Here is an 819,494-nt window from a genome sequence, read left to right as displayed (position 1 = left end):
CAGGCATCCGGGGTAAAGCTGTCCACATAGACCATCCTCCGCACTGCCATCGACGGCATCCCTATCATGCTGCGCTCCACCAGCTGTTTAATCGCTCTACTGCAGGGTAGTCTTCCCGGTCATGATTGTAGACTGACAGCGGTGAGAGGCGGCGGTACAGAGGATGGTTTATGTGGTCATAGACCATCGAATTAAATTGGTATAGGTTTCGCGCCACAGAAATTATTAAATGTTACCAAAATAACACAAAATATTAAATTACAATTATGTGAACTTAACAAATCATTGACATAAATTGGAAGCAGCCTCCCTAAAACAGTGTCTGAACAGTGATGTGAAATTGATAGGGTAGGGGGCGCTACGTGCAATAAACAATTACGTTATACCCTAATAACATATAGAAAAAAATGATATTATAAATAGAAATCCATGAAAGTCCATGCATAAACGAATGCAAATGTGCAAATAAATAAAATAAAGTCCTCAGAAAATTGTGTTCAATAATTTCCAAAATAAACACTAAATATGTGCAATAAGCGTTGATTGATGTGAAAGGAATCCGTGCTCATAAACCTTCACCATATATAAAACATTGCACCCGACGTGGTCAAATATAAGATGGCTCCTTACCAGCTCAAGTTGACTCTTTAGTTAAAAAGAAGTCAAATGCGCCTGTTTAGGAAACACTATCCCATATGCCCGGGTTCCAGTATCGCAGTCAGTTTGAAGATACATAGACTGGAAGAGAGACCATAATAGTGTGATACCTTTTATTAAAGGTAGACCCGGAAGTTGCGTTGTACGTGAATGGTATGCGCATACCATTCACGTACAACGCAACTTCCGGGTCTGCTGGTTGTCGGCAGTGACACGCACGCTTCATCGCAAGCTCCATTGCTGCAGTACACCACCACGGAGACCCTCTCCCTACTGATCCACGCTCACAGCCTCAGTGCCGGGATTGAGGCACCCGATCTAGTAAGGAGCCATTTGGCTATTTTTATGTTTTAAAGTTATTTTAATAAAAGGTATCACACTATTATGGTCTCTCTTCCGGTCTATGTATCTTCAAACTGACTGCGATACTGGAACCCGGGCATATGAGATAGTGTTTCCCAAACAGGCGCATTTGACTTATTTTTAACTAAAGAGTCAACTTGAGCTGGTAAGGAGCCATCTTATATTTGACCACGTCGGGTGCAATGTTTTATATATGGTGAAGGTTTATGAGCACTGATAGCGCCCCCTACCCTATCAATTTCATAGACCATCGAATGCCTTTTTTAATCATCAACTATGCAAGTTGCTAAATGTTGTATCATACATTAAATGTAAACATATTGCTACACTTAGAGGCGCCTCTCTTCTCTTTTATACTCAGTAGCTCCTGCTGAATTTTGTTTCTAATCCCCTTGTGGATGGACATTTTATGGTTATAAAACCTTTCACATTGCTATAATTTTTTATATGGACTATAAACTGAAGGACTTAGGAATAAATGGTTGTGGAACAAATCATCTGAGTTTTTATTATTTCTTGGGGAAATTTGCTTTGATATAAGTGTGCTTTGGTATACAAACATGTTTCTGGAACAAATTATGCTCACAATCCAAGGTTTTACTGTACCAATATTTGGGCCTTTGTGCAAAAAGTCAGCCATGATATCAACCATATTGTTACCCCTCAATCTGGACCCTGCAATCTGAGTCCATCCCTACAGAGAGATTTGAAAAAAAAAATGTAAAGTAACTCAGATTTCAGTTTGCTTTTTTTATCTTCCCTAAAACACACTGACACTAACGGACACAGATACCAATTTGTTAAAAATGCTAAATCTACTTAAAATGCAAATACCCTAATCTTTGACACTGACCTTTGACCCTAACCTAGATCAAACCCTGAACTAGCTATTTTATCTGTATTATTATATTTCTTTTTTTTTATTATTATTATTATTATTATTATTATTATTATTATTGTATCTTTCTCTTCATTCAGAGGAGAAAAAAAATACAGGGGTAGGCTGTACAGTGACTGATCACTGTGATAGCCAATGAGAGGTTATTACATTGATCAGGTGATTGAGAACTGGACCTCCCAATTCCTAATCATTAGTACAAGACCCAGGGCTCTTGGTGAGAGCCCAGTCCCTGTGCTGGAAGCTCACTGCACAGCACAAACACATGTATGCATATACAGTACGTGGCCACACAGAAGAAGACCCACTTAAGTGAGGCCGCATATACATTGCATTTGTACAAGATGCGGCAGGGGGTTAATAATAATGAAGATATGGACATATAAATTGGAAAGGGGATGAGACTTTATGGCATTAAAAGAAGCCAAATGTCCCCCAGATGTTCAGATGTGCTGGGGTGTATAATTCTGCAGCCTATGGATACAATGCAGTAGCTGTGTAAAGGTGGGCAGTGGTGTAAATATAGCCTTTGTGGCTTTTATGGGGACTTGGGGTAGGGGAGTAGACTTATTGCCCTCAGAGATTCTGCTGTAGAGCAATTATGAACTCTTTCAACGTTGGACCAATTATTAGAAATTTTTGCTCACATGTTAAAATCTGCATTTGGATCTAAAAATTTAATTGAAAACACCAAAATATTACATGTTTTCTGAAAATAGAGGCCCTGTAAAGAAAAAAGATGGAATTTGCATTTTTTATGTCATACAATATTTGAACAACTAATTATCAAATCTAAATTTTTTGTAAAAAAAAAAAAAAATGCATCAAAATTAATTTTAATGTACACTAGCATAATATAATCCACATATTTTTTATACAAAATAAAAGATGAAGTTGTGTCAAATAAGTAGATATCAAATTTATCTGTCTATAAAATTGCAATTAGGAATGGCTAAAACTGCCACCCAAAATTATCAATAGATAATGAAATGCTTTTTCAGCTCATCATAATCATTGTTTACATACATGTGCATATCCTATGTGCATATTTATTTTATTTGATTGAATATTTTTTCAACATATTGTACATTTTTTTTTACTTAACCAGTTGCTGACCGCCGCACACCGATATACGTCGGCAGAATGGCATGGGCAGGCAAATGAGCGTACAGGTATGTCCACGGAAAGGCAGAATGGGGAGATGGCTATGTAAACAAGGCATTTCCCTGTTCTGCCTAGTGACACGACAGGGATCTACTGATCTACCTATTTTAAAGGATGCTATAACTTTTACGCAAACTCAATATACGCTTATTGCGCTTTTTGTTTACCAAAAATATGTAGAAGAATACATATCGGCCTAAACTGAGGATTTTTTTATATATATTGTGGGGGATATTTATTATAGCAAAAAGTCAAAATTATATATATTTTTTTAAATTGTTGGTCTTTTTTTGTTTATAGTGCAAAAAATAAAAACTGCAGAGGTGATCAAATACCACTAAAAGAAAGCTCTATTTGTGGGAAAAAAAGGAAGTAAATTTTGTTTGGGTGCAATGTTGCACAACCACGTAATTGTCATTTAAAGCGATGCAGTGGCGTATCGCAAAAAGTGCTCTGGTCAGGAAGGGGGTAAATTCTTCTGGGGCTGAAGTGGTTAAAGAGTAGGACTACATTTTTTGAGAAAAAAACATTCCCCTCTGGGTGACCAATGAACATTGCAGCCAAGGGGAGTTTTTGGGACTTTGAATGAGGTATACATGAGAGGACTCAGTGATAAGACAGTGTAATATGTATGTGTTTATTTGTCTAAAACACACAGCAGAGCATGCAATGTAAAGTACATACATATTAGTAAACGTATAAAAAGCATGATGCAAAAAACCATAAACATTGTGTAGCAACTTATTCATGGCATTATTTGAAAATCTTCTCACAAATGGAATCATTGAACCTGAGTTTGGTCCTAAAAATGGAACATGTTGCATCTTGTGTGATCCCGACGTGTTTCATGGCATGGTTGCCAATCTTCAGGGGTGGTTGCGTAATATATTAAATCTGCAAAAGGACATAGGTGTAACATTTAGGTTTTAACATGACAACCAAAAATTGGAGACAGTAAAATAGAGATGAGAATATATCCATCTCTAAACAACTTACAAATTCTCAGCATGTAAGGGTGTGTAGGCTTGAGCGCATTGGCCGCTGGAGTAGTCTGCAACCAGGAGCTGAGGTGGGGCCAGTAGAACATGAATATGTTTCCCAAATAAGTATGTGTCCAGATGGCAGGTGAAAAACAGGGGCTCCAATCTAAATCAAATCATTAATAAAAATAATAAAACCCAAATGGGTTAAATTTAAATAAAAATAAAAGGCCCTGACCCAAATGGACAATGAATAAAAGGGGAAAGGCATTGGTTACCTTGCAGAACAGTGAAGTCCAATGAGTAAGGTATGTAGAAGACAAGAATAGCCTGCAACCGATGACCAAGGTAAATGTTTCCAGTGTTGTCCAGTTTCACTGGCGGTCCGTCAATGGGGGGGGGGGGCATGGGCGCCACCCCCGCCCAAAGCTATTAGCCAAAAAAAAAAGAAAAAAAAGGTCCCTTTAAAAAAAATAAAAGTAAAAAGTTCTTTAAGTTCACTCTGCTCGGGCGCCGGAACCAGTGCACTATGGGAACGTCATGCCGATGTAATCCCATGATTACAGGCGAGACGCTGCATTTGTGGGGTTTTGTGTTGCTTTGAGGCACAGAGGTAATAGCCCAAGCACTCTCATTGGGTCAGACTTCTGCCTGTCTTTGTATCTGACCGTTAGCACCCACCGTAGGACTTGGGAGGTGCTTTCCCCGGGCAGCCGTGTCACTTTCACTTTCTGTTCTAGTGAAGTCGGCTCCATGAAGCAAGGTAATGTAATCTGATGGGGCATCAGTTCACCGGGAGAGCCGTGAAGACTGTAGCTGGAGGGACTATTTTTTTTTTATTTCTGCTCCTATGCGGATTTACACTGGCCGCATTTGCCTGACTCGGCTCACACTGCCCGCCTCCTTCAGCAGGTAAGTGCTGAGGCAATCAGCAGGAGAAGAAGCAGTCCTCCATCCATCTCCATGTGGCAGCCAGCAGTGCACACAGAGCGATCACTGAAAACACACAGAGAAGGTACAGTACACGGTAGGTCAGGACTGGGGGTAGGGAGGGAAGCACCTGCTATGCTAGTGTCACTGTTCTGAATCCTGCTACAGCAACATCTTTCACCTCCAACTTTACTCCCCCTCTCTCCTGTACTGCAAGTTTGTAGATCTTCCCTATAACACGATCCTCCTCCTCTGCCCCTTCTTCATTTTCTGCCATTTTCTCTCCCCTCACATATATCTTCACTGCTCACACATCCTGCATCCTACGGTGTCAGATCTGACCATTCTAATCACTGCCTGACACACCCTTTCCATTCCAGATTACTTTATATCTCTTTTACCTGTTCAGCAGCTCAGTATATTCTATATATAGAATGTACTGAGCTGCTGAACAGGTAAAATAGATATAAAGTAATCTGGAATAGCGGGTGTTGGGCAGACAGTCAATATGTAAACCCTTAGAGAGGAATGCCCAGATCTGAGACCACACTTGTAAAGAAGACCTTAGGGGCTCATTCACACAGCTGGGAGGGGCAGTACAAACAGGCGGTTGAACTGAAATTTTACCACCCCTGACCACCCCACCTGAAAAGAGATGTAGCTGTTCAATGGCAAAACAGAGTGCACCACTACTACCCTGCAAGTCTGTGCAATGAACATAGCTGGGGCACTGTGGGTCTGCATTTGATGGGCACAGTGAGGCTGTAATTGACTTGCAGTGTGGCTCCATTTGATGGGGCACAGTGGCTGCATTTGATGGGCACAGTGGCTACATTTGATGGGGCACAGTGGTGGCAATTGATGGGCACAGTGGCTGTGTTTGATGGGCAGAAATAGCTGCATTTGATGGGCACAGTGGCTGCGTTTGATGGGGACAGTGGCTGCGTTTGATGGCGACAGTGGCTGCGTTTGATGGGCACAGTGGCTGCGTTTGATGGCACAGTGAGGCTGCAATTGATGTGTTTTTTTCCCCCCAAATGTTTCAGTTTGTTTGAAATTGAAATTTGGAGCACCAGCCGCCACTGTCCAGTTGGCTGTACTTTACATTGCATGCTCTGCTGTGTGTTTTAGACAAACAAACACATCAATATTACACTGTCTTATCATTGAGTCCGCTCATGTCTACCAAAAACTCCCTTTTTTCAATTTACCCAAACAGGGATGGAGATATATGTTTACATAACTCATTTAAAGTCCCAAAAATCCCCCCTTTTTTAATGCATATTGCAGGGATTTTAACAAATGTTGTTGCAGATTGCCACCATTTATTATTCTGATTAAATAGCTGTTTGTTTGTCTGTGTCCAAGTGAATCTGTATGGGAGTGGTATAATAATTCACTGCTGCACCTGCAAGGCTCTAATGAGGAATCTGGCATACTCAACTCAAAATCTAATTTGTATATTAGTACATTTTTAGGGGGTGTTCTGTACACCATCTGTGTACAGAATGACTCCAGGTAGCCATATTGCATTGCATTATACAGAAAATTACAGTGCTGAAAACTGAAAAGGAAATGTAATTTTTAATAACATATAATTACAATATGACTTGAATCACAATGACTTGAATCACAATTGTATATGCTATATTTTTTTTAAAAATCAGCTATTTTTTTTTTTAGGAGAGTTACCTTTCAACTTTATTGATACCAACAGGGGGCCTAACAAGCCTTCTGTTTGATAGTATTGGCAAGCGACATGTACTTTTTATAGAGACATCAGGAGTTTTAGACACCTAAAGTTTCCTCTGCCTTTTGCTTCAACCAGTTCATCCATTGTTTACTGCTTCAGATGCCAAACTTCACTGAAATCAAAACGAGCTGAATCTGTCAAATTGAAATTTCCCATGTTCTGGGTTAATAAACAAGGAGTTGTCAAAAAAGTGCACTGGAGGATGCCCTGTTACCTGTCTTTGGCTAAGAAAAAAATCACTCTTAATTGAGATCAATGGCTTATATTGTCTGAGTTTACACTGTCAGGTGCTACAAAAAGAGGTCACTGGGAGGCCCTTTAATACTCTGCTATGGGTCCTTACCTGAAGGTATACAGTGGCTGGTCGGCAAGTGGTTAAATTATAGAACACACATATAGACACAAGGACAAATATGCACATAATATTTCAATCTAATGCTCTTAAAATAAAGTACATTTGAGAACAAGAAGAAATTGAAATAAATTATCTAACATACTATGAGATTAATCAGTATATGTTGGCACAGAATGGCTATCAACTGATTGCAACTTGACAAGGCTGATTAAATATAATTCAGCTTATTTGCAACTGTAGTATGATGTGAAATGAATAGTAAAGACCTTAATATTCAAATTTCTGAAATCACTTAAAACAGGAAGAACAAATCTAGTTTGCCACTGACATGCTGTCTAATACTGCTGCCTACATTAAGTGATGTAGGTGAGCCACAACACCATGAATGCTATTAATAATTATCACAATAAACTACTACAAAATACTAATACTAATACTAACAAAAATTATGAAGAATAATTATGTAGGCTTACCATATTTATAGATAATTTAATAATAATTTAAAGATTCTGTTAGTGCAAATAGAAGAACATAAGATGCATATGTGCCTGCAGCAGAGTCCAATGCTATGATCTTATGGGTGAACTTCAGACTGTTTACGCTCTGATAATTATAAAGCTAGCCCATAGCAATGGGCAAATAGTTATGTGTTTGGAATAAGAGGTACCATAATCTCCAAAAACACCCAGACAGGTCAAAGCTTTTCTGGTCAGATAGTCCTGGGATTTGGAATTAAAGCTAGGTTTTGAAGACAGCTACAGGTATGCACAGACACTTCATATAGTTTTCAGTCTTACTGAAAGAGTTTTTTTTTTAAAACATATACATATGCAATCCTTCAGAAATAAAGTAGATAGAAAACTATACTGTACATTGTCTACCAAGCTACTGATTAGCTAATTGCTAAATTCCTAATCGGCCCGTGTAACCTCCTTATGTTGTTTCTTGAATGAGGATGTTTTCAGTGACCTTCGCATATTTTGTAGGTTACAGGACCATGGTTGGCTTAAGACTGGCCCTAGGCCAGCAACATTCTTACTTAGATTACAAGTACTGAGGCGGCTGTTGATCATTAAGACTTGCTGTGGCGTAAACCTGAAATTTTGCAAAGAAATTTAAAATGTCCATCCCTTTAGCTAACTTCTGATAGATTGATGAGCTTATTTTCACCCCCAGGGAAGCTCTTGCAGACCCAAGCCTGACCTGATTTTTTAATATTGTGGTAGAGATATTATAACCAATCGGCACTGTTGTACCTGCAGCTGCAGATTGCCAAGTTGGCTCAATGGATGAGGAGGGTAAGAATGATGATGAGGTCTCAGAATACACCTGGGTGTCAGAGATAGTGGATGAGGAAACATTAGTATATAAAGCAGGGAGTAAAAAATGGCACATTGCTCAGTGACAACAGCACACAGTAAACATTGTTAGGCACAGCTAAACCTTTGATTGCTCCTAAATTTTAACCTCTTCCCAGCCAGTGTCATTAGTACAGTGACAGTGTATGTTATTGGCACTGATCTCTGTATTGTCAAAAGTGTCCGATGTGTCTGCCGTAATGTCGCAGTCCCAATAAAAATCGCAGATCGCCGCCAGTACTATTTTTTTTTTTACCAAAAACATGTAGAATACGTATCGGCCTAGACTGAGAAAAAATAATGTTTTTTAAAAAAAAAATTAGGATATTTATTATAGCAACAAGTAAAAAATATTGAATTTGTTTTCAAAATTGTCACTATTTTTTTGTTTATAGCGCAAAAAATAAAAACTGCAGAGGTGATCAAATACCACCAAAAGAAAGCTCCATTTGTGGGAAAAAAAGAATGTAAATTTTGTTTGGGAGTCACGTCGCACGACTGCGCAATTGTCAGTTTAAGTGACGCAGTGCCGGAAGCTGAAATTTCACCTGGGCAGGAGGGGGGTATATGTGCCCAGTAAGCAAGTGGTTAAGGATCCACCCAAAGGGTTTTACACACAAGTATAGCTAATGCAACCCCTCTGGTACATATTACCCTCTTCATTATCTTTTTTTTCTTGGACCTGGTATGTAAGGATTTAGACTACCTATGGATGACTTCTTAAGCCTCGTACACACGATCAGTCCATCCGATGAGAACGGTCTGAAGGACCTTTTTCATCGGTTAACCGATGAAGCTGACTGATGGTCCGTCGCGCCTACACACCATCAGTTAAAAAAACGATTGTGTCAGAACGTGGTGACGTAAAACACAACGACATGCTGAAAAAAATGAAGTTCAATGCTTCCAAGCATGCGTCGACTTGATTCTGAGCATGCGTGGATTTTTAACCGATGGTTGTGCCTACTAACGACTGGTTTTGACCTAACGGTTAAGAATCCATCGGTTAAATTTAAAGCAAGTTGTTTTTTTTTAACCGATGGTTAAATAACCTATGGGGCCCACACACAATTGGTTTTGACCGATGAAAACGGTCCATCAGACCGTTGCCCTCTGGTTAACCTATCGTGTGTACGAGGCCTAAATCCAACAATTATATTACGTATTGAATCACTGGGTGAATGTAAAGACCTTGTTATTTGGCAAGCTGATAAAGCAGCGTTATCATTGTACTTAACAAATCGGATTATGTAAGGCAGATGGAAAACTTTTTATCAAACTCCAATACATTCCAGGTCTTGGAGGTTGATCCAACACAAAGTCATAATTGGAGACAATTGGAAAACGTGATTAAAGTTGGATACTCGAGGGTTATTCTTAATATGAAAGAAAATGAATATTTAGTCCCACGCATAACAGTTACTGGTATTTACAGCCTGTTAAAAAAATACATAAATCTTTGGTGAATCCCCCTGGATTTCCCAAACTGAGTTTGTTAGACTCAGTAACACCCAGGATGAAAAAACATATAAACTATTTCTTCAACCCATGGTGAAAAATACTCTGGCATATCTTAGCAATACTCAAGACACGATGAAAGCATTTCAGTCTATTGAAGTGGCTAATAATTGTTTACTTGTTACTGCGGATGTATCCTCACTGTGTACCATCATTACCCATAAGAGGGTGCTACATCATTCATATCAGGATGATAGGTTACCAGAGAAACAAAAAACATATAGAGTTTCTTTATCTTGAACAGCCTGAAGTAGCCATGAGTGCCAATTTGTTTATGGCTTACTGGAAGGAGGATACTATATTTGTTAGACACAGGCCAGAGATGTGGTTTTGCTGAAGATTTATTGAGGATGCCCTCTACATTTAGAGGTGATCTACAATCTTTCAAAATGTTTATGACCCACTTGAACAACAATGAGTGGGGTATAAAATGGTCATATGAGGCTAGCAATGTTGAGGGTAAAATTTTGGACCTTACCATTTATTAGAAGGGTTATATGGGAAAAAAGGTCAAGAAAACTCACAGGAATGGGTACATTCCTATGCAGAGAGGTCACCATCCTAAGTGGATGAGAGCAATTTTTATCGATCAGGAGGAATTGCTCAGAAGAGGAAGATTTTAAGAGGCAGGTGAATCTATTAAAAAAAGCTATGATACCTCTGGGTAAGAAGCTTATATTTGAGAAGCTGCACAAATCCACAGGAACAATTTATTACATTACAAACAAAAACTAGTCAGGATAATAAATTTGAAGGGTCTTTCAGCACAACTTACTCTAACCAACATCAATTGGTCAATGGCCTATTGATAAAACATTGGCATATTGTAACCCCATCACGGCTGAGGGTAAAACAAATCAAAATGCATAGGCACCATTTTGCAGCTTTGCCATGTGATAGTAAAACTGTACATATTGGCACTACTAAATGCATACAGGTGGATTATATCTTAAAGGGGTTGTAAAGGTTTTTTTTTTTTTTCTAAATAGGTTCCTTTAGGCTAGTGCTAGTGCTGGTTCACTTACCTTTTCATTCGATTTCCTTTCTAAATGTTTTTTTTTCTTTGTCTGAAATTCTCACTTCCTGTTTCTTCTCAGTAAGTTTGCCACCATCATCCGAGCAGTGGTTAGTCAGCCAGAACAGCTTACTGAGGAGGAACAGGAAGTGAGAAAGCCAGACAAAGAAAACAAAGAAAAAAAAACATTTAGAAGGGAAATCAAAGGGAAGGTAAGTGAACCAACAATTTATTTCGAAAATAAAAAACGAACCTTTACAACCCCCTAAACCACTTACTTACTGTGCACATATACCCCCTTCCTGCCCAGGCGAAATTTCAGCTTCCAGCACTGCGTCGCTTTAACTGACAATTGCGCAGTCGTGCAACGTGGCTCCCAAACAAAATTGACATCCTTTTTTCCCCACAAATAGAGCTTTCTTTTGGTGGTATTTGATCGCCTGTGCGGTTTTTATTTTTTGGGCCATAAACAAAAAAAGAGCGTCAATTTTGAAAAAAAAACAATATTTTTTACCTTTTGCTATAATAAATATCCCATTTAAAAAAAAAAATCTCAGTTTAGGCCGATACATATTATTCTACATATTTTTGGTAAAAAAAAAAAAAATCGCAAAATCGTATAGTGACTGGTTTGCGCATATGTTATAGCGCCTACAAAATAGGGGACATAATTATGATTTTTGTTTTACTATTTTTTTTTACTAGGAATGGCGGTGATCTGCGATTTTTATTGGGACTGCGACATTATAGCGGACACATTGGACACTTTTGACACATTTTTGGGACCATTCACATTTATACAGTGAACAGTGCTATAAACATGCACTGTTCACTGTATAAATGTGACTGTCAGGGAAGGGGTTAACACTAGGGGGCGAGGAAGGGGTTAAATGTGTAGCCTAGTGAGTGATTCTAACTGTAGGGGGAGGGGAATGACTGGGGAGGTGACCGATCTGTGTCCCTATGTACAAGGGACACAGCATCGGTCTCCTCTCCCTGACAGGACGTGGATCTCTGGGCCAAATCCACAAAGCAGATGCGCCGACTTAACTCGAGATTTCAAATTTTACACCGCGCGTATCTTTGCGCCCGATCCTCAAAACGAGATACGCCTTAAAATACGTTTTTTCCGTCCTACCTAAAATAATTACACCGGCTCATCCTCGGACGCAAATTACGCTAGTCACGCCGCTGTTTTTGATAGGCAAAGATGCAAATGAGGGAGATAGGGCGATCCACATAATTAAGTGTGTGCGCCGTAGATTACGCCCTGTGCGCACCTGTCAGTTTCCCTGCACAAAGTTGCACGTTAAAAAACCAAGCCCTAATTTTACACATGCTGTGTAAAGGTCTGCTAAAGCAACAGCATTGAGGAAGAGCTGAGCACACATATTTGCTGGACTTCAGCCCGGGCCATCCATGATCCTAACGGCACTCGCTACTTTAGAGGCGCAAAGAAGGAGGAGGGCACAGAGGAGGAGGAGGGCACAGGAGAGGGTATACCGCCCACGCCGAGATCTCTTTGGCATGCTTGCTTCTGAGGTCTATGGCAACATCCGTTTCAACTGGAAAGCCATCCTTGAATTAACCCGAATCCTGCAGGATGATCTCACCACCCCAACCCAACGATCCCATGCCCTGCCACCTCTCATCAAAGTAATGGCAACACTCCATTTCCTTGCCACTGGGTCTTTCCAACGAACATGTGGAGGTCTGGCTGGGATGGCACAATCCTCCATGAGCAGGTGTGTCCATCAAGTAGTCCCTGCAATACTGCGGCGCATGGGCAATCAATTTCAAAAACCCACCCAGGAGGACCAGCGATTAAAAACCATGATGGACTTTTACTACATTGCCCGATTCCCACGGACCATCGGGGCCATTGATTGTACCCATGTGGCACTACAGCCCCCCCATGAGACAGAGCACCTGTTCCGGAATCGGAAGCACCTGCATTCCATAAATGTCCAGGTAATCGTAGATGCCCATGGCCTCATCTGGCACGTCTGTGCAAAATTCCCTGGATCCTGCCATGACAGCTATATATTCCGGCAGACCAACATCTCCAGAGATTTGGAGCTGAACCTGTATGGAGACAGCTGGCTGATTGGTGAGTGACATGGGTGTCAGGTATGACTGTCCCCCCCCATGATGCAGACATCACGAGGGGCACATGCATGACTAACATCCTCCTGTCTTTTCCCTTCCAGGTGACTCTGGATATGCCCTGGGACCACATATGATGACCCCATTCAGGAACCCCCAAACCCCAGGAGAGCAACGCTACAACGAGGCTCACATACGCACCCGGGCAGTTGTGGAACGCACATTTGGGCTGCTGAAGTCCCGCTTCAGATGCCTGGATACGTCTGGGGGTACATTGTTGTATTCCCCAGACTTTGTGTGCCAGATCATCGGTGCATGTTGTATTCTGCACAACTTTGCCACGAGAAGGGGACTGGAGATTGACATACGTGCTGACCTGACCCCCGACCCAGGCAATCCCCCCCTAACCCACTCTACCCGGTCTGCTGAGGGCACAGCAGCCAGGAGACGCCTCGCAGAAGGCATATTTTCACAGTAAACGCACATGAATAATGTCACAATGAGAATGTTTCTTTTCACAGCAAACGCACATGAATAATGTCACAATGAGAATGTTTCTTTGCACAGTAAACACACACATTAATTATGTCACAATGAGAATGCATGAATGCACACCACTGTGGTCCCTAGCACAGACATATCACATGCACATCGAATTGGATTAGATCCAAGTACCCCCCCCCCCTTTGGTACTTGGGAGCAGTAACGCCACGCCACGGCTCCAATTATGTCACTGTGCATTCATACACCATTCAGGAACCTGGGATCACTTCTCCCTGGTCCTGGGGATCCCTTCTCCACCAAAACTGAGGATGACACCCTTATTTTATCAGAAATGCCACCCCCCCACATTCACACATCATTCACACACATAAACCAAATCATAAGTACAGTATAATAAACAAAATCATAAAAATCAATAAAAAAAAAAAAAAAAATCAAAAGTACCCCTGCAAATTAATTCCGGCGGCGAGTGCTCCGCCTGGGCTGCCCAAGGGCATGGGCACGGCCACGGCCACGGGCACGGCCAACTGGAGGATCTTCACGGGGGGTGTTAGCAGGGGAGGGAGTATCTTCATGGGGGGGTGAGTGAGCAGGGGAAGAAGGAGCCTCCCCTGGTGTCTGTCCTCCTGCTGGCCTGCCCTCCAAGGCCACTGCTATCCTGTTCAGACAGACAGTGATGGCAGCCGTATTGGCCTGGCCAGCCCGGTTATTGTCCTGCACAGCCCGGGTATTGTCCTGCACAGCCTGGGTCAGGGCAGTCACCTCCTGGGCCACGCCTGTTGTGGCGGTCTGCAGGGACCACAAACATGTGATGACCCCCAAAGAGTTTGTGGCCACATCACCGAGTGACTCCCTCATTGCACCCAGGCTGTGCTCCATCTTGGTCAGATTTTTTTTATCTCACCCAGAGTGCGGGTCTGCCGGGCATTGTCCTTCTGCAGACTGGCCGGCAGATGCTCAAACACCCCCCTGATCTCCTGGGTCGCCATCCTGCCTGCCCCTGAGGCTTGTGGCTCTGGAGGAGGGGAGAGAGTGACCCTTGTGGTTTGCAGCCTGTTGGGGGAGGAGTGGGAGGGGCTACCCCTGATGGTGGCCTGACTGCTGCCAGCCTCTGGGGTAGGCTCTGGGGTAGCCTCAAGGGTATCCTCAAATGTCATTAGATCAGAGGCCAGAAGGATTTCCCTGCCAAGCTGCAGATCTTCTTCTTCCACCCCCTCATCCTCCTCCCCCTCATCCTCCTCCACCTCATCCTCCTCATGAGGGGAGGTTTGGCCACTCCCCTCCCCTGGGGACTCCTCAGCAGCCTCTTGTCCTTGGGGTGGTGCAGCAGCCTGGCCTGATGGCCCAGCATCCTCCTGGCCTGATGGGCCAGCAACCTCCTGGTCATCTGTGGAGGACACCAAACAATCACAGGTTTGAGGATCCACACACTTGGCACATCTTCCCTTCCCCCACCCACACATGCTAATCACCAGATAGAAAATCAAAAAACTTACCTGTCCTCACAGGAACATCAGAGTCAAAGCCACGCAGGCCCGCCACCTGCTCTGGCTGGAAACACCGGGCCACTGCCCATTCCTCCTCAGTCAGCCGGATGGGGCATGGTCCCCCTCCTCCAGTGCCCCTCCTATGGGAAGTGAGCTTTGCCACCTTATTGCGGACCACGCTCCTCAGATCATTGATCTTTTTCTGGATGCCAGCGGGGGTCCTCGTCTCCCCCCCCCCCGCCGCATTTATGTGATCCGTAATTTTTTAGATATCTTCTTCCTTTGGGCCGGGGAGGTGTTTCGGCTCTCAGGCCCATGTAAATATCACCCATATTGGATGATATACCTGGCAAGGATTTGCTTCTCAACATGTGTAAAATTAAGCTTCCTGCGCTTGGGAGCCATCACAGACACCACCCAGCAACAAGAAAACTCACAGGACAAACAAACAAAAATACGCACACACCAAACAAACAAAAATACACACACAACAAACAAACAAAAATCAAAACACACAAGCAGACAGCTACTACAAAGTCAAAAACAAACACCCAAAAAACAAACACAAAATCCAAGCAGAAAAAAAAAACACTTAGCAGAAACAATCAAACAAAAAATACACTTATCAGAAACAAACAACAACTACAATCTAATACTCCTCCAAAACTTCTCTATAAAATATAAAATATAGATTTTTTTTAAAACGTAGCTGTATATTACTTGATATTAGCATAATGTATACTCAAAAACAATCCTGCACTTATCCCTCCAACAAGCTGTATACAAATAATTAAAAAGAAGAATTATGAAAAAAATATTAAACTGAAATTGCAATAACACACGTGAGATCTGCAACCCAGTAAGTCTGAACACAAGACTCACAAAAATAATTATAAAGTAACCTTTTATCAGGGAAGCCGGCATTTTGGAGAACCTTACAATAATGATCCACTTCTAAGTCTAAAATCTCTTAATTATCATCCAATGTTATCTAATTTACTATTGATCACCTATTGGATGTGATTCCTTGGACTTCTGTGGGACTTTCTTTATATATATATATATTAGGGCTGGGGAAATTAAAGATTAATTCCTCAATTAATCTTTAATTTTTTCGATCGATCAAAATTCTTTTGATCGATCAAAATTATTGACGTCACTGGACAGCCTGGACAGTGAGACTTACCCTGCTGGATGCAAGCAAACTGCACCCATTAGATTGAAGTACCTTTGCATCTGTGGAGCAGGAGGATGCATCAGGCTCCATCAGGGGAAGGGGGCAAAAATAACTATTGTTTTCCTGTCCTAAGCAGTTTTGTGCACACAATTCTTTGTGTATCGGCAACATCTGTTCCGTGCGAAAGACTGCTCAGTTCTTCAGGGTATATTGTCAATAAAATGCGATCATGTCTGCTTCCAGAAAATATAAACACTCTGGTATGTCTGCGTGCCTGGCTAAAGTGATGCCTACTTGCCTACTATAAAGTGACTGACAGTCAATATACTAGATACGTTTTAAAATTAAAGTTAAACTAACTTTCTACGTTTTTCTTAAAGTTGAATAAGAAAAAATTACTTACGTCAGTGATACAATTTGAATTTAAAACATATTTGTGTGAACTGTTAAGTTAAGTCATGGATTGTGGAAACTAACTAGTGTCGGGTGATTGTATATAGTGTATACCACATTTACCACTGACTAATGCAGAGTTGCAATTCAAGGAGATCAGTTTAAAGTAGTTGGATCTGTATGTGCGTTATAATTAATCAAAATTAGTCGATTAATTGATTAAAAATAAAATCGAACACGAAAATTTTAATCAGTAATAGCCCTAATATATATATATATATATATATATATATATATATATATATATATATATATATACACACTCAATTTTAAGTGACATTTTGTTTTCTTCTTTGTTATTATACAGACAATAGTGCAGCATTTTCAATTATTTATTGAGTAGTCACCCTTTTTACTGCATGCTAATAGTTTACTAGTCTTACTTGCTGGAGCTTGGCATTGTATACCATTGCTGAACCTGTGATCTGCCAGAACCCCCAGATCCTTTCCATCCTTGATTCCTTTAGAGGTTTTTCCCCCAGTGAGTAACTTGCATTGTTTTTTTTTTGTTTTTTTTTTTAACTCCAAATGCAATAATTTACATTCATTGATATCAAACCTCATTTGCCATGTTGTTATCCATCCCTCTATTTTTTTACAGGTCTTCCTGTAAACTTGCTATGCCCTTTTGTGAGGTTATTATGCTGCTCAGCTTTGTATCATCAGCGAACGTTCAGAATAAACTATTCCTAATATCGTTTATAAACATGTTAAACTGAATTGGGCCCAGGACAGAGCCCTGGGGCACTCTGCTCACAACTTCAGACCATTCTGAATACACGCTAATTATCACCATTGTCTCGATGTGCTCTTCTAAATAGTTTACTATACAGAGTCATACACTGTCATCATTGCCAACTAACCTCAAATTGTGAATTAAGCATTTATGGTGTACTGTATCAAGTACTTTGGCGAGACCCAGATACAATATGTTCACAGGCATTCCTCTTACAGCTCATAGAATATTAATAGGTTGGTTTGGCATGAATGGCACAAACAAAAAATAAGTTCTGTTTTACTGGGCTTTGTCTCTAAAAAGTAGACTCTAATTTTAAATAAAAATAAAACATGCCTAGTTTCTCCCTCTTTCAATGTGGCCTAGTAAGAACATTTACATCTTGTGTAGCCTGGGCATGCAATATTTTGACTGACATATTAAATAAAAATGCCTCACTTCTCCCTTCTTATTTATGTATATATAAAAAAAAATATGGGTAGCAGTAGTTATAACATGAGTTCATGTGATCTGTAAACCAAAGGCACATACTAGAAGGATAAAAATACTTAATGTTTTGAAAGAACATTTTTCAAGGCTGAGGGCTGCTCTGAAATACTAATCTGCTTTCTTTTTAAACTTAAGCAAGCAAACATGTATACAAAGGAGTGGCTGTTGACATAGTATACTATAACTAGAACTTTCCCACACATGAATAATGTGTAAAGTCTATGGCCCAGATTCTCAAAGGACTTACGACGGCGTAGCGCCATGTACGCTGTCGTTAGTCCGAATGAGAGCCCTCGTATCTATGCGGCTGATTCTTAGAATCAGTTACGCATAAATTCGGCTAAGATACGAGCGGCGTAAGTCTCTTACACCATCGTATCTTAGGGTGCATATTTCCGCTGGCCGCTAGGTGGCGCTTCCGTAGATTTCCGCGTCTAATATGCTAATGAGCTAGATACACCGATTCACGAATGTACGTCTGCCCGGCGTAGCAAGATACGTCGTTTACGTAAGACATACGCCAGCGTAAAGTTACCCCTCATAAAGCAGGGGTAAGTCATGTTAGGTATGGACGTCGGAAACGTACGAACAGCGTCGTGTTTTATGTCGTTTGCGTAAGTCGTCCGTGAATGGGGCTGGACGTAAGTTACGTTCACGTCGACTAGGCATTGAGCGGGCGTAATTTAATTTGAAAATTCGACGTGATACTGAGCATGCGCGCGCATGCGCCGTTCGAAAAAAGCGTAATTTACGTGGGTTCATGATTAGTTTACATAAAACACGCCCCCTATTCCTCATTTGATTTAGGCGCGCTTACGCCGGCACATTTACCATACACCTCCGTAACTTTAGATGCAAGTGCTTTGTGAAAACAGCACTTGCCTCTCTAAGTTGCGGCGGCGTAGCGTAACTTCGATGCGCTACGCCCGCTTAGATTTACGCCACCCTACGAGAATCTGGGCCTATAGGCTTCAGTTTGTAAATTAATAGAAAACTGGCTAATAAACTGTATTCAGAAGAGAAGTGATTAATTATTCATACTCTTAATAGTGAAAGATTATTTATTAGTGGTGTACTCCAAAGTGTTGTGGGACCTTTACTTTTAATCCTCTTATTTAATAATATAAAATTTGGCTCCATGCACACTGAAGCTAAAAAAATAACTATAAATAAGCTATAAAAAAACGGCAGTAGCTTTGCAGGGAGCCTTTCAAATTTTTTGTGCGTTTTTGCAATAGCGTTTATTAGCGTTTATTAGCGTTTTTCAGTGTAGCGTCTTTTAGCTTTTTTTTTTTTCATTGGATAAAAAAACGCTAAAAATGCACTGGCGCCGGTGTTTTTGAGCGTTTTTTAGCATTTTTTTCTGCCGAAAAACGGCACTTTGAATGCAAATTTCTGCCGTTCAGAAAAAAGCCAATAAACTCCAAGGCTCATTAACAATAAAAAACGCCCATGTGCACATAGGCTAACATAGAGTTCAGTTTATGGGCTTTTAAAAAAAAAGCCCAAAACGCCAATAAACTGCAGTTTATCAGCTTCAGTGTGCATGGAACCTTAGGGTTTATAGAGTTTAGAGTTTCAAAAGTACTATTTCAGAATTTCAGATGACAAACTGTTTGCAGTAAACAAATATGTGGCGCATGAGGCTTAATGTTAATAAATGTAAAGTTATGCAATTGGGGATAAAAAACATGAGTGCATCATATATTTTAGGGGGATTATAATTGGGTGATTCAATGGTTTGGAACAGTGGTCTCAAAACTGAAGCCCGGGGGGGGGGGGGCGAGTGTGGCCCTTTGCTTGTGTTTATCCGACCCTTTGGCGCTATTCTTCCCTCTGATAAAAGGCATTATGCTTTCCACTGACACCAACAGTGGGGTGTAATTTCTGCCAACAATCAGCCATTATTTCTCCCAGTGACACCAATGATGTGTCACTATTCCTCCCACTGACACCAACATTGGGGTACTATCCCTTCCACTGACAAGCATAGAATTTGAGTATAGCCTCAGATTGGGTTAATTAGAAAAAATAAAATGTACCATCATCCGAAATTAGTTAGGAAAAAGAGCGGGACCAGGAATAGAGGGGTAGCGGCTGCTAGTACCGTAGGCTCACACAAATTATTACCCAGTAAAATTGTGTATCAATGGACTTTCTCGGTACTGATAACATGAGTCGATATGGTAAAAAATGTATTTATTATACATAAAAACATACAGTTTTCTATATATAAAACAAAGCTAGGACTAACAGCCTCATTTAAGATACAGAATTGTTATTACAGATGGAAAGAACTGTAGGGTATCTGAGGTTGTGAGGAGGAGTCCTAGGGGAACCTCTACCAGTTTCGCAGGTGACCGCTTCTTCAGGAGGTATGGTCTGTACAATAGATGATATATTGTCAAAACTAGGAAACATAAAACATCAGAACAACAAATAATAAAACATTTAGAGAGATCAAAAATTGCAAAATAAACCACAAGGCTGCTTACCAGGAGTCAAGGACCATAGTGCAAGCTTCGCTGACCAAGGGGGAACAAAAGTAGGTAAAACTCTATTGGGGTAATAATTATAATAATTATTTTATTTAGAAAATTTGATCCAATTATACTAATGGGACACCGTGTGCACCTAAGAGTGCACCCCGCACATCCCACTCTTAGGTGCACACGGTGTACTAGCAGCCGCTACCCCTCTATTCTTGGTCCCCCTCTTTTTCCTTCCACTGACAACATTGGGGCACTATCCCTCCCCTAATACCAAAGATGGGGCATTGTCTACTCCCATTGACACCATGACATTTTCTACTCCCACTGGCCGCAGTCTGGCTTCCCTAAAAGTCTGAAGGACAGTAAACCGGGCCTTTGTTTAGAAGGTATGGAGACCCCTGGTCTAGAAGAATCTAGGTGTTCTGGTAGATCACTGACTTAATAGTAGTAATACTTTTTTGCATTAAAGAGGTATGGACTTCAGAGAGAGAGGCATCATTTTGCCCCTGTACGAAGATTTTGTAAGACGAAGAGGGATCTGAGAAGATAAGGATCTGGACTGCTCTGTGCAAATCCACTGCAACAAAGTAGGTAAGTATAACATGTTTGCTATAAAAAAAAGAGACTTTAAGGAGGGGCATAATTACCATATATATATACATAAATGGTCTATATAGTGATCTTGGTGCAAAGTTTTTCAGTTTAAGGTCATTACAAAGCACAAGGGGGCACTCTTTACATCCAGAGGAAAAGAGGCTTAACTTACACATATAGAAAGGCTTCTTCACAGTAAGAGCTGTGAAAACTAGTTCTGGCCAGCTCAGTTGATTGTTTTTAAAAAGAGCTAGATGCATTCTGAGATGCGCAGAATATAAATGGATATTAACATTAGGCAATAACACCAGAGATTGTTGATCCAGACAATATACAATCAGAAATGGATTTTCCCCCATATTGGAGTAATTTGGACAATGCTTTATATTTTTATCTTTCTTCTGGATCAATTATGGGTAAAGAGTTCTGTATATCGCAATTTTATATTTATTAAATATTTTTTTTCTATTGCTTCAACTAGTTGGACTTATGTCTTTTTTCAATATATGTACTGTATCTAGGTAACATTTTATAAAATATTTCTGGCTTCTGCACAATACGATTGTTATTTTCTAATAAAAATGACTCATTGCTCCCTCTTTAATTGCTGCCAATCTCCCAATCAGGTATCTTACATATTTTGCACCCACTGTGCTATATGTTTGACCATGACACTGTCATTTTTTAATTTGGAAAAACAAAAGCCTTATTTTTGGATTGTGCGTTCAGAGTTTTGAGGTGGGTTGCTACTGCTGCGGCTGCATGTAAGTCAAGGAAAAATGTAAGAGTAAACAATAATATGCAATTTATGTGATGTCAGAATATGGTTTGGCTGATGCTGTCCCAGAGAATTGTAATGTTCTGTAATACTATTTACACATGTAAGGCATTACCCAAGCATGTTATTTGCAGGGTTTTTATGTTTTTAATGTTGTCCTGTAAGACTCCAGAATAGACCTTCTTCCTGCTGAACATTAATTTATAAAAAAAAAAAAAACCTTAGCAATGGTACATGTCCCTTCTGGCAATGCTCAGCTTCCCACACCCTTTATTTGACAATATCTAGCATATTAACCTAGAAAATTGTCATGACTGATTTTCAAGGTTTGGCTTTCATTCATTTTAATGGAGTTTGGATTGATGTCTTAACTTTAAAGCAGTTCTGTGAATGTCCAAAGAACTAAACCAAGGTAGGTTCAGCTCTTCCCCACTTAAGACACGTTTTTTTAAACAAACATGCAACAAACACTGAACATTTGCTTGATAAAACTTTACAAGCACTAAGGCCACATTTACACTAGCCTCTATGTTCCCCTGGCTTACTCATCCTACAGTTACAGCATCCAGGGGCACGGACCCACTCTGGCCTCACAGTATGGGGTATCCTGGTTCCCCCGGCTCTCTCACTTCACCGAGACTTACAGATTCATTCAGTCTCCTGGACTCACCCAGTCGCCTCAGGTTTCTCAGTCTTTCAGATTCACTCAGCTGTACCCACTTCATCAGTTTAGTAAGACCTGGACATTGGATTGAAGACTTCATACCTGCCAAGATTCTTTAAAGCCTTAAAGCTCTAGCCCCTGATCCAGGGTTGCAAAACCCAGTTTTTGAATATTCATACTCCAGAAAAATGAATGCATTAATGCAAACCCTGTGTCAATTTTACCTATATGTACACAGTGTCAGGGTCTAGCACTGTCAAACAGGTAAACACACAGCATGATTTATACTACTTAAATTAAATTAATGCATTCACAGTGCCTTGAAAAAGTATTCATACCCTGTGACATTTTCCACATTTTGTTACAACCAAAAACATAAATGTATTTTATTGGGATTTTATGTGATAGACCAACACAAAGTGACACATAATTGTGAAGTGGAAGAAAAATTATAAATGTTTTTCAAATTTCTTTACAAATAAAGATGTGAAAAGTGTGGCGTGTATTTGTATTCAGCCCCCCTGAATCAATACTTTGTAGAACCACCTTTTGCTGCAAATACAGCTGCAAGTCTTTTCTTATTAGGCCTCGTACACACGACCAAACATGTCTGCTGAAACTGGTCCGCGGGCCAGTTTCAGCAGACATGTTCGGTCGTGTGTAGTTACGAGCGTACAGAATTTCAGCGTACATTTGCCCGCCGGGCCGTTTTTCAGCAGACATTTATTTCCAAACTTGTTTTAAAACCGTCCGCTGAAATCCTGTCCGCACGGACATGTTTGGTGGTTAGTACACAAAAGCAACGTACAAAAACCCTGCGCATGCTCAGACTAAATGAGGCCACGGTAGCGCTCGTTCAGGTAAAACTCACGTTTGTTTGGGATATGGCACATTTGTCAATAGAAAGATTAATTCTAGCAATAGAACACTGAAGAAAATGAGCCAATAAACAACAGTTGATGCCGTCGTTTTATTCATTCTTCTCTTGCTAGAAAAAACCCGTTATTTTGCAGATGTTATTTCAACTGAGTTGTTCCATACTGAAAAGTGACATTTGTTGCCTGGGATGTAGTAAGATTTTAGCAATCTTTTATAGGCCCGACGTATCATATTTTTTAGGGTCCTCCACATGTATATCTTATTTTTTTTTCTTTAATGTTTATCTTTGCCACTTTTTTTATGTGTTTATAGTTATGTCACCATTTAGATTTTTGTGTTACGTAATTATTTTTATTTTGCTTTTGTTTGTATTTTTTCCTTGATTATTTTTAAGGTTGTTTCAATTGTCTACCATGTTGGCACACCAAATGCACCCCCCCCCACAGGACTTTGTGTAATTTTTAGATGAAACATTGGATTTGTTTGGAATGTTTGATGCCTAAAATAATCCCCACAGTATAACAACCAATAGGCACGTTTTTAAATTAAACAAAAAGCCATTTATTTTGGCAAATGTTAAAAAGTTAATAAAACAGAATGGCAGCACTTGAACAGCTAGCAAAATACATGCAGACTTGCATTTCAAACATGGTGAAGGATAAACTATCAAACCTCAGGAGGCACACAAACAAAAATTTGAAGCAGCAGCACATAACCAAAGGAACCCAAGCTGTGGTAGTCCAAACAAGATGCCATTTGTGGGGGATCAAATGGAAGGCAGGGAATCAACGTCTCCTCTTCCTTGCAACCTTCCTTCCAGGCTGCCTTCAAGCGGATCTTCCCTGGCCCCTTACAGGTGGGGATGATGTGGCAGCAGGAGGATGGTGTTCAGCAAGCCGGGCCGGGTCACATAGCCCAGTGTCTCTGGTCAGCAGCTCCCTCTCCATCCATCAAAGGGCCTGGTTGATCACTCCCTTTGCCAGTTGCTTCTGCTCCTCCATCCCTTTGTTCAGATTGTGTGCCAGGGAGGCACTGTAGGCCTCAGTGGGGTTGAGGGGGGCCCTCATGATGGCACTCGCCTCCTGAATCATTTTGAGGCTGGCTTCCTCCACTGGCCCCAATTTCTTCTTTCGGCCTGGTGGCCTCATCTGGAGGGGAGGAGCCTGGCTGGTGGTGGTTGTCCTGGGGAGCTGCTGAACGCCACTGGGCCTGGCCTCCTCCTGGCTGCCACTGACCCCTTCGGCCTGGCTGACAGTGAGGAGAGGATCTGCCACCTCCTGGCTGGTCTCTTCGTCCTGTGTAAAAAAAAGGGACATGTTGTAATATCTTGAAAAATATAATCACTCACATTTTCATGCTTGAATGTACTTTTTTGGGGCTAATTTAAACTTGAACAGACTCTCCCTCTGACCCCTGCAGTTGTCATCCCTGACACCTATTTCTTTGCCCACGACTTTAGAATTATTTTTCCCAGCTTGTCTTTTTTTTTACAATATCAAGTCAATAATCCAACAATAATTAATATTAGTCCAAAAATATTTAGGAAACTACTATACCTCATCATCGTAGAGGCGCAGATCTGCCTCTCTGTCAGCCAGGCCCTCTTCAATCCGACTCTGCAGGGCTGTTGTGATCTGGGGAAGTCCCGCTGGAAGGTAGCGTGGAGGGAAGGCTGGGAGTCAGACTTGACATTGATGGCCTGCCCTCCAGTTGATCCCGCAAAAACGACATCTGGTTAAAATACCATAGCTTGGGTTCCTTTGGTGGTCTTGCTGCTGCTCCAGATCTTAGCTGCTTTTGGTGAGCTTTGTACGCTCTCCTATATGTGCCCCTGAGGTTGGCAAGTTTATCCTTCACCATGTTGGCACTGCATTCTGGCACCCATGTTCTCATGTATGCTGCTAGCTGCTCAAGTGCTGCCGCTCGTAGGTCCTTGTTGTGGTAAGTGGGCTGCTTGGAATCCCACAGGATGGGCATTTCTCTGAATTTATCCAGCAAGTGCTGGATAATCTCTTGGGTCTGCAGTAGATCCATTTCAAATTTTTCTTGAGCCTAATTTTAGTCTAGATTCCAAACCAAAAAGAAAACAAAAACACAAATCAAAAAAGGCTCAGCGTTTACATTGATAGAATATGTGGCCCAAAATGTAGGACCTATATAGAAATACAAACACAGTGTCTCTTGTTTACAAAATGCTGGCCAGCTCTGCCCCATTGGTTGTAGCTAACATTGTTTTTATACATGCCGCCCCTTTGGTTCCATTGCAGTAAATAAGTGAAATCTAGAACCATACCCAATTCTTACAAATGACAGCATTCATCAAGGCACTATTTCATGTGTAGATAATTATCCTGCCCCTCAGCATTGATTACATGAAAGACACTTCCTAATGACCTCTGTCCAACCAACACAGAACAATACTTGGCCTGATCTGAATACACCCTACATAAATTGGAATGAGGTAGAGCATTTTTCACATCTATATTTTGTGATGTCTACAAAAGCATTTGGCTACTAAAATCACATTCTGGGATCCAAGAGACATAATAGCTTAATAAAACTGTGCAACCAACAGACCAAACCCCCATCCCATGGCTCTCCATTTTCTAGCCCGCTGCTGATCCCATGTTTAAATTTCTTACCTTCCTCTCTGAAATTGGTCGTTTGTCACGCTCGATTAATGACCGCGTAACCTACGTAATCACGTCGTGCGCCTTTTATACACTCCGCGTATGTATGAAACGCCGCCCTCGTCACCTTTGCCATGCCCCTAATCAATTGGAAATGTAAATATGGCGTTAACTGTGTAGGTTCTGGAATCGCGCGAATATTCTCCGCGTAACCTACGTCAACACGTTGTTTGCATTCTCGACACTCCGCATATGCATGAATCCCCGCCCTCATCTCCGTCCATGACGGGACATTTCCTCGTTTCCACGCCCCTAATCTCTGTGGGAAGGAAAGATGGCGATGTCACACGAGCGGGCACGGAGCTCTCATGGCGCAAGTGAAGGGACAGAGGCAGGACCGTCCCGATCCAGGCCAAAAAGATATAAAGCCACTAATATGGCTTTCGACGAAATGGTGGAGTTAGTTTACATCATGAGGAGGAAGGACTATGATGGTGAATTTGGGCCCTACAAAACACCTAACCGCAGAAAGTCACACATTATGGACAAGGTGGCGAGGAGAATCAGGAAGACGTTTGGTGTCACCAGGTCCAAGGAGCAACTCAGGAAGCGTTGGTCCGACTTGAAATTGAGGGAGCCAAATCACATGAAGAAGATCCTCAAAATTCTGAGGAAAAGTAAGTACATATTATTTAAGGGGGCGGGGAAATGTCTGCAAGAATGTGTTGACATGTAGTTTTGGACATCTGCCTCCTTGGCCTGCTTGTACTTTTGAACACGTGTAGATACTGTATTGTGTTTATGTAAAATAACAACCTTTACCAAATTTCGTGAAATAGTAACACGCATAATATGACATTGTTTCGCAGAAATGCGAGGTTAGTCCAGGAACAACACACCTGGACATGGCTGACTGGCCCCAAACTTTGTTTGCAAACATTGTTGAAAAGCTAAATCACAGAAATTAAATTGAGTGAATGTGACAGCCAAACAAGATTCATTCTCAACAGTGCTAATAAAGCATATGTTTTAAAGCGGTAGTTCACCCCCCCCGACACATTTTACCATCGAGACAGGCATTGTAGCGCGAGCTACAGTATGCCTGTCCCGATTTTTTTAACCCCGTACTCACCTTGTAGTCGTCCATCGTAGATTCCGGCTCCCGCGGGGAATGGGCGTGCCTATGGAGAGGGAGGATGATTGACGGCCGGCCCTGGCACGTCACTCTCCCCGAAGACAGCCGGAGTAGGTCTCGGCTCTTCACGGCGCCTGCGCACAGGCTATGCGCACGCGTCGTGAAGACCAAGCCTATTTCGGCTATTTCCGGAGAAGCGTGACGCGCCAGAGCCGGCCGTCAATCATCCTCCGTCTCCATAGGCACGCCCATTCCCCGGAATCTTCGATGGACGACTACAAGGTGAGTACGGCGGTAAAAAATTCGGGACAGGCATACTGTAGCTCGCGCTACAATGCCTGATTTTAAGGTAAAATAAAAAAAAAAAATTTTTTTCCCGTCGATAGGGTGAACCCCCGCTTTAACATCTGGAAATGCAAAGCACCTGTGTCTCAACAATCAAAGGAGATTTTTTTGTAGGGTCTACGAGAATTAATGTTTTGGGGGGGACATCCATGTGTGTCACTTCTTAGCAAAAAAGGGGCAGGATCAGAGCTTGGCCTAGAACTCCGCCAAAAATGTTGGATTGCTGAAAGAAGAAACAAACAAAAAACATTAAAAATGTCTCGTCTAAGCAATGTGTGCAATTTATGCTCTACAATATCTGTGTGCTGATGAGTATACCTTTTGTTTTTTCTTATTTCTTATAGGGGAAAGAAGACGCCAGCAATTGGAGGAGGCAGAGAGGGCCAGACACCCCCAAAATCACACACCTCCGCATGTGGAGGAGGAGGAGGATGTAGAAGTAAGAGAGGAGGATGTGGAAGTAAGATAGGAGGATGTGGAAGTAAGAGAGGAGGAAGGAAGAGAGGAGGAAGACTTAAATTTGGAGTTAGAATTCAGGGAAGATGAGGAGGAACTGGACAAAGCAGAATTGCGTGATTTTGAAGGGGTATTGATGGATAAAGAAGGAGTTCTGGAAGAAGATGGAGGAGTCGTTGATGAGGGGGAGGTGGTGGAAGAAGGAGGAGTCGTGGAGGATGAGGCTGAGGTGGTGGAAGAAGGAGGAGTCATAGAAGATGGCGAAATTGTGGATGTGGAAATTAACAGGCCATCAGGTCAGTGTCACCCCAACTTTAATAGGGCCAAAGATATGCAGATAGGCCGGAAACTCTTTACATATTTTGAATGCCAATGTGTTTGTTTTTAGGGGATGAAGATGGTGTAGCACATTTTTCACGTGCAAGTGCTTCAATAATAGTACAGCGGGTAATGGAGTGCAGCACGGAAATGGACAATATGCGGGAAAGGATGGTCGTCATGGAGCAGAATGTTCGAAATGTCATTTTGGAGTGCAGCACGGAAATGGACAACATGCGCCAAAGGATGATAGTCATCGAACAGAATTTCAAAAATATCATTGACATGATGGGCCGTGTCAAAGACTGAAACACCCCCCGCCCATCCCCCGCCCCCCAAACCATTTTTAATTTTTGTACTTAACAATACGCCAAAATTTCAAGATGCACACACAGTGTGCCAATATGTGCTATCTGCCATCACAGAATATCTATTGTCTGTGCTTTGTGGGTACAAACCCCTCCTCGATCCTCAAGTATTTGAGAGGAAGAAGGGTTTGCTCCCACAAAACACAGACATTGATCACCCATGATGTCAGATAGCACATGTGGCCATTTGTCTGTTTAACCAATGACATTTGGCGAATTCACACTGAATGTGTGCATCTTGAAATTTTGGCGTGTTCCAGTGTGAAAGCACACCATCCATTAATGACTGCTGTTTTGAAAAGATAATTCTTTTTGGTGGTGATCTTGTTTTGGTTGTAAATGTTTACAGTTTCAGATCCCAAAACTAACAACAAATCAACAAAACCAAAAAAAGGGAAATAAATGTAAGAAAATAAAAGATTTATTAAGAGAAAAAAATTAAAATAAGGACCCCAAAAAATATATGTAAATAGCTATATTTTTCTAAAAGATAAATCTCACATTTTTGTTGGGTTAAAAAAAAATAAAAAAATAAAAACAAAAAATATCATAACAAAAAAATATTTTGTAGAAAAACACAACCAAAACATTTTAAAATGTTAGAAAAATGTTTTGAAATCCTAAAAAAATGTTATCATAAAAAAAATTTTGCTAATTGTTTTTGAAAAACACCCCAAAAATATGAGCAAAAGAATACATCTTGGTTACAGAAAACCAACCAAAAAAAAAACATTATTTTGATGCTAAAAATAAAGATTTGTACGTTTTGAAGTGTGTGTGTGTATATATATATATATATATATATATATATATATATATATATATATATATATATATATATATATATATATATATATATATAGACAAGCCAGCAAATTATTATGTAGATTTGCTATAAAAAATGTATAACATTGTGTTTCTATCAGTATTCTTGCTAATCACTGTAAAAAATAATAAAAAAATCTAAAAAATATATAATAATAAAAATATTTTCAGCACAAAATTCCTAAAAAATTTTGGACTCCAAAAATGCATCATTTTTTTTTTGAAGTAAGGAATAAAATAAAAAAAAAATTGGTGACATCAAAAGCTGAAAAATGAGTGGCTTCTTATTTCTCGACTCAATACCCAGTTTGTAGATGAGTGAATAATGTGCAATTGTGGTTATTTACTAAAGCTGCCTAACTTAAATTGGCACTAGAAGTGCAGAAGTTAGTTTGAGAACCAGGAAGACAGAAAAAAAGAGAAAAAGCATTAATGACAAACAACTGTATAAAGTCCAATGGTCTAATTATTTATTAGTTCTGTGAATATTTCTTTCTTTAGGGGGCCGAATTAGAAAGAAATATGATCTGGCATAGCAATGGCCCCCCCACCCATGAAGTACTCAACATATTTGTCGCGTACCTCACGAGCAGATAGGGGGGCCAAGCCAGCGCGACCAGTGTCCAGCCCAGGAATGTTATCTGAGGGTAGTCCTACCTCAGAGCCCATGGGGGGTAGGTACGTCTGGGAGTGCCTGCGTAGAAAATTGTGCAAAATGCAGCAGGCAAATACAATGGTGTTCAATTTATATTCCGCCAAGTGTATCGCTGTCAGGAACAGGCGGAACCGGTTGGTGAGGATCCCAAAGGCATTCTCGACTACCCTCCGAGCCCTGGACAACCGATAATTGAACACCTTCCTCTCTAAGGTGAGGGTCCTCTGGGGAAAAGGCCGCATGAGGTTAGGTCCAAGCCCGAAAGCTTCGTCCGCTAGAAACACAAACGGAAGTCCTTCCACATTATCTTCATCTGGTGGCAATGCCAGACCCCCAGTTTGTAGACGATCGTAGAATTCTGTCCGTGCGAATACTCCCCCATCTGACAGCCGGCCGTTCTTCCCCACGTCCACATATAGAAACTCATACTGTGCCGACACCACCGCCATCAACACGATACTATGATAACCCTTGTAATTATAATAGTAGGACCCCGAGTGGGGTGGGGGCACTATGCGGACGTGTTTCCCATCTATTGCTCCACCGCAGTTCGGGAAATCCCACCGCTGGGCAAATTGGGAAGCCACAGACTGCCATTCCTGTGGTGTGGAGGGTAGCTGTGGGGACAAACAAAAAAAGAGATTTAGTACTTTGGCACATAAACATTGCAAACATAATCCTACAAGCATCCTTGTGCAACTTCACAGTTTTTCAAATAGCATTTTCAAATTGTGAAGGGAGAATTTCTAGGCACAAATATATAGGGACACTTAATTAAGAAGAGACTCCACAGCCCTCTGATGGGGACAAAAAACACTTTTAAGGGGGGGTGGGGGGTGTTTAAACTGTTTAAAAAACACAAATATTAAATTAAAAGAGGCAAGGTGGGGGTTGGCCCTAGGATAGCATGCTGGACAGGTTAATATTGGGTAAGGTCCAAATATGCAGGTAGGCCAAAAAAAAATTACATGGAAAGCTGATATCAACATGCATAGGGAGAAAAGGGAACGTTAGTTAAACACACAGCATATCTGGGAAATAAAATAAAAAGTTAGTTAACCACATTATTAAAGACAGATTGTGAGGTTAAAATGAGGTAACTTACCTTAATATACTCCTCCTGCAGAACTTTGATGATGGCAGCACACGTGTCCGGTATGATGACCCCAAGCGCCTGCGGAGAGATGCCTGTCGAGAACTTAAGGTCCTGCAGGCTCCTCCCAGTCACCAGGTACCGCAACGTGGCAATAAGCCTCTGCTCGGCCGTGATGGCTTGGCGCATCACAGTGTCCTGCCTCGTGATATAGGGGGACAGAAGATCCAGCAGACGGTTGAATACGGGGTCCGTCATGCGGAGAAAGTTCCTATAGTCATTAGGATTATTCTCCTGGAGTTCCCTAAGCAGAGGCATATGTGAGAACTGGTCACGCTGGCGCAACCAATTCTTGGTCCAGGAACGCCTCCTCCCCCTGTTCCTGGCCAAAGTACTGGAATGATGAACATATCCAGCAGCCATCCCATAAACAGCACCAACTCGCGAAAATTGACGCTGCTGCTCCATCATGGCTTCAAACCGGCCGGCTGGTCAGTCAAGAACACACTCCAACAGAAAGCACAATCAAATCCAGCGGTACCTGCAAAGAACGCACGACACACAGATACGATCGCACAGTACGAAACTGCAAAGCAGAACGAACTGCACGCCTGTACCCGAATGCCAACTACGTACCCACAAGCACACGCACTGAACCAGAAAATACTACCTGCTAAAGCACGGAGACCGAGAAGCGCGAATCAGCTCTAACCAAACCTTCACTAACACGAGCAAAGCCGTAACTAGCAAAAGCAGAACAGAGGGCGTCGCCATTGACTTTGGCCTTTCCCTTTATAGTGACGTCAAACGTGGTTTACGTGCACGCGTTCTGGTCCGCCGGGAAATATGGTCCGCTGGTGTGTACAAGCCAGTGGCCCAAAAGACAAAACAGCCTTGTACGCCGGAAACAGCCCGTCGGACACTTTCCAGCGAACATGTTTGGTCGTTAGTACTCGGCCTTAGAGTCAAGCTTGGCCCTGCATTTCAAGACTTCCTAATAAACATAGAGGCTGTCATGCTAGAGAACCAATAAGGAGGCTTGAGAGGTGGGAGGATGCAGGGGCAAACTCACCCTCTATGGGAAATGCAAAACATTTCAGATGTCTCTATATCTGAATCTGTTGTTCACTTTAAGAAAAAAATCTTTCTGAAGCTGAACAATATGTTGAATTGCTGATTCTAGCGCAGGTGGTATATAAAGCCTATAGACAAACATGGCATGTTGCTATTGAATAAGCAGTGAAATGGATCTTACTACTACTGAGAAAGAGGAAGAGTGCCCAAAAAGCCATGCCCCTTAAGAATGCTTAATCTACATGGTATTGAATATTCCTGCAGAAAATATGCAGGTGACAGGTTACCTTATATTGTCTTTTCATGCATCACAAGAACATCTCAGGAAACTGTAAAATACAGCCTTGTTTTTACTTTTTTTAAATAGTATATAATGTAAGAACTTCTGGTACGGTTAGAGTCGGATCACACTAGGGCGACACGACTTCCAGCGCGACTTTCAGAGGCGACTCCCACACGACTTGAGCATGAACCACAGGGCGATCTGGGGCGATTTACAACACAACTTGAAGTCGTCTCCAGGACAGGAGACTTTCCAGTGGCCAATCAAACAACAATCAGCTCTAGGGGACGGAGGGGGAGGGAGGGGGCAGGAGAGGTTTGCCTGAGAAATGTATGTTATCTTCCTGGAAAGTCGCTTCAGTTAAGACAGTGATCAGACTTGGAAGCGACTTCCATTGAAATCAATGGGTACAAATCGCCTACAAGTCGGATTGAAGTAGTACAGGAACCTCTTCTGAAGTCGGAGCGACTCGAGTAGTGTGTATGAACACCACTCCCATTCACTTACATTGTTTTTCTCTACAGCGCGACTTGGGACGACTTGATGCGACCTCAAGTCGGATCCCAAGTCGCCCCAGTGTGAACCGACTCTTACAGTAGTTAGGTGTTTTAATGCCTAAAACATTGACAATTAATGCAAATAAATTGTTCTTAAAAAAAAAAAAAAAATACAACAATATATTCAAATGCCAACAAGAGAGAAACATGCAGCTAATATTTTGTTGTAGTATACTGACCTTGACTATTGAAAACAAATATGACATTTTCAAATGATTCCGAAGCTACAAAGGGAAAGTCCATAAATCACTTCTGCTTCCAGCTTTCAATGAAATATAATGAATAGCTTCTTATGTGTGCACTGTGCTATTCCTCAGATAAAATTATCTCAGCGTTCTAGTTGAAGTCTTTCATTGCTCTAGCTACAGCTCAACATGAGAAGTTACAGCTTTAATATTGGCTCAGAAGGCTTTTAGTATGTCACCAATCAATGTGACAGGTTAAAGCTGAACCCTGGGATAAGCAAATATCATCAGAATACAAGAAGAATGTGTTTTCTTACTTTTGATGTGCTTTGTGTATTTCTTCCAGATCTGTGAAATATTCCAGTTTTAAGGCTAGTTCACACCTGAACCATCATTTGAATGATGTACTGGATCGCACCAAAAGTAGTGCGTGCAAAACGCACTGCCCCGGATCGTTTAGTACTGCAATGCCATGCAATATGGCGCAGGCAAACTCACTGCGTTTACAATCTTCGTTTGGGGTGTCATTAGGATTATATTGAAACCCACAGCAGATCTCACACCCAGTGCATTTTGAACGTGGTGTTGGAAACGATCATGGAATGCAGGTTCCCCGCACCACGTTCGGTTGTGAACGAGCCCTTAAACATTTTAGGAGCTTCCTGTAATTAAGACCAGATACTGCTGTTCTTCTTCATTTGTAGGATGACTGGTCTTGTCTCCACCCCCTCTTATAGTGGTCTGAAGGCAGTCTGTAGTGGGTGGGCCTCCTGGGTCCCTCCCACCGCTCTACTTTCTGTACATGCAGTACAGTGATGGTTTTGCTACTACTTTGGCAAGACAATATCTGGGTTTACAAATTAATTTGGTGCATGAAATTGTAAGTATCTTCTGTGTGGCTATTGAGGTATATATTTAAATGAAACAAAAGGACAGCGAGTATTTTGGGACTTTAAATATACTCCAGTGTGCATACTTACCATGCAAAAAGAAAATGTATCCTATATCTTACTAAGATCGATTCAATGTGCTTATCTGTGTAATGTCACAGACAATAATATGTGTTTTTATATTGTATGTAATAAAAAATCATTTTTATACAAACTGTATGATATAGGATAATAATTATTTATTTTTTGCGTGGTAAGTGTGCACACTGGGGTATATTTTAAGTCCCAAAATACTCTCTGTCCTTTTTCTACTATATCAGGATGATACCCTAGTGCTCACACATTTTAGGTTTGCTGCACTCTTTCCCACAAACATAAACTTAAAGCATATTTGAATGCAGTGGCATCGCTAGGGGGAGGCAGGGGGTGTAGGCTGCCTCTGTTTACATACACACAGGAGGAGGAGGCAGTGGCATTGCTAGGGGGCAGGGGTACAGGCCTCACAGAGTGACAGTCGCCAGAGGGGTGACACTCATGGGCAGTGGCACTGCTAACGTCTGTCTATGTCTGTTTACATCTAAACAGGAGGAGGAGGGAGTCCAAGTGACACACCTGTACCTATCCCACGCTGCTCTGAGGTCTGTAAAGTTTAATGTAATGCAAATGGGCATGTGCTGGGGGGGCACTATGGGAGGGGAGAGGAGGGTCTACACTGAGGGGGGTCTGCACTAATGGAGGGGTGTCTGCATTGAGGGGGGTCTATACTGATGGAGAGGGGTCTTCACTGAGGGGGGTCTATACTGATGGAGGGAGGTCTGCACTTAGTGGGGGGGTCTGTATTGAGGGAGGGGTCTATACTGCAGGAGGAGGTCTGTACTTAGTGGGGGGCCTATACTGAGAGAGGGGTATCTGTACTTAATGGAGGGGGTCTGTAATTAGTGGGGGGTCTGTACTAAGGGAGGGGAACTATACTACAGAAGGGGGGGTCTGTACTTAGTAGGGGGTCTATACTGAGAGAGGAGGATCTTTACGTAATGGAGGGGAGTCTGTAGTTAGTGGAGGGGAGTCTGAACTGAGGGAGGAGGGTCTGTACATAGTAGGGGGACTATAGTTGGTGGAGGGGGGGGTGACACCAATTCTTTCCACATCGGGTGACACCAGCCCTAGTGACGCCACTGTTTAATAGAAAGTTTTTTTCCCTTGAGTTCAGCTTTAAAGTATTACTAAACCCAAAACAGTAAAACCAATTTGTATATGCAATAAATCATGCTTGTTATACTCACTGTGGAACCTAAGAGGTTAATCCTCTGCATTGTGTAAAAAGGCTGTTCGATCCTGTCTCTTCTAATCACCTCCTTCTTCCACTGTCTCCAATATATTTCCTGCTATTTACAAAGCCAGTGGACAAGCTGCACATGCTCAGTTTGGTGTGTATTGCTAGAGAGTTCTTTTCTTTTCTTGGGAGAGTGCATGTGATCAGCACAGAGCCAATCAGCACTGCCCAAAAAGAGGGTCAGGGGTTCTGGATTCTCATAGGACAATCATGGGAGAATGAAAACTCCTCCTACAAGCTTTCATCAGACACTCGTAGAAGTCATCAGACTGCTGATGAAGGTATTTAGCGTTTATATTTACTAAAAGTATTGCATTTCCATGTTCTGTGTATTGTGGGAGACCATTTGAGTATTTGGGTTAAGTAACACTTTAGCTTCAGAAAAAAGACTTTATTTACATGCTACAAATGGCATTTTTTATTTTGAAGTATTTTTTTTTATTCATTTGATAGAACGTATAATTTTTGTGATAGAAATAATAATATTCTGTCTTATTCTTTCTCTCTTTCAAATATTTTTATTGAGAATAACACAGTACAAGTAATCACACAAGATTTCGTAAGAAAAAGAGAAATACAAGTATTAAAAACAAGGCTTCTCAATAGCTATACAGAACACTGGGCGGTCCCTGCACAGTGTGCGGGGACCGCCCAGTCATCCGCCGGCTCTGCAGGGATCAGCGGAGCGATCCCCACTGAGCAAGCGGAGGTTCACGGGGCAGATCATCACTGATCCGCCCCATGTGAAAGAGGCCATAACGATTCAAACTTGGGTAATTTGTCTAATAATATAGAGCCAGATTCAGAAAGACTTACGATGGGCATATCTGTAGATACGCCGTCGTAAGTCCGAATCCGCGCCATCGCAACTTTAAACGTATGCTCAAACTGAAATACGCTTAAATGTTGCTAAGATACGACCGGCGTAAGTCTCCTACGGCGTCGTATCTTAACTGCATATTTATGCTGGCCGCTAGGGGGGTGTACGCTGATTGACACCTAGAATATGTAAATCAGCTAGATACGCCTATTCACGAACGTACGCCCGGCCGACGCAGTACAGATACGCCGTTTACGTTAGGCTTTTTCCGGCGTAAAGTTACCCCTGCTCAATGAGGCGCAGCCAATGTTAAGTATGGACGTCGGGCCAGCGTCAAATTTTCCATCGATTACATCGTTTGCGTAAGTCGTTCGCGAATAGGGCTGGACGTAATTTACGCTCACGTCGAAAGCATTGGCTTTTTGCGGGTTAATTTGGAGCATGCGCACTGGGATACTTTCACGGACGTCGCATGCGCCGTTCGGAAAAAGCGTTATTTACGTGGGGTCACAATACATTTACATAATACACGCCCACATCTTCCACATTTGAATTAGGCGGGCTTACGCCGGCCTATTTACGCTACGCCGCCGCAATTTTGCTTGGTGAATACTGCACTTGCCTGTCAAAGTTGCAGGGGCGTAACGTAAATAGGATATGTTACGCCCGCACAAAAATACGCGGTCCCTACCTGAATCTACCCCATAGCCTCTGTTTTGGTGTGAATCATTGCCTGTGTTAGTCGATGTTTAACTGATGTTGTCTTATTCTTTCTAAAGGTAACCAAAAACATTAGAAGACAGTCTGGTGTCAAGAAGTGTTGTAATAATCCTAAGAGCTTTCTTTTTACACGTGTTTTCTTATTTCCTCTGAAATCATCTCATGTCCATCAGTATCATATGGTTTCCTGATCTGACTAAATCAACTAGAATTAGCAATTATCATGTCAGGTCTATGACAGCATTGCAGTGCATATTAAATAAAATAGAAATGGCAAATCCGTATTTAGAGAAATGCAGTATGTAAGCTGCCAATTGCTTATCTTATTCTGAACATGCTAGTTGCTTTCTCTGACAATAAAGGGAACAATATACATATTTCACATACATTTCTCATACAGGTTTATTTTAAGCTGCTGATAATATTAATGAAGACTGGCCACAACCAAGGAGAGAAAAGTTGTTCTTACACAGAATTGAACTGTCATACATTAGAATAAAGTACATGGGGCCAGATTCACAAAAGAGATACAACGGCGTATCTCCTGATACGCTGTCGTATCTCTGTGATCCGCCCGTCGTAACTATGCGCCTGATTCATAGAATCAGGTTACGCATAGTTCTCACTAAGATTCGACAGGTGTAATTGACTTACACTGTCGGATCTTAGGCTGCAATTCTAGGCCGGCCGCTAGGTGGCGATTCCATTGCGGTCGGCGTAGAATATGCAACTGACTAGTTACGGCGATTCACGAACGTACGCTTTACCCGTCGCTCTAAATTTACGTTGTTTCCATCGAGATACGCCGCGTAAAACTAAGGCTGCCCTCTAGGTGGACTAGCCAATGTTAAGTATGGCCGTCGTTCCCGAGTCGAAATTTGAAATTTCACGTTGTTTGCGTAAGTCGTCCGTGAATGGCGCTGGACGCCATTTACGTTAACGTCGAAACCAATGACGTCCAATGCACGTCGGGTAATTTTACGGACGGAGAATGCGCAGTACGTTTGGCGCGGGAACGCGCCTAATTTAAACGGTGCCCGCCCCATTTGAATTAGGCGGGCTTGCGCCGAGTGGATTTACGCTACGCCGCTGCAAGTTTACAGGTAAGTGCTTTGTGAATCAGGCACTTACGCTGAAAATTTATAATTAAATAGGCAAGATAAGAGATGTCTGCTACTACATTTTGAACATGTAACATTTTACTCATAATAGATAAAAGTTTAATAAATGTATTTTTAAATAGCAAAATGATATCAACATCTGAACTGAAGACAGAAAATACACAAGAATAGTTTGATAATGAATATGTCCCTTTAATGCATAACATTGAATATGTTTCTTTGATTCTGTAATGCTTAAAACTTTGAAATAAAAATCTATTGCAATGCTTTTCCACCCAGGCCTGACAACTGTAGAGAATAAAATTGGTGAATGATCATCACATGTGCAGTACATTTTATAGTCATCGTAAAAATACGGTGACTATTACACTAATTACAGAAGAACATATGTTATTGAATGAATGTATTTAATTCAGTGAAAATGCTGGGAATATATGTTATAAATAGAGCAAAACTGATATTGCAAATGTTCTGTGAAATATTTTATAACCTGTCCCCTTGTCATATCTGTCACCTAGAATGAATTCAGATTATTTAACAGTTAACATTCTGATACATCTCTACTATGAGCACAATTTCTGTAATAAAGGTTTCTACAGTAAGTAAATTGATATGGCCTCGCTGGATATACATGATATACATGTATTTGATTATTACGGTGAATGTTCCCTTTAATAGCACAACTTGGTTGCATTTACTAACCTATGCATTTATATTTATTTTTTTCAAATCTATTAAAAGGGGAAAACAAACAGAAAAAACATATATGTAAATAAATATTGATTCACTTACACATCGATTTAGTTTAATCATTTCACAATGCTTGTTGACAAATGGAAAACACACTTCCAGTTTCTGTAGTATAGCACCACTTTGTGGTCAATTAAAGACATTTCAGATCAGCTGCGCTAATGGAACAAATGAGCTTCACGATTTAAAATCCATCAAGAATTATGTTTTGTTGTTTATTATTGGTTAGTGATACAGGCAGTATTAAAAGCAATAATCAGACAACAAAATATTCAAGCAGGAGGGAAAATCTCTGCCATCAATTGACAGAATGATCTTCTTAATTTAAAAATATCAAATGTAAAGTAAGGAAGAAAAGTTGTACCAGTGTCTGATACTAAGCATACATTTTAAGAATAAGGTAACAATACTGTTAAAAACATAATGATTTATATTATTACTACTACTAATATTAATAATATTAATAATAATAATAATAATAATGGTAATTATTATTAATATTATACAATTTTGAATATGAAATGGAATCATGCCTACTGGCATATGCACAGTAGTGACATCATATATGTAATATTTAGATGTATGCAAAATGTTATATGAAACTATAGCCACAACTTATTATCTTGCATTGGATACAGTATGATTTCACTTCAGTTCCTTCTCTATCAATGGGGGAACAGACAACATTTAAACCTATGAGAATTTTTAACCACTTGAATCCAATGCAGGACTGAGGTTTGGCTTTAATGCAGATAGAAATGCAGGGATTTATGGTAAAAATTGTGTTCGCTGTTTTTGGTGTTTTTGGCCCGTTGCACAGCATACTTCTCTTGTATGCTTTTTTAAAGAATCTTTAATATCCTTAAGAAACAGTCTAGCTGTCAGAACTAAAGTTGACAGTTTGCCAAACACAATTTGCAACAGATTAATCAAAACTGTCTAGACAAATTAGTGTGCCTATGGCTATGGAATCATGTTGACTGAAAAAAAGTGTTGACCTTTAGCATAGAAATAGGAACTTATGAATTCAGGAAGTGGACTCATGAGCCATCTTAAACAGCCTAAACCATGGCACACAACAACTTCTTCCTTCATTAGTTACATTAGTTGCCTCTGTGGTTTATTTATTGGCTCAAATAGTAGACCATCAATACCAACTCCATAAACAGGAGCTGTGTGGTGAGCCCTAATAATTCCATGCCATGAGAAAAAGGTATGGTACAATTTTGTTAGTTTCCTTTTTGGATCTGCCTTCAGTACATCAATATTGCACTTTAATAATTATGCTCTTTTCCACTTAAAATACCTTCTTCACAGCTAAAAGAGTTTCAATTAAAGCCATTTAGAATGAAGATGAATCAAACCAACTACAATACATACATTTTTCTTCAAATATTTACTTATTATTAATTTTCAAAAATTCAACAAAAAAACGAAAAAAATCTAAAGCAAGTATAGTTCGCCTCACGAGATTATCCAACAATCCAAAATAAGAAATATAGCCAATACATAATAGTAAATACATTACAATAGCCTAAAACCATAGAACAAGAAACAAAAAGAAAGGGGGGAGGGGAAAGCAGGGGCATATATATTTTATACATATTATTACATACATATCATCTGAATAATCCTTCCTTTCAAGGTTTAATATCTTTGGTCAGATAGAGGGACCATACTTTGCTGAACCTTGGGAAAATGTCATAATTTATTTTAAAAAAAAGGTAAACAAATTGGCAAAGTTTGCCTTTTTAAATAAGTGATGGTGTCTCCTTCTTTTATTATTCTTTGTTCATTTTATTACTTTTCTGCATGAGGCTTTATATATTCCATTATTTTTTAAGAATATATATAAATGTTCTGACGACTAAAGGAGATAAGGTGTTTGCAACCTGTAACTGATATACCAGAAAATTGTATATTATTTTTTTTTTTTTTTTCACAAAAAGTCTTTATTGGGTGAACAATAGGGCATAATACATTGTAAACAATACATCATGTAGGCAATGAGAAAGAAAATAATTTTGGCCAAGATGTTATACATTAATACAGTTGTTACATACAATATCTTTGGCAATTGAGTACAAATAGCAAAACTGTCACCGTTTTTAAATTAGATCGAAGAACCGATATATGAGTTTGATCGAATAATCTTATAGATAGAGGGGGAAAGGGGAGGGAAAGGGTAAAAAAAGGGAGGGGGAGGGGGGATGAAGAAAGATTAGAGACGTTTAAAGTTTATATTATTTCTATTAACCCACTGTGAAATAAGTAGACACAAAATAAAGTATCTCTATAAATTGTGCCGTCTACTTGACTTTATGTTGTTCAAGAGGAATATACAATGGGCCATCAGCAGCACCATGTGGTATACAAATTGCATCTATTTTATGAAATTAACATCTTGCTACTTTGAAAAGATGTTCCTTAGAGAAAAGGATTCCACTGTGCAGAACAAACAGAAGATATGAATCAAGTCTATCAGGATTTGGTGCTGTAAAAGAGACAGAGTGCTATACTTCTCAAACTGTCAGATTACAAAGAAATCACAAACTGTGTTGATTGTGTGCTTATCCTACACATGTTGTACAATCCAAAGGAAAAAAAACAAGCTTTGAAATGGCCACTTTGAACCAGAAGCAATAAAAAACAGGATGTACCGTATATACTCGAGTATAAGCTGAGATTTTCAGCACATATTTTTGTGCTGGAAATGCCCCCCTCGGCTTATACTCAAGTCACCAGTTTGCGCCTGATCTCCCGAACTTTGGGGACCCGGTACCGGCCGGCCCAAACTTGGCACACATGTAGCCTCACTCTTCCTCTATAAGTGTGCACAGTTTGTTGTCTGGGGGACCTACAGCCGGGGAGCACCAATTTTTCAACCCCGGCACCCCTTCCATAGACTCCCATGTTAAACGGTAATTTCTCTGGTCACTTTGGGGACCTAGTTCTAGCCGGTTGTAGGTCCCCTGGACCCAGAACTTGGCAAACATGTAGTCCCATTTCTCCTCTACAAGTGTGCAAAGTTTTTTGTCTGGGAGACCTACGGCTGGGGAGCACTGATTTTTCAAATCCAGGCACCACTTCCATAGACTCCCATGATAAATGTCAGTCTAGTCATGGACACAGTGAGGCATGGGCATAGTGAGGCATGGACACAGTGAGGCATGGGCACAGTGAGGCATGGGCACAGTGAGGCATGGACACAGTGAGGCATGCACATGGACAAAGTGAGGCAAAGTGAGGCACAGTGAGGCATGCAGATGGACACACTAGGCTTATACTCGAGTCAATACATTTTCCCAGTTTTTTGTTGTAAAATTAGGTGCCTTGGCTTATATTCGGGTTGGCTTATACTCGAGTATATACGGTATATACATTTACAGAAATTGGAGTAGAATTGTTATGTTTACAGGTACATAAGTACCAATGAATTTGAAAAGTTAGGTTATAAGAATGAGCTAATGTATAACATGTATGCCAGTAGGGATTTATGATTAAAGGCTGTTTATCTTTTGTTTATTTGCTATTTGCTTTATATCATAACTTCTTCAACATCTACCTCATACTGTATGTCTTAAATCTCAATTCACAAAAATAAATAATGTGCTTTATTTAGCCTGGTTTGTAAGTAGTGTTAGTATGGGACTACTAGTTCTATTATTTTAGTTAACTTTATTTGAATGGTTCTCTAAAAAAAAAAAAAAAGGAAATGTGAATTGACAAAGATTCCCATACAGCATATCGTCCCTAACAAAAACAAAAAAGAAAACAACAAAACATCAGGGTGCTAAGTTGGCTAACATCGGACTGTAACACTCTAACAGAAAACAGAGTGGGACAAAGAGGAGGAGGCCTAGCGGTGATCTACAAGGCTCACCTCTCGGTCACTAAATCAGATATGCAGAGCTCACTACCATTCATGGAAACCCTCACTCTGCAACTGCAAACAAATCCCCAGGACACCGTTTACATACTTCTCTGCTATAGACCACCGGGACCAAAAACCCAGGTCATCAAATCATTGACAGAATTCATCTCCACATATACCTTAAACATCAAACATCTCCTGCTACTCTGGAACTTCAACCTCTGGGCCAACTCCTCACAGGACTCTGTCGCCGACGCCTGCATTGACCATTTGGAAGGATTAGGTCTGCAGCAACTAGTATGCGTGCCCACACATGTTTCAGGTCACACGCTCGATCTTATCTTCAAACAAGATTTAGATATCAACATACTGGGAAATCAGCCCTTACCATGGACAGATCACCATGCAATAAAGTTCAAAATCACTACAAACACTCCTGTAAAAAATTAAAAAACCCGTCAACAACACACTGGACAAGATCCCAGAAGAAGATCCACTCAGAACTCTTTAAAACTGCATTTTTGAACAAAATAAAAACAAACATCAAACAGCAGCGGAAACACTCAACTCCATCAACAAAGCTCTACTACAGACAGCAGACATAGTAGCTCCAAAACACAGAACGCTCATCCGAGAAAACAACTCCGGTTGGTGTAATGATGAGCTCACGTTGTTAAAACAAGAACGCAGAAGAGCGGAAGTAGCCTGGAGAAGAAGCTCAACAGAGAAAAAACACATAATTTACAAACTAATTACTAAGAAATACCATAAAGAAATCTTTAAAGCAAAAAAAGACTTTTTTAATATCCTCGCAAAAGCCAGTAAGCGTCCCCGCAAGCTCTTTAACTTAGTCGCTCAGACCATGAACCCAGCCTGCCTAGAGGCTCCGAATTTTGAATCACAAGAGTTTTGCAACGAATTATTGGATTATTTCTTTAACAAAATTGAAAAAATGCGTGAAATTATTCAGCAAAAGAGAACTTCCACCGACTCCCCTTTAAATCAAAAAGGCAATATTCATACAAATATGCCACAATCAACTATATTTACACTAAAGTCAATATCCATCGACACCACCAAAAATATCATTGGTACCCTGCGAGACAGAACAGGGCCTAGCGATATCATCCCCACTAAACTGTTGAAAGAATGTGCCGATATTGTGGCACCGGCCATCAAGCACCTCATAAACCAATCATTTAAGGAAGGCATGGTGCCGACCCCGCTGAAACAAGGCATAATTAAACCCATTTAAAAAAAAAAAAACACCCTCGACCCCAAAGACCCAAACCATTGTCGACCCATAACAGGCCTAAACATTCTCTCCAAGGTAATGGAGAAAGCAGTAGTGCAACAGCTACAACATCATTTAGACACCCACAAACTACTGAATCCACTTCAATCGGGTTTCCGTCCTGGTCACGGGACAGAAACAGCACTTCTCAAAATATGGGATGACGCTCTCGAAGCAGCAGACAAAGGAGAATCTTGTCTTCTGGTACTGTTGGACCTAAGCGCAGCTTTTGATACAGTAAACCACAAATTGCTGCTGACTCGCCTAGCCGAAGTAGATAGAGTGGCAGATTCCGATCAACTCTGGTTCTCCTCCTTTCTGGAAAATCGATCACAAATAGTGAAACTAGGTCCTTTCACTTCTGAAAAACGCACAGTGTCATGCGGAGTCCCTCAGAGGTCTCCCCTGTCGCCCGTACTATTCAATATCTATCTCCGCCCTCTCCTCGAAATCATCAGTAACCAGAATCTACTCTACCATTCCTACGTGGATGACACATCCACAACACATCACATAATTAAAATGATGTGCTATAAAAGTAATATCACAAATAATATCATCCACTTCATGCAATTCTGCATCCTATTAAAAGTAAGATAACATATTAAGAATAATCTAGGAATATAATAGCATATCCTATATAAGAATGGATTGAATAAAATCCAATTTTATTCTTAGAAGAACTAATATAAGGATTCCTAGTTCTAAAGCACCATCTAATGGACAGGTGAAACCTTTGACTAAACACCTGGTTAATCTGTAATGTTACTCCCCAATCACGAGCGAGTCCTTAATAAGGAAATTGTGGGAATAAAAAGGGAAGAGAGACCAATGGGTCTCTCTTCTGATTCTCAGCTCTCCATAGTCCATCAATCTCTCTGCTGATCGCTACAACTTAGATTATCATTCCAGATATCTTCTGATCATCATCATTCCTTTGATCTAACTCTTGCAACTTCAAGGATATTAGGACACACACTCTCTACCATCCTCATTCAGCAACCTTTAAAATTCCCCAGACATGGTTTCAGACGCAGCACCAATAACTTTATTGATAAAGTTTTATTTGATAAATACTTTGAAAAATGTCCCTCTTATTTCTCAATCTAACTAATCACATATTTGATTATTTGTGTAATAGCTTTTTTTGTTTTTGTTTTTGTTTGACATTATATCCCCTTCACAGTATCATAATCCCTAGGGATTAACTAAATAAAGCCAAGCTGTTTTAACCTGAGATTTGCTGTAGAACAATCAGAGGGGATGATCTGATAGTGTCTGCTAGTTTAGTCAAATTGTTGGCTCTTTGTTATGATACCTATGACTGGAAAGCAAATTATCCAATTAATCCTAGTTCCTAGGCATATATCCTTAGCTGTATGAATTGTGGTGTTAGGTTGGGTATATTAATATAAAACGTGTTTATGTCATACTGATATATGTAATTGTTTGTGACTTAATTGTTTAATACATTTGTATGTATTCTTCTTTTGCCATGGTCCACACTTTAAATTTTATTCTGTTGAAAAATATCTACATAGAGTCACCAATTCAGGAAATAATTACTACTGGCTTGATTAACCATGTAAACTTCCTGACACTGTACCACAAACTGTGCTATTGAACATTACCCAACACCTACATCCAGACTGGTGCAACAGATCAATAGCACAGTTAGTTGTGCAGTCTCAGGAATACTTACATAATTAATCAAGTCAGTAGTAATTATTTCCTCATCTATAAATGTTTCAAGAGAGAATAAATTCAGTTCCTCTAATCTTTCCTCATAGATGAGCTCCTCCATGTCGCATATCAGTTTGTTTCCCCTTCTCTGAACTTTCTCCCTGATATTATTTTGTGAACTGGCATCCAGAACTGAACTGCATATTCCAGATGAGGTGCAGTTTTGAAGTTTTTTTTATGCACTGTCTTTTGACCTTTTATTCAACTTTTACACCAATGCAATATGGTAATGTAAACAAAAAAAAAACTCACAGACTAGTGAACTGTTGTGCCAGAGGTAGACATGTATGATTTGTTTCATTATTTACTTTATTCAGAAATGTATTACAATAGATATGGACTCCAGAGAGAGTGAGATATCATTTTGTCCCTTTACAAATCAATAGTAAGACCTCATCTGGAATATGCAGTTTCGTTTTGGATACCAGTTCACAAAAAGGATATCAGGGAACTTGAGAAAGTTCAGAGAAGGACAACCAAACTGATAAGTGGCATGGAGGAGCTCATCTATGAGGAAAGATTAGAGGAACTTAATTTATTCTCCCTTGAAACATGTATAGATGAGGTTGATCAAGGGAATATCTGATTGCCTCTCGAGAGATCAGGAAATACATTTTTTCCATGCTGGAGCAAATTGGTTAATGCTTTGCTGTTTTTTTTGCTTTCCTCTGGATCAACTTTGGATGTATCTGAATTTCTCAATCACAAAAGTAAAGAATTTCAATGAATCTGAAATAAATTATAATGAAACAATATAACATAATGAAATAACAAATTATCCCAAGAGGTGATGGCGAGAGATTGGAGAAACAGCCTTACTGTATTGTAAATTCTTAAAATTGTGGCTGACTCGCTTCCTCTAGAGAAATCTCCCAGAATGCACTGGTCCCTAACAACTTTACATAGTTAATCAAGTTGAAAAAAGACACAAGTCCATCAAGTTCAACCATAAAAATAAAAAATAATAATATCATGCAGTCCCATATACCCAATTCTATACCCACAGTTTATTAACACATTCTAAGAAATTACAATATGTAACTATGCAAAACAGAAAGCTATACCAGAAATGGAGGTAGATGGTGCCTGCCCTCTGCATAACAAGCTTGGTGTAAATCAAGAAACCCAACATGTTATGTAACCACATAATACACGTAACTGAATAAAGGCCCAGTGGGGAGAACAGGAGGAGCTGCAGTGATCCGTAGCTCAGGTGGGAAAATGTGTCCACATGACGATTATTGGTCGTGCACTCCACAAATCTGGCCTTTATGGATGAGTGGCAAGAAGAAAGCCATTGTTGAAAGAAAGCCATACTAAGTCCCATTTGCAGTTTGTGAGAGCTCATGTGGGGGACACTGCAAACATGTGGAAGAAGGTATTCTGGTCAGATGAGACCAAAATTTAACTTTTGGCCTGAAAGCAAAATGCTATGTGTGGCAAAGAACTAACATTGCACATCACCCTGAACAAACCATCCCCACCGTGAAACGTGGTGGTGGCAGCATCATGTTGTAGGGATGCTTTTCTTCATCAGGGACAGGGAAGCTGGTCAGAGTTGATGGGAAGATAGATTGAGGCAAAATACCGGGAAATCTTAGAAGAAAACCTGTTAGAGTCTGCAAAAACCTTGAGACTGGGATCGAGGTTCCCCTTCCAGCAGGACAATGACCCTAAACACACAGCCAGCGCTACAATGCATAATCATGTGTTAAAATGGCCCAGTCAAAGTCCAGACCTTAGGTTCCAATTGAGAATCTGTGGCAAGACTTGAAGCTATTTTGCAAAGAATGGTCACAAATTTTACTCTCTAGATGTGAAAAGCTGGTAGAGACAATCCCAAAAAGACTTGCAGCTGTAATTGCAGTAAAAGGTGGTTCTACAAAGTATTGACTCAGGGGGGCTGAATACAAATGCACGCCACACTTTTCACATATTTATTTGTAAAAAAAAAATTGAAAACCATTTATAATTTTCCTTCAACTTCACAACTATGTACCGCTTTGTGTTGGGCTATCATATAAAATCCCAATAAAATACATTTACGTTTTTGGTTGTAACATGACAACATGTGGAAAATTTCAAGGGGTGTGAATACTTTTTCAAGGCGCAGTATATGGGTAGGGGATTGTTATGGCTGTAGGAATAGTGGAAGGATTTTTAGAATATTATGCACATTTTTTATTTATGTATGTTGGGAAGCATAGGGGTGTTACCTTTTTTTAGTGAGTGGGGAATGTAATGTCTTGTATTCATTTGTGTTTTTTGTCTAGGAGCCTTGAAGAGATATTTTTTGTGGTACAGAAGGAGCCTTTCCCAGACCATGGCAAACTTGTGTGTGTATATAAAAGAAGATGCATTGTATGAGAGTGAAAATGTGTCTTTGTTTACACTTCCCACATTTTTGTGAATTAGTAGGGGTATTGCATACCTCCATTCACATAAGGGGGTGGTATCTGGGTGTCCACTTATTTTTAAAGTGGAACTTAGCTAGAAAATGAAGTCCTGTTAGATCAGTTTAGGCTGGTATCTTTTGCTATGTAAAACATTAGAAATTGGTGTCTATATTGTCTATATTGTTTAAAATCCATTAATACACTGTCTTACCCTGCTCTGCACATGCTCAGTTTGCTGAAAATTAGGGCCACTAAAATCTAATCTGCTAACAGCCTAAATATTCACTGCTGCTCAGGGTCTCTGGGCTTCAGCACAATGGTAGCTTCCCTCAAGAAGAAGCAGGAGCAATGCTGAAGGCAATATACAGTACAGACTCATTTTGGTAGCATAATTATTAACCACTTCCCATCCTGACTATTGTCATATGACGTCCACAAGGTGGCTCTGCCATTCTGGGTGGACGTCATATGACGGCCTCAGGCCTCCCGGCCTCTAGGGGGCGCGTGTGAGCCCGCCATGTCACGCGGGTGCCGATGCACGTGCCTGGTGGCCGCGATATCCACCAGGTAACCGCGATCGGCAGTTACAGAGCCAGGGACGTGGATCTCTGTGTGTAAACAATGGTGTGTCCCTTGTACATAGGGACACTGATTGGTCACCTCCCCCAGCCTGTCCCCTCCCCACACAGTTAGAATCACTCCCTAGGGAACACATTTAACCCCTTGATCACCCCCTAGTGTTGACCCCTTCCCTGCCAGTCACATTTATACAGTAATCAGTGCATATTTATAGCACTGTTCGCTGTATAAATGTGAATGGTTCCAAAATAGTGTCAAAAGTGTCCCATCTGTCCGCCACAATATCGCAGTCCTGACAAAAATTGCAGATAACCACCATTAGTAAAAAAAAAAAAAATGCCATAAATATATCCCCTATTTTGTAGGCGCTATAACATTTGCGCAAACCAATCACTATACGTTTATTGCGATTTTTATTATCAAAAATATGTAGAAGAATACGTATCGACCTAAACAAATATAATATATATATATTTTTTAAATGGGATATTTATTAAAGGAAAAAGTTACAAATATTGTATTTTTTTGTTTATAGCGCAAAAAATAAAAATCACAGAGGTGATCAAATACCACCAAAAGAAAGCTCTATTTGTGGAAAAAAAAAGGACGTCAATTTTGTTTGGGAGCCATGTCGCACGACCGCGCAATTGTCATTCAAATCGTGACAGTGCTGAAAGCTGAAAATTGGCCTGGGCAGGAAGGAGGTGAAAATGCCGGTATTGAAGTGGTTAATGTGGGGTGTTTCTTTATGAAATAAAAATGTCCACATAACATCCATATAAATGTGATACCTTTTCTTATCAGCAGTATATAGCAGTCTTGTGACGTCTGTCAGTGCCTGGTAAAGCTAGTAGGTGGAGTTTTCATACTGCACTGAGTTGTTCTATAAGGATGGAGGACCCCTGACCCTCTGTCTGGACAGTGCTGAATGACCCTGTGCTGGTCACATACATCCTCCCAAGAAAATAAAAAAAAACTACACCAAACTGAGCATGTGCAGCCTGACTCCATTTACTATGTCTTATCCGGATATGTTTTGGGGGCAATGCAAGAAGGGGAGAATCTGTGCATACAGGATCAAACAGCCACTTTTTTTACAATGCAGAGGATTAACCCCTTAGGTTCCTACACCGAGTATAACAAGCATTCTTTACTTCATATACAGACTCATTTACTGTTTTGCGTTTAGTAACACTATAACTAAATGTTATATGGTGCAGTCTATTGTAAATATGATTATATGGTTGGATCTTTTTTGCAAAACCCTTTTTATTTTCAAAATATGAAATTATTTTTACAAGCTTTAATAAAATAAAAAATAATAAAAGGCAGAGTCTCTCAGGACATTTTACAGGCATTTCAATGCTCTTAAGCAGCAAAGACCTAAAACCTGGACTAATACAGTCCAGTTCTGGCCCAACTCTCCTACTCCCTACACTTACACCCTCAGCAAAACCCTCATACCCCATCCCTACCCTGCTTACCGAGGTCCACTGTTCAGGTGTCCTTAAATGTGATGGGTGACTTTATTAAGTAATAATTAGATGTGGGAGGGTGTGAATCTACTGTTGATTTTTCTTTGCAAAATAAGCATTTAAATGTTAATAGAGCTCCCCTGGAGCTGGAGACAACAATAAAAGGTACCTTGGGCACTGGAGGTTGTCTTTTTTTTTTATGGCATTTTTTGGTGAGAATTTAAAAAAGTATATCTGTAATGTACTGTTATGGCAAATTGATGTGTACTAATTTCTATTTTGAACAACTTTGGGAAGTTGTTACTAGCTACATATTTAACTGATTATCATTATCACCTTGTACCAAACTTTAACCTGACATTTTACACTCAGAACTAAAAGCATGACCGATTTAAATGCAAATGCATTAAGATGTGTTATATTAAAGTTATCATGGTGCTCATAATTAAATCCTTGATTGAAGAGTCTTGGGGCCTGATAAGTTTGCTGGCAAAAGAAAAGAGAGCAAACTAATTAATACTGTTTAATTAAAGGTTAATAATTATTCTAGTATAAAAGCTGTCTAGTGCATGTCTTGCATTTCCTCTAAGATTAAATTGTGAAGCTAAAATGTACTGTATGTTCCTATTTTCTTTCTCTCTTTCTTTCTCTCTCTTTCTTCTTTTAAAGTTTACTGTAAAAGTATGTTGCCAAAGAGGATACATGGCTACTTAAATATTACACAAATACAAGGGCTAGGGATGAGATGTGTTTTGGCAACCATTTTCAAGCGCTAGATCTGAGTAATGGCAAATTTCTAGAATAAAAGTTAAGTGATTGTCAAACAAAGGGCGTTAGGAGTGGGGCAGTGGTCTGGGTGACATCCACTAAAGCAAAACATGTTTAAAAATGGTTGTTCATGTAGCTTACATGGCACCATTGATAATACTAAAATCCTTTAAGTTACATGCTTGTAACTTAAATTATTTTTGCATTAACCATTTTGGTGGCGAAAAAGTGGCCGTGGTTGCCAAAGTATAAGCAGAGTCCCTGAGATCCCTCAAATGGGTACAGGAAATTTGCAAAGCAACAAACCTCTCTGTACGCCTTTCTCGTAAATGCCTGTCTATATGGTTGGCTACTTGCATGGCTTCATTCAGTGACTTTGGTTCAGGGTAGGCTAAGGCTAAGGCTAAGGAGCCTTTGACGGAGTCTGATAAGCCTAACCTGAACTGGCTTCTTATGCCCTATACACACGATAGGTTAGTCTGATGAAAACGGTCTGATGGATTTTTCCATCAGTTATCCGATGAAGCTGACTGATGATCAGTCGTGCCTACACACCATCAGTTAAAAAACCGATCCTTTTAGAACGCGGTAACGTAAAACACACCGACGTGCTGAAAAAGATGAAGTTCAATGCTTCCAAGCATGCGTCGACTTGATTCTGAGCATGAGTGGATTTTTAACCGATGGACGTACCTACAGACAATCCTTTTTTCTGTAGGTTTTTTATCCATCAGATAATTTTAAAACAAGTTCCTATTTTTTTAACCTATTGATAAATAACCGATGGGGCCCACACACGATCGGTTTGATCTGATGAAAACGGTCCTTCAGACCGTTTTCATCAGACTAACCTATCGTGTGTACGCAGCATTAGAGTTGGGTCATTCCACCCTGAGTCAGGTGCCCAGCAGTGGAAATCAGAACAGTATTGTTCAGCGGTGCATTTATCCTGACGTAATAACTTAAGGTTAGTTTCACCTGAGTGGATATATATAAGTGTAGCGCTACACTTATATATATCCACTATTTTTTAGCTATAATCCAACTATCTGTGTTAGCTGCTATTTTGTACACAGGCAGCGCTGGGTTATTTATACAACACATAGTTTCACCTGAGTCGCATTGGTCAGGATCATCATAGAGTAAACCTAGGGCCTTGAAAAAAGATTCAACTGACCCTCTGACTGGGTCATCTGCGGGGAGACTAAAAGCCCAAGACTGGGGATCCCCCTGCAACCATGTAATAATCAGGTTGATCCGCTGTACTTCAGAACCAGAGGAATGTGGCTTAAGCTTAAAATATAGCATACAACTATTTTGGAAAACATATGGGGGTCAACAGGAAAACGATCAGGCGGGTTAACTTTGGGCTCAGGCTCCTGCGTTACTGCTGAAGGTGCGTTTACACACACCTTGAACACACCTTGAACACTTGAACACACCCTGAACTTGGCGTGTCAGTTTGTAAATTTCCTAAGCAAGTAAACGAGCCTGTGTGAAGTCCATCTTCACAGATTTATTTTTTATTTTTGTTAAAAGCTTGTGATAATGTCATGTCTACCCCAACGCAGGTGGTCAGACACTATAGCTGGCTACTGTGTTCATCACCTATAGCAGCCCCCTTTCCTTTGAGGCAAGTAGGCCTAACGGTAATATGTTGCCCCCAGGTCTTATACACAATGCTTTAGTGCTTGGCCACCATGCCAGGGCAGGTGCAAATTGAACAAAGCAAACAGGTACTTGCGATTGGCAGACAAGCAGAGTGGTTCTATGACAGTCCAGTTAAAAAGGCAGGCAGAGTTCAGCAAATAGTCCAAAATCCAGTCCAAGGTCATACACAAAGAAATTAAATCTAACAGAGCAAGGCAAACAGACAGGGGGCCTTGCTGAGGCATTACACACGTAACACTGTTTATCACAAGCATGCAAGTGAGGTTTTGTCTGGCTTATAACAGGTCTGGTTTCCACCCAGAGACTGATCACATTAATCACCTTGCAGGTGGACAGACAGACAAGGAGAGTACCATAGCCAAAACCCTGGATGCCCGAATGAGGTGAAGGAGCACTAGATGCTCCTGACATCTCCACAGTTTCCTAAATACCTGCTTTAAAGTGAAACCTGCATAGTCTGCGAGGTAAAAGAATATAGTACCTTACCTTGGGGTATTTTGTAAAATATGTACTGGGGCTCTTTATTGAAAGTCCAATCGATTATCTGGGAGGGATGGACTCCCAATTCTATGGACCACATTTGATCGTTGCCAACTTGTTCTAATGAAGACAGCTGTATCTAGCCATATGTCAAGGAGAGTTTGATGCAGAATCAGATCCAGATGTGGCCAAGGGGACACTGCAGATGAAAAGTACTACCGCTGTATGCAAACGGATGCAAGTAGTGCTATCAAAAATGACCAATGAGACTGAGTTCCTTTCTTTTAGTCTTTAGGAGATGGGGATTATTGTTTGGCTTAGATATTCCCCTTTTATGATAGGGATCTCCAGAAAGCATATTTTGAATTAAGTGCTACTGAGGCCAAGCAGCATATGAAACCTAGAGTGGAGTTGCGCTATTCAATATATGAACCAAAAAAGTATGAATTATAAAGTGACACAATGTGAATCAATATCAGTGATTTTACATAATAATAAACCACACTGAAATAAAAATGTCCATATAACATCCATATAAATGTGATCCAGATCTTCCTATGGGAGTTTGATTCTAATGAACGTATTCCCCTAAGGCCCCATACACACAACCAAACATGTATGCTGAAACTGGTCCACGGACCAGTTTCAGCATACATGTTCGGTCGTGTGTAGGCGCGAGCGGGCAGAATTCCAGCAAACATTTGCCCTTTTCCCAGCGGGCAAATATTCCTGGCCTTGTTTTAAAACCGTCCGCTGGAATCCTGCCCGCTCGGACATGTATGGTCGTCTGTACAGACCTACCGTACATGTCCGAGTGCCCGCCGTCCCTCGCATGCGTCGAATGACTTTGACGCATGCGTGGAAGCATTTAAAAGGCAGGCCCGCCCACGTCGCCGTGTCATCGCCGCGTCATCGTCGCGGCGACAGCGCGGACACGCCCCGCGTATTGTTTACGCGTGGACTTCTGTACGATGGTTAGTACAGCCATCGTACAGAAGTCCCCGGACAGACATGTACGGTGAAAACGGTCCGACGGACCGGTTTCATCGTACATGTTTGCCCGTGTGTACCCGGCCTTACACCAGCATGCCCCAGTGATCCATAGAAGGCTTCTTCACTTATCTTACCCTAAGTTTTGCAGGAACTATGGGCCAGATCCACAAAAACCTGGCGCAACTTAAAAAATCCCATTTAAGTTACACTGCCTTAAAATTTCTACCTAAGTGCCCGATCCACAAAGCACTTACCAATTTCAGGCTGTGTAACTTAAATCCGGCCGGCGCAAGGCGTTCCTATTCAAATGGGGCGAGTCCCATTTAAATGAGGCGCACTCCCGCGCCGGCCGTACTGCGCATGCGCAAAGTTACGTTACACCGAGTTTTGTGGATCGCGCCGGCTTAAAAAAGTTGCGTCGGGAAAAAAAATAAAATTGACAGCGTCGCTCGGCATGCATTCCTGAGGGAGAACTCCATGCCAATTTTCAAATAAAAAACCGGCATGGGTTCCCCCCCCAGGAGCATACCAGGCCCTTAGGTCTGGTATGGGTTGTAAGGAGACCCCCCCTACGCCGAAAAATCGATGTAGGGGGTCCCCCTACAATCCATACCAGACCCGTATCCAAAGCACGCTACCCGGCCGGCCAGGAATGGGAGTGGGGACGAGCGAGCGCCCCCCCCCCCTCCTGAGCCGTACCAGGCCGCATGCCCTCAACATGGGGGGGTTGGGTGCTCTGGGGCAGGGGGGCGCACTGCGGGCCCCCCCACCCCAGAGCACCCTGTCTCCATGTTGATGAGGACAGGACCTCTTCCCGAGTGTTAGCTCAATTACTAGCAGGCAGCCAGCGCGGTCTTCTGTGACGTCATCTTCTTCTCTTCTCTTCTTCTCCCTTCTTCCGATGTTGACACGTCGCCTCTTGTCACTGCAATGATGGAAGCGCGCCTTGCATCCCATTTATATAGGCCTCACCGTCCCATCATGCTCCGGTAGGTACCCACGTGGGTAGGCACCCACCACGTGGGTACCTACCGGAGCATGATGGGACGGTGAGGCCTATATAAATGGGATGCAAGGCGCGCTTCCATCATTGCAGTGAGAAGAGGCGTCGAGTCAACATCGGAAGAAGGGAGAAGAAGAGAAGAGAAGAAGATGACGTCACAGAAGACCGCGCTGGCTGCCTGCTAGTAATTGAGCTAACACACGAAGATAGCAGGCAGCCAGCGCTGAAGGAGAAGGCACCGGACAGCTGCAGAAGAACCGGGGTGCGCCGAGTCAACAGCGGAGAGCGGCGAAGATAGAAGAAGACCCCCGGAGAGCGGAGAAGACCCCCCCCGGAGAGTGGAAGAAGAAGCCCCCCCGGAGAGTGGAGAAGACCCCCGGAGAGCGGAAGAAGAAGCCCTCCCTGGTATTAGAGCTAAAGAAGACAGGGGGGGCCTCCGGAGCAGACTAATAAATGATTTTAAAAACCCTTGTGTTGTGTGTTTAATAACTATCACTTTGACTCCAGGTGAATGGGTAGGGGTATGATGTACCCCATATCCATTCACTTAGGGTGGGGGCCGGTATCTGGGGGCCCCCTTATTTGAGGGGACTCCCAGATTCCGATAAGCACCCCGCCTGCAGACCCCGACAACCAACGGCCAGGGTTGTCGGGAAGAGGTCCTGTCCTCATCAACATGGGGACAGGGTGCTCTGGGGTAGGGGGGCCAGCAGTGCGCCCCCCTGCCCCAGAGCACCCAACCCCCCCATGTTGAGGGCATGCGGCCTGGTACGGCTCAGGAGGGGGGGGCGCTCGCTCGTCCCCACTCCCATTCCTGGCCGGCCGGGTAGCGTGCTTTGGATACGGGTCTGGTATGGATTGTAGGGGGACCCCCTACGTCGATTTTTCGGCGTAGGGGGGGTCTCCTTACAACCCATACCAGACCTAAGGGCCTGGTATGCTCCTGGGGGGGGAACCCATGCCGGTTTTGATTTTACAAATTGCCGTGGAGTTCTCCCTCAGGAATGCATACCAAATGCCGTCGCTTGAATGGGCTTTTACATGGTGTTACTAACTTTCCACTTTGTAAAACCAGCCCTAGTTTTACACTTGCAAACTAAAACTTACGGCGAAAAAACGAAGCTGAAAAGCTTTGTGGATCGCCCTAAGTGCTAATTTGCATACTAGAAGCGGCATTTCGACTCGAAATGCCCCCAGCGGCGGATGCGGTACTGCATCCTAAGATCCGGCAGTGTAATTCAATTACACATGCCGGATCTTCTGCCTAACTTTGGAAAACTGCTTCTGTGGATCAGTTCCAAAGTTAGGACAAGGGATACGATGGAGTAACAGCAGTTACTCCGTCGTATCTCTTTTGTGGATCTGGCCCAAATACTTTATCTCTGAGGAAACGGACACAGTATAGTCTATAGAGACAGACCCCACACACACACTATACTCGGATGTCCCTTGACTCAGGAACCTATGAAATGTGATCTCAACAGGCAAAAGCCTCTGGTAGCTAAGCCAGCTTGCACTACTCCAGAGAATGACAAGAATGGAAATCAAATATGTACTATTAAAGTGGATGGCTGCAAGATGACTGCCTTGCTGGACTCTGGTGGTCTGGTTGCTATGGCGCACACCATAAAGCAATAGAAAAATAATTGTGCAGGTAGACACAAACAACATGTGAATATAAGCTGCTGGCAACCCCACAACAGGACTAATCATGATAAACGTAGTAAAAAGAAACTGTTACTGTGCTAAACGTTAATAATAAAGAAAAGTAATTACAAATATTTCCTGGAATTGCATAACTTCACGTTTATGGTAGAGCACAGGCCAGGGTGCCAACAAGGTAATCCTGAGGATCTCTCCAGAGTTCCCACTCTGTTTGCACAAATTGTTAAATCGCACAGTCCTGAGCAGAAGGGGGCGAATGGAAAAATGGAACAGCCATTTGTGTTCAGTATTGATTAAGCAGGTATATTGAATATTTTTTGTATTTAGAACATCTAAAACACTGCAAACTGCAGCAACACACCAAAATGTCCAATGAGCCATGTCCCATTGCAACATGTAGGGCACCCCATTCATATCAATGATCTGCCCTATGCGTGTTGTGGGAAGAACGAGTAAAAAAAACCTGTGCTACCATTTTGCTCGGTGTGAGTAGGGCCTGAATATAAAATTGTGTTTTTACAATGCGGCTCCACTCACATCTCACCACACAGAAAACGCATGCTTTGCTGTACATTTCAGAAACATGCTGAAAATTCGCATCATGCTTGAATTGTCATTAAATAGCACCCCAAGCCGGGTAGCAGGCATGCATTTGCTGTGCCACAAATGAGCTGCAAATGCACCAAAAAGCACAGAAATAAAATTCACAGTGCTCCACTCCAAAAAAGTTGTAAAGTGTCTTTTGGGCATTTGTCGTGTGTAGGGTAGACTATTCAAGTGAATAGGCTGCCCTATGCATGATGATCGGAAACCACACAAAAAAAGCGTGGAATACGTGAGTCTATAATTTCCTTTAGATTTACCAATACTATGGAATAGGAAGACCCACTTAGCCTTTAAATAGCAAGGTTATACTTATCTTAGGGCATACAGTATAAATTGTATTTGAAAGCCCAAGCTAGGCAGAGAAGTCTTTTGAATCTAAAACTATGTACAGTATTATACATCTACTTTTCAATTTCGCTTTAGCAGTCAATTTGTTACTAAACCCCAATGAGTTTGTATGTAATACAGTGTCCGAAAACTCTACTGTGCTGGCAGAAAAAGTGACAAACAATATATTGCTCTATAGTTTCTTGAATACCTGCTTTAAGGTGAAACCAGTAAAAATTCTGAGGTTAAGCAATAAAGTTACTTATTTTGTATACTGGAACTGAGCTGGCTTTATTGGGGAGTCCAGCAGAGTTTCTGGCAGGGATAGACTCCCAATTCCATGGACTGCATTTTGGTTGTTTGGTTGCTAGGATGGACCTAGCTGTATGTCAGGGAGAGTGTTTGTCCCAGCGTAGAGAGATGCACGTGGAGATGCAATACCACAGACTGCTTATCAAAATCTGTCATTGTGACAGGAACCCACAGATAGACTAGATAGGCATATCCCATGATTTACAAATATAAGTGTAATGTCTAATTGAGATAATACAAAATTTGACTTACCTGTAAAATCCTTATCTTAGAGTACTGTATGGGATACAGACCCCTCCCTTCTGTGTCTTGATCCCTCCCTTTTGCTTGATAATGAGCAGGGTTATATGGTTGTGCTATGGGGGGGCTAGCATTATTTTTGCCAGTGTCTAATGGAATCTGCCAGTGCCAGTGTCTTTTGAATCTGAAGACAGATTCAAAAGTCTTATTTTTTAAAGGTTGGACATGTGGGCCATTTTAAATAAAGATTTATGCATGGTTTTAGTAGCTATTAAGGATAATACAGTTCTAGACTTAAACTACAATATATACAGAAATCTGATGTTAAAGTAATGGTTTAAAATACAATTATATGATTGTTAGCAAAGGAAAACTGTATTTGGTTTCCATGCAATGATCAGAATTAGAAGATAGTTTATTGAACATTTGACAAACCAGAGATCAAGTGTTCATGCTGTTAATGAGCCATATAACGCAAGGTAGATTTTCCTGTATCTTAACCCTTTACTGTATTTAAAAAATATATATACATCTGATTTAACCTATTTATTTCAGTGCACATTTGAATTTAAAACATAACAATCCAATGCATTATGTTTTGATTTTGCTTTATTAGCATTCCGTATTGCACAATTAAAATAAAATAAAATGTATTTTAAACTCACTGATTATTTTACTGGCAGCTAAATTTTGTATGAGTCATTTGTTCCATGACCAGTATGTGGGGGTAGTGCTGTACAAATAAAAAAGTACTGGTTATATTTGTATGTGGGTAGTTAGAAAGATTTCATATGGTACTAAGCACGGAATTTAGAAATAATTTGCAATGACATTTTTATTTATTTTTTAAACCATTGAATTACTTTGTTTGCATTCATTTTGATAAATTGTTTACATTCCACTTACTACTTCTGTTGTCCTAACTGCATCATATTCTAGGGAGTCAATTATATTGTGCATATCTTTTAAACTTAAATGTGCATCAATACACATGAAGACATAGGGGTAGATTCAAATAGCCCGGCATAAATTTCTGCGGGCGTAGCGTATCTCAAATACGCTATGCCGCCGTAACTTAGTGAGGCAGGTTCTGTATTCAGAAAGAACCTGCGCCCTAAGTTAAGGCGGCGTAACGTATGTGGTCCGGCGTAAGCCCGCGGAATTCAAATTATCCATGTAGTGGGCGTGTTGTATGGTAATGAAGGCTGACCCCACGTAATTGACGTTTTTGACTAACGGCGCATGCGCCGTCCGTGAACGTAACCCAGTGCGCATGCTCCAAATTAACCCACACAAAGCCAATGCTTTCGACGTGAACGTAAATTACGCACAGCCCTATTCGCGAACGACTTACGCAAACAACGTAATCGACGGAAAATTTGACGCTGGTCCAAAGTCCATACTTAACATAGGATACGCCTCATATAGCAGGGGTAACTTTACGCCGGAAAAAGCCTAATGTAAACAACGTAAAAAAATGTGCCGGGCAGACGTACGTTTCTGAATCGGCATATCTACCTAATTTGCATATTCCTTGCGTAAATCTACGAAAGCGCCACCTAGCGGCCAGCGTAAATATGCAACTAAGATACGACGGCGTAAGAGACTTTCGCCAGTCGGATCTTAGCCAAATTCCGGCGTATCTTGTTTTCTGAATACAGAAAAAAGATACGCCGGAGAATCCTAGAAGTTACGCGGCGTTTCATTAGATACGCCAGCGTAACTTCTTTCTGAATCTCCCCCATACTGTTTTTGTATAGGGTTATGAAAAAATGGTACTCCTGAAGAACAATCACGATGCAGAATAAGAGCATGCTTTGGAAGTCCTGGAGGCATAAATGCAAAATATTCTGCTTAGAGCTTCAATTTTGGAACCACATATACTGTATATAAAAAAAAATAATAATAATAATTAGCAGGCCAAGCTAAAAAGTTAGTTAAATCCATTAATGCGGTTTACTTGTCAAAACTATATTAGTCTTCTACACTTAAAGAAATAAAACTTGCCAAAAAATTTCACAGTCCTTGGAGTCAGGCTAGGAAACCAGTGGCTGTAGCAGTAGAGAGGTTTGAAAGTATTCAGCTGGAAATGTACAGACAGATTCCCCTTGCAGATGATGCAGGCTCACCTGAGGAGTGGGGTCCAAGCACTAGACCATATTCAGCAGAGCTACTACTAGTAAAGAAGGCCAACAATCTCTGGAATTATTACTTATAATATCTAGTTAAATGTGTGCATTTAGGAATTAAATGCAGGTTTAGAACTAGTTAGACTACTAAGGTAGTATTTTCCGCATTTGTATAGCTCTTATTGTGAAAAGCCTTTCTGTATACTGAAGTTAAAACTATTTTCCACCAGATACAAAGAGTGCCCCTTGTCCTTTGCAATGACATTAAAATAATTGACTTTGCACCAAGATAACTTAAAGTGGTTGCAAACCTGAAAAAAAATCAAAAAAAATCTGTAACACAAAGGCATAATGAGTATGCATCACATAGCTCATTATGAAATACTTATTTTAGATCGAAGCTGTTGCCGCTGCCCACATACCGCTGTGACCAGTGACATGTCTCCCGGTGTTATTTCCAGGTTTGCAGGCTCCAGCGCTGTGATTGGCCAGAACCCGATCACGGCACGCTGCTGAAGAAACAGCACGAGCGAGCCGTTGCTTTAGTGCACATGCGCCGATGATGTCGGCGCAAGCGTATATGGTATATATCTCCTATACCTGCAGTTTAGGAGATATTTACAGTACCTACAGGTGAGCCTTATTATAGGCTTACCTGTAGGTACAAATGGTGTAACAGGGTTTACAACCACTTTAATGGACCATTTACTTACGTGATAGCCCGTTTTTAAGCAAGAATGAATTTAATTCAGCCACTTCATGCCTCCATGCCTCTTATCAGATTAATTGCACTTCTCTGCACTTGCTCCATTTCCCCAACAAACTTTTAATGAACTGGTAGCCAAAACTCAACTGCATAGTCCAGTCAATGTTTTTCTAATGCTTTGTACAGGGGCAAGAATTTGTCCTTCCCTCTGGAGTCCATGCATCTTTTAATAAAATAAAGTATTGCTTGCTTAATTAAAAAAATCTGCTTGGCATTGCATGTTATTAATACGTTTATGATCTGATAGATCCTCCAGATCATTCTTGATTTTTGAATCCCCATGTTTTTGAAAGGGTTGTGGACTGTTTATATATTGGAAATAGACTTTAAATACTTAGTACACAAACATAAAAATATCTGCATAGATAATAACAATAAGAAACTTAAAAAAAATATCCTGCCCAAAAGTATATTGTTTAAGCAGGACTCCCTCCTGTTAACAACAATACAATGTGAATATAGCACATACCGTGTCTCTCAAATTTCACAATTGACCATTTTCCCCCCCAATGTCATGTGACTAGTTAGTGTTACAAGGTCTCAGATGTGAATGGGGAGCAGGTGTGTTAAATTTGGTGCTATCGCTCTCACTCATTCATACTTTTTACTGGAAGTTCAACATGGCACCTCATGGCAAAGAACTTTCTGAGGATCTGAAAAAAATTATTGTTGGAAATTGCCAAGACCCTGAAACTGAGCTGCAGCATGGTGGCCAAGGCCATACAGCGGTTTAACAGGACAGATTCCACTCAGAACAGGCCTCGCCATGGTCGAACAAAGAAGTTGTGTGCACATGCTCAGAATCATATCCAGAGGTTGTCTTTGGGAAATAGATGTATGAGTGCTGCCAGCATTGCTGCAGAGGTTGAAGAGGTTGAAGGGGTGGGGAGGACAGCCTGTCAGTGCTCAGACTATATACCGCACACTGCATCAAATTGGTCTGCATGGCTGTCGTCCCAGAAGGAAGACTCTTCTAAAGATAATGCACAAGAAAGCCTGCATGACTTACTGGAACCTGTGGTCTGAGGAGACCAAGATAAACTTATTTGGTTCAGATGCTGTCAAGCATGTGGGGCGGCAACCAGGTGAGTAGTACAAAGACAAGTGTGTCTTGCCTACAGTCATGCTTGTGGTCAGAGTGTTATGGTCTGGGGCTGCATAAGTGCTGCCAGAACTGGGAATCTACAGTTCATTGAGGGAACCATGAATGCCAACATGTACTATGACATACTGAGGCGGAGCATGATCCCCTCCCTTTGAAGACTGGGCCGCAGGTCAGTATTCCAACATGATAACGACCCCAAACACACCTTCAAGATGACCACTGCCTTGTAAAGAAGCTGAGGGTAAAGGTGATGGACTGGCCAAGCATGTTTCCAGCTATAAACTCTATTGAGCATCTGTGGGGCATCCTCAAACGTTAGGTGGAAGAGCGCATGGTCTCTAACATCCACCAGCTCCGTGATGTCGTCTGGAGGAGTGGAAGTGGACTCCAGTGGAAACCTGTGAAGCTCTGGTGAACTCCATGCCCAAGAGGGTTAAGGTAGTGCTGGAAAATAATGGTGGCCACACAAAATATTGACACTTTGGGCCAAATTTGGAAATTTTAGCTTAGGGGTGTACTACCTTTTGTTGCCAGCGTGTGTTTGAGTTATTTTAGGGGAAAGCACATTTACACTGTTATACAAGCTGTACACTCACTACTTTACATTGTAGCAAAGTGTAATTTCTTCAGTGTTGTCACATGAAAAGATATAATAATCTGAGAGGTGTACTCACTTATGTGAGATACTGGGGTTGATTTACTAAAGTCAAATTTACTGTGCACTTTTGAAAGTGCAGTTGCACTTTGCAAGTGCAGTTGCTCCAGAGCTTAGTAAATGAGCAAAAGCTCTGCTGACTTCCATCATCCAATCATGTGCAAGAAAACATGCTGTTCTTTTATTTTCCTTGTATGTGATTGGTAGTTTTTTGTAAAGTGGAGTTTTACCTCATTTACTAAGCTCTGTAACAAATGCACTTGCAGAGTGCAACTGTACTTTTAAAAGTGCACAGTCTATTTTCCCTTAGTAAATCAACCACACTGTGTGCAATTGGTGAAATATATCATCATGTGCTGTGTTCCAGGTAGTTCACCTCCAATCGGATGCTGGTTGGTAGAGCGTTCCATAGTCTAGGTCCTTGGACTGCAAATCTTCGTTCTCCTTTGGACTTGTATCTGGCTTTGGGCATCTGGAGTAGATTTGGTTGGTGGATCGCAGAACGCGATTGGGGTTGTGAGCTTTTAGTTTTTTGCATAGATATTGGGGGGCATTTCCTTGAATGCACTTATGCGTTAGACAGAGTGCCTTGAAAGTGATTCTGTCTTTTACTGGCAACCAATGAAGCGATCTCAGTGAAGGTGAGCTTGATTCCCATGTTTTTTTCCCAGTCACAAGTCGAGCGGCCGTATTTTGAACGACTTGTAGACGAGTGATTTGGTATTTAGGGAGTCCGAGATAGAGGGCATTTCCATAGTCAAGTCTGGAGTTGATAATTGTTCCCACCACGACTGCTATGTCTTCTTTTGGGATAAAGGGAGTGAGTCTGCGTAGTAGGCATAGCAGATGGTGCGATCCGCTGACTACTGACCCTATTTGTGCATCCATTGTCATGTAGGTGTCGAAAATGACTCAGAGACTTTTGACTTTGGTGCTAGGGGTGATGGCTTTACCCAGAATGGGCGGGGGTGTCCAAGTTATTGCGGGATGATTCTTTTGATTGGCGTGAAACAGGAGAAGTTCTGTTTTCGAACCGTTGAGTTTAAGATAACTCTTCGTCATCCAATTTTCTATCAAAGTAAGGCATTTCTCTAGTCCGAGATAATGATCCTTTTTGTTGCAGATGCGAAAATACAGTTGTGTGTCATCTGCATAAGAGTGGTAAAGTAACTTCTGGTTACTGATGATTTCAAAAAGAGGGCGGAGATAGATATTGAACAGAACAGGCGACAAAGGGGATCCCTGAGGGACTCTGCATGACACTGTGCGTTTTTCAGAAGTGAAAGGACCAAGTTTCACTATTTGTGATCGGTTTTCCAAGAAGGAGGAGAACCAAGATAAATCACATTCCGTGACTCTGGCTACTTCAGCTAGCCGAGTCAGTAATAAATCGTGGTCTACGGTATCAAAAGCTGCGCTTAGGTTCAGCAGTACCAGAAGACAAGATTCTCCTTCGTCTGCTGCCTCTAGAACATCACCCCAAATTTTGAGCAGCACTTTTTCTGTCCCGTGACCAGGACGGAAACCCGATTGAAACGGATCGAGTAATTTGTGGGTGTCTAAATGATGTTGTAGCTGTTGTGTTTGTGTACCTTATTTATATATAAGAACAGGGATATCTGCCCATCATTTATCTTAATTGCTATGTCAGCCCCACTCCTAAAAAGTGAAACCTAATGGCATTTGCTGTGTGATTCCCTGCTTTTCCTAATGGTGGAAAGTCCTGCATTTTTATATTAATGTGATGCTATTAGTCCGACGCATATTTTTTTCATGAACAATTTGAAATAATTATTGTTATGCAATAATTTACTTCCATGTATTGGTAATATTTATCTAAACAGTGTAATCCCCTTTAGATAATGCATATGCAATTTTATGAAGTTTTCCCAAATCTTTTCTGCAGATGTATTTTCAATACTGATGCTGTAATGACACCCAGAGGAGTTTTAGGTTTAAAGCAACTGTCAACAACACATTGCAGAAATCTTTATCTAAAAACTATGCATAGTGTATTTCACAACATAGATGTCGCACAATTATATATTTTAAACACAATTCGATTGTAGATACAAACAGAAGCAAACTTAAAAACATATACGAGTCTGTCCAAATATTAATATAGAAAATGTAAATATTTAGCTAGTAGTAGTTTATCAAATTTATTCAGATTTGTTCTGTCCTTTTAATGATGTTTCACTACTTATCCAATCTGTATCTTAGGTTTTAATGCATGTCAGGGTCATACCCCCACATTTACAGACACAGGGGTCACCTTTAAGCCTGGCATGAAGTTCTATTGAGTAATATGATAATCCATATTTTTGCTAGTGTACCATCATGTATTAAAATTGTCCCTTTTCATTAGAATAGACTTTTTTTTACAAGGAAAAAAAAGAGTGGCAAGATAATAATAATAAGTTAGGGCCAGCAGATATATTTTTCAGTTTTAGATAAAGTGGTTAAGGGCCAGAATTTGGATCAGAGTAAAAATGCTAACATTGGCCCAGATTCAGCATAGTTTTGCGCTAAACTTACGGAGGCACATGGCAACGATTTTGCCCTGCGCCCCCGCAAATTTGCGCCGCTGCCCTCGATTCATGGAGCAGTAGCTCCGTAACTTGCGAGGGCGCGCCGGCAAAATTGCCCGGCGTAAGCGCGCGCAATTTAAATGATCCCGCCGGGGGCGGGAATAATTTAAATTAGGCGCGCTCCCGCGCCGAGCGTAGAGCGCATGCTCCATCTGGAAACTTTCCCGACGTGCATTGCGGCAAATGACGTCGCAAGGACGTCATTTGCTTCAAAGTGAACGTGAATGGCATCCAGCGCCATTCACGAATCACTTACGCAAACGCCGTGAAATTCAAATTTCACGGCGCGGGAATGGCGGCTATACTTTAGCATTGGCTGCCCCTACTATTAGAAGGGGCAGCCTTGCGCTAAAGTTGCCGTACGGAAACTCCGTACCTGGCTTGCGCAGGGCCCGCGCAAGTTTGTGAATCAGTGGTAGTATGCAATTTGCATACTACACGCTGATCACAATGGCAGCGCCCCCTAGCGGCCCACGCAAGAATGCAGCCTAAAATCTGCGTGGCATAAGAGCCTTATGCCGCGCAGATTTTAGCCTGCAGTCGGTGTAACGAGGTTCCTGAATCAGGAGCACTCGTTACACCGGAGCAAGTAAGCAATTGCGCTGTGTAACTTATGGTTACACAGGCGCAATTGCTTCCTGAATCTGGGCCCCTGTCTCTGTTCTTCTAAGTAGTCCATTGATGTAAAAATTTCCTGTTAATATCTTGGTTTCTAAATGTTTTGTTAAAACCTAAATTTAGTTAAAAAAGAAAAGAAAAGAATAAGCATTAGAATACAGTACTACTCTTTCAGTAGTAAAGTATGAGACCCCCTATCCATGTTGCCACAATCTTCCAGTGCAGTGGGGTTAATAGGGCTAAGGGAGAAGTCATATTCACTCATCAAGAGTGCTTGACTATTCCCATAATTTCTGCCCCCCTCATCCATTCATAGGAGCCAGTATTACAACTTCTATGAATAAAACACAATCTATGAATCGAGGAGCTTGGCGGAAAGAGCAGGCACTCTTGGTGACCGCTCCTTTAGTTCTAGCTACCCCTGCCAGACCAGAAGATTTTCATATGGTGGGGTTGGGGGGACATCAGAGGAGCAAGATTTCTGCTAATTGAGAACACAGCAGCTCTGGGGACACATCACATTGAAGGTAGTGTGAAGGAAATGTTAAATTATGTATAAAACGTTACTTTATTTTATATGCTTTGCTTATGTATTGCATACTGCACTCATTGTGCACATTGCAACAATAGTAATAGATAAAGTATAGCGCATGCACTAATACAATGTTAAGACCAACTGCATCTGTGTCCCTGAATAGAGAGATTTATACAGATCCCCGATGCCGAGGTGTGGCGTGGGATTTTATAGATGCATGTTGGAACGTTCAAATATTGTTATAATAGATACTGGTATCTTTGACCAAAGCCACAAAAATTCATGGAGAGTCACAGATATGTTATTAAGAACAAATGTTTAATTCATAAATATGTTTTACATGTACAAATTTAAAAAACTCACAAAAGAGGAGTTTACCGACAAGTGCACATGCTTTCTTGTGTATCCCATGCTAGTAGTCCTACATGTTTCGCCCTAATGAGGGCTTCTTCAGGGACGCACAGACATAGAAACAATCTACAATAAATATCAAAAAAGAATTTCATAAATATATACAACAATAAATAAGAAATTACATCTCATAACAAGACATGAACAATGTATCATCATATGTTGCTACAAGTGTTAATTGCAAAAAAAGAATATAGAAAAATGTAAACACAATTGTATTGATATAGTTGTATTGTTACACAGAAAGGAACCAAACCAGTACCTCCAAAGAGTTCAGGAATCCTCCTATTGAATAAGGCTAAACCATTCCCCGTATAACAGGATCCACTGTTGTATCGTAGGAGACCAACAGTGCATCACATATGACCCATATGTGGCCGTGTCCAATAATGATCCTATTAGGAGAAACATATAGGTAGATTCAGAAAGAGTTAGGCCGGCTTATCTACAGATAAGCCGACCTAACTCTGAATCTGCACCGACCTATGTTTAAGTGTATTCTCTAACAGAGAGACACTTAAACATATCTAAGATAGGACGGCTTGCGCCGTCCTATCTTAGATTGCAATGTTTTGACTGACCACTAGGTGGCGCTTCCATTGCGGCCGGCGTAGATTATGTAAATGAGCTTGTACGCCGATTCACGAACGCACGCGCGGCCGCCGCAGTCGAATTACGTTGTTTCCGTAAGGCCTTAGGCGGCCTAAAGTTAGAGCTATGCTCTAGTGGCCTAGCCAATGTTAAGTATGGCCGCCCTTCCCGCCGCGAGGTTCGGATTTTTTACGTCGTTTGCGCAAGTCGTTCGCGAATCGGGAGTTACGTAGTTTACATACACCTCGAAATCAATAGGCCCGTACGGCGTCCTTAGCCGCAATGCGCACTGGAAGATGTAGGCGCCCGGCGCATGCGCAGTAGCAAAAAACGTCAAAAAACGTGAGCCTCATTTCCATACAACACGCCCCCCTCCAACCAATTTGAATTAGGCACCCTTACGCCCGCTCGTTTGAGGCTACGCCACCATAGATTAGCAGGTAAGTAGATTGAGAATCACTACTAGCCTAGTTAATTTACGGCGGTGTAGCCTAAACAGGCTAGGCTAGGCCGCCCTAAAGTTAGTCCAATCTCTTTGAATCTACCTAATACAGTCTGAGCCTTTATCTCATAATGTGAGGGCACACCAGTACATTCCCAGAATTCAACAAAAAGTTTCTTTGTATATATAGACACAAAAGAATTATCTTATAGTGTTCTATTTATGTCTAAGTTGGTCAATGACCTCTATAGAACATAAAGAAAAATAATAATAATAATCATAATGCAAAAAGGAAAGGGAAAGAAACCCCTTTATGAGGCGTTACTGAGGGCCACTTACACATATAAATGAGTGATGCTAAGGACCTGTATGGCTGGGGAAGCCCAAGTACACAGATGACATGCACACACCAGCCGGCGTGTAATTCAGAGAGCCGCAAATGATGTAATTAAATGCCAGCTTGTAAGCTAAAATGTGAGAGATAAAGGAGAAAAAGAGGGGGTATATGGCTCAGGTTCACTTATCAGTGCTCGAATAAACATTTATTCAAAGTTATTATATAACTTAAGGTGTCCAGTCTTCTATATAAAAGTGCTTTTTTCTACAAACACCTCTCATAGATAAGTATCTACAAGCAATAAAAGTGTATATAAGAGAATCAAAAGCGCGCAGTAATCAGATAAATAGCTATATTAAGTATAGTCTGCACAAGAGCAGCTATTACCTTTAGAGCGGCTAAAAATCTGGCTTGGCTTCCCCAGCAGGGCTCATGCAGCTGACATGCGCTGGAGGAGTCCTTTTATCCCCTTATTGTGATGGAAAAGCATGACGTGTGACGCATCTGGCATGAATCACGTCTGTGGGCGCAGAGAACGTGACGTGGGAGATAGGCGACTTCCATCCAGAGACCCCCATATGCGCATGCGCATAGCATGCGAGTGACGTGATGGAACGTCACTGGAGGCGGTGAGTGAGCGGAGCCGCCCACTCCATAGGAATAGGCGAGCTCCGGGCACTCAAGATTGTCAACACCGGACAGTCGCAACACCTGTGCCTCCGCTGAGGTTCAGCACTGTATGAAACAGTGCTGGTAATTGCCCCTGCGCGCCCACAATGGATCCTGCTGGTGGTTGAACACTGCCACTGGGGTGATATGTGTATGGGGGGTCATCTTGCTAAGATGTGTCACGAAGTGACATAAAAGGTTACCCACTAATAAAAAATAATTTACTCTTTGTGTACATATCTAGCACACTTGCTGGGAAGATATTGCTTTATTGCAAGCCTGCAAGCCTGCTAGTAAAATGTACAAGAGACTCACCAATGTACTCAATGTGAATTTCTGAGACAGGTAATTTATGAGGGGCTGAATTTTGTGGAGCTGATCATAGTCAAGGTCACAACAGATGGTATTGTCACTGAAATGTATAAAATACATTATTGTCTCATATCTTTTCTCACCTATTGCAGCAGAGAACATGGGCATATGATGATCCGGGTGTGTGGACCAATATGCTCACAATTTATTGTTTTTTGTAATGCCCATATTAAAGGTTGGGTCCAAAGAAGTTTTACATTCAGAAATGGTGATGGATTTCCACTCCAATGGCCTGGCAAGGTATGAATTTGTGAACAGAGGGTTAATAAAACCACAAAACCAGCGCAAAGTGGAAAGATAATTAATATTAGTAATGATAGTAATAATGTGAATAATAATAGGGAGCAGCACGTTGTATATATAAAAAATAAACAAATAAATTGATTGAACCACGCTCCTTAAAAATATAAAATGCAAATGTGCAAATGAACAGTGCAAATGTGCAAATATTTCAAAAGCAATCTCATCTGAAAACCAACATTAGTAAATAACATAGAAAGTCCAAACACAAACTCAATCTGTGGTGAAGTTAATAAGTGTTCAAAGAATGTATCACAATCTTCAAACAATGTATCAAAATCTTCAGGTTCCTGCTGAGCAATAGGTAAAGAGACTGTAGATCTTCCACCACCATCACCTGTCACACAACCTACTCACCAGACTTCCATGACCACTATTACAGGTTGTCACAAAGCGCTTGTAAATGTTTCAATCGGGAATTTTCACGATCCCAATGGTAGTCCCAACGAACCTCCGACATCCAGGACACTCCCACTGAATGGAAACAGACCATTTAAACATTTTCCCAGGTAAAAACGATTTGAAGAAAGTTGTCCAATTGGTTAATGGAAAAGCGTAAAATAAAGGGCTTACATAGTGAAGTATGCCATGGTTTTATTAAAAAAAAGTCAGCTAAAAACAAGGTAAAACAGCAATTTCTTGAATTTGCATTGGCAGCGATGTTCTGTTGGGCATAAAGATTACTGTGGTCCACAATCAAAGTATAGAGGTCTAAAAAGTCAAGGGGTATTGAGTTATTTTTTCACATGAACCTCAGGCTAAGCTGTAAATGGGGGTATAACGGGTGCTGCTGAATCTGAGGACAGCAAGTTAGGGTTTTCAAGCACCTCTGGAAGGTTACTATGGGCTCTACAGGCCTGTGTTTGAAATCTTGGTGGCTGTGGTTACATTACGCTGTGAGTGCTAGCCAACTCTACAGCTTGTACTGCTCTGTTGGTGCTCGCCACTCCACCATGAAATATAAGGCTAAATGCGTGTTAACGCTGTATACAGCGTTAAGCCATGTCAAGCCTTTTTAAGCTGTAGTAATTGGGTTTGAGAGCAGAAAAATAGAAGAGGGCAGAGAAAGGCTGCTAAACGTGGCTAAACGCGCATTAACATCAATACAAAAGACTTCTAAAAGCAAGTTTTTACAGCTGCTTTTTCTTGGCGTCAGAACTGGCTTTGCAGATTGTTTTTCCAAATGTCCTGTGTGCATGAGGCACATTGTTGTGGCAGAGTTTTTTTGCAGAATGATAGAGAGAAAAGTTTAGTTTTGACACTGTGCCACCATGCCACTGCGCAATTGCAGCCAGTGTTTTAAGTGAAGTGTAATGCTTGAACTTCACAAAATCTTAAGTCCAGTGGGTAGGGTAGCTTTAAATCACATTCATTTTACTTGCAGTATTGCAAGGCGAAATTAGAGGACGGTTTTCCTGAAGTTTTCCAAAAGTGGAAATTCCTCTCATCGGATTCCTCCCCCCCTTTGGTGCCACGATTGGCATCTTTTGAGGGGGAGGGGGGGGCAGGATACCTGTCAAAGACAGGTATCCTTTTCCACCTCCGGGAGTCTGGGCCGCGGCCCGTGACGTCAGTGTGGGGGTTCCCTCCTCCTCCCTCCTCCTCCCCCAGCCACCGGGCCAGTAGTAGAGAGGAGTGGGCCTCGCACATGCGCAGTAGGGTTCCCGGCATGAAGCCGAAAGGCTACACTGCCAGTTACTCTTACCCGCAATGGCGGCGGCAGCACCCGACAGCTGAGAGAAACATCCTCTGCATGTGCGGACATCACTGGACTCCAGGACAGTTAAGTGTCCTATTATTAAAAGCCAGCAGCTGCAGTATGTGTAGCTGCTGGTTTTCAATATTTTTTTTTTTGCCGGGAACACACAGCTTTAAGTTGAGAGTAAACTCAAATTTGGTACAAATTTACTCTAATGCCGCATACACACGATCGGAAATTCCGACAAGAAAAGTACGATGTGAGCTTTTGGACGGAAATTCCGACCGTGTGTATGCTCCATCGGACTTTTGCTGTCGGAATTTCTGCCAACAAAAAATTGAGAGCAGGTTCTTTATTTTTGCGATGGAAAAAAATTCTATTGGAAATTACGATCGTCTGTATGCAATTCCGACGCGGAAAAAAACTTGCATGCTTAGAATCAGACAGAAGAGCCAAACTGCCTATTGAACTGCATTGATCTCGTTTTTTTGTACGTCTTGTACATCACCGCGTTCTTGACGGTCGGAATTTCCGACAACATTTGTGTGACCGTCTGCACAAGTTTGACCCAAAATTCCGTTGGAAGAAAAACATGGTTTTCTTGTCAGAATTTCCGATCGTGTGTACGCGGCATTATCCCTACACAGTGGTATGAGGAAAGTAATGGGAGTGGGCCAGGGGAAGTTTTTTATTTCTGCAATATATGATGTATGAAGAGAACACAGGTTTTCTAAGCTGCTAATCCATAAATAATTCACTGTCTCAGTGACAAAAAATAATATAAAAATATCTGCACCTACTTTTCCTTTTTACCTTTAAATTCAAAATAGTACTAACTATGCTTTAAAACGTTACAATGCATAATTCAGTGTGCAGAATTAAACAAACCCTGCACAACTTCACAGTTTGTTAAATTGCTAATCAGGTTTTTCTAAGTCTATTCAGTGATATGGAAAATGAAAAAGAATTGCATGCATAGCTTCTTTAATTTTTACAATAGTGTTTAATTACAACCTAATTATGATAAAGTACTGTGACAGAATGCAGTTCTGGGACAATTATTTAACTCGCCGATTGCAAGAATATCAAGTAAAAAATTCTTCAATTCATTATTAACAAAACGTTTCCTAGACTGAACAAAACTTGTAAGTGTTGTTCCAAGAAGGCTATCTCATTATCATTATGACCTTGAAGTGGCTTTTAAAAGCATACTTTCATCAAACAAATAAAGCAGTTTTAATTTCTAGTTATTTCAGAGCAAGTCCCCAGGTTATATTATATGAATATGTGTTAAGGCCACAATCTACCCATGCATATATGCATGATGCCAGGTTATGATACTGAGGTCAGAGCCAGTGGTAGATCTATAAGAGGTCACACCTGATAAGGCCGAAGTAGCTGTTATCTAAAGCCAGGTGAGTGGGCTCTCCACCACGCCAGAACTTCATGAGGGCAGCCTGGCAAAGGCCTAGTAGTATGCAGCTTCTCCAAAAGACTAGTTACTGTGGATCACTCGCCGATTGCCAACAGAGTACTCCAGATCCAGAGCGGTGGCACTTCATCCTTGGGCCTTGGATCCTTACTAGGGATGAGCTTTGTGTTCGACTCGAACGTATGTTCGACTCGAACATCGTCTGTTCGTACGTTTGCCGAAATTCAAACAAAATGGGTCGTTCGCGCCAAATTTGAGTGACACGCAACTGCCCATAATTCACTGCGGCATTTCGCGCTGATGATTAGTTTAGTTTTGACACTGTGCCACCATGCCACTGCGCAATTGCAGCCAGTGTTTTAAGTGAAGTGTAATGCTTGAACTTCACAAAATCTTAAGTCCAGTGGGTAGGGTAGCTTTAAATCACATTCATTTTACTTGCAGTATTGCAAGGCGAAATTAGAGGACGGTTTTCCTGAAGTTTTCCAAAAGTGGAAATTCCTCTCATCGGATTCCTCCCCCCCTTTGGTGCCACGATTGGCATCTTTTGAGGGGGAGGGGGGGCAGGATACCTGTCAAAGACAGGTATCCTTTTCCACCTCCGGGAGTCTGGGCCGCGGCCCGTGACGTCAGTGTGGGGGTTCCCTCCTCCTCCCTCCTCCTCCCCCAGCCACCGGGCCAGTAGTAGAGAGGAGTGGGCCTCGCACATGCGCAGTAGGGTTCCCGGCATGAAGCCGAAAGGCTACACTGCCAGTTACTCTTACCCGCAATGGCGGCGGCAGCACCCGACAGCTGAGAGAAACATCCTCTGCATGTGCGGACATCACTGGACTCCAGGACAGTTAAGTGTCCTATTATTAAAAGCCAGCAGCTGCAGTATGTGTAGCTGCTGGTTTTCAATATTTTTTTTTTTGCCGGGAACACACAGCTTTAAGTTGAGAGTAAACTCAAATTTGGTACAAATTTACTCTAATGCCGCATACACACGATCGGAAATTCCGACAAGAAAAGTACGATGTGAGCTTTTGGACGGAAATTCCGACCGTGTGTATGCTCCATCGGACTTTTGCTGTCGGAATTTCTGCCAACAAAAAATTGAGAGCAGGTTCTTTATTTTTGCGATGGAAAAAAATTCTATTGGAAATTACGATCGTCTGTATGCAATTCCGACGCGGAAAAAAACTTGCATGCTTAGAATCAGACAGAAGAGCCAAACTGCCTATTGAACTGCATTGATCTCGTTTTTTTGTACGTCTTGTACATCACCGCGTTCTTGACGGTCGGAATTTCCGACAACATTTGTGTGACCGTCTGCACAAGTTTGACCCAAAATTCCGTTGGAAGAAAAACATGGTTTTCTTGTCAGAATTTCCGATCGTGTGTACGCGGCATTATCCCTACACAGTGGTATGAGGAAAGTAATGGGAGTGGGCCAGGGGAAGTTTTTTATTTCTGCAATATATGATGTATGAAGAGAACACAGGTTTTCTAAGCTGCTAATCCATAAATAATTCACTGTCTCAGTGACAAAAAATAATATAAAAATATCTGCACCTACTTTTCCTTTTTACCTTTAAATTCAAAATAGTACTAACTATGCTTTAAAACGTTACAATGCATAATTCAGTGTGCAGAATTAAACAAACCCTGCACAACTTCACAGTTTGTTAAATTGCTAATCAGGTTTTTCTAAGTCTATTCAGTGATATGGAAAATGAAAAAGAATTGCATGCATAGCTTCTTTAATTTTTACAATAGTGTTTAATTACAACCTAATTATGATAAAGTACTGTGACAGAATGCAGTTCTGGGACAATTATTTAACAATTATCTTGCAAGAATATCAAGTAAAAAATTCTTCAATTCATTATTAACAAAACGTTTCCTAGACTGAACAAAACTTGTAAGTGTTGTTCCAAGAAGGCTATCTCATTATCATTATGACCTTGAAGTGGCTTTTAAAAGCATACTTTCATCAAACAAATAAAGCAGTTTTAATTTCTAGTTATTTCAGAGCAAGTCCCCAGGTTATATTATATGAATATGTGTTAAGGCCACAATCTACCCATGCATATATGCATGATGCCAGGTTATGATACTGAGGTCAGAGCCAGTGGTAGATCTATAAGAGGTCACACCTGATAAGGCCGAAGTAGCTGTTATCTAAAGCCAGGTGAGTGGGCTCTCCACCACGCCAGAACTTCATGAGGGCAGCCTGGCAAAGGCCTAGTAGTATGCAGCTTCTCCAAAAGACTAGTTACTGTGGATCACTCGCCGATTGCCAACAGAGTACTCCAGATCCAGAGCGGTGGCACTTCATCCTTGGGCCTTGGATCCTTACTAGGGATGAGCTTTGTGTTCGACTCGAACGTATGTTCGACTCGAACATCGTCTGTTCGTACGTTTGCCGAAATTCAAACAAAATGGGTCGTTCGCGCCAAATTTGAGTGACACGCAACTGCCCATAATTCACTGCGGCATTTCGCGCTGATGATTGGTCAAGCATGCACTATGACCCTGCATGCTTGGCTAATCACAGCGCGCAAAAAACGGAGAGCCATAATTGGCCAAAGCCAGGGTGGCTTTGGCCAATTATGGCTCAGGGGGTTTAGTACACGCCTCACACTATATAAGGCTGCCTGCAAGTCGGCCGCGTGTAGTGTGTTGCGGCGTTGTTTTAAGAACAGATCAGACAGTCAGTCAGTTAGAGAGAGAGAGAGAGAGAGACACACACCTTTCTACCAGATAGATAGATAGATAGATAGATAGATAGATAGATAGATAGATAGATAGATAGATAGATAGATAGATAGATAGATACTGTAGATAGATAGATAAATATACAGGGCCAAATTCTCAAAAAGCCTGCCTAACTTAAATTTCAGCAGTTAAGTTACACTGACTTAAAATTTCTACCTAAGTGCCCGATCGTCAAAGCACTTACCTAGAAATTTCAGGCCGTGTAACTTAAGTGCCGCCGTCGTAAGGCGGTCCTCCTCTCCTGGGGGCGTTTAAAATTTAAATGAGGCGCGCTCCCGCGCCGGCCGTACTGCGCATGCGTGTGACGTCATTTTCCCGACGTGCAGCGCGCGAACATAATTAACGCCGGGCGGCTTTGAGAATTTCAACGGGACACTAAAGTTGCGACGGGTGAAAAAAAAAAGACGCGCCGGGAAAACAAATAATTATAAAAATAAATGACAGCGTCGCTCAGCATGCATTCCTGAGAGGGAGAACTCCATGCCAATTTTCAAAGAAAAAACCGGCATGGGTTCCCCCCCCCAGGAGCATACCAGGCCCTTAGGTCTGGTATGGGTTGTAAGGAGACCCCCCCACGCCGAAAAATTGACGTAGGGGGTCCCCCTACAATCCATACCAGACCCGTATCCAAAGCACGCTACCCGGCCGGTCAGGAAGGGAGTGGGGACGAGCGAGCGCCCCCCCCCCCTCCTGAGCCGTGCCAGGCCGCATGCCCTCAACATGGGGGGGTTGGGTGCTCTGGGGCAGGGGGGCGCACTGCGGGCCCCCCCACCCCAGAGCACCCTGTCCCCATGTTGATGAGGACAGGACCTCTTCCCGACAACCCTTGCCGTTGGTTGTCGGGGTCTGCGGGCGGGGGCTTATCGGAATCTGGGAGTCCCCTCAAATAAGGGGGCCCCCAGATACCGGCCCCCCACCCTAAGTGAATGGATATGGGGTACATCGTACCCCCCCCGGAGAGCTTCTCCGCTCTCCGGGGGGCTTCTTCCATCTTCTCCCCTCTTCCGCTGTTGACTCGGCGAACCCCGGTTCTTCTGCAGATGTCCGGTGCCTTCTTCTTCAGCGCTGGCTGCCTGCTATGTTTGTGTGTTAGCTCAATTAGTAACAGGCAGCCGGCGCGGTCTTCTGTGACGTCAGGGTCTTCTGTTCTTCTCCCCTCTTCCGATGTTGACTCGTCGCCTGTTGTCGCTGTAATGATGGAAGCGCGCCTTGCATCCCATTTATATAGGCATCACCGTCCCATCATGCTCCGGCAGGTACCCACGTGGTGGGTGCCTACCCACGTGCACCCACCACGTGGGTACCTGCCGGAGCATGATGGGACGGTGATGCCTATATAAATGGGATGCAAGGCGCGCTTCCATCATTACAGCGACAACAGGCGACGAGGCAACATCGGAAGAGGGGAGAAGAACAGAAGACCCTGACGTCACAGAAGACCGCGTTGGCTGCCTGTTACTAATTGAGCTAACACACAAACATAGCAGGCAGCCAGCGCTGAAGAAGAAGGCACCGGACAGCTGCAGAAGAACCGGGGTTCGCCGAGTCAACAGCGGAAGAGGGGAGAAGATAGAAGAAGCCCCCATGGAGAGCGGAGAAGCCCCCCCCCCGGAGAGCGGAAGAAGAAACCCCCCCGGAGAGTGGAAGAAGACCCCGGAGAGTGGAAGAAGCCCCCCCTGGAAATAGAGCTAATAAAGAAGACAGGGGGGCATTCGGAGCAGAATAATAAATTATTTTAAAAAGCCTTGTGTTGTGTGTTTACTAACTTTTACTTTTTGCCTCCAGGTGAATGGATAGGGGTACGATGTACCCCATATCCATTCACTTAGGGTGGGGGGCCGGTATCTGGGGGCCCCCTTATTAAAGGGGACTCCCAGATTCCGATAAGCCCCCGCCCGCAGACCCCGACAACCAACGGCAAGGGTTGTCGGGAAGAGGTCCTGTCCTCATCAACATGGGGACAGGGTGCTCTGGGGTGGGGGGGCCCGCAGTGCGCCCCCCTGCCCCAGAGCACCCAACCCCCCCATGTTGAGGGCATGCGGCCTGTCACGGCTCAGGAGGGGGGGGGGGCGCTCGCTCGGCCCCACTCCCTTCCTGACCGGCCGGGTAGCGTGCTTTGGATACGGGTCTGGTATGGATTGTAGGGGGACCCCCTACGTCAATTTTTCGGCGTGGGGGGGTCTCCTTACAACCCATACCAGACCTAAGGGCCTGGTATGCTCCTGGGGGGGGAACCCATGCCGGTTTTGAATTTTAAAATTGCCGTGGATTTCTCCCTCGGGAATGCATACCAAATGCCGTCGCTGGAATGGGCCTTTACAATGTGTGACTAACTTTCCACATTATAAAACCAGCCCTAGTTTTGCGCAGGCAAATTCGGAACTTACGCAGAAATCACAGTGATGAAATGCTTTGAAAATCTGCTTAAGTCCTCATTTGCATACGCAAAGCTGCATTTCAATGAGAAATGCCCCCAGTGGCGGATGCGGTACTGCATCCTAAAATCTGACCGTGTAAGTGTCTTACACATGTCAGATTTTCTGCCTAACTTTGGAAAAAGCCTTTTGAGAATCGTTTCCAAAGTTAGGCACAGGGATACGCAGGCTGAACAGCAGTTAAGTCTGCGTATCTCTTTTGAGAATCAGGCCCACAGTGTGTAGAGGATATATATACATCCTAAGAGTTGTACATATATTTATACACTGTATAGCTTAGCTAGATCAGCTATTCCTATTTGGCAGGCAGTAGATTGTGCTAGCTGCAGTGCTCTAACGTGTTGTATTGCCTGTGTGCGGGGAAACGTGTGGAGCTTCTCACATGTGCAGTGTATAAAGGGATATTGCGTGAGTGAGAACGTCGTTCACAGTCGGTAGAAAACGTCGGAAAAATGATCGTGCAGTACGACGATACGAAACTTGATTTTGGACTTTATGATCAGTGGATGAGTTTGTGGGTTAGATATGGGGAGAAAGCTAAGGCTTAACTGACATTAGCTGTTTTTGCTTAATTTTGTCTTTCAGAAATAATGGAGGCCTTCAGAAAACAGGAGTTCTTCACAAAATTTGTTCAAAGGGGGCCCCGGATGGCAACCCCCATTTTTTCTAGAATTTTTCTTTCCCCAAAAAAATGTTTTATTGAGCCAAGATCTGGCATTGTAATGCCCCCCCAACCCTAAAATAATCTACATATTGTTGCCACACAGCACGTGCGCTTTGGGGGGCCAAGCCTGCATGGACAGTCTCATGGGCCACCACCACTGGAACATCAGTGGCCTCATCAGGCACAAGTGTCATGTAGTTTGTTGAGGGTCTCTTTAGGAAATTGTGCAATATGCAGCAGCAAAGTCTGACATGGTTCAGATTCTACTTAACAAACCTACAGTCCTTATCTTGTTTGCACCGCCTGTATACTGCTGTTCAAAGTATATAGGGCCAAAGGGTCTTGTCAGGTGCCGATCCTCCCTATAGGCTCACTATGCAAGCCGCTTAGGGCCCCGCAAAGCTGCAAAGGGCCCCTCAAATTACTAGAGGCCCGTCTGGTGAGAAGTCATTTTCACCCCCTCACCCCGCTTCTAAACTCCCTGGCTGAGTCATTTCCGACAGCAGAACACCCCCTCCCCCGCTTCTCAACTTTCTTTAATGTGACATGTCACTGTCGTCAGCGCCCTCCGCTTCTCATTTTTAATGTGCCAGGTCATTTTGCTTAGGGCCCCAGGGAGGTCAGGATCGGCACTGGGTCTTGTAATGACCTGGGGGGAGTGGTGGCGGGGAAACTCATGCTATTTTTTTTTTATGATTTTTATCCATATTGCAGGGACCAAACATTACATTAAAGCCGCAAGCAGTATTACATTTATTTTTTCTTATAGTAATCTCATGTTATGCAGGGACATTTCTAAACACATGCCACTACTATAGACACCCAGCAGGTACGATATTTAAAGGAATTTTTCATTTTTCTTTTTTCACTTTAAGCATCATTAAAATCGCTGCTCCAGAAAAAACTACAGTTTTTAAAACTTTTTTTCCATTGATACATGTTCCCTGGGGCAAGACCCGGGTTCTCAAAGACGTTTTGCAACAATAACTTGCATATTGGATTTAAAATGAGCACTTTTGAATTCGAACGTTTGAGTCCCATAGACTTCAATGGGGTTCTAAATGTTTGCGCGAACGTTCGGTCCATTCGAAGGTTCTGGTGCAAACCGAACACGGGTATGTTCGGCTCATCCCTAATCCCTACAACTATGCCCCTGGTAGCTCTGAAAGCCCTAAAAATGTACCAGGGTGGGATATGGTAGCACTGGCAGGCAAGCTAAAGATGTTTAGCATAAAACATAGGCAGTAGCAGCACGAACCATTTGGGAAACCAAACAACCAAAATGCGACCCCATCTCTGGATCTCCAAATTATTATTTTTCTAAAATTAACTCCTCTGATGTCCTCTATATTTTGGGATCGACTCATTATCATAATTTTGTTTTTTAATCCTAATTATTATTTTCTTTAAGTATGGGATAGTGGAGTTTATTTACAAAAGCAATAGAGGCTGTTCACTTGTGAAAACAAGTGAAAACGTGTTGGGCTGCCAATGTCGTGATAACAAAATGAACAGCATCATATATTGATCATCAATAGTAAAAGGCTTTAATAAACACAAAAAAAATGTGCATAACATGTGTCCATCAATAAATAAGTGCAAAAGCATAACAAATATCAGAGCTTGTTTCGTCACAAGTGACACATTTACCAGAAGACTATACCCCTGGACGACATTAGTTGATTAAAAGTGTCGGCCGGAGCTTAGCAGTGATGTCGTCATATCTGCCCATTCAAGCAGAGGCTGTTTGTTACATTGATATGCTGTTCTCTATACACCTAATTGTGGGTACTCCTGTTATAAATAAATAGGTTATCACACATTTTACAGTATGGAGTTCCTCTGTTTTGTTCCTTAAGGCGATCATTATTCAGCCTGATTCCTTTAAAGTGGCAAAAGGCTAATGCCCCTTACACACGATCGGAATTTCCGATGGAAAAAGTCAGATGGACTTTTTCCATCGGATTTTCCGATCGTGTGTAGCCCTATCTGAGTTTTTTTTCACAGAAATTCCGATGAATTCCATCGGACTTTAGATATAGAACATGTTCTACATTTTTCCGATAGAATTCCGATGTGATTTGGCCGGGCAAAAGCCTGATCGTGTGTATGCGGCATAAGACATTTTTTTCTGGAGTGCCTTGGTGCCATTGAGCTGTATTAGACCTCCTATTGTTTGGGGTCTGAACCTCTGGTAAGCTGCTATAGTATGCTATTGGTGGTGGAAGCTTGTCATTGAACAGTCACCTCGCGTTCTGATAATTTTTATGATTTTGCACTTTTTTTTTTAATGGACACTTTTTATGCATTTTTTCTACTTATATGTTCACTTAGCAAAGTGAATGTTCAGTTTGCAAAAGTGTATGTTTATTTATATTAGTAAATTAAATGAATATGTGTTCACCAAATCATGCATCAAGGAAATACAATCCAGGATTTGTTTTCTTGAACCTGAGTGGATGATTGAAATGAACATAGCGTCACATTATTTTTCTAAGCTAAGTGAACATCCATTTAAAGCTAAAGTGAGCATACACTTACAAAGTTAACATTGTCTATTTCATTTATTAGATCAACTGCAGTAAATACTATTGGATGGGTTTCCACCACTTTTAAGAATACAAATATCCTTTTCCTTGAACACATTGGGGGTTATTTACTAAATGCAAATCCACTTTGCACTACAAGTGCACTGCGAGTGCACTTGAAAGAGCAGTCACTGTAGATCCGAGGGGGACATGCAAGGAAAATAAAAAAAGATCACTTTAGCTTGCACATGATTGGATGATAAAATCAGCAGAGCTTCCCCTCATTTCAGATCTATCCCTCAGTTTTACAAAGACTGCACTTCCAAGTGCACTTGTAGTGCAAAGTGGATTTGCCTTTCGTAAATAATCCCCATTGCATGAATTAAACAAACAAAAACATGGCATGAGTTTAGCTAAATAGAAGCTTTCTTGACTCACTTACAGGCTTTAGAATCATCTTTTAGATTCAAGCTTCCCTACCTAGTGAGTCAAAGCATGCACATGGTAGCAATGGCATCTCACTTCTATTCTTAGGCCGCATACACACGGTCGATCAATCCGATGAGAATGGTCCGACGGACCGCTTTCATCGGTCCACCGCTGAAGCGGCCTGATGGTCTGATGTGCATACACACCATTAGTTTAAAAACAGATCGGGTCAGAACGCGGTGACGTAAAACACACGACGTGCTGAAAAAAATGATCTGTTCTTTAACAACGCCGCAACACACTACACGCGGCCGACTTGCAGGCGGCCTTATATAGTGTGAGGCGTGTACTAAACCCCCCTGAGCCATAATTGGCCAAACCACCCTGGCTTTGGCCAATTATGGCTCTCCGTTTTTGGCGCGCTGTGATTGGCCAAGCATGCAGGGTCATAGTGTATGCTTGACCAATCATCAGCGCGCAATGCCGCAATGAATTATGGGCCGTTGCGCGTCACTCGAATTTGGCGCGAACGACCCATTTTGTTCGAATTTCGTCAAACGTACGAACAGACGATGTTCGAGTCGAACATACGTTCGAGTCGAACATACGTTCGAGTCGAACACAAAGCTCATCCCTAGTAGGGATCCAAGGCCCAAGGATGAAGTGCCACCGCTCTGGATCTGGAGTACTCTGTTGGCAATCAGCGAGTGGCTCTCCACAGTAACTAGTCTTTTGGGAAGCTGCATACTACTAGGCCATTGCCAGGCTGCCCTCATGAAGTTCTGGTGTGGTGGAGATCCCCCTCACCTGGCTTTAGATAACAGCTACTTCGGCCTTATCAGGTGTGACCTCTTAGGCCCCGTACACACGGTCGTTCCAAACCGATGAGAATGGTCCGACGGACCGTTTTCATCGGTTCACCGCTGAAGTGGCCTGATGATCTGATGTGCGTACACACCATCGTTCCAAAAACCAATCGGGTCAGAACGCGGTGACGTCAAACACACGACGTGCTGAATAAAACGAAGTTCAATGCTTCCAAGCATGCGTCGACTTGATTCTGAGCATGCGCGGGTTTTGAACCGATGCTTTTGTGTACTAACCATCGGTTTGGACCTATCGGTCAGCGGTCCATCAGTTCGATTTTAAAGCAAGTTCTATAATTCTATTAAAGACCGATGGGCCATACACACGGTCGGTTTGGACCGATGAAACTCAACTTCGGTCCGTTTTCATCGGTTTGGACCTATGGTGTGTACGCAGCCTTACAGGTTTACTATAAAGAAGTGTTAACACACATAAAAGTGTCGGAATAGTTTGGTTATAAAGTAATTGAATCATTTGTGTTAAAATATTTACATCTTTTAATAAAATCTGATTTGCAAGAACATGTTTAAATTTTAAACCTTGCTGCTAGTACTTGCTATAGATTTATTTCCAATCACAATCTAAGGCATACCAATCCAGGCAAGGGCCCACTGTTTTATGTAGAGCAATCTTTCATTTTCAAAAGCTTACTAAGAATAATCATATTTCTGTGCAGAGTCTGGCAGAGATTATGAACAAAGCAATGTAAACACAATGTTGTACCAAGGGCTTAAAGATGATTAGTGGGCTTCTGTGGAAATACCAAACTGCAAATTAATGGATCTAGTTTATATTGTGACGTATATAGCATATGCATCATGGCCAACATGGATAATAGAAAGAAAAAAATTACATATATAATTATATATTCATATAAGTACAGTGTTAAAAATTATACATATACCATGTTCTGTACTTTTACAGATTTTTATACCATTACCACACATTAATTTAAAATGCAACCCCAAAAATAAAATTTCTATGGAGGCATGTCATTTTAAAAGTGGTTCTAAACATATAAGTTTCCAATATCTTCTGCATGACGCATGCAGAGGCATATCTAGTGAAAATGGCGCCTATGGCAAGCACTGAAACTGCGCCCCTGTTAAAATATTTTAAACCCATCTTTCAGATAACCTTAACAAAAAAAAAAACAGCTGACAAATCTTAAAGTCAAACTCTTTAATCTTCCAATTAAAGTTTTTATTGCCTAAAATTAATGTTTGTAAGGTAGAAAAACAGAATAGTGTAATGATTCTGTTAAAAAACGAGTAAATACTTATTAAATTCCTTCATCTATATCACCTCCGGCGTTCTAGTTTCTGTTCTCTCATTCACTTCCTGGCTTGCGGCGCTCGTTCATGTAAGAACTACATTTTCCAGTATGCATTGCAGCACGCCCAGTAATTCACATCTCATTGATGTCTCTAACACGTAGAGAGCGTCCTGCCACACAGATGTAGTTCCCAGGAGGGGGTGAGCACGTTACTGACCACCGCAGTAAAGCCTCCCTTCACGGTGGTGAGTAACAATCAGACAAGCAGGAAGTGAACAGAACAGAGAAGAAATAGAGCAACTTCTGAGCAAAAACAAACAATGAGGAAGTGAAAAGAGGAATGTCTGCAGGTAAAGGATGCTTATTATGAACATTTTTTTTTTCCTTTACAACCCCTTGGATTGGCACTACATAAAAATTAGAACTGCACCCTCCTTGCTTTTACTGATGCAAACTGGTCTATGATCTGCTCAGTTTTTTCTGTTTCTTCTCTTTCTACACTCAGCAGAGCAAGATCACAGAGTCTGTCTTGACCCATGGAGGCTCTCAAATATGAAAGTATTAGTTTTAACTTGCTAAATGATCTCTCACAGCTGGCGATGGAAACTGCAATAGTTAGCATTATCTGAATAGCAATGCGAAGATTGGGGAAGACACTCTCATCTCCATATTGAACAATAAATTCGAGAAGCTCTTTAGGTCTTGATATTTTCATGTTGGCACGACTTAATAGCAACATTCTGCAATCCAAAATTTCTTCATATAGCTGCTGTCCATCAACATCAGAGCTGTAGAATTCTGCCAAATTTTCACACTTCTTTTTTAGGTCGTTATTGTAGGCACCGGAACACAGTCCCCCAACATCGAGAAGGAACCCAAACTTGGCGTCAGTGTCATGCAAACGGGTGAACCTTTCATCCATTTCTCTGTGAAGGCGGTCGAGTGTTCCCTTCATGACTCTTTCCATCTCCTCCTTGGCTGATAACCCAACATCTCGTAAGTTCTCACCAGGCATTTGTTTCTTTCGTCTCCGACGTCTTTCAACTTCAATATTCCAGTCTTGACAGAGACTGAGTCCTTCTTCGAGTGACTCACTGACTAAAACTTCTCTGTCATCATCAAAATGATCTCGGAGGGCTTTCAAATCCAGGGCAGCATCGTGAAAGTTCATGCTAGGATCCTGCAGCCTCTTTTGAATACAGTCGATGCAAATGAGTACTTTGTTCCAAAATCCTAGCAAAGTCAGAAAATCGTAACTCAACATGCGGTTACACAGCTGTCTTGCATCACTTCTTGTTTCACTGGTCTCGTTTTCATTATCTGTCATGTCTTGGAGAACTTGAACTATCTCCTCAAAGTAGTTGTTGACAGGCTTCACTGCTTCTGTCCTTACACTCCACCTTGTTTCAGACTCTGACTTAACAACCATAGGCACAGCGTTTTTGAGTTTTTCCCCTCGCTGTGTTGAACGAGAGAAGAACACATAGAGAGCTTCGATTGTACCAAAAAATGTGACCATCATTGTATCCTGCTTGGCTGCATGTACACCCACCAAGTTGAGTGATTGTTGCAATTCACAAACACTGCCAGGTTGTTTTTCTCACTTATTCTTTGATGAACACCACTTTTGTGTCCAGCCATCACAGCAGCGTTGTCATAGCACTGTGACCGACAATCCTGTAGCTCCATTCCGTCCTTCTCTAGCTGTTTCAAGATGTCTTCAATCAAGCTCTCAGCATCCTTCTGGCTTATCTGAATAAATCCAAGGAAGGACTCTCTAACACGGACAATTTTGCTCTCAAAATCAACCTCCACGTACCTCACTACTTCTGACATCTGCTCACGGTGTGCATGATCAGGAGTCGAATCAAACATGAGACCATAGTACTTGGCCTTATGAATACTTGTCAGTAAACTTTGGCGAACAGTAGATGCCATCATGTGAATGAATTCATTCTGAACACCTGGTGAAAGATAAGATGTGGATCCAGGATGACTTTCCACATGACTGAGGTGTTCTTTCATGACAGGGTCAAAGATGGCCAGTAGTTTCAGTAGGCCAAGGAAATTTCCCACGTTGGAGTCATCATCCAGCTGAAGTGACTCCCTATGTCCTCGCAAAGCCAGTTCTGAGTCGCAAGGAATTTTATGCAATGAAGGATTCTCCTCAAGATATCACGCCACTTCTGCTTTTCCTTCTCAATCTGTGACTGAAGTTCCACGTCAATAACTCCTCTGTTTTCAGCTAAATTTCTTTCCATTTCTTTCCACTGTGCAAAGCACTCCCGATGATTCTTAGCATTTTCATGAACACTAATCCTTTCAGGTGCTTTCCATTGGCTGAATCCACTTTCCTGCTCCAATGAGGATTGATGGTCTGACCGGGAATAGAGAAGACAACAGATACAAAATGCAGACTTTTTAAAAGGGGAATAGACCAGCCAAGAGCGGGTCACTTCCTCACCACGACCATTTCCCAATTTCCTCTTGAACCAAGTTTTGTTCATTGAGCGGTTACTTGTTGGTAGGAAAGGCCCCTCACTGTTTTGGAAATACTTTGAACCCAGCTTTATTATTTCTGTTCTTAATGCATCAGGCAGAATTGCTTTTCCAGATTCCTTGTTGAACTTCAGAAGTCCAATGTCATGGTGTTCAATAACTTCTGGTAAGACAGTTTGAGGCTCTTCAACACCATCAAATTCACCAGGTTCAGTATCGTCAGTTTCAATCTCATCAATAAACACAGAATTGCCGCCACCATCGTCTTCCCCTCCTGTCATGTTCATGTTCTCTCTGGCCTCCTCACTTCTAATCTCATCATACTCAGATTTATCTGACTTGACTTCCTCCTCGGCTTGTGATGCATTTTTACTTGATCCACCTTCAGATTCTAATAAACATGTAGCAGGTGCAGGGGACTCCATGGAAGGTGTCAAACAACTTGTTCCAGGCTTTTCAAAGAAGGTCATGAAGAACTTGCTTGACTTCTTGGCTTCCTCCGCCTCCAACTTTCGTCTCTTCCGTCCTTCAGCTCCACTTTCCTTCTTCTTCGTCAAGAAAGCTTTCATGGTTTTGCAATACACCTGAAAATTGATAGAAGTGGGCTGTCAGGGCTGGTGCTCTCCACTTCTATCACTGGGCTCTCCAATTTTTTTCTTTAGTAATTTTAAAGAAGAACACATACACACACTAATATATATATATATATATATATATATATATATATATATATATATATATAAACGACTTACACTTTCACTGACAATGACCCATACACATGCTCTCAGATACACATGCTGACTGTGGCACACACACACAATGGCCTGTGGGCACACAGTGATATAAAAAAAAATCACTGATGATGCCAACTCACACTCATTAAAATAAATTGGTGCACACAGTAACTCATACAAAAACAATGACACACACTAACACACAATCAAGGAACAGGGAGGGACACTGGTGACAGATGGAGAGGGACGCAGTGTGATGAGGACAGAGAGGATTGTTGACGTCCTAGGCGAAACCTAATTTTGCCGATGCCCTGGCTCCAGTAATATCAGCACCCATAAATGCGGTAACGGTACCCATAGATGCAGTAAAATCAGCACCCATAAATGCGGCCTTACCAGCACCAATAAATGCAGTAACATCAGCACCCATAATTGCAGTAACATCAGCACCCATAAATGCAACCTTACCAGCATCCATAAATGCGGCCTTACCAGCATCCATAAATGCGGCTGTTCCAGAACTCAAAAATACAGTAACATCAGCGCCCATAATTGCAGTAATATCAGCACCCATAAATGTGGCCTCACCAGAACCCATAAATACAGTAACATCAGCGCCCATAATTGCAGTAATATCAGCACCCATAAATGTGGCCTCACCAGAACCCATAAATACAGTAACATCAGCGCCCATAATTGCAGTAATATCAGCACCCATAAATGCGACCTTACCAGAACCCATAGATACAGTAACATCAGCACCCATAATTGCAGTAATATCAGCACCCATAAATGCAGCCTCACCAGAACCCATAGATACAGTAACATCAGCACCCATAATTGCAATAATATCAGCACCCATAAATGCGACCTCACCAGAACCCATAAATACAGTAACATCAGCACCCATAATTGCAGTAATATCAGCACCCATAAATGCGGCCTCACCAGCATCCATAAATGCGGCCTTACCAGGATCCATAAATGCAGCCGTTCCAGAACTCAAAAATACAGTAACATCAGCACCCATATATGCAGTAATATCAGCACCCATAAATGCGACCTTACCAGAACCCATAAATACAGTAACATCAGCACCCATAAATGCGGCCTCACCAGAACCCATAAATACAGTAACATCAGCACCCATAAATGCGGCCTCACCAGAACCCATAAATACAGTAACATCAGCACCCATAATTGCAGTAACATCAGCACCCATAAATGCGACCTTACCAGAACCCATAAATACAGTAACATCAGCACCCATAATTGCAGTAATATCAGCACCCATAAATGCGACCTTACCAGAACCCATAAATACAGTAACATCAGCACCCATAATTGCAGTAATATCAGCACCCATAAATGCGGCCTTACCAGGATCCATAAATGCAGCCGTTCCAGAACTCAAAAATACAGTAACATCAGCGCCCATAATTGCAGTAATATCAGCACCCATAAATGCGACCTTACCAGAACCCATAGATACAGTAACATCAGCACCCATAATTGCAGTAATATCAGCACCCATAAATGCAGCCTCACCAGAACCCATAAATACAGTAACATCAGCACCCATAATTGCAGTAATATCAGCACCCATAAATGCGGCCTCACCAGCATCCATAAATGCGGCCTTACCAGGATCCATAAATGCAGCCGTTCCAGAACTCAAAAATACAGTAACATCAGCACCCATATATGCAGTAATATCAGCACCCATAAATGCGACCTTACCAGAACCCATAAATACAGTAACATCAGCACCCATAAATGCGGCCTCACCAGAACCCATAAATACAGTAACATCAGCACCCATAAATGCGGCCTCACCAGAACCCATAAATACAGTAACATCAGCACCCATAATTGCAGTAACATCAGCACCCATAAATGCGACCTTACCAGAACCCATAAATACAGTAACATCAGCACCCATAATTGCAGTAATATCAGCACCCATAAATGCGACCTTACCAGAACCCATAAATACAGTAACATCAGCACCCATAATTGCAGTAATATCAGCACCCATAAATGCGGCCTCACCAGCATCCATAAATGCGGCCTTACCAGGATCCATAAATGCGGCCATTCCAGAACTCAAAAATACAGTAACATCAGCACCCATAATTGCAGTAATATCAGCACCCATAAATGCGACCTTACCAGAACCCATAAATACAGTAACATCAGCACCCATAAATGCGGCCTCACCAGAACCCATAAATACAGTAACATCAGCACCCATAATTGCAGTAATATCAGCACCCATAAATGCGGCCTCACCAACATCCATAAATGCGGCCTTACCAGGATCCATAATTGCGGCCATTCCAGAACTCAAAAATACAGTAACATCAGCACCCATAATTGCAGTAATATCAGCACCCATAAATGCGACCTTACCAGAACCCATAAATACAGTAACATCAGCACCCATAATTGCAGTAACATCAGCACCCATAAATGCGACCTTACCAGAACCCATAAATACAGTAACATCAGCACCCATAATTGCAGTAATATCAGCACCCATAAATGCGACCTTACCAGAACCCATAAATACAGTAACATCAGCACCCATAATTGCAGTAACATCAGCACCCATAAATGCGACCTTACCAGAACCCATAAATACAGTAACATCAGCACCCATAATTGCAGTAATATCAGCACCCATAAATGCGGCCTCACCAGAACCCATAAATACAGTAACATCAGCACCCATAATTGCAGTAACATCAGCACCCATAAATGCAGCCTCACCAGAACCCATAAATACAGTAACATCAGCACCCATAAATGCAGAGGAATCGTGCGGTGTATGGGCACTTAGCAGGACAGAGAGAGTGGCCTCCATGGGGGCGGATCATGTGGTGTACGGGCACAGCACTGGGCAGAACGGCAGAGTGGAACGGAACATCAGAGACAGTGACTGTGCACAGTGGAACACACACAGGTCACACTCACTGGCAGTGGCACTGTGATGATCAGGGACACACAGCAGTGCAGGGGATGTTTCCTCATAATGGATACAGTCCTCCGCCACTGCTGCTCCAGCGCCTCTGACACTGTACAGGGGGAGAGAGGGAGTAGGATCACCAGCGGCCCTGTCTGCTTAGCACATACGCACAATCGCACCTGATGATGACTTTAAGGCCTCTTTCACACTGGGGGGTGGGGGCGTCGGTGGTAAAGTGCTGCTATTTTTAACGGCGCTTTACCGTCTTTTTTGCGGCACTGTTCAGCCGCTAGCGGGGCGCTTTTAACCCCCGCTAGCGGCCGAGAAAGGGTTGAAAAAACGCCTGCAAAGCACCGCTTTGATTTCAATGGGCAGGGGCACTTTAGGAGCCACTCCTACAGCGCCTCAAAGATGCTGCTTGCAAACGCACTGCTCCAGTGTTAAAGCCCTCTGGCTTTCTTCACACAGGAGTGAATGGAGCCACTCTTTCAGGGCGCTTTGCAGGTGCTACAGCGCTACAAAATAGAGCACTCCAATGTGAAAGCCAGAGGGTTTTAACACTGGAGCGGTGCGTTGGCAGGACAATAAAAAAAGTCCTTTTTAGCCACATCTTTGAGGCGCTGTAGGAACAGTGTACACACTGATTCGAAAGCGCCACTGCCCATTGAAATCAATGGGCAGCGCCGCCGAACCGCCAGCAATGCACCGCTGCAAGCTGCATTTTGCGGGCGGTTTTAACCCTTTTTGGGCCGCTAGTGGAAGCTCAAAGTCCTGCGAGCCGCATATTTGAGGCGCCCTGCTAGCGGCTGAATAGCGCCGCAAAAACTACAGTAAAGCGCCGCTCAAATAGCGACGCTTTACCGCCAATAGCGCAACGCCCCAGTGTGACAATAGCCTAAGACTGGCATCATGACAGTCTCAAACAGAAGCAAGCAGCCCATCCAATATAGTGCTTGCACAATATGGATTAAATAATTATAATTATGCATAGCCATAGATATAAATAAAGTGATTTGTGCAACAGCAGGTACAACTTGCACAAATCACTTTATTTAGGATATCTATGCATAATTCTAATTTATTTATTCCATATATTTAGCAGCACTATATTAGGTATTTAGCAAGGTTACATTTATTAGGTTGCCTGCAGTGCTTGGCAGATTGCAGAATGTCAGTACATCATTATACAGTGTGATCATGATGTGTGTGTGTACCGTAGCAGACTAGCAGTGCTGCCTGGCTGGGGGTCCAATCGTCCAACTTCTCACAGTTCTTCTCCTCACTTCACCTCAGTGCAGTCAGTCACCTCACGAGTGACACGCTTGGATAAATGAAGCTGCGATACGCAGAGGAGGGTAGGCGGAGCTTGAGGCGGATCTGGAGGCGGAGCCTCTGCAAGTTAGCAGATACACGGACGGACTGAGCGATCCCATTCATAGAAAATCATGGGGGCGCCTGTCTTTCTCCTACATGCCAGCCCTGAGTCCAGACTGTCCAGCCAAGGTAAAAGTACTTTCCAAGTTAATTTGCGTGCCGCCGCCAGCGCTGGGGCTAAAGGAGGTGGCTGCAGAATGGGTGGGAATTTTTTTTTCATGATATTTTTTTTTTGTCGCCCCCCCCGCTTGGCGCCTATGGCACTAGCCATGGCTGCCATAGCTTGGATACGCCACTGGACGCATGCTAACAGCAATTGATTCTAAAGCGTTAGTAAACGCTGTAAAAAATAAAATAGGAAAAAAGTTTTCACCTGGCAATATAAAAATGGGCTAGTATGCAACTTACCTTAAAACTAAGCCCTCCAGCAGTGCAGTGTCACCGCTGTAGAGGCTTTCATCTTTACCTGGTCTTCCTTACAAGTTTGGGGAGGCGTAACAGTGTGCTGAAGGGACAATCCTGCCTGTATTCCACTGTTCCATGCCCTCACACTGCTCAGACCTACCCATCATGGAAGACACATAGAATACTAAAGGAAAAACACAAAGCAAGGTCCCAGAAGCATGCTAATGACAAAAGAGTGTGCGTGTGTAGCACCCCCCCCCCCCCAAGAGAAGCCAGTGCACCATTCCCATTAGCTATGATTAAGCATTGACACTCAATGCGAAACGCGTCAGCTGTTTATCCCACTGTGTGCTGATACCTGTAGTGCATTTTTTCCTGTACCCAATAAAGGGCACGTCTTTTTTCAAGTTACTGGAGTGCGGCTGTCCATATCCTTATTGTTTTTGCACATCCTGTGCATTGCCAGCACCCATCTGCTTCTGAGTGGACATCAATTACCCTAGTGAGCTCACCTGGAGCGGCAGCTCTCTTACCAGTGCACCATTCCCACTTAATGCTTTATAGCATTTATAGACAATATTGTTATATTTATATATGGTACATGTTACATACATGTACACGCAGCATGTCCAAACAACAACTAATGCATGAACCATAATTTGTTCCAAAGCATAGTTTGGTACCCTTATATAGTCCTGAGATTCACGTTTAATTCTTTTTAGTCCTGATGTTTAAATTGTAAGGAGAAAACCTATACAGAGTAATCCTCCATAGGTCCTAATGTATCCCTTCATTCCTGCAACCAGTGTCTAACACATTTACATAATTTGTATGACAGTACCTCATTGAGGCCAGGGGGCTTTGTAGCTTTTATTAAATACATCCCAAGGATATTGCTGAACTGAAACAGTTCTGTAAAGAGGAATGGTCAAGAATTACTCCTGACCGGTGTGCACGTCTGATCTGCAACTACAGGAAATGTTTGGTTGAAGTTATTGCTGCCAAAGGAGGTTCAACCAGTTATTAAATCCAAGGGTTCACATACTTTTTCCACCTGCACTGTGAATGTTTACATGGTGTGTTCAAAAAAACATGGTAACATGTAATTATTTGTGTGTTATTAGTTTAAGCAGACTGTGATTGTCTATTGTTGTGACTTAGATGAAAATCAGATCACATTTTATGACCAATTTGTGCAGAAATCTATATCATTCCAAAAGGGTTCACATACTTTTTGTGGCAACTGTATATATATATATATATATATATATATATATATATATATATATATATATATATATATATATATATATATATATGGAATACCTGGAAGCGCATCTGGAAAAAAAATGGGTTGCCCCGAGTGCATGCCTGCCTGGCAACCTGTGTCCCAACCCTAGGGTTGAAACAAGAGGGGGGGGGGGGTATGTGACAGGAAGTCAGGTAAATCTGTGGGTGTTTTCACAGACAGGAGATACATTTCTGCCTTGTTTGGACAATACACCAATCATTATCGGGCGTCGGCTACAAACGTAGCCAGAGAAAGGCAAAAGGCCGTTGTAAAACATAAGTTAGTTCAGAATGAGGCAATTAAGGCCTCTATAAGTAGCCCAGAGGATTACCACTAATTGGCTGCATCATCCTGAGTCTTTGTGAGTAAGGAGAGCAGTGCCAAAAGGTCTTCTGTGGAGGTGAGGAGAGGATTGATTTTTCTGTGTGATAAAAAATCAAAAGACTATTGTTTTTCTGCTGTATGACCAGCACTGTCTACCCAGCAGTAGGCTGTGTTAGACTTCATAGATAGGTTCCTGTGTGGAAGGTAGACGCCCAAAGTGAAAAGGATTTATTTTATGTTTGCTTTTGTTTATGCTGTTTGGATGCTTGCAATTGTTTTCCAGCAAGATGGAAAAATAAACCAAAAACTTTGTTAACAACCGTCTTCGACTGCCAGTCTGTATAAATTCAGTGTGTGGTGAACCCATCCAAGGGGTCACACACCCCGCTACCGAGCTAACCCCTTACATATGGTGGAGAATGCGGGCACTAAGATGGTGGAATCCGGGTCCGTGCTCCATGGTGAGTCGCAGCAGGAACTACTGCTAGCTGTGTGTGGCAGCCAGGCAAACTGCATTGCGCAGAAGTTTGTTTTGATGGACTGTGTGGCATACAGGTTGTGTACCTGTGAAAGGAGAGTCACATTTTTTTCTTCTTTCCTCTCTGCTGTGAACTCTGTTACCGGTTGCTGTGTGCAACAGCGCAAGGATGGGGCGGTCAAAACAGAAAATGGAGGCGATCTTTGCTGAAGCAAGAGAAAGGCTACTGTGGCTAGAGGGTATTTCACCACATGCCCCAGCAAAACCAGAGAATTTGTCAGAGTGTGAAGTCTCTGTGATCTGGCGTAAATTACTCATGTCACCCCCAGTTAAAAGGGAAGTGAGAGAGGTTGTCCCTAACACTGCTGTAATGAGTGCACATGTGACTGCTAGTGTGGAGCATCCACCAGCATTTGAATCTGCAGTGGATTGGTGCAAGCGGCACCTGGCAGGAATGGACCAAGCTAAAGTGGAAGGCAAGCCAACCTTCGCTACAAAGAGAGAGCTGCCGGATGTCCATACCTGGGAGAGAGGTGTTGTTGCCCCTGGCAACGCTGCTGCAGTTAAACCAGCAGCTGTTGCAGAAAGTGTGAAAGTGACACAGCTTAAGACAGGATCCAGCGGAGGGAAGCCTGTGTTATGTGCCAGAAGAGAGACTGACCAAAGGCCAGGACAAAGAGTGGTTGCCAATAGCAACACAGAGGAGGCCAGTTGGGCTGTCTGTGGACCATGGGGTGGGCCTGCCAAGCGTCATGACAAGTGGTTTCTGGAGGAGCCAATACAGCATGTTGGAGAGAGCCAACAGGGCTCTGCTGGAAGAGTGCGATCTCCCATGGCAACGAGAGTGGAAGTTGTGCCTGGAGGGAGGAGCTGCAGGAATGATTTGGCTCAACATCCCCACAAAGAGGCCTGTGTGTTCTTGCCAGCTGGGAATCATCAGGAGAGCCAGGCATTGAGGAGATGCCAAGAAATTAAATTTCAGCGTCCAGTACCATGCTTGGACTGTGGCCAGGTGGGACATGGCATCTTTACTTGCCCAAAGTTCTGGAACACCGCTGAGGAGTCTGGAAAGGCTGCAGTGTCATCCTGTGGCCCCAAAGAGACAGTAGCTGGTATAGATGCAGCTAAGAGACAGCGCACTCAAGTGAAGACTATGATGCCAGCCACTGAAAATGCTGATGGTTATACTGACAAAAATGTTACTGTTGGAAAATGTGATGGTATTGGTGATGATGACATTGAAAAATGTGTTTCCCTAAATGTCATATTTGAGAGTAATATTGTTGCTATGTTTACTAAAAAGGATGGGAGTAGGATATCTTCCGTGACCGCCAGAGGCAGAGCTGCAGGGTTGTCTATGGAAACCTCCCGGGATCTCCCTGTGTTGGAACTGGAGGTTGTGGACCGCTTTGGCACTACTCTGGGGGAACAAGGAGGGACTGCACCACACAATGAGAGTGTGTGGGTGCAGACCACCCGCCTGATATGTGACCAATTTGGTGAAAAATGTATTCATCCTGTAAAAGCTAATAGTGTAAAGCGGGATGTGATGGTAGCCCCACCAGAACAATCTGGTCAAAATATTGTATTGCACCCTGCGGTTTGTGGCGAAGCATCGTCCCAATGTGACATAAGTGAAACTGTGCTTGTACAAGGTGATGCAGCGCTGCAGAATGCCTGTCAGGGAAGTACCACTGACTGGGACAGCTGGGCCAAACAATTGCTAGCCATGCTGGATAAGGCTAGGTTACCTAACACAGATGTGGACATAACACCTGCTATGCCCAACGGAGGGACTGCAGGTTGGCCAGTGACCAAGGGAGTGTTGGCCCCTGCAGAGATTGATCCCCTCCAGTCAGAAGGACTGGTTAAGGGCACATGCATGGCAGTTGTGTTATCCGCAGCCCAACCGCTGGAAAATAGTGAGCGCAAAAATGGCAATGTGACTTATGACCTGCAGCGGCTCACTGATGCTGTGGCAGAAGGGATAAATGTGAGACGTACATCTGACGGCGCTTCAGTTGAGCACCAGGCTCGCGATACCGCCAGTGAGGTGGAGGTTATTGAAAATATCTCTACCTTTCCAGCTTCAGTGGATGAGCCCCTCCACGTCATTGATAAGGGAAAAGTCCCTTGAAGGGTCTGGTATGTAGATGCGGGTCGCATTAAGATGACTAATGTGTTGTTGAAAATGCTTGAAGTCCAAAAAGCACATTTGCGGTACACTTGGGTGTCTCCAACGTGGTCGGACAAGGTGGTACTGCATAGTACCAGTAGGTGGAGCCAAGTTGTACAGGCTATGCTTAATGTTAATCACAAGAGGAACTGGTTGGTACCAAATTTGTTAGCAGTGTGGCAGATGGTCTCAAGGTTCTCTGAGAGGGTGCTTCCAGTTACCAGTTTGGATGGAAGGCGCTCAGGAGAACGTTTGAAAACATTAGAAGTCTCTCCGCCTGATGCAGTGACTAGGAAGATTTCTGCTGATACAGTCCAAAGTGCGGCTGAGCGGTGGTCAGTAGAGGGCACGGACACTGCCTCACCCACTAGACTTCACATGAAGGAAGGGACCGAAATGGACATGGCAATAGCAGAGATTTTTCCTGTCAGTCGCACAAAGGTACAAATTAAAGTATCCGGAGTTGGTTTCTACAACAGGGGTTTAGTTGCCATGGGTAACCTCAGACAAGTTGTTAAACCAAAAGAACCTGGGAAAATCTGGTGTCGCTGAGGGAAAAGGTGGTTCCCCATCAGGCGAAGTATTGGGAACAGGTTCCCTATATCAAAAAAGTGGGATCCCATGGAGAGTCAGGGTAGGACTTACCTGGAAGCGCATCTGGAAAAAAAAATGGGTTGTCCCGAGTGCATGCCTGCCTGGCAACCTGTGTCCCAACCCTAGGGTTGAAACAAGAGGGGGGGTATGTGACAGGAAGTCAGGTAAATCTGTGGGTGTTGTCACAGACGGGAGATACATTTCTGCCTTGTTTGGACAATACACCAATCATTATTGGGCGTCGGCTACAAACGTAGCCAGAGAAAGGCTAAAGGCCGTTGTAAAACTTCAGCTGTTCAGAATGAGGCAATTAAGGCCTCTATAAGTAGCCCAGAGGATTACCACTAATTGGCTGCATCATCCTGAGACTTTGTGAGTAAGGAGAGCAGTGCCAGAAGGTCTTCTGTGGAGGTGAGGAGAGGATTGATTTTTCTGTGTGATAAAAAATCAAAAGACTATTGTTTTTCTGCTGTATGACCAGCACTGTCTACCCAGCAGTAGGCTGTGTTAGACTTCATAGATAGCTTCCTGTGTGGAAGGTAGACACCCAAAGTGGCTAGTATTTATTTTATGTTTGATTTTGTTTATGCTATTTGGATGCTTGCAATTGTTTTCCAGCAAGATGGAAAAATAAACCAAAAACCTTGTTAACAACCGTCTTCGACTGCCAGTCTGTATAAATTCAGTGTGTGGTGAACCCATCCAAGGGGTCACACACCCCACTACCGAGCTAACCCCTTACAATATATATATGGGGCAGATCCACAAAAGGAGTATGCCGGCGTATCTATTGATACGCCGGCGTAATTTTAAAATTCCTGCGTCGTATCTTTGTTTTGTATCTACAAAACAAGATACGACGACATCTCGGAGGGATCCGACAGGCGTACGTCTTAGTACGCCGTCGGATCTTAAGGTGCAATATTTCGGCGGCCGCTAGGTGGCGTTTCCGTAGAATTCCGCGTTGAGTATGCAAATTAGCTATTTATGGCGATCCACGAACGTACGTCTGGCCAGCGAATTTTTTTAAGTCGTTTTTGTTCGGCTTTTTCCGGCGTATAGTTAAAGCTGCTATATGGTGGCGGACTCAATGTTAAGTATGGCTGTCGTTCCCAAGTCCAATTTTGAATTTTTTACTTAGTTTGCGTAAGTCGTTCGCGAATAGGGATTTGCATAGAATGACGTCACCGTCGTATGCATTGGCTGGTTCCAGTTTAATTTGGAGCATGCGCACTGGGATACCCCCACGGACGGCGCATGCTCAGTTAAAAAAAAACATTGTTTACGTCGGGTCACAACGTATTTACATAAAACACGCCCCCATTACATCCGTTTGAATTCCGCGCCCTTACGCCGCCGTAACTTACGGCGCAAATTCGTAGAGGATTCGAAAAAAAAAAATAAGTTGCGGCGGCGTAGTGTATCTTAGATACGATGCGCCCGGCGGATTCTTACGTGCAGGTACGTGGATCTGCCCCTTTACATTTAGCATAGATATTATATTTAGTGTATGCTCTATATTCAGTCAGTGCAGGCAGTGTGGTATATATGGCCATTTATGTCACCTGGTGGCCCCCCTTGCCTATATAACAGCTGTCACAGCCAAGAGACAGCATTAGGCAGGACGCCTCCCATCGAGGCAGAGCTTCTCTTTTTTTTCGGGTCCATTGGTGCCGTCATTGAAGATTTATTTTATAGTAAAGAAATCTTTCTCCTGTCGTTTTTATTTTTTTTACACTTTTTTTGTGAATGGGTAGGCGTACAATGTACCCGATAACCATTCACATAGGGGGGCTAAGATCTGGGGGACCCCTTGTTGAAGGGGGCTTCCAGATTCCGATAAGCTCCTGCCCACAGACCCCCACAACCACCAGGAAGAGGTGAGGCCTTGTCCCCATCAACATGAGGACAAGGTGCTTTGGGGGGGACCCCAAAGCACCCTCCCCATGTTGGGGGCATGTGGCCTGGTAAGGTTCAGGAGTTGAGTGGGTGCTCTCTTGTCCTCCTCTTTTTCCTGCGGCCTGTCAGGTTGCATGCGCAGATAAGGGTCTGGTATGGGTTTTGGGGGGCTGTCACGCCATTTGTTTTTACATTTTGGCATGGGGTTCCCTTTAAAATCCATACCAGACCTGAAGGACCTGGTATGGATTTTGGGGGGACCCCACGCCAAATTTTTAAAACATTTTACTATGGATTTCCCCTTAAAATCCATACCAGAGCCAAAGGGCCTGGTAATGGACTGGGGGGAACCCCGTTTTTTTCAATGATTTTTTATGTATATTGCCGGGATCCAACAATACGTTACAGCCGCAAGCAATTTTAAATTACATTTATTTCCTTTAGAAATGCAATTTTGCTGCAGTACTGTTATAAACATGGGAAAGATGCGCGTCTTTACAGGCTGACTAAGGGGACCCCCAGACACGATATTTAAAGGAATATTTTTTTTTATTGTTTCACTTTAAGCATTATTAAAATCACTGCTCCTTATTTTTGCATTGATACTTTTTATGACAATAACTTGCATATAAGCCTTTAAAATAAACACTTTTGATTTTTCACGTTCGTGTCCCATAGACTTTAACGACGTTTGCACAAATTTTCTGTCTGTTCACATGTTCTAGTGCTGTTTCACGTGTCATTATTGCCTTATAAGGCCCCGAGATCCTCGGCGGCTTCACAAGGAACTCGACGGGCAAAACTATGTGTTTTGCCCGTCGAGTTCCTCGGACTTGTGTACGGGGCCTCATAGTCACCTCCCCACCAGATTCCCACGTATGTGGTCTAATGTAAAAACCTAATATATAATTTAGGGTGTCAGATTTTAGTATAATCATTCGGCATACAAGGGGTCTCAATTCCAAACTTTAAGGATCATTGGTTATCCATTCAAATTATTAAGTTAAGTTATTCACTCCATGTATTTATACTCTAGAAATGCATGTACATAGTGGCAAGATATTGAGCCTTAAGAAATCTTGGATAGCTCATCATTATCACACTATTTTCTTCTCTCACTCTAGATACTGTAGCTTCATTTCACCTTTCAAGATGAGCCCTTAGGGGAGATTTATTGTTCTCCATGTTAACCTATGCAATGTTGAAATTGTGATTGTTGGTTTAAATTTACCCCCTGGGCAAACCCTAGGTTCCTATATCGCCTCATTTCTTTGGGGGCCCAGGATAAAATGATTCCCATGGGTGACTTCATTACGACTTTTTTCTCAAAAGTAGATAGATCCCATCCTCTCCCTCAGGAGATGTTGGATCTGTCTAAATGGGTTGAAACCCTTGGAGATAGAAGCACTTGATTTAGTCTGTGTGTCTCTTAGCATCTAATCATTCATTTCATAGAAATTATCTCTCCTATGCCCAGGGCTGTCTTAATAAGAGAACACACCTGGGCACTGCCCAGGGGCCCCAGCTGCATGGGGGGCCCTGCACTTTCCCCAAAGCAGCTGGTCCTTGAGTCCACACTGCCTTGAAATTGGGGGCCCCTTGATGGCACTAAGAGAGATGGATACACAGGAAGGGGGGGTGTGCCGTGCAGAGCGATACTTATTTTTTTCACAGCCAGCAGGGAGGGGCGGGGCCAGAGTTCCAGTGATGCTCTGACCCCTCCCCATGCAGATTGAATGATCAGGACTCGAAGGCTGCGGGGTAGGAGCTGGAGTGGGAGCTGCTGAGTCGGCAGCACTGAGAGCCCACCTGCGGAAGTAGCATTGTGGATGGTGTCATGGTGAGCCCAGCTGTCCAGCACTGTTTGCACCGAAAAGGCTTGGAATGCCCGGAGAGATGCTCCTTCCTCCGCCCCTCCTTCTGCCTGCTTGATTGGTATAGGTGAGTCCAGTGCTGGAGGTGGGCACAGAGCCAAAAGTTTACATGCACTGTATCTCCACTGGAAAAGGGGGTACTACATGGCTGGAATAATGATGCTGGGGGATATCAAGGGTGTATGGGGGAAAACAATTCTGAGGGGGGATCTAGGGTGTATAGGGGGTAGCAATTCTTGGTGTAGCTTGGGTGGCTATAGTGCTAGAGGTATCGGGGATGTAGAGAGGCCACAGTGTAGGGGGTATTAGGGATGTAGTGGGGTCACAATCTTATGGTATATGGTTACAGTGCTGGGGGGAATATCCAGGGTGTAGAGGGGCCAGATCATTACATTGCCCAGGGGCCCATGATGCTATTGAGATGGCCCTGCCTATGCCCCCTTACCCCCTTTCTCCCATGGTATATTGGACCATGCTCTACAACACACCCTATATACTGCTCCTACTAATAAATTATGGAGACTTTTGAGGCACTGAATCACAGGTTTTAAAATAGTCCCCCACATAGAAGCCTCATCTAACTAATTACAGGTCCACCAATGGTCTGTGCTGAAGGTTGTAGTTCCAATGTCCACCAGTGAGTGTATCCCAGCACCCAGTGAAACCCAGTAATCAATTTCCAAATAATGCTGGCTGCTTTGAGGGTATTTAGTCCCTTATCTACATTTTCCTCTTGCTTCAGTGTTTTGCCTGATAGCCAAATTATGCTTGCTGACTTATTCTGATCCTACATCCTGATTAGGGATGAGATTTGTGTTCGAGTCGAACTCATGTTCAACTCAAACATCGTATGTTCGACCGTTCATCAAATTGCAAATGTTATAGGGCGATCACGCCAAATTCGAGTGGCGTGTCACGGCCCATAATTCACTGCGGCATCGCAGTGCATTGCAGGCTAATGATTGGCCAAGCATGCACTATAACCTGCATGCTTGGCCAATCACAATGCCGTCTGTACAGAGAGCCATAATTGGCCAAAGCCAGGGTGGCTTTGGCCAATTATGCCTCAGGGGATTTGGTACATGCCCCACACTATACAGTGTGCACCTAAAGCTTATCTGAATACAATTGCTGGTGTTCTCATACAAATACAGGCAGGGACATACAGTATTCAGTTTAATTGTCCTTTGCACAGTGTGCACCTAAAGCTTACCTGAATATAATTGCTGATGTTCTCCTATAAATACTGGCAGGGACATACAGTATTCAGTTGTATTGTCCTTTTGCACAGTGTGCACCGAAAGCTTACCTGAATACAATTGCCAGTGTTCTCATACAAAAACAGGCAGGGACATACAGGCCCGGATTCTCAGAGGACTTACGACGGCGTAGCGCCATGTACGCCGTCGTAAGTCCGAATCCGAGCCGTCGTATCTATGCACCTGATTCTTAGAATCAGTTACGCATAGATTTCTATTCTATCCGACCGGCATAAGTGTCTTACGCTGTCGGAGCTTAAGTGAATTTTTACGCTGGCTGCTAGGGGCATGTAAGCTGATTTACACGTCAAAATATGTAAATCAGCTAGATACGCGAATTCACGAACGTACGCCCGGACGACGCAGTACAGATACGCCGTTTACGTTAGGCTTTTCCCGGCGTAAAGTTGCCCCTGCTATATGAGGCATAACTGCGGCGTACCAATGTTAAGTATGGCCGTCGTTCCCGCGTCAAAATTTTATTTTTTTACGTCGTTTGCGTAAGTCGTCCGTGAATGGGGCTGGACGCCATTTACGTACACGTCGAAACCAATAGGTCCTTGCGGCGCACTTTGACGCAAAGCACACTGGGATATTCCACGGACGGCACATGTGCCGTAAGTGCAAAACGTCAATCACGTCGGGTCACAGCACATTAGCATAAAACAAGCCCCCCTGTTCAACATTTGAATTAGGTGGGCTTACGCCGGCCGATTTACGCTACACTGCCGCAACTTACGGAGCAAGTGCTTTGAGAATACAGCACTTGCCCGTCTAAGTTGCGGAGGCGTAACGTAAATCGGATACGTTACGCCGCCGCAAAGATACGCCGTTCTACGAGAATCTGGCCCACAGTATTCAGTTTTAGTGTCCTTTGCACAGTGTGCACCTAAAGCTACCTGACTACAATTGCTGGTGTTCTCATACTAATACCACAGGCAGGGATCTGCAAGTATTTTCACTTGGTGTACTGTGTCCTCTGCACAGTGTGCACCTAAAGCTACCTGACTACAATTGCTGGTGTTCTCAGACTAATACCACAGGCAGAGATCTGCAAGTATTGTCAGTTAGTGTACTGTGTCTTTTGCACAGTGTGCACCTAAAGCTACCTGACTACAATTGCTGGTGTTCTCATACTAATACCACAGGCAGGGATCTGCAATTATTTTCACTTGTTGTACTGTGTCCTCTGCACTGTGTGCACCTAAAGCTACCTAACTACAATTGCTGGTGTTCTCATACTAATACCACAGGCAAGTATCTGCAAGTATTGTCAGTATGTGTGCAGCTACATCTCCCTGCAGGCCATTAGTATGTCTGGAAGGACAACAAGGAGAGGCAGAGAGTCACAAGCCAATAAAAGAGGGCAAGCAGGCTCCATGTCTAGAGGCAACAGTGCTGGTCGTGGACAAGGTGCATCCTCATCAGCACGTGGCCGTGGGACACGCTCGTCCTTTTTTTCGGCAGCTGGCCGTGTTGAGCCGCAACATGCCGAAGACTTGGTAGAGTGAATGACCAAGCCGTCCTCATCCTCCTCATTCTCTCTCACCCAGGCTCTGGGTACTTTATCTGGCAAAGCAGCTGCCAACACGGCCTCTTCCCTCTGCTCAATGGCATTAGTCACTCCTTCCCTAGACCCACCATGTCCTCCTGAGAAGTCCCCCGAACTGTTTAACCACAGTGTTGGGCACATGCTGCAGGAGGATGTGCAGCGTTTTGAAGGCTCCGATGATGGTACCCAGCTAGAGGAAGGCAGTAATGTGAGCCCAGAGAGAGGGGGTGCCCAAGATGGACAGCAATCTGGCAGTCATGTTCCCCCAGCTGCAGCATACTGCCAGGTTTGCTACAGTGATGAGGAGGGAGGGGATGATGAGGTCACTGACTCCACGTGGGTGCCTGTAAGGAGAGAGGAGGAGGAGGCACATCTCCAACGAGGCAGGATGCCCTCCAGGGGCCAGCTTAAGGGCAGCACACCGACTGCATCACACCACAGAGCTCCACATGTGAAGGGTGCTGCTGTCTCTCCATGTTATTCCAAAAGTTCTTTGGTGTGGGCCTTTTTTGAGACGAATGCATCAGATCACGCCGCTGCAATTTGCAACATATGTCTCAAGTATATCTCGCGTGGCCAAAACATCACCCGCTTGGGCACCACATGCTTGACCAGACATATGTCGACCTGCCATGCAGTTCATTGGCAAGCGTACCTAAAAGACCCATACCAAAGAACAAAGCAGACCTCTCCTTGCTCCTCATCAGCTGGGATCCACACAGCCAAGAATGGTGGTTTGTGACAATGGCACCAACCTCCTCTCCGCCCTCCGACAGGGACAACTGACCCATGTGCCCTGTTTTGCTCATGTCCTGAACTTGGTGGTGCAGCGGTTCTTGGGCAGGTACCTGGGCTTACAGGATGTCCTGAAGCATGCCAGGAAACTCTGTGTGCATTTCCGACGGTCATATAATGACAGTGCTCGGCTATCTGACCTCCAAAAGTAATACAACCTGCCCAAGAACTGGCTAATCTGTGACATGCCCAGAAGGTGAAACTCTACGTTGGCCATGCTGCAGCGGCTGCACACGCAGCAGAGGGCTATCAATGAGTATCTGTGCCAATATGGCACCATGACAGGGTCAGGGGAGCTTGGGTTTTTCCCCACACCAGTGGGCCATGATCAGGGATGCATGCACTGTCCTGTCACCATTTGAGGAGGCCACAAGGATGGTGAGCAGTGACAGTGCATGCATCAGTGACACTGTGCCTCTTATGCACCTGTTGGAGCACAAGCTGCGTGGAATAATGGACAGGGCACTTGAGGCAGAACAGAGGGAGGAAAAGGAGGATTTCCTTACCTCTCAAGGCCCCCATTATCCAGACAGTGTTTGTGCATGTCCGCCAGCACACAGGAAGAGGACGAGGAGGAGGATTGTGTCAGCATGGAGGTGAAGCCTAGCACTCAGCATCAGCAGCAGTCTTCAAGGGATCAATTACAGTCCCAAGATATCCATGGACTTGTACGTGGCTGGGAGGAGGTGGCTGCGGATCATGTCGTCCTCAGTGACCCAGAAGATTCCTCACCAAATGCCTCATCAAACCTACGCTGCATGGCCTCCCTGATCCTGCAAAGCCTGCAGAAGGATCCTCGTATTTGTGATATCAAGGAGAGGGATAATTAGTGGCTGGCAACCCTCCTTGATCCACGTTACAAGGGTAAGGTTGCGGACCTTATCTTGCCATCGCAGAGGGAGCAGAGGATGAAATATCTTAAGGAGGCCTTGCAGAATGGTCTGTGCAACGTGTTCTGTAACCCCCCAAAGACTGGGGGGTTACAAAATCCTGGTCCTGGACAACGTGTTGCTGAGGTTTCGGTCAGTCAAAGAAGGAGCGGTGGAGAAGGTGGCCGTCTGACCAATGCGTTCAGACAATTTTTTAGTCCGCAGCCCCAAGGTATGACTGGTTCCAGCAACCATCGCCAGTGTCAGTTTTACATGGTGCGGGAATACCTGGGGGCAAGATCAGACTTGGACACCTTTCCCACCGAAAATCCTCTGTCTTACTGGATCTTGAGCAGGGGTGTCAAACTGGCGGCCCTCCAGATGTTGCAAAACTACAAGTCCCATGAGGCATTGCAAGGCTAACAGTTACAAGCAGTTACAAGCATGGCTCTCACAGGCAGAGGCATGATGGGACTTGTAGTTTCAGAACAGCTGGAGGGCCGCCAGTTTGACACCCCTGGTCTTGAGGATGGATCACTGGCCAGAGCTTGCACAGTATGCAATTGAGCTACTGGCCTGTCTTACATCCAGCGTTCTTTCGGATTGCACATTCAGTGCTGCTTGAGGCTTTGAAACCAATCACAGGGTGTGCCTATCCACCGACTCGGTCGATCGTCTGACCTTCATAAAAATGAATCAGGCTTGGATCACCACCAGCTACCAAGCACCTGATGCTGATGTAACTGAATATTTTTTTTAAATGTCAGATCCCTTTAAGACTGCCTATGCTGATGCTGAGTGACTATCCTGTTACGCTGAGTGACTATCCTGTTATGTTGAGTGACTATCCTCTTCCTCCTCAATGATCATGCTGATAGCTTGTAAGAACATTTTTGGTTCTGGGCACGGCCACCAGTGGCTAAGGCCCAATTGTTAGGCCCCTGTTTAACAGGGGCATGTAATTACAATTTTTGATGCAATAATTTGCATCAGGGCCCATTCCTGCACTCCAACTAGAGTATATGTGAGGGGTTGCAGTGTTGTGGCACCAGCACCAGTGCCTAAGGCCCAATTTTTGATGCAATACTTTGCAGCAGGGCTCATTCCTGTGCTCCAACTAGAGTATCTGTGAGGGGTTTCTGTGTTGTGGCACCAGTGCCTGAGGCCCAATTTTTGTGCCCCTGTTTAACAGGGGTGTGTAATTACAATTTTTGATGCAATACTTTACAGCAGGGCTCATTCCTGAGCTCCAACTAGAGTACAGGGGAATGTAATTACAACTCTTGATCTAATATTTCACAGCAGGGCCCATTCCTGCGCCCACCAAGAGTAACTGTGAGGACTTACAGTGTTGTGGCACCAGCACCAGCACCACCACCAATAAAGGCCCAATTGGTATGCTCCTGTTCAACAGGGGCATGTAATTTCGATTCTTGATCTAATATTTCACAGCAGGTCCCATTCCAGCACCCACCAAGAGTAACTGTGAGTACTTACAGTGTTGTGGCACCAGCACCACCACCACCACCACCACCACCAACAAAGGCCCAATTTTTCTGCCCTTGTTCAACAGGGGCATGTAATTACAATTCTTGATCTAATATTTAACAGCAGGGCCAATTCCTGCACCCACCAAGAGTAACTGTGAGGACTTACAGTGTTGTGGCACCAGCACCACCACCAAAGGCCCAATTTGTCTACCACTGTTCAACAATGGCATGTAGTAAAATTTTTTGACATAATAGTTCACAGCAGGGCGTTCCAGCGCCCACCAAGACTAACTGTGAGGGCTTACACCTAAGACCCAAATTTCTTATGGCAGGCCCCTACTTTCAAACATCCAACTTTCAAACGACTCCTACTTGCAAACTTAAGGAGACAACAGGAAGTGAGAGGAAATCTACCCCTAGGAAGGGAAATTCTCTCCTGTAAGAGGTGTCTCCTCTCCACTGCTGCTTTATCACCAATCCTTGTTTCACTGAAAACCCCAAATTTTCAAAAAACATTTGTCTTTTGGGTTCATTTCAACTTTAAAGGCCGCGGCTGGGCTATAGCCGACTGCAAACTGAGCTTGTCCTGTCTGGTAAGCGGCTTTGATACCTGGTGGCGGGTCTTCATTTAGAGTGTGCATTATCTGTGAAAGTCACAGTGGTGATTAGGAGCATACCATACAAGATTAGATCAATCTGGGTGCACAAAGAAAAGTGTACCCTGAGGACTGTACACATATGTTTAACAACTTTTAGTTTCAGTGGACTTTAAAAGTTTTGGTGCAGTGGCGCAGCTTTAACCCCTTGTTGTCTATATTAGAAATATGTTACATGTTCCACCCTAAAAATGAGTGGAACATGTAACATGTTCCCAAAGGTGAACCTATCCTTTAAGATTTGACAATGATTGGTTTCTATGTAGAGCTGCACCAGATTTTGACCTCTCCAGTTTTATAAATCCCCCCCTCAGTGACATAAAACTTTTTTGATACTCTAAATTGATCTTTATTCTCGTGTACACATGGTCGGAATTTCCAACAACAAATGTTCCATGTGAGCTTTTGGTCGAATATTCTGACCGTGTGTAAGAAAATGCTTTATCCATGTTCTTTCTGTCGAGAAAATATTATTTGTATATCATTTGTATATTGCAACTGCTATTTCCTCTTATTTGATATTTGTCTTGCTATGTTGTTAGTGTGACTCATTTCCACGAATAATAATAAAAAAAAGCGTGCTATGTGTATCCAAGTGTAAAAAGTAAACCAAACGACCATGCCAAGGTGTTGTGTGATAATGAAACTAATGTATACATAACATATACTTAACAAGAATATTGAGAAATATGCATTGATGTATGTATGTATGTATGTATATAAAAGTGAAAATCAAGAGGGCAAAAAGCGAAAAACATACATGGATATACATTTATGAATGGAAAGATAATCATATCAACAAAAGGTGAGAGCATAACCTAAATAAAGATATACAAGTAAAATCAAGAACCAATTGTGTATCAAACTAATTATAACGTATAAACGACATCTTGTAATGGTAAGTTCTTCACTGATGGCATGTGGTGTAACTGTATTCAGCAAAAAAATTGTGCTTGTCTGCACCATACATTTACAAAAAGAGCGAGATCTATAAAAATGTTACTGCATCCTTCTTGAATAGGAATGATAGGTCTTGAAAAACAGCTCCTACAGAGATTATCTCTCAAATTAGGACCATGTAGGGCTATGATAGATGGTTTACTAGTAGTAAATCTTCAAATGATCTTATTATATCTAACAGCTGTTCCTGCATTGTATGTGAAGATGTAGTAGTGCCCACCAGCAATCTGGCACAAGAGAGAGGAGAGCTGGATGTTTTAGAACTGCAGCTAAAATAAGTATCAGTCTTTTTTATCTCATAGAAAAATGTACAATTTGTTACGTCCTTGAGCCAGGGCCGGTGCAAGGATTTTTGACTACGCAGGTAAAGGGGCATTTTGGTGCCCCCCTCCCATATGGCATACACTTTATTTGTGTTCCATTAAGCTATAGTGGTTCTAGTGCTTAGAGTATGTAAGTTTTACTTACAGAAAATGCACACAGGATGGTCAGAGATTACATACATGGCATACAGGATGGTCAGAGACTGCAGGCATGGTACAAAAGACAGTCCGAGACTGCATGCAGGTCACAAGAGCATAGCTCCCAACTATCCCAGATTTTGAGGGACTGTCCCTGATTTGGAGCAATGTCCCTCTGTCCCTCTTTCCTCCTCATCTGTCCCTCATTTTGATCTGATCTATATAGATGTATATAAAATGCACATTTTATCAATCAAAATGTGTTTTCCAGTGCTAAACCTTTCATCTGATTTCTAAATTGCTGCATTTGTAATTTCCAAAAGCCAATATAAAGCAATAGTAGTGGTAAAAAAAGGACTTGTGGGTTTAACCAATCTTGTTTTTTTGTACAATTCTCCTTCATTAAGAGGGCGTGGCACGGGACGTGTCCTATGCCTGCATACTTTTGCTGTTAGGTGTCCCTCATTCCCATCTCAAAAAGTTGGGAAGCATGAAAGAGACGGTCATAGACTACAGACGTGGCACAAGGGACCTTCAAAGATTGCAGTCATGGCACAAGGGATGGTCAGAGATTGTATACATGGCACATGGGATGGTCAGAGATTGCATACGTGGCACATGGGATTGTCAGAGATTCCATACATGGCACATGGTACTGTCAGAGGCTGCATGCAAGGCACACGGGAGGGTCAGAGGTTGCATACATCATGGCACACGGGATGGTCAGAGATTGCATGCATGGAACACGGGATGGTCAGAGATTGCACGCATGGCACACAGAATCGTCAGAAATGGCATACATGGCACACGGGATGGTCAGAGATTGCATGCATTGCACACGGGGCAGTCAGATATTGCACACATTTAACACGGGATGGTTGGAGATTGCATGCGTGGCACATGGGACAGTCAGAGATGGCACACATCGCATGCGGGACGGGCAGAGATTGCATGCATGGCACATGGGATGTCAAAGATTGCATGCATGGCACATGGGACAGTCATTGCTTGGATGCATTGCACATGGGACGGTCAGAGATTGCACACATTGCACACAGAACAGTCAGAGAGTGCATGCATTGCACACGGAATGGCCAGAGATTTCACAAGGGACGGTCAGAGATTGCATGCATTGCACATGGGACAGTCAGAGATTGCATGCATTGCACACGGGATGGTCAGAGATTGTATACATCATGGCACAGGGGATGGTCAGAGATTGAATACATCATGGCACACAGGATGGTCAGAGATTGCATACATTGCACAAGGGACAGTCAGATATTGCATGCATGCCACACGGAACGGTCAGAGATTGCATACATCATGGAACACTGGATTGTCAGAGATTGCATGCATGGCACATGGGACAGTCAGAGATTGCATACATGGCACACAGGATGGTCAGAGATTGCACACATTTCACACAGGATGGTCAGAGATTGCATGCAAGGCACACGGGATGGTCAGAGATTGCATGCATTGCATGCAGGATGGTCAGAGATTGCATGCATGGCACACGGGACGGTCAGAGATAGCATACATCATGGTACACGGGATGTCAAAGATTGCATGTATCTCACAGAGGACAGTCATTGCTTGGATGCATTGCACATGTGACGGTCAGAGATTGCACGCATTTAACACAGAACGGTTAGAAATCGCATGCATTGCACACGGGATGGTCAGAGATTGCACACGGACAGTCAGAGATTGCATGTATTGCACACGGGACGATCAGAGATTGCACGCGGGACAAACAGAGATTACATGCATTGCACACGGGATGGTCAGAGATTGCATAAATCATGGCGGAGGGGATGGTCAGAGATTGAATACATCATGGCACACAGGACGGTCAGAGATTGCATACATGGCACAAGGGCATGGCTGGTACAATAATATACACAGCTTGCTTGCCTCACCTTCCACAGAGATGAGAGAGAAATCTTCATCTGTGCTGTACCACCACGGCCAATCGTGCTCCTCTTGTGCCTTCTGCTGGCCTTGGTCCCTCCTTCTGGTGTCCCTTGGCTCCCGTCTCCTTTCTAGGCTCCCCTCTTTTCCCACATTCTGTGTGCTGCTGAAGTGGAGGCATTGCTACCCAGATGGGAGGAATTTTTTTTCTTCCTAATTCAGCAATCCTTCCTAGCCTCAAGGCAGGGGGTGGTGTCTTTGAGTGTCAGTGTTTGTCTCGCGCTGAAGCTCATCTGGCAGAGGAGGAGGAGTGCAGTGGTAGGCAGGGCCGGGCCGGTACTGTAGTAAGGAGCAGAGCAGGTGAAGATAACAGCGTGTGGTCGGGGGTGTGCTGCGCCGCCTCCTGTTAATTTGCAGATGAGCTTGGCTGTGTGCATATTGGAGAAGGGCCGACCGCCAGTGCCAGCTTAAGCAACTCTTGGGGAACCCTGGCTTTGGCACCCCCTCTCCTGGCACCCTCAGGCGGCCACCTTGGCTGCCTTATGCTGGCGCCGGCCCTGCTTGAGCCCAACTTTAAGTTTAATTAATAAAATCTCCCACCTTTTTTTCTACAGCTTACATTGTCTCTGCCTTTTTCCAATAATTATATCACAAAAAGAAGACTGCTCGTGATTTTTTTTTCAATTTCAAGTCCTGCTGTGCTTTTATTGTGATAGACACCCAAATAAATCAATAAAACTACCCACAGACAGACAATCTGTACACATACTGTAATCTGTATTGCAATGGAAATCAGAGCTCCTACATTACCAGTAGACACTATAAAATGGTAATATGCCTATACTTATGAAAGTAATGACACAACCAGAAATGGTATGAGAAGCAATTTGGATGAAATATGCCAATCATGAATTTCTCTAAAGCCGTGTACACACGATCGGTCCATCCGATGAAAACGGTCTGATGGACCGTTTTCATCGGTTAACCTATGAAGCTGACTGATGGTCAGTCGTGTCTATACACCATCGGTTAAAAAAAACGATTGTGTCAGAACGGGTGATGTAAAACACAATGACGTGCAAAAAAAAACTAAGTTCAATGCTTCCAAGCATGCGTCGACTTGATTCTGAGCATGCATGGATTTTTAACCGATGGACGTGCCTACTAACGATCAGTTAGGTATCCATTGGTTAAATTTAAAACAAGATTGCTTTTTTTTAACCTATGGATAAATAACCGATGGGGCCCACACATGGTCCGATGAAAACGGTCCATCAGACCGTTCTCATCGGTTTGACCGATCGTGTGTAAGCGGCATTAGTCTCTATTAATTTCTTCTGAGAAGCAAATGATGCCTCTTTTTAAATAACAACTCTTCATCTAGAATCCCTACAGTGTGGACACTTGAAACAATCCTTGTTGGATATTCACTGTTTCTTCGTTATTTTTTTTTGTTATGCAATAAATTTGTAAATTTGTTTTACTAGCCCCATTGTGTGTGAAATTGAGCAGTTATGTCTTGTACACACGAGTGGAATTTCGGACGGAAAAAATCAGACCGAAGCTTTTCATCGGATATTCTGTCCGTGTGTATGCCCCATCGGACTTTTTCCGTCGGAAATTTTGACGGAATTACATAGAAAACATGTTCTCAATTTTTCCAAAATTACAGTTACAGTTAGTTTATTTATAAAAAAAAATTAAACAATGCCCTTAACAAAAAAAAAAATCAGTTTTCACAAAAGTATCATGTTTCAATTAAGAAGGTCATATTAATTTCACAGTTTACACTTACCTTTTATGATTATTTATCTCACTGCCACTAGATGGCAGCAAGGAAGTGTTTCATTTTCGGAAAATTTCAAGAACCTAAAATCAGCTCAAGAAAGGATTATGCAACAAATCTGCATTGCTTTCGTAAGGTACAGTAAAATGTACTGTAGAAAGAGAGTGACAGCACATTCATAATTTAAACTTGAGCTGCATATTGTACTTGTAATAACATATCAAGTTTTAAGGATTTTCAAGATCTGAAAATTAATAATAAACCTGCAGAAAGAAAAGTCTTTGTTTTACAGTGAAAGCTCAAATTCAGATGATTATATGGAAATGAATTGAGACAAGGCAATAATAAACTGGGAGACAAAAATTGGATTAAAATGACCAAACCGCAATGACCTTTTAGGCTAATGTTGTTTTTACCATGGCAAATTTTTGCTTATAGAAAGTAGGATTTATATGATGAAATACTAGATTTCCAAAAAGGTTTATAACTAGGTAAATGTGATGTTTTATTTTTTTTGTTAACAACAAGCTTTTGCAACAAAAAAATCAGTGTGGAAGGGATATCAGCCCCAAAGGAGCCCCGAGGGTTTGAAGAGAAGGCTGAGAAATCTGCAGACCTTTTTTTGTATATATACTGTATATATCTGGAAAATAATAAATCTTTTAAAATCCAATCTGTTCTTTCTTCCTGGAAAGAATCATGTTTATGTTGGGAATTGTGTAGTTATACACATATTGCTTAGTTCTTTAATAGGAGACACTTTAAAGTAGAACTATCAGTACAATTCTGCAAAAATGAATTTCTGACATGGCACAATATACAGATTTTTTTTTTATTATTGTACTATTCACTATTAAAAATAGTTCCTGAGCAGTCCAGTGAGCTAGAAATAACAGGTGCATTTTGGGAGAAAATTTCTCGTCATCATTCTTCTGACGAGAAATAATTTCCTCAGTCTCCCACTAGTCATCATTTATTGGGGCTGTTGTATAATTTTGTGTATTTCCACAGCCAACTTGAGATAAAACATATTTTTATAGATGTATGTGTTTCTATTTACATAGCATACATATTTATTGCAGCCTACTTTTACAAGCTGGGCTTCTTGATTGTATGTTATGGATAAATGGATTAAACTAGTCCCCAGTCCTCATCCATGACACCTTATCCTTAGAAACATCAAAAATGTAAGAAATATAAAAAAAAACATCTTAGGTATGCTGTGTGAATAGGAACACGTGTAGCGTACTCCCTAAGGAGTCGAAGATGAACTGGATCCCCCACTCCTGCATAGTCAGGCACACCAGATTTTCACAGGCACTCCAGAGACAGAGAATAGTCAGTGACTTTGTTTTTGTTATTTATTAAGGGTTAATACCTTGGATAGGGATGGGAGGTTATGGGATGCCGCTTCAACTTCAGCAAAACGTTAACAACTTCAGGGTCATTCTTCTTATATACAGTCTCTATATACAGTGGGGATCGAAAGTTTGGGCACCCCAGGTAAAAATTTGTATTAATGTGCATAACAAAGCCAAGAAAAGATGGAAAAATCTCCAAAAGGCATCAAATTACAGATTAGACATTCTTATAATATGTCAAAAAAAGTTAGATTTTATTTCCATCATTTACACTTTCAAAGTTACAGAAAACAAAAAAATTGTGTCTGCAAAAGTTTTGGCACCCTGCAGAATTTATAGCATGCACTGCCCCCTTTGCAAAGCTGAGACCTGCCAGTGTCGTGGATTGTTCTCAATCATCGTCTGGGAAGACCAGGTGATGTCAATCTCAAAGGTTTTATATGCCCAGACTCATCTGACCTTGCCCCAACAATCAGCACCATGGGTTCTTCTAAGCAGTTGTCTAGAAAACTGAAACTGAAAATAGTTGACGCTCACAAAGCTGGAGAAGGCGATAGAAAAGCGTTTTCAGATGTCAATATCCTCTGTTTGGAATGTAATTAAGAAATGGCAGTCATCAGGAACAGTGGAAGTTAAAGCAAGATCTGGAAGACCAAGAAAAATATCAGACAGAACAGCTCGCAGGATTGTGTGAAAAGCAATTGAAAACCCACGTTTGACTGCACGATCCCTCCAGAAAGATCTGGCAGACACTGGAGTTGTGGTACACTATTCCACTATAAAGAGATACTTGTACAAATATGGTCTTCATGGAAGAGTCATCAGAAGAAAACCTCTTCTACGTCCTCACCACAAAAATCAGCGTTTGAACTTTGCAAATGAACATATAGACAAGCCTGATGCATTTTGGAAACAAGTTCTGTGGACCGATGAGGTTAAAATATAACTTTTTGGCCGGAATGAGCAAAGATATGTTTGGAGAAGAAAGGGCACAACATTTTATGAAAAGAACCTCTGTCCAACTGTTAAGCATGGGGGTGGATCAATCATGCTTTGGGGTTGTATTGCAGCCAGTGGCACAGGGAACATTTCACGAGTAGAAGGAAAAATGAATTCAATAACATTTCAGCACATTTTGGATGGTAACTTGATGCCATCTGTGAAAATGCTGAAGGTAAAGAGAGGATGGCTTCTACAAATGGATAATGATCCTAAACACACCTCAAAATCCACGGGGATCACATCAAGAGGCGTAAACTGAAGGTTTTGTCATGGCCTTCACAATCTCCTGACCTCAACATAATTGAAAATCTATGAATAGACCTTAAAAGAGCAGTGCGTGACAGACAGCCCAGAAATCTCAAAGAACTGGAAGACTTTTGTAAGGAAGAATGGGCAAAGATATCTCAAACAAGAATTTAAAGACTCTTGGCTGGCTACAAAAAGAGTTTACAAGCTGTGATACTTGCCAAAGGGGGCAGTACAAGATATTAACTCTGCAGGGTGCCCAAACTTTTGCAGATGCCATTTTTTTGTTTTCTGTAATTTTGAAAGTGTAAATAATGGAAATAAAATCTAACTGTTTTTGACATATTATAAGAATGTCTAATCTGTAATTTGATGCCTTTTGGAGATTTTTTCCATCTTTCCTTGGCTTCGTTATGCAAATTAATACAAATTGTTACCTGGGGTGCCCAAACTTTCGATCCCCACTGTACAGCTCCAACTTCTTCCTCCAGCACACTGTTGCTTGCTCCAGCTATGTCACTCTGTGATGGTCTGACATCCTTCAGTCAGATGTAGCAACAGCAAATTACAGGCAGGGACTCACAGCCCCTATGAGTGTAGAACAGTAGAGTGACACAAGGATATATAAGTGTAGCGCTTATAATGATATAGTGAATATCAAAATACCATAATCTGTGTAATAAATAAAATACATAGATATTAATAAATGTAGAACATAAGTGAAGTGAACTCCTGCGCTGTCTAGAGTGAGGGGACAAGTGAAAAGTGGGGATACTGCTGCAAATAAAAAAGAAGTCTACCTCGATAGACAAAAAGTGATAATTGTAACAAGTGAAATATTTGCGCTGTAAAGTGTTATACAAATTAATGTGTGTGTGCATATAACCACATACATATACAAGTACAAAAAATGGGTGGGGAAAGTCCAAAAAAGGGGGAGTGACACTAATATACCAGTAAACAATATTGTTGAATAGTCATTAATCGAGGGCACAGTGCTGAAGAGGTCCAGGTACAACAAAATCCAACCATGTAGGGGTGCAGTTCATCAATACTTTATCCAATCAATAACGTTGTGAAGTGAAAAATGTTGAAAAACACAACAATAAAAATAAAATATAAAAATAGAAATAAAAATAAATATAAAAATAAAAATAAACATAAGAATAAGGGTCAAAGTATTTCAGAAGAAGGAGGCCTTGTATCCAAAAAGGGTGAAAGATAGAGAGTGAGCCGTAACCAAGATCTCATATATGCACCTCTAGTGATCCCAGCAGCTCACCTCTAATCTGGCAAGCTGGATTAAATCAGCCTGATCCTGATGGGTGTGGTCCGTTGTTGAATATCACATACGGGTCTCCATAAAGTGTATTACATGAAAAAGTAAAAGGAGTAGAAACCAAATGGTGTGATAACGTCACAGAGAGGGATAGCAATGTCTTCTGATTTAAACCAGTGGAGATGCACTCACATGTGGGTGAAAAAACTGGGGCTCTTATCCACGAACGCCGAGCTCGTCAGTCCCTCCTTCCTCTCCCTTACTGATTCTCCCCTGATGAAGTCACATGTTGACGATATGCGTCGGGATTGGAGGGCTTGACACACTCCAGCCTCCAGGTTTGGTTCAATGTAATAATGGTGCATAAGGAAAAGAAAAGAGAGGTGGCCACATAGCGTAACTCCGTATGGTAAAAAATTGCGTGTTTATTCACAGCTGACAAACTTACATTTGGCTGAAGTAAAGAGTTCTTGCACGCAAATGGGGCGACAGTGGAGTCCTCCCGACGCGTTTCGTGGTCAAAAGCACATCGTCTGGGGTGCTTTTGACCACGAAACGCGTCGGGAGGACTCCACTGTCGCCCCATTTGCATGCAAGAACTCTTTACTTCAGCCAAATGTAAGTTTGTCAGCTGTGAATAAACACGCAATTTTTTACCATACGGAGTTACGCTATGTGGCCACCTCTCTTTTCTTTTCCTTATGCACCATTATTACATTGAACCAATTGGTTTTGGGAGTCCTACATCAGTACAGTTTCCAGTCTGTCCCTGGGGACCCATTCCATCCAAGGATACATCATCCAATTGGGCCTACACTTCCCGCCAAGGATCGTTTTTTGACATCTGTCATATAAAGCCTTGATCGACCTCTTTTGGCATACGCCATCAGTGGTCAACAAGTTCCGGTAAGCCTGCACTTTTATCGGTGGTGGGACTGTCTCGTTTTAGAAGTCACGTATCTTTTCATTTATTCACTCACTTGAAGGACATGTGGAAAATATGAACTTTGTTATATATTACCAATCATCCTAAACACTGAGTTTTGCTGGACTTTGCACTTCACTTGATATCACATTAAGTGTACCAGACTATTTGCTTAATTGGCACCTTTTTTCTATCCAAAGGGTTGTACATACCGTTTTTGACTTATGTTCTACATTTATTAATATCTATGTATTTTATTTATTACACAGATTATGGTATTTTGATATTCACTATATCATTATAAGCGCTACACTTATATATCCTTTTGTTACTTTGCTTTTTTGAATAAGCTGTGTTAGAAGCTACCATTACCGCACTATTGGCAGCGCAGGGTATTCACTTTTCAGTAGAGTGACACAGCTTGTACTTCTACATCACTTCCTTTCTGTGGTCACTGATCCCAGCAGCACCTCTTCAGGCACCACCAACCAACCTGGCTGCAGCTGCCCCTTTCACTAGCCCTAAAGGCTAACTCTCCTACCAGCCCACCTGGCTGACTCTCCGGAGATCACCTTGGGAAGGATGAAGACTTAAGCACACCACTGTCTTCAGGGACAACTGGCTACATGTGGCAGTCTCTCCCCTTGATAGTCCCCAGTAGTGCTGACCTACTCACGCTGTCCCCTCTCTTGCTCCCGTACCTCCAGGAAGGGTTTCCTCCATGTGCTGTGGCAGGAACCTTTCAGCACCTGAGCTCTGGCCCAAGGTCACCCTTCAGACTAGGGGGTACGCCTGAGGGCCACTGACAGCCTTTTCAGCACTGTATCTCTATCTTTCACCCGACTGCCCCTGCTGGCATGACTCATCCCTTTTTATGAGGTAAGCTCTGCCCTCTGCCAGGCTACTCTGGGGATTGGCCTAGGTCTCATGAATATTCCAGACAGATCCTCCTAGCTTCCACCCACTACCTCTAAAATTTTCTACAACCTTCTAGACCAGAGGGAGGCACCAAAGGGGCTGTCAGGATGAGTCATCCAGCCCTGAGTCACTGAACCCTGACCCAGATTTACAGCTCAGGCTTAGCCCTGAGCTAAATACATTTGCCTACACCAACAGAAACCTATACTACACCTAGCACACACTAGAGGGTGCTTCAAATGTATAACTGGTTGATTGCAAAAATGAAAATACATTTTAGGCTTTTCAATATATCAATAGTAAAAAAAGGCTAAGTCAGAGCATATTGGCCCTATAAAGGATAATCAAGGGAAGTTGGATACAACTAACAAGGAAAAGGCAACTGCACTAAATACATTCTTCTCCTCAGTTTTTACAAAGAAAGAGGGGGTACAATTAACCAGACAGTACTGTTATTAGCACAACAAAGAATTTACCCATGTGGCTAACAGAAGCCAGTGTTCAAAAAAGACTTGAAAACCTAGTGTGACTAAATCGCCAGGACCATATGGTTTACACCTGAGAGTTCCTCAATGAACTTGGTCATTTTATAGCCAGACTGTTATTCCTTATCTTTAAAGTGGAGGTTCCATCAAAAAAACTATTTTGCTTTAAACTGTAGCTTACGACTAAAAAAGAAAAAAAAAAGATTTTTTTTTTTACTCACCTGGAAATGCCTGTTGCTATGCGGTCCCACGAAATCTGCCTTTGAAACCACCTAGGATTCTGACATCATCTCCCTCTAATGCTCCTGGGAAATGTGTGTCATCATTTCCCAGGATGCAGTGCGCTGTCCAATTATCACTCCCCATCCAAGACATCCAAGACTTCCAGGAAGTAAGTGCCTGTAGGCTTCACAATGCCCACAAGCAAAATGACAACGGTGTAGATATAGTTTTATAAACTATCATTTGACAGATCACTCTATAGATGGTTAATTTACAAACTAAAGTTTGGCATTGGCAATAATGCACAATATGTACCTGAATAGAAACTGGTTACACAAGCTAGTGATAAATAGCAAATATTCTGAATGGTCTGGAGTAGTGGGGTACCTCTATCCTTGGACAACTTCTGTTTACCTTGTTTATAAATAATAATGAGGTTGGTATATATAATTCAATCCTGGTGTTTGCTGATGATACAAAGCTAAGCAGGCTTTACAACAACAGACTAAAATTTTATTACGACAGAAAACAAACACTCCTGTGCATGAGTGGATTACCAGACCGTCAATATTTTGTGATGGTACATGTCACTGGCCTTGCTGCCCTTCAGGGCTAGGGGTATCCTAACAATAAACAAGAAAAAGAAAGAAAGGGTGCACCACCTAGTGCATTATCCTTCAGATGGATTTTATTGGAAAAAATAAATAAGTCAAAACTACTCACAAGTGTAGCTGAAAGGTTCATAATATACAAAGTTTCCACAGGTAGCAGTAATTAGTCAAGCCCAAACGCACTCCAGATGGTCATAGAGGATGTGATGAGGGCCACTGCCGGCTGACACCTTTCGAAGGACAACCTTCCTCCTCAGAGCTCTGAGGAGGAAGGTTGTCCTTCGAAACGCATCAGCCAGCAGTGGCCCTCATCACATCAGTGACAGTGGCCCTCATCACATCCTCTATGACCATCTGGAGTTTCTTTCTTTTTCTCGTTTAAAATTTAATTATTTAGCCTCAACACCAAGCGATATGTTTGTCAGAAATACAATACAGCTCACCATTAGGGTTGAGCGAAACCTGATCTGTAAAGTTCGGGTTTGTACCGGACTTTTGGGTTTTTGGTACCCGAACCCGGACAATTTGCTGTAAGTTCGGGTACGGGTCCGGTGTTTGGCAATGTAATGGCGCGCTGCAGGGCAGCCAATCACCATTTGTTTCACTTGTGTGACCTAGAAGCCATCACAGCCATGCCTACTAATGGCATGGCTGTGATTGGCCAGTGCAGCATGTGACCCAGCATGTGACCCAGCCTCTATATAAGCTAGAGGCACATAGCACAGCTCGTCACTCTGCTTTAGATAGGGTAGGGAAAGGCTGCTGCTGCTGCTGATCTGATCTGAGGGAGAGAATTAGATAGGAGTCAGACTGTCCTGCCTCAGAAATCATATTACACCAGTGCTGCATATGTTCCTGTGAGATACTCTGCATTAGATACTTTAGGGAATGGTTCCTGATTGTGCTTATAGGGACAGAAATATATAGGAGTCAGTCCTGATTCAGAAATCATATTACACCAGCACTGCATATGTTCCTGTGAGATACTCTGCATTAGATACTTTAGGGAAAGGTTCCTGATTGTGCTTATAGGGACAGAAATATATAGGAGTCAGTCCTGCTTCACAAATCAAATTGCAGCAGCACTGCATATGTTCCTGTGAGATACTCTGCATTAGATAATTTAGGGAAAGGTTCCTGATTGTGCTTATAGGGACAGAAATATATAGGAGTCAGTCCTGCTTCACAAATCAAATTGCAGCAGCACTGCATATGTTCCTGTGAGATACTCTGCATTAGATAATTTAGGGAAAGGTTCCTGATTGTGCTTATAGGGACAGAAATATATAGGAGTCAGTCCTGCTTCACAAATCAAATTGCAGCAGCACTGCATATGTTCCTGTGAGATACTCTGCATATTGCACCAGCACTGCATATGTTCCTGTGAGATACTCTGAATATTGCACCAGCACTGCATATGTTCCTGTGAGATACTCTGCATTAGATAGTTTAGGGAAAGGTTCCTGATTGTGCTTATAGGGACAGAAATATATAGGAGTCAGTCCTGCTTCACAAATCAAATTGCAGCAGCACTGCATATGTTCCTGTGAGATACTCTGCATATTGCACCAGCACTGCATATGTTCCTGTGGGATACTCTGCATTAGATACTTTAGGGAAAGGTTCTGTATTGTGCTTATAGGGACAGAAATATATAGGAGTCAGTCCTGCTTTACAAATCAAATTGCAGCAGCACTGCATATGTTCCTGTGAGATACTCTGCATATTGCACCAGCACTGCATATGTTCCTGTGAGATTCTCTGTATTAGATAATTTAGGGAAAGGTTCCCGATTGTGCTTATAGGGAGAGAAATATATAGGAGTCAGTCCTGCTTCACAAATAAAATTGCAGCAGCACTGCATATGTTCCTGTGAGATACTCTGCATATTGCACCAGCAGCACTGCATATGTTCCTGTGAGATACTCTGCATATTGCACCAGCACTGCATATGTTCCTGTGAGATACTCTGCATATTGCAGCAGCACTGCATATGTTCCTGTGAGATACTATGCATATTACACCAGCACTGCATATGTTACTGTGAGATACACCCTTTATATACTTTTCTTCTATTGTGCTATTCAAAAAACATCCATTTAGGGAAAAAAAACATTTTGCAGTGTTTACTCCAGTGTTTGCAGTGTTTCCTCCATATCTGTATGTGTGAGATAAACACTTTAGCCAGTGTTCTTCTATTGTTCTATTCAAAAATCACCCATTTATAGCAAAAATATATATTTTGCAGTGTTTCCTCCAGTGTTTCTCAGTGTTTCCTCCAAATCTGTAGGTGTGAGATAAACACTTTAGCTAGTGTTCTTCTATTGTTCTATTCAAAAAACACCAATTTAGGGCAAAAATATATATTTTGCAGTGTTACCTCCAGTGTTTCTCAGTGTTTCCGCCATATCTGTAGGTGTGAGATAAACACTTTAGCTAGTGTTCTTCTATTGTTCTATTAAAAAAACACCCATTTAGGGCAAAATCCTAAATTTGAGAAATATGAGGAGAACGTCAAATAAGGGACGTGGCCGCGGTCGTGGTGCTGCTGGTGGAGCTCCTGTTGCAGGGAGAGGACGTGGTCGATCTGTGCCAGCTACACGCACAAGTGAAACACCTTCCTCAGGTGCGAGTAGGCGACAGAGCCTGCAGCGGTATTTGGTGGGGCCTAATCCGTCTCTACGAATGTTGAGGCCAGGAGCAGAACAGGCGATAGTAGATTGGGTTGCTGACAGTGCCTCCAGTTCCTTCACATTTTCTCCCAACCAGTCTTGTGCTGAAAGATCAGAGTTGGCACCTGCAGCCGATGTCCATCAGTCTTTCACCTCACCCCCTTGCAAATCAGCCAAGCAGTCTGAGCCCCAAATCATGCAGCAGTCTCTTCTGCTTTTTGATCACTATGTTAGCATGTTTTCCCAGGGCCATCCACCTAGCCCTGCCCCAGAAGTGGAAGAGATTGAGTGCACCGATGCGCAACCACTTATGTTTCAAGATGAGTACATGGGGGACCATCACAGCACGTCTCGGATGATGAAGAAACTCAGTTGCCAACTGCTGCTGCTTTCGCAATTGTGCAGACCGACAAGGAGGGCAGTGGTGAAGACTGGGTGGAAGATGATGTGGTGGACAATGAGGTCCTCGACCCCACATGGAATCAACCTCATGCAGGTGACCCATGTAGTTCGGAGGAAGAGGCGGTGGTCGCACAGAGCCACCAGCACAGCAGAAGTGGGAGCAGGGTGCCAAAGCAGAGCGTCCATCCCCTAGACAGTACGCTTGCTACTTCCCAAAGCAGCAAGGGACCGAGCACACCAAAGCCAGGTCCAAGGAGTTCCCTAGCATGGCAGTTCTTCATACAATGTGCTGATGACAAGACACAAGTGGTTTGCACGCTGTGCAATCAGAGCCTGAAGCGAGGCATAAACGTTCTCAACCTGAGCACAACCTGCATGACCAGGCATCTAAGTGCAAAGCACAAGCTGCAGTGGAGTAAACACCTCAAAAACCAAGAAAGGTCTCTGGCTCCTCCTGCTTCCTCTTCTGCTTCAGTCTCGGGCCTCTCGGCCTCTTCATCCACCTCTGTAGTGACAGTGCCACCTGCCACCCCGCAATTAGAGGACCGGCAAGCAACACCTGGGGCACCAAACATCTCCACAATGTCCCATGGAATCATTCATCTCTCTATCTCCCAAACACTGGAGCGGAAGAGGAAGTACCCCCCTACCCACCCGCGATCCCTGGCCCTGAATGCCAGCATTTCAAAATTCCTGGCCTTTGAAATGCTATCATTCCGTCTGGTGGAGACGCAGAGTTTTAAAAGCCTGATGGCATTGGCTGTCCCACAGTATGTCATGCCCAGCCATCACTACTTTTTCAGGCGAGCCATCCCTTCCCTGCACAACCAAGTGGGGGACAAAATCAGGTGTCATCTGTGGCAAGGTCCACCTAACTACGGATACGTGGACCAGTAAGCACAGTCAGGGACGTTATATCTCCCTAACAGCGCACTGGGTAAATGCAGTGGCGGCTGGGCCTGAGGCGGATAGCAGTTTGGCGCATGTCCTTCAACCACCGAGGATTACAGGGCGCTTCAGTTTGCCTCCTGTTGCTAACTCCTCCTACTCCGCTTCCTCATCCTCTACCGCCTCCTCATCCAGTCAGCGTAACACATTTAACACCAACTTCAGTGAGCCTCAAGCCGGGCCTGGTGGTGTGCGATAATGGGCGAAATCTCGTAGCAGCTCTGGGCCTAGCCTGTTTGACGCACATCCCTTGCCTGGCGCATGTGCTGAATTTGATGGTGCAGAGGTTCCTGAAAACTTACCCCGATATGCCACAGCTGCTGCAAAAAATTGCAGGCCGTCTGTGCGCACTTTCGGCGTTCTCACCCTGCTGCTCGCCTGGCAGCGCTGCAGCGTAACTTCGGCCTTCCCGCTCACTGCCTCATATGTGATGTGCCCACAAGGTGGAACTCCACCTTGCACATGCTGGCCAGACTGTGCGAGCAGCAGCAGGCGATAGTGGAGTTTCAGCTGCAGCATGCACGCATGAGTCGCTCTGCGGAACAGAACCACTTCACCACCAATAACTGGGCCTCCATGCGAGACCTGTGTGCCTTGTTGCGGTGTTTTGAGCACTCCACCAACATGGCCAGTGCCGATGACGCTGTTCTCAGAGTTACTATCCCAGTTCTATGCCTCCTTGAAAAAACGCTTCAGGCGATGATGGAAGAGGATGTGGCACAGGAGGAGGAGGAGGAGGAATCAGGATAATTTCCAAGGCTTTCAGGGCAGTCATTCACAAGTGGCTCCGAGGGTGGGTTCCTGCACCAACAATGGCCAGGTACACAATTGTCCAGCAAGGGCACAGTTTTGGAGGAAGACAAGGTGGAGGATGAGGAGATGGAGGAGGAGGAGGAACCATGTTCACAGCAGGGTGGCACCAAGACCAGCTCATGGCCATCACTGGTGCGTGGCTGGGGGGGATACAGAGGACACAGATGATACACCTCCCACAGAGGACAGCTTTTCGTTGCCTCTGGGCAGCCTGGCACACATGAGCGATTACATGCTGCAGTGTCTCCGCAACGACCGCCGTGTTTCCCACATTATAACAGGTGCTGATTACTGGGTGGTCACGCTGCTGGATCCCCATTACAAGGACAATGTACCATCCTTAATTCCCTCACTGGAGCGAGATCGCAAGATGCGCGAGTACAAGCGCACGCTGGTAGACACACGCCTACACGTACTGAATGACGGGTCTGCCACCTTAAACTTCTGGGTCTCCAAATTGGGCACATGGTCTGAGCTTGGCTTTTACGCCTTGGAGGTGCTGGCCTGCCCTGCAGCCAGTGTATTATCTGAATGTGTATTTAGCACTGCAGGGGGCGTTATCACAGACAAGCGCAGCCGCCTGTCCAGAGCCAATGTGGAAAAGCTCACGTTCATTAAAATGAACCAGGCATGGATCCCACAGGACTTGTCCATACCTTGTGCAGAATAGACATGTATACCGGCCTTACCCAGACATTCTTGTATTTCTGATCTTTCTAGGGTTGCCACCTCATCCCTTTAAAAGCGAAAACATATTAATTACACAGGTTCTCTGGCTGATTAAGGTGCTAATTAAACTCACTTGGTGCCTTATCGACATTAAATTAGCCCCAGAACCTGTGTAATTACTATGGCCCGGATTCACAAAGCACTTACGCAGACGTATCTCCATATACGCCGTGTAAGTGTAAGTATGCGCCGTCGTATCTATGCGCCGTGCCCATAAACTGAGATACGCCTGAAAATAGGCTTCATTTGTACGTTATTCGTAACTTTATGACGCTCAGTCCTTCATTTACATGGGTTCACGCCTCATTAGCATGTCTCACGCCCACTTCCACCTACGCTGGCTTATGCTGAGGAAACCCAGCATATCTTTAACAGCGACTGGGGGCAAGTGCTTTGTGAATACTGTGCTTGCCTCTGTGCGCTGCGTCGACGTAGCGTATATTCAATACGCTACGCCGGCATAACTATGCGCCAATGTATGTGAATCCGGGCCAACGTGTTCGGGTTTAAAGGGATGAGGTGGCAACCCTAGATCTTTCTCACTCTTTTGGGGTGTACCCTAATTTAAAAAATAAATAAATTAAAAACAAAAACCTGCTGTGTTGGCTACCTCGTCCTCCTCCACCGACGCTTCCACCTACACCGCCACATCCACCGCCACTTCAACCTCCTATACTCCATATGGACCTCGTCCTCCTAAGTCAAGATTATTATTATTTTTATTATTTTTATGTTATTTTAAGTTATTTCCCTATCCACATTTATTTGCAGAGTACTTGCCATGCTCTTGCCAACATTTTTCTGCCATTTGCAGCCCTCTAGCCCTTTCCATTAGTGTTTTAGAGAAATTTTAGTACTGAAAAGTTTGACTCTCCCTTTGACTGCAATGGGGTTCGGGTTCGGGGTCAAGTTCGGGTCCTGAACCCGGACTTTTTTCCGAGGTTCACCCGAACCCATCGAACCCGAACATCCAGGTGTCCGCTCAACTCTACTCACCATCCAAATAACACCATTTCTACAGTAAAGCATGGAGGTGGTAATATCCCTTTATGGGGATTTTCTCTGCAGCAGGGACTGTAGCACTTGTCAGGATAGAAGAACAATGACTGGACCAAAATACCATCAAATTCTTGAGGAAAATCTGCTGCACTCTACCAGAAAATTGTCAATGGGAAGAAGGTTTACCTTTCAACATGACAATGACCCAAAGCACACAGCAAAAATGACCTTACCTTAGTGGGGGATACCCAGTGCCCTCCATACACAAAGAAGGGAGAAGAGGCTGTATAAGGGCCCCTGTGTTTTAGAAGATGTTTTGTTCTTTGTTTTTTCGTCTGAAGGCAACTTCACTGCCCTCTTCTCCTGTAGGAAGGACATTACAGTCTGAGATCTTCCACAATATCTGCTAAACTCCCTACGCATTACCTGCTTACTAACAAACAGCAAAGCCTCCTCCCCTCCTTCATGACTACCTCATGTGTTTGTGACCTGCTGCGGAACTTTAGGTCCCAGCATGCCAGAAGATGGGAGGCAGCAGCAATGTGTTAGATGAGACTGACTTTCCCATGAAACAAGCTGGTGTGTGTGTGTATATACTGTATGTGTGTATAAGTGTGTATAATCTGTATTTGTGTATATACTGTACAGTGGGTATAGAAAATAATCACCACCCTTTAAATAATCACATTTTGTTGCTTTGAACCCTGAAATGAAGACAAACACAGTTTTTGTTTTATCTAGCTGTATTTAGTAGTGCAACTTACAACATCCAAGTGAAATATATAACATCAACCTGTCAGAAAAAATCAAAAACAGAATCACTGGGTTTGGAAAAAGGATCACCCCTCTTATGTCACTATTTTGTTGGACCACATTTTGCTCTAATTGCAGTCTTTAGTCTGTTGGGATATACCTCTACTAACTGAACATTTAGACTTTGTAATATTTCCAATTGACCTCTCACTTCTGGAAAGGACTTTTTGCAGTCTTCCTCAGGTTATCATCCACAGACCGATGAATAAACTGAAGGATCAATCAATCAAAGGATCAGAACAATATCTTTGTGCCCTAGTACCTGCCCATGTTATTAGACATGTGCAATTAGTTTCAGTACAAATACAAATGTGGATTAATTTGTGGTTATTCGAAGATTCGGAAGTATTTGAACCTCTGAATTAAATAGTATTGAATATTGTTGAAATTTGTTTTGTTTATTTGTTTTATAACAAATTGCAGATTCTATAGTGCAACCATAGGGCTGGCCCTACCATGGGTCCCGGTGGGTCCATGGGACCCAGACAGCATTTGAGGGGGTGGCAGAGGTGGCTCATTTTGCTCTGAAACACTGCACCTTTGCCAAAAGGGGCCACCCACAGTCCGGTCTGACAGTGACTCCCGCTCCATCCAGGCGGCAAGGCCGGGAAATTTGAATGTATAATCCATCCATCCATCTGGGGATGGGCTCCCGGCTGCTCATACTAGGAGCGCTCCGCTTCTATCTGGAACAGGCCTGTACACCATACCAATGGCACAGCGAGCAAGGGGGGAGGCCAGTCCCAGATAGGAGCGGAGCGCTCCTAGTATGAGCAGCAGGGAACCCAGCCCCCAGGTGAATGGATGGATTATACATTCAGATTGCCCGCCCTGATGCCCGCCCTGATGCCTGGAGGTAGCGGGATAGAGGAGGGAGAGCCGACATCAGAGCAGAGGTGAGCAGAGGGCACAAGTCTCATCATTTCAAGTGGCACGAAATTAAAGTGACGTAAGACGTAAGTGACTTAAGAGGCGCCATTCTTTGTGCTCTGTTGCACCTTATTTCGCTGTTCCATTGCATTTTAAATGTAAGAGCGTATTTAGCTGTGTTATAAATCATTTTAGTCTTCACTTTTACTCTATGAATGCCTTTTCTTTACCCTTATATGTGTTAAAAAAACAGGAGACTGTCAGCTAATGTGGAGCTCTGAAACCCATAGTACCATTGAAAACACTTCATTGGTTTTCACCTCACCACATACCAGAAGTCCTTTGAGATTAGGAAACTGCCTGACTTGATTAGATTCTAAAGGCTTTTGTATTCGTCTTTGAGGTAAGCGCTATGTGAGCATTAAGTTATTTGGATCATCACGAGACACTTTACAGAAGACTTACTTGTTCGTTTGACACTGCACACAGAAGCAATTTGTCACTGCAAAGAGACTGTTTTGAACACTGTTGAAGAACCATTGTTTATTTGCTATTGATGGACGTTTTTTATATATATATATATATATATATATATATATATATATTTTATATTTTATTCATATTCTGTAGTTATTTTTAGGAATTTGCGCAGATCACTTTTTATCTTTATTATCCAATCTCATATTTGCCTACAGTTCCTTATCCCCATTTCAGCTGCGCTAGTAACCTACTCCAGGTCAGCATTAAACCCACCCACCCGATAAGTTGGCAACAGACTCTGACTGCCAGACACCTTTCACTGAGAGTTGTCATCACTGTCCGAAGAGTCTCCACACATACTTCTCCCTAGCCAGGTCACTGCATCACCCGCATCCCAAGACTGGGGCTCACACCGACACCATGTCGGTTTTCTCTGCAGCTCCCATGTGACTGCTCTTGTGGCTAACTCGTCAGTTAGCCACAAGAGTGGGATACATATTCAAACAGCAGGTCAGTGTGTAACATATCTATTCGCTCTCAGCACACACTTTATTTGTATTTATTTGTGTTCTTTATTTTTTTTGTTTTTTTGTTTTTATTCTTTAAATGGGATGTAAACCCACTCTTATCCTTTCTAAACTACTGCCATAGTGCTAATCTATAAGGATATAGATGCCTCCTGCATGTATCCTTACCTGTCAAATGTTTTCCCTCTGTCTGTTATAAGAACTGAAAAAACTGCAGATTCTGTGGGTGGATCTGTTGTCTGGAGCTCTGTGGGTGGAGTCATGATGTCAGTAGACTCTCCGCCCACCTATACACTCCCCTTGTTAACATGCATTTTTTTCCTGTGTATTCCTTACACTAAATTCTGCTATGATCACTAATATCCAGAAAATTAACCACATGAATAATGCCTGTCTCCAGGCTAGTGCATGAGATATGTAAATAACATGTCATTCACAGCAAGGGGGCAGAACAGACTAAGGTTTTTCTCTGTAAGTCCGTTTTATTTCACTGAACAATAAAAGAGGATTGCTCAGAGCTGGATTAACTATGTGTGGCATTGAGTCTGAAAAAGTGGTTAAGTTCAAATGCAGAAAGTGCAATATTGGTAGTTGGTTGCTATTGCAGTAAAGGAGCTCATTAGTTTGTTGTTTCCATATGCTGCATAAAGGTTGGGTTTACCATGAATCTATGCTCACCCCTAATCCAAAGCTCATCCCTAGTAACAGCTAATGCACATGATCATACAATACTCAAAATGTGTGGGATAAATTGCAACTATGTGCTGTTAGTGCAGCCCACACCATAGGAACCGTTTGCTCAATCATAGTTGCAATCAGCAATTACTCTGAGGCTAGTGCAGCACCCGCCGGGAAAAGGGAGGAGCAAAGACATTTTCTCCACCCACCTATGGGACCAGGACAGACTAATGGTTAAATTTGACAGTTAGTGTTAGAAAAGTTATTGTCTAAAAGCATGTCACATGTTATAGTGGCACGAGCTAGCCCTTATAAATTGAATTAAAAGTGCATAGGAGCAGCAGTCAGCGGCAGATCAACAAAGAAGAAGGAGCATCCATTGCTGCATGATCGTTTGCTTACTATGAAGACTTTACTGCGTCAAGATATGGAAAGACCCTGTGCTTCCGATGGAGATGAATGGATGAAGCGTTGCTTGGCTTTATCTGCTGCTGATATTCTTTCTGTCCCTCATCTTCCTCAGTCATCTTTCTTTCCTCCTTCGTTTTCTGTTCCTGTTTTTTCTGCTACCCATAATTCTCAGCAGTTTTATCATCTAAATGAGTTGGGCACTTCCTCTTCCAAATCAGCTTTAGCTTTTCCTCCGCCCTCTGAACTCTCCTCCTCTGACATCTCGGCATCTGCAAACAGACTGGAGATTGCGGCTGAACAAGGCGCATGCGCAGATCTATCATCTTTCTCAGTGGACAGCATCAATCGGATTCTCAACAATACACAGGATCATCATTCTACTTTGACTAGGAATAATTCTTCTCATTAAAACTTTTTGTCTCTCTCTCTCCCAGGCTCTGGCTCCGTTCATCCTTCTGTGTCTTCTAGGGGCAGAATACATCAGGTGTGTAGGCTCCACTTCCCTTCTCCTCCTACAAACAAGGTGGTAAACTTCCTCTGCTGCTAAGAAGACTAGAAACTCACGCAGCCCTCACCACAGAAATGTTCCTTCCAAAAACACTGCATCCTCTGACTTTTCAACATCTGTCCTCCCTTCCTCATTAACTATATCATCTTCAGTATGTTTTCAGACTTCTTCCCTTTCCTAAGCTCAGAGGTCAAAGTTAGCTGCCACGGCTTCTACTATCACTGCTTAAGAGACTGTTGTTGCTGCGGATCTGCAGAATACAACTCAGTGCCTATTCCACCCATTCCATCTGGTGAGTTACCAAATTATCAAATGTTATGTGACTTTGCTCATAATTTTAACACTTTAATTGAAACATTAAGACAAAATCAATCGTCTTTGAATACTAATGATCGAGGTATTGAACAGGTTTGGTTGAGTAACAGTTCTGGTTCTGGTCTTAATTCATCAGTACCATCTGAAAATATTGTGCCAGATCCTTTGTTACCAATGACTAATTCTAATATGGTTCCTGAAAGTACTTTCCGTGAAGTTCTGCCATGTGAATTGTCCCTGCTGGGCTTTCATTTGCCTCTTGCGGTGAAAGATAAAATAAAAAAATGGGGACTATATTGATATTATGTCTTTGATACCTTCAGCCAAAGATAATCGATTTGATCGTAAGTATAAATTCTGATAAATTCGTAGATGACAAGAATAAATCTATTCCGCATAATTTTTCTAACTGGCTCCATGCTTTTTTTATCTATGCCAGTGTTTTAGGAGAAAAACATCCAGAACTATTCAGCAGTCTTTTTCAACATGTTGACATTATTTTGGAGGTGTATAAGAACTTTAATGGCCTTGCATGTTTTTTTTATGAAAAAGCTTTTCGACGAAAACTTTCTGTGCATACGTCTTTGAAATGGGGATAAAAGATGTTGGTCTATGGCTGTATTATTGTTTCCACAAAAACAATATGTAAAACCAGCTCCTCCACTTACTTCTGGTTTTCGTCGAGGAGTGTGTTTTGGTTTTTATGAAGATCATTGCAAGTGGCCGCATCCATGTAAATACAAGCACACATGTGTTTTTTTGCACAGGTAACCATCCAGCTTCAAGATGTTTCAAAAAAGTTTCTCATTCCTCAACTCCTCCCATTCACGATAATATTTTCTCAAAAGCGGACACGCCGTTGATTCTTATAAACATGGTTCATTGGCTTCAAATATGGCTAAATCGACAGATGGCAGTCCTTCTGTTTGAAGGTTTCCGTGATGGTTTCCCTTTACCTAGTTTTAAAGGTTTTGGTTGTTTTATCACTAAGAGCTTACCTTCAGTCGAACGTCATGTTACGATTGTTGCTGATAACATTTTTAAAGAAGTGAAAGAAGGTAGGGTTGCTGGCCCTTTTCTTTCTCCACCTTTTGTTGATTTTAGAATTTCCCCATTAGGTATTATCCCCAAGAAAGAGCCTAATTATTTTAGAATAATACGTCATCTTTCTTATCCTGTTGGATCTTCACTAAATGATGACATTAAAGCTGCACTCTGCAGTGTTTCTTATTCTTCTTTCGATGATGCCTTGTTTAAGATCAGAAAATTGGGGCATAAAGCTTTGTTAGCAAAAGCTGATATTAAGTCAACTTTCAGGCTTTTGCTGATTCATCCTAAAGCATTTAATTCTTTAGGGTTTTATTTTAGTGATACATATTTATTTTGATAAATGCCTACCCATGGGCTGCTCATTATCCTGTCGTTATTTCAAGATTTTTTTCTTCATTTTTGGAATGGGTAGTGTCTTATCAACCCGGTACTAATTTTTTTTTACATTATTTGGACGATTTTCTTTTTATGGGTCCTGCTGATTCAGATGAATGTATGTATATGTTTTCTGAATTTCAGAATATTTGTCATAATTTTGGTGTGCCTCTTGTGACAGAAAAGTCTGTCCTTCCTGCTACTTGTTTGGAATTTTTAGGAGTAACTATCGATACTGAATTAATGCAATTTTGCTTGCCTCCACGGAAAATATCTAGACTTCTTTTTTTTGGTCGACTATGTTCTTCCTAAATATAAAGTGGTTTTGAGAACTTTACAGCCCCTCTTGGGTTTATTGGCCTTTGCATCCAGGGTCATTCCTGTAGGTAGAGTATTTTCTAAAAGATTGTAGAAATCTAGTTTGGGTATTAAGTCCCAATTTAATTTTGTACGCATTACTGCTTCTTTATGTGTGGAAACTGTTTTTATCTTATTTTAATGGTTATTCTTTTTGGCAAGACCTGTTTTGTTCTTTGGTGGACCTTGATTTGTTCACTGATGCAGCTGGTTTAGTTGGTTATGGCATTTATTAGCATGGTCATTGGTCGGCTGGTGTATGGCCCCGTTCATGGATCATTAAAGGTTTGACTACTAACATTACTCTTTTGGAATTGTTTCCGATTCTGATTTCTCTTGAAATTTTGGGTTCTTGTTTTGCTAACCGTAGAATACTGCTACATTTTGATAACAAAGCAGTTGTATATGCTATGAACTGTTTGTCGTCCAAATCCTTGCCAGTCTTGGCTGTGCTTAGACGTTTTGTTTTTAAATGCTTAGAATTTAATATTTGGTTGAAAGCAACATATGTACCTGGAATTGATAACTCTGTGGCTGATTCTCTGTCCCATTTGCAGTTGGACCAATTTCAACTCTTAGTTCCGGATGCAGACAAATGCTGAGTACCATGCCCTTCTCAACTGTGGGATCTGGTTTATTGAATATTGGTTCAGCCATCAGTAATTCTTTAGCTCCTTCCACGTGGGTAGATAATAATACCGCGTGGAAATCATGGTGTGGCTACTTGGACGCAAAAGGTGAAGTGAGCACACTAATTTCTGAGCAATTAATATTATCTTTTTTGGATCATTTGATAACAAAAGTTTATTATTAATCTCATATACTAAAACAATTAGCGGGAATATATTTTTTCACAAAATTGCTTGGTTTCCCTTCTTGTCTTTTTTTCCATGAAACAAGCTTTGAAGGGTTATCGCAAGTCGACTGTATTTTTCGATTTCCATTTACCTATTTCGGTTGATCTTTTAGAGAAGATTTGTTTCTCAACAAGTGCTGTTTGTTTTTCTAATTATGAATCCTTATTATTTAGTGTTGCGTTTTGTTTATGTTTTTTGGAGCCTTTCGTATTTCTGAGCTTCATCCTAACAATGTTTATGGCTGTTCTGGAATTTCTTTTTTGAATTTAGTTTTAATGCGACAATTTTATCCAATTTAAGATTTGCCGGAGCAAGACTGATCAATTAGGTCAAGGTATATGGGTAACTTTGCATATCTTCTTTGATATGTCCAATTTTCTTGATTCGACAATATTTGATTCACTGCTCTGGCTTGCCCCCACTAAATTTCAGTTTTGCTCTATTTTAAAGAAATGTCTAGGTTATTTAGGTTTACAGTAGATCACCTTCCAATCACATTTCACTCTTTTAGGATTGGTGCAGCTACTACTGCAGCCAAGCTAGGTTTATCTGAAAATATTATAAAAAATATTGGTAGATGGAGATTGCATTGCTATCGTTCATACATTCGCCCTAATTTTTCTGTTTAATTTCAGGTAACCAATATAACATCTGGGTCATCGGACTCTCCTATATATTTTGGGCTTTTCGTAGATCGTTAGTTAGAATATATGGTACCAATTTGGGTTTTCCTTTAGATACATTTTGTTTATGGTGGTATGCTTTACGTGGTATGAAATGACATGATATGCGTCAGACGTTATCTTCGCTTTATTCCTCATGGCCCCCTCCTCAGATTGTCATTTTTCATATTGCTGGGAATGATATCGGCAAACGACATACTTTAGACATCATTTCACAATTAAAACTTGATTTTCTTCAATTACATGCAGTTTTGCCTAATGCCGTACTTGTATTTTCAAAAGTTGTTCAATGCTTAAATTGGTTGCTTATACCTGAGTTTTGGCATTGTGAAAAAATCTGTAAACAAATCAATAGAGCCATTGCAAAATGTATGCCTTTTATTAATGGCCTGTCTTACCGACATATTGACCTGGAAGGTGGTTTAATCAGTTTTTACTGTTCTGACGCTGTTAATCTATCTGATATCGCTTTAGATATTTTTAATGTGGGCATTCAAAATTTATTGAATTGACCACGGTGCCGGTGGGGTGTCAGGCTCATCTTTGATTCGCCTGGCATATGGGACAGTTATACAGTCTGTTGAACATATTTTTGTATTAATTCAAGCTGTTATGGTTGAGTTAAAGTGATATCTATGGTATAAAAAAAGTGAGTGTTATATATATATTGGTAAATATATTAATACCAATAATAAAGGTCTGTGGTCATTTCAAATCCATTGTACAAAGTATTGTCTCTTGTATTTATTTAATTCATTACTTATTATATGTATTGTTCTGCATATGGCCCCATTAGGTAGGTGCTATGATTAGATTTAGTGTTGGCTCACTGTGGCTTGTGGAGCTTTGTTTTTGATAAGTAAATTTAGTGGCCTCACTTTAGCCAGTGTGGCTGTAATTATTCTGTTTAGGTAAATTTAGTTATTCACTGTAATCAGTGAAGCTGTATTTGATTAGTTATATCTGCTCAGTGTGTACAGCTTTTGGGTCATACATACTTTTGTAGTTATTCAGATGGCAGCATGTATATTGATGCAGCCCCGGCCAATCCCAGGGAGCTGGTCCTGAAGTCATGCTGGAAAAATGTATATATTCTGTGACCACACTGGGCCTGGGGTCTTTTCCTGGAGAGGATCAGTTCAGCTTGGAGGGCTTGCTCCCCTTCCAGGGCAATGCTGCCACCTGTCTGCTGTTTGAGAAGCCTTCGGAGGACAACCAGAGGGCCTGGATGCTCGGACCCTAAAGAGAGCTGATTAAGGGGCTGTCTGCTGAAGATCTGAGTGAGTGAGTGAGAAACTTATATAGCGCAAACAAATGCGAACTTAATCGCCTCAAGGCGCTGGCTTCCAGAGTTGTACAGGTCTTTCAGAAGAGGTGGGTCTTCAGTTTTTTCCTAAAAACCCGATGGTTTTCTTCCAAGCGGATGGTCATGGGTAGAGCATTCCAGAGCCGTGGTCCTTGGACCGAAAATCTACGTTCTCCCTTAGATTTGTAGCAAAATTTGGGGATTTGGAGAAGGTTTTGGTTGGTTGATCGGAGCACGCGCTGGGTGACGTAGGGTTTTATTTTCTCACTTAAATATTGAGGAGCTTTACCCTGTGTACATTTGTGGGTGAGGCAGAGAGTCTTGAATGTCACCCGGTCCTGTACGGGCAGCCAGTGGAGGGACCTCAAGGCCGGGGAGATTGGTTCCCATGGTTTTTTTCCCGTTACCAGTCTGGCTGCTGTTTTCTGGACGACTTGTAGACGTGTAATCTGGTATTTCGGTAGTCCTAAGTAGAGGGAATTTGCGTAGTCGAGTCGTGAGTTGATGATTGTTCCAACCACTACTGCTGTGTCCTCTTCCGGGATGAAGGGGATGAGTCTATGTAGCATGCGGAGCAGATGATGAGAACCGCTGACGACTGATCCTATTTGTGCATCCATCGTCATGTCTGCGTCAAAGATGACTCCGAGACTTTTGACTTTATTGCTTGGCGCGATGGTTTGTCCGAGGATGGTGGGTGGTGTCCATGTGGTCCTGGAAATGGATTTCTTATTTGCGTGAAGGGTGATTAGCTCTGTTTTGGATCCGTTGAGTTTGAGGCAGCTTTCAGTCATCCAATTGTCGATCAGTGTAAGGCACTTTCCTAGTTCATGAAATTGGTCTTTTTTGTTGGTGATTCGAAGGTAAAGCTGTGTGTCATCCGCATAGGAGTGGTAGCGCAGGTCCTGTTTGCTGATGATTTTGAGGAGCGGGCGGATGTAGATGTTGAAGAGTGCAGGTGAGAGTGGTGATCCTTGCGGGACTCCACATGTAATGGTCCGTGTTTCTGATGTAAAACTTCCAAGTTTCACGGTCTGAGTGCGATTTTCTAGGAAACATGCGAACCACGGTAGGGGCGCGTCAGAGACTCCTGCTACTTCTTTGAGTCGCCTGAGCAATATGTTGTGGTCTACCGTGTCGAAGACTGCACTAAGGTCCAGCAGCACTAGGAGACAGGATTCTCCGTCATCTGCTGCTTCGAGAGCGTCGTCCCATATCTTGAAGAGAGCCGTTTCTGTGCCATGGCCTGGGCGAAAACCTGATTGTAGGGGATCTAGGAGTTTGTGGTCGTCCAGGTGGGACTGAAGCTGTTGTACTACTGCTTTCTCCATGATCTTGGAGATGGTGTTCAGGCTTGTTACCGGTCTGCGATGGTTTGAGTCTTTGGGATCGAGGTTGGGCTTCTTTAGGAGGGGTTTTATTATGCCTTGCTTGAGGGTGCTCGGAACACTCCCTTCCCTGAACGATTGGTTTATGATGTGCATTATGATGGGTGCCAGGATGTCCGTGCATTCTTTCAAGAGTTTTGTAGGGAAGATGTCGTTTGGTGATGTGTTGTCTCGAAGGCTTCCGATTATGTTTTTTGTGGTATCGATGGTAATTGGGACCAGCTCGAAATTCATCGATCGTGGACTATTTATGTTGATTGCTTCTTCTTGCTGTATCTGAGTGGGGTTGATGGTTTTTTTCTGTTGTACTGTTGTCCGAATCTTTTCGATTTTGTCGATAAAAAAGTCAGATAATTCATTACAGAATTCTTGTGTCTCACTTGCAGGGGGCTCCAAGCAGGAGGGATCTGATATTACTGGAAAAATATGTCACTTGGAATTTGGAAGGATGCAACCATCTGTCCTTGAGCCTTTTGTGACTACAGACGGTTCTAAGACATCTTAGAGACCTTTGAGCTGCTGCCACTCCTTTTATGCTGGAAAGTCAACTGTGGATTTGTTAAAGGGGACATCAGCTGGTGTCTTGAAGAGCTTAGTCCATCTAGTTCTCTGCAGCTTTCAGTTAACTACTACTGCTACCTCAAAGCTAAGTCCACTGTTTGTTTGAAACTTGGTTTTCATTACAGCTATAGTATGTTCATTGGAGAAATGTGTGAATGAGCCTGTGTGCCCAGCTGTAGGGCAAAGCTTTTGGGGCAGACCTGGACATGGTTCCTGTGGCTCCTATGGGAGCAATGCTACATTAGTAACACTCCTTTGTTTTTTGCCTGATGTATTTTCCATTTAAATTAATAGAAACATACCAAAACACTTTAAGGCTAGATTCACATTAGTGTGGGCTGCTCGGAGGCATGTAATCACACACCTTCCTGCACCTGCAGAACAAAAACAGACCAGAGTTTAGGAGATGCATGGAGGTACCAATGATCCTAATAGTACTCCAAAGCGCTAGAAACAGCAGGGTGGTTACCCACACTGGGAAGCACACTGAGCAGCATGGGAAAAAAATGCACCAAAATGCAAAGGTGTGTTTCCAGCCTAAACTACTGATTTTAGTAGCATGATTGGTTTACTAAACAAAATTCTGCACTAAGGAACTTTACATGGCAATACAGCATTCTATAAGCTTAAAGACGAAACAGATGCTGCTGGATATGGCAGCTTATTATAACTGTGTGAGATTTCTTTTGGAAGTGCCATAATTCATTTTAGCAGAAAGATTGCTTTTATAAATTTAAGCGTAAAGTTCAGTTATGGGAATATTTTGCATGCTGTGAACAGTAAATTTTATGCATGCAAGAAATAATAAACCCACATGTATAAAATGTAATAACAATATTAATAATAATATGAATAGTAACAGTATCACATTCTATTTTAGGAAAGCTGAAAGTAGGACAGAAAATAAATGTTGTGTCATTGGCCCAACAGAGTCAAGGATACTCATTGTTGTTTGGATTCCCAGAATTAAATCCATTCCATGTACATAAAACATTAATAAAATTAGATAACATATGGCAAATGTCTCTGTCAAAGCGATACTGCTGCAAAACTGATTATGTTTCAGTAGTGAGTATAACCATGAACTGAACAGTCTGACAGTTAATTCTCAGCTTGCAGCTGATATAAAGCTTATCACAAACAGCACAGCTGTATAGAGTTTTTCTTAATTCTTTTCGTTTGGAGACTAATTTTGTGTTCAAAGATAGAATACACCAACAATATCAGTAACACGAAAAGGTTTGTTTAACACAAATTCTCAATGTCGTGGTAATTTTACCACACATGCTGATACATCACAGTGTGGATCCGTAATAATTATTTTACATGCATTGTTCTGTGGATACAATTAATTAATTGATGGGGTTAAGGACTTGTACTGTAAAGATCTTTTTTTTTTGGGGGGGGGGTTTCTGGGAGAGGGGGATATTGCTGAGAGGGTAACGAAGGGAAGAGTAATGCCTTCAGGGGGATTTTTGCACTCTACTGACCCCTACACTCTGTGTGTTACACACCCTTAACCTCCACACTCTGTGTGTTACGCAGCCTTTACTACTACTCTTGCACCCCTGAAACATGTACTCTCTACATTATGTAACCCTGATCCCTTCTATCTGTGTATCACATAATCCTGAAACCTGTACTCTGCGCATTTTACACTCCTGACCCTGACACAATGTGTGTTATACAATCCTGGTCCATGAACATTCTTGACCCATTCTTGACCTCTGTGCAATTACATACTCCTGACCCCTTCATTTTTTGCTTTATGTATTCCTAAACCTTGTACTCTGTGTGTTACATAGGAGTTTAAATAGGGTAGGAGTTAGCAATGTGTGTGTGTGTGTGTGTGTGTGTGTGTGTGTGTGAGCTACTGGTCCATCCAATCCAAGTGTTACATACAGTAAGTACACCCCTCACATTTTTGTAAATATTTTATTATATCTTTTCATGTGACAACACTGAAGAAATTACACTTTTTTGGAATGTAAAGTAGTAAGTGTGCAGCTTGTATAACAGTGTCAATTTGCTGTCCCCTCAAAATAACTCAACACACAGCCATTACAAACTGCTGGCAACAAAAGTGAGTACACCCCTAAGTGAAAATATCCAAATTAGGCCCAATTAGCCATTTTCCCTCCCCTGTGTCGTGTGACTCGTTAGTGTTGCAAACTATCAGATATGAATGTGGAGCAGATGTGTTCAATTTAGTGTTATCGCTTTCACTCTCTCATACTGGTCACTGGAAGTTCCCCTCCCCCCACCTGAACACACCGATCAGCCCTCACATAGGGTTGCCACATAATCCCTTTAATCCAGGACACATATTAATTACACAGGTTCTGAAGCTGATTGAATTCAGATAAGGCACCAAGTGAGTTGAATTACCACCTTAATCAGCCACAGAACCTGTGTAATTAATGTGTGTCCTGGATTAAAGGGATGATATGGCAACCCTACCCTCACAGCCACTGGCTGAGAGTGCTCATCGAATGCCAATCGGCTGCTGGTTTTCAAGCATGCTCGTTGGACAGCTGATTGTCATGAGATCAGCTTCTTTCAGACAAGGACCTGTACACTTGGCCCGAATGTCATCCGATTTATACTGTACCAGCTGATTTTGGTTGATAATCGGCCTGTGTTTACGGGGCTTAACTCAACTCTATAACATGGAGTTTTACGATCAGTTTAATGTCCATATAAAGTGCAAAGGTAGAAAGGTAGTATCTAGTGCAGGCACAGGAGTAAGGCCCCTTTCACACGGGGCAGAGGAGGTGCGGTGGCTAAAAATCACGCCGCTATACCGTCGTATTTACCGCGATATTCGGCCGCTAAAAAGGGTTAATACCGCCAGCAATGGGCCTCTGTAGAGGCGCATTGCTGGCGGTATTACTGTGGTTTCTTATCGATTTCAATGGGAAGGAGCGATATAGGAGCGGTAAACACCCCCCTCCTATACCGCTCCAAAGATGCGTCTAGCAGGACTTTCGGAGCGGTCCTGCTAGCGCACCGCTTCAGTGTGAAAGCCTTCAGGCTTTCACACTGAAGACTGCAGGGCATGATTTTTTCAGGCGGCATAACAGCACTATTTTTAGCACTGAACCGCCTGAAAAACGTGTCAGTGTAAAGGGGGACTAATAAAACAGCCCAGGCATAAAAAGCATAATCACCCACCAGTGTTAATTTCGTTGACTAAAACCGACTAAAACATTTTACTCGACTAACTAAAATATGACTAAAACTAAAACAATTGAGATGACTAAAATACAACTAAAACAACATTTTAGTCAAGACTAAAATGGGACTAAAACTAAAATGCCATTTTAGTCAAAAGACATATGCCGCATACACACGGTCGGAATTTCAGATGGGAGTTTTTCATCAGATATTCCGTCCGTGTGTATGCCCCATCTGACTTTTTCTGACGGAAGTTTTTCCAGTTGGAAACGCGGCAAAAGACTAAAACTAAATTGAAATTTGATGTCAAAATTAAAGGGTCACTAAAGGAATTTTTTTTTTTGCTGAAATGACTGTTTACAGGGTATAGAGACATAAAAGTTAACTGATTCCTTTTAAAAATGATTACACATAGATAAAAATCAATCCTATAATGTGCCTGCAGGTTAGTTTCACTTTTAAACTGGTTTCATGTTCCTGTGAACTAGAGAGACACACAGAACAAAAACAAACAAATCCAGGGCAGTGTTTTTAAAATGAATCTGATTGGTTCTGTTAAGTTTTAGACACACAGTAATGACAGCTTAGACCACCGTGAAAAGCTCCCAGTACTGTGGTTATAAGGAGCCAGACAACCAGGAAGTGTGGAGATCACAGCAGAATTACAGCAACTTCAAAGCAAAAACGAACAATAAGGACATGAAACCAGTACTGCAGTAAGGTAAAGGAAGCTATTTAGCAAAAAAAAAAAATTCCTTTAGTGATCCTTTAACACTGGTCTGTAGTGCATGTTCATACCTCAATACCATAAATAATTACATATTAGATTTTTCACTCCAGCAATATATAATGAGTTTGGAAATTGTAAAGAAATGCTTAAATACTCCATTACAATTTAACTACACCCATTAGATTTTAGATGACTAAAATGAGCTTTAGTCGACTAAAATGAGCTTTAGTCGACTAGAATGTCCTGGAGATTTAGTCGACTAAATACAACTAAAACTAAAACAATTGCAGAAGACTAAAATGGAACTAATACAAAAATGCCATTTTAGTCCTAGGACTAAGACTTAAACTAAATCGAATTTGCTGCCTAAATTAACACTGTCACCCACATCTAAACACAGTTTTTTTGTGGTTGGATAGCCCACGGGACTTAATAATGGCCCACAGATGCATGTAGAAATAATAGTTTTTCTGGCATATGATATCCTATGCATTAAAGTGAAAATAATTCTGGCAGTCACCAACCCCCCAGCCCCCCCTCCCCTTTTACTTACCTGAGTTGTGGAATTCACTCGGCAGGGACGTGCTGTCCCTCGCTCCACATGGTTCCGGGTTTTGATTGGATAGATTAATAGCAGTGCAGCCATTGGCTCCCGCTGCTGTCAATCAAATTCAATGACACGGGCGCCGGGGGGTGGGCCGAGTCATACATTCGGCGGCTATGGACGCGGAATGAATGACTCGGGAGCACACCCGCAAGGTAAAACCCTGGGGAGAACTCTTCTCCTAGGGGGTTATCTGATGTGGGGAGGAGCCGCGAGAGCCCCCGAGGCACCCCAGGGTCAGGGTCACTCTGTGCAAAACGAGCTGCACAGTGGAGGTAAGTATGACATGTTTGTTATTTAAAAAAAAGCTTTACAATCACTTTAAGCATTTCTTTGAATTCAGTAAAATGTGTGCATGTGATCTGTGAGCTCCCTCTCTTCCATTCCAACCCAGGAGATGGTAAAGCTAAGTGCATATAGATTTCTAGCTTTTTATTAGTTTCCTTGTGAATGGAAGATCCTATTCTCTTTGATGTGGATATAAAACTGTAATAGAGCAGACATTATTTGAATTTCCGTACTTTGTTATATGTTTGCCATCTGTGTGCCTTTGCTGCACCTAATTCCCTTTTGTTCATCTGGAATATATAACATGAGATGGTTGTAGGCAATCAAGAAAGGAAAAGAATGCATGCATATACACATAACCTTTCTTTATTGTAATTTAGATATAAAACTGTACAGAATCTTTTCCTTAGACTGAACATCTTTTGGAGAAAGCTACACATATTATATTCTTGACTTTACATTGTATTATAATAAAACTGAACTATACCCAAGATAAAATGATAACACATTCAGCTTTAAGGTGTTTGAAAGTAATATCAGCTCTTGTCCATTATTTATTTACATTAATGTTATCCCTTACCTGCCATTATCGTACAGGTCTTGGATGCTTTATGCAGCAGCACCTGTAACTTTAAAGTGTGTGTTACCCCAAAATGACATATTCTTGGTATGTGTCTGTTGAACTTTGTACTTCTGTTAGAGTATCCTGTTCTTTTTGCATGGCTAGCTTACTGTCTCATACTTGTCACTGGAAGTTCAACATGACACCTAATGGCAAAGAACTCTGATGATCTGAAAAAAATTATTGTTGCTCTACATAAAGATAGTCTAGGCTATAAGAAGATGGCCAAGACCCTCAAACTGATTTGCAGCACGGTGGCCAAGACCATACATCGGTTTACCAGGATTGTTTCCACTCAGAACAGGCCTTACCATGGTCGACCAAAGCAGTGGAGTGCAAATGCTTAGCGTCATATGCAGAGATTGTCTTTGGAAAATAGACGTATGAGTGCTGCCAGCATTGCTGCAGAAGTTGAAAGGGTGGGGGGGGTCAGTCTGTCAGTGCTCTGACCATACGCTACACACTGCATCAAATTGGTCTGCATGGCTGTCATCCTAGAGGGAAGCCTCTCCTGAAGATGGTGCACAAGAAAGCCCCCAAACAGTTTGCTGAAGACAAACAGACTAAGGACATGGATTACTGGAACCATATCCTGTGGTCTGATGAGACCAAGATAAACTTATTTGGTTCAGATGGTGTTAAGCGTGTGTGACAACAACCAGGTGAGGAGTACAAAGACAAGTGGGTCTTACCTACAGTCAAGCATGGTGGTGGAAGTGTCATGGTCTGGGGCTGCATGTTTGCAGCAGGCACTTGGGAGCTACAGTTCATTTAGGGTTACCATGAATACCAACTGGTACTGTGACATACTGAAGCAGAGCATGATCCCCTCCCTTCAGAGACTGGGCCGCAGGGCAGCATTCCAACATGATAACGACCCCAAACACACCTCCAAGACAACCACTGCCTTGCTAAAAAAAAAAGCTGAGGGTAAAGGTGATGGACTGGCCAAGCATGTCTCCAGGCCTAAACCTATTGAGCATCTGTAGGGCATGCTCAAACGGAAGGTCGAGGAGTGCAAGGTCTCTAACATCCACCAGCACTGTGATGTCATCATGGAGGAGTGGAAGAGGACTCCAGTCGCAACCTGTGAAGCTTTGGTGAACTCCATGCCCAAGAGGGTTAAGGCAGTGCTGGAAAATGATGGTGGCCACACAAAATATTGACACCAATTTGGACATTTTCACTTAGGGGTGTGCTCACTTTTGTTGCCAGTGGTTTGGACACATGGCTGTGTGTTGAGTTATTTTGAGGGGACAGCAAATGTACACTGCTAAACAAGCTGTACACTCACTCCTTTACATTTTCAGCAAAGTGTAATTTCTTCAGTATTGTCACATTAAAAGGTATAATAAAATATTTATAAAAATAGGAGATACTGTATATATACATATATATATATATATATATATATATATATATATATATATATATATATATATATATATTTCAATTTTAAACTGAATGAGGTGTTTACATATATGAGGCCAATGGCACGTCCCCAGCTCCCCTGCATAATACAAATTACTAAATGGGTATAAGGGAGCCAAATCTGCAAAGGGTCTTATTTGGATTTGGTGCTTGCAGGAGTTTCACAAGTCACAGGTGACAGTCTGTCCCCACTAGGAAGCAGACTGGCAGATTTGGTTATATCAGCTGGGCTGAAGACAGTGGCAAAAAAAGAGCTCTGCATGCCCACTCAAATTGCAAAAGTGAAAGCTTCTATTGGGGTTGAGGCGCAAGGTCTAATGACTTGCTTAGTCTTCAAAGAGCTTCTGATGGTGAGATGGGTTGGGCTGCTGACAGTTCCCAAGTTGGGGCCCTCTGACTCACCTGAGCAGGCAGGTTACTGAAGACTGAGTACAAAAAAGCAGGGACAAAGTCTGTTGTAGCATATTGACTAGGGGAACACAGGACAGATGCAAGGTGCAGGCAGGATTTCACTCGGAAACTGGAGCACTGGTAGCAGATTGATGTGCAAGGGAACACATAAGTCTACAGAGAGATGGCTGGGATGATGTGAGTGACACAAGATCACTGGAAGCAGGTTGCAAACTGGAGTGCACAGGGTCACACTGGAGAAGATTATAGGCAGACAGGGATGCATCGGATTTCTGAAGCAGGGAGCAGACTGGCATGCACACTAGAACAGGATACAGGCTAGAAATACACAGAGAACTGAAGGGTGTTGAAAGATTAAAGTCTCAAGCCCTGTACACATGGCCGGGAATCCTTTCAGGAAAAAAACGTCTGTTATCCTGACGCAATACCTGGCAAATTTGCCTTGCAAAGCAGTGCATAGAGACGGCCACTCGAAAAAAAACGCTGTTCTTTTGAATGGCAAGAACGCAGTGATGTCATCGACTGCGACTAGCCGGCGCTCGTCAGATTCGATGCCGTCGCCGCTATCTTGCTACACCCCACACTAACCTTCTATGCTATCACGCATGCGTCGAAGTCTTATCAAGCATGCGCGGGTTTACCTTGGACAGGTAAGCATACAGACGATCGGGAAAACACTCTGCTGGGAATACCGACGGGAAAATAGAGAGCAGGTTCCCTGTCGGGAAAACTGCTAGGGAGCATACACACGGCCGGGATTCCCGTCCAAATGATCTTCTGGCAGTTTTCCTGCCAGGAAAACTGGTCGTGTGTACGAGGATTCAGTCAGCTTACAGGTACAATTTTTTGCATGGAAATTTGGTGATATGTATTATAGGCCTGCAATTCTTAGTAATTACTTACCTGACCAAACAAGACTCTAGTAGACATCCAAGATGTGATAAATTTGAAACACAAACTCATGAATTATAATCTAATAAATAATATAATTTTATTCAATAATGTAATGAAAAATAATGAAATTTGTCAAACAAAGAAATTAAAAAAAACATCCTGAGTGTGAAACATTTTGAAGCATGGAACTGGACAAAGTCCGACGTCGCAATCAGGACAATCGAACCTTGTTTATTTTCTGACTTTATTTCCATTGCCATCCCTCTTTGAGCAGCAAACCGCGCACATCCTGATAGGTGCTGCCTTTCTTGCGGTTGGTGGTATGTAGTCCATAAAATGATGACCTGTCAGGCGTTCTGGGTTGACAATGTCAACAGCACGTCGTCCGGGTCTCTTCGCAGCTACTGATGGTGTCTGGTGGTTGACAAAAATCTGCTTAGCCACCTTCCAGATAAGGTCAGAATGAACAAGAGGTATGTCACTCCTTGCTCTATAAAGGATATAAGAATTCCAAAGGCATTGTTCCAGAAGATGTCTGAAAATCTTCTTGTAATATTTATTTTGCTGTTTCCGCATCGCTGGGTAAAATGTCATTGCCTGATCAGTTCTGTCGACACCTCCCATTGTGTTGTTATAGTCGATCATGACTTGCAGCTTCAGCACATCTTTTCCATGTTTTGTGTGGACCATGGCAGTGGAGGTATTGTGCACGGTGCCATGAGACACACGTCCTTCTTGTCTCGCCATCGCATTGCCATCATCTTACTCTTCTGAAAGACAACCATTTCTCCGGTTTTTATTTTTTTCTTGCCAAACATAGATGGCATGTCACGTCGGTTTGGCCTAACGGTACCATACGCATCAGTTTTGTTTTGGAGCAAAACCTCATACAGTTCCGGAGACGTGTAAAAATTGTCCGTCACACAATATCCTTGGTTCAGCAATGGCTCCAGCAGTGTAAGGACAGATGATGTGGATATCCCATAGTGGCTGTACCTGGGGTTGAACTTCGTGCCTTTACCGGTGTAAATGACCGAATTCCAGATGTATCCGGTGGATGATTCGCAGAGCATGTAGAATTTGATGCCAAACCGCGCTCTTTTGGATGCAATAAACTGTATCCAGCTTAGGCGTCTCTTGTAGGCCATCAGACTTTTATCCACACTGACATCCATTTCTGGCACGTAGGCCTGCTGAAAATTGGTCACAATCATTTGGCATACCTCCCAGATTTTTTTTAGTTTGGGCGCAGGATGCGTGGCCTCATCTAACTCTTCATTGTTAGTGAAGTGTAAATACTTCATAATGAGCGAAAAACGGTATTCGGACATCACTGTGTCAAAAAATGGAGTGGCCAGTAACCTATTTGTGGTCCAGTACCATTTCTGGAGCGGTTTCCACACCACCCCCTGAAGAATGATGAGTCCCAAAAACTGCCAGATGTCCTCTTTAGTCACCGGTTCCCATTTTCTGGTTCTGGAAAACCTGGCATGCAGCGTAGCGGATTGCTGCTCTTGGTAGCGGTTGGTCTCTGTGACAATTTTTAAAATTACCTCCTCAGTGAGAAATAATTGCAGGTACGCCAGAGGGTTGTCATTCTCAACATCTACCTTCATCCCAGATGATCCAGTGAATCAGAATCTCGGGGGCGCTACCTGGTCCGTATCGCTGTCTATAGGGCACCAAGTGTGCACATCGCTGAGGTCAGGTGCAGGATCATCGCCGTTATCACTTTCTGGATCAGTGTCAGAGTCAGAAGACAAATCTCCCCACGACTTACTATCGCTCTGTTCTGCGAGCAACTCCGTGTCTCTGCCGCTGTCGCTCAACTGATCCAAAAGCGCCTTTGTAGGAAAGCGCTTTTTTGATGCCATTTTCGAAAAACATTTATGGGCACAAATGACAATAGCAAGGGGCACTGTGTCAGATTGCAAGGTGATATAGTGTAATCCTCTCAGATTACATTGTATCACCTCCTTTTATGTGTTGTGTTGTGTTTTACGTTTGAATTTCCCTCCCAGTTCCGCTCCCATGCACCATTGCTGCTGCAGGGAACGGAACCAGGAAGTCAGACGGACGGACGGCGTGGATCTCGCTGGCGATCACAGCAATGGGAGATCATCGCTGGATCGCCAGGAGAAGGAGAGCGTGACTCGGGGTTATCGATAATAGCAGAAAAAAAACACCCCGAGTCACGCTCGGGATTACTGCCAAGGAGGTTAATAAATAGACACCTCTGATAAGCACATAGGGGTCAATTCACAAAGCTTTATTTCCAGATTCCGGTCGTTATTTTAACGATTTTGCACGTTATTGAAGCTAGTTCAATTCACTAAACAATTTAACGCTTTGAAAAATCATCAAATAACGTTTCACTACACGGAACCGATATTTTAAGGTGTGGATCGTTATTTAACGATTCGAATGTTGTTTTAACGAGTTAAATATGTACAGAAGTGCAATTCACAAAGATTTTTTTGACAGTTATCGATCGTTAAGCAATCGTTACATATCACCTCCCTCAGGGTGTCGTTATGACATTTCCCTGGCGATATTTCGTTGTTAGAAGAAGCTTTTGGCGATTTTTGTAGTCTAGTGACGTTTTTAGTAGTTTTGGGCAAGATGGAACCATGCTCTATTTAAACTTAAAATTATCCAGAGGCGAAGAAGAACACATTAGAATGTTGTTCAGATTTATAAACGTGTATTCCGTTCACGTACTATTTTGGATGACTTTTCTGAAACCCAGGTGATGGCTAAATTCCGATTATCATCTCCCATGATTTATTCTCTGTATGAGGAAATACACATGGCTTTAGAAAAACGCACACAGAGAAGTTATGCACTTCACATGCTCAATCTCCACGTGTGTCTTGCTTGTGTCTCTCTCTCTCTCTCTGCATCTGCTCTTTTCCACATGCAGCTGTTCTCCTCCCCTTCTGCTCCCAGAATGCATCTCTCCAGCGTTATTTAACGATCTTAGACGTTATTATTACGCTTTGGGACGTTAAAATAACTCTTGAGTAGTTAGCATAACGATTGGATAACGAGTCAGTTGAAAACCATAACGACTATGTTGAATAACGATTATAGCTTTCGTGAATACCATGTTTGCTAGCGTTAAATAAGGGGCGGTAATTTAACAACTGAAGGAAACCAATAACGTTTCTCTTTGTGAATTGACCCCATAGTGCTACTTATTACAGATTAAAAAACTTTTGATATGCTACACTTGGACAAATAAATCATGAAAGATTACTAGTGTTGACCATGAATATGTCTGGGGCCTCTGTGAAAATCCAGCAGACAGGGTTTCAAGGAGTAAAAAATTTTTTAGATGCAGAATATAGAGTAGGTAATGTTGTTGTGTAAAACATTTTTTTTCCCCTCAGGAGGATTTTGAATTTTTGCCCTTTCGCCAATTTTCTTATGTGAAAGTCAAAGAATATAATTAAACACCCATATTCAGGCAGAGGAGCAATCCAATAAAAACAGTTTGGTTGATTTACTAAGGCTGGGTTCACACTGATACGACACAACAGTCATCCCACTTTCATCCTACTTTGCTCTGCGACATCAGTTCTACATCCAGGGCCGTCTTTACCGCAGGGCAAACGGGGCAGCTGCCCAGGGCCCTGTCACTGTTTGGGGCCCAAAGCAGAGCTGCCATTTAGCCTGCATGCTGCCCGCAAATCAGCAAATTGGCCCTGTAAACCCCCCCACACACAGTCTGTCACCAGCGCGCTGCGTGCACAGTGCAGCAGGGCCAGTGCTGCATTTTCTCAATGGAGGAGCTGGCCGCGGGTGGGCGGGGCCTTGAGCACCATGGACTCTCTGGCCCCGCCCCTTGCTATGTGTGCACCGTACAGTCACTGCTGCCTGCCTGGTGACATCACGACGAGGAGTGCGGAGCCCCAACATTCAGAGCGATCCGGAAGAGGATTCCTCCTCCTCGCGCCTAAGCTCCGCCCCCCAACTCTGGGTCTTTCCTGAAGGTGAAGGCTGTTCCTGCCTGGAAAAAAGGTAGGATAAATGCTCCCTGCACTGCCCTGAGTAGCTCATGGTCACTCTACTCCCTCCCATACACTTCCCTCCTCCAGTCATGCCGTACAGTTCCCCCATACTGCCTTCCACTACCCCCCCATTATACTGCTCTCCACTAACACCCCTCCCATTATACTGCCCTCCACTAACACCCCTCCCATCATACTGCTCTCCACTAACACCCCTCCCATTATACTGCCCTCCACTAACACCCCTCCCATCATACTGCCCTCCACTAACCCCCTCCCATCATACTGCCCTCCACTAACCCCCTCCCATCATACTGCCCTCCACTAACCCCCTCCCATCATACTGCCCTCCACTAACCCCCCTCCCATCATACTGCCCTCCACTAACCCCCCTCCCATTATACTGCCCATCACTAACCCCCCTCCCATCAAACTGCCCTCCACTACCACCCCTCCCATTATACTGCCCATCACTAACCCCCCTCCCATCATACTGCCCTCCACTAACCCCCTCCCATCATACTGCCCTCCACTAACCTCCCTCCCATCATACTGCCCTCCACTAACACCCCTCCCATTATACTGCCCATCACTAACCCCCCTCCCATCATACTGCCCTCCACTACCACCCCTCCCATTATACTGCCCATCACTAACCCCCCTCCCATTATACTGCCCATCACTAACCCCCCTCCCATCATACTGCCCTCCACTAACCCCCCTCCCATTATACTGACCTCCACTAACCCCCCTCCCATCATACTGCCCTCCACTAACTCCCCTCCCATTATACTGCCCATTACTAACCCCCCTCCCATCATACTGCCCATCACTAACCCCCCTCCCATCATTCTGCCCTCCACTAACCCCCCTCCCATTATACTGCCCTCCACTAACACCCCTCCCATCATACTGCCCTCCACTAACCCCCCTCCCATTATACTGCCCATCACTAGACCCCTCCCATCATACTGCCCTCTACTAACCCCCCTTCCATCATACTGCCCTCCACTAACCCCCTCCCAATTTACTGCCCTCCACTAACCCCCCTCCCATCATACTGCCCTCCACTAACACCCATCCCATTATACTTCCCTCCACTAACACCCCTCCCATCATACTGCTCTCCACTAACCCCCCTCCCATCATACTGGCCTCCACTAACCCCCCTTCCATCATACCGCCCTCCACCTCCCCCCTCCCATTATACTGCCATCACTAACCCCCCTTCCCATCATACTGCCCCCCACTAACACCCCTCCCATTATACTGCCCTCCACTAACACCCCTCCCATCATACTGCCCTCCAATAACTCCCCTCCCATCATACTGCCCTCCACTAACCCCCCTCCCATCATACGGCCCTCCACCTCCCCTCCCATTATACTGCCCATCACTAACATCCCTCCCATCATACTGCCCTCCACGAACCCCCCTCCCATTATACTGCCCATCACTAACCCCCCCTCCCATCATACTGCCCTCTACTAACACCCATCCCATTATACTGCCCTCCACTAACACCCCTCCCATCATACTGCCCATCACTAACACCCCTCCTATTATACTGCCCTCCACTAACACCCCTCCCATCATACTGCCCTCAAATAACCCCCCTCCTATTATACTGCCCATCACTAACATCACTCCTCCCCGAGCAGAGTGATGCTGACTGTCAGTCAGCTTTACTTCTGCTCTACTTCTCAGCGCTCATTGGAGCGCTGAGCTGTGGAGGGGTGGGGAGAGGCTGTCTCAGCGACTCACTGAGACTGTGCTCAGTTCAGTGTCGGTTCCCGACTCTCAGTGACTGACCTGGAGCAGCGAGAGCAAGTGCAGAGCATGGATGGCCGTGTCGATCCCTCCTGCGTGTCCCTCCCTCACAGTGCCGACTCACCCACCCGCCAAGTTGATGTCCTGCAGGAAGAGACCGGGTTCCGCTGCTGGCTGCCCAAATCATGAGTACCAACTGCCCCTCCATACTGATTAGTACAGAGGGCTGGGTCCCTCTGATACTGTCCTCTGCTCTCTACTCCTCTCCTGAATCTTTGTGGGAGCCCTCTCCTCTTCCTGCATCTCCCATCTACCCTCCTCACCCTACACTGATCTAATCTATAGAACCCCCACCCATACTGATCACCCTGTACAACACTGTACCCCTCACTATACACCCTGCTCCCCCCACAGAACCCTTGACCCCATACTGTTCTACTCTACAGATCACTTCACCCCTCACTATACACCCTTCCCCCACCTTATAGAACACTATCACACACACTGTTCACCCTGCCCCCAACCCCATAGAACACTGTACCCCTCACTGCTCACCCTTTTTTTTAGATAATTCTATGTGTGTGTGTGTCTGTTTTTTGAGACGTTGGGGTCAGGAGCAAAATTGCATTGGCGGTGGGGGGCCCAAAAAAAATGTTTGCCCAGGGTCAAAACCATGTTAAAGATGGCCCTGCCTACATCGATCCTACATTGGTCCTATATCCATCTGACTTTCATGAACAGGATACTACTTTGATCCGACTTTGTAATAGTCTGACTTGTTCTTTGACCAATCAAAACAATCCCAGTGTGAGATAAATTCCTTTTACTGCTGCTGTAATCATAATGTCGGATGTCACAAGTCGGATGGTAAGCACAAGAATCCTACTTTGATCCCACTTCAATGATATTCAATGGGCTAAAGTAGGATCAATGTCGGACCAAAGTAGTACAGGGAGCATTTTTAAAGTCGGACCGACTTGTGTCGGACCAGTTAAGACAGCTCTCATAGGAAAACGTTAATTTTCACATGTCCTGCGACATGAGTTTCCAATATTGGAGCGTTTGTTGCACAAGTGTGAACCCAGGCTTCACATAGGGTGGGGGGCTGGGATCTGGGGGGCTCCCTTATTAAAGGGGGCTCCCGGATTCTGATAAGTCCCCGCCCGCAGACCTCGAAAACCAACGGCCAGGGTTGTTGGGAAGAGCCCCTTGTCCTCATCAACATGGGGACAAGGTGCTTTGGGGTGGGGGGCCGCAGGGTGCCCCCCTGCCCCAAAGCACCCACACCCCATGTTGAGGGCGCTCACTCATCCCCACCCCTTTCCTGGCCGGCCACACTGCATGCTCGTATAAGAGTCTAGTATGAATTTTGGGGGGACCCCATGCCGTTTTTTTGGCGTAGGGGGTTTCCCTTAAACTCCATATCAGACCAAAGGGCCTGGTATTGTCCGTGGGGGAACCTCACGACAATTTTGTTTTGTCATTATTTTGGCAAAGCTCCCCTTCATCAGCACGCAAGTCGCACCGCAAGTCGGATCATGATAATTCGACTTGCGGTGCGACTTCTTTTCAAATCAATGGGCTCCCATAGGGAACCATTGATTTTGAATAGAGCCAGAGAAACGCGACTGAAATCTAGTGCCGCTAAACGTGCATTGACGGCAATGCAAAACGCTGATCAAATCGCGTTTTAAAGCAGCGTTTTCCTGCCAGCAATCCGGCGTTCAAAATGGCCGTTTTTGAGCTCCAGTGTGCATGGAGCCTTAAGCTTTGTCAATAAAATCTAGAAGCTGATTGGTTTCTATGCACAGCTGCACCAGATTTGGCACTCTCCAGTTTTAGGAAAACAACCCCAGGATTTTGTTTTTGTGCTGATAGAGGATGGTAGAACAAGCAACAGTGATTGGAGGAGTGGATGCTCTTAGGCAAGGCTGTTTGCATTTAGACCACATGTGATGCTGAACCTCCATAACTGAAACAATTGAAGTCCATTGAATGAAGCTGTGGGCTTTTAACTCACACAATGAGAAGCTCACAGTGTGCAGGTTAATAAGAAGCAATTTTGGGACAGGGGAGGAGACTGTACAAGACTGAATGTAATGCCGCGTACACATGACCGTTTTTCATGACAAGAATTTTTTTTTTTTTAATTGGTTGTGAAAAACAGTCGTTTTTAGAACCTGCCCTATTTTTTCTCTGCGTTTTTCACGTCATTCTGTTTCACGTTGTGAAAAACGGTCGTGTGTACGCTTTTACGAGGGGGAAAAAAATGTGCATGCTCAGAAGCAAGTTATGAGACGGGGAAATGAGCAAAAGCAGCCCAAAGGGTGGCGCCATTCGAATGGAACTTCCCCTTTATAGTGCCATCGTGTTGTGTTGTACGTCACCGCGCTTTGCTCGAGCATTTTTTTTTCACGAACATCTGTATGCAAGGCAGGCTTGAGAGGAATCACGACAAATCCCTTTGAGAAAAACGTTGTTTTTTTGCATGACATGAATTTTGGTCGTGTGTACGCGGCATAAGACTGAAGTTCTGCTTTTGAGCTTTGTGTTGCTTGATGAGTATGCTTACATATGGTGTTTTTTAGGGACCAGGGATGCAAAATAAAAAAAGAGAGAGAACAATTCTTACATTTAATATGACTGACAGGAGACTCAAAGCTTCCTTGTGAAAACTAAATAAAAATAAAAACTTTTGAAATGTGACAGCCAGAGAAGCAAGCTATAACAGGCATAGGTAACTAACCGAATGTTAATAAAGTATAGGATTATTTGTTAGCTTCTACTTTTGTTGTGTGACTGAAAGAAAAGTAACGCTGACAAAATATACATTTCAGTAATAAGTACTGTATGAAGATAATAGCTATGCACCTGTTTCTGGTTTTTGTTTTTTAAAGTATCCATAAAGCCTTTGGCCCTTGGAGAGAACAGAAGCCCATTTCTGAAAGCAATTTTCCTCTTCGTCTTCTGGACAATATGCAGCCATCAGTCAAAGATGCACTTTGATTTACCATTGACTCCTCCCCCATCCATTACCTTCAGTTTGGAGGATATTGATCTCAGCTAAGGTGAACACTTATTGAGAGTGTTAATGTAGTCCACAATGTGATAAAGAAACAAGGATGTGCAACGTGATATTACATATGATTAAACATTAGCTAATTATTTATTTTTATATATTTTATGCTTCATCATATAATCTGATTCGTAAATGCTGTACATTATTTAAACCCTAGATTCCTACTAAACTTCTCTTTTGATCTTGATTTGTGATTCTAACCTTGCAGTGTTAAAACATTTTGCAGATCAGACAATATGTAGTTTTCTTTTGCAGTAAAAGGACCTTGGTTAAAATAAATGAATGGATTTACACTGCAGGAGTGAAGTAGTAGCCTGAATAAAAGGAACATAAAGCACTGAAACTATTCTTCATACTGACCTACAGTAACACAATAGAGAGCCCTCAATACAAACAAAGACACTATATTTTATGTCACTATGGTAACCTCAGGAAGGGGAAGATGTATACAAAAACAATATACAATATATTGTTTATTAAAATGTTATTTCAGTAGATGGATACTAGTGAGCTCAATCATCATTAATTACCTTTAAACAGCTTACAGGCTGTTTCTTGCCCACTGTGATGTTTCATTGCTCCATCTACTTTATATAAAACAAAATTAGCAAGAACTCTTTTATTGTGATGATGAAAGGTTAGTGGACCTGGAAATTGAGGTGCTGAAAACTCTCCGTTGGCTTGTCACAAAAACAATAAAAGCAGTTGATAGAACATCAATCTAACTTAAACAATTGTATAACTGAGCTATACCTTTTGACTATTCTGACCTTTCAAATTGAGAGCTAAAGACAAAATTATGCCCCGTACACATGATCGGACCTTTGTCCGACCAAAATCACATTGGAATTCCGACGGAATAGTAAAAGAGAACATGTTCTCTACCTAAACTCTGATGGAATTCTTCGTAATTTCCGATGGAAATATTCCGATGTGGCATACACACGGTCGGAATTTACGATGGAAAAAGTCCGTCTGACTTTTTCCATCGGAAATTCCGATCATGTGTACGGGGCATTAGAATATGTGTAATTTGAAATGTAAAATCTCACAACCACCAATGCAGCCCTGGTAATTTGGTCAGTGAATCTTCTTATTCCTAACGCAGAATTTCACTCGCTCAGTCAACACTGATTATTTATATTCTTTATGCTGCTAGCATTAGTAAATAGAAAGGAAATTGTATCATATTTACATTTTTTATTTTCTATTTCTTCAGTTATTTCCTGGATCCTATGCCTAGGCAAATTATGTCATACATCCCAGAAGTCTTAAAGGGGTTGTAAAGGTTTGTTTTTATTTTCTAAATAGCTAGTGCATTGTTGGTTCACTTACCTTTTCCTTCAATTTGCCTTCTAAATGTTTTTTTTCTTTGTTTTCTTTGTCTGAATTTCTCACTTCCTGTTCCTCCTCAGTAAGGTGTTCAGTAAGCTGTTCTAAATGACTTTCCACCGCTCAGATAATGGTGGAAAGCTTACTGAGGAGAAACAGGAAGTGAGAAATGCAAAAAAAGAAAAAAAAACATTTAGAGGCAGATCCACGTACATCGGCGCATATATAGGCCGGCGTAACGCATCTCATTTCCACTACGCCGGCTCAACTTAGAGAGGCAAGTACCGTATCCTCAGAGTATTTGCGCCCGGCGTAATCAGTGAGATACGCCCAGGGCAAAAATACGCCCAGACATGCGCCCGTCCAGTGCAAAAGTACATCCGCTTGTTTCCCCACCTGAAGCAAGGTACTTTTGTTGTTTTCTTTGCAGCTGATTGTTTTTGAGCCATGTCTGCTCCAGCAGCTCAGAAGAAGAGGAAATTAAATTATTCCCCACAGGAGAAGGCGGTCATTATCAGGGCCATGGCCCAGTATGATATTTATCTCCATGGGGCAGAGAGTGCCAACACCACCCAGGCCAGGAGGAAGGAGATCCTGGCGCAGATTGCCACAGATGTCAATGCTTTGGGGAGTGAGGTCAGGACCCCCAATGGCATTTAAAAAAAAATCAATGACCTGCGTCGCCTGGTGAAAGGTAAGCTGGCCAGGATGAGCGCTCATGCCAGGGGCACTGGAGGGGGACCAGCAACTACCGAGACGCTCACTCCTGAGGAGCAGGTGGTAGCCCAGTGCCTCCACAGGCATCAAGTGGAGGGAGTTGAGGGCTTTGACTCCGTTGAGGATGCCTTGAGGACAGGTAAGTGTGTTTTATCTCCTATCTGGTGTGTAGCATGTGTGGGGGTGGAAGGGAACATGTGACAAGTGTGTGGATCCTCCAACATGTGGATGTTTTGTGTCATCCACAGATGTGCAGGAGGGTGCTGGGCCATCTGGCCAGTCCACACCATCCCCCGAACATCAGTCTGAGGCAGACCACCTGGCAAGCCAGAAGTCCTCAGTTGAAGGGAGTGGCCACACCTCTCCTCAGGAGGTGGTTGAGGAGGAGGAGGTGACCAGTGGGCATGAGGTGAGGCTCCATTTGGAGGAGTCTTCCCCTGTGGCTGGGACCAGTCAGCCCACCATCACGGGTAGCCCCTCCTGCTCCTCCCCCAACAGGGCTTCCCCCCCCAAGGGTCTCCCCTTCTCCACTGCCCCAAGCCACTTCTGGACCCAGGAAGGTGTCTAGGAAGACAAGGGGGGTGTCTGATGTTCTCCCGGAACACCTCAGGAGGGACCAGGCCCGCCAGACCCGCCATCTGGGTGAGGTTGCCATGAATATCAATGACATGGCACAAAGCATGGCCTCCCTGAAGGAAGCTATGCAGGATGTGGGCTGCAATTCATCAGCTGTGGTCACCTGCCTGGCTGAACTGCAGGCCACCACAGCAGGCCTGGGTGATGAGGTCCACGCCCTGACAGAGGTGGCCAGGGACAACACAGCAGCCATCCAGGCGGGGGTGAGGCTGCAGGCAGACACAAATGCGGTCCTCACCCGCATCGCCCTGGAGTTGGAGGGCAGGCCGCCAGGCGTGGAGAGACCAGGGGATGCTACTCCTCCTGATTTCCCCCCCATGAGTCTCCCATGTGGAGCCAGGGCCGGGGCCGTGGCCGCGGCAGGCGTGGGGCATGTCAGCGCCATTAATTTATTTTTTATTTTTTCTGATCTACTCAGGTTATGATTTTTTTATGTTTATTTTTTGTATATACTCAGGTTATGAGTTTTATTTTTTAGCCCAAGCACACGGTTAGTAGTGCAGGCTACAGTGTGACTGGTGTTTGAATGTGGGGGTGACATTCCTTCCGGAAAAGCAGTGTCACCCTTGGTGGTCGGGGAGAAGTGATCCACAGGACCAGGGAGAAGTGATCCCCAGGTCCGTGTGAATGTGGTATGAATGGACAGCAACATAATTGGAGCCTTGACGGGGCGTTGCTGCTCCCAAGTCCTGCATTGTGGACTTGGGCTAATCCAATGTGATGAGGATGTGGGGTGTGTGAGCTAGGGACCACAGTGGTGTGCATGCGTGCATTCTCCTTGTGCCATGATGAATGTGTGTGTTTAACGTGCAAAGATGACTACTGCGAGGCATCTCCCGACTGCTCTTCCCTCAGAAGACGGGGTATCCTCGGTCAGGGGGGGAATGTCTTGTTTTTCGGGGGTCAGGTCATCACGTATGTCAATCTCCAGGCCCTTTCTCACGGCGACGTTGTGCAGCATGCAACATGCACCGATGATCTGGCACACAAAGTTTCATGGTGGTCATGCCTGACTGCCATGTCACTCACCAACCAGCCAGCTGTCCCCATACACGTTCTGTTCGAATTCTGTTTGGCACGGACGTGCCATATGAGGCATTGGGCATCGACTATCACCTGTACATTGATGGAGTGCTTCCGATTGCGGTATATGTGCTCTGTAGCACGGGGGGGCCGTAGTGCCACATGTGTGCAATCAATGGCCCCCACGGTGTGTGGGAATCCTGCAATTCTGGAGAAATCACACATTGCCTTCACCCGCAGATGATCCTGGGTGGGTCTGATGATTTGGTGGGCCATGCGTCTGAGGATTGCAGCGACAACCTGGTGCACACATCTGCTAATGGAGGATTGTGCCATCCCAGCCACAACTCCACTTGTATGCTGGAACGAGCCACTGGCAAGGAAATAGAGTGTTGCCAGTACCTTGACCAGTGGCTCCACTGCTTGTGAGCGATGTGTCTGGCTGGTGATGTCATCTTTCAGGGTTCTGGCTAATTCCAGGATGGCAGCAGGGCTGAATCTGAAGATGCGATACACCTCCGAATCACCCATGTCAAAGACGTTTAGGCGCGGTCGGTATATCCGCGCCCGTGCCCTCCTCCTTCTACGCGTATGTAAAGCCAGTAGTATAGCTATGACCATGGATGCCCCTGGCATGTTGGCATACAGATTGTTGTCCTGCAAGTGTGGATGCTCAGCTAGTCCCTTACGGTGCTGCTGAAGCTGCTCTCCAGCTGACCTGCACATGTCTGGTGCAAAGTTACAGCTGCTTTTATGAGGGGTAACTTTAGACCGGACGTATAACTTATGCGTGGCGCGCGTAGCCCGTGTCGGGCGCACGTACGTTCGTGGAACGCCATATCTTCCTCATTTGCATATTTGAATAGCAAAACAATGGTGCGTCCATCGTATATTTGTGCCCACGATGCGCCGGCGCAGAAAAATTACGTTGGTCGGAAAAAGCCTATTTTCAGGCGTATCTCGTTTTGTGGATACAGCGCATAGTTAGACTCGCGCATATATACACTTACTCCGCGCATCTCGAGATATGCCGGCGTAAGTGCTTTGTGGATCTGCCCCTTAGAAGGTAAATGGAAGGAAAAGGTAAGTGAACCAACAATGCACTAGCTTAAAGGAACCTATTTAGAAAATAAAAGACAAACCTTTACAACCCCTTTAAGGGGAGGAGGGGTTTTCTTAGATAAACACCCCCCCCCACAGCGTGCTTGAACTAAGGGCAGATGATTTCCAGGAAGTAAATGCTACATGAATCATCTGCCTATACTCAAGATTGCCACGTGCAGAAATGGCATGGGTTTTTCAATGTGATTTCTCAGCAAAATAAAGCTTGGAGACCTAGATAGGTGAGTTTGCTCTAAGTAAAAAAAATTAATTAACCACTTAAGGACCGGAAGGCTTTGCCCCCTTAATGACCAGGCCATTTTTGTGATTCGGCACCGCGTCTCTACAACTGACAATTGCGATGTTGTGCGACGTTGTACCCAAACAAAATTGATGTCCTTTTTAACCCACAAATAGAGCTTTCTTTTGGTGGTATTTGATCATTTCTGCGGTTTTTATTTTTAGCGCTATAAACAAAAAAAAATCTAAAATTTCTAAAAAAACAACAACATTTTTAACTTTTTGCTATATTAAATATCCCCCAAAAAATAAAAAAATTAAAATGTCTTCATCAGTTTAGGCCAATATGTATTCTTCTACATTATTTTGGTAAAAAATAGCAATAAGTGTATATTGATTGGTTTACGCAAACGTTATAGCATTTACAAAATAGGATAGATTTATGGCATTTAATTTTTTTTACTAGTAATGGCGGCGATCTGCGATTTTTAGCGGGACTGCGACATTGCGGCGGACAGATCCGACACATTTTTGGGACCAGTGCTATAAAAATGCACAGATTACTGTGTAAATTTCACTGGCAGGGAAGGGGTTAACATTAGGGGGTGATCAAGAGGTTAAATGTGTTCCCTGGGAGGTGTTTCTAACTGTGGGGGAAGTGGACTCACCGGAGGAGGAGAGAGATCACAGTTCCTAATCACTAGGAACACCAGCTCTGTCTCTCCTCCCCTGTCAGAATGGCGATCTGTCTGTTTACATTGACAGATCCCCATTCTGGCTCTCTGTGGAGCGATCACGGGTGGCCGGCGGAGATCACGGCCACCGCCCACATGCATCGTCTCCGGCATTGCGCCGCGGTCATGCCCCTTGGATCTCTTAAAGTGGCTGACTTACAATGATGCAAATTTACCCAGGAGAGCCAACCTACCGCAGTGCAACTGCGGAAGCTGGTCCTCGGGCGCTTAAAACAGTGTTTTTGGTTTGGGGTGCTCAGATGAAGCATAAATAAATAAATGCCTTTAGTATCACTTTAGGTTTAAAAATTGTTTTTTTTTTTTTAATTTAATTTCCATAAAATAAAATAAAAATCCCCAAATTTTGAAAGCCCCTCTCACCCTCTTACATGCACATATGTTTGTACAAAAACTTGTATTGCCCCATATTATAGGTATTGCAGTGCATTCTAAAGTGAGAGTTATATTTATGGGCCCATCTTTCCTGGTTAACTTCAATTTATGAGCTGTAAACGTTTTTAATGTATTGCCTATAGACAATTTTAGGTACAATCGTTTTTTGCCATTTCGTAGGAGCATGCAGTTTTGAAAACTGACACATTTGGTATCTATTTACTCAACACAATCTCACCTTTTATATTTGACCAAAAACTGGGTATTATATTGTGTTTGTGTGCACTAAAATAATTTTAAATGTATTTTTACAAAATTTGCATTTTTGTACGTATATACATTGTATTTCTATTTGTTTTTTTGCCTTAGTATTGTATAGAGTGGGGAAGGGTTTTTTAATTCTCTCTGGAGTCTATTAGAGAATTGTTCTTGCTTCCTGTTTTGGATGGAACTTTCAAACAGTAATACAGTCAGCAATAAAAATACTTTTGTTAAGTAATCAGAAAGCTAGAAATCCTGTCAGAGCTTTCCTCACTTCCATGTGGTGAAACTAATGTTAGTAAGACTGCATGTGAGAGTAAATCAGATAGCAGTAAGAACCAGGTAGAGGTTCTAATCCTTCCCCAATCTATTAAAGTTTTCTGACTTGACATAAATGTTAAAGTAAGCTTGAAACTCAACACTTAAAGAGGAAGTAAACCCTGATGGGTTTTACTTCCTCTTTATTTCCCTGCAAGGGTAAAGCAAGGGTAAAGCATAATGGGCTACTATGCATCACTTACCTGAAACCTGAAACCGAAGCCTGCAATGTCAACACAGTCCCCACTAGCAGCGAGACTCTTCCTTCCAGGGCCGCTAACTCCGGCTCTGTGACTGTCCGGAGTCGCATTACGTCACTACCGCCCATGCGCGTGGGAGCTGGCAGTCTTCGGTGCTCTTTTGTAAATATCTCATAAACCGTGGAGGTGTAGGAGATATTTACAGCACCTAAAGGTAAGCCATACTATAGGCTTATCTGTAGGTACAATTGGTTGGATAGGGTGTACAACCACTTTAAAATGTAAACATACCCTGTTTTAAACCCCTATTTTGCTCTAATCTTTAGGGTAACACTTCAAATGAACCCTTGTTCTAACCTAACACTTAACTCTCTAAATACTAAACTTAAAGTCAAACTATAGGTACAATTCCCTTTTTCATTTTGGATAGAAAGAGTTATAACCTCTGTCAGGATTTTTTTATCATCTGTGTCCCATTACTGAGATTTCGCTTCACTTCCTATCCCATAGCCATAACAGGAAGTTAGATGAAATCCCTGAAAATGAAGGGTATTCCTTGGGGACCCCCAGACCACCAGAACTAGTCCCCATTGAAACATTTGCCCACTATTCATTTTCTGAGGGCAACCCAAAATGTGTAATTTTCTTTTACTTTTACTTTCAATGATAATAGTAAACAGGACAGGGTGAATCTCCTTAACAGGGGTACAGACTAATCTATCTCCACTGTATCCAAAACTAAAAGAGAAGAAATGTCTTTACTTATGCTTTAATCCAAACCCTAAATGCTTACTTCAAAACCCTAGCCTCAGTCTAACATTTAATTTAAAGTATACATTTTTCTGTAATCCCACACTTAGAAAAAAAAAAACAGGCTCTGGGCTTTGTTTGTTCTGTAGTGTTGAGTCTCATGATGCTACACCTACCATTTAGCCAAACACTACATGCTACTGAAGAAGTAACATGTTTCACTATAATGCAACTACATCAAAATTGCCAAGCAGTTATTTACCTGGTTTAAGCCTTGCAACCAAAGTGGAATAATACCTACCTTATTGTTACATGTTCTCATTTACATAGCACGAAAATTGCTACTTAACATTTAACTTGCTTTTTACTTGCTGAAAAATAGCTTTTCCCTTCTATTTAATGTTAATAAGGGGTCTGATGTGTTTTAGATGGTTACCATAATTAACCCTGTCTGTACTGTGCTAGCAGATCTTGTTTATCAGTTGTAAACTAGATGCACACACTGTCTGTACTAACAAAAGGTTTAGGATATTAGGGCTTGGGTGGTACATTTTATAGTAATGCATTAAAAAAACTGTCCTTCCCTCTGTCCCCTAATTGCACATTGCAATTATTCTAAAACATAGAAGAGGCTTATGTATGATCCTGCTTCATCAAAACTACTAGAAATGTAAGAAATATATTTTATCAGTTTTTAGACATGCTGTGTGATGGATACACATACAGTAACAACATGTAGTGGGGGGTTCTCAAATTTGTCTGCAAAGGTTGACGTGATTGTAGCCATATTAGTGCAATTGTGACAGAGAAAATAGAGTACTGTCCGTGATACTTTTATAATTTGCACTAACATACAATTCTTCAGGACATGCTTTTGTGGTATGTCCTCTTCTTTAAGGTCCAAGCAGTACTAATTCACATCAAGCAGAATGTTATAAAAAAATAAAAAAAAATAAAAGAAAAACAATCTCTGAAGGAAATAAATAAAAATACAAACACATACAAATAAATAGTAATATTTATTTTTAATAAAGGACTTATCCCAACTGTGTCTGTGTGTTTTTTTTAATGTTTTACACTTTCTTTGTCAAATGGTAGGGCTACAATGTACTCCCTACCAATTCACAAAGGGGGGCTGGGATCTGGGGGTCCCCTTTGTTAAAGGGGTCTTGCAGATTCCGATAAGCCCCCCGCAGACCCCCACAACCACCGGGCAAGGGTTGTGGGGATGAGGCCCTTGTCCCCATCAACATGGGGACATGGTGCTTTGAGGGGTCAAAGACCCCCAAAGCATTCTCCCCATGTTGAGGGCATGTGGCCTGGTACGGTTCAGGAGGGGGGGGCGCTCACTCGTCTCCCCTCTTTTCCTGCGGACTGCCAGGTTGCATGCTTGGATAAAGGGTCTGGTATGGATTTTTGGGGGGAACTTCATGCCATTTTTTTATTTGGTGCGGATTTCCCCTTAAAATCCACACCAGACCTGAGGGGTCTGGTATGGATATTTGGGGGGAACCCCACGTCATTTTATTTTTTAAATTTGACGCAGGGTTCCCCTTAATATCCATACCAGACCTGGAGGGCCTGGTAATTGAATTTGGGAGGACCCCCATGCATTTTTTATTATCAATGACTTTCAATTACTTTTCTCTGTATTGCCAGGAGCCGACAATTCATTATAGCCGCGATTACTTTTAAATTACTTTTTTTCCCAGAAATGACATTTTGTGCAGGGACAGTTCTAAGCACGGGAAACAATCGCTACTTTACAGGCATACTATACACACCCCCAGGTACAAAATTTAAAGGAATATTTCACTTTTATTGTTTCACTTTAAGCATTATTAAAATCCCTGCTCACGAGAAAAATGCAGTTTTTAAAACTTTTTGTTGCATTGATACATGTCCCCTGGTGCAGGACATGGGTCCCCAAACACTTTTTATGACAATAACTTGCATATAAGCCTTTAAAATTAGCACTTACATTTTTCATGTTCGAGTCCCATAGACTTTAACGGTGTTTGGATGTTCGAACAAATTTATTGCCTGTTCTGATGCGAACCAAACTGGGGGGTGTTCGACTCATCCCTAATAATGGGTAAGGAAACTATCTAAATCTAAATTTAGGCTATTGTTTTTTGTGTCAAAAAGAAGTATCATTCTTAGTTCAAACATTTTCCTTTCCTGGATAGTTTGTTCTGAAATTCCCATTAAGAACTAAAACATTGAGGTCTTCTATAGTGTGGCCCGGTTGTGAGAAGTGATGTCCCACAGGTGTGCATAAACTTTTTTTTTGTTTTTGCTTTAACTTTCTGCTAAAAAAAATTGTAAATGAGTACTGCTTGGACCTTGAAGAAGGGGACATACCCCGAAAGCTTGACCTGAAAAATTGTATGTTTTTTTAAAAAAAAGTATCACGGACAGTACTCTATTTTTTCTGCAAAGATTAAAACACTTGAAGTATATAGAAAATATACCAAACTGTGCCCACATAACTGGGCCAGGCAATTGTATTTGTCAAGCCCTATTTTTTTACCATGCTTTAAATTGAAAAACATTAGACATCTTTTGCACATTTAGCTTGTTTATTTTATGAGCCGTGTTTATTGTGTTCCAGTTCCACTGAATTTATTACATTTATGCATGATATGTTCATTAAAAAATGTAAAAACATGCTTAACACCACACACCTTCTAAGCGGGCAGTCAATTAACCAAAAGCAAAGCTACCCACAGACATCAGATGGTCATCCATCTGATAACAGAGATTGTGACATATTATAAGATAAATAGACAATGTATGGCCCAAAAATAATTTATTAACGAATAATCTTGGAAGACCAAAGTAGATTGGATCTGTTTGGCTGGGTAGGATTTTCGGATCACTTCCCCTGTTTTCATCAAAGATAAGCAGTGATACTTCCCAGCATGTTTCTAGATCATTTAATATACACTTAAGAGTGCATGCAAATTTCAACAATGGTCAGTTTCATGTTCTGATTTTAGCGAATGTTTACTTATTGTTATGTGCTGAGACCTTTACAAACATTAAAACCCTTACTTTGATGATATTTTAGGCTGCATCAATCCAGTGTAATGTACTGTACCTGGTAACAATAGTGCAAGCAGGCATTTTCACCATCTTTTAGTCTAGCATGGCTAATTTCCCATCAGGTCTTCACTACTATCCAGGACCCTGGTAGGAAGCTATCCTTCCACCCCTGGCATGACCTTGATAGGCTTAAAGCTTGGATGAAAGTTAACCTCAATATGTTAATGGGGTTTGCGTTCTTCATTAGATGGTGTTCTTTAGGCTCTCCCTCTAATCTATGTTTGGTTCATTTTGTTTTGGGCCATGCAGTAAAAGCAGACCCTTTTTATTTGACAGTGAAAACCTTATTCTACTTAGTGGAATCAGTTCAATTAACTAAAATGACCACTCCCCCCTCCCAGAGGTTAGGGCATGTGTCTGAGGTGACACACTTTAAGGACTACAGCTCCTGGTGATTGTTTCAAATTAAAATGTGGTGAGTGATGAGCTCCAGCTTTATTAGGGTTAGAATCATCATCTTTTTTCACTTTTACTGGAAAACTCTTTAAAGCTGAACTCCGGGCAGAAAATGTAATACATGTAACTGTTGCTGCCTTCATACCTTAAGCAAATATGTTCTTCTTTCCATTAACCAGGCTAGTGTCACTAAGAAATCTATTAGCATTTTGCAGGTCTCAGTGGGTGGGTCTGGAAGTGGATGGGTCTGGAAGTCTCAGGCTGCCCACTATTGTAGCATTATTTGATTGACAGGCCAGGAGGCTCCTGGTCTTGCCTGCCTCTAAGCAGGATTCTCCTAGTCTGTCTTGATTCTCCATGCCTGTTAATAGTGGGCTATGTAAAATAGCCATAGACTCAGTGTAAGCCCTTCTCCGAGTCCCCACAGCCAAATGCAAAATTGGTCTGTGAAGAAGTGGTAAGGTGCTTTTTGAAGAAAAAAAAAAATAATAATAAAAAAACATTTATTGTGTTCTATTGTTAAAGATAACTGCCATATAATTAAATACAATGTAGTTTAATAAAAACAATGGTATATTAACCACTTAAGCCCCGAGCCTGTTTTTCAGATTCGGGATTTACAAGACTAAAACATTTTTTTTTGCTAGAAAATTACTTAAAACCCCCAAAAATTATATATATATATTTTTCTAACACCCTAGAGAATAAAATGGCGGTCATCGCAATACTTTTTGTCACACCGTATTTTCGCAGCGGTCTTACAAGCGCACTTTTTTTGGAAAAAATTAACTTTTTTGAATTAAAAAATAAGACAACAATAAATTTGGCCCAATTTTTTTATATATTGTGAAAGATAATTACGCCGAGTAAAATGATACCCAACATGTCACGCTTTAAAATTGCGCCCGCTCGTGGCATGGCGTCAAACTTTTACCCTTAAAAATCTTGATAGGCGACGTTTAAAAAATTCTATAGGTTGCATTTTTTGAGCTACAGAGTAGCTCTAGGGCTATAATTATTGCTCTCGCTCTAACGATCGCGGCGATACCTCACTTGTGGGGTTTGAATACCGTTTTCATATGGCGGCGCTACTCGCGTATGCGTTCGCTTCTGCGTGCGAGCTCGTCGGGACGGGGCGCTTTAAAAAAAAATTATTTTTATTAATTTTATTATTTTTTACACTGAAATAAAAAAATAAAAAAAATGATCACTTTTATTTCTATTACAAGGAATGTGAACATCCCTTGTAATAGAAAAAAGCATGACAGGTCCTCTTAAATATGAGATCTGGGGTCAAAAAGACCTCAGATCTCATATTTAGGCTTCAATGCAAGAAAAAAAAAAAAAAAAGGAAAATTTGTCATTTAAAAAAATGACAACAAAAAAATTGTCTCTTTAAGACGCTGGGCGGGACTGACGTTTTGATGTCACTTCCGCCCAGCAGAGCTATGAGGACGGGTGGGGGCCATCTTGCCCTCACTACAGTCCTCACTCTCCAGGCGGCAACATCCAATCTCCTCCGCCGCTACCGACGGCTCCGGTAAGCTGCGGAGGGCGCGGAAAAGCGGCGGGAGGGGGGGGGCCTCTCCCGCCACCGATAACGGCGATCTCGCAGGGAATCCGCCGCGGAGACCGCCGTTATCGTTTACACGGCAGCCCACTGTAAAGGTGGATATCCCGGTTCTGGCAGCAGCTGCTGCCATTACCGAGATATTCAGCTTTAAAAATAGGACGTATATATACAGTGGGCTGTCGTTAAGTGGTTAAATTATTGTTTATTACTAGTTCGACTGTGGCTGACCATCGGGTGTGGGCGCGTCATCTCAAAATGTGGATGTGTCATGAGAACGATGTGGGATAGTACACAAGCTCATTCACTATAATATTTTCAAATATTTGCTCACAATCAAGTTTGTTCACTAAACTTCCCATGACGTCATGGGAACTGTAGATTCTCATGGCTGTGCAGTGAGAATACAGGATGCAATGTGTATGTCTGCTTTACTCCTCCTCCTGGAGCTTACAGACGCTGGTATTTTAAGAATTGGAGCTATGACATCACAGATATTTCTTCCAATTTATTATCTAAATGGTGAGATTTATATCAAACTTGCTAAAAGTTTATAGGTTTACTACTAGAATTGGATACTACTGACTGATCAATATTCTTATCGCACACGTTCCTTGTAGAAATGGCTCATAAAAATGGTGGGTGCTGCAGCGATTACCAGTTGGGTCCTGGAAACATCAAGCAAGTGTACATATTCGCCAGAACACCAAGGATCGTCAAATTACATCCAAAAAAGTTGTAATGGCAACATTTTTTTTGTAATTAAAACTTTTTTGGATGTAATTTGACGATCTTTGGTGTGCTGGCGAATAGGATACTACTCATTCCTGTATTCAATTTGCAACCCGGAGTTCAGCTTTAAAGTATATCTATTTATATATTGATTCTGAAACAATGCACACTTTAACACAAAATCAATACGTTATGTATTGTAACTATTGTAGATCGCTACATGTTGCATTATGTTTTTTTATCTGTTTAGTTTTCCTGTTGATATTTGGGTGTTTGTATCCTAAAAGAGTTGGTTCTTACTATTTCCCTGTGTTTTCTCCCTTTCCAAGCTGTGTCCTACTGTAGTACCCTGGCTTGTAGTAAAGTATATGCCTAGGTCACTGTCCCTGCCCAAAAGGGAGTCTGGTCATCTACTGTATGTGCCTAGGTATGTGTGAACAGTCATGATATTAAACATTGCTTTCAGTACAAGTGCAGAGATATAACTTGGGGCAGAAACCACCAAGATAAAGTAGTGAGAAGTTAAAGTACAATTTACAGACATCATGACCAAGACAGCTTTACCATTACAAAAAAAGTCCTGGGTAAAGACAAAATGATTGAAGCGGCCAAAAGTAAAATTATTTTTTCCCATATTATACACAATGTTTACAACACCATAGCTATCTAATCACATTTTGTCCATGGCACAGCATTTGCCATTTTACATGTTTAGGTCAGGCCCAATTTTGTCCTATTTTGAAAATAAACAACTTTGGAAGGTGGCAATGCCACATTTGTTCCAAAATTAAACCATTTTATTAACATTACACAGAGATCAAGCTTGCTTACTGTTTCATTTCATAAGTAACAGTAGTCTGTTGACACATAGCAAAAAAAATCTGTAAACATAGAATTTATAGTGTTATATTTTGTGCATTTAGTAGTGAATGGCCATTCCCTACAAAATAAACTGCAGGCAGATATTGCACTTGTGACTGGACAGACTACCTGTTTATTACTTTGGTGACAATTATTTTGGTGTCACTATCTCTAGTTAAGACTTATGACTCTCATAGATGGTATTATATTTTTAACATACAAGGTAATGATTTATGATAAACAGGATGTCCACATGAATAGTAAACCACGTTCAACCTTTGTGCTGCTATTCCAGTTGAATTTAATAAAAACAAGCCTGACAAGCTTTTTGTTTAAAACTAACCCCCAAACATGCAGAATGAATGATTTGTACTGGCTCATTTAATTCATTTTCAGTGACTCCTTTTAAATCTTGAAAGAAGTTTTGACCCGGTCCAAAGTAGAAGAATACATTACTTTTTTTCTCCCAGGTTTTGGCTCCTGGTTAAATCCATAGAAATATCCAGTAAAGAAAGAGCTTAAGTCTGTACCCAATGTTTCCAAATAACATTAGGACATTGTTTCTATTTAATGAAGTTTTTAATTGTCCATCTTTGTCCTGTGCAGCTCCGAAGAATTAAGTCAATGCCTCCATTAGCTCTGCTTTCAACCTCTAGGCAACGCCCTGTGCCTTTATTCATTATTGCTCCATTCTGAAATGAGAAGAATAACTCAAAATAATGGTAACAACACCAATTAATATTTTAATCATATGCTAAATTTAGACACTACAGCTCCTTTATGCTCTACATATTTAAGCAGTAATTCTCAATCATTGTTCCTTGAGTAAACCTGGCCTGGACTACTGCCAACCCATCTGGGTACAGACTTCTGTAATAAATTATAAAGCATTTCATAGGTTTGCAGCTAATAATTGATGGTGGCAAAATGGTTATCCTTTCTTCTTCACTCTCTTCACACATTTATCACTCGAATCCTATGGTTAAAGTGGTTCCAAAGGCTGAAAGTTTTTTTTACCGTAATGCATTCTCTGCATTAAGGTAAAACACATTTTGAGTGCAGCTCCCCCTCCCTGCCCCCAGCCCACCCTCTTATACCTACCCGAGCCCTTATACTTACCGTCAATCCAGTGCAGGCAAAATCATGTACATCTACATCATGTGCCTACACTGGGTTTAGGAGTGCACTTCGTCCCCCGTGCGACCGATGTGTCCACTGTGCAGAGGCGTATCTAGGGTATGGCAGCCATGGAAAGTGCCATGGGCGCCATATGAAGGGGGTGCTGGTGAATGACTGGGCAGCAAGACACTTACCAGGGTCTGATGGTCTCTTCTTCCCTCCAGGCTCCCAAGCATAGGCTGGATCTCCTTTTTAGCACCTTTGCTAATGGACAATGGCAGCACTGCGAGTGGGACTATTTCTCATTTCATACTCCTGTGACTGCAGTCACGGAGTAAGCAGGTGCTGCGTTTTCCGATGCTACCTCTATAGTTCCGGCTAAAGCAGCCCTGACAGCTGAATATCACTCCACCGCCTTCTGTCAGGAATGCTATAGCCAGGACTATAGCAGTGGCATCAGGGCTGGTGTATTTCTTGACAAGACTGTGGACTCAGTCAGGAGATGTCTTTGCAGATCTTCTGGCTTGGGGTCCTATGAGTGCAAAAACAGAGCTCAGCTACCTGCCCAGCAGGAGGGACGGCTGTACTGCCAATGCCTTATGCTGAGACTGATTCTCTTAAGCTGCAGGCATGCTTTCATGCTTTCCTTTTTTTCATGCGTTCCTCACTCCCTGCAGACCTTGGCTCCTTTGTAGTCTAAATCATATTTTTTGGGGCCCCATGAGATCAATAACAGGGGCCCAGGAGCAGTGGCGTATCTAGGGTATGGCAGCCATGGCAAGTGCCATGGGTGCCATATGAAAGGGGCGCTGTTGAATGGCTGGGCAGCAAGGCACTAACCAGGGTCTGAGGGTCTCTTTTTTCCCTCCTCCTAAGCATAGGCAGGATCTCCTTTTCAGCAACTTTGCTAGTGGACAATGGCAGCGCTATCCCTGCTGTGTTCAGCCAAAGCCCTCCCCTGTTCTCTCAGGCTCTCCCATTCCATCTGGTCAGATTGGCAGCGCACAAAGAAGGAGGAACATCAGTTTATCCCTCTCCTCTGTGAAAACTGAGGCCTTATGTGATGAAGATTTTATCACTTCCAGTATTGGTTCTGCATTTACCTGGCTTTGGAGAGCAGGGGAGGGATCAGGGGTCCAATAAACCCCAGGTTTCTCCATAAAGAGGATATGTCACTACCCAAGGTATCACAAGGGATGATAAATATCACTAGTTTTTTTAGCTGTTTTTTTTGTTAAGGTTATCTGAAAGATGGGTTTCAAATGTTTCGACAGGGGCGCAGTTTCAGTGCTTGCCATAGGCGCTATTTTCACTAGATACGCCTCTGCCGCTGTGTGATTTTAGATCCCGGGACTTGGGGCCCAGTAATCATGTGATTGCTATGAGAGACCACTAGTGATCACTGCTGTCATGAATGGTTAACCCATTCATGATAGTTGAAAATGTGTAAAAACATTTAAAGAAATGTTAAAAAAAAAAAAAAACATGAAAACAAAAATGTAATTTATTTATTTATTATTATACATACTGTCCCCAGTCAGTGTCCCTGATCACGAGCCTCTTACTAAATGGCTCAGACTCTCAACTTTCCAAAAAAGTATACACACACACACAGTAAACCCTTGGTTTGAAAGCGTTTTGTAAGACAAGCAACATTTTTAAATACACTTTGACTTGATATACAAGTGATGTCTTGATATAAGAGTAGCATCATTTCACAACTGAGTATAAGAGAGAAGGGAGGCGCCTCTAAGTGTAGGTATATGCTTACATTTAATGAAGGTACAAAATGTATGCTCTGTAGCTCCTGCTGGATTTTTCTTCTTATCCCCTTGTGGAGGCTTTCATTTGTGGATGGACATTTTATGGTTATGCCACCCATCACATTGCTATATTTTTTGTACATGGACTATAAACTGAAAGACTTATGAATAAATAGTTGTGGAACGCATTTGAGTTTCAATTATTTCTTATGAGGAAATTTGCTTTGGATTTGCTTTGGATTACAAGCAGGTTTCAGGAACAAATCATGCTCACAATCCAAGGTTTTACTGTACCAAAGTGTGTAGACGCTATAACTTTCACACAAATCAATTAATATGCACTTATTAGGACTTATTAGGATTTTTTTCATCAAAGACATGGCAACAGAATACATTTTGGCCTACAATTATGTCAAAATAGATTTTATTAGATGTGTTTTCCTACAGAAAGTAGAAAATATTGGGGGGGGGGGGTCAAATTGTTTGTGTTTTTTTTTCATTTATATCACAAAAAATAAAAAAAATCATTGGTGATCAAATACCAGCAAAAGAAAGCCGTATTTGTGTAAAAAAGTTATAAAAAATGTAATTTTCATACAGTATTGCATGACAGCGGAATTGCCAGTTAACCACTTAAGCCCCGAACCATATTGCTGGTCAAAGACCAGAGCACTTTTTGCGATTCGGCACTGCATCGCTTTAACTGACAATTGCGTGGTCGTGCGACGTGGCTCCCAAACAAAGTTGGCGTCCTTTTTTTCCCACAAATAGAGCTTTCTTTTGATGGTATTTGATCACCTCTGTGGTTTTTAGTTTTTGCGCTATAAACAAAAACTGCGGCGGCTGGTCGGCATGTAGTTAAAGTAGCACAGTGCTGAATAGCAAGAAATCCCCTGATCATGAAGGGGTAAAACCTTCCGGAGCTCAAATGGTTAAAATTACAGTAATACATAATATATTACTGTAACAGTTAAGACATTGCAATAATGACGTTTTTGTGCTCATAAATGCTTGGTAAGTTGTCTGTAAAAAAAAAATAATAATGTGAGGTTGGTAACTCAGTCAGTTAGGCAAAATTGGTGTTCCAGTGGTAAATATGCCCCACTGGAACCTCTAAGGCCTCGTACACACCACCCAACATGTCCGCTGGGATCATTTGGTCTGATGTGTGTACACACCATCAGACCAAATTCCCCGCGGACAGAATACGCGGTGACGTGGCGGCAACGTGGCAGCGACGATGATGCCGTGACGTGCGCGCACCAGGAAGTTCAATGCTTCCACGCATGTGTCGAATCACTTCGAAGCATGCGTGGGATTTCGGGCCAGCGGACATGTCCGATGAGTCATACTGACCATCGGACATGTCCGATGGACAGGCTTCCAGTGGACAAGTTTCTTAGCATGCTAAGAAACTTTTGTCCGCTGAAAACCTGTCCGCTAGGCCGGGAAACTGTCCGGTCGGCCCTACACACGACCGAACATGTCCGCGGAAACCGGTCCGACGGACCAGTTTCAGCGGACATGTTCGGTCATGTGTACAAGGCCTAAGAAATAATAAAAAAAAAAACAATGGATGTGTAGAAGATGTGCTTGGAATTGGAATTGTATATTTGTAAATAAAATCTAAATTAACTATATGAATTACAAAAAAAGTTAAACTAAAACATGTTATTATATCATTCACAACAATTATTTTCTCAAGCAAGCAATGGATGGCCACAAAAAAAGAATTATTTACCTGTATAAAACTCCAGCGCTTGTGGAGTGTGCTTTTCACCTTATCACAGTCCATAAGCTGAGGGAGTTTACTTTTCTTATTATCTACTAGACAGCGTGTATCGGGTAGTAGAATTGTGCTCCCCAGTGTTCCGAGCTGGAGATATCCTTCTTTTGTGTATCTTGCAAGCTGAAAACACATAGAAGTGCATTATTCAGTACTATCCATTGTGCCACTGCATTCACAGGGGTATTTTAGTTTATTCCACAACATTGCATTGTTAAAATTGCAATGCTCTCATTTTCAATTAAATTAACTTTCATTACCACTAACTATTTATTTCATAGCTTTCTTGTGCAAGTGGATCTAATTGTGTTTAATTTTGGCCAAATTTAGAATATTGTAAATATTAAACAGAGAGCACCCAAACAAAGAAAAATCATGTGTTTTTTTTTCTTATAGCCCTCTAAGGACTTATTTAATAAGGCAGTCTAAAGAGCAAAAGTATATAAAAAAGCATTGAAGCATCAATTCAGAGTATCCAAGAGGGAGATGTAATTTGTGATGGAGTATTGGCAAGAGCAGCTCATTGTCGGAGATGTACTTCGTTATTGGGACATTATTTTTTGGATTTCATATTTTATTCTACATTCGGAGACCTTATTTTTATACAGAATTATTATTTTTTTTTTTTGCTTCAATACGTTTTTATTAAGAATTTTATGAAAGGTTGAGAGTACAGACAAAAACACTCATAAGGCAAAGAAACAGTCACTGTATATGACAAATAAGAGAACTTAACCTAAGAGGTAACAGTCACAGTCAAATAGGATTGCAAGTATCTGTAATAAGTACCATTATTCTTATAATGAACTAGAATACCAGTCATTCCACTTTTCCACCACATAGTCGCCCTTTGGTAGGTCCATGACTGATGCAAACATGTTTGTGTAACCTGGATCACTTTGCGCTCTGTAGGACTTTTGTTGTCCTTCCAGTGTGTCACCAGCGTTAAACGAGCTGCCAGTAGTATATGGATCACTATGGGTCTGAGTTGTAATGGGATCTGTTCTATACCCATTAAACACAAAGTCAACCCCACAGAGGCCTGACTGTGACATGTATTTTCCAATAAAGGATTTTATCTATGGTGTGTGTGTTCATTTATTATGTCACATTTCTTGCTAATGAGTATCCAGAAGTAAATATGCAGAAGGGGAGGATATCTAGGGCCCCTTTAAAGAGGGGCTTCTAGAAAAAAAAAAAAAAAAGAAAAAGAAGAAAGATACAAAGTAAATAAACTTAAAGCGGGGGTTCACCCTATATAAAAAAAAAATAATTTTATCCCCGTACTCACTGCGCTATTGTACATTGAAGATTCCGGGGAATGGGCGTTCCTATGGAGAGAGAAGGTGATTGACGGCCGGCCCTGGCACGTCACGCTTCTCCGGAAATAGCCGAAATAGGCTTGGCTCTTCACGGTGCCTGCGCATAGCCTGTGCGCAGGCGCCGTGAAGAGCCGAGACCTACTCCGGCTGTCTTCGGGGAGCGTGACGTGCCAGAGCCGGCCGTCAATCATCCTCCCTCTCCATAGGCACGCCCATTCCCCGCGGGAGTCGGAATCTTCAATGTGCAATAGCGCAGTGAGTACGGGGATAAAAAAATACAGATAGGCATACTGTAGCTCACGCTACTATGCCGAATGTAATGCTAGACTGATGTTAAGGAGGGTGAACCACCGCTTTAACACCAGAATAAAGTCCTATTTTTATACAAAAAAAAGTGTCCTGTAATGTAAATCCACTATGAACCCCATTGTCCAGCTAGTAGAATCATGTCAATTATGATGAATGATGCCTGCTGATCTGCAGAAACAAAGCGTTTTGTCCCTTGCGGCGATTCAGTTCTGATGTGCATTCACCACACATTACATTGTCCCAGTGGGCAGCTTAATATGAACACTGGGGAAGAGGAAACCTACTGATATCTCTTACCAAATATAGTAATTTTTAAGAAATGTTTTCTGCATCAGTACATGTTCCCCAATGCAATCCCTAGCTCCCCATGAGCTTTGGCCTACAACCCCTTTCCTATTAGTCTTGGTATTCAATATTTGCCTCCCACTGACTTCTATAGGAATTGAAATAACTTTTGCAATATGCACTTTTTTTGAGTTCACATTATGGCTAGGCAGTCCTGTACCTAGCACAAGTGGTACCTAGTTCCCATAGTTTTTTGACACCCACCCCACCTGCTGACAAAAGAAGTATGAAGGAATAAAGCGATGTACGCAGTGCACTGCACAGAATTGCAGCATGCTGCTAAAGCATCTGGTCCCCATGTTGGTGAGGAAAATAGCCTCTTCCCAACAACCCTGAACGGTGGTTCTGAGGGTCCTTAGATGGGGGATTATCAGAATCTGGAAGCCCCATGTTAATGAGTATAATGTACTTAGTACCCCTATTTATTTACAAAAAAAAAGTCAACTGTAAATAAAAATACAATACCGTTTTTGACAAGCAATTTTTTATTTCTTTTTAGGTCCCCTGATGTACATTCTTCATCAATCACATTGTCCAGCATCGTAGGTCCACGTCATTCATGATGAACAACGACTGCAGACCCACACAAAAAAAAAATGTGTTGTCCGCCGACACCTGACCTTTGTTTACGCAGCAGAGAGAACCAGAGCTGTCATTCAGTGCTGGCAAGCTAGCCTGCAGCTTGTTAAGTCTAAACCTAAATGCAGTGGGTGGAAGGGCTGCTCTAATTTCTGTGTGAGCTGGGTCTTAAAGGGGTTGTAAAGGTTTGTTTTTTATTTTCTAAATAGGTTCCTTTAAAGTTATTGCATTGTTGATTCACTTACCTTTTCCTTCGATTTCCCCTCTAAATGTTTTTTTTCTTTGTCTGAATTTCTCACTTCCTGTTTCTCCTCAGTAAGCTTGCCCCCACACAGCGTCTCGCCGCAGGGATGTAGTCCCAAGGGAGTGGACGAGCACACTGACTAACCCCCAGCCAGGACAGCTCGGATTATGGTGGCAAGCTTACTGAGGAAAAACAGGAAGTGAGAAATTCAGACAAAGAAAAAAAAAACATTTAGAAGGGAAATCAAACAATGTACTAGCTTAAAGGAAGTGAACCATCAATGCACTAGCTTAAAGGAACCTAATTAGAAAATAAAAAAAAAAAACCTTTACAACCCCTTTAACTAAGCCCAGCACAGGAGGACCATGCTTTTGCTAAATTTAGGGATCTAGGAATTTACTATTTTTCGATTTAGAAAGTGACATTTTATTTATAACCATAACATAGAATATACCAGGTAACACCCCTACTTTACTGAGGTGATTTAAAACAGATACTATACATTAAATGATTTTAAACGAATATGTTAAGCTAATACATAACTGGATTAAATTATGTTTTTAATTTTTCCCTCAGTGTTAAGTTTAACTTCGCTGTAAAAAATTTGCCTACAATAACTTTAGCAATTAACTGATAAAATTCTACTTCTTATCCTAAAAATTAACCTCTAACTCTTTACTTAACATCTTTATCTCACCATTTTAACTCAACCCTAATGCCGCGATGTGAGCTTTTGGTCGGATAGTCTGACTGTGTGTACGCTCAATCGGACATTTGCTGTCGGAATTTCCGACAACAAATGTTTGAGAGCTGGTTCTCTATTTTTCCAATGGCAATTACGGCGCACAAAAATCCTACGCATGCTCGGAATTAATTTGACGCATGCTCAGAATCATTAAACTTCATTTTTCTCGGCTTGTCGTAGTGTTGTATGTGACCGCGTTCTTGGTGATCGGAATTTCAGACAATATTTGTGTGAATGTGTGTATGCAAGACAAGTTTGAGTCAAAATTCCATCATAAAAAAAATTCACGGTTTTGTTGCCGGAATGTCCAATCGTGTGTATGTGGCATAACTCTTGACCCTCTAACCATAACTTAATCCTGTAACACTAAATTAACTTCTAAAGTAAGTACTTAAGAATCTCAAGCTAACATCTTTCAGTGCTGGGACTTCTAAACAAAATGATTTAAAAAAAATGTCATGTCATACATTGAATTTTCTTTTTATTCAGCATACAAATGCTATTATTATTTACTTCTTGGTAAATTATTTCCTTTAGTAAATGCTATTATTTTAACATTCTTGAACTACAAAACCTAACATCATGATGGCTTAAAATAAGGCCATATAGTATGTCTACTATTCCACTATTTCGATGGAACTAATTAATCTGCTGCCGATATGCCTAACAGTTGGATTAGTCAATAAAAGTCAGGAAAAAAATATCACTTCAGTGGTTTTATGAATGCTTACATTTAATAAACAAGCCCCAAAGTAATGCAATTACTGCAAGCTCATTATTCCAAAATAACCAAAACTATTACTGTTCAATTGTGTAAATCCTTCTAATCGCCTCTATGTGGCTCTAACTGACGAACTGTGGGCCATAAAACAAATAGCGAAATATCAAACCTGGGGGCCCCATCCGTGACATGGGTACATTATAGCTGTATGATTCTCCTGTGGTCCTTGGTCTAGACAAACATCTTTAGCTTTATTATTCCGTAGCTGCGAAAACAAAAAAAAATATTTAGAAATGGTTACAAAACAATGGATGAACTTTGTATCGTATTTAAAACTCCACAAAATTAATTAAAACACTAAATGCATTTTTTAATAAAACAGCATAATGCAACAACAGAAACTATAATGATTACCGAGATGTTAGGCACTCACGGGGGTCTGACATAAAACATTCAATGCACAAATGTCAGGAACATTCAAGCAAAATTGAACTAAAGTTCATTGTATGTTTTTAAATGTATTCATTCCTGTATAACCAGATCCATCTAGTGGGCAAAATGCTGTATATTTTCTAAGTGATTTATTAGAAAATATATGTCATTTAAATCCCTAGAGGGATTCTGGGGGCTATGGACGGGTTTCAGGGGTTCTGCGAGAGTCAGATAAAAAAAAAAATTATTCACTATACAGCCCTCCCCTTTGTCGCAATAAATGGTTTACCATTAAAGAAATTAAATAAAATATACTCTGTCACTTCTTCTAGTGCCGACTGCTAAGCATCTCTTGACTCATTGTTGGCCCATGTTTTCCATCTAAGTTTGTATTATTGTGTAATGACCATCTTTTGTCACTCGATAATGGCAAGTGCTAATTCTCAAATTTTGTGGTAGTAGTAGTGGTAAAATAAGCAAATTTGAGCAGAATGAAAGTGATATTAACCGCTTGAGTCCCGGAAGGATTTGTCCCCTTAATGACCAGGCCGTTTTTTGTGATACCGCACTGCGTCGCTTTAACTGACAAATGCGCGGTCTTAGGACACTGTACTCAAACAAAATTGATGTATTTTTTACCACAAATAGAGCTTTCTTTTGGTGGTATTTGATCACATCGGTGCTTTTTATTTTTTGCACTATAAACATAAAAAGAGCGACAATTTTGAAAAAAAAAATATTTTTGACCTTTTTTAAATATACCCAAACATTTTAAAGAAACAAATTTCTTCAACAGTTTAGTCCAATATGTATTCTTCTACATATTTTATTTTATTTTTTTTAAATCACAATAAGCGTATATTGATTGGTTTGCACAAAAGTTATAGCGTCTACAAAATAGGGGATGGATTTATGGCATTTTTATTATTATTATGTTTTACTAGTAATGATAGTGATCAGCAATTTTTATCAGAACTGCGATATTGCGGCGCACGGATTGGACACGTTTGACACTTTTTTGGGACCATTGATGTTTATACTGCGATCAGTGCTATAAAAATGCACTTATTACTGTGTAAATGTCACTGGCAGGTGGTCAGTGTGCCAAGTCCCTCCTTTTCAGTCATTGACCCAAATAGAAAGCCCCTTGCTATGGGGTTACTGGTGTGTGCTCGTTCCCGAGCCCCACTCTACTGCTTTGTAAAAAGGTTTTATAATAATTGTTATGTTTTTATAAACATATATGATAAAGATCAATTAAAAGCAAAAAATCTTATCAATATGCAGCTCAGTGTACAACTGAACAATTTGAAGAACATTCTAATAAAATATATATTACTAGTTGTTAATGCTGACATGTTCCCTATTGTAAAGTAGGTTTCTTGAATCTACTACGTCTACTATGAGTTCTGACTTATACATATACTTTTTCTTATCCACATGCTTACTCTAGGGCCCCTTTCACATTGGGACAGGGGCGGCGTTGGCAGTAAAGCACTTTACCGCCATTTATGCAGAGGTTTTGCTTTGCGGGGCACTTTTAACCCCTGCTAGCAGTCGAAAAAGGGTTAAAACCACTGCAAAGCGACGCTGTAGTGGCACTTTGCCGGCGGTTCAGCCATGCTGCCTATTGATGTCAATGGGAAGGGGCGGTGGAGGAGCGGTGTACACACCGCTTCAAAGATGCTGCTTGCAGGAGTTTTTTTAACCCCTCTGGCTTTCACACTGAGACTGCAGGGGAGGCGTTTTTTAGGCCCTTTACAGGTACTATTTTTAGCACAAGTGTGAAAGGGATCTAAGCATACATTTATAACCAAACTCCAGTATTCTTTAACACTTTAAAGATAAGTTGCCCATAGTTAAAAAATATAGCTTTTGCTGTGATACAAACCTACTCTCTGGTGCTGTCCCCTGCAGAATCATTGGTCCTTAATCCAGTACTGGTCCTCTTCTGGGTTCAATGATGCCCAGCATCATCCATCCCACTTTATGTGAGTTCAGGCTATTATGGCCACACCCCCAAGAGGGGGCATCATCTATCTGGCCTGGAGTCAGGGTTCTGATGCGCAAAATGACATTTACGTGGCATACATGACTGCTTACCAGAAGAGGCTAGAACCTGTTATATTACGTTACTGACTGTAACCTTGATTTGAAATATGTATCAGCCCAGGTTCACATTGGGCTGCGAGTATGAAGCCGTGCGAGTTCAGCTGAACTCACGTGGTTTCACTCCCGCTTGTCAGTGTTAATTTCGGCTGCGATTACAGAGACATCTGTGCAGTTTCTGCCCAAATATCAATGTAAATCGCAGGCCGAAATCACAAAAAAAGTAGTACAGAAACTACTTTTTGAAATCAGTGCAGCGCCGAAGATGCAGATGTGGCGTTGCACCGATTAGGACGGTGCCATTGCCGGCAATTGCCAGAAAATGCCACCAATTTGACATTACACATTGCATGTCAAAATGCACAGTGTGAACCAGGGCTTAAGGGAATTTGTTTTTATAATAGGTGCAGGAGATGGTGGGGTTCAAAAGCTTAAATTGTGCATTAAATGTAGCATGCAACATCAGATTCCAGAAACCAATTAAAGGAAAACTAATTTTTTGCTGAAATGACTGTTTACAGGGTATAGAGACATAATAGTTAACTGATTCCTTTTAAAATTTATTAAAAATAGATAAAAAACAATCATATAATGTACCTCTAGTTTCGTTTTTGCATCTAGTTTCGTTTTTGCATCTAGTTTCGTTTTTGCATGTTATCCTGCTTCTGTGCATGTACAGAGCCATAGAGCAGTGATGGTTTGGAAAATGAAACTAGAATCTCCCAGTACTGTGGTCATCAGAAAACAGACAACCAGGAAGTGTCCAGAACAGAGAAGAATTACAGCAACATCAGAGCAAAAACAAACAATGAGGACATGAAACCAGGACTGCAGTAAGGTAAAGAAAGCTATTTAGCTAAAAAAAATGTTTCCTTTAGTGACCCTTTAAGCACTGTAAGAGGATTACTTGTGAAGCCAATAAACAATTAGTAAAGTACAATAACCATCTGCAATCAATATGAAGCCTTCTTTTACAGATCTGATTGTGGATCATATGTTGCTTAGGATATTTTAATCTCTATTGGCAGTGAGCTCTCTTATTTATTACTGCATTTAAAATGTATTTTGTGTGGTTACTGAGATCTAGACTATAGATTATAAATCTGAGAGACTGATGTGAGATCTTATTATATTATATTATATCCCATAGCTCTCTTAACCAACATCACAGTACTAATAAAACCACACAATTTTAGCAATACAAAACAGCCAAAAGATACATGTTTCAAATAAAATTCTCATTACAAATTTAATGGAAAAGGCTGCAATATGCTATTAGAGTTTGATATATGCCCTACAGTGCCCTAGCTGTATAAAGCATGCTCAAAGCAGCTGTAAAATTGAATAATTATTGTAAAGTCAATAAAGGAGGCACACATAAATATTATTTAACCACAGCCAATGTCTGCTATAGAAACAGTGGCAATAATGTCTTCATATCTGCAAGGAATTCTTCTATTGCTACATTGTATGCTACAGTAGAGTTTACAGTAAGTGCTTTAGGGATTAGAACATATTCTGACTAACTTCTGTAAGAAAAGATTTGTATAGTTACCTATTTCAGGCCATTCTGGTGCAGTCACGTGATCTCCCCTATGTCAGCCAGCAGTGACTACAGGGGAATGAAGAACACTCAACAATGACAATTCCTGGAAATTGTGACGTCACCTATAAGCTTCCTATTGCCCACCCATTGTCAATGCTCCCTCCTGTCCCCTGCTGCTGACAGAGGGGAGCCAATTATGTGACTGGACCAGAGGAGCCTGAAAATACAGTAGGTAAGTATACAGATCATTTTTTTAAAACAGGTTAGTTAGTTGGGTGTTAGGAGAGGGGAGGGAGTGTTTTTAAGATTAGTTGTTTTGACTGGAATTCTACTTTAAAGTGGTTGTAAACCCTTACATTGTCCCAATGAAGTGACTGGTCTCAGGTGATACACAGAGATGAAACAAATCCTCTTATGTAAGTTGTACTTGTTTATCGGCAGTCTTCTCTCCTCTACATCCGTTCAAAGTGCAGAATTTATAGAGTTTGTCTAAACTGTCAGCAAACAGTAGATGGAGAGCTACAATTGCAGTCTTCTGAGCTCAGAAAGGAGAGCTTTCAGAGCTGATTTGAGGGAAGGGACACACCCCCTTCACACAACACACAGGAACAGATCTGAGGCTATCAATCAGCTGGAGATCCTTCCCCTGTCACAATTTTTTCTCTTGGTGTCAGGGTCAGGAAAACTTGTCAGAAGTGACCCATGTTGATAGCAGAGGAATGAAGCAGTAGACAGAAATTACACTTAGTACTCTTAATTGAGACACGTACATACTATAGAGGAATATGCTTTGTTAATATTACATGTCTGAGGTTTACAACCACTTTAACCCTTTAATTTCAGAGATCTAAAAGCTGGGAGGGATTCGGGTCATGTGACCTCTGTTAATTGCATGATCAGAACAGTCACATGACCACAGCAGTCACATGATCAGAAAATTCCTGATCGCAAGTATGCATTTGCCTGCCGGCTATCATGCTGGGAGCATGCAGGAAGAGCACCTTCCATATGGTAATGGTCAGCCGCATATATGCATGCCGCTGGCACCAAGAGGTTAAGGGCGCACTGTACAAGTAAGAATAAGAGTAAGGGTTGGGGGAGAGGGGGTTAAAGTTAATATTTTTAGTCAAAATTAGGCCAAAAAAAATGTAGTACAATTCTTTAATACATGCATATTTTCCAAAAGTTTTGTCTTGTTAAAAAAGTAAAAAAAAAAACATACATGTTTATTTTCCAGAAATGCAGTAACTCAAAATGTAATTTCACCTAAAAGGTAAAGTTCTGTTTTATGCTTTCCTCTCCCTCCTCTTCTACTTTTGCCACTTTTTTTGAGGGGGGGGCAGGTATCTGGTCTTGACAGGAACCCACTCCCACTTCTAGCTCTCCCACCCACAACCTTCTGCAACACATCATAGGTCTCAGAAGACTGTAGGACTATTAATAAAGTGCAGCATGGCCGCCCGCAAATGCGGAGTGGGAAGCTGGCTGTGAAGCCACAAAGAATCACAGCCGACTTCCCTTAGTAAACATGCCAGTGTCGGGGACCCAAAGACCAGTGAAGAACTGGCCTGGGTGAGAACAGGGCTAAATTCCTGGACAGAAGAGTGTCCTTTTATCAAAAGTCAACAGCTCCAAGACATTTTCTCAAATGGACTGAAGCTCCTCTAACTCATTTTTGAACATTGCACATTGAAAATTTTTTGTACATTGCATCCTGGATGCAACCAGGAAATTCAACCTGCCTGCTGCCACATTAGCTAATAATGTAACCAATTTTGTCAGACCCACAGTTTTTTTCCCCCCCCTGGAACTCCCTCTCTACTCTTATCCAGATGAGAATTGGGCAGGGTTTCTTATTGATGAGCAGAAGCAAGATGAGATCACTCGATTTCTGGCCAGATCAAGAGAATCTTCTCTGTATTTACATCATTTTTAAAAACATTAAACATGGGGAAATGTACATGCATTGCAGAATATGCACAGTGCATACATCTGCATCTTTCATTTTTTCTTATATATAAACTTTATTTACATTACCTCTCCATAAGCAACAGTATTATTGTATCGTCTCATTTCTGGATAAACATTATCCAAGTACCACTGAAAGTTCTTGCATTTCAAGCTTTTCCTTAAGGCGATTCTTTCTGATATATCACCAATGTCAATTCCTGGGTTCTAAAGATAACGAGGAGAATGTTATACTGTCTGTTCACATGGTATTGATATACACTGTATTTTATTCGATTTCAGAGTATACCTCTAAAGGTAAATTCCATGCGATATATACATGAGATTTGTAATCATCCATCCAGACTTCAGCTACCCGTAATGCATTTCTTTTTGTGTAGAAATCAATATTATTGTTATAAGGCTTCCTTTTGCGTTCGATATGGGCCACTCTTGAACATGGGAGAACTTCCATGCTGCCCCCGCATAACCACACCTATAAAACACACAGAATAAAATAAATCAAAGTATTATTATGTATATATACAAATGATATTTTTTAACTAATACTGAAAAGCAGATTATCAGCCAATCCCTTCTTTTCCCATACCTGACCTAGATTAAAGAGACCTTGTCGGGTGGTGGGAGGTTTATTCCTACTGACAGTTGAGGGTACCTATTGTATGTGGGTGGGGATTAGTGGTGGCCTTGTTGTATCTTTTAATGTAATAATGGCTCAAAATTCAAAGCAATAGAAGTACTGATAAACATCAATCCTCTCTCTGTTGCATTACTAGTGAAAAGCTCAGTATTTCTGTATTTAGGTCATATGTGTACACAACCTCCTCCCCTACAAAAGCAGTGCCCAGTTTTCAGGACAAACACTGTCATGTGTGGAGTGGCATGATTAGACCTATGCAGAGGTGGACTGACAACTCATGGGGCCCCCGGGCAATAGGAGATTATGGGGCCCCTGGGCAATAGGAGATTATGGGGCCCCCAGGCAATGGGAGATTATAAGGCCCCAGGGAAAAGATTATTGGTCCACACAGCATACACACACACATACAGTATACATACACAGTATACACACACAGACACACAATATACACACACAGGCTCAGATTCTCAAAGGAGTTACGACGGCGTATCTCCAGATATGCCGTCGTAACTCTGAGTGTGAGGCCTTGCATCTCCGCGCCTGATTCATAGAATCAGATACGCCTCACAGTTGCCTAGATACGAGCGGCGTAAGTCTCTTACGCCGTCCTATCTTAGGGTGCATATTTACGCTGGCCGCTAGGGGCGCTTCCGTATATTTCCACGTAGAATATGCAAATTAGCTAGATACGCCGATTCATGAACGTATGTGCGCCCGGCGTATCAAGATACGTCGTTTACGTAAGGCGTCGGACCGGCGTAAAGTTACCCCTCATAAAGCAGGGGTAAGTCATGTTAGGTATGGACGTCGGAAACGTCCGAACAGCGTCGTATTTTACGTTGTTTGCGTAAGTCGTCCCTGATTGGGGCTGGGCGTAGGTTACGTTCACGTAGCCTAAGCATTGAGCGGGCGTAATTTACTTTGAAAATTCAACGTGATACTGAGCATGCGCGCGCATGCGCCGTTCGTTCGGCCATGCATCTACATGGGGTCATGCTTAATTTTAATACATCACGCCCACGACCTGCCTACTTTGAAATACGCATGCTTACGCCGGCCCATTTATGCTACGCCGCCGTAACTTAGGACTCAAGTGCTTTGTGAATACTGCACTTGCCTCTCTAAGTTGCGGCGGCATAGCGTAAAGAAGATACGCTACGCCCGCACAAAGTTACGCCGCCCTACGTGAATCTGGGCCACAGTATACATACACACAGAATACACATACACACACACACACTGAAAAGGTACTGGAGAGGCGGGGAAGCTATAATCCTGCAATTTTTAAAAAAAAACACAGATTTTTACATACTGTCTGTCCCTGGTTTTACTGAGGCTGGCAACCCTGACGGGGTCCCCTAGGGCAGTGCCCGAATGCCACAAATGGTCAGTCCGCCCCTGGACCTATTCAAATACAGACTTTAAGAAAGTAATTTATATGGGCACTTTTACAGTATCTGGGTTCTTTTTCTTCTGTGGTGGCTTGGTGTTGGAGAAATTGTGCTAATCAGGTAAGAGCAGGAACTATTTGAATCCTGCTTTACAGCTATGCCATATGTTTGATTATTCTAAGCTCAATGCAGGGCTGCTTTAATGTTTGCAGCAGCTGACTTTGGAATTAGCATAGCATGTCATTTTAATCCAACATATAATGGGGGGATTCAATAAAGCTACTGTGCCACTTTTCTGGCCTTAATTTCTCTTTATACTGTATTGCGTTAAATTCATGAAGCATTTGTAACACTTTTGGTTCTGACAGCAACTAGCACACCAAATTCAGGTAGTTCCTAAATATGCTACTTTTGTGTTGTGTTAAATGCTCCAAACTTACAATAAATACCAACATTTTATATCTTAGGAAAGTGCAGCTAATTAAGTCCAACTTTTTTTTGGTCTACAGAGAAAAACTGGCTCAGACAGTTGTAGACAATGTATCTCAAGTGAGTTCTAAAAGTGTTGCAGCATGAGCCGAATTCAAGTACAAGTACATGACAGACAGGTACATAAATTTGCCACATTTTTCACCACTTCTAGAATGCACAATAAACATTTGTTTATTAAAAAACAGTCGATTACATAAGGATACTTTCATTTTTTACCATCAGGATAAAAAAAAACTACATCAAATTTGCATAGCTCGATTTTAGGTTCCTGGGGAAGAGATTGCTTATGCTGTTCTGGGTCTTATTTGGGCAAATGGGCAAATCTCCACCAACTAGAGTCGTTTTCTATATATTCCTATAAAGGGTGCAGGCTGAGAAGCTCAACTCCTAAGCCTTCACAACTGACAATCATATGGGTTCCCAAACAGCAGAGAAATTTCCACCACTCTTCCTCCATCCTAAAATAAGAGGTCTGCTTTCCCAAACAGCAGAGAAATTCCACCCCTCTCCCTCCACCCTAAAATATGTAGTCTGCTCTTTGATGAAAATGTGTAAAATCTTTTTATCAGCAAAAATAGATATGATAACAATCTTAGGATTTTCATTGTTTTTCTTTTTTGTGTGGGTGTGAAATGTTTTGTATTGATTTTACACCTGTTTTTAAAGTGTTGAAACAAACACTTGTGTTTGCCCTCAACCTTTTTATTGAAATTTGAAAGAAAACGACCTTGTTCTAGCCAAGGCTAGTTCTCATATGTTGACTAAAATGATTCAAATAGTACAGACCAAATCATGAGTTTATAGGAGGCTAAAGCTTGAGCCAAGGTGAAAGCTGCATTTACAGGCAGTGTATCCAGAAATTGTTCACAGTGCTTCACTTTTTCCACATTTTGGTAAGTTACAGCCTTATTCCAAAATGGATTAAATTCATTATTTTCCTCAAAATTCTACAAACAATACCCCATATTAACTGAAAGAAATTTGTTTAAAATCTTTGCATTAAAAATAAAAATAAAATTTACATGTATATAAGTATTCACAGCCTTTGCCATGACACTCAAAATTGAGCTCAGATGCATCCTGTTTCCATTAATTATAATTGAGATGTTTCTAAAACTTGATTGGAGTCTACCTGTGGTAAATTAAGTTGATTGGACATGATTTTTAAAGGCACACACCTCTCTATATAAGGAACCACAGTTAACTGTGCATGTCAGAGCACAAACCAAGCCGTGAAGTCCAAGGAATTGTCTGTAGACCTCCAAGACAGGATTGTATTGAGGCACAGATCTGAGGAAGGGTACATCATTTTTTTGCAGCATTGTGTACTGAGCACAATGTCCTCCATCATCTGTAAATTAAAGAAGTTTGGAACCACTAGAACTCTTCCTAGAGCGGGCTGCCAGGAAAAATTGAGCGAGAAGGGCCTTAGTCAGGGAGGTGACCAAGAGCCTGATGGTCATTCTGACAAAACTCTAGCATTTCTCTGTGGAGAGAGGAGAATCTTCCAGAAGAACAACCATCTCTGCAGCACTCCACCAAAAGGGTCTGTATGGTAGAATGTGAGGCTACGGCAGTATGCTGAGCCTGCATGGGATAGAGCAGAGGGAGAAGTGGGCTGCCGCGCTCTGGGGTAGTAACAGCCTCTGATTGGTCAGCTGCGGCAGCCCCCTTCTCTGATAGGTCCGTTCGCGTGAGGTAAAACCCGCACTGGACGAGCCTATATAAGGGAGAGGCTGAGGCGATTTGCTCAGTCACATCTCCTGACAAGCAGCATCGCCCGCCTCTCCCTCTCTCTCAGGATGAAGCGCGCTGTGCAGGACAGCCGTGAGGAGCTCTTATGTAGACTCCTAGAGAAGGCGGAGAGCAGGGGAGGTGAAGAGTGGCTGAAGCGTTGCCTGTCTGAGGAGAGTGGCTCTGTTTTATCTGTCAGCCCAGCTGCAGTACCAGAGATGAGCGTGGGCGCCCCCAGGAAACAGCCTGGAAGAAAAAAGAAATGTAAGTCCAATAATTTAGCTCCTCAAGCTGAGGGAGCTGCAACAAGAGGTGCTTCTTGCCAGCAAGGGAGCAGCGCTGCCTCTTCCCCCCCTCCTGGGGACTTGGGTGAGCATGTTTTACCTGAAGTTGTTTTCAGTAATGTTAACCAGTTATCTGCATTTTCTAGTCTAATTGAATCTTTGTCTGTCATTGTGCAGCAGTTCAAAGGTATACATGATGCGGATTTTACCTCACAAAATGTAAATATGTATGTGCAACCAGGTGAGAGTCTGAGTACTCAGGCATGCACAGTAAGTCAGAGTGCACAGGAGACTGGTGCTGGAAATAGCGATAATGCTATTGATATGGAGGAGGTTGGTGTGGTGTGGCATGAGGCTGGTCATCCCTCTCTGCTAAATAAGGATGTTACTGTCAGATCGAGTGTGAGGTGTCCTGCTGTTAATAATACTTTACCCCTCAGATCCTCGGCTGCTATGGTCAGCGAGTCTTCCTTTAAGGAACCCCTCCCTTGCAGTTTATCCCCGCTGGGTTTTCATCTGTCTAAGTCAGTCAAAGAAAAAATTTGGAGGGGTGAATATCTCGATATATTATCACTTCTCCCTGCTTCTAAGGAGTTTTTGGCTAAATCTGACAGGCAGTCCAGCGAAAGAACAGAGGAAGATAGGAGGAGAGCGGTTCCTAAGACATTTCAAAACTGGCTGCAAGCGTTCTGTATCTATTCAGCAGTTATGGGAGAACGCTTCCCGGGGAAGTGCTCAGGTTTATTCCAACACCTGGATATTATTGCGGAGGCCTTTCGCCACTTTGGCGGCTCCGCATGGTTCTCATATGACGAGAATTTCCGTCAAAAACTAGCTGTGCACCCATCGCTGCATTAGGGGGCTAAGGACGTTGGTTTATGGTTAAACCTTATGCTGCCACCTAGGCCCCAGTTCACCCCTCGCCCCGCTTCAAATGGTCAGAGTCCAGTCAGGAAGGGTGTATGCTTTGCATTCAATGAGGGTCAATGTAAATTCTTATTGAATTGTAGATACAAACATGAGTGTTCTTATTGTGGCGGTACTCACGCGGCGAGCAGATGTTTTCGTAAAGCTGCCGCTAGTTCCTCTCATTCAGGACCCAAGGACACACATGGGAAAGGCCCCGACTCCGGTGAGCCTGGCAAGAATGCGCCCATGGCTCGAGCGCTATCCAGACCACAGGATGGCGGCTCTGCTAACTGAAGGTTTTGCCAATGGTTTCTTAGTGCCATCCTTTACTGGTTCAGGGTGTACACCAGTTAAAAATTTACTATCGGTATCCATGCACTCTAACTTAGTGCTTGAGAAAATTTGCAAAGAATTGTCTGAGGGTAGGGTGGCTGGCCCCTTTAATGACCCGCCATTCTCTAATTTCCGGTTGTCCCCTTTGGGCATCGTACCCAAGAAAGAGCTGGGTGCGTTCAGACTGATCCACCACCTATCTTACCCACCGCATTCGTCACTCAATGACGAAGTTGCCTCTGTGGAGGCTCCAGTCTGCTACGCCTCATTTGATGAGGCTTTGTGTCTTTTGAGGCAAGCAGGGCAAGGGGCTGTGCTAGCAAAGGCTGATATTAAGTCGGCTTTCCGCCTTCTTCCCGTGCATCCACAAGGCTTCAATTCTTTGGGTTTTCAATTTTTGAATAAATATTATTTTGATAAATGCATGCCAATGGGGTTTTCTATGTCATGCTTTTATTTCGAGGCTTTTTCCTCCTTCTTACATTGGGTCGTGTCAGTCGTTATCCCTCAAGGCCTTATCCTACATTATCTAGATGACTTCTTGTTTTTAGGTCCCCGGGGGTCATCAGTGTGTATGGAAGCTTTACAGGTTTTCTTTGACGTTTGTCATGACTTTGGCGTGCCTCTGGCCCAGGAGAAAACAGTTTTTCCCACGACAGTTATTGAATTTTTGGGGATCACGGTTGACTCCGAACGAATGGAATTCAGATTGCCACAACAGAAGATACATAAAATGAAGTCTATGATTGCAACCTTTCTTGTCAGTAAGAAGGTGTGCTTAAAAGGAGGCACAATCTTTGCTGGGTCTTTTTGCTTTTGCAGCCAGAGTCATCCCTATGGCGAGGGTATTTTCGCGCAGGTTCTCGTTAGCCATAAAAGGTATGGTGAACCCTTACGCTCATTTCCGAATTTCAAAAAGCATCAAGGATGATCTAAGAATTTGGGATGCTTTTTTAAATGAGTTTAATGGTTCCTCGGCCTGGCAAATGGACTTTATTAATAGTTCTCAGTTGGAATTCTTCACCGATGCAGCTGGCTCTGCTGGGTTCGGGGCTTTCTTGGATGGGCGCTGGTGCGCCCAGTCCTGGCACCCTGATTGGCTCCAGAAGGAGATACTTCAAAATCTAGTTCTGTTGGAGCTCTTTCCAGTGATTGTGTCGGTGGTTGTGTGGGAAGACATCTTTAGGAATCGTAGAATCTTAGTTCATACGGATAATAAAGGTGTCTTTTTTGCCATCAATACTCTGTCCTCTAAGTCTGATCCCGTTCTGAGGTTATTGCGTTTCCTTGTACTTCATTGTATGAACTGTAATATATGGTTGAGAGCTGAGCATATTGCAGGTAAAGAAAATAACATAGCAGATTCTTTATCTCGTTCACAGTTCAAGAGATTCCGAGAGTTGGCGCCATCAGCGGATCAACATGGCACCCCTTGCCCAGACTTCCTCTGGGGCTTAATTTGGGAATAATATTCCGGAATCTCAAGGCTTCAGTAGCGGAAAACACCTGGAGGGATTATAGGCTTTCATGGCACAAATGGTGCTCTTTCTGTCAACCATTGGGTTTGGATCCACTAGATGTGTCTTCTTACGTGGCTTTGTCTTTTTTGTCCTTTCTCATTCAGTCTAATCTGTCCCCGGCTTCCATAGGTAAAATATTGGCTGGAGTTTCTTTTTTCCTTAAGTTTGCAGGCCTTCCTGCTCTTACCTCTTTCTTTCAGGTCACCCAGGTTTTGAAGGGCCTCAAAAAGTCTAGGCCCTCTTTAGATAATAGGCGTCCCATATCTATCCCCATTTTGATCGATCTTCTTCAGATCCTTCAAGATGTCTGCTCATCCAATTTCGAATCTTTGCTTTTTAAGGCTGCTTTCTCTATAGCATTCTTTGGAGCCCTTCGGTTAGGTGAGTTTACTGCAGCAAATAGAAACGCTTTTTCATTTCTCCGTTTTTCTCATGTTCAGTTTGACGTCGGTTCTGTCCGTCTGTTTTTGTCCAGATCAAAGTCCTCTCAGGTTGGCCAGTGGTTTTCTTTATCCAGTTCTCCTAATGAGGCTATCTGTCCCGTGTTTCATGTTCGTAATTATCTTTTGGTCAGACCATTGAGTAACGATTCCTTTTTTATTCATGAAGACTTGTCCTCTCTAACTAGGTACCAGTTCTCAGCTGTTTTGGCCTCCTGTTTGAAGCGCTTGAATTTATCTGGGTACCAATTTTCTTCCCATTCTTTCCGAATTGGCGCTGCCACCACAGCTGATTCTATAGGTTTTTCAGAGAGTAAGGTTAAAAAAGTGGGCAGGTGGGGCAGCAATAGATATAAGTTATATGTTCGTCCCAGTCTTCTAACTTTATGATTCTCTTTCAGATTTATCCAGGAATATCGCTTGGGTCATAGGTCACTCCTACGTGTTCTGGGCTTACAAGCACTCCGGATCCAGATCATACTCTGCTAACCTGGGGCTTGATCCTGATTTATTTTTAATTTTATGGTCAGGTGTTAGAGGTATGCGGTGGCGCAATTTAAAAGACCACCTAGCTTATTTGTCTTCTGTCTGGCCTCAACCCCAAGTGATAGTTATCCACGTGGGGGCTAATGACTTGGGTAAATTCAACACATGGGACTTGTTATGTGAAATGAAAAGGGATCTCTATTCCATAACTCAAATGTTCCCAGGTTCAGTGTTAGTATATTCTGAGATGGTTCCCAGGCTGTTATGGTCGCCGCACGGCACCCTTTTCTACGTGGATAGAATCCGCAGACGGCTAAATAGGACGATTCATAGTTTTATGCCTTCAATTGGTGGCTCTTCCTTTCGTCATTCCGAGTTAGAGGGTTTTTTGCCTGGGTTGTTTCGGGTTGACCAAATTCATCTGTCAGGCATTGGCCTGGACATTTTTAATATGGGTATCCAGTCCATGATCGAATCAGCCACGGTGGTGGGGGGGCCTCGGCCAACAGCTTCGCGGTTGGCCCCGGCCGGTGGGGAGTAGTCGTCCAGCTTTTGCTGGATGGACAGAAATTAATTTGATTTTAAAGTTTTAAGTTTAGCCAATTTGGCCTTTTGTAATTTAATTTATTTATTGAGAAAATTTTTGTAACCCCGCCCCCACATTTTATGGATGACACCGTGGCCAATTTTACCAAAGTTAAATAAAAATGTTGTATCAAATTGTTGTTTGGTCTCCTTATTCAATACCTCTGTACTAGCCCATGTGAGGCTACGGCAGTATGCTGAGCCTGCATGGGATAGAGCAGAGGGAGAAGTGGGCTGCCGCGCTCTGGGGTAGTAACAGCCTCTGATTGGTCAGCTGCGGCAGCCCCCTTCTCTGATAGGTCCGTTCGCGTGAGGTAAAACCCGCACTGGACGAGCCTATATAAGGGAGAGGCTGAGGCGATTTGCTCAGTCACATCTCCTGACAAGCAGCATCGCCCGCCCGCCCACCCTTACCTGTCAGTTTGTCATAATAAGTCATGGGGTCGTCTGTATGGGGGGAGTAGTCGTCCAGCTTTTGCTGGATGGACAGAAATTAATTTGATTTTAAAGTTTTAAGTTTAGCCAATTTGGCCTTTTGTAATTTAATTTATTTATTGAGAAAATTTTTGTAACCCCGCCCCCACATTTTATGGATGACACCGTGGCCAATTTTACCAAAGTTAAATAAAAATGTTGTATCAAATTGTTGTTTGGTCTCCTTATTCAATACCTCTGTACTAGCCCATGGCCAGACGGAAACCACTTCTGGAGTTTGTCAAAAGGCACCTGAAGGACTCTTAGGCCATAAGAAACACAATTCTCTCTTCTGATGAAATGAAGATTGAACTCTTTGGCCTGAATGTGTCATGTCTGGAGGAAAGCAGGCACCGCTCATTGCCTGGTCAATACCATCCCTACAGTGAAGCATGGTGTTGGCAGCATCATTCTGTGGGGATGTTTTCAGCAGCAGGACCTGAAAGACTGGTTAGGATGGAGGGAAAGATGAATGCAGCAATGTACAGAGACATCCTTGTTGAAAACCTGCTCCAGAGCGCTCTGGACCTCAGACTCGGGCAAAGTTTTATCTTTTAACAGGACAAAAACCCTAAGCACACAGCAAAGATAACAAATGAGTGGCTATGGGACAACTCTGTGAATGTCCTTGAGTGGCCCAGTCAAAGCCTAGAATTCTAGAATTGAACCTTATTGAACATCTCTGGAGAGATATGAAAATAGATGTGCACCGATGCTCCCCATCCAACCTGATGATACTTGATAGGTCCTGCAAAGAGGAATGGGAGAAACTGCCCAAAAATAAGTGTGCCAAGCTTGTAGCATCATACTCAAAAAGACTTAAGACTGTAATTGGTGCCAAAGGTGCTTCAACAAAGTATTGAGCAAAGGCTTTGAATACTTATGTACATGTGATTTTTTATTTATTTGTTAATACATTTGCAAAGATGTCGAACAAACTGTCATTATGGGGTGTTGTTTGTATATAATAATATAATTCAAAATAATTAATTTAATCCGTTTTGGAATAAGGCTTTAACAAAATGTGGAAAAAGTGAAGAGCTGTGAATACTTTCCAGATGCACTGTATGTAATGTTGTCCTAACTCGGTTGCACTGTCGCCCTTTAATTTTGAGCAGAAAGTCCTAGGTTAACTACCTCAGGCACTCAGCCCAATATAATGTAAAATATTAAATATCACAATTCATGTGGTCTGTGTAATATACAGTATCTCCCAAAAGTGAGTACACCCACCACATTTTTGTAAATGTTTTATTATATATTTTTATGTGACAACACTGAAGAAATGACACTTTGCTATAATGTAAAGTAGTGAGTGTGCAGCTTGCATAACAGTGTAAATTTGCCGTCCCCTCAAAATAACTCAACACACAGCCATTATTGTCTAAACCACTGGCAACAAAAGTGAGTGCAACCCTAAGTGAAAATGTCCAAATTGGGCCCAAAGTGTCAATATTTTGTGTGACCACCATTATTTTCCAGCACTCCCTTAACCCTCTTGTGCATGGAGTTGACAAGAGCTTCACATGTTGCCACTGGAGTCCTGTCCATGCCTCCATGATGACATCACAGAGCTGGTGGATGTTAACCTCTTGACCACTGGGCACTTAAACCCCCTTCCTGACCAGACCAATTTTCAGCTTTCGGTGCTCTCACAATTTGAATGACAATTACTCCGTCATACAACATTGTACCCATTTGAAATTTTTGTCCTTTTTTTCACACAAATAGAGCTTTCTTTTGGTGGTATTAGATCACCTCTGGGTTTTTTATTTTTTGCGCTATAAAAGAAAAACGACCGAAAATTCTGTAAAAAAAAAACAAACAAACTTGTTTCTGTCATATTCGCAGGTTATTTCTCACACACAGCATATGCATACCACGAATGACACCCCAAAACACATTCTGCTATTCCTCCCGAGTATGGCGATACCCCATGTGTGCAACTTTTACACGGCGTGGCCACATAGAGAGGCCCAACATGCAGGGAGCGCCATCAGGCGTTCTGGAGCACCCAGGCCAATTCTGACATTTCTCTCCTACATGGAAAAATCACAATTTATTTGCTAGAAAACTACATAGAACCCCAAAACATTATATATGCGGAGTATTGGGGTATTGCGGAGTATTTGGGTATTGCAGAGTATTGGGGTATTGGGGGTATTGCAGAGTATTGGGGTATTGCGGAGTATTGCAGAGTATTTGGGTATTGCAGAGTATCGCGCAGGGTATTGCAGAGTATGGGGGTTTTGCAGAGTATGGGGGTTTTGCAGAGTATGGGGGTATGGCGGAGTATGGGGGTATGGCGGAGTATGGGGGTATGGCGGAGTATGGGGGTATGGCGGGGTATGGCGGGGTATGGCGGGGTATGGGGGTATGGCGGGGTATGGGGGTATGGGGGTATGGCGGGGTATGGGGGTATGGCGGGGTATGGGGGTATGGGGGGGGGGGTATGCAGAGTATGGGGGGGTATGCAGAGTATGGGGGGGTATGGCGGGGTATAGCGGGGGTATGCAGAGTATGGGGGGGTATGGCGGGGTATGGCGGGGGTATGCAGAGTATGGGGGGGTATGGCGGGGTATGGCGGGGGTATGCAGAGTATGGGGGGGTATGGCGGGGTATGGCGGGGGTATGCAGAGTATGGGGGGGTATGGCGGGGTATGGCGGGGGTATGCAGAGTATGGCGGGGTATGGCGGGGGTATGGCAGAGTATGGGGGGGTATGGCGGGGGTATGGCAGAGTATGGGGGGGTATGGCAGAGTATGGGGGGGTATGGCAGAGTATGGGGGGGTATGGCAGAGTATGGGGGGGTATGGCAGAGTATGGGGGGGTATTGCAGAGTATTGCTGAGCTGGGAGGGATGGCTGGATCTGTGACTGCAGTTGTCACAGATCCAGCCACAGCACTGCTGACACCCCGCGCTCCCCCCCCTCCTCCTCTCGCACTGTACCGAACGGTACAGAGAGGAGAGGGAGGAACCGGCGTCATCAAATGACGCCGGTTTGTTTACAAGTGATCGCTCCGTCATTTGACGGAGCGATCATGTGGTAAACAGCCGCGATTCGCGGCAATTTACTGTGATCCGTGATGCGCCGGGTCTTCTAGACCCGGCGAGCACGGACACTTCCGCGAGCGCGCCCCAGGGGACGCGCAAACGCGGAAGTGCACGAGGACGTCCCAGGGACGTCCTGTCACAATAACTCGACCGCGCTGTAGCAGTATTTCTGCTATGGCGCGGTCGGCAAAAGGTTAAAGACCTTGCACTCCTCCACCTTCTGTTTGAGGATTCCCCATAGTTGCTCAATAGGGTTTAGGTCTGGTGACATGCTTGGCCAGTCCATCACCTTTACCCTCAGCTTCTTTAGCAAGGCATTGGTCATCTTGGAGGTGGTTTTGGGGTCGTTATCATGTTGGAATAATGCCCTGTGGCCCAGTCTCTGAAGGGAGGGAATCATGCTCTGCTTCAGTATGTCACAGTACATGTTGGTATTCATGGTTCCCTCAATAAACTGTAGCTCCCCGTTGCTGACAGCACTCATGCAGCCCAAGACCATGACACTCCCACCACCATGCTTCACTGAAGGCAAGACACACTTGTCTTTCTACTCCTCACCTGGTTGCTGCCACACATGCTTGACACCCTCAGAACCAAATACATTTATCTTGGTCTCATCAGACCACAGGACATGGTTCCAGTAATCCATGTTCTTAATCTGCTTGTCTTCAACAAACGTTTTGCAGGCTTTCTTGTGCATCATCTTTAGAAGTGGCTTCCTTCTGGGATGACAGCCATGCAGACCAATTTGATGCAGTGTTCGTGTATATAGTGTGAGCAATGACAGGCTGATCCCCCCCCCCCCTTCGACCTCTGCATCAATGCTGGCAGCACTCATATGTCTATTTCTCAAAGACAGCTTCTGGAAATGACGCTGAGCATGTGCATTAAACTTCTTTGGTCAACCCTGGCGAGGCCTGTTCTGAGTGGAATCTGTCCTGTTAAACCACTGTATGGTCTTGGCCACCGTGCTTCAGCTCAGTTTCGGGGTCTTGGCAATCTTCCTATAGCCTAGGCCATCTTTATGTAGAGAATGATTATTTTTTTCAGATCCTCAGAGTTCTTAGCCATGAGGTGCCATGTTGAATTTCCAGTGACCAGTAAGATAGAGTGAGAGCGATAACAACAAATTTAACACACCTGCTCCCCAGTCACACCTGAGACCTTGTAACACAAATGAGTCACATCACACCGGGGAGGGAAAATGGCTAATTTGGACATTTTCACTTAGGTTTGTATTTTCTTTTCTTGCCAGTGGTTTAGACATTAATGGCTGTGTGTTGAGTTATTTTGAGGGGACAGCAAATTTACACTGTTATACAAGCTTTACACTTACTAATTTACATTGTAGCAAAGTGTAATTTCTTCAGTGTTGTCACGTGAAAAGATATAATAAAATATTTACAAAAATGTGAGGGGTGTACTCACTTTTGTGAGATACTGTAAGGTTAAATACAATAGTGGGTCTGCATCTCATTCCCTTCCTCATGCATGGAGTCAGGCTGCATCTCCATTCAGTCCGGCCGGGTTTTCGCCAGCACATATGTGCCCTGGAGTGGACTTAGCACACATTAGCCGCCAGTGTATAGCATTACATGCCTTCCCCTTGACTTTGTTTGTGAGTGCATTTTACACATTTATTTCATTTAATAAAATTGTGTTTTCATTTACTACACTATCAGCTCTTTGTTCTGGATTTCTTTTTTTTTTTTATGTTGCTTAAATGATATCTATAGTCACAGCATACATGTTTCATGTTATAACATCAGCATTGTAATAGCAATACATCAATAGTTATTTTTGACAATTCAATACAAGCAAACTTAAAAAATCTCCTTTCATGATGTGAATGCTGTCTATCTGCTGGCTATTTCTTTTAACTTTCTGGATTCCCTGAATGCATTGTGGTTTCTCTTTTGGTTTGGTTTATTTTCAACTTCTAAGGACTACATATCCCGGGGTACCTTGCTGCCTGAAAGTAGATATGTTGTGCTTTTTGTACTGACTGTGCCTCCTGTAGGCTCTGTGAAGTGTATGAGGAAGCAATGCATATTCTTGGGGTATAATGTGTGTCACAGGGTTCAAAGATGTTAATGTAGGGAATGTTTTGAAAATTAGCTTCAATATTGTTTAGATTTTTAGGAGTATTCATTAATTTAATGTGAAAATAAATATATGATTTTAAATTTTGACCATGTATAAGCTTTAAATCCACTACTTGTCCTGATTACATAAAAATACACCCACTATTGCCCGGAAGTATTTGTGAACGTAGTACTATAAAGGTCAATAATAAGAAATAAAATGTTATGTGTTAACTCTATTACCATTTACTTGTACTGAAAATAATTGAATCATTTTTTCATCCTTGTTTTTTTTTTATGTTTATTCAGTGGTCACATGATCACATAGCCTCATCTTGTGTCCCTCTTTCCCATAGAGAGAAGGTGTGTGGGTATAAAAAGCAGTCGAAAAGAGTATGACATCAAAAACAGTGGGGAAGCACATCCCATGTTTATGCGTACTGCATTCCATATGGGTGAACCCCAGTCAAACAGGTGCACTTCCAAAGTTTTTATTTTTTATGTTGCTGCTAAATACCTGGTAATCACGCCAGTTCCCATTGGTTGATGTTTCATACTGACCACACCAAGCACATGAGCAGATCCCTACTGGCATGGTCAGTTTGCATCTCGGGGATCGTTGTGTCAGCACAGCATACCTGTAAATCTCATAGTTAATTTTGTGTCCACGCTTCCTTAACAGCTTGTGATTAGTAATGTGCCTCAATTCAGCCTGAACTTTGTAAGTTTGTGCATATTTCAATAAAGCTCTTTTGAACACAGGAAAAACATTGGGAATTACAGGCATGCTGTGCTGACACAGAGATCCCAGGGATACAAACTGACCATGCCAGCACAGATCTGCTTCTGTGCCTAGGGTGTCCAGTTTGAAACAGCAAATAAGAGGAACTGGCGAGATTGCCAGGTATTTAGCAGTACGGTATGAAATACAAACTTTAGAGGAATTTACTAAGAATCATATGTATGAATAAAAACATATAAGGAATGCACATTTTTGTGGTAATATACAATTTAAATAAGAAAAAAAAAAGAGAGAAAGGTCTGGTGTCGCCAGTGAGACACCTCCATCCCTGAAATATGCAACAAAACAGAAAATTTGCCCTGGGACTTTGAGTAAGGTGAGCACAGTTTAGCCAATAAGCATAACAGCAGTAAATACAGTATACAATAATACAATTTAAATAAGGGCATCTGGAGCATGGTTTTAGCATGAATGTTAGCCAGGAGATGCTACGCTCTATCATTCAACTTAGCAGACCACAAAATGCTTACACACAGGGCAGCCATCAGGAATTATGGGGCCCCTTACACAGCTTCAGGCATGGGCCCCCTGAAAATTGAGAAGCAGGGGGGGGGGGGCTGCTGCGAATTGAGAATGGGGGGGGGGCCTTTATAAAAAGAAGTAGAAATAAAGAAAAATATATATAAAGAAGGGGGGGTAGCCATCCAGGGCCCTGGGGACCTCTGGGCCCTTTAATAAAAACATAAAAAATAAATATATATAAAAAAAATAAAAAAAATAAACATTTATAACAAATTAAAAAAGGGGGTTTTCCACATGGGGCCCTGGGGACCTCTGAGCCCTTTAATAAACAAATATATATATATAAAAAAAAGAAATAAAATATTATAACAAAATTATTATTTTTTATAAAAAAAGGGGGGTTGCCATCCAGGGCCCTGGGGACCTCTGGGCCCTTTTAATAATAATAATATATATATATATATATATATATATATATATATATATATATATATATATATATATATATATATATATATATATATATATATATATATATATAATAAATAAAAAAATATATATAAAAAATATTTTTTTTTATAAAAAAAAGGGGGGTTGTCACCCGGGGCCCTGGGGATCTCCGGGCCCCCCGTACCCCTAAAAAAAAAATTGGCCCTTTAATAAAAAATAAAATAAAAATATATTAGAAAAAAATATATTTTTTTTTATAAAAAATAAATTAAAAAAGGGGGGGGGGTTTCCATCCGGGGCCCTGGGGGCCTTCGGGCCCCTGGGGACCTCCGGACCTCTAAAAAAAAAGAAAAATTGGCCCTTTAATAAAAAATAAAATAAAAATATATTAAAAAAATATATATGTTTTTTTAATAAAAAATAAATAAAAAAAAGTGGAGTTGCCATATTTTTTAAAGGGGGTTGCCATCCGGGCCCCTGGGGACCTCCGGGCCCCTTACAGGTGTACTGCCTGTACCCCCCTGATGGCGGCCCTGCTTACACATGTTTGACATGTAAAACTTCCCCCTCCATAAAGCATTGTTACCTGCAACACAAATATATTTATATAGACCAGATATACAGCCTATGTAGAAACCCAAGAATATATCTTATAAAATGAATAATGTACAATTAAAAATAATACTAATCGCCTAATTCTGACCATTTCCTGTATTAGAAAATAATATAAACGCAAATTAATTCTCCCACAGCAACTTGCACAGTCTGAAATAGAACAATCTTGTACAATATATTCCAGCACAAGGCCCACAAAAGAAATGGGGCTACAACAGGTAACCTCAAGGAGGGCAATGTGCCCAGATTTTAGGAGGTGATAATCTACCCAAATTGGTGGAAGGTCATTACATAGTATATATTCTTAAAGTAGATCTAAACCCAGTCACTAAAATCTTACATAGGTTTACCATTATGTAGGAGAAAAAAAAGGGACCTTTAAGGTAGCAGAAAGAGTCATAAAGTTGACACTGTACAGCAGGGGTGTCAAACTCAATGTCACTGTGGGCCGCATCAGCTTTATGATTGTCCTCAAAAGGGTCGGTTGTATCTGTAAGGTTAGATGTCCAGCACATCCCCTCCCCTTACATTAGATGTTAAGAGCCACCCCTCCATCAGAACTTGAGTCTCCTACTCTCCCTTACATCACAGTGCATCCCCTTTCGCTGATGCTTGGAAGAAGCTGGGTTAATTGCTTGAAAGCAGAAAGTAGGGGTCTGGGGGAGGACCAGAGGAGGGCTGGAGCTCTCCTGCAGCTGCAGGAGAGGTTTGAGGGCCACATGAAATGGCCTGAAGGGCCGGATTGGGCCTGCGGGCCTTGTGTTTGACACCTGTGCTGTACAGTATAGTAAACGTTAATAGTTTTTATTTAAATAATCATACAATAGTACATAATTAAGCCTCTCAAATAATCAAGCCTATCAACTTGTATTATATTGTATGCACTGTATGACTCTTTCTACTACCTTAAAAGTCTCTTAGGCACCTTTCATGCGGGATGGACTCTGGCTCCAATCTGCTTGCTCAGCAGGGGATCTGTCTCCTTCTGAGCAGGTGGATGACAGGTTCATGTCTACTTGGTTTTTGCAGAGCGGACACCGACACAGCCCACTCTCCTTTATGGGCAGTTGGATTTAAACAAACTGACTGTCCACCCAAATGGCAATGTGATCTGATCAGGCCAGACAGAAGGGGATGGACCCCCCTTTCATTTGTTTTTGCCGGATCAGAGGTAGCCAGGTGTAAGCAGACACACATCCATTTACATCTGGCTACCCATAAAGGAAAATGGAGGGTCTGATCGAATCGACCTTAAAAACGGACAGGTGGACCCAACCGAACCACCCATTTGAAAGGGGCCTTGTTCTTTTTCTCCTGTATACTGTTTATACTTGGAATGTTAGTACCATCATACACAGTAAACAATCTCAGGTCTATATACACTTTTTTTTTAAATACGTTTTACCATTAAAGTAATTTGAAAATTACATCTTAAATTACTTTAACTGTCTTTGTAAATGGGCAACTTTCATTAAAAGAATGCCTGGTGTTTTTACCATAGAGATCCTTGTTCAGGCACTTCATGAATTGGAGTGACACTATCTCCCTTTTGTGTTATTGCATCGTCAACCTGTTACATGCAGCCCCAGTGGTGATTACAAGCGGCTGTGCCGACACACAGGCCCGGATTTAGAAAAGAGATACGGCGGCGTATCTCCTGATACGCCGTTGTATCTCTGAGTGTGGTCGGTCGTATCTATGCGCCTGATTCAGAGAATCAGTTACGCATAGATATTCCTAAGATCCAACAGGTGTAAGTGTCTTACACCGTCGTATCTAAGGCTGCAATTTCAGGCTGGCCGCTAAGTGGTGCTTCCGTATTTTTACGCGAGGAATATGCAAATTAGTATTTACGCCGGTTCAGAAACGAACGACCGCCCGGTGCTTTTTTTTTACGACGTTTGCGTTCGGCTTTTTCCGGCATATAGTTACCCCTGCTATATGAGGCGTAGCTAATGTTGAGTATGGCTGTCGTTCCCGCGCCAAGATTTTGTATTTTTTACGTCGTTTGCGTAAGTCGTTCGCGAATACGGCTGGATGTAATTTACATTCACGTCGAAAGCATGATGAATTGCCGATGTCATTTGGAGCATGCGCACTGGGATTCAGTCGCGGCCGGCGTATGCGCAGTTCATTCGGCGCGGGGACGCGCTTGATTTAAATTATACACGCCCCCTACCCGCCGAATTTGAATTCCGCCAGGTGATTTACGCTACGCCGCCTCAACTTTACAGGCAAGTGCTTTGTGAATAAAGCACTTGCCTAAAAAACTTGCGGCGGCATAACGTAAATGACATACGTTACGCCAATATAAAGATCCGCTCTCCTACCTGAATCTGGCCCACAGTTTGCAGGTATGATTCTGATAGTCAACATCAAGAAGACAGTGCAGAACAATGTAATCTACAGTTGATGCTAGACCAAGTACATGTAGACATAAAGGAGGTCATTTACTTAAGGAAAATAGGCTGGTCCCTTGGCAAGGGATCTTTTCCTTAGCTTAGTGAATGAAGTGAAACTCAGTTGACTCCCATCATCCAACCACATGCAAGAACTATTTTTTTTCTTGAGACTTTTTCTTTGAAAGGTGAATTTTCAGTGCATTCATAAAGCTAAGGCAGGGGTCTCCAAACTTTCTAAGCAAATAGCTGGTTTACTGTCCTTCAGGCTTTAGGGGGGCCAGATGGGGGCCAGATGGTGGCCAATGGGAGTAGAAAATGCCCCATCGTTGTTTTTAATGGGAGGAATAGCGCTATCTATGAGAAGAATAGTGCCCCATTGATGATGTTAGTAGGGGGAATGGTTCTCCATCATTGGTGTCAGTTGATGAAATAGCACCCCAAGGGCCAGAGAAAGACAAGCAAATGGCCACATCTGCCCTCTCGGGCCAAAGTTTGGAGGCAACTGAGCTAAGGAAATAAGGCATGCTTGCCACTAAAATATTGTTACACCTCAATAACAGGTTTTACCAGCCAGTGGTCCTGCAAGTAAAATCTAAAATCATATTTCATAGCCCTAATTAAAATGGATAATATGGTGGTAGGTGGGGACAATGACATTGACACAAAATTCTCACATAATTTTTTTTAACTATTTTCTATAATAAGCACTTTAAGGTTAGGCACCAGAAGGTAAATAAAGGAATGCATTTCAATCGATCGCCTCTCTGTAGTTACTTTTCCATTAAGGTGAATTAGAATGCAAAATAAGTAATACTGACAACAGCAAGTTTTTAGATTTCCATTAAGAAAGGTAATATATAGACATGCCACTTACTGCTTATTTTATCAGACTATAAAGTATTCATTGCCAGAAGGCCTCTGCCAAGATATGAGCATGCAGATAATGGGATGTCTGGCTTTCAACAGATACATAAAAAAATGTGGTCTGTGCTAATCCTAAGAATCAATCATCAGTTCATGCTACATTAGAAACACAGTAATTCATTTTACAGCAGAAAGACAGCTGAATTAGCGTGTCTTCACCAAAACAATATGAAACATGAGCACAGTAAGTACGGATGAGAAGGTGTTTATTTATTTCTAAAATGCATTGCCATAGTGTATGCATCCATTTTCACAGCATCATGCGTAAGTCAAAACATGACATTTTGAATAATTACCGATCAGTTGGGGCAGAAAAGTAAGGATTAGTCAGAGCGTATTTTGATGATATTAATAGTGGCAGTATGAAAGTCTATGACCTTTTCTTCTGATACTTTATGTTGCTGAATGTCTTTAATAAGCCCATATCTGTTAACTTTACAATATCTGTCATATCAAGACAGAAATTACAAAGACACTGGTTTCCAAGTGCCGTATAGAGTATCTTGTGTTTCCTTGACGTTTAATGAAAACACTAGCATATAAAAAGAAAATATGTTGAAGTAACAACTTTGTTTACTTGTGTCTATCCAGGGCACTTTCTTTAATGTATTAAGTACTTATAGGTAAGTCCCAGTTCACATTGTACTGGTTGTACAGAATTAGTAATGCTATAACAGGCAAATACATCCACATATACACTATGAGCTGGATTCAGGTAGATCGGCGCATCTTTCTGCCAGCGTAGCGCATCTCATATACGCTACGCCGACGTAACACAGAGAGGCAAGCAGAGTATTCACAAAGCACTTGCTCCCTACGTTGCGTTAGCGTAACGTAAATTATTCGGCGTAAGCCCGCCTAATTCAAAGTAGGTGGACAGTGGGCATGATCCATTTAAATGAACCGTGACCCCATGCAAATGATGGGCTGAACGAACGGCGCATGCGCCGTACCGTAGACGCTTCCCAGTGGGCATGCTCAGAATCACGTCGGAACGAATGCCTATGATACGTTGAATCACTGAACGTAACCTACGCCCAGCCCTATTCATGTAGTCCTACGTAAACGATGTAAAATACGACGGCTGTTCCGTGGTCCATACCTTTGCATGGGATGCGCCTCCTTTAGGTGGAATAACTTTATGCCGGACGTACGCCTTACGTAAACGGCGTATGTTTCTGCGATGGGCGCAAGAACGTTCGTGAATCGGCGTATCTCCCTCATTTGCATATTTACAATGAGGTGGCCAGCGTAAATATGCCCCCAAGATACACCGGCGTAGGAAAGTTACGTCGGTCGGAGGAAGCCTATTTTCAGGCGTATCTAGTTCTATGGGCACGGCGCATAGATACGAAGGCGCACATTGACACTTGGGCGGCGTATCTGTAGATACGTCGGCGTAAGTGTTACGTGAATCCAGGCCTACATTGTCAAACGTATTGGGATGCCTGCCTTTACACGCACATGAACTTTAATGGCATCCCAGTCTTAGTCCGTAGGGTTCAATATTAAAATGGCCCACCCTTTGCAGCTATAACAGCTTCAACTCTTATGGGAAGGCTTTCCACAAGGTTCATGAGTTTGTCTATGGGAATGTTTGACCATTTTCCAGAAGCACATTTGTGAGGTGAGGCACTGATGTTGGACGAGAAGGACTGGTTCACAGTCTTTGCTCAAATTCATCCCAAAAGGTGTCCCATGGGATTGAAGTCAGGACTATCAAGTTCTTCCACCCCAAACTAACTCATACATGTCTTTATGGACCTTTCATTTAATTTCTATGTTTCCAGCTTCAGTAAGTCTGTGAAATGAATGGATGGCATAATTTCCTGGGTCACAGATTACATTGTGTCAGCTGTGATGAATCTGTAAATAGATTGCGGTTATTTAAGGGCCCGGAAATCTCGGCTCCCAGCCTACTGAAGAAGCCCAATAGGAGTGCATAATTAGGAGGGAGGAGCCAAGTCCATCTCGTCACACCACCGCCACGATTGTACTCAGAGTGGTGAGATGGCTGACGACAACTTTATACGCACATTTTTTACTGAGATTTTGTAAGTGTTTTTAAATACCGGGGAATTAATACATTTATTACAAATGAAGAGCACTATGGTGTTGCCTGTTTGTCCTTTATAACACTCAATGGAGTTTGTGAGAGGAGGTGGACCTGACCCTCAGAGCGAAGCAAGGGACAAGCTGAGAGATTATATCATCAGTCAGATGTGTTTTGAGCGATTTATCTATTTGTGTGAGGTGAGCAGGCATTGCTTCTGGTGGTGGACAAACATGTGTTACAAAGATGATTTGCATATTAGTTGCTGAGAAGCACAGAGCACTGGGTGTTTTTTTTTTGGTTGCATATTTCAGTATTTCTACATTTGATATATGGACTTTTAATTTTGATAGTATTGTTTTTTTTTTTTTATATGTTTAGCTCTTCACTGGTTGTGAACGTATTTATTTTGAAGGTGAAGTGAGAAAACCTAAATAGTGTTATAGCGGGCGACTCATGAGATTTTTTATTGATATTATTTTAATATTATTATAGTTTTATAAACACATGATAGCGCAGATTGAATCAAGAGTATAGAATGTACACCCTATAATTGGTTCTGTGTGCATTTGACAATGAATTAATCTAAGCACATCGATTCAACAGCAGTCCATCCACATTCACACAAAAGCTGCTCTATTCCTGAATAGAGTTGGGCAAACAGTTTTGGCCGAGCATTGGCCAGCTGAATGACCACAATGCACTACACTGCCGCACAGTGCATTGGAAGCCCTAATTCGCTGAAGCAATGAAAGCCTTACCAAATCAGGACACAGAGCACTGTTAGATCACGATCACGAAGTAATGATGACTCTATCCAATCATGGCTCATTGCTCTTAGTCCCACCCCACACTTTAAAAATATTCTCCCCCATAGCGGCCATTTGCAGTATGATATTGGTGTGGAAAGAGAGAGAACAGGGCTCTGTGCAGTACTACTAGTGAGTTAGTGTGCTATAGTGTGCTGTGTTGATTCTATTGTCTGTTTAGAATATCAGTTTATTGTGAATCTAGTGATAGTTTAGTGTGAGAGTAGTGTGACCATTCATTTTTACTTTAGTGTCAGTTTTTGCGAGTGTAATGTGTAGTGTGACCATTCATTTTTACTTTTGTGTCAGTTTAATTTGTCAGGGCAGATTTCTTGTAGTATGCAGTGTATAATCTTCCTCCTCCATGCCCTCCCCTGCTGAATCGTCCCAAGTACCCCCTAGGTTCAAGGGGATATTTAATGAGTCAGACTAAAAGGTGCTATGCAGTGCTGGTCTGTCTAGGGGACAGGATCTACACCGGAGCAGAGATTCTTGCAGTTCTGCAGGGGCAGGCACAGGGGTGGTTTATGCCACACCAATTGGAGCCAGGAATAATGGCACAAACCTCCTGTCTGTCCTTAGACAGAGAAAGTTGACACATGTGCCACGCCTGGCACATGTCCTCAATTTGGTGGTGCAGCATTTTTTAAATAAGTATCCAGGGTTGGAAGATCTGCTAAAGCAGCCCAGAAGAGTCTGTAGCTATTTCAGGCGGTCATACACAGCCAGTGCTCGGATGGCTGAAATTCAGCAGGAATTCCACCTGCCCGTAAACCGCCTGATTTGTGACATGCCCACCAGGTGGAACTCGACTTTGGCAATGCTGCAGCAGCTGCACATGCAGCAGAAGGGCCATAAACGACTACCTGTGTGAGTACGGCATAGCGACAGGCTCAGGCTGGTTTGGCTATTATTCCTCACGCCAATGGCTGCTGATAAAGGATTCATGCACTATACTGTCTCCATATGAGGGGGCCACAAGGATGGTGATCCGTGACCATGCATACATCAGTGGCACAATCCCGGTTGGCACAAATTCGAAAAGCCGCAGAACACCCTGTTAAAGTCTATGGGAGAAATCTAAAGTGCTAATTTTAAAGGCGAATATGCAATTTATTGTCCTAAAAAGTGTTTGGGGACCTGGGTCCTGTCCCAGGGGACATGTATCAATGCAAAAAAAAGTTTTAAAAATGGCCGTTTTTTTCGGGAGCAGTGAATTTAATAATGCTAAAAGTGAAACGATAAAAGTGAAATATTTCTTTAAATTTCATACCTAGGGGGGTGTAAAGTTAGCACGTGAACTATCCCGATGTGTCCCGTACATAGAACTGTCCCTGCACAAAGTGTCATTTTGAAAGGAAAAAAAGTATTTTAAAACCGGACTTGCGGCATTAATGAATTGTCAGCTCTGGCAATTCAGAGAGAATTCATTCATAAAAAAAAAAAAGCGTGGGGGTCTCCCCAAATTCCATTACCAGGCCCTTCAGGTCTGGAATGGATATTAAGGGGAACCCTGCCGTCAATTTAAAAAAAAATGATGTGGGGTTCCCCCAAATATCCATTCCAGACCCTTCAGGTCTGGTGTGGATTTTAAGGGGAACTCCACCCCCAATTTAAAAAAAAATGGCGTAGAGTTCCCCCAAAAATTCACACCAGACCCCTTATCCGAGCACGTTAACCTGGCCAGCCGCAGAAAAGAGGGGGGGACAAAGTGCGGCCCCCCTCTCCTGAACTGTACCAGGCCACATGCCCTACAAGGGCCTCATCCCTACAACTCTTGCCCGGTGGTTGTGGGGGTCTGCGGGCGGGGGGCTTATCAGAATCTGGAAGACCCCTTTAACAAAGGGGACCCCCAGATCCTGGCTCCACCCCCTATGTGAATTGGTAATGGGGTACATTGTACCCCTACCATTTCACAAAGGAAGTGTAAATAGTTGGAAAACACACACACACACACACACACCAGGTTAACGTGGTCGCATAATGGGTCTGGTGTGAATTTTTGGGGAAACTCCACGCCTTTTTTTTAAAAAAATTGGGGTGGAGTTCCCCTTAAAATCCACACCAGACCTGAAGGGTCTGGAATTGATATTTGGGGGGAACCCCACGTCATTTATTTTTAAATTGACGGCGGGGTTCCCCTTAATATCCATTCCAGACCTGAAGGGCCTGGTAATGGAATTTGGGGGACCCCCACGCAATTTTTTTTTTATGAATGAATTCGCTCTGAATTGCCAGAGCCGACAATTCATTATAGCCGCAAGTCTGGTTTTTAAAATACTTTTTTTCCTTTCAGAAATGACACTTTGTGCAGAGACAGTTCTAAGTATTTCACATGCTAACTTTACACCCCCCTATTTACGAAATTTAAAGGAATATTTCACTTTTATTGTTTCACTTTTAGCATTATTAAATTCACTGCTCCCGAAAAAACTGCCATTTTTAAAACTTTTTTTTCCATTGATACATGTCCCCTGGGACAGGACCCAGGTCCCCAAACACTTTTTAGGACAATAACTTGCATATTAGCCTTTAAAATTAGCACTTTCGATTTCAAATGTTCGAGTCCCATAGACTTTAACGGGGTTCTAAAGATCACACAAACATTTGGTGTGTTCGCAAGTTCTGGTGCGAACCGAACAGGGAGGTGTTCGGCTCATCCCTATTGCCAGCCAATCATGAGAGCTGTCGATCCAAGTCTCTGAAATTACCACAAAATCTAAATCTTCCTCGTACAACAGTATCTATAGTTCTCCCATCTTGTCTGCCAGGCTTCTGGCATTGGTAAACATGCCACATAGTTTAAACCGATTGCATACTGTCCTTTTATTGGGTGTTCCGAGATTGCAAATAGGACTTGTTACTATACTCAACACTGAGGACAAGGGGGCACTCTTTACGTCTAGAGGAAAAGAGATTTCATCTCCAAATATGGAAAGGTTTCTTCACAGTAAGAGCTGTGAAAATGTGGAACAGACTCCCTCCAGAGGTGGTTCTGGCCATCTCAGTAGATTGCTTTAAGAAAGGTCTGGATACTTTCCTAAATGTACAGAATATAACTGAGTACTAAGATTTGTAGGTAAAGTTGATCCAGGGTAAATCCGATTGCCTCTGAGGGGATCAGGAAGGAATTTTTTCCCCTGCTGTAGCAAATTGGATCATGCTCTGCTGGGGTTTTTTGCTTTCCTCTGGATCAACTGTGGGTATGGAGTTAGGTCTATGTGATTGTACTATGTTTTTTATTTTGTTTGTTTATTTTTATTTATTTTTTTTGTGGTTGGAATGGATGGACTTGTGTCTTTTTTCTTGTGTCTTTTTTCAACCTGACTAACTATGTAACTATGTACCTTGGGTTTATGTGCGTTATTCAACCTACCACTAATGCCCCCAATACTACCCTCTGGAATATGTTCCGCGCTGACTATCTCTACCTCTGGACCCTACCCCAGTCGCCTAGTTTAAAAGCCCCTCCAACTTTTCGGCCATCTTCACTCCCAGCATATATGCACCTTTCTTTGTATATATTGCAATATTTATTTGTAGTCTATCCCTTCTACAGAACTGGTGACCGACTGAGAAGACGGCCCAGTTCTCCAGGAACCCAAACCCCTCCTTACTACACCAACTTCTCAGCCACTTGTTTACTTCCCTAATCCCCCCTCTGCCTTTCTGATGTGGCTTGAAGTACCAGTAATATTTCTGAGAATACTACCCTGGGGGTCCCTTTCCTCAATTTAGCTCCTAAGTCCCTAAAATTGTTTTTTAGGACACTCCATCTGCCTCTGACTGTGTCATTGGTGCCAAAGTGCACATGACAGATGGGTCTTCCCCAGCCCCTCCCAGTAATCTGTCCACCAGATGGGTGATGTTTCGAAAGCCCGGTAGACAGCATACAGTTCGGTGCTTCAGATATTTGTGACAGATTGCCCTCTCTGTCCTTCTAAGAATTGAGTCCCTTACCAGTACCACCAGAATCTGTCTTCGCTTTCCCCCCCATACCCACTGAAGGAGTTCTTCATCTGGCAGCTAGGGGAGTCCCTCGGCTCCAGCAGTGCTGGTCCCTGACTGGTTTTACCAATGTCACTCAATGGAGCATACTTATTGGAATGTTCCAGCCCAGGATTGGCCTCCCTGGCACGTTTCCCTCTATCATTCGTGACTTCCATCCATTTACTCTTTTCTAGTCCTGCACCTCTTTATCTCTACCCCCCTCTGTGCTGGCCCCTGCAGGCACCTGCCAGGTACGGCTTTCCTTTAGTATAGAGAGTCTTCTCAGTGCTGACAGTTGCTTCCCTAGATTCAGAACCTGGGTTTCCAGGGTAACAATGTGCTTACATTTTGCACAGCAGTATTCAACCTCGATCAGATGATCAATGACACAAGATGTACACCAAGTCGCATCTCCACACCCGCTGGGCATCGTACCTACTAATTTAATGAGGATTGGGGATTATACCCTGTTCAAATTTACTAATAACTAGCTTCCTGACACTCAACAATACAGATACTCAACAACACAATACACAGGTGTATCAAGAGTACCTCTATAGGGTTACAGTGTGAATGCCCCGCCAACACCCAAAGATCATTTTTTCCGCACCTGTTACTTCTAGCCAAAGTCTGCAAAAGAGACACCAGAATTTATCCAAAAAATATCTAATCTTGTTCTGAGTGCACTGAATTGTGGCCTCATCATACACACTGGCTTCCCTAGCCATAGTTTATAAAATAAAGAAAGCTTGAATGGAATTTTTTATTTTTTTTGGCTTTTTAAATGTCATTATTGCTGCAGCATGTTCTTTCTATACACGGTACAGATGTGCCACTTTACATGCAGACTACACAGACAAATCTTTCACCGCTCCAGGTGAGCCTCATGTATCATTAAGGGCTGTTGAACCACCAGGGTGCTGGCGATGCTGATTGTAGCAAATGGACGAAAAAAACTCTGGACGGCCGCACTCCAAAATGACTAAAACAAAGTTGGTCTTTATTTTCAAATGCACATGCATTCACCGCAAGCAACAGGTACAGTATAGGCCGATGCGTTTCACGCTGTACTTCATGGCTAGACATGCAGACTAAGGGGACCCCAGGCACTATATTTAAAGGAATTTTTCATTTTTATTTCTCATTTTGATGGTTCCACTATAAGCATCAGTAAATCAATGCTCATTTAAAAATTATATTTTTTACAAACTTTTTTTCATTGCTACATGTCCCCCCAGGGCTGTAGCCGAACCCCCATAACCATTGTATGCCCAATTACTTGCATGTAAGCCTTCAAAGTGGCTACTTAAAATGTTTCCAGTTCAGGTTCCATAGACTTCAATAGGGTTCATTACTCGGTGTCGAACGTTTGTGATGTTCGAAAGTTCTGCCGCGAACCGAACAGGGGTCATTTGGCACATCTCTTTTCCTGACACCTGCTTCTGAATCCCTTGAGATGGGGTGGTTTATTGTATCTCAAGGTATTGTGTATTCTAATACTGTAATGCTCAGAATTTCCAGTATGCAGAGATACATTTTAAAATTTGAATATATTTCCAGAGAGAGATGATTGTTCAACTGCTAATTGCTAAGCAAGGTAACTTAGTGGTCACCCACAAGGTCAAAGAGCTGGCAATACGAATGATTCTCATTATTCAACTTCTTTCAAGCACTACAGCAATTGCAACATCATATAAATTGTTAACCTGTTTCGGCCGAAGCCTTCCTCATAACATACAAAAAATCGAATAAAATCAAACTTATATAACAAAGCACTCCCTCAATTGAGGGGTGTTGCATATACAATTAAAAACTCCTGTGAGTTAATAGAAAACACACAGGGATGATAACACCAGAGCAAAGAGAGTAGTAATTAATAAACACTATAGAAGTTAATAACATTAACCATAAACATACTAAGTACATACAAAGAAATCGTTTCATAAATATGTTTATGTCCATTCTGTCACACTGGAGCAAGATGCTCCAAAAGAAAAAGAATCAAGATTCCCTCTATGCACTGTTCTAAAATGTTCTTTGCATTTCTATTAAGTGTTCTGATATTCTAACCCGTACATTGTGGATGGTGCAACCAATGTATTGCATTTGACAACTACTACATTCTATTATGTAGACAACCATTTTAGAATTACAATTACTTTTGATACTTTTGCTATTTTTATGTATTTTACACTGCTTGCATGTGTTGAAGCTACATGCATAAAAGACCAGTGCCCCCAACCATGAACTAAAAGAATGAGAGTTGTAAGAACAAAAAAGGGAGGGAGACAACAAAGCACCCAGAGTGTTGTAAAACATATAGGCCCGGATTCTTAAAGCACTTACGCCGACGTATCTTTATATATGCCCCGTAAGTGCACAGATGCGCCGTCGTATCAATGCGCCTAATTCTTAAAGCTAGATAAGCCTGAATTGTGGCTTCATCCGACCGACGTACGTTTCCTACGCCGTCGGAGCCTGGGCGCATATTTACGCTGGCCGCAAGGGGCGCTTCCATTGATTTACGTGTTGAATATGCAAATGACCGAGATATGCCGATTCACGAACATACTTGCGCCCGTCGCTGTAATCTATGCCGTTTACGTAAGGCGTACGTCCGGCATAAAGTTATTCCACATAAAGCAGGTGTAAGTCATGTTAGGGTATGGACCAGGGAACAGCCGTCGTATTTTACGACGTTTACGTAAGTCGTACGTGAATGGGGCATTGAGCCGTCGTATCTTAGGGAGTAAATTTAACGTGATTGTGAGCATGCGCACGCATGCGCCGTTCGTTCGGCCCATCATTTGCATGGGGTCAAGCTTAATTTAAATGGATCACGCCCACTTCCTTCCTACTTTGAATTAGGCGGGCTTACGCCGAACAATTTACGTTACGCCGGCGCAACGTTGGGAGCGAGTGCTTTGTGAATACTGTTCTTGCCTCTCAATGTTACGTTGGCGTAGCGCATATGAGATGCGCTACGCCTGCATAAATATACGCCGCTCTACATAAATCCGGGCCATAGTATCTTATCTGCATATAAGATAGGGAGGCAATGTTTAATGATTTTTACAATCTGGTTATATTGCATGTCTCGATCCCTCTCCTTAGATATATTTCTGCCTGCAAAATGTTGCACTCCTGATTGAAGTCATCCTGCGAGGAACAATTGCTCCTGGCTCTCACAAATTCCCCAATGGGAAGTGCCTGCACAGTATGGGTCTGATGACAACTAGAGGCCAGTAAAAGTGAATTTTTTTTCCCCACTTCAGACTCCACCAAAAACAAAAAGAAAGCAGCGAGACTTGCTCACGGTTCGTTTGCCCATTACGTCTCTTCTATGGTTTCGCATCATATGTGGGTTTTTTTTCCCCCCTTTCTTTATTATATTATTTTATTTTTATTACTTTTCTTATTGTTTCTTATTTCTTTTCTTTTATTTATTTTCTTATGTCCCCCCCTCCCTCAGAAGAGGATAAAAAAGGGGTAGTTAATACATCTGTATCTTCGTGTAAATTAATTCCCTCCTCCACTTCCCAACCCCTCCCTTCCCTCCCGACCTCTCTTACTTGGCTCTTCCCTGCTAACACCTGCTTTTGTCCTTCCGCAATGTTACAGTAAAAGTGAAAAACCAGCACATTGTTTCCTAAAGGTTTTAGTGGAAACAGAGCCGTCTTACACATGCCCTGTTAACGTAACATCCAGGTAATCAATCCTGACAGGATGGAAACTGTGTGTAAACTCTAGGTTCAATTGATTGGTATTGAGATAAAGAATGAAAGAATCTATAGCATGAACTGAACCATTCCCAAATAAAAAACTTTAATTATGTGTATTCTTTGTAGTAGTTTGTAAGGCCGCGTCCACACGATCGGATTTTCCATCGGAAAAACCTTGGATGTTTTTTCCGACAGAATTCCGCTCAAGCCTGGTTTGCATACACACGACCGTCAAGAACGCGTGACGTACAACACTACGAAGAGCCGAGAAAATTAAGTTCAATGCTTCCGAGCACACGTCAAACTGTTTCCAAGCATGCGTCGGAATTTTGCGCGTCGGAATTGCTACAGACGATAGGAATTTCCGATTGAATTTTTTTTTTCCGTCAGAAAATTTGAGAACCAGCTCTCAAATTTTTGTTTGGTGGAAATTCCAACGAGAAAAGTCAGATGGAGCCTACACACGGTCGGAATTTCTGACCAAAAGCTCACATCTGACTTTTCTTGTGTGTACGGGGCATGAGGGATGGTATAAACAATGATTTTTTTTATGTTTTGGCAGTATGGTGTTTAAGGTAGTTAGGGAGTTTCTATAAGGACTATTTTCTTCTTATATAGGATTGAATGAGAACAGAAAGAGGGGGTTTTGAAACTTTTTTACAATATAAGTATATATTAAAGCTGAGGAAACCGATTTAGACAATGTGTTACATATTAACCAAAGATTCCTTTTTGTTGCCTTTATTATCTTGATATGAGTTTGATAGGAGTTATTCAAATAAGTGTTTTTTAAAGTGGTGTTAAAACAAAAATGCATTATATTGCAGTGTAACAATTCTTAGATGTGGTGGTTGCATTCCTTTTCATTTTTAGTTTTCCATCCTTTTCACCTGTTGCTGTTCCCCACCATATTTGCTTTTCACCACTAGATATCCTCAGTTACCAAGGTTTATTAATGCTCATAGTCATTAAGCCTTGAAGAATGAGGAAATCCTTTAAGTGCAAGGCTTCATGGACCCGTCCCAGAAGGGGTGTTACCACAGCACCCTGCACTAACATACAGTGATGCATCATTGAGGACTGCCCACTGCTGGAAAAATTCAAAGAGGAAAATTACCATGTTCAGTATCTCACCAGCCTAAAGACATCTGGAAAAGGTAAGTATAAAAACATTAAATATAATTGGGAGGGTTTGGCCCCAAGGGAGGGAGGGAGAAATCTTAGAGGCTGGGAAGCTTTATGATTAACTGTCTAAAATAAAATCTTTTGACTGTCATCTTTGATACTTCTTACAAAAGATGCAGTATACATGTTATGAATGCTATTATGAGAAAATGTGCATTACTATTATCTAATGGTTAATTGCATTTAATGCATTTAATCACCATTGCAGTGAGTGCTGTATAATATATGTTTTTAAACTAAAGGAAACCAAAGTATGGTGAGAATTTTAGAAGATTGCAGCTGCTTTAAATAGTGACACCTGAGGATTATGGTATCTAAATTGACTACTGTATATACCAAATGCTACAGAGAAAAACGCATAATCTTTTTTTGTGAAATTAGCATTCCCTAGCCACAGAGTAACTGAAAATGATATACAGCTCCAAAGGAATGTCTACTGACTGAAGAATCTATTAAAGATTCAAAACACATATTGAAGTCCCCAGCCAATAGGATTAGAGATTCGGAAAGCTTTTATAGTCATTTTAAAATTCTATACAGTAAGTCAACCTGACCATTATTAGGTATGTACTGTATATAGAAGCAATATAGCTCTTGCTTTGGATTTTTTCATCAACAAAGTCATTGCAATCGCCGGATTTTCAAAGCAATATTAACCACTTAAGGACCTCCTCCTGCACATATACATCGGCAGAATGGCACGGCTGGGTACAAACACGTACCTGTACATCCTCTTTAAGTACCCAGCCGTGGGTCGCGCCGCCAGAGTCCCACGATCGGTCCCCATAGCTGAAGAACGGGGAGAGCTGTGTGTAAACACAACTTCCCCGTTCTTCACTGTGGCGCTGTCATTAATCATCTGTTACCTGATATAGGGAAAGGCGATCAATGATGTCACACGTCCAGCCCCGCCCCCCTACAGTTAGAAACACATATGAGGTCACACGTAACCCCTTCAGCGGCACAGTTTACCCTCTGTTTTCAGGGTAAAAAAGTGAGTGTTATACGCCAATAAATACAGTAGGCCTTTTCCTTTATTTTTACCTGGTGACTTGGGCACACTTCCTGTGGATGGAGACTAAATAGAAACATCTTGGACAGAAGCATTGTCAATCTGGGGACAGGTTAGCATTATATGTACTAGCGGATTTAGATAGACTTGACTAACAAATTGAAGTTTAAATCCAGCTAACACTTTTAATGCAGCTACAGCAACCATTCTTTTTATATTCTTTTGGAATAAAGATTCTACATAAGTGAATAAAAGCTGGCCATTGTAAGCACCCCTGTCAGTGTTAAATGGTTAGTCTGCATTTGCTGGACAGCTTGGTCTGTTAAAGAATGTTGAAAAATAATAGATTTACTGGCAAGATCAACAGATGACAATAAAGTAAATAAAAATGGAAAACAGGAAAATGATTTCAGCCACAAAGAATTGGCAAGCTGTAGTATAATGTATATGTTTATACATTTCTTCTTTAATAAATACCCATACTTTAAAAGTTTAGGCCATATGTAAAAAACAAATCTTTAAAAGTTTTGGTACAGATCTATTTAGTTATTCTTCTCTCCAGTGCTGTGATGTCCTGGAGCTCCCCACTGGCCGCATGCATCTTCAGCCTGGCAGTTTCTAGGTATTGATTCCCAGGCATTTAAATTGCATGGTATGTCCTTTGTGCATTAAAAATCCACTTCCCTTTTAATTTACCAATTATAATGTAAATAAATATATGATTTTTAAATGATGTGCATATCAACTGGGTGCATCTCACTTAGTAAATGAGGTGACACTATGTCAACCTTAATCGTCTAATCATGCGCATACAAAACTCCATTTGCTCAAAGAAAATCCTTGTACATGACTGGGTATTATTTGTAAGTTGGATTTTAACTTAGTTACACCTCTTTCACAAAGCTAGGTAAAAAGTTAACTTTGCAGAGTGAAAGTTCACTTTGAAAATTGAACATATGTGACATATGGTATATCATATTATGTAGATCATACTGACATACCAAGATGTTATGTTTTACAATATTCCCAGTTATGTGATGCGGTACCTGAACCATTAAAGTATTAATGATGTTGACTGATTTTCACTGCTTGCTTCTCCATAGATTACATAAAGAATTGTCATTTGCTTTTCAGAGATGGCCACAATGGGAACTTAGCCTTATGGTGTCTATGCACCAACAGATTGGGTTACCCATGATCTTTAATACTTAACAGCGGTCGGCTCAACCTGCAACAAATTAGGCCAATCATAACGGAGACAGGTACTGGCTCTCCACAGTGTAGATGAGAGTATACATTTGATAGTTTGAGTTGCATACGTACAGGGATGTAATCCTTAAACAATCACATCTTTCATTGAAACAATATAAGATCAAATAACTATAATTTGTAAAGGTCAAAGAGTGGAAGTGAAAGTCGAAGACAAGCCTCCTTTTCACTAAATAACCACTTACACTGTAGAGGAAAAATGTGACAGGTTGCCAAAAGGTAACACAGATTGTAAAAGGCTTTTTCTTAGATACATTTATAAATATATCAAAACGTATGTTTTGTTTTCTTAAATATGTTCCATATTTGATAGTACTGTCCTATTACACAACACTTAGAGAGTACTGTATATTGAATTACTGTCTCCATTTGTTTTCCATTAGACCTCACAATTTAAAATCTCTATTAAAGTCAAACAGCATAGGGCCCGCTCTGGAAGCCCCCGGCTGGAATAAATATATAAATATATGTAAGCATACAACACAAAATTTGCGAATTCCATGCATCCATACGTTCCTAGTATGAAACAATAACGAATAATTAAACCACTGCTTTGTATACAGTCCTCTATATTTTTTAAGACCAACTCTAGGTTCTGGATTAAGGAGAGCCTAGAGTTAGACTTTAAATTGGATACCAGCATAACTAAAGCCCCGTACACACGATCGGAATTTCAGATGGAAAAAGTCAGACAGACTTTTTCCATCGGAAATTCCAACCGTGTGAATGCCCCCTCGGAGAAATTCCATCGGAAATTCCGATGAATTCCATCGGAGTTTAGATAGAGATATTATGTTGGAATTCCGATGTGATTTTGGTCGGACAAAGGTTCGACCGTGTGTACGGGGCTTTAGAAGAACACCATAGTCCAACAAGTTCTAAAGTTTTGCATAAACAGAGATTATTTAATCTTACATAGATTGCCCTTTGCTTTAGCCTGTCAAGTCTGCCTTGCTAATAGGTAAGTTCACTACTAGAGTTCTCTTTTCCTGCCCTGATATTTGCAAACAAGTAACTGGTCCCATTTTTTTATTATTAATTTGTTGATCTAAATACCAGGAAAGGGCATATTGTTCTTAACAGGTGACTATAGGTTAGGTGTACACATGAAAAAGTGTACATCATCTACATCATCGTAATTTGTATACACATAACCTTTAACATGCCAACACATGGATCAGTTAGTATTATTATATGGGCAAAAAAAACTTTTAGAGCTAATCTGCCACTCAATTAGAGAGGAAACAACCTGGTTAGCAATCAATAAATAAAGTGATATAATATATTTATGGCCAGTAACTATATTTATTTATACATTTTTAATCAACTTTGGTTTAGGATATTTAAGGTGTATTTTTTTTTTCTTGAAAAATAACCACCTGGAGATTGCCACACAAACACATGTATTTTGCAAAATTCACTGAGTGTTTCTGTCCTGGTCCATACCATTTCTAAATATTTGGTGTTTCCATTCTTCCTGTTGCTATTTAACAGGGTGAAATGTATGTTTGTTTGTGTCTTATTGGAATATGCAAGATATTGTGATACTTCTGATTCTGTTTGCCATTTTGGCAACCTTCTGTTGCAGCACAAGCTAATGGGTTGCAATCTTCTAATTAAGGGTCTATTTGTTTTAAACCCCCCCCAAAAAATCAGACAAAGCCTGTCCCCTGGCAGCTCCTGCAGGGTGGGACCCTTGTTCTCTGTGAGGAAGCAGTGTCCTCTCTGCAAAGGTCTGACATTCCCCCTGCTGTGTCAGAACCAGACCACTCCAGCCAACAGGAGGCAAGAGCTTTGCCTATTGCAGGATTAGAGGTCCGTCTTTGTAGGGTGCATGTCAGACATCTGCAATGAGATCACTGCTCCCCACAAAGAAAAATGGTCTCAATATGCAGAGGCTGTTAGGCTTTTCCCTTTTTCTTTTTTTTATATCACATAATTTTTATTAAGGTTTTACATAAAGTACATAAAAAGAAAAACTATAATAGGGCAGGCTTTTCTCTCAGGATATGGCTGCCCTAGAAATAAAATGAACTGCAAGACATTGAACAAATTGTGTTTTGATGCACCATGAATGTATTTAACTAAAAACTCTCTTTGTTGTGTCACCAGTGAGGCCTCGTACACACGACCGAGGAACTCGTCGGGCGAAACACATAGTTTTCCTCGTTGAGTTCCTTGTTAGGCTTGTCGAGGAACTCGACAAGCTTGCTTTGTGGAAACATGGTCAAGACAAAATCTACTCGTTCTCAAACGTGGTGAAGTACAACACATACAACTGCAGGGGAAGTTCGATTCCACTTGCACAACTCTTGGGGCTGCTTTTGCTAATCTCATGAGTTTGCGTGTTAAGTAAAAGTTTGGTAAGAGATGATTTGCACTTTACAGTCAGTTACAGCTTGAAAAATGTGTTATCTCCATTACAAATGCAACTTTTACTCCCGTCTCATACTTTATTCTGAGCAAGCGCGGGTTCCTTAGCATACACACGCTTTTTTTTTCTCGTCGGAAACCAGCCCGACGAGGAACTCGACGAGCCAATTTAAGACTCCCGTCGAGGAAATAGAGAACTTGCTCTCTTTTTGGCTTGTCGAGTTCCTCGACAGTTTCCTCGATGAAAAATGTACACACGACCGGTTTCCTCGACAAAAAAACTCTCCCACCAAGTCTCTTGATGGATTCTGACGAGGAAAACGGTCATGTGTACGAGGCCTGAGGGCCAGAGTCTGGGAGTGTCAGCTGCACAGCCCCAACACCACCATTAGGAGCTCTAGAGTAGACAAGGCATTCTCAGGTCCGGCCACCTCTTGGGGGAGCCATTGCCACCCATTGATAACAGAATCTCTATTCTTGTTCTCCCATCTTTGCATTAGAACATGATTATATATGATTCCCACTACTCCTGCACTGGGAGTGTCCAAGCTCCCTAAGGCAGATCAACAGTCATCAGGTAGTTGTGACATAACTTGTCATTACTGACAGACATGACACTATTGACTGTCATCCTAATATTTTCTATGCACAATAACTCGGTCTCTGACATCATGAAACTGGCTAGCTCTTGACCTATAATCCACAGGAAACCCTTACTGTAGATTGAAAAATATTAGCAATAAGAATGCATAACTTTCAGTATTTTCAGGCTATGACTATTTGCTATTTGCTATGAGTGTTAATCGCTTAATGTGACAAAACTAAAATGTATGTCCTAATTCCTGCTGGAAAAATAAACTGAAATACATCCTGTGTGCATTCCTATTTCTTTCTAATTGCTAGTAATTTTCTAGTGGAATTGACAAGCTTTGAAACAACATGATCTCAAATACAGAAATTCATTTCCTATATTTGTCCTTATATAACACTCACAGGCAATAAAGAAAACTTACGTAAAAAAAAATGTGAACTTTAGTCAGAAAACAAATTCCTTTTGGACCATTTCAAGATGGCCCCTTTTTCCAGTTATAGCTATTTAAAACATTAAAAATAAGTGCCTATACTGTTTAAAATCCAGTTATGCATTGTCTCACCCCGCTCATGCTCAGTTGCTCTCGGCACTGTGCCTAAAATCAGAGCCACTAGAGGCTGATCAGCTGACAGCTTTAAGTTTTACTGTTGCTGAAGGGAGAAGAAAGCTACAAAAAGGGGGCACGGATTAGGGAGGGAGAAAAGAAAATCTAGAGAGGTGACAGGAAAAACTCTGCTGCCAGGGAGATACAAATTATTTTTAGCTTACAAGGATAGTGTGTTATCTTATCTCCTTGATATTTTATCCTTTCTCTCTCATTACCAACCTGTGAACTTTAGCACTGGAAATGTACATATTTTATTTGAAGAAAGTGTCGTATAGGGGGATATTTGCTAAAACTGGTGCACACAGAATCTGGTGTAGCTGTGCATAGTAACCAATCAGCTTCTAAGTTTTAGGCCAGGTTCATACTTGTACGACAAACGCTCCATCATTGGGAGCTCATGTCGCACGACATGTGCAAATCAATGGTTCCCTATGAAAGCCATCTTAACTGGTCCGACACAAGTCGGTCTGACTTTGAAAAATGTTCCTGCACTACTTTGGTCCAACTTTTATCCTACTTCAGCCCATTAAATATCATTGAAATTCAGAATTTTTATTTTGGCATGGAGTTCTCCTTTAAGATCCTCAGAGCACAAGTCGCATGCCAAAGTCGGATCAGTTAAGGCGTGGCGTTATTTGGCGTGGAGTTTTCCCTAAAGTTTCATACCAGACAAAAATTGCCTGGTATTGTCGGGATCAAAGTTGGATCCCAGTTCATTTAAGTCAAATAAATGTCAGACTTCAATTCACAGGGCAAAGTCGGATCCACAGTCGTACGACTGTCGTGTCATACCAGTGTGAACCTGGCCTTAATGTCAACGCTTAATTGAATAAGCTCAAGTTAGAAGCTGATTGGTTACTATGCACAGCTGCACCAAATTCTGTGTGCACTAGTTTTTTTTTTTTTAATCCAGTACTTTTTTTTATTGTTTTCCAACCGTATACATGACAGGAAATATAAATTCATATTTTACACACAGTGCATTTTATGTGCATACAAAAAGATCTATAATAAACACTAAAAATCTCCATCCATACCAACCCTCCCCCTCCCTCCCTATCTTACTTTTAAAGTGCATACACGTTTTAAATCCTGTTCTTGTCCTTAAATTAAATTGTTCTTTACTCGTCTATACTTAATTAGAGTGAGCGGCCTATTTTCACTAACCAGTGCTCCCATATTGCATTAAATTTTTTAAGGTTGCCACGTCTAATCCATGTTCCCCTCTCTTTCCCTATTGTGCTGTTCATTACATTGAGCCATTCTGCTACTGTAGGTGGATTTTGTGCTTGCCATTTTAGTGCTATTAGTTTCCTCGCCTGGAACAGACTTCTTATGGCTGCTACTAATACATCCCTCTGCCCCATTCTCTCCTCAATGCATCCTAATAGGCAAACCCTGGCTTCAAGTTCCAGAGTAATTCCAAAAGTTGCATTTATAATGTCCAGAATCTTAACCCAATATCTATGCAATTTTGGGCATTTCCACATCATGTGGATGAGGTCCCCTGTGTTTTGACATCTGGGACATTTATCATCTGACTTCCATCCGAATCTAAATAGTTTCTTGGGGGTATAATAAACCCTGTGAAGAAGGAATAGATGGGAGACCCGTTGTGACGGGGCTAGTGAAACCACTGTCCCTAATTCCAGTATCCTGTCCCATTGCTCATTCGTTATTGGGCCAATATCCTCTTCCCACCTTTGTTTGTTCCTGCAAAGCCTCTCGTTTCCTACCAACTGATCCCTGATTCGTTCATACAGATCTGAGATAAGACCTTTCAAGACCCCTGTCTTGATTAGTCTTTGAAAATGCGTTAGCTTTTGCCATCTTACCGGCTGTAACTTGAATTGGGCTTGTAATGCATGTCTAACCTGCAAATAAGTAAAGAATATGGAATTTGGAATACCATATTCCCTACTTAACTCTGAGAAGGGTTTTAATGTGCAACCTGTGTACAATTGTGCCACTTTGGTTATCCCACGTTTATCCCATTCTTTTAGTTTCCCCATGGCCAAAATGTCTTTTATATTCTTATTTTCCCATAATGGAGAGTATTCTGTTAATCCTTGATAGCCCAAAGCTACTTTTCCTGCTTGCCACACTCTTACCATCATTTTTACTGTTGGGCTTTTTACCAAGAACGAGTTGGCCTCTAAGGCCTCTATTACAGAACTATGTGGGGATCCTCTTAGCATAATTTTCCCGCTTGCATTTCCTCCCCCCTCTATACCACAACCCCCCAAATGCTGCAACTGTGCCGCCAAGAAATAACTGTGGGGGTGCGGAACCGCTAGCCCTCCCCTATTTGTTGGTAGTTGCAGCGTTCGAAGACTGATCCGTGCTTTTCCCTTTTTCCAAATTAAAGTCCTAAAGAGGGTTTCTATCTTCTTAAACCATTGATTGTCAATCCATACTGGGGAGTTGTGAAGTATATAAAGCAACTGTGGCAACCAGATCATTTTAATGAGATTGCTACGGCCAGCAACCGACAATGGCAAATGTCCCCATATTTCCGCTTTACGTTTGAATTTAACCAGAAGTGGTGCTAGATTGTTATTTATAAATTGTTCTGGGTTACGTGTTACCACAATTCTGTGTGCACTAGTTTTAGTAAAACTCCCCCATATCGTTTTTAAGACCAAGGAGAGGGGGAAAGTTTCCAATAAGGAAGTGACTGCTCTGAGCTTCAACAAAATGGTGACCTCCAGCAAAAAGAAACAGGAGCAATGTTGGAGGCAATTTACTGCTTACACTAATTTTGGAAGCATAATTATTAATGTAGAATGCATGTTATTTTGTTAAACAACATTAATTGTTATCAAATTCTAGGTAAAGTTCTGCTTTAGTGTCAATTCACATATGTGTGGTTTGGCACATTACATGTGATTTGCACCACATTCCTGTGCAAATCACATACAATATCTCTGCGGTCCAATTTGAGTCATTCATTTGTATGGCTCAATTCATAATGCATCCACACAAAAGGTGCAGGACCCTTTTTTTTCCCACACTAAAATCAGATCGCATGGGTATTCACACTGATGCGATCCAATTATGTCAATCACACTGCATTTTGCGAACTGTTTTGGGGTGTCATTAACTTACCATTGACACCCACTGTGGTTCGCATGAACGCCCTATGATTTCAATGCGGTGTGGAAAACACACAAGATTTGCTGCGTTTCTCTCACCGCATATATGTGAACTGAGGCTTACACACAAAAAATGGTCACATCTGATCTGGCGTTTAGCACTAAGGGTGACACCATAGAAAGTGCACAATATACTAATATCATACAGACTGCGACAAACAATCTTTCTGAAAAAAATTGTTTAGATCCAGCTACAGTACATCATACAAAGCACAGTACACATTTAGTTTTATGTAGGAAAGCTGCAATAATTCTTAGTATGTGTTGTTTGATTTTTTTATGATGATTGCAGAATGGCTTATCATAACTGATTTCTGCTTCTGTACATAAAAATAGGATCAACCACAGATATCTGGATATTCAATTGATTTCGGAAAACAATATCAGTTAACAGTAATTTTCTGAATCATGATGTTTGGCTGATACAAATAATATATTACATTACATTACCCGTCTGTTTAAATTGATGATATGAGGAATGGGGAAGCATCTGGGATGTGATTCTGTACCTGTCAGCTCTGTTTACTTGCTGTGAAGTTATAATGAAAACATCCAATGAACTGGCTGTCATTTTGATAGCCATCTTTTACACTTGGCAGATAAGCATGGAGATATATGTATATAGTCTGTCTCTCCTAAGAGCACACGTATGGGCAAAGCAAATCTCTCCATGCACCTCCATTTTAAGGATTTAACAGGGCATCAGCCATAAAAATATAACCCAGCTGATATCCTTCTGAATGGGTATGCTGAGCTCAGTAGTAGAAAAGCTGACATCATTGGAATATATGAATGATTTGCTGCACCTTTAACAGGTAATGAAGCTAGTGACTCATGTTGGTGTTAATGAGGTGCTTTCTGAAGAAGAGCACAGTGTCAGTAAATATTCTACTATGGAGTTGATGGAAGAAAACTTTAGGAAAACCTGATAATTTGGTAATAAAAGCAATCCAGTCAACATTCATTTATTTAATTCAAATTAACATTTGTGGGTTTTCAGTGTTATGTTGCCCAATGATTTGCAATAGGCATTGGTTAGGAATTTGATTAAAGTGGACAAATGTGTTTTGATGCTCACTGATTGCATTGTGCTGATGCCTTTCGACCTACTATAATAATTTCAATCATTCAGCACGATGGTAAACTTTAAGTGACCCTGCTTTTCTAGCCCACATTTGCTGCTAAATCACATAAGCATTCCATTTCATTCCATTTAAAGAGATGATGAAATGCAACTGTCTTCCACAAGAAATGAGAAGTATAATTCGAAAAGGAATGAAAATAGCCTCCCAACCTTTCTTGGGGGCCATACATATATACAGTATGTTATACAAACATGTTTCCTATTCCAAAAAAATCCTATTCCCTAAATCCTCAAAAGAAGCACATAAGACGACAAAGGAGTTTTTGAAGAATATTGGATAGAAAGACGTGGCAAAAAAAGTACCGTATTTTCCGGCGTATAAGACGACTGGGCGTATAAGACGACCCCCTAATTTTCCAGGAAAAAATTTGGTTTTGGGATTTACTCACTGTATAAGACTACCCCCTTCTTACTAGTCTTTCTGGAAGCTGAGGGGAAGCCAGAACCGCTGACAGAAACGGGCTTTTTCAAATCTCACTGTGCCATTACATTACATTACATACCTCACTGTGCCATTACATCACTTGCCCCCACTGTGCCATCACTTGCCCCTCACTGTACCATCACTTGCCCCCCACTGTACCATCACTTGCCCCTCACTGTACCATCACTTGCCCCTCACTGTACCATCACTTGCCCCTCACTGTGCCATCACTTGCCCCTCACTGTGCCATCACTTGCCCCTCACTGTGCCATCACTTGCCCCTCACTGTGCCATCACTTGCCCCTCACTGTACCATCACTTGCCCCCTCACTGTACCATCACTTGCCCCTCACTGTACTATCACTTGCCCCTCACTGTGCCATCACTTGCCCCTCACTGTGCCATCACTTGCCCCTCACTGTGTCATCACTTGCCCCTCTCTGTGCCATCACTTGCCCCCACTGTGCCTGAACTTGTTGCCCCCCAGTGTAATCACCGCAAACACTCAATTTTTGGAGGCGATGACAGTCTCCGTGCTGCGAGCACGAGCGTCAATGATTTGAAAGCCGCGCCTTCTCTTCAGAGTGTTCTGTGATAGGCGGAACACAAATTTTCCCAGCAGCGCCTCTGTTCTCTTTTCCGCCTATCACGGACGTCTTCTCATCTCGTCCGAGGATGAGAAGGCATCTGTGATAGGAGGAACACAGAACAGAGGCGCTGCTGGGAAGATTTGTGTTCCTCCTATCACAGAACACTCTGAGGAGAAGGAGCGTCTTTTAAATCATTCACGCTCGCGCTCGCAGCACGGAGACTGTCACCGCTGGAAAAAAAAGTGAGCACGGAGACCGTACCCGGCGTATAAGACGACCCCCGACTTTGGATGCATGTTTTTGCATCCAGAAAGTCGTCTTATACGCCGGAAAATACGGTATATTGTGTGATTTTTGTGTTGGTAATGATGGAGCGTACACCTATTGTTAGGTTTTTAGTTCTACACAGTGTATACAGACTCATGAAGGGATTACAGTGTAGTCAGTGGTGGAATGGAGTCCTGCCATAGTCCCTGAACCCAGTGCTAATCTCACATACCTTATTTATAGGTTCCAGATTCTTATCATGGCATTTTTAGGACATATTTAGGAGCACAGAAATCTGTCACAAAAGCTGCGATGCCCAGAGCTAAATAAACATGTGAACAGGGATCGTGTGTGAATTAAATGTACAAATTTGGGGCGAGGTATGGAGGTGCATACACGTAGAGTTTAAAAGTGCAGATGGAGGATGCAGTCAGCTTGCAGAAAAGCCAAACTCTTTCAGATAGAAATAGAACTAAGAAAAAATGCTCCCAAGGGCTTTTAGACTGCAGACAAGTTCAAACTAAATCATAAATGGATATAAAAATTATTTTTATTGGTAAAAAATGACATAAAATATCAATGATACTTTAAAAACATATTCTCTGGTATGCATGGCCTCCATATGTGACCAACAAAGATGTCCTTATATACTGGCAAATAACAATATATAGCGATATCACACTTAATGTTATCGCTCAGCAAGGACCCCAATGTATTTCAATTATACAAGTTGCAATCTTCCTCAGGGGGGTGAGGACATCTAAATTATAAAATAATATTAAGTTAGAGCATTTGCATGTGTGCTCGTGGGTCCCGCGAACTCGATGTTTCTGGGAGGCCCGCGATTGCGGTTGGCAAAGGCAGAACAGGGGGATGCCTTTCTAAACAAGGCATTCCCCCGTTCTGCCTAGTGACATGTCACTGATCTCACCGTTTCCATGATCGTGAAGAGTGATCAGTGATGTGTCACTGGTAGCCATGCCCCCTAACAGTAAGAATCACTCCCTAGGTCACACTTAACCAATTTAGCGCCACCTAGTGGTTAACCCCATTCACTGCCAGTGTCATTTTAACTGTAATCCGTGCATTTTTATAGCACTGATCGCTGTAAAAATTGTCCCAAAATGGTGTCAAAAGTGTCCGATGTGTCCGCCATAATGTCACAGTCACAATAAAAATCGCTGATAGCCACCATTACTAGTAAAAATAAAAATTATTAATGAAAATTACATATACTACCCCCTATTTTGTAGACGCTATAACTTTTACGCAAACCAATCAATAAACGCTTATTGTGGTTAGCCTTGTAAAGGCTAACTAAACAAAACAAGCACATTATACTTACCTCCTCTGTGCAGTTGGTTTTGCTTTGCACAGAGCAGCCCAGATCCTCCTCTTCTCGGGTGCCTATTTCCTGCTCCTAGACCCTCCTTCCTTTGAGTGCCCCTCAGCCAGCAGCTTGCTACAGGGGACCCCCAAGCCGAGACAGAGCTCCGTGTATCCATTTATACACGGAGCCCCGCCCCCACTCCCCCTGATTGGCTCACTGACTTTTATTGACAGCCACGGGAGCCAATGGAGCCGTTGCGCTGTCTCAGCCAATCAGGAGGAGTGTACTGGATGGCTAAGGGGATTGTGGACATTGCTGGTGTGGGAAGGATCTCTAGTAGGTAATTGGGGATTGCTGGAGGGGCTGATACACACATAAGGTTTTTTATCTTAATGAATAGAATGCATTAAGATAAAAAAAACTTCTGCCTTTAAAAGTCCTTTAACTAATGAGTTATCTTAAAAAGCCACCCCCATATGTAAGCAGCAAAACTGAATGTAAAAATTCCTTATGCCGCGTACACACGACCGTTTTTCATGATGTGAAAAATTAAAAAAAATTTATGTCATTAAAAACGATTGTGTGTGGGCTCCAGAGCATTTGTCATGACGTGAAAAATGGGCATTAAAAATTTAGAACATGCTCTATTTTTTCATGTGGTTTTTAACGTTGACGTTTTCACGTCGTAAAAAAATGGTCGTGTGTAGGCTTTAACAAAGTGAAAAAACGAGCATGCTCAGAAGCAAGTTATGATACGGGAGCGCTCGTTCTGGTAAAACTAGCGTTCGTAATGGAGATAGCACATTCGTCACACTGTAACAGACTGAAAAGCGCGAATTGTCTCTTACCAAACCTTTACCAACACGAAATCAGCAAAAGCAGCCCCAAGGGTGGCACCATCCGAATGGAACTTCCCCTTTATAGTGCCGTTGTACGTGTTGTACATCACCGTGCTTTACTCAAGCATTTTTTTTAACGATCGTGTGTAGGCAAGGCAAGCTTAACATGGTCGTGTGTACGCGGCATTAGGCTGGTTTTGTTACAAATGGAGATTATGAAAAATCCACTATACTCAAAGATCTATGTAAGGCCATCTAATGTGACAATCAAGGGGACCTCCATTAAAGAGTGGTGGCGTTCCCTTAATGAGGCAAAGTAAGCTGCATGGGGAAAACATGAAAAGGGAATTCCCATTAAACCATAGAAGGAAATCTCCATCACAGCCAGCCCAACCTCGGATGGAGGGATGGCTCATATAAAAAGTATATTGGGGAATTCAAATAAAGTACTTACTAGATGTATCAAAAACTGCAGGCATCAATGTCCTGCAAACAATTCCTCTCACAGATATATGTAAAGTGGCAGCATCAGACTGCTGAAGTGTGCGTTATAGTGGGTATATAAGTGCTGCTGATTGGATTTAAATTACAGACACATGTATGTCCTAACCTAAAATGCAGGTACGTGTGCGCTCCCCCCCTTTGACCCACCTCCAAGTGCCGTGATGCATGGCATATGTTGACTGGAGGTCATGTATTTTCCCTTTTAACTCTTTCAGATGTTACAGTGGTACAAAGTTAATGTACAATGAGTGTACGTATGGAGGACTTTAGGAAGGGTGATGCTTTGTCCTCATAATTAGATATAACTGATGTAAATATTTTTCAATACACGGCACATACATATTCCTTATTTCCAAACATGGAACATTTAAACCCTTTAATAGTTTCAAAAAGGCATGTATAATATAGTTAGTAATTATATTCCAATGCATCTGCATACTGCATTTATATGAAGGTTTTTATTATTATTTATTTTTTTAAAGCTTATACCCTGAGCACTGCATATGTCAAACACTCTTTAGGCTAGACAACCAACAAACAAAACAGATTGTTCTCTCAAGCAATAAACAGAACATTAATTAAACATGTAAGGAGCAACATTAATCTTGCATAACAGAGAAAGTGCTCATATTAATATGGATGCCTGAACAATAAGTAGTGTATAAAATTCACCAAAGGTTTTTTTACTGGGAATTCTCTGTAGTTTTTAAATAGGACAATGTCCAATAAAGCTTTTTACAGTTATGATGAATTACATTAGAAGCAAACATCATTTTGACCACGAAAATCTACAAGATTATTCTATTTACTATGACTGCAATGACATACCCTTCTTACCCCCTTCTTTTAGACACTTTGATTATGTGCCTAGAAATGCTATCTAAAGAGTCACTTGGGAAAACAGATCTACTAGCATAGCAAATTGTAAAGTAAAAGCTTTTCTTTAAAACAATATGAATGCTATGAAATTAACTACTGACATTAAAAGAGAAGTAAACTTTTATTTTTGTTGTTTAAGCTGACTTACCAACTAAAGAAGATCCATAGCATGTATTCAGACAAATAAGCAAGATTGATACAATAATTTATATTTTTTGTCTATGCATATTTTCCCACCATAAGATTAACCACTTAAGGACCGCCTCCTGCACATATACGTCGGCAGAATGGCACGGCTGGGCACAGGCACGTACCTGTACATTGCCTTTAAGAGCCCAGATGTGGGTCGTGCGCATCTGGGCTGATCGCTGATTGCCACCAATAATAGTAAAAAATAAATATTAATATAAAATGCCGTAAAACTATCCCCTACTTTTTAAACACTATGGCCTGGATTCACATACAGCGGCGCATAGTTGTGCCAGCGTAGCGTATCGAATATACGCTACGCCGGTGTAGCGCAGAGCGGCGAGCACAGTATTCACAAAGCACTTGCTCCCAAATCTACGCTGGGTTCCCTCGGCATAACTCGTCGTAAGTGGCAGTGGGCGTGAGCCATGCTAATAAGGCGTGACCCCATGTAAATGATGGGCCGAGCGCCATCAAGATAGAATAACGAACGGCGCATGCGCCGGCTCATGGACGTATCCCAGTGCGCATGCTCAGAATCACGTCGGAACGTACGCCTAAGATACGTCGAATCACTGCCTACGACTTGAACATAACCTATGCCCAGCCCTATTCACGTACTACTACGTAAATGACGTAAAATACGACGGCTGTTCCCTGGTCCATACCTTTGCATGAGTTGCGCCTCATAGATAGGGAATAACTTTACGCCGGACGTACGACTTACGTAAACCGCGTATATTAATGCGACGGGCGCAAGTACGTTTGTGAATCGGCGTATCCTACTCATTTGCATATTCAAATAGTAAATCAATGGGAGTGCCCCTTGCGGCCAGCGTAAATATGCGCCCACGATACAACGGCGGAGGAAACTTATGTCGGTCGGATGAAGCCTATTTTCAGGCGTATCTTGCTTTCAGAGTCAGGCACATATATACGACGGCGCATATGTGCACTTACGTGGCGTATCTCGAGATACGTCGGCGTAAGTGCTACATGAATCCGGGCCTATAACTTTTTTTAACCAAAAATAAGTAGAAGAATACGTATCGGCTTAAACTGAGGAAAAATATATTTTTTATATATATTTTTGGGGGATATTTATTATAGCAAAAAGTAAAAAATATAGAATTTTTTTTCAATTGTTGCTCTATTTTTGTTTATAGCGCAAAAAATAAAAACCGCATAGGTGATCAAATACCACCAAAAGAAAGCTCTATTTGTGGGAAAAAAAGGATGCCAATTTTGTTTAGGAAGCCACGTTGCACGACCGCGCAATTGTCAGTTAAAGCGAAGCAGTGCGGAATCGCAAAAAGGGGTAAGGTCCTTTATCTGCATAATGGTCCGGGTCTTAAGTGGTTGGAGTGTATTTTTGACCAGGCTATGGATATTCAAATACTGTATTTATCTACTCCTAACAAATATTGAATGAGCTTGAAGCCTAACTGACTTTAGGTTAAAGCCAAGCTGGACAAAACAATTGACTAACAGATGTACCCGCAGGGTGCACTGTATAAACTGTATATAGCACCAGCTACATACAGCGTGCAGTGTCCTGTCAGTGAGAAAATAACTTCTCATCCAGCTTCCAAAAAATCAAGCTGAGTTGAGCACTGTGCAGCCATTCACAGGAAGTCTTGTATTCTATGAATGTATACAAATCTTGCTCTGATTGGATGATGCAGAGATTAGGACATTATCTGTCTGCCTCTCTGCCTCAGCTAATCAGAGGTAGCTTTGTAGTCATTAATTTAATACAAAGCTTCTTGCGAATGGCTGATCAGCACTCAGCTTGACAGGATTTTGATCTGTGAGCGGGATAGGAAATTGATATTACATTAAGTTTAAATGGCTTGCACAGTAGGCCTATCTGTTCGTAAAGGAAATGATTTAAAGTTTAACCATTTAATGTTACAGTAAATATGGAGTTAGGCTTTAAAAACAAAACCCTCACTGACCTCTGTAACTATGGAGAAATTCATCTTCAAAATTCACAGCAGAAACCTTAAAAGTCTTTCAAGTTGTTTTCTTACATTTGAGCTACCCTTGCGCTCCACTCCCTGAGATCCTGCTATATATTGGCAATAGAGACTAGAATAGCAGAAGGCTGCTGAGAAATTACTGGAAGGAGCAATGCATCTGAGACAATGACTTAAAGAGGTTGTAAACCTCCATTTTCAAGTTGTACATATAGGTAAGCCTATAATAAGGCTTACCTATAGGTACTGTAAATATAACCTAAACATGTACCGTTTCGGAGATATTTACTTTGTACTGCGCTGATGATGTTATTGGTGCATGTGCTGTAAAAAAACGACTCTCCGTGCCGTTTCTTCACTAGCGACCGCCATGACTGGTGGCTCCCGCACGGGAGTTATGGCACATGACTCCGGACAGTCTCAGAGCCGAGTCAGCGACCCCCGGAAGGAAGAGGGGTGAATATGGATGCGGCCTCCAGCGGGGATAGCATGGGCATTGTTTGCAGGTAAGTGTCACATAATGTGCTTGTATTCAATGCAGTTTTCTGATGTCAACGTTGTGGATCGAGTGGCTCAAGGTGGCGGTGGAGTTGTGGTATGGGCAGGCATATGCTATGGACAAGGAAAACAGGTGCATTTTATTGATGGCATTTTGAATGCACAGAGATACCGTGATGAGACCCTGAGGCCCATTGTTGTTCTATTCATCCACGACCATCACCTCATGTTACAGAATGATAATGCACGGCCCCATGTTGCAAGGACCTGTACAAAATTCCTGGTAGCTGAAAACATCCCAGCTCTTGCATGGTCAGCATACTCACTAGACATGTCACTAATTGAGCATGTTTGGGATGCTCTGGATCGGCCTATACGATAGCATTATGCAGTTCCTGCCAATATCCAGCAACTTTGCACAGCCATTGAAAAGGAATGGATCAATATTCCACAGGCCATAATCAATAACCTGATCAACTCTATGTGAAGGAGATCTGCTGCACTGCGTGAAGCAAATGGTGGTCACATCAGATATTGGCTGTTTTTTGGACCCCCCGACCCCCCAATACAGTAAAACTGCACATTTTAGAGTGGCCTTTTATTGTGGCCAGCCTAAGACACACCTGTGTAATAATAATGCTGTCTAATCAGCATCTTGATATTCCACACCAGTGAGGTGGATGGATTATATCGTAAAAGGAGAAGTGCTCACTAATTCTGATTTAGACAGATTTGTGAATAATATTTGAGAGAATTAGGCTTTTTGTGTACAAAGAAATGTCCTAAATCCTTGAGTTTAGCTCATGATAAATAGGGGCAAACACAAAAGTATTATATTTATAATTGTGCTCTATATATATATATATATATATATATATATATATATATAATCCGCTGACTTTTCGCACACCCTGAGTCTATTCCCTTCCTACAATTGTACTGACCTGCCTGATTCCTATACTGACCACTACACTAACCACTACACTATACACTGACCTATCTTATTCCTATACTGACCCTTACACTAACCCACCTGATCAGCCACTACACTACACACTGACCTACCCGATTCCCCACAGACTGCTACACAATACACACTGACCGCTACACAATACACACTGACCGCTACACAATACACACACTGACCGGTACACAATAAACTACCCACTGACCGCTACACAATACACACAGTGACTGCTACACAATACACACAGTGACCGCTACACAATAAACTACCCACTGACCGCTACACAATAAACACAGTGACCGCTACACAAAAAACTACCCACTGACCGCTACACAATACACACAGTGACCGCTACACAAACTACCCACTGACCGCTACACAATACACAGACTGACCACTACACAATACACTACCCACAGACCACTACACAATACACACTGACTACAGCATTGGTGCATTTTACTATAGAGGCATTGGTGGACTACAAGGCCCAGTATTTTACTATAGGAGGCATTGGTGGACTACAAGGCCCAGCAGCTGGGCCTTGTAGGCCACCAATGCCTCCTAAAGTAAAATGCTGGGCCTTGTAGTCCACCAAAGCCTCCTAAAGTAAAATGCTAGGCCTTGTAGTCCATCAAAGCCTCCTAAAGTAAAATGCTGGGCCTTGTAGTCCACCAAAGCCTCCTATAGTAAAATGCTGGGCCCCAGCATTTTACTATAGGAGGCACTGGTGGACTACAAGGCCCAGCATTTTACTATAGGAGGCATTGGTGTACTACAAGGCCCAGCAGCTGGGCCTTGTAGTCCACCAAAGCCTCCTAAAGTAAAATGCTGGGTCTTGTAGTCCACCAAAGCCCCCTAAAGTAAAATGCTGGGCCTTGTAGTCCACCAAAGCCTCCTAAAGTAAAATGCTGGGCCTTTTAGTCCACCAAAGCCTCCTATAGTAAAATGCTGGGCCCCAGCATTTTACTATAGGAGGCACTGGTGGACTACAAGGCCCAGCATTTTACTATAGGAAAGCAGCTGGGCCTTGTAGTCCACCAAAGCCTCCTAAAGTAAAATGCTGGGCCTTGTAGTCCACCAAAGCCATCTTAAAGTAAAATGCTGGGCACATAGACTTTCCGGCTCCTGCTGCTCCCTCCCTAGTCTCCCCAGCTGAGCGGAGTCCCAGCCTCAGCCTGTAGCAGAGGCAGGGTGTGCGCTGGGACAGGCAGCCTGTCCCAGGTCTTCCCCAGCGCACACTCTGCCTCTGCTAAACCATTCTCCCCCACCCGGCATCACATCCCAGCAACACTTACTTGCTTGGCTGAGCGGGAGTCCCTGCAGGCGCCGCCAGACTGCAGAGCGTGTCGCCATCTTGGAGCCTCCACAGCGTGCGCCGGCGTTATGCCAAACAGGGCATCCCCTGCATCCTTCCAGGCGTGCCCGTGCCGGCCGCTGGGAGGTACCGGCGGGGGGGCTGTGCGCTCAGTGGAGGAGCCGCTCACTCGGCACTCACTATAATATCAGAAGAGCTTCCGTCGCCGGCGCCCCCCCTCAGCTCAGCGCCTGGGGCAGACACACCCCCTGCCCCCCCCCGGTTGTTACGCCAGTGGTACTAATGCTACCACCACTAAGTGACAGAAAATAGCACTGAAAATATGACAGAGCCCACGAGCTTCTGTATGTAAACAAGTGAGTGAGAATCCTTGGTGATGTCATTCCCCAGCTTGTTGACACATAGCAGCTAGCCAGAGGTCTGTCATTTAAAACAGGAGTAGCGGCAGGGCAGCATCATCAGTTGGCAAGTCAACGTGGTGGCTGGTCAACATAGTTGGGTGGATCTCATCATGATTGATGTGGATCTAAATCACTGGATGTCCCCATCTCATTTCAATAGCCTTTCTATAAATCTGTTGTATTTTTCAGTTCCTTCTGCTCATTCTATTATATTTTGCTTTCTGGTCCTGCTCTCTGAACTCTGCCTGCCTCTCATTCAGCCCAGGTTCACACTGGGTACGATTTGGTACGATTTGAGATGCGATTTCACATGTCAAATCGCATCTCAAATCGGCGGCATTTGCCAGCAATTGTCGGCAATGGCACCGTCCTAATCGGTGCGGCGCTGCACCGATTTCAAGAAGTAGTTCCTGTACTACTTTTTGCGATTTCAGGCCGCGATTTACATTGAACCCTGCACAGATGTCTCTTAAATCGCGGCCGCAATCGCGGCAAAATCGCGGCAAAACCGCAGCCGCGAAATCGCGGTAAAATCGTGATTTTAAAGCGATTTTTTATTCGCAGCAGTGTGAACCTAGCCTCAATCTCTTCTCCTTTATTGTCCCATTATTTGCTCTTCTCACTTGTCAGTTATTTTTCCTCCCCCTTGGTTTCTGCTCTACTAGGTTCTAGTCCCATTGCTCAGTTTCACAGTCTCAGCTGATGCTATCTGTCACTTCTAGCACCTTCCCTCCTCTTGGTTCCCCTCCAGTCCTGATTTATATCATATACAGTATGGAAAAGTATTTCGCCCCTTACCTGATTTTTTTTTTTTTTTTGCATATTTCTTACACTTAAATTATTTTGATCAAACATATGTTAATGCTATACAAAGATAACCCAAATAAATCCAGATGCAAGATGCAGTTTTTAAATTATTTTTAAATACTTTTTCTTACATTTATTACGAGAAAACAGTTGTTCAAACCTGCCTGGGCCTATGTGAAAAAGTAATTGCCCCCTCCCATGCTGAATCGTGAATGAACTGTGATTAACCACAATTTTTTGGAAAGCTAAAATTTCACTTGCCACACCCAGGCCTGAGAACTGCCAGACCTGTTGAATCAAGAAACCACATAAATAGAAGCTGTCTGACAAAGTGAAGCACGCTAACAGATCACAAAAAGCCACACATCATGCCACAAAAAATTTCAAGAACAGATTAGAAACAAAGTAATGTACATGTATCAGTCTAGGAAGGCCATTTCTAATGCTTTGGAACTCCAGTGAACCATGGGGAGAGCCATTATTCACAAATGTAGATAACCTGGAACAGTGGTGAACCTTCCCAGAAGTGGCAGGCCTACAAAAATTACTCCAAGAGCATGACGATGACTCATCCAGGAGGTCATAAAAGAGTCCAGAACAACATCTAAAGAACTGCAGGCTATAACTTGCCTCAGGTAAGATCAATGTTGATGATTCAACCATAAGAAAGAGACTGGGCAAGAATGGCATTCATGGGAGAGTTCTAAGGCCAAAGCCACTGCTGACCAAAAAGAACACACATATATATATAAATATCTCACAAAAGTACACCCCTCACATTTTTTTAAATATTTGATTATATCATTTCATGTCACATAGCCATTAATGTCTAACCCAATTGCAACAAAAGTGTGTACATCCCTAAGTGAAAATGTCCAAATTGGGCCCAAATAGCAATTTTCTCTCCCCAGTTTCATGTGACTCACTAGTGTGAATGAGGAGCAGGTGTGTCATGGTCTGGGGCTGCATGAGTGCTGCTGGCACTGGGGAGCTACAGTTTATTGAGGGAACCATGAATGCCAACATGTACTGTGGCATACTGAAGCAGAGCATGATCCCCTCCCTTTAGAGCCTGGGCTGCAGGGCAGTATTCCAGCATGATAATGACCCCAGACACACCACCAAGATGACCACTGCCTTGCTAAAGAAGCTAAGGGTAAAGGTGATGGACTGGCCAAGCATGTCTCCAGACCCCAACCCTATTAAGCATCTGTAGGGCATCCTCAAGCAGAAGGTTGAGGAGCACAAGGTTTCTAACATCCACCAGCTCTGTGATGTCGTCATGGAGGCGTGGAAGAGGACTCCAGTGGCAACCTGAAAAGCTCTGGTGAACTCCATGCCCAAGAGGGTTAAGGCATTGCTGGAAAATAATGGTGGCCACACAAAATATTGACAACATCTATTCTCTTTTGTGAACTGGTGTTGTGAGATGCCTTATTTTACAACCTTGCTCCTGTTTAACCATAGCCACTAAGAAAGTTATACTACTCTATGCAGAAATGGAAAAGTCTATGTAGAAATATAGCTAAACTTTCTCAAGTTTATTAACTGTCTTTTTACCAGGCAATATAAAAAGCACCAAATCCCTCTGGATTACATTCTTCTTTATGTAACTGTAATGTTCTGATGATACTAGTATTTTTATTTTTTTGCATGTTAAAACTACTTTTTGCTAATGTTGCTTTCCCTTGGTAGTTCATTTAATAACTACTAATCTTTTCTAGACAATAACTTCTTTGCAAATGAAGACAAATGTGCAAAAAGTTACTCTGTCTTGACCTGCAAATGAAACAGGATTCATTTTAGTGAATACAGCACTATAGCAAGGGAATACATGAATAGTCTGGCATATTTTAAGATCTCACTGAACCTCTAGAATCTAGAGGTGTAGTGAGATCTTAAAATATGCCAGACTATCCAGAGTCTAGTCTCTAGAGTCTAGATGTATAGAAAATGCAACCTTGTCTTCTCTTACTAATATGATGAAAAATCATATATATATATATATATATATATATATATATATATATATATATATATATATATATATATATACAGAGCTTTTTTTCTCAGAAAATAGGTGCAGGAACTCAACCACGACCCCGTTCAGATTTCACAAACAGTAGAAGGGTCTTAAAGGGGCATTAAATACCAGGATTGCATTACATACAGAATGCAAAGTTCAGGTGGTTACATACAGAGTGCAGAGCTGTCACTTGTAAACACAGAAACCAGACTTCTGTGTTTACAAGTGATTGTGGTGAGCGGGCACCAAAGGGTCTGAGCCAGAGGTGGTGGAACTGAGTTCCCCCAAGTTCCCCCTGAAAAAAAGCCCTGTATATATATATATATATATATATATATATATATATATATATATATATATATATATATATATATATATATATATATATATATATCTACTTGAGCAGAAATAAAATAATACATTTAAGTTGTGCTTGTAATATCCAATTATGTGGTAGGGAAAAGAATCCTGATTTTAATGTCTCTCACACATTATTGGGTATTCAATATAAACAGAGCTTCATCTTATTCTCTAATATCCACTTGCCGACCAGCTCACGCCGATATACGTTGGCAAAGTGGCAAGGGTGTGCAAAACAACATACGCGTATGGCGCTGCGTCACCGGCAGGTAGCTGTCACATGCCGAGTGCCGCAGGAGCGTGACTGCGATGTCAGATGGTGGCCCGCGATTGTGACACGTAGAGGCAGAATGGGAAGATGCCTAGGTAAACAAGGCATTTCTCTGTTCTGCCTAGCCACATGACAGGAATCTACTGCTCACAGTGATCGGGAGCAGTGATTAATGTCATGTTCTAGTGAGCCCATTCCCCCCTACAGTGAGCACACACCCAGGGAACACACTTAACCCCTTGATCGCCCTCTAGTGTTTAACCCCTTCCCTGCCAGTGCAATTTACACAGTAAACAGTGCAGTTTTATAGCACTGATCGTTGTACAAGTGCCAATGGTCCCAAAATAGTGTCCAATCTGTCCGACGCAATGTTGCAGTCACGATAACAATCGCAGATTACTGCCATTAGTAATAAAATAATAATAATAAAAATGCCATAAATCTATCCCCTATTTTAGAGAATTCGAAAATTGTGGAAGCAATATGGACTTTCATGGTACAGTATAGACTTACACAGTAGGGTTACAAAAATATAGATTTATTATACAAAGACATACATCATTAAAACCATGAATAAGTAAATATTAGACACCGGATGCTAATGAATATGGAGCACTGTGAAAGTCCATATTGCCTCCACAATTTTCGAATTCTCTATTCAGTTATAGGACAAAGGTACATTATCTATTTTTTATCAAGTAGCTTTCCATATATACCCTATTTTGGAGAAGCAATAACTTTTGCACAAACCAATCAATATACGCTTATTGTGATTTTTTTCAGCCTAAACTGAGGAAAATAGATTTTTTGGTGATATTATAGCAAAAAGTAAAAAATATAGCTTTTTTTTTCAAAATGGTTGCTCTTTTTTTGTTTATAGCGCAACAAATAAAAACCTCAGAGGTGATCAAATACCACCAAAAGAAAGCTTTATTTGTGGGAAGAAAATGATTTTGTTAGGTTACATTGCAAAACTGCGCAATTGTCAGTTGCAAAAAAGGGCTTGGTCAGGAAGTGGGTAAATCCTTCAGGGGCTGAAGTGGATATATATCGATTAAATTAAATATTCACTTTAAATAAGGTTGACTGAGAAAAATATGTGCTTTAAAACCCTCAAGCCACCGTAGCGCAGTATATATATATATTAGTATTGTGACATCTGCTTTTACACGCACATAAACTTTAATGGCATCCCAGTCTTAATCCGTAGGGTTCAATATTCAGTTGGCCCACTCTTTGCAGCTAGAACAGCTTCAACTCTTCTGGGAAGGCTGTCCTCAGAAGGGCATTTGTGAGGTCGGTTGAGGTCAGGACTCAGTTCAGGCCAGTCAAATTCCTCCACCCCAAACTTGCAAATCCATGCCTTTATTGACATGGATAAGTTCACATGTGTGTAAAGGCGGGCACCCCAATACTTTTGACAATATAGTGTTTATATATATATATATATATATATATATATATATATATATATATATATATATATACTGTATATATATTAGAACTGAACGATTCTGGACAAAATGAGAATCACATTTTTTTTGCTTAGCATAAAGGTCACGATTCTTGAGGTGTAACATCATATTTCACATTATACAATTTTTTTTAGCAAACTTTACTGTTTAGTTTTTTTATTAGTTCATAAAAGTATGTTTTTCCCCCAAAAAATTGCTTTTGAAAGACCACTGAGCAAATATAGTGTGACATAAAATATTGCAACAACCACCATTGTATTCTCTAGGATCTCTGCTAAAAGAAAAATATATCATGTTTGGGGGTTCTAGGTAATTTTCTAGCAAAAAATACTGATTTTAACTTTTAAGCAACAAGTGTCAGAAAAAGGTTTGGTCTTTAAGTAGTTAAACTTCCCTCATTTACAGACTGAAGTTCATTCCTCTGATCTAAAAGGAATACATGTTAAAATGGTTGTGATAAGCTTGGCAGGCTGCCTGTTTTTTTTTTTTTTTTACAGCTATCAGCAGTGAGCAGAGAACTCTGCACTGAATCAGTAAAATGCTGTGTTAAGATCGCGAGGGGTGTGCTATGCTGATCTCGATTCTTTAACCAATATTCGTGCAGCTCTAATTTATATACTGTCTATTGTAGAGGCAACTCATATTTAACAGTAAATCTCTAAAATTCCTATTGCCTTACAGCTGGCTATACTTCAAAGTGGACCCTACTGTCGAAGAGAACAGGTTGCAACAGACATATTGTCAGGAAGGCTCTGTCAGGAGACGGAATGATGCTATTTCCCGAGCTCCACTAAGAAAAGGCATGTCAGCGCATGCTATCGTGCACGCACATCCACGTATGTGCATTTGCACTAATATGCGGCAGTATACAAATTGATATGCACATGCGCGCATGCCGTGACAAAGAAGGGTGCCAAATGGGCTATTTAAGCTGGATCAGCACCCAGGATCAGTGTTGTCTTGTCTACAGCCTTCCCGTGATTGTCCTCTTACCTGTTATAAGGATCTCCTGATGTGTTATTGACACGGCTTTCTCCTGACAATGGGGGACGCAGGCCTCCACTCTGAATTTTGTCAGACTACATGGCTTTTTATCTACATGTTTTTAATCTCTTTTATCATGTGAGTGTATCCCTATTAAACTTGTACTTTTCTACCTAATGCTGCACTTAGAGTGGCGCCGCTTGTTCCTCTCTCTTCCTATCTAAAGAGCTGCTTCTTATCTGATAGCTGGCTGCCCCTCCATCACAGTGCTCTTCACCAGTGCATATGGACATTATTACTTTGAACCATTTATATCCTCTTATTTACATGAAAATGTACTGATTGTTATAATGCTACCCACCTACAGTTCTCCCCTCCATAGCACTCATCAAATATATCTCTCCTGACGATTTCTGCTCTCCACCTGCCCCGCCGCGGCTTGTTCTTTGACCATTCTCCTGTCTCCACATCTGTACCTGATCTGATCGCACTGTGTATGATCCAGCTTGTTTGATTCTGTTTATGTTCCAGTCCATTCTGAGCTACCTAGCTACTAGAATCTGTCCATCTACCACTGAAACCTGCTCTTTTCCTGCTCTCTGCACATCTGTTGCCACCTGGCATACTACTCAACCAGCAGCCCAGCAGCTAGCACAGCTACCGGCACTTATGCAACTTTACCAGTAGCCCCAAGTCTCAGAGGTATAAGAAAGGCCTTCCTCTGCATAAACCAGGCTCTTCCTACCAGGTACTTGACACATATAGTAGAGCTGTCATTGCAAACAATTCGAGCACTCATAAAAGCTCCTTAGGTGTAGCCACTAGAGACAGACTGAAAACAGAGTTTTGAGGAATAAAAAAGGCAAAGATTCAGCATTTATTTAGGACACATGCTGGCAGAGAAAGCTCTGTTGCAGTTATCTTAATAGATTTTACAAACTAAAGGTTTATTAAGCGTAAACATAATGCCGCATACACACGACCGTTATTCGTGTCATGGAAAAAAACAATGTTTTTCTCGACGTGATTCCTCTCAACCCTGCCTTGTATACACAATCGTGATAAAAAATGCTTGAGCAAAGTGCGGTGACGTACAACACGTATAAAGGGGAAGTTCATTCGAATGGCGCCACCCTTTGGGCTGATTATGCAAATTTCCCTTCTCATAACTTGCTTCTGAGCATGCACGTTTTTTTCCCCGTCGTTAAAGCCTACACACGACTGTTTTTCACGACGAGAAAAACTACTGGAAAAACGACGAGAAAAAATAGAGCAGCTTCTAAATTTTTTATTTTCTCGTCCCAAAAAATGCTCTGGAGCCTACACACAACCGTTTTTTTACGACCAATTTAAACATTTAATTTTTCTCGTCATGAAAAACAGTTTTACATGGGATCTGGAGCATTTGTGTGAACATTACTGCTATACTGCTGGAAGGGCAGTTGCGGCTGAATACAGAAATAATCTTTACTTGATTCTTAATTATTCAGATCATGATATATTAGATCTAGTAGTATTTAGTAGTATCTAGTAGTTAGCATCAACTATGCTTGTTTTGTAGCTTGTCAAAGACACTTCTTCAGTTCTAAAATGTGTCAGGAAAATACCCTAGCATTTATATACAAACAGGTTGCACTGATGCCTTGATACGATTACCATGGAAAAGCAGATGTTGTCTCAGAACAGAATAGGAGATCTGAAAATTGTGAAACCATCCTGTTCCAAGCTACATATGGATGTACTGGTTCTTGTAATTAGGTCAGGAATATGTTGTCCAACACCTGTCAAATCGCAACAAGTCCTACCACCTCAATGCTATCATGAGCTGATTCCATACAATGGTTTTGTGGATCTCTCAGAGACTCTGTACAACTGACACATACCATTTTATATGTACACATAGTAAGTGTATTATCTCTCTCCAACTGATATTTGAGATTTTATTAGAGATAAAATATTTTCCTTCTGATCTTTAGGAAAAGAGTGTTATAGAAGGCCCTTTGCCTTCCATCTGGGATAACACAACCCCCTGTTGATTCTGCAGATGAAAGGTCTGGTGTGTTGACAATTGGCCACTGTTACCTGCACGCAAACCTACAGAAACTACTTGGCATCTAGCTTGTATTTCTGGCCTCCAGGTCTGCTCTTTCCTTTCAAATTCTAATTTGCGAACATCTGTCAACTGCTGATGATTGGAATTAAAAATATCTTTGATATCAGCTAACTACTATTATTTATTGTCACATTTCCACTATTTGTAATGCCACCCCACTTTCACTTTTTTCACTTTACATTTTCTCTATCTAGATCAGTGGTTCTCAACCTGGGGGTTGGGACCCCCTCGGGGGTCGAATGGCGAATGGCCAGGGGTCACCGAATCATGGGCTGTTCCTAAAGTCCACACCCCTCTCCTAGCCTTTTCGCGACCGAGCCAGAAACACAGTGAGTAACACTACTTGATTATAGTTGCTATTAAAAGTCTCCACTACAGTTCTCAGATCAGCAGATGACCTTGATCAAGAGCACCTAAGTTGACTGATCAGAACTCCCACCAGCATTGCCACTGATCCCAACTTCCTGCCAGCACTGCTACTGATCCCACCCCCCACCAGCACTGCCACTGATCCCACCCCTCACCAACACTTCCACTGATCCCACCCCCCCACCAGCACTGCCGCTCATCTCATTCCCTCCACCAATAGAAGGAATACAAATATAGAATACATGGAAAGGAGAGAAAAAGAGGGAGGAACAAAGAAAAAAGGGAGAGAAAGAATAATAGAAAGAACAAGAAGCTAGAGAGAGGGATGGGAAGAAAAAAACAAAAAAATAGGATATAGAGAGATAAAAGGGAAAGAAATAAGAACAAATAGAAAGAGTGGTACAGCCTAACATGTACCATAAGGGGTTTTAATACTGTACGAGTGGAATGGACCCAGGATGCACTAAATGTCCATGGGTTAGGGGCGCAAATTACTTGGCCTACCTTGGGAGCTGACAACCCACGCTACGAAAATAATTTTGCTGTTAGGGGTCCCCACAACTTTGGAAAATGTATCAAGGGGTCACGGCACTAGCACGAGAACCACTGATCTAGACGATGCATAATTGAGCCTAAATAGGTCATCCAACATATCTGCATGGAAGATCTACCTGGCAGGACAAACCATTAGCAGTTTGATCGATGCTTTTTTGTGCTGAGTGGTGAAATTGGATTAATCGAGAGCTAGGCTCCAGTGTAATAATTTCCCATTGTTCCCAACAACTCTGAAACAAGCTAAGAGGGTTGTAGCCAGTGTTCACTGTGAATTCATGACCATAGAGCTAGTGCTGCAATATCTGTTAGGCCCATACTATTACCAAGCACTCCTTCTCTATGATGGCATAGGCTTACCTCCCTGGGCAGCAGCTTCTAGCTAGGGTACAGGATATGGGGCTCCTTTCCAACCTGGTTTACCTCATTTAGCACAGCACCCAGGCAATAAGCCAAGGTAACCAATCAGTTTCTTCTTTGTCAAATTTGTTAAGAGTTTAGCCAGAGTGGTAAAACTTACTTTTTATAGTACTCTGCAGTCCCCAGGAAGCACATGACCTGATTTTTTTTTTGTCTGGGGGGTGGGCTTTGACATGATGTCATCCACCTTAATTGTTTCTGGCTAGAACATGCCTGTCCCCACCACATTCCCCAGATGGTATATCTGTCATGACAACTTGGCATTATTTGAGCTTAATCATCAAACCAGCTGCTATGCTCTTTTTCAGGTCTTGTAATAGATGTGTTAAGTGTTCCTTCCAGGTGGCACTAAACACTTTAATGTAAACACTTTAATGTAATTTACATAGGCCTAGGTGGCTGATGCTTTCTTAAACCCAAATGGCATAACATTGAAATTGAAGAGGGTAAAGGGGGTGACAAAGCTCGATTTCTCCAGAGATTCAGCAGTCGGAAGTATTTGTTAGTGTCACCAACTTAGGTCCATGATTGAACCTGCAGATGAAATATCTGGTGAAGTGAGAGTTGTCCACTGCTATTCACACACATGCCAAGCACAAAACACACAATCTGAAACTGCTTTATGTTAACTCTGGGGGCACCATCCAGCTTGTCCAAAAATTCATCAGCCCTCAGCATTGGATAGGCATAAAAAGAACTGTGATCACATTCAGTTTCTGACAGTCTATACAAAACTTGGAGGTCTAGTCTAGTTTGGGTATTAACTAGGGTTGTCCCGATACCACTTTTTTAGGACCGAGTACAAGTACCGATACTTTTTTTCAAGTAGTCGCCGATACCGAATACCGATACTTTTTTTAAATGTGTCCCCAAATGCAGCCATGTCCCCCCCATATGCAGCCATGTCCCCCACATATGCAGCCATGTCCCTCTAGCCATGTCCCTCACATATGCAGCCATGTCCCTCTAGCCATGTCCCTCACATATGCAGCCATGTCCCTCTAGCCATGTCCCTCACATATGCAGCCATGTCCCTCTAGCCATGTCCCTCACATATGCAGCCATGTCCCTCTAGCCATGTCCCTCACATATGCAGCCATGTCCCTCTAGCCATGTCCCTCACATATGCAGCAATGTCCCTCTAGCCATGTCCCTCACATATGCAGCAATGTCCCTCTAGCCATGTCCCTCACATGTGCAGCAATGTCCCTCTAGCCATGTCCCTCACATGTGCAGCCATGTCCCTCTAGCCATGTCCCTCACATGTGCAGCCATGTCCCTCTAGCCATGTCCCTCACATATGCAGCCATGTCCCTCTAGCCATGTCCCTCACATATGCAGCCATGTCCCTCTAGCCATATCCCTCACATATGCAGCCATGTCCCTCCAGCCATTTACCCCATACCTTTGCCGCCGAAAGCCGCCGCCACCGCATGGAGAAAATCACAGCATTCATTTGAATAGCTGTTTTGCCCGCGTGTATAGACACTCCCCCTTGCTCGGAATTGGACAGATCACATTCAACCATCCAATCCCGAGCAAGGGGGAGTGTCTATACGCGCGGGAACACTACAGCTATTCAAATGAAAGCTGTGATGTTCCCGCACGCGGTTTAACCCATGCAGCGGCTTTCGATGCAGCGGCGCGATGCGGCGGCGGGGGGGGGAAAGTATTCTATTTAGGTATCGGGGGTATTTGCGCGAGTACGAGTACTCCCGCAAATACTCGGTATCGGTCCCGATACCGATACTGGTATCGGTATCTGGACAACCCTAGTATTAACACTACAGAAGTTTACCATGCACTCAGACTTCTGGATCAAACCCAATCCACAGTTAGACAGTTGAATTTGGTTTGCTGTTTGGGTGGTAAGTGTGAGCCTGGTTATTACGTATACAACTTTATTTATACTTACTTTTGCTTAAAAACGCATTTCATTTAAAGTCCCCAAAACCCCCCCCTCTGTTATCCAATAGGGATGGAGGCATATGTTTTTCATATGTCTCATTTAAAGTTCCAATCCTAGTTTTCTTTATATCATACATGGATGGAGATGCGTTTTGTTGATACCCTTATACATTTATGCGTTTTTCCCCAGTGCTCTTTACTGCTATACCAAGCATAGGTAGGGGCAGTGTCACACCCCCAGTCACCTGCCCTCCATCTACTCATCATTATTTATATGCCTCTATTGAGGAGACTGAAAAAGGTTAGTTGGACTGCAGAATGCAGAGAACCTTGGCGATGGCCTGCAGCTTAATCATGTGTTTGCAAATGCGTGCAACCAATCCTCTGATTTTAATGCACACAGTTAGACAGTTGAATTTGGTTTGCTGTTTGGGTGGTAAGTGTGAGCCTGGTTATTACATATACAACTTTTTTTATACTTACTTTTGCTTAAAAACGCATTTCATTTAAAGTCCAAAAAACTCCCCCTTCTGAAACCCAATGCTAGCATTTCCTCAATCTCCTTTTGGAGGAATGTTTTGATTTCATCGTTTTGCACTTTTTTCTGATATTATATATAATCGTGCATAATATATCTGTTTGGTTTTGTATTTTTTGGTGATGAGGCAGTGATATTGTGGGAAAACTTGATGTCAACCTACTTAACTATCCATACTCAGCTTTTTACACTGCCCTCAGTAAAGTTTAAGTCTGCATTCACACCTGAGCAGAGCATATTCCTGATGATTTCTATGTGTTATTTTTCTGGTGTTTTACAGCTTATTGCAGGCATTCTTGCATATGTTTTGAGTTTCAGCAGTTTGTTTCCTTGGCTGGCCAAGTGGGGAAGAGCAGTTCTATAGGAGAGGGATTCAGGCATACAAATTTACAGGCATAGGTGTGCGCAGCCTATTGCATTAGGGTGTGCATACCAAAGCTCAAACACACACGTGTGTAATATACCATATATGGCAGTGGGCAAGTCAGTAGGGCTTTGTCAGCAGGGCAGAGATCGGTGTCAGTAGTTTATCTTTATTTGTATTATTATTATTATTTTTTTAAATTTTTTTTATTATTATTTTTTAATATTAGTTTTTTTTTTAGGAGCCCTGTTTGGGGGCTTTGGTGAAATATCACTGGTCTAAACAGACCGATTTCTAACTTTTGAGACAGAGAAAGGGACTGAGGACAGAGATTCCCTAGTCCCTTTCTCTGCAGCCAGGCAGCAGGGGGAATCACAGGGTGATTAGGGTGTGCCCGGGCACACCTTACACTCTATGTGCACACGCCTATGTTTACAGGGTTCATTCACTAAAACTGAAGAGTGCAAAATCTGACACAGCTGTGCATGGTAACCAATCAGCTTTTAACTTCAGCTTGTTCAATTAAGTTTTGACAAAAAAAAAAAAAAAACTGGAAGCTGATTGGTTTCTATATCGAGCTGCACCAGATTTTGCACTTTCTAGTTTTAGGTAATCAACCCCATAGTATGCATATACAGGCATTTCCATTGAAATATGTGGAGCTAAAAATGCTTGTGGTAGAGTCAGGCATTTTTGTGCATAGAGCATAGGGCAACTGAACATACATGTGTGAACAGAGACAGTTAGAAAGAATGAGATTTTTTGCATATTAGACATAGTCAGGCATAGTGCGAAAAAAGCAGAAAAACACTCGGGTGTGAATGGGAGCTTAGAGTATATGAGCCACGTACTGTAGAATGTCATTTAATCATATCATGTTTAAACATCACTTTATTTATATGTCCTTTATATGTAAATAAAACCAGTAAACAATCAAGTATTACTTAAATGTTTAATATGTTTTATCTGTATTCTAATTTAAAAAGCTATATATTAAATAGTGCAGTGATATAATGATGGTATTAATAGTGCGGTAACAATCAAATAAAAAAAAATATAGCTTTTTAAATATAGAAAAAATTAAAAACATATTTTCAGTACAGGATGCAGCGTTTATTGCTTTGCACTAAGCATTTGGATTGAATCTTAGAAGGCCAAACTATAGGACAGAATGATTCCAAGCATTAGAAATTCCATCTGATTATGTGTTATCCAGATGTCAGTAATAAGACACATATTTCTGATTTATACATCATACGTTGTTTCACAATCTTGGCAAAGTAGGGCTCTCCAGCTCAGGCAGAAATCATGAAAATTAAAGTAAGGGTATTTTTGCTTTTAGATCCATTTTTATCTGGAGATCATATTTAATTAGACTGCAGTCGAACACAAAATGAACTGAGAAACTGAAGATTACTATATGCATACAATATGTTAATGGAAATAATATATTCAATATACTGTATAACAACCAAGAATTGTATCTGCTGTGTAGGTCCAACATTGTAGACAGATTACAGTGAGGAAAACAAAGTAGTGTGCATGCTTGCAGTGCAGCAAAAACTGATTCTTAAACAGCCTGTATATGGATAGTCTTGAGTTTTCATGCTTTGCATTAATTTACAGAAACTAACATTGACACTCTGTTATGCTTTTTTTTCTGTTTATTCTATTTGTTTATGACAAACATGATATTTGACAAAAATGCTTAAAACTTTGCTTTCTTCAAACTTCATTTTAAATATAGCTTTAAATATTTAACCTATATTGTATAAGGTGTATTAACATATATGTTAGAGCATGCATTATATCTACTACCTGGAGATTTAGGATCAGCAATGAACAAGTAGGCTATAATGTACAATAAAACTGAACTCTAAAAGGAGCCAATTAATGCAGCTTAGTAATCCTTGATACATAATTTTATGTATTTTTTTTAAATGAAATCAGTGTAAGTACCTGTATTTAACCTGGTACAGCAGGGCTACAGAGTCAAAGGAAGAAGCAACACGAGGAGTCAATCAAGTGCTGACAAGACGCCTGCTAATAGGAAGATAAAGCAAGGTGACAGAGAGATGAGCTCATCACGAATCACTGCTTCTTGTTCTTGTTCTTGTTCTTGTTCTTCTTGTTCTTCTTGTTCTTCTTCTTCTTCTTCTTCTTCTTCTTCTTCTTCTTCTTCCACTGTTCACTCTGAGTAAGGCAGGCTGGGAAGGGTCCAGGGTGACCAGGGCTTTGAAAAAGTGTGTAGAAAAGTGCTGGGCATCAGACAAGGAGCATTTAGTGGCGGGAAATAGTACTGTGGGGAAGACCCTTGTTTAAAGGTGAATATTACAGCAAAAGCTGGTTTTGTTGATTTGTCTATTAATTTGTCTATTAATGTTCAAAATGTTATGCACTATTGTAGTGTTTGCAGCACACCCCATTTTGGCTTCAGTGCTGGTACATACACTTACCATGTTCTCGTTCTGCTCCTCTGAATAGAATGCTTAAAGTGGTTGTAAAGGCACATTTTTTTTTTTACCTTCATGTATTCTATGCATGAAGGTAAAAAAAAAAACTTTAGTGTGCAGGAGCCCCCCCCCAGCCCCCTCTAATACTTACCTGAACCCCTTCTCAATCCTGGATATCAATGAGAGCCTTGCCTTTCAGGGGACTCACACTCCTGATTGGCTTTGGGCAGCAGCGGTCAATCACAGCCAGTGAGCCAATCAGGAGACGGAGGGGGGTCAAACCACGGCTCTGTGTGTGAATAGACACACAGAGCCACAGGTCGGGAGTGCGCCTGCTTGGGTGCCCCCAAAGCAAGTTGCTTGCTCTGGGGGCACCCGGCAGGAGGGAGGGGCCAGGAGCACTGGCAAGGGACCTGAGAAGAAGAGGATTCGGGCTGCTTTGTGCAAAACCACTACACAAAGAAGGTGCCATGCTATGATGGCAGGGAATAAGTAGATCAATCTTAGGAGCTTAGCGTGCATCAAAAGTAATACCACACTGCTGGAATTCAGTAGACATTTTTATTGGTGACAACAACAGGAACATATGTATTGTGTTTGCTGCAATCAATAAAGAGGTTTCCTGCATTCCAGTAGTGTGCCATTCCTTTTGTTGCATATTAGCTTTATCCACCTAGAGCAAGTTCCCTTGTGTTTAAACTAAACCCTAAAGAAGTTTAAGGTGAACATTCTATATCATTATACCTACTTGTTAAAATCCAAAGCTATTTATTTTCGTGCCTGTTTTTATTTAGTTGTTAGCATGGCAGAATCTATTTTACTAACGGAGCTATGTCTGAACACCTGACATTGTTAATGAGTGATTTTGAATATCTGCAAGCAGTTCAGGGCAACAGATGCCTGGATGCATTTAAAGGCCATCTCTGGTCTGTTCAGGTCTGGCCCTTCATGAATCCACTTCAATCCTATCCAGTGGATTGGCTGTTGGGACAGCATGGCTTCAGCAACAGGTGTCATCCTTGCTGGGAAATGACAGTGCCGCTGTGAGGATCCGGTTCATTCATGCACTCTGAGGTTTTGGCCACCGGAGCTCTTCAGCCCACACTCATCCCCTAGATCTCAGAGCCACTCTGTGAGCCCCCACAGGGACCTTCCAGACCCGCCAGGTTTCCCCATTTCTGGTGGAGCTTGTCTGGTCGGGACCTTCCTTCCCATTTCCACCAGCACATAGGGGAAGGAGGGAGAGTGTGGCCCATTGATGTGCTGATGTTCCTAGCATGGAAGCAGCCCAGTGCAGGAAAGTATCATCAGTGGGTGCCAGCAAGCCTGAGACAGCCCTCCCTGACATTCATCTCACCTAGCAACGGCTGTAGAGTGTGGAGCTACAGGCGGGGACTCCAGTGCACATAGGGGGTGAATGAAAACCAGGAAGTCTTCAGTTTGGTGCAGCCTGATGAATGAACACCTTCTAACCTTTCTTCTGTGCAGCTTGCATTGATGGGTCTTTTGGGCTTGATGTCCCAGGTTGGCCTGAGGAATTCCGGGGGCTCTACTGCAATGGCTGGACCTTCTTCTGTCACCTCACGCAGCAGAAAAAAATATCTGCTCCATTGAGAGCCAATGCAGATTTGCAGGAGTTGCTAGCAAGACTCAGGACTCTTATTCAGTGTTTTGCTTGGGGTTCGCTATTTGGAGTTGCCCCAGTTTTGGCGTGGGTACCTGGCAGGATCGCTGGAGGTCTGGTGGAGGTTGAGGTCCAACCTGGGTCTAGTACCCATGCGTGGTCGGAGCCATCGGGAGCCCTCTCTACTATGACAGTGGCCATGGTGGACAAATCCGCTCAAACAATGGAGTCAGATAAAGGCGCCGATACCAGCCGCTTGGCCGACTCAGCCAAATGTGGCATGTACGAGTGCTTTGAGAGTACTTTTGGGTTGCATCTCAAACTGGGGATAGCGGAAGAAATCTTTAAAGTTAAGTACATGAAAATGTTCACGCTTCTGCCTATGAAGAAGGTCATCCTGGACAGGATTAAGTTACAGGAATTTAAAAAGGAGGATGAAGAGAAATGGCTTGATCCCTCACACCTTTGGCAAATGGCTTCAGGTGTTTGCTATTGGGGAAAAGCACCAGGAAATCTGCTTAGTGATGTTTTTTTATCTGGATTCCATTAGTGAGGCTCATAGAGTCTACGACGGTACAGCTTGGTTTCGCTATGACAAACAATTTAAGCAACGCAAGGTCATTTGGCCGTCATTGCACTGGGATCATAAAGATATCAGCTTATGGATGAAGCTGATGATGTCTGTCCATGCCCCTATATCATTTTTAACGGGCTTCAAAACAAAGGATTAATTGGGTCATTCAACATCTGGTTGACTTTTTTGTGCGTGGGACCGCCTTCATCCAATTTGTGTAGTGTCCTGTTGGCACCATTTGGAAGGCCAAAATTCTGTGTTTAGTTTTTTGGGTATTGTCATTGACTCCAAGGTGATGAAATGTTCCCTGTCTGATGATAAACTGGTCCCTCTCAAGGCCAGGATTTGCATGGTTCTGGGTCAACTCAAAATTCAATAGCGTCAGCTGCAATCCTTACAGGGCAAGCTGAATTTTGCATGCAGAATTCTGACGATGGGCAGAGAATTTAGCAGACAACTCCGGGTGCCATGGTACTTTGTTAGGCTGAACAGGGATCATATGGTGGACCTTAGGGCTTGGCACATTTTTTATGAAAACCTATAATGGCTGTTATTTTTGGATGGATGGGCTTTAAGCAATTTTGATTTGGATCACTACCCTGACAGGGCAAATTCCACTGGTTATTGTGCATTCTCTGGAGGAAGGTAGAGTCCGAACGTTGGCCTGACAATTGAACCGGGTTCTTCTCAAGCTATACCTGGTGATTGATGCTGAGGAGATCTGGAGAGAGTATTTTTTTAAATATGAAGGTTCGGCTCAACTGTGACAATTTGGGTGTGGTTCAGGTTATCAATGTTTCAGCTTCCTATGTGCTGGTTATTTGGCTGCTGCAGCATCTTGTTTCATGTTGATTGCACTTGAATGTCTTTGTTATATGTGGTACATCTTCCAGGGACCACTAACACATTGGGTGATGCTTTGTCTCAGTTTCAGTGGGACAGATCCCAAGAGTTGCCATCAGGAGTGGAGCAGCACAGAGTTCCCTTTCCTCAGAAGCTGTAACAAATTGCATTGGAGTCACCGCAGGATTGATAAGGAATTCCTTGGACGGGTCAACCTGACGATGAAAGTTATTGCGAAACGCGTAGGGTCTCTACTGCTGCCATGCACTTTACAACATTGATGTCCGTTTTTAATCTACCAACTGTAATGCCGCGTACACACCATCACTTTATGTGATGAAAAAAAATGACGTTTTTAAAAACGTCACTTTAATTGACCGTGTGTGGGGGAAAACGTTGTTTTATGTCTTCTAAAAAACGACCAAAAAAAATTGAAGCATGCTTCAATTTTATGTGTCGTTTTTCAAAACGTCAACTTTTACTTCACAGAAATTGACCGTGTGTAGCAAAAACGTCGTTTAAAACAACGTTTTTTCATCCGCGCATGCCCAGAAGCTACTTATGAAGCGAGCTTCAATGGAAAAACGTGGTGGAACGTAACCTCACTTTGCTAGAACATTGTGAGAAAAACGATGGTGTGTAGGCAACTTCGTCTTTGAAAATTGAAGTTTCAAAAACGTCATTTTTTTACTTCACAGAAAATGTCGTTTTTTTTCATCACATAAAGTGATGGTGTGTACGGGGCATTAGTGTTTTTAACCGATATTAAACCTCCCCGTTTGTACGGAATTACACTATGTGCCTTTTATTTTCCTCCACATACCATGGGCATGTTGTCCATTTCCCATGAGTTATCTCCCAGCTGATGTTACCTCCTCCACCCGTTATCAAGTGAAGACTTCATTGCTTCTTGCTGATCGCATAATTTGGTGTGTGCCGGTACATCTTTCCATCTACATTTTTTACAGACTTTTTGATCCTTTGGGCATACGCTCATTTGGGTCCACCACATCTGGTAAGCCTCCTCCTCCTCTGGTGGCGGGTGTTATCACTATATTTTAGTACAACAACAAATCACCGTGGGTTTCTGATCACCGTATTTGGAGTTGGTCTTTTCATCTATCCAGTTCACGTTCACCCATATGGACTTATACCCTCGTACCTAGTCTAATTGATATTAGACATACACAATTAGTGTCCTTGTAACATCATCTACCACTTCTTCATTGACTTGGTGTATGAGGAACATATGGACTTATATCTATATCTTTGTTTACACTGATACATTGGTGTGCGATATAGACAATCAGTGTCTTCTTATTATTCACATATTTTTTAGCGCTACATTTTTTTGTATTTTGTTTTTTTCGCTTTCCTTTTTCACTGGATTGTATGTAGCTGCTTGTTATCCAGATAGCACAGATTTACTTTTTTTTTTTATGTATTCCACCTTAATAATTAAGCTCAGCAAAATATAAAAAAAAGCAATGAACTTATGTATTTTTTCAAAAAAAGGCCTGGTGAGGAGGGATTAAGCATAAGGTAGCTAGGTTACAAACATAAGTATAAATATATAGAGTTTAAACAAGGTGATTGTAATATAGTGGTCTTGTTTTGTAAAAGTGTACTTGGTAGACTATTGGATGCATTATAGGGGAAAAGATCTCTTTGGTCAATTATTTTTTTCTACATATGTACAAAGTGGCATAGAATATTATAACACTGAATATCACATACATCACAAACATTTGTATCTATGAATGCCCTGATAATATGTATACAGTTTATGCAATACAAAATTGTATTTGTATATTTATTTCTATTTGGTTTGGAAAAATGTTTAATGTAAAAAAATTTCATTTAGTTTTACTACCCAAAAATGTAAGAAATTTTGAACATGTTTCTTTGAAATATGGAGAGTTCTACAGGTAGCCATTGACAAAGGCAGCATACACTACCTTGATATAAAACTCTTGCTGTTTTATTTAAGAACAAAAGACAAAATCAATCAATTTATTTTTTTATCAAGGATAGTAAAGTAGACTCAAAGAGATCTGGGAAGCAATTTCTTTTCATCACAGCTTGCAGTGACCATCTGCCTTTGTAAATCATTAATTCTCAGAAAAGAATGAAATAAATTGTTTTAATTATTTTTTTTATTAAAAAATAAAACAATTGATGTTTTAACTCAAAGAGTTATATTAGTTATGTCAAGAAAAAATTCACATAGATGTGAAAAAAAACTCTTATCTTTACTTGAAAAAAATTAAATAAAATTTGGTTAGGGTGTGGCTTCTCTAGATAATTATAATAGTTTGCTGTGTAAAAGATTGGAGTGTTGCTGGAATCACACCAGCACAAATATACATGTGTAGTCAACAATATATTTCATTGTTTGCACAGCTGTGAGCATACAGGCTATTTGTACCTCACCATTTAATATTCAGTTATTTACTAAAGTGTATTACTTGTCATCCTATTAGCTACTACAGAAGAAAACATCACTATTCCCCTTAACTTTATAAAAACTTAACTTTATAAAAATAGATATGCATGTCTGCCACAAAAAGAACCCTTTGTATAGTAATCAATACACACACATACACACACACACACACACACACACACACACACACACACACACATCCCAGGCAAATTCACAGTGACAATGACAACCACCTACCCTTGCGGTCCAAGCTGGCTCTGTGTGGCTTCTCCTTGCTTCCTTCCGGTGGCTGATTCCTGTATCATCTGTGGTGAGCCTGGGCACACCATCCTACAGCTTGATTTATCCTTGCACAGTGAGCCCGCAGGCTGACATCTTTCATTTCCCATTGGTTCTCCCTTTGGAGTGTGAGTTTCCATTATAGCCCGGACACAGTGATATTTGCACTGCTTGCTTTCATTCCTTTGCATTGATTTTAATTGTCCTGTGGTTTTCTTGGAGTGGATGACATAAATTTATCCACGGGAAAGTTTCCCTTTATATTCAAGACTAACCATTGGTGGATATTACAATCGGCCCATTTGCACTGTAAGCCCTGACAGCAGCCTTAGGCTACTCCTTAATGATTTTATCTATATGTACTTATGGGACTCTGGCTATAGTGTTTGGAATACATGCGTGTTATAAATAGAGAGAGTAAATCTCTTTAACAGGGGCACAGGAAGCAATAAAAACCTGAGAGGTATTCTAATCCCTCTCCACTCTATTCAAAACTAAAACAAAAATGTTGCTTTTAGTGGTACATTAATACAGTTTTTTTGCAGGTTTAACAGCAGTATGCAAAGTAGAAATACAACACACAGAATAAGCAATGTGAGGAACATGATATTGCTCCTACTGTACAAAGTTAGTATTAGCCCAGGTTCACACTGGGCTGCGGGAGTGAAGCCGTGCGAGTTCAGCTGAACTTGCACGATTTCACTCCCTCTGGCAGTCCCGATTTCGGCCGTGATTTCAGAGACATCTGTGCAGGTTTCTGCACAGATTTCAATGTAAATCGTGGCCTGAAATCGCAAAAAGTAGTACAGGAACTACTTTTTGAAATCGGTGCAGCGCCGCAGATGTGGCGTCGCACTGATTAGGATGGTGCCATTGCCGGTAAATGCCGCCGATTTGAGATGCTTTTTGACGTCTCAAATCGTACCAGTGTGAACCAGGCCTTAGATACATAGAAAGGCCTAGTATTCATAGGACCAAACAGTATGTCAAAATGGACCATTCAACTGTAGCATAAGCCTGAGTGAACTAAAGTTCAGTTTAAACAGCTGTCAGAGAAAGTAAAGAAAAAGGTAGATGGAAAGAAGGAATAAGGGAGAAGAGGCACTGAAGGCAAAAAAGGGGGAGGAGTAAAGAGACAGGTGATCAATAGTACCTTGCTGAAAAAATAAAATTAAGGGACATAACCTAGTTATCTAATGGTGTAGGTTTAGGGGAAGCCAAAATAATACATGTGTAGGCTGCAGAAGACCATAGTTCCATAGTTCCAGGCAGAAAGTAACAGTGATTCAACAGAGGCATCACAGGCAAATTGTAAGTCCAGGAATAATGAGAATGTAATATATCCCAAATGGCTAAAGACAAACGTGAGGACGAAGAAGTCAATGCCCTGAATGGGAGCAGGATCCAAGGACCACAGATCATCATCAGACATAGTGGATTCCATATTCACCCAAAGCTTGGAGCCCTTAGCATATTTCCAATAAAAAATTCTAGAAAGAGCAGTAGCATGGTAATATGTTTTGAAATAGGGGAGAGCTATACCCCCCCTTTTTTTGTGGGAGGGGGGTTGTATTTTATTCATTAAAACAAATTAGAAGAGATCAGGTACTTCCCCTTCAGATTTGCTTATTGCCTTATTGAAAGTATCAGAGAGGAGTTGTTTGAGTAGGAGTGAGAGACACGGCAGCACGCTGTGTAAAAAGATCCATTGCTGGATTGTGTACCTGCTGGGTGAGCTTAACCACATAAAAGACTGTAGCTCCAATTAGAGCCATAAACTATTGCCTGTAAGCCTGTATGCTGCCAAACTGTAAGCTGTACCTGTGTGCACAACTGTGTGACAAGACAAGTCTGTCGTATCTTATCTCGTATTTATTTTACTGGACTGTCTCCGAGCTGGCTGTTCACACCTCTGATCCCCTAAAAGAGCAACAAATATTTTTTTCAGATCCTCAGAGAATTCTTTGCCATTAGGTGTCATGTTGAACTTCCAGTGACCAGTATGAGAGAGAGAGAGTGATAACACCAAATTTAACACACCTGCTCCCCATTCACAACTGAGGCCTTTTAACACTAACGTGTCACATGACAACTGCTAATTGGGCCCAATTTGGGCATTTTCACTTAGGGGTGCACCACTTTTGTTTCAAGTGGTTTAGACATTAATGTGTGTAGAGTTTTTTTGAGGGGACAGCAAATGTACACTGTTATACAAGCTGTACACTTACTACTCTACATTGTAGCATAGTGTCATTTCTTCAGTGTTACATGAAAAGATATAATAAAATATTTACAAAAATGTGAGGGGTGTACTCACTTTTGTGAGATACTGTATACAGTAGATATAAAAAGTCTAAACACCCCTGTCAAAATGTCAGGTTTCTGTGATGTAATAAAATGAGACAAAGATAAATAATTTCAGAACTTTTTCCACATTTAATGTGACCTATAAACTGCACAACTCAGTTGAACAACAAACTGAAAACTTTTATGTGGAGGGAAGTAAAAATAAAAAACTAACATAATATGGTTGCATAAGTGTGAACACCCTTAAACGAATACTTTTTGATTTTATTACCACACTCAGTCTTTTTGAGTATGAGTCTATCAGCATGGCACATCTTGACTTAGCAATATTTGCCCACTAGTCTTTGCAAAAAACACGCAATCTGTCAGATTGAGCGGGCATCTCCTGTGCACAGCCTTCTTCAGATCACCTCACAGATTTTCAATCGGATTCAGGTCTGGGCTCTGGCTGGGCATTCCAAAACTTAAATCTTCTTCTGATGAAGCCATTCCTTTGTTGAATTCTGATGTATGATTTGGGTTCTTGTCATGCTGAAAGATGAAGTTTCTCTTCATGTTCAGCTTTCTAGCAAAAGCCTGAGGGTTTTGTGCCAATATTGACTAGTATTTGGAACTGTTCCTAATTCCCTCTACTTTGCTTAAGGCCCCTGTTCAGCTGAAGAAAAATAGCCCCAGGCACAATGTTGCCACCACCATGCTTCACAGTGGGTACGGTGTTCTTTTGGTGATGTGCAGTGTTGTTTATGTTCCAAAACATATTTTTTGGCATTATGGCCAAAAAGTTCTACCTTGGTTTTATCAGTTCATAACACATTTCCTACATGCTTTTGGGAGACTTCAGTTGTGTTTTTACAAAATGTAGCAGGGCTTGGATGTTTTTCTTAGTAAGCAAAGGCTTCCGTGTTGCTACTCTACCCCATAGCCCAGACATATAAAGAATATGGGAGATTGTTGTCACGTCACGTGTACCACATAGCCATTGCTTGCCAGATATTCCTATAGCTCCTTTAATGTTGCTATAGGCCTCTTGGAAGCTTCCCTGACCAGTTTTCTTCTTGTCTTTTCATAAATTTTGGAGGGACGTCCAGTTCTTTGTAATGTCACTGTTGTGCCACATTTTCTTCACTTGATGATGACTGTCTTCACTGTATTCCATGGTATAACTAATGCCTTGGAAATTCTTTTTTACCCACCTCTCTCCTGACTGATACCTGTTAACAATGAGATCCCTCTGATGCTTTGGAAGCTCTTTGCAGACCATGGCTTTTGCTTTAGGATGCGACTAAGAAAATGTCAGAGAGGACCTACTAGAACAGCTGAACTTTATTTGGGGTTAATCAGAGGCACTTTAAATGATGGCAGGTGTGTACTGACTCCTTTTTAACATGAGTTTGAATGTGATTGCTTAATTATGAATACAGCTACATTCCCAGTTAAAAGAGGGTGTATACACTTATGCAACCACATTATTATATATTTTTTACAACCCCCCCCCCCCCTAAAGGATTTCAGTTTGTTTTGCAATTGAGGTGTACAGTTTATAGGTCACATTAAAGGTGGAAAAAGTTCTAAAATTATTTAACTGTGTAATTTTTTTATATCACAGAAACCTGACATTTTAACAGGGGGGTGCAGACTTTTTATATCATATATATATATATATATATATATATATATATATATATATATATATATATATATATATACACACAGTACTGTAGGTGACCGCGATATTGTGTCAATCTTGCTCCCTTTCTTGGTGAGATTGACCACCTACGAGCCCCGATGCGGGAGCCAGCACCGAGCCGGCTTGCCGCGATGGGGAAAAAGCCGTCATAGAAGCGACGGGGATCCGACTTGGATTCCTGCCAATTCTAGCAGCGGCGTTTGGTATGAATCATGAGGGGGAACTCCACGCCCATTTTTTTATAAAAAAACGACATGGGTTCCCCCCAGGGGCATACCAGGCCCTTAGGTCTGGTATGGGTTGTAAGGAGAACGCCCCTACTCCGAAAAAACGGCGTGGGGGTCCCCCTACAATCCATACCAGACCCGTATCCAAAGCACGCCGCCCGGCCGGTCAGGAAAGGACTGGGGACGAGCGAGCACCCCCCTCCTGAGCCGTACCAGGCCGCATGCCCTCAACATGGGTGGGTTAGGTGCTCTGGGGCAGGGGGGGCGCTCTGGGGCAGGGGGGCGCTCCCCCACCCTAAAGCACCCTGTCGCCATGTTGATAAGGACAGGGCCTCTTCCCGACGGGGAAGACGGGGTCTGCGGGCAGGGGGCTTATCGGAATCTGGGAGCCCCCTTTAATAAGGGAGCCCCCAGATACCGGCCCCCCACCCTAGGTGAATGAATATGGGGTACATCGGGACTGGAGCATGATGGGACTGTGACGTCATAAGAGGCCTATATAAATCATCACGCACCAGACACCCAGCATTACAGCGGGAAGAAGCGACGCGTCAACATCTGAAGAAAAGAAGAAGGCGGAAGACGGCAAAGAAGAGCGGGCTTGTGCTGCCGCTAGTAATTGAGCTAAAAAGAAGATAGCGGCGGCCAGCCCCGAAGAAGGCACCGGAGAGCGAGCGGGAGAAAAAACAGGGGGGCGCCGAGACGACAGCGGAGAGCGGAGAAGATGGAAGAAGACCCCCCGGAGAGTGGAGAAGACCCCCCAGAGAGCGGAGAAGACCCCCAGAGATGACTAATAAATTATTTTAAAACCATGTGTTGTGTGTTTATTTTTATTGCCACTTTGCCTCCAGGTGAATGGGTAGGGATACGATGTACCTCATATTCATTCACCTAGGGTGGGGGCCAGTATCTGGGGGCCCCCTTTACTAAAGGGGGCTCCCAGATCCCGATCAGCCCCCCACCCGCAGACCCCGACGGCCAGGGTTGTCGGGAATAGGCACTGTCCTTATCAACATGGGGACAGGTTGCTTTGGGGTGGGGGGGCCGCAGGGCGCCCCCTGCCCCAGAGCACCTAACCCCCCCCATGTTAAGGGCATGCGGCCTGGTACGGCTCAGGAGGGGGGGCGCTCGCTCAACCCCACTCCTTTCCTGAACGGTCGGGCGGCGTGCTTTGGATACGGGTCTGGTATGGATTGTGGGGGGACCCCCACGCCGTTTTTTCGGCGTAGGGGGGTTTTCCTTACAACCCATACCAGACCTAAGGGCCTGGTATGCCCCTGGGGGGGAACCCATGCCGTTTTTTTATTTAAAATTTGGCGTGGAGTTCCCCCTCATGATTCATACCAAACGCTGTGGCTAGAATTGGCGGGTATCCAAGTCGGATCCCCGTCGCTTCTATGACGCGCTCGCTGGAATGTGCTTTTTCTATTCCAGCGAGTGCGAGATGTCGGCACCATGTCGCCGAGAATCAGCGCGATGCCGTCGTGCTGGAAACACATTTGACAGGTATTGTATATATAGTCCCAGTTGATAAGTGGCACCCTTACATTTTCTCAAATAGTAAGCAAATGTACCTTCTTTAACGTTGATGAAAAATAAGTAAGATATATTTACCCTAACACTTTAAGCTACTGTAAGCTAATCTTGACTTGTCTTTTCTAAAGCTATATTATGTGCTACAAAAGGGAAATTATGTCTTAAAACAGATCTATAAAAGTAAACTGTTTTGGTTCAAGATATGCAGTATGTATTTTTCTCTACTAAATTCATATTTATATATAGGGTAAGTCAGATTATAAAATGCAATAAAAGCAATGAAATGTGATAATTTCACATCTGCAGGCTTATAACTATTCATAAAGATGCTTAAAGCAAATGCCAAGTGTTTAAAACCTATAAAAAGCAACATTAACAGGAAGAATAAATCTTTCATCCTTGGGATGTGATATTAAATATAAGTATTATTCTGGGATTTACCCTAGCTAGCCTTTACCAGCTTTTACTGAGATATCAGAAGTAACCCATTCAGTTTTAATCAAGGCAGATGGGAGAATTGGCTCAAAAAATTATACAACAGTCTGTCCTTCTCCTAAGGACAACAGCATGATTTACAAAAGAAAAATACTAAACTAAATGAAAAATTAAAAGATAGCTACTGTTCAACCGTTCTTAAATAGATACACAATTGTTTACTTGCGGTAATCATTTTTTCCATATTAATAAAACCAAACTTTTTCAACTGTAAATAGTTAATACAGACTACAGCAAAGATACCCATGTAATTGAGCTTACTTACTTGGTGAATTATTCCTTGCTGTCTTTTCTTTTGCTTATATAATAATCTAAAGGTTTTTTTAACTGTATAAAATGTTATTATTTGAGGTATTATATAAGTACTAATGTGAATACACGTAAAGTGGTTGTAAACCTATTTACACCACATGCACCTACAGGTAAGCCTAAAGTAAGGCTTACCTGTATATACTGTAAATATTTCCTAAACCTGCACAGTTTAGGAAATATTTACCATATACGCTTGCGCCGACTTCATCTGTGCATGCGCACTGAAGAAATGGCCTGCTCCTGACGTTTCTTTAGGGCTGGTGCCATGACCAGGGTGCATGCGCGTCAGTGACATCATCACGGCTCCGGCGAATCACAGCGTCAGAGCCCGCGAACCCAGAAATAACTCTTGGAGCCATTTCGCCGGTCACATGACTGTGCAGGGACCGCTACAACAGCTTCGATCTAAGGCAAATGTTTCATAACGAACTAGTATGCAATGCATACTAGCTCATTATGCCTTTGTCTTACAGTGTTTGTTTCTTTTTTTTCTTTTTTCTTTTTTTCGGTATACAACCACTTCAATTACTAAACTAGAAAATTTAAGAATATGTACCTTTGTTCTCCATGAAGAAACTAATTACCGGTATCTGTCTCATACAGCAGCTAAGCAAAACATTTTTTGGAGAGAGATGGAAAAACAAAGATCCACATGGTTTAGTCAAAATAAGTAGTTCAAAAATAACTTAGGGGTGATTCACATCAAATTTACACAGGAATGCAGTGTGCAATTTCTGTGCATTCCCCTGCAGTGCGATTTGGCAGCCCATTCATTTGAATGGGCTGCAAATCGCACCGGAACCTATGAAAGTAATGCCTGTATCATGTGGTGTTATGTGATCTGGTGCCTGCAAATGCACTACGTTTGTTATCTGTGTTTGGAGTCCAGTTAACAATATATTGGCACCTGCAGCAGATAACAAAGGATATTTCTAGATTGCAGGGCAGAACGAAAATCTCTGATAAATATAGAACTTTGTTTTACTGGTTTTGATTTTGCCTTCTCTGTGATGGTGTCTGATCCAAGTCATAAACTTTCTACAGCCTAGCAAAACATTTAGTAGCTATTTTTATGCTAATAATAAAAATTATGAATAAATATGAAAGGCAAAAAGAAGACTAAGAAATACAAAATGTTGTTTTGCCTCACTGAACAAGCCCAAAAGACATAGCTTGATGATATGATTTTATGATAATGAATAAAACGGGATATAAATGGAAATTTTATATGAGCAAATTCATTTCATCCTGGATAATTTCGTAATCATGAAAATATAAAAATATGTTTAAAATTAGAAGACTATGCATTATGTGTTTTGGTAAGGCAATGTCTATGGTAATACCAACCTTTGGAACAAAATATTTAAGCAGCAAATTAAAAAATTGTTCTTAAAAATGTGATTAAACCACAAAATTAGGGCTAACAGCCTACCAATAAAAGATTACAATTAGAACCCAAAAGCCCTTTTGCACTTATACAATGTGTATTTTATAAAGTAAATAAGACTTTTAGTACTAGGGTTGTTAGTTTACATCTATATACACTGTGCCCATTAGAAAGTATTCAAGTGTTGCTGTTGCCATAGAGAACTTTGGAGTGTCAACACAAGCATTTAGTTGCCAAATAACTGGTAACTGTGTTGCAGTGAACATCCCCTGCATGGCAACAAGTCATTTATGTCTGCTATGAGTCAATGGGGGTTATTTACAAAAGGCAAATCCACTTTGCACTACAAGTGCACTTTCAAGTGCAGTCGCTGTAGATCTAAAGGGGGACATGCAGTGCACTTGTAGTGCAAAGTGGATTTTCCTTTAGTAAATCAACCCCAATGTGTTTTACAAGTATATTGCTTATTGCACTTGTTTTACTATATAACTCTAAGTATGTATTAAAATGGGAAGAGGAGCTCATATACAGAAATATAAAATCAAAAAACACAGATTCACTGGTATAACTAAAAAATACTATCTTGGTAAATTAAATGTAATAGTGTTGCAGCTGTGTTTAAAATAATGTTTAAGCAATATTTGTAAAACTTATAGTTGAGATCATTTAAACTATTATACATTCCCTTTTTTATGTGTGATTATCCATAAGGTACTAGGACAAATCCCCAAATCAAAGTAGTAATAATGTCTTAATTGATTGGAAAAACCCAAATCAAAGATGTAATAATGTCGTCAATGATTGTAGAAATCTTTAAGAACAGATCAAACATATACAGTAGATGGGTTACAAATCACAAGATTCTGCTGTTCAATAATATAACCTAAACATTGAATATATTGATGATTTAATTAAAATAGTAAATGCACCATTTTTATTACAAAGTACATCTATCTGTTTATCAGTCAGTGCAGTCTGTATTCTTGCCAAATAACTGCAGGAATAGATATGATCATAAGGCATGATAAAATACTGGCAGGTACAAGAATTTAGCTAGCAGGGCGAGGAAATTCAGAATGTTCAGTACTACAGTGTATGCTATGACTAAGGATGGTATCTGAGTGATAAGCTTTTAAGTGCCCTTAAAGTGATAAACCACCATATGTAACTAATAACATGCTTCTGGTAATAGTATTAAAGCTGTTACTGGCAGGATCAAATTCAGAAAACAGTGTACCATGAGGCATGATGCCAAGCTTGCAATCAATAGAATGGCGCCAACTTCAAACTCTCATAAACCACTTAGTAGTCTAAGGCTTTAATAGTGCAAAAATAAACACTATACAAACTGTTACATTAAAAAGTAAGGCACTGCCTTATGTATCTCAAGGAGGTTTTTAATACCAATCCACCGTGTAATAACAATTCTTAATAACATAACATAAATAAATATCAAATGTCCATATATAATGATAGAAGACCAATCACTTCAGAAAATTATTATCTGTGCCCAAATCTTCAATAGACAGCACCACACCACATGTATGAACGACATGGGCACTCACCAAAATCAAAAGGCCAACCAAGTGGCAATCAAGCAGGTGGTATCCTAACCCTCCTCCTAGGGACTTAGGGCAGAATCTTCTCCCCTATTTTCTCTCTCCAACTTTTGACACTGTAAAAATACGCTCTTCAGTCAGTGAGTGTCGTTCTGTTCTTTGGCTCACTGTACCAACACAGCACAGCGTAGAAGTGACCAAGTCCAGTGTTCCTCCATACTGATCCTCAGGGAATTCACAGGTGCCACGATCAGTGGAGTTCTCATATCACTCTACTGTGACAGGTGCCACTGATTGTGGCACCTGTCAGGGAATTCTCTGAGGATCAGTGTGGAGGAACACTGGACTTGGTCACTTCTGTGCTGTGCTGTGCTATATTAGTCCACTGTTTCAAATATCTTCAGCCACAATCCCAGTAAACCACTAGAAAACTGCAATGTGTATATGTAGGTTTATATATATATATATATATATATATATATATATATATATATATATATATATATATATATATATATATATATATATATATATATATATATACACACACAGGGCTTTTTTTCAGCGGGAACCCCCTGCACTGACTGTATGTAATGGCAAGGAGTGCTGGGGTGTGCTTCAGGGTATTAATACTCACTGCTGGGGTTTTATTTTTGCAGGGAGGTTTATTGTTGCTGGGGAGGGTCTTATGTTGCTGGGGGGGTCAGTCGTTGCTGAAAGAGATCTACTCTTGGGAGAGGGGTCTATTGTTGATGGCAGCCAGAGAGTCTATTAATGCTGGCTGTGCAGAGATCTGTTGATGCTGCCGAGAGTCTATTGTTGCTGGGGGGGGGGGGTTTTGTTGTGGGTGGTCCATTATTGTTAGGGGGATCTATTGTTGCTGGCTGCAGGGGGTTTTGTTTTACTGTTTTTCTTGATATCATTACCAAATTCCATACAAATTACTTAGCACAACAAAATTATACTTGGTTCTAGATTGTCTAAAAGGGGCGTTATTAGGAGGTGGGTAGGGGCGAAGAAAAGGGGTGACTTGAAAAGGGGGAGTTCCTGCACCTATTGTCTGGGAAAAAAAGCCCTGTGTGTATATATATATATATATATATATATATATAGATATATATGATTTACATGAAAATAGATTAGGAGCCCTTTCACACTGGCAACAGAGGGCATCTGTGATATTAACAGTAAAAAGACCAATTCAGAGCACATTGCACACTTAAAAGATGAAGATAGGAGGATGGTTACAGATGACACAAAGAAGGCAACTGCACTAAATGCCTTTTTCTCCACAGTTTTTACACAAGAAAAAGAAGGGTTTACCGACAGTGCCTGTAGTTTTAGTGACACAACACGTGACATACCTATGTGGCTAACAGACGCCAACGTCAACGAAAGACTCAATAAACTTAATACAAATAAATCATCGGGACCAGATGGCTTACACCCATGAGTCCTCAGGGAACTCAGTCAAGTTATAGCCAGGTCATTGTTCCTAATCTTTGTGGACAGCATCACTCTCTCATACTGGTCACTGGAAGTTCAACATGGCACCTCACGACAAAGAACTCTCTGAGAATCTAAAAAAAAATTATTGTTGCTCTACATAAAGATGGCATAGGCTATAAGAAGATTGCCAATACCCTGAAACTGAGCTGCATCATGATGGCCAAGAACTTACAGTGGTTTAACAGGACAGGTTCCACTCAAAACAGGCCTTGCCATGATCGACCAATAAAAATTAGTGCACATGCTCACCGTCATATCCAGAGGTTGTCTTTGGGAAATAGATTTATGAGTGTTGCCAGCATTGCTGCAGAGGTTGAAGGGTTGGGGGGTCAGCCTGTCAGTGCTCAGACCATATACCGCACACTGCATCAAATTGGTCTGCATGGCTGTCATCCCAGAAGGAAGCCTTTTCTAAAGATGGTGCACAAGAAAGCCTGCAAACAGTTTGCTGAAGACAAGAAGACTAAAGACATGGATTACTGAAACCATGTCCTGTGGTTTGATGAGACCAAGATAAACGTACTTGGTTCAGATGGTGTCAAGACTGTGTGGTGGCAACCAGCTGAGAAGTACAAGGACAAGTGTGTCTTGCCTATAGTCAAGCATTGTGGTGGGAGTGTCATGGTCTGTGGCTGCATGAGTGCTGCCGGCACTGGGGAGCTACAGTTCATTGAGGGAACCATGAATGCCAACATGTGCTGTGACATACTGAAGCAGAGCATGATTCCCTCCCTTCGGAGACTGGGCCGCAGGGCATTATTCCAACACGATAACGACCCCAAACACACCTCCAAGACAACCACTACCTTGCTAAAGAAGCTGAGGGTAAAGGTAATAAATTGGCCAAGCAGACCTATGCCTATTGAGCATCTGTGGGGCATCCTCAAGGTGGAAGAGCGCAAGGTATCCAACATCCACCAGCTCCGTGATATCGTCATGGAGTAGTGAAAGAGGACTCCAGTGGCAACCTGTGAAGCTCTGGTAAACTCCATGCCCAAGAGGGTTAAGGCAGTGCTGGAAAATAATGGTGGCCACACAAAATATTGACACTTTGGGCCTAATTTGGACATTTTCACTTAGGGGTGTACTCACTTTTCTTGCCAGCAGTTTAGACATTAATGGCTGTTTGTTGAGTTATTTTTAGGGGACAGAAAATGTACACTGTTTTACAAGCTGTACACATGAAAAGATTTAAAAAAAACTTACAAAAATGTGAGGGGTGTACTCACTTTTGTGAGATACTTTTTTTTACAGTTTATCCACTTGAAGACTAAGCCTTTTCTGACACTTTTTGTTTACAAGTTTAAAGCGTAACTCCACTTTTGTTAAAGCAGAGTTCCACCAAAAAGTGGAACTTCCACTCGTTGTACTCCCCAGCCCCTGGTGCCACATTTGACACCTTTCGGGGGAGGAGGGGGGAAAGGATAACTGTCTTTCACAGGTATCCTGTTCCTGCTTCTGGGAGCCTCAGCCGCGGGTATTGACATCACTGCCCGGGCTCCCTCCTCCTGCTTCCCTGGGAGCCTCACGCATGCTCAGTAGGGTTCCCGACATGAAGCCGTAAGTATGTGAAGCTGCTGGCTTTTATTTTTTGCAGCGGTGGGCGGACCTCTGCTTTAAGAAAAAAACATTCCCCTCTGGGTGATCTATGCAAATTGCAGGGATTTTAACAAACTTTGTTGCAGATTCCTACCTTTTGTTATTCTGAAGACATTACTGTTTGTTCCTCTGTGTCCCTGACTGAGTCTAATGGGAGTGGTTTCATAATTATCAACCGGCTGCTGCAGCTGTAGAGCTCTAACGAGGATGTTAATTGCTGGGTCCGCATCCATTTAGACGTGATTTCCTATTGAAAGTATCTTACCATAAATTTCATTTTTGTTGCAGGGGATGCCAAAAATCTGACTTGTATCTTTCTTAGGTAGACTTCTGGAAAAATCAGTGAGCCAATAACACAAGAAGGAAATGATGTTTCTGGGGGGCGTTCTGCGCACATTCTCTCCCAGATTTCCCGCGGGCGGTGCGTAAGCCATTTACACTCCGCCGCCCCAACCTACAGGAGCAAGTGCTGTATTCCCCAAACACTTGCTCCGTAGTTTGGGGCAGCGTAGTGTAAATGGCCCGGCGTAGCCACGCGTATCTCCAAGGGGGCGGCTTCTATTTAAATTAAGCGCGCCTCCGATTCTAACGAACTGCGCATGCGCCGGGCTTAAAATAGCCCAGTGCGCATGCTCCAGTTCTTGGCGTAAAACGTCAATGACGCCGACGTGTGCGTCATTGACGTAAAGTCGTATTTAAGAACGACTTAGGGAAATGACGTAGCCGACGGAAAAACACGACGCGGACCCGACGCCATACTTAACATGGTCTACGTGGGACTTGCGTAAACTTACCCCTCATATAGCAGGGGTAAGTTTAAGCTTACGCAAACGACAATAGTGACGGTTACGCGACGCAAATTCGTTCGGGAATCGGCGTATCAGGCTCATTTGCATAAACAAATGAGACCTGAACGTAAACGCCATCTAGCGGCGGGCGGTGTAATTACATTTAAAATCCGACAGTGTAAGTGACTTACACATGGCGGATCTTAAGTGTATCTATGCGATACATAGATACACGGGCCAAAAAAGAGAGATACGATGGAGTATCCTGAGATACTCCATCGTATCCTTACTCAGAATATGGCCCTCTGTGTACAGAACACCTCCAGGTAGCCATATTGCATTGCATTTACAGAAAATTACAGCGGCTGCAGATTGAAAAGGAAAGGTAATATTTAATAACATTCAATTAATAATATGACTTGTGTCGCAATTGTATATGCTATATTATATTTTTATTTGCAATTTTTTTTCCATGAAAGTGGCGTTACCCTTTAAATCAGTATTTTTTGCTGTAAAATTACTTATAACCCACAAACATTATAAATATTCTGTTAGCAGAGGCCCTAGGGAATAAAATGGTGAGCATTGCATTTTTTGATGTTACACCGTATTTGTGCAGCAGTTTTTCAAACAATTTTATTTTTTTAAATACACGTTATTGAATTAAAAAACAAAACAAACAAAAACACACAATATATACCCCAATTTTTTTGTATGGTAGAAAAAAAAATTGTTACGCCAAGTAAATAGATACCTAACATGACATGCTTTAAAATTGCTTGGAATGGTGACAAACTACGGTACTTCAAAATCTCCATAGGCGACACTATAAATGCCTTTACAGGTTACCTGTTTAGAGTTACAGAAGAGGTCTAGCTCTAGAATAATTGCTCTTGCTCTAACATTTGCAAGAATACCTAACATGTGTCGTTAAAAAAAAAAATTTACATATGCGTGCACGGCTTATGTATGGTTTGCTTCTGCATGCAAGCACAGAGGGATGGGGGCACTTTAATTTTTTTTCTTTTTTTTTTTTGTAACCATTTTTATTCTTATTACAAGGAATGTAAACATCCATTGTTATAGAAAAAAGGATGACAGATCCTCTTTATGGAGAGGTCTGGGGTCAAAAAGACAACAAATTTCTGCTTTACTTTAAAAAAGAAAAAATATATATATATATGTGACGGATCTCAGATACCCCAGATGGGCACATCCATCAGACATGTGTCTAATGTCCTCCAAACGCACCCGCAGCCTGCAGATTCGCCATAACCAGCCCTTAACCCCTCCATCACGAGACAATCCACACAGGTGTTGAGGGTTAAACATGCAGAGCTTAAACTGTTTATTAAATCCAAAACATACAGTTTTACACACAGTTAGGGACACTCCCCTTAGCCTTGTCTAAGAGGGGAGGGGGGCAAGGAACAACCAATGGGAACTGAACATTTGTACATTGAAACAGGCTACAGATAAACCTAATGAGATTATGGTAAGCAGGCAGCCTCTCAATACACACCCCTTGCGGAGAGACGTCTCCAGTCCAGTCTCCATTGTCTATGTGTCATGAATCAACACAATGAGGCACAGCAACAAGGGAGGGGTGTGGGGGAGAAGGGATGTAGCATTACATTATCTCAATGCCAGCTTCAGGTCTCCAGTATTTTCTGGCCCATAGTATGTGGGTAGAGGCCCGCCCCCAGTCCCTTCCAAAACACACAGTGACAGTGGGTTCTGTCACAATATATATATATATATATATATATATGTATATATATATATATATATATATATATATATATATATATATATATATATAAATTGATCCTTTCCTTTAAAGAAAAAAAAAAGTTTACTAGTGCCCTAGACTGTAAGTGAAGTCATGACATTGCTCTGGTCCTCCAAGTCCATAGAGGCAGAGACAATCTAGTCTCTCACTGCCTCTGTGACCAGCTGGCTGCACCATTAGATCATTTATCGGGCGCACTCGTAGAAACAGTAAGCCTGAGAAACATTGCTGCTTTGGAAAGCAATTCAGTGGCTAATGAGCCACTTTGAGCACTTTCATGAGAAAGACAGCTGATAAAAAAGACACCAAATCTATGATCAGATAAAATAGGGAAGGTGGAAAAAGTAAAATGTACATGCACACTCAATAGGGAACATTTTGTCTCTGCTTTTTCACAAGAAAAACAAATACATTTAAAACATATAAAAGTACAGTGTGAACATTTTGAAATAGTTGAATTTATCAGGTCAGAGGTGAGTCAAGAAAATCAATAGAGTGAATTTTCAGATTTCACGTACAAAAACATTATTTTAATTACTTTTTTTATACACAGTTGTATGCAATGTTTATGTGCAAAAAATGCTTTGATTATATGATAATAATTATGTGGTTTCCAGAAATATAATTGTACCTTCTATTGTCTTTTGTCATAATAATGTTATGTTCCAGCAAAGTTGCTTTTAAAGCAAAAGTGGATATACATATTTGAACCATTTGCTTGCTTTGACATTCAATTTGACATCAAGCACTGACTTATCAAGGGTCAGATCCAATGTAACAAAGAAATTGTCATGGTGAATGAACTAGCAGAGCAGTGCATGTCAAGTCTTTTGTACAATCTTCACTCTTCAAAGCAAAGTGACAGAAAATTACGAGATGTGAAGAAAAAAAATCACATACACATTACAGAACATTCTGATTTGTATTATCACTGTTCATGTATTTATTGTATTTAACCACTTGCTTACTGGGCACATATACCCCCTTCCTGCCCAGGCGAAATTTCAGCTTTCAGCACTGCTTCGCTTTAAATTAAAATTGCGCAGTCGTGCTACGTGCCTCCCAAACAAAATGTACATCCTTTTTTCCCCACAAATAGAGCTTTCTTTTGGTGGTATTTGATCACTTCTGTGGATTTTATTTTTTGCGCTATAAACAAAAAAAGAGCGAAAATTTTGAAAAAAAACCACAATATTTTTTACTTTTTGCTATAATAAATATCCCATTTAAAAAAAAAAAAAAAATTCTCAGTTTAGGCCGATACGTATTCTACATATTTTTGGTAAAAAAAAAATCGCAATAAGCGTATAGTGATTGGTTTGCTACAAAATAGGGGATAGAATTCTGACTTTTTTTTTTTTTTTTTTTTACTAGTAATACGGCGATTTGCGAATTTTGTCAGGACTGCGATATTGCGGCGGACACATCGGACACTTTTGACACATTTTTGGGACCATTCACATTAATACACGAACAGTGCTATAAAAATGCACTGGTTACTGTATAAATGTGACTGTCAGGGAAGGGGTTAACACTAAGGGTTAAATGTGTATCCTGGGAGTGATTCTTACTGTGGGGGGAGGGAACTGACTGGTGGAGGTGACCGATGCTGTTTCCCTATGTACAAGGGACACAGCATCTGTTTCCTCTCCCTGACAGGACGTGGAGCTCTGTGTTTACACACAGAGCTCCACGTCCCTGCTCTGTCATTGCCGATCGCGGGTACCCGGTGGACATCGCGGCCGCCAGGCACGCGCATCGGCATCTCGGGGACGCGCCGGGTACTATATAGGGAATATTAGCAAAAGCAGCAATATATTGCTTTTCTAATGTTCAGATGTATCACTTGCAGAAGTCAGCGTGTGTCTAGTTTTAGCCTTGTTATAGTGGCTGGCACATAAATGCTGTTGTTGTAGATATAAAGAAGGTTTTCCATCTGCAACAGGGTAACAGTGACAAGCTTCATTTGCATGCATACCATATTTTCAGTCCCTTGCATTTCTGAGAAATTATTCTGTGTAATCTGTGTTGATCAAATGTATTGGTTTCTTTTCAGAGATTATTATAAGCAGGGCATTTTTTCTCAGAAAATAGGTGCTGGAACTCACCTTTCAGGGCCAATGCCACACCCCAACCATGCCCACAACCCCGTCCCCATCCACAACCCCGCCCCAAGCCACGCCTTCCTTTATAGGTGAAAATTACATGGTTGCCAAATAGTGGGCGCGAGGCTCAGAAGTGGGTGTTGCAGAAGGCACAAGGTTCAGAAAAGTGAAACACACAGAGTATAGGACTCAGGAGTATGTATTGTGCAGTACTGAGGAGTGCATATCATACAGGGTGCAGCAAAGTTCCCTTTTCCTCTACAAGCAAAAATCCCCCACCCCTCAAAGTGACCATCAATTACTCGCCTCTGCACACCTCTTTGCTTTCCTCTGCGCCCCATCCCCAGCTCAACTCTGCACCCAACATTAACAGCTCACCTACACACCTCCCTATCCACAACCCACATCTTCTGCCCCCATCCACAGTTCAACTCTGCACATTTTTCACAGTTCACCTTAGCACCCTCATCCACAACTCCCCGTTGTGCTCACCTCAGCACCCCATCTACAGCTTATCTTCACAGCTTTCACCTCACAATCTGCACAGCCTCTTCCCTGCTATCACTCCTGCACAAACCCCCCTTTCCCATTTGCACAAATCCTGCCCCCCCAAAGCTCTCACCTTCTCACAGATCCCCCTCCCCCAGCTCTATCACAGATACCCTCTCCCTCCAGCTCTTTCACCTTTTCACAGATCGCCCACTCCCCTCAGCTCTTTCATAGATCTCCCTCCCCCAGCTCTTTTACAGCTCCCCCTCCCCACAACTCTCTCACAAATCCTCCCACCCCCCCCCCCCCCACAAAAAGCAGAATGCAGCCGTCACAGATCTGTTAGCGATGCCCAGGTTTTTTTCTCATCACAGTGAAGTTTCCTGCAGCTCTGCCTATTAGCAATGTAGCACGGCGCAGAGGAGGGGTTTCACAGCACTTCACTCCTCTCCATGCTACACACAGTTGTAACAGGTGGCAGGTGGAGAAAATAGCCGCCCCCCAAGCCCGATATTTACAAAAAACTTGGGCCCTGGGACATCCACCAGGCTGTAAACATCCAGCATCATGTGCCTGCTGACACAAGCATACAGAAGATGGTGGAGGGAGAGAGTCCTCTACCAGCTTCTGTGTTATTTGACAAGCGGGAGAGGACAGGGCTGCCAAAGGTGGCGGAACTCCGTTCTGGCAAGTTAAAGCAAAAAAAAAGCCCTGATCATAGGTGTATCATGGTTCAAAATTCCAGAAGCAATTGATCTCATAAAGTCGAAACCAAGCCCATGACTCCAATTAAAGGTTTGTGAATTGAGGTATACATTTAGGTCTATTAACCCAATTTCTAGTTATATGCATATTATATTGTTAATAATTTAAATGGGTAATACTAAATGCTTTTCTTAGAGTAGGGATGTGAGATAAATGTATTGTTTTAAATAGGACTTACATCTATGCAGCTATTGCTAAATCCCATTCCTTGAAGCAATTTTACACCCTATTATATAGTTGTATTACTGATCCTGCCTGTATGTAAAATTTCTCATAAAGTTCTTTTGGTCTGCATTTTTTTCAGGCATATAGATCTGGATGCCAACAGAACAGAAAAGTGCTTAGAGAGGGGCTTGAAAATGACAGAACTAGGACACAAATGTGATTTATACACAGCAGATTCACCTCAACCCCTCTAGTGAAATCTTTTGCATCCTAAGTTTAAACTATACGTGGGTTGATTGCCAACTAGGTAAGCGCTGAGTTTATTGCAAAACCCACTCAAAGTACAGTAAACCACTGGTGCATGACTGAGGGGTCTGTTTATTATTGTAGTCACCCAAGATTTACCCAACTTTTAATTAATTCATACATTTTCTTAAAGTGTTACTAAACCCACAACAGTAAAATCAGTCTGTATATGCAGCATTGCATGCTTGTTATACTTACTGTGGAACTTAAGGGGTTAATCCTCTGCATTGTGTAAAAAGGCTGTTTTACCCTGTATGCACAGATCCTCCCCTTCCTGCACTGTCTATCTCGGGAAAGCCAGCTAACACAGGAAGAGTAGCCAACCTGCACATGCTCAGTTGTGTATTTTATGCTGGAGAGAATAATTGCTTGTTCTCAGAGCTAGCCAAGTCACATAATATTGGCATCACATGTGGGCGTGTATACAGGCTGCAGTGGAAATCTCCTCCTACCTGAACTCTGAGCACTGAAGAAACTGTGCAGTTTATCACTGACCGTGGTATACAGATAAGCCAAAAAGGTATATAGTGGTAACATTTTAAATTAAAAAGAAGATTTATAAACTGTGGGCACTGTGTGTGTGTGTGGGGGGGGGGGCATAATAAATATTTTCATATTACTGGGTTTAGTAACACTTTAATCACTTAAGGACCACCTAACGCCGATATACGTTGGCAGAATGGCACGGCTGGGCACAATCACGTACTTGTATGTGATTGTTAAATGCCCAGCGGCGCACGCCCATGAACCAATCCGGAGCTTCGTGACCGTGGACCCGATCGCCACTGGAGTCCCGCGATCGGTCCCCGGAGCTGAAGAATGGGGAGAGGTGTGTGTAAACACACATTTCCCATTCTTCACAGTGGCGCTGTCATTGATCGTCTGTTCCCTGATATAGGGAAAGGCGATCAATGTTGTCACACGTCCAGCCCCACCCCCTACACTTAGAAACACATATGAGGTCACACTTAACCTCTTCAGCGCCGCCTAGAGGTTAACTCCCAAACTGCAATTGTAATTTTAACAGTAAACAATGCATTTCATAATGGTCCCAAACATTTGTCAAAATTGTCCGATGTGTTTGCCATAATGTCGCAGTCACGAAAAAAATCGCTGATCGCCACCATTAGTTGTAAAAAATTTTTTTTTATAAAAATGCAATAAAACTGTCCCCTATTTTGTAAACGCTATACATTTACACAAACCAATCGATAAACGCTTATTGCTATTTTTTTTTACCAAAAATAGGTAGAAGAATACGTATCGGCATAAACTGAGGAAAAAAAAAGTTTTTTTATATATTTGTGGGGGATATTTATTAAAGTAAAAAATATATATTTTTCTTTTTCAAAATTGTCACTCTATTTTTGTTTATAGCGCAAAAAATTAAAACCGCAAAGGTGATCAAATACCACCAAAAGAAAGCTCTATTTGTGGGAAAAAAGGATGCCAATTTTGTTTGGGAGCCACGTCGCACGACTGCGCAATTGTCAGTTGAATCGCAAAAAGGTCCAGGTCTTAAGTGGTTAAGTGAATCTTATGTGAAAAATGAATTTTCGTCTTGTGTAAAGATCTGGTTGCAAATGATTGAGTGTGCCTTTGTGTGAAATGCATTTGAGTTTTCTGAGCACTGGATTAATGCTGTAGGTTTTACAATAAACATTTGTTTTTTGGAATTAGATTAGTGTGTATTGCACGCTTTCCAAGATTAATTCTAGAATGGCCAAACTTTCTAATTAGTATGTACATGCAGTAGTCATTATAAGAAATCTGGTTGACATAACTGAATTTGCCTGTGTATCCAAGGCTGGGCCAAAGGAGAACAGTGAAGGGGGAAGCTGGTTCTTCTGCAGTTTATAACAGAGGGACTCTCTCACATTTACAACAAGACTGTGTCTTCTGCGTAGAAAATGCACTGGCAGTGGCTACTGCATTCATAGTGCCTACAAGCAGCAGTTGCAGGCACCATTACAAAAAATACAATGTAAAAAAATATCTTATTGTAACCATATTTTGACATTGCATTTTTTGTTTTCAGGTTATATGAAGTAAGGTACACTGCTTGCAGACTTCATACATAAATATGAAAAAATGATTGTTACAATAAACTTTTTTGTTTTTAATTCAGGTTTTATACAAAGGTTTTCAGAGTACAAAGATAATAGACATTTAGGGGCAGATCCACAGACAGAGTACGCCGGCGTATCTACTGAAACGCCGGCGTACTTTCAAATTACCCGCGTCGTATCTTTGGTTTGAATCCTCAAACCAAGATACGACGGCATCTGGGTTAGATCCGACAGGTGTACGTCCTCGTACGCCTTCGGATCTAAAATGCAATACTTCGGCGTCCGCTGGGTGGCGTTTACGTCGTTTTCCGCTTCGGGTATGCAAATTAGCTATTTCCGACGATCCACGAACATACGCGCGGCCGTCGCATTCTCTTACGTCGTCTCTAGTCGGCTTTTTCCGACGTATAGTTAAAGCTGCTTTTTTGCGGCGATAGTTAGATTTGCCATGTTAAGTATGGCCGTCGTTCCCGTGATTCGGAATGGACGTAAGTCACGTCTAAGTTTAAAAAATGACGTCCTTGCAACGTCATTTCGCGCAATGCATGGTGGGAAATTTAGAAACGGAGCATGCGCAGCTCATTTGGCGCGGGGACGCGCTTCATTTAAATGAAACACGCCCCCTTATCGCCGATTTGAATTACGCGCCGCTACGCCGCCAGAGATAGGCTACGCCGCCGTAACTTTCGGCGCGCAATCTTTCAGGATTCAAACCAAAGCCGGGAAAATTACAGCGGCGTAGCGTATCTCTGATATGCTGCGCGGGTGCAGATCTCTGTGGATCTGCCCCTTAGAATGACAGTTTTGAGTCTTACGGAACATGCAACTCAGTGTCTTGGGCAACAGTTGTGAACTTATACCAACTATGCAGTGATGCATCAAGTACTAGGTATCATTAGTATAGTAAAGGGGGGGGGCATGGGGGAGGGTGCAGGGGATTACCCAGGAGCTTAGTAGGGTGACAATTCATTTGAAGGCAATATACAAATAACAATGCAATTTGTACTGTCATAGAGTAATTGGTCCATGGAGCTCAACGTTCAGTAGTTTAGGTACTGAAAGATGTGCTTTTGTATACATGTGTTCCAGATGGAAGTGCTGTACATTACACTTTTGTCAGTGCTTATTTGAAAATCAAATTTTTTTTTTTGATGTGCACATAATATCAATCCCAGCAAACCTGTAAAAAATGTTTTTTTTTTTTATAAAAGTTGTTTCTATTAACTCTTGGTTAACCCTACGTCATGCTTAGTATTGTCTTTATACTTTGATTTTCATGTGCTGTCTGTTTTTTATACATGTAATTTAAAAAAAAAATTATCTATTTTATTTGTTTATTTTTGCAGTGTAAAAATACATGTCATAAACTGTATTTCCTCAATTCTCCACAATTCAATTTTAGGGACAAGTTGCAATTTTAACCTTTTATTAGTGATAAGCTACCATGCTTATCAGATTGAAGAATAAAAAGGGGTGTCTTTACCATGATCATTACAACCAACAAAGGTAGAAACCTCTGGGTCAGTAGACAGTGGTTAATTTTCAGCACTGTACTTGTGGATATACAAGCACATGCACATGCCTGAAAATGCTGAATGGCATTTTTCTGCACCTGATCAATGCTAATCAACAACTGTTTTCTATGTGCCCTGTTCACACCACGATACTGCTGTGATACGTGGTGTGAAAAAAGTGGTGCATTTTTCAGCGGCACGCCAAAAAGCACTGCAAGTCACCACAAGCACATTGCAATGAATTTCAGTGCAAAAACGTAAATGGAGCATAATGCCGCATACACACGATCGGACATTTCGACAACAAATGTTCCATGTGAGCTTGTTGTCGGAAAATCCGACCGTGTGTAGGCTCCATTGGACATTTGCTGTCAGAATTTCCGACAACAAATGTTTGAGAGCTGGTTCTTAAATTTTCCGACAACAACAGTTCTTGTTGGAGATTCCAAACGTGTGTAGGCAATTCAACGCACAAATATCCTACGCATGCTTGGAATCAATTCAACGTATGCTCGGAATCATTAGACTTAATTTTTCTTGGCTCATCCTAGTGTTGTACGTCACTGCATTCTTGGTGATTGGAATTTCCGACAACATTTGTGTGACTATGTGTATGCAAGACAAGTTTGAGCAAACATCCATCGGAAAAAAATCCACGGATTTGATTTTGGAATGTCCGATCGTCTGTACGCGGCATAACATTGTGCACTCTCAAGGTTGTTAAAAAAAATTATGGATGTAATGTCCTGAAACAGTGCATCCCACCTCCTGGCAAAATGAACACCAACCACTATTCTAAAATGGTGGATTATTTGTTATTCTAAAACACATCTGTATAGCCTGTGTGTTAAGTGCCAACGTTTTTAAAAATTAAGTCATACACAGCCATGTAGAATTGTTCAGCTGCCCAGGTTGTAATCTATATTGACACATTTATTAAAAGACAGATAGATTACATAGTTACAATATCAGTTCATCCAGTTCCGTGTGTGTGTGTGTGTGTGTATCTGTTTATGCATGTGTATGTATATATATATATATATATATCATGACATTTCCCATATCCCTGTGTATTGTGTTCACTAAGTTACCCTTCTGAAAGTTTTTTTTTTTTTTAATACAAACACTCCCTGCTGACACCAAAAACTGTAGAAGTACGTTCCACATCCTTAATGCTTTTATAGTAAAGCCAGCCCCTTATGCAGTTTAGAGTAATTTTTAGAACTTTTGAACAGAACGTTTCACACTGAAGGCTGCCATAGACAAGGGCTTTTCAACTGAAATGGAACAGACTGGATTTATGCATGTGAAAAAAATCTAGAAGGACATTACCTGCCACCACTGAGAGAAAAATTGTTGTGATAATTGTGTATGCTTAGATTTCTAAAGCTGTGTAACTTCTTATATTTTGGAAGTTATAATTAAAGTGTTACTAAACCCCAAACCCTGCATTCACTATATCTGGTCTCCCACAGTACACAGAACATGGAAATGCAATTATTTTAGTATGGATAAATACCTTTTCAGTAGTATATAGCAGTCTTGTGACTTCTACCAGCCAGGCACTGGTTAAAGCTTGTGGGAGAAGTTTTCATTCTCCTCTGACTGTCCTATGAGGCTGCATGCCCATTGACTTTCTGTGTGGACAGTACTGATTAGCCCTGTGCTGATCACATGCACCCAAAAAGAAAAACTCTATAGCAATATGCACCAAACAGGGCATGTGAAGAGTGCTCCCAAGGCTCTGTGCTAGCAGCAGATGTATTGGAGACACTGGAAGAAGGGGAGGATCAGAGAAGACAGGATCAAACAGCCTTTTTACACAATGTCCAGGATTAACACCTTAGGTTCCATAGTGAGTATAACAAGCATGCTTTACTGCATGTACTGACTGATTTTACTGTTGTGGGTTTAGTAACACTTTAAGGTGAGCAGATTCACTTACATATGTGTGGTATTGGAGGAGGTACACCTCTGGTCACTGATAAGAAGAATTGCCTTTCAAGTGCACAAGTTATTTTGAGATGGAACTTTGTCATTGCATGGTCACTCTTCACTTGATTCATCCCACCGGAACCAAGGTTTTTAAAGATAGCATTTTATTAATATGGACACTTATATGCTACTGATTTTGGTTATACATATTATTGATTTGTTCACAGTATTGCTTCATCTGTGAGTGATACAGAGTTTTGACTTGCTTTATATAAAAAATAAAGCGTTGTTGCATGGTTGTTGCATTATCAATTTAATGTTATCCTCTTTAATATGCATTTTTATGCTAGAATTTAGCCACCCAGGCTATAACTTTAGTTCTTTTATATTTGAATGCACTGGCTAATGTCATTATTTAATATACTCTGAAAGCATTCCGATTTTCCCTCAGTGTTTTTTTGTTTCTAGAATTCAATCCCCTTTAATGGTATTCAGTATGGAGATCACCTATTAAAGTTGTCTCTTTTGAAATTTAGTGCTCTTGTCCTACCCTTGTGTCTCCCTTTAATATGATTTACATTGAATATAATTACGGTACTCTGTGGTCTCCGTTTCCTAACTTATCCTGTACTTCCATCTACAATCAGCTCTGAGTTATTTGTAATTAGTAAGTGTAGCATAGCATTATTCTTTTGGGGTATTCACCAACTGACTCATGAAGTTGTCCTGAAAGACATTCAAGAAATTAAGAGCCTAAAGCCGTGTACACACAATCGGTCTGTCCGATGAAAACAGACCGATAGACTGTTTTCATCGGACAAACCGATCGTGTGTGGGCCCCATCGGTCTTTTTTCCATCGGTTTTAAAAAATAGAACATGTTTTAAATTTTTCTTATGGTTAAAAAAACGATAGAAAAATCCAATCGTCTGTGTGGAACTCCATTGGAGAAAAATCCATGCATGCTCAGAATCAAGTCGACGCATGCTCGGAAGCATTAAACTTCATTTTTTCGGCTCGTCGTAGTGTTTTACGTCACAGCGTTTTGGCACGGTCGGAATTTAGTCTGATAGTGTGTATGCAAGACTGATGAAAGTCAGCTTCATCGGATATCCGACGAAAAAATCCATCGGATTATATTCCATCAGATATTTGATCGTGTGTACAGGGCTTTAGACAAGTGAGCAGTTCCGTCTGCTCAGTCAATATCAGGATCATTGAAGTCTCCCATGATAATAACATTGAACTGCATCAACTTCAGGTTTATCTTTCAGGTTTATGGGGCCTGTTGCATACACCCACTAATAATTTACTATTTATTTCTTCCCAATGAAGCTTCTACCTCCTCCTTTGGCCCGTTGCTAATCTCACCCCTTGTACACACTAATAAAGTGCTCTTGACATACAGGCACACTCCTCTTCTACCTACTCTGCCCCTCTAAAACAGGTAGTACCCCTGGACAGTCACAAGCCAGCCATTTGAGCTGTTAAATCAGGTTTCTGGTATTCCCATGAAGTCTAAATCGTCTTTATGTATAAACAGTTTCAGTTCCTGCATTTTATTAGCCAAACTTCTAGCATTTGTAAACATTTAAATTTTGTACAAGCGCATATTTTCTCCTTGTTTGTTCTGAGGCTGCAATAGGATTCTGCCAGCCTACATGCAGAGAGAGTCTTAGGTACACTAGTTACACTACCTACATTGCCCACAGTAGCATTCTCGCTCACTGCTTGATATAGCATCCTCTGACCTTTTGCCTATCTTCTCTCCCAAGAGAACCACACACCCCTTAGCAGTCTCTCATTGCTATAAAGCTGGGAACCCAAAATCTTCCTTCATGCACCAGTTCCTCAGCCACTTGTGAAGTTTCTTAAACTCCTGTTAGAGATTAGCTCTATCAAAGTTCTAACCATCTACTGCAAAAGGCCTGCAAGTTCTTGTGTTTCTGTTGCAAATACATAACTGCACACAATCATATTTCTTTTGTTCTCAAACATTGGGACATGCTACATGCCATAAGCATTTTTTTTCTTTCGTTTTGGATTTCTACTCATGTAACTAGACAATATCTGTAAATGTTTTTGTGTGCCAGAAACGTATAACACAATTCTTTATAACAATTTCAATCAAATATTATTTAAATGATTAATCAACAAAAACTGAAAGTACAATCATTTTAACTGTTGCCATTTAAACACCCTTTATCTCTTTAGATTACAGTATATATCCTTTCAAGAATATGCAATACAACTATTAAAAAAAGTCACTAACCTTTATACCAAGTTCAATGTTCTCTCCTCCATACACATCCATTCCAGGATCTAGTAAGCCAATATCCCCAAAAAATTGTCTGTTGACAACGAAGGAACAGCCAATCATTGCAGGTGTTCTATGTCATAGGAAAGAAAGGGAGAGAATTTATACGTTATCAGTAATATTTGAAGCAGGATTTAAATCAGATTGGGTAGAGGCAAGAAAAACAGTCTGTTACTTAGACTTGACACATGATAACAAAAACAGATTAAATCTGTCATATATTTGTCAGCTTGAAGTTACTCAAGTTCAAGATTCTAGCTTCAACTATTGTCACTTTTTTCAAGTAGCCATTAGCAGATAATGACCAAATGTGAGTGAAGAGCAAGCATTGCTGTTATCAAATTCTAGCAGAAGCTACATGGAGTGATTAGTTTGCAAACATTAATCTCCTTCTCAGAAAGACTTTTTTCATAGATTTAGTATTACAAACAATATTGAACACCTCATAGCCAGAGGCTACAACCCGTATGGATAATAAGTATGTCCTTTATTTCCTTTATGTTAATCTTTGCTGCTGCAAATTTATCTGGCTGTCATTTAAGATGACAATATCCATAAACACAAATAATCCCTTACCAAGTATTTTCTTGATTACCTTAAAGTCTAAACTTAATGAAAAACCATCTAAGACACTGTGGTGCATGATTGCATCACTCAGCTTTCATTCATGATCAGTCATAATTGATTGTGAGACAATTGTCACAACAAGCAATTGAGAGAGATCAAATTATTAACCAAAGGGGTTGAAATTAGATTAATCAGAATTTGGCTAAGGCTGCAAAACTGGAAACCGCACTAAATTATCTAATACAATTGAATCCCCATTGAATTCCTTTGCAGCTTTGCTTTTTATTTTTTGTAAAATGGAAATTACATTAGAAACGACGGGCCATATTCTCAAATAATTTACGCCGACGTATCAGCAGATACGCCGACGTAAGTCCGATCCTATGTTTAAGTGTATTCTTAAACTGAGATACACTTAAACATGCCTAAGATACGACGGCCTGCGCCGTTGTATCTTAGGCTGCAATATTTACGCTGACCGCTAGGTGGCGGTCAGCGTAGAATATGCAAATGACTAGTCACGCCGATTCTCTAACGTACGCTTGCCCGCCGTAGTGTTTTAACGTCGTTTCCGTAAGCGATACGCGGCGTAAAGATAAACATGCCCCCTAGGTGGCGTACTCAATGTTAAGTATGGCCATCGATCCCGCGTCAAAATGTAAAAATTTAACGTCGTTTGCGTAAGTCGTCCGTGAATGGCGCTGGACGCCATTTACGTTACAGTCAAAACAAATGACGTCCGTGAGACGTCATTTAGCGCAATGCACGTCGGGTAATTTACCCGACGGAGCATGCGCATTACGATCGGCGCGGGAGCGCGCCTAATTTAAATGATCCACGCCCCCTACCAGGATCATTTGAATTAGGAGGGCTTGCGCCGTATTATAAGTTTACCTGTAATTACAGTGAATATCTCCTAAACTTGCACTGTTTTGGAGATATTCATACAGCATGTCGTCCCTGGCGCATACGCTCTGAAGGGGCGCAATACCTGTGCTGAACCTTTAGAGCTCTGTGCCAGGGCTCTGCATGTATGCGCGGGAGTAACAACATTGCAGCCTCAGTCCGGGTTAAACAGCCACAGTCCACAAAGCCATAAGGAAGACTGGGTGAAGATGGAAGCGTCATGAGCCATTACAGCGCTGCACTCAGTGTCCAGGTAAGTCTGACAAAATGGGCTAAGATGCGGTACATACTAGCCCATTATGACTTAAACCTGCAGGGGGGGATAATTTTTTTATTGTTCTGGTTTACTACAATCATATATCTACTTCCTATGTTTTTACACATTTAAACCTAAATGTAGATAAAAGGAGAGTTTATATACTGGATGAATCTACCATCTCCAAAGCCATTTCAGGATGACTGGGCATTTTTGTTCTAAAGGTGCCTGGGTGATTGTTATAATTTGAATATCTCATTGTTTAGTTTTTAGAGATTAGTGGCAATATCCAACATCTATGCTGCAACATGTACAGTGCCTTTAAAAAATATTCATACCCCTAGAAATCCTCCACATGTTGTCATGTTAGAAACAAAAACATTGATGTACACTGCTCAAAAAAATTAAAGGAAAACTTTTGAATCAGAACTCCTGGGATATTGATCTGGTCAGTTAAGTAGCAGAGGGTGAGGGGTGTATACATAGGGGGTTGTTAATAAGTTTCAGCTGCTTTGCTGTTAATTGAAATTAACAACAGGTACACTAGATCAGTGGTCATCAACCCTGTCCTCAGGGCCCACTAACAGGCCAAGTTTGCAAGATAACTGAAATACATCACAGGTGATATCATTTTCTGCTCAGTGATTGCAGTATTCTGGTCTGCATCTCCCCAAGGTAATACATAAAACCTGGCCTGTTAGTGGGCCCTGAGGACAGGGTTGATGACCACTGCACTAGATGGGCAACAATGAGACGACCTCCAAAACCGGAAACAAAATCATGTTTTTTCAGGTGGAGGTGTCTGACATTCTTTTCCCTACTCATCTTTTCTGACTGTTTTTCACTACTTTTGCATTTGGTTAGGGTCAGTGTCACTACTGGTAGCATGAGGCGATACTTGGACCATATAAAGGTTGCACAGGCAGTCCAACTCCTCCAGGATGGCACATCAATACGTGTCAATTCCAGAAGGTTCGCCGTGTCTCCCAGCACAGTCTCAAGAGCATGGAGGAGATTCCAGGAGACAGGCAGTTACTCTAGGAGAGCTGGACAGAGCCGTAGAAGGTCCTTAACCCATAAGCAGGACCAGTATCTGCTCCTTTGTGCATGGAGGATTAGGATGAACACGGCCAGAGCCCTACAAAATGACCTCCAGCAGGACACTGGTGTGAATGTCTCTGACCAAACAATCAGAAACAAACTTCATGGGGGTGGCCTGAGGGCCCGACGTCCTCTAGTGTGCTCTGTGCTCACTGCTGGACACTGTGGAGCTCAATTGGCATTTTTCCCCTGAACACCAGAATTGGCAGGTCCGCCACTGGTGCCCCATGCTTTTCACAGATGAGAGCAGGTTCACCCTGAGGATATGTGACAGACGTGAAAGGGTCTGGAGAAGCTGTGGAGAACTTTATGCTGCCTGTAACATCAGTCAGCATGACTGGTTTGGTGGTGGGTCAGTTAATGGTCTGGGGAGGCAAATACATGGAGGGACACACAATTACAGGCTTACAGGCTACACAATTGCACCCTGACTGCCATTGGGTATCGGGATGAAATCCTTGGACCCATTGTCAGACCCTACGCTGGTGCAGTGGGTCCTGGGTTCCTCCTGGTGCACAACAATGCGGCCAGTTCCTGGAGGATAAAGAAATGGATACCATTGAATGGCCCCCACGCTCACCTGAACTAAATCTGAAAGAACATCTCTGGGACATTATGTTTCGGTCCATCCGGTTCCGCCAGGTTGCACCTCAGTCTGTTCAGGAGCTCAGTGATGCTCTGGTCCAGATCTGGGAGGAAATACCCCAAGACACCATCCGCCGTCTCATTAGGAGCATGTCCTGATGTTGTCAGGCATGCATACAAGCACTTGGGGGCCATACAAACTACTGAGGACCATTTTGAGTTGTTGCAATGAAATTGCTGCATAATTTTTTCACTTAGATTTTTGGGGTGTCTTTAAATTCAGCCCTCTGTAGGTGGATAATTTTCATTTCCATCAAATGATGTGCCATCCTTTCATTCCTAACACATTACCCAGTCAGTATAGATATCCAGCATGAGATTTTTGCCTGTTGAGATCTGATATGTTTCCAAATGCTCCTTTAATTATTTTGAGCAGTGTGTGTGTGTGTATATATATATATATATATATATATATATATATATATATATATATATATATATATATATATATATATATATATATATACAAAGTATCTCACAAAAGTGAGTACACCCCCTCATATTTTTGTAAATATTCTTACACTCATCATCCACTTTATTAGGTTCACCTTGCTAGTGTCGGGTTGGACCCCCTTTTGCCTTCAGAACTGCTTTAATTCTTTGTGACATTCAACAAGGCGTTAAAAACATTCCTCAGAGATGGTTTGCATCAAAATCTCAGTAGATCAGCAGTTTTTGAAATACTCAGACCAGCCCGTTTGGCACCAACAACCATGCCACATTCAAAATCCCACTAAATGCCAAAATGCCACTAAATCCCCTTTCTTGATGGCATAGTATTTGATCACCTCTGCGGTTTCTATTTTTTGCGCTATAAACAAAAATAGAACGACAATTTTGAAAAAATGCAATATGTTTTACTTTTTGCTATAATAAATATCCCCAAAAATATATATAAAACATTTTTTTCCTCAGTTTAGGCCGATACGTATTCTTCTACATATTTTTGGTAAAAAAATCACAATAAGCGTTTATTGATTGGTTTGCACAAAAGTTATAGCGTTTACAAAATAGGGGATAGTTTTATGGCATTTTTATAAATATTTTTTTTTTTACTAGTAATGGTAGCGATTAGGGATTTTTTGTCCCACGGGCGGGGTCATGGAGCTTCGGACCTGGTCACGTGCACGCGCCCGCGGCGAGCGCGGCCCACGGCTGGGCTCTTAAAGGCGATATCCAAAGATATCAGAGAAAGACCAATATTTGGAATAAAAGCCATAAATACAGTGAAAGAAGACATTCATGTGAAAAGAACAGGGCCAGTTATCATAGTCAAACTCTGCCAAAGATAGGGCAGAAGACCATTCCAATTATTTTTCAGACATACAACAGCAGAATTTTTTTGGGGGACTGAATCATTTTCTCAGTCTGCTCATTTATTTGGAAATTATGGGCAGAAGAGAAGGACAATGTGGTTTTGATGAGAATGTATAGACAGTGGGCTGCTGAGTATGAGTGTAGGCAGGTCTCATGCTGCTAACAGCACCCTTGTGTGGAAAGTTGGACTGGGTATTTTGTAGTATACAGCCTGAATAAACCATAGGCAAGGGGTGCGGGCTGATACAAAAGAAAGCTGCCTAGGTTGCTGCAGAAGGAAGGGTGTATAATAGCCAGGGTGTTGCATGAAGAGTCATAAGTTGAGTCAAGCCGGCTCTGTGTATAAGACACTTGTAAGCAGATATTTGTTTACGAACTGCAGGAATGAAGCCTTCAAACAGGGTAGGTATAATATTAGTAAAAAACTGGCTCTGTTTTACCATGCTATTTATGACTAAATGATACAGGCTACCTAAGATAAGCCATTCCCACTGTACAGTATATCACAGTGTGCTATGTACAGTACATGCCTCACAATAAATTCCTCCTTCTATTTTTGTATGGATCATATGATAATAACCATAGTAATGGCGGACAGTGGCTGTACCAATTTAGGTCACTGTATGTGTAGAAGTACAGGTGTGATCATGTTATCTCAGTCATTTTTGTTTAAACTGGCTGTAAACCTGTCACATACCTGGTACAGAGCAGAGCCTGGCGTGCAGGGAATGGCAACTCTTGCTCCTCTGACTCCGGAACCCCTGGTAGAGCAGACAGGGAGCGCTAGAGTTCAGAGTCGCACAAGCGCCAGGAAGGTGCCGTGCAGGTCTGCGGTGGTCTCCTGAAGACTCCACAGATGCTGTGCAGGAACTGCAGAGATGCTGGAGGTAAGACAGCAGACAACAGGAGCTTGGTGCAGATGGCTGGAACAGGCAGCAGGTGGGAGGTGTGCTGTAGTACAGATGCTGGCAGAGTCAGGCAGGCCAGGTCAAACACAGGCGGGCGGATCAGGTACAGGGGGAAGCCAAAGCAGAGTCGTAGTTCAAGCCGGATCAGTAACAGGCGGGCAGCAGACCGTTTGGAAGGAGGAGGCAGAAGCGAAGTCAGACAAGCCAAGGGTCAGGGCAGGCGGAGAACAGCAGGGTCAATGGTAAGCCAAGGTCACAGGAAACAGGAGCCAATCAGGTAACAGGTATCAGGTAGGGTAAACAGGAACGCTGTTGACTGAGCAGCAGGGGGCTATGGGGAGAGCCCCATTAAATAGCCTAAGTGGCGCCAAAATGGCGTCAGCACGTGCCCGCGCGCGCCGCTATTGCGCGTGCCCGCGCGCCGCTATTGCGTGCTAATGCGCTATTGCCGCTATTGCGCGCCGGTGCGTGATTAGCGCCACCTAGTGGTCTACCAAGTCCATGACATTGCCCCCCTCCAATGGGCAGCCTCCGGATGCCCAACTGAGACATCTTGAGTGGATGAGCGTTCTTGAAGGACCGAATCAAGCTCTTAGCGTGGATGTTACGTTCAGGTTCCCAGGAGTTTTCCTCAGGGCCATAGCCCTTCCATTTCACCAGGAACTGAACCTGATTGCGCCTTTTTCTGCAGTCAAGGATAGACTCAATCTCGAATTCCTCCTCACCGTTAACCAAGACCGGTTCGGGTGGATCAGTGCTTCGCCCAGGAAAGGGGTTGGTGACGTCAGGCTTCAGGAGGGTGACATGAAAGACCGGATGGATGCGGAAAGACTCTGGTAATTCGAGTTCATAGGCCACACTGTTGATCTTCCTTCTGATTGGAAATGGCCCCATAAACTTAGGCCCCAGTTTCTTAGACGGACAGGCAAGTCTCAAGTTCACAGTAGACAACCATACCAGATCCCCAGGTTCCAGGTTGAGTTCTCCTCTTCGCCTTTTATCAAATACCTCCTTATTATGCTCCTGAGTCTTTGCCATAGTTTCCTGGAGAAGCCTGTTGTTAGCGCTGAAGAAGTCTAATGTCTCTTGGACGGCGGGCACCGTACATTCCGGGACACGATTAGACAAAAATAGCGGGTGGTAGCCGTAATTCGCAAAGAAAGGGGATTGTTTGGTAGCAGAGTGAATTGAATTATTATATGCGAATTCAGCCAGTGGAAGTAGAGAGACCCAATCTTCCTGGGAGAACGAAGAGAAACAGCGTAGGTATTGTTCTAAAGTTTGGTTTGTCCTCTCAGTTTGGCCATTTGATTGTGGGTGATAAGCAGATGAGAACGACAGCTCAATCTTGAGGGACTCGCAGAGCGCTCTCCAGAACCTGGAAGTAAACTGTACTCCACGATCTGACACGATATTTGCGGGGATGCCGTGTAACCGCACAATTTCCTTAATGAAGATTTTAGCAGTTTCGGGAGCAGAAGGTGTACCCCTCATGGGCAGAAAGTGTGCCATCTTGGATAGTCTGTCCACTGTCACAAAAATGGTGGTGAAACCCTCAGAAGGAGGGAGCTCAACAATAAAATCCATGGAGATCATTCTCCATGGTCTCTCTGGTACGGGCAAAGGCTTCAACAGTCCCCAGGCTCTGGATTTGCTCCCTTTACTTCGGATGCACGTGGTGCACAACTCCACATAACTCTTACAGTCTTTCATAAGCTGGGGCCACCAAAACGTGCGCTGCAAGAGTTCCGAGGTCTTCTGTACCCCAAAATGGCCAGCCAGCTCATGGTCATGACAGAGACTCAGGACACTGACCCGTAAGTCTTCCGGCACAAAAATCCTGTCCTCATGCCACAACAAGCCATCTCTGAGTTGCAAATTTGTATCCGAAGAGGAGGCCATTCCTGCAGAGGCCTGTTTGATCCGTGACAATAGGTCATCCTGAAGCAACAGAAAATTTCCCGCAGAATCGCAGTACATCCGGGAAAGAGCATCGGACTTGGTATTCTTCGACCCTGGCCTGTACGTTATATAGAAAGTGAACCTGGTAAAAAAAAGCGCCCATCTGGCTTGACGTGGTCTTAGTCTCTTGGCTACTCTCAGGTATTCTAAGTTCTTGTGATCTGTATAGATCAAAATTGGGTGCGCTGCACCTTCCAATAAGTACCGCCACTCCTCCAGCGCTGCCTTGATCGCTAAAAGTTCTCGGTCACCCACATCATAGTTCCGTTCCGCGTCAGATAGTTTGCGGGAAAAAAAAGCAACCGGGTGGAGAAGGGCCTTTGGCCCCTGTCTTTGGGAAAGCACCGCCCCGACTGCCGTCTCCGAAGCGTCCACCTCCAAGATATAGGGCAGGCTGCCATCTGGGTGTCTAAGGACCGGTGCAGACGTAAACAGTTTCTTCAACGCCTCAAAAGCTCCTTGGGCTTCAGGGGACCAACGGAACCGGACAGTTTGTTTGGTTAGGCCAGTTATGGGGGCGATGATGTTGGAAAACCCCCTAATGAACTTTCTGTAGAAATTGGCAAACCCGATAAAGCGTTGGATGCCCTTTTTATCTGTGGGCGCAGGCCACTCAAGGATTGCCGTAACCTTCTGCAGGTCCATCTCAATGCCGTTGACTGAAATAACAAGTCCCAGGAACTGTATGCTTTCACATTCAAACTCACATTTTTCAGGTTTGGCGTATAATCCGTGTATTCGGAGTCGCTTAAGTACGCTTTTGACGTGTTCCCGATGTTTGACAACAGAAGGGGAAAAAATGAGGATGTCATCAAGGTAGACCACGACAAAGAGGTCAAGGTAGTCTTTAAAGATGTCATTCACGAAGTGCTGGAATGTGGCAGGCGCGTTGCAGAGCCCGAAGGGCATCACCAAGTACTCAAAGTGGCCGAAGCGGGTGCGGAAGGCAGTCTTCCATTCGTCGCCGTCCCGTATTCGTACCAAGTTATAGGCCCCCCGCAAGTCCAGTTTCGTAAAAATTACCGCTGCTCCCAGTCTTTGGAATAGTTCCGGCACCAGCGGGAGAGGGTATCGATTTTTTATTGTTACCTTATTAAGCTCGCGGTAATCCACGCAGGGGCGGAGAGAATGGTCCTTCTTCTCGACGAAGAAAATTCCTGCCCCTGCTGGTGAGGTAGAGGGGCGGATAAACCCCTTCTTGAGGTTATCGTCGACATAAGTCTTTAGATTTCCAAGTTCTAGTTCAGTTAGGGGGAAAATTCTTCCGAAAGGGATTTCGGCCCCGGGGAGGAGCTCAATCGGGCAGTCGTATGGTCGGTGAGGGGGAAGGGTGTCAGCCCCCTTTTTGCTGAAGACGTCCAGGAACTCATGGTACACCTCGGGGACGGATTGGCGGATGTCAATGTCGGAGTCCATGCAAAGCAAAGAGGGGGGAGATGAGATTGTCTGCAAGCAGTGTTGTTGACAGTAGGTGGAACAAAAGCAAATCTCACCGGTAGTCCAGTTTATCTGAGGGTTGTGAGCCTGGAGCCAGGGTATGCCCAGGATTATAGGGAACAGAGGGGATTCAATAACATCCAGGCATAAAAGTTCTCGATGACTGTCCGAGATGGTAGTGGCGATGGGCAAGGTTTCTTGGGTGACTGGCCCGGATTTCAAGATAGACCCATCGGCCAAGTGTACAGACAGTCCAACAGCCCTTGGGCGCAACGGAATATGGTGATGAGTGGCAAAGGCAGAGTCCAGAAAACAGCTGCAGGCCCCGGAATCAAGTATGGCGCTGGTCCGTATATCCCTTCCTGGAAGCTGCAATAAAACGGGGACAGCCAGATGAGCAGATTTGTTGAAGACAATGGGTGAGGGGACAGATGACATGAAGGTGCACTTACGGAATTTTGCTGGGCAGGTCCTCACGTAGTGGCCGGACTCTCCGCAGTAGAGGCAAATGTTGTTTGTCCGGCGTCGAAGTCGTTCCTCAGCAGTGAGAGAAGGGCGGATCAAACCCAGCTGCATGGGTTCTGGAATGTCTCTAGAGGCAGTGGTCGGGGCTGGAGGAATCGGGTTAGGGTACGCGGGTACCCGGGGTAGCATCCATGTTGAGCGATTCAGACCGGTGGCACGTTCAGTCCTGCGTTCCCTCAAGCGTCTGTCAATCTGGATGGTTAGGTTGATAAGAGCCTCCAAAGTGTCAGGGACCCCTACACGTGCGAGTTCATCCTTAAGTGCTTCGGCGAGGCCCAAGCGGAACTGATAACAAAGGGCCGAATTGTTCCAGGTAGTGTCCGCACTCCACCTTCTGAACTCGGCTACATAGTCCTCAACGGGTCTGCGACCTTGCAGGAGGGCATGCAAAGCGGCTTCAGCGGTAGCGGCCTGATGAGGGTCTTCATACAACAATGACATAGCCTGAAAGAACGTGTCCAACCGGTCAAGGGATAAGTCCTTTTGCTCCATCAGACGGTGGGCCCACGCCTGCGGTTCACCCGATAGGAGGGCCATAACAAAACCTACTTTGGTAGCTTCTAGTGAGAAAGTTCGTGGCTGAAGCGCAAAGTAGAGCTCACAAGCATTCCGGAACGATCTAAACTTGCTTCGTTCTCCTGCAAATCTTTCAGGCATGGGCACTTTAGGTTCAGGAGGCAGCATAATAACTGAAGGTGACGCGGATGCGCCAGACGAAGAAGAAGTGGATGGAGTAGACAGTTCCTGGACACGATTTTCAAGTCGGGTATAGCCTTCCTGCAGGGCCCTGACTGCTTGGGTAAGGCCATCCAGATGGCGACAAAGTTCCGTCATAGGGTCCATTCCCTGCGCAGGCTCAGACATGGCTGCTCAGTACTGTCACGTACCTGGTACAGAGCAGAGCCTGGCGTGCAGGGAATGGCAACTCTTGCTCCTCTGACTCCGGAACCCCTGGTAGAGCAGACAGGGAGCGCTAGAGTTCAGAGTCGCACAAGCGCCAGGAAGGTGCCGTGCAGGTCTGCGGTGGTCTCCTGAAGACTCCACAGATGCTGTGCAGGAACTGCAGAGATGCTGGAGGTAAGACAGCAGACAACAGGAGCTTGGTGCAGATGGCTGGAACAGGCAGCAGGTGGGAGGTGTGCTTTAGTACAGATGCTGGCAGAGTCAGGCAGGCCGGGTCAAACACAGGCGGGCGGATCAGGTACAGGGGGAAGCCAAAGCAGAGTCGTAGTTCAAGCCGGATCAGTAACAGGCGGGCAGCAGACCGTTTGGAAGGAGGAGGCAGAAGCGAAGTCAGACAAGCCAAGGGTCAGGGCAGGCGGAGAACAGCAGGGTCAATGGTAAGCCAAGGTCACAGGAAACAGGAGCCAATCAGGTAACAGATATCAGGTAGGGTAAACAGGAACGCTGTTGACTGAGCAGCAGGGGGCTATGGGGAGAGCCCCATTAAATAGCCTAAGTGGCGCCAAAATGGCGTCAGCACGTGCCTGCGCGCGCCGCTATTGCGCGTGCCCGCGCGCGCCGCTATTGCGCGCACCCGTGCGCGCCGACGTGCCACGAACGCGCGCTCCCGTGCGTGCTAATGCGCTATTGCCGCTATTGCGCGCCGGTGCGCGATTAGCGCCACCTAGTGGTCTACCAAGTCCATGACAAAACCTTTGACATGAAAAATGTCAACACATGCTTCTATGTGTACGTGCCTCAATCCAAAGCACTAAATGCAAATTCTGTTTGCAGCCTGGTACTGCAATTGTGACTGACTGTGCCAACTCCAATGGATCAAGGGGGGTGGGCAAGGGAGCTCCAGCACACATCATGTGATTGACAGCCTCAGCTGTGCATGTTTCCCTTATGAGATTGTGTAGAGGGGGTGTATCCATTACCTCCAATCAGGTCTCAGATTACACTCAACTCTCCTCTATGAGCAGTGCAGTGTTCAACATCAGATCCCAGCTCCCTGCCTTCTGAACATCAGAAATTCTGTGTAAATTGTACATTTAAAAAAAAAATATAGTAATATACGCGCTCACAACTTATATATTAAGACCTTAAAAAAACTGTCTCAGATGGACAAAAGAGCAGCCAGCCTAAACATTGTTGATCACAATTAGGGATGAGCCGAACACCCCCCTGTTCGGTTCGCACCAGAACTTGCGAACACACCAAATATTCGTGTGAACTTTAGAACCCTGTTAAAGTCTATGAGACTCGAACGTTTGAAATCTAAAGTGCTAATTTTAAAGGCTAATATGCAAGTTATTGTCCTAAAAAGTGTTTGGGGACCTGGGTCCTGCCCCAGGGGACATGTATCAATGCAAGAAAAAGTTTTTTTTGCACCTTCAGGTCTGGTGTGGATTTTAAGGGGAACTCCACCCCAAATTTTTTAAAAAAATGACGTGGAGTTCCCCCAAAAATTCACACCAGACCCCTTATCCGAGCATGTAACCTGGCCGGCCACAGAAAAGAGGGGGGCACAAGAGAGCGCCCCCCCTCCTGAACCGTACCAGGCCACATGCCCTCAACATGGGATGTCCCCATGTTGATAGGGACAAGGGCCTCATCCCCACAACCCTTGCCCGGTGGCTGTGGGGGTCTGCGGGCGGGGGGCTTATCAGAATCTGGAAGACCCCTTTAACAAAGGGGACCCCCAGATCCTGCCCCCCTATGTGAATTGGTAATGGGGTACATTGTACCCCTACCATTTCACGAAGAAAGTGTAAATAGTTGTAAAAAAACACACACACCGTGGAAAAAAGTCCTTTATTTAAAAAAAAAATCCAGCGGTGGTAATCCACTCTCGGTCCCGGCTCCCCGCTCCAACATTGTCAGTATCCAGCGATGGGTGATCTCCTCTCCGGTCCAGCGATGAGAAGATCGTCTGGGATCCAGAGCGCAGCATAGCCGGCCGCCTGTCTCCAGCATTATTAAATTCACTGCTCCCAAAAAAACTGCCATTTTTAAAACTTTTTTTTGCATTGATACATGTCCCCTGGTGCATGACCCAGGTCCCCAAACATTTTTTAGGACAATAACTTGCATATTAGCCTTTAAAATTAGCACTTTAGATTTCTCCCATAGACTTTAACAGGGTGTTCCCCAAATTGTTTGTTGTTTGCGGAACAGGCAATGTTCAAGTCGAACTCGAAACCCATCTCTAATCACAATATAAGTAATGGTAGAACGTTTATATGCATCGCTTAAATTGATGTATGAAACCCAAAAGGACAAGTGGGAAAGAAGGAAGGAGTGTCCCCCGCACCGACTTCAGCATGTGAGCCCACACCAACATGCTGATATCAAATGCCCTTACCAGAAAGTTGATTAAGTCAGGCCTCACAGGGAGCCCAATCCTCCAATAATCCACCAGAATTATCCAACTGCACGGCCAGACATCAAGTTATCCCTCTAACGCAGAGAAGATAACACAGCCACATGATAGACATCAGGATTCCAGAGTTTTCACAGATCATAAAAAAACCGACAGATCAAAGAGTCACCACCATAAAAATAAAACTCTCATGGTGAAGTATGTAGGGATGAGCGATTTATTAAAATCCAATGCAAAATACAGCTGTCTTCATAAAAATCACAGAAAAAAATCCAAAAATACCATGGTTCATAGCGTGCTTATGACATCAGCAGACCACCGTATGCATTTCAGTCAATAGGCCATCTTCAGAGGTGGGTACATTTTAAATGGCTATGGATCAAAGACAGCTGAAGATATCCAGGTACAACTTAGGCAGGACATACCTAATTAATTTTCTTTTGTTCAACCAGTGAGTTGAACAATGGAAAATAAATCTATTCCTTCTTCCCATGGTCAATTCACTGGATAAATGTTATGGTTTACAACCACTTCATAGCTTTGGGGGAGGTGAGCTACAAACACTAATCATCAAGGATTACATACACTATTCTGAAGCTCCTTGAGGGGAGTAGTCACTTGGGCATCTTATCCTTGGATGCTGAAAGCCCATATCCTAGCAGTGACCATGGGTATCTAATGTTATGGTAGCATAGTATGACGGGAAAGCAAATTTCATTTTATATACACACAGTAATATTCATTCATATATTGTGCCATTATTTTTTACACCTCTTGGATATCATGAACTGACAAATAAAAATTCTGCTTGCAATTCTACAAGGAATAAGCCTTCAGTCTCAAAACAATCATGAAAAGTCATTTTATACACACATCATACTTAATAATTAGTTAATTACGTTTTCATTATGAAATTGAAAGGGTGCAATTTAAAGGTTGGAACTTTTAAAAGTATGCCTTCAGTAATTACCAATGCTGTTTATCACTAGGTTAACATCAGATGCCCTTCTTTCTAAGCTTTACAATTTCTATTCATTTATACCAAGATAAGCTAATTGAAGTAATTATGCTTAACGGCTGATATTTTCATGGTGGGATTAGAAATGACAAAGGTAAAAGAACCGTATAACGGACTTCAATGTCTTTTATGTAACATTCCAATCAATGTACAATTTAGAGAGAGTGTATAAAAAGCAAGTTGTAGACTGGAGTGTCTTTTCATTGTTAGTTATTGTTCTTTTAACTGAGTGAATGACTGCTGTACATGTTTTTTAACAAGGTCATTGTTAAAGCGGCTGTATAGTCCCCTAAATATTTTTTTTGGTCACCTGTAAGGCAAAAGGCATAATGAGCTCATTATAAAATACTTAACTTAGAACGAGGCGTCGGTAACTTACCTGGCCAACGCCGAGGTAGCTCACATGTTGCCTCGGCTTGTCTTCTGGGTATCGCGGCTCCAGCGCTGAGAGTGGCTAGAGACGCGATGTCGACACTCCCGCGCATGCGCGCAGTAAAACTTCTCTCCGGCATCCCTTGTGCCCATGCGCCGCTGCAGTCAGTGGCTCATTGCAAGGGGAATATCTCCTAAACCGTAAAGGTTTAGGAGATATTTTTTTACCTAGAGGTAAGCCTTATTATAGGCTTACCTGTAGGTCAAAGTGAAAAAAATTACTATACAACCAGAAATATTTAATTATTATTTATGTATTATGTTACAATTTGTTTGTTTAGTATTTCAGACAATATTACAACCTAACAAAATTTAACCAGGTGTCGGCATTGGGATGAATACATTTCAAATATACCACAAAAACACAAAAAAATCCATCTGCATTTTTAGTGAAACAGGAATGCATAAACAGTAGTGTCATAGAGCAGTGGTCATCAACCCTGTCCTCAGGGCCCACTAACAGGGGAGGTTTTATGTATTATCTTTATGTATTATCTTGGGGAGATGCATAATAGAATACTGCAATCACTGAGCAGCAAATTATATCACCTGTGATGTATTTCAGTTATCTTGCAAACCTGGCCTGTTAGTGGGCCCTGATGACAGGGTTGATGATCACTGTGATGGAGTAAATTGGCAGTTATGACCTGCTGGGTCATGAAAATGGATATGCCATGTCACCGAGTAGTGTATTTTTTATATCCTAAGAGCCTCCTTTTTTAGTTAAAGTGCAACGTCTGCCACTTTTTAGCTAAAGTAGGCGTAATAAGAAACTCTTTTGCATTTTCATTGCTGCCTGTGTCCCTCTTTGAGAACTTTGCTTACATTTCCTGTCCTGGAAATTTTTACTCAAAATAAGAGGCAATCCAATCTGACATTTATCTCTTAAACTGTTTGTTGCAATTGGGAGACTTTCTTTCTACTCCTTCTATGATGATAACTTTTATGTTCACTATCTGTTAAGGTGGCAAATGTCACTTTAACAGGAAATGAGGCTTAATGTTCCCAAGTGAAAGGAAAAATTGGAACCTGACATACAGTAGGTTCTCAATCATGGCATCTATTCTAAAAATGTCAACTGTTCCGTGTATTTTAACTACTGTCACATCACTTATGCACATAGGTAAATGAAACCAAGGTAGAAGAAAACCCAATCTTTTTATTGCTGATATACAGCCAAAATACCGGAATTTCTTAGTTCCTGATCTCTTAACATATTACGCAGTTAAGAATCAACTTTAGCATTTGTACTTTGCTTCTTTAGCCGTGTTTATACCATTTGAATTATTTAAAAAGCACAAGGTCATGGTGCCATTAGGACAAACTGGTGGTGGTTAGACACTTTTTATCTAAATGGCTAACAACAACCTTTGTGTCTGGAGTAATTTTTTTACTTTTTTTTTTTTTTTTTACACACATGCTATAAAATTACTTAGAACACTCTTATTATATATTATATGAAATCAGAGGCCCTGGACAAATGCATATTTTCAGGAAAAAACACACTGAAATACATTTAGTGCACACATTGTGATACCCAATTTCTGGTAAAATTTAAAAGATTGGGTTGCATTTAGTAAATTGATACCAAACACATCAAGACTGAAAATTACACGCAACCATGAAATGGTGACCGTTAGAGTTTACCAGAAATTATGGCTTTAGAATTGTTGTTCTAACTCCATTGTTGCTGGTGATACATATGGCACAATCCCTGTTTACATACAAAAGAAAAATCTATGATTGTGTTTGCTTTTATTTTAAATTTTTTAATACAAATTACATTTCTGTGCACTTTTTTGGTAGTTTTTATTTAACTATATTGCTATCCAAAGGTGGCTAACAAACCCCCTATGTTATAGCATGATCAGATGTCAGCTATGTCTCCTCTGCACTCCAACGCACATAATAAAGCACATATCATAGAGAATTTAGGACCTTGCCCCTTTTTGCGATTCGGCACTGCGTTGCTTTAACTGACAATTGTGCAGTCGTGCGACGTGGCTCCCAAACAAAATTGGCGTCCTTTTTTTCTCACAAATAGAGCTTTCTTTAAGTGGTATTTGATCACCTCTGCGTTTTTTTTTTTGCACTATAAACAAAAATAGAGCGACAATTTTGAAAAAAATTCAATATTTTTTACTTTTTGCTATAATAAATATCCCCCAAAAATATATAAAAACATGTATTTTTTCCCTCAGTTTAGGCCGATACGTATTCTTCTACATATTTTTGGTAAAAAAAAATCGCAATAAGCGTTTATCGATTGGTTTGCGCAAAATTTATAGCATTTACAAAATAGGGGATAGTTTTATTACATTTTTATTAATATATTTTTTTTACTACTAATGGCAGCGATCAGCGATTTTTTTCATGACTGCGACATTATGGCGGACACATCGGACAATTTTGACACATTTTTGGGACCATTGTCATTTTCACAGAAAAAAGTGCTATAAAAATGCACTGTTTACTGTGAAAATGACAATTGCAGTTTAGGAGTTAACCACTAGGGGGCACTGTAGGGGTTAAGTGTGAGCTCATATGTGTTTCTAACTGTAGGGGGGCGGGGCTGGACGTGTGACGTCAGTGATTGTCTTTCCCTATATCAGGAAACAGACGATCAATGACACTGCCACAGTCAAGAACAGGGAAGGTGTGTTTACACACACCTCTCCCCGTTCTTCAGCTCCGTGGCCGATCGCGGGACACCGGCGGCAATCGGGTCCGCGGGTCCCGCGGGTGCGGTCATGGAGCTTAGGACCAGGTCGAAAACGCGCCGCCGCCGGCGTGTTTGCGACCCCACGGCTGGGCTTAAAGAGACACGTACAGGTACGTGATTGTGCCCAGCCATGCCATTCTGCCGACATGGGGATCCTTTAAGTGGTTAAACTGGATGTCACAAATGGTTTGAAACTTATGCGATCATTGGTTTCAGAGGAAATCAAAGAATCAATGTTCCTCAATCTCCACCTTATGTCACTGTCTGGTGTGTTTACCACAGCCTTAGGCTCCCCAGAGGAACAGAAGAGCCTGGGAACCACCATAGGCGACAGCCCTTCTCACTACTGTAAAAATGATCTGGTAGCTGTAGAGCTGCCAACCAGTGGCGGCTGGTGATAAAAAAAATTGGCGGGGGCGCAAACCCCTCCAGTGCCTTACCTGCCCATCCTCTGCTGTCACAGCTCCCAATACCCGAACACACTATACACAGAGCACACACAATACATACAGAGCACACAGAACACACAGTGCATACACAGAACATACCGTGCATACACAGAACATACACAGAACATACCGTGCATACACAGAACATACACAGAACATATTGTGCATACACAGAACATACACAGAACATACTGTGCATACACAGAACATACACATAACATACCGTGCATACACAGAACACACCGTGCAGACACAGAACACACATAACACACAGAACATACACAGAACACACAACACACCGTACACACACAGAACACACTGTACATACACAGAACATACACAGAACACACCGTGCATACAATACATACATAGAACACACAGTACATACAAAGAACGCACCGTACATACCCAGAACATACACAGAACGCACCGTACATACACAGAACATACACAGAACACACCGTGCATACAATACATACAGAGAACACACAGTACATACAAAGAACGCACCGTACATACACAGAACATACACAGAACGCACCGTACATACACAGAACACACAGTACATACACAGAACACACCGTACATACAATACATACAGAGAACACACATTACATACAATACATACAAAGAACACACAGTACATACACAGAACACACAGGACATACAATACATTCAATACATACACAGAACACACAGTACATACAATACATACACAAAACACACAGTACATACAGAGAACACAGCACACTATATACAGAGGTGGAGGGGATCCAGCAGCACTCACATTAGTTATATTGGAACCTGAGTCAGTGAGGATGCATTATCCTGTAATCTGATGGAGTTCTCACCTTCCCCCACAGACCATGCTCTCTCTCTCTCTCCCAAAGCTATAGTAAAAAAAAAAAAGTTTTGTAACTTCTTCCCTGCCTGAATGCCCATTTTTTACATATTTTAAAACAACCTGTTGCTGCGAAACACACCCATCTTCTTATTACAGAGTCCCACACAGTAGCTGCCATGCCATGAGTTACTGCATGTGCAGAAGAGACACCCGAAGCAGCAGCGTGGATACAGACTCAATACTCTGTGACTGTCAGATATGCTATCTCCTTACTGGAGATTGTTCCTGTAACTGGGAAATAACGGCAGTGAGGGTATAGTGGAATCCCTGAAAAATTCACTTACCTTTCTGCTTCCATGTCCTCCCTTGATATCTTCCCTGGTGACGCTTCAGCCAATCAGGTTCCTGATATCCAGAATACAGGAACCTCATTGGCTGAAACGGTCGTCAGTCTTATCCAAGGGACATAGCCCTCTTACGTTCCTTAGATAGACCTTCCGGGAGACTAGGGCTGTACTCAGGAAGCCTATCAGAGCCACTGGTTCTGATAGGCACTTCCGCTCAGCCAACCAGCTGCCGTTAATCAGGTAACCGGCGCCCTGTGTCCGGTTATATGAATAGACTTGCGGCAGCTGGCAACCAACAATAACATACATTTGTGCAATACAATGCATGAATGTATGTTATTTGCGAGAGGGGGTGGCGCTGCAGCGCCCTCTATTGACGGCCGCCATCACTGCAGTTAAAATGTAAAAATTACATTTTAAGCCAATTAAAAATTCTTAAAGGGCCGTTTTTTTTTTTTTTTGTGACTACAGGAGGGGGGGGGGGGGGGGGCGGCGCCCGGGCGTCCCTATGGACGGGCCGCCACTGCTGCCCACATCAATTTTCTTAAACAGCCAATCACTCAATGAAAAAAAATTACAGCAGTTGAAGCCATGAGCTTGTTTTAACCAGTTCAGGTCTATGAGATTTTAAAACAGCCCAAGAATGTGAAGTGATTACATTCACATATAGACATAAATAGAAAAGGAAACCCTATACGCCTCCAACTGTTAAGAAACTATAAGTCTCAGCTGTCACTTGTCAAGGCATGCTGGGGCTTGTATCTAGTGACTACAAAAGTGGTAAATCGTTTTTATTTATTATTTTCTATTTATTTGCTTGTTTTTAGTTATTCTCTGTTGTGCTCAGTTACTTGTGTCTTATTAGATCTAAATCAACTTTAAGTTTGGTTCTATTTAAAATAAATTAATCTAAATAATACCAGATCAATTGGCATCTGACTTTGGCCCTTGATTTTGGAACTGGTTCATCAAATAAATTAGCCAGCACATCTCTAGTTTGTGACTAAGAACACAGCCTGAGAACAAAGTGGGAGGATATAAATCTCCATGGCTTCTCTGCTAGGAGAGCATCCAATTCTCCCCTTGGAGACAACATTCAAGCTTGATTGGAAAAATATTTTAAAGCCATGTTTAATATTACAGATCAGCAGCATGGCTAGCACAGGATTTTTTTTTACATAAATTGTCACTATAAGAAACACCTAACAGGCTGGGTACAGCAGAGTTCATACCATAAAGAAATTATAGCACCAAACATTTTAAGATATTTCTTATAGTTATACTATATACAGAATGTTATCTTTTATGTGTAATCTTTCTCTAATTTCTGATGTCTTAGCTTACCCTTTAGTTGCATCTGCATACAGTTTCAGACATTACACTGCAAACTATTTCTACTATGCAGTCATTAAAAATCCTCTGTTTAGTTTTGCTTTGTGATAATCTCATATTATTGAGAAACATCTGAATTCACAACACAGTAGTAGGGGAGTTTTGACTATTTTGCCGTGAAGATAATTGTAAGGGCTGATTTCCAGAAACATTTCAGTCTGAAATTATAGACAGTTGGTTGCAGGTGTATTTAAAAAATGTGTGTTTTTTTTATTTCTGTGTCATTTATCAACAATGATGTGTTGGGTACAGATTGCCCTACAGTCAAACTTCTGAATGATGTGTCTTAGATTTCTGATTCGTAAACGTCCCCATTGAGACATCCCCAATCGTCCCCATTGAGACGAAACGTTGGGTAAGCGACGTTCTGACGTCACCACGGACAACCGGAAGATACGGACAGGTAGATCGAGGAGCCGGCCGGCTCGAATGTTTTTAATGCTCACAGTGCTGGACTTTTATGTAAGTGCGCACTTTTATGTGACTTAATAAATGCACCTAGGATTTTATGCTATGCGAGTATTCCTCTTTTTTTACATGGCACATCTTGCAATGGAATATTGAATGAGGTAACCATCCCTATAACGCTTTCCCTGGTGCAGATTTGTGTGGAGGCCATCAGTATTAAATGCGATGGTGATCTTCTGTAATAAGAGATCATTTTCAGCTGGTAAGAGTCAGTGTGTTATCAAGGTGGAGGTTTTTTTCTATCCCAAGTTTTCTGGATGCTGTGGATCTCATCTTTCACTTGGAGATTTAGAGCCTGAATATTCAGGAAGGAGGGAGCACACCCCCCTCCTGAACTATACCAGGCCACATGCTCTCAACATGGGGGGGGCTACCCACTGCCTTCTGGGATGCACACAGGTCCCAGAAGACGATGGCACCATTCAGAAATCTTAGAGCATCTGGCACATGATCAGTAGGAAACCTGAAGGCTTCACTGCCGGTTACCCTGAATATACTGGTGCCTGTAACTGAAGCCAATTGAAAAATTGGCTCAGGGTGCCGACATCAATGGGTCCCTGTTAGGTAAGTGTCCTTATTTTAAAAGTCAGCAGCTACAGTATTTGTAGCTGATAACTTTACAGGAGAAGTCCAGCCTGGGCTCCACTCCTGCTACCCATTTCTAGCAGAGAGTGGTCTAAAGTCTGCTCTCTGCTGACATCACCTGGATCAGTCCAGGCACTGTGTCATCCCAACTTCAGAAGTCTGGATCCTCTCAGTGAGACGCTGAGACAGCTGATCCCCCACCCCTCCACAGCTCAGCGTTCCAATGAGTGTGGAAAAGCAGAGCAGGAGAGATGCTGACTGACAGGCAGCCCAATGAGTGTGGAAGAGCAGAGCAGGAGAGATGCTGACTGACAGGCAGCAGCTCTCAGCTCAGGGAGGTGAGAGAACTGAGCCATCGGCAGTGTTCATGGCTCAGTTCTCAGTGCAGAGGCAGCGGGGACAGATGTAGCATCAGTCCAATGCTGCATCCACCTAGATAAGTATAAATATGGGATAAAAAATCCTATACTTCTCTTTTAAAAAAAATTGCCCAGCCTGGATCTCCCGTTTAAGTCGACATTTAGAGTACAATTCACTTAACTCATATGCTGAAGGAAAAGAGCGGGGTGCAAACAAATTATGAGATTCACAGTTGAATGTCAAATTCTGCTTACCCAGTTTAAGCTAACACCTATCACAACCCAACTTGTGATACAGCATTTCAATTCAGGACAGGACCCTAATCTAACACTCCTTATTAGGCCAAAAAACAAATCAGATGGTCTAGACATAAATATTACTTTAAAACTGGATAAAGCTGATAGTATTCTGGCCACGACCCTCCAGAAACATGGCCAAACATTGTCATCAGAAGGGAGAAATGTGTCTGGCTGTCTCTAAATCCTTGATACATTTCTTCACCTCTGAGACCAATTACAAAGATATCATGCACTAGTACCTTGTACCAACTCCTATTACCCAGGTGTCCACGCAGAATTCCAAGCCTCTATAGCCTATTCAAATCCCCCCTCCCTCCCCAAATTATTTATCTTTTATCTCTCTCTTCCTCTCCTTCCCTCTCTTTATAACTCCCCTCTGTATTCCCCATTTGTTTTCTTCCCTTTCCCCTTCCCCTCTGCACCCATCCTCTTTACACATTCCTCCTTACCCCCCATTCTTTCATTAGCTCAAAATGCACTACTGATCACCATCTACTAATCCTAGATGTCCTGTGCCCCCATCTACTATCCCATTTTGCTGCCCTTTATTATACCTCACATAACAGTTCACTATCTTTACTTTAAATATGCCTTATTGTTTTTCGAACATGTATTATCAAATGTTCCATATTTACATGTTTGTGCATATTTGTACCCCCTTCATAAAACCTTTAATACAAATCATTGAAAGGAAACTAAATTAAAATTACTTTAAAGCAAAATACTACATTAATAATTCAACATATTTTATCAATGCAAAATACACTTCCCTTCCCTTTAAGTAATAAATTAATAATAAAACATCAGTTTTTCATTTTCTACAGAACACCCTGGCATTAAACTACAATGTAACTGACCTTGCATAATAATGTTTTCCATTGTAAATGTCAGAACTACATTTCAGTTTCTCAAGTGCACAGGGACAAAGTTCTTTCTATTTCTTGATTTAGAAATCTAAAAACTGGTAGAGTTTCTCACTTTACATAGTTACACTTTTCCATATAATGTTGTCTCTATTAAAATGTAGGAAAATGTTATAAGACACAAAGTTCCCAACAAATATCTGAATATTTCTTTAATCCCAAAAATATGCACATCAAATGAATTTCCAAAAGTGGTATTGGCACTTTTTTAATTAAATTAAACTGTGGGTATTGATCGCTGATATAGACTACAGATTACAAGAGTCAAGATCATTAGAATTCGCTGACTATGTGCTTGCTCCACATCAGTAACTAACCAAGCGATAAAGGAAGCATGGAGATGCAAGCCTCAGAACTTGCACCATTTACACAATGTAAGCAGGTGTAGATGCCATACTTCCCATATGCACTTTAAATCTGAACTTCAAACTGAACACCAAAACAGTCATAAATAAATGTACATCAACCAACCAAAAATAATAAATGTATTTAAATGTGTCTTTATAATTCATTCCTGCATTCTCCTGCAGATGAAGTGGTATGTGTGTGTGGTAGTGCTGGACCTTGTTCTGGTCTTGGGATGCTGCCTCCCTGATAGATTCAAAAGAAGACATACAACAAGTTTTGGTGTTCAGTTCACTTCTCTTTATTTTGTTCTAGGCCAGTCCCCTGCTATTTCTATCAGTGACTCCAACTTTCCCACCCAGGAACCTTTTTTTCTCCTGTACTTCTTAAAGAGGTTGTAAAGGTTTGTCTTTTATTTTCTAAATAGGTTCCTTTAAGCTAGTGCATTGTTGGTTCACTAACCCTTTCCTTCGATTTCCCTTCTAAATGTTTTTTTTCTTTGTCTAAATTTCTCACTTCCTGTTTCTCCTTAGTAAGCTTGCCCCTGTCATCCGAGCCATTCTGGCTGGGGGTTAGTCACCCAGAACAGCTTACTGAGGAGGGACAGGAAGTGAGAAATTCAGACAAATAAAATAAAGAAAAAAACATTTAGAAGGGAAATCGAAGGAAAAGGTAAGTGAACCAACAATGCACTAGCTTAAAGGAACCTATTTAGAAAATAAAAAAACAAACCTTTACAACCCCTTTAAACTGTCTTCTCCATCTTATCACACTGTTTCTTCTGCTGCTATAGCTGTCCCACCTGTTATTTGTTCGCCTTTCTTCCCCAGACACTGGTTCTTTCCCCAAGTCACTCTGCATCTCTAACCCACTACGGGGACCTGGTTCCATTCCAGTCCCACTGCCTCCTGACACCTTCACCCAGTGTATTTCAGTGCCCTGAGTCTCACTGTTCTGTCCATTATTCTCCCCCAATCTGTTCCCCCTTGTTAAGCATTTTACACAATTTGTAGCATTATCTAATTTATTGTAAAAACCTAAATTCTGCCTGTTACTTTGTATCACATCCCCCCCTCCCCCCTTATCTTTCATCACTCATAAGGCTGAGTTATTTGAAAGAGAAGAGATGACAATATCCTCACATGTAGTGTGCATGTGGATATTATAAGGTAAAAAGAGGGTGCCACGTCCTAATATAAATGATAAAGGAGAGAACTAAGGGCTAGTTTTTGGACTTTTTAGGCACGATTTGGTTGGTCAGAATATATTTACGCACCTCGATCGGAGGGGTAGAATATAATTTTACACAAATACACGATCTTAATAACCAGTTTTCAGCAGGGTTCACCCCTCCGTTTTCCTATCCGTACCTCCTCCCTTCTCTTACTGGGGAGTGTCCTTGGGAGTCCCACAGTCTGGACCCCCCACCCACCCCCTTAAAAGCCTCATTTCTACTCCCAGGTCTCAAAGACTATGCTTCTAGTAGACCCAGATAAATATACTTTTTGAAGTATATTGGGTGTTATCTTAAAATCACGGTCAAAACACCTGAAAAGGAGAGGAAAATTATTGGGGAAAAGAGGAAGGTAAAATAGAGGAGGAAAATAAAATTTCTGAAAATCGATCTGAAAATTCGATCAGGACCACAAATAGATAGGAATTCGGATCAAAACCAGAAAAGAAACTCAAACTTTATAAAAAAAAGGGGAAGAGTACAAAAATATATATTTCTCTTCTTTTTTTTTTTTTTTTGCCTAGACACTTTTCACCCCTCCCCGCCCTGCAGCCCACATACGTTATTACATCAATATTAAATCCTGATCTCCCTTTCTTTTTGGAAATAAAGGGCCAAGCTGGGGAAGAGAATTAGGAGGAAAGAATCTAACATGAGTAGAATGATAAGCAGATCAACAAAAGGGGGCCCCCCCACTACCCCAAAAAATATAACAGCTACAAGCTCAATAAGGCCCTTTGTGACCAGCAGCGAAAGCCCGCAGGCTCTCGGAGCTCAGGGGACAACTAAGCAACAACAAGGTAACAAAATGAAAAAGAATGAAAACAAGAAGCCCCAGAGGGAAATCTCCGGAGAAATCTCTCAGGAATCAAGGGAAGAGGTACCTATGGGTAGTAGACTGGAAAGCAGTAGGATAGACGCACAGTCCCCCTCAAAGGGTGAAATGGCAGAGATGTTGCTAAAGCTGGAAAACGCGATAAAGGGGGAAATACAGAACTTGCGGACAGATTTGGGTTACTTGCTCGTCAGAATAGAATCAGCAGAGGAGCAAATTGAGAAACAAGCCCAAGAATCAAACATACTAAAAAGTCAGATCGATCAGATCCAATCACAACAGAGGCATATCCTTTATAAATTAGAAGACCAGGAAAACAGAAATCGCAGACAAAATCTAAGGATAAAATTAATACCAGAGAAGAGGGGGGAGGATCTCAGGGTAATAATGCAGACAATATTTAACCCTGTATTAAAAAGAACAGCAGACAATCCCATCATGATTGAAAGGGTACATCGTGTGGGAAATTCGAAAAGAGCACCATCCGAGCTAACAAGAGATGTTATAATAAGGTTTCGATTCTATGAAGATAAAGAGGAAATTTGGAAAAAATTGAGGGGGCAACCCCCGATAGTATTCGAAGGGGTGGAAATCCGGATTTTTACCGATGTGGCCCCAGAAACTTTGGCGAGGAGATGGTTGTTAAAACCACTCCTAAAACAGTTGATCGATCTAAATATTAAATACAACTGGGGATTCCCAGCGTGTTTAATCGGGACTAGAGAAGGAAGAACAGCGATCTTGAGATTCCCCGAGGACTTAAGTGAATTTTGCGGAAAATTGGATATTCCGATCCCCGACTTGCCGGGATGGGTGTAGGGGGGGGAGGGGGTCTTCCTTTTTCGGGGATCCCCCCCCCCTCTCCCTCTCTGTCCACCCGGTCCCGATTTGGGTTGCAACATGCCTCTCTGGAGCCCTCATTTGAGGACATACCCCCTTTTTGTTTTTGTTTTTCTCTGTTATTTGGGCACCGGGCGGATACAGGGAAGATGGCTATGACTAGTCCCCCACCCCTTCTTTTTAAAGGAGGGGGGGGGGGTGGAGAAAAATCCTAAACCTCACCCAGAGCAAACTGAACCAAGAAAGGGTAATTGGTTCAGAGGTCTTTAAAAGGCCAATTGGGAGGGAGGGAGGGGGGGAAGGGGGAGGGGGGGGAAGGGGGAGGGGAGGAGAGGGAGGGGAGGGGGAGGGAGGAAGGGGGGAAGATATCCTATCTCACCAAAACAAGTGGAAGAAACTGTAACCAACAACCAAGATGCCGGTAATTAAATGCCTATCTTATAATGTAAAAGGCCTCAATAGTCCATCAAAGAGACATAAGGTACTAAAGGAACTAAAGAGGTATAGGTCAGATATTGTCCTCCTGCAGGAAACCCATCTTACATTGGGATCAAACATAAAGCTATATTCCCCTGACTTCCCCATATGGTACTACGGCGACACCATTTCTAAAAGGGCCAGAGGGGTAGCAATTGGGATAGCTAAGGGGACCAGGTTTGTGTTAACAGACCGAATGACAGACCCAGAAGGGAGATTCCTCTTTTTAAGGGGAAAACTAGAGGAGGAGGAATATACTCTCGTAAACATATATGCACCGAATACCTCCCCGATGAAATACCTCCAGGGAATCCTGGGGAAATTAAAAGATTTTAGGAGGGGAAAGATAATATTGGGAGGAGACTTAAATTTCTGTATGGACACAAAGGCCGATAAAACACACCAAACATTAGAGACTCAAGAAAGGCAACTGAGAAGGGTAAAAGGTAGTCTACATAGAAGCCAATTAGTAGACACATGGAGGATCTTTAACCCAAGCAAACGAGACTATACATTTTATTCTCACGTACACGAAAGTTACTCCCGGATCGATCACATTTTCATTGAGCATAGAATGTTAGATGCGGTGGTCGAGACAAAAATAGAGACCATGACGATTTCCGACCATGCCCCAATCAGTATATCCATAAATATTACAGGCAATCAAAGGACCTACCCAAATTGGAGACTAAATGAGAAACTACTCATAGAAGAAAAAAGTTTAATGAGAGTTAAAAAAGAATTAGAGGAATATTTTAAGATAAACAAGACAGATGAAATCTCGGCAGCAACATTATGGGATGCCCATAAGGCGGTGATTAGAGGGGTGTTAATCTCCGAAGGGGCAAGGAGGAAAAAAGAAATGAACAGTAAGAAGGAAAAATTAGTAGATGAGATCTTCAATTTGGAACTAATACATAAGAAAAATGGTAAACAACGAGATATTTATATGGACTTAGTTAATAAGCGGAACGAACTTAAAGAACTTATTGATCGGGAAACAAGAAGGGAATTTAACTTGGTGGCAAGGGAGAGATATAGGTGGGGAAATAAAACAAGCAAACATCTAGCCCGGATGGTACAAAAAAAGAAATCAAGGAATTATATAGATAAAATTAAAGACGAAAAAGGAGAGGTCTTGCATACAACAAAAGATATTGCTGAAACATTTAGATTATATTATGAAAAATTATATTCAGTAGAACAAAAAAGCTGGCAAAAAGGGGAGAAAGACAAAAAAATCTCAGCATTTTTAGAAGAAGCAAGGTTATCAAAAGTCAGTCAAATAGACGCACAGGAGATGGACAGGCAAATAACGGAAAACGAAATTAGAGTAGCATTATCAAGCTCTGCCTCAGGTAAAAGTCCGGGGCCAGACGGCTTTACAGTAATGTATTACAAAAAATTTAAGGAGATACTTCTGCCAAGGCTATGTCAGTATTATAATGGGCTTGGAAAGGAGTACGAACTAAGTAAAGAGGCATCGGAGGCAACTATCACCGTTATCCCTAAGGAAGGGAAGGACATCGGAAACTGTTCAGGATACCGGCCGATATCTTTGCTCAATACAGACTTAAAACTGTTTGCAAAGGTATTGGCTGGGAGAGTTAAACAGGAAATGGCGAGATTGGTGTACCCGGATCAGACGGGTTTTGTCCAGGGAAGAGAGGGGAGAGACAATGGGGTTAGAACACTGTTAATCCTCCGGAAAATGAAGGCGGCGGGGTCCCCGGGTCTACTTCTGTCGATAGACGCAGAAAAAGCGTTTGACAGGGTAGACTGGGGACTCATGTTGCTCACCCTGAAGGAAATGGGGTTTGGACAGAGGATGATGGAGTGGATTGGCACTCTCTACAGGTCCCCCACGGCCAAAATAAAAATAAATGGAAGTCTCTCTCAAACCTTCTTAATGAGAAACGGTACGAGGCAAGGGTGCCCCCTATCGCCATTACTGTTCGTGCTCGCATTGGAACCCCTGCTGGCTAGGATCAGAAACTCTCAAAAAATAAAAGGGGTTAAAATAGGAGAGGAAGAACATAAACTCGCAGCTTTTGCAGACGACGTCCTCTTCTATTTAATGGAACCCAAAACATCAATCCCAAACCTCCTAAACCTCTGTAGCGAATACGGAGAAATCTCAAACTTTAAATTAAACATCACAAAAACGGAGATTATGAGTATAAACATAAGCAAGATAGAAGAACAACTCCTGAAAATGAAGTACAAATTTGCTTGGGTTAAAGAACTTAAATACCTAGGAATACTGCTAGCAAAATCTACTAGGGAGATGTATACGATAAATTTTATCCCTTTATTAAATGAAATTAAGACAGAAACAAAAAGGGTAGAAAACAGGGCAATATCATGGATAGGACGAATTAATTACTGCAAAATGGTCATTCTGCCAAAAATTTTATACAAGTTCCAGATGATCCCCATTGCCCTCCCCGGGACATTGTTCTCGGCCCTTAGAAAATTAATAATGAATTACATTTGGAGAAATAAGAAGCACAGGATAGCACTTCAGACCCTAAAACAACCAAAAAAAAAGGGTGGATTAGCGGTCCCCGATGTCAAAAGATACTATGAGGCGGTGATATTAACAAGAGTGGTGGAGTGGGCCAGGGCTAGCAAAGAAAAAAGGTGGGTTAGTGTAGAAAATAAATTGTCACAGGCAAGCTTAGATAAGATAATTTGGAACCCTCCACAATTTAGAACAATAGATAAAAACGCACACGAGATAACTAAAAATGCACTTAAAGTTTGGGACACGGTCTATAAAAAAATTGTGAAAGAATACAATTCACCCCTTATACCACTAAAGAATAACGATTATTTTGCACCAGGTAAAACACAAGTAGGGGGAAATTGGATTAAAATGGACACTATACAATTAAGGGATATAATGAAGGAAGGGCACATTTTAACACTACAGGAGTTGAAATTAAAAAACTCTTTCCTAGAAATTAATGAATGGAGATATCAGCAACTAAACCATTTTATCCAAGACCTTCCACACCCACTGAGGTCGGGAGATCAGTTATTGGAATTGGAAAAAATATGCTCTACAAAAAAGGCCAGAGGAACAATCTCGGGACTATATAAGATGTTACTGAAGACGGAAGAGCAGAACATACCCCCATTCATTAAAAAATGGGAAAGGGAACTAGGGACACATCAGGATAGGATCACAATAGAGAAAATGCTGACCCTGACACACTCCTCCGCGGTAGATAGCCGCACAGCAGAGATGTGTTTTAAATGCATAGCCGGATGGTATATGACACCAGACAAATTAAAAAAGTTTAAAGAGGGACAGACTGGAGAGTGCTGGAGGGGATGCGGTTTACCAGGAAATATGGCGCACCTGTGGTGGGGATGTCCTAAGATAAGGAGGTACTGGGAAAAAATATTGGCCTGCGTCGAAGAGATTACAAAGAAAAAGATAAAGATGGACCCTTGGGTTGTCCTGTTCCACGGGGGGGAAGAAGGCACTAAAAGCTATAAAAAATCACTAGTACCACACCTATTAAATGCTGCCAAAAGATTAATTCCAAGGGGCTGGCAAGAGGTGGAATGCCCATCGATCTGGGAATGGATCGATGCGGTTGAAGAAACGTATAAAATGGAGGAACTGCAGGAGGACATGGAGGGTAATAACATATTACAAAATATGAAATGGGAAAATTGGAGAACTTTTAAGAAATCGTGGAGTTACGCGGAAAAATTAAGAGAAGACACTTAAGGCCATTATAGAAAAATCAGCGAGAAGTAGAAGTATAAGGAGATTGTTTTGGTGAGATAGGGGGGGGGGGGGGGGGGGACGGGTAAGGGGAGGGGAAGTATTAAGGGAAAACTTTTGTATATGCCTAGCAAAAGAAGTTAAAAATGTACCCAAGAAAATAATACAATATATATATAATATAAAAAAAAAAAAAAAAAAAAAATAACACAAAAGTGGAAAACAAAACAAAAACAACCAGCATAAAAAATAGAGACACTAATGATGCAAAACCGAAATAGAGATGCAATGGGCTGGTACGCAGAACATGAGCATGTAAATGCACACTCTATGAGGTGGAGTCTGAAGTAAAAGAAAAAAAAAAAAAAAAAAAAAAAAAAAAAAAAAAAAAAAAAAAAGAATATATTTACGCTAGAAAAGATTTTTTCTAAAAAATAGATTTGTTTATTTAGATATAAAATATCGTAATATGTAGAACAAAATAAAGAAGAAAAAGTATTGCCGTTTCCAGCACAAAAAACTATCTAAAAGGCTAACTAGGCAAGCCTATCCATAAACAATGACAGGAATTAGTACATAAAATATAACAATGTATCAACAATGAAGTTGAACACTTCCAAAGAGATTTGGAATAAGGTGCATAAATGTGATTAGTAGTCCTGTCGCGTTGTGGAAATGCAGGCAAAGATATGTCTGCGGTGGTTTGGCTTGCTGCGTTGGTGGACTCGACCGGTTTCGCGCTTTAACAGCGCTTCCTCACGGAGTCAGCAGTGTAGTTTTAAAGATAGTATTGGTTGGTAGGGGAATCGATACATAAATTTTTTGGCAATAATAAAAGAACAAGAAACAGACTGTGTCCGGGCTGCTGGACGTTGTAAGGGGTATAGGGGAGCGACCCAAGTAAAATGAAAAGTAACAGTCTTCAGTGAAGGAGGGCAGAGCTTGAGGAGAAGGAAGAAGGGAGAGGGTGACCACTATCTCCTAACAATCCTCAATAAATGCTGCACTTCCTGGTAGCAGAAGTGAGTAACCAGAGCTGGGTGCTGACTGATAGCCTGATATTAAGGCAATGATAAGCCTGGTTCAATAAATGCGATGGCAAATCTCCTCCACGAGTCTCCCGAGAGAGCTGCAGTCTCTCGGGAGACTCGTGGAGGAGATTTGCCATCGCATTTATTGAACCAGGCTTATCATTGCCTTAATATCAGGCTATCAGTCGGCACCCAGCTCTGGTTACTCACTTCTGCTACCAGGAAGTGCAGCATTTATTGAGGATTGTTAGGAGATAGTGGTCACCCTCTCCCTTCTTCCTTCTCCTCAAGCTCTGCCCTCCTTCACTGAAGACTGTTACTTTTCATTTTACTTGGGTCGCTCCCCTATACCCCTTACAACGTCCAGCAGCCCGGACACAGTCTGTTTCTTGTTCTTTTATTATTGCCAAAAAATTTATGTATCGATTCCCCTACCAACCAATACTATCTTTAAAACTACACTGCTGACTCCGTGAGGAAGCGCTGTTAAAGCGCGAAACCGGTCGAGTCCACCAACGCAGCAAGCCAAACCACCGCAGACATATCTTTGCCTGCATTTCCACAACGCGACAGGACTACTAATCACATTTATGCACCTTATTCCAAATCTCTTTGGAAGTGTTCAACTTCATTGTTATATTTTATGTACTAATTCCTGTCATTGTTTATGGATAGGCTTGGATAGGCTTGCCTAGTTAGCCTTTTAGATAGTTTTTTGTGCTGGAAACGGCAATACTTTTTCTTCTTTATTTTGTTCTACATATTACGATATTTTATATCTAAATAAACAAATCTATTTTTTAGAAAAAATCTTTTCTTGCGTAAATATATTCTGACCAACCAAATCGTGCCTAAAAAGTCCAAAAACTAGCCCTTAGTTCTCTCCTTTATCATAAGGCTGAGTTACATCTGAAGATCCCAAGGCTATCAGTCATACACAGTGAACAGATTTACAGGAGGGGACAAAAGAGATATGATACACTACATGACTCGTACTTCTTAAATGTACTGAAGGTTCAGCATTTGAGTGTGCTGTCTGCCAGGGGTGCCTTGATCATTAGGCTAGCTGAACAAAACTACACATATTTTGGAAAGCACAACAGTTTACATGTAGGCATGTATGTTTACTGTGTGTTGAGCTATATGAATGTAGTTGGCTTGTTTTATTAGTATGCCTTACAGCAGGAGAGAAGATGTGGATTCATTGTTGTTGCATTGGTGCTTTTGGGAAGTACAGCATTTTTGTAATACGATTATAAGTAGCTAAAGGAGTTCTATGGTCACAGCGTGCACTTTCATTTTGTATTATGAGCATTGTTATAGCAATACAAGCAATGGTAATTATTGACAATTCAAAATAAGATTACTTAGCGTACAGTAAATTTTCCTTTCATGTTGTGAGTGCTGTTTGTCTGCTGGCCATCTCTTTCCATAACTTACTGGATCCCCAGCATGCTTTGGAGCTTTTCATCTGCTGTTTACTTTCAATTTGTAACGACTACACATCCCATGGTACCTTGCGCTTGCAAGTAGTGATTCCTATACTAACTCTGCCTCCTGAACCTCCTCTCAGCTCCATAGTGCAGAAGTCGGGCTCTGCGAAACACAATGGGGTTTATTTACTAAAGCTGAAGAGTGTAACATCTGATTCACATTTGTATAGAAACCAGTCAGCTTCTAAAATCAGCTTGTTCAATGGCAATAAAACCTGGAAGCTGATTGGTTTCTTTGCAGAAGTGAGCCTGATTTTGTACTCACCAGCTTTAGTAAATAAACAGACATGTGGGGATCTTCACAAATTTCAAGATCACTTAAGTTAATAGCAGTAGGCTAGAAATAATTGAAATACTATGTGGAAATGAATGTATGATTTTACATTTTGCCTATAGATGCACTTTAATCAAAACTCTGTAAAAATAAAGAAATAACCTTACATGAAATTGGCACAAAATACTTTTTATTATGGTACATGGTTGTTGATTGTAAAAACCTTTCTAGGTAGTGTGGATTTTTGTATAAGTAAATATGCGATTATTTTGTTGTTTTTGTCCTACTTTGAATGGTAAATATGCCGACAAGCATGATAGCATGGGGTGTATTGCTGCTTGTAAAATAAAACTGCAAAATGAAAATTTTGCTTTGCATTTTGGGATATTCCAATACATTTTAATGTAAAAGATTTTCACATGAAAAAATGAACCGTGCTTCAGGCTGCTGGAACAGTGTTCAAATAGCTAAGCAGCAGAGATCCTCTGGGAAGTGTCTTCAGTCTCAGAGTATCACTTAAGGCCAAAAAAGAGTTCATTGAAGAGGAAATCACTTTAATGTGAATTGAGAACATTTTATATGTCTCACCTTTTTTGTGGTGTATGGCTATTAATATAATTTTTAGGGTTCAAGGAAAATGCTGCAACATTGTTCTGTTATTGCATTTTTACAAACAAAATCAATTGCAGGTAAACATCAGTGACTCTTTGAATATGCTGAATGGCTCCTAAAAAGCAGTTAGATCTATATCAGTAACAACAATATCCAAGGAACTCTTGTTTTTTTGTTGTTTACTTTGGAAGATCTAGATATATATAATTGGAAATGTTTTCTAATATCAAGGTCCCAGGGAGGAGGGTGGTCTTCCAGCACAAGTATACAAGACTTATTAAAAGATAAAAAGTCTATTAACCACTTAAGGACCCCTTCACGCCGATATACGTCGGCAGAATGGCATGGCTGGGTACATCCACGTACCTGTACGTGGCCCTTTAAGCCCAGCCGTGGGGTCGCATGCACGCGACCCGGTCCGAAGCTCCATGACCGTGCCCGCGGGACCCGCGGACCGATCGCCACCGGTGTAAACACACCTTCCCTGTTCTTCGTTGTGGCAGTGTCATTGATCGTGTTTTCCCTGATATAGGGAAACACGATCAATGACATCAGACGTCCATCCCCGCCCTCCTACAGATAGAAACACATATGAGGTCACACTTAACCCCTTCAGTGCCCCCTACTGGTTAACTCCCAAACTGCAATTATCATTTTCACAGTAAACAATGCATTTTTATAGCATTTTTCGCTGTGAAAATGACAATGGTCCCAAAAATGTGTCAAAATTGGCCGATGTGTCCGCCATAATGTCGCGGTCATGAAAAAAAACGCTGTTTGCCACCTTTAGTAGTAAAAAAATAATAAAAGTGCAATAAAACTATCTCCTGTTTTGTAAACGCTATAAATTTTGCGCAAACCAATCGATAAACGCTTATTGCGTTTTTTTTTTATACCAAAAATAGGTAGAAGATTACGTATCGGCCTAAACTGAGAAAAAACTGTTTTTATATCTTTTTTGGGGATATTTATTATAGCAAAAAGTAAAAAATATTGTTTTTCTTTTCAAAATTGTTGCTCTATTTTTGTTTATAGCGCAAAAAATAAAAACCGCAGAGGTGATCAAATACCACCAAAAGAAAGCTCTATTTGTGGGAAAAAAAGGACGCCAATCTTGTTTGGGAGTTTAGAGACAACATACCCACATCAGTTTTGTCTGCAAATTTGCCACTCTAGATAACTGGGTGACTATTATACATTTGTGCTAAATGTTGGCAAATGATTCATGCATAGGTTTGCAAAGTTAAGAAGAGCCAACACTGTGTAAAGTTTTTAGAAAATACTAAAAACATTTAGAAATTGAATTTCTGCATGAACAGAGAATAAACAAAACTGATTTTCAAGTCTAGATTGACAGCCCGATTTATCAAATGGCACATACATAATTTTATATTTTAAAATGTAAATGTGAACTAACACTGGACACCCTCCCCACCCTCCCACCCCCCGGTCCCCATTGTACTTACTTCCAGCAACCCTGAGCCAGTAAGGCTTCCACAGCCACTACAGGGGTCCAGGGTTTTGAAATACCCACTGCCCAATGTTAGTTCACTTTAAAAAAAATTCTGTAAAGGTGAACTAACCCTTTAACCTCCCTGGCGGTATGATTCTTTCTGGTTTTAGGTGCATGGAAATTTGGTGTTTTACATTGTAGGCCTGTAATGGAATAACTCACTTAAATCTGTCCAAACAAGAGTCAAGTAGACATCCCGGGTATGATAAAGTTTGAAAAACAAAAACATAAATTATAATATAATAAATAACTATAAATAATAACAATAATGTAATAATGTAATTATAATAAAAACTATTCAATTATGTTATCAAATCAAAAACACTGAAATTTGCTCAGTTGCAGAATTGTCGCTGTCATTACTTTATTTTTTTTTGATGAATTTCCCCACAAATCACTATCGCTCAAATCTGCAAGTGATTATAATTTATTATCGCTGTTTTCTAGCTGGTCTAAAATCACTTTTGACATAAAGGGACAATTTTTGGTTGCTATGGACAATCTACAGTTTGCAGGCAGAAAGAACAGTTTTTATTATATAAAAGTACATGTAGGGCACTGGGCAGACCACTAGGGACAAAGGGGGTGTGTATTTTTTACATACAGTACTGTAATCTATAAGATTACAGTATACTGTATGTAATGTGTTTGTTTACTTTTTTGAATTTGGTGCCGTTCTCTGCCCCATGCGTTGTAACGTTGCAGGGAACGAAGATCGGCGGCACACAGGAACACTGTGTTAATCGAGCAAGGACCCGTTTGCTCACACAGCGGGGAGGATCCAGGGACAAGGTAAGTAACTTGTGCCTGTGGATGCCGCAAGGCAAGCCCGAGTCTGGCTCGGGGTTACCGATCGCAGCACAAAATTCTCACCCCGAGCCAGACTCGGGAATACCGCCAGGCAGGTTAAACAATTAAAGCCAACAAACGTCACATTTTAGGACCAAAAAATAACATATTGTACAAATTCACATTCAGTGCTAGTTCACACCAGATGCCGTTCCATGCATCTTTTTCTGCACTAAAAATGCATGCAATGTTTTTCATGTATTCCTATGGCTCTCACACCAGTGCAGTCAGTTTCCAGTGCAGAAAAAAAAGTAGAGCGTGCTGCATTTTTACTGCACAGTACTACACTGGAACCTAGAAAATTGTATCAAAAACACATTGTAACTGCACTGGAACTGCATGTGGTGTGAACTATAAGCAAAAACTGATCTGAAACGTATGAGTGCATTTTTGCAGTGTGAGGTGGCCCTAAAGATGCATGCACAGTGTTTTCCATGTATTCCAATGGCCATAGTTCACACCAGTGCAGTCAGTTCCAGTCACTTTCCGGTCAGTTTTCAGTGCAGAAACTGACCGGAAACTAACTGGAACTGATTGCATTGGTGTGAACTAGAGTCACTGGAATACATGGAAAACACTGTGCATGCATTTTAGTGCAGAAAAAAAGCGCACAGAACTGCATCTGGTGTGAACTGGCCCTCAAGCATAAATCAGGATAATTCCTAACTATTTTAACACATCGGTACTATTTCTCGATTTTCAGATTAGACTTTAGTTTAGAACAGGGGTCTCCAAACTTCCTAAACAAAGGGCCGATTTATAGTCCTTCAGAATTTAGGGGGGCCGGACTGTAGACATCCCGAGTACAAAATGTCCCAGCATCAATGGGAGTAAGCAAACTCTTCATTGGTGTCAATGGGTCCATTGTTTGTGCCATTGGGAGGAATTGTGCCCCATTGTGGGTGTCATTGGAATCACTGTGCCCCATCATTGGTGTCATTGGGCCCCATTGTTGGTGTCATTTAACACAATTATTAGTGTCATTGGGAGATACTGTGCCCAATTGTTGGTGTCATTGGGAGGAATTGTGCGCCATCATTGGTGTCATTGGACCCTTTTGTTGGTGCCATTGGAAGGAATTGTACACCATCATTGGTGTCAATGGGCCCTTTTGTTGGTGCCATTGGGAGGAATTGTGCCCCATCGTGGGTGTCACTGGAAAAAATTGTACCCCTTCATTGGTGTCATTGGGCCCCATTGTTGGTGTCATTGGTAGAAACCGTTCCCCATGTTTGGTGTCATTGGACACAATTGTTGGTGTCATTTGGAGATACTATGTGCCATTATTGATGTCATTGGGAATAATTGTGACCTTCATTGTTGTATGTGAATAAAATGGCACCCCAAGGGCCAGTTAAAAGAAAGCAAAGGACCACATCTGGCCCCCAGGCCGTAGTTTGGAGACCACTGGTTTAGAACACTGATTTCCAGGTATCATATTTTATTGCCTATATATTGGCTTTTGTCTCTTAACTTGCCTGATTTCCACTTTGCCTTTGCTGTAACATTAAAACCAAAGCCTTGCTATGTTTGTATTATGGCTCCATTGACGCACACAGCTTGGGAGCAAGTATGCACATGTGCCCCCAGAGCATCTCGGAGAAGAGAAGGAGTCGCGAATGGCAGCAGGGGATCCAAGCAGAGTAGGTTCAGGGTTGCTCTGTGCATAACTATTGCATAGAGCAAGTAGCTACTGTATAACATGCTTATTATTTTAATTAAAAAAAATGCCTTTATTAACACTTTCATTTTTCAGGACACTGCATATTGTACATTAAGGCTAAGGTGAATTCTATTTAGGAAACATTAGATCCTTCCTATTACGATGTACCCCATATCCATTCACTTAGGGTGGGGGGCCGGTATCTGGGGGCCCCCTTATTAAAGGGGGCTCCCAGATTCCGATAAGCCTCCCGCCCGCATACCCCGACAACCAACGGCCAGGGTTGTCGGGAAGGGGCCCTGTCCTCATCAACATGGGGACAGGGTGCTCTGAGGTGGGGGGGGCCGCAGTGCGCCCCCCTGCCCCAGAGCACCCAACCCCCCCATGTTGAGGGCATGCAGCCTGGTACGGCTCAGGAGGGGGGGGCGCTCGCTCGTCCCCAATCCTTTCCTGGCCGGCCGGGTAGCGTGCTTTGGATACGGGTCTGGTATGGATTGTAGGGGGACCCCCTACGCAGTTTTTTCGGCGTAGGGGGGGCTCTCCTTACAACCCATAACAGACCTAAGGGCCCGGTATGCTCCTGAGGGGGGAACCCAAGCCGGATTTTTTTTAAAATCCGGCGGGGACTTCCCCCTCAGGATTCATAACAAACGCCGCACACGTGTAGAATTGGCGGGAATCCAAGTCGGATCTCCCGTCGCTTCTATGACGGCTTTGTCTCTATCGCGGCAAGCCAGCTCGGCGCTGGCTCCCGCGATGGGGCTCGTAGGTGCTCAATCTCGCCGAGAAAGGGAGCGAGATTGACACAATATCGCGTGCACCTACTGTAGCTGTCAACTCACTACAAATTAAGGCTTATAGTAGTTAGGACCATGTTTCATTTACATACAACATTAGTGTATTTTTTTTTTTTTTTTTGAAAACTTAAATTTTTATTGAATTTTCAAAATTTTCCAGGCAAAGGAAAAACAAAAGAAAGGACAAAGAAAAAAAAAAAAGAAAAAAAAACATAAAAGGACATATAACATTATAAAGAGGCAGCACTAGGAAGGACAAGCAGAATTGCCGGTAATACAATACTGAGCAAAATTACGGACTTGTAAATAACTAAAAAAAGCCTGTTTGCGCAAATCAAAAGCCTCTTTCAGGTCTTGGAAAGACCGTAAAGTTCTGGTTCTAGTATCCACCAATTGACTGAAGCGAAATAAGGCTCTATCCCTCCAGAAGTGGGACACCTGCCAGGTCAAGCTGTCTGGAATATTAGGTGTAAATAAAAAAGAGGTGACCAGGGAGGCGGAGGAAGTGAGGGGATATTGCAATTTAGCGCGCCACCACAACGTTCACAATAACATCATTGGTCCTAGAAGTTGTGATGGGCTGAGCGATATGTCGGAACTCCACAGCATGGAGTTAGGGTGGGTAGGGGCCAGCCACAGTTTTTCAATTTGCGTCCATCGATTATAGGCATGGAGGGTACACCAAGAAGCAACAGAGCGCAGCTGGGCAGCTAAGTAGTATTTGGCAACATTGGGGAAAGCAAGGCCACCCTGATCGCGAGGGGCATACAGGACTGACCTAGCTATCCGGTGCCTCTTATAGTTCCAAAAATGTTTTAACAAATCGCCCTGGATGGCTCTAAAGTGCGTGGCTGGAATAGGGATGGGGAGCGTTTCATAAAGATAGAGAAGTTTAGGTAAGATCGCCATCTTGATGGTTGCTAAGCGACCAAATAGGGATAGCTTCAGGTTTTTCCATTTGGCCAGAGTTGCCCTAATGGAGGTGTACAGTTGGGGAAAATTGGCCTTATATAGAGTGTCATAGGAAGGCGTAAGGTAAACACCAAGGTACTTTAAGGCTTATGTCTTCCAAGCATAGCCGAAGGATTGGGAGAGGGCAGACAGTGTCCGGTGTGGCAGATTGAGGGGAAGAGCTTCCGTCTTAGAGTTATTAATTTTATACCCCAAGAGTGCGCTATAGCGGTCTAACTCTACATGCAAATTCGGGAGGGAGACTTGAGGTTGTGTAAGGGTGAGCAGGACATCGTTCGCAAATAAGGAGATCTTAAAGTCCCTAGTGCGAACTGGGATGCCTCGGATGTTTGGGTTTTGTCTGATGTGTGCTGCTAAGGGCTCAATACATAGGGCGTAGAGAAGAGGGGATAGCGGGCAGCCCTGTCGGGTTCCATTCGAAATAGGGAAAATTGGGGAGGAGGCAAATTGGGTTCTAACTAGTGCCGAAGGGGACGAGTATAGATGGGCAATAGCTTGTAGGAAGGAGCCCTTCATGCCAACACGCTGGAGGGTTGCAAACAGGAAAGGCCAACCTTTTTTTATTTATTTTTTAAATAGATTGTTAGGATCTTATTATTTTTGGGCTGGGTTGTAAGCATTTATTGTTAGTTTTTTTTTCTCTCCCTTCATCTCCAGTGAAGGCTATGCAAGAAAATAAAGTATTATAGCAATGGCTAGCACTATGATTTATGCAGGCTTAGTCTCCGATTAAAAAAAAATAAAAATAATTAATTGAAGATTTGCATTGCCTCTTCATAAATTACTCACAGATCTCTTACAAAGAACATCTAAGAAGATATGCAAATCTCTACTTAATGTGTATAAAGGGTATGCTAATTGTTTAATCAGAGATTTGTCCACCCAGTTTATAATTAGCAACCGACTCAAGTATGTCCACATCCATGCTGTAAAATACAAATTAAAACATAGTTTTGCTGTTTATCATGTTATCATAAAAAAAGACAATATAATATCATTTAAGTCCTGTTCTAAAGTGTATTACTGGTAAACAATGATACCAGAGCTCAAACCTAAAACCTATAGAAAGCAACTGTATATTTTTAGACCTGTGATGGAGTTGTTTTCAAAATCATGGAATGCTAAGCCTGTTTTTTCCTTACCCATTCTTCCTCACTTGAAAGAATTTTTTTTTATTCCTTTGAAACTGCATGAAATACTTTGGTAAAATCAAATTTTTTCTTGTGATCCTGGATCCTATATTTATCCTATATTTATGCTATTGTTTTTGAAATATGTAACTTACACATTTAGGCCCCTTTCACACGGGGCAGACTCAGGGGAGCTGGGGGTCTGTCCGCTGATGCTCTGCCAATCTGAGGTGGATGACAGGTTCATGTCTGCTCTGTTTATGCAGAGTGGACACGGATCGAGCCCACTCTGCTCTATGGAATCTGCTGTCAATTTATATCTGACTGCCCTCTGACAGAGGAGGACACATCCCATTCTGTTTATTTTTAGTGGACAGAATCAGATTGTATTGGCCCAGGTAACAGTCTTCCTTTCATTATAGTATTGAGGGGGCAAGTCTGAAAACTGCCTTTTTGTTTGCAGTAATAATCTGTTGCTTCTTTTATTTTAAACACAATATAGGGAAAGAATGAATTTCTGTACTTATTTTGGTAACACACATTGGGCTAGATTCAGGTAGCCCTGCGTAATCTTGTGCGGGAGTAACATATCTCCGATACTTTACGCCGCCGTAAATTAGGGCGCAAGTTCCGTATTCATAAAGAAATTGTGCCCGAAGTTACGGCGGCGTAACGTATGTGGGCCGGCGTAAGCCCGCCTAATTCAAATGGGGATGATGTGGGCGTGTTTTATTTAAATTATTGTTGACCCAGCGTATCTTACGTTTTTTATGAATGGCGCATGCGCCGTTCGTAAAAGAATCCCAGTGCGCATGCTCGAAATTCCGCTGCTTAAGTCCATACTTAACATTGCGTACGCCTCATAGAAGCAGGAGCAACGTTACGCCGGAAAAAGCCTTACGCAAACGATGTAAAAAATTCCGCCTGGCGCACGTACGTTTGTGAATCGGCGTATCTAGGTCATTTGCATATTCTACGCCGAAAACGACGGAAGCGCCACCTAGCGGCCAGCGTAAATATGCAACTAAGATACGATGGCGTAAGAGACTTACGCCAGTCGGATCTTAGACAAATTTCGGCAAATTTTGCTTTCTGAATACAGAAAGAAGATACGCCGGCGCAGATTTGAATTTACGCGGCGTATCAATAGATATATTCTAGATAGATAGATCTAGATATCAATAGATATAAATTCTCTCTGAATCTAGCCCATTATGTGCATAGGTGTGCTGCAGTGCCATGTATTATTACTCCAAGGTAATGCATTTACTGCAGTTAAACACTTTTACAACAAATTGACTAATTCATCACTTTTCCAAAAGGACTCCTTTTGGAACATGTCCTCACCAATACGACAATATTGAAGGGGGTGATATTACACTCCTGGTCAAAAATGAAACATTAGTAAGGTTCCACAAAGGATATTGCTCACTCTGTCAGAAGTTGTTATCCTATATTATAGTGGAAATGTACTAAAATAATAATTACAATCCCTTTATTTGTTAGGTATTATCATATGGCATCTCAAGTCATTTTGTTTTCCTTCACCTATTTTATTTTAGCTAAATTTGATAACTTCCACATGTTGCTTGTTTTTTGTCTCTATAGCTTGGTGTGAACATTATTATGCACAGTATCTCACATACTGTATATCTGCATATTGACAGTATTGTTTTCTTAGCTAGGTTCACTACTGGCAAATTAGATTTATATATTAATACTAATGAGTGCTCATTTCAGACTCCTAGCATAAGTCTAATGGTAAAACGCTTTACGGAGCTTACACCAAACCTTATAAGTGGCACTTAACATTAGAAGCCTCTTCATTTAATTATGTTTAATTTAATTACGTGAGAAAAGAAAGCTGCCATGTTAATGTGAAGGCAAATAATAAATCGAAGAACATAAATGAGGTGAATAGAGACAAATGGAGCTTGGTGCTAAACAGCTCTGTTAAATGTGGGGTTAACAATAATTCCTTTAAATACATAAAAGCACAGTGCTTGTGCTGTGCAATCTGACCCTTTCTATCATCTAAATTACATGGATGACCCTGCCTGGTACTGCCCTCCCCTCTGTGAATTGACTATAATGATCATGGCTGCTGAACCCCTCATACTGTGGTCAGTTTATGTGCCTTCGTCATCCGCTCTCTCTCCACTGTCCTCTCTCTTTCCCTCCCTCCCTGCCTGTCATTTCCGATCTGCTCCCCTATCCTCACAGCTTGCTGCTAAAATGACAGTGTGATATTACTACAATCCACTGTGTTTCATTAAATGATGTGCCCAGTGTATGTATCTTTGTAAATATCATGCCCCTGTATACCTTATTTCAGAGTGCTACTCAGTGCTAACGTGAATGCCTGCCTCTCTCCTCCGATGTCAGCAGTGGATTCTCAGCTCCTCCCGCTGTGGATATCAGACTGGGAGAGGAGAGAGGCAAGCATTCATGTGAGCGCAACTCTGAAATAAGGTATACAGGGGCACATTTTTTACAAAACACATATACTGGGTATATCATTTATTGTAAGACCATGGATTGTAGCAATATCACCCAGTGGCTTTACAACCACTTTTAAAGCTTATCATTTTACAATGTGGGCTATAAGATTGTCACATATAATCAGGCTTTCAACAAAATTAGGCAACAATGTATTATATTTCTATAAAGCCACTACATAATATTTTTGGTATTTTTATTCCCTCAGACCTGAGCTTATTACTGTCATAGTGTACATTTAAAGCTGAACTCCAGACCCATAACAAATATAGCCCCAATTCTCCTTATGGAAGGCATGGCACAGGAGCAATTTTTAACTTACCTTTATCTGCATATAGATATTCCTATTCATCTACTCAGTGAGGGAACAAAAAACTACAGTGGCACTGGAGGAGCACAATTAGCACATCTGAGACAATATTTTGTCAGTTTGCAATCTGAAACTATAATGTACCAACATTTTCTGATAAGTGAAATAACCAAAAAACAATTACAAAGAGGTAGAAAGCAAGGGGTTGCAGGACTTTAAATAAGGTCCCAAAAGTCGCAAAAAAAATTCTTATTACAAAGAGGCAGGGCTGCCCAGCCCACAAACAGCTTCAGGGATGGCCAGTCACCTCAACAGGAAGTTAGCATCCTAAAACCCCACTGAGTCCAGTTTTGAAGAAGCACAAAAAGTAAACGAGATAGACTGGAGGGGAAAAAGGAAGATTCTCTACGTATTGCCACATTTGTGTGCATAGGTTCATCTTCTACAGCATTTGCCCATAGTTTAGCTTTAATAAACAGTTTTATAAAAGAATACAGTACATTTAAACACACTGGCATTGTTAGTTCTTCTGTTCTTTGTAACATATAGCAAATAGGGATGAGCCGAACACCCACCTGTTCGGTTTGCACCAGAACTTGCGAACACACCAAATGTTCGTGTGAACTTTAGAACCCGGTTAAAGTCTATGGGACTCGAACATTTGAAATCTAAAGTGCTAATTTTAAAAGGCTAATATGCAAGTTATTGTCCTAAAAAGTGTTTGGGGACCTGGGTCCTGTCCCAGGAGACATGTATCAATGCAAAAAAAAGTTTTAAAAACGGACGTTTTTTCGGGAGCAGTGAATTTAATAATGCTAAAAGTGAAACAGTAAAAGTGAAATATTACTTTAAATTTCGTACCTAGGGGGGGGGGTGTAAAGTTAGCATGTGAAATAGCGCATGTTTCCAGTACATAGAACTATCCCTGCACAAAGTGTCATTTCTGAAAGGAAAAAAAGTATTTTAAAACCGGACTTGCCGCTATAATGAATTGTCGGCTCTGGCAATTCAGAGAGGATTCATTCATAAAAAAAAAAAAAATAGCGTGGGGGTCCCCCCACATTTCATTACCAGGCCCTTCAGGTCTGGAATGGATATTAAGGGGAACCCTGCCGTCAAAAAAAAAATGACGTGGGGTTCCCCCCAAATATCCATTTCAGACCCTTCAGGTCTGGTGTGTATTTTAAGGGGAACTCCACCCCAAATTTAAAAAAAAAATGGCGTGGAGCTCCCCCAAAAATTCACACCAGACCCCTTATCCGAGCACGTTAACCTGTCCGGCAGCAGAAAAGAGGGGGGACAGAGTGTGGCCCTTGCCCGGTGGTTGTGGGGGTCTGTGGGGGGCTTATCAGAATCTGGAAGACCCCTTTAACAAAGGGGACTCCCAGATCCTGGCCCCCCTATGTGAATTGGTAATTGGGTACATTGTACCCCTACCATTTCACGAAGGAAGTGTAAATAGTTGGAAAAAACACACACACACACACACCGTAGAAAAAAGTACTTTATTAAAAAAAAAAGAAAAAAAATCCAGCGGTGATAATCAATTCTCAGTCCCGGCTTCCTGCTCCAATGTTGTCTGTATCCAGCGACGGGTGCGGGTGATCTCCGGTCCAGCGATGAGAAGATCCATCCATCCAGAGCGCATCATCGCCGACCTACTCTCACCGCTGGACACAGCCCAGCGAATGACGCGGGTGAAGCTGTGACATTTATTATATAGGGGAGGCGGGGCCACCCGTCACGTGACCCCGCACCCTCTGACGCACTCTCTGCTACGTCACTGGGGAAGCCCAGGAAGAGGGAAGACTGGGCTTACCCAGTGATGTAGCAGAGGGTGCGTCAGAGGGGGCGGGGTTACGTGATGGGTGGCCCCGCATCCCCTATATAAGAAATGTCACAGCTTCAGCCGTGTCATTCGCTGGGCTGTGTCCAGCGGTGAGAGGAGGTCGGCGATGCTGCACTCTGGATGGATGGATCTTCTCATCGCTGGACCGGAGATCACCCGCACCCATCGCTGGATACAGACAACGTTGGAGCAGGAAGCCGGTAACGAGTGGATTATCACCGCTGGATTTTTTTTATTATTAATAAAGGACTTTTTTCTACGGTGTGTGTGTGTTTTTTCCAACTATTTACACTTCCTTCGAGAAATGGTAGGGGTACAATGTACCCCATTACCAATTCACATAGGGGGGCCAGGATCTGGGGGTCCCCTTTGTTAAAGGTGTCTTCCAGATTCTGATAAGCCCCCCGCCCGCAGACCCCCACAACCACCGGGCAAGGGTTGTGGGGATGAGGCCCTTGTCCCCATCAACATGGGGACATCCTCCCCATGTTGAGGGCACGTGGCCTGGTACAGTTCATGAGAGGGGGGCCGCACTCTGTCCCCCCCCTTTTCTGCGGCCGGCCAGATCAACGTGCTCGGATAAGGGGTCTGGTGTGAATTTTTGGGGCAACTCCCTCCATTTTTTTAAAAAATTTGGGGTAGAGTTCCCCTTAAAATCCACACCAGACCTGTAGGGTCTGGAATGGATATTTGGGGGGAACCCCACGTCATTTTTTTAAAATTGACAGCTGGGTTCCCCTTAATATCCATTCCAGACCTGAAGGGCCTGGTAATGGAATTTGGGGGGACCCCCACACTATTTTTTATATGAATGAATTTTCTTTGAATTGCTGGGAGCCGACAATTCATTATAGCCGCAAGTCTGGTTTTAAAAGACTTTTTTTCCTTTCAGAAATGACACAGGGACAGTTCTATGTACTGGAAACATGCGCTATTTCACATGCTAACTTTACACCCCCCCTAGGTATGAAATTTAAAGTAATATTTCACTTTTATTGTTTCACTTTTAGCATTATTAAATTCACTGCTCCCGAAAAAACGGCCATTTTTTTAAAAAAAATTTGCATTGATACATGTCTCCTGGGACAGGACCCAGGTCCCCAAACACTTTTTAGGACAATAAATTGCATATTAGCCTTTAAAATTAGCACTTTAGAGTTCTCCCATAGACTTTAACAGGGTGTTCCGCGGCTTTTCGACTTTGCCGCAAACACCCCTAATTGTTCGTTGTTCGCCGAACAGGCGAATAGGCAATGTTCGAGTCGAACATGAGTTTGTCTCGAACTCGAAGCTCATCCCTAATAGCAAATATACTTAAAGGACAATAGTTTAACTCCATCTATTGAGTTATTTAGATAAAAGGATAATTCCATTCTCCTTAACTCATTACTGTAATAAAATTTTCAGAACGTTATAACCAAAATTTTATTTACAGACATAGTAATACATCAGTATAAGCTTAAGATTCATCATTCCAGACCAATCTCATTGATGAGGCACCATTTATTGCTTGACTACACCTCAGCTCGCAAATGTCAGCAATCACTTCGTATGACATACTAAACTAGTACTGACATTTAATGTAACTGTCACACAAGAGATATAAATGGCTTGTTCTGCTAACATCAAAGAAGTGTTATTTTGCATTTGCTAGTAGCTTCTAAAAATACGTATTGGTAAAAATATTAATGGGTATAGAATACATTCATAGGCTAAAAATTAAGCATTGTCCTCTGTTCTGTTATAGCCAGAATGTCATGATGTCAAATATCTAATAGCTGAATGTTATTTAAAATAGGAATAGGGAAATCAGGGTGGAATGAGGACAGGTTGAAGGTGATAAGGCATTTCCCATTTTACATACAGCTACTGGCAATAGTAGAATGTGTTGTATTAGAAGAAAAAAACATGCAAAACACAAGTGCAAAGTGCAACAATGGATTAAAGTGTTTGTTCACCAATGCCAGAAGTCTGCCAAGCAAAATAGTTGAAAGCTTTGGTGCATGAAGAGAAGTAGGATTTATTTAAGAAGTAATCTCAAAGTGAGTGTGAATTTTTTTGGGAGGGGCACAAACAAACTGGAAAATACTGAAAAAAAAAAACATCAATTACAGCCACTGTGCCCAACAAATGCAACCACTGTGCTCATCAATTGCAGTCACTGTGCTTATCAAACACAGCCACTGTGCCCATCAAATGCGGCCACTGTGCCATCAAATGTTGCCATTGTGCCATCAAATGCTGCCACTGTGCCCATCAAATTCAGCCACTGTGCCCATTAAATTCAGCCACTGTGCCCATCAAATGCTGCCACTGTGCCATCAAATGCTTCCACTGTGCCCATTAATTGCTGCCACTGTGCCCATCAAATGCTGCCACTGTGCCATCAAATTCAGTCAGTGTGCCAACAAATGCAGCCACTGTGACCATCAAACGCTGCCATTGTGCCCATCAAATGCTGCCACTGTGCCCATCAAATGCTGCCACTGTGCCTATCAAATGCTGCCACTCTTCCCATCAAACTCAGCCACTGTGCCATCAAATGCTGTCACTGTGCCATTGAATGCCGCCACTGTGACCCTCTGCCCGCTCGCCACCTGCCCGGCACTTACCCTGTCCGGTGGGGCAGTGGGTGACGACGAGCGGTGTCCTCTATGTGTCTCCTCCCATCCTCTCCTCAGGCGCCTGTGATTTTAGCCAATCAGGTGATGGGTAACAGACCTGAGCACCTGATTGGTGGAGAGACGGTTCAGTGTTAGGAAAGCAAATATTCATTCGCTATTCTAACACACCTGGATGAACTGCGAGCACCAAGCATGGCGCTCACAGGTCACCTTTTTCAATACCTATTAGAGCCTATTGCTCTAATTAGGTGCTTCAAAAACACCCTCCAGCTGCTGTAATTCGGGCGCCTGGATAGGGGGTGACAGCGGTGGCCATGGATAGATTCATGCTATGCATAAATCTTTCCATTGGTCATAGAGGGGGTGGCTGGATAGATGGGGTGGTGCCTGTGCACCCTTATGGACGTACCGCTACTGGTGGAGGTGGAGACTTCACTTCACAATTATGTGCCAGTTTGGCTGGTCTATTACCTAAAATCCCAATAAAAAACATTTATGTTTTTGGTTGTAACATGACAAAATGTGGAACATTTCATCAAAGGGGTATGAATACCTTTTCAAGGCACTGTATCTGTGTGTATATATATATATATATAATATACAGTATATCTACTGTAGTAAAGTTACCTGATAGGTACAGTATACAGTATGTATATTAGATTCTTCCCAAAAATCTGCTGGTGTATGTAGAATGACAACATTGCAGCATTGTTAGCCAATTAGGCTCTAACATGTAAAACAGTTTGAAGAAGCAGAAAGCAAAGGAGCAACCTTATCAGAGGGTTAACCTTTATTTGTAGTCCAAAGCAAATTCTAAATTCAGGCAAATGACACATGAGCTTTGGTATGTGAAGAATTGTATTACCCCTGGATTATAGGGTAGAGTGTGTAAATATTAACAGTGTCTTGACAGAATTGCAAATATCTGGTCAGGTAAGAAATGTAATTTACCTCTTACCAGTTGTTTCTCATTTTGCAGAAAGGTTTGTTGACACTTTTTCGTGCACTTTAAAAACAATACATCTAACTTCTAAGAACGCTTTGTCACATATATAAGATATATGGATTAGATACACCCCAGTATAATCTGCCTACACAAATTTGATCCCATTAGAGTCTGTACACTACCACATAATGTGGGAGGACCACCTTACCATAGACAATATGAGTACAACCACCATCCCCCACATTATGGAGTGGATTTTTAGGGCGGAGGATATGACAGACCCCCTTGGAGAGGATACAGAGGGAGAGGAGGTTACTGGAGACCGCCCAGAGAACCCATGAACTATTGGAGACCGAGGGGGGGCACAGGGATTATCCACCCCCACACAATACAGGAGAAGGAAGAATAGAGGTAGTAGAGGAAAGAGGAGGAATAAGGAAAATAAAAACCTAGACAGGCATATTCAACCTGAGTTCCAACACTTTTTGTGCAGAGGAACTCAAGATATTAGAATTAGGTCTAAAATATGCCCCACCCAAAAGCGTAGATAAATTTAAAAACTTAATTGATCTACATAAATTTATTAGAAAAATTTATATTAAGAAGCATTTTGCTAATAAAATTGATAATTTTCAACCCACAGACCCATTATTTAAACACAGTGGACTAAAGAATAAATCTACTTTTAACCCAAAACGTAGTAGCAACCAATGCTTAGATGTTTTTTAAAATGATGGTAGAACAGGACATTGAAGCCATCAACATACAGAGAGGTAATAAACAGATTAAACAGGGCCTCAAAGAATTAGAGAAAAACATGTAAATATTGTAATAAGACTGGCTGACAAGGGGGGGAGTTGCCCTAGATAAAGATGACTATAATCAGGAACTTAATCATTTGGTAGACTGTAAGGATACATACAATGAATTAAAGGAGACCCAGGTAACAAATCAAAAGCTCAACTTATTAAAAAAATTAAGAAAGCCCAGAATGAAGGAATTATGGATACAAATCCACAAGGACCCATTAAAACCCCCAGACAGACCCATTATAAATGGAGTAGATTCTTTATTTTCCAGGGTTGAAGAGTATTTAGATTATTTTCTCCAACCCATATGCCAGCGATTTCCATCATACTGTACGCTAAACAATTTTAAACAAATTAAGAGTTTAGCCATGGGGCTAAATATGCCCCCACGGTTGCAAACATTTTTATGAGAAAATGGGAATCAGAAGAAATCTTTGGCAAACAGATCCCAGGGTTGATATCCTACAGAAGATATATTGACATATTTCTAGTATGGGAAGGCACTGACCATTCATTAAAATAATTTTTACAACAAATTAATATTAACAAATACAACATCTCTTTCTCAGTGAATTATAGCAGCGATAAAGTCAATTATCTTGATCTGGAAATTTTTAAACAAGGAAAAAAAATGTTTACACGCACCTATTTTAAAAGTACAGACATAAATAGTTACATCTCTACCTCTAGTGGCCACCATCCCAAGTGAATTACGGGTATACCCAAAGGCCAATTAATGATAATAAAAATAAATTGTGACCAGATGGAGGACAGTCTAATAAGTCGATGGACAGGTTTGCTCGGAAAGGATATAAACAACCCCATTTACAGAAAATTCAGGAGGAGGTTGGCCTAGTGGATAGAGGGGAATTACTTACCACCAAACAGAGGAAAGATTAGGTATTTCAAATAGTCTTATGTACAGAATACAACAGACAATATAAACAAATAGAGAAAGTTATTAAAACAGACTGCCCAAGTCTATTGAGGGACCAAATACTTGCCAAAACACTCTCAAATCGACCCAAATTCATTTATAAATGACCACCCATATTAAAGGTGAAAAAAAGAAAAGCTCATCCCTGATCCACTGAAGAAAACTGTCACCTTTTTGGACCAGACTAGTTTCTTTAAGTGTGGTAAATGTTTAACACGTAGAAAATGCAAGAGAGGAAAAAGGAAAACACATTTCCAATCTAGGACAACAGGACATGTGTATGAAATATCGAAGTTCATCACATGTGGAACCACACATGTCACATACCTAATGGAATGTGAGTGTGGTTTGCAGTATGTGGATAAAACTACTAGAGAGCTAAAAGTAAGACTTTGTGGGCATATTAACAATATTAAAAAAGGATTGCGCAACCACAGTTTAATCACTTTAGGAGATTTCACAACAGAGACACCTTCAGAATTAACCTTTTGTGGCATAGATAGAGCAGAAACACACTGGAGAGGCACAAATATGGAAAAAAGCCATTTCACCAAATGAAACAAAATGGATATACCAATTACAGTCAATGGCACTTGCAGGGTTGAACATAGATTTAGACATTAATTGTTTAATTACTGATTATTATCATTTTTTAAATTTGAGTTTTTATATGTATGTATGTATTTCAATATTTCTAAAAAAATTATAATTGTTTTAATTTATTTGTTTTATTGTATGTAATGATGATTTATGATGGGCACCCTATAGGTAGAGTTTGATAATATAGTACCCATTGCAGCATATGCATATATTATTTAAACCTCTAAACACACCAAATGATAGTCTGATAGTGTCACCCAAGTATTAGGCACCTATATTACGATTGCCGGTTTCCTGTGTCATCAGGAACTTAGTTAAACATGCGGAAATACTAAGTTGGCAACCACAATGTAGCGTAGATTGCATATGGAGTACCAATATGGCGTCCATACGGCTTCCTGTTTATACAGGAAGTAAGCTGGGTTCAATGTGAGTACCAATATGGCGGCCAATGTACTTCCAATGCAAGCGAGAAGGTTACTACAGGGATGAGCATGGCGGTTGATGCAGCTTCCTGTACGCATTGGAAGTTAGCTACAAACAAATGAGAGTACTAATATGGAGGATGATACACTACCTGTGGTAACAGTAAATTTAATTATATACTTCATAGGTGGTGAGAGAAGTAGGAGGTGTGGGTGTAGTGGGCGGGATTTAACAACTAAAAGACAGCCAGTCATGAGAGCCCTTAGCTTCTAAAGATACCCAGTGGGAGGAGCGAAACGCGTTAAGAAGGAGACAGACACATGAGGTTCAGTGACGGCTGGCAGCATGCCAAAGTGGCGATTTTTACATGTATGCCTTTAATTGATGTAAGTGCATCATTTCTTTTGTGAGTTTAACACTACATTTTTGCAATAGTATGCTATTTGCATCTCTCTCTTCATTGGTATATGTACTGCCCATACCACTGCAATGGAGATCTATCAATAGCGCAAAAAGAAGGAGACATCTTGGATAATCTTGGCGTCCTTTATAATTAATGGTGAAAGGAGACATCCTGATCGTTTTTGTAGGATAAAGATCTTGCGTGTTTACAGCTTATTGCTGGTGTGTGGGGACCCAGGAGGGGAGCACAGAGTGGCACTGGAATTGTCACAAGCAGAAGTCTACACATTTATTTTGTATTGAAAAGGACATTATGCAGTTTTGCACTTTATTGCACTATATGTATTTTCACTGCACTTTATTTCATTGAATTTATATTGTTTATTAAGGATATATTTTGGAGCAGTGCTGAGTATAATAATTGTGTATCACATATATAAGATATCTTTATTATTCATAAAACTGGTGATAACCGCCTGCTACTATTTAGTGGTTCAACTTTCCCCCTAATCTCAGGCGTTCACTGTTTGAAATCTATCATAACTAGGAGATTCTGTTGTCTTGATAATATTGTAGTATGCTTGTAGTTATTATGTTCACTAATCAGGGTATTTTTCCCAGACCAAATGACTTACCCCACTGGACCCTCTGCAGGGTACCGCTAGAGATCCCTAACCTTGCCACACCCTGAGCCTGATCACAGTATGTTCCCATTGGGGGTGATATGCTCTCCCCCATAGGGGGTAACATCTCAATATATCTCAGGGATCCTTTATGTTGATTAGTCTTGTTTAACCTATTGTTATCCATAATGTGAAATGTAAAAAACATGTCTATTTTTTTTGTATTTACCTCTTTTGAAGTTTAATTAAAATCTTTTGATTAAAAAAAACAAAAGAAAAACAAAACTGCCCTATACCTGGGCAGTATATGATAAAAATATGTATAACCAAAACATAGCTTTTTATTAAAATTGCATGTCAGAATATTTAGTATATCCAGAGATAGACGCATCTGAATTTATACACAAATTTTAATAAGTTCTGTAAAAGCTAAGCTTGTTACTGACCTTACAAACTTCTAAGCTTCCATATTGGCCCTTTAATGTGATAGACAGCTGCAAAAACTAATTTGGAGGCTTATGAGGAGGTGACGCTAAGTGCAACAGAGGTACGTATTTGAATGGAGGACAACACATACATTCTAACCAAATACCCCAAGTCGTTTTCTTGAAATCTGTTAAGATAGAAATATAATAGGTGTCATTGTGTCCCTGCTTTTGAAGGAATCTGTTTGCATTGTCTTCATACCCATTTCACTATCTGGTGATCTATAAAAAGCATGCTGACAACTGCATTAGATCATGGTGGTTACAGATCACTGATCCTCTAAATATAAAGCAAATATAAAGTTTCTATCTCCTGAAGAAGAACTTTGAAATCAAGTCACCAATATAACATTTTCAAGGTGGCAAACTCATTGGCCCAGATTCAGGTAGATTTGCCCTTTAGTTACACCTGTGAAGAGCAGCTGATTTGCTCTGCGCTGGGGCAAATTGGAAAGATTGCCACCTGATTCAGGATTCCTTTTGTCTGCTAACTTGCTCCTTTGTAAGGCAAAAATCAGGGCCTAAGGCAGCGCAAGTGAAAGTGGGTGTGCCATATGCAAATGATCTTTTTTCCACTCAGCAGTGGTTTGCGCCTATTTTCAGGGCAAATTTTGCCCACCAGCTTGCACTGAGCGAATAAATAGGGGCAGACCTGCGCAGGTCCTGTGCAAAATTACATCCTGCTTGTTCCACCCCCCCCCCCCCCCCGAGCAAGGTCATTTTGCCCTTTTTTCTGAGATGGCACCTCCTGATAAGAAAAAAAAAGAAAAGCAAATTTTGTCTCCACTGAGATGGATATACTGACGCGCCATATTGCCGTTCTTTTTGGTTCAGAGCGGAAGAATACCACCGTAGCCCAAAGGAGGGCAATATATGAGGCTATTACATTTGACATAAATGCCCTGGGCATTGAGGAGAGGACCTGGGAGGACATCCAAAAAATTTTTACTGACATGCGTCGTCGAGTCAGGGACAAAATTGTCCTAATCAGAAAGCATAGCAGGGGCACGGGAGGAGGACCAGCCTGCTCTTTACGATTAAATCCAGAGGAGGAGGTTATCGCACAGAGTTTAGCTCTGGAGCAGGTGGAGGGACTGCCAGGCTATGACTCCACTGTTGGGGACTTGGGGACTGGTAAGTTTTTATTTCTCATATTTGCTGTGTATCATGGGAGGGGGTAGAAGGGAACATATGAGGGGGTAGAAGGGAAGATGTAAAAAGTTTTTATTTCTCATATTTGCTGTGTATCATGGGAGGGGGTAGAAGGGAACATGTGATAAATGTGTTGCTCCAGCAACATATTTTTTTTGTGTCATCCACAGATGATGATGAGGCTGGGCCATCGTCGGCTGTAGGGCCACCCACGCCATCCCCAGAACATCATGGGGTCCTGTCAGGCCCCCTGCAGATCCTGGGCATGTTGGTGGAGGAGGATATCGCCCATAGTCCATCTAGGGAGGAGGAAGTGGTGGAGGAGTCCATTATCCTCAACCTGGATGACTGTGTACCTCCAGGAGGATCCCACCATCCTTGACCTCCCCACCACCCCCCCGACCATAACGTCATCCCCCTCCAGGGAAAGCCCCTCCAGTGTCCCCCCCTCCAGTGTCCCCCTTTCCAGTGTGGCCCACTCCCCTTCTTCTCCCTCAGTTCGTGCCCCAGCCTCTCCTCCAAGGAAGGCTCTATGTAAAACGAGGGGTGTACCCTCCAGCCTCCGTGAAGGTCTCCAGGAGGAGCAGGCCCGGCAGACCCGCCATATAGGGGACATGGTGGGAGACTTGAGGCGGGTGGCGGACAGCCTGGCATCCTCCTCCTCCTCTCTGCAGCAGGCCCTCACCCTGCATGCTGACCGGGGGATACGAGATACTGAGAGCTTGGAGGAAGTCAGTGCAAACTGTGGAGCCATGGTCACCTGCATGGTCGAGCAGCAGGGCGCCATCGCTTTGCTAACAGCGGAGGTGAGCAGGTTGGCAGGTGCGGTGGAGGCCAACACTGCTGCTGTGCGGGAGGAGGGGAGATTAACCCGGCGGCAGCAGAGGACCAATACCACCCGGCAGCTGCGGATGTTGGCCCAAACCAACAGCGTGCTCACCCGCCTGGCCAACGCCATGGAGGGCATGCAGGCACCACCTGTCAGGAGTGAGGAAGTAGGGGTTGATGCTCCTCCCCCCTCCATCCCCACCCCATGCTCCATCCCCACCACAGGCTCCATCCTCAGCCCAGGCTCCATCCCCACCACAGGCTCAACCACGCAGACTGAGGAGCCAGAGCCGGGGCACCCTTGGCACAAGGATGTCCAAAAAAAAAAAAATTTCCTTTTATTTTTTGTATTTTTTACCTATCCCTTGCTGCTCATATAATGAGCTTTTTCTATTTATTTTGATTATGCTTATATTTTTTTTTTTTTGGGGATATTTTTTTTTTTGCTCAGATTAGGAGCTTTTCTATATTTAGTTTATGCTCAAAGTTTTTTTTTTTTGTTTGTTTGTAGTCCCTACACACGGTGAGGAGTGCTGTAGTTGCTCTCCAGCTGACCTGTGGCCATCTGTTGCTAACTTGCCCCTGCTTTTATAAAGTGCAAATTTGCCCCAGCCAAACAGCTTGCGCGCTTTGGGAGCAAAGTGCTCCTCACACGCGCAAGTTTATGAATCAGTGGCAGTTCCTCATTTGCATATTTGCTGAGGAAAAACCATGAGAGCGCAAGTTGCTCCCTGAGCAAAATTGCCCCTTAATTGCGCCGGGGCAGAGAAACTGCCTCCGTGCAAAAATGGCACATTTCAGGCTTAGCTTGCTTTCTGGGTCACCCGCAAATTTGCCTGGGAGCAAATCCGTACTTGCGCGGTGCAAATCACACTTGCTCCCGCGCAAGTCGTACCTGAATCTGGGCCATTGTACTTTCTTTGTCCAATTATGTTAACACTTTTATATTGCTTTATTCTAACACTTAAATTGTTCATTTTAGATCTAGTTGGCATGTTTCTCCTATTAACATTGACTCACTTGCTGGTGTACAGACTTTGTTTATTTTAGCCTGGGATTTTCGTTTAAATGAATGTGCATTAATTAAATACCTTATCAGCTCAGAATTATGAAATTCATATGCTAATGTTTTGCAGTTCTAATAGGGAATATACAATTAAGCAATTCCCTTTGATTGTATCAGCTGGAGGCTTTATTATTCTTGCCTTTAATCACTATCAAAATATTTTAGGCTTCATCTTGTATACTTGTACTCACTGCTGAATCATGGTGTATGTTATATATTAAGTTAATAATTATAAGTTAACACTAAAACCTTTTTGATAGATACATTTATCAGTAATATTCTTTTCTAAAAGCCCCTCCTAACACAATTTTTATCCATTTCAACTTTAAGTCTTTAATCTAGAAACAGCAATGATATAGCAAACATTTTGATGTTTGATTTAAACCATTGATTCTGGGTGTTATTTGCCAACAGGTATTTATGGGTCTGTACCGAGGGCAGCATTAAAGAACACACCATCAATCACTAGGTTAACAGTTCATGTTTGGATCTACATTTATTTTGTCTTTTATATATACAAGGAGAAGAAGAGTTCTAGTGGATTTTCTATTAGTATTAGAAATAATTCAAACAATAAGCAGTCTAGTCAATTGAGACCACTCTCAGACCACTGAGAAACTAAAAAACTGCAACTGCGATAATACTACTGCAAGAAAAGCAACAAAGACTCTTCAATAAGACTTTCTATTCCATTGTTGCTAACTCCTACCACAGACAACATCTTTTACACAACATATCCAAGACTATTTGAATCAAATTGCTCTTCCTTAATTAAGTAACTCAGGCATTAAATAATTTAATAGCCAAATAAAACTAAGATACATTTTGAACACTATGGAACACATAGATCTCCAGTATTTTCCAAACCAAAGATCCCCAATATCCTGAACTAGCTACTGCCCTATACCACTATTTAACTTAGATCTGAAAATATGTACAAGAATTCCTACAACTAGGTTGGGCTCCCTCCTGTGATACATTATATACAATGATCAAGTAGGATTCAAAATACTCCACAAGGCAGAGAATAATACTAGGAGAACTATAGATTTTGCAGATGCCCATAACAAAATAAAACCAAAAGACCGCTACTAAGCTTGGATGTTGAAAAAGCTTTGATCGCCTAAGCTGGTCATTCCTCATCCCTACCCAACAACATATTGGCATCTGATGCCCATTTCTTTAGGCCATCCATGCATTTTACCCCACTCCTACTGCCAGGGTTAAATACCCACACCAATTCTCAACATAATTTCTCATTCTTAATGTTTTGAGTTTTGAGACAGGGATGCCTATTATCCCTATTCCTCTTTGCAGTGTATAGAGCTCTTTCTTCAGATGACATCCTGCTGACTGTAATGAACCCCCATTTAACTCTACCTAACCTCCATAAAGTATGGGATGAGTTAGGTTCCCTATCAGGATACAAAATTAAACAAAAACATACGTGATTCTCATCAACATCAATGCTAAATGTGTTGAGCTGTTAAAATACTACAACTACAGCTAGAAAACAGAATCTATTAAAGCAAACTCAGAGAATTCAGCCACTTTGTAATATGTGCAAGCATACTATGGATTAAGTCCAATGAGGTGCATGACACCTCCTGAAAGTATATATACATTTTACATCTAACAGTTTTGTGGTAGCTTGGGAGCACACATTCCTGGAGCTCTGAGAGCAGAGCCGCTATCTTCTCCACGCAGCAGCTCCGCCACCTCGCACCTCTGCTGTCCATTCATAGAAGGCTTTGTGTTCTGTGAATGGGTTCATATTTCACTCTGTGAATGGGCAGGAGGGGGAACAGAAGCTGCAAATAACTTTGCAGCTTCAGAAGCTAAGACCAGAATGTCCATCCAGTAGCAGGACACTGAACACTTTGCCTTAATTCACCTTAACACAATACTCAAACAACATGATCCCAGATACTGATCACCTAGCTCTGCTGCATTTCACTAAAAATATTTGGAAGCAAGTTGAAGGTAAATATAACATAATGTCAACTATATCTCTGATGATATCTTCCTTATGCATTGAAAGATGATATGACCTTGACATGTAGGACAAATATGAACTCTCGTGTATGGCCTTTTATAGCTACTTACAGATTTTTCAGTTTGCCATGTCCCTTATCAAAGACCTTACTTTAACCATTGCAGCACCAGAATATTACCACTGTGATTAGGCATGTGAGACATGTGAAGTAGAGGACTTAGGATTTCAAGTAAGCAGCACACGGGACACTTCATATTGATTGTAAGTACCATCCCTTATGCTGATTAAGAAAAAATAAATGCAGCCTTTAAAGTGGTAGTAAATCTTGCTTGGTTACTTGTAACTACAGGTATGCTTATAATAAAGCTTACCTGTAGGTACAATTAATATCTCCTAAACGTGACATCACTAGTGCATGTGCACTGTGCTCTGCATTGAGGGCACAGTGAATGTGCCATCAATCCAATGCGTTGTGCGCAAAGCTCAGGAAGTCTGTCATAAGTATGCTAGTATGCGGTGCCAGCACTTATTTTTTTCTTGAAGACACCACTACCACTTTAAAGGGAAGTTCCACCCAATAGTGGAAGTTTTGCTTTAAATACTCCTCAACCCCTTCTAGGCCACATTTGGCATGTCATTTTTTTGGGGGGGGGGAGCGGACACCTAGTTTTGACAGGTACCCCACTCCTACTTCCGGTCAGGCCACCTAGGAGACACAGAAGTTCTCCTCTTCCCCTCCCTCCATACAATCTTTTGGGACCTGTCACAGGTCCCAGAAGATTGCCTGGCCACTGAGGAGACACAGCGCAACTCGCACCCAGCTGTGAAGCCGCAAGCTGTCACAGCAGGGTGCCCACACTTGTAATGCCGTTGCAAGGGAGAGGAGAGGGGGAGAGGCGGAGAGGCGAGGGAGAGAAACGAGGGTTCAGGCAGCCGCATCGCTGGATTTTGGGACAGGTGAGTGTGTTTGTTAGAAGTTAGCAGCTACACTTTTTGTAGCTGCTGACTTTTAATAAACAAAAAAACCACTGTAACTCCGCTTTAAGAAAAGTAACCTAAACTTTTTCCGGGTGATTTTTCAACAAGCAGTAGGTAACCTCAAGCTATTTTTGTTAGGTTTAAGGGATATTTTACTTTTACAATGCAAAACAAATTAATAATTTCATAAACATTTAAGAATAACTGCCTACACTTCTTTTACATATTTATATTATATAATAGCAAGGCACATATTCGAGTCTCTATCTTTGGCACTCTGTTGACCATTTGATGCATGAAAATATAGCATAACACAGTTCTGAACTCAGAAAATTATTTTTACATTTGTGCACATATAGCAAGGTTCTCATTTTTTTTGTCCAAATTCAGTTATGCTATCTATGTGGTTTTGGACTATGGCAGAACACCGATAGATACTTTGCAACATCATCCAACTACTATAAATTGAAGATAGCATTAAACCCTTAGACTCAAAGGATTTTAGTACAACCACATTAGCCTTGGAATGACCGCATCTTATCATAAAGGAGGAATTACTTATTTGTTATACAAGCAAGCACCCAAAAGGATAGGCATAATGATCCGGTGAGTGCAGTGTGAATTCTGGTGGAAGGGGAACACCATTCATTTTCACTCTCTTATGTGAAGAAGCACTGGGTGGAATTTATCCACAGATGTAAATAATTTTTATGGACTTATTTAGACACTAAAAAAGTAGTTGCTGGTTTATTTTATTTTTTTGGAGTCTGTTTTGATCAGATATCAGTGTGCACTTGGACACTGGATATTATTTAATTTTGGGACACTTGGGACACCTGGTCCAATATTGCATTGGCCCACCCTTTGCAGCTATAACAGCTTTAACTTTTCTGGGAAGGCTGTCCACAAGGTTTAGGAGTATGTCTATGGGAATTTTTGACCATTCTTCCACAAGCGCATTTGTGAGGTCAGATGCTGATGTTAGATGAGAGGGCCTGGCTCGCAGGCTCTGCTCTTATTGATACCAAAGGTGTTTTTTTTTTTTTGTTAATTTCTGGAGATAGTAATTTTCTCAACACTGGGCTTAATGAAGTGATATTGAATGTCATGTATTTACAAGCATTTCTTGTGCAGAATAAAAGCTTCCTAAAGCTGGAGGCAGAATGATTGCAAGGCTTGTATGTGGCCTTTTTCACAATAAGATGGGTACACACTAAGTTTGTTTCATTCGACCAATGGCCTGAATGAAGTAAAGCTAAAAGATCATCAAAGGGATTGTGTACAACTCCTGCTGGATATACCCATATGCGTTTTATGACTACCTGTAATAAGGGTCATTGAAGTCTGGTGAGTAGGATGTGTGATAGGTGATGGCGATGGAAGAAATTTCAGTCAAATATACCTACTGTTCAGCAGGGATTTGAAAATTGTGTACACTATATGAAGACGTTGATACATTGTCTGAGGACTGATAGATTGTTTGAACATTCATTATTTGCACTATTGAACTTATTTGTGTTTGGACTTTTTACACACATATTATCATATTATCATGTTGGTGTTTAGTTGAAATCACTGTGCACGGAAGGAGCGCAGCTTAGGCTGCATTCACACCTAAGCGACAAAACGCCCGACGCGGGACGCTTCTGTCGCTAGAGGGGAGAATTCCCATTGCCGTCTATGGAGATGGTTCACATCTCATAGACGCGCAACGCCTGTCGCCTGAAAAAAAGTCCCGGACCCTTTTTTTCACGCGACAGGCGCGTTTTCCCATAGACAGCAATGGGAATACTTTAGAAAAAAAAAAAAAAAAAAAAGATACATTTGTAATCGCGGCAAATCTGCCGCTACACGCGTACGCGGCTGTCGCTTAGGTGTGAATGCAGCCTTAATCAATTTAGTATACTGTATATTTAGTGTTGTCCATAGTTCTGTCACTAGAAAAGTTAGATATCATAAAAAAAAGAGTTCCTCTTTACTGTGATATGGAACAAGAAATTTAATTAATATACCAATATCAGAATCACATATCAGATATTTCTACAATGCAGTCATTCATTTTACTTCTTCACAAACATGGTTCAAGGAACAGATATTTGCTTTATCTTATTGTATAATGAGCTAGAACATTGCTGTTGTGATTCCGGATATATTACAATGAAAATTTTCATATCTGAGTTCAGTTATTGATATGATAGGAATTATTCACACATCTTAAAGTCAAGATACAGTTCATTAAATTTAATTGTAATCAATTTTTGGATCTTCTGGCCTGTAAAATGCAACAAGCTAATATTAAATTCCCTTCAACAGCTGAACTCACAAACAATGCTAGATTGGAATGTAACATTTCAGAAATTGTTTAAAAAAACAAAAAACACAAGAACTATATTTCTGAATTTATAAGGCCTCGTCCACACGGGGCGGATCCGCTTGCAGCAGTCCACCAGCTCAGCGGGAGATCTCTCCATGGATCTCCACTGAGACAGCGGATGACAGGTCTCTCTCTGCTCACTGAGTGGGGAGGGGCTCATCGTAAACACACACACACTCCCCCTGTGTTTAACTCCCAAACTGCAACTGTCATTTTCACAATAAAGAATGCAATTTAAATGCATTTTTTGCTGTGAAAATGACAATTGTCCCAAAAATGTGTCAAAATTGTCCAAAGTGTCCGCCATAATGTCGCAGTCATGAAAAAAATCGCTGATCGCCGCCATTAGTAGTAAAAAAAAAAAAAAAGTAAAAATGCAATAAAACTATCCCCTATTTTGTAAACGCTATAAATTTTGCGCAAACCAACCGATAAACGATTATTGCGATTTTTTTTTACCAAAAATAGGTAGAAGAATACGTATCGGCCTAAACTGAGGAAAAAAAAATTGTTATATATGTTTTTGGGGGATATTTATTATAGCAAAAAGTAAAAAATATTGCATTTTTTTCAAAATTGTCGCTCTATTTTTGTTTATAGCGCAAAAAATAAAAACCGCAGATGTGATCAAATACCACCAAAAGAAATCTCTATTTGTGGGGGAAAAAGGACGCCAATTTTGTTTGAGAGCTACGTCGCACGACCGCACAATTGTCTGTTAAAGCGACGCAGTCCCGAACTGTAAAAACCCCTTGGGTCTTTAGGCAGCATATTGGTCCAGGGCTTAAGTGGTTAATGTTAGGTAGTTGCCAATATATATGAATATTTAACCGTACATTTAAGGGTTTTTTGATTTTTATACAATTAAATCCCATTTTCTGATGATTTTTTAATTTTTATGGTACTGGTAGACTAAACTATTTGTGTGTCCATCTTTTTTTTAAAGCTGAATTTTATACATTAAGCTAATATAAAATAAAATAAAAATAAATCACATTTAAATAAACGTTATACACAGTAGAAGTTCTTTCTTTAGTAGTAATTATCATGTCTTTGACTTGACCATTTAAAAAATAACATAAATCAATTTGGAATGTTAGGCATAACTTTATTATTGCCGTATGTCTTTATTATTGATTGTGCCTAAATGGAATATGAATAATACAAATGCCATGAACAGAAAGTGGTTGAGTGGTTGTAATTTGTGACTCACATTCCTGTTAACAATAACTTTCCCCTTTAGCAATGGCTGTGGTCAATTTGAATTGTTTCTCTTGAAATGATGATACTAATGAGTAAACTAATGGAAAAATGATAGGATTGTCTGTATTTTGCCATTCATATTGATTAAAAATGGGATATTTCCTCAAGCCAGCAGTGCATTCGACATATTACTAACTTTTCAAGACATACTGTAAGGTTTCCTTTTACAAAATTATCCCTCGACGAGCAAGATATTTCTAATAAATAATTTGCTTCCTTGACAAAATTTGTTAGATCAGCCATAGATGAATACAATCAATAAGCAGTGTTGATATTTGCTTTAGCACCCCTTTATTTAGGCTAAACTCCAGTCACAGTTAATAAGCCTTTGTATGTAAAGGGTATGTGCATGCTTACTTAATAGGATGTAATTTTAAAGGGGTTGTAAAGGTAAAAAAAAAATCCTAAATAGCTTCCTTTACCTTAGTGCAGTCCTTCTTCACTTACTTCATCCTTCGATTTTGCTTTTAAAAGGCCTTATTTCTTCTGATAAATCCTCACTTCCTGTTCTTCTGTCTGTAACTCCACACAGTAATGCAAGGATTTCTCCCTGGTGTGGAGTGTTGTGCTCGCCCCCTCCCCTGAGGGGGCGAGAAGGCGAGCAGGAGAGTCAGGACGCTCCCTACGTTGCAGATAGAGAAAGGAGCTGTGTGTTAGTGGGCATCCTGACTCTCCTGTAGTCGAAGGAAAGGAGCGGGCACGACACTCCACACCAGGGAGAAAGCCTCGCATTACTGTGTGGAGTTACAGACAGAAGAACTGGAAGTGAGGAAGAAATAAGGACATTTAAAAGCAAAATCGAAGGATGAGGTAAGTGAAGGAGGACTGCACTAAGGTAAAGGAAGCTATTTAGGGAAAACATTTTTTACCTTTGCAACCCCTTTAACTGCAGTGACTTGAATGCAGAAAAACATAGTGGTGTAATTGCAGATTAATGAACCAATGAACCATCACATACTAAACTAGTAGTTGTGATTTGTTTTAGAAATTTCCACATACTATACCAAAGCCTCGTACACACAATCCGATTTTCTGTGGACAAAGCCTCAGACTTTTGTCCGAAGGGCATTGGCCAGGAACTTGTCATACAAATGGCACACAATTGTCGGCCAACAAACCCAAACGTAGTTACGTACTACAGGGTTTTAGCGTCACCCTTTGAGCACCTTCTGCTAATGTTGTGTTTGGTGACAATTGCTTTCGAGCATGCGTGGAAAATCCGACAACAGACCGTTGTTTGCAGAAAATTTTAAAGCCTACCATCCAACATTTGTCCGCGGAAAATCCGATAACAATTGTCCGATGGAACGTACAAACGGTTGGATCTTCCACCAACAGGCTGTCAACACACAATTCCCATCGGAAAATCTGATTGTGTTAAGGCTTTAAAAAGGAAATCTTCTGAAACATTCAGAGCAGTCCAATGGAGTAATGATGCTCATTTCAGGGCATTAAAAGTGTATGACCAGCTTTACCCTTTTTTTTTATGTAATCTTGCATAAAGTAGAGAACAATTAGAATCAATGTTAAGTTTTTCTTGGTGTCTGTGTCTCCAAAAGGTAGATTAACTGTCCTGGTTACCATTAACTGAAAAAACAGTAATGCCGCGTACACACGATCGGTCCATCCGATGAGAACGGACCGATGGACCGTTTTCATCGGTTAAATAACCGATTGTGTCAGAACCCGGACACGTAAACCACGTACGACGGCACTATAAAGGGGAAGGTCAAATCCAATGGCGCCACCCTTGGGGCTGCTTTTGCTGATTCCGTGTTACCACGTGTTAGTAAAAGTTTGGTTAGAGCCAATTCGCGCTTTTCAGTCTCCGTGCTTTGCAGATCGTTTTTCTCAGGTTCAGTTTGTGCTTGTGGGTTCGTATCTGCCTTTCAGTGCTTGCAGTCAGGTCGTATTTGTTTTACAGTGCAGTCCTGTCCGCTCGATTTTTGTTTTTCAGTTTGTTCTTTACAGGCCTTGCTGTACTTGGTTGCTTTCTGTTTTAAGTGTTCTTCCATCATACAAGTGATGCAGAAGGTCTATATTAAGGTAAGTTGTCTCCTTTCACATCACAATCTATGTTTTTAATGTATGCTAATGTATGCTAATGTCTTGTATGGTTTGCATCATTCCCTAATTACCATGATTGTATTATACTGTGAATGTCCCCTTTGTCCCCATGCATGTTGTAACCTTTGAATGATCCATTTTTGGCCTACATGCATATTTGCCTTCACTAACATGCTACCCTAGGCCCAAACACAACTAGCATAGTCTGTTTCCAACTTGTTTTTTGTCTGCTCCATTGTAGTTCTGCCCCCCCCCTTAAAATGTTTAATGGCCCATCAGAGGGGGAGGAGTCTGATAAGTGGGCGTATTTTAGTTTTGGCATGAAATTATCACTCCACTAATGAATGTTATACTGATGTTGGACAAGGATGTCTTTTGTATTGTGATTGCAATGTTTATGTGCCAAAGTACTAATTTAAATTTTTGTTTGACTCCACAGTTTCCTTCCACGCCACAGGAATAGGCAGACTGTGGCTTCCCAATTGGCCCAGCGGTGGGACTTCCCTAACTGCGGAGGAGCAATAGATGGAAAACACGTCCGCATAGTGCCGCCACCCCGTTCGGGGTCATACTATTTCAACTACAAAGGATTTCATAGTATTGTACTGATGGTGGTGGTGTCGGCACAGTACAAGTTTTTTGTATGTGGACGTGGGGAAGAACAGCCGGATGTCCGACGGCGGAGTATTTGCGCAGACAGAGTTTGCCCAACGTCTCCAGACTGGTGGCCTGGCCCTGCCACGTGATGAAGACAATGTGGAGGGACTCCCTTTTCTGTTTTTTGTTGCGGATGAAGCTTTTGGGCTTGGACCACACTTCATGAGGCCGTTTCCCCAGAGGACCCTCACCCCGGAGAGGAGGGTTTTTAATTTCCGGCTGCCCAGAGCCCAGAGGGTTGTCGAGAATGCCTTCAGGATAATGGCCAGCCAATTCCGCCTGTTCCAGACAGCCATACACATGGCGGAATATAAACTGAACACTGTCATTTTTACCTGCTGCATTTTTCATAATTATTTGCGCAGGCATTCAGACACCTACCTTTCAAACATTGGGCCTGAGGCCAGACAATCATCAGAGAACCTTACTGGCCTGGACACTGGCCGTACTGGATTGGCACCCCGAACTGCTCGAGAGTCCCGTGATATATACGTGGAGTACTTCACGGGTAGGGGGGCCATTGCTATGATAGACCATATTACTTTTCCAAAAAAAAAAGACAGAGGCGCATGTCCCACCTGAAGGAGGAGTATCTGCAGGTCATTAGGGAGGCAGCTTCAATCATGAGGGCCCCTCTTAACCCTGTTGAGGGCTACAGCACCTAGCCTGCTGACCAGCTGCAAAAAATGGATGAGCAACAATGGGCCCTGGGAGAGGATATTTTTGTATCTGTGATTCAGAGGGGAAGAAGGGGCCTGCTGACTGAGAACACTCAACTCAGTGACCCGGCCCAGTCTCCTCCTCCTCCTGCTGCCACATTCTCACCACCTGCAAGGGGCCGTGGAGGGAGTCGTGGAAGGAAGGCTGCAAGGAAGACCAGAAAGTGAATCGTGACTTCAAGCTGATCTGCCAGAAAAGGGAGGTTATTGTTGTAGTACCACAGCTTGGGGTCATGTATGACATCTGCTGCTGATTTCTGGGATTTGGGGACAACATTGTGACCCCAATTAGAGGGACTCCACATGTTATTGATTTTGTTGTTTATCATGGTGGAATGTGCCTTTGGAATCCAAAGTCTGCATAGAGTGCTCAGTTGTTGCCATTCATGTTTAATTTCTTGATCCAGAATAAATGGAGATTTAATTTAAGTTAAATACTTGTCTATTGTGTTTTTCGGGTGAATAGCCATAAAACATTTCAGAAATACAATGTGTAATTAACAAAGGACACAACCTCCTTGGGGGGGGGGGGGACAAAACAAATTGTGATAACTTGATAAAAAAATATGAAATAAAAAATAAATAAAAAAAGATGTGGAGTACAAAAAAATCTGGCTTGATAAAAAAAAAGGGATAATTTATGAGATCACAAGCAAAAACTAAAGAAGTCAGTATGGGAGAACTCTGTATAAATACCATCAGCAAAACAACGTCTTTATTCTAGCAATAGAACGAAGAAAAAATGCGCTGCGCACTAATTTGAAAAATGGAGAATGTGCCATCTCCATAACGAACGCTAGTTTTACCAGAACGAGTGCTCCCGTCCCCTAATTTAGTCTGAGCATGCATGGATTTTTATAACGATGGTCGTGCCTACTAACGATCGGTTTTGTCCTATCGGTTAGGAATCCATTGCTTACATTTAAAACAAGTTGGCTTTTTTTTAACCGATGGTTAAATAACCAATGGCACCCACACATGATCGGTTTCGACCACTGAAAGCGGTCCATCAGACCATTCTCATCATTTTAACCGATCGTGTGTATGCAGCATTAGGGGAAATCCAACATGTTACAGTTGTCAGAGAGTAAATCTTTCAAAGGGAACACCTGTTCCAGTGACAACCTTCCAAAACTGGCCATAGATTAAAATGTGGTTGGTTTAGCAGGGACTGGCCAAATTTTAGTGTACGGCAGCCCCTGCTCAACAGAACTCCATAATTTAATCAACTTCTGTTGAACTGATGGGTTATAATACTTTCACCAATCAGCACCTGCAGCCATTTGATACAGAATACAATGGGGGTTATTTACCAAAGGCAAATCCACTTTGCACTACAAGTGCACTGACAAACAAACCCAGTGCTCATAGGCACAGCATACCCCCTCAGGATTTTTAGGACAGACCAGGTAAGTATTAAATATATTATTTATTGGGAAATTTTGATCTATACAGAAGAAAATTTAAATCAATACAAAAATACAGGCTTATCTGTAAATGTTCTCTAGTATAAAGGGCTATTGCATGTAGCTGTTGAAGATGACACCTGACATGTTTCAGACTTCTAGGTCCTTCTTCATAGGCTGAATGTCATCTAAAGCATACATAGTCTATAGGGTGAACATATTTGAACATTAGTATAATAGTACAAATTCATCATTGATAAACTTTTGCATGGGATTAAACACCCATACAAATACAAAAATAGGCCTAGGAGACTTATACTCATACTTATACTTATGCATGAGCCGATCACCATTGAATACAGAGGGGGACACTCCATCAGGGAAGTCTGTGGCAGATGGTTGCAGCCAATGTGGCGCAATCATCGGTCAATAAACAAACAGCTAAGCAGAGCTGTTTCAATAAGCTCACTCTCAGCTGGCTTAATTAGCCCCACAGGCTATTTAAACTTTCTGCTAAGCACCAGAATTTACTTCGCTGGTGTCTTGCTGACAGGACCAATAGATCTGTGATTACTCCCTCACATGGTAGATTTCACTTATTACTTTACCACAGTACTTAGTTTTTCAACTATATTACTATATATCTAGTACCATATTCCTGTCTTTTTATCTTCTAACAGACAGGAAGCTATTAGTTCGAGGTATCTTTTGGCCAGCCCTATACTAACAGGAGTGATTACTCCAATCAGTGGAAGTTCCCGCAGTTACATTGGGCTCATACAGCCCTTGCTCTTTGATGTTGGTGTTCCTGTTATCTCAGCATTTGCCACCCCTTTTCCATCATGAATTAGCAACAGTACAGGCCAATTCAATCTCTGCCAGCTCCCCCTCTGTATTCAATGGTGATCGGCTCATGCATGTGAGTATAAGTCTCCTATGCCTATTTTTACCTATGCAAAGGTTTATCAATGATGAAATTGTATTATTGTACTAATGTTCAAATATGTTCACCCTATAGAATATGTATGCTTTAGATGACATTCAGCCTATGAAGAAGGACCTACAAGTCTGAAACATGTCAGGTGTCATCTTCAACAGCTGCGTGCAATAGCCCTTCATACTAGAGGGCATTTACAGATATGCCTGTATTTTTGTATTGATTTACATTTTCTGCTGTATAAATCACAATTTCCCAATAAATAATATTTTAAATACTTACCTGGTCTGTTCTAAAAATCCTGAGGGGATATGCTGTGCCTATAAGCACTGGGTTTGTTTGCTTGTCCATGGGATTGGCCAGACCAGGCCACACACGCACTGTCAATCTTTAAGGTCTTTGTATATATTGAAAGTGCACTGAATGTACAATTGGAAGTACAGTTGCAGTAGATCTCAGGGGAAGATCTGCTGATTTTATCATCCAATTATGTGGAAGCTAAAATGCTGTTTTTTAAATTCCTTGCATGCCCCCCTCAGATCTACAGTGACTTGCAGTGTATTTTCCTTTAGTAAATAACCCCCAATGTCTCAGTGGGGGGTATTCCTCCATCCGTCTCATTGTGTGGATGAAGCAATCTGATTGCTTGCTTTGTTTAACCAGCCGGGTGAACGAAAACAAACAACTAAATAAATAAACTACTCATCTATGGCCAGCATAAGATGGGAATGGGGTGAAGGGAAATCTCCCCCAAAATAAAAGACAGAAAAAAATAGACAGACAGGAGTTCTAACCCTTTCCTGTTATACCTAAAAAAAAAAAAAAACGTTTTTTTTATTATACATACACATTAATGTTATTTAAGATAGTTAAATTCTACAAATTATTTCATTAACAACTTGCCAACCGCTGCACACCGATGTACGTCAGCAGAATGGCACGGGCAGGCAGATTAGCGTACAGGTACGTCCATTTGAATCTGCCGCCCAGCAGGCGCGTGACGCTGGGGGTGCGTGCGCGACCGCCATGTGCCTCTCGAGTGCAGCCGCGGGTCCCGGGAACTCGATGTTTCCGGGAGTCCAGCGATTGCGGTCAGCAAGAGCATTCCCCTATTCTGCCTAGTGACACTGTCACTGATGACTGTTCCCCGTGATCGGGAACGGTCATCAGTGACGTATCACGTGTAGCCACGTCCCCAAACAGTTAGAATCACTTCATAGGGAACACTTAACCCCTGCAGCGCCTCCTAGTGGTTAATCCCTTCACTACCAGTGTAATTTTTACAGTAACCAGTGCATTTTTATAGCACTGATCGCTCTAAAAATGACAATGGTCCCAAAATGGTGTCAAGGGTGTCCAATGTGTCCGCCATAATGTCACAGTCATGATAAAAATCACTGATTGCCGCCATAACTAGTAAAAAAAAATATTAATAAAAATGACATAAAACAGTCCCCTATTTTGTAGAAGCTATAACTTTTGCGCAAACCAATTAATAAACGCTTATTGCTATTTTTTTTACCGAAAATATGTAGAAGAATAAGTATCGGACTAAACTGTGGAAAAAAAAAGTTTTTTTACATATTTTTTGTGGATATTTATTATAGCAAAAAGTAAAAAATATTGCACTTTTTTCAAAATTGTCGCTCTTTTTTTGTTTATAGCGCAAAAAAAAAAATTGCCGAGGTGATCAAATACCACCAAAAGAAAGCTTTATTTGTGGGAAAAAAAGGACGTCAACTTTTTTTAGGAGCCCTTTTTGCACGGCCGCGCAATTGTCAGTTAAAGCAACGTAGTGCCGAATCGCAAAAAGTGGCCCAGTCTTTAACCACCAAAATGGTCCGGGGCTTAATCGGTTAATATGGCTAAATTTTGAAACACTCTTATTTAATTTGGTAATACAGAAATTATAAACACAGATACACTTAGTCAGAGATAAAAAAACAACAACACTATTACTGCATTGGACATTGGTCCTGGTACCAGCTGCCATATAATGAAGCAAAGATCCTGTATCATCCAGTGTTAAAACCAATTATGCAAACACTAGTGTATTATGCAGAAAATCAAGGTTTTTGTGCAATATTTAATGGATTCCCTGTTTCAAACCCAAAGTGCCAAAATTTGTGGTGGTAAAAATTCATCCTCAATCAGAGAGAAATATTATTCTTTATAAGTCAACAATCCAGTCTATAGAGATATTAAGAAACAATCACATAAAATATAAATGTTTGTGAGACAACATATAAGCACCGTAATAATAATACCTGTAGCTCCCTAATTTCAAATAAATTAAATCATTATTTACCTTTCACTATATCCTACTAAACTCACACCTATGTATCATGTTAGCATTTGGTTCTAACTAAAATATTTGACTTTAGAATTAATCTTGTACAGGTCTGACATCAGAAGTGTGAATTATAAATTCCTTTCTGGGGGTGACTGTGTTTAAAATGAGTGCTTGGCTCCTTACCAAATGTTTCTAGATTAATGAGAAAATATAAACTGACCTTGTCATAGGGGTATAAAAGTCATAAGATATGGCAGGCCTCTCATTAGCATGTAGACTAATCTAATGGTAAGTGGCGCATTTAATTCACATCTGTTGTGCCCTGTAAAAACAGTGTTGCCATCTATTTACCACTCACCAGTAAAAAATGCCATTTGCTCCCCACATTATTATTCGTTTTCTCAGCAATGGTGGCAAACTTACATACAACTGTTTTGTGATAAAAACGAATAAACTGTATTAATAAAAAATTTCAACCCGAGTCACCCAAAGCCTACCATGTTCATTCAAATATGTTTTACTGGGGTGTCTTGACTTTAATTAATTGCTTCCTCCGAAAAAAAACACAACAATTCTATAATCTTGGTGATGCTCATATACATATTCCGTACACTTCTGATCATGCTATTTTCAAAGCATGTGCTTTTTAAGGTGATTACATGTAAAAAAAGGTATAGACATGGAGATGCTGCATGTCTCTGATTATGTAATGACATAATATCCCTGACGCATGCTAAAAGGTACTCAGACCAAATATTGGATTTGTTATTGCATCCTCAAAATAAATTGCAATGTTTCAGGGCCCAGCAGGGTCACCATGCCTGATGATGGACACTGAAATGTCCCTAATGCAAAACTAAAGCCATACTGAAATGAAAAAAATGGTGTGCTGTTGACACACTCTGGTTACTTGTTTATGATGGTGCAATTCTTTTGGATATTTGATCTAAATTCTTTCACTTTCTCTGTATGTAGTGGCATATACTGAAATACCAGTGGGACCACTTACATTTTTTGGTCTCTGTGTGTATATTGTACTTACAATATAATATATATACTGTATATACATTGTAAAAGCTACTGAATACTGGGGGTTGGAAGGCACCAGTGGCAAGACACAGCAGAAAATAACATGCACTGTGCATGCATTCAGATATAAGTAATGGTTAGTGGACTCCTTATAAAGTTTAAGAACTATACAGTACAAGTGAATTTTGTACATTGGATAGCAAAATGAAGTGTTAATCCTATTAAAACTGTGTGCAAAATATTGCAAAATTTCTTTACTTGGTGCTCAGTATTGCCAATGCTTTAATGTGTAAGATTTTTTGTAAAAGTATTTTATATTTTTTTTATAACAGATGTTGCAAGTTTTTATGAACTAGCACAATTCAGTCCTTGGTCAATACAATCAGCATTTTAATAAACTTTGTAATCAGCTTCTGAAGTGGCTTAGTTGTTCATTTTTCCTGAGATTTTGTTAGGCTGACCTGCATTTCTTATGTCTACAACTCACAAGCCTTTTTATCTCTAACACCACTAATCCTAATTCGGATTTTCTGGAAGCTAATATACATTATTTTTTTTAGGAAACCTTTCACGTTTCTAGACTATTTTCTATAAATCTTCCCAATGTATCAGTTTCCAATATTTCTATAAACATAGAACGTAGAGAAGCACCTTATAATTTAATTTATCATCATGTGTTGTCAATTGGAACATAAGTTATAAATGAAAACAACAAAATGCATGGTAGCATTCACTAACCTTATTGGTAAAGATGGATCCCCTGCATCCCACCAATCTTTAGGAGGACTTATGTACATGCACCAAAGTTCCCAGCTGTATCCATGTGCTGAATTTTCATATCGCTGAACTTCAAATGTATCCTGTTTAATATTGTCTATGGATGGTAATATGACTCTTTTTCTGTTTTCTTGTATCCGGGAAAGAACTGGCTCAGCCCTTCAAAAATTGTAAAGAAAAAAAAATAGATGTTAAAAGTTTTTTACATTTAAAAATCTCTGCAAACATGGAATTTTCAGTCACAGCACAGGGTATGGAATTCTGACATGAGTGTAAAATAGTTTAGGGCAGTGGTTTTAAATAGGGTTTGGTTCAAGGCAGATTTTGTGAACATGACTGAAATTCAAGTGCCAAACTTGAACCCCACTGAAGACAATGGATGCCAAATGGTAAAAAACAGTAATGGCCATTTTGTAGGCTAATAGGCAAGGAACTGTCAAACAAATGGCATGGGGCCAGTGCACTGCCCTGGGGAATATATAGGTGATCCATTTAAATGAACCGTGACCCCATGCCGAATGAACGGCGCATGCGCACGCATGCTCAGAATCACGTCGAAGATACTCCCTAAGATACGACGGCTCAATGCCTACGACGTTAACGTAACCTACGCCCAGCCCCATTCACGTACTACTACGTAAACGACGTAAAATACGAAGGCTGTTCCGTCGTCCATACCTTTGCATGGGATGCAACTCCTATAGGTGGAATAACGTTACGCCGGACGTACGCCTTACGTAAACGGCGTATACTACTGCGACGGGCGCAAGTACGTTCGTGAATCGGCGTATCTCGGTCATTTGTATATTCGACACATAAATCAATGGAAGCGCCCCTTGCGGCCAGCGTAAATATGCTCCCAGGCTCCGACGGCGTAGGGAACTTACGTTGGTCGGATAAAGCCACATTTCAGGCGTATCTTGCATTAAGAGTCCGGCGCATAGATACGACGGCGCTTCTGTGCACTTACGCGGCGTATATAAAGATACATTGGCGTAAGTGCTTTGAGAATCTGGGCCATAGTCTACACTGAATTCAGAGTGTGTGTGTATATATATATATATATATATATATATATATATATATATATATATATATTAGGGCTGTTACTGATTAAAATGTTTGTGTTCGGTTAATCGATATTTGTTTTAATCGATTAATCGACTACTTTCGATTAATTATAAAAGAAGACTATAATATCCTCAATATCCCCCACTGTAATATCCTCAATCTCTCCCACTGTAATATCCGACATCTCCCCCACTGTAATAACAGCCATCTCCCCCACTGTAACAGCCATCTCCCCCACTGTAATATCCGACATCTCCCCCACTGTAATATCCGACATCTCCCCCACTGTAACAGCCATCTCCCCCAACAGACATACCAAAATAAAAGCTGACCCCCTCCGTCTGGATCCACGAGCAGTTGAGGGGTGATGACGTCAGCTCGCCGCTCTAGGAGCTCACCTAGGCCGCCGCCGGGTGGACCAAGATGGCCACCACTCCGGAGCTAGGCCAAAGCCGCAGACTTTCCTATGGGCGAGGCAGCGGAGACCCGGAAGACGGCGGAGAGGTGAGTAACCGATCAAATAATTTTGATCTATCAAAAAAATTAACGATTAATCGAATAATTAATCGTTAATTTCCGCAGCCCTAATATATATATATATATACTACACGGTCTATATATATATATATATATTAATACACTGCCTGCACTGTGTATATATATTCTACACTGATTACACTAATATATACTGTATATATATATATAGATATTTATCTATAGAGATATATCTATAGATATATATATATATACTAAACTGCCTGCATGCCTCTAGCTAATGTTCTCTCAATCATAACACTATATACGGCTGCTGTGTAAGCAGCCGTATATAGTGTGGGGCTTGGACTTAGCCCCCGAGCCATGAATGTCTTTGACCAATCATGGCTCGCACAGCATAGCGCGTTGTGATTGGCCAAAGCATGCAGGTCAGGTGCATGTTTTGGCCAATCATCAGACGTCAATGCACTGCGAACTCACAGTGCATTATGAGGCGTTCCGCAAGAAATCTAATTTGCCACAAACGCTCCATAATGTTTACTATTCAGATCAACTCGAACATCAGGCTCATCCCTACTCCTGATACTAAATCGCCCTGTAACCATAACTCTAATACTAACCCAGCTGCAACCATATGCAATACAGAGAGAGAAGCCTTACCCAAATTATCTCCCTGTAACCATACCTCTAACAGTAAACCTTCCTGTAGCCATAACTCTAACACTAACCCACCCACAGATATGGCCCTAACACTAAACAGCCTGCAACCATACCTCCAACATTAACCCCTTTGCAACCATAGTCTTAACACCTTAAACCTACTTGTAACCATAACTCTGACAATAACTCTTTCTGTACTTCTTATACTTAACTTCTTTGTAACCATAAATCTTATACTATACATGTGTGTAACCAAAGCCCCAGTACTAGACTTATCTGCAATCACAACACTAAAACTTAACTCCCCTTTAGTTATAACCATCACACTAATCTTCCATGTAATCGTAAACCATACCAGAAACCACTGATCTAGTATCACCTCAATATAAAATTTCCCTGTAATCAAAAACCCTAACCCTCCTTGTAGCAATAATTCTAATTTCTCATCCCGCTGCCAGAACACAGTGCTGTATAATGTATGTAGCTGTAACTGTATGTAGCTACATATAGTTTATGGAGGACACAAAATGATGATCTAAAAGTGAAGGTAATATCTCAATTGAATCAGCATGGTTCAAATTAGCAATTTAAACTTCACTAAAACCTGGAGATCAGCTTTAATGAATTAGGAGACCATTTCCTGTTGTCTATTCTGCTAACCCACCGCTGTAGTCAGAACTTGATTCAAGCATGCAGTGGCTGCTCCCATTACTACAGCATTTTAGAAAAATCAACACTAAGAGTTAATAAATGGTAAAGAAAGACAAAACTAAACTACTCTAACTATTAAACACTCTGACAAGAAGTGTTATTGCTTGTGACAATGTGCAGGAACATTAAGGCAGCTGGAACAAATAAATTCAAAAGAGTTACAAAGGAAAAGAGATCAGTGCTCTGGGTGGATAGTTAGAGTGACAAAAATACTGTAGCAGAAGGAAATAATGGAATCATCTATTAAAGTATGTCTTGTTACTATTTGTTATGTATGCAGAGCAGTGTGCGCTTTTTAAACAAAACTCTCCAAAACTGAGCAAGCACATTGACTGAGATTAAAATTTTCCATCTGGAAGCAGAATAACAAAGGAAGTGCTTTCTTCCGCTTTCCAATTAGATAAGTCACATTGAAATTAGCACTCTCAGCCATCTGGGACCCTTTCTAAAGAGGACAAATCACATCTATATGGAAATGATTAATATTCATCCACGTAGCATATTTAAAAATGCTACAGTTTAATAAATTAAACTGTGACATATGCTACATTTTATTCACACATAGGTCATCAGCAGCTTTTATAGTTGATATGTGTGGTATATATTCAATAACATTAACCCTAGAATCACTGGTCACTGGAGTTTTTTTTTCTGTCTTTGGATACCCAGCTGTAGTTTAGTCTAGCAGAATGATTTGTCGGCATTAGATCAAAGCCTATTTTTTTCTAAATTTATAATATCATCTGCAGAGTGGATAGCATGTTGGCCTCAAACAAAAACATGTTGTTCTATAACCAGGCAGTTACTGGTTTAGGCATTTCATAAAGTGAAAATCCTATTTTGTTGATTAAAACACGATCCTCTCTAAGTCATCTATACACATTGTGAGCAATATAGCAAACTCCATTACAGATTCGTACATATTCTTTAGTTAATGGAATATGCTTTGCCAGTGAGTGGAAGGGTCTGTAGACTATGGCCACATGAGATGACCTACTTCTGGTATAACAGAAAAATATCTGGCATCATGTCGAGAACTTGGTGGACTATTATGTTAGGTAGTAGGGTTTTTTATTAGATGACACTTAAATGCAAATGCTAGGTGCTATTATCCCAAAGCTAATCAACACTCAGTAAATCTTCATAGTTAAGGTATTTTCAGGATGCAGTAATATTAACCATATATATATATATATATATATATATATATAAAATCAATTTTGTTGACAGCCCAAGTCCAAATAGAAATGATCACAATCCACAGTGATATTTAGGCATGACCTAGCTCTGAAAATAGGTATCTATAAAATCAATGAACTGAAGTTCAAAAGATAAACAGCGCTAATAGAGTTGGTGAATAACCAGCTCAAAGAACGAGTAATATCCCAGTGAGCTCAGTTGGTGTGTAAGGAGTTCAAACCTAGAGTGCACGTGCACCTAACATCTCTAGAGTGAGATAACCCTATATGTGGAAAAGGACACCTCCTCAAAGGGTGAAAGCTTCCCACAATGAAGCAAAAAAATGTCACTGCAAAAAAACTCACACCATCTGGTTCTCCAGGTATTGTTAGGGCAGAACACTTCTTAGCCAGTTGACATGTAAGATAAAACAATGCAAACAAATGATAGTGCAGTGTGTCTATGAATAACTCAGACTGGCATAAGTAAGTAGGTGACCAATGGTGAATGCCCGTACAATATATAACTGATTAAATGAACATAGGTAAAGAAATGGTTTCACCGCTTATCCAATCCTCCAGGGGCCGCGCGCGTGCCGTGTAATGACAGCTGAAGCGAGATCCGTATGGCGGTTGGTGGAGCGCAGTGGAACGCAAATCTGTATCCGGGTGTTGCGTTGCTGTAGCCACGCCCTGACGCGTTTCATCACTTCCGACTTCGACAGAGGGCGTGGCTACACAGCGCAGTCACTCTCCCTTTGTACTCCGTCAACGGCAGGCTATTGGATGAGTACTGACCGTCCTCCGGTGCTGATTGGTGCTAGTGCTGACCGGATGGACAGCCCGACTTCAGCCTTGTTGCGTGGAGTTTAATAAAGGGGAAGGTGAAATACCAGGAAATGAGCCACTGCTACATTTTAATATGGTCGTAGACCGGAGTCTGTACATAAAACGCCTGGCCACAATGGACAAAGTGATCGTTTGTAAACGATCACTGCAAGCGATGGTAAAAACGGTTATCATATAAATAAAATGATAGTCAAATAATTAAAATAAAATAGAAGGAAAAAAAGGATTGTTTTAAATTCTGGGCGGTATATCAACCAATCACACACATTGTGGGCGTTTCTTTGTGACGTTTCAGACAAAGTAGTTCTATGTGATGGATATAGCAAATATTTAAAAAATATGTTTTAAAAGATTACATGAGGATGTCAACATTATGGTATAGTATTGGACATACTAAAAATGAAGGATTAAAATAAGATAAAGCTTCCGGTAGTCTATTGTTCATTCAAAATGCACCGTCATTGAAAATGCACAGCAATGCACCACTTAGTATGAGCGGCATATACATATGCAATAACTGAGATGAAGCAGAGACAGAAGTTATCTTGTAGTATATGTAAAAGATAGTGTGCCCGGGTTTCTTAGTGAGAAATTTTGTATTCTATGTAGAGCATATATGTAGTTGAGTTTAGGGTATAGGTGTACCTATACATATATGAACATAGATGAAGGGATTGGATCCATACATATATAAATGTGCAAGACATTTGTGCCGAGGATTTTTTTGACAGGAGGGAGGAGTGTATTAGGGAGAGGGACCCCCCATATACCTCACATCGATGTCATACCAAGGCAATGCCTACTTAATAATGGGGCATTTATGCGGAGGAGTATGACCAGCAAAATCAATGAACGAGGACTAATAGTGAGATTGGTAAAACATAAAGACTCAGAGAAAGGGACTCGTGGAAAGGACTTACGTAAAATACTAAAAATGGAGGATTAAAAGTGGGCGGAGACTGATATATAAAACAGGGCCAGTAAAATGGGAGTTGATTATAAAAGACACAATAAAACGGTGGATACATAAAAGATAAAATCAAGCTAAAAAGGCTGATAAAAATGGCTGCTAATATATGCAAAAGGGCGAAGGTTGTATGTGATATAAAAGCGTGCCATATTAGATACGCTTTATATAAAAATCAAAAATCACTGATAAAACAGTTAATATCAAGATCTACATTTAACCCTTTCGGCACCAATGTGCCGGCCAAATATATCCATTCTGTTTCTTTTTTGGAAAGTTCTCTTATATGGTTACATCCTCTCCAAGTGGCTTCTACATGTTCAACACCCCAAAACTTGAGTCCGGCAGGGTTGCTGTCGTGGAACAATTTAAAGTGCAGAGAGACATTGTGGTCCTTATACCCAAGTTTGATGTTGGCCACATGCTCAGCAATTCTAAATTTTGAGTTTTCTTTTTGTGCGGCCTATATACATCAATTTGCATCCAATTTGCACGCTTTTATATCACATACAGAACAACCTTCGCCCTTTTTCATATATTAGCAGCCATTTTTATCAGCCTTTTTAGCTTGATTTTATCTTTTATGTATCCACCGTTTTATTGTGTCTTTTATAATCAACTCCCATTTTACTGGCCCTGTTTTATATATCAGTCTCCGCCCACTTTTAATCCTCCATTTTTAGTATTTTACGTGAGTCCTTTCCACAAGTCCCTTTCTCTGAGTCTTTATGTTTTATCAATCTCACTATTAGTCCTCGTTCATTGATTTTGCTGGTCATACTCCTCCGCATAAATGCCCCATTATTAAGTAGGCATTGCCTTGGTATGACATCGATGTGAGGTATATGGGGGGTCCCTCTCCCTAATACACTCCTCCCTCCTGTCAAAAAAATCCTCGGCACAAATGTCTTGCACATTTATATATGTATGGATCCAATCCCTTCATCTATGTTCATATATGTATAGGTACACCTATACCCTAAACTCAACTACATATATGCTCTACATAGAATACAAAATTGCTCACTAAGAAACCCGGGCACACTATCTTTTACATATACTACAAGATAACTTCTGTCTCTGCTTCATCTCAGTTATTGCATATGTATATGCCGCTCATACTAAGTGGTGCATTACTGTGCATTTTCAATGACGGTGCATTTTGAATGAACAATAGACTACCGGAAGCTTTATATTATTTTAATCCTTCATTTTTAGTATGTCCAATACTATACCATAATGTTGACATCCTCATGTAATCTTTTAAAACATATTTTTTAAATATTTGCTATATCCATCACATAGAACTACATTGTCTGAAACGTCACGAAGAAACGCCCACAATGTGTGTGATTGGTTGATATACCGCCCAGAATTTAAAACAATCCTTTTTTTCCTTCTATTTTATTTTAATTATTTGACTATCATTTTATTTATATGATAACCGTTTTTACCATCGCTTGCAGTGATCGTTTACAAACGATCACTTTGTCCATTGTGGCCAGGCGTTTTATGTACAGACTCCGGTCTACGACCATATTAAAATGTAGCAGTGGCTCATTTCCTGGTATTTCACCTTCCCCTTTATTAAACTCCACGCAACAAGGCTGAAGTCGGGCTGTCCATCCGGTCAGCACTAGCACCAATCAGCACCGGAGGACGGTCAGTACTCATCCAATAGCCTGCCGTTGACGGAGTACAAAGGGAGAGTGACTGCGCTGTGTAGCCACGCCCTCTGTCGAAGTCGGAAGTGACGAAACGCGTCAGGGCGTGGCTACAGCGACGCAACACCCGGATACAGATTTGCGTTCCACTGCGCTCCACCAACCGCCATACGGATCTCGCTTCAGCTGTCATTACACGGCACGCGCGCGGCCCCTGGAGGATTGGATAAGCGGTGAAACCATTTCTTTACCTATGTTCATTTAATCAGTTATATATTGTACGGGCATTCACCATTGGTCATCTACTTACTTATGCCAGTCTGAGTTATTCATAGACACACTGCACTATCATTTGTTTGCATTGTTTTATCTTACATGTCAACTGGCTAAGAAGTGTTCTGCCCTAACAATACCTGGAGAACCAGATGGTGTGAGTTTTTTTGCAGTGACATTTTTTTGCTTCATTGTGGGAAGCTTTCACCCTTTGAGGAGGTGTCCTTTTCCACATATAGGGTTATCTCACTCTAGAGATGTTAGGTGCACGTGCACTCTAGGTTTGAACTCCTTACACACCAACTGAGCTCACTGGGATATTACTCGTTCTTTGAGCTGGTTATTCACCAACTCTATTAGCGCTGTTTATCTTTTAAACTTCAGTTCATTGATTTTATAGATACCTATTTTCATATCTTTAAATGGGTTCTCCCGTTTAACTTAAATAGCAGCTTTATTTCACTTATACACCACCTTTCAATATTTGGTGTGTGGTTTCTATGCTTGGTATCTTTCATTCACTTTCAACCAGTCACTTGAAAAGGCACTCCTACGCCCCCTAGCGCCGGTTGTGCATTATTAGGCCTTTTTATTGCACTCTCCTCTTTTATGACCTAGCTCTGGCCTAAGATTGATCCCCATGACTAAGCTCTAGGGAGGCAGAGTAAAATGCATTGGGGGCATGGTCTGTTGGAGTCCAGGCTGGGATTGCCACTCTACTCATCACTTCAGGACACCTAGATGTTAGGGGCCACCCCATTGTCCTCTGAGACCTAAGATGGATACTCTGGCATCCAGGGCACATTTCAAAGCTTCATTGGTGGGAGAAAGCAACTGAGGCATGGGATCGGGAGGAGTGCCTCGGCATCCTGATCACAGATGGACACGGGTACACAGCTGAGCCGCAAAATTCCGGAGCTGTTCAAGACTCACTACACAGACTCCCAGGTGACAACACCCCATTCTCTCAGCCTCTCATCTGAGCCTGAGACTTCCCAGGCATCCATGAGAGGGGACATTGGAGTGCCAAAACACTAGCTACTAGACATGTGCATTCGTTTTTGTCCGAATGCATTTTCGTCCGAATTTCAGGTATTTTCGTTATCGTTTTAACAAACGATAACGAAAGCACAGGAAATGAAAACTGAAAGATCCGACATATACAAATGCTTTATTTTCATTTTCATTGCGGTCGAATGTGCCTAACCGTAACTCTATTAGTCCAATATTATTCTACATAAAGAGAAAAGATTCGACATTATAGAGACATGAAGAAGATTCGACATAGAGAGAAAAGATTTGACATAGAGAGAAAATATTTGACATAGAGAGAAAAGATTTGACATAGAGAGACATGAAGATTCAACATAGAGAGACAGTTTCGTTGCTCCGTCAAAACTTTTTTTTTTTTTTTAAGATTCTGTCGAATCTTTTATTTTTTCTTAGAACATTCGACAGACACCATAAGCCTTCAATGACAGATTGGACCTTAATTAATTAGGATTTACGGACTAATGCATTTTTTTTACGAAAAACTAAATAAATAAAAACAAATTTTGGGAGTAACTAAATTAATTTATTTTTCGGACGAAAACTAAATTACGAAACAAAATATTTCAGTGTGCACATGTCTACTAGCTACCTCACCAAAAGGACCTACAAACAGTAGCTCTGGACATTAAAAATACCCTGTCAGCTGCTATATCGGATCTGAAGATGGACATTAGAGGTATAGCCATGAAGCTGGAGACAGTGGAGAAGACCACAGTAAAGTAAGCACTACACAGATACAGATGGTGACTAAATCTTACATGCTTCAAATTATGGAGATGCACAAGTATATTGAAGACTCAGACAATGAGGGCCAGATGTGAAAAGTTAGTAATTCTTAGCAATTCTAAATTATCTCCTGGATAGGCTGCCCAAATCCACCATAGACATGGAATAGAGCCTTGAGGCCTAGGGGCAGACATCCTCCACGTGACACTATTTGCTGTTTAGTTAGCTTCCACTTGAAAGAGGAGATTCTGAGAAAAGTCAGAGAGCAGGAACATATTACATATAAAGGTTTAGAGATCAAGATCTTCCAGGATCTCTCTAATGTACAGTAGGTGACTGCGATATTGTGTTTCTAGAACGACAGCATCGCGCTGATTCTCTGCGACATGGTGCCAACATTTTGCACTCGCTGGAATAGACAAAGCACATTCCAGCGAGCGCGTCATAGAAGCGACGGGAGATCCAACTTGGATTCCCGCCAATTCTAGCTGCGGTATTTGGTATGCATTCCTGAGAGGGAGAACTCCACGCCAATTTTTAAATAAAAAACCGACATGGGTTCCCCCCCCAGGAGCATACCAGTCCCTTAGGTCTGGTATGGGTTGTAAGGAGACCCCCCCACGCCGAAAAAACGACGTAGGGGGTCCCCCTACAATCCATACCAGACCCGTATCCAAAGCACGCTACCCGGCCAGCCAGGAAAGGAGTGGGGACGAGCGAGCGCCCCCCCTCCTGAGCCGTACCAGGCCGCATGCCCTCAACATGGGGGGGTTGGGTGCTCTGGGGCAGGGGGGCGCAGGGGGGCACCGCCAGGCACCTGCAATCGCTCGTTACAGAGCAAGAACCGGGAGCTGTGTGTGTAAACACACAGCTCCCGGTCCTGTCAGGGGGAGAAATTACAGTTTGTCCATTCATACAATGTATGAACAGCGATCTGTCATTTCCCCCAGCCAGTCCCACACACCCTATAGTTAGAACACACCTAGGGAACATAATTAACCCTTCCTCGCCCCCTAGTGTTAACCCCTTCCCTGCCAGTGACATTTTTACAGTAATCAATGCATTTTTATAGCACTGATCGCTATAAAAATGCCAATGGTCCCAAAAATGTGTCAAAAGTGTCCGAAGTGTCCGCCATAAGGTCGCAGTACCGATAAAAAATCACTGATCGCCGCCATTACTAGTAAAAAATAAATATTAATAAAAATGCCATAAAACTATCCCCTATTTTGTAGATGCTATAACTTTTGCGCAAACCAATCAATAAAAGCTTATTGCGATTTTTTTTACGAAAAATATGTAGAAGAATATGTATCGGTCTAAACTGAGGAAAAAAATTGTTTTTTTATATGTTCTTGGGGATATTTATTACAGCAAAAAGTAAAAAACATAAATTCGTTTTCAAAATTGTCGCTCTATTTTTGTTTATAGCGCAAAAAATAAAAACCGCAGAGGTGATCGAATACAGTGTATAATCTCTTCACTGCAGAGGGGCATGATATACATATGAATTCTGCCTTGATTTACATATGAATGCTTTTATAATATGATGAACAATAAAATAAATAATCTGAGGAACTCATACAAGAAGCAGTACAAAGAGGTCCGCGCTTCACAGAGATCAGGAGCAGCAGCAGACCAAGTGCATATGTCCAAGCTGTGGTACTTCAAACACCTGCAATTTCTGGACAACCAGATTGAAGCCAGGGAATCACTTTCAAGTCTTCCCTCCACCCTTCCCTCCACCGTTCCCTCCAGCGTTCCTTCCACCCTTCCCTCCAGCATTCCTTCTACCCTTCCCTCCACCCCTGCAGAGGGTGACAAGGAGAAACCTGAGCTGGAAGAGCCAGATCTCCACATCTTTAGCCAGGTATAGTAGTTTACAACATATTTATTGGCCTAGAATTATTGTTGGGAACTAGATTTTTTTATCCCAAATGAAAGAATTAAAAAAAAAAAGAACAGTAGTGGCCAGAAATTATTGTGACAGGGATGCAAACTGTTGGGGTCAGAATGAGAGTCTTTTCTCTTTCTTTAACATTCAAATTGCAACAGTCATGAGCTTAAAAATGTGTGTGATTGATGAATCAAAAACTAAAACTATGTCCTTTTTTTATACACAGGAAGAGCTCAGCCAGGAGGACGAGGCTCCAGAATGTGGCAGCCAAGAGGAGGCTGGGCCAAGTGGCACTCAGCAGGTGCCCAGGCCAAGTGGCAGCACCTAGTCCCAGGTGCCTCCCCTCCACGTCAGAGCCAAAGGACCCAGGTGGAGGAGGAGTCGCTTAAAATCATCAGGGACGCAGCTGCCATAATGAGGGCCCCCCCCTCAACCCTGTAGAGGCCTACAGTTGCTACCTGGCCGATAAGCTGCAGAAGATTAAGGAGGGACAACGTGCCCTCTCTGAGGAGCTTTTTGCCAGTGTGCTTCACAGGGCAATGAGGGGCCAGCTGACAGAGGCCACACATATCTGTGATCTGGTCCATCCTTCTCCTCCTCCTCCTCCTGCCACATCCCCACCACCTGAGCCACAGCCTGCAAGGGGGGCGTGGAGGGAGTTGTGGAAGGAACACTGCAGGGAGCAGTGGAGGGAACACTGCAGGGAAGTGTGGAGGGAAGGCTACAAGGAAGACCAGAAAGTGATTCCCTGGCTTTAAGCTGTTCTGCCAAAAAATGCAGTTTGTTGGAGTACCACAGCTTGGGGACATGTATGACATCTGCTGCTGCTCCTGATTTCTGTGATTTGGGGACCAGATTGTGATCCCAATTAGAGGGACTGCATATATTCTTCTATTTTTACAATTGTTGCCCTTCCTCTTTATTTTGTTTAACCAGAATAAATGGAGATTTGATTTAAGTTAAATACTTGTCTATGTGTTTTTCTGGTGAATAGCCATAATATTTCATAAATACAATGTGTAATTAACAAAGGACACCAACCTCCTTGAGGGGGAAAAAAACATAATAATGTTGTTGTGATAACTAAAGGGCTTGGCAAGGAGATGAGGGATAACACTGTGAAGGCCCTGAACCTCCTTAATAGGCTTACTTTGAACAATCAGGAGGGCTTCTTCGTGTCTATGGATGCTGAAAAGGCATAGGGTGGCCTGGGACTATATGCTTTCATTTGTACAGTCTTTAGGGCTGCAGAAGACTGTGTGGTCAAATATTACATTCCTATCGAATGCCTTCTGCAATGGAACCAGCCAGAGCTGCCCTCTCTCACCACTAATTTAAATATATTGACTTTGGAACCCTTCTTGCATCAACTTCGATTCAGAATATTAAGGGCATATAAGTAAAAAGACATGGAATTTAAAGTGGCAGTATCCACATATGATGTCATTCTCTTTCTATCAGTGCCTCATATGATCTTCCTGAACTTGAGGAATGATCTTGAATAATTTTGCTCTATTTCAAATTTTAAAATTAACTACAAAAATCCTTCACATTAAACGTCATATTAAACATGTCCCTTCCTTTGGAAGTGGTCACAAGTTGCCAGGCTAACTTTTCTTTTGTTGAAAGCTGGATGCTATAAATTACCTGGGAATTCAACTTTCAACAGATCTATCTGAACTCTATACAAGAAATTTTCTCTCCAAATTAAACAAGATACAGCGTGACCTTCAACAGTGGAACAAATTGACCTTTTCTTGGCTCGGGAGAGCGTCCATATTAACCGCTTCCATACTGGGCCAGTTCCAGTTCTTCTCCTACATGTAAAAAAAATGTTTTGCTAGAAAATTACTCAGAACCCCCAAACGTTATATATGTTTTTTAACCTCCCTGGCGGTATGATTCTTTCAGAAAAAACATGCTGAAAGCGGTACCATTATTTGCAAGGAAATTTGGCGTTTTATATTGTAGGCCTGTAATTTTTAGAAATAACTCACTTAAATCTGACCAAAGATTCTAATAGGCATCCCGGGTATGACATTTTTTTAAAAACAAAATTATAAATTATAATATAATAAATAATTATAAATAATTATAACAAATAATAATATAATTATAATAAAAATTATTCAATAATATAATCAAATCAAAATCACTGAAATTTGCTCAGTTGCAGAATTGTCGCTGTCATTATTTTATTTTTTTTATGACGAATTTCCCCACAAATCGCTATCGCACAATTCTGCAAGTGATTATAATTTATTATCGCTGTTTTTTAGCTGATCTAAAACTATTTTTGACATAAAGGGACACTTTTGGTTGCTATGGACAATCTACAGTTTTCAGGGAGAAAGAAACGTTTTTATTATATAAAATGACATGCATGACACAGGACAGACCACTAGGGACAAGGGGGGGGTGTTTTTTTTTTACATACAGTACTGTAATCTATAAGATTACAGTATACTGTATGTAAAGTGTTTGTTTACTTTTTTGAATTTGGCGCCGTTCTCCGTCCCCGTGCGTCGTAACGTCGCAGAGAACGGAGATCGGCGTCACACAGAGGCACTGTGTGAATCGAGCGAAATTGGCAATTTTTCATGTCACACAGTATTTTTTAAATGCGATTTTTTTTGGGGGGGAAAAAAACACTTTCACGAATGATGTGTGGTTTGAACTTTGTTTACATATGCGGATGCGACCTACATAAGCATTCACTTCTGCATGCGAGCATGAGGGGATTGTGTATTTTCATTACATGTTTTATTTTTACACTTTCCCTTTTAAAAATGTTATTCATTTTGTATCACTTATATTCCTATTACAAGGAATGTAAACATTCTCATGCGTCACATGGGCAGACTGTGAAGTTCTCCCATCAATAGCATCAATGGCAAATTGAGTGGCACAAAGCTGCTGTGAAATCGAATGCTTCAACAAAAAGGCACTATCTATGAACAAGCCTGCAGCCCCAGAATCGATTAGAGCCTGTGTATCAATAGAAAACTCAGACCAAGAAAGGGTAACCAGAACTAGAGGCTTAGCTTTCAGGATAGCCGGAAATGCAAAAACGCCACCTAAGGTCTGCGAGTGTTTTCCGGATAGGTAGAACAAGACTTCAAAAAGTGACCTGCCTGGCCACAGTACAGGCACAATCTCTCCCTCCTCCTAAATGCCCTTTCTTCAACAGACAGATGTGTGAAGCCCAACTGCATGGGCTCTACTTCAGTTGTGGACTCTGTACCAGGAGGCCAGGAGGCATGGGACCTCTGGATCCTTCTAAGATTTTATGATGGGTTCTCTCTATCTATCAAATGTCCCTCTACTGCAGTGGTTCTCAACCTTGCTAGTGCCGTGACCCCTTGATAACATTTCCCAAGTTGTGGGGACCCCAACAGTAAAATTATTTTTGTATCGTGGGTGGTCAGCACCTAAGCCAAGACAAGTAATTTGCGCCTCTAACCCACGGACATTTAGCGATCCCTGAGTCCTTTCCACTCGTACAGTCTTAAAACCCCCTATGGTACATTTTAGGATGAACCACACTTTCTCTTTGTTCTCCTTTTTTTCCCTTTTATCTCTCTATCCTAATTTATTGCTTTTTTTCCCCCATCCCTCTCTCTAGCCGTCTTTCTTGTTCTTTCTCTTATTCTTTCTCCCCCTTTTTCTTTGTTCCTCCCCCTCTTTTCATGTATTCTTTATTCCTTCTCTTACTCCTTGGTGGGGGGGGGGTGGAATCAGTGATAGTGCAGGGAGGGTGGGATCAGTGGCAGTGCAAGGGGGGGGTGGGATCAGTGGCAGTGAAGGGGGGTTCTGATCAGCCAACTTAGGTGCTCTTGATGAAGTTCATCTGCTGATCTGAGAACTGTAGTGGGGACTTTTAATGGCAACTGTAATCACAGGTTGTGTAACTCACTGTGTCTCCGACTTTGTAGTGTCCCGCAGCAGTGACACCTGTGCTGAAAACAGGAGATAGGGTCTCCTCCAGCCCCTCCCACTTCACATTCCTCACCAGTCAGCTGACCTCTAGTCTCTGCCCCCCAGCCATGCCACGAACTGAATGGGCGGCTGCAAAGAGGCTAAGGGGGCGGCCGGGGGCTCCAGGAACAGCCCGGATTGGCAGCCACGAAAAGGCTGGGAGAGCGTGTGGGCTTCAGGAACATCCCAGGATTCGGGGACCCCTGGCAAATCGTCATTCGACCCCCAGGTTGAGAACCACTGCTCTACTGCCTTGCAGGGTCTTCTGCCTACAAGTGCGAGAACCCTTGATTAGGTTTACCACTTCTCTATCACTCGCTATCCTATCCTTATTTTTATATTCCCCCAACTTAATCCTTTTGAATGTTGCCTTGTCTTTGATAATTATGGTTAATTTAGTTAATGCTCCACCTGAGGCTCACTAGGTGGATTAGGGGATTACCTAATTCCTGATTGACAAGGGTGAGAGTATAAAAGGTTTACTCAATAGATGTTCCTCAGGGGGCAGTTTTGCTTCCTCCAATGCTTCAATGTTTAGTCAACTTGTTTTATATGTACCTGTTCAGAATCACTTCATTGCAAGGGACATGCACTACACTCTGTTATTGCCTACTGTTTGCTGTATCTTTGAATAATGTATATTCTTCCCATGTTTCTATTTAACCCTCCTGGCGGTATCCCCGAGCGTGACTCGGGGTGGGTTTTTTATGCTGAAATCGGTAACTCCGAGTCACACTCGGGGTAGCTGTGCAGAGCCTGAAGCGTGCGCTGGCTTACCTTGTCCTGGATCCAGCAATGTCACCACGCTGTGTGAGTGAGCGGGATCTCGCTCGATTCACACAGCGTCCTCCTGTGCCGCCGATCTCCGTTCCCTGCGATGTTACGACGCACAGGAGCGGAGATCGGCGCCAAATTCAAAAACGTAAACAAACACAGTACATACAGTATACTGTAATCTTAGAGATTACAGTACTGTATGTAAAAAAAAACACACACCCCTTGTCCCTAGTGGTCTGCCCAGTGCCCTACATGTCATTTTATATAATAAAAACCTTTCTTTCTCCCTGCAAACTGTAGATTGTCCATAGCAACCAAAAGTGTCCCTTTATGTCAAAAATGGTCAGCTAAAAAACAGCGATAATAAACTATAATCACTTGCAGAATTGTGCGATAGCGATTTGTGGGGAAATTCGTCATAAAAAAATAATAATAATGACAGCGACAATTTTGCAACTGAGAAAATTTCAGTGATTTTGATTTGATTACATTATTGAATAATTTTTATTAGAATTATATTATTATTTGTTATAATTATTTATAATTATTTATTATATTATAATTTATAATTTTGTTTTTTAAAAAATGTCATACCCGGGATGCCTATTAGATTCTTGTTTGGTCAGATTTAAGTGAGTTATTCCTAAGAATTACAGGCCTACAGTATAAAATGCCAACTTTCCTTGCAAATAATTGTACCGCTTTTGGTACGTAATTCCAGACAGAATCATACTGCCAGGGAGGTTAATGTGTGATGTACCTATGGAATGATAATAAAACCTATTTTTTGGAAAAATCAACAACAATCAACACCTGCCTTGACACATTCCATGGTGATTGTATTAAGGTGACATTGCTACCTAAATAGATATTTGCAAGTCCCGAATGATAAACTTCAAAATTACTTCAACATTACAAAACAAGTCTAGTAGAATGTAGCTAACTACTATTAGCTTACCGTGACCTGCGTGCGTAAGAACACACCTATCAATGAAAAAAATTATCTGATTTTAAGAACATACAAAGCAGTCAAAAGGGGCAACTGTGCTCAGGACAGGAATTTAATGTAAGCATTTTTTTATTTGGTTGAGATGATTGGTGTGTCTCGGTACCACATCCAAGTCATAATTAGCATATAACACATGAATAATTATATATGGCATGAAATGTCAATAATATTAAACACTAATCATTTAAAAAAAAATACATTGTTATTCATATAACTTATAGTCCTAGTCATGTGTAAAAATATATATGAATGCATAAAAAAAAAACTTATTTTAATTGTGTGATTTGCATTATTATATTCTTCTCATCCCCCTCTAAAGCGCCCCTGCCATTGAAATCAATAGACAGCGCTGCCAAAGCGTCTGCAAAGCGACGTGGTAGCGGCGATTTGCGGGCGCTTTTGACCCTTTATTCGGCTGCTAGCGGGGTAAAAAGAATCCCGCTGGTGGCCGAAAACAGACGCAAAAACTACGCCCCTGCACCTCAGTGTGAAAGTTCCCTTAAAGAAACATTTTAATGAATAATAAATAATATCTACTCACATGTAATCTGTGAAGGCAACCAAGGAAGGTTCTCCACAGCTTTACAATGAAAGACAGCAGCAGTCCAGATTCTGAAATCAGCTCTGTCAGAAACCAGTACTGTTGTCCTGGATCCAAAGCTATCAATGTGAATCAGCGGCGTCAGCAGCCACAGGGACCACACATAGAGAAAAGGAATGGGTTGGCAAAACAATGCAATTTGTTTCTGAGAATACCGACACTTTGTCAAGCCTATTTGTAAATAGTTGTCAGGTTTATATCAATAAGGGAGGTGAACTACAAGGCTTAGCATGACAATCGGTGAGTACGCAAAAAGGAAAAATAAGTGCTAAAAAACACCATATAATTGTAAGTCCTATGTGGGGAACACAAAGAAATAACATAAGGGGGCTCAATAGGATCACAGAGGGAATTGGATTACAAGAAACAGCATAGCAAACCATACATGTACATGAGCTAGCAAATAAATGCTGGGGACAATATTTTCTTTAAAAAATTCAGAGGGAAATATAAACAATAGAGAAAATCTAAAAAGCATAAAAATGCATGAATTTTTATAAAATTATGGATATTTAAAGATATTATAATGCTAAAGGGAGAAATAACACATTTTTACAAAGAGGATCAAAGAAAGTACTGACTGGCAAGAAATTAATGAAAGTAAATACAACATGATACAAAGACTCATTTGCTACCAAATACTGTAACAATGTAACTAGGAGAACTGTAGGAATAAAACAAAAATAAAAATGTATTTAAAGATCAAACATAATATTAATTGTTAAATTAATAAATAAAAACGTACAAATATAATAAACATTCTTATCGTCTTCCTCTTTTCCTTATTCATGAGTAAAAACAGGAAAAAAAGTTTGTGGGGTGACCCGTTTTATGTTTAACAGTTCTCTCATGTACTTGGACATATATAAATAATTGGTAACAACAATCGTATACATTGTAATTGAATGTTATTAAAAATTCCCTTTCATTTTCAATCTGTAGCATTGTCATTTTCTGTAAAATTGAATGCAATATCGAAACCTGAACGTTTTCTGAACACAGTTAGATTTTAGACATCTTCTGCAACAAAAAAAATGAATTTTTGGTGAGAAAATCCCAATGGGTAGTCATGTCTAATGGGATGCAGATCCTGCCATTCTCCTCATTAGAACCCTGCAAGTGCATCAGCTAATTAATATTTTAAAAAGTCTCCCATTCAGATTCACTTAGCACACTGACATTGACAAACGTTTATTTCTTCAGAGTAGCAAAAGACAGGATTCTGCCACAAAGTTTGTTAAAATTCTTGCAATGTACATGGCTCACCTAAAAGAGATTTATTTTCTCAACAAAAGTGTGATTACTTTTTACATATAAAGGCATTTTTAATTAGTGGATTCAGTTTAATATCTAATTAATCTTCAGTTTAATATTTATAATATATTTACCATACTGTGGTTACTGCAATTCCTAAAAAAATGACAGATATTCTTTTTACCTACCATCCAGCAGTAAATTCCACATGTGCATCAAAAAATCCAGTGATTTGTCCAGTTGCAACTTTCCAGCCCTCTATCCGAGCTCGGATCAAACCTTCTCTTTTATGATTACGAACAACTTTAACCAGCCCAGGGTACCGCTTGTGAACATATTCTTCTAAAGGCCCTTTCAGCTCCTCTGGAAAAAAAAAAAAAACAGCAGATAAATTTAAAGACTATTTGAATATGTGTGGGGACTGATTTCATTACTTAATTGCATATTTTTATTGATAAATCAAATAATTTCCAGGAATGAACATTACCATGGTCAGTGCCACTTAGTTTACAGAACTGTACTACATATATTATGGTCCCAGGTTAAAGAATATGTAACCTCAACATTTCATATTCCTGATATAAACCTGTTGTACCATGTACTTGTGTTAAAAAGTATCCTGTTCTCTTTGTATTGCTTCCTTTGTGTGAAATACCTGGTGTTCCCGCCAGTCCCCCTGCTCGCCTATTTCAAACTAACCACCCTAGGAATTAGAGTCACTTCCATATCAGCCTGCCTGTCCTCAATCATCAGACTTGTGCTGAACTTGCCACCCTGCACAGCCATTCACTAGGAAGATCAGTGAAAAGCTGTTTCTTCACCCCCAGCTCTATGCAGCTTCAAACAGAAATTATGCAAACACTGAAAAAAAGAGGTGTATATATAGGCAAAAGTGAAGATCTACTATGTGCATCTATGCATGATATATACCATTTGTGTGATTTTCATAGGACTATAGCCTCAATCTGGCTAACTTTTCCTTCTTTAACTCGAGTCAAACCTATATGATTTCCCTTCCAGCATGACTATGCAAAAAGTGACTTCAACCCTACCATATATTTTAAGTTCTACATCATTTGAAAATCCAGTTTAAAATATACACATAAAAAAATGCTATCAACACAATTCTGAAAATGCAATGGAGGGGTAATTTATTCCAAAATAAAATGTAATATATTGTAATGATCCAGTGTTTCTTTTCTGCACTGCACTTTTTCTGCAATTCCAATTTCTGTATTCATGTTAGCAAGCAAAATACATGGAATTAGTACTTTAATCAGCACTATGTCTGACGATTTACATTCTCAACCTCACCATGCACAGAAATTTTCCAGTTCATGGGAGAACAATCTAAGCACCAGCTGACTGAGAGTGATTGATATTGAGGACCAGGGAATAAGGCAGTTAACCATTTACACACACAAGTAGTAGCTGTTACCTTGAGTTTTAACACAGAAACAAGAACACATTTCTACTGGGAAAAAAAAATACTGACTCCAGGTCTAAAAATAAGGGTTCAGAATCATGTGGTACTGAATCACCTAGACCAGTGGTTCTCAACCCTGTCCTCAAGTACCCCCAAGTCAATGGCTTGGTATTTTGGACAGCTATTTTATCTAAAATAAATTTACAAAACATGGCCTGTTGGGGATACTGGAGGACAGGGTTGAGAACCAAGACCAGACTGCCCCCCCACCCCCCATTCCTGCCCAGGCAATGTTTTAGATTTTAGCGCTGTAACACTTGCCAATTACTCAGTCATGCAATACTGTACCCAAATAAATTTTATATAATTTTTGGAGACCAGCTTTAGATAGTATTTATTTACCACAGTGTTTTCCCTTTTCTTTTGTTATATGAATAAAACAAAACTGTTAAAAAAACTTGAAAGAAAAAAAAAACAGTTTTCTTAGTTTGTGATACCGTATATAGTATTTTGCAAATAAATAATCTTTGTTCATAAATTTAGGCCAAAATATACTGCTACATATATTTGGTAAAAAAAATAAAAAATAAACAAATTATTATATTATTCATTAGAAAAAAGAAAACTGCGCTGGAAAGTGAACCTGGTAAGCTGCAACACAAAGTGAAATACACACAAATACAAATAAAAACCAATATAGTTGTGCTCTAAATTAAACATACAAGTGCACCTATATCTAAATCAATAAATAAATTCCTGATCAGGGACACAGCTGGATGATCCCCTTACTTAAAGCTCAATGCGGCTCGGTAAGTGGTAACATGGCTCAGAGAAAAATACAAAAAGTACAAAGTGGCCAGGAAACCGGAAAACTGGTTTCCCGGCCACAGTGGGGTTGGAGTCGGTGTGTGTGCGGTGAAGCAGGTTTTACCTATGGCCACTTTTTGTATTTTTCTCTGAGCCATATTACCACTTACCAAGCTGCTTTGAGCTTTAAGTGGAAGATTCGTCCAGCTGTGTCCCTGATCAGACGGCCCCGTTATTGGAGTGACCAGATTGGTGTTGGAACATCAGTGAGGAAAAGGCCCTGGCTGGGTGTTAGCCACAGGCAATTTAGCCTGTGCAGCTGGGAAGCACACATTTCTTAAGGTGGTGGATTCACGGTGTCTGTCAAGCAAAAGTCACATGGATTTATTGAACTACAGTATCTGTATATTTATCTTCTGCAAAAGATTCACTTGCTGCAAAGAAATCTTCACTTGGACTTCCCACATAATCAATAATCTTACAGTTGGGACTTTTTTTTTACTTTTTAGGAATGTATTTATTATATTATTCAGTCTGTGAGAAAGGTATAAAGTCTACAATCTTCTGTGCATATATATTTTAAATTTGATCAACCCTGATGAACTGGCTGCCTATCTCATTTCTTGAGATACCCCCAAATGATGCCTTTTTGGAAAGTAAATAGCCTACGATATTTAGGAAGAGGCATAGTGAGTTTTTTGGGACACGAAGAAATAAAAAAAGTTTTTTTTTTTTCACAAGTATTGGGATGCAACTAGCGATAGGCCGAACACCCCCCAGTTTGGTTTGCAGCACAATTTCCGATTTCTAACCTGAACAGCGATCCCCATTGAAGTCCACGGAGCCAAACAGGAAAAATTAAAAGTGCCCGTTTTGAAGGCTTACGTACAAGTAATTAGCCATAAAAGGGGTATGGGGTCCTGGGTACTGCTCTGGGGGTAATGTATAAATGCAAAACATTTTTTTTTAAACAATCGTTTTTTTAAGGAGCAGTGATTTTAATGATGCTTAAAGTGCAACAATAAAACAAACAAACAAAAAAACTTTAAATATAGTGCCTGGGGGTCCCCTTAGCTTGCCTGTAAAGTGGCACATTTGTAGCATGCATAGAACATGCTGTAGAAAAAAGTTAAATTTCTAAAGAAATTTCCGGCACCCGGCTATTGAAAATAAAAAAAATAAAAAATGGCGTAGGGTGCCCCCCCAGTTCATACCAGACCCTTATCCGGGCATTCAGCCCCCCTCCTGAACCATACCAGACGACAGGCCCTCAACATGGGGGGTACCCCAAAGTACCTTGTCCCTATGTTGATAGGGACAAGGGCCTCATCCTCACAACCGTGGCTGGTGGTTGTGGGGGTCTTCGGGCCGGGGGCTTATCAGAATCTGGGAACCCCCTCTAACAAGGGGGCCCTCAGATCTCCCACATTTGAATGAGTATCCATTCACCAGAAAAGTGTAAAAAAGTAATGAAAACACAAAGACAGTTTTTGACAATTCCTTTATTAAAAAATAAACAGTGCCCCGCCCCATGTAAATCGATCATCAATCACGCTGCCTGCTGCACCCAAAAAAATAAAAAAATAAAGTGCTCTTGCCGTCTATGAAAGCTGGCTGCGTACTGCAGGCTCCTCCATTCGACAGTTCTTATATAGGTAAGGGCAGAGCCACCTGGTCATGTCACCTGGTGGCACCGCCCCATTAGGACATCACAGACCACTGCATGCTGGGTCAGCAACGTCACAAGGGGGTGGTGCCACCAGGTGGCATCGACCGGTGGCTCCAACTCTTACTTATATAAGGACTCTCGAATGACAGAGCCTGCAATAGGCGGCCAGCCTTCATAGACAGCAGGACTTCCCCATCCCCTTTTCTGACCTACCAGGTTGCATGCCCGGATAAGGGTCGAACCCTTTGCCCAACACTAGATTCCACATGTGTGAGACTTTTTTACAGCCAAGATGCGTAGAGGGGCCCAAAATCCAAGGAGTTCCTTCAGGCATTCCAGGGGCATGATTTACACATCTAACGTCCTAGCTACCAATTACATTTTTAGAGGCCCTGGAGCACCAGGACAGTAGAAAAACCCACAAAATGACCCAATTTTGGAAAGAAAACACACCAAGTTATTTTCCAAGAGTCATAGTAAGTCTTTTGAAGACTTAATTTTTTGCTACAAGTTTTTGGACAATGCAGAAAGAAAATGTAATTCTTTTTTTTTTTTACACAAAGTTGGCAGTTAATAAGATATTTATCACACACAGCCTGGGCATGCTTAGAAAAACATTCCAAAACACATTCTACTACTCTACTCTCATATGGTGGTACTGTATGTGTGAGGCTTTTTCACTGTCAGGACTAATTATGTTCCGGACATTTTATCTTGTGCATCACACAACCAACCAATTGTATTAAAGCCAATGTTTCCTCTGCACGAGTGGTCAGGGAATATAGCTTAGTGTAGCGTCACATTTAGCAGTCCCAGTTTCTATAGGTCAAACAAGCCTATCCTGTGCATAAATATATAAATGGATCTTAATAATATGAACAAAGCTTATACAGCAGTGTAATAAAGTATTGTAGTGCATAAAATACTCAAATGAAAAATCACATAAATAAAACTGACATGATTGAAATTCTCAAATGCAAACTGACATGATTAAATCATAAATTCATTTGAGTAGATCCTGAATAATATAAAGTGACAATTTGTGAAAATAAAGTGATGAGCCGGCCATATATCTCATAGGTCAGTGCAACATAAAAAATCATAAAATCCTTATCAAATATAACATAGATCCTTTGTTAAGGTGATCCAAACGTGTTAAGGTGTCCACACACTGGTGCCCCCCCACCCCCCCTTAGTTAATAGCCACTCACCTCTAAGTATGTGACCTTACATTTAAGTTCGGTCAAACCATGCATGTGAACCAACTATGGGTTCTGTGATTTCTGCGAGATCCTAGGCTGCCCAATAGCGCTGTCTCCTCATACACATAGAGTAAGCCACCCCTAAAATGCTACCCCTTTTAGCTGCAGAGGCAGTGGCCTGGAGGTGTAGACATGCCACAGCTATGATGCTTTAATTTGCATCTGCGGCAGAAATTCTATCCCCTGTGCATCTGGCTTGTGAGGGGTCCAATGGGTTAAAGCAGGTGGTGAGGAAGAGATACAACATCTTCCCACTGCTTGTCTTGCATACACACGGTCACACAAATGTTGTCGGAAATTCCGAACGTCAAGAACGCGGTCACGTGCAACACTACGACGAGCCGATAAAAATGAAGTTCAATGATTCCGAGCATGCGTAGGATTTTTGTGCGTCGGAATTGGCTACAGACGATCAGAATTTCCGAAAATAACTTTTGTTGCTGGAAAAATTGAGAAACAGTTCTCAAGCATTTGTGTTGTCGGAAATTCCGACAGCAAATGTCCGATGGAGCATACACACGGTCTGACAACAAGCTCACAGTGAATATTTGTTGTCGGAAATTCCGACCGTGTGTATGCGGCATTAGAGTCTGCAAAAGACTTGAGACTGGGGTGGAGGTTCACCTTCCAGCAGGACAACGACCCTAAATATACAGCCAGAACTTCAATGGAATGGTTTAGATCAAAGCATGTTCCTTTGTTAGAATGGCCCAGACATAAATTGTATTGAGAATCTGTGGCCAGGCTTTAAAATTGCTGTTCACAAATGTTCTCTATCCAATCTGACAGAGCTTGAGTTATTTTGCAAAGAAAAATGGGCAAAAATGTCTCTCTAAATGTACAAAGCTGTTAGAGATATACCCAAAAAGACGTGCAGCTGTAAAGGTGTTTCTACAAAGTATTGACTCAGGGGGGCTGAATACAAATGCACGCCACATTTTTCACACATTTATTTAAGTATTTGGTTGTAACATGACAAAATGTGGAAGGGGTATGAATACTTTTTCAAGGCACTGTACATAATTCTGCTTTTCCAGGTAAGGGGCACGTGCAGCCAATAACCCGGCAGCGCTGTCATTGGCTCCCTCACATGTTGATGACTGGGTCCCAGCCAGTGATTCTTGGCAACGAAGTGAGTGACAGGAGAGAGATCTGTATATGTAAACAACACATATCTCTCTCCTGGAAGCAGGGATGTGCAGGTTTTTGTCTCCCTGCAAAGCAGGTAATGAAAACCAGAACATTGCCTAGTAAAACAGCACACAGTACAGAACAAAAACACTCCCTAAGCACACAGTTAACTCTTTTAACGCCCTAGATGTTAACCCCTTCCTGCTCAGTGTCATTAGGACAGTGACAGTGCATTTTATTAGCACTGACCACAGTATTAGTATCATTGGAGATGTCAGTGGCAGTTAGTCAGTTCCCACCCAATCTCAGTTAGTGTCAGATATTCTGCCACACTGCCCCAGACCCGCTATAAGTCACCGATCGCCACCATTACTAGTATATATAAAAAATTCCAGTATATATGCCGTTATTTGTATACGCTAAATAATTTTCACGAAAAACAATTAATATACACTTATTGGGATTTTTTTACCAAAGACGTGTAGCAGAATACATTTTGGCTTAAATTTATGAAGACATTTTTTTTTTATGAGATATGTTTTAAAACAACAAGGACATTTTTTTTTCGTACTGCAAAAAAAAAAAAAAAACAGAGGTGATCAAATACCACCAAAAGAAAGCTCTATTTGTGTGAAAAATGTATACTTTCTTGCTCTGGTTTTGCACAGAACAGCCCTGATGCTCTTCTTTCGTGGTCCCCCCACCAGCGGTCCTGGCAGGTCCATAGCCTCTTGCTATGGGGGCGCATTCTTACGCGGACGACACACAACTTTATTTTCGTATCAGCGAAAAAAAGAACCAATACCCCGTATTAGAACAATGCCTTAGTCAGATAGACAATTGGATGATGGATAGTCACCTCAAACTTCATGCAGCTAAAACAGAACTCCTTTAACTTCACGCAAACCGGAAAGGACTGGCCAGGACTACCTGGACACCACCACCCATTCTGGGACAAACCATCACCGCTAGCACCAAAGTCAAAAGCCTCTGAGTCATATTTGACTCGGACATGACAATGGATGCACAAATAGGATCAGTAGTTAGCGGATCTCATCATCTGCTATGTCTCCTACGAAGAGTTGTTCCCTTCATCCCAAAAGAAGACATAGCAGTGATGGTAGGAACAATTATTAACTCCAGATTAGATTATGAAACTTCCCTCTACCCCTCTACCTCAGACTCCCAAAATACCAAATTTCCCATCTCCAAGTCGTCCAAAACACGGCGGGACGGCTGGTAACAGGGAAAAAAACCTGGGAACCAATCAGCCCATCTCTGAGATCCCTCCACTGGCTGCCCGTAAAGGACCGTGTCACATTTAAGGCCCTTTGCCTGACGCACAAATGTGTACACGGAACCACCTCACAATATTTAAGTGAGAAAATAAAACACCAAAACCCCAATCGCGTTTTGCGATCAACTAATCAAAAATGACTACAAATTTCAAAAGCGCGCTACAAAACCAAAGGAGAACGACGATTTGCAGTCCAAGGACCGCGATTATGGAATGCATTACCAACTAACATCCGAACAGAAATTGATCACCTGGCCTTCAGGAAAAAACTCAAGACCCACCTATTCTGATGGTTTAACAGAATGAAAAAAAAAAATAGATGCCAAGTGTCTTGAGGCGATTTAGTTCGCATTTGTAGCGCTATATAAGTTATTCACTCACTGACTCACTCACTTGAACAGGCTCGCTCCCCAGCCACGCACATGGGAATGGACATTGTCCATTCACACACAGAGCTTTCTCCTCATTGGCTCACTGGCTGTGATTGACAGCAGCGGGAGCCAATGAGAACAAAGAGACCTGGGAGAGCTGTTGCTCCCATGCACATTGCTGTTCGACACTTTAAGGTCATCACAGAGGACAAGTGGGCATTCTTTACGTCTAGAGGAAAAAATATTTAATCTTCAAACACGGAAAGGTTTCTTCACATTAAGAGCTGTAAAAATATGGAATAGACTCCCTTCAGAGGTGGCTCTGGCAAGCTCAGTAGCTCAGAAGTTTTTTTAAAAAAGACCTAGATTATTTCCTAAATGTACATAATATAACTGTCTAATAACATTTATAGGCAAAGTTGATCCGGGGCCAATCCGATTGACTCTCAGGGGATCAAGAAGGATTTTTTTCCCCTGCTGTAGCAAATTGGAGCGTGCTTTGCTGGGGTTTTTCGCCTTCCTCTGGATCAACTCAGGGTGAAGGATTGTGTATATGGAATTGTATGATTTTTTTTATGGTTGAACTAAATTGACTTGTGTCTTTTTTCAATCTGACTAACTATGTAATTATGTAACATGCTCCTAAAGGTGAACTTGGCCTTTAGGACAGAAGAACAGAGTTTGTAGAACAGTTGATGAGGTGGGAAATGAGGCCTGGAAGAGCAAGGCACATGCTATGGGGGTTCCTAAAATCGACCCTCTAATAGAGGAGGTGTATAATCAAGTGCTATAAAATAGAAAGCCTGAGCCTAATGAATATGTTCCTTAGAGGGAAATGTAATTAATCTATTACTTTGTATTCCAGTTTGGTATTTCAGTATGTCATATGTAAAGACACTAAAGAAAAAAATCAGTCACTGGCAGTCTGTACACATAAATGAATCACAGCTATTGTACTAACTCAAGTGGCAAATAAACTAAACTTAAATCTTTCCATTTGAGACAGATTGTGAAAAGAGAACACAAAACTGCCACTTTGCAAGCATCCTTTTGGTTTATCTAATGACTTTTAGAAAGCTATTTGTGCCATACACGTGCTCAATATCCATTTCCCTCAGGTACTGTATCCATCTACTTAGAAGTGGGGAAATCCAATTTAGAGTCAGAAGCTTCACATGCAGGATGGATATTATTATTGTTATAACGCCAATCTTCCATGTGTATGTGTTCTGCAAGAGTCACTGGTTTGCAAAGGATACTATTGCCCCTAAGGTTCTCTTTCTTATCTAATTGAATGCTTTTAGGCAGCATTCATTGCATTTTACAGTACCATCAGACAAGTCTAAATGGGTTTAGATTCAGCCCTACAGACTGAGAAAACCATAAAAAGGAAATCTCAATCAAATCATTTTCTAGCTAAGTGATAAATCACTGCATGAAACAGCATTATTTGCAAGAGAGTTTTTAGTTAACCTGCTGTGTACACATATTGACAATGGTTATGGAAATTTACATATGGGAGAGTGGTTCAGTTATCTCTATTGCTGTGGTTCTCAACTCCTGTCCTCAGGACCCACTAACGGGCCCGATTTGAAGTATTACCTTGGAGAGATGCAAACTAGAATGCTGCAATCTCTGAGCAGTAAATGATATCACTGATGTATTTCAGTTATCTTGCAAACCTGGTCTGTTAGTGGGTCCTGAGGACAGGAGTTAAGAACCACTGCTCTATTGGTTACAGAATATGAACTGAAGGACCTTGACCTCATAAAAGTCTAAGTTATGATATTTTGGAAAACACAAAGGTATTAATGGGTTGGTAATAGCTAAATATGTACTACATACATCTTTACCCTTTACCTAAAAGCAACACTGGTGCAGAATGGGTTTGAATGGAGATCACTCTTTGCCACACCAAATGGGGGAGAATTGCTGTAGTTTTCTATTAACCACTTAAGCCCCGGACCAATACGCTGTCTAAAGACCAAAGGTGTTTTTACAATTTGGCAATGCGCTGCTTTAACTGGTAATTGCGCGGTCATGCAATGTTGTACCGAAACGAAACTTGCGTCCTTTTCTTCCCACAAATAGAGCTTTATTTTGATGGTATTTGATCGCCTCTGCGATTTTTATTTTTTGCGATATAAACGCAAAAAGACCGTAAATTTTGAAAAAAAATGATTTTTCTTATAACAAAAAGTAAAAAAAATCGAATAAACTAAATTTTAGTCAAACATTTAGGCCAAAATGTATTCAGCCACATGTCTTTAGTAAAAAAAATCGCAATAAGCGTATATTTATTGGTTTTCGCAAAAGTTATAGCGTCTACAAACTAGGGTACATTTTCTGGAATTTACACAGCTTTTATTTTATGACTGCCTATCTCATTTCTTGAGGTGTTAAAATGGCAGGGCAGTACAAACCCCCCCCCAAATGACCCCATTTTGGAAAGTAGACACCCCAAGGAAACTGCTGAGAGGCATGTTGAGTCCATTGAATATTTAATTTTTTTGTCCCAAGTGATTGAATAATGACGAAAAAAAAAAAAAAAAAATGTTTACAAAAAGTTGTCACTAAATGATATATTTCTCACACATGCCATGGTTATATGTGGAATTGCACCCCAAAATACATTCTGCTGCTTCTCCTGAGTACGGGGATACCACATGTGTGGGACTTTTTGGGAGCCTAGCCGCATACGGGGCCCCAAAACCCAAGCACCGCCTTCAGCATTTCTAAGGGCACAAATTTTTGATTTCACTCCTCACTACCTATCAAGGTTTCGAAGGCCATAAAATGCCAAAATAGCAAAACAAAAAACCAAATGACCCCATTTTGGAAAGTAGACACCCTAAGCTATTTGCTGAGAGGCATGTCGAGTCCATGGAATATTTTATATTTTGACACAAGTTGCGGGAATATGACAAACTGATTTTTTTTTGCACAAAGTTGTCACTAAATGATATATTGCTCACACATGCCATAGTTATATGTGGAATTGCACCCCAAAATACATTCTGCTGCTTCTCCCGAGTACGGGGATACCACATATGTGGGACTTTTTGTGAGCCTAGCCGCATACGGGGCCCCGAAAACAAAGCACCGCCTTCAAGATTTCTAAGGGCATACATTTTTGATTTCACTCCTCACTACCTATCACTACCTATCACAGTTTTGAAGGCCATAAAATGCCAAGATGTCACACAACCCCCCCAAATGACCCCATTTTGGAAAGAAGACACCCCAAGCTATTTGCTGAGAGGCATGTTGAGTCCATGGAATATTTAATTTTATGGCCCCAAGTGATTGAATAATGACCAAAAAAAAAAAAAAAAAATTTTTACAAAACGTTGTCACTAAATGATATATTTCTCACATATGCCATGGGCATATGTGGAATTGCACCCCAAAATACATTCTGCTGCTTCTCCTGAGTACGGGGATACCACATGTGTGGGACTTTTTGGGAGCCTAGCCGCGTACGGGACCCCGAAAACCAATCACCGCCTTCAGGATTTCTAAGGGCATAAATTTTTGATTTCACTCCTCACTACCTATCACAGTTTCGAAGGCAATAAAATGCCAAAACAGCACAAAACCCCCCCAAATGACCCCATTTTGGAAAGTAGACACCCCAAGCTATTTGCTGAGAGGCATGTTGAGTCCATGGAATATTTAATTTTTTTGCCCCAAGTCACTGAATAATGACCAAAAAAAAAAAAATACAAAACGTTGTCACTAAATGATATATTTCTCACACATGCCACGGTTATATGTGAAATTGCACCCCAAAATACATTCTGCTGCTTCTCCTGAGTACGGGGATACCACATGTGTGGGACTTTTTGGGAGCCTAGCCGCGTACGGGACCCCGAAAACCAATCACCGCCTTCAGGATTTCTAAGGGCATAAATTTTTGATTTCACTCCTCACTACCTATCACAGTTTCGAAGGCAATAAAATGCCAAAACAGCACAAAACCCCCCCAAATGACCCCATTTTGGAAAGTAGACACCCCAAGCTATTTGCTGAGAGGCATGTTGAGTCCATGGAATATTTAATTTTTTTGCCCCAAGTCACTGAATAATGACCAAAAAAAAAAAAATACAAAACGTTGTCACTAAATGATATATTTCTCACACATGCCACGGTTATATGTGGAATTGCACCCCAAAATACATTCTGCTGCTTCTCCTGAGTACGGGGATACCACATGTGTGGGACTTTTTGGGAGCCTAGCCGCGTACGGGGCCCCGAAAACCAAGCACTGCCTTCAAGATTTGTGTGAGTGAAATCAAAAATTTATGTCCTTAGAAATCTTGAAGGCGGTGCTTGGTTTTCGGGGTCTCATACGCGGCTAGGCTCCCAAAAAGTCCCACACATGTGGTATCCCCGTACTCAGGAGAAGTAGCAGAATGTATTTTGGGGTGCAATTCCACATATAACCATGGCATGTGTGAGAAATATATCATTTAGTGACAATGTTTTGTACATTTTTTTATTTTAATTTTTTTTGGTCATGATTCAATCACTTGGGGCAAAAAAATTAAATATTCCATGGACTCAACATGCCTCTCAGCAAATAGCTTGGGGTGTCTACTTTCCAAAATGGGGTCATTTGGGGGTTTTTTGTGCTATTTTGGCATTTTATGGCCTTCGAAACTGTGATAGGTAGTGAGGAGTGAAATCAAAAATTTGCGCCCTTAGAAATGCTGAAGGCGGTGCTTGGTTTTCGGGGTCCCGTACGCGGCTAGGCTCCCAAAAAGTCCCAAACATGTGGTATCCCCGTACTCAGGAGAAGCAGCAGAATGTATTTTAGGGTGCAACTCCACATATAACCATGGCATGTGTGAGCAATATATCATTTAGTGACACATTTTTCTTTTTTTTTTTTTTTTTCTCATTATTCAATCACTTTGGACAAAAAAAAAAAAAAATCAATGGACTCAACATGCCTCTCAGCAGTTTCCTTGGGGTGTCTTCTTTCCAAAATGGGGTCATTTGGGTTTTTTTTGTGCTATTTTGGCATTTTATGGCCTTCGAAACTGTGATAGGTAGTGAGGAGTGAAATCAAAAATTTACACCCTTAGAAAGCCTGAAGGCGGTGATTGGTTTTTGGGGTCCCGTACGCGGCTAGGCTCCCAAAAAGTCTCACACATGTGGTATCCCCGTACTCAGGAGAAGCAGCAGAATGCATTTTGGGGTGTAATTCCACATATGCCCATGGCATGTTTGAGCAATATATCATTTAGTGACAACTTTGCGCAAAAAAAAATATATATATATATATATATATTTATATTTCCCGCAACTTGGGTCAAAATCTAAAATATTCCATGGACTTAAGATGCCTCTCAGCAAATAGCTTGGGGTGTCTACTTTCCAAAATGGGGTCATTTGGGGGGGTTTTCAATTGTCCTGGCATTTTATGCACAACAATTAGAAGCTTATGTCACACATCACCCACTCTTCTAACCACTTGAAGAAAAAGCCCTTTCTGACACTGTTTGTTTACATAAAAACATATTATTTTTTTGCAAGAAAGTAAAGTTGAACCCCCAAACATTATATATTTTTTTAAAGCAAAGGCCCTACAGATTAAAATGGTGGGTGTTGCAAAAAAAATTTCCACACAGTATTTGCGCAGCGTTTTTTCAAACGCATTTTTTGGGGAAAAAATACACTTTTTTTTATTTTAAAGCACTAAAACACACTATATTGCCCAAATTATTGATGAAATAAAAATTATGATCTTAGGCCGAGTACATGGATACCAAACACGACATACTTTAAAATTGCGCACAAACGCGCAGTGGCGACAAACTACATACATTTTTAAAAGCCTTTAAAAGCCTTTACAGGTTACCACATTAGATTTACAGAGTAGGTCTACTGCTAAAATGACTGCCCTCGATCTGCCCTTCGCGGTGATACCTCACATGCATGGTGCAATTGCTGTTTACATATGACTCCAGACCGACGCTTGCGTTCGTCTTTGCGCAAGAGCAGGGGGGGACAGGGATGCTTTTTTTTATTTTTTTATTTTTTTATATATTTATTTCGCTTTTTTTATTTTATTTGTTAACTGTTCCTTCCATTTATTTATTTTTTTACCATTTTTATTGTTATCTCAGGGAATGTAAATATCCCTTATGATAGCAATAGTTAGTGACAGGTACTCTTTTTTTTTTTTAAATGGGGTCTATTAGACCCTAGATCTTTCCTCTGCCCTCAAAGCATCTGACCACACCAAGATCGGTGTGATAAAATGCTTTCCCACATTCTCAATGGCGCCGTTTATATCTGGGGGGGGGGGACATTCCCTCCCACTGAATGTAAAAGCAGTCTAGAGGCTAATTAGCCGCTAGGACTGCTTTTACATGAAAGCCGACCGCTGGCTGAAAAGAATGATACCAAGATGATGCCTAAACCCGCAGGCATCATTCTGGTATAACCATTCAAAGTCCTGCAACATACCAGTACGTTGATGGTTCTTGTTGGACATGTATTGTAATCTTTTTTTTTTTTCATGCAGTCTGTTGGCTGAACAAAAAAAAGATTGATCGGTGGGTATGCCCACCATTAGAATACCTCCCTTCATCCACCCACTTCTAATGATGGGCATACATGCACCATTTATATATGCCGAAGCATGGGGGCATCCTCCCGCAAAAAAGTTATGCCGCGTACGGTCGGACTTTTCTATGCCGCGTACACACGGTCGGACTTTTCTATGCCGTGTACACATGGTCAGACTTTTCCACAGGAAAGCCTCCGTAGGAATGTCAACCGTATGTACGCGGCATTAGGAGCAAAATCGCTCCTCCGCCCCTAATGCCCCCATGCTCCGGCATATATGCTCTTTTTTGAACTGTAGTGGTGAAATCACCTCCTACAGCATTGGAGTCGCGGCTTTATATATCGTGGGAGCAAACGCTGTTGCTGTCACGCTAAATAAATCCGCACTGCAACTGAATGGCGTACCTGCTAAGCAAATGATGGTTAACATTAAAACAAAGTAACATTCCAGTATAACAGTAAGATCATACCATACCTGCAAAGCAAATACCTATAAAAAAACATAGTAAAAAATAAAACATTTTTTAACGCAACCTGTGCCTAAAATATATATATGCCAAAGCATGGGGGCATCCTCCCGCAAAAAAGTTATGCCGCGTACGGTCGGACTTTTCTATGCCGCGTACACACGGTCGGACTTTTCTATGCCGTGTACACATGGTCAGACTTTTCCACGGGAAAGCCTCCGTAGGAATGTCAACCGTATGTACGCGGCATTAGGAGCAAAATCGCTCCTCCGCCCCTGCTGCCCGCATGCTTCGGCATATATGCTCTTTTTTTTAACTGTGGTGGTGAAATCACCTCCTACAGCACTGGAGTCGCGGCTTTATATATCGTGGGAGCAAACGCTGTTGCTGTCAAGATAAATAAGTCCGCGCAACAGCTGAATGGCGTACCTGAAAACAGTAAAATAAATTACATACCTGAAAAGCAAGCATGAAAAAACATAACAACAATAAAACTTTGCAGAATAGAATACAGTAAAAAAGAGCAGAACAATAGAGAGAGAATAGAGAGGGAGAGAACAATAAAACGACAACTATTTTTGTTTTTTTTATTTTATATTTTTTTGTGTGTTTTTATTTTTTACTTTTTTTTTTTTTTTTTTTAACACTTTTTTTTGTAACTGTGAACTGTAACTTCAACTTTTCGGTTCCAGGTTTGGGTCTCTCAAAATGCGATGGCATCTTGGGAGACCCTGTGTGAGTGTGCCTAGCCTGTGAAATGTTTCACCCTACACTAATAATTAACGTGTGTGTGGAAGCGTTCAAAACATTCACCAATACAAAGACCAGGATTGCCAGGACATTTGGGACAAAAATAACGGGTGTCACGCCTAAATCCGCGCTTGGTACAGACACGACATTTTCTTTGGGGGGCTCGTTGGGTAGGGGTACTCGGGAGGACATAAGAAAAATGCCTCTCATGCAGTCGGCTTACTGCATTTGGTAGGAGATGGTGAGGTACAATACCGCCTGGATACAGGAGTTCTGTGATGATATCCCTCTGGAATTGAAGGAAGGATTCATTCCGTCCTGAAGCTCTGTATACGACATGAGCATTCAGTAGAGCCAATTGAAATAAATGTAGAGACACTTTTTTGTACCAGCGTCTCGTCTTACGGGCAATATGATACGGCGCCATTAACTGGTCATTGAGGTCCACCCCTCCCATGTTTTGGTTATATTCGTGGACACAGAGGGGTTTCTCCACAACACCAGTCGCCGTACGAATTTGGACTGTCGTGTCTGCGTGAAGGGTGGTAAGAACGAAAACATTCCTATTGTCCCGCCACTTCACAGCGAGCAAATTTTTACATCTGCAGCAGGCTCTCGCCCCCGGCCTAACACGGGCATCTACAAGCCGCTGGGGGAAGCCCCGGCGATTAGGTCGCACGGTGCCACATGCTCCAATCTGTTGATCAAATAAGTGGCTAAAAAGTGGCACGCTGCTGTAAAAATTGTCCACATACAAATGGTACCCCTTTCCGAATAAGGGTGACACCAAGTCCCAAACAATCTTGCCAGCGCTCCCCATGTAATCTGGGCATCCTTCCGGCTCTACTTGACTATCTTTTCTCTCGTAAACCCTAAAGCTCCATGTGTAGCCTGTGGCCCTGTCACAGAGCTTATAGAGCTTGACCCCGTATCTGGCACGCTTGCTGGGAAGGTACTGTTTGAAAGACAAACGGCCAGCAAATTTAATCAGGGACTCATCAACGCATACAACCTGCTGGGGATTAAACAAGGCTGCAAAACGTTCGTTGAAATGGTTTACGAGGGGCCGAATTTTGTAGAGCCGGTCAAATTCAGGGTCTCCACGTGGACGACAAAGTGCATTGTCACTGAAATGCAGGAACCGCAGGATCGCCTCGTATCGTCTCCTGGCCATGTGAGCAGAGAAAATGTACATATGGTCAATGGGATGTGTGGACCAATACATCCGCAATGACGGAAATTTGTGTATGCCCATGTTGAGGGTAAGGCCCAGAAAGGTCTTAAATTCGGAAACCTCGAGAGGTTTCCATTCTTTGGCAAGGCGAGACTGGGGGTTAGCGGCGATGTAAGTACCAGCATATAAATTAGTCTGGTCCACAATAGATCTATAGAGATCTTCCGTGAAATACAGCGAATAAAAATCAAGTGACGTAAAGTTCGCTGTATCCACCTGAATACCGGGTTGGCCAGTGAATGGGGGAAGTACAGGTGCTGTAGAAGTGGTGGGGACCCAATCAGGATAGGCAAATTCTACAGGAAGGGCACTATGGGCACGACGGGCCTGTCTCTGTGTTCTTCTTGGTGGCAGCGGGACACTACTTGTGCTTGCCACATCGCCAGCTTCAACTGCACTTATGGGACTCGCCACGTCACCAAGTGTTACTGCAGTGCTGGATAAACGACCAGGGTGTACTAGGCCGCTGGTGCTTGCCAATTCACCAGAAGGAATAGCGGCGCTAGTACTGGATCTCTGCTCCATACGAGGGTCCTGCGGTTCTTGCTGCTCAACAACATCAGAATGGGATCGGGTACGCCTGGCCTTAGCAGGGACCTCAACTTCGTCGTGCGAGCTATCTGACATGGAGCCGCTGTCGTAAATGGGTTCATATTCTGAGCCAGAATCTGTCAGATGCGTGACCTCCTCCTCTTCACTATCTGACATGCACATGAACTCCAAGGCCTGCTTATCATTGTACCTTCGGTTTGCCATTTTGGACTCTAAATTTAGTGGTACAATGGTAAGGATTCACAGGTAAAAAAAGCACCTGACTATAGAAAAGCAAATGTAGAAAACGCTTCAAAAAAAACTGTAAGCGATCGCAGGGATCAGGCCTGTCTCTGCGAACGCTGCAGTTATGTGTCTTGTGTTTTGTAAGTGACAGTGATCGATCGATACTGCACTTGGGTGGGTTGGGCTGGGCAGAGGGGGAAAACGCAGGTGCTAGCGGGTATCTGGGCTGATTCCGCTAACAATGCGTTTTTGGGTACCCTAAACTGCTGGGTACGCTAGTATAGATCTGATCAGATCAGGTATCGATCCGTTCAGATCCTATACCACTAAGGGGGGTGTATGCTTAGCGAGTGGGTGTAAGCGGTACTGGCTCTAACCTAACGCTGCCTGGGGCGACGCAGACCCTGACTGGCGCTAAAATTAAATTTATATCACCCGCCGGGTGATCAGGGGGTTAAACCTATTGGGTTATATACGGCGGGTGCTCTGATGCTATAAACAGCAAACTAACCAACCAGCGTCAACCGTAACACTTATACGGTGATCACTGGTGAAAGGGTTAACTAGGGGGCAATCAGGGGGTTAAAACCTTTATTCGGTAATATATGGGGGTACCTAACGCTTTCTAAAAACCTGGTGGCGAACCTAAAATAACTAAATAACTAACTGGCTAACCACGTCACCAGTGACACTTATACAGTGATCAGTGGTGAAAGGGTTAACTCTAGGGGCAATCAGGGGTTAAAACCTTTATTTATGGGGGTACCTAACGCTATATAAACCTGGCGGCGAACCTCAAAAAAAACTAACTGCCTAGCGGCAACAGTGACACTAATACAGCGATCAGAAACCGATCGCTTAGTGACACTGGCAATAGGGGTGAAAGGGTTAACTCGAGGGGCAATCAGGGGTTAAAACCTTTATTTATGGGGGTACCTAACGCTATATAAACCTGGCGGCGAACCTCAAAAAAACTAACTGCCTAGCGGCAACAGTGACACTAATACAGCGATCAGAAACCGATCGCTTAGTGACACTGGCAATAGGGGTGAAAGGGTTAACTCTAGGGGCAATCAGGGGTTAAAACCTTTATTTATGGGGGTACCTAACGCTATATAAACCTGGCGGCGAACCTCAAAAAAACTAACTGCCTAGCGGCAACAGTGACACTAATACAGCGATCAGAAACCGATCGCTTAGTGACACTGGCAATAGGGGTGAAAGGGTTAACTTTAGGGGCAATCAGGGGTTAAACCTTTATTGGGGGGGGGGTAGGGGGCTACCCTGGACCTAAAGGGGCCTAAACCTAACTGCCCTGACACTTTTTTCTGTCACACTGACACTAAAAGCAGTGATCAGAAAATAAATGATCACTGCAATCAGTGACACTGTGACAGGGGGTGATCTGGGGGTGCTGGGGGGGTGATCGGGGGGGGTTATGTGCCTATGTGTGCTGTGTCAGTGTGCTGTTGGTGCAACTCACAGTACTGAAGTCTTCTCTCCTCTGGAACCGGACGAAAAGACCGCCAGAGGGGAGAAAACGTCACTTCCTCCCTGCCTGTGTTTACAGTTACACAGGCAGGGAGGGCTCAGGTGGAATCCGATTCGCCGAGGGAGATCGAGAGGGGACGGCTGGAAACCAATAGCCGCCCCCTCCTCCCGGACCTCCCGTACACCGTTCCCGGCCGTCGCATGTACCGGAGGGGGTCCCGATCGGACCCCCGAACCCAGGTAAGGCGGGGACGTACCTGTACGCCCATGTGCCTGTACGTGCCATATTGTGGACGTATATGTACATGCGGTGGTCGGGAACTGGTTAAGCAATGTCAAAAAGTTAACAAAGCCTAGCTGAATTTATATACTATTGTATTTTTTTTAAATTAAAAAATAATTGTTTGGCCTCAAGAGATGTTGGTGAAGTCTATTACCAGTCCAGAATAATGTTAAATGGAGAAATCACACCCTCAAAGTGGTTGTAAACCTTTGGCTGTAAAGCATATGCCTACAGTATATTCCAAGTGAAAAGCAATCCAAGCTGGAGAACAGAGCCATATAGAGCATTCTAGTAGGCTACAGTGAGCAAAATAAGGGTTACAGAATCCTACACCCAAAGACCGACACAGTGACAATAAGCCGTAGTATGTATTTTGATGAGAGGACATTACCAGAAAAACAGATTCCAGAAAGCTGTGAAGTGAATATGCCCAATAAACCAGAAGAAAAGGTTGACCAAAACCAACCTGTACAGGAGTCCGAACAAGAGGTGGAACTCACAATGCCTAAATCATGTTTCCCACCAGATCCCGCTGAACTTCCTGAAATCAGAAGAGCCACTCAAACTACAAAGAGGATACCACCCTGCAAGCTGTCATACACTGTCAAAACACAAAGCATACTTGAACCAACATCCTGGGAAGACAAAGTAAAACTGCCAAAACGCGAAGCCATTAAATGGAAAAAGGCAGCAGAAGAAAAATTAAAGTCACTTCAAGAAAATAAAACCTGGACACTCACAGAGCTCCCTCCTAACTGCAAAACTATAGGAAGAAAGTGGACTTTCAGATTAAAGTCAGACACAGAATGGAAAATCCACAAGTACAAAGCCAGACTAGTTCAAGGGTTACTCCCAGAAATTCGGTGAAGATTACGATGAAACATTCGCTCCCGTCGTAAAACACTCCACCATCAGATCGCTTCTTAGCGTTGCAGCCGGGAAGGGCATGCAAGTCAAACACCTAGACGTTCAAACTACTTTCCTATATGGAGACATTAAGGAAAACCTCTACATGGAGCAACCACCAGGGTTTGAGCAAGGAGACAACCTTGTGTGTAAACGTCAGCATCTACGTTCTTAATCAATGTGCAAGGATGGGGAATGAGAAAGTGAACAAAGTACTTACCAGAGAGGGATTCTCAAGAAGTAAAGCAGACCCCTGTCTCTACTTCAGGAATCAAGAAGAGAGATGAATATACATCCTTATTAGGGATGAGCCAAACGTCCCCCCGTTCGGTACGCACCAAAACCTTTGAACGTACCGAACGTTCGCCCGAACATTTAAAACCCCATTGAAGTCTATGGGACTCGAACGTTCAAATTCAAAAGTGCTAATTTTAAAGCCTAATATGCAAGTTATTGTCGTAAAACGGGAACATGTATCGATGGAAAAAAAAGTTTCAAAAATAGTCGTTTTTTCTGGAGCAGTAATTTTAATGATGCTTAAAGTAAAAAAAAAAATATATAAAAAATTCCTTTAACCACTTAACCCCCGGACCATTTTGTTGCTAAATGCCCATGCCAGGTTTTGTGATTCGGCACTGCGTCGCTTTAACAGACAATTTCGCGGTTGTGCGACGTGGCTCCCAAACAAAATTGGCGTCCCTTTTTTCCCACAAATAGAGCTTTCTTTTGGTAGTATTTGATCACCTCTGCGGTTTTTATTTTTTGCGCTATAAACAAAAATAGAGCGACAATTTTTAAAAAAATGAATATTTTTTACTTTTTGCTGTAATAAATATCTCCAAAAATAGATAAAAAAACAATTTTTTCCTCAGTTTAGGCCGATAGGTATTCTTCGAAATATTTTTCATAAAAAAAGTTTATTGATTGGTTTGCACAAAAGTTATAGCGTCTACAAAATAGGGCATAGTTTTATGGCATTTTTATTAATATATTTTTTTTTACTAGTAATGGCGGAGATCAGCGATTTTTATCAGTACTGCGACATTATGGCGGACACATCGGACACTTTTGACACATTTTTGGGACCATTGGCATTTTTATAGCGATCAGTGCTATAAAAATGCATTGATTACTAAAAAAATGCCACTGGCAAGAAAGGGGTTAACACTAGGGGCGAGGAAGGGGTTAAGTATGTTCCCTGGGTGTGTTCTAACTGAAGGGGGAGTGGACTAACTGAGGGAAATGACAAATCACTGTTTATACATTGTATGAACAGACGATAGGTCATTTCCCCCCTGACAGGACCGGGAGCTGTGTGTTTACACACACAGCTCCTGGTCCTCGCTCTGTAACGAGCGATCGTGGGTGCCCGGCGGCGAACGCGCCCGCCGGGCACACACGCGGGAGTCAGGGGCGAGCGGCCCCTATTGGCTGCTTGGCGAGATGACGTAAATCTACGTGATCTCGCCCAGCAGAGCCGACCTGCTGCCGTAAAACTGCGGCGGCTGGTCGGCAAGCGGTTGAATATTGTACCTGCTGGGTGTTACTATAAGAAAAAAGTTATTTAAAACTGCTTGCGGCTTTAATGTAATGTCTGCAATATTGATGAAAATCATTGAGAAAAATATAATGTGTGTAAATAAAAAAAAAAAAAAACACAAAAATAAAAATGCATGCTAACAAAAGTACCATGCATTTTGATGCAGCGGCAATAAAAAAATAAATAAAAAAAAGGCCCATGCACTTTGGTGCTATTGAGGAGTGGCAGACAGTCCTTTCTAAAATTAATAGGCTGTTCTGCAGCAAGGCACATACTCTGTGCGTCTAAATAAAAAATAAAAAAAATCACAAAAATGCATGCTAACAAAAGCACCATGCATTTTTTTGAGAATCGTGAGAGAATCGTGATCTTTATTCTAAGCAAAAGAATTGTGATTCTCATTTTTCCCAGAATCGTGCAGCTCTACTGCCTTTAGGAATTAATATGAGAAACACCAGCAAATCTATTGACGTAGCTTTAGGTGCACACTGTACAGAGGACACAGACAGTACACCACGTGAAAATACTGCAGCTAGCACAATCACCTGCCTGTCAGTAAATTAGGAAGAGCGGATCTAGCTAAACTCAATACAGTGTATAAATATATATATACAACATCTGGGATGCATATATATCCTCTACACACTGTAACTCTAACTGACTAGCCTGCCTGCTCTATCTAACTCCAAAAAATGACATTCTCTCTCTCTCTGTAAACCACCAACACACTACACAAGGCCGACTTCCAGGCAGCATTATTTAGTGTGGGGCGTGTACTATACCCCCTGAGCCATAATTGGCCAAAGTCACCCTGGCTTTGGCCAATCATTGCTCTCCCTTTTTTGCGCGCTGTGATTGGCCAAGCATGCGGATCATAGTGCATGCTTGGCCAGTCATCAGCCAGCAATGCACTGCGATGCCGCAGTGAATTATGGGCCCTGATACGCCACTCGAATTTGGCGCGAACGGCCCAAAACGTTCGCAATTCGACGAACGATCGAACATACGATGTTCGAGTCAAACTCATCCCTAATCCTTATCTATGTCGATGACATTGTAGCTTGTTTTGAACAAGAAGGGGATTACAATCAGTTCACAAGCTGAAAGACAATTTTGAAATCAAAGAGCTTGGGAAAATTAGCTATTATCTGGGAATCCAAATAGAGAGAGAAGACGATGGGAGTTATCTTCTCAACTAATCTCAGAAAATCTCGGAAATCTTGAAACAATTACAGATGCAAGATACAAAAGAAGTAAAAACTCCTATGAAACTAGGCTATCAAAAAAGCAATGAAGCAGAAAACTTGCTACCCAACAATGATACGTATCACAGAGCAACCGGTAAGCTGTTATATGTTGCCACTGTAACAAGACCAAACATATCCGTAGCAGTAGGCATACTATGCAGGAACATTTCATCTCCCTTTCAGCGTGATTGGAACACAAAAAAATAAGTGATGCAATACAGTGGGTGACTGCGAAATTGTGTCAATCTCGCTCCCTTTCTCGGCGAGATTAAGCACCTACGAGCCCCATCGCGGGAGCCAGCGCCGAGCTGGCTTGCAGCGATAGAGACAAAGCCGTCATAGAAGCGACGGGAGATCCGACTTGGATTCCCGCCAATTCTACACGTGTGCGGCGTTTGGTATGAATCCTGAGGGGGAAGTCCCCGCCGGATTTTAACTAAAAATCCGGCATGGGTTCCCCCCTCGGGAGCATACCGGGCCCTTAGGTCTGGTATGGGTTGTAAGGAGACCCCCCTACGCCGAAATAACGGCATAGGGGGGTCCCCCTACAATCCATACCAGACCCGTATCCAAAGCACGCTACCCGGCCGGCCAGGAAAGGAGTGGGGACGAGCGAGCGCCCCCCCCCCCCTCCTGAGCCGTACCAGGCTGCATGCCCTCAACATGGGGGGGTTGGGTGCTCTGGGGCAGGGGGGCGCACTGCGGCCCCCCCACCCCAGAGCACCCTGTCCCCATGTTGATGAGGACAGGGCCCCTTCCCGACAACCCTGGCCGTTGGTTGTCGGGGTATGCGGGCGGGAGGCTTATCGGAATCTGGGAGCCCCCTTTAATAAGGGGGCCACCAGATACCGGCCCCCCACCCTAAGTGAATGAGTATGGGGTACATCGTACCCCTACCCATTCACCTGCAAGAAAAGTGGTATAAACACAAATAAAAAAACACAGGGTATTAAAATATTTTATTAGTCTGCTCCGGAGGCCGCCCCCTGTCTTCTTTAGCTCTTTTCACCAGGGGGGGGCTTCTTCTTTGACGTCTTCGGGTGGGGGCCGCTCTTCTTCGCCGCCGTCTGGTTCTCTTCCACCGCCGGGGGGGGTCGCTTTTATAAAAGAGCCCACCCCCCGGCGGGTTTCCTCCGACGTCTTCGGCGGGGGGTGGTGTGCTTCTCAGGGGGGGCTTCTTCTTCCGCTATCCGGGGGGTCTTCTCCGCTATCCGGGGGGTCTTCTCCACTCTCCGGGGGTCTTCTGCTATGTTCGCCGCTCTCCGCTGTTGACTCGGCGCACCCCGGTTCTTCCTCCCGCTGTCCGGTGCCTTCTCCTTCAGCGCTGAACGTCTTCATCTTCTTCTTCTTCCGTGCTGTGACGTCTTCTTCTTCTTCCGGGCTGTGACGTCGTCTTCTTCTTCTCCCGATGTTGACACGCCGGCTCTTCTCGCTGCAATGACAGGTGCGCGGCTTGCATCGGACTTATATAGGCCTCACAGTCCCATCATGCTCCGTACCTACCCATGTGATACCTACCCACGTGGGTAGGTACCGGAGCATGATGGGACTGTGAGGCCTATATAAGTCCGATGCAAGCCGCGCACCTGTCATTGCAGCGAGAAGAGCCGGCGTGTCAACATCGGGAGAAGAAGAAGACGACGTCACAGCCCGGAAGAAGAAGACGTCACAGCACGGAAGAAGAAGAAGATGAAGACGTTCAGCGCTGAAGGAGAAGGCACCGGACAGCGGGAGGAAGAACCGGGGTGCGCCGAGTCAACAGCGGAAGACCCCCGGAGAGTGGAGAAGACCCCCCGGATAGCAGAGAAGACCCCCCCGGATAGCGGAAGAAGAAGCCCCCCCCTGAGAAGCACACCATCCCCCGCCGAAGACGTCGGAGGAAACCCGCCGGGGGGTGGGCGCTTTTATAAAAGCGACCCCCCCCCAGCGGTGGAATAGAACCGGACGGCGGCGAAGAAGAGCGGCCCCCACCCGAAGACGTCAAAGAAGAAGCCCCCCCCTGGTGAAAAGAGCTAAAGAAGACAGGGGGCGGCCTCCGGAGCAGACTAATAAAATATTTTAATACCCTGTGTTTTTTTATTTGTGTTTATACCACTTTTCTTGCAGGTGAATGGGTAGGGGTACGATGTACCCCATACTCATTCACTTAGGGTGGGGGGCCGGTATCTGGGGGCCCCCTTATTAAAGGGGGCTCCCAGATTCCGATAAGCCTCCCGCCCGCATACCCCGACAACCAACGGCCAGGGTTGTCGGGAAGGGGCCCTGTCCTCATCAACATGGGGACAGGGTGCTCTGGGGTGGGGGGGCCGCAGTTTTCGCCCCCCTGCCCCAGAGCACCCAACCCCCCCATGTTGAGGGCATGCAGCCTGCTACGGCTCAGGAGGGGGGGCGCTCGCTCGTCCCCACTCCTTTCCTGGCCGGCCGGGTAGCGTGCTTTGGATACAGGTCTGGTATGGATAGTAGGGGGACCCCCCTACGCCGTTATTTCGGCGTAGGGGGGTCTCCTTACAAACCATACCAGACCTAAACGCCGCACACGTGTAGAATTGGCGGGAATCCAAGTCGGATCTCCCGTCGCTTCTATGACGCGCTTGCTGGGATGTGCTTTTACTATTCCAGTGAGTGCGAGATGTCGGCACCCTGTCGCCGAGAATCAGCGCGATGCCGTCATGCTAAAAACACATTCTCGGCGGCAGGCACTGTACCTCAAAGGAACAATTCAGATGACGTTATGGTTACCAGCAACATCATATCCAAAACTGGATAGATATGTGGATGCTGATTTGGCCGGGGACTGCATAGACCGCAAATCCACAAGCGGATTCATCTTCCAGAATGGGGAAGGAACCATAAGTTGGTCTAGTCGAAAGCAAACAACTGTGACTCTATCTTCACCTGAAGCAGAGTACATTGCAGAGGCATACACATGTCAAGAAGCGATTTGGATTTGTCAACATTTTGTGGACATCAGAATAGACATGTCGAAACCAATTCCCATTTTTGAAGACAACCAGGGTTGTATAAAGCTTACACATTCAGAAAGAATCAATCCTAAGACCAAACACATCAATGTCAAGTATCACCTACTGAGGGACAATCAAGAACAAGGTATTATTGACATTCAACACTGTTCATTAGAGGAGATGACTGTCGATGCACTCACTAAGCCTTGTTGAAGGAACCTCAGTTATTTCCAGAAGAAGCTGAATATAATTTGACAAAGCACATGCTGTTGATAAGAGGTGTTGGAAGAACAACAACATGCAATGTAAAGTTTCTGTATAATGTGAACTATATATGCATTATACCTTTCTATCCAGAAGGTGGCAATGATGTGGTGTAGTGGGTTATTCTATGGTAATTCAATAACATGATGTTTTGTCTATGTTCAGTGCATGTACTTGTATGTTCCTGCTTCTTGTTTTCTCTCTTCATGATAAAAACATGATGCAAAGACATGTTCTGATATTCCTCCATAAAGTTAAGTATTCTCTGCATCCAAGAAGCTTCTAGCACTTAATTGCAATACTCTGCACAATACTAACAACAGTTTATTTAAACACTGTCATACTAGTACAGTGTTGCCTCTGCCTGCCACCTGTACTGACCATAGTCTGTGTATTGCCCACATTTCTGCTTGCTGTCTGTATCGATTCTTGGTCTGTTTACTGACCACATCTCTGCTTGCTCCTGAACTGACCTATTTGCATGTCTCACTGACCACATCACGGTGAGTTGCCAGTCCAAAACATTCTCTGCGGACAACTGCAGACTTGAAACCACTGGAATCACTTTGAATACTCAGAGAATACTCAATCACATGCAAGGAAAATATAAAACAGCATTTTTGTTTGTACATGATTGGATGATCGAAACCAATAGAGCTTTCCCATATTTCAGAACCTCCCTGTGTCATCATAAGGACTTGTTCCATCTTCAGAGAGCATTTGACAGGCAGTTAGGAGACATTATAATTAAATTAAAATAAATTAACATAAAATAAAATAAAGTAAAATAAAATGTGTTGTGTTGCTGAAATTAAACTAATAAAAAGTTTTAACAAACTAAATAGATATACTGTGCGTCCTTAATTTTGGTGCAGCCTATTTTCTAAATAGGTTAAAAATAATCAGCAAATATACAGTATATGACATATAATATATATCACATACTAACATATTGCACATATAAATCAAAATTGCATGAAAAACATTCACATGTGCATAACTACAGTCCCAGCTGCAGTGATCTCTTCGCCCATTGCATGAAGATGTTTAATATGTGTGCATATATATAAGCAAATATAGGTCACACTGCACCTTTCGGTAATCAGAGATTAAATCAGAGGACCCAGGATTTTCAAAAGACCACCTTTTGTCTACTTCAGGGTAGCTTCAATCTTTCAGGGTAGCTATTACTTTAAGAGCTCAGTCCGCATTTATATCACTACAAAAGCACTCAGAACCACATCGATACTGCCATAGTGTAGTAGTTAAAAACACATCAAATTAATTTAAAAAAATGCACTCACATTTTGTATAAAACAAACTTGCAATAATCAGAATACTCGGGACACATAGGGGGACATTTACAAAAATTTTTGAACAATTAATCAAGAGCAGCTGTGCAAAGTAACCAATCAGTAAAAATGGTGATCAGCGCTACAATTTAAACAAAAAACAACTAAACTATAAAATAACAGTGCAAACCTAACATATAATGAGCCGTGTAGTCATCGGATTGGCTACAGCAGCAGGTCACGCTAAGGTGATAAAGCCAATCTACTGCAAGACCAAATTATACAGTGACAATAGCCTCTATGAGGGAAAAAGTCCAGTGAAAAACAAGAAAAAAATGAAAAAGGAGGGAATGATCAATATTAGGACGGGTGCAATATGGAGTGTACAACTACACAAGTCACTGAGCATTACTCGTTAAACTCAATGGGAAAAGATGGGGAATGGGTCTTCTGTATCTTCTGTGAATACATCCAGCAGCAGTCTCACATTGCCCTTACCTTCATCCAGTAGTCAGTTCACATAGAGGGCAAATGCTGTCTTCTCCTGCAGGTTCAGCGTCACCGGTCCCCCGTTCCAAATACACTCCACTGATATCCTGGTAGGATGGATGGTCCTCGGGTGCAATATCCTCCGATCCGTGAGTGTAAGCAGGTAGGGCCCAGTGGGAAGGAAAGGTGCCAAAAAAATAGTGAAGCACGTCCAAGTAAAGGATAAAACTTGTTTATTCCATACAGTTGCGGTACAGTGCAGTTTGAACTAGCCGCCCAGCACAGAACACGGCGTGTGACTAGCCGGCTACAGTCTGCTTGGTTGCCTGTATCACGCGGTTCCTTGTCCTACGGCGTTGCGTCACCGTCTCGTGACTTCATCACGAGACGGAAGTCACGAGACGGTGAAGTGGATGACTACACGGCTCATTATATGTTAGGTTTGCACTGTTATTTTATAGTTTAGTTGTTTTTTGCTTAAATTGTAGCGCTGATCACCATTTTTACTTATACTTCATTCACGGTTCTAGTGCACCCTAAGATTAAGCAGCTTCAGTTTTTTACACGTGTTCATTTATTATACGTTCCAACACTCGCAGTAGCGCAATAGACCTTTTCACATATTTAAAGTAACCAATCAGCTTCTAACCTCAGCTTGTTAAATTAAGCTTTGACGGTAAGACTGGCAGCTGATTGGTTTCTATGTAGAGCAGCACCAGATTTTGGACTCTCCAGCTTTAGTAAATCTCCCCCAAAGTATCCTCTCTAACACCGAACTTCCAGTTTACAGTGCTGACATCACCCAGCTCTGCCCAACATTTCATCACCTGTCACATGACTTAATCTGGGAATCAGGCATTGTATCGCCTCCTCACCACCTGCTTTAACCCCTTGGATTCCACAAAAGCAATCCCATTCACTTGAATGGGTCATGATTGGCAGGCAAACATGGGATATATTCTTGCCACAGCTGCAAAGCTAAGCATCGCAGCTATAGCAGGTGTACACCCCTAGTCACTGCCTCTGCTGCTAAGGGGGTAACAGTTGATGGGTGGTAAAACCATGGCTCAACAGCAATGTTTTACTGTCCCTCAACCTCACATGTGAATGAACCCCAATAGTGCCCTAATAATGCAACCAGTCACTGTCCTTTGATCATCACCACACCAGCCATAGTGTTGTAGCCATAGGGTGGCCAAAGCCACCAGTGTAACTAGAATCAGTGTTCCTGATTTCCCTGTTAATTGATAGGGATGAGCTTTGTATTCGAGTCAAACTCATGTTCGACTCGAACATCGAATGTTCGATCGTTTGTCGAAATTACAAAAGTTTTGGGCCGTTTGCGCCAAATTCGAGTTACGTTTCACAGCCCATAATTCAGTGCATTGCTGGCTGATGATTGGCCAAGCATGCACTATGACCCGCATGCTTGGCCAATCACAGCTTGCAATAAACAGAGAGCCATAATTGGCCAAAGCCAGTATGGCTTTGGCCGATTATGGCTCAGGGGGTTTAGTACACGCCCCACACTATATAATGCTGCCTGCAGGTCGGCCTTCTGTAGTGTGTTGGGGTGGTTAAAAGAGAGAAGACAGAGAAAGAGAGAGTGTCATTTTTAGTAGGTAGATAGAGCAGGCAGGCAGGCAGGCTAGTCAGTTAAAGTTACAGTTTGTAGAGGATATATATGCATCCCAGGTGTTGTATATATATATATATTTATACACTGTATAGTTTAGCTAGATCAGCTATTCCTAATTTACTGGCAGGCAGGTGATTGTGCTAGCTGCAGTATTCTTATGATGTATTGCCTGTGTCCTCTGCAGTGTGCACCATAAAGCTATGTGGTGTGTACTGCCTTTGCCCTCTGCAGTTTTCACCTAAAGCTACTTGGTGTGTACTGCCCGTGTCCTCTGCAGTTTGCCCCTAAAGCTACGTAGTGTGTGTACTGCCTTTGTCCTTTGCAGTTTGCCCCTAAAGCTATGTAGTGTGTGTACTGCCTTTGCCCTCTGCAGATTGCACCTAAAGCTACGTAGTGTGTACTGCCCGTGTCCTCTTCAGTGTGCACCTAAAGCTACGTGGTGTGTGTACTGTCTGTGTCTGTGCTATTTTTTTTTTTTTACTTTTTTTCCATTGATATATGTTCCCTGGGGCAAGATCAGGGTTCTCAAAGACATTTTACGACAATAACTTGCATATTAGGCTTTAAAATGAGCACTTTTGAATTCGAACGTTCGAGTCCCATAGACGTCAATGGGGTTCTAAATGTTCGCGCGAATGGTCGGTCGGTTCGAAGGTTCAGGTGGGAACCGAATGGGGGGATGGGGGTGTTCGGCTCATCCCTATTAATTGACCACTGCCTGTTGCCTGGACTGATCCTTTGCCCATATAATGACCATGTCTCTCCCTTCGCTTGATCTGACCCATCTGCATGTCTGATTGACTATGTTCCTGTGGGACACCAGTCCCAGCCATCCCCACTGGATAACTGCACTTCTGGAACCAAATGAACTATTTTCTTCTTCCTTTCTTTAGCTTACTTTACTTACTAGGCTAGGCTTGCCTTATAGAACTGGGACTGCTATAGGTGACACTACACTAAGCTATATTCCCTGCCCACTTGTATATAGGCAATCATTATTGGCTTTGATGCAATTGCTTGATTTGTGTGATATAAAAGATACAATGCCCAGTACATAATCAGTCCAGACAGTAAAAAAGTCTAATATGTGGTATTGCCATACTCGGGAAGAGAAGCAGAGCATGTTTTGGGTTGTATGCCCATGCTGTATGTATCTTACTAAATTTACAAAAAAATAAACATTTCAATTAGGATTTTTTTTAAACTTGTAGCAAAAAAATGAAGTCTTCAAAAGACTCATGTCTCTTAGAAAATACCTTGGGGTGTTTGTGTTTCAAAATGTGGTAATTTTATGGTGGTTTCCACTGTCCTGGTGCTCCAGGGCCTACACAAATGTGATAGGTAGTCAGGAAATTGGATGCATAAATTAAAATTCTTAAGCCTCGTACACACGACCGAGGAACTCGACAGGCGAAACACATCGTTTTCCTCATCGAGTTCCTTGTGAGGCTGTCGAGGAACTCGACAAGGCAAGTTTCTCCATTCCCGTCGATGAAAAAGAAGACATGCTCTCTTTTTGGCTCGATGGGATCCTCGACAGTTTCCTCGTCGAAAAATGTACACACGACCGGTTTCCTCTGCAAAAAAAAAAATCCCAGCAAGTTTCTTGCTGGTTTTTGCCGAGAAACTCGGTTGTGTGTACGAGGCCTGAGAAAGCCTGAAGTTGCTCCTTGGATTTTGGGCCCCTCAATGTGACTAGGCTGTGAAAAAGTCTCACACATGTGGTATCCCACATTTTCAAATTTTTCCAAATGTTTTACATTTCCAAACAATTGTGAAAAAATACAACTTCATTAAATTTACCATTCCAATTACTAAATACCTTGGACTATCTACTTTCCAAAAATTAGTACTTTTGGGGGTATTGTTGCTGCCCTGGCATTTTAGGGCCCCAAGAAAGCAGATAGACCATCAGTACATCAGGATTGATCAATTTTCAAATATATGCACCTTAGCTTGTAGACTCTGGGCCAGATTTACAGAGGAGATACGACGGCGTATCTCCTGATACACCGTCGTATCTCCTTTCGTATCTATGCGGCTGATAAATAGAATCAGTTCCGCATAGATAGCCCTAAGATCCGACAGGTATAATTGACTTACACCGTCGAATCTTAGGATGCAATACTTCGGCCGCCGCTGGGGGGAGTTTGCGTCGTATTCCAGCGTCGGGTATGCAAATTAGCAGTTACGACGATCCACAAAGGTTTTTCCCGTAGTTACGTCGGCGCAAGTCTTTTTTTCCCGTTGCAAAGTTAGGTGTGCTTTAACATGGTGTAAAATTAGTCCACCATGTTAAAGTATGCCCGTCATTCCCGCGTTGCTTTTTACATTTTTTTTTCCCCGGCGTAAGTACGTTACGCACGTCGCGATTCACAAACACGTCGGGCCGCCGTAAGTTCGCGCAAAGCACGTCGGGAAAATTGCGAACGGAGCATACGCAGAACGTCCGGCGCGGGAGCGCGCTTAATTTAAATGGTACCCGCCCCATTTGAATTGGGCGGGCTTGCGCCGGACGTGTTTACGATACACCGCCGCAAGTTTACAGGTAAGTGCTTTGTGGATCAGGCACTTACACTGAAAACTTGCGGCGGTGTAACGTAAACGGCTTACGTTACACGGCCGCAATTCTTCGTGAATCTGGCCCTCTATAACTTTCAGGCACCCTGTTTTTTTTTTTTATCCAGCACATGACTATTTATAGTGATCACAGGTTCACCCTATTTACTAACATTTACATTGCAAATTGACCATGTGCATTACAAGTGACTATTTACTTTGCCAAACGAACAGCCTCAAATCAACCACACTGAGCCAACAAGTATGACATTTCTCAGAAAATAGCTACATACATTAATTAACATCAGTCATACATCGTTTATGTTGTACATAAAACAATAAACAGTGTATTCCTTGTACTGGAAACTCATAAATGTGTTGCTTTATTTGTATGCCTCTGTGATCTGCACTTTTTAAAACTATTAGTAACTATATTTTAAATGATTGTATTGCAGATATTCCTCCATTTCCTGCCTTCAAAATACTTTTTATAGTAATATGTGTAATTTGTAGACAACAGGAAAGTAATTAAAGAGGGTGCATTATTAATGAAAAACTGAAAAGTATGTTGTAAGCTTGATATATAGACGTAATATTGAGAATACAAGAAAACTCCCAAGAAACCCAACCTATTTTTTTCGTTACTTCATGTTAGTCCAGTACAAAATTAAACTACAACATTTACCATAGATATAATATCCAAGACTAACCTGTTTTATAACTTAATTGCAGATTTTTTTTAAATTACACTGTGCAACTAAAATTTGTATAAAAGATAGTTGTATCCAAGACTTTAAACAAAGTAGCTGTTATGCAGCACATAGGATCACCGGTTTAAATTCTGTCTAGGACACTATCTGGAAGGAGTTTGCATGTTCTCCTTGTGCTTGAGTGGATTTCCCACACTCCAAAAACATGCTAGTATGTAAATTGGTCCTGTGAAAACCCATTGGTAGGTATGTTTCTGCAGCCACAGCATACTCCAAAAGTATGCTTCAAAAATGAGGACGGAGGAGATGATTATGAGGTCTTTAACTATACTTGGATCTCGAATAAAGCAGAGGAGGAAAATGAGGGAGAGGCACAAACCCAGTGAGGCAGTCTGTCATCCAGGGGCAATCCCGCAAAGATGTGGAGGGAGCAGTCACTCTATTTCACAGGATTGCAAAGCTGCATGGGTGTAGGCAGGGCCACCATTAGGGGGGGTACATGCAACACACTTGTAAGGGGCCTGAGCGTCCCAAGGGGCCCGTCGGGACAGCCCGCACCCCAAACAGCAGCTTAAAGAATAAAACTGATAGACTTACACCCGCAATAGACAATAACAAATACACAAGAAGCCTTGCCCTGTATCCTCCTCTCTGTGTTTGTACCTCCCTCCCCGAAGGCGATCCTGCACTCGCTCTGCTTCCTTCACTGTTGAGGCGGAGCCTGCTGCAAGGTTACTAGTATTGTGATTAGGGGCAAGGCGGGACTTTGGAAAGGGGTTGTGGTCAGTCTCATCAGTGGTGGGAGTGGACCCAGCCCTCTCAGGTGCATGAATTGCAGATGGGAGACAGAGAGCAGCATGGAAGGTAAGTCACCAGTGTGCAGTGAAGTTTTGCTGTGCTGTAGATTGGACCAGTGAAAATGGATGAGGATGATTTTGGGTGGGAATCAGAGTAACATTGTGAAGAGGTTCTTCACAATGTAACTCTCATCCCCACCTAAAATCATCCTCGTCCATTTTCACAATGTAATGGCCCGTCCATTAGGGGCCCCCGACTACCCTATCCATGTGTCCGGCACCCTAATCTACATGCAGGGTGCCAGACACATGGATTCCAATGGGGGATTTTGAAGCACGTGATTAGAGCCAGAGGCCCTAATAGGCTTCAAAATAGGGTGGGCTTGGGGCACAGAGCACTGTGTCTGAAGCTCACCCAGGTGTGGGACAATAGCAAATGAATATTAGCTATGAATATTAGCTATTGTAATACTGATTCTCCTCCCAGACAATCAGGAAAGGAGGACTACATGGGACCATGCAGAGTAGCAGCAAGTGTAGGTTGCAACCTAGCTTCAGTTCAACTCCACCTTACCAGCTGCAAAATTAAGCAGGCAGGTTTTACTGCCCTAGCTGCTAGAGTGAGAAAAAAAATATACCCCAAGCCACCCCCATGCCCAGCACCTAAATTCCAGCTTGGCCAATTTGCTAGCTTTACAACTCTAGCCTTTCCAATTAATAGGTTCTGCCTCTTTTCAGAACGGTGTGGCCTGTGCTGTATTGCAGTCACAGGTTCCCTGTCACCACTTATTTGCCCATAAGACCATCCTTGACCCTCACCATCATATGGAAGGCAATATTTACACATCACTTGACCACGTGCTATGAATACCTATTCCAGTAAGGCATGGGGACAGGCTCCTGGTAGCTAGACTTTTTTCTCTATTCCAGTGGCTGCTGGTGCACTGTCACTGTTTAAGGGGGCAACAAGAATGGTGAGCCATGACAATGCATGCATCAGTGCCTGTTCTTGCTGAAGCACACATTATGCAGCATCATGGGCTGAATACGTGAAGCAGAACAACTGGAGGAAGAGGAGGACTTCTTGCATCTCAGGGCCCACTCTATCCAGACAACATCCCTTTACGGCCACAGCGAGCACAGGTTGAGGAAGAGGACTATGGCTGCTATGGGGGCATTTGTCTGAAAATGACATTGGGTAGTCTCCCAGAGAGAATTTCATGCCTCCCAAACCCCAGGAGTAGCATATGGTTAAGGAGAGCTGTCTCATGGCAATGTCACCTTTAGAAACTACGAATTTGTGAGGGCACGGCCACCTCATGCTCCAGAGCCTGCAAAAGGGCCCTAGATTTCCCGGCATCAAGGAGGGGGACAATTATTTGTTAGCAACCCTCCTTGATCCATGTTACAGAGAAGAATTGCAGCACTCATCTTGCCCTCACAGAGGGAGCAGATAAGGAAATACCTGGATGATACCCTATGAAGTAACCTGTGTCACTCATTTGCATAGACTGACAGGATAACATTTCATAGCCAAGGTTTCTCTGCGCCCCCGGCAGTGAAAAGAGGAGTGGTGGTGGTGGTGGTGGTAGCTGCCTGACAGATGATTACTGGATCACAAGCGTGGAAACTGGTTGGGGCTTGTCTAATATACAATTAAACTGCTCAGCTGTGCATTCAGTGCTGCAGTGGGATTTGTGGCAGATACAAAGAGCACATCTTCCTATAGCTCATTAGCAGCTACCCTGCTGCAGATGCTGCTGAATGTATATGGGGAATCCTGCCACCCTCCATTTTTTATTTATGCTGCACCCCAAGCTTTTCATTTCACTGCAGCAGGTCACAAAAAATATCTCACATACAGCCACCATTTCCATGTCCAGTCTCCATGAGCCACTCAGCCACTGTTAGCACATCAGCCTACTTTGCCACTGTTAACATATTCTGCCACTGTTGTAGGCCTGCTACCATTACCGTCTAAAAATGAAGCTGCTGTTCTTTGTAAATGGCAATTTCAATGTAGCCCACCACATTTTTAGCAACCGTTCCACAGTTGCAAATGCCATGAATTGGATTTAAAAGGATCCATCCTGTGCTCTGAGGGATTTTATCTGTGGGGTTAAAGTATTTGGCCACCACCAACACTCAAAGACCATTTTTTAAGCTGTGGGATAGTTGCAGACACAATGGATGTTTAAAAAAGCAGGATTCATCCTTTTCTCTGCATGTTTGCTGTGGGGTTGCAGTGTTTGGCCACCACCAACACCCAAAATACAATTTTTTAGACTGGTATGATGGTAACACAAAATAAACAATGTCTGCCCAGGGTCAGTTCTCAATATTTGTGATGGAATATGTTTTGCCCCTAAAAATTCCCAAAATATAATTTTACAGAGCTTTTGATTTTTTGAGCTTGGAAAATACTGTTTTATTGAATTGCAGCACCTTATCAATAAAAATGGACAACAGATTATATTTCCTCATGCTGCTCCTTATTTCACAAATCTAGAATATGCATCTCTTTATATATGTATGCTGCTGTTCCAGGTGGGTCCGCCACACAGTCCTTTTCACCTCTAGTGTATTCAGGTGCAAGCACCGCTCATTCAGCCATGTGGAACAAATACAATAGGATACAAAGGGCTACACACTTGAAAACTGCATTCACTTTATTAATAATCTTTAAAACACCTTAACCACTTCCCGACCTCCTCATGTACATTTACGTCGGCAGAATGGCACGGACAGGCACAATCACGTACCTGTACGTGCCTGCCTAGACGTGGGTGGGGGGTCCGATCGGGACCCCCCCCGGTACATGCGGAGGTCGGGTCCGCTCGGGGAGCGATCCGGGACGACGGCGCGGCTATTTGTTTATAGCCGCTCCATCGCGATCGCTCCCCGGAGCTGAAGAACGGTGAGAGCCGTGTGTAAAAACAGCTTCCCTGTGCTTCACTGTGGCGGCGCACCGATCAAGTGATCCCTTTTATTAGGGAGACTCGATCGATGATGTCAGTCCTACAGCCACACCCCCCTACACTAGTAAACACATACACAGTGATCCCTAAATGTTACAGCGCCACCTGTGTTTAACTCCCAAACTGCAACTGTCATTTTCACAATAAACAATGCAATTTAAATGCATTTTTTGCTGTGAAAATGACAATGGTCCCAAAAATCTGTCAAAATTGTCCAAAGTGTCCGCCATAATGTCGCAGTCACGAAAAAAATCGCTGTTCACCGCCATTACTAGTAAAAAAAATAAAAAAAATAAAAAATGCAAAAAAAAACTATCCCCTATTTTGTAAACGCTATAAATGTTGCGCAAACCAACCGATAAACGGTTATTGCGATTTTTTTTTACCAAAAATAGGTAGAAGAATACGTATCGGCCTAAACTGAGGAAAAAAACAATTTTTATATATGTTTTTGGGGGATATTTATTACAGCAAAAAGTAAAAAATATAGCATTTTTTTCAAAATTGTCGCTCTATTTTTGTTTATAGCGCAAAAAATAAAAACCGCAGAGGTGATCAAATACCACCAAAAGAAAAAGGATGCCAATTTTGTTTGGGAGCCACGTCGCACGACCGTGCAATTGTCTGTTAAAGCGACGCAGTCCCGAACTGTAAAAACCCCTTGGGTCTTTAGCCAGCATATTGGTCCGGGGCTTAAGTGGATACACAACAGTAGACAACGTGGGAGCATGGAAACACAGTGAACGCGTTTTGCGCTACTAGTGCTTATTCATGACTTACAGAACGCAGGAGAGACAGCTCTTTAAAAAGCTGAATTCTCAAGACACTCATTAGCAGCAACTGTGACCAATCCCTTCTGGTTCCACTTCCTCCTTTGCATCATTTGTGCACAAACTACATACAAATAAAGCTTTAACTTAACCCCAAAACAAATCAAATCCAAATATGACAAAAGAGTCAACAGATCAAGTAACATGGTATAAATAAAAAAAAAAAAAAAAACACATCTCTTTATGCTACAACAGCATTGAATCTGTTAACCCTCCTCACACTGGATATCTCCACCAATGCATTACTAATAAAACCAACATCACAAATTCTACACAGGACTCATACATAAGTACAAAGCTTTCATTTCTGTATCATCAGCTCCATCTAGTGGTCAAAATTCTGTATAGCTTTCTGAAATGCCTAAATGTGAAAATATTAACTTTGTTCACTAGGTGGAGCTCATGATACAAAAATGAATCTATTAGAAAACATACAGTGACGTTTTGTTCAGCTTGTATGAATATTCCTGATATTCATTCAGCTAATGTTTTTAATGGACCCCTAATTGTTTAGGGGCCTCTGGTTCGCAATGTGGGTTTGTAGTTTAAAATGTTTCAATGCACTCTGAGTTGACATTTGTTCACCTTTGTACAAAATACAGGGGGATTGATTTACTAAAACTGGCAAAATCTGGAGCAGCTGTGCATGGTAGCCAATCGGCTTCTAACATCAGATTGTTCAATTAAAGCGGATGTGCCACTAAAAAAAAATATTAAAAGCCAGCAGCTACAAATACTGCAGCTGCTGACTTTTAATATTAGGACACTTACCTGTCCTGGAGTCCAGCACTGTCCGCAGCAGAGGACGAGCGATCGCTCATCTCTCTGCTGCTCCCCCCGCCATCCTCAGTGAGGGAACCAGGAAGTGAAGCGCTCCGGCTTCACTACCCGGTTCCATACGGCGCATGCGCGAGTTGCGCTGCGCCGCTGATTGGCTGCCGCTGTGTTCTGGGAGCCGAGTGTTCCCAGAGCACAATGGGAGGTGATGCCTGGAGAAAACCCGAAGCTGTGTGGCCGGAAGTGGGTGCAAATACCTGTCTTTAGACAGGTATCTGCACCCCCCTCCCTCCTAAAAGGTGTCAAATGTGACACCGGAGGGGTGGAGGGTTCCGATCAGCATGAGTTCCACTTTAGGGTGGAGCTCCGCTTTAAGCTTTGAGAAAAAAAAACTGGAAGCCGATTGGTTTCTATCCAGAGCTGCACCTGATTTTGCACTTGCCAATTTTTGTAAATCAACCCCAGTGTGTTACTGAATAGAAGCTATGCTCTATGAACCCGTTTGGTAAGTTTTATATGATATTTATAACGTTTCACATCTACTGCTAAACACTAAATTAGGGCTTATTACTACTACTACAAAAAAAAAAAAAAAAAAGTTTTTTTTTGCAAAACTACCTATAACAAATTTCTATTGGGGTAGAAATCAATCATATTGGGTTTCTGCTGCTGTATGTGAGATGAGAAATTATTGAAAAGTATAGTAGACATGCAATATACACTATATTACCAAAAGTATTGGGACACCTGCCTTTACACGCACATGAACTTTAATCGCATCCCAGTCTTAGTCCGTAGGGTTCAATATTGAGTTGGCCCACCCTTTGCAGCTATAACAGCTTCAACAAGCAGAAAACTAAGATCTATCTTTTTACATGGAACTCAAGCCAAAACCTTTTTTATGACTTCATAGCATTGGGAAGGGTAAAAACCTCTATCAGATTCCTATTGAAGTTCGTGTCCCAATTGGGATGATGTTCCTTTTCTGCTTGCCCAAGTGATTTTATCGCCACAACACATGAACAGAAATCTAACATTGGTACATACAAACAGCAAGAGATAAGGTAACCATTCCACAGTCTATCCAAATGAAAAGGTTTTGGTTGGATTTTTATACTTTAGCTCTAATATATGTAAATATGATAGTTTTAGCCCTGGTATGGGTTTACATGTAACATTTTTAAAGTGAACATTTTATCAGTATGGACAAGTATCCTTTTAAATATTACTTGTTAATGCATAATTAATTTGCTATAAAATATATGTAAACTGTACAGCGGAAAGACTTGTGATTGATAGTGTTCATCTGGCATTTCATACTTTTTAACATTTTTTTTTTCCAAAAGAATAACATATGTTTTTATTATAAAATCTCTGAAAAAGTAAGCTACTTTATTCAGAAAAATGTGTTAACTTTCTACCTTTCCGAATATTAGAACAGTGTGACGGGAGCAGGAATTGTTGTTTGTCTTGTTATACAGATAATTAGTTACATTTTCCATGCTTCTGAAATAATTATCTGGCTTTGTATTTTATAACCATGCTAAAGAAGAGAAACAGACGGAAGCAAAATGGTATACTGTATGTTCCTAGCTGTCATTTAGCAGGCAATAAAACATGACAGGGTATACATTAAACAAATAAAGATAAACAACTAAGTGGAAATCAAACTATTTAATTGCAGGTGTTCTCTAAGGCAAATTGTGAATTACTGCATGAATTACTGCATGAAGAATGACGGCAGTGTAGCGAGTCGGAATGGCAATTATATGTGTAGGACAGTTAAGTATCGAAATTAATGTTGTTTCTTGTGAAGTCTCAATGCAGTACATTGATTCATGGATAGAAATTATGGATAGCTAAAAATTAGGACAGGAAAGCCATTTACATTCATTGCAGCATTTATTCAAATGTCTCTAAACTGCTTAATATATTGATATAATGAATTATAATTGAAACCTGCAAAACATAAGAAAACAGCATTGTTTCATGTGGAACAATTACTGCTGGACAGTTGTCTGATTGCTTATGTTGTGAATATAGTGGCCATTGTGTAGAATAATATGCTACCAGGAATATTTTATAGAGGTGTTACAAAATAACAAGATCTAAATGACAGTGCCTATTATTTCTCCTAATTACATTAGCTGTTATTCCTTGTAAAAGATAACTTTTACAGTGAATTGAAAAACAATACTGTGCAGTATTATAGCCCTGCATTGTCCATGGCTGATAACCAGTGAGTGAATTTATAATGTGCCTGCCCCCCTTCCTTAGTTCTAGGATGTTTAACATTTTGGTACAATATATTTTGGTACAATATATGGGTCAAAAGTCAGATGGACTTTTTCCATCAGAAATTCCGACCGTGTGTATGCCCCATCAGACTCTTTTCAGAAGAATTCCATCGGAGTTTAGATAGACAACTTTTACTTTTACTCCAATGGAATTCTGTCGGAATTCCGATGTGAGTTTGGCTGGGCAAAACCAGATCGTGTGTACGGGCATAAGTCTCTAAATCAATTGTGTTCAGGGGCGGACTGTCCATTGAGTCACTCGGGCACTGCCCGAGGGCCCCATGCCACTAGGGGGCCCCATCAGGGTTGCCAGGCTCAGTAAAACCAGGGACAGTATGTAAAAATCTGTGTTTTTTTTAGATCTGTCCCTGATATGTCCGAAACTGACATGCTTTTAATGTGAATATCCCAAGATTTTAGCTGCCCTCCCTTTGAACTGCCTCCTGGCGTGGTGGCCATCTGTAAGCCAGAGGGGCCCCATAATCTTCTATTGCCCGGGGGCCCCATGAGTTGTCAGTCCGCCCCTGATTGTGTTTGTGGAAATGTAACAATAAAATGGTCTATGCTTTCCTTTTTAAAATTCCAACTTACTTTTCTTTTGGAAAAGATTAATATATGTGGGATGTAAAAAGCCTACAGATTGAAAAACAGTATTTAAAAAAGCAATAAGAACCCCTTAAAGTTAAGGGTGCATGCACACGGCTGGCTATGGCAGAAGTGTGATAGCGCTGCTCCGCTCCACATTAGCTACATCTCAATAAGACCAGCTAGACTGGGACCCCATCCTGCCCAATCAATGCTTCATCCATCTCCCCAGCAGTCCTGGTGAGGGTTCATGGCAAAAGGAAGTCCAAAATCTCACTCAGCCAACCCCAGACAGACAACAGATCCTACAGACCAGCAATACGGTGCTGGTTCCTCAGGTACAACAGCTGCAGCTCGCAGAGGCACAGGCACAACATCTATAGCCACTCCAGGTATCAGAAGACAGTTAGCAAACCAACTCCCTTATGCACCAGCCAGCAGCGATATTGGCAGAACATCTTCAGCCACTTCAGACATTACAGGAGAGTGAGCAAACCAACTCTCCTATGAGGAAGACTTCTTATATTCACAATCTTCAGATTTTAAAAGGACACTATGTGATATAATGACGAGCCAGGGTCAACAGGACCCAGGCACCTCTGTCACAAAAGTACTCTGGTGATCTCATTATCATCACTGAATTCTCTGCACTCCTTAAACAGAGCCTCCACAAAGCCAGTAAGCACAAAAACTTTGAACTGAAGGGTGAATTTAAAGAGCTAGGCCCCCAAATTGGGGCCGTTAAAGGAAGCTAGATGCTACCATTGGCAGGGCTAATCAAAATACCTCCCGTATTCAGGACCTATAACAACTTGATGAGGCCCTTAACAAGATCGACAACTCAGAAAACAGATCCCATCAATATAATTTCCCGATTTGCAGGGTGCCAGAATCCTTTATTAACTTGGAAGAAGTGGGACTTGATCCAAGGAAAGAGCACATATGGCCTTAATTTTCCATGTTCTGACAGCAAATCCAAGGACATTCTCATTAAAATGATGGTCAAAGAAAAAGTTATGTGCAAAACCAGAGAATGCAGAGAACTACAGCTGATAGACCACCTACGGTTCAACAATGCAGATTCCTGGAACTGTTGCTGCAACCTCTCATTGACAGGGGAATCAAGTACCGTTGGCTCTTCCCATTACATTTCTCTTTCACTATGCAAAATAAAACACATTGTTTTCCACGTCCAGGAGGGTGAAGTCTTAGTTCAACAATTTAACCACTTCAATACCAGGCACTTACACCCCCTTCCTGCCCAAGCCAATTTTCAGCTTTCAGCGCTGTCACTGTTTAAATGACAATTGCACGGTCATGCTACACTGTACCAAAACAGAATTTTTATAATTTTGTTCCCACAAATAGAGCTTTATTTTTCTGGTATTTGATCACCTAATGCTAAATAAAAAAAGACAGAAAATTTTGGAAAATTTTGTTTCTGCTATAAAATTTTGGAAATAAGTAGGTTTTCTCCTTCACTGATGGGCACTGATAAGGTGACACTGACAAGGCGGCACCGATGAGGTGGCACTGATGGGCACTGATGGGTGGCACTGATATGCAGCACTGATGGGCATTCATAGGCGGCACTGATGGGCACTCATGGGTGGCACCGGTGGGCACTGATTGGCACTGATAGGCAGCACTGATGGGCACTAAAAGGCTGCACTGATGGGTTCTTATGGTACTTATGGGTGGCACTGATAGGTGGCACTGCTGGGCACTGATAGGCAGCACTGCTGGGCACTGATACGTGGCACCGATGGGCACTGATATGCAGAACTGATAGATGGCACTTATAGGCATCACTGATGGCACTGGCACGCATTGGGGATAGGCACTGATTGGCTGCTGCCTGGGTACTGATTGGCTGCTGCCTGGGCACTGATTGGCATTTCCCTGGTGGTCTAGGGTGGCATACTTCGTAGTCTAGTGTGATGACCATTTATGGTGGTCCTGTTTGCTCCTGTTTGCCTGTGACTCTGACCCTTGGCCTGTCCCTTGGTTATTCTCATCTGCTTGTTGCCCCGACCTCGGCTTACCCTTCACTATCCCTTGTGTCCTGAGTGGCTGCTTCCCCTCTCTCCCTACGGAGCGTGACCTAGGGGACTCTGGGGGCCGCGACCTGGATCCAGTTGCAGCAAAGGCCATCCTCACCACTAGAGGCTCTGGTGAATACCAACTGGATCTTAGATTCCGCGCCCTGGGGAATCTTGGGCTCAAGCTTCCTGTAGGGTCCCTGTTTGTGCCCCAGTGAACCTCACCTCCATATCCACTCTGTGGTCCATCCGCAGTAGTCTGCTTTAGGGTTCACTACCTTGTGGTGCACCCCTGACTCCTACGGGGTGCACTTGTCACCTGACCACAGGTGACCTGACACTTCCACACCATAATATTATTGAATACATACCATTGCATGCATTTGAAGAGTTAAAATATGCTATAAACCAAACTGATGTGCATTGTACATTTCTCAGGCAAACCCCTCCCTCCCCGTCCCTCCCACAGAGCTGATTGTTGTTTGATTGGCCACTGGAAAGCCTCCTGTCCTGGAGGCGACTTGAAGTTGCCTTGTACTGTCCTGGAGGCAACTTGAAGTTGCCTTGTAAGTTGCCTGATGATTCATACTCAAGTCGTGTCCAAGTTGCCTCCCAAAGTCGTGCTAGAAGTCGTGTAGCCCCTGTGTGAATGGGCTCTAACGTAAAATCATATACAGCAATATTTGCAATCATATACAGCAACAACAAACAGCTACCATAAGGTACGAGTTGGTGTGATCTTGGCTCTGTCTATTGGGAGTAGTTTACCTCCCTCTATGACAATGAGTGCACAATATTGGTAGTCCTCTGAATGGTTTTCCAACCATGTGGAGACCTAAGGCCATCCAAGTATTAATAATCGATAGGTTAGTAGTGAGAGGTTGCAGACAGATACGTGGGAGGGATTCTTCAGCGGTCTTACGAGGGTAGTCAGAAATAGTTAACAAGGATTTGCAGGCCTTAACAGTGAAAATACTGTAATAGCTGAAGTTTAGAAGGCTATGGTTGGCAACAGATTATATAGCCCCTTATAGTCCTTGAGTATTAAGGCCTAGTAAGATATTTTACATTTGTGTCCATGTTTGTTTGCAGGGAGCGATGACCAGTATCATAGTTGCTCAAGTATAGTGGCTCTTAAATAGTTAATTACATTGGGAGCTCCAGTTCTGGCTGCAGCCTTAGATTGGTAAAAGGTCATGCTCAGGAACTGGGGCTTTTTTCTTCCACAGATATATTGTTGCATAATGATTGTAGTTTAGAGAACTAATATATTCAGAGCATCTGGAATAAGTATAAAAAGGATGGAAGTATGAACATTTTTACAATTGAAATTCTGCCAGCCCAGAATACTGAGAATACTTGAGTTTAAAAAAATCATTGCATTGCTCAGCTATCTTTTTCAGCAAAGTTTTATAGTTGTATCAGAAAAGATCACAACTAGGTACAGTAAGTGTTACCCTCAAATATTGGAGATTTGATGTTGGAGCCCATGGGAAACCTAAGGTCACAGAAATTAGATTTTTAGGGTGGCAAGGAATGTTAATACCTAATATATACGATTTGTTAGTGTTGACTTTATAACGAGATAAGAATCCAAAGTCATCTAAAGCTCTACCAACTGTGATTCCCTTAATAGCTGCTGCTATGAGCACGAATATTAAGGTAGAGGCTATAGTTGCAATAGGTAGCTCATGTGCTGTGTGTCTTGGTCAGAGCTCACAGCTCAGGTAGCCTTTCTGCAGGAAAGCCATGCCCCCTATAACATTTTAAGCCATTTCAGAAAAATTTTAGCAAACTATTTCTATAAAATATCTCTATTTAATCTAGTTATGCATTTGTTAAAAGCATCATTACAGTGTGTATAAGTAGTTTGTATATAGTTTGTTAGCACACCATACATCAACACACCTAGTGATCCTGACAGAAATTCTGTCTGGGTGTCACTTTCCTAAATAGGGCGGCAATGTCAACACAGTGTCATTGAAATAGCAATCAGTGTTTTCACCATGATGTCTGCTAGCCCTACACTACAGTTGCATGCTGATGTAACTTATGTTCATGCCCAAAGGTAATTGATATGCTTTCTACCATCCTCAGTTACGCACTCCACATTAAACATAGCATTGCTGTAGTTTTATGTCTCTAAAAATTGGCAACCTTACCTCCATAGCAGTTTTGGCAATTATTTTTCCACAGCTAACCATGAATTTAGCTAGACTTAAATATAGTGGAGATGGACAGCTGTAGAGTGGCTCCAAATAACCAACAATTTATGAAGATTCAAGGTAAACAGTATAATTTGACAATACTATTTTGATGGTATTACCTATTATCTTGTAGATTATAGTAAATTGTATATTCGATTCTAGTTTTACTGTGATGAAATGTTCCATTTAACACACTGTATCATATACTACCCCCCCCCCCCCTTAAAAAAAAAAAATGATAGATATTTTGGGCAAACACACTTTAGAAATTACATTATTGTAAAGACCTTCTAGGCTCTTTTGCAACACAAAGTATCTTACCATAGTTACACAATAACTTGAAAGCTAAAAGAAAATGTAGGAGTTTAGGCAGTTTTACACTGAAAGGGCATTACGGTGTTCTCTAATTGTGTGCAAGCGTTGAAATTTACAAGACAAGAGCACACAGTAATGTAAAACTACCATTGTTCTTTATCAGCAATACACTTTATTTTCTGATGAAATCTTTTCATTTTCCATTTAGCTCATATTTTTCATGATTTTATTGTTTAATTTCTTTAGCCTTTTAACATTTCTATTGAAAAGCTTACATCTATTGTATAATATGCTATTTTGTTGCCTCAATGGAACATTAATGAGGATTAGGATCAACTCAAAGAAAGTAAAATGTTCTTTAATTGATATATTGTTACAAAATTCTCAGAACATTAGTACACAGTGACAATATTTTGTATTTGTGAGTTATTGAAATGTTTTTTTTAAATGCAATAATGTGTTCTGATCTTTACAGTGCTATTTAAAACAGCTGTCTTTGTAGAGGTCAATGAAGACTAAGGTCCATGTTACAAACAGCAATGCAGAACTCCACAAAAAGATTTATGTGTTTTCATAAAGGAGGTCACTGTGGTACAGAGACAAATCACAAGTGAATGCAAATGACCATATAAGTATAAACCATTCATGATCTTTTCTGTTTATAATGTAAATTATATATTCATAAATGTGCCACATGTATCATGTAAATGACACTTGGATTATTTAACTATTTATACAGTCCTGATCAAAAGTTTAAGACAACTTGAAAAATGGCAAAAAATCATATTTGACATTGTTGGATCTTAACAAGGTTCCAAGTAGAGCTTCAACATGCAACAAGAAGAAATGAGAGTGAGACAAAACATTTTTTGAGCATTCAATTTAATGAAAACAACAAATAAACTGAAACAGGCTGTTTTTGAGCTGATCACAGGAGGACCACACCTCCAAAAAAACCTAAACCCCCCCAAAACCAAAATCCAACTTCCAAACATGAACTCAGTAATGAGTAGCTCCGCCGTTATTGTTGATCACCTTAAAAAAAAAAAATTTGGCATGCTTGATACAAGCGTTTCCATGAGGTGAGTGGGAACATTTCTCCAAGTGGTGAAGACAGGTGCACAAAGGCCATCTACTGTCTGGAACTGTTGTGCATTTTTGTAAACTTCCCTTGCCATCCATCCCCAAAGGTTCTCAATTGGATTTAGATCAGGGGAACACGCAGAATGGGCCAAACGAGTGATGTTATTCTCCTGGAAGAAGTCCCTTGTCCTGCGGGCATTGTATACTGTAGCGTTGTCCTGTTGAAAAACCCAGTCGTTACCACACAGACGAGGGCCCTCAGTCATGAGGAATGCTCTCTGCAACATCTGGACATAGCCAGTGGCCGTTTGACGCCCCTGCACTTCCTGAAGCTTTATTGTTCCACTGAAGGAAAAAGCACCCCAGACCATTATGGCACCCCCTCCACTGTGGTGCGTAGAAAACATCTCAGGTGGGATCTGCCTGTCATGCCAGTAATGTTGGAAACCATCAGGACCATCAAGGTTACATTTTTTCTCATCAGAGAATACAACTTTCTTCCACCTTTGAATGTCCCATGTTTGGTGCTCTCTTGCAAAGTCCAAACGAGCAGTTCTGTGGCGTTCAAGGAGACAAGGTTTTTGAAGAAGTTTTTTGTTTTTGAAGCCCTTCAGTCTCAGATGCCGTCTGATGGTTATGGGGCTGCAGTCAGCACCAGTAAGGGCCTTCATTTGGGTCGAGGATCGTCCAGTGTCTTGATGAGAGACCCTGCTTATGCAGTTCAGCAACCCGACCATGTTCAAAAAGGGAGAGTTTTTTTGCCTTTGCCATCACAACGTGTGACTACTTGACATAAGGTGACAATGAATCCACATCTTTGCACAGATTTGTCCTTTTAAAGGCATGTGGTCCTAAACTTTTGATCAGCTAAAAAACAGCCTGTTTCAGTTTAATCGTTATTTTCAATTAATTGAATGCTCAAAAAATATTTTGTCTCACTCTCATTTCTTCGTGTTGCATGTTGAAGCTCTACTTGGAACCTTGTTAAGATCCAACAATGTAAAATATGATTTTTTGCCATTTTCAAGTGGTCTTAATTAAACTTTTGATCAGGACTGTATTTGCAAGCCACTTGGAGCCACAATTTTCAAAGTACTCTTGCATAGTTTTCCAGGTGGGCTTTATAGGGGTATGAACCACAGACAAGATTGTTCTCTGCAGTAAACACTAACATTCACAAACAGAAGCCTACATCCACACACCAGCATATTGAGAATAAATTACATTGTCTTATGAAGCTTTCCTTTGACATCACCATGCTGCAATCAGGGCCGTTGACAGGCGAGTGCCACTGGGGGCCCAAATAGCAGGGGGTTTGGTGGGGCATGGGGGACAATTACACAATGATACACTATGTCTCTCTCCCTGCAGCAGCTGAAAGCCAGTTTCACCCCCTCTTCCACCTGCTAGCTTTTAACTTCTGGATAGAGAGACCCTGTCGTGCCACACCCACCCCCTCCCTCTGCTGCCCATATATGATTCCCCCTGTGTGCCCAGGCCCCCCATCACCCCCCCCCCCCCCAGCACTGCCAACTTCCATCTCTCATTAACTGCTGTGTGTACACAGGGGGATGGAGAGTGGGGAAGGGGCCGATATATGTAATTTACCGGCCCTTCCTTTTCTGAATTGGACACAGTGAGCAAACAGTACTACTATGCTTCAGTCTATGAATGAACAGGAGCTGCTGTCTCCTGTTTCAAATCTGTGCAATTCAGGGCTACAAAGAAAGGGATTGAAGACTCTGTGTCTTCAATTCCTTTCTCAGTCTCAAAGGTGATATGTGAGGAGTCTGTTTAGGCCCCCTGATATTTTACCCAACCCCCTCCAACAGCGTTGTTTAACATTTTTTTCAATTTAAATGTAAAAAATGGCATATAAAATTGAAAAAAAAAGAAACTTTAGAAAATTTGAAAATATTATTTAACCACTTCAATACCAGGCATTTACCCTCCTTCCTGCCCATGCCAATGTTCAGCTTTCTGCGCTGTAGCTGTTTAAATGACAATTGTGTGGTCATGCTACACTGTACCCAAACAGAATTTTTATAATTTTGTTCCCACAAAAAGAGCTTTCTTTTGATGGTATTTGATCAATAAAAACAAGTTGTTAACGGCTGTTATCTTGCTGGACATCATATGATGTTCAGTCAGGATAATGCAATCACTGCCTGGCCGTTATTTTGCTATAGCCCGGGCGGTGAGTGGTTAAAAGGGTGTTCACAAGGGTCCTCTGACCCATACAGTGAATGAGCAGTTTGTTTATGCGGCTGGAGCTGTAAAGGCCCCGTACACACGGCCGGTTTGGTCCGATGAGAATGAACCGAAGTTCATTTTCATCGGACCAAACCGATCGTGTGTATAGGCTATCGGCCTGGTTTCCTTCGGTCCAAAATTTCTAAACATGCTTCAAAACCGAACCGATGGACCGCTGCCCCATCGGACCAAACCGATGGTTAGTACAGAAAAGCATCGGTTCAAAACCCGCGCATGCTCAGAATCAAGTCGACGCATGCTTGGAAGCATTGAACTTCGTTTTATTCAGCACGTCGTGTGTTTTACGTCACCGCGTTCTGACCCAATTGGATTTTGAACTGATGGTGTGTACACACATCAGGCCGCACGACCACTTCAGAGGTGAACCGATGAAAACGGTCCGTCCGACCATTCTCATCCGTTTTGTCCAACCGTGTGTACGGGGCCTTAGCTGTATGAACACACACATTCTAATGTAGAACAATTTGTAATCCTAATTTGATAAGTGTGTAAGTTAGTTTCCCCAAATGCAAACCGTCTGTGTTTGGTGGCCATGCACCTGCACAGCTGCTGTGTATGTATAGCGTAACATAGGCTGCCTGCACACAGCAAGAGGGATGGGCCGAACACCCCCTGGTTCGCACCAGAACATCTCGAACAGGCAAGAAGTTCTAGCGAACATGCAAACCCTATTAAAGTCTATGGGACACGAACATAAACAATCAAGTCCTCATTTTAAAGGCTTATATGCAAGTTATTGCCATAAAAATTGTATGGGGACCGGGTACTGCCCTAGGGTACATGTATCAATGCAAAAAAAGTTTTTAAAACAATATTTTTTTCAGGAGCAGTGATTTTAAAAACCTTTTTTAATTGCAAGACACGGTACATCATTTATGTTGTTACATGCAAGTCTTGCAATGTACAATACATCGGAGGCACCACTAGGAGACTCAGGGACAGATTTCAAGAACATTTGTACAGTATTGAGAAGAATTTGTCAACAAATGTTGCTCGACATTTTAATCAATACCATAATGGCAGCAACACTTCTGCATGTGTACAGATTCTAGAGAGTCATGACACCCACTAGAGGAGGAGATGTTTTTTAAACTTCTCTGAAAAAGGGAGTTTTTTTGGATATTTTATTTTAACACCAGAAAACCTTTTGGAATAAACCATGAATGGGACATCACACATTTTCATAATTAAACCAGTTGTTGTTCCATCCAAGTCTATATATAGACTTGCAGCATATGTGAATAATTTCACACATGTATATATATATATATATATATATATATATATATATATATATATATATATATATATATATATATATATATATATATTTCATATCCTTTTCCATTACTTTGTCACTGTTGCAATTTGTTCTTTCTGATGTCTACATTTACACTAGAATTTACTACTTTACAGTGTTTCTTTTTGTCCTTATGTCCTTCATAGATTTGGCTGTTGATGGCCATTTTCCATTACCACACTCACGAACGTTTATTATGCCTACATAGGCATTTTTTATATTTATGCATTTAATGAATGTAGGTGTGTTTTGGGTTAACCCCTGGATTTGGACACTATTGTGCCTTTTTTCTAAGCTTTATTGTCCTTTTTTTACTTTTCTCCTTTTTTCATGATCTGCCTGTGATTTAATTTTGGTTAAATGAGCAGCAGATGTACATGTATATATTTTTATTATGACTGTCACTGTTTTTGTGTGCATATGTTTAGACATATGTATGCATTTTAAACATTGCAATGTTTTTTATACGTTGGTTGAAATGTTGTTTGTATGTGGTACTATTAGAGCCAGGTGTGTTTTTGGGTGTAGCCCAATTTGGGTGGACTCATTTAAAAAGCCTGTCTGTTTAGTGTCACATTTGTTGTGAACAAGCAAGGTATCGCTTGTAAAACGTGTCTACCATTGCCTGTTGTCTGACCCTTTTGACAATAAAGATGACATCAAGATAGGTTGGAGTTCCAGTGTGTGACCAATTTTTTGTTTTATTCATCTTCCATGGTGGTGAGCAGAGGTCTGCACCTGTGATCTACCTTGCACCTGATTCTGCCTGGAGCGGTGTGCTTCTCCTTGTTCTTTGCAGTGATTTTAAGGATACTTAAAGTGAAACAATAAAAATAACAATACTCCTTTAAATATCATGCCTGGGGAGACCCCTTAGTCTGCCTGTAAATTGGTGCATATGTGCGATGTGTAGAACATGACACAGCAAAATTACATTTGTGAAGGAAAAACCAGGAATATAGATGAAAAATCAATGAAAAAAATGTCATGCCCCCCCCCAGGAATATAGATGAAAAATCAATGAAAAAAATGTCATGGTCCCCCCCAGTCCACACCAAGCTCTTCGGGTCTGGTATGGATTTTAAGGGGTAATCCATGACAAAATGTAAAAAAAATCCGTGCCCCCCCAAATTCCATACCAGATTCTTATGCGAGCATGCAGCCTGGTAAGTCAGGATAAGGGGGAGCAAGTGCCCTCCCTTCTGAACCATACCATGCCACATGCCCTTAACATGGGGGTGGGTGCTTTGGGGTGGGGGGGGGCTGCTCCCCTCCACCTCAAAGCACTCACCCTCCCCATGTTGATGGGGACAATGGCCTATTCGCGACAATCCTGGGCTGTGGTTGTCAGGGTCTGCGGGTGGGAGGCTTTTTGGAATCTGGAAGCCCCCTTTAAGGGGCTTTCAGATCCCAGCCCCCCTATGTTAATGATATCTGGTCTGTGGACGGGCGCACTCTTTGATCCATCACAAACCCTCCAACAACACTAAATATCCATTCAGAAAGCATGCTGGATGCTGGACAGGCCAGTAGCTCGATTGTTTATTGAGCAAGTTCTGGCCAGTGGTCCATCCTCAAGACCCAGTAACCCAGTGGATGCTCAGTTGGAAAGGTCTTCAAGTCTACCCCTAGATATTCTTGCACCATATAATGCAGACACTGCAGATGGTTGCTTAAACCTAAAACAGCCCTGGGGGCTAAGGACTAAAGAATTGTTTAAAGGCATCGGTCAGCCAGCCACCTTTACCGCTTTTCCTCTGACAGAAACAAAGCTTCAGAAATACAATGTCCAGGAAATGATAACCTCCCAGGGTCTGAAATGGTGTTACACAAATTTTTCTTCAAGGCGTGAAGGTGAAGGTGAAGGTGGAGATGTTTCATCCTCTTCTCCCTCGCCAGCAATATAGAGCAAACAGACATAATCAACCTAGAAATTATATCAAAATGGCATATGTAAACGATTATCTCAAACCTGGAACCTGTTACACTTCTAGGTTTTAACAGCCTTATGGATAGACACAACATAATGCATATACAGTTTGAAATCTAGCCACCAGGACCACATTTTCAGAATTTTTGGGGTGAATTTTCTATGTTTGTATGTCAACTCCTCCCTTCATAAGTTGAAATGAATTGCATCAGACCAATGGACAGTTGTTGGCGGAGAGTTTGATATCTACTTCTGCAGTATGAGTTTTTATGAGCTCTATACATATAGCCAGATTCAGGTAGAGCGCCGCATCTTTAAGGTGGCGTAGCGTATCGTATTTATGCTACGCCGCCTTAAGTCAGAGAGGCAAGTACTGTATTCACAAAGCACTTGCCTCCTAACTTACGCCGGCGTAGCGTAAATGGGGCCCGGCGAAAGCGCGCCTAATTCAAATGAGGATGGGGGCGTGTTTTATGGAAATTACTCGTGACCCGACGTGATTGACGTATTTTACGAACGGCGCATGCGCCGTCTGTGTACATATCCCAGTGTGCATTGCTCCAAAGTACGCCACAAGGACGTATTGGTTTCGACGTGAACGTAAATTACATCCAGCCCCATTCACGGACGACTTACGCAAACAACGTAAAATTTTCAAATTTCGACGCGGGAACGACGGCCATACTTAACATTGGCTAGGCCAGCTATTTGTTGAAATAACTTTACGCCGGAAAACGCCTTACTTAAACGGCGTATCTTTACTGCGACGGGCGCACGTACGTTTGTGAATCGGCGTATCTAGTCATTTACATATTCTACGCCGAACTCAACGGAAGCGCCACCTAGCGGCCAGCGGGAAAAATTGCACCCTAAGTTACGACGGCGCAGGCCGTCGTATCTTAGCCAGGTTTAAGTGTATCTCAGTTTGAGCATACACTTAAACTAACGACGGCTTAGATTCCGAGTTACATCGGCGTATCTACTGATACGCCGGCGTAACTATTTGTGAATCTGGCTAAGTGACCACAACCACATCACTTGCATTTCATATGGAAGAGTAGCTTCCGATATAGTCCCTAATAAAGCAATTTTTGGGTCAGAATGGACATGCATAGAGTATTTAATGTATCAAATGAAAACTCCCAGTATCGATGCAGTTTAGCGCAATGCCAAAACATACTGTGTGTATCAATGTACCTGTGGCAGTAGTACACCTTGGACAGTTTGATGTGTCTGCTTTACCCCAGGAATTTAACTTTAGAGGAGTGTAGTGAGACCTGTGATTAATAAATTATTTGGTTAAACACTGTGAGGATGATAAGGAGACTTTGGTCAAATTTCCCAGGGCTTGATTCCAACTCCTCATCACTAGGAGTCGCCAGTTCCCTACGTCACTGCCCTAGACTACCAATCTGTATATTAGTGTTAACTGATTTTTGTAGTAAAACAAATATGTAACCAATAAGTCCCTGTTTGGAATAACTTGTAGATACTGCTTTAGCTAGAATTGGAGAGCAATTATATTTTAATGAAAAAGTCACTGCCTGACTCTGCAAAGCATGTCGTAGCTGCAGGTACTGAAAAAATAATTTGTTAGATAAATTATATTTCTCTGCCAGTTTGTCAAATGGGTAAAAAAAAAAACATTATCAAAAAGCTGGTATAAAAATGCAATGCCAGTCCTTTTCCATGAATTTAAGTTTTCAAACTTTGCTACCTCTAGTAATCCTGGTTTATTCCATTTTGGCATATAATGAGTATATCCTTCATGAGAAGTAAGTTGTTGAACAGTAATCCAAACTTTATAATTTAAATGGAATGTAGGGAAATTACGTTTAATATAAAAATGATAAGCTACTATTAATTGAACTAGTGGCACCACTGGAAGCTGGGAAAATACAACTTGCTGTATAGGGTCCTCAAGATCTATAACATTCCAGCCATATATGCTGAAGTTGTAAAGCTAAATAATACATTCTAGCATTAGGGGCAGCTAGACCCCCTCCATCCTTAGGTAACTGCAGAATTTCCAATCTTATCCGTGGGTGATTCTCTAAATAAGGTCTTTAAAATGGGTGTCTACCTGCCCAAAAAATCCCTGAGGAAGCCATATAGGACAGTTATGTAAAAGATAGATCAATTGTGGCATCCAACCATCTTTACCAGATTGGCCCTACCAAAATACTACATATTTCCTGGTTTTGTTTAAAGCAGTGGATTTAGATTCCTCTCTCCATACTCATTCACTTGTAGTGTAACTTGGACTCCTAAATATTCAAATGCAGAAATAACAACTATTTGGGATGCAGAACTTGGCAGATTGGTCACCAGATGGTCTAACGGTAAGAGGACCGAATTGTCCCAATTTATTATAAAACCTGAAAAGAAGCCATATGTGGTAATTAAAGACATCACTGTTACTAAGGAAGACAAAACATCTCAAAACAAAACAAAACAATAGGAGCGTGTCTTCAGCGTATAAAGCAATCTTATCCTCTCCTAAGGATCTACGGAATCCTATAATGTTCAGTGACTGATGTATAGCAGCTGCCAAGGGTTCAAGACCCAGAGAAAAAAGGAGGGGTGATAATGGGCACCCCTGCCTTGTTCCTCGCTGTAATGGAAAGGAGGACAATACATGTACATTCACCTGAACCCGGGCCACCGGAGCAGCAAAAAGAAGCTATATCCAGCGTATAAACTGGGGTCAAAATCCAAATTTCTGTAAATACCATAAGAAATTTTACTCTATACTGTCAAAAGCTATTGCCGCATCAAGCGACAATATAGCTCTATTACCTAAATTATCAGATGGAACCTGCAAATTAAGGAATAGGCTTGTAATATTTAACAGTAGCTATGTTTGGAATAAAACCAGACTGATCTGGGTGTACAATCTTAGAGATTACTCTTGCCAACCTAGTAGCTAGTACTTTAGCTAATAACTTCACATCTGATGTAAGCACAATGATATTGGATTATATGATTCTGGGTTTTTAGGAGCCTTACCAGGTTTTAATAGTACTAAAATAACTGCCTCTTTCATAGAAGAAGGGAGATGACCACATTCCAATGCTGCAATAAATACCTCTAACAATTCAGATAATAACTTAGCTCAATGCAGTTTATAAACCTCCTCTGGCAACCCATCAGCGCCTGGGGCTTTATTGTTAGGCAGGCTGGCAGCAGCGGCCCGTAGTTCCTCTAATGTCAGAGCTTTATCCAGTACTTCCCTGTCAGCTGCAGACAGTTCTGGTAACTTAATAGAATCAAGGAAAAGTTGCAGTTCAGCCTCTTCATAGGATACTTTGCTACTATATACATCTTTAGAGAAATCACAAAACACGGATGAAATCTCCAATGTAGTATGTACCATTTTAGTGGGAGATTCTTGCAATTCTACCACACGTGTCAAAGGTTTTTGGGCTTTTACAATTGTAGCTAAGAGATGGCCCATATTTTTCACCTCTTCAAAATAAGGTTGTTGAAGGAAAAAACATTTCTGCTCTGCTTTTTTTACGGGAGATTTCTGCATAAAACTGTTAATTTTGTTTCCATTTTGCTGGGCTTCTGCAGTAGGATTTGCTATACACTGTATATTGAAATTCGGCCTGCAGAGCAGCTTTAGCTACAGAACATTCACAGGCTCTAAATTTCCTTAAATTTTTAAAAAATTTGAGCAATTAATAAGCCCCTTATATAAGTTTTTAAAGAATCCATAAATCTGTAATGCTACGGATGGTTTATTAGCGACACTGTATGCAGAAATATCTAGCAAAATATATTCTATTAACCATTTTAGATGTTTGTATATCCTCGGCTGTAAACCAACATCAGGTCTCAATCTCCTTCCTAGTGGTGCATGTGATGTCACAGGCTCTGCCCCCAAGGAAGGAGATTGAGACCTGATGGTGATCTTGTCATGGGAGAATCACACTGTTAGTACCAACATACTTGGTGTATTCACTTCATACAGACTATTTTATATGTTTTTATTTCACTTTTATCGCACTAAGTAGTTAATTTATATTATTTTTCTATTAATTTATTTTAGTTTGCTCCATTAGGAGGTTCTCAACATTATTGGTGTACAATTATTTCTAGTTTGCAGCTAGACACTGGGTGGCGCTGTTCTAATTGTTAAAGCATCAATTAATGCTAATATAGGTAGCGCGTCACTTTTATATTTATAAATCATAGTTATGTGGGTACACTTTGTGTGTTAAGCAGCCACCAACACGTAAGTATTGCACTTTATTGCTTTTGGTAAATTCACATAGTAGCGCAGAAGTCCTTTTAATATTCTCATATCCCATTTTAGTTTTGGATAGAGTGGAGAGGGAATTGCTCTCTGTGCACAAGTTAAGGAGATTCACCCTCTTGACTTATCTTGTTTACCATTATATATTTACTAGACATGTGCATTTGTTTTTCGTCCAAATTTCAGGTATTTTCGTTATCGTTTTAACAAACGAAAACGAACGCACAGAATTCTAAAACCAAAAGATCCGACATAAACCAATGCTTTATTTTCGTTTTCGTTGGTCGAATGTGCCTAACCTTAACTCTATTAGTCCAAGATTATTCTACAGAGAGAGAAAAGATTTGACATTATAGAGAGAAAAGATTCGACATTATAGAGAGAAAAGATCACTGCTGGAATTGGGTGGGGGAAGTAAAATAAAAATTATGATGATGAATGTTATTGGCTAATTGTAACCAAAGAGGAGGATCAGTAAAATAGCTAGAACTAACTTGACAATTCAACATGAACGACAAAGATTCGACAAAGCATCGAAAAACATACAAACGTCCAATCTGTCATGGAAGGCTTATGGTGTCTGTTGATAGTTCTAAAAAGATTAGACAGAGCAGCTAAACTGTATGATGCTGCAATCATACATTTCCAGTCAAATGCTTGGCCCATAGGCTATAGAAAAATTCTAATGTTGGTTGACTAGTAATAATAATAAATATAATATAATATAATATACGGAAGGGTTTCTTCACAGTAAGAGCTGTGAAAATGTGGAACAGACTCCCTCCAGAGGTAGTTCTGGCCAGCTCAGTAGACTACTCTAAGAAAGGCCTGGATACTTTCCTAAATGTACATAATATAACTGAGTACTAAGATTTGTAGGTAAAGTTGATCCAGGGTAAATCGGATTGCCTCTCGGGGGATCAGGAAGGAATGTTTTCCCCTGCTGTAGCAAATTGGATCATGCTCTGCTGATTTTTTTTGCCTTCCTCTGGATCAACTGTGGGTATGGAGTTGGGTGTATAGGATTGTACTATGTTTTTTACTTTGTTTGTTTATTTTTTTGTGGTTGAACTGGATGGACTTGTGTCTTTTTTCAACCTGACTAACTATGTAACTATGTAACTATGTACAACATTAATATTCTACTATAGTTTGTAGGCGGAACATTCGACCGGAAAAGTATGATTGCAGCGTCGTACAGTTTCGCTGCTCCGTCGAATCTTCTTTGAACATTCGACAGACACCATAAGCCTTCAATGACAGATTCAACCTTAAGTTGTTCGGATTTTTGGACGAATGCAATTTCCAACGAAAAACAAAATTAAAAAAAAAACAAATTTCGGGAGTAACTAAATAAATGTATTTTTCGGACGAAAACGAAATTCTGAAACGAAATATTTCAGTGTGCACATGTCTAATAGTTACATAGTTACATAGTTGGTGAGGTTGAAAAATGACACAAGTCAATCAAGTCCAATCTGTGTGTGTGCTTTATGTTTATATTACATTGTATAGCCATGTATGTTGTGTTTTTTTTTTTTTTTATTATCGATGCCCACCCCAGCTATAACCGCTGCTTGTGGAAGAGAATTCCACATCCTTGCCACTCTAACAGTAAAGAACCTTCTACACAGTTTAAGCTTAAACCGCTTCTCCTCTAAGTTTAGTGACCTTTTAAATTCCCTTGCACGGAATAGTTTTATCTCTATTGTGGGGTCACCAGTACGGTATTTGAACATTGATGATATATCCCCTCTCAAGCATCTCTTCTTCAGGGAGAATAGGTTCAGTGCTTGCAGTCTTTCCCCATAGTCAAGATCCTCCAGTCCCTTTATTAGCTTTGTTTCCCTTCTCTGGACCCTCTCCAGCTCCAGCACATCCCTCCTGATAACCGGTGCCCAGAACTGGATGGCATACTTCAGGTGCGGCTGGACCAGAGTCTTATACAGTGGGAGAATTATATTTTTATCTCTGGAGTGAATCCCTTTTTATTGCAAGCCATTGCTGAGCCTGTCATCTAATAGGACCTCCTGGTCCTTTTCCATCCTAGATTCCCCCTGTTTTTCTCCCCCTAGTGAATAGATTGTATTCATATTTTTGGCACCCAAATGCGTTCTTTTACATTTTTCAACATTAAACCTCATTTTCCATGTAGTTGCCCACCCCATTAATGTGTTTAGATTTTCTTGCAAGGTTTCCACATTCTGCATAAAAGTTATTGCCCTGCTTAGCTTAGTATCGTCTGCAATTCCCTCCCTATGCGTTTTACATCTTTGCTCTTTATATATTGGAAGTGCCACTTTCTACACCCAATCCGCCATATTGATACTCCCTTTTTGTTCACATTTATCCTTTATTTTCTTAACCAAACTAACTCCTTAAGCATATTTTCATGTACAGTCTGGGGGTTATCCTCAAAAGAGATACTCCGACTTAACTGCTGTTCAGTCTGTGTGTAACTTTGGAAACGATCCTCAAAAGGCTTTTTCCAAAGTTACACAGAAGATCCGGCATGTGTAATTGAATTACACTGCCTAATTTTAGGATGCAGTACCGCATCCGCCGCTGGGGGCATTTCGAGTCGAAATGCCGTTGCTAGTATGCAAATTAGCACTTAAGGCGATCCACAAAGCTTTCTAGCTTCCTTTTTGCGCCGTAAGTGTTATTTTGCAAGTGTAAAATTAGGGCTCGTTTTACAAAGTGTAAAGTTAGTAACACCTTGTAAAGGCCCATTCCAGCGACGGCATTTGGTATACTTTCCCGAGGGAGAACTCCACGGCAATTTGTAAAAAACAAAACCGGCATGGGTTCCCCCCCAGGAGCATACCAGGCCCTTAGGTCTGTCATGGGTTGTAAGGAGACCCCCCCACGCCGAAAAATTGACGTAGGGGGTCCCCCTACAATCCATACCAGACCCGTATCCAAAGCACGCTACCCGGCCGGCCAGGAAGGGAGTGGGGACGAGCGAGCGCCCCCCCCCCTCCTGAGCCGTGCCAGGCCGCGTGCCCTCAACATGATGAGGACAGGACCTCTTCCCGACAACCCTTGCCATTGGTTGTCGGGGTCTGCGGGCGGAGGCTTATCGGAATCTGGGAGTCCCCTTTAATAAGGGGGCCCCCAGATACCGGCCCCCCACCCTAAGTGAATGGATATGGGGTACATCGTACCCCTATCCATTCACCTGGATGCAAAAAGTAAAATGTAGTAAACACACAACACAAGGCTTTTTAAAATAGTTTATTATTCTGCTCCGGAGGCCCCCCCTGTCTTCGTTATTAGCTCAATTACCAGGGGGGGCTTCTTCTTCCACTCTCCGGGGGTCTTCTCCGCTCTCCGGGGGTCTTCTCCGCTCTCCGGGGGTCTTCTCCGCTCTCCGGGGGGCTTCTTCCATCTTCTCCCCTCTTCCGCTCTTGACTCGGCGAACCCCGGTTCTTCTTCAGCTCTCCGGTGCCTTCTTCTTCAGCGCTGGCTGCCTGCTATGTTTGTGTGTTAGCTCGATTTCAAACAGGCAGCCGGCGCGGTCTTCTGTGGCGTCATCTTCTCTTCTGGTCTTCTGTTCTTCCGATGTTGCCTCGTCGCCTGTTGTCGCTGTAATGATGGAAGCGCGCCTTGCATCACATTTATATAGGCATCACCGTCCCATCATGCTCCGGTAGGTACCCACGTGGTGGGTGCACGTGGGTAGGCACCCACCACGTGGGTACCTGCCGGAGCATGATGGGACGGTGATGCCTATATAAATGTGATGCAAGGCGCGCTTCCATCATTACAGCGACAACAGGCGACGAGGCAACATCGGAAGAACAGAAGACCAGAAGAGAAGATGACGCCACAGAAGACCGCGCCGGCTGCCTGTTTGAAATCGAGCTAACACACAAACATAGCAGGCAGCCAGCGCTGAAGAAGAAGGCACCGGAGAGCTGAAGAAGAACCGGGGTTCGCCGAGTCAAGAGCGGAAGAGGGGAGAAGATGGAAGAAGCCCCCCGGAGTCCGGAGAAGACCCCCGGAGAGCGGAGAAGACCCCCGGAGAGCGGAGAAGACCCCCGGAGAGTGGAAGAAGAAGCCCCCCCTGGTAATTGAGCTAATAACGAAGACAGGGGGGGCCTCCAGAGCAGAATAATAAACTATTTTAAAAAGCCTTGTGTTGTGTGTTTACTACATTTAACTTTTTGCCTCCAGGTGAATGGATAGGGGTACGATGTACCCCATATCCATTCACTTAGGGTGGGGGGCCGGTATCTGGGGGCCCCCTTATTAAAGGGGACTCCCAGATTCCGATAAGCCTCCGCCCGCAGACCCCGACAACCAATGGCAAGGGTTGTCGGGAAGAGGTCCTGTCCTCATCAACATGGGGACAGGGTGCTCTGGGGTGGGGGGGCCCGCAGTGCGCCCCCCTGCCCCAGAGCACCCAACCCCCCCATGTTGAGGGCACGCGGCCTGGCACGGCTCAGGAGGGGGGGGGCGCTCGCTCGTCCCCACTCCCTTCCTGGCCGGCCGGGTAGCGTGCTTTGGATACGGGTCTGGTATGGATTGTAGGGGGACCCCCTACGTCAATTTTTCGGCGTGGGGGGGTCTCCTTACAACCCATGCCAGACCTAAGGGCCTGGTATGCTCCTGGGGGGGGAACCCATGCCGTTTTTTTCTTTGAAAATGGGCATGGAGTTCTCCCTCAGGAATGCATGCCGCTGTCATTTTTTTTATCCCCGACGCAACTTTAAGCCGTCGCGATCCTCAAAACTCGGCGTAACGTAACTTCGCGCATGCGCAGTACGGCCGGCGCGCATGCGCAGTACGGCTGGCGCGGGAGCGCGCCTCATTTAAATGGGACTCGCCCCATTTGAATAGGAACGCCTTGCGCCGGCGGAATTTTAGTTACACAGCCTGAAATTTCTAGATAAGTGCTTTGTGGATCAGGCACTTAGGTAGAAACTTTAAGGCAGTGTAACTTAAATTGGATTTTTTAAGTTACGTCAGGTTTTTGTGGATCTGGCCCTCTGTTACTATTTTTACCGTATAATTGGGAGAAATCAAGAGGGTTTTAATTAATAAATTCCAGTTAGAGTATACTATTTCAGAGTTACAGTAGCCACAAAAACTCCTAATTGACTGATCACTAGAATAGACAAAAAAATAGAAGACAAACAGCATAATTTGGTCTGCAGCAAGCACTCACAAATTTTTACATTGAGTAGCAGTTGAGGAGACATTATGCATGACACATTATCCTCATCAACATTTGAACAAGATTATTTGCCAGAGATAAAAGCCTTCCTAGTTCTCACTCACTGCAGTTACAGTGCAGGCAAACTTTACACTTGCCTGGGCTTATGATAATAACTGTTAAAGCACAGAGAAAGATAAGGCAAAAGCTACAAGGTTATATTTGCAAAGTTGAAACATTCGGTCTTGTTCTGCTCAGACAGTTGCCCCATCCCCAATATGTTAAATCAAAAATAGTTGGTATACCTTGTGGGACTTTATCAGCAACCAAATTTATAGATATAAATAAATATATAAAAAAATAATTATTTTTATAGATATCATCAGATAAAAGTGGCCAATAGCAATGGCCTCATCTTAAAAACACATAGGTAGATTAACAAAGAGTTAGGGCGGCTTATCTACAGATAAGCCGACCTAACTCTGAATCTAAGCCGACCTATGTTTAAGTGTATTCTCTAACAGAGATACACTTAAACATATCTAAGATAGGACGGCTTGCGCCATCCTATCTTAGATTGCAATGTTTTGGCTTACCGCTAGGTGGCGCTTACATTGCGGCCGGCCTAGATTATGTAAATGAGGGGATACGCCGATTCACGGCGATTCACGAGCGTACGCCGGGCCTACACCGTCGCATTACGACGTTTCCGTAAGGGTTACGCCGCCTAAAGTTATTCCACCTATGAGGTGGAATTACAATGTTAAGTATGGCTGTCGTTCCCGCCGCGAGGTTCGATTTTTTTTTACGTCGTTTGCGCAAGTCGTCCGCGAATCGGGATTTACGTCGTTTACGTACGCGTCAAAATCAATAGGCCCGTACGGCCTACTTAGCCGCAATGCGCACTGGGAAATGTAGTCGTCCGGCGCATGCGCAGTGTAAAAAAACTTCAAAAAACGTGAGGTAAAGCCTCATTTCCATACTACACGCCCCCCTCCCAGTCATTTAAATTAGGCCTGCTTACGCCCGCTCGTTTTAGGCTACGCCGCCGAAAATTTGAAGGTAAGTGGTTTGAGAATCACTAATAGCCTAAATAATTTACGGCGGTGTAGCCTAAAAAGACTAGGCTAGGCCGTCCTAATTTTAGGCAATGGTATGTGAATCTACCCAACAGTGTCACAATACACATTCTCAAAAAGAATCAGGAGATCAACAATATCATACTTAAAAACAAACATACAGTGGTACAACCAGTTGTACTTTTTAAAATGGCATGACATCACCACAGCCCACTTCAACTGGAGGCTTCCATGCATTTCAAACATGCATTTCATATTGTTTGTCCTCAGGGATGTACCACTTCTACAAAATATTGTTATCATTGTCTGAAAATATTCAAGCACTATTTTGTACCAAACTGTTTACATGTGTAACCTTATACAACTTACATCATGAACAGATACAGGTTCACCTGTGATCTCCTGAAGAATCCACTAGGACCCAATGAGCAGCAGATGGAAAGGGGAGTGTGTGCACTCAACTACAGTGAAGCCAAAATGGAGACACATGTCCAATCTATAGATGGAGAGAATGAAACCAACCATCTATATAGGTTTCTATATAGGCTTCCCAAGGATGTTGAACCATGGCGGAAATATAAATAATGCCCAGGTGGGGCGCTGATGGGGTTCTCTATGGTATGATGGTAATGTAGGGATGTGAGTATGTGTGTGAGGGAGAGTGGGGGATGTTTGTATTTTAAGGTGGATGTTTTGTGTGGCTGTGGCATTGATGGTATCAGGAGGTGAGTCTGTCACCAGTAGATTTGAATTGATGCCACTAATTTCTGGGCCTTATTTATATTTCCCCAGTGGTTCAACAACCTTGGGAAACCTAAATAGTTGGTTGGTCATGGACATGTTTCTCAATTTTGGCTTTGATGTAGTCGAGTGCACACACTCCCCTCTCCATCTGTCTCTCATTGGGCCCTAGTGAATTCTTCAGGAGATCGCAGGTGAACCTGCATATGTTCATGATATGAGGTGTATAAGGTTACAAAAATGCAATGGGAAAAGCAAAGCACAGGACTGGAAAAAAATTGTTTTGGCCCTTATTAATATGAAATTATTTTTATTGTAGGAGTAAGAAAATTGCATGTAGCTCACATCAGATTAATATGTATTCTCTATCCACTTTGGCTCTCACACCTGTTTACCCAGTATGGACTAGACCATATTTCAAATTTCTGCTATGTGTCTGTTTATGACTCTATCACTTTGTATAGAATGTATAAATATATATATATATATATATATATATATATATATATATACATATATATACATACATATATATATATATATATATATATATATATATTGTTTTTTTGGGGGACAAACAGTGCATTCTTGTCCCCTGAGAACTTGTTTTATTTATTTGCATTTTTAGGGAAAAAAGATTAAAAATCGAAAAAAAATAAACAAATAAACAAAATTTCAAGTTTGATCAGTAATATTCTGAACACGAGTAAAATTAATGTGAAGAAAACATACATTTTATTCTGCTGCTTGTTCTATTTACTGCAACATTAAAATTACAGTTTTGGTACAAAGCATGTTAAAGTTATTTACAAAACAAATATAAAGTTTTTTTTTATTAATTTTTTGCATATATTTCATTTTTCTTATAATGCATCAGTAATTTATAGTTCTTGCTGATTTAAAATAAAACAAATATAAACAAAATCAAGTATTTTTAAAAGTAAAAATGTTTCAAGCAAATCATTTAAAATAGAAACATGAAACAGGAGTTAAATAGTGATTATACAGGTTGAAATGAAAGTGTTAAGTAGTAAAAAAAAGAGCATGTCTGGTTAATTAAGAGTTGATTCCATGTGCACACAATAAAAACTTTCCTGTGTCAGCTGCAGCTCTCTCACTCACAAATCTGTCTGACAGGGAATGCAGGAAATAAGATAGCTACTAATATGGCCCGGATTCACAAATCACCTATGCTTACGTATCTCGAGATACGCCGCGTAAGTGTAAATATGCGCCGTCGTATCCATGCGCCATGCCCACAAACTGATGTACGCCTAAAAATAGGCTTCATCCGACCGACGTAACTTGCCTACGCTGTCGTATCGTGGGCGCATATTTACGCTTGACGCATTTGCCGCTCCCATTGATTTTCTATGCACATATGCAAATGAGGGAGATACGCCGATTCACGAACGTACTTGCGCCCGGCGCATAATATATGCGGTTTGCGTAAGTCGTACTTCCGGCGTAAAGTTATTCCCCATATATGAGGCGCAACTCATGCTAAGGTATGGACCAGGGAACACAGCCGTCGTATTTTATGTTGTTTACATAGTACGTGAATAGGGCTGGGCGTAGGTTACGTTCACGTCGTAGGCAGTTATCCGTCGTATCTTAGGGAGTAGTTCCGATGTGATTCTGAGCATGCGCACTGGGACACGTCAACGGGACGGCGCATGCGCCATTCGTTTTAAGTACTTGTATGGCACTCGGCCCATCATTTGCATGGGGTCACACCTCATTAGCATGGCTCACGCCCACTTTCACCTATGCCGGCTTACGCCGAGGGAACCCAGCGCAGTTTGGGAGGCAAGTGCTTTGTGAATTCGGTGCTTGCCTCTCCTCGCTACATCGGCGTAGCGTATATTAGATACGCTATGCCGGCATAAATTTGCGCCAATGTATGTGAATCCGGGCCTATGTTTCTTTGTTTGTTGTTGTTTTGGCTTAAAATATTACATTGAATTCTCACTGAGATTGTCTGTCAGAGTGATCATTCAGTGAGGAAGGCTTTTGACTAGCTCCCAGTCATAGGATCTCACTGGCCATGCACAGTAGCTGAGCAGAAGTAAATAAGAAAAGATAAGAAAGCGCAGGGCGTACAAGACACGTCCTGTGTACAGAGGAGGGGGTTTTATGGATGTTTGTAAGACGCCCAAGGTAGGAAACCGGTTAAACCAAATGTTCCAGTGCCTATGATCAAAGCTGAGGACTTCTCTTTGCGTATTAAATAAAGCAAAATATTTTTTTGTTTTGGCAGACAGTATATGTAGGCCAATATCCTAATGTTTCTTGAAAAAAAATGAGTGTGATATGTGGTAAAAATGTGTAAGATTTATGTATATATATAATGCTATCACTAGTGCATTTTCCTTGGTATAACAGATAAACACTTAGTTGGATCTAATATAAGAAAATAACAAGAACAGATGTTTTCAGTAAAACAATTTAACATCTTTACATTATCACAATCATGGCAACTGAGACTAATAGAGCTATTGGTATTACAATCACTTATGATTTCAAATACAACTATATGTCCTTTAAGGCTTCCCTACAGTACAGATTTACACATATCAATGTCCTGAATGAAACTGTCTCTAAGTATAATAGTTTATATGAATGACATACAGAAAATAGTTTGCAGAGAGTAATTTTCCAGTATGTTGATTAATCAATACCTGCTATTATCCATGGTTATAATTGTCAAACTGTGGTTAAATGGTATGAAAACCAAATCTTTCTATGGTTGACTTAATAAATTTATCAGCAAGCTATATAGAAGTTTTACAATTGCTGTTGTATGTCGAAATTGCACTCAAATTAGAATGAAACAGTCAGCTGTAAGATCATGCAAAGTATTGTCATTCTTGATCATTTAAATTACATTTGCAATTACATATTTGACTTCATGAAATTATATTCAACTTGTGTGAACCGACTAAAATATGGGTCATATTCAAATCTTAAACATTTATTAAACTGCCATTCTGTTCTAGGGATGATTACATTTACAACTCACAACAATATCAAGGAACGCAAATTTAATGTAGAAGCTTCTTCTAAAATGAATTATTAAAATGTTTCTTTAATCCAAATTCACTCTTCTTAAAAGCAGATTATAGAGTATATTTACATGAATAATACACTTCACTTAATCTTGGCAGCTGCAGCAAAAAACACTCATTCAAAGACTTACACATGTGGGCTTATTGATAACAGCAGGGATGTGTAGTAGCCCACAGCAAGAGATTAAATGTTCACCTTTCATCATTGTAGGATAGTAAAAACAATGGGAGATGATTGCTGGTTTATTATTATAGGCTACTACACTTTGTGCATGATTTTTTTTTCTGATTAATTCAGAGCTAATAGACTTTATAAAGGAAACGCAGCAATCAACCCCTAAAGCTTAACTCAGCTAAGCTTATAATATAATATAAATATGCAGTGGAAATGTATATGTGTTAAGTGTTTTATCTACCAAAATATTTGTAAATGAGTTTTTTTCTCTTTTGTGATTCAGACACCCTTTGCCATACTGGATAGGCAAGGAAGAGCCTCATATTTCTCTTTTACAGATAATCAGCACTGCTTCATCTCTAACCTACCCACAGCCTGTTGATTTGATAATAAAGGAGAAGCAGCACACTGATAAGTTCATCACAGTTCTTAGCTCTCCAGTAGACATACTCAATGTTTTACTAAAGGCAAATCCACTTTGCACTACAAGTGCAAACTACAAGTGCAAAGTGCACTTGAAATTGCACTGAAAGTGCACTTGGAAGTGCAGTCGCTGTAGATCTGAGGGGAAGATCTGAAATGAGGGGAAGCTCTGCTGGTTTTATCATCCAATCATGTGGAAGCTAAAATGCTGTTTTTTATTTTCCTTGCATGTCCGCCTCGGATCTACAGTGACTACACTTCCAAGTGCATTTTCAGTGCAATTTCAAGCACACTTTACACTTGTAGTTTGCATTTGTAGTGCAAAGTGGATTTTCCTTTAGTAAAGAACCCCCAATGTATTTGAATGACAACAGCTTTCCCCATTGGCTAATGTGGCTATCTGCTCTCAGTATCAGAGTACAGGGAGCAATGAAAATACGGTATCCAGGGAAATTAAATAAAAAATGAGGGCACCAGGTTCATATCAATTATTAAATTAACATGGTTTCTCAAACCAATGACAAATCAACTGCTGCAGTCCATGGAAAACAGTGCATTGTCACAACATAGCATAACAACATATACACTGAGCAAAATGATAAAACACAACACTTTTGTGTTTGCCCCTATTTATCATGAGCTGAACTCAAAGATCTATGGACTAGACCATATTTCAAATTTCTGCTATGTGTCTGTTCATGACTCTATCACTTTGTAATTATTTATGATATAGAATTTATAAATACCATATTTTCCGGCGTATAAGACGACTTTCTGGATGCAAAAAAATGCATCCAAAGTCGGGGGTCGTCTTATACGCCGGGTACAGTCTCAGTACTCACTTTTTTTCCCCAGCGCTGACAGTGTCCCATGCTGCGATCGCGATCGTGAATGATTTCAAAGCCGCGCCTTCACTGCAGAGTGTTCTGTGATAGGATGAACAAAAATCTTCTCAGCAGCGCCTCTGTTCTTTGTTCCTCCTATCACAGATGCCTTCTCATCCTCGGACGAGATGAGAAGACGTCCGTGATAGGCGGGAAACATAACAGAGGCGCTGCTGGGAAGATTTTTGTTCATCCTATCACAGAACACTCTGCAGTAAAGTCGCGGCTTTGAAATCATTCACGATCGCGATCGCAGCATGGGAGGGACACTGTCAGCGCTGGGGAAAAAAGTGAGTGTTATTGCACTGGGGGGGGGGCAACAAGTTCAGGCACAGTGGGGGCAAGTGATGGCAATGTGGGGGCATGTAATGGCACAATGGCAATGTGGGGGCATGTAATGGCACAATGGCAATGTGAGGGGCAAGTGATGGCAATGTGGGGGCATGTAATGGCACAATGGCAATGTGGGGGCATGTAATGGCACAATGGCAATGTGAGGGGCAAGTGATGGCAATGTGGGGGCATGTAATGGCACAATGGCAATGTGGGGGCATGTAATGGCACAATGGCAATGTGGGGGCATGTAATGGCACAGTGGCACAGTCTGGGCATGTAATGTAATGGCACAGTCTGGGTATGTAATGTAATGGCACAGTGAGTAATGTAATGGCACAGTCTGGGCATGTAATGTAATGGCACAGTGAGTAATGTAATGGCACAGTCTGGGCATGTAATGTAATGGCACAGTGAGGAATGTAATGTAATGGCACAGTGAGATTTGAAAAAGCCTGTTTCTGTCAGTGGTTCTGGCTCCCCCTCAGCTTCCAGAAAGACAGTAAGAAGGGGGTAGTCTTATACAGTGAGTATATCCCAAAATCAAAATTTTTCCTGGAAAATTAGGGGGTCGTCTTATACGCCGGGTCGTCTTATACGCCGGAAAATACGGTATATATATATATATATATATATATATATATATATATATATATTGTTTTTGGGGGGACAAACAGTGCATTCTTGTCCCCTGAGAATTTGTTCTATTTATTTGCATTTATAGGGGAAAAATATTAAAAATCGAAGAAAAAGTACGGAAAAAATAAACAAATAAACAAAGTTTCAAGTTTGATCAGTAATATTCTGAACATTTCATTTAATTTCAATCTACAAAAAAGGCCTATTTCTCTCAAGTATTGTTCAGAAATCTGTCTAAATCTGTGTTAGTGAGCACTTCTCCTTTGCGGAGATAATCCATCCACCTTACAGGTGTGGCATATCAAGATGCTGATTAACAATAAAAGGGCACTCTAAAATGTGCAGTCTTACATAAATACGGTCACTTACTAGGTTAAAATCCGCCGCTGCTCCGCATAGCTATTCAGATAAAAGACTTTATAAAATTGCGTCCAGATCGTTGTCATTTTGCTTGTGGGCATTGTGAAGCCCACAAGCACTTACTTCCGGGAATTCGATCGTGACGAGTGCTAATGGGCCACCCGTCCCGCCCCATTCTCGGGCATGCTCATTGCAGCAGCAGCGCAGTGCCGTCAAGCACTCGGGTAACGAATAAACAATAACAAGCCGGAAGATTCAAAAAGAAGAATTACATGAGTAAACCGGTATACGAGTTCACCTTTTATTTAGTTTTGTGTCTGCCTTCATGTTAATAAAAATAAATCTTCAATGAATCGCGTCACTTCCGGTATCGAAGCCCCGCGATTCTAGCCCTAGGGGAAACTACACGGCACGGCATCCTGGGAAATGATGACACACATTTCCATGGAACATTAGCGTTCTGAGCAGCTGAGGGAGCTGACGTCAGAATCCTAGGTGAATCCGAAGGCAGATTTTGTGGGACCCCATAGCAACAGGCATTTCCAGGTGAGTAAAAAAATAAATATTTTTTTTTTCTTTTTTAGGTCTAATGTGCACTATAATGATTTTTTATTTTTTTGATGGAAACTCCGCTTTAAAGACGACATTATATATTCTCACTTTCACTCTTTCTGAAAATCTGTGTATGAGGATGGGCATTAAAGCACATTTTAATTAAAGCTAATTGTCGTAATGCTTGGGGGGTTTATTTGATATTCCTGTGTGTGGCTTTCAGGATACATTACAAGTAGACTATAATTGTATACTGTGATACAATTTCAAAGGGCCAACCTATAGCTTAATTTTCAAAATCCAGACATTTTTACTTATCAACTTATGCAAGGACATTCAACATCTCATGCTGCGTACACACAATTGTTTTTCGGGTTGTAAAAAACAAAGTTTTTTAGGCACTAGAAAAAACAAAGCTTTTTTCAACTTGATCATTAAAACGGCCTTGCCTACACACGATCGTGAAAAAAAAAATGCTCTAGCAAAGCGCGGTGACGTACAACACGTAGGACGGCACTATAAAGCGGAAGTTCCATTCGGATGACGCCACCCTTGGGGCTGCTTTAGCTGATTTTGTGTTAGTAAAAGAAGATCCGCGCTTTTCTGTCTGTTACAGCATGATGAATGTGCTTACTCCATTACGAACGCTAGTTTTACCATAACGAGCGCTCCCGTCTCATAACTTGCTTCTGAGCATGCGCGGATTTTTCACGTCGTTAAAGCCCACACACGATCATTTTTTACAAACCGAAAAACGACAATGTTTAAAACATTGTGAAAAAATAGAGCATGTTTAGAAAAAAATGTGCCCGTTTTTCAGAACCTGAAAAATGTTCTGAAGCCCACACACAATCGTTTTAAATGACATTTGTAAAAAAACGTCATTTTTTACAACCCGAAAAACTATTGTGTGTATGCGGCATCAGACTCATGTTTGATGTATGTAACTTGTACAGTATACATAGATGTATATGTAAAATGTACACAAACAGACCATTGACCAACAATAATCAATAGATAAATGAGCTACATGGAACATTGCTGTGCATGGATGGCCAATGTATAAGCAATTTTCTTGTGAAAAAAATAGTCTTTAATATTACAAATGTTAATTTATCTTTTTCTGATATTAGACATGTTAATTTATCTACCCACGCGTTGGGCACTTGCAATTTGGAAGATATATGGGAGGTTATGCATTTACTGTCAGAACTATATAATAAATAACCTTGTTCTCATCTGTATTGTTAATGATAGTAAGATTAGTGCATTAGGAAGGAAAAATGTAATTGCGTATTAAAAATGCAATTTTCGAGTATGTAAATGTATTGTATTATTGGGTCCTGTGTGGCTACTGGCCAGGGCTAGTGTTATGTTTAAACAGCTTGATATTATCTGTTATGCATAAAATCTTAATAAAAAAATGCAGTTTTCAACAATATGAAATGAGCAAATTCTGAGCCATGGGCTTCCTTAGTAGGCCCTCCAGGCCTAGGTAACAAATGTGGACCTACGACTTGTACCTCTAAGGCCTTGTACTCACGGCAGGACATGTCCGATGAAAACGGTCTGCAGACCGTTTCCATCGCACATGTCTGGCCGGGGACTGCCCGGGGACTTCTGTTCGATGGCTATACACACCATCGAACAGAAGTCCGCGCGTAAACAATACGCGGGGCGTGTCCGCGGTGTCGCCGCGTCGATGACGCGGTGTCGCCGCGACAATGACGTGGCGACGTGGGCGGCCCGCCTTTAAAATGCTTCCACGCATGCGTCGAAGTCATTCGATGCATGCGAGGGATGGCGGGCGGCAGGACATGTACGGTAGGTCTGTACAGACGACCGTACATGTCCGGGCGGACAGGTTTCCAGCGGACTGTTTTAAAGCAATGCCAGGAAACAGTTGTCCGCTGGAAACCTGTCCGATCCGCCTGAAAATGGTCCGCTCGGGCCAACACATGGCCAAACATGTCTGCTGAAACTGGTCTGCGGACTGGTCTGCGGACTGGGTCCGAGTCCGCAGACATGCACAGCTGCGAAAGCACATTGAAGAAAACATAGGTATATATTTAGCTTTGCATTCTGGGACTAAATACCAGGGACATCAACATCCTATAATTGCCCCCCTGTACTAATACATTTTGTGAAGCTGATTTAGCCCCCGGCTAAAAATCTGCCCAGTCCTCCTCCTCCAGGGAGACACCAAGATCAGGCATCCAAGAAAAATACACTGTTCACTTTGCAAAGTGCAGTTGCACTCTGCAAAAGCAATTGTTCCAGAGGACAGTAAATGAGCAGAAGCTTTGCTGACTTCAATCATCCAATTATGTGCAAGCAAAAATGCACCTGTTTTTTTCCTTGTTACCTCATTTTCTAAGCTCTGAAGCGACTGCACTTTGTAAAGTGCACAATCTATTTGATTTTGGTAAAACACCTCCTTTGTGTAAGAGGGCAAACCCTTAGCAGGATAAGACATTAAATGTCAATATAAGTTATATATATATATATATATATATATATATATATATACATATATTCCCAAGGCATCTCATTCAAAGAAATGTTTGATTTGGAGATAACAAAATATTTTAGAGCTGGGCAATTTGTGGTGATCACATAAAGTGGTCAAGGGTTTTAGGGCAGTGGATGTTGCCAGGTGATGAAGTTGAGTTCAATGTAGTTTAGTCCAGAATCAAACAACTTTGGCACAATAAATAGATTTTACAAAAGGAGAAGCGTGGAGTGTAAGGAGAGGCCAGCCCATAAAAATGTCTGAATTGATCCCATGTGGCATCATTGGATTTTGTTATCCCTCACAATCCACAGTCTCCAATTCTTCCCATAGGTATCTCCTGTATAAGTAGATGTGATAGCTGTGATAACTGAGCTGCATGTTAACACTTCTGGAAGTTTGGCAACCCTAGACCTCCAGCTAATTTTAAACACATATGGGTAAGTACAGGGAGTCTGGGTCTGACTGGACTCCACACTTATCAAGACACCCTATGCTGTAAAATCTGTAGTTAATGGACAAGGACAGGGATAGGTAACATTCTAAAAAGTAAAAAAATTTAAAATATTAAAAAAGCCGGGGGTGAAAACGCCTAGTGCATTACCCAATGTTTAGTAAAATAAACCAAACAGCTAAACAAATACTCGCAAAGGACATAAGTAATACACATAGAAACAATCTCCAATGGTGAACCAATGTGGCAATGAGTGGCTAGATTTTTGAAGATGTCAGCAGGCTGACACGTTTCGGGGACGCATACCCTTACTCAGAGCTCAAGCCAACAAATACTCACCTCCTAACTAAATGCACTAAGTAATTGGCAGTCAAAGTGATAGCGTTGAAATCTGAAAATTGGTCTAGGTAGGAAGGAAGTGAAAGTGTCCAGTGTCCAGTGGTTAAATATGCCTGCAGACTATTGTAAAGAGATTTAATCCATATTGGAAAATTTGAGCCAAAGGTCCAGTATGGTGCACCGGATTCTTGTGTGGAGACCCAGTGATTGGATTAGGATGAAGTGTGAGTACTATCACAAGAGTTTTAACATCCAGGTAAAGTAAAATTATTGGCCTGTAATTGGACCAGATGCAATCATTTTGACAGATTTTGGCATCAAAGAAATTATCGCTGTCAGTGTTTCAATTTCAAATGAGTGTTGCCACAAAAGATTATTAAAAGATATGATTAGTAGGGGGGCTAGATACTCCACAAATATTTTGTAATAAGTAGCAAGAAAACCATCTGGCCCTGAATGTTTATTTATTCTTAAAAGTTTATTAACCCAAATACTTATTCCAAGGAAACTTGGCATTCCAGGTTAGCTATCTGCAAGAGTGTTATGCCGCATATACCCGATCAGGCTTTTGCCCGGCCAAATCACATGGAAATTCCGATGGAATTCCATCTGAGTAAAATAGAACATGTTCTATATCTAAACGCCAATGGAATTCATCTGAATTTCCGATAAATAAACTCTGATGGGTCTACAAACGATCGGAATATCCGATGGAAAAAGTCAGTCGGACTTTTTCCATCAGATATGCTGATCGTGTGTATGCAGCATTAGAGTTAGATGGGTCACCTCTTGTGAAAGGTTATTAGCTTGTGACAGATGTAAATTCTCTTTAGCTTCATATAAACAAGAACGGTGCTTCCTGAGCTCTTGTAGAAAATTTAATGTGGTTGCTGTTATACATTTCCTTAGTGAATTTAAGTTGGATCAGTTTACAATCACTATCCAGTTTATGAAGGGTTCATGGGGTGTAAGGTTTATTTTCTTTGATGTAATAACAATGACAGGTACTACCCAACACTTTCCCAGCAGACTCCTTCAATGGTAAATCCAGCTCAGTTCTAGTTTAGTAGCTGGATTCAGGTAGCTTTACGTCGGCGTATCAGTAGATACGCCGACGTAACTCTGAATCTACGCCGTCGTAAGTTTAAGTGTATGCTCAAACTGAGATACACTTAAACCTATCTAAGATACGATGGCCTGCGCCGTCATATCTTAGGGTGCAATATTTACGCTGGCCGCTAGGTGGCGCTTCCGTTGAGTTCGGCGTAGACTAGATACGCCGATTCACGAACGTACGTGCGCCCTTCGCAGTAAAGATACGCCGTTTCCGTAAGAGCTACGCCGCGTAAAGATAAAGCTGCCCCCTAGCTGGCCTAGTCAATGTTAAGTATGGCCGTCGATACCGCACCGAAATTTGAAAATTTTACGCCGTTTGCGTAAGTCGTCCATGAATGGGGCTGGACGTAATTTACGTTCACATCGAAACCAATACGTCCTTGCAGCGTACTTTGGAGCAATGCACACTGGGATATATACACGGACGGCGCATGCACCATTCGTAAAAAACGTCAATCTCTTTGGGTCACCAAACATTTACATAAAACAAGCCCCCCATCCTCATTTGAATAAGGCGCGCTTACGCTCTCTGACTTTGACTGCTTCATAACTAGCTTCTGAGCATGCGCGGGTTTAAAAACGTCGTTTTAAACGTCGTTTTTTGCAACACACGGTCATTTTTTGTGAAGTAAAAAACGACGTTTTGAAAAACGACACAAAAAATTTAAGCATGCTTAAAAATTTTTTTGTAGTTTTTCACAAGACATAAAACTACGTTTTCCCCCACACACGGTCATTTAAATTGACGTTTTTAAAAACGTCATTTTTTTTCATCACATAAAGTGATGGTGTGTACGCGGCATGAGGTGTGGGACAGACAACGAAAGAACAATATGGTCTATTCTGGAAAAAGCATTGTGGGGATGAGACAAACATTTATCAAATCTACAGTCAGGGTTACACTCTTTCCACATATCCACTAGGGATGTTGGGGTCAGAAGGGACCTGAACATTGCAGCAGCCATCTGGGTTTCAGGTGTACTGTATATGTGAATTTAGCGAGATAAGGGTACAACGCCCTGTTCAAATACCTTGCCATAATAAAGTGACCATCCGCATTAATTTTTCTCAGTGGCATGCTTTGTATTTATATTACAACAAATGTCACATTTGCTGGCAACAGTGGTGTTTAACCATTGACTAATTTTAAATGGCAAATTTTTGGGCAAGTCACCATTGATCCCCAAAGAGACTCACCCATCACGGCATGCATTTGTCTTGTTACAAATGAGGATTGTAGGCTAATGCCACGTACACACAATCGTAATTTCCGAAAAGAAAACCGTGGATTTTTTTCCGTCGGAATGTTGGCTCAAACTTGTGTTGCACACACACGGTCACACAAATGCTGTCGGAAATTCCGAACGTCAAGAACGCGGTGACGTACAACACTATGACGACCTGAGAAAAATTAAGTTCAATGATTCTGAGCATGCTTAGGATTTTTGTGCGTCAGAATTGCATACAGACGATTGGAATTTCCGACAAAAACTTTTCCAGTCAGAAAATTTGAGAACCAACTCTCAAATTTTTGTTGTCGGAAATTGACAGAAAATGTCTGATGGGGCCTACACATGGTTGGAATTTCCGACCAAAAGCTCACATCAAACTTTTCTTGTTGGAAATTCCGATTGTGTGTATGCGGCATAAGACCCTGAGTTGCAAATACTTATTTTTGCCCTCTCCATTCCATTCAGATGCTATAACTAGAATATTTATTATTAATTAAAAATTGGTATTTGCCCCACACCCAATCTAGGCCAGCACCCAAAAGTAGTATTTTTGTGTATAATGTGCCCCTATGTAATTGGTTTCTGCAATCATTAATTAAGAGAAACATTAATTCTATCACTATCTAAGTTTTTTAAATTTAGTTTTACTTCTCCAAGACTGCTTAAATGTTATACGTTTTGTTGCTATAATTTATGTGTTTAGAAAAACAAAACATTTGAAATCATGTTCACAGCTATTAGCCTGTGGCACCTAACTGACAAAATAACTAGCAATCAAGAGGCACCAGTGAAAGCACTTTAGAGTTTGAAACACTGTTCCACATAAATTGCTAGGACATGCAATGCATTTAATTTTTTTTTTAATGAAACTCTAAAAGCCACTGCATGATGACAGCTTGTTGGACATGTACCACAGATCTTCAGGTTTCTTATAACCACTTGCCTACTGAGCACTTGTACCCCCTTCCTGCCCAGGCTAATTTTCAGCTTTTAGCACTGTCACACTTCGAATGACAATTGCGTGGTCGACACAATACCCATATGAAATTGTTATAATTTTTTACACACATTTAGCTTTCTTTTGGTGGTATTTTATCACCACAGGGTTTTTTTTAGGCAGCACTGAGAGATAACACTGATGAGGAGACACTAATGGGCACTGATTGGCAGCACTAGTGGGCACTGTTGGGACTGCACTGATAAAATAAACCAGTTTTTGAATCTCCTCTCCTCACGCTGACAGCAGAAGCAAAGAAGTGCCGATAACCAGCTTCTGTTTATGAATGAATGAATGAATGAAAACTTATATAGCGCAGCACATGCGAATTTAATCGCCTCTGGGCGCTTGTTGTTCCTGTCTCCTTTGGTATCAAAAGAGATGAGTCTTGATCTTTCTCCTGAATGCTAAGTGATTCTCCTCCAACCGAATGCTGGTTGGTAAAGCGTTCCATAGTCTAGGCCCTTGGACCGCGAATCTCCTTTCTCCTTTGGACTTGTATTTGGCTTTGGGTATCTGGAGGAAATTTTGATTGGTGGAACGCAGAACGCGATTGGGTTTATGAGCTTTTATTTTTTCGCATAGATAATGGGGAGCATTCCCATAGATACATCTATGCGTTAGACAGAGTGCTTTAAAAGTGATTCTGTCTTTTACTGGCAACCAGTGAAGGGCTCTCAGTGAAGGTGAGATTGATTCCCAAGGTTTTTTCCCAGTCACAAGTCTAGCGGCCGTATTTTGAACGACTTGTAGACGAGCGATTTGGTACTTGGGGAGTCCGAGGTAAAGGGCATTTGCATAGTCCAATCTTGAGTTTACAATAGCTCCCACCACGACCGCTATGTCTTCCTTGGGAATAAAAGGAGTAAGTCTGCGTAGTAGGCGCAGCAGATGGTGAGATCCGCTGACTACTGACCCTATTTGTGCGTCCAATGTCATGTGAGAGTCAAAGATGACTCCGAGACTTTTGACTTTGGCGCTAGGGGTGATGATTTTGCCCAGAATGGGCGGGGGGGTCCAAGTTGTTGTAGGTTGATTCATACGCTTGGCGTGAAACAGGAGAAGTTCTGTTTTCTCTCCGTTGAGTTTAAGATAACTCTTTGTCATCCAGTCCTCTATCAAAGAGAGGCATGTCTCTAGATTGAGGTGATGATCCTTTTTATTGCAAATGCGGAAATATAGTTGCGTGTCGTCTGCATATGAGTGGTAGAGCAGTTTTTGACTGCTAATAATCTCAAAAAGAGGGCGAAGATAGATGTTGAATAACACCGGCGACAGGGGGGATCCTTGAGGGACTCCGCACGATACCGTGCGTTTCTCAGAAGTGAAAGGTCCTAACTTCACTATTTGCGATCGGTTTTCCAAAAAAGAGGAGAACCAAGATAAATCGCCTTCTGCGACTCTGGCTACTTCAGCTAGCCGAGTCAATAAAAGCTTGTGGTCTACTGTGTCGAAGGCTGCGCTCAGGTCCAACAGAACCAGAAGACAAGATTCTCCTTCATCTGCGGCCTCGAGAGCGTCGTCCCATATTTTGAGCAATGCGGTTTCTGTCCCGTGTCCAGGCCGGAATCCCGATTGAAATGGGTCAAGTAGGTTGTGGGTATCTAGATGATGTTGCAGCTGTTGTACCACTACTTTTTCCATTACCTTTGAGAGTACATTTAGACCTGTTATTGGACGACGGTGGAGTGGGTCCTTGGGGTCCAGGTTGGGTTTCTTCAAGATGGGTCGAATTATACCCTCCTTCAACTTGGAGGGCACTATGCCTTCCCTGAAGGATTGATTGATAAGCCGCGTGATAGGAGGTGCCAGGATGTCGGCGCATTCCTTCAGCAGTTTAGTGGGGATGATATCATTCGGCGCGGTGCTGTTACGCAGAGTACCGATGATATTTTTAGTGGCATGGATAGAGATAGGTTCCAGCGTGAACTTACCTGGTTGTGGTGAATTACTGCAGGTATTGTGTAAATCATTACGGGGAGAGTTGAGGGGGGAATTATTTTGCTGAATGCTTTGTCGGATCCCCTCGATTTTATTAATGAAGTAATCCGACAATTCACTGCAAAATTCTTGTGAGTCCGAATTGGGGGCTTCAAGACATCTTGGATTCATGGTCTGAGTGACCAATTTAAAGAGTTCGCGTGGGCGATTAAGGGCGCTGTTGATAGCCTCGGAAAAATAGTTTTTCTTGGCTTTGAAGATTTCTTTGTGGTATTTTCTTGTTGTTGCTTTGTAGACGATAAGGTTCTCATCTGAAGAGCTTCTTTTCTAGGCGGCTTCCGCCCTTCTACGCTCTTGCTTCAGTAATGCCAGTTGGTTATTGAACCAGCTGGAGTTATTTTTCCAGATGCGGGTTTTACGTTTCGGCGCTATTAAGTCGGCTGACTGTAATAGGGCTGTGTTTATGGTATCCAGCGTTTCTTCAGCCGTTTGATGCGGCTGAATTGTATTTATTTTTTTCCTTAACGTGGTTTTGAAGAGTTCCGAGTGGAGCTTCTTCTGACATCTAGTCCAGTGTGTTGTCACTAGATTTGATGTTTTAGTTAAGGGTGGGAAATCGGAAATAATGAATTTAATTGCATGGTGATCTGTCCATGGCAATGGTTCATTTTCCAAGATTTTTATTTCCAGATCTTGTCTGAAAATAAGATCGAGTGTGTGACCTGAAGCATGTGTGGGCCCACATACTAGTTGTTGTAGCCCTAATCCTTCGAAGTGATCAATGCAGGCGTCGGCAACGGGGTCTTGCGGGGAGTTGGCCCAGAGATTGAAGTCCCCGAGCAGCAAAAGGTGTTTGCTGTTAAGGCTATAGGTGGAGATAAAGTCCGTCAATGATGGGAGAAACTGCGATTTTGGGCCAGGTGGCCTATAGCAGAGTAGAATCCGGACGGTCTCCTGGGAGTTTGTTTGTAGTTGCAGGGTAAGGGTTTCCATAAATGGAAGAGGGTTTTGAAGGACAGGTTTAGTGATTGCAAGATGAGTCTTATGGATCACCGCCAGTCCTCCTCCTCTTTGCCCTATTCTGTTTTCAGTTATGATACAATAGTTTTCTGGCACCAGTTCTCCGAGAATGGTGTTACAGTCAGCTGTAAGCCAGCTCTCTGTAATAAAGAGGCAGTCTAAATCATATTGTAGAATGAAATCATGGATTTCCAGTCGGTGTTTTACTGCCGATCTTGTGTTGATCAAAGCACACGATATATGCTTAGGCTGGGGTAAACGGCTGAGATTTTTGATAGTCGATCGTCGATCGATTCTCAAAAGTCGCTCAGTTCTTAGGGATTTTTTAGTGATGGCTGGTAGTATTGCGGCAAATTGTCTCAGATCCCCAATGGTTTCTGCAGAATATTGCAGATTAACCATAGTCGCCAAACACCAGGGGGAGGAGGGAGGGGGGATTAATCAAGGATTAACTTAATCCTCGATCCTGGCTTGGTCCAGAGGAAGGCAAAAAAACCCTGGTTGTGCTACGCCAATATGCTACGACAGGGAAAAAAAATCCTTCCTGACCCCTTGAGAGGCGATCGGGCGAACCCTGGATCAAGTACAAATGGTATTTGAGAGAGGGGGAGTGGGGCTAGGGTGTTGCAAGATGGCCACCACTCCGGCTGCAAAGAGCCGTGATTTGCCCTTTACCCCTATCTGTGATCAGCTGAATCCTAAGGATTCAGTGACCATAGAGTGTGGCACATGGGCATCGTGATCACGGTAGGATGTCATATGATGGCCTCCCGGAAAAGTAACGGGTATTCGTCTATTGCACGGGCGGGAAGTAGTTAAGTTGACTACACATTGAAATGACTTAACCATACAAACCATAAAAAAAAATAACATATGGAGGAAACAGGCATTTAAAAAAAATTGTTTGGGCTTTTTTAAATTACTAGGAAATGTATACATTTGTATAAAGGAAAACTTTTTAGTGCTATAGTCACATTATGTTCTGCTTTCATAGATTGTATACAATCAATATGGCCCATTAGGGACATGTGCCTTATATATTTAAGGTGTTGAGGTAAAAGAGAACTTTGAGGTATATTTGTTGGACCATTAACAGATCTTTTTAATCTCTTCTAATAGACGTCCCCCATGACTGGTGGATAGCCAATATTGTACCTTGTCACAAGAAGGTCAGCAAGATAGAAGCTGGCAATTACAGATAATAACATCGGCTGTAGTCAAGTTAATGGAATCACTCCTGAAAAGAAGTATCCTTGATCCCTTAAAAATACACAGCTTGCTGGACCCATAGCAACATGGCTTTACCAAGGGCAGATCATGTCAGACTAATCTGATTGAATTTTTTGACTATATTACCAATGTTTTGGAGCAGGGTGGTGCTGCGGACATACACTATATTACCAAAAGTATTGGAATGCCTGCCTTTACATGCACATGAACTTTAATGGCATCCCAGTCTTAGTCTGTAGGGTTCAATATTTAGTTGACCTAACCTTTTCAGCTATAACAGTTTCAACTCTTCTGGGAAGGCTATCCACAAGGTTTAGGAGTGTGTCTATGGGAATGTTTGACCTTTCTTCCAGAAGCGGATTTGTGAGTTCAGGCACTGATGTGGAAGAGAAGGCCTGGCTCGCAGTCTCTGCTCTAATTCATCCCAAAGGTGAAAACATTTCTCCACCCCAAACTTACTCATCCATGTCTTTATGGACCTTGCTTTGTGCTCTGGTGCACATGTTGGAACAGGAAGGAGCAATCCCCAAACTGTTCCCACAATGTTGGAAGCATGAAATTGTTCAAAATGTATGGTATGCTGATGCCTTAAGGCCGAATTCACAACTATGCGAATTGAGTGCAGCTTAAACCGCATGCAATACGCAGAACATTTCTAAATACATTTAGCTGGATTCAGGTAGATGGGCGCATCTTTCAGGCGGGGTAGCCGCCTTAAGTGAGAGAGGCAAGTGCTGTATTCACAAAGCACTTGCCTCCCAAGTTACGGCGGCGTATCGTAAATGGGGCCGGTGTAAGCGCGCCTAATTCAAATGAGGATGAGGGGGGCATGTTTTATGTAAATGACTCGTGACCCGACGTTATTGAAGTTTTTTACGAATGGCGCATGCGCCGTCCGTGTACATATGCGAGTGTGCATTGCTCCAAAGTACGCAAGGACGTATTGGTTTCGACGTGAACGTAAATTACGTCCAGCCCCATTCACAGACGACTTACGCAAACGACGTAAAATTTTCAAATTTCGACGCGGGAACGACGGCCATGCTTAACAATGACTAGGCCAGCTATTTGTTCGACTAACTTTACGCCGGAAAACGCCTTACGTAAACGGCGTATTTTTACTGCGACGGGCAAGCGTACGTTCGTGAATCGGCGTATCTATTCATTTGCATATTCTACGCCGAACTCAACGGAAGCGCCACCTAGCGGCCAGCGAAAATATTGCACCCTAAGATACGACGGCGCAGGCCATCGTATCTTAGATAGGTTTAAGTGTATCTCAGTTTGAGCATACACTTAAACATACGACGGCTTAGATTCCGAGTTTCGACGGTATCTACTGATACACCGGTGTAACTCTTTGTGAATCTAGCCAATTGTTTTCAATGAGGCTGGTTTACAAATGTGCGATGCATTCGCACTGCGCATTGCCGAAAAAACGTGTGCGTATTTTAGGCCTTGCGGTGCGGCTCAGGTGCGAATTCAGGCCCATTATCGTATATGGGTACGCAGCTGATTCGCAGATGTGTTAATTTCTCTTAAGGATTTGTCTCATTCAGCTCAATACACTTCCCCCCTCCCCCTCCCCTCTCCCAGGTCTCCAAATTTGCAGCTAATCTGCAGCTAAAAGGCAGTGGATCTGCTGAACAGTTCTCTTATCTCTCTGCAGAGATAAGAGAGCTGAAATTCTCACCGCACTAGTGTGAATCCGGCCTCAGAGTTTTCTTCACTGGAACTAAGGGGCCAAGCCCAAACACTGAAAAACAACCCCACACCAAAAACCCCCTCCACCAAATGATTTGGACCAGTGCAGAAAGCAAGGTCCATAAAGATATGGATGAGTGGGTTTGGCATGGAGGAACCTGACCTCAACCCAACAGAACACCTTTGGGATAAATTAGAGCGGAGACACACTCCTAAACCTTGTGGACAGCCTTCCCAGAAGAGTTGAAGCTGTTATAGCTACAAAGGGTGGGCCAACTCAATATTGGACCCTACAGACTTAGACTGGGATGCCATTCAAGTTCATGTGTGTCCCAATACTTTTGGTAATATAGTGTATCTTGATCTTGATTTCAGCAAGGGATTTGATACAGTTCCACATAATGATCTAATACAGAAGTTGTACAAGCTAGGACTTAACCCTAATGCCGCGTACAGACGGTCGTTTTTTGTGATGAAAAAACCCGAAGCTTTTTTAGCATGAAAAAAAAACAATGTTTTTTAGCATGAAAAGAAATGACGTTTTTCAAACTTCATTTTAAAAAACGGCGTTGCCTACACACCATCGCTTTTTCAAAATGCTCTAGCAAAGCGCGGTTACGTTCAGCACGTACGGCGGCACTCTGTTCCATTCAAGCTTGCGTCATAACTTGCTTCTGAGCATGAGCGGGTTTAAAAACGTTGTTTTAGCCCACACACGATCATTTTTTATGACACAAAAAACGACGTTTTGAAAAACGACATAAAAAATTGAAGCATGTTCGAATTTTTGTTTTGACATTTTTCAGAAGACATAAAACGACGTTTTCCCCACACACAATTTTAAATGACGTTTTAAAAAATGTCGTTTTTTTTTCGTCACAAACAACGACCGTGTGTATGTGGCATTAGGTTAAGTGGATATGCAGTTGGCTAAAAAAAAAGATACCAGAGTGTGGTTGTAAATGGGGTTCACTCAGAACAGAGACTAGTCACTAGTGGTGTACCACAAGTCTCTGTACTAGGTCATTTTCTATTTTTTTTTTCACAAGAAAAGGTCATTTTCTATTTAATCTAAATGTAAGTGATATAACTAAAAGTTTGCTGGGCAAGATATGTTTTTTTGCTGACAATACAAAGATGTGTAAGAGCGTTGATATCCCTGGAGGTGACTGTAACATGATTTGGCATTGCTGGAAGATTGGTCAAAGAAGAGGAAACTGCAGTTCAATGTTTCTAATTGTAAAAGAATGCACTTAGGGGGGAAATAATCCCCTGAGAGAGTACAACATTGTGGGGTACAGTGTTTGCCAGCACTTCAGAGGAAAAGGATTTGGTAGTACTTTTTTCAGATGATAGCAAAATGAGCAAACAGAGTGACCAGGCAGTGGGGAAACCTAATAGAATTCTAGGATGCATCTCTAGATGTGTCACCAGCAGCAGGTCCCCGATTCCCCTACATACAGTAGATCTTTAGTAAGACCTCATGTAGAATACTGTGTCCAGTTCTAGAGACCTTACTTACAAAAATATATTGCTAAGATAGAACTAGTCCTGAGACTGGTAGCAACAATGGTGTATGGTCTGGGGGATAAAACATATCAAGTGTGACTTCAAGAACTTAATATTCACAGTCTGGAGGAAAGAAGGGAGACACCAAAATGTTGAAACCAAAATCAAGAACATAGGGGCGTGACTTCAAATTAGCTGGTGGAAAGCTCAAAACGAATCTTAGGATGTATTTTTTTACTGAAATTGTAGTTGATGCTTGGAATAAACTTCCATCAGAGGTAGTGAGCTGGTCAGTAGTGAATGGCTTCAAACAGGCTTGGAACAAACATAGATCTATATTAAGACAGAAAAGAAAAAAAGAAAAAAACAAAAACAAAACATGTCTATAAAAAAAAATAAAAAAAAATAAAAGGCAGACTCGTTCTTTTTCCTCATCGTCACTTTTCTCAGTGTCTTTGTTTCTATGTAATACTGAGTACTGTTGCTTTCAAATTTTTAGGTTTAAGGCCACTGTTGAGAGGCTCCTCTCTGGTCACAACAGACGTTTTTTTCTCTCCTCTCTGGGGTAGCTTTGGGGATTCCCTCATTGGATGCAAGGCTAAGAATACAGTGTTACATGTATTTATTTGTGAGTACACAATGCTTATATAATAGTTACTGTTCAAAATCTGTTATTACTCCCTGGTGTATTAGGGTCTCCTGACAAAGCAATTAAACAGCAAACCATGTAGAGACCTTGGAGTACCCTCCTGCATTTTGTTTTCTATGTTCTATTATTGTGACGTATACAGTAGTAGATCATATGTGACTTACATACTGGAATGCCCATGTAAATTACAGTTTAAGAACCACTAGAATTTTTTTTGTTGGGGTCAAAAAGCACATTAACAATATAGCTAAAGATTATGAGAACCAAAGCGTCTCGAAGGCACTTTCGCCAAATGCATAAAAAATACCCTAGTGTACTTACAGTCTATGGGATAGACAGAGTCGAACCATTCTGGAAAGGGTTCAATCTAAAAGAAGCGGTCTCACAAAATGAGATGCGCTAGATATATGAGCTGGACATGCTCATTTCGCATGTAATGAATATAGATATTGATTTAAACTGTTTTATAGTAGATTTTTAATTTATCTGGTGTTTTATATATATATATATATATATATAAAACACATTACATGTGGATTAAATGTGGATTGCAAAATATCTCTCAAAGTGATCAGCTATGTAATCAAATATAATGTATATATATATATATATATATATATATATATATATATATATATATATATATATATATACACACACACATACATTATATTTGATTAAATAGCTGATCACTTTGAGAGATTTTTTGCAATCCACATTTAATGATGTAGAACAGGACCACTAGGGATAGGTTATACATATGGATGAAGTACTGTAACTGCCAAAGGATTTGTAATATTGCCCAGCACACCTCTGGTAGTTAGGAAAATCACTTTGCTACTTCCTGGTTTAGCATTACTGATTCGTAAGGTCATCATGATGCTGATTCATGGTCCAATGAGTAGTATGGGGCAGCAGAGAGGTGACACAGGAAGCTGAAATGCCAAACCATTTAATTAGTGTCACTAGCCTGGCTTTGCAGTATGAGAGAGGTTCAAAAATGAACTGGTAGGTTGTACAGGATTACAAATCCTTTGTCGGGTTAATAAGTAAACATACTCTATATTCATTTAAATTCTTTATTTATCTGTTTGGGAAGATATGCACTTTAAAATATCTTCCAGAAAGCTGACATCGTTGTGTTAAAGAAATAATTGAAATTTCAGTAAAGCAAATGACATGGAAGGGCACTAATAATGATAAAATGTTTATATGCAGAGAATAACAAATATACATGCAATTTACAACTATTTAAAAATGTTTGTTTTGCTCTTCTGTAAGGGAGATGTACCATAGTTCTGCTACATTGCGCTATTAAGGTGTTAGGATAAAAAATGTTGTTGATTTTAAAATTAAAATAATTTAATTATTATATAGAAAACCATATTCTAAATCATATTAATGGATTTTCCTGTCATAGGAAAACATTGGTATTTTTAGATTTATTGTTTTCCTATACGATGAATAATAATGTACAGCACATAAAAATGCTACACCAATCATAACAATATAATATTTGTCTTCCTCTATACAATTCCTTGGAATCAACATTCTATGAAGCATTTTACACTCAAGCTGTTTGAATGTACTGTGAAATGCATTCATTGTTCTCTATTGGACATCGTTCCCCCTTATTGATCCCCATTAAATATACAGTAATGAAAAATCATTGTGTAATATTTCACTTTTTAGCCTTCATATGTCAGATGTGCTTATATACCTGTCAGCTAAAAGAAGGTATAAATTACTTACGTACAATAGCTGGTCATACATATAGAGCCAATAAAACCAGCCACGTAAATAAGAAAGTAAAGTCCTTATAGAAGTTTAAATAGAAGCGTTGAATCCCTATTTTACATGCTGAACAAGGCATGGACATTGAAGTTGCATATTAATATTAAAGAATACCTGCTCTCTGGATTAACTGCAATAAGCTGTTTCCTTTGCTGGCTTGTGCCTAGTTAGTTCACAGTTCTACTTTTTGCTTAGGGGTGACTGAGCTGCCTGGCTGGTCTTCCTTGCTACATGATTCGATTTTTCTTTAAGTTTTTTACTCTTGTTAATTTTTACACATGTTTTGGTGTGCATGTAATATATATATATAAGTATAAGCTGTGCATTCCTATTTACAGTAAACATAATTTGCTGTTTTTACTTGCTACTTTTAAGCAGTATACAGTAGTATGTTCTTTTTTCAACGGCGGGCACATTCGACGGAAAATCGGAAAACATCGGAAAATTACTTAATTGCCATTCTGCGCATGCGGTTTCCAAATTACGAACATTTTCGACTTAAAGTAGTGCTCCACCCTAAAGTGGAACTCCCGCTGATCGGAACCCTCCCCCCCTCCGGTGTCACATTTGACACCTTTCAGGGGGGAGGGGGTGCAGATACCTGTCTAAAGACAGGTATTTGCACCCACTTTCAGCCACACAGTCTTGGACAGACTGCGAGCATGACGTCACCTCACGTCCCCCGTCCCCCATTGTGTTATGGGAACACTCGGCTCCCAGTACACAGCGGGAGCCAATCGGCAGGCGTAGCACGACTTACGCATGCGCCGTAGGGAACCGGGTAGTAAAGCTGGAGCGCTTCACTTCCTGGTTCCCTCACCGAGGATGGCGGGGGGGGCAGCAGAGTGATGAGCAAATATTTACTTTCCAAAGTGAATTTTCACTTTGTTTAGCGAATGAGGTAAAGCGAAGTGGAAATCCATTTTTGATGAATACCCAATTATGTGCGAAGAAAATAAAAAAAAAAGTCAAAATTCACTTCACTTTGCAAATTTGCTTAGCTTAGTCAATGAGATGAAGGTGCCCTGATCTCAATTATATAATCATGTGTGCAAGAAGCAAAAATCATGCATTTTTCACAGCTTATGATTCTTTGCAAAGTAAATGTTCAGTTAGCTCATTAGTTTGTTAACTTTACAAAGTGAAAATTTACTTTTCACAAGTTGATTTAATAAAAGAATAGACAATGTTCAGTTCGCAAAGTGAAAGAGTCTTTACTTAATTCATCTGATCATGGTTTAATTTTATTTAATTTTCCTTGCATAGGATATGGCATTCAAAATTAACATAATTCCACCTTTTAATTAAGTTAAATGAACATTTTATTTTAAAGAGACCATTCTCTTTGCTCCTTTACAGCAACAACTTTGTATTTTTTTCAATGCCAGCCAAACATGGAGTAAGTGTTTAGTTAACATGTTGGTTTGTGATATTGTAATAATATATGCTTAAATGCAGTCTTTTTTGTGGTTTACTAATTGTATATGTATAAAGTCACAGCACCACTCCAGGTTGGTTCACCCTTGCCTTCTATAAATGAGTGCCATCACTGACATATAATTCATATACAGGGGAAGAACACAAACAAAATCCTTTACTCATTTAAAAACAGGCTATATACAGGCTGAAATCTCTTTCACGAGAAAGGGTAACTCCACTTTTGTGTTAAAAAATATAGCATATAAAAAAGTAATAATGTAGCATATACAATTGCACCACAAGTCATATTGTAATTGAATGTTATTAAAAACTACCATTCCTTTTCAATCTGCAGCTCTGTGATTTTTTGTAAAATGCAATTCAATATGGCTACGTAGAGGTGTTCTGTAAACAGAATTTGTACAGATTACCCTCCAGAAACATTATGTCCTGCTTGTGTGATTGACTCACTGATTTTCCTACAAATCTGCACCAAGATACAAGTCAAATTTCATGCATCTCCTGCAACAAAAAAAAAATAAAAAATTTGGTGAGATACTCCCAATATGAAATCACGTCTAAAGGGATGTAGATCCTGCAATTTTCCTCAATAGTGACTTTGCCGGTGCAGCAATTGGTTGATAATTTTGAAACCACTCCCATTAGATTCACTTTCCACATGGACACAAACAAACAACGATTTCTTCAGAATAACAAAAGGTAGGAATTTGCAACAAAGTTTGTTAAAATCCTTGCAATGTACATAGATCACCCAGAGGGGAATGTTTTTTTTTCTAAACAAAAGTGGAGTTACGCTCTAAGGGCCAGATTCTCGTAGTATGGCATAACTTTGTGCGGGCGTAATGTAACCTATTTACGTTATGCCTCTGCAACTTAGACGGACAAGTGCTGTATTCTCAAAGCACTTGCTCCATAAGTTGCGGTGGCGTAGCGTAAATAGGCCGGCGTAAGCCCGCCTAATTCAAATTTGGAAAAGGGGGGCGTGTTTTATGTAAATGTTCTGTGAGCCGATGTGATTGACGTTTTTCACGAACGGCGCAAGCGCCATCCATGGAAATCTCTCAGTGTGCATTGCTCCTAATACGCCGCAAGGACGTATTGGTTTTGACGTGAACGTAAATTACGTCCAGCCCCATTCACGGACGAGTTACGCAAACGACGTAAAATTTTCAAATTTCGTCGCAGGAACGACGGCCATACTTAACATTGGTACGCCGCACTTACGCCACCATATAGCAGGGGTAACTTTACGCCGGGAAAAGCCTAACGTAAACGGCGTATCTGTACTGCATCGGCCGGGCGTACGTTCGTGAATCCGCGTATCTAGCCGATTTACATATTTCGATTCGTAAATCAGCGTACACGCCCCTAGCGGCTAGCGTAAATATGCAGTTACGATCCGACGGCGTAAGAGACTTACGCCAGTCGGATCTAATAGAAATCTATGCATATCAATAGATACACACCCCTAGCGGCTAGCGTAAATATGCAGTTACGATCCGACGGCGTAAGATCTAATCGGATCTAGTCGGATCTAATAGAAATCTATGCAAATCAATAGATAGGACTCTTTTGAGAATCTGGCCCCCAAGTGTCTCAATCTTACAAACACATAGTCATAGTCATACTCCTTCTTATGCATTTTTATTATTTTTACATGTACCCCAACCCCTCAAAGCTCATTGTCCATAGCGTAATATATGTAATCTAAAAATGTATATGATGGTTAGGAAATGCTCACTTGCTTAAAAGGCTGCCATATATAACTTACCATTGACCTGGTTTTCCAATTACCAAGGGATATTTATTATGACAAACAAAAAAAATACTGTTTTCATTTTTCTCTTTTGTGTTATCTGGGGCATCAGTGTCTAAAGCAAAAAGAAGAAAAATCATCTTTTTCTGATGACATGCTTTCTTGCAATGTAGATTTTCTGTTTCTGATTGCAAAACAATTAGAAGGAAAGAGTCAAGTCAAATCAGACATGCAGTGCTTGTTACGGAATATTCAAGCCTACGTTTTCTTTCTGTCACATTATATTCTGTGACATTTGACTTCTTAATAAGAATTCCTAACTTTTCAGGTAAATGTGGGCCTTTAAGCATGAAGTGAAATTCTAACATTATATTTCAATTTTGTTGGTTTTATACCTGACATTTACAGTAGATGTTTCTGAATTTAGCTTACCTTCATCGCTGTTGTCATCCACTAGGATAATTTCCTTTAGGAGATGGACAGGTGTGTGATTTACTGCACTGTGCACTGATCTTAGAATCACTGATAGGGCTTCATTGACAAATATGAAAATTATTGATATCTGAGGAAGTTCCTTGGTGTATTTTAATTTCTTGCACCTGAAAGATAAAAAACCATGACATATAGCATGTTCTTTTCTAGTAAAGTATTTTTTCAAATTTTCTGGATAAAAATATATTATATTTCACACTTATTAACTGTAGTGATTAGCCATGCCTGAGAAAACACATGCACATATTGTAGTTTCCCATTAAATCCAGCAAACGTTATTGTACAAGCAGTTTACAGAGACATATCGCTCTCATCATCCTCTGACTCATTTCTAGCCCTACTAGGCCCTAATTGCTGAGCAAGAGGAGTGGGGGAAATTCACATTATTTCTGTACATATGAGTAACAACAACAACCTTCTCGACCCCCTACAGTCTGGATTCTGCCCAAAACATTCTACCGAAACTGCCCTACTAAAACTCACCAATGACCTACTAACTACTAAAACCAATAGCCATTACTCCATACTCATACTCTTAGACCTTTCTGCTGCCTTCCACACTGTTGACCACCTGCTCCTCCTCAGCAAACTACGCTCCATTGGCCTTCATGATTCTGCTTTATCCTGATTCTCCTCCTACCTCAGTGCACTTTCAGTGTCACCTACAACTCCATCTCCTCCGCTCCTCTTCCTGTTGGGGTACCCCAAGGCTCTGTCCTTGGGCCCGTCCTATTCTCACTCTATACCTCTTCCCTGGGCCAGTTGATAACCTCCCATGGCTTCCAATACTACCTCTATGCCAACGACACCCAGATCTATCTCTCTACTCAACTCACCCCCTCGATCTCCTCACGGATCTCAAACTTACTGAACGAAATATCAGTATGGATGTCACACCACTTCCTCAAACTCAATCTTTCTAAAACTGAGCTTGTTATATTCCCCCCCCCCATGACTTTACCATTAAGATCAACAACACAACCATTGGTCCCTCCACACATGCCAGGGTGCTGGGTAAAATCCTTAACTCTGACCTTTCCTTCAGCCCCCACATACAATTGCTGACTAAATCTTGCCGTTTTAACCTCCGCAACATCTCCAGAATTCGACCCTTCCTGACTAATGACACCACAAAGCAACTTATTCACTCCTTGAATTTTTCCCGCCTTGACTACTGCAACTCTATCCTTAATGGTCTACCCTTACGCAGGCTATCCCCCTTCAGTCTATATTGAATTATGTTGCTAGACTAATACACCTCACTAACTGATCCGTGACTGCTGCTCCTCTCTGCCAATCCCTTCACTGGCTTCCCCTACCCCACCGTATAAAATTTAAAATGCTAACCACAAGATACAAGGCCATTTACAACATCGCCCCCATCTACATCACCAACCTCATCTGCAGATATCACCCAAGTCATCCCTTCTACTCCTCCCAGGACCTCCTGCTCTCTAGCTCCCTTGTTGCCTCCTCCCATGCTCACGTTCGGGACTTCTCCAGAGCCTCTCCCATCCTCTGGAACTTTCTGCCCCGGTTTGTCCAATCAGCCCCTAACTTCTCCACCTTTAAGAGATCCCTGAAAACTAATTTATTCAGGGACGCCTATCCCACACCCACCTAACAACTGTCCCTGAGCCACCCCCATCAAATCATTCTCCGCAGCTATTACCTTTTGTACCACCACCCCATCCCTTTAGAATGTAAGCTAGACGAGCAGTACCCTCCTGTACCTTCTGTATAAAACTGTATTGTAATTGTGCTGTCCCCCCTCTACATTGTAAAGCGCTAAACTGTTGGCGCTATATAAATCATATAATAATAACAATAATATTAATAATAATAATAGCTTGTTACAGCTTAAGAAACATGTGTGTTTTTAAACTCTCATAAGACATTCATATTTTTACACAATTTTAAACAATGGTAATACCCCGACTCCAATATACAGTATCTAACAAAAGTGAGTACACACCTCACATTTTTGTATTATAATATTTTATTATATCTTTTAATGTGACATCACTGAAGAAATTACACTTTGCTACAATATAAAATAGTGAGTGTACAGCTTGTATAACAGTGTCAATTTTCTGTCCCCTCAAAATAACTCAACACACAGCCATTAATGTCTAAACCGCTGGCGACACAAGTGAATACACCCCTAAGTAAAAATGTCCAAAGTGGGCCCAATTAGCCATTTTCCATCCCCGATGTCATGTGACTCGATGGGGAGCAGGTGTGTTAAATTTGATGCTATCACTCTAACTCTTTCATACTGGTCACTGGAAGTTCAACATGGCACCTCATGGCAAAGAAGTTGGGATATTTTCCATAGCATAAAGTAAAAGATATTGGGCCGGATTCAGATACATTGGTGTATCTTTCCGGGTGGCGTAACGTATCTCAGATACGTTACGCCACTGTAAATTAGGGCCCAAGTTCCGTATTCAGAAAGAACTTGCGCCCTTAGTTATGGCGGCGTAATGTATGTGTGTCGGCGTAAGCCCGCCTAATTCAAATGTGGATGATGTGGGCGTGTTTTATTTAAATTACATGTGACCCCACGTATTTGATGTGTTTTACGAACGGTGCATGCGCCGTTCATGAAAAAATCCCAGTGCGCATGCTCGAAATTACGCCGCAAATCGTCAATGCTTTAGACGTGAACGTAACTTACGTACAGCCCTATTCACGAACGACTTACGCAAACGACGTAAAATTTACAAAACTCGATGCGGGAACGACGTCCATACTTAACATAGGATACCCCTCATATAGCAGGGGTAACTTTACGCCGGAAAAAGCCTAACGTAAACAACGTAAAAAAATGCGCCGGGCGGACGTATGTTTCTGAATCGGCGTATCTACCTAATTAGCATATTAATCACATAAATATACGGAAGCGCCACCTAGCGGCCAGCGTAAATATGCAGCCTAAGACACTTACGCCGGTCGGATCTTAGGGAAATCTATGCGTAACTGATTCTATGAATCAGTCACATAGTTACGACCCCGCACACTCAGAGATACGACGGCCTATCCGGAGATACGTCGTCGTATCTCCTTTCTGAATCTGGGCCATTGTGTTTTTTTTTTAAATTCTTTTGTTTATAGCACAAAAAAATCAAAAAACACAATGGGGTAGATTCACAAAGGAGATATGACGGCGTATCTCCAGATACGACGGCGTATCTCCAGATACACCATTGTATCTCTGAGTCTGGCCGGTCGTATCTATGTGCCTGATTCATAGAATCAGTTACTCATAGATTTCTGTTAGATCCGCCCGGCGTAAGTCTTTTACGCTGTCGGATCTTAACTGCATATTTACGCTGGCCGCTAGGGGCGTGTACGCTGATTTACGCCTAGAATATGTAAATCAGCTAGATACGCAAATTAATGAACGTACGCCCGGCCGGCGCAGTACATTTACGCCGTCTACGTTAGGCTTTTCCCGGCGTAAAGTTACCCCTGCTATATATGGTGTATATACGGCGTACCAATGTTAAGTATGGGCGTCGTTCCCGCAACGAAATTTGAAAAATGTACATTGTTTGCGTAAGTCGTCCGTGAATGGGGCTGGACATCATTTACGTTCACGTCGAAACCAATGACGTCCTTGCGGCGTACTTTGGAGCAATGCACTCTGGGAAATTCCACGGACGGCGCATGCACTGTTCGTGAAAAACTTCAATCACGTCGGGTCAGGGTTAATTTACATAACACATGCCCACCTCTTCACAATTAGAATTAGGCGGGCTTACGCCGGCCTATTTACGCTACGCCGCCACAGCTTTCTTTTGAGAATACGGCACTTGCCTGTAAAAGTGATCAGTCATATTTTCAATATTAATGCCAACATTTCAAAATTTCTGTCAGGGTATGCAAAGTTTGAGCACAATTGTATATCTATATCAAAAATTATATATGTCAATATTTAAATATAAAGCCTCGTACACACGGCCGAGGAACTCGACGTGCCAAACACATCGAGTTCCTCGGCCAGTTCAGCACTGAAGCCGCCGAGGAGCTCGGCGGGACGAGAGCTCCCATAGAACAACGAGGAAATAGAGAACATGTTCTCTATTTCCTCGTCGAGCTCCTCGTCGGCTTCCTCGGCCGAAAGTGTACACACGACCAGTTTCCTCGGCAGAATTCAGCCAGAAACTCGGTCGGAAGCTGAATTCTGCCGAGGAAACTGGTCGTGTGTACGAGGCCTAACATTGATTCAAGGACAGAAAATTGCAATTGCTAGCATTCACATCTTACCCAAAGAGCATACAATTTCTACCAACAATCCAAAAAGGAAAGAGTCAAAAAGGGTAAACTGACCATAAACCAAGGCCTTAACACTGTTTGGGATTTCAGTGGAACAAAGGCAGAGGTGTCACTTTAAGAAGTAAGGAGCCTTTTTGTATTTTTGTAAAGATCACTGGGCATTTTTCTGTATTTGCAGCATTTTAAAAACACAAAACAGGGATGTATTGCAGAGATGTACCGAACATGATGGCCCGGATTCACAAAGCACTTGTGCCGACGTATTTCGAGATACGCCGCGTAAGTGCAAATATGCACCGTCGTATCTGTGCGCCGTGCCCACAAAACTAAGATACGCCTAAAAACAGGCTTAATTCCACCAACGTAACTTGCCTACGCCGGCGTAGAGTGGGCGCATATTTACGCTGGACGCATGTGGCGCTCCCATTGATTTTCAATTAAAATATGCAAATGAGGGAGATACGCCGATTCACGATCGTACTTGCGCCCGACGCAGGCTACGACTGGTGCGCGTAAGTTGTACGTACGGCGTAAAGTTAAGCCCCATAAAGGAGGTGTAATTCAGCAGCATCCATGCAAAGGGCTGCACCAGGGAACACAAGCCTGCGTATTTTATGTAGTTTACGTTGGACGTGAATATGACTAGGCGTAGGTTACGTTCACGCCGTAGGAAGTGATCCGGTGTATCTTAGGCAGTTGTTCCGACGTGATTGTGAGCATGCGCACTGAGATGCGCCCACGGGACGGCGCATGCGCCGTTTGTTATACGTATCTGTCTGGCGCTCGGCCCATCATTTGCATGGGGTCACGCCTCATTTGCATGGATCACGCCCACTTCCACCTACGCCGGCTTGCGCCTAGGAAACCCAGCGCAGTTTTGGGAGGAAGTGCTTTGTGAATTCCATGCTTGCCTCTCTGCGCTACGTCGGCGTAGCGTAAAGGAGATACACTACGGCAGCATAAATGTGCTCCAGTTTCTGTGAATCCGGGCCGATATGTTTATCAAACATTCACTCTAACCACAAAGCAACAGACAAAATGTAAAGTTTTAAAAAGAGTGGAAAATGTTAAAACGTCTACAAGGTTTTTATTTATTTTTCATAAATTTATTTAAAATGCTGTAAAATATTAAAGCGGAGGTTCACCCGTATATATGACTATTTCCCCCTAGATGGATGCTCGTTTTGTCTAGGGGAATCGGCTAGATGTTTTAAAATATGAGCAGTACTTACGGTGTACGAGATGCATCTTCTCCGTCGCTTCCGGGTATGGGCTGCGGGACTGGGCGTTCCTATTTTGATTGACAGTCTTCCGAGAGGCTTCCGACGGTCGCATCCATCGCGTCACAATTTTCCGAAAGAAGCCGAACGTCGGTGCGCAGGCGCAGTATAGAGCCGCACCGACGTTCGGCTTCTTTCGGCTACTAGTGACGCGATGGATGCGACCGTCGGAAGCCTCTCGGAAGACTGTCAATCAAGAAGGAACGCCCGCTCCCGAAGACCCATACCCCGGAAGCGACGGAGAAGATGCATCTCGAAAACGGGTAAGTACTGCTCGTATTTTAAAACAACTAGCCGATTCCCCTAGACAAAACGAGCATCAATCTAAGGGGAAAAGATAAAAAAACAAATAAATGGGTGAACTCCCGCTTTAATATAAAAAAAAAATCGCAAAAACGAAGTTCCAAAAATATTACACACTACATACTATTTCAATAAAAAAAAAATACATATTCCATAACATTCAATATAATAACTATTAATAATAGTAATAAGGATAATTTGTGACAATAAATACACAGTAGACCGTATCCCTCAACTAAAACCTTTTCTTAAAACCTTTCCCTTCAAACTAGATATCACACAATTGCCCTTTCCCTCCACTGTTGTTCTGCACTCACCCTATAAAAGGAAAAACAAAATTAATGTCACACAGCAAACCACACAGTCCTTCCCAACAACCTTTAAAACCGTAGAACATCAAACCTCCCACCCAGATAAATCCCCAACACACATAACTCATAAAAAAAACTGTGGGTTGATCTGGATAGACTGGTGTCTTTTTTTGACCAGACTAATTATGTAATTGTAATGAAGGTTGATACCCTATTCAACTTGTGCCAGTACATGTGCAGTTGTAACTGCTGTGTCAGTAGGTGATAACCTTGCAATTGTATGAATTGTTCAACCTAATGCAAATATCATTTTGCATACAATATATTTAAATTACATGGCACTTTTATATAAACACAGTTTGAAAGTATGAAAATTAACAGATATATTTAACAGCAATTAATAAAAATGCACACCCTGTTGGTTATTGAGATTTAATAAAATGTGCAGGAATGTGTAATAAAGTTTATTTGACTCACATGCCTGTGCATATCAGAGGAATCAGCAATTTGAAAAAAATGATCAATTATGTGCTAAAACAACAGGAACAGTCTTTTCAGCTGGAGATAACCATCTTGAGCTTAGTGAATTGTATTGATCACTAACTTTCCATCATCCAGCTATCTCAATCTCAGATCTTATGTTTGCTGGGTCAGGAAATTATTCTGATGTTTATTGACTCGGGGGGACTTTAACAGGATTCGGATTTCAAACTATGCCTCAGCTACATCTAGTCATAAATCTGGATTCTCCTATATTGTGAATATTCTTGTTATGTAACATAGGTGCAATAGCCATACTGAATATATGTTTTAGATAATGAAATACCAGCTATTTGGCTGTAGACACAATGCTTAAAGTACTTAAAGTACTTAAAGTACCTAAAGTGGACCTGCATGAAAATGTATGTATCTAATTTGCCGTCAACATGCTAAGCAAAAGCAATGAAAACAATGAAATATATAACATGATATTTTTTGGCTTCTGGCACATCAGCCCAGGGTAGTGCAATATCATTGTGCTTAAGTTTTCCCAGCATCTTGTAGTGAGGTAAAGTGATGTCACTGGCACCTACGAGATGTGGTGGGAAGCCAGGGTATAAGGTGAGTATTTTTTTTTATTTTTTCCCTTTTTTTTATATTTTTTAAAAGCTTGTACTGTGCATTTTTTTATATAGAGTTGGGACTGTAATTTAAGCAGATATTTCATACAAGATCCAATTTAAAGTAGATATTTTACCCCTGAGTTCAATGGTGGTGTGGGTGTAGACCAGGGGTGTCAAACTCAATTTCATCAGCATTATAATTGCCCTCAAAAGGGCCGGTTGTGTCTGTAAGATTAGATGTCCAGCACATCCCCTCCCCTTACATTAGATGTTAAGAGCCACCCCACCATCAGAAGTTGAGTCCCCCACTCTCCCTTACATCTTGCATTTCTTAAAAAGCAGAAAGTAGGGGTTTTGAGGAGGACCAGAGGAGGGCTTAAGCTCTCCTTCAGCTGCAGGAGAGGTGCGAGGGCCACATGAAATGGCCTGGAGGGCTGGATTCGGCCCACGGGCCTTGTGTTTGACACCTGTGGTGTAGACTTTACTAATAAACAGAGTGTAACACCTGGGATTGTTACACGTGCTATATTTAAAAACAGCCACAAGATGGCATGTGTTAGAACTGAGTAATTTCAGAACACAGAAAGTTCTCTCAGGGAGTTCTGGGATTTGTATGCTGTTGGAGGAAATCTTCAAGTACTTTTGATGAAGCTGGTTTAAATAACCCAAGTGCTTTGATAAAAGGAGGGGTAATGTAAAAGGAAAACACAGTAGTGGGATTAGCACTATATGGCCATATGGTGTAACCAAATCCCCATATTTTTGAATATGTTCAGGTGTTTTAAATAGCCTTGCAAGATTAAAAAGTCATTTTTATATGTGTGAGCTATAATCTATTTTGTTATGCAAAAGGAAAAGGGCACGCACAGGAAGAGGAGAGAGGGGGAATTGCTGGAGAGGACTGCAGGTGAGAGCAAGAAAGGAGGCTGACCGGAATCTGCCAAGAGGAGAAAGAGTGACTGAGTGGTGAAGCAATAGCATCACTGTGTGAAGGAAGCCCGGGTGATGTGTCACCGTGTGCTGACCTGCTGGAGAGCCCTTTCACCGTGTGCGCAGCTGAGGAGACAGACACTAGGCCAGAGCCTGCAGAGGACACTCGGAGCTATTATATTGGAGGTCACTGCCAGACTGCAGATCAACAGAAGTGAGAGAAAACAACCCAAATATCTGTACTGAACTGTCTGCCTGTTCACCTACATCATAGATAAATCAGAGTCCAGGGAAGTATCCCCCTCATACAGACTGTTCCTGCTAGGCGTCTATACTGTCTGACACAAAATATATGGTGAATGCAGTGTAGCACTACCCCTGTAGGAGCTGCTGGTTAGTATTTGGGTCTGCCGCTACCCCACTGTTCACCATCAGCGCTAGGGGTTACATTGGTGAGTTATCCACAAATGTCTACACCAAACACTCAGTCTCTTTTTCCAACCTTGACCCAAAATGACAGCGACGCCCAGGGTCAAGTGAAAAAAATGCACAACGCAGCTGAACTGACACAGAAACCAGCAATTAACATAATCATTCTGAGCTAACTACAGCTCAGATAACACTAAATTTAAACATAGCGCCTACTCAATAGGAGCAGGGCGCTACAGTAGAAAGAGAGGAACTCGTGCAAACTCCTATTATTAGCAAGACTTTTACCATGTGGCATACAATAATTTAGTCTCCAGTAGTTCTGATAGATAGGAGCTGGATTATCACCACCAGTGCTTGTCCCATTGCTAAAGAACTGTTGATTCCATGTCACCAGTTTCTGCACTCAGTTTGGATTACAAAATAGCTGCTGTACTTAAAGTAGGAGACATTCTGCAAGCTACAGCTGGAAATTTCCCACACAGGAACAATTTTTTTTTTCAGATTAAATTCATATCTTTAATACCACCTAGTGGTATTAAAGATATGAATTTAATCTGAAAAAAAAAAAATTGTTCCTGTGTGAAGTCCTGTGTGAAGTCAAATGCTTATAGCATAGAGCACTGTTTAGGTAAATTTAGGTAAATTTAGGTAAATTATGTTTATGTTATGCTCATCACAGTGTAATGTTAAATTTTTTCAAAACATTGCTTTCTTTATAAAGATCTTGCTTGGTGCACTAAATCAGATTGTGTGTTCAGATTCAGTAGCAGTGTGTGCATGTTTGGTGATGTCAGCGAAAGAGGGGAAAACTCAGTTGGGGTCTCAAGAGTGAAGAGAAACCCTTTTAACCAAACGACCCTCAAGGGGATAGCGCTACAACATAATGCATGCCTTCTACAGGCATACCCCACTTTTAAGTACACAATGGGGTTTATTTACTAAAGCTGGAAAGTGCAAAATCAGGCTCACTTCTGCACAGAAATCAATGATCCAGGTTTTATTTCCAAAGCTTAATTGAACAAGCTCGGGTTAGAAGCTCATTGGTTTCTATGTAGAAGTGAGCCTGATTTTGCATTTCCCAACTTTAATAAATAAACCCCATTGTGTACTTAAAAGTGGGGTATGCCTGTACATAGTTCTGATCAATAAGATACCCTCACAGGTAGCAAAACTAAGATTATTACAAATTTCTCTCATGCTGATCCAGTAAAGTAAATAGACCACCACTGGGATGATTACCTTTATGTATATAAAAACTAGATTAAACAGTTTTGTATGTGTTTTGCATGTTACCAAGTACTGAATTTAATTATTGGTTTTGCATATTCAATATTAACAAAATTGCTAATTTTGTATAGTATTATTTTTTATTAAACACATTCAAAATGACTAAGAACAAAGTTACAAATAACCCCAAGCAGTAACTCTACATATTAAGCTAACCCTGTTCAATGTTTCTGTTTTAGCTTTAAGTTGAGTGCAGTGACAAGGTTGAGGATCTCTTCAATAATGAAGAGTCTCTTTTCTGACAAACTGCCTAGTTATGATTTTTTCTTTTACCCACGGCTGCCATATCTTGGTTGGCAGATACATTTTCTACTTCAAAACTCAGTGATTATTTGCTATACTCTGTAGGCTGTGTCCTTTTGTAGATTTTCCTGATAAGAATTTGAATTCTCTTGTCAGCGTCTCTTCTTTTCACTATTACATTTACTTCAAGCTTTCACCTTGAATAGAGAAAGATCAGACTCGAACAAAGCTGATGTTATTGCAAACCTCCTTCATGTCTACTGCAATTAAAGATAACATTATTCTCCCACAAGGTAAAAGCATCTGTGTCTGTTGTGGCAACTGTGTGCTTGGTCTAGTTAATAGTTGGCAAAGAAAAGGTGAGCACACTATGTTCCACTACAAAACATTTTGTTCTTTCTATAGGTTCACCTAGGCAGAGGTGGACAACTTATGGATCCCAAATAAGAAAGGGAAGTTTATAACATTGTGAGCACAACCTCCTGTTTAATTTCAGCACCACAGACTCCATTTGTGTAAATGTATAACACTACTTTTGTAACTGTCCCCGCCCTCCCCATGATATTTATAACCTACAGTATGGCCCTCAGATCAGCAGACATGCTGGACCATCATGCTAGCATGGGTGACACCCTCTCCCCACTGATATACATTAAGTAGCATGACACTTTGCATATGCACGCTTTTCTCTGCAAGACCTAATGCAGAATCTATCAACTAATAGGAAACCAGTGGTCACTGTTAATTTTCAGATTACTTCTCTCTAACTGATGTTTTGCATGGAGCCACACAGAGCAGAAAGAGTGGAGGCTAAATCACTTCCTTTTCACTTCCTAGGATTACATAGTTACATAGTTAGTTGGGTTGATAAAATACACAAGTCCATCTAGTTCAACCAATAAAAGAGGGGGACAAAATATATAAAAAATAAATAAGTAAAAAACTCATGCAGATCTATATACACAAGCCTATACCCACAGTTGATCCAGAGGAAGGAAAACAAAACAGCCAAGCATGATCCGAATTTGCTCCAGCAGATGAAAAAATTCCTTCCTTATCCCCCGAGAGGCAATCAGCTATATTCTGGATCAACTTTACCTATAAATGTTAGTATCCAGTAATATTATGTACATTTAGGAAAAAATCCAGACCTTTTTAAAGAAATCTACTGTGCTGGCCAGAACCAGCACTTGAGGGAGTCTATTCCACATTTTCACAGCTCTTACTGTGAAGAAACCTTTTCGTATTTGGAGATTGAATCTCTTTTCCTCTAGACATAAAGAGTGTCCTCTTGTCCTTTGTTATAACCTTAAAGTAAATAACCCAACACCAAGTTCACTATATGGACCACTTAAGTATTTATGCATTTTGATCATACCCCCCCCCCCCTTAATCTCCTCTTCTTAAAAGAGAATAAATTCAGTTCCTCTAATCTTTCCCCATAGCTAAGCTCATTTATGTCTCTTATCAGTTTGGTTGCCCTTCTCTGCACTTTCCTCAGTTCCCCAATATCCTTTTTGAGAACTGGGGCCCAAAACTGAACAGCATATTCCAGATGAGGTCTTACTAATAATTTGTACAGGGATACATTTATACCTCTCTTAATACAAGAAAGGATTTTGCTTGCTTTGGAAATAATAGCTTGACATTACAAGCTAATATTAGGCTTATGATCTACCAGAACATACAGATCCTTCTCTACCATTGATTGTACTCCTCCTAGTATGTATTACCTATGCATATTATTAGCCCCCAAGTGCATAATTTTACATTTTTCAACATTTAACCTCATCGGCCACATAGCTGCCCAATTAAACAGTGCATCAAGGTCAGCTTGTAAGTTGGAGACATCCTGTAAGGATGTTATTCCACTGCATAGCTTGGTGTCATCTGCAAAGACTGAAATGGTACATGTAATCCTGAACCCTATATAATTTATAAATATATTAAAAAGTTAGGGTGCCAACACTGAACCTTGGGGTACACCACTGATAACCTTAGACAATCCAGAGTAAGAATCATTAACCACTACTCTGAATTCGGTCTTTTAGCCAGTTTTATATCCCTTTACAAAAAAAAAAAATATTTTAAGGCATTGCCAAAATGTATCTCTCCAAGCGTCACATTCCACCTTTTTCTTTCATCTTATTCCTATATCAAGAAATAGCTTTTAGTACTCCCTGTGACATCACCACGCTTGTACATCTCAGTTCCTATTGACATAAGTACACACACAGAACTACATCTCTCAAGAGCCCTTTCCCTACACACAATGGGGTTGATTGATTTAAACTGGAGAGTAAAAAATCTGGTGCAGCTCTGCATAGAAAATAATCCGCTTCCAGGTTTTATTTTTAAAGCTTAACTGAATTAGCTGAATTTAGAAGTCGATTGCCTACCATGCACAGCTGTACTCTGTGCTCCAGTTTTAATAAATCTCCTCCATTGTGTAGGCAGGCTCTAGGGAGTCAAGGCAGCAGCACTGTTATGTTAACAAATAAATCAATGTATGCTTATAAACTGGGACAGAGAGGGGTGGGGAATAAGTGGAATTCCGTAGTCCTGTAAGCAGTGATGGTTGAAATTTTAGTGCAGCAAAGACATCCAAACTTAGTTCTGTCAGATCAACAGGTATTTTTGAGTGCTTTCACCAATTACAGAAATAAAACCTGGGACAACACAAATGTATTGCAGCAATGCACTAATATACTTTTTAGTCTTACCATAGGGAACCAGAAGGCTGCCATTGCTGAGATCTTCTGAAAATCCTGTGAGCTTGCTTCTCTGACCCTTTGGCTTTTAATACTTATAAAAGATCTCAGATTTTTCATCCACTTTTCTTGACATGTACAGTATAATTGTGTCACACAAAGAATAAGCATAGGAACCAGAACATTTAATAACAAAGTCAGTAAATGCAGCTCCTGTATTTCTCTGATGACAAATCTACTTTAAATACTGAATTGTAGATATTATACTGTATATGCAATTGTTTATTTTAAGGGAACCTGTCAGGCCTCGTACACACGACCGAGAATCTCATCGTAAATTAAACGTTGTTTTCCTCAACGAGTTTCTTGTCAGGCTTGTCGAGAATCTTGTCAAGCTTTTGCATACACACTGTCAAGACAAAATCTCATCTTTCTCAAACGCGGTGACGCACAACACGTACAACGGCACTATAAGGGGGAAGTTTAATTCCACTGGCGCCACCCTTGGGGCTGCTTTTGCTAATCTCGTATTACTGCGTGTTAAGTAAAAGTTTGGTGAAAGACGATTCACGCTTTTCAGTCTGTTACAGCGTGACAAATGTGCTATCTCCATTACGAAAACTACTTTTACCAAAGGTGCGCTCCCGTCTCATACTTTATTCTGAGCATGCGCGGGTTTCTAAGCATACACACGAATGTGTTTCTTGTCGTAAACCAGCCCAAAGAGAAACACGACAAGGAAATTGAGACTCCTGACGAGAAAAAATAGAGCATGTTCTCTTTTTTTCTCGTCAAGATCCACAACAGTTTTCTCGACGAAAAACATACACACAACCGTTTTTCTCGGCAAAAATGCTCTGCCAACATGGAAAACAGTCGTGTGTACGAGGCCTCAGGGACAAATTATATGAGCTCATTTGTTTTACATTACATTTGTTAAGGCATATATTCCTACACTGTCACCCTTCCTTTTTTCACTATTTAATAAATCATTGTAGCCCTCCCCCATTCCACATTATCTGGAGTTTATATGTTTAAATTATTCCTGAAGTGCCTCTAAAACAGAGTTTCATGGTTTATTTTTTACAACATTATGTCCTTCCTGTAATCATCATCTGTTTGTGATGTATTATAGGTTACCTAACCTCCCTGGCGGTATGATTATGTCTGGAATTATGTACCAAAAGCGGTTCAATTATTTTGCTGGGAAATTTGGCGTTTTACATTGTAGGCCTGTAATTCTTAGAAATAACTCACTTAAATCTGTCCAAACAGGAGTCTAATAGACATCCCGGGTATGATAAAGTTTGAAACACAAAATCATAAATTATATCATAATAAATAACTATAAATAATTATAACAAATACTAATGTAATTATAATAAAAATTATTCAATAATGTAATCAAATCAAAAACACTGAAATTTGCTCAGTTGCAGAATTGTCACCGTCATTACTTTTATTTTTTTATGACGAATTTCCCCACAAATCGCTATCGCTCAATTCTGCAAGTGATTATAATTTATTATCGCAGTTTTCTAGCTGCTCTAAAATCACTTTTGACATAAAGGGGCACTTTTGGTTGCTATGGACAATCTACAGTTTGCAGGCAGAAACGTCGCAGGGAATGGAGATCGGTGGCACACAGGCACTGTGTGAATTGAGTGAGGACGCCGCTTGCTCACACAGCGGGGATGCATCGCAGGATCCAGGGACAAGGTAAGTAACTTGTGCCTGTGGATGCTGCGAGGCGGCCCTGAGTCTGGCTCGGGGATACCACTTTTGGTATTGAAATCTTACCCCGAGCCAGACTCGGGAATACCGCTAAGGAGGTTAATATAGATAAAAATTGGCTGTGTGAGGTATTATATAGGGACACACAGCATACTAATGAGATGTCATAAGCAGGGGTCTAAATGCACCGATTCAGGAAATATGAAATGAGTGCACTATTCCTATTGTTTCCTCAGATGCATATTAGGATTGAGATATGAAGAGCCTATAATAAGGCTTAACTGTAGGTAAAACAATCTCCTAAACCAGCACGATTTAGGAAATATTCACCCTGCATGCAGCCGCTGACATCAGCGGCGCATCCGCTCTGAAGGTCCGGCTTACTGTGCCGGGAACTTCAGAGCTTCTTGCCGTATCCAAGGTATCCCGCAGTGATGTCATCACGGCTCCAGTCACTCACATCACCGAAACTTGCGATTCTGGAAGAAAGGACGGGAGAAGACGTCAGCCCTCTCAGCATTGACCAGGTGCTGCTGAGAGGGCTTTATTCTAAGGTCAGTAATTTTTTATAATGTGCTAGTATGCTATGCATACTAGCACATTGTGCCTTTATCTTTTTTTTTACTAGGTTTACAATCGCTTTAAGATTTTTATAGAATCAAAAACTAAATAACATTAACCCCCCTGGCGGTATTCCCTAGTCTGACTTGGGGTTAAATTTTTTTGCTGTGATCGGTAACCCCGAGTCAGACTAGGGCTCGCCTCGCTGACTCCACAGGCATGGTTTACTCACCTTGTCCCTAGATCCAGTGATGCCACCACGCTGTGTGAGCGAGCGGGTGCTCGCTCGATTCACACAGTGCCTCTGTGTGCCGCCGATCTCCGTTCCCTGCGACGTTACGACGCACGGGGGCGGAGAACGGCGCCAAATTCAAAAAGGTAAACAAACACAATCCATACAGTATACTGTAATCTTATAGATTACAGTACTGTATGTAAAAAATACACACCCCCCTTGTCCCTAGTGGTCTGCCCAGTGCCCTACATGTTCTTTTATATAATAAAAACTGTTCTTTCTGCCTGCAAACTGTAGATTGTCCATAGCAACCAAAAGTGTCCCTTTATGTCAAAAATGGTTTTAGAGCAGCTAGAAAACCACGATAATAAATTATAATCACTTGAAGAATTGTGCGATAGCGATTTGTGGGGAAATTCGTCATAAAAAAATAATAGTAATGACAGCGACAATTCTGCAACTGAGCAAATTTCAGTGATTTTGAGTTGATTACATTATTGAATAATTTTTATTATAATTATATTATTATTTGTTATAATTATTTATTATATTATAATTTATCATTTTGTTTTTAAAAAAAATTCATACCCGGGATGCCTACTAGACTCGTTTGGTCAGATTTAAGTGAGTTATTCCTAAAATTTACAGGCCTACAATATAAAACACCAAATTTCCTTGCAAATAATGGTACTGCTTTCAGCACCTAAAATCTGAAATAATCATACCGCTAGGGAGGTTAAGGCTAATATAACTAAAAAATAGAGGAAGAGAGTTGTTCATGGAAGACAGTTGTTCATAGAAATATAATTGCGCTTTCGAATTTGCATGTATAGTATAAGCCCTTTGGGCTGTTCTGCTTCCTCGGTGGGGCGGAGACAGCCATGGAATCCACTGGATCATCTCATTGGTTTTTACATTTTCTGGTTGTGAGCTCGCCTATTTCACTCCTTAGCGGTAAATATGATATTATTATGTTCACTTAAATTAGTGCTTAATGCTGAATGTCTTTGTAACATCTCAATGTTTAACAAATTTATTTAGGAGTCAACCATCCCCCAGAAGAAGACCACGATTTTAATAGGTCGAAACACGTCAGGGATTCTATACAGTTAAATTAATAAATGTAATGCTGTACAAATACGGTTGCCTTGCTGTACCATGGAATTTGTATGTACTCTTACAACCATAATTCATATTTTTTTAATGTTTACCTGTTTTTATTTTTATTTTCAATAAAGACTTTTATGCAATTTTATTCTTTTATTCGTATACCTTGCTGCATTAAAACCCCTGGGGGAACGTTCCAGTATTCTAGTATACACATTCTGTGCAAGCTGGCCAAAAATTTTATTTATGATATTTCCTCTTCTGAATAAATGTTTCTTTTTATGGGAAATAGTAAAATACTTTTTAAGCACGATAACAGCACAACGCTATTTCTTTGGTTAAAATAGTAAAATACTGCATTATGGCCACTAGATGGAGCTGATCAGCATTGGAAAAACACATGACTTTGTAACAAGAGATACAATATAAAAATTTGAATTTTAGAGGGAATTAGTAAATAAATGCAACCACTATATTTCCTATGCTCCACATCTCCATCTAGTAGCCATACTGTTTTATTTTACCCATTCCCATAATAAAACAATATCCACTCAGTGCAAAAATAAGCAAAATGAACATTCATTATTGCCATACGGATTAAATGTACTTGCAAATTTGCTGGATGAATGACTAACTTTTTATTTACAGCCCTTTATATAAAAAAAACGCATAGAGGGAGAGTTACTGAAATTGGTGCACACAGAATCTGGTGAAACTATGCATAGTAACCAATATGTTTTTTAGGTTTTATTGTCAAAGCTTAAAGGGTCACTAAAGGAATTTTTTTTTTTGCTGAAATGACTGTTTACAGGGTATAGTGACATAATAGTTAACTGATTCCTTTTAAAAATGATTAAAAATAGATAAAAAACAATCATATAATGTACCTGCAGTTTAGTTTCGTTTTTGCTGTTGTTTCCTGGTTTTCTGATGTACAGAGACAAAGAGCCAATAGAGGGCAGTGATGCTGTGTAAAATGAAACTGGATTAGTGCTGACACACAGTAATCACACCTCCTTGATTAGTCACCACAGTGAGAAATCTCCCAGTACTGTGGTGTTTAGGAAACAGACAACCAGGAAGTGTCCAGAACAGAGAGGAATTACAGCAACATCAAAGCAAAAACGAACAATGAGGACATGAAACCAGGACTGCATTAAGGTAAAGGAAGCTATTTAGCTAAAAAAAAATTCCTTTAGTGAACCTTTAATTGAACAAGTTAGAAGCTGATTGGTTACTATGCGCATGTGCTTCAGCTTTAGTAAATTTCCTCTATAATAAACTGTTTGCAGTGATTTTTTTCCCACACAAGGATTGTATTAAGTAAAGGAAGCGTAAGTGGTACATGCTTAAATCAACCATAAAAAAAAAAAATACCTTTTTTTTTTTTTAATCAACAAACAACATAACTTTTCAGTCTTACTTACTTAGTTGGCCTGTAATCTGGTATAGCTCGATCCAGTGATATTTTCTCACTGAGGTAAGAATTATAGCCATATTTTTCATGTGGTCCTTTGGCTTTCTCTTCTTCTTCGGGGGTGAGTGTAGCTGGAAGTCCACCTTTTCCTCTGCCACCATAGCCTTCAATAAGTCCCAGTGATTTTGACAAACCTTACAATAAGAAAGAAAACTGTTACTCTAAATAGTCTATGCGTTGGATAGAACCTTGTTTATTCATTTCAGTATGTCTGTTTGCATATATGTGCAGAGCATTCCACTCATCACATGACACACTGCAGAGTATTCCACCCATCTATTGATACACTGCAGAGTATACCACCCATTCCATACCACACTGCAGAGCATTCCATCCATCCCATGTTACTGCAGAGCATTCAACCCATCCCATGATACTGCAAAGCATTCCATCCATCCCATGACACACTGCAGAGCACTCCACCAATCCCATGATACACTTCAAAGTATTCTACCCATCCCATGACACACTGAAGAGCATTTCATCCATTCCCTGACACTAAAGAGCATTCCACCCATTCCATGATACACTGCAACGCATTACAACTGTCCCATGATGCACTGCAGAGCATTTTACCCATCCCATAACACTGCAGCGTATTTCACTCAGTGTCGCAACTACCAGGGTTGTTAAGGTTGCATTTGTGGCCCGGCCCTGGTTTTCCGGGCCCTAGTGTTCCGCCACCACAAACCATGTGAAAGGGTCCCACTGCGGGTCATAATAATGGGTCCCATGATGGGAGTAAAGGGGCTTGGGCTCACTGTAAATACCTAACTGTGTGAAGGGGAAAAAAAGATTATTTACTATTTACGTGAACAAACACTTTTTTATTCTATATTCCTTCAGTAATCGAAACCATCATCTCATAAAACATAGCAATCCTTCTGTAGACATTGGGGCATTAGACCATAATTCTGATTGAAGGAACAAGGCATTTGCCTCTGATTGAGTTAAAATTAAAAACGTGTAATCTTGTTTTGAACTTTAATATTTTGATTTGTCATGCACTCAAAGTATATGTAAGATCAATTCTAAAGTTTTATTTTTACATTTTTTTTTTATCTATACATTTTAAGTAAATATTGTAAAACATAAAACAAAGGACCTTAATGCGTATATTGCATTGCACGTCTGTCCCAAGTGAAATGATTTCATAAAACTGCAGGTTTGTGGTTACTGACATTTATAATGGAACCTTAAAAATAATGGCATTGTCATACATATCTAAACTATATTAGGTGTAATAATGTACTGTAATAAATAAATAATATTTTTAAATTAAGTTACTTTTGATATGTGCTGTACCAGGAACTCATTATAACGGATTTTAATAGCTTTTTCTAAATTGTTGATTATTTTATTTCTATCTATGCTAGTTTTGTGCTTCACACATAACTTTACAAACTGATAAAAAAAAAATACATATTTTCTGTAAAACAAAGAAAGCAATGAAAATATATATTTATCTTGTTTAATGAATCCTTCATTTATGGAGTTTTATTCTGCTGCCAATATCTTAGGACTGTGAGCTGGTCATCTGGACCAGTGGGGTAATCAACAATTTCCTACAAGTATAATTTCAAAGCCTAGATATACCAAAACATTTCTGATTTATGCAGTCATTTCTCTTGGAATATAGCATTACTGCTGTCTATTTTATAGTCTTTTGTAAGAAATACTGCCTAAAGAGATATGCCTGGCCATATATGTAGAAACCTCCAAAAACCTACATTTATAGCCATTTTGACAATGCTCTAATGCCACGTACACACGATCAGTCTATCTGATGAGAATGGACCGATGGACCGTTTTCATCGGTTAACCGATGAAGCTGACTGATGGTCCGTCGCGCCTACACACCATCGGTTAAAAAAACGATTGTGTCAGAACGCGGTGATGTAAAACACAACGACGTGCTGAAAAAAACTAAGTTCAATGCTTCCAAGCATGAGTCGACTTGATTCTGAGCATGCGTGGATTTTTAACCGATGGTCTGCCTACTAACGATCGGTTTTGTCCTAGCGGTTAGGAATCCATCGGTTAATTTTAAAACAAGTTGCCTTTTTTTTAACCAATGGTTAACTAACCGATGGCGCCCACACACGAACGGTTTTGACCAATGAAAACAGTCCATCACACTTCCATATAGTGGTAAAGCTTAACTGCTCATTTTTTCATCCTACACATTTTTACTTGTCAGTGGTCCAATAGGGATGTATAGGGAGTTGAAGGTAGCTGCCCCAACAGTATTTGGGCATTTCAGTGTCTCGCCTGCTGCTTACTTTTCTCTGGGGAGTCTTTTTAATAATAAAACCCAAAATATAAAATGTGTCAGGGCACCAATCCAACACATCAGATATACTTGCTGCTTATGCCCATATGGTCTAGTATCAGCATAGTAAGGAGGCCCAAAGACTTGTGACCCTCCAGCCATGGAGGAATAGGGGATCACTCGATAAAAACAGGCAGACAGGTTTATAAACAATGGCAGAGTGGATGGTTACTGATTACGTGAGTGGATGAGGTTATCTGCCCTTCGGAACAGATTTTAACCAATTATTTTCTCTTTAAGAACAATATTACAAAATGCAAGTCTAATCTGATTGTATATCTTGTATAATTTGGTGAGTTTAACATCGATAAGCACAAAGGCAAATAATTATTTAACTAAACTGGCAAAATTTGCTCAGTCACATTCTAAACTTTGTAAAAAGTGGTAAACAATAAAAATGCAGAAAACAGATGCATGCATGTCACTTTTAGAGAGTATAGAGGACTGTACTGTATGTCACTGTCAAGTCCAAAAGCATTTATGTAAGCTTGCCAAACCTTCCAGGAAAATGATTCATTTTTAGACTTAAAATGAAGAGGAAACCTATTGCATCAATCCAAAGCAATTTATCATTGATCCTTTCTTGAGATCAATGTTGTAATAAAACACATTGAACGACGTGTCATTATTCATTACAAAAAACAACATATGGGGTAAAGGTAAATGATATTGATTTTGCTATTGTGTTAAAATTGTGAAAACCTTGTTGCACCTTTTCACCTCCCAGTTTTTTAAGGTAGAAAATCTCTTAAAATTTGAAAGACGATTTTTACTATTCTTACTTGAAATAATAACATTGCCATAGTGTTGAGCTGGGCTGGGCAAATCCACAACAAGGAGAATGGTGGGGACTGGTATACCTTGGGAGCCTCTCCTGCTCTTTCCTAGCAAGGTTGTGAAACTGACAACCAACCCCTGCAGATTACCTTGAAAGTGGACAGCAGAGTCCTCCTTTGTATTGTTATTGTTATTGACAGCAGCACTGACCCGCAGTGTGAAACAGCTGCCTGTCAAACTGACAGCTGAGTCCAGAAATGATCCTAAGACACAGAGCAGATAGTTGAGACTTACATAAAAAAACAATAAACAGTGTTGTGAAACTATAACCTTCAAAAAAGTCCATTAAAAGGCAGTCCATAAACTGTGATCTAATCACGTCACCACAGTGCAACTCGTGATAATAAGATCTTCTGAATGGGTCATGCACACCTCCACCCAATAGCTGAAAAACCTGCTGACCTCAATGCTTGACCACATACAAAAGATCCAACTGCTCTCACAAATACTCCAAGGATATCGGTCAACCACATTTGCTTAAATCCCCCTTGATGGTCCTCCTCTGGGTCCAGAAGCTCACTCTGACAGAATCAATGTGACCTTACACCATATTGGTAAGTAACCATACAAACAGATCCAAAGTGCTCTTCATTTATACAATGTATTAAAGCCCAAAAAGATGAAAAGTATAAGAATAAAAAACAACAAGCCTTGTATTATTATGCATTTTCAACTGACAACATCAAAGATGGCCACAGGATGATGTCAAAGGCTCAGCTCCACCCCCTATATGCGCAATGTCCTGTGATTGGACTTTATTAGTAGAGGGGGTGTTGTGGAATCACCTGCACAGGTGAGGTGGGTGAGGCTGCTCTGATGTTTATGCCTAACAACTACTGAGTCCTTTCCTGGTTCATATGAGAATACTGTGAACTCTGCTTTGCCTAATTCGGTTAGATGGGGTTGTCTGTGAGCTGATCTGATTCACTCTCTGTATTAAGGCCCTGGCTGGGTATTAGCCACAAGCTTTTATAAGCTTGCCATCTGGTAAGCACACAATCTATGTGGTGGAGGTGCACATTATTGTCGTGCTGTAAAGGATTCATACCCCAATGCCACTGGCATTTAAAGGGACCTACCAACATTCATCATTTGTCTTGGACTGAATATATGGACTCATAATTCATATTGTGCGTCTATTCATTTATTTATTATTTTTCATTTTTAATTTATTTAGGATTAGCGCAGCCCCATTTTTTGTTTTATTTTCATTTTTGTGTGTATCTCATGGTAGAGCTGCTGTTTTATGTATTTATTTAGTGCTGTATTTTCTCCAATGCAACTAATATTATTTATTGTTTGACGTATGATTTTGATGACTGCTCTGATTGCACTTATATTAATTTTCATTTTGAGCTGAGGCCTATAGAATACACCAAAAGAGCAGCTCTTGTATTGTAATCTGCAAGGCTGGGCTGACCATTTGCAGTTCTGGTTAACTCCTTAACTAACTATTAATTCCTTTCTACCCTTCTATCCTTAACGATTGCATATTTTTAGCACTGATCATTGTATTGGTGCCACTGTTCCCACAAAGTGTCAAAAGTGTAAATTTGTGGCTGGTTGTCTGCAATATCGTTGATCACAGCCATAACTAGTATAAAAAAGATAAATAAATACAAATTCCAGCAAATATCCCATAGTGCGTAGACACTAAAACTTTTGCAATCAATATATGTTTATTGGGATTTTTACCAAAAATATGTAGCAGAGTACATATTGGCCTAAATTTATAATGAAAAAAAAAAGATTTTTGTCTTGCATATGTTGTATAGCAGAAAATTAAAAATATATTTAAGCCATTTACAACAATCGAGAAAGAAAAAAGCTTCCCCCCATCCGAACTTGAAAACTATGAAAAGATTAGAGCCTTCTATGTCCAATACTTCTCTCTCACTATCCCCTCCACAAACACAGTCTTTGAAAGGATATGCATTTCATCTTCCAGAGATAGAGGGATGATTTCCCGCCTATACTCCTACCTCAATTCCCTTAATCTTCAAGACAAATCTAATCAAATGCTTCACTGGGAAAATGATCTAAATATTACCATTACCACTGACACCTGGTACTCCATGGCAGAAAATCTAAAAAAATGCAACAAGGCCATCTCCTTCAGAGAAACCCCAATGAAACTTTTCACTAGATGGTACCTTACGCCATCCAAGTTACACACATTTTATCAATCAATCTCCCCAAACTGTTTTAGAGGCTGCACAGAACCAGGCACCCTAATACACACCTTCTGGAGCTGCCCTCTCCTGAAACATATCTGGAACCAGGCAGTTACCAGATTCATAAACTCTTCAGGTCATACCTTCACCCCCACCCCTCAAATATGTATTTTATATGACAAAATACCGGGAATCCCCACCCATTCCACCAGACTATTTCATTCATTGTGTAGTTCAATACAATGGATGGTTGCACTCAACTGGAGATCAAATGTAATCTCCTGGTCACAGGTTCTAGAAAGAATGGAATCGGTCAAGTTATCCGAAAGAGTGTATCATACGCTTAATGACAGTATTCAAGTATACAACACAAAATGGTCATGTTGGAGCACCCCACCGTACAATTAACTATGCCTTATTCATTCCTTGATGTGCCTTAACTAGTTTTATCCTACTGAGCAACTTATTTCTCCAACACTACGCAATATCCTCATATGCAATATATGTCTACTTTTTATTCCTTTCTTAATCATCAACCCTGTTAAAATATTTGTCTTAATCATCGTCTGTATCTAACTGTAAACCACCATTTGTGTTTTTTTTCTCTGAATTGAACTTTACAATAAACTTTTGTAAACAAAAAAGAAAATTAAAAATATTGTTTTTTTTTTTTCAAAATTGTCTGTCTTTTTTTCTTTATCCACTTAACGACCACCGCACGCCTATATACGTCCGCACAATGGCACGGACAGGCAGAAGGGCGTATATATACGCCCTTGCCTTCTAGCGGGTGGGGGGTCCGATCGGGACCCCCTCCGCTGCGTGCGGCGGGCGGGATCCCTCGGGGAGCGATCCGGGACGACGGCGCGGCTATTCGTTTATAGCCGCTCCGTCGCGATCGCTCCCCGGAGCTGAAGAATGGGGAGAGCCGTATGTAAACACGGCTTCCCCGTGCTTCACTGTGGCGGCGCATCGATCGAGTGATCCCTTATATAGGGAGACTCGATCGATGACGTCCATCCTACAGCCACACCCCCCTACAGTTGTAAACACACACACACAGTGATCCTTAACTCCTACAGCGCCCCCTGTGGTTAACTCCCAAACTGCAACTGTCATTTTCACAACAAACAATGCAATTTAAATGCATTTTTTGCTGTGAAAATGACAATGGTCCCAAAAATGTGTCAAAATTGTCCGAAGTGTCCGCCATAATGTCGCAGTCACGAAAAAAATCACTGATCGCCGCCAATAGTAGTAAAAAAAAAATAATTAATAAAAATGCAATAAAACTATCCCCTATTTTGTAAACACTATAAATCTTGCGCAAACCAATCGATAAACACTTATTGCGATTTTTTTTTACCAAAAATAGGTATAAGAATACGTATCGGCCTAAACTGAGGAAAAAAAAAAATGTATATATGTTTTTGGGGGATTTTTATTATAGCAAAAAGTAAAAAATATTGAATTTTTTTCAAAATTGTTGCTCTATTTTTGTTTATAGCGCAAAAAATAAAAACCGCAGAGGTGATCAAATACCACCAAAAGAAAGCTCTATTTGTGGGAAAAAAAGGACGCCAATTGTGTTTGGGAGCCACGTCGCACGACCGCGCAATTGTCTGTTAAAGCGACGCAGTCCCGAATCGCAAAACCTGGCCTGGGCATTTAGCTGCAAAATGGTCCGGGGCTTAAGCGGTTAAAGAGCAAAATATAAAACCACAGTGGTGATTAAATACCACCAAAAGAAATCTCAATTTGTGGGAAAAAGTTACATACATTTTATTTGGATACAGCATTGCATGACTGTGCAATTGTAGGTTAACCAATTCCGGACCATCCGCTGTCGTTTTATGCCGGTACTTTGAAGAGAAATACCGTTGTTATGATAGCAGCTATCTACCATAACCCCAGTCTCCTCTTCTTCAGCGGGTGGTCCACTTCAAGATAAAAGTGGTCTCTGCGGCAGATTTCCTGCAAAATCACTTTTATCAGCGATGGGAGAGGGTCCCCCCTCCCACCGCTATCTGGCAGCGGTGGAGGCGATCACATCCTTTCTCCTGCTTGACATTGCTCCATATCATTGCAGGGCGGAAGAAACGTAAAAACTTCACCTCTGCCCATAGCATTTAAAGGGACATTTTTATTTTATTTAAATGACATACATTTTTTTTATTGCATTTTAGTGTAACAATGAGATCTGAAGTATTTTTTTCACCAGATTTCATATTTAAGAGGTCCTGTCATGCTTTTTTTCTATTTCAAAGGGTGTTTACATTCTTTGTAATAGGGATAAAAGTGACAATTATTTTTTTTAAAAAGAACAGTGTAAAAAAAAAAAAAAAAAATTCAACATGCCCCATCCCACCAAGCTCGCGCGCAGAAACGAACGCATACGTGAGTAGCACCCGCATATGAAAATGGTGTATCACCTTGATCGTTATAGTGAGAGCAATAATTCTAGCCATAGAACTCATCTGTAACTCAAAACATGCAACCTGTAGAATTTTTTAAGCATCGCCTATGGGGATTTTTAAGGGTAAAGGTTTATCGCCATTCCATGAGTGACCACAACTTTTTTTTTTTTGAGTGACATGTTGGGTATAAATTTACTCGACGTAACATCATCTTTCACAATATAAAAAAAATTGGGCTAACTTTACTGTTGTCTTATCTTTTAATTCAAAAAAGTGAATTTTTTCCCAAAAAAGTGGGATTGTAAGACCACTGCGCAAATACGGTGTAACAAAAAGTATTGCAACGACCGCCATTTAATTCTCTAGGGTGTTAGAGAAAAAAATATATAATGTTTGGGGGTTCTAAGTAATTTTCAATAAAAAAAAAAACAGTTTTTAACTTGTAAACACCAAAACTCAGAAAGAGGCTCGGCCCTTAAGTGGTTAAAGTAACCATATCGTAAAAAATGGCCTGGCCATAAAGGAGGGTAAAGCTTCTGGAGGTCAACTGATTAATGAAGCCCAATCATGCATTCCTGCTCAGTAAAGTATGCATTTCAATGGCCTCATTTTGAAATGCCAATGTGACATATTGTCTTTATCTACTGAAAATTTCAATAAAGAACGTGTAAAAAAAAAATGTGAATTAGCAAATATATGGTTTGAAAATCCTAAAATGCTAATGTTGGTATATTACAAATATCTAACAAAGTTCCTAACATGCATAAATAAAAGCCATCATTTTTCAATTGTATTATACAAGCGACTATTAGAAACATACTGTTTAATAAATATACCTTGGTGGCTTTTAAAAAAAAAATACACTTCTAAATGGGTTTTAAAAAAAAAATGTTTTTTGTTTTTTTTTTACATATTCTGGTCTGGTAATTTAAGAAATGGAAAAATAAACATATAACATAAATATTTCTAGCCCTGAATCCATTTAATATTCATTCGCTATAGTCCATTCTGCTTCAGAATACAAGTAAAGCAGTAAGAAAAAATTATCAACAAATCATTTCACCTTGTAATTCCAACGGCAAGTTTATGTTAGTACCTTGGAACATTCCACAAAGTTAATGAAAAACATAACATCAATATACTTCTGTAAATAGGTAAATAACAAAAACAGGGTATAGCACTGTGTATGACCTCTCTAAGTGCAGATTTAAAGCTAATAGGAAGAAATTAGGCATAGAGGAGCATCAATATTTGTGTGCCATGAATGCAAACTGGTGTGATTTCATATGACAGTGGCCGGTCACTGCTGTCTGCTTTCTATGTGCAAGGTATCTCAACGCCTCCTCTGCAGTTCTCTAGAGGCTGTGCTTATGTCATCATGTAAAAAAAAAAAATGTTCATCAATATTGTATCAGATTATGGACTTCCTCTCGCTGTGTAAAAGGTACAATTACACGGCGACAGGAAGTGATAAGCAGAAACCGGATGTGACGTTGATCCGGGAGAGCGGTGAGATGCTTTGTAATACACATAAGACCATAGCCTGATACAATATTGATGAGCGTTTTTTTTTTTTTCATTTTAAAAACTGTGAGTGTGTATTTTACAAGTTTTTTTTTTTACTTTTCAATGTTTTTATTGAAATGTTATAGATACAGATACAACAAATAATATTTGTCATTTTAATGAAAGAGATATTCAGTTATACATCCAAAGAAGAGCTGTGCATTCGAGTTTCCTCATTGCATCATTAAAGTGGAGGTTCACCCTCTATATGAACATGACCGTATTCAGACATGCTCCATATTTACTAAGACCTTCAGCTATCCGCACTTTCTAAAATTATTTCTGTACCTTGATTCAGATGTTAATAGCAGCCACTTCCTGCTATCCTTCCCACGGGAGTGGGCGTGTCTCCCTTCTCCACAGTGGCCCAGTGTTTCATGGGACAGCATTGTAGTGTCTCCTGGGAGCAGAGAGTGACGCTTCCCTCGAGACGATTCCTAACACAGCCCAACGAGATATCGCAAGATTTTATTCGTCACATGACTAGGGACATCAGCATTCACCGTATCCCAGAAGTATTTGCTTGTGGGCTTCAGAGTGCCCACAAGCAAGATCGAACCATCCAGGAAAGATTTTTATAAATTGTTTTCCGCCGAATGTCCATGCGGATGGCTAGAAATATAACACAAGTGAGTACAAACATAAATGTATTAAAAGCGGCAGATGCACATAAAAAAAAACGATTTCCTGCGGAACCCCCGCTTTAAGTCGTTGTAATCAAATTTAATTCAGAATTAGAATCCCCTCACTGAACCTCTACTGTATATGGTCTTAAGGACCAATATAAAAATAACACATTTAAATCAGAAGGGGAAAGAAAAAGAGCAAATATAGTAAAGGGAAAAGAAAAAAAGGGGGGGGGGGGAATAGAAAGAGGGAAAGAAGAGGGGGTGCACTCCAATCCTAAAGGAGGAACTCCTGGGATCAGTCTAAAGTATTAAGTAGTCGTAAGATAATTATTCCGGAGGGCCCATACTGCATTAAACCAAACAATCTTATCGTCTTTGAGAGCCGATAATTGTTCATTTACCATTATCCAAGATAGTTTGGTTTTCAATAGGTAAAATGGAATTGTAGGGGACTTCCAGGATTTGGCAATAGATACTCTTGCTGCAACAAATATAAAAGTAATCAGTCTTTTCATTTGTTTCGATGTTCCCTCCACTGGGCACCCCAGGAGTGCATTCAGTGGTGATTTAATGAGGTTCACTTGGGTTAGGGAATATATAAAATTATAGGTACATATCCAGAATTTCCTCACTTTCTGGCAGGTCCACCAAGTGTGGTACATGTTGTCTTCTGTATTACAACCCCTAAAGCATTGCGAGGACGCTCCTTGGACAAAAGAAGCTACTCATACCGGAACCATGTACCACCTCAGCAAGACCTTATAATTTGCTTCTATTAAGGATGTATTAATAATTGATTTAGATGCACTCTGGATTAATTTACTCCACTCTTCAATTTCCATAGAAGTACCAATATCTTGTTCCCATTTTTGCATGTAAAACAGTTTTTAAAAGTTTAAGGATAAGATACCATAGATCAATGATATGTGGCTTGTAGATTCTCTATGAGAGTGGATGTTGACAAATCAGTGATTTGGTTCAGTTTTGCAAAACAAATTGCTATTAGAGTGTAGCAGTAGAATTCTGAAGTGGGTAGATGAAGTTTTTTCTGTAGGGTTGATTTTGACAAAGCACCCTTACGATTACATAGGTCCACTATCCTTAGTAGACCTTTATTAGTCCACCATGTAAAGTCCTGTGGACGGAGACCAGGGGTGAATGAGGGATTGTTGAGCAATGATGCCATGGGTGTGTGTAGAGATTTAAATCTATAAGTAATTGCCAATCTATCCCATAAGTGTAGGGAAAGGGATAATGACGGACATAATATAGTTGGTCTGTCTCTCCCTTTTATCTACATTAAAGCGGAGCTCCACCCTAAAGTGGAACTCACGCTGATCGGAACCCGCCCCCCCTCCGGTGTCACATTTGACACCTTTCAGGGGGGGGGTGCAGATACCTATTTGCACCCACTTCCGGCCACACGTCTCGGGCAAAAGACGGGTTTTTCCAGACTTCCCGTCTGTCCCCCGTTGTGTGCTGGGAACACTCGGCTCCCAGCACACAGCGTGTGAGCCAATCGGCAGGCACAGCGTGACTCGCGCATGCGCCGTAGGGAACCGGGTAGTGAAGCCGGAGCGCTTCACTTCCTGGTTCCCTCACTGAGGATGGAGGGGGGAGCAGCAGAGAGACGAGCGATCGCTTGTCCTCTGCTGCGGACGGCGCTGGACTCCAGGACAGGTAAGTGTCCTAATATTAAAAGTCAGCAGCTGCAGTATTTGTAGCTGCTGGCTTTTAATATTTTTTTTTACTGGCACATCCGCTTTAAGTGACTAATGTCAGGATATAGAGAGGATTCCAGCATCATCCATAGTGGTCAAGATTGCTCAGTATGGAAACGAATCAGTTGGGACAGTTGTGTCACCTGAAAATATTTTAGTAAATTGGGCACACCTAAACCCCCTCTCAATTTAGGGGTGTATAATGTTTGTTCACCCTGGATCTCTTACAACCCCATATGTAAGCAAGCAATTTTGCCTGAAAATTTTTCAGGTCCGTACCTATTATCGATATTGGAAGGCATCTGAACAAGTACAACACTTTTGGTAGAATTATCATTTTGACTGCGTACAGTCTACCGAACCATGAAAGGGGGGTTATTATACCAACTTTGAAGATCCTCTAGTTACTTACGATAAAGGGGGGATAATTTTGTTTGTATAGTGTGGTAAGAGTGGGGGTTAGATAGATACCCAGGTAGGGTAATGCCTAATTTTTCCAATTAAAGGGGAAAGAGCTACGCAAAGTTTGTACTATATTAGGTTGTAAGGAAACATTTAGAGCTTGTGATTTGGAATGATTCACCTGTAGTCCAGTAAAAGTTGTAAAATGGCGTAATACTACATTTAAATTTGGCAAAGATGTGATCGGGGAGGAGAGGAGTAACAGAATATCATCTGCGAACTATGCACATTTGTATTCGCGATCTCCGCAATTGACTCCCATTATATCTGGATGTCTCCTAATTTTGATGGCCAATGGTTCCAATACCAACATAATCAATAAGGGAGAAAGGGGACAACCCTGGAGGGTACCTCTACCTATATTTATGTTTTGAGATTTGTAACCTTTCACTACGATATTCGCTGTAGGGGCATTATATATAATTTTAAGCATCGTCAGGAAGTTTGCGCCAAATCCGTAATTATTCCAATATGAAGAACAGATAATCCCAGGAATGGGAGTCAAAGGCTTTATGCAAGCCTAAGGACACCAACAATGCTCCCCTCTGACCCCCCCCATCCCAGCCTGAGTTCAAAGCAGATATAATATCGATGATGCGCCTGGTCTGGGGCTTGTCGATTGGGTACAAGCCCTGCCTGATCTGGGTGGATGTATTTTGATATGAATGAGTTCATACGGGTGGCTAATATTTTCGTCAATAGTTTAAGGTCAACATTGATTAGTGATATTGGATGATAGTTTGTGCAGTCACCATGGTCTTTATTTGGTTTAGGAATTACATGGATAAAGGCTCTGTTTTCATGTAATGGAACCATTTCTCAAATCATTATAGAATGTGCAAAGATGTGGGGCCAAAATATCAGCATATTTTCGGTAGTAATGACCGGAGAATCCATCCGGGCCTGGGGACCTGGATGGATTTAGTGATTTAATAGCTGCTATTATTTCACTCGCTGTAAATTCCGCCTCCATCAATTCCGAATGTTCACTAGACAAATTAGGGAGGTGAAAATCGTGTAAAAATCTTTCCGCCTTAGTCATATCAAAACTTTTTGGGGCTTCATACAATTTAGAGTAAAAAGTGAAGAATTCTTGTAAGATCAGCTGGGGGTTTTGAGTAGTGTGGCCATTTTGCAATCGTAATTTAGGAAGTGCAGGGTTGAATGATCTAGGAGTGAGTTTTCTTGCCAATAATTTGTTTGGCTAGTGTAATATGTAATAGAGGCTAATTTATGTAATTTACCGCAAATAGTTGCTTTATGAGCTGCCCAAATCATCTTTGGAGAGGATACCGATGAGGAGTTATTGCGAAAATATTCCTCAATGGACAGCTCAATTTCTTTTTCAATGATAAGGTCGTTTAGTAAGGATTCATTTAATCTCCACGATGATGGACGATGATGAGTTTTTTAATAAAGAATGTGAAACGGAATTACACTATGAGAATTGACTGTGTCTTTTATGTTTTAACTTTCAGAGGTACCCGGGAACAAGTTTGTTGATCTGCACTGAGTTTGGGGTATTAAGCAAGTTTTGCCAATCAGAAATGAGAGGCAATAATTAGCAATGAGTAAGGAGGCATGCGGGGAGTGAGGCACATTACTTCACTGGTGGGAAACATTCATGGAATGTTAATAAATAGTGGTCGTGAATTGACTGTTTTTATCTTTTATATATCTTTTTATAAGTGACTCATAAATAAAATATAAATAGTGAGCGCTTTATACACTGTTATACAGCTGCTAGCAAAAAAGGTGGTATACCAAAACCTCCAAAATAAGCATAACATATATGCAGCGCTGTATATGTGCAAAAAAATAATAGATAACAGATAAAAGTATAAACAGTCCCTCTGTGTCTTGTGTTAAACAGAAAATATCCTCCTGTGGTTCTAATTGACACTTGCACTTGCGGGAAGTTATGAACAGTCCTGCAAGAGGCATCTTTGGGCGGGTTGAGAGCGCTGTATTTAGCATGGGCTAGTACAGAGGTATTGAATAAGGAGACCAAACAACAATTTGATACAACATTTTTATTTAACTTTGGTAAAATTGGCCACGGTGTCATCCATAAAATGTGGGGGCGGGGTTACAAAAATTTTCTCAATAAATAAATTAAATTACAAAAGGCCAAATTGGCTAAACTTAAAACTTTAAAATCAAATTAATTTCTGTCCATCCAGCAAAAGCTGGACGACTACTCCCCCCATACAGACGACCCCATGACTTATTATGACAAACTGACAGGTAAGGGTGGGCGGGCGGGCGATGCTGCTTGTCAGGAGATGTGACTGAGCAAATCGCCTCAGCCTCTCCCTTATATAGGCTCGTCCAGTGCGGGTTTTACCTCACGCGAACGGACCTATCAGAGAAGGGGGCTGCCGCAGCTGACCAATCAGAGGCTGTTACTACCCCAGAGCGCGGCAGCCCACTTCTCCCTCTGCTCTATCCCATGCAGGCTCAGCATACTGCCGTAGCCTCACATGGGCTAGTACAGAGGTATTGAATAAGGAGACCAAACAACAATTTGATACAACATTTTTATTTAACTTTGGTAAAATTGGCCACGGTGTCATCCATAAAATGTGGGGGCGGGGTTACAAAAATTTTCTCAATAAATAAATTAAATTACAAAAGGCCAAATTGGCTAAACTTAAAACTTTAAAATCAAATTAATTTCTGTCCATCCAGCAAAAGCTGGACGACTACTCCCCACCGGCCGGGGCCAACCGCGAAGCTGTTGGCCGAGGCCCCCCCACCACCGTGGCTGATTCGATCATGGACTGGATACCCATATTAAAAATGTCCAGGCCAATGCCTGACAGATGAATTTGGTCAACCCGAAACAACCCAGGCAAAAAACCCTCTAACTCGGAATGACGAAAGGAAGAGCCACCAATTGAAGGCATAAAACTATGAATCGTCCTATTTAGCCGTCTGCGGATTCTATCCACGTAGAAAAGGGTGCCGTGCGGCGACCATAACAGCCTGGGAACCATCTCAGAATATACTAACACTGAACCTGGGAACATTTGAGTTATGGAATAGAGATCCCTTTTCATTTCACATAACAAGTCCCATGTGTTGAATTTACCCAAGTCATTAGCCCCCACGTGGATAACTATCACTTGGGGTTGAGGCCAGACAGAAGACAAATAAGCTAGGTGGTCTTTTAAATTGCGCCACCGCATACCTCTAACACCTGACCATAAAATTAAAAATAAATCAGGATCAAGCCCCAGGTTAGCAGAGTATGATCTGGATCCGGAGTGCTTGTAAGCCCAGAACACGTAGGAGTGACCTATGACCCAAGCGATATTCCTGGATAAATCTGAAAGAGAATCATAAAGTTAGAAGACTGGGACGAACATATAACTTATATCTATTGCTGCCCCACCTGCCCACTTTTTTAACCTTACTCTCTGAAAAACCTATAGAATCAGCTGTGGTGGCAGCGCCAATTCGGAAAGAATGGGAAGAAAATTGGTACCCAGATAAATTCAAGCGCTTCAAGCAGGAGGCCAAAACAGCTGAGAACTGGTACCTAGTTAGAGAGGACAAGTCTTCATGAATAAAAAAGGAATCGTTACTCAATGGTCTGACCAAAAGATAATTACGAACATGAAACACGGGACAGATAGCCTCATTAGGAGAACTGGATAAAGAAAACCACTGGCCAACCTGAGAGGACTTTGATCTGGACAAAAACAGACGGACAGAACCGACGTCAAACTGAACATGAGAAAAACGGAGAAATGAAAAAGCGTTTCTATTTGCTGCAGTAAACTCACCTAACCGAAGGGCTCCAAAGAATGCTATAGAGAAAGCAGCCTTAAAAAGCAAAGATTCGAAATTGGATGAGCAGACATCTTGAAGGATCTGAAGAAGATCGATCAAAATGGGGATAGATATGGGACGCCTATTATCTAAAGAGGGCCTAGACTTTTTGAGGCCCTTCAAAACCTGAGTGACCTGAAAGAAAGAGGTAAGAGCAGGAAGGCCTGCAAACTTAAGGAAAAAAGAAACTCCAGCCAATATTTTACCTATGGAAGCCGGGGACAGATTAGACTGAATGAGAAAGGACAAAAAAGACAAAGCCACGTAAGAAGACACATCTAGTGGATCCAAACCCAATGGTTGACAGAAAGAGCACCATTTGTGCCATGAAAGCCTATAATCCCTCCAGGTGTTTTCCGCTACTGAAGCCTTGAGATTCCGGAATATTATTCCCAAATTAAGCCCCAGAGGAAGTCTGGGCAAGGGGTGCCATGTTGATCCGCTGATGGCGCCAACTCTCGGAATCTCTTGAACTGTGAACGAGATAAAGAATCTGCTATGTTATTTTCTTTACCTGCAATATGCTCAGCTCTCAACCATATATTACAGTTCATACAATGAAGTACAAGGAAACGCAATAACCTCAGAACGGGATCAGACTTAGAGGACAGAGTATTGATGGCAAAAAAGACACCTTTATTATCCGTATGAACTAAGATTCTACGATTCCTAAAGATGTCTTCCCACACAACCACCGACACAATCACTGGAAAGAGCTCCAACAGAACTAGATTTTGAAGTATCTCCTTCTGGAGCCAATCAGGGTGCCAGGACTGGGCGCACCAGCGCCCATCCAAGAAAGCCCCGAACCCAGCAGAGCCAGCTGCATCGGTGAAGAATTCCAACTGAGAACTATTAATAAAGTCCATTTGCCAGGCCGAGGAACCATTAAACTCATTTAAAAAAGCATCCCAAATTCTTAGATCATCCTTGATGCTTTTTGAAATTCGGAAATGAGCGTAAGGGTTCACCATACCTTTTATGGCTAACGAGAACCTGCGCGAAAATACCCTCGCCATAGGGATGACTCTGGCTGCAAAAGCAAAAAGACCCAGCAAAGATTGTGCCTCCTTTAAGCACACCTTCTTACTGACAAGAAAGGTTGCAATCATAGACTTCATTTTATGTATCTTCTGTTGTGGCAATCTGAATTCCATTCGTTCGGAGTCAACCGTGATCCCCAAAAATTCAATAACTGTCGTGGGAAAAACTGTTTTCTCCTGGGCCAGAGGCACGCCAAAGTCATGACAAACGTCAAAGAAAACCTGTAAAGCTTCCATACACACTGATGACCCCCGGGGACCTAAAAACAAGAAGTCATCTAGATAATGTAGGATAAGGCCATGAGGGATAACGACTGACACGACCCAATGTAAGAAGGAGGAAAAAGCCTCGAAATAAAAGCATGACATAGAAAACCCCATTGGCATGCATTTATCAAAATAATATTTATTCAAAAATTGAAAACCCAAAGAATTGAAGCCTTGTGGATGCACGGGAAGAAGGCGGAAAGCCGACTTAATATCAGCCTTTGCTAGCACAGCCCCTTGCCCTGCTTGCCTCAAAAGACACAAAGCCTCATCAAATGAGGCGTAGCAGACTGGAGCCTCCACAGAGGCAACTTCGTCATTGAGTGACGAATGCGGTGGGTAAGATAGGTGGTGGATCAGTCTGAACGCACCCAGCTCTTTCTTGGGTACGATGCCCAAAGGGGACAACCGGAAATTAGAGAATGGCGGGTCATTAAAGGGGCCAGCCACCCTACCCTCAGACAATTCTTTGCAAATTTTCTCAAGCACTAAGTTAGAGTGCATGGATACCGATAGTAAATTTTTAACTGGTGTACACCCTGAACCAGTAAAGGATGGCACTAAGAAACCATTGGCAAAACCTTCAGTTAGCAGAGCCGCCATCCTGTGGTCTGGATAGCGCTCGAGCCATGGGCGCATTCTTGCCAGGCTCACCGGAGTCGGGGCCTTTCCCATGTGTGTCCTTGGGTCCTGAATGAGAGGAACTAGCGGCAGCTTTACGAAAACATCTGCTCGCCGCGTGAGTACCGCCACAATAAGAACACTCATGTTTGTATCTACAATTCAATAAGAATTTACATTGACCCTCATTGAATGCAAAGCATACACCCTTCCTGACTGGACTCTGACCATTTGAAGCGGGGCGAGGGGTGAACTGGGGCCTAGGTGGCAGCATAAGGTTTAACCATAAACCAACGTCCTTAGCCCCCCAATGCAGCGATGGGTGCACAGCTAGTTTTTGACGGAAATTCTCGTCATATGAGAACCATGCGGAGCCGCCAAAGTGGCGAAAGGCCTCCGCAATAATATCCAGGTGTTGGAATAAACCTGAGCACTTCCCCGGGAAGCGTTCTCCCATAACTGCTGAATAGATACAGAACGCTTGCAGCCAGTTTTGAAATGTCTTAGGAACCGCTCTCCTCCTATCTTCCTCTGTTCTTTCGCTGGACTGCCTGTCAGATTTAGCCAAAAACTCCTTAGAAGCAGGGAGAAGTGATAATATATCGAGATATTCACCCCTCCAAATTCTTTCTTTGACTGACTTAGACAGATGAAAACCCACCGGGGATAAACTGCAAGGGAGGGGTTCCTTAAAGGAAGACTCGCTGACCATAGCAGCCGAGGATCTGAGGGGTAAAGTATTATTAACAGCAGGACACCTCACACTCGATCTGACAGTAACATCCTTATTTAGCAGAGAGGGATGACCAGCCTCATGCCACACCACACCAACCTCCTCCATATCAATAGCATTATCGCTATTTCCAGCACCAGTCTCCTGTGCACTCTGACTTACTGTGCATGCCTGAGTACTCAGACTCTCACCTGGTTGCACATACATATTTACATTTTGTGAGGTAAAATCCGCATCATGTATACCTTTGAACTGCTGCACAATGACAGACAAAGATTCAATTAGACTAGAAAATGCAGATAACTGGTTAACATTACTGAAAACAACTTCAGGTAAAACATGCTCACCCAAGTCCCCAGGAGGGGGGGAAGAGGCAGCGCTGCTCCCTTGCTGGCAAGAAGCACCTCTTGTTGCAGCTCCCTCAGCTTGAGGAGCTAAATTATTGGTCTTACATTTCTTTTTCCTTCCAGGCTGTTTCCTGGGGGCGCCCACGCTCATCTCTGGTACTGCAGCTGGGCTGACAGATAAAACAGAGCCACTCTCCTCAGACAGGCAACGCTTCAGCCACTCTTCACCTCCCCTGCTCTCCGCCTTCTCTAGGAGTCTACATAAGAGCTCCTCACGGCTGTCCTGCACAGCGCGCTTCATCCTGAGAGAGAGGGAGAGGCGGGCGATGCTGCTTGTCAGGAGATGTGACTGAGCAAATCGCCTCAGCCTCTCCCTTATATAGGCTCGTCCAGTGCGGGTTTTACCTCACGCGAACGGACCTATCAGAGAAGGGGGCTGCCGCAGCTGACCAATCAGAGGCTGTTACTACCCCAGAGCGCGGCAGCCCACTTCTCCCTCTGCTCTATCCCATGCAGGCTCAGCATACTGCCGTAGCCTCACATTCTCAAAATTCCCCTGCCCATTGGAATGAATGGTCAGCGCGTCGAAGTGTTTCAGAAGCGCTGCAACACAGAGTTTTTAACCCTTTCCTTGGGGTTAAAAGCACCCGCTAGCGTCTGAAAAGCACAGATTACACAGCGCTAAAGCACCGTTAAAACAAGCAGCATTTCAGCGCAAATGCAGCCGCGGCCCCAGTGTAAAAGGGGTCCTCTAAATTCTAGCACACATAGTAGTGCAGGCGATCAGGGACTTTTTTTTTTTTTACATATTATTAACCTTACTTTCATGTAATGGAGTTAAACAATTGTTGTATGAAACTGAACATTTTTAGTAATTGTTCTTGTGTTAATTGAAATATTGATTAAAATCTTAGTTTGCAAAAGAGTGTACTCATTTATGCTGAGCACTGCATATATACTGTATACGTGTGTATGTATGTGTTGGTAGACTTAGGCTTACATGCCAACAAATATACAGTGCCCAATTGTCCAATTAATTTTTTTCTATACAATAAAGTACAAAGAAAGCTAGCGAGGAGGAAAAACTGACATGATGGAGAGAGGATTTAAGGAAATACTTAGCTGCGTGAATCAAGACTTTCAAAGAGTAATAGCAATCCGCAGTGTAAAGCTGCCATTTGGTGTTATAAGATGAGAGGGAAATTGCTAATGATTCTCACTATATTTTTTACAGTTGACTTTTGATAATAAGCTGTCTGCTAGGTTCATTCCTGAATCAATAAGTAACAATGAGAGATTAAACAAATAGGCTATAATTCAAAGGCATGCCAATTATGTTAAAGTGAACCTGTGCCTACTTTAAAGCTAGTCAACCCCACATACATGAAGCAAGAATGTTTAAGGATAAGTTCACCTTTAAAAAATAAATACAAATAAATACACATTTTTTTGAAGGTAAAAAAAATGTGCAATTACTATATATATTTTTTAGGAGCCTGGGGAGCATCTGCTGATTGCTGGTGCCATGCAGGTCTCCTGCCGACTGTCAGTGTGAGCTGTCTGCCTGTACATCGCACACTGACAGGAAGAATCAATGAACTACCACAGCACTCAACAGCTCCATGGTAGTTGATTGAGAATTACAAGCTGACAACTGCAAAGGATATTGGGACTTGTAGTTCATTCATTCACAGAACCCTGGGAATGAATGATGTGGCCGTGTGGGCAGATTTGCAGTTCTGTTCAGCTAGTTTTGTGATCTAGAAACCCCTGCAAGATACCAAAGCCCAGTTGGTGACTTTTTTACTCTACTGAAGTTAAGCAATACAGTTTGGTCACTGACCCACCCACAGCTTGCTGATTGGACACTGATTGTTCTGCTCACTTTACCATATGCAAGTTGGATGGATCTCAACCAGTTCAGCAGGGACCGGCCAATATTCGATCAATGTATGGGCAGGCTGGTTGTACTAAAGTTGATCCATCAAATGACTTCAGTAAAACCAGCCTTCCGGATTTTCGGCATGTAAGCAGCAGCTATAGCTGCTATCAGTAATCATTGTGTTCTGCTGGCAGTGAAGCCCCCTCCACCGGCAAAACACAATAATGCTACTGGAGGGATTCTCCCATCAACACTGACTGGGGTTGATTTACTAAAATTGTAGAGGGCAAAATCTGATGCAGCTCTGCATACAAACCAATCAGCTTCCAATTTTTTTTCTCAAAGTTTGATTGAACAAGCTGAAGTTAGAAGCTGATTGGCTACCATGTACAGCTTCAGCAAATCAACCCCACTGTGTTGGTGGGGGAATCAATCTATAGCAAAATCGAATCATCTATGGCTTGCCTTAAGTTTGCACTATAGTACAGTACAACATATACTAATGCAAATGATTTAATGTTTATTATTTAGAGGAAAATGTGCAGTATTATGGGTCCATTGTATACATTTGCATAGGGCTCAGCTTTATTGGTTCATAAGTAATATTTAATATGTGGCTTGACAATGTTTTATTTAAGTCTGGTCTTTACAGGAAGTGTAGCAGTATTAAAGCACAGTGAAGAAAAAAAACGATATTTCTGAATGAATGAATGAATGACTTGTATAGCGCAACGCATGCAAACTGAATCGCCTCTGGGCGCTTTTTCCAGCCAGTGTCTGCTTGGTTGGTGCGGTAATCTTTACCCCGTAGGATCATGACACGCTAGGGACACACAGTCATACACACATATATACATATATACTGGGCCAATTTGGATGAGATCCAATTTACCTACCAGCATGTCTTTGGAGTTCTACAATGGATGTAGCTTTAGGATGGTGTCTTTGCATAGTGATAAAGCAGCATGGCAAAAATCAAAGCGGGTAGCACCAAACATTACAACCCCCAGTCAGTAAAAAATTAAGCCATACAATGCCTAGATGAAGTTGCGGCACAAGTGCTACCTGCTTCCTTTTGTCGGTACTCTGTCAAAATATAAACCTCCTTTCTTTTAGGTTTGTAATGCAGGTATTCCTAACCATCCACTGTAGGTTCCTCACTCTCTCTTGAAGATGCAGAAACCCTGGTGTGTGTAAAAGGGTCTCTACTTAAGCTGGCCATAGATTTATTAAATTTGTTTTCCAGAAAGCATTCACTCATTCAATGCCATACTGAACTTTCCAAAGGAAAGATGACTAAAACAAAGCAAGCAACATCCTGAGGAGAAAACTCCTTCTCTTGTCAGCATGCTGCAGAAGAGGACTGTGTGTGGAAACAGTGGCCTCTCTGCAAAAATCTACCATTTATGTTAAAAAGGCAAGACTAGAGCTCTGCAGTAAGCAAAGTTTGATTAGATAGCTCTGGTTCTGGCTCAGCATGGGACATGCCAGGCGTCTGCAGGAAGACTACTGCATCTACAGTATAAAGAGAGCAATGGTCTTTCTCTACAGCATACTAGCAAAGGACAGACATTTCTGCTGTGGATGTTTGCAAAAAAAAAAAAAAAATAACTATAAAACTTCACTTCACTTTATTGCTGCTGTTTGGTGTACCTTTTTGTAATTTCTTTCTGTACTTTTTTTTTTATATATATAAATTTAACAGATTTTAACTAAAAGTTAAATTGGGTTTTAACATGTAATGACTCTTTGAGTTCTGGCTAAAGGGGATACAAGAAAACTGATATTAAGAGCTCATGAATACCTCCTTGTTTTATCATATGTTACAATGCTCTGTTACTTCAGCTATTACTTTTGAATGATTCCTAATGTAGAATACAATCCCCCCACTTTATGCATTGTGGTGCACTGCGGTATAGTGCAAGTGCATTCTGAATGGCAACCAATGCATCGCACTATAATTAGTTAATTAATGCGAGTGTGACTGTGCACCATCACATCACAATGGTGTTAACAGGCTATAGGGCAAGTTATGTAATGTTTGTCTGACATTACCATTTCACTGATTGATTTTACTTGTTTCTTGAGAGTTCCATTTAATCAAATCACTAGGGCTGCCTGAACAAGCTGTGCCCATTATTTTCATATTGTATAAATTGCACATATACAAGTTTCACAGCTCTCTGTTTCTAAAGTCAGTTACTAAGTAAAAAAATTTAGCCAAGTTTATGAGGTCATACTTTGCTTTTAGTTTCATTGCGTGAATAATCTGCAGCTGGTATAATAAAAGTATTTTAAAATAAAATGCAAGGAATCTCACTTTACTTGATTGGTATAGCAAAAAAATTACTTTTATTCAATCACTGTTAATCCTATGTAATTATTATTAACCCCACACAACTCTTTTTTCTATAAAAAAATATTTCTATATATTCTCATTGTTTACTGTGCCATTAAAGTCCGAATTGGGTTCACTTCTGGGTTCCCTTTTTCCTTTTTATTTACAATATTACTATTTACGGATGTGGCAATGTGAGTGCTGTTTCTCTATTATTTTAACCCCACACAACACAGCATTATATTATTAGTTTGTCAAATGTCCTGTTGCCACGTGGAGTGCTATAAACCTTAAGTGTTTACAAAGACAGATGTCATAGAGAACTCTTCAGTTCTATATTGAGCTATTGTAATAGAAATTATTAATATTTTTCAGCAATACCCCATGCCAGGTAACATGCAATCTTCGAACATACAACAAAATAAGAGTGTGAAAGGTGAAACTCCTGCGCTGTCTGTGAATACAAAGGGGGGGTGGGGGGAGGGAGAGTGAAAGGGGCACTGCTGCAAAACCTAGGAAGGTCTACCTTGATAGACAAAGTGATAATGGAACAAGTGAAAGATGTCTGCGCTGTGAAAACACACTATCAATAATATATTGCAAATGTGTGAAAGGGGAGGGGAAGGGGGAAAGGGGGGGGGGCAAGTGACAGTGAATACGTGAGTATGCCGTGGTAATAACTATAGATAGCAAAAAATTGAACAATATCTCGACGCGTATCGTCGCACATGTGACTTCATCAGGGGATGAAGTCACATGTGTGACGATACGCGTCGGGATTGGAGCGCTGGACAACCCCTAGCATCCGACGGACGTAGTACGAGTTCGCTACTCGTGGATTTATGCCATTAATACTGACTTAAATGTGAGTTTTCTGTGCAGTTTTAAATTCAATTTGATCATTTTTACTGGATTATGCGATGTGTTTTGCTTCCCTATTGCTTTGATTGTTCCACTGCTGCATGAGCTGTATAGTGTTTCCAGCCTGACATCCCAGCCTGACATATATGGAAACTGCCTGACATGCATGGAAACTGGTGAGAGAGGAGAAGCAGGACACTGACGAGCTCGCTGCTCGTGGAGATAAGCCTCACATTTTATATTCCATGTGAGTGCATCTGAGTGTGTTATGTGCAAGACCCCCCGGCTCTATCAATATTACACCACCCTGCTCTATGTTCCTTATATTTGCATGTACTGCCTTGGAATGTGAGAGCAATCTATACCATCAAGACCAGACCAAAGGGTTTTCCTATCAGGCTCTTTTTGCTTGATGTAAGGTGAGCTGCTGGGACCACCAGAGGTGTGTGTGGAGATTTATAAGGTGACGGTCTATCCTTTCTTCACCAGAGTTGGCTGTGGGGGCTCCCTTCGTTGAATATCTGTCCTCATTTTTCAACCATCAGACTTACCAGACTTTTGGAGACCTGGGGTTTCTTTCGTTTCTTGGACTTTTTTTTTTTAAGTTGCATATGTGTATCTTTTATATTTACTGAGTTATTGTTCAATTTTTTGCTATCTATAGTTATTACCACGGCATACTCACGTATTCACTGTCACTTGTGTCCCCCCCTTTCCCCCTTCCCCTCCCCTTTCACACATTTGCAATATATTATTGATAGTGTGTTTTCACAGCGCAGACATCTTTCACTTGTTCCATACAACAAAATAACACCGCTCTAGGCAGACATCTCATAATGCATCCCACCTGCTGATGGAAACAGGTGCTGGCTCGAAGAAAAGGCTTAACACCTTTAACAATATTGACGACGGATTCAAAATTCTTCTGGTACAAAGATATCAGAGGCACAGGATCAATGAAAAGCTTACATGTTTCACACCACTATGGGGTGCTTAGTCATAGCTGTTGGAATATAGTCCATATATATGGGGATGAAAAAAAGGTTGATCAAACAGGAAATCTTTCTGATAGGCCACACACATGGATACGTCAGTCCAAATTCCTGGACACATACGAAACACCTGCATTTTTATTATTATTTTTTTTTTACTAGTAATGGCTGCGATCTGCGATTTTTATCATGACTGACATTGCGGCGGACATATTGAACACTTTTGACACTATTTTGGGACCATTCACGTTCATACAGTGATCAGTGCTATAAAAATGCACTCATTATTGTGTAAATGTGACTGGCAGGGAAGGGGTTAACACTAGGGGGCGATCAAGGGGTTAAAGGTGTATCCTAGGGAGTGATTCTAACTGTGGGGGGAGGGTACTCACAAGGGGAGGAGACTGATTAGTGTTCCTCTGGACTGGAAACACAGCATCGGTCTCCTCTCACCTCGCAGGATGTAGATCTGTGTGTTTACACACACAGATCCATAGTCCTGCTCTGTTATCGGGCAATCACGGGTGCCTGGCGGACATCGCAGCCAACTGGTATGCGCAATGTTAAGAAATCAAATCCAATCAGAAGCGTTAATCCTCTAAAATCCACTATAACCACACGTTCCAAAAATAGCAGGACTGGGACTCGGGTCTAAACGGCGCTATATGGCGCCTGCGCACAGACTAGGAGCTGACTGTGCAGGCGCCGTATATAGCCGAGTCTCAGCTTGGCTATTTTCAGAACGCGTGATGCGCCTTAGCCGCACGTCAATCATCTACGCCGCTTCATAGGAACGCCTATTCCCCGCGGGAGGCAGAAAAGAAAAACAACGATAAAACGGTAAGTACAGCGGGGAAAAAAAACAGCATAATGTACATGTCGGCAGTATGCTGGATGGAATGATATATAATTGTTTTAGGATGAACCTCTGCTTTAATGCTGAGGACATTTTCCTGACGTTTCCTCAGTTCAAATGAGTATAGGGGATATACCAAGAGGGTTAACAAACTCACCTTTAACCACTTGCCGTCGCCGCACCGTCATAATACGTCCACAAGGTGGCTCTCCTAGGCGAGATCACGTATTATGACGTCCTACCTTTTAGCCGCCACTAGGGGCGTACGCGCGCCGCCGGAGGCGCGCGCGCGCGCCCCCCGCTCGCCCCCGACTCCCGTGCGTGTGCCCGGCGGGCGCGATCGCCGCCAGGCACACGCGATCGCTCGGTACAGAGCGGGGAACGGGAGCTGTGTGTGTAAACACACAGCTCTCGTTCCTGTCAGCAGGGGAAATGCTTTTCTTCGGTTCATACACTGTATGAACCGAGGATCAGTGTTTCCCCTAGTGAGGCCACCCCCCCCCCCCCACAGTAAGAACACACCCAGGCATACTTAACCCCTTCCCCGCCCCCTAGTGTTAACCCCTTCACTGCCAGTGGCATTTTTATAGTAATCAAATGCATTTTTATAGCACTGATCGCTATAAAAATGCCAATGGTCCCAAAAATGTGTCAAAAATGTCCGAAGTGTCCGCCATAATGTCGCAATACCGAAAAAAAAATAGCTGATCGCCGCCATTACTAGTAAAAAAAATATTAATAAAAATGCCATAAAAATACCCCCTATTTTGTAAACGCTATAACTTTTGCGCAAACCAATCAATAAACGCTTATTGCGATTTTTTTTAACGAAAAATATGTAGAAGAATACGTATCGGCCTAAACTGAGGAAAAAAAATGTTTTTTTATATATTTTTGGGGGATATTTATTACAGCAAAAAGTAAAAAATATTCATTTTTTTCAAAATTGTCGTTCTATTTTTGTTTATAGCGCAAAAAATAAAAAACGCAGAGGTGATCAAATACCACCAAAAGAAAGCTCTATTTGTGGGAAAAAAAGGACGCCAATTTTGTTTGGGAGCCACGTCGCACGACCGCGCAATTGTCTGTTAAAGCGACGCAGTCCAGAATCGCAAAAAGTACTCTGGTCTTTGGGCAGCAATATGGTCCGGGGGGTAAGTGGTTAAGTTGATGTAAACTCAAAATCTGCCATACCTCACTATTACAGTATTGTTAACCAGATCATGTTTTTATTAAAATCTCTCTCAAAGTTTCTCACCTGGATATTACACTAGTAACAGCACTTCCTGTTGCAAACTGGCCACACTAAGCTACTGCATATAGCAGTAGTGTGGTCAGACTGCTGTATATGCTTCTTCAGTTAGCCATCAGGCTGCTCATCTTTACTTTGACGATTTGAGAACATGTCACACCTTCAGCCATATAAATCAAATGATTACCACCTGACACAGATTTCCTGGCATCACAATGACTGGATTATGTGATTAAAACAGGGTTTAGGCTGGGTTCACACTGGCAAGACCTGACTTTTGTACTACTGACATCCTACTTTGCCCTGCGACACCAGTCCTACGTCTGTCCTACTTCCATCCGACTTGAACGAACAGCATATGATTTTGCTCAGACTTTGAGTCCAACTTGGCCTTTGACCAATTAACTACTTAACCCCCGGACCATATTGCTGCCCAAAGACCAGAGGACTTTTTGCGATTCGGGACTGCGCCGCTTTAACTGACAATTGCGCGGTCGTGCGACGTGGCTCCCAAACAAAATTGGCGTCCTTTTTTTCCCACAAATAGAGCTTTCTTTTGGTGGTATTTGATCACCTCTGCGGTTTTTATTTTTTGCGCTATAAACAAAAATAGAGCGACAATTTAAAAAAAAATGAATATTTTTTACTTTTTGCTGTAATAAATATCCCCCAAAAATATATAAAAAAACATTTTTTTTCCTCAGTTTAGGCCGATACGTATTCGTCTACATATTTTTCGTAAAAAAATCGCAATAAGCGTTTATTGATTGGTTTGCGCAAAAGTTATAGCGTTTACAAAATAGGGGGTATTTTTATGATATTTTAATTAATATATTTTTTTTACTAGTAATGGCGGCGATCAGCGATTTTTTTTCGGTACTGTGACATTATGGCGGACACTTCGGACACTTTTGACACATTTTTGGGACCATTGGCATTTTTATAGCGATCCGTGCTATAAAAATGCATTGGATTACTATAAAAATGCCACTGGCAGTGAAGGGGTTAACACTAGGGGGCGGGGAAGGGGTTAAGTATGCCTGGGTGTGTTCTTACTGTGGGGGGGGGGGTGGCCTCACTAGGGGAAACCACTGATCTTCTGTTCATACATTGTATGAACAGAAAATCAGCATTTCCCCCGCTGACAGGACCGGGAGATGTGTGTTTACACACACAGCTCCCGGTCCCCGCTCTGTAACGAGCGATCGCGCGTGCCCGGCGGCGATCGCGCCCGCCGGGCACACGCACGGGAGTCGGGGGCGAGCGGGGGCGCGCGCGCGCCTCCGGCGCCGCGCACGCGCCCCCTAGTGGCGGCTCAAAGAGCCGCCGTATAGCTACGGGCTCTCGCCCAGGAGAGCCGACCTGCCGCCGTATAATGACGGTGCGCGGTCGGCTAGTGGTTAAAACAATCCCAGTGTGTCATAAATGAATTTTCTTGTTGCTGTAATCACCATGTCGGATGTCAGAGTTTGATCCGACTTTGATCTGACTTCAATGTTATTGAATGGGCTGAAAGGTGACCAAAGTCGGACCAAAGTAGTGCAGGAACCTTTTCTAAAGTCAGACCGACTTGTGTCGGACCAGTTAAGACGGCTTTCATAGGGAAGCAGTAATTTGTACATGTTGTGCTCCCAAAGTAGGAGCGTATGTCGCACCAGTGTGAACCGGGCCTTAACCTACTTTCATACCTCCCATCATATTCTTGGATAATCAAAGTCTGCTTCCTAATTCCATTGTGAGTGTATTAAAGAGACTTGATGGATTGGAATAAGGTGAGTTGCTGATGTGGCTTTAAATGCTGGGTTCCTCACAAATATTTCAACTGAGGAAGCACTTGCATGAGTGGTAAAACACCTTCAATATTACAGAACAAGTTCAGTAGAATGTGACTAACTACTGCTAGCTATTTCTTTGAACTTTATATATTAAGTTATAATCACAGTAGCCAGTGGCTACAATGCCAGTGTAATTTGTATCAGTTGTTTATTCATGAAGACAAGCATGCCTTACAATGATGTCCACATTAGCGTAATCATGTTAAATTATAGTAGGCTTATAAGTAGCGATAAACATATCAATTCATGTGAGACAGAAATCATGCTTGAAGTACCGTTTAACTAAAAGAATATAATGTTTATAAATGGAGAGACGAAAAAGGGGTTAGAACCACTGTCAGGTTTTATTGCGTTCTGTATCCCCATTAAGAAGATTCACTCTCTGCTTAACTGTCTTAATCATTAATGTCACCAGGAGTGAAAGTAAATCCAATATTTGATTTGCCACCAGATCAGGAATAAATGTGAAATGTTCCTACCCTATCCAAAAAGAAAAAAGAAAACGCTTTAGATGTACTTTATTGCAAATGGTTCACTTCAAGCAGATGTTTGTCAGAAAGATGTGGTTTGGGTTACAATTGAGCCAGATTCAATTGTGATAAAATGGTCAAAAAGATCAAGCACCAAACTACTCCTGTTTTGTTAAATGCATAATACACCCCCTCCTCCCCAAACAGGAATTAAGGTATGTCATCACTCCCTTAATAAAGGAGTATTATATTTACAACTCCTTAATAGGAGAATGAATAAGTATAAATACTCCACGCTATGGTGAGAAAATAACTATATTTAGTGTTAAAGCTGCTCCCCTCAAAGTAAAAACTTTGAATAATGGAGGGTGTATAATAATAAGGGGCACTAATTAAATGCTAAATTAAGTATAATTTTGTTTTACTATAAAAAAAAAGGTTTAAAAATACACAGGCTAAATGGCCGCTTACTTTAAAGTGCCTATGCACTAAGATGAGCTTCCTGGTCACACTACAGCTTCCAGCCACTTCCAGTTTAGGATTCCCAGGCAGTGAAACGCACGCTACTTCCACACGAGTGAAACCGAGAGCAAAGACTGCTTCACAACACACCTGGTCGAATCCATGCCTGTTACCTTAGTGCCGAGGCATAGGCACTTTTAAAGTAAGCGGCCACTTGGCCTGTGTATTTTTAAACCTTTTTTTAGATTAAAACGGTATTATACTATGGTCTGCCTTTTTTTCCATTTTTTTCTGAAACCACCATTGATCTGGTGAAGTTTCTTTCTGACTATGGTATCCTATGGTATTAGTACAGACCAATATTGTATCACATTGCAACTGGTTTTGTATTTGAACGTTGTTTTGGATGTATAATTTTTCGGTCACAGGACTAATGGTATACTGAGCTCAAGTACTATCATTTAATTGTAGATTATTTACAGCACAATTGCACTTTTTGTATTGCCCTCAGGGAATCCTTATATTATTTATTAATTTAGCATTTAATTAGTGCCCCCTTAATAGGAGAATGCCTACATTTGCGGATAATATTTTATGAGTTCACTATAATGCTGAATGGAAAAAAAAAAAACACCCGTGAAGCAAATATTGGGGTCCATTTCAAACAACCAGTGTTGTTGATTTTCCAGTGTTTGCATATCTACTCTTGTGAGATCTGCATGTATAAGGCACTAAGTAGAAATGGAATACAAGTAACATTTACTGAGCTTTAAAATTTAAGAATTTGAGGTTGTCTTATATATTGGGGTTTATGTATTGAACCGGTCTGTCACTGTAAACTATACCAAATTTAATCCAAGTTTATTAAGTTGGTATACAAACTTTCAAATATTTTAATGGCATCTCCTATGTAAAGAAACTGCTTTATAAATCTCAAAATTTAATATCCCATCTTATTAAATTGTAGAAAGGAAACATACTATTTATGTCTTTTGCAATATGTATTCGATTCAGCTTGTTCAGCTCTGTAAAGTTAGAGAGTTTATTTATTAAAGATATAAATCCCACTGGAGCTACCATAAAGTTATGCTTTGATCTGAGATCTACAGCAAGATTTCAGTGGATGCATTAAAAACAGTCAAAGATGGTCTTTATAGTTTTTAGAGTACTTTGACTTTCAGCTATGACGGTGTTAATTATAAATATTATTAGTTTTGCATACTTAAAAGGCCTCATGTATGCATGTCTACCTTAAGTTTTAGGGATTACAAGCATTGTGCTACAGTGTAGGCATAGTTATGGAACATGTTCAGCTAGAAAAAAAATTGGATTTGAGGTTGAAGGACTCTCATACCAGTAAACATAATCTTCTGCTGCTCACAAAAACACTTCACAACAAATAGGGTGAAATACAGCACTTAATTCATATAACATTTATGAAAACCTCTACTTAAATCCAGTTAGTATCGGACAAGTATATCCACTTAGACTCATGAATTATTTTAAGTAAAACTAAATACCAAGGTATCCACCACATCTGTTTTTGTCCTGTACTTTCATAAATAGCAACATAATACAAAATGCGTAGTTTGTACTTGTGAAAATGGATACATTCCGAATAGTTTGGACTTCTTGTTCTTCATTTTTTTTGGGGGAAGTTTGGGATCTGGAGTTTAAAGTATGTTGGATAGAGTGGATAAAAATTACAACACCTGTCAGGTTTTTTATGCTTTCTCTGTAGGGGCCAGTTCACTTCACATGCAGTCCAGTAAATTTTTTTTATTCATCAAAAATGCATGGATAGTAGGTATATGCTTTAAGGTGAAGAAAAAAGAGGGGGTAAATATACACTGGAACGCACAAAAAACAGACAAATACATAAAAAAATGCACTGGATAGCATCGAAAATGCATTAAAAAAAACGTATGTAGGAAAGCATCTGGAAGGCTCAGGACTGCGTTTCTATGATGTGAAATGGCCATCAGGGAGAGTCAGCTTCTTTATTTGTCCTGTTTACTGTTAACACTGAGGGTGAAAATCAAAGAACATTTTTAAGTCACCAGAACAGGAAAAGGTGGAAAATCTTCCAACTATTTCTATATCCTGGTGACTACCAGAAATGTCTTTCACTTTGGAGGGGTTTTCTCTCACTACTTGTATTGTATATGGGTCAGAAAGTGAAGAAAAAACTGCCCAATGGGGCAAAAAAGAAAAAAGAAAAAAACTGTTTTGCCTCCAGTTCTACTTTTATTAGCTAATTTGAGTCATACAGACCAATTTCACACAGACTTTCTGATCAGGTCCGCCTGTCAGTTTTTCAGGCGGACATGATATGGGTCCATTCACTCCCATGGAATGGCAGATGTCAGCAGTGACATGTCAGCTGGCACCCGCTGCTATCCAATCCGATCCTGTCCGTGAAATCCAGACGGATGGAGTCCCTATTTTCCATCCGTCTTAAGGGTCGGATTGGATGAAAACAGACAGGCTCCCCATAGAGGAGAGCTGGACTCTGACAGGTCCATCTCTGCACAGTGAGTGGAGACGGACCTGTCACCCACCTGCTCAGTGGAGATCAGCATATCGATTCCGCGCTGAGCAAAAAGGAGTCAGTCGGGCGGAAAGCCTGTGTGAAGGAGCCTTAAAGAAAACTCCATGTGTTTTTTTCTTTGAAAAGACGTGACTGAACTGAGGAAATGAGGATGTATGAAAGGGGCCTTACAAGGACAGGCAATGAAATATACACATTTTAGTGGCAACTACTAAGAGATAAGAAATCAGAATTTGTAAGTATTACTGGAGTTATTGGGGTTGCTATACAAAAGCTAGAGTGCAAAATCTGGTGCTGCTGTGCATGGTAGACAATCAACTTCTCACTTCAGCTTGTTAAATTAAGCAGTTACAAAAGAACCCGAAAGCTGATTGGTTTCTATGCAGAGCAGTACCAAGTTTTGCACTCTTTTTTTAGTAAATCAACCCCACTATCACAGAAATTAGGATTTCAAATTCACTTTGCAAAGAATACCCAAACAGAGTCAAGGAAAATAAAAAATAAACAGTATGTTTACTTGCACATAACTGAATGATGGTAGTTCAGAGCTTCGCCTCATTCATTAAAGTCTATATTTAGGCACAAATGAAAAAACAAATAAATTAAAAAAAATCACTTAAAGCCAGTAGGATGTGCTGCCAGCTCCTGCATTAGCTGAAATTTTCCTTTGCACCACTCTTTGTTAATTCCCAACAAAGACTGTTTTGTTGGTTTAATAACACTTTAGAAATATTGAGAATGACTTTTGAAATCTCTTTGATGTTAAAAATTATATTGGATTTTAGTGACTATGTTTTTATATAATAATAATGGTATATAATAATAATCTGCCTAGGCAGATGTAAATTTATTTTCTAGTATAAATAATATAGTCTTCTTAAGCTCTGTACACACGGGCCAGAATCTCGTCAGGAAAAAAAACCTTGTTTTTCCTGACCAGATTCTTGGCAAGAATCTCTTGCCACCCGAGTGTACAGACTCTCTGCGGTTCTCTTGAAAGGCAAGAACGTGGGAACGTCACCGCGTACGACGAGCATGCGCTCGTCACATTCGATGCTGTCGCTGCCATCTTGCTGCACCCTACCTATACCTAGGAAGCTACCGCGCATACGTCAAAGTCATTTCTACGGTTTCTTGGCAGGAAAACTGCAGAGAATCTCACAACGAGGAAATAGAGAACATGTTCTCTATTTTTCTTATCTAGATTCTGGGCAGTTTTCTTGTCGAGAAACCTGAATGCCTCGTACACACGCTTGGTATACTCGGCAAGAAATCTCTGCCAGCAGTTTTCTTGCTGGTTCTTGCCGAGTAAACTGAGCGTGTGTACGAGGCTTTAAGTGTATTACAGTGTATAATACAATATACTGTAGTTCTCATGCACTAACAATCCCAAGGGCTCTTAATATTAGATACGTTTGTCACGGAACCATGAACCAGACGTACAACAAGAGATAAGTGAAAATAAGAAGGCTTTATTGAAAATCAAGCTGTAAAGCAAAAGTCCAAACGGATGGTGAAACCGAAGCAGAGTCTTGCGAAGCCAGAGGTCAGGAACCAGAAGGGTAGTCGGACGAAGCCAGGATCAGGAACCAGCAGGGAAGTCAGACGAAGCCAGGATCAGGAACCAGCAGGGAAGTCAGACGAAGCCAGGATCAGAACCAGAAGCAGCAGCAGTCTTAGAAGCATGTGAACACAGGAGGACCAAGCAAGGAACTGAAGCCACAGACCTCCTATATATATGAGCCAGGCATCCAGCTCCTCCCAGTGGGAAGGAGGAGCCGCAGGGTGGGAGGCTACAAGAGACCCAGAAACCAAGATGGCCGCCAGCACATGTCAAACGAAGGAGACAGGAGAGAGGTAAGACCATGACAGTACCTCCCCCTCAAGGGCCCCTCCTCCGTGGTGCAAAAAACGGTTTCTGAGGGAAGCGTGCGTGGAAGGCTCGGAGCAAGGCAGGAGCATGGACATCTGCGGAGGGAACCCAGGAACGCTCCTCTGGACCATAACCACGCCAGTGGACCAAAAACTGCACCCGACCGCGGACCAGGCGTGAGTCCAGGATATTGCTCACCTCATACTCCTCATGATTGCCCACTTGGACCGGACGAGGCAGAGGAACCGAGGAAGTGAAGCGATTGCACACCAGTGGCTTCAACAGGGAGACATGAAACACGTTGGAGATCCGCATGCCAGGAGGAAGCACAAGGGCATAGGCTACCGGATTTACCCTGCGAAGCACTCGGAAGGGACCAACAAAGCGAGGAGCCAGCTTGGGAGTGGGCACTCGAAGGTTGAGGTTGCGAGTGGACAACCATACACGGTCTCCGACCTGGTAGGAAGGAGCAGGCGCTCGTCTGCGATCAGCCTGGAGTTTCTGGCGCTGCGCAGAGACCTCAAGGGACTTCTGGATCTGTACCCAAGAGGCGCGTAGGACGGAAAGGTGATCCTCCACAGCCGGAATATCCTGGGGAGAGAATGCCTCCGGTAACACGGCAGGTTGGAACCCATAATTGGCCATGAAGGGAGACGTCCCAGAGGAAGAGTTCACCGCCGTGTTCCTGGCAAACTCAGCCCAAGGCAGGAGGTCAACCCAATTGTCCTGGTGATCGGAGACATAGCAACGAAGGAATTGCTCCAAGGCCTGATTGGATCGTTCTGCGGCCCCATTGGACTGAGGGTGGTAGGCCGAGGAGAAGGAGAGATGAATCCCCAACTGGGAGCAAAAGGCGCGCCAGAACCTGGACACAAACTGACTCCCCCAAACCGACACTATCTCCTTGGGCAAACCGTGCAACCGGAAGACCTCCCAGGCAAAAATCGTGGCCAACTCTTGTGCAGAGGGTAACTTCTTGAGAGGAACACAGTGGCACATTTTGGAAAACCGATCCACAATCATGAGAATGACCGTATGGCCTCGGGATGCAGGGAGGTCCACAATGAAATCCATCCCCAGGTGTGACCATGGGCGCTCCCCGGTGGCTATGGGTTGCAGCAGGCCCAACAGGAGGTGCCGAGGGGACTTACTTTGGGCACAAACGGAGCATGCCGCTACATATGCGGCGATGTCGGAACGTAGGGAAGGCCACCAGAACAGACGTGAAACAGCCCAGGACAGCTGATTCTTACCAGGATGCCCCGCGGTCTTGGAGTTATGGTAGGTTCGCAACAACCGAGTGCGTAACTCCTCAGGCACAAAACATCTGCCGTTGGGTCTCCCAGAGGGAGCACCAGATTGAGCCGCCAAAATCTGCTCACCAAGGGGAGAGGTCAGGCTGGTGCGAATGGCGGCCAGGATCTGATTCGGAGGTATGACCGAAGTCGGTATAGATTCCTCCCTGGACAGCTCGGAGTACTGCCGTGATAAGGCATCCGCCCTGATGTTCTTGGAACCGGGTAGGTAGGAGACCACGTAATTAAAACGTGACAAGAACAGAGCCCATCTGGCCTGACGTGGTGTCAATCTCTTGGCATCAGAAAGGTAGGTCAGATTCTTGTGGTCCGTCAGGATGAGAACCGGAACCACCGAGCCCTCGAGCAAGTGCCTCCACTCTTTGAGAGCCTGCACTATGGCCAATAACTCCCTGTCACCAATCTGATAGTTGCACTCCGCGGGTGACAGTTTCCGGGAGTAAAACCCACAAGGAAGCAGCGGACCCTCTGGTGTTCTACGCTGAGACAGAAGGGCGCCTACTCCCGTCTCAGACGCGTCCACCTCGAGGACAAAGGGCAACCCAGGGTTGGGATGAGACAGAATCGGAGCCGACACAAAGGCGGATTTTAGGGCCTCAAAAGCCCGGATGGCCTAGAGCGGCCAGACCTGGGAATTACTGCCCTTCCTGGTCAGATCCGTGAGAGGCTTGGCCAGCATGGAGAAGTCCCTGATGAACTTCCAATAATAATTGGCGAAGCCCAAAAAGCGCTGCAAGGAACGAAGACCACTGGGCTGAGGCCACTGTAAGACAGCCGAAACCTTCTCAGGGTCCATGGAGAACCCCTCAGCGGAAATGATGTAACCTAAGAAGGTTACCTGGGATCTGTGAAATTCGCATTTCTCAAGCTTACCGAACAGCTTGTTCTCTCGTTACCGTTGCAACACTCGCTTGACATCCAGAATGTGGGCCTCCATGGATTCAGAGTATACCAAGATGTCATCCAAATAGACCACCACACACTGCTGCAACAGGTCACGGAAAACATCATTGATGAATTCCTGAAAGACTGCGGGCGCATTGCACAACCCAAAGGGCATAACCAAGGATTCATAATGACCGGTCCTGGTGTTAAACGCGGTCTTCCACTCATCGCCCGCCTTGATCCTTACCAGGTTATATGCCGCCCTCAGGTCGAGTTTGGTAAAGACCGTGGCCCCCTTAAGGCGATCGAACAGCTCGGAAATCAAGGGTATCGGGTAAGCGTTTTTGATCGTGATGCGATTAAGGCCCCTGTAATCGATGCAAGGCCTCAACTCACCGCCCTTCTTTTTCACAAAGAAAAATCCAGCCCCTGCCGGGGACGAGGATTTGCGAATGTGACCACGGGACAGCGCCTCCATCACATACTCCTCCATGGCCTCATTCTCCGCAACCGACAGTGGATAGACCCTGCCGCGTGGAGGAACGGCACCAGGTTGTAACTCTATGGCACAATCGTATGGGCGGTGCAGAGGTAGGGCAACTGCGCGCACCTTATCGAATACATCCCGGTACTCCTCGTATTCAGGAGGCAACAGAGAGTCCGAGGAAGTACACAGCAACTTGACAGGCCCATGGATGCAACTAGCCCCACACTGTGGTGACCATGAGAGGATCTCGGCCGATCTCCAGTCGAAAGTCGGATTATGCTTCTGGAGCCAGGGGTACCCCAAGACCACCGAGTAGTGTGGAGACGAAATAACCTGGAAGCAGACCGACTCTCTGTGAACGGCACCAATGGCTATCCCCACTGGAAGGGTCTCATGAGTCACGTGTGACGGCTGGAGGGGTCTGCCGTCTATCGCCTCTAGAGCCAGCGGGGAACCTCGAGCCTGCAGAGGAATGGAATTGGCGGCAGCGAACTCACTATCAATGAAAAAACCACCAGCACCAGAGTCCACCAACGCCTGGGTCGTCACCGAGCCCCCGACCCAGGAGAGGACATGAGTGATCAGTGGTTTATCGAAGGCATGTGGCAGCAACTCGAAATAAATGCCCACTTGGTTAAGGAAACCTCGGCACTGAGTTGGCTCTCCCCCAAATCGCTGTGGAAGGGGGGCAGAACCGATCATACCCCGAAACACCGCAGGCGCAACAACAGGTGTCGGGGTAGACTCTGGCGCAACAACCGGAGCGGCAGTAGGAGCGGATCCAGGAGCGACAACCGACCCATCGGCAACGGAAGCGAAATGAGCCGTGCGTTCAAGCAGGGTTTGCAAAGCCACGGCGAACTGACCCAACAGGTAATCCTGCTGATCAAGTCTGGCAACCAGCGTGGGTAGCGAGGATGGCCCTGTACCGTCAAAATTCATGGCTTGGTCCTAATGTCACGGAACCATGAACCAGACGTACAACAAGAGATAAGTGAAAATAAGAAGGCTTTATTGAAAATCAAGCTGTAAAGCAAAAGTCCAAACGGATGGTGAAACCGAAGCAGAGTCTTGCGAAGCCAGAGGTCAGGAACCAGAAGGGTAGTCGGACGAAGCCAGAATCAGGAACCAGCAGGGAAGTCAGACGAAGCCAGGATCAGGAACCAGCAGGGAAGTCAGACGAAGCCAGGATCGGAACCAGAAGCAGCAGCAGTCTTAGAAGCATGTGAACACAGGAGGACCAAGCAAGGAACTGAAGCCACAGACCTCCTATATATATGAGCCAGGCATCCAGCTCCTCCCAGTGGGAAGGAGGAGCCGCAGGGTGGGAGGCTACAAGAGACCCAGAAACCAAGATGGAGACAGGAGAGAGGTAAGACCATGACAACGTTACAATAACGTTCTACTTTTTTATACTGTAATTCAGGCACCAATAAATGGCGGACCACAGTCCAGACCCAGATTGAGTGACAGTCCTGTCCAGACCGCGACCATGCCATGTAGAAGCTGGGTGTCTTCTCCCGGGTCTCTTACTTGGCCACCGCTGTCATCCTCACAGCGTTGCAAGGGGAAGGAGGAACTACAGATCTGTAATTTGAAAAGACTCACACCCAGGAGGGGACACCCCTAACTGATAAGTTCCTCCGCCCTGCCGAAGGTAGGGCTGTGTGGGGGAGGTTACCATTTAATCCCATACTGTGAGGTGAGGACACTGTTATGTGAGGGGCACTGTGATGTGAAAGGGACTGCAACATAAAGGGGAATTGAAGACTGCTTTAAAGGGGGGGGCTGTGATGTAAAGGGGAGTGGAAATTGTGATGTTAAGGGAGGTTTTGATGTCAAAGGGGGACCAAGGACACTGACATTAAGACTGTGATGTAAAGGGGGCTATGATGTGAGGAATACTGAATAAACAAGAAAGGTTACTCCTTTCTTAAACTCCTTTTAAAACATATCACAAGATACATGACAAAAACTAAGACTAAAAGGCTAATGCCTCTAAATTTTTTAATTAAAGAAGCTAATCACAGATATTGCACATCTCAATATAGCAGCCCATTCAGTAAGGAAGTGGGGGTGATTTACAATGCAAAGGGCCGTCTTCCTAATATTCCAGTGCTTTGTTCTTTATTTAGCTTTTGTTACATTTTCATTTGCATATTTTTTTCACATTAAATTATTTACAGTAACAAATGCATATAATTATTAAATTGCACATTTCAGAAGCAGTCCTCATATGACCCTTTGCAAATCTTCTTTAATAAGTTCTGGTCGCATGGTGTAAAACAAAAAAATATTCCTAGTATACCATGCACAACTAACCATATTAAAAAAATAAGCAGTTTGAGAAACACCAATATTATAACTAAGTATACAAACCTCTTCATAATGCATAATCATACTACCACACTTTAAGGGCTGGTTCGCATCACAATTTCTGCATTCTGGGCAAGTTTCTGCTTGTGCATCTTTTGTGTTCCAGTGTGTTGTCCCCCTCTTTTTTTCTTCATCTCAATTTAGGACAATTGAGGACATTCTGGTAGGTTTTTGGGTGCTGCAGCATAGCATTTCAAAATACTTTCCTCATGCCATTTATTGCTGCATTTCAGTGCCTGCCCATAAGTGCCAGCCATCAGTGCTAGCCACCTGTCAGTGCCAGCCACCTGTCAGTGCCATAAGTGCCACCTATCAGTGCCAGCCACCTGTCAGTGCCATCTAACAGTGACAGCCATCAGTGCCAGCCACCTGTCAGTGCCCATGAGTGCTGCCTATCAGTGCCAGTCACCTGCCAGTGCCACCAGTGCCCATAAGTGCTGCCTATCAGTGCCACATGTCAGTGCCACTGCTCATAGGTGCCACCTATCAGTGCCCATCAGTCAGTGCATCTATCAGTCCCCATCAGTCAGTGCCACCTATCAGTGCCCATCAGTCAAACTGTCACATGGCGTTAAAAAAAGTATTGTTAATCGGTATCGGCGAGTACATGAAAGAAAGTATTGGGACAACCCTAATAATAATAATAATAAATAAATCTGTTTGTCGAAGGCATCATCATTCTTCTATTGACTGACCCGGCAACCTCTTTACCCAAGGTATACCAAATCTTACTACAATTCAGTAGCATATCATACTATAAGGTAAACAACTCAAAATCTCTGATATTAGATCTGGGAGTAAACATCCATAACACACAACTCCTCCAACGACAGTTCCCTTACTACTGCAGCAAGGAAGGCATATCATACCTGGGTATCACCCTTACAGCCACCATGAGTAGCTTAGCAATCTCTTACCTTAAACCCTTGATCACTAAAATCACCACAGAACTCAGGCATATATTGCAATGCAAATTATTATGGTATAGTAGATTGGCAGCGTTTAAAATGAACATCTTACTGCAACTTCTGTATTTATTCAGGGCTTTGCCTATCCCAATTGCATCTCACTACTTATCAACCCCGTCGAGCCTCCTCATAAAATATATCTGGAACGGGAAGAGAGCCAGATGTGCACAAACTAGCCATATCAAACAGATCAATAGGGGGGTGCAGGATTGCCAGACCTTAGAGATTACTACTGGGTGGTTCAGCTAGACCAAAACAAAAAATATTGGTTACAGTCAGAGGAGACCCCACTTTGGGCAGAATCATTCCTATTACCCCCTGGAAACCTATGCCTACTCAGCGATATGTGGAAGCTCTGGGATCTTAGCCTGTTACCTCTACCAACCCAGGCCTCATTACTATCCTAGAGATACCTTAATAATCAAGATCCACAGCTTGCTTCACCCATCACTGTGTCATTCCCTATTAGCATACTAGACTCTATGATACCAACGCTGGACACCAAAACCTTGACACTGTATGGCAGACCCGAAATCACAGATTTTTTAAGCTCAGTAAAAACCCAAAACTCTAGAAGACCTTCAAGTAGAGTATGGGTTACAGAGAAAGGTAATGTTCCCCTGTGTTTGTATTTTATATTTCCTTTACAAAAAATCCCCTTCCTAAACTGGTCACACATCCCAAAGCCTAGGGGTTTTACACCTCTACTGAGCATAAAGCAAAAGGCATCTCCTTATTCTATAACCTCCTTCAGGACAAAGGCACTTTCTGCAAGTCTGGAATGATGTGTAAATGGGAGAAAGACTTACAGCAAACATTCATGGATAACCAATGGCAAGCTGCTATTAGCTCAATCTCTAAAGCCACAAATTGTGTTGTACATTGGGAGCTAACATTGAAGATCACTAATAGGTGATACTAAACACCTTTTAGATTGGCAAGCTTTTCGACTTACCATTCCCCCTAATTTTGGCATGAGTGCTGCTAAGTGGCCCATCTATTACACATTCTTTGGGAATGCCCTAACCTAACCAGCTTCTGGAGACAAACATTTCAGATGGTTTCAACACACACAGGCATAATAACCTTCCCCTGTCCTGCCCTAACCTTACTTAACATGGGTATAGACAAGTTCTAACCCATGATCGTGCTGGTCATCACCTACATACTGCTAGCCACATGCTCTGTAATCCTAAAAAAATGGAAATCACTTCTAGCCCCAAACCTCTCTGAGGTAATAAACCTGACACACCAAAACTACACATACGAAAAATTGCTAGCCATCAACTCAATTAAATATGAGGCCTTCCATAAAACTTGAATTATCTGGTTGGCAAATTATGAATCTCTAAAGAATACTACTGTTTCCTTGAAATAATACTGTTTATTGTTTCTTGCTAGATGACATTAAATACTGAATTTATGATGTATATCTGTACTTTATAAGTTGTATTGTGCATTGTTCTTTATGACACTGTTGCACCTTTATGACCGGTTTGTACCTTCATGACTTGTTTATGACCTTGTTATAAAACTATAAAAATTATTCTTTTAAAAAAAAAAAGAAAAACGAAAGGAGTGTTCTCAAACATAGCAGCACATCTATAATTGAAGAAATTAAACTCTTGTGCTGTGCTTAAAGTAGGTCAGCATCAGTGCAGAAAAACCAGCAAGGCTTCATGTAAACTCAGATTTTAATCCCCTTATTTTACTTTACCGTTATAGTTAAAACAAAGTATATTTACTTAATTATATACAATATTTGTATGTATGTATGTATTATATTTTCTAATTTGAGATAGCTGTGATGATCCGTAATACCAAAAATGTTCCAAATAAGTGATAATATGTTTTTATGGATAACCAAATAGATTCATGTACAACTTATGCCCCCGTACACACCATCACTTTATGTGATGAAAAAAAAAAAACGTTTTTAAAAACGTCACTTTAATTGACCGTGTGTGGGGGAAAACGTTGTTTTATGTCTTGTAAAAAACGACCAAAAAAAAATTGAAGCATGCTTCAATTTTATGTGTCGTTTTTCAAAACGTCGTTTTTTACTTCACAGAAATTGACCGTGTGTAGCAAAAAACGTCGTTTTAAAAGACGTTTTTACACCCGCGCATGCCCAGAAGCGAGCTTCAATGGAAAAGAGTGGTGAACGTAACCTCGCTTTGCTAGAACATTGTGAGAAAAACAATGGTGTGTAGGCAACTTTGTCTTTGAAAATTGAAGTTTCAAAAACGTCGTTTTTTACTTCACAGAAAATGTCGTTTTTTTTCATCACATAAAGTGATGGTGTGTACGGGGCATTAGATTCAACCAATATCATTTAGAACATGTAAACAATATTCTTATAGAATTGTGAGCACATAAAAAGGGAGCCAGTGCTAAGGAAAATAAAAGAAATAGGCAGCTTGCAATAGATAAATATACAGTACCCAAACAAACCAACAAAGAAAATAATGCAGGACCTACAAATATAGAATATTATAAACTTAAAGCATGTGCTCATAGATGTGCACAGCCTATTGCATTAGGTAGTGTGCACCAGGCCCGGACTGGGACAAAAAATAGGCCCGGGCATTTTAGGCTAAGCAGCCCATTATTTATTTTTTTGCACAGATCAAGGAAGCATGACACATTTGTTATTTAACCAACCCCCCCAGGCACCCTCCTGTCACAGTGCACTGCCAATCGTAAGCAGTCAAGAGATTTCATGGTCTGCAGCTGCACATATACAAGAGGAGTGTATATGTGTGGCTGCAGGAAAGCTTAGTATAGTTCAGACTAGGATCCAAACACAACTGAGCTCACCCCTACCAAGGGGAATGCTGCAGCTGGGCTATAAGGCCTCAGCCCGGGTTCACACTACTGTGGTGTGAGACACCACGTGTAATTCGCACAGAAATCACAGCACACTCCTATGTGAATCACATTTGCTGTCTCTGGGGTGCGATTTGAGACATGGATTTGTATAACTCAAATCGCACTGCATTCACACCAAACTGGTGCAGGGCCCTTTATTGTCCACACCAGAATCAGATTGCATGGGTGTTCACACCCATGGGATCCGATTCGGCAACCTCCACTGCATTTTGCAAACCGATTGCCGATTCGTTAACTTAACATACACTCTGCAATTGGTTCACATGGACAGGTTGCAATTTAGATGCAGTGCTGAAACCGCAGCAAATTTGTGTTCATCTAGTGAGAACCCAGGCTAAGAGATAACAGTTAATTTTAGGGCACATTAAAAATATATTACCCACAATTATATATAATATAATCAAAAAGGTGTCCTGCATTTAAAGTATATATATGATTTTTTTTGTTAACACTGCACTTACCCAGCCAGTACTAAATATACCACAATTACATACACTTTACACTTTAAATCAGTGGCGGCTGGTGCTCAAAAATTAAAAATTCTGAAAACAAAACCCATCAATTGCAGCCTCACTGTGCCCATCAATTGCAGCCTCACTGTGCCCATCAAACGCAGCCACTGTGCCCATAAAACGCAGCCACTTTGCCATCAAGCGCAGCCACTTTGCCCATCAAAAGCAGCCACTTTGCCCATCAAACGCAGCCACTGTTCCCATCAAACGCAGCCTCTGTGCCATCCAATACAGCCACTGTGCCTTCAAATGCAGCCATTTTGCCCATCAAACGCAGCCACTTTGCCCATCAAACGCAGCCACTGTGCTATCAAACGCAGCCACTTTGCCCATCAAACGCAGTCACTTTGCCCATCAAACGCAGCCACATTGCCCAAACGCAGCCAAACAGTATGATGAGAGCATGCTTTGGTCTGGCCAGTGGTCTCTTATACACAGTAAAGAGTGATGCTGAACTACCTGAGTAAAAGAGACCACTGACCAGACCAAAGCATGCTCTCATCATGCTGTGTTTAAATGCAGGAGTAAAACATAATTTTTTCAGACAGGCTGGCTGACATCCCTTACTTTTTAGCAGTCTTCTCCAGGCCCTTGTATCTGTGGCTGCAGATACACCTGTCTGACATCAGGGAGATGGGGATTCCTCCAGGCAGCTCCTCCCCCTTCACCTGACCCCTTCATTTCCGTCCCTCCTGAGCTGAATAGTCAAATGGCCGGGTGAGCGGCCCCGACACACGGAGCAGCCTGGATGCCTTGGGAGTGTTCGGTGGGGGCCCCAGCCAGAAGGGCATGGATGCGGCCCTTCCCGCGGAGCCAGCCGCGGACAGGCCAGCAGCGGGTGAGCAGGGATGCAGCTACCTAGGAAGTCAATGTCAGGCCCGAAAATGACATGTGGCCTGGCAGCAACGGTCCACCGGGCATATGCCCGGTGTGCCCCATGGCCAGTCCGGGTCTGGTGTGCACCCCAAAGCTCAAACACACTACAAATCACTCACAATGTCCATTCAGAAAAAAAGGGTCCAGTGAATTACATATTTAGCGGCCCATTCCCCGTACTCATCCTAAAACATCCCCACAGCAACATCCGGCAGGAGAAGAAAGAAGGGAAGCCAGCAGCACTGCGGGTGGAAAGGGGTGGGGGGGAGCCAGGGCAGAAGGGCCAATCTGTGCTGCACAGGGTGATTACGGTGTGCCTGGGCACACCTGGCACACCATATGTGCACGCCTATGCATGTGCTCTTAACACAAGACTCAATCTTATTGAATTATTCTTCAAAGAATCAAACAATTTGATAAATGCTAAGAATCATTGAAAAGACACATACTCAAGTTGCTTTATTAAAACTGAAGAGTTCAAAATCTGGTGCAACTGTGCATGGTAGTCAGCTTCTAACTTCAGCTTGTTCAATTAAGCTTTGACAATAAAATCTGGAAGATAATTGGTTTCTTTACAGATTTCCACTAGATTCTGCACTCTCCAGTTTTAATATATCAGCCCCAGTGTGTCATTGATCACTTTTGAGCAAATTAAATTATTCTGATTTGCATGGTTGGAAAATGCAATCATAGGGAAGTAGTTAGGCTGGTATAATCTTTAAGTCTATGGCACATGAAACAATCATTTTGAATCTCCCATCATGTTTTTCTATTGGACAGTAAATCAATATACAATAAAATTCCTATGGTCACTATTAGAGGTTTCTGTAAAAATCATATCTTGAAACCCATGGGGCAAACGTCCTATCCTTTCCTAAGCTTTTCTTTTCCCATACACAATTTGATAGAATCACGCCGTAACTAGAGTTGAGCGGACACCTGGATGTTCGGGTTCGGCGGGTTCGGCCGAACTTCGGAAAAAAGTCTGTGTTTGTTACCCAAACTTGACCCGAACCCGAACCCCATTGAAATAAACTTAGAACTGTCCCTGCACAAAGTGTCATTTCTGAAAGGAAAAAAAGTAATTTAAAATCGGCTTTGCGGCTATAACCACTTAAGGACCGCCTCATGTAAATATACGTCAGCAGAATGGCACGGACAGGCACATGTACCTATACGTCCTCTGCTTGACGTGGGTCGGGGGTCCGATCGGGACCCCCCCGGTACATGCGGCGGTCCGTAAGCCTTGGGGAGCGATCCGGGACGACGGCGCGGCTATTCGTTTATAGCCGCCCCGTCGCGATCTCTCCCCGGAGCTGAAGAACGGGGAGAGCCGTATGTAAACACGGCTTCCCCGTGCTTCACTATGGCGGCGCATCGATCGAGTGATCCCTTTTATTAGGGAGACTCGATCGATGATGTCAGTCCTACAGCCACACCCCCCTACAGTTGTAAACACACACAAAGTGAACCCTAAATGTTACAGCGCCCCCTGTGTTTAACTCCCAAACTGCAACTGTCATTTTCACAATAAAGAATGCAATTTAAATGCATTTTTTGCTGTGAAAATGACAATGGTCCCAAAAATGTGACAAAATTGTCCGAAGTGTCCGCCATAATGTCGCAGTCACGAAAAAAATCGCTGATCGCTGCCATTAGTAGTAAAAAAAATAAAAAAAATAAAAATGCAATAAAACTATCCCCTATTTTGTAAACGCTATAAATTTTGCGCAAACCAACCGATAAACGATTATTGCGATTTTTTTAACCAAAAATAGGTAGAAGAATACGTATCGGCCTAAACTGAGGAAAACAAAAATTTTTATATATGTTTTTGGGGGATATATATTATAGCAAAAAGTAAATATTGCATTTTTTTCAAAATTGTCGCTCTATTTTTGTTTATAGCGCAAATAATAAAAACCGCAAAGGTGATCAAATACCACCAAAAGAAAGCTCTATTTGTGGGGAAAAAAGGATGCCAATTTTGTTTGGGAGCCACGTCGCAAGACCGCGCAATTGTCTGTTAAAGCGACGCAGTCCTGAACTGTAAAAACCCCTTGTGTCTTTAGGCAGCATATTGGTCCGGGGCTTAAGTGGATAATGAATTGTCGGCTTTGGCAGGATTCATTCATAAAAAAAAAAAAATAGTGTGGGGGTCCCCCCAAATTCAATTACCAGGCCCTTCAGGTCTGGCATGGATATTAAGGGGAACCCCGCCGTCAATTTAAAAAAAAATGACGTGGGGTTCCCCCCATATATCCATTCCAGACCCTTCAGGTCTGGTGTGGATTTTAAGGGGAACTCCACCCCAAATAAAAAAAAAATGGCGTGGACTTCCCCCCAAAATCCACACCAGACCCTTATCCGAGCACATTAACCTGGCCGGCCGAAGAAAACAGAGTGTGGCCCCCCTCTCCTGAACCGTACCAGGCCACATGCCGGATAAGGGTCTGGTGTGGATTTTGGGGGGAACTCCACGCAATTTTTTTTTTAAATTTGGGGTGGAGTTCCCTTAAAATCCACACCAGACCTGAAGGGTCTGGAATGGATATTTGGGGGAACCCCACATCATTTTTTTTAAATTGACGGCGGGGTTCCCCTTAATATCCATTCCAGACCTGAAGGGCCTGGCAATTATTTTTTTTTATGAATGAATGCTCTCTGAATTGCCGAAGCCGACAATTCATTATAGCCACAAAGCCGACAATTCATTATAGCCGCAAAGCCGGTTTTAAATTACTTTTTTTTCCTTTCAGAAATGACACTTTGTGCAGTGCCATTACATAGCCGAACTCCAAACCCCAACCCGAACTTTCAGCAAATTATTCAGGTTCGGGTCCAAAAAAAAAAAAAAATTCAGTACGAACCCGAACTTTACAGTTCGGGTTCGCTCAACCCTAGCCGTAACACCTCTAAATCAATTTGGAACTAGATAGTTTTGCTTAAAGTGTATGTAAACCCAAAAATCACACATTTTATATACTGCAGTTTATATGTTGTGTTGTGAGGTGTAGTGACTGCAGTCGTTTTTTTTTTGGTGATTCTTGGACGGCAACTCTCAATTATTGTACCGTATCTATAAAGGAGCATAATTATCACCATAAACTGCTCTCTTGATTTGGACTGGAAAGATCACCAACATCTTCACTTTAAATTACATAGGAAGGTAGGGTTTTGTAGTTCACAGAAAATACCTGGGAAAGCTAATACTAATGTATAGGATGCCAGTTCCCAGGACCCTGCATTCACTATATCCACAATTTTTATTATTATTATTATTATTATTATTATTATTATTATTATTATTATCATTCACGGTTTACAATACACAGAACATGGAAATGCAATTATTTTAGTGAATATAAACTGCTAAATACCTTTTCTCATCAGCAGTATAAAGCAGTCCTGTGACCAAGCACTGGCTAAAGCTTGTAGGAGTTTTCTGACTGTCCCATAAGACTGCAAGACCCCTGACCCTCTATCTGGAGAGTTCTAATTGGCCCTGTGCTGATCACATGTACACTCCCAAGAAAAAAAAAAAAACTCTAGCAATACACGCCAAACTGAGCATGTGCAGCCTGACTCCATAGACTATGGGCCTGATTTACCAAGCCTTTACTCCATGACTCATGGAGTAAAAGCAGGAGTAGCAGCCGTTTGGCCATTTACTAAAGAAATACGCTGCTAGTGCAGTGTATTTCCCTAGTTACTAATGTGCTCCGTGCGCCCAGGAGAGGGTGCATTGTGCACCAGTACAGACCTGGCGCACGGCACATTGAAGTGTAAATTGCGGGGGTTTGGGCGGGAGTTTATTAGGGGGGGAGGTGGGGGGATGCAGGGGAAGTGAAGTGACATGTGTTTTAAAGTGTTTGGCGGGCCGAATTGAAAGGGAAAGTGTTTTTTGAAAACAGATCCCCGTACGCTTGCACAGTGCGCCTGAACCTCGGGAGGTTCATTTGCATACTGGGCATGCGCAGAGAGAAAAGTCAGGGATTCCCGTGCGCCTTGTCAGTATGCCGTGAAAATCTTGGTAAATACCAAGCGGCGTACCCGTGATTGCGCTGCGTGACGCGGCGCACGGGAATCTCCGAGCTGTTTTCAGCCCTGAAGGGGAACTCGGCGCCAAATTTCAAACTTGAAATCGGCGCGGGTCCCCCTTCAGGGCTACATTAGGCTCTTAGGCTTGGTCCGGAACGTGAGGGGTTAAACCCGCGCCGATTCGGCGCGGGGGTCCCCCCCAGATCCAAACCAAGCCCTCATCCCAAGCATGCAGTCTGGCCCGGACAGGAATGGGGGAGGGGACGAGCGAGCGCCCCCCCCCCCCTCCTGAGCCGTACCAGACCGCATGCCCTCAACATGGGGGAGTGTGTGCTGTGGGGGAGGGGGGCACTGCCCCCCCACAGCACTCTTGCCCCCATGTCGATAGGGACAAGAGCCTCTTCCCGACAACCCTTGCCATTGGTTGTCGGGGTATGCGGGCGGGGCTAATCGGAATCTGCGAGCTCCCTTTAATAACCCCCGGCAGAAGACCAGGAAGACCGGAACCCTGGCGGAAGGCACCGGAAAGACCGGGGGATAGGCGCCATCCCCCGGCAGAAGACCCCGAAGTCCGGATGCCCCTCCCTAATGAAAAAGAGCTTAAATGGGGTGGGGGCATCCGGCGGAAGGCTCCGGAGAGGACCGAGGGATGGCGCCCTCCCCCGGCAGAAATCACCGAAGCCCAGGGTCCCGGCGGAAGATCGGGAGAGAAGAAACCCCCCCCTTCTAAGAGAGCTAAAGAAGAAAGGGGGGGCTCCGGAGCAGATTAATAAAATATTTTATTCTGTGTGGTGTTTTTTTTTTACTTTACATTTCCCCCATGTGAATGGGTAGAGGTACGATGTACCCCATACTCATTCACATAGGGTGGGGGGCCGGAATCTGGGGACCCCTTTATTAAAGGGGTCTCTCAGATTCTGATAAGCTCTCCGCCCGCATACCCCGACAACCAACGGCCAGGGTTGTCGGGAAGAGGCTCTTGTCCCTATCGACATGGGGGCAAGAGTGCTTTGGGGTGGGGGGGCAGTGCCCCCCTCCCCCACAGCACACACTCCCCCATGTTGAGGGCATGTGGTCTGGTATGGCTCAGGAGGGAGGGGGGCGCTCGCTCGTCCCCACCCCCATTCCTGTCTGACCAGACTGCGTGCCTGGGATAAGGGCTTGGTTTGGATCTTGGGGGGGACCCCACGCTATTTTTTTGGGCCCCGGTTTAACCCCTTATGTTCCAGACCAAGCATAAGAGCCTGGTATGCACCTGGAGGGAACCCACCTTATTTTTTTTTGGGGGGGTCTGGAGTTCCCCTTCATGAACAGCGATCTGTCATTTACACATGTCAGTCCCACCCCCCCCCCTACAGTTAGAACACACCCAGGGAACATATTTAACCCCTCCCTCGCACCTAGTGTTAACCCCTTCCCTGCCAGTGGCATTTTTTGAGTAAGCAATGCATTTTTTACAGCACTGATCGCTAGAAAAATGCCAATGGTTCCAAAAAAGTGTTCGATGTGTCCACCATAATGTCGCAGTACCGATAAAAATCGCTGATCGCCCCAATAACTAGTTAAAACAACAAAAACAAAAAATTTGTAGACGCTATAACTTTTGCAAAAACCAAACACTAAACGCTATTTGCGATTTTTTGGAACCAAAAAGATGTAGAATACGTATCGGCCTAAACTGAGGTTTTTTTTAGTTTTTTGAATATATATTTTTGGGGATATTTATTATAGCAAAAAGTAAAAATAATTTTTACATATGTGGGCGGGACTTACGCAAGTCCCGCCCACATATATAAACATCGTTCAAACCACACATGTGAGGTATTGACGCGTGCATTAGAGCGAGAGCAATACTTTTACCACTAGACCTTCTTTGTAACTATAAACTGGTAACCTGGAAAAAAAAGAAAAAGGTCGCCTATGGGGATATTCACGGAATTCATTTTGGCCCCATTGCAGGAGTGTTTCCAATAGTAAAGCGTGACATGTAAGGTATCTATTTACTCAGTGTAACATCATCTTTCACATTATCCCCAAAAATTGGGCTCACTTTTGTGTTTTGTTAATTTTTAACCACTTGAGCCCGGACCATATTTCTGGTCAATGACCGGGCAAGTTTTTGTGATTCGGCGCGGCGTCGCTTTAACTGACAATTGCGCAGTCGTGCGACGTGGCTCCCAAACAAAATTGGCAACCTTTTTTTTCCCACAAATAGATTATTAAATGTGCGTGTTTACTTCTGTCTTTAACACCTCCCCTTCAGGCTGGAAAGCATCAGATCAGGGGAAACCAAAAAAAAAAAGCTCTCATTCCATTGCAGCTTGGTTCCTACATGTGTGATGAACTGAGCATGCTCAAACACTTAGAAAAAAAATATCCTTTCTTTTTAAAAGGTGAAAAACACTCATTGGATGCTCATAGAGAGTGGTTTGGATTAATTGCAGGTGTGCCCAATTACAAGCTCACCCAAACTAGAGACTGCAATTTGGTCATGTGATTTCAATTGCTTCATTACTAGCACTGTTATAAAAAGCTTGGATCGATCAGTCCTCAGCTGCCCTCAGAAGGGGCAGGATGCTGTTGCTAAACACAAATGTGGTTTGTTGCATGGGTTTTGTTTTATTTTGCCAATGGTTTTGGTTTATTTTTAAATGATGTTCACTTTGATGTATTTGTCTATGTGGCCTTATTTTATGAAAAATGTGTAAAGCTATGGTTAATTAGAATTTTGAAATGTATTTTTGTTTGTTTGTCTTTTTTTGCTTTCCTTGTTTTGTTGACCAATAAAAATTACTTTAAAATTGTTAAGTTTGTCTTTTGTTACTTTTTCATGCTACATATGTTGACAGCTGCAGCTGAACTAGGTTTGGGCCTAACAAATTATGTGTGATTTTTGTCTAAGCTTCTTTCCTGGTGTGTAATCATGAAATGTTTGCCATGTTTATTCTCCCTGACTTTAAAGACAAAAACTGGTAAGTATTTTATTTATTCTGCAGTGGTCCTCAGCCCTCAAGTACCCCCGACAGGACATGTTTTGGGGATTTCTCTTATCAAGAATTGCTGTCCAGACTATTTTAAAGCACATGTGCAAGATTAGGGAAAACCTGCAAACATGGCCTGTGGGGGGGGGGGTTTGCTATTGGTGGACAGGCTTGACGTGCTGATTTACAGCACTGTGCTTAAATCTAGCGCAAGGCAATCCTATTCAAATTGTGGGTGTTTGAGGGAAGCCAAGTGAGTGTTAGAACCCCTGCTTTGTGTTTTTTTATTTTTGTGTTGAGCTTTGTGTCCCTTTTCTTAAAATTGGCTTCACTTCCTGTCACACAGCTGAACAGGAAGTGAGGTTAAAACCCTACCAGTGTCATTTCTTGGGGACACCGGTCAATCTAACTAGTGTCCCCATTAAGCAAATTGCACTCCAGCACTGCTGTGTACACCCCAAATCATGGGTCTTCAAACTACGGCCCTCCAGTTGTTCAGGAACTACAATTCCCATCATGCCTAGTCATGTCTGTGAATGTCAGTGCATTACAAGGCCTCATGGGATGTGTAGTTCTACAACAGCTGGAGGGCCGTAGTTTAAGGATCCCTGCCCCAAATGATTATTTAGTTTGGGGTTTAGTAAAGGCAAAGCCACTCTGCAGTACAAGCATAGTTGCTGAAAATCAGAGAGGAAGCACTGATGGTTTTAACATCCAATCCTGTAGAAGCAAAGTTGTTTTGTTTTCTTCCTTGCTTTGCACTTGTAGGAGTGGATTTGCCTTTAGTAAATGGACCCCAAAGTCCAAGATCCCTAATAATTTGGGGTGTACACAGCAAAATGCTAGAGTGCAATTTACATAATGGGAAACTATTTAGATTGATCTCTGTGTCCACAAGAAAATATATTAGTAAGGTTTTACCCTCACTTCCTGTTTGGCTATGTGACAGGAAGTGAATGAATTAGAAAGGGTGAAGACACCTCACAAATGTTGTCACTATCAGGGGTGCAGACATCCCCAAAAAAATGAGCAGATAATACTTATTTGCAAATTAATAATTTTTTAGTTAACATTGGGTGGGGTGCTCTAACACACACATTCCTACATATTAGCAACGCTCTATCCTGGCCTATTGGCATGGTTATATTTTCTTAGGGCTCTCAATAAAACTCTATGAAATTTGTGCTTAAACTAGAACCAGGGGCGGACTGACAACTCATGGGGCCCCTGGGCAATAGAAGATTATGGGGCCCCTCTGGCTTACAGATGACCACCACGCCAGGAGGTAGTGCAGAGGTGGGCAGCTAAAATCTTGGGATATTCACATTAAAAGCATGTCATTTTCGGACATATCAGGGACAGATCTAAAAAAAACACAGATTTTTACATACTGTCCCTGGTTTTACTGAGCCTGGCAACCCGGATGGGGCCCCCTAGTGGCATGGGGCCCTCGGGCAGTGCCCGAGTGACTCAATGGTCAGTCCGCCCCTGACAAGAACTATAATCAACAAGTTTTATTTTCTTTCATTTTGGATAGAGTGAGGGAGGGTTATAGGCCCTGTCAGTTTATTTTGTATTATCTGTGTCCAATTGGGGAGATTTGCCTTCACTTCCTGCCCCATAGCCAAACAGGAAGTGAGAGAAAAACTATGCAAATTAACCACTTCCCGCCCAGCCTATGGCCGATTTACGTCCGGGAAGTGGTTACACAATCCTGACAGGACGTCCTGCAGGATTTCATGCCGCACGCGCCTGTGGGGGCACGCAGCGCGGCGATCGGTGATGCGGGGTGTCAGTCTGACACCCTGCATCTCCGATCTCGGTAAAGAGTCTCTCACGGAGACGGAGACTCTTTACCACGTGATCAGCCGTGTCCAATCACGGCTGATCACGATGTAAACAGGAAGAGCCATCGATGGCTCTTCCTCACTCGCGTCTTACAGACGCGAGTATAGGAGAGCCGATCGGCGGCTCTCCTGACAGGGGGCGTTCGCGCTGATTGTTTATCAGCGCAGCCCCCCCTCGGATCACCACACTGGACCACCAGGGATGCCCACCCTGGACCACCAGGGTGTGCAAAAACAAAAAAAATATAGAACAAAAAAACAAAAAGCATTAAAAAATAAGAAAAAAGATGCCAATCAGTGCCCACAAATGGGCACTGACTGGGAAAATCAGTGCCACCCCACAGTGCCCATCCATGCACAGTGCCCACCTATCAGTGCCCACCTGTGCCACCCATAAGTATCCATCAGTGCCACCCATAAGTGCCGCCCATAAGTATCCATCAGTGCCACCCATAAGTGCCGCCCATCTGTGCCGCCCATGAGTGCCCATCAGTGCCGCCTATGAGTGCCCATCAGTGCCGCATAGCAGCGCCGCCAATCAATGCCACCTCATCTGTGCCGTCAGTACTACCTCATCGATGTCCATCAGTGCCATCTCATCGGTGCCCATCAGTGCCGCCATATCAGTGCCCGTAATTGAAAGAAAAACTTATTTACAAAAAAATTAACCTAAAAAAAGAAAAAGGTTTTTTTGTTTCAAAATTTGCAGTCTTTTTTTAGTTGTTGCGCAAAAAAAAAAACGCAGAGGTGATCAAATAACAACAAAAGAAAGCTCTATTTGTGGGGAAAAAAGGACGCCAATTTTGTTTGGGTACAGTGTTGTATGACCGCGCAATTGCCATTCAAAGTGCGACAGTGTTGAAAGCTGAAAATTGGCTTGGGCGGGAAGGTGCGTAAGTGCCTGGTATGGAAGTGGTTAAGGGAATCCAGTGCCCCCCCAGAACTAGTGTGTGGGTCCCCTGAAAATTACTGGGCGGGGTTATACAAAAACAGGGTGTGACCTTGACAGGAAGGGGTGGGTCATTTTTCTATTAGGAGGTGCAGATATGTAGTCAGGCCTAGGGCAGAACCAAACCTTAATATACTACTGCATATTAGGGCTTATTTAGACCGGAACCGATTTATAGCGTGTTTTTATATTGTGGGAGGAAACCCACGCAGGCACAGGGAGAACATGCAAACTCCATGCAGATGCTGTCACGGGCGGGATTCGAACCAACGACTCTTTTGCTGCTAGGTCAAAGTGCTATACACTACACCACTGTGGTGAACGAACATGATTGCAGCTGAAAGCATGAGATCTTTTTTTTTTTTTTTCAATACCATGCTTTCCAGCCTTATTGACCCCGCCTCTCTCCATAAAGAGGACCTGTCACACACTAGTCCTATTACAAGGGATGTTTACATTCCTTGTAATAGGAAGAAAACTGATCATTTTTTTTTTATTTTTTTATTTCAGTGTAAAACATTATAAAACTAAATAAAAATAAATAAGAAAACCCCCAAAAAATTTTTTAAAGCGCCCCGTCGCGACGAGCTCGCGCACAGAAGCAAACGCATACGCGAGTAGCGCCCGCATATGAAAACAGTATTCAAACCACACAAGTGAGGTATCGCCGCGATCGTTAGAGTGAGAGCAATAATTCTAGCCCTAGACCTACTCTGCAACTCAAAAAATGCAACCTGTAGAATTTTTTAAACGTCGCCTATCGAGATTTTTAAAGGGTAAAAGTTTGACGCCATGCCACGAGCGGGCGCAATTTTTAAGCATGACATGTTGGGTATCATTTTACTCGGCGTAACATTATCTTTCACAATATAGAAAAAAATTGGGCAAAATGTATTGTTGTCTTATTTTTTAATTCAAAAAAGTGATTTTTATCCAAAAAAAGTGCGCTTGTAAGACCGCTGCGCAAATACGGTGTGACAAAAAGTATTGCAATGACTGCCATTTTATTCCCTAGGATGTCTGCTAAAAAAAAATATATAATGTTTGGGGGTTCTGATTAATTTTCTAGCCAAAAAATTGTGATTTTCACATGAAGGAGAGAAGTGCCAGAATTAACCCGGTGGGCAAGTGGTTAAAGTACTCATGGCTATAAAGAATAGAGTCATTGCTCATTAAAAAAAAAAAAAAAAAAAAAGGGGGTCCCTCCAAATTAAATTACCAGGCCCTTCAGGTCTGGAATGGATATTAAGGGGAACCCCGCCGTAAAACCCCCCAAAAAAAAAGACGTGCGGTTCCCGGCAAATATCCATTCCAGACCCTTCAGGTCTGGTGTGGATTTTAAGGGGAACTCCACCCCAAATTGAAAAAAAAAAATGGCGTGGAGTCCCCCTAAAAATCCACACCAGACCCTTATCCGAGCACGTTGACCTGGCCGGCCGCAGAAAAGAGGGGGGGACAGAGTGCGGCCCCCCCCCCCTCTCCTGAACCGCACCAGGCCACATGCCCTCAACATGGGGAGGATGTCCCCATGTTGATGGGGACAAGGGTCTCATCCCCACAACCCTTGCCCGGTGGTTGTGGGGGTATGCGGGCGGGAGGTTTATCAGAATCTGGAAGACCCCTTTAACAAAGGGGACCCCCAGATCCTGACCCCCCCCCTGTGTGAAATGGTAATGGGGTACATTGTACCTCTACCATTTCACCCCAAAAAAAATGTCAAAGTGATAAAAATGACAGTAGCCGGTTTTTGACAAATCTTTTAATAAAATCTTCTTTTCTTCTTTCCTTCGGGTTTCTTCCGCTGCTTCTTTCTTCTAGTCCACATCTTGCCCGACGTCTTCTTCTATCTTCTCCGTCCGTCCTTCCGCCTTCTGGTCCCGCATCTTGCCCGTTGTCTTCTCCGTCCGCCTCCTCGTCCGCATCTTGGGTCTTCTGCGGTCTTCTTCTCGGTCCGCCGCCTTCTCGTCCCCTGCGTTTGAATTTGATTTGGCCGCCGTTTTCCCGCTCCTGGGACCCGCCCCCCTCTGACGCCACAAGTAAACTCCTTAGAAGGTCATGTGCGTCAGAGGGGGGCGGGGTCGCAGAGCGTCACACAGCGGGGGAATTCAATTTCAATCGCGCCGCCCGGAGAAGAAGTTCCCGCCGTGTCACACTCATGTGACCCCGCCCCCCTCTGACGCCACAAGTAAACTCCTTAGAAGGTCATGTGCGTCAGAGGGGGGCGGGGGTCACATGAGTGTGACACGGCGGGAACTTCTTCTCCGGGCGGCGCGATTGAAATTGAATTCCCCCGCTGTGTGACGCTCTGCGACCCCGCCCCCCTCTGACGCACATGACCTTCTAAGGAGTTTACTTGTGGCGTCAGAGGGGGGCGGGTCCCAGGAGCGGGAAAACGGCGGCCAAATCAAATTCAAACGCAGGGGACGAGAAGGCGGCGGACCGAGAAGAAGACCGCAGAAGACCCAAGATGCGGACGAGGAGGCGGACGGAGAAGACAACGGGCAAGATGCGGGACCAGAAGGCGGAAGGACGGACGGAGAAGATAGAAGAAGACGTCGGGCAAGATGTGGACTAGAAGAAAGAAGCAGCGGAAGAAACCCGAAGGAAAGAAGAAAAGAAGATTTTATTAAAAGATTTGTCAAAAACCGGCTACTGTCATTTTTATCACTTTGACATTTTTTTTGGGGTGAAATGGTAGAGGTACAATGTACCCCATTACCATTTCACACAGGGGGGGGGTCAGGATCTGGGGGTCCCCTTTGTTAAAGGGGTCTTCCAGATTCTGATAAACCTCCCGCCCGCATACCCCCACAACCACCGGGCAAGGGTTGTGGGGATGAGACCCTTGTCCCCATCAACATGGGGACATCCTCCCCATGTTGAGGGCATGTGGCCTGGTGCGGTTCAGGAGAGAGGGGGGGCCGCACTCTGTCCCCCCCTCTTTTCTGCGGCCGGCCAGGTCAACGTGCTCGGATAAGGGTCTGGTGTGGATTTTTAGGGGGACTCCACGCCATTTTTTTTTTCAATTTGGGGTGGAGTTCCCCTTAAAATCCACACCAGACCTGAAGGGTCTGGAATGGATATTTGCCGGGAACCGCACGTCTTTTTTTTTTTTGGTTTTTACGGCGGGGTTCCCCTTAATATCCATTCCAGACCTGAAGGGCCTGGTAATTTAATTTGGGGGAACCCCTACACATTTTTTTGTTTGTTTTATGAATGAATCCCTTTAGAATTGTCAGAGCCGACAATTCATTATAGCCGCGTGTGAATTTTTAAATGACTTTTTTCCTTCAGAATGTCACTTTGTGCAGGGGGAGTTCTAAGTGCGGGAAAAATGCGCTATTTCACATGCTGACATTACACCCCCCCTAGGTACGAAATTTAAAGGAATATTTCACTTTTATTGTTTCACTTTAAGAATTATTAATTTCACTGCTCCCGAAAAAACGGCCGTTTTAAAAAATAAAAAAAGCATTGATACATGTTCCCTGGGGCAGGACTGAGGTCCCCAAACACTTTTTAGGACAAAACTTGCAGATTAGCCTTTAAAATGAACACTTTTGATTTCTCCCATAGACTTCTATAGGGAGTTCGGCGCGGCTTTACATATTAGTTTCAATGCGCCGGCTGCTACGCTGGTTCATGCGCCCAATTAAGCCTCCACCCGGAGTACTAATTAACGCATGAACCAGCGCAGCGCACAGAGCATAGTAAATCAGGCCCTTTGTGTTATCAGAAAATTAACAGGGGACAGTGGAAGGAGGAGAGGATCATAGAAGCCAGGATCAAACAGCCTTTTTACACAATGCAGAGGATTAAACCCTTCCACAGTGAATTTACCAAGCATACTTTACTGCATATACAGACTGATTTTACTGTAATGGGTTTAGTAACACTTTAAGATTCCAGTTCAGTACACAGGAAATTACAGGACAATGTATTTCCTATCAGGATCAACATGTATTTTTCTGTACCTTTGTAATGCAGCCACCATGTCTAAGGGCCAGTAATCTGCAATATATACTTTTTTTTTCTTAGGTTTAGATATACTTTAGATATACTTTAATGTTACTGAGAGCCTTAGTCAGTCATTCAGTTAAAGTGCTTCATACTTACAGCATGTATTGAGAAAAGTTTTTACTCTTCATCACCCCAGTCACCTTGTTAAAATACATAGTCCACTGCTGACGCCATTAATTCTAATCAGTGCCATAAATGATCGTTATCATCCTCATCCATCTCCATCACATTAATCACAGTGAATTTACAAATTTTGTGTGTCCTTTTATATTTCATCTTGTTTGATTTTCTGAAAATGCCAATGAATTAAAATAGTACTCTGCTGTATTCCTCAGAAGTCAGCACATACCTTGAAGTCAAATTAGAAAGCTTTCCTGCCACAAAAGTTTTATTTTTTGCTGAATACTATAGCAATAAAAGTATAAGGATAAAAAGATGTGCACCACATTGCTCTCTGTTCGGCAGCCTGGTGGCTTAGTGGTTATTAAATCTCATTTGCCATGTTATTGATCACTCTTATTTTATTGGGTCTTCCTGTAAAGTTGCTATATCCTGTTGTGAAGTTACCCTGCTTAGCTTTGTATCATTGACAAACACTGATATTGAACTATTTATTCCAATCACTATATCATTTATGAAAAGGTTAAACAGAATTGTCCCTGGACAGAGCCTTGGTGTATCCCACATACAACCCCAGACCATTCAGAAGATGCACTATTTATCACCACCCTATCTCCAGATAAAACACTTTCTTGATAACCCCAAGACCAGAGGTGACATTTTTCGAAACAGGCCACAGTGATTTAGTCGCTATGTTCTAGCCCGGCCCCTCAGAGGAATGTGATCTCGGTGCTTTATGCATCCATGTTTACGAAACCTTGTGCCCCTATGCAAGCAGAACAGGCCTTTTGGGAGGCCCGGTTGGAGAAATCAATCGAAGCTAAAAAGCTGGGAGCGAGTCCACTGGTGTATACATAAAGGATCGCAAAACGTGAGCATCCAGGAAAATGGGTACAAGATTAGAACACGGTGGTACCGGACGCCGGACCTGATCCACAAATTCTGTCCAACTGTGTCGGACCATTGCTGGGGATGTGGACAGGCCTCGGGTACTTTCCTCCACATTTGGTGGGACTGCCCGCTAATCCAAACATTTTGGCAGTGGGTTCATGATGTGACGACGGTAGTATCATCGCTACCCCTGGAGTTTTCACCAGCACAGTATCTTCTTCATCTCTCAAAAATCCCTAAAAAACGGTATTGTAAATCTGTGGCGATTCATATGATTAACGCGGCCAGACTGTGCTTACCCGTTCACTGGAGAGACATGACACCCCCGTCTCCTAAAGAGTGGGTGGCACGCATTAACCATATTTCTGTGATAGAGGAGCTGATACATACTGCACAAGATAGAATCTCTAGCTTTTCCTATGTTTGGGAAGACTGGTTTACATTTAGGAACACGGCTATCAGGACCTTATCAAGACGGTGTGATGAATAATAGTGTGCAAGGTGAGTCGGCTTTGCATCTGTTGTATGATAAGGTCAACTTTTTTCTGTACCAACAAAGTAGACAGAGAGGGTAGCTGGTGGTTTCCCCACCCCCTCTTCAGGCATTCGAGTTCAGTTGACCCTCCCTCCCCATCCCCCCTCCCTTGCTGCTCCCCCCTTTTTTTTCTCCCCCCTCCTCCCTTTTTTTTTTTTTTGCTGTTTTTGTTTTTGTCTCTCTCCCCTTTCGTTTCTTTCTTCTTCTTTACCTTTTCTCTTGATAATAGTGATCTTTACGAGATGGGCGGATGGGTCTGCGCTTGGCGGATCTCCCCACCCATCCCTGCTGGAGGAAACGGTTGTTTTAGGACTAAGGCGAAAGTAAACCAAAGGCCCTGTTCTGGTGTAAAAGGCGACCTGAGTCATCATCCCATCTTTTTGGGGGTTCTTTGTACGTGTATATATCTTCCCCCTTATATGGGTCGGAGAATCTAGAAACACTAAAGTATACCCATGTTATCTTGAGCCTTTTGTGATAGTTGGGCACATAGTTTCCTTTTTACTTAGGTTGATGACAATCTTATACTATCTTAAAGTGTTATTTGGGCGTCATTAAGATTATACCATATGTTACTGTATCTCATGTATTACCGAGGCCCCTTTTTATATCTATATTTTATTGTTATTCCTGTCGATGTTTTTAAGATGTCTGTTAATATATCTTTTCTCTCAATAAAATCTTTATGAAAAAAAAAACCACCACCACCCTCTGGACTCGCTTCTGTAATCAGTTTTCTAGCCAAGTACAGATCACCCATCCCAGGATTGGATGGATGATCTGTCTATCAAAGTTTCCCGGACAAGAGGGGAGGGGCTGTATAAGACGCACTGCGGGGAACACTCACAGCTATTGAATTGAAAGCTGTAATGTTCCCCGCGAACCATTCGGCGGCGGCTCCTCCTCTCCTACCCAGCACAGGTAGGATGCGGGCGGGGGGAGGTGGAGAACTTCTGGCTGCAATGTGTGCGGGGGGGGGAAGAACTCCTGGCTGCAATGTGTGTGCGGGGGGGAAAGAACTCCTGGCTGCAATGTTTGTGTGGGGGGGAAGAACACCTGGCTGCAATGTGTGTGCGGGGGGGGGGGGGAGAACTCCTGGCTGCAATGTGCGTGCCGGGGGGGAAGAACTCCTGGCTGCAATGTGTGTGCGGGGGGGAAGAACTCCTGGCTGCAATGTGTGTGCGGGGGGGAAGAACTCCTGGCTGCAATGTGTGTGCGGGGGGAAGAACTCCTGGCTGCAATGTGTGTGTGGGGGGGGAGAAGAACTCCTGGCTGCAATGTGTGTGCAGGGGGGAAGAAGTCCTGGCTGCAATGTGTGTGTGTGGGGGGGAGAACTCCTGGCTGCAATGTGTGTGTGGGGGGAAGAACTCATGGCTGCAATGTGTGTGTGGGAGGGGAAGAACTCCTGGCTGCAATGTGTGTGTGGGGGGGAAGAACTCCTGGCTGCAATGTGTGTGTGGGGGGGAAGAACTCCTTGCTGCAATGTGTGTGCGGGGGGGGGAAGAACTCCTGGCTGCAATGTGTGTGTGTGGGGGGAAGAACTCCTGGCTGCAATGTGTGTGGGGGAGGGGAAAGAACTCCTGGCTGCAATGTGTGTGTGGGGGGTAAGAACTCCTGGCTGCAATGTGTGTGGGGGGGAGAACTCCTGGCTGCAATGTGTGTGTGTGGGGGGGACTCCTGGCTGCAATGTGTGTGTGTGGGGGGGGGGGAAGAACTCCTGGCTGCAATGTGTGTGTGGGGGGGAAGAACTCCTGGCTGCAATGTGTGTGTGCGGGGGGGGACTCCTGGCTGCAATGTGTGTGTGCGGGGGGGGGGGGGAGAAACGACCTTTCTTTGAACAATGTGTATGTGTGTCCGGGGGGAGGAAACTCCCGGCTGCAATGTGTGTGTGTGTGCGGGGGGGGAAGAACTCCGGCTGCAATGTGGGTTTGTGTGCGGGGTGAGGGGGGACTCTGGCTGCAATGTGGGTGAGGGGGGACTCTGGCTGCAATGTGGGGACATTTTGCTGCATTGGTAGACATGGGCAGGCTGCATTTTTGGGCACAGATTAAGTTGTTGTTGTTAATATGTATTACTTAATTCTACATAAAACATTTAAGTGTAATTTCATGAGATTTATGAGGGCGTGTCTAGGGGCGGGACATGGTAGGGGTTGGGCGGGGCAACTGGTGGCGAGTATGCCTTGAGGTCTGGCTAGTAGCTCAGGACTTGAAATTTTGAACCCTGGTTATACTTACCTACCCCGTGCAATGGTTTGGCACAGATAAGCCACACACTTCTTCTGGGGTCCCCCACCAGCAGTCTTGTCTCCTCCACTTCTCTGTGTGCCACCATAGAAAGCCTATAGTGGCACACCTGTAGGCTTGATCCTGAGCCAAGCTGTGTGCATCTATTGACACACAGTGCATCTCGGACCCAGATTTGATTGACAACAGCAGAATCAAATGGCTCCCACTGCTGCCTCTGTGAGCAGAAAGAGAGAATAGAGAAGCTGCAGATGAGCATAGCACTGGGTCAAAATAGGACTCAGGTAAGTATAAAGAGGGGGAGAGGGGGCAATACAAACACTGACATTTTTACCTTAATGCAGGGAATGCATGTCCAGGCTTTATAACCACTTTAATTACCGTATTTATCGGCGTATAACACACACTTTTTTCAACTGAAACACAAGCAGAACACAAGCATTTTTCATAAATTATGGCTATATTTTAGTGTATATTAATACTAGATGTGAAAACAAAATAATGCTATTTGAAAATACGTGAAAATGACTATGCCTAGGTATTACATCCTTAGATATAAAAATCTCAAAATAATACAAACAAAATTACGATGCAAGAGACTTTGCATTGCCCGAACACACAAAACAAACACGTAATTTAAACACACAAGACAAAAGTGCGACATTATTCAATGTTTTTGTTTTTCCCTGTGGAACCTTCCTCTAGAATCTCCTCTCTTATATTTTATGAAAGGAGTACTCTCAAGGGGCATGACGACGAGCCAGAAGATGGCTGCATAAACTTGACGCTCCGTTTGGCCGTCGGGGACACCCGCATCAGACCCCAGACCACCACTCCTCTACCCTCATCCTCAGTGCAATGCCCAGGCGCCGCAATGAATCTCCACAACCCTACAATACTGATAGGTTCTTTCAGCCTCGGACGAGCGGGCTACAACAAAATGGTGGCGGCCTGCAGCGGCAACATCACAACAGCGCCACAAACAGCCAGCATCGGGGTATTGATACTGGCATCAACGGGCACAGAATTGGCAACCCAGGCAGTGAGGATTCATCAGGCGAGTCCATCCCATTGACAAGGAGCCCAGTGAAGTCCAAACCATGCCAAAACTACCCTCAGAGGCCTGTCCCTGACATGGAGGTGAGTGCCACACAGGCCTCCACCACTGGGCCTTCTCCCTCAGTAGCAGACCCCATAGCTGCCTTCTCAACCCTGGGCCAACCAATATCGGATACCACACTTAAGGAAATGCAGATATCCTTAAAGTGGTTGTATACTCTGTACAACCACTTTTCCCTACAGGTAAGCCTATAAAAAGGCTTACATGTAGGTACTGGAAATATCTCCTACACCTATGGTTTAGGAGATATTCATCATATAATCGGTGCATGCGCACTGAAGAAAGGGCACTTCCTCTTTCCCATCAGGGTTTATTTCCTCTTTAAGATCCTCCCCGCACTCTGACCTGATTCCATGTGTGTAACAATTTCCTACGGAAGTACACGAATTAGGGAACAGGGTTGACAAGGAAGACTCTAGCACCCCCCAACTGACCAATTATGATATACAACAGTTCTTGCCTCATCTGCACCTTCCCTTACTCTCTGAAGCACAAATCCAGCTACTAAATGCCCCGGTATCATCTTCAGAGTTATCCAACATTATACAAACCCTCCCTAATGGCAAATTTCTGGGACTAGACAGTTTCTCAAATGAGTACTACAAAATATTTAACAAAATCCTTCCCCCGCATCTGATAGACATATTTACTAGAGCAAGACACCTGAAATCCTTTCCCCCTGAGATGCTGAGAGTGTATGTGGTCAACATCTCCAAACCTGGAAAGGATCCCATCAACCATGCTAACTTTCGTCCTATATCCATAATGAATTTGGATGTAAAGATTTTTTACCAAACTGTTAGCTAAGTGCTTATTGACAGTCTTACCGATTCTGATCAAAAGGGATCATGTGGGGTTCGTCATTGGTAGACAAACCTCTGGAGCGACAAGGAGAATTCTCAATATTATTCAGTATGCCGAAAAGTCTCAAACGTATTCTCTGCTGTTGTCCATTGATACAGGGAAGGTGTTTGCACTAGCACTATATGTCCATTGTGTTGTCTAAGTTTGGTTTCCAGGGCAGGATATTGTCTGCCATACTGCCACTCTACTCTGGGAGTGAACATCCATACCAAACAACTCCTCCAACAACAGCTCCTTTTCTCCTGCAGCAAGTAAGGCATATCATACCTGGGTATTACCCTTACAGCCACCACGAGTAGCGATCTCTAACCTTAAACCCTTGATCACACTAATCACCACAGAACACAAGCGTATATTGCAATGCAAATTATTATGCTATAGTAGATTGGCGGCGTTTAAAATGAACATCTTACCGCAACTTCTGTATTTATTCTAGGCTTTGCATATGCCAATTGCATTTCACTACCTATTAACCCTGCCGAGTCTCCTTGGAAATATATCTGGAACAGGAAGAGAGCCAGATGTGCACAAACTAACCTTATCAAACACATACGCCGCTTTCTACACCCATCACTGTGTCTTTCTCTATCAACATACTAGACTCTATGGGCCAGATTCACAGTCGAAATACACCGGCGTATCTACTGATATACTCCGGCGTATTTTCAAATTTGCTGCGTCGTAGCGTTGTTTTGAATCCTCAAAACTAGTTACGACGGCTTTAGGCTTCGATCCGACAGGCGTACAGCTTCGTACGCCTTCGGATCGTAGGTGTAATTCTTCGGCACCCGCTGGGTGGAGTCCTCGTCGTTTTCCGTGTCGGGTATGCAAATTAGCTGTTTACGGCGATCCACGAAGGTACGCACGTTCGTCGCATTCGCTTATGTCGTCGCTAGTCGGCTTTTCCCGTCGTAAACTTACGAGTGCTATTTAGGTGGTGTAAAATTAGACCATCCATGTTAAAGTATGGCCGTCATTCCCGCGTCGAATTTAAATTTTTATTTTTTTGCGTAAGACGTCCGGGAATACGAAAGGACGTAACGCACATTGCCGTTCAAAAAACACGTCGGGGCACCGTAATTTCGCGCAAAGCACGGCGGGAAATTTCCTAATGGAGCATGCGCATAACGTTCGGCGCGGGAACCCGCCTAATTTAAATGGTACACGCCCCCATTTGAATTAGGCGGGCTTGTGCCGGACGGATTTACGTTACGCCGCTGCAAGTTTACAGGCAAGTGCTTTGTGAATCAAGCACTTGCGCTTAAAACTTGCGGCGGTGTAACGTAAATGACATACATTACACCGCAGCGCAAGTACGTGAATCTGGCCCAATGATACCAATGCTGGACACCAAAACCTTGACACTATATAGGAGACCCGAAGTTGATTTTTTAACTCAAAATTGTAGAAGACCTTCAAGTAGAGTATGGGTGAGGCCCCGTACACACGTCCAAGGAACTCGACGGGCAAAACACATCGTTTTGCTCGTCGAGTTCCTTGTGAAGCCACCGAGGATCTTGGCAAGCCAAGTTTCCCCATTGACTAACGAGGAAATAGTGTACACACGAACCGGGTTTCTCTGCAGAATGCGGCTCCGATCGAGTTTCTGGCTGAATTCTGCCGAGAAACTCGGTCGTGTGTACGGGGCCTCACAGAGAAAGGTAATGTTCACCTGTGTTTATATTTTATATTTCCTCACAAAAATTCCCCTTCCTGAACTGGTCACACATCCTAAAGCAGGGGTCCTCAAACTACGGCCCTCCAGTTGTTCAGGAACTACAATTCCCATCATGCCTAGTCATGTCTGTGAATGTCAGAGTTTCGCAATGCCTCATGGGAGGTGTAGTTCCGCAACAGCTGGAGGGCCGTAGTTTGAAGATCCCTGTCCTAAAGCCTAGGGGTTTTATACCTCTACTGAGCATAAAGCCAAATTCATCTCCTTATTCTATAACCTCCTGCAGGACAAAGGCACTTCCTGCAAGTCTGGAACGATGTGTAAGTGGGAGAAAGACCTATGGCAAACATTCATGGATAACCAATGGCAAGCTTCTATTAGCTCGATCTCTAAAGCCACACATTGTGTTACACATTGGGAGCTAACATTGAAGATCACCAATTGGTGTTACTAAACACCTTTTAGACTGGCAAGCTTTTCTACTTCCCATTCCCCCTAATGTTGATGTGAGTACTGCCAAGTGGACCATCCATTACACATATTACACATTATTTGGGAATGTTTTAACCTAACCAGCTTCTGGAGACAAATGTTCCAGCTGATTTCAACACACACAGAGATAATAACCACCCCATATCCTGCCCTAACCTTACTTAACATGGGTATAGACAAGTTCCAACCCATGCTCTGGCCGTTTAATACCTACATACTGCTAGCCGCATGCTCTGTAATCCCGAGACAATGGAAATCACTTCAAGGCCCAAACCTCTCTGAGGTAATAAACTTGACACACCAAAACTACACATACGAAAAATTGCTAGCCATCAACTCAATTAAATATGAGGCCTTCCATAAAACTTGAATTATCTGGTTGGCAAAGTATGAATATCTAAAGAATACTACTGTTTCCTTGAAATAATACTGTTTATTGTTTCTTGTTAGATGACATTAAATACTGAATTTATGATGTATTTCTGTACCTTGTAAGTTGTATTGTACATTGTTTTTTATGACATTGCTGTACCTTCATGACCTTGTTATAAACTATAAAAATTATTGTTAAAAAAAAAAAAAAAAGAAGAAGAAAGGAGTGTTCTCAAACATAGCAGCACATCTATAATTGAACAAATTAAACTCTTGTTCTGTGATTAAAGTAGGTCAGCATCAGTGCAGAAAAACCAGCAAGGCTTCATGTAAACTCAGATTTAATTACCCTATTTCACTTTACTATTACAGTTAAAATAAAATATATTTACTTAATTATATACAATATTTGTATGTATGTATGTATTATTTTTTCTGATTTGAGATAGATGATCTGTAATACCAAAAATGTTCCAAATAAGTGATAATATGTTTTTATGGATAACCAAATAGATTAATGTACAACTTAGATTCAACCAATATCATTTAGAACGTGTACATATTAATCCTATTGAATTGTGAGCACATAAAAAGGAGGTCAGTCCTAATGAAAATAAAATAAATAGGCACCCCAAAGCTCAAACACACTACAAATCACTCACATATTTACCGACCCCTTTCCCCACTCATCCTAAAGTCGCGTACACACGACCATTTTTCATGTCATGGAAAAAAACAACATTTTTCTCTACATGATTCTTGTCAAGCCTGCCTTGCATACACACGATCGTGAAAAAAAAATGCTCGAGCAAAGCGCAGTGTCGTTCAATACGTACAACGACACTATAAAGGGGAAGTTCAATTTGATTGGCGCCACCCTTTGGCTTATTATGCAAATTTGCTTCTGAGCATGCACGTTTTTTTCCCCGTGGTTAAAGCCTACACACGACTGTTTTTCACGATGTGAAAAACGACCGGAAAAAAAACAGAGCATGTTCTAAATTTTTTATGCCCATTTTTCACATCAAGAAAAATGCTCTGGAGCCTACACACAATCGTTTTTAACGACCAATTTAAAAAAATTGCATTTTTCGCATCATGAAAAAGAAGGGAAAAGCCAGCAGAACTGCGGGTGGAAGTGGGTGGGGGGGAGCCAGGGCAGAAGGGGCAATCTGTGCTGCACAGGGTGATTAGGGTGTGCCTGGGCACAACTGGCACACCCTATGTGCACGCCTATGCATGTGTTCTTAACACAGCATGCAATCTTATTGAATTATTCTTCAAGGTATCACACAATATGATAAAATCTATCAATCATTGAAAAGACACATACTCCGGTTGGTTTACTAAAAGAGTTCAAAATCTGGTGCAACTGTGCATGGTAGTCAGCTTCTAACTTCCGCTTGTTCAATTAAGCTTTGACAATAAAATCTGGAAGATGATTGGTTTCTTTGCAGATTTGCACTAGATTTTAGACTCTCCAGTTTAGTAAATCATCCCCACTGTGTCATTAATCACTTTCAAAACCAACCATTTTTATTGAAATTTGCATGGTTGGAAAATGCAATCATAGGAAAGCAGTTAGACTGGTATAATCATTAAGTGTATGGCACATGAAACAATCATTTTGATCCTCTCATCATATTTTTCTACTGGACAGTACATCAATATACAATAAAATCCTATGGTCACTATCAGAGGTTTGTGTAAAAAAAAAATTCACATCTTGAAACCCATGGGGAAAACCTTCTATCTTTCCTAAGCTTTTCTTTTCCTATACTTATTTTATATACTGCAGCATATATGTTGTCAGATCTAGTGACTTCGATACTTTTTTGTTTTTTTGGTGATCCTGGGGTGGCAACACTTAATTATTGTACTGTATCTATAAAGTAGCATAATTATCACCATAAACTGCACTCTTGATTTGGACTGGAAAGACCACCAACATCTTCGCTTTCCATTACATAGGAAGGTAGGGTGTTGTATTTCACAGAAAATACCTGTAAAAGCTAGAAAGCTAATACCATTGTTTAGGCTGCCAGTTCAGTACATTATTTAACCACTTAACGACCTGCCCATAGACAAAATACGTCTACAGGGCGGTTCGTTGACTCTGGGAGGGCGTACATTGACGTCCTCCCAGAATCGGGCGCGCACACAGTAAATTGCCGCTGATAGCGGCCGTTTACCACGTGATCGCTCCATCCAATGACGGAGCGATCACATGTAAACAAACCGGTGTCATTTGACGGTTCCTCCCTCCTCTCTCTGTACCGATCGGTACAGTGTGAGAGGAGATAGCGGGTGTCAGCAGCGCTGTGGGCTAGATCTGTGACTATTGCAGTCACAAATCCAGCCATCCCTGCAATACTGCAATACCCCTGCGCAATACTCTGCAATACCCCCACGCAATACTCTGCAATACCCCCGCGCAATACTCCCACGCAATACTCTGCAATACCCCCGTGCAATACTCTGCAATACCCCCGTGCAATACTCTGCAATACCCCTGCGCAGTACTCTGCAATACCCCCTCACAATACTCTGCAATACCCCCTCACAATACTCTGCAATACCCCCTGTGCAATACTCTGCAATACCCCCTGTGCAATACTCTGCAATACCCCCTGTGCAATACTCTGCAATACCACTGCCAGTACTCTGCAATACCCCTGCCAGTACTCTGCAATACCCCCGCACAATACTCTGCAATACCCCCGCACAATACTCTGCAATACCCCTGCCAGTACTCTGCAATACCCCCCCCCACAATACTCTGCAATACCCCCGCACAATACTCTGCAATACCCCTAGCGCCAAAGTCAAAAAATCTCGGGGTCATCTTTGACTCTCACATGACATTGGACACACAAATAGGGTCAGTAGTCAGCGGATCTCACCATCTGCTGCGCCTACTACGCAGACTTACTCCTTTTATTCCCAAGGAAGACATAGCAGTCATGGTGGGAGCTATGGTAAACTCAAGATTGGACTATGCAAATGCCCTTTACCTCGGACTCCCCATGTACCAAATCGCTCGTCTACAAGTCGTTCAAAATACGGCCGCTAGACTTGTGACTGGGAAAAAACCTTGGGAATCAATCTCACCTTCACTGAGAACCTTTCACTGGTTACCAGTAAAAGACAGAATCACTTTTAAAGCACTATGTCTAACGCATAGATGTATCTATGGGAATGCTCCCCATTATCTGTGCGAAAAAATAAAAGCTCATAATCCCAATCGCGTTCTGCGATCCACCAATCAAAATTTCCTCCAGATACCCAAAGCCAGATACAAGTCCAAAGGAGAAAGGAGATTCGCGGTCCAAGGGCCTAGACTATGGAACGCTTTACCAACCAGCATTCGGTTGGAGGAGAACCACTTGACGTTCAGGAGAAAGATCAAGACTCATCTCTTTTGATACCAAAGGAGACAGGAACAACAAGCGTCCAGAGGCGATTAAGTTTGCATGTGCTGCGCTATACAAGTTTTCATTCATTCAATACCCCCGCACAATACTCTGCAATACCCGGAAAATACTCTGAAAAAAAATTGTTTTAACCACTTCCTGCCCGCCGTCCGTCATATGACGTCCTTGACTTTGTGCAGGGATATCTGAATGATGTCTGCAGCTACAGACATGATTCAGATATCAACTTTTTCAGCCGGCGATTCTCTACACCATAAGAATGATCATGGTGGCTGTTCCGCCTCTTGATTGTTCTTATGGGAGGCGAAAGGGGATGTCCCCCTCCCGTCGCCCTCCGGTGCTTCTTCCAACTCACCGCTATGATCAAAGCCAGGATCGTTTTTTTTATTATTATTTCAGGCTTCCCAGCCTAGAGGTGAGATGTGGGGTCTTATTGACCCCATATCTCACTGTAAAGAGGACCTGTCATGCTATATTCATATTACAAGGGATGTTTACATTCCTTGTAATAGGAATAAAAGTGATCAAAACATTTTTGGGGAAAAACGTGTCAAACTAAAATAAAGTAAAATGAACACGTGTGCTCGTATACAGAAGCGAACGCACATGTAAGTTCCGCCCACATATGAAAACGGTGTTCAAACCACACATGTGAGGTATCGCTGAGAACGTTAGAGCGAGAGCAATCATTTTGGCCCTAGACCTCTTCTCCAACTAAAAAGATGTAACCAGTAAAAATATTTAAAACGTCACCTATGGGGATTTTTAAGTAGCGAAGTTTGGCGCCATTCCACAAGCGTGTGCAATTTTGAAGAGTAACATGTTGGGTATCTATTTACTCTGCGTAACTTCATCTTTCATATTATGCAAAAACATTGGGCTAACTTTAATGTTTTTTTTTTAAAAGCACAAAACTGTTTTATTTCCAAAAAAAACGCGTTTGAAAAATTGCTGTGCAAATACTGTGCACGATAAAAAGTTGCAACGACCGCCATTGTATTCTCTAGGGTCTTTGCTAAAAAAGAATATATAATGTTTTGGGGTTCTATGTAATTTTCTAGCAAATAAATGATGATTTTTACATGTAGGAGAGGAATGTCAAAATTGGTCTGGGTGCTCCAGAACGCCTGATGGTGCTCCCTGCATGTTGGGCCTCTGTATGTGGCCACGCTGTGTAAACGTCTCACTCATGTGGTATCGCCATACTCGGGAGGAATAGCAGGAGAAGCGGCCGGTCCTGTCAGGGGAGAAATGCCTGACCGTCTGTTCATACAATGTATGAACAGCGATTAGTCATTTCCCCTAGTGAGTCCACCCCCCCTACAGTTAGAACACACCCAGGGAACATACTTAACCCATTCCCCGCCCCCTAGTGTTAACCCCTTCCCTGCCAGTGGCATTTTTATAGTAATCAATGCATTTTGATAGCACTGATCGCTATTAAAATGCCAATGAATGAATGAATGAATGAAAGACTTATATAGCGCGGCACATGCAAACTAAATCGCCCCTGGGCGCTTGTTGTTCCTGTCTCTTGACATCAGAAGAGCAGAGTTTTAATCTGTTTTCTGAAGGCCAGGTGGTTTTCCTCCAACCGAATGCTGGTTGGTAAAGCGTTCCATAGTCTAGGACCTTGGAAAGCAAACCTTCTTTCTCCTTTGGACTTGTATCTTGCTTTGGGTGCCTTGACCAGATTTTGGTCGGTGGATCGCAGAACGCGATTGGAATTGTGGGGTTCTATCTTGTCGCAAAGATATTGCGGAGCCTTCCCATGGATGCACGTATGCGTCAGACAGAGTGCTTTAAATGCAATTCTGTCCTTTACTGGCAACCAGTAAAGGGTTCTTAACGAAGGTGAGATTGATTCCCATGGTTTTTTCCCAGTCACAAGTCTGGCGGCCAGATTTTGAACGACTTGCAGACAAGAGATTTGGTACTTTGGGAGTCCGAGGTAAAGGGCATTTGAATAGTTCTGTCTGGAGTTTACAATTGTTCCCACCACGACCACCAATGGTCCCAAAAATGTGTCAAAAGTGTCCGAAGTGTCCGCCATAATGTCGCAGTACCAAAAAAAAAAATCGCTGATCGCCGCAATTACTAGTAAAAACTAAATATTAATAAAAATGCCATAAAACTACCCCCTATTTTGTAAACGCTATAACTTTTGCGCAAACCAATCAATAAACGCTTATTGTGATTTTTTTTTACGAAAAATATGTAGAAGAATACATATTGGCCTAAACTGAGGAAAAAAATAGTTTTTATATATTTTTCTGGGATATTTATTATAGTAAAAAATATATATTTTTTTCAAAATTGTCGCTCTATTTTTGTTTTGTAGCGCAAAAACTAAAAACCTGATCAAATACCACCAAAAGAAAGCTCTATTTGTGGGAAAAAAAGGACGCCAATTTTGTTTGGGAGCCACGTCGTACGACAATTGTCAGTTAAAGCGACGCAGTGCCGAATCGCAAAAAGTGCTCTGGTCTTTCACCATAAATATGGTCCGGGGGTTAAGTGGTTAAAATACATAGGCCACTGCTGACGCCATTAATTCTTCTCAGTGACATAAATGATAGTTATCATCCTCATCCATCTCCATCACATTAATTACAGTTCATTTACAAATTTTGTGTGTTCATTTATATTTATCTCTCAGGCCCCATACACACGAGAGGATTTATCCGCAGATACGGTCCAGCGGACCGTATCCGCGGATAAATCCGAGGATTTCAGAGGATTTCTATGCGATGGCGTGTACACACCATCGCATTGAAATCCGCGCTGAAATCCTCTGCCGATGACGTGTCGCGCCGTCGCCGCTATTATGACGCGGCGACGGGCGCGACGCTGTCATATAAGGAATTCCACGCATGCGTCAAATCATTACGACGCGTGCGGGGAATCCCTTTAGACGGATGGATCCGGTAAGTCTGTACAGACGAGCGGATCCATCCGTTGGAATGGATTCCAGCAGATGGATTTGTTGTGCATGTCACCAAATATCCATCTGCTGGAAATCCATCCCAGGGGAGATTTCTCTGCGGATAAATATCCGTTGGCGTGTACACACCATAGGATCTATCCGCAGAAACCCATTTGATGGGATTTATCTGCGGATAGATTCTATGGTGTGTATGGGGCCTCATTCTTGGTTGGTGACATCTCCCTTGTCACATACAGTATATGAGCTGTCAGCTCTTTTTGTTGCACTGTTAATAATGCAGCTAGCTTTAGGTAATCAGAATTTTCATTTCCTAGGTATCCTGCGTCAATATATATATATATATATATATATATATATATATATATATATATATATACACATACACACACAGTATATACATTTATTGTATAACTCTATTACAAACTTTTTTAGCCACCTCAATACCAGACACTTAAATCCCTTTCCTGCCTAGGCCATTTTTAAGGTTTCAGCACTGTCACACTTTGAATGACAATTACTCAGTCATGCAACACTGTACCCAAATTAAATTTTTCTTATTTTTAGACAATTAGAGCTTTATTTTGGTGATAATTAATCACCACTGTATTTTTTTACTTGCTATATAAACAAAAAATGTGCAGGGATATCTGAAACCAGTGATGTCCTCCCCTAGAAACCAGTGCTGTGATTCTCGGGGAGGAAAACAGCGGGCAGGAAGCAAGGCGGCGGCGTGGCAAATTCAATCAGAGCTGCTCTCTCTTCTAGCTTCATCTGACAGAAAGGGGTTGGGGGCGATCGGGGAAGATATACAGACACAGCCTGCGGCTCTCCTCTCCCTGTCACAGCGCCGCTGCCGAGTTCTCTGGTAAATGGAGCAGCAGCGCTGTGACAGGGAGAGGAGAGCTGCAGGCTGTGTCTGTATATCTCCCCTGATCGCCTTCCTCCCCCTTTCTGTCAGCCAAAGCTAGAAGAGAGAGAGCAGCTCTAATTGAATTTGCCGCACCACCGCCTTGCTTCCTACCCGCTGTTTTCCTCCCCATGATTGGCCACAGCAGAGGACTAATCAGAAGACTCAGGGGACTGGGGGCATCATGGGAAATGTACTGTAGTCCCTTAAGAGTGGTGGCCCCAGCGTGTCCACAGACACCATGCTACAGCCCCCAGCATGCATGCACTCTGCTGGGGAGGGTTTTACAAGAGGAGAAAAGAAAATACTGTGCTCATGCTGGGGGAAGCCAGAGAGAGAGCCACGCTGTACCCGCACCAACCAGAGAGCCACGCTGTCCCCGCACCAACCAGAGAGCCATGCTGTACCCACACCAACCAGAGAGGGAGTCAAGCTGTACCCGCACCACCAGAGAGGGAGTCACGCTGTACCCGCACCACCAGAGAGGGAGTCACGCTGTACCCGCACCACTAGAGAGAGCCACGCTGTACCCGCACCAACCAGAGAGCCACGCTGTCCCCGCACCAACCAGAGAGCCATGCTGTACCCACACCAACCAGAGAGGGAGTCAAGCTGTACCCGCACCACCAGAGAGGGAGTCACGCTGTACCCGCACCACCAGAGAGGGAGTCACGCTGTACCCGCACCACCAGAGAGAGAGCCCCGCTGTACCCGCACGACCAGAGAGGGAGCTACGCTGTACCCGCATGACCAGAGAGGGAGCCCCGCTGTACCTGCGCTTTATGTGATAATGACTGAGCCCCTCCCCTTCATGGCATTGTCAAAAAGGGACCGAGCATTGATGACCTTAAAATGATGCCCCCCCCCTGAAAAAAGTTCAGCGGACGACCATGAATATACACACAGTATGTCACAAAAGTGAGTACACCCCTCACATTTTTGTAAATATTTTATTATATCTCTTCATGTGACAACACTGAAGAAATTACACTTTGCTACAATGTAAAGTAGTGAAGGTACAGATTGTATAACAGTGTAAATTTGCTGTCCCCTGACAAACTCAATTCACAGTCATTAATGTCTAAACCGCTGGCAACAAAAGTGAGTACACCCCTAAGTGAAAACGTCCAAATTGGGCACAATTTGCCATTTTCCCTCTCCGGTGTCATGTGAATGGGGAGCAACCCCTGTGGGGCATCCTCAAATGGAAGGTAGAGGAGTGCAAGGTCTCTAACATCCACCAGCTCCATGATGTCATAATGGAGGAGTGGAAGAGGACTCTAGTGGCAACCTGTGAAGCTCTGGTGAACTCCATGCTCAGGAGGGTTAAGGCAGTGCTGGAAAATAATTGTGGTCACATTTTTACACTTTGGGACCAATTTGGACATTTTCACTTAGGGGTGTACTCATTTTTGTTGCTAGAAGTTTAGTCATTAATGGCTGTGTGTTGAGTTATTTTGAGGGGACAGCAAATTTACACTGTTATGCAAGCTGTACACTCACTATTTTACATTGTAGCAAAGTATAATTTCTTCAGTGTTGTCACATGAAAAGATATAATAAAATTACAAAAATGTGAGGGGTGTACTCACTTTTGTGAGATAATATATATATATATATATATATATAGTCCTGAAGTACTGACTGCCTATGTCATTTCTTGAGACCCTAAAATGCCAGAACACTACAAATACCCCACAAATTAACCTTTTTTTGGAAAGTAGAACGTCCAAGGCATTTAGTGAGTGAGGCATGGTGAGTTTTTTTTGTTTTCACAATTTTTGGAAAATTAAGAATTTAAGTACATTTTTTTTCCATAAAGTTGTCCTTTTAACAAGTTATGTCTCACACACACAGCATATGTACACCACAAAACACATTCTGTTATTGAGTATAGGGATACTACTTGTCTGAGACTTTTTCACAGCCTAGCCACATAGAGGGGCCAAAAATTCAAGGAGCACCTTGGAGCTTTAAAGAAGCATACATTAAACTTAAATTATGCAACACATTTCCTGACTACTTTTTGAAATTTTGGAGCACCAGGGGACAGTGACACCCCAAGGTATTTTTGAAGCGGCATGGGGAATCTTTTCAAGACTGCATTTTTTTTGTCACAAGATTTTGGAAAATGCGGAATGAAAATGAAATTACATTTTTTTACACAAAGCTGTCAATTTAATAAAATATTTCTCACATACAGCACAAATTCTGATACTCCTTCTGAGTATGGGGCTAAAAAAAATTCACTGTTATTACTAAATATATGGCGGGGGATATTTTCACGACCAAATACAAATTGTCAGTTGCTTATTGTCCTCCCATAAAAAGTATACGACAAGCCAAATAGAGGCTATAAAGGATTAGGATTTGAGTTTACTGCCCCAGACTGATGAATGAACAGTTTAAAGATAGCAAAATAAAAGATAACAAAGCTTTATTACAGTTGTTTATTAAAACCACATTTTCTGCAATACAATGCATATGTTTACAGTTTCAAGCACCAGCCAACGCATTTCACGATTTAACCACTTCCTCAGGGCTGTGAAGAGGAATACATTTCATCTAAAAAAAAAACAAGATTACAATAAGAAAAACCATTATAATAACAACGTCGACCACTACAATAACAAATCAGTTCAGTTCAGTCCATACACAGTCACGGTATCTGCTTTTAATTTCTTATGTAAATACTGTATAATAACTCTATTCAATCAAAGAGGCACAGGTAAAAAACAAAAACAAATTTGCGGCCAGCCTTTTCTCACATGTGTCTCTTTGATTGAATATAATAATGACATTTACATAAAGCTTTATTATCTTTTATTTATTGGATGTAATCTGTTCTTTAATCAGTCTGGGCATGGAATTTAAATCCCAGTCTTATATATCCTCTATTTGGTTACTGTCTGGACTGATTATTTACCAAACAAACATTGTATCTTGTGTATCTCACAAATCAACCAATTGTGTCAAAACCCAGCTGTCGGTTAATTTCCAGCCACTCGTTGTTATCACAGAGACTCACCTGTTTAATAGCCTACAGCTAGCGTTTTTTTGCTATTTAAGCAGCTTAGTTAATTTCCTTCTTGCCCTTGTGTGGTCTATGATCTCTAAGTGCGTTCCTTCCTGTGCTCATGTGTACGACTTGGACTAGCTGACTTCCCTTCTGATTCCTGTTCCTGATTTTTTTCTCCTGACTAAGCTGACTTCTGGTTTGCTGACCCCAGCTCGTCTGATTACTTGCTCTGGTGTCCAAACCCTGGCTTCATCTTTTTGACTACGTTCCTCACCTATGTTATTTTTGCCTTTTCATTACAGGTGTGATTTTAACTACACTTTCTGTCTCTATATGGTTTATGGTTCCTCATAGGGGCTCTGTGACTTGTGACAATTTCTATAATATTTTTTCTGTTTGTATTATTCTTTATCATTATTTTTATACATACTGTCAGAATAGACACTGCACTACTCTGGGAAGGTGATATATATTTTTTTCTTACACTGTGACTGCTTGTGACAGTGATGATCACTGTAACATCAATCATTAGCTTCCAGCCATGACAGCATTCTCAGAATTGTGATTGCTTTGATTGGCTACAGCTATGACATGGTACAGGGCCACTGTGAATGAAAATGTACTATGTGATCACTGTTCTCAATCACAGCAATCACAATAGTAAGCAAGCTCTCATGAATAATAGCCATGTATGACAGTTGTGTTTACATATTATCATATATTATCATAAAATGCCTTAACAACCACCTAATTGGGCCCTCTTCCAACCCTAGGCTCCAAAACAGCCGCATGGGCTGCAATGGCTATTGGTACAACACTAATCTTAGGATGTTCACTGCACACTACAATTGAGGCTGTAATATATGCATTTTAGGATGTTCACTGTGCACTACAATTCATGCTGTGAAATATGCAGCTACGAAGAGTGCACATTTTTAATGGATTTGTTTTAACATCAAAATCTCTAGCTATGCAAACATCCACACACTCATACAAACTCACAACACAAGCATTCCCTGGCAGTTTTAGTTATGCAACTAGGCAAGTGTCTCAGGTAATTGAACCCTCAATTTCTAACATTCACTGTGCCAAGCAAAATATATAAAATGATGTAATCAGCTATTCTTATTTCTTTACTGTTGGTTATAAAATAAAGACTATTTGTATCTGCGATTTTAATCACACCTTTTTTGCAGTGAACCCTTTCTTGAAAGACCTTGGCCTGTATCATTAATTTCTCATGACTATGTACAACATATAAAAACAATGAATTTCTTTAATTTGCTTCTATTAAGTCTGTTATATATTCCATTGAAAGTGTTCAATCAAATGCATTTTTTCAGAAAAACACACACTAAAATGATTTAACTTTTTTTCATTTATGTTAATATAATTTATTTAAAAAATTATAATTTAACTTTGTTGCTTTCACAAGGGGACTAAAAGGCCCCTGATGTGATAGAATAGGCAGGCAACAGGGGTCCTCTTTATGGAGACATCAGGGGTAGGGTTGAGCGAACCCGAACTGTAAAGTTCGGGTTCGGTACAGACTTTGTTTTTTTTTGTACGAACCCGGACATTTTGCTGAAAGTTCGGGTTCGGGTCCGGTGTTCGGCAATTTTACGGCGGGCTGCAGGGCAGCCAATGGCCATTTGTTTTAAGACTGTGACTAAGAAGCCATTACAGCCATGCCTACTATTGGCATGGCTGTGATTGGCCAGTGCAGCATGTGACCCAGCCTCTATATAAGCTAGAGGCACACAGCACAGCTTGTCACTCTGCTTTAGCTAGGGTAGGGAAAGGCTGCTGCTGATCTGAGGGAGAGATTTAGATAGGACTATCCTGCTTCAGAAATCTACACCAGCAACGTTTCTTTCTGTGAGATACTCTGCATTAGATAGTTTAGGGCAAGGTTCCTGCTGATCTGAGGGAGAGATTTAGATAGGACTGTCCTGCCTCAGAAATCTACACCAGCAACGTTTCTTTCTGTGAGATACTCTGCATTAGATAGTTTAGGGCAAGATTCCTGCTGACCTGAGGGAGAGATTTAGATAGGACTATCCTGCTTCAGAAATCTACATCATTTGTGTCAGTGGGAGAAATAGTGCCGCATCATTGGTATCAGTGGGAGGAATTGTCTCCCATCATTGTTATCAGTGGGATAAATAGTGGCGCATCATTGGTATCAGTGGGAGGAATAGTCTCCCATCATTGGTATCATTGGGAGGAATAGTGTCCCATCATTTGTGTCAGTGGGAGAAATAGTGCCCCATCATTGGTATCATTGGGAGGAATAGTGTCCCATCACTTGTGTCAGTGGGAGAAATAGTGCCGCATCATTGGTATCAGTGGGAGGAATAGTGTCCCATCATTGGGGAAGGTTCCTGCTTGTCAAGATTTTTTTTTAATGTATTTTATGTTATTTTAAGTTATTTCCCTATCTACATTTGATTGCAGAGTACTTGCCATGCTCTTACCAACGTTTTGCTGCCATTTGCAACCCTCTAGCCATTTACCTTAGTGTTTTAGAGACATTTTAGTAGTCAAAAAATTGGGTCCCCATTGACTTCAATGGGGTTCGGGTCAAGTTCGGGTCCCGAACCCAAACTTTTTTCCGAAGTTCGGCCAAACCCGTCGAACCCGAACATCCAGGTGTCCGCTCAACTCTAATCAGGGGTCTTTTAGACCTAAAATGTCTCCACTGTCATTCCATTTTAGCTAATCCCGCAAAGATCATGCTTGATTTGCTACTGCCCCTACTACAGTACACGGGCAATGACAGCGCGTGCTTCCAGGTTCATTAGTCACCACAAAGAAAACAGATGTTTACCAATCTCCACTTGCTCCCAATGGTTCAACCTATCCTAGAGGAACAGGAGAGCCTAGGAACCATAGCGGGTACTGGCTATGGTGGGGGTGGGGGGGCACAGAGCCCTGTAAAAGTTCTCTAAAGTCATCTCAATCACTGTTACCTGAAAGTCAATCGTTGGCTGTGAAAATACATACCAGTTTCACAACAGAAGCAGCTATGAACTTTTTTCTTGCCCCTTAAATACCAGTGTGTTTATAAATGTACCTTGGTAGGCAAGGGGTTAGGTACCAGCTGTTGATGTTGCCACTCCTAATCACTGATAAAATTCAGTAGAGAGACAGGGAGACAGGGAAGCAGTGTCTGTTTTAAATGAGCTGTTATTAATTGCCATTAGCCCTGTTTTCCAACGACTTAATAATTTATTTAAACTCAGGAACAGGAAGGTACAGGGTGAGATCTTCCAAAAAATGGTTCTCTGCAACAAAGGTTCAAAAGTGATAAATAACAATGTAATTCTAATATAAGAAAAAACAAACAAACAAGTTTTTTAATGTAAGGGGAAAATTGTCGAAGAGGTCATGAATTTAAGCGGAAGAGGGAAAATAGAGGGAAAATGTTAGGGAATTGAATGAAGACTGGGAAGCTAGGACCAGTGATCTTTTAGAGTGCACATATTGAATTATAATCTATATGTTGTATATTTAATATGTTTACCCAGTGACAACTATATATTGATGTGTTTATTTACAATTCAATATACACGGAATCAATACTATATAAATAGATGAAGTATGATAATCTGAAAACAATCTCTAAACATAACCTATTGAATTATGAACTATTATTTTTTTATTTTTTTTATTATCTAAAAGAAAATGAATCAGCTTCTCAATACTAGTTAGGTCAGTAATTGCATGAATTACTGGCTTAAAGTGAAGACTGAAGCCACTGGAATCCAATATTTAAATATGCAGCTGCACATATTCTGCTTAAGAAGAAGTAGTTAAATTTGTCATAACACTACATGGAAATGTGGGCATCACCACAAGGTAAATATACCACACAAGCAATCTTAAAAATAAATAACAGTAACCAATTGGAAAAAAATATGGACGTGACCCTTTACTATTGGCTTCAACTTTAACGCATAACATATTAACAGTTACTCTTAAATACTGTATGTAAAAATGATCATAGCGAAAACAACTTAGTCAATGAAACTCAAGTTATTATGTACTGTATTTATACAGTAAAATATATAGACTATACATTTTGATAACTGGTTCCCCCCCCCCCCCCCGCTTGCTGCCAACTGACACGTGAAGCGAGGAAGCCAGGTCTGGAAAGACCCAAAGCTAAACCAGCAGACAGTATTAAGGGTGTGTAAGAAGGTGGGAGGAAACTAAACCAGGGTTGCAGCATTCCCATAAGATGGAAGAAGATTATTGTTAGTTTCCTCCACTATTCTTTATTTTAAAGGGTATGCCTCATAACAAACAGACACAATGAAATTCACATCTGTTAAGTTCATAAGCGATCATGTACAATGTAGGCCAAAGTGCAAACAAACATCTCCAGAAAAATTGATGACAGTCAGTATTCATATAGACAAAAGGTGACTGCATAGGTGAAATAACAGGTTATATACAATGTGGCATAATATACAATAGTATGATGCTACCATGCATTTTCCTGCTTCGAAAAAATAGGCAAAGCATAGGGTGTCCAAGAGGATACCCCCGAACGGAGGGAAATAGGAACATACAGTAATTGAGAAGAAAAAGAAAGAGGTATTTCTTTCTTCCCAATGAAAATTGTCCAATATTGGGGGGAATATATATATTTTTTAAATAACAGCATTGGGAACATTTCCCAGGCTATCATTTCAGCCCAATCCAGATTTGTTAAAGGCCCAAAAGACAGAACATCGACCCATCATCTTTAGATGATTTTAGCCAAGTAACTATTGGTATCTAGAGGGGAATTTAATGTCATTCCAATAATATTTTTTTTTTGTTTTGGTCAGAGATCTTGTTTTTGAGAACTGCTGTAAGATCCTCCATCTCTTGAATGTCATTAACTCTTGCAAACCACTGTCTCAGCGATAATGGGGGTGGACTCTTCCAGAAGCTAGGGATACATGCTTTGGCTGCGTTTAGCAGCTGGAGCACTAGCCTTTTTTTTTTTAAATGTCTGCTTTTAAAGTAAATCTGTCCTAAGAGAAACACAAGGGGTGCTATTGCTGACCGCTTTCTGAATTTCTGGGAATCCTAGTTGACAAGCTGGTATACTGGCCCTCTAATACTATGGGTTAATGACTTGGGACAATTTTTCAGATTCAAAATGTCAGAGCAATGTTTTTATCTACATATCTGTTCAGGGTTGATGACTCAAAGAATTGTATTATTATTTATTTATGTAAAACCTTTATCCCAAAAGGAACAAACTGGTGAAACGGTTTATAAAGTATGAACTGGAGTTCAGCATCAATTTGCTAGTGTGTTTAAATATGCTAATACATCTAACAGTCCCCCCCCCAAGAATAACAATGCTTCTGTCAAAAAGTACCCCCTGTGCTCCTTTATCCAGAGTGTATGCACTCTCATGCCCCGTACACACGATCAGGCTTTAGCCCGGCCAAACTCACATTGGAATTCCAAAGGAATTCCATCGGAGTAAAAGAGAACATGTTCTCTATCTAAACTCCGATGGAATTCCTCTGAAAAAAGTCAGATGGGGCATACACACGGACGGAATTTCCGATGGAAAAAGTCCGGCTGACTTTTTCCATCGGAAATTCCGATCGTGTGTATGGGCCTTAATACTGGAGGCGTGTTACTGAGCAGATCACCTGGTGAAACAGAAAGAAAAAAAACTTAAAAAAGAAAACTGATACAGCAGCCACATCTAATGATTGGTAAGCTGCAATATAATACATTTTCGGTTTTGGGTTTATTACCGGTTGAATTAATTAGTGTGCAAAAATTATACTATTACAGATTTAAATATGAATAACTTCTATCTAATCTGTACAAAGCTGGTTTGTCTGACGTATATATTTTCTACTGAGCACTCTTTTCAAATCTGTGGTAACATTGATATGCATCCTCACGAGGGAAAGCTTTATTGACAAATATAACATATGCAAATCGCAGCATGTATGCATCACAATGTGTGAATTATGCAATAAAGAAGAATAAGCAGTGAGATTCCACTTAGCAAGAACATATGCCGTGAGAATCAAATTAGAAAAGCACTGGTGAGAAAGGCACTAAGCTTATCTATGGACTATTAATACAATTGTCATATATAATATAAAAAATAATTAAGATGTTTTAGGTACAATTGTTTGATGTTTGATTTACTGAGCACTTGTTATTTTTGCAATAGATATTTAAAGTATATGTAAACTCAATTACGAAAATGTCAAATAAACGTTGGTCATTGGAATTTAAAAAGTAATTTTACATATTTGTTTAATCAGCAGCTTGCATTAAAATAATGCCTGTTGCGAAAAAAAAGGGGCATCCCGGCGTGTTTCCTTTCTCTGGATATCAAACAGGCCTTTGACTCCATCTCCTGGTCGTATTTAAGTTATACTCTTCAGAAATGGGGCTTTGGCCCGAACTTTATTAAATGGATTATGGAACTCTACAATAAACCTAAGGCTTATGTTAAATACGCAGGTTATAGGTCGGACACCTTTGATGTCAAGAGAGGGACAAGACAGGGATGTCCGTTATCTCCATTACTATTCGCCCTACTCATAGAACCGCTTGCCCAAAAAATCCCACTATTTTAGGCACTGAAATAGGTGGCTTTAAGCATAAATTATGTTTATTTGCGGATGACATCCTTTTATTTCTTTCTTCCCCACAAGTAACAGGCCCAAATCTCATCCCATTACTCAATAGATTTGCGATGTTTTCAGGTCTAGTTATAAACCCCAAAAAATGCTTAGCGTTAAATGTATCGCTCTCAAAAATAGAACTCAATGCAGCGAAAATAGGCCTTCCTTTCAAATGGACTGATAAAAGCATCCCATACCTAGGAACCCATCTAACCGCTGACACTTCTGACTTATTCTCGCACAACTACCCTCCTCTCCTTAAACACATAACACATTTATTAAACTCCTGGTCTCAGCTCCCGCTGTCATGGCTGGGAAGAATCAATGCAGTCAAAATGACAATTCTCCCAAAATTGTTATATCTTTTCAGAGTGCTCCCCGTCCCACTGCCGGCATACTTTTTGAGAATAGCACAGAAAAGAATGGCGACCTTTATCTGGGGCTCCTCCAAGCCTAGAATAAAAGCGCAAATACTGCACCTCCCCAAAACACACGGAGGATTAGGGTACCCGAACTTGGTGAACTACTACAGAGCAGCACAAATATCAACCCTTGCAAAATACCATGCAAAAAAGGAAGCACCCCTCTGTGTAGCGATAGAGGCGGCTGAATGTGACCCCGTCCCACCAGCTAACTTATTATGGATCTCCCCCAAGTCACGCAGAAACATTTGCAACCCCATTATCAAACACTCGCTGTCATTGTGGGACAAATCCAAAACTAAATACCTATTACAGTCCCCCCTTAATCCATTGCTCTCATTTTACAAAAATCCTGCATTCTACCCAGCTTGGATCTTCCCTAACACATTCAAGGAATGGGTGAAAAGAGATTGTATATATGTTTATAAATTCCTAGGTCCATCAGGCATCATGCCCTTCCCAACATTGTGCAAGAAATATGGTATCCCCCAATCAGAACTGTTTAGATACCTCCAAATAAAAAAATTTGTAGAGTCGCTCATGATCCCGGCGACACCGAAAAACCTGATGTCTCCATTTGAAAGAGTTTGCAAGGAAAATCCACACGCAAGAGGTACAATATCGACCCTATATCTCCAGGCAACGACTCAAACTAGTATGGCAAAACTCCCATATGTACAGAAATGGGAAGATGACCTAAATCTTGTACTCAATACCTCTGACTGGAACCAGATATGGCAAAACACTAAATCTGCCTCCTCCAACATATTAGCATTGGAAACGAATTATAAGGTGTTAACCAGATGGTACCTGGTGCCTGATAGAATAGCCAAATATGTAACGAGTAACTCTGGACAATGCTGTAGGGGTTGTACAACCGCGGGTACATATTTTCATACATGGTGGACGTGTCCTAAAGCACAGAAGTTCTGGAAAAAGACTTTCGAGATAGCAAATATCCTGACCAAATTGAAAATTCCTCCAGACCCTAAATTAGCCCTTTTGAATTTAAAGCCCAGTAACTTATTACACGCACAATTTAAACTACTAACACAACTCTTTACTGCGGCCAAGCAGACCATTGCTAAAGCCTGGAAAACCCCAAATCTTTCAGTGACGGAAACAAAAAATAGAATGAATACTGCGATGTCACATGCCAAAATGGAGGCATTGGACACGGACACGATCGCCAGGTTTGAAAATATATGGTACCCGTGGACGCAATACACAGCACCAGGAAACTTTAACGAAGGAGTAATGATGCCATGGTAGCTTGCTCAATAAACACATTTGTTATATAAGGTATATATTGACAACAGAGCCAAGCCCATCCCTGCAGACCCTATTATTCTATCCCCTTTTTCCCTTCCCCCGGTTAGTTATTGTATGTGATTATATCCTCTTATTTTTTACAATCGACGCAGAGATGGTAGCGTACTTTTGTAACTTATAATTAATATGTTTAAGGTTGTGTTAAACAGAAACTTGTAGCCTTTAATGTACGGCTAATCTGGAAACGAGGCAACTGGGACAGACTGTAAGCATTCCACATCTAAATACTCAAGCTTCTCCAGTTGTCGCCAGAAGTATTTGGTTATACTCTTCTTTGTTTTATTTTGCATTTAATTCTAAAGATGATATAATTTGTTGAGAATATGGAATGCCAACCTTTTGTTCACTATACCAAAAGTTTGCTACATGTACAATGTAACTTTACAATCACCAAATAAAGATAATTTTGACAAGGAAAATAATGCCTGTTGATCTTGTCACAAAAGTTCTGACTTATCCTGTTATCCTGTTAAAGAGGAAGTAAACCCTCATGGTGGTTTACTTCCTCTATGTCTCCCTGCAAGATTAAAGCATAATGGGCTCCTATGCATCGCATAGGAGCCCATTATGTGACACTTACCTGCAGTAGAAGCCCGCAATGTCGCCGTCTTCCTCCATGGCAGCGAGCATCCATCTTCACCCCTCTTCTTCCGCAAACTCCAGGTCTGTGACTGGCTGGAGTCGCGTGACGCCTTTAACAGCTTAACCCCGTTCAGGGAAATTGCAAATATCTCTGAGACCGTGTAGGTCTCGGAGATATTGCAAGCACCTACAGGTAAACCTTAATCTAGGCTTACCTGTAGGTGTAACTTCTCGCCGAGGGTTTACAACCACTTTAAAGCCTACCAACTGCATTGTCTTACTATTTTTGCTGTTAGCTGTATACTTATCACAAGCCTAATGAAGGGCCCCTTAACGACCCAACAATTATGCATTTTCTACGTGATCCTCAAACAAAAGCCTTTTCATTCTGGAACAAGTTTGTATGTTTGCTAACCACACATTGCATCTTTACAGAACATTGTCATCCTGCCACATAGTATTCTGATGGAGATTACCAATGACCAATTTAAGACACATTACTAATCGATGGTCCACTGTGGCCACCATCAGGAAACCTTCCCTAAGAAATGGCATAAAAAAAATCACTCGAGTGTATGAATGGAGACATTACTAGGATGCCAAAAATAATTAAAAATACATCTTATTTAAAAAGTCAGTTGTTGATATACAGTTCTTTAGCTAAATAAATGCTATTCAATTAGAACTTCCATCTTTAACTGAGTGCCCATTTACTCACCATGCTCGTATACATCGCTAACTACATTTCCCACTGATCTCTGAATTCCTGGACACACACAGAAAGTATGAATTCCTCAGCTTTCCTTCCTCTCTCCTAGGAGCTCAGAGAGGCTACACCTGATAAGGCAGAGGTAGCTGGGTAAGTCCTGGAGCTGTGTGTGTCTTTTGTAATGTTATCTACATGCTTTCATAAAGAAAGCAGACATATTTTGCATGTTGGTGTGCCGCCACCTCTGTTTTCTATTCCTAGCTGGGTAAGTAGTCTTTAGCCAGGTAAGAAGACCCCAGGCATGCAGCAGGGCCAGAGCCTAAAGCCTAAAGCATGCAGCTTTTCTTGAGGACTGCATACTGTGGGGTTGCTACCAAAGTACTCCAGTAACCTTGGGAATTAGATCCCCCTTGCTATTTCCCTATTCCCCTATTGGAAATAGGAGGCACTGACCCTATGAGTAAGCTCTGATAAGAGTGACTCACATTAGGGCTTGTGCTTTACCAGGAGGAAATGTCTTGTTTTGGAGAGTTTAAACAAATTGGACTAAATGGGCGTGGCTCCCTTTTCCATTTGAAAGGCAAGCGTGTGGAGTTAGGCTCTGTACACACAGGCCAAATGTTTGGCCAGCCTCTGTCAGATGAGCATGCTGGAAAACCAGCAGCCGACCAACTGCCGATCAGCGCTCTGCGCCAATGGTGGCAAGTGCTGATCAGAATGTTCTGGCGGGGGGCATTCCCCTGTCAGAACACAACAGCTCAGCAGGGGAGATCACAGTACTAACTTTGCATAGTTAGTACAGCGGCTCCGACTGCAGCTGACAGTTTATTTTTGTACAACCCGCTTAAACAAAAGAAACTCATATTGGTACCAGACTTTAGGCTACATTTACACCAATGATTAGGGCTGCTGTGAATTCCTGCTGAGGTTCTCAACAGCTAGGTGTAGCCGCCGACCCCGTTTACTATAATAACAGGTTTCTAGCACCCGCAGCTATTTCTGTGCCTTTCTGCACAGCCAGCGAATACCGGCAGTGATCGCTGTTGGACACAGCAAATAGCTGTTGCCACCATCGACCTGTCATTATTGTGAACTGGACCACTGCGCCTACCAGTTGAGAGTTGCAGAGGGAACTGCTGCTACAATAAGCACCAGCCCTAATTGCCGGGGTGAATTTAGCCTTACAGAAGCATAAATATTCCATGTTTCTGCAACGTTTCTACGTTTGTGCAGCTTTCATGTTTTTGCAGTGTATGCATGTTCTTTGCCATCCTGAATCTGTTATTGCATTGTTGCTTTTACCTATGCAACAATCTCATTCGACTGATTCTCTATTCTGTAGTATGTCTATTTTAGTTTATAATTTGGTATATGAATGCACTGCAATACATATTGCTCTGTTTGCGTTCATCTATATCACCAGGTTTTATTAATGCAAATAGCTTTGGCATTCTACTGGTTTAAAGGTGCCTACTTAGAATAAATGAGTAGCATCATCATAGGAGAAGCTTATGATTTAACACAGGCAAATCCTTCTAGATCAATTCTTCATGATTCACCTCATTCTGTGCACATGCCACACACACTTTGCAGATTTTACATGACAAAATGACAGTATTTTTTATGCTTATATTCTCACTTTGTCTTAATTAGCTTCCTTCTCTTTTATAGTCTGCCTAGACTAGTCCCTTAGCAACTGTCAGAAATATAACACTTGTTATCATTTCATTGCACATGATTTAACACCAGAATAATTTAAAGAACTGAAGCTGTTAAATCTAATGTAGCTTTCAAATTGCTTTCAAATTATGTATAATTTCTATTAAATAGAATCAGATCTGTAAACCAAAAATCTTTGACCTACATATTTAGGTTTAAAATACACTTTAATTATAAGTCATATTTGTAACATTTGTAACATTTTGCTAAAGGTAGAGGTGGAATAGATGGGCTACTGCCTGTATCCACCCAAAGTCAAGGTACTTGATCCTGTGTCCCTGACAAAAGAATAAGTTGACTGTGTAGTATCTGCAAGGTGGCAATAGAGGACATAATATTGTACTAGAGAAGATGCAATATGGATGTACAGAACCAAAAAAATGAAAAAAAAAATGAAAAACACTGGTTTATTTAATTAATTTCATATAATTGATACATTTTACAAAATCAAGAATATATAGCATCAGGGTCTGGTATAGAAGAATAGAGGCAGCTATCACAAATTCTGACTATTGCGTATTGCTATTACGATTAAGCATTGCATTTAATCAAAATCAGTATAAATCCTGTTGACTAAATAATTCTGTAGAGTAAATAATAATTTTAATACAGGTTTCCTGAATATTATTACAAATGTATAAATGCTTTTTTTTAGCCCAATGGGAAATATAAAACATCCATATACCCCTATTTGAGTGTGTTGCAAATAAGTGCACATAAAAGCTTTTAGTAGAATGTTTGAGAAAAAGTAGGTGTTTGAGCCCTGGTTCACACTGGGTACGATTTGAGATGCGATTTGACATGTCAAATCGCATCTCAAATCGGCGGCAATTGTCGGCAATGGCTGTCAGGAACGTTACTTACCGAGGCCGAGATGCCAAGGGCGGCTCACCTTTGCGACTCGATGCGATCCACCCGCTGGGGTTTGAGACAGAAGGAAGGACGCACCAAGAGGCACCGGGTCCAGTGGCAGGAGGGAATCCAAGGTGGACCGGGAACTGGATAGCCGAAGCTCACTGGAGGCTGTTCAGAAGCACACAGGAAATAGTCCAAACAGAAGGTGCTCAAACAGGAACAAGGCTGAAGAATAATCCAGAGAACAAGCCGAGGTCAAGGGGTTGGAGCAGGTAGGGTATCCGAAGTTCAAAGCCAAGGTCAGGGGTAGAGAAGTCAGATAGTCCAAAGTTCAAGCCGGGGTCACAGGGTTGAGGAGAGCAGCAATCCAGAGAGCAAGCCAAAGGTCAGGTAAACAGGATATCCACAGATAAGGTTTCCAGTAGCAAACACTGACAACGAACCAGCAATTTGCAAGGAGGAAGGGGCTGGCTTAAATAGGCCGCACTGGCCACTGATTGGTCCACAGAAGTACAGGTTTCAGAACCAGGCTCCAATGGACAGCACACAGAATAGAACTGAGCAGTGGCTCAGAGACAAAAGAGCTGGACCTTCAATGGAGAGATCCTGGGTTCGATTCCACCCAGGACCAACTAGGGAAAGAGACCGCAAAAGGTCTGTGCCCTGACAATGGCACTGTCCTAATCAGTGCGACGCCGCATCTGCGATTTCAAAAAGTAGTTCCTCTACTACTTTTTGCGATTTCGGGCCGCGATTTACATTAAATTGCGGCCGAAATCGCGGCAAAATCGCAGCCGCGAAATCGCGGTAAAATCGCGCATTTTACCGCGATTTTGAATTCGCAGCAGTGTGAACCTAGGCTTATGGCATTAAAAGAGTGAAGAACTGAAGTAGGGGTGGAACCTAGCAACATCACAGGAAACATACAAGATGTGTTCCACTTTGAGTGCCTTTTTAAAGGGCCAGGCAATCAGGATTCCTGAAATATTCTCTGCAAATCAGATACATTGGAAGTACTTATTCAGGCAAATTAAAAAATTTAAATTGTCAGGTTTCCCTGACTATCATTATCGATTTCATTTAACAATAACAATGTTCACCAAAACTGCAAAGCCTACTTAAAGATAACCTGTACTGTGAAAATATGATGGCTGCCTTTGCAGGATTCTCCATTGAAAATGCTAGTTGCTTGACTCTCTTGCTTCTCCAAAAACTTTGATCCAGCATCTGCAATTTTGTTTAATTTGCTGATCCAGTATGGTGATCAGGTGTTCTGATTTTACTCTCTCTCCCATTGCTGTTGTGAGCTAGTAGCACAGAAATTAGAGAAGGAAAGTGAGCATCGTGGGAGCCATAGAAATAATATTTTTGAAAGGGGACCTCAATTGCAGCTTCCATATTTCCCTTAGTACATTTCAAGGACTCATTACACGCTTCCCCTCTTCTTCTTATAATTTTAATGAGGAGTTTTATGACATTGCAGGAATTCTTTATACATTATCATTATGATCATCACAATGTTTTATCAGGTCATGCAATATCACAGAGTGCCACAAATGGAGACAAGGACAACCGATCAGGTAATCCACAGAAGGATTCCTTTAAGCTGTGCCTAATACATTCAATACATTTTTGTCACATTATTTTCAATATCAAATAAGTATTAGTGACTAACATATTACAGACATAAACATGGTCAGATTCTTTAATGTTTATCCACTGACAACTTGGGCTCAGGCTATGCGAACAGCATTGGATGCCCACTAGCTTTTAGACTATGGTGTGACATGGCACTCTTTTGTGTCCTGTCCATGGTCCATGTCCGTGGTCACATAGTGCTGATGTTTGTGTTGCATCTGCAGCTCCAAGGTGCACTGACTGTGCTTCTGCACAATAAGTTTCTGCCTATGAAGCTTAAGGAAGACCTAGCTGTTGATCATGATGTGGTCATGGAGAGGTGACCTACCTGGGGAAGATAGGGGAGACTTCCACCTTACAGGCACCTATGAAATCATGCCAATAGATAGGGCAGCAGCATTTCTGTGAAGGAGTGAGTACTGAGGCTGGGCAGACAGGGGTTGGTGTTTGTGGATCAGAGAAGCTGATCAAGACCAGGAGAAAATGGTCTTCTATAAATGGATCTTGTCCCTGTGTCTCAAGAACCCAGATGAAAAGCAGATCTAGAAAAGCTAAACACAATTGTAAGACACCAATATTTTATTTTAAAATGTCTACTAACATTATTAAGTCTCTAACAGAGTGAGCATTATCCTGAATCAGACACCATCTAGCTACATGTAGTGTTGTATCAAGGTCCATGGGCCAACACATTTTGTCAAAATACATATTTTATATACAAGGGTTCTTCAAAAAGTTTCTGCACTTTATTTATGGTTCGCAGCCATCTTCATCACAGTGTGACAACAACTCTTATACTAAACTGCAAGGCCAACCGGTTTGCCAGACTATTTACATGACACACTCGGAAACTACCATTTGCTACTCCTCAACGTTTCCGACAAAAATATAAAAGTGCAGAAACTTTTTGAAGACCCCTCCTACATTGCATTAGGCAGTTTCATGCTTTCTTGTGATGCAACATTTGTTACATGGTGGGCTATTGAGAAGGTGATATTTCAAGGAGAAGGCACCAGCATGGAAGGTGACAAATAGCAAAAAGAAGAAACTTACTGTTTAAATCCTCCTAGCCCTGGCTGCTCTTGTACTCCATATACTCCTTGGTCTCTGACTCCAGAGAAACTAACTGAATGTAAATGTAAGAATATTATTATATTTTTACATAACATTTAGCCCTAACTCCACGTAGCATGGAGAAAGCTTCAATACTTTTGATTTGATTATATGTCTGTGTCCTATGTGCTGCCGTTTAGGGGGATAGGTAGTGTTAACCATACTTCTCACGTGACAAAGCCCACATCGCAGGCTTATCAGTGCCAAAGGAAGTTTTTCAAAACATCCCTTCACCTGCAGCCTTCTGAAATGCAGCAACAGGTTCTAAGCAGTAATATGCGCTTACTAGAAAGGACATGGTAATGTAACAATAAGTCAACCATATTCCTCATTCAACTACACTATTCACATGGTAGATTGTTGCCATGGTATCCACAGAGACTGGAAAAGGAACTTCTCCTTGCTTTGACTGTTTTGAGCTTCAGCTCGTACAAGGACCATAATCTTGAAATGTATGCCCCCAACTCTTTGGCTTGCAAAGCCTTTTGATGAATGCAATACTTGGACTGAATTTGGCTTGTTTAAAAAGATTACCATACATAACAGGGAGCGTATGCAACAAAACATACAGACAAAATGTAAAAATTAATATGAATTTTACATTCCGATTGATGTTGCTGATATTTTTTTTAACATTGTTGTCAGTTCTGCAGCTGGTAGCAGAGACAATTAACTGCTGTCCCCACTTCTTCCAGATCCAGCTATTGTGGCTCACTCTGGTAATGCCTGAGAACCACAGATTTTAGTTCAACGAGGCATAGCAGCTACCACAGGACATCATGTCCCTTTGTCCAGGTGAGGTTATGCATTTTTAGTGGCCAAACACATTCCCCATATCCTTCTGCCTCTGCCTTTAGCAAAACTAGGCCAAAGCAAAAGGGCTAGAAGCTGTAGAGGGGGCAGTACCATCATGACGAGCAACATTGCTTCACTTAGCAATGTACCTCATCAAATTTACCTGCTAACAGTAAATGGAACTGACACAGACAGAAAAAAAATATTTATTTTCAGGTTAACTTAGATATTAAGATTCACCCAAAAATAATAAAAATAAAAATAAATAATGTATCTGTATTTTATCTTTGCACATTTGATTTGGCAAAATTCAGCTGCTGCTATTCATAGAGCATATACAGGCAGACATTGAAGGGTGAATGCACTCAAATAGCCATAAAGGAATCAAGCTGCCCCATTATGCCTTTATACTATAAATATCCTTTTTTTTATTGTTTTTATTGAGTAGGATACTCAATGAAATTAGTGCTAACCTCCTTATAACCCTACTGACTTTATTCAATAAGAGTTCTAATTTTTGGTACAGTAATACACAGCTACCAATCAGAATCAAATTTGAATTCTTAGTGGTATCAATGGGTTACTACATTCAAGAATTAGCAGTTAAGAATTATAACTCTTTATTAAATAAACCTGTATGTGTTCTCTTTGGCTTTGTTTCATTTACATTAAGGCCTCGTTCACACCATGGTGCAGAGACATCAGTTTTTCTGCATGCATTCTGCAAGGGCACAAAAAAACAATTGTTCTCTCTTTGCCCTATTCACACCACAACACTGGTATCAGGAAAAAAACTGACATGACATCAACATGAAAACTGATGTGAAACTGATGTTGGTTTTCCCAGTTTTCATGTTTGTATGGTGTGAACGAGCCCTAACTCTTGTAACGACAGTGCAAGAAACGAAAACCGAAAGATCCGACATAAAAAATGCTTTATTTTCGTTTTTGTAAAATTCGGTAAAAATTCGATATAGAGAGATTCGACATTATAGGGAAAAGATTCGACATCATAGAGAAAAGATTCGACACTATAGAAATAATAGATTCGACATTACAGAGAATAGATTTCGATTTATGAGAAAATAGATTCGACATTATAGAGAATAGATTCGACATTATTACTAGTCATACAACATTAGAATTCTTGTAGACGGAATATTTGAACGGAAATGTACGATTCGACGTAAAGATTAGACATTCCGTCGAATATTTTTTTGACCATTAGACAGAAACCAACAAAGATTTGACGTTCCGGCGAATATTCTTTTGACCATTCGACAGAAACCAAGTATTATTGGATTTTCGGACGAAAGCTATTCCCCAACAAAAAACGAAATAAATCAAAACGATTTTCGGGAGTAACTAAATAAATGTATTTTCCAAACGAAAACGAAAAAACAAAACAAAATATTCCAGTCTGCACATGTCTAGGGATTAATAATTCCTAATGTAACCTGAAGGAAGGGAATCAAAATTAAACTCAAAATGGTAGCAGGATTGTGCATAAGGAAACACATCATTGTTATGAGTTTGCAAGTACCCAAACCAAAAGGTAGTTGTGTTTTGTAAACAATAAAATATTTATTCCATCTTTACTTTCTGCCTTGATTACTTTTGTCCTTCACTGATTTACAAAAATGGAGAAGGACTGGCGCCACTATTAAAATAGTCTGGAGAGATACATTTTAAATACTCAGTGAGGAGTTTAAACACATCATTCCTTATAAGCCAATAATTCTGTAAATACAATTTCTCATTTTACAGTATGGTATTTTTCAAATAATTGCTTCTGTACAATTATATTATATATATTCACTACTCATAACAGGATGTGTGTGGATGTCACAGGACTAAGGTCCCATGTCAGTGGATGTAAACCATAACTGGAAAACATTCAGTTTGTTAAAACACTGATTATCATAAACTGCTATTTTTAATTAACATCCCCGGCGGTATGATTATGTCAGATTTTTGATGCAGAAAGGAAATTTGGCACTTTATATTGTAGGCCTGTAATTCTTAGGAATAACTCACTTAAATCTGTCCAAACCAAAGTCTAGTAGACATCTCGGGTATAATAAAGTTTGAAACACAAAATCATAAATTATAATATAATAAATAACGTCACAATCAGGACAATAGAAACAGGTTTCTTTTCTGATTTTCCTTCCAGTGTCTTCATGCTTAGAGCAGCAAACCACACACATCCTTGTGGGTGCTGACTTCTTTTCCGTTGGTGGGATGTGGTCCATAAAGCGACAACCAGTCAGGCGTTCCGGGTTGACAACGCCAGCAGCACAACATCCAGCCCTATTTACAGCCGTTGGTGTTTGGTGCTTGAGAAATATAAGATGGCAACTTTCCAAAGTCCGCATGAACCACAGGCTTGTCAATCTTTTTTTTCGCAGAACGAAGGTGTCAGGTCACCTGTGGCCAGGTGACAAGTGCACCCCGTAGGGGTCAGGGATGCACCACAGGGTGGTGAATCCTATGGCCGACTGCTGCTAGCAGAGACGAAGCGTGAACCTAAGATCACCCAGGGCGCGGAGTCTAAGACCCAGTTTTGTATTCACCAGAGCCCTTGATGGTAGGGATGGTCTTGGCCGCAACTGGGTCCAGGTCGCATCCCCGAGATTCCTCAAGTCACACTACGCAGGGAGAAGGGGGAAGCAGCCAGTAGGACAAGCAGTGGTGATGGACAGGCCGAGGTCAGGGCAACAGGCAGACAAGGATAACCGTGGAACATGCAAATAGTCAGGAGCACAGGCAGACAGGGAAGTCGGGGACAAGCCAAAACGGTACACGGAAGATGATCGTAGCACTCTGTAAACAGGAACTAGCAATACACTGCAGACAGGAACTAAGCATAGGAACACTGTTGAACAGCACTGCAGACCTGTAGAGCAACGGTAAATATAGGCTTCCTGGGATGGACTAGGGTGGAGCCATACAGGAAGAGGAAGTGATAAAAAGGGGATCCAGAGCAGGATCTGCCTCTAATGAACACATGGAGATCAGGTAGGCAGACAGACTTGATGCATATTCATGACAGAAGGCATTTCCACAAGCACTGTTCAAGAAGATTTTCTTGTAATATTTTTATTTTTTTGTTTTCTCATCGCTGGATAAAATATCATGGCCTGGTCAGCTCTGTCAACACCTCCCATGGTGTTGTTGTAGTCCATCACGACTTGTGGTTTCATTATGTCTTTTCCAAATTTTGTGTGTACCATGACAGTAGAGGTGTTATGAATGGTACTCATTAGGCACACATCTTTTTTGTCGCGTGATCTCAGTGCCATCATTTTGTCTTTCTGCCAGGCAACTATTTCTCCTGCCTTGGGCTTTTTATTGCCAAGGTTGGCAGCGTGTCACACCAGTTTTCCCTAACGTCCCATAGGCATGCGTCTTGTTTTATAGAAAAAACTCATGGAGTTATGGAGAAGTGTAAAAATTGTCTGTGGTTACACAGTAGTCCTGATTCATCAATGGCTCAATCAAAGTAAGAACTGAAGCTGTTGCCATTCCATAATTACTGAATCTTTTGTTGAATTTGGTTTCTTTCCTGGTGTATAGGACGGAATCCAATATGTAACCAGTGCTCGATTCACATAGCATGAATGATTTTATGCCAAATCGTGCTCCCTTTGACACCATATACTGTATCAAGCTGAGTCTTCCTTTGTAAGTCATTAGACTTTTATTGAAACTGATGTCTCTATCTGGTACATATCTGCTGGAAATTTTTCTGAATAATTTGATATACCTCCCAAATATTTTTGAGTTTTTGTGCTGGATGCGTAGTCTCATCAAATTCTTCATTCTTTTTAACCACTTAACCCCCGGACCATATTGCTGCCCAAAGACCAGAGCACTTTTTGCGATTCGGGACTGCGTCGCTTTAACTGACAATTTGCGCGGTCGTGCGACGTGGCTCCCAAACAAAATTGGCGTCCTTTTTTTCCCATAAATAGAGCTTTCTTTTGGTGGTATTTGATCACCTCTGCAGTTATTATTTTTTGCGCTATAAACAAAAATAAAGCGCCAATCTTGAAAAAAATGAATATTTTTTACTTTTTGCTGTAATAAATATCCCCCAAAAATATATAAAAAACGTTTTTTTCCACAGTTTAGGCCGATACGTATTCTTCTACATATTTTTCGTAAAAAATTGCAATAAGCGTTTATTGATTGGTTTGCGCAAAAGTTATAGCGTTTACAAAATAGGGGGTATTTTTATGGCATTTTTATAAAAAATTTTTACTAGTAATGGCGGCGATCAGTGATTTTTTTTCGGTACTGCGAGATTATGGCGGACACTTCGGACACTTTTGACACATTGACATTTTTATAGCAATCAGTGCTATAAAAATGCATTGGATTACTATAAAAATGCCACTGACAGTGAAGGGGTTAACACTAGGGGGCGGGGAAGGGGTTAAGTATGTTCCCTGGGTGTGTTCTTACTGTGACACAGCTCCCGGTCCCCGCTCTGTAACGAGCAATCACAGGTGCCGCCGGGCACGCGCACAGGACTTGGGGGCGAGCAGGGGGCGCGCACACGCCCCTAGTATCCTGCGAGAGAGCCGACGTAGAGCTACGGGCTCTCGCGCAGGGGAAAGTGCAAATACTTCATTATCAGAGAAAATTTGTACTACGACATGACCGTGCCAAAGAATGGAGTGACTAGTAATTTGTTGGTTGTCCAATACCACTACTGCAAGGGTTTTCCAACTACTCCCTGAAGAATTATTAGGCTCAGAAACTTCCAAATGTCCTCTTTGGTCACTGGTTCCCATATTCTGCTCCTAGAAAACCTCTGATGCATAGAAGCTAGTTGCTTCTGGTTTTGTCTCCGTAACAATTTTTTCAATAACCTCATCGGTCAAAAATAGTTGGAGGTATGCCAAGGGGTTGTCATCTTCAACCTCCACTTTGATGCCAGGTGCTCGAGTAAACGGGAATCTTGGGGGCTCTATGTGCTCCATACCGCAGTCAATAGAGCACCAAGTCCGCACATCACTGAGCACAGTCGCAGGATCATCGCTGAAATTGCTTTCCATGTCTGATGACGAATTTTGCCACGAATCGCTATCACTCAATTCAGCAAGTGATTCTGTATCGCTGTCGTTATTTTCCAGCAGGTCATAAACCGCTTTTGGGGTAGAGGCAGGCTTTTTTGATGCCATGGTCGTTCTTCAGTTTCCAGGCAGAAAAGTACAGTAAAACTGCAGGCAAGGGCACTGGAGAAAGCACTGGGGGGCAAACTAAGGTCAATTTATTTTATTTAGTAATGTAATCCAATAGGATTACAATGTATCTGTGTGTTGTGCTTTATACTTTTTGAATTTGTGGCCGGTTCAAACGCCTGTGTCGCGACGATCGCAGGGAATGGAAGCCAGGGCACACAGTGCATTGGGCGGAAGATCCCGGGGACAAGTTAGGTAGCCTCTTCCAGGATCCAGCGATGCAATCCCGCTTGCGGTTACTGCTAATTGTACTGAATTCCCCCCCCCTGAGCCACATTTGGGAATACCGCCAGGGAGGTTAAAGTATTGAACTACTTATTTTAAGCTTTTTAAGCTAATTTTTAAGCTAATTCCTTGTTGCATCTCAGTGCGACTGGCTTCCTGCAGCCTCTTTGCAGCCACGTTATGTCTACATGCATGCAATGGCTGCATGTCATTTATCAGGATGGGCTTCTTGATGGTTACAACAGTGAACTACAGTGTGTTGCTGCATAATGTGTATTGAAACTACCACTGTATAATATGTGGTGAAACCATCACCTAAAATGAGAGAGAACATGGTATAAGAGGAAGTGCCCATACAAGGAACTTCATGGCAGGATCACAAGGTGATTTTTAATTAAGTTAGTCTTTATTAAGATGTCAAAATCCAGAGTAATACAAAAAACAAAACACATGTTGAAGTCAAACATAGGACAAAGAACATAAATATATAGTCATACCAATGTGGCCATAATTCAAATATTGAAAACAACAGTTGGAAGGATGGATGGTAGGGAGAGTTCTTGCCTAGTGTCGGACTTTAGGTAGAAAAAATGCAAAAGGAGAAGCAGCAGACCGATAAGATCATCTCTCTCTCTCACTTTACTTGCTTTTCCTATTAGCACTCCTATCTTCCACTGGAACATGCCTTTTTGGCTTCTTATGTTGCTTCTTCTTCTCTTCCCTGAACTTTGCTTTAAAAAGGCTACAAGTGGCTAATACAAAGTTAATTTTCTAGTACTTACACTGCATGCATTAAAAAAAAAATACGCTTAGAGATGTATTAATGATTACAGAGCTGCATTCATTTGTGTCTTTTTTATATGCCTGGAGATCAGTTTTAAATGGAAGCTCTCAACAAGAAAAGACTGCTGCGATATACAGCAGTTCATTAATTAGAGTATCTTGTCACCACTGAGCGTGTCTGGATAAATGCTGCAATGTAATCCAATATTCACTTTGTGCACAGCCATGTTGAACAATTACATGCAAAGGCAAAGGGGCTGACATACTATGCATGTACAAACAATGAATTTACTAACGAGTGTAATTTTTTTATTGGAGTGTACAATTGTGCATCCAAATGCACATCAGTTAAGCAGTGGTATGACCAAAATAAAAATACTCAAGTTTAACCACTGTTAGGGATGTTACACTCCCAAAGTGTGTATTTATAGCAATAAAAGGGGCGATAAGAAGAAGTAAAAAGGCAATAGTGCCAACTGTGATATGGGTACAGATGTTTCCACTGTGGCTAAGGCACTTGTGCATAGATAATTATTGCTTCTTGTAAAGGAAATTCAAATGAAAACTACCGTATATACTCGAGTATAAGCCAAGTTTTTCAGCATCATTTTTGGGCTGAAAATGCCCCCTTCACCTTATACTCGAGTCACCTTTTTGCGCCTGATCCCCCGGACTTTGGGGACCCAGTACTGGCAAAGTTTGTTGTCTGGGGGACCTACGGCCGGGGAGCACCGATTTTTCAAAGCCTGGCACCCCTTCCATAAACTCCCATGTTAAATGCTCATTTCTACAGTGACTTTGGGGACCCGGTACTGGCTGGTCGTAGGTCTCCTGGACACGGAACTTGGCACACATGTAGCCCCATTACTTCCCTACAAGTGTGCAAACGTTGTAGTCTGGGGGACCTACGGCTGGGGAGCACTGATTTTTCAAACCCAGTCACCCCTTCCATAGACTCCCATGTTAAACGTCAGTCTAGTCACGGACACAGTGAGGCATGGGCATAGTGAGGCATGGGCACAGTGAGGCATGGACACAGTGAGGCATGGACACGGTGAGGCATGGACACAGTGAGGCATGGACACAGTGAGGCATGGACACAGTGAGACATGGACACAGTGAGGCATGGGCACAGTGAGGCATGAACACAGTGAGGCATGGGCACAGTGAGGCAAAGTGAGGCACAGTGAGGCATGCAGATGGACACCCTAGGCTTATACTCGAGTCAATACGTTTTCCCAGTTTTTTAGTGGTAAAATTAGGTGCCTCGGCTTATATTCGGGTCGGCTTATACTTGAGTATATACGGTGCCCATTTTTCTTTCCTTTTTTCTTGCAACGGCACAGAGTATTGATTTATTTTATGTAATGCAGTGTTTGTCCCTTTTATTGTTGAGCTGTTTATATTGAGGTGTATTTATTAATGTTTTCATCTAAAAACCACATATTTTTCACATATTATTTAATTACAAGTACACGTAAACATTTTAAGTGAAAGTTGGGTGAAACCTTGGTGAAAACACTGATAACATTTTTTTTTTTTTACAAGTAAAATTTTGACATGCACTTCAAAAACGGAACGCACAAAAACAGCATTATTTGGATGTTTAATATGCACGGCAAACCACATACCGGCTGTATGCACTGAACATGAACATCAGTGTACAGTTTGCTCCACAGGTTCAGAAATCATGCTCACTATGCATACTTACACCCCCCCGCAACCACATGGGTCTACAATGAAAGCAAACCATACGGATTTATCCCTGTCCTTGGTCATCAGTAAATTAGGCCCAGCGGGTAGAATCTTCTTGAAATGTATGCATTTTCAAGGAATATTTTGTAGTGTCAGCGAGTTAAATAAAATGCAATAAAACCTCTGATTTCCCACCACTAATTATCTAGCAATGTCAGCATGAGGTTCAAATGCGGAAGGGAACGTTATGACATCTCAGTCAATCTACAGCATTATAACCTGCCCTCCCTCTGCTTTAGAAGTATTAGCATCAATTTTACCTTGATACAGCATTTGAGCCATGTCACTACTTTATTAGCATGAAGCTGAGCATTGCTTCCATCCCTTGATATTCATAAAAGCCTGCAAATACTCTCAGTTCAAACCAGTCATGGTTAATGAGAGAATTACTGTGCTGTAAGTTTGGGTCAGGACAGCTTCACTTTTCTCGCAGTCTGGTCCACTTCTTGATGTGTACCATGGGTTAGTATTCCCATGCCACAAAATATGTTTTTGCATCTGAAGATATACAGACTAACTCAATATCTATCTTTGTATTCTCAAATGTGTTAATTTAAACATTCAATAACTTCCCTGTTAAAAAAAAAAAAAAACATTCAATGACAGTTTTTAGCATAATGCTTCTGTTCTTGTTTTCCTCAAACAGATGCAATTTACATACATTATTTTAACTAGTTATACTCAATATATAACCAAAGTGGGTTTATTTATTTTCTAGTAAAGCATACACATCTGTCCTTTATGTGCCAGCAGCCAATATTTTGCCAGAATCACACACACACATATGTAGGGATTTTTTTCAGCAGGAACACGGGGGAACGGGGGGGGACACAGTTTCGGCACCTCCTTGATACTGGCTTCTGGGAAATCTATTGCTGCTGTTGAAGCCTATTGTTGCTAGGGTGGATCTACATTTGAATGAAAGTGAATGGAGAGTTTCTCACTGCAGCTAAATTTTAAGTTTATATTTCTACAGTGACATTGTTTTTTTATGATTTTTCCAACTTTTCTTAATGACGCCTTTACTTTTTATTGGGGGCTTGCTAGTTTTTTTTCTTTAACTTCTTGAGCCCCGGGCCATAGTCAAAAGACGGCCTCAAGGTGGCTCTATAAATCCAGGAGGACGTCATATGACCTCCGGCCACTGGGGGGCGCGTGCACGCACCTGGCACGTCCCCGAGATACCCGATGCGCGTGCCTGGCGGCCGCGATGTCCGCTAGGTACCCGCGATCGGCAATGACAGAGCCAGGGACGTGGAGCTCTGTGTGTAAACACAGAGCTCCACGTCCTGTCAGGGAGAGAGGAGACCGATCTGTGTCCCTTGTACATAGGGACACAGCATCGGTCACCTCCCCCAGTCACCCCCCTCCACACACAGTTAGAACACACCCAGGATACACATTTAACCCCTTCCTCGCCCCCTAGTGTTAACCCCTTCCCTGCCAGTCACATTTATACAGTAATCAATGCATTTTTATAGCATTGATCGCTGTATAAATGTGAATGGTCCCAAAAATGTGTCAAAAGTGTCCGATATGTCCGCCGCAATATCGCAGTCCTGACAAAATTTGCAGATCGCTGTATTACTAGTAAAAAAAAATAATAAAAAAAATGTCAGAATTCTATCCCCTATTTTGTAGTCACTATAAATTGTGCGCAAACCAATCACTATACGCTTATTGCGATTTTTTTTTTTACCAAAAATATGTAGAATACGTATCGGCCTAAACTGAGAAAAATATATATATATATATTTTTAAATGGATATTAATTATAGCAAAAAGTAAAAAATATTGTGTTTTTTTCAAAATTGTCGCTCTTTTTTTGTTTATAGCGCAAAAAATAAAAACCGCAGAGGTGATCAAATACCACCAAAAGAAAGCTCTATTTGTGGGAAAAAAAGGACGTCAATTTTGTTTGGGAGGCACGTCGCATGACCGCGCAATTTTAATTTAAAGCGTCGCAGTGCTGAAAGCTGAAATTTCGCCTGGGCAGGAAGGGGGTATATGTGCACAGCAAGTGGTTAAAAAAACAAAACAAAAGGGTGCTGCACCCCAATGATCTTTGATCTCTTCCATATTGTCCAGGTAGATCTCCACCTCTCAAACGTTGCCTACCCCTGTTACCTAGAGTTTTTTTTTTACTATCAGACACAAGCCTGGTGTCAGTGGCTGGGATCCAGCTAGTTTGTCTGAGGCCCCGTACACACGTCCGAGAAACTCGACGAGCAAAACACATCGTTTTGCTCGTCGAGTTCCTTGTGAAGCCGCTGAGGATCTCGGCGAGCCAAGTTTCCCCGTTGACTAACGAGGAAATAGAGAACATGTTCTCTATTTGGCCCGACGAGATCCTCGTCGGTTTCTTCGCCGAAAGTGTACACACGGACGGGTTTCTCGGCAGAATACGGCTCTAATCGAGTTTCTGGCTGAATTCAGTCGGGAAACTCGGTCGTGTGTACGGGGCCTTACAGTAAATTGATTTGCGCTCCTTTTCCCTTTCTATACTTCTATTAAACCTGTCATCAGGCACACACATGCTTGCACTACGATAGCAACATTGAGGCAGCTCAGCTACATATCGGAAGAAAAATGCAGCCGGCATTATCTTATTTTATTTGTTACAAATTTTATTAATCTTCTTGGGCCAGATTCACAGAAGAGATACGATAGAGTATCTCAGATACACCATCGTATCTCTGATTTTTACTGGTCCTATCTATGCACCTGATTCATAGAATCAGATACGCATAGATAGGGCTGAGATCCGACAGTGTCACACTGTGTTACACTGTCGGATCTTTTTTTGGATTTAAAAATGGCGCCGGGGGCGTTCCCGCTGATTTACACTGAATAATATGTAAATCAGCGAGATACGCGAAATTCACGAACGTACGCGAACCCGACGCTGTGTTCTTACGTCGTTTCCGTAGCGCGGTACCCATCGTATACTTACCCCTGCTAAAAGCAGGGGTAAGTATTGTTAAGTATGGCCGTCGTTCCCGCGTTGATTTTGAAATTTCCTACGTCGTTTGCGTATGCCGATTCACGAACACGCGCGTTGCAAGTCCCGCTCACGTCGCAACCACTGACGTCCTATTGACGTCAGTGGGAGCAATGCACGCCGGGAAATTCCCCGGACGGCGCATGCGTATTTAAATCGGCGCGGGAGCGCGCCTGATTTAAATAGTACACTCCCCCAGCCGTGGAATTAGAATTCCGCCGGGGGAGTTAGGATCCGCCGTCGCAAGTTTGGAGGTAAGTGTGTTGTGAATTTGACACTTTCCTCACAAACTTGCGAGGGCGGATCTTAAAACACATAGGTTACACGGATCTAAAGATCCGCTAACCTTTGTGAATCTGGCCCCTTATGTTTATCTTTGCACTATGGATTTGTGTGTGAGCACTGCAGGAATTGTTTATAGTGCTTGACTTGTGCTGCTTTGGGAAGATTTACATTGTAGCCTAGCTGGCTACTACACAGATCTTTTTTACTTGTTGCTCTCCTTTTTACTTCTGAGTTATTTATTGTCAGTTAAAAAAACACAGGATATTGTTTTGCATAATTGAAGTGAACATATTCAGTAAGCTAAATGAAAATTATCTACTCCTTTAGTAAAGCATCCCTCTTCTATGGAGCAGTAAATGGGGAGTTATTCGATTAATCATTTTATTGTACTGTTTACTTGTTTTTTCTCTATTTTATCATATGAAATTAATCTGAAGAATCTGTTTGCGCACAATAATTTTAATCACATAGACAGGCCCAGTTATGTCCTTGAACAAAATAAACAATAATGCCGCGTACACACGGTTATTTTTCGGCATGAAAAAACTTTGTTTTTCAAAAACGTCATTTAAAATGATTGTGTGTGGGCTACACATAATTTTTCAGGTTCTGAAAAACGACCAAAAAAAAATTCGAACATGCTGCATTTTTTAACGTCGTTTTAAACGATGTTCTTTTTCGGGTGGTAAAAATGATCGTGCGTGGGCTAAAACAACGTAAAAAACCTGCGCATGCTCAGAAGCAAGTTATGAGACGGGAGCGCTCGTTCTGGTAAAACTACCGTTTATAATGGAGTAAGCACATTCATCATGCTGTAACAGACAAAAAAGCGCGAATCGTCTTTTACTAACACGGAATCAGCTAAGGCAGCCCAAATGCGAATGGAACTTCCCCTTTAGAGTGCCGTCGTACGTGTTGTACGTCACTGCGCTTTGCTAGATAATTTTTTAAAAACTATGGTGTGTAGGCAACGTCGTTTTAATGATGACGTTGGGAAAACTTCGTTTTTTGGACATGCTAAATAACAACGTTTTTTTTCATGCTGAAAAATTACCTCTGTTATTTTTAAGCTCACAGATTTAAAAAGCCTTTCAAATGAACCCCACATTTTTGCACCTTATTTTCAAAGAGGTTTAGTGATGTGAAGTGACCATCCAACCATGTGCAAGAGAAACTGTCTCCTAAAGGCTCCAGGCACACTTGCGCAAAAAAAGAAAAAAAAAAAAAAACGGTGGATAAAAAATGCTAATAGCATTTTTGTTCCAGCTACTAGTAGCATTTTAGTAGCTTTTAGAAGAATTTAGCAGCATTAGCATTTTATTTGCAGTACACATAGAAATAAAAAGCTAAAAAAAAAGCAAGTCTTGAGACTCCCACCAAATTCTGCAAAACCTGGGCATGCTGGCAGAACTTAGCAGAATACACCTGGCTCATGAAAGTTTAGAACCCTTATAGCATACAGGAGTTTGACCTACAATGAGAAGAAGAACCTAGGGACAAGGGCGATTGTCTCTGGGCTCTTAGGACTATACTTATCACACTGGATGAACACTGTTTATCAGGATTTACACTCCCACAACACCCCCAATATAACACATTCAAGGGCAAGAGACCCAAGCTATGACCTCCTGCCCAATAACCCCCTCATCTCCATCCCTCCCCCTTTTTTCCCCCTCACACTACCTCCCTCCCAACTTAGAGGGACCTTTATGCACCTTGTCATACCCAAGAACATTGCCTCACCCATAGGTCTAGGCCCAGTCACTCCCCAAGAAGGACCGTTTGGTGTAATACAACCCTTTACAATACTTGAGCCACCTATGGAAACAATGTCATCGGTTTCAACCAAGCTAAACAGCATTCAATGTTACATTTGTTGCACTTTTTGTTTTGCAGACAAACTACTGTTTATACTCTTGATAAAAATGATTGTATTATCTCTGTGCTTATATTTAGCAGACCTTTAATAAAATTCCTTGAAATAATAAAAAAAAAAAGCATTTCTAGCAGGCCTGTAGCATTTCTACTACGGGCCTGTTTTTTTCAGCGATAACTTCTTTTGAAAAAATGTCTCACTCAGATTTTTAAAATAATATTTTTTTTTTACAGAAAAATGTAAACTTGTCATAATTAAGGGAAATGTAGAAATACATACATTTTATTAAGGACAATGAAGGTTTTACTTTTGGCAAGACTTAATATCTTGCAAAATATAATACATTTTGTATGTATTGAAAGCAGAGGCTCACCCTAAATGTCAACTTTGTCTTATTAATACCATTAGCCATGCTGTATGTATAATCCATCGTTTTTTAAAAAAATCTGATTGCTTACCTTGATTCGGCAGCATTTTATGTTGTTTCAGGGATCCTTTCCCCGCGGGAGTGGGCGTGCCTTTACAATTCCCCGGCTGAGCGCGATGTCTCCTGGGAGTGATGTGTCGAGACTCCCAGGAGACGCGCTGTAGTGTAATCACAACGGGGCGTGACCTTCTCAGTACGCCGGCCGTTATATAAGGACTAAGCCCCTCCCCTTCTTGACATTGTCAAAAAGGGGTGGAGCATGGGTGGCCTTAAAATGATGTCCCCGAAAAAGGTTCTGCGGACACCCATGGCAGGATATTGACTTGATTTTTTTCTACTGCATCTACGCAACAGTTACAGGTCTTTTCCCTCCTGCAGTTTATGAGTGGACAGTGAAGCAAACTAATGTGCTCATCTCGATATCATTCTGCTCTCTCCTAATATAAGCTTTTTCTTTGCACTGCAGCACAACTGATTTGCATCTTTTGCTGTTTATCTCTCTCCTAGTCTGATCTCTTTTACCTAGGGACTCCATGAGGCTGATACAAAGACGAATTTGGGTACTTACACTGCATGCACTTAGGGCCAGTTCACACCAACAATTGCCCTGAAACGTGAATTCCTGTGTGATATGAGTGCAGCCAGTTTTCAGCCTATTGGTATGAATGCACTGAAATTGCACTGCACCGCACCAAAGTGCATGCACTACTTTTCTGGAACTTTTTGTTTAAAAGTTTAAATCAGTATTTTTTGGTAGGACCCCCAAACATTACATATATATATATATATATATATATATATATATATATATATATATATATATATATATATATATATATATATATATATATATTTTAGCAGACTCTAGAGCAGGGGTGGGCAATTATTTTTTCGATGGGGCCACATGAGAAACTAAAAATATTTTGGAGGGCCGGGCCAAAAGGCTAAACTCAATACTGCATAAAATCAATTGTATTTCTTTATAAAAAACAGTAAATATCATTGTTGGACAACTGGTACGAGTACTTGTTATAGACATGGCACAGGAGGGGGACAGAGGCTGGGGACATGGCACAGGAGGGGGACAGAGGCTGGGGACATGGCACAGGAGGGGGACAGAGGCTGGGGACATGACACAGGAGGGGGACAGAGGCTGGGGACATGACACAGGAGGGGGACAGAGGCTGGGGACATGGCACAGGAGGGGGACAGAGGCTGGGGACATGGCACAGGAGGGGGACAGAGGCTGGGGAAATGGCACAGGAGGGGGACAGAGGCTGGGGACATGGCACAGGAGGGGGACAGAGGCTGGGGACATGACACAGGAGGGGGACAGAGGCTCGGGACATGACACAGGAGGGGGACAGAGGCTGGGGACATGGCACAGGAGGGGGACAGAGGCTGGGGACATGACACAGGAGGGGGACAGAGGCTGGGGACATGGCACAGGAGGGGGACAGAGGCTGGGGACATGACACAGGAGGGGGACAGAGGCTGGGGACATGGCACAGGAGGGGGACAGAGGCTGGGGACATGGCACAGGAGGGGGACAGAGGCTGGGGACATGACACAGGAGGGGGACAGAGACTGGGGACATGACACAGGAGGGGGACAGAGGCTGGGGACATGACACAGGAGGGGGACAGACGCTGGGGACATGACACAGGGGGGGGACAGACGCTGGGGACATGACACAGGAGGGGGACAGACGCTGGGGACATGACACAGGAGGGGGACAGACGCTGGGGACATGACACAGGAGGGGGACAGACGCTGGGGACATGACACAGGAGGGGGACAGACGCTGGGGACATGGCACAGGAGGGGGACAGACGCTGGGGACATGGCACAGGAGGGGGACAGAGGCTGGGGACATGACACAGGAGGGGGACAGACGCTGGGGACATGACACAGGAGAGGGACAGACGCTGGGGACATGACACAGGAGGGGGAGGCTGGGGACAGGCAGCCACTGTTTAATCAATAACAATTGATTAAACAGTGGCTGTATGTGATGGCACAGTGGCTGCGTGTGATGGCACAGTGGTTGCGTTTGATGGGCACAGTGGCGACAATTGATGGCACAGTGGCTGCGTGTGATGGGCACAGTGGCAACAATTGATGGCACAGTGACTGCGTGTGTTGGCACAGTGGCTGCATGTGATGGCACAGTAGCTGCGTTTGATGGGTACAGTGGCTGCGTGTGATTGGCAGAGTGGCTGCGTTTGATGGGCAGAGTGGCTGCGTGTTATTGGCACAGTGGCTGCGTTTGATGGGTACAGTGGCTGCATTTGATGGGCACAGTGGCTGCGTGTGATTGGCACAGTGGCTGCGTGTGATTGGCACAGTGGCTGCGTGTGATTGGCACAGTGGCTGCGTGTGATTGGAACAGTGGCTGCGTGTGGGAACAGTGGCGACAATTGATTGCACAGTGGCTGCGTGTGATTGGCACAGTGGCTGCATTTGATGGGCACAGTGGCTGCATGTGATTGGCACAGTGGCTGCGTGTGTTGGCACAGTGGCTGCATGTGATTGGCACAGTGGCTGCGTTTGGGAACAGTGGCAACAATTGATTGCACAGTGGCTGCGTGTGATTGGCACAGTGGCTGCGTGTGATTGGCACAGTGGCTGCGTGTGATTGGCACAGTGGCGACAATTTATGGTGGCACAGTGGCTGCGTGTGTTGGCACAGTGGCTGCGTGTGATTGGAACAGTGGCTGCGCGTGGGAACAGTGGCGACAATTGATTGCACAGTGGCTGCGTGTGATTGGCACAGTGGCTGCGTTTGATGGGCACAGTGGCTGCATGTGATTGGCACAGTGGCTGCGTGTGATTGGCACAGTGGCTGCATGTGATTGGCACAGTGGCTGCGTTTGGGAACAGTGGCAACAATTGATTGCACAGTGGCTGCGTGTGATTGGCAAAGTGGCTGCGTTTGATGGGAACAGTGGCTGCGCGTGATTGGCACAGTGGCTGCGTGTGATTGGCACAGTGGCGACAATTTATGGTGGCACAGTGGCTGCGTGTGTTGGCACAAGTGGCTGCATGTGTTAGCACAGTGGCTGCGTGTGATGGGCACAGTGGCGACAATTTATGGTGGCACAGTGGCTGCGTGTGTTGGCACAAGTGGCTGCATGTGTTAGCACAGTGGCTGCGTGTGATGGGCACAGTGACCCCTCCCGCCCCTGCCTACTGTTATCACCGCGGCGGGAACATTACAGACAGCGTTCGTTTGAACAGCTGTTTTCCCCGCTGCGCATAGACACTCCCCCTTGGACAGATCTGTCCAATCGCGAGCAAGGGGGAGTGTCTATGTGACTCCCCCTTGCTAGCGATTGGACAGATCCGTCCAAGGGGGAGTGTCTATGCGCGGCGGGGAAAACAGCTGTTCAAACGAACGCTGTCTGTAATGTTCCCCGCCGCGGTGATTAACGTTGCGGCGGCGGCGGGGGGGGCCGGATTAAAAGGTCCGCCGGGCCGTAGTTTGCCCAGGTCTGCTCTAGAGAATAAAATGGCAGTCATTGCAATATTTTATGTCACACTGTGTTTGTGCAGCAGTCTTTCAAACACAATTTTTTTTAGAAAAAATACACTTTTAAAAAAAAAAACACAACATTTTTCCCAATTTTTTTTATTTGAAAGATGATGTTACTCCAAGTAAATAGATACCTAACATGTCATGCTTTAAAATTGTGGACAAACCTAAAAATCTGCATAGGCGACGCTTTAAAAATGTTTACAGGTTACTTATTTAGAGTTACAGGGCTAGATTCAGATAGGTTAGCGGATCTTTAGATCTATCTGATTTACGATCCGCCGCCGCAAGTTTTTGAGGCAAGTGCTTAATTCAGAAAGCACTTACCTCAAAACTTGCGGCGGCGTATCGTAAATCCCCCGGCGGAATTCAAATTCCGCGGCTGGGGGCGTGTACAATTTAAATCAGGCGCGTCCCCTCGCTGATCGAACAGCGCATGCGCCGTCCGCGAATTTTCCCAGCGTGCATTGCTCCAAATGACGTCGCAAGGATGTCATTGGTTTCGACGTTAACGTAAATTACGTCCGGCCGTATTCGCGAACGACTTACGCAAACGACGTAAAAAATTCAAAATTCGACCCGGGAACGACGGCCATACTTAGCAGGGGTAACTATCCACCGGAAAAAGCCGAACGCAAACGACGTAAAAAAAAAGCGCTGGGCGGGCGTTTCGTTTTTGAATCGGCGGAAATCCTAATTTGCATATTCGTCGCGTGTAAAAAACGAAACGCCACCTAGCGACCGGCCTGGAATTGCAGCCTAAGATCCGACGGTGTAAGTCACTTACACCTGTCGGATCTTAGGGAGATCTATGCGGAACCTGATTCTATGAATCAGCCGCATAGATCCGACCGACGGAACTCAGAGATACGACGGCGTATCAGAAGATACATCGTCGTATCTCTATGTGAATCTGGCCCACAGAGTAGGTCTAGTGCTAGAATTGTTGCATTTGCTCTAAAGTTCACAACGATACCTGATATGTGTAGTTTGAACACTGTTTATATATGCTTGCACAACTTATGTGTGCGTTCACAGAGGGATAGAGCGTTTTTTTTTTATTATTATTTATTTTACTTTTTTTTATTATTCTTACACTGTCCCATTATTTATTTTTTGATTACTATTATTCGACTTACAAGGAATGTAAATATCCCCTTTAATAGAAATAAGGATGAGAGGTCAAAAACACCCAAATCTCTTCATTATCTTTAAAAGAAAAATATATATATTTTTTATTTTTGCTTTAAAAAAATAAAATAATAATTATGACCCGAGAACCGGAAGTGACGCCAGACATCGCTCCGGTCCTCCAAGGGCATAGAGACAAGTGGTGGCCATCTTGGACTCCATGTTTAACCCACTTGGCGGTATTCCCGAGTCTGACTCGGGGTTACATTTTTTTGCTGCGATCGGTAACCCCGAGTCAGACTCGAGCTCGCCTCGCTGAATCCACAGGCATGGTTTACTTACCTTGTCCCTGGATCCAGCGATGCCACCGCGCTGTGTGAGCGAGCGGGTGCTCGCTCAATTCACACAGTGCCTCTGTGTGCCGCTGATCTCCGTTCCCTGCGATGTTACGACGCACGGGGACGGAGAACAGCGCCAAATTCAAAAAAGTAAACAAACACCTTACATACAGTATACTGTAATCTTATAGATTATAGTACTGTATGTAAAAAATACACACCCCCTTTGTCCCTAGTGGTCTGCCCAGTGCCCTGCATGTTCTTTTATATAATAAAAACTGTTCTTTCTGCCTGCAAACTGTAGATTGTCCATAGCAACCAAAAGTGTCCCTTTATGTCAAAAATGGTTTTAGAGCAGCTAGGAAACAGTGATAATAAATTATAATCACTTGCAGAATTGTGCGATAGCGATTTGTGGGGAAATTCATCATAAAAAGTGATTTTGAGTTGATTACATTATTGAATCATTTTTATTATAATTATATTATTAATTGTTATAATTATTTACAATTATTTCCTATATTATAATTTATGATTTTGTTTTTAAAAAAATGTCATACCCGGTATGCCTACTAGACTCTTGTTTGGACAGATTTAAGTGAGTTATTCCTAAAAATTACAGGCCTACAGTATAAAACGCCAAATTTCCTTACAAATAATGGTACCGCTTTCAGCACCTAAAATCTGAAATAATCATATCGCAAGGGAGGTTAACTAAATGGCTTTACCGATCCGTAAGCCCGGGAACAACCTGGGAAAAATGATCCTACGATGAATTCACCACTTTTATCTGAAGGAGAATCGGCCATAGTATAAAAAAAAAATACTTGGATTATGGCAGCTAGTATTAAATGGTATTAAATGTCAAGAAAATTACAAATTTTTACTATGGGCTGTTCGACAAATGGTATTTGTGTCATACAGCTTCCTGGAGTTTAGGTTTAGTAAATACAATTTTAGACACATAAGGAATTTTTTAACCACTTAACAAATAATATTACTATTTTGTATTTCTGTATCATTTCATGAGATTATTGTGTCTTCTAAGGCTAGAAAAAGAAAAAGTGACTCTAAGTGGCCCCAAAGGAGCTATGCCTCTGATACTGTTTATATGCACAGAATAAAATCTGACTTTGTTCAAGGTATTTGTCATTTTTCTTGAGGCTGTTAACCGAGGGCTTTTGCTCCAAGAAGAATAGCAATAAGCAAATCTACACATACAGATGCTGTATTGTATTTCACTATCCCTGCCTCCTTTAGTTAACGTACAAAGGGGCAGGTCTTACTTAGAAAGGCACATCCTATGGGACTGCTGCTTAATTGCACAGTTTATCCCAGAGGAGCACTCTCCAGCTGTACATACATCAATGCTTATTTTTTGACAATACAGCATACATTTTTACAAAAGCATAAAATATTTTCAATAGTGTTTGATATAACACAGATAGCACACAATTTTTCATCTAAAGAACATCTGTTTTCTACTTTATTTTTGCAGCAGTCAAATAAATTAAAGAATTAGCAGGTGTCTCTGATAATCATCTTCTGCAGATGTCACCATAGCTGTAAATAATACATTTTCGTAGAATGCACAGAATGGAGTACAAAATAACCACAGCTCCTTTGAGCTGCATTGTTCTGCATAAATCAACACAGGCTCAACGCAAGCCACCTAGAAAACAATTGTCTTTTAGAAGCCCTGGTTACACCATAATTCTGCATTGAGGAACAGTGTGGTGCAGCATGCATTTTTACACAGTGTAACTCACTGCACTGCATGTCCCTGCACTGCAGCATGTCGAAATCTGCTACAGTGCATAGACTTGAATGAAGTGCTATTTTGTAACATTTCAAATAAATTTAAGCAGACAAAATTCTCCCTAGTTGTAACAATGCATTACACTGGCCGTCACTGCCTCTACACAATGTACACCACCTCACGTGCATTTTAGCAGCACTTTTTTCCTTATTTAAAATACTGAGGCCTCGTACACACGACCGAGAAACTCGACGGGCAAAACACATTGTTTTGCTCGTCGAGAAACTCGACAAGCCAATTTTCTCCATTCCCATCAAGGAAATAGAGAACATGCTTTATTTTTGGCTCGTCTAGTTTCTCGACAGTTTCCTCAACGAAAATGTACACACGACCGGTTTCCTCGGCAAAAAATATCTCCCAGCAAGTTTCTTGCTGGTTTTTGCCGAGAAACTTGTCGTGTGTACGAGGCCTCAGAAGTAATCCTAGGTTCACACCTATGCAGCTTTGCAAGCTACATTCTGTATGGGCGCGGCAGCTCTTTCATTTGAATGGGCTGTCATTCCTCCTGAAATGCAGGGAAATGGTCTCTGCAGCATTTTAGAAATTGTAGCCCACAAGGGAACTGCAAGTGCAGTGAGCTGCCAGTGGGGTGCAATTTCCAGTGCGTGCGACATGCCATCTTTTTGCAGTTACAGAAAACACATTTTTTTCTGTTTAGGATAAATGCTTTCCATAAATGAGCAAAAGCTGAATATTATAAGCTCCCCTGTCAGTGGTAAATGGTTTGTCTCAAGCCTTTAACTGTTACATCTGCAGAACAGCTTGCTCTGTTAAAAACAACAGACTAAAGCCTCGTACACATGATCGGATATCTGATGGAATCTAATCCGATGGATTTTTTCGTCAGATATCCGATGAAGCTGACTTTCATCAGTCTTGCCTACACACCATCAGTCAAAAATGTGATCGTGTCCAAACGCAGTGACGTACAACACTACGACGAGCCGAAAAAAATTAAGTTCAATGCCTCCAAGCATGCGTCGACTTGATTCTGAGCATGCATGGATTTTTGACCGATGGAGTTCCATACAGACGATCTGGTTTTTCTATAATTTTTTTATCCATAGGAAAAATGTAAAACATGTTCTATTGTTTTTTACTGATGGAAATTAAACCGATGGGGCCCACACACGATCGGTTTGTCCGATGAAAACAGTCCATCGGTCTGACAAACCGATCATGTGTACAGGGCTTTAGGGCCCTTTCACAAGGGATGTCTGATCAGGTCTTCCTGTCAGATTTTCAGGTGGACCTGATCGGAGACTGCATTGTCCTCTATGAAGCGGCGGATGTCAGCAGACCCATGTCCGCTAACACCCATCGCCATCCGATCCAATCCTGTCTGCCAAAAACAGAAGGATGGTGGTCCTATTTTCTATCCATCCCCATAGAGGAGAGCTGGACTGTGTCCATGTCCACTCTGTGCAGAGGAGCAGACAAAGACCTGCCATCTGCCTGCTTAGCGGGGATCAGCAGAAAGATCAAGCGGATTCTGTTATGTGGAGGCATCCGTGTGAAAGGATTACCAGGTGAAAATAAAAGATAGAGAAAAAGAAAGAATCACGCTAAAACTCATAAAACACTGTGCATGAATAGTGTGATAATTGACAAATAAACCTTCATATATAAATTCTGGAATAAACAGTAATAAATTCCCAAAAACATATAGTGTCACGTGATATAATGTTGTATGATATTACACAAGTCCTCATAAATGCGAAGCCAGACACTTTACAACAAAAGGGGGCCCATGAATCAAACAATCAAGAAACAAAACATAAAAAGTAGAATGAAACAAAATTGTCTGTAGAAAAAGAGGAAGAAAAAAACAATTCTCCTCCACCCATGTGGGAAAAAATCTTAAATGGTGTAATCTTGAGTGATGTACATATATGGTATTGATGTTGAGTGACCATCCAACAGAAAAAGACCTCCACGGAAAGAGCACGCCGATCTGCTTACCAGATCTCGTTGGTCCCTTATTACAGGGGACCCCAGATCGCATATAGGTAATACAAACAGCTGGACTCAGCAGGATATGGGCAGCCTGCAAAGGGTCATCTCCACCATCCAAATCTCCAATGATGACGATCACATATAAATGGAAAGAGACAAGGGAATGCCTCGATAGTGTAAAACCTTATGAATTAGTCTACTTCTTTATATCCTAGCTTGAGGGATGGAATGTATCGAACAAATCACAAGGGAGCTCCAGGGATGATTCAACATCTAGACATCCTGGGAGAGGCACAGAGGATCTCCAGCACCACCAGCCGCCATAACACTTCCGGCTTCCTTGTCAATTATCACACTATTCATGCACAGTGTTTTATGAGTTTTAGCGCGATTCTTTCTTTTTCTCTATTTGTTCATGGTTTGTATTACGCAGCGAATCGCAGCTTTACATTTTTGCATCACAGCAAACGTTCACTTATGTGTTTTTACGGTTTTGTTTTATTAGCGCAGTTTACATCACATTTCTTTCCACGAAAATAAAAGATAGAAAGCCCCAAAAAATGTTTAAATAAATGCAGCCACATCATCTAAGAAATAGTAAGCTGAAGTTAAATATATGTTTGATTTTGGGTTTAATATTACTTTGTTTAAGGTTAGGAAAAATAAAGCAAATAGAGACTCTTGCTGTGTGTGACTCTATAGTGTTTGTCTTGTTTTTCTTGGCTGAGCTTCAACTAATGCATCATGGAAAATGACCTCCATTTTTATTCCACATGGCAAATATTTAGCTCACAACTTGGTAAAGGAGAAGTGAAAAGGAATGGTCTAAAAGACCATTTACCATTTCACTTTAGTTAAGCAGCTAAGAATGCCAGTGTGACCTACTTTATAAATCATGTCTGTATTCAAAGGGAGGAACTAAGGAACCCACACACTCTAATGTACAAAGCCTAAGGAAGTGTTTAAAATCTATACTACATGCTATCCTAATAAGAAAGTAGAGTAAGTCACAGCAGCTTAGCTGCCCTACAAAGAAGTACTTTGTGGCATCTGATACCGCTCTGTAATACTGGGAGTGAATGAAACAGTACTTTGAACAGTTCCAGTGACAGCTCAAATTTCTGGATGTTCCTTGACTTTCAGTCCCAGGGACAATGATCACCAGGACAAATAGGAAGAGTGAATCACCCCAGCAGAGACAGAAGGACTTTTTCTAGGTTTGACAATTAGGTTTCACACCTTTGTGTGGCAGGAATGCGAATTACCGCTTGCATTGTTTTTTCATGCATTTCCACACATCACACATAGGGGAGTCTATTCACTTGAACTCATGCTACTTCAGGCACCAATTAAGCTAAACAACCTTTTTTGTGCGTGAAGCATTTCTCCAAAATGTGCGTGTCAACCACACAACAAAACATGCATCTGCTAATTGCATTTAGGGTTCCATTAACAATTAATGGCACCACAAGCGTGATGCACATTTGCAGTGACAAAACATGCAACAAAACAAGTGTTTGCTGTGTGTTTTATTGCGCGTTCCGGAAAATGCGAAGCGTGAATGGAGCCTGAGGCCTCGTACACAGGGGCCAGAATATCGTCAGGAAAAAAACGTTTTTCCTGACGAGATTCTTGGCAAGAATCTCTTGTGAGTCCTTTCAAAAGAACCGCGGTTCTTTTGAAAGGCAAGAACGCAGTGACATCATCGCGTACGACGAGCATACGCTCGTCACATTCGATGCAGTCGCAGCCATCTTGCTTCACCCTACCTATGCCGTGGAAGCTACCGCGCATGCGTCAAAGTCATTTCGAGCATGCGTGGGTTTCCACGGCGACAGGTAAGTATACACACTCTTTCTCGTCGGGAAACAGGCCAACAAGAATCCCAACAAGAAAATACAGCACAGGATCTCTATTTTTCTCGTCCAGATTCTGGCCAGATTTCCAGACGAGAAACCTGAAAGCCTCGTACACACGCTCAGTTTACTCGGCAAGAAAGCTCTGCCAGCAGTTTTCTTGCTAGTTCTTGTCGAGAAAATCGAGTGTGTGTACGAGGCTTTAGGCTCGGTTCACATAGGTGCGATGCTGAGGAATGCTGTGGATCCACTGCAGCGCTCTGTGGCTGTCACTTCTGGGCAAGGCAGCGGCTAGGCGTGAGCATGCAAGGGCCCAGGCGATGCATGGACAGGGCAATCATTCAGGTCATTAGCATCACGCGCTATCCAGATGACGTGTGGACCCCCTGATTGGTATGGGTATTTAGTGGAGGGCTATCTTGGCAACATTTAGGCAGGACCTGGACATTCCTCTAGACCCCGTAGCTTTAGGACACACGCTATGGGCCATGCATACTGGTAAGTAGGCTCCTTTTACACTTGCAAGGGGGCAGATATACCTGCTTTATTATCTGATTTATTACTAAATATTGCCCTTCTGTTTGTAATATCCGCAGAGCCATGGATGGTGCTTAATCTATCCCTCAGCTAGTCATCTTTGATGCAAATAGTCTAAGTCCATGTTCAATATATACCTCTCCTGGTTCTGCAATTTTCAAGTGCCCAAATGAGCTCCAGGTGAGTTCCATTTCAGTACCTGAATTCTTTATACTATCCCCTTGTTTTTAGTGCATTTTAATATACACAGTTATTTACAATATATATGTTTTTCTATTTACAATATATATGTTTTTCTGTTGCAGTGCACATGCTCGGTGAAAAAGTCTTCAGGAAAAACTTTGTAAGCGACTACCCACCTTCTGTATAATCTGGATAAGGTTTCATTTTCCCAATACCAAATGCTTTGTCATTATCATTTGTAGGTGGTTTTCCATGCTTTAGATAGTATATACAGTATCTCACAAAAGTGAGTACACCCCTTACATTTTTGTAAATCTTTTATTATATCTTTTCATGTGACAACGCTGAAGAAATTACACTTTGTTACAAACCCAGTCCATGTAGGTTCAGATTGAACTCTGGTCTCTGGTTGGTCACTGAGACTTGTTTTTAACCCACATTCACTAATGTAAATGTTTTTTTTTATTTTTGTCCTAGTCTTTTTAATGAATGATTTGTAATAAACAAACATTGTTATTTTTTAACAAATCGTACAATATGCCTGAAAAGATTTTTTTTTCAATTCATATATATACCATTATTTACTAAAATCAAAGTTATTTTAATACAGCAACTAAATAAATTTTACATTTTTGTTTAGTATTCAGCATAACAAAAACCGAGCTGTTAGAACCCACACTGTGGCTGTTACTGCACAATTATTATTTCTACCATGATTCTATATATGAGTACTAGGTAATGTCAGACAGCACCCACATTCTTACAAGTTCTGGCCCTTTCCCAAGCTTTCATCTACTTTTGTTATTGCAGCCGCAGGCGTGTATCCCTTTGTTCTAACCCATACAAAGAACAAGAAAAGAAGCTGCCCTTTCCACCAAAATCTCCCCTTCTACTATTTACATTCCAAGTCTGGGATAAAACTTCAACATATAAGTAAGCAAAGTTTTATTATTGTGGCAAGTGCTTCCGCGCTAATATAGATCCTTAATAATCAATAACCTCAACAAAATGTATACAGTGCAGCAAAACCTAGCAGTGTTTATCATACACAAAAACAGGAATCAAAATAGTGAAAGTGATTCTGCGCAACGTATCTCACATCGCAGTGACACACAAAAATGAAAACACAATAAAAAAGTGAAACACAATAAAAATAAAAAAAAATAATAATAATACTGAATAGTCCGTGCAATAAAGTGATATAAGAGAGCTGATCCCACTCAAATATTAAAACAAAATATATAAGTGCAAACAAAAGTCCAAGCTAAGAACCAAATAAATGGTCAATTGAGTGATGTGAAAGAAAACAAGTCCTTAAGTGTAAATAAAATGGCAAATAAAAGCTGCCAGATGATATGCTAAATGATGCTGAATCCAGTATTTATATAATGACAAGCAGATGATAGATCGTATCCTTCACAAGGCTCACAAGCCTCTTACCTCCAGGTAGATATAGATGAGCATCGAATCTCTCACACAGTGGCAATCCTCTATGGGTAATTCCTGTCCATTCACCCCTTGAGCTGGCACCGCGTCTCTTTCATAGATCCGTATAGTACTCCGCCCAAATAAATAAAAGGAGAGAGAGAGAACAGAGAGGAGCCTCCGATGGTGAAGTACAGTAAACCAGGGTGTACTTTATTAAAGGAAAAGACCTGTGCTTACATTTTAAAAGTAACAGACGTGCAGCAATTTAAAATGAGCGGCGTTCACAGCGCCGGCTTACGTCACTCCAGGTGTACGCCAATCCCTACGCGTTACGACACGGGGTCACGTGTCTTCATCTGGGGCCCGTAAGCCGGCGCTGGAGTGACGTAAGCCGGCGCTGTGAACGCCGCTCATTTTAAATTGCTGCACGTCTGTTACTTTTAAAATGTAAGCACAGGTCTTTTCCTTTAATAAAGTACACCCTGGTTTACTGTACTTCACCATCGGAGGCTCCTCTCTGTTCTCTCTCTCTCCTTTTATTTATTTGGGCGGAGTACTATACGGATCTATGAAAGAGACGCGGTGCCAGCTCAAGGGGTGAATGGACAGGAATTACCCATAGAGGATTGCCACTGTGTGAGAGATTCGATGCTCATCTATATCTACCTGGAGGTAAGAGGCTTGTGAGCCTTGTGAAGGATACGATCTATCATCTGCTTGTCATTATATAAATACTGGATTCAGCATCATTTAGCATATCATCCGGCAGCTTTTATTTGCCATTTTATTTACACTTAAGGACTTGTTTTCTTTCACATCACTCAATTGACCATTTATTTGGTTCTTAGCTTGGACTTTTGTTTGCACTTATATATTTTGTTTTAATATTTGAGTGGGATCAGCTCTCTTATATCACTTTATTGCACGGACTATTCAGTATTATTATTATTTTTTTTTTATTTTTATTGTGTTTCACTTTTTTATTGTGTTTTCATTTTTGTGTGTCACTGCGATGTGAGATACGTTGCGCAGAATCACTTTCAAAGTTTTATTATTGACTAAATTAATTAATAGCAAATCCCTAAGTTTGGTTAAACTATAAATGATGATAAATAAGGAATACAAAAGACAGCATTATACTGCTTTGAAATAAATAGAAACTACCAGGCCCATCTATAAATCCCAGTGCCCTTAAATTTACAAAGCCTCATAAATCAAATGATTGGATAGTGAATATAAAATAAGAAAGTGAAAGCACTGCCGTATACCTATAACTTTACAATGTGCTCCCTGGTGTATTCAGCTTTGCCAATAACCGAAGAGCTATATTTCTGACCATGGGACTCTTTACTGCCACATAAATAACAATATCCATAAACGTTTGATTCTATTGAAATTAGATGTTAAACAATGCTATGCTGCACCTAATTCAGCTTTGGAAATGGAACAGATAAACACAAGGACCATGAGTTGTATAACATTAAAAAAAAAGGACATTTATGAACAGCTCTTTATAACTAGCCACTAAGTTGCTTTGCAATAGAAAATTACAGTAGGTTTGGCATTATAACACGTTTGGCATTATTTGATAACACCTCAGACAGCAAAAAAAAGACTGCTATATATTTAAATCAGAAACAAATACAGATAAGTGATTCTAAAAAGCCTGATTTGCCTATGATTTGATTTCAGAGTCAGATGATTCTGAACTAGCATATTTTTTGTGCTCATTTTCTAACTCTTTTTCTTCAATTTTTAAGCCAAATTTCCTGAAAGTGAAATAATAAAGATGTTTCTAAAAACTCCATGTGTGTTAATTTTAAAAGTCCTGGAGTAGGATACTCTTACTGGATAAGTGAAATAGATGTGTTGATTTAATTAAATCATCATGTAGTGCCATCTATTCTATCTATTTATTAATCACCTGTCAATAAAGCATACTACTCCTTTATTAGGTTTAATAATGACAATGAAAATCAATTAACTTATAAAATCACAATCAATCAAGTACCTATTAAAACTGTAGACTTCTGATGTGGGCTGTACAGATAAGAAAAACGAGGAAATGAAGAGCTTAGAAAGTAACTGAAACAGAGAATGCTTCATAAAGGACACCAATTGGGCTCTACAATTTTGGGTTGCAGTAAGGACACAGAGGAGATGGGAGAGACATCTGAAGACAGTAATAACCATCATTTGTTGACCATATATTGACTTATACTCTACTCTTTTTGACCCCCAGGCATTTATGGACCCATTGGATAGTCTCATTGACTCTTGGGGGTCAGTATTGACCACTTTGGGGAAAACTGCTAATGAGTACAGGTTTGTACTCATTAGCACATTAGAACCCCACATCCAATTTGCATAAGTGTGAACCCAGCCTAAAATTGTATAATGTACAGCCAGCCAAAGAGGATAATGTGTTTCACTCTGGAAAGTTTTATTTTCACTTCCTATAATATCTACAGAGCAGGAAGCGATAGTGAATCTTTTAAATAGGACACTCAAGACAAAAAAAATAACATGAATTTGAATCATTCCATATTCAATCCAACACAAAAGAAATGGCTTTAGATTTTTAACCTTACTAGCTAATTGCAGTAATTTCCAGCATCAATCAGATTTCAATATGTCACTGAAGAGATGATTGCTTGTTGGTCTATGTTGGTTGTTGAACTTTGCTATTAATTACTGCACTTTACAATACCATAGCACTGCTATGAAATTTATTGGTTGAATATGCTCACCCATATAACCAAAACAGGTGAAACATATTGTAAAGCTGGACACCTACATGACCTTTTTCACATACTGCACTTAGAGAATGCTCACAAAATATCTTCCGATCCTAACTTATTGAATCAAATATTCATGCCTGCATGATACTTCATTGATGTTACTGTGCAGGCATGATTGTAAGATAGGGCCCTAAGTCCATACATGTGTCCATATGTTGTTTGGTAATTCAAGGGTTATGTCATGCAGTTACATCAGCAAAATCAGTGTCTCCACACATTGAAAGAGGCTCTACTGTTAAAATGATTCAGATGGGGCTTCAAAACACAACATATATTACACATCATACAACATGAAATGCTTCCACAATGTTTTTATACTCATGTCATGAAGGTGTGCAAAAAAAGTAATATGGGCAAACTTTTACTCTTTTTATACTTCCTAAACTTTGTTCCATACACTTTACCCAATATGTGATTTTCATGTACATTTCTGTCTCACCTTACATGATCTGCTTGCAATTTATTTTCATATTTGTGGAGATATAAACATTTTTAAAAGGTCACATTGAAGGTTTCAATCTTAATTTTATATTACCATAAAATAAATAATTGAAATGAAGTATAATTAAAACAATTCTAGAGTACTCAAAAGGTGGTCCTCCCACAAGGAAGGACTGCCACTGACCACCAGCCTCCTTTTATTTACCTATGTTGATAGACTTGGGCTGGATTGAGATGATACATTGACATTGGATGATACTAGGGCTAGTACCTGTAATTACGGGAACGTCTAGGCAACATTTTTGGATAAGATCCTCCTTTAAGGATCCTTGACCAATAACCACTATATGAGCTGATTTATTCCTTCCAGAAGACTGCAGTTGTTGGCCGTATTTGTTGCTTTGTTTTCTAATAATGTTTTATATGTGTATTACAGAACTTGACTGTAGTTATCTTCCTGATAAAGTGGGCATTGACCCATGAAATGCATCGAAATCTCAGCAAGCAACCCATAACCCAATTGTAGTAAGGATAATATATGGAAATTACTACATGATATATACAGTCTTACGTACATGTGATTATTGTGTGTATTATTTTAGCTTTTTAAATTGTTAAAGTGTTTTAAAAATTATACAAATATTATTTTTTACTTTTACAATACAACCATTAAAGTCCTGTCTTAATTTTTTTTTTACACTTACAGTCATTGTTGGGCCAATGCTCTTCCGATTAATTCCTATGGGTAAGTTGTACTCATGGCTGCTTTCAGAAGTCCAGGAGTATATAGTGTAAAAGGAATGAATGGGGCTACAGCATGCATGGGCACTAAAAAAATAGATTTTTTTGCTGCAAATGCTTTGTGGTATGGGGCAACGCCACATAGTGACGATCACTAAATCAAGAAGAAAGTAAAGCATTTGATCAGGTGGGCCAAACTCAGGGGATTGTGTGTGTGTTGTGGGGGGTGGAGGGGGGTAGAGGAATTGATTAAAAGACAAGTGATTAATGGTACGCTTGTCCTTTAAATAACAGTGATTTCAGGAATAACATACATTATAGCTTACTCAATATTTAGTATAGATAAAAATGCTGCCTGTTTGTAAGTCTAGAAGCCATAACTGTTAGCAGTTCTTGACAAAGGTTTATGAAATGCTGGTTTAGAAAATCAAACAGAAAGGAAGCCTGACATTTAGCAACCATGTCATATGTCAGATGATAGATTTTATTTGACATTTAAATGTATCTACAGCATGATACTCTGTAAAAGAAAAATGCTGCAAAATACAGTTACACCTACTGCAATGTAACAATTGATATAACTACCGTATTTGAATTACATATCTACATACAAAATTTGCTTTTTCAGATATTTAAAGTTTTAGAAACACAAAAAATACACACAATATATACTTTGTAAAATGAATACTGTAATAATACTGCCATTCCTTCCTCAACTGCAAATGTCAAACTTGTGACTAAGATTTTTTTTTTAAAACTGACGTTATTGCATGTTAAGATGTTAAGAAGAGAAGACATTTTGCCACATTCAAAACACAGTTTCAGAACCATGGAGAGAGAAAATGTGCCAGTGCTTGTTAGATTTTCTAGGGCACATGTCATTCTAGAAGACATTTTGTAGCAACACAATGCATGTAAATAGATAGTGGATGTACTGTATTTACTAGAGGATGCATAGTGCTATGCATCTTCACTTATTTGACTCAAATACGTACAGTATTGTGGCTAGCTGGGTCTATCATTAAACTGCATGCTGGGAAATAGTAACAAATATAAATGCAAAATGTTGTTTTCAAAATTGGAAGCACATCTGCAATTTAGGTATGTCGTAAATAAAATAAAATAAATGTATATATCAGGGGTAATGAATTAAAATTCACTGAGGTCCGGTCAGCAAAATTTTCTTCCAGCAGGGGTCCGAACATCATGTCATTACCCGTTGCGCCTTTTCGCATGTGCCAAACCGCATTTTGCTGCCGCACTATTTTGGAAAAGACGTCAAGGACGTCTTTCTCCAGTTTTTTTGCGGGCAGTGCAGCCCATTAAAAAGGGCTGACCTACCCACGACATGTGCACCTCATGCACATGTACAGATCTGAACCCATTCTTACATCAGCATCCTCAGTCCCCAGTGCACATCAGAGCCCTCTTGAGGAGTGTCCTCAGGTCCTCCTTTATATCTCCCCCCTCCTCAGTAATGTTCTCAGACTTCCTTGACACTAACCCCCCCGCCAGTACTGTCTTTTGCCCCAATTTACATTATCCCCCCTCATTACTATCTTCAGCCCCCTTCACATTACTGTCCTCATTGCCCCCACATCACAGTCCTCAGCCTCCCCCCTGTCATGTCCACATCTCCCACCCTGTAATATCCACATCTCCCCCCATACATCACAGTCCGCTCAGCCTCCCTCCCCCCCCCACCCTAATGTCCTCAGCCCACCACATGACAGCCCTCAACAACTCCACTTTAATGTCCTCAGCGAGTTAGCTTTTTCCGCTTTCCAGACTAGTGTCCTCACTCCCTGTAACTCAGAGGCATAACTAGAACCATCTGGGCCCCGGTGCAGGGAACCATAAAGGCCCCCCTGATCTCTGGTCCCGGGACCCTTTCCAATGATCATGGTGTTCCGTTTTGTCCCATGTGAAAGGGCCCTAAGGGGGAGCTCTGTGGATTGTAATATAAAGGGGAACTCTGATGTAAGGGGTGCTCACCAAAGCCCTCACTTATATCAGAATCCCCCTTTACATTACAGTCCACGGAGCTCTCCCTTACATTGGTGTGCTCAGAGGCTGGCGAGATAAGAGAAAGCCTCCATCATAGATGGAGGCTTGGGTCAGTGGTGGTGCGCCCGGTCGCTGCCCCCTCTCTCCAACCACCCCCCTCTATCACCAATAGATAGATTCATGCAATGCATGAATCTATCAATGGCCGCCGCCGACACCCCCTATTCTTGGCACTCGCAGTTCCCCCAGCTGTGTTAGAAAAGAGAATGAATATAAGGTAGCATGGAGGAAACCACTGCTGCCCCCCCTCCATCCAGAACTGTCCCGCCTCCTGCTGTCGGCTCTGTGTGAGGATTACAGAGACGGCAGGGGGAAGAAAAGGCTGCTAAATGGCGGGGGGCATTTTGCCCACCCGCCCGCCATCTGCCCTACTGAGACAGGGTAAGTGCCGGGCAGACAGCGGTAGGGGGGGCACAGTGGGAGCATTCGATGGGCACAGTGGGAGCATTCGATGGGCACAGTGGGAGCGTTTGATGGGGCACAGTGGGAGAGTTTGATGGGGCACAGTGGGAGCGTTTGATGGGGCACAGTGGGAGCGTTTGATGGGGCACATTGGCTGCGTTTGATGGTACAGTGAGGCTGCAATTGATGGGGGGATTTTTTTTCAGTTTATTTGAGCACCAGCTGCCATTGACTTGGGCAGTGGAGTTCTGCCACTGTGGTCAGCAAGCAGGCCTACTCACCTGTGCTATACATACACATAGGCTGACAGAGCATGCTGGGGCTTGTAGTGCACCATACCAGGGAAATCCCAGCAAGCTGCTGTGTTGGTAGAGGGGCACTGGAGGTGACAACAAACTCTCTCTTCATGACTGACCCACCTGTGAGCTGCTTTCTTTTCAATCACTGAGAGGTTTGAAGGAAGGAAGAAAGGCTGTCCTGGAGAGCTGTGGATCCCCTGTTGTGGAGGGTTGCAATCTTTCATCCACTATCTATCTAGCTGCAGGCTGCTGAACTTTCCCTTTGCAAGGCACGGAGCTGCCAGGGATTGGATGTGGGCGGGGCTGCTGGTGCACACAGGAGGAGAAGCTCCTGCTCTCTCTATCTCCTCTCCTGTCTGAGTGTCCGGAGGAGGAGGGGGGTGGGCTGTCAGTGCAAGGTCTTGGCAGTGTGACAGAGAGTAGACGCTCTCTGCTCATAACTGCAGCCAGCAACAATGGAGCGATATCCCGGTCTCCTGGGGGCCCCCCCGCAGTGAGGGAACTACAGAGCCACTGCAACTTTGCCCCCTCACTCACCTTGCATAGACCGAAGATCGGAGGGAGGCACGGCATATCTCCGATGGAGGGCGGGTGTTGTAAGATGATGATTGGTTGCTAAGACTGCCCTTCATCCTAGCAGCCAATCACCTGCTTGTTTACCTCCGGCAACTCCGCCCTGCATCCAGAACTGTCCCGCCTCCTCCTGTCGGCTCTGTGTGAGGATTACAGAGACGGCAGGGGAAAGAAAAGGCTGCTAAATGGCGGTACCGCGGCGGGCCGCATAAGAGAGTGAGGCGGTCCGCATTTGGCCCACGGTCCGCCATTAAGTGATGCCCGGTATATATGTATATATATATATATATATATATATATATATATATATATTAGGGTTGTCCCGATACCACTTTTTTAGGACTGAGTACAAGTACCGATACTTTTTTTCAAGTACTCGCCGATACCGAATACCGATACTTTTTTTTACATGTGTCCCCAAATGCAGCCATGTCCCCCCACAAATGCAGCCATGTCCCCCACATATGCAGCCATGTCCCCCCACATATGCAGCCATGTCCCCCCACAGATGCAGCCATGTCCCCCCCATATATGCAGCCATGTCCCCCCATATATGCAGCCATGTCCCCCCCCATATGCAGCCATGTCCCCCCCCATATGCAGCCATGTCCCCCCATATGCAGCCATGTCCCCCCCATATGCAGCCATGTCCCCCCATATATGCAGCCATGTCCCCCCATATATGCAGCCATGTCCCCCCCCAGATGCAGCCATGTCCCCCCCATATCCAGCCATGTCCCCCCATATGCAGCCATGTCCCCCCCATATCCAGCCATGTCCCCCCCATGTCCCCCCATATGCAGCCATGTCCCCCCCCATATCCAGCCATGTCCCCCCCCATATATGCAGCCATGTCCCCCTTACCTTACATGCTGCCGCGCCGCTTGGTTAATACAGGCGGGGAAGATTACAGCTTTCATTTGAATAGCTGTAGTCTATCGCGCCGCGCTGCATATAGACACTCCCCCTTGCTCGGGATTGGACAGTTCACCCGAGCAAGGGGGAGTGTCTATGCGCGGCGCGGCGGGATAGACTACAGCTATTCAAATGAAAGCTGTAATGTTCCCCGCCCGTATTAACCAAGCGGGGATGCGGCGGGATGCGGCGGCGGGGGGGGGGGGGGGGTGCGTGGTGGAAGTATTCTATTTTGGTATCGGGGGTATTTGCGGGAGTACAAGTACTCCCGCAAATACTCGGAATCGGTCCCGATACCGATACTAGTATCGGTATCGGGACAACCCTAATATATATATATATATATATATATATATATATATATATATATATATATATATATATATATATATATATATATATATATATATATATATATATATTGTAGTATATGTGGTAATATGTTGGGTGTTATGTGTATATATATATATATATATATATATATATATATATATATATATATATATATATATATATATAAGTCCAGCATATACAGGCCAGATTTCAGTAACCTGTAATTACATGTTGCACATCAAACCTGTAATTAGATTTTACACATCAAAGGAGGTTTGTCAATTGTCAGTGTGCAGGGGTCCAGGAGGAATCTTGTTTACACATCAAACCATTACTTAGGCCACATATAATCTAATTACTTATTGGAGGTTATTGGTATGCAGCTTATTGGTATGCAAGGATGTATACTAGTTAGCTCCCTAATACTAATTAGTGACTTTGTCAATGGATAAAGAGATAGGAAGTCTAGTTTACACATCAAACCATTATTTAGGCCACAGGTAATCCAATTACTTTTTGTAGGTTATTGGTATGCAAGGACATATACTAGTTAGCTCCCTAATACTAATTAGTGACTCCTGCTGGGAGTGACAATTACTTGGTACTCTAGAAGACAGGACGTAGATCCTGTCCTTCAGATCAAAGACAACCAATCAAATTGCTCAGCTATTCAGAGGAAAGAAAGTATAATCATGGGAGTTCTGGTTGTCAGAGAGAGAATATGTCCCCGGTATATTCTCTATACGGACATGAAGGCACAGATCTAGAAGTGGAGAGAATATATATATTCTCTAAGATGAGACTTTGAATTATATACTCTGTTGGACTTGTGTATCATCTGTGGAATTTGGACTTTATTCTGTATTGGAAGTCAGTTATTTAAAATTGCGTTCTCTGGAGAGCCTGGTGTGAGTTGCTGCGAAACAACAAATTTATAAACATCATACTAACATCTAAGATATCAATTATCTAACCGGAGTACTGGGCACTATACACCTATATCACTACAATATATATATATATATATATATACATACACTATATTACCATAAGTATTGGGGTACCTGCCTTTACACGCACTTGAACTTTAATGGCATACCAATCTTAGTCAATAGGGTTCAATATTGAGTTTACCCAACCTTTGCAGCTATTACAGCTTCAACTCTTCTGGGAAGGCTGTCCACAAGGTTTAGGAGAGTGTCTATGGGAATGTTTGACCATTCTTCCAGAAGCACATTTGTGGTTAGGAACTGATGTTAGAGAGAAGGCCTGGCTCACAGTCTCTGCTCTAATCCATCCCAAAGGTGTTCTATTGGGTTGATGTGCAGGCCAGTCAAGTTCCTCCACCAGAAACTTGCTCATCCATGTCTTTATTGGCCTTGCTTTGTGCACTGGTCCAAATCATTTGGTGGCGGAGGAGGATTATGGTGTGGAGTTGTTTTTCAGTGATTGGGCTTGGCCCCTTAGTTCCATAGTACAATAGTTAGTCAGATTGAAAAAAGACACAAGCCCATCTAGTTCAAACATAAAAATAAATAAAATAAAAAATATTGTACAATCCCATATACCCAATTCTATACCAATGGCTGATCGAGAGGAAGGTGAAAAATCCCAGCAGAGCATGATCCAATTTGCTACAGCAGGGGAAACAATTCCTTCCTGATCTTCCGAGAGGCAATCAGATTTTTCCTGGATCAACTTTACCTATAAATGTTAGTACCCAGTTATATTAAAGTAAATAACTCAACAGCAAGTTCACTATATGGACCCCTTATATATTTGTACATGTTGATCATATCCCCCCTTAATCTCCTCTTCTCAAGAGAGAATAAATTCAGTTCCTCTAATCTTTCCTCATAGCTGAGTTCCTCCATGCCTCTTATCAGTTTGGTTGTCCTTCTCTGCACTTTCTCCAGTTCCCCGGTATGCTTTTTGAGAACTGGTGCCCAGTGAAGGGAACTCTTAAGGTGTTAGCATACCAAGACATTTTGGACAATTTCATGTTCCCAGCTTCTTATTCTAACATGACTGCCCAACAGTGCATAAAGCAAGGTCCATAAAGACTTGAATAAGCAAGTTTGGGGTGAAGGAACATGAGTCCCGACCTCAACCCGATAGAACACCTTTGGGATGAATTACAGCGGAGACTGCGAGCCAGGACTTTTGTCCACATCAGTGCCTGACCTGTCGAATAAACAATAATGTCTATATAAAACACTTATATGTATAAACATAAGGTGTATAAGTCCATAAATTGGTGGAAATAATCTTAAACTGAAAAAGGTCAATCAGTATATATGAAACACTTTAGACGTATATTCCAGTTCCATAAAAAGACAAGTCCACAAAAATGAACGTGAAAAATAAAAATAAATAAAAAGGAGATGATCAGTCAAATAATAGTGACACAACACCCGCGGTGATCCAAAATAAACTGTGATGAGAGTGATATCGCCCGCCACCGATAGCAATGGAGGCTTACCGGATGTGATGGACCCAAATGAGCTTATGCCCAAAGGATCAGTAAAGCTTGTAACTCAATTGAGTATGGAAATGGACCGAACCACACCAAACGATCAATCAGCAGACAACGGTGGAATCCTCACTTAATGACAGGTGAACAGGATGACTCCAGTTGAAAGATGACTCATAGAAGTGGAAATATTTACACGGAGTATGAGGAGGAAAATAAAAGGCACATAGTGTAACTCCGCAAAAAAGGGGAAATTTAATAATGGTTAAAAACACTTACAATTATGTAGGCATTAAAGGACATCAATGTAGGATAGTGCATGGCAGCAGTAGAGTCCCGACGCGTTTCGCTACAACTAGCATCGTCTGGGGTAAGACTCTACTGTTGCTACCATGCTTTAAATAAGAAATGTGACCTGTTTAGGAACACTCCCCTGGGGGATCACCCAATGAGAGTGCACTTCCGGGTCACCACCTCACACACTGTCTCACACAATGCTGCATATATAGAATATCTAATGTGTGGAATCTATAATGGTTAAAATTGAAATAGGGCCAGTAAGAATGATAAAAATAAAACAGACCTGGTGTATATAAAAGAACTATATGATGGCGCCTGGTACACGAATTGAGTAAAGAACCCATGTCATAATCTCATGTGCGCCTAAGGTTAGTGACTAGGACCAATAGGAAGGGTCTACGTCACTGCACGGCGCCATAGTATGAATGGCCGGCCAATGGGCGATGCTGGAATCCCGGTCACATGACTGTATCTGGAGGACGTATAAACAGCTCGTTAACGGGTGCGTCATTGGTCACATAGATGCGGCGTGACGTCGCGTAGTGACGGTAATAATGGGCGTGTTCACGATGTTATAGGGCAATCATTGGTCATTGGTCACATGAATGCGGCGTAACGTCGCATAGTGACGGTAATAATAGGCGTGTTCACGATATTATAGGACAATCAACACGTGCGTGCGTATATACGCATACACGTGTTGCGTTCCAGAGTGGTTAAACGTGGAACGCTGCGTTCCACTATGCGTTCCGGAAGGTCAAAAAGCGATAAACAATATAGACGCCATACGGCGGTAGATGTTTATAACAGAAAGCCTGGAGAAAGGTCGATGGAATCAGATTTTTAGCTTCCACTCTGTGGAAATATTAAATTTAAAATATTAAAATATATATAAGAGCATATCTGCTGCATTATAGTACTAACGCCAAAAGGGAACAACAGGTCTTTTTAAAGAAATGTTATATATCAAAATCCCTGAATATTGGACATTACACTTCCAATGAGGATGCATAGAATATAAAATGTAAAAAAATGGGTAGAAATTAAAAAAAGGGAAAAAAACTTTTCGTTCAATTATTATTTTCTAGAAGGGCTATTGTTTTTGCATATAAAATATAATGTGTGCAATATTGTGTCCAGAAAGTGACTCTGCAATGGACGAACCCCCAAAAAGGTTGGTACAATATGAATATAATACACTCCATTATATGTATTTACAAAAGAGAGAAATATAAAAACAATTAAAAAAAAAAAAAAAAAAAAAACAATTAAAAATACATGTGCAAAGAGAGAAAAGAAATAGATCAGATATCACAGACCCACGTTATATGGACAACAAATAAACCCAAGTGTGCTGTAAACGGCACCAATTAGGTTTAATTTATGAAAAAACTTTGAATAATGAGTTAAGACATTATCAAAATGTTTAAGATTTATTAATAAAAGAATTGATGTCCCACTCTACATTCAGGCCTGATGGTATGTGAGTGCATAACTCATAAATCCAGAATGTCTCGAGTTGGGACACCCCACGAGTTTTTGGACTACCTCTCCAAGGGGACACAAATTGGTCAATAATAAGGAATTGTGTGCCAATGGGGTTCTGGGCATGGTGTTTTTTATAATGCCTTGGTACAGTGTGATGAATATCACCAGCTAGAATAAGAGCTATATGCTCAGCAACTCTAACAGAGAATTTCCGAATGGTGCGACCAACGTATTGTTGGCCGCACGGACAAGTGATAAGGTATACCACGTACTTGGTTGAACAGGTACAAAAATGTTTTATGGGGTAAGTCTTCCCGGTAACTGTAGAACGAAATTCAAGATTTTTACTTCTACTGGAGATGTTATATTTGCATACTGTACACTTTTTACAGGGATGATATCCAACTAGCTGGAAAAAGAAAGATGGGCGTGTTGGAGGGTTAATGATATTCGGGGCTATCTTGGTCTGAAGTGTTGGTGCCCCCCTGAATATCACCTTGGCCCGTTCAGGTAAAACCGTTGCAAGAATTCGATCATTTCTTAATATATTCCAATGCTTAGACACTATGGCCTTGATCAATTTGTGTTGTTTGGAAAAAGACGTCAGCAAGGCCCATTTATAACTCTCGTCTTGTTCCCTTTTGGGTTTAACCTCCAGAAGAGAACTTCTATCAACCTCAAAAGAGGTTTTAAGAGCAAGTTCAATATTGGCAGGATCATAACCCTTATCAATAAATCTGTGCTTGAGAATGTTAGCTTGCACGGAAAAGGTGTCCAAATCCGTGCAGTTCCTTCTCAGCCTAAGGAACTGACTTCGAGGTATCGAATTCAGCCATGACGGATGGTGGCAGCTGTCGATAGGGATAAAGCTGTTCCGGTCAGTTTTTTTAAAGAATGTTTTGAATTGGAACCGGTTGTCCACAATGCTAATCTCTAGATCCAAAAATTGAATTGTATCTGTACTAGCTGTGTGGGTGAGGGATATCCCCCTATCATTAGTGTTCAGATAGTTTATAAAAGTCTCAAGTGTTTCGAGACTACCATCCCATAGGAGGAGGATGTCGTCTATGTACCTTGCCCAAAAAACCAATGAAGGGGTGTCATAGGCATAGACGACATCCTCCTCCCACTTGGCCATGAACAAATTAGCAAGGCTTGGGGCGTATTTAGCCCCCATAGCGACACCTCTCTGTTGTAAATAAAATTGATCATTGAACCAAAAATAACTATGTTTTGTGGCAAATTTTAACAATTCCATTATATAATCAGTCTGGAATGAGGCCAATGTAAGATCCTTTTTTAGATAATAATGTACGGCTTCGAAGCCTATATCATGTGGGATACAGGTATAAAGGGATGCCACATCGGCAGTTGCCATAATAAAATTACCCTTTACCTCAACATTATCCAATTTGTTTATGGTTGCCCTCGTATCTCTAAGATAAGATGGAGTGCGTTGTACCAAGGGTTGTAAATAATTATCAATGTATCGACCAATTCTAGAAGTTATTGAGTCGATCCCACTCAAAATGGGTCGACCAGGTGGGTTTACAGGATCTTTATGAACCTTTGGCAAATAATATATCGTCGGTATCCTAGGGACCGTGGGAACTAAATATTTATTTTCTTTTAAGTTTAAAATCTCTCTTTCAAAGCCACTATTGACTAGTGTTTGTAGCTCTGTTTTGAACCTGGATGTGGGATTAGAGGCCAATTTAAGATAAGTGTTAGGCTCATCAAGCAATCGTAGCATCTCAGTTTCATAGTCAGGTTTGTCAAGGATGACTATACCGCCTCCTTTGTCCGCAGGGCGGATAATGATGTCCTTATTCTGACATAAGGATTTCAAACCATTGCTCGATACCGGATGATGAGAATTGCGTCTCTCAGGTATCTCTGCTAGATCTTTCAAAACCAGATCTCTAAAAATATTGACTGCGGCCGCAGCAGGAATGGATGGATTAAACAACGAAGGGTTCTTAAGCCCTGAATGTACAGTACCAGAGGTGGCCGCTCTAGGTTCGTTTCTAATGGGATTAGTAATTAAGTACCGTTGTATATTAATCTTACGGATGTATTTTTGGACGTCAATAAACGTTCCAAATTTATCAAGACGTTTCGGAGGGGCAAACTTGAGGCCTTTATCCAAAACGGATAGTTCATCCTGCGTAAAGATTTTTGTACTTAAATTAAAAACTCCTTCTCCTTTTATGTGCGTCTTCGTTTTCCTCTTCTGAACTCTCTTCCCCCCTCGGGTCCCTCTCTTTGATCGGAGCCCCTTACATTTGTGGCTTGGTCCACATGAAAATCCCATTCAACATATGAATCCTGATGGACTGGGGTGAAACCCCGATTAGGTGGTATTGCTTTCCTTTTTTTCACTGGACTGTATGCGGCTGCTCAACCACTTCGATAGCGCAGATTTATTTTTTATTTTTTATTTTCTATTTAGTGCCTGACCTGTCAAATGTGCTTCTGGAAGAATGGTTAAACATTCCCACAGACACACTCCTAAACCTTGTGAACAGCCTTGAACAGTTGAATCTGTTTTATCTGCAAAGGGTGGGCCAACTCAATATTGAACCCTACGGACTAAGACTGGGATGCAACAAAAGTTCATGTGCATGTAAAGGCAGGCATCCCAATACTTTTGGCAATATATTGTGTGTATATATATATATAAATATATGCATTTTTAAACTGCACCAAAAACACATGCACACTCTTTTCCATGTATTCCAATGGCCTTGGTTCTTATCAGTGCAGTGTGTTCCAGTGCAGTCAACAAAAGTAGAACATGCTACATTTTTTCTCTATGGAGCACATCTGGAACAAGGCAAAATGCATCAAAAACATACCGGAAAGGGAGCTGCGGTGGCTCAACGCGATTGGCACTGCGCTGACAAGCCATTCACCTCTGCAGCTAGGGGTTCGGATCCCGGTCTCGGCTACATGTGAATTGAGTTTGGTGGTCTCAGCCCAGCTCCCGGTGGGTGTGCTATGCGAGGTAAGCCTGTGCTTAGTACGCCCACCCCCCTCCCACAAAAACCACCACACTCAGGCCGTTTTCATCAGACATGTCTGCCCGGGGAATGCCCGGGGAATGCCCGGGGACTTCTGTTCGATGGCTGTACACACCATCGAACAGAGGTCCACGCGTAAACAATACGCGGGGCGTGTCCGTGGTGATGACGCGGTGTCGTGGGCGGCCTGCCTTTAAAATGCTTCCACGCATGCGTCGAAGTCATTCGACGCATGCGAGGGATGGCTGGCGGCAGGACAAGTCCAGGAAACAGTTGTCCGCTGGAAACCTGTCCAATCCGCCCGAAAATGGTCCGCTCGGGCCTACACACGGCCAAACATGTCTGCTGAAACTGGTCCTCGGACCAGTTTCAGCAGACATGTTTGGTCGTGAGTACGGGCCTTACACATGCACTCGAAATTGGGTTAACATGCATGCACTTTGACCATGCGGTCTCTAAAAAGAGAGGCGAAGGACTAACGGGGGTGGTGGTTGAGTCCCTCTGCCCCGTTGGGCTTCAAAGCGGAGCAGGTTGGGCGGGCTATGTGGGAGGACCCCCTCACACACCCACCATTGCCACCCGGGGCATGGAGAAAGGTGGCAGAATGCCTCTGGGGGAGGCCTGCCTACTCCCAACTCCTGCAGTCCGGCTCCTCTCTCGAGTACACGCACAAAATACACTTTAAAAAAAAAAGAAACATACCGGAACACATCGAAAATGCACTGAAACAAACATGTCCTGAATTAAGATGAAGAAAACAAGGGAAAAATGCACCAGAACACAAAAAAAATGCACTGAAATGCATAAAAATGCATATGCGGAAATAAATCTGGAATGACGAAATTGTGGTGTGAACCGCCCGTGGACTGTTTAGGCTCCCCTTTAATTTGGCTGTGTAGCAGTAGTCAGAGGTTAATGGCCGATTTATAAACAACACCAGTAAAAAGGCAGCTTTTATGTCAATCTGTGCTATGACTAGACTAAAGGCCTGGTTCACACCTATGTATTTTTAGTGTGTTTTCACTTTTGCAGAAACACACTACAGTCCAAAAAGAAACCCTGCAAGTAGGGGACCTTGATGATGTTTTGCTCTGTGGTTGACATAAACCACACAAAAATCCCTATAAATGCAACCTGACATTTAAGTGTACATAAAGCATAACTAAAGGCCAAACTTTTTTTTGTTTTAGAGAAAGCGGAGAGGAATTAGAACATTTGTCAGGTTGTTATTGCTTTCTGTTTCACCCTCTCTATTTGTCCTGTTTACCATTAAAAGTGAAAGTAAAAAAAAAAAAAAAAAGATCCTAATTGTTGGGTTGTCCCCAGAAAATGAATAGAGGGGAAATCTTCCAATGGGGACACTAGTAATGGTGACCTGTGGGGGCCCAAGGAATTTCCTTAATTTGCAGGGATTTCTTCTCACTTCCTGTTCGGCTATGGGACAGGAAGTGAAGGTAAATCTTCGCAATAGGACACAAATGGTGAAAAAAAAATCCGACAAAGGTTATAACCTGTTTTTGCTCTATCCAAAAAAAAAAAATCTCCCTATAGGTCTACTTTAATTGATCGGTTTATACTTTTTTACTTTGTTCTTTAACCACTTGACCACCGGGCCTATTCTGGCACTTCTCTCCTTCATGTGATATCTCTGATACGCGGCGACGGTGTAAATGTATGTGGATCTGGCCCTATGCCATCAGTAAGAATAATCAAGCCTGGTAGATTTACCAAGAAGCATAGAACTGCATTATAGGCATGCATATATTTATATATCCCATTTTGCATATTTTTCGACAGGCTAGTTGAGGTAATCTGTTCAAATAAAAAAGATATTAGGAAGTCATTAAAAATTCATATTTCAATTTTCACGGTTTAAGTTTTTATGAAGAAACTTCAGTACAGAATTATGAAAACACGATTTTCCAATGTGCTAAGAAAATAAATGAATGTTAAACCCCCTTGAGCCTACACATATGAAGTTTCACGTTAGACCATCTGATCACAATATAAGCTTTTTTCAAAAACTGAAAGAACTAAAGCAGAATTAAACTGGGGAAAAAAAATTTACTTGCAGGGATCTTTAAAAAAATCTCCTTTACCTGTACACTGCCAATCATTGGTTCATTAAAGTGCATACATAACAGTGCTTTGCATAAACATAAAGTGCATCAGTAAAGTCCAAAGTGTGTTGTGCTATATTTTCAAGAATAATGTGCTCAATGTCCTAAATCCTTCATTCCATATGTCATTGTGAATAGTTCATGTCATCACCGCAATATAAAAAAAACTCACAATTTTGACCCTTTTCTAATTATGGGTAACGCTTTTCCCCTTGGAGGGGATTCCCCATTCCACTGCTGCTCTTTAAAAATATAGCACAAGGTACTTTGGACTTTATTCATGTACTTTATGCAAAGCACTTTATGTTATTTTTGCACTTTAATGAACCATTGATTGGTAATGTAATTTTTGTACATATGCATTGTTAATTTAGCATAGGACTGTTGTTTTTGATAGATTTAAAGATAACACACACTTTAGTGTTGGACACAGCAGCTTTGCACTTTATTCACTATACAAACTTTGGCGCTTTTTTTTCATATATATTTAGCAATTTTTTTTCACCTGCAGTGGTGGCCTGTCCATACGGGGCACAGGGGCCCCGCCCCCTAATCCATGTGTCCGGCCCCTAATCTACATGCAGGGTGCCAGACACATGGATTCCAATTGTTTTGTTTTTGAAGCACATGATTAGAGCCTGAGGCTCCAATTGGCTTTAAAAAATAGTGGCCTCGGGGGCACAGAGCACTGCATCCTGAGCCCACCCAGTTGTGTGACAATAGCAAATTAATATTTGCTATTGTCTTCTTGATTCTCCTCTCGGCCAATCAGGAGGCGGGTCCAGAGTCTTAGGACTCCCAGCTAATTGGGTCTCAAGATCCACTTTCTGTTTGGAAGTGGGGAGAAGCAATGGACTTGGGGCGAGGAGTAGCAGCGAGGAGCTGCAGCCTTGTCATCTGCCTCCTAAGTTAGGTGTGTTGGTGTGTCGCCCCCCCCAAAAAAATATTGAGCACCAGCTGCCACAGCCAACACATGCACAGAACAATGTATGCTCTTGGCCCATTCCTGAGATATGTAGAATGTTAATAAAGGAGCTGGATGTGAGAAAAATGTAACTCCCGTCCAATGTGCAGGAATTACATCATCAATGGCTGCAGAAGTAAGGGAGAAGATGACAATGGCAGTGATGGAGCGCAGACTTGTCAGCACTAAATGAGGACACCCATATGGAAGAAAAATTTCCAATATATTTATTAAAAAATATATATATTTTAAATATATTTACAATATATTGACCTACGCTAATATATTTTTACATCTATTCCAAAAATGTAAATTAAAATATATTTTCCAAAGGCATATATTTGAAAATATATTGTTTTAAATATATTTTCCAGATATTTTTGAAAATCTAAAAAAATGCATTTAACCATATATTTTTAAATATACTTGTAAATGCATTCCAAAAATATAATTTAAATATATTTCCCAAAGGCATATATTTGGAAATATATGTTTGTAAATATATTTTCTAGATATTTTTCAACATATAAAAATGCATTTAAACATATATTTTTAAATATACTTGTAAATGCATTCCAAAAATATAATTTAAATGTATTTTCCTAACACATATATTGGAAAATATATTCTTTAAATATATTCTTGAGACTTTTTTAACATATAAAACATATATTTCTACATATATTTGTAAATGCATTCCAAAAATATAATTTAAATGTATTTTCCAAAGATATCTATTAGAAAATATATTTTTTTAAATATATTTTTTCTAATATTTTTGTAACATTGACTTGGAAAAAAAATATATAACATAGATACCATTCTGAATACATTTATAAGAGACCCACTCCCATTTTAATTTGGTTTGCTTTACTCTTTAACCACTTCAATACCGGGCTTTAAAACCCACCTCCTTGCCGGGCCAATTCTGGCACTTCTTTCCTACATGTACAAATCCTCATTCTTTTGCTAGAAAATTACTCAGAACCCCCAAACATTATGTGGTTTGAACGACGTTTACATACGTGGGCGGGACTTACGCGTGCGTACGCTTCTGAGCGCGAGCTACCGGGGACAGGGGCATTTAAATTTTTTTATTATTATTTTTTATTTTTTATTTTACTTATTTCTTTATTTTTTACACTTTTTTTTACACTTTTTTTTTTTCAATCGCTTTTATTCCTATTACAAGGAATGTAAACATCCCTTGTAATAGGAATGTGTGTGACAGGTCCTCTTTAAGGAGAGATGCGGGGTCAATAAGACCCCACATCTCTCCTGCAGGCTGGAAATAATGAGATCGTGAAAAAAAATTCACAGATCTCATTCAAACTAGCCGCAATTGCGGTTTGTTTACTTACGGGGACCCGGGCGTGACGTCATCACATCGTGCCCGGGCCTCCGACGGTCATAGAGATGACTGGTGACCAGATGGTCACCAGTCTTCTCTATAGCAAACATCCGACGGACGGCGATCATCTCTCCGGGCCCCCGGTGGGATGGGAGAGCCCAGAGAAGCACCGGATGGCGGCGGGAGGGGGGGATGTCCCCTCCCGCCGCCTGTAAGAACGATCTAGCGGCGGAACCGCTGCTATGATCGTTCTTACGGTGCGCAGGATCGCCGCCGCTAAAAAATGATATCTCAATGATGCCTCCGGGTGCAGGCATCATTGAGATATCCCCCCGCAAAGCCCATCACGTCATATGACGTCCACCCAGGATAACAGGTCCCCGTTTTGGACGTCATATGACGGCGTGCGGGTGTCAAGTGGTTAAAAAAAAAAAAACATTCAAATATATATATTTTTTTTATAAGCTTTCAAGCACATAATCCATTTAATACAAAGCAGATAAACCTCTCGCATCCACTTTCTATTCCCAAATAATTTTTGTACAAGTCATTCTGAATTGAGAACGCTTGTCGGCCGACCAGCAAAACGTCATAAAATACAGCAAGTCCAGGTACCTTTATTTATTGATTGACCTGAATGAATGAGAACCTTCAGACATCCACATCCACAGTCCAAGGATCTTGTCTGCTTACAGAGTACCGAGATAAACTCTGCATATAAATCTTCAATGTTCTGTTTATTCCATGAATCAGAAGTTACACTATTATTACCAAACTCACTCATCCATGTCTTTATGGACCTTGCTTTGTGCACTGGTGGGCAGTCATGTTGGAACAGGAAGGGCCCGTCCCCAAACTCTTCCCACAAAGTTGGGAGCATGAAATTGTCCAAAATGTCTGGAACTAAGGGGCTAAGAACTAAGGGGCCAACCCAACCCCTGAAAAACAACCCCACACCATAATTCCCCCTCCCCACAACATAATCCTCCATCAAATGATTTGGACCAGTGCACAAAGCAAGGTCAATAAAGACATGGATGAGCGAGTTTGGGTTTGGATTGGTTTGACTGGCATGCACAGAGTCCTGACCTCAACCTGATAGAACACCTTTGGGATGAATTTGTGTGGAGACTGCGGGCCAGGTCTTCTCATCCAACATCAGTGCCTGACCTCACAAATGCTCTTCTGGAAGAATGGTCAAACATTCCCATAGACACACTTCTAAACCTTGTGGACAGCCTTCCCAGAAAAGGTGAAGCCGTTATATACTTGGATGCCATTAAAGTTCCTGTGCGTGTAAAGGCAAGCATCCCAATTCTTTTGCCAATACAGTATATACTGTATACTGTATATTCTTTTTATACTAAGTCCATTGTTTGGACTTAGTACCTGCCGAAGGGTAATTCCAGCAGCCAATTAAAAGAAATTGGGATATTAAAGTTCCCCCCCCAGCACAAAATTAAAAGTCAGCAGGTACACACACACGGTACACACACACTGTACACACACACTGTACACATACTGCAGCTGCTGACTTTTAATCTTAAGACACTTACCTGTCCTGGAATCCGGCGATGTTGGTACCCCAGCCAATGTTTCCATCGGTTCTAAGGTGCTGCCACCGCCATTGCCTATAAGGGCCAATTTACACCACATGCAGTCAGGTGCATTTTTTTTCTGCATGGAGGTTATATGGTTTTCAATGGCATAGTTCATACCAGTGCTTGCAGTTCCAGTGCGTTCCAGTTTCAAAAAAAAAGTAGAACGTGATGCATTTTTCCTGCACTGGACTGTACTGGAACACTGTAAAGCACATCAAAAACGCACTGGAATGCACTGGAACACACATGTCCTTATTTAAGGTTAAGAAAAAAGAGGGGGAAAAATGCACTGGAATGCATCAAAAACACGCATGCAGAAAAGCATCTGGAATGCATGCGGATTGCGGTTCTATGGTGTGAACTGGCCCTAAGGGAAACTGACCTTGCAGCTTACCAGCCAGTTCCCTACTGCGCATGCCTGAAGTGTTTTGCACTTTCTGAATGGCCCAGCAGCGGGGGGAGGAGGGGGCCGAACTTCTAAGTGATCTCGCCGCAGCGAATAACAGGAACCTGCTCCCCTCCCCCGAAAGGTGCCAAATGCGACAATGGAGCGGGAAGAGGCAGATAAGTGGAGCTTCCACTTTTGGGTGGAACTCCGCTTTAAGTGTCATATCCCTGCCCAAGCTGCACTGCTGCCGTGTGTCAATACTGGGCTGGGCTGGAACATAAATATGTAAGTGATGAGAGCTGCATTCTTGTGTGTACATATATACTATGTGTGTGTATATATATATATATATATATATATATATATATATATATGTATGTGTATGTATATATATATATATATATATATATATATATATATATATATATATATACTATGTGTGCGTGTGTATATATATATATATATATATATATATATATATATATATATATATATATACACACACAATCACACACATAGTATATTTATCACACACACATATATAGCAGAATGAAGGTACAGTATATATCTCTAGAATGCATCTCCCATCACTTACATGTATAAATATTGTCCCCATTTATTTTTTCTTGTTCCTTTTATTGGGATGGGGGATGATTTCTGTGCCTACAATCTCCTAATATGTAAATCCAGCTCTGTGGGAAAATTCATTAAAAAGGATTATAGCAGAGACTGCAATCAAAATCAATACAGCCTGTGGGAGGAAGTTGGAACCAGAGGGGTGAACTTTCACCTCTCACTTCCTGTTCCTGGTAAGGCCTAGTCTGTGGAAGGCTGGAACCATGCTTGGAGAGAACTATCTGTATCAGGTAAGTGTCTTTTATCAAATAACATTAGAATTGTGAAAGTTTGGTGTATGAGTTAAGTTTTATTTGTCTATTCCCTGCTGAATAGTTCTCATTCTGTATCTTCCCAGTTACCATACAGCATGTGCACAGTGCTAAAAGGAAGTTATATAGCTCCTATTCCACAACATGTCACCATGCTGCACAGTGGAGAGCTGGCAGCCTTAGGACTGGGGAGCAAGTCCAGTCAAGGTGCCAATGGATCAGGTAAAACAGTCTAAGGTTTTACATTATCTCAAAGGTGGGGGAGGGGCAGGGAGGACAATGTGGCCCTCCATGGCCCCTGGGGGATTGTACCATCATGGCCTCCAGTAACTAAAGTGCAAACAAGTCCCTGTATGAATCCCAAACATTAACGCCTGAGATCTAAGGATGTGACCCCCCCAATTAATGATGGAGTACAAGTCCCAGCATGAACCCCTGAGATGTAAGGATGTGACCCCTTTAGATCTCACGGATTAATGCTGTGACCTGTAGTTCTTCACTAGTGGGGAGGGGGTTTGTGACACATCCTGAACACTGAGGGGTTCATGCTGGGACCTGTTGTCCTTCGCTTTGGGGTTACATCCTCAAGTCCCAGCATGAACCACTGAGATCTAAGGATGTGGCCTCTTATATCCCACGGGTTCATGCTGTGACCTGTAGTCATTCACTTGTTGGGGGTGCATACATCCTCAGCTGAGGGGTTCATGCTGTGACCTATAGTCCTTCACTAGTTGGGGGTGCATACATCCTCAGCTGAGGGGTTCATGCTGTGACCTGTAGTCCTTCACTAGTTGGGGATGCATACATCCTCAGCTGAGGGGTTCATGCTGTGACCTATAGTCCTTCACTAGTTGGGGGTGCGATACATCCTCAGCTGATGAGTTCATGCTGTGACCTGTAGTCCTTCACTAGTTGGGGGTGCGATACATCCTCAGCTGAGGGGTTAATGCTGTGACCTGCTGTGCGTATGCCCCATCGGACGTTTTCATTTTTCCCCATCGGAAATTCCATTCGTCTGTATGGAACTCCGGCGGAGAAAAAAACATGCATGCTCAGAATCAAGTCGACGTATGCTCAGAAGCACTGAACTTCATTTTTCTTGGTTCGTTGTACGTGTTGTATGTCACCACGTTTTTGACGGTCGGCACTTGGTGTGACAGTGTGTATGCAAAACAGCTTGAATGGAATTCCATCGGAAAAACCCTTCAGAGTTTATTCCGACGGAAACTCCGATCGCGTGCACAGGGCATAACTGTTACATTTGTAGGAGAGATTGTTCCAATCAGTGGAGGGAGGGGGCATGGCCGGGCTCCATGCCTGAATGGACACATGGATCTGTGACTCGGCTCCAGTGCCCCGATAGGAAGCTGCTTGCTATGGGGGCAATCGATAGGAGGGAAGGGCCAAAAGCAACAAAGAGGGACCCGAGAAGATGAGGATCCAAGCTGCTCTGTGCAAAACCAACTCCACAGAGGAGGTAAGTATAACATCAAAAAAACAAGACTTTACTTGAATTAAGGTAAAAAAAAATTCCAGTTGCTGTCCCCCTCCTAACGAAATACTTACCTTGAGTCCTGTATCGATCCAGTGCTGTGCCCTTCTGCAGGTCTTCTCTCCCCTCCAACAGATCCTCACAAGCTTGACTGAGAGAAGCAGGAGCCCCCCTGCCCCCCATGTTGAGTGCATGTGACCTGTTATGGTTCAGGAGGGGGGGCACTCATTCGTCCCCCCTCCTTTCCTGACCTGCCAGGCTGCGTGCTAGGATAAGGGTCTAGTATGGATTTTGAAGAAAAATAAACTTTTAAGGGGAACCCCCACACCATTTTTTTTAAATGGGGTGGACTGGGGGGCATGCCTTGTTTTATTTTCTTTTAAATAGCTGGGTGTTGGCAATTGAAACCGCGTGTCAATTTAAATGTGATTTGACGCGTTTTTTTTTTTAGAAATTACATTTTTACTTCAGCATTATCTATGCATGCTACAGATGTGCCACTTTACAGACAGATTAAAGGGACCCCACAGGCACTATATTTCAAGGCATTTTTGCATTTTTCATTTTTATTGCTGCACTTTAAGCATCATTAAAATCACTGCTCCTGAAAAAACAATTGTTTTAAAAAAATATGCATTGATACATGTCGCCTAGGGAAGTACCCGGACCTCCATACTGCCATTATGGCCAATGACTTGCATAAAAGCCTTCAAAATGGGCACTTTTGATTTCTCATGTTTGGCTCCTGTAGACTTTAATGGAGTTCGCTGGGCAGAACTTTTCTTCTGTGTAGGTGTTCTGATGCTAACCGAACGGCGGGTGTTTAGCCCAATTCTATTGTTCATCATTGGTTTTGTTCTCCCCTTTCACAACCTCAAAAACCATAATACATTTTTTTTTAGGTCACAGCTTATATATTATAGAACACTTGAGATAATGGTTTGTGAAGTCTGTCAGAAAACAGAAAATCTCTTCATGGCTTATATATATTAAAAAAAAAAAACCTCAATCTTGTAAATAGAAAAGCCAAGTGTGAACAAAGAATTAAAAAAGCATCTTGGAGTATGGCCGCCATGAGCGTGCTGGCTGTCGCATTAACATGCTTCATTCAGTAGGCATTTAGCAAGCTCTGGGAGACTACAGGACAGATGCTTACCAAATCCATAGTAAATGCCTTTTGACACTTGCTAAATATAATTTTTTGGATAGCTGTCTCTTTCCCCATAAGAGACATATCCCATTACTTTCTGTCTCTCTGATCCCCTGTAATTGTGACATGAAAGGGGAGAAAATATATACAGTGGGTCACAGGAAGCAAAAAAAAAATATCTGACATAAATTATAATTCTGTTCCAATCTCTACAAACTGAAAAAGAAACATTCAGGCTGAGTTTGAGCTTTGCCACAAATGTCTAAATAAACTCAACCTAGGGGCATATGTACTACCAGCTCTAAATAGAACATGACAGTGTATTACTCAAAGTGCACCTTTACTACAAACATTGACCTTTACTACAAAAATCCTCACTGTAAACAAACCCCTGTTAGGTAAAAAATAAATATTTAGTTTTTACTCCAGCCCATTCCCTTGTTCATTCTTGTCTAGTACGACATGTCCCTGCTCCAGCAGCCTCACTGGTATATCCCCAACACATATTCCAGGAGGCTGCAGGAGCAGGGACACAGTGACTAGAGGGTGGACCCAAGGGCATGCCATGGAGGGTCAGTTGCTAGATAGCTCCACTATCTTTATGTTTCTCTGTTTGTGTGTCAGAAGGCTGTTTAGGTATGATGTTCTATTAAGTTCCCTATGAACTAATTTCCTATGCTAACTGCATTAATAAAACTTGTTATACTTTTTGAAAAATAATCTCTTTTGTGCATTACTGTGCCTATAAAGTCCATGAATAGCCCTGTGCATTTCTCTCTTTCAACATATTCCAGGAGGCTGCAGGAGAAGGGACACAGTGACTAGAGGGTGGACCCAAGGGCATGCCATGGAGGGTCAGTTGCTAGATAGCTCCACTATCTTTATGTTTCTCTGTTTGGTGTCAGAAGGCTGTTTAGGTATGATGTTCTATTAAGTTCCCTGTGAACTAATTTCCTATGCTAACTGTATTAATAAAACTTGTTATACTTTTTGAAAAATAATCTCTTTTGTGCATTACTGTGCCTATAAAGTCCATGAATAGCCCTGTGCATTTCTCTCTTTCAACATATTCCAGGAGGCTGCAGGAGAAGGGACACAGTGACTAGAGGGTGGACCCAAGGGCATGCCATGGAGGGTCAGTTGCTAGATAGCTCCACTATCTTTATGTTTCTCTGTTTGGTGTCAGAAGGCTGTTTAGGTATGATGTTCTATTAAGTTCCCTGTGAACTAATTTCCTATGCTAACTGTATTAATAAAACTTGTTATACTTTTTGAAAAATAATCTCTTTTGTGCATTACTGTGCCTATAAAGTCCATGAATAGCCCTGTGCATTTCTCTCTTTCAACATATTCCAGGAGGCTGCAGGAGAAGGGACACAGTGACTAGAGGGTGGACCTAAGGGCATGTCATGGAGGGTCAGTTGCTAGATAGCTGACGACCAATGATGTTGAATAGAAGATGGATGCATAGGACCAGGCTCTGGAAGTAGAGCAATGGATTGCAGCAGGAAAATGCTGGATTGATTGAGAATGTGAGTATGTGAACTGGAAATAACCTTGCAAAAAACTAAGAGGGAGATAATGTAGTCAGGTGCAGTTTATTTTCTCCACTGTAGGTGATGTTCAACGGCAGCAGCTCTGCAGCTGGAGAGGGACTCAGTTCCTCTATGGTTTCCTAGGTAACTGGGGAAGCGATCCAGTTGGATGCTGTTGCCCCATGTGACTCTGAAAATAATCCATGCGCCCAGGCTCTAATCAACATGCAGGGCACCGGATGCATGGATTTCAATAAGGTTTTTTTAAGGCTCTAATTGGCTTAAAAAATGGTGGGCCCACCCAGTTGTGTGACTAATACTCACTATTGTCTTCCTGATTCTCCTCCCGGCCAATCAGGAAGCGTGTCCTGAGACTCATTTGACCAGAGAGTCTTAGGACCCCACTTCCTGTTTGGCAGGTAGGAGAAGCAACGGCCATGGCTCTTCCCAAGAAGTGAGGAGCATCATCGGCCTCCTAAGGTAAGGCCACTGATCGCCGCTGTCTGTTTCCGATGGGGGGACGGATGATCTCTGCCATCTGTCTCCTGCGGAGGGGGGGGCACTGATCGCCGCTGTCCATCTCCCATGGACGTGATTGGGTACTTTTTGCAAAGTGAAGCTTTACCTCATTTACTAAGCTCTGGAGTAACTGCACTTGCAGAGTGCACAGTCTTTTTGCCTTTAGTAAATCAACCCCACAGTGCCAATATGAAGTAAACACGTAAAGCTGGAAGTGGCCTACAGACCAAAATCCAGCAAAGCATGTCAACAATGCGAGAAAACACAACGTATTAGGCCCCGTACACACGACCAAACATGTATGCTGAAACTGGTCTGCGGGCCAGTTTCAGCAGACATGTTTGGTCGTGTGTGGGCGCGAGCGGGCCGAATTCCAGCAAACATTTGCCCGCCGGGCCTTTTACCAGCGGACAAATATTCCTGGACGTGTTTTAAAACCGTCCGCTGGAATCCTGCCCGCTCGGACATGTACGGTCGTCAGTACAGACCTACCGTACATGTCCAGGCGCCCGCCGTATCTCGCATGCGTCGAATGACTTCGACGCATGCGTGGAAGCCTTTAAATGGCAGGCCCGCCCACGTCTCCGCGTCATCGCCGTGTCATCGTCGCGGCGACGACGCGGACACGCCCCGCGTATTGTTTACGCGCGGACTTCTGTACGATGGTGTGTACAACCATCGTACAGAAGCCCTCTGGCAGACATGTACGGTGAAAACGGTCCGACGGACCGCTTTCACCGTACATGTTTGTTCGTGAGTACCCGGCCTTAGAGGGTCAACAGGACCAACTGGTAAAGACAAAAATCTATGCACATAACCAGGTATTTCTGGGGAAACACCTGGTTAATTGCAAATATTACTATTGTTACCTGTTGTTGCTGCCCACCCTATATATGTATTTCAAAGATGCATTTAAATATTTGTGGAGTTTCATTGCAAAGTTGGAGCACATGCAATTTTACAATGTTACCAAGCTTAACGGGGTGTGGTTACCACGAGGTCCAGCAATAGCCCAGACAGAGGTACCAACTATGGAATGACAGGGAAGAACTTTAAGCATCACCTCTGATACCAGGTCCCGATTACCCCGAGACCCAGCACAAGCTCTACCCAAGCACAAGGCAGAAACAATGCCACCAGGAGCATCAGCAAAACGGCTGCACTAAGCCTCAATGATCTACATGAGATCGTGGCAGACATAAAAAATACACTTTCGGCAGCTATATCCGACCTGCAGGAAGACATCCATGCCATTAGTACCAGAGTGGGGGAGGTGGAGAGAACAACAGCCCGCCATGAAGTCTCGCTCTGCCAAGTACAAGTGACAGAATCCCACTCTATTCACCAGCGGGAGCTTTATCACCATCTGGAGGATCTGGACAACCGTGGCAGACGCCACAACCTGAGGGTAAGAGGGTTACCGAAATCCGTCAAACCCAGCCAGCTTACCCGCACCACAGTTGCCCTATTTAATTATCTGTTAGAGAGGCCCCAGATGCTCAAATAGAGCTGGAAAGACTGCACAGAACACTTAGACCCTGGGAAAGGGACACAGACCCACCAAGAGATGTTGTCTGCTGCCTAGTTAGCTTCCCACAGAAAGAAGAAATCCTAAGAAAGGCACGTAATAGAGGGTGCCTGCAATTCCATGGCGCAGAAATCAAAATCTTTCAGGATTTATCAAATATTACCCTGCAACGCAGAAAAGAGCTGAGACCTCTCCTGGACCTCCCGCTCTCGAGATCCATCAGCTGTCACTGGAAGTTCCCCTTCTGCTTATCTGCTACAAGCCAGGGCCACACAGCAAACCTCAGAGTGCCAGAAGATCTGGATAATTTCTGCAGCACCCTGGACATTCCGGTAATCGATTTACACGATTGATATAGTGATTTTCGTCTACCGCCTACAAGGCACACTACTTCCATGGAAGACATCCAAAAAGCGGGAAACCGGGGCGCTAGCTGCCGATGCTTTCTACCACCAAATGCCCAAGGCATTCACAGGAACGACAGCCCAACAGCCTCACCAGTTAATCGAAGAGCTCGTCTATCGGCCTAGAGCAAAACTCCAGTATTTCCAGGTGCATCCTATGATCTAAGGTCAGTACACGAACCCTACAGGCAGTCCTAACCATTTTTGCAAACAAACCTCCCTTCATTTTTTTTCTCACCATCACCTACCCATGTCCATTCTTACCAATATGCAGGCTCATCTTCCTCCCAATTCAATGGGCATATACTTTTCTCTTGAGCAACGTCAACCCCTGTTACCCCCCACTCAGGGATCCTACACTCCCCCTCATTATACCATAACAATGGACTCCCCATCGAGCCCATAACATCATATGGAACAGTTTCCCATGCTCGCATTTTGCTGATACAAACGCCTCCAGCATAGCTTATCAGAGACTGCCACCTTTGTAAAACCCACGACTCGTGTCAAGAACTCAGATACCCTCCCCTGGACTTCTGCTGAAAAATTTGCCCTGATTACAATTACTCCAAACATGCCTTCTCACAATGGAACACAAACCCTGAGCAGTTAATACTCCTGTCTAGGGATGAGCTTCGAGTTCGAGTCGAACTCATGTTCGACTCGAACATTGCCTGTTCGCCTGTTCGGTGAACAACGAACAATTAGGGGTGTTCGCGGCAAATTCGAAAAGTCGCGGAACACTCTGTTAAAGCTTATGGGAGAAATCTAAAGTGCTAATTTTAAAGGCTAATATGCAATTTATTGTCCTAAAAAGTGTTTGGGGACCTGGATCCTGTCCCAGGGGACATGTATCAATGCAAAAAAAAGTTTTAAAAACGGATGTTTTTTCGGGAGCAGTGAATTTAATAATGCTAAAAGTGAAATAAAAGTGAAATATTCCTTTAAATTTCGTACCTAGGGTGGGGTGTAAAGTTAGCATGTGAAATTCTGCATGTTTCCCATACATAGAACTGTCCCTGCACAAAGTGTCATTTCTGAAAGGAAAAAAAGTATTTTAAAACCGGACTTGTGGCAATAATGAATTGTCGGCTCTGGCAATTCAGAGAGAATTCATTCATAAAAAAAAATAAAAAAATAGCGTGGGGGTCCCCCAAAATTCCACTCCCATGACGCGTAAGAGGGGACAGGGTCACCTGTCCTTACCAAAAGGAACCCCTGAAGGGTCTGGTGTGTATTTTTGGGGGGACCCCATGCCATTTGTTTTATTTGGTGCGGGGATCCCCTTAATATCCATACCAAACCTGAAGGGCCTGATATGGAATTTGGGGGGACCCCCGCATTTTTTTTGGGTTCCTCTTAATATTCATACCAGACCCAAAGGGCCTGGTAATGGACTGGGGGGGGGCTGCCGTTTTTTTCAATGACTTTGATCTGTATTCCCGGGACCCAACAATTAATAAATAGCCGCGAGTAGTTTTAAATGACTTTTTTTCCTATGGAAATTATATTGTGTACAGGGACAGTTCTAAGCACGGGAAACATGCAATTTAAAGGAATATTTATTGTTTCACTTTAAGCATTATTAAAATCTGCTCTCGAAAAACGGCAATTTAAAAAAAAATTGCATTGATACATGTCCCCTGCAGAAATTTTGATTTCTCCCATCCCTTCAAATTTGCCACAAACACCCCAAATTGTTCGCTGCTCGCCAAACAAAGACAAATTAAAACTCTCTTACATAAAGCTGCATGACATCATGTTGTCAGAAGTGTTAGGCTAGGTTCACATTACTGCTGTTGAGATTTGATCCAATTTTCAATATGATTATGTAGTGTGACTTGGTTGAGTGTTGGATGTGGTTTGCATAATTGCACTGGAATCGCACCAACGTAGTACAGGAATGTTTTCCAAAACTTTGCAGTGCAATGCTGCATCAATGTGACTGGGCACCATTGAAAACAATGTGATTTCCATTGTCATGCGTTTCTGTGCCTCTCAAGTTGCATCTGAAATTGCACTAGTGTGAACCAGGCCTTAGAAGCAAAAAGACAGAACAATACAACTTTATCTAAAGTGCATTTTAACAGGGATAGTTCCAGGCATACATACTACCAGGACACAGACTAGGGACATTCAAAAGTTCCAGGACAGAGGTACATATATAACTAGGCCACCACCAACACCTGTTCACACTGCCTCTTACCCCTCAGTATGGACCTCCACCAAAGATGGTCAGACATGCATTATCCAAAGCAATCCTGGACTTGTGTTAATGGAAATGAATAACGATATTACTTTTTTTCTAATACATTTTACTAATACATTTTCCACCTAAAAATACTACACTATGTTATGATCCCTCCATTTTTCCGCATATGTTTGTGACTAATCAAGGAAACTGTGGCCAGCGAAGGAATACCCCAGCAGGAAGAACATAACTCATCTCCACGGACAGCAGTTCAGGATTGCTTTGGATAATGCATGTCTGACCTTTCTTGGTGGAGGGCCATACTGAGGGGTAAAAGGCAGTGTGAACGGGAGTTGGTGGCGACTTTCCTTGGACACACCTTGTCTCTTTCCATGCGGAAAGCTGTTCCAACTAATTCCCATGCAGAGTCAAGAATGATCTTTAAAGGACTGTTAAGCCATAATAAATTGGATTTTATAATCAGTTTTTTAGCGCTGCACCTTTGATCTAAAAGTTTATTTCATGTTGTTATTCCAACATTAACGTGCCAGCAGCTTTTTTATGTGTGGTATATAACCTAACGCAGCCTATTATTGTGTACTATTAATTTAATGCGGGTTCAACCCATTTGCCAAAGTCTTACAGCAAGCACATTAGAGAGACATATTCAGGAATATATATTAAATAAGACCAATGTTACCAAAGATAAGCATTAGCAGAAATATACCTAGGAATCCACATTTTGAGGACAGTTAGCATGTATGATTCCTTACTCTTTCACGCCTCTTATATAATTATAATTAATTTAAAATTGCTGATTTTAATTCTTAGGAGACACTGCACATTAATGTAATGGGTCGTACAGGACCTTGCATAGACACAGTCTCATGGAAGGTGTTTCTGCTATGCTGTCCCTTGATTGGATGATACCTGTAATAAAGGTCTTACAGGAAGGCATTACAGGCATGTGTACTACTACTACTGGATCATCTGACCCAGAAATGTGTCAGATGCCAAAAATTCTTCTGCCGGTTACCAAAACAGAAAAAAACATGGGTCATGGGTGGTGGGACAGGCAAGTATTAATACTTTACTTCACCCTTTACTTGAGTGGTGAGGTTTTAAAAAAAAAAAATGTTTTAAACATGTGCAGAAGTCATTATAAGCTGTCGTACAGTTACAATTAAAGCCTAACTCCAGGATATAAGGGGGAGGAGGGAGGATAGGAAAAATAGCTTTTGGATGGAGTTGGGCTTTCAGTAAAAAAAATCAGTTATTTAATAAACCAGCTCTTCCTAACTGTACTACTCACTTTCATGTTGGTATATATGTGTTCTACACTATCCTACCATGGGTTAAACCATCTGGCATCCAGTTATCAGACTCAAAGTGCTCAGGTTAAAAAAAAAAAACACTGTGTCTGAGACTGATTATCGATAGATTAATCTCACTATCATAGAATAGTCTTTTACTCCCTTAGTGAATGCTTTGTATGTCAACATCTGTTCTTCCACAGTTGCAAAATATTTTATGACATCTGCAGTTCTGTTATTGCAGTTTTCTGTATAGTGTCGTTCATTGCACATATGAAATAAATATTAAAAGATTATTCATACCCTTAACCTGTCATAAAAGATGAAGAGTGTTGCTCTGTTCTAATTATATCAGTACAATAACATACTAATAAATTCACTACAGCAACCAATACGAAGAAACTAATAATAGCTACTGTATAACACTTAATTTGATTCACAGTACATCCTGGAAGTCTGAAGTCCTTAAAGAAATTCTATTCCTGTAAATATCTTACAATAAATCTTTGTCATTATTGCCCTTACAAGCACAGCCAATATTAAGCTTGCATTCAAATAAATGTATGCTCATTGAAGATGTCAGAATATCAGTGCCAGACTCAAACTAACAAAAAAAACCTTGCCTGTAAAGCCAAATAGTCCCTATCTTCTTATGTTGCCATAGTTTACTGAGCCCAGTGGGGCAGCAATACCGGCTTAAAGGGGTTGTAAAGGTTCGTTTTTTATTTTCTAAATAGGTTACTTTAAGCTAATGCATTGTTGGTTCGCTTACCTTTTCCTTCCATTTCCCTTCTAAATGTTTTTTTTCTTTTTTTTTTGTCTGAATTTCTCACTTCCTGTTCCTCCTCAGTAAGGTGTTCAGTAAGCTGTTCTAAATGACTTTCCACCGCTCGGATGATGGTGGAAAGCTTACTGAGGAGAAACAGGAAGTGAGAAATTCAAACAAAGAAAAAAAACATTTAGAAGGGAAATCGAAGGAAAAGGTAGGTGAACCAACAATGCACAAGCTTAAAGGAACCTATTTAGAAAATAAAAGACGAACCTTTACAACCCCTTTAACTATAGGTAATCCCGGGTTACAAACAAGCTAGGTTAATTGTAAGAAAGATATGGGGGTTGATTTACTAAAGGCAAATCCACGTTGCACTACAAGTGCACTGCAAGTGCACTTGGAATTGCACTTGGAAGTTAGATCTGAGGGGAAGACCTGAAATGAGGGAAGGCTCTGCTGATTTTATCATCCAATCATGTACATGAAAAAATGCTGTTTTTTATTTTCCTTGCATGTCCCCCTCAGATCTACAGAGACTGCACTTCCAAGTACACTTCCAAGTGCACTTGCAGTGCAAAGTGGATTTGCCTTTAGTAAATAAACCCCATAGTGTGGACTCAGAATATGTCATATCATATCGTGTTCTCATTGGCATCATCCTAAATTGAATGGAAGTGAGAAAGAACACAGGTAAAATGAGTAGGACTTTACATATGCCTTTAAGAACACATCACACAATGCATATAGATTGAAAGGGTTATTTTTTTAAGTTTATGCAGATAGAAGATGCCTAATAGCATACAACAATGCAGTTAATACCATACAGTATAGAGTACATATCGTGAAAGCACAGAGGTATATATTCAATATGAGCTTGGTCTGGTTGACGCGTTTTGCGGAACTCCAGCTTCTTCAGGACCATTCAAGCATGTATAGTATGTAACTCTATAGTCTAACTTTAGTGAGAATATGTAGCTCCTACAGGCATCATAAAAATAAAATAGAAGGTAGACATGGATCTCCAGATCTCCATGGGAATAGCCCACCACATCCAGATCTGCAGGAACAGGTAAAATATATTTGGGATCAGAATATGGGACCAGAAATCCTGAACACACAGTAGGCAGAAGACATAGATATTAATCTGAATATACAGGGAGTGCAGAATTATTAGGCAAGTTGTATTTTTGAGGATTAATTTTATTATTGAACAACAACCATGTTCTCAATGAACCCAAAAAACTCATTAATATCAAAGCTGAATATTTTTGGAAGTAGTTTTTAGTTTGTTTTTAGTTTTAGCTATTTTAGGGGGATATCTGTGTGTGCAGGTGACTATTACTGTGCATAATTATTAGGCAACTTAACAAAAAAAAATATATATACCCATTTCAATTATTTATTTTTACCAGTGAAACCAATATAACATCTCAACATTCACAAATATACATTTCTGACATTCAAAAACAAAACAAAAACTAATCAGTGACCAATATAGCCACCTTTCTTTGCAAGGACACTCAAAAGCCTGACATCCATGGATTCTGTCAGTTTTGATCTGTTCACCATCAACATTGCAATGTGCAGCAGCCACCACAGCCTCCCAGACACTGTTCAGAGAGGTGTACTGTTTTCCCTCCTTGTAAATCTCACATTTGATGATGGACCACAGGTTCTCAATGGGGTTCAGATCAGGTGAACAAGGAGGCCATGTCATTAGTTTTTCTTCTTTTATACCCTTTCTTGCCAGCCACGCTGTGGAGTACTTGGACGCGTGTGATGGAGCATTGTCCTGCATGAAAACCATGTTTTTCTTGAAGGATGCAGACTTCTTCCTGTACCACTGCTTGAAGAAGGTGTCTTCCAGAAACTGGCAGTAGGACTGGGAGTTGAGCTTGACTCCATCCTCAACCCGAAAAGGCCCCACAAGCTCATCTTTGATGATACCAGCCCAAACCAGTACTCCACCTCCACCTTTCTGGCGTCTGAGTCGGACTGGAGTTCTCTGCCCTTTACCAATCCAGCCACGGGCCCATCCATCTGGCCCATCAAGACTCACTCTCATTTTATCAGTCCATAAAACCTTAGAAAAATCAGTCTTGAGATATTTCTTGGCCCAGTCTTGACGTTTCAGCTTGTGTGTCTTGTTCAGTGGTCGTCGTCTTTCAGCCTTTATTACCTTGGCCATGTCTCTGGGTATTGCACACCTTGTGCTTTTGGGCACTCCAGTGATGTTGCAGCTCTGAAATATGGCCAAACTGGTGGCACGTGGCATCTTGGCAGCTGCACGCTTGACTTTTCTCAGTTCATAGGCAGTTATTTTGCGCCTTGGTTTTTCCACACGCTTCTTGCAACCCTGTTGACTATTTTGAATGAAACGCTTGATTGTTCGATGATCACGCTTCAGAAGCTTTGCAATTTTAAGAGTGCTGCATCCCTCTGCAAGATATCTCACTATTTTTGACTTTTCTGAGTCTGTCAAGTCCTTCTTTTGACCCATTTTGCCAAAGGAAAGGAAGTTGACTAATAATTCTGCACACCTGATATAGAGTGTTGATGTCATTAGACCACACACCTTCTCATTACAGAGATGCACATCACCTAATATGCTTAATTGGTAGTAGGCTTTCGAGCCTATACAGCTTGGAGTAAGACAACATGCATAAAGAGGATGATGTGGTCAAAATACTCATTTGCCTAATAATTCTGCACTCCCTGTATAGTCAGTAATGCTAATGCTCCCAAAGTGGTCAAGACCATGTATCCAAGTGTCTCCATTGAATCAGTCCATATCAAACAGATAGGGACTGAGGGAAACAAGACAGGCTCTGTAGGTTTGTTCTTAATTTCAATTCATATTTGAGTTGGAATGTAAGTTTTTTAACCACTTCAGCCCAGGAAAATTTGGCTGCTTAATGACCAGGCCATTTTTTGCGATACGACACTGCGTCGCTTTAACTGACAATTGTTGTCCAACGCTGTACCCAAACAAAATTTACGTCCTTTTTTTCTTACAAATAGAGCTTTCCTTTGGTGGTATTTGATCATTTCTGTGGTTTTTATTTTTTGCGCTATTAACAAAAAAAGAGCGACAATTTTGAAAAAAAACACAATATTTTGTACTTTTTGCTATAATAAATATTTCCATTTTTTTATTTTAAAGCAATTTTTTTCTCAGTTTAGACCGATATGTATTCTTCTACATATTGTTGGTAATAAAAATAACAATAAGTGTATATTGATTGGTTTGCACAAAAGTTATAGCGTCTACAAAATAGGAAATAGATTTATGGCATTTATATTATTATTTTTTTTTTACTAGTAATAGCGGTGATCTGCTGATTTTTATTGGGACTGTGACATTATGGCGGACACATTGGACACTTTTGACCCATTTTTGGGACCATTGGCATTTATACAGCGATCAGTGCTATAAAAATGCACTGTTTACTGTATAAATGTCACTGGCAGGGAAGGGGTTAACACTATGGGGCGATCAAGGGGTTAACTGTGTTCCCTAGTGTGTGCTATAACTGTGGGGGGAGGGGACTCACTATAGGAGATGACAGATCGTGGTTCCTAGCTATTAGGAACTCACAATCTGCATCTCCTCACCTCACAAAACAGGGATTTGTGTGTTTACACACACATCTCCTGTTTTGCCTCTTATGCCCGAGATTGCGTGGTCACGAGCATCGGCACCCCTGTAGTGCAGCGGGGGTGTGTGCAGCTGCCATTCCGCTTAAAGGAGCCGGCGTACGACCGCTCGTGGGATCGTGCCAACCTGCCGCAGTATAATGATGGTGGCTGGTCAGCAAGCGGTTAAGTGAAACTCCAGCCAGTAAAATATTCTTAAATGTTGTGGATAGCATAGGGAAGGATTTACACCCCTTTAAAATTTGTTTTTCTGTCTGTGCCCCTGGTCAGAAGATTTCCCCTCACTTTCTGTCCCTGTGACAATTGGATTTAGAAAATGTTGCGTTGTTGTAGAAACAAGGATTAGTAATAAAGCATCAGTGGAGACACCTTTTCCCATAATAACTATTAAAGGAGTGAATTTCCCTTCCTAGGGGTAGATTTCCTCTGCTGTCATCTCCCTCCATTTGTAAGTATGTGACGTTTGTAAGTCGGATGTTTGTAACTCGGGGACTGCCTGTATTAGGAAAAGTAAATCGGATTAAATGTGAGTTACCTTTCTTGCTATGCACAAGAAAAGAAGTATAAACATTTCTCCTGTTGTTACAGGGATCCCCTTTCATTCCATAGGATGTTCCCGGATGTGCCAGCTACTTGTTGGAGATGTGGCTTGACAAAGGAGAAGTATTTGCATATCTGGTGGGAGTGCAGCAGGGCAACGCCCCTTCTGGTCTAAAGTTTTTACTATTTATAATAAAATGTACCAGGAGTCCTTGTCACCCACCCTGAAGGTGACACTCCTGTCCACGCTCCCGCCGGGCTCAGTAGCATCTCAGAAACAAAGCTTACTGTGCTTTTTCCTTTCCGCAGCAAGATAATTGATTCATCTGTTTTGGAAAACAGATAAACCCCCTACATTAGCCCTGTGGGTCTCTACCATCAACAATATCATGCGAATGGAGGAAATGCTTGTGTTAGATACTTTTGAGATATTTTAAATCCTATGGTATGTTTGGCTTGACTTCTCCACTTCTACCACTCTTAAAGATATGTTATGACCAGTCCTTTACTATCATTATTTTATTTTTATTTATTTTTTCCTCATTATTACCTCTTTTTTTCATTGTTGGGTCATGTGGGAGCTTGAGTTCTCTCTTTCTCTCCCCTTTCAGGCCTTCCCAGGACCTGTACTTTCTTTACTTTCTTTGTTTTCTCTCTCCTCTACTTACTTACCTTTTTCTGTTTTCTTTTTTATTAGTTCTGCGTATATACTACTTTGTAAAATATGGTATACATCTTCAAACCGGAGCCTACACTCTCTCTACAAAGTTGAATGTACTTGGTTATTCTCTATCACCTTGGACTCCTTTATTTTTGTATTCACAAAAGTGTACTGTTTGTGTATGCCCCCCATGTTGTATTAATCCTTTTGGTGAAAACAAACAATAAAAATATATTTACCTCTAAATGTGGGTTACCACTTTACACTACCTGGACACATAATTGTATTATTGGGGTAGTAAGGGATAATTTTTTTATTTTCTCAGTTCATTTTTGCATCCGGTAACCCTTACTTATTCCAGCTATGATAGCACAAATCAGCTATAATTCCACAAATCAGCCCCAAAATCCCCTGCACCTTCTGCATGAAAAAAAATGTGGGATACCTGTTAGCTCATTTTGCTGATAATAGGGCAGTAGTGAGGGGTGGAGGTCCACTGCACCATCACAGAGCCCAGGTTCTTCATAATTTATGTCAGAGTATCGTGAATATTCTCTCCACTAAGCAATTCTCTGTGGCTGTTTCACCAAATCATCAACAGAGCAATAACAATCTGTTAATCTCCAATTACTTTTTGTATCTCTACAGAATTGATAGTTAGGTGCAAAGGCTGCACTGCAATGTTTTCTTATCAAATAGCATTGATTGAGGTTAATCAGGAATTAACATCAGTCTACAAATCAATTTTGTAGACACGAGCCACGCTGGCAAATGACAGAGCAGCCAGATTACCCTTGCAGGCCTGAAGAAGTTACCATTTGAATTTTAAACTAAAGTATTTATACCAAGGAAAAAAAATGTAATTAAAAGTAATTACAATGTAGTTAACAAAACTTTAGGCCAGACTACATTTCATCATGGTGCATCATTTCTCTAAATTCCATGGGATAATTACAGCAGGGTTTGTTTTGGCACAAGTTACCTGCTTCTGTCTACAGTGGCAGCAGTGCATTAAATGTAACTACTACAAAGCATAAGTATTGTACAAGGGTGATTTTTAACTACACTGCTATGCAATTGAATACATAGAATGTGCAATCCTGTATTGATCACACATTTAAAATAAATGGAGGTAGGTGTTACATGCTAGCAAGGTTACTGCCACTTATGACTGGCAACAGTTTATTGCAGTACTTTGATTAAAGTATAACTAAAGCAAAGCTTTATTACCTTTTTGGACAGAGTAGAGACGAATTAGAACACCTATTATGTTTTTGTTGCTGTCCATGTTTTTCGAAAATTCACCCCCTCTATTTGTCTTTGTTTACCATTACCAAGTAAAAGAAAATCCCATATTTTGGATTGTCCTCAGAAAAGTAATCAAGGGGAAACCTTCCAATGGGGATATTAGTTCTGGTGACCTGGGAGGTCCCAGCGGATCCCCTAATTTGCAGGGATTTTCTCTTACTTCCTGTTTTGGCTAGGGAACAGGGGGCAAGATTCACAGAGGAGATACGACGGCGTATCTTCTGATACACCGTCGTATCTCCTGTCGTATCTATGCGGCTGATTCATAGAATCAGTTCCGCATAGATAGCCCTAAGATCCGACAGGTGTAATTGACTTACACCGTCGGATCCTAGGATGCAATACTTCGGCCGCCGCTGGGGGGAGTTCGCGTCGTATTCCAGCGTCGGGTATCAAATTAGCAGTTACGGCGATCCACAAAGGTTTTTCCCGTCGTTACGTCGGTGCAAGTCTTTTTTTCCCGTCGCAAAGTTAGGTGTGCTTTAACATGGTGTAAAATTACTCCACTATGTTAAAGTATGCCCGTCGTTCCCGCGTCGATTTTGAATTTTTTTTCCCGGCTTAAGTATGTTACGCACATCGCGATTCACAAACACATCGGGCCGCCGTAAGTTCGCACAAAGCACGTCGGGAAAATTGCGAACGTCTGGCGTGGGAGCGCGCCTAATTTAAATGGTACCCGCCCCATTTGAATTGGGCGGGTTTTGCGCCGGACGACTTTACGTTACACCGCTGAAAGTTTCCAGGTAAGTGCTTTGAGGATCAGGCACTGAAAACTTGCGGCGGTGTAACGTAAACGGGTTACGTTACACGGCCGCAAATTTTCATGAATCTGGCCCAGGAAGTGTAGGTAAATCTCCCCAAGGGGACACAGATTGCAAAAAAAAAAAAACACATCTGACAGGGGTTATAACCCTCCCCGACTTCCTCCAAAATTACAAAAAAATTAAGTTGTGCCTATAGTTCCACTTTAATTGTGGGCTACAGCAAACAGATCAAACTAACATGATATTGCTCAACAGGGCAGCTGCAGATCACTTATGTAATATATCCACAAGGTTAGATATTTATTTGTGATTAAAGTTGCAACTGACTACCACAGCCCATTAAAGGGATTTCGATTTTTGCAAATCGTTTTTGTAAATATATAAAAGCTTCTGGTGCATAAGGTTCTGATGTTCTCTAAAATCATAAAAAAAATATCAATATGTCATTGCACTAGATGCTATTTCTTAGCTATATTTCAGTTTTATGAGAAAAAAACAAAAGAACAGATGTTTAGAATTTTACATCCATTGAGTCCCAGCACCCTCTACAACTGCCAAACAGAATATTAAACTCCAAACAAGGTCGAAAACGTCAAACCCTGCAGCACCTCTTAACGTCTTGATGCCAACATGCCAATCCACAAACACATTTAGGAGGCAGTTCCCAAAAGAGCACATTCTCACTCCATGGTACATTGACAGGATATAATGGAGCCATAATCTAGTTGCATCACCTGGTAAATTTTTGTTCAAACCAAGGGGGGTTGCTAATTCTGTCCCCACCCATTAGCTATGCCCCTCTGATGCATTTCACCCCAATTAGGATTATTTGTAAAGCTTGGGGTGAAACGCATCAGAAGGGCAGGGCCAAAGGGCTGGGACTGGTGTAGAAAACGGTATTGGTTTGAATAAAGGTACCTGGTGATATTACCAGAGTGTGGCTCTGTTTTATCCCGTCAGTGTAGAAATAAGATTGTCTTATTCACTGAGCCGCCTCCTTTGACAAAATGTTGCAATAAAGGTGAAAAAAAAACTTTGGTGGAGTGAATGTTGGAATGAACCTATATTTAGCTACTGTACTCCTCCTTGTGTACTGCAGATGGTGATGTCACCATTCTTCTACTGAAAATCTGTAGAACAGCCTTTTTCAACCAGCGTGCCCAGACAACCTGGGGTACCTTGAGGTTTCCTCAGGGGTGCCTTGATCAAAACTTGTATACAAACCAGCAGGTGGATCAAGCCTGCCTTTTATTTACATAAAGCCACAGGTTTCCATTATGCACCATTACACCGTTCTAGACACTGGCATCCTAACAACCAATGACATCATCAGTTAATAAGGAGGATGTCTGTGGCCTCCACAGTACCCTCGTTTGACCCTCCTATGCCCCTCTCCATCAGCACTGGGGTGACAGATGGAGAGAAAGGGAAGGAGAAGAGAAACATTGGAATACTAGTCAGTACCAGTGTGCAAGAGTGTATTTGCTTTGGAAGAATACATCACCTCTAATGTTGAGTATCCTATGTGTAGATAATTTTGCATTATGTAAAGCTATTACAATCATTTTTTATACTTTTTAGAATGGGGTGCCTCGACACTGTCCATAATTTTAAAGAGTGCCTCGACTGAAAAAAAGGTTGAGAAACTCTGCTGTAGAATATTGAGTAGCCCAAATCTTGCAGGATGTTCAACACAATGTAGTAACATCTAAAATTGGTGCTTCTCAAAATGTTCCCTGGGATCTCACTGGAAGTTGTGTCTCACCTACCTAGGAGTAGTAGGAAGAAGCGTGGCTATATTGACTAATAATTTCCCCCATCAATTTTTTATTTTAGCGCAGCATGGGGTAGAGGCTCTCACTAAATAATTGATTTTTTTTTTAGTGCAAGGTCCACTATAATATATTTTAAAACAACATCTTTACCTGACTGCTTGATGTTCAAGTTACTTTGGAATATTATACAATATGACGAAAAGTTAGGTAATAGAACATATATCTATGGCATGTTATGTGTAGATTGCTGTGGGTGACTAGACAGCTTGAAGCAGTCTAAGGCTCAAATTAGCACTGTCATAACAATTAACATTATAATGTGACAAATGGGTATCCGCCTGGCAAACATGCTGATGGAAAATATGCTTTATAAATGCAGTGAATGATCTGATGGACAAATGTGTGGCAAATACATGTCAAATGAATAATGAACTAATTGTGTCTTTGGATCAATTACTACCACAGATGTTCTCATTGAGGGTATTTTTAGGCCTTGTTCACACCTGCTTTAGCTTGTATGATAGCAGTGTGTACAGCAAACATTTAAAAAGCAGTTTCAAAGCTCCTGGCAAGCTTTTAACCACTTTGGTCCCGGAAGGATTTACCCACTTCCTGATCAGGCCTTTTTTTGCGATACAGCACTGCGTCGCTTTAACATGCAACGTTGTATACAAACAAATAGAGCTTTCTTTTGGTGGTATTTGATCACCTCTGCGGTTTTTATTTTTTGCTCTTTAAACAAAAAAATAAAATTTTGAAAAAAAAAAACAATATTTTTTACATTTTGCTATAATAAATATCCAAAAAAAAGTCTTCATCAGTTTAGGCCAATATGTATTCTTCTACATATTTTTGGTAAAAATAATCGCAATAAGTGTATATTGATTTACACAAAAGTTATAGCGTCTACAAAATAGGGGATGTATTTATGGCCCCCCACTCAGGGGGGCCCCCTGAGTGGGGTTCTGTCCCTTACTCGCTGTCTACGATTAAGAAAATGCTTTTTGGACTGGAGTTAGAATTAAAGTGGTTGTTTTTTTTTCTCAGTCGAACAATGAATCGCCTTATAGGATTTCTGGAAGGTCTGTTGATTCTTGGGGGCGACTTTAATGTTCTGTTATTTCCCAATGTAGATACCTCATCTGGTTCGTCCTCCATCGCCTCCGGTATTCGTAAACGACTGATACAGACTATCCATAAGGGAGGATGCAATGAGAAGTAGACAACTGACAGTCTCTTTAAGGCTGCTTTCACATTGCAGCGTGCAGCCGCGGTGACGGTATAGCCGCGCTATTTGTAGCGCGGCTATACCGTCGTGTTTACCGCGATATTCGGGCGCTAGCGGTGAGGTTTTAACCCCCGCTAGCGGCCGAAAAAGGGTTAATACCACCCACGTTGCGGGCGGTATTACCGCGCTTTACCATTGATTTCAATGGGAAGGCGCGGTATAGGAGCGGTGAACACACCGCTCCTATACAGCAGGTAAAGATGTGGCTAGCAGGAGTTTTGGTGAGCTCCTGCTAGCGCAACGCTTCAGTGTGAAAGCCTTCGGGCTTTCACATTGAACACTACGGGGCATGATTTTTCATGCGGTATAGCAGCGCTATTTTTAGCGCTGTGCCGCATGAAAAACGCCCCAATGTGAAAGGGGCCTAAGGCTCAACTGATCGATGTCTGGCGTTTACAACATCCAGACGAGAGAGACTACACATTCTATTCCTCTCCCCATAAACTCTATTCACGTATAGATTATTTTTTGATTCCACATACACATTTACAGGCAGTTCAAAGAACAACACTTGGCGTGATTACATGGTCAGACCATACACCGATTGAGTTGACATACCGACTTTCAGAGCCCCCAAACTCCAGGACTAGATTCTGGAGATAAAATGAAAGCCTACTGCAGACCCCCGAGATAGCGGAGGAAATACAACGAGAGATAGATCAGTACTTTTAAATTAATAAACAAGCCGAAGGTGATATAGGGATATTATGGGAAGCTCATAAGACAGTTATAATAGGCGTTCTTATTAACCACTTAAGACCCGGACCTTTAGGCAGCTAAAGGACCCGGACAGTTTTTGCGATTCGGCACTGCGTCGCTTTAACTGACAATTGTGCGGTCGTGTGACTTGGCTCCCAAACAAAATTGTCGTCCTTTTTTTCCCACAAATAGAGCTTTCTTTTGGTGGTATTTGATCACCTCTGCGGTTTTTATTTTTTGCGCTATAAACAAAAATAGAGCGACAATTTTGAAAAAAATTCAATATTTTTAACTTTTTGCTATAATAAATATCCCCCAAAAATATATATAAAAAAAAATGTTTTCCTCAGTTTAGGCCGATACGTATTCTTCTACCTATTTTTGGTAAAAAAAATCGCAATAAGCGTTTGCGCAAAATTTATAGCGTTTACAAAATAGGGGATAGTTTTATTGCATTTTTATAAAAAATTATTTTTTTTACTACTAATGGCGGCGATCAGCGATTTTTTTTCATGACTGCGACATTATGGCGGACACTTCAGACAATTTTGACACATTTTTGGGACCATTGTCATTTTCACAGCAAAAAATGCATTTAAAATGCATTGTTTACTGTGAAAATGACAATTGCAGTTTGGGAGTTAACCACAAGGGGGCGCTAATGGGGTTTTGTATGACCTCATCTGCGTGTCTAACTGTAGGGGCGTGTGGCTGTAGGTGTGACATCATCGATTGTGATTCCCTATATAAGGGAACACACGATCGATGACGGCGCCACAGTGAAGAACGGGGAAGCTGTGTTTACACACAGCTCTCCCCGTTCTTCAGCTCCGGGGACCGATCGCGGGACTCCAGCGGCGATCGGGTCTGCGAATCACGGTCACGGAGCTTCGGACCGGGTCGTGCGCACGTGCCCGCGGCGTGCGTGCGCGACCCCACAGCTGGGCTTGAAGGGCAACGTACAGGTACGTTGATGTGCCCAGCCGTGACATTCTGCCGACGTATATCGGCGTGAAGGGGTCCTTAAGTTGTAAAACACGGAGCATGGCTAAAACGCCAGCGGACGGAAAAACTTGCAGCTCTTCTCCATGATATTCGTAAAGCAGAAGCCCAACATAAACAAGCAACGAACCCTACGCTTGAACAAAAACTTCTCTCTCTCCGTAAACAGGTCACAGATTTATTAAGATACCAAGCTAAAGCTGCCCTACAGCGATGCCATAGAGCAGTATATGAGTCAGTAGATAAATGTGGGAGAATGTTAGCACGCTCAGTCAAAGAACAAAAAATTGCTTTGTACATTTCCCAAATCATTACACCTCAAGGTCAAAAAGTAGTATTACCTAAGCAGATCACACAGGGGTTTAGAGATTTTTATTCTTCACTATATAACCTCCCAGAACAATCTTCTACTCAGATACAAATAGAAAACTATATTGCTTCTTCCCAACTCCCCCAATTGTCTCCAGAGGTTAGAGAAAATTTAGAGGCGCCAATAACTTTGAATGAACTCCAGAAAGCAATTAAGACCTCTAAATTAGGTAAAGCCCCAGGCCCAGACGGGTTCTCGATACAGTACTATAAGAAATTTCTTTCAACCTTAGGCCCTTACATGGTGGAACTATTTAATAAAGTAAGTTTGGAAACATCCTTCCTCAGAGATACTTTAAAAGCACACGTCACTGTAATTCTCAAGGAAGGAAAGGATCCCACTTGCTGCAGTAGCTATAGACCTATATCACTCTTGAACTGTGATCTCAAATTATTTACGAAGATAATTGCTACCCGAATTACGCAGCATTAACAGTCCATGATACACCTGGACCAGGTGGGATTTATTCCAACCAGAGAAGCTTGTGATAATACGACTAAAGTATTAAACCTTATTCATGTCACACAGGAGACACATACTCTGTGCGTTATGATAAGTATAGATGCAGAAAAGGCATTTGATCAAGTTAACTGGAAATTTTTAATGGCAGTCATGCGCCATATAGGTCTGGGGGAACATATGATGCAATGGATGTCCAAGATTTACTCACACCCGACGGCCCAGGTCAAATTTAACGGAGTGTTATCAGATCCTTTTTCCATCTCAAATGGGACGAGGCAGGGGTGTCCACTATTCCCTTTACTTTATGTTCTTTCCCTTGAGCCTTTTAAGTGTAGGATACGTCTGAACCCAGACATTACCGAGTTGGTGTGGGAGAGGAGCAACATAAAATCTCAGCTTTTGCTGATGATATGCTCTTCTCCCTCACCAGCCCTGTGGTTTCGCTGCCAAATCTTATCCGCAAATTTGAGACTTATGGTCAACTATCTAATCTACGGATTAATTTGAATAAATCAGAGGCAATGGGGGTTTGCGTACCTATGGAGAAGCTACAGACCTAACAGACAAATTTCAGGCTCAAGTGGACAGATACAGCCTTGAAATATTTGGGAACATATATCCCCTCTAATCTATCACAAATCTTCGAACTTCACTCCCCCCCCTATTGATTAGAACACATATTTTGTTAGAGACATGGAATCGGGGACTGCAAATTCTTGGTTTGCTAGATGCAATCTCTTAAAGATGAGTATTCTACCCAAGTATCTATATTTATTTCAAACTCTGCCCATCAAGATACCATCTCAATACTTTAAACAGGCTCATTCCCTGTTTAATAAATTGATATGGGCACATAAGACACCACGCACTCCCAGACTCCAATTATCTCGACCTAAACATAGTGGAGGGATTGCATTTCCAGATGTACTTAAATATTACCAGGCGGTACATATGGGGAGACTCATAGACTGGAGCCGACATTCAATAGACAAACTCTGAGTTCGGATTGAACAAGAGCAAACTGATGTTCTATTGAAAGGAGCACCATGGTGTTATGATAAGCTATCGCCCGACCTAAAGAGGCACCCACTGATAGGCCCTACAATACGAATTTGCTCACAAGTGATCATTAAAACCTCTCTCTCGACTATGGACTCGCCTCTGATGCCTATCATTAGGAATCCGGGATTCCCTCCAGGTTTGAGAGATCATCACTTCTCCAATCTTCGACAAACAAATCGCTTTCGAGCATCACAATTCCTAGCATCAGATGGTTGGCCATCCATAACGGCCCTAATGGAACCAGCAGGCCCCTTCTGTTTACCTTTTTGGAACGCTCTGCAGCTCCACCACTTCCTTTATACACTTAAGTCACCAGAGAGGTTTAGACGACAATTAACCATATTCGAAGAATACTGCATGAAGGAGGGGACTTTGACACAAACACTCTCAAAAATTTACACTTTATTGATTTCCCCTCCAGAACAACTAAATTTATCTTGGATGGAGAAATGGGAGAGAGTGATGGACTGTAAGTTTACAACTAGCCAAAGACAAAATATGATCGATCTCTCACTGAAATCTATATTTACTAAGATTCAGGAGATGAATTATAAAATACTAACAAGGTGGTACTCTACCCCACAGAGACTACATAAATGTTATCTGGAAATATCAGACCGGTGCTGGAGATGTATGGAGGAGAGAGGTACGATGTTACATATTTTTTGGTCGTGCCCAAAAATAACATCTTACTGGAGGAGGTACGAAACAATAGTCAAAAATTTACAGACTACAGGATACCGGAGGACCCAGCCTTTTTTTTACTACATGTTATGAATATACCTGTTAAAAAATATAAGCAATCTATCTTACGACATTTAGTAAATTTGGCCAAAGCATGTATTCCACTTAGGTGGAAAAATACGCTACCTCCTACGGTTGGAGGTTGGCTTCATAAAGTGGAAGAGATAAATAAGATGGAAGATCTTACACTTTCATCATAAAACCAACAAGAATAGTATGCAGAGGTATGGAGACAGTGGAATAGGTTTATTGCTTCTTTTTTTTTTTTTTTAGTGTATTTTGTGCGTGTGCTCGAGAGAGGAGCTGGACTGCAGGAGTTGGGAGTAGGCAGGCCTCCCCCAGAGGCAATCTGCCACCTTTCTCCATGCCCCGGGTGGCAATGGCGGGTGTGTGAGTGGGTCCTCCCACACAGCCCGCCCTACCTGCTCCGCTTTGAAGCCCAACGGGGCAGAGGGACTCCCTATAAGGGAGTGAGAGGATTAGCCCGCTCAACCAGCCCCATTAGTCCTTTGCCTCTCTTTAGAGACCGCGTGGTCAATGTGCATGTTAACCCAATTTAGAGTGCGTGTGTAGGTGTGGTGGTTTTTGTGGGAGGGGGGTGGGCGTACTAAGCACAGGCTTACCTTGCATAGCACACCCACCGGGAGCCGGGCTGAGACCACCAAACTCAATTCACATGAAGCCGAGACCGGGATCCGAACCTCTAGCTGCAGAGGTGAATGGCTTGTCAGTGCAGTGCCAATCGCGTTGAGCCACCGCAGCTCCTGGTTTATTGCTTCTGAAGAAGGTTTGATCCTGCTTAATGCATGAAGGTCAGATATTGGTAGTACCATTTAAAATAGTTAATAACTAGTTACCCATCGCCTATCCAGGGTATCCCCTACCCTTATTCTCCACTACCTCTATTTTAAGAATTGTATTTATTTATTTATTTTCTCCTCTTTGTCTTCTTTGGGTTTTTGTTTATACTGGGAAAATGGAAAATGGATAGGGTGATCCCAGACACAGTGATTGGAGGTGGTCTACCCATTTGCTGCAAAATCGGCAGAATATCCTCCCTAGGGGTGCAGGGAGGATGTTACGAAGGAGATGATTATTAATTTTTTATTTAGTATTTTGATATATCTGTTATGTAACTGTTTATATATGATTGTTATGAGAATTTGGACTCGCCCTTGGTGGTAGAAATAAAGTATTTGAAAAAGAATTAAAGTGGTTGTAAAGGCTAAAGCTTTTTTACCTTAAGAAATTCTATGCCATTAGGTAAAAAAACTTTTATGTGCAGCTCCCCCCACCAACCTGGATACTTACCTGAGCCTGATCTCGATCCAGCACTGCTCTCATTCTCCCTCCTTAGCTCCTGCTGCTGCTGCTGTTAATCAAATTTAGTGATGAGGGAGTGGATGGCAGGGCCAAACCACACTGTGGGGGGGCCAGGATCGAGCCCGCACAAGTGCACCTCTAGCAAGCAGCTTTCTAGGGAGGGCACTCAGTGGAAAGTAGGAGCCAGGAGCACCAGAGGGGGACAAGAAAAAAGAAGGATCAGGGCTGCTCTGTGCAAAACCATTGCAAAGAGCAGGTAAGAATAACATGTTGGTTATTGAAAAAAAAATCCTTTACAATAACTTTAATCATGATATAATGAGATAGCTGAAATGTAACTAAAGTTACTGTCTTTGGATGGAGAGGGTTATATCATTCATTCATTTTTATTGCTGTTTGTGTACCTGAGATTTGCCCTCATCCTCTCACCCATATGAAACTTAATAGTCTCTGGGACAGGAGGTGAGGGGAAATCCCTGAATAGGGGCATAGCCGCCAATAACAAATCTTACAATGGGATTAGCAGGTCTATTTCAGGATCCACCACAGATTACACGCCAAATGGAGTGGGTTGTCTGGATGGAAAACTGAAATATTCATCATGTAGAATGTGTTGCTTGCATCGCAAGGTTTAGCTTTCAGTATATGAGTAAAGTGTACCATTACCACAATAATCATAAAATATTGCTGGTCAATATTTATCTGCTAGTGCTAACTGAATTGAATACGGGAAATAAATATGATATACTGTGTGTATATATATATATATATATATATATATATATATATATACACTATAATACCTCAAGTATTGTGACGCCTGCCTTTACACGTACATGAACTTTAATGGCATCCCAGTCTTAGTCTGTAGGGTTTAATAATGAGTCGGCCCACCCTTTGCTGCTCTAACAGCTTCAACTCTTCTGGGAAGACTGTCCACAAGGTTTAGGAGTGTGTCTATGGGAATGTTTGACCATTCTTCCAGAAGCGTAATTGAGGCACACTCCTAAACCTTGTGGGCAGCCTTCCCAGAGGGGTTGAAGCTGTTATAGCTGCAAAGGGTGGTCTAACTCAATATTAAACCCTACTGACTAAGACTGGGAGGCCATTAAAGTTCATTTGCATGTAAAGGCAGGTGTCCCAATACTATTGAAAATATAGTATATATATATAGAGAGAGAGAGAGATATTCAGCTGTTTTACCTGCCATATATTTTGACAATCTGTGCAATCAGTCTTGTGATCCAGGCAACCTTGTCATACAGCATAGTCAGGTCAGTCACTAACCATAATTTTCAGCTACCTTTCCCATCCCCAGCCTGTTTTACAGACAATGAAGTAGCATCACCACAGCAATTAGGTCATATTCTGCTCCTTTTTTGTTAGCAAGCTTCCAGTATTGGAATAGCATCCTTAAAAATTCAATATAACCTAACTGATTTACATTGAACCTTCTTCTCTCATTCTGAGAGCTGCTCTGAATGGGGATTACGGGAATATTACACAAATACAGATTTTCACAGAATAAATGGTAATGTTTTCTTCCTAGTGTTTAGCTTTAACTTGTTTGTTATAACCACATTTATGCATAATTCTCTGATAGGCTATTCTGTTATAAAGTCATGGGCTAGTACAGAGGTATTAATAAGGAGACCAAACAACAATTTGATACAACATTTTTTTATTTATCTTTGGTAAAATTGGCCACAGTGTCATCCATAAAATGTGGGGGCGGGGTTACAAAAATTTCTCAATAAATAAATTAAATTACAAAAGGCCAAATTGGCTAAACTTAAAACTTTAAAATCAAATTAATTGCTGTCCATCCAGCAAAAGCTGGACGACTACTCCCCCAATACGGACGACAACATGACTTATTATGACGAACTGACAGGGAAGGGTGGGCGGGCGGGCGTCGCTGCTCGTCAGGAGACGTGACTGAGCGAATCGCCTCAGCCGCTCCCCTATATAGGCTCGCCCAGCGCGGGAATCACCTCACGTGAACGGACCTATCAGAGAAGGGGGCTGCCGCAACTAACCAATCAGAGGCTGTTACTACCCCAGAGCGCGGCAGCCCACTTCTCCCTCTGCGCTATCCCATGCAGGCTCAGCATATTGCCGTAGCCTTTCATGGGCTAGTACAGAGGTATTAATAAGGAGACCAAACAACAATTTGATACAACATTTTTTTATTTATCTTTGGTAAAATTGGCCACGGTGTCATCCATAAAATGTGGGGGCGGGGTTACAAAAATTTCTCAATAAATAAATTAAATTACAAAAGGCCAAATTGGCTAAACTTAAAACTTTAAAATCAAATTAATTGCTGTCCATCCAGCAAAAGCTGGACGACTACTCCCCACCGGCCGGGGCCAACCGCGAAGCTGTTGGCCGAGGCCCCCCCACCACCGTGGCTGATTCGATCATGGACTGGATACCCATATTAAAAATGTCCAGGCCAATGCCTGACAGATGAATTTGGTCTTCCCGAAACAACCCGGGCAAAAAACCCTCTAACTCGAAATGACGAAAGGAAGAGCCACCAATTGAAGGCATAAAACCATGGATTGTCCTATTAAGACGTCTACGGATCCTATCCACGTAAAAAAGGGTGCCATGCGGCGACCATAACAGTCTGGGAACCATCTCAGAATATGCTAACACCGAACCCGGGAACATTTGAGATATGGAATAGAGATCCCTTTTTATCTCACATAACAAGTCCCATGTGTTGAATTTACCCAAGTCATTAGCCCCCGCGTGGATAACTATCACTTGGGGTTGAGGCCAGACAGAAGACAAATAAACTAGGTGGTCTTTTACATTGCGCCACCGCATACCTCTAACACCTGACCATAAAATTAAAAATAAATCGGGATCAAGCCCCAGGTTAGCAGAGTATGATCTGGATCCGGAGTGCTTGTAAGCCCAGAACACGTAGGAGTGACCTATGACCCAAGCGATATTCCTGGATAAATCTGAAAGAAAATCATAAAGTTAGAAGACTGGGACGGACATATAACTTATATATATTGCTGCCCCACCTTCCCACCTTTTTAACCCTACTCTCCGAAAAACCTAAGGAATCAGCTGTGGTGGCCGCGCCAATTCGGAAAGAATGGGAAGAAAAATGGTACCCAGATAAGTTCAAGCGCTTCAAACAGGAGGCCAGAACAGCTGAGAACTGATACCTTGTTAATGATGACAAGTCTTCATGGATAAAAAAGGAATCGTAAACACAGAAGTCTATTACTCTAACCATTGAGCTATAACCCAAATCATACTACTAAATGGTCTGACCAAAAGATAATTACGAACATGAAACACAGGACAGATAGCCTCGTTAGGAGAACTAGATAAGGAAAACCACTGACCAACCTGTGAGGACTTGGACCTGGACAAAAACAGACGAATAGAACCGACGTCAAACTGGACATGAGAAAAACGGAGAAATGAAAAAGAGTTTCTGTTTGCTGCTGTGAACTCGCCTAACCTGAGGGCTCCAAAGAATGCGATAGAAAAAGCAGCCTTGAAAAGAAAAGACTCGAAACTAGATGAGCAGACATCTTGAAGAATCCCCAGAAGGTCGATCAAAAGGGGGATAGATATGGGACGCCTATTATCCGTTGAGGGCCTAGACTTCTTAAGGCCCTTCAAAACTTGAGTGACCTGAAAGAAAGAAGTAAGAGCAGGAAGGCCTGCAAACTTAAGGAAAAAAGAAACTCCCGCCAAAATTTTACCTATGGAAGCCGGGGAAAGATTAGCTTGAATGAGAAAGGACAAAAAAGACAAAGCCACGTAAGAAGATACAGCTAGTGGATCCAAACCCAATGGTTGACAGAAAGAGCACCATTTGTGCCATGAAAGCCTATAATCCCTCCAGGTGTTTTCCGCTACTGAAGCCTTGAGATTCCGGAATATTATTCCCAAATTAAGCCCCAGAGGAAGTCTGGGCAAGGGGTGCCACGTTGATCCGCTGATGGCGCCAACTCTCGGAATCTCTTGAACTGTGAACGAGATAAAGAATCTGCTATGTTATTTTCTTTACCTGCAATATGCTCAGCTCTCAACCATATATTACAGTTCATACAATGTAGTACAAGGAAACGTAATAACCTCAGAACGGGATCAGACTTAGAAGACAGAGTATTGATGGCAAAAAAGACACCTTTATTATCTGTATGAACTAAAATTCTACGATTCCTAAAGATGTCTTCCCAAACAACCACCGACACTATCACTGGAAAAAGTTCTAACAGAACTAGATTTTGTAGTATCTCCTTCTGGAGCCAATCAGGGTGCCAGGACTGGGCGCACCAGCGCCCATCCAAGAAAGCCCCGAACCCAGAAGAGCCAGCTGCATCGGTGAAGAACTCCATCTGAGAACTATTAATAAAGTCTATTTGCCAGGCCGAGGAACCATTAAACTCATTTAAAAAAGCATCCCAAATTCTTAGATCATCCTTGATGCTTTTTGAAATCCGGAAATGAGCGTAAGGGTTCACCATACCTTTTATGGCTAACGAGAACCTGCGCGAAAAAACCCTCGCCATAGGGATGACTCTGGCCGCAAAAGCAAAAAGCCCCAGCAAAGACTGTGCCTCCTTTAAGCACACCTTCTTACTTACAAGAAAAGTTGCAATCATAGACTTCATCTTATGTATCTTCTGCTGTGGCAATCTGAATTCCATTCGTTCAGAGTCAACCGTGATACCCAAAAATTCAATAACCGTAGTGGGAAAAACTGTCTTCTCCTGTGCCAGCGGCACTCCAAAGTCATGACAAACGTCAAAGAAAACCTGTAAAGATTCCATACACACTGATGACCCCCGGGGACCTAAAAACAAGAAGTCATCTAGATAATGTAGGATGAGGCCTTGAGGGATAATGACTGACACGACCCAATGTAAGAAGGAGGAAAAGGCCTCGAAATAAAAGCATGACAGTGAAAACCCCATTGGCATACATTTGTCGAAATAATATTGATTCAAAAATTGAAACCCCAATGAATTGAAACCTTGTGGATGCACGGGAAGAAGGCGGAAAGCCGACTTAATATCGGCCTTTGCTAGCACAGCCCCTTGTCCTGCCTGCCTCAAAAGACACAAAGCCTCATCAAATGAGGCGTAGCAGACCGGAGCCTCCACAGAGGCAACTTCGTCATTGAGTGACGAATGCGGGGGATAAGATAGGTGGTGGATCAGTCTGAACGCACCCTCCTCTTTTTTGGGTACAATGCCTAACGGGGACAACCGAAAATTAGCAAATGGCGGGTCATTAAAGGGACCAGCAACCCTACCCTCAGACAATTCTTTGTAAATTTTTTCAAGTACTAAGTTAGAGTGCATGGATACGGATACTAAATTTTTTACTGGTACACACCCTGAACCAGTAAAGGATGGCACTAAGAAACCATTAGCAAAACCTTCAGTTAGCAGAGCCGCCATCCTGAGGTCTGGATAGCGCTCGAGCCATGGGCGCATTCTTGCCAGGCTCACCGGAGTCGGGGCCTTTCCCATGTGTGTCCTTGGGTCCTGAATGAGAGGAACTTGCGGCAGCTTTACGAAAACATCTGCTCGCCGCGTGAGTACCACCACAATAAGAACACTCATGTCTGTATCTACAATTTAATAAGAATTTACATTGACCCTCATTAAATGCAAAGCATACACCCTTCCTGACTGGACTCTGACCATTAGGAGAGGGGCGAGGGGTGAACTGGGGTCTTGGTGGCAGCATAAGGTTTAACCATAAACCCACGTCCTTAGCCCCCCAATGCAACGAGGGGTGCACAGCTAGTTTTTGACGAAAATTCTCGTCATATGAAAACCATGCGGAGCCGCCAAAGTGGCGAAAGGCCTCCGCAATGATATCCAGGTGTTGGAATAAACCTGAACACTTCCCAGGGAAGCGCTCTCCCATAACTGCTGCATAAATACAGAATGCTTGCAGCCAGTTTTGAAAGGTCTTAGGAACCGCTCTCCTCCTATCCTCCTCCGTTCTTTCGCTGGACTGTCTGTCAGACTTAGCCAAAAACTCCTTGGAAGATGGCAAAAGTGATAATATGTCAAGATATTCACCCCTCCAAATTTTTTCTTTGACTGATTTAGACAGATGAAAACCCAGCGGGGATAAACTGCAAGGGAGGGGTTCCTTAAAGAAAGACTCGCTGACCATAGCCGCAGAGGCTCTGAGGGGTAAAGTATTATGCACAGAAGGACACCTCACATTCGATTTGATAGTAACATCTTTATCTAGCAGAGAGGGATGACCAGCCTCATGCCACACCACACCAATCTCCTCCATATCAATAGCATTATCGCTATTTCCAGCACCAGCCTCCTGTGCACTCTGACTCACTGTGCATGTCTGAGTACTCAGACTCTCACCTGGTTGTACATACATATTTACATTTTGTGAGGCAAAATCCGCACCATGACTATGTACCCCTTTGAACTGCTGCACAATGACAGATAAAGATTCAATCAGACTGGAAAATGCAGATAACTGGTTAACATTTCTGAACACAACTTCAGGTAAAACATGCTCACCCAAGTCCCCAGGAGGGGGGGAAGAGGCAGCGCTGCTCCCTTGCTGGCAAGAAGCACTTCTTGTTGCAGCTCCCTCAGCTTGAGGAGCTAAATTATTACTTTTACATTTCTTCTTTCTCCCAGGCTGTTTCCTGGGGGCGCCCTCGTTCGTCTCTGGTACTGCAGCTGGGCTGGGAACGGACGAGGCAGAGCCACTCTCCTCTGACAAGCATCGCTTCAACCACTCCTCACCTCCCCTGCTCTCAGCCTTCTCCAGGAGTCTGCATAGGAGCTCCTCACGGCTGTCCGGAATACCGCGCTTCATCCTGAGAGAGAGAGGGAGAGGCGGGCGTCGCTGCTCGTCAGGAGACGTGACTGAGCGAATCGCCTCAGCCGCTCCCCTATATAGGCTCGCCCAGCGCGGGAATCACCTCACGTGAACGGACCTATCAGAGAAGGGGGCTGCCGCAACTAACCAATCAGAGGCTGTTACTACCCCAGAGCGCGGCAGCCCACTTCTCCCTCTGCGCTATCCCATGCAGGCTCAGCATATTGCCGTAGCCTTTCATGGGGGTCATTTATATAGCGTTTTTAGGTGCACACAAAATAAACAGGACTGCATGTATGGCATATAGTACATTAGTTGCATATGTTCTTCATCAAGACTGACCTATAGAGCTGTCCTTTAAATGCCATATCAAAAGGTACATTACATTTTGCCAACATTTGTAAGTAAGGGAACATTAGTATATGTGAACAGATAGTTAGCCATGTATGGGTAAGCATTTTTCCTCATGTATAGAACTAAAGTATATGACGTTGTAAGAGATTTTGCTCATGCTAGCTTAGATTGAAAAAGGTTTACACCCAACAAACTGACATGAGCATTGCCACCATCCCGAGTATATAGAAAAATGAATATCTCAAAGAAATGGGATTTTAAGGGCAATGAAAATAATATACAAAAACGTATAGGTAAGTATAGAAAAATATAATATTTAATTTACTTTACAAAAAGGTTATGCAAAAGGTTTTACAATTGTAACAATCGCTGTAACAAATAGGTTTGCATAATGTGTGGACCATGCAGATCCTGAATAAAAACATATACAAAAAATGACAGTACATAAATGCAGAAGATGAATGATGTATTGAACCTCGAAAACCCAATGAGGGTCAAGGGAAAATGCAGAAGACTGTTTTATTTCGACGCGTTTCGACTAGTGAGTTTACACTCGATGTCTTCATCAGGAAAAAGAAAACAGTGTTCAGGTGCATGCGTCTGTCATCTAAAAGAAAAGAGATCCATCCCCCTCCTCCAAAAGGACCCGGCTTGGTCACCCTCCACACATGGGTGGACGTCCGCAGCAAGGAAAGCTGAGAGTGAATAAACAAAAGTTCATTCTAAACACATGCCATAAGAAAAATACATTTCCAAGAAGTTTATCCCAGGAAGATATTTTTATGCAGAATTGCAGAGTATATGCCAAATGACCATGAATTGGAAGATCAGGCAGAAATGGCCAGAAGTAGCTGGATTGTCTGATAGCAGACCCATCCGCTGCAGTGTCCAGGAGTGAATGGCCATTCACTCCTGGACACTGCAGCGGATGGGTCTGCTATCAGACCATTTCTGCCTGATCTTCCAATTAATTTTTTTTCGAGGTTCAATACAAACATCATTTTTTTTGTATATGTTTTTATTCAGGATCTGCATGGTCCACACATTATGCAAACCTATTTGTTACAGCGATTGTTACAATTGTAAAACCTTTTGCATAACCTTTTTGTAAAGTAAATTAAATATTATATTTTTCTATACTTACCTATACTTTTTTGTATATTATTTTCATTGCCCTTAAAATCCCATTTCTTTGAGGTATTCATTTTTCTATGCTAGCTTAGATTTACCAGTATAAAAAGCTTTCAATACTTGGTTTCACTTGCTGGCTTGACAAATGTTAAGTTTCCAGAAACAAGTTTCCAGAAAGAGCAGAGGAAAGCATAAAACAAGGGTATTGTGCAATACATCTTAGGCCCCGTACACTCGGCAGAATTCAGCCAGAAACTCGATCGGAGCTGGATTCTGCCGAGAAACTCGGTTGTGTGTACACTTTTCAGCGAGGAAGCCGACGAGGAACTCGTCGGGCCGAATAGAGAACATGTTCTCTATTTCCTCGGTGTTCAATGAGGAAAGTCGGCCCGCCGAGATCCTCGGCGGCTTCAACACTGAACTCGACGAGGAACTCGATGTGTTTGGCACGTCGAGTTCCTCGGACGTGTGTACGGGGCCTCAGTTGTACTATTAGTTAGGGACAGTGTTGTAGTTTCTAGACAATGGGGGTTATTTACGAAAGGCAAATCCACTTTGCACTAGGAGTACAAACTACAAGTGCAAAGTTCACTTGAAAGTGCACTTGTAAGTGCAGTCACAGTCGCTGTAAATCTGAGGGGGGTGCAAACAAACGAAAAAACAAACAAAAAACAAACAAAAAACAATTGCAGCCTCACTGTGCCCATCAAACACAGCCACTGTGCCCATCAAACGCAGCCACTGTGCCCATCAAACGCAGCCACTGTGCCCATCAAATGCAGCAACTGTGCCATCAAATGCAGCCACTGTGCCATCAATTGTCGCCACTGTGCCATGCCATCAATTGTCGCCACTGTGCCATGCCATCAAATGCAGCCACTGTGCCATCATTTATCGCCAAGGTGCCCATCAATTGTTACCACTGTGCCATGCCATCAAACGCAGCCACTGTGCCATCAATTGTTACCACTGTGCCCATTAATTGTCACCACTGTGCCATGCCATTAAACGCAGCCACTGTGTCATCAATCGTCGCCACTGTGCCATCAATTGTCACCACTGTGCCATCAATTGTCGCCACTGTGCGAATCTTCTTACAATGTATTACATAATCATGCACAGTGGCCACCCAGAGATTAGTATCAAATATTTAGATTTTAAGACAAGCCAGCATGATTCCTTGTGATCAGACATACAGTATATTAAGACCCTGGAACAGATAGAGTAGGGTAGCCATTACAAGTGAACATAATGTCATACTCAGCTTTCATTTGCCTATAATGTCCTACTTCACAAGGTTAAATCCAAGATCACGCTGACAAAGAAACTCTGAAATGTATGTGTGGATGCCTGTATGGCCATTAGAAGATAGTTCAGGATAGAACATCAATTCCAAAGACTTGCCTGCAAAAATTATGACCTATTTGCTTATCATGCACAATTTCTATTGTAAATAGTATGCATATTAGGAAGAATATGCAAATGCTACTGTAAACTTCACACAGCTGCTCAAAGAAAGACAAGAGCGCAAGAATAGCGTGAAAGAAAAACTGTGCTTTGTACTTCCCAGCAGTGTTTTATTTTCAGCCACCGCGATAATATGCCGCTATTATCAATATAGTAAATATTGAGTTCCTGGAAAGCCCCATATGCATATTTCATGATTACTGCACCTGCAAAGTAGTCTTCCTGGGATGATTTAAAGTCACACAAAATTGCATGCATTTCTTCCATTGGAAGTGTAATTACTGTGGGCAAACCTTAATATTGCCTTTGCTTTATTGCAGTTTATAGACAAAATAAAACAAATAGAATGCTATTAAAGTGGCTCAAAATGCTAGAAACTAATTAACTGCTCGTAAAATTATGCTAAAATGATTGTGATGTTACTAAGATGTTATAGCAACTGATAAGGAAAACTGACCATTTAGCTTTACAATGATGCACAGTAAGATTTGCAGCTAATAGCGTGGACCTGCTTTAGCTGTTATTGCTTATTTTTCTATATTTTCAGCATCTTTCTTCTACTCACACCTACAACACAGATTCCCTGTGTAGTTTTGGGAGTGATAGATAACAGAGGTCAGAGGCATTTCTAAAAATGTCATGGAGCTGGGGCTAGAAATGAGAGAGCCCCTGGCAGATTATAAGCAACATTCAGCTACAGTAACAAATAGGACAATGTCATTAATCAAAGCAGGTGACGTTCAAGGGAAATCAGGTAACCTGGTCAGATGCAATTAGCACTTAGCCTTTAAGTCAGCCAATAGAATTTCTTTCCATATTGCATAATCTTACATAATCTTTGAAGCATAATCACATCATGAAGTGTACCTATAAAAAATGCATGAACCAGACAAAGTGACTTCTATACTTCACCAGTAAAGCCATCAGAAATGGATTTTATTTTCGTTATGGCATTTACTATAAATGTAAAAGCTTCCGCTCATTATGTAATGTTGTGACATTATTGCTGTATTACCAGATTTTATAGAATTAATGCGTATATATATATATATATATATATATATATATATATATATATATATATATATAACATCTCAATTTCTGCATATTAATTTTCTCTATGCACAATATGTTACATGTTGTGTATATATATATATATATATATATATATATATATATATATATACATATCTATATATATATAGATAGATAGATAGATAGATAGATAGATAGATAGATAGATAGATAGATAGATAGATAGATAGATAGATAGATATTGGTCTATAATGAGATTACTAACCACCAATGCTTCACTGTAATGGCCACTACTTCACATTATAAATAATGGGGGGTGGGGGCTTTACAAAAACTGGAGCAAACAGAATCTGGAGCAACTGTGCATAGTAACCAATCAGCTTCCAACTTCAGCTTGTTCTATTAAACAAGAAGTGTGGGCTACATAAAAAAATATATATATATATATGGTGGAAGCGCGATATTCCCTTTTCCTTTAAAACTGCATGTGGTGGGTTTATCAGAGTTTATAAAGGAAAAGGGAATAGAGCACTTCCACCATATATATTCCTTGGTCAATGTGTTTACAGCTGCCCTGTGGAAGGTTAATAGCATTACGCAGGTGTTAAAATTAATGACTACACGTCAAAAAATAAACCTATATACTCACCTACATGACTACAGCATCAGTGTGATGCTGCAGCTGTCCCCCTCTGGATCTAACACAGAGAACTGAGCGAACACATGACCGTTGATTGCTCAGTTCTCGGTCCTCACCTGTCAGGCACCGGCTCTCTGCTAGGCCCCTCCAGCGCTCACTGGAGCTATGGGTTGGGGAGGGGGTGGGAGCAGCTGACTGTCTGCATCTGGGTGGATCCCGACATTGTTGGCTGGATCTTTCCAGAGCCTGGAGCAGCTCTATGATGTCAGCTTGCAGTGGGCTTCAGCCCGCTGCCCGCTGATTCTGGGCCAAACTAAGAGCACACCTGTGACCCAGAAAAGAAGTATAAAAGAGCTTTGTCCATAATTTTCTTTTAAGCTTTAAAAATGAAAGCTAGAAGCTGATTGGTTGTCATGCACAGCTGCTGCAGAGTCTGTCTGCTCCAGCCTTAATAAATGTCCCCATACTCATTTAGGTCATGTGGGAGTTCCATCACGGCTAGCGCTACCACTAGGCAAACTAGGAAGCCGCCTAGGGCGCACTGCTGCCTAGGGGGCAGCCACAACTATTGGTTTCCCTATTCTCCAAGATAGCAGGAGGAGGATATATCGGAGTCTCCTCCAGGTGGGCTGTGGCCGGCGCACTGCTGAGTGTAGGGGGAGGCGACTCCAGTGGCTCGTTTGGTCGGCTGCTGGTGCAAATTTTCTGGGCGGGGAGAAAGAGCAGGCAGTGCCCACCCCTCCCCTGGAGCTCGCCATTACCCAGAAGCTGCCACAGCGCCTTTGTATTGAAGACTGGAGCACCGGCTCAGCCTTTTGACTCTGGAAAGATTATTTGTGATGAGTCAGTCAGGTCAACTAGGTAGGTGGGAGGAATTCTCAGGAGCACTACCGATCTCACGCTTTCTCCATCCCCTCCTGCTCCAGCCCAGTGTAGGATTAGAGGTGGAGCCTGTATTGGATCAGTATCCATACACAACCCAGGCTCCAATCACTCCCCGCCCGCCTCTAGGAGCACAGCACCCTTTAAGGATCAGGTATCTACAGTGCCTGCCGGTCCCCCTCCACCCTCTCCCATGATTAGGTGTGATCGCCACTGCTTTTACTTTTATGCCCTACTCCCCCTGTGCTGAGAGGCAGCAGTAAGGGCCCAATGCAGGCTAATCGACGGAGATCACTGACCTCCACATGTCCTTTTATGGGGGGGTGATGTCACTGCCCAGAGCCCCTCCTCCCATACAATGCCACCCGCAGGCACTGCCAATCACTGTCCGCTTCCAGCAATTCCACCAATCGCCATAGAGATTACCCCATATTTCCCATTAAACAATTCCAGCACTGCACCCTCAACTCCCACCTGTCATTTCACGGCTTTCCTTGCCAATCAAGAACCAATCAATGTCATTAATCCTAAAATCTCATCACCGCCATCAAAATTATTTCTGAAATCCTCTAAGTTTTTGATTGTGGTGCTGGATGACACCACCCCTAACAATCACTCCTATCTACGTTTTAAAACTGCCTGAATCGGTCATCTTGGCATTGTCTGCGTTCACAAAATTATCTGATTATCAAGAATGTTTATTGAATGTCATATAGGCAAAAAATCGGTGTCTGGAGGCTGAATTGTCTGTGTTGCGCAGAATGATTTTGTGTTTTCTGTAGAGGGGTCGATAATTATTATTTCTATGTTATTTTTTTAGTGATCTGCTATAAATAGCCATATACCATAATAAAAGACGATATGTGACACAAGGGGTTTATGTGTACGGTTGTATAAGATTTACACAGGATTGCGCTGTCAGCAGTAAGTGGTATGTACTGCATCTGAACTCACATAGACCTAAACGCACTAACGGTATTTATCGGTGTATATCGTGCACTTTTTTGCCCTGAGAATCCGGGCAAAATTGTGGGTGCTCGATATACGCCGATACCCGCTTCCCGCGCCGTGTTTGAATGCCTGCGCCGACATATACCGAGCGCAGTACACTCGGGTACATTCGGCCAGGCTCGGCTTCGCTCGTAGTCACGTTCTGTGACGTTTATGCGTGAGAAGCCGAGCCTGGCCGAATATACCCGAGTGTACTGCGCTCGGTATACGTCGGCGGAGGCTTCAAGCTGAGCGCGGGAAGCGGGGATTCGACATGAAGACAGCGCGGGAGAAGCCGGGAGGGCACCGTACGAGGCTGCCGATGGACGCCGGGCAAGACACCAAAACTGTAGTGAAATGTAATAAAAATTTTTTTACAGGATTTTAGGGTAAAAATTAGGGGTGCGCGCTATACGCCGGAGCGCACAATACCCCGATAAATACGGTATGTCTGTATGAGCAGATGTAAGAAGAATCCACACCGCAACTGATGATTATACATTGTCTGTGTTTAAATTTCCCCCGAGTGCGGGCCTGCGGACCATGGCTGAAAAAAATAAAAAAGGTGGAGAGGCGCCGCAAAAATCTCCACCCCCTCCACCGTATACATAGGAAGGGCAAAGGGGGTGGGTTCAGGGGCAGAAAAATTAGGTTTCGCCTAGGGTGTCAAAAATCCTTGCACCATCCCTGAGTTTCATGACGTGAAAGCACTTCCCCCAATACCTTCTGGGGTCCATTTACTAAACACAAATATTTTTTTTTTCACATTGCAAGGGAATTTTTCCCAGAGCTTTGTAAATAAGTGAAGCTCTGTTGATTTCCATTATCCAATCAAGTGTAAACAAAAAACATTTTTTTCTTATTTATTCTTAAATGAGGTTGGGGATTCTTCGCAAAGCAAGTTGTAACCACATTCACTAACCTTTAGGGAAAACTTTGGAACTGCAAATATAACAGCCTATTTACCTTTAGTAAATGAGCCCTTCAGGGCATGAAGCCCCCCTCTCATCCATGTACATACAATTGCCCCTATATCATCTATGTTACCATTACTATATTGGCATGCAGTCCTACCATTGAGTTGTCTGTAGACTATATCCTCTAAAAGGGAAAGTCTTTTCAGCACTGCCTCTTGGATAGGGCTGACCCCATTAGTCAAGTTGGTCACCTCTGCCCTTGGGTGGACCTCATGGAAGGACTCCCCACCTTTCGCAGTAATGGGTCTGCACTTGGCTAGAAACAGCACAAATCCAGCGACAGCAATCAGGTTCAACACCAACAGGATTTTAACTCTTCTCAAAGAAGCCATCAAACTCCACAATCCCGACTCTTTAGTGTATCCTTGAATATGTGGGACTCCTTAACGTAGTGCCAAAGTCTCTGCTGATCTGGAGACAGGTAACCATCCCTGTGGGTGTCAACTTTACACCAGGGAGTTCTATTCAGAAGGAAAAAGGTAACCAGAGAGAGATGAAACCTCCCAGCACTACTGATGGTGGGAAGAACACCACCTGACATGAGTCGGGACCCACTTCAGATCTGGGATCTAAGCTGCCCAGCCAATCAGCGTGCAGGAAACAGGAGCTGGTAAAAACATTTGGAGAGGACCATCTGCAGCCCCAACATGTCAAATCCAATGAAAGTTTACAAAGTGGGGGACAATTCCAGGGATCCTGCTCTGATGATGGATCCAAGCCAAGCAGTATTCCACAGGGATATGTGTCTTAATAGTCCAGAAAATTGGAATTATTGACTTGCAGGATCACTTCAGTGCCATTGAGCAGCAGACATTGGAAGCACAGCTCTGGAATTGCTATTAGAAATCCCCATGGCAGAGAGATACAAAGCAGGAGCCGTCCACATCCCCAGATCGTGTAGAAATGTAAAGTTTGTCAATAGAGATGATCATGGCAAGTGGCAGCAGCGGCTTGGCAGAGGACACATCACCTCTGATGAGCGATCATCAGGCAGAGATCTTCATCATTCACAACACACAAGGACAAGTGTGAATGTGGGAAGTGAGGATTGCAGGGGAAATTGACAATGCGGCAAAGCTTGCTGACCGCACTTCCCTGAAAACTGAACTCCTTGCTTCTCTCTCTCCCCCCTCCAACCCTGAGCAGAGACTGTGGTCTTCCTTCAGATGATCTTCACATCCCTCTGCTGTCACATCACAAGCAGCCTTCCCCTGTGTCTGTGCAAGCCTTGCTAAGCCTGGCAGAGGCAGCAGGCTCAGGTGATGGGGAGAGTGGTGTCTCTGCTGCTGCTGCTGCTGCTGCTGCTGATACTGGAAGAAGCTGATCCTCTCTCCTGTGCTCCCATTTCTCTTAGCTGCTTATTTCTGTGCTGAGACATCCTCCCGTGTGCTGCCTGAATCCCAGTTTACATGCCTACTACAAGGCTGCAAGGAAATTCTGGTCTGGATAAATGGATCTGCAGCTGGAGACATTCACTACTGCTGGGAACAAGGCATTACTGTCCTGTGTACACTACCACAGTGGCCATTCAACCACAAGATCAGCGCTATAATAATAATAATAATAATAATAATAATAATAATAATAATAATAATAATAATAATACACACACACATATACATATATATCAACATTAAAGTTCATGTGCATGTAAAGGCAGGTGTCCCAATACTTTTGGAAATATATATATATATATATATATATATATATATATATATATATATATATATATATATATATGTGTTTGTATCTATCTATCTAGATAGATAGATGTGATATAGATATATAGATATATCTATAGATATATATATATATATATATATATATATATATATATATATATATATATATGTTTGTATCTATCTATCTAGATGGATATATATATATATATATATATATATACATATATATACATATATATATATATATACATATATCTATATCTATATCTATATCTATATCTATATCTATATCTATATATAGATATATATCTATATATAGATATATAAATATAGATCTATCTATCTATCTATCTATCTATCTATCTATCTCTATCTATATCTATCTATTATATAGATATATATATATATATATATATATATATATATATATATATATATATATATCTGATATATATATCTATATACTGTATCTATATCTATATATATTTATATATTTATATATATTTATATATATAAATAATATATATTGAGTATAGAGATGTCGACAATGTCAGCTATCATAAATTATTTTATGACAATAGTATGTACAGCAAAAAAGATAAAACATGGAAGATGCTCTACGTAACTATATAGTATAAAAAATAGAATCAGCTTCTGCAAATACTGTAGCTGCCGACTTTTAATATTAGGACACTTACCTGTCCTGGAATTCAGAAATGTCAGCACCCCAGCCGTTGTTTTCATCGGCTCTCGGGTGCTTCCCCCGCCACTATTGCCAGTAGAGGCAGTGAACTAGCAGCCGGTACCACACTGTGCCTGCGCGAAGCATGCTGCGCGCTGCACTTTGTGAATGGCCCGGCAGCGGGGGAAGGAGGAGGGGGGTTGAACTTCCAGGGGACCTCGCCGCAGCCTGGTCTCCCGGAAGTGGGGACGGGTACCTGTCAAAACCAGGTACCTGTTTTCCTCTCCCCCGAAAGGTACCGAATGTGGCACCAAAGGGGGGGGAGGAGCAGATAAGCAGAGCTTCCCCTTGATTATTTTTTAAATAAAACCTGGAGGCTGATTGGTTTCTATGCAGAGCTGGAGATCCCTCTCAATATATTCAATTTATAGGGGGAGTAAATTGACTGTGATCGACATAGCAAGATACCATTTATTTAAAGCCACTTAAAAAATATAAAAAATGTCCACTCACATGTAAAAGTACCATAACCTGGCACCAGGAATAATCTGCCAATAAATTGTTGTAAACCTCTGCTTCTCCACGATCCTCTGGAGCCAGCGTGCGTTACACTAGGAGGAAGTGACAAGATACATGACCGAGGTGCCCGCCTCTATACGTTTCGTCATCCAGATGTCATCTGGGTAAATTACAAAGCTTATTAGACAGACCTTGGTATAAGCCTGTGGGGGAATATCCACGGTGTGGACTTTGGAGTGGAAAATTGCATGCACACTTTTTTGTAACTTTTTGGATGCAAATCCATTCACTACTTTCACTGGGAGCATACTTGTTTTTACGCTTATGGACTGTCTATTAATTTCACAAATAAATTTTAAGGTCTCATATTAATTGAATGATTTATATGTATTTATGATTTAGTGGTCACAAGACTTGCCTTATAGCACTTAATGCACTTTATTATTGCAATTCACGTATGGTATAATGTTTTAAGTGTAAGGACTCGTACACACGATCGTTTTCCTCGACAAAATCCATCAAGAAACTTGGTGGCAGAGCTTTTTTGCCGAGGAAAATGGTCGTGTGCAAGTTTTTCGTCGAGAAAACTGTCGTGGATCTCAACGAGAAAAAAAGAGAACAAGTTCTCTTTTTTCTCGTCAGGAGTCTCAATTTCCTTGTCGTGTTTCTCATCGGGCTGGTTTGCGACCAGAAACACGTTTGTGTGTATGCTTAAAATCCTGCGCATTCTCAGAATAAAGTATGAGACGGTAGCGCACCTTCGGTAAAAGTAGTGTTTGTAATGGAGATAGCACATTCGTCACGCTGTAACAGACTGAAAAGCGCGAATCGTCTCTCACCAAACTTTTACTTAACACGCAGTAACATGAGATTAGCAAAAGCAGCCCCAAGGGTTGTGCCAGTGGAATCGAACGTCCCCTTTATAGTGCCGTCGTATGTCACCGCGTTTGAGAACGACAAGATTTTGTCTTGACAGTGTGTACGCAAAGAAAGCTTGACAAGATTCTCGACAAGCCTAACAAGAAACTCGTCGAGGAAAACGATGTTTCTTTTACAACAAGTTTCTCGGTCGTGTGTACGAGGCCTAGCACAGCATTGTTTTAAAAGGATTACATGCATGGGTAGCACACACTATTAAATCACAGTATTTTTTTTTTTTTTTTTGCTTAAATGTTGGTTTAATTGTCTTCACCTTAGCATGAGTGACACATAAGAAGGCCGTTATGGTGGCCTGAATTTATGGGAGGAGCCAGGCATATATAAGCAACCCACTCACCTGCATCTCTTGACGGTTCCAGTGCGCGATACCCTCCCAGCCATTCCCCTTTTCAGGGCACTTCCTTGAATATCCCTCTTCTACAATTATCCATTACTTATCTTGGGTATGCTCCCTTTTTTGGCATACCGACCAGGTCACACCTCAGGTCTGTGTTATGTTGTGAGTCTTGTGCTTCTTTATGTGGTTCCATGTCTGTCTAGGTTGAAGGACTTCAACCATAAATAAATACTATCTATGCAGAGCTGCACCAGATGTTGCACTCTCCAGTTTTATTAAATTAATCCCATAGCCTTAAAGGGGTTGTAAAGGAAAAACATGTTTTTCATAATAAGCATCCTTTACCTGCAGACATTCCTCTTTTCACTTCCTCATTGTTCGTTTTTGCTCAGAAGTTGCTCTATTTCTTCTCTGTTCTGTTCACTTCCTGCTTGTCTGATTGTTACTCACTACCGTGAAGGGAGGCTTTACTGCAGTGGTCAGTGATGTGCTCGCCCCCTCCTGGGAACTACATCTGTGCGGCAGGACGCTCTCTACGTGTGAGGCCTCGTACACACATCCGAGGAACTCGACGGGCAAAACACATCGTTTTGCTCGTCGAGTTCCTTGTGAAGCCGCCGAGGATCTCGGCGAGCCAAGTTTCCTCATTGACTAACGAGGAAATAGAGAACATGTTCTCTATTTGGCCTGACGAGATCCTCGTCGGCTTCCTCGGCCAAAAGTGTACACACCACCGGGTTTCTCGTCAGAATGCGGCTCCGATCGAGTTTCTGGCTGAATTCTGCCGAGAAACTCGGTCGTGTGTGCGGGGCCTTAGAGACTTCAAGGAGGTGTGAATTACTGGGCGTGCCACAATGCATACTGGGAAATGTAGTTCTTACATGAACGAGTGCCGCAAACCAGGAAGTGAATGAGAGAACAGAAACTAGTACGCCAGTGGTGATATAGATGAAGGAATTGAATAGGTATTTACTAGTTTTTTAACAGAATCATTACACTATTCTGGTCGGTCTACCTTGCAGACATCAATTTTAGCCCAATTTTTTTTTTCCTTTACAACTCCTTTAAACTTTTTAAGTCAACCTTTATTGTATCAAATGTGCATTTCCATCCCACATATTGTTTTGGGGCAGGGGTAGGCAACCTTGAACAGGTGGAGATGTACCTGAACAACATGGAAGAGATCAAAGATAACCAGGGTGCAGTGCAGAGGTGTAACTAGAACCTTCAGGGCCCCTGGTGCAAGAAACTATGAAGGACTCTCCTGAACCCTGTCCGATGCTCTTCCCTGTGTGCCCGGTGGCAAAACGTCAGGGCCCAGTCACAAGTGTGACCTTTGTGACCCTGGTAGTTGCATCACTGTTGTCAGTGTTTTTGTTTTTATTATTTCTTACCATTTTAGTTTTTTTTTGTAAAATGTCATTTTTTATTATATTTTACAATCCTTCTGTTCAGGATTTACAGCACTAGAGAGGAGTACTGAGGAAGGGTGCTGTGATATTTTTTTCTATGAAGCTATGTATAGCACCCTGCCAGTCCTCCCCCAACAGCCATGATCTGCCTGAATTGTACAGAAAAGCACAGAGACCTTGTGATGTAATCAATGGTATGGTATGGTATGGTATTACATATGGTATGTAATGAAAACTGAGAGGCTTTAATAAAACATTTAATTTGCATGTTAATGAGCAGTGGGAGCCGCTCATGCAGGGCACTGGACTCATGGATTCCAATGTGTGTTTGTTCTTTTAGAAAAAGCAACTGATTAGACCCTGATGCTCTAACTGGCTTCAAAAAGGGTGGACTCGGGGTGCAGAGCACTGCTCCCGGAGCCCATCCAGTTGTGTGACATTAGCAAATTAATATTCACAAATGTCTCCCATTTTCTACTCCCGGCCAATCAGGAAGCGTGTCCTGAGACCCAATTGGCCGGCAGTTCTAATACCTAATTTGTCATACGCACTAAGTCCTGATTGGCTGGGAGGAGAAGCGACCACAGGGACTTGGGAGGAGACGTGGGGGGGGGGTGCCGCCAAGGCAGTGGCCTGGATAGGGTAAGTGCGGCAAGTGAGCGCCTGGGGGGAAGCTACGATCGATTGATCGCCAAAGGGTTGGTTGGTTGGCTGGCTGGGGGGGCCGCAGGCTGGCCTGTGATAAGAGAATTGAGCACCAGCCGCCACTATTAATGAGGGGAAAATGTGGAACCAGGGAAGGCACAGAATAAACACATTTTTGGGGGAAAATTACTTATACTGTATATACTTTAATCTTCTTTAAGTCTTCTTGTACACTGTTAAGTCAGAAAACAGTTACTAGACACTAATCATGCATGTCTGCTGAGCTACAAATAACTATTCTAGCTGAAAAACTGCAAAATATGTTGAATTTCTAGCTAAATCTTACAGTATACGGTGAGGTGTGCCAGAAAGAACCTTAAAATTGCAATGCTGTGAAGTAAAGGATTGCTTTTTTAAAACAGAAAAGGTTCACATATCTTAACTTCTATTACAAGATGCATTTCTATGAATATTGTGGAGGAGGCTAATAATTCACATTGGAATAATGGAAATGTTAATATGCAAATGTTTTTCATTTTAAGTGGAACCTGTCAGGATAGAAATATAGAAGATGCCATCGTCGACCTGTTTTTAAAACTTTAAATATAAACCATTATCTTGCCTATGGAGGACAGCGTGACAGTTCCTCTGGAAAGTCCTACACTCAGAACCCCCAAACCCCATTACACTCATCTTAAAGTGACACTAAACTGATTTTTTTTTCTTGTGTACCCTCCCTATCCTCCACTGATGCACCTCACACTAGTAGTGTACAGCAAGCATTTAGCTGGGTAGTCCATCTCAGGAGCTGTCGATCAGATGTCAGGTAAAAGGAATCCGGGAGGTTTTATAGCTACCCGATCCCTGCAGCGCTTTACTAAGCTAATATGACAGGAGTGTTAACCACTACGCCATACCATGGTAATATCACAGGAGTGCTAACCACTACACCATACTATGCTAATATCACAGGAGTGCTAAAAACTACACCATACTATGCTAATATCACAGGAGTGCTAACCACTATACCATACTATGCGAATATCACAGGAGTGCTAAAAAAAAATAACATTAGATTGAGGCTAATTGTGGGAAGCACAATCGGGTGTTTTTTTTTTAATCAATGCAGTACATACCTTTTTAGAGATAGATGTTCTCCGCGGCTTCCGGGTATGATCTTCGGGACTGGGCATTCCTATTTGATTGACAGGCTTCCGACCGTCGCATACAGCGCGTCACGCGTTACCGAAAGAAGCCGAACGTCGGTGCGGCTCTATATGGCGCCTGCGCACCGACGTTCGGCTACTTTTGGCAACTTGTGACGCGCTGTATGCGACGGTCGGAAGCCGGTCGGAAGCCTGTCAATCAAATAGGAACGCCCAGTCCCGCAGTTCATACCCGGAAGCCGCGAAGAACATCTATCTCTAAAAAGGTATGTACTGCATTGATTTAAAAAAAAAACACCCGATTGTGCTTCCCACAATTAGCCTCAATCTAATGTTAAAAATTATTTTTTTGGGTGAACCCCCGCTTTAAAGGATCCCTGCCTACTGCCGGAGAGCCCAGGACCATGGTAAGTGGTTAAGATAGCTTCCTGCAGAGGTGATGGAGAAACAGCTGTCCCCCCATATCCTCTGTGATGGAATGAAGCCAGAAATAACAAGGATTTCATCACTTCTGGTTTGCGAGTTGTCTTTCCGTGGCTGTTATAACCAGTGAGATCAAACGCAATCTTTTTTTTTTGGTAGTGGAGTTTGTTGCCATTTCACGGGTGTGAATAGTTTTAAATTTTGTAATGTTTGATACCTATTTACTCAACGCAACATCATCTTTTATATTTTATTTTCTCTCGAAAATGTGCATTTCATAAACAGATGTGAAAATAAAGTGTGACATAAAAAATTGCTACAGTCGCCATTTTATTCTCCAGAGTCTCTGCTTTTATAAAATATATGAAAAACGTGATCAGCAGATCAAGGGTGCAATGCCAGGATCCTACAGACTTTCCGAACATTGTCTGCCCGTACATCAGATATGGACAGGCAGTTACTGAATTGCAGAAGGAATCATTGAGAACTAGAATGCGGCCGACGGTACTTGTAATTCATTCATTCACAGAACTCTGTGAATGACATGGCTGAGTTGGTGGAGCCTTGCAGGTCTTGCTGTTTTTAAAATTGTGACAGCGGTTGCAGGGAGGAGATCCCCTGCCTGCTGTCACAGGGAGGGGGGGGGGATTGGGGGGAGAGGAGGCAGGAGCTGGATCATGTTACATGTTTCACAATAAAAATGGGTGCAACATGTTACGAAAGGTAAACTTAGCCTTTAACATGTATGTGAAAAATATCAAAACTGCCTTGGACAGTTAATAGTTAAGCTCCAAAGCAATCCTTTTGCTTGGCCACAATTCTATATTTTATTTAATTTCCAGGAAAGTGTTAAGTAATATCGACACTTGCCTTGACCATGAAATAAAACTGTCTCTATGGTGACGCTTGCTTACATTGCTCCAATAAGCCATTAAATAAAGAATCACTAAACTATAGGCAGTTGCAACGAAGAGCCGTTTTAGACGTGAACCTAAATAATGCATCTCAGTGAGCAATTTATCAATTAAAAACCCTGCGCTGTACTTTTTAAAACTATTATAAATAAAATATTACTATATAAAATGGTATTGTCTTTATATTTAAATGTATTTTTATATGTTTACTTATTTACAAAGCACAATATTCAATAAGGCCCCTTTTACACAATGGGCCCGCTTGGATCCGCCTGTTTGTTTATCAGGCAGATCCGAACGGGCCACCCATTGACTTCTATGGGCAGGTGGATGTCAGCGAACCCGCCTGCCATCCGATCTGATAAGATCAGATGAAAAAACAGACATATGGCGATATGTTCGCCATCCATCCAGCGGATGGGATCGGATGAAAACGGACAGGCGGATCTGTTTTCGTCCGATCTCCTATAGAGAACAGCGAGGCTCTGAAAGTTCCGTCCCTGAGCTCTGAGCTAGCGGAGTCTGTCCAGCTGATCCGCCCTGTGTGAATGGGGCCTGAGGCCTCGTACACACGACCGTTTTCCTCGACAGAATCCATCAAGAAACTTGGTGGCAGAGCTTTTTTGCCGAGGAAAGCGGTCGTGTGTATGTTTTTCATCGAGAAAACTGTCGAGGAACTCGACGAGAAAAAAAGAGAACAAGTTCTCTTTTTCCTCGACGGGAGTCTCAATTTCCTCGTTGTGTTCCTCGTCGGGCTGGTTTTCGACGATAAACACATTCGTGTGTATGCATAGAAACCCGCACATGCTCAGAAGGGTGGCGCCAGTGGAATGGAACTTCCCCTTTATAGTGCCGTCGTACGTGTTGTACGTCACTACGCTTGAGAACGACGAGATTTTGTCTTGACAGTGTGTATGCAAAGAAAGCTTGTCAAGTTTCTCGACAAGCCTAACAAGGAACTCGTCGAGGAAAACGATGTTTCATTTATGAAGAGTTCCTTGGTCGTGTGAACGAGGCCTAAAGCTTAAAAGAGAATATTGAACCACTAGCATGTGATGTTTTGCATAATTCTGTCATCTGCCTAAAATGACACAATTCTCAAGCTTTCCAATACAAGAATCCCTGAAAAGTATATTGAAAACACTTGGGATGTGTCCAGTGAAAGCTTGTGCTGCATCTTTTTTCTCATGCATCGGTTTCTTAAAAACCCTTTCCTAATGAACTGCATGGCTTTGTCACACAGATCAGATTTTCTGCTCTGATGGAAAAGTCTATTTCTCAATCTGTCACATGAACAGTTAAACAGCTGTTGGAAAGCTGCTTAGTTGCAATGGAGAATTCCAAGGAACTCCTTTTAGCCAGCTGGAAAAATCGACTGTCTAATGGAAAAAATGCTTTCCTAAAAATACTAAAAATAATACTAAGATAAGGTACAGCAGAGTCTTCCTAAAACCCAAATCAGGTGTGTATACAATATCACTTCCATCACATTACTTATATAGGGATCATTCACACATACATGCATGTCAAATGGGTCATGGCCTGATGTATGTTGTGTAGGGGCAGTGCCTTATCTTGTTGTCACAATGCAAGATATTGTTTACCTATTTTTTTTTACTCTATTAACCACTTGCCGACCACATACAGCGGCTCTGCTGTGCAAGATCGCGTACCTAGTACATGATCCTGCATCTCCGGGTCTGGTACACGCATGCACGCCGCCGGTGACCTGCTCCCACTGTGAATAAACACAGCGGGTGCTTATCTGCGGCTACCGTGGACTCGATGTCCACTGGCACCCGCTGATCATTAAGCAGAGAGCCAGAACTGCGATCTACCTATGTAAACAAATAAAATAAACGTGGGGGGGCTCACTAAGTGGCTTTGGTCTTCCTCCCGCCCCCTGCTGGTGACACAAATTTCCTCTTCCGGTTCAAGCTGAACAGTATGGAGCTGAACACTTCCTGGTTTTTGAATGTACATTGATTCAGCACATCACACCAGAAACTTTCCCAGCTACCCGGATCATGCGAGGAGCCTGTGGGACGCATACTTATGATAAGCATGACTCCCACTTATTATTACAAGGGCATTGCCTCCTGGAGCGACAGATACCCAATTTACCTTTGCCTATGTAAACAAGACAGGTCGCCGCTCTGTTAGTAGGGAAGGCAATAATGACATGTTCCTGCAAAGCAGGAACATGAATCAGTACCTTCCCCTATTAAAAGCACCTTCCACAAGCACTGGCTAGGCACAAAGTTAACCCTTTGATCACCCCTGAAGTTACTCTCTTCCCAGCCAGTGTCACTAGTACAGTTGCAGTGCATATTTTTTAGCACTGATCACTGTATTAGTGACATGGTCCACAAAAATTGTATCAATAGTGTCAGTTAGTGTCTGATTTGTCCGCCGCAATATCGCAGTTCCGCTATAATCCGCTGATCGTCACCATTACTAGTAACAAAAATTCATAAATCTATCCCCCGTTTTGTAGACGCTATATTGTTTGTGCAAACCAATCGATTTACGCTTATTGGGATTTTTTTACTAAAAATATGTAGCAGAATACATATTGGCCTAAATTGATCTTTTACTTTTTTATTTTTTGGATATGTTTTATAGTAGAAAGTAAAGAAAATATATATATTTTTTTTAATTTTAGTTTAGTTGCCGCAAAAAACAGAGGTAATCAAATGCCACCAAAAGAAAGCTCTATTTGTAGGAAAAAACGCACATAATTTTTTTTTAGGTACAGTGTTGCTTCCACTTCTTCCCGGGGGACCGCGGTGCCGGAAGAAAGTTCACCTCTCCCCCCTCCCTTTCGGAAATCATCTGGGACACATCACAGGTCCCAGATGATTGCCCGTCCAGTCACAGTGCGCAGCATGGCTCGCGCATGCGCAGTGTATGCCCGGCTGTGAAGCCACAGCCGGTTGCCCACAGTAGTGATGCCAGAGCTGGGTAGAGGAGGGGGAGAAGAGCGGGGCTTCGTTCCCCCGCATCGCTGGACCCTGGAGAAAAGGTAAGTTATTAATTAAAAGTCAGCAGCTGCAGTATTTGTAGCTGCTGACTTGTTTTAATTTTTTTTTTTTTAAGTCGGAGCTCCGCTTTGGATTTGAGAGCGGTTTACCTCTCTGGCAGCTGTCCATAGCTTTAAAGCAGGGATTCTCAAACTACGGCTCTCCAGCTGTTGTAGAACTACACATCCCATGAGGCATTGTAACACACTAACATTCACAGACATGCCTAGGCATGATGGGAATTGTAGTTCCTAAACAACTGGAGGGCCGTAGTTTGAAGACCCATGCCCTAAAGTAATGTTTCTTGTTTTTGAATTGTTTGCTTTGACACATGTTCACCAGGACACTGAGCAGCTCCCCATGCCATTTGTTTGACAATTCCCTGTTTTTAAATATTCAGCTCCCATTGATGTTATTATTATTATTACACAGGTATTATACAGTGCCAACAGTTTTAACAGCACTTTACAATACAGGGTATGTAGTCATGTTCTACAAATCTGTCTCAAATCCAATCTAGATATGTTTAGCCCATTTCTAATCTACAGTATAGAGGGCCTATAGAATCTGATAATGCTATTTGATATAATGTATATACTATGGGAGCTTTCAAGATGTATTCTACTCTGGGGAAATCTTATTAGAGGCTTCAATTCTTATTTCTTGTGGGTAACATGTTTAGCCTTACCGCAGGTTATGTGGCATTTCCAGAATGAACATAGGCATTTAGGACATCAAAATTCATAGACAAAAAATGGCTTACAGTATTTGCTTACAAGGCACATGATTTTCCATGCTCTTTATTGAGTGGAAGCAGAATGATCTGCCCTTCTAAATCTAAATTTTAATTTCTCTGCATAAAATAATCCACCAGCTTCTGAAAAGTACATCCGTTTCAATAATGTCGATTAATAATCTGCATGTTGTACTGGAACTAGATGAGTGTGAGAAAAAGCATACACACTGCAGCTGAATGCTAGAATGTTTTAAATTAAAGCATAGCAATTTTAATTATGCCAACTTACCATATGGAGCCAGTAATAGAGTTAATGGATAATTTTATACTCAAGTGCAAGCCTTAGCTCAGAAAGGCTTTTAGGGCCTATGTAGATGCATGTGTTGCTCTATTGCTACTGCGGTAATGTTACAACTCTATAATTTGAATTCTGGTATGTAACCATAATGTCCAGTAGAATTTTTTTATTCTTTTGCATTCTTTCTGTATTCTATTATTTCGTTTTTTAATTCTTATTTAAATTCATTCACTTATGTATTTTTAAGCTGGCGTAGATGATACTTTTTTGTTAAAAAAATAAAACTCACAAATGTCCACACATCCACACAATTGAGGTGGATGGAGGATTTCCCCAACTGGCATATTGTAGTTTGACAACAGGACTGTCAGAATACAGTGATCCACGGCTGCAGTGTATCGACTGCAGCTGCTTATCGGCAAATGTTTTACCAACATTCCAAAATTTCTTTGTTCCAACGAACAAACAGGAACATTCACAGGATAGATAGATACTGTAGATCGGGGTCCTCAAACTTTTTAAACAGGGGGCCGGTTCACTGTCCCTCAGACCGTTAGAGGGCCGGACTATAAAAAAAAAACTATGAACAATTTCCTATGCACACTGCACATATGTTATTTTGAGCCCACCCTCACCGTCATTTCAAGCCATCATTGCAAGCCCACCCTCACTGTCATTTCAGACCATCATTGCAAGCCCCCCCTCACCACCATTTCAAATTCAAGCCATCATTTAAAGCCCCCCTCACCATTGCAAGCCCCTCACGATCATTGCAACCCTCCCCCTTCATCATTATAAGCCCCTCATTGCAAGCCCCCCCGACAATCATTAATTGCAAACCGATCATGATCATTGCAAGCCCCCCCACCTCACCATCATCATTACATCATCATCATCATCATCATCATCCCCTCATTGCAAGCCCCCCTCGCCATCATCATTGTAAGCCCCTCATTGCAAGCCCCCCCCTCACAATCATTAATTGCAAGCCGATCAAGATCATTGCAAGCCCCCCCAATCATCATCATCATCCCCTCATTGCAACCCCCCCTCACCTTTGCAAGCCCCCCTCACCATCATCAGCCCCTCATTGCAATCCCCCCTCACCATTGCAAGCCCCTCATTGCAAGCCCCCCCACCTTAATCATTACATCATCAGCCCCTCATTGCAAGCCTCCCCCACCATCATCATCATCATCATTACATCATCATCAGCCCCCCCCACCATCATCATTTCATCACCATCAGCCCCCCCACCATCATCATTACATCATCATTTCATCATCATCAGCCCCCCCCCCACCATCATCATCATCATCATCATCATCATTACATCATCATTTCATCATCATCAGCCCCCCACCACCATCATCATCATTACATCATTATTTCATCATCATCAGCCCCCCTCACCATCGCAAGCCCCCGCCCTCCCTCACCATCGTAAGCCCCTCACAGACTTTCTCCTTACTGTGCCAAACTGCTGTCACGGTCCCACTGTGTCACAAAGCTCACAGTGTTGGTAACAGTTCTGGCACGCTGTGATAAATGTCCCGCCCTCCTCCTCTTAGACCAGTTTGTGTGATAGACAGAACAGGCTCTATCACACGAGCTAGTCTAGGAGGAGGAGGGCGGGACATTTTTCACAGCGCGCCCGAACTGTTAACACTGTGATCTCCGTGACACAGCGGGATCGCTGTGTTACAACCGGCCGTGTAACCAGCGTTGCCTGTCAGGGTCGGGTGGGCCGGTTAAAAGTCCTCCACAGGCCGCATGTGGCCTTCGGGCCGTAGTTTGAGGACCCCTGCTGTAGATAGATGGAAAATGTTAATTAGGGGCTCGGAGGAAGACAGCATATCCCTCAAAATGCATTTGCATTCTTGCATTGTGCCGTAGAGTGTTTTCCATATAGGTTATCCAAATCCTGGTGTTGCCAAGATATCCTGTCATGGGATTTACTATATGCTTGTTTATTTACAGCCTTTGTAAATATTTTTATACATTTCTTTCAATGCATTGTGTTTGAGGTAATGCACTTGCTGGTGCACCCTTCTTGTTATTTTTTGTTTAGAATTAAAGATCTTCTCAATCTGAAGAGGGCTGCAATTCCCAGAGTGGATCCTAGGCACTGTACAAATTTGACTGGTGAACAAGCTTTCTTGTTTCAAGATCTTTTGTCATATCCTCTAACACTTGAGTGCCAATGTGATATTCCTTTCTGACTGATTTCTCATGCACACAAAAATAACCAGGCATTGCACAACACTTGCAAAAACAATGTGCATGTCTATGGACAGAGTGGATATAAAAAGTCTACACACCCCTGGTAAAATGTCAGGCTTCTGTGATGTAAAAAAAAAATGAGACAGAGATAAATCATTTCAGAACTTTTCCCACCTTTAATGTGACCTATTAACTGTAGAACTAAATAAAAAAAAACCGAAAATGTTTAATAGGGGGGGGGGGGTAAAAATAAAAGAAATAAAATAATGTGTATGCATAAGTGTGCACACCCTCTTATAACTGGGGATGTAGCTGTGTTCAGAATTAAGCAATCACATTCAAACTCATGTGAAGTAGGAGTCAGTACACACCTGCCATCATTTAAAGTGCCTCTGATTAACCCCAAATAAAGTTCAACTGTTTTAGTAGGTCTTTTCTGACATTTTCTTAGTCACATCTTACAGCAAAAGCCATGGTCGGCAGAGAGCTTCCAAAGGATCAGAGGGATCTCATTGTTAAAATGTATCAGTCAGGAGAAGGGTACAAAATTATTTCTACAGCATTAGATATACCATGGAACACAGTAAAGACCGTCATCATCAAGTGGAGAAAATATGGAAGAGACATTACCAAGAACTGACGAAGGGGCCCTGCGCAGCTCCGAAACGTTGCACTCTCTTTGTGTTGTGATCATGCAATAAAACATCTGTTTGGACGCTATTTACGTAGTTCAATGGTGTGCTGGCAAATATTTCTACCATTACCAAGAACTGGTTGTCCCTCCAAAATTGATGAAAAGAAGAGAAGAAAATTGGTCAGGGAGGCTGCCAAGAGGTCTACAACATTAAAGGAACCGTGGGAACATATGGCTGTGTTGTACATGTGACAACAATCTCCCGTATTCTTCATATGTCTGGGCTATGGGGTAGAGTGGCAAGACGGAAGCCTTCTCTTACGAAAATAACATCCAAGCCCGGCTAAATTTTGCAAAAACACATCTGGGAAAATGTGTTATGATCTGATAAAGCCAAGGTTTAACTCTTTGGTCATAATTTTAAAATATATGTTTGGCACAAAATAACACTGCACATCACCAAAAGAGCACCTTACCCACTAGTGAAGCATGGTGGTGGGAGCATCATGCTTTGGAGCTGTTTTTCTTCAGCTGGAACAGGGGCCTTAGTCAAGGTAGAGGGAATTATGAATAGTTGGGTAATCTGAAGAGGGCTGTGCACAGGAGATGCCCTCACAATCTGACAGATTTGGAATGTTTTTGCAAAGAAGAGTAGGCAAATATTGTCACGTCAAGATGTGCCACGCTGACAGACTCATACCCAAAAAGGCTGAGTGCTGTAATAAAATCAAAAGGTGCTTCAACAAAGTTTAAAGCGGGAGTTCACCCATAAAACAATTTTTCCCCTTAGATGGATGCTCGTTTTGTCTAGGGGAATCGGCTAGTTGTTTTAAAATATGAGCCGTACTTACCGTTTTCGAGATGCATCTTCTCTGTCGCTTCCGAGTATGGGTCTTCGGGTGCGGGCGTTCCTTCTTGATTGACAGTCTTCCGAGAGACTTCCGACGGTCGCATCCATCGCGTCACTAGTAGCCGAAAGAAGCCGAAAGTCGGTGCGGCTCTATACTGCGCCTGCGCACCGACGTTCGGCTTCTTTCGGAAAATCGTGACGCGATGGATGCGACCGTCGGAAGCCTCTCGGAAGACTGTCAATCAAAATAGGAACGCCCAGTCCCGCAGCCCATACCCGGAAGCGGCGGAGAAGATGCATCTCGTAAACGGTAAGTACAGCTCATATTTTAAAACAACTAGCCGATTCCCATAGACAAAACGAGCATCCATCTAAGTGTTATGTACGGGTGAACCCCCGCTTTAAGTTTAAGGGTGTGCACACTTATGCAACCATATTATTATTTTTTTTTTATATTTACTTCTCTCTATCTAAAAGATTTTAGTTTGTTATTCAAATGAGCTGTACAGTTTATAGGTCACATTAAAGGTTCAAAAAGTTCTTAAATTATTTATCTTTGTTTACATCACAGAAACCTGACATTTTAACAGGGGTGTGTAGATTTTTTATATCCACTGTATACTGGACAGTGACAGCCTGTTTTGCGGGTCCTACATCTGTATGCATGTGTGTGTGTGGATTCATTTTTATGGGTGACTTTCCACAGCATCTGTGGGTCCCAGGTGGTGAAATAGCCCCAAATGTTGTATTGTGTGGCCCCAGATGCCCATGTGCATGAGGCCTAAGTCTGTAATATATGTGGTAAGCATACGGGTGGACAGAATATGGCTCAGCTGGGCACCACTAGATCTACCTTAGATCTATGCTAAGTGTAAATTAGAAGAGCATTTCAAATTTGCTACTTGTAGTATTATCTAGAGAAGTATGCTTTTTCTTTGCCAAAGATCATTGACCACTGATATTCTTGTCAAGTCAAACATGTTCTGTAGGGTCACACATTTTAAAATTGACTGCAAATTACTGTCTTGTTTTCAGGTTACATTTAAAAAATGTTAAGCAATTTGAGCTTTGTTTTTAACCTGTGCTATTAACACACATTTTTCTATAATGAAATACAGTTAAAGTATTTACCACATATTTTTGCATGTATAAATATCACCTAGCTACTAAGTGCTATACTTTGGATTTACTTTTTTTGTTTGTTTTAATGGCATACAAATTGAAACAAATAGGGGTTGGTGATGGGGAATGCACTCAGGCAAGAGCAATGACTGCCCAGGTGCATTCAAGGTAAGTAGAAATAATCGGTCCAGCAGAAGAGGCACTTTTGAGTCTTGAACTGAAGCAACATAAACAGATTCAAGAACGACTTCCTGTCTTCCTTAAGAGAAGTGGTGTCAACCAATAAATCCATTGGGGTAGATTCAGGAAGCAATTACGCCTGCGTATCCATAGATACGCAGCGTAATTGCTAAGTAGCGCCGGCGTATCGACTTTCTGTATTCAGAAAGCTCGATACGCCGACTGTAGCCTAAGATATGACTGGCATAAGGCTCTTATGCCGTCGTATCTTAGGCTGCATTCTGACGCTGGCCGCTAGGTGGCGTTCCCGTAGTGGTCAGTGTAGAGCAGGGATATGCAATTAGCGGACCTCCAGCTGTTGCAGAACTACAAGTCCCATGAGGCATAGCAAGACTGACAGCCACAAGCATGACACCCAGAGGCAGAGGCATGATGGAACTTGTAGTTTTGCAACAGCTGGAGGTCCGCTAATTGCATATCCCTGGTGTAGAGTATGCAAATTGCATACTCACGCCGATTCACAAATGTACGCGCGCCCGGCGTTCGAGTTTTACGTCGTTTGCATACGGCGCTTCCGTCGTAAGGCTGCTCCTGCTGTTAGGAGGCGCAGCCAATGGTAAGTATACATCGTTCCCGCGTCGCTATTTTCGAAATTTACGTCGTTTGCGTAAGTGAATCGTGAATGGCGCTGGACGCCATTTACGTTCACGTCGAAGCAAATGACGTCCTTGCGACGTCATTTACCGCAATGCACGTCGGGAAATTTTCCCGACGGAGCATGCGCAGTACGTTCGGCGCGGGAACGCGCCTAATTTAAATGATCCACGCCCCCTACGGGATCATTTAAATTACGCGCGCTTACGCCGGCCCCTTTTACGAAACGCCGCCGCAAATTACGGAGCAAATGCTTCGTGAATGAAGCGTAGCTCCAGTAATTTACGGAGGCGTAGCGTAAAAACGGTACGCTGCGCCGCCGTAGCAGTGCGCGCACCTAGCTGAATCTACCCCACAGATGTTATTTCAATATAAGACCACTACTCCACTCGGCTGTATGCGTATATTTACTCGCTTATGGTAAACACGGTTTTTCATCCTCTTTATTCAGATAAAAGCTACCTTCTAAATCTGAATTTTCATTTCTCTGCATTAAATATTTCACCAGCTTCTGAAAAGTACATCAGTTTCAGTAATGTCAATCAGTAACCTGCAGGTTGTACTGGAACTAGATGAGTGGGAACATAGCATACACACTGCAGCTGAATGCTAGAATGTTTTAGATAAAAGCATAGCAGTTTTAATTATGCCAGCTTGCCATATGGAGCCAGTAATATAGTTAATAGATAATTTTATACTCAAGGGCAAGACTTGGCTCAGAGAAGCCATTAGGGCCTATGCAGATGCATTTGTTGCTGTATTGTTACTGCAGTAACTTTACAACTTTATAATACCAATAAGTCTAATGCCCTGTACACACGATCGGATATCTGATGGAATCTAATCCGATGGATTTTTTCGTCAGATATCCGATGAAGCGGACTTTCATCAGTCTTGCCTACACACCATCAGTCAAAAATCTGACCGTGTCCAACGCGGTGATGTAAAACACTTTGACGTGCTGAGAAAAATGAAGTTAAAAGCTTCCGAGCATGCGTCGACTTGATTCTGAGCATGCGTGAATTTTCCTCCGATGGAGTTCCACACAGACAATCGTTTTTTTTCTATCAGTTTTTTATCCATAGGAAAATTTTAAAACATGTTCTATTTTTTTTCACTGATGGAAAACAAACCGATGGGCCCACACACGATCGGTTTGTCCGATGAAAATGGTCCATCGGTCCGTTTTCATCAGACAAACCGATCGCGTGTACAGGGCTTAAGGCCCCTTTCACACTTTTCCTGCAACTTTGAACATCAGAATTGCATGACAATTCCCAATGATAACCATTCATATCTGTGCGACTTCAAGTCGTACCGACTTCAAAGTAGTCCCTGTACTACTTTGGTCTGACTTTAAAGGGCGTAGAGGTCCAAAGACCTCAAGGTTACACAGGCATTCCCTGAAATCACAGCAAAATCATGGTATAATTGCTCGTCTTTCAGGTCATGGCACTGTGAAAGGGGCCTAATACAAGTGTGGGCTTGGTGCTTAAATGTAATAAGGGATGGAGTAGAGATTTGATCCCTTATGCCGCGTACACACGATCGGATTTTCCATCAGAAAAACCTTGAATGTTTTTTCCGACGAAATTCCGCTCAAGTTTGGCTTGCACACACTCGATCACACAAAAGTTCTCTGAACTTTCGACCGTCAAGAACGCAGTGACGTACAACACTACGACGAGCGGAGAAAATGAAGTTCAATGCTTCTGAGCATGCATCAAATTGTTTCTGAGCATGCGTCGGAAATTTTGCGCGTCGGAATTGCTACAGACGAACAGATTTTCCGATAGGGTTTTTTTCTGTCGGAAAATTTGAGAACCAGCGCTCAATCTTTTGTTGGGGGAAATTCCGACAGCAAAAGTCCGACACACGGTCGGAATTTCCGTTCAAGAGCTCACATCAGACTTTTGCTGGCGGAATTTCCGATCGTGTGTACGGGGCATTAGGCTTGTACTTGCTGCACCTGGAGTTAAGAGGGAGAAAGGTTAACTGAATAGAGATGGAGAAACACCCAGTGTCCAGAATAACACAACTCTTGATGGGAGAATACAATTGTGTATTGAAACAAACAAAAAAAAAAAAACATACAGAACAAGCCGTTGCATTTCAGAGATGTGTGGGCTTCATGGTGGTACCAGAATTTCTTGTATTGGCAGAATGCCGGTTTGTGTACATAATTATTGCCATCTTCCGAACAGGCAGTTAATGTCCAAGTAACTTTTAGCTGGGATCACTGTATCCTTACTGTAAAATTGTATCATTTTCACACTGAATTTTCAAAAGTATCACCAGAAAGAGATCAGTTCAATGTAAACACAATTTCAGAAATCAAAAGAATATCCTTGATATATTTGCTGTTTGGTTAATCAGTGCTCCAGGCACTAAAGCTGCATCAGATTGGTCATGTAGTATTAATAGCAAGCTGACCAATAGCTCACATACCACAGCTCTATAAACAAAAGTATTCCTTCCACAGATAACAATTTTGTAACAGTTGCTGAGGCCCAGATTATTAAAGAAAGGAATAACAAATTCTTTGTACTCATAAGTTTTTTGTGGTATGTCATACTACTATTTGAATGTGTTGTTTAACGGTGTTGCCCTAGGGAAAATAATCATAAAAGAGACATAAACCAGTATCCAGTATACATTTTGCTTATGTTTTTTGTTTTTGTGTGTGATTTGTGCATGGGAAATGACATGCTAATAGCTTGTACTCTGGGAAATAAAAGGAAATCTATGGCCACTATCGATGAGGGGACAGTTTGGTCCACACCTAAGTTCGGGAACAAAACTTTTGCTGTTCGGGATGAACACCCGGACATGTTTGGGCCCCCTGTTTAGTAGTAACAGTGCAGTTTGGCTCATCAATAATGGTCACAGCATATTTGCATTTTATAACAAGTTATTTATTTGTGGCTTCTTTTCTTATTTTTTTGAAAGGTAACACCTTTAAATCCCAATTTTTCTGGCGTTTTCATAATATATATATATATATATATATATATATATATATAATCTTATGTGATGTTGCTTTTATCCATGGACACACCTAAATATTTTCAGCTGTGTAGTTTAGAAGGCAGGTTCTATGAAATGTGTGACACAGCAGTGCCTACCCACAGAGCATAGTGTCTATGTGACACACAATTCATGTAAATGTGTGGTCATCTTCACAGAACAAGTTTACCAATTTACAAAAGTGCTGCTGACCTACTTCTAACATATTATACTTACTAGGCAGTTATTTTGACCTACTGACCTTAGACCACTCATCCAGAATGATGCATACAGGAAAGTAATGCCCCGTACACACAATCGGAATTTCCAATGGAAAAAGTCTGATCAGATTTTCCGATCGTGTGTAGCCCCATCTGAGTTTTTTCATCGGAAATTCCGATGAATTCCATATGAGTTTAGATATAGAACTGTGGCATAAGAGTCATTATCATTACATATGTTTAAGGTAAGGGAATAGACAGAATGCCAATATACAGAAAGAACAATACAAGTCAGATCAGAATGGACCAGGTTGATTGACAACGCATGGGGCCCCCGGCAATAGGAGATTATGGGGTCCACAGGCAATGGGAGATTATGGGGCCATACAATATACACATACATATACATACACACACACACACACACACACACACACACAAGCACACACAGTATACACATACATACACACACAGTATACACATACATACACACACACACACAGTATACATACATATACAAACACAGGATACACATACAGTATACACATACATATACACACAGTAGACATATACAAACAGTATACACACGCAGTATACACATACATATACACATACATATACACACACACAGTGTACACACAGTATACACATGCATATACACACACACAGTATACAAATACATATACACACACAGTTTACACATGCATATACACACACACAGTATACACATGCATATACACACAGTATACACATACATATACACACAGACACACAGTATACCCACAGTGTATATGCACACACACACCAGCACTTTCCATCTAGAAATCATCCTGATGGAACACACTGCTGCTGCCCCCATCTCCTGGCATGCTGGTACTTGTAGTGCCCCAGCATCTCACAGACACATTAGGTGGTAATGCAGGAGAGGAGGGGACTGTGCCTGTGTACTGGTGAGCAGGTAATGAGTAGGGAGAAGTAGCAGGGATTGGAGGAGGCATTCAGAATGTCCTTCCCCCAGGAGCAGTGCATTTATTACACAGGAAAACAATCTAATAGTCTCAGAGACAGGAGGGGCCATTCTAGAGGAAACACATCCTCCCCCCTGCTCACCAGGGTAAGCCACTGACAATGATACATTTAGCTGGGGCCAGATAGCTTACCTTCTATCAGGCAGCAGTCCATCCCACACTGCAGGCTCCCTCCTCCCTTTCCTCTCCTCCAGCCGCCAGATGGTACTGGAGAGGCAGGGCAGCTATAATTTCTGTATTTATAGACCAAAATGACGGTAAGGGACATTTCAGGGACAGATGTAAAAAAACACAGATTTTTACATACTGTCCCCGTTTTACTGAGGCTGGCAACCCTGATGGGGCCCCCTAGTGGCCCAGGGGCCCTCAAGTAGTGCCTGAGTGGCCAAATGGTCAGTCCACCCCAGGACCAGAGAGAAGGGCCTAACCCGAATACAGGAACAGACAGAGGCTGAAGTGCAGGTGTCTAAGGGCCTTTTTTTTTGCTTCAAAAGGGTTTTGGATTCACATATAAGTCTATGGTGATGCAGGGATATAAAATACGCTTGAAGCAGGTCAACTGCAGGTAAGAAGGAAAGCTTTGGACTTGCCGTTTGATGTAAACTCTAATTTGGACATATGAAGAAAGAAGATTGGATGGCTACACCCATATAATGCAGACAAAAGCTTTTTTTATTCAAAAAATCATCAATAGAAACCAGTGGCGGCTGGTGCTCAAATTTTTTGGGGGGGGGCGCAAACGAAAAAAAAAAAAAACAATTGCAGCCTCACTCGGCCTATCAATTATCACCACTGTGCCATCAAACGCAGCCACTGTGCCATCAATTGTCACCACTTTGCCATCAATTGTCACCACTGTGCCATCAATTGTCACCACTGTGCCATGCCATCAATTGTTACCACTGTGCCATCAATTGTCACCACTGTGCCATGCCATCAATTGTTACCACGGTGCCATGCCATCAATTGTTACCACTGTGCCATCAATTGTCACCACTGTACCATGCCATCAATTGTTACCTCTGTGCCATCAATTGTCACCACTGTGCCACCAATTGTCACCACTCTGCCCATCAATTGTCACCACTGTGCCCATCAATTGTCACTGTCCAGACATCCATCCACCTCGGAGCTTTATATTATAACCTGCTGGGACTTGTAGTTCTCCATCATCTCCTGGGGCTCAGGTGCATGCAATCCACCATATTTGTTCAGTTTTTCTCACTGCTGTAGTCCCATAAATGGTGGATTGCATGCACCTGAGCCCCAGGAGATGATGGAGAACTGCAAGTCCCAGCAGTCTAAATACAATAACAGGCTCCAAGGTGGATGGGTGGGGATCAGGCAGTGCACCGCTGTCCGCTGATGACCTAATGGGGCGATAAATCAAATCCATTTTGAACTGAATTCTGTGGCTTGGCTGACTTACCTTAGCAGCACCAGCTTCACTCCGCTCGGGCAGTGTGAACTTCAGAGAAAGTGCCGCGTGACGTCATTTCCGATTTTCGTCTGTAAGACGAATAGCCGGAAGTCACAGTAGTAATGCTCCCGGCGCTCATAGAGAGGCACGGGAAGCATATCAGCGCTTTTCAATGCGCCCATATTCAAGATAAAAGCCTGCAAATGAAGCGCCATGTCTAGATTGTAGTGACGCGGCGCTTCATAGGGCAATGGTGGCCGGCGCTCAATCCCAACCCATTAAAGAATTGTTTTTTCTTTCTTAAAGGGGCCAAAAATATATATATATATATATATATATATATATATATATATATATTTATTTATTTTTTTGCCTACAGGAGGGGGGGCGGCGCCCGAGCGCCCCCTATGGGCGGGCCGCCACTGATAGAAACAGACACAAGGCATATTGCCAGGGGAAAAAAAGGAAGACACGTTTTTACACGTTTAGTATGTGCTTTGTCAGAAACTAATTTGGACATCTGCTCCAGCTCTGGCCAGTAAGGAGGGAGATAGCTACAAACCCAAAACAGATGAGACAAAGACAACATTGGGCAACAAAACAGGGTGGTTGATTTACTAAAGGCAAATCAACTACGCACTTTGCAGTTGCTCCAGAGCCTAGTAAATGAAGAGAAGCTCTGCTTACTTCTATCACCCAATCATGAACATGCAACCTTTTTTTTCTTTTCCTTGTATGTGATTGGGTATTCTTTGAAAAGTGAAGCTTTACCTCATTTACTAAGCTCTGAAGCAACTGCTCATGCAGAGTGCAACTGCACTTTGCAAAAATCGCGTAGTTGATTTACCTTTAGTAAATCAACCACCCTGTGTTGTTGTACAGCCTATTTGCCTTTAGTAAATGAACCCAGAATGACAAAACATGCTGGAAAGTTAAAACACACCAGATTAGATCGACTAAGAAAACACAACATAATTGTGACAGACAGCTTCTATGTTTCTCCTATGACTGTTTTCCCTTAAAAAATGTCATTAGTTGTACAGCCACATTCAGATACACTATAGCAGAACTTACACCGTCCCCAAGTATTCTCATGGCGCTAGCCAGTAATCAATTCTTTTTTGTTTCTGCAAGTAATAGAGTAGGATGCAACCTGCATAAACTCCATTTAAAAATGTATGGAAAATGTAGAATACGTTGGCCAATATCCACAAAGCATGTGTCATAATATTTAGGCATGTCTGCAACTGTAAACTTTTTTTTTCTCCCTCCTTGTGGAAAATATATTTAATTCAGAGCAAATGCCTTATCCACTCCAAAAAATGATCAAAGCGTTTCTGCAGTTTATTTATGGCTCACAATTACTGGGACAACTCAAGCTCAACAAGCCCAAACAGTGCACTTTGCAGGGGCAATAGTAATAAATTAGAAAAAAGGAACAGGCAGTCCAAATGCAATTACAGCTGTAGTGCAATTGCATTCCATTTTTTTGTTTTGTGCATATTGCAGAGACACTTCAAAAGAAAAGTGTTATTTCAGCATTTCAGGGGAACATGTGTTTCCTGTGGTGATGGTATTTGGAATGTTAAGCACACCTTATTTCAGTGCATTTATTGTGCTTATTGGGCAATCGAAAATGACAGCAGCGTGTAACATCAATACACCAGTGCAACTTCCACTCCATTGACAAGGGAGTCACAGATGTATCATTCTCTGAAGCTACATGAAAACCAAATGCACAGTAACACAATATATATTTTTAGATACCAGAAACAGAACAGAAAATGCTACCTTTGTATTCATGACTTCTGCACAGGGCTGGACTGGGACAGAAATGTGGCCCTGGACTTCATCCAGACTGGCCCACTTTGACAGGTCTCTCCCATGGTGGCCGACAACTCCTGCACCCCTTTGGCCACCAAGCCCCCTCTCCCCCTTTAATAGCCACTAGCCGTTCTAGAACGGCCGGTACTGGTACTCTTATAGGCAGTACCAGTGGGGAAGCTAGACATTATTTCACCCGGAGCAAAGAATCAGTTCAGTGCCCCCCTTATAGGACAAAATTAGGCAGAAGTGAGAAACTCCCAGGCCATAGCTGTTGAGTCAGCTGTCTGTCCCCTCCCCCCATGCTCCTCTGTTGTCCACCCTGCTCCTTTGGTCCTCCCCCTGCTTCTTTGTTCCCCCCAGGTGAGCGCTGCGGGGAGGGAGAGACAGAGGAGCGGAGGGGGGCGGCAGTCTGCTGTCACTGATGCCAGCCCACTGAGCCATCGGCCCACCGGGAAACTCCCTGTAGTCCCCATGGCCAGTCCATCCCTGCTTCTGCAATCTGCATACAAAAACACTTGTTTATATATACTATATATACAATATATACTGTACATACAGTCCTGTGAAAAAGTATTTGCCCCTTCCTGATTTTTTTGTTTTGCATATTTCTCACACTTAAATGATTCAGAGCATCAAACAAATTTTAATATTACACAAAAATAAAAAAATTGCATATTGGATTTATTTGGGTTATTATTATTTTATTTATCAAGGGGAAAAAAGCTGTTCAAACCTGCCCAGCCCTATGTGAAAAAAGTAATTGTCCCCATCCCATGCTGAATCGTGAATGAACTGTGATTAACCACAATTTTTTAGAGTGCTTAGTTAAATTTCACTTGCCACACCCAGGCCTGATTACTGCCAGACCTATTGAATCAAGAAATTACATAAATAGAATTGGCCTGATAACGTGACAGTGCAGTGCCAAAGTGTGTTGGCACTCTTCTTAAAGCCTAAGCTAATTATGTTTTTCAGATCAGAAAGTTCTTTGCCATAAGGTGCCATGTTAAACTTCCAGTGACCAGTATGAGAGAGTGAGAGCGATAACACCAAATTTAACACACATGCTCCTCATTCACACCTGAGACCTTGTAACACGAATGAGTCGCATGACACCTGGGAGGGAAAATAGGTAATTGGGCCCAATTTGGACATTTTCACTTAGGGGTGTACTCACTTTTGTTGTTGGCGGTTTAGACATTAATGGCTGTGAGTTGAGTTATTTTGAGGGGACAGCAAATTTGCACTGTTAGAGCCAGTTCACACTGGGGCGACTTGTCAGGCGACTCAGCCGCCTGACAAGTCGTGTCCCGTTCTATTCAATAGAACCGTTCTAATAGGAGCGACACAAGTCGCTCCGACTTAGAAAAAGGTTCTTGTACGACTTCGGGGGCGACTCGGGGCGACTTGCATTGACTTCTATACAGAAGTCATTTTGCAAGTCGCCTCTGAAGTTGTCTTCAGGTCGCCTTGCCGAGTCGCCCCCGAAGTCGTGCCGCCCCAGTGTGAACCGGCTCTTATACATGCTGTACACTCACTACTTTACATTGTAACAAAGTGTCATTTCTTCAGTGTTGTCACATAAAAAGAGATACTAAAATATTTACAAAAATGTGAGGGGTGTACTCACATTTGAGAGATATAATCTGTAAATGCAAAAATAACAACAAAGAAAGCAAAAAATTATAAATATAAAATTATAAATAAAGTTCCTAAAAATAAAACTAAGTATGCTAAATATATGATCTTTGATCTGAAATTAAAGTGCATTAGAAAGGTCCTGCATAAAAAGCACACCATACTGGGAGCATGCTGTAAAAGCACTTGGCTGCAATAAACTGCCTATATGTGAATAAGTAATAAGAGTATGCATAAGTATTAAAGCAGTAGATTTGTTAATTTATTTGCATCATATTATTACTTATTTTATATACCAAAGTAGACTTAATTAAAATGCAAGGTCTGTATTTTTGGGAGCCTTCTGCTCACTGATTAAAAAGCTCCCAGTGAAATGGATTGAAGGAAATTGAAAGAAAAATAGAAAAATGAATTACCTTACACCTTGGCTTCTGTCCATTTCCTATAAATGCTGGTAATATTACTTGACTTCACTGCAGGATTCTAGGAAAGCTAAGGACCCCAAAACTTACAGGAACCATACTGTGCATTGTCCCAGTATCTCTTTCACATCTATAGCTTTCCCAAGATCCTGCAAAAAGGCCCAATGACCTAGGATAGACCTCCATGGCCCAGGGTATAAGGCACCATTGTTTTTTTTTATTATATGACTTTCTCTGAGGATTTTTTAATCAAGAGGTGGGGCCCTCCTAAGTTTGAAAACGTTGCCATCTAATGTATAAGTGCAATAAAGTACCAAAATGAATGGTATCTAAAGCTACAGTAGGTACATTTTGTTATGAAAAAAAAAAAACTTTCAGAATCTTGTTGACTCTTCAAGGTCGGCTGAACTTACCAGAGACATGTTGTATTTCACATTTTGTGATATTATATATAAAGGTCAATTCGCAGAGGTTATCATATACGCTATTTCTACTTATAAATGCCTCTATCTTTTTGCTGGGTAATGTGGGAATTATTGTGAGGCATCTATTGAGGCAGTTAAAAAGAAGCCAAATGTTAAATGGTTAAAAAAAAATACAATTTCACATTCCAATACTTTAATAATGATCCCACAGATAAGTGATACTAATATTTGTGTTTTTTTTTTATCTTGATGAGAAAATTGTCATGAGACAAATTAACTGGCACAGTTATTGTATCTTACATCTGCATTAATGCACACTCCAGAGAACATGCTGTGTTATTTTGTGAACTTGCATCTTCAATCACTTCTTCTGACATCTTTCTTTAAGGGGAAACCATTGGTGTTGTCTATTGGATAATGCAGCATTGTTAATAACCAGTAACAGGGTTTAAATAATATACTAAGATTAGATATGCTTTCATTGCATAGTATACAGATGAATAAGGAATACTATTCTACCAGCTGACCACGGTTGTTAAAAATAGAAAGCATATTGTGAAGACAAGGGCTGTGGGCTAAGCAGTCAGTCAAATGTAGACCGAATGATGCAATATTCTCTTTACTGCTAATCACATAAAGACTGGGCTCTTAAAAATAACCCCCCCCCCCAAAGAAAAAAAAAATAGTTAAAATTTTGCCAATAAAGCTTAACTGATGGAAGCACATCTGTATCTCTACCCCCTGAAATTCCATTTAGTATATGACTTCTTATATTAAAAGTAAGTTAGTTATATGGGTGAGTGACTGTAACCTTATAGCACCACGTCCCTTAAAAATGAGTACTTGAGGGCAGTTTGTTGGGACTTTGAAGGTGTTCAATGTAGTTATAGACTTGAGAAAATATAACACTCAAAACGTTTTTAAACAAACATTATTTTAAAGAGTTAACGGTATGTCTCATTATTCAGGTGAGTTGCAAATTGAAATAGTTACTGTATGTAATACAGATTAAGTCATATAACAATTAAACATCCCATTAACATTTACTTTTGTAATATTGGAGCATATGCAAAAGCTAAAAAAAAAAAGAAAATCTTTAGTCATCAGAATATTTGATAGATGATCAAACACTGATATATTTTCCCTAATGCTCAATCATCCTTCTGATATGCTGTTGAATATTTGAAGAGTACAGTTGAGCAGCAGCCCAAGATGGCCAAACAAAATAATTTTGTGAACTGCTCTTGTTATCCATAAAGATAATGTTAAAGCTAACCAGTCTAAGGCTCACACATACAGTTACTCTTGGCCGGTCCCATGCTATTATATGTTCAGCTTCTGGGTGTGATCCACGCCTTACGTAAACAGCGTAGCTTACTGCGACGGGCGTACGTACGTTCGTGAATCAGTGTATCTTGCTTATTTACATATTCGACGCGTAAATCAACGTAAACGGCCCTAGCGGCCAGCGTAAATATGCACCCAAGATACGACGGCGTAGGAGACTTACGTCGGTCGTATCTTGGCAACAGTGAGGCGTATCTCATTTTTAGAATGAGCGCAAAGATACGACGGCACACATTCGGACTTACGATGGCGTATCTACTGATACGTCGGCGTAAGTCTCTCTGAATCTGGCCCCAGGAGTATACATGTGGGGCCAAAAGCAGAATTGTGGGCAATGCTGGTATGTAGAATGGGGGCTGGTAAGAGCAGATTGCAAGAAAGTTGTTATAAGCAGGAATGGAGTCAAAACATCATAGTGGAAATGGTTGTAGAAGGATATTTCAACTGATCTGATATAAATCCTACAATCCTTTCCAAAGAGTGTAACACAGTGCATGAGATGACGACTACCCAATATATTTACAGCCTTACATTTGACTAAAAATGCTGGTAATGCTGACAGACAAACATTTTGATTCTGAACAATTATTTATTTGCACAGTATAAACATAGTAAGATTGCAATTTAAATAATTGCTATTTTTCTATCTGTTATTTATAATTCTCATAACAGTTATATTGATGCTTTACATTTCACATTGGTTACATTGTCAATCAATAAACTAAAAAAGCAGCATCCGTATTCTACCTTGAATAGGAGTTTATGTTACCATGGCAGCAGAGCTGGTGACATTATTAAGTACAGTTCTAAGATTATTTCTTTACTGATTAGGTGTGGGGGTTTATATCTAACAACAACCAAGTGAACAGGGAAATATACTGTACATTGTTAACTGTACATGCAACACATACTGGTTGAAAAACATATTTAAATAGTGATATAATTTTCTATTAAAAAAAAAGTAAAAATAAGCAAATAAATTGTGTGTGTTGGAGGCTATTTATGAAGAGGTAGTGCACTGTCATTTGTACACTATTTCCCCATATGTCACTTTTGGGAGCATGTACGCAAGAGCTTTTTCCAGCATGTTAAGGAATCAAGTATTTAACTGGCCGACTAAGAAAATAATAACTGTACTGTATAGGTACTGTGTTTTAAGAAAAATTAGAGGTGCAGAGATATTAGGACATCATTAATCAAATGTGGCCACATATTTACTTAATTTTGCAGCAGGGCCTGAGACATGTAATTTGATGCTGGCCAGCAATGGGATCAGATGCGTCTTTCAGTCGGTAGGATTTTTCTGTTTGTGTAGGTCTCATAATGACTGACATGGGTCTGCATCAATGGATGAAGTGATTGACAATAGATGTACATTGCAAGACTTTTTCTCTTTCTTTCTTGGTATTGTTCGGGTGGTGGGAGGGGGCACATTTCCATCCCCCCTTTTCTGGCCTACCAGACTGTAAACTCAAATGAGGGTCTGGTATGGATTTTTAATGGTACACTTCATGAGTTTTTTTTTCCAACTGGGTTACCCATGCAAAAAACTCATGAAGGGTCTGGTCTGAAATTTAGGGGAGATCCTATACTGTTTTTTCTTTTTTGCATGGGGTTACCCTTGACAGCCAAAGAAGACCCTCATCAAGTATAAAGGTCTGGTATGTACTTTTAGGGGGAACCCCATGACATTTTCCTATTTTTTTTGTGGGGTCCCTTATTAACATGTATATCAGACCTCATATAGAATTGGGGTCTGGTATAGATAAAGGAAATCTACAACCAGTTGCTTACAAACCGGAGTTTCAATTAAAGGCAATTTAAACAGAATTTTATTTTGTACTTTGTAATTGTTAGGTTTGCTAAAGTATGTTGTATATATTGTACAACACCACTTCATAGACAGGTTAAGAGTACCCCTTATTTAATGGAATTAAGCCTTTTTTATATTGACCTTAAAGCACACAAATACATCCACTCCTGACACTTCTCTACAAATAGCATTTTTTTGTCTGACTGCTGTTTTGTAAACAAAAGGGGTAAGGATGATGATGGATGTCATTGACCAGATATTTTTATGGAAAGCTGACATCTGTGGTATGTTGAGGTTATGTAGTATGGTTCGGGGGGCATGCTTGTCCCCCCCTTTCCTGGCTTGCCATCAGGGCAGCCATCACAAATTTTGGGGCCCTTTACATAGCTTTAGGCTGGCCCCCTTGTAGCAGAGAACGGGGGCCCTCCTCTCTCCTGCCGCAAGATAAGGGGGGTTGTGGTAACGAAAGTGTCATCTCTTCTCTCTCCTGCCACGAGATAAGCGGGACGGGGGGTTGATGATGACGAACAAAACAAAGTCAAATCCAGTCTTCTCTTCTCTTTCCTGCCACGAGTTGCTAAAGTCAGACAAAAAAAAAACAGGGGCGGGGGCAGGATGGGGTTTTGCAATCCCCTGCTGCAAGTTTCTAAAGATGGGGGGGGTCAAACAAGAAAAAGACGAAGAAAAAAAATGGGGGGGGGTCGACCGGGCCCCTTACAGGTGTAATGCCTGTACCCCCCTGATGGTGGCCCTGCTTGCCATGCTACATGTTTGGCTATGGGTCTTATATAGATAGAGGGGAAACTTATTTTTTCGGCATAGGATTCCCCCTTAAACCCCTACCAGACATGTAGATAGAAAAACTCTACTCTAAAAAAAAAAATCTGTACATAGGTGGGTGGGCCTGACAAAGCCCAAACCTGGGCTTTTAGGTAATTTTTTATTTGCTATGACTTCCAGATAAGTAGTTTCTATCACACAACGGGGGTTATTTACGAAAGGCAACTCCACTCTGCACAACAAGTGCAAACTACAAGTGAAAAGTGCACTTGAAATTGCACTGAAAGTGCACTTGGAAGTGCAGTCGCTGTAAATATGAGGGGAAGATCTGAAATGAGGGGAGGCTCTGCTGATTTTATCATCCAATCATGTGCAAGCTAAAATGCTGTTCATTTTCCATGCATGTCCCCCTTGGATTTACAGCGATTTTTGTTTTATATGAATCATATACTGCTTGCCAAAAGTATTGTACATTGTGCACTGTTAAAATAGTTAAATCCAGTTGTCCTTTCGATTACCTGCTTAAATTGCAAAGTGTACTTGAAATTGCACTGAAAGTGTACTTGGAAGTGTAGTCGCTGTAAATCCAAGGCGGACATGCAAGGAAAATAAAAAACAGCATTTTAGCTTGCACATGATTGGATGATAAAATCAGCAGAGCTTCCCCTTATTTCAGATCTACCCCTCAGATTTACAGCGACTGCACTTCAAAGTGCACTTTCAGTGCAATTTCAAGTTCAAAGTGGATTTACCTTTCGTAAATAACCCCCAATATGTTTTGCATGAAAACATAACTGGCTGCTGAATTCACTTAAAGGAACACTAAAGTTAAAAAAAAATTTGGGGAAAAATAACAAACATGTTATACTTACCTCCACTGTGCAGCTCGTTTTGCACAGAGTGTTCCCGAACCCTGTCTTCCGGGGTCCCTCGGTGGCTGTCTCATCTCCTCCTTGCAAGAGCATTCCACCTTCATGCGAGCGAGCTGGCATGGTGGAAAGCTTTTGCAGGCACGCTCCCGTGATACAGCGGCAGGAATAGTCGCCGACTATCACTCGGGCCTCGCCCCCCGGTGTGCCGCATCATCCGATGTGATTGACAGCAGCCCCAGCCACTGCCTGCGCTGCTATCAATCCGTCCGACCTAGCCAATCAACGGCTAGGCTGGGAACCGAAGAGGATCACGGGGACGCGCGCAGGACTTTCGAGGGGTGAAGTAAGTAAAACGGGAGTTCGGGGGGGGGGGGGGGGGCGGTACCGTCGGATGTTTTTTCACCTTAATGCATAGGAGGCATTAAGGTGAAAAAACATTTACCTTTACATAATATTATAATCGAAAGGACAACTAGCTTTAACTACCGTATTTATCGCCCTATTATGGGCTCCGGCGTATAGCGCGCACCCCTAATGTAGCCCTGAAATTCTTCGAATTTTTTTTTTTATACTTACAGTTTTGGTGTCTTGCAAGGGGGTCCATCGGCGGCCTTGTCCGGTCCGGCGTCCTTCTGCGGCCATCGTGGTGTGCATGGTGTCCTCCCGCGCTGTCTCCGAGTCGAATCCCCGCTTCCTGTGCTGTGTTTGAACCACTCCGCCGACATATACCGAGCGCAGTACACTCGGGTATAGTCGGGCAGGCTCGGCTCCTCTCGCTTAAAGGACGCACAGGACGTGACCACGAGAGGAGCCGAGCCTGCCTGAGTATACTGCGCTCGGGTATCGGCGTATATCGTGCACCCACGATTTTGCCCTGATTTTAAGGGCAAAAAAGTGCGCAGTATACGCCGATAAACATGGTATTTTAACAGTGCACAATGTACAATATTTTTGGCAAGCAGTATATGATTCATATAAAACAAAAATGTAATCCAAATATATTCATTGAATTGATCCGATAAGTATTTTCATTCTATTTACTTTTTAATTACCATTATCATCTGTAGACCCATTCAAATTTCAAATCCTGAAAATGATCTGTAATATAGAGTGTGATAGAGTAACATTTTAGGGATCTTTCTTTACAAGAGCTGGTTATAAACAATCTGGGGTTGATTTATTAAAAGCAAATAGGCTGTTTACTTTGAAAGGAATTTTCACTTTGCAGTAGAATTACTTCAAAGGATTTCTGTTGTTGTAGATTGGAGGTCAAAATATCACACTGCATACACTGGGAAAGAAATGGTTACCACTTCCTGTCATTCTGTGAGTGCTAGATATGTATGGAAAAGAACTAGCGACTGAAAGAAAAGGAGAAGCAGGTGTTTTTTAGCTGTGTGTTCCCTGCCAAGTTGATGTAATCGCAATGCAATCATTTCAGCTACCAGTGGATGCTATATATGGATGACTGCACACACTACTGAGTATTTATGTCATTCAGTTCATTATGAGATTTTTGAAATATCACTGTGTAATTACATGAGAATTCATAGCCTGTGATTGAATTACACTACAGTTTACATTATGTTCACAACAAGCAAAAAAAAAAAAAAAAAGGAAATTAAATAAATAAAAATTGAAAACAAAAGAAACAAATTACTAAGTGATAACACATCAAGCCATAATTTATAGTAAAACTGATTACAAACACTGGTATATACTTTGTGCAGGCCATAGACAGTGCAAATTTATTTTCTACAACCACGGGTGGCAGGAATTTTTTTTGCATGATTCCACCATTAACACAGATAGTGCTGACAGGGGAATACCTCCTGCCGAGACATTGTACTCTCAAGGCAGGGGGTGGGGGAAGTAGTTCAAACCAGGAGAAGACAGTGGGCTAGATTCAGATAGGTGAGCGGATCTTTAGATTTGATTTACGTTACGCCGCTGAAAGTTTTTGAGGCAAGTGCTTTATTCAGAAAGCACTTGCCTGTAAACTTGCGGCGGCATATCGTAAATCCCCTGGAGGAATTAAAATTCCGCGGGTAGGGGGCGTGTTAAATTTCCCAGCGTGCATTGCTCTAAATGACGTCGCTAGGACGTCATTGGCTTCGACGTGAACGTAAATTACGTCCATCCGTATTCGCGAACGACTTACGCAAACGACGTAAAAAATTCAAAAACTTGACGCGGGAACGACGGCCATACTTAACATAGGATACACCGCACATACCCCTCATATAGCAGGGGTAACTATACACCGGAAAAAGCCGAACGCAAACGACGTAAAAAAAAAAAACGCCGGGCGGTCGTTCGTTTCTGAATCGGCGTAACTCCTCATTTGCATATTCCTTGCGTATACAAACGGAAGCGCCACCTAGCGGCCAGCGTGAGATTGCAGCCTAAGATCCGACGGTGTAAGTCACTTACACCTGTCGGATCTTAGGGATATCTATGCGTAACCTGATTCTATGAATCAGGCGCATAGATACGATGGCCGGACTCAGAGATACGACGGCGTATCAGGAGATATGCTGGCGTATCTCTTTTCTGAATCCGGCCCTACGATTATTGCTAGCAGCAATAGCAGCAGCTAGCTATAAATGGAAGTAATGCCTGGCATGCCAGTTGTACCCAAGTTGATTAATCGATCAACTTGGTACATTCAGCTTGCCCATACACAGGGGATTTCTGCTAAATCAAACAAGATTTAAATCATCTATGGCTGGCCTAACAAAAGGCAAAATGATGATTATATTATGTATTTTAAATAATTGTATTGCAAACACAACTGAAGACTTTTAGGCTGGGTTCATACTGGTGCTATGTTTGCCATTGCATGTGATTCGCACTGCACTGAACTGCCTGCGAGTCCTATTCAATGTGGAAACCGGCACTGGATTCGCGCTGGTTCCTGCATCTCGCTAGTGTGAACCGGCACTTAAGGTATCCATGCACATAAAATCCCTTTCAGAAAAATAGACTATTTACAAGGGAAGCTGCATTTTACAAGGGCATTTATATGAGAGTTTAGTAAATGAGGTGAAGCTCAGCTGTCTTCCATCATCCAATCATATGCAAGCAAAAAGGCTTTGCTAGACATGCACAACGCTATTGTGCAAACAGCGGTTGCCAATACCACATAAATAAATGATAAAATGTGAACTGCATGTACTTAGTGCAAACAAATAAATAAATAGCAAACAGTAATATAGAGCAAAGGGGAGACTGTTTTGATTATCAGACCCCAGACTATAAAAATATTAAGTGCCCAAACGGTAAATAAAGTCCAAACAAGTGCATGATGTTGAATACAATGTGTGAATTAAATTGTGAATACATGGAGTTCCAAAGAAAAACTTTAGAATAATCCAATAAAAAAGGTTCCTCTTACATGGATCATATGGTGAAAGATTTTGTGTAGATGTACACTCACCAGATGTTGTAGATCCCCTACCTTATGACAGGAAGGATTATAAAGGGCTTTTGGGGTCGCCCCGGCCATCTTGGATGTGGTTCAGCATTTTTTTCCGATCTCCTCTTCATCAGAGTAGAACGTATCTTCCAACAGAGTGTCACCAGCGATATAAGTAGGAAAAAAGAGAGTACGGACTCCTCATAGTGTGAAACCGTAGAGGTAGTTTTATTAAAGCCTCAAAGGGCTACACAAGTAACAGATTAAAAACAATCTATGGACTTCCTATGCGAGCAACCACAAAAACCACAAGACCCACTCCAGAGTCAGCGTGCGTTCCACTAGAATATGACATAGAGCAGGGATATGCAATTAGCGGACCTCCAGCTGTTGCAAAACTACAAGTCCCATCATGCCTCTGTCTCTGGGAGTCATGCTTGTGGCTGTCAGAGTCTTGCTATGCCTCATGGGATTTGTAGTTCTGCAACAGCTGGAGGTCCGCTAATTGCATATCCCTGACATAGAGTAATGTGCATCCCAGCTTATGCGTTTCGTCATCAAGCGTGATGTTATCAGCGTCTGATAACGTTGTGCTTGATGATGAAATGCTTAAGGATGAAACACACCTTGCGCTACGTCACATCCTGGTGACAGGAATGCTGAATTTGGTGCGAGTCTTGCAGTTTTCCACAGCCTCCACTGGTTATTGCGGCTGCTTGCATAGGAGTAGGGATGAGCCGAACACCCCCCAGTGCAGCCCCCCCTCTCCTGAACCGTACCAGGCCACATGCCCTCAACATGGGGAGGATGTCCCCATGTTGATGGGGACAAGGGCCTCATCCCTACAACCCTTGCCCGGTGGTTGTGGGGGTCTGCGGGCAGGGGGCTTATCAGAATCTGGAAGACCCCTTTAACAAAGGGGACCCCCAGATCCTGGCCCCCCCTATGTGAATTGGTAATGGGGTACACTGTACCCCTATCATTTCACGAAGGAAGTGTAAATAGTTGGAAAACACACACACACCATAGAAAACAGCGCAAACAGTGTATAGCATACTAGCTCATTATGAATTACTTACCTGAGATCAAAGCCCCTGCAGTGGTCCTCGCCCCCTCCTCCGTCGCCGACATCACTACCGAAGTGACTTCTGGGTATCACGGCTCCGGGGCTGTGATTGGCCGTAGCCGCGATGACGTCATGCGTGTGGAAGCCACCAGTCACGGCACGATCGCCTTCAGAAATGGCACGCTTAGTCAGGCACCGTTGTCTACGTATTTTTTTTTTTTTTTGCTGAAATGGCTGTTTACAGGGTATAGAGACATAATAGTTAACTGATTCCTTTTAAAAATGATAAAAAATCAATCATATAATGTACCTACAGTTTCAGTTTCGTTTTTGCATGATTCCTGCTTCTCTGCTGCACAGAGCCAATACAGGGCAGTGATGGTTTGGAAAACGAAACTGATTGGTGTTGAGGGGTTTTAGACACACAGTAATCACACCTCCTTGATTAGTGACCACAGAGAGAAAGCTCCCATTACTTTTTTCATCAGGAAACAGGCAACCAGGAAGTGTTCAGAACAGAGAAGGATTAGAGCAAAAACGAACAATGAGGACATGAAACCAGGACTGCAGTAAGGTAAAGGAAGCTATTTGCTAAAACATTTTATTCCTTTAGAGACCCTTTAATCTAGGCTTAACCCCCCTGGCGGTATTCCCGAGTCTGACTTGGGGTTAGATTTTCATGCTGCGAGCGGTAACCCCGAGTCAGACTTGGGCTTGCCTCGCTAGATCCACAGGCACTGTTTACTTACCTTGTCCCTGGATCCAGCGATGCCACAGCGCTGTGTGAGCGAGCGGGACCTCGCTCGATTCACACAGTGCCTCTGTGTGCCGCCGATCTCCGTTCCCTGCGACATTAGGACGCACGGGAGCGGAGAACGGCGCCAAATTCTAAAACGTAAACAAACACATTACATACAGTATACTGTAATCTTACAGATTACAGTACTGTATGTAAAAAATACACACACCTCTTGTCCCTAGTGGTCTGCTCAGTGCCCTACATGTACTTTTATATAATAAAAACTTTTCTTTCTCCCTGCAAACTGTAGATTGTCCATAGCAACCAAAAGTGTCCCTTTATGTCAAAAATAGTTTTAGAGCAGCTAAAAAACAGCGATAATAAATTATAATCACTTGCAGAATTGTGCGATAGCGATTTGTGGGGAAATTCGTCGTAAAAAAAAAAATGACAGCGACAATTCTGCAACTGAGCAAATTTCATTGATTTTGATTTGATTACATTATTGAATAATTTTTATTATAATTATATTATTATTTGTTATAATTATTTATAATTATTTATTATATTATAATTTATAATTTTGTTTTTAAAAAAATGTCATACCCGGGATGCCTATTAGATTCTTGTTTGGTCAGATTTAAGTGAGTTATTTCTAAAAATTACAGGCCTACAATATAAAACGCCAAATTTCCTTGCAAATAATGGTACCGCTTTCAGCACCTTTTTTCTGAAAGAATCATACCGCCAGGGAGGTTAATTTTAGGTAAAAGTGGTCTGTAGGGTTTACAACAACAGTAATCACACACATGGATCTATGTATTGTAATAACTCTTCTGTACTGACTAGGGATGAGCCGAACACCCCCCTGTTCGGTTCGCACCAGAACCTTCGAACAGACCGAACGTTCGCGCAAACATGTAGAACCCCATTGACGTCTATGGGACTCAAACGTTCGAATTCAAAAGTGCTAATTTTATTTCAAATAGTTTTTATTGAGGTTTCAAAGTATTTTGTTACAAGTACAATGATAAAGTCTTACAATCTGACATATATATGACATCGTACCGATAATAACCAGTATGCAGATGATGATTGCGCCCCAAGGTGCGCGGGGGGTGGTTTGGTGGTAAACAATAACAACGGAAGAACATAATCCAAACCACAAAAGCAACAAGGAGTTCTCTATGTGAAGACAGTGTTGGTGTGTCGAGATTCTAACATAGGGAGAGCAAGGGGTTGGGGGTTGGGTGGGATGGGGTCGGGGGGGGGGGGGGGGGCAGTGGGGGGGGGGGGAAGAGAGGAAGGAAGAGCACCAATGTGGGATCTGTTATATATTCAGTGGTATCATTTGGAGTATTTATTGGAGTACCAGAGGATCCAGGGGTTCCAGAGGGCAAGGAGTTTGGGGAAGTTGGGCTTCCTCCTCGCTAGGATTGTCTCATAAGTGTGGTGTGTTTGTACGGGGTTAATCACTTCTGTGAGTGTGGGGATGTCTTTTGTTTTCCATTTCCTGGCAATCAGGAGTTTTGTTGCCAATAGAATATGTGTGGTCACCAGACGTTGGTTGGGTGGAAGGTCATCGATGGTCAGGTGTAAGATGGCTAAGTGGGATGGTAAGCGTAGGGGGAGATGGAAGATTTCTTGTACAAGTTTTTCAACTGCGGACCACAGTTGGCATACGTGTGGGCATGTCCAAAAGTTGTGGAGAAGTGTGCCTGGTGAATTACATTCTCTCCAGCACAGGTCAGAGGTGTGTGGGTAAAATTTGCCTATCTTGTGGGGTGTCATGTACCATCTCATCAGTAGTTTTTGAGTCAGCTCCCATAGGGAGGTACAGGAGGTGTATTTGTAAACAGATTTGATAGCCGTTTGCCATTGTTCATCAGTGAAGTGGGTTTGAATTTCAGATTCCCATTCGTCCAGGGGTTTGGTTCTGTGGAATAGGGTCTTGTCTTGGAAAGTAGAATACAATATGGAGGTGCCTCTGGACGTGCTAAGGTCGCCCAGGAAGTAGTTCCATATCCGAACGGGTAATGCTCCTTCCATGGAGGGGTTTGCTGCCAAGCACTTCTGCAATCTATAGTAGTTGAAGTAGTCCTTGGCGGGCGCTAGGAACTTTTGTTGGAGTTGTAAAAAGGAGGTATTGGCCACTAGGGTTCGTAGTTCGGAGGTGGAATGTATGTGGCTCGTGAGCCAGCTCGGGATGTGCAGGTCGGGCGATAGTAACTCTAATGTCTCTAGAGGGATAGGGATAGGTTTGGTTAGTTGGTTTGTCCATCGGGTGTTGTGAAGGATCCTCCATGCCTTTACAGAGGCCTGGATGGTCGGTGAAAGGAGCGACAGTTGTATGTTCTGTGTCGTCGTGCTAAGTAGCCACCTGGATAGGGTAGGTCCTGGTGTCATGGTATTTTCTATGTCTCCCCAGAGTGTTGTAGGTGAGTTGGAGAACCATTCTCTCATTTGGGAGAGGATGGAAGACCAGTAATAATCTCGTATGTCAACATGACCCATCCCACCTACTGATCTGTGTTTGATGAGTTTGGAATGGCCACACCGGGATTTTTTGCCTTGCCAAATAAATTGAGTTAGGATGGATTGCAGGGATTTGAGGTAGGAGTGGGAGATGGGTATGGGCAGCGTACGGAAGATGTATAACAGTTTGGGTAGTAGCATCATTTTGAATGCCGCTAAGCGGCCTGCCCAGGAGAACTCATGTTTAGACAGGTGGTTGGATTCTTTTATCAGTACTTGTTTAATAGTGGCGTAGTTATGTTTTGAAGTCTCGTTTAGTGATTTATATAGAGTTACTCCCAGATATGTTATTCCGTCTTCTGCCCAGGGATATGGGTAAGTGTGTCTGAGTATGTTGCTGGTGATGGCATCTAATCCTAGATCCAGAATGTGTGATTTTTGTTCATTTACCCTATAATAAGAAACAGCACTAAATCTTTGTAATAACCGTTGTGCCGAAGCCAGGGAGGATGTTGGGTTTGTGAGTAGAAGGATTACGTCGTCTGCGAATAAGTTTATTTTGTGGTCTATCTTACCTATTCTGAATCCCGTTATGGTGGGGTGGCTTCTGACATGTTCCGCAAGGGGTTCCATAATCAGGTTGAATATGAGCGGGGATAAAGGGCATCCCTGGCGGGTGCCGTTAGTTATGGGGAAAGGTCGCGAGAGCATCTCTGAGGAGTATACTTGGGCCGAGGGGGAGGAATATAGTGCTAGTATGGCCGATAGTATGGTGCCTTGGAATCCACATTTTTCAAGGGTCGCCCTCATGTAGTTCCAATGGACTCTATCGAACGCCTTCTCCGCATCCAAGGATAGGAGCAGAGAAGGCGTTCGTGTGGTCCCAGCGTTATGTATGATGTTGAGGATTCTGCGGGTAGCGTCGTATGTTTGTCTTCCCTTCGTAAACCCAAATTGGTCTGTATGGATGAGTAAGGGCATCAGGTCGATCAACCTGTTAGCAATAATTTTGGCATAGATCTTGGTATCTATGTTGAGCAAAGATATAGGGCGGAAGTTTTGCGCGTGGGTGGGTTCCTTGCCTGGCTTCGGCAGTGTGATAATTAGCGCGGACAACATTTCTGGGGGGAGAGAGGAGGAAGAGGCAGCGTCATTGCAAACATTTGTAAGGTAGGGTGCTAGCGTGTGGCCGAAGAGTTTGTAGTACTCACTAGTGAGTCCGTCTGGGCCCGGGGATTTGTTTGGGGGTAGGTTGGAGATGGTTCGTAAAATTTCCTGGGGGGTGAACGGGGCATTTAGTGTTGAAAGTTGGTCGCCAGACAGTTTGGGGAGTTTAATTTCATCTAGAAAGGTCGAGATGTCATGGGGGGAGGGTTGAGGGGTAGTGGAGTCATCTCGTAAGTTATATAGGGTATTGTAGTAATGGCGAAAGGCATCTGCAATAGCCGAGGGGTCTGTCAATTTTTGTTTGGAGGCGGGGTGGTAGATATGGGCAATCTTTGTTTTGGTATAATGCCCTTTAATCCTGGCGGCCATGGCTTTCCCGGCTTTATTGCCGGTGGAGTAATGTTTGGCTCCGAAACGGGTGTGAGCTTTCTCATATGATTCTAGAAGATGGGATCTCAATTCCTGCCTAAGGAGTCCTAGTTTGTTTTTATGGGCGCTGTCAGGATGAGATTGATTTCGGATTTCTAGTGCTTGGATTTCTTTTGTCAGGGAATCTAGGCGCTGTGATCTCCTCCTCCTCTCTCTAGCTCCCAGTTGGATTAGAATTCCCCGTATAAACGCTTTATGGGCATTCCATAAAATAGAGTTATCTTCTACTGAGTTAGCATTTAGTTCAAAAAATTCTGCTAAGCAGGTCTTAATGTAGTCTGAGTACAGAGGTGAGTTCATGAGGATTGAGTTGGCCCTCCAAACCCTCGAGGCAGATGTTGATGGAGAGTCGTTGGTAGTTAGGGTGACTGGCGCGTGGTCTGACCACGTGATGGTGCCTACTTCGGAAGCTGAAGCAGTGGACAGGGTCCATTTATCACTCAGGAAGTAGTCAATCCTAGTGTAGGAGTTATGGCACGGAGAGAAAAAAGAGTAGTCTTTTTCTGTAGTGTGATGGCAGCGCCACACGTCGTATAGATCTTGAGAGCGTATGAAAGCGCCCATGGGTGATGATGTCCTGGAGGTTCTAGATGAAGCGTCCATAGAATTGTCTGGTACCATATTAAAGTCTCCGCACATGATGAGGCGGCCTTGTTTAAATCGGTTTATCTTTTTCATCAATTTGGACAAGAAGCGAATTTGGTTCTTGTTAGGGGCATATACCGTCACAATGGTGTGACGAACACCGTTTAGTGAACAGTCTAGGGCTAGGTACCTTCCATTAGGGTCAGTGAGGGTATTGTGTACATCAAGGTTCACCGTGGTCTTGAAGGCCATAAGTATGCCATTCTTTTTGTCAGGGCCGGAGGCTTTAAATATTGCTGGAAAGTCCTTGTGTGTACATTTGGGTTCTGCAGTAAGCTTAAAGTGTGTCTCTTGTATGCAAAGGATGTCACAGCTGGAATCCCGGGCGGTCTTCCATAGTGAGGCCCTTTTGACTGGGTGGTTGAGGCCTTTCACGTTAAGAGATAGGAATTTCGGCATCTTGGATATGGAGTAGTGTTGTGTTTAATGAAAGAGGGGGTACTCACAGTTCGTGCGGTGCGTAAGTAGTTTCAGAGGTAGGGTTGCAGGCCCTGAGGTTTCCAGAGGATCACGGAGTAGGTTCTTCAGGCAGGCTGTGAGGCGGTAGAAAGGTGCTCTTCCGGGATTTTAGACGGGTAGGAGGGAAAAGAGGACAATGGTTAATGCACAGAGGTTCAGGTATGGTAGGATCAGTCCGGGGAGTGGGTAGTAGGAACAACAAACACAAACAAGGGTCAGTGGTGTATCAGAAATCCACTGAGCAGATTTGGGGGGTAAAAGTTTGTGTACTAACTGTATCGAGCAGGCACTGGACCGGAGTGCTTCTTAAACTTATATTAGGGCAGCACTGTGATGTGGTCACTTGATCCCACTGTGGTGGGAGTTAGTGGAGGTGGACATCTGTTTTTCAGTGCCCTGGTTGTGATGCAAAGGATCCCCATCTGGGATGATTTTCCACTTTTTGAGTAGACCTATTCCTTCTTCTACGTTGCGGATAGCATGTTTAACCCCATTCCTGGTCACCAGTAGTTTGGTCGGGAACCCCCATTGGTAGGGTATTTTGTGATTATTTAGTGGCTTGGTTATGGTCTGCAGCTGTCTGCGTTGTTGCCTGGTGTATTGGGATATGTCGGCATATAGCTGCAATTTGGAGTACGGCGGTGGTAGCTGGTCCATGCGTCTATTCTTGGCAAGAAGCATGTCTTTAGTGTGGAAGAAGTGTATCTTCATCAGCGTGTCACGGGGTATTTCTGCAGCTAGGTGGGGTGGTTTCGGCAGGCGGTGGATGCGGTCTATGATGGTTTCCACAGGAGGGAGGTCTGGTAGTAGGGTGGAAATCATTTTCCTAGCGTAATTATTGAGGTCGGCTGGTATGATCGACTCGGGTATGCCGCGAATTTTGACATTATTGCGTCTCGATCTGTCTTCGAGGTCCGCCATTTTAGCTCTCACCCACTGTTGTTCCTCTCTAACGTGGTCATGGGCGTCTACTAGATCATTTACCGTTTCTGTCATGGCGCTCATCTGTGTCTCAACGTGTCCCATCCTGCGACCTACATGTCCCATTTCTAGTTTAAATGCTGCTAACATATGAGAAATGTCACTGTGGAGGGAGCTGTGTAGGGAGGTCAGCATTTCTTTGAGCTGTGTGTCTACCACAGGCTGGCCTGATGTAGGGAAGGCCGCAATAGGGGATGCTGTGGGAGTTATTGCTAGGAGACTGTCAGGCCTTACCTCTGAGGCCTGCGGGTCTGATTCGAGGCGCATCCGTGTCTTGGCGGGGCTGTTGGAGATGGATGGAGGCCCCGGAGCACTGAGGGAAGCCTGGTATGTCGCTTGTGGCCCTCCGAATAGGTCCTCCTCGTCGGGTAAGTCCGTGTATGAACGGTCGCCTCGTGGGGAGCGGTCACGGGCGCCATCTTGGATTCGGCCTCCCGGCGCTGTGGCGAAGAAGTCTGTAAGTTTCCGCGGCACCCGTTCCTCCTTTCTCTTCCTGGAGTGTCCGGGCTGGTTCCTCATCGTGTGAGGATCTGTGTCCTGCATTTCTGCGGTCTGTGCTGCGCTGTTGGCGGGTCTAATCTCCGGTCAGTGCGGGAGCTGAGGAGTCAGCCGTCCATTCAGCTCGATGGCTAGCCACGCCCCCCCAAAAGTGCTAATTTTAAAGCCAAATATGCAAGTTATTGTCGTAAAACGTCTTTGATAACCCGGGTCTTGCCCCAGGGAACATGTAGCAATGGAAAAAAAGTTTTAAATAACAGACGTTTTTTGTAGGACTCCTGAAAAAACAACCGTTTTTAAAACTTTTTTTCCATTGATACATGTTCCCTCGGGCAAGACCCGGGTTCTCAAAGACGTTTTCACAGGCATACTATAGACACCCAGCAGGTACAATATTTAACCTCCCTGGCGGTATGATTCTGTCTGGAATTACGTACCAAAAGCGGTACAATTATTTTGCAAGGAAATTTGGCGTTTTATACTGTAGGCCTGTAATTTTTAGAAATAACTCACTTAAATCTGACCAAGCAAGAGTCTTGTAGGCATCCCGGGTATGATTTTTTTTTTAAAACAAAATTATAAATTATAATATAATAAATAATTATAAATAATTATAACAAATAATAATATAATTATAATAAAAATTATTCAATAATGTAATCAACTCAAAATCACTGAAATTTGCTCAGTTGCAGAATTGTCGCTGTCATTATTTTTTTTTTTTTATGACAAATTTCCCCACAAATCGCTATCGCACATTTCTGCAAGTGATTGTAATTTATTATCGCTGTTTTCTAGCTGATCTAAAACCATTTTTGACATAAAGGGACACTTTTGGACAATCTACAGTTTTTAGGCAGAAAGAACATTTTTTATTATATAAAAGTACATGTAGGGCACTGGGAAGACCACTAGGGACAAGGGGGGTGTGTATTTTTTACATACAGTACTGTAATCTATAAGATTACAGTATACTGTATGTAAAGTGTTTGTTTACTTTTTTGAATTTGGCGCCGTTCTCCGCTCCCGCGCGTCGTAACGTCGCAGGGAACGGAGATCGGCGGCACACGAGCAAGGAGGTCCCGCTCGCTCACACAGCGGGGTGGCATCACTGGATCCAGGGACAAGGTAAGTAACTTGCCTGTGGATCCAGCGAAAGGTAAGCCGCGCCGCTGCACACTCTGCACGTCCAGCCCGAGCGTGACTCGGGGTTACCGATTCTAGCATAAAAAATCAACCCCGAGTCACGCTCGGGTTTACCGCCAGGGGGGTTAAAGGATTTTTTTTTGATTTAAGCATGATTAAAATCACTGCTCCTGCATCAGTTCCTTTAAATATTGTACCTGCTGGGTGTCTATAGTATGCGTGTGATAACGTCTTTAAATAGCACAATCACCTTACTGCCAGTAAATTAGGAAGAACTGATCTAGCTAAACTATACAGTGTATAAATATATGTACAACACCTGGGATGTATATATATCCTCTACACACTGTAACATTAACTGACTAGCCTGCCTGCTCTATCTACCTGCAAAAAATGACACTCTTTCTGTCTCTCTCTGTTCTCTGTTAACTGCCAAAACACAGTACACAAGGCTGCCCTGCAGGCAGCCTTTTATAGTGTGGGGCGTGTACTAAACCCTGAGCCATAATTGGCAAAAGCCACCCTGGCTTTGGCCAATTATGGCTCTCCGTTTTTTGCGCACTGTGATTGGCCAAGCATGCGGGTCATAGTGCATGCTTGGCCAATCATCAGCTAGCGATGCCGCAGTGAATTATGGTCTGTGAAACGTAACTACGTAACGTAACTACGAAGCTCATTCCTAGTACTGACCTGTAATCCGTCTATCAATTAATATTTTACAGTACCACCAGCAACATTTCTGAAACAGAAGAGGAGGGGGATGCAGAGGATACCCATCAAGCGCCAGAGGAAGAGATGGGAGTTGTAGATAACGAGCCAGGTCCTGAAGAAAACCCATCTTCCCAATCAGCAGCAACAGCCACGCTTCAAAGACAACGTGTGCCTGTAAGTATCCTATATAAAATGCCCAATTTTGAAATGTTGACAAAATAAAATGTGCTAATAAATGTTCCACCCCTCAGATTCGTTCTGTTGGAGGCAAGAGGCAAGTAAACGTCTTGGACATCACAAACATGACATGGATGGAGCCATGTTGACATTTATGGAAGAGATGAAGGCAATGCGAAGGGCTGATACCACCGACCCATTTTCTGACCCCAATAACGAGGATGCTAGTTTTGTGAGAAATTTGTACCACCATCTTCTTAAAGTTCCCACTCCTCGTAAAATAAATGTCTACATGGCAATCTATAATTTTACTGGTGTGTGCATAAGAGCTGCAATGTCCGGTGATCCCATGCCACCAGTCATTAGCCATCACCAACGCCCATACCATAGCGAGTAAGCTCCACCACCTACATTTCAACATCCATACCACCCAGGCTTTATCCCCCATCACCACCGTGCACCAGCCACCACTGCCCAAAATGTAGTACCCCCACCCCAAGTGGCACCCACCTATGAGTCCTCCAGTTCCCAGGCGACATGGCAATTCCTCCCAGTCATCCAATCCCTATTCCACTTCCCCCAGTCCTTATTATTAGGACCTTTAAAGAGTCCCCATTTTAAGTTGCCCAGTTTTAGTTGGCCACCAAGTTTGCACTGCACACATCTCAGAAGTGATCTTTCCACCTCCATGTATGAAGGGACTAGGTTAAGGTGGGGGGGCTTGTGTAATCCAGCTTAGAGCTCTGGAAACCCTTTTTCCAGCTTCCTCTGCCTCCCGTATGTGCAAGGCAACCTGTATCCTAGGGGTGCAGGGTGACAGAAAACCCCAGTAGGAGTCTGTTCTGTGGTTCTTGGTCACCCTGTGCCCCTAATAGACACAAAGGGTAACTTGCACATGAAGAGGGGCCGTAGTAGCTGGAAAAAAGGGTTTTTAGTGCTCTCTAAGGTAAGCTGGGTTCCACAAGCCTGGAATCCTGCTCAGGTTCTACAATTGCCATCTCTAACTCTGGCTCTTGATCTGAATCCTCTGACCATGTTTTGTGTATTTCGTGTTATATTTTTTCTACAAAAAATGTGTTTGTACAGTTTAATATTTTTTGTGATATATGTTGCGGTCACTTTATTGTCTATGACATTAATAAAAATAATTGACTGCATGGAAAAGTTAATTTTATTATTGTACTCTATATAAACTAAAAACAACTGATACAAAAGAATGTGATGGTCATAGGGTCAGTGATGATGACACTAGGAGAATGAAAACTACAAGCTTTAATCATACACTGATAGAAATCATTGCAAATCTGCTATACTGCTAACGAGAAAAAGTAGTATTTGTTAAAACTATTGCATTTCCATTTTCTGTGGGCAAAGAAATATAATGCAGGGTACCAAAAGGGGGTCAAACATGGTACTAGCAAGGTACTACCTAATAGTGCCTGGTGAGTGTTTTTACACATATTGATACTGCCACGGAACTTCTCCCTCTGGGGACATAAAATAGTTTGCAAACGTATCACGCATGGTAACAACTGAATTGTTGGGTCGCAGTCCGGTAAACCGTACAGGTAAGGTAAGGTAAATGGATCTTGTCCTCTTCCTCAACAGTAATTCCTTCTTTCTCACGTATAATATTATGGAGGACACAGCATGCTTGTATAACTTGCATTCTCCAGGCTCAGTTGAATTGTTGTATGGAATATGCTCCACTTGCTGGTCAAAATGCCAAAGGTGCATTGTGCACATGTGGCATATCTGGCCCTACAGTTCCTGGAAGAGGTTTGTCTGATGGCAAATGAAAGTGGCCCTCAAGTAGTCTTCTCCCCATTTGTGATGCTGTAAACACTCTTGAGTCTGCAGTACATCCATACGCCCCAATATTTACAGCTACAAACTTATAATCACTGTCACAGATTGCCATAAGCACAAGGGAGAAGTATTTCTTATAGTTAAAAATATTGTGAGCCAGATCCAGGTGGCATCTGAATTCGGATGGGTTTCCCATCCAGGGTTCCAACACAATTAGGGAACTGGGTCTTTTTCCAAAAACCATTCGCAATTTTCTGCCACATGAATGCATCTGGAACAGGCATTGCAGTACTCCGAAGCTTCACCCATATTGCTTGACAGGTGTCATGCACAATTCCAGAAATTGTAGAAGTTCCCAACAAAAAATAGTGGTTTGGGGACGTATAGGATAGTCCAGATGCCAGAAACCTAGGAAGAGTAGAACAAATGATGAAAGGAATCCTACATTACACTGGACATAATCAAGCAGAAAGGCTGGCTTACCTCAGGGTAAGTAGAAGTCACTCCTCTGGAGGCACACAACGTCTCATAGCACAGGCGCTGTATGCGTTCCAGCGTGGAGCACATTACGACGCGGAAAGTGCCTGTTATAAAGGAGAACAGGAGGCGTGACAGTGCCTGTTACAACCAGACAAGGTAAAAAGTTCCAATTCAATGACTTGAATGGGCTGGCTAGCCTTTTCTTAATCTGCTTATGTCTGTGTGCCATCTATGTATAGTTAAAATGTTCTCAAGTTATACGACAAAGCACAGAATAATGTCAACATCTGTAGCCTAGCCTCTAATGATGGAAGAAGATGGAAGACAGAAAGCACAGGTGAAGCATATAAGAAGGTTTCAGATTTCTAAAAATAGATGCCTATGTTATCTTTTACATAAAAGCAAATATCACATTTTTAATGCAATGGAAAAATAAATCTTCTGCATTTTAGCTTTAGAAGTACTTAGTAAGGAATAAGATTTTTGTGTGGCTATAATTCTCCTTCCAAGTCCCATTCTGTCATTATAGTTTCATATCTATACATTCAGGACTAGAAGATTGTATGTAATTATAATATAGTCAGTGAACAGCGGATACTAGGGTCCTAGAGACACAATATCTGACATTGCTTAGACAAAAAAAGAGGCCAGGAAAATGTTGTATTAAATATTTTTTCTAAGACTTAGCATATCTTAAATCTTTTTTTTTTTTATCTTATGCATTAAGATAAAACGCCCTTTATGTGCCTCAGCCCCCCTAATACTCACCTGAGGTCCATCTAGATCCAGCGATGTTGCAGGAATGTCTCGGCTGTCCGGGACAACCCTCCTCATTGGCCGAGACAGCAGCACAGCACCATTGGCTCCCTCAGCTGTCAATCAAAGTTAGTCAGCCAATAAGGGAGAGATGGGGACACAGTAGTAAGCAAGTCATTATGAATGACAATATTGCTTACTACTATAACAATGATTGCTCACATTAATCACATGGACCACGGCTTCTCACTAGGGATGAGCCGAACATACCCGGGTTCGGTTCGCATCAGAACGTTCGAACAGACCGCGGGTTCGCGCGAACATTTAGAACCCCATTGAAGTCTATGGGACTCGAACGTTCGAATTCAAAAACGATCATTTTAAAGACCAATATTCAATTTAATGTTGGTAAACGTCTTTCAGAACCCGGGTCTTGCCCCAGGGAACATGTATCAATCGAAAAAAATATTTTAAAAACGGACGTTTTTGCGGAGCAGCGATTTTAATGATGTTTAAAGTGAAAAAAAAAAAATGAAAAATTCCTTCAAATATCACACCTGCTGTGTGTCTCTAGTAGTGGCACATGTTTAGAAATGTCCCTGCACAACATTAAATTATTATAAGAACAAAGTAATTTAATACTGGTTGCGCACGTGCTGTGTGGGAACAATATCTCGATTATTTTAGGGGTGGTGGGGGGGTGGCATTATCTTTTTGGGAAAGCAAAATTGTAGAAAAAAGGGCACCCCTCAAACATACTGTAATTGTAGCGCAACAAAGAGCCACGTGCAAAGTATTGCATCAAAAATTGTTATTAGGTGCCCCTGTTACACAGGGGCATAAAAATGTGTCCATAGGCGCAACATAACACTGCAACCCCTCCCAATATCTGTAATTGGAGCGCAACAAGGAGCCACGTGCAAAGTATTGCATCAAAAATTGTTATTAGGTGCCCCTGTTACACAGGGGCATAAAAATGTGTCCGTAGGCGCAACATAACACTGCAACCCCTCCCAATATCTGTAATTGGAGCGCAACAAGGAGCCACGTGCAAAGTATTGCATCAAAAATTGTTATTAGGCGCCCCTGTTACACAGGGGCACAAAAATTGTGCCTTAGGCCACGTGCAAAGTATTGCATCAAAAATTGTTATTAGACGCCCCTGTTACACAGGGGCACAAAAATTGTGCCTTAGGCCTTAGGCCACATGCAAAGTATTGCATCAAAAATTGTTATTAGACACCCCTGTTACACAGGGGCAGAAAAATTAGGCCTTAGGCCTTAGGCCACGTGCAAAGTATTGCATCCAAAATTGTTATTAGGCGCAACATAACACTGCAACCCCTCCCAATATCTGTAATTGGAGCGCAACAAGGAGCCACGTGCAAAGTATTGCATCAAAAATTGTTATTAGGCGCCCCTGTTACACAGGGGCACAAAAATTAGGCCTGATGCCGCGTACAGACGGTCGTTTTTTGCGATGAAAAAAAAACGACGTTTGATGTGATGAAAAAAATGACGTTTTTGAAACTTCATTTTCAAAAACGACGTAGCATACAGACCATCGTTTTTCGAAAAATCTCTAGCAATGCGCGCTGACGTCCATCACGTACGACGGGACTATAAAGGGTAATTTGCATGCGGAAGACGGCCTCTTTTGCTGATATCGTGTTGCTGCGTGTTAGTAAAAGTTTGGTGAGAGACGATTCGCGCTTTTCAGTGTTTGTGCTTAAAATTTCGTTTTCTGTCGTACAGTTTGTGTATTTGTAGTCGGATCTGTGATACAGTGCTTGTATTTAGGACGTATTTGTTTTGCAAGTGCGTTCTTGTGTGCACGTTGCTGTTTTGCAGGTCGTTCTTCAGAGGCCTTTCTGTACTTCAGGGCAGAATTTTTAGTCCGATCTGATTTGACGACCGTTTTCTAGCCATGTTGCGGGTACGTTCTCGTCGCCGAGATCGTGCTGTGCATGTTGTTATGATGTGTGCTGCATCCCGGCTCCGGTCCTTGAGGAGGAGGAGAAGGACTTTGTGGGCCAAGAACTGGTTTCTTTGCAGGGACCAGTTCTCTCATATGCCTCTGCTGCGGGAGATCCAAGAAAATAACCCTGATGATTTCAGGAATTTTCTTCGGATGTCTGACCCCGTATTCCAGCAGCTTTTGGCTTCGGTGTCGCCATATATCACCAGGCAGGACACCAATATGCGGGAAGCCATAACTGCTGAGCAGCGGCTAGTTGCTACGTTGCGATACCTTGCAACAGGGAGAAGTCTGCAGGACTTGAAGTTCTCGACGGGCATCTCCCCCCAGTCTCTGGGCGTCATAATCCCGGAGACGTGTTCTGCCATAATCCAGGTTTTGCAGGAGGACTATATTAAGGTAAGTTCTGTCCTTTAAATGCATAAACTATGTTTCTTCTTTTGTTTTTTAAACAGTCCCCAATTAACCTTTTTTTAATAATATGCTGGTAATGTTACCTTTGTCTCCATGCATGTATTATTGTATTTTTTTTTGGTCCTACATGCATCTTTTATCTAGCCCACATGTCCATTTTGGGTTATTTTGTTAGTGGCAAACCCACCTAGCTTAGTCCCTATATCCCCCTTGATTTTTTTCCTCCATTGTAGTGCACGACCAACCCCCCCCCCCCCCAATGTTATTTTTGTAACTGTCTATTTGTATTAATTTGATGTTAAACCAGCATTTTTTGGAGGTCACAAACTGATCTTGGGGGGGGGCCCCCATCACACTTTTATGTTAATTTTTCTTACCATGAGAGGGTGTGATTAATCTGCTTAGTGATCCCTTAATATTGTTGTTTTTACAATAATACCTGAACTAATATTTTTTATTTTTAGGATCCAATAATCTTTGGTGATATTCTGTTAGTAATGTACTATCTTACAATTTTTTTTCTGCTTTATTTACAGTTCCCCACAACACCACAGGAATGGCAGACTGTGGCAGCGGACTTCTCTCAGCGATGGAATTTTCCAAACTGTGGAGGAGCTATTGATGGCAAGCACGTCCGCATCGTGCCACCACCCCATTCTGGATCCCATTATTTCAACTACAAAGGGTTCCACAGTGTCGTACTGATGGCGGTGGTGTCTGCCAATTATGACTTTCTCTATGTTGATGTGGGGAAAAATGGGCGGATGTCAGACGGCGGGGTCTTTGCCGAGACCGAGTTTGCCCAACGGCTTCAGGCGGAGGACCTTGCATTGCCACGTGCGGAGGATAATGAAGAGGGGCTGCCCTTCGTTTTTATTGGTGATGAGGCGTTTGCCTTGGGTCCCCACCTCATGAGGCCATTTCCCCAACGTGCCCTCACCCATGAGAGGAGGGTCTTTAATTATAGGCTGGCCAGAGCCAGAAGAGTGGTTGAAAATGCGTTTGGCATTATGGTCAGTCGATTTCGCTTGTTTTTAACCGCCATAAACATGGCAGAATATAAGTGGAACAATATTATTTTATGTTGTTGTATATTACATAACTTTCTATGAAGACATTCTTCAAATTATTTGACATTATTGCCTGATGAGAGAGTTGATGTCCCAGAGGCGGCCCATGAGGCAGGCCATCCAGGCTTGGCCCCCCGAAACGCACGTGCAGTGCGCCAGGCATATGTTGACTATTTTATGGGTAGGGGGGCCATTCCAATGCCTGATCTTTGGTGAATGAACATAATAAATATTTTATGCAAGAAACATTGTATTTTTTGTTCTTATTGTTTTGAATGTTTGTGTATTTTCTTTGTCTCCTAGGTTATCATAGTTGCATGTGTTTTGGATGGACTAAATATCCTTCCTCGTTCTATGTTCCCAGCCTAAATTTCACTTATTTTTAGGTTTAATGTCATCATTGATCTAAAATAACAAGCCACAAATATATTGATCTGCATAATTTTTATTTGACAAATTTTGTGAAACCAATTTTTCAGTCTCACATGTGTTTTTTGGTTGGTCGAACAAGTAAAATCACATATTTTTTTTTTTTTTTTTTTTGATCAATCAACATATCAAATCATATTTTTTCTTTTTTTTGTATTTTTTGGATCAATCAACATATAAAATCAGATTTATAATGTTTTTGTATTTTTTTGATCAGTAAACATATAAAATCATATTTTTTCATTTTTTTGTATTTTTTTGATCAATAAACATATAAAATCTTATTTTTTCATTTTTTTGTATTTTTTTGATCAATAAACATATAAAATCTTTTTTTTTCATTTTTTTGTATTTGTTTTGATCAATCAACATATAAAATCTTATTTTTTCATTTTTTTGTATTTTTTGGATCAATCAACATATAAAATCTTATGTTTTCATTTTTTTGTATTTTTTTGATCAATAAACATATAAAATCTTTTTTTTTCATTTTTTTGTATTTTTTTGATCAATCAACATATAAAATCTTATTTTTTCATTTTTTTGTATTTTTTTGATCAATCAACATGTAAAATCATTTTTTTTTTTTTTTAAATTCAAGAATGAGATGAAATCATTTTTTTACATTTTTTTTGGTTTTTTTCACACCCTACCCAAAACATCCAGTAAATTTTTCAACTGGACCTCAACACTTTTCGCATTTTTTAGTATTTTCCGGGCTGCTATCTGTAGGTCTTCATTCTTTTCCCGGCAGGACCAAATTTCGGCAATGAGGAGCTGGGCAGTGTCCCTGTCAATTGAGGAGCCAGCACGAGTTGCTCCTGAAATGTGCAAGCAAACCATGTATTACAAATATGTTTCTCCTACATCTACATTACCTGTGTATCTTTTGAATATGATACTTTACCAGATGTGGTGGCAGCTTCACATTCATCAAGATCCCTCGGGGGTGTGGCTTGTGAACTTGCGTCCTGCCTTGATGCTTCCTTTCGCTCTACGAGATTGAAGAAAGGGAAAACACAATGGTAAAATTTTAGATGAAACTTTAACTCACAATTTTCAAACAAATAAATCCCTATGTGTATAAATCCTCTGCTGAGTATACTGTCCTTTTTGTGCATATTTTATATCGAAATTATTAAGATCTAATTAGGTAAACATGTACATAAATGTTTACAAATTGATGTCACATGAAACCCAATAAATTTTTTGAAACTGGAATATTTGGGAACACAGGAAATGGTCGTATGAGTCGTCATTCGTTATAACATAAATCAGACAAATACGTTTTTATTTGTGGCTGATACAGTGATTGCACTACAATTTGTCCATGTGAAATAGGCATGTTGCAAATTATCGGGAATATCGTCGTTTAATATTAGTTAAATTAACGAATGAACGACAACACATACGACAATTTTTAGTGCCCACACAAATACATTTCAACCTGAATGGAAAAGCACATGGCACAAAGAACAAACACCTAAAATTAGGGAACATAAAATTCACTTACTTTTTGCTCGAATCAATCTTTTTATTGCCCGAAGTTGCTTTGGCTCTCTTTGTTTCAGGTCTGACCACCTCTTTCTTATTTGTTCTTTTGACCTGCGTTCACCAAATTTCTGCCGGAGCCTTCTGATTACTTTATCAGTAATGTCCGCCTTCACCTTATTGGGGTGCAGGTAAGGCCCGTGCTTCCCATCATAATCTTCATTAGTGAAGATGGTGACCATCTCTACCATCTCCTGGAATGCCATGTTTTTGGCCTTGTACCTCCGCCTGGATCTTCCTGTTGCCTGGGCCTGGCCTACCTCATGTCTTGAGCCTGACATTTTTTGCTGCTTGTCTTCCAACACCATAAATCACACCCACAAAAAAAGAACGAGAAAGGGGCGTGTAAAGGACGAGAAGGAACGTCAGGGGCGGGGTATCGTGCGTTGCGTCACACATGCGCAGTGTTTAAAGGGATCCGACGTCATTGAAAGAGACGTATACAGTCTGTGGAAAAAGGCGGAAGTAAACGATCGTGAAATACGACGGTACGTAACTCTATTTTTGACATTTCTATTACTGCCCACACTCTATTATTTGCCCACACACTATCATTTTAATTGACACAGAAAACGACGTTTTGAAAAACGACACAAAAAATTCGAGCATGTTTGAATTTTTTTTTTGTCGTTTTTCTCAAGACATAAAACGACGTTTTCCCCACACACGGTCATTTGAAATGACGTTTTTCAAAACGTCTTTTTTTTTTTCATCGCAAAAAACGACCGTCTGTACGCGGCATTAGGCCACGTGCAAAGTATTGCATCAAAAATTGTTATTAGACGCCCCTGTTACACAGGGGCACAAAAATTAGGCCTTAGGCCACGTGCAAAGTATTGCATCAAAAATTGTTATTAGACGCCCCTGTTACACAGGGGCACAAAAATTAGGCCTTAGGCCACGTGCAAAGTATTGCATCAAAAATTGTTATTAGACGCCCCTGTTACACAGGGGCACAAAAATTAGGCCTTAGGCCACGTGCAAAGTATTGCATCAAAAATTGTTATTAGACGCCCCTGTTACACAGGGGCACAAAAATTAGGCCTTAGGCCACGTGCAAAGGATTGCATCAAAAATTGTTATTAGACGCCCCTGTTACACAGGGGCACAAAAATTAGGCCTTAGGCCACGTGCAAAGGATTGCATCAAAAATTGTTATTAGACGCCCCTGTTACACAGGGGCACAAAAATTAGGCCTTAGGCCACGTGCAAAGTATTGCATCAAAAATTGTTATTAGACGCCCCTGTTACACAGGGGCACAAAAATTAGGCCTTAGGCCACGTGCAAAGTATTGCATCAAAAATTGTTATTAGACGCCCCTGTTACACAGGGGCACAAAAATTAGGCCTTAGGCCACGTGCAAAGGATTGCATCAAAAATTGTTATTAGACGCCCCTGTTACACAGGGGCACAAAAATTAGGCCTTAGGCCACGTGCAAAGTATTGCATCAAAAATTGTTATTAGACGCCCCTGTTACACAGGGGCACAAAAATTAGGCCTTAGGCCACGTGCAAAGTATTGCATCAAAAATTGTTATTAGGCGCCCCTGTTAAACAGGGGCAGAAAAATTAGGCCTTAGGCCACGTGCAAAGTATTGCATCAAAAATTGTTATTAGACGCCCCTGTTACACAGGGGCACAAAAATTAGGCCTTAGGCACTGGTGGCGGAGCACAGAAAAACAAAATTTCTTACTAGCTAACAGCATGAAAAGTGAGGAGGAGAAGGATATTCCATCAGCAGCACAACAGGACAGTCACTCAGCATCAGCAGTCTCAAAGGGATCTGATATTTCAACACAAAATTCTTATTCAGTAACATCAGCATCAGGTGCTTGGTAGCCGGTGTTGATCCAAGCCTGATTCATTTTGATGAAGGTCAGTCGATCAACAGAGTCGGTGGAGAGGCGTACCCTGTGATCGGTCACAAAGCCTCCAGCAGCACTGAATGTACGTTCTGAAAGAACACTGGATGCAGGGCAAGCCAGTAGCTCAATTGCGTACTGTGCAAGCTCTGGCCAGTGATCCATCCTCAAGACCCAGTAAGCCAGAGGATTTTCCGTGGGGAAGGTGTCCAAGTCGGATCTTGCCGCTAGGTATTCCCGGACCATGTAAACCAGACGCTGGCGATGGTTGCTGGAACCGGTCAGACCTTGGGGCTGCGGACTAAAAAATTGTCTGAACGCATCGGTCAGACGGCCACCTTCTCCACCGCTCCTTCTCTGACTCACCGAAGCCTCAGCAAGACGTTGTCCAGGGCCAGGTTTTGGTAATCCCCCCGGTTCTGGGAACGCATTGCACAGACCCTTCTACAAGGCCTCCCGCAGTAGTTTCATCTTCTGCTCCCTCTGCGATGGCAACATAAGATCCGTTACCTTACTCTTGTAACGTGGATCAAGGAGAGTTGCCAGCCAGTAATGATCCCTCTCCTTGATAGCACGTACACGAGGATCCTTACGCAGGCTTTGCAGAATCAGGGAGGCCATGCAGCGTAGGTTTGCAGAGGCATTCGGGGCACAGTCCTCTGGGTCACTGAGGACGACAGGATCCTCAGCCACCTCATCCCAGCCACGTAAAAGTCCACGTGTTCCTTGGGACTGTAAATGATCCCTTGAAGACTGCTGCTGTTGATGCTGAGTGCTAGGCTCCACCTCCATGCTGCTGATACAATCCTCCTCCTCCTCCTCTTCCTCATCCTCCTCCTCCTCTTCCTGTGTTCCAGGTGGGCAAGCAGGAACAGTGTCTGGATAAAGGGGGCCTTGAGAGGTAAGGAAGTCCTCCTCTTCCTCCCTCTGTTCTGCCTCAAGGGCCCTGTCCATTATTCCACGTAGGGTGTGCTCCAACATGTGAATAAGCGGGACAGTCTCACTGATGCATGCACTGTCACTGCTCACCATCCTCGTGGCCTCCTCAAATGGTGACAGGACAGTGCATGCATCCCTGATCAAGGCCCACTGGCGTGGTGAAAAAAACCCAAGCTCCCCTGAGCCAGTTCTGCTGCCATATTGGCACAGGTACTCATTGATGGCCCTCTGCTGCGTGTGCAGCCGCTGCAGCATGGCCAACGTAGAGTTCCATCTGGTGGGCATGTCACAGATTAGGCGGTTCTTGGGCAGGTTGTATTCCCTCTGGAGGTCTGTCAGCCGAGCAGTGGCATTATATGACCTCCGGAAATGCACACAGACTTTCCTGGCCTGCCTCAGGACATCCTGTAAGCCAGGGTACCTGCCCAAGAACCGCTGCACCACCAAATTGAGAACATGCGCAAAACAGGGCACATGGGTGAGTTTTCCACGTCGCAGGGCAGAGAGGAGGTTGGTGCCATTATCGCTGACCACCATTCCAGGCTTCAGCTGGCGTGGCGTCAACCACCTCTGAGCCTGCCCCTGCAGAGCTGAAAGAACCTCTTCCCCAGTGTGGCTCCTCTCTCCCAAGCACACCAGCTCTAGGACCGCATGGCATCTCTTGGCCTGCATTCCTGCGTAGCCCGTCGTACGCCTACGGAGCACGGCTGGTTCTGAGCCAACATCACCACAGGAAGAGGCCACAGAGGAAGAAGAAGAGGAGGGGGTGGAGGAGAGAGGTGTGTCACAAGCAGTTGTAGTGTTTTGGAGGCGTGGTGGTGGAACAACCTTCAAAACTACTGTGCCTTGACCTGCGTCCTTCCCAGCTGCCAGCAGAGTCACCCAATGGGCCGTAAAAGACAGGTAACGTCCCTGTCCATGCCTGCTGGACCATGAGTCAGCGGTAAGATGCACCTTACCACTGACCGCCCTGTCCAGCGAGGTATGGACATTGCCTTCCACATGCCGGTAGAGAGCCGGAATCGCCTTCCGTGAAAAAAAGTGGCGTTTGGGTACTTGCCACTGAGGTACTGCACATTCCACAAACTCACGGAAGGGGGCAGAATCTACCAACTGAAAAGGTAGCAGTTGAAGTGCTAGCAATTTTGCTAAGCTAGCATTCAACCGCTGGGCATGTGGATGGCTGGGAGCGTACTTCTTTCGGCGCTGCAGCAGCTGGGGCAGGGAAATTTGTCTGGTAATATCAGTAGATTGGCCGGATGTACTACCACTACTACGTTGTGACACACCTATTTCTACACCTTCGGTGCAGGCTGCAGAGAGGACTAGGGGTCTAGTGGGGTTTGAGGTCACAGAAGGGCAAGGGGAGGACCGCTTTGGTCTTTGGTGTGGGTCTTTCTGGTATGCCTGCCAACGAGCTGCATGGCAGGTCGACATATGTCTGGACAAGCATGTGGTGCCCAAGCGGGTGATGTTTTGGCCACGCGAGATACGCTTGAGACATATGTTGCAAACAGCAAAGGTAGCATCTGATGGACAGGTTTCAAAAAAGGCCCACACCAAAGAACTTTTGCTGTACCGTTGAGACACAGCAGCGCCACGTAATGCAGTTGGTGTACTGCCCTTAAGCTGACCCCTGGAGGGCTTCCTGCCTCTTTGAAGATGTGCCTCGTCCTCTTCCTCCTCCTCCTCTCTCCTACCAGGCACCCAGGTAGAGTCAATGACCTCATCATCCCCTCCCTCCTCATCATCACTGGCGACAACCTGGCAGTATGCTCCAGCTGGGGGAACATCACTCCCAGATTGTTGTCCCTCTCGGCCACCCCCTCTCCCTGGGCTCACATCAATGCCTTCCTCTATCAGTGTTCCGTCATCGGAGTCTTCAAAACGCTGTGCATCTTCAGCTAGCATGTACCCAACACTGTGTTGAAACAGTTCGGGGGACTCCTCAGGAGGACACGGTGGGACTAGGGAAGGATTGTGTGATCCCATTGTGCAGAGGGTAGAGGACGCCTTGGCAGCTGCTTTGCCAGACAAACTATAATCAGTCTGTGTGAGAGAGGATGAGGAGGATGAGGACGGCTTGGTCATCCACTCAACTAATTTCTCAGCATGTTGAGGCTCAACACGGCCAGCTCCCGAAAAGAAGGACGAGCGGCCACGGCCACGTGCTGAAGAGGATGCACCACATCCATCACCAGCGTTACCTCTAGATGCAGAGCCTGCTTGCCCTCGTGACTCTCTGCCTCTCTTTGTCCTTCCAGCCATAGTTATGCGTTCAGGTGTTATGTAACAAAATAGTCGCTGTCACACCAACTGCGTTCAGATGGTATTAAACAGCAACCACACAGTAAGAGCGACTTGGCTCAAGTGTAAAGTAACAAAGTAGTCGCTGTCACACCGACTGCGTTCAGATGGTATTAAACAGCAACCACACAGTAAGAGCGACTTGGTTCAAGTGTAAAGTAACAAAATAGTCGCTGTCACACCAACTGCGTTCAGATGGTATTAAACAGCAACCACACAGTAAGAGCGACTTGGCTCAAGTGTAAAGTAACAAAGTAGTCGCTGTCACACCGACTGCGTTCAGATGGTATTAAAAAAAGCAATCACACAGTAAGAGCGACTTGGTTCAAGTGTAAAGTAACAAAATAGTCGCTGTCACACCGACTGCGTTCAGATGGTATTAAACAGCAACCACACAGTAAGAGCGACTTGGCTCAAGTGTAAAGTAACAAAATAGTCGCTGTCACACCAACTGTGTTCAGATGGTATTAAACAGCAACCACACAGTAAGAGCGACTTGGCTCAAGTGTAAAGTAACAAAATAGTCGCTGTCACACCGACTGCGTTCAGATGGTATTAAACAGCAACCACACAGTAAGAGCGACTTGGCTCAAGTGTAAAGTAACAAAATAGTCGCTGTCACACCGACTGCGTTCAGATGGTATTAAACAGCAACCACACAGTAAGAGCGACTTGGCTCAAGTGTAAAGTAACAAAATAGTCGCTGTCACACCAACTGCGTTCAGATGGTATTAAACAGCAACCACACAGTAAGAGCGACTTGGCTCAAGTGTAAAGTAACAAAATAGTCGCTGTCACACCGACTGCGTTCAGATGGTATTAAACAGCAACCACACAGTAAGAGCGACTTGGCTCAAGTGTAAAGTAACAAAATAGTCGCTGTCACACCGACTGCGTTCAGATGGTATTAAACAGCAACCACACAGTAAGAGCGACTTGGCTCAAGTGTAAAGTAACAAAATAGTCGCTGTCACACCGACTGCGTTCAGATGGTATTAAACAGCAACCACACAGTAAGAGCGACTTGGCTCAAGTGTAAAGTAACAAAATAGTCGCTGTCACACCGACTGCGTTCAGATGGTATTAAACAGCAATCACACAGTAAGATCGACTTGGTTCAAGTGTAAAGTAACAAAATAGTCGCTGTCACACCGACTGCGTTCAGATGGTATTAAACAGCAACCACACAGTAAGAGCGACTTGGCTCAAGTGTGAAGTAACAAAATAGTCGCTGTCACACCAACTGCGTTCAGATGGTATTAAACAGCAATCACACAGTAAGAGCGACTTGGTTCAAGTGTAAAGTAACAAAATAGTCGCTGTCACACCAACTGCTTTCAGATGGTATTAAACAGCAACCACACAGTAAGAGCGACTTGGCTCAAGTGTAAAGTAACAAAATAGCCGCAGTGACACCAACTGCCTTTAGTTGCTATTAAACAGCACGCACGCAGTAATAGCGACTGCGGTCAAATGCGATTTAACAGCACGCACGCAGTGACACCAACTGCCTTTAGTTGCTATTAAACAGCACGCACACAGTAATAACGACTGCGGTCAAATGCGATTTAACAGCACGCACGCAGTGCCACCAACTGCCTTTAGTTGCTATTAAACAGCACGCACGCAGTAATAGCGACTGCGGTCAAATGCGATTTAACAGCACGCACACAGTGACACCAACTGCCTTTAGTTGCTATTAAACAGCACGCACGCAGTAATAGCGACTGCGGTCAAATGCGATTTAACAGCACGCACGCAGTGACACCAATTGCCTTTAGTTGCTATTAAACAGCACGCACGCAGTAATAGCGACTGCGGTCAAATGCGATTTAACAGCACGCACGCAGTGACAACAACTGCCTTTAGTTGCTATTAAACAGAACGCACGCAGTAATAGCGACTGCGGTCAAATGCGATTTAACAGCACGCACGCAGTGACACCAACTGCCTTTAGTTGCTATTAAACAGCATGCACGCAGTAATAGCGACTGCGGTCAAATGCGATTTAACAGCACGCACGCAGTGACACCAACTGCCTTTAGTTGCTATTAAACAGCACGCACGCAGTAATAGCGACTGCGGTCAAATGCGATTTAACAGCACGCACGCAGTGACACCAACTGCCTTTAGTTGCTATTAAACAGCACGCACGCAGTAATAGCGACTGCGGTCAAATGCGATTTAACAGCACGCACGCAGTGACACCAACTGCCTTTAGTTGCTATTAAACAGCACGCACGCAGTAATAGCGACTGCGGTCAAATGCGATTTAACAGCACGCACGCAGTGACACCAACTGCCTTTAGTTGCTATTAAACAGCACGCACGCAGTAATAGCGACTGCGGTCAAATGCGATTTAACAGCACGCACGCAGTGACACCAACTGCCTTTAGTTGCTATTAAACAGCACGCACGCAGTAATAGCGACTGCGGTCAAATGCGATTTAACAGCACGCACGCAGTGACACCAACTGCCTTTAGTTGCTATTAAACAGCACGCACGCAGTAATAGCGACTGCGGTCAAATGCGATTTAACAGCACGCACGCAGTGACACCAACTGCCTTTAGTTGCTATTAAACAGAACGCACGCAGTAATAGCGACTGCGGTCAAATGCGATTTAACAGCACGCACGCAGTGACACCAACTGCCTTTAGTTGCTATTAAACAGCACGCACGCAGTAATAGCGACTGCGGTCAAATGCGATTTAACAGCACGCACGCAGTGACACCAACTGCCTTTAGTTGCTATTAAACAGCACGCACGCAGTAATAGCGACTGCGGTCAAATGCGATTTAACAGCACGCACGCAGTGACACCAACTGCCTTTAGTTGCTATTAAACAGCACGCACGCAGTAATAGCGACTGCGGTCAAATGCGATTTAACAGCACGCACGCAGTGACACCAACTGCCTTTAGTTGCTATTAAACAGCACGCACGCAGTAATAGCGACTGCGGTCAAATGCGATTTAACAGCACGCACGCAGTGACACCAACTGCCTTTAGTTGCTATTAAACAGCACGCACGCAGTAATAGCGACTGCGTTTCTGTGCAATTCAATAGCCCAGTTGCATTAACAGCGACTGCGCTTCTGTGCAAATAAATTGCACACGTGCAGTAACAGGTAATGCGTCTGTGTGTGCAATTAACTAGCACACGTTAAATAACACAGAATAATTATATTTAAAGTAAATCCCTAATGCAGGCAATACAACACGTTAGAGCGCTGCATGTAGAACAATCTCCTGCCTGATAGATAAACTAGCTGAGCTGTACAGTTTATAAATATATTGACAACGCCTAAGGATGTGAATATATTCTCTACAAACTGTACTTTTAACTATACTGACTACACTTCCTACTCTATCTATCTTTCTATCTATCTATCTATCTATCTATCTAGTTAAGACACTGTGTCTCTATCTCTCTATCTCTCTCTGTCTGACTGACTGGTCTTCTCTAGAACCGCCAACACACTACACTAGGCAGCCGTGCAGGCTGCCTTTTATAGTGGGGGGCGTGTACTAATCCCCCTGAGCCATAATTGGCCAAAGCCACCCTGGCTTTGGCCAATTATGGCTCTTCGTTTTTTGAGCGCTGTGATTGGCCAAGCATGCGGGACATACAGCATGCTTGGCCAATCATCAGCTCTCAACGCCCCAGTGAATTATGGGACGTTTTGCGTCACTCGAATTTGGCGCGAACGACCCGTTTTGTTCGAGTTTCGACGAACGATCGAACGACCGATGTTCGAGTCGAACATACGTTCGAATCGAACGCGGAGCTCATCCCTACTTCTCACAATAGCCCAGTATCATCATCAGTGATTCACTGTGTCTGACCGGTCACAGGAATCACTGATCTTGCTGTTGCACACCCACCTTGCCTCATGGGACCCAACACCATATGTGTTTTTAGGTACTAACTATATGTATGGGGATGGGCATGACGTAGTTTCCAATGACACCCATTTTCATCTACTGGGATTTACAGAATACTATTGCTCACTGTGAACCATTTTTTATGGCATATATAATGGAAAGCAATTTGGTTGATTTACCCAACTTAGAAAGTGCAAACTCTGGTGCAGCTCTGCCAAGAAATCAATCGGCTTCCAGGTTTTTTGTCAAAGCTTAATTGAAGATAGAAGCTTATTGGATACCATGCACAGTTGCACCAGATTCTACTTTTTAGTAAACCAACCCACATTTTCTAATCTACAAGTTCTGCAAGTTCTAGGACAAATAAGGAATATGATTCTGTTTTGATATAATTCACATACAAATAAACGAATAGGTTTCTGAAAAGGACAAATGGCAATTAGTAATGTACAATAAACCACAACAATAATGATTTATGAATCATTACAGATTGGGATCTCTCATGCTTGGGGGATTAAATAAGGATTTTGATTTGGGATGTTTTCTAAACAACCAATAAAGGGATGCTGATTCATCATCAATTGGGGTTGAGGGTACAAGTGTGCCATTGGACACTTGTGGTAATAAAACAGGGCCAGAATTATGGGAGGGCTTATATTTTCCATACCCCATAACCAGGTGTCACTGCTTATCAATAGATTTAGGAGTCGGCAGGCACGTGTGAAACATTCTTTTTTTATGTTTTTTTCTTTTTCATCTCATGTGTTTTTCTCTTCGCACACTATTTTCTTTCACATTCACTTGTCCACCTGCACCCTGGCATTGGACTCTAGCTTCTTCCCATAATACATGTAGTGGGGTATCACCCTTCCTGATGTGATACAAAAGACTACATTTGCTGATCGTGAAGGATCTCAGCTCCCTCCTGTGGCCGAGTTGGGTTAGAGCCACCTGTTTACAATTCATCCTGGTACCGCACTGAATGTAGGGGAATTGAGTTCAGAAGGAGAATAGACTCCATTGGCCTGTAATGAACTACATTACACAGAGAACAGCTGGGCCACCCCAAGATGCATTCCCCTCCGCACCACTGGCTAAGGGAGGTAATTTAAGGGAGAGGACGTGTTTGGCGCACTCTCTCTGGACCGCCTCTTCAACCCAGGAGGACACTGCAAAGAGTGTCTCCACGAGGAGTGGGCCGCAGTTGAGGCCTACATACACCTGGGCGGAGCGGCTTCGAGAAGGAAGGATGGATGGAGTTCCTGCTGGAGTCATCGGACGAGATCCCAGTAACCCTGCAACCTTTCTGAGGACCGGAGACTGCTGGCCGACCGAACGGTGTGCAGTAGAAGGACAAGGCCTGAGCCGGTTGGGTGAGATGGGCACTTGCCTGAAAGTACAGTTTGTCTTGTAGTAGGGCAGATTATTGACATCCATCTTTATGGTTTGACTATCCAGGAGACTTTTAACATTTTGCTGTTACCCTTTTGGAATATAAGTGGTTCTTTGCACACCACCGCATGCCAACGAACAAGTGCACGAACTGTTAGCAGGAGACTATATTGAAGTTTGGCCTGGGACGCCAGTTCATTCTAATTAGATATAGCTATCATTTCCAAGGGTTATCTGTTTAGAGTTGTATATTCACTATATTCAGTTGCATTGCTCGTTGACCGAGCAATCAGCTCTATTACTTTATATTGTATTGTATGGAGGCCTGGAGCTGGGTGGGGTTTGGCAAGAGGGCGCTTCAATGTATATGTTTTGTTGAATGAGTCCCCCTTGCTGTGTGCTCACACAGGTCTGATTTGATGTTGCAGCCTAACTTTCTCTCAAGCCTTAATATTGTTGCTGATACTGCAGGGATCTGTGAATAGAGTGTCACTGTTTTACTCTTTGTTCTTTGTTTTTCTTTAAGTAAAGCATTGATTTGGTTATCTTAAAGTCTAAGTGCAGCCCATCTTTTGCATTGCAAGATCCTTCCATTCAAGGTAACCCCTTTATTTGCATAATCTGTTGCCATGTAGTGAGATATTTGGGTTGATTTACTAAAGGGAAATACTGTACACTCTGCACTACAAGTGCACTTGAAAGTGCACTTGTAAGTGCAATCGCTGTAGATCGCTGTAAATCTGAGTGCAAGCTCTGAAATTAGGGGAAGCTCTTCTGATTTTATCATCCAATCATTTATCATCCAATCATATTTTCCTTGCATGTTCCCCTCAGACCTACAGCGACTGCACTTCCAAGTGCACTTGTAGTGCAAAGTGGATTTTCCTTTCGTAAATAACCCCCATTGTGTTTCCTCACCAGCTACTGGGGTCCACAACTCTCATATTACCAGGTGTGTCACGGGAGGGTTTTGAGCCACTTTAAGGGGTTAAGCCACCAAGCTTAGACCCAAAAATAACCAGCTGCTCCTCCGGGGGTAGTGCTACATACAGAGGGCCAGATTCACGTAGCTCAGCGGATCTATAGATCCGCTCGATCTACGTGAATTAAGATCCGCTCCCGCATGTTTAGGAGGCAAGTGGCTAATTCACAAACCACTTACCTCCAAACTTGCGACGGCGGATCCTAAATCCCCCGGCGGAATTCAAATTCCGCGGCTAGGGGAGTGTACTATTTAAATCAGGCGCGTTCCCGTAATGCGCATGCGCCGTCCGGGGAATTTCCCGGCGTGCATTGCTCCCACTGACGTCACTAGGACGTCAGTGGTTTCGACCTGAGCGGGACTTGCGACGCGCGTGTTCGTGAATCGGCGTATGCAAACGACGTTGGAAAATTCAAATTCGACGCGGGAACGCCAGCTATACTTAACATTGGCTGCGCCTGATGAAAGCAGGGGTAAGTATACGACGGGAAAACCACTACGGAAACAACGTAAGAACACTGCGACGGGTCCGCGTACGTTCATGAATTTGCGTATCTCGCTGATTTACATATTATTTATCGTAAATCAGCGGGAACACCCCCGGCGCCATTTTTAAATTGAAAAAAAGATCCGACAGTGTAACACTGTCAGATCTTAGTCCTATCTATGCGTATCTGATTCTATGAATCAGGCGCATAGATAGGACCAGTGTAAGTCAGAGATACAATGGTGTATCTGTAGATACACCGTCGTATCTCTTTGTGAATCTGGCCCAGAGTATTTATAGTACACCCAATATATACATATTTTTAGATATGAAGCCCACTTATTCCACTACCTGCTTTTCTGCCTTTCGTTTTCCTGGGGATGATGTTTTGTACACCTGGTCCCTCTACTGCAGGCCCCTTCCACAGCTCCCAGGACTGACAATTTGGACATCCTCTGATTTTCCAGACTTATCACAATATAAGTACTCAGAGGAATGAGTAACTCTCTCCCCTTTCTCTTGTACACATCCTCCCCATTGAGGGGTATAACGTTTGATCATACTGGTCTACTCATGTTTTGTTCTTTATAGAGTTGCATGCACCTGCCCCTGAAGAGTGGTATTATCCAAGAAACGTGACAGGCTTTAAGGATGCATTCTCATACCTACTGATAAGAACCGATTTAGACTAATCTATAACCAAATGATCATATTGTCTTTCTTACCATTGATTATATTGCATAGTGCCATTTAGATGATGTGTACATGTACATGACGTGTAGGGATGAGCTTTATGTTCAAGTTGAACATGAGTTTGACTCGAACAGTCAACTGACTTTGCCGAACAGCGAACAATTTGGGGTGTTCGCGGCAACCTCGAAAAGTCACGGAACACCCTTTAAAAGTCTATGGGAGAAATGAAAAGTGCTAATTTTAAAGGTTAATATGCAAGTTATTGTCATAAAAAAGTGTTTGGGGACCTGGGTCCTGCCCCAGGGGACATGTATCAATGCAAAAAAAGTTTAAAAAAACTGAAGTTTTTTCAGGAGCAGTGATTTTAATAATGCTTAAAGTGAAACAATAAAAGTGAAATATTCCTTAAAATTTTGTACATGGGGGGGTGTCTATAGTATGCCTGTAAAGTATTGCATGTTTCCCATGCTTAGAAAAGTCCCTGCACAAAATTACATTTCTAAAGTAAAAAAAGTAATTTAAAACTACTCGCGGCTATAATGAATTGTCGGGTCCCGGTAACACAGATAAAAGTAATTGAAAAAAAAAACAGCATGGGTTTCCCCTTAGTCCATTACCAGGCCCTTTGGGTCTGGTATGAATATTAAAGTAAACCCCGAACCAAAATTAAAAAAAAATGTGTGGGGGTCCCCCCAAATTCCATATCAGGCCCTTCAGGTCTGGGAAGGATATAAAGGGGAATCCTGTGCCATTTTTTTTACAAAAATGGTGTGGGGTTCCCCCCAAGAAAACATTGTACCCCTACCATTTCCCCCCCAAAATTTTAAAAGGGAGACAGTCTGGGACAAATCCTTTATTTAAAAAAAAAGACCAACAATGTAATCCAGTCTCGAGCGATACGGTTCAGGGTTCCCCTTCATATTCATACCAGACCCATGCTGTTTTTTTTTCAATGACTTTTATCTGTATTGCCGGGACCCGACAATTCATTATAGCCGCGTGTGATTTTACTTACTTTTTTTACTTGCATTTTGTGCAGGGACTTTTCTAAGCACGGGAAACATGCACTACTTTACAGGTATACTATAGACACCCCCAGGTACACAATTTTAAGAAATATTTAAATTTTATTGTTTCACTTTAAGCATTATTAACCACTTAGTAACTGCCCTAAAGCCGAAGTACGGCTACAAGGCGGTTCCCTAACTCTGGGAGGGCGTCAACATACGTCCTCCCGGAGAATCAGACCTGCGCGCCCGAGTGCATAAGTTCCCAGCAGTGCCCCATCTGTGCCCCACCAGCGCCATCTGTGCCCCACCAGTGCCATCTGTGCCCCACCAGTGTCATCTGTGCCCCACCAGTGCCACCTGTGCTACACCAGTGCCACAACAGTTCCACAACAGTTCCACAACACTGCCACATCAGTGCCACCTGTGCCCATCAGTGCCAATCAGTGCCACCTGTGCCCATCAGTGCCAATCAGTGCCACCTGTGCCCATCAGTGCCAATCAGTGCTGTCTGTGCCCACGAGTGCCGCCTGTGCCACACCAGTGCCACCTGCGCCACACCAGTGCCACCTGTGCCACACCAGTGCCACCTGTGCCACACCAGTGCCATCTGAGCCACACCAGTGTCATCTGAGCCACACCAGTGCCACACCAGTGCCACCTTTGCCAATTAGTGCCACCTGTGCCCATCAGTACAAGAAAAATTCATTTTTTTACAAAATTTTCGTTCTTTTTTCATTAATAGCGAAGGTGATCAAATACCACCAAAAGAAAGCTCTATTTGTGGGAAAAAAAAGACATGAAAATTGGTCTGGTTATTAAGGGGGTTTAAGTGCCCAGTGGTCAAGTGGTTAAAATCACTGCTCCCAAAAAAACGTCAGTTTTTAAAACTTTTGTTTTGCATTGATACATGTACTTTTTTTTACATTGATACATGTCCCCTGGACGGGTCTCCAAACACTTTTTATGGCAATAACTTGCATATTAGCCTTTAAAATTAGCAAATTTTTTTTGCCTGTTCGCATGTTCTGCTACGAACAGAACCAGGGGGGGAGGTGTGTTTGGCTCATCCCTAGTGTATGTAGCGCCCCCTTACTTTTCAGTATGGGCACTACGCTAAAATTTAGTGGGGAATGGGAGGATTAGTTTACTCCCATTCACAGTTTATGGAAATGTAGGCTGTTGCCAATTTCAGAATTTGTCCTGTGGGTGAGTCTGCGCTCCGGGTGTGCGTTTTAACCCCCGGGTGGCAGCTGGCGCTAGAGGAGTTCTTCCCTCGTTGGGCATGTTGGGAGGGGATATATCTGGGCAACCGCCTTTGGGGCCGCTCTGTTCTGTGCGTGGCCCTAGTTCCAGGTGCGGCATCCACCTTCAGGGTGCGTGCATCCATGGGCCCCGCCACCGTGGCCTGCTTTACTGAGGTCATGCACCATGTGGAGCCTCATCCCAACCTAGAGAGGGGCCCCAGCGACTGGCTGGGTCCCAACCTTCTGTTGAGAGGATCCTAAGCCGGGAGCTGTGCAATGGGGGATTGGCTCGGGAGAACCTAGAATCAGAGGTTGTCCAGGAGGCCTAGACGAACCATCGGGGATCCAGTTACCACACTGCATGACAGGTATGCACAACTGTTCCTCCCAGTGATCCTTAGGTGGCGCTCCGGCTGCCAGTCCTGTGATAGACGCCTGTCCGGGGGCATTTTACCTACCCTGATTTGCACCCACTTCCGGCCACACGGTCTCGGGCAGACTGCGGGCATGATGTCACCTCCCGTTTCCCCCCTCCGTTGTGTTCTGGGAATACTCGGCTCCCAGTACACAGCGGGAGCCAATCGGCAGGCGTAGCGTGACTCGCGCATGCGCCGTAGGGAACCGGGCAGTGAAGCCGGAGTGCTTCACTTCCTGGTTCCCTCACCGAGGATGGCGGGGGGGGGCAGGAGAGTGACAAGCGATCGCTCGTCCTCTGCTGCGGATGGCGCCGGACTCCAGGACAGGTAAGTGTTCTAATATTAGTCAGCAGCTGCAGTATTTGTAGCTGCTGGCTTTTAATATTTTTTTTTCAGCGGAGCTCCGATTTAAGGTTAAAAATTTATTAAAACAGTAAGTATTGGGGAGTGTGGTTAGCCGCGGATCAGGATAGCTGCCTGAGACACGAGCTCCGCTCCACGGTAGAGATATATGGCAACTCAGTTCTACTAGCTCTTCCTCTTTCTTTTAGGGGAAGACAGTTATGAATATCTCTGAGGAGAAACCCACCACCTCCACGCGCCGCCTCACTCAATACTCCCCTCCCCCCCAATGGAGCCACGATCCAGCCAACCGCATGTCTCCCTCAGTCACTACACACAGGCAGTCTCTCAGTGATGGCACACAGCTGCAGCGGTGATCTGATCCCCCAGACCTGAGTGAGCAGGAAGAGATGGACAGTCTCCCATCTGCACCTACAGACCCTGCAGTGGATAAAGGTAAGAGGACTGCCTCTTCAACCAATTCTCCCAATAAAACACCTCTAGCCAAAGACTTCACTGGGCTGCCTCAGACCACACAACTCAGGAACGCTCTCATATACCCACGTTAGCTGCCATGCCAGTCGCTGACAATCCAGCATCTGAAAGCATGTTAAAATCCATGCTGCTCACACTACAAAAGGATCTATACAGAAATCTGCAGCTGTCTATATCCAAAGTGCATGAGAGGATTGATTGCTTAGAGGAGAGCACTGACACAGTAGAGGCACACATGTCTGAAGTGAGCAAAACGCACAATGAGCTCCTTGACGCACATGACCACCACTCCGATGAGATCCAAAGAATTAAACTGAAACTTGCAGACCTCGAAGACAGGTCGAGATGCAATAACATAACATTCAGAGGTATCCCAGAGTTGGTACCCCCAATGAAATGAAAAAATACCTTCAACAGTACTTATCCACCCTACTTCCGAACATTCCTCCTTGCGACATGCTAAACGAACATAGAATCGCAAAACCTGACCATTTTCCTGTGAAAACACCCAGGGATGTCCTGGTCAGAATACATTTCTTTCATATAAAAGAGCAAATTCTATATACAGCTAGAGCCACTAAATCTCTACCTGCACCATATTCCAAAATATCTCTTCATGGATCTCTCTCCCGCCACAATGGAGCTACACAGGACATACGCTCCAGTCACGTCCATTCACCAAGAACGAAAAATAATCTGGGGTTACCCCATAAAATTACTGGTCACATACATGTAGTGATCTCATAAATGTTTAATAAATGTAGTGATATAGATGTTAATATGATGACTATAAATTATGGCCCGGATTCAGTAAGAATTGCGCATAAATTACGGAGGCACAGGGCAACGATTTTGCCCTGCGCCCCCGCAAATTTGCGCCGCTGCCCTCGATTCACGGAGCAGTAGCTCTGTAAATTGCGAGGGCGCGCCGGCAAAATTGCCTGGCATAAGCGCGCGCAATTTAAATGATCCCGCAGGGGGCGGGAATCATTTAAATTAGGCGCGTTCCCGCGCCGATCGTAAAGCGCATGCGCCGTCGGGAAACTTTCCCGACGTGCATTGTGGCAAATGACATCGCAAGGACGTCATTTGCTTCAAAGTGAATGTGAATGGCGTCCAGCGCCATTCACGAATCACTTACGCAAACAACGTGAAATTAAAATTTCACGACGCGGGAACGGCGGGTATACTTTAGCATTGGCTGCCCCTACTATTAGAAGGGGCAGCCTTACGCTAAAGACGCTGTACGGAAACTCCGTAACTTGCGTACGCAGGGCTCGCGCAACATTGTGAATCGGTGTTAGTATGCAATTTGCATACTATACACTGAGCACAATGGGAGCGCCCCCTAGCGGTCAACGCAAGAATGCAGCCTAAAATCTGTGTGGCATAAGAGCCTTATGCCACGCAGATTTTAGGCTGCAGTCGGCGTTACGATGTTCCTGAATCAGGAGCATTCGTAACGCCGGCGCAAGCAAGCAATTGCGCTGCGTAACTATGGTTACGCAGGCGCAATTGCTCTCTGAATCCGGGCCTATGTTGTTTCGCAGCAACACACAGGCTCTCCAGAGAACGCAATTTTAATTAACTGACTTCCAATACAGAATAAAGTCCAAATTCCACAGACAATACAAAAATCCAAGAGAGTATATAATTCCTAGACATGTGCCATGTTTCTCAGTGAAGACCAGACTGAATGCCAGCTTGACTGCCTCAAAAGCTGGTCTCACACTGGAGGGAGTGGCTCTTCCAGGTCAACCAACTGTTTCCCTGAATGAAAACCCCCAAGTCTAATTACCATCAATAAATACTTCCTTATGTATGTAAGGAAGTATCAGGCCATCTCACATACCTAGGTAGTCTTAGATAAGATTAACACATCAAAGGGTCCTCAGCTGTTCCTTTGATCTGTGTTTGACCACTAACCCTTTTGGTCAGCAAACACCTTTTGATGTGTAACCTTGAATGCCTGTATGTATACCATGCCATACATATAACACAATATTATGGCATAATAATACCTACACATATATATTAATATTACAACAATACAAACAAAAAATCATCCCAATCCTGTCACCTAAGGATGGTTATAAAAAGCTAACTGGGGCCTTCTGCCCATCTCTGCCTCATCTCAGGCTTCAAGCAACCACACCATTTCCTCATCTCCTCCACAACCTAAACCAAACCAAGCGGACAAAGGATAACCACCATCCCATAGATATTTGTCCCAAGCATGGAAATATCCTGCCTGAGCGATTTGTACAATTCCCACCTTTTCCCAACTGAATAGTGTGCAAAGCACACTCAGATGAACATTACCATTTACAATTTCCTCATTCAACTTATCCTCTGACATTTTTTCTTCTTTTTTTTCTTTCTTTATTGCACGTGTTATCTCTGTTACATATTTGCAACATCTTAATTTCTGAATTGTGAATTACACCACAATTGTGGTGCTTTTGACATTTGCATATATTTGTCACTCTATAATTTTCAGCTTGCGATACACTAATCGACTTTCTTAACCAATACAGTCTATAAGGTGTTATAGTCTCGCTCAATTACTGCAGTCAGATCTCCAGAACCTAACAACATGTCCATCAATATTACATCCATTAATGCCAAAGGGCTTAACTCACCATTTACGAGAAACCTCCTCTGGAAAGAAGCATGTTTTCAAAATGCAGATATATTATGTGTCCAAGAGATAAATTTCTCTAAGGCCAAACCCCCCTCTTGTACACACAAAAAATATTCCCAATATTTCTTTGCAAACGCTGAGAAAAAAAAATGTGGGCCGATAATAGCCATCAGCACCAACATGTCCTTTGCACTAGAAACAGATGAAGGCAGGTGCATAATTCTCCCAATATCAATAATCACCCCCTGACTCTAGTGAGCATCTATGCACCCAACACCTCCCAACACAAATTTTACAAAATATTAAGGGATGAACTTATCCATACAAAAACTCTCCATTGGTACTTTGTGGTGACTTTAACGCTATTGTCGAACCCTCATTGGACTCCACAAACCCCGACAGATGCTGACCGTCAGCCCTCACATCCTTTATAAACAATGAGGACCTATACGATCCTTGGAGATGCATGCATGATGTTGAGCACGATTATACCTTTTATTCTCATAGTCGTGGTTCCTACTTTCAGACTGATCTTTCTCGCAAACAAAAAAAATCTTATTGGCTACCTCAGAATCTCGCATATTTCTCATTACTTGGTCAGACCACACCCCCATATCTATTAAATTGTTCCCACACTCTTGACCGACAAACACCACCCTTTGGAGGTTGACTTCATCTCTCCTATCTAACTAACTATGAGCACCAAAGCAAATTTGTGCTTGTGACTACTACTTCAAAACAAATTATGAATCTGTTGAGGCTCAATCGCAAACGACAACCAAAATGAGATAGACTCACTATTAGGCCAAATCAAAATCCTAGAATGAACAAATAAGGTCTCACTTACGGTAATCAGAAAAAAGGGGGTATAGTAATGTGCTGCCCAAAATTGTGAAATAAACGAAAAAGCTGCCAGCACCAACAAACTGAAAATTTGTGACAAGGTATGGGGAAAAAAAAGTGCAGCGCTAATGGTAAGCCAAAGTGATAAAGCAAACTGAATGCAATATAAAATGTAAAAAATTATAATTAGTGAATGAACATGAAAATATCACCAATACATGTGGGTAAATACTGATGGCAAATATCGTAACATAAACAAAAATGTCTTTGCAAAAAACGATTCGTGGCAAAAATGTCGTGACATAAACAACAAAGTGCCCCAGAGGAAGCGATTTATCGCGAAACTGGTCGGGCGGAACGAGTGCTGCACCGGATTACCCCCCGCTACTTGCACGACTTCTTTACCATTTTGGACGGGTTATATTGGACAGCTTTCGGCCGGAGCTCCAATTTGACATGCTCTATAACACTGTTTAAATGTAAGTGTGTTTTTGACTTTTTAAAAATAAACGCATCTTTGGTTTTACACTATTGCGGTCCCTATATGTCTTTCCATGGTACCTGATAAATGGAGTCTGAAAAACACCAGGAATGAGATAAGGATTGGTTTCCAACTCAGCCCACCTGCACTCCGATTATCGTTGGTTTATCCTTGACATGCTTTCTGGGGTCTTCTTTTAACTAAGAGACCACCGGATATCCGGTAAGAGGCTTAATTTGCTTTCGGTGGTGGATCACTGCTCCTGGATAGTCACTCTAAAAAACCTGGATTTTTATTTATGGACTAATTGGTTTTCCCCCTTTTTTTCACTACACGGGTGAACAGGAACTTTGTTGTTCCCTTAAGGACTTCATCCTTTCTTTTTATTCCCTTTTCCTCACTTATGGACATTGATTTGTATCATGTGGTTTGGGATTTTATTTTGTATGTATAGATTTAGCGCATCTTGTTTTTTTCCTATAAACAACAAATGTCTTTGCAACAAACGATTCCCAAATATGGGAACTCAGTCTTTAACAAAGGCCTCGCAAACATGCAGATTTATAAATAAACGTAAAATCAGTGTCATATGCATAACATGAGACAGTCAGTGTTTTAATCCGCTGGACCGAAATGCTGGTATAAATCCTGACGTCAAGCAGATAATATCACCACTGAATAAATGAGAAAAGCCGCCACCAAGGAGAAGATGGTTACACTTACTATGAGATGTGGACTCCCCCACAGCAGTGGTGAGTCAAAACAGCATAAGGGTAGTGGTTAACAGAAAGTCCAAAGAGAGTCCTTATACTTATAAGCAGAAGCTTCTAATATGAGGTTCAAAGAAATATTCCTTAGAAAGTTGCTCGTGGATGGAAATGTTTTATTGCTGGTCCAGCAATAAAACATTTCCATCCAGATAGCAGCAAAATCCTATGAATATAAAATCACTTACCAGAGCCAGTCTGTTGTGTAAAGCCTCCACATCCAGCACAGCGGTATTACGCTATATGCGTCCTTTCTTTTATATACTCCCTGCATTGGAGCGATCGATTCAGAAACGGTCGTGACGCTGTTGGTTTTGTCCTGTGACTTCTGGGGAACCCAAAGGCCGTGGCTGGGCTATAGCCAATTGCTCTGGTTACTTGCCATCTGGTAAGAGGCTCATTATTCTCGGTGGAGGGACCTCACGATTTGTATAATATGTCACCGGGTGATTGAAAGATCCATTATTACAGCACGAGCAACTTTCTAAGGAATATTTCTTTGAACCTCATATTAGAAGCTTCTGCTTATAAGTATAAGGACTCTCTTTGGACTTTCTGTTAACCTCTATTCCTTAAAGGAGAGGTTTTTTCATTTATATTAACTTGGCGCGGCTTTTTGTTTATTTATGTTTATTGTGTATCTCGCACGATAGCTGCTGCCTTGAAATCATTGTGTTGCAGCGCAGTTTCTTGTGTTTTTTCAGCATAAGGGTAGTGTCTGCTTCTGAAGACGATCCCTCCAACGAATGGCTGGTCAAGGATTTCCAAAAGGCAATATAGATGATGGCCCGTGGTGCAGGTAAGTCCGTAATGGAGCAGAAAGTTGATGTAGTAGCCCTTCGCATGGATAGCGACCAAGGTGTGTACAAAGTATAAAATGTGATCACAAACTGAAAAAAATGGTTAAGCGCAATGGTAAGCAAAGAAACCCGACATGTTTCGTTCTATTGAACTCCCATCCCATGTCAATACCTTGGTCGCTATCCATGCGACGGGCTACTACATCAACTTTCTGCTCCATTACAGACTTACCTGCACCACGGGCCACCATCTATATTGCCTTTTGGAAATCCTTGACCAGCCGTTCGTTGGAGGGATCTTCAGAAGCAGACACTACCCTTATGCTGTTCTGACTCACCACTGCTGTGGGGGAGTCCACATCTCATGGTAAGTGTAACCATCTTCTTCTCCTTGGTGGCAGCTTTTCTCATTTATTGAGTGGTGATATTATCTGCTTGACGTCAGGATTTATACCAGCATTTCGGTCCAGCGGATAAAAACACTGACTGTCTATCATGTTATGCATACAGTGGGTGACCGCAATATTGTGTCAATCTCGCTCCCTTTCTCGGCGAGATTGACCACCTACGAGCCCCATCGCGGGAGCCAGCGTCGAGCACGCTACCCGGCCGGCCAGGAAAGGAGTGGGGACGAGCGAGCGCGCCCCCCCTCCTGAGCCGTACCAGGCCACATGCCCTCAACATGGGGGTTGGGTGCTCTGGGGCAGGGGGGCGCACTGCGGGGCCCCCCCACCCCAGAGCACCCTGTCCCCATGTTGATAAGGACAGGGCCTCTTCCCGACAACCCTGGTTGGTTGTCGGGGTCTGTGGGCGGGGGGCTTATCGGAATCTGGGAGCCCCCTCAAATAAGGGGGTCCCAAGATAATGGCCCACCACCCTAAGTGAATGGATATGGGGTACATCGTACCCCTACACCCATTGACCTGGAGGCAAAGTGTTAAAGTTAATAAACACACGACACAAGGTTTTTTAAAATCATTTATTAGTCTGCTCCGGAGGCCCCCCCTGTCTTCTTTAGCTCTTTTAGCAGGGGGGCTTCTTCTACCGCTATCCGGGGGGTCTTCTCCACTCTCCGAGGGTCTTCTCCACTCTCCGGGGGTCTTCTCCACTCTCCGGGGGGATCTTCTTCTATGTTCGCCGCTCTCCGCTGTTGACTCGGCGCACCCCGGTTCTTCCTCCTGCTGTCCGGTGCCTTCTCCTTCAGGGCTGGCCGCCGCTATACTAGCGGCGGCCAGCCCGCTGTTCTGTGACGTCTTCTTCTTCTCTTCTTCTGCCTTCTCCCGATGTTGACACAACGCCTCTTCTTGCTGCAATAACGGATGCGCAGCTTGCATCCGACTTATATAGGCCTCACAGTCCCATCATGCTCCGGTACCTACCCACGTATTTGAGGGGGCTCCCAGATTCCGATAAGCCCCCAGCCCGCAGACCCCGACAACCAACGGCCAGGGTTGTCGGGAAGAGGCCCTGTCCTTATCAACATGGGGGGCGTAGGGGGGGCCTCCTTACAACCCATACCAGACCTAAGGGCCTGGTATGCTCCTGGGGGGGGGGGACCCATGTCGGTTTTTTATTTAAAAATTGGCGTGGAGTTCTCCCTCTCGGGAATGCATACCAAATGCCGACGCTAGAATTGGCGGGAATCCAAGTCGGATCTCCCGTCGCTTCTATGACGCGCTCGCTGGAATGTGCTTTGTCTATTCCAGCGAGTGCGAGATGTCGGCACCATGTCGCCGAGAATCAGCACGATGCTGTCGTGCTAGAAACACATTCTCGGCAACATCCACTGTATGACACTGATTTTATGCTTATTTATAATTCTGCACGTTTGCGAGGCCTTTGTTAAAGACTGAGGGCCAGATTCACCAAAGAGATACGACGGCGTTTCTCCTGATACGCCGTCATATCTCTGTTTCTATCTATGCGACTGATTCATAGAATCAGTTACGCATAGATATCCATAAGATCCGACAGGTGTAATTGTTTTACACTGTCGGATCTTAGGATGCAATACCGCGGCCGCCGCTGGGTGGAGTTTGCGTCGTAAACCAGCGTCGGGTATGCAAATTAGCAGTTACGGCGGATCCCCGATGGATTTTCGCGTTGGCTACGTCGTCCGTAGTCAAGTTTCCCGTCGCAATTTTAGTCGTTATTTGACCTGCCCTAACTTTAATTAGCAATCGTATTGCTGTCTAAAGTATGGCCGTCGTTCCCGCGTCGAAATTTAAAATTTAACGTTGTTTGCGTAACACGTCCGGGAATACGGGAATACGCCGTTCGAAAAAATTACGGCGGGAGTTAGGAAACGGAGCATGCGCAGTAGGTCCGACGCCCATTTGAATTGGCCCGCCTTGCGCCGGAGGCCGCCGGTGTAGTTTTCATCGCAAGTACTTTGTGAATCAGGCACTTGTGATGAAAACTTGCGGCGGTGTAACATATCTACGATACGTTACGCCGCCGCAGTTCTATGTGAATCTGGCCCTGAGTTCCCATATTTGGGAATCGTTTGTTGCAAAGACATTGGTTGTTTATTTCACAACATTTTTGCCACGAATCATTTGTTGCAAAGACATTTTTGTCACAACATTTGCCATCAGTATTTACCCACATGTATTGGTGATATTTTCATGTTCATTCACTAATATTTTTTTTTACATTTTATATTGCATTCAGTTTGCTTTATATCACTTTGGCTTACCATTAGCGCTGCACTTTTTTCTCACTTAATCAGACAACCACTAATGAACTTAAAGAACAAAGATACAAACTAGGAGAACTCCTACATCGTAAGATTGACTATTTAGTCAAACGTTTTAAACTACACTCATGCTCACTAAGCAACAAAGCCGGAATGTGTTTCCTGACAAAACAAGTAAAAAAAAAAAATCTGCTAAAAAATTCCCTTTCCTCCTAGGTCCACAAAAGACAGGCATGACGAACCCTTTAGACATAGCTAACACATTCACATCACATAACACATTCACATCCTTTTATGCCAAATTGTACAATTTACAAGATGCAGACATCCCTCCATGCACAGAACACATGCTTTTCTCTCCTCTATATACCTGCCTTCAGTATCCACCAAACAACTTGCAGCCTAATAAGCTCCCTTCACCCAAGATGAAATTCTCAAAGCTATTAAAAGCCTTCCCCTCCACAAAGCCCCAGGTCCAGATGGAGTCAGTCCCCAATGAATACTTTAGACACTTGATACATGATATTTTGTCCCCCCATTTATGTACCACATATAATCATTATGCATCATCTGTGAAAATACCTAGGGCATTTCTGGAAGCCCTTATAGTAACACTTCCAAAACCAGGCAAACCAATAGAATCCCCAGCAAATTACAGACCCATATCCCTATTAAATACAGGCACAAAGCTCTACACAAAACTTTTAGCCCTCCACCTCTCCTTGGTTATGCCCCAACTCATACATATTGATCAAGTTGGTTATATTCCCGGCAGACAAACCTCAGATGGGACCCGGCGCTTCATAGACATCATACAATGGGTGGAACACATCCGAACCCCTTCTCTGCTCCTCCCTTTGGATGCAGAGAAGGCATTCAATAGAGTGCAATGGACTTACCTTGAAGCTGTCCTGTGCAAATTTTGTCTATCAGGAATGTTTCTGAATGCCATTCTTAGCCTATACTCATCTACAAGTGCGAAAGTATGGACATCAAGTGCTGTCTCTAGCCCTTTTAACATCACAAATGGCATGAGACAAAGGTGCCCACTATCCCCATCAATCTTTACCATGATTATGGAACCCCTGGCTCAAAAGATCCGCTCCGCACCCTTGGTCACAGGCATAAATATAGGCAACACGGAACATTAAATCTGCCTATATGCGGATGATGTCATAATTGCCCTCACAAATCCAAAACTCTCCCCCTGAAATACAACATATCCATGACCAATTAAGTGCCATATCTTTATACAAAATAAATCATAGTAAGTCAGTAACGCTAGCACTAGGCTTAGATAAGCACGCTGTACAATACATTACGCAACATTCTTTATTCTCATGGTCCCATGACTCCACTATATCATACCTAGGAATCCACCTGACCTCACCTAGTAAAAATCTCCTGCGCTCCAACTTAGCAGGCCTCGTAGAAAAACATCAACATATAGCTAAAGAACTACACTATTATTTTGTGTCTTGGGCGGGTAGAATTGCTCTAGCCAAAATGTTTATACTTCTACATATTTTATATTTTTTTTCAGAAGGCTACCTATTTCATTGTTGCCTGTGCACATGGGGACTCATACTCCTGCATCACTTCTGGTGTGCTTGCCTGAACCAATCCCCTGGGATGTTCAATCAAACCGCAAGTGATGCAGGAGTACGAGCTTGCTGCTCTTAGGGTTTTTGGCTGTTTGCCGTTTTTATGTGAGTAATTTTCAACTGCTTTTACTGATGTGCCCCCCTTTTTTTATACCTATGCTATTGGAGTTACTTGTGGGAACCCCCAGTTCATATTACGCAAATAGAAGATTCAGGATTATCCACTTTGTGGAGAGACCTCATCTAGGAATACCATTACTCAGAGGGAGCTAGGAGGAACTGCCTGGGAATTTCACAGTCGGGAGATCTATCGAATTGCCCACCTTAGCCATGGGAGACCCAACAGTTATGCCTGCTTATGCTGCTAATCCACAGCTGTAAGGTGAGAGGCCATTGGGCACAGAGGTGTAATTACAAAGAAGAAAAAAGTCACCTAATACATACTTTTTGTGTTTTTGCACAAAAAGAAGAGACACTAGTCACTTTTGTGCTGTGTGCATCTTGCGTGGAATACACACACTTATTGAACTTGACCACTTTTTGATATATTTATCACTTTATTCCACACAGTTGCATAATATTTAATTTATTTTTGTATTTTAGTTTAAGTTTAGTTAATTTCATAGCGCAGCATCATTCTTTATACACATTTCTGTTTATGCCACGGACTAGCATATCAGCGCTTGCAGCTAATTTAGTTAGATTTCACTTAGTGATTGCGTGGGAGCACCTCATATATTGTACAGTCATGGATAGATGCGTTCATAGGAAACCTCTTTGACTCATCAGGCTTACTGTTCTTTGCAAGTCTCCAAGCCACACACAACCTTTCTACAAAAACTACTAAATGTATGCCTCAGGATCAGATCTCTGTTTACAAAAACCCACTGGATTACACAAGACAAAATCTTGTACCCCCTGCTAAAATTCTACGATTCTTCCAACAAACTACTAAAAGGTATCTCAAACATCTATGATCTCCTTTCACAGTTATCTGATGGATTCATATAGAAACAAATATTCTGGTCAACGCACATAGCCTCAGTCCCTTCACTGGACCAATGGTACAAAGCATTATCGATTCCCTCAAGACTTTCTCATTGTACCACACATTGTGAGTCACTACAAAAACTTTCAACAATGGTATTATACTCCTACCAAACTTGCTAAGATTCACCCTAACACCTCTCACTTGTGCTGGAGAAACTGCTGTCTTCCAGGTACTCTACTCCACATTTTGTGTGAATGCCCAGCTCTACAAAACCTCTGGACTCAAATGCAAACTCTCCTCCGTCTAGTCACCCACATGACAGCTAACTTATCCTCAGTAGATTTTCTACTTGGCTTGGCAATTCCTATGTGGCCTAGTCAACTCCAAACCGTGGCCACACACATCCTCATTGCTGGACCACTAGCAATATCCAGAAAATGGAAATCGCCTCAGCCTACATCTCTTCAAGACATAACTACAACCTTAAACAACCAATTCAAAATGGAGTACTTCTCCAAAGCCAAGCTCTCCACCGCAAAGTTATACAATGACTGGGAACCATGGCTCATGGACTGCAGATGCATAAACCCAGACTGACTCTCCTGAATTTAAATCCCTAAAGCACCTCTTACTTCCCTATCTGATATACTACTGGCAATACACATCAATCAGAATTAGGCACCTGGTAACACTGCTTGATAGAATAGATCTACATATGTGTTTACCAGCTGGTACTAAATATTACTTTGGTTGAAACAAGAACTGAATATAAGTATTGCATAGCCACTCGTCAGTTTGCCTTCTTTAATAATCATTACATATATAGACTGATAGTTAACATACTTATATATACGTATTTTGAATATTAAATGTATGTTTGTTCTTTGAGCACTCCACTTTCTATACTAAATGTATTCTGAGAATGTATTTTCTAATTTTCTTTGTTGTTTCTCTGTAAAATCTCAAATAAAGATAAAAAAAAAAAAAAAAGAGGAAACAAATTCAGCAGCCTGGTTGTACCCAACTCAACCAACTTATTACACTCAGCCTTCCCATTAATAGTTTGAATCTCAGCCGGTTGCTGCTCAGTAGGCCAAAATTCAAATGGTGTATGGACAGCCTTGGTAATTTTGCCACTGGCGATATTGACAAATTGCCAGGAGTAGGATCACTATCAACAGAATCATCCATGTGTCTGCAATGCAATGTCTCTTCTACAATAAAATTAATGTATCTGCCCAAAAAAACTGTAAGTATTACACTCACATTTAATACTAGGTTATCAGGCATAAAAAACAGGATAGCAATCCAGTACTCCCGATTTGCATTCCATTGAGCGGATATGACATCACCGAAAATTCCACCTTAAGATACACAGTGCATTACTGAACTAAAATCAATTCATCAATTTAGGACTTAGATCTACCCTAACCACATGTACTGACAGATGTGAGAATCATGCAACCTACTTTTCTATCTGGCTTCCTAATATATAAGTAAGGGCTGTGGGAGCAATTTTGACCCCTAAAGCACAATAATCCACTCATTATCACCAAGGCATGGGCAGCTTTCAGATATGTGATTACATTGTGGTATTTACAATAGTATACTATTATCAGCTAAAGGCCACTATAATGATAGAGATCAAACTAATTTTGCTAACATAAAATTCTCTAGAACTAGCACACTTTGTCCCATTAAAATTAATTAGCTTATCCATTCTGGTTCATTGTGTTGCTCCTGCTGAACTAATCAGAGATAAAGCAATCTCAAAATCACAAAAAAAAAATTGCAAGAATTGTTATGGTTTGCTTATACTGTGATTGCTTTAGAGCCATTAGAATTCTGGGAACATTGTTGGCAGATTTGTATATTAAGCATGAAACTACTTTGCTAATAAATGTATGTGCTGCTTGGCTTGGTTTTTCAATCAATAGAAGTGGGATGTTTTCAAAAATGATTTTAAGACATTTAATCTGTGACCGCAAGGAAAAAACGTTGGCATCCATATCAATAACATTGATATACTTCAGTCGGCTAAATGTAAATGATGCATAGTGGACTTTTGTTTTGTCTTCACACTTGTGACACCTCTTCAGAAATAAGTTTTTTGGAAGTGTGGCCACACAAGACCTAATTGAATTGAGCGTTTTTCAGATTAAGGATAGCTATTTTATAGCAGCAATTCCTCGCCATTGCAAATCTCAAATTCCAGTGATTAACAGCAATTCATAGCTAGTGGTATCATTCTTGTATTCGCTGGCAATGTGTCGCTAAGAAATTATTTGTTGATATATAAATTATATATTGGTCAATGGTAAATCTTGGATCTGCAGAGAAAATTTTTAATTGAATCTTTTATAAAAGATATATCTGAAAACACAAAAAAATAGGAAGAAGCTTTATTCGGTGCTGTGAGCTCCCCAATTCTAAAAGCACCAAAAAAGGCAATAACAGAAGCCGTTCTGAACAGTGAAGTCTCAAACAAGGAGAATCTAAAAATTTGGAATAAGCGCCAACACAAGATGGAGCTGTAGTTGTGCAGTGCCACGTCCTAAAATATTTTGGTCGATTGTTGGAAAATAGGAAAAATTGACTTTCCAGGCACCAATTATCTAAAAATACACAAAAAATTTATTGAAAATTGAATACACAATTTCATAAAAAACTAAGAAAACCACAACAATAAATTAAAAACTGCAACATAGCTACAGTGAGGACTAACAAATTCTCCAATATAGGTCAGAGGTGTCAGTATACATCCCAACAGATGTGTATGACTGTACTAGATTGTAGCAGAATTCTAGCTCTACATGTTTCACGAAAAACGCTTCTTCAGTAGCTAGTAGAGTTTCTATAAAGAAAAAGACCATTATTGAATGTTGATAGAATAGTTACAACAAACAATATACAGTATACATCATAGTATGTTTGAAGGTACCACTTTTCAAGATATGTGAGTGAAGCCAGAACAGCCAAAAAACCTACAAACCAGACCTACACCTTAGCAATGCATGGCAGATGTGGGGGCATGTCCGATAGTATAAAGATAAATTACAAAAGATCTTAGAATGAAAAAAGGAGGAGATGGTACAGAGACCCGTCTACCTGAGGAAAATAACCAACAAGAGACAGAGAATATAACACCCCAGTTGTATAGAGAAAAAAAGGGGGCTTTACTTAAGTGTGCAAACAAGGCAGTTTAGATCAACTCCATCTGTTTATCATGAAGGGGGGTATATAAGGGGACCAGATGTACCTACCATGTAAAAATGAATTAGATATTTAAAGATTGATGATGATTAAATTGTAATAGGTAGTGTAAGATTGGGGTTATTAGACTCCAGCGATAGATGCGTTTTCCAGTGAGTACGCCAATCCAGAACTGAGTTTTTAAGGGCCTGGTAGCCCACTTTTATTTAAAAGCATGAAAGTTCACAAATACAATAGCAGCCCTCGCAGGGGGTTCCACCATTCCTGTATCTTGCCAAATCAACAGTTTAGCCTCCTGGCTGTCATACTTGTTATCCGGCTGTTTCAGGCCTTTAGCCTAGGCCCCAGTTTTGTTCCTCAGAACAAACAGTTTCCTAGAGATAAGCTCAAACCTCGCTTACTCCTGTCAGCATCTTGCTGCTCCATCATTAGTGACATCTGCCTCCTGCAGACATGCACACACAGCCTCTGACTCCACTCAGAGGGATTTTGGGAATCCACCTGATTCCCGGGACAGACTTCCTGTTTGTAGGGTGGGGCCCTGAGCTATAGTCAGGTCACAACTAAATAGCTGAACACAGCTGTGTAATTAGTGTGTCTTTCTCTCCAACATATGGCGTAAACCAGCAATCTTTCCCATAGCACAGAGTCCCACCCTCACAGTAGCTATAGGCTTCAAATATAGCTTAACAATGTATTTGGGTGAGAGCGAGTTGCCTTGCCATTTAAGGAATAATAAGGGTTACAATTTAATTACATAAGGGAACAACTCCATAGGTAATGGCAACCAATACTATGTATAATCTCACCTAAAATGTATCCCGGTATAATGTAGAAGCCGACATAAATTAGACTGTGTATATATTTGTCCGTCAAAGATGGGGACTGAACAAATCAGGCCGATCCGTAGAGACCAATTTGAATTTTAAAGGGGAAGAAGAAAAAAGGTCCAACTATTCTACCTTCCTGCATTTTTTTTAAATCTTGTCTTTAACTATGTCAGGGTGTGCAAGGACAGAACATACATTTTTTGCTGGAAGACAACCTTGACCTACAAACTAAAAAGGGATTAAAAAAACAAACTTGAATCCTTCATGAAGTACTGTAGATCCGCCATCGTGTGGTCTGGGTATTGTTCCAGCCAGAACTGCATTTTACAATTTCACTGGCGTCCATGCCTTTTGCATTACTGTCACTTGACTGAGATGTACTGGCAGATTTTTTAAAACAGCGGGATGCTGGATGGGTAACTGCACAAAATGAACATTTACAATCTGCATTGGGAATCATTATATGAGAAACATACTCCCTTATGGAACGTTGACTGGGTATTAGTTATTATGGGGTTCTGTGTATATTGAGGTATTTGTGGCAGCACCAGGTTCAGCCACAGGCCTACATCTTTAACCCCCCCCCAGTGGAGGGATGGATGAACCAAGAAATGCCTCCAAAGTGTATGCTTCTGCCACTATATCCAAGTGTTGGAACAATCCTGAGTATTTATCAGGAAAACGTTCACCCATCACAAAATAAAAAATACATAAGGCCTGAAGCCAGTTCTGGTAAATGCCCTCCTCCTATCCTCCTTAGACCTTTCATCTGTTCTTTTAACAGATTTCAACAAGAATTTCTTTAATGAAGGGAGCAAGGATAAAATATCTATGAATTTTCCACGCCATATCTTTTCTTTAACGGCGGTGGATAAATGATAGCCCAGAGGAGACAATTCACAGGGGAGAGCCTCCTTAAAACATGATTCAGAAACTAGAGCTTTAACAGGTAAAAAGAGTGTGGAATTTAAAACAGAAGCAGGCATAGTAGAAACAACACTGGTATTATTAATAGGCAATTTATCAATATTAGAAGCAATGATATTCAAAGGGTTAACACTCAATGGAGTGGCAGGGTTACCCTGTGAAAAAACAGCATTATCTGACACAATCATACCACCTGAGCCACCACCATTCTATACAGTAGGGATGAGCTTTATGTTCGGGTCGAACATGGGTTCGACTCGAACATTGTCTGTTCGCCCGTTCTCCGAATAGCGAACAATTTGGGGTGTTCGCGGCAAATTCGAAAGCCGTGGAACACCCTTTAGAAAAGTCTATGGGAGAAATGAAAAGTGCCAATTTTAAAGGTTAATATGCAAGTTATTGTCATAAAAAGTGTTTGGGGACCTGAGTCCTGCCACAGGGGACATATATCAATGCAAAAAAAGTTTTAAAAACTGTGTTTTTTTCAGGAGCAGTGATTTTAATAATGCTTAAAGTGAAACAATAGAAGTGAAATATTCCTTTACATTTCATACCTGGGGGGTGTCTAATGTATGCCTTATGCCCCGTACACACGTGCAGGATTTCCGACGGGAAAAGTTCCCATCGGAAATCCTGAGGCGAAATCTGAGCTCAGTCAGTTTTTCCCCCTACACATGGCTGGTTTTCCCAACAGGAAAGCTGCGATGGAGCTTTGGACAGGAATCCCGGCGGTGTGTATGCTCCATCGCAGTTTTTCCCATAGGAAAACTGCCAAAAACCACCAGGCAAAAGTCTGCCGGTTTTCCCGGCAGCAAAAAATAGCTGTTTCTCTTTTTTTGTCCGGCGGTTTTTGGCCAGTTTCGCCATGTGCATACACACTGCCGGGATTCCCGGCTAAAAGCTCTCCTCGCAGCTTTCCTGTCGGGAAAACCAGCCGTGTGTACAAGGTTTGTAAAGTAGCGCATGTTTCCTGTGTTTATAACAGTCCCTTCCCAAAATGACATTTCTAAAGGAAAAAAAGTGATTTTAAAAAAATGGCATGGGTTCCCCCCCAGTCCATTACCAGGCCCTTTGGGTCTTGTATGAATAAAAAGGGGAACCCTGAACCAAAATAAAAAGAATGCATGGGGGTCCCCCCAAATTCCATATCAGGCCCTTCAGGTTTGGTATGGATATTAAGGGGAACCCAGCGCCAAATTTATTTTTAAAAAATGGCGTTGGGGTACCGCTCTAAATCCATAACAGACCCTTCAGGTCTGGTATAGATTTTAAGGGGAATCCTGCGCCAAAATAAAAAATGGCGTAGGGGTCCCCCCAAAAATTCATACCAGACCCTTATCCGAGCACTCAACCTGGCAGGCCGCAGGAAAAGAGGGGGGATGAGAGAGCACCCCCCCTCCTGAACCATAACAGGGCCTCATCCACACAACCCTTGCCAGGGTGGTCGTGGGGGTCTGCGTGCGGGGGGGCTTATCGGAATCTGGAAGCCTGCTTTAACAAAGGGGACCCCCAGATGCCGGCCCACCCATGTGAATTGGTAACGAGGTACATTGTACCCCTACCAGTTCACCCCAAAAAGTGACAAAAAGGTAAAAACACACACACACACACACACTTGGGACAAGTCCTTTAATAAAAAAATTCCACCGCTGTAATCCTTATACGACCCGCTGTCACGATAGATACAGCCTTCATAGGAAGTGCCCGCTGAATGATGCACGACCTGTCTGACAGCTCCTAAATACCTGAGGGCGTGGCCACCTGTGATGTGGATGGTGACTCCGCCCCCTCTGACACAATGGGGTTTTCCGGCGGTTTCCCCCATGGTGTCACGGTAGACCCCGCCCCCTCTGATATGTCACAGGAAACCCCTATTGGGTCAGAGGGGGCGGGGGTCACCCATGAGGCCACAAGGTAACCGCCAGAAACCCCCGTTGTGTCAGAGGGGGCTGGGTCACCCGTCCATGTCACTGGTGGCCCCACCCTCGGTCATTCAGCAGGCGCTTTCTATGGAGGCTGTATCCTGTTACCAATTCACATGCGTTGTATCCTCACTGGAGATCGAGAATGGATCACTGAAATCTTTTTTTTATTTTTTTATTTTTAATAAAGGACTTTAACATGTAGTTTTTTTTTAAATGGTAGGGGTACAATGTACCCCTTACCAATTTCCATAGGGGGGCCGGCATCTGGGGCGGGCTTCCAGCGGGCTTCCAGATTCCGATAATCCCCCCACATATTCTCCCCATGTTGAGGGCATGTGGCCTGGTACAGTTCAGGAGGGGGGACGCTCTCTCGTCCCCCCTCTTCCTGCGGCCTGCCAGGTTGCGTGCTTGGATAAAGGGTCTGGCATGGATTTTTGGGGGGAACTCCATGCTATTTTTTTTATTTTGGCATGGGGTTCCCCTTAAAATCCATATCAGACCTGAAGGGTCTGGTATGGATTTTGAGGGGGACCCCTACGCCATTTATAAAAAAAAAAAATTGATTGAGGGGGACCCCTACGCCATTTCTTTTTTATTTGGCGCAGGGTTCCCCTTAATATCCATACCAGACCTGAAGGGCCTGATATGGATTTTCTGGGAACCCCCCCTTTTTTTTTCTGTTCGGGTTCTCCTTAATATTCATACCAGACCCAAAGGGCCTGGTAATGGACTGGGGGGAATCCCATGCCTGTTTTTTCAATGACTTTTATCTGCATGGCCGGGACCCGACAATTCATTATAGCCGCAAGTATTTCCTCCCTTCTCAACCTTTTTCCCTGTTACCTTTGCAGCCTTTTTTTGGGCAGTAGGGGGAGCTGGGTGAGTGCCATTCTTCAATGGGTACATACTGGCATACTGGGCATGCTCTATATCAGCAGAAGCTGATACAGGCGAGACAGCCCCTTCTTCCAGCTTCCGGCTTTGTGAATAAGATGGCACAGCAGCTCCTCCATGACACAGGTAATGCTGCCTGCAGCAGCACAGGGCTCCGTCTTTAGCAGGGGTCTCCTCAGGCAGTGAACAGAGCGTTTAAGTTGCTGGCTTTTATAACCTATGCCCGGCTCAATCCCGCCCGATTCAACCAATCGGGACCCAATGCTATGCTGCTCCACATTCTGCCGTCACCTGTAGCAACCTAAAATTAGAAGAGGGGAGGAGAGAACTGGGAAAGGAAGGCGGCCCTCTTTACTGTCCCATGGAGCCCCGCATAAGCACTAGGGGTCTATTTATAAAAAAATTGCTGTGTCCATGTGAAATGTTTCTATTAGAATCTTTTGCAGGGAGAACGTAGCATTCCCTAACATTTTATCCTAATGCCGCGTACACACGACCGTTTTTCGGGTTGTAAAAAATTACGTTTTTTTTTAATGTCATTAAAAACGATCGTGTGTGGGCTACAGAGCATTTTTCACAATGTAAAACATGGGCATTAAAAATTTAGAACATGCTCTAATTTTTCACGTTGTTTTTAACGTTGTTGTTTTTAACGTCGTAAAAAATGGTGGGGCGTGGCTTGGCACCGGACCTGAATGGCTGACTGAACGCCGAGCTCCCGTCCACAGGAGATGTTTGCTTCAGCTCCCCAAGCCATCCGCAGCTAAGAAGTGGGGAAAACCTCCAGGGATACTTCCCCAAACAGGTCCCGCTCTCCCGGAGGATCCGGATAGCAAAGCGGCCGTGTTATCCCGGACGTCCTCCGGACCCAGGTACGCGAGGCCCCGGCTTCAAATCGGGCCTACTCGAGCTCTTAAGTCGCCGCGGACACACCCCACCGAGCTTCCCGAGACATCCGCAGACAATAAATGGGGAAAACCTCCAGGGACACCTCCCCACCCAGGTCCCGCTCTCCCCGAGGCTCTGGAAAGCAAAGCGGCCGTATTATCCCGGACATCTTCCGGACGCAGACACGCGAGGCCCCGGCTTCAAATCGGGCCTACTCGAGCGCCGCACGTTCCTCCAGCCTCAGCCCCACAGGCAGGAGAAAAACACAGTCCCAAACCATGGCCACTGCTGCATGTACCCCGCAGCCCTTATGCATGCAGGACCTGCGCTCAGTGGCAGATGACATAAAAGCCACACTTTTCTCTGCCATCACGGATCTCAGGAGAGATGTTCAGGCAATGGCAGTGTGGCTAGAAGATGTTGAGGAAAAAACAGCCCGCCATGACACTGCCATACAGCAACTTCAGGCCTCTTCCCACTCCAGTGACATGCAGCTTAGAGATATCCAAAGACACATGGAAGATTTGGATAACAGGGGGCGTCGCCATAATATCCGGGTAAGAGGCATTCCCGAATCTGTTGAAAACTCGCAAATTACCAAAGCCACTATCGCCATCTTTAATGATCTTCTTGGCAGACCCCCTGAAACACCCATTGAATTTGAACGCTTGCATAGAGCCTTGAAACCCAGAAGCAGGGACACCGATCCCCCCAGGGATGTAATTGGTTGTCTCGTGAACTTCAAGCTAAAAGAGGAAATTCTACACAGGGCTAGAGACCGTCGCTCCCTATCCTATCTAGGAGCGGACATTAAACTGTTCCAAGATCTTTCGCCTATTACCCTTCAAAATAGGAGGGACCTACGCCCTCTTCTTGACCTCCTGCGCTCCAAAGGGATTCAGTATAGATGGAAGTTCCCCTTCTGCCTCTCTGCTTCCTCCCAAGGCCGCACAGCGAACCTGCGCTTTCCGGAAGATCTACCGGCTTTCTTTCAAATGCTGAATCTTCCCCGCATTGATGTCCCGGATTGGTACACCACTCTTCGCCCACCACGCATGAGAAGAGCGACTTCTACAGACGCTATTCCAGTCCGTGATGACTTTCACCTAGGTCGCCGCAGACACACCTCACCGAGGAAACACGATATCGCAGACCCCCAGATTGCTGTACAAGACAGCCCAACAGCTTCCCCAGCCCACAGGAAAGCACGCCGTGACCGACCTGAAGAAATGATCACTTCCCTGACCTCATACACACCTTGAGGACAGGCTCTCATAGACACATCGAAAGATAACTCTTTTTTTTTCTCCCCAGTAACCATCGGCTCAGGATGTCCATGATTGCCCTTCTTTACAATCCCCGACATAATGTCTGCAACCTCATCAGATTCGTAAGTTTATACTACCCTTGGGGGTCACCCCGAGTTCCCCCCCTGAGATATTTGGTGATTCCCCTGTCCCCCCTCCCAGCCCTCAGATCCTTCTCTACCCCACCTTATCCTGTCCAGCCTCCAAGGTAACTTATCCCTGAAGGATTTCCTCACATGGTGCTTCCTGAGTATTGTCTTTAGGCCTGTTTAGATTTGAGACTCATAGTATGTTATTGTTTTTTCCTCCATTGCTTTGTATGTTCCTACACAAAAGTCGAATCCCCCTAATGCAGAGGACTACAGGCCTAACATACCTTTTTAGCCTTTATCTTAACCATACTTTGAATGCTCTACTACTACTGTCGCACGCCCCCTATTTGGGTAAAAGGTCTTATCCTTTCCTGTTGACCCCTTGATAGGCTGCCTGCACGGCCCTGACCCTCTCTCACATGCCTCACATGGGGGGGGAGGGATTGAGGGGAAAGTTGTTTCTAGAGTTAATCTGTATCGGAGGGCAAAACCTCCTCACTGTTTGACAGGCCTGCTTAACGATCACACCCAGATAATGGGTGATTGATCGTACCAACTCAAATACAAAAACAGCAGGAAGCTGGCTCACTGTAACCCTTGGAACATTAAATTTGTTCGGATCTGTGTCAACCCTGGTCCAACTTATGTCGGTCTAACCTAGATAATTTATCTGATATTACTGTAGGAACTACCTGACCAGGTACATTCACATGAGGGGTGCTGCTCTCTGATACGGATTCAGTTATAGACATATTTTGGTTATTTACGTTGAATGAGGTGTTACTATGTCTCATAATTGTAGATTCCCATCATCTTCAATAGGGGGATCTAGCGTTAGCTGAAGAAGACCTCATGTTAATATTCTAGGTTCTACCACATTATTAGGTGTTATGTGCTTTTTTTTTGTTTTGTTGTCTCTGTTTGCTTTTAAACTGTTTTCACCTGTTTTACCTGCATGCTGAAAGACCTCATAATTTACTTAATGCCTGACTCCCTGGAGTCTTGACCCACAGCCATCCTATTTAATGCAACAGATATTGGCTCCTTCATATCTCCTGTAACGTAGATCTCCTGTGGATGAGAGATACTGATTCTTGACCGTTTCACACCGATTCCTACCAGCTCCCCACGAGACGGGAACATATTTGCTCCTGTCAAACCCTACCGGACACCTTCGTATACTAGGAGAGGTTACATACAACCTCCCCCACTCCGGTAATTTGTCCTTTTCTTTGATCCCTACCCCCTAACTTACCTACCTGCTCTCCTCCCCCCCCCTTTTTTTTTTCTCTCTCTCTCTCTCTTTCTTTTCTTCTTGTTCTCTCTTCTTCTCTTCCTCCTTCCTCCTCTTCCTCTCCTCCCCCTCCTTCTTCCTCTTTTTTCTTCTCCTCTCCCTTCTTCTCTTCTCTCCCTCTTGCACCCTTCCCCCTCTCCCTTACGCCCCCACCTCATCCTCCCCTCCCTCTCCCACTTCTACCTCTCAGTCTCCGCCTCCACCACATCCTTTCGAACACAAATTTTTTCAAAACCCTGCCTCTCTCATTCTCTGAGTTATCACATGAGAAGACAACCACCCCACATCTGACCGTCATATACTACTCTTAAAACCACACATTATCTCACCATGTCGCATCTAAGTTCCACAAAAAAAAACACCGCGCTAAAAATAGTATCACTGAACATAAAAGGCCTCAACATCCCAGAAAAACGCAGCCAAACCCTTGACCTGATGGCCAAATTGAAGGCAAATATAGTGTTCTTGCAAGAAACACACTTTCATACAAACAAAATCCCCAAGCTTACCAACCACCTATTCCCAACAGTGCATCATGCTACCAACCCACTTGCAAAGACCAAAGGGGTCTCGATTCTATTTTCCAAAAACCTTGATTGGCAACCCATAGACTCACTTATAGACACAGAGGGCAGATATATCTTCCTAAAGGGCCGTCTTCATGGGCGACCTGTAACATTAGCTAACATATACAGCCCCAATACTGCCCAAGTAAGCTTTTTCAGATCCATCTCAAGACTGCTCTCAGACTTTCAATCCGGACTGACCATTCTAGGAGGAGACTTCAACGTCGCATTGTTCCCAATTCTGGATACCTCCACGGGAACATCTTCCCTGCCATACAAAGCAATTAAACAAATTAAGCTACAGATCCAAGATCTTCTTTTACACGACACCTGGCGCACACTTCACCCTGACGAGAAAGACTATACCTTTTTTTCAGCCCCCCATAACAAATATTCAAGAATTGATTACCTATTCCTATCCCAGAAGGACATCCCCTTTCTCTCAACTGCCACTATTGAACCAATGCTACTATCAGATCACCACCCAATTACAATGACCCTGACTTTCCCTGATGAACACACTTCCAAAAATATATGGCGCCTTGACTCGACTTTACATACCTCAGAAGAGGTGATCGAAGACGTTCGCAACTGCATACATACATTTTTTCTAGAAAATAATACATCTGACATAGCCCCACTTACCCAATGGGAAGCCCACAAATGTGTACTTAGGGGGAAATTCATTTCCCTCAAGGCAGCACGCCGAAAAGCTCAACAGCGTACAATCACAGGCCTACTTGACAAGATTAAGACCCTTGAACTCTCCCACAAACAATCCCAAGCGATACAAACCTATCATGAACTTACCCAAAATAGGAAACTCTTACGTGAAGAATTAAACCGCAAAACACAACGCAAATTTGTCCTGCACCAAAAGCTCTTCTACGAATTCGGCAATAAATGTGGAAAATACTTAGCAAAAGCTCTCCAGACCAAAAAAGCACATGCTACTATTCACACTATCAAAGACCCGCAAGGAAAGTCCTTCATTACTCCGACGGACATAGCAGCGCAATTTGAGACCTATTACTCCACTTTATATAATCTCCCCAAGCATGCGATGACTCAGAAGAGCCTTGAAGCTCGCCACACATTAATCAAATCTTTCCTTGACAAACATTGCCCCAAACTCATAAACAGGGAAGATGCCCTCAAATTAGAACACCCCATCTCGGAAGAGGAACTAAAATTGGCAATCAAACTACTTAAAAACGGTAAAAGCCCCGGCCCTGATGGGCTTACAGCTACCTATTACAAGGCTTTCATGGATACTTTATCCCCACACATTATTAAGACTTTTAATTCCCTGTCGTCCCCTACCCTCCCCTTCAACAGATTGCTAGAAGCCCACATCACTGTAATCCCAAAAGAGGAGAAAGACCCCACATCGGTCAGCAACTATAGGCCGATATCCTTATTAAATGTAGATATAAAGTTATACGCCAAAATCTTAGCCTCACGTCTTGCACCCTTCCTCCCCTCCCTGATAGGGAAGGACCAAGTTGGATTTATCCCTGGCAGAGAAGCCAGGGATAACACAATCAAAGCCCTAAACATACATCATTGGATTACAACACACAAACAAGAAGGATTTTTTCTGTCACTGGACGCAGAGAAGGCGTTTGACAGGCTGGCATGGGACTACCTGGAAGCAGTCCTGAAACATGTTGGTCTCCCGGATAGACTACTTAGTGCCATTATGTCCCTCTACAACGCACCAACTGCCAGGGTTCGTGTTAATGGCCACCTGTCAAACGCCTTCACTATTGGCAACGGGACAAGACAAGGATGCCCACTCTCCCCAATTTTATTCGTCCTGACCCTTGAGCCTTTCCTCCAAGGTCTTAGAGCTAACGATAGTGTCAAAGGCTTCCGCATCGCAGACCGTACCTATAAAATGGCGGCCTTCGCCGATGACATACTGCTATTTCTGAAAGATCCCCACATATCAATTCCAAATCTTTTAAAAGAATTGAAGCTATTTCATATTATTTCCAACTTCAAGATAAATTTTGCTAAATCCCAAGCCCTGAATATCTCCCTCCCACAAGAAGCGGTACTACAATGCGAAAACAACTTCCCCTTTAAATGGAACCACAATCAGATTAAATATCTAGGGATATATCTAACGGCTAGACTTTCAGACTTATTCTCCAAAAATCATCTCCCTATCCTTAAAACCATCACTAGTGACTTGAGTAAATGGAATAAACCACATTTCTCTTGGTTTGGAAGGGCAGCAATCCTAAAAATGAACACACTCCCCCGAATCCTATTCATCTTACAAACCTTACCCATCAGACTCCCCCCATCCTTCTTTCAAACTTACAAACGACTTTGTACTCAATTCTTATGGAATCAGAAACGACCCAGAGTAGCTTACGAACAGTTAACAAAACCAAAAATGAAGGGGGGCATTGGGCTACCAGACCTAAAAAATACTATTGGGCATGCCACCTCGCTAGAATTGTAGACTGGTCAATCCATAGCCACAGTAAAGATTGGGTTTCTCTTGAACACACCTTCTCCCCCTTACCATTACGATCCATTCCTTGGACCTCACGCAAACACACCCCGAAGAGTCTAAATGAACACCCTCTCATTGCCCCGACACTTCGCTGTTTTCAAGACGCCTGCCGAAAGTTACGCATTTCCTCGACCCCTGGGCCCCTTACTTCAGTAAAGCTCAATCCAGAATTCCCACCTGGTATGTCCACAAATTTTCTGACAGACACATGGCAACACCCAGAAGTCTTGGCACATCACTTCTACCACTCAGGCACTTTTCTAGAGCGCTCTTCGTTACCAGCCAACACAGAACACGTTACGTTTCCTCTCTGGACTTATTTCCAGATCAGACACTTCCTGAAAGATGCTGACCGCACATCCTCTGTCTCTCGCCATCTCACAACATTCGAACAGCTATGCTCCCACTCTGCACCACAGCAACACATGATATCTAACATTCACAACATACTCTCCTCAGACAGCATACTGAAGACTAACAAAGCTTGCTCAAGTTGGGAAAAAGACCTACAGATAGAAATGACAGAGGCACAGTGGGAACGCATATCGATAATAACTCATAAAGGCTCTCTCAATGTCTCGATACAGGAAAACAATTATAAAGTCTTAACGCGCTGGTACAGAACCCCGATTATCCTCAACAAATACAATCCCGCCCTTTCGGACAAATGTTGGAGATGCTCTAGCGACACAGGTACTCTGGAGCACATTTGGTGGTCTTGCCCCCTAATCCAGCCATTCTGGACCCAAGTCCGAGAAATTACATTGCAAATCTCTACATACACTTTAGAACACACCGCAGCACAACTTCTTCTACACCATTCTGACATACCAGCTCAGCGATACTGCAAAACGCTGATACCACCCCTACTAAACGCAGCCAAACTATGCATCCCTATACATTGGGGAACAACACATGTTCCAACCATTCCTGAATGGCTCAATCGCATTGGAAAAAATGCAGAAATGGAAGAATTAATCTCTATAGCCAAAGATTGTCCAACCAAATTCTCCCACACATGGGCCTGCTGGACCCACTTCTGTACCACAGCCAATTACAAACTCCTGATGGACCAAACAAATGGGAATCATCCATCTCCAGACGATTAAAGCCCCTGGTAATTGTACGATTACACTCTGTACTCTTAACTAATCAAAATAAGCGACACCTAGCCTCCCTCCCCTACACAAGGGAAGACTGAGGGAGGACCTCTATTGACTCATCCTGATAAGCATACTGTCAATTATCTATAAAACACAAAACTTTTGGTATTCACCATATCCCAACACTTGGGATCCGGCGGCGGAGACTGGGAGGTACCCCCCCCCCCCAGCCTACCCATCTCCATTCACCCCCCCCCCCCCTCCTCTCTTTGATTCTAAGCATACTGCTCTCTTCCTATACTTTATATTATTTTACCTTACTCTTCCTTCTTTCTTTCTTCTTTCTTCTTACCACGGCTCTTAATATCTCTTCCCCCCTTTCTCCCCTTGTTCTTCCGCTCCTATACCCATCCCCCTCCCCTCCCCTTGGGGAGTCTACAATCGGATTCAATCCACTCACACGCTACAGCCCATTCCATTTAATACCGACAGCTGACCAACTTCAGCACCCAAATTATTAAAAGAGAGTAATTACGCAAAGTTGGTCAGCTCCGTGTGAACTAGCCATCCCTTGTCTCCTTCCGCTGCTTACACCTGCATAGAATTCGATATGAGACATACAAACGACTACCGTTGGAAGCGCAGATAGTCATTAAACTTGTCATAAACTTTGCTCGCATCCCATAACTTGTTAAGTATGTCGACAAATGCTGTACTTTTTTTCTGTACTCCTGATTGCATGCTAGTTCTGATTATCAATGCTGTAAAACCTACTGTTTTATTCCAGACTCCTTGTCCTAATGTAATGTAAACCTTATTTTGTTTACCAATAAAATTTATTATGGAAAAAAAAAAAAAAATGGTCGTGTGTGGGCTTTAACGACGTGAAAAAACCGTGCATGCTCAGAAGCAAGTTATGAGACGGGAGCGCTCATTCTGGTAAAACTAGCGTTTGTAATCGAGTAAGCACATTCATCACGCTGTAGCAGACTGAAAAGCGTGAATCGTCTTTTACTAACACAAAATCAGCAAAAGCAGCCCCAAGGGTGGTGCCATCCAAATGGAACTTCCCCTTTATAGTGCCGTAGTACGTGTTGTACGCCACCGCGCTTTGCTAGAGCATTTTTTTTTCACGATCGTGTGTAGGCAAGGCCGTTTTTTTTCTGTTGCTCAACTATTCTTTAACGTGATTGTAAAAAAAGTATATACTAACCTGCTTCGGGCAATTATATTGCCTCCTCTTATGGAGCCCCCGCCAGTGCTGCCCACTCCTCCTCAACTGCAGGCGCTCCCTCAGCAAGCTGTGTGCTGAGGGGGCACCCATGCGGGTGTGCTCAGCATGCCAGACTGTGTGCGTCCTTAGACACACATAGTGCTGCTCAGTCATACCCCCTGGTCCCTACTTATAGGATTAGACTGACAGCAGCAGAAACCAGTGGCTGCTTCTTCTTTCAGAGTCTCCTGTGAGAGCAAGGAGTGAAGAGAAAAGAGCTGCAGCTGGGACAGTGCTGGATTGTGAAAGGGGACAGGTGTTTGGGGGGGGGAGAAGTGGTGAAATGTTTTTTACCTCAATGCTGGGAATGCATTAACTGCTTCCTGTCCATTAATGATAGCATGTTTTACCATTGTGATCTCTGTGATTGGTTATAGTGATCACATGGTACAGAGCCAATTAAAGCAGCCCTATACAGTGGATGCAGCAGTCACAGATCACGCCGTTGTGCTTCCCAGGGCTGCGTGTCAGATGTATGAGCAGGAGGACATACCAATATGTCTTCTCAGAATAACAAAGCACACAACTGGCTGTTTATTTACATTGGCTGGGCCGTGTACCACATGATAGATGTAGCTAATCACAATGATCACAATAGTAAACAATTAATCATGAATGAAAGTCCTTCATGGAATGAAATTTAAAACAATTGCTTTTACAGTAATCACTGTAATAAGCAATCAAAGTGTAAAAAAAAATCCCGATCCCCTCCACAGAGAAGTACAATTTCACTATCATGACACTTCACTACTACTTCACTTTTTAAAAAAAATTATAAAAGAAATTGTAAAACAAAAACTAAGAATTGTAAAAAATATATATATACATATATATGTAAGAAATTAAACTGTGCTACAATGTAAAGTAGTAAGTGTACAGCTTGTATAACAATGTAAATTTGCTGTCCCCTCAATATCTCACAGCCATTATTGTCTAAACTGCTGGCAACAAAAGTGGGGACACCCCTAAGTGAAAATGTCCAAATTGGGCCCAAAATGTCAATATTTTGTGTGGCCACCATTATTTTCCAGCACTGTCTTAACCCTCTTGGGCATGGAGTTCACCAGAGCTTCACAGATTGCCACTGGAGTCCTTTTTCACTCCTCCATGATGACATCACGAAGCTGGTGGATGTTAGAGACATTGCGCTCCTCCACCTTTCATTTGAGGATGCCCCACAGATGCTCAATAGAGTTTAGGTCTGGAGACATGCTTGGCCAGTCCATCACTTTTACCCTCAGCTTCTTTAGCAAGACAGTGGTCGTCTTGAAAGTGTGTTCGGGTCGTTATGTTGGAATACTGCCCTGCAGCCCAGTATCAAAGAGGGAGGGGGATCATGCTCTGCTTCAGTATGTCACAGTACATGTTGGCATTCATGAAAATAAAGGGGGGAGGAGTTTGGGACTTTAAATGAGGCGAGTACACATGGCTAGAAGATGAGTAGATATCAAAAACATGTTTTTATTGGTGAAACAAGGAACGTGGCAAAATGACATGATACATGCAGCAACGAATAAAATTGTCTATCACATATTATAGACCGTGCAAAGAAACAAACATTGGTAGCATTCAGCCAACCACTGTGTGGTATGGAGCAAATTCTGGATGCAGTAAAAACACTTAAAATGACATGATAGATGGAGAACTCAAGATAATGTATTGGGTAGGGGCATCTGCATGAGAATAAGTGCATCCAAATTATCCCAATGCTTTTCGTTGATAATACCACTCTTCAGGGGTGGGTACCCACAAATCTATAAAAAAAAAAAAAAAAACATGAGTTGACCAATGTTGTACCCCTCAAGGGGGAGGATATGTACTAAAAAAAAGAGAGAGTTACTTATCCCTATGAGTACTTACATTGTAATAAGTCTGGAAAATTGGGGACGAGGAGTCAGAGGCTGTTCAAATTGTCTGTACCGTGAGCTGTGGAGGGGACCCGCAAAAGAGGGAGTGGGTGCATAAACATGATCCCCAAAAAAACAAAGGGCAAAGATCCAGATAGTGGTGTGAGTGGGCTTCATATCTAAAAATATATATTGGGCATACTGTAAATACTCTATATTGTGGATGTTGCTAGAGCCCAACACCAAGGTGCAGGTGAATAATTGAGTGCAAAGGAAAATAGTGTGTGAGGAGGAAAGAGCAGATCGGAGATAAAAAAAGAAAAAGAAGAAAAACAAGAAACAGGTAAAGGATGACAAAAATAAGAGTGAGCCTCTGAGCATGAACAGGAAAAAAAATGACTAATTACCTGTTACTGATATAGAAAAAAGAATCTGTACTAATGAAGGGGGGGGGGAGTCTGTACTAATGGAGGGGGGGGGAGAGTCTGTACTAATGGATGGGGGGAGAGTCTGTTCTAATGGATGGGGGTGGAGTCTGTACTAATGGAGGGGGGGTGGTTTGTCTGGGGGGTTTCTACTAATGGAGGGGGTGGTTTGTCCTGCGGGGGCCTGTACTAATGGAGGGGGGGTGGTTTGTCCTGAGGGGGGTCTTTACTAATGTAGGGGGGTGGTTTGTCCTGGGGGTCTGTACTAATGGAGGGGGTGGTTAGTCCTGGAGGGTCTGTACTAAAGGAGGGGGGGTTGTTTGTCCTGAGGGGTGTTCTGTACTAATGGAGGGGGGTGGTTTGTCCCGAGGGGGGTCTGTACTAATGGAGGGGGATTTGCCCTGGGGGGTAGCAGTGTGTGTGGGCTGCCGCTGCGGGCAGCATCTGAAGGACCAGTTCATGCCGCGCTCACCACACAGGCCAGACACACGCCCGCAGAGCCACCGCCGCCGTGACTTACAAGGCTTCAGAAACAGGTAAGGGGGACCGGTTTTAAAGTTTAAAAAAAACACCAAATCCCTGCAATATTATATTAAGCAGCCTGTATAATGCATTATTGCTGGGATTTGTAGTCCTCTGTAACTGCTGGTATTCTGCATTGCATTTTATATAATGTTCTTCTCTAGCTGCTGTTATTCTCCATTGCGCTGTATAATGTATTATTGCTGGGATTTGTAGTTCCTCTACAACTGGTCAGTGGTAATCTGCATTGCACAGCGTAATGGAGAATACCACCAGCTATAGAGGACTACAAATCCCAGCAATAGTACATTATACAGCGCAATGCAGAATAACGCCATTTATGCTATCTTTGTCTGTAAAAGATAAATAAGTTAAACGATCACTTTAAGCATCATAACCATTAAAGCTTAATGGAGCAGAGATATAATGTATGGTGTGTGTGTGTGTGTGCGTGTGCGTGCGCGCCGGGGGGGTGGCAAAATGCACCTTCGCCTTAGTTGGCAAAAATCCTTGCACCGGCCCTGATCACTGCCACACCAGTTACAGTTTCCCTGATCACTGCCACACCAGTTACCGCATCCCTGAACACTGCCCCAGTAGTCATTGTGTCACCATAAAGACTTATTCACATGTGTGATGCTCTTTAAAGAGCCATCTGTGTTCAGATGGCTCTCCAGAGAGCATTTTACAAGCAGTGAGGAGGCATTGTGCTTCCTTCTACTTTAACCCCTTGGATCCCACACAATCAATCCCAGTCACTTTAATAGGTCATGATCAGTGAGCATACAGGGGGTATAATCCCCTCCACAGCAGTGAAGAAATGCATTGCAGCCACAGTATGCTTACATCCCCAGTTGCTGCCTCGGCAGCTAAAGGGGGTAGCGGCTGAGGGGAAGTAAAACCATGGCACAACCAAAAGGTTATATCAATTCCCCCGGCCACATGTGTGAACAAGCCCTAATAATGCAGCCAGTCACAGTTCTCTGATCACCACCACACCAGCCACATTGTTACCAGATCAGTGCAGCTAAAATCAGTGTTTCTGATTGACCAGTCTGTTGACTACTTTTCTGCCTGTTGCCTGAACCAATCCTTTGCCTATGTTGTGTGTGAGATAACTCAACCTACGCGCCTAGCAACCTACGGTGCATGCTCCAAAACGTCGTCGCTCTGTCGCTGCCCGTGACATCATCACGCTCCCACGCTGTTTGTGTCTGTGTCTCAAGCCTCACTCGTGGTGCACACAATCGCCCGGACTTCCTGGTTTCCAAGCTGATGAAGATCCCAGGGGATAGTTTAACATCACAGCCTACATCTTCAGCCACCTATGGACCAGCAAGGACTTGTATGCCGAATTCTCTCATTTTAAATGTAAGTGGATAATGCACCTATTGTAAAATTTAAATCACATTGTTCCTGACCTGGTGGCGCCTTCTTTCTTTTGTTTTGCATATTTGGAGCCTGCTCTCATCTTCCCCCTGGAGGCTTGCCCTGGAATATGGACTCTGTATTATTTTAATCTATAAGACTTTTTCCCCTTTTTTTCCCATTCCCCATTCCAATTTCTCCCATTCTGTGACACACGCTGTATAATACATAAAAGGGCTATCATTCAACGGACATATTGTCTTGAATACCTGATTACAGCACCACTACCCCCATTGTTTTACACATGAAAATGAACGCTTAGAGATTTAGTAGAAGTGGTAAAAATAGAATCTATAGGTAACAATCACATATATTCTGATAATTTTACATAGTTTATTTATTTAGGTCTTCACAAGATGTGACAAAGATCTGTTGGTAATAGATTTGCTAACATCTGACCAATGTGTGAAGTTTAGGAATAACTTTATTCTAGTTAAAGGAATATAAATGTGCAAGCAAGCCCAACTGAAAACAAAACAAAAATAAATTAAATTCTCCAATACTGTCTCCAGGGCCGCCATCAGGGGCGTACAGGCAGTACACCTGTAAGGGGCCCGGATGGCAACCCCCTTTTTTTGGGGGGGGGGGGTCCGGAGGTTCCCAGGGGCCGGGAGGCCCACAGGGCCCCAGATGGCAACCCCCCTTTTTTTTATTTATTTTTTATAAACAAAAAAATATTTTTTTTAATATATTTTTATTTTATTTTTTATTAAAGGGCTATTTTTTTAGGGGTCCGGAGATCCCCAGGGCCCTGGATGACAACCCCCCCCCCTTTTTTTTTATAATTTTTTTTATTATTAAAGGGCCCAGAGGTTTCTTTTTTGTATTAAAGGGCCCAGAGGTCCCGGATGGCAAACCCCCCCCCCCTTTTTTTGTAATTTATTTTTCTAAAAAATTATTTTGTGTGTGTATATATATATATATATATATATATATATATATATATATATATATATATATATATATATATATATATATATATATATATACACACACAAAATAATTTATATATATATATATATATATTATTAAAGGGCCCAGAGGTTCCCAGGGCCCCAGATGGCAACCCCCCTTTTTAAAAATTAATACATTTAAATATATATATTTTTTCTTTTTTTCTTTTTATTAAAAGGCCCAGCCATAGATCCCTGGATGGCTACCCCCTTTTTTATATATATATATTTTTCTTTATATCTTATTTTTTGGTAAAGCCCCCCCCCCCGCTTCTCAATTTCAGGCGGCAGCACCCACCCCCCCCGGTTCTCTCCTCCAGGGGGCCCATGCCTGAAGCTGTGTAAAGGGCCCCATAATTCCTGATGGCGGCCCTGACTGTCTCCAGTCAGAACCCATTGTTGCTCAGTGACCTGACCTTTGTTTAACTATGTCCTCAACAAAAGTCTTTAAAGATAACACTCCTCCTTTTGTTTTATAAAGCATATGGGGCCACTGCACTATGCCCTCTGTTATTTTAAAGCCCCTCAGCCATATTATTAATCTCACTCTTATAAAAAATTGATGCTGCACGCTACAATGCCCATTCTGATATACTGAAATGTAAAAATGTATTAGTTTTTTTTTAATAGAATTTTGGCATGGCAACATGTACTTCTAAATGCCCTAGAGAGTTCCTCCATATCTTGGCAGTCTTATGAGATGCATTTTCATTAGATAACGTGGGCATATTTCCAAAGGCACTTCCAGTTATGGAACATCTGGTTTCCAGGTGCCACAGCAGGGATTGAACCACTTTTCTATTGCAGAGATACATGGCTTTCTGTGTGGTGCTGCACATTGCACTTTTCTACTGTGATTTGCATTAAGCATGACTTGACTTGGATTACAATTCAGCTTCTTAGTGCTCACTGGTTTTAATTGGCAAATTTGATTGCACATTAAATATACAATATGAGGAACAAAACTTTAATGCCAGCAGAATTTATGAGAAATTGAATATTCGATGATCTCATATAGCATCATTCCTTATGAATTTCTAAATATAGCATATGTATAAAAAGTTGAAGATGCATTGGAAAAATCAGCCTTACTGCTCAGTCTATACAATTCTACATAATAACATATTACATAAGTTATTCCAAATTACTTTTTTAGCCTACACTTTAGGTGCTATGTACAGGAGAGGTGCGACATGTCTGCCAATATATGTTGTGGAACAAAATGCCAAGACCAGCACTGAAAATGGTATGTTGTCATATTTGTTAGTCATTATGTGTACGTACATTGAAGGTCCATATCACTCTTATGTCGCGTACACGCGATCGGTTAAACCGATGAGAATGGTCTGATGGACCGTTTTCATCGGTCAAAACCGATCGTGTGTGGGCGCCATCGGTAAGTTAACCATCGGTTAAAAAAAAGGCAACTTGTTTTAAAATTAACCGATGGATTCCTAACCGATCGTTAGTAGGCACGTCCATCGGTTAAAAATCCACGCATGCTCAGAATCAAGTCGACGCATGCTTGGAAGCATTGAACTTAATTTTTTTCAGCACGTTGTTGTGTTTTACGTCATCGCGTTATGACACGATCGTTTTTTTTAATGTGTGTAGGCCCCTTTTTGCAAATCGGGACTGCGTCGCTTTGACAATTGCGCGGTCGTGCGACGTGGCTCCCAAACAAGATTGGCGTCCTTTTTTTTCCCACAAATAGAGCTTTCTTTTGGTGGTATTTGATCACCCCTGCGGTTTTTATTTTTTGCGCTATAAACAAATAGAGCGACAATTTTGAAAAAAATTCAATATTTTTAACTTTTTGCTATAATAAATATCCCCCAAAAATATATAAAAAAAAATTTCCTCAGTTTAGGCCGATACGTATTATTCTAAAAAAAGTTGCAATAAGCGTTTATCGATTGGTTTGCGCAAAATTTATAGCGTTTACAAAATAGGGGATAGTTTTATTGCATTTTTATAAAAAAAATTTTTTTACTACTAATGGCGGCGATCAGCGATTTTTTTCGTGACTGCGACATTATGGTGGACACTTCGGACAATTTTGACACATTTTTGGGACCATTGTCATTTTCACAGCAAAAAATGCATTTAAAATGCATTGTTTACTGTGGAAATGACAGTTGCAGTTTGGGAGTTAACCCCACGGGGCGCTGATGGGGTTATGTGTGACCTGAAGTGTATTTACAACTGTAGGGGGGTGTGGCTGTAGGTGTGATGTCATCGATTGTGTCCCCCTATAAAAGGGATCACACGATCGATGACGCCGCCACAGTGAAGAACGGGGAAGCTGTGTTTACATACAGCTCTCCCCGTTCTTCAGCAGGTCCCGCGGTCACGGTCATGGAGCTTCGGACTGGGTCTCGGGAGCGCACCGCGGGCGTGCGCCCGCGACCCCATATGTACTTGCTTAAAGGGCAAAGTACATATACGTTGATGTGCCCAGCCGTGCCGTTCTGCCGACGTATATCGTTGTGCAGCGGTCCTTAAGTGGTTAAAATCACTGCTCCCGAAAAAAATTCATTTTTTAAAACTTTTTTGCATTGATAAATGTCCCCTGGGGCAGGACCCGGGTCCCCAGACCCTTTTTAGGACAATAACTTGCATATTAGCCTTTAAAATTAGCACTTTTGATTTCAAACATTCGAGTCCCATAGACTTTAATGGGGTTCTAAAGTTTGTGCAAACTTTCGGTCCGTTCGCAGGTTCTGGTGCGAACCGAACCGGGGGCTGTTCGGCTCATCCCTAGTCCTGAGTTGTGACTTTGGTCCTCTAAATATATTTAAGACAGTGATTCATATTAGGGCATGTAAAGGCAATTTATAAATCTGACCAAATCCAAGCCTACCCATGTGTAATGCCGCGTACACACGATCTGTCAATCCGATGAGAACGGTCTGATGGACCGTTTTCATCAGACCAAACCGATCGTGTGTGGGCCCCATCGGTTATTTATCCATCGGTTAAAAAATTTGAAACTTGTTTTAAAATCAACCGATGGATACCTAACCGATAGAAAAAACAAATGATCGTTTGTAGGCTTGTCCATCGGTTAAAAATCCAGGCTTGCTCAGAATCAAGTCGACGCATACTTGGAAGCATTGAACTTAATTTTTTTCAGCACGTCGTTGTGTTTTACGTCATCGCGCTCTGACACGATCGGTTTTTTAACCAATGGTGTGTAGGCACGACTGATCATCAGTCAGCTTCATCGGTTAACTGATGGAAAAATCCATCAGACCGTTCTCATCAGATTGACCGATCGTGTGTACAGGGCATTAGAGGACTTTGGATTTGTGTCAATGGCATCAGTTTGAGACACAGGAGATCATTCACAACTCATTGGAGATTGCAATTGACCTACAGCTGACCTCCTTCTACCTGGAATTCGACCTGCTTCAAGTAGATGTTAAACTCCCACAGACTTGTAAGGGAATGCAAAATCCATCTAATGTGAGCAAAAACCTGTCAACACAGGCCTTAATAATGCTTGCATTCACCTTCCATATAGATATTAGTTATGCAGACTAGCATAGTTATATAGATTGCATCTACTAAAAGGGTTAGGCAAAATACGTATTTTAGCCAAAAATCTGTAGATGAATAGCTAATGCAAACTTAGATGGAGCCCACTGGATTTCTACAGGGAATCAGAAAAAAAAAATGCAAAACCTGACCTACCTGTTAAGATTGGCAGGTGATCAGTAGCATTGGCCCTGTTATAGATGCAATGCATGTTACTGTGTTCATACTCATATACCCATATAAATCAATGCTTTAAAAAAATTCTAAATCAATAACCATTAATACAAAATATCAGAAATCAATATATTTACTGATGCCTGATCACTAAACATGAGTTGTCTTTCCTCACAACTTTTTTGACCCAGTATCGCTGGTCAAAATAAGATCTTGAGGAAACTTTAGAGAGTTTTAAAGGAGGATAGAATTTTGGGGCCTGATCCTCAAAAGGGATACGCCGGCGTATCTACTGATACGCCGTCGTATCCCTGTTTCTATCTATGGAACTGATCCACAGAATCAGTTTCACATAGATAGGCAGAAGATCCGACATGTGTAAGGGACTTACACTGTCGGATCTTAGGATGCAGTACCGCAGCCGCCGCTGGGGGCATTTCTCGTCGAAATGCCGCTTCGGGTATGCAAATTAGCACTTACGGAGATCCACAAAGCTTTTACGCTTCGTTTTTTCTCCGTAAGTATTAGTTTGCCGTCGCAAAATTATGGCTGCTTTTACAAGGCCTAAACTGTTTACACCTTGTAAAAGTAGACCCTTCTACCCAGCGTTGCTGTCATTTTTTTTTTTTATATATTTTTTTCCTGCCGCAACTCGTTTTTTTTTTTTACGCCCGTCGCGATTCTCAAAACCCGGCGCAACGTAAAAACCGTGCAAAGTACGTCGGGAAAATGACGTCGGGAGCATGCGCAGTACGTCCGGCGTGGGAGCGCGCCTAATTTAAATGGGACTCGCCCCATTAAATTAGGAACGCCTTGCGCCGGACGGATTTAAGTTACACCGCTCAAAATTTCTAGGTAAGTGCTTTGTGGATCGGGCACTTAGGTAGAGATTTTGCGGCGGTGTAACTTAAATGGCAAAAGTTACGTTGCGCCGGGTTTTTGTGGATTAGGCCCTTGGGCCCTTTGCTTCCTGGTTTTTTGGAAGGCACGCTCCCTAAGAAGGAGAATGTGATTGCACCCAATTTGTTAGGATAACATTTGTTAGAAGAACCTTCTAAGGTTAAAATGTTTGAAGGGTTTTTACCCCTACATAATATGTAATATATGCAGGAATTCTTAACTATACCTCTTTTTTCCTTTTTAGTGTCACATCTAAACAGTTAGACATTCGGGACTTTTTAACATGTTGTATGAAGGTGGTGGTTTATCTGCTTCAGTGTTCGTGTGGCCTTCAATATTTGGGGAGGACCACACGACCAACATTAGGAAAGGCTTTGGAGGTCTTTAAAAAAAAAAAAAATCTTGGTATCACAAAGATCCTTCCTCTTTGCAAGTTATAGGAATTGAAAAGCACACTCTACATTGGTGGGGTAGTAATTTGAGAAGACAAATCCCTCGCTGTAAAACATGTAGAATTTTTTATCTAAAAACCTTTAAACCCTGGGGCCTCAATGTAAAATGGGATTTCATCTTTTTTATTAATACCAGTTAAATTTATATTTTGTGCTGTGCCTTTTTTTCTCCCATTTTTCTGTTTGTACATATATGGAGAATGTTTATGTATTTTTAGGTTACTTTAGTGATTTTTTTTTCACTTTTTTCTTTTTAGGGTGCAATTTTCAGATTTGTATTGTGTAGTGTCTACTTTAAGAAAGATTTTTTCAGTTTTTATGCACTCTTATGATAATTTACATTGCGTGAACCATACATGGAACCACAAGATGGTGCTCTCCCTTGAGCACTCACTATCTATTAATCGGCCATAAGATTACATTTTTTTATTATTTTTTGTTTCTAGAGTTTTGGGTAATTAGATAATTGTGATGTTTTAGTTTATAGAGGGTAATGCCGCGTACACAAGATCATTTTTCGGGTTGTAAAAAATGTCGTTTTTTTTAAATGTCAATAAAAACGATCGTGTGTGGGTTTCAAAGCATTTTCGGGTTCTGAAAAACGGGCAAAAAAAAAATTCGAACATGCTCTATTTTTTAACAACGGTTTTAACGTTGTCGTTTTTTGGGTTGTAAAAAATGATCGTGTGTGGGCTTTAATGACGTGAAATAAACTTGCATGCTCAAAAGCAAGTTATGAGACGGGAGGTAAAACTAGTGAACTGGTAAAACTACCGTTCGTAATGGAGTAAGCACATTCATCACGCTGTAACAGACAGAAAAGCGCAAATCATCTTTTACTAACACAAAATCAGCTAAAGCAGCCCAGAGGGTGGCGCCATCCGAATGGAACTTCCCCTTTATAGTGCCGTTGTACGTCACCGTGCTTTGCTAGAGCATTTTTCACGATCGTGTGTAGGCAAGGCCGTTTTAATGATCAAGTTGAAAAAAAAAAAAAAATTCTAGAGCCTGAAAACATAGTTTTTTACAACCCGAAAAAATGATTGTGTGTACGCGGCATGAGAGTGGCTAGTTTTTTTTATATGATTATATACAATATAAAAGCAAACAGTTTTGTATCATTATTGGCAGCTTCTCTGGGTGCACATGTATGTATTGAGCTCTTCCGGTGTCAGTGTCCCACACAAGCCTCCGATCCCAGAAGACAACTTTTATGGAGAAACACTACAGTGAGTTATGCCGCGTACACACGATCATTTTTCGGCATGAAAAAAAATGTAGTTTTAAAAAAATCATTTTTCGGCTTCTGAAAAACGTCAATTTTTTTTTCTCGAGCATGCTGCATTTTTTAACGATGATTTAAACTATGTCATTTTTCGGGTTGTAAAAAATAATCGCGTGTGGGCTAAAACAATGTTAAAAACCCACGCATGCTCAGAAGCAAGTTATGAGATGGAAGCACTCGTTCTAGTAAAACTACCGTTCATAATGGAGTAAGCACATTCATCACGCTGTAACAGACAGAAAAGCGCAAATCGTCTTTTACTAACACGGAATCAGCTAAAGCAGCCCCAAGGGTGGCGGTATCCGCATGGAACTTTCCATTTATAGTGCCGTCGTACGTGTTGTACCTCACCGCGCTTTGCTAGAGCATTTTTTTAAAACGATGGTGTGTGGGCAATGTCGTTTTAGTGATGAAGTTGGAAAAACTTTGTTTTTTCCACATGCCGAAAAACGTCGGGTTTTTTTCATGCCGAAAAATGATCGTGTGTACGGTAGTGTTGAGCAGAATATGCCATATTCGATTTCGCGATATATCTCGAATATATATTCGAATATTCGAGATATATTCGCTAAATTCGAATATTCGTGATATTTTATCGAAATTAAATGATTGCGATTTTTCGCTATTGCGAATGCGAAAATAATTGCGATTTTTTTATAACTGTGGTAGGAGCACTCTGATTGGCTCAGAATATTTGTGATATTTTATCGAAATATCGCAACATGCGAATGCGATATTTATTGCGCAATTTCGAGAAATGCTGGAGGAGCGCTCTGATTGGCTCAGAATATTCGTGATATTTTATCGAAATATCGCAACATGCGAATGCGATATTTATTGCGCAATTTCGACAAATGCTGTAGGAGCACTCTGATTGGCTCAGAATATTCGTGATATTTTACAATACAAAATAATTGCGAATATTCGGCAAATGCGGAAGGAGCACTCTGATTGGCTCAGAATATTCTTGATATTTTACAATACAAAATAATTGCGAATATTCGGCAAATGCAGAAGGAGCACTCTGATTGGCTCAGAATATTCTTGATATTTTACAATACAAAATAATTGCAAATATTTGGCAAATGCGGAAGGAGCACTCTGATTGGCTCAGAATATTCGTGATATTTTACAATACAAAATAAAAAGTGTTTTGCATTGGTGGTGATTCTTTACTCTATCCATCTGTCACAGCCATTTGTCAATCAAACACCTTGAAGATTGAACACGTTCATGCTGCATGCTTTGGACTTTTTTTCACTTCACATATCAAAGACATTTTTCTGAAAGATTATTTTTCTATTATTGGGACTATATTTCTTTATATATTTGTTTCACTGTGTATTTCACAAGTTATTTGCGCTTGCTTATTTTATAATTTGCCCACATGTCTTGTCACTAGACATTTTTTATTCTTGTAGAGCGACTCCATTTTCTGTCTTGTATTAATTTATGTTGTATAACATTTTTGAGTTGCTGCTGTATTCTCCCCTTTTTTAAGGTATGCGCAATTTTTTCCTTCTTACAAAAAATAATAATATCAAACATACAAATATTCATAACATACACATACACAAAGCCCCCCCCCTTTTGCATCAGAGACAATCAGAGTTCTCCTACCACAGTTATCGAAAATTCGCAATCATTTTCGCATTCGCAATAGCGAAAAATCGCAATTATTTTTTTTCAATTTGGCAACATAAAAGGATCGCATCAGCTTAGCTACTCGGCCCAGGGTCTCTAATCATACCAGCAATGCTTTTAGACGTCGATAGGATGTGATCTGTTTTAAAAATCAAATTGAAAAAATGCGAATATTCGGAATTGCGAATATTCACTGCGAAATTCGAAATATAGCGCGATTTCTCGAATATGCTATATTCGAGTCGAATATTCGCAATGCGAATATTCGTGAGCAACACTAGTGTACGGGGCATTAGAGTGTGTCATCATCATGCACAAGTGTGCTGGATGGTCCTGCGGCTGTGCTTTTGGTCTTGTATACCACAAGTTTGTTTCTTTTAAATGTAAGCACATCCCATTTTTATTATAGAGTAATTTGTGATGAGGCTTCTCCTTTGTGCTTTCAGCATCAGCCATCCATGGGGAGATAAAGTGCACGTGATCTCTGTAATTCAAGATAATTCCTGACTAGCAAGAGGCCTCATTATCTGAGAAACACTTTATGCACTGGAGCACATCTATATTTCTGAACACAGAGCACTCTAAAGGCATATGGGCAGTTTATAATGGATTATTAATGTATCCAATACTAACTTTGAATGTTTTATTTGCTGATACATTTTAATTAGTGGTTATTGATTTTGCACTTTTTAAAAGGCATTGATTTATAGGGACATACGAGTATGAAAATGGTTTCACTGATTATCTAGCCTTATTACTTGTGCGCTCTAATTTGTATTCCCTTAATTATGGGAGTTGCTTTGTAATTTTATTTTTTCATTTAAAAGGGACAGCACAATTTTTTATTGGGCCCAGTATTCAAGCTTAAGTTGCAGCAGTCCAATAGCTACAACTAACCAAGTGCAAGGTTTTATTTTATATAGCTAAATGCATGTTACCTTGACCTGGGTTTCCGCTAATGCATGGGAAAATCAGGACATTGGTCTTTACTGGGTGAACATGCAGGATAATCTGATCAATGAATTTGTACTAAACGTGGGACACATCATACAGTAGTTAGAATCCAGGAAAATATTGTATCCATAGGATAGTAACAGTGGTAAACAAATAGCTTCAAAGGGTCTCTGAAGAAGTCTCCATAGACGTAACGTGTGAGATGGTGTCCTATTGGTAATGTCTGCTTCCTTCATGGAGCCTATATGATTGCTATCTGCAGAAACATGGATGGCACTAGTAGTCTGTTGAGGAAGATTTATTACAGATTGGTGATTTTATGTGTATCACTGGTCTTACTCAATTTAAGTGCATCTGCTTTTATCTTTAATAAACTGTTTGACAGAGCACTGTGAGCTGTTTTTTAATTTCCTCATATCCAGTGTGATTTATGAGTGGAGGAGAGTAGAAGTCTAAAGTGGCTCTAAAGCCTAAACATTTTTACCTTAATGCATTTCTTGCATTAAGGTAAAAAATGTTTAGGCATCAGTATCCCCCCTCAACTTTTAATTACCCAAGCCCTTCCTTCGATCCAGCACTGTACACAGCCTCAGCTCTTCTCTCCCCTCACTTCCAGGTTGCCTAGCTTTGCTGGGGTACTGGGGCTGATTCCTGCTGTCTGTGTCAATAGACGCAGCAGCAGGGCTCGGGAGCGAGCATGTACAAGTTCCCCCATGGGAAGTGGCTCCCTATGGGAGCACTGGACATAGAGAAAGTAGCCAGGAGCACCAGCGGGGGACCCACGAAGAGGAGGGTTGGGGCCTCTTTGTGCATTTCCATTGCACAGAGCAGTAAGCATGACATGTTTGTTATTTTTAAAAAAAATTACCTTTACAACAACTTTAACCCTGTAAGTGCATTCAGTGCTGCATATCTCTTTGGGTCTCAGTCCTGTGTCTTCATGGGGGAGATTGGTGAATGAGTGTTAATCCAGTGGTGTCTTTAGACCTCCTATAATTAAGGGGTACTACTGTCAAAGTAAGCTGACACCTATTATTAAAGGTGGATCTTTTTACGTGGTATCACATATGAAGGTTTTTCACAAGTCCTATTTGAAAAAAGTATTTTATTCACTTAACATTTTATAAGGACCTCTTTCACATATGATGTCACTGACCAAATATCAACATCTCCAAATTTGGCTAAAGATGTCACCTGGATGACCCCTTTGTTACTTTAGCGACGAGGACTCAAATTTTATTTGGCAGCCGGGGAGTGAGGGGATCAGACGTGTTTTTTTTCTTTTGGGCAGGCTTTTCTTTTGGACTTGGCTTCCAGACAAGACATTGAGACAAGGTGCATTGCCAGGGGTTGGTCCTTAAAACTCATACCAGATCAAAAGGGCCTGGTATTGATTTTGGGGAAACCCTCACACCATTTTTTTTAAATACTGTCCCTGCGCCTTTGTTTACCCCTAGCTGACAGCCGAAAGAACAGGGCAGGAATGATTTACTTGTTTGGTCAGACACTGACCTGTGCCAGCTCCCTGACAGCCAGCATCCCTGAGCTGCAACTGTCACATTTAGTAGAGGTAGAAATTCCACTGTTAAATTTTTTAACTCTTAATACATTTGTTAACCACTTACCCCCCCGGACCATATTGCTGCCCAAAGACCAGAGTACTTTTTGCGATTCGGGACTGCGTCGCTTTAACAGACAATTGCGCGGTCGTGCGACGTGGCTCCCAAACAAAATTGGCGTCCTTTTTTTCCCACAAATAGAGCTTTCTTTTGGTGGTATTTGATCACCTCTGCGTTTTTTATTTTTTGCGCTATAAACAAAAATAGAACGACAATTTTGAAAAAAATGAATATTTTTTACTTTTTGCTGTAATAAATATCCCCCAAAAATATATAAAAAAATTTTTTTTTCCTCAGTTTAGGCCGATACGTATTCTTCTACATATTTTTCGTAAAAAAAAATCGCAATAAGCGTTTATTGATTGGTTTGCGCAAAAGTTATAGCGTTTACAAAATAGGGGGTATTTTTATGGCATTTTTATTAATATTTTTTTTTACTAGTAATGGCGGCGATCAGCGATTTTTTTTTCGGTATTGCGACATTATGGCGGACACTTCGGACATTTTTGACACATTTTTGGGACCATTGGCATTTTTATAACGATCAGTGCTATAAAAATGCATTAGATTACTATAAAAATGCCACTGGCAGTGAAGGGGTTAACACTAGGGGGCGGGGAAGGGGTTAAGTATGCCTGGGTGTGTTCTTACTGTGGGGGGGGTGGCCTCACTAGGGGAAACACTGATCTTCTGTTCATACATTGTATGAACAGAAAATCAGCATTTCCCCTGCTGACAGGAACGAGAGCTGTGTGTTTACACACACAGCTCCCGTTCCCCGCTCTGTACCGAGCGATCGCGTGTGCCCGGCGGCGATCGCGCCCGCCGGGCACACGCACGGGAGTCGGGGGCGAGCGGCGGCGCGCGTGCGCCCCTAGTGGCGGCTAAAAGGCAGGACGTCATATTATGTGCTCTCGCCTAGGAGAGCCACCTTGTGGACGTATTATGACGGTGCGGCGACGGCAAGTGGTTAAACAACAAGAGGCTAGACCACAAGACAATTAACTGTTTTCATCTTTATTGAATTGACTTTAGTATTGTTTTTTTTATTTTTTTGCAATATTTACTGCAAATGCAGTATTTACTGGTAGTGGAATGACAGTTTACATAGCACATGGGATGTTTTACATAACACACAAATCTCTCATGTGATAAGAGTTAGTGAATTGGCAAAAAATATTACTATTAACATAGCACAAGATTCTATCAATTAATTTAATGTATTTGATTCCATAATTTTTTTATGATAAAATAACGGTGCTATATAATGCTTAATCCTCGCAATAATGCTTTACAGTTATTTGAATATTAAGAACAATCAAGTTGTGATGCAGCAAACCTATAAAACTCAAGCACATTTAGAAAAACGAGTGTAGGGGCCTACTCATGTTGGGTTGGCGCTATTTTAAATTTAGAGGAAAGTCTGAGAGTTAGTTGACTCAGAGGTGTATGAATTTGAGTAAATTTGGCTTCTATTCCAGCCATGGCTGTGCTGTGAGTGACCACTATTGTTTGCCTGGGGTGTAGTTGTTACTCCAGGCCAAGGGTGGCAGCAGCTAGGTCAAGGTGATTTGAGTATTTTCCCTTGGCAGCCAATCAGTGGGGGTTGATTGTCCCACTGTGCATGCCGAAGAGGGGTACTCAAGGTTCAGACGTCACTGGTCTGGGGTCGTCGCCGATCCTGGGTCTGTTGTCCCACACCCCGTGTTTGGCCCTCCTGGCTGGGGGTGCATGTTCCTGTAATCCTGGCTTCGGATCACGTTGGTCCGGGGTTTTGATCTTCTGAGTAGGCCCAGTAGGCAAGTTGGGTTTACGCTCTTAAGGGTGATCTTGAGGGAGGAAGCCGCTTTATGAATGACCCATCTTGGAGAGGACCGAGCCCGAGGCTGGTGTCTCAAGAGAGGTCTTGAACTTCATAGAAGGATACACCATTTACTGAAAGGCTTGATGGTGATCGCCTGTCAGTTTCAAGTTTAACAAGAAGTTAATCTGGAGAAATCCGGGTGCTGAATCCTGTGCTGTGGGGATTCCAGACCAAAAAGTATCTCCATCTATGGGAAGGTCTATGGCAAAGACTGTACCATGTTCCGTGTGACATTCTGGCTGCTAGGTTAGTGAGAGAATAGAATGGCTAGAGTGGCAACGAAAGCTGTGTCGCAGGAAGCAGGAGTGTTTCAGATTGAAATACCGCACCTGAACCTATTTACCTGTTACCCTTCCACCTTTTCAACCACTTATTTTATTCTTCTATCAAGTTCAGCAAATAAATCTTTAAAAAGGAAGTGTAAAGTGTGGACATTGAACTTTCTCTACTCTCATCCATCACCCTGGACAGAAAGGAAATAAAGGTAACGTCCCGCCCGAAAATATCCAGCAGCTCCTTCGGGGGTAGTGCTTCACTAGAAGACGTCAGAAGAATGTATTTGACTGGCTGTGATGGGCAGCAAAGAGAAAAAAAATACTGTAAATATGAACAATGATATTTTACCACTTTGCGTCTCCGCTATAGCTGAATGACGGCTACAGCACGGGTCCCAATTACCGGGAGGCCGTCAATAGACATCCTCTCCTTTGCACGCGCCCTGTACGCCCCAGCAGGGTGCACGCTGTGTTTACCGAGTCACTGAGACTCGGGTGATCACAGATTCGAGTAAGCGGCCGGTCCAATGACAGCTGATCACGTGATGTAAACAAAGCTCGGTAATGTTTGTTTTCTTCTCATGCTGACAGCGTGAGGAGAAAACAAGCCGACCACCTGCCAGTGCCCTCAGTGACCACCAGTAAAATAAAGTACCACCTATCAGTGCCCATCACTGCCACCTATCAATGCCCACCAGTGGTGCCAGTCAGTGCCTCATCAGTGCCACCTAGCAGTGCTGCCTATCAGTCTCACCTACCAGTGCTGATCAGTGCTCATCCTTGCCACCCATCAGCGCCCATCACTGCCACCTATCAGTGCCACCTATTAGTGCCACCTATCAGTGCCAATTCTCAGTGCCCACCAGTGCCACCTATCAATGCCCTTCAGTGTCCCCCCATCAGTGCCACCTCTCAGTGCCCACCAATCCTGCCTCAGTGCCCGCCAGTGCTGCCTTATCGATGCCCATCAGTGCAGCCCATCAGTGCAGCCTCATCAGTGTACATCAATGAAGGAGAAAAAATTACCCATTTGCAAAATTGTATAACAAAATTTAAAACGGTTTTGTATTTTTTTTTATTTGGTCTTTTTTTTAAATCTTCTTAAAAAACGTAGATGTGATCAAATACCACCAAAAGAAAGCTCTATTTGTGGGGAAAAAAATCATTTGGGTACAGTGTTGTATGACCGCGCAATTGTCATTCAAAGAGTGAGCACTGAAATCTGAAAATTGGTCTGGGCAGGAGGGGGGTTTAAGTGCCCAGTAAGTGGTTAATTCCAAATAACATGACCCTTCCTGAAGAATAGGCAGCTTGAATTACTTGGAAAAAAAGTGGGTTAAACAACTTTTTTGAACAATAAACCTAAACCGCAAATTACAAAAATGTGACACATTATCTACAACCTATCATCATGAATGGAACTATAGATCTGTGCTTTAATAAAGCTGATTTAATTATGTTGTAGATTATGAGGAAAGTACATTAAAATCAATTAGGGTACAATTATAGTGTATTTCAAGTATAAATTAAGATTTCATTGATTTGTACTTTTCACCTAAGGTGAAATATAATTAACAAGGAAATGTTTCATGGTATCTTGCATAGCTGAAAAATGTTGCTAAATATTTCACATCTGGAATGTTAAGAAATAATGTTGTTTCTAATGAAATCCATGTATTATTTTTAAGGAACTTGAAATTAAAGGGAAGGGAAGTTATTATGCAGCTCAGTGTCTGACACCCTTAAAGTGATATTAAAGCATCAATTGCTTTAAGAAATGTCAGCAGCCGATTTAAATACTTAAAGGGTAACTCCAATAGATCTATAGAATATACAATTGCTAAAAGTTACCTCTCCTTTTCAATCTGCAGCACTGTAATTTTCTGTAAAATGCAAAGCAATGTGGCTACCTGCAGGTTTTCTGTACACGGAATGTGTACGGAACTCCCCCCCCCCCCCCCGAAACATATTTTCCTGCTGAATAGCTCAACGATTTTCCTAGGAAATCTGCACTAAGATACAAGTCAGTCAGGTTTCAAGCATCCCCTGCAACAGAAATTTCATATTTGGTGAGATATTTCCAATAGGAAATCACATCTAAAAAGGATGCAGGCTCTGCAATTTTCCACATTAGAGCCCTGCAGGTGCAGCAGCTCATTGATAATTATGAAATTAGATTCACTTTCCACATGGATACATAGAAACATAGAAAAGCAATGTCTGAAAAAGGCCAAGTAGTCCATCCAGTCTTTTTTGTATGTCTGATTTTTTTATTGTTTTTTTTTCCCCCCGTTAACTTGTAACCTGTTGCCTGACTATGGATCAATGTTTATCCCAAGCTCATCCCTAGTGGTCAACATGAAAATAAATTTATATAGGCAAGAAGGGGAAAAAAGCAGCAGATTATTGTGGACATTGTGGGCTTAAGAGAGGGTCCACAAATAGGGGAGCCCAAATAGCCCAAATCACCATGCCTCAGGCAGCCCACCCCCCAATATATCAACTCAAAATAAAGAACAATGGCCAAGTATCCAAAGGTCCTTCATGCATACCTTGTGTAATTCAAAGCCAGAGATGATCCCCTCGATCCATAATCGGACCCAAATAGCAACATCTACATATGCAGACTCGCTGCTCCAATTACAGGCAGAGACGCCAGCACATGCGCACTGGGATCATCGTGAGCGTGTGCATGTTTCTCCGTATCGTCACTATATGATGACACTAAGCAGAGGACATACGGCCAGTGGGAGGTGCCACTGTGTGGAAGGTTCCAACAGGATTCACTAAAGCGTGAGTGCACAGCACCCCCCCCCATGGATCATGGGAGGGCATCATGCACCAGCGAGCAGTCCACCAACATACAATGTAGGTAGCCAATACATGGAGGAGAGAACACCCTGGATCATTGCTCACAGGCATAGACCCCAACCATGCAGGGCCACAAAAGATGCCATCCACCATAAGACTAGATGCATTTAAAGGTTTCAATTATGTCTCCCCTTTCCCTTCTTTCCTCCAGACTGCACATATTAAGTTCCTGAAGTCGCTCTCAATATATTTTATCCCCCAAACCTTTTACCATTTTTATTACCTGTCTCTGGACTCATTCTATCTTATCAATATCTTTTTGTAAGTGAGGTCTGCAGAACTGGACACAGTATTCTGAATGAGGTCTCACTAAAGTTCTATATAGGGGAATCAGAACCTCCTCCTTCCTGCTGGTGATCCCTCTAGTGACACAACCTAGAATCCTATTCACTTTCCCACTGCCTGGTCACACTGTTTTCTCATTTTGCAATCATCTGAAATAAGTACCCCCAAATCTTTTTCCTCTGTAGTGCTGGCTAACACTGTACCCCCAATGTTGCACTCTCAGGAGATTATTTTCCCCTAGGGGCATTATTTTACATTCATAAATATTGAACTGCAGTCTCCACTGCTTTGACCAATCTTCCAGAAATGCCAAATTGTGTTCCATGTTACAGACACCTACAGACACCTACAGATAAACAGGGATTTCTTCAGAATAACAAAAGGTAGGAATTCTTCAGCAATGTTTGTTAACCACTTAAGGACCGCCTCCTGCACATTTACGTCGGCAGAATGGCACGGCTGGGCACATGCACGTACAGGTACATGCTATGCTAGTACCCGGGCGCCCCGGTCCGAAGCTCCGGGATCGCGGGACCCGCGGACCTGATCGCCGCTGCAGTCCCGTGGTCGGTGTAAACACAGCTTCCCCGTTCTTCACTGTGGCGGCGTCATCGATCGTGTGATCCCTTTTATAGGGGGACACAATCAATGACGTCACACCTACAGCCACACCCCCTACAGTTGTAAACACACTTGAGGTCACACATAACCCCATCAGCACCCCCTGTGGTTAACTCCCAAACTGCAATTGTCATTTTCACAATAAACAATGCATTTTAAATGCATTTTTTGCTGTGAAAATGACAATGGTCCCAAAAATGTGTCAAAATTGTCCGAAGTGTCCGGCATAATGTCGCAGTCATGAAAAAAATCACTGATCGCTGCCATTAGTAGTAAGAAAAAAAATAAAAATAAAAATGCAATAAAACTATCCCCTATTTTGTAAATGCTATACATTTTGCGCAAACCAACCGATAAACGATTATTGAGATTTTTTTTACCAAAAATAGTTAGAAGAATACGTATCGGCCTAAACTGAGGAAAACATTTTTTTTATATATATTTTTGGGGGATATTTATTATAGCAAAAAGTAAAAAATATTGCATTTTTTTCAAAATTTTCGCTCTATTTTTGTTTATAGCGCAGAAAATAAAAACCGCAGAGGTGATCAAATACCACCAAAAGAAAGCTCTATTTGTGGAGAAAAAAGGATGCCAATTTTGTTTGGGAGCCACGTCGCGTGACCGTGCAATTGTCTGTTAAAGCGACGCAGTGCAGAATCGCAAAACATGGTGGTGAGACCCTAAATTTGAGAAATATATAGGTGAATCTCTGCCCATTTCACCAGCACTCCGCCAGTACATTGTTTAGGGCTGGGTTCCTGCTTCTTGCTATAGGTAGAGAAATATATAAGTGAATCTCTGCCTATTTTACCATATTACACTATTTTTGTATTTAAAATTTCTCAAAATTAGGGCAAGACCCTAAATTTGAGAAATATGAGGAAAACGTCAAATAAGGGGCGTGGCCGCGGTCGTGGTGCTGCTGTTACAGGGAGAGGACATGGTCGATCTGTGCCAGCTACAAGCACAAGTGAAACACCTTTCTCAGGGGCGAGTAGCCGACAGAGCCTGCAGCTGTATTTGGTTGGGCCTAATCCAGCTCTACGAATGTTGAGGCCAGGAGCAGAACAGGCGGTAGTAGATTGGGTTGCTGACAGTGCCTCCAGTTCCTTCACATTGTTTTCCAACCAGTCTTGTGCTGAAAGTTCAGAGTTGGCGCCTGCAGCCGATGTCCACCATCAGTCTTTCACCTCACCCCCTTGCAAGTCAGCCAAGCAGTCTGAGCCCCAAAGCATGCAGCAGTCTCTTCTTCTTTTTGATGAGTCTGTTAGCATGTGTTCCCAGGGCCATCCACCTAGCCCAGCCCCAGAAGGGGAAGAGATTGAGTGCACCGATGCCCAACCACTTATATTTCAGGATGAGTTCATGGGGGGACCATCACAGCACGTCTTGCATGATGATGATGAAACACAGTTGCCAACTGCTGTTGCTTTTGCAATTGTGCAGCCCGACAAGGAGGGCAGTGGTGAAGACTGGGTGGAAGATGATGTGCAGGACGATGAGGTCCTCGACCCGACATGGAATCAACCTCATGCAGGTGACCCATGTAGTTCGGAGGAAGAGGCGTGGTCGCACCGAGCCACCAGCACAGCAGAAGAGGGAGCAGGGTGCCAAAGCAGAGCGTCCGTCCCCTAGACAGTATGCCTGCTACTGCCCAACGCAGCAAGGGACCGAGCACACCAAAGCCAGGTCCAATGAGTTCCCTAGCGTGGCAGTTCTTCACACAATGTGCTGATGACAAGACACGTGTGGTTTGCACGTTGTGCAATCAGAGCCTGAAGCGAGGCATAAACGTTCTCAACCTGAGCACAACCTGCATGACCAGGCATCTAAGTGCAAAGCACGAGCTGCAGTGGAGTAGACACCTCAAAAACCAAGAAAGGTCTCTGGCTCCTCCTGCTTCCTCTTCTGCATCAGTCTCGGGCCTCTCTGCCTCTTTATCCACCTCCGCAGTGCCACCTGCCACCCCTCAATTAGAGGACCGGCAAGCAACACTACCACCTGGGTCACCAAATATCTCCACAATGTCCCATGGAAGCATTCAGCTCTCCATCTCCCAAACACTGGAGCATAAGAGGAAGTACCCCTCTACCCACCCGCGATCCCTGGCCCTGAATGCCAGCATTTCAAAATTACTGGCATTTGAAATGCTGTCATTCCGTCTGGTGGAGACGCAGATGCCATTTGTGCCAAGGTCCACCTAACTACGGATATGTGGACCAGTAAGCACGGTCAGGGACGTTATATCTCCCTAACAGCGCACTGGGTAAATGTAGTGGCGGCTGGGCCTGAGGCGGATAGCAGTTTGGCGCATGTCCTTCCACCACCGAGGATTGCAGGGCGCTTCAGTTTGCCTCCTGTTCCTAACTCCTTCTACTCCGCTTCCTCATCCTCTACCACCTCCTCATCCAGTCAGCGTAACAAATTTACCACCAACTTCAGCACAGCCATGGGAAAAACGCCAGCAGGCAGTTTTAAAACGTTCCTGTTTGGGGGAAAAACCACACACCGCGCAGGAGTTGTGGAGGGACATGGAACAACAGACCGATGAGTGGTTTGCGTCAGTGAGCCTCAAGCCGGGCCTGGTGGTGTGCGATAACGGGCGAAATCTCGTAGCAGCTCTGGGCCTAGCCGGTTTGACGCACATCCCTTGCCTGGCGCATGTGCTGAATTTGGTGGTGCAGAGTTTCCTGAAAACTTACCCCGATACGCCACAGCTGCTGCAGAAAGTGCGGGCCGTCTGTGCGCACTTTCGGCGTTCTCACCCTGCTGCTGCTCGCCTGGCAGCGCTGCAGCGTAACTTCGGACTTCCCGCTCACCGCCTCATATGTGATGTGCCCACAAGGTGGAACTCCACCTTGCACATGCTGGCCAGACTGTGCGAGCAGCAGCAGGCGATAGTGGAGTTCCAGCTGCAGCACGCGCGCGTGAGTCGCTCTGCGGAACAGAACCACTTTACCACCAATAACTGGGCCTCCATGCGAGACCTGTGTGCCTTGTTGCGCTGTTTTGAGTACTCCACCAACATGGCCAGTGGCAATGACGTCGCTATCAGCGTGACTATCCCAGTTCTATGCCTCCTTGAAAAAACGCTGCGGGCGATGATGGAAGAGGATGTGGCACAGGAGGAGGAGGAGGAGGAGGAATCGGGACCATTTGCAAGGCTTTCAGGGCAGTCATTCACAAGTGGCTCCGAGGGTGGGTTTGTGCACCAACAAAGGCCAGGTACACAATTGTCCAGCAAGGGCACAGTTCTGGAGGATGACGCGGTGGAGGATGAGGAGGAGGAAGACATGGAGGAGGAACCATGTTCACAGCAGGATGGCATCCAGACCAGCTCATGGCCATTACTGGTGCGTGGCTGGGGGGATACAGAGGACACAGATGATACACCTCCCACAGAGGACAGCTTTTCGTTGCCTCTGGGCAGCCTGGCACACATGAGCAATTACATGCTGCAGTGTCTCCGCAACGACCGGCGTGTTTCGCACATTATGACAGGTGCTGATTACTGGGTGGCCACGCTGCTGGATCCCCGTTACAAGGACAATGTACCGTCCTTAATCCCCTCACTGGAGCGTGATCGCAAGATGCGCGAGTACGAGCGCACGCTGGTAGACGCGCTGCTGGTGCAATTCCCACCTGGCAGCGGGGCACAGTGGAAGCAGAAGGCTAAGGCAGAGGAGGAGGAAAAGGTCGCCAACGCAGCAGGGGCACCGCCAGCACCTCAGAAGGCAGGGTTAGCATGGCCGAAATGTGGAAAAGCTTTGTCAGCACGCCACAACAAACAGCACCACCAGCTGATATGGAACGTTTTAGCAGGAGGCAGCATTTCAGCAACATGGTGGAGCAGTATGTGTGCACACGCCTACACATACTGAATGAAGGCTATGCCCCCTTAAACTTCTGGGTCTCCAAATTGGGCACATGGCCTGAGCTTGCCCTTTATGCCTTGGAGGTGCTGGCCTGCCCTGCGGCCAGTGTATTGTCTGAACATGTATTTAGCATGGCAGGGGCCTTATCACAGACAAGCGCAGTCGCCTGTCCAGAGCCAATGTGGACAAGCTCACGTTCATTAAAATGAACCAGGCATGGATCCCACAGGACTTGTCCGTACCTTGTGCAGAATAGACACCGGGCCGGCCTTACCCAGCCATTGTTTTTTTTCTGATCTTTCTAGGGTTGCCATCTCACCCCTTTCAAAGCAAAAACATATTAATTACACAGGTTCTCTGGCTGATTAAGGTGCTCACTTGGTGCCTTATCGACATTAAATTAGCCCCAGAACCTGTGTAATTACTCTGTGTTCGGGTTTAACGGGATGAGGTAGCAACCCTAGATCTGTCTCACTATTTTCGGGTTTACCCTAATTTAAAAAATCAATTAAAAACCAAAACCTGCTGTGTTGGCTACCTCCTCCTCCTCCTCCTCCACCGCCGCTTCCACCTTCAGTCACATTTTTAGGCTTGCGCACTGCAAGTGCTTTCTTTAAGTCCCACCAGAGGTTCTCAATCGGATTTAAGTCTGGTGACTACGATGGCCACTCCAAAATGTTCCAGCCTTTAATCTGCAACCATGCTCTAGTGGACTTGGAGGTATGCTTGGGATCATTGTCCTGTTGAAAGGTCCAACGTCTCCCAAGCCTCAGGTTTGTGACGGACTGCATCACATTGTCATCCAATATCTCTTGGTACTGAAGAGAATTCATGGTACCTTGCACACGCTGAAGCTTCCCTGTACCTGCAGAAGCAAAAAAGGCCCAAAGCATGATTGACCCCCCGCCATGCTTCACAGTAGGCAAGGTGTTCTTTTCATCATAGGCCTTGTTCTTCCTCCTCCAAACATAGCGTTGATTCATGGACCCAAACAGTTCTAATTTTGTTTCATCAGTCCACAGAACACAATCCCAAAACTTGTGTGGTTTGCCCACATGACTTTTGGCATACTGCAGTCGATTCTTCTTATTCTTTGGAGACAGCAAGGGGGTGCGCCTGGGAGTTCTGGCATGGAGGCCTTCATTACGCAGTGTGTGCCGTATTGTCTGAGCAGAAACTTCAGTACCCACATCTGACAAATATTTTCTCAGTTCCTCAGCAGTCACACGGGGACTTTTCTCCACTCTACGCTTCAGGTAGCGCACAGCAGTCAAAGTCAGCATCTTCTTTCTGACCAGGTAGCATTTCAACAGTGCCCTTTGCCTTCAATTTTGCATTTACTACTGTATTACAAAACCAATTGATGTCTTATTACGTGCATATGGTTCTTTATAAAGTCCTTGTAGGATTTCATTCTGAATACAATTACAAATGTACACTAAATTCCCTAAAACCCTTTACAGCATTGGGGGGTTGAATAATTTTGAACAAAACTGTATGGACCTCGTCCTCCAAGGTCGAAATCATTATATATATTTTTTTTAATGCCATTTTGAGTTATTTCCCTATCCACATTTATTTCCAGAGTACTTGCCATGCTCTTGCCGACATTTTGCTGCCATTTGCAGCCCTCCAGCCCTTTCCCTTCGTTTTTTAGAGACATTTTTGTAGTCAAAAGTCCGGGTCCCCATTGACTTCAATGGTGTTCAGGTCCGGGTTCGGGTTCGGTCCCGAACCCAAATTTTTTTTTCAAAGTCCGGGTTTGGGTCCGAACCCGAACATCCAGGTGTCCGCTCAACTCTATTCATATGTATATAAGAACTGGACAGCACCTATGGATGCGAGTATGTACCTATAATAACGAATTTCAGATGCAAAAATAAACTTTGAGTATAACCAAAGCAATAACATGTATAAGAAAACATAAAATTGCACTAGAAATAGTTAGATATAAGTAGTAGACAAATCATTGGACAAACAAAAAAAATATATTAATGAAAATGCATAATTAAAATTAGGGTTGTCCCGATACCGAGCATTTGCGCGAGTACTTGTACTTAATCCAGGTAAACAGCTTAAAACAGCAGGGGTGTCTTTCCTAGTGCAGGTTTATTACTATAAATATAGAACAGTACCACCTATAACTGTAGGCTGCAAAGTGCCATTTTCACATCCTTTATTGTAATTTAAACCACATTCTACAGTTATGGAAGAGGATGAGAGGATGTCTGTCAGTGCCATTTGTCAGTGCCCAGCCATCAGTGCCAGCCATCAATGCGTCACTGTCACATGACATTAAAAAAGTATTGGTAATCGGTATCGGCGAGTACTTGGAAAAACGCATCGGTACTTGTACTCGGTCTTAAAAAAGTCGTATCGGGACAACCCTAATTTAAATAATGACATCAGATAATCCTATATGTTGCTCAGTGCTCAAAAGATGTCTCCTACAGATTGGTGCTCAGACTGGGTGCCCCACATAGATGTACATTCACCACTGGATATGGATCACCTATCTCTAGTATGGTCTTATGCGCATGTGGGGATACCCTGCATGGTTAGGATGACTTCTTGGAAGTAGAGATGTGCCTCATAAGTGTGAATAGGGATGATAAGAGTAAAAAGAGAGCCTCATTGTGCAATGCCGTATTGAAATTTATTGGTTCCACAAAAGTTAAAAAAGTTACACTTACATTGCTGAGTGCCTGATAGTCCTGGCACACAGCCTATGTAGCAGGCGATTATATAAAGGGTAATCGGCCCTGAACGGATGAGCTCCTTGTTGGCTTCCTGGTGCACGATTCCCGGGGGTATTTTGGTTGGGCGGAAGCAACGCGATGATGCGATATTACCTTGACGTTTCGGCTAACATACAAGCCATCATCAGGAAGTAGTCCTATTGATTCATATGTACCTCACTCTTCTTCCTGGTAAACAAATTGTGTTCTACCGAAAGTTGAACATTTACATGGCTTAAAGGGGTTGTAAACCCTCCTGTTTTTTCACCTTAATGCATTGTATTGTATTAAGGGGAAAAAACTTCTGCCAGTCTCCGGCCCCCCAGCCTCCCCTGTTTTACTCACCTGAGCCCTGGAATGTCCCACGGCAAGGATGCACTGTCTTTCTGCCCGGGGTTCTTGGCTCTTGATTGTATAGATTGATAGCAGTACAGCCATTGGCTCCTGCTGCTGTCAATCAAATCCAATGAAGCAGGTGCCGGGGGGCGGGGGTGAGTCCTGCATTCGGCGGCTATGGACCCCGAATGCTGGACTCAGGAGTGTGCCCGCAAGGTAACCCCTGGGAGAGCGCTTCTCCTAGGGCGTCATCTGATTTCGGGAGGAGCCGCAAGAGCCGCCGGGGGACCACAGAAGAAAGCGTTTGGGGCAAAACGACCTGCACAGTGGAGGTAATTATGACATGTTATTTTAAAAAATAAAACCTTTACAATCACTTTAATCTATACCCATTTATTTTAACGCTTTCAGAAATGCTGAACTACTGAAATATTTTGGCAGGGCAATGAAATAATCACATTTGTAAATTTGATAATGAATTATTTTTTGACAAATGCCCAATCAAGTTTATGAAGTAACAATTGAATTTTTCAATAAAAAGTATTTCTTAACAATGTAGGTGTAGCGAGATATCACCTTTCTTATGTGATTAAAAGACTACCATCTGCTGATCCAGAAGGATCTCAGCTCCCTCCGGTGGCCAAGTTGTGTTATAGCCACCTTCTATTTACTTTTGCACTGGTACAGCAAGGAATGTTGGGAAACTGAGTACAGGGAGAAAGACTCCATTGCCCTGGTTTATTCTTAGACTACAAAACCCAGAGAGCAACTGTACAACCCCAGAGTTGGAGGCCTATCCAGGCCCGGGTGGATTGCCATCCAGAGACAGAGAGAGGATCCCTGACGGAGTGATCAGATGGTGTCCCAGTTCAACGGTGACCTGTGGGAGAATCGGAGACTGTCATCCTGAAGGACGATGTGTTCCGGAAGTACAAGGCCTGATCTGATTGGGTGAGACAGGCACCTGCCCAAGCATACTAACTGCATTGCAGGAGGGTGAATCGTTTACACTCACCACTGTTGACTGTTGACAAATGACACCATTTGACTGTTCGGGCATCTTTCGCCAGTTTACTTATTCCCTTTTGGGATTACAAATTACTTTTGTTGCGCGCCAACGCATGCCAACGCAGAAGTGCACTAACTGTTGTGTTAATTTGTATTGAGGTTTGGTCTGGCCCACCAAACCATATTAGTGAAGTATATTCAGAGCTTTTTTTCTCAGAAAATAGGTTCAGGAACTCAATCACAACACCGTTCAGATTTCACAAACAGTAGAAGGATCTTAAAGGGGCATTAAATACCAGGATTGCATTACATACAGAGTGCAGAGTTCAGGGGGTTACACACAGAGTGCAGAGCTGTTGCTTGTAAACAGAGAAACCAGACTTCTGTGTTTACAAGGGATTGTGGTGAGCAGGCAACAAAGGGTCTGAGCCAAAGGTGGTGGAACTGAGTTCCCCCAAGTTCCCCCTGAAAAAAAGCCCTGAGTATATTATCTAAAGACTGCCTGTTAGGCATAGTAAACTGTTGATATTCATCTACATACCCTTTAACTGGGTAATTGGTTCTATAAGACTGTGCATTACTGTTATATGGGAGAGCTAGGTGAGGCTTGGCAAAGGGATGCTTCAGTGTGGGTATGTTACTGAAAGAATCCCTTTGCTGTGTACTTACACAGGTCCACATAGTTATTATGATTTAATTTGTACTCATCTGTTACCACTAATTCTGACTCTTGCAGGGCTCTGCAAAAAGTCCACTACTGTTTTACCTTTGTTTCTTTTGCCTTTATCTTACAGTTGCTCTGTCATCCTACGGGATCAATACAACTTAAGGTAACCATTTGTTAACAATTTACTGTGGTGTGCCAAGGTATTGTGTCTCCTAACAGTTATTGGGGTTCACAATTCCCACTGATACCAGTTGTGCCAAGGGAGGGTTCGAGACAGTTTTAGGGGTTGATAGCCAGAGCGTAGACTTAAAACAAACCAGCAGCTCCTTCGGGGGTAGTGCTACATAGAAAACAAGTAAACAAGCAAAAGAGGATTTACGAATAATAAAGTTGTTAGTTTTCAGCCCTGCCTGCTGCCTTACAGTAAATGGCTAGAATTTAGCTTTAAATTCTCTAATTTAAGTTTTTTTTTTTTTTTTTTTTTTTAAGGAAGACATGTTCATATATGGATATAAACTTTTAAAAATAGAAGGTTGCTTTTAGCTAAATCTCCAATGTTTAAAGGGTTTCAAGAGTGTGATGTTTTTATCTTTGACTCCCTACATAGCAATGCAATTGGAGATGTCTGGTAATACACTCTATGTGACCAACAAAACAGCAGGACTCCTATCTCACTACATAATGAATTCTGGCAATTGGGCTGTTTTACATTTCCATTGCAGCACTCTGTTTTCTCATCTCCACCATCATTAGTTGGCTCATGAGGAGTTGAAGATAAAACGATTGCTTAGAATCATATGGTATTTGAAAACTAATGTTAGATTTTAGGTTCAGTGTTGATTTTGTAACTTTAGACTTCAAAACGTTATTATCATTTTATGTTTTCATATGCACTCAATGCCATAGTACATTTGGTGCAATAGTATGAATATAGATTAACTTTAGTAAGTAGTAAGTTGTATTTAGAAAATTTAGCACATTTTTAAACTGCTTTTTGTGGTATAAGTGCTGAAATTTTACAAGAAAACCAGAAATGTAACCCTGTGATTATTACGTTAATGTGTTAGTTATAAATATATAAAAACTATTTTGCGCAAAATATCATTGTAATATGATCATTTCCAGTATTTAAAAATATGTGCAATCTTCCATGGTATTCCTCTACTTCTTATTATTTAACTTAGTGCAATATATGTGCTCACCTCCTTCAGTGGATCTCAATTTTCATCAAGGTCATAAACGCATGTGTCCTCAAAACCACAAGGACTGCACTCTTTGTGTGTTCTTCTCTACTTGTCACAATCCCCCTCTAATGAGTATTGATACATGTGAAAAAATAAAAAAAATATCTAATGCTCTCTGTATTAGAGAGGTGATGGAAAACCTGCTGAATTCCACATACATTATGTCATTAAACAGTAGGGATGAGCTTTATGTTCGGGTCGAACATGAGTTTGACTCGAACATTAACTGTTCGCCCGTTCGCCGAATAGCAAACAATTTGGGGTGTTCATGGCAAATTTGAAAGCCACGGGACACCCTTTAAAAGTATATTCCTATTGTCAATGTGATTTCAAAGTATGAAAAGTGGTGGAATTCATGGCTATGGGCAGAGTGCTTTACCTTTGTTGGTGTTCATCTAAGCAGGAAAGGGCACTACAAAAGCATCCTCGTTAAAATAATGAAAAAGATGAAGAGGATCTAAAATATACTTCTGTTCCAGAAAACAGGCCTCAGTCATGCAGTAACATGACAAAGGAATAAAACATTTCCACTTATTGAAACTTCAAGCAAAAAATAATCAGAAAAGGGCTTTGTACCAAGTAAAGTGTTGTAAAAATGTGTATGCATCTGATGTACAGTATTTACATTTGAAAAAATCAGCTTTTGCTTTCAACTTCCTTTTATCTTATTTTGATGTACTATTTAACCCTTTTGTGAGCAGACTTAATCAATGCCTAGATGTTTATGAGCCATTAGGCATCAGTTAGGTTGACAAAAATTGACCAATTTGCCTATTTTTTTTTTAAGGACATATACAGCTTTTCATACAATGTATTAACACCGATCTCTCTCTTGCTCTAGTCACTCCCATCCCCCTACAGTTAGAACACAGAGAGGGAACACAGTTTACCCCTTTATCGCCCTAGTGTTAACCCCTTCCCTGCCAGTGACATTTATACAGTAGCAGTGCATTTTTATAGCACTAATCGCTGTATTATTGTCAATGGTCCCACAAATGTGTCCAAAGTGTACGCCACAATATCACGGTCTGAATAAAATCCGAAAAAACGATAAAAATGCCATAAAACGATCCCCTATTTTGAAGACGCTATAACTTTTGTGCAAACCAATCAATTTAGGCTTATTGTGATTTTTTACCAAAAATGTGTAGAAGAATATACATCGACCTAAACGGAGGATTTTTTAATTTTTATTTTTAAATGTGGGATATTTATTATAGCTAAAAAACTAAAAGCTATTGTACTAGTGTTTTTTTTCAAAATTGTCGCTCTTTTGTTTATAGTGCAAAAAATAAACACAGAGGTGATCAAATACTGCCAAAAGAAAGATCTATTTGTGGGAAAAAAAGTACGCAAATTTTGTTTGGGTGCAGCGTCGCACGACTGCGCAATTGTCAGCTAAATCGAAGCAGTGCCGAATCGCAAAAAATGCTCTGGTCAGGTAGGGGGTAAATCCTTTGGGGTCTGAAGTGGTTAAAGAATTACCATCAGTGTGCAGATTACGAAACTTGCGATAATTAAGACCAGTGGTAAACAACTACTCAGAGTAGGGTATGTCTGGGAAGCTGTCATATATGCGACAACTTTCTGCACAGTACTTTATCCCTGGCCCCATTCAGCTTTCAATCTAGAGATTCCATAGTTCAAAGATATATGTAAATAAAGGGTCCAGGCATAGTGTTTATTGCCAAAATGTGAAAAGGCCCATATTTGGGTAATGACTTGAGTCACTGGGTGAGCAGAGCTTCATGCGGAACTGAGGTCTGTCTTAAAGCGGAGTTCCAACCATTTAAAGTCAGGAGCTACAAAAAGTGTAGTTGCTGACTTTTAATAAACAGACACTCACCTGTCCCAGGATCCAGCGATGCGGGTGCATGAAGCCTCACTCCTCTCCCCCTCCTATCTGCAGCGCCAGCATTGGAACTGTGGACGCCCGGCTGTGACTTCACAGCCAGGCGTGCACTGCACATGCGCGAGCCACGCTGCATGTTGTGAATGGCTGTTCAATCTTCTGGGACATGTCCCTGAAGATTGCAGGGAGGGTGGAGAGGTGAACTTCCTTCCAGTGCCGCGGCACCAGGGGAGGAAGTGGGAGCTAGGTGCCTGTCAAAACTGGGTACCCGCTCCCCCCCCAAAAAAAATTACATGCCAAATGTGGCATGTCAGGGGGTCACCAGTACCTAAAGCAGAAGTTCAATTTTTGGGTGGAACTTTGATTTAAACTTGATTGACAGTGCAGGTGAATAAGTAAATCTATAAGCTGATATTGGACTGAAAAGCAGCTATGAATCCAATCATTGCTGTGCACCATCAACCAACAGCAAGGCAGACATGATGGGGAACTAGTCTCTCAGGGGCACTGCCCACTTCTTCTCTAACAACTCCTACAACAAAACTCCTCAGTCATGCACCTGCCAGTGTGATGGCACAGGGGCTGGGCAGGGAATTAACTAAAATGGACACTCTGACCTTGTACTGAATAGTGGCTATAGATCCACCCACTGCCATGCACCATCTATCAACAGCAAGGCAGACATGAGGAAAGTAAAAATGGTATAGTACAGCGCTAAATCTAGTGATTGAAGAGAGTAGGGCTCCTGCTGTTCAGACAAAAGCTGACAGCAGAGATTCACTAAAGTGCAAAAAATATATATAGAAAATGAATCTAATAATGATACTCAATGTGACTAATACATGACAAACAATAGCACATTTACATGAAACAAAGGTGCATGTGCATAACTATATAGTCCATAAAGTGATTCCAGTAGATAAAGTGACTTTCCAAGGTGAGTAGTTGTAAACCAGTTTGTCTGTAGATATTCCACCACCAATAGAAAAAGAGGCTTACCAGACACGTTTACCCCAACTAGGCATATGCCCAATGAGTCAACAAAGCTTTTGGTATTGCACACCCAGGGGAGAGAAGTATGTCAGCATACACAGCTTCCAATGTGGACATATGAAGCGGAGGTCCTATTGTCGCTAATAGGTCTCAACCAAGGATGTAGGGACCAAAACTCAAAGGCAATTCATCCAAATAGTACATTGATAAAAGGAGAGAGAATAGGCCACATAATGTGATACCATTTAGAAAAAATATATATTTATTGTATAAGTAAAAATGGACACTCACATTTGAGAAGGTGTTAACATTTGTATTATTACATTTTTTTAATTGGTACATGTTTTATAGCATAAAGTAAAAAATATTGCGTTTTTTGTAAAAAAAAAAATATAAATTTGGGTAATTTGTTTGGGTACAGCATTGCATTACTGCTTAATCGTCAGTTATAGTAGCACAGTACTTAATAGCCAAAAAACCTTCCGGAGCTGAAATGATTCCTGAAACAGTTCCATAATTTACTGATTTTTAGGTATGTTCTCAAGGATATTATATTTTATCTCTTCAGAACGTCTTTTTTTTTTATAAAACAACCTTTCCTGCATAGTAAAAAAAAATTCAATTACACAGCAAAATATGTAAAATTCAGATCCAGGACTGGCGGATGAAATGTGTTAGTGACATTTAACGTGAATGGGATAGTTGAAAAGGAAACATACTTCTATTTAGTAACATTTCCAGCCAGGGGCAACAGCTTTAATGACACTCAGGCCCCATACTCACGACCAAACATGTCTGCTGAAACTGGCCCGCAGGCCAGTTTCAGCAGACATGTTTGGTCGTGTGTGGGCGCGAGCGGGCCGAATTCCAGCAAACATTTGCCCGCCGGGCCTTTTCCCAGCAGACAAATATTCCTGGACTTGTTTTAAAACAGTCCGCTGGAATTCTGCCCGCTCGGACATGTACGGTCGTCAGTACAGACCTACCGTACATGTCCAGGCGCCCGCCGTCCCTCGCATGCGTCGAATGACTTCGACGCATGCGTGGAAGCATTTTAAAGGCGGGCCGCCCACGTCGCCGCGTCATTGTCGCGGCGACACCGCGTCATCGACGCGGCGACACCGCGGACACGCCCCGCGTATTGTTTACGCGCGGACTTCTGTACGATGGTGTGTACAACCATCGTACAGAAGCCCTCTGGCAGACATGTATGGTGAAAACGGTCCGACGGACCGCTTTCACCATACATGTTTGTCCGTGTGTACCCGGCCTTAATCATACTTTTTCTTTCTGTCATCCTTTCTTGATATACACATTGCCTGTGTTACCAATTGTATTTTTAAAAGTGACGTTATTACAACAGTTTAAACCTTAACTCCAGGCAAAAAGCTAAATAAGTGAGTGCTTTTTTTAAACCACTGTAGTTGATCATTGCCCTACCGATTAGATAATTAAGGAACATCAGCACACTGAGGTCACCATATTTTACATTTGAGGATACACTAGCAAAGCTCAAACTCTGACAGAAGATTTTTTTGTTCCCTACTACTTCTAATTTCCCTGTCTTTCAGGTAGATGTTTTTGTTTCTTTTATTGATGGATGTTTGCCTATGGGATACTCACTTGTGTGTTCTTATTTTTTATATTTTCAAGTGTTTTTTGTATGAGTTGTTATTTAAGAATTTGCTGTTGATTTTGAGGATAATTTTGTGCATGATTTCTTGTTTATTGGCTCTTTTAGTTCCCTCCTCTGTGGCTTGCTATTATACTTGTTTTGTTGCATATGCAAGTTTTTGGGGTGTTTTTAGTAGTCTAGAAAATTCTCTCCTACAGTTTGTTCGGAACGTCTGTTCATTTGTGCAAATACTGATTTAATATAATATAGATGGCTAAAGTAGAACCTTAAGCTGGCCATAGATGGTGCAATTTTATTTTGTGCAACCACAGGTTGATGTGCACTGACTACAGAATATACAGACACATAGGCTTTTGCACAGTGGTGTTTATTTACTAAATCTAGAGACTTCAAAATCAGGCTCACATTTGCATATGAACCAATCAGCTTCTAGGTTTTCTTGTCAAAGCTTAATTAAACAAGCTGAGGTTAGAAGTTGATTATTTTTTCTGCAGAAGTGAGCCTGATTTTGCACTCTACAGCTTTAGTAAATAAACCCCAATGTGCCAATCTTCAATGGGATGACACAGGACGTAAACAGACTATGTTAGCATGGATCAGCTGCCATGCCACTTTGGTCAGTTTACTTGTATGTGCAGCAGCACAGGTAGGATCACCTAGGTAAAATAGAACATTGACAGGCAGAAAAAATAAAACTAACATGAAAAATTAACATGTAATGAAACTAAAGAGCCAGAGGTTTTTGTTTTTTAGGTTTACAAGCAACTAAAGTTTTTTTTTTTTTTTTAAAGTGTATTTTGTGCGTGTACTTGAGAGAGGAGCCGGACTGCAGGAGTTGGGAGTAGGCAGGCCTCCCCCAGAGGCAATCTGCCACCTTTCTCCATGCCCCAGGTGGCAATGGTGGGTGTGTGAGGGGGTCCTCCCACACAGCCCCCCCTACCTGCTCCGCTTTGAAGCCCAACGGGGCAGAGGGACTCCCTATAAGGGAGTGAGAGGATATAGCACACTCAATCAGCCCCGTTAGTCCTTCGCCTCTCTTTTTAGAGACCGCGTGGTCAAAGTGCGTGCATGTTAACCCAATTTCGAGTGCGTGTAAGTGTGGTGGTTTTTGTGGGCACACCCACCGGGAGCCGGGCTGAGACCACCAAACTCAATTCACATGTAGCCGAGACCAGGATCCGAACCCCTAGCTGCAGAGGTGAATGGCTTGTCAGCGCAGTGCCAATCGCGTTGAGCCACCGCAGCTCCACAAGTAACTAAAGTTTAAACATCTCAAGGCCAAAAGATCCTTTTTCTTGTGAAAGAATAACATGTTATTGAAAGATATGCAATCTTTAGTCATTTGTCATATATGAAATGCTGCTTCTCTAGAGGTTAATTCTTTGCTTCTTCTGGTTTGAAAGCACCATTTTTTCACATTCGATTAACTGAAGATATTAAGGAGGATTTCTCAATATGGGCCCAATTTTTAAATGGCTTTCATGGTTGGTCAATGTGACAAGAGGGTTTAATTTTAGACAATTTAAATTTTTTTCCAGCGACTGTAGCTCCTGAAGTCTAGGGTACATTTTTGACCAATAAACTAATTTTAATTCAATCAAACAATAAGGAGTAATTTATGCAATTACCTAGCCTTAAAATCTTTGTTAAAGTGGAACATCACCCTAAAAGTTCTGCTTTAACTACTCCTTCCCTCTTCCTCTCCCAATTTGTGTCGGCTCTCGCGCAGGCCACTAGGGGCGCGCGCTCCCCGCTCGCCCCCGACTCCCATGCACGTGCCCGGCGGGCACGATCGCCGCCGGGCACACGCGATCGCTCGTTACAGAGCGGGGACCAGGAGCTGTGTGTGTAAACACACAGCTCCCGGTCCTGTCAGGGGGAGAAATGCTGATCTTCTGTTCATACAATGTATGAACAGAAGATCAGTAATTTCACCTAGTGAGGCCACCCCCCTACAGTTAGAACACACCCAGGGACATACTTAACCCCTTCCCCGCCCCCTAGTGTTAACCCCTTCACTTCCAGTGGCATTTTTATAGTAATCCAATGCATTTTTATAACACTGATCGCTATAAAAATGCCAATGCTCCCAAAAATGTGTCAAAAGTGTCCGCCATAATGTCGCAGTACCAAAAAAAAAAAAATTCTGATCACCGCCATTACTAGTAAAAAAAAAATATTAATAAAAATGCCATAAAAATACCCCCTATTTTGTAAATGCTATAACTTTTGCGCAAACCAATCAATAATCGCTTATTGCGATTTTTTTTTACGAAAAATATGTAGAAGAATACGTATCGGCCTAAACTGAGGAAATTTTTTTTTTTTTTTATATATATATATTTTTGGGGGATATTTATTATAGCAAAACGTAAAAAATATAATTTTTTTTTAAAATTGTCGCTCTATTTTTGTTTAAAGCGCAAAAACTAAAAAAACGCAGAGGTGATCATATACCACCAAAAGAAAGCTCTATTTGTGGGGAAAAAAGGACGCCAATTTTGTTTGGGAGCCACGTCGCACGACCGCGCAATTGTCAGTTAAATTGACGCAGTGCCGAATCGCAAAAAGTGCTCTGGTCTTTGGCCAGCAATATGGTCCGGGGCTTAAGTGGTTAAGGAACAATTCAGTTTTGAACAAACATCTGAGCATCTGATCTTAACTTTTTTAAGTTGGCTAATTCAGTTTATTCATTCATATAGACATTTAGTAAAAGTTTCAACTGGTGTTTCTTTTTGAATATGTAGGGAGAATGGAGGTTATTTACGAAAGGCAAATCCACTTTGCACTACAAGTGCAAAGTGCACTTAAAATTGCACTGAAAGTGTACTTGGAAGTGCAGTCGCTGTAAATCTAAGGGGTAGATCTGAAATGAGGGGAAGCTCTGCTGATTTTATTATCCAATCATGTGCAAGCTAAAATGCGGTTTTATTTTACTTGCATGTTCCCCTCGAATCTACAGTGACTGCACTTCCAAGTGCAATTTCAGTGCAATTGCAAGTGCACTTTGCCCTTGTAGTTTGCACTTGTAGTGCGAAGTGAATTTACCTTTCGTAAATAACCCCCAATGTCTTTACACTTATTATTTTCCCATCCACCAAGTTCTGAAGGGCTATAAAAATCCCATTTTATATATAACTGTTGGACAATTACCATTTACAAGCTATCTGCTTGTATAAATATATATCTGTTTTGTTTAATTTTGCCTTTTCTTTAGCCTTTTTTTTTTCAGTGCTTGGAATATATAATTTAGTCCCCAGTTATAAGTAGGGTGAGTCAGGTATTACATTGCAAGATTTTGATTATGATACAAGATCCTTCATGAAAATATGGGTTATCTTTTCCCCTGTAAGTTCAAATGTGATTAATTTGATAAGGGCTGATTGACTAAATTGCATATTTTGGTCATCTTTTAATTTCCACTGTATTAGCAGTGAATAAGCTTCTAACCATCAGACCTAAAGTATCATTGCGGGCAATTTAGCTCTCTATGGTGATGATCCCTCACTTAATTGCAATTAATTTCTGTTCTTCACAAATGCTTTCAATCTATGAGCCTTGGTTTGATGAAACTCACATTGCAATCCTCCTGCATAGGGGCCAGAACTGAGGCTGCTTGATTGGGATTGGATTACACCATAATTAAAAAAAATGGTAGATGGGACTCTCACTTGTATATCTACTTTAATCTTTCTATTTTAGGTACCTGGCCAGTGCCATGGATTGTTGGACACCTGCTCAAAAAAGAGGAACTCTGAGTTTGAATTTTGATCTTGACAAATATAATTTGTTTTGGAATGGAATTAAAGGTTTGTGTTTAGAACATTATATCAGATTTAGTTCAGACATCTTGGCTGTAATGACATTGACTGAACCAAAACATTGGGGGGCAGATCCACATACAGTATATGTGCCACATCAGCCGAAATTGAGTAATGTTAATATCTGTTGACTAAAGCATTTGTTCAGACTTAGTGAGTGGGTGGGTGGGGATCTGAACACATAACCTGGTCTGAAGGGAAACTTATTATGCTGGCGAATATTATTTTTTCTTATAGTAACTTTATGGGGCAACATTAAAGACACCGCAAACAAACCACAGTTACAGTGGCTGTATTTTTTTTCATGAAAAGGTAGGCAATAGGGGTAACTTAACCAATGAAGGCAACCGGTGCAGTGCAGCAATAAGATAGCATTACTGGCCCTGACACCTATTGTACTCATAGAATTTATGCTAATATCTTTGTAAGTCAGATATTTTCCTGGCTGCCATCCATTCGGAAAAAAATTCTACCAAGCTATAAAAACAAGGGCAATAGAAGGGTATTTAAAGTAGACAGCAGATTCAAATGTAAAAATTAGACATTGGTGAGTAGAAGTGTTACAAATAGTGGGCATTCCCCCCCCAAAGGTGTGCTATCCCAAAAATGTGCCATATTTCCTATTTGCAGATCAATATGGAAGCAATCTATTGCTTACCACACAAACACACAGAACTAATTAGAAATAACTAACATAAATCTCCAGCTGGATGTGTATACAGTATTATACACAAAAGGACCACTCTAGTGTACCTAAATGTTTCTTCTTATATTAGCTGTCTAAAAAATGCAGCCATTTCATTACATTCTCTTTTTATTTTGAGAGTGTCGGGATGAAATTGCACACATGTTTAAATATTTCAGAAGTGTATTAATGCTTTTTAGTTAAGTAAATATCATCTTGGATGTTCATTTCTGCTGTGCTTTTAGTTTGTGAGCTAAAGGATTTAAAGTTTAGTATTCACCTCTCATCTGTTATTAAAATATTTTGACGATAACTAGCATGTTTGTTTTGTTTGCCAGTGATTATTTTTTTAATCATATCAATTTTTGAATTATAGTCAGATCTGAAGTGACCATGCATAATTCCTATTTCATATAAACTACACCTCCATACTGAAAAGCAAATCACTGAAAACTTATTAGCACCAACTACCCCCTACTGTTTTTCAGTTCAGTTCACTAAAATGGCATAATTTGTTTAGAAAATACAATCATACACCCTAAAACTATTTTAAATAAATGTTTAGATATTTTTTTAATTGTATATTTATTTCTTAAACAGATTTAACAATAAATTGTGACTTTTGTCCACATGAATGTTATGGGATCAAAGGCAGAAACCAAATATTGAACTTATAGCATAACTAATTCTAGGACAAATTTAATGGCTTGAAATGGCTGTGGCCCTTTATTATAATAACATGTAACCAATGATATTTAATGCATCTACAGTGTATTGGTTCCTTATATATTATCGAACAAATGACAGATAATAGCACTTAGTCATGTTTAAATATACTTAAATATTTCAGCCATTATGGCTCAAACTATTATATTACAGTAGCAATAAAAAAAAAATCCTTTTCACAGAAGGGACAAAACCACATAATAGGTAGGTGGGATGATTCTTTATTAGCTGTTACCTCCTCTCTAACTGAAATGCTTATTTCTTCCTATAGGCTGTGAGTCACCTGAAAATCTCCAGAAGATTACACTTCCCAAGTAGGGATGGGCCATCTGTTCGAGTCGAACATTGCCTGTTCGCCCGTTTGCCGAACAGCGAACAATTTGAGCAAATTCGAAAAGCCGCGGAAAACACCCTTTAAAAGTCTATGCGAGAAATCTAAAGTGCTAATTTTAAAGGTTACTATGCAAGATATTGATATAAAAAGTGTTTGGGGACCTGGGTCCTGCCCCAGGGGACATGTATCAATGCAAAAAAAAAAGCTTTTTAAAAAGGCAGATTTTAATAATGCTTAAGTGAAACAATAAAAGTGAAATATTCCTTTAAATTATGTACCTGGGGGGTGTCTATAGTATTCATACAAGACCCAAAGGGCCTGTAATGGACTAAGGGGGGAACCTAAGCAGTTTTTTTCCAATTACTTTGATCTGTATTGCCAGGACCCGACAATTCATTATAGCCACGAGTAGTTTAAAATTACTTTTTTCCCCCTTTAAAAATTTCATGGGAAACATGCACTACTTTACAGGCACACTATAGCCACATCCAGGTACGAAATTTAAAGGAATATTTCACTTTTATTATTTCACTTTAAGCATGATTAAACTCACTGCTCACTTTTGCATTGATACATGTCCCTTGGGGTAGGACCCGGGTCCCCAAACACTTTTTATGACAACAACTTGCATATAAACCTTAAACCTAAATTAGCACTTTTGATTCTTCATGTTCGTGTCCCATAAATTTTAAGAGTGTATGCGTGTCCGAACAAATTTTTCGTTCTACTGCGAACTGAACTGGGGGTGTTTGGTTCATCTCTACTCCTCATCGGTGCCACCTTATCAGTGCAGCCTATCAGTGCAGCCTCACCAGCGCACATCAGTGAAGGAAAAAAGTTTCCTTATTTACAAAATGTTATAACAAAAACAGAAAAAAAATTCACAATTTTACCTTTTTTCGTTTGTTTAGCAAAAAAATAAAACCCAGTGATAATTAAATACCACCCAAAAAAAAAGCTGTGTGAAAAAAAAAATTGTAAAAAATGTCATATAGGTAGAGTGTTGCATGACCGCGCATTTGTCATTTAAAGTGTTACAGCAATGAAAGCTGAAAATTGGTCTGGGTGAAAGTGTACAATATTGGAGGGGTTAAAGACAAAAATAATTACTCATCACCCAACATTTAAGGTGGTCCCCATTACAGATACACATTTTTATGCTAATTGCATGCATTCTAAGGCATGGAACATTACACCTAGCTGTAAACATTAATTACTCACTGAGGCAGTTAATGTACAGGCCATGCCAGTAGTCCTTAAAGCAGACCTGCAAGAGTAAGGTGCATGTCATGACAGTTGTTCGCTGTGGAAGACCTGCAGATAATGTATATATTTGTGGTTTGATATTTCTGGATCGATAAAGAACAATTTTCCCACCTACCCTTCCCTTTGGTTGTGGTGTTTTATGCAGTTTGTCACTCTTTTGCCCTGTACACGCGAGCGGAATTCCCATCGGAAAAAAGTTGGATGTTTTTTCCGATGGAATTCCACTCAAGCCTGCCTTGCATACACACGATCACACAAAAGTTTGACTTGTGACTGCCAAGAATGCGGTGACGTAAAAGACCTGCGACAAGTCGAGAAAATGAAGTACTATGCTTCTGAGCATGCGTCGATTTGTTTCTGAGCATGCGTCAGAATTTTGCGCGTCAGAATTTGTACACGATAGGAAATTCCGATCGGATTTCTTCCTGACGGGAAAATAGAGAACCGGCTCTCTATCTTACACATGCTCTCTATCTTATACACATGATCGTGATTCCCGACCAAAAGCTGTAGTGTGTAGCTATTGTTAATTCAATGTTAATATTTGTTACATGACTAAATTGTTTAGACAATAAAGTGATTTTTTTCCAAGTATTTGAACTTTTATATCTGTCTCTGGGAAGTCCTGTCTGTATAGAGAAAAGGAATCAGGCCTTGTGCACACGACCGAGTTTCTCGGCAGAAAACAGCAAGAAACTTGCTGGGAGATATTTTTTTGCCAAGGAAACCGGCCGTGTGTACATTTTCGTCGAGGAAACTGTAGAGAAACTAGACGAGCCAAAAAGAGAGCAAGTTCTCCATTTCCTCTACGGGGGTCTCAAATTGGCTCGTCGAGTTCCTGGTCGGGCTGGTTTCCGACGAGAAACTCGAGCGTGTGTATGCTAAGAAACCCACGGTTGCTCAGAATAAAGTATGAGACGGGAGTAAAAGTAGCATTTGTAATGGAGATAACACATTTTTCAAGCTGTAACAGACTGAAAAGTACAAATCGTCTCTTACCAAACTTTTACTTAACACGCAAACACATGAGATTAGCAAAACCAGCCCCAAGAGTTTAGCCAGTAGAAATGAACTTCCCCTGCCGTTGTATGAGTTGCATGTCACCGCGTTTGAGAAAGAGGAGATTTTGTCTTGACAGTGTGTACACAAAGTAAGCTTGTCGAGTTCCTTGACAAGCCTAACAAGGAACTCCACGAGGAAAACGATGCGTTTCGCCCGACGAGTAACTCGGTCGTGTGTACGAGGCTTCATAGTCGATACATAAGTGAAGGTAAGTTAATGAAGAACAGAACAATTCCAAATACTAAGCTGTTCTGTAGTAGAGTATATTTACAGTGTGCAACTTTCAATTAGCTCTCACTTGAAGCTCACAAGTGAAGCTCAAGTCATCAAAAACAAAAGAAATGTAATTCCCTCATCTATGAAGAGTGTGGCCAATTGTGAATGCAAGTCACATAATTTATGTAATTCTTTGAATCACATAATGGTTCTTCAAAAATAGATAGACAGACTGTCCCTTCCAGTCCCTTCCTTTCCCATGCGGACTCCTGATGGACTGAAATTTTACACCCATATGGTCCACCATCCACATACATCCTTTATTTTTAAGACAGTTGCCAAGAGAAACAGAATGTGGGAGCACAGCTGCTACACGAGAGTGAAAAAAAAGTTTGACCAGTGCCATTTACTGTAGGTTTGTGTGTGTGGGGGGGGGTGGTTTGCAGGATTGCTGAACTGGAATGGGGGGGGGGGTTTAACCACTTGAAGACCTGGCCTATTCTGACATTACTCACACATTTGTGAAAATCAATTTTCTGGAAAATCACTTAGAACCCACAAACATAGGCCGGGATTCACATAGCACTTATGCCGACGTATCTACAGATACGCCGCGTAAGTGTAAATGTGCGTCGTCGTATCCATGCGCCGTGCCCATAGAACTAGATGCGCCTGAAATTAGGCTTCATCCGACCGACGTAAGTTTCCTACGCCGTCGTATCGTGGGGGCGATTCCATTGATTTACGAATCGAATATGCAAATGAGGGAGATAGGCCGATTCAAGGCCGATTCACGAACGTACTTGCGCCCGGCACATTCATATACGTGGTTTACATAAGTCATACGTTCGGCGTAAAGTTAAGCCTCATAAAAGCAGGGATAAGTCATGTTAAGGTATGGACCAGGGAACAGCCATCGGATTTTACGTTGTTTACGTAGTAGTACATGAATAGGGCTGGGCGTAGGTTACGTCACGTCGTAGGCAGTGATTCGACGCATCTTATGGAGTATTTTAGATGTGATTCTGAGCATGCGCACTGGGATGCGTCCACGGTACGGCGCATGCGCCGTTCGTTCAGCCCATCATTTGCATGGGGTCACGCTTCATTTAAATGGATCACGCCCACCTTTCAGCTACTTTGAATTAGGCGGGCTTACGCCAACTAAATTACGTTACGCCGGCGCAATGTTGGGAGAATTTGCATTGTGAATTCGGTGCTTGGCTCTCTGCACTACGTTGGCGTAGCGCATATGAGATGCGCTACGCCCGCCTAAAAATGCGCCGATCTACCTGAATCCGGACCATATTGTTTTAAAACAGAGGCCGTAGAAAATAAAAGGGTGGGTGTTGCAAAATATACTTTCATTTATTTTAGTGCACACAAACACAATTTAATACCCATTGTTTTCGCAAATTAAATATAATGTAATGCCAAGTAAATAGATATGAAGAATAGAAAATAATGCGCATACCAAATATATATATATATATAAAGGAAGCAGCAAACTCAAAAATGTTATACAACATAAAAATCATAAGCCAAAAAATGGAGTTGCGCTAAACAAAAATGAATATGCCTTATTAAAAGGTCATGAAAGGTCATGTGTAAATAATGTGAATGTGAAAAAGTTTGCAATCATTCAACGTGATGTAGAAAAAATAGTCCAAATGACAATTAATGCAAAAATGCAAAAAGAAGTCCAATGACGTATTCAATCTGTATGTAGTTAAATGCTTCTATGATAGGTGAAAATCAGGAACCACCACCCAATAATAATGCTGACCCTTACCAGAGTCTGAGATCCTAACGGATCAGATAATGCAGAGAGTAAGCAAATCCAATGGATGCAGTGTAGCCTGCCTCTTGACAAGGTCTTCAAATCACCAATCAGCCGGAGCATCCAGAGAAAGAAATACTAGCATAGTGTAAATCTGTATACAATAATCAACACACATAGGACTCCCCCAGTGAGTGATTGACAGACAGTGTGAGATAAAGGAGTAACCACCACCGATGAACATACTGACCCTTACCAGAGCCTATGATCCCTAGGGATCAGATAAAGCAGAGAGGGTGTGATCCAGCATGGAAACAGGGCGTCCTAATGGTATTGTCCTCAGGGTCACCAATGAAGTAGCAGAGTATCCATATAAAAGAAAGACTCACATAGTGTGATACCGCAATGGAATTTAATAAAAAAGGTAAGCAAATACACTCACAGTTATGAAGTTTAAAAACAGCATGTAATGGAAGAAGCCGGCCGGCGTAACAGAACGAGGATTCGTCCTCATCGTGCGGTGACGTCAGTAAATAGATACCAAATATGTAAGGATTTAAAATACAGTAAAATTAATTATCCATAGGCAAAACTTTAAAATTGTTTACAGGTTACCACTTTAGATTTACACAGGAGGTGCGGGGCTAGAATTATTGCTCTTGATCTGACATTCATGGTGATACCTCACATGTGCGGTGCGATCGCTGTTAACATATGCGTGTGGGACCAATGCTTGTGTTCGCCTTTGGGGATGGGGGAGCTTGTAATTTTGTTTTAACATTTTATTATTTGTTTACAAATTTATTTCATTTAATTTTTTACATTTTCTCTTTACATGTTTTTTTTATCAACTTTATTGCTCTCAGCATGAGCAATGACAGGAGTTTTTTACTGAGAGATCTTGGGTATATTGGACTTCAAATTTCTCCTCTGCTTTTCAAAGCATCCAATCAAACCAAGATCGGTTTGATCCAATGCTTTCCCAAGCCATTAATGGCTTGTTAATTTCTGGGGAAACAGGAAATTACTAATTAGTCATCGGTTTCTCAGATCATAGAGATGATCAGAGACATTCCGGTCCTTCATCATCCCTATGGTTAGCTGGAATAACCGCCAGCTGCAGTTCTGGGCTCCCTGGTGGCATATGGCATTACTTACCCTGACACCTGTTGTACTCATAGGATTTATTCTTACATCTTTATAAGTCAGTTACTTTCCTTGCTACCATTTGGCATCATACATGTGGATCCCCTAATATGGCAGAATTCTCAACAACGTTCACATGGCATTACATTTGCAAGCAAACTTCCAATAAACCTTGTGTCATCATTTTTCCCTTTCCTTTACGTGAGCAATGAATGGTTGGTTTATCTTAAAAAATAATTTCACAGAGCTATAAAAACAAGGACAATAAAAGAGTATTTAAAGTTGAGAACAAGGTAACATGTAAAAAATCAGATCTCTGTGAGACTTACGAATTACAAACGATGGGCAGGATTTCTTTCCACAAAAATATCAAAAATGTGTCATAAGTCCTTTTTCCAGCCCTATATGGAAACAATCTATTGTTTAACATGCAATTATGTTAAACAATAGAAATGAGCATATTAAAAATGAATATTTCCTGCAGAAATCTCCAGCTGAATGTACATATAATACACAAATGGACCACTTAGTGTATTTAAACATTTCTTCTTATATTAGTTGCCTAAAAAATGCAGACTTTATAAAAAGAAAGGGTCGCCATTTCATTTAATTCTCTTATTGGAAAAGTGTCAGGATGATATTTGTTTTACATGTTTAAATATTTCAAAAGTGTATTAATGCTTTTTAGTTACAATGTAAGTAAAATATCATCTTGGGCTTTCATTTCTGCTGTGCTTTTAGTTTGTGAGCTAAAGGATTTCAAGTTTAATATTCATCTCTCATCTATTATTAAAATATTTTGGTGATAACTATCATAAAGGCTCTATAGCTTGTTTGCCAGAGGTTTTTTTTTGTTTTGTTTGTATTTCATTTTTATGATATCAAATTTTCAATTATAGTCAGATAGGAAGTGACCATGCATAATTCTCATATCATATAAACTACTCCACAATGAAAACCAGACCACTGAAACTGTACTAACACCCCCCCCCCACCCTTTATTCCTTTATTTGAAGAACTGTTTTTTAGAATATCAGTTATCTAAAACTGTATCATTTGCACAGAAGATATGCCCATGGGACTTTGAATAGTGGTGCTAGATAAGATGATACATCAAAATGTTAAAAAGTACAAAATGAGTTTCAGAATACATAAGACAGAACAATTTTTAGTTGCATCAGTATAATAGACAGATCGAACAAGTATATACACAATATCTTTTTTTTTTTTTTTTTGTTTACAAACGGTTTATTGGAATATAAGTCCACATTGGCAAGGAGTACAAAAATACATACATATGAAGTGAACATCAGTGAAGGATATGCATAGCATTTATTCGAGAGGCAGAGGAATAGGTTATGGTTTGTATAAAAGGCTGCACGGCAGCATAGTACAGTGATGTAAGTACTATATGAATTAGTTTAATGGCAAGGAGAGGAGGGAAATATAAAAAAAAAAAGGGGGGGGGGGGATAGCAGACTCATAAAATGATTCATTGGATCAACAGAGATAGGTCCCACGGCCTCCACTTCTGATCGTATATGCTCATAGTATCATATAAGGTGTGATGTATGCGTTCTGCTAGTTTGATGGACAACATACGATCCATAATTTGGGCCCATGGCACCGTGGCTGAACGCCAGTTGAGAGCTATTGCCCAGTGTATTGATGTGAGCAAGGTATGTATTAGCCTGGTATGGGCTATAGGGATGTCGGGAATAGGATAAAAAAGGAGACACATTTTTGGTGTGAGTTCTATTCTTCTACCTGTTATCTGTTCTATTTTGATACTGACCTGTTGCCATGTATTTTTGAGGTGTGTACATTCCCAGAAGGTGTGGATAAGGGAACCTTGTACTGGGCAACCTCTAAAACAAAGGGGAGAAGTTGCAGGATAGAATGAATTAATTCTGTCAGGGGTAAGGTACCATCTATATTGGAGTTTAATGGCAGATTCCCTAATAGAGGCTGTCTTGGTGCATTTCCGTAGGTTGTTAGTCATGCTGTCCCATATCAAATATAGTTACTTACTGGAACATATACCAGTAATTCCTATTTCCTGTAATCTCTATGCAGTTTGCGGGCCAGTGCCCACTTCTTCAGGGGTACAGCTAAAAATTAGATTTTCTGTATATCTGTGGAGAGACCATATCATAAACACAAACAATATACAGCATTTATAAAAAAAAAAAGCTTGACGTTATTCAATCATAATTTTTTTTCTAGATGTAACTGTATATTTTCCTATAATACCATAGACTACCTAAAAAACAACAGCGATACCACATATGTGTATGTTCGTTATTGTTTGTACCCATAGTAAAACACACTGACACCGACTGACACTGATACTGTCTGAAAAATTCTGACCCTGACCTTTGACCCTGGCCTTGACCTGTGACCCTGACCTTGACTCAAACACTAATTCTGGCACTGACTTAGATCAAACCTTGATCTACTGTAGGTATTTTGTTAAAGCGGGGGTTCACCCTAAAACATCTATATACAGTTACATCCAGCATACTGCTGACATCAACAGTATGCTGGGTTTTTTTTTTCTGCTGTACTTACGTTTTTTTTCGTTCTTTTCACCCGGCTTCCGGGTTCTCGCTCCCCCGGGGAGTAGGCGTTCCTAAGACGAGGCATAGTCAGCTCTACACGGCAGGCGCAGGCGCTGTATAGCGCCGTAAAGAGCCGAGTCCCCGTCGGATATTTTTGGAAGGCGATGACACGCTTTACCCACATGTCAATCGTCTCCTGGGAGGATCAACACTCACTCCTAGGAGACACTGCGCAGAGCTCCCCGTCGGGAAAAAGGAGCGACACGCCCACTCCCCGCAAGGAAGAAGACCTGAAAGTGAGGCTGAAGACAAATAAGTGTACAGATTTAAAAAAAGACAACTCTACAAGTCTTTATTAAGACTGCAGATATCATAGATAGAAAGTTAATTTTGAGGGTGAACCTCCACTTTAAAACCAAAAAAAATAAAAAAGTTATTTATTTTTTTTACACACACTACTTATCTCTGCAAGGTCAGAGAGTGATACAATGTCTCTCTAGTCCATTCATAGAGACAGAAAACATGGGGGCGTACTTCACAGTGATTGATCACTGTGATAGCCAATCATAGGCTATCACAAGCCAAAATATGGAAGTCATTTGCATCCAGGGACATAAACTGGAGATGGCCAGAGCTCACAGAGCACTTGCCCATCATGCACCTGGTAGCAGGGCCTGAAATGATGACGAAGGTTTCTCATACACCTTTGACTCAGGGCCCATGTTAACAGAAGGCACAGGATTGCAGAGTGGCACGAGTGCCTGTAGGCCTTAGTAGTGGCAGAGTGGGTATCTACCCCAGACAGGAGACATCATCATTGAAGCAGGTGGGCTGGTAGACAGCTGGTGGATGGCAGATGGGAGCAGGTTGGTACTTGCGACAGCGAGTGGGTGAGGCATACACCGGTAGCAGACTGTAGAACAGCAGGCACAGCAAGATGTAAGACAAGTACTAGAACCCTCAGGAAGATAGAGTGAGGCAGGCTGGGCCATATACTGGCAAGATGGATTAGGTACAGAGGAGCATGCCAGAGAGTGGTCAGGGTACAAGCCGGGTCAAGAGCCAACCAATAGAAGAGGAACAAATGTAGAAGACAGAAGTGAAGGTCAAGGACAATCCGAGGTTGGTGCAGGCGGAGTTCAGAGAGAGACAAGCTGGGTCAGCAATTGCAATCAGGATGCAGAATTACATTTGTGTTAAAGCAATTGGGCCTAGTCTTTAGCTCACCACCAGCTTTGCTGAGGTCGCACACCTCATCTTCTTGAGGCAGACAGAGCCACACCAGCATGCCCAGTTTCTCCTCTTTGGTGCTCCACTAGAAGTCTAGACAGCAGACCTGACCACCTTAATCTGCACACTGCAATATAAAGTCTCCAGACTTTGTTTCTACAACAAAGCTCTCAGGGTACCCCCACTTAGTTGCATCCTTTGATAAGTGTTCAGTTAACACTATGATAGTGTCTTTTTCTTTTTTTCACTTTATAATGTACTTCTGGTTATACCTCTAAGCCAATTGTTTACCATTTTGAATCAATGCTACTGTATGGTTTTACATACTGAACCTAAAGTATTGACTTAATGGTAAATGTTAGATTGTTAGATGTTAGATCAGAACAGGCTGTTTTGGCGAGCCCTGTACCTCTACGGCAACCTTTACAGGATAAAGGGATCAAATACAGATGGCCGTTTCCCTTCCTGCTAACATTCTCTTACCTAGGCAAATCCTACACAGTTTCTATTCTTCCTGAAGGGGAAACTGTTAAAGCAATTGGACCTAATCTCTACCTCACCACCAGCTTTACTAAGGTCTCGCACCTTTTCTTTGGGTGAAGATAAAGCTGGGTTGGAGTTACACTCTCCAGTATAAGCAAATCAACTCCCCTGTATTTTTTTCTCACCCTCAGGAAATAATTTGCCTCAAACTTGTAATTGAGGCTCTTTTCTTTTTTTCTCTCTTCTCTTTGCCTGCCCGGGGTCCCCTCTGCACCTGCTTTTGCCTGAACCAGTATGTTCTTTTGGCAACACGGCTGTTGGGGTAAGTGATATACTTTTGTTTTCTCTCCTGTGGCTAACATGTCCACTTTGAGGCCAGTTACTTTAACCCATAATGTTTAGGGCACTGCTGTATCCTGGCCTAGGCCAACAGGGCCCAGGCCTAGGGCAGCACTTTTCAGGGGGCAGCACAGAAAGAGTCCCCAGCAGCTTGCGCTACACTATTATTGTAGTGCCAGTCTTATGGGGCGGACTGGGAAGAGAGGCAAATTAGTCTAGCGCCCCCATAAAGCGGCCGCACTGCTTCCGGTATGCAGGCTGCAGGCATTCTGCAACTGTGGGGGGGGGGGGGGGGTGCTAATTTTCACTGTCCTATCATACTGGACCACAAACTTTCCTCACTGTGTTATATGTTTTCTGCTGCATGGTTATATCTTCTCCATAAAATTATCAGAAAGTTGTGCTTTAGGTAGAATTATAGCCCCGGTCAGTTTATTATTTACCATCTCTGTCCCATTGCAGAGATTTCCCTTTACTTCCTGCCCCATAGACAAACAGGAAGTGAGAGGAAATCTATGCAAATTATGGGACTCCATTGCCCCCCCGGCCCTCAGAACTAATGTCCCACTCAAAATGTTCTTAAACAACCAGGGGTGTGGCCTTGACAGGAAGGGGTGGGTCATATTTAAATTAGGGGGTGCACAAGTTTAGTCAGGCCTAGGACATCACAAAAGCTAAATACACTATTGGTTCAGGGACTAAACTTGTCTATTAAGCGCTGCAAGGCCTTTCATTATTTCTATTCTGGGGGGGTGGAAAATGTTTGCCTTTACAGCAAATCCATTTTCCAGCCAGATGTGTATATCAAAACGATTGATATCTTTTGGTAAAAGGAGATCTAGAGGGCACCACAGTGACTTTACTTACATATTACACTCCAAAGATCAATTATCGTACTTTAAGTTGCTTTTCCCCACTCTCCACATTTTGAGAGCACGCTCTTGATAGGAGGGGACTCCAATATAGCCTTAGATTTAGTGCTCAATAAAACGATGCCCCTGGTTTCCCAACTACAAAGACCCACTAAGTTGGGCACTAAATTTGCTAAGCTACTACATAAATATGTCTTTACCTTGTCTACTATGGTACCTTTGTACCAAAATTCTGGAACTTTAATAGTCTGACCACTCCCCAGTTCTGGCCACAATAGCTTCTCTTTGCGGTTCTAATGCCTCTTATACCTGACCACTAACTGAATCTCACCTAAGGAACCAGGCCACCTACTTTAACATTGAACTTCATCTCAAGGAATACTTGAGAGGGATGCTAATTCAAATGGCAACCAGATACAATAATCATTACAAAGTATTTCATAAACAAAATGGGGAGGATCTGACTTAAAGCGGAGGTTCACCCTAAAAACATGTATATACCATTCCATCCAGCATACTGCCGACATGTACAGTTTTTTTTTTCACTGTACATACCGCCGTATAGCCATTTTCCCCCCTGGCTTCCGGGTAGTGGCTCCCACTGGACTGGGCGTTCCTATTCAGAGACTAAGTGATTGACGTGATGACAAAAGCTTCCCCCCACGCATAAGGCACATCACCAGTTTCCGAAAGAAGCCGAACTGCGAGTCGGCTCTATACGGCGCCTGCGCACCAACGTTTGGCTTCTTTCGGAAACTGGTGACGCACATTATGCGCCGGGGGGAAGCTTTTGTGATCACGTCAATCACTTAGTCTCTGAATAGGAACGCCCACTCCCGCTGGAGCCACTACCCGGAAGCCGGGGGGGGGGGGGGATAGCTATACAGCAGTATGTACAGTGAAAAAAAAATTACTTAAAATTACTTAAAGAACATAAACTCAACCCACATTTAGACCTGCATGATAAGATTGAGACAGCTAGGTAGGAATTACATGCTTGCCTTACTACAAAAGTGGAGAAACATTTACA

The 819,494-nt window shown here is 42.1% G+C and overlaps 2 protein-coding genes and 1 long non-coding RNA gene across 3 annotated transcripts; all 3 read right to left on the bottom strand.

Annotated features, from left to right (window-relative positions):
• Nucleotides 1-84,363: 84,363 nt before the first annotated feature.
• LOC120928269 (zinc finger MYM-type protein 1-like) lies at nt 84,364-85,464 on the bottom strand. Its single transcript, XM_040339369.1, has one exon. The coding sequence runs from the start codon at nt 85,462-85,464 to the stop codon at nt 84,364-84,366; it is 1,101 nt and encodes a 366-aa protein (XP_040195303.1).
• Nucleotides 85,465-167,884: 82,420 nt separating this feature from the next.
• On the bottom strand, nt 167,885-667,992 carry GALNT17 (polypeptide N-acetylgalactosaminyltransferase 17). Its single transcript, XM_040336747.1, has 11 exons — nt 666,664-667,992; nt 483,110-483,293; nt 465,105-465,271; nt 374,924-375,098; nt 355,534-355,731; nt 282,878-282,995; nt 183,766-183,951; nt 183,546-183,683; nt 177,591-177,686; nt 173,112-173,279; nt 167,885-169,180 (listed from the first exon to the last, which is right to left on the bottom strand). Exons 1-11 carry the CDS (start codon nt 666,896-666,898, stop codon nt 169,052-169,054), a joined length of 1,794 nt encoding a protein of 597 aa, XP_040192681.1. The 5' UTR covers nt 666,899-667,992; the 3' UTR covers nt 167,885-169,051.
• Nucleotides 667,993-721,277: 53,285 nt separating this feature from the next.
• Nucleotides 721,278-721,588, bottom strand: LOC120928591. The gene is made up of 2 exons (XR_005747246.1): nt 721,559-721,588; nt 721,278-721,472 (listed from the first exon to the last, which is right to left on the bottom strand). It is a non-coding gene; the product is annotated as an uncharacterized LOC120928591 (long non-coding RNA).
• Nucleotides 721,589-819,494: the final 97,906 nt, after the last annotated feature.

The sequence above is a fragment of the Rana temporaria genome, chromosome 2, assembly GCF_905171775.1.
Source record: "Rana temporaria chromosome 2, aRanTem1.1, whole genome shotgun sequence".
NCBI classification, from domain to species: Eukaryota; Metazoa; Chordata; class Amphibia; order Anura; family Ranidae; genus Rana; species Rana temporaria.
Note: the sequence above shows the minus strand (reverse complement) of the source record. Positions and strands in the feature narration are given on the sequence as shown.

What these genes read in the sequence shown, in the direction of transcription:
- LOC120928269 (XM_040339369.1), bottom strand. Translation starts at nt 85,464, where the DNA reads ATGGTCACATTTTTTGGTACAATCGAAGCTCTCTATGTGTTCTTCTCT.
- GALNT17 (XM_040336747.1), bottom strand. Translation starts at nt 666,898, where the DNA reads ATGGCTTCTTTGAGAAGAGTTAAAATCCTGTTGGTGTTGAACCTGATT. An exon ending in CATGGAATTTACCTTTAGAG is followed by an intron (nt 183,684 to 183,765) that starts GTATACTCTGAA and finishes CGTTATCTTTAG; the next exon opens with AACCCAGGAATTGACATTGG. An exon ending in AGCGCTGGAGTTTTATACAG is followed by an intron (nt 169,181 to 173,111) that starts GTAAATAATTCT and finishes TTCTCATTTCAG; the next exon opens with AATGGAGCAATAATGAATAA.